The following is a 1,120,373-nucleotide window of genomic DNA, read 5'->3' as shown; positions in this document are numbered from 1 at the left end:
AGATCTACTGCAGAGGTGGCTGGCATCTTTAATGTGTCTCAGCATCAAGTACAAATGTATGTATGTATGTACACACAGGAAAGATGTATATCTTTGTACCGTGTTAGCCAGTAGATAAAAAAATATTCAGGATTGAGAGTCCTCAGTAGTTGATACCTTTTAATGGCTAACTGAAAAGATGGTAACACATTGCAAGCTTTCGAGACTACTCAGGTCTCTTCATCAGGCTAGCAGTCTAGCCTGATGAAGAGACCTGAGTAGTCTCGAAAGCTTGCAATGTGTTACCATCTTTTCAGTTAGCCATTAAAAGGTATCAACTACTGAGGACTCTCAATCCTGAATATTTTTTTATCTACTGGCTAACACGGTACAAAGATATACATCTTTCCTGTGTGTACATACATACATACATTTGTACTTGATGCTGAGACACATTAAAGATGCCAGCCACCTCTGCAGTAGATCTGGTCTTCAGCCTCTTGACAATCCAGGCTTTGGTCGCAGGGTACACAGTGACTGCACCAGCAGAATAGTGAGTGCAGCTCTGGAGTATAATACAGGATGTAACTCAGGATCAGTACTGTAATGTATGTACACAGTGACCGCACCAGCAGAATAGTGAGTGCAGCTCTGGGGTATAATTCAGGATCAGTAATGTATGTACACAGTGACTGCACCAGCAGAATAGTGAGTGCAGCTCTGGGGTATAATACAGGATGTAACTCAGGATCAGTAATGTATGTACACAGTGACCCATTTTTATATGTTCTGTTCTAAGAAGAACCGTCTGGTGTCAGTCCCTCAGCCGCAGCCTAATGGTTCCAAGTCACCTGCAGATCTTTTTTGCTGTGCAGACATGGCTATAACAATATAAAGCATCTGATCCTTTTCTTGAATTACTTTTATAACAATGTCTGATCTTTTCTGATGGGAGACTTGGGTTTATGGGTTTCATTGTGTTAATCATCCCCCCCCTTCGGTCTGTGTTCGGGACTTGAACTTCACTTCTAATTTCAAGACCTTCTGATTGTGCAGTCAGAACGCCATGGGCCCTGCGACCTCCGGAGTGAGCCGCTCCGGTCGGCCCCGGATGACCTCTATAGCCATCATCAATGACAAGTGTTCTAGAGGGTTCCTTTAGACCTCTCTAAAAGGGGCTTCAATATCCGGATACAAGTATTGCTTTCTGTTGCCCATATAGATATGCAAATTGATTTAAGGGGTCATAGCTGGAGGGGAGAGATTTGCATATACACCTACGTCTCTATATGTTATACACCTATCCTAATTGTAGAAAGAAAGGAGTCTATATCCACCTATAAAATTCCATCATTATTTATTGGTACTCACAAAATACTGTACAAAAATCCATAGACAAAAATACACAACCACATGTATGACAAATGTATTACAAAGAGACCAAGGTGCAGCAATGTGCAGGGTCACTAACAGCAAACATAATTAGCATATCTGCTGCAAGTGCCATTATCTCCCAGAGGCCCCATAGGATACTGAATAACATAAGTGAAATAATCCTCCAGTGAGGTGTGAGTATCAAACAAGTACCCTGCTACCAGTCCTCAGGTCATAACCTCCCTATCAGTGCTCACCCATTTGCTGTCGGGAACGCCACCCACTACGCCCCTACGCGCGTTTTGCGTGGGCTTCTTCCGGGGGCTCCTGCGATTACTTCTGCTACTGGGATTTTGTATTACCTATCCTAATTATAAAGCCTTTTCCCTATAGACCTAGCCCTCATTTTGCCACCTATAGAGGCCACTTCATGGGGAAGCGGGAGAAAGCTGCTGCTGGAAGTCTCTGGCGTCTGCTTTTATCCGGGAAGAATACAAGTATCAGGTGTTTGAATTTAAACTCTCAACTCCCCGATCATTGTCAAGAGGCCGCGGTACACATGAGACGGTCGATCAGCTCCGGGGTACTCTGCAGATTCGGTAAACATCAATGTATGTGGCAGCTATTGGGAAGATACCTCTGACCACTGCGCCGACAGAACAAGCCTCAATTCATGGGGGTATGAGGACCTGCCCAAAGTCTTCTATGAGTACCATATTTGGGCCTAGAGCTTGTATAGGATCGTAATGGTCATGTTCATGAGTCAACTCCCCCATTTGTGCCCCCAAAACACTGTTCTTCTACTCCTTATGAAAAGAAAATACATTTAAAGGGGTTCTCCAGAGGAAAAATAAATGATAGCACCTATCCATAGGAAAGATAACTAGTAAATCGGTGAGAGTCTTACTTCTAGGATCCGCACCGATTGGCTAAATGGAGCACTTTTATCCCTGTTAGAATGGAGTGGCGCTGCGCTGCGCATGTTCAACCGTCACTCCACTCAATCCTTATGGGCTGATGAGCGCTGCGCTTGTGTTTTTCATACTCTCGTTTAGGCATGAGCGCAGATGTTCTATTTTGTCACTAGGATAAAAATGCCCCCCCCCCCCCCCCCCCTGCTGATCACGACGGTCAGACCTCCACCGATTAGAAAATGATCCGCTATCCTGTGGATGGATATCTTGTCTTCTCCCGACAACACCATTAAATTCTCCGTGTTCCACTCCTAACATAAACCGAGCCATTTCTCGTTCCTGCAGTCTGTGATTCGGCACAGGTGGCAACACCCGACGTCCTCCGGCGCTCCAGATCTCCAGCCTGGGTCCTATCGGAGTAAGTGGTGGAGCAGGGAGCCAGTGGGTCTCTGCTCCACCATAGCTTTCAACTGTATCAGAGGTACAAGGGGATTCGCCAATCTCTCCGGAAGGTCTTCCTTTTTTCGGGATGTTCCGGTAGGGTCGGTACACAAGTCAGAGGCTGGTTCGGGGAATAACACCGTGAAGGTTGTGCGCCACGTGTCAAGAGACTTGTCCTGTAATGAACGTGTCCTGGTCTTGATTGATTTTTCTAAATGACCTTAAAGAATAATAAAAGACAATTGTCATAAAACAAATGTTTGTGTGATGACTTTTTTACTTTATCATAAAACTGGTTCGCCAATCGAGAAGTCTGCAGGGCGGTGGCTTTAGCAGCTGTGCCCCGGTCCCTGCGGAGGCCTGATTGGATTAATTACAATGTGGGATTACGGTAATCTGATAATTATTTTGCTGCTTTCTTCCTGGGCCTTCTGCACATGCAGATTCTATATTTTCACGGCCGTTCTGATGATTCAGATTATCTAATCCTTTATTTACCATTTTTTTTTCTTTTATGCATTTATTTGGGGTTTAAAATAAGTTTAACAAATGAACTTCATTGAAAATGTTGCACCCTTTTAACTTTTACATCTTTTTCCTTTTTTTTTCTTTTGTCTTCCTGCTAGTTTCTGGCTGCAGAATGAGCTAACTAAAAAATCTTTGGTAGAGTCTTCAACTTCTATGTACTGATTTACGACCAAAGACCACATCAAAGTTCAGCTTTACTTTTGAGGTGGTCATAAATCAGCTGAGAATTCACTTAAAGTCAGTGTAAAGAGTCAAAAAAGAGCTCACTCATGAATTCTCGGTTACCTCATTCTGCAGCCGATAGACAAAACGACACCGAGGCAACAGAAGCAGAAGTATTGCAAAATTTTTAACGAAACCCAATTGCAAAAACTGTTGCTGGCCTAAAATACATGCATTTAAGTAAAAAAATAGTACTCCCTAAAGTTTCCATATGCTTTAAAGCCGATATCAGAAGTGACTGTAATGAGACAAATAAAATCACAAAAAAAGACCAAAATCACAAAGCGCAAGACAACATAGAGGAGTATACAATATACCGGACTCTCAGAATGCCTGGACTATTAAATGAGGATGAGAAGATCTGTTTGGTACAATGTTATGTTACGTGTCTTGATGGTGCGCCCGAACAATCCAGCCATAAAGGGGTTAAGTGGAGCACAGGGGGGGCATTTTACATTTCTGGTGTCTCTAAGGATGATCGATGGTAGCGGTCACCTCCTGCCGTGAAGACGACGTTGGAGCTTCATCTTCAAATGTGAGTAATTGTTAAAATATTCATTTTATAGTAACTTTATATTTCCTTTCATCTGATATGTGAAATTTTGGGCTGTGAACTCATCTGACCCATTTATATAGGACGTGACCCTCACCAAAGGCACTGGAATCGCAAGGAGTTCACAGCAATTCCTTCATCCCGACCATAATCAAACAGACCCCAATAAACTAATAAAGAAGTCGGACCTACAAAAATATAGATCTGAGATCAGACCCCCTAATCTAGTACAGACCCTAGACCGGACCCCCTAAATTAGTACAGACCCCAGACTTGCTCCATGTACTGTACTAATATAGACCTCCTAGTCTACTGAAGTAGCAATGACACCAAATCGGTCCCCCTAAATATGCACCGACCCCAGACTGCCCCCCTATACTGTAGCAATACAGACTCCAGACCGGATGCCCTAAATTAATAGAACCAAGACCAGACCCCCTAAATTAGTACAGTCCCCACACCAGACCGTCTATTCTGCAGTTGGCAGTAGTAGTAGTAGTAGACAATTGTAATTAGTACAGACCCTAAACTGACCCCCTACACTATACTTATACAGACCCCAAAGCCAGGACCCCTGAAACAAAGGAGGGAGCGGGTCCATGCCTAAAGAAATGCAGATCTAAGGTTCCAGCCAGACCACCTAAACTAGCACAGACCCCTAAATTAATACAGTCCTAGTCTTCCCCCTATACTGTAGTACACAGACCACGGAGCAGATCCCCTAAATTAGTACAGAATTTAGCCTTCTTTCCTCTTACTATACTAACAGACCCCAGACCAGACCCCTTGTACTAGTACAGACCCCCGGGGTCAAATCCCAAACTAGTACAAACTGTAGAACAGACCCCTTAAATGAGTTCACAGCCCCCTACACATAGTTCTGTGCCGTCAGACAATCTCTGTGAATGGCACAATGCAGTCCAGGGCTTTGATGTGAAATTGGTGAGGATCCAATAACCGGTGGCGCTCCCTCCAAACTTCTGCAGACAAATCTGCAAGGTGTGAACATCCCCTTAGTACTGTTATTATCATGTAGGTCCAGGAGACTCTGACTGTACAATCCCCCTATCATCTCCTCACAGGGTATTTTGTGAAGCACAGAATGACATTTTGCAACACTGAATATAATGTTTAATTTGTGTCCTGATTTTCTGGCTTTACCCGCCTCCTGCCTGGCATTGAGCTGCCGACACTTCATTACTGTCGGTGCAGCCCAGCCCGTGCAGGATGCTCTGGGCAATTAGAGGTTAACTCAGCATAATTTGTCAATCTTTGATGTAATTTTTGGTAGTAATTTTCCATATTGACACGACCTATAGGACAGCCCCTTACTCCATAACACTAGTACTCGCTTATTGACTTGTTCAGACCTGTAGGGTTATTAGGCCGTGACTGCTGCCGTGTGATGTAATACACCATGAGGTGCAAGTAATAGCTATAAAACAAGTCTGGTTTTGCAGTAAAACCTTTCCCAATATCCATGGGGCAGTGTTGAGTTCATTTTCCCCTTCATTACTGAGGCCCGAGGAACTCCCTCTTCTGGTAAAGAAAGGTAGTGAGCCTGATTGTCAAACACCTGAGGCTGATGATGAGGACTGGCTGAGTGGAGTTACGGACTGGATATAATGCTGTCGACGCCCTTCTGCCCTGCGGGTGATTTCTCTGTGGGATCCTTGGAGACCAGTCTGAATTCCTGCTCCTCCAAAGCTAAGTTTGCTGCTCGGCCTTTTGCTTTTGTGCTTTGACTTTGTTTTTGCTTTGTTTTTCTGGATTTCTGCCATTCCCTGCTGGGGTGAGCTGAATTCCTTTAGCTCTGTCTTCTGAAAATACCTGAGTGCTGATTCAGTTTTTGAAGCCTAGCTGCTTCAGGGCTTTTTTCATATCAGCTGGTTGGCTTATGTCTTTGATAGGGTTTTGGCAGATTGCAGACAGCAGCCTTCCTGTCCTTTCCTATCTAGGTAGTTTTGGGGCCCCGTCTTTGCTCAGTCTATCTTTCTGTCTGTGTTAGTATTTTCATCTTGCTTCACCGTCATTATATGTTGGGGGCTGCCTATTGCTTTGGGGTCTGCTCTGGGGCAGTTTAGATTTCCCCTTTCCTTCTTTAGGCCTATGTATTTCTCCGGCTGTGATCGAGGGGTCTAGGGCACCGTAGGAACCCCCCACGGCTACTGCTAGTTGTGTTGATAGGTTCAGGGGTCTGCAATCTGATAGTTGCCAACTTCTCTGGTTTTCTGGACTTAGCTTGTATTTCTGCTTTTGCCTCCTACGGTGACTTTTTCATAACAGAATCACCCGCCATACTGCAGATTCTAGGGTACTCAATAGCAGGAAAGAATTGTAAAAAAAAAAAAAGTGTGTGTATATTTTTTCCTCTATATCTCTGAGGCCGTAGGGGGAATTTTTTTTTTTTTTCTCTCAATGGAGATAAAGCAATTGTCTGATCGTGTGGAGCAGCTCGCTGCAGAAGTGCGGGGAATTTCCGCCTACCTTGCTCATTCACATGCTGCTGAACCAAAGATTCCTACACCTGATGTATTTTTTGGGGATCGGTCTAAATTTTTGAATTTCAAAAATAATTGTAAATTATTTTTTGCCTTGAAGCCTAACTCGTCAGGGAGCTCCGCGCAGCAGGTTAAAATTGTCATCTCTTTGCTGCGTGGCGATCCCCAGGATTGGGCGTTTTCTTTGAAACCAGATGATCCTATTCTGACTAATGTGAACGCATTCTTTCAGGCCTTGGGGTTGTTGTATGACGAGCCTAATGCCAATGATCAGGCTGAAAAGACCCTGCTGGCATTGAGCCAGGGTCGTGATTCTGCAGAATTGCACTGTCAAAAATTCCGAAAGTGGGCGGTACTTACTACCTGGAATGATAATGCCCTGGCTGCTCTCTTTCGGAAGGGGTTGTCAGAAGCCGTAAAAGATACTATGGTGGGATTTCCTGTTCCCTCTGGTCTTGACGATTCTATGTCTTTAGCCATTCAGGTTGATCGGCGTTTGAGCGAACGCAAAGCTGCACGAGAGGTGTTGCCACCTGTTGAACAAATGTCTGAACCTATGCAATGTGATAGAGTTTTTTCCAGAGAGCAGCGTCAGGAGTTCAGAAGGCGTAATAAGTTGTGTTTTTTCTGTGGAGATGCCTCGCATATTATTTCTGTCTGTCCCAAACGAGAGAAACGCTTTGCACACACGTTTTCTGTTGGGGGTGTTCAACCTAAGTTTCTTCTGGCTATTACTCTGATCTGCTCCCTGTCCACATTTTCCGCCAAGGCGTTTGTGGATTCGGGAGCAGCCCTAAACCTAATGGACTTGGATTTTGCTAAACGTTGTGGATTTCCGATGACACCTCTGCAGACGCCTATCCCTTTGAGGGGAATTGATGCTACTCCTTTGGCTAAAAATAAACCTCAGTTTTGGACCCAGGTGGTAATGCGGGTCGCCCCAGACCATCAAGAAAATTGCAGATTTCTGGTGTTGCATAATCTGCATGATACTGTTGTTCTGGGGTTTCCCTGGTTACAAATTCATAATCCAGTTTTGGATTGGAAATCTGTGTCTGTGGTGAGTTGGGGTTGTCGGTTTGCCTTTAGTGAGGCTCCGGTGTTTTCCACCTCTCCTCAGTCGCATGATGTTCCTGATTATTTGGCGGACTTTTATGATGTATTTAGTGAGAATGAGTCTGCGTCTCTGCCTCCTCATAGGAGTTATGACTGTGCAATTGAATTGAGCCCGGGGTGTAAATCTCCCAAGGGTCGGCTCTTCAATTTATCTGTACCCGAGCACGAGGCTATGCGATCCTATATTAAGGAGGCGTTGGAGAAGGGTCATATTAGACCATCCTCGTCACCCTTGGGTGCCGGGTTTTTTTTTGTAGCCAAAAAGGATGGATCATTAAGACCTTGTATTGATTATCGTGCCCTCAACAAAATTACTGTTAAATATCAGTATCCGTTACCCCTGATTTCTGATCTATTCTCCAGAGTTAAAGGTGCTTGCTGGTTTACCAAGCTTGACCTCAGGGGGGCGTATAATCTTATTCGCATTAAGCATGGGGATGAATGGAAGATGACGTTTAATACTCCGGAGGGACATTTTGAGTACCTGGTGATGCCTTTTGGGCTCACTAATGCCCCTTCTGTCTTCCAGTGCTTCATGAACGATATTTTCCGAGATTTTGTGGATAAATTTTTGATTATCTATCTGGATGATATTTTGATCTTGTCCAAGGATTGGGATTCTCATGTGGAACATATTCGGACTGTGTTCCGGATCTTGAGGGAGAATTCCCTGTATGTCAAGGGATCTAAATGCCTTTTTTGAGTACAGAGGATTTCTTTTTTGGGATTTATTTTGTCCCCGTCAACTATTGAAATGGACCCGGCCAAGGTACAGGCCATTTACGATTGGGTTCAGCCCACTTCTTTGAAGGCCCTCCAGAAGTTTTTGTGTTTTGCTAATTTTTATCGGAAATTTATAGCAAAATTTTCTAGTATTGCCAAGCCATTGACTGATTTGACTAAAAAGGGTGCTGGTGTGTTAAATTGGTCTCCGGAGGCTGTTTCTTCCTTTCAGGAGTTGAAGCGAAGATTCACCTCCGCCCCGGTTTTGCGGCAACCTGATGTCTCACTTCCATTCCAGGTAGAGGTGGATGCTTCTGAGATTGGTGCAGGAGCTGTTTTGTCCCAAAAGGATCCTGTAACATCTAAAATGAATCCCTGTGCTTTCTTTTCCCGAAAGTTCTCTCAATCTGAACGTAACTATGATGTGGGGAATCGGGAACTGTTGGCCATGAAATGGGCATTTGAAGAGTGGAGACATTGGTTGGAGGGAGCTAAGCATCAAGTCGTGGTCCTCACTGACCACAAGAATTTGATTTACCTAGAGTCGGCTAAGCGCTTGAACCCTAGACAGGCTAGGTGGGCCTTGTTTTTTACACGTTTGGATTTTGTGGTTTCTTTTCTTCCTGGAACAAAGAATGTCAAGGCAGACGCCCTCTCTAGGAGCTTCCTTGCTGATTCTCCTGTGGTGACTAAGCCTGCTACCATCTTAGGCGAAGGGGTAGTTCTTTCTGCCATCTCGCCCGATTTGAGACGTGCTCTGGAAGAGTTCCAGGAGGACAAACCTGAGCGTTGTCCCAGTGGAAAGTTGTATGTTCCTGACCAGTGGAAGAAGAGAGTGATGTCTGAAGTTCATTGCTCTGCTTTGGCTGGTCATCCAGGGTATTTTTGGTACTAGAGATCTGGTGAGTCGGTTTTTTTGGTGGCCCTCCTTGTCTCGTGATGTCAGGAATTTTGTGCAGTCCTGTGGGACGTGCTCCCGGTCTAAATCGTGTTCTCGCTCTAGTGGGTTGTTGATGCCTTTGCCTGTCCCCAAGAGGCCATGGACCCATATTTCAATGGATTTCATCTCTGATATGCCTGTCTCTCAGAGGATGACTGTTATTTGGGTGATTTGTGATAGGTTCTCTAAGATGGTTCATCTTGTACCACTCCCTAAGTTGCCGTCTTCCTCTGAGTTGGTGCCCCTGTTTTTACAACAGGTGGTTCGTTTGCACGGGATTCCTGAGAACATTGTATCTGACAGAGGAGTGCAGTTTGTGTCTAGATTTTGGAGAACTTTCTGTTCCAGGCTGGGAATTCAGTTGTCCTTCTCCTCTGCTTTTCACCCTCAGACCAATGGGCAGACAGAGAGAACAAACCAGACCTTGGAGTCATATTTGAGATGTTTTATTTCTGCTGATCAGGATGATTGGGTTTCATTTTTGCCCTTGGCCGAATTTGCTTTGAATAATAGAGCTAGTTCTGCCACTTTGATGTCACCTTTTTTTTTGTAACTTTGGGTTTCATCCTCGATTTTCTTCAGGGCAGGTGGAGCCCTCTGCCTGCCCAGGTGTTGACACTGTGGTGGAGAGAATGCACCATATCTGGGACCAAGTGGTGGATAAGTTATCTCTCTCCCAGGAGAAGGCCCAGCGGTTTTCCAACCGACATAGGACCATTGGTCCCCAGTTTAAGGTGGGTGATATGGTTTGGTTATCATCAAAAAATATTGCTATGAAGGTGGCTTCTCCTAAGTTTAAGCCTAGATTTATTGGACCTTACAAGATTGTGGAGATTATTAATCCGGTCTCTTTTCGTTTGGCTCTTCCTGTCACATTTAAAATCCATAATGTGTTCCATAAATCTTTGTTGAAGAGGTTTGTTGAACCTGTTGTTCCGGGGGTGGCACCTCCAGACCCTGTATTGGTTGAAGGTAACATGGAGTATGAGGTAGAGAAAGTACTGGATTCCCGTCTGGCTAGACGGAGACTCCAGTATTTGGTTAAGTGGAAGGGTTATGGTCAGGAGGATAATTCCTGGGTCTCCGCCTCTGATATTCATGCCAAACGATTGGTGCGTGCCTTTCATCGGGCTCACCCTGATCGCCCTGGTGGCATAGTTGAGGGTTCGGTGACCCCTCCTCAAGGGGGAGGTACTGTTGTGAGTTCATTTTCCCCTTCATTACTGAGGCCCGAGGAACTCCCTCTTCTGGTAAAGAAAGGTAGTGAGCCTGATTGTCAAACACCTGAGGCTGATGATTGTGACTGGCTGAGTGGAGTTACGGACTGGATATAATGCTGCCGACGCCCTTCTGCCCTGCGGGTGATTTCTCTGTGGGATCCTTGGAGACCAGTCTGAATTCCTGCTCCTCCAAAGCTAAGTTTGCTGCTCGGCCTTTTGCTTTTGTGCTTTGACTTTGTTTTTGCTTTGTTTTTCTGGATTTCTGCCATTCCCTGCTGGGGTGTGCTGAATTCATTTAGCTCTGTCTTCTGAAAATACCTGAGTGCTGATTCAGTCTTTGAAGCCTAGCTGCTTCAGGGCTTTTTTCATATCAGCTGGTTGGCTTATGTCTTTGATAGGGTTTTGGCAGATTGCAGACAGCAGCCTTCCTGTCCTTTCCTATCTAGGTAGTTTTGGGGCCCCGTCTTTGCTCAGTCTATCTTTCTGTCTGTGTTAGTATTTTCATCTTGCTTCACCGTCATTATATGTTGGGGGCTGCCTATTGCTTTGGGGTCTGCTCTGGGGCAGTTTAGATATCCCCTTTCTTTCTTTAGGCCTATGTATTCTCCGGCTGTGATCGAGGGGTCTAGGGCACCGTAGGAACCCCCCACGGCTACTGCTAGTTGTGTTGATAGGTTCAGGGGTCTGCAATCTGATAGTTGCCAACTTCTCTGGTTTTCTGGACTTAGCTTGTATTTCTGCTTTTGCCTCCTACGGTGACTTTTTCATAACAGGGCAGGGTCCGTCCACCTAGTACAAGTCAGGACCAGCGTACACCCGGGCTGTGAGTAATGACCTGAGTCTTCTCTATGCTGCAGCAGAGCCGAAAATTGGCCTCGTAAGAATAAGCATACAGGGGGGCGTCTCATGTGGCCCCCGGAACAGTGATTTATGTTGGGGGCTCCGTAGAACCGGTTGGACCACCTCTACCCTTCCAAATGAACTTGTCTTCTCATGTAGCCATGTAAGTATAGGGGGTTATAATTGTGCCAGGCGGGGGCCCACCTCGTGATTCTCCGTTATGCCGGTGGGACAGTCTGAACCTGAGCAGTTTGCCATATGCACAACACATCTATATCTAATACATAAGGTTGTGAACGTAACTCAAGAACACGTCAAATTTAATCCGACCAGGAATGGAGATGTGACTGAGCTTTCATGGCTTTCTCCATTGACTAGCATGGAAGTTCCGAACCTTCATGAGCAAACGCGTTTTCGGAACTCCTAAACAAATGAGTTTTGCGTGCACAGCCCCCTCTGTATTTCTGGCAACACGTGTCACGCCTCCATTCCCAAAATAGTGTGTCTGTTCTATTGAACATTTTGTAGAAATAACAGATATCCCATAAAATGCCTCCCCAGAGAGGTAGAGGACTTGATCTCTAGTGCAACATATTGGATCTGGCAATCCTACAAGTCAATATCAATCCTATAACGAGCCATACCACATGACTTATGATAAAAAAAACAAAACACCAGAATCTATTTGCAAACACGTGTTTCAGGGTGTTGCCTCTACTCAGTGCAAAGCTGGAGATCAAAATTGGCTCTGTGAGAGGCCTCTAGATAGGAATACCCCTTCCAGATTTTTTTTGTCATTCCTGATGGTAACTCAGCAAATTGGATGAGTCTTTTCTATTCTCATGCACACATTTTGTTTTTTGTCTGTAATTTGAACCTGTTCGATTATGTTTGAATCCGTAGTATGTCAGTGTGGAATATTTGCAAAAAATTTCCATTGGAATGAATAATGAAATCAGAATCCATATGAGAATTGCATTAGTATATGATTTAAAGGGAATCTGCCACCCCTTTTTTGAGATATCATATAATGATATCATTCAATTGTGTGTCACATAAGGATTCTCTTAGTACTTTTGCTTCCCCCTGACCCCGCACCTTTCATGCATAAATACCTTTTTTAAATCGGTTCAGACGTATGTAAACTGCCGCGGTCCGGTACGATGGGCGGGGCTTATTCACCTGCTCCCCCCCTCCCTGTCTTCCTCTACGCATTTCTTGTGTAGAGCAAAACAGGGGGGTGGAGCAGGTGAATCAGCCCCGCCCATCGTACCGGACTGCGGCAGTTTACATACGCCTGAACCGATTTAAAAAAGGTATTTATGCATGAAAGGTGCGGGGTCAGGGGGAAGCAAAAGTACTAAGAGAATCCTTATGTGACACACAATTGAATGATATCATTATATGATATCTCAAAAAAGTGGTGACAGATTCCCTTTAACAGATGAATTGCATATTATGATAAAACACACCGGGATCGCCTTTGCTGGGGTCAAAGGTCACGTGCGTTCAGCATGAAACTCAGGCGCAGAGCTGGGATTCAGGTATAACTGACACTGGGTCAGGTTTATTAACGGTGAAAGCAATGCATAAAGAAATAAAACATAAAACAAATCCTTACCTGTCCGGCACTAACTAAACAAGGTACCATCTAACTACCAACTGGCGGGCTTCTCCCGTCCAGCCAAACCACATTTGCAGTGGGCACTGCTTTCACTCACGTGTGTCTCTCACACAGACAGACTCTCTGTGTTCCCAGGCTGAGACACTCACACAACCACCTGGCATCCTTTTATATCCACCTCCCATTATCCATTAGTAAGCAGGTGCGATACTGACCAGATTAGGGCACATAGGAAAGGAATCTGGGCGAGATATACAATATACACGAACATCGTGATGCATGCCTGGCCAAACAAAACAGTGTAATATCCTTTCGGTGGCTTTCTGGACACCCAGGTGACCTCCCATCACATGTCCGTGGGCCAGGTCCAGCACCTGCCGCCGGTAGGGTTTTGGCACGGCTAATAGTTGCACCAGGTCTTCCCCCTTTTTCTCTATCTGATAGAGTAAATCATTCTCCAGAACCATGTAAGGATATGCCAGCCTAGAGCCAGGTTCTATGGGTACCCCATTTATCACTTTTACATTTGTCCTAGCCTGAGAAACGGTAGGATCCTTTATTTGCTCACTTTGGAAGTCATCTTTCTGAACTTCTAAATCCAGCAAACGGGGAGGTGGACGGCTGTCGGCCTCCTCCTCTTCCCCGGTCTCCTCCGTATCACCCGCCATGACTGAAAACGGGAACTGTAGGTCATTTCCAGCAGACTCTTCCCCCGAGTCTTCCGGGGAGACCTCTTCCAGTGGTTCGGGACCCACACGCGCCCGGAGAGAAGAATCATGTACATTATTACCCTGGGGTATCAACTGATTCTCCCACAATTGCCAGAAGTGGGGAAAATCCCGGCCCAGGATAACATCATGCAATAACGCCAGGACGAGTCCCACTTTATGTTGCACAGACCCATAGGAAGTAGTAATGCATATGACCGTGGTGAGGTATGAACAGGTGTCTCCATGCACACACGTTACAGAAAATTTGTCTGATGGTCCAGTCGGGGCTGACACCAGACCGGCCTTCACCAGAGTCACCACACTTCCCGAGTCTAACAATGCCACCACATTTTTTCCATCAACAGTTAAATCACACAAGGGTTTTTCCACCTCCTTTTGACCAGCATTCACACTCACTACACGTGCAACCATAGACATGCGGTTTTTAGAGTCTGTGACGTCGCACTGCATGGGTTCAGTAGTGAGCGGACAGTTCGCAACAGTGTGTCCCATCTCTTGGCAGCGGAAACACCTAACGGGCCCCTTGCTTAGACCATAGTTCGTTACTCTCGGCCTCGCAGTGCGGGCAGTCCCGTTTTCCTCCCCCACTGGGGATTTTTCCATCTCCCCTACTCCCTGGAACAGTCTTAGGCCTCTTTCACACTTCAGTTTTTTGCATCAGTCATAATCCGCCAAAAGGACGGATGGCGGATCCGTTGTAGTACTGATGACAACGGATGCCACCCGTCCGTTTTTTTGACGGATCCGACAAATGAAGAATTTTAAAGGAATCGCAGCCTGGAAAAGGAGAGAGAGAGAGAGGTTTTTTTTGTCCGGCAGCCAGAAAGAATTTCGGGTTAAAACAGTGTCTGGAGGATCCGCCACAGAAAAAAACGTTGCAAGCTCCGTTTTGAAATCTTTGAGGATGGTGACGGACAGCAACTTTTGGCGGATCCGCAAAAAAACGGATGCAACGGACGGCAATCCGTCACAATCCGCCAATAATGGAAGTCAATGGGGAAAAAAACGGATCCTCAAAAAAAAATTGCGGATCCGTTTTTTTCAAAACCTGGCGGATTGTGACTGATTGTAAAAAACTGAAGTGTGAAAGAGGCCTTACCGGTTCCACGTGGAGACGATGAAGAACGAGGTGGGGTAGCGTCGTCTCGGAGTCCTTCCGCCACGGAGTAACATTCAACCAGATCCACCAGTTGATCTGCCGTCGTAGGATTTCAATGGCTTACCCACTTCCTCAGGGCTGGCGGTAGAGCTCTCAGGTACTTGTACATGACGACTCTCTGGATTATCTCTGGCGCTGTCAGCACCTCGGGTTGTAGCCACTTCTTCGTCACGTGGATCAGGTCGAACATCTGTGACCGCGGTGGTTTATCCGGCTGATAAGTCCATTGATGCACTCTCTGTGCACGGACAGCGGTCGTCACTCCCAGCCGGGCCAAGATCTCGGCTTTCAGTTTGTCAAAGTCCTGCGCAGCTTCAGGCTCTAAGTCATAATAAGCCTTTTGGGCCTCACCGGAAAGAAACGGGGCAATCAGGCCGGCCCATCGTGCCTTCGGCCATTTTTCTCGCACCGCCGTCCGTTCAAACGTGGTCAGGTATGCCTCGACGTCATCTTCGGTCGTCATCTTCTGCCAGTACCGACTCACGTGAATCACTCTCGACTCGGCTTCCAGGTTAACCACATGTAGGCTTGCCAGGCGCTGCGCCACCTGCTGGAGAAGCGAACGATCGGTAACTGTCATGTCCACCAACTCCTTCAGCTGGGCCATCATCACCCGATTAGCTTCTTGCTGGACGGCGGTGGACTGTACCAGCGCTTTCACCACGTCCTCCATGCTCATGCTTGCAACGTGATGCCCGCGTTCTCCACCACAATGTGATAAAGCACTCTGGGATCGCCTTTGCTGGGGTCAAAGGTCACGTGCGTTCAGCATGAAACTCAGGCGCAGAGCTGGGATTCGTGTATAACTGACCCTGGGTCAGGTTTATTAATGGTGAAAGCAATGCAAAAGGAAATAAAACATAAAACAAATCCTTGCCTGTCCGGCACTAACTAAACAAGGTACAACCTAACTACCAACTGGCGGGCTTCTCCCGTCCAGCCAAACCACAGTTGCAGTGGGCACTGCTTTCACTCACGTGTGTCTCTCACACAGACAGGCTCTCTGTGTTCCCAGGCTGAGACACTCACACAACCACCTGGCATCCTTTTATATCCACCTCCCATTATTCATTAGTAAGCAGGTGCGATACTGACCAGACTAGGCCACATAGGAAAGGAATCTGGGCGAGCTATACCTGCCCTCATCCACTATTCCCACATGATTCTCACAATATGTGCATGAAAATCTGCATTTTTTGCGCAATCACCCCCCCCCCAAACTGGATGGGGAAATGACCAACTGTTCACAGGATGTTGTGCGTCAGCCATTTGGGTTTTGGAGATCACACAATGTGCTAGATATGTCCAAGAACATAGTTGTGTTAAGGGCGAAAGGAGGTGATCACTTTTATCTATACATATCCCTTGAAGAAATTTTGGCAAGAAATTTGAATTGCTTTATACCTGTTATCTCAAAAATATGGATGAAAAGTGCAAAAAAAATAATGTGGGTTTTCCACAACGGATTGACTTTTGAAATGTGGCAGGTTCTTGGCAGAAATTATCTTCAAATAATTGAGCACATGTGAAAATAACCTAATGGTCTGGTAAACTCCGGGTACCAAAGTCTACTCTAGCCTACATGAGTTTTAAAGACGTGTTTCCATCCTTCCATGGGAAAAGAGATGGCGGAAAACACAAATCTTAGAAGTCATGGAATGGTTCTTGGGACTGTCTGGTCCTCTCTGAATACATAAAAGGTGAGTAATTACAAGTAATAATATATATATTATACTGTGAGATGTATCACTGAACAGTCGCTTCTATTCTAAGTACCCCAGTGGGCTCCCTGAATTATGGAGAAAGGCCCCCAACAGGAATCCTCGACCTCTGGCTTCAATTACTTACATGCTTGATCATCCAGCAAGAGGTGCTATTGACCATCCACCGATCTCGTCATGTGAATAGACTAAGAGCGGACACAGATGGAAGAGGGCCAAAAGATTATTATATGGGCCTTTTGAAATCCAATAGCTCATCATAAATCCACAATTCCGCCTTGTTTGGATGTCAAAATGGGTCCCTTTACTTCTTGGGCCCCTGTGAGGTTGCACCAATGATATGTCCGCCCCTGCTTGACTTTTCCAACAGTATAAAAGTAATACTTGCAGGGTGTGAGTGAATAATGTACACCTGTTCCCTGTTTGGGCGCCAATTATAAGGGAAATCCACTCTCTTCTATGCCTTTTGAACCCCAAATTAATTAGATTTGTTTTACAAGCACTCAGGAAATTAATACATCACAGCCTTGTATGGTGTACTTAGGACTTCTCGCTTATTAGCACGTGTAGGCGCTTCAAGTAGGGTCACAGGTAAAGGGAAACTTCCCCCTGAAATATGAGCCAATAGGAACTTTAGGGGTGTGAATAGAAATGTGAAACTTCCCCACCAGAGTTATTTCATCACCATTACACAGAAGTAACAAGAAAAAATGGACACCACATACTCAGAATGGAGTGGTGACCAACATACTTCATTATAGGGCGTTCAGACGCCACACTTGACCCCATATGCCGTCCACATGTTACATTTAATTGTGCCAAATGTGCATATATGTGGCTACTTCTCCCCTTCGGACCCTGTCTTTAGTATGGATATGGGTCTCTGCCAGGCCCGGATTGGTAATATAACCAACCGGGCATTTTCCCGCTGGGCCGCTGTCATGTGAGCCACGGGCGGCAGCTCCCAATCATCTGGCCGCTTGCCAGATGATGCGGCTACTGGCCTGGCTGTTGCTCCTGCCGCCGGCCCTCTGCGGGCACGTCGGTTATAGTTTCCAACCCTCCCGCACTGCATGGAGATAAGCCGACACGCACCCCATTCTCGCCGTAGCATGAGACCTCCCCCTCGCAGCCACTCACAGCGTCGCTTGCCTACTCTCTTCTCTGTTGTCCAGACCCCTGGTCATGTGACCCCCTGATTCCGCCCCTCCTGTGACCTCATCACAGGTCCTGTGCGCTCAGCCTTGCCTCTTGGTGTCTGCAAGACTCTGCTGTGCTGTTGTCATGGTGCTGGATGAGGTAAGTATGTGTGGGGTCAGGAGGGGTTTACAGAGTAGATGTAGCAGAGCTGTGTGTGTGTGTGTGCAAGGTGTACGGAGTGGAGCCGTGTGTGTACGAGGTGTACGGAGCGGAGCTGCGTGTGTACGAGGTGTGCGGAGTGGAGCCATGTGTACGGAGCGGAGCCGCGTGTGTATGGGGTATACGGAGCGAAGCCGCGTGTGTACGGAGTGGAGCCATATGTGTACGGGATGTACGGAGCGGAGCCAAGTGTGTACAAAGCATACAAAGCGGGCTTTTCCCACGGACACAGGAGTACATGGCGGAACCCCGAGGAGCATTTTAAAACACACACATGACGTTCCACCTGAAGTGAAGTGCTGGAAGCTGACCGGAAATGAGATAATTTCTTGAGGAGATTGTGACGGAACCAGGAATGCTTCAGGATCCATCACAGTGTCCTCCTCCGACAGCGCAGACAGCAGGATCGCCTTGGAATCGGGGATGCCGGCCATGTGAGCGGATCATGATATGTCCTGCACCAGGAGGTTCAGGTGGGCACTACAATGGGAGCCGGGCTGCTATAGTATCTTTATAGAATCTTTCTTTATTTCCTTCTTTCTCTGTTCTTTCTTTCGTATTCTCTGTTCTCTTTCCCTCATTTTCTTTCTCTCTCTCTGTTCTTTCTCTGTCTCTCTCTGTTCTTTCTTTCCCCTTTCTTTCTCTCTCTCTCTGTTTTCTTTTTTCTCTCTCTCTGTTTTCTCTCTTCCTCAGTACCAGTCAGTGTGATCAGCAGTGCTAAATGGGTGCGATTAGGCGTGGACATGGGTGTGACTAGTTGCGAAATGGGTGTGGCCGGGCGTGGCCAAAATTTGCGGCGGCGCGCGCAGTCTTTATCCATCTTTCCCTTCTTCAAGAGTTGGGAGGTATGATAGGGGCGGCTGTGACCAGGGGGTCTGGTTACCCAATGGATAGCAGTTCTGCCAGGAATTCTGTCACCGTGCGTACAAAAGGAGCATAGCTTTGGGAGGAGTACTGCAACTAAAAGCAATAAATAGGACAGAGCTGAAATACCGGGCACAGCTGTGACTACATGTTATATAGTCGTGTTAATCTCTCACTTCTTGTAACCTACAAGTGTACAAAGATATTATATAGTCACCATGTGACTAGTGGGCCTGTGTAACTTCAAATGCCAGGGCTGAATTTTAGTCTCAGTCCAGCCCTGGTCTCTGCAGTCTGACTCCCACTACTGAGAGCTGGTGTGCCAACTAAGTGTCATGCTTGTATATAGTGGCGGACACTACCCCCAGGGTTCCTGAGATCACCCCAAAACACCCACTTTTGGGCATGGTTGTTTAAGATGAACCCCTTTTTGTTACCCTGTTCACGATCCCTCTAGGAAAAATAGGGATAAGTATGTTCCCAATATGATTATCAATTCTTTATATAAAAAAAATGTTAAAATTGCTCGTCTTTTCTCATTTTCTAAATAAAAAAAAAAACACACCATAAAATTTAACATAATCGCGAGTGTTGATGGTTGTGAAGAAAAAAATAAAAAATTGCATAATTGCCCTTTTTTGATCACCATACCTGCATACCTGCTAAAAAAAATTAAAAAAAAAATCCAAAAACTTGCATAGGATATGTGGCAATAAAAAATCCAACTGTCCCATAAAAGAATCAATCTCACACACAGCTCCATTAACCGAGAATTAAAACTATCATGGGCCGTAGAAAAATTCAATATGAACTGAATTATCATTATTTTATTTTTGTTACATTAATTCATTTTTACATTTTTTTATTTTATTTTTTTTTTTCTCCCAAACTGTACAACAACTGCACAACAGCCTTTCTGCAGGGGCTGATACCCTGATTCCAGCAATGTGTCTCTTAATTTACTGGGTGCTGCATTTGTGATGGAATCGCAGTTTTCTCTGCTGCAGATCTGGTAGAGCTTGGAATGCTGAACCCTGTATAACCCCACCCACAGCACTGATTGGCAGCTGCCAATCCAATCAGTGGTGGAGGCGTGGTTGGACTAGGAGGCACGAGACACCTAGTCCTGTAGTGATAATCTACAGCTGATAAAATCAGTGTTTTATCAAAATATCAAGAGAGCCCAGTAAGTGACACATCAGTGGAATACAGGACTCTGACCCAACGTTATGCTGCTCTCAGATTGCATAGCTAAAACCTGCTGATAACGTACACCACGGCACCGGAGCTTGTACCAACTGATTGGTTTTCATTCTTTGGTGCCTTGTTTGAGCCCAGAGGAGGAACTGTGCAACAGGATCTTCCAATCCATGTATGAAAATGGGGACGGTGAGTATAATACACCTTCTTTTGACTAGAAACAGCACCACGTGTATCATCAGGTTATGTCTGGTACTGCAGCTCAGTTCTATTGAAGTGAATGTAGTTGTGCTGCAAAACCATACACAACCTGCGGCCGGAGGTGGCGCTGTTTTTTATTTTTTAAGGAAAGCAGACAGATATTTCTAATTCTGGATAATCCCAATAAATTATTTTCTTACTGTAAGATTACAGCTCCAGACACTTATTTTTTTTTTTATAATGGAATTTGTAAACATTTGCCGTCATTGAACCTCGTGATTCGGAGCTGATAAAGACATGAGTGTGACTTTTCCTTGACTAAAGTCCATAAGGATTTGCTATTGTCCCATCTTAGCACCATAAAAACACATTCCTGGTCAAAGATTCAAGAAAGAGACGCCAAATCTATAGATTATTTTCTTTGCTCGTTCCTCCTTTTCACAAGACAAAAAACGTCAACACTTTTTAGTTTTTTTATCCACCCCATTTACAAAATAAAAAGCATCCCAGCACAAATCACAGGGATCTTTTCAGAAATGCTAACTTCTGCGAGGATTTAGGGGGTAATGCCAAGGCCTGCCGGATTTCCACCGTAGGGGATCGGAATTTCAGGGAGCATCCACAAAAAATTGGCATAAATGAGTTTCAAAGAATATTCCCATTTCAGATGTTATGGCATATTGACGGGATATACTATAATAGCTGTCTAGCTGTCATATACCGCCCTCCAGGGTCAGCCACCACCTTCTTTGACCACTTCACCACCTGGCTACTTCATTTCCTTTCCACTGATATCCCCACTATCATCTTGGGTGACTTCAACATCCCCATTGACACTTCCCTCTCAGCTGCCACTAAACTTCTATCTCTCACTTCCTCCTTCGGCCTCACTCAATGGTCTTCTGCAGCCACTCACTAAGATGGCCAAACACTAGACCTCTTCTTCACCCGCCTCTGCTCCCTATCTAGCCTCTCTAACTCGCCTCTTCCTCTCTCTGACCACAACCTACTTACATTCTCTTCCCTCTCCTCAGGTCCACAATCCCCACCTCAAAAACTCGCACACCCTCGCAGAAATCTTCAACACCTCGATCTACACTCACTGTCTGAATCCCTCCTCCCTCTTACAGACATAAGTTCCCTACACAATGCGGATGCTGCTGCTGCTGCTCTATATAACACCATAATAGCTGTAGCTTTGGAATCAGTTGCCCCTCTCATACATACCAAAACTCGCAAAATCAACAGACAGCCCTGGCACACCAGTCTGACCAAAGAACTGAGGCGGACTTCCAGGGCTGCTGAGCGGAGATGGAAAAAATCCCACTCCAATGAGGACTTCATCACATTCAAACAGTCCCTCATTACTTTCAAGGCCACACTCACGGCAGCAAAACAAACCTACTTCTCATATCTCATATCCTCCCTGTCTCACAACCCTAAACAGTTATTCAACACCTTCAATTCTCTCCTCCGCCCCCCCAGCACCTCCTCCCTCTCCACTCATCTCAGCTGAAGACTTTGCCTCATTTTTCAAGGAGAAGATTGATAACATCAGAGACAGTTTTGGTCAACAACCCCCAGTGCCCTTCCTCCTACCTGCCCTGCCCTCCTCCCCCAAAACCAACTTCTCCACCATTACAGAAGATCGACTCTCCACTCTACTCTCAAGATCACATCTCACTAGCTGTGCACTTGACCCGATCCCATCCCACTTCATCCCAAACCTCACCACAGTCTTCATCCCAACCCTAACCCATCTCTTCAACCTATCACTAACAACTGGTGTTTTCCCCTCAAGCTTTAAACATGCCTCAATCACACCTATCCTCAAAAAGCCCTCTCTTGACCCATCCTCTGTATCTAGCTATAGCCCTATATCGCTTCTCCCCTATGCCTCAAAACTACTGGAACAACACGTCCATCTTGAACTATCCTCTCACCTCTCTTCTTGCTCCCTCCTTGACCACTTGCAATCCGGCTTCCGGCCACACCACTCCACTGAAACTGCCCTAACTAAGGTCACCAATGACCTACTAGCCGCCAAGGTCAAGCGACACTACTCTGTCCTCCTCCTCCTGGACCTGTCCTCTGCCTTTGACACAGTGGACCATTCACTATTACAACAGACCCTCTCATCTCTTGCTATCACAGACTTGGCCCTATCTTGGATTGCGTCATACCTAGCAGACCGTACATTCAGCGTCTCCCATTCGCACACCACCTCTTCACCGCGCCCCCTATCCGTCGGAGTCCCGCAAGGTTCAGTCCTAGGGCCCCTGCTCTTCTCCATTTACACCTTCGGCCTCGGACAGCTCATAGAATCTCATGGCTTTCAGTATCACCTCTATGCTGATGACACACAGATCTACATCTCTGGACCAGATATCACCTCCCTACTAAACAGAATCCCTCAATGTCTGTCTATTTCATCCTTCTTCTCCGCTAGATTTCTAAAACTTAATATGGACAAAACAGAATTCATCATCTTTCGCCCATCTCACGTGCCCTCCCCCAACAGACCTATCCATTACAGTAAACGGCTGCCCACTCTCTCCAGTCCCACAAGCTCACTGCCTCGGGGTTATCCGTAACACTGATCTCTCTTTCAAACCACATATCCAAGCCCTTTCCACTTCCTGCCGACTTCAACTCAAAAATATTTCACGGATCCGTACATTCCTCAACCAAGAATCTGCAAAAACCCTAGTCCATGCCCTCATCATCTACCGTCTTGACTACTGCAACCTCCTGCTTTGTGGCCTCCCCTCTAGCACTCTTGCACCCCTCCAGTCTATTCTAAACTCTGCTGCCCGACTAATCCACCTGTCCCCCCGCTATTCCCCGGTCTCTCCCCTCTGTCAATCCCTGCACTGGCTCCCCATTACCCAAAGACTCCAATTCAAAACCCTAACCATGACATACAAAGCCATCCACAACCTGAGTCCTCCGTACATCTGTGACCCAGTCTCCCGGTACTTACCTGCATGAAACCTCCGATCCTCACAAAATCTCCTTCTGTACTCCCCTCTTATCTCCTCTTCCCACAGTCGCATACAAGATTTCTCTCGCGTATCCCCTCTACTCTGGAACTCTCTACCACAACATATCAGACTCTCGCCTACCATGGAAACCTTCAGAAAGAACCTGAACACCTACCTCTTCCGACAAGCCTACAACTTGCAGTAACCACCGATCCACCAAACCGCTGCACGACCAGCTCTACCCTCACCTACTGTATCCTCACACATCCTGTTGTAGATTATGAGCCCTCGCGGGCAGGGTCCTCTCTCATCCTGTACCAGTCGTGACTTGTATTGTTTAAGATTACTGTACTTGTATGTATTATGTATACCCCTCCTCACATGTAAAGCGCCATGGAATAAATGGCGCTATAATAAAAAATAATAATAATAATGGGGTTCCCACTGCTCCTCTGTCGTAAGAACATAATGCGAGGAGCCTGGTTATGAAAAAAATTTTGAATAGGCAACACCGGGATAATTAGATAAATGTGTTGAGGCGGTAGGCCAGTCTGAAGAAATGTGTTTTTAGGGCATGCTTAAAACTGTGGGGATTAATCGAATTATCCTGGGTAATGCATTCCAAAGAACTGGCGCAGCACGCAAAAAGTTTTGGGAGGTTTTGATTATGGAGGATGGTAACCTCAGGTCATTAGCAGAATGGAGGGCACGGGTAGGGTGGTAGACTGAGACGAGGGAGGAGATGTAGGGTGGTGCTGAGCCATGGAGTGTTTTGTGGGTGAGGGTAATAAGTTTGTACTGGATTCTGGAGTGGATGGGTAGCCAGTGTAAGAACTGGCACAAGGTAGAGGCATCGGTGTAATGATTGGCGAGGAATATGATCCTGGCTGCAGCATTCAAGACAGATTGGAGAGGGGAGAGTTTGGTAAGAAGGAGACCGATTAGTAAAGAGTTACAATAGAACAGCCGAAAATTTATAAGACCTACAGTGAGTTTTTTCAGAGTTGAAAGTAAGAAAAGGTAAAATTGTAGAAATGTTTTTGAGATATAGATAACAAGCGAGTGATCGGATATGAGGTTGGATGAAAGATCTGAATCAAGTGTGACCCCAAGACAGCGGGCATGTTGCTGGGGAGTAATGGTGGAACCACACACGGAGATGGCAATGTTGGGCATAGGTAGGTTAGTGGAGGGAGGAAACACAAGGAGTTGTTTTTTGACAGGTTCAGTTTCAGATAGAGGGGAGGACATGATGTCAGAGACAGCGAAAAGACAATCACCTGGTATCTGTAATAATGCAAGCCATTGGACAACAGAAGGCACATGCTCAGAGTAGTAGGAAAAAAGGTTTAGTACCTATAGTGCTGGTAGAATGCTAATGTAGAGTAACAACCCATTTAAAAAGAGTGGATTACCAGTAACAAAGTATGAGAATCAGGATATTACTGTGATTAACAAATAACTTGAAACAAAGGTAATCAGGGTCTTGAAGCCCCAATATATGCTAAAATGCAGCTACTCGTGGACATGTGAACAAGGCCCCAAGGCAGCTGCCCCTTTCAATTGCTGTGGCTGGGTTCAGCTGGATGTACATGTGTGTTTAGTGGGAAGAAGGGAGTAAGCTACTTCCAGAAACTTGTGGCAGCAGCTTATCTCCTTTTAAGAACAAAGGATTGAGCATGTTGAAATGCAACATGTTCGATCCTACGATCTCTCCACACATAGGACCTCATTTACCGGAACTGTCCAAAGGAAAAAATGTTCTTGCTACCCCCAGGACCAATCACATCCCTGGTCCAAAGCAAACTGCGCAGTGATTGTTAGCTGCAACAAAGACAGCTCTGCTGCATCTTCACCAATAAATGGTCAAATCCTGCTGAGATCTAATGTGTCTGGTGACATTCAGACCGCTCCACCGAGGGACATCCTGAGAATTAGACATTTAATTCCCAGTATTCTCCATGGACCGGGCTAGGCCGACATAACACAAGACTTCCCCCAAAGCAAAAAGAGCAGTAATTAAAATGGGATTTGATTTGTGTGATTTTTATAAAGCTTTTAATTAAGACGCTGTTTTATGCCTTCTGTCTTCAAATACGGATTCTCATGTGCCGCCCATCTTCAGAAGTCAGGATATTCTAAGACGTAAAGGAAGATCGCTGGAAAAAAAGAGAGATTATTTTATCTTCCGGGAAGGTGGTCACTGAGGATATAGAAGTCCACACCGGTGATGATGGCAATCCCTGCATATGTTACAGCTGTCAAACAGCCACGAGACATGCAGCGGCGGGGACTCGAACATATTATTCGAGCACACCGAAGTTACTTGGTTAGCACACGAGCATGCTCAGATAACACCTTATCCACGCACGCTCGCTCATCGCTAGACGGTACGATTATGCAATTCCAAACTGATCTTTTTTTTTTAGGATTTAGTGGTTAAAAAATATTATATTTTAATTATTTTAATTACTTGTAAATAACCCTTTAAGGTGCTTATAGAACTATCAGCAATGCACTTTCACTATTAGTTGGTGTCTTTGTCCAAAGTCCCTTGCTTATTATCAGTCTCTTGCTAATTATCAGTGCCCATCGTCTGGTCTACCGTCTGTGAATGTCTTCTACTTCTAATGACTTTCCATTGAGCTACAGGTAAGGCGATGGTCACATTTCCAATAATCACCCATTAGAATGGATCCAGCATCAATCCGTTGGCAAAATAATCACCCATTAGAATGGATCCAGCATCAATCCGTTGGCAAAAAAGCCGCACCGACGCAATGTTTTTGTATGGTTAAAAAAAACCACCCTGATTTCCACTGGATCTGTTTTTTTTTATTTAATCATCGAACTCTATGGAAAACAGATCCATTAAATATCCATCCCTTTACTTCCAATTGAAACTGATCCAGTAAGCAAAAAAACAGATCCTGTTCAAATGAAAGAAAAACTGAAGGCTAAATATTGGATCTGTTTTCCATAGACTTCAATGTTAAAAAGAAACAAATAATTTTTTTTTAAGCCGGACAAAAAAGTTTTCTGCCCAACTTTCTTGTCAATGGATTGCTGATGGATCCATTCTAACGGATGATTATTGTAAGATTATTGTTCATGCGAACAGAGCCTAAGTCTCCAAGGCAGTAACAGACAATCATCATCATGAGAAATGCAATCCAAATGTGCACTGTGGAATCACAGGGGGTCAGCGGGTGCTGTTGTCCGCTAGCTAATACCACATGAACCAGGGATCATCCCGCCGAATGCCTGTTCTCTTTTTGCCGTGGGCGTAACACTACTCAGACAACACAGGGTGAGGGTAAAACAGTGTTTCAATAATTTACTGAACAACAAAGGCATCTATGATCCATAGAACAGTCACAGCAAAATACCCAAGCTGGTGCACAATTACAGAGTCTCACCCTTTGGATGACTCGCCGGGATAAGAGCAGCTGTTACTTAAGAGCTCCCAGGGTGGACTTCCTAACCTGTGGTACGCACACAGAGAGGACGTAACGACAAGCTTAGGGAGCTGACGACAGTCCATTGAGGTACAAGACCAGTTGACCGTAGGGTCACAACCTGGCTTCTCCGAATATCTCCATGGAGCCAGGAGACCGGTGGGTCCAAATGTTGGCTTTCTCCAAATGTATTCATGGGTCAGTGATGATCAATGGAGCAGGTCTGAATTCTGCCAGCCGGGGCCGTGGTCCCCTAAGCCAGCATCCTGTAGAAAGCCAAATCTGTGTCCCTTGTGATGGAGCCATGATGTATTGGGTGCTGTCCTGTAAAGAGTCTCTGGTCCTTTGGATGTCTTGGCTGAATATTTGTCTCTTCATACAGAGGCATATAACCTCTTTTTATAGTTAACAAGTTTCCTTCATTCAGTATTCACAGGTAATGGTGACAAGATCAAGTTGCATTATTTGATTATTTAATCTATTTGCATAGTTTTTCCTCTGTTTTAAAAGTCAACAAGCTCACCACCACCGGGGGGAAACTTAGAACAAACAACACACAGTGCAATAATCCTAATGGCCACCAGGGGTATAAACACCTTAAGCACAGCCTAGGGAAAACAAAAGGTTACCTGTGCTTTATATCAGTCATGTTCCAGCTTGGATCATGACACCATGCACACGAAAACCGCACTTGATATCTGCATTTAAACATACTGGTTGATGACCAGATCTTGCAGCTTTATATGAAAACCCCTATTTATTATAATGGCTGGACCTGAAATAACAAGTGCTTCTCCCCTATGTGCCCCTCCCAATTCCTTGTAGATTGTAAGCTTGTGAGCAGGGCCCTCACTTCTCCTGTATTGATAATTAATGACATGATAGAGTATATGTATAATACAGACCAAGTGAGCATGCCACAAATCCAACACGCGTTTCGCATCCGCTTTGACAGGATGTGTGGTGGAGGGGTATCGGCTGGCTAATAAAGTGCGAATACAGCTGCTGCAAATGGGTCATCAGGGAAAACGTCCCCTTATTGAGCGCTGCCGCGTGCGCATGGGCATGACATCTGCTGCCGGCCGGCAGCAAGAAGCGCATCAATGAAGTGCGACAATATCACGGTTCATGATGTGGGACCAGCTAGCCAGTCAGGACAGTGCACAACAATCATGGCGCCATCTGTAACATTGGAAAAAGAGTTGGTGAAGATATTTTGTGATAATATGGCTGCTGATGACTATGAACAAAGGGGAATAGTGATATTTAATGGGAAGGGGAGAAATTGGGAGAAAGATATTGTGGAAAAAAGGAAAAATGTGACTGTAAGTGATAATGATAGTGAAAAAACCTAGTAAAAAGGTAGAAAGGAGAAAAGTTTCTATGTGAATATGAACCGTATGTGCAAATGACTAAAAATGCAATTAAAGTGGAAAACAAAATAATGAGAAGAAAAAATGTGCAAAGAATGTTGAAAAAAGTCAATGACTGAATGTGAGAATGATTATTCTCCCAAATGGGAACACATTTCTGTTGTATAAAAGGACATAAAATACAATAAATGTGAGTGTGTGAAAAAAAAGTGTTCTTTCCTTTTTGAGTTATTTATTTTCCTTCTTTCCTTTTCTTTCGTTTGTATATTCTTATTATATACATTGGGAACGTTTAGTGGATGAGCCCAATTGTGACATCACTCATGTGTAGCCCCGCCCCATGATGTCACTCATGTGTAGCCCCGCCCACCATGATGTCACAATTGGGTTCCAGCTGTGATGTCACGGAATGCTTGGTTCTAACCAGCGATGTTGCAGTCAGACCCTTTGTCTGGAGAAGCTGATTGTGCCGCACACAGTAAGCGATATTCCTCCAGGCTCCAATGCTGCTTAGACTACTTCTAGTTCTCAGCGTGCTATTAGCACCCGCGGAAGGTGCTCCCATCTTTATCCGCAACCCTCGATCACTAGAGCAGATCAGGATTAACGGAGGTAAGTGCATTACCAGATATACTCTGACTACAGGGTTAACCCCTTCCCTTCTGCAGCCAATTTTCGTTTTTGGGCTTTTTTTTCTCCTTTCCTTCTTCCAAGAGCCATAACTTTCTTCCCTTCATATGGCCGTATGAGGACTTGTTCATCTTTTTGCTGAACGAGTTGTAGTTGTGAATTACATTCTTCATTTTACCATGTAATGTGAAATTGGGGAAAGAGGCCGTTTGGCTTCCAGGGTCACATAGAGGAGACGCCGAGCATTAATCCTGTTCTCTCCGGGCTGGAGGCACCGACTACTACATGTAGCAGAAGGCGCCCACAAGAGACCGGCGATCAGCAGCTCAGAAATCAGATCTGTCCCTCACATGGAACCTTTCACCTCAGGCCCCAGACACTATTAGGCTCCATGATTAGGGCCCGGTGTATGAGCGTCCGGCTCCGGGTCATTAGGGGTTCTGTCACTTCTCTTCTGTGACTGGAGAGTTAGATGACGTCACATCATACATGGAATGGAGGATTCTTCATGTGTTACTTGTAATTACAGGTGTCGTCTCCCATCATGTGTTTGTTCCCTATTCCAGAAATATAAAGGAACAGATCTCTGTATTGTCCATTATATATTGATATGACATAATAATAATCCACCATTTTCCACACTAAATTCCCCTCTGTTAATAGTCATACTTGGCTCCTCAGGCCGCCCGGTCCAGGGATTTGGTTTCCACTTCTGAACACATTCCAGCTCTGGTTACCTGATCACTTATGTTCTTTCTCTTTTTAGAGAATGTCACCGTGCCTCCAGAACCATCTGAGGATGCAGTCTATAGGATGGTTATACCTGCCGCCATTCTCTTCGCCCTCGCAGTATTCATGCGTCCCATTGCTATCATCTATGGGTAAGTATAGTAAGTCATGATTTATGGGCTACACAGGAGTCTGTAGAGGAAATGTCACATCTTCAGGTTACTCCAGTAATGGGAATACTTTAGTGTCGGCCTCTTGTGGCTCACACACGTCACCCTGGAGCTGCCCTGCGGTAACTGATGGGCATATATTAGACTTTGTAGGGGTTCACGCTCTCAGAGAGGCATTAGGTGCCATTCACATAGTCAATGCTGTTTGGGTCAAACCGGTGCAGTTTTATTGCTTTCACAAAATTCCAAGGGATTCCAAACCAAAAACATCATCTCCTAGGCACAAAGGTGTCACAGCAAATAATGCATTTATCAGGGCCCCTATGTCAGTGCGAGCTCACCTGAACAGATTACAGTCCTTTCTCCAAAAGCAAACTTCATACATAGAAGAGGCACGATCCCACCAGTCTTGGTATCCCCTTCAGTACGAGTTCCAGCAGCCTCCAGTGCCAAACAGAAGTGTTCAACTCCTGGGCCCGATTCATACTATACAGGCTGCAGCTGACGAACGGTTCTCTGCCGCTCCTGCACACAGACTGCTCAGCTTTCCTAGCTGACCCATGCTGTCTCCATTCACAGAGAGATCCCGGCACATCTTCCTCTCAGCTATAGCTCAAATGTTGGCTGAACACTCACTAGCTCCAGTACACTCGACTCTGCTTCATCTAGCAGACACAAATAGTGAACAGAGGTCCTGGCTGCAGTAAAAAAAAAAGCTAAGTGGGTGCATCTAATCAAATCCTGCAAAGCTCGGACTTAACCCTGTCCTACCTGGCTGTGCTACAACTTGTATATACTTTATTAAAATAACTTGTTGATTGTCCTAGACACCAAAATGACTGACTGGTGATCTCTCTACAGATAGGACTAGATAACAGGTTTCATTCTTACATTCTGCAGAATACAGACATGTTTTACTTTGTAATTTACATTGTGATTTTTATTTTTTCATTTTTATAGTTGTCTGAAAAAGAAGAAACCAATGAAAGATGTTGAAAGTCAAAATTGTGCCGACTTTAGAGAGAACAACACCAATCTAAATGGTAACTACAGCCGGATAAATCTGCAAAACTGAATCAGAGGGACAGAGGGCCAAAAAAATTACAGCAACTTACACTAAAAAAGACCCTCCTACTATATATAACATTTTTATTCAAAATTATCATAGAAAGGGGGGACTTATAGATATAATAGAGTCACAGGAGGGAAGTGGACCTGGCCCTAAAGCAGCCTAAAAAAATGCCCCTACCTTTCTGCGGAGGTTCACAGCCTAATATTGCGATATGGCGCCCCCGCTCCTTGCCGGCTCTCCCTCCCAGACCCTATTATGCACCAGAAAAGTGTGATGAGGTGACAGTAATAATGAAAACAGTAACAATGTCATTTTCACGTCACAAAAAAAGAGGCCATTAATAAGATGGTTTTTGAGAATCAGCACAAAAAATTTGCATTTGGTCACGGTTACAAAAGAGGAGCAAGTTATCTCCAATAGATAAAAATCCTAAAGGGTCATAATCCCAAAAGATGGTGTTAGAATCCTTACTGTTATAGCGATATATAGATGAATGCGGCTGATATTACTGGATAGTTTACATTTTCATGTAATACCCTGAGGATTGGGACTATAAAGGGGACAGCGCAATGCAGGATCTAAGCGCAATATTCAAAAGAGCACAAAGAAAAGGGCAAAGCTGATGCGCTCCCCAGATTTAGGATGAAGGAACAGCGTATTGGCCCTGGAGGAATCCCAACCAAAGTCCTGGTGACTCGTTCTGCTGCTCGGCTTCTGGCCCATGAGGTGATCCTCAATCGTCCGCAGGTGAAAGTAAAAAAGATGCAGAAAACCCGTCTGGTGCCGGTGCTCCCGAAAATTATATCACGTGTTAAAATGGCTTATTAAAAAAGTTTTTGTTCTACTTATACCAAGTATAATTCACCTGATGAAGGCTTTTGCTCTTCTCAAGCCGAAACGCATTGTTTTTATACTTGGTATATGTAGAATAAAAAAACTTTCAAAAACCCATTTTAGCACATGATATAACTTTCGGGAGCGCCGGCACCAGACTGGCTTTCTGCATCTTTTTTAGATAGTTTAAATGTCAGTGGTAAATCTGGTACAAACATCAAATAGACCACCTCAATCAGGTCAGATGGTCCCGATACATCCGATATATTCAGCCAGCAAAATGCACTGTAACCAAAGGAGATTCCAGGACACAAAACAGGCAGAACACAGGATTTAGTGGATGTAGTATACTCCCACCTCCAATCTAAATATTAAGCCGGGAGTCACATGCACCATCACTTAGGATGTAGTAGAAGTAAATCCGCTCCTCAGACACCTAACCATTATTAGTCAGTCTCCGGTGTGGAGGTTTGTACTCACTCGGCTGCGGTGGAGGTCGGCATAGGAAGCGGTATGGCTGAAATGTCCGGGCAGGTTTATATAAACTGCATAAACCGCTGAGGATAGCAAAGCAAAAGAACGGCCTCTTCTGGCATAAAGTGAAAGCATAAAGTAAAAAGTCCATACATCATGTAGCGGGTCCGCCCGCTCAGGAGAGTGTCCGGTTATTGAGGCTTTAGCACAGCCCAACAAACAGGAGATCCACACATCTCCGGCTCCAGACACTGAATGAGACACTCGGCCTCCATTTTATCTGCAAAGCCACACCCCGGGGATGAGGATATGTGAGCGGTCATTCCCACCCATCTCTCATGACTGCTCCTAAATCCCGGCCCTGTAATAGCCTAATAACTCTGGCAGCACTATATGTGCTGGAGCATGCTTCCGAGATCACATCACTGCGACTACGAGCCGCAGTGAGATATATCTCCCCTCAAGGACCCGTCCGGCGGCCATTTAACACCAGATGCAAACACAAAGAGAGACAAAGGGATAATATTCCCTAAACCTCAGATTAATGATCACTGGTTTTATGCAGATGAGTAATCAAAACACAGTGGTGCATATATAGCATAATATAATATCATCTGTCTACATATAAATAAGCATTATACCTGATGTTTTTTCAGAACATGATAAACTGTAGCTTCCAACGTGTTTCCCCCTCTATTTCAAGGGTTTCATCAGGGGTAAAGGTTTCACATTAGTTGACCAAAACGATCAGAACATAGCTTTCCCTCCACTGGATTCCACCGGAAATCAGTGTCACTTAATAGTCCAATAGACAGGCCCCGTGCTGAAGGACAGGTTTTTATGACAATTTTATGTAAAAGTTTTGTATATACTAGGAGGTTCTTTTTTAGTTTAAGTTGTAGCTCAGTAAATCTGACATTCCAGAAGCTTCCAGCTGCACATGTATTGTCTAATCCCTTCTAGAGATATCAGTAGTTTACTGTACAGGTGATAAAATACTATTTGCAATCTACTCTGTTTTCCAGCGCCATTCTAGTCGTCTTCTGAACCATATGACCGCAATTCAGTTTTGTCGGCTCACAAAATGTCTTATGTGTGGCTGTGGTAGTGGTTTCCTATGAGACTCAGTGTGAGGTTCCATATACTTATAATGAGAAACCAGCTTCCAGTCCACACATAAGAAAGACATTGTGATAGCCCTAGACATAGAGTAGAAGCATGATGGAAGCTTTTATTTTAGAAATGTTGATTTCTATGTTCTGTGTTACAGGAAAACATGAGGACTACAAACCAATTACCATTAGTGATTTGCCTCATGGACCCAGGAATGAACAGAGAGACGTCCTCACAGGCAACAAGATCTCAGTGCCTGGACCCCCAGATGTAATAATCGATATGAGCCCATATGAGGATGAGGTCACCTCCTCTGACAGTAAGTTCTCAGGGCATTCACGAGAAACATGATGGAAGCTTTTATTTTAGAAATGTTGATTACTATGTTCTGTGTTACAGGAAAACGTGAGGACTACAAACCGATTACCATTAGTGATTTGCTTCATGGACCCGGGAATGAACAGAGAGACGTCCTCACAGGCAACAAGATCTCAGTGCCTGGACCCCCTGATGTAATAATCGATATGAGCTCATATGAGGATGAGGTCACCTCCTCTGACAGTAAGTTCTCAGGGCATTCGTGAAATAGATTTAATAGAAAAACAACCTAATATATAAATTAAAGAATGGTCTTCTATAGGAACTTGTCAGTGAACGAGCCGTTAATATATTGATAGCTATAGAGACTCCGCCCTTCTGTTGTCATAATTCAATGTATCATTCTAGGGGTGATAATATCAGATATCTGTAGAAAACATATTTTGCAGAGCTGGCCTGTGACCACATGGAGAGACTTGACAAATCTGGTGCTGTCCCAAGCTGGCATCTCCTTGACTGACAGGTCTCTCCCATATCTTTCATTAGAGTAGACCTGTCCAGCAAGTGCAGCAGCGCAGGGGGAAGCCGACTGGGAGCAGCGTTGGGCCAGTCAGGTCTCACTTTAGTCCCGGGTGGCTCTTTAAGCTTTGCTTTCTCTGAATTGCTGGAGCTTTTCTCTGGGGATTGGGTCCCTCTTTTCTCAGTCTAATATACTATTTAGAAGTTATAATAACCTGTAAGTGTTAATAATCTGAATCACATAGAATTTTGTATTTTATTAAATCTAATTTCAATATTTTGCGTTACAGGAGAATCTGACATTTTCTGCACATCTGGAGACATTACAATGCTGCACAAGGCCGGTATAGTGGAGGTGAAAGAGTCCAAGATTAATCCGGACTTAGATGGCTACAGACAGACACCTCCGTCTATTCTAAAAGGAAGAAATCCCATGAAAAATAAAAGCAAAGGGAAAAATGTTTCCTTTCAAGAATCGGAGGATCGATATGTTTATATCTATGATTCTGAGTCCTCACAACCTGGACGTCAAATGAGATATTTCCAAAACAAAGAAGGATTCTATAAAAAGAAGTAAGTGTTTTACTATCTCAGCTCAAAGTTTATCAGAAGATCATCTTAGATTTATTTCAAAAGGATTTAGGGTCCTGATTTATCAACTCATTTACCCCAGTATTCTGACATTAAAAAGCTTTGAAATGTCACAACATTTTGGTGAAACTACAGGCTGCGCTAAAATATTGTGGCTTTTGGCATTCTCACGCCATGTTCACCCAGTTCTGATAAAGTGCCAGAGCTTGGGCAGGTTGGGTGGCGTGGCAGCCTCAGCTCGACAAATTCATGATGATCGGTGGCATTTGTGAAGCCACGAAACATGTTCCCACCATTGTGATGGGAATAGGTTCATTGATTAAAAGACTGGGGTCTTGGGTGAGGAATTATTACAGCCACTAATAGGGGAGATTTCATGGTATTTAAGGTGCAGTGTACGTGTTCTGCAAATACTGTCCCTTGTTAAATGGCTGACGTGCAATGTTTCATCGCTGTATTCCAGCAGGCCACAGGATTTAACTATTGCTGCCCTGTCCCATTATTTGGTTGATTACACTTGATACAGTAAAGAAATGAGTTTGTAATTTCTTCAGTGCTTTATCTACAGTACTTAATTCTATTTTTTTTATTTTGAAAAGGATTCCAGCAGGAGGGGACAACTCCACTACAACTCCTTTACATGGTGGCTACCATGTGAGGATCAGGCAACCAGTGATGAAGCAAAACAGACACAGATTCAAGGATTGGTCTCTGCATTCACCCATGGATATGACACTTACCAGCGTTTCTGCAGCCAGACATGTTCACGGACAAGAGACTTACCTGCTGTACAACGGGGTAGATTCCGGGATCGGTCTCTACTCTCACCCATGGATGTGACATTTACTGGACTTTCCGCAGTCAGGTGTGTTCACGGACAAGTGAATTACCTGCTGCATAAAGAGGCAGATTCCAGGCTTGGACTGCTCTCACCTATGGATATGACATTTACTGGACTTTCCACAGTCAGGCATGCTCACATATAAGTGACTTACCTGCTACATGAAGAGGCAGATTCCAGGCTTGGACTGCTCTCACCTATGGATATAACACTTACCGGACTTTCCACAGTCAGACATGTTCACAGACAAGTGACTCACTTGCTGCATGAAGAGGCAGATTCCAGGCTTGGACTGCTCTCACCTATGGATATGACACTTACCAGACTTTCCACAGTCAGATGTGTTCACAGACAAGTGACTTACTTGCTGCATGAAGAGGCAGATTCCCGGCTTGGACTGCTCTCACCTATGGATATGACACTTACCGGACTTTCCACAGTCAGGCGTGTTCACAGACAAGTGACTTACTTGCTGCATGAAGAGGCAGATTCCAGGCTTGGACTGCTCTCACCTATGGATATAATACTTACCAGACTTTCCACAGTCAGACGTGTTCACAGACAAGTGACTTACTTGCTGCATGAAGAGGCAGATTCCAGGCTTGGACTGCTCTCACCTATGGATATAACACTTACCAGACTTTCCACAGTCAGATGTGTTCACAGACAAGTGACTTACTTGCTGCATGAAGAGGCAGATTCCAGGCTTGGACTGCTCTCACCTATGGATATGACACTTACCGGACTTTCCACAGTCAGGCGTGTTCACAGACAAGTGACTTACTTGCTGCATGAAGAGGCAGATTCCAGGCTTGGACTGCTCTCACCTATGGATATGACACTTACCGGACTTTCCACAGTCAGGCGTGTTCACAGACAAGTGACTTACTTGCTGCATGAAGAGGCAGATTCCATGCTTGGACTGCTCTCACCTATGGATATAACACTTACCAGACTTTCCACAGTCAGACGTGTTCACAGACAAGTGACTTACTTGCTGCATGAAGAGGCAGGTTCCAGGCTTGGACTGCTCTCACCTATGGATATGACACTTACCAGACTTTCCACAGTCAGACGTGTTCACAGACAAGTGACTTACTTGCTGCATGAAGAGGCAGATTCCAGGCTTGGACTGCTCTCACCTATTGATATGACACTTACCGGACTTTCCACAGTCAGGCATGCTCACAGAAGAGTGACTTACTTGCTGCATGAAGAGGCAGATTCCAGGCTTGGACTGCACTCACCTATGGATATGAGCCTTACCGGACTTTCCACAGTCAGACGTGTTCACGGACAAGTGACTTACTTGCTGCATGAAGAGGCAGATTCCAGGCTTGGACTGCTCTCATCCAGTCATATGACATTTACCAGACTTTCAGCAGCCAAGTGTACCCACGACACAGGTGAGGTACCGGCTGTAAGAAGAGACAGATTCCGGGCTCGGTCTCTGTTTTCACCTATCCACAGCCCAAGGGAAGGGCACTCCTTTAACCTTGGTTCCCTAGAGGTTTCCTCCACTGGGGGTTTTTCCTCTCTTGTTAAAGGACGACTCTTCAGGAGTCAAGGACCCATCATCATCAGGGCCAAATTTAAGACTACTGTCCTGACTTCTAATGGAAACTTCCACATTATCCAACTTGAATAAAGTAATTAATGAAGTCAGCGTATATCATGTATATTTGAGCTTTCTTTTATGGATCATTACAATACAGCAGAATATACATAGCACTGGACAACCTTGTATGGTCATTACCATTACACATGGCTGCTGATCATCATCATCATTTTATTGCACACATGTAAACTAGGGTACAAGTAGTGTTGTGCTTAAAAACAATATATCCCTTTCTTGACATGCAATCTACATGTATGTCACATGTCTAATGCACTTCTATGGAGAGAGTTCTGGAGCATAGCCCAATTCATATACTTTGGAATATAAAAGTTTGGGCACTCCTGGTCAAAATTACTGTTATAGGGAACAGGTAAGTAAGTTGAAGAGGAAATGATCTCTAAAAGGCCTAAAGTTACACATGACATATTTTCTTTGCATGTTAGGCAAAAAAATATATATTTTCATCATTTACATTTTAAAAATTACAAAATTCTTCCTTGGAAAATTCTTCCAGATTTGTGAGATTTCTGGATCGTCTTGCATGCACTGCTATTTTGAGGTCTTGCCACAGATTTTCAATAATGTTCAGATCAGAGTGCTGTGAGGGTCATTGTAAACCTTTCAGCTTCTGCCTTTTGAGATAGTCTATTTTGGATTTTGACATGTGTTTAGGATCATTATCCATTTGTAGAAGCCATCCCCTTTTAACTTCATCCTTTTTACAGATGGTGTAATGTTTCCATTAAGAATTTGTTGAAATTTCATTGAATCCATTCATCCCTTTACTTGTAAAATCTTTCCCATGCCATTGGCTGCAACACAACCCCACAGCTTGATTGATCCACGCACATGCTTAACCCCTTTACCCCCAAGGGTGGTTTGCACGTCAATGACCGGGCCAATTTTTACAATTCTGACCACTGTCCCTTTATGAGGTAATAACTCTGGAACGCTTCCATGGATCCCGGTGACTCTGACACTGTTTTCTCGTGACATATTGTCCTTCATGTTAGTGGTAAAATTTCATTCATATAACTTGTGTTTATTTGTGAAAAAAACAGAAATTTGGCAAAAATTTTGAAAATGTTGCAATTTTCCAAATTTGAATTTTTATGCCCTTAAATCACAGAGATACGGCACACAAAAAACTTAATAAATAATATTTGCCACATGTTTACTTTACATCAGCACAATTTGGGAACCAAAATATGTTTTGTTAGGAAGTTATAAGGGTTAAAAGTTGACCAGCGATTTCTCATTTTTACGACACCATTTTATTTTTAGGGACCACATCACATTTGAAGTCACTTTGAGGGGTCTATGTGATAAGAAATACCCAAAAGTGACACCATTCTGAAAACTGCACCCCTCAAGGTGCTCAAAACCACATTAAAGAAATTTATTAACCCTTCAGGTGCTTCACAGGAATTTTTTGAATGTTTAAAAAAAAATTGAACATTTAACTATTTTTTTCACAAAAAAATTACTTCAGGTCCAATTTTTTTATTTTACCAAAGGTAACAGGGGAAATTGAACTGCAAACGTTATTGTGCAATTTGTTCTGAGTACGATAATACCTGATATGTGGGGGGAACCCACTGTTTCGGTGCATGACAGCGCTCAGAGAAGGGAAGGACTTTTTCAATGCAAAATTGGCTGGAACTCAGATCGGACGCCATGTCACGATTGGAGAGCCCCTGGTGTGCATAAACAGTGGAAACCCCCACAAGTGACCCATTTTGGAAACTAGACCCCCCAAGGAACTTATCTAGATGTGTGGTGAGAACTTTAAACCCCCAAGGGCTTCACAGAAGTTTATATGATACAGCCGTAAAATTAAAAAATCATATTTTTTCCACAAAAATTATCTTTTCACTCCCAATTTTAATTTTACCAAGGATAAGCAGCGCAAGATGACGTTTTCAGCGGTTCCATGATTATTTATATGCGTCTTTTTGATTGCGCGTTATTGCACTTTTTGTTCGGTGATATGATGATAACGCATTGTTTTTTGCTTTGTTATTTATTTTTATTTTTTAAGGAGTTCACTAAAGGGGTTAACTAGTGGGACAGTTTTATAGGACGGGTTGTTTCAGACGCGACGATACTAATTTATACTTTTATGGTTTGTTTGTTTTAATTCCAAAAAATTAATTTATTAGGGAATATTTTTTTTTAAATTTATTTAGGGATTTTTTTTATAAATTATTTTTACACTTTTTTTTATTTACTTTATTGCTTTGCCCCAGGGGGGACATTACTGTGAAGTGTCAGATCGCTGATCTGACATTTAGAACAGCGCTGTGTCAGATCAGCGATCTGACAGCCGCTGCACAGGGTTCCTCACTGCCTGCTTTCAGCAGCCACTGAGGAAGCCGCCTCCCTGAAGGCCATATTTGTGCAAGTGTCTTCAGAAATCCTATGAGCAGTTCTCACTCAAATATTGCTTGGTCTTCCTGGCCTTATCTTTACCTCCACTGCTCATATTAACTTTCATTTCTTAATTACATTTCAAACTGAGGAAAGGGCGACTTGAAAACGCTTTGTTATCTTCTTGTAGCCTCCTGCTTTGTGGGCCTCCACTATTTTCATTTTCAGAGTGCTAGGCAGCTGCTTAGAAAAACCCACGGCTGCTGTTTTTTTGGGACAACGTTAGAGGAGGCTGGGTTTTTATAAAGCTGTGAAATCTGCATCACCTGGCCTTTCCTAATGATGATAGTGAGCAAGCAGCACTCTTACAGGCTAATTAATGTCCGAAACCTTGGTCATAGTTATCTGAGCACACAAAGCTCCAAGGGTGCCCAAACTTTTGGATTTAACCATTTTCCTTTTTGTCATTTTAAAATGTAAAAAAAATGACAACTTTTTTGCCTAAAATACAAAGGAAATGTCATCTTTAACTTTTGACCTATTTAAAGACCATTTCATCTTATAATAAATAATCTTTATTTTTCTATAGCGGTAACATATACCGCAGCGCTTTACAGTTTGCACACATTATCATCGCTGTCCTCGATGGGAATCACAATCTAGGTTCCCTATCAGTATGTCTTATGAACATACTTCTTCCAATGACATGAGTGCAATGCTATTTGGTTTCCCCCCGCCATCCTCAGTAATTGGATCAGCTGCACATCTTGCTCCCTATAACAACTGCTGGATCAATTCACTCTCAGTTTGGAATCACTGTATTGCAATGACCAATGCAATATACCAGTCTAATAGTTTGATGTTACCTGTGAAATTATTCCTACCTTTTACAGCAATTTCCCTCCATTTTTACATGCAAATTGAGGCTGTTTCGGCCATACTTAATGTAATGTAGAGACCTCCGGTATGTGAATAGAAGTGGATTCCTAGAACTTGTCACCTTGTAAGTCCATCGGGAAATATACAATTAGATGGGGAGAAAGTTACTAGCCGCAGAAAATACAGTATAAGGCTCATACTCACTTGTGAGAGACTCGCACCATTCTCGTGAGAGTCTCTCGCATGAAAACCTGGCACTGCCGCCAGCACTGGCACTGGAGCGTGCGGCGGCACAGAAATACACGTAGCCGCACGCTCCAGTCCGAGTGCCGGTGGCAGTGCCAGGTTTTCATGCGAGATACTCGCAGGAGAATCGTACGAGTCTCTCACAAGTGAGTATGAGCCCTAAAGATGACAGTAATAGATATAAACCTGCGGCTGTAGAGGAACACAGTGCAGGATTTTTGCACGATCTTTTTGAAAGTTCAATATTATTTTGTTGATTTAGACTTATATTACTCTCCTCTTTCTTTCCTCTGCTGCCTTTATAGGGATTCATAAAAGTGTGTTGTAATGGACCTTGTTCACTTAGTATGTTACAAATGCTATGTGCGATTTATCATCTATAGAGGTGTGTGTATGTGTGTAGGGTTCGAGCTGGTTCTCAGGATGCAGTGACGAGACACGAGACAGGGATTGAATTGTATAATCAACTTTTATAGTTTGTAGCCGCTGGGCTATGCTGAACCAGAAAACGGATAACAACAATGTGTCCTCGCAGGGACTCAAAACAATATAACAATATAACAATGCTTTTATATTAACTGGGAGCAACCCGGCTAGTCCGGGTGACAAAGGCCACGTATGACCAAACTAAGGGTCCTTATTTTCTATAGCGCACTTAAGCTTCCAGGCGTCGCTCGGATCCGCAGATGCGACCGCTCAGGGACGCTGATGTGGCTGCCTCGTAATCCTCGATATCCCGGGAGGATTTGGGCTTGACAGACCCTGAAGAATTGGTGCAGGTGGGGCACGACAGGCCCTGAAGGAACTGTGCCGGTGGGGCGCAACAGGCCCTGAAGAAACTGTGCCGGTGGGGCGCAACAGGCCCTGAAGAAACTGTGCCGGTGGGGCGCAACAGGCCCTGAAGAAACTGTGCCGGTGGGGCGCAACAGGCCCTGAAGAAACTGTGACGGTGGGGTGCAACAGGCCCTGAAGAAACTGTGCCGTTGGGGCGCAACAGGCCCAGAAGAAACTGTGACGTTGGGACGCAACAGGCCCTGAAGAAACTGTGACGGTGGGGCGCAACAGGCCCTGAAGAAACTGTGACGGTGGATCTCGCAAGCGTCCTTTCAGAGGCTCTCGTCCCTCAGCAGAGTCATGACGCAGTCCAAAAACATAACTGTTACCAGACTCCGCTCAGTGCCCCTCAGTAACCGGGGCGGGGGCCTCTACTGCCGTCTATAGCGAGGTGGCGCCCCCTGAGGCCGGTGATGACAGGGCCGCAGCTGTGGCAGAGGGTCCTGGCCGCTATACCGGATTCATGTCCCGTCGCAGCGGTCGCTTGAGGTCCCAGACCTGTCACACCACGGAGGGAATCAGCGGGCGTGGCCTTATCTGAACGTATGTGGGGAGGGGCCGCCGATGAAAGTCTCTCCCGTGTCACTTGTCGGTGAGTGCGTAGTTTTACCTTCACAGTCCCCTGCCTGTCTCTCCTCCACACCCCATCAGTTGCCTCAGTCCTCTTTCTCTCACACGGCTTCCTGTCTCCTCTCAGGCTCCCTGCCAACTGCCACGTCAGTGCGCCCCTTGCTCCTTTTATGTTGGCACCGCCCCCTGTATCCCTGACAACGTCAGTCAAATCTCTCCTTTTACTGTCCTCCCAGTATCGTTCCCTCAGGAACCATGATGGCGGTCCCCCGGGTACCTGTCCATTCACTGTCTGGGAGTCCTCCTCCCCACATGTGTATACATACAGCGCATGAAATAAGTGTTGAATGCATCACCATTTTCTAAGTAAACATATTTCTAAACATATATTTGTCGTTAACAACCCATTGAAACCACAAAGGCAAAGAAATCAAACCACAGATGTCCATAAATTATGTGTAATAATGTAAAAATGACACAGAAAAAATATTGAACACAGGAAGAAAGAGAGGTGCTAAAAGCCATGGAAAGCCACGACACCAGCTAAAATCTATCGGTAATTAAAAAGCAATCCTGCTAGTGAAAAATAATATCAGCTGATTCAACTGATTGCCTCTTTCAGCCTAATGAAGTTCCCCGCCGCGCCCGAGTCCACATAAGCCACCTCCGAGCCACGTCTCTGACCAAAAACCAGCTGAACAGAAATGGTAAGAGGATGGAGACACACCTAGGAAGGCCTCTCTTACCTAGCCTAGGTGGAGGAGTTTCCCGGCCTCTCTGGGCAGGAACGCAAGAAGTGGGACACGCTGCTGGGTCGCCCTCCCAGGGCAGTGGGGTCCTCTGTACCGGGCCGATAACTCAGGGGGAAGGTGTCACAGCAGCGGTGACCCGGTCCGTGGCCCTGGGCGCCCAAGTAAAAGGGAGATTGAATGATGGAATATAGTTGAATGGTTCGTGACGCCACCTGTGGTGTTCGGCAAGGGAGATGTTAAGCCGACGCTGCATGCAGATCCTCTGGGACTGATGGTATGATGCAGCAAGGATGTTATAGCTCCCCACAGGTGAAGCTGTAGTCCCAGGGCAGTGTAGATAAACGTTGCGGGAAGAGTGTAGTGGTAGGCACAGGGATGTAGCGGTGCCGGAATGGTAGCAGGAAGGAGGCAAGGACACAACAGGGTGCAGTTTCTTTACCTTTACTATGGCCAATGCAGTCCAGGGTCCTGATTACAGATGGTACAAAGGCAGGCTAGCCTGGAAGCAATTCAGGGATCTCTCTCTCAGCAGATGGGTTGTGTAGTCTCCTTCCTAGCACTCACTTGAGGTACATCCAGTATTGAGTTACACTGAAGTTCCTCCTTATTATCGTCTCTCAGAACTCCTCGTATGGCAGACAGCTGTAGCCGCTAATTCTCTCTTGGCTCACACCGTGCTGTTGTGCCTCCGAGTCTTAGATGGGAGTCGAGTATTTACATCTTCCTACTCCTCTGGTGTCTGTTGCAGGACCATTAGTGTCCATACAACCATGGAGACCAGGCTCCAGATAATGCGCTGTCACTGGAGATGAGCCTTTCCTCTCCGCTCGATCTCCCAGCTCCTTCTCCACGTCTGCACTCTTCACCTTCCTCACGCTAACTAACTATACTCCTTCCTGGCCCTCATAGCGCGCTCCTCCCCCAATCCTGGTTTAGAGCTCCCTCTGCTGGCCTGGAGTGGGAACTGTGTTGCATGTATAGATAACCTGCTGGAGAGACCCTTCCTTGCTTCCAAGCCTGACATCACCCTCCCTGGAGGAAGGCAATGCCACTGTGGCGACCATACTCCTGGGGGCGCCACACTGCCACAATACAGGCATAGGCCCTCCGTCAACCTCTCCTTTCGGCGTTGTTCCGCCAACCTGACCCGATCCACCTGCATAGTTTCTGGCGCTGGACCGGAAGAGGAACCGAGAGGATGTGGACTGGATGGCCTGTGAAGAGAAGAAGATGATCTAAGCGGTCTCCTCCCCCTCGCAGCCTCACGGGCGCGTTCTTGAAACCGGAGGTCGATACGGGTGGCCAATGAAATAAGATCCTCTAAGGTGGTCGGGGTATCTCGCCCAGCTAGTTCGTCCTTAATTTTACTAGAGAGGCCACGCCAGAAGGCCCCAACAAAAGCCTCATTGTTCCACCCCAACTCGGAGGCCAAGGTACGGAAACAGATGGCGTATTGTCTGACCGTAAGAGTACGCTTACCGTAAGAGTGAGGCAGAAAAGGGACTCGGTTGCGGAAGTCAGCTGTCCGGGCTCATCAAAAACTTTTCGGAAAATGTCCGTGAACGCCTAGACAATGGAGACTATGGGATCGTCCCGCTCCCACAGGGGGTTCACCCAGGAAAGAGCCTCTCCCTCCAAGTGGGACATGATAAAGGCTACCTTAGCCCGATCGGTAGGGTACTGATGGGGCAGGAGTTCGAAATGCAGCCGGCACTGATTCAAAAAACCCCTGCATAACTTTGGGTCTCCGCCATACCGAGGCAGTTTCTCAAGCCTAGGGGACGAAGCAGAGACAGAATCAGGATTTCGGGGTGGGTCTCGTGAGGAGGCCGACTGTAGGGAAAGCAGGCGATCGTCGACCGAAGCCATATAAGAGAGAATATGGGCCTGGGTGTCACGTTGTGGAACCAGCTCTTGCTGGAGGCTGGCCAATTGGGAGGAATAACCCGGGTCGGCGGCCTGCAAAGTCGGCAAACGGGAGCCATAGTCTTCATAAAAGACATTATACGGATCTGGTTCTCCCGTAGGAACACTAACTCTTTCTGGGCGGCGGCCCCGGCGGGGTCCATGGCCTGACTATTCTGTTACGCCGAGGGTGACGAGGGCAAGAGTGGACCCACTGGACCGTGACGCCGAACCCTCCCCGTGCGAACGCGCCAGGTGGGACCAACCCCTATACAGGGACTGTTAGGGAGCAGGCACAGGGAGTTCAAGTGCCATGGCAGCCAGGACCAGGGGTCGGCTCAAGAAGATGGCCAGTCGATGAAGAGCAACGGGGATCTTGGAGAGGAGTCCGGGATAACCAAAGTCCGGAGAGAGGAGTTAGTAGGGTGCAGGATGGTGGAGGGAGACGGGAGGCCTGAAGGAGACGGGACTGGAGCAGGAGCTGAAAGGCAAAGACAAACAGGGTTAGCAGGAGCCAGAGACGGGAAAAAACAGGAACCAGGGGTAGCAAGCAGGAGCAAGCAAGGCTAGCGGTAGTAAGCAGGGCCTGGACACAAAGAGCGTTAAACTCAATAGTCAGGCGCCTCTACTGAGGGAGGGCGGCCTGAACTACCTAGTGGCTGCCTCTGATAGGTCAGAGGGGGCTTCTGGGTCAGGGCACATCAGAGGGTACAGGAGCTGCAGGGATGAGCGGCCTCCGGCGCAAATGTGGCCCCCCAAGGAGTACGGTTGCCACACTGGCTTTGCCTTCCTCCAGCGGAGGGTAATGCCAGGCTTGGAGGCAATGATGGGACTCTCTCACAGTCAATCCATGCATACAACACAGTTTCACTCCTGACCAGCAGGGGGAGCTCTGACCCAGGTTTGAGGGGAGAAGTGATCCCTGAGGGCCAGGAGGAAGTAGAGGTAGTTAGTCTGCGGAGGGTGAAGTGTGCAGACGGGGAATACGAAGCTGGAGGTTGAACTGCACCAGGCGAGCTCCCTCAGCTTGAGAGCACACAGAACTGGAGTCGGGTCTCCACGGTGGTACAGGTACTAAAGGCCCTGCCACAGATACTCGAGGAGTAGGAGGCTGTAGATGCCCTGCTCCCAGCAAAGACTTGAGGCACAACAGCGAAACAGATAGAGAGCCAGGGATTCAGAGAGTGAGAGGAGTCCCAGAGAGAGAGGCTACAGCTGTCTGCCGTGCAAGGAGAGTTCTAGCAACATCGGACAGGAGGAACTTCAGAGTAACTAAGGACTGGAGTGCTTCACACACACAGCGCTATTAAGGAGACTGCACAGCCCGTCTGTGAGAGAGAATTCCTGAGTTGCTTCCAGGCTAGCCTGCTCAATACCATCTGTAATCAGGACCCTGGACTGCAGTTACCCAGTAAAGGTACATAAATTGCACCCCGCTGTGTTGTGTCTGCTTCCTAACCTGTCGGCACTGCTACATCCCTGTGCCCATCAATTATACACTGCCCTGGGACTACAGCTCCACCTGTGGGGAGCTATACCATCTCTGCTGCACCACACCATCAGTCCCAGCGGATCTGCATGCAGCGTTGGCCTAACACCATACTTGCCAAATACCACGGGTGGCGTCACAAACTATTCTAATAAACTCTAACACCATTAACATCACCTCCATTGATATTGGGGCCCAGGGCCACAGACCGGATCACCGCTGCTGTGACACATCATCCCCCTTGCACCGTCCCGGTACCGAGTACCCCACTGCCCTGGGTGAAGCGTGGGGCGACCCAATTTTTGGCGTCACTAACAGGATACGGAGCCCGGTATCCCCGGGTCCTGTGTGCCATAGACTGTGTTAAAAGACTGTGTGAAATTTGATGCCAGTTTCCGCCATTGCCGCGCTGCTTGGCGCGCGCGGGAAGAAAAGAGGTAGGCCTTCGTGGGCGGAGCCTGCCACAGAGCGCGAAGCGATGAAGTGCCGGGCGGGAAGAGGGAAGAGTGCGCGAGAAGAGGAGGAGCTGAGGCCTACAGCCCGGAGCGTCGGGCCTGCGAAGCGGCTGCCGGTGAGCTCCTACAACCCCTGGCCCTGGCTAACGTTCACTAGGGGGGAGAAGATGTCCGCGCCACAAGTGGACGCCACGGCGGACGCCGCCGCCAACCCCGCGGTTCCGCCAGGAGATGCACCCACCACAGTGGTGCCCATTATGCCGCTGTCTATGCCCTACATACCAGGAGCGGCCTGGCTACCGCAGTACTCGGGTCAGTCACACACCCTGAGTGAGTTTAAAGAGAGACTGTGCAGCTTGTTGAAAGTTTACCCCCTGTCTGAAAGCCAAAAAGTAAATATCCTGATTGGACAGTTAACGGGAGCCGCGCTAAGAAAAGTGAAAGCCTGGCAGGACACGGATAAAGAGACTGTTGCAAAGGTCCTGGCCAAGCTGAAGAGTACTTTTGACACCCGCACTGCTGATGAGATTAATATGAGGTTCTTTGGCTGCAAGCAGAAGGCACAGGACAGTATCAGAGACTACGCTCTCAATCTGCAGGAGGCGCTGCGAGCAGTTAAACAAGTGGATCCTGACAGCGTAAAGGAGGAAGATAACCTGTTGAAGGAGCAGTTCATTGAAGGACTCCTGTCCAGTACCCATAGAGGACAGTTGCGCATTATAACCCTGCAAGACCCTGATCTGGACTTTGCTGAATTTAAGGACAGGGCTATTCGGGTACTGCAGGAATCCACTGACAGCCGTCCAGCGCCCCCTAGGCTCCCAGCGATCACCTATCATCAGGAAGCAACATATTTTCCTTCCATCCCTGTGGAGGCCGATGCACAGTCTTTGGACAAGGACCCCACCGAGGAGCTGCGTCTACAGGTCCAGGAGTTGACCAAGGGAATGGCTGCACTCACCAAAACCGTGCAGTCCCTACAGATGTTCCCCAGAGACAAGATCCAGCTTGCTTCCTGTCTAGAGGATGTCCCATGGCTCTGGAGGAGGAGAGCCCCGCCACTACGAGGAAGGACCAACGATTGCTATGACCAGGACGGACGTCCCATCTGTCGTCGCTGTCAGAAGGCAGGTCATCTTGCCAGGTACTGTCCTTTAAACGAGCAACCCCTGGGGCAGAGGGCCAACCCCCAGGAGTAGGATACCCAGGCCCAAGGAACTGGAGAGCCAAGTATGTGGAAGGGAGACCAATCCTTCCTGTGGTGATTGATGGTATCCCAATGAACGCTTTGCTGGACACTGGCTCCCAGGTGACCACTATGCCGTATATTTTGTACAAGAGGTACTGGGCTGATTCTGAACTCACTCGTAGCCCAACTGATGAACTAACAGTAGTTGCTAGTAATGGTCATACCTTGCCACAGATTGGATGCAAGGAAATTACTGTTAAAGTGGGGTGGGTGGAGCTAAAATCACAAGGACTGATAATTGTTGATATTGATCGACGTGAATGTAATCCCATGATGACTCTTGGTACAAATGTAATTGAAAACTGCCTGTCCAAGGTTATTGTCTTGTTGCAACAGGTGGGTGAGACTGCTGGTTCTGGAGAGCAAAGAGTCCTGCAGAAGGAGATCCGAGCCCTGATGCAAAGGCAACAAGTGGAACTCGCCGGTGGAGAGATTGGCAGCGTCAGAGTGAGTGATGCCTTCCCCATTGCAATACCCCCCAGATGTGAAATGTTGGTCTGGTGTCGGGCAGCCATAGGTCTTAGAGGGAGAGATTACCAGGCATTGGTAGAACCAGTATACTCCGAGAGTAGGCCCACTGTCCTGACAGCCAGAGGGGTGGTTGATGTAAAAAAAGGGAGAGTACCTGTACGTCTTCTGAATTGCGGGGAAGAGGAAGCCACAATACCTCGGTACGCCACAGTTGCTAAGCTGCTCACCGTTAACAACAACTCTTTGCAGGCAGCAGAGCCTTTGGTCTCATCCGAACAGGGGGAGGACAATGGTTCTGTGAAACAGCCGGATGAGTGGTGTCAGCAACTGCAGGTGGGAACTGACTCTACACCTTCATACCAGAGAAATGGGGTCTACAGAGTGACACAAGAGTACGAGCGGGTATTCAGCAAACACCCACTAGATTTTGGGCAGGCAAAAGGGGTCCAACATCATATCCCCACAGGTGATCATCCACCCATAAAGGAGAGGTACAGACAAATACCCCCAACACAGTACCAATGTGCTAAGAGTATGTTGAGGGAGATGAAGGAAGCTGGGGTTATCAGAGACAGTTGTAGCCCCTGGGCAGCTCCCATTGTGTTTGTAAAGAAAAAGGATGGTTCTATGAGAATGTGTGTTGATTACAGAAAAATTAATAGCATTACACATAAAGATGCCTACCCATTACCTAGGATTGAGGAATCCTTAGCTGCACTTAAAACTGCTAATTACTTTTCCACCTTGGATCTCACCAGTAGGTATTGGCAGGTTCCCGTGGCAGAGGCAGATAAAGAGAAAACCGCATTTACCACTCCAATGGGTCTCTGTGAGTTCAATTATATGCCATTTGGGCTCTGCACTGCTCCAGGAACATTTCAATGGTTGATGGAGTGCTGCCTGGGACACATGAACTTTGAAACAGTCCTGTTGTACCTGGATGCAGTGGCGGATTATAATGAGGTCAATTTGGGCAGTTGCCCCGGGCCCAGTGGGGTTAAGGGGCCCACAGCCCAGGCCAGTAAATTGCCCCATTATAATCCGCCACCGCGCAGGGCCGGATTATAGGCAGGGCAGGCGGGGCTTCAGCCCCGGGGCCCCCACCACAAGAGCTTCTAAGGGGGCCCCCACCACATTCCTGCTTGCTGCTGCAATGGCACTCCATCTTCTCCCCACCTAAAAGTGAGTGACCGTGGGGGCGGCATTATGTGCTCTGCTACCAGCAGCATCTACAAGTAGCGTGAACGCTGATGCTGCTGGTAGCGTGCAAAGGCTTGTGATGAGCTCACAGGAGGTAAGGTGTCAGGGCCCCCGATCATGTGACCCCTGTCTCCTCCCCTCCTTTGACCTCATCACAGGTCCTGTGCGCACAGCACAGAGCACTGAGAGCAGCCATGTATGTGGAGTGGGGCTCTGCGGGTGGAGGTCGGTGCTGGAGGCTCCATTATTCTCTATGTGGAGTGCGGCTCTGCGGGTGGAGGTCAGTGCCGGAGGCTCCATTATTCTCTATGTGGAGTGCGGCTCTGCGGGTGGAGGTCGGTGCTGGAGGCCCCATTATTCTCTATGTAGAGTGTGGCTCTACGATTCGTGACCCCCGTCACGTGACGAGGGGGGCCCACAGAGTCTGAACTGCCCCGGGCCCTGGCTACCCTTAATCCACCCCTGCCTGGATGATGTCATTGTTTTCTCCAAGACCTATGAAGAGCATCTGGAACACCTGGCTGAAGTGTTTGAAGCTTTGTCCAATTTTGGCCTGAAAGTGAAGCCCTCCAAATGTCACCTCCTGATGCCCAAGGTACAATACCTCGGTCATGTGGTCAGTGCAGAAGGTGCGGCACCAGATCCTGACAAGATCACAGTCATCCGGGACTGGCCAAAGCCCAGCAACCTCTACGAGGTACGCCAATTCCTTGGACTGGTAGGCTACTACCGGAGATTCATCAAAAGCTTTACTGAGATAGCTACCCCGATGCAAAACCTTCTGGTGGGGCAGTCCAAGAAAGGCAAGCAGAAGAATTCCACATTTGAATAGACTGAAGAATTGGAGAAGTCCTTCACCAGTTTGAAGATGGCCCTCACTGGTGATGAAGTTTTGGCCTACCCAGACTATGAGAAACCCTTTGTGCTGTACACAGATGCCAGCAATGTGGGACTAGGAGCGGTACTGTCTCAGGTACAGAATGGAAGAGAAAGAGTGATCTCCTACGCCAGCAGGAAGTTGCTTCCCACCGAAAGGAACCCTGATAATTACAGTTCTTTCAAGCTGGAGTTCCTTGCCATAGTCTGGGCTGTCACCGAAAGATTCAAGCATTACCTAGCCTCTGCCAAGTTTACAATCTTCACAGACAACAATCCGTTGACCCACTTGGACACTGCAAAGCTAGGTGCCCTGGAGCAGCGATGGATGGCTCGGTTATCCAATTATGAGTTCACTATCAAGTACCGAGCGGGGCACAAGAATGCCAATGCTGATGCGCTGTCCAGGATACCAAACCTACCCGATGCAGGAGAAGATCCTGAGGCTCTTGAAGAGGTAGCGCTACCTCCCTTCCACAGGCCACTGGCGGCCCAACGTGCTCAAGGAGTGAGAGACAGACGGTCTGGCTTGAAGGAGGTCACCCTGAATCCTTTGCCCCACCATGACTGGGCAGAAACGCAAGATAGTGACCCAGCAGTCCGCCTGGTGAAAGAGCTGTTGATACGAGCTGACTCACGTCTGGAGTCAGATGCTCCTGAAGAAACCCAGCAGCTGTGGAAGGAGAAAGGCCGGCTGTTTATCTATGAAGGGAAGCTGTGTCGGAGGAGTATCACTGCCCGTACACATGAGCTGGTCTGGCAGGTAATAGTCCCGAGGAGAGAGGCATCAATGGTCCTGGAAGCATACCACCAAGGAGCTGGATACTTCGGATGGAAGAAGTTGGAAGCATTGCTTCGAGAGAGGTTTTACTGGGCTGGTATGAGGAAAGCCATTGAGAGGTGGTGCCGGGAGTGTGGACGATGTAACCTGCGCAGAAAGGATCAAGACAGCCAGAGAGCTCCCCTGCAACCAATAATCACCAAACAACCCCTCGAGTTGGTAGCCCTGGACCATGTGAAGCTGGTTCTAAGCCGGTCGGGCTACAGCTATGCTCTCACCATTGTGGACCACTACTCAAGATTCCTGGTAGTGGTACCCGTCAAAGATCTCACTGCCAGAACAGCAGCCAGAGTCTTCCAACAACACTTTTGTAGGCCACATGGGTATCCTGAAAGAGTACTCACAGATCAAGGTCCAGCTTTCGAGGCGGAAGTGTTCCATTAGTTCTGCAACTTGTATGGTTGTAAGAAGATCCGGACAACACCTTATCACCCATAGACCAATGGCATGTGCGAGATGAACCAGGTAGTGATTGACCTGCTGAAGATGCTGCCCTTGGAGGAGAGGAATCTGTGGCCTGAGAAGTTGCCAGATCTGGTAGACCTCTACAATCATATTCCAGTGAACTCTACCAACTGTACTCCAGCATACCTGATGAGAGCAAGACCGGGTAGGCTGCCCGTGGATTTGGACATGGGAGTCCTCACGCCGGAGGTCACATTGCCAGATGCTGACTGGGACAGGGAGAGGCAGCAGCAGTACAGAAGAGTACAGGAGTGTGTGGAGAAGAGTCTGGCCCAGGCAAGGCAAAGGCAGGAGAAGCTTTACAATCAGAATGCACCTGCTGTCCCCTTTTCGCCGGGAGAAGTAGTCCTCAAAAGGAAGAGGAGGTTGCACAAGCTGGATCAGTGGGAGGCCGAACCTTATACCATTCTGCCCTCAAACTTTGATAACGCTAAAGTATGCCTTGTGAGTAAAGATGGAGGAAATACCTCAGCAGCGGTATCCAGGGACCATTTGAAGTTATGCCCTGACCAGTTGAAAGCAAGAGCAGAAGAGTCAGGGGACATCCAACCTGTAGAGGCAGAAGAGAAGGTCAGCACAGTGCTTGGGGAGTTCTCTGCGAATTGGACAAGAATTAATGATGCAATCGTGGTACCAGTGTTGTTATTTCCCCAAGTGGAAGCACAGGAGAACATGACTCGAGAGGATCAGGAGAATCAGGTAGCAGAAGCCACACCAGCAGTGGAGCCAGAGAACCCTCACCCTGCCAGTGGTGAACCTGTTGTACCCCTGGGGAGTTCAAGAGTCGCTAGACAATCACATATCCCTGTGCCAGGTAGAATCCCTAGTAATGTACCCAGTACATCACACACTACAGCACTAGTGTTACGCAGATCTATCCGTACCACACAGGGAATACCACCAGTTAGATACCGCATATAAAGTAAATGTAAATGTTGAAACTGTTGAAATGTAAATATGTAACTGTTTTTCAAGCTTTTGTGCCTACAGGTAACCTGTAAGAGTTCCCTTTGATTTTTATGGACACTGAACCACTGGACTTGTGTGTGGTCAAAAACTTTATTTATAACTATTTACCATTTGCCCAGGAATGGACCATGGACATTGATGCTGGACTTATCATCATAGGACCATTTTTAAAAACACCTGGTTTTTGCACATTTTTCCTTTTTCTTATCTTGTACAAATATTATTGTTCAACTGTTTATATGTTATCTATGTTTTCTTTTGTTCAGCCCAGGAGTGCTGACTTTCACTAGGGGGGAATGTGGCGCCCCCAGGAGTACAGTCGCCACACTGGCTTTGCCTTCCTCCAGGGGAGGGTATTGCCAGGCTTGGAGGCAATGATGGGACTCTCTCACAGTCAATCCATGCATACAACACAGTTTCACTCCTGACCAGCAGGGGGAGCTCTGACCCAGGTTTGAGGGGAGGAGTAATCCATGAGGGCCAGGAGGAAGTAGAGGTAGTTAGTCTGCGGAGGGTGAAGTGTGCAGACGGGGAATATGAAGCTGGAGGTTGAGCTGCACCAGGCGAGCTCCCTCAGCTTGAGAGCGCACAGAACTGGAGATGGGTCTCCACGGTGGTACGGGTACTAAAGGCCCTGCCACAGATACCCGAGGAGTAGGAGGCTGTAGATGCCCTGCTCCCAGCAAAGACTTGAGGCACAACAGCGAAACGGAGAGAGAGCCAGGGATTCAGAGAGTCAGAGGAGTCCCAGAGAGAGAGGCTACAGCTGTCTGCCGTGCAAGGAGAGTTCTAGGAACATCTGACAGGAGGAACTTCAGAGTAACTAAGGACTGGAGTGCTTCACACACACAGCGCTATTAAGGAGACTGCACAGCCCGTCTGTGAGAGAGAATTCCTGAGTTGCTTCCAGGCTAGCCTGCTCAATACCATCTGTAATCAGGACCCTGGACTGCAGTTACCCAGTAAAGGTACATAAATTGCACCCCGCTGTGTTGTGTCTGCTTCCTAACCTGTCGGCACTGCTACATCCCTGTGCCCATCACTTATACACTGCCCTGGGACTACAGCTCCACCTGTGGGGAGCTATACCATCTCTGCTGCACCACACCATCAGTCCCAGCGGATCTGCATGAAGCGTTGGCCTAACACCATACTTGCCAAATACCACGGGTGGCGTCACAGACTATTCTAATAAACTCTAACACCATTAACATCACCGCCATTGATATTGGGGCCCAGGGCCACGGACCGGGTCACCGCTGCTCTGACACATCATCCCCCTTGCACCGGCCCGGTACCGAGTACCCCACTGCCCTGGGTGAAGCGTGGGGCGACCCACATGCGCAGAGGCACAGTGCGCGCGGCCGACGGCAGAGGAGGAGGAGCGCGCCGGGAAGCTGCCTGCCGGAAAGCAGGTGGACAGGAGGCGCACGCCGGAGCAGACAGCGGGACGGACCCAGGGCGAACGGGTGTGCGAGGAGAGCCCCCACCAGAAGAACCCGGACCAGTGACGGTGAGTATCGAACTGGGGGCGGGGCCTGGAGCAGCGCTGACATAACTCTCCTCTTTTTCCATTAGGTCTAAAGCATCACATGATTAAAAACTGACTAGCTGAATCCGTCTAAGCTCTTTGTGGAAATAAGAAGTCAGATTTTCCTGCATAACTCATCAGTCACTTGTAAAAGTCCCTGGCAGGTAGGAGAAGGCAGCACCAGGGTCAGGAGTTGAAGAGATGAATGATTTCTACAGGGAAAAGATGCTTCCTGTTTCCACATAGAGCAGAGAAAAGAGAAGAATTAGCTGGGTAGAAAGGCAAAATGAGCAATTGTAAGTATAAAGTGCTATATGATGATTGCAATATATTAAGAGAATAAAAACTTTGATGGGAGTACCTCTTTAACCCCTTAACGACCGCTGATACACCTTTTAACGGCGGTAATTAAGGGTACTTAAACCACAGCGCCGTTAATTCACGGCGCTGTGATTTAAGTGAATAGCGCCCCCCAGTGTCGGATTTTCTCCGGGGTCTCGGCTGCCAGGGGTAGCTGAGACCCCAGAGAACATGAATCGGTCGGTTTTTACCGACCCCCGCTTTTGCGATCGCCGTTATTAACCCTATAACGGCGACCGCAAAAAAAAAAAAAAAGCCGCGATTTTACATTTAATTTCTCTTTCCTCTGATGTGATCGCACATCAGAGGATAGAGAAATAGGGTCCCCGATCCCCCCGGTCCCCTCCCGTTACCTCTCCCTTGTCCTCCGTCCCCTCCCGGTGGTCCCGCGCCCGCCGGCGTCATCCGATGGGCGCCGCCATCTCGAAAATGGCGGGCGCATGCGCAGTGCGCCCGCCGGGAATCTGCTGGCTCCGGCTGGCAGATTCCATTCATTATTTTGATCACTATGATAAACGATCATAGTGATCAAAATAATAAAAATAGTACATAACCCCCCCGTTTATCACCCCCTTATATAGGCGCACACAATGAAATAAAAAAAATATTTTTTTTTTCAGTTTTCCATAAGGGTTAGGGTTAGGTTAGGGTTAGGGTTAGGCTAGGGTTAGGCTAGGGTTAGGCTAGGGTTAGGGTTAGGCTAGGGTTAGGGTTAGGCTAGGGTTAGGGTTAGGCTAGGGTTAGGCTAGGGTTAGAGTTAGGCTAGGGTTAGGCTAGGGTTAGGGTTAGGCTAGGGTTAGGGCTAGGCTAGGGTTAGGCTAGGGTTAGGGTTAGGCTAGGGTTATGCTAGGGTTAGGGTTAGGCTAGGGTTAGGCTAGGGTTAGGGCTAGGCTAGGGTTAGGGTTAGGGTTGGGCTAGGGTTAAGGGTTAGGGTTGGGCTAGGGTTAGGGTTGGGCTAGGGTTAGGGCTAGGGTTGGGCTAGGGTTAGGGCGAACTAGGATTAGGGTTAGGGTTGGGATTAGGGTTAGGGGTGTGTTGGGGTTAGGGTTAGGGGTGTGTTGGGGTTAGGGTTGGAGCAAGAATTGAGGGGTTTCCACTATTTACCAACTTTGGGGGTCTAAAAATTGGGGTCTAAAAAATCACTTTTGTGGAAATAAAAAAGACTTTTTATTTTCACGGCTCTGCGTTTATAAACTTCTGTGACGCGCTTGGGGGTTCAAAGTGCTCACCACACATCTAGATAAGTTCCTTAGGGGGTCTAATTTCCAAAATGGGGTCACTTGTGGGGGGTTTCCACTGTTTAGGCCCATCAGGGGCTCTGCAAACGCAACATGATGCCCGCAGACCATTCCATCAAAGTCTGCATTCCAAAATGGCACTCCTTCCCTTCCGAGCTCTCCCATGCGCCCAAACAGTGGTTCCCCCCCACATATGGGGTATCAGTGTACTCAGGACAAATCGCATAATAACTGTGGGGGTATGATTTCTCCTGTTACCCTTGTAAAAATAAAAATTTGGGCGCGAAAAGATCATTTTTGTGGAAAAAAAATGGATTTCTTATTTTCACGGCTCTACGTTATAAACTTCTGTGAAGCACTTGAAGGTTCAAAGTGCTCACCACACATCTAGATAAGTTCCTTCATGGGTCTAGTTTCCAAAATGGGGTCACTTGTTGGGAGTTTCCACTGTTTAGGCCCATCAGGGGCTCTGCAAACGCAACATGATGCCCGCAGACCATTCCATCAAAGTCTGCATTCCAAAATGGCACTCCTTCCCTTCCAAGCTCTCCCATGCACCCAAACAGTGGTTCCTCCCCACATATGGGGTATCAGCGTACTCAGGACAAATCGCATAATAACTGTGGGGGTATGATTTCTCCTGTTACCCTTGTAAAAATAAAAATTTGGGGGTGAAAAGATCATTTTTGTGGAAAAAAAAATGGATTTCTTATTTTCACGGCTCTACGTTATAAACTTCTGTGAAGCACTTGAAGGTTCAAAGTGCTCACCACACATCTAGCTAAGCTCCTTCATGGGTCTAGTTTCCAAAATGGAGTCACTTGTTGGGGGTTTCCATTGTTTAGGCCAATCAGGGGCTCTGCAAACGCAACATGATGCCCGCAGACCATTCCATCAAAGTCTGCATTCCAAAATGGCACTCCTTCCCTTCCAAGCTCTCCCGTGCGCCCAAACAGTGGTTCCTCCCCACATATGGGGTATCAGCGTACTCAGGACAAATCGCATAATAACTGTGGGGGTATGATTTCTCCTGTTACCCTTGTAAAAATAAAAATTTGGAGGCGAAAAGATCATTTTTGTGGAAAAAAAATGGATTTCTTATTTTCACGGCTCTACGTTATAAACTTCTGTGAAGCACTTGAAGGTTCAAAGTGCTCACCACACATCTAGATAAGTTCCTTAATGGGTCTAGTTTCCAAAATGGGGTCACTTGTTGGAGTTTTCCACTGTTTAGGCACATTAAGGGCTCTCCTAACGCAACATGGCATCCCATCTTAATTCCAGCCAATTCTGCGTTGAAAAAGTCAAACGGTGCTCCATCCCTTGCGAGCTCTGCCGCGTGCTGAAAAAGGGGTTTACCCCCACATATGGGGTATCGGCGTATTCAGGAGAAATTGTACAACAAATTTTGTGGTTGATTTTCTCTTTTAACACTTGTGAAAATAAAAAAAATTGGTTCTGAAGTAATTTTTTTCCAAAAAAAAGTTAAATGTTAATTTTTTCCATCCACATTGCTTTCGTTCCTGTGAAGCACTTAAAGGGTTAATAAACTTCTTGAATGTGGTTTTGAGCACCTTGAGGGGTCTAGTTTTTAGAATGGTGCCACTTTTGGGTATTTTCTGTCATGTACACCCCTCAAAATGACTTTAAGTATGATGTGGTCCCTAAAAAAAATGGCTTTGTAAATTTTGTTGTAAAAATGAGAAATCGCTGGTCAACTTTTAACCCTTATAACTTCCTAACAAAAAAAAATTTTGCATCCAAAATTGTGCTGATGTAAAGTAGACATGTGGGAAATGTTATTTATTAAGAAATTTATGTGACACATCTCTCTGATTTAAGGGCATAAAAATGTAAAGTTTTAAAATTGCAAAATTTTAAATTTTTTTGCCATATTTCTGTTTTTTTCATAAATAAACACAAGACTTATCGAAGAAATTTTACCATTAACATGAAGTACAATATGTCACGAAAAAACAGTCTCAGAATCAGCAGGATCCATTAAAGCGTTACAGAGTTATAACCTCATAAAGGGACAGTGGTCAGAATTGTAAAAATTGGCCTGGTCATTAAGCTGCAAACTGGCTCTGTCGCTAAGGGGTTAAGTATATTTTATATTTATGTGCTGCCTTCTTTTTTTTAAGTTTGCCACTGTGGTCAGAACTTTGGGTTTCTAGATGTTTTCGCCTGATTAATCATATCTAAAATTTGTTTCATATATACTGCAATCACACCAACTCAACCCTCTCCCTCGCCCCAAAGTGAAAAGTGTTCTTTTTTTTAAAAAAAGTTGCAAAAACGTTCCAGACAAAAATAAAGACCATTTTTTACTTTCATGAACTACATGCACCATTGTGAATGTCAACAAATACTGCAAGACAAAAAAAAAGAAACGCAAATTTAAAAAATGCAAATGATGAATTCAGGCCTTTGTGCATAAAGTGAAGAAGAATAAACTGTGCCTGATAACAGCAAGCAATATAGGACCGACCGATATGGAGCCATATAAGTAAAGGGAACACTACCTAATGTAAGCGAAGGGGTAAAACATGCATTGCTGTAATAATAAAATATATATTTTATAAAAAATATGAACATATTGCAAAAAGAATATACTAAAGACATACGTATGTTCGATGAGATATAGAATGCATTGTAAGTGAAATGAGCATGCAACATAAGCAATGTAGAAATTAATAGCACTATATCAGCGAATTAACCCCTTTCTGACATCAGATGTACTATCCTGTCCACGGTTCACAGGCCCGTATGACCGGGGACGGGATAGTACGTCTAAGCGATCAGCGGCGCTCCCGGAGGGGCACCGCTGATTGCTGCCCGGTGTCAGCTGGTTATCACAGCTGACACCCGGCACTATGTGTCAGGGGCAAATAGGAAAAACAGCCAACAGCACACAGATGCATAGGATGCACGCTCCAAGGGTCCCGGGGCCCGTCGGGTCCAACAGCACATGCACAATAAGAAGGAAGGAACAGCATCCGTTTCCAGGTGAAAAAATCTGAAACTTTTATTCTGCCATCATCAGATACAACGTTTCGACCCCATTGAGGTCTTTATCAAGTACAAATCATGGCAAGAGGAGCGTCCATTTATAGTGTGGAAAAACCAATCACCATTATGGTTACGCCCCCTCATAAAAAATACATAAAAAGTGATCAAACAAACAATCAGACTCATACAGTGAAAAATACATTACATATAAAACAATATGTGAATATACAAATACAGAAATTTACACAATATAGTGAACATCAAACTTTGTAAACACCAGCCATGTGATAGTGGCCCAACCGCCGTATTGCATAGTTGTCACTATGGTGATAAATCACCAATCAAAATCCCTCTTCCATATACTATGCACTTAGACCAATAGGAGCATAATATGGAGTTTGCGCCAAAACAATAGCCAATTACTGCATAGGGTACTAACGGTGTAAACCGCAATAACCAATGATGACTCATGTTAGGCCGGTTTTGCCTGAGTCATGGACTATGCCCTTTACAATCAGTGGGCGTCTGCGCAGGCGTCATTGTGTAGGATGGGGGCTGGACTTTGTCTTGCTCATGGCATCCCGTCGATACTGCCGCGCGCATGTGCGGGATATTGGACGGTAATGCATCGCGAAATTACATCCGGTCTCCGCCTCTCCTTTGGCCGCGCGGTGCCACAGTAATCTAAACGTGAGTCATCATTGGTTATCGCGGTTTACACCGTTAGTACCCTGTTGTGAGTTCATTTTCCCCTCCGTCACTGAGGCCTGGTGAACTCCCTATTCTAGTGAAGGAAGGTAGTGAGCCTGATTATCAGGCACCTGGGACTAATGAAGACGATTGGCTGAGTGGAGTCTCTGACTGGATTTAAGGCAGCCTACGCCCTTTCTGCCCTGCGGGTGATTTCTCTGTGGACTCTTGGACACCAGTCTGATTCCTGCTCTCCTAAAGCTAAGTTTTCTGTTTTGCCTTTTTTGCATTTAAGATTTGTTTTTGTTTTTCGTGCTTTTTGGATTCTGCCACTCCCTGCTGGAGTGTGCAGTGTTCCGTGAGCTCTGTCTTCTGAAAGTACCTGAGTGCTGATTTAGTTTTTGAAGCTTAGTTGCTTCAGGGCCATTTTTATATCAGCTTGTTGGCTTTTGTCTCTGATAGGGTTTTGGCAGATTGCAGACAGCAGCCTTCCTATCCGTTCCTATCTAGGTAGTTTTTGGGCCCCGTCTTTGCTCAGCCTGTCTTTCTGTCTGTGTAAGTGTTTTCATCTTGCTTCACCGTCATTATATGTGGGGGGCTGCCTATTGCTTTGGGGTCTGCTCTGGGGCAGTTAGATTTCCCCTTTCCTTCTTTAGGCCTATGTATCTCTCCGGCTGTGATCGAGGGGTCTAGGTCATCGTAGGAACCCCCCACGGCTACTGCTAGTTGTGTTGATAGGTTCAGGGGTCTGCAATCTGATAGTGGCCAACTTCTCTGGTTTTCAGGACTTAGCTAGCATTTCTGTTTTTGCCTCCTACGGTGACTCGATCATAACAGAATCCCCGCCAAACCGCAGATCCTGCGGTACTCAATAGCAGGAAAGAATTGTGTTTAAAAAAAAAAAGGTGTGTATATTCTTTCCTCTAAATTTCTGAGGCCGTAGGGGGAATTTTTTTTTCTCTCAATGGAGATAAAGCAAGTGTCTGATCGTGTGGAGCAGCTCGCTGCTGAAGTGCGAGGAATTTCCGCCTACCTTGCTCGTTCACATGCTGTTGAACCAAAGATCCCCATACCTGATGTATTTTTTGGGGATCGATCTAAATTTTTGAGTTTCAAAAATAATTGTAAATTATTTTTTGCTTTGAAGCCTAACTCGTCAGGGAGCCCCGCGCAGCAGGTTAAAATTGTCATCTCTTTGCTGCGCGGCGATCCCCAGGATTGGGCGTTTTCTTTGAAACCAGATGACCCTATTCTGACTAATGTGAACGCATTTTTTCAAGCCTTGGGGTTGCTGTACGACGAACCTAATGCTATTGATCAGGCTGAAAAGACCCTGTTAGCATTGAACCAGGGTCGAGAATCTGCAGAGTTGTACTGTCAAAAGTTCCGAAAGTGGGCGGTCCTTACTACCTGGAATGATAGTGCCTTGGCTGCTCTCTTTCGGAAGGGTTTGTCAGAAGCCGTAAAAGATACTATGGTGGGATTTCCTGTTCCCTCTGGTCTGGACGATTCTATGTCTTTAGCCATTCAGATTGATCGGCGTTTACGTGAACGCAGGGTTACACGAGAGGTGTTGCCACCGGTTGAACAGACGTCTGAACCTATGCAATGTGATAGAGTTTTGTCTAAGGCGCAACGTCAGGAATTCAGAAGGCGCAATAAGCTGTGTTTTTTCTGTGGAGATGCCTCACATATTATTTCTGTTTGTCCTAAACGTGAGAAACGCTTTGCACACACGTTTTCTGTTGGTGGGGTTCAGCCTAAGTTTCTTTTGGCGATTACTCTGATCTGTTCCCTGTCCACCTTTTCCGACAAGGCTTTTGTGGATTCGGGAGCAGCGCTAAACCTAATGGACTTGGATTTTGCTAAACGTTGTGGATTTCCGTTGACACCTCTGCAGACGCCTATCCCTTTGAGGGGGATTGATGCTACCCCTCTGGCTAAAAATAAACCTCAGTTTTGGACCCAGTTGGTCATGCGGGTCGCCCCAGACCACCAAGAAAATTGCAGATTTTTGGTGTTGCATGGTCTGCATGATGCCGTTGTTCTGGGGTTTCCCTGGTTGCAGATTCATAATCCAGTTTTGGATTGGAAGTCTGTGTCTGTGGTGAGTTGGGGTTGCCGGTGTACCTTTAGTGAGGCTCCGGTTTTTTCCACCTCTCCTCAGTCGCATGAGGTTCCTGACTATTTGGCGGACTACTATGATGTATTTAGTGAGAATGAGTCTGCGTCCTTGCCTCCTCATAGGAGTTATGACTGTGCTATTGAACTAAGCCCGGGGTGTAAATTTCCTAAGGGTCGGCTCTTCAATTTATCTGTACCCGAGCACGAGGCTATGCGGTCCTATATTAAGGAGGCGTTGGAGAGGGGTCATATTAGACCATCCTCTTCACCCTTAGGTGCCGGGTTTTTTTTTGTGGCCAAGAAGGATGGTTCTTTAAGGCCGTGTATTGATTATCGTGCCCTCAATAAAATTACTATTAAATATCAGTATCCGTTACCCCTGATTTCGGATCTATTCTCTAGAGTCAGAGGTGCTTGCTGGTTTACCAAGCTTGACCTCAGGGGGGCGTATAATCTTATCCGCATTAAGCAGGGGGATGAATGGAAGACGGCGTTTAATACTCCGGAGGGACATTTTGAGTACCTGGTGATGCCTTTTGGGCTCACTAATGCCCCTTCTGTCTTCCAGTGCTTCATGAACGATATTTTCCGAGACTTTGTCGATAAATTTTTGATTATCTATCTGGACGATATTTTGATCTTCTCCAAGGATTGGGATTCTCATGTGGAACATATTCGGACTGTGTTCCGGATCTTGAGAGAGAATTCTCTGTATGTCAAAGGATCAAAATGCCTTTTTGGAGTACAGAGGATTTCTTTTTTGGGATTTATTTTGTCTCCGTCAACTATTGAAATGGACCCGGCCAAGGTACAGGCCATTTATGATTGGGTTCAGCCCACTTCTTTGAAGGCCCTCCAGAAGTTTTTGGGTTTTGCTAATTTTTATCGGAAATCTATAGCAAAATTTTCTAGTATTGCCAAACCATTGACTGACCTGACCAGGAAGTGTGCGGATGTGTTGAATTGGTCTCCGGAGGCGGTTGCTTCCTTTCAGGAGCTGAAGCGTAGATTTACCTCCGCCCCGGTTCTGCGGCAACCTGATGTCTCACTCCCGTTTCAGGTAGAGGTGGATGCTTCTGAGATTGGTGCAGGAGCAGTGTTGTCCCAAAAGGATCCGGTAACATCTAAAATGAATCCCTGTGCTTTCTTTTCCCGAAAGTTCTCATCATCTGAACGTAACTATGATGTGGGGAATCGGGAACTGTTGGTCATGAAATGGGCATTTGAGGAGTGGAGACATTGGTTGGAGGTAGCCAAACATCAAGTTGTGGTCCTCACTGACCACAAAAATTTGATTTACCTAGAGTCGGCTAAACGCTTGAACCCTAGACAGGCTAGGTGGGCCTTGTTTTTTACACGTTTTGATTTTGTGGTCTCTTTCCTTCCTGGAACTAAGAATGTCAAGGCAGACGCCCTCTCTAGGAGTTTCTTTGCTGATTCTCCTGTGGTGACCAAGCCTGCTACCATCTTAGGCGAAGGGGTAGTTCTTTCTGCCATCTCGCCCGATTTGAGAATTGCTCTGCAAGAGTTCCAGGAGGACAAACCTGAGCGTTGCCCCAGTGGAAAGTTGTATGTTCCTGACCAGTGGAAGAAGAGAGTGATGTCTGAAGTTCATTGCTCTGCATTGGCTGGTCATCTGGGTATTTTTGGTACTAGAGATCTGGTGAGTCGCTCTTTTTGGTGGCCCACCTTGTCTCATGATGTCAGGAATTTTGTGCAGTCCTGTGGGACTTTCTCCCGGTCTAAATCTTGTTCTCGCTCTAGTGGGTTGTTGATGCCTTTGCCGGTCCCCAGGAGGCCATGGACCCATATTTCAATGGATTTCATCTCTGATATGCCGGTCTCTCAAAGAATGACTGTTATTTGGGTGATTTGTGATAGGTTCTCTAAGATGGTTCATCTTGTACCACTCCCTAAGTTGCCATCTTCCTCTGAGTTGGTGCCCCTGTTTTTGCAACAGGTGGTTCGCTTGCACGGGATTCCTGAGAACATTGTATCTGACAGAGGAGTTCAATTTGTGTCTAAATTTTGGAGGACGTTCTGTTCCAAGTTGGGAATTCAGTTGTCCTTCTCCTCTGCTTTTCACCCTCAGACCAATGGGCAGACAGAGAGAACAAACCAGACCTTGGTGTTGTATTTGAGATGTTTTATTTCCGCTGATCAGGATGATTGGGTTTCATTTTTGCCCTTGGCCGAATTTGCTTTAAATAATAGAGCTAGTTCTGCCACTTTGATGTCACCTATTTTTTGTAACTTTGGGTTTCATCCTCGATTTTCTTCAGGGCAGGTGGAGCCCTCTGCCTGCCCAGGTGTTGACACTGTGGTGGAGAGAATGCACCATATCTGGGACCAAGTGGTGGATAAGTTATCTCTCTCCCAGGAAAAGGCCCAGCGGTTTTCCAATCGACATAGGACCATTGGTCCCCAGTTTAAGATTGGTGATATGGTGTGGTTATCATCAAAGAATATTGCTATGAAGGTGGCTTCTCCTAAGTTTAAGCCTAGATTTATTGGACCTTACAAGATTTTGGAGATTATTAATCCGGTCTCTTTTCGTTTGGCTCTTCCTGTCACATTTAAGATCCATAATGTGTTCCATAAGTCCTTGTTGAAGAGGTTTGTTGAGCCAGTTGTGCCTGAGGTGGCACCTCCGGACCCTGTATTGGTTGAAGGTAACTTGGAATATGAGGTAGAGAAAATTCTGGATTCCCGTCTGGCTAGACGGAGACTCCAGTACTTGGTTAAGTGGAAGGGTTATGTTCAGGAGGATAATTCCTGGGTCTCTGCCTCTGATATTCATGCCAAAAAATTGGTGCGTGCCTTTCATCGGGCTCACCCTGATCGCCCTGGTAGCGTTGTTGAGGGTTCGGTGACCCCTCCTCAAGGGGGGGTACTGTTGTGAGTTCATTTTCCCCTCCGTCACTGAGGCCTGGTGAACTCCCTATTCTAGTGAAGGAAGGTAGTGAGCCTGATTATCAGGCACCTGGGACTAATGAAGACGATTGGCTGAGTGGAGTCTCTGACTGGATTTAAGGCAGCCTACGCCCTTTCTGCCCTGCGGGTGATTTCTCTGTGGTCTCTTGGACACCAGTCTGATTCCTGCTCTCCTAAAGCTAAGTTTTCTGTTTTGCCTTTTTTGCATTTAAGATTTGTTTTTGTTTTTCTTGCTTTTTGGATTCTGCCACTCCCTGCTGGAGTGTGCAGTGTTCCGTGAGCTCTGTCTTCTGAAAGTACCTGAGTGCTGATTTAGTTTTTGAAGCTTAGTTGCTTCAGGGCCATTTTTATATCAGCTTGTTGGCTTTTGTCACTGATAGGGTTTTGGCAGATTGCAGACAGCAGCCTTCCTATCCGTTCCTATCTAGGTAGTTTTTGGGCCCCGTCTTTGCTCAGCCTGTCTTTCTGTCTGTGTAAGTGTTTTCATCTTGCTTCATCGTCATTATATGTGGGGGGCTGCCTATTGCTTTGGGGTCTGCTCTGGGGCAGTTAGATTTCCCCTTTCCTTCTTTAGGCCTATGTATCTCTCCGGCTGTGATCGAGGGGTCTAGGTCATCGTAGGAACCCCCCACGGCTACTGCTAGTTGTGTTGATAGGTTCAGGGGTCTGCAATCTGATAGTGGCCAACTTCTCTGGTTTTCAGGACTTAGCTAGCATTTCTGTTTTTGCCTCCTACGGTGACTCAATCATAACAGTACCCTATGCAGTAATTGGCTATTGTTTTGGCGCAAACGCCATATTATACCAAATATAATACCAAATATTATACCAAAGATCCAATTTGGCCACAGACAATTAAGACGGGCCACACCCTAGTGCGGCAGAATCAACACAGCATACTCAGGACAAATTTGACAACAACTTTTGGGGTCCAATTTCTCCTGTTACAATTGGAAAAATAAAAAAAAATGGGGACTAAAAGATCATGTTTGTGGAAAAAATATAATTTTTTTATTTTCACGCCCGGGCTTTATAAACTTCTATGAAGCACTTGAGGGTTTAAAGTGCTCACCATGCAACTAGATAAGTTCCTTAGGGGGTGTAGTCTCCAAAATGGGGTCAGTTGTGGGAGATTTCAACAGATTAGGCACATCAGAGGCTCTCCAAACGCGATATGACACCGCAGACCATTCCATCAAAGTCTGCATTCCAAAACGTCACTACTTCCCTTCCAAGACCCGAGGGGTGCCCATACAGTAGTTTTCTCCCACATATGGGGTATAAGCCTCTTCAGGACAAATTGCACAACTTTTGGAGTCCAATTTCTCCTGTTACTCTAGGGAAAATAAAAAAATTGAGGACAATTTGAGCGCCAAAGACAAGCCCCACACAGTGCCAAAGACAGGCCCCACAAAGTGCCAAAGACAGGCCCCACACAGTGCCAAAGGCAGGCCCCACACAGCACCAAAGACAAGCCCCACACAGTGCCAAAGACAAGCCCCACACAGCACCAATGACAAGCCCCACACAGTACCAAAGACAAGCCCCACACAGTGCCAAAGACAAGCCCCCACAGAGCACCAAAGACCGGCCCCACACAGCACCAAAGACAAGCCCCACACAGTGCCAAAGACAAGCCCCACACAGTGCCAAAGACAAGCCCCACACAGTGCCAAAGACAAGCCCCCACAGAGCACCAAAGACCGGCCCCACACAGCACCAAAGACAAGCCCCACACAGTGCCAAAGACAAGCCCCACACAGTGCCAAAGACAAGCCCCATACAGTGCCAAACACAAGCCCCACACAGCACCAAAGACAAGCCCCACACAGCGTCAAAGACAAGCCCTACACAGTGCCAAAGACAGGCCCCCACACAGCACCAAAGACAAGCCCCCACACAGCGCCAAAGACAAGCCCCACACAGTGCCAAAGACAAGCCCCCACACAGTGCCAAAGACAAGCCCCCACAGTGCCAAAGACAGGCCCCCACACAGCACCAAAGACAAGCCCCCACACAGCGCCAAAGACAAGCCCCACACAGTGCCAAAGACAAGCCCCCACACAGCGCCAAAGACAAGCCCCCACAGTGCCAAAGACAAGCCCCCACACAGCGCCAAAGACAAGCCTGACACAGCGCCAAACACAAGCCCCCACACAGCACCAAAGACAATCCCCACACAGCGCCAAAGACAAGCCCCACACAGTGCCAAAAGCCGTTTTTTCCTTCGCCGCCTCTGTTAGGGGTACCTTCCAATAACCTTTTGTGAGGTCCAGAGTTGTAAAATACCGTGCCTGCCCAAATCGCTCTTTCAACTCGTCAACCCGGGGCATGGGGTAGACGTCAAACTTTGAAATGTCATTAAGCTTTCTAAAATTATTACAGAATCTTAGAGACCCATCAGGCTTGGGTATTAGGACTATTGGCCTGACCCACTCACTTTGGGACTCTTCTATGACCCCTAACTGTAGTATAGTTTTCACCTCTTCTGAGATGGCTTGTCGCCGGGCCTCAGGCACCCGATATGGCTTTAGTCGGACTTTGGCCTGTGGCTCCGTGACAACGTCATGTTGGATTAGGGAGGTGAGTCCGGGGAGCTCCAAAAAAAAATCTGTATTTCGGCTAATGAACTCACGGACCTCATGAACCTGTCTAGGAGACAAAGTATCTGCAATTTTGACTGCGGGTTGGGCTTCTCCTGCTTCGCTCTGAGGTAATGGAGCCTTCTCCATCTGAAACGCAGGCAGCGGACTATCCCCATCAAGGTTTTCTCTATCTTTACATGGTTTAAGCAAATTAACATGGTAAACCTGTTCTGGCTTTATCCGTCCTGGCTGGTGTACCTTGTAGTCTACTGGCCCCACCTTTTCCATTATCTCGTAGGGTCCCTGCCACCTTGCAAGTAATTTGCTATCTACGGTAGACACAAGTACCAACTCCCGATCCCCAGGGCTAAAGGTTCTTACCCGAGCCCCCCGGTTATAGACCCGACTCTGACTGTTGTGCTGCCTCCATATGTTCCCAGACTAAAGCCTCCGTTACACTAAACGATGTCCCAGCGATCCCACCAGCGATCCGACATGATGGGATCGCTGGGACATCGTTAGACAGCCCCAGCGATCTGGAGCAGCAACGCTGGATGCATGTTTCTATGTAAACGTCGGGTATCCAGGAGCAGCGCGACTCCTGGATACCCACTGTTTACCTTGGAAACCGGCATACACGCTGGTTTCCAATGTAAACATCGGGTATCTAGGAGCCGCGCGACTCCTGGATACCCGACGTTTACCTTGGAAACCAGCGTGTATGCCGGTTTCCAAGGTAAACAGCGGGTATCCAGGAGCTGCGGCTCCTGGATACCCGACAGTTACATTAGAAACCAGCATCCAGTGTCGTTGATCGCTGGTCTCTCACTGCCACACGCAGCGATGCGTGCTGGGCAGCGGGAGACCAGCAATCGAAAAATGGCCCAGGCTGCTCGAGCACGATCAGCTAAAACCGGCAGAGGGGCCTGTCGCTGATCCCCATCACACACAGCGATCTCACTGGCGAGATCGCTGATGTGTCGCAAAATCAGCGATCTCGCTAGCAAGATCGCTGTGTGTGACGGGACCCTAAGGGTAAGACTGTCTCTATTCTTTCTTGCATTTTTGCAACATGTTCTATCACACTTTTGTGGGGGGTTGGTTGGTTCTCCCAGGCCTCTTTGGTTATATCGAGTAAGCCCCGTGGATGTCTGCCGTACAATAGTTCAAAGCGCGAGAACCCTCTAGATGCCTGAGGCACCTCCCGCACTGCAAACAACAAATATGGCAATAGGAGATACCAGTCCTTCCCATCTTTGGAAACTGCCATTTTTAATATGCTTTTCAGCATCTTATTGAACCTTTCTACCAGACCGTCTGTTTGGGTATGATAGAACGATGTGCGCAACTGCTTAACATTTAGCAAACGGCAGAGTTCCTTCATAATTTTTTACATAAAGGAGGCTCCCTGGTCTGTTAAAATCTCTTGAGGAATTTCCACCTGCGAAAACATACCCATGAGTTCCTTTGCCATAAGCTTAGCTGATGTGTAGTGCAGAGGAATGGCCTCAGGATATTGGGTAGCATAATCTAGAACTACCAGGATGTGTTGGTGTCCCCTTGCTGACTTATTGAGAGGCCCCACCAGATCCATTGCCAGTCTCTCAAAGGGTACCTCTATAATTGGCAAAGGCACCAAAGGACTCCGAAAGTGAGGCTGGGGACTGCTTACCTGGCACTCTGGAAAGGAATTACAGTACCGTTTAACTTCTTCATGGACCCCTAGCCAGTAGAACCGCTGCAGAATTTGGCCTAGGTTTTTGTTTTGGCCCAAATGCTCACCCAGTACATGCACATGTGCTAAGTCCATTACCAGCCTACGATATGTGTAAGGTACGAGTATCTGATCTACCAGTTCCCCACATATTTTCTCCACTCGGTACAACAAATCTTGGTGTAGCTCAAAGCGTGGCAGCACTGTAGCTGCCCCAGGTTGTTGGGGTTCCCCATTGACAAACAATACATTTTCTCTGGCCCAGGCCAAAGTAGGATCTCGGAGTTGCGCCGTACCAAAATTGTCACCTGACACATTCAAGTCTGACAACTCGGGTCCCGGCGGCAAGTCTTCCAATTCTCCAGCCAATACTTCTATGGGAGAATTCTTCCCCTCGTCCACCGAAGGGAAGGCTACACCTACCGCCAGCACTTCTTCCTCTGGGCCACCAGGTTCATGCCCTACTTCTGGAGAATGTAACCTGGTTGCCCCTGGTGCCGGCAGTTGCTCCGTGGGTGAGACAACAGATGGCCACAGCATAGAAAATAAAGGAAAGTCTCTTCCAATTATCACCTCATAATGCAAATTAGTCACAACCCCCACCTCATGGCACCGCCTCCCCGCTGGCATGCTGATCACCACAAGTGCGGTGGGATAGTCTTTTAAGTCCCCATGTATACACAACACCCCAATTTTCCGACCCGTATACTCGCTGGTTTGTATCCAGCTGGCTCGTACCAGGGTTACAAGACTCCCTGAGTCCAATAGGGCCACAGCCGGGGTGCCCTCCTCCTCAACCTGACACAAATGTTCAATATTGGGACCTTTCAGGGTGCCCATTGCACACATCGGTTCGGCATAGTGAGACTGGTGGTACCCAAAGTTGGTGTCCATGGGCTCAGCCAGGTGGGGGCAATCAGCTCTCATATGCCCTGGTTCCTGGCACCGCAGCAGATTATGGGGCTCCTTACTTCCCCAGATAAGTCCTGAGCGGCCTTCCTGGGCTCCGCTCGCCGAACCAAGGGTGGAGACTTAGGGAGCCTTACTGTTACCTTCCGAGGAGTCCTCCCTGTAGCTCTTTGGTAGCCCCATACCTTTCTATGAGGTCTATCATCTGCATGGCATTAGTAGGGGATGCCTGTCTGACCCATGTCTGGAGGGAGGGGGGCAAAGCCCTCCAAAACATCAGTCACTATGCGGTCCAGCATGGACATGGGGGACAACACCTCAGCCTGCAACCACTTTCGTAACAGGTGCATCAGGTCGTAATACTGGGGCCGAGCCGGCTTGGAGGGGGTAAACTCCCACTCGTGTACCCGCTGGGCCCGAACTAGCACATTTACTCCAAGACGTGCCAGTCTCTCACCTTTGACGACCATGTAGTCCGTCCTTTGCTCCGTGGGTAGGTCCTGATACGCTTTCAAAGGTCCTAGTGCCAGAAATGGAACAATGATTTCTGCCCACTGGTCCCAGGGTAGCTTCTGTCAGTGACTCCTTCGAACATTTCCAGATATGCCTCCACATCATCTGACTTCCATTTTTGGAACCGCTGTATGAACCGCTTTACGGACATCATGGATTCCCCGGTTAGTTCCTTTTGTCTGTGCTGTTGTGATATGCTGTATCAACAGCTGATTGGTTTCCTGCTGCTGCATAGCCTGCTGCTGCATAGCCTGCTGTCGCATGGCCTCTGAGCGTTTTGACCATGGCTTCCATTTCTGGAAAGTTCCCCGCCTGGGTCTGTGCCACTTGTATCACTCAGGACATAGGCTGGGGTGTTATGAATGAGTCACCAAGGAGGAAAAAACAAAAAGCAAGCTAAGCCCAGAAAACCGGAGAGGTTGGTAACTAGGGGATTGCAGACCCCTGATCCTATCCACACAACTAGCAGTAGCCGTGAAGCGTGCCTACGGTGGTCCTAGACGCCTCGTCACGGTTGGAGAACTAAATAAGCCTAAAGAAAGAAAGGGAAAATCTAAACTGCCCCAGAGCAGACCCCAAAGCAATAGACAGCCCCCAACATGTATTGTCGGTGAAACAAGATGAAAACACAAACACAGATAGAAAGATAGGCTGAGCAAACTATGGGGCCCTCACTAACTAGAAAGGACAGGAAAGAAAAGCTGCTGTCTGCAATCACTCAAAAAACCCTGCCAAAAAAATGTCCAACACGTCTGATAAAAAAAGGCCCTGAAGTCGCTAGACTTCAATTCCCTATATCAGCACTCAGGTATATTCTGAAGACAGAGCAAAAGAGATCAACTGATCAGAGACAAAATGGGGATTCAGCCCAGTCCCAGCCAGGGCTGGCTGAACACAAAAACTAAGTAAACCAGACAAAAACTCATATGAACAATAGCAGAGGAAACTTAGCTTTAAGAAGGCAGGAACCAAACTGGAAACCAGAAGCCACAGTCAGGAGAAATCACCAGCAAGAAACTAGGGAGTCGGCTGCCTTAAATCCAATCAGAAACTCCTGACATCCAATCACTGTCCTCTTCCTCAGGTGGCCGATCTCTGCAATTTAGATCAGCTTCATTACCTCCCTTCACCAACAGAGGGAGTCCAGATAGAGAACTCACTACTCCTCTGTCAGCACAGCCAGCTCCATAACCCTCACCAGAAGCCAGAGGCAAACCCGAAAATGAGCTCACAACACTGGGGTACAGATCAAAAATAAACAAAAACAGCCTGGCCTCACTGCGTTCTCCACCAATTGTAGCAATCCGCTTTGGTAGGTAATGGCAGGGCTGCAGTAACGAGGCAACACACAGGCTTAAAGTCTAATTTCAGAGGTTTAATGTCACTTTGCAAACAGCAGGTTAACAGAAAATAAGGAAAAACATAAATATACTCCAGCTTGGAGAACCACTGGTCCCAGACTCACCCCTTGCACGGGACGGGCTTAAATAAGCGGCTGCCAGGTCCTGCGGCATCTGCCAGGTGCCATTCCCAGGGTTGTTGAGAGTCTTGCTGCTATAGTCCTGTAGCACGGGGATCCTGTATACAAGTTCAGGCTAAGTCCAGCCAAGTTCCTGTAACTTCCAGACACACCATGTGCCAAATACCAACCTCCATTACATAGCCCATAATGCTCCCACCGGTGAGGTAGACATCACATGGGCTGATCACGTGACCATGACATCATCGCAGGTCCTTTCTTTAGGTAAAAACCCAGCCAAACATTAATCTGCTCGGAGAAATGTATCTCCCATTCAGTTAAACACACTTTACTGTACCACACTCCGTATTTATTTCCGGAGACACACACAGACGCTCACTCAGTATGAATTTGACCATAATACAAACAGCAGATATACGGTACTGTATGAGGAGCATACAGTTGTATACGGGAAAATTTAAATCTCCATATTTATTTCCGGAGTCACACACAGATGCTTTCTCAGTATGGATTTCACCGTAATACAAACAGCAGATATACGGTACTGTATCAGAAGCGTACAGCTGTATACGGCGCAGTGAAAAATTTAAATCTCTGTATATATTTCCTGAGTCACACATAGACTCTCACTCAGTATGTATTTGACCGTAATACAAACAGCAGATATACGGTACTGTATGAGGAGCGCACAGCTGTATAAGGTGTAGGGGAAAATTTAAATCTCCGTATTTATTTCCGGAGTCACACACAGATAGTCAGCATGTATTTGTCCGTGATACCAGCCGATACTCGGTAGTGTGTGAGGAGCGTACAGCTCTATACGGTGTGGGAAAAATGAACGGTTGGTAACTGTGCAGAAAAAAGAATAAAAGTATTAGTGCTGTGTAAAAAGCAGTCTGCACAGCAGTGTACACACAGCAATACAGCTATCAGGCAGCCTAATAACCAGCACTGCTGCACACAAGAAAATCCTCCCCTGTCACTGCACACTAACTGTACAGCACAACTGCTATCAACACAAGCACATAAGAACTTCTTAGATCTTTACAGCCCTATCTCTCTCCCCACTGATAAACAGCAACCTCTCCCTACTGTTAAGATCGGCAGAAGTAAAATGTACGTCGTCGGTCAGGGCTTTTATAGACACTATGATGCCCCCAAAGCAAGCCAATCACTGCAATTCCCTTCTCTACGATGGTGGCGGACGCTGCACATGTCATCTCGTTGCCCACAGTGTACGTCCTTCCTCACTGGCTGAAAAAAAGGCACCTGCAAGCATTCTGGGAAATCCAACTTTGGCGATCGTTTTGCCTACCGCATGGCCGACTTCACGCTATGGTCGGGTTTCGGTTGGCGAAACCCGACTGGCATAAGTCGGCGACTTATGAATCTGGCCGACCTGTTTCGCTCATCTCTACTTATGACCATGTGATATTTCAGTTTTTCTTTTTTAATACATTTGCAGAAGTTTCTACATTACTGGTTTTTTAGTCAAGATGGGGTGCAGAGTGTACATTAATGAGAAATAAATGAACTTTTTTGAATTTGCCAAATGGCTGCAAAGAAACAAAGAGTGAAAAATATAAAGTGGTCTGAATAATTTCCGTACCCACTGTATAGTACACCTACAGAACCCAGCAATTACCGTAACAAAACTTGTAAGCAATTTCCCTAAAAAACAAAAACTCCACAAAAACAGTGTTGGATACCTCCTCCCGTGCTTCTTCCACTTACACTGCCACATCCATCTACACCTCTTCACTTTGGCATCTGCCTCCTGGTTCAAGATAATTATTATTTTTTTTTATTCTCTGTAATTTTAAGTGAAATTGCTATCCACATTTGTTTGCAGAGCAGCTGTCCTGCTCCTAACCCAATTTTACTTCCTTTTGCAACCCCCAACCACTTTCAACCATCATTTTACAGCAAAAAAGTTCAGGCCTACACTGGCTTATACTGCAAGTGAGCTGGTCTTATTATGCTGGGAAGGGCCCAATAACTATGGTGCTTCACATCCTATTAATTTCAGCTCACAGTTGTCTGCTTTGCCTTTTCTAGTTATTACAAATAAGGTGGGACCCTAAATAATAAGAACAGCTCACCTTCCTCCACCAAGGATGGTTGAAATGAACACTGTCACCAACACTGATTGCAACACCTGTGACTCTTTTATAGCAGAGCCAGCAATCACACCTGCATTATAATCATGTGCACTAAATAAAAGAAACTAGAGTGCAATGACGCTCACCTGGCATGGACAATGTGTAATCAACATATCAGCAAACAAAATTGTTCCATGGCCCTTTATCACTAGTCATCCAGGATAAAGCCCAATATGTTGTTAGCTCATTTTCGGGTTTGCCTCTGGCTTCTGGTGAGGGTTATGGAGCTGGCTGTGCTGACAGAGGAGTAGTGAGTTCTCTATCTGGACTCCCTCTGTTGGTGAAGGGAGGTAATGAAGCTGATCTAAATGGCAGAGACCGGCCACCTGAGGAAGAGGACTGTGATTGGATGTCAGGAGTTTCTGATTGGATTTAAGGCAGCCGACTCCCTAGTTTCTTGCTGGTGATTTCTCCTGACTGTGGCTTCTGGTTTCCAGTTTGGTTCCTGCTTTCTTAAAGCTAAGTTTCTTCTGCTATTGTTCATATGAGTTTGTCTGGTTTACTTAGTTTTTGTGTTCAGCCAGCCCTGGCTGGGACTGGGCTGAATCCCCATTTTGTCTCTGATCAGTTGATCTCTTTTGCTCTGTCTTCAGAATATACCTGAGTGCTGATATAGGGAATTGAAGTCTAGCGACTTCAGGGCCTTTTTTTATCAGATGTGTTGGACATTTTTTTGGCAGGGTTTTTTGAGTGATTGCAGACAGCAGCTTTTTTTTCCTGTCCTTTCTAGTTAGTGAGGGCCCCATAGTTTGCTCAGCCTATCTTTCTATCTGTGTTAGTGTTTTCATCTTGTTTCACCGACAATAAATGCTGGGGGCTGTCTATTGCTTTGTGGTCTGCTCTGGGGCAGTTTAGATTTTCCCTTTCTCTATTTAGGCTTATTTAGTTCTCCAGCCGTGGCGAGGCGTCTAGGACCACCGTAGGCACGCTCCACGGCTACTGCTAGTTGTGTGGATAGGATCAGAGGTCTGCAATCCCCTAGTTACCAACCTCTTCGGTTTTCTGGGCTTAGCTTGCTTTTTGTTTTTTCCTCCGCGGTGACTCATTCATAACACCAATATGTTACAACAAATTGTCAACTTACAAGTCAATATTACAGACTTACACGAGCAAAAGTTTTCTTTACCAACCAGAAAGAAACACACAAATTCAAAAGTCAACATATACAGTTTTTGCCAAAAGTATTGACACCCCTGCAATTCTGTCAGATAATACTCAGCTTCTTCCTGAAAATGATTGCAAACACAAATTCTTTGGCATTATTATCTTCATTTAATTTGTCTTAAATGAAAAAACACAAAAGAGAATGAAGCAAAAAGCAAAACATTGATCATTTCACACAAAACTCCAAAAATGGGCCAGACAAAAGTATTGGCACCCTCAGCCTAATACTTGGTTGCACAACCTTTAGCCAAAATAACTGCGACCAACCGTTTCCGGTAACCATCAATGAGTTTCTTACAATGCTCTGCTGGAATTTTAGACCATTCTTCTTTGGCAAACTGCTCCAGGTCCCTGATATTTGAAGGGTGCCTTCTCCAAACTGCCATTTTTAGATCTCTCCACAGGTGTTCTATGGGATTCAGGTCTGGACTCAAACCATTTTTTAGTGCTTTTTGAAGAGTGTTTTGGGTCATTGTCCTGCTGGAAGACCCATGACCTCTGAGGGAGACCCAGCTTTCTCACACTGGGCCCTACATTATGCTGCAAAATTTGTTGGTAGTCTTCAGACTTCATACTGCCATGCTCACGGTCAAGCAGTCCAGTGCCAGAGGCAGCAAAGCAACCCCAAAAAATCAGGGAACCTGCGCCATGTTTGACTGTAGGGACCGTGTCCTTTTCTTTGAATGCCTCTTTTTTTCTCCTGTAAACTCTATGTTGATGCCTTTGCCCAAAAAGCTCTACTTTTGTCTCATCTGACCAGAGAACATTCTTCCAAAACGTTTTAGGCTTTTTCAGGTAAGTTTTGGCAAACTCCAGCCTGGCTTTTTTATGTCTCGGGGTAAGAAGTGGGGTCTTCCTGGGTCTCCTACCATACAGTCCCTTTTTATTCAGACGCCGACGGATAGTACGGGTTGACACTGTTGTACCCTCGGACTGCAGGGCAGCTTGAACTTGTTTGGATGTTAGTCGAGGTTCTTTATCCAACATCCGCACAATCTTGCGTTGAAATCTCTTGTCAATTTTTCTTTTCCGTCCACATCTAGGGAGGTTAGCCACAGTGCCATGGGCTTTACACTTCTTGATGACACTGTGCACGGTAGACACAGGAACATTCAGGTCTTTGGAGATGGACTTGTAGCCTTGAGATTGCTCATGCTTCCTCACAATTTGGTTTCTCAAGTCCTCAGACAGTTCTTTGGTCTTCTTTCTTTTCTCCATGCTCAATGTGGTACACACAAGGACACAGGACAGAGGTTGAGTCAACTTTAATCCATGTCAACTGGCTGCAAGTGTGATTTAGTTATTGCCTACACCTGTTAGGTGCCACAGGTAAGTTACAGGTGCTGTTAATTACACAAATTAGAGAAACATCACATGATTTTTCGAACAGTGCCAATACTTTTGTCCACCCTCTTTTTTATGTTTGGTGTGGAATTATATCCAATTTGGCTTTAGGACAATTCTTTTTGTGTTTTTTCATTTAAGACAAATTAAATGAAGATAATACCAAAGAATGTGTGTTTGCAATCATTTTCAGGAAGAAACTGAGTATTATCTGACAGAATTGCAGGGGTGTCAATACTTTTGGCCACAACTGTAGATAACAGTCTATTCCTCGTGGCTTGCTGAAAATAGATGTCTGGTTAATTAAGATAAAATGCTGTGTCCTCACATGCACCATATTATCACTTAATTTAGGGCCCTTGTCCAGGGGGCTCAGGCTGTGATGCAAATGTCCAGCAGAAGACCACCACTTTTGGATCTGACTCTGGAGCAATCACTTATAACCAAGGGCCAACATACAGAATTGTTTTCCTTTGTGCCCATTTTTCACTCTAATAACAGAAATGTTGCACCTTTTTGCATTTTCTTGCTGGCCTAGTCACTTTCCCCCCCAAAAAAAATCTATGGGGCATAATAAAAGGGACATTGCCAGATGCCACAAAACTTATTTACTATATTGTATGCCAAAAACCTACCGTACATTGCAGCTGAAATCTAGGGCTGCTCCCAGCTGGATAGGTTTTGTTATCTGCTCCTCAAATTTACCTGTTGCACTTTGGACTTTTCCTTATTTGATGTTTCTCAATCCTCCCCCAACCTTTTTTACCTTTATTCACACGTCCATGTCCGTTTTGCGCTCCGTTTTAATTTTATATAATGAGTCGGTGGATAAATAATTGCAGTTATCGCCACACTTGCTACTTTTGGGCAGGACCACATTCTGTTTTCAGGCGTTTACAAAGAGTCATCTGCCGCCATTGTGCCATGACTCCGGCTAACGCTCGGCACGCTCATGCTATCTAATTAACGCTGCTGGTGATTAAACTAAAGTAAATAATGACAACATTCAATAGCGCTTACGCAGGTGGTAAATTAAATTAAAATGAAGTTAATAACAATAATAATCATTAAAAATCTGAATAATACTAATGATACATTTTATTCACAGTGTAAAATCAAAAACAAACTGGATTCAGTAAGATGTGCGTTTTTTTATTCATTCCAGCATCTAAACAAATTTCATAACGAAACATAAATTAAGTTAAAATTCCTCTGTAAACACAATTAAATGTATAGTCATTTTCGTCATTTTGAAAGATCTTTCCTTGACTTCTACCAGGTACAATTTGAACTGAAAGACCTTTACAACTTGTTACTCTAGAGAATGCAGTGTATAATTGACCAGGTGTGAATACAGGATCAGGTAGGAGATCGCCAATCTTATCGAATGTTTGTCCTTGCGATTTTGTAATTGTCATGGAATAAGCCAGACGAAGTGGGAATTTTCTTGTTAACTTAAACGGGAAATCGCAATTTTCGCTAGTGTCCAATGGTATTCTTGGAATGAGAACCTTTTGACCACGACGCTCCCCAGAAAAAATACTGCAGTCGATGAGATTTGTGCCAAGAATTTCTACAATTAATCGAGTACCATTGCACACTCCTTTCTTTGGATTTAGATTGTGGAGTAGCATGATACAGCAGCCTTTCTTAAGGTTCAGCATATGAGGAGGGAGGCCCATAGGAGTTAGGGAATATACAAATTCGATGGGGTGCTGAGCTCTTTCTTCTTCTGTCTCACAGGATGAAATATTGTCGACACTGAAGTATGATTTAGTCTGACCTCTGAACCATGTTCAACACTTGTTCATTGACTGTCAGCGTGTCACAGTTTTTAGGGCATAGTACTGCTCTGGAAGCAAGATCAGCAGGAGTGAGAGAGTTCAGGTCATTCCCAAATATGCTCGTCACAACGTCATGAGTCAGAATGTCTTTGCTCAGCTTCACAAAATCCACCAGATTCCCATCTTCAACTCCTGATCCAACAGTTAGCAGCCATTCACAAAATTCAACCTCATCAGGATTGAATCGCATGTTCCTGATTAATTTCAGTTCCTTGATGGATTTCCAGACTGGACTGCTCTTGACACACGCCTCTACAATACTAACGCGATTTCCATGAAGTACAACTGGAGCTTGCTGACAAAAATCTCCTCCAACAACAATCGGGATCCCACCAAAAGGTTCTTCATTGTGAAGGAAAATACGTAAGCTTCTATCAACGGCATTGAAAAGATGAACGTGAGGACATTGAAATTTCATCCCATATAATAAGTTTAGTATCCCGAAGCTGTCGGCAGACTGAGGTTCCTTCCTTTACCCCTTCACCCCCAAGGGTGGTTTGCACGTTCATGACCGGGCCAATTTTTACAATTCTGACCACTGTACGTTTATGAGGTCATAACTCTGGAACGCTTCCATGGATCCCGGTGATTCTGACATTGTTTTCTCGTGACATATTGTCCTTCATGTTAGTCGTAAAATTTCATTCAAATAACTTGCGTTTATTTGTGAGAAAAACGGAAATTTGGCAAAAATTTTGAAAATTTCACAATTTTCCAACTTTGAATTTTTATGCCCTTAAATCACAGAGATACGGCACACAAAAAACTTGATAACTAATATTTCCCACATGTTTACTTTACATCAGCACAATTTTGGAACCAAAATTTTTTTTGTTAGGAAGTTATAAGGGTTAAAAGTTGACCAGCGATTTCTCATTTTTACAACACCATTTTATTTTTAGGACCACATCACATTTGAAGCCACTTTGAGGGGTCTATATGATAGAAAATACCCAAAAGTGACACCATTCTAAAAACTGCACCCCTTAAGGTGCTCAAAACCACATTCAAGAAGTTTATTAACCCTTTAGGTGCGTCACAGTAATGTTTTTGAATATTTAAAAAAAAATGAACATCTAACTTTTTTTCACAAAAAAAATAATTCAGGTTCAATTATTTTTATTTTACCAAGGGTAACAGGAGAAATTGGACTGCAAAAGTTATTGTGCAATTTGTCCTGAGTACGCTGATACCTGATATGTGGGGGGGAACGACTGTTTCGGCGCATGGCAGAGCTCAGAATGGAAGGAGCGCCGTTTGACTTTTTCAATGCAAAATTGGCTGGAATTCAGATCGGACGCCATGTCACGTTTGGAGAGTCCCTGATAAGCCTAAACTGTTGAAACCCCCTACAAGTGACCCCATTTTGGAAACTAGACCCCCCAAGGAACTTATCTAGATATGTGGTGAGAACTTTGAACCCACAAGGGCTTTACAGAAGTTTATAACGTACAGCGGTACAATTAAAAAATCATATTTTTTCCACAAAAATGATCTTTTCACCCCAATTTTTATTTTCCCAAGGGTAACAGGACCCTAAAAGTTATTGTGAAATTTGTCCTGAGTACGCTGATACCCCACATGTGGGGGTAAACCACTATTTGGGCGCATGGCAGAGCTCGGAAGGGAAGCTGCGCCATTTGACGTTTTTGGCTGGAATTGAGATCGGACATCATGTCGCGATTGGAAAACCCCTGATGTACCAAAACAGTGGAAACCCCCCACAAATGACACCATTTTGGAAACGAGACCCCCTAAGGAACTTATCTAGATGTGTGGTGAGCACTTTGAACCCCCAAGGGCTTCACAGAAGTTTATAATGCCCGGGCATGAAAATAAAAAAATCGTATTTTTTCCACAAACATGATCAATTAGTCCCCAATTTTTTTATTTTCCCAAGGGTAACAGGAGAAATTGAACCCCAAAAGTTGTTGTCCAATTTGTCCTGAGTACGCTGACGCCCCATATGTGGGAGAAAACTACTGTATGGACACACGTCGGGGCTCGGAAGGGAAGTAGTGACGTTTTGGAATGCAGACTTTGAGGTAATGTTCTGCGGGTGTCATGTTGCCTTTGGAGAGCCCCTAATGTACCTAAACAGTGGAAACCCCCCACAAATGACCCCATTTTGGAAACGAGACCCCCTAAGGAACTTATCTAGATGTGTGGTGAGCACTTTGAACCCCCAAGGGCTTCACAGAAGTTTATAATGCCCGGGCATGAAAATAAAAAAATTGTATTTTTTCCACAAACATGATCAATTAGTCCCCAATTTTTTCATTTTCCCAAGGGTAACAGGAGAAATTGGACCCCAAAAGTTGTTGTCCAATTTGTCATGACTACGCTGACACCCCATATGTGGGAGAAAACTACTGTATGGACACTCGTCGGGGCTCGGAAGGGAAGCAGTGACGTTTTGGAATGCAGACATTGATGGAATGGTCTGCGGGTGTCATGTGCGTTTGGAGAGCCCCTGATGTACCTAAACTATTGAAACTCCCCACATGTGACCCCATTTTGGACACTAGACTCCCCACGGAACTTATCTAGATGTGTGGTGAGCACTTTGAACCCCCAAGTGCTTCACAGAAGTTTATAACGCTCGGACGTGAAAATAAAAAAATCATTTTTTTCCACAAAAATGTTATTTTTGCCCCCAATTTTTTATTTTCCTAAGGGTAACAGGAGAAATTGGACGACAAAAATTGTTTTGCAATTTATCCTGAGTAGGCTGATACCCTACATGTGGGGGTAAAACACTGTTTGGGCGCATGGCAGAGCTTGGAAGGGAAGGAGCACCATTTGACTTTTTCAACTCAGAATTGGCTGTCACAGGCATCGAAGAAGACTTCCTCTTGCCTGCGCTTTGCAGGCACTGAGGAAGCCAGCTTCCTGCAGGCCCCCGAAGGCCCCCGTCACCATCTTGGATTCGGGGGCCTGCAGGAAAGGAGCCCCCCGCAGCAGCGCTGCACATTGCGCTGCCGTGGGGGGCTCAGGGAAGCACGGAGGGAGCCCCCTCCCTGCCGATGCTTCCCTTTAACCCCCGGTACACCGCGATCATGTTTGATCGCGGTGTGCAAGGGGTTAACGTGTCGGGGGCGGTCTGTGACCGCCCCTGACACATTGTGCCGGGTGTCAGCTGTGATAATCAGCTGAGACCCGGCCGCGATCAGCGGCGCTCACCACGTGGGCGCCGCTGATTGCGGTAGACGTACTATCCCGTCCATGGGACCCGGGCCCCTATGCCCATGGACGGGATAGTACGTCGGATGTCAGGAAGGGGTTAATACTTGAGCACAAATATATTTTTAATTATTAAAAAAGAGTAGGAATGAATTAAAAACGTACATTTAATTGTATTCAGGTCTTTTACCTTAGAGAAGTTGATGTACAGTGGCACACTTGTCCATGAATGACTAAAACGGGTGGGCCACCGGAAAATTTCATTGACTGAAATCCAAAGGATGCAAAGGCAAAAGCACTGTTGTACTTTCTGATGTTCTTTCTAAAAAATTTTGCCTCGTTCGTATATCTTCAGTTAACCATGCTTGAAAGTGCTGAGGATATTCATTTACTTCACGTAAGTGTATGGTACCACTTCCACCGCACGACGCAAACTTTGCTCTGTGTAATTTTTCTTTCCAAAAGTGAGATGCACCGCAATCACTACACGTAACGCCTCGCTTCCCCACGTGGGGTTCACTGGGTACATTCTCTGGATTTCTTGCTGCATAGCTCGAAGGTGGTGGCAGTTTACGTCGATGGTCATTGTTGTTTTCAACTTCCGCAGCTGTCAAATTCCTTCTTCGTTGACGCTGGTTTTACACATCAGCTTCCCTTCTTTCTGTCACTCGGTTGATATAAACCTTGTGATATCTCTCTCGGTCCTTGTCAATCTGCTCAGGTGTTTGTTGTTGATAACCAATCCTACGATTTTGTCGATTTTGTTGTTGTCGAGCAGCTACTGCATCGTTGTCCGGATTTTCCTGCGGCCTGTGAGATGGACCTGGCGACTCTTCTTGGCTCATTTTGTTTGGGAGAATGCAGATGCAATTAAATGTACGTTTACCTTGGCTGAAGTGGTTGAATTACATAGAAAGGAAGTGCTGCGTGTGGTAATGTGCGGGGGCGGAGCCTCGTGTGGTAATGTGCGGGGGCGGAGCCTCGTGTGGTAATGTGCGGGGGCGGAGCCTCGTGTGGTAATGTGCGGGGGCGGAGCCTGGTGTGGTAATGTGTGGGGGCGGAGCCTCGTGTGGTAATGTGCGGGGGCGGAGCCTCGTGTGGTAATGTGCGGGGGCGGAGCCTCGTGTGGTAATGTGCGGGGGCGGAGCCTCGTGTGGTAATGTGCGGGGGCGGAGCCTCGTGTGGTAATGTGCGGGGGCGGAGCCTCGTGTGGTAATGTGCGGGGGCGGAGCCTCGTGTGGTAATGTTCGGGGGCGGAGCCTCGTGTGGTAATGTGCGGGGGCGGAGCCTCGTGTGGTAATGTGCGGGGGCGGAGCCTCGTGTGGTAATGTGCGGGGGCGGAGCCTCGTGTGGTAATGTGTGGGGGCGGAGCCTCGTGTGGCAATGTGGGGGAACGGAGCCTCGTGTTGGTAATGTGCGGGGGCGGAGCCTCGTGTGGTAATGTGTGGGGGCGGAGCCTCGTGTGGTAATGTGCGGGGGCGGAGCCTCGTGTGGTAATGTGTGGGGACGGAGCCTGGTGTGGTAATGTGGGGGAACGGAGCCTCGTGTTGGTAATGTGCGGGGGCGGAGCCTCGTGTGGTAATGTGTGGGGGTGGAGCCTCGTGTGGTAATGTGTGGGGGCGGAGTCTCGTGTGGTAATGTGCGGGGGCGGAGCCTCATGTGGTAATGTGTGGGGACGGAGCCTGGTGTGGTAATGTGGGGGAACGGAGCCTCGTGTTGGTAATGTGGGGGGACGGAGCCTCGTGTGGTAATGTGGGGGGACGGAGCCTCGTGTGTTAATGTGCGGGGGCGGAGCCTCGTGTGGTAATGTGTGGGGACGCAGTCTCGTGTGGTAATGTGTGGGGAGACGGAGCCTCGTGTGGTAATGTGGGGGGACGGAGCCTCGTGTGGTAATGTGCGGGGGCGGAGCCTCGTGTGGTAATGTGTGGGGCGGAGCCTCATGTGGTAATGTGGGGGGACAGAGCCTCGTGTGGTAATGTGTGAGGACGAAGCCTCGTCTGGTAATGTGGGGGGACGGAGCCTCGTGTGGTAATGTGTGAGGACGAAGCCACGTGTGGCAATGTGGGGGGACGGAGCCTCGTGTGGTAATGTGGGGGGACGGGGTCTCGTGTGGCAATGTGTGGGAACGGAGCCTCGTGTGGTAATGTGTGGGGGCGGAGCCTCGTGTGGTAATGTGGGGGACGGAGCCTCATGTGGTAATGTCTGGGGGCGGAGCCTCGTGTGGTAATGTGTGGGGGCGGAGCCTCGTGTGGTAATGTGTGGGGGAACGGTGCCTCGTGTGGTAATGTGGGGGGACGGAGCCTCGTGTTGGTAATGTGCGGGGGCGGAGCCTCGTGTGGTAATGTGTGGGGGTGGAGCCTCGTGTGGTAATGTGTGGGGGCGGAGTCTCGTGTGGTAATGTGCGGGGGCGGAGCCTCATGTGGTAATGTGTGGGGACGGAGCCTGGTGTGGTAATGTGGGGGAACGGAGCCTCGTGTTGGTAATGTGGGGGGACGGAGCCTCGTGTGGTAATGTGGGGGGACGGAGCCTCGTGTGTTAATGTGCGGGGGCGGAGCCTCGTGTGGTAATGTGTGGGGACGCAGTCTCGTGTGGTAATGTGTGGGGAGACGGAGCCTCATGTGGTAATGTGGGGGGACGGAGCCTCGTGTGGTAATGTGCGGGGGCGGAGCCTCGTGTGGTAATGTGTGGGGCGGAGCCTCATGTGGTAATGTGGGGGGACAGAGCCTCGTGTGGTAATGCGTGAGGACGAAGCCTCGTCTGGTAATGTGGGGGGACGGAGCCTCGTGTGGTAATGTGTGAGGACGAAGCCACGTGTGGCAATGTGGGGGGACGGAGCCTCGTGTGGTAATGTGTGGGGGAACGGTGCCTCGTGTGGTAATGTGGGGGGACGGAGCCTCGTGTTGGTAATGTGCGGGGGCGGAGCCTCGTGTGGTAATGTGTGGGGGTGGAGCCTCGTGTGGTAATGTGTGGGGGCGGAGCCTCGTGTGGTAATGTCTGGGGGCGGAGCCTCGTGTGGTAATGTGTGGGGGCGGAGCCTCGTGTGGTAATGTGTGGGGGAACGGTGCCTCGTGTGGTAATGTGGGGGGACGGAGCCTCGTGTTGGTAATGTGCGGGGGCGGAGCCTCGTGTGGTAATGTGTGGGGGTGGAGCCTCGTGTGGTAATGTGGGGGACGGAGCCTCGTGTGGTAATGTCTGGGGGCGGAGCCTCGTGTGGTAATGTGTGGGGGCGGAGCCTCGTGTGGTAATGTGTGGGGGAACGGTGCCTCGTGTGGTAATGTGGGGGGACGGAGCCTCGTGTTGGTAATGTGCGGGGGCGGAGCCTCGTGTGGTAATGTGTGGGGGTGGAGCCTCGTGTGGTAATGTGTGGGGGCGGAGTCTCGTGTGGTAATGTGCGGGGGCGGAGCCTCATGTGGTAATGTGTGGGGACGGAGCCTGGTGTGGTAATGTGGGGGAACGGAGCCTCGTGTTGGTAATGTGGGGGGACGGAGCCTCGTGTGGTAATGTGGGGGGACGGAGCCTCGTGTGTTAATGTGCGGGGGCGGAGCCTCGTGTGGTAATGTGTGGGGACGCAGTCTCGTGTGGTAATGTGTGGGGAGACGGAGCCTCATGTGGTAATGTGGGGGGACGGAGCCTCGTGTGGTAATGTGCGGGGGCGGAGCCTCGTGTGGTAATGTGTGGGGCGGAGCCTCATGTGGTAATGTGGGGGGACAGAGCCTCGTGTGGTAATGCGTGAGGACGAAGCCTCGTCTGGTAATGTGGGGGGACGGAGCCTCGTGTGGTAATGTGTGAGGACGAAGCCACGTGTGGCAATGTGGGGGGACGGAGCCTCGTGTGGTAATGTGGGGGGACGGGGTCTCGTGTGGCAATGTGTGGGAACGGAGCCTCGTGTGGTAATGTGTGGGGGCGGAGCCTCGTGTGGTAATGTGGGGGACGGAGCCTCATGTGGTAATGTCTGGGGGCGGAGCCTCGTGTGGTAATGTGTGGGGGCGGAGCCTCGTGTGGTAATGTGTGGGGGAACGGTGCCTCGTGTGGTAATGTGGGGGGACGGAGCCTCGTGTGGTAATGTGTGAGGACGAAGCCTCATCTGGTAATGTGTGGGGACGGAGCCTCGTGTGGTAATGTGTGAGGACGAAGCCTCGTGTGGCAATGTGGGGGGACGGAGCCTCGTCTGGTAATGTGGGGGGACGGAGCCTCGTGTGGTAATGTGTGAGGACGAAGCCACGTGTGGCAATGTGGGGGGACGGAGCCTCGTGTGGTAATGTGGGGGGACGGGGTCTCGTGTGGCAATGTGTGGGAACGGAGCCTCGTGTGGTAATGTGGGGGGACGGAGCCTCGTGTGGTAATGTGGGGGACGGAGCCTCATGTGGTAATGTCTGGGGGCGGAGCCTCGTGTGGTAATGTGTGGGGGCGGAGCCTCGTGTGGTAATGTGTGGGGGAACGGTGCCTCGTGTGGTAATGTGGGGGGACGGAGCCTCGTGTGGTAATGTGTGAGGACGAAGCCTCATCTGGTAATGTGTGGGGACGGAGCCTCGTGTGGTAATGTGTGAGGACGAAGCCTCGTGTGGCAATGTGGGGGGACGGAGCCTCGTCTGGTAATGTGGGGGGACGGAGCCTCGTGTGGTAATGTGTGAGGACGAAGCCTCGTGTGGTAATGTGTGAGGACGAAGCCTCGTGTGGCAATGTGGGGGAACGGAGCCTCGTGTGGTAATGTGTGGGGACGGAGCCTCGTGTGGTAATGTGTGAGGACGAAGCCTCGTGTGGCAATGTGGGGGAACGGAGCCTTGTGTGGTAATGTGTGGGGACGAAGCCTCGTGTTGCAATGTGGGGGGACTGAGCCTCGTGTGGTAATGTGTGGGGACGGAGCCTCGTGTGGTAATGTGTGGGGATGAAGCCTCGTGTGGCAATGTGGGGGAACGGAGCCTCGTGTGGTAATGTGTGGGGACGGAGCCTCGTGTGGTAATGTGTGGGGACAGAGCCTCGTGTGGTAATGTGTGGGGACTGAGCCTCGTGTGGTAATGTGTGAGGACGAAGCCTCGTGTGGCAATGTGGGGGGACGGAGCCTCGTGTGGTAATGTGGGGGGACGGAGCCTCGTGTGGTAATGTGTGGGGAAGGAGCCTCGTGTGGTAATGTGTGGGGATGAAGCCTCGTGTGGCAATGTGGGGGGACGGAGCCTCGTGTGGTAATGTGTGGGGACGGAGCCTCGTGTGGTAATGTGTGGGGGCGGAGCCTCGTGTGGTAATGTGGGGGGACGGAGCCTTGTGTGGTAATGTGTGAGGACGAAGCCTCGTGTGGCAACGTGGGGGGACGGAGCCTCGTGTGGTAATGTGTGGGGACGGAGCCTCGTGTGGTAATGTGTGGGGACGGAGCCTCGTGTGGTAATGTGTGGGGACGGAGCCTCCTGTGGTAATGTGTGGGGACGCAGCCTCGTGTGGTAATGTGTGGGGATGGAGCCTCGTGTGGTAATGTGGGGGAACAGAGCCTCGTGTGGTAATGTGGGGGGACGGAGCCTCGTGTGGTAATGTGGGGGGACGGAGCCTCATGTGTTAATGTGGGGGGGCGGGATTATGTTTGGTGATGTGGTGGGGGGGCGAGATTATGTGTGGTGATGTGGTGGGGGGCAGGATTATGTGTGTTGATGTGGCGGGGGGGCTGGATTATGTGTGGTGATGTGGCGGGAGGGCGGGATTATGTGTGTTAATGTGGCGGGGGGCGGGATTATGTGTGGTGATGTGGCGGGGGGGCGGGATTGTGTGTGGTGATGTGGCGGGGGGGCGGGATTGTGTGTGGTGATTTGGCGGGGGACGGATTGTGTGTGGTGATGTGGCGGGGGGGCCGGGATTGTGTGTGGTAATGTGGCGGGATTGTGTGTGGTGATGTGGCGGGGGGCGGGACTGTGTGTGGTAATGTGGTGGGGGCGGGATTGTGTGTGGTGATTTGGCGGGGGACGGATTGTGTGTGGTGATGTGGCGGGGGGGCCGGGATTGTGTGTGGTGATTTGGCGGGGGACGGATTGTGTGTGGTGATGTGGCGGGGGGGCTGGGATTGTGTGTGGTGATGTGGCGGTGGGGCGGGATTGTGTGTGGTGATGTGGCGGGGGGCGGGATTGTGTGTGGTGATGTGGCGGTGGGGCGGGATTGTGAGTGATGTGGCGGTGGGGCGGGATTGTGTGTGGTGATGTGGTGGGGGGTGGTATTGTGTGTGGTGATGTGGCGGGGGGCGGGACTGTGTGTGGTAATGTGGTTGGGGCAGGATTGTGTGTGGTAATGGAGTGGGGGGGCGGGATTATGTGTGGTAATGTGGTGGGGGCGGAGCTACAGTGCAGGGGGCGGGATTAGCGAGTAATCACGATGACTCATATATATAGATTATATAGAGTCATTACAAACAGAGTGATCTATTTCACATGTTTGTTTTTGATGTTGATTATGTCTTACAGCCAATGAAAACCTTTTCTGTGGTCTCCCTGCTAACACCCTCGCACCTCTCCAGTCCATCCTTAACTCTGCCGCCCGACTAATTCATCTCTCTCCTCGCTACTCCTCCGCTTCTCCCCTCTGCAAATCTCTTCACTGGCTCCCATTCCCTCAGCGTATCCAGTTCAAATTACTAATACTGACCTACAAGGCCATCTATAACCTGTCTCCCCCATACGTCTCTGCACTAATCTCCCGATACCTTCCTTCACGTAATCTCCGGTCCTCCCAAGACCTCCTTCTCTCCTCCACACTTATTCGCTCCTCACCCAACCGCCTACAAGACTTCTCCCGAATAGCCCCTATTCTCTGGAATTCTTTGCCCCAACACGTCCGACTATCAACCACACTCAGATCCTTCAGACGGAACCTGAAAACCCACCTCTTCAGGAAAGCCTACAGCCTGCAATGACCCCGCTACCTCCTCACCACTACTGGAGCTACTGCTTCACCATCACTGGAGCCGCTGCAACCCCCCAACCTACTGTCTCCTTCCCCACCATCCTATAGCATGTAAGTCCGAAAGGGCAGGGTCCTCTCCCCTCTGTATCAGTCTGTGATTGTTAGTTTACCGTAAGGGTACCGTTACTAATAACGATGTCCCAGAGATCCCACCAACGATCCGACGTGGATGGGATCGCTGGGACATTGTTAGCTGATTGCTGGTGAGCTGTCACATAGACAGCCCCTTCAGTGATCAGGACCAGCGAGCACGCTGGTTACCAACGTAAACATCGGGCTTCTAAGGGCCGCGGGGCCCATAGAAACCCGATGTTTACCCTAGATACCAGCGTGCACTGCAGGTAGGGCGGGAGGTGGAGGCAGAGCGGCGCAGACAGCCGGCGTAGCTCTTCTGCTACTCCGGTCTGTGCGCCGCTCTGCCTGCAGTGCACGCTGGTACCTAGGGTAAACATCGGGTTTCTATGGCCCCGCGGCCCTTAGAAGCCCGATGTTTACGTTGGTAAACAGTGTGCAGCGTCGCTCATCGCTGGCTCTCGCTGCCACACGCAGCGATGCCCACTGGTTAGCGGGAGACCAGCGATGAAAAAACGGGCCAGGACGATCCAGCACGATCAGCGATACCCCGCGGGGGGGCGATCGCTGCTGGATGTCACACACAGAGATCTCGCTGGAGAGATCGCTGATGTGTCACAAAACCAGCGAGATCGCTGTGTGTAACGGGCCCTTAAGCGTTATCTGTAATCTGTATGTAACCCCTTCTCATGTACAGCACCATGGAATCAATGGCGCTATATAAATAAATATTAATAATAATAAAAAAAACAAATCTCTATAAATCCTTAGGCATTGTGTTTTTCACATAGCGAAAACACAACACACAGAATCGCCCGATCTATCAATATAAAAAAAGAATTAAGGCCTGTTTCACATTTCCGTTTTTTGACGGCAGGCCCGATCCGCCAGAGCTGTTAAAAACGGATCCGCCTCCACTTTGGGCCAAACAGCCACTGGATCCGTGTTGTGTACGGATCCGCTGGAGTTGGAGAAATTTAAAGGAGAGAGATCTTTTTTTTTTTCCGGAACACTATTCAGGGGATAAAATCCCCGCCACAGCGAATCTGCCGGGCATGCGCAATCAAAAATAGCGGACCGTTGGTCTAAAAAAACCTTGCAGAGTCCGTCTCATCCGCCCGGGAGCCGCAAAATTTTTGGCGCATCAGTCAAAAAAGGGGCGGATCCCTTTTTTTTCCAAAATTGGCAGATTTTGACAGGTGTCAAAAAGCGGAAGTGTGAAACAGGCCTAACCTGATCGTTAAATGGTGTAACGAGAAAAAAAGTCAAAATGCCAGAATTACATTTTTTTGGCCGCCGCAACATTGCATTAAAATGCAATAATGAGCACTCAAAAGATCGTATCTGTACCAAAACGGATCATTACAAATTTCAGCTCGGCGCACAAAAAATAATCCATCACCCGACCCCAGATCACGAAAAATGGAGACGCTACGGGTCTCGGAATATGGCGCAATTTTTTTTTTTTTTTGTTAAACTTTTTTTTTTTTTTTTCCACCACTTAGGTAAAAAAGAACCTATACATGTCTGGTGTCCATGAACTCGTAATGACCTGGAGAATCATAATGGCAGGTCAGGTTTAGCATTTAGTGAACACGGTAAGAAAAAAACAAAAAACAAAAACAACTGTGGGATTGCACTTTTTTTTTAAAGTTTCACCACACTTGGAATTTTTTTTCCCCATTTTCCAATACACGATATGTTAAAACCAATGGTGTCTTTCAAAAGTACAAGTCATCCCATAAAAAAAAAAAACCAAGCCATATTGATGGAAAAATAAAAAAAGTTATGACTTTAGGAAGAAGGGGAGCAAAAAAAATGAAAATGCAAAAATAAAAATGCCTCTGATAATAAGGGGTTAAAACTGCAATATATATATATATTGTGATGGTGTGATATGCTATGTGGATGTCATTTTTTGTATATTCCTATTTTTAACAATTCCACATAGCATATCACACCATCACAATATATATATATATTGCAGTTTTAACCCCTTATTATCAGAGGCATTTTTATTTTTGCATTTTATTACATTGTAAGCCTACAGCCTCAGTGTATCTGTCTCTTGATGACCCCCTGTAGTGCATTAATCCCTAAGGCCCTTTGTTCTCCTGGGGGGGGGGCCATGAAACCGCACCAACTTGTTTGACTACCCCTGGACAAGGAAGGGGGTGGGGGGAAGAACAGCAGCTGGACAAGTCAGTTCCGGTCTGGACAGGATCGTGCACAGACAGCGCTTCAGAGAGAGAAGGACCCATTTTTATGCTCTGGTGCTAGAGTTTTGGAATCTCGTTTCCCTGGACATTTTATCCTGATACTGGACTGCATTCTTATTCTGGACTATCTTATCCTTTGTGGGGTGGACTGAATATGGACCTTTTCGTATTTTTGCCTGAATAAAGGTCTTGGAATTGTTCACTCTTCGCCTGCTCTGTTGATTGTGTGATACCAGAGAAGGACCCCGTGACATATATATATATATATATATATATATTTTTTTTTTGCTTCAGTCAATAAAGAAGTGAAATCCAAAGTTGTTTTTTTTTTTTCCAAGAAGAAATATTTTAAGATTTGATGCACTGCTTTATATATACATAGTGTGTGAGCGTCCGTTTGTCGATAGACACAAAATGGCCCGGTGTGTGCTGTGGGCGCCTCTCCTGTTGAAATGAATAGGACGCTTATTCAGAGATTGTTTGCTGCAGTTTTTAATGAGGGGGTTCAGAGTCCTGGTCACAAAGCGCAGTGTGAACACTCCCCAACCGCTGCTAAGGAGGTGTAACAGACGGCGCAGAAACCGGACAACTTATGGTAGCGCGGCCCCATCTAGTGCTGGGAAACGTAAACTATTCAAGGAAATTAAGGAAAAACTAAAATTAATCATCAATTTTAATCAGAGTTTAAGACTGTGTCGTTTTTTTTTTCTTTCTTTTTTTTCTATTATTGTTTCCTCCAAATAAAGACACAGAAGAAAATGCTCTACTACTAAAAAAAATGCATAGGATGAAAGGGTTAGTAAGTTATAATGCAAAAATACATAGTGTTAATATTAAATGTGGTTCAAAATGAATGAATGAAAAACAAAAAACAATATGCCCTCTCCTCCATAAAAGAAAAAAAAAACCCCACTAAAACTTCCCAGACTCTTCCTTTCCTGGAATATTAGAAATATATTGGCTGTTGTGTCACAGAGTTCGCTCTTTGCATCATCAGGACGCATCACCATAGCAACGAAGGCATTGCGCCATGTTGGTTTCTGGCAGCCAGCACATTCTATGGCCGTCGTCAAAAGTGGGCGGGCGCCGAGGTGTGACGTCACCTCTCAGCTGTGCTGGAGCTTATCCTATTCCAAGATGGCCGCCGTAGCCTAGCCGCAGCTGGGACAGAACGAGTGCGTGTGATGGGAGCTGAGAGCCGGGGAGACCGTGTCATGGCCACACCGTGAGATCCTAGCCCTGAGGTGAGGAAGGCGGGAGCGGCCATTATCTGCTTCTCTTATACAGGTGCTGTTTGTCCTTTTAGGGGGTGGGGGTGTGACTGTCCTCTCCCTCCCCTCCCCCTGACGCTTACATCTCCTCCCCCCTCCTAATAGGTCACTTGCAGTGGTCCAACTACATATCCCATGATCCCTTGCCATTGAAACTGACCTGAGGCATGCTGGGCCTTGTAGTTTTCTTTCTTTGACGCGTTAATTACCTCAGCAGAGCATGTATTTTTTCCCTTTAGTCATCTAAATGTGACTGAATAAGTAAACTTTTAAAAGGCCAGTCTAGTTTTTCAATTATATTTTCCTTGTTATAAAGTGCATAGGAGTTCAAAGACTTTTAAGGGCTGTTGTCACGTTGTACAGCATTTAAGAGGTTAAACTGCTGCAATATGCCCTAGTTAGTTGCCCCGGGGCGCCGGCTGTATGCCACAGCCTGTGCTCGATCCTTAAATATATGGTGGTGGTCACTGCGATGAGGTTGGATCAGACTCTATTATTGGCAGCGCCGGATTATCGGCGTTCTGGATTATCGGACTTCCGCGTCGCTGTAATTTCACTGTATGTGGCAGAGGATCGCCGTCTGCCATGATGAGGCTTGCTCCTTTCGCACAGGCTATTTCCAGCTCGCTCTCCCTTTGTTGTTCCTCCTCCCGGCAGCTGCAGAATAATCCGCGTCCCACACGGCTCCATTCAGCTGTCACGGCGGGGGAGAGATGAGCGCACGGAATTAGGCCGGTCTGGGGGCCGTGTGGCCTTACACCGGCACGTGGTGGTAGCACCGTCCCTTTAAGGGTTCGTTCACATGCACAGTTTTTAGGGCACAAATTTCGAATTATATCTGTGTCGGACACAATAAACCCTCCCCAAAATGCGACGGACGCTTCCTATACAGAGAGTGCCAGCTGTGATGTACAGTCAGCGTCTGCCGCAGCGATGATTAACCAGTTAGATCCCGCTGTCAGTCTCTGGTTCCTCCACCGCGATGCAGTCACTTTGTGCCAATTAATGATCGTGACAGCCTGGGGGTTACTCGGACCCTCCATCTTGGTCCTCATATACAGACCGGCCATTGTATTACCCTGTATCGTGCAAGCGATGAAACAATAGCAGGGACCCAAAAATATGTAAAAAGTTGTCAAAATATAAAAATAAAATAGTAAAATCAAGTTTTATTCTGCATTGACTCGGGACTAGTCCTGAATTGCCTGGACTAGTCCTAGCCCCCATCTTTTAAGGACACCCCCTCTGTGCATGATTGACAAAAGTCTAAAAAGTTGTTGAAATAAAAGAAAACAATGTAAAAACAAGTGAGAAAACCTAAAATCAAATTTTATTGTGCACTCGCCTTATGCATTGACTCAGGACTAGTCTGGATTCCTCCGGGCTAGTCCTTCCCCCCCCCCCCCCCCCCCCCCCTCATCTTGTAAGGACACCCCCCTCTGTGCACGATTGACAAGACTGACATCACCATCGGCTCCATGCAAATCTCGCAGGAAGTGCTCCAGGCCCTTCACCTTGATTGACGGCTATAAGATGCACAAGTCTCTTGCATGCGCTGCCTTTCCCTGGTGCATGCACGCTACGGGCGCTCCTCGTTCTCCTCTGCACCCGGTGTGCGGCTCACTCTGGATCTCCTGCAATTCTACATGTCATGATAGTGCAGAGATTGCAGACATTAGCATCCTGGAAATTGTAGGGCGGCTTGCTGCAGATCACTTACACAACCGGTCTAGTAACTTTCTTAAAGGGATTGTCTGCACACATTCCATTCTGTCCCTGTGATGACAGGGATGATATCACTTTTTGGCTGCGAACGTCGTGTCGGCCCCTTGTTCTTGTCACAACTTGTGAATGTCTCAGAGTCGAGGTCAAGGAAAGGCATTTTTGCATCCGTGGTCTAATATTGTCTGTAAAGCGTGAAAAATAAAATAATAATCTATTAGTGAGTTTGAGGTTATCCACAGATGACATTAGGACCAGGACGCCTGCCGAGACGCACTATCGGTAAGTGTTCTGCGCATCCCCTATTCATGTGCATGAAGCCGCGATACCTGCAGATCGTGCACGCGTCTCACCAGCTGTGCGGGCCGTAATCGACATTGGAAGCGAGTGACTCTGGACAGTGTTGAATATCATCTTTAAAGGGGTTGTACCCTCAGTAATAATTTATGATTAGGATAGATAAGTGTCCGCGGTGCCACCATTGAGACCCACACAATCACGAGCCGCAGTTGCGTATGTGAGATGCTGCTCTGTTCATAGTCTATATCATTGATGCAGAGCACAGTGCTCGTCTCTCTCCGCTAGTGCCACGTACCATGGTGGGAAATTGGACTCTTGTTCTCATGATCATTGGGTGGCAACCCGAGCAAGCAGACATTTATCACCGGTCCTCACCTATCCCATACCGAGGTGACAAACTGTGGGGCTTAGCTGTGACTAATGGGGAAAGGAGTCACTCTGCTCTCACTATTGGGGAAAGGTGCGACTCCGCTGTGACTAGTGGGGAAAGGAGCCATTCTGCTCTTACTATTGGGAAAAGGGGAGATCTCAATGTGACTAGTGGGAAAAGTGGCGACTGCTGTGACTAGTGAGGAAAGTGGCGACTGCTGTGACTAGTGGGGAAAGGGGCAACTAATGTGAATAGTGAGGAAAGGGGCGACCGATGTGACTAGTGGGGAAAGGGGCGACTGCTGTGACTAGTGGGGAAAGGGGCGACTGCTGTGACTAGTGGGGAAAGGGGCGACTGCTGTGACTAGTGGGGAAAGGGGCGACTGCTGTGACTAGTGGGGAAAGGGGCGACTGCTGTGGCTAGTGGGGAAAGGGGCGACTGCTGTGACTAGTGGGGAAAGGGGCGACTGCTGTGACTAGTGGGGAAAGGGGCGACTGCTGTGACTAGTGGGGAAAGGGGCGACTGCTGTGACTAGTGGGGAAAGGGGCGACTGCTGTGACTAGTGGGGAAAGGGGCGACTGCTGTGACTAGTGGGGAAAGGGGCGACTGCTGTGGCTAGTGGGGAAAGGGGCGACTGCTGTGGCTAGTGGGGAAAGGGGAGACTGCTGTGGCTAGTGGGGAAAGGGGAGACTGCTGTGGCTAGTGGGGAAAGGGGAGACTGCTGTGGCTAGTGGGGAAAGGGGCGACTGCTGTGGCTAGTGGGGAAAGGGGCGACTGCTGTGGCTAGTGGGGAAAGGGGCGACTGCTGTGGCTAGTGGGGAAAGGGGCGACTGCTGTGGCTAGTGGGGAAAGGGGCGACTGCTGTGGCTAGTGGGGAAAGGGGCGACTGCTGTGGCTAGTGGGGAAAGGGGCGACTGCTGTGGCTAGTGGGGAAAGGGGCGACTGCTGTGGCTAGTGGGGAAAGGGGCGACTGCTGTGGCTAGTGGGGAAAGGGGCGACTGCTGTGGCTAGTGGGGAAAGGGGCGACTGCTGTGGCTAGTGGGGAAAGGGGCGACTGCTGTGGCTAGTGGGGAAAGGGGCGACTGCTGTGGCTAGTGGGGAAAGGGGCGACTGCTGTGACTCGTGGGGAAAGGGGCGACTGCTGTGACTCGTGGGGAAAGGGTCTTTTTTGCTAAGAGAAGAAGTGCACGGTTCTGAATTTTGGGAATGAGGGGAGTAACTGGAATGAACGAGGGATTGCAGTTAAGATTACTGTGAACGAGGGCAGAATCTGGAAGAAGTCCCAGTAGTGCCACATGGCAGACGATTGCAGCCTGGAATTGCCTCCATGAATCGGAGCTGGTCAGACACAGCAGATAATGTCGTTATAAACGCTCGCATGCTCCGCAACCATCGTCCGCTGAACATGTTCGCTAGGGGAGGAGACGCGCTGGTGCCAAACATTTCTGACAGCTGCTCGTCTTCCGCAGATCAGAGGAGCTGCCTCTGGGTACATCAGTGCGACTGCTGCTTTGGGGGACAGTCCGGACACCACCATACACATCGCCAGATCCTACAGCTGACAGATGTAACCTGACGTGCTCTCCGCTTCCTTTACAGCCGCCCGTCTGACACCATGTGGAACTGGTATTCTGGGGACGATTCCCAGTCGTCAGGCGCGGTAAGTCCTTATAATCCGTTATTTCACCCTGTATTCGATGTGCGCTTCCTATAGGAATAACGCCATCCGGATTTGTCTCCGCAGCCACCTGCAACCCAGAGTGCTGGCGCCATGTCAGTGGCAGACCTGACGGAGCAGCTGGCGCACACTCAGCAGCTGGTGGCGCAGCTGAAAGATCTGATCCGAGAGAAGGACAATGAACTGCGTAAGAAAGATCAGGACCTCAAGGTCTGTATGCAGAGTTTTATAGAAGGGGCTACACATTGCAAATAAAAGGTATTTAGGGGTGAAACTTCTGTGCCTGCTACATTATGTGGACGTTCCGAGTTGGTGCCATTGCATGACGCAAAGGAAAAGTGGAGCATTCGCACATAGCAGAGGCCATTTAGAAGTATTGATTCATCTCCTCCACTTTGCTTTGGTTTTGCCCACCTGCATTATGTTCCGCTCTATTAAAGTTGTTTTCCTGCTTCGGAAAACTTTTGTCCCCTGGCTGCATTTTTATTTAATCAAAAAAGTGCTTTACTCACCCTGTCCAGGTCCAGCTGGAGTCTCTGTCGCTGCTCCTGGTGTCTGTTATCGTTTCAGGCGCTAATGCGACATCAACGGCGCTGCAGCCAATCACCGAGCTCAGTAGCACTTGGTGGCTCGTGCTGCCAACTTGGGCAGAACAGCTGAACTCACTGAAGTGACATCAGCACTGCAGACACCAGGAGCCGCGGCAGAGACTCAGAGCTGGACCTTGGGAGGGTGAGTAAGGCTCAATTTATTTAAATCAAACATTTGCCAGGGGGAAAAGGTTTTCCGAAACCTCAGAAAACCTCTTTAACCACGTCTGGAGGACGCCCTATGATAGTCTTCCAGTCCAAGTGGCCAGTGCATGCATCTACGGCTTGTAAAGGAGAGCTCAGCCTCCTGCACTTTCCTATGCAGGTAAATAAACCTTATTTTTCCCATTTGTCAGCTTTTTCTGATGTGTACGTTCGGCTCAGCATGTGAACGTTGCATGCATTTTTTGCATTGACTGAAACCTTGTGACGTTGCAGGAAGAAAAAGAATCTTCGGAATCCAAGATCTCTAAAGCAAAGCTGCAAAACAAGGCCAGGATTGCATCGCTGACGTCTCAGCTGGAGGAGCTGAAGAAGCAGTTACCGTCGTCCGGTGCTCAAGTCAAGAAATCCGAGAGCAGGAAGGTAAATGTTTGCTCCGGGCTCTTTATGTCGTTTCATTATTTGCAATGTTGGGTTGGAGGCTTGAAGGATTCAGGGAGTCGCCTGCGTGACCTGGTGGATGGGAAGGAATGGCTGAATTTCTGGAGGTGTTACAACTGTCCCTTCTGGCTGTCGGTGCGCAGTGAGGTTTTATCCTGTACATTCATTGGCATCCATGCGGATCACTTTGGGATTTTTTCCCCCCATAGTTAAACACTTGTTTGTTCATGTCGGGAATATTGTAATCATCTCATGGGTCTCCACTCGCCAATCAAAGCCCCAAAGTGTCTTCTTTTGCCCTCCGTCCGTTTGCTATCGCTTTGCTGACCGTTTATTTAACTTTACTCTCAAAAAACGTATTTCAGGCTTCTTTGGTGGATAGATGCTGCCGTGTCCATCCAGACTATCGGAAGTTTATGATATGAGTATTTACCCCTGACGACGGCCCACAATGCAGTGTGCACTTAGTTTTGGAAGGAGGTATGGGAGAGGGGGAAGGTAGTTGTTCACACTGGTAGTATAGATATCACCTCTCCAGAATCCAAGAGTGTCCATCAGCCATATCCTCCTTCCTCTCCTCTCGCTTCCTCAAACTCAATGTGGACAAATCTGAACTGATTATCTTTCCTCCAACTCGCATACCTTCCCTACCTGATCTATCTATCACAATAGATAAATTCACACTTTCCCCTGTCCCGGAAAGCTGCTGCCTCGGAGTAACCCTTGACTCTGCCCTGTCCTTCAAACTGCACATCCAAGCTCTTGCCACCTCCTGTCGCCTCCATCTCAAAAATATTTCCAGAATCCATCCTTTCCTCAACCCTCACTCTACCAAAATGCTTGTGCATGCCCTAATCATCTCCCGCCTCGACTACTGCAACATCCTCCTCTGTGGTCTATCTTCTAACACTGTCGCACCTCTCCAGTCCGTTCTTAACTCTGCTGCCCGACTAATTCATCTCTCTCCTCTCTACAGTCCTCCTTCCCCTCTTTGCAAATCTCTTCACTGGCTCCCATTCCCTCAGCGTATCCAGTTTAAACTACTAACACTGACCTACAAAGCCATATATAACCTTTCTCCTCCATATATTTCCGAACTAATCTCCCGATATCTTCCCCTACGTAATCTCCGGTCCTCCCAAGACCTCCTTCTCTCCTCCACGCTTATTCGCTCCTCACTCAATCGCCTCCAAGATTTCTCCCGAATATCCCCCATCCTCTGGAATTCTTTCCACCACACTCTGATCCTTCAGATGGAACCTGAAAACCCATCTCTTCAAAAAAGCTACAACCTGTAATGACCACACGGCCACCTCAACACCATCGGAGCTACTTCAACCCCCGACCTTCTGTTTCCTTCCCCACCATCATGTGGAATGTAAAGGGGGTTTTACACTAAGCAATATCGCTAGCAATATCGCTAAAACGTCACTGGTTTTGTGACGTTATAGCGATATTGCTAGCGATATCGCTATGTGTGATACTTACCAACGACCGGCTCCCCCACTGTCCATCGCTGATCGCGCGAGAATGTCCGGCTCCATTTCTCGTCGGGCGCTTCCTGCTGAGACTTCCTAATGTGACGTCCAGCGACGCGTGGAGGCGGGCGGGAGGACGCAGGATCGCTGTGTGTGAATGGTAAGTATCGTGCGCTGCGTCGCTGCTGCATCGCTGTGAGATCTTTCTGTATGAAAGCTCACTAGCGATCATTTAGCGATGCACCAGCAATCCTGACCGGGTCGGATCGCTGGTTGGATCGCTGGTGCATCGCTAAATGTAAAAGGGCCTTAAGCCCGAAAGGGCAGGGTCCTCTCTCCCCTCTGTATCAGTCTGTCATTGTTAGTTTGTTTACTTTAAGTGATATCTGTAATTTGTATGTTACCCCTTCTCATGTACAGCACCATGGAATCAATGGTGCTATAAAATAAATAGTAATAATGGATCCATTTCTGTAATTAGAAACCAGTGGGTGCAGTACCTGCTGGTGATTGCAGCTGACAGAGGAAAAAACTGTAAGTTTGTTGAATCAAGTGAAAAGTCCATAAAAGTTAAAAATCTCAACACCGTACACATTTCTGGTGTACTAAGACCCCCTTTATCTTAGTTTTTATCCAGTTGGTTGTGCCGGAAACTAACCTCGTTTTTCCTCTGCACTTAGTTTTACTTCTCCTGAGTTTATAAAACTGGTCACAGAGTTATTTTTTTTTCCCCTGAGATTATAGCAGTCAGGATTTTCTTTCTACGCACCTTTATCTGATCGCCAGGGGGTCTACATTTACAAAAAGTGCTTAACAAAGATGGCGGCCTCTCCTTAGGATTAGAACGATGGGGGGATGACGCTCGGCTGTCCCTGGTATCACAGCTCAGTCCTATTAAAGCAAATGCTGCTGAACTGTAATACCTGGCACAACTACAATAAAATCCTGAGCTCTGCCTGGTAGACAATAACGGGGATGTGATACTGGCAGGTGCACAAATTGCCATTGATGCAAATTGCAGACGTGACCGCATCTGTGCCCTTGTTCACACCATGGATGGGTGCAAGATCTATAACCTATAAGGCGTAAATGAAAGCTGCAATTTTCTTTTCTTTTTTTTACACCAAGCAGCCGTCTGTGTAAATTTGCTTGTGCACTAGCGCATTGACTTAAATTAGACACAAGGATAGCAGACTGACAATATATAAGGATCATATACTGCGACATATGGCCGATGTCATAGAAGACAAAGAAAAGCTTTTGTGTAATGTATACTGGGAGCTTGGGGGGGGCAGATCATGGAGGGCCGAGCTTTGCCGCCATATATACATGCAGCGACGCTCAGTCCTGTGGATGTTGTAGAGAGAAAGAGACAGGATTTTTGTAAAAAACACACATCTCAAAACAAAAGCTCATGGTATAAGGGTACAGTTACACATAACGATGTCCCAGCGATCCCACCAACGATCCGACGTGGATGGGATCGCTGGGACTTTGTTAGCTGACCGCTGGTGAGCTGTCACATAGACAGCCCCTCCAGCAATCAGGACCCTTAGAAACCCGATGTTTACCCTAGATACCAGCGTGCACTGCAGGCAGGGCAGGAGGTGGAGGCAGAGCGGCGCAGACAGACCGGCGTAGACAGACCGGCGTAGCTCTGCTATCTGCTACTCCGGTCTGTGCGCCGCTCTGCCTCCACCTCCCGCCCTGCCTGCAGTGCACACTGGTATCTAGGGTAAACATCAGGTTTCTAAGGGCCCCGCGGCCCTTAGAAACCCGATGTTTACGTTGGTAACCAGCGTGCAGCGTCGCTCATCGCTGGCTCCCGCTGCCACACGCAGCGATGCGCGCTGGCCAGCGGGAGACCAGCGATGAAAAAACGGGCCAGGATGATCCAGCACGATCAGCGATACCCCGCGGGGGGGCCGATCGCTGCTGGATGACACACACAGCGATCTCGCTGGAGAGATCGCTGATGTGTCACAAAATCAGCGATCGCCCCCCCCCCCCGCGGGGTATCGCTGATCGTGCTGGATCCTCCTGGCCCGTTTTTTCATCGCTGGTCTCCCGCTGGCCAGGGAGATCACTGTGTGTAACGGGCCCTTAACAGAATAATTTATATTTTTGATGTCTGAACACTTTTATGGACCTTATTTTGCTTAATTTTAGGGATCGGGGGATGCCGACCAAGAAAACGCTTCTGCAAATCGAGGCAAAATTCTGGTACTGCGTAAACGAGTGGAGGAGTTGGAGTCACAGCTGGCGCTTAAGAATGAAGAACTCAAGAAAAAGGTACCGTGAAATAATGTGAGGTTGTTAGGGTTCACTTGGGTTAGTGAAGGGGCGACAGATAAGCCGTGTACTTTGTACTCTGTAATAATCCCTAATCCCGAGGGATAATCCCACACTCCACAGCAATAAGCGCCCCTTTGTTTCTGTGCAATGAGATGACAAACGCTGACGCAGAACCTCTCCAGATGGGACATTTTCTGCAACTTCCTAAGATGTACTTTTTCTAGTTTCTCTATTCCAATACCTCTGTTTGCCGTTAACATATGGAATAATTTCTGCTTTAAAGCCCTGTCCCACGGGACAAATTTGCGGCAGATATTACTCTGCAAGTTTTGGTAGCAGCTTTGGGTATAAAATGTCAAAAATCTCATTCACACGTTGCAGCAGCGTTGCATGTGATCGTTTCTGCAGCCCCTGCGTTGATATTTACAGACCCCATTCATATGTGTGGGACAGTCTGTCGCAAGTGATCGCACCCTAGAGGGGTCTTCTGCGTTCTTCTTGTCCTGTATCCCCCCACCACCCGGTCTCCTTTCCGAACTCATCCAGCTGCTTGTTTTTTTTCTTTCCAGGAGGTGTTGCTGGAGGCTCAGCGACTCCGTGGCTCTGAACTGGATGTCATGCTTGCAGAAAAAGAAGAGAAGCTGGCTAAAAAAGAAGCTTATATTAAAGATCTGCAAATGGCTACCACATCAAACACCCCAGTAGAGACCACCACTTCTGAACCGGAGGCGAAGGTATCACCGGGATCTGCTAATCTGTCAGATAAGATACATGAACCGCAAAATATCAGATTGTAAAATTCTTTTCTTTCTCGCTTCATTGGGGGACACAGATTACCATGGGTGTATGCTGCTGTCGCTAGGAGGCTGACGCTATGCAAATAAGAAAAAGTTAGCTCCTCCCCAGCAGCATACACCCACCGACAGGCCCAAATTACCTCAGTTTTTGCTTAGTGTCTGAAGGAGGCGGACCTGGATCTAACACCAGATCCGCAGCATTTTTTCCTTACAGGTTTTGTGTGTGTTTATTAATCATTTCACCTTTATTTTTCAGATACAGCTCGTCGGGTAACAGGGTGCAGATTACTCACCCTATTTTCCCACATTTATGCGACCGAGAGAGCAGTGTGGTGTCACCCACATCGCCCACTCTCGGACCTGCAGGCAGAACTTGTCCCCTGTCACCCTTATGGGTGTTTCAGGGCGACTATCGGTGGCCAATCCTTGCTTTTTCCCCTCCTCATCCCTCTCCTCGGAGAGGGCTGAGAGGAAGATGGTGGTCACCGGTGGTGGCCTTCCCCCATATTCCTAAGGGGTGACACCGTCTTCTGCACTGTCCGGACACAGTGCGGGAAGGAGGATCTTCATCCCAGGACCTTCTCTCTTTCCCGAGGGATCCAGACGCGATCCTTAGATGTGAAGAGGAGCTGCACTCTCGTAGCAGGTAGTATAATCCCCCCCCCCCCCGGTGGCAGCGGCGGCTGCAGCAGCAACTCTCCTGTTACAGGCGGTAGGTCCCTGCACTCTACCTCGTCAGGGCTCTTGGTTTTCAAATTTCGCGCCCTTTTTTGCTTCACTCGTGAGCTGTCTCCACCATTTTAAGGCCTTGTCTTTTCCCGGCTGTGTTGCGTCCAGGCCACGCCTCCGGCTCTCTGACAGCCCCCCGCTCTCCCTGCTCTCATCCTCGGAGTGTCCCTTGTCACGGTCGCGCCCCTTTCACTTAGGCCAGCCAATCACCGCGCAGCTTTCACTTCCAGCGCCAGGCACGCCCCCTGGCCTGCGCTTTTCTCCCGGCACTGGCATTGGGCCCACTTTCAGGTTGTCGCGCCCCCTCTAGGCGACTCTGCCTATCAGGACACAAGTTTCACTTTTGCAGGCCGGGCACGCCCCCTTCCTGCACGCCCGAACCGACGGACCAATTACAAGGAATCCCTTCTCCCTGTCTGCCCTGCATGTTAAACTCCCCATCCACGCTTCCTTCAGCGCGTCTTGTGGCCACGGAGAGCCAGCCTCCACCTCGGCAGCCGAAGCTCCTGCAGCGTCAGTCATTCAGTGCCTGCATCCCTGCGACGTACATCAGGGGACACAGCTACCAGCGATATTGAGCCGTGTAATCGCCAGGTATCAGGTAGGCCTTGCTTTCTCTCATTCCCTGGCCGCTTCTTATCAGCTCCCCTCAGCAGCGTCGCCTCCTGGCATCCTTCTGCCCTGTCGCATAGGCTCTTCCTATGCCCAACCTCACAGGGGCCACTGGTTACAATCCTATGGCGGTTCACTACTCTTGTGCCCGCTGTAAGAGAAGTGGGCTTCAGGCCAGCCGTCTCCCTTCTGCCCGTCCTGCAGTCCTTCCAGCATGTCTGCCCCTCAGGAGTACTCTAATGATGGAATAAGGGTACACACCCCCACTGGAGTGGGCTGTTGCCATGTCCCACTCGGTCTCAGGTCTGACTGTTGCCATATCTCAGTCGGTTTTCAGACCTCGCCAAAAGATCACAGTCCCTGATACAGATCCTGGAAAGATACCGCATCTCTCTGCCGCCACCAGTGCTCCGAACACCTCACACGGTTATTCGCATGCACCTGAACACGACCTTCACAGGGACGGATCAGAAGAAAGGTCTAGGAAGCGGACTCTGTCTAGCTCCTCTTCAGATTCGGCAGCCCCAAGGGTGCCTCTTTCTGCCCGTTCCCCCTCCTCGGAGGCAGACGTCGGGTCAGATGTAGCCTATCTGTCAGTGTCTGACTATGATGCAGGACAGGGTACATAGCATAATTTCGGCTATCGTTCAAACCCTCAAAATAAAAGAGGAAAATGCAACTGCTCAGGACCAACAAGTTTGAGGTCACTACCTCTAGACTCTGGGAACATCCCGGCAACCGCTTCTCGGAAGGAAGCGGCTAGACATTATTTATTCCATTTAGTTCAGACCTTATCAGCAAATGGTCTGAATCTCCTAAGGTGGACCCGCCGATCTCATGCTTAGCATCCCACTCAGTCCTGTCCATTTCCGATGCGACATCTCTCAAGCTTGCTATAGGTAGACAGATCAAGGCTCTAGCCAAATCAGCCTTTGAGGTGTCCGGTACTTATTTCTGCCCAAATTTTGCCTCCACATGGGTGGCAAGTGCAATATCTGCCCAGGCCAAGATACTTCGTCGAAGCATTGTGGCGGCAGCTCCCACGGAAGAGTTAGCAGTTTTGGCAGACCAATTTGCCCATGTGGGTAAATTCTTGTTGAATGACTCCCTGGATGCTGCTGCTTGCTCAGCAAGAGCAAACGGCAACATTTATTGCTATTCGCTGCATCCTTTGGTTGAAGGTGTGGAACGCAGATCCAGCTTAAAAAAAAAAAAAAAAAAAAACTCTCACTGGCCTACCGTTCCAGGGCTCCAGGCTCCTTGGGGCCAAGAAGGTCTGGATCATTTCGGACGCCACTGGAGGCAAAGGTACTTCTCTGCCCCAATGTAGGCCAAAACACCCCTTCCGCAGAAAAGGCACCCAGCCTTTTCGGCCCTTTCGACCTTTCTCTTCCTCAGGCGGATCCTCCCAGCAGAACCATTGTTCCGCACAAGGGGAAAGAAGGAAAACTTCTTTCAGACCTACCCCTCGCTAGTGGTCTAGGAGCCCCCCTCTAAGCTCTCCGGTTCCCGCAGGCACAGATTCTCTTCAAAATGTCTGGTCACCCCACCTGGGAATCTTTCAAGGGTGGGAGGTAGGCTTCTCTTTTTCAAGGACTCTCGGTTGGCGGCGGTCGACAACGTCAGGTCAGGGTCATTGTCACATCAGGCTACAAAATAGAATTTTTCCTCGCCTCCAAAAGGACGTTTCTTCCCCTCTCGTCCACCAAAACAGCCCTTTCATGCCCCAGGGCTTTCCAAGCCTGTCTCTTCCCTCCTAAGCTCGGGAGTATTTGTACCTGTTCCTTGGCATGAACGGTTTTCCGGGTTTTGGACCTCAAGCAGTTGAATCGCAACCTTCGGGTTTGCCACTTTCGAATGGAGTCCTTGCGCTCGGTTATCACCTTCCATGTAGCCGGAAAGATATCTTTGTTCTGCGGACAATCAGGTTGCCTTTTTGCACATTCCTGTTTGTGTGCAGCATCAGAGGTTCCTCCAGTTTGCCTTACAGGAGTACCATTATCTGTTCACCGTTCTCCCATTTGGTTTGGCGGCCACCCCCAGTGTCTTCACGAAGATCATGGCAGCGGTCATGGTCACCCTACGTCCAAAAGGGATTCTTATAATCCCTTATCTCGACGATCTCCTGGTCAATAGTCCATCTCGCCGAGACTGCATTCACAGCCTCCAGATCACTCTGGACACGCGCCGTCTCGGCTGGATAATCAACAAAGAGAGGTCGACCCTGACCCCAGCTCAGCGTCTCATATTCCTGGACATGGAATTCGACACCAGCCAGCTCGCCGTATGCTCACTTTCACTCCCGCCCTCTCAGCCAGCCCTCCTATCTGCCTGGGGCAAAGCAACATTTTTCCCTGGACCGACCGGTGCTTCTGCCTCTCAAGGTGAGGCTATCCCTTCCAGTGGTGGACGCTTCCCACCTCGGCCCTACACAGCAGATCCTTCTTTCTCATTCGGTGGCAAGTCAACACCACCGGTGCCAGTCTTCTAGGCTGGGGAGCGGTTTTTCCTCCACCTCACAGTGCAGGGCTGCTGGGATGCTCAGAAGGCTCTCCTCCCAATCAATCACTCGGACGTCAGGTCAATTCCCCTTGCCTTCATCCGCTGGCAGTACATCCTCGTGGGACATCCAGTCGGACAACGCCACGGCCGTGGCGTACATAAATCACCAAAGGCAGAACTCGCAGCAAGCAGATCATGCTGGAGTTGGCAAAGATTCTGCGTTGTGCGAAAGCCATGTTCCCGCCAGTTCGGCCGTCCACTTTCTAGGGGTGAATAACTGAGAAGCCGATTTCCTGAGCCGTCAAGAGCTCGGGTCAAGCGAGCAGTCTCTCAACCCCGCCGTCTTCCACCAAATTTGTCTGAGGTAGGGCGTTCCATATGTTGACCTCATGGCGTCTCGAACAACCCACAAGGTTCCCCGATACGTTGCCAGGTCTCAGGATCCGATGGTCATCGGTTGCGACGCTCTTGTGATTCCGTGGTCCCAGTTTCGCTTGCCTTATCTGTTCCCACCCCTTTCCCTGATTCCAAGAATCGTAAAGAAGATAAAGGCAGAAGAGGTCCCCATTCTGTTAGTAGCTCCGTACTGGCCACGGAGGGCCTGGTATGCGGAGCTAGGGAACATGCTCTCGGACATTCCCTGGAGGCTACCAGACCGTCCAGACCTTCTATCGCAAGGGCCCCTCTTCCACCCGAATTCTCGGTTTCTGAGTTTAATGGCATGGCCGTTGAGGCCGCAGTATTGGGGGACGCAGGTTTTTCCCTCAAGGTCATACAGACCATGATTAAAGCAAGGAAACCGGCGTCATCACGCATCTATCACAGATGTTGGAAAGCCTTCTTTCGGTGGTGTGTAGTCAACAGTTTGTTTCCTATGACCTTTTCTCTCCCCTCCGTTCTGGGTTTTCTGCAGACGGGTCTTGACTCCGGCTTTTCTCTCACTACCTTAAAGGGTCAAGTGTCCGCTCTGGCTATCCTCTTTCAAAGGGATCTGGCTTCCTTTCCTCAAGCGAAGTTTTTTCTTCAGGGCGTCGCTCATATAGCGGTCTCCGGTCGACCCATGGGATCTGAATCTTGTTTTGAGCGCCCTCCAGCGTGCTCAATTTGAGCCGATTCAGGATATTTCCTTTTCCCTCCTCTCGTAGGAGGTCGCCTTCCTGGTCGCCATCACCTCGATTAGGAGGGTGTCAGAGTTGGCAGTTTTGTGCTGCCGTTCCCCTTTCCTGGTTTTGCACCAGGATAAGGTAGTGCTCAGACCGGTTCCGGCCTTTCTGCCTAAGGTGGTCTCTGCTTTTCACATCAATGAGGACATCGGCCTGCCCTCTCTGTGTCCCTCTCCAAACTCATCCCTTGGAGAGATCCCTGCACAAGTTGTACTTGGTGAGGGCAATTCGAATCTACCTTGCTAGCACTGCTTCTTTCCGTCAGTCCGACTCCCTGTTTGTCGTCTCGGATGGTCATCGGAAAGGGTTCCCAGCCTCCAAATCCACCATTGCTCGTTGGATTCGTTCAGCGGTTCTGGAGGCATACCGCGTCCAGGACAAACAGCCTCCTCCGGGGGTGAGGGCTCTCTCTACCAGGGCTGTAGAAGCTTCCTGGGCCGTTCGTCACCAGGCTTCGGCTTTGCAGGTTTGCAAGGTCGCTACCTGGTTGTCACTCCATACCTTCGTGAAATTCTACAAGGTAGATACTCACGCTTCTGCTGATGCAGGCTTAGGAAGGAAGATACTGCAGGCGGTAGTCTCACACCGGCCGACCTGTTCCTTTTTCTTAGCATTTCTTTCCCAACCTGGGGACTGCTTTTGGATGTCCCATGGTAACCTGTGTCCCCCAATGAAACGAGAAAGAAAGGGGGATTTTTGGTACTTACCGTAAAATCTCTCTCTTGGAGCCTTCATTGGGGGACACAACACCCTCCCTTAATGTTGTACCGTGTTGGCTAATGTGCCTTGTTTGGTTGGTACATAGGTTGAGTTCTTACGGTTGAGTTTCTTATAGTAGCTCCTTATACTGCTTTAGCACCAACTGAGGTAATTTGGGCCTGTCGGTGGGTGTATACTGCTGGGGAGGAGCTAACATTTTCTTATTTGCATAGTGTCAGCCTCCTACCGACAGCAGCATACACCCATGGTAACCTGTGTCCCCCAATGAAGGCTCCAAGAAAGAGAATTTACGGTAAGTACCAAAAATCCCCCTTTTTAATTGGTGGTCTCAACACTATCAGGGAATGCCATGAGCAACATATATGTCCTATCGTATCAACAGGGTAGGTGATAAATGTATGATTGCTTGGGGTCTGAACATTGGGGACCCCCACTGATAACAAGAAGGGCCGGCTCCATCCACCGTATATAGGAGTGATAAGGCCCCGTCACACACAGCGATATCGCCAGCGAGATCGCTGATTTTGTGGCGCCACAGTGATCTTACCAACGATATCGCTGTGTGTTACATGTATCAGCGACCAGCCCCCCTGCCGGGTATCACTGATCGTCCAGGATCGTCCTGGGCCATTTTTTGATCGTTGGTCTCCCACTGGCCAGCGCGCATTGCTGCGTGTGGCAGCGAGAGACCAGCGATCAGCGACGCTGCACGCTGGTTACCAATGTAAGCATCGGGTTTCTAAGAGCCGCGCGGCTCTTATAAACCCTCTGTTTACCTTGGATACCAGCTTGCTCGCTGGCCCTGATCGCTGGTGAGCCTGTCTATAAGTGAGGTCACCAGCGATCAGCTAACAATGTCCCAGCGATCCCATCCAGGTCGGATCGTTGGTGGGATCGCTGGGATATTGTTACATGTAACGGGGCCTATAGGCACACATGTTCAATACCTCTCGATTCACACTGGGCACTTTGAGCCCCCTGTTCTCTTAATAAGTGGGGGTCTCACCATGCACATCACATCGATCATCCGTCCTGAGACTCGTGTTTATGGGGTGAGCCGAGTACAACTCTCCGCTATTTCCAGCGATCCCGTAGGAAATAAATAGAGCAGAAGCCGAACATCTGCATCTCCAACCCATCCAAGACGTGTATTTTTCATTGTATTGAATTTATATATTGTATGTGCTTTTATAATTACCGTATCCGGATATTAATTCCGCCACTTATATTGTCCTAGACGACCGCAAATGATTCGGCCCAGGACCTGCAGGTTTTAATCCAGAATCTGACCAGGAAAGTTGAAGAAAGTGAGGAGAAGTACAGCCTCCTTTATGAGCAGACCGAGAGCCTGAAAGCCTTCCTAAACAAAGAGAAGAGCCATTTCCAGGAGAAGGAGGCCATGTACACAGAAAATGTGAGTCTTCTGTTCCACTCTCACCCTGTATGTTCCCGATCTGGTCATGTCTTCACCTATATAGGAGTCTTTGTGTGTATATACATATATAAATCACCCGACAGGTCTTTGAGTGTTTTAGTTATGTCTCTTGGACAGAAAGCTGGGTGACAGCAATTTATTGGGTATCTCCATCTTGGACATTTATAGCATAGCTTAGAGAATATGGCTGCCGTGAACACAGAAGTGCCATTATTTTTCAGACCTCCCATAGAGCTGCACATATGTGACCATTAGCGATGAGTGAGCGTCCATGGATAAGATGTTATCTGGGCATGCTCATGTCCTAATCGAATGTCTACGGCATGCTCAAATAAAATGCTCAAGTCGCTGTGGCTCCTCGTCTTGCTGCTGTTCAACAGCCGCAACACATGCAGCAATGTCCTGTTTGTTAGGCAATACCTGCATGTGTTGCGGCCGTCGAACAGCAGTGGGGACTCGACCATTTTTTTTTTAAGCACGCCGAAAATACTCGATTAGGAAACGAGCGTGCTTGGATAAGACCTTATAAGAGCATGCTCGCTCATCACTATTGACCACCTCTCTATTCATTGCGGTGCAAGATAGGGATCAGCGTGGGACCCTTATCCTGTAGATAGTACCCCATTATCTGATCATACCGTGGCCTGCTGCTGAAAACCTCAGTGATCACCATCAATGTGCATCTCAATGCAGCGCCCACCGCAGGAGATATGAAGCCTTGCATGTTGCCATTTCAATAGGAAGTGTGTAAAGTGTAGGGGGGTGGTGGATTCCCCCAAATCCCCTCAGATGAGGGATGCACTCATTTATAAATGAGACACCTCTCCATTAACTCAGATGACACTTTTTCCAGATCCGTGTTTACCAGAATATAATTTTGGAAAAGGACAAAGAGATGAAATTACTGTCGGAGAAGCATGACCAGGAGCTGTTTAAGATTGCGGCCAAGTCTGATTCCTCTGCTGAACTTCATCAGGTAGGTCAAGCAAATGGCAAGCAAACGTTTCTGTAATGGCAGCAGTAGTACAGCGTTATATTCTAGGAGTCTAAAAAAGGCCTTACTCTGTCGCCTTATTGGGGGACACAGAACCGTGGGTGTTATGCTGCTGTCCACTAGGAGGCGACACTATGCATAATCTGAAAAAGATTAACTTTGGCTCCTCCTCTGCAGTATACACCCCTGGACGGCGTCAGCCTTCTCCAGTTTTTGCTTAGTGTCGCAAGGAGGCACACCTTTTTTTCTTTTTTTCCTTTCGTCGGAACAGATGAAGAAAAGTGGGTCTCCAGCGAGACTCCCGGCATGGCTCCTTCCTTGGCCCCCTTTTTAGGGGTGCCCAGTTGAAGTAGAGATGGCGGTCCCCCATGTCGCTCCTTCCCCAGTCCCTCGGGTACTGGTCCGAAGTTGAGACCCCCCCTCCTTCCCCAACCCCCTTCAGGGTCTGGGTTGAGGTTGAGGCAAGGATGAAGACCCCCTGATGGTGACAGACGCACCCTCCCTAATCCCCCGCAGGGGGCATTAGGTTGTGACGCTGCAGGTAGGGTCGGAGTACAGACAGCATTCTGCACCAGGGACCCCAGCCCAGCTGTGGGATCCTGCTGGGGCCGGGGGAGGGTGCAGGCAGACGTGGCACAGCAGAGACAGGGCTTTCTGCGCCCCTGCCTCTGCAGCAGCAGTGGCTCCATGGCGCTCCAGGGACCCCCCACACAGGAACCGCTAGCACTGCTGCCCCCACCGCTAGCCAGTCGCCCATTCTGGGGGGGTCCGGTGCAAATCCGACCCCCTCCCGGACTACCGCGCCGCTCTGGAGCCCTCCTGGGCATCAGGTCTCTAATTTAGACCGCGGCTTCGGCCTAGCCGAAGCCGCCGCCTTTTCCCCGCCCCCCCGGCCCGCCCCTGGCACGCCCCCCCGGATGACGAAAATGACACTGCAGTGTCATAGAAGGGGCGGATCGAGGCAGGAAGGGCGCGCTTTTACATGGCCCAGCGCGCCCTTTTCCAGCTCTCCGCCCCCTTCCCTCTCCACCTCAGAATCCGGTGGCCATCTTGCTGCACCTGGAGGAAGGCAGCACAGAGTCTCCGGGGGGCACAGGACATGGGGCTTATCAGCGCTGGACCTAAGGGGAGCACCGGTGGGGTAAGATCACAGCTGGGTCCTTGGTACTCAGCTGTGAATTCCTATAACCTATAGCGCTCTCCTACTCCTTTTTCCTCTGCGTAGATACCCCTGTAGGGTCTCTATTAATCAGCCTAGGTACTATGTCGTATCCGCACTGCCGGGACTGTACCCAAAAAAACGGAGCAGAACCCCAAGAAGTCCCTACCAACGCTTCTGCGACCGCTACTGCGCTGGAATGGGCAACTCAGATGTCGCAGTCTATGACACAGTCTATAGATAACCTGACCTCCACATTACTGCAGGGTCATGTCTCCGCTATGAACGTTACCCAGCAAAGGGACGTCCGGTCTCATGATCAGGGCGCTTCCGACAGTTCGAGGCGTAAGCGGACCCACAGGTCGCGTTCAGCTGTGTCCTCACATAGCAATAGGTCTTCCCCCTCCAGGGAAAGACACAGTGGCCTCAGGTCACCGAGGCCGTCCCCTGATAGAGAAGGACAATGCGGATCTCCACAATGATCCCAGACTACGGGAAACCTCCGCTCTAGTTCGCCCGCTAGGGAGCTCCTTAGCGATGCGCAGGACTCAGAGGGCATATGTGACTCCAATTCAGATAACGAAACAGAGAACGCTTTGCTCCCTAGTCCCCCTAGCAATACTGCGATAGTTGAGGATATCGTCTCTTCCATCCTTCGGGTGCTGGACATTTCAGATCCAACCCCGGAAGCACCAGAACACAACATTTCCTTTGAAAGTGTTCAGAAACCATCGAAGGTCTTCCCTAATCACCCGGAATTCCAAAAAATCCTTTCTAAGCATTTTTCGCAGCCTGAGAAAAAATTCGCCAATCGCAAGTATTTGGAAGCAAAATACCCCTTTCCACAGAAAGACACCAAGGATTGGACAGATCCGCCTGAAGTGGACCCTCCAGTCTCTGGGCTGGCAGCACAAACGCTTCTCTCGCTGCCGGACAGATCAACCCTCAAGGACACGGCAGACAGACAAGTCGAACGCATGGCTCGTTCAATCTTTGAAGCGGCAGGTGCCTCTTTGGCTCCCGCATTTGCTTTAGTCTGGGCAGCCAAGGCCATCATGGCTTGGGCTGCTCTATTGCAAAAGGGCCTTCAAGCTTCAAATCCTCAGATGGCGGACCAGGCGGTGCAAATTGCAGTGGTGGCAGATTACATGGTCCTTGCAGCGTTGGACTCTGCAAGAGGAATAGCGGGAATAGCATCAAACGCCATTACAATCCGGCGTATTCTCTGGCTAAGAGAATGGAAAGCGGATGCGGCCTCAAAAAAGTCCCTAACAAATCTCCCGTACTTCAGTGGCCGTCTTTTCGGTGAAAAGCTGGATACAATGATATCCAATGCTACCGGGGGCAAAAGTACTTCCCTCCCTCAACTAAGACCAAAAGGCACGTTTAAAAGGCGTAATCAATCTCGTTTCCGATCCTTTCGGAATTCTTCGGGCTGGTCTGTCTCACGCCCAGCACAAAACCGTAATCGTTCCCCCCGCAGGGACAACACACGGCGGCACAGAGGCCGGACAGGAACTGGCAATCAAAGGCAAGCCAGGCAAAACCTAAAGGAGGAAAACCTCAGACTTTTCCCTCGTCCTGACTCATGCCCTCTCGAAGACACCCCACTTGTTGGCGGACGACTGCTACTCTTTCAGCAGGTCTGGCTGCCTATTACAGAAGACAAGTGGGTAAAGGAAATAGTGTCTTCAGGATACAAAATCGAGTTTACTACCAGCCCACCGCACAGGTTTTTTCCATCTGTCCCTCCAAAATCCCCGCTCAAAGCTCAGGCCTTCCGTCAAGCGGTTTCTTCCCTCCTGCGAGCAGGAGTCATAGTGCCAGTCCCAGCAGAAGAGCGCTTCCGAGGGTTCTACTCCAACCTGTTCGTGGTGCCCAAGAAGGGAGGCAGCAACCGACCCATACTAGACCTCAAGCAACTCAACAAGTACGTTCGAGTTCGTCACTTCCGCATGGAATCCCTCCGGTCAATCGTTGCGTCTATGGAAAAAGGAGAATATCTTGCCTCCATAGACATACAGGACGCATACCTGCATATACCAATTGCTCCCGCCCATCAGAGGTTTCTCAGATTCGCAATCAACCAAGACCATTATCAGTTTGTGGCCCTCCCGTTCGGTCTGGCCACGGCCCCCAGAACATTTACAAAGGTCATGGCAGCTACCATGGATGTTCTGCACTCCAGAGGCATAGTAGTCGTTCCATACCTGGACGACCTTCTCATCAAGGCCTCCACCCTCAAGGACTGCGAGGTCAACGTCTCGATCACGATCGACACTCTGACGCGCCTGGGATGGTTAGTCAATTTACAGAAGTCCTCGACTACCCCGAGTCAGTCTCTGACCTTCCTGGGGATGCTATTCGACACCTCCAAGGGTCTGGTGATCCTCCCCAGGGACAAGGCACTGGCTCTCCGTCTGGGAGTTCACACACTCCTCCGCAAGTCCCCCAGATCTCTCCGGTATACCATGAGAGTACTTGGCAGGATGGCAGCAGCAATGGAGGCGGTACCATTTGCCCAGTTTCACCTCAGACCCCTTCAACTGGCCATCCTCAAGTCCTGGGACAGGAATCCGTTCTCCCTCGACAGGGAGTTCCGGTTATCAGCAAACACCAGGAGGTCCCTGCACTGGTGGCTCAAGCCAACCTCGCTTGCAAGGGGAAAATCCTTTCCGGTCAATGGAAGGTTTTGACCACCGACGCAAGCCTTATGGGTTGGGGCGCGGTGCACCTACATCACAGAGCGCAAGGCAGGTGGTCACCAAGGGAATCGACCATGCCCATCAACATCCTGGAAATTCGGGCCATCTTCCTGGCGTTGCAAGCCTTCCATCACTTGCTGGCAGACTTTCATATCAGAGTACAGTCGGACAATGCCACGGCAGTGGCATACGTGAACCATCAAGGCGGCACCCGCAGCATCCAGGCGATGACCGAAGTAACGCGTATCCTACAGTGGGCGGAGGATGCAAGGTCGGTACTCTCCGCGGTCCACATTCCGGGCGTGGACAACTGGGAAGCCGACTATCTCAGCCGACAAGGAATGGACTCTGGGGAATGGTCTCTCCATCCCGAAGTCTTTGGTCAGATCTGTCATCGTTGGGGGACCCCGGACGTGGATCTGATGGCATCCCATCTCAATGCCAAGGTTCCCAATTTCATGGCCAGGACGCGCGATTCGCGATCGCTCGGAGCAGATGCCCTGGTTCAGGACTGGACCCAGTTCCAGCTTCTGTACATTTTTCCACCCCTCCCCCTGATCTCCAGAGTCCTGAGGAAGATCAAACAAGAGGGTGTTCCCACCATTCTGATCGCTCCAGACTGGCCCAGGCGTACATGGTACGTCGTGCAACTCACAGCAGACGCTCCCTGGCGTCTCCCCACACGTCCCGACCTCCTGTCACAAGGCCCGTTCTTCCACCAGAACTCAAGGGCTCTCAATTTGACGGAGTGGCCATTGAGACCTGGGTTTTGACCCAAGCAGGTTTTTCACCGGACGTTGTTAAAACCATGATCAGGGCTCGAAAGCCAACTTCAGCCAGGATTTACTATCGTACCTGGAAGGTTTTTCTTCACATGGTGCGACTCTCGTGGGCAGATTCCACTTCCCTATTCTCTTCCAAAGGCCCTCGGGTTCCTTCAGTCAGGCCTGGACGCCGGGCTATCCCTGGGCTCGCTGAAGAGCCAGGTCTCAACGCTTTCAGTGCTCTTTCAGAGGCGTATTGCTAACAAGCCGCAAGTGTAGACTTTTCTCCAAGGGGTTTCCCGATTGGTTCCCCCCTACAAACGTCCGTTGGAGACGTGGGACCTCAACCTGGTCTTGACAGCACTACAGTCACCACCTTTTGAACCCCTTAGGGTGGTCTCACTCCGCTTTCTATCGCAGAAAGTGGTTTTCCTGGTGGCAATCACCTCGCTACGCAGGGTGTCTGAACTTTCAGCTCTTTCCTGCAGACGACCCTTCCTGGTTTTTCATCAGGACAAGGTGGTTCTCCGTACAGTACCATCCTTCCTTCCGAAGGTCGGGTCCAGCTTCCACCTCAATGAGGAAATATCACTACCGTCTCTTTGCCCGGCTCCCGTTCATAGGGTAGAGAAGGCTCTGCATACGCTTGACCTTGTCAGGGCATTGCGTGTTTACGTGTCTAGGTCTGCTCCTTTCCTGAAGTCTGATTCACTTTTCCTTATTCCAGAAGGCGTTCGCAAGGGCCTACCGGCTTCCAAAGCCACCCTTGCTAGGTGGATCAAGTCCACCATTCAAGAGGCTTACCTCCTCAACAATTCTCCTCTTCTGGCCGGTATCACGGCACACACTACGCGGGCGGTAGGGGCCTCTTGGGCCATTCGGCATCAAGCCTCAGCACATCAAGTGTGTAAGGCAGCCACTTGGACTAACCTGCACACATTTACAAAACACTACAGAGTGCATACCCAGTCCTCAGCGGATGCGAGCCTGGGTAGACGGGTCCTGCAGGCGGCAGTACTCCAAGTCTAGGGGACTGTCGGCACAATATTCGTCCACTGCTTCCCACCCAGGGACTGCTTTAGGACGTCCCACGGTTCTGTGTCCCCCAATAAGGCGACAGAGTAAAGGAGATTTTTGTGTACTCACCGTAAAATCTCTTTCTCTTAGCCTTTAATTGGGGGACACAGCTCCCACCCTGTAGCCCTTGCGGGCCGTTGTTACGGTTGGGTTCTCATATTGTTGTTTGAGCCTGTTTATAGTAGCCTTTTTTTTTACAGGCATGGTTATGTTTCTGGTATATTCCTCCTAATGCTTTTGCACAAAACTGGAGAAGGCTGACGCCGTCCAGGGGTGTATACTGCAGAGGAGGAGCCAAAGTTAATCTTTTTCAGATTATGCATAGTGTCGCCTCCTAGTGGACAGCAGCATAACACCCACGGTTCTGTGTCCCCCAATTAAAGGCTAAGAGAAAGAGATTTTACGGTGAGTACACAAAAATCTCCTTATTGTTATACAAAATGTTTTTTTTTATAACCTCTTCTTAAAGTTCTCTTCCTATTGGAAGTAGCAATTTTCTAAGTCCTTTGTAACTCGTTCCTGACACGTGGCGTAATAGAACGTCAGCTACTGGTGTACACAGCGGGCTCAGGAGCTGATCCCGCAGCATAACTGGGAGATATCTGCTGTTTTACACAGCCGACATCTTCATGTGGCGGCAGCAACAGGAGCTCGCTTCAATGCCCGATGTTTAATCATTTAAATCCTGCTGTCAGTCACTGATAGCTGCATTTACATAGCACGATCACTGGATCACACCTGCCCTGGGTCCCGTCATGATGTGATCGCTTGGTGCCAATGGGTCATCTTAGCTGCCAGTGGGCTTTATAGGATTAAATAAGTATGTAGTACAATCGAACAACTGATCATAGATTTAAAAATAACAAAAAAAAGTTTAGAAAAATTAAAAAAATAAAATAATAAATCCAAATAACTTTTTCCCATGTAAAGAAATAAAGCATATTCGATTCGACATTTGTAAAGGTCCCATCTACTAAAATATGATATTAACCAATACAGAAAATAAAATAAAGAGAAAAAAAAAAGACGCTGGAATTTCATTTTTCACCACCACACCATTTGCACCTCAGCCAGAAATCTTGAGCCGAACCTCCCGTCTTTTCCTTTGCCAATTTCTGAAGATGTGCTTTCTCTCTCCTGCTGTGATGCATCAAATATTACCCTTCTGCTTCTTTCCATCCCGCATCCTGTTTTACTAAAACACTGAGGTTCTTCAGCTGCATCCCCCTCCTCTCCCTCCTCACTGTCTATTAGTTGCTGTTTTGCAATAGATGTATATTTAAAGGGGAAGGACAAGCAATGTGTAGGTACAGGCTGCTGGAAGGATGTGAGGACTATGGCATTAATCACAAATTATTTACCAAGTGTCTGTGTCTTCAGCTGCTCAAGGCTCTGAAGCAGAAACTTCACGAGGACGAAGAGGTGTTATCCGGAAAGAATCAAGTGATCGATGTTTTACAGAAGGAGCTGGATAATAAAGATCGGCAGATCTCCGTAAGTCATTGGTCGCAAATAATCTACTTCTGTTCCTAGACTTCTCCCGAGTTACAGTATGAGGGTTTTGCGGGTTTACACACCCCGTATTCACAACTGTTTATTGTTCTTTAAACACATAAATTTTCATGGCAGCTGTAAACCCAAAACTGAGTTTTTGTTTTTTGGTTTTTTTTTTTGAAAGTTACTTCATTAGTTATTTTTATTTATTTTACAATAGGACAAAAATAAAAGAAATGTGTTGGATATTGGGAATAATAAATGTATGATTGCTGGGGGTCCGGCTGCTGAAACCACCACTGATCTTTAGATCTGGGGATCCAAAGCTCTTTGTGTAGGACCACAATCCTACAGACGGGGAATGCACCAGTGGTGGTACGCCAATTTTTAGGGATTGGTGGGGTTTGCATTGGTCAGATCACCAGAAATCACATTTATTACCGTTCTGTAGATATTGTTTATGGGACATTTCTCGTTCGCCTTATTGGGGGACACAGAGACCTTGGGTGTATGCTGCTGCCACTAGGAGGCTGACACTATGCACAAAAAAAGATAGCTCCTCCTCCGCAGTGTACACCCCACCGACCGGCAGAGAATTCCTCAGTTTAGCTTAGTGTCAGTAGGAGGTGGACACGGGTCTTTTATTAGACCCATATCTACCTCGTCGTGCGTCGTTCCTTTTCAGGTTCTACGGAGGGATACAGAGTGAAAAGTCACATCTGTACTCCCACATGGAGTCTGCAAGTACGGCGTGTACTGCCACCCCGTATCCTTGCAGTTCTCCGCGGCAGGACCAGCCAGACGGACGCCGACACCAAGATGTGCCAGCGACTCCAGGGGTCCTTGTCGCCAGTCTCCCTCCCACTCGCCTACCAGAGCCTGTCGGTTGGATGAGACGCAAGACTTCTTCAGACAGGTAACGGATCGTGGATGGGTGAGTATTAGGCCCCGGCTTCATATTTATTTACCTGGCTGCCCATTCCCGACGGTCACCTCTTCAATGGTCACAGGGGTAGGCGCTGCGGTTGCTCGCAGTCGCCACAAGGCTATAGGCAGCTCAATGTTGCTGGGCATCCCCCCCCTTCCCTCCCCCCTTTCTGGGTACAGGGAGCACAGGGTTTTTTCCCATTGGGAGCGACTTGCGACTGCGGCGTCCCACTTTTTCGGACCTCCGCGCCGACCCCCTGCTGACAGGCGGCCGCCGCAACTAATTTAGGCCCCGGCTTCAGTTCGGGCCTACCGCTGCGTCGCGGCCACGCCCCCGCCCCTTTCTTCTAAGCAGGCTTCTCTCCCGCGCTTCCCAGGCCCTCTCACCGCCTGTCCTTCACCTGCCCAGCCTGTTATTGGCTAGGGGGCGGTGAATCGTTAACCCTGCGTGGTGCTCCGCCCTCCCTCCTCTCCTAAGGCGCGCTTTTTCTCAGGACGGCGCCATTTTCCCAGCCTGTTAGCCGGGCACCAGCTCTTCACTGGACAGCATCTTCTCCAGCTGGTTTTTTTCAGGAGGTCTGTCGGCCGGATTTCGCTCTGACCTGCATCCACTGACAGGTCGCAGAGCATCGCTTCTGGGGACACCGGACCGTGAGTAGCTCTGCACTGCAGACTGACCCTTCTCCGCCCTCTGTCCCCCAACCTTCCGGCATTACCTCAGCTTTTCACTATGTCTAAGTCTGATCGTACCCGCTCTACCGCCCCCCCCTGCACTTTAGTCAAGTACTTTGCATGTTCTTCGTGCAATCGCAAACTTCCCTCAGGCCAGTCCACTCCCCTCTGCCTGGATTGTAGCAATCCAATTCAGCCTGACGCCGTCCAGGAGCCATCTGCGGCCCCAGGTGAGAGTGAGCCCCCCATGCCTGGCTGGGCCTCCTCGCTATCTCAATCAGTGGCAGACCTCACCAGGGTGTCTCAGTCCCTGGTGGCCGTTCTTGATAAGTTGCCCCTGGACTCTTCAGCAGGGCCAAGCAGGTCCCAAATTGTTCCATCTGAATCAGCCAGCGGTAGTCGCAAAAGACCCAGGCAAGATTCCCAGCCGGAATCCTCTCCTAGTCCCATCTTACCGCATAGCCCTTCTCACCAGTCTCCCTCTCGGGCCTCCTCTCCCGAGTCAGGGGAAGCGCTTTCGGACAGGTCATCTGAGGGGATTTTAGAGCTGGATTCAGACCAGGATGCAAGCATGAAGGTCACAGTGCAGGACCTCATTGCTGCGATCCATCATACCTTCGATATTGCTGACTCCCCTGCGAAATCCTCAGATCAGGAGGTTTCGTTCAGATGGGCAGAAACTCCCTTCAGGGTTTTTCCTTTCCATTCCCAGTTTGGGAAAATTTTTACCAAGGAAAGAGAGGATCCGACCAGACGCTTTCAAAGAGGAAAACGTCTCGGCATACTCTACCCATTTGCTAAGGAGCTCACGGACAACTGGTCGGCCTCTCCCTCGGTCGATCCGCCCGTGTCCAGGCTATCCAATAACACGGTTCTCCCGCTTTCAGGCGTGGCGTCCCTAAAGGATTCTAATGACAGGATTATAGAATCCCTGGCGAAGTCTGCCTTTGAAGCGGCTTCAGCGGCGGTGTGTCCAATCTTTGCTTCATCCTGGACAGCAAAGACCATAGCCACGTGGGCAGACGACCTTCGGCAGGGCATCTTAGATAAGGCGCAACAGGAGCATTTGGCCAATCTCGCCAATCAGATCTCCCATGCTGGGGACTATCTTCTCTCCGCTTCCTTGGATGCTGCATCCTGTGCAGTTCAGGCGTCAAGCAACGTTATTGCAATTCGACGTACACTTTGGCTAAAGGCATGGCAAGCGGACTTGTCTTCTAAAAAGTCCCTCACTAACCTGCCTTTTCAGGGGGTGCGCCTCTTTGGGTCCCAATTGGACCAGATTATTAAGGACGCCACCGGAGGCACGAGTTCACTCCTCCCTCAGTCCAAGCCTCGCAGACCCCCACTAAGGCGTCAGTTTCGACCCTTTCGGACTTTCCGCCGTTTCAATACGGCGGACAACTCCTCCAGCCAACAGAGACCGCAGGCTCGCCAGGAGAGAAGGAAAGTTTCCTTCAGACCCACTCCTTCCTGGCGACCCCACTCCTCCCAGGGCAGACCGTCCAGATCTAGATCTGGACGGTCTACTTCAGCATGACTATCATCGGGCACGCGAAGGGCCTTTCCAATTGGGAGGTCGACTTCTTTCCTTCAGGGACTTTTGGCTGGCCGCCGTGGAGGACGCCTGGGTCAGGGAGGTCGTATCCTCAGGATACAAGATAGAGTTCGTCTCTCTCCCACGGGATCGTTTCTTCGAATCCCGGCCTCCAAAGGATCCAGCCTTGATCCCGGGGTTCTCTACAGCTATCGCCGCTCTCCTCAGTTCCGGGGTGATTGTGCCCGTTCCCGAATCGGAGCGCTTCACGGGGTTCTACTCGAACCTGTTTGTAGTGCCGAAAAAAGACGGCGCAGTTCAACCCATCTTGGATCTCAAGCTGCTCAACAAGTGGATCCGCCTTCGCCACTTCCGCATGAGTCGCTTCGCTCGGTCATCGCCTCCATGGAGGAGCAGGAATTCATGTGCTCAATAGACATCCAAGATGCCTATTTACATGTTCCAATTTTCTCCGGACATCAGAAGTTCCTGCGCTTTGCGATTCGACAGCACCACTACCAGTTTGTCGCACTGCCCTTCGGTCTTGCCACCGCTCCCAGAGTCTTCACGAAGATCATGGCTGCGTTGATGGCTTTGTTGAGAGTCAGAGGCCTCGTTCTTTTCCCGTACCTAGACGATATTCTGATCAAGGCTCCCTCATTCCAACAGGCTCACCAAAGTTTGTCAATCGTCCTGGACACTCTTTCCAATTTCGGGTGGATCGTCAACAGGAAAAAGTCCTGTCTGGTTCCTACCCAACGCCTGGTCTTTCTAGGTCTTCTGTTCGACACTCGTCGGTCAAGGGTCTTTCTCCCACAAGAAAAGATTCTCTCTCTGCAGCAGGAAGTACGATCGCTGCAGACCTCGCGATTCCCATCCCTCCGTACAGCCATGAGGGTCCTGGGAAAGATGGTCGCGGCGATAGAGGCAGTTCCCTTTGCCCAATTTCACGCCAGGCCTCTCCAGCAGGCCATTCTGTCGAAGTGGAACAGGTCGCCTCGGTCCCTGGATCGCCCTGTCCATCTTTCTTACCGGATCAAGCGGTCTCTCAACTGGTGGTTGTCGTCACCTCTCCTTCTATCGGGTCGATCCTTCCTTCCCATTCACTGGCAGATAGTAACCACAGATGCCAGTCTCCTCGGTTGGGGTGCTGTGTTCCGCAACCACACTGTTCAGGGTCGATGGTCGGATCGGGAATCAGCGCTACCGATCAACGTTCTGGAGATTCGCGCGATCCATCTTGCTCTGGTCCACTGGGAAAGGCTCCTCAAGGGACTGCCGGTACGGATTCAGACAGACAACGCCACAGCGGTGGCATATGTCAACCGCCAAGGGGGAACACGGAGTGTTTCAGCCCTGGCGGAGGTGTCCAAGATTCTTCGTTGGGCGGAGATTTCCGTCCCGACAATTTCCGAGGTTCACATTCCCGGCGTAGACAACTGGGCCGCCGATTTTCTCAGCCGCGAGGGTCTCGCGGCGGGAGAATGGTCCCTACATCCGGAAGTCTTTCATCTGCTCTGCCTTCGGTGGGGAACCCCGGATGTAAACCTCATGGCGTCTCGCCTCAACAGGAAAGTCCCACAATTCGTGTCCAGGTCTCGGGACCCTCTGGCAGTGGGCGCCGACGCCCTGGCCATTCCTTGGTCCCAGTTCGAACTTCCCTACCTGTTCCCTCCTCTGCCTCTTCTTCCCAAGCTGTTGAAGAAGATCAAGGCAGAAGGACTTCCGGTCATTCTCATCGCCCCGAATTGGCCCAGAAGGTCTTGGTTCGCGGACATTGTCAACCTTCTCGCGGACTCCCCCTGGAAGCTTCCAGACAGAACAGATCTGCTGTCTCAGGGTCCGATTTGCCACCCCAATTCTCGGCCGCTCAATTTAACGGCGTGGCTGTTGAGACCGAGGTTCTGAAACGAGCAGGATTTTCCGACCACGTAATTCAGACCATGATCCGAGCCAGAAAGCCATCATCTTCCAAGATTTACTACCGTACTTGGAAGGCCTATTTCACTTGGTGTGAGACCAATGACGTCGCGCCCATGTCCTTTTCGCTCCCTTCAGTCCTAGCGTTTCTTCAGGCAGGATTGGATGCGGGGCTTGCCCTCAGTTCCCTGAAGGGTCAAGTTTCGGCGCTGTCCATTCTGTTTCAGAAAACGTTGGCTTCCCGTCCTCAGGTTAAGACCTTTCTTCAGGGCGTGGCTCACACGGTCCCGCCGTACCGGGCGCCCGTGGATCCATGGGATCTTAATCTGGTTCTTGAGGTTCTGCAAGGTCCGCCCTTTGAACCCCTCAGGGATATTTCCCTTTCTCTCCTTTCTTGGAAGGTAGCCTTTCTGGTGGCCATCACCTCCGTCCGGCGCGTGTCGGAATTGGCAGCTCTTTCGTGCCGCTCTCCCTTTCTGGTTCTCCACCAGGATAAGGTAGTTCTGCGGCCTCCGCCCTCGTTCCTTCCGAAGGTGGTGTCCTCGTTTCACCTCAACGAGGATATCGTGCTCCCGTCCTTTTGTCCGAATCCAACTCATCCCCGAGAGCGGTCCTTGAACAAGCTGGACCTGTTTAGGGCGGTAAGAGTCTATCTGTCTAGGACGACTTCCTTGCGAAAGACAGTGTCTCTTTTCATTATCCCTGATGGAGCGCGGAAAGGTCACCCGGCGTCAAAAGCCACCATTGCTCGCTGGATCAGATCGGCTATCCTGGAGGCCTACCGTGTTAAGCGTCGCGGAGCCCCTCCGGGTATCAGGGCCCACTCTACTCGAGCAGTGGGTGCCTCCTGGGCGGTGCGCCACAGAGCTTCCGCACTGCAGCTTTGCAAAGCTGCAACATGGTCATCGGTTCACACGTTTGTGAAATTCTACAGAGTCCACACCTACGCTTCGGCGGATGCCAGCCTAGGTAGACGGATTCTGCAGGCCGCGGTGGTGAGTCCGCTGGCCTGATGGAAGTTTGTTTCCCACCCCAGGGACTGCTTTGGGACGTCCCAAGGTCTCTGTGTCCCCCAATAAGGCGAACGAGAAAACAGGATTTTTGGGTTGCTTACCGTAAAATCTGTTTCTCGGAGCCTTCTTTGGGGGACACAGCACCCTCCCATGTTTTACAGCTCCTGTTCTTACTTTGGTTGAATGGTTACAGTTGAGTTGTTTATGTTGTCAACCTATTCTGTTACTTCTCCTACTGCTTTCTCACTAACTGAGGAATTCTCTGCCGGTCGGTGGGGTGTATACTGCGGAGGAGGAGCTATCTTTTTTTGTGCATAGTGTCAGCCTCCTAGTGGCAGCAGCATACACCCAAGGTCTCTGTGTCCCCCAGTGAAGGCTCCGAGAAACAGATTTTACGGTAAGCAACCCAAAAATCCTGTTTTTCTGTCTGGAAAGTATTTAAAGGGGTTGTCCCAACTCCGCAAATTATCATTTATCCACAGAATAGGTTATCGCTAGTGTCCGAAATGTACCACCGGAGCTAGCATAGTCTACCATGTCATGAGTTTGGACAATCCCTTTTATTTTTTTAGGAAATGTCTGAGACGTGCAGGTTTCTCCAGTCTGAAAAGCAGAACTTGCAATCCAAGCTGGATGCGGAGAAGCATGTAATGAGAGCACAACTTAAAGACATGATGGAGAAACATGAGACCGAAGTGCAAGCACTCAGACTGCGGCACAGCTCGGCTCTGCAAGAAATCAAAGAGAAGCACGATGGAGAAATGCAGGAGAAAGGTCAGACTATACAACAACTGCAGAACCAGCTCCAAGGCCTGGCGAGCCCCGGAGATGTCCGGGAAGGGACCGGTGCGACCGCAAACCCTGCAGTTATCAAACTACAAGGTAAAAGTAAAATCACATAGCGGAAGCATTTCCAATGCCAGGTATTGCTGGCAAATTACCTATAACATCCGTCTTTAACCCCTTCCTATTGTAGCCATTTTTTATTTTTGTGCTTTCATTTTTTCTTTCCTTCTGAGCATTATATATTTTTTTTTTTAATCCACATATTAGATTAGTTTTACTTTTCAGTTTATAGTTTTTTTTTCTTCCCTTTTATAAGTTAAAAGCCATCCTGTGTCTCTGCTGTTAGAGGCCGGTGCCTGCTGTATAACACAGCCGGTACTTGGGTGTCAGTTTCTGAGCCGCTGCATACACCCGACCTGGCACGCACTCGTACTTCTTTCTTCAGGTTTAGGTTCATTCCTTTATTAGGCCCATACCGGATATTTATAGAGCATGGTAGAGACAGTAAATTATTATTTTTTTTTTTTTTTTTTTTATTTTTTTTTTAGCCATGAGTTGACTAAAAATAATGAATTGAGGCATAATCACCTTACAGCACCCCTGTAGATCAGTGCAGGCCGCTCCCGAGGTTTCTGCCAAATCCGGAAGTGGAGTCTTCTCCATTTGGAAGTCTCCGTCCCGGCACCGCTGCGGCCTGTAATTAGCTGCAGCGGTCAGGTAGACTGGTATTGCTTTTCTAGTCACCCGGCGGGATCTCCGAATGACACGAGCTTCAGTCAGTTACAGACTACAGTGGTGCTAAGACTTCCGAACGAGAAAAATACCTCTTTTGTTATAGACTACCAGAGCGGCCTGCATCGGATCTGCGAGGATTCTGGTAGGTGACTGTGCAACAGTTTATTATTTTTAACCAATTTATACCTATAAAAAAATTACTTTACTCTTGGACAGCCCCTTTAATGTAGAGGGTCCACTGATCAGGATCATCATCTTTTGTTAGAGCGGTGAGTGGTTACAAAAGCGTCTCTCTTTCTGGAGGACCTGTCCTGTTTTGCGCAAACTATCTATGTATTTCAGTGGGCGCGGTGTATTGCTTAGTTTTTCCTGCGGAGGCGCTGCAGGGAAATTGAGCAATAGCTGACAGGTTTCCTACAGCTGATCACTTCAGGTTCCAGCAGGGGGGGAGGCACTTTGCAATCAGCTTTAATTATTTTTTTCTGCTTATAATGCATTATTTTTTCTTTTTTTTTTTTTTTTTCCAGATGAAGTAAAGTTGAAAACCGAAGAGGCAAGTAGATCCGATGCAAAATTCCTTAAAATGAAGGCATGGTCCAAATCCAGAATCAGGCAGTTGGAAGAAGAACTAAAAATTGTACAAGTACTGCTTTCGTTTGGCCTGTCCTCCATCTTTTCTCTCCTTTCCCACCTGCCTGATTCTCACAATCTACCTAGTGACTGTCCTCTAATTTCCGTGTCTGCAACTCTCCCTTTTCTGCGTCTTCCTGAGATCAGAGATTCCGATTTAGGCTGGGTTCACACGTAGCGGAACTCTCGCGGAAATTACCACGAGAATTCCGGAATTCCATTCCGCGGGAAAATCGCATTTTAAATTCCTGCGATTTTCCCGCGGAAAAACTAGCATTTCGCAAGCGTAATTAGCCTGCAGAAATGCTAGTGTTTTCCAAGCGATCTGTAGCATCGCTTGGAGAACTCGTTGACAGGTTGGTCACACTCGTCAAACATAGTGTTTGACGAGTGTGACCAACTTTTTACTATTGAGGCCGCCTATGCGGCATCAATAGTAAAAGATAGAATGTAAAAAATAATAATAAAAAAAAAAATATTGTTACTCTCGCCTTCCGACGTCCCGCGCAGCCTTCCCGCCTCTCTCCACGCTCCCGGTCCCAGTAATCCTTTGCAACAATTACCGCGATGACGTCTGTTCTCGCTGGATCGCGATGTCTCGCGGTCATTCGCGATGACGTCGCGTGAATGACCGTGAGACTTCGCGATCCCGCGAGAACGGACGTCATCGCTCGCAAAGGCTTACTGGGAACGGGAGCGTGGAGAGAGGCGGGAAGGCTGCGCGGGACGTTGGAAGGTGAAAATAACAAAAATTTTTATTTTAAATTCTATTTTTTACAGGGATATGGTACCCACAGCCCGGAGGACAGTCTCCTCTCCTCCGGACCGTGGGTACCATCCGCAAATGTTCTGCTTACTTTTCACATGGTGTGCACAGCCACATGCGGAAAGTAAGCAGAACAATGCATTCCTATGGGTGCGGGATCACCGCGATTCCGCTAAATTAATGAGCATGTTGCGTTTTTTACCGCGAAGCGATCCACCGCGGTAAAAACCGCAGCACTAGCACAGCATTGCGGAATCCCATAGGAATGCTTGGGATGCTTATTTTTCGCGGCAACGCGAAAAACGGTACGTGTGAACGAGGCCTTAAACTTTTTCCTTTCTAATTTTTTTTGCATCATTTTCTTTCACAGTCTGAAACAAAGAACCAGGAGCTGTCGGCATTAGCCGTGCGCATCGGCGAGCTGGAGGAGGAAAAGAAAGAGTTGGAGGGGAAGCTGGAATCTGTGGCAGATTTGCAGTCCATTAATGGTAAGACCCCAGTAATTGTCACATGATCACACCTTGCAGTATCTTTACTGACGTTCTATAGGGCCTCGGTCATCAGAACTACCCCGGAGACAAGTCACCTTGTTGCCCACAATGCAAAATCAGTTATATAAAATAGCATTGTGCAATCCTTGGTATACCTTAAGGTCTAAATTTAAATGTTTGCAATTGGGTTGCATTAAAAATTTTGCACCGTTTATCTTTTACAGGCTCATAGTTTCACTGCACATTCAACTTTGATGTGGTCTGTGGTTGAAAATCAGCTGAGAGGAGCTCAGAAAAGACAAGAGTTGCAAACTCCATTTCAGATCATCAGAATGAGCTCACTGATAGTTTCTCAGTGAGCTCATTCTGTGGCCTTTAGGCAGCCTACAGGCTTTGGAAGGCAAAGGCTGCGATATTTTTAATCAAGCCCATAACAAAAATATTTTTAGCCTCAAAGTATAGGCATTTAAGTAAGTACACAATTCTGGTGTACACAATTCTGTGCACAAAGAAAGATTTTTACTACGATCGTGCTGCCTGCATAGAATATCATGTTATCGGCAGCACATGTCCTGTTTGCTAAGGTCGATGTGCTGCAGAGAACAGTGAATTTAGGTCTGCACCCCACAAACAAGTGTTTTACTATTTACATGTCAGCAGAAGGGGCGCTTGCAGGTTCCAGTTCCCTAAGGGAACTAATTAAAAGTGTTAAAAAAAACATAAAACATATTTTTTATGTTTTTTACACTTTTAGTGTCCATGAACTGCAGTACTGCAGTATTACAGCTTATTGTGAAGCTGTGCACCTGCACATTCATTTAATACTCCAGATAGTGCTGGATGATTTCTATATTTTCTGCAGAAGACAAATGTCACTCTGTAGTTTGCCAAAAATCAATGATGCAGGACGACACCGACATGGAAAGCCACATTAGAAAATGAGTTACAAGTGCACCGCTTCTGTATAGGGGGATTAAACAAAATCCTGAAGGTGCGAATCGCTGTAAGTCTTCATATCCTTGACTTTGTATAATCTTGAAGAAATTGGGATTATCTTTTTTTTTTTTTTTTTCCTCCATTCCCTATAGAGCATCTGCTGACTAAGCTTGTGGTGTACGAAGAACAACAGCGGATCCTGCAGGCGGATCTGGAGCAGGTCGCAAAAAGAGCTGATTCACAGGTGAACTACACACTATGTAAAGCTGCCCGAAATATTAAAGGGGTATTCCGACTCCGCACCCTTCCCCATCAGTAGATGAGTGGGACTGGTGACGCCAGCTCTTCCCGGCTGTAGTCTTTTGACGGGAGGTAACAAAGTACAAAGAAGTTCCATTATATCATTCATTCTGGGTCTCCGCAATTGGACTAACTCGGGGATGATGTAAATCAGGGCTGTCACCCTTTTACTGTTTTTCCCCGCACAGTCGCCTCCTTCACCCCACCCACTGTGCAAGGAACCTGCAGCACATTTCTTTGAAAGTAATGGGTCCGACTGCATTTCCCTGAACAAGTAGATGACACGGGGCAGCAGTGGAAGAATTGTAGCGACACCGGAATGCTGTGCCTCCTTTATTTTATGGAACAGTGGGGGTCCCAAATATCAGACCCCCACCGATCAATAAACCTTATATGATCACATTATAAGATGGGATTGCCCTTTGATCGTCCACATGTAAAATATTGCACGTCCTGGAAGGAATTGTGTAAGTCGTGGATGATGTTCTTAGCAAGTTCATGGGTTCCATTTACAGGGAGTACCCACCTGATAAGCAAAGTGTTGCCATACCCCGTGACCTTTTGTGTAATGGTTTCAGACTAGCGAGTCCGGCAGCGTGGACGATCTGCAGAACCCCCTCCTGGAATGGAGCGAGATGAACCCCGAGACTGACATAACCACAGATCAGGAGAGAGAAGACACTTCTGTTATGGTCTTAAGAATGGCGCAGATCGAAGAGGAAAGAGAAGGTAAATCCTCCCGTCACCATCGTCTGATTCCATCGCCCCTGGCTGCCTATTCTCTAAGGTCGGCTCAGTGCTTGATATCAAGTTTTTTTCTTAAGTTTATCCCATCAAGTAATTGTAGAGAGGAGGTAACCATCTACAAATGGCTGTGAAGGAAATCATGGCTGATATGTAAAGTCATTGTTCACCCATTTTGCATTTTTCTAATCTAAAATTGTCTGCTGATGCATAGAGGTAAATAATAACCGGGAGGCGCTCTCGCTCACTGCGGACAGTTCAGCCATTGAGTGTAATGATAGAACTGTATGCACCAAACCCCCTCTAGTGGTGGCTGCAGGCAGCCAGAATTATAGCCTTCCTATGCAGAGGATTTGGGGCTTTGTATCAGAATTAGGCTGAGTTCACACTGGCGTATTTTCTGTCTGTGCGTGCAACTGCATACAGACCAGTGTTGGCTACTTTCCACACGGAAATCACAGCACACTGTTTACGGGCCAGACTAATACTTGCAAATGGCAGGACCCTCCTTGGGCATAGGAAGGTGTGCATGGAGAAAGGCACGTCCACAAACTGCATTGTGTGAATTTAGCCTTAGGCTCTTGCTCAGATTCTGCATTGGAGCAACCAAATTCATGGAGGTTGGTGGTTGGGTTAAAGGCAAGATGCCCTGGTAGAGCGAGTCCCCACCTCTGCTTCCAATCCCCCGATTATTACCACCACATCCAGTGATGGAGCCCTCTGTCCCTGTGTGAGTGAGGAGATCACTTTTTTTGCACCCGTTCACACTGCTTTACATGTGATTTGTTGCTGAGTGGCGTTGGCTTTAATGGTCTGGAATCGCACAAATGAACATCAATCCTTGGTGGTCGGGACTTCACGAGGTCAAATCGGTGGGACGGTGTCACAGTAACATCCACTATGGGGAGTGTTACTCTTTTCTTGGTGATTATCAGTCTCTTTGCATGGAACAATAAAATCTTTACAGTAATAGGAGAACGTTACACTTACTGCAAAATATAGACACAGTGCAGAACATGGCATGGACTTCCAGGCAGAGGTGTATCTAGGTTTTCTGGCACCCGGGCAAAAATTCAGTTTGGCTATCCCACACCCCAAGCACACATGCGACTTGTCGACGAGCCGCTCTCCCTAATTCTCTCAATGTCCAGTGAAAAACTGAGAGAAGCAGGAAGAGAAGCTCGTTGTCACATGGCTGTAAGTATGAAAATCTCCCCCACACACATTAAATCCCCCACACACACAGTAACTCTCCACCCAACACATAATAAATCTCCTCCCCCCACACACAGTAAATCTCCACACACAGTGAATCAACCCCCCCCACGCACAGTAACTTTCCCCCCACATATAATAAATCTCCTTCCCCAACACACAGTCAATCTCCCCCCAACACACAGTCAATCTCCCCCCAACACACAGTCAATCTCCCCCCAACACACAGTCAATCTCCCCCCAACACACGGTCAATCTCCCCCCAACACACGGTCAATCTCCCCCCAACACACGGTAAATCTCCCCCCCCCCCCCCCCGCACACGGTAAATCTCCCCCCCCCGCACACAGTAAATCTCTCCCCCCCCCCCCCCGCACACAGTAAATCCCCCCACACACACGGATCCGTTTTTTTTTTAACCACCGGATGCGTTTTTTTGTCATTGAGAAGCACATGCGCCGGATCGCGCCGCATATGTTTCCGTTTGTTCCGATTTCTACCGGATCCGGCTGAATTCCTCTGTCCGGCGGCCGGACAGGACGGGTGCTGCAGCGTTTTTTTGTCCGGCGAAAAAAGCCGGACATGGACGTATGCGGCCCTTCCGGCTCTGCGGGACAATGTTTCTCAATGGCACATTCCGGCCGCCGGATCAGGCTTCTACCTGATCCGGCCACCGCATGCACGGTTTTACCCTGTGCGCATGCCTGGATATCTCTCTCTCTCTCTTTCATACCCTGTTCTCTCTCTCTCTTTCATACCCCGTTCTCTCTCTCTTTTTCATACCCTGTTCTCTCTTTTTCATACCCTGTTCTCTCTTTTTCATACCCTGTTCTCTCTCTTTCATACCCTGTTCTCTCTCTTTCATACCCTGTTCTCTCTCTCTTTCATACCCTGTTCTCTCTCTCTTTCATACCCTGTTCTCTCTCTTTCATACCCTGTTCTCTCTCTCTTTCATACCCTGTTCTCTCTCTTTCATACCCCGTTCTCTCTCTCTCTTTCATACCCTGTTCTCTCTCTTTCATACCCCGTTCTCTCTCTCTCTTTCATACCCCGTTCTCTCTCTCTCTTTCATACCCCGTTCTCTCTCCCTCTCTTTCATACCCCGTTCTCTCTCCCTCTCTTTCATACCCCGTTCTCTCTCCCTCTCTTTCATACCCCGTTCTCTCTCCCTCTCTTTCATACCCCGTTCTCTCTCCCTCTCTTTCATACCCCGTTCTCTCTCCCTCTCTTTCATACCCCGTTCTCTCTCGCTCTCTTTCATACCCCGTTCTCTCTCTCTCTCTTTCATACCCCGTTCTCTCTCTCTCTCTCTTTCATACCCCGTTCTCTCTCTCTCTCTTTCATACCCCGTTCTCTCTCTCTCTCTTTCATACCCCGTTCTCTCTCTCTCTCTCTCTTTCATACCCTGTTATCTCTCTCTCTCTCTCTTTCATACCCCGTTCTCTCTCTCTCTCTCTCTCTCTCTCTTTCATACCCCGTTCTCTCTCTCTCTTTCATACCCTGTTCTCTCTCTCTCTTTATCATACCCAGTTCACCGGCTCGTGGATCCTTTTCTTCCCCGGCGACTCCTTTGCAACATGGCCGTGTCAGGCGCCGCATATACTTCCGGTCCCTCCGTTCACGGCCGGATCCGGCACTCCATCTTTTTGCCGCACGGCGCCGGAATGCCACCGACGGACATGTGAAAGTAGCCTTAGGTAGCCCGACTGCGCCCCCCTGCCAGGTTTGCCCGGGGCACATGCCCCGGCTGCCCCCTCTAGATACGCCTCTGCTTCCAAGATTTAAAAAAACATGGGCGCTTTCTTTAGCGCCACCTTGGCCTATGGGATGTGTTTGGAATCAAAGCCCAGTGCCATTGAAGTGAGAGAGACTGAGCTGCAATACCAGTCACAACCTATAGACAGGGGTGGTGCTGGTTTTAGAGGAAAGTAGCCATGTTTTTACAGCGCAATTAATATTGTCACAAAAGGACATATAGATATTTTTACCATCTACATCAGTGCTCAGTGACTGGTTGCAGCGGTGATTTGCTGGAGTCAAACCTCCACAGATTTGATTTTGATGGTCCTAACCTTCAAACGTGTTTCTATTATGCCATAATGTCTTAAAGGGATTGTCTGGTATTAGTATAACATGGCTGCCTTCTTCCAAAAACAGCGACCCCTATGTACAGGTTATACAGCACAGTTTTCTGTGCTGCGGTGGTTTTTGGTCGAGGGCAGACATGTTTCTCTTACGCCTCATTGGGGGACACAGACAATGGTCTGTGTCCCCCAATGATTGGCTCGGAGAAAAGGATTTTATGGTGAGTACACAAAAATCCCTATTTTTCTAATTTTAAACAGTCCCTTTAATTTTTATCACCTAAAAAACCTCCTCCCCATATTGGCTCCTCGTCCTCGCAGCGATCGTTGATGTGCACCTGGCATGACTCAGTTTTCTCTTTTTCTTTTCCGCCATTGGACGAGCTGACGCGCTCAGCACCCCCTTCCTTCACTCCTCCACCTCATTCTGCGATTCGATCAGCCACCAAGAACATAGTTTCCCATCAGTTTTGTGCATGCAGGTTCCTCTGTGACGGCCGGTGCCGTACTGCTGCCTCGTTCCTCCCGGAGACTTATCTGGCGGTGGAAACAGTCAGCAGTATGGCGCCGGCTGTGTTTAGTTTACACTATGGTTTCCATTTCTTTTCTTTTTTTTTTTTTTTTTTTTTTTTTATAACATCATAACCCGTTTTTTATGATTTTTTTTGTTTGTTGCTCTAATTCTGATTTAACCAACTTCTTCCTCTTTTCTGTGCTTGGGCTCAGTCTGCTGGGGTGGTCTGCAGATCTTTTGGGGGGTAAAAAAAGGATGCAAATATTGGAGCGTGTCCCCTGTGATGTCACAAGGAACCGATGATGTCACTGTATTGTAGAGGGAGTCTGCTCACAGATAAAACCTTTAAATTTGGAGTATCTGGGGGCCAGGGTGGGAACGTATCTTACCCCGGGGGGGCTTAAGCCCTCCTTTTGGTGCCGCTCCGTTTGCCCATATGGCTGTTGCGTTGACATGCTGCAGCAAATCCATGATTAATGCGACATGACAACTTGTGGCTTCGCGACCTGAGATCTCGATGTTTCGCTGCTCATGCCATTAGTTGCGATGTTCTGCAGTTCTTGGGACCCCCTATGCATGTGCATGGCATATGCTCTCTGCATGAGCGGCCACCTCTCTATTAGGGGGGATCAATTCTCCCATTATATAGGCCAGGAACATCCCGGATGGGAATACAATTTTCCGATATGGTGGCAAATTGTTTATTGCAGAATTTTAGCCCCATTTTTTCCACCGATTTAAAGGTTATTTCTTGTGTCAGACGCCCTATAACACGCACCTCAGTGACGTCATTTGTTCCTTTTTAATTAACGCATCGTTTAAACCTACGAGATGGTTTTCTGTAGACGGGAGACCTGCACAATCCTGTATTGCTGCAAACATAAAATTGGTTTTCTAACTTAATAAAAAGTAATATTAGCTCTAAGCCACTAGTGGGCGCTGCATCCCCCATGTAATTATCTGTGATGGCCTCCGGGGCTTGAGAACGGAGTGCGGCTTTCTATAGAGATTGAGCTGCAGACTGATTCTACCTTCTTCTTTTTTTTAAGCAAAAGTGAAACTTCTGAGTTCAGATTTATGATAGAAACAGCTTACAACCAAGTTTTTTGGACTTAAGCAGAATAGTGAGTGCAGCTCTGGAGTACAATACAGGATGTAACTTGCGATGAATAATATATGTACACAGTGACTGCACCAGCAGAATAGTGAGTGCAGCTCTGGAGTATAATACAGGATGTAACTCAGGATCAGTAATGTAATGTATGTACACAGTGACTGCACCAGCAGAATAGTGAGTGCAGCTCTGGCGTATAATACAGGATGTAACTCAGGATCAGTAATGTAATGTATGTACACAGTGACTGCACCAGCAGAATAGTGAGTGCAGCTCTGGAGTATAATACAGGATGTAACTCAGGATCAGTAATGTGTGTACAAAGTGACTGCACCAGCAGAATAGTGAGTGCAGCTCTGGGGTATAATACAGGATGTAACTCAGGATCAGTAATGTAATGTATGTACACAGTGACTGCACCAGCAGAATAGTGAGTGCAGCTCTGGGGTATAATACAGGATGTAACTCAGGATCAGTAATGTAATGTATGTACACAGTGACTGCACCAGCAGAATAGTGAGTGGAGCTCTGGGGTATAATACAGGATGTAACTCAGGATCAGTAATGTAATGTATGTACACAGTGACTGCACCAGCAGAATAGTGAGTGCAGCTCTGTAGTATAATACAGGATGTAACTCAGGATCAGTAATGTAATGTATGTACACAGTGACTGCACCAGCAGAATAGTGAGTGCAGCTCTGTAGTATAATACAGGATGTAACTCAGGATCAGTAATGTAATGTATGTACACAGTGACTGCACCAGCAGAATAGTGAGTGCAGCTCTGGGGTATAATACAGGATGCAACTCAGGATCAGTAATGTAATGTATGTATACAGTGACTGCACCAGCAGAATAGTGAGTGCAGCTCTGGGGTATAATACAGGATGTAACTCAGGATCAGTAATGTAATGTATGTACACAGTGACTGCACCAGCAGAATAGTGAGTGCAGCTCTGGAGTATAATACAGGAGGTAACTCAGGATCAGTAATGTTTGTACACAGTGACTGCACCAGCAGAATAATCAGTGAGAACCAGATCTCGATAGCAGTCACCTTATCTGAACTCTGTTGGTCACTTCTGCTTCATATATAACTTTTCTTTCCTCTTTGCATGATAACATTTTCTCACTGAATCACCTGAACATTGTGTCAGATGACAAAACCGATGGGAATATCCTGGTGACATGTGCACAATTATCGATCTCTTACCCCTGATCTGTGACGTTACGTGATCCAATTAAATATCAGTCACAAAAGAATCAAGTTGTCAGTGAGTGATTCCACGGTTTGCTGCATCGTGTTTCTGTGACTTTTTTGTTTTCCGCACTAAACTCCGGTGCTTTTATGTACTCGGCTGCATAATCATCTGCATTGATCTCTTCCCTTGTACGTCCCTTTAAATTGCCGGAGGCCTTTTTACTTGCACGTTGTAACACTTCATAACACAACAAACCCTAAAGTTTTCAGTTTTGGGAACTCTATGGCCACATTGACTCTTTGAGTTTTGGTTTGTTGTTTCCCCAGTAGATATAGGTGGGATTTGGGGGACTTACAGGGTGAATGTGTAGCTTTTGATGTAATCTGCTATCCTGTGGCACAAAACTGATTGAGGATGACTGGTTCTTTCCTGGCTGCTCCGATCCAGCCATGGACTCAGGGCAGGTGGAACTGGAGGAAGAGCTGAGCGTAGCTCCGGGACTGGGGAAACTGAGGGCGGCGCAGAGGAAAGGCAGCAAAGGATCCGCCAAAATACAGGTGAGTGCCCGATCCCTCCACAAGCGTGCACAACCCTGCATGTCATTCAAGTAATGGGGGTGTACATATTTTATGGCCAATGGAGCATAAGTTCATACCGTCAGGGAACCTGTAAGATTTCTCTACTGATCGCAAGAATTATTACTCCATTATTACAGTTTTGGAATAGTCCCTCGGATGAGGATCGCATCGCAGTACTCGAACTGGCTGGCAGCTCTACCCACCCAAGCCGCCTGGCTTGCGGCTCTACCCATGAAAGCATGTGTTTCTATGCCGCTATCACGCTTGGTTCGGGAGAGCCGCTGGCCAGTCCAAGCACTGCGTTGCGAACCTCGTGTGATCTTACTAGAGACGCCAACGGGGTCATAGGGAATATGGCGCCGCACGGCACGATGAGGCCTTCACAGAGGATTCTCTGTGGTTCGAGTTGCATATCTCCATAAAGCGCAAACTCGTTTTTTTTCTATTTTTTAACCTTTTTTTTTTTTTTTATTAATTATATAAAAAAATAGACATTTTATGGTGGTTAAGCTATTTTTTACCAATTAAAAAGTGGCCTTTTCCTAGTTATTGGTCCTTTTTAGGACGTGGACTGTTTGCAGGGAGACGTTTGAACCATCAGGCCCCATAAATGTAAATCTTTAGCTTTGCTACCTTGGATAGACACACTTTGCAGAATGCCGATCCCCAAAGTGAGCAGTGCCCAGGGTAACACTCTTGTCATGGCTGATTGGTGCCTAATCTGCTTTGCAATAATATTGCCCGTACACCTTAGCCGGAGATTGGCTGTCTCTTTCGAAACACCCGTACTCATGCATGCTTGGATCTACCAAGCGTGCTACTGCATTCAATGCAGAGAGGTGCAGTAAGCAGGGAAACCAAAGGGTTAGGCGTTACAGTTCTACATGCCCAGTCCGTCCCTCCTCTGATCTCTTCTGTCGGGGAGTCGGGAAGCCCCCATACACTCGGGTTGGCCTTCTTTTTCTCCTTGTGGCAAGCTCAGATTATTTTAATGTGAACAGAGGCCTTAAGATATACACTGCTAAATTAGCGAGATGGGAGGTGCTTGGGTGGGTAGAGCCGCCAGCCAGTCACACCAAAGTATATCAGTCGTCCATTACATGACAGTCGCCTGATCTACAGTTTTCTGTTTCCATCAGGATGAATTTAGCTTCAGCGACAAGAGCTTCGAAGAGCAAAACCTATCGCCGGAAAGCAGCGAAATAGTAGAGGGCGAGAACATGGGAGGTTGGTGGCCTGAATACGGTTCTTCATACTCAGGTGTGACCCCACTAGACAGTTTATTGACCCCTTGTCTGAGCCGCCTGCCAGACAAGAGGTGGAGCATGCACTGCATCACCATTTTGTTTTTTGTTTTTTTTTTAACTTTGAGCTCCGTGGTTGGTTCCTAACACGTCAAACACAAGTTTTATGTCATTGTTTTAATAATTTGTTTTGTTTTTGAGGCATGTGCAAGCTGGATGAACTGCCTAGTTTGGCTCTTGAGTTTTGTGCATCGTTTTCGTCTTGTGTCTCTTAGCTTTTATGTCTTAATTTGCTAAATTTTCTTTATATGGGTTTTTCCAGGATCCAAATATTGATGACCTATTGTGATGATGGGCCATCAATGTCAGATCGGTGGGGATCCCTTTGAAGGGGTGTTGGCGTTGCAGCCTGTTTAAATGGTTAATCCGGCATCACGCATCAGCAGCGGAGCGAAACCAGTGACACCATGTCTGCTGATGTTTGCCAGTGTGTGATGTGGCAGCTATTGTGCATCTGTCCCATATTAATGAATGCGATATGTGCACAATATCGGCCACTTCCGCGTGCCCTATGGTTATAAGTATACGTGACATTATAGGCTCCTCTCACCTCCGGATGCAGAAGTGAGCGGAGCTGGAATATCCTTTTAATGTCTACCTTCACACCATGTAATCTGTAGTGGCGGTGCAGCATTGAAGTGAATGGAACAATGCTGCAATTGCAGAGTTTGCATTGCCTCTTTAGACATCTGATTTGAAGAGATGCTGAGAGTTGGACCCCCATCCATGTAATATCGATGCCCTTCTAAACCTGGAAAACCCCTTTAAGGGCTTATCTCGTCTACATTCACCATTAGGACATATATGGACATCATGGAGGTGGTAGCCAAAGTGACCCAGTGTGGTGGTCCCAGCTGGTTCATATACTGATGAATGGCCGTCATGTAGTTCTCCCTGTTTGACCATCTAGAAATCGCTTTGCTCGGTGCAAATATTGCATGATGGATTGCACTCGACTGCACTCGCTGACTCTTTATCTTCCTTTGCCATCTCGCCATTACACAGCAGATGTTGCTGAATATCGTCACACAGCAGATGTCATCGTCCACTTCTTCCATTAGTCGCAACAGTTATTATTATTATTATTATTTATCTATATAGCGCCATTGATTCCATGGTGCTGTACATGAGAAGGGGTTACATACAAATTACAGATATCACTTACAGTAAACAAACTTACAATCACAGACTGATACAGAGGGGAGAAGACCCTGCCCTTTCGGGCTTACATGCTACAGGATGGTGGAGAAGGAGACAGTAGGTCGGGGGTTGCAGTAGCTCAGATGATGTTGAGGTGGCCACATGGTCATTACAGGCTGTAGGCTTTCCTGAAGAGGTGGGTTTTCAGGTTCCGTCTGAAGGATCCAAGTGTGGTTGATAACCGGACGTGTTGGGGCGCAGAGTTCCAGAGGATGGGGGCTATTCGGGAGAAATCTTGGAGGCGATTGGGCAAGGAGCGAATAAGTGTGGAGGAGAGAAGGAGGTCTTGGGAGGACCGGAGAGTACGTGAGGGAAGATATTGGGAGGTTAGTTCAGAAATATACGGAGGAGAAAGGTTATGGATGGCCTTGTAGATCAGTGTTAGTTGTTTAAACTGAATATGCTGGAAATTGGGAGCCAGTGAAGGGATTTGCAAAAAGGAGAAGCAGGAGTGTAGGGAGGAGAGAGATGAATTAGTCGGGCAGCAGAGTTAAAGGGGTTGTCCGGGCTTTTCACATAATCTCAGTGCATATCTGGGCTACAGAATGCTGACAATAAGTAATTTACTTTCTGTGGCCAGTTTGCAGCGTTTGCTAGATATCAGCTCTTACTTGTAATAAAAACGTCCAGGGGGTGTGTGTTCTGGCATTGAGATGAGAACTGGTCGTTTCCTCCTACTCTGCTAAAAACCTGCCCTCTATAGCAACAACCCCATCCTCCATAGCTACAGGCCCTCCCCGACCACATGAACAAGTCTATCCTTCCTCACACAGTAACAAATCCTCCCCCTCTAGCAGCCTCAGTGCAAAGAGCAGGACCACCCAGCTGCTCCTCCCCCAGACACACGCTGAACAGTGATCTATGGAAAGTGAAACTAGTGAGGAGGAAACGACCAGTTCTCATTTCAATGCCAGAACACACCCCCCCTGGACGTTTTTCTTACAAGCAAGAGCTGATATCTAGCAAACCCTGCAAACTGGCCACAGAAGGTAAATTACTTATTGTCAGCATTCTGCAGCCCAGATATGCACTGAGATTATGTGAAAAGCCCGGACAACCCCTTTAAGGACGGACTGGAGGGGTGCGAGAGTGTTAGAAGGTAGGCCACAGAGGAGGATGTTGCAGTAGTCGAGGCGGGAGATGATGAGGGCATGCACAAGCATTTTGGCAGAGAGAGGGTTGAGGAAAGGACGGATCCTGGAAATATTTTTGAGCTGGAGGTGACAGGAGGTGGCGAGAACTTGGATGTGCGGTTTGAAGGACAGGGCAAAGTCAAGGGTTACTCCGAGGCAGCGGACTTCCGGTACTGAGGAAAGCGTGATTTCATTTATTGTGATAGATGGATCAGGTAAGGAAGTTATGCGAGATGGAGGAAAGATAATTATTTCAGATTTCTCCCCACTGAGCTTGAGGAAGCGAGAGGAGAAGAAGGCGGAGGATATGGCTGATAGACACTCAGTTTGTCGTTTTTGCTCCGCTCCTCTTGGGAGACACTTGAGTGACTTCCATTATTGCTTTGCCTTTCGGGACTTCGGGAAAGTCATTTCCTCCTTTAAGTTATTAGGTCCCCAAAACGGAAAATAGATCACATGAGCAGAAATTGTGGACGTGAATGGGTCTGTTTGCAGATAATGCACTCGTTAGCATTGTAGCCATTAAAAATGGCAAAATGTGCAAGGGAAAGCGGCGCTGGAGCTCAGCCCCAGTCAAGTAAATAAATAGTCCATAGTGATATTGTATTTATAGCAATCTGCCACCCAACATCTAATTATCCTGATAATCCATCACCTGCAAGGTGCATACTAGCATCTTATTGAGAGTTTTTTTGCAGGAAGTTCTCTGCAACTTCTAAAACTTTTGAAACTTTCTTGACCCCTTCATTTCCTAATTTCTCTCTGCTATAAAGTTTGAGACGTTATTGTAATTGGGTATGATTGATACATACTGTACGTCCATGGGCGGGCCGACTGATATGCTGTGCGTTCTACTCTCAGGATTTGGATTACGAGCCGTCGTGGAAGAGCTGGAGATGGAAAGGAATCAGCTGCAGGAGCAGATTATGAGCCTAGAGGAGCGATGTCAGGAGCTGGAGGACCGGTTACAGCTCCAGCTCCGCATTGAATCCTTGCAGGTTAGTCTCGGCTACGTACACGGGCACAGGACGCGAGGGGGGCGTGTAGCGTATTAACGATGGCCCACAAATTAATGACCTTAATCGCAAGTTATTGATCATTTGTGGAGGGAAATTAAAAAAAAAAAAAAAAAAGTCATGCCTGAGTAAATATGATGATGTATCTGTAGCTGAAGATGTTGCATCTGCTTCCTTGTCGAGTCTTGTAACCAAGCCTTTTAACACAGGTAACTTTTGATGTAGATGAAGAGACTCCGTCCTTTCCCCAGGTGTGTGGGGCTGGGTACGGTCACTTACGTGTGAGGTGTGAACCGGGGGTCTTAACACTGCTTTTGTGTGGCTGTTCCCTTACCGGTTGTGTTTGAGGTGCTTCTAACATATATAATACAGTAAAACGGCGCTGATCTGCATTTACAGTGTTGGATGAGGGCTGCGCTATGGATGGGTAATCAATATCAGATCAGAAGGGACCATGCACCCCCCATTACTCGGCTGATGCCTGGAGTCAGTCGAAGTATACAGCATGCAGAGCCGTATACTGTGCGGTGTCCATTCTCAGATACTGCAGCTCGTCTCCTATTGTAGCGAGCGTGATCTGAGCTTCAGTACCAAGAACTGACACTACACGGTCTGGAGCTGTGCTGTGCCGGCCCTATACACTGTGTACATCCGGCCGCAAGTGATGGGTGGGGAGTGCCGGGTGTCTCATAGATATTTCCAACCTACTTATTAAAGGTGTTAACCATCTCCTGAAGCGATGTCCTACCACTATAATACAATCTTGAGAGCAAAGAGGGCGTTACCTTGCATTCACCTTCATCGTTTCCCGTTTACAGCAGAGATCGCCGGCTGTGCTGGAATCTCCTGCAGGAACCTATTCAATCATATGGATTAGCGCTCAGTTTCCTCCCACTGCAGCACTAGAGCAGATCTATGGCTTGTCTATTCTGGTGGACCACCGTTGATTGGAAAGTGAAAGACTTTTGCAGATACTTTGTTCCGGCCCCTTTTTGCCTGCTGTTTCTTATGACGAGGATACCGATCTTGCATCAGTCTTAATAGACCATAATAAGACCTATAGTCGACGGCCGCAGATAGCAGACACTTCGCAATCCTTCTTCTCAATTTTACAGCCACAATTTGGTTTTGGTTTCACAGAGGTGACACATTTACAGGATGATGGGACACCACTTTATCATGGAGTTTTGCAATTTCCTAAGGTGCACAAGTCGGTGACTTCTAAACTGTCTCTTTCTCACAAATCCTTTGTTGCAGAGTGAAAACGAGCGTTTCCAGACCCAATTGGCCCAGATTCGTCAGCAGCAGAACCAGGAGGCTGAGAAACACCATGACCTCATTTCTACCTTGAATGATCAACTAAAAGGGTATTGTCTCCCTAGTTTTAAAGGCGGTCGTAGATTGTTGTAAGGTGGCCGGTGATGTTGAAAATCTGCATTTCTCGGTCGCTTCATTGGGTGGGGGGGACACAGCATTATGGTTTCTGTGTCCCCCAATGAAGACGAACAAGAAACAGATTTGTACAATGAATAGCAGAAACTTACATTTTGTAGCAAAGATCCGGTCTTCAGAGGTGATGACAATGAAAGGAAAATGTATCTAGAATAAAAGAAATGGATAGAAAAAAAAACAAGAGATAAAAAGAAATAAGTACCTGATTCTGAAAAAATATCGGAATATTGGCAAACAATTTTGAATATTTCGCAATTTTTTACATTTTAATTTTTATGCCCTTAAACCAGAGAATTGTTTCACACAAAATAAATAACATTTCCCACATGTCTACTTTACATCAGAACAATTTTTGAAACGGAATTTATTTTTTGTTAGAAAGTTATCAGGGTTAAAAGTTGACCAGCGATTTCTCTTTTTTTTCAACAAAATTTACAAAACCATTTTTTTTTACGGACCACCTCACATTTAACGTGACTTTGAGGGGTCTGTATGACAGAAAATACCCAAAAGTGACACCATTCTAAAAACTGCACCCCTCAAGGTGCTCATAACCACATTCAAGAAGTTTATTAAACCTTCTGGTGCTTTACAAGAACTAAAGGAATGTGGAAGGAAAATAATTAAGTTTTACTTTTTCTTGAAAATATGTTACTTTAGCCTCAATATTTTTTTTGCATTTGCACAATGGTAACAGGCGAAAATGCACCGTAAATTTTGTGGTGCAATTTCTCCTGAGTACACTGATGGTACCCTATATGTGGTGGAAGCTGCTGATTGGGCGCACGGTAGGGCTTGGAAGGGAAGGAGCGCCATTTGACTTTTGGAATGCAAAATTGGCTGGAATCAGGAGCGCGCACACCATGTCGCGTTTGCAGAGCTCCTGATGTGCCTATACAGTGGAACACCCCACGCCCCAGTGACCCCATTTTGGAAACTAGACCCCTCAAGGAATGTATCTAGATCTGTGTTGAGCAAGATTAACAGGAGAAAATGGATCATACAATTTGTTGTGCAGTTTCTTCTCAATACACAGATATCCCATATGTGGTGGAAAACTACTGTTGGGGAGTACAGCAGGGCTCGGAAAGGAAGGAGCGCTATTTTGGCTGGAATAGGTTGCGGACACTGTCACATTTGAAGGGCCACTGATTTGCCAAAACAGCAGAAGCCCCCACAAGTGATCCCATTGTGGAAACTACACCTCTCAAAGAATTCATCTAGGAGAGTAGGAAGTAACCCTCAGGCAATTCACAGACTTGTATAACATTGGACTGTGTAAAATGAAATATTGCCATTTTTTCCACTAAAATGTTGCTTTGACCCCAAGTTTGTAATTTTCAAAGGGGTAATAGGAGAAAATGAACAGTGCAATTTATTACAATTTTTTTCTTGAGTACACAGATGTCCCATATGTGGTCGAAAACTAATTTTGAGGCACAGTGCAAAGCTCAGAAGAGAAGTAGAGCCATATTACAGTGCAGATGTGACTGCACTGGTTTGCGGGTGCCAAGTAACATTGGCATAGCTCCGAAGGTACCAGAACAGCAGAATCCCCCACAAGTGACCCCATTTTATAAACTACCCTCCCCAGTTAATTTATCTATGGGTGCAGCGATCATAATGACACCACAGGTGGGTCACAGAATTTTATACCATTGGGTGGAGGAGAAAAAATAATAACATTTTTACCACAAAAAAATTGTTAGAGCTCCAGAATTTACATTTTCAATGGCACCAAAATTTGTCACAAAATTTCTGCTGAACGTGGCAATACCCCATATGCGGCTGTACAGTACTCTGGTGGGATGGAGCGCTGTTTGACTCTTGGAGAATATATTATCGTAGAATAGTTTGCGGACTTCATATACAATACAGAGCCCCTAAGTGCTAGAAGATCAGAATGCCCCCTCAAGTGACCCCATTTTGGAGATTATACCCCTCTGGGAATTTATCTACAGGTGTAGTGACAATTTTGACGCGATTGGTGTTTTCCAGAAACAAGCAGTAGGGTATATTGCTGAGTGAAAGTTGCAAATCTGCCGTTGTAGTAAGTAACCAGTACGTTGTAGTAACCAGTACGTTGTAGTGCCCAGTACGTAATTCGCAGCTCATGCTTCTGGAGACACGCACCTGTAAATTAGGCGAGATCTCATCACTACATAAATGCCAAGCATTATTATTTATTTCTATAGCACCATTGGTTCCATGGTGCTGTACATGAGAAGGGGGGGTTACATACAAATTACAGATATCACTTATAGTAAACAAACTAACAATCACAGACTGATACAGAGGGGAGAGGACCCTGCCCTTTTGGCTTACATTCTACAGGATGGTGGGGAAGGAGACAGTAGGTTGGGGGGTTGCAGCAGTTCCGTTGTTGGTTGAGGTGATATCTCCGGTAGTGGTGAGGAGGCTGCGGGTTAATTGCAGGCTGTAAGCTTTCCTGAAGAGATGGGTTTCCAGGTTCCGTCGGAAGGATCTGAATGTGGTTGATAGTCGGATGTGTTGGGGCAAAGAATTCCAGAGGATGGGGGATATTTGTGAGAAGTTTTGGAAACGGTTGGGTGAGAGCGAATAAGTGTGGAGGAGAGAAGGAGGTCTTGGGAGGATCGGAGATTACGTGAGGGAAGATATCGGTAGATTAGTTCAGAGATATATGGAGGAGACAGGTTATAGATGGCCTTGTAGGTCAGTATTAGGCTAGTTTCACACTAGCGTATGGAGGAGATGCGGACATCCTTCGTGAAGCTCCACCCACTGCCGTGCCTCCTCCGTTCAGCTCCGCCTACGTCTGCATGCAGCCAGCGTACCCTATCTTTAGCATTGGGTACGCAGGCCATGCCGATGTATGTGGATGCCTCCGCATGCGTCGTTTTGACGGTGCGGCGACCTGCACCGAATGCAACATGTTGGATTTTGTTGCGGTCACCGCACTGTCAAAACGACGCATGCGGAGGTATCCACATACATCGGCATGGCCTGCGTACCCATTGCTAAAGATAGGGTACGCCGGCCACATGCCGATGTAGGAGGAGCTGAACGGAGAAGGCACGGCAGTGGGTGAAGCTTCACAGAGGAAGTCCGCATCGCTCCGCAGCTCCTCCATACGCTAGTGTGAAACTAGCCTTAGTAATTTGAACTGGATACGCTGAGGGAATGGGAGCCAGTGAAGAGATTTACAGAGGGGAGGAGTAGTGAGAAGAGAGATGAATTAGTCGTAAAGCAGAGTTAAGGATGGACTGGAGAGGTGCGAGGGTGTTAGCAGGGAGGCCACAGAAAAGGATGTTGCAGTAGTCGAGATGATGAGGGCACTATATGTGGTTTAGACACACTGAGGCTCAGAAGGGGGGGGCATTTTGATTTGGGAGTGGAGAATTTATTTTGGAGAGCGAGGAGCCATTTTGCTATTCCAGTGCCTTTGTGCTACCGGTAATGTGGCATCCCCCTATATTTCCATTGACAGATGACGGACCTGAGTGGGGAATTGCTTTTTTTGTGGATTGAGTTGAAGCTTTTATTGGGAATATTTTACAAACATTTGGGTTCACATTTATCCTGCTCTCTACGTTCAGCACTTACTTTATGGTTTCCATCTAAATCTCCCAAGTGACGTTACAGATGAAACCCCCGAGGGATCCATTCACTATAATGAGGCAGCAGAATTACTCTGGACTCCGTCTGACCTCTGTTCAGCATTGTCCTTCTTAGCATAAAACTGTGGAGACAGCACTTTTATGCTCGCCTAGAAAAAAAATGGACACCTCCAGATTAGAGGTCCTGTGGCATCCATAGTGCCTCCATCTGCCTCATATCCCTATAATCTTCTGCCAGAGGTTCCATCTGAATCACACATTTCAGATATTTACATGGAAACCCCGGTGTAAGCGCTCAGCATAGAGTGCAGGATAAGTGTGCGCCGAGCCTTATTGCGATCTTTGGGAGGCAGAATGAAAAACTCAGCATCAGGTGAAGAATTGGTTTTATTTTTTTTCACTCCGTTCCTCGTGTGGTATAAGTGATTAGACGACTTTATTCTTCTGGTCGGTGCGGTTACCACATTTATATCGGGTTTTTATGTTTGGCTGCTGCCACACACTAAAACTTTTTTTTGCAAAAACTAATTTTTGCATCCCCCATATTTAGATAGCTATATTTTTTCCATATTTCGGCCGACAGAGTCATGTGAGGGTTTGTTATTTGCGGGACGAGTTGACGTTTTTATTGATACCATTTTGGGGCACATTACTTTTTTATAGGTTTCTATTCAGATTTTTGGGAGGCACAATAAACAGAAAACAGCAATTCGAGAATTGTTTGTTGGGGGGTTTATGCTGTTCCGCGTGTGGTAAAATTGTTAAGGCAGTTTTATTCTTCGGGTCAGTATGATTACAGCGATACCCCATTTATATTATTTTTTATGTTTTGTCGCTTTATACAATTAAAACTATTTTATAGATAAAAAATTGTTTTTTTTCATCGCTTCATTCTTACAGCTTTAACTTTTTATTTTTCTGCTGATGGAGCTGTATGGCGGCTTTTTTTTTTGCAGGACAAGATGACATTTTCATCTATACCATTTTTATTTCCAATTGACTTTTTGATCACGTTTTATTCCAGTTTTTGTTCAGCAGTAATGATAACAAAGAATACTTTTTTGGCCATGTTTATTTTTTTTTCTCATTGGGGGACACAGATACTGTGGGTGTATGCTTCTGCCGCTAGGAGGCTGACACTAAGTGGGGAAAAAAAGAGGTTAGCTCCTCCTCCGCAGTATACACCCTCGCCCCTATTGCGGGCGGAAATCAGTTTTTTGCTTAGTGTCCTATGGAGGCACACACAGTCTGGATCTCTCCAGACTATTTTTTTTCTAGTTTACTATGAAGATGAGACAGGGGCGACGGATCCTATTGAAAGGGTCCGATCTCCCCAAACCATCAACGGGCGAGCACGCGTTGAGTATCGTCTCCGCGTATACTTTCCCGCACCGAGGGTCATATCTGGGACTTTTCCCCAGACTTCTATTTTTGTTTGTTATTTTATGAAGATGAGACAGGGGCAACGCATCCTATTGAAAGTATCCGATTTCCCCAAACCATCAACGGGCGACCACGTGAGAGTGTCGCCTCCACGTATCCTCTCCCGCGACGTGGGACATTATGCCAGACTTAGCCCTGTCCACCCCTAGGTATTGAAACCATGGGCTTGCACAGAGGCACAAGACTAGTCTGTGCGGCCCCCACTGCTCCACCAACGCTAGACGGCGGTGCTGCAAGGTGGCGGACGGTCCCTCTCCTCACCGCCTGAAGGCGTTAGATGGAGCTAGGGTGCCTGCACCGTCCTGTTTTTTATCAAAGACCCCCCTCTCATACCTGCGCTAAGGCTGAAGAGGATCATCGGTGAGGAGAGGGTCGGGGAGGGCTCCTGCAAAGATTTCGGGCTGGAGCCCACAGCCGCAGAAGGCGGCGTCCACTAGCATACAAGAGAGGACTGGATCCGCCAGGACAGGAACGCTGCGCCGGTCAGTAGCGCCATTTTTTGGTACCGCGCCCCCCACCCCGGTCGGGGAAAAATTGAGGCTTCGGCCGGAGCTAGGCCGCGGCCGAAAGTTCCGCCCTCGGGGCCGCGTGTCACTTCCGGCAGCCCACCCCGCACTCGGCGGCGAAAAAAAAAATCGAGGCCCCGACTTCGGCGCACGATGTAAAGTAAGCATCCAGGTCGGGGGGACGCAGGACTGGGGTAAGTGCTGCCCGAGAGGCCAGGCTAGGGAAAAACGAGGAGCTACCTCTTCCCCATATCCCCAGCAGCGGACAGATACACCATGTCCGAAAAAAGGCAAAGACGCACACGTTCTTTTACGCGGCATGCATCTCTTGTTGGACTGCGTTTCCGCAGGCTCAGAGCAGCGTTTATGCAAAGCCTGCGAATCCAAACACGCCCAGGAGCCCACCCCTGCGACCGCGACCAATGTGTCAAATCCCCCGGAGTGGGCCCGATCACTGTCACAGTACATGGTGTCGCTTACGAGAGCAATAGAATCCCTTCAAGCCCCAGATAGGGGCAGGGACAGTGTCGCCGCCTTTAGAGGGAACATTCACCTCACAGGAGCCTCCGGCCTGCAGGGGCCGCCCTCACTCCAGGCAGACCCGGGGGAAACAAATCCACACGGTGTCGCCCAGTCCATCCGGTGCTTTTGGCATCCGTAAGATCTGCTTCTCGCTCCTCGTCACCAGTGGTTGATAGCGAGCAGACCTCAGATTGCGACTCAGACAAGCCCATTGACCTGGACACTCCAGAGTCACGTGAAACGGTGGACAGCCGCATAGAAGCCATCAATCAGACCCTGGGGATTGAGGATGATACCGCAGCGGCTACGGAGCATAAAGGGCATGTAAACGAGTGAAGCGGCGGCACAGAATTTTTTCCTCTCACCCTGAGTTTGAGGACATAGTACAGCGGCGCAGAGAACGTCCAAAAAGACGTTTTTCTCGGGTTAAAGGGCACTCGAAACGCGTTATCCGTTTGCTTCGGACCTCCGTAAACAATGGATGGAATCCTCGAGAGTGGATCCTCCGGTTTCGCGCCTGGCCACTAAGACCCTGTTATCTGTCCCTAGGTTTTCCTCATTTAAAGATCCCACGGACTGCCTTATTGAGAGCTTAGCTCGTTCAGTATATGAGGCGTCAGGGTCTGCACTCGCTCCCTCGTTCGCAGCCAAGGCTATGATATCATAGTCAGAAACATTAAACAAGGTCGCTCAGGAGCAGGATCTACCTGCAGAGATCTCGGAGGTCACAGGTCAGATGATGATAGCCGGAGATTATGTAATGAATGCGTTTTTGGATGCAGCCAATTGCTCAGCATTTGCTGCCGCTAGAGCAATCTCTATCTGAAGAGCCTTATGGTTGAGGACATGGCGGGCCGATTCTACTTCCAAGAAGTCCTTGGCTTCCCTGCCTGATCAGTGCGGCCGCCTATTTTTGGATCAACTTATCTCCGACTCCACAGGAGGAAGGAGCGGGTTTCTCCCCCAACAGAAGGTTAGATCGTTTTTTCGTCACCCGGTTCAGGCACGTTTTCGGGCCTTTCGCAGTGCCACCGGCCATTCTAGGCCGGGCGTGACGGCAGTGGTCAGGTGGCAGCCGGTAAGTAGCCTGAGCCTGGTCCAGGACCCGAATAGGAGACGGTCTGGGGTCATGTGTTGAAAGACTCCGGGTGGACTACGGGGCCCAATTCCGCCACCTCAGGCCGCCCCAACCAGGATAGGGAGCGGCAGGTCATATAGAGCCAACCCATTGGGGAGAATGCGTGCTCAAGAGGCCAGATCGAGAGGACCCAGATCCTAAGGATCATCGGCCAAATGACGCGAGGGCTTTACCAGACGACACCAGCAAGTGGGCGGCTGCCTAGTCTGTTTTCACCACGTCTGGGCCAACATCGCTCACAACGCATGGGTAAAAGAGTGGGTGTCCTCAGGTTACAAAATAGAATTTGTCAGATACCCTCCAAGAAGGTTTTTTTCCTTCCCGCCTTCCCTGGGTGGATACCCAGGTAAGGGCTCTATTGGGAGCCATCAAGTCGCTCCTGCACAACGGAGTCATTGTTCCATTGCCGGAACATGGAAGAGCTCAGGGGTTCTATTCAAACCTTTTTGCGGTCCCCAAAAAGGACGGGTCTGTCAGGCCTGTTTTGGACCTAGAGCTTCTGAACAATTCATCAGCATCAGACATTTCCGGATGAAGTCTCTCCGTTCAGTCATAGCGGTCATGGAACAGTGAGGATATTTGGACTCAATTGACAGCCATGACGCTCTTCTGCATATTCCATTTTTTCCTCCTCATCAGAGGCGGCTACGCTTCGTCATCAGCGTTCAGCATTTTAAGTTCGTAGCGCTACCCTTCGGGCTAGCCACGGCTCCCAGAGTATTCACAAAGGTTTTGGCAATTGTCAGGGACACACGGCATTCTCGAGGCATAGTCGTCTTGCCTTATCTGGACGATCTCTTGGTCAAGAGCCCGTCAATATGGGCAAGTGGGGAAGGTGTCAACAGCACGCTAGATACTCTTGCCGCTTAGATGGTTGGTCAATGCAAAGAAATCATCCCTTGTGCCAGCTCAGAGGATCTCCTTCCTAGGGATGATCTTCGACACTTGCTGAGGGTTGATAATTCTCCCTCAGGAAAGGGCGCTAGTCTCCGGCAGGGAGTCCGGACACTACACCAACCAGTCCCTCATACCATCCGATCCGCGATAAGGATCCTAGGGAAAATGGTGGCAGCAATTGAAGCGATACCTTTCGTCCAGTTCCATCCTTCATCCTCTGCAGCACGCCTCGTGTCAGCCTGGGACAAGAATCCTTTCACGCTCGATCGGCGGTGCAAACTGGCCTCTCAAGTCAGGCAGTCGCTCGGATGGTGGATAACCAGTTCCTCTCTGGCCTATGTCATGGGCTGATAATGACAATTAACGTCAGTCTCCTCGGTTGGGGAGCGGTGTTTCGCCACCACACAACCCAGAAACTGTGGTCGCCACAGGAGGCACGCCTCCCGATCAACTTATTGGGGGATACGAGCAATTCGGCTGGCTCTGCAGAGGTTCCATCACTTGCTAGCAGGCCGTCCTGTCCGGATACTATCGGACATCGCCACGGCGGTGGTGTACATAATTCGTCAGGAGGGCACCCGCAGCAGAACAATCATGCGCGAGGTGGAGCACGTTCTTCAGTGGGCCGAAGCAAACCACTCGGTGATTTCGGCTGTCCACATCCCGGGAGTGGAAAATTGGGCGGCAGACTTCCTCAGCCGGCAGGGTCTTGCATCCGGAGAGTGGTCCCTACATCCCGAAGTTCTTCAACAGATTTGTCAACTGTGGGGAGCTCCGGATGTGGGGAGCTCCTGACGGTTTCCAGAGTGAATGCCAAGGTGCCCACATATGTCTCTCAGGCCAGGGACCCGCAGGCATTCGCGGGGGATGCGTTGGTTCTGCCATGGAACCAGTTTTCGCCTCCCATAGCTATTTCCCCCACTGTCACTACTCCCGAGAGTCAGCAAAGGGATCAAGACGGAAGGGGGGCCGGCGATTCTGCTGGCCCCAGACTGGCCCCGTCGAGCGTGGTACGCAGATCTAAGGCAGCTGCTCGCTGACGTTCCTGGGCGCCTGCTAGAGCGTCCAGATCTACCGTCTCAAGGGCCAGTTTGCCACCCGAACTCAGGAACCCTGTGTTTGACGGCAGGGCCGTTGAATCTCGGATTCTAACCCAGGCAGGGTTCGGGAGCAAGGTGGTCGCTACATCGATTAGCGCCCGGAGGCCTGCTTCAGCATGAATTTACCACCACACCGGGAAGGTGTTCTTTGCTTGATGTCGAGGCGCGGTGTTTCTCCGCTAAGATTCTCGATCTCCAACATCTTGGTTTTTCTCCAGTCGGGCTCAGAGAGCCCGGATAGCTCAGTCATTAGAGCATTAGACTCGGGGCCTGGCCCCAGGTTTCCGCAGGAGACAGATGTCGGCCTTATCCGTCCTGTTCCAGTGCAGGGTTACTGCCAATTTGCAGGTGAAAACTTTTCATCGGGGAGTGTTCCACTTGATACCTCCCTTATGGCGCCGATGGACGCCTGGGTTTCTTAACATGGTTTTTAAGCGCTCTGCAGGAAGCTCCATTGGAACTGTTTCAGGATACCTTTCCTGGAAAAGTTGTTCCCCTAGTGGCCATCACTTCCATCAGGCGGGTTTTCAGAGCTGGCGGCTCTATCCTGCCGAGCTCCGTTCCTCACTTTCCATAGGTATAAGGTGGTCCTCAGACCAGCCCCTCTTTTATTTCTGCGAAGGTCGTGTCCTCTTTTTCACATCAATGAAGATGTTGTTTTGCCTTCATTTTTTCCAGCACCGGTGCACCGTGTGGAAGAAAGCTCTTCACATGTTAGACCTGGTAAGAGCCCTCCGGAGGTACGTGTCACGGACGGCACCCTTTCCTCAGACGGACACGCTGTTCGTGCTCCCTGAAGAACGCAGGAAGGGACTCGCTGCCTCAAAGTCGATCATAGCCAGATGGATTTGTTTGACTATTCAGGAGTCCTACTGCATTAGAGGCACGCCGATTCCAGCAGAGATCAGAGCGCACTCTACTCGGGCAGTGGGCGCCTCTTGGGCGCTTCGGCATCAGGCTTCGACGGAACAGGTTTGCAAGGCAGCAACCTGGTCCAGCCTGCACACATTTGCCAAACATAATATCCATGCTCAGGCCTCGGCGGATGCAAGCCTGGGTAGAAGGATTTTCCAAGCAACGGTGGCGCACCTTTTAACAGGAGGTGAATGTAGCTTGGATCGGTGAGTCAATCTCCCACCCAGGGACTGCTTTAGGACGTCCCACAGTATCTGTGTCCCCCAATGAGACGAAGGAGAAACATGGATCTTTGAGTACTCACCGTAAAATCCTTTTCTCCGAGACGCTCATTGGGAGACACAGCACCCACCTTATTAGCCAGTTGGCTCTTGTTTAAATGAATATGTGTTTACTTATTTGATATAAAGGTGGTGTTTTCCTATGGACATGTTATACCTGTATTAAGGCTGATTTGTTGTCCTCCTACTGCTTTGGCACCAAACTGATTTCCGCCCGCAATAGGGGCGAGGGTGTATACTGCGGAGGAGGAGCTAACCTCTTTTTTTCACTTAGTGTCAGCCTCCTAGCGGCAGAAGCATACACCCACAGTATCTGTGTCCCCCAATGAGCATCTCGGAGAAAAGGATTTTACTGTGAGCACTCACAAAAATCCATTTTTTTTTTTTACTGTGTTGTCTGCTATGACAACTCTCGGGCCCCCCCCCCCCCGTAATCACGTCACGGAAGCGCCGTAGAGGTAAGGGAAGGAGCACTCTCCCTCTCACAAATTTCTAAACGCTACAATCGTTATTGATCGCGCCATCTAAAAGATAACTAAGGGTTAATCTCATGGGGACCTGATCCATAATCAAGAAGTTTACAACCCATGGCACTGTAGCTAATCTCCCTGGAGGTGGACGGCAGAGAAAAATTAATGAAAGATTGCAATGCCGGATAGTCAAGATTGTGGATAAGCAGCCCCAATCAAGGGCCAAAGAAATTAAAGCTGTCCTGCAGGCTCACGGGGGCATCAGTGTCCGTGTGAACTATCAGTTAACATTTGAATGAAATGAAACACTATGGCAGGAGACTCAGAAGGACCCCACTGCTGACACAGAGACATTAAAAAGATAGATTTCAACTTGCCAAAATGTATGTGAGTAAGCCAAAATCCTTCTGGGAAAGCGTCTTGTGGACAAATGAGACCACGGTAGAGCTTTTTGGTAACGCACATCATTCTACTGTTACCGAAAAGAGAATCAGGCCTACAAAGAACACAGTACCTAAAATCAAATATGGTGGAGGTTCAAAGATGTTTTGAGTTTGTTTTGCTGCCTCTGGCACTGATTGCCTTGGTTGTGTGTAAGACATAATGAAATCTGAAGATTACCAAAGGATTTTGGGTTGCAATGAATGACCCCAAACATACCTCAAGAAGCCCCCAGAAATAGATGGAAACAATATGTCATTGATCACCGGTGGAGAGATCTTATAATTGCTGTTGGGAGAAGGCGCCTTCAAATATGAAAGACTTTAAACTGTTTGCACTTGAAGATTCGTCCAAAATTCCAGCGAAGAGGTGTAAGAGGCTCGTTGATGGTTATAGGAAGCGAGTGATTTAAGTTGTTTATTCCAGAGGTTGAGGGTGCCAACCATTTTGTCCAGCCCATTTTGGGGGTTTTGTGTGAAATTACGTCCAATTTGCCTTATTTTATCAGTATTTTTTTTTTGTGCTGTTCCAATACACACAAAGGAACTAAACACTTGTATAACAAAACATGTGGAATTGCAATAATTTTCTGGGAGAAATACTTTATTTTCTGGAACAATTTCAAGGATGCCAAAACTTTCGGCCATGACTGTGTATCTCATCTACAGCGTCGTTGTGCAGAATATTCTAAGAATATCTGTAGGCCTGGAGACTTCACGTCTTATAACATGTTGGAAAGTTATAATAGCTGCATCGATTATTTTCTTTGCCACCGTATACTAATGGATTACATTTTTTTTTCTTTCTGTATTGTGCACTGAGTCTTCCTATTAATGTTTTGCAGCTTGACAAACAGGAATGCATTCCTGGAAAATGCAATTGTTGAAAAGGAGCAAATTGTCCTTGATCTAACAGAAAAGCTGAATACGCTGAGCCGGATCTCCAGAACTCTGCAGGAGAAGGAGGCTGCGAACAAAGAGCTGCTGGAAAGGCTGGATCAGTATGAGCATCAGGTCAGTGATCATTCAGTTCAGCACAGAAAAGGCTCAACATGCGCTATTCACAGAATATTCCCTGGAAATCGGCATTTTCAGTCTATTTAAATACTTTGCTCTCTACCACTGATTAGTTCAGACATTCCACGTCAATATTAAAAGTTTTCTACCATTTTGCTGCTGACTGATACAAATCCATCATAGTTCTGACTGTTCTCTCTGCCTCACCCACAATTCCTCTCCCTGTGTTTAAAATAGCAGTAAGGAGGGGATTGTAAATAGATTGTTCACAGAGTGGACAGGGGAGAAAGCATCTACAGTCTCAGGCAAGGCGAAGAAAACAGGCTGTAGGCATGCAGAAAAGCACATGAAGAGGATATTCTTGCAGAATAAAAGCTGTATTGATACATGAGCTAGTGGACATAGCAGTACTTTGAATACACACAGATATCACATCCAGCCTGTATTACTGGGATCGAAGGGCACGCAGACCTAATATTCAGCCTAAATTACTGGGGGAGATAAACAAAACTCGCATCCAGCCTATATTACTGGGTTAGACATGCAGAGCTCACATCCAGCCTGTATTACTGGGAGAGACACACACAGCTCACATCCAGCCTGTATTACTGGGAGAGATATACAGAGCTCACATCCAGCCTATATTACTGGGAAAGACATACAGAGCTCACATCCAGCCTATATTACTGGGAGAAACACGCAGACCTCACATCCAGCCTGTATTACTGGGAGAGACACACAGACCTCACATCCAGCCTGTATTACTGGGAGAGACACACAGACCTCACATCCAGCCTGTATTACTGGGAGAGACACACACAGCTCACATCCAGCCTGTATTACTGGGAGAGACACATAGAGCTCACATCCAGTCTATATTACTGGGAAAGACATACAGAGCTCACATCCAGCCTATATTACTGGGAGAGACATGCAGAGCTCACATCCAGCCTATATTACTGGGAAAGACATACAGAGCTCACATCCAGCCTACATTACTGGGAGAGACATGCAGAGCTCACATCCAGCCTGTATTACTGGGAGAGACACATAGAGCTCACATCCAGTCTATATTACTGGGAAAGACATACAGAGCTCACATCCAGTCTATATTACTGGGAAAGACATACAGAGCTCACATCCAGCCTATATTACTGGGAGAGACATGCAGAGCTCACATCCAGCCTATATTACTGGGAAAGACATACAGAGCTCACATCCAGCCTACATTACTGGGAGAGACATGCAGAGCTCACATCCAGCCTGTATTACTGGGAAAGACACACAGACCTCACATCCAGCCTGTATTACTGGGAGAGACACACACAGCTCACATCCAGCCTGTATTACTGGGAGAGACACACACAGCTCACATCCAGTCTATATTACTGGGAAAGACATACAGAGCTCACATCCAGCCTATATTACTGGGAGAGACATGCAGAGCTCACATCCAGCCTGTATTACTGGGAGAGACACACAGACCTCACATCCAGTCTGTATTACTTGGAGAGACACACACAGCTCACATCCAGCCTGTATTACTGGGAGAGACACACAGAGCTCACATCCAGTCTATTTTACTGGGAGAGACACACACAGCTCACATCCAGCCTGTATTACTGGGAGAGACATACAGAGCTCATATCCAGCTTATATGACTGGGAAAGACATACAGAGCTCACTTCCAGCCTATATTACTGGGAGACACACAGAGCTCACATCCAGCCGGTATTACTGGGGGAGGATGCACACAGACCTAACATTCAACATGTATTATTAGGAAGTGGCACTCGGACCTCACATCCAGTTTGTTTTATGGTGATAGACACACAGGATTCACATCCAGCCTACATTACTGGGATGGGCGGATGTACCACACATCCAGCCTATATTTCTGAGATTGACACTCCCACAAGAGAAAAATCTAAAACTTTTATCAGTCTGTAAATTGCATAACAGAATGTCTGAAACCACTAACATAGTGTGTCTGTGTGTGTGTGTGTGTGTGTGTGTGTGTGTGTGTGTGTGTGTGTGTGTGTGTGTGTGTGTGTGTGTGTGTAATTTTTTACATGTCAAGGGGGCTACACGCAGACCCAAAAGTAAGTTGTTTTTTTTTTTTTTTTCATTCATAAAACACAGACTAATACTAGGGATACACGGTGACATGTGTCTCCTAACGTTGAGATCGTAGTGACGGTACTGCAACATCGCTCTTAATTCTTTCTCATGGCAAAGTTCCATAGCTTCATAAATTGAATTTAATGTTTTATTTCCTTTCTTTTTTTTTAATCCCTAGCTTAACGAAGTCACAAGGAGGCAGCAGGCATCTGAATCAGAGAACTTTGCATTAAAAATGACCAATGCAGAGCTCACAGAGAAGGTGTCTGCATTAAAAGACAGGGTAAGTAAGACGTACGGGGTTAAGAAACTGCTGATTTTGGGTTCGTTGCATATGTTTCAGTGAGTGAACACGTCATAAGCATTATATAATAATAATAATTTATCATTATTATTATATTGGTCATCATTGTAGAATAATTTTTGGACCCAGTCCTTTGTGTTGCGTACAGGCAAGATGATAAATGATATATAAAGACCAGTCAGGGCTGCCTATATCATGGACCTATAGACGTCTCAATGGTGGAAGCATAATTTTTTATGGATTTAAGGTTTTTGAGTGGTGGGGAATATTCAGTTTCCTTTGATGTTTTTGGCCTCCGTTCCTTCTTTTCCCATAATATTCTGTATACGTCATAGAATCGTAGAGTTGGAAGGGACCTCCTGGGCCATCTGGTCCAACCCCCTGCTCAAAGCAGGATTCGCTAAATCATCCCAGACATATGTCTGTCCAGCCTCTGTTTGAAGACTTCCATTGAAGGAGAACTCACCACTTCTCGTGGCAGCCTGTTCCACAAACGTCATGACCTCTGAGGACGATCTGCCAGTTTGTGCGTCATTCATGCAGGAGGATATTTTATTATTTAGCAGCGATGACAGCCATAATACAATTATATCTAAAGATATTAAACCATTACAAGGTAACCTGGACGTATCTCGGCCTGAAATATTGGAATTAGGCCTCCAAGGTGACCTAAAATATCTGGAGCAGATGTACAACTGCTATAACAACTCACTAACGTAAAAATGTCTCTGTTACGACTCACGGGCTAGTTGTGCCATAGACATATAATGTTAATGTTTTCTGCGACTCCCAACATGCCATCACAGCCATGCTGGGCGTTGTAGTTTGGCAGACGTAAATTTACAAAAAAAAAAGAACTCAATCACTGCCATTTAAAGTTTTAGTGAAGGCTAAATGAATTACACCCATAGAATCCAATGGACAAAAAAAAAATAGCTCAGTGTGCGTATTGCCCCTGGGAACAATAACTTAGTTAACAATGCTATTTCCATAAAGCTGAATAAAGGGAACATTTTTCTATATCTACTTAACAGAGAACAACCGGGCACAGTGAGGTTACTGGGACCTATGGATAGGCTTGTCGTACGCATTGGAAGCTTTTGCAAAATATATACCAAATATACACTGCAAACGTCGAGATAATGCACCCTAATTCTGATATGATTCAGGGCGTAAAAATTGCCCTTTACATGTCTAGTCCAGGTTATAAGAAGGGTGAAAAATTTTGCAATTAGAACATTTAATTATGCATTATGCCTTTAAGCAATGTAGAATAGACTTTGATCTTTTTAATTATGTTCTTTCTTGAGGATGGACAGAACAGAGATGGATTAATATATGTTGCATGCTCGTAATGTTGTGCCCGTAGCTGCAATCTTAATATATTTGTACTTTTATCACCTACAGGTATTGACACAAGATTCATCTTTGGAAAAGGTCCAAGTTGATCTTGATCAGACAAATGATGAGCTGGATCGACTCAACACAAGTCATCTAGAAAAGCAATCACAACTTCTTCACGACTTTCAGAGATGCGAGAGGGAAATAGACGTTCTCAAGGAGCTCTTGCAAGAAAAGGACAGAGAAATGTCCTCTCTCTCGGCAAGCCTGAGCGAATATTCTGAGCAGGTTACCATCTTTAAGGAGACAATTGAATTTAAAGAGGAGCAGATGAGCGAGATGTCCAACACTCTTGTAAAAACGGAAAGAGAACTTCACCATTTGAGGGAAACGCAATCTTTGGACGTGCAAGAAAGCAGCGCTAAGATATCATCTCTGTCTGAGCAACTGAGCGAAATGGAGACAGAGTTAAATAATGCAAAACACAAAAATGAGAGTAAAGTTAAAGAAACAGAAGAGCTAATTAGACAAATAAACGAGGACAGCGTAATAATCAAAAACCTTCGTCTGGAGATCCAAGCACAGGCAGTAACTCACAATAATCACCTTACTGAATGTTCGGCACAGATTGTGTCTCTTAAAGAGCAGATGAACGCATCTGTGACAAAAGTCGATGAGACGGAAAAGAAGTACAGAAAAGAAGTCGAGAGGTTAAAATTACAGTTTGAAGCAGATCATTCAGAAAAAGAAAGACTTTCTGTATTGTTGGAAGAAAAGAGCGCTCAGGAACAGAGTTTTCAAAATGAGCTGAAAGCAGGAAAAGAACAATACAACAAATTGGTTTCCGAGATGGCAAAAAAAGACGAAGAGATGAAGGAATTATCAAAACAGCTGTCGGAGCACGAGAATCGAGCTGGAAAACTGGACGAAGAACTGAGCAGTAAGCAGGAAAAATTGTCGTCCTTGCAAGGAAATCTTACAACGCTGACGCAGAGTAAGGAGGTGTTGGTAAAAACGTTGCGAGAAAAGAATGAAGAATTTCAAAACGAAATGGATATCAAAACAGAAATGATAAATAAACTTCATTCCGAAATAGAAGCACTTCATGCGCAAACCAAAGACTTAGGGAGCTCACTAGCAGATAAAGAGACTTCTCTGATGTCAGTGATGAATACTGTAGAAGAGCTTGAAAGAAAAGTTCATCACTTGGAGGATCAAAATAGACAAGTTACCAATGAAATGGAAAATTTGCAGGCTCAAGTTGGCCAAAAAGAAGCTGAAATATCTGCAATGACCCAATCGCTGCAAGATATCCATAAAAAGGTGACCGAAAAAGAACTGGAGCTGTCAAATCTCCAAAACACAATATCAAGTCTCTTACGTGAGAAGGAGGATCTTCAGAAGGAAATGGAGTTAATTTCTGCTCAAGGTGTGCAGAATATGAATACTACTAACACGCAGTTAGTAGAAAAGGCTAAGGAGTGTCTCAACTTAGAGAATCGATTGCGTGAAGAGCAAGAAGTCGTTCATAAATTGCAGACTCGGATTCAGTCTCTAGAACAGGATTTGAAAGATTCCAGGATCGTTGAGCAACAGAAAGATGAGGCGCTCAAATCCAAAACTTCCGACTACGATACGACGTGTAAAAAGTTAAAACAGAATGAGAAAAAAAATGCGTCGTTGCAAAAAAAAGTGGAAGAGTTAAGACAAACGGTAGAGAGTAACACACTGGCGTTAAAGGAGAAAGAGTCCGTCCTTACCACACAGTCTACTCAGGTTGAGGATATGAGAAGGAACTTAGATAAGGTTCAGAATGAAGAGCAGGCGCTTAGAGAGGTCAATCTAAAAGTCACTGAGAATGTAGAAAGATTAAATACAGCTCTAGGCAAACTGCAGCAGGATTTTGATAGTAAAGTTGAGGAAAATATAAAAATTAGGGAGGAAGTAGTAGAAGTTGGTAACAAGGAAATAGAAAGGTTAACTCAAGAAAGAGAGTCCTGCTTGTTGTCGATATCAAATTTAGAAACTCAGCAGGACGCACTTCAGTCACAAGTCATGCAGAGTCAGTCAGCAGTAGACTCCTTAAATCAGCAGTTAAATATGTTAACAGCAGAAAAAGAGAAACTAAATTCTGACCTTGACTTGCTTAAAACCACTTTGTCTAATAAGTCAGAAGAAGTCAATGTTCTCAGCTCTCATTCATCACAACAGGGCCATACTATTTTGTCTTTGAAGGATCAGATTGATCTACTGCAAGCAGAGAAACGGGATCTGCTACGTAGCGTTGAAGAAACAGACGCTCTTCTCCTCCAAAAGGAGGAACTTATCCAACAAACAGAAAAGAAATTAGAAGGTGAAGGTCAGTATCTACAGACTACTTCTGCCCTTCAAAACGAACTGCAAAGTTCCGTTTCGGACTGTGCTCAACAGCGGCAAAGACTTGAAGACCAAGAAGAGGAACTGCAGAAACGGAGTCAGCAGATAAACATGTTAACAGCAGAAAAAGAGAAACTAAATTCTGACCTTGACTTGCTTAAAACCACATTGACCAATAAGTTAGAAGAAGTCAATGTTCTTAGCACTCATTCATCGCAACAGGGCCATACTATTTTGTCTTTGAAGGATCAGATTGATCTACTGCAAGTAGAGAAGCGGGATCTGGTACGTAACGTTGAAGAAAAGGACGCTGTACTCCTCCAAAAAGAAGAACTTATCCAACAAACGGAAAAGAAATTAGAAGGTGAAGGTCACCATCTGCAGACTATCTCCGCCCTTCAAAATGAACTGCAAAGCTCCATTTCGGACTGTGCTCAACAGCGGCAAAGACTTGAAGACCAAGAAGAGGAACTGCAGAGACTGAGTCAACAGATGCAGTTATTAAAAAATAAGAGCGAGGAAGCGGAGCTATTAAAAACTCAATTGGTTGAGCATGTTGAGATCATTTCTGATCTTCACTCTCAGGTCAAAGACTTGAAGGAAAGTGTTCAAGAACTGAGAGGGTCATTAGCTAAAAAAGACGATTGTTTGAAGGAGAAGGATGGCAGCTATGCAAATCTGAAGGCCCAGTTGTCTGAACTTCAAGAGTCTTTGGAAGAGCAGAAGAGGACCATCGAAACATTGCTGCATGATAATGCCCAATATAAGGCTTTCATATCGGATAAAGATCTGACCATTAAGAATTCTATTTTGGAAGTTGAAGAATTAAATGGGAAATTTCTCAGTAAGGAAGAGCAGTACAATATGTTAATAATACAGGTATCTAGTTTAGAGGAAACTAATACAAAGCAACTCGCTGATATTAACAAATTGACTGCTTCAATGGAAGAGCAAGAAAGTTTGCATCGTAGAAAGGAGGAAGCCCAAAATGAAGAATTGGAGCAACACAAAAATTTTAGTTCCGCTCTTCAGACAACTGTGGATGAACTTGGTCTTAAAGTTAAAGTCCTCGAGCAATCTGTCTCTGAAAAAGAAAACACTATGCAAAATCTACAGGAGAAGTATGCCACCCTGTATGAGCAAAACCAGGAGCTGTCAAAGTCTAACGGCCATAAGGAAGTCGAGATTTCTAAACTTCTAGGTTCCGCAGGCGAAAAGGATGCTAAGCTTCAAATGTTGGAAAGCAACATTCAGGCTTTTGCCAGCGAGGTTAATCTTTTACGCGAAGAATTAGACAAAGGTAGTTCTAATGTCAAAAATATATCTGAGGCTTTGAAACTCAAAGATGATATAATTTCTCGACATCAGAGAGCAGAGGAAGATTTAAGAATTGAATTGCAGTCCGTGAAGGGAGAGTACCAAGAGACTTCTACCCAACTGCAAGCACTTATGGGGGAAAGAAAAGATTCTAAAGCACTCGTTCAGACCCTAGAGGATAGATGTTCTTCGCAAGGTCAATGTATTGAAAATCTGAAGCAAGACATGGACAGTTTAAATGCAAATTTATTGCAAGAGCAGCAAACTTCCGCGAATGACAAACGACAGATACACCAGCAATTAGAATCTGCCGTTCAAGAAAAATTGCAACTGGAAAAGTTTTTGGAATCATTACAGGTAGACAGAGACGCCTCCTTATCCACGTTTCAGAATGAGTTAATGCACAAAAACACGGTTATAGGAAATCTTCAGCGTCAAGTACAAGAAGCAGAAGCACGCATTTCCTCCGGTGGAGAAAGCCTGAATGTGTTGAAAGCCGAAAATGCCGATCTTCAGAAGCAGGTTAGTGCTCAAGCTGAGGACAGCTATGCTTTGATAGTAAATATAGAAAATCTAAAGCTCAATCTTAGTGAACTGCAGCAACAATCAGAAAAAGAGGTTACACAAGTGAATGAGGAAAATGGGAAACTTAGAGAACAGTATGAAAGATTAGGCAATGACAATAAAGTAAAGCAGGAGATGCTACAGAGTTTGCTTAAAGACTTGCATTTTGTTGATAAGCGATTATGTGCTTTGTGCAATGGGAATTTCTCAGAATGTGATGAATTTGACCAAGAGCATGAGTATAGAAGCAAGTTAGAAAAGTTTTCCTCAATGCTTTGTATTATGTCAGACTACAAGTCGAAAGTAGGAGAGCTAAAGGAAGTAATTCAGGGAAAAGACAGAGAAATTGAGCAGAAGGCTCAGGCTGTTCTCTCCTTTGAGAAAGAGAAAGACCTTCTTCTTGAAGAGTTACAGAAGGTTAAAGAACAAAAGGTAGATAATGAATCATTAATGGAAGAACTTAAAACCGCTGAAGCTAACACTTCTACAGTCCAAAGCATCTTACAAGAAAAAGAAAGTGTTATTGTAGAGTTGAACAGTCGCGTATGTGTTCTCCAAGAAGAAATAATGATATCTAAAGAAGAACTGCAAAAAATCCATACAATGTTGAATGAAGAAAGAGGAAAAATTGGGCAGCTTCTTGAAGATGTTAATAAGAAGGATTTCGTGGTCCAAGAACTTAACGTACAGCTAAGTCAGCAGAAAGAGTTATTATCCACACTCAGTGATCAGGTGAAAGAAAAAGATGCTTCTCTGATACAAGTTATGGAATCTGTGTCAAGCGAAATGGTTAAAGTGTCTGAAGAAAAAAATGGCTTGAGTATGGAGCTTAAGAGTTTACAGTCGGATAAAAGTTCTTGTCTATTGCAAATATCTGAACTATCTGAGAAACTTGAGGCATGCGAGAAAAAATTACAGGTGTCAGAACAGATACTAACTGATAAGGAGATCTATTTAAACAAGTTGACCAATGAGAAAGATCTGCAATTGGAGAAATTCAGCAAAGAAAGGGAGAACTTGAAGAGAAAACTTCAGGCCGCTTTAGTTATACGGAAAGATTTAATGCAAAAGATTGAAAAACTTGAACAAAATAAACAAGAAGAATTAAGAGGAGAAGAGTTAAAATCCTCAGAACTTGGAAGAACCGTGGAAGAATTGAATGTCAAATTACAATCCCTTAGGACAGAGAAAGAAGATCAGCATTCTTATATACAGCTCGCTAAGCAAGAATTGTTGGAGAAGGATGCAAAAATAAGTGAACTTTACAGCGCTCTCACGGAAAAGGAACAGCACCTGGTAGAAATCCAGAATAACGTCACCGAACTGCAGCAAAACCTCTCCGAGAAAGACAACATGTGCCAGGAATATTTAAGAACCATTCAGGAAAAAGAACAAAATCTACATCAGACAAAAAATGCTCTCAAGGAGAAATTGAAAAGTGTAGAAGAAGAAAATGTGCACTTGTTGGAAAGTCTTGAGAACCTGAAAATATGCCTTGAGAAAGTACAAGGTCAGACAAGCTGTCCAATGCCGTCTGTAGAGATGTCGACCGTCGATCTAGATGCGACTTCCCCAGAGGCTTCATTTTCACATGTGGAAAATTCCATTGTTCATAATAATGTCCATGCATCGCTTTTATGCAGCCAAGGAAGTTCTGAGAGTAAAGAAAAACACAGTGGTCTTTTACAAAGTCTTAGTAAAAGCATTAAAGAGTTTGAGCTGCTACAGAAAGCACAGTCGGACTTACAGCATTCATACGATGCTAAGTTTTCAGAGTGTGAACAACAAAAAGAACAAGTGCATAATCTGCAACAGCAAGTCCAAGCACAACAGGAGTTGCTTTGCCAGAAAGAATCTGAGCTGAATAATAAGGAGCTTGAAATAGAAGACCATAAAAAGAGGATTGAAGATGTTTCGCACAAGCTACAAGAATTAAAGGAGCATGAAAACATAGCATCCGAGTTGAACAGCCGTATCCGTGACAAGGAAGCAGAGCTGCTGAGAGTAAATTCCGAACACACGCAAATGTTGAGTGAAATGGAATTATTAAAAGCAGAAATACAAAAACTGGCTCGGGATATTCAGAAATTTGAAGAGCAAATACAATCTCTAAATAGCGTAGTGGCTTCTAAATCTGCAGAGTTAGAACACTGTGAAAATGAGATTACTTCGCTACAGAAAGAGATAGAAGTAGCTCGAATGGCAATTGAAAGTAAGCAAGCAACCATTGAAGAACTATCCAGTAATAGAGATAGATACTTAGAAACTTGCCAGGTCAGTCAGTCCGAAATTTCCAAACTGAAGCATAGCCTTGAGCTAAAAGTTCTTGAAGTATTAGAAAAAGATAAAGAAATTGCTGCAACTAAAGATTCTCTTAACTTGAACGTAAAAATCCATGAAGAAGATATGGCAAGAACGCGTGACCAATTGAAAGGATATCAAGAAGAATCAAATAGACTGAAGGATGATTATAAGCAGATCAAAGAAAAGCTCGAAGAATCTATGGCAAAATTAGAAAAAGCAGAAATTGAATTATCATATTTTCGAACAAACTTAAGAGATTCAAAAAAAGATGAGGTATTGTTGATGCAATCAAGTATGCAGCCTTTGCACAGCCCTAAGACAAACCAAGTGGTTCACGAAACAAAATCTGCCTTTGATAATCTTCAAGATATAAGTTGTGATCGTCCACCAATGTGTAAAACTTGTTCTAAGAAGCAGACCATGATTGAGGATCTTCAGGAGCAGCTTACGAGCACCAACAAAGTAATTGAGCAGCTCAATGAAGATCACGCGAGGAAAGTTTCAGAAGAAAACCGCTCTAGAGATCAACTTCAGAGAAAGCTGCAGGCAGCTCTGGTGTCACGTAAAGATTTACTTAAGGAAAACAAAATGCTGAAACAGAACATTGAATCTTTAACTTTGGAAACCGAAGAAATGAAACATTTACTTTCTGAAATTCGGGAAAACCAAACGTCTGAGATTTCTTTACTGAAAGAGAAGAATAACGATCTCCTGTCTGAGAGAGAACGCCTTTTACTAGTCAATGAAAATCTTTCGGCAGCTTGTGAAAGCCTGAAATCAACAATGGAATCTATTGCCCAAGAAAAAGAAGCGTTTTCTTTCCAGTTGAATTCCTTAAAAGATTCACAGACAGTTGAATTGACCGGATGGAAAGCTAAACATGGCGAATTAAATAAAGAGTACGAGTCCCTTCTTCAAGCGTATGAAAACGTTAGTGATGAAATTGATAAGATGCGACATGTCATAGAAATGACAAAGAAAGAAAAAAGTGACATTGTAATGAAATATCACGACCTTCAGAATGAAAATCAAGGCTTGGCAAAGCAAATCGAAGATGGCGACGTGGAGATGGACACACTTAGAACGACACTGGAATCTAATGAGAATGAAATGCAGAAATTACAATTAGAAACCAAGCACCTTATGGATTCGGTTGAGAAATTGTCACTTTTTGATGAAATAGCCCAAGAAAACGGGAAGCTTTCAGAAGAAAATAAACATTTAAGAGAAACATGTGAGAACTTGAAGACCTCTCTAGATAATAAAGAAAAGGAAAATACTAGTATTTCTGTCATTAAAACTGCACTGGATAAGTTGCAGATGGACATGAGCATGTATAAATCTGATATGGAAGTTAAAATCTCTACGCTTTGTTTTGAAAATGAGACCCTGTCCAAAACGGTTACAGAGTTGAAAATGAAGGTTCACGATACAGAGCATAGTTTGGAAAAGAAAGAAATAGAAAGACTTAATATTCTAGAGAAATTGAACAGCTCTGACCAATTACTGAAGCAGGAAAAGAGCGCTGTTCTGAAATTAGAGGTTGACATAAGTAGCATGGAAGTAGATAAGATGAACTTGGACGAGAAAGTGAAAATTTTGAAGGATGACAAGGCCCTTCTTCTAGAGGAGATAGAGAATATACAGGAGCAATATTGTAAAGTGAAAAATGAGAGGGAGAATTTAGAGATGGAATTACTGCGAGTTGGAAAAAACAACAGCTTGCTCTCCGACAAATTTAAGTCACTCCAGGCACAAACCAATACTCTAAGTCAGCAGGTAGAGTTTCTCAGAGCCGAGAAAAACATTATTATGCGGGAAAAGGAAGAACACCAATTAAAAGTTCTACAAGATCTCGAAGAAAAGATTAAATACGCTCAAGATGATAACAGAGGAACCAAAACTAAATCCAAAGAGTTGAAGGAACTTCTCAAAGAGAAGCAACAAGAGATCAATCAGCTTCAACGTGACTCTATAAGATTTCAAGAACTCATATTAGATCTTGAAGGAGCTTTGAAAGAATCCAATGGCCAAAGTGAAAACCTTAAAAAAGAACTTGAGCACTCATCTGCTCAGATTAGGAAAACTGCAGACCTAATGAGCAAGAAGCCGGTAGACAAAAAGTATTTGCCGTCCTCCGATAACCTAGTAGATGAAGAGTCAACTAATAATTTCTCACAACATATGAATGAAAGAAATGGTATTACAGGAAACAATCTTAAAGTAATTGAGCCAAATTATCAGCCCAGAGAAATAGTCCTACAGGATATGGAATCAGAAAAGAGGTCATCCCAGGAGATCCCTACAGATGTGGAGTTGAGGGCACTAAAGGACATAATAACAGAAAATGAGCAGGAGATACAACTGCTTAAATTAGAGAGTGAAAGCGTTAGAATCGATATACAGAAACAGGTCACCATGTCTCGACACATGAAAGAAATCATTGACAATAAAGATAAGGAAATCTCTATGTTAATCTCCTCCAAAGATGGAGAGATATCCAGCTACTTGGAACAAATCCAAGGTCAGTATCGTAAGCAAGTAGAAGATTACGAGCATCGTTTGTCCTGTGTTGAAGCTGAAAAGGCAAAGTCCGATTTGGACTATCGAACGGTTGAGAGAGAACATCAAAGTCTTAAAGTGAAGTATGATAAAGCAGTAAGTGACAAAGATTTGCTATCTAGTGAAATCGAGGCCTTTAGGAAATCAATGTCCTCACTGCAAACTGATCGAGATCAACTTAGCTCACAATTACAAATAATCAATCAACGCAATGAACGGGTCCTAAGCCAAAAAGACAACATCATCGCCTCTGCTGCCAAGGAGAATGGTAGCCTTAAAGAAGAACTTAGGAATGCTTTAAATAAAGTTGATGACCTTAATGCTGAAAATGCCATGTTGGGAGCACAACTCATTCGATATAGGGAGGATCTGAACCAAGTGTTGTCTCTGAAAGACGAACAACTAAAGGAATTGTTAAAACAAAAACTAGATCTAATTAAAAATCTCGAGCAAGAAAAATGTGATCTTGAGAAGGAGTGTAGAGAAATGCAAAGCGCCAATGAGATCCTCCAAAATTCAGCTGGAGCCTTAGAAGTGGAGAATCAGAAATTAATATCAAAAGTTAAAGATCAAGAAGATCTAATTGCTTCCATCAATAAAGAAAAGATACTCGATGAATCTAGAAAAAAGAACTATCTGGACAATCGGGAGAAATCTGATGATGATTTCATGGATCTTCTAGAACAAAATAGCCATCAGTTGGCTAGTGAAAAATTAGAAGAAAACGCTGAAGAAGCTTATTGGGGACTTTTCCATGAGAATAAACAGCTGAAATCTCAAAATGAATCTTTCGGGAAAGCAATGGCAGCCTTACAGAATAATCGAGATTCCTTGATTGACGATTTTAAAGAGCTACAATGGCGTTACGCATCTGAGCTGAAAACTGAGAAGATCCGAGGCGACGATCTTGAAAGTCAGCTACGTAGCTTTAATTCCCAGATCTATGGTATTCTCAAAAATAACAACCTCCTTACTGACCATCTTCTCGCCATCGAAGCCCAGGTTACTATGGACCAGCTGATGGCCGTAATAGACTCTTTGTGCAATTCCTTAACAAACAAAGGTTTGGAGGTCACCAGTCTCTCCTCCGAGTGTGCCACTTATGCTCAACAGTTGGATGCTTTTTCCAAAGCGATGGCAAGCTTACAGCACGATCGAGAGCGATTACTCCATATGCTCAAGGAAGGAACTATAGTTGAAAAGTCTATGCAAGGTGGCGCTCCTATTAAAAAGGTGATCACAGAGCATGAGCTTAACATAAGTTTCTCGCAGCCAGATAAATTATCACAGGTATGTTTTTTTTTTATCCCTGGCCGTGATTATACGTGTTGTATGTATGTATTGCACTTAAATGTAAATGTTGCATGCAGAAAGTGCAGAATTAAAGCAGGCCCTACAGTTTAGACCAACGTCCGCCACCAACATTAAGACCATTCGAGCTTCAAATTCTTGGCATGTCTGGGAGGTAGTCTTCAGAATGGAACCACCGGTGGTCTACCATATCTCCGCTAATGACCGGCCTAAAAATCCAACATGATCCAAGACCTTTTTGGAATCCATTGTTTAAAGTGAAGATTTGGTGAAACAGTCAGAATTGACCATATTGGCCAACTTTTATCTAATTTGTATGGGCAGCTGTAAACTGTGCACAAAGACGTGACCCAAATAAGGAACTAATATACAATAACGTGAGTAATTTGTCCACAATCCTAATTGCCAATATTGGTCAACCTAAAAGGGGTTTTTACAAAACCACTCTTCCCCGGCTGCAGATAAAACAGAAAAAAAACAAACATTGTCTTTACTGATCCTTCCCAAGTCCAGGGCCAAGTCTCCAGTGTCTGCTGTTGTCTACAGCGCTGACGTCACATTGACAGCAATATAGTAAATCCGTCAATCTGATTGTCTCCTGCCATCTACCTGGGCAGAGTCGCCGAGTTCAGTTATTATCTGCAGCGCTATCAACATGATGTCAGCGCTGCAGACAATAACGGAAACCGGGAACGATGCTGAAGACGAATAAAGAAAGATTTAATTTTTTTTAGAAACTGCGCCTGGGGGCAGAGGTTTTCCAGACAATGGACATAGTCTGGTGGCATGTATCTTGATTTGTACGGACTCTTTGCTTGTGTTTTTGCTGGAAATGAGGATTTTCGATTAACTTCTCTTTTTTTTTTTTCTTTTTTTTTTCCTCTTAGGTGACAGAACTGATCAATAATTCTGCTTCGGAATCTCTAAAACTCAGGACAAGGATTCAGGATTTGGAGAAACTACTACTAGAAGCCAAATCTCTGAAGGAGAAACTGGAGAAGGAGATCACCGGCTACCAGTCCGAGCTGTCCGAGCTGAGGTAGGTTATTGATTTGCCAATATTCGGCTAGAGCTAGACACAAAGATACATCATACGACCATTAGTACAATTATCTATGAGCAGTGCAAGGTGCGCCTCTCCGGGTCCCGGGAATGCGGGATCAGTTTGGTTTGCACCCTTGGGTCATCACACCAAGGACTTTTCTACCAAGTCTGAGCATATCTCCCAGTGACTCATGTATGGACTAGCAGGGTATACAAGACCAGCTCTTTCGGGTTCTCGGGTTCTGTTTGTTATGTCTGGGGTGTGCGGATGGGCCATGTGGTTTTGGCTCAATTTACACTTCACATGTAAAAGTTGTCGAGACCTAAAATCGCCATACTTTCAGACTTCTTTTTCTTTGTTTTTTGCTTTTTCTTCACTTTCTACTTCAAGATCCGAAAAAAATGTCCTTGCTGCCGAACTGAGAGCGGCTCGTCAGCAGTTCAGCACAATCGTTGCAGAGAAAGACCGGCAGATCGGAGACTTTCAAAAAATCCGGGAAACTGCAAAGCAGAGTCGCACCTTGCATGCAGAGAAGGTACGATCTGAGGATATGGATTTAGATAGTTTTTTTGGTTTTGGGAAAACTAAGCAAACCTGATATACTGTTGGGCCTAGTGCTGAGCCGGAGGGGCGGGCAGGACGGGGGACTCTTCGTCATGTTCTGCCCTCTTCGTGCTTTGCACTAGGGGAGACGCTATATCTGGTTTGTAGCGGATTTTAAGATGAGCTGCCTGTTTAGAGATCAATTTATACTTTCTGCTTAAAATCGAACACCTCATGATGTCTGTGTCCAGCGCTTCTCACTTCTACGTCCGGAGGTAGGAGATGCTTTTGATGTGGCACCCGCAGGTCTCCTGCACGCTCAACAGGTATCGAGCCCTTGTCCTATCATCATTCATGACACCCGCCGGCCGTGCACGACAACTGGCGACACTGACGTGTTATGAGCTCATTTTCTGCTCCACCAGCTGGGAGTTCTCCTTCCGTTCTCCCTCTGGTAGTGACAGGAGGTAGTGAGGTTAGTTTAATTGGTAATGGTCTGCCACCTGACGAGGAGGATAGTGATTGGATCTCTGGAGTATCAGACTGGATATAAGACAGCCAACGCCCTATCCTGTTGCTGGTGATTCAGTCTGTTTCTCAGGTTCTGGACTTCAGCTCTGCTCCATTCTTCTCAAGTTAAGTTGGTTTTTGCTAATGTTCACACTTGCTCTTGTTGGTCAACTCAGTTTTTGTGTGGTCAGCCAGCCCGGCTGGGCTGTGCTGAATTTCCACTCTTATTTATCTGTATTTGCCAATTTGCCTTTTTGTCCTTTATTAGATTGGCCTCTTTTTGCTCTGTCTCAGAATATTCCAGAGTGCTGATATAGTGGGAGAAGTCTAGTGACTTCAGGGTTAATTTTGTTATCAGAAGCGTTGGACATTATTTTTGGTAGGGTTTTTTGGCAGATTGCAGACAGTGTCTTGCCTTTCCTGTCCTTTCAAGTTAGTTTGGCCCCATCGTTTGCTCAGCCTATTTTTCTGACTTTGTGTTTTCATCTTGTTTCACTGTCAATACATGTGGGGGCTGTCTTTCCTTTGGGGTCTGCTCTGGGGAGTTAGTTTTCCTCTTTTCTTACTTTAGGCTTATTTAGCTCTCCGGTTGTGACGAGGCGTCTAGGAACGTCGTAGGTACGCTCCACGGCTGCTGCTAGTTGTGTGTTAAGATCAGGGCTCTGCAGTCTGCATAGTTACCAACCTCTCTGGTTTTCTGAGACTTAGCGTGTGTTGCTTTTTTCCTCCTCGGTGACCCATTCATAACACTGACGCCTGCAAAATATGAAGTGATAGGCAACGAGGAACAGTTTTATGATTCTCTTCTCAATTTGGGACCATAATATTTTGCATTGAGCAATGCATTCACCATTCTGCCACATGGGGGAAGTTGCAGACAATCGACCCTGCAGTGATACTCGGGGGTTATTGCATGCCCCTATGTACAAATATGCCGCATGTCGGGTGTGGGAGTATGGAGCGGGCCCAGGAGCATAGCTCCATTCGCGTCTGTTAACACCTTAAATGTCGCTGTCAGTGTTCAACATCAGCTTTTAAAGCGCGCGGATGTGGTTGCAGGGTGCTTTTAACCCCTTAAATTCCGCCGTCCGTGTCCACCATCAGCATTTAAAGCATGTGGAGGTGATTACAAGGTGCTTTTAACCCCTTAAATGTCGCTGTCAGTGTCGGCCATCGGCATTTAAAGCACGCGGATGTGATTGCGGGGTGAATATGGAGTGCCTGGGTTGCTAGGGGTTCGGGACTGCCATGTTCAAACCTCTGTGAAGCCCAGCCACTTCATAGGAGACTACGATTTTCTCAATATACTGCAATATAATTGTATTGCCGTATATTGAACAAGTGATCAAATGAGTATAATAAAAATAAAAAAGTATTAATAAAAATACTAAGTTTTAAATAAAATATGAATTTTCAAATCACCTCTTTTCAAATAAAGATGGTTTAAATATAAAAATAAAACCTATTTGGTTTTGCCGCACCATCTATCAAAATATAATATTTAACCTTTTGCGGTAAAATTGAAATGGCAGAATTGTCATCTTTTTTGGTTGAAACTCCTTTGCAAAAAAAAAAAAAAAAAGCAATAAAAAAGTGAGCAAAACATCAAATGCAACATAAAATGTTATCACTAAACACATCCGGTTCCCCCCTCCAAAAAAAAAAAAGATCAACACAAAGCACAACTAACAGAAAAAGATGGCATTGCCTTTTTTCACCATTTCATCGCGCTTGGATTTTTTTTTTTTTTTTTTTTTTCACGGTTTTCAGTACATTATATCTTCATTATCACTCGTCAGGGTGTGGAGAGGACGGCGCTGGTCGGGAGTCCTGTAGCCACAGAGAAAGGAAATCTGGCGAGGGATGATAAGGAACAGACAAGGAATGAAATCCAGAGATACCTTGATGAAATACAGCAGAGAGACCTGATAATTCAGCAGCTGAATACGAAGGTGAGAGAGCGCGACACAACGACCTCCTGGTATTCATGCCCCGGTAATGGCGAGATTCATGCCCTATATGTGTAACGTGCTGCCGTCCTCCATAAAGAGCCGAAGGATCCATTAACAGCCGCTAGATAACAGCACGCAGCCATTGTTCTCTCTTATCAGCAGGTGTCGTCCTTTACGTGCTCTATGGTAAGCGACATCGATTCTTCTTTCCCTTTAGGCGATGGAATCTATGGAGATGAATGCGGTTTTGTCTGCTCAGCTCAAGGGCGTATCACAGGGGCTGCGAGATACTCAGACGAGATACACGGACTTGCAGAATCAGTATTACAAACTGCAGAGAGACCTGCAGGTCACAAACCAGGTGAGGTCTTAATGACGGACGGCTGTTCTTGTGCAACGCTATACGCACAAATGGAGATGAGAAAGAGGAAAATCTGCAATTCACATCTCGTAAAGGGATGACACGCTACTTATGTTTGGTGTGGGTCCGACCTCTGGATTCGCCACCAGTTTGCTAATTTTTCCTGCAATCCGACACTACCGGCCAGCAGACTGCAGCGCAGCACCAGTCAGCCAGCGGCTTCTTAATTTTCAAGATTGATGGGGGTCATTGGAAATATGCCGTCACTTTATGACATGATTATATCTATCAAAACCATTGTCCGCGCTCTAATGAGTGTGTCTATGATCCCCGTCGTTCTACCATCTACGCACCTCGTGATCCCTCGTTTATTGGGGAACTTGCTTGTTAATCTGGTGTGGAACCATCTTTAATCATAAAGTATCGGACTTTAGTTTAATTCTGTTTCTCGTTGGTTGATGGACACCCCCAGAGTGTGGTGGACCCTGCCTGCCTCTGCCAAGGCGGCCATCTTTTTCACTGGCAAAATGGCGCCTTTTCCCTTTCAAATATGGAATCTGTGACGGAGGATGCAGATATGTACCGACCCAAAGATATTTTATTTTTTGGCTGACTTCCTTAACATGATTTCGTAACTGCTATATTTCAGGAGTCCGTAACCTTCTGCACTTCAGCTGTTGAGAAACTACATCTCTCAGCATGCTCCTGCTATGCATGCTGGGACTTGTAGTGTGCCCTGCTATATTGTATTACTCTGCCTTTCCTTTTCTGCTGCACTATAAATAAATGCACAAGAACGGCCTATTGATTTCCAGCCGCCTCGGCCCCTTTCTTTCCAGAATCGCTAACTCCTAGCTGTTTTTTTGCAGAATGACATCCTGACGGAGGTTCCCCCCGGAGCGCCCCAGGAGCGGGCAAACGTTCTGGTGGAAATAGACAATGCTGAACTGGCCGACCTAAGACGAAGGTTTGTTAATGTTCTCGCCTGCTCTCCGGAGACCCTCTGTATTATATAAAGATTTAGCAATCTGGCCTTGAGAAAAGTGATGTTCTATCAGAAGCCTCCTGATTCCTGTAGCACCATTCAGACGAAACGGAGGAGCTGGGAGAGACCCTTCTCCCCTCATGTGCTGTAGAGGTGGAGTCAGGGGTTTGATAGAGCAGTGAACGCAATACATAATGGCCGTGTCCTGCTGGTTGGTACACGGTGACATTTGCAGGCAGTCGTCTTTCTCTGACATCTGCTGTTGACACCGCTAGGATTTCTCAGCTAGATAGTATTGAATGTTGGCTTACAATAGCTGGTGTGTGCACTACTATCCCATACAGTTACTACAGGAGACCAATACACTGGAAATCTTACCAGCCATTTATTTTTGTTCTTAGACTTGCAGAGGCTGAACTCCGCCATGATGCTACACAACAAGAGCTGTCCGTGCTGTCTGACCGGCTGACGGAGGAGAAGGCGCAGAGGGAAGCTGCCGAGGAGGCACTACATCTCACGGAAAAGCAGAATACGAGGTCTGGGTTCTTTATTAATACATTTATAGTAGTTGATACTCACGCGGGTATGTATACCTATTGGCTTGACCGTTGCCTATTCTCATTAGTAGGTCCGATGCAAAGTCATCAGTGCCATGCACACATGACACTGTGGGGGCCTACTGATCAGAAGAGGAGCCATGCACACATGACACTGCGGGGGGGGCTACTGATCAGAAGAGGAGCCATGCACACATGACACTGCGGGGGCCTACTGATCAGAAGAGGAGCCATGCACACATGACACTGCAGGGGGCCTACTGATTAGAAGAGGAGCCATGCACACATGACACTGCAGGGGGCCTACTGATCAGAAGAGGAGCCATGCACACATGACACTGCGGGGGGGGCCTACTGATCAGAAGAGGAGCCATGCACACATGACACTGCGGGGGCCTACTGATCAGAAGAGGAGCCATGGACACATGACACTGTGGGGGCCTACTGATCAGAAGAGGAGCCATGCACACATGACACTGCGGGGGCCTACTGGTAGGAGAGGAGCCATGCACACATGACACTGCGGGGGGCCTACTGATCAGAAGAGGAGCCATGCACACATGACACTGCGGGGGACTACTGATCAGAAGAGGAGCCATGCACACATGACACTGCGGGGGCCTACTGATCAGAAGAGGAGCCATGCACACATGACACTGCGGGGGGCCTACTGATCAAAAGAGGAGCCATGCACACATGACACTGCGGGGGCCTACTGGTAGGAGAGGAGCCATGCACACATGACACTGCGGGGGCCTACTGATCAGAAGAGGAGCCATGCACACATGACACTGCGGGGGCCTACTGATCAGAAGAGGAGCCATGCACACATGACACTGCGGGGGCCTACTGATAGGAGAGGAGCCGTGCACACATGACACTGCGGGGGCCTACTGATCAGAAGAGGAGCCATGCACACATGACACTGCGGGGGCCTACTGGTAGGAGAGGAGCCATGCACACATGACACTGCGGGGGCCTACTGGTAGGAGAGGAGCCATGCACACATGACACTGCGGGGGCCTACTGATCAGAAGAGGAGCCATGCACACATGACACTGCGGGGGCCTACTGATCAGAAGAGGAGCCATGCACACATGACACTGCGGGGGCCTACTGGTAGGAGAGGAGCCATGCACACATGACACTGCGGGGGCCTACTGATCAGAAGAGGAGCCATGCACACATGACACTGCGGGGGCCTACTGGTAGGAGAGGAGCCATGCACACATGACACTGCGGGGGCCTACTGATCAGAAGAGGAGCCATGCACACATGACACTGCAGGGGGCCTACTGATTAGAAGAGGAGCCATGCACACATGACACTGCAGGGGGCCTACTGATCAGAAGAGGAGCCATGCACACATGACACTGCGGGGGGGGCCTACTGATCAGAAGAGGAGCCATGCACACATGACACTGCGGGGGGGGCCTACTGATCAGAAGAGGAGCCATGCACACATGACACTGCGGGGGCCTACTGATCAGAAGAGGAGCCATGCACACATGACACTGCAGGGGGCCTACTGATTAGAAGAGGAGCCATGCACACATGACACTGCGGGGGCCTACTGATAGAAGTGGAGCCGTGCACACATGACACTGCGGGGGCCTACTGATAGGAGAGGAGCCGTGCACACATGACACTGCGGGGGCCTACTGATCAGAAGAGGAGCCATGCACACATGACACTACGGGGGGCCTACTGATCAAAAGAGGAGCCATGCACACATGACACTGCGGGGGCCTACTGGTAGGAGAGGAGCCATGCACACATGACACTGCGGGGGCCTACTGATCAGAAGAGGAGCCATGCACACATGACACTGCGGGGGCCTACTGATCAGAAGAGGAGCCATGCACACATGACACTGCGGGGGCCTACTGATAGGAGAGGAGCCGTGCACACATGACACTGCGGGGGCCTACTGATCAGAAGAGGAGCCATGCAGACATGACACTGCGGGGGCCTACTGTTAGGAGAGGAGCCATGCACACATGACACTGCGGGGGCCTACTGATCAGAAGAGCCATGCACACATGACACTGCGGGGGCCTACTGGTAGGAGAGGAGCCATGCACACATGACACTGCGGGGGCCTACTGATCAGAAGAGGAGCCATGCACACATGACACTGCAGGGGGCCTACTGATTAGAAGAGGAGCCATGCACACATGACACTGCAGGGGGCCTACTGATCAGAAGAGGAGCCATGCACACATGACACTGCGGGGGGGGCCTACTGATCAGAAGAGGAGCCATGCACACATGACACTGCGGGGGCCTACTGATCAGAAGAGGAGCCATGCACACATGACACTGCAGGGGGCCTACTGATTAGAAGAGGAGCCATGCACACATGACACTGCGGGGGCCTACTGATAGAAGTGGAGCCGTGCACACATGACACTGCGGGGGCCTACTGATAGGAGAGGAGCCGTGCACACATGACACTGCGGGGGCCTACTGATCAGAAGAGGAGCCATGCACACATGACACTGCGGGGGCCTACTGATCAGAAGAGGAGCCATGGACACATGACACTGCGGGGGCCTACTGATCAGAAGAGGAGCCATGCACACATGACACTGCGGGGGCCTACTGGTAGGAGAGGAGCCATGCACACATGACACTGCGGGGGCCTACTGATCAGAAGAGGAGCCATGCACACATGACACTGCGGGGGACTACTGATCAGAAGAGGAGCCATGCACACATGACACTGCGGGGGCCTACTGATCAGAAGAGGAGCCATGCACACATGACACTGCAGGGGGCCTACTGATTAGAAGAGGAGCCATGCACACATGACACTGCAGGGGGCCTACTGATCAGAAGAGGAGCCATGCACACATGACACTGCGGGGGGGGCCTACTGATCAGAAGAGGAGCCATGCACACATGACACTGCGGGGGCCTACTGATCAGAAGAGGAGCCATGCACACATGACACTGCAGGGGGCCTACTGATTAGAAGAGGAGCCATGCACACATGACACTGCGGGGGCCTACTGATAGAAGTGGAGCCGTGCACACATGACACTGCGGGGGCCTACTGATAGGAGAGGAGCCGTGCACACATGACACTGCGGGGGCCTACTGATCAGAAGAGGAGCCATGCACACATGACACTGCGGGGGCCTACTGATCAGAAGAGGAGCCATGGACACATGACACTGCGGGGGCCTACTGATCAGAAGAGGAGCCATGCACACATGACACTGCGGGGGCCTACTGGTAGGAGAGGAGCCATGCACACATGACACTGCTGGGGCCTACTGATCAGAAGAGGAGCCATGCACACATGACACTGCGGGGGACTACTGATCAGAAGAGGAGCCATGCACACATGACACTGCGGGGGCCTACTGATCAGAAGAGGAGCCATGCACACATGACACTGCGGGGGGCCTACTGATCAAAAGAGGAGCCATGCACACATGACACTGCGGGGGCCTACTGGTAGGAGAGGAGCCATGCACACATGACACTGCGGGGGCCTACTGATCAGAAGAGGAGCCATGCGCACATGACACTGCGGGGGCCTACTGATCAGAAGAGGAGCCATGCACACATGACACTGCGGGGGCCTACTGATAGGAGAGGAGCCGTGCACACATGACACTGCGGGGGCCTACTGATCAGAAGAGGAGCCATGCAGACATGACACTGCGGGGGACTACTGATCAGAAGAGGAGCCATGCACTCATGACACTGCGGGGGCCTACTGATCAGAAGAGGAGCCATGCACACATGACACTGCGGGGGCCTACTGGTAGGAGAGGAGCCATGCACACATGACACTGCGGGGGCCTACTGATCAGAAGAGGAGCCATGCACACATGACACTGCGGGGGACTACTGATCAGAAGAGGAGCCATGCACTCATGACACTGCGGGGGACTACTGATCAGAAGAGGAGCCATGCACACATGACACTGCGGGGGCCTACTGATCAGAAGAGGAGCCATGCACACATGACACTGCGGGGGCCTACTGATCAGAAGAGGAGCCATGCACACATGACACTGCAGGGGCCTACTGATCAGAAGAGGAGCCATGCACACATGACACTGCGGGGGCCTACTGATCAGAAGAGGAGCCATGCACACATGACACTGCGGGGGGCCTACTGATCAAAAGAGGAGCCATGCACACATGACACTGCGGGGGCCTACTGGTAGGAGAGGAGCCATGCACACATGACACTGCGGGGGCCTACTGATCAGAAGAGGAGCCATGCGCACATGACACTGCGGGGGCCTACTGATCAGAAGAGGAGCCATGCACACATGACACTGCGGGGGCCTACTGATAGGAGAGGAGCCGTGCACACATGACACTGCGGGGGCCTACTGATCAGAAGAGGAGCCATGCAGACATGACACTGCGGGGGACTACTGATCAGAAGAGGAGCCATGCACTCATGACACTGCGGGGGCCTACTGATCAGAAGAGGAGCCATGCAGACATGACACTGCGGGGGCCTACTGATTAGAAGAGGAGCCATGCACTCATGACACTGCGGGGGGCCTACTGATCAGAAGAGGAGCCATGCACACATGACACTGCGGGGGGCCTACTGATCAGAAGAGGAGCCATGCACACATGACACTGCAGGGGCCTACTGATCAGAAGAGGAGCCATGCAGACATGACACTGCGGGGGACTACTGATCAGAGGAGGAGCCATGCACACATGACACTGCGGGGGCCTACTGATCAGAAGAGGAGCTGGTACATCACAGCTCAGTACGTGTCCTGTGACAAGCAAGTTGCAGCAAGTCTAACTTGGCTTCTTGTGACTCTCTTGTTGTGGTTGCTGCACCTTCTGGATTGCAATTCAACGCCATTCCCTTGTATTGCACTATAGCAGCTACACCGTGCGAACCTTAGCCAGCTGTCGTACCTGAAGACGTCGTGTATCCCCAGCCTAAAGACACATAGGAGCTGCCTACATTCAGTCCATTATTAACTCCTTAATGTCAAATGACAGACATAGTCCGTCATTGGACGCCTCCCCCTGTTTGGTGCGGGCTCCGGCGATGAGCCTGCACCTTTTCTGGCACATGATAGCTGATCTGATCAGCTGACATGTGCCCGGAACAGCCGGAGGTGGAATCGCAATTGACCCGCGGCTGTTAACATGTTAAATGCCGCTTTCAAGCTCTGACAGCTGCAGTTAACATGCACGCGCAGGAAGTGCGTCATCACCTCGTCCCATCGGCGCCTGTGTCACATTACTGCGGGTCACCGATGGGTTTGGCATGACAACCCAGGTTCAACAGGAGACTCCTGTGGTTGTCATAGCCGGATAGTTAAATAAAACATAAAATAATAAAAACGTCAGATTGGCGCGCAAAACATAAGCTCTCACCCTGTCACAGATCCCGAAAAGTGGAGACGCTACAGGTCTTGGAAAATGGCAACTTTTTTTTTTTTTTTCTTACAAACTTTGGAATTTTATTTCACCGCCTAAATAAAAAAGAACCTAGACATGCTTGGTGTCTGTGAACTCGTAATGACCTGGAGAATCATAATGGCAGGGCAGTTTTAGCATTTAGTGAACATGGTGAAAAAAAATCCAAAGAAAAAAATTGTGGAATTGCACTTTTTTTTTTTGCAATTTCACCACATTTAGATTTTTTTTTTCCTGTTTTCCAGTACATGATATGGTAAAATAAATGGTTCTATTCAAAAGTACAACTCGCCCCACACGGCCATATTGATGGAAAAATAAAAAAGTTATGGCCATGGGAAGAAGGGGAGCTAAAAATGGAAACGCAAAAACGGAGTTAATCAAGACGCTCTGCAAAGCCGTTTTATTTTGTTTTATTTTGTGTTTGTTTTCAAGATGAAATGGAGCAAAAAAAAAAAAAGCTGAGCGTTACATTGTGCTCTCCTCACAAATAGAAATGCCTTTCCTTTGGTAGATTTTTTTCTGTTTGCGGTATAAATCCGCCATCATGATGCGAGTTGTGATTTCCTGCAGTCTGTACGGGGCTGGAGATGAGGCTGATGGCAGGAAAACCCCTGGAGATGTCATGTGCTCCCCCATGATGGTCACTACATGGTGCAGATAAATGACCTTTCCTGCTCTCGTCTCCTTCTTTCCTCTTTGTTCTGACATCCGGCTCCGTCTTCCTGCAGCTCATCGCTGCTTGTGCAGTGTTGGCAAATGCCGCGTATTTAGCCAAGCCTGGCAGAGCCATCCTCATTTACAAATGTGTTGTGTCTGTCTGTTTTAGGCTCGAAACAAAGTCGCCTTCCAGAGACTACGAGTTCTCCCTCCAGATGGAGTCAGACGACGAGCGGGAAGCCTTAATCATCGATCCCACTCAGAATGTGGCTCTGCGAACAGTACGTGTCTTCCCAGTGGCGAACACCCTGAAGTCAGGGTCCCCCTTTATGGTGCTGGGCCTGTTTTATCCTTCCGTTACTTTTTAGGATGTGGCGCTGCACTTGTTTTCCGGTATATGAGTGCAGCCTGCGGTGCCGTTGACATTGCGATAGCGGATCCTTGCGAGATCGCGGGCATGTCACCGGCCGATCGGGCACACATCCTAGCAGGCATGTGCCGCTGCAACGTCCTCAGCGCTGCTTACCTCCCGCTGCGTGCTTGCGTGCCTGCAGAGATCCCCTTTACTCCATCACTAGATAAAAAACAAACTTTGTTTCTAACTTTTCTTATAGATCAAGAGCTGCAACGTGTCCGTCCGGAGATGGCTGCACGGCCGAAGCCTTTATTGCGCGAAGCTGCTGACCTCCAGGTCGAAATCCCGCTACGTGTTCCTCACTTACCTGATAGGACTGCACGTCCTGGTCCTAATGTGCCTGACCGGGGCGCTATAGCACAGGAGGCGGCTCGGGGCAATGTACTTTTTCACTTAACCCTTGTTCTACTTTTCTCCCTTTTGGGGCATTAGCAGCAGGGCGACCTCACTAGGAGAGTCTCGACGCTTACATATTGTCTCCCAGAAATGGCTGGAACCTGAAAGTGGCAAGGAGCGAGTGTGCGGTGGAGAATGCTAGATCTGCCCGATCACTGTGCAGCAGTCGTAAAGTGAGATCCAAACGAACCTTGCAAACCAAGCCTTAGAAATACACTTGTCCAGACCAGTCCATGGGGAATGAAGAAGTCCAACGCCTCCCGTGCATAGAGAAAAATAGTCAGTGTACAATCTCTGACTACTGACAACCCGAAACGTGCAGAGGTACCGAGATCCGTGACCCTGGTAAAGCTGAAAGCAAACGTGGAACTACACTGGATGGGTCCTAGCATCCTCTCTCCTTTAGGGGTATCCTATAGGATGAGTTGAGGGGGGCAGGTGACAGCGCCATGTTATCTGCAGACACTTTGCACTCACTTTTTCACCAGCGTGAACATATGTGAGTCGATATATGTAATATATATATACCAAAAATAATAATCTGACACTACGATGAGTTGGACACAGATCCAGGAAACCTTACTATGAACTGTTTATGGGGTCTGCTTCCTTTTATTTATTTTTTTAACCCCAGAAATAGCGCCACTCCTGTCAAATGGCTGCGTCTGGTATTGCATCCCTGCAGCACTTGAATTGGGCTTAACTTCAATACCAAATGCAGCAATGCTCAGCGTAGTGGTGATTTCCTATAGATAAAAAAGACCCCTTTGTCTTTAATAATATTATACAATTGATGGGTTATCCACCTTTGGTGACAATTTTTATCCACATGGATTTGAAGAAGCTAAAAATCATTTTTGCAATTGGGGTTTTGTTAAAATTTTTCCCATTACTTGCCTTCTACATGCGCTGCGTTGTATCACTGGCTGCAAAATGAGTTAACAGAGAATCTGTCAGTGAGTGGCCTCACTGACTAATGTGAGTTTACTCATTCTGCAGCCAGCGATACAACGCAGCGCAGGTAGAAGGCAAGTGATGGGAAAAATTTTAACAAACCCCAACTGCATTTTTTATTCTCCCCCCCCCCCCCCCTCCCCAGATTCATGCATTTAAGTGAAAAAAGTCCCTAAAAGTGGATAACCTGTTTACAGGTTATGTCCAGCTCTGTCTTTTATGGCAAGATAGAAGAAAGTGCTTTTAGGTCCCGGTCACCAGTGGAGGGGCTTCTAAAACAGCCGCACTGTTTGCAAAAGTCCCACAGAAATTAATGGGTGTCATGCAAATGGCGCAGCTGTGCTCATCCGTTACTGTTGACCCTCTTCTGGTGGGCCGGGGCCAAGTCCTCTGGTGGGCCGGGGCCAAGTCCTCTGGTGGGCCGGGGCCAAGTCCTCTGGTGGGCCGGGGCCAAGTCCTCTGGTGGGCCGGGGCCAAGTCCTCTGGTGGGCCGGGGCCAAGTCCTCTGGTGGGCCGGGACTTAGATGCTGTTTTTCTTGTCTTGGATATAAAAGGCAGAGGTGGGAATAACCCTTTAAAGGAACACTCCGACTAAACGAACAACACTGTGGTCTATGCACCGCTGCTTAGTGCAGGCACCACACGGCGTCTCCGTTTTGCCTGCAGTGTTCCTATAGGGCTGCGGAGGAGCGCACACTACGGAGGTCTCTGTACAGGGTAAGAGGGGGCATTGCGGCCATGACTCCACGTTCTCCTGTGCTCCCCCTTATTATATTGCTGCTGCTGAATCTGCACTGGCCACTGTTGTGTACATATCTATAGAGCCGCTGGCTGGAGCCTTTACTGTATATTTTGGTTGTCCTGTAAAATAAGTATATAACATATATTTGCTACAAGAAGAAGAAAAAACGGTCCTTACTGTATATAACGCGCTGCTCCCAGATGATCTATTGACTCCAGACTTGAATTGCTGTAAATTGGGATTTCTTTTCTAGGAAGATGTTATTTTATCAGTTTTGGGTTATTTGGATTCGTTCTCTGCTTCTTGGTGTGTGGAAAGGAAGCTATCAAGTGCAATAAATGAATGCAATACAGGAATGGAGCGTTGTCTTGTTCTGGCCGGAAGGGGGAGCGTCGTCTTGCGCCAGCCTGGAGGGAGGCGTCATCTTGTTCTGGCCTGCAGGGGGGAGCGTCTTCTTGTGCCAGTCCGGGGTGGGGGTAGTGTCTTCTTGTGCCGACACTGGGGACGTCTTCTTGTGCTTGCCCGGGGGGCGTCTTTTGTGCCAGACCTGGGTGGGGGGTCGTTTTCTTGTGCCGGACCGGGGTGGGGGGTTGTCTTCTTGTGCTGGACCGGGGTGGGCGGGCGTCTTCTTGTGCTGGACCGGGGTGGGGGGTTGTCTTCTTGTGCCAGACCAGGGTGGTCGGGCATCTTCTTGTTCTGGCCCAGGTACGTCTGCATGCGCTGTCATGCGACATTCAGAAGAGAGCGCCACGTCGCTGCCTCCGTGTGAAATCTAAGGCGTGTATGATTTTGGTGGTTGATCGTCACCATTGTCAAGATCTCTGCTAGCTGTCAGTGTCTGCATGTTTAAAGGGAGTTGCCCAGTCTTCCTTCTTCAGGAGCGCACTGTTCCCATTGCCATCCTCCCGATGATTGGAAGTTCAGACCTGAGCCATTTTTATCACGTCCTATAGTAGAATCACACTCCATTAATATGCACGAGGTGGCGTTCCCGCCGGAGGACGCGTCGCCGCGCTGCGACCTATTCATTTCTCGGCCTTTGAAATATCCGCTGACGTGAAACCAATTGTCTAAATGCAGAATATCAGATTTCTCCAATTAGAAAATGTCAAATGATGACACGATCAACGAGAAGCAGTCTCCGCCTGGTCACAGGGTTCACAGGCGCCAATTAAAGACTGAAAATGTCTCTCCTCTGCAGGCAGTAACCGTTCAGCTGATAACAGAGACACCAGCTCTGCACAATGAAGCCGCAATCGCACGCTGCCGCGAAAAGTAGCCATGCTAGAATACAAAAGCTGCCATACATTGCACCATGCAAGGGCATGGGGTATTTCACCAAATCTGGAAAGAGCGCCACTTATGTCCACAGGTTGTGTTTGGTATTGCAGCATATTTAAATTAATGTACCTGAGCTGCAATACCAATCACAACCAACAGTCAAGAGTGGCGCTGACCCTGGAATAAAGGTGACTTTTTCCATTATCTCACATAAGGTGGAAACCAGGGGCGCACCGTGCATCGGGCAGGAGCTTTCACCTAGGCAGGCTCCTTCCTCAAAAGGAAAATTACTGCCTTGCACGAAAAAAGGCAGCAAGTGTCGCTGCCATCTGCGCCAGTGACGGCCGCTCCTGACCCATATGCTGAGGGTAATGAGTGAAGTCAGTTTTTTACTGCCATGAATTCTTAATTCTCCCCTAATGCTTACAGTGACATTGTACCGCGCTGCATTAACCATTCTACGCCCAGTCTGTGAATGTCAGGTTACATCATAACGTAAAAGCATGAAAGTTGGTGCAGAATAGATGTGCTCAAAACTGCAATGCTGGAATCCTATGTGCAGGCTGACGCTAGGGAGAACACATTGTGATTATGGGCTACGTCTGCTGTCGACTCTGCAGAATAATGAGTTCAGCTCTGGAGTATAATACAGGATGTAGCTCAGCAGGGCCGGCTCCAGGTTTTCATACCCTTCGTGTGCAAGAGTCTCAGGGGGCCGCTTGTACCATGATTCATGATGCACAGATATGGCAGAGGTATAGTACAATGCAAAGATTTCACTTCTTACATTACATGAGTGATATCTATGGTACAATAGCTCAGAAACCAGACAGAATATTGCTCCATACAGTATTATGGTCACCACATAGTCCTCTATATGGTATTATGGGCCCCATTTATTACTCCATACAGTATAATGGTCCCATATATTGGTCCATTCATAAAAAAATAAAAAATCAAATACTCACCACTCCCTGTTCACCCCTGCTCTGCTCTCCCCAGCGTCTTCTGACTCTGTACAGAGGGCGCACAGAAACATCACAGAGAGTAATAAGACACTGGGGAGACCAGAGCAGGGTGAAACAGGGACAGGTGAGTAATTGAAAGAGTTTAAGGTGTGGCGCTGGCACCAGGTCCCCCCAAGTCATAGGTCCCATAGCATGTCGGTGTACCCAACGGTGAGTGGGCCCCCCAAATGTCCAGAGCCCCAGCACTTGCTCGGGTGCACTGGGTTATGATGCCAGCGTAACTCAGGATCAGTAATGTAATGTATGTACACAGTGACTGCACCAGCAGAATAGTGAGTGCAGCTCTGGAATATAATACAGGAGGTAATCCAGGATCAGTAATGTATGTACACAGTGACTGCACCAGCAGAATAGTGAGTGCAGCTCTGGGGTATAATACAGGATGTAACTCAGGATGAGTAATGTAATGTATGTACACAGTGACTGCACCAGCAGAATAGTGAGTGCAGCTCTGGGGTATAATACAGGATGTAACTCAGGATCAGCAATGTAATGTATGTACACAGTAACTGCACCAGCAGAATAGTGAGTGCAGCTCTGGGGTATAATACAGGAGGTAACTCAGGATCAGTAATGTATGTACACAGTGACTGCACCAGCAGAACAGTGAGTGCAGCTCTGGAGTATAATACAGGATGCAACTCAGGATCAGTAATGTAATGTATGTACATAGTGACTGCACCAGCAGAATAGTGATTGCAGCTCTGGCGTATAATACAGGATGCAACACAGGATCAGTAATGTAATGTATGTACACAGTGACTGCACCAGCAGAATAGTGAGTGCAGCTCGGGTATAATACAGGATGTAACTCAGGATCAGTAATGTACACAGTGACTGCACCAGCAGAATAGTGAGTGCAGCTCTGGAGTATAATACAGGATGTAACTCAGGATCAGTAATGTATATACACAGTGACTGCACCAGCAGAATAGTGAGTGCAGCTCTGGAGTATAATACAGGATGTAACTCAGGATCCGTAATGTAATGTATGTACACAGTGACTGCACCAGCAGAATAGTGAGTGCATCTCTGGGGTATAATACAGGAGGTAACTCAGGATCAGTAATGTAATGTATGTACACAGTGACTGCACCAGCAGAATAGTGAGTGCAGCTCTGGAGTATAATACAGGATGCAACTCAGGATCAGTATAGGATCAGTAATGTAATTATTATGCATTTATATAGCGCCATTTATTCCATACCACTTTACATGTGAATAAGGGAAATATAGACAAGTATAATAAACATGTGTAAGACAAGGGACACATAAGGAGAGGAGACCCTGCCCGCGAGGGCTCACAGTCTACAGGGATGGGTGAGGATACAGTAGGACAGGGTAGAGCAGGTCGTGCGGTGGTTCAGTAGACAGAGGATCATTGCAGGCTGTAGGCTTGTGGGAACAGGTGGGTCTTCAGGTTCTTCTTGAAGGTTTCTGTTGATGGTGAGAGTCTGATGTGTTGCAGCAGAGAGTTCCAGAGTATGGGGGAAGCTCGGGAGAAGTCTTGTATGCGGTTGTGGGAAGAAGAGATAAGGGGAGAGTAGAGGAGATCTTGAGAGGATCGAAGGTTGCGTGCGGGTAGGTACCTAGAGACCGTGTCACAGATGTACGGAGGAGACAGGTTGTGGATGGCTTTGTATGTCATGGTTAGGGTTTTGAATTGGAGCCTCTGGACAATAGGAAGCCAGTGAAGGGCCTGGCATAGGGGGGGAGGCTGGGGAATATTGGGGAGACAGGTGGATTAGTCAGGCAGCAGAGTGTAGGATGGACTGGAGTGGTGCCAGAGTGCTAAAGGGGAGGCCAGAGAGTAGGAGGTTGCAGTAGTCGAGGCGGGAGATAAGAGCATGCACTAGTGTTTTTGTGGTTTCATGGTTGAGGAATGAGCGGATCCGGGAAATATTTTTGAGTTTGAGGTGGCAGGAGGAGGCGAGGGCTTGGATATGTGGTTTGAAAGAGAGCGCAAAGTCGAGGATCACCCCAAGGCACCGAGCGTGCGGGACTGGAGAAAGCGAGCAGCCATTGACATTGATGGATAGGTCTGGTGGAGGGGTAGAGTGAGATGGGGGAAAGATGATGAATTCTGTTTTGTCCATGTTCAGTTTGAGAAAGCGAGCAGAGAAGAAGGCTGAGATAGCAGACAGACATTGTGGAATTTCAGTCAGTAAGGAGGCGAGGTTGGGTCCAGATAGGTAGATCTGCGTGTCATTGGCATAGAGGTGATACTGCAAACCGTGGGATTTTATGAGCTGTCCCAAGCCAAAGGTGTAGATGGAGAATAGTAGGGGTCCTAGGACTGAACCTTGAGGAACACCGACAGACAGGGGCGAGGTGAGGAGGTGGTGTGTGAGAGGGAGACACTAAATGTTCGGTCTGTTAGGTATGATGAGATCCAGGATAGGGACAAGTCTGTGATGCCAAGAGATGAGAGAATCTGTAGCAGGAGGGAATGGTCTACGGTGTCGAAGGCAGAGGACAGGTCCAGGAGAAGGAGGACAGAGTAGTGTCACTTGCTCTTGGCGGTTAGTAAGTCGTTAGTGACTTCAGTTAGGGCAGTTTCAGTTGAGTGATGCGGTCGGAAGCTAGATTGTAACCGGTAAAAGAGGGAACAGGAGGAGAGGTGGGAGGACAGTTCAAGAAATACATGCTGTTCCAGTAGTTTTGAGGCGTAAGGGAGAAGATATCGGGCGATAGGCACAGAGGATGGGTCAAGGGAGGGCTTTTTGAGGATGGGTGTGATTGAGGCATGTTTGAAGGATGAGGGAAAGACACCATTTGTAAGTGAAAGGTTGAAGAGGTGTGTTGGGATGAAGACTGTGGCCAAGTTAGGGATGAGGTGGGACGGGAGTGGGTTGAGGGCACAAGTGGTGAGGTGTGATCTTGACTGAAGGGTGGAGAGCTGATCTTCTTTCATGGTGGAGAAGCTGGCTTTTGTAGGGCAGGCCTGAGCGACTAAGAGGGGCAATGGGGACTGCTGGCCAAAGCTTTGTCTGATCGTATCGATCTGCTTAAAGAAGGAGGCAAAGTCTTCAGCAGAAATGAGAGGAGAGGGAGCAGTTGCTGTGGGAAGGAGTAGAGAATTGAAAGGGTTGAAGGGCTGTTTAGGGTTGTGAGACAGGGAGGATATGAGAGATGCGAAGTTTGTTTTGCGGCAGAGAGCGTGGACTTAAAGCTGGCAAGGGACTGCTTGTATGCGCTGAAGTGCTCAGTAGAGTGGGTTCTCTTCCATCTCTGCTCAGCAGCCCTGGAAACCCGTCTCAGTTCTTTGGTCAGGCTGGTCAGCCAGGGCTGCCTGTTGATTGTACGAGTTTTGCTCTGCGTGAGGGGGGCGGCCGAATCAAGTGTTGCTGTTTTTGTGGTGTTATAAAAAGTGGCAGCAGCATCTGTGTCATGAAGGGAAGCTATGTCTGTAAGAGGGAGAAGGGACTCAGAGAGTGATTGTAAATTGAGGTGTTTGAGATTCCTGCAAGGGTGAGCGAGTTTATGGAGCGGGGGTTGCGCAGTAGGAGATGAGAGGGAAGAGAATGTCAGTAGGTTGTGGTCAGACAGGGGGAGGGGTGAGTTATTGAGATTAGTGAGGGAGCAGAGACGGGTGAAGATAAGGTCCAGTAAGTGACCATCTTTGTGAGTGGCCGCAGAGGACCATTGAGTGAGGCCGAGGGAAGCCATGAGCCACAGAAGTTTAGAGGCAGCCGGGGTGGAAGTGTCAATGGGGATGTTGAAATTGCCCATGATGGTAGGGATGTCAGAGAGGAAATGGAGTAGCCAGGTGGTGAAGTGTTCGAGAAAGGTGGAGATGGCTAGACCTGGGGGGCGGTAGATGACAGCCAGTTGGAGGTGGAATATATGCGGACGGAATGCATCTTGAACGAGGGAAGAGAAGCGGAGGGTGGCAGAGGAATTGGGGTAAAGGAGCAGGTATCAGACAGGAGCAAGCCAACTCCTCCACCACGTTTGTTGCTGGGGCGAGGGGTGTGAGAGAGATGGAGTCCGCCATAGGAAAGTGCAGCTGGGGAGGCTGTGTCAGAGGGGGTGAGCCAGGTTTCAGTGATGGCAAGGAAGGAGAGTCTGTTGGTGATAAAGAGGTCATGGATAAACGACAGCTTGTTGCAGACAGAGCGTGTGTTCCATAGAGCTCCAGGTAGGGGGGTTGGGGGAGTGGGGGCTGGATGAATGGGTATGAGGTTATCATGGTTGCAAAGACGTGTAGAGCATCGTGGCAGGGTGTTGGAAGTGAGTGTAGGGATGTGTTGAGGAGGGCCAGGATTTGGGGATACGTCGCCAGCAATGAGGAGTAGTAGACAGAGCATTAGAAGGTGGGAGCAGGATAGGACATGATGTGACCGTGTGTGTCTGGAGAAAATGGATTGTATGTGGAGGAACAGTTCTGACAAAGAGAAGAGATGGCTGGGAAGGATGGAGGGGGAAATTTCTAGTTCCTTACTAGGAGGGGGGATTACAGGAGTTAGGGAAAAATAGAGTAGTATGGGGGTGATAGTAAAAAGAAGCCGAAACATTGTTGTGATGTTATAGTCCGTTACCTTACAGTCAAATTCCAGTCCAATTCTAGTCTAATTCAGAGTATTGTACTTAGAAATCTGTACTTTGAAATCTGTACTTTGAAATAGATGGAGCTGACGTCTGGAGCAGACCCATGGTACTGAATATATGTGCAGCTAAAGACAATGTAATGTATGCACATACTGACTGCACCAGCAGAACAGTGAGTGCAGCTCTGGAGTATAATACAGGATGTAACTCAGGATCAGTAATGTAATGTATGTACACAGTGACTGCACCAGCAGAACAGTGAGTGCAGCTCTGGAGTATAATACAGGATGTAACTCAGGACCAGTAATGTAATGTATGTACACAGTGACTGCACCAGCAGAACAGTGAGTGCAGCTCTGGAGTATAATACAGGATGTAACTCAGGATCAGTAATGTAATGTATGTACACAGTGACTGCACCAGCAGAACAGTGAGTGCAGCTCTGGAGTATAATACAGGATGTAACTCAGGATCAGTAATGTAATGTATGTACACAGTGACTACACCAGCAGAATAGTGAATGCAGCTCTGGAGTATAATACAGGAGGTAACTCAGGATCAGTAATGTAATGTATGTACACAGTGACTGCACCAGCAGAATAGTGAGTGCAGCTCTGGGGTATAATACAGGATGTAACTCAGGATCAGTAATGTAATGTATGTATACAGTGACTGCACCAGCAGAATAGTGAGTGCAGCTCTAGAGTATAATACAGGAGGTAACCCAGGATCAGTAATGTATGTACACAGTGACTGCACCAGCAGAATGAGTGCAGCTCTGGGGTATAATATAGGATGTAACTCAGGATCTGTAATGTAATGTATGTACACAGTGACTGCACCAGCAGAACAGTGAGTGCAGCTCTGGGGTATAATACAGGAGGTAACTCAGGATCAGTAATGTAATGTATGTACACAGTGACTGCACCAGCAGAATAGTGAGTGCAGCTCTGGGGTATAATACAGGATGTAACTCAGGATCAGTAATGTATGTACACAGTGACTGCACCAGCAGAATAGTGAGTGCAGCTCTAGAGTATAATACAGGAGGTAACCCAGGATCAGTAATGTATGTACACAGTGACTGCACCAGCAGAATTAGTGCAGCTCTGGGGTATAATATAGGATGTAACTCAGGATCTGTAATGTAATGTATGTACACAGTGACTGCACCAGCAGAACAGTGAGTGCAGCTCTGGGGTATAATACAGGAGGTAACTCAGGATCAGTAATGTAATGTATGTACACAGTGACTGCACCAGCAGAATAGTGAGTGCAGCTCTGGGGTATAATATAGGATGTAACTCAGGATCAGTAATGTAATGTATGTACACAGTGACTGCACCAGTAGAATAGTGAGTGCAGCTCTGGGGTATAATACAGGATGTAACTCAGGATCAGTAATGTAATGTATGTACACAGTGACTGCACCAGCAGAATAGTGAGTACAGCTCTGGGGTATAATACAGGATGTAACTCAGGATCAGTAATGTAATGTATGTACACAGTGACTGCACCAGCAGAATAGTGAGTGCAGCTCTGGGGTATAATACAGGATGTAACTCAGGATCAGTAATGTAATGTATGTACACAGTGACTGCACCAGTAGAATAGTGAGTGCAGCTCTGGGGTATAATACAGGATGTAACTCAGGATCAGTAATGTAATGTATGTACACAGTGACTGCACCAGCAGAATAGTGAGTACAGCTCTGGGGTATAATACAGGATGTAACTCAGGATCAGTAATGTAATGTATGTATACAGTGCCTGCATCAGCAGAATAGTGAATGCAGCGCTGGAGCACAGTTGGATGGCTCAGCGTTGTGTATATAGTAGATAATAATGAATTGTTGCTTCTGTCCGCTCATTATGTACTTTCTCTTCCATATGGATGGTCAGTTGTATTCCACATTTGCTTCTTCGGTGCAGACACTTCTCTAATGATGCAGACTACGGGGCACAATGTGTTTATGATGTCAGGATGGAATATCTCAGATGGAGCGATGTTACACCCTTAGCTCTGCTACATCTTCCTACACAGCGTTCTCCTTTTAACAGCACAGGGGAAGCCCAAGTATTGATCATGAAAGATTAAACAATTTCTTACTACAATTACCGGCATATGTTGCTCGTCCTTCTCACCCCCGGCGCCTGAATTATTAAGAGAGTCCCTGTGAAGGGTAAGGCTTTTTCGTTAGAAAGCAGAAGAGAGTCGCTTTTCCATCCTTAACCCTTTAATAAGTGCCGACATTTCCTCCGCAGCTGTTGGAGGACGTACTGAAAATTGATTGTTCTCGGTTAGATTTGAACCAATATCCCGGGCAATGGAAACCTACACTGCTAACCTGTCAGAATAATGATTATTATTGCATATATTACGACTATGTGCTACTGTTTATTGGTGCAGGAGTCTCTGTCTCCAGCAATAGTGTTATATTGTCAATAATACATTGTCTACAAAAAAAAAAAAAAGTACCAGGACGTTCCCGCTCCCTGTTCACACTGTGTGTAGCTGGAGCACATTCTGCTTTCACTTTACAAGCTGGCAGACGAGATGCTAAGATCCCGAGCTGTAAGAAATACCAGTTGTAAGCTGCGTTATCTTTGTTCATGAATAAACATATCTTCACTGTTGAACAGCTGGACTGTACACAGATGAACCCTGAAAACTAGAGTCTTTACTCCCTATGAAAATATTCTAAATCACTAAAAAACGCTAATGTGAAACTAGCCTTAACGACCTGTGACGCAGAAGATCGATCTGATAGGAAATCATTATTTGAGCTATGTAATGCAGCACTAAAGCGATGTAGGGGTATAGTACAATAGATCAAATGATCACAGGTTCAAGTCCCCTTCAAAGACTAAAGAAATATGCAAAAAAAAAAATTAAAAAGTATAAAAAAACAAGCTAAAAATAAAAAAAACACATATAATCGTAGAGTTGGAAGGGACCTCCTGGGCCATCTGGTCCAACCCCCTGCTCAAAGCAGGATTTGCTAAATCATCCCAGACAGATGTCTGTCCAGCCTCTTCCATTGAAGGAGAACTCACCACTTCTCGTGGCAGCCTGTTCCACTCTTGATCACTCTAACTGTCAAAAAGTTTTTTCTAATATCTAATCTGTGTCTCCTCCCATTCACTTTCATCCCATTGCTTCTAGTCTTTCCTTGTGTAAATGAGAATAAAGATGATCATTCTGCAATGTGACAGCCCTTGAGATATTTGTAGACAGCTATTAAGTCTCCTCTCAGTCTTCTCTTCTGCAAGCTATACATTCCCAAATCCTGCAACCTTTCCTCATAAGACATGGTTTGCAGACCGGTCACCCTTCTGGTCGCTCTTTTCTGAACTTGCTCCAGTTTGTTGATGTCTTTTTTAAAATGTGGCGCCCAAAATTGGACACAGTATTCCAGATGAGGTCTGACCAAAGAGGAGTAGAGGGCAATAATGAATTCACGTGATCTAGACTGTATGCTTCTGTTAATACATCCTAGAATTGCATTTGCCTTTTTTGCTGCTGCATCACACTGTTGACTCATATTCAGTCTGTGATCTAAAAGAGGGAAGAATAGGAAGCATTTAAGGAAGCCAGGATGGATGAACACAGAACTTTAGCACATGCTAAAATGGAAGAAAAAAAGTTTATAAAATGGAAAGAGGGAGGCATATCTAAAGAAGAATATAATGCTGTCTGCAGAACCTGCAGGGCACAAATCAGATTATCTAAAGCTGACAAAATGAATTGAGGCTTGCAAGAGATGTCAAAAAGCAATAATAATGGATTTTGTGGATATGTCAAAAGTGAAAGAAAAGTCACAGATGCTATAGGATTTTTACAGGACGAAAATGATGAAATGGTAAGACAGGATGCTGAGAAGGCCGAACTTTTAAATTCCTATTTTGCATCTGTTTTCTCTCAGAAAGGAAATGTAACATCAACTGATCTTCACTGTCCTATTAAGGGAATAGAAGAATCCAGGATATCTATAAACAGAAAGATAGTGAGGAAACACTTAGCTAACCTAAATGAATTCAAGTCTCCAGGTCCAGATGAATTACACCCCAGAGTACTGAAGGAAATAGCAAAAGAAATTTTTGAACCCCCCCTCCATAATCTTTGAAAATTCTTGGAGAACATATTCAGTCTGTGATCTATTAGTATACCCAATTCTTTTTCACATGTGCTGTTGCTTAGCCCTATTCCTCCCATTCTGTATATGCTTTTTTCATTTTTATTGCCCAGATGTGGTACTTTGCATTTTCCCCTGTTAAAAACCATTCTGTTAGTTGCTGCCCACTTCTCCAGTTTATTTATATCTTTTTGAATCCTCTCTCTCTCTTCTCTAGTATTAGCTATCCCTCCTAGTTTTGTGTCATCAGCAAATGTAATCAGTTTACCCTCAATTCCTTCATCTAAATCGTTGATAAAGATGTTGAACAATACAGGGCCCAGGACAGAGCCCTGTGGTACCCCACTTGAGACATTCTTCCAACTGGATGTGCAGCCATTTACGACCACTCTTTGGGTCCGATCACTAAGCCAGTTATGAATCCACCTAACAGTTTCCTTGTCCATTCCATACTTAGTCATTTTTTCAATAAGGATTGTGTGAGATACTTTGTCAAATGCTTTGCTGAAGTCAAGATATACTATATCTACAGCATTTCCCTGATCCACCCAATCAGTGATTCCGTCATAGAAGGAAATTAAGTTAGTCTGACATGACTTATTAGTTACAAACCCATGCTGACTCTGTTTAATCACTTCATTCTTATCCAGGTACTGACATACATGTTGTTTAATAATTTGTTCAAAGATCTTTCCTGGTATAGAAGTCAGACTCACCGGCCTATAGTTGCCTGGGTCCACCTTCTTCCCCTTTTTGAAGATAGGAACAACATTTGCTCTTCTCCAGTCTTCTGGGATTTCTCCTGTTCTCCAAGATTATGGAGAGGGGTTCAAAAATTTCTTCTGCTATCTCCTTCAGTACCTGGTATTTTGGTATTTTTTGCTCTGTAAAAGTCTGATCTATACAAATATAAGATTAATGATCCCATACCCAGTCACAGCACTTCCCCAAGAAATACAATAAAAAGCAATTAATATGTGATTTGTATCCAAAATGGTAACAATAAAAATGAGGCCATCCCATCACATAGATAAAAAAAAAAAAAAGTCCCGGGTCTCAGAAAATGTCGGCACAAACCAAAAATTGTTTTATCTTTTCAAATTTTTTTTTAAAGCAGAATAAATAAATGCGGACACCCATCTGATATTTCCCATAAATCTACTGATCGGTGTAGAACCAATTTGGCGAAGACAAGACAAGTGAAAGAATCCCATAAAAAACGAAATATAACAAACAATAACAGAATTTACTTTTTTTTTTCACCCAACTTGGAATTCTTTTTCCCGCTTTTCACTACTTTGCATGGTAAAATTCATACGTTTCTTCCAACCTACAGATCGATCTGCATAAAGCAAGCCCTCGTATAGCGAAGTGGATGGGAATAAAAGGTTTTGGAAGAAGGAGAGGGGGAAAAAAAAAGAAAAATGCAAAAAAAAAAATGGCTGCGTCGTGAATGGGTTAAAAATAATTTTGGCTACATAAGTTTGCTGCTTCTGCGCAGCGTTTAGGGAAGGAAGGTTTCTGAAGTTACTGCCCTGCGCCCCCTTCCCGGCTCCGAGTAATGGATATTGAACTCGTGACATTCTAAGAAGCAGCCGCAGAGGAGGAATCAATGGCTCCTGCCTGGCACAATCCCATAAGCAGCGGGATGCGCGCTCCGGACGCCGTCCCTGCACCGCGGCCAAATCGCCGATCAAATCTACCACTTACGGTCAGACTTGTTTTTCTCAGTGAAACTTAATATTTAGCAACATTTCTTGGAACTTGTAAAATGAAGACTTGGACGCTCAAAGTTTAACCTAATGCGGAGATTTGCCGTCCGATGAGCGAGTGTTGGCCGATTGTCATTAGATGGGACAAAGATAGAAAAACTGGGGGTCCTCAATACAAGCGGGGTCCCAGAACCCAAACATGGAATCGATTAGGGGTTTTACTATGAAGATAAACTTGCAACATAATGACACAGTCACATCTGGGGGTTCTAAAACATGGACTCTAAGGGTGGCGGGAGCTGCCAAGGGCGTACTCAAGCTCCGCTCCGCTCATTGTCCATGGGACTGCTGGGAATACATGAGCACTGTACTTTCTCCAGCAGTCCCACAGATAATGAATTCATGAAAAAGAAAAATAAGGAGAAGAACTCTTGGCCGGGATCACACATGCGAGAAACTCGGACGAGTCTCGCATGTTAATACCCAGTACTGCCGCCGGCATTCGGCTCGGAGCGTGCAGCCGCATAGCAATACATGGAGCCACACGCTCTGCTCCCGAGTGCCGGGTATTAAGATGCGAGACTCGTCCGAGTTTCTCGCATGTCTGATCCCGACCTAAGAAAGCTGATTTCAATTGACCAAAACAATAAATGTGATCTGAACAAAAAGGAATGAACTCAGACTGTTGTATTGCTGTATATGGCTTAAGCAGATTAAGGTCCCCTATGGGGACTAAGTAAAAATAATAATAAAATAAAGTTTAAAAATAAAAAGATAAAAAAAATAGCAAAACTGAATAATCTCCTCTCCTGCTAGCATTAAAAATAAATAAACTAAAATTAAAAAATAAATATATTTGGCATCGCTGCGTCCATAAAAAGTCCAATCCACCGAAATATAAAATTAACGAAAGGGGTTGTCCATTACTTGATGGGAATATACCTGTTTTAACTATAATAGGCGACGTTCATCTTTTAGAGATAGAAGAGATACAGAATCGCGCTTTTTAGGCTCAGTGACACCAACGCGGCGATGACATATGAAGGAGAGGACGCGCTCGCTCAGTAGTCCGTGTGATCACAACATGCGGAGATCGGGCGCTTTTACGTCCCTTTATTATTTATTTGCTGCTCACAAATAGCGCGTGTCCTCATTTATAATTTACAGGTTTTAAAAGCGCCACGTCCCCGCACATGGTACTTACAAGAAGTATAAATATTGCATTTGGAAGAAGTTTCTTTTTTTTTATGTCTAAAAGTACCAATATTTAGTGGCCCGCGGGGGGACAAGGAGCCTTTTTGCAGCACAAAAATTGAAAAATAATGGTCGGAGGCAGAGATTAGATAAAGACTGCGGATAGGTGACAAGAGCTTTGGCATAGCCACCAGACACAATAAAGGGTTGCTCCAATCTTCAAAAATGGTTGTTGAAAAATGGAGCTTGGAATTGCAAGCAATTTAATGCATATTCCAAGTTTTTAGCCATTCTTGCTATATTAAAGGGATTATCTACTACTTGGACAAACCCTTAAGTGCCATAGACTCTCATAGCGGCCACAATCCGGGCGCAGAAATAAGAACCAAAATCTCTCCTGGAGGAAAGGAACAAATGCGCAGAACGTAGATGATATATTCTGCTGCACAGTACAAGAGACCTTACACGGCCGGGAGATTTATATTCATATATTCCATGGATGTTCGTGAAAAAAATATTTTAAATTGATTCACATTTGTAGTTTCCAAAAGGACAAAAGTTTTGTGCCTCAGGTTGTAAAACCCGCTCAGAGCGGCCGATCACATCCCCGTCTAATTTTTTCCAACGTTAATATGGAAAATGGAGATTTTGCTCTCTATCACGGCTTTGATGCGTGAGGTCTAGAGGTGCAAACTATTTAATACTTTCTCAGGGACATTATTAATGATTGTTGATTGTTTCTGCTCGGCTGGACGTGGAGCTTTAATTTTTTTTTTGTCCAATGGTTGTGTTTTACTTTTCCTTAAAAGTGCACTTTATTGCTGGACTTGTATTTTTTTTTTATTACATTGTTGGCATAAAATCTGAACAAATAATGAGAATAAAAAACCAACATGTGATATTGAGTAAACGGTAAAGACCATATGACGGCATTTATAGATTGTCTATTCTCAATAGAAATAAAATGTTATTCTGTCCTGGAAATAACAATGACTGAGAGATCATTCCCGTAATCAAAATTCCGTCCAATCACATCTATACTCACGTTCTCTCATTGTGTAATAAAGATCAATAACTTCAAACCACATATCCAAACCCTTTCCACTTCATGCCGACTTCAACTCAAAAATATTTCCCGCATCCGTTCATTCCTCACCCAAGAATCTGCAAAAACCCTAGTCCATGCCCTCATCATCTCTCGCCTTGACTACTGCAACCTCATGCTCTGTGGCCTCCCCTCAAACACTCTCGCACCCCTCCAATCTATTCTAAACTCTGCTGCCCGACTAATCCACCTGTCCCCCCACTATTCCCCAGCTTCTCCCCTCTGTCAATCCCTTCACTGGCTCCCAATTGCCCAGAGACTCCATTACAAGACCCTAATCATGACATACAAAGCCATCCACAACTTGTCTCCTCCATACATCTGTGACCTCGTCTCCCGATACTTTCCTGCACGCAACCTCCGATCCTCACAAGATCTCCTTCTCTACTCCCCTCTTATCTCCTCTTCCCACAATCGCATACAAGATTTCTCTCGCGCATCACCCCTACTCTGGAACTCTCTACCACAACATATCAGACTCTCACCTACCATCGAAACCTTCAAAAAGAGCCTGAAGACCCACCTCTTCCGACAAGCCTACAACCTGCAGTAACCACCGATCGACCAAACCGCTGCACGACCAGCTCTACCCTCGCCTACTGTATAATCACCCATCCCTTGTAGATTGTGAGCCCTCGCGGGCAGGGTCCTCTCTCCTCCTGTACCAGTTATGACTTGTATTGTTTAAGATTATTGTACTTGTTTTTATGTATACCCCTCCTCACATGTAAAGCGCCATGGAATAAATGGCGCTATAACAATAAATAATAATAATAATAATAATAATAATAAGAGATAAAAATCAATAGGCGGATGGATACGGACAATATGTTGCTATATTTACTACCACGTTGCGATTCCTCTTTATTCCATGTACATATTTTATTTCCTGATTGTTGCAATTTGATATATTCTGTACATATTTTATTAGTACTTTATTCTACCTCTTGTGGGTCGATCTTTTCTCCAACTTGCTCATACCATTTTTATAGCATGTACTACTACTTACCAAATGACATTCCGCTAAGTCTGTTCCATCTCCTGCCGTTCGCCGCAGTTGTGCGATTCCTATATTTATGATCTGTTTGCATATTTGTAAACAAATTTAAAAAAAATAGTTTATAGTTTTCAGACTTTTTGGCTATCGATCCCGTATTTAATTGCTTACATAGGATGTATGTTTGCAGCCGGTGCTTTGCATTGAGGTACGTGCACTTGGCGACTTTTAAGACGGCGATGGTTTTCCTGAAGAGTCTTCTTTGGCGTCTTTCTGGTGTTTTTTTAAGCTGCGGGTATTCTGCCGGCTTCTTTTCTTTTTACTGTATACAGGATGTAATGGTCAGGTCACTTTGATAAAAGAAGCTCGAAAAGACTGAACGCGAATAGCAAGTTGCTTTGATATTGAAGTGTATGTATTCATTCTTTTTTTTTTTTACATTTATTGGATTTCAGCCGAAATCAAACTGATAAAGATGCGATGTGCACATGTAACATGTAAGAGTAATGGACTGATCTGCTGCTGCAGCGGGAGGCCGTACTGAGATTGCCAGTAACGTCCGGAGCCCAGGGCTCGGTCCAGGTACCACGGAAAGTGCCTGGTCTTCTGACATCTCGAGGTCGGTGGACGTGGAATTAGGTGAAGGTCAGTTGGCCGGGCCTGGGTTCACTGCTGAAGTGGACAGGAAATTCCTAAGGCTGAAGGAGTCAGTGGACTTAGGGATAGTCCAGATCGAACGAGTGGTAGAGCTGAAGATGTGTTGTAGTAAGGAAGTAACATGAAGTGTTGTGCTCTGTCCCACATGTTACACCGTGATGAACCTGAACTGACCAGTAAACGTTTGCTTGTTGCAATGAACATGGTGTCCCCTGAGTTGAGTGTGGCGGCTCCTGATGATGGAGGCCTGGAGACAGCGGAGGCCTGCGGCCTACAAGTGTCTGATGCACCGGACACCACACTGGGATTGGGATAACGTTTTCCTATAAAGGGCAAGAGCGAAACCGGAAAGCAGCTCGACTACCGCTCTTGGCAACTTTACACACATACCCTAGTTATTCTATCTAATGATGAGAGATTACTTTGATAGCAGAGATAATACATCATTTTTCATCCTGTTTGCTTCTTTGGAATAGAGATAAATATGAGTTAAAAATGCTAGATAAACCTCCTCTGGTATCAGCACAAACACTGCGCCCCCGCCGGGAGCTTCATGGCCGAGCAGCTGCATGCAGCCGTACATCACCAAGCAGAATGCTGAGCATCGGATGGAGTGGTGTAAAGCCGCCACCACTGGACTCTAAAGGAGACGTGTTCTGTGCAGTGACGGATCGCACTTCTCTATCTGCATCTGATGGAGGAGTCTGGGTTTGGTGATTCCAGGAGGTTACCCTCTGACTGCATTGTGCCCCCTGTACAGATGGTGGAGGGGGATATTGCTATGGGCTGTTATCAGGGGGCGGCCTCGGACCCTCCGCTCCAGTGATGGGAAATCTTCATCTTCATAAAAAGACATTGTGGACAGTTGTAGCTTGAGCTTTGTGGGATGTTTGGGGAAGACCCTTATCTGCCCCCCATGACTCTGCCCAGTGCACAAGTTCCATCCAGACATGGGAGGGGAGAACATGAGCGGCCGCACAGAGCATCAGACCTTGATCACAGCCTACAAAAAATGATATACATAGAAAAATAAATATCAATAAACTTGATTTGATACATGTGGCATGTATAATAAGAAATGAAAATAAGATAGCATGGGACATACAAGAAGGGGTGTTCATAAATAAATGAACAATATAAATACCGTACTCATGACATGAATACAAGTAGATATAAGCAGATTCATAAATGTTTCTACATTAGCCAAAAAAATATATAAAAACGGTCAAAAAAATATGAGAAATATAAAATAACAAGGCAGAATTAAATGTAAGCAAGGAACAATACGAAAATTCAGAAAAAAAAAAAAGAAAGAAAACGGCAATGTGTGGTATGGGTTAAAAGATGGGGAAAAAAAAAGAGAAAAGAAAAATGAAGAAAGGGAAAAGGGAAATAAAAAGAAAAAGAGGATTAAGAAAAGAAAGAAAAAACAATTGTCTGTGCCGTGGTACTTCATGTTATATTAAGTCTTATTCTACCACTGTGTACGATAACATCCTTTGCATAAAATTAATGGTGTCTGAGCTGCGAGGCGGATGAACCTCGGCGATATTCTTACTCAGACTTGAATGTATGTGGAAGATACATGTGGAGCAGCGATGTGGACAGGAATGATGAAAGGGATTTGAGTTCTGCTGCTGAGGTCCCTGACAGTGAAATCTCATGTTTTATTCCTTCAGTTCAGACGTTATTGTTCATCCGCTATTCCGAGAGCCCGGCGCAGATTCCTATCACTGTAGGGCTGGCAGGTCTCCTTCAAACAGCGACCCTGAAATTACCTGTGATTAAAGGAGGAGGGACGCCGCTTGTTATCGCTCTCTTCCTGCTCTCTATCCGCCCACTGAGTCGATAGAAGGAAACCTTGCGTCACGTCAATCACTTTCACTGGAAGCTGTCAAGCTTTTCTTTTTTTTTATTATTCGGCGGGCTTTTTATAGGGTGTTTATCTGAATATGGAGAATTTATAGATGCTTGGGAGACCTGATGTAACAGTAGGGGAAAAAAGCTTCTTAGAGTAACAGAGGCAGAATACCCATCTTCCACTGTATATTGCAGATATTCTCTCCCAGGATCAGCCCTGTCTGCGCTCCCATGTGGTACTGCACATATAACCATTACAGATGGTGACAAATTATGACTATCATACCATATGGTGGCCAAATAATAGTGATCTACATTGGTCATGGTAGCCAATAGGCCATTTGCAGCACTGGGGACAAAGGAATAAATCCCATCAAACACAACAACAGCAGTGTTTGTGTGGATTTCACCAGTGTTTGTGTAGATTTCCTCCAGGCACCTCCCAGTGTTTGTGTACATTTCCTCCAGGCACCACTCAGTGTTTGTGTACATTTCCTCCAGGCACCTCCCAGTGTATGTGTAGATTTCCTCCAGGCACCTCCCAGTGTTTGTGTAGATTTTCTCCAGGCACCTCCCAGTGTATGTGTAGATTTCCTCCAGGCACCTCCCAAAGTTTGTGTACATTTCCTCCATGCACCACTCAGTGTTTGTGTACATTTCCTCCAGGCACCACTCAGTGTTTGTGTACATTTCCTCCAGGCACCGCTCAGTGTTTGTGTAGATTTCCTCCAGGCACCTCCCAGTGTATGTGTAGATTTCCTCCAGGCACCTCCCAATGTTTGTGTAGATTTCCTCCAGGCACCTCCCAGTGTGTGTGTAGATTTCCACCAGGCACCTCTCAGTGTTTGTGTACATTTCCTCCAGGCACCGCTCAGTGTTTGTGTACATTTCCTCCAGGCACCTCCCAGTGTTTGTGTACATTTCCTCCAGGCACCTCCCAGTGTTTGTGTAGATTTCCTCCAGGCACCGCTCAGTGTTTGTGTAGATTTCCTCCAGGCACCTCCCAGTGTATGTGTAGATTTCCTCCAGGCACCTCCCAGTGTTTGTGTAGATTTTCTCCAGGCACCTCCCAGTGTTTGTGTAGATTTCCTCCAGGCACCTCCCAGTGTTTGTGTAGATTTCCTCCAGGCACCTCCCAGTGTGTGTGTAGATTTCCTCCAGGCACCGCTCAGTGTTTGTGTAGATTTCTCCAGGCACCTCACAGTGTTTGTGTAGATTTTCTCCAGGCACCTCCCAGTGTGTGTGTAGATTTCCACCAGGCACCTCTCAGTGTTTGTGTACATTTCCTCCAGGCACCGCTCAGTGTTTGTGTACATTTCCTCCAGGCACCTCCCAGTGTTTGTGTACATTTCCTCCAGGCACCTCCCAGTGTTTGTGTAGATTTCCTCCAGGCACCTCCCAATGTTTGTGTACATTTCCTCCAGGCACCTCCCAATGTTTGTGTACATTTCCTCCAGGCACCTCCCAGTGTGTGTGTACATTTCCTCCAGGCACCTCCCAGTGTGTGTGTAGATTTCCTCCAGGCACCTCCCAGTGTTTGTGTACATTTCCTCCAGGCACCTCCCAGTGTTTGTGTACATTTCCTCCAGGCACCGCTCAGTGTTTGTGTACATTTCCTCCAGGCACCTCCCAGTGTTTGTGTACATTTCCTCCAGGCACCTCCCAGTGTTTGTGTACATTTCCTCCAGGCACCGCTCAGTGTTTGTGTAGATTTCCTCCAGGCACCTCCCAGTGTTTGTGTACATTTCCTCCAGGCACCTCCCAGTGTTTGTGTAGATTTCCTCCAGGCACCTCTCAGTGTTTGTGTAGATTTCCTCCAGGCACCGCTCAGTGTTTGTGTACATTTCCTCCAGGCACCTCCCAGTGTTTGTGTACATTTCCTCCAGGCACCTCCCAATGTTTGTGTAGATTTCCTCCAGGCACCTCCCAGTGTGTGTGTAGATTTCCTCCAGGCACCTCCCAGTGTGTGTGTAGATTTCCTCCAGGCACCTCCCAGTGTGTGTGTAGATTTCCTCCAGGCACCTCCCAGTGTTTGTGTAGATTTCCTCCAGGCACCTCCCAGTGTTTGTGTAGATTTCCTCCAGGCACCTCCCAGTGTGTGTGTAGATTTCCTCCAGGCACCTCCCAATGTTTGTGTAGATTTCCTCCAGGCACCTCCCAATGTTTGTGTAGATTTCCTCCAGGCACCTCCCAGTGTGTGTGTAGATTTCCTCCAGGCACCTCCCAGTGTGTGTGTAGATTTCCTCCAGGCACCTCCCAGTGTGTGTGTAGATTTCCTCCAGGCACCTCCCAGTGTTTGTGTAGATTTCCTCCAGGCACCTCCCAGTGTGTGTGTAGATTTCCTCCAGGCACCTCCCAGTGTTTGTGTAGATTTCCTCCAGGCACCTCCCAGTGTGTGTGTAGATTTCCTCCAGGCACCTCCCAGTGTGTGTGTAGATTTCCTCCAGGCACCTCCCAATGTTTGTGTAGATTTCCTCCAGGCACCTCCCAGTGTGTGTGTAGATTTCCTCCAGGCACCTCCCAGTGTGTGTGTAGATTTCCTCCAGGCACCTCCCAGTGTGTGTGTAGATTTCCTCCAGGCACCTCCCAGTGTTTGTGTACATTTCCTCCAGGCACCTCCCAGTGTGTGTGTACATTTCCTCCAGGCACCTCCCAGTGTTTGTGTACATTTCCTCCAGGCACCTCCCAGTGTTTGTGTACATTTCCTCCAGGCACCTCCCAGTGTTTGTGTACATTTCCTCCAGGCACCGCTCAGTGTTTGGGTTCCTCCAGATAAGCTTCTCTTTTCAACTTATAATGGATGGAAAGCAGAGCCCGTCTCCATCGTGGTCTAGTTTGATACCATGAACTAGTTTTAGTTATTTTTTTATGCACCCACACAATGATTATTTTTAGTAGACCTATCCTGTCGCAGGGTCATCATAGAGCTAAACTGGTCATTGTCGATATCTTGTTCATCCATTGCTGATAAAAATCTATTTATAACAGAAGCCACAACCCTGTGATGGATCTGTCATACCATACAGTGACCGAAAGACCCTATTGACCTTTAATGTGGCCCATGGAGGTTTCTGTCAAGAATAGTGCCATATGCTTACTTTCATCAAATGTGAAGAGAACTCCCAATGGACAATCTCTTGTCCTGAGCCTACATTGGGATCTGTAAATCTTTTCTATGGTACCCCTACTAGTATTACTAGTTACAGAACTTTGGACTGATCCACACTCTGCTTGCATTGACTAGACTTCTTCCAATGAATCGGACTACGTTGACCGCAATGTAACATCATGGGTAATGTTGTTGCAAGAGTAGATTATGTCAGGGTTTATGTCCTTTTTTTGGCCAATTTGAATGGGTTCCATTAAGTTAATGCTCAAATTAATAAAGATCTGAAAACAGAAAATATAATTTTTCATTTTTAAGAACCTAAGCTGAGTGATCTAATAGTAAGATCTTCCTCTGTGCTGAGCATTACATAAATCTATAGATCTGGACGTATCTCTTACAGAACAATCCCAGAGTGCTCCTATAATTGGGACGATACAACAGTATCCTTTTATGTAACAGGCGATATCCAGAACAAGGTGACAGTCTTTGATAATAAGCTTCAATTATGTATCGGTTGTAAGAATTTTTCACTTATACATCTTGACCTTTTTCTGTCTCGTTCCTATAGGGGAACTGCCGAAAAAATTGTACTTAACTTGGAGTAGACCTAAGGCTATTTCTTACCTCAGGCTCCTTGTCCCTATAGCTCAAGAAAATGGAAACTAGGAGGCAGAAAATACTTGAAGTGGGTAACTGGTAATAAAGAAACAACAAAATGCAACCAATTTAGCAGGCGTTTCGGCAATAAATGCTAAGGAGGCCTAAGGAGAATCTGTCTCCCTAAAATGTTATTTCAAAAAATTTGACACAAATCAATAGTCAAAGCAATTCTAAGAAACTTTGTAATGTATCTTAATAGAAAAATATGCTGCTTTCTCCACTTATGAGCCACTTTTTCCGCCTAAGAACGCTAAATGACAAGCTATCATGGAGGGAACTGATCCCAGCTGCCTACTGAAGAGAGGAGGAAGAATTCACGGTGATCTGCTGTGAAGACACCGAGCCTGAACTGCGGTGACCTCATCACTGGCATTTTCCCACAGTCCAGAGGTCACCGCACTTCAGCTCGGCTGGGAGGGCAGCCTCAGTGACGTCACCGCTAGTCACTGAGGCTGCGCTCACTGCATCTCATTCACCTGTGGTTTTCAGCCAGGACTGTCGCATCTTGGAATCGACCAGGTTGAAAACTGTATATCCACCAGACATGGATTACGGCATGGGACAGAACGACGGACAGGTATGGTATATTGTTGTTTTTTTATTTTACTTTTATTACAGGAGATCAAGGGCTTCACAGGAATTAAGTGAGGTCATAAGTATGGTTTAATTAAGAATATTAAAGGAGCCTGTGTCATTATTTCAAATAAAGGACTTATTCTGGGTGTCTGTATTTTCTTACAATGTGACTATGGGGTTAGTAATAGGGGCGTCTTATTGACGCCTCTCCATTACTAACCTCGGGGCTTGATGTCACCTGACGGTGATATCAACCCCCCAAACTATTACCCCACTTGCCACCGCTACAGGACAAGTGGGAAGAGCAAGGATAAGTGTCAGAATTGGGGCATCTTAGAGATGAGCATTTTCTGGGGGCGGCTGAGAGCTGATGTTTTTAGCTTGGGGGTGGAGACAGTATCCATGGCCCCTTCCTAGGCTATTAATATCATCTTGCATAGCCTCTGCTAGTTATTACAGGGGGACCCTACATCATTTTTTGAGGGTACCCCATTTTAATAGCCAGAAAAGTCTAAGGATACAGCTGTGAGGTGATATTAATAGCCTGGGAAGCTCCGTTGGTATTACCCCCTTCCCAGGCTATAATCATCTGCACACAAGTCGCTGGCTTTCCCTCTGCTGGTTATGAAAATTGCTCGGGAGCCCACACCATTTTTTTCCAAAAAATAATCTTTTATTAATTAAATACATGACCGGTAATTTGCAGACACTTTGTACTAACTGTGTATGTTACAGACATCTATATATCTACCTATTCTATTTGTATTTACTGTATGTAATCCATCTCTTCTATCCTGTCGGCTGCAGTGATTTTGCAGAACCCGGCAGATGAATTACCGGCTTTTCTTCTATCTATCTCTTTCTGCAATATAAATACGCATATATAATTTTTTAAAAATTCTGTGGAAGCCTGGTTGAAAAGCAATGTCTGACTTTCATTTGTTCATTTTTATAGATTTTTTTTTTACTTATTATTACTTTTGTCAGATTCAAGTTATTTCTCTGACCATTGTGGGTTTTTCGGTCATTAAACGAGGAGTGCCAACAATTTTGACCACGTGTATGTCAAAATCAGGTTTGATTCACCCAAAAAATATAGATCAGCTCTATCTGCATATACTCTAAACAAGATCAACCCTATGGGGGATCAGGACCAGGGAGACACAGGGAGTGCGAGGATAAGGCCCATGCAGTCACTGACATGGCACCACACTCGCCCATAACCCTGACAGGCTGAGAGGCCCATTTCACTAGCACCGGTGAAACAGCATCTGGTCAGGTTGGTATGACTGCCACCAGTTCCTGGTTTGATATAAGCCAGGACTGTTAACGGAATTATATCAGGCCAGAAACCAGCCCTGGCAACATGGAAAGTTAAACCGAGAATACGGACATGTGGATTCATGGATCAAGGTAAAAGAGCAGCCTAAGGTAAAATTATATTTTATCGCCTTACGAGCACACTAGACAATACACTATGTACACGATGGTTATGTATATATAATGGTCAGTTATGCAAATATGAGTAGCACTAGTATAAAAGATATAAGCAGATGGATCATGTCAATTACCGCTTTTAATGTAAGACCGCGTGTGTGCTGGATCACAGGAGGCATGGGCTACCAGCTGGTTCCTAGTTCCTTCATAGCACATTATTTGACATTGCTCCATTTAGAAATGAGCAGGAAGCATAACAGAGAGGCCACATGGCCTCACACTAGCCTTTATCCCCTTTGGGTCACTGCCCTCTGAGCTGAATCTAAATCCCCTCCCCTTGCCTCTAGCACCTAAAAACTCTTAAACCTAAAATGGGTCATAAATCCTTAATGGACAGTCCTAGGGAGGAGTCATATCCGGCTGGTCCCTGCTACACGTTGAGACCAAACAGAACTTGCTTCCTGGCTCCTTCAAGCCATACTACGTAACTCCTCATCCTGGGGTGCTAGAACAAATCGAGACCCTGGAAGGCTTTCAGCCCATTCCAGAGATCTCAAAAATGCAAGCGGTGTGTGGCCAGTACATACGATAAGTCCATATTCTCCTTTTGAAATCACAGCTGACACAACAAAGCAGTTAGACTGCATGGTATCAGCTGCGGGTCTTCCTGTAAGAGCTTGATGCTACCTAGATGGTAGGGGTGTGAATTTCTTCTCTGAAGCTGAGAAGGCAGGGCCCACCTGCTGAGCTAGGTGTCCTGTTACAGCTGCACAAAGAAAGGGAGTTTTATAATCCCATGCCAAATAGGATACAAGTGATTGACATGAAATTATATCTCCAAGATTCTTCACAGCGACCACTACAGTCAGAATGTGGTGTTACACAACGCATATTCAAATAAATGGAAGAGCAGTTTCTTAAGGGTCTCTCGATAACGGCTCACAGAGCGTGCCTCAAGTAGTTGGGCAATTATTTTTTTATATCAATATACCTCTTTGATAAGGTATATGGATAAAAAATAATCAATAATTTATATATTATGAAAATTTCATAGGAAATTACACCAAGTGTTAAAACAAAACTCTATTCACTGGAGATGACTATTGGTGCTCATAGAGTTCTATGGAGAACTGTAACTGTCATATCAGGACAATTTGCAGTAGAATGTGTGTGTCAGTCTCCAGCTCCTCCCCGCTCCATAGATTTTTAAGAGCACAAACTGTCATCTCCATCTAAGTAATAGGAAAATGTGAATCAATTTAGATTTTACTGATGAATTGAGTGTGATAGATCAATCCAGGAGGAGAAAAAAAAGCAGATTTCTCTGATAAGATATATTACAAAGTAGCTAATTTTCACTTGAACTATTGATTTATGAAATGAAAATTAAAACAATGTTTACTTCTAGGAGATCAGCCCCCGATACTCAGACACAACCTATGGATCCATATGGCACTGTATCCAGCCATGCTGGACATCCCCTTTAAGCTCTTGATATATAGTTTTTTTTTAAAAGCAACATTTTTTAATCCATATCCCAGATTTTCACTTGCCAGTGACCCGAGATCTGCGGCTATAATATGTCACTCAGGTAATGGTTTGATCGGTTACAGATGAGAAAATACAGGAGATTCTCGCCACGTACGAACCTGTTTTCTTTCACTCGGCAAAATTGGAGATTTAATGAAGCTTGAAATTAAGGTAATCGATCTCGGCGATAAAGAGAAACTTGTTACGGATGGAAATGGAAAAAAAAATTAAAATACAATAAGATAAGGCCACGTACACACGACAGGATACAAATCAAAATCTTCCCTCTGTAATATGAAATAATATTAATCAACAAGGTCGTCACAATTTTTGACTAATTCCAAGATTATTGGAAAAGACCCACAATTTGTCTCACTTTTCTTAAAGAGGTTGTCCACCTTTATGGACAAATTTTCTTTTAGGATTTTTTCTCTTAAACTTCAAAATTCATTATATGCCTAGATCAGTGGCACCTCCAAATGCAAATCATTCAAAAAAAGGAAAATAGGAAGCTTTTATGCCATAAAATCACAAATTTTATTAATCTAAAATATTAAAAATGTACAAAAAAGTGAATAAAAATGGGGGCAACAAATGCAAAGAAACGACCATTAAGAAGTACAGGGACCAGAATATGTTATATCAATATAATAAATTCCTAAAAATATCCTTAAAAAGGTTTTTTTTTTATCCACTCAGCAGTCAAAAAGGTAAATGTTTAAAACATGCATATGGAGCAAAAGAGATACAGCTTCCAAAGACCAAATGAGGGAGTATATCCGGATCAATAGAATAAATTCTAAAGTTAGAACATAATTTGTATAAAGTGCATTAAGGTAAACAAGGAATCACAATATGCATCCCATATTCTAGAGAACCAGCTAAACCCCTATTCCCAAAGGCAGTGATACCATAAACAAGATTACCTAGATACATAAATACCATAGGTTCAACAGTATGTCATAGAAAAAGTCAAGCAGCATATAAAGGAAAACGTGGGGAATTATAGGGAGAAAGGAACTTTTGTTGCTGGAAATTAAACACTGTACCTTTAAATGGCCGTGGCATCCCAACGCGCGTTTCCAATTATGATGTTTCTAAGGGAGTGTTTATGGGAATTTATTATATTGGTTTTATATCTTAAAGTTGTTGGAGAGAAAATGTTATTTGCAATTAGATTTTATTAAAAAATAGCTGAAGAGCCCGGCATAGTAACTAACTACAGTTAGTTATTACAAATTATAATGAACATATATATATATATATATATATATATATATATATATAGGGGTCGCCCTCCCAGGGCAGTGGGGTACTCTGTATCGGCCGGTCCTTCTGAGGGGAATATCACAGCAGCGGTGACCCGGTCCGTGACCCTGGGCACCCATGTAAAGGGGTTGAGTGGTTGAATAAAGTTTATGAATGATTCGTTACGCCACCTGTGGTGCTCAGCAATGAAGATGTTAAGCCGACGCAGCAGACAGATCCTCTAGGACAGATGGTGGGGTGCAGCATTGATGTTATAGCCCTCCACAGGCAGGGCTGTTGGTCCCAGGGCAGTGTAGATAGGTGTTGGGGACGAGGGTGCAGTGTATGGCACAAGGATGTAGCAGTGCCGGAGAGTTTGTAGGATGAAGGCAAGGACACAACAGGGTGCAGTTTCTTTACCTTTACTTGGCAAATGCAGTCCAGGGTCCCAATTACAGATGGCACAGGAGCAGGCTAGCCTGGACGTAACTCCGGAATCTCTCTATGCAGATAGGTTGTGTAGTCTCCTTCCTAGTGCTTAGTTGAGGTACATGCAGTACTGTGTAACACTGAAGTTCCTCCTTATCTTCTCTTAGAACTACCTCGTATGGCAGACAGCTGTAGCCCTCTATCTCTCTTGGCTCACCCGTCCCTGTTGTGCCTCCGAGTCTTAGGTGGGAATAGAGCATTTACAGCTTCCTACTCCTCTGGTTTCTGTTGCAGGACCTTCAGTATCCATACAACCGTGGAGACCAGGCTCCAGATCATGTGCTATCACTGGGAGGGAGCTCTCTATCCTCAGCTCAACCTCCAGCTTCTCTCCACACATCTACACACTTCGGCCTCCTCACACTAACTACCCACTCCCTTCCTGGCCCTCAGAGAGCACTCCTCCCCCAATCCTGGTTCAGAGCTCCCTCGGCTGGCCTAGAGTGAGAACTGTGTTGCATGACATGGTTAACTGCTAGAGAGACCCTTCATTGCTTCCAAGCCTGGCATCACCCTCCCGGGAGGAAGGCAATGCCACTGTGGCGACCATACTCCCGGGGGCGCCACATTCCCCCTAGTGCAATTCAGCACTCCTGGGCTGATAAAAGAAAACATACGAACATAATAAACAAGTAAACAATTATAAATGTACACGATTTAGAAAAATGAAAAAGTACAAAAACCAAAAGCTCCAAAAATAGTCCTGTGATGGTAAGTCCATGCATCAACATCCATGGTCCATTCCTGGGCAAATGGTGAACTATTTACAAGGGTAGTGACCACACACAGCCCAGTGGCCAAAATGTCCATCAAAACAAAACTGGAAAAATTCAAAAAGGAGAATTCTTACAGATTATCTATAGGCACAAAACTTGAACAGTTACATATATACATTATAACAGTTACATTACTTTAACTTGGTTATATGCGGAATCTGCTGGGTGGTATACCTTGAGTAGTATGGGTAGATCTACGTAATACTGGTGTGGGTAAACTGGGTAGTAGTCTGCGACCTCTTTCACCATGGGTATGACAGATTCACCACTGGCAGGGCGAGGATTCTCTGGCTCCACTGCTGGTGTGGCTTCCACTGCTTGAACTTCCTGATTCTCAGAGTTCTCATGAGTCATTTCTTCTTGTACTACCAATTGGGGAAATGTCAACACTGGCACCACTATGGCATCATTTACTTTAGTCCAATTTGCAGGGAATTCTCCAAGTATAGTGCTGACCTTTTGTTCTTCTATGGGTTGGATGTTATTTTGTTCTTCCATTCTTTCCTTTAGCTGGTCAGGGCATAATTTCAAATGATCCCTTGATATTGCTGCTGAGGTTTCTCCTCCATCTTTACTAATAAGGCACACCTTGGTATTGTCAAAGTTTGAGGGTAGAATGGTGTAGGGTTCAGCTTCCCATTGGTCATCCAATTTATGCAGTCTTCTTTTCCTCTTGAGGACTTGTTCTCCTGGTGACAAGGGAACTGCAGGTGCATGTTGATTGTAGTTCTTTTCTTGTTTTTGTCTCGCCTGAGCTAGACTCTTTTCCACACACTCTTGTACTCTACGGTACTGTTGTTGCCGTTCTGTATCCCAGTCAGCATCTGGTGATGTCACCTCAGGTGTAAGGACTCCCATGTCCAAATCAATAGGCAGCTTACCAGGCCTCGCTCTCATTAGGTAGGCTGGAGTGCAGTTGGTGGAATTCACAGGAATGTGATTGTAGAGGTCTACCAGATCTGGCAACTTTTCTGGCCACAGATTTCTCTCTTCCAAAGGCAAGGTCTTCAGTAGATCAATCACCACCTGGTTCATCTTTTCACACATGCCATTGGTCTGAGGATGGTACGGTGTTGTCCAGATCTTCTTACAACCATACAAGTTACAGAAATCCTGGAACACTTCTGCCTCAAAAGCTGGACCTTGATCTGTAAGCACTCTTTCGGGATATCCATGTGGTCTACAGAAGTGCTGTTGGAACGCTCTGGCTGCTGTCCTGGCTGTTTGATCCTTGACAGGCACAACCACCAGGAATCTCGAGTACTGGTCAATGATAAGAGCATAAATGCAGCCTGAACGGCTTGGAACCAGTTTCACATGGTCCAGGGCTACCAGCTCGAGTGGCTGTTTGGTTATTATTGGCTGCAAAGGAGCTCTCTGACTGTTACGGTCCTTTCTGCGCAGGTTACATTGTCCACATTCCCGGCACCAATTTTCAATGGCTTCCTCATGCCAGCCCAATAGAATCTCTCCCGGAGCAAGGCTTCCAACTTCTTCCATCTGAAGTGTCCAGCTCCATTGTGGCATGCTTCTAAGACCATTGATGCCTTTCTCTTTGGGACTACCACCTGCCAGACCAGCTCATGAGTGCGGGCATTGATACTCCTCCGACACAGCTTTCCTTCATAGATGAACAGCCGGCCTCTTTCCTTCCACAACTGCTGGGTTTCTTCAGGAGCATCCAACTCTGGACGTGAGCCAGCTTGTGACAGTAGCTCCTTCACCAGGCGTACTGCGGGGTCACTATCCTGCATTTCTGCACAATCGTGATGGGGCAATGGATTTAGGGTGACCTCTTTCAAGCCAGACCGTCTGTTTCTCACTCTTTGAGCACGTTGGGCCGCAATTGGCCGGTGGAAGGGAGGTAACTATCTCTTCAAGAGCCTCGGGGTCTTCTCCTGCATCTGGCAGATTGGGCATTCTGGACAGCGCATCAGCATTGGCATTCTTGCGCCCTGCTCGATACCTGATGATGAATTCATAGTTAGATAGCCGAGCCATCCATCGCTGCTCCAGTGCACCTAGTTTTGCAGTTTCCAAGTGAGTCAACGGGTTGTTGTCCGTGAAGATGGTAAACTTGGCTGAAGCTAGGTAATACTTGAATCTTTCAGTCACAGACCAGACTATAGCCAGGAACTCCAGCTTGAAGGAACTGTAGTTGTCTGGGTTCCTTTCAGTGGGACGAAGCTTCCTGCTGGCGTAGGAGATCACTCTTTCCTTGCCATTCTGTACCTGTGACAGTACTGCTCCAAGTCCCACGTTGCTGGCATCAGTATACAAGACAAATGGTTTGTCATAATCTGGGTAGGCCAGAACTTCATCTCCTGTGAGAGCCATCTTCAGTCGGGTGAAGGATCTCTCCAGTTCCTCATTCAATTCAAAGGTGGAACTTTTCTGTTTGGCTTTCTTGGACTGCCCCACCAGAAGATCTTGCATAGGGGTGGCTATTTCAGTGAAGCCTTTGATGAATCTTTGGTAGTAGCCTACCAGCCCGAGGAATTGGCGTACTTCATGGAGGTTGCTGGGCTTCGGCCAGTCCCGGATGACTGTGACTTTGTCAGGATCTGGTGCCACACCTTCTGCACTCACTACTAGTGTTGAGCATTCCGATACTGCAAATATCGGGTATCGGCCGATATTCGCTGTATCGGAGTTCCGATACCGAGTACCGATATTTTTACAATATCGAATACCGGAATCGGAAGTTCCCATAATGCAATGAGACAGTTGTGTTCGCCATGTTAACTAATGGCATGGCTGTGATTGGCTGCTGAAATGATGTCATCATGATGCACGGTCTGTGTGGGCCTGCCGAGGGTCTGTGCGGGCCTGCCGGGGGTCTGTGCGGGCCTGCCGGGGGTCTGTACGGGGCTGCTTGGGGTTGTGTGCGTGTGCAGGCATCGTCCGATGGGACTACAAGTCCCATCGGGCGATGCCTGCTACAATGACAGTGATTGACACATTAGCCAATGATGGGACAGTAGTAGTCCCATCATCCGACTAATGTGTTGAATGTAAAAAAAAAAAAACCTACATACTACATACATACTACATACATACTTCATATATACTACATTCATACAACATTCATACAGCATACATACTACATAATACATACATACTACATATATACTACATTCATACAACATACATACTACATTCATACAACATACATACATACTACATAATACATACATACTACATTCATACAACATACATACATACTACATATATACTACATTCATACAACATACTACATACAACATGCTACATACATACAACATGCTACATACATACAACATACATTACATTCATACATTCATACAATACATACATATAGTCATACAGTACATATAACAGAGTACATACTCACCATCACTTGTCACTTTGATCCCCGAAGCCAGTGTCATCTCACTGTAAAAATATTAAAATAACAAACAACAAATATACTCCCTGATCCGCAGAAATCCACAAGTGTCCCACAACGATCCCCTGCAGTGCATCACTGAGAGGTTACTATAGTTCACTGGTCTCACTTTATGGCAAAAGCTGCGTGGGAACTTTCTCACACAGCAATGCCAAAAGTGAGACTAGGGACTATTTTTTTACAGTGGCGGAGGAATACAGTGCATAAGGATACCTACCTCCCGTCATTGTATTCCTGGAGCCTCTAGAGAGTGGTCGCATCAGCTGATGCTGCTGTTCTCCACAGGAGATCGTCGTGGGACACTCGTGGATTTCTGCGGATCAGGGAGTATATTGGTTGTTTGCTATTTTAATATTTTTTACAGATGACACTGGCTTCAGGGATCAAAGTGACAAGTGATGGTAAGTATGTACTCTATGTTACATGTACTGTATGTCTATGTATGTATTGTATGAATGTATTGTATGTAGTATGTATGTAGTATGTATGTTGCATGTTTTATGTATGTTGTAAGTCTGTAGTATGTATGTAGCATGTACTATGTATGCATGTATGTTGTATGAATGTAGTATATATGTAGTATGTATGCATGTATGTTGTATGAATGTAGTATATATGTAGTATGTATGTATGCATGTATGTTGTATGAATGTAGTATATATGTAGTATGTATGTAGTATGTATGTATGAATGTAGTATATATGTAGTATGTTTTGTTTTTTTTTACATTCAACACATTAGCCGGATGATGGGACTACTACTGTCCCATCATTGGCTAAAGTGTCAATCACTGTCATTGTAGCAGGCATAGCCTGATGGGACTTGTAGTCCCATCGGACAATGCCTGCACACACACAACCCCCGGCAGGCCTGCACAGACCCCCGGCAGCCTGCACAGACCCCTGGCAGGCCCGCACAGACCCCCGGCAGGCCCGTACAGACCCCGCCTGCACACACAGACACGCACAGTGTCCGCCCACACTCTTCCCCCCTCCCGAACTGGATGTGCAAGTAAAGAAAGGGCTTATTTTCATTCCGATATTTGTGCCCCATTGACTTGCATGGGTTGCCGGTATCGGAATCGGCGATACCCGATATTTTTGGGGTATCGGTCCGATCCAATCCGATCCGATATTTCCCGATATCGGAAGGTATCGCTCAACAATACTCGCTACATGACTGCGGTACTGTACCTTGGGCTTCAGGAGGTGGCATTTGGAGGGCTTCACTTTCAGGCCAAAATTGGACAAGGCTTCAAACACCTCAGCCAGGTGCTCCAGATGGTCTTCATAAGTCTTGGAGAAAACAATGACATCATCTAGGTACAAGACTGTCTCGAAGTTCTTGTGTCCCAGGCAGCATTCCATCAGCCGTTGAAATGTTCCTGGGGCAGTGCAGAGCCCGAATGGCATATAGTTGAACTCACAGAGACCCATTGGTGTAGTAAACACTGTTTTCTCCTTGTCTGCCTCTGCCACGGGAACCTGCCAATACCCACTAGTGAGATCCAAGGTGGAAAAGTAGTTAGCAGTTTTAAGTGTGGCTAATGAGCAAAGCATTTGACAAAGTCTCTCATACAATCCTTATTGAAAAAATGACTAAGTATGGAATGGACAAGGCAACTGTTAGGTGGATTCATAACTGGCTTAGTGATCGGACCCAAAGAGTGGTCGTAAATGGCTGCACATCCAGTTGGAAGAATGTCTCAAGTGGGGTACCACAGGGCTCTGTCCTGGGCCCTGTATTGTTCAACATCTTTATCAACGATTTAGATGAAGGAATTGAGGGTAAACTGATTAAATTTGCTGATGACACAAAGCTAGGAGGGATAGCTAATACTAGAGAAGAGAGAGAGGATTCAAAAAGATTTAAATAAACTGGAGAAGTGGGCAGCAACTAACAGAATGGTTTTTAACAGGGAGAAATGCAAAGTACTACATCTGGGCAATAAAAATAAAAAAGCATATACAGAATGGGAGGCATGATTCTATGATTCTATGATTCTATGACTCCTCAATTCTAGGTAATGGGTAGGCATCTTTATGTGTAATGCTGTTAATTTTCCTGTAATCAACACACATCCTCATGATACCATCCTTTTTCTTTACAAAAACTATTGGAGCTGCCCAGGGGCTACAACTGTCTTTGATCACCCCAGCTTCCATCATTTCTCTCAACATACTTTTGGCACATTGATATTGTGTTGGGGGTATAGGCCGGTACCTTTCTTTTATGGGTGGATGATCTCCAGTGGGGATATGATGTTGCACCCCTTTTGCCTTCCCAAAGTCTAGGGAGTGTTTACTGAATACCCACTCATACTCCTGAGTCACTCGGTAAACCCCATTTTTCTGGTGTGAAGGTGTAGAGTCAGTCCCTACCTGCAGTTGCTGGCACCACTCCTCCAGCTGCTTTACAGAGCCATTGTCCTCCACCTGGTCGGATGAGACCAAGGGCTCTGCTACCTGCATTGCATTGTTACTGACAGTGAGCAGCTTACAACTGTGGCGTACCGAGGTATTGTGGCCTCCTCCTCTCCACAATTCAAAAGGCGTACAGGTACTCTCCCTTTGCGGACATCAAACTACCCCTCTGGCTGTCTGGACAGTGGGCCGGCTATCAGAGTACACTGGTTCTACCAATGCCTGGTAATCTTTTACTCTGAGGCCTATGGCTGCCCAACACCAACTCAACATTTCACATCTGGGGGGTATCGCAATGGGGAAAGCATCACTCACTCTGACACTGCCAATTTCTCCGCCAGAGAGTTCTACCTGCTGTCTTTGCATCAGGGCCTTGATCTCCTTCTGCAGGACTCGTTCACTGGAACCAGCAGTCTCAGGCACCTGTTGCAACAAGACAATAACCTCGGCAAGACAATTTTCAATTACATTTGTACCAAGAGTCATCATTGGGTTACATTCACGTCTATCAATATCGACAACTATCAGACCTTGAGATTTTAACTCTACTCGACTCAATTTAATAGTAATTTCTTTACATCCTACTTGTGGTAAAGACTACCCATTACTGGCAACTACTGTCAGTTCAGAGTCAGCCCAATACCGCTTGTAGAGGATATAGGGCATAGTGGTCACCTGGGAGCCAGTGTCCAGCAAAACGTTCATGGGGATGCCGTCAATCACCACTGGAAGGATTGGTCTCCCTCCGACATACTTGGCTCGCCAGTTCTTTGGGCCTTGTGGTCCTACTCCTGGGGGTTGGCCCTCTGCCCCAGGGGTTGCTCGTTTAAATAACAGAATCTTGCAAGGTGGCCTGCCTTGTGGCAGTGACGACAGACGGGACGTCCGTCCTGGTCATAGCGATCGTTGTTCCTCCCTCGGAGTGGCGGGGTTCTCCTCTTCCGGAGCCACGGGACATCCTCTGGACTGGAAGCAAGCAGGATCTTCTCCTTGGAGGACACCTGCAGGGACTGCACGGTTTTAGTAAGTGCAGCCATACCTTTGGTCAACTCCTGGACCTGAAGATGCAACTCTTCAGTTGGATCTTTATCCAGAGTCTGTGCATCAGCCTCCACAGGGAGGGAAGGGAAATATGTTGCTTCCTGGTGGTAGGTGATCGCTGGGCGCCTAGGGGGCGCTGGACGCTGACAGTTGGTTCCTGCAGCACCCAAATAGCCCTGTCCTTGAAATCAGCAAAGTCCAGGTCAGGGTTTTGCAGGGCTACGATTCGCAGCTGGGCTCTGTGGGTACTGGATAGGAGTCCCTCAATGAATTGCTCCTTCAGCAGTCCGTCTCCATCTTTCACACTGTCAGAGTCAATCTGCTTGACGGCTCTCAGCGCCTCCTGCAGGTTAAGAGCATAGTCCCTTATATTGTCCTGCACTTTCTGTTTACATCCAAAGAACCTCATCTTGATTACAGCTGCAGTACAGGTGTCAAAGGTGCTTCTTAGCTTGGCCAAAATCTTTTTAACAGTCTATTTGTCACTATCCTGCCAGGCTTTTACTTCCCTCTGTGCTGCACCTGTTAGCTGCCCAATAAGCATGTTCACCTTATGGCTTTCAGACAGATGATACACCTCAAACAATGATACACCTCAAACAAACTGCACAGTCTCTCTTTAAATTCACTCAGGGTATGGGACTCCCCTGAATACTGCGGTAGCCAGGCTGCTCCCGGTATGTAAGGCATAGACAGCGGCATTATGGGGACCGCTGCGGTGGGCACTGTTTCTTGCGGTGCCCTAGATGCAGCACTGGCTGCAGGGTTCAGTGGCACTGTGGGGTCTGCGGGGGCGTCCGCCGCTGCATCGGCGCGTGCCTCGGACATTCTCCTTCCCCCCTAGTTAACGGTTGCCAGGCCCCGGGATGAGCGGCTTACCGGCTGTAGGCCTCAGCTCCTCCCTTCTCGCGCGCTGTCCTCTCTTCCCATCTTCCCACGCGGCACTTCACTTCCTCTTCGGCAGGCCCCGCTCACGAAGGCCCGCCTCTTTGGTCTCCCACGCGCGCCAAGCAACGGGATAATGGCAATGACGCCAACAGTCCACAGTACACAAAACAGTCTCTGGCACACAGGACCCGGGGATACCGGGCTCCGTAATCCCGTTCGTGACGCCAAGTTGGGTCGCCCTCCCAGGGCTGTGGGGTACTCGGTACCGGGCCGTTCCTTCAGAGGGGAATGTCACAGCAGCGGTGACCCAGTCCGTGGCCCTGGGCGCCCATGTAAAGGGGTTGAGTGGTTGAATAAAGTTTATGAATGATTCGTGACGCCACCTGTGGTGTTCGGCAATGAAGATGTTAAGCCGACGCTGCAGACAGATCCTCTGGGACAGATGGTGGGGTGCAACATTGATGTATAGCCCTCCACAGGCAGGGCTGTTGGTCCCAGGGCAGTGTAGATAGGTGTTGGGGACGAGGGTGCAGTGTATGGCACAAGGATGTAGCAGTGCCGGAGAGTTTGTAGGAAGAAGGCAAGGACACAACAGGGTGCAGTTTCTTTACCTTTACTTGGCAAATGCAGTCCAGGGTCCCGATTACAGATGGCACAGGAGCAGGCTAGCCTGGAAGCAACTCCAGAATCTCTCTATGCAGATAGGTTGTGTAGTCTCCTTCCTAGCGCTTAGTTGAGGTACATGCAGTACTGTGTAACACTGAAGTTCCTCCTTCTTATCTTCTCTTAGAACTACCTCGTATGGCAGACAGCTGTAGTCCTCTATCTCTCTTGGCTCACCCGTCGCTGTTGTGCCTCCGAGTCTTAGGTGGGAATAGAGCATTTACAGCTTCCTACTCCTCTGGTTTCTGTTGCAGGACCTTCAGTATCCATACAGCCGTGGAGACCAGGCTCCAGATCATGCGCTATCACTGGAAGGAAGCTCTCTATCCTCAGCTCAACCTCCAGCTTCTCTCCACACGTCTACACACTTCGGCCTCCTCACACTAACTACCCACTCTCTTCCTGGCCCTCAGAGAGCACTCCTCCCCCAATCCTGGTTCAGAGCTCCCTCTGCTGGCCTGGAGTGAGAACTGTGTTGCATGACATGGTTAACAGCTAGAGAGACCCTTCATTGCTTCCAAGCCTGGCATCACCCTCCCGGGAGGAAGGCAATGCCACTGTGGCGACCATACTCCCGGGGGCGCCACATATATATATATATATATAGCTGAGTGTAGAGCACCACCCATTCCGAATAGCCACATTCACTATAATATCCCACATCATCCCGTCAGCCAGAGCCACCGGACTACTAGCCCTACTATCCCACATTGTCCCGTCAGCCAGAGCCACCGGACAACTACCCGTAATATCCCACATCATCCCGTCAGCTGCCGGACTACTACCCCTAATATCCCACATCATCCCGTCAGCCAGAGCCACTGGACTACTACCTCTAATATCCCACATCATCCCGTCAGCCAGAGCCACTGGACTGCTACCCCTAATATCTCACATCATCCCGTCAGCTAGAGCCACCGGACTACTACCCCTAATATCCCACATCATCCCGTCAGCCAGAGCCACTGGACTACTACCTCTAATATCCCACATCATCCCGTCAGCCAGAGCCACTGGACTACTACCTCTAATATCCCACATCATCCTGTCAGCCAGAGCCACCGGACTACTACCCCTAATATCTCACATCATCCCATTAGCCAGAGCCACCGGACTACTCCCCCTAATATCCCACATCATCCCGTCAGCCATAGCCACCGGACTACTACCCCTAATATCCCACATTGTCCCGTCAGCCAGAGCCACCGGACTACTAACATCCCACATCATCCCATCAAGGCCACCGGACTACTACCCCTAATATCCCACATCATCCCGTCAGCCAGAGCCACCAGACAACTACCACTAATATCCCACATCATCCCGTCAGCCACCGGACTACTACCTCTAATATCCCACATCATCCCATCAGCCAGTGCCACTGGACAACTACCACTAATATCCCACATCATCCCGTCAGCCACCAGACTACTACCCCTAATATCCCAAATCATCCCGTCAGTCAGTGCCACTGGACTACTACCCCTAATATCCCACATCATCCCGTCATCCAGTGCCACCGGACTACTACCCCTAATATCTCACATCATCCCATCAGCCATAGCTACCGGACTACTCCCCTTAATATCCCACATCATCCCGTCAGCCACAGCCACCAGACTACTACCCCTAATATCCCACATCATCCCGTCAGCCAGAGCCACTGGACTACTACCTCTAATATCCCACATCATCCCGTCAGCCAGAGCCACTGGACTACTACCTCTAATATCCCACATCATCCTGTCAGCCAGAGCCACCGGACTACTACCCCTAATATCTCACATCATCCCATTAGCCAGAGCCACCGGACTACTACCCCTAATATCTCACATCATCCCATCAGGCATAGCTACCGGACTACTCCCCTTAATATCCCACATCATCCCATCAGCCAGAGCCACCAGACTACTACCCCTAATATCCCACATCATCCCGTCAGCCAGAGCCACTGGACTACTACCTCTAATATCCCACATCATCCCGTCAGCCAGAGCCACTGGACTACTACCTCTAATATCCCACATCATCCTGTCAGCCAGAGCCACCGGACTACTACCCCTAATATCTCACATCATCCCATTAGCCAGAGCCACCGGACTACTCCCCCTAATATCCCACATCATCCCGTCAGCCATAGCCACCGGACTACTACCCCTAATATCCCACATTGTCCCGTCAGCCAGAGCCACCGGACTACTAACATCCCACATCATCCCATCAAGGCCACCGGACTACTACCCCTAATATCCCACATCATCCCGTCAGCCAGAGCCACCAGACAACTACCACTAATATCCCACATCATCCCGTCAGCCACCGGACTACTACCTCTAATATCCCACATCATCCCATCAGCCAGTGCCACTGGACAACTACCACTAATATCCCACATCATCCCGTCAGCCACCAGACTACTACCCCTAATATCCCAAATCATCCCGTCAGTCAGTGCCACTGGACTACTACCCCTAATATCCCACATCATCCCGTCATCCAGTGCCACCGGACTACTACCCCTAATATCTCACATCATCCCATCAGCCATAGCTACCGGACTACTCCCCTTAATATCCCACATCATCCCGTCAGCCACAGCCACCAGACTACTACCCCTAATATCCCACATCATCCCATCAGCCAGAGCCACCGGACTACTACCTCTAATATCCCACATCATCCCGTCAGCCAGAGCCACCGGACTACTACCCCTAATATCTCACATCATCCCATCAGCCATAGCTACCGGACTACTCCCCCTAATATCCCACATCATCCCGTCAGCCACAGCCACCAGACTACTACCCCTAATATCCCACATCATCCCATCAGCCAGAGCCACCGGACTACTCCCCCTAATATCCCACATCATCCCGTCAGCCTGTGGTCAGAACCAGAGCGCTGAGTGGAACGGTCCTAACTTCCATACCAGGGATCCCTTTAAGAGAGGCCTGGGGTGAGACTCAGAGCGCTGAGGGATTTACCCTAACTTCCATACCGAGGATCCCTTTAAGAGAGGCCTGGGGTCAGAACCAAAGCGTTGGATGGATTTGCCCTGACTTCCAAACTGGAGATCCCTTTAAGAAAGGCCTGGGGTCAGTACCAAAGTGCAGCGTGGATTTGCCCTATCTTCCATACCAATGATCCCTTTAAGAGACCCTGGGGTCAGAACCACAGAGCTGAGTGGAACGGTCCTAAAGGTACTGTCACACTTAGTGATGTACCAGCGATCCCGACCAGCGATATGCCGCGGTCAGGATCGCTGGTACACCGCTAAGTGGTTGCTAGTGAGCTGCCACACAGGCAGATCTCACCAGCGACATTGCAGGGTCGGGGGTCGTTACTTACCTGTCAGACGAGGAGATTCTGACGTCCTCCCGCCGCATCCACGCGTCGCTCGTCGTCACAGCAGGAAGCTGAAGACGAGAAACAGTCCAGGACGTTCTCGCGTGGACTGCGATAACCAGCGGGGGAGCGGTCGGAGGTAAGTATCAGACATAGCGATATCGCTAGCAATATCGCTGTAACGTCACAAAAACTAGTGACGTTATAGCGATATTGCTAGCGATATCGCTAAGTGTGACAGGCCCTTTACTTCCATACCTTTAAGAGAGGCCTGGGATCAAAACCAAACTGCTCTGTGCTCCTTTCTGTGGGGCAGACAATGTCTGGGAGCTTATGTTCCCAGGGATGCTAGATTTCTCACACCATGTCAGTGTCTGCTGAAGTGTTGTCAAGTGGGAAAACTTGCTCATAGCAACCAATCACAGCTCCGCTTCTTTTAACCAGCTCTGGTGAAATGAGAGATGCTTAGTGATTGGTTGCAAGGAAAACTGTTGCTCATAGCAACCAATCACAGCTCAGCTTCTTTTGAACAGCTCTGGTGAAATGAAAGATGCTTCGTGATTGGTTGGTGATACACACATTCATACATCCAGTTTTATATATAGATATATACATTCAGTTTTATATATATATATATATATATATATATATATATATATAGATGTTGCACCACTTGTCTTTTACAGGCTCTTTATTTACCTGCATATTCAAGTTTAATGTTGTTTGGGGACTATTAATGAGCTGAGAGGAGCTCAGCAAAAAGGACATAGAAAGAAGCTAAAGCTCCCTGGCAGACGGTCATAGCGGGCTGACTGACAAACACTTAGTTTACTCATTCTCCAGTGAGTAATAGACAATGCAACAGAGAGGCTATAGAAGGCAAACTGTGGGGACATCATACTGTGTGTGGAGGAATGTACTGTGGGGACATCATACTGTGTGTGGGGGATTGTACTGTGGGGACATCATACTGTGTGTGGGGAATGTACTGTGGGGACATCATACTGTGTGTGGGGAATGTACTGTGGGGACATCATACTGTGCGTGGGGGAATGTACTGTGGGGACATCATACTGTGCGTGGGGGAATGTACTGTGGGGACATCATACTGTGCGTGGGGGGGAATGTACTGTGGGGACATCATACTGTGTGTGGGGGGAATGTACTGTGGGGACATCATACTGTGTGTGGGGGGAATGTACTGTGGGGACATCATACTGTGTGTGGGGGGAATGTACTGTGGGGACATCATACTGTGTGTGGGGGGATGTACTGTGGGGACATCATACTGTGTGTGGGGGAATGTACTGTTGGGGACATCATACTGTGTGTGGAGGAATGTACTGTGGGGACATCATACTGTGTGTGGGGGAATGTACTGTGGGGACATCATACTGTGTGTGGGGGAATGTACTGTGGGGACATCATACTGTATGTGGGGGAATGTACTGTGGGGACATCATACTGTGTGTGGGGGAATGTACTGTGGGGACATCATACTGTGTGTGGGGGAATGTACTGTGGGGACATCATACTGTGTGTGGGGGAATGTACTGTGGGGACATCATACTGTGTGTGGAGGAATGTACTGTGGGGACATCATACTGTATGTGGGGGAATGTACTGTGGGGACATCATACTGTGTGTTGGGGGGAATGTACTGTGGGGACATCATACTGTGTGTGGGGGGAATGTACTGTGGGGACATCATACTGTGTGTGGGGGGATGTACTGTGGGGACATCATACTGTGTTTGGGGGAATGTACTATTGAGTCATCATACTATGTGGGGGAATGTACTGTGAGGACATCATACTGTGTGTGGGGAATATACTGTGAGGACATCATACTGTGTGTGGGGGAATGTACTGTGGGGACATCATACTGTGTGTGGGGAATGTACTGTGGGGACATCATACTGTGTGTGGGGGAATGTACTGTGGGGACATCATACTGTGTGTGGGGGAATGTACTGTGGGGACATCATACTGTGTGTGGAGGAATGTACTGTGGGGACATCATACTGTATGTGGGGGAATGTACTGTGGGGACATCATACTGTGTGTGGGGGGAATGTACTGTGGGGACATCATACTGTGTGTGGGGGGAATGTACTGTGGGGACATCATACTGTGTGTGGGGGGATGTACTGTGGGGACATCATACTGTGTTTGGGGGAATGTACTATTGAGTCATCATACTATGTGGGGGAATGTACTGTGAGGACATCATACTGTGTGTGGGGAATATACTGTGAGGACATCATACTGTGTGTGGGGGAATGTACTGTGGGGACATCATACTGTGTGTGGGGAATGTACTGTGGGGACATCATACTGTGTGTGGAGGAATGTACTGTGGGGACATCATACTGTGTGTGGGGGAATGTACTGTGGGGACATCATACTGTGTGTGGAGGAATGTACTGTGGGGACATCATACTGTATGTGGGGGAATGTACTGTGGGGACATCATACTGTGTGTGGGGGGAATGTACTGTGGGGACATCATACTGTGTGTGGGGGGAATGTACTGTGGGGACATCATACTGTGTGTGGGGGGATGTACTGTGGGGACATCATACTGTGTTTGGGGGAATGTACTATTGAGTCATCATACTATGTGGGGGAATGTACTGTGAGGACATCATACTGTGTGTGGGGAATATACTGTGAGGACATCATACTGTGTGTGGGGGAATGTACTGTGGGGACATCATACTGTGTGTGGAGGAATATACTGTGAAGACATCATACTGTGTGGGGGGAATGTACTGTGGGGACATCCTACTGTGTGTGAGGGAATGTACTGTGGAGACATCATACTGTGTGTGGGGGGAATGTACTGTGGGGACATCATACTGTGCGTGGGGGAATGTACTGTGAGGACATCATACTGTGTGTGGGGAATATACTGTGAGGACATCATACTGTGTGTGGGGGAATGTACTGTGGGGACATCATACTGTGTGTGGAGGAATATTCTGTGAGGACATCATACTGTGTGGGGGGAATGTACTGTGGGGACATCATACTGTGCGTGAGGGAATGTACTGTGGGGACATCATACTGTGTGTGGGGGGAATGTACTGTGGGGACATCATACTGTGTGTGGGGGGAATGTACTGTGGGGACATCATACTGTGTGTGGGGGGATGTACTGTGGGGACATCATACTGTGTTTGGGGGAATGTACTATTGAGTCATCATACTATGTGGGGGAATGTACTGTGAGGACATCATACTGTGTGTGGGGAATATACTGTGAGGACATCATACTGTGTGTGGGGGAATGTACTGTGGGGACATCATACTGTGTGTGGAGGAATATACTGTGAGGACATCATACTGTGTGGGGGAATGTACTGTGGGGACATCATACTGTGCGTGAGGGAATGTACTGTGGAGACATCATACTGTGTGTGGGGGGAATGTACTGTGGGGACATCATACTGTGCGTGGGGGAATGTACTGTGAGGACATCATACTGTGTGTGGGGAATATACTGTGAGGACATCATACTGTGTGTGGGGGAATGTACTGTGGGGACATCATACTGTGTGTGGAGGAATATACTGTGAGGACATCATACTGTGTGGGGGGAATGTACTGTGGGGACATCATACTGTGCGTGAGGGAATGTACTGTGGGGACATCATACTGTGTGTGGGGGGAATGTACTGTGGGGACATCATACTGTGTGTGGGGGGATGTACTGTGGGGACATCATACTGTGTGTGGGGGAATGTACTGTGGGGACATCATACTGTGTGTGGAGGAATATACTGTGAGGACATCATACTGTGTGGGGGGAATGTACTGTGGGGACATCATACTGTGTGTGGGGGAATGTACTATTGAGTCATCATACTATGTGGGGGAATGTACTGTGAGGACATCATACTGTGTGTGGGGAATATACTGTGAGGACATCATACTGTGTGTGGGGGAATGTACTGTGGGGACATCATACTGTGTGTGGAGGAATATACTGTGAGGACATCATACTGTGTGGGGGGAATGTACTGTGGGGACATCATACTGTGCGTGAGGGAATGTACTGTGGAGACATCATACTGTGTGTGGGGGGAATGTACTGTGGGGACATCATACTGTGTGTGGGGGAATGTACTGTGAGGACATCATACTGTGTGTGGGGGAATGTACTGTGAGGACATCATACTGTGTGTGGGGGAATGTACTGTGAGGACATCATACTGTGTGTGGGGAATGTACTGTGGAGACATACTGTGTGTGGGGGAATGTACTGTGGAGACATCATACTGTGTGTGGAGGAATATACTGTGAGGACATCATACTGTGTGTGGGGGAATGTACTGTGGGGACATCATACTGTGTGTGGGGGAATGTACTGTGGGGACATCATACTGTGTGTGGGGGGAATGTACTGTGGGGACATCATACTGTGTGTGGGGGGAATGTACTGTGGGGACATCATACTGTGTGTGGGGGGATGTACTGTGGGGACATCATACTGTGTGTGGGGGAATGTACTGTTGGGGACATCATACTGTGTGTGGAGGAATGTACTGTGGGGACATCATACTGTGTGTGGGGGAATGTACTGTGGGGACATCATACTGTGTGTGGGGGAATGTACTGTGGGGACATCATACTGTGTGTGGGGGAATGTACTGTGGGGACATCATATTGTATGTGGGGGAATGTACTGTGGGGACATCATACTGTGTGTGGGGGAATGTACTGTGGGGACATCATACTGTGTGTGGAGGAATGTACTGTGGGGACATCATACTGTATGTGGGGGAATGTACTGTGGGGACATCATACTGTGTGTGGGGGAATGTACTGTGGGGACATCATACTGTGTGTGGAGGAATGTACTGTGGGGACATCATACTGTATGTGGGGGAATGTACTGTGGGGACATCATACTGTGTGTAGGGGAATGTACTGTGAGGACATCATACTGTGTGTGGGGGAATGTACTGTGGGGACATCATACTGTGTGTGGAGGAATGTACTGTGAGGACATCATACTGTGCGTGGGGGTATGTACTGTGAGGACATCATACTGTGCATGGGGGAATGTACTGTGGGGACATCATACTGTGTGTGGAGGAATGTACTGTGGGGACATCATACTGTGTGTGGAGGAATGTACTGTGGGGACATCATACTGTGTGTGGGGGAATGTACTGTGGGGACATCATACTGTGTGTGGGGGGAATGTACTGTGGGGACATCATACTGTGTGTGGGGGAATGTACTGTGGGGACATCATACTGTATGTGGGGGAATGTACTGTGGGGACATCATACTGTGTGTGGGGGAATGTACTGTGGGGACATCATACTGTGTGTGGAGGAATGTACTGTGGGGACATCATACTGTATGTGGGGGAATGTACTGTGGGGACATCATACTGTGTGTAGGGGAATGTACTGTGAGGACATCATACTGTGTGTGGGGGAATGTACTGTGGGGACATCATACTGTGTGTGGAGGAATGTACTGTGAGGACATCATACTGTGCGTGGGGGTATGTACTGTGAGGACATCATACTGTGCATGGGGGAATGTACTGTGGAGACATCATACTGTGTGTGGAGGAATGTACTGTGGGGACATCATACTGTGTGTGGAGGAATGTACTGTGAGGACATCATACTGTGTGTGGGAGAATGTACTATGGGGTCATCATACTGTGTGTGGGGGAATGTACTGTGGGGACATCATACTGTATGTGGGGGAATGTACTGTGGGGACATCATACTGTGTGTGGAGGAATGTACTGTGAGGACATCATACTGTGTGTGGGAGAATGTACTATGGGGTCATCATACTGTGTGTGGGGGAATGTACTGTGGGGACATCATACTGTATGTGGGGACATCATACTGTGTGTGGAGGAATGTACTGTGAGGACATCATACTGTGTGTGGGAGAATGTACTATGGGGTCATCATACTGTGTGTGGGGAAATGTAGTGTGGGGGAATGTACTGTGGGGACATCATACTGTGTGTGGAGGGAATGTACTATGGGGGCATCATACTGTGTGTGGAGGTAATGTACTGTGGGGACATCATACTGTGTGTGGGGGAATGTACTGTGGAGACATCATACTTTGTGTGGGGGAATGTACTATGGGGACATCATACTGTGTGTGGGAGGAATGTACTGTGAGGACATCATGCTGTGTGTGTGGGGGGATGTACTGTGAATATATCATAATGTGTGTGGGGGGAATGTACTGTGGAGACATCATACTGTGTGTGGGAGGAATGTACTGTGAGGACATCATGCTGTGTGTGTGGGGGAGATGTACTGTGAATATATCATAATGTGTGTGGGGGGAATGTACTGTGGAGACATCATACTGTGTGTGGGAGGGAATGTACTGTGGGGACATCATACTGTGTGTGGGGGAATGTACTGTGGGGACATCATACTGTGTGTGGGGGGAATGTACTGTGGGGAGACATCATACTGTGTGTGGGGGGAATGTACTGTGAGGACATCATATTGTGAATGGGGGAGAGTAAAAACAGAAATTTCCATGGCGCACCACAGTCTTTATCCCTTTTTACTGTCGGTATGTGAATGTTTGGGACATCATTGCTGCAGGGAAGTATCTAAAGACTGAGGGATCACCAAAGCCTCAGGAATGGAGCTGTAGGTGGTTGAACAGGCGAGTACCGATTATATCATATATATTAGTTTATCACATTTTTCAAAACCTGTGAAACCTTTTTAAGGAAACATTAACAGCCCCATTCTGCTGATGAGGTTTATTCAGGTTCTCTCTCTCACTGCTGCCTTGAGGTCTTGTGCGCAGGGTCACTAATGATCTGCAAATACTGCAGCTAATTAACCAAGGAGGAGAAGATATTATTGATAAACACAGATGTGCAAAAGATTTTTGCCATCATTAACTACCGTACTAATTGTGCATGTCCATTATTGACTTCCTTATGTTGAGTATTTATTAATTAGCACTGTTTATTCTTTTGCAAGGATATACAGTCAATTAGTAGCTGAATTCATCACTGCAAAAGGAGGAGGCGAGGGAGAAGAAGAGGAATAGGGGTCCATATTATCTACATGCTAAAGTCATGGTCAACTCTGGGGCATAGCGGACCCTGGAAAGTTTGAGGCACTTTTTAATCACACTATCTCCAGGGAGTAAACGAGTAAACTTGGCCATAGACATAAGATTTTAACTTAATATATGCTTTTTTTTCTTCCAACTTTTCATTCCACATCAATTGAAATTAAGGCAACTAATTAAGGAGTAGATAAAAGACAGTGCTGTCCAAGAGCGGTCAATAGGGGTGTCCTGCAAGACCAGACACAATCTATGCGAACGGAGTGGCGCTGTTTCTAGAAGAAATTCAGGTCTTTTTCTTTTCTAGCCTTGTGCATTTAATTCAATCCATTTTGACAAATGATCCTGATGTAATCCATATAGATACAGAGAGGAGAGAATTCATCTTTTACTAACCTGGTCTACAAAATAATCTTTATTTCCACTTCCAAAGAAATGCCCAAGAGCGAGTCCTGGCCTGGAGTTTCCGCAAAGATGACGTCTAGGAACACAAAAGATATAAAATTCCATGATAATAATCAAATAAACTGTTTTTTTGTTAGAACATTTCTCATTGCCCTATAGTTCGATATATTAATTAGATGCATAAGTGTTGCTTGGGCAAGCAGTATGGTAGGGAAAACAAAATATCAGAAAACTATTAAAATATTTGAATGTAAATATTCTTCACTAACTTTCACCGCATTCTTAATTATAAATGCAGAAAAACGAGAAGAAAAAAAAAATAACAGAAGAGGTAGTTGAATAGAACTCTTTCTGCCCAATAATGGGCAAGTCCCTGCTCGGTACTTTCCTCGGTGGTCACTACCGGCTTCCAATACCTGCAGCAAGGAGACATTAGTCTAATATTTGGAGGAGGTTATACATTTGATAAACCATGCTCAGTCGTAAGGCCGTCAATGTCTGACTGGCAGGAGACTGACTGCTGGGATCCCACAGATTGTTCAATTTGCATCGGACGATTTACAAAACCCTGTTGTCCTGGGCAAACCTTCATAAAATGAGCCCCTAATCCAATCGCTTTAATGGAGAGATCACAGTACCTGAAGAATCCTTGGTAGCATAAAATAAAGCTTTTTATTACACCAAAGCATTTCAAAGGTAAAAAAAAAAATCTAATCTCAGGAGACTTTTCTACTCATATACAAGGATATCCCTCTCTGCCCTGTCGTTATCGTTACCTTGCCGGAAAGTGCGTCCTTTGGATCTATGGTAAAGATATTTACTCAAGTAAAGATCTGAAACAATCGTTGAATTTTTTCAGTCCTATTGAAGCATAATTAGGTATCACGGTAATGACTACAGGTGTTGTGCTATATTTAAACAAAAGAGGACAAGTCGGTCAGGAAGGAATATGTGAGAGTAACATTCGGGAAGGAGGACTGCGCTCTGCATGCTGGGTTCATTATAATGGAGCTATAAATAGCAGAGTTGCTGTTTGCGAGTCACTGAAGAGATACTTGGTGCAATGCACACAATGCCGTGTCTTACATTGGGGGCTAGAACACAATTAATGCAAATCTCCTTTTTTATCATCACATCATTACAAATAAAAAGTCCCATTTAATGTGTTTATAGCAATCACAATCCGAGCTGTAATTTTAATACAGAGCTACAAACACAATGTGAAGGCACAGAGCTACATATTAAAGTTCTGACCACCTGTGGTCACCAGTAGGGGGAGCTTAGGAGCTTACGGCATACTGCCTCAATAGCTCCCCCTAGTGGCTATTGCAGACAATCAATATGTCTTGTATCCCGTTAGCTGCACATTAACAACACTGTCTGTATACAAACCAAAGTAAATATATAGCACAGGGATATTTTATAGATGAGATATATCTTCAATGACAAGATTTGGAGATAACACTTATCCTGGAAGTATAATCTTTCAGATGTTGGGTCACCTAATTGGGGCCTCTTGCAATGTAATAATTGGGTACCAATCATTTCTATGGAGTCTAATGAAAATCCCCAAATCTGACATCTTCATACTCCGACAGATAATTGATATCCCAGTAATTAAAATAATCATGATTAAGATAAAAAACAAACAAACATTATTTAGTCCAAAACACAGACAAAAAAAATGCTGGAATTGTTCTCTTTTGTCTCTTACCTCCACAAAAATGGAATACAAAGTGATCAACTACTCCAAAATGGCAGCAATAAAATCAGAATTTTCATAAAAAGACAAACTCTCACATAGATGTGTCCAAATAATCTAAAACTGTTCTGTGAAAACAAAAAAAAGTGTGAAAAAAAAAATTATATATTATTTTTTAATTTAATTTATTTTTTTGATTTCCGAGAACAGTTGTAGATATTTTGGACACATCTATGTGAGAGTTTGTCTTTTTTATGAAAATTCTGATTTTATTGCTGCCGTTTTGGAGTAGTTGATCTTTTTTTGTTTGTTTTTTTATCACTACACGATGGTGTGACTGCTGTGTAATTGTGGTGCTGCCATTACATAATACAGCTCACCCCACGAAAAAAAAATACAAGTTCCCATACAGTTATGATTATGGAAAGATTAAAACTTTTCACAGGTCAGAAGTTGTGATTGATGGGGGTCTGGCTGCTGAGACCCCCGCTGATTGCTGATCGTTGAATCAAAGGGTCAGAAGGGTTTACGGCGGATGCTGGAGTCTTTCTTCTTCCACTTTATTTTGACAATTAATTAAGGATTCAGCACCGAGAACAAGTTTTCTGAAAGCGCAAGTTATACAACGGGTGAAACAACACATGATGGCGGAACCTCTGCCCACTGCAATGGAACATTGCGGCACATTCATGAGCCATGGATCTGCTGCGAGCGTCTTATATATTAAGCAGCACATTTAGATAAAAATGGTCTTCAAGACGTCGATATTCACATTTACTCTGAAGGACAAGACTTAATTTTTTCTGTCCTGTGACTTAAAATTTTTAAAAAAATAATAATAATAATTCTGCGATTGTCTTGTTACTTTGTGCATTGATTTGAGTCAATGGACTACAGATTTTTTTCAATGGCGCAGTGTGAGCCGGGCACATAATTCATCAGGTCAATGAAGCATTTACTGGAAAAAGTAATGACTTTATGCCATCAACTCGCTCACTTATTATACAGTCAGCAATTGATTGCTTTTTTTTTCTATTATAGAGAGTGAGTCAAATAAACGACCACCAGTCACTACAAAGAGATCACTTCAGGGCATTAGAAAAGTCCTCATGAGCCAGTTCTGTGGTTGAATAAATCGGATGTGTGCTATCGGACGTCACGCTGACCCATGTTATTCCATAGGGCTGTGTTTTTGTTTTGTTCCGAGAGTTCGCGAGAAAAAAAAAATCACAGCAAGCGCTACGCTCAACTGAGTCTGTGATGAGACTCAACATACAGTTGTGGCCAAAAGTATTGACACCCCTGCAATTTTGTCAGATAATACTCAGCTTCTTCCTGAAAATGATTGCAAACACAAATTCTTTGGTATTATTATCTTCATTTAATTTGTCTTAAATTAAAAAACACAAAAAGAATTGTCCTAAAGCCAAATTGGATATAATTCCACACCAAACATAAAAAAGAGGGTGGACAAAAGTATTGGCACTGTTCGCAAAATCATGTGATGCTTGAGCATGGAGAAAAGAAAGAAGACCAAAGAACTGTCTGAGGACTTGAGAAACCAAATTGTGAGGAAGCATGAGCAATCTCAAGGCTACAAGTCCATCTCCAAAGACCTGAATGTTCCTGTGTCTACCGTGCGCAGTGTCATCAAGAAGTTTAAAGCCCATGGCACTGTGGCTAACCTCCCTAGATGTGGATGGAAAATAAAAATTGACAAGAGATTTCAACGCAAGATTGTGCGGATGTTGGATAAAGAACCTCGACTAACATCCAAACAAGGTCAAGCTGCCCTGCAGTCCGAGGGTACAACAGTGTCAACCCGTACTATCCGTCGGCGTCTGAATGAAAAGGGACTGTATGGTAGGAGACCCAGGAAGACCCCACTTCTTACCCCGAGACATAAAAAAGCCAGGCTCGAGTTTGCCAAAACTTACCTGAAAAAGCCTAAAATGTTTTCGAAGAATGTTCTCTGGTCAGATGAGACAAAAGTAGAGCTTTTTGGGCAAAGGCATCAACATAGAGTTTACAGGAGAAAAAAGAGGCATTCAAAGAAAAGAACACGGTCCCTACAGTCAAACATGGCGGAGGTTCCCTGATGTTTTGGGGTTGCTTTACTGCCTCTGGCACTGGACTGCTTGACCGTGTGCATGGCATTATGAACAGGGCAGTTTCTAGGGAATTTTGCCAACAGGACGAACATCGAAAAAGCGCCCCCCCGGAACATTAGCATGCTGAATACTTTAGATAAACTTAGATAAACGTGTCTTACCTTTGCATCAATCCAATCCTCAAAGGTATGAAAGTTCAAAGGGAGGGGGGTTATCGCGCGCCTGCCTGGGCTTGTAGGGAGACAGACTCAGACAGCTAGGCACTAGGCAGGTGGCCCCTGGCTTGGGTGGCGCCCCGGGCGATCGCACCCCCCATCCCCCCTAAAAACGGCCCTGATTATGAAGTCAGAAGACTACCAACAAATTTTGCAGCATAATGTAGGGCCCAGTGTGAGAAAGCTGGGTCTCCCTCAGAGGTCATGGGTCTTCCAGCAGGACAATGACCCAAAACACACTTCAAAAAGCACTAGAAAATGGTTTGAGAGAAAGCACTGGAGACTTCTAAGGTGGCCAGCAATGAGTCCAGACCTGAATCCCATAGAACACCTGTGGAGAGATCTAAAAATGGCAGTTTGGAGAAGGCACCCTTCAAATATCAGGGACCTGGAGCAGTTTGCCAAAGAAGAATGGTCTAAAATTCCAGCAGAGCATTGTAAGAAACTCATTGATGGTTACTGGAAGCGGTTGGTCGCAGTTATTTTGACTAAAGGTTGTGCAACCAAGTATTAGGCTGAGGGTGCCAATACTTTTGTCTGGCCCATTTTTGGAGTTGTGTGTGAAATGATCAATGTTTTGCTTTTTGCTTCATTCTCTTTTGTGTTTTTTCATTTAAGACAAATTAAATGAAGATAATACCAAAGAATATTATCTGACAGAATTGCAGGGGTGTCAATACTTTTGGCCACAACTGTACAAGTCCATGGGTGCGAGAAAGAAACGCGATCCCACACGGAACATCAGAGCAACGTCCGATTCTCACACATAGATTTATAATTATAAACCTCGGAAACTGTATTGGAAAATGTACAGGCTTTAATGTAGTAATATGAAAGCGGATGGCACACGGATGTGAAAAACGGACACACAGATGGCACATGGATCAAAATCTGATGAATATTTTCTGATTGACAGTTTTCTGAATGAAACGCGGATGATTTTTCATTCTCTCGTCTGCATGTGTCTTAGGGTAGAAAGTAAGATCTACCATTTTTTTCCCCCAAAAAATAGCACCCCTGTTTTCTATAGGGCAGATTTAGACAATGGCGGCTTTGGTCGTCGAGCTGTCCATGTCTGCTTGGATTGGAGAGTCTGTGAAAGGCTGGTGTTATTGGTGTGATGCCGTGCAGAAGCCTGTCTACAATATGGCGGAGAGGGAACTTCATGGTGCGGCTGTACTGTCCCCCGGGCCCCGGCTCATGAGGCACCACTTATGGAAATAAAAGTCAATTTAGCAGATGCACCTGATGGTGGGGGGCTTCTCCACTGATGATAGTGACCACCTGGTGACTATCTCCTAGATATTCAGGGCTACATATACCCTAGTCCCCCACTCTAACTTCTAATTTTTTTTGTGACTTTTTTTTGCTGTCCTTTGGAAAAATGCTTGAAAACCCTCAGGATGCTGCATTCAAAAACGCAAAAGATCCCTCCCCCCCCCCAAAAAAAAACAAAAAAAATAAAAACGCCATAAAAAATGACGTAAATGACGCCTGAGCTATAAATGGAGCGTTGCATGTCAGGATTAGTGATTACATTAGGGCACGGAGCCAATCATGCATGTGTGCGTCTGCCAGAGTCACTAGGATACTCTGATGGGAATATTTCCTTCGCTTTTATTCTAAGTGCATAAAAGGATTAAATAAATGAAAATGCATTACACAATGGGGCCTGAATTATTCATCGCGCTCCATTGTTTGTAAATGAGATTTGACATGTGCTAAAGGGACTTATAGCATGGAATATAATTCTCTGACTGGGAAACGACGGGGGATTTTTATTTCGAAAGCCGTTTGTCATATATTTGAGAAATATATTACTTTTGAGATTAAATATGTATATATACACAGATATTATATATATACAGTGGGGCAAAAAAGTATTTAGTCAGTCAGCAATAGTGCAAGTTCCACCACTTAAAAAGATGAGAGGCGTCTGTAATTTACATCATAGGTAGACCTCAACTATGGGAGACAAACTGAGAAAAAAAAATCCAGAAAATCACATTGTCTGTTTTTTTTCATTTTATTTGCATATTATGGTGGAAAATAAGTATTTGGTCAGAAACAAAATTTCATCTCAATACTTTGTGATATATCCTTTGTTGGCAATGACAGAGGTCAAACGTTTTCTGTAAGTCTTCACAAGGTTGCCACACACTGTTGTTGGTATGTTGGCCCATTCCTCCATGCAGATCTCCTCTAGAGCAGTGATGTTTTTGGCTTTTCGCTTGGCAACACGGACTTTCAACTCCCTCCAAAGGTTTTCTATAGGGTTGAGATCTGGAGACTGGCTAGGCCACTCCAGGACCTTGAAATGCTTCTTACGAAGCCACTACTTCGTTGCCCTGGCGGTGTGCTTTGGATCATTGTCATGTTGAAAGACCCAGCCACGTTTCATCTTCAATGCCCTTGCTGATGGAAGGAGGTTTGCACTCAAAATCTCACGATACATGGCCCCATTCATTCTTTCATGTACCCGGATCAGTCGTCCTGGCCCCTTTGCAGAGAAACAGCCCCAAAGCATGATGTTTCCACCACCATGCTTTACAGTAGGTATGGTGTTTGATGGATGCAACTCAGTATTCTTTTTCCTCCAAACACGACAAGTTGTGTTTCTACCAAACAGTTCCAGTTTGGTTTCATCAGACCATAGGACATTCTCCCAAAACTCCTCTGGATCATCCAAATGCTCTCTAGCAAACTTCAGACGGGCCCGGACATGTACAGGCTTAAGCAGTGGGACACGTCTGGCACTGCAGGATCTGAGTCCATGGTGGCGTAGTGTGGTAGGCCTTGTTACATTGGTCCCAGCTCTCTGCAGTTCATTCACTAGGTCCCCCCGCGTGGTTCTGGGATTTTTGCTCACCGTTCTTGTGATCATTCTGACCCCACGGGGTGGGATTTTGCGTGGAGCACCAGATCAAGGGAGATTATCAGTGGTCTTGTATGTCTTCCATTTTCTAATTATTGCTCCCACAGTTGATTTCTTCACTCCAAGCTGGTTGGCTATTGCAGATTCAGTCTTCCCAGCCTGGTGCAGGGCTACAATTTTGTTTCTGGTGTCCTTTGACAGCTCTTTGGTCTTCACCATAGTGGAGTTTGGAGTCAGACTGTTTGAGGGTGTGCACAGGTGTCTTTTTATACTGATAACAAGTTTAAACAGGTGCCATTACTACAGGTAATGAGTGGAGGAAAGAGGAGACTCTTAAAGAAGAAGTTACAGGTCTGTGAGAGCCAGAAATCTTGATTGCTTGTTTCTGACCAAATACTTATTTTCCACCATAATATGCAAATAAAATGAAAAAAAAAAACAGACAATGTGATTTTCTGGATTTTTTTTTCTCAGTTTGTCTCCCATAGTTGAGGTCTACCTATGATGTAAATTACAGACGCCTCTCATCTTTTTAAGTGGTGGAACTTGCACTATTGCTGACTGACTAAATACTTTTTTTCCCCACTGTATATATATATATATATGCACACATATACAATCCCCTATATATGCACGCATAAAAAAAATAAAACCACAGTCTGACGAGCAACTACTAACAGACTGGAACCAATGTGAACAGGTTCAAGCCGCTGTGACTGCAGTAAATACCCGAGAGTGCCAAGATGTGTCCAAACACTGAATTTATAGACGCAATTTGGTCAATTTCTCTGTGAACAATTTACGTCTGTGTCCGGCACCTCCCTCCCCTAGCATTCCTCTAACGTCCTGCATGTCCACACACCTGTTGATGGAATTCATGTGAAATAAAGACGCACAGTTTTTCAGCTCTATTGGTGAGTGCTGCATTTTTCTTCTTTTTTCATCATACATTGAACAATTTACGTATCCTATTCTGACTCCATGGCTAAGCTGTAAGCGTAGGGCGCTGTGAGGCATCATTTCTAGGCTAAGAGTCAGTGATAAGCGGTCATAGAGGAGCGCTTAGGAAGCAACCCAGGGGCAGACAAAAATGTCAGGTCTCCACCGCAGCTCCAGCCGAAAACCTCCAATGGAGGATAGGAGCAATGAGAAAATGGAAACGTCCACCTGATGAAGACGGATCCTCCGTCGAAACGCGTTGTGGTTTAACCTCATCTCTTGTCTGAGTCTTTTCCTGCGCTCCTAAGACCGTTTCCATTTTCTCATCATTTCTAGGCTGTCTCTTTTAAGCTGCCCTCAGATAGCTTTAACTCGACTGCAGGAGGCACGTATGAAGATTACAGAAGGAGGTTTACTTTCCACCTGAATTCTTGAAGATATGCACACATACAGCAGGTAAAAAAGACTTTTCAGAAACAGGACCTCAAACACATGAGCTTCTAAGATGGTTGATAGACGGTGAATGGGGAAGAAGCGAGGGGTTACTGACATCGGAGTTACATCAGAGACACACAGGGAGAGAGGAACTTATAAAGAGGGCAAACCTTATTTCGTAGCAACGAAATATGTCCCAAATCACGGGACACGATATAACCTCCATCCAGTTTGCTGTGCTTCATGGTGGATTTTCCATCCAAAAATCCAAAGTAGATCTGGTATGTTTAATATGTATCTTAAATATGCAAAATATGGATCTATGGAGTCACCTGGATCATCTCGCTGAAGAGCTCACACTTCATTGCTGATAAAAGGTTAAGCAGTGAATGTTCTTGAAAGCTGTCCCCGTGCACAGGAATGAGGTTTTTTTCTGCTTTTGTGCAGACCGTACGAACTGAAGCAACCATTTCACAGAAAGACAAATGAAGGTCGCCCCATCAGAGGTGTTGATTAATTGCTGTGCTCTGTCTGCCCCAGAACTGTAGGATGAAATTGGGACACTTTCCCTGAGCTACGTGCAGGGAAACATCTGGGCTCCCAGAAAGGGTTTGTGCTTCACTTCACCTGCCCATCACAGAACCAGTGATCAGGAGTCACCGTCATGTACTCCATTTGTGTCTATGTCGGCGCCAAAGCTGAACTTCACAGTGAACGTTTAGAAACCTCATCCTGGCACGACCTCCTTGGCTCATAACTGCACAGATATTCCCATCGGACACAGCCGGCGTTGCGAGTCCTTGCTGGAAGAAAGTTCAGATTTTCTTAATTTATGCAAAACCGTGCGGCTGATCTTGATAGCTGTTTGCCTGCAAAAAAAAAGTGATGGTATGCAATGATCGAAGTAGATTGCCATTGTGGATTTTGGTGCAGAAGAAACGCGGCTTTTTTATCCGTAGGAAGTATGTAAAAAAATGGCTGTTAAAAGTCCACAAAAGTTTTGGAGTGCTGTGTGTGAACACAAAGCGTTTGCCCCCTCCCTGATTTCCTATTCTTTTACATGTTTGTCACACTTAAATGTTTCAGACAAAGATAACACAAGGAATCACAAAAAAACAGTTTATAAATGAAAGTCTTTCTTATTAAGGGGAAAAAAATATCCAAACCTAAAGGGCCCTGTGCGAAAAAGTGATTGCTCCCCCCCATACACCAAAACATAAATTAATAGTGGTTTATTATGTCTTTGGGAAGCTGAGTTCAATTTCCCTAGTCACACACCTTCCTGATTACTGACACACCTGCGTTTTGTGATTACTTGTGTTATTTTCCCCTAATATTTACATTTGTTTGGTGATCTGAAGTATTAAAGTGACAAACATGCAAAAGAATAGGAAATCAGGCAGGGGGCAAACCCTTTTTCACACCACTGTATGTACACTGAATTAAAGAGTTAGTCCCATCATTAACAGTTTATCTGCTATAAGTTACAAGGCGTCCGATCAGATGTGCACATGTTGAAGCTCGACTCCGTTCATCTTCTATGGAACTGCTGCAAATTGCAAAGTGGCGCATTTGCTTTTCTCAGTTAAGGAATGGAGCAAAGTTCGAGCGTAAGCAGTGCACCCACGCTCCACTAAAGACTGGACTCAAGGGATAGAGGACACCTTTCAATTGTGGGAATACTCCTTTAACGATAAAAGCGACATTCTTCTAGGTGCTTATCACTATGCTTTGAGTAGATGGCAGAGGAGGACTTGGCTGAGTTCCTGGAGTGCTTTCTATCTGTATTAATTGTGCACTTATGAGGGGCTTCAATGCATCTTAAAGGCCCATGGGAAACAAAGGAAGTCTCAAAATAACCATCTCTGTAGGGAAAGCACGGCCTGGAGGACACTTCATGTGGCTCTTTGCATTAGTTAAAGACAAAAATGTACATTATGGTCATTTAACTAAATACATGCTATGACACATTCTCTTACGGAGCTGTCAAATATAGGAAAATCTTTGTAACTTGAAGGGGGCTCTCAATCTAAAAGTTATCCCCGATCAACAGGATAGGGGTTAATTTTCCAATCGTTGGGGGTCCGACCACTGTGGCCCCCCCACTGATCTCAAGAATCGGGGCTCTTGAGCCCCAGATGAATGGAGCAAAGGTCGGTCATGGGTGCACAGGATATTGCTCGGCTGATCTTCGGCAATGGTATGAATGAATGGAGAGGCTGTGCTCATGATTTACCTCTGCTTCATTCAGACGGGGATCCCCAGAGCTAGTGGGAGCTACAGCAGTCGGACCCCCAGCGATCAGAACGTTATCCTCTATCCTTTGTATAGGAGCTAACTTTCAAACTTGAGAACACCTCTTTAATTACAATGTAAATCTATGGCATGTTATTCTTATATGCAGCATGTTATGATAAATAATGTCTTAATTTATTTTTACAGCAGTCAAAGCTCTGTTTTGTTTCTGATTCAGAGCTATAATATAACTAACGTTTTACTCTTCACACCCCAAGGTTCAAATTGTAGCTGACTGCAGTCACCACTAGGGGGAGTCCATAAGCTAAGTGCAGACCTGGGCAAAGTGCGGCCCGCGGGCTACATCCAGTCCTCTGGTTGTCAAAGTTCGGCCCCCATCCCGAGACAGCCGTGGGGCTGGAAACCTGAGGTCCGCGGGTGACACCGTGCCTGCCTGCCCGCTCCCTGTCTCCCACAGTCAGCATTGGTGGAGGCGAGACCTCCGGAAACTTTCTCCACCAATCAGCGTGTGAAACAGCTGACGGGATGACGTCATCTCATCACGTCAGCTGTGTACCGCCGGAGAGTCAGCGCAGGAGACAGCAGCAGAAGCAGGGCGCCTGGGAACAGGACCAAGGTGAGTACGTGTGTGGTTTATTTTTAATGTGTATGAATATGGGGGTGAACATGGGGATTCGATGGAAGTGAACATGGGGATTCTGTGGGGGTGAACATGGGGATTCTATGGGGGTGCACATGGGGATTCTATGGGGGGTGAACATGGGGATTCTATGGGGGGTGAACATGGGGATTCTATGGGGGTGCACATGGGGATTCTATGGGGGGTGAACATGGGGATTCTATGGGGGGTGAACATGGGGATTCTATGGGGGGTGAACATGGGGATTCTATGGGGGGTGAACATGGGGATTCTATGGGGGGTGAACATGGGGATTCTATGGGGGGTGAACATGGGGATTCTATGGGGGGTGAACATGGGGATTCTATGGGGGGTGAACATGGGGATTCTATGGGGGGTGAACATGGGGATTCTGTGGGGGGTGAACATGGGGATTCTGTGGGGGGTGAACATGGGGATTCTGTGGGGGGTGAACATGGGGATTCTGTGGGGGTGAACAAGGGGATTCTGTGGGGGTGAGCATGGGGATTCTATGGAAGTGAGCATGGGAATTCTATCGGGGGTAAGCATGGGGATTCTATGGGGAGTGAACATGGGGATTCTATGGGGGTGCACATGGGGATTCTATGGGGGTGCACATGGGGATTCTATGGGGGTGCACATGGGGATTCTATGGGGGTGCACATGGGGATTCTATGGGGGTGCACATGGGGATTCTATGGGGGTGCACATGGGGATTCTATGGGGGTGAACATGGGGATATGGGCGTTCAGGATATGGAAAGTAAAATATTATATAATAAAATATATTAAAAAAGTGCTTGTATTTTACCGGCCAACTATATTACAAATAAGGGTCATGTGAAGATGCATGAACTAGTTACCAGCCCGATTCTGTGTTTGTACAGATATTAAGTGCTACTGAGTGTAGAGTGTAGGAAAGAAGAAATTAAAAAAACGTACTGATTTGATGTGATTGACATACCTAAAAAGAGGTGTTTTTAGGGTATGTTTTTAAAACAATGAACACTGGGAATAAACCTGATTGTCTGGGGTAGTGCATTCCAGAGAACAGGTGCAGCACGAGAAGAGTCTTGGAGACGGAACAATTGTATTACGGAGGATATTAGTCTTAGATCATTAGCAGAATGACAGAGCACAGGTAAGATGGTAGTCAGAGACAGAGTGGCCGATAGAGATGATGAGGCATCATCGTACTGGCTAGTTACATTCAGGATCAATTCAAAAGGGGGAGTTTTGTGAGAGGAAGATCAAGAGTTGCAGTAATTCTGGATTAGTTAATATGTATGACGATCTTAGGCCGGAGTCACACTACAGCAAGATACGGCCGAGTCTCGCAGGTTAAAACCAAGCTCTGGCACCGGCACTCCGTAGCGGAGCGTGCAGCTCCATATATTGCTGTGCGGCTGCACGCTCAACTCCGGAGTGCCGGCGCCAGAGCTTGGTTTTAACCTGCGAGACTCGGCCGTATCTCGCTGTGTGTGATCCCGGCCTTAGAGTGAATTTCCACCTTTTAACAACAAGTGGAAACATGAGAGTTTTAATTTCTGTTAAACATTTTATAGATGTCCAATATAGTTTTTCTAACTCACACATCGATAAAGTTATATTAAATATCTGCAATAACCACTAGAGGGAGCTCACAGCAGATTGCATCATAACTGAGCTCAATGTATACATGAACACAGGCAGCTCCCTCTAGTGGTGACTGTAGGCAGACAAATTATCATCATACCTGCATTTATGCAGGGGATTTGGAACAAGGTGTTAAAAAAAATACAGCTATATGGATATATTACAAAATTATTTAGCAGAGAACTTTTTGCATGCATACTGTAGAGAAAATAGTGAACATTCATTCCATTTCTATGAAATCACAATACCGAAAATGCAACACTTACTATGAAGCTCCCTGGGCTATCCGATACAGTCGTCCCTCATTATATAGCTATCTTTCTAGTCTGCGTAACCTGGAGTGGAAAGAGGAGTAGGGGCCATTACATAATTGAAATATGAGCCACGTCTCATCCTGACCTTGACAAACTGCGCTGCTCCCCTAGATGGGCTCACACTTTCTAATGTACTCCATCTAGACGCACCTAGACTGAATGTCCTGATGACCAACAGGGGTGTAGTTTGTGGCATTCATTCACTGACAACAAGCAGATATCCTTATTAATATAGTTTGTGCAACTAGTAATAAGTATTTTGTAGTTTTGCTAGATGAATAGATTGACAAATAAGGGCTACCTGTCATGTGACTAAAAGTTTTGTAGGTGTCATAGCTATAGCGCAGTGTAAAACAAGTGAGTTGGGGGTCACAGTGAGACACCGAGGGTACTATGACTGCAGCAGACAAGTTGCAAAAAGGAAATCAAACAATTGGATGACTTGCTGTTAGGGCTGGCGGAACGCACCAAATAATAAAGATGGTATTTAGGTGCGTTCGCAGCCCGGGGTCCACCGTGCAGGGGTGTTAACTGCTGCTCGGTAATGGCGGACGTGATATGGCGGTATAATAAAGGGACACACAGGGTTAACCTCACCCAGTGTGTACAGAGGCGGACTCACCTCACAGAGCCGCACAACCGCCAAATAATAAATGCCGTAGCCTGTTTGTAGTCACAGAGCTCGGCAGTGTGAGCGTTAGCGTATAGTCACAGGACTCTGCCCGAGACACTGGGTTAGAGTCCCTCTAGACACGCTAGTGCTCGGCACCACAGCTGCGGTGCCAGCAGGACAATAGCTGGAGTAAAAGCGCACTCAGTGTAGACTGCACCGCTCTGGCGGACGCCACTAACCTCCCTGACCAGGGCACGGAAAGCGCATGACTTGCGCACAGCGCCGCACTGGCAGTTGCAGCTACTTACTGCGGTACTGTACTGAGTTGACTTGTGCTGAAGGGCACAATATGGCGCTAAGAAGAGTGCTGTGACTTGGAGCACAGTGGCGTGAGCACAGCCACCTTTTGGCACAGACTCTAACTCCGAATCCCTAACAACAAACACAACCAAGGGTAGGGGTTTAGTCACCAGATGCATGCATCCATCATCACACACACACCATGAATATTAGGATCTATACTAGCACATGGCCGAGCCGCCATGCGGCTCTTTCATAGTGGCGTCCTTCCAGGACCTTCCCAGTAGTGGACCAATCCGAGCAGGAACGGGACCTGCGCATGTGACCTCCGACCTCCAATGAGAGGTCGTCCCATGGGCATGCTCAGTAGGCAAAATACAGGACAGGCCCTGGAGTGTCTGCTTGCTGCTGATTCAAGCATGGTGTTACAGCAGAGCCTAAAGGAGCAATCAGACACCTAGCATTAGCCTGGGCAAGTCGTCTGGACCGACACCTCCGCTGAGCAGGAATCTCTGCGGCCGCAGAGGAATGGGAGACCGCAGAGGACATGGCTTGAGATTCCCCCTGTGTAGTAGGGGAAACTTGATGCCTAACACTTGCTTGTCATGGTTTCTTTCCTCGGTGCACGCTCTTTTTCCTCCCTGTGCTCTTTCTTTTCGCTCCTTTTCCTCTTTGTACTCCCTTTCCTCTCTGTGCTCCTTTTCCTCTCTGCGCTTTTTCCTTTGTGCACTTTGTTTCCTCTTTGCGTTCCCCTTCCTTTCTATTTCCCCTTTCCTCTCTGTGCTTCCTCTCCTCTCTGTGCTCATTTTCTTCTGAGTGCTCTTTCCTTTCTGTGTTCCTTTTCCTCACTGTGCACCCTTCCATTCTGTGCTCCCTTTCCTCTCTGTGCTCCTTTTCCTCTTCTTTCTTCTCTGCACTCCTTACTTTCTGTGCTCCTTTACCTCTGTACACTCTCTTTCCCCTCTGTGCTACTTATCCTTTATGCACTGCTTTTCCTCTCCTTTCTTCCCTGCACCCTTTTTCCTCCCTGTGCTCCCTTTCTTCTTTTCGCTCCTTTTCCTCTCTGCTCTCTTTTTCCTCTTTGTACTCCCTTTCCTCGCCTCACTCCTTTCCTCTCTGTGCTCCATTCATCTCTGTGCTCCTTTTCCACTCCTTTTTCTCTGTGCTCCTTTCCTGTCCATGCTCCTTTCCTCTCCATGCTCCTTTTCCTCTCTGTGCCACTTTTCCTCTCCTTTCCGCTCTCCTTTCTCTCTGTGCTCCTTTCCTGTCCATGCACCTTTCCTCTCTGCGCTCCTTTTCCTCACTGTGCTCCTTTTCCTCTCTGCGCTCCCTTTCCTCTCTGCGCTCCCTTTCTTCTCTGTACTCCTTTTCCATTCTGTGCCACTTTTCCTCTCCTTTCCGCTCTCCTTTCTCTCTGTGCTCCTTTCCTGTCCATGCACCTTTCCTCTCCGCGCTCCTTTTCCTCACTGTGCTCCTTTTCCTCTCTGCGCTCCTTTTCCTCTCTGCGCTCCCTTTCTTCTCTGTACTCCTTTTCCATTCTGTGCCCCTTTTCCTCTCCATTCCGCTCTCCTTTCTCTCTGTGCTCCTTTCCTGTCCATGCTCCTTTTCTCTCCGCGCTCCTTTTCTCTCTGCGCTCCTTTTCCCTCCGTGCTCCTTTTCCTCTGCACTCATGCTGTCTATTTCTCCAAGTTCATTCATAATTTTGTATCTGTTGTTACTTTTGGTACAGATTGTGGAGAATCTGAAGAATCTACAGTTGTTCTTGTCTCCAGAGTCTCCATTCTCAGCAGATACTACAGAGGGGTCAGGCTGACAATCAGAGGGGCGCAGTTCTCCATACGTGGTCCTGTCAGATACATCCTGGTATATGTGCAGTATATATATATATCACATCCTATCCATATACAGGATCAGACAAGTGTCCCCTGTGTGGTTTCTGCGCAGGGCGGAGGGTGAGGGCACTGTCCCACCGCCATAACTTTGACCCTAAACACAAGTCATAAAAAACAGCAGACCACAGGCGCCGTTACTCCCCCAACCCATCCCATTCCTCATCTTGGTTACCGTAGTTTCTGTTTCCTTGGTTACCTTGTGAATGGATGTATGTGCGGAAATGCTTAATGAGTGAGGTGACTGTAGACGAGCCAGTTGGTTAAGAAGAAAAGAAAAAAAAAAGTATTGGAATCTCTGGAGACAGATGTGCATGAAAGGGTTACAATGTGAAGAACCAATGGAAACCCATCATTCAGCCCTGCCCATGGACAAAATGAATGGTATTACCATAGAATGCCCCGCAGAGCTGGCAGCGTTCCTGCAGAAGGAAATCCCCGCGGTCTTACCGGAGCCGCAGACTCATTTATTAAAAGCTGCTCTCACTCCATGTAGGATAATATGCGATATTTTATGCATGAGTAAAATAAATTCACGCAACAAAAGTGGATCCGGAAACTTTACAAGAATGTCTGTATCAGTCGATGCATTTCCCAAGAAATTAGGGTCATTCCTACTGGAAATATCTATAAAAAGATTCCATGCTTCCATTGTCCTTGCCAGTCGGGCAGGTCCCAACATACAGAAGAAAGGTGATGGTTTCAGAAAGTCTAGGGGAACAGAGGCAGCACATCCCTCTCCCCCCACAAGACAGAGTGATACAAATAAATGATGTGAGCCCTATGGAACCCTATAGAATGCCGTCATACAGAAGCAGATGTCATGTAAATAAATAGAAGATCTCGGCAACAATCAGCTATGACGCCGGTGTCCCTCAATCCTTTCTATTCCTCTGATGTTATACGACCACCCGTAAAGGTTACACAGCGCCGAGGCGCAATATGGCGAGATTAGATAAGGTCAGATATTTACCGCTCTGAGATTAGAAAAGAAGAGAATATTGAAGAGATCAGCATGAGACGGTTTTCAAAAACGGAAACAAGTAAAGGGACAAAATGAGATTCTGGGGCGAGAGCAAGACAGGAGCAAATCCAAATTTCATGAGACTGCCCTAACTAAACCTTGTATACAAGCCTGGACCATTGTGGGTTGTATTATTTAAAGTGCAGCTGTCATTTTAGGTGATTGTTCAGAATAAGCCGTCCTATGTGTATATACATGAGGATTTAAACTATTTCTGATCATTATGTGACTTGTACCCTGCATTATTCAACAGTTTTCCTTGTGCAGACTTTCCCTTTGATTTCAGTTGTCTCTGAGCTAGTGGATGGAGAGTAGCTGTTATGAGGTCTCCATACACAGCATACACAGACACGAGGGATTCCTGCTGTCCTGTCTCTACAGTATGTAGCACACGTTCACAATTAGCAACAGCACACTATTTACAAACACTAAGCAGTGTAGCTGTGAATCCAGCTCTAAAGGTGAAATGAACACTTACTAGAGAGCAGTAGAGTGAAGGACAATATTCAGCAATACATCTGTGAATACGGCTCTTGGGTGGGAAAAGAAACACTTATTAGAAAACAGCAACATTTCTGCATCTCTCCTACTGTGTTTCTCCCTCTTCCTCCCTTTTTCATGGAGTTTGTTCTATTATTTCCACCAAGCTGGTTATTTTCTCTTGTGGTCGTCACATAAATGTATGCTGGCGCAGAACCTCCTGTGCCATTCTGGGTGCGCAGAGCGCGCCTGCGCAATAACAGTATATGGGCCGTTTGCAGTCCAATAGCTCCTCATAATGCAAACGACTCCACCTGCTTTAGAGGTATAAGTGGCCCCCATTACACTTCGGGCCCCAGGATGCATCAACAGAATGTCCTCCCCTGCCCTGGTGCCATCGCTATTCATTGTCCTTCCTCCTAAAGTGTCCTGCATGCTCGGAGGCCGTCCTCGTGCCATGCATAATATATACTTATTTATACATATACACATTGAGGCAGACATATTATTGGTGCATCCCAGGGGCCCAAGAGGTACTGGGGCCACATCTACCTCCAAAGCTGGTGGAATTGTGCACCATGAGGAGCTATTGGGTTGCAAACAGCCCGTAGAGTGTTCTAGCATAGGAGCCTCTCCTGTCTTTATATATATATATACACACACACATGCCCTGATTTGTTACGGCGGTCCCCTGCCACACCGTGAAAGTCTGCGCCTTGTGACAGATGCCGTTTCCGCACCGGTGCACTACAGGGAAGCGCTCATCAAACCTTGAAACCTACGAAGTTATCAGCAGCTTAGGCCTGTTTCACACCTCCGATTTTCAGATCAGTAGTAATCCGCGAAAATGGCGGAAATCGGCGGATTGACAGCAACGTGTGGCACCGGACCGTTGTTTTGACGGATCCGGCTAAGGTTGATTTTTAAAGGAGAGAGAGATTCCGGGCATGTGCACATGAAAATAGCAGACCGTCAAGAGGAAAAACATTGCAGTGTCCGTCTCATCCGCCCGGGAGCCAGAAAAATTTTGGCGGATCCATCAAAAAACGGGGGTGACGGACGACCGTCAGTCAAGATCCGCCAATGATGTAAGTCTATGGGGGGAAAAAACGGATCCGCCCCTTTTTTGGCGGATCCGTTTTTTTCAAAAATTGGCGGATTATGACTGACGTGAAAAAACTGGTGTGAAAAAGGCCTTAGATACAACGTTCAGTCGACCATACAAACACATTTAAAGGGAAAGCGTTACATTCCTGTATCCCTAATGGCTGTGTGAGCTGACAATCCGTTTCTAGGTGGCTCCAATTCACGCCTACAGAAGGTTATAAATGATACTTGCCTCTTGGATCCCTATGCTATAAAGTTATCTAAATGTGTTGCTATAAAGACTGTCCACCGTTGTTGCGATGATCTTGCACAACTTTTCCTTTGATGCTTTGCTCCAGTATTACTATGAGGAGAGCGTCACTCGAGCGTATTTTTTTTTATCATCCGAGAAAATCGGATCAATTATGCAAATGACTGTCAGCAATGGTGCGATCTGATTCTCTCAGATGAGGAAAAGATGGAGGAACTCCATCTTCTCCGTTCTGTTAGTGTGTGAAAATCGGACTTCACTCCGATGCCATCCGAGTGAAGTCTGATGGTTTCCACGGACTCAATGATCTGCATGGTTGAGTGCGATCTGAATGTCGGACGTGTATCAGTTTTTTTCCTTGAACAGTCTCAGACAAAGGCAAAATGAGACATGTGCACGGCCCCATAGAATAACATTGGTCCAAGTCCGATGCTTTGTCACATCACACTTGGATATCAAAACCTGTCCGCACCTCCGCTGCTATAAACCTGCACTCACCTGGTGCTAGAAAGCTCCGCTATGATGTGGTCCAGCATTGCCATGAAGTTGTCCACCGCCCTGTGACCCTACAATTAGTTTTTCGGGTTCTCCCGTCACCATAGATGTCATTAATGATATTTGGCTCTTGGATCCCTATGCTAGGAAACCTCCACCACTATAAAGACCAGTGACCTAGAAATACGAAAAGGACTCATCTTCATTTTGTGACGGCCATGAAAAATATTTATAGGCAGCCACGGTTATACCTTCGCCTGAGAACCGTATGTGGTCAACTTGACAACCTGATGAAAAGCTTTGGGAGCGATCCTGATGGACGGCGATGCGATCTGCAGCTCTATATCCCAGCAGGAGAGGATTCATATACACATAGACCCTTCCGGAGCTCCGGGCAGAATCTATAGCATTGAGGCTCGGTCTTATTGTGAGACGTATTGAACGCCACGAGTTCCACTTAAGACCTTTTGATATGTAGCACCGTACTGACTGCGAATCGTTACTATGCGCGGAGCCGATGCTGCGTGTTACCCGGGATCGTGTCACCAGGGAACTAACAGACGGTATCCGTACGGAATGCTGCAGGAAAATAAAATAATAGATCAAAGGATGCAATGAAAGAAGCAATTTCCTAGAAATGGAAACAAATCCTGGAAATATAAAGTCTTCTAGTATTCTATACATCTTTTGGTTACCCATAATTAAAAGGGTTGTGTCTGATATTGCAGCTCAGCACAATTAAAGGGGTTGTCTGTGACATTAACATTGATGGCCTATCCTAAGCTGACAGCCACTTTGCTGAGTAAAATAGGTACAGACAGACAGAGAAGGTGATGCTACTTCCACAAAGTTTTTTTTTCCTCAAGCAGTATCTGGATTCACAGCTACACTGCTCAGTACTGATGTCTAATAGCTGTCTACAAATATCTAAAGGGCTGTCACATTGTAGAAGGATCAACTTTATTCTCATTTGCACAAGGAAAGACTAGAAGCAATGGGATGAAACTTAATGGGAGGAGACACAGATTAGATATTAGAAAAAACTTTTTGACAGTTCGAGTGATCAATGAGTGGAACAGGATGCCACGAGAAGTGGTGAGTTCTCCTTCAATGGAAGTCTTCAAACAGAGGCTGGACAGACATCTGACTGGGATGATTTAGCGAATCCTGCTTTGAGCAGGGGGTTGGACCAGATGGCCCAGGAGGTCCCTTCCAACTCTACGATTCTATGATTCTAATGTTCTTCATGCTGCTGCTGCTGCTCCTGAAAATGTGCTACATAAAGACAGGAGAGCAGGAATCCCTCAGGCAGGAGTGGCAGGCGTCACAGCGGCAGGCACCCCCGCCAACCAGTAATTCACAATGTCGACCGGAACTGCTCAGCTCTGTTGATGGACTAGTGGCCGCGGCCGGGTACTGCACATCTGCCTTCTCCCACGGCTTCTCCCCTCCAGTGACTGACAAGTCTCTGTTTATACACATATGCAGCAAAGGCTTGTCAGTCCCTTTCAGCGGGCGGAAGAAGCTGCTGGAGACCCTCCTGTATGACTAGTACACAGCGCCGCTCAGTACTCAGCAGCTATTAAAAGTTTTTCTGCAGAGGGAACCCGGATACATGGAGTGCGCCGGCTGAACAGCTGTCCAGTGTTGCAGCTGCATGGGTGACAGCTGTGTCACTGTCACAGCACATGCATGGAGGGCCTGTGTGTTGGGCTCTCCATGCATGTGCTGTGACACAGCCGCGACACATGCAGCTGCGGCACCAGACTGCTGATCAGCCGGCGCTCTCCATGTATCCGGGTTCCCTCTCTAGATTATTCGGAAAGCGCTATAGCATGCTGAAAAAGCAGGTCCACGATCAAATTCACTCAACTCTAATGTCGTCATCGATAGAACCACTAACCTCAGTGATTGGCTGCAGTACTGTTGTTGTGACATCACCACTGCAGCCGATCAACAAAAAACAGGGCAGCGGCGGAGAGGTAGGTGAGGAACCCTGGAAGGATGTGTAACGCTCAGTTTGTTTGGTAACACCCTATGAACAAAGGTTTTCTTTTCTATAGTTTTAGTGTTCTATTTTAAGGATAGGCTAGGTACTTTAGATGTACTGTAATATTTCGAGTTCTGTATGACCAAGTATGTCATTGTATACACTCACTGTTTTCCATAACTATTATGATGAGCGAGTATATGCTGATTTGGTCATATGCAAAATGTGTATGTTTTAATTTCTTTCTTTGTTGTTTAATAAACGAATTTAAAAAAAAAGTTTTTCTTCTTTTAAAGTGGACAACCCCTTTTAGGAAATGTTTGATTTGTAGTGTGTGACGAGTTGTATATTGAGGCAATTGGTCTTGAAATTATTATTTCGCTGTTTATCCACTTTTTTCATTTAAAAATCAGCCTCCGAGGGACTAAACCACAAAAATAATATAAATATTCACATACCGAATCTCCTGCATTGTCTACAGGTCTCCTCACTCCCTCTCCTAATGAGTTAAATTGCGTGATCAATATTAGCCAATAATCGGCTGCACTATTTCCGGCCATTATAATCTAATTATTATTTTCTGTTGTTTCTGAGCTGGTGGGTGAAGACTAGCTGCTATGATTAGAGATGAGCGTATACATTCACAGGACCCTGGTTCAGCGGCCGGGTCAGTATTACATATTGACTAGGAGCCGTGCAAATTTCCTTCTACCTGCCAACATTCCCAGCTTATCTTTTGATAGTCGGTCTGGCAGGATGCCATGTGTGCATCACGTTGATGAAGCCAGCTAATTAAAAGAGGAGCCAGGGATGCCAGCAGGTAGGAGGCTGTTCGCAGGGCTGCCATCCAGTAGCCATGGAATACTAACCTGACTGCTGGACCAGGATGCTGAAAATCAATTTGCTCATCTTTACTTATGATGTATCCCATACACAGCACACTAAAGGATTTGCTGCTCTCCTTTGTCTATGAAGAATATGAGCAGAAGTAGCAGTACTGAGCAGTGTTGCTGGGAATCCAGTACTGGGGTGAAATAAAATATTTACAAGAAGGCTGCATCGCCATAGAGGACATCATACAGCAATATTGATCAGTGTTTCTAGGGATACAACATTGGAGTAAGATAAAACACTTACTAGGAATCTACCGACAACAACCTAGTGAGAAAAACTCCCTAAAAATTAAAGCAAAATAAGTATAAAATATTCACCAGAAACAATACCAAACCTACTCAAAAAAGTGAATATATCAAAAACAATCCAAGATATGGAGACTTAAAAATAGTTTTTATTAATCACAATGTGAAAAACAAGGGGAAGCTGACAAAAATTGACATAAGAAATATCATAGTAACAGAAAATAATATATGAAATACACAATTGGGAATATTGACCAAACACATGATAATAAAGATGGACAATCCCTAACAAGTAATCTTCATAAAGTGCAAATAGTAAATAGACAAAAAATCTGAAGTAAAGTGCATATAATCAATACAAAAGGGATAATAAATAAATACCAATGGTCAGTGATTCGTGGCTCCTAGAACTCCAATGTACGTTTCGCCAGTATGGCTTTCTCAAGGAGTCAGTATTTTTAAGTCTCCATATCTTGGATTGTTTTTGATATATTCACTTACTAGGAACCTGCAGCACAATTTGTCTCTCTGCCTTTGCCACTCACTCTGATTCTCCTCCTCACCTCTTTATAGACTTCATTAGGAAGTTGTAATCTGATCCCTCAGTGAGCTAATATCCTGTGTTGTCTTAAGCAGGAGAAACATCCTCAGGGTTCTGGATCTCATTATGAGAAACATCCTTAGGGGTTCTGGATCTCATTAGAAACATCCTCAGGGGTTCTGGATCTCATTAGAAACATCCTCAGGGGTTCTGGATCTCATTCGGAGAAACACCCTCAGGGGTTCTGGATCTCATTAGGAGAAACATCCTCAGGGGTTATGGATCTGTAGAGGGCCTGAAATCCTTCAGCTCTGCTCATTCACTTGTAAATTGTGGCTTATTTAGTCTTTATTGTGGTCTTAATTATTTGGGAAGAGGGGACCGTGGTGGGGTTTGCCAAAATGTCACAGGATAATTACTGTATAGTGGACAGCAACGTTAATTTATTGTAAACTACAACTCCTATCATGCCTGTAGAGCCTGAACCTGTGCAGATTGTCGTGTTGTGAGTTGGGGAACGCTGCGTGGTTTAATAATCCAGCGTCTCTGTAGTCTTTCTTGCCTCACTGTCTCTGCGCTTCCTGCAGACTTCTGGTGACAACAAGCTTCAGCGTATCCTTTAAAGTGCTCCATTAGCATGTAAGCCATGACAACTCCTTGTATGAAGTTTTCCTTCTCCCCATGATGGAACGATAATGATTCGCACCAGTTACCCTTTCTTACTGCAGATTTTATGAGGCTTATGGCAAATTGTTATATGTGAAAAATGAAAACAACCCCGGCATCCAGTACCCAAACAGGCATCAATGAGACCCGACACACGAGGCGCAGGCAATGCTTTCAGGTGTATTCTGTGTATTCACACAATACACAGGAACAATCGGATATTTACTCGCTGACAAGCGCTGAAGAAATCCGGCTGAGAGCCGCCCCGCGATCCACTGCGCAAATTACTGTACACTGAGGAAGAAGAGATGGAAGGAGAATGAGATCTGATTTTTGTCCGGTCGCCTGATTATTATTCAGCATACGGATATGAATGTTGCTGGGTCTTGTGATTACCAGAGTACGAGGTTTAATGTAAGTGGCCGGGGTGTCCTGGAAGAGCCGAAATAAGTCATAGAGACACTAACACAACACTTATATGGTTTACATTGGAAATTCCACTTTTTTGCCCAATTGCAAACGATCTGCAGGAGAAGCAAATTCAATTCCAGAATAATGACTGCAGCTCTGGAGTATAATGCAGGACATAAATCAGGATCAGTAATGTAATGTATGTACACAGTGACTGCACCAGCAGAATAGTGAGTGCAGCTCTGGAGTATAATACAGGAGGTAACTCAGGATCAGTAATGTAATGTATGTACACAGTGACTGCACCAGCAGAATAGTGAGTGCAGCTCTGGAGTATAATACAGGATATAACTCAGGATCAGTAATGTAATGTATGTACACAGTGACTGCACCAGCAGAATAGTGAGTGCAGCTCTGGAGTATAATACAGGAGGTAACTCAGGATCAGTAATGTAATGTATGTACACAGTGACTGCACCAGCAGAATAGTGAGTGCAGTTCTGGAGTATAATACAGAAGGTAACTCAGGATCAGTAATGTAATGTGTGTACACAGTGACTGCACCAGCAGAATAGTGAGTGCAGCTCTGGAGTATAATACAGGATGTAACTCAGGATCAGTAATGTAATGTATGTACACAGTGACTGCGCCAGCAGAATAGTGAGTGCAGCTCTGGAGTATAATACAGGATGTAAGTCAGGATCAGTAATGTAATGTATGTACACAGTGACTGCACAAGCAGAATAGTGAGTGCAGCTCTGGAGTATAATGCAGGATATAAATCAGGATCAGTAATGTAATGTATGTACACAGTGACTGCACCAGCAGAATAGTGAGTGCAGCTCTGGAGTAAAATACAGGATGTAACTCAGGATCAGTAATGTAATGTATGTATACTGTTATGAATGGGTCACCGAGGAGAAAAACAACACACGCTAAGTCTCAGAAAACCAGAGAGGTTGGTAACTATGCAGATTGCAGATCCCCTGATCTTAACACACAACTAGCAGCAGTCGTGGAGCCTGCCTACGGTGGTCCTGGACGTCTCATCACAACCGGAGAACTAAATAAGCCTAAAGTAAGAAAAGGGAAAACTAACTCCCCCAGAGCAGACCCCAAAGGAAAGACAGCCCCCCACATGTATTGACGGTGAAGCAAGATGAAAACACAAACAAAGGCAGAAAAATAGGCTGAGCAAACGATGGGGCCAAACTAACTTGAAAGGACAGGAAAGGAAAGATACTGTCTGCAATCTGCCAAAAAAACCTACCCAAAATAATGTCCAACAAAATTAACGCTGAAGTCACTAGACTTCTCCCACTATATCAGCACTCTGAAATATTCTGAGACAGAGCAAAAAAGAGGCCAATCTAATAAAAGGCAAATTGGCAAATACAGATAAATAAGAGTGGAGATTCAGCACAGCCCAGCCGGGCTGGCTGACCACACAAAAACTGAGCTGACCAACAAGAGCAAGTGTGAACATTAGCAAAAAACAAACTTAACTTGAGAAGAATGGAGCAGAGCTGAAGTCCAAGACCTGAGAAGCAGACTGAATCACCAGCAACAGGATAGGGCGTCGGCTGTCTTATATCCAGTCTGATACTCCAGAGATCCAATCATTATCCTCCTCGTCAGGTGGCAGACCATTACCAATTAAACTAACCTCACCACCTCCTGTCACCACCAGAGGGAGAACGGAAGAACTCCCAGCTGGTGGAGCAGAAAATGAGCTCATAACAGTACCCCCCCCTTGAGGAGGGGTCACCGAACCCTCATCCACGCCACCAGGCCGATCAGGATGGGCCCGGTGAAAAGCACGAACCAATTTATTGGCATGAATATCCGAGGCAGAGACCAAAGAATTATCCTCCTGGCCATAACCCTTCCATTTGACCAAATACTGGAGTCTCCGTCTGACCAAACGAGAATCCAATATTTTCTCTACCTCATATTCTACATTGCCTTTAACCAAAACAGGGTCAGGAGGTGCCGCCATAGGAACTACTGGCTCAACAAACCTCTTCAACAGTGATTTGTGAAATACGTTATGGATTTTGAACGTAACTGGAAGAGCCAATCGAAAAGAAACAGGATTAAGAATCTCCAAAATCTTATAAGGTCCAATAAATCTTGGCTTAAATTTTGGAGATGCAACATTCATAGGAATATTCTTAGACGACAACCAAACCATATCACCCACTTTAAACCGGGGACCAATGGTCCTATGCCGGTTGGAAAAACGCTGGGCCTTTTCCTGAGAGAGTGACAACTTATCCACCACTTGGTCCCATATCTGCTGCATTCTCACAACCACAGTGTCCACACCTGGGCAGGACGAAGATTCCACTTGTCCTGAAGAGAATCGAGGATGAAACCCAAAATTACAGAAAAAGGGTGACATCAAAGTGGCAGAACTAGCTCTATTGTTCAGCGCAAATTCGGCCAAGGGCAAAAATGAGACCCAATCATCTTGATCAGCAGATATAAAACATCTTAAATAAGACTCCAGGGTCTGGTTTGTTCTCTCAGTCTGCCCATTGGTCTGGGGATGAAACGCGGAGTGGAAGGATAACTGAATTCCCAGATTGGAACAAAAGGCTTTCCAAAATCTGGAAACAAACTGGACCCCTCTATCGGACACAATGTTCTCAGGAATCCTGTGTAACCGAACCACCTGTTGTAAAAACAAGGGTACCAACTCAGCGGAAGATGGCAACTTTGGGAGTGGTACAAGATGGACCATCTTCGAAAATCTATCACAAATCACCCAGATAACAGTCATTCTCTGAGAGACAGAAAGATCAGAAATATAATCCATTGAGATATGGGTCCATGGTCTGTTGGGCACCGGGAGGGGCATCAGCAACCAACTAGAACGAGAACAGGGTTTAGACCGAGAACAAGTCCCACAGGACTGTACAAAATTCCTGACATCACAAGATAAGGCAGGCCACCAAAACGACCGACTCAACAAATCTCTGGTACCAAAAATACCTGGATGACCAGCCAATGCGGAGCAATGGACTTCAGACATCACTCTCTTTCTCCACTGGTCAGGAACATACAATCTTCCCATAGGGCAATGCTCAGGTTTATCCTCCTGAAATTCCTCCAGGGCGCGTCTCAAATCGGGCGAAATGGCAGAAAGAACTACCCCCTCACCTAGGATAGTAGTAGGCTCAGTCACATTAAGAGAATCAGCAAAGAAACTCCTAGAAAGGGCGTCTACCTTAACATTCTTAGTGCCCGGAAGAAAAGAGACCACAAAATTAAAACGCGTGAAAAACAAGGCCCATCTAGCCTGTCTAGGATTCAAGCGTTTAGCCGACTTCAGATAAATCAGATTCTTGTGATCGGTGAGGACCACAAATTGATGTCTAGCTCCCTCCAACCAATGTCTCCACTCCTCAAATGCCCATTTCATGGCCAATAATTCCCGATTCCCCACGTCATAGTTGCGTTCAGATGGGGAGAACTTTCGAGAAAAGAAGGCACAGGGATTCATCTTAGAATTCACAGGGTCTTTTTGGGACAAAACAGCTCCTGCACCAATCTCAGAAGCGTCTACCTCCACTTGAAATGGAAGTGAGACATCAGGTTGCCATAGAACTGGAGCTGAAGTAAATCTCCGCTTAAGCTCCTGAAATGCTGAGACAGCCTCAGGAGACCAATTCAGCACATCAGCGCCCTTCTTGGACAGATCAGTCAGTGGTTTGACAATACTAGAAAAATTACCTATAAATTTACGATAGAAATAAGAAAAACCCAAAAACTTCTGGAGAGCCTTCAAAGAAGTAGGCTGAACCCAATCATACATGGCCTGTACCTTGGCCGGGTCCATTTCAAAAGTCTATGGAGACATGATAAATCCTAAAAATGAAATCCTCTGTACACCAAAGAGGCATTTTGATCCCTTAACAAACAGGGAATTCTCCCTCAAAATCCGGAACACAGTCCGGACATGTTCCACATGGGAATCCCAATCACTAGAAAAGATCAAAATATCATCCAGATAGATGATCAAAAACTTATCCACAAAGTCTCGAAAAATATAATTCATAAAGGACTGGAAGACAGAAGGGGCATTAGAGAGCCCAGAAGGCATCACCAGGTACTCAAAATGTCCCTCCGGAGTATTAAACGCCATCTTCCATTCATCCCCGTGCTTGATGCGAATAAGATTATACACCCCCCCTGAGGTCAAGCTTAGTAAACCAGCAAGCACTCTTAACTCTGGAGAATAAATCAGACATCAGAGGTAACGGGTATTGATATTTAACCGTCATCTTGTTAAGGGAACGATAATCAATACACGGTCTTAATGAACCATCTTTCTTGGCCACAAAAAAAAAAAAAACAGCACCTAAAGGTGACGAGGATGGTCTAATATGACCCTTCTCCAATGACTCCTTAATATAGGATCGCATAGCATCATATTCGGGTACAGATAAGTTGAAAAGCCGACCTTTGGGAAATTTACACCCAGGCATCAACTCAATTGCACAGTCATAACTCCTATGAGGAGGCAAAGACACAGACTTGCTCTCACTAAATACAGCAGAAAAATCGGCCAAATAGTCAGGAATATCATGAGACTGAGGAGAGGTGGAGAAAACAGGAGCGTCCCTAAGAACACACTGACAACCCCAACTCACCACAGACACAGATTTCCAATCCAAAACTGGGTTATGAGTTTACAACCAGGGGAAACCCAGAACAATAGTATCATGCAAATTATGCAGCACCAAAAATTTACAATTTTCTTGGTGGTCTGGGGCAACTCGCATTATCACCTGGGTCCAAAACTGAGATTTATTCTCTGCCAAAGGAGTGGCATCAATACCCCTCAAAGGAATAGGCATCCGCAGAGGCGTCATGGAAAAACCACAACGTTTAGCAAAGTCCAAATCCATCAGATTCAGAGCTGCTCCTGAATCCACAAAAGCCTTAGTGGAAAACGTGGACAAGGAGCAGATCAGAGTAATTGCCAAAAGGAACTTAGGTTGTACACTGCCCACAGCAAATGTGTGTGCAAAACGTTTCTCTTGTTTAGGGCAGACAGAAATAGTATGAGAGGCGTCCCCACAGAAAAAACACAGCTTATTACGCCTTCTAAACTCCCAACGTTGCACCCTAGACAAAACCCCATCACATTGCATAGGTTCAGACATTTGTTCAGAAGGTGGCAGCGCCTTCCGTGTAGTTTTACGTTCACGTAAACGCCGATCAACTTGAATGGCTAATGACATAGAGCCATCCAGACCAGAGGGAACAGGAAATCCCACCATAACATCTTTTACGGTCTCTGATAAACCTTTCCGAAAGAGAGCTGCCAATGCACTATCATTCCCACTTTCGGAATTTTTGACAATATAACTCTGCAGGATCCTGACCCTGGTTTAATGCCAACAGGGTTCTCTCAGCTTGATCAACGGCATTAGGTTCATCATACAACAACCCCAAGGCCTGAAAAAATGCCTCCACATTAGTCAGAATAGGATTTTCAGGTGTCAGAGAAAAAGCCCAATCCTGGGGATCGCCGCGCAACAAGGAGATGACAATTTTAACCTGCTGCACAGAGCTCCCCAATGAGTTAGGCTTCAAAGCAAGAAATAATTTACAATTATTTTTAAAATTCAAAAATTTAGACCGATCCCCAGAAAACACATCAGGAGTAGGGATCTTGGGTTCAGCAACATGTGACTGAATGAGGTAGGTAGAAATTCCCTGAACTTCAGCAGCAAGTTGCTCCACACGGTCAGACAGTTGCTTAATCTTCATTAGGAGAAAAAAAAAATCCTCCTACGGCCCCAGAGAAAAAGAGGAAAAAAATATAAAAAAAAAAAAAAAATTGACACTTTTTTTTTCTTTTTAAACAACTCTTTCCTGCTTTTGAGTACCCTAGAATCTGCGGTATGGCTGGTGATTCTGTTATGAATGGGTCACGGAGGAGAAAAACAACACACGCTAAGTCTCAGAAAACCAGAGAGGTTGGTAACTATGCAGACTGCAGATCCCCTGATCTTAACACACAACTAGCAGCAGTCGTGGAGCATACCTACGATGATCCTAGATGCCTCGTCACGGCCGGAGAACTAAATAAGCCTAAAGTAAGAAAAGGGAAAACTAACTGCTCCAGAGCAGACCCCAAAGGAAAGACAGCCCCCCACATGTATTGACGGTGAAGCAAGATGAAAACACAAACAAAGGCAGAAAAATAGGCTGAGCAAATGATGGGGCCAAACTAACTTGAAAGGACAGGAAAGGAAAGATACTGTCTGCAATCTGCCAAAAAACCCTACCCAAAATAATGTCCAACACTTCTGATAACAAAATTAACCCTGAAGTCACTAGACTTCTCCCACTATATCAGCACTCTGAAATATTCTGAGACAGGGCAAAATGAAGCCAATCTAATAAAAGGCAAATTGGCAAATACAGATAAATAAGAGTGGAGATTCAGCACAGCCCAGCCGGGCTGGCTGACCACCCGAAAACTGAGCTGACCAACAAGAGCAAGAGTGAACATTAGCAAAAAACAAACTTAACTTGAGCAGAATGGAGCAGAGCTGAAGTCCAAGACCTGAGAAGCAGACTGAATCACCAGCAACAGGATAGGGCGTCGGCTGTCTTATATCCAGTCTGATACTCCAGAGATCCAATCATTATCCTCCTCGTCAGGTGGCAGACAATTACCAATTAAACTAACCTCACCACCTCCCGTCACCACCAGAGGGAGAACGGAAGGAGAACTCCCAGCTGGTGGAGCAGAAAATGAGCTCATAACAGTACACAGTGACTGCAAAAGCAGAATAGTGAGTGCAGCTCTGTAGTATAATACAGGAGGTAACTCAGGATCAGTAATGTAATGTATGTACACAGTGACTGCACCAGCAGAATAGTGAGTGCAGCTCTGGGGTATAATACAGGATGTAACTCAGGATCAGTAATGTAATGTATGTACACAGTGACTGCACCGGCAGCATACTGAGTGCAGCTCTGTACACGCCCAGGAAGAGGAGGAGCATCGCAGCTGAGCGTCTGCAGGCTGGGGTTTTGCTAAGCTCATGGGAAGGGAGGTTTTTTTTCCTGCAAGGACTTTCCATCTGCCCCCTTCCCAGGAAAGAGGACTCTCCCTGGGACTGAGCGCCGGGGCTGTGCCCCTGCCTCCCACCCCCCGGCAAGCCAGCTGGGGGTGGGGGGCCTCATCCACCACCAGGAGGCCCAAGACACAGCCAGCCAGTCCCAGGGATGGGGAAAAAGCGGACACCAGGGGGCCGCAAGGCTCCAGGGTCCGGGACCCCTGAAGTGAAGGCTGTGGCGGGCCCTTCCCCCGGAGGTACAGCAGCCGGCAGAGGTGAGGCGGGGCCTCCCCTTAACATCTGGGGCTCCAAGGTTGCGGGAGAGCCAGCTACCACCTACGCCTCCCGCATTCATGCCCACCTCTCCGAGTACGAGGAGGCCGGCAAGCAGCTCAGGAGACTCTGGGGGGAGTTGGAGGGAGCCCGGGTCATCAGTAAAAACAGGCTCCCTGCCTCAAAGAGAGCGGAGGTCACCGCCACGGTCAAGCGGCTGAAAGGGGAGATTCGGGCCCTGGAGGACCGGCGAAGTACCATCATGGCCGGCAGCGGCCCCTTCCAGGAAAAGCTTCAAAACGAGGACCGGTTCAGGGCCATGGCCGGTGGATCTCCTGGGGGGTCAGGAGTCCCCATCCAGGTGGAGGAAAGCGAGGAGGAGGAAGAGCAAGATGGCGCCCACACCACACCCGGGCCACCTCCACCTGAAGACCTGGCGGACACCAGCGTGAGCCAGGTAACATACAGTGGGATAGCCCCCCGCGCAGATGGCCCTCCCGCTGGACTCCAGTAACGCGGAGGAAAGCGGGAGCGAGGGGGAGGATGGAGGGAGCGGGAGTAGTTCTGAGGGGGGCTGCCTCATCCTTAAACAAGTACGGCAGACTGAATCCCCAGCACGGTTTGGCACGCTGTTGTTTGGGTATGAGGTCTGCCCGGAGGATGAGGCAACCGGGAGGTGGAGAAACAGGAGGCGCAGGCGTAAGGCCTCTGAAGGCGTGGAGGAACAACTGGTTTTTGCTCCTCTTCCCGGGGCTCCTCTGTCCCGCTGTGTGGAACCCGCTACCCACCCCGGCTCGGGCCCTGTGGTGGGTCCGCAGCGAGGGAGCAGGGAGAGAGATGACTGTTGTGACCTGACTGTCGCATCTGGTGACAGTTCAGACCAGGGCAGTGACATGGAGGTCGGTGCTGGTTGTGGTGTTGGTGGTGGTGTCCAGGCTCAGCCCTCAGTGGCAGGGGGGGCTGGCCTGGCACCAGGTAAAGTTGGTACAGCCAGGGCCGCACCTCCGGCGGCGAGTGCTGGGGCTTCTGGGCCCCCCACGTACGGATCCGTTAGGTCTGGATCGCTGGTGGGGGTCCAGAAGCCAAGAAAGGGCGATCCAGCAATTAAATCGCAGCTCAAGCGGTGCAAGGTGCTGGTAGCTACCCTATCGGCGCCTGTGGTGAGAGCGGGGTCTCCGGCACGTCGACCCAAAAAGGGGTCCGTGCAGGGGCTCCGCCGCCATTGGGTGACGAGGGGGAGTGGCCAGCCTTGCCCGTGTCGAGCGGTGGGCACAGGGTGGTGGCGTTGGTCCATGAGGGGGGCGAGGCCTCCCCGAGTGTTGCCCGGCCTGCAAAGGCTGCGGCATGCAGGGGGCGTGTCTTCCTCGGCCATAGTCCCGCCCGCTACGTCTGCGTCACCTGGGGGCGTGGCCTCGCAAGGGGCCGCTGCTCTGCCCGTGGTGGCTGTGGCTGGCGGGGGGGCATGGCCTCGGCGGTCGCGGCTCCGCCAACTGTGATCGCGTCACCCCGGGGGGGGCGTGGCCTCGCAAGGGGTCACTGCCCGGCCTGGAGTGACTGCGACCGGCGGGGGGGCGTGGCCACAGCGGGCCCGCTGCCCTCTGTCCCACCCACCCTTCCCAGCAATGTAGCACGGCCCCCAGAAACTGGTGGGGAGTTGTCGGGGTCCCGGCCCATCTACCGTCATCTGGGGGTGCGGGGGCTCCGGCTCTTCCTTGGATGCCAGTGGCGGGGGCGGAGAGAGGTGATGCAGGGCAGGGAGTGGTGCCATTGGCCGTCCCTGCCCAGAGAGTACAGACGGGAAAGGACGACTGTGGTGCTTTGGACAAAAGAAAATAAGTGAGCTGAGGAAACCAGGAGCTGCTGCTCCCAGGCCCAGCCAGAGTAACATGCAGGCTAACATGGAGGCCCTTAAAGGAGCAGCAGCAATCCTGGCCAGCAGCACTGTCCAGGCCAGACCAGGGGCACCGGGCAGCCAGAGAGTGCCCCCAGCAGGTGGGAGAGAGAACTGCGGGGAAGAAAGTAATACTGTAAATAATGCAAGCACCATTTGTGTGAGTGATAGTGAGTATGAGAGTGGCGTGGATATTTTTGAAGAGATGTTTGCAGAGGTGAATGGAGATATGAGTGACATGGATGAGGGAGTGAGTGCGGGTGTGAATGGGTCTGAAAGTGCTGGAGTGAATGCCAATAATAAAAGAGTGAATGGGAGAGTGAGTGGGCGGATAAATGAGGGTGCGAGCACGAGTGGTGGTGGGAGGGCTGGCCCGTCTGCCCCCCCGGCCGCAAGACCCCAACATATATTTATGCGGGGCTGCGGCTGGGGGTCGGGGTGGTCCTCGGGGTGGTCCTGGGGGGGTCTCCTCGCCTCCGGGGACGGCGCTTTGCACCACCGTTTCCTGGAGGCCCTCAAAAAAGGAGAAAGGTCGATAGTGGTAGAGGGGAGGACAGTGGACTTGTCTTTCTGGATAGAGAGACACGGCCTTGCTGCCTTCCAAAACCAAAGGGAGGGAGGGACTGTTTGGTCTCTCCCCACAGCCGGGCAGGGGCCGCAAAGGAGGAATGTGGTCCGTCTTAGGTGGGGGGGCAGTGAAGCTTGCCACCTAGGAGCAAGGTGGTGGAGCTCCTACTTAAGATGGGCTTCGGGGCGAATGACATCTTTGCCTTGATACATCCTTCGGCGTCCCGCTTCTTCGACGTCAGCTTTGTGCGGCCAGAGGGGCTTGAGCTCTTCTGGTCTAACTATGAGCTGATGCGGGAAGAGCCCGGATGGCGAGACTTCATTGCGCAAGCGGTGTCTCGCCAAAATTCCGTCAAGCGAGTGACCGTGGTCACTTGTAACGAGTCACTTGCCGGCGTGGACATTATGACGTGGCTTTCCCGTTACGGGGAAGTCACCGAGGTCCCCAAAAAGAACAGGGATGAATTCGGCATCTGGTTGGGGGGCTGGACCTTCATGGTTAAATTGAAGGTTTCCGGCGGCACGGTCACCCACATCCCTTCCTCGGCGTTCCTGGGAAGGGACAGGATCCTGGTCTTCTACCAGGGGCAACCGAAGGTCTGCCACAAGTGCGGCAACCCCACTCACTTCAGCGCTAGCTGCAAGGTACAGAAATGTGCCTTGTGTGGTGGGGTAGGTCATCTGGCCGCCTCGTGTAAAGACATTCGGTGTCACCTGTGTGGTGACCTAGGTCACCCTCTCAGCCGCTGCCCTCGCTCCTTTTCTAATGCCGCTGCAGGCCCGGCGGGAGGAGTCCGTGAGGGAGAAACCTCTGGCGGCGCTCCTGCAGCTGTGGCAGGTGGTGGCGGAGGGGAAGGGGCTGAGGGACCGGTGAGGAAGGGCAATGCCAAGGTGAGGGGCCCCGCGTACGTGCGGAGGCAAGAAAAACGCCATGGGGGTGGGGGGCAGGTGAAGTCTCGGGCAACCGGGTCGATGCCTGCTCCTCCCTCCAGGCCCGTGGCAAAAGCCTCTGAGGTCCTGAGGGAGAGTGTGGTGAGAGAGGAGATCAGGAGGATGGAGAGGGAGGATAAAGCGGCTGACTCGGACGGGTCCTCACAGTATGAAAGTGTTGATGAGGAGGTCCAGGAGCAGCCTACAGCAGCGGGTGGCAAAAGCAAACGTGCCAATCGTAACAAATTGGGGGGGAAGAAGGCTGGCAAGCCTTCAAAATCTCCCCCGCCCCCGACCACCAGGGTGCGCACGGAAGGGCCCGCTGACCCCCCTCTGATTGATCTCTCCAACCGGTTCAGCGTCCTCAGAGGCTCAGATGATGGGCCGCAAGACGAGGATGCTGGGCCGGGGGTACCACCGGAGGGTCCTTCGGGGGATGGTGGGGTCCGTCCCTCAGGGGGCAGTGTTCCTCCTGGGGGGACAGACCTGGAACCCGGGGGCGAGGACACCAGGGGGGTGGGATGGACACAACGGGAGCTTCCCTGAAAAGGAAGGTGTCCGACCCTTCCCCAGGTGGAGGTGATAGCAGTGGTAAGAAGTTGGCCATCCAACTTGATCACCCATGATGGCGGAACTCGCCCCGTTGACGCTGGCATCTATTAATGTTGCCAGCACAAAGTCAGATGCGGCTCGCTTCACGGCCTTTGATTTTTTCTCCCGAATTGAGGCAGAAATTTTATTTTTGCAGGAGACCAGACTAACCGACATGGGGGCCATCCATAAAGCACGAAGGGAGTGGAGGTGCGGGCCCTCATACTGGTCTCTTGCGGCCGAGCCGTATAGTGGGGTGGCAGTCCTTTTTAAAACCGCAGATGTGGAATGCAGACGGGTTACCGAGTTGGAAATGGGGAGGTGCCTGATCCTGGATGTCTTCATGAGGGGACAAGAGCTTTGGCTCATAAACATCTATGGCCCACAGTCAAAGTGGGACCGTAAGTGTCTCTTCCTGAGGATCAAGCACTTTCTTTTTACGAGCCGACAGGTGGTCTTCGGTGGGGACTTTAACACCATTACGAGGTCCCTTGACCGGGGGGGTCCCGGAGATCGCCTGGCTTATGACAGCGTCGCGTTAAATAGTATAGCCAGTGAAGCTCGCCTGGTGGATGTCCACATCCGGCACACCCCAGGTCACGGGGGTTTCACCTATCATAGGGGTAGCAGCAGGTCTAGAATAGACAGGCTTTTTTTAAAGGAGGACGCCATCTTTTCTGCTGTGTCCGCCGTTGAGGTGGAGTTCTCCGACCACTGTCTAATTTTCTTTTCTCTGAATGTTGCAGAGACTCCTCGGATGGGAAGAGGGCTGTGGAAGCTCAATTCGTCCCTGCTGGAAGAAGCGGAGGTGAGACAATCCTTCGAGGATTGTCTTCAGAGCCAGGTACCGCTGTTGGATCTCTGTAGTAGTAAGTCAGAGTGGTGGGAGATCTTCAAAAAGCGGGTGGCGGGGTTCTTCCGTCAGCTCTCGAACCTCAGAAGTCTGAACAGGCACCGCTTGTATCAGGCTCTGGGGAGGAAACTCGAGCAGCTTGTCTCGACTGGATGTGACCGTGAGGAAATCTCCAGAGTGAAATCTTTACTCAAGAGGTGTCAGTATGATAGACACACATCTTTGGTTTTTGAGAGGGACTTCGGGAAGTACAGCTCGCCCGACCCTTACAGAAACTGTAAGATGTCAGTGAATTGTACGATGGTAACAGGACTGATCGACAGTACGGGGTCCCTGAATAGATCCAAAGCAGGGATCCTGGAGGTGGTCAGATCCTTCTACTCACACCTCTTGGAAAAGAAGGATCTGGATCGGGACAGGATGTCGGCTTTCCTGGCTGAAACCGTCCCTGAGCCAGGGGGTGATCCCTCTCTTGGTGTTTTGGCAGAAGAAATCAGGGAAGAGGAAGTGAGACTGGCCATTGATGGGCTTCGGCCCAAGAAATCGCCAGGTCCGGATGGCTTAACATCCGAGTTCTATAAGACTTTTAGGGACTCCTTGGTCCCCCACTTGACAGGGGTCTTTAATGAGTGTCTCTCCTCGGGCACTCTTCCCGACTCAATGAGGAAGTCAGCCCTCATTATTCTGTCAAAGGGTAAGGATCCGTCCCGTATCGAGAATTGGCGTCCCATAGCGCTTCTCGATACGGACCGGAAGGTTCTGGCCAAGGTGCTGTTTAATCGGCTGGTAAAGTTTGCACCCCGGCTCCTTTCAGGGGCCCAGCATTGCTCTGTTCCAGGCCGCAGTACTTTTAGTGCTGTGCTCGGTGTCCGAGAGGCAGTGGAGCAGGGTAGGGCAGGTCACTGGAAGCGGTACTTGCTGTCATTAGATCAAGCGAAGGCCTTTGAACGGGTCAACCACGAGTGCCTCTGGTCTGTCCTTTTGAGGTATGGTCTGCCTGGGAGGTTTGTAAAATGGATAGAGATCTTGTACCAAGGGGCTGAGACTTTTCCGCTGGTGAACGGTTGGTCAGGTCGTCCTTTTGAGGTGGGTTCTGGGGTCCGTCGGGGCTGTCTGCTGAGCCCGCTTTTATACGCGTTCGCGATCGATCCCTTCCTAAGGAGGGTAGATCGTGGACCGTTGGCGGGAGTCGGGATGGACCAGGCGGGCTCTGGGTCCTCTCTGAGGGTGATGGCGTACGCCAATGATGTTTCCCTTTTCGTGTCCTCGAGAGGGGAGGCGGATTGGGTAATGTCGGAGGTAGTGCGCTACTCGGAGGCATCCGGGTCCATGATCAACCGGGATAAGTGTGAAAGTCTCTGGCTGGGAGGGGGAGATCCCAGGTTTGATCTCCCGGACACCCTTCCAGGGCCCCAGGCCACCGCCAAAATTCTAGGCATCGAATTTGGCCCCGGGGATTACCCCCAGCAAAATTGGGAGGGCAGACTTAAGATCGCCGCCCAAAAGGTGGACCAATGGAAGGGTTGGTCTTTAACCCTGAGGGAAAGGGTTGCCCTGGCTAAAGGCTTTCTGCTACCTTTATTTATATACCTGGGCAGTGTGTGCATCTTGCCGGAACCTCTCTGGACACGGGTCTATAGCCTGTTCTTCCATTTGTTATGGGGGAATAGGCTTAACCTAATCAAGAGGGAGGTTACATACCGTACGAGGAGACTAGGCGGGTTGGGTATGGTCAACCCGGTGGTGTTTCTAGTAAACACCTTTCTTAAGACTAACATCTCCAACCTCTGGCTAGAGAGGGCTCGTCCGTGGGTAGTCTCCTGCAAGGGTTGGCTTTTGCCTTTCTTCCAGGAATGGGAGACAGGAGGGCAGGTGAAGGACCTACGTTGTCATGTCCGCCATGTTTGTCTTGTCTACCATGTCTGTTTTGGTCTCAAGAACTCCTGGAGCGATGTGCATGTGCATATCTTGTCTGCTGTCCTGCATGTTCGCTAGAGCAGTGTGCACACTCACCTCATGTCTGAGCTGCAGGATGCCTGCGTTTCTGCTCTGCCTTCTGTGATCTTCTTGTCTTGTCTAGAGTCCCTGATCATGTGTCCCTGCCTGGATCCTGCACTGTCTGGTTCTGCAATCATCTCGTCATGTCTGGAACGCTGATCATGTGACGTTTCCTAAAGATCCTGCACTGTCTGGTTCGGTAATCATCTCGTCATGTCTGGAACTCTGATCATGTGACCTTTCTAGGTTTCAGCACTGGATCTGCGGTCGTCTCGTCATGTCTGGAACTCTGATCATGTGACTGTGCTCTGTTATCCTGTGGATCTGAACCCGGAAGTGCTCCCCTGGTCCTGACCTGGAAGAGGAGGTGCTATGCCCTATATCAGGCCGCCCCTTCCTATGCTCAGGGCCTGAGTATTGTGTGGTGTCCCTGCATGGCTGCTTGGTCTGTGGGGCGCTCCCTCTATTCTGTGCCCTTGCACTCTGCCCTGTCGTGCGTCTCTGCACACGCTCCGTGCTCGTACTCCATCTCTTGTCCCGTGCCTTGTCTTATGTTTGTCTGTTGTGCCATGTTCGTCTTTGTCCTGCTTGGACTTCGTAGTCCTTTTGTTTCTCTGCCTCGCCTGTTTTCGCTATGCCTTGTTCCGTACCTTGCCTTGCTCTGCCTTGTTCCACCCTATGGTCTTTGCTTGCTCTGCCTCGCTCTCTCCTATGGTGCTCTGTTGTGCTCCCTGGCACATGCACCCTTCCTCCTCTCTTTTCCATGTCTAGTCCCAAGGTTCTCCCTTGGCCTGGCTCTGGGCTTCGCCTACGCTCCGCTGCTAGACTCTTTCCTATTAGGCTCTCTTGCACGTTTCTAGGCTAGTCCCGAGGTTCTCCCTTGGCCCGGCTCTGGGCTTCGGCCTACGCTCCGCTGCTAGCTCTGTTCTTGCTCTGATCTGCTTCCGTTCCTGGTTCTGTACTCTGCTTAAGCCCTGCCTTGTTTCTCGTCTTGTCGTCCCTTGCTCTGTTTCTTCGTATGCTCTTTGCATACGCCTGGCCTTCCTAGCCTCCTGTTTGTGCCTCAGCCGTGCCCGCTTGCTTGTGCCTCAGCCGTGCTCGTCGGTCAGTGACAGCTGTGTCGCCTGCCATGCCTCAGCCGGGTTCGCTGGAGTCTTGCCCGTCTGTCAGTGCCGCAGCCCGATCAGCTAGCCAGTGCCCCAGCCGTGCTCTCTGTGCTCCCTTGCACCTCACGCTGTTTCTGCACTGTGCTCTACGTGCTCTCTATAGCACGCGCAGGCCTCGCCTGCCCATGGCATACCTCCCCGTGCTTCTATAATAGTACGTGCAGGTTTGTCCATGTACCCTGTCGTGCCCTCTTGCACGCACAGGTCCTAACCTGGTCCTTGAACCCTGACCCTGGCGTGCCTCTCTGCACGCGCAGGACTCTGCCTCGCCTGTCCCTGGCGTGCCTCTCTGCACGCGCAGGACTCTGCCTCGCCTGTCCCTGGCGTGCCTCTCTGCACGCGCAGGACTCTGCCTCGCCTGTCCCTGGCGTGCCTCTCTGCATGCGCAGGACTCTGCCTCGCCTGTCCCTGGCGTGCCTCTCTGCACGCGCAGGACTCTGCCTCGCCTAACCCTGGTGTGCCCTTTGCACGCTCAGGACTCTGTCTCGTACCTTGTGCCTTGGCGTGTCTTTACACGCACCTTGTTTTGTGAACCCTGGCGTGTCCCCTACACACGCACCTAGTCTTGAACCCTGGCGTGTCCCCTACACATGCACCTTGCCTTGCACCTAGCCTCGGACCTCGGCGTGTTCCGTAACTCGCACCATGCCTGGATACCTGTCGTGCCTCCTTGCCTGAAACCTGGTTTGCCTGCCGGATGCCCGGAACCTGCTGATCGCTGCCAGAGATCATGAGCTGGATGACTGCGGCCTGACGTCCAGAGCTGATGTCTGCAGCCTGATGCCTTGATGATGTCGATCGTTGCCAGCAGTCCGGAGTCCGATGCCATCGTGCCGTTACCTGTACCTAGGCGTGCCACCTGGCACGTACCATGCTATGGACCTTGGCGTGCCCATGCACCTTTCCGTGTTTGCTTTCTCACGTTTTTGCACTGTATGTGATCCTGAGTTATCCTAATGAAGATACCTTGCACCTATGTCTTGTCTTGTCTTGCTTCTTGATCGTCCTGTTGCCAGACACTCAATAGTGTCCCCTGAGCTGGCTGTCTGGTCCCAGCAGTCGTGGTGGCTCACCCCCTTGGTCTTGCCCCTGACACTCCCTGTACAGGGGGTGGGTTCTCACTAGGTCAGCTCGCCCTAGGTGGGTGGGTGCCACGACCCAGAGGGTCCACTCAAAAGATGGGCTCAGCAGGAGCTGAGTCCGTCACATACGCACACCTCATGGGCATCTCCCGGCTTACGCTACCCCGGTTCTGAAGGTGATCCGCCGGTGGGATCTGGGAATGTGGGAAATCAGGACCATGTCGAGGCAATGCCTTAACAGGAGGGTCCTGTTGACCCATTTCCAGAAGCCCCTGGCCCTTAAGGATTGCCCAGGCCGGGATCTGGAGGTTGGGCTGGCGCTTTTAAATTCTAAGCGGATCCCCATGAAGTTTTGGGACTTGACCTGGCGTTGCTTCCACGGGAGGCTGTATGTAAAGGATAACTTGAAGTGCAGGAAATCCGATGATCGGGGTTGTCCCCGTGAGGAGTGTGGCAACGTGCTGGAAAGCATGGAGCACTTCCTGTTTCATTGTCCCTTTAATGCAGAGGTTTACAACAGGGTGGGTGCTTCCATACGTTGGCCGCGGCTGGCGTCCCTCTCCTACGCTGAGTGGGCCTATGGAGCGTTCAGATCCCTGGGTGGCCGGGACCCGTGCACTTTATTCCTAGTCAGTGTAGTGGTTAGGTTCTACACTTGGAATGCACGGTGCCTAGTTTCGACGCGGAAAAAAACCATCCCAAGGGATGAGGTGGTAGGAAACATCTTGGGTGACCTGGTGAAGGTCCATTCTTTGGAGTTCGAAAGGTTGGGTGTGAGGAAGGCCTCTTGGCTTTGGAGAGGCCTCTCCTTTTAAAAACGCACTCAAGGGAGAGCTAGCTCCGTGTGAATGAGGGTAGGGATAGCATAAGTTTCACTGGGTGTGTTAGGGACAGAAGTAGGGGCAGATAGGGACAGGCACTGAGGGACAGATAGAGAGTTAGTTATGATAAGTTAGGTAGAATAGGGGCAGATAGGGACAGTTTCTTTAGGGACAGAAGTAGGGACAGTCTTAGTTGTTGAGGGACAGGGTGAATGTGTTAGTGAGGGATGGGGCCTCCAGAACTCCTTTCCTGGTGTTGGGCTGGTGCATGTCACTTTAGCTTTTTGTTTTGGAAGCATGAAATTTAATGGATATTGGGCTTGCAGGCACCAAACTTGGGCCTGTGGCAGGGTTTTTTTTTTGGAAATGTGGTTAATACTGATTGTTTGGGTAATATTATCACTGGCTATATAAGCAGGTCGTATCTTAGGTGTATTACAAGTGTAGTATGTGCTTTTTGTGTATGTGTATATGTATGCAGTATTGTTTGTATGTCGTTAGGATGGTGCTTTTAAAATGTATATATTATAGTTAGGAAAGGGGGAAGGGGTACAGTCAGGTTGGGTGGGGGTTACTTGCGGGGGGGAGGGGGAAAGTTTGGACCCTGGAAAGGACCCTGAGAAATCAAGGGCCGAAGATGAGAAGGAAGATGGCCTGGGAACTACACTAAGGACCATGTGAAATATATAAGGAAACGTAGAGACGGGCCATAAACTTTCTTGGACCCTGAAGTGCTGTTTTTTTTTCTGAGGCCATAAACTTTCATGGACCTAGGTGTGGAAAAGGCTACGAACTTGTGGACCTGTGGTGTGGGTGGTGGAAAGGGAAAAAAAGGAAAAAAGGTGGGGGGGGTTTCTTGCTGTGTTGAGGGGAAGTAGTTGAGGGTCTGCCAAGATGGCTGTTTTTTTTGTTTAAGGCAGTGGGCCAGGAAAAGTGTTTACTTTCCTGTTTTAAATCCAGTAAATAGGAATGAACAGGAGCATGAGTGAAGGTGTGAATGGGGTTGAATGTGAAGGAATGGATTTTTTTTTTTTTTTAGGAGGTTCCTGCTGGGGGTCCCTCAGGCTGCAAAGCCTGGAGACACTGCGCTATGTTCTTCAGAGATGGACTGTCGTAAGCTAGCATATTTGCACAAGTTTTTTTTTTGTATGTCGGTGTGGTTTATTTTAGTTCATGTATCGTGGTTTTTGATTTCTGGAATGTTGCTTTTGTCTGTCTTATGTATTATGTATTGTGTTTTTGATATTTTTATAATAAAAGAGATACAGGATGTAACTCAGGATCAGTAATGTAATGTATGTACACAGTGACTGCACCAGCAGAATAGTGAGTGCAGCTCTGGAGTATAATACAGGATGTAACTCAGGATCAGTAATGTAATGTATGTACACAGTGACTGCACCAGAGGAATGGTGAGTGCAGCTCTGGAGGATAATACAGGGTGTAACTCAGGATCAGTAATGTATGTACACAGTGACTGTACCAGCAGAATAGTGAGTGCAGCTCTGGGGTATAATACAGGATGTAACTCAGGATCAGTAATGTATGTACACAGTGACTGCACCAGAGGAATAGTGAGTGCAGCTCTGGGGTATAATACAGGATGTAACTCAGGATCAGTAATGTATGTACACAGTGACTGCACCAGAGGAATAGTGAGTGCAGCTCTGGAGGATAATGCTCAGGATCAGTACAAGATAAGTAATGTAATATTTTTACAATGTGGATGAAGTTTTTCTACATGTTAATTATATATAAACTGTAAAATAATATTATACATCTTCCTACATTGATTTACATTCTGATTATAATCACCAATGTCCCTGGATATAACAAAGTACCGTCCACCTAATTAAACTGAATAAACATGTATGCAAAAAACTTGGCGTACGAGATCTGAATTACTACACATTAATATATATGTAAATATGCATTTATGATAAATAATGAATGTAAATGCATGACACAATTATATGGATGCGACGAACTCATCAAATTAATTACTGCAAGATGGGAAACGCACTGTGTCTGAGTGCGGGAGAGGCGCAGACACATTGCAGGGTTTTAGATATTACCGTACATCATAAAGTGACTGAGTAGGGAGATTAGCACCTCCTGTTACTGATATGTTCATAATAAATCCGCCAAACAGATCTCAATAGATCACGACAGATCGCAACAGCATAACGGAAATCATGATGCAAAGATATCAAACTTTAAATAATGGTTTATAAAGTGCTTCTGACTTCTGCTCGGGAGGTGAGCGGCACTGATAACGTTGTATCTGCCGGGATGCCCATGCAATCAGCAGGTATCATGCATCTGTCCTATTCACGAGGACAGGAGATGCCTATAATATTGTCGCTGGCCCTAAATGTGTGCTTTCCGATATACAAAGTCGTGACATCTTTGCCTCAGCAGCATAGGAAGACTGCAGTGGCGCTGAAGCTGATGAGATATTCCAATCCGTCCAACTTTAGAGCAGCGCTTACAAGCACATTACCAAATAGTTTGTAATTAGTACACTCTGTCTAGGAGACTGCCAATCACTGATAATGTCAGGGGTTTACCACAACAGAGAGGTGCCAGAAGACCGCAGCGTCTGATTTCACATACTCCTGCACAGATTAGAAGCACTTCTCCTTCATATTAAACGGTGCAGATTTCTGTTAGCAGTGCAAGGGTTAAACTGTTCAGCTTGGAGTCTCTAAAGCTTTCCTGCTTGGATGAGCTCATCTGTTAAGTGTTGGCCACTCCCCTCTCCTACATAAACTTACTCGCCTCCGGCAATCTTAGGGTATGTGCAATCTTAGGGTATCTTTTGATGAAGATCCGCAGCGGTTTTGCCAAGCGGTTATTGCATCAAATCCACAGTGTAGTGCATAGACAATGTTAGTCTATGATAAACAAAGAACCGCTGTGCACATGCTGCGGAAAAATCAGCGCAGCTTTGCAGCGGCTTTTTTTCCGCAGCATGTCAATTCGTTTTGTGGTTACGCAGCAGCGTTTTTAACGTTTTCCAGTCTCTCTCTCTCTCTCCACAACCACGAGGGAGAAAATGCCAAAATCCGCACAACAAAAAGCATTACAATCTGCAAGCGTTTTTACCTGCAGTTTCTGCCAAGAGATGTGGATTTTGTGCAGAAAATTCCGCAGACTAATCTGCAACGTGTGCACATATCATTATACTGCCTGGTGTGGAGTGCAGGTGTTGGTAAAGGTGTTTGGAGTGTTGATCTGTGACTGTTGCTGGGTGTTTTGGCTGTGTACGTACAAAATCCTCATCCTCTCCTATTTGGTTTTCTTTCCTTTTCTTCCCGTTGTTCCTCTCTGTTGTCTGTGTTATGATTGAGTCACCGAGGAGGAAAAAACAAAACACAAGCTCAGCCCAGAAAATCAGAGGTTGGAAGCTAGCGGATTGCAGACCCCTAATCCTATCACACAACTAGCAGTAGCCGTGGAGTGTTCCTACGATGATCCTAGACACCTCGGCACAGCCGGAGATCTACATAAGCCTAAAGAGAGAAAAGGGAAAAACTGACTGCCCCAGAGCAGACCCCAAAGCAATAGGCAGCCCCCAACATATAATGACGGTGAAGCAAGATGAAAACACTAACACAGATGGAAAGATAGGTTGAGCAAACGATGGGGCCCAAGCTAACTAAAAAGGACAGGACAGAAAAGCTGCTGTCTGCAATCCGAGAAAACCCTGCTAAAAATATTACCAACACAACTGATAAGCAAAAAGGACCCTGAAGTCACTAGACTTCAAACCCTATATCAGCACTCAGAATATTCTGGAAGCAGAGCAAAAGAGAACACTGATCAAGGAAAAAGAATCCAGCACACCCCCGGCCGGGGATGGCAGAACTCCAAAAAACAAGATAAACAAAACCAAAACTAATAAGTTCAATAGCATAGCAAAAACTTATCTTTGGGAAGAAGGAATCAGACTGGTCTCCAAGAATCCAGCAGAGAAAATCACCAGCGACTCAGAAGGGCGTCGGCTGCCTTATATCCAATCTGAAGTTCCCGTTACCCAGTCACCATCCCCCTGATCAGGTGTTTGGTTTCTTTCATCCCAATCAGTCTCACTACCTTCCTTCACCAGAAGAGGGAGATCCTCGGACACAAAAGATGAATAAACAGATGAGCTCACAACATTTCTGTGAGTGCATATTTGGTATTTAATTTATCCCTGTACGTCCTCCCTTGTTTGTCTGATTTGTGTATATACATACACTATCACTCCACAGATATAGGGCTGATTCAGGAGTTCAGCAGGGTACGTGGCCCCGACATCTTCACCATAAGGAGTAACCTGGGGAGCAGGGCTAGCTAGGGTGCCCCTAGTGTTTAGGGACAGGGAAGGAGCCCCTGACTCTGGGTGTTCTGACAGAGTTGTGATAGACTGCAATGGTGGCCAATAATCTAGGCAGTGATCAGTAAACTATAGAATTAAACATTCTTTAATTCTTGAGAACCAAGATGATTTTTAATATCAAGTTGATGGACACGTTGCTTGTTTTTTACAAGCACTTTGCAATTTTACCCATTTAAGATGATGATACATTCCAAGAGCATCACCCATATCACCGAGGCCAAACACTTCAGAGTCTGTAGTTAAAAGTGATCTCTAGGGCTTTGTAACTTATGACCTATTCTTAAGATAAGTCAGTAATATTAGATCGGCTCTGTACACTGCTTACTTCCAGCCATTGTGGCACCTGAAAACCCCTGATTTGTGGCGAAACAAACTGTTGGACCTTCACAGATCTGATATTGATCTCCCAAGTGTTGGACCAACCCTTTAAAGGCGCAGTAACACCATATACTCAGCCTATGTACTCTCCTAATTACAGCATAAGAATAATACACGTACCTCACAGGAGTTTGGCATGTACTCTCTTGGGTTCCCAAACCGTGGGTCAAAAAGCTAAATTCTAGAAAACTAGGGTGAACATAGCCATGCAAGAACAAGAAGCAGCTCACATCATCCAGGTACATCGCCCACCTGCTATGACTGTGATGAAGCCTCATTAGACCGTTGCATTGTTTTTTTTTCCTTTACCTGATATTTTTATTAACAGGAATCTGCTATAAAAAGTAAGTAAAAGAATAAAGAAAAAAAAAAGAACATAAAATAAGAACTGCACAAAACAAAGCAAAGATAAGCAGGCGGTCATTAATACTTTCCGCGCCTGCCAGGTTTTTTCTTTGACTCGCCTTACGCTCCTGGCGCCACCGATGTAGGAAAAGAGGTCAAAAAGAGACTCCAAGCTATTAGCCAAAAAAACGAGGGCAGTGATAATTACCTGCACACAGCTGCTAGTGCCAGACGACACGGAGTCAGCCGGGCACCGGTAACGCAAGGCACATATGGAAGACGCTCCCCGCGTCCTCTCTTTAGGCCTTGTAATATGTGCATATAATCTACATTGGTCATGATCATTGTGTTGTGCTTTAATGTGATTGCTTAAAGGGGAAATTGCATCAGGTCAATCATGCCTTATGAACGCAAAACGCAAGGTCTCCTGATTGAGCCCCATTTTCATTGAAGAATGGAACATTTTTTTGAAGGAAACAGAGAGAAGACCACCCGGTGTCGGCCATAACGAAAAGACGTTTTTACTTGAGACAGAAGATTGGGGAATCACTTGTCTGCCTTGTTGTGTGCAGTTTTAAAATATTGTCTACCATAGGAGAATGGAATTATATATAAAAAAGAAAAAAAAACTTTTTTTTATTAAAAAAAAAACTATCCATGATACGTAGTAGACAAAGCAAATAATATTCTTAGATCATTGGAGCTTTAGGGGAGGGGAACTGTCTTTTTAATTAAAGGGAATCTGTCAGCAGATTTTTGCTATTTAATCTGAGAGAAGCATAATGTAGGGACAGAGACCCTGATTCCAGGGATGTATGACTTATTATGCTGTGAGCTGTAGTTTTAATATAATTAGAGTTTTATCAGTAGGAGATTATCACTATCTGACTAGGTGTCACGTGCAGTCAGGCTAATCTGAGTAACTCTGCCCCCATCACTGATTGGCAGTCTGCTGGCAATGTACAGTGTACACGGGAAGCTGCCAGTCAGTGGTGTGCATGGGGCTATTCACAGCTCAGCATTCTGAGCTCTGCTAGATCTGCAGCAGACAAAATGGAGATTCTTCCAAAAGTACAGCAAACAGCCTAGTAAGTGATACATCACTAGAATCAGGCTCTCTGCCTCTACAACTTGCTGCTTTCAGATTACACAGCAAAAACGTGCTGACAGATTCCCTTTAAGTCTACCAGTTAAGTATAGAGTCTTATTAACGATGCTCAAGGGGGAAAAATAGTATGCAAGTTAAATCTGTCCCATAAAGTATATGGCAATATGACTACTTCCAACAGGTGGCATCATCAAGGGAGTGTTCATTCTTTCTTTCTGCTAGGCAGATACGTTCATTTTTTTATTGAAGCATTTCCAATAAAGCACCAAAAATTGCTAGGATAAGCCCCAAACTGGCATCATGGGTGTCTCATTCGGCAAGCCAAACCCTATTCTTGGAGTAGGAAAGCGCCCCACCGTTAGACAGCTGTCAGTAGACGGAGGTCTGGCTTGGAATATATCCATTGTCATGTTCTTTAAAGTGTCTGACATTTAGGGTAGCTACCCCTGATAGATGACATAGGCATAGGAAGAAAGGTCCATGGCACCCTAACAAAAGCCACGTCTCTGCCTATAAATCTCAACCATGATTTTTTACAATACAGTATTACTAACACGGAATCAAATGATCACAGGCTCCGTAGAATTAAAAAAAAAAGTAATAAATTATTTAAAAAAATAGAAAAAGTATGTAAAAGATGGAATCACATACACCCCACCTTTTCCCCATAAAAAAAAAACAAAGAAATAATAAAAGGCTTACTCAGTATCATGGGTTCAAATGATCGCAGGATCCGTAGAATTAAAAAAAGTAACAAATTATTTTAAAAGATAGAAAAGTATGTAAAAGATGGAATCACACACACACATCTTTCCCCCTCTAAAATAAAGAAAAAATTAATAAAAGGCTTAATCAGTATCACCGTGTCTGACAAAGTCAGACAAACGTCAAGTAATAAATATAGCTTGGCCCAGGAAAGACAAGCGCACGGGGAAAATAAAAAAAAAAGTTTTAGGTCTTGGAAAAAGTAGACATGAACCAAAATGTTTTAAAATAAATTTCAGATTTTTTTTTTTTTAAGCTACTGAAATAGTAAAAGCAGAACACGAGTTTGACATTGCCGCAATCGTACTGACCTAAAGAATCGTGTTACCGGGTCATTTTATACCACACAATGAAAGCCGTAAAAAAAAAATTCCAAACAATGGCAAAGCTGAAATTTTCTATCCCTGTTTTGTTTTTCAGTACATTATACAGCAAAATGAATGGTGTCCTTGAACGACAACTAGTCTTGCACAAAAAGCCCTCGCACCGCCGTGTAGACATAAAACAAAAAAGAAAGAGAAAAGAGAAACAGGTTAAACGTAACATTTCCTCCTTTAATATTTTACATATTAAGTTCTATCCCATTAGGATAATTTCTTATACAGCAGAATATGTTGTACCTGGGAATGTGAGCGAGGGGGTTAGAACATTTTTCGCTTTGTAACGAAGCGGCTGTAAAATGTCAGGTTCATATAACATAATGTATTTTATAGACATATCTGGAAATGGCAGAACCGTGTCATTAAATACCCGGCCTAACTCATTATATCTGTCATCTCTGGTGTAAAATGTGAAAATGAAGGAGAAATGAAATTAATCTTTCCCTGCTCAACTGCACTGTGGCTCCAAACTGGACATGAGAAGAATATTTAGGGTTAATGCTGTATGTCCACATGAAGGTTTATTGTCTGCACAGGCACAGCCTTTAAGTAGGTGTGCTTATGGCTTAAGTCATCATTGTCATCAAGTCAAAAGTGGCCAGTAGTTTCTACTTTTTAAATCAGTTTTTCAGGAAGAATTTAAGAATTTGCAGCAGGCTCATTATCAGCAGAGGCAGAATTTTGACTGATCCCTTCTCTATGTACAGTAGATAACACAGGATCCACCATTCACAATAGATGATGTCACAGCTCACCTCCTCCTCCTGTACAATGACTGATAACACTTTTATATACAGTAGATAACACAGGATCAACCATTCACAATAGGTGATATCGCAGCTTATCTCCTCCTCCTGTATAATGACTGATAACACCTCTATATACAGTAGATAGCGCAGGATCCACCATTCACAATAGGTGATGTCACAGCTCACCTCCTCCTCTTGTACAATGACTGATAACACCTCTATATACAGTAGATAACACAGGATCCACCATTCACAATAAGTGATGTCACAGCTCACCTCCTCTTGTACAATGCCTGATAACACCTGTATATACAGTAGATAACACAGGATCCACCATTCACAATAGGTGATATCACAGTTCACCTCCTCCTCTTGTACAATGACTGATAACACCTCTATATACAGTAGATAACACAGGATCCACCATTCACAATAAGTGATGTCACAACTTACCTCCTCCTCCTCTTGTACAATGACTGATAACACCTCTATATACAGTAGATAACACAGGATCCACCATTCACAATAGCTGATGTCACAGCTCACCTTCTCCTCCTCATATAACAATGATAATACAATTAGTTATACTTTAATGTAAGAAAATTTTGCCAACATATTTAAAATAATTTCTATAACACAGAAACCTGATTTATACAATCTGTGATTTTCTGGTGACATCTTCTCTTTACGTGAATTATTGGTATCTATTGGTAAATTGATTCTGACCGCATATTGCATGATACGGCCTGACCAATCCGTGCAACGTCATTGCTTTCTTATTACAGAATTGATTTTGTATCTGTTATTCCCTTATCTCTTGTCATATGGTACAGTGGTACAACCCTGCATGGTAGGAACGATCAAGCTGATAGGTTTCAGCTGCTGCAGCACCTCTTGGGATGTAGAACTGCCAAATACATATCTGATTATTGAAGATGTACATAACAGATTTCTTAGCATGGAACTAGAGGAATAATTTCTCAAGAGACTTTTTTTACATTTTGCCTGCAACATCAGAAATCCCCTTGTGAAAAATAAGCAACTGTCATTTTATCATTGCAATAACTCGTCCAAGCCCCAGAACTTGGGCCGGTACATTGGGCCATTGGCCAGGGAGGAATAAAAGGTTTAGTCCTTTTACCACCACAACACCTTTGTACAACAGACCAATGTCCAAACCCCATAACCTCCCTCTGCAACATCACTGAGGGGATTTCAATTGCCTCCTCTACAAATCGCACCTCACAACCTGTGCACTTGACCTCATCCCATCCCACCTCCTCCCCAACCTCGCCACCATTCTTATCCCATCCCTAACCCACCTCTTCAACCTATCACTAACGTCCGGTACCTTCCCTTCTGCTTTCAAACATGCCACAATCACACCTATCCTTAAAAAGCCAACCCTCGACCCAACCGCTATGTCCAGCCATCGCCCAATATCGCTGCTCCCATTCGCTTCCAAACTCCTGGAGCAGCACGTCCACGCTGAACTTTCCTCCCATCTCTCATCTAACTTGCTCTTTGGCAATCTACAATCTGGCTTCCGCCCCATCACTCCACTGAGACAGCCCTGACCCAAGTTACTACCGACTTACTTACAGCCAAAGCTAACGGACAATACTCTATACTCCTCCTTCTAGACCCGTCCTCTGCTTTCAAACACAGATGACCACTGCCTCCTACTACAGATCGTCTCCTCCTTTGGCATCAAAGACCTCGCCCTGTCCTGGATCTCCTCATACCTTTCCAACCGCACATTCAGCGTCTCCCACTCCCACATCACCTCCTCATCTCGCCCTCTCTCTGTTGGAGTCCCCCAAGGCTCTGTTTTAGGACCCCTACTCTTCTCAATTTATACCCTTGGCCTGGAGCAACTCATAAAGTCCCATGGATTCCACTACCATCTATAGGCTGATGTCACTCAGATCTACCTCTCTGGCCTAGACGTCACCTCTCTGCTGTCCAGAATCCCAGAGTGTCTATCAGCCATATCCTCCTTCTTCTCCTCTCGCTTCCTCAAACTCAATGTGGACAAATCTGAACTGATCATCTTTCCCCCATCTCACAGATCTTCCTTACCTGACCTATCTATCACAATTAATGACATCACGCTTTCCCTGTACCGGAAGTCCGCTGCCTAGGAGAAACCCTTGACTCTGCCCTGTCCTTCAAACCTCACATTCAGGCTTTCTACCTCCTGTCGCCTCCAGCTCAAAAATATTTCCAGAATCCGTCCTTTCCTCAACCCTCAATCTACTAAAATGCTTCTGCACACCCTCATCATCTCCCACCTCAACTACTGCAACATCCTTTTCTGTGGTCTCTCTGCTAACACCCTCGCACCTCTCCAGTCCATCCTTAACTCTGCTGCCTGATTAATTCTTCTCTCTCCTCGCTACTCCTCCGCTTCTCCCCTCTGCAAATCTCTTCACTGGCTCCCATTTCCTCAGCGTATTCAATTCAAATTACTAATACTGACCTACAAGGCCATCTATAACCTGTCTCCTCCATATGTCTCTGAACTAATCTCCCGATACCTTCCCTCACGTAATCTCCGGTCCTCCCAAGACCTTCTTCTCTCCTCCACACTTATTCGCTCCTCACCCAACGGCCTCCAAGACTTCTCCCCAATAGCCCCCATCCTCTGGAATTCTTTGCCCCAACACGTCCGACTATCAACCACACTTGGATCCTTCAGACGGAACCTGAAAACCCACCTCTTCGGGAAAGCCTACAGCCTGCAATGATCCCCGCTGCCTCCTCACCACTACTAGAGCTACTGCCTCACCATCACTGGAGCCGCTGCAACCCCCCAACCTACTGTCTCCTTCCCCACCATCCTGTAGCATGTAAGCCCGAAAGGGCAGGGTCCTCTCTCCCCTCTGTATCAGTCTGTGATTGTAAGTTTACTGTAAGTGATATCTGTAATTTGTATGTAACTCCTTCTCATGTACAGCACCATGGAATCATTGGTGCTATATAAATAAATAATAACAGCTGATAATATCACAGCTGATTGTGTTCAGCTGCACATATATTCAGCACCATGGGTCTGCTCCAGATGTAGTCGGCTCCATCTACTTCAAAATCCATACTTCAAAGTATGCATTGCTGAATTCCACCCCTCTCTCCCATGCTCCTGAATGCCCCATGTGAAGTTGAACTGCATTGTATTTTTATATGGTATGCATTGCTGAATTCCACCCCTCTCTCCCATGCTCCTGAATGCCCCATGTGAACTGCATTGTATTTTTATATGGTATGCATTGCTTACCCATCTTCTTGTATCCATAATTGTACTTCATTCTTGTTATCTCTGCCACACATCTAAGTGGTCTGTATAACCCCTTCCCCCTTTTATGACCGTTGCTTAACTCTGTGCATTTGGCCTGGGCAGTCACACCCCACTTTCACTCACAGCTGATTGTGTTTAGCTGCACATGTATTCAGTACCATGAGTCTGCTCGAGACGTAGTCGGCTTCATCTACTTCAAAATCCATATTTCAAAGTACATATTTCTAAGTACTCAGAATTGGACTGAAATTGACTGTAAGGTAATGGACTATAACACCACAACAATGTTTCACCTTCTTTTTACTATCACCCCCATACTACTCTATTTCTCCCTAACTCCTGCAATCCCTCCACCCAGTAAGGAACTTGTCATTTCCCCCTCCATCCTTCCCAGCCATCTCACCTCTTCATCACAACTGTTCCTCCACATACAATCCTTTTTCTCCAGACACACACGGCCACATCATCTCCTATCCTGCTCCCACCTTCTAATGCTCTGTCTACTACTCCTCATTGCTGGCGATGTATCCCCAAATCCTGGCCCTCCTCAACACATCCCCACACTCATTTCCAACACCCTGCCACGATCCTCTACACTATTTTGCAACCATGACAACCTCATACCTATTCATCCAGCCCCCACTCCCCCGGTCCCCCTACCTGGAGCACTATGGAACGCACGCTCTGTCTGCAACAAGCTATCGTTTATCCATGACCTCTTTATCACCAACAGACTCTCCTTCCTCGCCATCACTGAAACCTGGCTCACCCCCTCTGACACAGCCTCCCCAGCTGCGCTTTCCTATGGCGGATTCCATCTCTCTCACACCCCTCGCCCCAGCAACAAACGTGGTGGAGGAGTTGGCTTGCTCCTCTCCGATACCTGCTCCTTTACCCCAATTCCTTTGCCACCCTCCGCTACTCTTCCCTCGTTCGACGTGCACTCCGTCCGCATCTATTCCCCCTCCAACCTCCAACTGGCTGTCATCTACCGCCCCCCAGAACTAGCCATCTCCACCTTTCTTGATCACTTCACCACCTGGCTACTCCATTTCCTTTCTGCTGACATCCCCACCATCATCATGAGCGACTTCAACATCCCCATTGACACTTCCACCCCAACTGCCTCTAAACTTCTATCGCTCACGGCTTCCCTTGGCCTCACTCAATGGTCCTCTGCGGCCACTCACAAAGATGGTCACACGCTTGACCTTATCTTCACCCATCTCTGTTCCCTGACTAATCTCAATAACTCACCCCTCCCCCTGTCTGACCACAACCTACTGACATTCTCTTCCCTCTCCTCTCCTACTGCGCAACCCCCGCTCCATAAACTCGCTCACCCTTGCAGGAATCTCAAACACCTCAATTTACTATCACTCTCTGAGTCCCTTCTCCCTCTTACAGACATAGCTTCCCTTCATGACACAGATGCTGCTGCCACTTTTTATAACACCACAAAAACAGCAACACTTGATTCGGCTGCCCCCCTCACGCAGAGCAAAACTCGAACCATCAACAGGCAGCCCTGGCTGACCAGTCTGACCAAAGAACTGAGACGGGTTTCCAGGGCTGCTGAGCGGAGATGGAAGAGAACCCATTCTACTGAGCACTTCAACGCATACAAGCAGTCCCTTGCCAGCTTTAAGTCCATGCTCTCTGCTGCTAAACAAACTTACTTTGGATCTCTCATATCCTCCCTGTCTCACAACCCTAAACAACTCTTCAACACTTTCAATTCTCTACTCCGTCCCACAGCACCTCCTCCCCCTCCTCTCATTTCTGCTGAAGACTTTGCCTCCTTCTTTAAGCAGAAGATCGACAAGATCAGACAAAACAATGCCCCTCTTAGCCGCTCAGCCCTGTTCGGCACAAGCCAGCTTCTCCACCATGACAGAAGATCAGCTCTCCACCCTTCTGTCAAGATCACACCTCACCACTTGTGCCCTCGACCCACTCCCGTCTCGCCTCATCCCTAACTTGGCCACAGTATTCATCCCATCTCTAACACACCTCTTCAACCCTTCACTTACAAATGGTGTCTTTCCCTCATCCTTCAAACATGCCTCAATCACACCCATCCACAAAAAGCCCTCCCTTGATCCATCCTCTGTGTCTAACTATCGCCCGATATCTCTTCTCCCTTACGCCTCAAAATTACTGGAACAGCATGTATATCTTGAACTGTCCTCCCACCTCTCCTCCTGTTCCCTCTGTGACCGGTTACAATCTAGCTTCCGACCGCATCACTCAACTGAAACTGCCCTAACTAATGTCACTAACGACTTACTAACCGCCAAGAGCAAGCGACACTACCCTGTCCTCCTTCTCCTGGACCTGTCCTCTGCCTTCGACACCGTAGACCATTCCCTCCTGCTACAGACTCTCATCTCCTGGCATCACAGACTTGGCCCTATCCTGGATATCATCATACCTAACAGACCGAACATTTAGTGTCTCCCTCTCACACACCACCTCCTCACCTCGCCCCATTTGTTGGTGTTCCTCAAGGCTCTGTCCTAGGACCCCTACTATTCTCCATCTACACCTTTGGCTTGGGACAGCTCATAGAATCCTACGGTTTGCAGTATCACCTCTATGCCGATGACACGCAGATCTACCTATCTGGACCCAACTCGCCTCCTTACTGACTGAAATCCCACAATGTCTGTCTGCTATCTCAGCCTTCTTCTCTGCTCGCTTTCTCAAACTGAACATGGACATAACAGAATTCATCATCTTTCCCCCATCTCACTCTACCCCTCCACCAGACCTATCCATCAATGTCAATGGCTGCTTTCTCTCCCCAGTCCCGCCGCAACACATCAGACTCTCACCATCAACGGAAACCTTCAAGAAGAACCTGAAGACCCACCTGTTCCGACAAGCCTACAGCCTGCAATGATCCTCGGTCTACTGAACCACCGCACGACCTGCTCTACCTTCTCCTACTGTATCCTCACCCATCCCTGTAGACTGTGAGCCCTCGTGGGCAGGGTCCTCTCTCTTTCTGTACTTGTGTGTCCCTTCTCTTACACATGTTTATTATACTTGTCTATATTTCCCCTTTTCACATGTAAAGCGCCATGGAATAAATGGCGCTATATAAATGCATAATAATAATAATAATCCAGAAGTTACCCACATTTTATGTTTCAGGTTCTGCAGCAGCTGAGGTGTATTATGAGGTTTTGCAGCATCTGAGGTGTATTATGAGGTTCTGTAGCAGCTGAGGTGTATTATGCAATAATGGAGAAGAGGGCGTAAGATGACACTCCCTCTCCCATCATTCCCCTCTGCCTCTGACAAAGCAGGTGCGCGATTACATCACTTCATCGAGCACCATGCAGCGGGGGAGTGAGGAGGAGAGGTAAGTATTGTAATATATATATGTATATGTATATATATCTATATATATATATATCTATATATATCAGTGAGTACTGGTGTCCATAATACTGTAGGGCGGGATTATATTTTATAGGGAGGGCTGCATTATACCCTATGAGGGGGCAGCTGCATTATATTGTATGAGTGGTGCTACATTATATTCTGTGAGAGGGGCTACCCCAATCCCTGCTATATCATTAAGACTTGTACTACCTTATATTTTTCCCTGATATTAGTGTGTTTTACAGCACAACTGGTGGTCTTGTATTTATTTCTATGTAGCTATGTAAGGAGGAAGACCGGGCTGCGGGTACCTGTACTGAGCCGAGTCGGAACTGTCGAGGCTGCATCCCATGTTGCCCGGGGGAAGGAATAGGTGAGTGGACAGGTCCCATGACCCGGAAGGAGTGGGCCCGGGTGAACCGGAAACAAAAGGAAAAGTGCGCAAAGTGGAGCACAGTTTCCCGCTGTCAGGCAGAGTACGGCAGTGTGAGCAGCTCGCTCTGCACCCTGAGTGCCGGCGCTGCGACAGGATGCAATTTACGGCTCCCGGTACCACTAGCGGGACAGTGAGATAAAAGAGCGCCGTGCGCCCAATGACTGTGAGTACCGCGCACGTGTGGAGAAGCGAGGGCCGGGTAAAGGACAGTACCTTGCGACCCTCTCTGCCATCTGTTACATATCAGCCCACGCTTAACCCCGGGATTACTGCGGCCCCTTTTTGCTTTGGCTGTACAGGCTCAAGGACTGGGGGGCTTAACGGGTAAAACCGGAGACCGACCGTTGCCGCCAGAAGACGGATCATCGTTTGAGAGACCCCATCTGTGGACATCTCCCTGGCCGTTGCCGGTCCTACAACCCCCACGGGCAGTGGCTTAACTACAAAGTTATGAGTCCCGGTGTGAACTTTCAAATGGGCCCACCCATGCCAAAATACACGCACATCTCCGCTCCATACACCTCATACACACGTGGCTCCGCACACCTCGTACACACGTGGCTCCGCTCCGCACACCTCGTACACATGCAGCTCCGCTCCGTACACCTCGTACACACGTGGCTCCGCTTCGTCCACCTCATTCACATGCGGCTCCGCTCCGTACACACGACTCCTCTCCATCCACCCCATACACATGGGGCTCCGCTCCGTACACTTCATATACACAGGCGGCTCCTCTCTGCACACCTCGTATACATGCGGCTCCGCTCCATCCACCTCATACACATGCGGCTCCGCTCCGTACACTTCGTACACACACGGCTCCGCTCCATCCACCTCATAGACATGCGGCTCTGCTTCGTACACACACGGCTCCGCTTACGTCGTGCACACACGGCTCTGCTCCGTACACCTCGTACACACGCGGCTCTGCTCTGTACACCTTGTACACACACAGCTCTGCTCCGTACAATTCGTACACACACGACTCTGCTCCTTCCACCTTGTACACACACAGTTCTGGTACATACACCCTGTAAACCCCTCCTGACCCCACACATAAACATACCCTCACGTAGCACCGTGACAACCAGCATAGCAGAGTCCTGCACACACTGAGGCCCCTGATGATGTGATCCCTGACTCCTCCCCTATGACCTCATCACAGGTCCTGTGCGCACAGAACAGCCATTGCGTCAGGCCAATTGCAGCCTGGCAGCCAATCAAAGCACAGATCTGCACAGCCAATGAGCGGCTGCAGCTTCCAGAGGCTGCTACTCCCCTGACACGCCCACCACACAGCTCACCTTTGAAGTGCAAACTCCCGATCGGGCCCATAAGCACACTCCGGGCCCCAAAGCAGCTGCGACCACTGCGATCGCGGTAGTTACGCCACTGCTCATGGGTTCATTTGTGGTGGAGGAACATAAAGAACATGATAAGTTTGATAATTGGACCGTAATTATTTTGCACCTGCTTTTCACCATTTTACCATCTATCTCCCTGTGAGGAGTTTATCTACCCTATTAATTACGTTAAATTGTTAAATTTGTTAGCCCTTACTCTGCCTCCTTTGCGTCACTGTATCCCGCAACTTCCTAACAGCTACATAGTGGGATTTTCTCTGGTGCTCCAGTCTGACGCTGGTTGTGATGAGGTAGTTGATGGTTTGTTGTTGTCATGTCTTAAATAAAACAATTCATTGCGTAGTGAACGATTCTGCTGAAAGATGAAATCTGCACCAAGGAGCTGGAATCAATCACATTGTATCCATCGCACCTCCCAAACCTGTAGAGATGCCAGTTATCCATAACTAGGACTATGTTTGTACACCTCCATCCGCCATCCTGCGGTGAACTTTTATATCTATGCTCTGCTGCTGGAAACTCTGTATATACTATAAATACTGCGCGATTCGAGACATCACAAATGTGCAGAATTTTGCCTTGTAAATGTTGGTAAGTCTGGGCTAGTTTGCTCCAGAATCGGCTTACCTGATGAATGTTTATCACAAATATTAAATCAGGCACAGAACAGGTTAATTTTCACGTGACCTTAAGTCCTGTTTGCTCTTGGGCCATTTTGCCAAGTAATGTGACTACGGTGCATTTGTCCGGCAAGTGGCCTGGAACATTTCTATTGTTCTCTGTAATACACGGAGGATATTGATTGAATTATTTACAAGTCACATTTTCTGCTCTTATGTGCTTTTTTTTTTTTTTTTGCAAATTGTCTGTTCCAAATAAGACATCTGTAGGGAGAATGCAGAAGAAGATGCAAACGTGCACGAAAGCCTGGAATTGATTTCTTAGAGAATGTAGAGTTGCACTAGTCTATGTGGAGGTGGGAGAGCGGGTGCTGGACCTGGAAATGCAGCGCAAGATAATCAACCTGGTGACAGCTTCAATTCCATAATGTGAACAGTGTCACTATAACTAGTGATGAGCGCAAGTGCTCATTACTCGAGCTTGCCTAGGGTGCTCGGGTATGCACAAAGTATTCCGGTTGCTCGAATGACATGTTCCAGTCCCCGTGGCTCTGGTATCGCAACTGTTAGACGGCCACAAAACATACAGGGACTTACTGTCATGCACGGGCAATCCCTGCATGTTTTGCGACTGTCTATCAGCTGCAGGGACTGGAACATGTCATTTGAGCATCTGCAATACTCTGTGCATACCCAAGCACCCTAGGCAAACTGAAGTAACAAGCACTTTCGCACATCACTAGTGATAACTTATCCTCACTGGACAATCCCTTTAATGGGATTACCAAATGTAAAGTCCTTTTATAGAATCTAACAGCAGGTTTTTCCTATGTAATTTGAGAGTACCATAATGTAAGAGCAGAAACCCTGTGTCAAGGCACTGTTGCAGAATATTCCGGGGCAAGGGGCTCCTTCCTTATCCCAAAAGCTAGGGGCGCCCTAGATATCCCTGGTCCCCAGATTACTTCTGATGGTGAAGATGCCAGGGCCACGTGCCTTGCTGAGCTCCTAAATTAGCCCGTATCTGTTCCACCGTCCACCCAGGGATGTGGGGAGTTGTAGTGTATAAGAATACACAAACCAGAATAAAACGGAAAGACGTACAGGGATAAAATACCAATCATAGAAATATGTACTCACAAACAACAGAATGGAACACTGGGAAGAATAGGAAGGAAAAAACAAATAGGAGAGGATGAGGATATGGACACAAGCAAATCAGTCACGCACCAGTCTTTTGAACAAAACTCCAAACGCCTCCTCACCAACACCAGAACCAGGCAGCATGAAACTAACACTGGCAATTCCTCATAGCCAGAGGCAAGTGTATATAGCAGAGGGGATTGGCCGACACTGAACAGCAGAGACCATCAAAGCAGGAAAGCTCTCAACTGAACAGATTAATCCCTGCACTGCTAGCAGAAACCTGCACTGTTTAATATGATGGTGAAGTGCTTCTAATTAGTGCAGGAGTATGTCAAATCACCCACCGCGGTCTTCTGGCCCCTCTCTGTCGCTGTAAACCCGTGACACCCTGATTGGGGTGCAGTCAGGCGGCCATATAAATTGGACCGAGATTGGACTTCAATGTTTATACAGGCTCTCCTGCATACAAATATATGAAGCTGTCATGCTTGGGTCGGGAGAGCTGCCAACCAGTCTGTGCATTACTCTCTGATCTTGATCTGATTTATACAGCTGTCTAACAGCGTCCTTACAGTGATGTCACTTCTTAGGTTGAGTCTTGCTGTTTCAATACAATCAGTGCTTTATCATCAGGAGATCATCATTACAGGACAACTGTCCTCGTGCCTCCTAATCCAACCTCACAAGCCACCAATGGTTAGCAACTTTCTTTCACTATTCAATGTACACAGAATTCAGTGGTGTGGACGAGGTTATACAGGACTCATCAACTGAGCTCTGCTAGATCTGCAGAAGAGAAAACTGTGGCTCTATCATAACTGCTGCACCCAGTAAGCGAAGTGACACATCGCTGGATGTATCAGGGTCTCTATCCCTACATCATGATGCTCTTAGATTACATAGCAAAACCTGCTGACATATTCCCTGAATAAGCTCGACTAAAGGCCCCCCATGCATATTACGGTTAGATCAGGGGTCACATTGCGACTTCACCTGTAATGAATTCCAGTGCTGTAGCATTGCAACCTGCGATCTACCGCAACTGCGACATCGGGCTGCAAATGTTTCCGATTTTTTTGTCACTGGACACAATTCACATATAACTCACTTGTTGCAAAATTGCAACTCTAAAATAGTCGCTTGACAGCAAGTTACACAAATATTTTTGGTTGCTCTGCTTGTCTGAAAACTGCTGGCATGTCAGTCATAACACATAAGCAGATCACATCCATCCCATTAGCAGGATTTGTTGTGTACATTCTCATCCCCTTTTTATGTCAAGAACGATGTTTGAATCCCGGCCAATTCCCAGGAGCGGCTCCGGCGCTTTGTTTCATCCAGAGAAAATATGAATTTTGTATCTCGGACTCATGGGACGATTGTGAAAAGTGAACAGCCGGCTGGAGGGCTGGAAGTCAGATGAGGAATTCCCTTGGAAGGCATTCTGATTCTAGAGCAAGTCCGAGTGTCAGAATGATCGCAGTTTATGTGTGTGATGAGCTGTTTCTGCAACGGGTTTATGAGCGCTGCAGAATTACAGTAATTGCTGGACCAAAAATATGATGATGATCATGAAGGTAAAAATTTAAATAATTATTCATGAACTATAAATAAATGCAAAGCCACTTTTGTACACTATTTTTTTTATACTTAGAAATATTTATGTAACAATTTGAGTCACTGCGTACAGACATTATATTATATATCTTATACTTATCCTGAGTTTCATCATGCGCAATACTGATCCTGAGTTACATCCTGTATTATACTCCAGAGCTGCACTCACTATTCTGCTGGTGCAGTCACTGTGTACATACATTACATTACTGATCCTGAGTTACCTCCTGTATTATACCCCAGAGCTGCACTCACTATTCTGCTGGTGCAGTCACTGTGTACATACATTACTGATCCTGAGTTACATCCTGTATTATACTCCAGAGCTGCACTCACTATTCTGCTGGTGCAGTCACTGTGTACATACATTACATTACTGATCCTGAGTTACCTCCTGTATTATACCCCAGAGCTGCACTCACTATTCTGCTGGTGCAGTCACTGTGTACATACAGTACATTACTGATCCTGAGTTACATCCTGTATTATACCCCAGAGCTGCACTCACTATTCTGCTGGTTCAGTCACTGTGTACATACATTACATTACTGATCCTGAGTTACCGCCTGTATTATACTCCAGAGCTGCGCTCACTATTCTGCTGGTTCTGTCACTGTGTACATACATTACATTACTGATCCTGAGTTACCTCCTGTATTATACTCCAGAGCTGCACTCACTATTCTGCTGGTTCAGTCACTGTGTACATACATTACTGATCCTGAGTTACCTCCTGTATTATACTCCAGAGCTGCACTCACTATTCTGCTGGTGCAGTCACTGTGTACATACATTACTGATCCTGAGTTACCTCCTGTATTATAATCTAGAGCTGCACTCACTATTCTGCTGGTGCAGTCACTGTGTACATACATTACATTACTGATCCTGAGTTACATCATGTATTATACCCCAGAGCTGCACTCACTATTCTGCTGGTGCAGTCACTGTGTACATACATTACATTAGTGATCCTGAGTTACATCCTGTATTATACCCCAGAGCTGCACTCAGTATTCTGCTGGTGCAGCCACTTTGTACAGACATTACATTACTGATCCTGAGTTACATCCTGTATTATACTCCAGAGCTGCACTCACTATTCTGCTGGTGCACTCACTGTGTACATACATTACATTACTGATCCTGAGTTACATCCTGTATTATACTCCAGAGCTGCACTCACTATTCTGCTGGTGCAGTCACTGTGTACATACATTACATTACTGATCCTGAGTTACATCCTGTATTATCTGGAGCTGCACTCACTATTCTGCTAGTGCAGTCACTGTGTACATACATTACATTACTGATCCTGAGTTACATCCTGTTTTATACTCCAGAGCTCCACTCACTATTCTGCTGGTGCAGTCACTGTGTACATACAGTACATTACTGATCCTGAGTTACATCCTGTATTAAACCCCAGAGCTGCACTCACTATTCTGCTGGTGCAGTCACTGTGTACATACATTACATTACTGATCCTGAGTTACATCCTGTATTATACCCCAGAGCTGCACTCACTATTCTGCTGCTGCAGTCACTGTGTACATACATTACTGATCCTGAGTTAATTCCTGTATTAGGCTGTGTGCACACGATGCAGATTTGCAGCGGATTTTACCGCGCAGAAACATTGCATATCCGCATTGTGATGTACAGTAGCCTTAAAATCAATGAAAAAAAAAAACGATGTGCAGACGCTGCGGATTTTTCCGCCCGGCTTTCCTGCGGTACAAAATCCGCAGCATGTTACTTCTTTTGTGCGGTTTTCCATCTCCCCTGTCACCAAATCCGCAGGGGGAAAACCGCAGTGGAAAACCGCAATAAAACCGCAGGAAAAATGGAAGAAATCCGCAGGAAAAATGCAGGTCATTTGACCTGCGGATTTCTTCCATTCTGCGCGGAAAAATCCGCAGGGCTAAAAAGTCCGTCTACACTCAGCCTTATACTCCAGAGCTGCACTCACTATTCTGCTGGTGCAGTCACTGTGTACATACATTACATTACTCATCCTGAGTTACATCCTGTATTATACTCCAGAGCTGCACTCACTATTCTGCTGGTGCAGTCACTGTGTACATACATTACATTACTGATCCTGAGTTACATCCTGTATTATACTCCAGAGCTGCACTCACTATTCTGCTGGTACAGTCACTGTGTACATACATTACATTACTGATCCTGAGTTACATCCTGTATTATACCCCAGAGCTGCACTCACTATTCTGCTGGTGCAGTCACTGTGTACATACATTACATTACTGATCCTGAGTTACCTCCTGTATTATACTCCAGAGCTGCACTCACTATTCTGCTGGTGTAGTCACTGTGTACATACATTACATTACTGATCCTGAGTTACATCCTGTATTATACTCCAGAGCAGCACTCACTATTCTGCTGGTGCAGTCTCTGTGTACATACATTACATTACTGATCCTGAGTTACATCCTGTATTATACTCCAGAGCTGCACTCACTATTCTGCTGGTGCAGTCACTGTGTACATACATTACATTACTGATCCTGAGTTACATCCTGTATTATACCCCAGAGCTGCACTCACTATTCTGCTGGTGCAGTCACTGTGTACATACATTACATTACTGATCCTGAGTTACATCCTGTATTATACTCCAGAGCTGCACTCACTATTCTGCTGGTGTAGTCACTGTGTACATACATTACATTACTGATCCTGAGTTATATCCTGTATTATACCCCAGAGCAGCACTCACTATTCTGCTGGTGCAGTCACTGTGTACATACATTACATTACTGATCCTGAGTTACATCCTGTATTATATTCCAGAGCTGCACTCGCTATTCTGCTGGTGCAGTCACTGTGTACATACATTACATTACTGATCCTGAGTTACATCCTGTATTATACTCCAGAGCTGCACTCACTATTCTGCTGGTGCAGTCACTGTGTACATACATTACATTACTGATCCTGAGTTACATCCTGTATTATACCCCAGAGCTGCACTCACTATTCTGCTGGTGCAGTCACTGTGTACATACATTACATTACTGATCCTGAGTTACATCCTGTATTATACTCCAGAGCTGCACTCACTATTCTGCTGGTGCAGTCACTGTGTACATACATTACTGATCCTGAGTTACATCCTGTATTATACTCCAGAGCTGCACTCGCTATTCTACTGGTGCAGTCACTGTGTACATACATTACATTACTGATCCTGAGTTACATCCTGTATTATACTCCAGAGCTGCACTCACTATTCTGCTGGTGCAGTCACTGTGTATTTACATTACATTACTGATCCTGAGTTAAATCCTGTATTATACTCCAGAGCTGCACTCGCTATTCTACTGGTGCAGTCACTGTGTACATACATTACATTACTGATCCTGAGTTACATCCTGTATTATACTCCAGAGCTGCACTCACTATTCTGCTGGTGCAGTCACTGTGTACACACATTACATTACTGATCCTGAGTTACATCCTGTATTATACTCCAGAGCTGCACTCACTATTCTGCTGGTGCAGTCACTGTGTACATACATTACTGATCCTGAGTTACATCCTGTATTATACTCCAGAGCTGCACTCACTATTCTACTGGTGCAGTCACTGTGTACATACATTACATTACTGATCCTGAGTTACATCCTGTATTATACTCCAGAGCTGCACTCACTATTCTGCTGGTGCAGTCACTGTGTACATACATTACATTACTGATCCTGAGTTACATCCTGTATTATACTCCAGAGCTGCACTCACTATTCTGCTGGTGCAGTCACTGTGTACATACATTACATTACTGATCCTGAGTTACATCCTGTATTATACTACAGAGCTGCACTCACTATTCTGCTGGTGCAGTCACTGTGTCCATACATTACTGCTCCTGAGTTACATTACTGTATGGTAACTGTATTACTTTTGCACTATGCTTACACTAGGATCACCCAAGAGTTTTTCTCTCATCCAAGAAAATCGATCCAATTACTGTTTGTTCATCACACATTGATCAGAGTGTGATCCAATTTTCTCAGCTGAGAAGATGGAAAATGCATTTTTTTCATCCTCTCCATTCTATCAGTCCATGAAAATCAATCGATGATATCCGAGTGTGATCTGATCATTTTGATGGACCCATTGACTTGTGTGGCCGAGTGCGATCTGATTTACAGCTGCAAACCGTGCATGCTGCGTTTTTTTCCCCTCGGACAGACTCGGTCCGAGCAAAACAATCAGACATTTGCATGGGCCCCATAGAATAACATTGACCCGAGTGTGATCCAATGTTTTGTCTTAAAATATGGCCATCTGCATGAGCCCTAAAGAGGAGTCAACCTGGAGTCAAAGCCTTGAACAATTCTTCCATTTACAGGACAAATGGTAACTTCAGAGCAAGAAAGAGTCCAAAATGGGCCGTATGGAGGCTCGGATACTTAGCTCTCTCATTTTCTAGCATAATAGGAGTATTGGCATGACTCCTCACTACTCAGAAGCACACACATAACGCATTGCTGGAAATGAAGAGACAATTGAAACATAGACAAGTGTACCTCTAAAGGGATGGGGAAATGGGCAGCAAAACTGTTATTACACATTCTTACCCCGGCAAGATGTCTGATCGCCCTTACTTGGAGGCAGGTTTCTGCGCCGCTTTTGCTCCATCTACTTTACAGAATTAACGATATCAGACGGATGGAATATAAGACCGCGATCCTAAATGCAAGGGTAGAGTACTTTGATTCGGTTTGGGCTCCTTGGGACTACTTCTGGGTGCAGAGACCGGAATAAATCAATATTCAAGCCTTGACCTCCCCTCCCCCTGGTTCTCACTCTCTCCCCTTCCCTTCCGTTCCCTTCCTAATGGTGAGTATCTTGTCTTTTTTGTCTGTTCATATTAAAGGGAATCTGTCACCTCATTTTTTATTATTTATTATTATTATTTATTTATATAGCACCATTAATTCCATGGTGCTGTACATGAGAAGGGGGTTGCATTCAAAGTTATAGATATCGTTAACAGTAAATAAAATTACAATGACGGACTGGTACAGAGGGGAGAGGACCCTGTCCTTGCGGACTTACATTCTATGGGATAGTGGGGAAGAGACAGAAGGTCGGGGGTGCAGCAGCTCTGGTGGTGATGAGGCGGCAGAATGGTCATTGCAGGCTGTAAGCTTTCCTGAAAAGATGGGTTTTCAGGTTCCGTTTGAAGGATCCGAGGGTGGTGGATAATCGGACGTGTTGAGGCATGGTATTCCAGAGGATGGGGGATATTCGGGAGTAATCTTGGAGGCAGTTGTGTGAGGAACGAATAAGTGTGGATCGAAGATTACGTGAGGGAAGATGTTGGGAGATTAGTTCAGAGATATAGGGAGGGAATAGGTTGTGGATGGCTTTGTACGTCAGTGTTAGTAGTTTGAGCTGGATTTGTTGGGAGCCAGTGGAGGGATTTGCAGAGGGGAGAGACAGGGGAGTAGCGAGGAGAGAGGTGGATTAGTCGGGCAGCAGAGTTGAGGAAAGACTGGAGTGGCGCAAGAGAGGTAGCAGGGAGGCCACAGAGCAGAGTGTTGCAGTAGTCAAGGCGGGAGATGATGAGGGTGTGTACAAGCGTTTTAGAAGATTAAGGACTGAGGAAGGGACGGATTCTGGAGATATTTTTGAGTTGGAGGCGACAGGAGGTGGCAAGAGTTTGGACGTGTGGCTTGAAGGATAGGGCAGAGTCGAGAGTTAATCCGAGGCAGCAGATTTCAGGTCCGAGAGAGTGCGTGATGACGTTTACTATAATAGATAGATCGGGGGGGGGGGTGAAGATACGTGAGATGGAGGAAAGATAATGAGTTCAGTTTTGTCTACATTGAGTTTTAGAAAGCGAGAGGTGAAAAAGGAGGATATGGCTGATAGACACTCCGGGATTCTGGACAGCAGAGAGGTGACATTTGGGCCAGAGAGGTAGATCTGAGTGTCGTCCGCATACAGGTAGTACTGGAAGCCATGGGACTGTATGAGTTGTCCTAGTCCAAGGGTATAGATGGAAAAAAGTAGGGGCCCCAGGACAGAGCCTTGGGGGACTCCAACAGAGAGCGGGCGGGATGAGGAGGTAGTGTGGGAGTGGGAAACGCTAAATTTTTGGCCTATAAGATGCAGCCACCACCATCTGTAATGCTGTAGATAAGCCCCCGATGTAACCTGAAAGATAAGAAAAACTAGTTAGATTATACTCACTCGGGGTCCAGTCCAGTCCAATGGGTGTCGCGGTCCGGCGCCTCCCATCTTCTAGCGATGGTATCCTCCTCCTTACTTCTGCCGCGGCTCCTGTGCAGGCGTACTATATCTGCCCTATTGAAGGCAGAGTAAAGTACTGCAGTGTGCAGGCGCCAGGAAAGGTCAGAGAGGTTCGGTGCCTGTGCGCTGCAGTACTTTACTCTGCCCTCAAAAGGGCAGATAAAGTATGCCTGCGCAGGAGCCGCGGCAGATATAAGAAGGAGGACATCATCGTTAGAAGATGGGAGGCACTGGACCGGACCGCGACACCCACCGCACTGGACCGCGCCCCCCGGTGAGTATAATATAACTCGTTTTTCTTATGTTTCAGGTTACATCGGGGGCTTATCTACAGCATTGCAGAATACTGTAGATAAGCCCCTGATGGCGGTGGCCGCATCTTATAGGTCAAAAAATAGGTGACAGATTCCCTTTAAGGTTACATTCTTGATACATTGTTTTAGGTCTATCTTTTCGGTGTGTTGGAAGAGATATTGATACTCTCCCAACTTTCTCTGTTTTGGATTGTAAAGGATGCTTTTGACTTTTCTACATTTGTCAATAACTGATGAATCATTAATAAAAATTTACAGTTAAAAAAAAAACCATAGACAAGTGCACCGAACATAATTCAATGTGGAAGTTGTAAGCACATTAATCTCACTGTTCAGCAACTACTTCTGGAACCACCAAAGCCGGTAAATACAAAGGCAATTAGAAACACAGTTCAAAGGAACAATGTCAAATCATAGCGTCAAAGAGCCCAATATGTAATAACAGTCTTAGTGATGATATATAGATAGATAGATAGATAGCTAGCTAAGTAGCTAGATAGATAGACCCAATCCTTTCCAGAATTTTCGGTGGATGTAAATGATCAGAAGTAAGCAGGTAACCTATATTCAGTATATGCGCTTAGTCATTCTGACTGTGACAGATTGAACTTACTAAACATGCAAGTGAGCAATGTATTGTCCTGCTCTGTGCAATAAATCAGGAGTCTGCAGCTTCTTTTTTCCAAATCACAGGAAAATCAACAAGTCCTATTATAGTCTGTGCAGAAGCTGCACATATGATTGATTAGGTTAACCAATCGAACACATTTCTTGAATGTCACCGAATTTCCGCAGGTGGAAGTTTTCTCTGAGTTAAAGTGCACCTCCAAATAAAGAAAATTCTGCAGAACTTACTGTTATGTAAGGAGGCGTGCAGCTATAGGGAGTGGAGGTACGTGCAGCTATAGGGAGTGGAGGTACGTGCAGCTATAGGGAGTGGAGGTACGTGCAGCTATAGGGAGTAGAGGTACGTGCAGCTATAGGGAGTAGAGGTACGTGCAGCTATAGGGAGTACAGGTATGTGCAGCTATAGGGAGTAGAGGTACGTGCAGCTATAGGGAGTGGAGGTACGTGCAGCTATAGGGAGTGGAAGTACGTGCAGCTATAGGGAGTGGAGGTACGTGCAGCTATAGGGAGTAGAGGTACGTGCAGCTATAGGGAGTGGAGGTACGTGCAGCTATAGGGAGTGGAGGTACGTGCAGCTATAGGGAGTGGAGGTACGTGCAGCTATAGGGAGTGGAGGTACGTGCAGCTATAGGGAGTGGAGGGACGTGCAGCTATAGGGAGTGGAGGGACGTGCAGCTATAGGGAGTGGAGGTACGTGCAGCTAAAGGGAGTGGAGGTACGTGCAGCTATAGGGAGTGGATGTACGTGCAGCTATAGGGAGTGGAGGTACGTGCAGCTATAGGGAGTGGAGGTACGTGCAGCTATAGGGAGTGGAGGGACGTGCTGCTATAGGGAGTGGAGGGACGTGCAGCTATAGGGAGTGGAGGTACGTGCAGCTATAGGGAGTGGAGGTACGTGCAGCTATAGGGAGTGGAGGTACGTGCAGCTATAGGGAGTGGAGGTATGTGCAGCTATAGGGAGTGGAGGGACGTGCAGCTATAGGGAGTGGAGGGACGTGCAGCTATAGGGAGTGGAGGTACGTGCAGCTATAGGGAGTGGAGGTACGTGCAGCTATAGGGAGTGGAGGGACGTGCTGCTATAGGGAGTGGAGGTATGTGCAGCTATAGGGAGTGGAGGTACGTGCAGCTATAGGGAGTGGAGGTACGTGCAGCTATAGGGAGTGGAGGGACGTGCAGCTATAGGGAGTGGAGGTATGTGCAGCTATAGGGAGTGGAGGGACGTGCAGCTATAGGGAGTGGAGGGACGTGCAGCTATAGGGAGTGGAGGTACGTGCAGCTATAGGGAGTGGAGGTACGTGCAGCTATAGGGAGTGGAGGGACGTGCTGCTATAGGGAGTGGAGGTACGTGCAGCTATAGGGAGTAGAGGTATGTGCAGCTATAGGGAGTGGAGGTAGCACATGAACCCCGGACCTGGAGCCAAAAGGGTTCTCCGAATCTCCTCTGCCACATAAGAGAGCAATATTATAAGTGGCATATGGATACAACTGCTACTGCACACATCACAGCTCATGCTTACCATCTTTCCTGGACCATACAGAGACAAAAAAAAAACCCAGGTTTGCAGCCAGCATCCTCGCCGCCATGTCTACATACTGTGCACCAATCTGATAGAGCAAATTGGGTAAATATATCCAATTATTCTACTTAATGGCGGAGATCTCCTTGACTTTTAGAACAGTTGCCAAGTCTTCGAGACACTTGCATAAACCTCGTCATGGCTGCGCTCGCCTACGGTTCTCTTTATTGTGAGTCTCGGCATACAGATGCACAGCCAGACGGATGAAACAGGGCATGGATGGAGAAAAGAAACGGGCATATTTATCAAAAAATGGATAAACTGGGAAATTGGAGTTGGCAAATGTGCTAAGGCTATGCAACCTTGTAACCAAGTGGAACAGAAATATATTCCATTGATTACTGTGGCTCCATCTTTCTATCCAGTGCTGGAGAATGGCCACCCAAGTGCATCCTACTCTGCAAGGCTACCAGGCAATTGCTCAGCCTGGCCTGCAGGTATGAAGGAAGTCTTACAATAGCCACTTGTCTTCTACCTCATATGTTTAAGAGCCTCTCCTGCACTCATGTACTCACTCAATGTAGAGTGGGCAAACTGCTCAAGAGTCACTTAGAAAATCAGGCATTGGAAACAATGGTATTTTCTAGAGCCCTAAACTCCATTGACCCTGAGAAACACACGGCTCCGGGGTATATGGTGAACAATTGTATCATGTAGTAGAATGTAAATGCAATAACGCATGTTAGAAACCTTTTCATGGGATTTCCAGGAATAGAAAATATGGCTTTTAGTCTTATCTACAGATTGTTTGCGGAACCAGACACAGCAAAGACTTGAGCGGCGCAGGGAAATTAGGCTAAGGCCTCTTTCACACATCAGGTTTTCGCCGTCAGGCGCGATCCGGCGCTTTTGACAGAAACCGGATCCGGCGAAATGCAATGCCGGATCCGGTTTCCCCCCCATTGACTTGCATTTGCGCCGGATCGCGCCGGATGGCCATGCGTTTCATCCGGTTTTCGCCGGATCCGGCAATGTGTCGCAATGTGTCGCGATTCGGCGTCTGGAAAAAACGTCTACTGTAACGTTTTTTGTCTCCGGCGAAAAAGCCGGACACGCCGGATCCGGCGCGTCCGGCTTTTTCACACAATGAAAGCCTATGAGCGCCGCAATGCGCCGGATCCGGTTTTTTGGTCTGAGCATGCTCAGTAGCTCTGCCCACAAGACATATATAAAAGCAAGACAGTGGGACCCACAGCCACACCCAACATGCCACCCAAGACAGCAACCAGGCGCAGGAGAAGGCAGGAGACCACTGCAGCACCATCAGCACCACCACCACCCCAAATGGAGCAGCAAATAGAACATGCTGAGGAGGGGAGGCCAGCAGCAGATGAGAGACGGTAATTATCAAATCCCCCATTCCTCCAAACTAGGGCCATGGAATATCAAGATATTCATTGGCCCTTTGTTTCTCTTTATTCAACAGCCGCCAAAGAGATGCAGCAGCAGCAGCAGAAATGGCATCACTGGCAGCAGCAATACCCACAGCCATGGAGTCTGGCCATCAACAGGACAGCACATCTTCTTCTGGGAGCCCTCCCTCGCATCGTCAGCGTTTGACGGTAAGTTTTTATTTCCAAAATCCATCATATCTGTAATATATGTCTATTCATTGCCTTTTATTTCAAAACAGGAATCACAAGATGAAGAGGAGCTCCCAGAAGAAGAAGGAAGGGGTGGACAGACGCTTGGAGTGGGCTCACAATTGGTAAGTTTTTTGCATCAAACGCAGAAACACAACATCACACTACACACAACACATAGAAAACAATGTTCTGCAGACCACACACAGCAAACAAATGCCTACATCCAAAGACATAACATTTTTTGTTTTCTTCTCTAGTCTTCCCAATCTGGTGCTCGGCCAAGAGGTCCTCGCAGTGCCTCCCAGGGTCGTCGGCGACAGCAACGCGGCGGTCACCAGCATGTAAGTATAAATATTTTTGCTTTTTTTTTGCACCTTTTATTTCATTTCTTTTGTGGAGGCTAATTATGTTATTTTTGTCTTTTTCTTTAACAGCCTTCACAGCGTGCTCCCGACTCTGACGGTGAGGATGGAGGGATTGATGTGGACCACCTCATCGATCTCGTCAGAGAAAGGGAGCCGCTCTGGAATATGGCTGACCGCCGCCACGCTGACCTGATCGTTACCCGACGACTCTGGGAGGAAATCTGTTCGCTCCTTGTGGGCCGCTGGGAGGACCTCGAAGCTCGGGCCCAGATTAAAGAGCGTAAGTATATACAGTACCGGTTGCTTGATGTAAACCAGTGTTTCCCGAACTCCAGTCCTCGTGGTCCCCACGGATCATGTGTTCAGGATTTCTATTTACTATGGAAATCCTGAAAACATGACCCCTGGGGACCATGAGGACTGGAGTTTGTGAAACACTGATGTTGTATACTAACCACTCCTTTCTCGTTTCAGGGAACAGAATTGTGAATCGGTGGCGGTCTGTGAGGGATCGTTTCAAGAAGGAGTTCAATAAAGAGATGCGGGCCCCGAGTGGATCTGGAGGACGCAGGAGCAAGTACAAGTACGCACAAGCCCTGTCGTTCCTCCGGGAAACAATGGTCACCAGAAGGTAAATATTACACACCACATGTGAAAAAAATGTTAGATGTAACTTTTTTTTTTCAGCCAGGGCCATACCATGTCAGTATTTTAATTGTTTTTTTTCTCTTTATTCCACAGCACGGTGAGCAGCACTCGGGAGCCTGCACGATTGGACCCTTCTGAGGCGATCCCTGAGGAGACCGGCACCGAGGGACACTTCGACCGCCCCGGTACATCTGCACCTTCCCAGCCTTCCCACACATTCGACCCATCTGTCCCATCCACCAGCACAGGAGCATCGTGGCCGCCTACATTACATGAAGCTGCTGGTGAGGAGATCGCTTTCCCTTTACCCCACCCTTCTGCCCCTGCCACCTCTAGTACACCTGCGGGTACTGGGCGGCAGCGGCAGAGGGGTCAGGAAAAGAGTTATGCGCAAGAGTTCTTGCATCTGAATGCATCTTTCCAGAACTGTCTAAAAGTCTTGTCAGAGCAAATCTCCGCAGGCTTTCAGCAGATCAACTCCAGCATTCTGGAGGTGAAGACACTTCTGCAAACCATGCATTCAGAAGCAAGATCTTCGCCAAACCACACCTTTTTCAGGTCTGTTGTGGAGCGCATGGCAACACTATCTCCTACCCAGCAGATGCATGTAATGCATTCGTGCCACGGTGCTCTACAGCAGGTTACCTCCCAACCTCCACCTCCCACCACTGTAGTTCCTCCACCTGCACCCCCTCCAGCCACTTTCCATCCTCCCCCTCCTATTACATCTGCACCCCCTCCAGCCACTTTCCATCCTCCCCCTTCTATTACATCTGCACCCCCTCCAGCCACTTTCCATCCTCCCCCTCTTATTACATACCAGCAACCTCACCAGTACCAGACATCTCCCCACTTCCAGCAACCTGCCCCGTACCAAACTCCTTCCCCGTACCAAACTCCTTCCCCGTACCAAACTCCTTCCCCATACAACTTTCCATCAACATCATCTGCTCCTACAGTCCCTGCCCAACCCTCCACTCCACCGCCCACCATCTCTTCTGCCTCCCACATGTCCACCCATTCTGTAGCTTTTTCCACACCTTCACCTCTAACTGTTCCTTCCCCACCACGATCCCAGTCCTCTCTCCACACACCCAGTGTCGAAGTGTCCCGCAGCCCCTCCAGCAGTATTTCCACCCCACAGTACACAGAGTTGTAATGTTTTTTTTTTTGTAATAAAAATGCCCATTGGGTTTAAAACCTTTATTAAAAAAGTTTTTTGCACTTTAAAAACATAAAAAAAAAAAAAATTTAAATAAAAGTTAAATTATCGTTTCACAATGGTTGTCTGTCATTTCTTTCTGCGGCGAACTATGTTTTAAAAAAAGGTTAAATACAGGGTATTTCAAAGGTAAAAAGGTATTCAAAACCAGGTATAACTGTGGGTAAATTTTAGCTTTGTGCCACAGTTGTGTTCCTGGTTGTGTTTGAAGCAAAGTATTTCACCTAAAAAGTTGTGTTTATTGTTGGTGATTTCCTACCAATGTACACAACTTTTGTTAAAAGGTGAAATACTTTGCATAAAACACAACCAGGTACACACCTGTGGCCTAAAGGTAAAAATAGTAAGACCATGACAAGATAGCCAACTTTGGTTGGCAAAGGTATATACTGTTGGTCCAGAAGGTACACAAGTTTAGGGCACAAATCTTTCACACTCTGTCATCCCAGTGTACTCTGCCTTGAGGTGACATAAAGTATAGTGGAAAATTGTCCCTGAAACCGTCACAGAACTTCTAGTGGTAATATTTCCAATGACAACATCCATCTTCGCCAGTAACTTGCTCTTCTCTCCAACCTGCACTTTCTTCTCTACAACCTGTCAAAGAAGGGCTGTAGGAACATGCTATATCTAGTTTTCCAGTAGCCAATCCCGTTCGGAAGGCCACAAGGGTCAATTTTAAAAACCGGATCCGACGTAATCCGTCGAAAAACGGATAGAAAAACGGATGAACCGGATGAGACGGATCCGGTTTTGTCTGTCAAGAACAAGACGGATCCGGCAGAAAACCGGATCCGGCACTTCAGGTTTTACAAAACATTTGCCGGATCCGGCATTCCGGCACGACGCCGGATCGCGCCTGACACCGAAAACCTGATGTGTGAAAGTAGCCTAAGGGAGAATTTTTTTAGTCAGTTCTATGACATCCTAATGTGTAATGGGATCATGCTGTGTTGGGGCACTGTGGGACATCATGCTGTGTTGGGGCACTGTGGGGCATCATGCTATGTTGGGGCACTGTGGGGCATCATGCTATGTTGGGGCACTGTGGGACATCATGCTGTGTTGGGGGTCACTGTGGGACATCATGCTGTGTTGGGGCACTGTGGGGCATCATACTGTGTTGGGGGCACTGTGGGGCATCATGCTGTGTTGGGGCACTGTGGGACATCATGCTGTGTTGGGGCACTGTGGGGCATCATGCTATGTTGGGGCACTGTGGGGCATCATACTGTGTTGGGGGCACTGTGGGGCATCATGCTGTGTTGGGGCACTGTGGGACATCATGCTGTGTTGGGGGTCACTGTGGGACATCATGCTGTGTTGGGGCACTGTGGGGCATCATACTGTGTTGGGGGCACTGTGGGGCATCATGCTGTGTTGGGGCACTGTGGGACATCATGCTGTGTTGGGGGTCACTGTGGGACATCATGCTGTGTTGGGGCACTGTGGGGCATCATACTGTGTTGGGGGCACTGTGGGGCATCATGCTGTGTTGGGGCACTGTGGGACATCATGCTGTGTTGGGAGCCACTGTGGGACATCATGCTGTGTTGGGGCACTGTGGGGCATCATACTGTGTTGGGGGCACTGTGGGGCATCATGCTGTGTTGGGGCACTGTGGGACATCATGCTGTGTTGGGGGTCACTGTGGGACATCATGCTGTGTTGGGGCACTGTGGGGCATCATACTGTGTTGGGGGCACTGTGGGGCATCATGCTGTGTTGGGGCACTGTGGGACATCATGCTGTGTTGGGGCACTGTGGGGCATCATGCTATGTTGGGGCACTGTGGGGCATCATACTGTGTTGGGGGCACTGTGGGGCATCATGCTGTGTTGGGGCACTGTGGGACATCATGCTGTGTTGGGGGTCGCTGTGGGACATCATGCTGTGTTGGGGCACTGTGGGGCATCATACTGTGTTGGGGGCACTGTGGGGCATCATGCTGTGTTGGGGCACTGTGGGACATCATGCTGTGTTGGGGCACTGTGGGGCATCATGCTATGTTGGGGCACTGTGGGGCATCACACTGTGTTGGGGGCACTGTGGGGCATCATGCTGTGTTGGGGGCACTGTGGGGCATCATACTGTGTTGGGGGCACTGTGGGGCATCATGCTGTGTTGGGGCACTGTGGGACATCATGCTGTGTTGGGGCACTGTGGGACATCATGCTATGTTGGGGCACTGTGGGGCATCATACTGTGTTGGGGGCACTGTGGGGCATCATGCTGTTTTGGGGCACTGAGGGACATCATGCTGTGTTGGGGCACTGTGGGACATCATGCTGTGTTGGGGCACTGTGGGACATCATGCTATGTTGGGGCACTGTGGGGCATCATACTGTGTTGGGGGCACTGTGGGGCATCATGCTGTGTTGGGGCACTGTGGGACATCATGCTGTGTTGGGGCACTGTGGGACATCATGCTGTGTTGGGGCACTGTGGGACATCATGCTATGTTGGGGCACTGTGGGGCATCATACTGTGTTGGGGGCACTGTGGGGCATCATGCTGTGTTGGGGCACTGTGGGACATCATGCTGTGTTGGGGCACTGTGGGACATCATGCTGTGTTGGGGTCACTGTGGGGCATCATGCTGTGTTGGGGCACTGTGGGGCATCATGCTGTGTTTGGGCACTGTGGGACATCATGCTGCGTTGGGGGCACTGTGGGGCATCATGCTGCGTTGGGGCACTGTGGGACATCATGCTGTGTTGGGGCACTGTGGGATATCATGCTGTGTTGGGGCACTGTGGGGCATCATGCTGCGTTGGGGGCACTGTGGGACATCATACTGTGCTGGGGGCACTGTGGGACATCATGCTGTGTTGGGGCACTGTGGGGCTTCATGCTGTGTTAGGGGCACTGTGGGGCATCATGCTGTGTTGGGGGTCACTGTGGGGCATCATGCTGTGTTGGGGTCACTGTGGGGCATCACACTGTGTTGGGGGCACTATGGGACATCATACTGTGTTGGGGTCACTGTGGGACATCATGCTGTGTTGGGGCATCATGCTGTGTTGGGACCACTGTGGGACATCATGCTCTGTTGGGGCACTGTGGGGTATCATACTGTGTTGGGGGCACTGTGGGACATCATGCTGTGTTGGGGAACTGTGGGGCATCATGCTGCGTTGGGGCACTGTGGGGCATCATGCTGCGTTGGGGGCACTGTGGGACATCATACTGTGCTGGGGGCACTGTGGGACATCTTGCTGTGTTGGGGCACTGTGGGGCTTCATGCTGTGTTAGGGGCACTGTGGGGCACCATACTGTGTTGGGGTCACTGTGGGGCATCACACTGTGTTGGGGGCACTATGGGACATCATACTGTGTTGGGGCACTGTGAGGCATCATACTGTGTTGGGGGCACTGTGGGGCATCATGCTGTGTTGGGGGCACTGTGAGGCATCATGCTGTGTTGGGGGCACTGTGGGGCATCATGTGGTGTTGGGGGCACTGTGGGGCATCATGCTGTGTTGGGGCACTGTGGGGCATCATGCTGTGTTGGGGGCACTGTGGGACCTCATACTGTGTTGGGGGCACTGTGGGGCATCATGCTGTCTTGGGGGCACTGTGGGACATCATACTGTGTTGGGGGCACTGTGAGGCATCATGCTGTGTTGGGGCCCTGTGGGGCATCATACTGTGTTGGGGCACTGTGGGGCATCATCATACTGTGTTGGGGCACTGTGGGACATCATAATGTGTTGCGGCACTGTGAGGCATCATATTGTGTTGGGGCACTGTGGGACATCATACTATGTTGGGGCACTGTGGGACATCATACTATGTTGGGGCACTGTGGGACATCATACTATGTTGGGGGCACTGTGAGGCATCATGCTGTGTTGGGGCCCTGTGGGGCATCATACTGTGTTGGGGCACTATGAGGCATCATATTGTGTTGGGGGTACTGTGGGACATCATGCTGTGTTGGGGCACTGCGGGACATCATACTGTATTGGGGCACTGTGGGGCATCATATTGTGTTGGTGCCACACTAGGGTATATTACTGTGTTGGGGGCTCTGTGTTGGCACAGTACTGTGTTTGGGGGCACTGTATGGGTATCATACTATGTACTGTAGAGGGCACTATTGGGGCATCATAATGTGCTTTGGGGCACTGTACAACTATCATACTTTGTAGGGGGAGTAATTTCTGTGTTGGACATCCTAATATGTAATAGCATCATACTTTGTTGGGGGCACGTATGGGTATAATACTAGAAAGCACTATGGGGGGCATCATAATGTATTTTTAGGGGACTGTACAAGTATTATACTATAAGTTACCAAAGAGAAAAGCAGTCAAAAATCCATAAAATATAATGTTTATTGAAAATACTAGAAAAAATAATTACAAATAAAATGGACACACAGTATATGGAAGGGGAGAAACAGCATGTAAATGAGCACAATAGTCCATAGGGCCAACCGTACTGCAAACACCTAGTCAGGTAGAGAGAATGCAGAGCTAAATATTGTAGCCAGTATTAGGTCAGGGGCACATAATTACAAAAATTATATATATAGCAAGAGGTGTATAAAACATCATCATGTAGCAAGTGCTACTGCCCTTAATGGAAAATGTACCCTGCCAAGGTGACAAGTACAGAAGCGTTCAATAAATAGAGCACAAAGAGCATCTTAGCAATGATATAAAAGACTGCATGACTATACCTAGAACCGGTTGAGCAGCAAGGTCGGTCCTGTCCCCGACGCGCGTTTCGGAGTCAAGCGGCTCCTTCCTCAGGGGGCGTGGAGATTAGCGCAACCATCGGGTTCATATAACGCGCCCGCCGGAAGTCATCAAAATGCGCAAACAGCCCGTCATTAGCCAGCTGGATCAGTGCCACGGCGAAACCGGAAACACGCGGGCCCACGTGATCCAGTACACCGGGCAAAGACCGCCCACTGACACACCGGCGGACAGTGCGCATGCGTGTGAATGACACCAGGCTAAAGTCGCCATGTCAAGGAAGGGCAAAGTGTGGGGCAAACGTAAATGAATGTACAGAATAGCGAGATATTGTCAAATATACCCAGAATATAACATAAAGTGCAGAATGATAACAAATATTCAAAAGAGTATATAATAATAGAAAGAAAAAAGATTAGAAAAATACACCAGACATATTGCGCTGGCCTATGTCACCAGCAGATGACCTATGCAAATAATAGATGGCCCACATCAGTAGCAGATAGCGGCATATAGGATACATCAATACGCACATATTCGTCATTATTAAAGACTAAATTGACTTACAATTATACAGGGACACAACATTGGGTCTGTATTCTACAAAATAGTATCCCTATATAAATCCAGAAACGTACCATGTCAGCGCCGACTCCCTCTGCCGCCGCATTGAACTATACCGGCGTCTATGACGCCGGCAGTTCAAAGCAATGATAGAAGAGAGAGCGTCAGCTGACACTCCCTCTCCCATCATTCCCCGCTCTGCCTCTGACACAGCGGGTATGCCATGACGTCATCGTGCACTCACTGTGTACCAGGCAGAGCAGGAGACAGCCAGCAGTGCGGGCACGAGGAGAAGGTGAGGAGAGTGTTTTTTTATGCAACAGTGAGTACAGCCAGGACTGTGGGGCCATTCTCGGGGGGGGGGCTGTATACCATGGTACTGTATACCATGATGCTGTATACCATGGGGGGTGCTGTGCTGTATACCATGGGGGGTGTATACCATGATGGGTGCTGTGCTGTATACCATGGGGGGTGTATACCATGGAGGGGTGTTGTGCTGTATGCCATGGGGGTCTGTATACCATGCAGGGCTGTATACCATGGGGGGGTGCTGTGCTGTATATCATGCGGTGCTGTATACCATGGGGGGTGCTGTGCTGTATACCATGCAGTGCTGTATACCATGGGGGGGTGCTGTATACCATGGGGGGGCTGCTGTGCTGTATACCATGGGGGGCTGCATACCATGGGGGGCTGTGCTCTATACCATGCGGGGCTGTGCTCTATACTATGTGATGCTGTGCTATATACCATGTGGTGCTGTGCTATATACTATGCGGCTGTGCTATATACCATGGGGGGTGTGAAGGAAAGACCGGTTCCTCCCATGTCACCAATGTGATGTAACTACACAGGCACAGCTCTCTGGCGCCCCTTTGTCCCTCAGGTCAGTAAGGGAACTGCACCTAGAGCAAATGGCCGCCGGGGAGGATGTCCTGTTACCCGCTGGGTATTCTAAGCTTCGTAATCAGAGTAAAAGCATCAGCCCAAGACTAATTTTATGGTTTAATTGCCTTAAGGGCGCACTAGATAATTACAGAAATATACAGTAAGCTATACAATGGAATTACAGTGGATTTGCAGTCAGAGTAAAATATAACAATAATGGTACAAGACTTAGAGATATTAAGCTGGAGGTCAATTTACCAGGTTGTAGGTTGCATGTGGATGCCGGGAGCTCTGCAGTCCACAGGTATAAGAATCTTAGTTGCCGGACAGACCCCAAAGCGCGGGCCGCTGCTCCCCTTGGCAGATCTGTCCCCAGTTCCTTCTTAGATCATCATCGTCTGGTTCTTCTGTGAGAGTGTGTGTCTCTGCCCTGTGCCCCGAGTTCTTAAGCATGCTGGGTTCCTCCCCCCTGTGTCAGAGTGTGGGCTAATAATCTCCACCCTTTAGCTCTCTGCAGAACTAATTCCCAATATCTAAGAAAGGGGGTAACTTTCTACAGCATGATCGGATCAGGACACGAGAGGTACCAGTTAATGCGGATTGTTTTGCCTGTCGTATGGAGAGCAAACATGGCCCCATTGGGTAGCTGTGGAGGGCCAATCTCTATATCTCAGGTCCCAGAGCCCTCACCGACTCAGGAGTCGCACTGCCAGATGCGCGATTTCCTCAGGGTCACGCGGATATTTTTTATGAGTCTATAACTCGAAAGGTGCACTCATCATCCATGATCCTAGGATGGAGCCGGAATGGCTGGGAGAGACAATGGATGTGTATTTCTGTGTCTAGCTGACAGGTATATTCTAATTGAAGCCCCCCAGGCACCTTCCTGCCCCATGCTGGCGTGGCTCCTACTCAAGCTTTGAAGTTCCGTTTTGGCCTTCTCTCATTATCATACTAAAAGACCTTGCTATTCAACATTGGAGCACTAAATCCTGCTTTCTTTGTCACAGGGGGTACATTATATTCTATGGGGGAGGCTGTGTTATATAATATGGGGGTGTGACATTATATTCTATGGTGTAGCAAGTTAGACACCTGCCCTCTTCTCCTCTCATTCTCTATGTGGGGGTGGAGTTATGGGAGCGGTGGGTCTGTGGACAGTTTGAGGGATGGAGCCTGGGCTGGTCTCAAGGAGGCTCCCAAAATTTTGTCAGTATGGGGCCCCAAAATTCCTAGTGGCAACCCGGGGTGGAGAGGGCCCCATTTGAAAGTTCGCACCGGGGCCCATAACTTTGTAGTTACACCACTGGTACCATGTAAGCAAATTGTGTGGGGAATTCACTGTGGGGACATCGTATAGTGTGTGCAGGGGCACTTTAAGGGGCATTAAACTTTATGAGGGCCATGAAAGGAGTACCGTAGTGGGTAGGAACATTAAATGGTTTCAGTGGGAGTACTGTTTCTGTGTGCATAGTCCTAGTCTTTATAAGCTGTGAGCGATGCCCTTCGGTGACTGTTCTTTTTGTGAGTATAGTTGACAAATTTGCACTTTTGCGATTGGGTCCCATGATTTCTATGCATGCACCTGCATATAAGACCTGTAATTTATCCAATAAAAGACAAAACAAGAATTTTGAAAATGAAATTATATTTACTTGTGCTTTTTTTCATTATTTTAGGGGCAGATAGTAGCACATTGTTCTCTATGTAATGGATGCCTCTAAGACGAATTGTACCGGCAGCAGGAGATGTTATCATTGATGCCTTACTGGGGATAATGAATGGCTCGCATGATTTTTCTCAGGCTGCCCAGTGACGCACAGAGAGGAGCTGGGGACCAGGAGAACATCACATGTAATTAATAAATGTTTCAGGGGGCATCCAAGTGGGAGCAATTTGCCAGGTTGCCAAAGGCCAAGAAGAAGTGCGACTGGACAGAAGGACTAAACTTGTAATATAACTAATATATGAAAATCAATTTCAGCAAATGCATACTTAATAAGATATATTGTGGAGGCAGCGTAGGGATCAAAAGAAAAGCAGCTGTTTTCTCCTTATTTTAAGTCAAGCTTATAGCTAAAAGGTTAATTAGAACTGCTGTTTATTCAGTGGAAATTCGCCTCTGGATAAAGGGAAGTCTGTACATGTATAGTGAGAGAGGAATGGAAGGCGCTAACGCTCCCTTATAAAAGGTTTTCGAGAGGTTAAATTTTTTTATAAGCTGTTTTTTGCGGTTCTTTTAGAACCTATATTTTTCTCTATTTAATGCAGCGTAAAGAATATTTTGCAGTTTGGAAACCATCAACAAGCAGCATGTCACAACAATGTTGCAGGATATCCCAGGGTAAGGTGCTCTTTCCCTATCCCTAAAGCTAGGGATGCCCTAGCTATCCCTGCTCCCCAGATTACTTCTGATGGTGAAAACGCCTGGGCCACGTGCCTTGCTGAGCTCCTAAATCAGCCCTTATCTGTCTCCTCTCCCACCCAGGGAAGTGGGGGGTTTAAATGAACATGAATACATAAACCAGATAAACAAGGGAAGATATATTGGGATAAAGGAAAATACCGATTATACAAATATGCACTCACAAACAATAGAGTGGAACACAAGGAAATAAAGCAAGGAAGAACCAAATAGGAGAGGATGAGGATAAGCACACAGACAAGTCACCAAGCAATAGTTTTCTGAACAACACTCTAAAGCCTCCTCAAACAACCATCACCTCCAACTCCAGAACGAGGCAGTATGATACTAACACTGGCAATCCCTGAGGCAAGTGTATATAGTGACCCACACCGAAGACCTGAGAACATCTAAGCAGGAAAGCTCCAGGAGCTCTCAACTAAACAGATTAACCCCTGCACTGCTAGCAGAAACGTGCATTGTTTAATATGATGGTGAAGTGCTTCTAATTAAAGCAGAAGTACGGGAAATCAGACACTTCGGTCTTCTGACCCCTCTGTGTTGTGGTAAACCCGTGACGCAGGGTCTCTGCTGATGATATATCGGTATGTGACTGACAACTGGGACTGCTCAATTTTTAGAACTCCTTCATACATTTAGAAGTTTTCAGAAGCAAGGAGGTTTTCCAAATTTTTTTTTTTTTAGAATTGGCCCTAAAGATGGAAATATTATAAAATAACCCCACTGAAAATTCAGTGTTGTTATCATAACATTTCTTAATATAAGGACAATTAAGAAATCATGTAAAATCCTTTTAAATGTTAATGACGGCCATTTAGTATATGCCATTAGTATTTGATTGGTGGGGTCTGCCGACCTCTGGGACCCCTACTGACTTGCCTCCTGATTACACAGGATCATCATCTCGAATGTATGATCAGTATTGCCCCATTTGAGGATCCCACAAATTGGCGACTGACTGATGAAATATTCATATACAAAGTCCCAGAAAACCACACGTATCCCTGCATTAGTAATAGATTGTTTTAAACATCATTTCACCCCATGGACCATTACTCCATTACTATTGCTCTGTGTCACTCTTACAGAACAGGCTGCACACTCTTTCATGTTTATTATAGAAGAGGAAATGATGAAAACTATACATTCTCTTTATCAAAAGAGTAACTAATACCAGTATAAATTCATTAGATAACGATCAGAGTCGCAGGGGATATTACACTAATGAGATAAAGTCTATCCATAGCAATACACCCTTGTGCACTCAAAGTACTAAGCCGAAACAGCAGTTCTCTGAAGTGATTTAACCCGCTAAGAACACAAGGATCATAGTCTGAAAATCGGCATGCCGGATCCTTCTCCTGACTGACATCATCTGTTGGGGTAGAATCGGGGGTACCACATACATATTAGATTGTTGACCAGGCCTGCCAATAATGGTGGGTTCGCCCTAGGTTTATGTGATGTGTATGGGGCTTTAAGACAGATATTTGTGGTACCGCTACTGATTGAGGGGTTTTCCACTTAATGGACTCAGAGAAATGTGACAAAACAAAACAAAAAACTACACTCGCGTCCCAGATCAGTGCTGCTCCTTTGCACTTCATACTGTGTCCATGAGCGGAAAAAGTCAGCGCCAATGAAATGTGAAGGCTTCAGCTGATCAGCGGCAGTTGATTGGCTGCAGTGGTCATGTGCGGTCCTTTGCCAGGTGTTGAAGACAGGACACCAAAGGAGAACACAGGGTGCAAAGAAGCCGTACAGGACCAGGAGAGGACTATAGAGTTTTGGTTTGGTGAGTTTTTGAAGTTGTGGAATTTTTGCCCCACTTTTGAACCCATTAATTAAAATAGGTAACTTGCATTTTTTCGAAAATCTGCGGCATCAATAACTCCTCAGAAACCAATCGTGTGAATGAATGTAGCTTTACATCTCCCTGTAACTATGAAGCTACAGTGCCGACACCATCTACAGAAATACATTTTCTTGTCTTGTGGTACTTGCTGACATTTTTTGTCTGCACCAAATTTTTCAAAATGGTCCACATGCTTGGCGCCAAATCAGAAATGCTCTTTATATTTTTTTTTGCCTTTAACAGAGTTTTTTTTTGCGACATCTTGGTGCAAAAAGTTACAAATCCTTTAACAAGTTGCGCGTTTTTCTTAAAACGTGCCAAATTAAAAACTCCGCCGGAATCCTTTACTGCAGGGACAAGAGTGAGATGCATCCCCCCCCCCAAAAAAAATGTGACATTTGGAAAAGTCGCATTTCGTGAATCTGGCTAAAACATCACGATGACCAAAGTGGTAAAAAAAAATGGTGTAAATGTAAGGACGCAGATCTGAATGCAGTGCACGGACTGGCCGGCGGCTCTCCTGACCTGAGTGTGACAGCTTCATGTTTTTTATGCAGCCGTCACGTTCAGGTGGGGAGAGCTGCCGGCCAGTCCACGCACTGCGTTCTGATCTCGGTCTGATTTATACGACCGTCTGGCTGCGCTCTTATAGAAGATAAGATGCACATAATAAAGCCACTGAAAAAGAGCAAATGACTCCAAAAAACCTGGAGAAACATCAGTGATAGTCTGGGGTCATTGAGATATATGCAATCTTGTGAACTGCAGGACTCGCTACAAAAAGTCTCCCTGTGCCCCTAGCTTTACCTGGTGAGTCGACACACACGTTATATTAATGCATCTAAATATTGCTTTTGCAAAAAATACAACAAAAAAAATATAGATTTTCGGACAAACGGCATGTATGTTTTGCAATCCTACATTTCCGATACACGGATTAAAGTAAAGTGACTCCCACTGATGGCGACTTGAGAATGCGCCCGTTGCCTCACTTTCTGCTGTTGTCCTGTGCATGTCATGCACTAATAACACCAAACCGTGTCTAATAATAAGCCCCATGGTGCCTAATAATAATGCCATACATTAGCTAGAAACCTCATATACAGTTTTCTAAATAACAATAGTAAGCACTGAAAACCACCAAAGAAAATAATTTACAGTGCCTAAATAGCAGTGCCACATCAGGCAAAGCACAAATAATACCGCCACGCAGCGACCAAATAAAAGCCGTACATAAGTAACAAGCTATACAATGCCGACATAATACTGCTTTGCAAACTATATTAGTCTCTACCTGCCCTGCGCCTCCCAGCCTCTGATTCTGCCTTCTCTTCTCACTAATGGCTTATGATTTATTTCAGTAAAAGTCGTGAAAGTATTGAAATAACCTGCAGCCCGTTCTCCCGGGAAGCTGAGCATTATTGCGGTGCGTTTTCACCCAGCTCTGAAATATCTATTTACATTCATCTAAGTAAATGCATTGAAGACGTGAGCGCACTAATGAGTACGGATACCGGGTATAATGCAAAACCAATGCTAGCTGCAGGGTATAAGTATTAATTAGAAGAAATATTCTTAAAAAGAGCCGCACTGTGGCCTATGAGCAGAAATGGCTGCCCAGCCTGCATTTAATATGGAAACAGATGTAATTAAGCAGTAGGACACATCGCAGAGTCTGCGGAGAGAGTGGAAATCGCCTTACAAGAAGCCTGATTTCCGCTCACTGCAAGCGGTTCTTGTTACTGGCGCAAATAGGCAGGGCACGATCTAGGGCATTCACCACCTTAAGACCTAGCAATCTAAAGCAATCTTTTATTTACTTATATATTTTTTCTTTTCATTCATTCACAATAGGCTATTTCACAGCTCACCTCCTCCGCCTCCTGTACAACAACAATTCTGTATTCAGCTGTTAACACAGGATCCACCATTCACAATAGATGATGTCATAGCTCACCTCCTCCCCCTCCTGTTCAACAACACTTCTATATTCAGCTAACACAGGATCCACCAATCACAACAGCTCAAGTCACAGCTCACCTCCTCCTCCTGTACAATGACTGATAACACCTCTATATAGAGTAGGTAACACAGGATCCACCATTCACAATAGGTGAGTCACAGCTCACCTCCCACTCCTGTACAATGACAGATAACACCTCCATATACAACAAATAACACAGGATCCACCATTCACAATAGACAATGTCACAGCTCACCTCCTCCTCCTGTACAATGACTGATAACACCTCTATATACAGTAGGTAACACAGGTTCCACCATTCACAATAGGTGATGTCACAGCTCACCTCCTCCTCCTGTACAATGACAGATAGCTCACCTCCTCCTGTACAATGACTGATAAGACCTCTATATACAGTAGATAACAGAATCCACCATCTAATATATATAGCTGAATGTGTGTGTATGTATGTATGTATGTGTGTCTCTCCGGGATTAGCATGTGCACCGTCGCAGCTACAGCCACAAAATTTTGCACAGTCACACGTCTGGACCCCGAGTGCGTCATAGGCTATGTTGTGAAGCAAAATTTTAACCCCGCGCGTTCCAATTCACCAAACTGTTTTGCCTATTATTTTTATCATTTCTATGGTGTTATCGTCCTACTGTAAATAACACAATTTATTACCGTGCCAACACAGACCACCCTCTGACACAGACTGCAGGGGGAGCCCAGTATCACACAGGATAGGATTAGATACACGGCTCAGCAGTCAGTATCACACAGGAGAGGATTAGACACACAGCTCAGCAGTCAGTATCACACAGGAGAGGATTAGATACACAGCTCAGCAGTCAGTATCACACAGGAGAGGATTAGACACATGGCTCAGCAGTCAGTATCACAGGATAGGATTAGATGCACAGCTCAGCAGTCAGTATCACACAGGATAGGATTAGATACACAGCTCAGCAGTCAGTATCACACAGGATAGGATTAGATACACAGCTCAGCAGTCAGTATCACACAGGATAGGATTAGATACACGGCTCAGCAGTCAGTATCACACAGGATAGGATTAGATACATGGCTCAGCAGTCAGTATCACACAGGAGAGGATTAGATACATGGCTCAGCAGTCAGTATCACACAGGATAGGATTAGACACACAGCTCAGCAGTCATTATCACACAGGATAGGAATAGATACACGGCTCAGCACACAGCATCACACAGGATAGGATTAGGTACACGGCTCAGCAGTCAGTATCACACAGGAGAGGATTAGATACATGGCTCAGCAGTCAGTACCACACAGGATAGGATTAGACACACAGCTCAGCAGTCAGTATCACACAGGATAGGAATAGATACACGGCTCAGCAGTCAGTATGACACAGGAGAGGATTAGATACACGGCTCAGCACACAGTATCACACAGGATAGGATTAGATACATAGTTCAGCAGACAGTATCACACAGAATAGTATTAGATAGATGGCTCAGCAGACAGTATCACACAGGATAGGATTACACAGCTCAGCAGACAGTATCACACAGAATAGTATTAGATACACGGCTCAGCAGTCAGTATCACACAGAATAGGATTAGATACACGGCTCAGCAGTCAGTATCACACAGGATAGGATTAGATACACAGCTCAGCAGTCAGTATCACACAGGATAGGGTTAGATACATGGCTCAGCAGTCAGTAACACACATGATAGGAATAGGTACACGGCTCAGCAGTCAGTATCACACAGGATAGGGTTAGATACACGGCTCAGCAGACGGTATCACACAGGATAGGATTAGATACACTGCTCAGCAGTCAGTATCACACAGGACAGGATTAGATACACGGCTGAGCAGTCAGTAACACACAATAGGATTAGATACACAGCTCAGCAGAAAGTATCACACAGGAGAGGATTAGGTACACAGCTCAGCAGACATTATCACACAGGATAGGGTTAGATACACAGCTCAGAAACAGGATGTGCCAAAGGAGAGGACATTTTCATTCCAAGAATTCCACTCATTCCATCTGATTTGTTTTTTTATTTTAAACGCCTCCAGTTTCCAGTTCAACTGCTATTTGCAATGTCCATTAACAATGCTCAGGGACAGTCCTTGAAAGTGGTAGGGATCGATTTGCAATCTCCATGCTTTTCTCATGGTCAACTTTACGTGATCTGTTCAAGAGTTGGAACTGCCAAAAATCTGTTCATCTTTGCACCGAAAAGAAAAACCAAAAATGTTGTTTATCAAAATGCTCTTGAATGAGTTGAAAATAAAATACTATCAATACTTGGGTAATCGTTTAGTTAATTTGTGTTGCAAGTCTGTAGTGTTGAATATATGATGTGAAATGTTTTTATGTGCAATATAATCATTATAATTTGTTATAACTAACCACAGTTGGTTACTAGGCCCAGGCAACGCCGGGCTCTTCAGCTAGTTCACAATAAATGAAAATAAATGTCCATGTGAAAATCAGAAGAATATTTAGAATTGAGAGTCCTCAGTGGTTGATACCTTTTAATGGCTAACTGAAAAGATGGTAACACATTGCAAGCTTTCGAGACTACTCAGGTCTCTTCATCAGGCATAGACTAATACAAAATCTGAAGGATCACATATTTATACACAAGACAGCACAGAAATAACCCAATAGCTAAGACAAGTGAGGTGAAGCGGAATAGTCATTATGGGAGAGGGATAAGCATAAATATTGGAGCAGTTCATAGATAAGCAGTGTGAAGGTTTTATTGCCCTCTGATTGCTCTGGTTGTGTGTTGACCCCAGAAGGTCTAAAGAGCAAATTCCTTAATTGATGTAAAAAGACATAAATCCATGCGACACATTAATACCTGAACTGAATGTGTGGAAAGTTTTCATAAATTTGTACTCCGAGACTCTTCTCTCTCTCTGAGACTTGAAGTTACCTTTTAATACAAATAATTTAATGTTCATCATGCTATGGCCAGGGATACAAAAATGTAGATCCATTCTTTTTTCTCTTATTGTGTGACGATGAACATTCATCCTTGTTCCAAGCTTTTGCCCTGTCTCCCCCACATACAGACCCCCAGTTGGACATTTAGTACAAATAATTAAGTACACCCCATTAGATGTGATGCAGCTGAAAGTACCTGGGATCTTGTAGTCCTGATGTGAGTTGGGGATCTTTATCTTGTCCGTGGTCATTATAAATGGACAGGTTTTACATTTTTTCTGGTTGCAAGGAAAGTGAATGTGAAAATCAGGAATTATGAGTCCAATACTAGACCTAGTAGCTCATGTAAAATTGTAAGATGTTTAATATGTGTGTGGCAAAAGCTTAAAACAAACACCTACAATAAACAATGTAATTTTGTAATGTAAAATATTAGAAAAACCTGAATGGCAAATAATACTTAGTAGTCAGTGTTACATCCACTGTTCCCATGCTGTGAAAATACGTGGAAGACTTACGGAAGCTGAGTGACATCCTGCACCGGATTATAATAATAATAATAATAGATGGATGGCAGCTAATCCTCTGTCTCGGAAAGCTTCATTACATGCCCATTCTTTCTTCCTTCTTCATCGCATCCACTTATCTTCTTATCATTGCAGCTGTGGATGTTGATAGAAACTTTGTGAATGAATTAATCCTCGCATTCATTGTTGCCTAAGCACTTCCCGTAGTTATGGCAGATGCTACACACCACCTAGGAGGGCTGAGTCCAGTCGGGCACAGGGATCAGCGGATGATACAACTATATGAACTAATGTAGAAGAGCTTAAAGGGGTTGTCAAGGAGTGGAGCAGAAAAAAAAAAAAGCGCTGACCATGGGTTCTTTCTGGTTGCAACCATTGAAGTGAATGGAGCAGAGCTGCGATACCACGGACAGTCCATGGTCAAGGGTGGCACCATTTCTAAAACTGGAAAACCCTTTAACCCTGACATTTGCCTTATATTTACAGTGGATATGTGCACTTATTATACGGAGCGGAATCCGCTACATACAGCGCATGTGATACAGTTGACACCCCCCATCTGTTGCGATTGGAGATAGCTGTGATTACAACAGGTTAACATCTTAGATGCAGCTGTCAATCATGACTGTAGCGTTTAATGGGTTGAGAGGTCGCTTCCATGACCATCAACTCATCCCACTTCCAGCTGCACAAAACGATTGTGGGGTGCCGATGAGTTGGGAGCTTACTGAATGCCACCTGCGTCCGCCATGTTAGTACACCTATGAAGTTCAGCTGGTGGCCCGGCTTCACAGGAGGCTGGTACTTGTACCATAGTCTGCAATATCAATTTATCGGTTTGTATAAACCTTCTGTATTCCTCAAAACTAGCTGAATAATTGATAAACTCAGACGAATATGAATTTGGTTGAAGGAACTGATCTGATAAGCAATACCCTCCAATTTGCTAATTGAGTATATTGTGTACTCAGTCCACGATTCCTTCTCTATAGAGCAGAAGTTTAATGAATCTTTTTAAATCCAAAATCACCAACTTTAACCATTTTTTCCCCAAAAATTGATTTGTGGCGAATCACAATCAAGAATACTATAATTGTTCTAAAAAGATGCTTATGACTGTCTGAGATCTCCTATGACTGTGACGCACCCAAGGGGCCGTCGGATACTCAATACTGAGCCCGTTAACTTCAATGCGAGATGTCACAGTGGCGGTGACCCGGTCCGTGGCCCCAGGCGGTCATGTAAAAGGGGTAGAATTGGATGGGGATAAAGATTATGTAGTGATTTGTGACGCCAGTTGGAGTGTTCAACTGTAGTATAGCCGGCACTGCAGGTGATCCCTGGGGGAGTAGATGGTAATGGCAGTGCAGATGTTAAACCCTCTCCAACCAGGGCAGACTCCCAGAGATTGTGATGCAAGTAGAAGGCACAGAGTAATAAGGCAAGAGACAAGAAAAGTCACTTTATCATTTACTGTAGTTCAGGTGCAGTTCAGAGGAGCTATTACAACTCTCACCAGGTTACAGTCTGCTCTGGAGAATGGGAGTTATTTTTCCCTCTCTGCTGTTACTCAGTGTAAGCCTCCTGCTATTCTAATCCCTTCAGGGACCAAAGTTTCCCGGAGTTTAGAACTTCCCAGTATTGCCTCTACTCACTGTGTATTTCGCCTTCAGCAACTTGCAGTTTGAATCCTGTGTGAAGCAGCTCACTTGCACTATCCTTCACTGATTCCAGGTTTTTGCAGTATTTCTGAGGGAAAAACACTTTTCTGCTGGTAGTATAATCCCATGCAGTCTCTCAGCTTACCACCCAGCTCTGAAAGCATGGATAGTCTAGGGGCTGGTTCCCTGCTGCTTCTTTAGCTGTACTCCTGGATCGAGCATATGTCTTAACATCGCTTCCCAGAGCGTCCTTCCTCGTTCTCCTTCACTGAAACAACAACTCACAACTCTTCCCCCTCCCAGTTAGGGTATGTCTGCAAAGCTCTAAGCTTCAGACAAGTAAGGGAGTGGTGTAAATTGTGTGTGTGTGTGTTGTGGTCTCTAGCAGAGAAAGCATAACTCCCATTGCTCACAAAACTCATACTAAACAGTACATATTTAACCCTTTTGTGGCGATAAAGACACAGGGCGCCACAACTGTATCCAACTTCCTTCAAGTTTTTTAACACGAACACAGCCCTAGTAGTGTCAAAGTGACCACACAACATGTACGGCGACTGTTCTTCACTGCTCGGCTTTCACACACTATCTGTAATGTTTATTCAGGATTTTATTAGTGCTTAATACCATGTGGTGTGACACCTGCAAGACATTTGGGGGAAAGTCCGGCTTGGCTGCCGTTCATGTCAACAATCTTTAACAATGTGTAAAATGATGGTGACCATTTTTTGTGGGTTTTTTTGTGCTCAGCAAATTCATCAGATCCCTAAAATTTCTATATAAATTCTATTTGCAACTAATCATTCATCCATCTCAACTTTTCTAGGATGTCCGTTTTGTCCATCCTTTGTGCATCTTATGGTTTCCTAAGAGATGGCCATACACCTCAATCTTCGACTGGCAAGACTCCCGCACTCCTGCGAATGAACAGGATGCAGTATTGGTCTACTGCTGTGGGCTTTGCAAAGTTTCTCATTGCACAGCAGCGCTACCGACTTCTAGCTATCTAGTGAACTACTGAGCGCTCGTACAGCCACTAATCTCTGGTTGTTACAGTACACAGACAGAGGAGGCCCCTGTGCAAAAACACTATAAATGGGTCCTTTGCAGTCCAGTATATCCTCAAAATGCACAGTTTTGGAGATGGTAGTGGTCCCCTTACTTCTTGGGCTCCTCTGTGGCTGCACAGGTTGCACCAATGATATGTCTGCCTCGTTACAGTACCTTTAGAGACCAGATCCCAGGATCTGCCTGGTGACATATATATATAGTGTTAAATGACTATAATATTAATGATACCAAATGTTGAGCTTGACATTCCTACATCTGTGTAACACTTCCATTACAAACTGGTAATTTGCCCGTGCGGCGGCACTGAAGCTGCATTCTGTTCTGCCCACCAGCTGAGGCAGCCTCCTTTGAAGTGCTCAGCTCTATATCTTTATTTTGATCATCCAATACAGTATATCGGCCAACTGCAGTACGGTGTCACCTAAATGCGTCAACAGTAAAGAATGGTTTCTTGGAATTCTCGTAGCATTAATTAGCATCAAAGTTAATATATTCATGAAGCAGCTGAGCATCATGGAGTTCTTGAGCTAGCAATGCTTGGTCTGCAGCAGTGTGCGCCCGCAGCAGGTATATGACCCTCATTGTCACCTCCGGCTCTTTAACTCCCATTAGCATTCATCGGCAAATTAAGTGCATAAAGCAAATGGCAGGTTGTGACCGAGAGGTAAATTAATCTAAATTATACCATTTATCAGGACATCAGTGGATATTGTAATAAACTGCCAAGGTAATGCAGAGTATATCCCAAGGCTTCATTCATGCAAGCAAAATAGTGAAAGTAGGGGTGCAACTATGAACCAATACAGTACTGTGCCCAAAACCCCTCTATATAGCAGACATGTTTAATTCTGGGCATTATCAAACGTGTATGCCAAACATGTATGCCAGCATCTAAAGAATGGACGCAAAAAGTTTTGCTAAATATTCCGAGAGTCTCCAATTAGACAGCTGTGCCCATAAGGTAAAATTCCCAGGAAAACTTCCTAAATCATCTCTCTCTTCACTGGCCTGATCCTCCTGCCACCAACTACTCTTCAGCTACCCCGAGTAGGTGCATTAGGGAGATATTCCTTTTTAGCAGACTGTTACTCATGCGTCTTGGTTCTAGAGGTGCGTCCCCTGCTCTTTGGGTTACTGTTAAGATCACATGGTGAGATGGATCCTCCAAGACCAAAGTCCGGGTGGGCACATGGGTGTCAGTGCAGCAATCAGGTGAGGCATGTGGGAGACAGATAGCAAATGTACTGGAGACTGTAAGTGGACAGTAGACTGAGGAACTGGAAGCTACAGGTAGCCAGGAGACATCCTGGAGACTGTAGACAGGTAGCAGAGATACTGAAGGATGCAGGCAGACAGGAGACTAAGGGACTGTAAACTACAGGCAGCCAGGAGATTTCTTGGAGACTGTAGTCAGGTTGCAGAGACACTAAAGGATGCAGGCAAACAGGAGACTGAGATACTGAAAGCAGAAGGGAGTCAGGAGATGTCTTGGAGACCGCAGACAGGTTGCAGAGATTCTGAAGGACACAGGCAAACAGGAGACTGAGAGACTGAAAGCTGCAGGGAGTCAGGAGATGACTTGGAGGCCGCATACAGGTTGCAGAGATACTGAAGGCCGCAGGCAAACAGGAGACTTAGGGCCCCGTTACACGCTTCAATGTCCCAGCGATCCCACCAATGATCCAACGTGGATGGGATCGCTGGGACATAGTTAGCTGATCGCTGGTGAGCTGTCACATAGGCAGACTCACCAGCGATCAGGACCAGCGACCACACTGGTATCCAGGGTAAACAGCGGGGCGCTTAGTTACCCGCTGTTTACCCTGGATACTCGATCAGGACCAGTGAGCACGCTGGTATCCAGGGTAAACAGCGGGTAACTAAGCGCAGCGCGGCGCTTAGTTATCCGCTGTTTACCCTGGATTAGTATCAGGATCCTGTCAGCGCTGGCGAACTGCCACGGATGAGCAGGGTGACTCACCCAGACTACGGGAGGGCCCGGGGTCCGATACTGCAGGGAAAGTTCAGGCAGACAGCACCTGCGACGCTGAAGATAGTAAGAAGTACAAGGACCTACGATCTTGTGACCACAGTGGGCGGGGCTTAGCGTTCCACTGCTGGAGATGACTAGGATTCTACTACAGGGATTCTGTAGTAGTGGCGAGGGAAACTCAGGTCAGACAAACGGGGGGGGTCATACACAGAGAGGGCGGTGCGGTGCCAGAGGGACAAGCAGAGAGTAGTCAGAACGTAAGCAATGAGTCATACACGGAGATAGCTGCACAGTACGAGAGGGGCAATCAGAGAATAGTCAGGTCAAAGGCAAAGAGTCATACACAGAGATAGCAGAGCAGTACAAGAGGGACAGGCAGAACCGGATCAAAACAAAACAGGCATAAAGTATCACCAGTGACCAGTGACGTTATAGCGATATTGCTAGCGATATCGCTATGTGTAACGGGCCCTTAACTCAGCTCTACTACATTACTGGGTAATCATTGACCAGCTCTACTACACTGAATTCAAAACAAAAATTGCTCAAAATAAAAGTGCAACTTGTGCAGTGTGTATGCCAGTGATGGCCCAACATTTTGAAAAGTGGATGGAGAACAGGTGCAGGTTATGATGGACATGTTTCGCCTCTGGTTGGTTGGGTGCCCTTGTCCGTTTGGAGGGGGTTACGAAACAGCAGATATTTGTGCACTTTTTGGTGAGGCATGGGGCACTTTTTTAACATGGTTGGAGAAAGTCGTAGTCTCAACCGAATAAAAAAACTGTTTGTAAAATTAGAACGCACGATAATGAGTTTAATAAATGAGAAACAATTAACGGTAGCTCCTCTTTAAGTCGAGGACATGATATTTGTGTTTCTTTACGCCACCCATGGAGGCAGACGGGTTGAAGAGTTTGCTTGCTCTTTGTAAACTGATGAGTCAGTGAGGTGCCCAGATTTCTGTCTGTGTATGACCGCTGAATATTTATGGTGCATACGGTATTAATTAACCTGACTGCCATTGCCAAAATGAAAGCAAATATCCGCATGGTTGCTATGACTCTCCAGCTTCCTATAAGACGGGATATATACGTCACAGATCACAGAGACTCCCTCTCTTCAGTTTTCTAAAAGTGATGTGGATAATGGGTATACGGACGAACTGTATATGAGGAATGGAAATCACATTTCTGCAAGAGGTCAAGTCAGTTTCAGAGCGAGAGGCGACCTCATAGTTGGGATGAATGGATCGGATTTGAAAGTCGAACAGAATTCCTTAGACGGCATATCCCTAAAGGGGCCCGACTAGTGACCCAGCCTTTTTCTAATGGGTTTCATTTTATTTACATTACCTTAAAATATTAATTGGTAATTGGGTCTAAAGGGCAATGCAATGAAGAGAAAGACGAGTGTCTGTTGCTGGGAATCTTGATCTCTGCTCTGCAGCGGCCTCGGGACGCATTGCTCAGACTTCAAGGGTTACATTTAGATTTTAAAAACATTTTGGGGGAAAATAGGATGATTTAACCTTATAAACTATATTATGTAAGGTACACATGTGCATACATTTTATATATAATGGGTATACATAATGTTGTAATATTGCCATGTACTGTATAAATGTCGGTCTCCCATAAAACCTGCATCCGGGTGTGTACAAACATGGCAGATGTGGGGGCCTTCAGCAGCAAAGCATTGCCACTCCATTTTCAACCTACTGAATTCTGCTCTCACAATTGACAGTCCTACGTAAGGGGGTAGGCTACTGTGATTGGAGTGAGTCAGACTCAGGTGTCAGCTGTACAATACAGTCAGCACCATTGGTGTATGGAGCAGGCACAGATCCTGAGACCGCTCCATACATGCAGCACACACGGGGCCGGGTGGGACTCTGCATTTTTGCCTGGGTTCGTGGGAACTGGTCCCGGCTGGGGTTGCAGTTTGGCTTCTCTAATCTTCTATGAAGATCCTACAGAGACAGTTACAGCCAAAGGAACAAGTAGGATTCAGAAAAGGCAGAGGAACAAGAGATGAGATTGCTAACATTTGATGGATAATGGAAAAGGCTAAACAATACAACAAGGAGATCTAGTTTTGCTTCATCCACTACGGTAAAGCCTTCAACTGTGTTGATCACCAGAAACTTTGTATTACCATGAAGGATATGGGTGCGCCAAACCATCTAATCAGACCCATAAAGAACCTTAACATTAACCAAGAAGCAACAATCTGACCGAAATATGGTGACTCGCTATGGTGCAAAGTAGAGCGAGGCGTTAGACAAGGCTTCTGTGTCCTGTCACCATTTCTCTTCAGTTCATATGCAGAAGCTATTTTCAGGAAGGCCGGACTTGCCGAAAAAGAAGACAAAATCAAAATTGCTGGACGAGTCAACAATAATCTTAAATAAGCAGAGGAAATAGCAACAACCATAGAAGGAATGAAGGCAGGCTCGGTCTGGCCTGGCGGGGTACCGGGTAAATGCCCGGTGGGTCCCGAGGGTTGATGGGGCCCTTTAAAAATGCTCCCCTTTAAATGTGATGGCCCTTTAAGAGCGCATCCTATGATTTGCAGGGATGCGCGTGCACATACCTTAGCGCCGCACATACCACGCTGAGGCTCTGATGCGCGGTCGGGGCGGCGACCCCCTGGCTGGCTGGCTCCGGCTTCTGAAAGTCTGTGTTGACGCACCCTGGCCGCCGCGTTACCTTTCTGTTCTTGATGGGCGGTGACACCAGCCCCGTGCTCTGATTTCCGGATCTGTAGTGTGACGAGCGTCAGCTTATGCTGAGTCGTTTTTCCTTTTAGCGTGGACCCTCTGGGCCGTGGCACCCACCCACCTAGGGCGAGCGAACCTAGTGAGAATCCACCCCCTGTACAGGGAGTGTCAGGGGCAAGACCAAGGGGGTGAGCCACCACGGCAGCTGGACCAGACGGCCGGCTCAGGGAGACACTATTGAGTGTCAGGCAACAGGACGAACAGGATACGAAACATAAAGCGAAGTCACAGGATTTCTTCAGCAAACGTGGTTACACACTTTAATCAGATACAAGGCAAAAACAGAGAATCAGATGCAGGGCACCAACAGTGAAACCCGGCATGGTGCGTGCAAGGGCACGCCAAATGTTCCAGACATAACACGTGCAGAAAACATACCGGAGTCCAGGGCAGGGTACGTGTTAGGGGTCACACCAGAGTTCCTAGGAGGGATGTGTGCTAGGACACGCTAGAGTCCAAGACGAGGTGCGTGCAAGAAGACACGCCAGGGTCAAAAACAGGTGCGAAGGCATCGGACTCCGGAAGACTGGCAAGGACTGACAGGATCCAGGAATCAGGATGCAGTCATCTGGTTCCAGACCTCTGGCAGCGGTCGGCAGGCTTCGGGAATCCGGCAGACAAACCAGGAGACGAGGCAGGGTGCGTGCTAGGAGCCACGCCAGGGTTCGAGGCCGGGTGCGTGCTAGGAGACACGCCAGGATCAGGTTCAAGGACGGAGGCCTGCGCATGCCGAGGGGCATGCCAGGGACAGGTACAAGGACGGAGGCCTGCGCGTGTAGAGGGACACGCCAGGGACAGATTCAGAGCAGAGTCCTGCGCGTGCAAAGGAACACACCAGGGTCTGGTTCAAGGACGGAGGACTGCGCGTGCAGAGGGCACGCCAGGGACAGATTAAGAGCAGAGTCCTGCGCGTGCAAAGGAACACGCCAGGGTCAGGTTCAAGGACAGAGGCCTGCGCATGCCGAGGGGCATGCCAGGGACAGAGATTAAAAGCAGAGTCCTGCGCGTGCAGAGAGGCACGTCAGGGTTCAAGACAAGGTACAGACTAGGACCTGTGCGTGCTAGAGGGCATGACAGAGTACATGGCAAAACCTGCGCGTACTTTTAGAGAAGCACGGGGAGGTATGCCAAGGGCAGGCGAGGACCTGCGCGTGCTATAGAGAGCACGTAGAGCGAAGTGCAGAAACAGCGTGAAGTGCAAGGAAGCACAGAGAGCACGGCTGGGGCACTGGCTAGCTGATCGGTCTGCAGCACTAACAGGCGGGCAAGACTCCAGCAAACCCGGCTGAGGCATAGCAGGCGACACAGCTGTCACTGACCGACGAGCACGGCTGAGGCACAAGCAGGCGGTCACGGCTAGGGCGGGCACGGCTGAGGTACAAGCAGGAGGCTAGGAAGGCCAAGAGCATGCAAAGGGCACATGAAGCAATAAAGCAACGCAAGACAAGAAACAAGGCAGGTACGGAACACGGAGCGGAAACTTAGGCAGAGACACAGAGTCAGATCAGAGCGAGAACAGAGCTAGCAGCGGAGCGTAGGCCGAAGCCCAGAGCCGGGTCAAGGGAGCACCTTGAGACTAGACATGGAAATTTGCAAGAGAGCACCATAGGGCAGAGTACGGAAAACCAGGCAGAAACAAGAAACATGAAAAGCACTACAAGGCTCAGAATAGCAAAGACCAGATATGGCGAAACAGGCTAAGGCAGAGAACAACGGAAGTACTACAAGGCAAAGCAAGGCAAGGACAAACATGGCACTAGAGACAACACACGACATGGCACGAGACAAGAGGCAGAGTACAAGCACAGAGCGTGTGCAGAGATGCACGACAGGGCAGAGTGCAGGGGCAAAGAATACAGACAGCGACCGAGCAGACCAAGCAGCCATGCAGGGAAGCAACACGATACTCAGGCCCTGACCATAGGGAGGGGCGGTCTGATATAGCACCATAGCACCAGTACTTCCGGGTCAGGACCAGGGAGGGACTTTGGGTTCAGATCCTCCAGGATCATAGAGAGCATCGCTAGAACAGCCTGGGTAGAACCATAGAGGAGGTCACATAATCAGGGGTTTCCAGGAATACAGCGGATTGCAGAATCAGAGCAGGACTGGAACATAGGAAGGGTCACATGATCAGGGGTTTCCAGGAATACAGCGGATTGCAGAATCAGAGCAGGACTGGAACATAGGAAGGGTCACATGATCAGGGGTTTCCAGGAATACAGCGGATTGCAGAATCAGAGCAGGACTGGAACATAGGAAGGATCACATGATCAGGGGTTTCCAGGAATACAGCGGATTCCAGAGTCAGACAGAGATGGATTGTTACCCAGCAACAGTGTGCAGCCATGAGGTAAGGCGCACGTGCACACTGCTCCAGGCATCTTGTGGCATGACAGACATGGCGGACATGACATGTAGCTGGCTGCTGCCTGGCCAATAGCACAGCAGCGCCAGCACACAGACAAGAGGACGCCGCCGCGCTCTGCTCATGCTGCTACTCCCGCTCCCTCTGCTCGCCTCAGTGTGTACACTGCCGCCTTCCGGTCCGGTGAGTAGAAAATAGTAGTGGACAGTCAGGGTCTGTGCGTCCAGTGTCCTCCTCCTCGGAGTCAGGCAGATCTGCTCTACCGCTCCCGCTGTCCTGCAGTGCCGGCCCGGCTGTATGGTGGTGGTGTGTGCTCTCCGCCGGGCTCCCTGTCTGACTCCTGCCCTACGGCCTGCCCTGTGTAGAGAATGATGGCTAGCCTGGGGTGGTGAGCTGCTCTGCTGTCTCTGCACCCTCCCTGATGGGGCCCCAATGAGAGGAAAAATAGGTTTCTGGAGCCCCCAGAAACCTATTTTTCCTCTAATTGGGGTCCCATCAAGTAGCCGGCACAGTTTCCATGGAGCATGCTGATGAGGAGAATGATATACTATTAAACAGCGTAGGCGACAACCGTGGGGCCCCCAGAAATAAACCTACCTATTTTTCCTCTCATTGGGGCCCCATCAGGTAGCCGGCACAGCTTCCAGGGAGGGTGGTGAGAATGATGGTGGTCGCCTGCGCAGTGTTTAATAGTATATATAATCTCACCACCCTCCCTGGAAACTGTGCCGGCTACCTTATGGGGCCACAATGAGAGGAAAAATAGGTTTCTGGGAGCCCCACGGTTGTCGCCTACGCAGTTTGATAGTATATCATTCTCGTCACCATTTTCCCTGGAAGCTGTGCCGGAGCAGAGGAGGCCATAGTATGCTGCATGGAGGAGCAGGGGGGCCATAATGTGCTGCAATGAGGAGCAGGGGAGGCCATAATGTGCTGCATGGAGCAGTGATTTTCAACCTTTTTTGAGCCGCGGCACACTTTTTATACGTAAAAAATCCTGGGGCACACCACCAACCAAAATGGCACAAAATGACACTAAAACAGTACATATTATACATATAGTTAATAATATAGATTCTAAATGTATTTTTACTCACTCAGTGTGAGGTCCTTTCAATAAATTATTTATTTAAAAAAAGTTAAATAAAAAAGGATAACCCCCTCATATATACAATCCCATGTAACCTCATACATACAGTCCCATGTATTCCCATATATATATACAGTCCCATGTAAAGTTATACATACAGTCCCACATATATGAGCCACATAATTATCAGCATATACCATATATATATATAGTATATGAGCTGGCGCTTGTACTCCAGCCTCATGGCCATAGTATTTCTCATTGTACCCCTTTATATTGCAGTATATGAGCCACATAATTATCCCTTTCTTTTAGTAATATGCCCCATCATTATCACCTTCTTGTAGTAATATGCCCCATCATAATCCCCTTCATGTAGAAATTGCCCATTCCACTACCTCCATCATTTCCTTCTCCCCACCACCCCATTATTGCCCTTTCGACAACCCCATCATTGCCCTCTCCCCACCACCGCCTTCTTATCACCCCCATCACCGCCTTCTCCATTGCCCTCTCCCCATCACCGCCTTCTCCATGACTCCCATCATTGCTTCTCATCACATCCATCAACTCACCTACACACGCACACAAACACACACCTCTCACCTAGACACACACACACACACACACACACACCTCACCTCTCCTCACCGGCAGCTTCCTCTCACTGGCACAGCAGCCGCGGGGCTGAATGATGATGTCATCCAGCCGCGCCGCTGACTGCTGTGTCAGGGAGGAAGCGACACAGGAACACGGGACTGCTGCCTCTCCGACCCGCCGCCCTGCTTGCCTCCACATGGCTAATTTGCATCGCATGTAAATTAGCCATGCGGACACGCGGCACACCCGACCATGTGTCGCGGCACACTAGTGTGCCGCGGAACACTGGTTGAAAACCACTGGCATGGAGGAGCAGGGGGGCCATAATGTGCTGCAATGAGGAGCAGGGGGGGCCATAATATGCTGCATGGAGGAGCAGGGGGCCCATAATACTGTATGAAGGAGCAGGTGCCTCATAATACTGTATGAAGGAGCAGGTGCCTCATAATACTGTATGAAGGAGCATTATATGGGGCCCATAATACTGTATGGCGGACTATGAGGTGCCCATAATACTGTATGGAGGACTATGTGGTTGCACATAATACTGTATGGCGGACTATGTGGTTGCCCATAATACTGTATGGCGGACTATGTGGTGCCCATAATACTGTATGGCGGACAATGTGGGTGCTCATAATACTGTACGGAGGACTATGTGGTTGCCCATAATACTGAGGTGAGGTGCCCATAATACTGTATGGTGGACTATGTGGGTGCTCATAATACTGTATGGAAGACTATGTGGTTTCCCATAATACTGTATGGCAGACTATGTGGTGCCCATAATACTGTATGTCGGAATATGTGGTTGCCCATAATATTGTATGGTGGACTATATGGTTGCCCATAATATTGTATGTTGGACTATGTGGTTGTCCATAATATTGTATGGCAGACTATGTGGACCCAATCGGCAGAATGTGGAGCTTTTCTCGCCATTAGACTGGAGTGGCATGTTTGACTTGATCACTGATCCATTCATTCCCTCAGTGGCTGAACTTGTTTTTTTATAGAAGCCCCAAAGAGAATGAATGGAGCTTCGGTCAGATATCTCACCTGCCACTCCATTTTAAAATGGGGATAAGTGTCCTATCAGGGATAAAACTTCCTCATTCTTCCAATCGGTGCAGTTTCTAATGGTCGGACCTAAGCGATCACCTATCCTGTGGAGCCCATGGATCGGTGATAACTTGTTTTAACCAAAAACCCCATTAATGTAAGCTACTGTAATTATACATCCCAGATATGGGGGCGCACAGTAGATGTGCAGGAGACGCCTGTGCTTTACAGCCGATGCTCCACTATAATGGGGATAACGACTGACAGATATTGGCATATAACTGTAGGGTGGGCCCCTAGAGTCCATTCCCCTGGTGGGCCCCAGACACCCCAGTCCGACCCTGAATGAAGGACTTATTACAATGTGTCAAGATGGAAAGCTGAAACATGGGACTGCTACTCCATAGAAAGAAGATAAAGATATTGACTAATGGCAGGGAGGACCGGGACACACTTGAGATGGACAGGGATGAACTGGAAGTTCAACCTACTCAGATCAGTGATAACTCACGATCTAGCGATGACACCGGGCATCAATGTGAGAATAGCCATGGGCAAATCAACAATGAGGTCACTGGACAAGGTCTTCAAATCAAGGAAGATTTTCACTGGCGACAAAGACACTGCTCGTACATAGTCTGGTCTTTTCTGTACCAACATATGGATGCGACACCTGGACGATGGAGAAACAAGACATAAGAACGATTGTCACCTTCAAAATGTGGTGCTGGAGAAGGATGTTATCCATACCATGGATGGTGAGAAGAACAAACAAATGAATTTTGGAACAAATCAAGCCAGACATGTCACTGGACGCAAAGGTTCACCAAGCTACGTCTTGTCTGCTGTGGACACATCATATGAAGAGGTTAATCACTGGGGAAGGACATCATGGTCGGAAGAATAGAAGGAACAAGGCGAAGAGGAAGACCAGCAACTCGATGGCTGGATACTATATCAAGATAATGGCGGCGAAGACCCTGGTGGACCTATCTAGTGTGTACAGGATCGATCTTCCTGCAGAGCGTTCATCCATCAAATCGCGATGACTCGGGACCGAGCCAAAGGCCGTTAAATAATAATAATACTCTATGTTCATGCACTAGAGGAGGTGAGAGAAGTCTCAACTTGGGGACCCTTTATTCGTCCCTATGATATGAATATATCCCATACATACACAACGAAGAACATACTGGGAAGAATTACCACCGATATACATCTGAAAACGTATCACAAAGGCAGAATGTTATATTATCTTGCTACGCTTTAAATCAACAAATTCTTATTTATTCAGCAACTCAATGACAATTTCTACAAAAGGCCTGAACTTCAGGGGGGTCAATTAACAAAAATAATAAATGCTCTTTCTATGTCACAGGTAAGTAAAATGTTTACCTAGCGGGTAATTATACTCCTCTAAGCAAGTTAATTACGATGATTAATTTTTTAAGCGCAGCCTAGAAGATGGGATTTCCCATTTACTTTATCGCTCAGCCACGGGGGTGATTCTGCAAAGAATCAGCTCCTGAGCGAACAGCACAAAGGTGGGTGGTGTGCGGAAAACAGGATTGTGCACGCTACATTAATGGTTTGCAGGAAACCCCTAATTGGAATGATAGGATCAACATCTGGACTGTGTTGTCTGAGCGGGGATGAGGACAGAAGCTCGAAACGAGAGTCAGAACATAACATCAGCTGCCTGACCGCGGCGTCATACTGTATTATATGACAAGTGGTGTGCAATATTTGTATCACACGCTGATTGACCTGCGCAACAGGACTCGGAGCTTTATGGTCATCAGTCACAGGACTGACCTCGAAATTACCCAGCGTCAACCCGAGACTGGAATTTACATGGCAGAATGAGCAGACGAATATCTGCAGGCTATATGGCTTCACATAAAGCGGCATCCCTGGGTAATCTGCTATTTCCTTGGTCTAGTGAGAGCTAATATTAATATACATACACATATACGTAATATATATATATGTACTGTATGTGTGTGTATCGAGAAAAGTATTGAGCTGCACGTCTTAATCATTAAATTACAATCTACTATTCCGTCCAATTAGTCCCAATGTATAACATCCGCCACCCTGACCCCTGTGTATAACAATATGCCCCCCGCCCCCAGTGTATAACAATATGCCCCCCGCCCCCAGTGTATAACAATATGCCCCCCGCCCTCAGTGTATAACAATATGCCCCCCGCCCCCAGTGTATAACAATATGCCCCCCGCCCCCAGTGTATAACAATATGCCCCCCCGCCCCCAGTGTATAACAATATGCCCCCCGCCCCCAGTGTATAACAATATGCCCCCCACCCCCAGTGTATAACAATATGCCCCCCGCCCTCAGTGTATAACAATATGCCCCCCGCCCCCAGTGTATAACAATATGCCCCCCGCCCCCTGTGTATAACAATATGCCCCCCGCCCCCAGTGTATAACAATATGCCCCCCGCCCCCAGTGTATAACAATATGCCCCCCGCCCCCAGTGTATAACAATATGCCCCCCGCCCCCAGTGTATAACAATATGCCCCCCGCCCCCAGTGTATAACAATATGCCCCCCGCCCTCAGTGTATAACAATATGCCCCCCGCCCTCAGTGTATAACAATATGCCCCCGCCCCCAGTGTATAACAATATGCCCCCCGCCCTCAGTGTATAACAATATGCCCCCCGCCCCCAGTGTATAACAATATGCCCCCCGCCCCCAGTGTATAACAATATGCCCCCCGCCCCCAGTGTATAACAATATGCCCCCCGCCCTCAGTGTATAACAATATGCCCCCCGCCCCCAGTGTATAACAATATGCCCCCCGCCCCCAGTGTATAACAATATGCCCCCCGCGTATAACAATATGCCCCCCACCCCCAGTGTAAAACCTCCGGCCCCCCGACCCTGGTGTATAACATCCGGCCCCCCGACCCTGGTGTATAACATCAGGCCCCCCCAGTGTATAAGATTCGGTCTCCCCCACTGGTATATAACATCTGGTCCCATTTCCCCGTGTATAACCTCCAGCCCCTCATCCCAGTATATAATCGCCGACCCCCACATGCCGTCTGCCTTTACCACCATGTGACAGAGCGGCCGATGGTGCAGAGCTCACTGATACCAGCGCGGTCCTGTAACAGGGGCGACCAGGGTAACAAGTCCGTTGATGACATTTCTTTCTCCTGGATCTTCCCCCCATCACCTGTGAGTGATATTACTAAGAAGTGGAAGGAACTGCAGCAACTCAGCCATGAAGTGAAGACCCCGTAACGTTACAGAGCGGGGGACTGAGTGCTGAGGAGCTGAGGACAGAAAAGTCACCACCGCACTGCTGACCCCATAACGGCAGAGTCCAGACCTCCTCTGGTATCAGCACAAACACTGCGCCCCCGCCGGGAGCTTCATGGCCGAGCAGCTGCACACAGCCGTACATCACCAAGCACAATGCCGAGCGTCGGATGGAGTGGTGTAAAGCCGCCACCACTGGACTCTGGAGGAGACGTGTTCTGTGCAGTGACGGATCGCACTTCTCTATCTGCGTCTGATGGAGGAGTCTGGGTTTGGTGACTCCAGGAGGACGTTACCCCCTGACTGCATTGTGCCCCCTGTACAGATGGTGGTGGAGGGGGATAATGCCAAGGGCTGTTATCAGGGGGCGGCCTCGGACCCTCAGCTCCAGTGATGGGAGATCTTCATATAAGGTTAATGTGATTGAAAATCAAAACTCAAAACAAGCCCTAGTGGTAATATACACTGAAAAAAAAAAAAAATATGGCTTTCACAAAATGCGAAGGAAAAATAAACAGAAAATTGCTCCAACAAGAAGGGGTTAATAGTGTCCTGCGCGTTTAATGTTTACAGCATTTCGCTTTACGTCCAACATTCCGAAGCGGATTCATTTCCGGCTTTCAGACTTTGTAAATGAATTGGTGACTACCAGAAGTCGCCACCAGGGGGAGCTAACAGCACAAGGACAGAAAGCCACATTGCAGGATAAAGCCCTGGGCAATGAGCTCCTCTAATGATGGCTGCAGCCTGTCTCCTGCTGGGCCCCTCTCGTTAGGGCCCGGATGCAGCGCGTTTCTCTTACCTGCTCAGTCAGTGCGCCCCGTGTGGCTGCTGGCTGTATTACATCTTTCAGTACGCGCTGCGCAGGTGGGAGGAGTTATAACTGCGCGCCAAACACCTGAGGTAACCAAGCGGGGCGCGGTGTGTCGTCCTGGTAACCGCCTGCCGCGGGGACGATCCCGGGAGTACAGCGCCGAGCACCGGCCCCGCTGTGTGGTGAGACACCGGGGAAGAAGCACCAAGTTGTAATATTGTATGTTACCCATAATGTTCCCTGGCTGCAGAGCGGCGGCCATGACAGGTAGGGACCCCCAGCCCTGACAGGAAGTGGGCAGACCCCCAACATGTGCTGGTGTATACACTGCCCCCAATATGTGACCATATATACACTGCCCCCAACATGTGCTGGTGTATACACTGCCCCCAATATGTGTGTGACCATATATACAGTACACTGCCCCCAACATGTGACCATATATACACTGCCCCCAATATGTGTGTGACCATATATACAGTACACTGCCCCCAATATGTGTGTGACCATATATACAGTACACTGCCCCCAACATGTGACCATATATACACTGCCCCCAATATGTGACCATATATACAGTACACTGCCCCCAACATGTGACCATATATACACTGCTCCCAACATGTGACCATATATACAGTACACTGCCCCCAACATCTTACAGTATATATACACTGCCCCCAACATGTGACCATATGTACACTGCCCCCAACATGTGACCATATATACACTGCCCCCAATATGTGACCATATATACAGTACACTGCCCCCAACATGTGACCATATATACACTGCTCCCAACATGTGACCATATATACAGTACACTGCCCCCAACATCTTACAGTATATATACACTGCCCCCAACATGTGACCATATGTACACTGCCCCCAACATGTGACCATATATACACTGCCCCCAATATGTGACCATATATACAGTACACTGCCCCCAACATGTGCTGGTGTATACAATACACTGCCCCCAACATGTGACCATATATACACTGCCCCCAATATGTGACCATATATACAGTACACTGCCCCCAACATGTGCTGGTGTATACACTGCCCCCAATATCTGTGTGACCATATATACAGTACACTGCCCCCAATATGTGACCATATATACAGTACACTGCCCCCAACATGTGACCATATATACAGTACACTGCCCCCAACATGTGACCATATATACAGTACACTGCCCCCAACATGTGACCATATATACAGTACACTGCCCCCAACATGTGCTGGTGTATACACTGCCCCCAATATGTGTGTGACCATATATACAGTACACTGCCCCCAATATGTGTGTGACCATATATACAGTACACTGCCCCCAACATGTGACCATATATACAGTACACTGCCCCAACATGTGACCATATATACACTGCCCCCCAACATGTGACCATATATACAGTACACTGCCCCCAACATGTGCTGGTGTATACACTGCCCCCAATATGTGTGTGACCATATATACAGTACACTGCCCCCAATATGTGTGTGACCATATATACAGTACACTGCCCCCAATATGTGTGTGACCATATATACAGTACACTGCCCCCAACATGTGACCATATATACAGTACACTGCCCCCAACATGTGACCATATATACAGTACACTGCCCCCAACATGTGACCATATATACACTGCCCCCCAACATGTGACCATATATACAGTACACTGCCCCCAACATGTGACCATATATACAGTACACTGCCCCCAATATGTGTGTGACCATATATACAGTACACTGCCCCCAACATGTGACCATATATACAGTACACTGCCCCCAACATGTGACCATATATACAGTACACTGCCCCCAACATGTGACCATATATACAGTACACTGCCCCCAACGTGACCATATATACAGTACACTGCCCCCAACATGTGACCATATATACAGTACACTGCCCCCAACATGTGACCATATATACAGTACACTGCCCCCAACATGTGACCATATATACAGTACACTGCCCCCAACATGTGACCATATATACAGTACACTGCCCCCAACATCTTACAGTATATATACACTGCCCCCAACATGTCACCATATATACAGTACACTGCCCCCAACATGTGACCATATATACAGTACACTGCCCTCAATATGTGACCATATATACAGTACACTGCCCCCCAACATGTGACCATATATACAGTACACTGCCCCCCAACATGTGACCATATATACAGTACACTGCCCCCAATATGTCACCATATATACAGTACACTGCCCCCCAACATCTTACAGTATATATACACTGCCCCCAACATGTGACCATATATACAGTACACTGCCCCCAACATGTGACCATATATACACTGCCCCCAATATGTCACCATATATACAGTACACTGCCCCCAACATCTTACAGTATATATACACTGCCCCCAATATGTCACCATATATACAATACACTGCCCCCAACATGTGACCATATATACAGTACACTGCCCCCAATATGTGACCATATATACAGTACACTGCCCCCCAACATGTGACCATATATACAGTACACTGCCCCCAACATGTGACCATATATACACTGCCCCCAATATGTCACCATATATACAGTACACTGCCCCCAACATCTTACAGTATATATACACTGCCCCCAATATGTCACCATATATACAATACACTGCCCCCAACATGTGACCATATATACAGTACACTGCCCCCAATATGTGACCATATATACAGTACACTGCCCCCCAACATGTGACCATATATACAGTACACTGCCCCCATGTGACCATATATACACTGCCCCCAATATGTCACCATATATACAGTACACTGCCCCCAACATCTTACAGTATATATACACTGCCCCCAACATGTCACCATATATACAGTACACTGCCCCCAACATGTGACCATATATACAGTACACTGCCCCCAATATGTGACCATATATACAGTACACTGCCCCCCAACATGTGACCATATATACAGTACACTGCCCCCAACATGTGACCATATATACAGTACACTGCCCCCAACATGTGACCATATATACAGTACACTGCCCCCAATATGTCACCATATATACAGTACACTGCCCCCCAACATCTTACAGTATATATACACTGCCCCAACATGTGACCATATATACAGTACACTGCCCCCCAACATGTCACCATATATACAGTACACTGCCCCCAATATGTGACCATATATACAGTACACTGCCCCCCAACATGTGACCATATATACAGTACACTGCACCCAACATGTGACCATATATACAGTACACTGCCCACAACATGTGACCATATATACAGTACACTGCCCCCAACATGTGACCATATATACAGTACACTGCCCCCAATATGTCACCATATATACAGTACACTGCCCCCAACATCTTACAGTATATATACACTGCCCCCAACATGTCACCATATATACAGTACACTGCCCCCAACATGTGACCATATATACAGTACACTGCCCCCAATATGTGACCATATATACAGTACACTGCCCCCCAACATGTGACCATATATACAGTACACTGCCCCCAACATGTGACCATATATACAGTACACTGCCCCCAACATGTGACCATATATACAGTACACTGCCCCCAATATGTGACCATATATACAGTACACTGCCCCCCCACATGTGACCATATATACAGTAAACTGCCCCCAACATGTGACCATATATACAGTACACTGCCCACAACATGTGACCATATATACAGTACACTGCCCCCAATATGTGACCATATATACAGTACACTGCCCCCCAACATGTGACCATATATACAGTACACTGCCCCCAACATGTGACCATATATACAGTACACTGCCCCCAACATGTGACCATATATACAGTACACTGCCCCCAATATGTCACCATATATACAGTACACTGCCCCCCAACATCTTACAGTATATATACACTGCCCCCAACATGTGACCATATATACAGTACACTGCCCCCAACATGTGACCATATATACACTGCCCCCAATATGTCACCATATATACAGTACACTGCCCCCAACATCTTACAGTATATATACACTGCCCCCAATATGTCACCATATATACAATACACTGCCCCCAACATGTGACCATATATACAGTACACTGCCCCCAACATGTGACCATATATACACTGCCCCCAATATGTCACCATATATACAATACACTGCCCCCAACATGTGACCATATATACAGTACACTGCCCCCAATATGTGACCATATATACAGTACACTGCCCCCAATATGTGACCATATATACACTTCCCCAACATGTGACCATATATACACTGCCCCCAATATGTCACCATATATACAGTACACTGCCCCCAACATGTGACCATATATACAGTACACTGCCCCCAATATGTGACCATATATACAGTACACTGCCCCCAATATGTGACCATATATACACTTCCCCAACATGTGACCATATATACACTGCCCCCAATATGTCACCATATATACAGTACACTGCCCCCAACATGTGACCGTATATACAGTACACTGCCCCCAACATCTTACAGTATATATACACTGCCCCCATTATGTGACCATATATACAATACACTGCCCCCAATATGTGACCATATATACAGTACACTGCCCCCAATATGTGACCATAGAATCATAGAATCATAGAGTTGGAAGGGACCTCCTGGGCCATCTGGTCCAACCCCCTGCTCAAAGCAGGATTCGCTAAATCATCCCAGTCAGATGTCTGTCCAGCCTCTGTTTGAAGACTTCCATTGAAGGAGAACTCACCACTTCTCGTGGCAGCCTGTTCCACTCATTGATCACTCTAACTGTCAAAAAGTTTTTTCTAATATCTAATCTGTGTCTCCTCCCATTCAGTTTCATCCCATTGCTTCTAGTCTTTCCTTGTGCAAATGAGAATAAAGTTGATCCTTCTACAATGTGACAGCCCTTTAGATATTTGTAGACAGCAATTAAGTCTCCTCTCAGTCTTCTCTTTTGCAAACTAAACATTCCCAAATCCTGCAACCTTTCCTCATAAGACAGGGTTTGCAGACCGGTCACCATTCTGGTCGCTCTTTTCTGAACTTGCTCCAGTTTGTTGATGTCTTTTTTAAAATGTGGTGCCCAAAACTGGACACAATATTCCAGATGAGGTCTGACCAAAGAGGAGTAGAGGGAAATAATGACTTCACGTGATCTAGACTGTATGCTTCTGTTAATACATCCTAGAACTGCATTTGCCTTTTTTGCTGCTGCATCACACTGTTGACTCATATTCAGTCTGTGATCTATTAGTATACCCAAGTCTTTTTCACATGTGCTGTCACTTAGCCCTATTCCTCCCATTCTATATGTGCTTTTTTCATTTTTATTGCCCAGATGTAGTACTTTGCATTTCTCCCTGTTAAAAACCATTCTGTTAGTTACTGCCCACTTCTCCAGTTTATTTAAATCTTTTTGAATCCTCTCTCTCTCTTCTCTAGTATTAGCTATCCCTCCTAGCTTTGTGTCATCAGCAAATTTAATCAGTTTACCCTCAATTCCTTCATCTAAATCGTTGATAAAGATGTTGAACAATACAGGGCCCAGGACAGAGCCCTGTGGTACCCCACTTGAGACATTCTTCCAACTGGATGTGCAGCCATTTACGACCACTCTTTGGGTCCGATCACTAAGCCAGCTATGAATCCACCTAACAGTTGCCTTGTCCATTCCATACTTAGTCATTTTTTCAATAAGGATTGTATGAGAGACTTTGTCAAATGCTTTGCTGAAGTCAAGATATACTATATCTACAGCATTTCCTTGATCCACCCAATCAGTGATACCGTCATAGAAGGAAATTAAGTTAGTCTGACATGACTTATTAGTTACAAACCCATGCTGACTCTGTTTGATCACTTCATTCTTATCCAGGTATTGACTTACATGTTGTTTAATAATTTGTTCAAAGATCTTTCCTGGTATAGAAGTCAGACTCACCGGCCTATAGTTGCCTGGGTCCACCTTCTTCCCCTTTTTGAAGATAGGAACAACATTTGCTCTTCTCCAGTCTTCTGGCACTTCTCCTGTTCTCCAAGAATTTTCAAAGATTATGGAGAGTGGTTCAGAAATTTCTTCTGCTATCTCCTTCAGTACTCTGGGGTGTAATTCATCTGGACCTGGAGACTTGAATTCATTTAGGTTAGCTAAGTGTTTCCTCACTATCTTTCTGTTTATAGATATCCTTGATTCTTCTATTCCCTTAATAGGACAGTGAATAACAGTTGGTGTTACATTTCCTTTCTGAGAGAAAACAGATGCAAAATAGGAATTTAAAAGTTCAGCCTTCTCAACATCCTGTCTTACCATTTCATCATTTTCATCCTGTAAAAATCCTATAGCATCTTTGACTTTTCTTTTACTTTTGACATATCCCCAAAATCCTTTATTATTGCTTTTGACATCTCTTGCAAGCCTCAATTCATTTTCAGCTTTAGCTAATCTGATTTGTGCCCTGCAGATTCTGCAGACAGCATTATATTCTTCTTTAGATATGCCTCCCTCTTTCCATTTTATAAACATTTTTTTCTTCCTTTTTAGCATGTGCTTAAGTTCTGTGTTCACCCATCCTGATTTCCTTAAATGCTTCCTATTCTTCCCTCTTTTCGGAATTGTTAACAACTGTGCTTTGAGAATTTCATTTTTCAAGATTTCCCATCCTTCCTGGACATTTTTGTCTTTAAGGATATCCAGCCATTGGATCCCTCCAATTATCTTTCTGAATCCCTTAAAATCTGCCTTTCTGAAATCTAACCTTGACGTCTGAGTCTTCACAGGTCTTCCGCCTCTAGTTATCCAAAATTCTAAAATAGCATGGTCGCTACCTCCTAGGGTTCCAGCCACTTTTACCTCCTCAACCATTTCCTCCCTGTTTATAAGGATTAGATCCAAGGTAGCAGTTCCCCTTGTTTTCTCCCCTACCTTTTGGAAGATAAAGTTGTCAGCAAGAGAGGATAAGAATTTCCTTGACCTGTTAGTTTTGCCTGAGAGAGATTCCCAACAAATGTCTGGATAGTTGAAATCTCCCATGACAACTATGTCATATTTTTTGGAGAACTTGGCCATTTGATGCATAAAGAGTTCATCCATATCTTCAGCTTGCACAGGCGGCCTGTAGTAAATGCCTACAATGGTGTCCTTTCCATTGTTCTGTCCTTGTATTCTTACCCAAACAGTTTCCACAGAACTCCCAGTCTCTGAAGCTTCAATCTCTGTGCAGATATATGCGTTTCTAACATACAATGCAACACCCCCTCCTCGTTTATCAAGTCTGTTTCTTGCAAATAAGTTGTATCCTTCTAGTCTTGTATTCCAATCATGTGTATCGTCCCACCAAGTTTCAGTGATTCCAATGACATCATATTTCTTTTCCTGTGTTAGTAGTTCCAATTCTCCTTGTTTGTTGCCCATGCTTTGTGCATTAGTATAGAAACATTTTAGTTTGTGATTGGTTTCTCTTTCTCCAATGTTTTTATTAATTAGATTCTTTTGTCTTTGTTCTTCCTTTCCACTTCTATTACCATATATACACTGCCCCCAACATGTGACCATATATACAGTACACTGCCCCCAATATGTGACCATATATACAGTACACTGCCCCCAATATGTGACCATATATACACTGCCCCCAACATGTGACCATATATACACTGCCCCAATATGTCACCATATATACAGTACACTGCCCCCAACATGTGACCATATATACAGTACACTGCCCCCAACATCTTACAGTATATATACACTGCCCCCAACATGTGACCATATATACACTGCCCCCAATATGTCACCATATATACAGTACACTGCCCCCAACATCTTACAGTATATATACACTTCCCCCAATATGTGACCATATATACAATACACTGCCCCCAACATGTGACCATATATACACTGCCCCCAACATGTGACCATATATACACTGCCCACAACATCTTACAGTATATATACACTGCCCCCAATATGTGACCATATATACAGTACACTGCCCCCAACATCTTACAGTATATATACACTGCCCCCAATATGTCACCATATATACAGTACACTGCCCCCCAACATGTGACCATATATACACTGCCCCCAAAATGTCACCATATATACACTGCCCCCAACATCTTACAGTATATATACACTGCCCCCAACATGTGACCATATATACAGTACACTGCCCCCAACATGTGACCATATATACAGTACACTTCCCCCAACATGTGACCATATATACACTGCCCCCAACATGTGACCATATATACACTGCCCCCAACATCTTACAGTATATATACACTGCCCCCAATATGTGACCATATATACAATACACTGCCCCCAACATGTGACCATATATACACTGCCCCCAACATGTGACCATATATACACTGACCCAATATGTGACCATATATACAATACACTGCCCCCAACATCTTATAGTATATATACACTGCCCCCAATATGTCACCATATATACAGTACACTGCCCCCCAACATGTGACCATATATACACTGCCCCCAATATGTCACCATATATACACTGCCCCCAACATCTTACAGTATATATACACTGCCCCCAATATGTCACCATATATACAGTACACTGCCCCCAACATGTGACCATATATACAGTACACTGCCCCCAACATCTTACAGTATATATACACTGCCCCCAATATGTCACCATATATACAGTACACTGCCCCCAACATGTGACCATATATACAGTACACTGCCCCCAACATCTTACAGTATATATACACTGCCCCCAATATGTCACCATATATACAGTACACTGCCCCCAACATGTGACCATATATACAGTACACTGCCCCCAACATCTTACAGTATATATACACTGCCCCCAATATGTCACCATATATACAGTACACTGCCCCCAACATGTGACCATATATACAGTACACTGCCCCCAACATCTTACAGTATATATACACTGCCCCCAACATGTGACCATATATACAGTACACTGCCCCCAACATGTGACCATATATACACTGCCCCCAATATGTCACCATATATACAGTACACTGCCCCCAACATCTTACAGTATATATACACTGCCCCCAATATGTCACCATATATACAATACACTGCCCCCAACATGTGACCATATATACAGTACACTGCCCCCAACATGTGACCATATATACACTGCCCCCAATATGTCACCATATATACAATACACTGCCCCCAACATGTGACCATATATACAGTACACTGCCCCCAATATGTGACCATATATACAGTACACTGCCCCCAATATGTGACCATATATACACTTCCCCAACATGTGACCATATATACACTGCCCCCAATATGTCACCATATATACAGTACACTGCCCCCAACATGTGACCATATATACAGTACACTGCCCCCAATATGTGACCATATATACAGTACACTGCCCCCAATATGTGACCATATATACACTTCCCCAACATGTGACCATATATACACTGCCCCCAATATGTCACCATATATACAGTACACTGCCCCCAACATGTGACCGTATATACAGTACACTGCCCCCAACATCTTACAGTATATATACACTGCCCCCATTATGTGACCATATATACAATACACTGCCCCCAATATGTGACCATATATACAGTACACTGCCCCCAATATGTGACCATATATACACTGCCCCCAACATGTGACCATATATACAGTACACTGCCCCCAATATGTGACCATATATACAGTACACTGCCCCCAATATGTGACCATATATACACTGCCCCCAACATGTGACCATATATACACTGCCCCCAATATGTCACCATATATACAGTACACTGCCCCCAACATGTGACCATATATACAGTACACTGCCCCCAACATCTTACAGTATATATACACTGCCCCCAACATGTGACCATATATACACTGCCCCCAATATGTCACCATATATACAGTACACTGCCCCCAACATCTTACAGTATATATACACTTCCCCCAATATGTGACCATATATACAATACACTGCCCCCAACATGTGACCATATATACACTGCCCCCAACATGTGACCATATATACACTGCCCACAACATCTTACAGTATATATACACTGCCCCCAATATGTGACCATATATACAGTACACTGCCCCCAACATCTTACAGTATATATACACTGCCCCCAATATGTCACCATATATACAGTACACTGCCCCCCAACATGTGACCATATATACACTGCCCCCAAAATGTCACCATATATACACTGCCCCCAACATCTTACAGTATATATACATACACTGCCCCCAACATGTGACCATATATACAGTACACTGCCCCCAACATGTGACCGTATATACAGTACACTTCCCCCAACATGTGACCATATATACACTGCCCCCAACATGTGACCATATATACACTGCCCCCAACATCTTACAGTATATATACACTGCCCCCAATATGTGACCATATATACAATACACTGCCCCCAACATGTGACCATATATACACTGCCCCCAACATGTGACCATATATACACTGACCCCAATATGTGACCATATATACAATACACTGCCCCCAACATCTTATAGTATATATACACTGCCCCCAATATGTCACCATATATACAGTACACTGCCCCCCAACATGTGACCATATATACACTGCCCCCAATATGTCACCATATATACACTGCCCCCAACATCTTACAGTATATATACACTGCCCCCAATATGTCACCATATATACAGTACACTGCCCCCAACATGTGACCATATATACAGTACACTGCCCCCAACATCTTACAGTATATATACACTGCCCCCAATATGTCACCATATATACAGTACACTGCCCCCAACATGTGACCATATATACAGTACACTGCCCCCAACATCTTACAGTATATATACACTGCCCCCAATATGTCACCATATATACAGTACACTGCCCCCAACATGTCACCATATATACAGTACACTGCCCCCAACATGTGACCATATATACAGTACACTGCCCCCAACATGTGACCATATATACACTGCCCCCAACATGTGACCATATATACACTGCCCCCAACATCTTACAGTATATATACACTGCTACACTGCCCCCAATATGTGACCATATATACAATACACTGCCCCCAACATGTGACCATATATACACTGCCCCCAATATGTGACCATATATACAATACACTGCCCCCAACATCTTACAGTATATATACACTACCCCCAATATGTGACCATATATACAATACACTGCCCCCAACATGTGACCATATATACACTGCCCCAATATGTGACCATATATACAATACACTGCCCCCAACATCTTACAGTATATATACACTGCCCCCAATATGTCACCATATATACAGTACACTGCCCCCCAACATGTGACCATATATACACTGCCCCCAATATGTCACCATATATACACTGCCCCCAACATCTTACAGTATATATACACTGCCCCCAATATGTCACCATATATACAGTACACTGCCCCCAACATGTGACCATATATACAGTACACTGCCCCCAACATGTGACCATATATACAGTACACTGCCCCCAACATCTTACAGTATATATACACTGCCCCCAATATGTCACCATATATACAGTACACTGCCCCAACATGTGACCATATATACAGTACACTGCCCCCAACATGTGACCATATATACAGTACACTGCCCCCAACATCTTACAGTATATATACACTGCCCCCAATATGTCACCATATATACAGTACACTGCCCCAACATGTGACCATATATACAGTACACTGCCCCCAACATGTGACCATACATACAGTACACTGCCCCCAACATGTGACCATACATACACTGCCCCCAATATGTGACCATATATACAATACACTGCCCCCAACAAATTTTTCAGTATATATACACTACCCCCAATATGTGACCATATACCGTATACAATACACTGCCCCCAACATGTGACCATATATACACTGCCCCCAATATGTGACCATATATACAATACACTGCCCCCAACATCTTACAGTATATATACACTGCCCCCAATATGTCACCATATATACAATACACTGCCCCCAACATGTGACCATATATACACTGCCCCCAATATGTGACCATATATACAATACACTGCCCCCAACAAATTTTTCAGTATATATACACTACCCCCAATATGTGACCATATACCGTATACAATACACTGCCCCCAACATGTGACCATATATACACTGCCCCCAATATGTGACCATAAATACAATACACTGCCCCCAACATCTTACAGTATATATACACTGCCCCCAATATGTCACCATATATACAGTACACTGCCCCCCAGCATGTGACCATATATACACTGCCCCCAATATGTCACCATATATACACTGCCCCCAACATCTTACAGTATATATACACTGCCCCCAATATGTCACCATATATACAGTACACTGCCCCCAACATGTGACCATATATACAGTACACTGCCCCCAACATGTGACCATATATACAGTACACTGCCCCCAACATCTTACAGTATATATACACTGCCCCCAATATGTCACCATATATACAGTACACTGCCCCCAACATGTGACCATATATACAGTACACTGCCCCCAACATGTGACCATATATACAGTACACTGCCCCCAACATGTGACCATATATACACTGCCCCCAACATGTGACCATATATACACTGCCCCCAACATCTTACAGTATATATACACTGCTACACTGCCCCCAATATGTGACCATATATACAATACACTGCCCCCAACATGTGACCATATATACACTGCCCCCAATATGTGACCATATATACAATACACTGCCCCCAACATCTTACAGTATATATACACTACCCCCAATATGTGACCATATATACAATACACTGCCCCAACATGTGACCATATATACACTGCCCCAATATGTGACCATATATACAATACACTGCCCCCAACATCTTACAGTATATATACACTGCCCCCAATATGTCACCATATATACAGTACACTGCCCCCCAACATGTGACCATATATACACTGCCCCCAATATGTCACCATATATACACTGCCCCCAACATCTTACAGTATATATACACTGCCCCCAATATGTCACCATATATACAGTACACTGCCCCCAACATGTGACCATATATACAGTACACTGCCCCCAACATGTGACCATATATACAGTACACTGCCCCCAACATCTTACAGTATATATACACTGCCCCCAATATGTCACCATATATACAGTACACTGCCCCCAGCATGTGACCATATATACAGTACACTGCCCCCAACATCTTACAGTATATATACACTGCCCCCAATATGTCACCATATATACAGTACACTGCCCCCAACATGTGACCATATATACAGTACACTGCCCCCAACATGTGACCATATATACAGTACACTGCCCCCAACATGTGACCATATATACAGTACACTGCCCCCAACATCTTACAGTATATATACACTGCCCCCAATATGTGACCATATATACAATACACTGCCCCCAACATGTGACCATATATACACTGCCCCCAATGTGTGACCATATATACAATACACTGCCCCCAACAAATTTTTCAGTATATATACACTACCCCCAATATGTGACCATATACCGTATACAATACACTGCCCCCAACATGTGACCATATATACACTGCCCCCAATATGTGACCATATATACAATACACTGCCCCCAACATCTTACAGTATATATACACTGCCCCCAATATGTCACCATATATACAGTACACTGCCCCCCAGCATGTGACCATATATACACTGCCCCCAATATGTCACCATATATACACTGCCCCCAACATCTTACAGTATATATACACTGCCCCCAATATGTCACCATATATACAGTACACTGCCCCCAACATGTGACCATATATACAGTACACTGCCCCCAACATGTGACCATATATACAGTACACTGCCCCCAACATCTTACAGTATATATACACTGCCCCCAATATGTCACCATATATACAGTACACTGCCCCCAACATGTGACCATATATACAGTACACTGCCCCCAACATCTTACAGTATATATACACTGCCCCCAATATGTCACCATATATACAGTACACTGCCCCCAACATGTGACCATATATACAGTACACTGCCCCCAACATGTGACCATATATACAGTACACTGCCCCCAACATGTGACCATATATACAGTACACTGCCCCCAACATGTGACCATATATACAGTACACTGCCCCAAACATCTTACAGTATATATACACTGCCCCCAATATGTCACCATATATACAGTACACTGCCCCCAACATCTTACAGTATATATACACTGCCCCCAATATGTCACTATATATACAGTACACTGCCCCCAACATGTGACCATATATACAGTACACTGCCCCCAACATGTGACCATATATACAGTACACTGCCCCCAACATGTGACCATATATACAGTACACTGCCCCCAACATCTTACAGTATATATACACTGCCCCCAATATGTCACCATATATAAAGTACACTGCCCCCAACATGTGACCATATATACAGTACACTGCCCCCAACATGTGACCATATATACAGTACACTGCCCCCAATATGTCACCATATATACAGTACACTGCCCCCAACATCTTACAGTATATATACACTGCCCCAATATGTCACCATATATACAGTACACTGCCCCCCAACATGTGACCATATATACAGTACACTGCCCCCAACATCTTACAGTATATATACACTGCCCCCAACATCTTACAGTATATATACACTGCCCCCAATATGTCACCATATATACAGTACACTGCCCCCAACATGTGACCATATATACAGTACACTGCCCCCAACATGTGACCATATATACAGTACACTACCCCCAATATGTCACCATATATACAGTACACTGCCCCCAACATCTTACAGTATATATACACTGCCCCCAATATGTCACCATATATACAGTATACTGCCCCCCAACATGTGACCATATATACAGTACACTGCCCCCAACATGTGACCATATATACAGTACACTGCCCCCAACATCTTACAGTATATATACACTGCCCCCAACATCTTACAGTATATATACAATGCCCCCAATATGTCACCATATATACAGTACACTGCCCCCAACATGTGACCATATATACACTGCCCCCAACATGTGACCATATATACACTGCCCCCAACATGTGACAGTATGTACACTGCCCCCAATATAGTATATCTTGACTTCAGCAAAGCATTTGACAAAGTCTCTCATACAATCCTCATTGAAAAAATGACTAAGTATGGAATGGACAAGGCAACTGTTAGGTGGATTCATAACTGGCTTAGTGATCGGACCCAAAGAGTGGTCGTAAATGGCTGCACATCCAGTTGGAAGAATGTCTCAAGTGGGGTACCACAGGGCTCTGTCCTGGGCCCTGTATTGTTCAACATCTTTATCAACGATTTAGATGAAGGAATTGAGGGTAAACTGATTAAATTTGCTGATGACACAAAGCTAGGAGGGATAGCTAATACTAGAGAAGAGAGAGAGAGGATTCAAAAAGATTTAAATAAACTGGAGAAGTGGGCAGCAACTAACAGAATGGTTTTTAACAGGGAGAAATGCAAAGTACTACATCTGGGCAATAAAAATGAAAAAAGCATATATAGAATGGGAGGAATAGGGCTAAGTGACAGCAATGTGAAAAAGACTTGGGTATACTAATAGATCGCAGACTGAATATGAGTCAACAGTGTGATGCAGCAGCAAAAAAGGCAAATGCAATTCTAGGATGTATTAACAGGAGCATACAGTCTAGATCACGTGAAGTAATTATTTCCCTCTACTCCTCTTTGGTCAGACCTCATCTGGAATATTGTGTCCAATTTTGGGCACCACATTTAAAAAAAGACATCAACAAACTGGAGCAAGTTCAGAAAAGAGCGACCAGAATGGTGACCGGTCTGCAAACCCTGTCTTATGAGGAAAGGTTGCAGGATTTGGGAATGTTTAGTTTGCAAAAGAGAAGACTGAGAGGAGACTTAATAGCTGTCTACAAATATCTAAAGGGCTGTCACATTGTAGAAGGATCAACTTTATTCTCATTTGCACAAGGAAAGACTAGAAGCAATGGGATGAAGCTGAATGGGAGGAGACACAGATTAGATATTAGAAAAAACTTTTTGACAGTTAGAGTGATCAATGAGTGGAACAGGCTGCCACGAGAAGTGGTGAGTTCTCCTTCAATGGAAGTCTTCAAACAGAGGCTGGACAGACATCTAACTGGGATGATTTAGCGAATCCTGCTTTGAGCAGGGGGTTGGACCAGATGGCCCAGGAGGTCCCTTCCAACTCTACGATTCTATGATTCTATGATTCAATATGTGACCATATATGTACACTGCCCCCAACATGTGCTGGTGTATACACTGCCCCCCAACATGTGACCATATATACACTGCCCCCAATATGTCACCATATATACAGTACACTGCCCCCAACATCTTACAGTATATATACACTGCCCCCAACATCTTACAGTATATATACACTGCCCCCAATATGTCACCATATATACAGTACACTGCCCCCAACATCTTACAGTATATATACACTGCCCCCAACATCTTACAGTATATATACACTGCCCCCAACATCTTACAGTATATATACACTGCCCCCAACATGTCACCATATATACAGTACACTGCCCCCCAACATGTCACCATATATACACTGCCCCCAACATCTTACAGTATATATACACTGCCCCCAATATGTCACCATATATACAGTACACTGCCCCCCAACATGTGACCATATATACACTGCCCCCAACATGTGACCATATATACATTGCCCCCAACATGTGACAGTATATACACTGCCCCCAATATGTCACTATATATACAGTACACTGCCCCCAATATGTGAGAATATATACAGTACACTGCCCCCAACATCTTACAGTATATACAGTACACTGCCCCCCAACATGTGACCATATATACAGTACACTGCCCCCAACATCTTACAGTATATACAGTACACTGCCCCCCAACATGTGACCATATATACAGTACACTGCCCCCCAACATCTTACAGTATATACACTGCCCCCCAACATGTGACCATATATACACTGCCCCCAACATGTGACAGTATATATACACTGCCCCCAATATGTGACCATATATACACTGCCCCCAATATGTGACCATATATACACTGCCCCCAATATGTGAGAATATACACTGCCCCCAATATGTGACCATATATACAGTACACAGCCCCCAACATGTGCCAGTATATACACTGTCCCCAATATGTGAGAATATACACTGCCCCCCAACATGTGCCAGTATATACACTGTCCCCAATATCTTACAGTATATATACAGTACACAGCCCCCAATATGTGACCATATATACAATACACTGCCCCCCAACATGTGCCAGTATATACACTGTCCCCAATATGTGAGAATATACACTGCCCCCCAACATGTGCCAGTATATACATTGCCCCCAACATCTTACAGTATATACACTGCCCCCAACATCTTACAGTATATACACTGCCCCCCCAACATGTGCCAGTATATACACTGCCCCCCAACATGTGCCAGTATATACACTGCCCCCAATATCTTACAGTATATATATACACTGTCCCCAATATGTGAGAATATACACTGCCCACCAACATGTGCCAGTATATACATTGCCCCCAACATCTTACAGTATATACACTGCCCCCCCAACATGTAACAGTATATACACTGCCCCCCCAACATGTAACAGTATATACACTGCCCCCAATATCTTACAGTATATACACTGCCCCCCAACATGTGCCAGTATATACACTGCCCCCCAACATGTGCCAGTATATACACTGTCCCCAATATCTTACAGTATATATATACACTGCCCCAATATGTGACCATATATACAATACACTGCCCCCCAACATTTGCCAGTATATACATTACCTCCAACATCTTACAGTATATATATATACACTGCCCCCAACATGTGACAGTATATACACTGCCCCCAATATCTTACAGTATATACACTGCCCCCAATATCTTACAGTATATACACTGCCCCCAACATCTTACATCTTACAGTATATACACTGCCCCCCAACATGTGACAGTATATACATTGCCCCCAATATGTGACCATATATACACTGCCCCCAACATCTTACAGTATATATATATATATATATATATATACACACTGCCCCAATATCTTACAGTATATATATATACACTGCCCCCAATATCTTACAGTATATATATACACTGCCCTCAACATGTGACAGTATATACACTGCCCCCAATATGTGACCATATATACACTGCTCCCAATATGTGACCACATATACACTGCCCCCAATATGTGAGAATATACACTGCCCCCAACATCTTACAGTATATATACACTGCCCCCAATATGTCACCATATATACACTGCCCCCAACATCTTACAGTATATATACACTGCCCCCAATATGTGACCATATATACAGTACACTGCCCCCCAACATGTGCCAGTATATACACTGTCCCCAATATCTTACAGTATATACACTGCCCCCAATACGTGACAGTGTATACACTGCCCCAATATGTGACCATATATACAGTACACTGCCCCCCAACATGTGACCATATATACACTGCCCCCAATATGTGACCATATATACACTGCCCCCAATATGTGACAGTATATACACTGCCCCCAATATCTTACAATATATATACACTGCCCCCAATATGTGACCATATATACACTGCTCCCAATATCTTACAATATATATACTGCCCCCAACATGTGCCAGTATATACATTGCCCCAACATCTTACAGTATATATACTGCCCCCAATATGTGACCATAAATACACTGCCCCCAATATGTGACCATATATACACTGCTCCAATATATTACAGTATATATATATATATATATATATATATATATACTGCCCCCAACATATGACAGTATATACACTGCCTCCAATATCTTACAGTATATACACTGCCCCCAACATATGACAGTATATACACTGCCCCCAATATGTGAGAATATACACTGCCCCCAACATGTGCCAGTATATACATTGCCCCCAACTGTAACAGTATATACACTGCCCCCAATATGTGCCAGTATATACATTGCCCCAACATGTGACCATATATACACTGCCCCCCAACATATGACAGTATATACACTGCCCCCAATATGTTACCATATATACACTGCCCCCAAGATGTGACAGTATTTACATTGCCTCCAATATGTGAGTATATACACTGGCCCTAACATGTGACCATATATACACTGCCCCCCAATATGTTACCATATATACACTGCCCCCCTACATGTGACATTATATACACTGCCCCCCAATATGTTACCATATATACACTGCCCCCCCTACATGTGACATTATATACACTGCCCCCTAACATTTAACCGTATATACACCGCCCCTCAACATGTGACAGTATATTCACTGCCACCCAACAAGTGACAGTATATACACTGCCCCCAACTCCTGCCCTCACTTGTACTGGTTCTGAGCTCCTCCTCCGTGGTTCTGGCAACAAGCTCTTCCACTGTGGTGCTGAGCTACGGCGCTGAGCTCTTTCTTTGTGGTGCTGGCACCGAGCCCCCCCCTGTGGTGCTGGCACTGAGTCCCCCCCCCCTCTATGGTAGTGGCACTGAGTCCCCCCCCCCCCCCCCCACACCCGTGGTGCTGGCACAGAGTTCCATCTCTGTGGTGCTGCTGCCAAGCTCCCAAGCTCCTTTATGGTTCTGGCGCAAGGCCCCTCCTATGTGGTGTCTGGCACTAAGCTTGTCCCTGTGGTGCTGATATTGAGCTCATCTGTGGTGCTGGTGCTGAGCTTCTCCTCTGTGGTGTGGCACTAGGTTCCTGTAACTAGCCACAGGACCTGTTGAAGCGCAGGAGGTTCGAAACGGCTGTTGTCCGTACCTCTACTCATCCACTCTTCTCCCTGTCTCCATGCTTTTAAATGACATGTAGTAAAGTTTTGTTTTTTTTAACCAGAACGGTGAGTGCCACCCTCCTTTTTTTTCTTCTTATGGAGACTGGCACTGGGTTCCTCTGTGGTACTGGTGCTGAGCTCCTCTGTGGTGCTGGCAATGAGGGGTCCTCTGTGGTGATTGACTCTTCAGTGGCGCTGGCATTCGGCACCTCCTCTGTAGTCATGGCGCTTCGCACTTCACTTTAATACTTGCTTCAGGCACCATTTTAGTGCTAACCCAGATCAGTAATGTGGTACTTTAGCAGTAGAATTTTTATATGTGGAGGGTATGATATGTGAGAGATGCAGTTAGGTCTCCATCTGAGTGGGCATCTGTGGGGGGTCACCCAGGAGAGGTGTCTGTTGTTGCTAAGCAACAGTCCAAACATATTTATCCCTCTGCAGTTCAGCAAAAAGCTTTCACTAGAAAGTCAGGAAGATTCCCTAATAAATAATTCCAAAGGAAACCTCCATTTTTTACTGGATTTTCCATTTAATATCTAGGCTGCTTGGCAACGGGCAGAATGTAATGTTTCATCCCATGTAAGTGTACTGAGTGACAGTGTGGGGGGTAATGTATAAAAATGAGGACAAGAGGAAACAGATGAAAATATAGAAAGAGAGCAGTTTACGGCTTTACACAAAGCACCCTTCACTTGTGTACCCTCTTTATAGTGGGGGCTTTGTAACTTGGTAAAACCTGAAATATCTGATCCGTGTCCCTTGAGGAGAGATATCTGGGGATGGTTGTCCAAATCTCTAATTTATGTATAGCGTACCTGCAACAAAAGGCTGTGATGTATGAATACATAGTGGGATAGGTCACCATTGAATCCCATTGTAAAAAAAAATTACATGTGATCAGATGCAGACTGCACATCAGGAAGACATATACCGTACATCCAGTGGAAAGCTACGACACAGATGTGGCAACCACCTACTTGATGACTGCAGTGCAACAGCACAAGTGTAGCGCGCCACTCCTTCGCATACTACCCTAACAGAGGCCACAGCGATGGATTAATAGAACCCTATGTAAATGTGAGCATTTACCCCCACTGTGCTTGTCCAAAACAATACAAGGGATTCAGAGACACTTGTAGTAAAACAGATCAGTTCAAAACTGAACAAAGACAGTTGTAAACAGATACAAAAGTTTGTTTTATTTAATGGATCGATTTAAAACTGTAAACATTGGTTTGCGTTTGCATCCGTTTTTTATTCCTTTTTTGTTCTTATGTTCAACAGGATCCATTACAAAAATAAATGTGAACATGGCTGATCCTGTTGAAATCGTCAGGACCCCTAACCAAGGTATCTTTTAGTCTGTGCTGCTGATTTCCTGCCATGTCAGTTGAACTTCACTTGCTGCAGTCTTTGGTAGGACTTGTAGTTCCACAGCAAGCCAGAGATTCCATAAGAGGACTACATTATTAGGCAGGACTGTGAATGGAAGCTACGGCAGCTCGTCCTCCTCCTTACTATCTGCCAGGTGAGGAGTGAATGATTCCCTGATAGAGACGAGCAAGATGCCTCCACACAGTCCCTCCTCTCCCCATCCTCCTCCTTTTCCCATTATCTCCCTCCCTCCTCAGGTCTCCCTCTCCGATTCCACTTGCTTGAACTGTTTCATTGGGAGCTATCAGCTGCAAGAAGGATCGCATACAGGGAGGACAGCCAACTTCTTATAACCAGGAGATCCGCATTCCTCTTCTCGTTTGGATACCCCACTTTTTTTTTTTTTTTTTTTTAAAGGGCACACACTTAATTATCCAGGATAGAGTTCCCTGCCTTTTCCAAGGACATACCTACGCTACTTGTCACCTGTTTCATCTGCTCAGGACACCCATATTCTTTACATTTTACACTCCTTTTTGGATCCCCCTCCAGGAGCTGTGACCCGGGACTTGCCCTTTTCTTCTTGACCTTACCTGTGGATCGTTGTTTTCTGATGAATGCCCAGTCATTCTGGACACAGGTACATGCCAGGTTACAGACATTATTGCATCTCTAATTGAAAGCATGTCTTATAATAGAAAGTATGTCTAGGGCTGGGGGGGTAGGAGATCGCACACTTTATTTCAATCTAGGTCACTGACTTATAAAATTAGTATTGTAGTACACTGCACAGTTCTGGAGAGGGACCTAATTAGATTGTGTTTTCCCTGTACAGAAGCAGAGTCGGTGCTTTTACTGGGTGCACCTTGAGATACAATCCACGGCGATCTGGTTACATATGGAGACAGTTCAAAGAGTTCTCGTCTTACTAAATGGCAGCTTTGTAGTATGACATGAATGTCTGAGACTTTTTTTATAGCGTTATTTTGTGTGCGTGCCCTGGAAACTGTCAGTACAGATATTGTTCACTGAGAGCTCCAGTTCCCAAGAGTTTAAGATGCATAAGTATTCCTATAAGCAGCTCCATACATTGACAGCGTTTTAGCCAAGATTCAATGGGCAGCAGTATTCTAGAATACATGTAGAATGTATATCCTAAATGGCCAGGAGTACAGAGTACGAGAGACTATAGAACTATTAGGTATACATAGATGTAATAAGAAAGGTAGAAAATGTTAAGGTGATAGAAATGAATAGTGACTGTTTAAATCAGCAGGGGTTGAATGAATGGGGGGGTACAGTACAGTGTCCTCTTTGACACATCATTGCTGCTAACGAGCCACAATAATGGTATATCCTGTTAATAAAGCCAGGATACCCCTTTAAACTCTTGGTAAAGATCCATTTTAGAAGTGAGTGGAATTTAACAACTGTAGGTTTGACTTTTGCATTTTTCCAACTATAAGGGTACACGAGGATTTGGGGCGCGACACAAGTTGTGCAGCTGCAATCACTCTATGCTGCTGCTACATAGCAGCGTAACAAGACATCGCGGGTATGGTGCAGATTCCACATAATGTATGACACTTTACAGTACATGTACGGTATACAGTGTTTTCAAAACCTCATCCAAACGTAGCTGCAAAAAGTCGCTCAATTCTTTTGTAGATTTTCTTTGATGATTTTAATGTTGGGTGAACTCTGCATTAAATTGTCACCAAAGATCTTATTCTACATGCCAGTTTCAAAACTGCTACTAGAGAGAAGCAGGATAGAAAAACAGGTCTAATACATTTAGATGAACATCTACCCAGACCTGAAACATAACAATAAAAATGTGAAGATATCTATAGGCTTGTCAGCTGAAGTGTTGTGATCCGTAACTCATCAAGCGGGGTATAAATGAGCTCAAGGCTGGAGATGCGCTCAGCCTCTCTGTACTGTGACATATATACTGTATCATTATAGGATATGGGATGTAAAAGTTGCATCTGAACCACAAAATGATTGCAACTGACATTCCATAATGGAGGTACATTGACCAGGATGAAGGGCAATACTCTCATGGCTTAAGAGTCATTGCTTGTGCAGAGACTTAAACCTCTGCCCTGCTGGTGGCATCAGAGCATAGTTGTTGTTTTTGGTAGTCTTTATTTTGTAAATGGTTAGTTTGCAGGTAATTTTGACAAAATCTCCAAGCCTCTGGGAAAACTTCACTTGCAGAATGCAGGTTGCCATATACAACGCTTGTTCTCTGAAAAATGGCAGTGATGAAGTAGGAAGTGATTCTATCCCTTTGAAAGGTTATTGCTTTCTGGAATTGCTTTTTAAGTAGCTTCCTAATGTTGTTCAGCACAAATGGCTTATTGAGGATATATCTATGAAGATAAGTCAGAAATGTATGTTGGGTTGGGGCTACTTACGTCACGTCACAGCAGTTTCTCAGACAAGTCGTGCAACCAAAAACATTAGCGCAACTTGCAACTATTTTATGGCTGCTATTTTGCTGGAAAAAAAAAAATATATATATATGTCGCATGAAATTCACAATCGCTTGCAACTTAAATTGAAATCCATGACAAGTCGCGTGCAACAAGCTATTAGTGACGGGAAATAAAACACATTTGGAAATATTTGTGACTTGTGCCACGGTCACGATAGATCACAGGTCAAAATGCGGCACAATAGGAAGTCCACGTGTAATGTTGCAACGCAAGACTGCTATCTCATTGTCGGATGACACATGTTGCCGTGTAGCCCTGGCCTTACTATATCGGATATGCTGTTACATATTTCCTCTTCCCATATTTTAGATTATTGCGAAAGGTTATGTGGACGTAAATAAGTTTTATTATAAATAATATATTTGTGGCTCACCTCATTAGAGCAAGTGCAGAGTTACAAGTTGGCAGGAATTACAGCCTTATCCATTTTTCAAGACTTTTTTGACCTCGCAGAGAAAAATTTGCGTCTGCACGCTAGTTGCCAGGTAGCATCAACGTGGCAAAGTATGACATTTTGTTTATGGATTCACTACAACTCTCAGCAAAGTCTGCAAATTCCAGCAAAAATAACAAATATAAACAATTTCATTAGAGTCCAACAGTGCAGCTTTTATTTTTATGCTGGGACTTGTAGTCCTAAATTGTATACAGAGAAAGTTTCACAGTACCGCTCGATTACATGTATGATGCTTGTTCTTGTAATTAAGCCTTATGGGAATAAAATCCATTCTTCCATCCATAGAGATACTGTATTCTCTCATTCTTGCCATGAATAGACTTGAGGATCACAGTTTTTACCATATTACTTGTAGGGCAGTGAGAATGGAGCAGAAGACTCGTCATATAACCAGCGTCATGCAAGACGGGAATTAGGATTGGCCATGTAATTGACGGAAGAGGAGGGAGTAGATTCCTGAATATTTTGAATCTATCTCTCTATGTGCTAAATGTCAGAAGAAACAAATAGATCAACTTCTGACAAATGAGCATTAGGAAAACCCAAAATTTCTTTGCCAGTAAAGGATGTGGGGCAGTGATTGGCGGCAGCTCTGAATCTATTTACATTTTACACATTCAGAGTTGTATTTTTAGTATGTAATTGGATGATGATGCCAGGAACGTTTCCAGGCTGCACAAAAGACTAGGTTGCTGCATACTGTAGATACAGTATGTCATGCTGTTCTAGCAGCAGGTATGTTGCCGCCACCGGATTGGCACAAACTGAAGTAATTTTTCACTCTCTTGAGTTGCACTTAAAAAGTGTATCCATCGTTTAATTCTCTACCATCTTGCACGTTCTACAGATTGGTGGGGGTTCAGGTCCTGAGACGGCCACCGATTGCTTAAAAAGCTGCCAGAAGCACTGAGCTTTGCAGGCATCTCTTAGCTCTTGCTTGAGCTCCTGAAAGGGTAGAACATATTTAAAATATATATTAAAGGGGGTTGCCTACTTTTTTAATTCATTTTATTTTTTACTCCAATGCATATATTTGGGGCTAAAAAATATTTTTGCAATTGGATTTCATTTTTACCTCTTAGCTTTTACAGGCTCTTTTTTTAGTTGAAAACTCTGTGTCAGGTTGGCATATCAGGCTGACTGATGGATTCTCAGTTTGATCATTCTGCAACCAGTAATAGAAGGCAAACGGTGCAAATTTTTTATTGAAACTGAATTGTAAAAATGAATTTTAGCCCCAAATACATGCACTAAAAGTACCACTCCAATCTTTTTATTTTTTATTGCAGCGCTGGAGTGGTGCTTTTAATCTTAGGTCCCTGCACCTAGTCTTATACTTACCTGCCGCCGTCTTCACCTTCTAATGCCGTCGGTCTCCATCAGTTTGCACTGAGAGCTTGTATCCATTACTTCTGACTTACAGACAGTCAAAAGTTGTAGGCACAAGATGGCAGAACCGGAGCAGCGCCAACTGGAGGCTGATGTTTATAGTCTGGGAAGGGAGTAAAACCCATGGAGGTTTCCAGGATATTAATATCAGCTCACAGATGTATACTTAAACTTTCATGGCTATTAAAATAGACCCCCCCCCAAAAAAAAAAAAAAAATTAATAACCAGCAAAGGCTAGGCAGACAGCTGCTGGCTGATATTAATAGCCTACGAAGAGGCCATGAGTATTGGTCCCATCCCAGACTAAAAACATCAGCTCTCAGCCACCCCAAAAAGACGCATTCATAACATGTGCCAATTCTGGCACTTAGCCTTGTTGTTCCCACTTGCCCTGGTGCGGTGGCAAGTGGGGTGATAGATTGTGTGGGTTGATGTCACCTTTGTATTGTCAGGTGACATCAAGTCCATATGTTGTTAATTGAGAGACGTCTATAAGACGCCCCCATTACTAACCCCATAGTGATATTGTATAAAAAAAAAAATCACTAACCTCTGGGCTTGATGTCACCTGACAATACAAAGGTGACATCAACCACATGCCCTACTATCATCCTACTTGCCACTGCACCACGCCAAGTGGGAAGAGCGAGGCTAAGTGCCAGAATTGCCGCATCTTATGGGTGCGCCTTTTCTGGGGAGACTGAGAGCTGATGTTTTTAGTCTTCCTAGGCTATTAATATCAGCTCTCAGAATTCTGCCTAGCCTTTGCTGGTTATTAGTGATAGGCGAACTCTATGTAATTCTTTTTTTTGGAGGGGGTCCCCCATTTTAATAAGCATAAAAGGCTAAGTATACAGCTGTGAGCTGATGCTAATAACTTGGGAAGCTCCATGGATATTACCTTCTTGCTAGGCTATAATCATCTGCTCCCAGCTGTCTACGTTCCATCTGCTGGTTAATAAAGTGTCAGGGGATCCCACGCTATTTTTTCAGAAAATAATTTAGTATGTAAAAAAATACATGTTCAGTAAACTACACAAGCACTGTAGTAATTATATATGTCACTGGTATCTTTATATCTTTATATCTATCGATTCTATGTGTATGTATCTATTCTGTTCTGTTGGGTCACGCTGTGATTTTACTGTGCGCGGCAGATTAATTGGCGGCTTTTCAAAGGACACTGGTGTGTAAAAATCACTTGCATGGTGCGACTTTCTTCTGCCACCCATTGACTTGCATTGGCGAGTCTCGTCCGAGATACTTGGACAATCGCACTATGCAGCTGTTTTTTTTTCTCAGTCCAATTTCAGCTGAGAAAAAAATCGCAGATGATCTGTGACTCATAGCGTAACATTGGTCAGAGTTCAATCCGATTTTTTTATCGGATTGCATTCATCCATTTTCCTCGCTGATGAGTATGAGCCCTAAGTATAAGTTACAAAATTATGTTACATTATAGCTTTAATTAAAGTCTTACTAATGTTTTCCTGAGCTGTACTTTTGTAGCGACCCAAAATTGCAGCTTCATTAAAATGACTCTGACAGCACAGAATGACTGTTTGAACCCAGTATGGGGCTCGATGCACCATGGCATGGCCAAACATTTAGGTGCACCTGCCCACCTGCTTGATTACCATCCATCTCCACCCTTCTCTCACTCTATGAAACCAGAGCTGTCAATAGAAGATGAGCGGGGTGTAGTTAGAGGGAAGAGAAGCAGGTGGTAAGGTGCACTGAAATCTTTGGCCACGCCACCATGCGAGTGCCTGTTCTTGGTTTGAACAGTCATTGTGTGCTCATAGCCCCTTTAAAGGGATTATCTCGTTATGACAACTTAATTTTCCCAGCATATACTTTGTTGCCATTGATTACCATTTACTAGATGAATAGGATTTTTAACATCCTGATCTACGCTGTGGATTTTCAGTGAGGAGTCCGTACTTAAAATCTGCAGCGTTTTTGCAGCATGTGAATTTAGCCATAGGGGGAGATCCTGTCAATCATTACTAAAAAATCAGCAGTGTGCACCCATAGAGGCGAGGTGCCTGCACCTTCATGAGACAACCTCTTTAAAGGGTATTGCCATTTACGGTAATAAAAGTATTAACAGCATAGTACTAAGATGACTTTCTGACTGGTCGGTGTCTTAATTCTTGGATTATGACATCAAAGAGACGGAGAGTTCCTGCTCAGTAACATTCCCTAGCACCAACTTAGCAAAGAACTTTAACACCGCTCCTTTAAAATGGTTTTACCAATCATGTCTTCAAATATCATTTTTTAGCAAAGTTCTGTTGTCTCACATATTCAAAATATGTGCAACTCTGTTCATCCTAGGCGCCAAAAGTTTAGTTGACTGCAACTTTTGATATAATTAATACAACTATTTTCAAAACGGTAAATTCATTATAATTCCACTATGCGATTTGGTTCACATAATTCTCCCACTTCAGGCATCGAAACATAAAAAACAACCCCGTTACCCTACTTGAAGACCATGTGCTCCACGGTGTGTTATACCTACTCTGCAGATAATTAGCACGTTCATTCCTCCCGGTAATGAATGTAATCGTTCTTAGTGTTCTCCTATGAATATTTATCAGATGTAAATTTCAGGGTTATTTTTTATTATTTTTGTGTAGCAGACGAGGTAGAATCTTGTAAGACTTATGATTTTCTTGATACTTGTTTGTATCGTGATCATCTGACCTCTCTGTCGCTGTGTGGGAAGAATGTCGGAAATGTCTTTATTCTGCTAAAAGAATAGTTGCAGAATCTGTAGACAGTGGCATTATTTATGTGGAGGAACCAGAACTAGCAGAGAAGATGTTTTATTGCTGCTTCCAGTTATAAAAGGAAAAGTGCTACTTTATCATGGATTCTGGTTAGTTTCTCTATATCATTCTTGTGATAGGCCTCATGTTGTCTGGCTTGGGACAGCATGGTGGTGGATGAGTGGACGGAAAACAAAATCTGCATGGAGTTTGTGAATTTGTATGTTCTTCCTATCTTTGGTAGATTACCAATATACTACATACTCTATAAAACATTGATTAAAGAGGTGGTGTGGCACTTTATTTTTTTTTAAACATGAGCTGTGACCAGGAGGTAATTAAACTAATAAAATAGGTAAGATTTATCTATGTAATTCTGTGACAGTCCAGCACCACCGCGCCGGTGGTCTCCGCCGGTGGTCTCCACCGGTGCTGCAGGAGTGACATGATGTTGATCATTCACAGCTGCAGCCAATCACTGGACTGGTGTGTCCACCCCACATGTTTGACTGCTGCAGCATAAAATCACTGGACTGGCATGTACAGCACATATGTGTCTGCTGCAGTCAATCACTGGACTGGTATGCACAGTACATGTTTGACTGGAGCAGCCAATCACTGAACTGGCATGTATGGGACGATGACCACTAAGAGCATTGAGTGGCAGCAGTCACTTGAATATTGCACATGACTTCATTTCTGCAGTAGTGACAAGGCCTATCGGAAGGGGGAGAAATGGAGCAGCCTGGGATGAAATAGGTGAGCATTGCTTATTTTATTGTTAATGTACCTTTAGTGTTCTTAATCTAATGAAATCCAAGGCTTTTCCGCAAGATAAAGAGCATACTGTGAATCAAAACATTTGCAGCATTGTTACATTGGTCTTGATTTATTTTTATGACTTCTGTGGTTATAGTTTTTAAAACCTTTTCTCATGTGTTGAATTGTATAAAGTGAAACTCATAAATTATATAGTCATTACACACAGAGTGATCTATTTCACGTGTTTATTTCTGTGAATGTTGATTATTATGACTTACAGCCAATGAAAACCCAAAAGTCATTATCTCAGTAAATTAGAATAATTAGCAAAAAACACCTGCAAAGTCTTCCTAAGCTTTTAAAAAGGTCCCTTAGTCTGTTTCTGTAGGCTCCACAATCATGGGGAAGACTGCTGACTTGGCAGATGTCCAGAAGTCAATCACTGACACACTCCACAAGGAGGGGAAGCCACAAAAGGTCATTGCTAAAGAAGCTGGCTGTTCACAGAGTGTATCCAAGAATATTAATGGAAAGTTGAGTGGAAGGAAAAAAGTGTGGTAGAAAAAGATGCACAAGCAAACGGGATAACCGCAGCCTTGAAAAGATTAAGAAAAGGCCATTCAAGAACTTGGAGGAGATTCACAAGGAGTGGACTGCTGCTGGAGTCATTGCCAGAAGCATCTTACCTGAGCCAAGGAGAAAAAGAACTGGACTGTTGTCAGTGGTCTAAGGTGTTGTTCTCAGATAAAAATAAATTTTGCATTAAATTTGGAAATCAAGGTCCCAGAGTCAGGAGGAAGAGTGGAGAGGCCATAATCCAAGCTGCTGCAGGTCTAGTGTGAAGTCTCCACAATCAGCGATGGTTTGGGGAGCCATGTCATCTGCTGGTGTAGGTCCACTGTGTTTTATCAAGATCAAAGTCAGGACCCGTTGAAGCGCAGAAGCGCGAAACGGCCGTAGTCCGTACTCAGCACATTGCTCCCATGCCGATGATTTTTATCCTGCAATAAAGTTTTCTATATTGGAACGGTGAGTGCCATCCTCTATTTCTCTTTCATATATACAATTCAGTAGGCCAACGTTTTGGATTTTAAAATAATTTTTCAAGCTGGTGTTGTAAAGTATTCCAATTTACTGAGATCACTTTTGGGTTTTCATTGTCCAAATAAGGTAGTGCAACTTCTTACCGCAAAATACTAAAAAAGATTTATTACCTAAAAGAATGGCAATATATTCTGTAGTAACAATGTCTTTCAGTATGACTTTTACTCGCATTCAGCTCATAATGACCTTCCATGTTGCCAAGGAACCACCCGTATATCTGGAAATATTAAACTCATTGTTTAAGTGTCAATGTAAAGGCCCTACTACACATTAGAATAATGTTGACTAAACCTTCCAATATCGACGGGTTCAGCCGACTGTCTGATGTTTATTGGGGGGGGCCAGCTGACTTATGGTCAGGGAAGATATGAATCAAGCACGTGTGATTTCGGACTGCCTGCTTATCAGTCGGCAGCTTTCTCTTAGAAAACCCAGGTGCGTTCGGATCTATGGCAGAGTCGGATTAGATGACTTCCTGCTGTTTATCGTATAGTTTAAATATCTGCAAACAATGTAAAACACATAAATCAGAGCTGGTCCAGGAGAGGGTGAATACCGTAAATGTTTTTCTATATATTTTTTTTTTCCACAAGTATTTAGTCATATTGGGGACCACTTTATTTTTGACCATTGGATATATAATCCCATACGTGTGCAAAAAAATGCAAGGTGACTGATATGGCAAGTGCATATTTCAAGTTTTCTTCAAAAGTAAAAGGGTCCCTAACCAATGCACTTCTCCAGTGAAGAAATGTATACAAAAAAATAAGTTGGCTTATGCTGTTCTGTGTCTGCATAGGAGTAATAAAGGGGGTGCACAGTATCTACTTCAAAATGGGTAGTGCAGCTCCAAGAACCCGAGATCGGCCACCGGACAGTGTACAGAGCTGTACGCTGTGTACATCCGTTCATCAAGAGCAATACAGAGCAGATGGGTAGGTGCTCCTGGTCTTAGCCCTTCACCGATCTGAAGTCATGGAAAACCCTTTAAATTTGACTTAAGGTATCTATTTATAGTCTGGGATATTTAAGGCAATAAATCCCTTGTACAAAAAAAAAAAAGAATGAAATACGCAAATGTTTTCCAAAAGGCACAATTTGACGATCAGCATAGTAACTGGCCACATAGGAGGAGCTTATGGATAACTAGATGGTGGCCCGATTCTATCGCATCGGGTATTCTACAGTAGAGTCTCTGTTAAAATAAAAAATAGTTAAATACTCACCTTCTGACGGCCCCCGATCTCCGCACCACGTGCACTGCATCTTCCGGTCCCAGTAATGCTTTGCGTGAAACACCGCTCATGACGTCGCGCTCTCGCGAGAGTGACGTCATCTTCGGCCCTTCGCGCAAAGCATTACTGGGACCGGAAGATGCGTGGAGTGGAGATCGGGGGCCGTCGGAAGGTGAGTATATAACTATTTGTTGTTTTAATTTTTAATTTTTTACATATTCTCACCTTCCGACGGCCCCCAATCTCCACTCCACGCACCCGGCATCATCCGGTCCCAATAATGTTTTGCGCTAAACACAGCTGATGACGTCGCGTGAGAGCGTGATGTCATCAGCGGTATTTTGCGCAAAGCATTACTGGGACCGGAAGGTGCCGGGCGCGTGGTGAGAGGAGGGATAGAGTCCGGGGGCCGTCGGAAGGTGAGTATATCACTATTTTTTATTTTAGTTCTATTTTTTAAAGGTTTATGCTACCCAGAGACTGGAGAAGAGTCTCCTCTCCTCCGGACCCTGGGTACCATCTGCACATAGAGTGCTGCGCCCGACTGCGCCTGTCGCTGATTGGTTGCGGCCTGGCGGCCGCGACCACTCGGCGACTGGCACAGCTTACCGTTACAAACAACTGCGCCTGTCACTGATTGGTCGCAGCCTCACGGCCGCGATCAATCAGCGACGCGGGATTTCGGTTGCAGACAGACAGAATAAGACCACAATTAACAAATAAACATCTGGTCCAAGAAAAGACAGGGAAGAGGGTATATAAATGTATTTTCAGACCGCAACTCCATGATTTTGTTTCATGGAAGAATATTCATCTCTTTTAATAAATTCCTCAAAAGCCCTAGCGATAATCCTACTCCTTTATTACGCCTCTTTGTCACTCCGCTAAGGCTCTATTAAGATTTGTCAGGAATTTGTGAACAATAAGCCCTTGTTCCGCCCATTGTATTATTACTTTTATCTTTCTAAGAAGCGAAGCACAATGGTTTCCAAAGCGCTCCTGAATGAGGGTTTTTTTTTCAGTAAAATACAATGACAGATTTTCATGGGGATGCCTGGCGTAATGAACAGGAGTAAAATAAATCAGTCTTGGCCTTGCTGGTAAAGGTGACTGAAAAATGCACAGTATATCTGGGTGATACGTGCTAATGATGAGGAACGTGTCAGAATCAAGTTGTATGTTCAATAATGAAGCAGATGGGGAAAACTAGACCAGGAGAGAGAAACTTTCTGAAATGAAGTGTCACCTGGATGTATTGCTAATAAAGATGAAAAGTAGAAGAAGTGGCGGAACGAGCAATTAAACTTTGGGGTTGTTTTATACATGTTTGATCGCTGGGAGCAGTGTCGGACATAAATGGGTCGCCCTCACACCCAGGGCTGTGGGGTACTCGGTCCCGGTGGATCTCAATGGGAGTTGTCATGGTAGCTGTGGCCCGGCCCGTGGCCCTGGGCACCCATTGTAAATGTTCAGTGTCAATGAATAAGTCGTGACGCCACCTGTGGTGTTCGGCAATGTAGATGTTAGGCCGACGCTGCAGACAGATCCTCTGGGACAGATGGTGTGGTGCAGCAGTGATGGTATAGCCCTCCACAGGCAGGGCTGTTGTCCCAGGGCAGAGTAGGTATGGTGACACTTAGGTGGTGTAGTGTCAGGCGCAGGGGATGTAGTAGTGCCGGGCAGGTTGACGCAGGAATAAGTGGAGGACACCAGAGCATGTAGTTCCAAAGCTTTACTCAGTCTGTTGTACAAACAGGTGCCTACCTCCGTGCCGTGTCCTCCGGGTCTGGGACTCAGTCAACCTCCGGGCAAGATGAAGCACTCCTTTCCAACACTCCGCCAACTTGTGCTTTTCTGAGCATCTCCTCTTATAGCGCCTTTAGATGAAGTACTCCTAGTACTGAGTTACACTGGAGTTCCTCTCGTCTGATGTTCATTTGAACTCTACTTGTATGGCAGACAGCTGTAGCCTGCTTCGGGGACTCCTTGCTACTGAGTCCCGGCTCACTATCCAGTTGCTGTTGTGCCCCCAAGCCTTATGTGGGAATAAAGTGGTCACTACTTCTATTCCTCCGGTGTCTGCTGCAGGACCATTAGTATCCGTACAACCTCGAGGACTGGGCCCCGGCCTTGCGCTTAGAACTTCTAGGAAAGGTTCTCTTCTCAACCACGTCCTCTGTTCTCTTTTACTCCTCACGTTCCGTACTAATCCTTTCTTTCTATGAAGAGCCAGGCTTTCAGTCTGTTGCTCTCTTTCTCCCTTTCCCGTGCCAGCAGACCCAGGTCACTGGGATCTGCTGCAGCACTTCCATCCATCTATCCCTCTCTAGGGATCTTCTCTCTCCAACCAACTACTGACTGACTCACTTAAACTCTTCCCGCTCCTTGAAATGTAATCTAACTCCACCCACCTCCCAGCACGTTTCGTGTTCCAAGCAGGGAGACACCAAGGGGTGCTTTGCTATACTCCAAGCAGGGAGCCGCCGAAGGTGCTTTGCTACACTACTTTGTGGTGTCGGGTGCAGGTGTTGGAGCGTGGTCAGGAGTCTCCACCTTACCTGGATGGTGGGATACTACACCTCAGGTGGAGGTGCAGTACCTCTGTGGCGACTGAGCCTCTGGGGCGCCAGATAAACAGAAAAGGGTTCCTGTGTAGGAACAATATATGGGGCCCTTGCAGTCCTATAGTTCTGTCTTTGATAGAATCTGCTTTGGAGGTGGTAGTGGGCCCCCTTACCTCTTGGACCTGTGTACGATTTCACATTTTGCACCAATGATATGTTCGCCTTTGACTGGGACCATCAACAATCATGAGAACAAAGGTCACAAGTGGGTGGTCCTTTTGTACTTACCCTTTTCCATAGGTTCATTTATACTGTATGTAAAGAAAAAGAACATTAAGCATTACTCTCCCTCCCCACAACACTGTGTCTCCAATGATGCCCCGGTCTTTGTCGAGATCGCTGAAGTTAATGGCTGAGCTAGGCAGCTCTGGCAGTGTTGGTTTTTTCACATGTAACTGAGCCCATGGGAAAAGTTTGTTTTTTAAAGTTGACAACTTTTTCCAGTTCTCTTTTGTGTGAATTGAACAGTACTGTGCATGTGTAACCGCTGCCCCATTCATTGCCTGTGGGAGTGGTGGTTGCACATGCTTACTACTGCTCCAGTCTTACCAGTGATTTTGGGTCCATTGTACTCGGAATTGGTAAGGGTTTCAAAATCGTAATCATATATTTATCGTCTATTCTGTGGATGGGTGATAAATGTTTATGGTAATGTCGAGGTAGCTATTTTGGGAGGGCTAAATTAACCCTTCACGGTTGAGCCAGTGATTTCCAAATTATTCCAGTGTTGCTAGCAACTCAAATGACCCACGGAGACTGGGGTCTCTGTACGGGAGGATCGAGGCAGATCACTAAGCCCCTTTATTTTAGTCACATCTTTTATAATCTTTTGCTTAATTATGCAAGGTTCTCAAGTACCAATAGCAACATTTCACTTTGTAAGCCAATAATATTGCAAGAAAACCGGAAACTACATATATGTCCGTACCTAGATAGCGTAGAAAGTAGTATAATGGCATATTCTTCAGAGTTTTACACCCCCGCCTCCCTTATCTTATACAGATGGGAACAGTCTGGTTTCATGACAGCCCATGCCAATTACAAAAATTTATCTTACAACAACAAAAATTAAGAAACGAAACCTACAGAGGAATGGAGAAGTGAAACTTAAGCTCTGATTTCAGTACTAACCCTTCACATTCCCCCCTAGATAAATTTTTTAAACACATATGCAGCATCAGAGGTGCTATCCCAAGCTAACAGCTTGAGGGGTACTGGTCTTCACATGACTGATGCCGTGTTACCAGTCATGGCTGTCGCGGCGCACCCATCCCCCCTGTATACTGCAGTTCACGAATAACAATTTTTGATGACAGTGGTGGGGATCTTTTGTAGGTAGCCATGTGCTTGCCTTCAACATCTTCATCAAGTAGCCTTTTGAGATCGGTGCAGAGAAGAGCAGGGGCAACGACACCTTTGGTATCATCATTAGCTGTCTTAGTGCAGAATTTCCTAATACATACAGAAATACACCAAAGAACAAGTTTTAGTATCACATACACAACAAGGATACAGGCAGCAATGTGCAACAAGCTTTGTAAGATCCCAGCTATCCAGCCCCCAATTCCCTTAAATCAATTGGCTGGATTGAGAAAGGAGAAGATATCTGACCACCAACTGTCCTTAGTACGATCATTATCTTTATCATATTGATCTGAGTCATTGAATATCTTCTAACTTTAACTTTTAACTTCTACCAATAATAATATGGAAAATGCGAAAAACCAAAACATTATGTCTCTTCATTTGCTATTGGCTTGTTGGGTGATGAGGAGAACTTGATAGGGACCGTTATACAAGGGTTCTAGTGTGCTTCCTGACATGCTTCTTCACGACTACCAAATCACCAGGCTTCAGGTTATGACAGGTGTCGGTTTCTGCTGTATCTGGAAAAGAAAAGGAAACTAGAACATAGGTGTTAGCAAGATTTTTACTAAGCTGAATAACACATTGAACAGCACGGTCAGTCTCTTCTGATATCTGCTGAGGCTGGAAATTTGCAACTGGGGGCCTAGTACCAAACAATATCTCATATGGGGGCAGGCCATGTTTTGCAATAGGGGTAGTACGAATGTGGTATAGTACAATGGGTAGGAGCTCTGGCCATGGAGCCGTTGTCTCCTGCATCATTTTGGTCAATTGTCCCTTCAGTGTGCCATTCAACCTCTCAACTTCCCCACTGGATTGTGCGTGGTACGGAGTATGCGGAGTATGGAGGGCTACAGTGGATCCAAGCATTGTCAGAACTTCTTAGTACACATGAGAAGAAAAGGCCGGGCCTTGATCACTTTCAACAACTTCTAGAACCCCATATCTGCATATAACTTCCATCACCAGTTTCTTCGCTGTAGTTTTTGCAGTCATGTTGGTAACAGGGAATGCTTCCAGCCAACTGGAGAACCGGGGCACAGTACGATTTTTGCACCAGTGCGAGGGCCTGATTCTTTCCTCGATGTGTAGGTCCATGTGGCAATAGCAGGGTACATCCGCTTTAGGGAGACACACAAGTCGGTCCTTTTCCAGAGACCATTATCCATACATGCCCCATCAGTCTTCCATTGCTTCACCTCTTCCTTTGGAGACCTTCTCTGCATCGTCATTAAGCGGTCTCTCAGGCTTTCACAGAAAACTTCAGTCTGTTGTAGATCATCAGATTCTTGTTGGGTCAGTGCTTCTTGTAACTGTTTACGCTGAGAGCGTGTGGTCACCATAGTTGGGTATGGTTGGTTTAACGGGTAAGAGAGCGGCGGCTTTTGCTTGCATATCCGCAAATGTGTTGCCAACAGTCTGTGGACTGTTCCTAGGACCATGCGCCTTAACTTTGATAATGGCCACCTGAGTAGGTAATTTGATCGAGTCCATGAGGGTTTTAACAGCTTCAGCATTTTTCACTGGAGTTCCGGCAGTAGTAATAAACCCTCGATTGGCCCATAGAGCCCCAAAATCGTGAGCAATACCAAATGCATACCGTGAGTCCGTGTATATATTAGCCCGTCTGTTCTTGGCCAAAGTACATGCAGTAGACAGAGCCTGGAGTTCTGCTTTTTGTGCTGACTGTGAGGGCGGGAGCGCAGCTATGTGCTCTACAGTGTCCTCTGTGGTAACAACATATCCCGTGTGAATCTACTAAACTCATCAGCATATCTTGAACCATCCGTGTATAACACCAGATCAGGATTTGGGAGTGGATTCTCACTGACATTTGGTGGAGTAGCTGTTTCCTCAGTCAGAAGTTGGGAACAATCATGTTGGAGGTAATCCTCATCACTGCCATCTTCCCTTATAGTTCATTATACCGTCTTTCAAGGCGTTGTAAAGGGGTTGCATTATGCGGGATGCATCCGGTATCCACTGACAACAATAAGTGCATGCATAAGAAAACGCTGGAGTTCAGTTTCATCTTTTGGGAAAGGAAGGAAGCTGACAGCTATTTTTCTTTCTTCTGCGAGGTGTCTGGCACCCTGAAGGACAGTGACCCAAGAACATCACTTGACCAAGGCAGAACTGAAGTTTCGAGGCCGAAACCCGACAGTTCAGTGCTGCCAGATACTTAAGGAGGCTAACAATGGCAGAAATGGCAAAAGACACCTGCTCATATTTTTTCAAACTGGTTGGGACTGTTTTGGGCCCCTTATGACATAACTGTCCATATTAACTGTCGACCCTGATAAGTGAATGCAAATAGAAACTGGCAGTCTGGGTGTAACGGAATGCTAAAGAAGGTGTAGTGAAACCTCCACCAGGGGGAGCTGGTGAGGGAAGAGAGGTTATACACTAAGAGCAGCAACCCTGAGCAACAGCACAGGTGCCACAGGTAACGAGAGAGAATAGTCAGACGAACCGAGTCAGAAACTAACAGGAGCAGACGTACCAGAAGGAGCAGCAATACACGTAGTCAAAATACCAAAGCCGAGAGTCAGAAAGCCAGAACATGAGCACGGGGTCCAAAACGTGAGACGAAATACGTGGTCGGGGTACAAGCCAGGGAGTCAGATGCCAGAGAGGGAACGTAACAGCAGAGACGAATACCAAGAGACGGGGTCAGAAATCAGTCCGGGTCATACACGTGAATATCAGTCAAAGGCAGGAGGATCACCAGGGTACCAGGGTCAGCGGCTCTAAACTGCAAGCTTGAGCTATCACTAACACTGGTCAGCAGGCTGTGAGGGATTGAAATAGCCCAGCTAGCTCAGGAAGGAGGCTGAGGAGATTAACCCCCGCATGACCAGTCCGGAGTGAAGACAGCAGAAGATAAACTCCGGACTGGACCATGACAGAAGGCATTGGTAAGATCAATATCTGTAAACCAAGCAGCATCCTGGGGTATTTGGGACAAAAGAGTATGAGGATTTGGCACCAGGTTTGAGAAACACTTTTACTGGTTCTACAGGCATTTTCCCTATATCATTTGGCCCTTTTGACCAGAGTTTAGATAGTATCTCTGAGAGGTATGGGGTGAGTCATTGATCCTCAGGCAATATTGGGGGTGGATCTGGGCCTATCAGGGCCATCATAACTGTAGGAAGGGCATGCAAAATACAGATTTCCTCACTGTCTTCATCTACATAGGGATTTTATAACAAAAAAAACATCTGACCATCATCTTGGAATTGTATTCCGGAGCGGAACTGTGATAATGAATCTGCCCCTAGTAAACTTACAGGACATATGAGAGAGATCACAAACTGAGCAGTAACGAGAATTAGCAGGGAGGGGCTGAGGAGCAGGGTTCCCACTAGCTGAAGTCGAGGGGGGGGGGGCGAGAGTTTGCTGTGTGGGCTGAAGGGCACACTGTGTGCTCGCAGCTGCGGTGGGGGCTAGAGGCTGCTGTTTGCTCTTTTTTTTTTTTTTTTTTCCCTCTCTCCTGAACAGAGCGGGTTAAAGTCTTCTGAAAACTTTTTTTTTCCTTGGATCCCCATAACCACTAGCAATATTAGGCATAGCGGGGACTGAGGCTGGCAGCGGTGGCTGATGATAGATACCGTGAGCGTTAAACAAAGAAAAGGTGGGGGCTGCGACTCTCGGTCTCTTTGTACAATCGTCATCTAGCAGGGAGACCTCTTGTTTCAAATCATCACTTTTAACTATTTCCCTGACACATTAATATCAATCTTAGTTCCTTCTTAACCAATCACATTCTCACACCACAGTCACTTGCTTGAACCACAATACATCCAGTCCCTGTCATAATAGACAATTTTTCCTTCTTCAACATAGCAGTAACAGAAACAATCAGAATTCACTTGCTGTTCAATTTCCACATAACCTTCATTATACAATTCATGTGCCAAGCCACGGAATTCCTCAGCGCCTTTACGTAATCCATCATCAGTCAACCTTTTAACTCCTTCATCCCATAGCGTAGGCTGCAACCTCCCGCCCTTAGGAAATCCCAGAATCGAAAATATTTTTCCTGCATTCCTGACGCATTTCTTTCCTCGTCTTTGAATCATAAGACTAACAGTATCTGATCCTTCACACAATTCCAAACTTTTCTTTTTCTTCCACAGAAACATAATTCTCTCCTTTAGAGCTAAATATCCTGACAAATTGTGCACAATACTGGAGCAGCTGTCTCCGTTTGTTCCACAGGGTCAACCCCCTCTGGGAAGCCCAAAATTCGCGGTACTCAGTGAAAGGAGGAGGGCGTCTCAGACTATCCCTCCGGACACCTCTGGTTATATATATCTATATATACCTGAGTTACGTATCCTACCCATCTTCGATCACATCACCACGCCTGATAACTAACAATGACCAGGAATTCAGGATATTTTGACTATAAAGAGAGTCACAATCACTGGTCAATCCGGGGTGTCCGTCCCTTATGAGGTACGGTTCGAGCACTGGGCCCCCAACGGGACTACACCTCTATATGATTCCACCCATGAATCACCCCACCACGGGGACAAACCTCAGATCCTCTTTGCAGCAACAAGTACAGGAAAACCACACCAACGGTCAGTCTGAACAGTATAACTGCCAACTTACCGTGGTTGTGGGGGGTGATCAGTCCCAATTTTCCAGCACCTGTGTCCGCTCCGAGGGTCCTTTGTCTTGTTGTCCTCCGGGGGCAGAGGCGTCCCTGTTCGGGGGCCCCACGTTGGGCGCCACTGTCGAGGTAGCTATTTTGGGAGGGATAAATTAACCCTTCACGGTTGAGCCAGTGATTTCCAAGTTATTCCAGTGTTGCTAGCAACTCAAATGACCACACGGAGACTGGGGTCTCTGTACGGGAGGATCGAGGCAGATCACTAAGCCCCTTTATTTTAGTCACATCTTTTATAATCTTTTGCTTAATTATGCAAGGTTCTCAAGTACCAATAGCATCATTTCACTTTGTAAGCCAATAATATTGCAAGAAAACCGGAAACTACATATATGTCCGTACCTAGATAGCGTAGAAAGTAGTATAATGGCATATTCTTCAGAGTTTTACACCCCCGCCTCCCTTATCTTATACAGATGGGAACAGTCTGGTTTCATGACAGCCCATGCCAATTACAAAAGTTTATCTTACAACAACAAAAATGGAGAAACGAAACCTTCAGAGAATGGAGAAGTGAAACTTAAGCTCTGATTTCAGTATTAACCCTTCACAGTAAAACATTTTCAGTTTCTTGACTTACTTAACTACCAGGACCGCAGTCTGCTATAGAACCATAGAAAATTGAAAATAGTTTTTCTTTGTGATTTTATAATGACTTTTCTTTCTTCAGTCTATCTAATATGTACGTTTTTGATTCTTAACTTTGATAAGCAGCACCACAAATAAGTTTTGGCTGTTTGTCTAGCAAGTCATTATTTAGTTGGCAAACCCCATTATGTTCTGTCTGACCTTGCCACTCTGTTCTCCTTGAGGTGGGTAATGCCAGAGAAGGGAGAAAAATGATCCTCTCTCCCCACAGAGGACTGTGTTGGTGGGTAGAATCTGTCAGAAAAGTTTGTCATCCTTGCATAGACTTTCTTCCAAAAGGCTGAGGTACACATACATAAATTAGTGCATGGGAAAAGTGAAGGTGCAACCAAGAATTTTGGAAAATCTAAGGGAGTGACCTAATTAATTGTTATGGGTAATGTTTACATTTCTCTCTTCTACTAGTTATTAGATTGCTTAATGTGACTGGTAAGTGAGTCCCCCAGCCACTTCTCAAATATAGATGCCAAGGGTGTAGCTGTAGGTGGTGGAAATGTAACAGTTACACCCAAGCCGTGGTGACTGAGGTGAGTATAAGACCTCTCTAACCCATGAGAAAACACCAATATTATGAATGGTGTATGGTAGATGTGGAGTCTTTTTACAGCTTTGGCGTTTAGGCCCAAGAGCTTTAAGTTATGACTTCAAAGTATGCTGTGCTTGCAATGGCAAGTGATTATTTTACTAAATTATGCCATCTTCACAATTTATTTGGGGCCTTAGGTAATTTCCTTCAGTGTAGCCTTATGAGGGCTTATTTTTTGCAGGTGATTTTTTTTTTAATGTTACCATTTAAATTGAGTTAAAAATCTTTTCTTAATATTTTCAAGAGAAGACAGGAAAAAAAACAGCAGTAGTTTTGGACCAAATTGTTAGAATGAGGATATCCTGGAAGTCTGATGTCCTATAGTGGGACCTCTGCTCACAGCTCATCACAAACCCGCTTGATTGACTTTTGCCAGAGAACACCAGGATTGTCAGGTCCATCGTTGGCGCCTCGTTGTGTTCACAGATGGGAGCAGGATCACAGGGAGCACATGTGAAAGAGTTTGGAGACCCCATGATGACCATTATGCTGCTGGAAGCATCATTCAGCATGTCTAGTTTGGTGTGAGTCAGTGATGGTCTGGGGACATGTATTCTTGGAAGCTACCTCAAGCCTCCATGTGATAGCCAACGGGTGCCCTGACTCGTGTTTAGTACATCTATGGCAGTATGTATCAGTGCATTTGATGCTGTTACAAGCGCCAAAGACTTTCCAAAAGCCGCTTATGTTCTGACCAGATTTAGAAGGAGAATATCCAGGACAGCATCCGTCTTCTCGGTTGTGCATACAGGTACATGAAGGCCAAACACTCCCGAATCACATTATAAGTTGCATTGGATCCATGTGCAATGTCATTTTTTTTTTTACTTTGATTTTCACAGCCTATTTTATGTTAATTATTCTTGTGAAGTTGCCAAACAGGATTTTTTTTTTTTAAAAAAAGTAATCATTGACCAAACTGGAAAGTTAAAGTATCACTAATACGTAAACCCCCTTCCCAGCAGCATACATTGACTTAAAATTTATTACTGAAAATGAAGGTTTGCACAACGGATATTGTAGGTAGCTTGCTCAGAATGGCCTATAAGAGAGGGGAGTGAAAGTTTTGGAAATAGCATTAAAGCTTGATAAGTGCCAGAGGCATCCTGGAGGCGTAGAGGATCTCTGTGTCCTCTCACACCTCATTGTGTGCTGGCTGATTGATGCACTGGGGTAGAGTAACATAGATACTAACTGGTAATTGTGATTAAGGCAATTAGGTGGTGGATCGATCCCAGGTCTTCACGTGCAGGTGACACTGTTGTTGCCTGAGGCAGTTGTTATACAAAAGACGTTTATTAATCTCTTTCACAGTTATATATTTATCATGCAACGTCCTACAGGTAGTATTTATCTTGTTACAAAAATGGTGGAAGAAATGTGGAGCCTATTAGTTAAAGGGAAGTTGTCACCCTTTATCCCCTTGGGTTTATATGTTTCTGCATTTTTGTTTTTGCTTCTCTTCTTCCCAGAGCCATAACCTTTTTATGTTTCCATCAATATTGCCAAGTGAGGGCTTGTTTTATTGCGGAACGAGTTGTACGTTTGAATTACACTATTCTTTTTAACATATTGCCTACTTGAAAATGGGAAAAAAATCAAAGTGCAATGAAATTGCAAAAAAAAAGTGCAATCCCACAATTGTTTTTTTTTTTTTTTTTTTTACCGTGTTCAGTAAACACTAAAACTGACCTGCCATTATCACTCACCAGGTCATTACGAGCTCATAGATACCAAACATGTATAGGTTCTTTTACTTGTAGCATCTCCTATTTTCGTGCTCTGGGGCTGGGTGAGGGCTTATTTTTTGCGCTTAATGTTTTTATTGATACCATTTTGGTGTATTTGATCGCCTGTTATTACATTTTAATGCAATGTTGTGGCGACCGAAAAAAACTTAATTCTGCATTTTGATTTTAGTCCTTGTTTCGCCGTTAACCGATCAAATGAATCCTTTTTATTTATTTCTAGATCGAGCGTTTCTGAATGTGGCAATACCAAGTATGTGTTTTTTTTTTTTATTTTTTTTTTTTAATTTTGAATGGGGCAAAAGGGGGGTGATTTAAACTTTTTAGAAACTTTTTTTTTTATTTTCACAGTTCTGCTGTGTGTAGCAAAATTGCTCATAGCAGTTCAGTCATGACAACCACAGGGGTCTCCTGCCGACCCAGGGTTGTCATGCCAACCCATTGGCGACCCACGGTCATGTGACACGGGCGCCAGTGGGCGGGGTTTATGATGCGCTTCCAGCCCGTGCATGTTAAATGCCACTGTTGGAACTTGACAGCAGCATTTAACATGTTATCAGCCACGAGTAGATTGCAATTCCACCTGTGGCTGTTGGGGGCACATGTCAGCTGATAAAAACAGCTGACATGTGCCGGAAAAGTGGTGGGCTTATCGCCAGAGCCCGCATCAAAGGGAGGGAGGCGACCTCGGACATGCCTATATGTCCAAGGTTGTAAAGGGGTTAATCTGCAGATTAATAGATTTGTGAGGATAAGTGCACACGTTGCGGATCTGCAGTGGATTTGGCCCTGCGGATCTGCAGCAGATCTGCAAGTGATGTACAGTACCATTTTAGCCTATGTAAAAATAAACGCTGTGCACATGCTGCTGATTTTTCCGCTCGGATTTTGTGCGGATTTGAATCTGCAGCATTTCACTTTTGTGCAGACCTGCGGTGTTTTGACACCTGCTCCATTAAAGGAATCCGCAGGTGGCAAAGCGTAGGTTAAAATCCGCACAAAAACTGCTAAAACGCAGGGTAAAATCTGCACAAAAACTGCTAAATCCACAGGTAAAACGCAGGTCATTTTATTTGCGGATTTGGCCAAATCCGTGCAGAAAATTACACAGCAGAATCCGCAGCGTGTGCACATGACCTGAATCTGCCTGGCAGCAGCACTTATAGCCATGCTGCTGGGGGAAAATTAACTCCCTAATTGCTGAGGATGTAATGCTTGGGAAATCCAAGAAGCCAGGTATCTAATGCACCTGAGTTGTTTTAGCCAATGGTATAGAATAATGAGTCTATTGCATTAGGGGCACATTTAGAGACTTAACTTTTGATCGATCCTATTTGATACACTAGAAATAACACTATATTTGGCCATTACATTGTATCGTGTAGTTTTGCCAGTTTTCCCCTCTGAAGGCTCTCGCTTACAGGGATGTGCTCATTCCTTAGGCCGGTATCACACATGCGTGAAACTCGGACGAATCTTGCATCTTAGTACCCGGCACTAGGGAGCGGAGCGTGCAGCTGCATAGAAATACATGCAGCCGCACGCTCCGATCCGAGTGCCGGGTATTAAGATGCGAGACTCATCCGAGTTTCTCGCATGTGTGATCCCAGCCTTATTCTGCCTTCCGGCATCTTGGTTACCCTGTGGGTGGTGTGCTGCTGGAGTTTGACTGTTCAGATCAGCAGCATGATAGTTCCGCTGGTCTGGATTATGCAAATAGGTACTAAAACTAATCATATCCAGCAAGCCAGCTTCAGAGCGGCGCTTCCAAGCTGTATAGCAAACAGCTTTGCAAGCCTGTGCTCCTTGCCTATCAAACTGGCCAGTCTGAGTGAAGCGATAATTTAGTCAATAAGTAATATATATACTTTGAGATTAAAAATCCCTCCATTCTTGACAATGGAAAGGATTGTTTTTAATAATAAAAAAATTGCAAAGTGAAAAGAGATTAACATCAGTCCATAGGTTAGGTGATAACTTATAAATCGATGGAGGTTTCACTGCTGTGACCAGTACAGATGAGCAGAATGAGTCACTTTTGTCTCAGCTAGATTGGAGCAGCAGTGCACATGGCCGATGCCACGCCATTCATTCCCTATGGTGTTGCAGATACTTATGCTCAGCTTTTTCTGGCAATCCGTTTAGATAATAAATAGAGCAGCAGTCGAGCGTCTGCACTGCCGCTGCTTTCTAACAGAACTTAAAATACTTTGTTCTGCCGGTCTCTGCAGATCTCAGCAGCCACACTCCACTGATCTATAATGTCATGGTATAATATATAATGACGATAGGTGATAAATTCTTACTTTACAAGACATTTAAAGTCTTGGCTACGCAGCAACTTCAAAAGCACCCTGATGTGTATTATCCAAAGTTACATGGAAGTGTCTTCCAGAGAAGTTTATGTACAATAATTTCACAAAAATAGCACAGTTTTATTGCTTGACCATGAACCATTACACCATGACCATATGATATTTATCATTGAGCCTTATTAGTCAAAAAGAAGTTGCAAAACCTGTAAGATGTGAATTGCTCTGTGTTGCAGGTGGCAAGGTGGTTCCATAGAAAATTATTACATCTAGCGTTGCAATGTGTCGCTACGATTTCAGTGTCTCGTGACATGTTGCAGTGTAGCCCAGATCTAATGGCTGCAGATTGTGTACTGCAGTGAAAACACACCCTAAGTGATGATGTTAAAGGAGTTTACCAGGACTTTGGTTGCTTTTTTGCTATGAGGTTAAGAACTTACAGGTTGGTCATTGCTAGCCATCTGCCTGTTTTACCTGGCGATGATCTCTGCTGGTTCATAGCAGCCTTCTTCTATCAGTTACGGACCGATACTGTCGGCGATTCTCTTACTTTTGGTGACATTACTTTGAAAGAGCAGCTTCTTTGCAACTCTGCTGTATTTATGGGGCGTCCCTGCCTATGTCATCCTGGGAGCTGGCTGTCAATAAGCATGACATTGACTCTCGCATATGTACTCCATAGAGTATTTAGGACTCCTGAACGGCTGTATAGAGCGGGTCTGAGACAGACTTCTGAGTGTCCTCCGTGCCGAATGGAGGGGGCTGGAATTCTCCATATGTTATGGCAGTGTCCAAATCTGAACCCATATCGGACGGCGGTGCTTAATGCCATAGGAGGAGCATATGGTTGTAGGATTGAGAGGGATACTGGGATATGTGGAGGAGGTCCAGGTACATAATAAATATAAGGTGGCTATAGCTAGATTATTATATATTGCGTGAAAACTGATCGCAAGATACTGGATAAATGAAGATCCGCCGACGTTGAGGGAATTTTTCAGACAGTCTAACTCTATTGTGATTATGGAAAAAGACATTTACGTTAAGAGAAAAGGCATAAGAACATTTAAGACACTGTGGACACCTTGGGTGGAGAGAAGATGACCCTGAACTTAGGATACACCATGCATTATTTGCTGCTCTTGTATGTAATGGGGAGGAGGGGAAGGGAGGGAGGGAATTTCTGAAACTAATGACCATTGTTAATGTTCTCATTACGATTTTTGTTCTATTGTTTTGTACCTTGAATTTGGTTAAATAAAAATTTATCTGATTTAAAAAAAAAAAAAAAAAAAAAAAAGCATGACATTGTTAGTGACACACCATCGACAGCAGACCAAAAGAGAAGGCGCTGCTCTGTTCATGTGATGCAAAATAAAGCATCAGAGACTTTGTCTGACCCGGCAGAAATCATCGCTGGGTAGAACAGGTAGGAAGTTAGAAACTACCTTCCTGTAAGTTCTTAGCCCAATAGAAAAAGACTTAATCTTAAGGCCCCTTCACACACAGTGATCTCGCTGGCGAGATCGCTGATTTTGTGACACATCAGCGATCTCTCCAGCGAGATCTATGTGTGTGACATCCAGCAGCGACCGGCCTCCCTGCCGGGTATCGCTGATCATGCTGGATCATCCTGGGCTGTTTTTTGATCGCTGGTCTCCCGCTGCCCAGCGCGCATCGCTGCGTGTGGCAGCGGGAGCTAGCGATCAGTGACGCTGCAGGCTGGTTTCTAATGTAAACATCGGGTATCCAGGAGCCACGCGGCTCCTGGATACCTGATGTTTACATTAGAAACCAGCTTGCTCGCTGGTCCTGATCGCTGGAGGGGCTGTGTAACGAAGTCCCAGCGATACCATCCATGTCGGATCGTTGGTGGGACCGCTGGGACATCGTTATGTGTAACGGGGGGCTTTAGTCTCAGATAAACCCTTTAAGTCTTGCAGAAATTGTGGTAAACTCAAGGTTACAGTATAACTTCAAAGGACAAGGAATTTGTCAATTATACTTGCAACCATGATTTTACATTATTCAAGCTCAACTTCTTGCAGGTCAAGTGTAACGTTTGAGTTCATTGATATGCCTTGTTTCATTCACATGCTTTTATTTCCCCATTGTGTTTTATCATTTTGAGGTATGTAGAGGGAAATTATAGATTAGTGTCACGCTTCCTTCATCTAGTAAATTACTCCATAAGTGTAGCGCTCTATGGTGACCGATGGTAAAAGTCCAGGTTAGTGTGGCAACTGTGCTACCTCAGGATTTCCATATCAAGGGGAAAGCTGTACGTTTTCCACGGGAAACATTTAGATCACAATGCTCGCCGTAACCCTTGATAATCATTGTGTGACCAACAGTGATTGTGCAGGTTATCCCTGGGAATAATTTAAAAGCTAAGAGCACGGACACTTCCAATAGAAAGAAAAGTTTATATATTTCCTTGTGAAAGAGGTTTTAACCCCTTAGTGACCTGGCCACATTTTTAAAATCTGACCAGTGTCACTTTATGTGGTAATAACTAGAGATGAGCGAATATCTTCGACTCCCTCCTTATTCGGCAAGCTATATCGCTTATCGAAGAAGCTGCAGTGGGAACCCGGATACCTGGAGCGTTCCGATAATCAGGTGTCCGGCGCCGCAGCTGCATGACAGTCACAACACATGCATGGAGAGCCTTTGTGTTGTGATTGTCATGCAGCTGCGGTGCCGGACACCTTATTATTGGAGCGCTCCAAGTATCTGGGTTCCCACTGCAGCTTCTTCGGTAAGCGGTATAGCTTGCCGAATAGGGAGGGAGCCAAGGATATTCACTCATCTCCAGTAATAACTCTGGAATGTTTCAACATATCCCATTGTTTTTGAGATGGTTTTTTTGTGACACATTATACTTTATGATAATAGTACTGTAAATTTATGTTGACATTTTCTGCGTTTATTTATAAAAATATCAAAAATATTGCAAAAATTGCAAAAAATTAGCAATTTTCATATTCTGACTGATTATCCCTTTAATACAGATAGCCACAGCACACAAAAACATTAATAAATAACATTTCCCACATGCCTGCTTTACATCAGCTCCATTTGTCAGATGTTGTTTTATTTTGTTAGAATTTTAGAAGGTTTAAAAATGAAGCAGTAATTTTTCATTTTTTCAAGGAAGTTTGCAAGACTTATTTTTCTCCTTCGCCTCATTGGGGGACACAGATACTGTGGGTGTATGCTTCTGCCGCTAGGAGGCTGACACTAAGTGAAAAAAAGAGGTTAGCTCCTCCTCCGCCGTGTACACCCTCACCCCTATTGCGGGCGTAAATCAGTTTTTTTGCTTAGTGTCTTTGGAGGCACACGTGTCTGGGTTTCTCCAGACTTCTTTTTTCCATGAAGATAAGACAGGGGCGACGGATCCTATTGAAAGGGTCCAATCTCCCCAAACCATCAATGGGTGAGCACGTGTTGAGTATCGTCTCCACGTATCCTTTCCCGCACTGAGGGACATATCTGGGCTTTTTTCCCCAGACTTCTATTTTTGTTTTATATTTTATGAAGATAAGACAGGGGCAACGGATCCTATTGAAAGGGTCCGATTTCCCCAAACCAGCAACGGGCGAGCACGTGCGAGTGTCCTTCCACGTATCCTCTCCCGCGACGTGTCGGACTTAGCCCTGTCCACCCCTAGGTATTGAAACCATGGGCTTGCACAGAGGCACAAGACTAGTCTGTGCGGCCCCCACTGCTCCACCAACGCTAGACGGCGGTGCTGCAAGGCGGCGGACGGTCCCTCTCCTCACCCCCTGAAGGGGTTAGATGGAGCTAGGGTGCCTGCACCATCCGGAAATTAACCCCACTGCCTCTACCTGGTATGCTAGATCCGGAGTCAGGTATGGGGGGCTGGGGAGCGCCCTGCGGCAGCTTTTCGGGGAATCCACTGAAGCTCCAGGCATCTTAGGGAGTGTAAGGCAATCCTCCTTCCCTCTTCTCCCTCCTGCCTCCTTCCGCCAGGCGGGGACGCCAGGTTCCGGTGGCAGGGATCGCAGGGGGAAAAGGCAGAGGCCGTCAGCGCCCCCCCCCCCCCACGGCGGGCATGCAAAATTTAGTCCGCGGCTTCGGCCATGACTAGGCCGCGGGCGGATATCCCGTCCCCGGCGTGACGTCATTTCCGGCGCCGCCCCCCTGGCTAGGGCGGACGCCGAACAAATTGAGCCCCCGGCTTCATCGCAGGGTAAGGCCGCAACCGGGAGAGGAACGTCCCGGCCTACCCAGAGGAAAGGAACACTGGGCAGCGCAGAGGCAGCGGCAGGAACACGGGACACAGGACGGGGTAAGTGTGACCCCCGACCCTAGAGGCGCGCTACGAGCGTTTAAAGGTGGTTTTTTTCCTCCTCCTCCCTTCCCCTCAACCTTCATATAAATTAGCCCTGGCAGCAATATGACTGGAAAAGGTAAATCGCACACGTTCCTTTATGCCGCATGCATTCCTTGTGGGGTTAGGTTTCCACGAGCACAGAGCAAAAATTATGCGAAGCCTGTGACTCCGAACACGCCCAGGAGCCCTCCCCTGCGACTGTAGCCAAGGTGTCCCCGGAGTGGGCCCTATCTCTATCACAGTCCATGGTGTTGCTTACGAGAGGCCATCGGCCATTCTAGGCTGGGCGTGAGTGCATTCGTCAGGTGGTGGCCACTGGGCGGCTTGAGCCTGGGCTGGGACCCGAATGGGAGACAGGGGTCATGCACTTTGCCCAAGCCCTCAGGAGAGAGTCCCTTCAAGCCCCAGATAGGGGCAGGGACAATGGCTCGCCGGCCTTAGAGGGAACCTCCACCTCACAAAAGCCTCCGGCCTGCAGGGGCCGCTCTCACTCCAGGCACTCCAGGCAGACGCGGAGGAAACGAATCCACACGGTGTCGCCCAGACCATCCGGTGCCTTGGCATCCGTAAGCCCTGCTTCTCACTCCCCGTCACCAGTGGTTGATAGACGAGCCCCTTGATCTGGACACTCCAGGGTGACGTGAAACAGTGGACAGCCTCATTGAAGCCGTCAATCAGACCCTGGGGATTGAGGATGATCCCGCAGCGGCGACGGGGCATAAAGTGGCATTTAACATTTAAGCGAGTGAAGCGCCCGCACAGAATTTTTTCCTCTCACCCGGAGTTTGAGGACATAGTGCAGTGGCACAGAGAACGTCCAAACAGGCGTTTCTCGGGTCAAAAGGCACTCGAAACACAGTATCCGTTTGCTCTGGACCCCCGTGAAAAATGGATGGAATCCCCGTTGGGGATCCTCCGGTTTCGCGCCTAGCCACTAAGACCCTGCTATCCGTCCCTAGTGTTTCCTCAATTAAGGATTCCACGGATCGCCTTATAGAGAGCTTAGCTCGCTCAGTATATGAGGCGTCAGGGTCAGCGCTCGCTCCCTCATTCGCAGCAACTTGGGTAGCCAAGGCTATGATATCTTGGTCAGAAACATTAAACAAAGTCGAGCAGGATCTACCTGCAGAGATTTCGGAGGTCGCACGTCAGATGGCGATGGCCGGAGACTGTGTAATCTATACGTTTTGGGATGCGGACAATTGCTCGGCACTTGCTGCCGCTAATGCAATTTCTATCAGAAAAGCCCTATGGTTAAGGACATGGCGAGCCGGTTCTACTTCTAAGAAGTCCTTGACTTCCCTGCCTTATCAGTGCGGCCACCTATTTGGGGAGAAATTGGATCAACTTATCTCCGACTCCACAGTAGGAAAGAACGGGTTTCTCCCTCAACAAAGGGTCAAAACGCTTTTTCGTCACCCGTTTTCAGGCATGTTTTCGGGCCTTTCGCAACCCCGGGAGGACTACAGCGGCCAATTCCGCCGTCTCAGGCCGCCTCCAGCAGGATAGGAAGCGGCAGGTCTCATAAAGAGCCAACCCATTGGGGAGAATGCATTCTCAGCAGCCCAGATGGAGGGGATCCAGATCCCAAAGATCGTCGGCCAAATGACTCGATGCCTTTACCAGACGACACCAGCAAGGTGGGCGGCCGCCTACTCTGGTTTCACTACGTCTGGGTCAATGCTGCTCATGACGCATGGGGAGAGGAATTGGTGGCCTCGGGTTACAGAATAGAATTTGTCAGATATCCTCCAAAGCGGTTTTTTCTTCCCGGCTTCCCAGGGTGGATACCCAGGCAAGGGCTCTATTGAGAGCCATCAAATCGCTCCAGCACAATGGAGTCATTGTTCCAGTGCCGGAACACGAAAGAGCTCGGGTTCTATTCCAACCTTTTTGCGGTTCCCGAAAAGGATGGGTCTGTCAGGCCTGTTTTGGACCTTAAGCTTCCGGACAAATTCATCAGGATCAGACATTTCCGGATGGAGTCTCTCCTTTCAGTCATATCGGCCATGGAGCAGTGAGAATACTTGGCCTCAATAGACATCCAGGACACATATCGGCATATTCCCATTTTTCCTCATCAGAGGTTTCTACGCTTCACCATCAGCGATCAACATTTTCAGTTCGTAGTGCTACCCTTCGGGCTAGCCACGGCTCCCAGAGTGTTCACAAAGGTTATGGCAGTTGTCATGGCCACACTGCATTCTCGAGACATAGTCGTCTTGCCTTATCTGGACGACCTCTTGGTCAAGGGCCCATCAATACGGGCATGCGAGGAAAAGGTCAACATCACGCTAGATACTCTTGCCCGCTTAGGATGGTTAGCAATGCAAAGAAGTCATCCCTTGTGCCAGCTCAGAGGATCTCCTTCCTAGGAATGATCTTCGACACTTGCCGAGGGTTGGTAATTCTCCCTCAGGAAAAGGCGCTAGCTCTCCGGCACGGAGTCCGGACACTTCGCCAACCAGTCCCTCATACCATCCGATCCGGGATGAGGATTCTAGGGAAAATGGTGGCAGCAATGGAAGCGATACTTGTCGCCCAGTTCCACCTTCGCCCCCTGCAGCGCGCCCTTTTGTCAGCCTGAGACAAGAATCCTTTTCATGCTCGATCGGCGGTGCCGACTGTGCTCTCAAGTCAGGCAGTCGCTCGGATGGTGGATAACCAGTTCCTCTCTGGCCCATGGGAAACCTTTCCCCCCAGATCATCATCATCATCCATCATCATCCATCATCCATAATAATTATTGGCTGGTAATGACAACCGACGCCAGTCTCCTCGGTGGGGGAGTGGTGTTTCGCCACTACACAGCCCAGGAACGGTAGTCGCCACAGGAGGCACGCCTCCCGATCAACTTATTGGAGATACGAGCAATTCGGCTGGCTCTGCAGAAGTTTCTTCACTTTCTAGCAGGCCGCCCCGTCTGGATTCAATCGGATAACGCCACGGCGGTGGCTTACATAAATCATCAAGGGGGCACCCGCAGCAGAGAAACCAGAGGTGGAGCTCGTTCTTCAGTGGGCCGAAGCAAACCACTCGGTGATTTCGGCTGTCCACATTCCGGGGCGTGGAAAATGGGGCGGCAGACTTTCTCAGCTGGCAGGGTCTTGCATCCGGAGAGTGGCCTCTACATCCCGAAGTTTTTCAGCAGATTTGTCAACTGTGGGAAGCTCCGGATGTGGACCCGATGGTTTCCAGAGTGAATGCCAAGGTGCCCACATATGTCGCTTAGGCCAGGGACCCGCAGGCATTCGCGGTGGACGCGTGGGTTCTGCCATGGAACCAGTTTTGCGTCCCCTATTTATTTCCCCCACTGCCACAACTTCCGAGAGTCATCAAAAAGATCAAGATGGAAGGTGTGCCTGCGATCCTGCTGGCCCCGTCGAGCGTGGGACGTAGATCTAATGCAGCCGCTCGCCGATGTTCCTTGGCACCTGCCAGAGCGCCCAGATCTACTGTCTCAAGGGCCGGTTTGCCACCCGAACTCAGGGACCCTGTGTTTGACGGCATGGCTGTTGAATCATGGATTCTAACCCAGGCAGGGTTCGGGAGCGAGGTGGTCGCTACAATGATTAGCGCCCAGAAGCCCGCTGCAGCACGAATTTACCACCACACCTGGAAGGTGTTCTTTGCTTGGTGTTGACACCGCGGTGTTTCCCCGCTGGGATTCTCGATCCCCAACATCTAGTCTTTTCTCCAGTCGGGCTTAGGGAGCCCGGATAGCTCAGTCGGTAGAGCATTAGACTCGGGCTTTGCCCCAGGTTCCCTCAGGAGACAAATATCGGCCTTATCAGTCCTGTTCCAGCGCAGAATTGCTACCAATTTGCAGGTGAAGACTTTTCATTCAGGGAGTCTCCCACTTGGTACCTCCCTATAAGGTGCCTATGGACGCCTGGGACCCTAACATGGTCCTAAGTGTTCTGCAGGAAGCTCCATTTGAACTGCTTCAGAATATCTCTTTGAGGTACCATACCTGGAAAGTGGTGTTCCTTGTGGCCATCACTTCCATCAGGCGGGCTTCAGAGCTGGCGGCCCTATCCTGCCGAGCTCCGTTCCTCACTTTCCATAAGGATAAGGTGGTCCTCAGACCAGTCCCTCCTTTTTGGCCGAAAGTCGTGTCCTCTTTTCACATTAATGAAGACGTTGTCTTGCCTTCATTTTGTCCAGCACCGGTGCACCGTGTGGAAAAGGCTCTTCACACGTTAGACCTGGTTAAGAGCCCTCCGGAGGTACGTGTCGAGGACTGCACCCTTTCGTCAGATGGACACGCTGTTCGTGCTCCCCGAGGGGCGCAGGAAGGGACTCGCTGTCTCAAAATCGACCATAGCCAGATGGATTCGTTTGACTATTCAGGAGTCCTACCGCATTAGAGGCACGCCGATTCCAGCAGGGTTCAGAGCGCACTCTACTTGGGCAGTGGGCGCCTTTTGGCCGCTTCGGCACCAGGCTTCGATGGAGCAGGTTTGCAAGGCAGCAGCCTGGTCCAGCCTGCACACATCTTCCAAACATTATAATATCCATACTCAGGCCTCGGCGGATGCGAGCCTGGGTGGAAGGATTCTCCAAGCAGCGGTGGCGCACCTTCAAACGAGGTGCATGTAGCTTGGATCGGTGAGTCAATCTCCCACCCAGGGACTGCTTTAGGATGTCCCACAGTATCTGTGTCCCCCAATGAGGCGAAGGAGAAACATGAATTTTTGTGATAACTCACCGTAAAATCCTTTTCTCCGAGACGCTCATTGGGGGACACACCACCCACTCTATTAGCCAGTTGGCTCTTGTTTTGTTTAATATATATCTACTTATTTGATATAAGGGTGGTGTTGTTATTTGGACATGTTGTACCTGTATTAAGGCTGATTTTGTTGTCCTACTGCTTTGGCACCAAACTGATTTCCACCTGCAATAGGGGCGAGGGTGTATACGGCGGAGGAGGAGCTAACCTCTTTTTTTTTCACTTAGTGTCAGCCTCCTAGCAGCAGAAGCATACACCCACAGTCCCTGTGTCCCCCAATGAGCGTCTCGGAGAAAAGGATTTTACGATGAGTTATCACAAAAATCCATGTTTTTTTTTTTAGGGACCTATTAAATTTTGAAGTGACTTTTGGGGTCCTATATTTTGGAAAACCCCGAAAATGATACCATTTTAAAAACGGACCCCCCTCAACATGAGGATGTTAAAAGGATGCGTGACAAGATGCGGAGGATGCAAATAAAGTCTGTGAGCCTCATTTAAGAGTCTCAAACACGGGACTAGCCAGATCTTCCTCCTTGGCTGGGTCCTTCCCTGGAGGAAGATCTGGCTAGTCCCATGTTTGAGACTCTTAAATGGGGCTCCACGGACTTTCTTTGCATATTCGTATTTCCCAGGGAGCATTGCACCTAGGATTTCACTGATTGAGCGCCTTTGCCGGCTACCGCAGTGTTTTCTTTGACTGGCCACCCTGAGGTCAGTGATTGTTTCGTGAAGATGCGGAGCATAGCGTTACGCTGAGACAACAAGGAATCAGATTGACTGTACAATAAATGCTGTGGCGTTTAATGTCTTGTCCTAAATTAAACTCCGGGAGAGGCACTTCTTATCTGAACACAATTCTGCTCTTGTATATTGACCGTTGTCATTCGAACTGACACAGCCAGTGCTTTTCTCTTAACTATTAAGCTTGGTATTCGTCGTTTGAGTTACATTTTTAATTAAACCATATTGGCAGAAGCTTTGTGATTGATAGGGCATTTAGTCTCCCATTGTAATGTTAGATAGAGGATCGCAAGCTTTGGAATTGGCCATGCTGAGTTTTCACTTATTCAGAAGCTTCAGTGACCAGCAGTATCTACAATCGAAGAAAAATGAATAATGCAGTCACCTCTAAGTGCACACGTTGAGTTATGTTTCTGCACCTTTTGGCAGAAAAAGCGCAGCTGCAAAAACTCACGTTTTTGTGCCTGCATTTTGTCCCTGCTTTTTTGCCCTGCAGTTTTGATTGAAGTCAATGGTTAAAAATGCAGAGATTTGACATGCTGCAGATTATTTTCTTCACCAAATCTGCAACTCATAAATAAGCAACGTGTGCATGACACTTCAGGTTTCTCATTCTGTTTGCTGGCATCAAGATTGATTCAGGTTTATCTAGAAAATATACAAGGAAAAAAATCTGAAACGTGTGCACCCAGCCTAATACAGTCTACTGCAAACGTTTAGGTATCCCTAGACAAGTTGAGTGTTTTACCGATATGAAGAAAGCCAAAAAATGGTATTGCCACAATCAATATCCAAATCTCACCAACCAATATGATATACAGCATGAGTGTATAAACATTTAAAAAAGTACCAAAACGAAAAGATGTGTCACCCTAAGTGAAATAAACAACCAGGGGTTATGTTTCAGTCATAAGTCAAGAATCAATCATATAAGACAACAAACCATAACCCCCTTAGTACAAAATGATTTCTCTTGCAGTGGCTAAAGTGAAACCCATATAAACCAAGGTAAAATATCGTGGATATGGATGTAAATATAATTCAATCAAGTAATAGCACAATCCTTATTACCTTGGCTGCATATATATGGTAACTATCACATTGATTTCACCAACACAATTATTTAGCAAAATATGCAATTTGTGAGACTGAAAAGTAAAAACAAGGAACAATCTCACCAAATCCAATGACCGAGTACGGGAGGAAAAGATAATCTTGGGTCAGCAATGATCCATCAGGCAAATCATGGGGAAGACAATACCCTGTCAATCCCTATGGGTCTAGCAGTAACCTATCCCCAAGACTCCTGCCCTGACAAGAGCAGTCCACAGCTAACCCTGTACTAAACATGTCCTGCACTCTCCCTCATGAGTCGTTCCAATGCGTTTCTTCCAAGCTGAATCATCAGGGGACAAGTTTGTAATAGGAGATAAGGTGCTTAAGTGCACAACTCATGAGGGAGAGTCCAGGGCATGTTTAGTACAGGGGTAGCTGTGGCCTGCCCTTGTCAGGGCATGAGTCAGGGTTAGATTACTGCTGGACCCATAGGGATTGACAATATTGTCTTCCCCATGAATTGCCTGATGGATCATTGCTGACCCAGGATTATCTTTTCCTCCCGTACTCGATCATTGGATTTGGTGAGATTGTTCCTTGTTTTTACTTTACAGTCACACAAATTGTATGTTTTGCGAAACAATTATGTTGGTGATATTAATGTGATATTACTTTGGCTGCATATATAGATGGTAACTAAAGATTGTGCGATTACTTGATTGAATTATATTTACATCCATAGCCACAATATTTGACCTTGGTTTCTTGTCTTATATGATTGATTCTTGACTTAAGACTGAAACATAACCCCTGGTTGTTTATTTCACGTGGGGTAAACACACCTTTTTGTTTTGGTACTTTTTTAAATGTTTTACCGATATGAATAGAATTTGACCCAACATCTGCAATGAGTTAGCATAAATAGGAAAATTGTCTGCTAATTGTAAAACATCATTTCCGGTTCACTTAATTAATCCACTTGATAGGTCATAATTGTTAGATTGGTGTAGATCATGCCACAAGGATTGTCAAAGATCGCCAAAACTGGAGACTTGTGTCCACTTTTTTCACGTGGTTCTCTCATAGCCAACAAAGATACTTTGCTAACAAAGATACTTATCCGGTGGATAATTTAGGTAGCTAACTACTGGGACCCCCACCAATCCCAAGAATGGGGATCTGAAGACTACTGTGTGAATGGGTCGAAGGCTGAGCTTGCTTATTTAACAAATACTAACAAATGTTTCACAAATCCATTGATCTTGTAACCGTTTCTCAAGATTCCTTCTGAATTCTAAACAAAATAGAACATTTTGCAGCAAGACTACTCCTACTTATTGTTTGCACCATTTACTGAAATCAATGATAGCCCAAGGTATATTCAGAGCTCAGAAACATCCTATCCTTGGGGAGGACTAATTATTATAGGCTTTAGGAGCTGATTTGTTTTTTAATGGCCGGCAAATGAGAACTCCCATAGATAACAGTACAAAAAAAAGTTAGCCGACAGCAAGAAATTTCTAGGAGCTTTGGAAACTAGACTCTTGAGATTTCTCAAGCCCTTTCCTAAGCTCTTGTTTATCCACATGCTTAAATTATTTATCTCTTGAAGCGATATTGCAGCATGCTTTAGAACATGACCTGTGATAAGCGGCCATACAGGGAGATACATCACTGGTACAATGTTGCATTGCCAATTGTAAGATGAGGAAGCACAGCAAGACTGCTTCCCAAGATGATCAACGGTGGATGAACCTGGGTAGTTGAGGTGTTTCCTAGTGGAAAGCATGGCAAATCTACTTCTATAATCAGTATTTAAAATTCATCACACTAAAATCTTGTCTAGATGTGAGGTGGTCTTAGCTCCTTGGTGGTGTGCACTGTACATTTATAGGAGATGTGCGCCATCACTGTATGGAGCAGGCTCAGGAGCTAAGTCCGTTCATTGTACAGAGCCCGAGAAAAACTGCTGCCAATAGAGCTTTCTCTGATTGCACCAGTATAACCTTGTACATTCCATTAGCAAAATCTAGAAAGGTTTACAAAATTAAAGTCTAAAAAATGTATCCTATAAGGTGAATCCGACCCCCTTCCCCCCCCCTCCAAAGAACAAAGTAAACAAAATTATATAGTCCCTGGGTTTTTTTTTTTTACAACCCTATGTTTTGTATGATAAAGTGGTGTCATTCAAATCTAGAATTTGTCCTGCTAAAAACAAGTAGTTATCTGGCTATGGTGGTGGGAAAATAATGTAAGTATTTCAAGAAGGGGGAGTAAAGTACGAAGGCGCAAAATGGGAGAACTACTTAGACCTCAAGGGGTTGAAGTGATTTTGTTTTGAAGAGATTTCTCCAGGAACCTCGCTAGAAAGGCTAGAGGTACCGTTACACTAAGTGACGCACCAGCGATCCCGACAACGATACGACCTGGTAAGGATCGCTGGTGCGTCGCTACATGATCGCTAGCAAGCTGTCAAACAGGCAGATCTAAGCAACGATGCAGCGATCCATATAACGACCTTGGCGGTCGTTGGGACCTTGTCACACAGCAGCTATTCTGACAACTCACGCCTGCGTCCATGAGTTCTGCATCGCCAACGAGGTCGCTTGTCGGCGTCAAACACAGCGATGCATGCTGGCCAGCGGGACGCCATCGATCAAAAAATGGCCCAGGACATTTGAGCACGATCAGCGATATCCAACGGGGGGGCCGGTCGCCGTTATGTGTCACAAGTAGCGAGATCGCTGGGGAGATCGCTGATGCGTCACAAAATCGGTGACTTACCAGCGATCTCGCTAACGATCTCGTTATGTGAGACGGGGCCTTTAGACCCTGTGCAGGAACACTCTCCAGCTTGTGAAATCTTACTTTTGTTGAGTGTAACACCCCTTTATCGCCTATCCAATGTATAGGTGGTATTTGTTTTATAGATGCTTGCTCCACACTTTTTTTTTTTTTTTTTTTTGTTCTCCCTGCAAGAGGCTGCAAAGAAGAGTTGAATGGAGTGGTTGCTGCTGGATGCGCTCTTACACTGCATTCTAAAGGCCTCCATACACAGTAGACTAAAGTCATCCAATCCCCCCAATGTAGGTCAGATTGGCCAGTAAGTTGTTTAATGTGTATGCAGGTCTCCCAACTCCTGACAGGTGATTTCGGAAAGTGAAGTATCCAACATGTTCAGACGCCAGTATAGGAGTCTGGAAGGGATAGAGGAGTCTTTCAGCAACTCTAGTAGAGCATGCAGGAGTTTTACGCTGTGTTAGAACTGGGTGCTTTAGATGTCCATTCTCAGGATCGGTGGTGGTACTTACATGCTCTTGATTGTGATACCCAAGACCAGGTCCCTTATCAGATACCAGACACAAAAAAGAAAAATCACATCCTAATATACTCATTTTGATTGGTCTTCTCCATCTTCTTGTCTTCCTGGGCAGCACCACACAAAACCTGCTGGCCATTGCTGGTGTCAGGACCTTGTGTACCAGGTCAGGTCACTGCAGAGCATGTGCTAACACTGTCCCTCCTCTGCTCTTCCGAGACCATGGATGGTCCCGTGCAGCTGCTATGGCTGTGACATTGCTTTTGATGCTTCTGAATTCCCTGCATATGAGGAGCTTCATGATCAAAAACAAATTCCTTGGCCACCATCCTGACCACAACTTGTGGACACAAACCAAGACCATTTGGTGGACTCCTTTCTCTTTTCAGCCTTATAGCAACTATAAATCTTGGATCTACGCTAAACATACCATCGAGAAATACAAAAATATAAAATGCTATGTTGCCATTAATGATCCTGTTTTGTTTGGATAAACTTCAGTGGCTTTCATGTTGCCCTTTCCATCTTCAATGACGTGAGCATCAAACATTTGAATATCAATTAGCAACACAGCATTCGTAATCGCCAGGCTGACATTTTCTTGGGCTACTTAATAAGCTTGCCCTATTCTGTTTTATAAATATGCACAGTATACAGTATACCCTGCTGATAATATATATCAGATGGTTTCATTACATCAGGGTGAATGGCATCCCCATATGCTTAACACTGTCCATGGCAGTAGTTGCCAGATTGCTGTGAACAGTTTGTGAAACGGCTTATTTCCCTGTAGACCGACCTGTCCCCTTCAATAATATTGGATGTTTTTCATTGTTCATATCATTTAGAGTGTGTATCGGTTCTGTCATTCTGATGCGTTACAATGTATCAAGGAAAATGCAATGTTTTCTTTTTCTATGAATTCATCAATGACATTATAGGGGGTTGTGCATTTGTAATGATTGGTGGCATTTCACTTTCATATCACTGTTATTAGTATGTGATCCGATTGTTTGTATGGTGTTGTGTATTTGGTGTTTGTATTGTGTTGTGTGAGAATCATAACTTTTCCGTTTCTTTGCATTAGTTATATTTTATTAACGTGGACAGTTAGGCTGGGTTCACACGTAGCGGAATTCCCGCGGAAGTTACTGCGAGAATTCCGGAGTTCTATTCCGCGGGAAAATCGCATTTTAAATTCCCGCGATTTTCCCGCAAAAAAACTAGCGATTTGCAAGCGTAATTAGCTTGCAGAATGCTAGCGTTTTCCAAGTGATCTGTAGCATCGCTTGGAGAACTGATTGACAGGTTGGTCACACTCGTCAAACAAAGTGTTTGACTTTTTACTATTGAGGCTGCCTATACAGCATCACTAGTAAAAAGATCTAATGTTAAAAATGATAAAAAAAATCGGGTTATATTCACCTTCCGACATCCTGCGCCAGTGTTCCCGATCATCGCGATGCTGCCGGCAGGTCCCGTTCCCAGTGATGCATTGCGGCAATGACCTTTGATGACGTCGCGGTCTCGCGAGATCGCTACAGTATCGCGTGATGCTACGTCATGACAGGCCATTGCCACAATGCATCACTGGGAACGGGACCTGCCGCGTGTATCGCTGAAGCCAGGTGACGCTGCGCGGGACATCGGAAGGTGAATATAACCCGATTTTTAAATTTTAATTCTGTTTTTTACAGGGATATGGTACCCACAGCCCGAAGGACAGTCTCCTCTCCTTCGGACCGCGGGCATCATCCGCAAATGTTCTGCTTACTTTTCGCATGGTGGGCACAGCCACATGCGGAAAGTAAGCAGAACAATGCATTCCTATGTGGGCGGAATTGCCGATTCCACAAAATAATAAGCATGCTGCGTATTTTTCCGCGATGCGATTCCGGCGCGGGAAATCCGCAGCATTAGCACAGCATTGTGGAATCCCATAGGATCGCATGGGATGCTGTTTTTTCGCGGCAACATCGCGCCGTAAAAACCGCCGCGAAAAAAGCGCGACGTATGAACGCAGCCTTATACACGCGACTGTAGCAATTAATACATTTTATTATTTTTTAGATTTGGTTGCTGGCATTATCAGAGAAGGGGGCTGGGTTAAACTAATTTTTTTTTAAAGTTTTCTATATTTTTAGTTTATCTTTTAGGATACTTGAACCGGCAATAACTTATGAAGCCTAGGAGGACAGCAGGAGGCCCTTAGCTATCATGGCAACATATTGGCACTCTGATATCTTCTTGTGTGGGGGAGATGAGGCTACCATAGTTTTTTGTATTCAGATTTATCTTTCATATCAATGGTTACTTATGGGTGCCAGCTGTATCAGTGACCACTTACGCTGCATGGAGCGGGTTTAGCTCTTGATCCGGCGGCATAAAGTAAATGTATACATCCACCGGTGGCTCAGTGGTTAGTGCTGCAACCTTGCAGCGCTGGAACAACATCTGTAAGGAGTTTGTATGTTCTCCCCGTGTTTGCGTGGGTTTCCTCCGGGCACTCCGGTTTCCTCCCACATTCCATAGACATACTGATAGGGAATTTAGATTGTGAGCCCCATTGGGGACAGCGATGCTAATGTGTGCAAACTGTAAAGCGCTGCAGAATTTGTTAGCGCTATATAAAAATAAATATTATTATTATTATTTACTAAGGAGTTAAGCCATATGACCACAGTGTACTTTATAGAGCCAGAATAATACAGCTCTGTACAGTGTAGTGCTCGTTCTTGGGTGTTGTAGAACAATTCCCGTTCACTTTAATAGGAGTTGAGGTACAACACTTAAAAACAACCGCAATACTGTGTACGGAGTTGTTCTGGTCTGTTTCTAGAACCTGTGTACATTAGGTGGGCACGAGACACGAGGTGATTGTTCAAGGTGCCGGGCATCGGACCCCCTCTGATTTTTATATTGTGTTAAGGATAAGTGATATTATATGTCCTAGAGAGCCTCTTGAGTGCTTTCTTGATGATATTAATAGATCATGCCGGGACAAGCCGACAAACCTTTGAATGTTTCAGCGCAGGACCATGTGTTTTGTTTTTCTAATTTCTACCTGGAAAATTCCTCAGAATTTCTTTCCTGATTCATACAACAGGTATATTCAGGGCTGTGGAGTCAGTCGTGGAGCCGGAGTCGGTATAAAATGGGTCGACTCCAACTCCTAAAATATATTATAAATTGGGTACCATAGTACAATGCAGTATGTGCTGTAATTTCTTATAAGAATGTGAGAAACTTATGAAATGTCCCATAAATGTCTGTTCTGTTCCTGATATAAGGATCTTGGCTTTTAGTTGAGCTGAATCTGTGTTCTACTTTATGAACATGCTCATTAGTGATCAGTGCTGGGGAGTCGAAGTCGGGAGTGGGGGAATTTCAGGAATTGGAGGTTTGACTTACCGACTCCACAGCCCTGTTGGTATTTGTTCTTACTATGCAGGAAATGTATCTTGAGAAAAATGACTTATTTGTTTAAGGCTGGTTTCACATTTGCGCTTTTGTGCGCAGCGCATCGTGCGCACCCGTGCGCATGCGCACTGCGCACCTATGTTTAACATGACGTGCGCATGTTTTTGCGCACACTTGCGTTTTCGTGCGCATGCGTTTTTTTGTCTTTTGCGCCAGGTGCGCCAGACGCAACATGTTGGATTTTTTGGTGCGCCCTGTCTCGGCAAAAAAACGCATGCGCACGCTTGCGCACGGAATGCGCAAAAACAACACATTGAAGTCTATGGTAACGCATGCGTGCGCATGGTCTTGGGCACGGTTGCGTTTTTTTACGCATGCGTTTTTGAGTGAAACAAGTCTAGAATGTTCTCTAGACAATGGAAAAAACGTCACACTTAAAAACGCATGCGCATAAAAAACGCCAACGCATGCAAAAAACGCATGTAAAACGCAAACAACGCTGCGTTTTTTTTACACATCAGCGTGCGCATGACTTTAAAAAAACGCGCGTTTGTTTTGCGTTTTTCTTTGCGTTTTTTATGCGCCCGATGCGCTGCGCAAAAAAACGCTAATGTGAAACTAGCCTAAATTAGGTTTTTATACAACATATTTTTTAACAATTTTGGGAATTTTGTTTTTCTATGAAACTTCCTAGTCTCCATAGACCACTTCTAAGCAATCATTTTATCATCACAGCCAAGATTACCATCAAAGGTACCAGCCACCATTCACAAAATGTGATAAACACAGCTCACCTTCTCATTTCTGCACAATAATATCTTCACAGGTCACAGAGCATGCCCACAACACTCCTATGGGAATCAAAGTTAGTGTCTCTCTATGTAGTCCATGTAGCTACTGAAAAGCATTTTTATGAATATTTTTAACAGTCAGTCAGATAAGGTAGCCTCTCTGTAGAGTGTGTGTGTGTACACTGCTGATTTTGCAAGTTTTCCCACCTACAAAGAATGGAGAGAGCTGTAATTTTTATCGAAGGTACATTTCACCTGTGAGAGACAGAATCTAAAATAAAATCCAGAAAATCTCATTGTATGATTTTTATATAATTAATTTGCATTTTATTGCATGAAATACTGTATTTTTCTTATTATAAAATGCACTTTTTTGCCCCAAATTTATAATGCGGATATACCTTACCTGCCGCGATGGAGCAGGGTCCCAGGGTCGCTGATGGAGGAGGCAAGAGTGGCGCGCTGCTGCAGGCCACAGGCTGGGATGAGGGGGTGTTCCGATGTCCGCTGCTGTGGGTGAAAATGTCGTCGCATGCTCAGATTGCAATCTTGACAATGATATTTGGGTCAGGAAACTGAGATGGCCACTCCAGAACTTTCTCTTTGTTCTGCTGCAGGCAGTGTTTTGGATCATTGTCATGTTGGAACATCCAAGTACGTCCCATGAGCAGCTTCCTGGCTGATGATTGCAAATTTGCCTCCAGTATTTGCTGATAACATGCTGCATTCATCTTTCCTTCAGCTTTGATCAAGTTTCCTGTGCCTTTGTAGCTCACACAACCCCAAAACATCAGCGATCCACCTCCGTGCTTTACAGTAGTAATGGTGTTCCTTTCATAATAGGCCTGGTTGACCTCTCTCCAAATGGCTTTCTTCTAGTGACTAGACCATGCAGCTCATTTTTCTTCAAGTGCCTCCTTGTTGTGCATCTTGAAACAGCCACACCGCTAGTTTTCAGAGAGTCCAGTATTTCAGCTGATGTTATTTGTGGGTTTTTCTTTGCATCCCGAACAATTATACTGGCAGTCGTGGGCAAAATTTTTGTTGGTCTACCTGACCGTGGTTTTGTTTTTACAGAGCCCCTGATTTTCCATTTGATAATCACAGTTTGAACGCTGCTGACTGGCATTATCAATTCCTTGGGTATCTTTTTGTATCCTTTTCCTGTTTTATACAGTTCAACTACCTTTTCCTGTAGATCCGTTGACAATTCTTTTGCTTTCCCCATGACTCACAATCCAGAGATGTCAGTGGCTGGATGAAAGATGCAAGGGTCTGTCTGGATGTTACCTTTAGTAGCCATTCAAACCCATTTGTGTCACCTTCTGTGAATGTTATCAGGCCAAAATCACCAGGGTATGTAAACTTTTGATCAGTGTCATTTTGATTTTTTGTGGTGTCATTATGATTTAAAAAGAAAAAACACAGTAGTTGGACAATAAATGGCTTCACCCAACCACTAACCATGATTGGAGAAAAAGTTTTGGTGTTATCATTCCTATTCTTTGAAAAAGGCCAAGAAAGCAAAAATTCTGCCGGGGTAGGTTAACTTTTGAGCAAAACTGATTATATACCTTAACAAACGTCAACGCACAGTAAAATGTTGGTTGTTAAGGGGCCTTATTCCTGATCGCCGTTATAAAATAGCGGTCAGGATTAAGTGAATAGTGCCCCGGCGTGAGGACAATTCCTGTGGGTGATAGCTGTACATTACAGCTGACACCTTGCGATATCTGCCCTGGACAGTTTTGGAACTGATCGGGGCCGATTAACCCCTTAAATACTGCTGTCAGTCACACTAGCGGTAAAAGGGGATTAAAATTCTCCGTATTGCAGGATCGACCCCTAGTGATCGTAATTGCTGTTGCCATGGTACCCTGAAGTTATCTGATTACCCCAGGGTACTGTGGCCTCAGCTATAAGCAAAGTCTAAGGCTACTTTCAGACTTGCGTTACCAGGCGCAGCGCAGGGCCGCCGCTAAGCTCTGTCCCCGGCCGCACCCCCTCCGGTCAGCTCCTCCTATGGTTGCATGATGCTGCATGCAACCTGCGTACCCTATATTTAGTGTTGGGTATGCAGGCCGTGCGCTGGTGCACTTTTGCCGGCGCATGCACCCTTTTGGCGCTGCGCCGACGTGCGGCAAACGCACCCTGTTGCATTTTGTTGCGCTCGGCGCAGCTCCAAAGAGGGCGCATGCGCCGGCAAAAGCGCACCAGCTCACGTCCTGCGTACCCAACGCTAAATATAGGGGACGCAGGTCGCATGCAGCATCATGCGACCATAGGAGGAGCTGACCGAAGGGGGCACGGCAGGGGGCGGAGCTTAGCAGCGGCCCTGCGCTGCGCCTCAGAACGCTAGTGTGAAACTAGCCTAGCAGGCTGTGTAAGTGAAACTCGAGTACTGCAATCCATGAGACCAGTGATCAATGTAAAAAATAGACATGTCCCAAAGCGGGCCTACGTGAAAAAGGAAAAAGAACACCGCAAAAAAGCGCATACAAATCACAAAAATTGTGACTCAGACAAAAAACTCCCAATGGAATCACTCACTTACGAGGCAGATGGAGGCACTTTGGACTCAGTTTGGTCTCAGTGCTCAGCGTAGAACACAAGAATGTGATCCAGCCTAATGGCCCCATCCACGTCGGATCGTTGGTTGGATCGCTGGGACATAGTTAGTTGATCGCATAGGCAGACTCACCAGCGATCAGGTCCAGCGAGCACGCTGGTATCCAGGGTAAACAGCGGGTATCTAAGCGCCGCGCGGCGCTTAGTTACCCGCTGTTTACCCTGGATACCCGATCAGGACCAGTGAGCATGCGGGTATCTAGGCTTCCTCACTGCCTACTCTCTGCAGGCACTGAGGAAGCTGCCTCCCTGTAGGCCCCCGAAGGCTTCCACTGCCATCATCGCGCTGCTCTGGGGGTCTCGGGAAAGCAGCATGGAGCCCCCTCCCTGCCGATCCTTCCCTAATCCCCCGGTACACTGCAATCACGTTTGATTGCAGTGTGGCAGGGGTTAACGTGCCGGGGGCGGTCCGTGACCGCCCCTGACACATAGTGCCTGGTGTCAGCTGTGATAATCAGCTGACACCCGGCCGCGATCAGCGGCGCCCCCCCCCCCCGGGAGCGCCGCTGATCGCTTAGGCCTCTTTCACACATCCGTTTTGTCTTGTCAGTTAAAATCCGCCAAAATGGCGGAAAGCGGATCCGTTTGCAACTGAAGCAAACGGATGCCACCGGACCGTTTTGTCGACGGATCTTGAATGCAGAATTTTAAAGGAACCGCAGTCCGGGAAGGAGAGAGAGAGAGAGAGAATGAATTGTTTAATCCACCGCCAGAAAGTATTTCAGGGTTAAATTCCCGGCTGACTTCCTTTCTCCGGGCAGTTGTAAAATGCGGATCCTACAGCAAAAAAAAGTTGCAGGGTCCGTCCAAGCATGCCGGCGGATCTGCAAAAAAACGGATCCAACGGATGGCCATCCGTCAAGATCCGCCGGTAATGCAACTCAATGGGGAAAAAACGGATCCGCCAAAAAAAATGTCGGATCCGTTTTTTTCAAAAACTGGCGAATTTTGACTGATGGTCAAAAACTGAAGTGTGAAAGAGGCCTTAGATGTACTTTCCCGTCCCCGGTCATAGGGGACCGGGTACCGTGGACGGGATAGTACGTCTAATGTCAGATAGGGGTTAACCTTGTGAAAATGTCAATTTCAAAGCAACATGTTTGTGGGAAAAATGTGTTTCTTCATTTTCATGGCTCAACGTTATAAAATCCTGTGAAGCACCTGTGGGTTCAAGGTGCTCACCACACTTCTAGATTCTTTCAGGGATGTAGTTTCCAAAATGGGGTCACTTGTATGGGGTTTCTGCTGTTTAGACACATCAGGTATAGTGATGAGCGATCGTGTTCGGATATCGTGTTTTCCGAATTTGCTCGGCTGTTATCTGAATTTCTCGGGCATGCTCTAGTGATATGTTCGAGTCCCCGCAGCTGCATGTCTCGCGGCTGTTAGTCTCGCGGCTGTTAGACAGCCTCAACAATGCGGGAATTGCCTGTTTATTAGGCATTTCATACATATGTTGCGGCTAACAGCCGTGATTATCGAAGGTTTTACTCAAGCACGCCCAAAATACTTGGCTAACGCTCAAGCATGCTCGGATAACACGATATCCGATCACGCTCGCTCATCACTATTTAGGAGCTCTGTAAACGCGACATGGCGCCCGGTATCTATTCCAGCTAATTTTGCTCTCCAGAAGTCAGTTGGTACTCCTTCCCGTCAAAGCTTAACCGTGCACCCAAACAGTAGTTTTCCCCCACATATGGGGTATCTATGTACTCTGGGGAAATTGCAAACAATTTTGTGGGAAAAATTAAAATGTTAATTTTTTCCTTCCACATTGCTTTAATTCTTGTGAGGCCCCTACAAGGTTAATAAACTCCTTGAATGAGGTTTTGAGCATTTTGAGGGTGCAGTTTTTAAAATAGTGTCACTTTTGGGTATTTTCTGTCACATGGTTGCCTCAAAGTTACTTCAAATGTGATGTGATCCCTAAATGAAATGGTTTTGTTAATGTTATTGGAAAACTGAGAAATTGCTGAAAATTTTTTAACCCTTTTAACTTCTTAATAAAAAATATATATTTTAAAAATGATGCTTATGTAATGTAGACATATGGGAAATGTTATTTAGAAATGATTTTGTACAGTATGAATAACTAGTTTAAGGATCTAATAATTGAATGTTTGAAAATTGTAAAATTTCACCTTTGTATTTTGTATTTAACTCTGTCTCATGTACTGCATAAGGGAATCAAAGGTGCTCTAAAAATAGATAATAATAATAGATAAAATATAGCTAATATATTCCCTTAATGTTTTCCCTGCGAGGTAAATTTGTCTCTTAAAGCAGTGGCTGAAACATTATGTTTAAATAATTACTAGTCATTTCCGGCCTGATCAATCATTGCAAATTAGAATTGATTATGATAGCCAAGATTGGTAATTAGATTATATATTATACTTAATTATTTATACTCTGTGCTGCACCTTTGATAGTAGAAAAGTAGAACATGCAGCTCTTAAACAGCAATGCATCAGTACAGATCCTACAATTCCCGATTATCGGTAGCGAAATTCAGTTTTGGTTTTTTCATCATTTCATCCTCATTTGTATATTTTTCTCTTATTTTTCAGCACTTTATATAGTAAAGTAAATGAAGATTTGCAAAACTACAATTTGTCATGAAAAAAACCCCACAAACACTCATACAGCTTTGTTTACCGTGAAAAAAAAAGTTAGGGCTCTTGGAAGCACTGACACACCCAAACCTCAACTCAAAGTTTAAATGTGAACTGTGGGCATTGGCTACTCCCAAAACCCAGAGTGGAGGGAGAGATTCGCCCCACTAACAAACCAGAAAATCTCTTCTAAAATAAAAGCCCATGTTGGATTTTCCTAAAATCTGACTTGGTCAAATAGTTTGAAAAACCCAATACTTTGTTTTATACTGCATTGTAACCACAAGTGTAGCTGTGGTTGATTACAATACACTCCATCTGGTTCAGTACAGCCCTATGCGCATGCTAGGGGACACATAATGGACTTCGCATATGACTCCCCTCACTGCCTCACACCCCCAATTCCAATTTGTGGGAGTTGTAGTTCCATACAGTTGGTGAGCCACATTTAAGTTCCTCTAATATGCATTTATACAGTATGTGAAGTCCATTCTGCTGCCTCCCTCTGAAGCTATTGACTGCCATAAGAGAACTGTAACCATATCTCCGTTCCTATTGGCAATATTACCTCTTCTCGTCTTCTTTGTAGCCAGCTCTTTGTATTAGGATCCCTTTTTTTGGGACAGGGTTCATTCTGTGGCTTCTCTTTGAAGGTTATTGATTTTTTTTTTTTCTTTTTCTTTTAGTAACTGGTGAAAGAGGTTTTGAATTATTGCTTCAAGGTGCATTAAACCGCACCAAAAGCGGAAAGTCTTACCATCATTTATAATGTGTGCCGTGAGATCAATTCAATCCGTCAGTATCGCTCCTGCCCTGTACAATTGATGGAGCCACAAGTGTTTCTGTACTGCGGATGATGATCATATCATGTCTTTCTGTTGGAGAAATTCATGTTTTATGACTTGCTCTTTTGTCTGGGACTGCTGAAGGTGAATGTATTTTAGGCTGTGTGCCCACGTAGCGATTCTTAAGCGTTTTTGCCTCGATTTTCGGCCCGAAAACGTTTAAAAATCGTGTACAGAACGCCCCCCATGCATTCCTATGGCATTCCGCACATGCTGTGCTAATGCTGCGCTTTTTTCCGCGGCAGAATCGCATCGCGGAAAAAATTGCAGCATGCTCATTCTTTTGTGCGGAATCGCAAAGAATTGCCGCGATTCCGCACCCATAGGAATGCATGAGAATCGCTTACTTCCCGCATGTGGCTATGCCCACCATGCGGGAAGTTAAGCGTCTCATGTGCGGTTGGTACCCACGGTGTGGAGGAGAGGAGACTGTCCTCCAGACCCTGGGTACCATACCCCTGTAAAAAAAAGAATAAAAAATAAAAAATCGGGGTATATTTACCTTCCGGCGTCCCGCGCTGCATTCCCGGGCCTCAGCGTTCCCAGTAATGCCTTGCGGCACAGTCCAGTGATGACGTAGTCTCGCGTGACTCTAGCGGTCTCGCGAGATCGCTATAGCAACGCGAGACTACGTCATCACAGGTCTCACAAGGCATTACTGGGAACGCTGTGGCCCGGGAATGCAGCGCGGGACGTCGGAAGGTAAATATACACCGATTTTTTTAATTTTTTTTAGCATTTTAACATTCTTTCTTTTACTATTGATGCCGCATAGGTGACGCAGACTTTATCAAGATTAACTGGCTGGTAATATAGAGTTTTCTTTTGCTATATTTTTAAGAATATATTTATATTGCATCATCGTATTACACAGCAATGCGCTTCGGTCACCTAATTCCTTGTTCACAAATTTATATTCCACATTAATCTATCAGTATATTTTTTGGTGTGTACAAGGAAACCACAGAGAGAACGTATAAAACATGCAGATGCAGCCCCCGGTCTGAATCAAACCTAGGATCACAGCAGTGCAAGGTTACATAGGTATGAGATTTAGTAAAAAATAAATAACAACAGCTGCAGTTTTTTTTCCCACTGACCCCCTAATATTCAATGGGGTCTGTTGGGCGGCATTGGCCTCTATGTCTGCCTTTTTTAATTTTGGATCTTGAAGTGAGGCAGATGTGAACCTAGCTTAAGATGTATGTCATGCCAGAATAAGTTTTGGTTTTGGCAACCAAAACCCCAATGAGCCTATGAGGCTGTTGAGTTTGGATCGGAAGACCAGTGGCCAGTCTATACATCACAAACTATGTACGGACTATGTTTCATGGGTGTCTAAATTCGGCGCAAAGTCTGCACAGACCAACCTATTGCACACTGCTTAGCGCTTTGCGTGCAATTAAATTGCGCAATATTGCATAAATATTCCTCCATACTATGGCATCTCCTGAAATATGACACAATAAATAAAAAAAAATGAAGACATTCTCTATTGCAGCCGTACAATATAAATGTAATAGTCAATAACTAATAATAAACACCCATTAGGCATTTATATTTCCTCATTTCTATACCTTTTCCACCTGACAAGGAATGAACCATCTACTTTACATACGACAATGGGAATGATGTACATAGCTATAAGCTTGTAATCACTGCAGGCATCTTCATGTGTAAATGAAGTAATTAATGCCCCCAGAGTGACAAACCGAAGATAATCCGTTTGTAATCTATATCATCAAGATCTTCATTTTAATAATGATAATGAGATGAAGGAACAACTCATATTGGGTTAATTTTTAGAAAAATGTAAACGCATTTCATTAATCCTCACTGGGAGTAAAATCAAGTAATAATTGTAAAGTATTATTTGCATACTTTAATAAAAATTGGTTTTAGGAACAAACTGCAAAGTGTCAAACATGCAAAAATGTGGATTAGGAGAGCGGGAAAAGGTTGCAGTAAAGCCGTGGCATGTTGCGTCTATTCCTTAATTGTTAGATCCCTTCAATTTCTTTCAGGTTGTCACAGCCCCACTACTGTTTCATTATATGGATGTTAGAAATCCATCCACTCTAATAGGCATTCATAGACAAACATTCACACATCCATTTTTTTACATGAGTGTAAAATGGACTGTTTTCTCTCGTGTGTCACCCGTTTTGCTTCTGTTTTTAAAATTTGAAGCAGGTAGACTGTAAGAATGGTTTTAGTCATTGACTCTTAGCTATGGATCAATTGAAAACAGATGAAACATGGAAAAAACATTGAAATCTAAATTACACCTTCTACTTTTTTTCCTCTGTTTTTAACAGATCCCCATAGATCTTAATGGCCCAGTCTGATCTGGAAAAAAAGATAAGAATAGGACATGTTCCAAGCCATGCACATCTGTTCTTAAAATGGATATCAGAAAGAAGTAGAGGAAAAAGCGCACTCACCTTACTTTAAAACATTTCTTCTTTATTGGAAAATTATAACATAGGGTTTGCAGGGGTGAATGGACTTCTCGCAGGGCTTCCATTGATCCCTGCAAACCCTATGTTTTAATTTTCCAATAAAGAAGAAACGTTTTAAAGGACAGTGAGTGCGATTTTTTTCCTGCTGTGCTGTTCATGCTATTTTATACAGACCCATGTTCCTGCAATATCAGACCCTGCTTATCCCATACATTAAATTGAGTTTCTGTGGATGGTGTCAGCACACATCTTTGCTGCATTTAAAATGGATATACATATACAGAATATATGCATGAAAGAAACTTTATGGATCCATGTGCTGGCTGGATAATCTGCTTGCCAATGGCAGAAGTTGATAGAATAAAAGTTACAAGCAGGGTCAGAACCAGAGAGACAGAACAATATCTGAATCCAAACTAATGGAGTAGCCAGGAGAGTCGAATTCAAGTCCAAAATGCATCAGACAGAGTAGTCAAAGCTGGGCACCCAAAAGTTAAACAGCAGAACAAATGAGAAGCAAAACTAGGTCAGATACAGAGGGGCTATCCAATAATATCGCAATGTTATAACTTCTGCTGTCGCGAGTCACATAGGGATTTAAATTAGGCGCTATGCATACCTAATGTGTCACAGCGACATTGTCAGGTGTCCCAGGACTAGGGGCTCCTTCCCTATACCTAACGCTAGGGGCCCCCTAGGTCGACCTGTTCTTACTAGTGATGGTGAAGTTGCCGGTTCCATGTACCTCGCCTTAGCTTCTGAATATTCCCTCAGTCTCTACGTCTCCACCACCTACGGAAGAGGGGAGTAGTAGTGTACCGTAATACACCAACCAGACTAACAAGATAATACGAACAGGGATAAAGAAATAAAACAATCATACAAATATACTCTCACAAACAACAGAAGAATGCAATTATCATACACCCAAAACCTAGCCACAGTTGCAGATAAATCCACTGAATGCCTTCTCAAATAACAACCACCAACAACCTCCAGCCATGCAGCAAAAGCTAGTTCTGACAATGCGTGCTATCCAGGACCCAGCTTATATCGGAGATGAGTGGCTAACAGTGCACAGCTGAGAGCCTTAAGGCAGAAAAGCTTCCAGGAGCTCTAAACTTAGCAGATTAACCCCTGCCCTGCTAAAAAAAAACCCTTAATCGTTTAATGTGAAGGTGAAGTGCTTCTGAACAGTGCAGGAGTAGATGAAATCAGACGCTGTGGTCTTTTGGCTCCTCTCTGTCGCGGTAAACCCGTGACATATTGGCTGCCGGACACATCCTGCTATAGGTCCTCTGGCTGGCTCCATAGACACGCTTCCCCACAAGACCGTGGTAGACCGTTATACCTTTATTATTATTGGCACCTTCCACCCTTGCAGGAAGGGAGAGCACTCCCTCTTCTATTGCTTTGTTCTTCAAACAGTTGAAACCAGAAGTTTACATACACTATATAAAAAGACACACCTGCATGTTTGTCTCAATATCTGACATGAAATTAGAATAAATCTTTCCCATTTTAAATCAATTAGGATGCAGATAAACCCATTACAAACACTTAAGGTTGTCTCATAAAGAGAGCCCATGATCATAAGCAATGTTTGGTTATATAGGCGTAATAGTGGGGTGCTCTGATGGAATATACAACAGCTGCAAACTTATGCTGGAGGGACGGTGCCGAGCAGACAGAAGATTGTGGAGTTTTTCATACTGTACTGTATGACCGCTTTGGTTTTTGTCTTCCTATAATCCTACATGCTGTGATGTAGATAATGATTGTTGTAGGTCCCAAGTTAAGGAGTTCATTCTCCCATAATGCGTAATTATTCTGTTGAAATCTACAACAGGCTGCATCAAAGAACCAAATAAAAAAGATGCTCTTTCTGACCTGAGGGACTTCCGCTGTCCTTGTGTTACATGGAGGCCATTCAATTAAATTATTGTCTTATAATATTGCATTACTCCTGCAACAACATCTTCAGGGAAATCAAATTGCTGGGGATTTAGACCTCATTCAGAAACAACCCTTTAAATAGCTTCTGTCACAGATATTTCTGCATGCATTTAATGTGAACCTGACAGCTGATGCATGCTGCCCTATCCAGGGGCAGTATATATCAGCCACTCGCTGTATAACCTCAGCCAGCTATGTTTCACTCTGAAACGCTGTGAGACCTGTCGATCCAGGGCAGCAGTCGGGAAGAAGCCATTGGGGACCCACCCACCTGTCTGACTAATCTCTAGCCCGTCTTTGTCCTGGGAGGATTTTACAGTATGTTTTTTTTTTTATTCTAAAGTGTTTCATAGTCAAGCATACTTGGCACAGGTCATACATACAGTGCCTGATACATGCTTCCCTTGGGTCAGGCAGCACATATCACGTTCTCTTTAAGGAGGTGTTTTTTTTTTTTTTTATAGTCTGCAAGTGTGCATAATGTGATATTTTGTGTATCTAAGGCTAGTTTCACACTAGCGTTCTTGGGCGCAGCGCAGGGCCGCCACCAAGCCCCGCCCCCGGCCGCACCCCCTCCAGTCAGTTCCTCCTCTGATCGCATGAGGCTGCATTCGATCAGCGTATCCTATATTTAGCGTTGGATACGCTGATCGTGCGCTGACCGTGCGCTGGTCTGATTTTGCTGGCGCTGCGCCCAGAGCACAAAAATGCAACACAGCGCGTTTTTGTGCGCTGGGCGCAGCGCCAACAGGGCGCAGCGCCAACAAAATCAGACCAGCGCACGATCAGCGTATCCAACGCTAAATATAGGATACGCTGATCGCATGCAGCCTCATGTGATCAGGAGGAACTGACCTGATAGGGCGGGGCTTGGCGGCAGCCCTGCGCTGCGCCCAAGAACGCTAGTGTGAAACTAGCCTAAGCCACCATCTGGATTTATCCCTTCCTTAAATATCCCCACAGGCTTTTAAAGGAAACCTGTCATCAGATTCATGCTAGCTTTTCCCCGACTTGTTCCCTTTGACTGACAATTGTCTTCCTATATATACACACATAAACGGTAGTGGAGAGGAAGAGGGTAAATTTGTACTGCCGGTTCTGAGCTCACAATATAGCTGTTAATGTGGTTTTAGAACTACCATCCATTTGTTTTGATGGCTGCGTTTCCAAGTTAGGGACTAAGCGAGGGAAAAAACTCAGAAACATCCATATAGTCAAAGGTGTGATAAAATGCAAAAAACTTTATACAAGATCAAAAAAGGTAACAGGTGGAGATTCAAAAAAGGGGGCACATACCCAGAATTATAAAGACCAGGGTACATAAATAGGGAGTCATTATTCTATGAAAAAATGTATAATGACAGTAAATGTATTTAACTATACCCATAAGTACATCTTATTTTCAGGCAAATAACGTGCACAACCAAGTCCATCAAAAGGTATATAGGATAAAGTGCAAACTTTTCCTATAAAAAGAAAGTGCAGGTTCAAGAACTTATTTATGGATAGCAACAATAAGAGGTAGGTAGAAGTACAAAGGTCTCCCTCTGCAGAGTGGCGTCCACCCCGTCACGCATTTCAGCAATAACTTTCGTCAGATAACGCCACAGAGTTTGAGTAAAACATATCGGGCTGCAATTACGCAGTGTCTTATGCTACCCGTGGTTTGGACAGCATAAATTTGATGACAGGGTCCGTATTAGTTGGATGCGTGAGAGGTTGGCTTTATTGTGTTATTTATATGTTTGTACCGCCTGGTAGTGCACTTAAGAATTGGCTGGTAAAGCAAAAGCTACTTTTTAACAGGAGAGGGTGGGTGTTGATTAAGGTTCCACTGATTTTTTGATCTCACCAGTCTTATCTCCTGGATTACCCACATTACTGCTCCTGACGATCCCTTGGCTCAGCGGTGTACTGCTAAGGTCACTGATTGTCTGCCGTTGGTCATTACACCAGTCGGAGATGATGTTGCTGGAATAATAACCCCAACTTCCCTTGTGATATGTATTTGCTGTTAGTTAAGCTGGCCCCCTTCTGTGGCTCATTAGATTGTATCAAGGCTCGGCTTTGTAATGAACTGTGCATCTGTGTCAATAGAGCAATTCCCTAGTAAATTCTGAAAAATGGCTGCACAGCTTTGCTTTAATTCTACTGATTAACCACCCTCATAATAAAATGCCATTCCCAACCATATGTCAGATCACAGAGTTGTGAATCGGTCATGGCATATTGCTCCACAAGTATACACTGCCTTTCTAAAATATTGATGATGAAGGAGAACCGTAACATTTTAAGGTGGAATTGACTTCAAATTACCTTATTGTATGAAGGCCTTTCTCTATGACAGAATAAATAAAAAATGGATGGTTGCATGGAAATTAATTGATTGGGATAGAAAGCCCTGGAATCAAGATATTACTGTGCACTTAATGTTTGTTTACTGCGAAAATGATTAAAAGGGAGAATGACAAGGACACTATAATGACAGTGCGATGCATTGACGTGCGCCTTTCCCATGCTCTGGTGCTTGAGATTCAGTGCAGTCGCCTCTCGTCCATTGACCCTGCCCAGCATGGTGTTTATCTGTCCTTTTAAATGCTACTTCATTTAACCATAATTGCAGCTAATGAGCATTCATGTCATTTCTGGTAAGTGTTCTTTACTGGTATGCAACATTCATAAAGAATGCACATCACATGTGGAGAGCGGAGCTGGATCTTTTCCATTAATAAAAGAGTTAGGAGAGGCAGAATTATGTTTACAATTATCAAAAGATTTAATTTCTGTACACAGTTAGTTTTTGCACCTGTTATTAAAGAGTATTTCAAGAAAGCGAGCTTATAAACTTAGGAAAGAAAACATAGGAAAGAAAAGGAACAGGTGTATGGTGCTTCATGTAATACCTTGAAGTGGGTGGATGGTAATTGTAGGGGGAGGAGGTCCCGCCAAGGGAAAGTTTACTTTTTGGTTAAGATAATTGTGCTTATAATTAACAGTCAAGGTAGACTGATTTGCTCGGTGTCCTGGTATATATAACCCTGACATCACTTGCCAGTGTAGAAAATTATCCAGTTCATGGAAAAGTTTTAGCACAGTTTCACAAAAAATAAATTCACAATCACCTGCTAAGTTTATTTTAATATCTGAATGAGAACAAGTTTTAGTTCTCTTGAAGCCACAAAAAAGACGAAAAATGTGCCTGTCAGTATTATTAGAGAATGACCTGGACTTCGCTGTTTACTTGTACAGATAAGGACACAATTGCAATATTTAGTTATACGGTTCATTGAACTTTTACTGCAAAAGGGACTGGGTTTATGCTAATTTGTTTCTCCAAAATTGGTAGTTTTTGGCCATTTTGGGATGCATCTGAGAGTTCATAAAAATATTAAAATGCAGCAGTTGTTATTAAAATGATAACCATGATACTGACTTTTTTTCATTCTCCGCTAATCCAGTGCAGAAAGTGACTTGAACCTGCGATTGTCATGAATGCTTATAATATATTCTACTATACCATAGTATATCACCAGCCACAGGCTGTTGTTCAAAGGAGCAACATCATGACAGGCACAGGGTTCTTCAGCAGACCCACCCTCTCCATCCTCTGGCTGTCACCGCAACCCATCAGCGCCCCATGATCACGATGGGTGATAAATGGGCACATGGAGTAGTAGGTTCCTCAGTCCATGCACTTTAAATGCCCCTGTCAGAAATTGACTGGTATTTATGATTAATACCAGCGGGCAGCGCACAGCTCCAGTTGCTGCTGTCAGTGGCAGTCCTGGCTGTGTATCACAGCCATTACCTGCCTGCAATGATGCAGGCTCAGTTTCTGAGCATGCATCAAAAACTTGGTCCAACTAATGATTTACAGAACTTGTCCACTACTTCAACAACTCCTTGTCATTCTCTATGGTCCCGATAAAATAAAAAAACCCTATACTTGCCTCCCATGCCGGCGTTGTGACAGCAGTGTTGGCAGTCACTCTTCTGTGCTGCTGTTCTGACATTTGACCACAGCGCCCAATTAGCACTGGTGTCACTGTCGCCGCCTTCTGGCAGATTGAACATGAAGAGGAAGTCAGAGATCAGCTGGAGCCCGGACTTCCTCTTCAAGCTCAATTTGACAAAATTCGGGGTCAGTGACGCCAGCGCTGAATGGGCGCAGGGGTCAATTGTCACAACAACCGCACAGAAGCTCCTGAGAGAGCGAATGCCAACACCGCGGGAACGGTGCCGCCATGGGAGGTGAGTGTAAGCTTTTTTTTTGTATTGGGGCCAAACATTTAGATCAAGAAGGGGTTGATCTAGGAATGGACACCCCCTTTAATAGTCCGTCATGTTGGGAAGGTTTTAAAAATAGTGGCGGTCGTTTGTTTGCCTTCACATTCATCTTTGATGTGTTCTGTGGTCATAAATTAGCCAAGAGTGTTTTTCTATCATTAGTCTGTTTTATGGCTTTCTTTCAATTCAAATTGTGAAACATTGGTAATCCAGAGGAGAAAATTAAAAAAAAAAGTCAGGATAGAGAGGATCCATTTAAATTTTCCCTCTGTTCCTTTTGAGGACTACATTTAGTGATAAATTATTTTGTATTACTTCTTTGTTAGAACGTTGTAATTTGTGGACACCCAATCTCGTCTGATTGTTTTGGCTTTTATAGACATTTGTAACATTTATCTGACAGAATTACTCCCACTTTCTGTGATGGTGATTGTTCTCTGGGCTTTGACAACTATGTGCTCTCCTGAAGTGGAGCCTTCTCATTACCGCTATTGTGCGCCACTTGATTAGTAGGTTATAAATATTTTCAATTTACTTCCCCGGGTGGATTGTGCATTAAGTTGTCAGCAGCTCGGGCATTATCCACTTTGTTGTTTTCACAACCTGCCTGCAACTCGGTGACAGATTATTCAAATGATGCCGCCTGACAGCACTTCCGTAAAATCACTAAATGAGCGCTGTCCAGAGAAAGGCAGTACGCTAATGATTCATGGAATTGAGTCTGCCACATAAATAAGTGACACCTGCACCCAGAGTATATCCCGGCTGACGCTAGTTACACATCCTTCTGGCACGCAAGAACATGTTCATACGTATAGTGCCGATTTGGTGCCGCTTTGGTTGTGTCGTTTTGGAGTTTGTCTAGGAATACTAGGAGGTTTAATAGGCCCCCCCCCGTATTTTCAGACATTTTTATCCGATTTGGTACAGTTGTGGCCAAAAGTATTGACACCCCTGCAATTCTGTGAGATAATACTCAGTTTCTTCCTGAAAATGATTGCAAACACAAATTCTTTGGTATTATTATCTTCATTTAATTTGTCTTAAATGAAAAAACACAAAAGAGAATGAAGCAAAAAGCAAAACATTGATTATTTCACACAAAACTCCAAAAATGGGCCAGACAAAAGTATTGGCACCCTCAGCCTAATACTTGGTTGCACAACCTTTAGCCAAAATAACTGCGACCAACCGCTTCCGGTAACCATCAATGAGTTTATTACAATGCTCTGCTGGAATTTTAGACCATTCTTCTTTGGCAAACTGCTCCAGGTCCCTGATATTTGAAGGGTGCCTTCTCCTAACTACCATTTTTAGATCTCTCCACAGGTGTTCTATGGGATTCAGGTCTGGACTCATTGCTGGCCACCTTAGAAGTCTCCAGTGCTTTCTCTCAAACCATTTTCTAGTGCTTTTTGAAGTGTGTTTTGGGTCATTGTCCTGCTGGAAGCCCCATGACCTCTGAGGGAGACCCAGCTTTCTCACACTGGGCCCTACACTATGCTGCAAAATTTGTTGGTAGACTTCAGACTTCATATGCCATGCACACGGTCAAGCAGTCCAGTGCCAGAGGCAGCAAAGCAACCCCAAAACATCAGGGAACCTCCGCCATGTTTGACTGTAGGGACCGTGTTCTTTTCTTTGAATGCCTCTTTTTTTCTCCTGTAAACTCTATGCTGATTCCTTTGCCCAAAAAGCTCTACTTTTGTCTCATCTGACCAGAGAACATTCTTCCAAAACGTTTTAGGCTTTTTCAGGTAAGTTTTGGCAAACTCCAGCCTGGCTTTTTTATGTCTCAGGGTAAGAAGTGGGGTCTTCCTGGGTCTCCTACCAGACAGTCCCTTTTCATTCAGACGCCGACGGATAGTATGGGTTGACACTGTTGTACCCTCGGACTGCAGGGCAGCTTGAACTTGTTTGAATGTTAGTCGAGGTTCTTTATCCAACATCCGCACAATCTTGCGTTGAAATCTCTTATCAATTTTTCTTTTCCGTCCACATCTAGGGAGGTTAGCCACAGTGCCATGGGCTTTACACTTCTTGATGACACTGCGCACGGTAGACACAGGAACATTCAGGTCTTTGGAGATGGACTTGTAGCCTTGAGATTGCTCATGCTTCCTTACAATTTGGTTTCTCAAGTCCTCAGACAGTTCTTTGGTCTTCTTTCTTTTCTCCATGCTCAATGTGGTACACACAAGGACACAGGACAGAGGTTGAGTCAACTTTAATCCATGTCAACTGGCTGCAAGTGTGATTTAGTTATTGCCAACACCTGTTAGGTGCCACAGGTAAGTTACAGGTGCTGTTAATTACACAAATTAGAGAAACATCACATGATTTTTCGAACAGTGACAATACTTTTGTCCACCCTCTTTTTTATGTTTGGTGTGGAATTATATCCAATTTGGCTTTAGGACAATTCTTTTTGTGTTTTTTCATTTAAGACAAATTAAATGAAGATAATAATAACAAAGAATTTGTGTTTGCAATCATTTTCAGGAAGAAACTGAGTATTATCTGACAGAATTGCAGGGGTGTCAATACTTTTGGCCACAACTGTAGGTGATGTAACAAATAGACAGTCTACAATTCACAATGTTTTTTTATATATTTGATTTTTTTTTTTTTTTAACTCCAAAAAGATTCAAGTGAGTAGATGTCGGTAAGAACCAGTTCAAAGACGGGCAACTTGATTACTACACGGAATGAAAGGTTGGAAAAGTTGGGCTTGTTTAGCTTAGAAAAAAGATTTCTCAGAGGAGATTTAATTTATATGTATAAATATATGTGTGGCCAGTACATAACACTGACACATGACTTACTCCTTCCAAAGACCATACTAAGGACTAAGGGGCACTCATTACGGGTGGAAGAAAGGTGATTCCGACAGTTAAATAGGAAAGGTTCTTTACCGTAAGAGAAGTGAGAATGTGGAGTGCCGACCACAAGAGGTAGTAATGGCCGACATTACAACAGCATTAAAAAAAGGGCTGAATGATTTCCTTGATACACATAACATTGCAGGTTATAGTTAAATTACTGACAAAATGTACAATTGGTGGAGGAAGGTTGAATTTGATGGACTTAGGTTTTTTTTTTTCAACCTACTATGTAATTATGAGTCCGTAAGCCAAACCTCTGACTCCTTCATTTGTCTGACTCTGACTCCATCATACATGGCTTATGTTTAAAGGGAACCTGTCAGCAGGATTGTGCACCATAACCTAAAGAGAGTGTCAGGTTGTTAATCTTTATTTTCAGTTTTGAGTTAATGATATGCTCGTGCTCCAGGGTGGCCTATGGGGAGTCTTCATGTAGTGCTCTGCTTATGTATTCATCTGTATGGCTTCTGACAGGTCGCTAATCCCTCACTGACCTGCCCCCTATTTTACATAATGAATATTATATATATTTCTTAAAAATAAAATCTCCTTTTGCAGGCATGCGGTGGCCCCTGCGCTGCAGCATTATCGCGTATATAATGTGTGTATATAACTAATTTCTTTTGATGTTATCCTTAAATTCCTATTTAAAAAATTAGTTTGAAAATAGTGCCGGCCGCTCCTGCGCAGTAGCTGCTATCGGCAAGCCGCGTAGTGACAATTAAAGCTGTTTATTAATGTTAATTGGAGTATCTTGTGGATTAAGTGGTAGCACAGTGGTCGGTAACAACCTCGGACGTTCATATTGCACACAACTTGTGCAACCAATTACATGATTGATGTTAAATATTCAGGTTGCCTTACAAAAGGGCAGGGAAGGGCCCTTTTTTTTTTTTTTAATTAGAATGAAATCTCATGGCTTCCCCAATTATATACATAAAAAAATAGTCCAAAGAGAAAAGCAATGATAGCCACTTAGATTCAATAGATTACTGTATATACCAACTCCTGCCACAAATTTGTGCAGAAAAAAAGGCAATAGGCAGTTGACTGAATCCATAAAATCAATTATTTATTCACATAAATTCATAAAAAGTGTATAACAAGGAAATGTTCTCCAAAATGCCAGGTACAAGAAACGTATCGCATACAATAAGCTTGTTTAATCAAAATGATACTGCAGCCATTATACGTGCGGTGGAATGATCACAATAGTTTGTTTAAAGATTAAAAAAAAGGGAAGGTGTATTATAAGCCAAATGATTAAAAAAAAAACACTTCTCAAAAAGCTATCTCGCATAAATATGTGCACATTTTGCAAGTATCATACTTGGAATCCATTTTCAAACAGCTATCTCCCATCAATATGTGCAAATATTGCAAATAAAGTGCCGCAATGCCTCAAAATAATGAAAACAGCTCCTAAATGACAACATTCTCTCTGCTCCGTGCACAATCTATATGCCATATTGGCTAGCAAAAGGACATGCTATTTCATAGTGAGGCAGAGTAAAGTGCATAGTGCTGACAATTAGTTGCGACTTACATTTGATGCAGCTTTTATGACTCGTGTACCTGGCTGCCCCGACAGCACCGTTTCGCCGTGCTGGCTTCCTTAACAGGGCGTATGTGTGCCATGTAAGCGCCCATTTGTAAATAGCGCTGATCACAGCTGCATTCAATATCGGCATACCCGGCTTTCCATTGCGCATGCGCCGCTTCCACGGACTTCCCCCCAATACAAACATAGGCTTCCTGGTTACTGCTCATGGAACGCAAGCGTGACTCGCTATACGTCACCTATTGAACACAGCAGGAAGCCATGGGTCGTCCAGAGCTGCGCATGCGCTAACCGGGCACTGAGTTCATGAGAATGTATAAGTTACAATGGGCAACAACTAAGTATGGTGGAAACTATTGTGGGCAGAATATTATAGTAAAAATTAATAATTTTTAAATATAATTAACCTTAATAACAGGACATTAATTGTATAAATAACTATGGGCAAAAATTACCAATATAATATAGTTCAATACAATTCATAATCTATAAATAATAATACAAATATTATAAAAAATACAATAATTTATAAAAAAATATATATTACTACTAATAGTGCAGAAATATAAATAAACACCCAAAAATAACAAACGTGCTTATCCAATAGTTTAAACAAAAATATAACTATATAAATACATCATATCTTAAATATAAATTTAATAAAAAATTAAATATATCCATTTTAACATATAAATATAATATATACAGTGCATGTGATAATCAAATTCTTCATTTCTGTCCATAAGATGAAACTCCGCCCCACAAGATGGTCACGAAGGTATTCCAACATCACATTACAGTAGAATATCTGTTGTCACTAAAGTTCCTTGCTGTATAATAAACAACAAAAAACAGTTAAAATCAATATAAAAACACACACAAACATATACATTAAAAACATTAAATACGTTTTTCCACTATGCCGCCAAGTTATTTGACAGAGGGCAAATGTTTACCTAAATGACAAGTCCTCTATAATGGTACAACTTTATACAATCACAGAATGTACTAAGGCTGGTTTCACATTTGCATTGGAGGTTTTTAATTTTGCCTGAAATGGAGAATTTTTCTCTTGTAAATTGCCATAGACACCACAATAGAAACGTGAAGGAGCCTATTATAGTCAGTTAGGTTTGTTGGACGCCACTGGTCCCCATTGGTTTTCATCATTTGATGGCTCTAGTATACTGATGTGAACCTTGTCTTCAAGGGGTTCACTACTCAGTGTAGTCCAGTGGGTTTGGTGCAGTGTAACAGATAGGCAGGGACCACAGGAAAGTTCACAGCAAAATGTGTTTAATGTCCAAACAACTCACACAATGTGCAGCACACAGTATCCTCCGGATCGCAGCCGGGCGTCTCAACAGTCCGTATATGAGTCCAGTTGCCGAAGTCAACTGCACCACCATATCGCGCTGCGGGGTGCCAGGCGTTCGCTCTGCTTGGCTCAGTTTTGCAGAGCCTCCTGCTCTACAAGTTGCAAACTCCAAACTGACACACCCAACCCTTTGCTGCAGGGTTTTTTAAATGGAATCTTTGGCCATGGGCTACCTGTAAAGGGCCCGTCACACATAGCGAGATCGCTGATTTTGTGACGCATCAGCGATCTCGCCAGCGATCTCGCTGTGTGTGACATGCATCAGCGACTGCCCCCCCCGCCGGGTAACGCTGATCGTGCAGGAGTGTCCTGGGTCATTTTTTGATCGTTGGTCTCCCGCTGGCCAGCGCGCATCGCTGCGTGTGGCAGCGGGAGAGCAACGATCAGCGAGCTCCCAGCGCTGTAAGCAGATGCTGTGAGCTGGTATCCAAGGTAAATATCGGGTAACTAAGCGCGCGCGGTGCTTAGATACCCGCTGTGTACCTTGGATACCAGCGTGCTGGCGCTGGGAGCTGGTATCCAAGGTACACAGCAGTTAACTAAGCGACGCACACGCTTAGTTACCCGATATTTACCTTGGATACCAGCGTCCTCGTTGGTCCTGATCGCTGGTGTGTCTGCCTGTTTGGCAGCTCACCAGCGATCATGTAGCGATGCACCAGCGATCCTGACAAGGTCGTATCGTTGTCGGGATTGCTGGTTCATCGTTTGGTGTGATGGGACCCTTAGTCCTGGCCTGGAGAAAACGGTCTGCCCCACTACCATCCTGTAGACCGCTTCAAAAATAAAAACCCATAACGGGTTTTCATGAACATTGCCTTGGCCAAGTAGCTTGACCAGGTCCACACTTACTTTTATTTTGCCTTGAGACTCACAGGCATCCTGCTGTGAACACAAGGCACTCCAGCGGGTCTAATAGGACTCCATCTGCATCCTGGGGGATACATATTGACCCTCACCCACCCCCTAACTGCCTCACATCGGACAACCCCTTCTTAAATACAACACTCTTCAACCTTAAAATTGCAATGCCAAGAAGGAAAAGGCATGACATGATGGAAATTATAGGATGGATGGATAGACATGTTGATGAAATGCAAATGATGAAACCGTGGAATCAAAATGTAAAAAATATTTTCAGTCAATCAGTATAAAGCATGAACGCCACGTGCAGAAATCCCCACACTTACAAGCCTTGATTGCTTACATTGAGATTATTAATAGGTATCTGAGGAATGTTCTACCATGATGAATGCACTGGAGGGAATCATCAAGATCCGCTGCTGACAGCTCCATTTGCAATTGCATACCAATGATGTCTCAGATGCGCTCCATCGGAAACAAGTCTGGAGACACCGCAATGGTAGTATGTTTAGTCAATACAGGTTCCTCAAAGTAGCACAAGTAACATGTGGACGGGCATTGTCACGTTGATAAATGGCTCTTGCAACCCTCTTGGGAAATAGCCATACCACTGGTTCCACGATTGATCCATCTTGTCCTGCAAGTGAAATTGGACGTCACGTAACAAGCATAAGGCATCATTCAGCGTCTACACAAACCATCAGAAAGTGTTCGACTGACATTGGGCAACGACCTGGACGTCCAGCTACATTTATTCCATTGACTTTACATCACTGCCCTTGATGGGTATCATGGTAGAGAGCAAGACAACAATGGAGAGTGGAATAGAGGTCAATCTTCTTCATTATTGAAGAATGATACATTTCTTAGTGTAAAATAATAGATGATCACCTCCCGACTCGGCTTTGTTCTAGTATACAGAATGGGAGGAATAGGGCTAAGCAACAGCACATGTGAAAAAGACTTGGGTATACTAATAGATCACAGACTGAATATGAGTCAACAGAGTGATGCAGCAGCAAAAAAGGCAAATGCAATTCTAGGATGTATTAACAGAAGCATTCAGTCTAGATCACGTGAAATCATTATTTCCCTCTACTCCTCTTTGGTCAGACCTCATCTGGAATATTGTGTCCAGTTCTGGGCACCACATTTTAAAAAAGACATCAACAAACTGGAGCAAGTTTAGAAAAGAGCGACCAGAATGGTGACCGGTCTGCAAACCCTGTCGTATGAGGAAAGGTTGCAGGATTTGGGAATGTATAGTTTGCAAAAGAGAAGACTGAGAGGAGACTTAATAGCTGTCTACAAATATCTAAAGGGCTGTCACATTGTAGAAGGATCAACTTTATTCTCATTTGCACAAGGAAAGACTAGAAGCAATGGGATGAAACTGAATGGGAGGAGACACAGATTAGATATTAGAAAAAACTTTTTGACAGAGTGATCCATGAGTGGAACAGGCTGCCACGAGAGGTGGTGAGTTCTCCTTCAATTGAAGTCTTCAAACAGAGGCTTGACAGACATCTGACTGGGATGATTTAGCGAATCCTGCCTTGAGCAGGGGGATGGACCAGATGGCCCAGGAGGTCCCTTCCAAGTCTACGATTCTATGATTCTAGTGATGTCGGTGCAGGGTCTCCTAGGGCTCACATTACATTATGCCATATGAGTATTGCAGCCAGTCAGTGGTCACTAATAGGCTGCTTTCCTCACGCTTTGTTCAGACAAACCTCAAACATACAAAGAAAGTATGAGAACTGCTGCCCATTAGTGGCCGCTGATGCTCATGTGGAATAATAATATCTTGTAAGCCCCAGGAGATGTGGTGCCGACATCTTGTGTGGTCACTTAAAAAAAAGTTAGTTATGTAACTTAAGTAACTTACTAATAATTTGATTGCCATTACCACTTTTGTTTTGTACTTTTTTTATATTGTGTGCACTTTTTTGTACATTTTGTAAACAAATAGATATTTATCCTGCTGTAAGCAATCTTAAAAAAAAAAAAAAAGCTGAAAAAGAAGGAAACAGTTTGAAGAGCTGTGCTTGTTTTCCTCCTTTTTAAAATTAAATGCTGTTACAATGAAACCCCAGGTTTAGTAAATGTGTCCTGTCAAGAAGGTAGAGAAAGCAAAGGTCATTGCAGGTGTCACCCTCACTGTTTACCGACTATTGAAAAGCTTGTTTGCTTTGTGGAGATTAAGAATACCCCATTTACTATTATTAAATGTCACCATTGCAGTAGAGTGGTTGACATTTGTAGGATTGTGTAAGCAAAAAGGAAGCAGAATCTTGTGTTTAGCTGCATTTTATGGCTGTCATTTTCTAAATTATATAATGTTTGAAAGTTACTGTGAGCTTGAAAAACACTGAATATGTAAGTGTAATAGCCAGAAGTGTCCAAGTCATAAGATTTGGCCATACCACCTCCACGGGAACTGGCTGAAAACTTTCAGTGCAATGTTTTTTTTCCCCCTACATCATTATTCCAGAGACATGCTGTACAGACATTAAACTTGTAAACAATGCTTAGAATTTCAAGTGTGATACCTCCAGAATTGTACTGCTCTGGAGTATAACAAAGAATTTATAATTCAGGATAAATAATATTACATATGTACACAGTGACTGCACCAGCAGAATAGGGAGTGCAGCTCTGGAGTATAATACAGGATGTAACTCAGGATCAGTAATGCAATGTATGTACACAGTGACTGCACCAGCAGAATAGTGAGTGCAGCTCTGGAGTATAAAACAGGATGTAACTCCGGATCAGTAATGTAATGTATGTACACAGACACTGCACCAGCAGAATAGGGAGTGCAGCTCTGGAGTATAATACAGGATGTAACTCAGGATCAGTACAGGATCAGTAATACAATGTATGAACACAGTGACTGCACCAGCAGAATAGAGAGTGCAGCTCTGGAGTATAATACAGGATGTAACTCAGGAACAGTAATGTATGTACACAGTGACTGCACCAGCAGAATAGGGAGTGCAGCTCTGGAGTATAATACAGGAGGTAACTCAGGATCAGTAATGTAATGTATGTACACAGTGACTGCACCAGCAGAATAGGGAGTGCAGCTCTGGGGTATAATACAGGAGGTAACTCAGGATCAGTACAGGATCAGTAATACAATGTATGAACACAGTGACTGCACCTGCAGAATAGAGAGTGCAGCTCTGGAGTATAATACTGGATGTAACTCAGGATCAGTAATGTAATGTATGTACACAGTGACTGCACCAGCAGAATAGAGAGTGCAGCTCTGGAGTACAATACAGGATGTAACTCAGGATCAGTAATGTAATGTATGTACACAGTGAGTGCACCAGCAGAATAGAGAGTGCAGCTCTGGAGTATAATACAGGAGGTAACTCAGGATCAGTAATGTAATGTATGTACACAGTGACTGCACCAGCAGAATAGGGAGTGCAGTTCTGGAGTATAATACAGGAGGCAACTTAGGATCAGTACAGGATCAGTAATACAATCTATGAACACAGTGACTGCACCAGCAGAATAGAGAGTGCAGCTCTGGAGTATAATACAGGAGGAAACTCAGGATCAATAATGTAATGTATAGTATGTACACAGTGACTGCACCAGCAGAATAGTGAGTGCAGCTCTGGAGTATAATACAGGATGTAACTCAGGAACAGTAATGTAATGTATGTACAGTCATTGCCAAAAGTTTTGAGAATGGCACAAATATTATATTTTCTCATGATCTGCTGCCCTCTGGTTTTTATGTGTGTTTGTCAGATGTTTTTATCACATACAGAAATATAATTGCAATCATATTATGAGTAGCAAAAGGTTATATTGACAGTTAGAATGAGTTAATGCAGCAAGTCAATATTTGCAGTGTTGACCCTTCTTCTTCAGGACCTCAGCAATTCTCCCTGGCATGCTCTCAATCAACTTCTGGATCAAATCCTGGCTGATAGCAGTCCATTCTTGCAAAATCAATGCTTTTATTTTGTCTGAATTTGAAGGTTTTTGTTTGTCCACCCGTCTCTTGATGATTGACCACAGGTTCTCAATGGGATTAAGATCTGGGGAGTTTCCAGGCCATGGTCCCAAAATCTCTGTTTTGTTCCCTGAGCCATGTAGTTATCACCTTTGCTTTATGGCAAGGTGCTCCATCATGTTGAAAAAGGCATTGTTGATCGCCAAACTGCTCTTGGACGGTTGGGAGAATTTGCTCTCGGAGGACATTCTGGTACCATTCTTTATTCATGGCTGTGTTTTTAGGCAAGACTGAGAGAGAGCCCATTCCCTTGGCTGAGAAGCAACCCCACACATGAATGGTTTCAGGATGCTTGACAGTTGGCATGAGACAAGACTGGTGGTAGCGCTCACCTGGTCTTCTCCGAATAAGCCGTTTTCCAGATGTCCCAAGCAATCGAAAAGGGGATTCATCAGAGAAAATGACTTTACCCCAGTCCTCAGCAGTCCACTCCCTGTACCTCTTGCAGAATATCAGTCTGTCCATGATGTTTTTCCTGGAGAGAAGTGGCTTCTTTGCTGCCCTCCTTGAGAAAAGGCCTTGCTCCAAGAGTCTCCGCCTCACAGTGCGTGCAGATGCACTCACACCTGCCTGCTGCCATTCCTGAGCAAGCTCTGCACTGCTGGTAGCCCGATCCCGCAGCTGAAACACTTTTAAGAGACGGTCCTGGCGCTTGCTGGTCTTTCTTGGGCGCCCTGGAGCCTTTTTGGTAACAAGGGAACCTCTCTCCTTGAAGTTCTTGATGATGCGATAGATTGTTGACTGAGGTGCAATCTTTCTAGCTGCGATACTCTTCCCTGTTAGGCCATTTTTGTGCAGTGCAATGATGACTGCACGTGTTTGTTTAGAGATAACCATGGTTAACAGAAGAGAAACAATGATGCCAAGCACCAGCCTCCTTTTAGGCTGAGTTCACACGTGGCGTTTTTTTCGCGTTTCCGCGGCGGTTTTAACCGCGCGATTTTGCAGCGAAAACGCGAAAAATAATCGTCCCATGCATTCCTATGGGATTCCGCAATGCTGTGCTAATGCTGCGGTTTTTACCGCGGCGGAATCGCTTCGCGGTAAAAAAACGCAGCATGCTCATTAATTTGCGGAATCGCGGCGATCCCGCACCCATAGGAATACATTGTTCCGCTTACTTCCCGCATGTGGCTGTGCACACCATGCGGAAAGTAAGCAGAACAATTGCGGATGGTACCCACGGTCCGGAGGAGAGGAGACTGTCCTCCAGGCTTTGGGTACCATATCCCTGTAAAAAATAGAATTTAAAATAAAAAATATTGTTATTCTTACCTTCCGGCGTCCAGCGCAGTATTCCCGCCTCTCTCCACGCTCCCGTTCCCAGTAATCCTTTGCGAAAATGCCCGCGATGGCGTCCGTTCTCGCGGGATCGCGAATTACCGCGAGACATCGCGATCCCACGAGAACGGACGTCATCGCGGGCATTTTCGCAAAGGATTACTGGGAACGGATGCGCGGGACGTCGGAAGGTAAGAATAACACCATTTTTTATTTTTTTTTTACATTCTATCTTTTACTACTGATGATGCATAGGCGGCCCCAGTAGTAAAAAGTTGGTCACACTCGTCAAACACTATGTTTGACGAGTGTGACCAACCTGTCAATCAGTTCTCCAAGCGATGCTACAGATCGCTTGGAGAGCGCTAGCATTTTGCAAGCTAATTACGCTTGCAAAATGCTAGTTTTTCCGCGGGAAAATCGCTGGAATTTAAAATGCGATTTTCCCGCGGAATGGAATTCCGGAATTCTCGCGGTAATTTCTGCACCAGCAGAATAGTGAGTGCTGCTCTGGAGTATAATAGATAATTTCTAACATTTATCATGCAGCCACAGGGACCTGAACATATTATCCAAGCTTGTTACCTCATCACTAGTACTTACCTATTGAATCCATTGTTATACCAGTGTCTCCCCTGCTCTGAGGAGGATCACACATAACAGATCCTCCTCCGCTCTCTTTGTGCAGTCACTTTGACCATCACTTTCCCTTTTCTGCTTTGCTTTTAGGCTGAAATGAGAGCTGAAAATAATTAAACCTTCCATTTTAACCTGACTTTAAAACAAGAAAAAGATTTGGCGCCATCTTCAATTTGGTTTGAGCTACAGTTTGGATGAGAAAATTAATGTTAAAGGCTAGCTCTGCATGGATGTAATGTGGCTGCAAGGTCACCAGCGGGACCACTGAACCCTGACCGGTATATGTGGTGATTTCTGTTTTGTAGGAGTTTCCGCTGAAGCTAAGATGCAGCCAAAGTACTTTAAACAGAACATTTGTTTCTTCCTCTCTTGAATTTGGCTGTGAGGATGAAACGCGCAGTGTTGACATTATTTTGCAGGTGCTTCCAGTCAGCAGAAATAAATTAAATGGTAAATATGTGGCAGCTGATAGAGAAATTTCCACTTTTCCATATTGCGTTTCTTAGCATACTAATTGATACCGATTTTAATAGATCATTGTTCGCTGTTGCTGATCCTCAAAACAACGCCAGTGCATGAGAATCTCCGATGAATAGTGATGAATATCAGTATTAGCATGCCAACATCAGGAGCAAAGGTGACATCCTAATGTAGAACAGTGTGAACTGACAGGTGTGCGGTATTGTTCACACCAACAGAGCCATCTGCTTACTTTATTTCATGTTATCATTTCTAATAATTAACTGTTCACGTTTCATTGAGTTCCTGGCTGCGCTCCTCAGTGAGCATCTACAATACACAAAAACTGCATTACATTGAAAGCGTTTCGACTTGAAATGAAAAATGTAATTACCAATAAATATAATGCTCTTGGCTGTATTCTCAGTGAGTGTGGTTTAAATGTATGCTGTCTTTTCAACAAACTTTGCCTCGATCAATAATACAATATAATCAACTTTGTAATATATCTTATCAGATAAAACCACTCGTTTCTCCAGATGAGACATTTCTACTCCTTCCCTAATGACTTCTCAATACAGTATTCAAGACAGATTGTAAGCTCCCTCAGGGATCAGATTACTGCTGCCTATTGAAGTCTATAGGAACTGAGTGAGAGAGACCTAAAGAAATCCTGCTGATGCTATTTCTAATATGTTAAAGTCTGTCTTTAACTGTCACACCAAAAAAGACTACATTGGACATGCTTGTCTCTAGTCTCTCTGTCTAGCAGATCCCATAGGAACACTGAATTTCACACTGGGACTTACAATAGGCCCCCTATGTTGTGTACATGAAGTGGCTGCAGGTGAAAGGAGCAAGCCTGTGGCAAGAGTAGTCCAAATACATGGGCCATAAACTGAAGGATAAAATCAAGAGACAAAATGGTAGACGGGGAAATAGCCGGGTCAGAAACCAGGAGATCAGTTTAAAGGGAATCTGTCACCCATTTTTTGTGATATGTTGTAAAGATATCATTCAATTTAGTGTCACATAAGCATTATAGCTGTACTTTAGGTACCCCCTGACTCCCCACCTTTGATGCATAAATACTGTTTTTAGCTCTCCTGCGGTGAATGTAAATGTAAATGGCCTCTTGCGCGTGCGCAGTATGCTTTGCCCAACTGTGGGCATAGCATAAAATCATTATTGCGCATGCGCAATTGCGTTCTATGGCCCGGAAGTATAACAATACTTCCGGGTCATAGAACGTAATGGCGTATGCCGGAGCACAGTTGGGCAAAGCATACTGCGCGCGCGTGAGAGGACATTTCAATGCGCACGTGCGGCTACTCTACGTGAACGCAGGAATAACCAGATAGAAATGTGTAGAACAAGACAGGAGGGGGGGGGGGAGAGAAAGAATAAGCCCTGCCCCTCGGACCGGACCGCAAAGATTTACATACACCGCAGGAAAGCTAAAAACGGTATTTATGCATCAAAAGTGGGGAGTCGGGGTATTTAAAGTACAGCTATAATACTTATGTGACACTAAATTAAATGATATCGTTACATCAAATCACAAAAAATGGGTGATAGATTCCCTTTAAGTGTAAGGTTAGGATTAGGGAGTGTCACAGAGGCAGACATAGTCAGGGGTACAAGTCGGGTCAAAATCACTGTAAATATTAAAAAGAAAAGCGCCAGAATCCATGGTGTAATTCAGACACAGTGTCTGGTAACTTCCAGCAATATGGGAGTTTATGTAGAGTGTGATGCTTACCTATTCACAAGCGCAGGGAGCCGACTACATCTGTTGGACTACTGGACAGTAAACACTGGCTCGGCGGCATTACAGGTCTCCTTAGCATAAATCCCTGGCTGGACAGCGTCTGTGCGAGACAGAGATACTGACTGACATTGCCTTCAGCACCGCACACAGAATCAGGCTATGTGCACACGGTGCGGATTCTGCTGTGGAATTTTCCGTGCAGATTTTGCTAAATCTGCAGGTAAACCTGCCTTTTACCTGCAGTTTTAGTGCAGATTTAGGCTATGTGCACACGCTGCGGTTTTTGCTGCGGATCTGCTGCGGATTTGGCCGCTGCGGATCTGCAGCAGTTCTGCAGACAGTGTACAGTACAATGTAAGTCTATCAGATTTATAATCTGCTGTGCACATGCTGCGGATTTTCAACTGCGGAAAAGCTGCGGTTTTGAATCCGCAGAAAGAATTGACATGTCGCTCGTCGTCACAGCAGGAATCGCAGCAGGAAGTGACCGACGAGAAATCCAGGAGCTTCTCGCGCGATCAGCGATAACCAGCGGGGGACCCAGTCGGAGGTAAGTATCAGACATAGCGATATCGCTAGCAATATCGCTGCAACGTCACAAAATCGTTAACTTTACAGCGATATTGCTAGCGACATCGCAGTGTGTAACGGGGGCTTTACTCTACTCAGTACTGATGTTTAAGATCCTCCATGCTGTTGCTGCTTTCTAGTAAGTGTTTATCTTACCCCAACGCTGCACTGCTTTATAATGACGCCCATGCTTCTGAAGATGTTGTACATAGAGACGGGAGCAGTAAACCTTCTAACAGTGTCTTGTTTTAGCAGGATAATATAATGCACCTGCCTACAAGTCTTGTATTGCCATGCTAAAATTTGATGAAATCACTTTTGAAATTGTCGATTGTCCATAATATTCCTATTTTATTCTCATTAGGCCCCATCTGATTATTATCTCTTTACGAAGCTTAAAAAATCATTGAAAGGACCAACATTTATGACAAAAAGATTGTGATTGACACTGTGGAGTTGCGATTTGTTGAACAGTATAACAATTTTTTTTAGATTACATTTTTGATCAATGCATTAAATGTAAATAGCCGAATGATTATTTGAATAATATAGTATTACTTCAAAAACATATATATTAAAAATATACTTATTTCTTTTTTCTAGGCAAGGTGAACTACGGTATATATCAATGCCCCATCATATATGCGGTATATGTAAAGATATGTGTGTGTGATGAATATGTACACTGTGGAGTCTATAGACATTGCTCCTAGTGCTGCTATCAATCTGTATCTTTATATGTATAATGTAAGTCTTGTTCTCTATGGAGCGTAAGCCGCAGCTGCTTTGAAGTGCTGCTTGCCGTAGATAAGTATCTATAATATAGAACAAAGGGTTTCTAATCTTGGGAAAAAAAAATCTGTTTATTACTCTATTGTAATAAGAGTTCTAAATTAAAAACTGTCCGTGTGAATCAACACAGCTGAGTAGATGAAGAAGATGGTGGAAAATACAATACAGGGATACAAGTAATATCCTTGTAATCTAAGAGTATGTTCTAAATGTTTAATCCAAGAATACATTTTTATGATTTTTTTTTACCCTGAAATGTTGTATCCTTTCATCCCATTAGCTGATATTTTTAGGCTCGTATGGCAGTGCATGACTTCGCTTCTATTACTCTGTACTACTACACATTAGGGATTGTCAACTGAGTCCACTGATCTTGAGTAGACCAGCCCTTTTCTCATTGCAGACACATGTACGTTCATCCAAGTGTACATGCATATATGAGAAGGGGAATAATGGTTATAGGTCAAATGTGTGTTCATGTATGGTCACTTTAAGCCGAAGAGTTTGTGTTGTATGGTGCCACAACATGGCGCCTTATTTCAAATAATTTTTCTCTACCAAGCTCTGGTATGGGAGAACACCACCAAAATGAAAAATACAGTATAATTGAGAAACTACTATAGGTTACACAGAGCTAAAATACAGCAATGCGCATGAGACCTTAAAAACGTATTCCCAATATTTAAAGGGTTTTTACCAAGTCCTATCCTTATGGATATGGTATAACTTATCCACACGGGGATCAAACCCTCTGGAACCTATCGATTTTGAGAATGGGACGCTGAAAAGCTCCATCTGATAAGGGCGGGCATGGAATATGCACCTCTCCCTGATTCTTTTCCGATGGGACCACTAGAAATAGGAGAGTTCTGTAGTCGTCTTATCTCCATCAGTCCCATGAAAAATGACTGGAGCGGTGGTCATGCATTTCAGACGTCTGTTCTTGGATCCCACCACCCATCTGCAAGTTATCACAGATTGTGTGGATAGAGAAACACATTAAAGTGTTGGTAATTACTAGCGATGAACGAATATGCTGAAATTTAAAATACGCTAGAATTTGGGTTGGAAATGCAATTTCAATCAGATTTATCCAGTGCGATTCAAATATATCATTTTATGATCTAACTTGTTTCCAGACCCCAGAACATAGTAAATATAGGGTGGAAAAAAAAAAAAAAGAAATACTATTCTCAACTCTCCTTTGTCCTCAACTTGTCCCTCACCTCACAAGGCTGCCAGTCGTCCTCACGCAGAGTCCTGTGACTGGTGATATGAAGAAGACCGGTGATCTGTGAATGAAGATCGGAAAGGCCAATTTGTAAAGCTGCGTGAGAAAAGGTGAAGACCAAGGAGATGTATTAATTTACTTTATTTTTAACCCTTTCCTGGTCCTTTTCAAACCAGCAAAATGTCGGCAAGACTCTCACGAATTGCAAATAAAACAAATCCTATTCTTGTGAATGCGAAGCTCGAAGCAAATTTGATTCGCCTTGAAGTGAATCCCTCATCTCTAAAAATGACTTTAATATTTCATCTTTATTATTCCAGGCACACATAAAAATAGTCAAAAAGTCAATTGAAAAGTCAAGGTTAGCTTTATCGCCCACCAGAAGTTGCTTTTGATGCTACAGTTTATCAAATAATTTGACTTTTTACTAAAGTGCAAGATTACCACATATTCCAGACTATCATATACCTACATACATACACAAATAAGCAAAGTATATGTGCAGTAGTAGTGTATGTACTAACTGACTCCCAGCAGCTACTGACGTGTCTGCGCTGATACCTCGACTTCAAGATTTGAGGCTTCAGCCTTATTTTCAGCAGCCATCGCGAAACTTATATTTTTGAGTTGTGACTTTTAGAATTAATCTCTTTCTACAGATGATATTGTTCCTAATGTGACATTTTATGCATTTAGCGAAGCACTGGGGAAGACTGGCTTTGATATATAATTATGCTGTAATTAAGATTTCATTTAGTGCCGTCTGTTTTCTGTTTCTCATGGTTTCATCTTTTCATCAAAGAGCTGAGGAATTATAATGGCTCCTATTTCTATGTCATTAGGCTCGAATCCCGTGGTTTGAGATTTATTTTGTGTTTATGTACCTATGAAGTAATCACAGATTATATTAAAGAATACACCATTCTCTCTAATGAGTCAATTTTAGAATCGTTGTGGCATTACAGTAATTACAGGTATTGAGGGTACAGGCTCGTCAACCTGTCACTGTTCCCATTAACAGTCTCCCGAAACATTGGTAAAAGGAAAAGAATAGCATGATCTGTTTTATCTTTTTTTTGTTTACTTTGCCTCTGGGGATCAATTAAAAAAAAAAAAAAGTTTTAACGTTTTTCTAGTTTGTTCATAAATTAACTTTGTGCCATCAAGCTAAATCTTAATCTCAAAGCAAGTCAAAATCTGTGGCGGGAAACTTGATTATGAGGCGGTATTGTCCTAATAAGCCTTTCTAATGATATATTGACTTGTATTGTACATTTGTATATATTTTTTTAACTTCTATCTGCAGCAGTCTTTAATACGGTATATACTGTACTTGTTTCACTAATATCAAATGTAACAAATTGGAGCAATTCATGGAATAGAAAATCATTTTCCTGGTGAAAGAGTGTTAAAGACTGGTTAACGGGATTGTCCAAGACTTGGATATTGAAAATCAGCAGACTAGGTCATCAATATCAGATCAGTGAGGGTCCGACACCCGGTGTCCCCATCGATCAGCTGTTTAAAGTAAAGGTTCATTTAGACTTAAGTGCAAGTCGATCTATGATGGGACTGCAATTTACAAACTGGCCGCAGCTGTCCCAACCTGGGCGGGACAGCCTCATACAAATGCATGAAGCTTTCATGCTCTGGTCGGAAAACCCATGGTCATTGGTGCATTAGCGGTCCATTCTTGGACCATGGTGAACGGGTGTCTGAATGAACCTTAAATAGTAGCTAAAATGCAGTATTTGAGAACGGACACTACACATTGTATTCAGCTGTGTTATCCCCACTGTTTCCCTCCAGACAACTGATTTGTTATTGATGACCTATCCTAAAGAGATGTGATCAATATTTAAGCACTGTATAGGCCCTTAAAAATCCAGCTTGTCCTATCACCATTTTCCCAATATGTAAACACACAGGCACAAACATTACAGTCATTGTCCTTGCTTGGCAAGAGATAGGTGGTTCTGCTAACAAACAGGTTGACCTAAGGGGTGTATGACCTGTGCAAATGCAGAAGGGACATTTCTTTTTATTTATGAACGGAAAACCTCTCCTGCGTCCTCACCATAAAATTCAGCGTCAGAAGTATGCAAAGAAACATCTAAACAAGCCTGATACGTTTTGTCCTGTGGACAAATGAGGTTAAAATAGAACTGTGTGGCCACAATGATCAGAGGTATTTGAGGAGGAAAAAGGGCACAGAATTTCAGACAAAGAACATTTCGCCAACCAGTAAGCATGGGGAGTGGATCATTCATGTTTTAGGGTTTTTGTTGCAGTAAATGGAATGGGGAACATTTCAAGGGTAAAGAATGGATTCCATAAAATTTCAGCAAATTCTTGATGAAAACATAACACCATCTGTAAAAAGCTGAAGTTAAAAGGAGGATGGCTTCTACAAATGGAAAATGATCCTAAACATGTCAAAATCCACCATAGACATCCTCAAAAGTTGCAAGCTGAAGGTTTGCAATATCCCTCGCAGTCCCATCTGAACGTCATTGAAAATATGTTACTAGACCTTAAAATAGCAGTGGATGCAAGATGACCCAGTAATCTCACAGAACTGGAGGAATTTTCCAAGGAAGAATGGATGAAAATCCCTCAAACAAGAACTGAAAGACTATTGGCTGGCTATAAAAAGAGTTAACAAGGTGTGATACTTGCAAAAGAGAGGTCTACTACGTACTAACCATGCTGAGTGTTCAATCTTTTGCATCAGACCATTTTCCGTTTAGTAATTTTTAAAATGTAAAATATGAAAAAAATTTTTTTGGGCTAAAATACAAAGGAAATGTGTTATTTTTAACTTTAGCTCTTTTAGAGATAATTTCATCATCAACTTGCTTAACTGTTGATTATAAGGCTGTGTACCCACGTAAGCGTTTTTTAAGCGTTTTTACCTGCAAAAACACTTAAAAAAAACTTACAAGAAGCATCCCATGAATTTTAATGAATTCCACACTTTTTGTGCATATTGATGCGTTTTTTTCCGCAAAAAAAATGCATCGCAGTAAAAAGCGCAGCATGCTCATTAATTTCGTGGAAAAATCCGCATTTCTAACAATATTCTATCCGCATGAGGATGCTCCTGTAAAAACGCATAAAAAGCGCAAAAATCGCGCAAAAAAATGCGCGTTTTACCTGGGAAGGAGTCCATTTTTTTCTGCATACGTGGGTACATAGCCTTACAATAATTTTGACCAGGGGAGCCCAAACTTTTACATGCCACTCTAAGTGTCATATGGTCTGTCAGTATATGCACCTTTTCTGAAAAGCCACAGAGGCTGCATCACCATTAAGCAAGAGGCACCACTAACCAAGCAATACCACGAAGACCAAGGAGAAAAGTTTGGAGAAGTACAGGTCAGGGTTGGGTTTTAAAAAATCCTAATCTCTGATGATCCCCCAGAGCACCATCAAATCCATTATCATCAATTGGAAAGAACATGGTACCACAACAAACTTGTCAGTATAGGGTCGTCCACCAAAATTCTTAGCCCGGACAATGAGGGCATTAATCAGAGAGGCAGCACAGAGACCAATGGTAACCCTGAAAGAGCAGCAGAGTTCCCAAGCAGAGACTGGAGTATCTGTCCATACGACCACAATAAACCGTAGACTCCATAGATGTGGTCTTTATGGAATAGTGGGCAGAAAAAAAGCCTTTACTTACACAAATTGTAATGCTCGCTTTTGAGTTTGACAAAAGACACATTTGGGGAGTCTCCCACATATGGAGGAAGGTGCTGTGAGACCAAAATTTAACTTTTTGTCCACCAAGGTAATCGCTACGTCTGGCGCCAAACTAACACAGCTCATCACCCAAAGAACACCATTCCCACAGTGAAACGTGGTGGGAGCATCATGCTCTGAGGATGTTTTTTGGCAGCATAGACAGAAAAAATGGTTCAAGTCGAATGGAAGATGGACAGTGCGAAATATAGGGATACTCTTAAGCAAAACTTCATGGACTGTCGTCAGTGATTACAGACTGGGATGGAGGTTCACCTTTCAACAAGACAATGACCCAAAGCATACTGATAAAGCAACACTTGAGTGGTTAAAAGGGAAAAGTGTAAATGTTTTGGAGTGGTCTAGTTAAAGCCCAGACCATAAAGAGGTTGTCCCCTACTCTTACAATGATGACCTATCCTTAGGATTGGTTATCAATGTCTGGCTGAGGTCCAACACCTGGCACCCTCGCTGATCAGCTGTTATTGGTGTCTGCAGCCGGAAGTACTCACTTGCTGAGCTGCTCCGTCTACTTGTAGCGGCTGAAGCATGGTACTACACATCTGCCTTCTATTCCGATCAATAAGAGCCAAATGTGCAGTACCCTGTGGCAGCCACTACAAGTAGACAGAGCAGCTCGGCAAGTGAGTACTTGTGGCCGCCGCAGTCGACACCAATAACAACAGATCGGTGGGGTGCCTGGTGTCAGACCCCAGTTGATCAGGCATTGATGACTTATCCTAAGGATAGGACATCAGTGTAAAAATAGTGGACAACCTCTTTAATTCAACTGAGAATCTGTGGTCAGATTTAACCCCTTTCTGCCATCTGACATACTACCCCATCCATGTGCCCCCGGCACAATTAGACCATGGATGGGATAGTACGTCATGACAATCGGCCGCACTCACGGGGGGGAGCGTTGCTGATCGCGGCCGGGTGTCAGCTGATTCTTACAGCCGACACCCAACACTAAGTGCCAGGAGTGGTAACAGATCGCTCCCGGCACTCTAACCCCTGAAACACTGCTCTGTCTAGGGGCTTACAAGCCCCTCTGCCTTTAGATTGGAGACCCCGTGGCGTGACGTGGGGTCCCGATCGCTGCTATGGTAACCCGATGTCGTCATGACGACATCCGGGATACCGGAGCTGAGAAACTTCGTCACGCGCAGTGCAAGTCGGGAAGTCTCTGAGGTCAGTGTGCAGAAAGTGCAGCGCTGACATCTTATATGGCATGCAGATGCTGCTTCATCTGCATGCCATATAAGCGATCAGCCTGCACAAAATGAGTGTCCCATAGTGGGACAAAGTGTAAATGAAAGAATAAGGTAAAAAAAAAAAAAAAAAAAAAAAAAAAAATTTTAAATTATTGTGAAAATATTTTTTAAAAATCAATATTTATTATATCAATAAATAAATATTTGAATGAAGAATAAATTTAAACAATAAAAGTACACATATTTGGTATTGCCGCATCCATAGCGACCCGACCTATAAAACTGTCTCACTAGTTAACCCCTTTAGAGAACCCCATAAAAAAACAAGGCAAAAAAGCAATGCTTTATCATCATACCGCCGAACAAAAAGTGGAATAACACAAGATCAAAAAGACGGATATAAATAAACTTGGCACCGCTGAAAACGTCATCTTGTCCCGCAAAAAACAAGCCGCCATACAGCTCCATCACTGGAAAAATTAAAAAGTTATAGCTCTCAGAATAAAGCGATGCAAAATAATAATTTTTTATATAAAATAGTTTGTATTGTATTAAAGCGCCAAAACATAAAAAAAATATAAATGAGGTATCGCTGTCATCGTACTGACCCGAAGAATAAAACTGCTTTATCATTTTTACCTCACATGGAACGGTTTTTGTTCATTCTGCCTCCCAAAAATCGTTATAGAAAGCGATCAAAAAATGTCATGTGCCCGAAAATGGTACCAATAAAAACAAGACCTCACATGACTCTGTGGGCCAAAATATGGAAAAATTATAGCTCTCCAAATGTGCTGATGCAAAAACTATTTTTTGCAATAAAAAGCGTCTTTTAGCGGGTGACAGCAGCCAAACATAAAAACCCGCTATAAGGCCTCTTTCACAAGTCCTGATATTTCTAGTACCGGAGATGTCAGTGTGCTTGTGTGTAATACTTGAGGTACACGTGTAGCATGTGTGTGCTGCAACAGTACCACACGGACCGGCGCCAGGGAAGCAGCATTGCAGTAAGCGCTGTTCCCCGGCGCCGGGTGCTGAACACGGCTCTCATCATTCTGCCCTGCTCTGCCGGCGATCGGCACGAGCAGGGGAGAATGATGAGTTACATTTAATCCCTTAACGACCGCCGATACGCCTTTTAACGGCGGCAGTTAAGGCTACTTAAACCACAGCGCCACTTAACGGCGCTGACGTTTAAGGATATTGTGCCCCCCCCAGCGTCGGAATTTCTCCGGGGTCTCAGCTGACGGGGGTAGCCGAGACCCCAGAGAACATGATTCGGGTCGGTTTTTTACTGATCCCGGTGTGGCGATCCCCGTTATTAACGGTATAACGGCGACCACAAAAATGTGATCTGCAAAGTTACAAAATTATGGAAAGCCCCATTAAAATTTTTGTATGAAACTGAAAGGCCACAAAATGTTCCCATTGATTTGACAGCTAAAAGGTCAAAGGGACCTCAGAACTGTTGAGGTCCTTGCAGTCAGTCCCCAGCCCATGAGTTAGACATTGATAATGTATACTTTGGATAAGACATTAATATCTATAGTGAGAAAATAAAAAAAGTCAAAAATCAACAAAAAATGGGCCAAGGTAGGGACATACCGCAAAAGCGTCATGGTTTACCTCTTAAATTTGCTAACTCGGCCGCTCCTGTGCTGCATACTTGTCTTGGTTTAGTTGGCTGTGGTTTTGGGTTAGATGTGACATCTAAAGACAGTGATTGGCTGCAACGGTCACCTATGTCGATGTGACATGATCGCTATACACCAAGACGTGTAGACATCACCAGATACTGGCTCTAGAATATGTTGGATAATCAAGTAGTAACACGTATGCCATTTATTGACCTATTTTTTGTTGATCCCAAGTGACTCTTTTCATTAAATAACAGCACATTTGTGTAAACCTCTTGTTTATTTCCATCAGAGGTATATGACAGATGTTTTCCAGGAAAGGGATGCACTTTTAGTATTCATTTTTTTTCATGGGGACCTATGCATGCAATGGGTGTGTGCACCTGTCAGAATGTGTAGTAAGATGAGATGTGAGCAGACTGTATCACAGTTAGATGCATTATTGGGGGTGGTTAGATCTTGGGTACCTTTGTTAAGCTCTGTCATTGTGGCATGATTTCCTGACCCAAAGCTCACGCCTAATATTAGTATAACTACAGTGGGGCTGCTGCTTTTGGGTGAGGCAGAGCGTTATCTAATTTTTAATGAGATAAACACGCTTGAGATGTTTCTGCTGTGATGGAGGATGAGGTCAGGAGCTGTTGCAATCTGTCCTGTTCCAGCTGCTTGACTGTGTTGGCAGGCATAAAATAACAGTCATGGCGTGTCAGTGTGACGGACTTTCCTGCAAAATATTCTTTAGATCTCTGGCACTGCATTGGTTAATGCATTAACTCATCTCGGGCTACTCTCGGTTTTGTGATGGTAATAGGTAGAAGGTTTTGTTGTTTGCTTGTCCTTTCTGTCATATCTCATTATGCAGTAGCCGCTTGTATCATCTCATTTATGTAAAACAGGGATGATTTTGTTTTAGGTGTTTTTTTTTTTTATCTTATTTTTCATGCCTTGTTAGAAATTAGTTTTGCAATATGATCCAAAGAATTAGAGGATCAAAATGTATTTTCGAGGTTAAGTCCAAGGAACTGAAAAATTCGAGGAACAGTGAAATAAGAGAGGATGTACTTGACTTTTCTTGTTTTTGAAAAAAGGATTTGTTTAATTTCTTCTTTAAAAGATTCTACTCATTTAAAAGAACACTAAACATGCATAAAAATTCAAAAAATATCCAAGCACTTCTATTTATTTTCTCCTCTTCTTTGATACCACTTTGTCTTATATTACAATTTAAACTGATAACTATATTTAGAAATCAGGATTCCTCTATCTGCGTTCCCACTGCTCTTTGTGTGGTAAAGACAGGTGGCAGAAGCAGGAGCCTCCTCCTTCCTCTCAGTGTCTTGTGCCTGGTTGTAATTAAACTACTGTAGCTGCAGCAGGAGCCTCCTACTCAGTGTTTTGTGTCTGGTTGTAAGACAACTGGCTGCATCAGGAGCCCTCCTTCTCAACGTCTTGTGTCTGGCTGGAATATTACTAACTACAGCTGAAGCTTCTCTTCAGTGGCCTGCCTGTGGCTGTTAGGCAACATGCTGCAGCAAGAGCTGCAGTTCCTCCGCACTGCCATGTGTCTGGCTGTAAGATACCGGGCAGGCTCACTGAAGATAAAAATATTTCGGAAGGATAGAAATAAATAGAGCTAAGTTCATTGTGTCTCTTTTGTGTTAGGGTGTCATGCGTCTGGCTGGGTTCGAACCCTTGAGCCTGTGCTCCAAGTGTTTTCTTTTATCCTTGCTTTAGTCTTTTTAGTGTAACATGTTTTCATTTACTTATTTGTCTGCCCTATCACCTTTTGAGTGCTGCTTTACATACTTTTTCCCTGCTGGTATTTCCTGCTGGTGATAGTCTCATTTGGATGACCAGCCATACTGTTGTAGTTTAAGTCAGTTAGTGAAAGACCAGCTATGGTTCATCTCTCTGTTCTTTATGTTCTTTACCCTGCACCTATCTTCTTTTTTCCTTTTAGGAATAGGTGCATATTCTCTGACAGTATGTACTTAATCTTTTATTTTGTATTTCATGGTTTGTTTTACTCACTCTGGGATCTCTTTCTATTTCAGCACTTTCCCTTCTCTAGATAATTTGCATTCTGCTCTGTTCTCTGGTTCTTTAGCAGTAATGTGAAGTCCTTGATGGCCTTTCAGGCAGCCCAGGTCTGAGTTGCCATCATTTAGTCTGTGGTTAGGGCTCTCTCAGCTCATGCAGGAACCATTAGGGACTGCGTGGTGAGGATCTCTTGTCAGTATAGGAATTGGCAGGGTCAGTTGCAGTTTTTAGTGTGTTACCTATTTTCCAGAGTGAGTTTCTCCACTATCATTGGGTTAAAAAAAACACCCAAAAAATAACATTCCCTTTTGTAAGGCCTTATTCAGATGTCTGTGTATCATGTATATGTTTTAACCATGCTTTCAAGGAGAGAAATCGTACTTATTAAAGTCTATGGTGCTGTCACGTACATGTTTTTTTTTGCAGATTCCTCTACAAGTCTATTGATAATCGTACAAGTCTGTAAATTACAGACAGCACATTGTGTGCTGACCATAATTAACATTGTAATGGATAGGAGAAGCTTTGTATTTTAATTTTCTTTTACGTGAAAAACACTGAAGACACGCATAAAAGAAAAACGTAACACTCGGACCAAATTCTGATGAAAATTGGATCTAAAACACTGATGAACATTGGTCCATGTTTTTACATACAATAAAAATCATGGATTTCTGAAATGGGCTTAATGGGGTAAATGGAATTTTGGAACCAAATGTCCACTGACTAATTATGAGTAAGGCATGAAGACTTTTGTTGGTTTTAGTACTGGTCATACCTCTCCGATCAATCTAAGTGGGAGGACATGACCCATGTCAGTGATAGGACTGAGATCTTACACTGTGGCTTTCATTAATGTTTTCCCTGTGGTTACTAATTGACTTTACTCTGGACATTACAATGAATACCAAGACTGGTTTCCCCATAGAGCAAAGTTGAAATATTTTTTAGCAAATATTTTACCAGTGTCCATTCCAATGTGACTCACACATCTGGGTCTTATAAAGTCACCTGTCAATAAACATCTATTGTAGTAAAAGAGACACAGACCTGACTTAACCCCTTCATGACCAAGCCTATTTTGACCTTAATGACCAGGCCATTTTTTGCAATTCTGACCAGTGTCCCTTTATGAGGTAATAACTCAGGAACGCTTCAACGGATCCTAGCGATTCTGAGATTGTTTTTTCGTGACATATTGGGCTTCATGTTAGTGGTAAATTTAGGTTGATAATTTTTGCGTTTATTTGTCAAAAAATCAGAAATTTGGTGAAAATTTAGAAAATTTTGCAATTTTCAAATTTTGAATTTTTATTCTGTTAAACCAGAGAGTTCTGTGACACAAAATAGTTAATAAATAACATTTCCCATATGTCTACTTTACATCAGCACAATTTTGGAAACAAAATATTTTTTTGTTAGGAAGTTATAAGGGTTAAAAGTTGACCAGCGATTTCTCATTTTTACAATAAAATTTACAAAACCATTTTTATTAGGGACCACCTCACATTTGAAGTCACTTTGAGGGGTCTATATGGCAGAAAATACCCAAAAGTTACACCATTCTAAAAACTGCACCCCTCAAGCTACTCAAAACTACATTCAAGAAGATTATTAACCCTTCAGGTGTTTCACAGGAACTAAAGCAATGTGGAAAGAAAAAATGGACATTTTAATTTTTCCAACAAAAATTTTCTTTTAGCATAAATTTTTTCATTTTCACATGGGAAACAGGATAAAATGGATCCTAAAATTTGTTGGGCAATTTCTCCTGAGTACAACGATACCTCATATGTGGTCATAAACCACTGTTTGGGCGCACGGCACGGTTCAGAAGGGAAGGAGCGCCATTTGACTTTTTGAATGGAAAATATGCTGGAATATTTAGCGGTTGCCATGTCGTGTTTGGAGAGCCCCTGTGTGCATAAACATTGGAGCTCCTCCACAAGTGACCCCATTTTGGAAACTAGACCCCCCAAGGAACTTATCTAGATGCATAGTGATCACTTTGAACCCCCAGGTACTTCACAAATTGATCTGTAAAAAAAAAAAATACTTTTTTTTCACAAAAATTTTATTTTAGCCTCAGTTTTTTCATTTTCACATGGGCAACAGGATAAAATGGATCCTAAAATTTGTTGAGCAATTTCTCCTGAGTGCACAGATACCTCATATGTGGTCATAAACCACTGTTTGGGTGCACGGCATGGCCCGGAAGGCAAGGAGCACCATTTGACTTTTTGAATGGAAAATTAGCTCCACTCGTTATCGGACACCATGTCGCATTTGGAGAGCCCCTGTGCACCTAAACATTGGAGCTCCCCCACAAGTGACCCCATTTTGGAAACTAGACCCCCTAAGGAACTTATCTAGACGTGTAGGGAGCACTTTGAACCCCCAAGTGCTTCACAAAAGTTTATAACACAGAGCAGTGAAAATAAAAAATAATTTTTTTTCCTCAAAAATGATTTTTAGCACACTATTTTTAATTTTCACAAGGCTAACAGGAGAAATTGGACCACAAATCTTGTCCAGTTTGTCCTGAGTACGCTGGTACCCCATATGTGGGGGGGAACCACTGTTTGGGCACACGGCAGGGCTCAGAAGGGAAGGAGCGCCATTTGACTTTTTGAAATGCAAATTACTTCCAATCGTTAGCGGACACCATGTCGTGTTTGGAGAGCCCCTGTGTGCCTAAACATTGGAGCTCCCCCACAAATGACCCCATTTTGGAAACTAGACCCCCTAAGGAACTTATCTAGATGTGTAGTGAGCACCTTGAACCCTCAAGTGCTTCACAAAAGTTTATGACGCAGAGCCGTGAAAATAAAAAAAAATTTTTTTCCCTCAAAAAATTATTTTTAAGTGCGCAATTTTTTATTTTCACAAGGGTACCAGGATAAATTAGACCCCAAAATTTGTTGTCCAGTTTGTCCTGAGTACGCTGGTACCCCACATGTGGGGGGGAACCACTGTTTGGGCACACGTCGGGGCTCGGAAGGGAAGTAGTGACATTTTGAAATGCTGACTTTGATGGAATGGTCTGCGGGTGTCATGTTACATTTGCAGAGCCCCTGATGTACCTAAACTGTGGAACCCCCCCACAAGTGACCCCATTTTGGAGACTAGACCCCCCCAAGGAACTTATCTAGATGTGTGGTGAGCACCTTGAACCCCCAAGCGCTTCACAGAAGTTTATAACGCAGAGCCGTGAAAATAAAAAAAAAATTTTTTTCCACAAAAAAAAAAAATGATTTTTAGCCAGCAATTTTTTTTTCACAGGGGTAGCAGGATAAATTGGCCCCAAAAGTTGTTGTCCAGTTTGTCCTGAGTACGCTGATACCTCATATGTGGGTGGGGACCACTGTTTGGGTACACGTCGGGGCTCGGAAGGGAAGTAGTGACATTATGAAATGCTGACTTTGATGGAATGGTCTGCGGGCATCATGTTACATTTGCAGAACCCCTGATGTACCTAAACTGTGGAACCCCCCCACAAGTGACCCCATTTTGGAAACTAGACCCCCCAAGGAACTTATCTAGATGTGTGGTGAGCACCTTGAACCCCCAAGTGCTTCACAGAAGTTTATAACGCAGAGCCGTGAAAATAAAAAATATTTTTCTTTATCGCCTTACTGGGGGACACAGAATACCATGGGGGGTGTATGCTGCTGCTGCTAGGAGGCTGACACTATGCAAAAACAGAAAATTAGCTCCTCCCCGGCAGTATACACCCACCGACAGGCACCAAGCACCTCAGTTTGTGCTTAGTGTCTGTAGGAGGCGGACCGGGATCTCCCCAGATCCGCAGTTATTAATCCAATTTTTCCTTTCAGGGTTTAGTTTGAACTTTTTAATCCTTTCTTCTTTTATCTTTTAGGTTTTTCCATTGGGAAACAGGGTATACACCCTGATTTCCTATATCATGCGGCTGAGCGAGCAGTGTGGTGCCATCCACATCGCAACTCTCAGTACCGCAGGCAGGACTTTTCCCTATCACCTTCCGGTGATAAGGGTTGTGGACAGGTGGCTGGTCCTTGCCAAATCCCCCTCCTCACCCCTCTCTCGGGACAGGGCTGAGAGGAAGACGGCGATCGCAGGTGGTTCAAGCCGTCTTCTGCAGGATGCGGGTACAGAGGACTCCTTCCCCTCCCAGCGGCCTGCCGTTTCCCCGTGGGCCCCTGTGGTCATCCTCTTCAGGGACGTCAGGTAAGTGCCTGTACGTTCCCTCCGGCCCCCGCATAAGCTCCAGTGCATGGGACAAGTTGGACCTTGGGATTACAGGTCCACTGTTTTTGAATCTCCCGCCCTTTCTGCCTGCCGCGCGCTCACACAATGGAATGCGGACACTATCCCTTCCCCTCTTCTAGTCAGGGAGACGCGGCGGATCCCTTCACTCACCGCAGCAGCGTCGCAAGCAGGGGACCGCTTCATATTGCTTCCTGAGCGCGGTATGTCGGGGTAGGCAAGGGGTTGCAGCGCCGGCGCGGGCGCCGTCACTTTCACTTTCACTTTCCCCTCAGCCAGGGGAATTTCTCTGCTCCCTCCTCCGTTCCTGAGCGCGCTCTTTCAGCGCGCCTTTTCTAGCCCATCACAGGGCTTCTTTCTCTTTGGAATGCCAGCCTCCCCTCTCTGTCATGCCCCCTCCGTCGTTGGTAGCCAATCACGGCGCAGCCGCTAAGCTCCGCCCCCCCATCTTCCAGCACAAGGATTTCCTGGTTTTTCACTCCTTCCTGCGCTGCTTGGGGGACACTTCGGCGTTTCTTCTGCTGCTCACAGAATCTCGGTAGGCTCGGCTCTGGGACAGGGATTAGCTCTCCTCGGCAGTTATTCCCTAATTTCTGCGGCCATTCAGTGCAGTTCACTTATGCCCAACCCTTCAGGGGATCTCTGCTTCAGGCCCACCGCTACCTATTACGCCTGTGCGCGCTGTAAAAAGAAGTGGGCATCGGGTCAGTCGTCCCCATTCTGCCCCCCCTGCAGTCCTTCCAATATGTCAGCATCTCAGGAACGCACAGAATCCCGGGCGGAGGGCGCTCTTCCCTCCTCTCTCCCCCCGGAGTGGGCCGTTACAATGTCACAGTCTGTTTCTGACTTGACAAAAGTATCACAGTCGCTGGTCCAGGTCTTAGAACGATTACCTCAGCTATCCTCAGCCACCTCTGCCCCGACCACCTCTCGGGGTGAGTCGTCCGCTCCTGACCGCGACCTTCAGAGAGACAGACAGGGAAGGACTTCTCGGAAGCGGGCTCTGTCCACTTCGTCTTCGAGCTCGCAGGGCCCTTCCGCTCCCAGGCCTCCTTCTCCTTCCTCGGAGGACAGCCTTCAGTCAGGCGATGATTCTCATTCGGAAGCTAGCTCAGAGGGGAACAGCGTTTCTAAAACGCGGGACATGGTCGATAGTCTTCTTGCAGCTATCTTCCAAACACTAAAGCTTAAACAGGATGAGGCTCCAGCTCAGGAAAGCTCGGTTCTCCTTAGACGAGCCAGACCTCCGTCTCGAACATTTCCCAATCACAACGATTTCAATACTACCTTATCCAAACACTGGGAGCGCCCTGAGCAACGTTTCTCAGGCCGCAAGTACTTGGACGTTCTGTACCCCTTTGACGCAGAACTGCTCTCTAAGTGGTCCAAGGCTCCAGAGGTAGATCCTCCAGTATCCCGGATAGCCTCTAAAACGGTGCTCTCGCTGCCCGACGGGGCATCGCTCAAAGATCCTACTGACAGGCAGGTAGACTTAGCCAGAGATTCAATCTTTGAGGCATCTGGCGCCTCTCTCTGCCCTATTTTTGCATCCGCCTGGGTGGCGAAGGTCATTTCCGCTTGGGCAAAAATTCTTCGCAGAGGCATCTTAGCGTCAGCTCCTCAAGACGAGTTGGCAGATCTTGCAGATCAGATTAACCAGGCGGGAAAATACCTTTTGGCCGCCTCCTTGGACGCGGCCGGCTGCGTAGCAAGGGCTAACAGCAACATAGTAGCTGTACGCCGAGTCCTTTGGCTAAAGTCATGGAATGCGGACACTACTTCGAAAAAGTCGCTTACCAATCTGCCGTTCCATGGCTCTAGGCTCTTTGGAGCAAAGCTGGATCAGATAATTTCCGATGCCACTGGAGGAAAAAGTACTTCGCTTCCCCAGTCTCGACCAAAACGTCCCTTCAACAGAAGGGGGTTTCGACCATTCAGGCCCTTTCGTCCCTTCCCTGCCACGGAGAGAGCCACTCAACAGGATCGGCCGCCTGCCACCAGGGAGCGGGATCAGAGGAAACCTTCCTACAAACCCGCTCCTCGCTGGAGATCTAGAGGACAATATTCCAGATCTGCAGGAGCCAATTCCGGCAGATTTTCGTCTAAGTGACGGGTCACCCCCACCTGGAATTTCTTCCAGGGTGGGCGGCAGACTTTCCTTTTTCGCGGATGCTTGGCTGTCCGTTGTAGACGACGCTTGGGTCAGAGAACTCGTCGCATCCGGTTACAAAATCGAATTTGCTTCACTCCCGCACAGACGGTTTTTCCGGTCTCGGCCTCCGCGACAGCGGGCCCAGGTTCCGGGTTTTCTGCAGGCCATTTCCTCCCTCCTTTCCGCCGGAGTCATTGTTCCCGTTCCCTCAGACGAACGGTTTTCCGGGTTCTACTCCAATCTCTTTGTAGTCCCGAAGAAAGACGGCTCTCTTCGTCCTATTCTGGACCTCAAATTGCTCAATCGCCACGTGAAGATTCTTCATTTCAGGATGGAGTCTCTCCGGTCGGTGATTGCTTCCATGAAGCCCAGGGAATTTCTCTGCTCGGTGGACATTCGGGATGCCTATCTGCACATTCCAATATGTGTGCAACATCAGAAGTATCTTCGATTTGCGTTTCAGGGAGACCATTTTCAGTTCACAGCTCTTCCTTTCGGCCTGGCTTCAGCGCCCCGGGTTTTCACGAAGGTGATGGCGACCGTCATGGCCATCCTTCACTCCAGAGGGATCCTCATCATCCCTTATCTGGACGATCTTTTGATCAAGGGTTCGTCTCGCCAGGACTGTCTCCGGAGCCTTCAGATAACCCTGGACACTCTCAGCCGCCTAGGTTGGCTTGTCAACAAGGAGAAGTCCATTCTGATCCCCACCCAGCGTCTGACCTTTCTGGGTATGGAATTCGACACGGAGCTAGCCCGTGTTTTTCTTCCAAAGGAAAAATTTACAACTCTGTCCAAGGGCATCAGAACTCTCAAGAGGCCTGCTCCCATTCCCATTCGGTTCTGCATGAAGGTCCTGGGGAAGATGGTGGCCTCCATGGAAGCAGTGCCCTTTGCGCAGTTTCACCTTCGCCCCCTCCAGCTGTCTCTGCTTTCAGCCTGGGACAAGACCACGATGTCCTTGGACCGTCCTATTCGGCTTCCTCTCAGAGTGAGGCAGTCTCTCACTTGGTGGCTACGGCCAGCGTCAGTTCTCCAAGGGAGGTCCTTTCTTCCGCCTCAGTGGCAAATCATCACCACCGATGCGAGCCTCCTAGGATGGGGAGCCGTGTTCCATCAGAAAGCGGCCCAAGGCCGCTGGAAGCCACAGGAGTCTCTCCTTCCAATCAATCTTTTGGAGATCAGGGCAATTTTCCTGGCCCTTCTTCATTGGCAGCCCCTCCTCTCCGGCAAGCCGGTCCGTATTCAGTCGGACAAAGCCACGGCCGTGGCGTACATAAACCATCAGGGGGGCACGCGCAGCAAACAAGTAATGTCAGAAGTGGCCAAGATATTACGCTGGGCAGAACGTTACGTTCCGACAATCTCCGCCGTCCATATTCCAGGGGTGGAAAATTGGGCAGCCGACTTTCTGAGTCGCCAGGGCCTAGCGTCCGGCGAATGGTCCCTGCACCCCGCGGTTTTCTCTCAGATATGCGACCGTTGGGGCACCCCGGATGTCGATCTCATGGCATCTCGGATGAACCACAAGGTGCCGCAGTTCGTAGCCAGGTCCAGGGACCCTCTAGCCGTCGCATGCGACGCACTGGTGACTCCGTGGTCCCAGTTTCAACTTCCGTATCTGTTCCCGCCTCTGGCATTGATCCCTCGGGTGGTCAAAAAGATAAAATCGGAAGGCGTACCAGTGATTCTAGTCGCTCCAGATTGGCCAAGACGGCCTTGGTACGCGGAACTGGTCAACATGCTCGTGGACGTTCCCTGGAGGCTTCCGGACCATCCAGACCTTCTCTCGCAAGGCCCCCTTTACCACGAGAATTCTCAGTCTCTGAGTTTGACGGCATGGCCGTTGAGACCGCAATTCTGAAGGAATCAGGTCTGTCCAGTCAGGTTATTCAAACTATGATCAGAGCCAGGAAACCAGCCTCTTCCCGCATTTACTATAGGTACTGGAAGGCTTTTTTCCGTTGGTGTGATGATAAAGGAGTCTTCCCAATGTCCTTTTCTATCCCATCTATCCTTGGGTTTCTTCAGTCTGGGTTGGACGCGGGTCTGTCCCTCAGTACGCTCAAGGGCCAAGTTTCCTCTCTCTCTATCCTCTTCCAAAGAGAGCTAGCTTCTCTACCACAGGTCAAAACTTTTCTACAAGGGGTTTCCCACGTGGCTCCTCCTCATCATTCGCCAATAGATCCGTGGGATCTCAACCTCGTTCTTGGCGCTCTCCAGAAGGCGCCGTTCGAGGCTCTCCAGGACATCCCTTTGTCCCTTCTCTCTTGGAAGGTCACCTTTTTGATCGCCATTTCATCCATCAGAAGGGTTTCTGAATTGGCGGTCTTGTCATGTCGTTCCCCTTACCTCATTCTCCATCAGGACAAAGCCGTCCTCAGGCCCGTTCCTTTTCTTCCAAAGGTGGTTTCCGCTTTCCATATCAATGAGGATATCGTCCTTCCTTCTTTTTGTCCGGCTCCGTCTCATCCTCTTGAGAAGTCTCTCTACAAACTGGACGTAGTTAGAGCCCTGCGTGTCTATCTTGTCAGGACCTCTTCCTTTCGTCTGTCCGATTCCTTGCTGATCATCTCTGAAGGTCGCCAGAAGGGCCTTCCGGCTTCCAAATCCACGATCGCTCGCTGGATTCGTTCTACCATTCTGGAAGCGTATCGTCTTCAGGAAAAGCGGCCCCCTCCGGGAGTAAGAGCTCATTCCACCCGGGCTGTGGCGGCTTTGTGGGCTGCTCGTCACCAGGCCTCGGCAATGCAAATTTGCAAGGCTGCAACCTGGTCATCTTTGCACACCTTCACGAGGTTCTACAGGGTTCATACCCAGGCTTCGTCTGATGCTGTGGTTGGTAGGAAGGTTCTGCAGGCGGCGGTGGCGCACCGGCCGACCTGAGCCTTTCGGTTACTTTCGTTCCTTTTTGCTGTTCCCACCCTTGGGACTGCTTTGGGAAGTCCCATGGTATTCTGTGTCCCCCAATAAGGCGATAAAGAAAGATGGATTTTTGGTTCTTACCGTAAAATCTCTTTCTTGGAGCCTTCATTGGGGGACACAGCACCCTCCCTGTTTAAGTTGTACCGTGTTGGGTCTTAGAGTCCCTTGTTGGGTTGGTACATATGTTTCGAGTTTTTCTCGTTGCTTCTCCTACTGCTTTTTCACCAACTGAGGTGCTTGGTGCCTGTCGGTGGGTGTATACTGCCGGGGAGGAGCTAATTTTCTGTTTTTGCATAGTGTCAGCCTCCTAGCAGCAGCAGCATACACCCCCCATGGTATTCTGTGTCCCCCAATGAAGGCTCCAAGAAAGAGATTTTACGGTAAGAACCAAAAATCCATCTTTTTTTCCTCAAAAAAAAAAAGATTTTTAGCTAGCAATTTTTTTTTTCACAAGGGTAGCAGGATAAATTGGACCCCAAAAGTTGTTGTCCAGTTTGTCCTGAGTACGCTGATACCCCATATGTGGGGGATGACCACTGTTTGGGTACACGTCGGGGCTCGGAAGGGAAGTAGTGACATTATGAAATGCTGACTTTGATGGAATGGTCTGCGGGCATCATGTTACATTTGCAGAACCCCTGATGTACCTAAACTGTGGAACCCCCCCACAAGTGACCCCATTTTGGAAACTAGACCCCCTAAGGAACTTATCTAGATGTGTGGTGAGCACCTTGAACCCCCAAGTGCTTCACAGAAGTTTATAACGCAGAGACGTGAAAATAAAAAATATTTTTTTTTCCTCAAAAAAAATGATTTTTACCCAGCAATTTTTTTTTCACAAGGGTAGCAGGCTAAATTGGACCCCAAACGTTGTTGTACAGTTTGTCCTGAGTACGCTGGTGCCCCATATATGGGGGGGAACTATTGTTTGGGCACACGTAAGGGCTCGGAATGGAAGTAGTGGCGTTTTGAAATGCAGACTTTGATGGAATGGTCTGCGGTCGTCATTACGTTTGCAGAGCCCCTGATGTGCCTAAACAATAGAAACCCCCCACAAGTGACCCCATTTTGGAAACTAGACCTCCCAAGTAACTTATCTAGATGCCTGGTGAGCACTTTGGACCCCCAAGTGCTTCACAGAACTTTATAACGCAGAGACGTGAAAATTAAAAAAAATTTTTTTTCCACAAAAATATTTTTTTAGCCCCCAATTTTTTATTTTCCCAAGGGTACCAGGAGAAATTAGACCCCCAAAGTTGTTTTGCAATTTTTCCTGAGTACGCTGATACCCCATATGTTGGGGTAAACCACTGTTTGGGCACACGTCGGGGCTTGGAAGGGAGGAAGCACCGTTTAACTTTTTGAACGCAAAATTGGCTGGAATCAATGGTTGCACCATGTTGCGTTTGGTGACCCCCTGATGTGCCTAAACAGTGGAAACCCCTCAATTCTAACTCCAGCCCTAACCCCAACACACCCCTATCCACAGCCCTAACCCCAACACATCCCTAACCCTAATTCCAACCCTAACCATAACCCTAACCCCAACAGACCCCGAACCCTAATCCCAACCCTAACCATAACCCTAACCACAAGCCTAACCCTAATTCCAACCCTAACCCTAATTCCAACCCTAACCCTAATTCCAACCCTAACCCTAATTCCAACCCTAACCCTCTTTCCAACCCTAACCCTTTCCAACCCTAACCCTCTTTCCAACCCTAACCCTCTTTCCAACCCTAACCCTCTTTCCAACCCTAACCCTCTTTCCAATCCTAACCCTAACCCTCTTTCTAACCCTAACCCTCTTTTCAACCCTAACCCTCTTTTCAACCCTAACCCTAACCCTCTTTTTAACCCTAACCCTAACCCTCTTTTCAACCCTAACCCTAACCGTAACCCTCTTTTCAACCCTAACCCTAACCCTGATGGAAAAATAAAAATAAAAATATTTTCTTTATTTTATTAGTTCTGCCTACCTATGGGGGTGATAATCGGGGGGTTTATTTACTTTTTCTTTCATTTTGATCACTGTGAGAGTGATCAAAATGAAAGAATGGAATCTGCAGCCGGCAGATTCGGGCGGGCGCACTGCGCATGCGCCCGCCATTTTCAAAGATGGCGGCGCCCATCATCCGGACCCGAGGGACACCGGGAGGGACGAGGGGACTCAGGAGGTACCGGGGGGGTGAGGGGGGGATCGGAGGCTGGCGGGGAGCAGAGGGAATGGGAGGGGGGCAGATGATGACAGCGGCGGCAGATCGCCGCTGTCATTCAGTTGCGGGGGGGCGATCGCCGGTGGGGGGGGGGTGGAATCGGTGTCTCCAGCCATGTCTGATGCTACAGCAGCGTCGGACATGGCTGGATTGTAATATTTCATCAATTTTCATTGATGAAATATTACTATCGCTCTGATTGGCTGTTAAAAGTGAAACAGCCAATCAGAGCGATCGTAGCCACGTTGGGGCGAAGCCACGCCCCCTGTGGTGAATTACAAAGCCCCCTGTATCTGCGGGTCGGGTGACCTTTCAGTGACCCCGGTCACCCGACCCGCAGGGGGGCTTTGAAGTCATGACGCCACATAGGCGTCACTGGTCAGATTTGAACCAGGTTTCATGACGCCTATGTGGCGTCATTGGTCGTGAAGGGGTTAAAGGGAACCTGTCACCAGGAGTAATGCTGTTAACCTGCAGATATGGGGTCTGTCTGGAGGTAAACGGCATTATGATGCTGCCCGGTGCCTGCACGTAGCCGAATGCAGCTGGGGAAAAAATGATATTGTTGCAGCCAGCATTGGGTGTTCAGTCACCGCTCTTTACATGCTGTAACTGCGCCCCCCAGCCCTGACTGACATCCAGCCGCAATGTAGAGCCACTGTCAGTCAGGGATGGGCGTGCGGTTACAGAGGCCGCTCTCTATACTCAGAGTGGTGACTGAACCAGTGCCGGCCCGCTACCTATGACTGTATACCGAAGGTTGGCAGAGAGAATAAAGATAATCTTCTCCCTGCTTCATTCGGATACGTGGAGGCGCTGGGCAGATTAGTAATGCTGTTAACCTGCAGATTAACCCCATATCCGCAGGTTAACAGCGTTATTCCTGGTGACAGGTTACCTTTAAAACTGAGCCTTGCGTGCCATATTTAAAGGGGTTATCCAAGACTATTTAATTTTTTTTTACTATGATCATAAGATCTAACACTACCTGTCTGTTGTTCCCAGCGTCAATCACTGCCGGCGATTCAGAGGCTGGCAGAGCAGCGCCTTCTCTTCCTCTTTGCTCTTTTGACGGGGCGTGACTGTTGATGTCATGCTGATTGACCATCAGCTCCCCAATTAGTCAGTCCATCTGCATGAAGTCAACAGTCACGCCCCGTTGACAGAGCAGAGCGGAAGAAGAGCTCCTGTGTTCAAGTGGAGCTGCTGAATCACCAGCAGGAGTCGGTGACCGGTTTTTGCCAGCATCGGTTAGGACAAGCCAGTTGTTGCCTCAGTTAGTAACTTCCTGCCCGTTAGTTTTTAGGCCTATAGTTAAGAAAATAAAATAATCTTGGATAACCCTTTTAAGCATTAAAGGATTTACTCAAGAGATGTTATTCAATGAGTTTTACAACCTTTTGAAAGTGTAAGTAAACTCATAAAACTATTGATGTACCCTTGGAAGTCCTGTTGATCGGTCCTGGTTTGGGTCATAGGACACCACTCCAATACTAAATCTCAGGGCCAAGCACACCGTGAGTGTATGAATGTGCACAAGTGTTGATGGCAATGTACAGGCTTAATAGAAAGTCTGTGGGTCTGTACATGTTCAGTCTTTTAAGCCTTTTTTTTTTTTTTGCTATCAGGTTTTTAAAAAAACACCTGGTGAAAAAAACTGCACATGAAAGAATCCTCTCTAAAGTAGATGTTTTCCAATGAAAAATTCTTTATCACCTTATCAGAAAAAGAAATTCCTCCTCCTAATACTCCCCAAAGAACGAGTGTTTTGAGAAGAAGTTTCTGCATAATTTTTGAACGCCTCAAAAACGTTTGTTGTGATAGCCTATTCTTTCCTCCTGCCCCTTTCTATATGTACTTTTTGTAGATGCCTGATGTATCTGAGGACAGTCTGTAACAAATGTATATAAAGAGGTATTAAATGTTGTGGTATTCTGTGACTCACACATGACACATCCGTGCCCTAATTTAGCAGACCTATTTACGAGGAGAATGCGTTGGACTGGATTCAGTGTTTACTATGTAGCTACTTTTATTATTTCTTCTTTCTTTTTATTATTTTCTTTTATTTGTGTACTGTCATCATAATTGTCATTGTTACAGTCTGTGACTAATTCCGTATTCATTAGTTTTATTGTGGAGCATCGTGACAGCATAGTGTTACCAGCCAGGGAGAGCCCCAGCAATTGTGTGGAGAAATACTCCTCTCATGACACACATTTGTCCTAGTTTCGTGGACCAGTTTTCCTGGAGACTAAATTACATGGTAAAATAGATCAGCTGAAGGTGTTACACTTAATGCAGTTTTACTCTTGACTTCCTAATAAATTGATCTTCATTCGTTTTGATAAATCCATATTTAGAATGTTAGAAGATGTGTCTACCTTTAAGAAAAGCTTTTTTTGTCATTGGTTACTGTGCATGAAAGGGAACCGGTCACCTGAAGAAATGATATTTACCTGCAGACATGGTGGTAATTTGGCTGCATTTTTGGAGTACTGACTCCTAACCCTTTGTTAGTACTGAGTTGAGTATTGGTTAGCTGGGTGAGAAGCCTCTGACGGACATCTAGGGGGTACGGTCTCTCCTTGTGCAGGTCAGATAATGCTCCCTGGCAGAACGATATGCATCTTGGCTCTCTTCCAAATGGAAGGAAACTGTCTCTCTAGTACAACATTTTGGAGGTAGCTACCCCATAAATTACATGTAAACCTTGCAATTTTATTCAATGAAATCTGGTGTTTGTAATCATGAGTCCAGTGGGCGATCCCAGTCATTGATTGACAGTCTTCCCTGTATGACTGTCCATGCAGAGATAAGTGTCTGTTGCCTGTTGCTCAGCCCATAGAATACAGGATATACTGTATCTTTCCATCACTCTGCTCAGCTTCTCCATCTCTACATCATGTTGTCCACAGATCGGACTGCATATACAATGTGACTGGTTTCCTCTAAAGGTGAGACATTGACTTACAAGGTACTTGCCTCCTATAGGTGTCGTTAGAGAGCTAGCTTCTTGGAGGAGAATTGTATGATTTAATCACATAATAGTATAGTATTTAGCTTATGGCATCCCATACTGTCATTTTGCACTATTCTGATTTATTATATAGAGTCACAAACTATCAGCAGTGCTTTTTTGGTAGAATATATTACCTGATGTTGACACGTGGAATGACTGTGGATCCATTGCATTGACTGCTGTACTCGGTGTACAAATGAGCTTTGCCTAATGCATGGATCTTTACAGTGCAGCTCCATTGTGGATATACTTTTCATTAGAACTTGTCACTACCCCTGTCAATAATTGTGTTCTCAAAGAAATAACAATGCCAGAGAATCTTATCTTGGAACTTTGCAGTACCATGTCCCAGTTACCCCTACTTGATATTTTTTAATAAATTGACATCTTGGTGTTACCAGTTAGGGATCTCTCCGGTGATATTTTCCAATTGGGGCTGATCACCCCTTTTGACAAGAGGAATTGTCTGATCCCATTTGTAAATTTTTTCAGAAATTTCTTGGAGAAATTACAGGAATCACACAAGACAGAGTCATAAAAAAATGCTCCAGGATTGCGATCGCATGATGAATACAAATATTTACTAAAAGACACATCAGAAGCAGTAACAGGTCCTCTATAGAAAGCTATTATGTTATGAAGCCCTCAGGTGACAGTCATATTCTTTCCTGCAGTGTCATGATGTCTCTCCTACAACAAACACAACACTGCTCTGTTGCACCAGACACCACACAGTCAGTTCTGCTACAACAGACACCACACTTTCTGCTCTCCTACACCAGACACCGCACTGCCTGCTCTCCTACACCAGACACCGCACTGTCTGCTCTCCTACACCAGACACCGCACTGCCTGCTCTCCTACACCAGACACCGCACTGTCTGCTCTCCTACACCAGACACGGCACTGCCTGCTCTCCTACACCAGACACCGCACTGCCTGCTCTCCTACACCAGACACCGCACTGTCTGCTCTCCTACACCAGACACCGCGCTGTCTGCTCTCCTACGCCAGACACGGCACTGCCTGCTCTCCTCCACCAGACACCGCACTGTCTGCTCTCCTACACCAGACACCACACTGTCTGCTCTCCTACGCCAGACACCGCACTGCCTGCTCTCCTACGCCAGACACCGCACTGCCTGCTCTCCTACGCCAGACACCGCACTGCCTGCTCTCCTACGCCAGACACCGCACTGCCTGCTCTCCTACGCCAGACACCGCACTGCCTGCTCTCCTACACCAGACACGGCACTGTCTGCTCTCCTACACCAGACACGGCACTGCCTGCTCTCCTACGCCAGACACGGCACTGCCTGCTCTCCTACGCCAGACACGGCACTGCCTGCTCTCCTACGCCAGACACGGCACTGCCTGCTCTCCTACGCCAGACACGGTACTGCCTGCTCTCCTACGCCAGGCACCGCACCGTCTGCTCTCCTACGCCAGACAACGCACTGTCTGCTCTCCTACGCCAGACACAGCACCGTCTGCTCTCCTACGCCAGACACCGCACCGCCTGCTCTCCTACGCCAGACACCGCACCGCCTGCTCTCCTACGCCAGACACCGCACCGCCTTCTCTCCTACGCCAGACACCGCACCGCCTGCTCTCCTACGCCAGACACCGCACCGCCTGCTCTCCTACGCCAGACACCGCACCGCCTGCTCTCCTACGCCAGACACCGCACCGCCTGCTCTCCTACGCGCACTGCCTGCTCTCCTACGCCAGACACGGCACTACCTGCTCTCCTACGCCAGACACGGCACTGCCTGCTCTCCTACGCCAGACACGGTACTGCCTGCTCTCCTACGCCAGGCACCGCACCGTCTGCTCTCCTACGCCAGACAACGCACCGTCTGCTCTCCTACGCCAGACACCGCACCGCCTGCTCTCCTACGTCAGACACCGCACTGCCTGCTCTCCTACGTCAGACACCGCACTGCCTGCTCTCCTACGCCAGACACCGCACTGTCTGCTCTCCTACGCCAGACAACGCACAATCTGCTCTCCTACGCCAGACACCGCACCGTCTGCTCTCCTACGCCAGACACCGCACCGTCTGCTCTCCTACGCCAGACACCGCACCGCCTGCTCTCCTACGCCAGACACCGCACCGCCTGCGCTCCTACGCCAGACACCGCACCGCCTGCTCTCCTACACCAGACACCGCACCACTGTCTGCTCTCCTACACCAGACACCACACCACTGTCTGCTCTCCTACACCAGACACCGCACCACTGTCTGCTCTCCTACACCAGACACCGCACCACTGTCTGCTCTCCTACACCAGACACCGCACCACTGTCTGCTCTCCTACACCAGACACCGCACCACTGCCTGCTCTCCTACACCAGACACCGCACCACTGTCTGCTCTCCTACACCAGACACCGCACCACTGTCTGCTTTTCTACACCTAGTACAACACATTAGGCTCAGTGGGGTGGACGTGGGGAGGTACTGATGGAACTATTGAGCTATCTTCCAATCAACTTTCTTCCTCATTCAACTTTAACCACAAGAAGCACTTTTTGTTTGGTCTGTGTATGTGTAAGGAGATGGACATGTCGCCCATGTTCCCCCTTGAAGACACCAATGTTATTATGATATGTCATGTATAATGTGATAAGTGTTATTATTGTGCAATGTGAATTGTAATATGTGTTGTTAGTGATAGACCGACTGTGCTGTGCCAGACAGTAGGGCAAGATTGTTTGTTTGCCTTTTAATGTTTTGCACTTTACTGTGAGGAAGCTGTGTTCTGCTCAGCCACAGACAGTGAGTAAGGACAGTTAGATTTAATGTTTGGAATTAGCCCATAGTGGGAGGAGGTAGTAAATGGGAAAGAGATTGTTTCCTTCTAGAATGTCAGCTAGGGCCTAGAGTGCATAGAAAGAGGACCTAAGGTCCATTGTGAGCAGCACCGCATTTTGGGGTGTCCTTAAAGTGAGAGGAGACTGAAGGAAAGAAATAGCGAGATCCAGAGTAGAAGTGACACAGAGAGTGAATTACTGGAGACGGGTCCTGGGATAAGATGCCTGGCAGAAAGGCCCAGAGTTTATAATGCCAGAAGGTAACTGACCTAGACAGGACTGAGTATATGAGCCGAATAGATTTTCCTGGGCTGGAGTTCCAGAGCGTCAGCACTAGAGAAGTTAGGTACTGGCCATACTGGCACCATAGCTTTCTTATTGGGAAAGACGACACGGAACCGTGGTTCCTTGGGGTCGAGTAAAGGACTCTTACTAACCAGGACTGTAGAGATGAGCTGGGTTGTGGTGAAGTAGTGAGAAGTAGTGGAGGCAGAGGACAAGTAGAGAGAGGAAAGAGGTGCAATAGATAACAAATAAGAAAACTGTGTGAAAAATGCTTTAACAAGGAAATGTTCATAAGACTGTGTACCCGCTTATCTTTGGTAGATAATCCCTATCAAGTTGCTGTTCAGTAAAAAGTTTATTTCTGACTGGTTGTCTCCCTCTGGTCCTGGCCAACCAGCAACATTAGTTATATGCAGCCTGGTCCACCCCTAGTAACATGTTTTTTGAACATGGGCTGTATGCCCTCTCATCCCTGAAACTGATGACATCCCTTAGACTTGCGGAGATATAGGTTGGAGAGAGACGAATGTGAGAGGTTGATGTGATGTTATCACACCCAGATCACAGCAAGGGAGTTCAGGCCACATGACCGCACTCCAGAAGACCAAGAAGGACACTTGCACAAAGTGCATTACAAAGATGAAAAGGTTGATGGAAGAGGAATAATGGAGATGAGAAGTCTGAAAGTGGACATCCCTTTTAAGCATTTTGCTAATATATTCTGCAAAGTACCTACAAAATGTGTCACTGGTAGATGCAATAAAACCAGGGCTCATAGCTACGGCGAGTCTGGTTGGAGTTTTCCTGTCCTATTACACATTATATTATAAGCTTTTGAAAAATCCGTTTTCTGTGCATATTTTGCTTATTGTAAAACTTATCAACCGCTTCCCTTATAACGCGGTACCAGCTTCATAATCTCCAGAAATGATAAGGTCAGCAGTTCATTTAATTACATCATGTTCATTTGTGCCAGAAAGTCCAGAGAGTCTGACTGCACAGCGAGAACCCTCGGCATGACTGTACCGCCAACCAGAGTAATATTAGCCCTGACATTGAGCCATGGATTATATTTTCTATCTTTAATTTTTTTTAATAAAGCTCTCCAAAGTACAAAGGAGATTTTTGTAGTAAGATAAAAGAGAGAACTCCTTTAAAAAAGAAAAAAAGGTGGTCGGCAATATAGTAATTGAAAATACCCATAGAACATGTTATAAAACAACCATTATCACCTGTGATGAATAGTGATGATGATCCCTACAGGGATGACATTGCATACATCTACATTACCACTGCAGCCAATGACACTGCATACATCTACATTACTCCTGCAGCCAATGACACTCCATACATCTACATTACCACTGCAGCCAATGACACTGCATACATATACATTACCACTGCAGCCAATGACACTGCATACATCTACATTACCACTGCAGCCAATCACACTGCATACATCTACATTACCACTGCAGCCAATCACACTGCATACATCTACATTACCACTGCAGCCAATGACACTGCATACATATACATTACCACTGCAGCCAATGACACTGCATTCATCTACATTACCACTGCAGCCAATGACACTGCATACATCTACATTACCACTGCAGCCAATGACACTGCATACATCTACATTACCACTGCAGCCAATGACACTGCATACATCTACATTACCACTGCAGCCAATGACACTGCAGACATCTACATTACCACTGCAGCCAATGACACTGCATACATCTACATTACCACTGCAGCCAATGACACTGCATACATTTACATTACCACTGCAGCCAATGACACTGCATACATCTACATTACCACTGCAGCCAATGACACTGCATACATCTACATTACCACTGCAGCCAATGACACTGCATACATCTACATTACCACTGCATACATCTACATTACCACTGCAGCCAATGACATTGCATACATCTACATTACCACTGCAGCCAATGACACTGCATACATCTACATTACCACTGCAGCCAATGACAGTGCATACATCTACATTACCACTGCAGCCAATGACACTGCATACATCTACATTACCACTGCAGCCAATGACAGTGCATACATCTACATTACCACTGCAGCCAATGACACTGCATTCATCTACATTACCACTGCAGCCAATTACTAGGCTTAGCATTAACAGTGAGACCTATAATTGGAAGTCATGGTTACGTGGATATATGGCACATTTGTGCATTTTACTGATAGCACATTGTTTCTAACAGAGAATTCTTATAACGGATTGTGGCATCAGAAAATGACCTACTGTTTAAAATAGGACTTTTGCTTTAAATGTAATTTTTAAAAGCTTTTGGCAATGTTGTTTTTTTTTAAATTTGTACATTACTATCTGTGTAAAAAAAAATATAGATATCCTACAGTTTTTAGACTCCTACCTCCTGTTTTATCAGGAAATGCACTTAGTTATAATTATACATTGGCAGTAATGAACTGATTCTGAACCTATCAATTTGTGTTAAAACATCTAATTAGCGTGTAAAAAAGTCATTATGAAGGGAGTGGGAGCAGGGTCAGCTACGATCACTACTGTGTTTGGTTGCTCCTGTGTATTCAGCTGTGTATTGAAATGTTACCTGTCCTACTAATCTTGCCTCTGATTATAATGAGACGTCTGAAAAGTCCTTTGTAAAACACAAGGAGTCCAGGATCACACATGCGAGAAACACGGCCGAGTCTTGCATGTTAATACCCGGCACTGCTGCCGGCACTCGGATCGGAGCGTTCGGACTCAGACCAGTACATGGAGCCGCAGGCTCGGATCCCGAGTGCTGGCAGCAGTGCCAGGTATTAACATGCGAGACTCGGCCGTGTTTCTCGCATGTGTGATCCTGGATGAATTGTGAGTCTAAAATAGTAGCAGTGGCCAGTGTCAAAATGGAAAGTTTGCTTCAGGCAAATTGTGATAGGAAAAGTAAAAAAAAAAAATAAAAATAAATAAAATGGAAATGTGAAAACTACACATTTAACATAAAAGCATGATTTCAGAAGTAGGTAATTTTCTGATGACAGCTTCTCTAAAATGAAGCCATATAAGAAGGATCGGATTCTGTACACAGGACTCTTGCTGCCATCATTTCATAATTGATTGGGGTCCAGGACCTGAGACACCTTTCAGTCCTGAGACTGTGGAGTTCGTCATGCTCCTGCAAACTTGGGAGGCTATGGGACCGAATTGTGCAATGTTTTTGACGCTGTAGCCCTTTCTTTTTTTGGGATTGGTGGTATTTCCAACAGCCAGAGCACCAGTTATACATATAAAAAATAGGAAAGATGTATATCTTTGTACCGTGTTAGCCAGTAGATAGAAAAATATTCAGGATTGAGAGTCCTCAGTAGTTGATACCTTTTAATGGCTAACTGAAAATATGGTAACACATTGCAAGCTTTCGAGACTACTCAGGTCTCTTCATCAGGCTAGACTAATACAAAATCTGAAGTCACATATTTATGCACAATACAGCCTAGAAAAAATGCAATAGATAAGACAAGTGACGTGAAGCAGAACTATCAATATGGGAGAGGGAGAAACATAAATATAAACATTGGACCAGTTCATAGATAAGGAGTCCGGATGTTTTATGGTCCTCTGATTGGGGTCTAGTTCTGTGTTGTGATTCCCCCACAAGGTTTTAAAAGGAAATTCCTTAATTGATGTAAAAAGACATAAATCCATGCGACACATTCATTCCAGCACTGAGAGTGTCAAAGTTCGTCATAAATTTATACTCCCAAACTCGTCTCTCTCTCTCTGAGAATTGAAGTTACCTTTCAATACCAGTAATTTCATATCCATGTTGCTGTGATCAGGGATACAGAAATGTTTTGCCACAGGTAGATCCATTCTTTTTTCTCTTATTGTGTGACGAGCATTCATCCTTGTTCTAAGCTTTTGCCCTGTCTCCCCCACATACAGACCCCCAGTTGGACATTTAGTACAAATAATTAAGTACACCACATTAGATGTAATGCAGGTGAAAGTACCTGGGATCTTGTAGTCCTGATGTGAGTTGGGGATCTTTATCTTGTCCGTGGTCATTATAACTGGACAGGTTTTACATTTTTTCTGGTTGCAAGGAAAGGTTCCTGCAGCTGTTGGAGAGGACAGGGAGCTTCTGACAATGATGCTTCTTAAATTTGGGGGCTGCCTACAACCCAAATCTGGAGGTGCTAAGGGGAGCTGCACGGAAATTACAACCTTTACTACAAAAAGATGCCCGATTAAAATCCATTTTTCCAGACCCCCCATTGCTGTGTTTTAGGCTACATTGCGCATGCCCGCAGGATTTGCCTCGGCCGCAAATTTAACCCTAAACCCTGTTCTGGCGGCTGAAAAAAATTCCCTCTCCCCCTCCCCCTCCCTCCCTCTCCCCCTCCCTCTCCCCCTCTCCCTCTTTTTCCGCGTTTCTGGCTAGTTCTATGCGTTTTGAAAAAAAATGCATAAAAAAACGCGTTTTCTGCGCAAAAAACGCTCAGAAAACGCGCGGTTTCTGGGAAGGGAGTCAGGTTTTTCAGCAGAACTTTTCTGCTACGTGTGCACTTAGCCTAAGTCATCAACATGTTGCAGAAACAAAAAAAATCTGTTTGCGAGTTTTAAATTCTCAGTATGTCAATTCATGCTGCTGATTTTCATCCTCTAAAGTTCGATAGGTGAAAACTGCAGAAAAATCCACATGCAACACAGATTGTAATCGAATTAGCCTCAGATCTATATGCAGTTTTGCAGCAGAAGATTTGTATATGTGAACACACCTTTTATACTGCTCCATGTGATATTCATGCTATTTAAGAATTCACACCTCTAAAAAAAAAATTGTAGAAGCCAAAGGGGTATTGTAGTAGGAGCAAAATAAGCTTTCTCCTAGATTGTAAAGTCTTGCAAGCATGACCCTGGGGTGCACGCATGTGGGGGTGCACGCATCACAGAAGCAAAGCGTCACGAAGATAAGCGTCGGGATACAGCAGTTATTACATGGCAGTTAGTCAGGGCAGGAGTCAGGTAACCCTCACTCTGCTGTCCCTTTTAACCATGTGCTTTATTCCTATCCTCCTATGTTCTCTTGCAATCCACTTTCACCGACCAATCCCCCCTCCATCACAACTCATATACATCAGCTCCTCTCTCTTTCCTTCTCCCATGTACAGCTCCCATGCACTTCTCACCTTCTTAAAAAACCTCAGCCCATCTTGCCCAAACACACTGCACAAAAAATCTTCATACAATTCCAAAAACTACTTGCTCTTTATCTTCCTGCTCCTACTGATTTCAGGGGACATGTCCCCCAACCCCGGTCCACCATCCCCCAACCTCAACCCCTACCCTACCTCACATCGAAACCTTAATAATCTTACTAATATTATTTGCACTCCTTCATCTCCTTCTTTCAATTGTGCCCTTTGGAATCCACGGTCTGTATGCAACAAGCTTCCTTTCCTACACAATTACTTTCTGAAAAACTCTCTGAATCTGTTGGCCCTCACGGAAACCTGGATTCAGGATTCTGACACTGTCTCTCCTGCTGCCATTTCCCATGGTGGCTTACAATTCTCCCATTCCCCGAGACCGACAAACAGACCTGGTGGTGGAGTCGGCATACTCCTGTCCCCACAATGCACTTTCCAGGTCATCCCCCCAGTTCCATCACTCTCATTCCCTTCTTTTGAAGTCCACACCATCAGGCTCTTTCGTCCCCTCTCCCTCAGAGTAGCGGTCATATACCGGCCCCCAGGCTCACCCACCCACTTCCTGGACCATTTCTCTGCCTGGCTGCCGCACTTCATGTCCTCAGAACTACCAACCCTTATCCTGGGAGACTTCAACATCCCCATTAACAGCCCCACTTCCACATCTGCATCCCAGCTTCTATCACTAACCACTTCTCTAGGCCTCTCTCAGCTCTCAACCTCTGAAACACACAAAGACGGTAACACCCTGGACCTGGTTTTCGCCCGGCTCTGCTCAATCTCCTACATAGATAACTCACCGCTTCCCCTCTCTGACCACAACATTCTCTCCTTTACACTCACAAATCCTCGCTCACCCCAGCACCCTCCTACCTACCATTCAGTCAGAAATCTACAAGCCATTAACCCTCATACACTTTCAGACTCCCTACACTCATCACTGTCCCCAATCTCTTTGTCCTGTCCTGATCTGGCTGTACATCACTTCAATGACACTCTTAGAAGCACCCTTGACCAAGGAGCTCCCCTCACCCTCAGAACCTCCAAACACAGAGTGAAACAGCCCTGGCTCACATCGCAAACCCGATTTCTCCAGCGATGCTCTAGGTGTGCTGAACGCTTATGGAGGAAAACACGCACACCAGAAGACTTCATACACTTCAAATTTATGTTAAGGACATATAACTCTGCCCTTCACCTCGCCAAACAGACCTACTTCACCACCCTGATCTCCTCACTATCCAACAACCCCAAGAAACTTTTTGACACCTTTCACTCCCTCCTCAGGCCAAAAGCACAAGCCCCTATCACAGACATTTGCGCTGATGACCTTGCCTCCCACTTTATAGAGAAAATAGACAATATCCGTCAGGAAATCCGCTCCCAATCACCAAATTCAGTGACTCCCATCCCTCCCTGCATTCCCCCTGGCTCACTCTCCACATTCGATCCCATCACAGAAGAAGTCGTCTCCAGGCTCCTCTCCTCTTCTCGTCCGACTACATGCACAACCGACCCCATTCCCTCACATCTCCTCCAGTCTCTCTCCCCAGTCGTCACAACTCACCTAACTACAATCTTTAATCTCTCCCTCTCCTCTGGCATTTTCCCCTCCTCCTTCAAACACTCTATCATTACTCCATTACTAAAGAAACCCACCCTCGACCCATCCTGCACAAACAACTACAGACCAGTCTCCAATCTCCCCTTCATCTCTAAACTCTTGGAGCGCCTGATATACTCACGCCTTACCCGTTACCTCTCCACTCACTCCCTCCTAGACCCTTCACAGTCCGGTTTCCGCCCCCTACATTCGACAGAAACTACACTCATCAAAGTGACCAATGACCTTCTGACAGCAAAACGTAATGGTGACCACTCTCTGCTCATTCTTCTCGACCTTTCTGCAGCTTTCGACACTGTTGACCATCCTCTCCTACTCTCTCGGCTCCAGTCACTAGGCATTAAGGACCCTGCTCTTTCCTGGTTCTCCTCCTATCTTTCCGACCGCTCCTTCAGTGTTCTGTTTTCTGGCTCCACTTCATCTCCTCTTCCTCTCACTGTTGGGGTACCTCAGGGCTCAGTCCTTGGCCCCCTTCTCTTCTCTCTCTATACGGCCCCAATTGGACAGACCATCAGCAGATTTGGCTTTCAGTACCATCTTTATGCTGATGACACACAACTGTACACATCATCCCCTGACCTTACCTCCGCTGTACTACAGAACGCCACTGACTGTCTGTCTGCAGTCTCCAACATCATGTCTGCTCTCTATCTGAAACTCAACCTCTCCAAAACTGAACTTCTTCTGCTCCCACCATCTACTAACCTCCCTAAATCTGACATTTCCCTCTCTGTGGGTGGCACCATAATAACACCCCGACAGCAGGCACGCTGTCTGGGTGTTATGTTCGACTCCGATCTCTCCTTCACCTCCCATATACAATCTCTTGCCCGCTCATGCCGCTTACACCTAAAGAACATCTCTAGAATCCGCCCTTTTCTCACCATGGAAACAACAAAAACTCTCACTGTCGCCCTGATCCACTCCCGCCTGGACTACTGTAATGCTCTATTAATTGGCCTCCCTCTCACTCAACTCTCCCCTCTCCAGTCTATCCTCAATGCAGCAGCCAGGGTTGTCCATCTGGCTAATCGTTACTCAGACGCGTCCGCTCTTCGCCAGTCGTTACACTGGCTGCCAATTCATTACAGGGTACAATTCAAAGTACTTGTTCTCACCCACAAAGCTCTCCACAGTGCGGCACCCCCTTACATCTCCTCCCTCATTTCTGTCTATCGGCCTAACCGACCGCTGCGCTCTGCAAATGACTTTCGACTAACCTCTGCCCTAATCCGTACCTCCCACTCCCGACTCCAAGACTTCTCCCGTGCTGCGCCAATCCTCTGGAATGCTCTACCCCAAGATATTAGGATCATCCACAATTTGCATAGTTTTAGGCGCTCGCTCAAAACGCATTTGTTCAGAGCGGCCTATCACATTCAGTAATCAAAGTCATGTTATGTTTGTGTGTGTGTAGCCCATTCACTATCTCCGTCTAACCCCCACCCCCTGAAGATGGCTGGACCGTCATTGTAAATACATCATTGTAAATACAAACCTATGCTTTGAATCTCCCCCACCTCATTGTAGATTGTAAGCTCCACAAGCAGGGTCGTCTAATTTCGCTTTAATTATTGTATTGTTAACGTTGTTACTTATGACTGTTTGAAACTGTTCAACTGTAAAGCGCTGCGGAATATGTTGGCGCTATATTAATAAAGATTATTATTATTATTATTATGACCCTCACTCCTTGTATATGTTGACCTACTGTATATATAACACTGTGTAATGTCTCCTCTGTAATGTCCTATGAATTTTAAAGTGCTTGGCGCTATAGAAACAAAAATGTTAATATTTAATATTCTAAGATAATCACCATGATAAAGGGATAGGCGATTACTACTAGATCGGCAGTCGTCTGACTACTGAAACCCCCATTGATTCCCGAAACAGCAGACCTGTTTCCCCCATTTGAATGGAGTACCAGTCGTTCATGTGTGCTTTCCATGACACTGCTGGAGATGATGGAGTACAGCTCTCAGGTTCTGGTATCTTATATTCGCTGCTCACATTACCATCTACGTGGGCAAAGCCACTGAGTTTAGTTATTGGCTGCGGCGATGTCGACATGATGTCAGATCAGCAACCTATATAAGATATCAGGAGAAGCTTTGGAGAGTCAGTGATGGACCGGCGATGGCGAGTTAAGAAGATTTGATTTTTTTTAAATAACTGCGCCCGGGGACACTGATTTTCTGAAAGGGGATAAAACCCCTTAAAGTGTTCTCCAGCAGACACTGATGCCTCCTCTCTCACCAACCATAATGCAGTTGTGGCACTTGCAGTAAATGTAGCTGTTGTAGGTGGTTGCAGACTCACTTTAAGGGTATGTGCACACGCTGTGGATTCCACTGCGATTCCGCAGCGGTTTGGGCCGCTGCGGACTCGCAGCAGTTTTTGCTGCGGTGTACAGTACCATTCAAATGAATGGTAAAAAAACCCGCTGTGTAGACGTTGCGGAAAAATCCGCGCGGATTTGCTGCGGTTTTGAAACTGCAGAAAGAATTGACATGTCAATTCTTTCTGCGGAATCCGCAGCGGGTTCCTATCTCCACCATTGTGGAGATGGTGAATCCGCAGGACCAAACCGCAAGCAAAATCGCAGATAATCCTCAGGTCTTTTGACCTGCGGTTTATCTGCGGTTTTTGCAAAATCCGTGCGGATTAATCCGCAGCAGATTCCGCAGCGTCTGCACACACCTTAAGGGCAGGTCCTGATGACCGTATTACCTTTCCGATTGTGATCAGACAAAGCATTAGATGGCATCCAGACCAATCTTTTTCTATTAGGCCGTGCACATGTTCGATGGACGGAGTTCAAGGAAAAATCACTGCATGTCTGCATTTCATCTGACCATGCAAGTCAACGAGTCTGTGGAAATCGTCGGACTATACACGGATGAGTGACATCTGAGTGCAGTCTGTTTCCTGTGCACGGACACAATGGAGAAGGTGGAGAAATTTTGTTTTCCATCTTCTCACTGTGCTCTAATTCTCTCATCGGAGAGAATCGGATCACGTTATGCTGATACTCTGATCAGAGTGTAATTCGCATACTCATCTCGATTCTCTTTAATGGGAGAATATGCGACCGCCTGCACCTGTCCTAACAGTCTATCATGGCCAGGTAGGTTGTCCTGCTCAGGTATAAGGGTAAGTGCACACTCTGCGGATTGGTCTGCGGATTTGGTAAAATCCGCAGGTAAATCCACAGGTCGGTTTATCTGTGGATTAGCCTGCGGTTTAGCCCTGCGGTTTCACCATCTCCACAATGGAGCAGATGGCAAACCGCAGTGGAATCCGCAGAAAGAAGTGACATGTCAGTTCTTTCTGTGGATTTGAAACCGCAGCAAATCCGCAGCATCTGCACTGCGGTTTCCATTTTCCATAGGTTATAATGGTTACTGTGCAACACAGCAGAATCCGCAGTGTGTGCACATACCCTAAGGTGACTGACTCTGCTGGGTGATGACACTTCATGTTATCATCATGGGCCACATTAAACCATCCACGATTTCTTTCAACCCGTGACTATTGTACAATGTTGTTATTTCACAGTGTGTAACAATGCAACATATTCTAAAGAGATATTGTGTGCCTAACAAACGGAACGTTCTTCGTCATCATTTATAGCGTGAACTTTTTATTTTTTACGTTAACATTTCCAAAATTGAATTAGGAAATAATTTCATGGAGAATCTGAACCTAACCCCCTGAATGTCTGAAGTGTGTTACTTCCACCTGGAAAGGCCAGTACATTCAGAGTGACGGCTCCTTTCTTGTTCATGCACCGTCACATTCTGTCCTGGTTATGTGAACCATGTGCTCTGTGCTCGGTCACATTTTGATTGGCAGCAGGTGGCCGATAAGCGGATACATTTTCATGCTCCCACAGGATCTTCTGCACATTATCTGACTAATCTATCCAACGCTCGCCAGCTGAGCTCCACACAACCTGAATGTGGCCCCGAAAATTAGTCTTCTGGTGGGGGCTTGGGTGCAACATTGCTATATTAACCTTTCTGTGAAGTTGCAGCGTTACTAATTCTCACTTTACATCCTTTTATTTTAGTGTGTGAAAGTTGTCGATGGTTCTGGTATTCTACTAAATGAGGTTGTACAGGAGTAAAAAAAAAAAAAAAAAAATTGTATTTTTATTTAACTGTAAACTTAATTTCTGTTGATTCAGTAGGTTGTGGTCAATATCACAGCCCCATTAAAGGCAAACGGTCATGAATCAGGACCGCCGAAGAAGTGGCGTGCACCTCAGTGTGTGTCTCACCATTAGGCTGAGATCACACATGTGAGAAACTCGGACAAGTCTCGCATCTTAATACCCGGCACTCGGGAGCGGAGCGTGCGGCTGCATGTCTTTCTATGCAGCTGCACGCTCTGCTCCCGAGTGCCGGGTAATAAGATGCAAGACTCGTCCCGAGTTTCTCGCCTGTGTGATCCCAACCTTAATCTTACTTCAGTCGGGAATTGGTGTTAGACTTGTGGTGTAGCGAACACCGCCGCTTGTCATACACCCATCCCCCTTTCAGCTCTATCCACTTTCTCGAAGCTGTGCAAAAATGACTAAAATTCGCAGCATTTTAATGCGGCTTTGAGTTGTGCTAAATCTTTGCGACTGTTCAAGGCTTTTTACTCCAAACTTCTGGCCTAAAAGTTTTGGTGAATTAATGCACACATAAACTTGGCTATTGCTAGACATGTAAAAAAAAAAATTAAAAATTTAGGGTCCTCATTGTTAACATTTTTTGGTTAAGAAATAAGAAAAAGCATACAACCACATGAAGGTGTACCATAATTTTGGATGTCCCCTACATCTAGTGACTCACCTCTCCATATGCCTTTCATATACGGTATTCATTTTTATTTGGAGAAATTGGTTCTTTTTTTTAACAAAAAATAGTCCTCTATTTGGATTAGTAACCGTTTCAGAAAGTATAGAAGCAGAACAGTTTAGTAGTAGCTTTGGGGGAAAAATCATCTGACAGGTTCCCTTGAAATAAAATAGGGTTGAGCTGCAATACCAGGTGCAACCTATGGTTAGGCGTGGCACTGTTGCTGGGTGAAAAAAAAAGCAGACCCTTTTTGTAATTGCAGACAATTAAAGAAATAAAAGAGATATTGTGATACTTAACAGTAGGTCACCAGCAAGAAACATGTTTGCACTACTTAGTCGATGATCCCTTTTTTTTTAATCTAAGAAGTCTTTTCATGTACGTGAACAACCGTGCCCTTATTATACAGCCTGTGAATAGGTACGGCGCATTCATCTTTTATATAAGCCGTCACTTACAATGAGGAACAGACAGGCTAGAATCTGGAATAGTCTCTTTGTGTTATATCCATAACTAACAGTGTTGCAATATAATACTACTATAGTGAGCACACAATGCGTTGTATTGAGGGTCAGTGGTTTGCTTTCTTCTGTACTTGGTAATATGTGGGTGTAGCATCAGCACATTATATTGTGTCGCGGTGGTTTAGTTTTCTTTTCCCATGGTGGCATTTATTTCTGTCTTATGCCACTGGTTTGTATTTTGAATCTTATAATATTTTTAGCACTTCTTTGAGATTAGCATAAAAACTACCATTCTGGTAATTTATTTAGATTTTTATTTTGCCATTTTTCACCTCTACTTCAGTTCCTTTTAAGAGCTTAGTCACAAGTCAGTTTTTCTCGACCGTGTCCTGTCTGTTTTAAAAAATCATGAAGTTTAAAGGGGTTGTCCACTACCGTACAAGCGATGATAGAGCCGGTCTTTCTGGGTGGTCATGTGATGTTATGATTGGCTGCAGCTAACAATTGATATGAAAATGTCAGCTGACCGCTAAGAGACAAAGCACTGACATCGCTAGCATGGCATCGATCCGGGAGGTAAATATGTTTTATCCTTGGGGCATTTTAGAAGGGTTTGTCCTATAGTGGACAACTCTTCTAGTGAAGCTTTTCACACCTTTGTTCCTGTCCATGTGTTTGGCACATGGACAGCGTAAAGTCCAAAAATATGCTCATCTGAACGAGCCATCATTTGACATCAGACTTGCCCATTATAAATGGATGAAGGACAGCACTGTGGCTCAGTGGTTAGCATTGTATGGTGGCTCAGTGGTGAGCATTGTTGTTTTTCAGCACTGGGGTCCTGGGTTCAAATCCCCCACCAAGGATGCCATTTGCAAGGAGTTTATATGTTCTCCTTGTGTTTGCATGGGTTTCCTCCGGGTTCTCCGGTTTCCTCCCACACTCCACAGACATACTGATAGGAAATTTAGATTGTGAGCCCCAATGACGACAGTGCCGATAATATATGTAATGCGCTGTGGGATTAATGGCGCTATATAAGCAATAAAAACCCAAAAACGTTCAGACAGTTTTCATCCTTCAGTTTTTAAAAATGGATGAGAAAATATTGCATATAAAATGGAACAGAATTGGACATTTTTTTTGCGGTAAACAGTTGTGTGAATACGTCCTTTCTCTGTACTCGCTAGTTGCACCCCTCATTGGAAGGGATAAATTCTGGAGTACAAAGCTGCAACATACTTTGGTTTGATCACCGTTTTAATGAGTAGAAGAGGATGAGTAACAAACTATTAAAGTCATAGTTTTCTATGCAATAACCGTTTTCCTAAACTCCTGGTGATAAGTGGAGTTCATGGATACAGTACTTCTGTTTTTGACTTGGAAAGGAGACAGCCCGAGGCAGGAAGAGAATATGACACAAGACAGCCAGGAAGCATAGACTATTTGTGAAGTCTCTCTGACCCATATTTGAAAAGTAGAAGCCTTTATATCTGAAATGACATGCTAACCTCATTCCAAGGACTCCAAAATATCCAGCTTTTATATAATGTTCCAATTTAGAGTGAAGGAGAAAGGAAGAGACATCCTAGAATTTAAAAAATACCATGCAGATTCAGGTTCCGTCATAGAAGTGCCCTGAGGACCCTCAGGCTGTGTGCACATGCTGCGGATTTTGCTGCGGTTCCGCAGCGATTTTGGCCGCTGCGGTCCCGCAGCAGTTTTTGCTGCGGTGTACAGTACCATGATTCCCTATGGGAATCAAAAACCGCAATGCAGACGGTGCGGAATTTTCCGCGCGGATTATCTGCGGTTTTCAATCCGCAGAAAGAACTGACATGTCAATTCTTTCTACGGATTCCCCTGCGGTTTGCCATCTCTTCCATTGAGGAGATGAAAAACCGCAGGGCAAAACCGCAGAGCAATCCGCAGGTATTTTGACCTGCGGTTTCACCTGCGGATTTTACAAAATCCGCGCGGATGAATCCGCACCTAATCTGCAGCGTGTGCACACAGCCTCAGTCTTTCCAGCAGTGCTTGTGGGTGTCTGACGGCGACTGTGGGTGGAAGGGGCTCAAGTGATGCCATGTGTGGGATCATTCTGTAATGATTTATACTCACCTGGTTCTATGCCGATCTGGAAATCTGGGGGTGTCTTCTTACATGTGGCTCTTTCTCCTTGATTGCAGGTACTGACCGTCAGTCGTCATGAGCAGGAATAACTCCATTCAAAGGCGTCTATCGTCGTCTTGTAGAAATTTTCATAAGCGTACACATTATAGCTCCCCTGAGTGACGCTAATAGACTGTGACACTTGATTATTGATTGTTTGTACATACTGTCCATCTCATTAGGAAGGAGAAGTGCAGCCATTAATCAATTCACTGTCCGTTCTGCATGATAATTATACAATCTGTTATATCCTTTGTTCAATGATGGGAAGGCTTAGATCCAGGACTTTTAAGGAAGCTCATTAGCTGCAAAACTTAGTGTGCCATGCTGGTTCTTGTATTCCTACTCTATTCCCTTCCTGTTCTGCCTCCTCCTGCTTGACTGACAGCCTGTATGCTGTGTGACTTCAGGCAAAGAAGCTGTCAATCAAGTAGGAAGAGGCAGTGATGGGCAGGATATAGAGCTGGAGTGACAGAGGCTTCAGAACAAGCAAAACAATTTGCATACCTTTTCAAACTCTGATTTCTCAGTAATGGAGAACCTAGCCAGCTATGCAAAGATGTTGCTGGACATGTCTTTGAAAGAGCTACATGTGGGTCTCCCTCCCAGGGCTGCGGGGCACTCGGTACCGGGCCGGTGTCAGGGGAATGTGTCACAGCAGCGGTGACCCGGTCCGTGGCCCTGGGCGCCCAAGTAATGGGGGAATGTAAATGGTGGAATGTAGTTAATGGAATAGTTCGTGACGCCACCTGTGGTGTTCGGCAAGTAGGATGTTAGGCCGAAGCTGCATGCACATCCTCTGGGGCTGGTGGTGTGTTGCAGCCTAGATGGTGTAGCTCCCCACAGGTGAAGCTGTAGCCCCAGGGCAGCGTGGAAGCAATGGAAGAGGAGAGGTGCAGGCGGTGTGGAGAATGGTACCCAGCTATAGCGGTGCTGAATGTGTTAGCGCACAAATGAATGGAGGACACCAGGGCTTGTAGTTCCAAAGCTTTACTCACAGTCCGTTGTACACACACACAGGTGCCTGCCTCCAGGCCGTGTCCTCCGGGTCAGAGACACAATCAACCTCCGGGCAAGTTAGGATTCTCCCCTTCAACACTCCGCCAACATGTACCTTTCTGAACAACTCCTCTATAGCGCCTTAAAGTGTGAAGATCTCCTCCTAGTACTGAGTTACACTGGAGTGCCTCCTGTCAGATGTTCCCAAGAACTCTACTTGTACGGCAGACAGCTGTAGCCTGCTTCGGGGACTCCCTTCTCCTGAGTCCCGGCTCTCTATCCAATTGCTGTTGTGCCCCAAGTCTTAGATGGGAGTAGTGCATTTACAGCCAACTACTCCACCGGTGTCTGCTGCAGAACCATAAGTGTCCATACAACCTCGGGGACCGGGCTCCGGCCTTGTGCTGAGAACCTATAGGCAGGGTTCCTCCTCTAACCCACGTCCTCTCTGTTCTCTCTACTCCTTCGTTCCGTACTTGTCTTTCTTATGGAAGCTTAGATTTCAGTTCTACGTCTTTCTCCTTTTCCTTTCCCGTCCCAGCTGGCTCAGATCACTGGGACAGCTGCAGTACTCCTTCCTCCATCCCTTCTTCCAGGGATCCTCACTCTTGTCTGAGTGACTTCCTACCCGACTGACCTTCTGTCAGACTGACCTGTCCTCCTACACTTTCCCACTCTTTTATATATCTTAACTCCACCCACCTCCCAGCACGTCCAGTGTTCCAAGCAGGGAACCACCAAAGGTGCTCTGCTACCCTCTGAGCAAGGAGCCGCAATGTGGTTATGCAGAACTACCCTGTTGTGTGGGGTGCGAGCGTTGGAGTGTGGAAAGGAGTTCCCACCTTACCTGGATGGTGGGGCACTACACCTTAGGAGAAGGTGCAGTACCTCTGTGGCGACTGAGCCTCAGGGGCGCCACATACCCCCCCGTTAAACACAGCATGTCCGCGGGCTGCAAGATAAACAAAGTTGACAGTACATGAACACACAAAATTTTGTAATGCTGAACAGCATCTCTTATACTATAACTTCCCGATATGAGAGGCACTGTTTCTTAAACGTTGCAAACAATTCCTAATTACCTATCTAAAATTCTAAGTCAAAAGTGCAAATCTTTACTTAATTTCAAAGTGCTGTCATCTGTTACTCACTATCACTTCAGTATTCTTCATCAATACATTTCTTTCTTTTCACTGTCTCTTCTAGACTCTGGACGACGACCGTAAATACCTGGTTCGTCACCTAAAATTTTTAATTCTTTATTCAAATTTCTCATCTTTACGTATCAAAACATTCTTACTTCAATATAAAAGCCATTGACTATCATAAGACACATTATCAAATATTTCACAGTAAAACTTTTCAAAAATTCTTGTAAGTGCTGGACACCGCTCCCAGCCGGGATCTCTTGCAGTGTCCTTTGAGGTAGTCTTTTTCTTCGAAAAGTGTCCTTATGTAAAACCAAGAGAGGGCACCTAAAGAGGCGCAAACTATTTACAATAAAGTTTGTGATGCACTCCAAGTTCATGATCACGGAAGTTCATATTAGAAAACGCTGCCAATCAAAAACCAGGCAACAAAAGTGCAAACAGGGAAAACATGATGAACAAAAGAAGGCACAACGGTGCAAATAAACCCTCCTGGGTAACGAGAGTTATTAATGCTGATCCCCTCCTGGGGTTCTGGATTCTGCTGCTCTGGTATGAGGCCTAGCGCCGAGGGATTCCGCAGCTTGTCGGCGCTGATGGGCAACTACATGGGGACTTGGCAGCGAAGGGATCCCAAGGTCACTTTCCCAAAGCGACCTAGACTCCTCTGTTCCCCGAAGATGTTGAATCGTGCGCGCCTGTTCCAGCCGTACCCTTCTCAGTAGGGACCTCCTCCACCGCCCCATCTCTGACTGACTAGCGCCCCCTGCGGACTCTTCCAACTGCCCCATTTCGAGTTGCCGCAAACCCGCCTCAGACAACGTGAATTCGGAGGGCAACCCATTAGGAGGGCCGGGGTATATACCTGGTGCCTCCTGGCGGTGTGGCCTCCGCTCTGGTGCAGGCATGGGACGGTGGGCCACTGCAGGGATATCCACCGGAATGGCTGGTCTGGGTGCCGGCTGTGGTGGAGCGGATGGTGGCTCCGGGTCCGCAGGGGCCTCCGGTGGGACCTGCGCAGCCGCGTCAGGTCCAGGCGAGAGCACGGCCTCAGCTCCCGGGGTCTATGGTGACTCCTCCGGGCAGGCCGCGAACAGCTGTATGGACAGCGTGGAGGTGTAAACTGGCGCTGCCTGAGGACAGTCCAGTGCAGCGGTGGCAGGTACCGTTGGTGAAGGTACCAGGTCCAGAGGTGCCGGTGGTGTAGGCCCCTCCTGGGCGTGCGGCCTGCTCAGCCTTCATAAGGCCTCCTGCCTCAGTTGCAGACGGCACGTCAGCCGGGCGATGTCATCCTCCAGCTGCTGGCGGCTCATCTCAGAGACGGGGTCGGAGCCTTCAGCCATGGCGCCAGGGAGATCCCATTCAACCTCCGCGCGCTCCATAGGCCTCCTTCCCTCTCTCTCCAAAATAGCGTTCTGGCGTTCTTCTCCCCGCCTCGGCCCCTTTCCTGCCACTGGCTTCTGCCCCTCCTTCCGGGGGCGGCGTCTTCTTCCACCGCCTCCATACCAGCCAGTATACAAACCCCTCGGGGGGTGGGCCATGTTGCTCTCACATAGTAATTCTGGCAGGGGAGGCCCAAGACTCTTTGCGGTCTTTTCCTAGGACCTCCCATCTCTTCACGCCCTTCTTCTCCGCGCCAGCGGCCATTTTTAATATTCATGTCACAGTCTAAAATTGGGTCTTCTGCACATTTTCAAGAGTTCAAAGTCCAACAAATCTCAGGCACACCGAACCTGATGGCATCGGGTCTCGTCATCCTGTTCGTGAAGCCAAGTTGGGTCGCCCTCCCAGGGCTGCGGGGCACTCGGTACCGGGCCGGTGTCAGGGGAATGTGTCACAGCAGCGGTGACCCGGTTCATGGCCCTGGCCGTCCAAGTAATGGGGGAATGTAAATGGTGGAATGTAGATAATGGAATAGTTTGTGACGCCACCTGTGGTGTTCGGCAAGTAGGATGTTAGGCCGACGCTGCATGCAGATCCTCTGGGGCTGGTGGTGTGTTGCAGCCTAGATGGTGTTGCTCCCCACAGATGAAGCTGTAGCCCCAGGGCAGCGTGGAAGCAATGGAAGAGGAGAGGTGCAGGCGGTGTGGAGAATGGTACCCAGCTATAGCGGTGCTGAATGTGTTAGCACACAAATGAATGGAGGACACCGGGGCTTGTAGTTACAAAGCTTTACTCACAGTCCGTTGTACACACACACAGGTGCCTGCCTCCAGGCCGTGTCCTCCGGGTCAGAGACTCAATCAACCTCTGGGCAAGTTAGGATTCACCCCTCCAACACTCCGCCAACATGTACCTTTCTGAACGACTCCTCTATAGCGCCTTAAAGTGTGAAGATCTCCTAGTACTGAGTTACACTGGAGTGCCTCCTGTCAGATGTTCCCAAGAACTCTACTTGTACGGCAGACAGCTGTAGCCTGCTTCGGGGACCCCCTTCTCCTGAGTCCCGGCTCTCTATCCAATTGCTGTTGTGCCCCAAGTCTTAGATGTGAGTAGTGCATTTACAGCCAACTACTCCACCGGTGTCTGCTGCAGAACCATAAGTGTCCATACAACCTCGGGGTTCCCCCTCTAACCCACGTCCTCTCTGTTCTCTCTACTCCTTCGTTCCGTACTTGTCTTTCTTATGGAAGCTTAGATTTCAGTTGTACGACTTTCTCCTTTTTCTTTCCCGTGCCAGCTGGCTCAGATCACTGAGACAGCTGCAGTACTCCTTCCTCCATCCCTTCTTCCAGGGATCCTCACTCCTGTCTGAGTGACTTCCTACCCGACTGACCTTCTGTCTGACTGTCCTGTCCTCCTACACTTTCCCACTCTTTTATGTATCTTAACTCCACCCACCTCCCAGCACGTCCAGTGTTCCAAGCAGGGAACCACCAAAGGTGCTCTGCTACCCTCTGAGCACTGAGCCGCAATGTGGTTGTGCAGAACTACCCTGTTGTGTGGGGTGCGAGCGTTGGAGTGTGGAAAGGAGTTCCCACCTTGCCTGGATGGTGGGGCACTACACCTTAGGAGAAGGTGCAGTACCTGTGTGGCGACTGAGCCTCAGGGGCGCCACATATGCCCAAATTAATAGTTTGGGGAGTGAAATCCTCCTGACAGACTCCCTTTAAGCAGATGTGTTAAACCGATCTGTTTAAAATACGGGAACTGTGGTTTCCATTTGTTTTTATATTTCTGCTCATTTCCATTTTTTTATTCAACTGAATCCATTACAAGCTGATTCCAAACAGAGAAGCAGAGATGTGAACCGAGCCTGTACTCCCAAAAGACTTGTATGTTTACTGACTCACCACGCTCCTCCAATTCTTTCTAGTGAGGATGTTCATTGGCGGTGGCCATGGTGGGGGTGCACATAGGGACTGGGATATTTGCTCACAGCATTTGTCAGTGCCATGGAAACGCCTTGAAGTGCTTTTCATCAACTAATATTTATATACAGCTTGTAAGTAAAATGCATTCATTATCCAGGTAATTAAAATGTGAAAATATTCTCTCTGGTCTGCAACACATTTCAAGAGTAATCCAGCACAGATTGGTTATTAATGCATAATCTTTGACATTCAGAAAAGCTATGTTTGTAGTGTACTGATTGTTACCACATCATAGAACATACTCGGTGATCTTATTGATGCATATTGCTTCCTTTGAGGTTTTTGCAACATGTCTAGTTCGATATATTAGCTGTATGGCTGCTTCATTTAGTTTACATCGGTATCTGTGATGCCTTGTTCATTCCTGACCTCACATTGGCAATCTATTGCTACAGGGAACCTGACGGTCAGCACTAAAGAATGTACTACTGCTCCATTGTTATATGAAGTCATAAAATGGAGTCTTCAGTGGCCGTACTGGATCTCTGCGGGATTTCTTACAAGTGACATAAATAAGTTTTCGGGATAAATAGAGGAAAAAATAAATCACCAGATGGATTCTTTACAGAGCTGTGTGGACTCAGTGACCCGCCACATAAGCACATGGTCATGATCTTGACAAGAGTTGAGTGAATCCGAACTTGAAAGTTTGAGGTTCATACTGGACAGTTAATGTCCATTGCTAAACTCTGAATACGGACTTCTCCTGGAAGTTTGCATTAATGTTTGGCGTTCCGGGGACAAGAGAGATGGTCGGGTACCAGAACCTGAACATCCACGGGTCCGCTCATCTCTAACCGTAAGGCCTTTGCTGGCTGCCGGTGACTGCACATGCTCACTCACTCTTCCTATAGCCAGGTTACTGCAAAGTGATCTTCTGATCACTGAAGAGCTTAAAGCCTATTTGTCAGGGAAGGAGCAGAACGTCTATAGTACATGGCATTTTAGCTGAGAAAATGCAGGCACGTTAGAAGCGGCTGCATTTTTAGCTGCCAGAGGGGGAAGGAGACTGTTTCTAACTGTAGTCAACCCCAACAGATCAAGGGTAGCACCTAGAATCAAAAAAATGGAATTGTATTTTATATGGTACAAAAGTGGAAAATTGATTTCAAATTACCAAAATTCCATAAAATGTGTCCTTGGAGTCTCCCTTGCCATATGCATATACTGTATATACATTAGGTAAATGAGTCCAATGAAGTGACACTTTTGCGTTCTGTTTTCTATATGATCTCGGTGGTTTGTTACGTTCCTGAAGTGAAATCTATGTGGACATTCCCAAGAGATGAATTTCTTTGCAGGAAGTCTCTGAGGTTTTACACGGTTTCTCCTGGATCTCGACAGCCATGTTTGAGCATTGTGCATTGTTTATCAGTAGGAAGCTTGTTTTTTCACATGAATCCAGGTTAGTACAGCTATACCTCGGAGGTAGTTAATAATTACACGGTAGGATGATGGGCGGCGAGCCAGCCGTAACATGAAAGCTCCCCTGATGTTTACGTATATTCTGTAAATCGCCCCCTGTTACAGTGGAGGATTGTCTCCCGTAGTCTAATGTTTACTTACGGTTGGCATTTTGCAGCAGTTTTTTTTTTTTGCCATTGTACAGGGATACGTTCCTACCTGCTCATAATATCCTAGGACCGTCCCAAAATACTTGTCCTTGTTTTCCTTCTAGCATTGATCAACTGTACAAATACCTCTCTCTCTGGCAGATTCGTTTTTTTATCATCAATTTATGGCCTCTCCGAGAACATTATGTCAATGTTTTGATAGTGTAAGAAGGGAAAAGGCAAAAATGACTATAACTCAGCAAGTATGGAATGATGAGAGGTGTCGTGCTGCGCGGCGCTCATTCTATCACACGTATTTATCAGAAATATAGGTTTACTAAAGAATGTGTATTCAGGACTTTTCACAGAGTATGGATAGTAACGCTATACATTGCTATTGAGCTAGAGTACTTCTTTAGAATAAAACTGTCCAAAAGTCTCACAACCATATTACTGTTCCATACGAACTTCGAGTTGTTCGGTGCCATAATACAGACACACCACAAAGGAGTCACAATATGGGTTCTTTTACACTTGCCGTATTTTTGCAGGCCGTTCTTGTGGCTCCAGTAGATTTCTATGGGAACGCAAAAACGGGTTGCAAAAATTCATCAGTTCGCCGTATGGACGTGAGGGCAGTACATACGGCTGCGAAAAAAAATATCGAGCTTGCTCGATATTTTTCACGGACACGGCTGCAATAGATTTCAATGATGCCGCAAAAACAGCGGTAACATTATTTGCGGAGCGCCGTATTTTTTTCCCCAGCAATCTGTCAAAACAAGGAAACATGGCGATCCAAGAATGTTTTTTGACTCCCGTTTTTGCGAGAGGCCGTGAAAATCATGGCAATACGGCCCACAAAAACGGGCCGCAAAAATCATGGGAAGTGTAAAAGAAGCCTATGGCTGTACATATCATAGTAAGGATTGCTATTGATTTTGTGTGTTTCTCTGCAGTCTCCATATACACAACGCTGTGGATCTCTTGGTGTGTTACAGCTGCCAGAACCTCTCTGTTTTATTGAAACCTACTGATAATTATTATCCAAGTTTATCGAAGTTAGTTTTTGTGGCAGAACTGGTGAAAAATCTCCTGAATAAATAAAATGTATGGTCGGTAAATCTAAAGTGGACAGAATGTTCTGCAAGATTTACTTCCTTAAAGAGGTTGATTTTGCTCAGACTAGTAAAAGAAGTTAGGCTATGTGCACACGTTGCGGATTCTGCTGCGTTTCCACAGCGGTTTTGGCCCTGTGGAAACGCAGCAGTTCCGCTGACATGGTACAGTACAATGAAAGCCTATGGGTTTTCAAAAACGCTGTGCTCACGCTGCGGTTTTTTCCGCGTGGTTTACAAACCGCAGCATGTCAATTGTTTGGGCGGTTTCCGCAGCGGTTTCACACCTTTAACATAGTAGAGGTGTGAAACCGCAGACCAAACCGCAGGAAAACCGCAGGTCACTTTACCTGCAGTTTTACCTGCGTTTCCGCGCGGAAAAACCCGCAGCGGAATCCGCAACGTGTGCACATAGCCTAATACTCGCCAATCCCCTGCTGCTCTTTTCCTGACACCTAACTGACCTCGGTGGTCTCTATTCCCCAGTCTTGACACAATGAAACTCACTGCTGTTGAGATGAGACCAAAAAAAAAAAAAAAAATAGAGACCAGCATGGATCAGGTAAGCTTAGTGTAGCATTGCATGATGGCCATTCAGACAAATGTACACACATGTAATAATGCATATGGATGGTCTGTGTGCACCGACTCTCAGGGCAGGTTCAAACAACCATTTTCTCGACATCCGGGAAAATCGGTCCTATAATGTCAGTCCATGAAAATTGGATGTCATTTGTCATCAGTCCATTTTTTTTTCCCACGGTCCCATACAGTTGAATGGGCGAGTGCCATCCAATTTTTGTAGGCAAATCGTGTCTCCTATGTTTTTTTTTTTTTCCCTTTACCTACTCGGTCCAAATAAAAAAAACTGACTTGTGCAAAGTCCTATAGAATAACATGGGGATAAGTGCTATCAACCACGGATAGCACTTGTCTGAGTTATACGGTCTGGTGTAGAATAGATTTAATTCTGAAACTGGACTAAAAGATATACCGCCAAACTTCAAATGAAATTGACCGCTCCCTGTGATAAGCACAACAGCAATGCTAATTTTACAAAAAATATAGGACATGTATGATACTCACTGTATGATAGAGCTTGGTGCAACTAGCTGGATACATTTGATGCTGTTTTCTTTTTGCCACGGCATGACGCATATAATATATGTCTCCATACGTGTTTCATACCTCTTGTGTCTCTCTTTTGTCTAAAAGTAGAAAGTATCTAAATAATAACTTTTACTCCACTCTTTTGGTGAAATTTGTAACAATATTCTCCCCCATTGCGTTCTTTATGTTACAGACAGTGTATTAATGTCGTGGCTTTTGAGAGGTTAATAGGGAGGAGAGTGCTCGGCGTAGTTGCAGGCTGCATTCATGTCACCCGCAGCAGCAGGCACATCTTAGAAGTGGGAGAGGCTTTATTTTTTGGCAGCAAGCGTTATTGGCTTTGTGAGTTGTTTTCTGCTCATGTGCTCGATAGGACTCAGGTGATAAGTTCTGATCATCTCCGGTAAGTACAGCCAGCCTGATCGAAAGACAGATATCTCAACATTTCAGCGATCAGACCTCCCCAGCTGTTGTGGAACCGCAGACGTTAACATGCTGGGCTTTGTGGTAGCCACACGTCTGTATGGACATCTTTTCTGTGCAGCATATGTTTCGCTTTTTTGAATAATCATGTGAAATTTAAAACTTTCTATTGTGTTTGTTTTACTTGTTTTTTTTTCTTTTTTATTAATAATAAAATTATAATTTTTTTGGGATCCAAAATCATTTATGCTGTAGAATTCTTTTTTTCTGGCAACTAATAATCCAGAAAGTCTGATAATCGGACACAGAACGGCAATGCAATGTGGAAGAAGTAGGCTGAAAGCAGAAAAATGAGGAGTTGGAACCGAAGTTATAGATGTTTATTTTATACCTATATAGATGATGATATAGAGTTTTTGTATAGTATAGTGTTATATCTAGCTGACAGAGCTGAAAATATGTTACAGATTTGTCAGAGCTGCTGGTTCTTATAGTTCTTTATGTTATCCTCCTCCCTTTTATCGAGGTGGAAATGGTCATATACACACCTCCACAATATGGACAGGGAAGACAGCATGTACAGTTTCACAAAGTGCAGTGAACACAAGCTAGAGATAAAGTGGAAAGCACATGGAAGGGACCCATGGATTCTCAGAGAGCTCGTATTCAGGCTATATTATTGTGAGGGACATGCAGACCTTATATACAGCATGTATTACTAGGAGAGTCACACATAACTCCCATCCAGCCCTTATCACTGGGAGAGACACACAGACCTCACATCCAGCCCATATTACTGAGAGAGACATGCAGAGCTCACTTTCAGCCTATATTACTGGGAGAGACACACTGACCTCACATCCAGCCCATATTACTGAGAGAGACACACAGACCTCACATCCAGCCTATATTACTGGGAGAGACACAGTGACCTCACTTCCAGCCTATATTGCTGGGAGAGACATGCAGAGCTCACTTCCAACCCATATTACTGGGAGAGACATGTAGAGCTCACATCCAGCCTATATTACAGGGAGAGACACATACCTCATATTCAGCCTATATTACTAGTAGACACTCTTAGACCTCACATCCAGCCTATATTTCAGGGAGAAACACATATACCTCACACCCAGCCTGTATTCCTAGGAAAAACACCTGGATCTCTCATCCAGCCTATATTCCTGGGAACAATAAATGGACCTCATATCAAATTTGTGTTAGAGAAAAACGCCCAGATCTCACATCCAGCCTGTATCACTGCGAGGGACTTTGCCACCAGATAAATAATCTAATATTTGGATCAGGCAGAAAACTGCATAGGGTCCGAAAATGTACAGAGAAATAAAGATTGCAGACTGAAATATAGTGGCATTTTATCTGAAGAGAATGACTGAAATATGTAAAAGACATTATTTTCCATGTCAAAGGTCTCCATAGCCTTAGTGAGATAGATTACTTCTTTTGGTGATCATTAACTCAACAGTATCATGGACCTGCCTGATATTTCACACGCACCCATAGACTTATATGAGTGCAAGTGCATGTGATCTGAGTTTTGGGTGCGATTGTTTTTGCATGCTGAGTTGGCACAAGAAAATAGTCGCTGATGTGAGCTGCACCATAGAGAAACATTGGGACGTGTGCAATCCGATAAAAAAAAATCAGCTTGCCCTCGGCCGATTGCATCGCAAGTCGGAATGAGCCCTAAGTATGTGATTGGGGCCGTGTGTGATGTAGGACGGCTGATTGCTTATTTCAAAAGTTAAAAGAACCCCATTTCAGTTCCGTTGTATGAACAGAGGAGGGGGCTGGCTTAGCTATTGAAGTAAGGACCCAGACGTTCTTCTTTACACACCACTAGATAGATGTGATGGATTCAGAGTGTACCTTCACTGCCGCTGTGTATTTCACATCCACTTAATTTCGGTTTACCCTGCAAATTCTATCTTTTGCAATGCAAAATCTGCAGCCTTTCCGCTACGAAATGCAGCTGTGTACAAGTCCTGTGTGACCTACAGCAGAAGACCTGAAAAGAAGAATATTGACACATGCAATGCTGGTTTTTTTTTTCTGTGAGAATGACCCTACAATGGAAGCCGTCCAGTCCTTTCAGTGGGCTGCCCTTCTCATTCCGCAGATCTGACGTCCATGTTGTTCCGCGACCATGGTTTCCCATTAAAGCATTGCCTGGCCTGTTTATTACAGCACACACTGCCGAGAGAGCATGGAGCTCTGAGATGATGGTACCTGTTCATTTTAGCAATTGGTTGTGATTAATGGTGACATAATTGACGGAGGGTATTTTAAGACCGTAAAACAGTGCTGCTGAGAACATGCAGCACATCTGTCCGTTCTGATTTCAATAGGACTTATTGCAAGCCTTCGACTCGTGGTTCAGGTTTCTATCAAAAGAAATCATGTTACGCAAATCAGACATCCCCTATTATTACAACATTACAATACTTCTTATTCATATTGTTGCCTGCACATGATTATTGCCCAAAAAACGGCAGCCTCCGCTGGTTGTGCAATAAGGCGATCGTCAGTGCATTAATATGCCCTTATAATCTGATACTCTGAGGTTGTTTGCATTCCCACACTCCAAACACATTGCTGTATATTTATACAGGGAGTGTCCGCTGCCCGTGCCATTTGCAGAGCTTTAGATGTGGCTTTTCTCTTACATTTATAGAGTTTGGTGATGTTGTCAGTCGTCGTATTACAGTCATGGAAGGAAGGGGGAGGAGAGATTTTATACTTTTTTTTTTTTTTTTTTTTAGAATGTCATGGTGAATATACCAATATGTACTGTATTATAGGGTGTATACTGCCCTTATAATGGTGCCCACTGTGTAATTGTGACATAGGGTTGTATTATATCCTGTTCCTCTGTTCCTAGTAAACATGTCCTCTGAATAACGTGGCACCATGTGACTACTTAGGGTTTGTTGATATGCTTTACCTGGATTTATCTCGTCTGTCTTACTGGAAGCCTGAAGCGATTGATTGTTCTCTGAGACTTACATTGATTTGTACTATAGGACGTTGCGATGCCAGCAATCAGCACTTCAGCTTCTGTACCTAGAGTCTGATCTGTGGGAACTACTAACTGTGTTTTTCTGCATTAGGTTGTGTATTCACTGCAGGAATATATATTCTCATGTATTAGAACAGCTGATGTCATTTTGAACTTGATCTAAAGCTTGTTTGGGCGTCCAGCAGTTGGCGTCCCGTTGAATAACTTATCCTTATTATATTAGTAGGGGATAAAAGTTATTATTTTGGTACAATTCCTTTAATAAATAGATGTCTTAGACCTGATGAGACTGGTGTGCTTACTGGGAAAATCTCTCAGGATGACATTGTAATTTTTTTTATGAAAGTTTGCAGCACCACTCCAGTTTTTTTTTTTCTCTCAGCACTGGATTGGTGCTTTAAACTTAAGGTTCTTACCCCTATCTTTATACTCACTTTCCAGCATCTTCATGTTTTTTCGGTGCCACTCCGGTCCCGCAGCGCTATCTTGTGACCGCAGCTTCTGCCTGGCCGGAAGTCAGAGGTTATGTCAGAAGCTCTCACAGCCAGAACAAGGGCCTCATAGACTTGTTTTGAGTTGTGACCTCTGGCTTTCTCCATGAAGCAGGTCACAAAAGTCTGAAGATTGACAGGAGCGACGGTGAAAGAAGATGAAGATGCCAGAAGTCGAGTATAGGACAAGGGGCAGGGGACTTAGATTTGAAGCACAGCTCTAGGTGTAAAAAACACTTTACTGGTGCTTTAATCTCAGTTTCTGCCCACCTCGCTTGATTGACAGCTCTTCATGGTCCCTTCTCTCTGATGCAGAATCTCAACCCAGGTATCCTGATTGATAGCACCTCAGTGTCCCTCCTCCCTGCAGATGAGTATCCACTCAGCAATCCTGATTATCTGCTCTTAGGCTGTGTGCACACGCTGCGGATTCCGCTGCGTTTCCGCAGCGGTTTTGGCCGCTGCGGACACGCAGCAGTTTTAGCTGCGGTGTACAGTACCATTCATTTGAATGGTAAAAAAAAAACCTCTGTGCCGACGCTGCGGAAAAAAGCGCGCGGATTTGCTGCGGTTTTGAATCCGCAGAAAGAATTGCATGTCAATTCTCTCTGCGGAAACCGCTGCGGGTTCCTATCTCCACCATTGTGGAGATAGTGAATCCGCAGGACCAAACCGCAGGCAAAACCGCAGATAATCCGCAGGTCTTTTGACCTGCGGATTATCTGCGGTTTTTGAAAAATCCCTGCGGATTAATCCGCAGCGGATTCCGCAGCGTGTGCACGTACCCTTAGGGTCCTTCCTTCCAGCTGATGCTGATTTTCCACCCACCTAGCCGGATTGACAGATCCTCAGGATATGTGCACACGGTGCGTATTCTGCGTTGGAATTTTCTGCGCAGATTTCACTAAATCTGCAGGTCAAATGACCTGCATATTTCCTGCGTATTTAGTGCTTTTTTGTGCGGTTTCACTGCATGTTTTGTGCAGATTTCCCCTGCAGTTTTCAACTTGTGGATTTCTAGAATGGAGCAGGTGGAAAACTGCACCAAAAGTGCACTAAAGAAGCGACATGCTGCTTTTTTCATTCTGCACCAAATCCGCACAGAAAAAAAAGCAGCATGTGCACAGCAGATTTTGTTTCACATAGGCTACAATGGTGCTGTACATCTCAATGACTTCTGCTGCATATACGCAGGGCCAAATCTGCTGCGTGTATCCAGCAGAAACGGCACATAGCCTCAGTGTCCCTCCTCCCTGCTGCAGCTGAATCTTTACCCACGTAGCCTGACAGCGCCATGTGTCCCTGACAGATCCCCTAGCACGATAACAGCGCTACACTGCAAGCTGTTACAATCACGGCCTCTCATTCCACTTTTCTTTTCTAGTATTAGGACCGTGTGATTTATATAGTGCTACAAGAATATGATATTTATTATATTATTACCCAGCTGTAGAGACATTTTCATGCTTCTGCTGTGAGAATTGGACCTAAGGGTATTATGGCTCATTATTATGTGGAGCCATAATGCAGTTTGTACAGATGTAGCTGAGCCTGTTACCGCTGTGCGTCTTACAATTGATCCACATGTGCAAAGTTATTCTCGCCTAGAAGTATTGCTTGTAAGGCAGAATATTTTCGTTTACATGGAAGGAGAGATATCATTGGGTTTCTACCAATTTCTGGCTTATAAATGACCTACATTTTATTGCAATTTTGTGGTAAGAGTTGTAGCTTTTTTTCCCCTCTGGACACTAGTTTAAAGTAATTAGAAAAGTTGTGGGGGGGGGGGGGGGGGGTTGCTTTAAAGGGTTTGACCGGTAAAGATAGGTTAACACCTCTCCCTTAGATAGGTATTAGGTTTTTGATCATTGGGGGCTCTTTTAGCGAACAGGGCACTTTTATTCCATTAGCATAGAGCTGCAGTGCCCCTGCCTGCCTGCAACTCCATTTATTACCTATAGGGCTGCTTTTTCATTCATAGACAATAAATGGAGCGGAGGTCAGGTATGTGCACTGCCTCGCTATTCTATCCATCGGCGCAGGTCCCAAGGGTCAGACCCCCACCGATGAAGAAGTTATCACCTCTCTTCGCTGGAAAGCCCCTTTAAGCAGAAATAGACACTTTTGGGTCTGAGCTTCGTCCAAAAGTTTTGTGCAAATTTGCGGTTGCTCATATAGACTCTTTTTTCATCTCCACTTTACAGCAGTGAGAAAAGTGCAAAGATTTAAGCAGCAACGGTCAGAACCCCAAAATGTTTCCCCTGAAAGTCCACAAATTGTTGCACAAATATATGCCGACTCACATCAGGTGTAGATTGTAATATCTGGCCCAAGTGTGGGCAGAGAGGCACCAAATATATTACAATTTAAGGCATCTCCCTTCAGAGAGAATCTACCTTATGGGACCCAACAAAGCCCACCCAGCAGTGTGACCCCTGTGTAAATGGTCAAGTCGGGAAATCTCCCTCCTCATGAATGGAATGAATTCATTACTTATTATGTGCACAGTGTGCACCAGGTCAGTTCACACGGTACAGCGGGAATTTTCTCTTCTTGTTATCTTTGCCCTTTTAAATGTTTTGGCGGAGTATATAGTAAGCCACTGTGAGAATTTCGGATAGTCTTGCAATTGAGTCGATGGTCGAGCTGTGACATTGTACACCAAGCGAAGATTTCTTTGCATTCTGTTTTTTTTCCTCCCTTTTTTCTTTTGCATCTGTAGTTGCAGGTGGGTGACCGAGGAAAAAATTCCATTGTTCCGTTCCGTGATATGAATAGTTCTGTGCTTTTTTTTATATCCCATTTGAACTGGGTATTTTGTATAACGGGCACAGCTGGACAAGATTCTGATCTGACCAGACCGGCATTTCTGACATCAGTACTGTATTATTTAATATGCCTTCAATAAGACTCATCCCCTCACAAGCAATGAGACAATATTGTCACTGGTGCATCCACGAAAGTGTGTAATTGAAAGGCTAAGTAATGAAATGCGCAGATTTCTCAGATGACAGCCGGGGTCGTGCGGAGACGATCATGAAATTTAGCCAGAGAAACATCCTGCAGAGTATAAATCAGCGTGATATTTGTAGTATACATTGTATATTATGTGACTTGATGAGTATAGCAACGAAAGAAATTTGCAGCCAAGACTGATTTCTGCTGCGGCTATTCTGTAGTGTATAGCAATTCACACTCTGTCTCTTGGGTTTAATAATGTTGAAGGGTTGCACAATTTTCAAGCTGTACTTGTTCATTGTTGTCATCTATGAAAATAGAGCAGATTTGCAAAAGTTTTAAGAGATTGTAGAAATTGTATAGAGTACAATAAAGAATGACCACTTAATGAGACACAAATTTGGTGGAGGTACTGACATGCTTCAAACAGCCCGCTCTACCTCATCCCAGAGATACTCTTTAAAGAATAAGATCTGAGGACTATGAAAGCCGGGAAAGTAATGAAAACTCACTGTCATGTTCCTATAGCCAACTCATGACTGTACGATCCTTGTGGCATGATGCTTTGTGTGGCACCCCTGAGGCTCAGTCGCAACAGAGGTACTGCACCTTCTCCTAAGGTGTAGTGCCCCACCATCCAGGTAAGGTGGGAACTCCTTTCCACGCTCCAACACTCGCACCCCACACAACAGGGTAGTTCTGCACAACCACATTGCGGCTCAGTGCTTAGAGAGTAGCAGAGCACCTCTGGTGGTTCCCTGCATGGAACACTGGATGTGCTGGGAGGTGGGTGGAGTTGAGATATATAAAAGAGTGGGAAAGTGTAGGATTGAGGTTGTCTGGCAGAAGGTCAGGCAGGTAAGAAGTCACTCAGACAGGAGTGAGGATCCCTGGAAGAAGGGATGGAGGAAGGAGTGCTGCAGCTGCCTCAGTGATCTGAGCCAGCGGGCACGGGAAAGGAACAGAAGGAGAAAGACGTAGAACTGCAACCTAAGCTTCCATAAGAGAGAGAAGGTTCAGCACGGAATGAAGGAGTAGGAGAACAGAGAGCAGACGTGGATCGGAAGAGGAACCCTGCCTATAGGTTCTCAGCGCAAGGCCAGGGCCCGATCCCTGAGGTTGTATGGACACTTATGGTTCTGCAGCAGACACCAGTGGAGTAGCAGGCTGTAAATGCACTACTCCCAACTAAGACTTGGGGCACAACAGCAGCTGAATAGAGAGCCAGGACTCCGGAGAAAGGGGTCCCTGAGAGAGGCTACAGCTGTCTGCCATACGAGTAGAATTGTTAGGAACATCTGACAGGAGGAACTCCAGAGTACCACGGTACTGGAGATCTTCACACCTTAAGGCGCAATAGAGGAGTCGTTCAGGAAAGGTACATGTTGGCGGAGTGTTGGAGAGGAGCTTTCCATCTGGCCTGGAGGTTGGCTGAGTCTCTGACCCGGAGGACATGGCCCGGAGGCAGGCACCCTTGTGTACCGCAGACTGTGAGTAAAGCTTTGGAACAGCAAGCTCTGGTGTCCTCCATTCATTCTTGCGCTAACCCACTCAGCACCGCTACATCTGGGTACCATCTTTTACACTGCCTGCGCCTTTCCACAACCCTTGCAACTACACCACAGGTGGCGTCACGAACTACTCCATTCCATTAACTACATTCCCCCATTACTTGGGCGCCCAGGGCCACGGACCGGGTCACCGCTGCTGTGACACATTCCCCTGACACCGGCCCGGTACCGAGTACCCCACAGCCCTGGGAGGGCGACCCACTTTGTCCTTCTGCCGTTGGGTAAACCGGTGCTATGAAAGAATGAACTTGGTGGACCACAATGCTCATGTAAGCACCGTAGTTTTTGAGTGTGTTGCTGGATTTGCTTTTCTGCTTTTTTTTTTTTTTTTTTTTAGCATCATTGGCTCTCAAACCGATTGTCTGCTGTTATAACCCATCCATGATAAGGAACGGCTTGGACACCAGTGTTGAATTTAGATGCGATTTTGTTAACTGTGCAACGTCTCTCTATCCATATGATTCTTTACGTCCTTCTCTGATCCTTTTTATCAAAATGATTCTTCATATTCTGATTCTTTTATCAGAACGATTCTTCACGGCTTTCTCTGATCCTTTCATCAGCATGATTCTTTTCATCCTCCTCTGATTCTTTCAGCAGCAATCAGCACGATTCTTGTCATCCGCCTTTGATTTTTTTACTCTCCATAGAATAACCCTCCCACAAGACTATTAGTTTATGAAATACTAGCCCTGGCTTGCACCAATGATACTTTTGGAAGTCACTCAGACTTTTACTTAGTGGATTCACACAGAAACTGATCTCTTTTATTTCATGTTGTGGGGTCAGGGGTCTAATTTCTCTACACATAAGCTCTACTTGTTAATAACTCAGTTGTCTCTAATAATGTGTCCGTTCAGTGTGTGTTTCTTTCACTACAAGGTGCAAACAACCCTTTGTAGTCTGATGGTGCAGTCATGTTTTGTTGCCTCCGTTTTTTCTGACTGTACAGACAGTAGAGGGTTGCAAACTACTTGTAAGTAAGGACTCAGCAAAGTGATCACAAGAATTCAGAAACTCTTAGGCCACATTCAGATGTTTAATTTTATTTATGCATGTGAAAGAAATGGACCAATTTTCATCAGTGTTTGGTCAGGTTGTCCGTTTTTACCTTTAGGGTTGCATCAGTGAATTTCTCTTATTGAAAACTAAAAAAAAAATTGCAAACTGTTATATCTGCAGAAAGACCATGTTAAAAGCTATGGAGGAGGAATCGTAAGCATTATTCTAGCAATGGCTCCTTTATATTTAGCAGTCTTTCAGTAAAATGTTCCTATGCCCAAGAATGTTGATCAAAGATCCTTTAGGTTCTTCATATACACATACTACACCTCCAGAAGCTTTTCTGACCTCCTGTTCCAAATATATACAGTGTGGGCCATTTATATGGAAACACCTAAATAAAATGGGAATGTTTGGTGACCCAGATCGGCATGCTGAATTTGCAGAATGGGGAAAAATTGGAACAGAACCCTCAGTTTACACAGAACATTATAGCCGACTTCAAAATGGTCGTCATTGTCACCACCCATCTTGAAAAGTTTTCCCCCTCCCATATACTAATGTGCCACAAACAGGAAGTTGATATCACCAACCATTCCCATTTTATTTACTGGCCCACCCTGTAGATATGTAGTCAGCCTCTTTGAAAATTTAACTGCTCCCGCTCTTCTAGGAAGGATTGCTACAAGATTTTGGAGATGTCTGTTGAATTTTTGTCTCCTCATCATCCAGAAGAGCATTTGTTGGGGTCAGACCTTGATGTTGGACGAGAGGACTGGGATCACGATCTCCGTTCTAGTTCATCCCATAGGTGTCGGATAGAGTTGAGATCCAGTTTTGTCCGGCTGGTCATGTTCTTCCACCAATCTTCTCCAACCATGTCTGTATGGACCTTGTGCTTTGGGCACAGTCATGGGGAATTGAAAAGGGTCTCCCTCAAACTAAAGGTCAGCATTGTGCTTGGTGATGTGCAGCTTCATGCAGCTGCTCCACCATGAAGCTCCCGGCGAGGGCTCATTGCTTGTGCTGATACCAGAGGAGCTCTGGACCCTGCAGTTATAGTGTCAGCAGAGCGGTGGTGACTTTTCTGTCCTCTGCTCCTCAGCACTTGGCCCCCCACTCTGTATCGTTATGGCGTCTCCACTTCATGGTTGAGTTGTTGCGGTTCTTTCCACTTCTCAATAATATTACTCTGATGATGGGAGTAGATTCAGGAGGAGGAAATGTCAGGAATGGACTTGAGCAATGAGGTTAGATGTTATACATCCGGCTCAATGGGGCCGGATATTATACATCAGGGGGCAATAGGGCCAGATGTTTTAAAACGGGCAATGGGCCCGGATATTATACACCTGGATCAATGGGGCCGGATGTTATACACTGGGGGCATTGTGGCCGGATATTATACACTGGGGGTAATAGGACCAGATGTTATACACTTGGAGTAATGAGACCAGATGTTATACACTTGGGGTAATGGGACCAGATGTTATACACTGGGAGTAATGGGGCAGGATGTTATACACTGGGGGCATTGTGGCAGGATATTATACACTGGGGGTAATAGGACCAGATGTTATACCCTTGGATTAATGGGACCAGATGTTATACACTGGGAGCAATGGGGCCAGATGTTATACACCAGGGGCTATAGGGCAGAATTTTATACACTAGGGTAATGGTGCTGGATGTTATACACTTGGGGTAATGAGGTCGGATGTTATACATCGGGGGGGGGGCAATAGGGTCGGATGTCATACACTGGGGGTCCTGGGGCCAGATGTTATACACTTGGAGTAATTGGGCTGGATGTTATACACTAAGGGTAATGGGGCCGGATATTATACACCGGGGGTAATGGTGCCGGATGTTATACACTTGGAGTAATAGGGCTGGATGTTGTACACCTATGCTAATGGGAGTGAATGACGAAATTGAACTCAGTGATGTGGACCAATAGTTTTCTCCGCATGGTGTATCTCATAACCCTGGCTCTACATAAAAGGTTTAAGTGACTCATGACTAGAGTTGAGCGATACCGTCCGATACTTCAAAGTATCGGATCGGAATGGATCGGCCGATCTTTAAAAAAAGTATCGGTATCGCCGATTCCGATACCGGAAGTCCCATTCAAGTCTATGGGACTTCCGGTATCGGAATAAGAAAAACCCTGTTTTTGCCTTGTACAGCCTCTCTGGGGTCTGTACGGGCCTTTCGGGGGGCTGTGCCGGCCTGCCAGGGGGTCTGTGCAGGTTCCGGTGGTCTGTGCCGGCCTGCCGGGGGGCTGTGCCGGCCTGCCAGTGGTCTGTGCAGGCTCCGGTGGGCTGTGCCGGCCTGCCGGGGGGCTGTGCCGGCCTGCCGGTGGTCTGTGCAGGCTCCGGGGGGCTGTGCCGGCCTGCCGGGGGGCTGTGCCGGCCTGCCGGTGGTCTGTGCAGGCTTCGGGGGTCTGTGCAGGCATCGTCCGATGGGACTACAAGTCCCATCGGGCGATGCCTGCTACCATGACAGTGATTGACACATTAGCCAATGATGGGACAGTAGTAGTCCCATCATCCGGCTAATGTGTTAAATGTTAAAAAAAAAAAAAAAAAAAAAAAAAAATACTACATACATACTACATGCATGCTACATACATACTACATGCTACATACATACTACATGCTACATACATACTACATGCTACATACATACTACATGCATGCTACATACATACTGCATGCTACATACATACTACATACATACTACATACATACTACATACATACTACATGCATGCTACATGCATGCTACATGCATGCTACATGCTACATACATACCACATACATACTACATACATACTACATACATACTACATGCATGCTACATGCATGCTACATGCATGCTACATACATACTACATGCTACATACATACCACATACATACTACATACATGCTACATACATACTACATATATACTACATGCATGCTACATACATACTACATGCTACATACATACCACATACATACTACATACATGCTACATGCTACATACATACTACATATATACTACATGCATGCTACATACATACTGCATGCTACATGCATACTACATACATACTACATGCTACATGCATACTACATACATACTACATGCTACATACATACCACATATATACTACATACATACAATACATTCATACAATACATACATAGACATACAGTACATATAACATAGAGTAACATACTTACCAATACTTGTCACATTGTTCCCCGAAGCCATTGTCTTTTCCGGAATAAATATTAACATAACAAACCACAAAAATACTCACCCACGATCCGAAGCAGTCCACGAGTGTGTCCCACGACGATCTTGGGTAGAGAACTGCAGCATCAGCTGTTGCTGCCGTTCTCTACGGGCTGCAGGAATCCAATGACGGAAGGTAGGTATCCTTCCGCACTGTATTCCTCCGCCACTTAAAAAAAAAAAAAGTCCCTAGTCTCACTTTATGCCATTGCTGTGTGAGAAATCCCACGCAGCAATGGCATAAAGTGAGACTAGGGACTTTTTTTTTTTTTAAGTGGCGGAGGAATACAGTGCGGAAGGATACCTACCTTCCGTCATTGGATTCCTGCAGCCCGTAGAGAACGGCAGCATCATCTGATGCTGCAGTTCTCTACCCAAGATCGTCGTGGGACACACTCGTGGACTGCTTCGGATCGTGGGTGAGTATTTTTGTGGTTTGTTATGTTAATATTTATTCCGGAAAAGACAATGGCTTCGGGGAACAATGTGACAAGTATTGGTAAGTATGTTACTCTATGTTATATGTACTGTATGTCTATGTATGTATTGTATGGATGTATTGTATGTATGTAGTATATATGTGGTATGTATGTAGCATGTAGTATGTATGTAGTATGTATGTGGTATGTATGTAGCATGTAGTATGTATGTAGCATGCATGTAGCATGCATGTAGTATGTATGTAGCATGCATGTAGTATGTATGTAGCATGCATGTAGTATGTATGTAGTATGTATGTAGCATGCATGTAGTATGTAGTATGTATGTAGTATGTATGTAGCATGTAGCATATATGTAGTATGTATGTGGTATGTATGTAGCATGTAGTATGTATGTAGCATGCATGTAGTATGTATGTAGTATGTATGTGGTATGTATGTAGCATGTAGTATGTATGTAGCATGCATGTAGCATGCATGTAGTATGTATGTAGCATGCATGTAGTATGTATGTATGTTGTATGTAGCATGCATGTAGTATGTATGTAGTATGTATGTAGTATGTATGTAGCATGCAGTATGTATGTAGCATGTATGTAGTATGTATGTAGTATATATGTAGTATGTATGTAGCATGTAGTATGTATGTAGCATGTATGTAGCATGTATGTAGTATGTATGTAGTATATACACTCACTGGCCACTTTATTAGGTACACCTGTCCAACTGTGTGTTAAGACTTAATTTCTAATCAGCCAATCACATGGCGGCAACTCAGTGCATTTAGGCATGTAGACATGGTCAAGACAATCTCCTGCAGTTCAAACCGAGCATCAGTATGGGGAAGAAAGGTGATTTGAGTGCCTTTGAACGTGGCATGATTGTGTTGGTGCCAGAAGGGCTGGTCTGAGAATTTCAGAAACTGCTGATCTACTGGGATTTTCACGCACAACCATCTCTAGGGTTTACAGAGAATGGTCCGAAAAAGAAAAAAAATCCAGTGAGCGGCAGTTCTGTGGCCGGAAATGCCATGTTGATGCCAGAGGTCAGAGGAGAATGGGCAGACTGGTTTGAGCTGATAGAAAGGCAACAGTGACTCAAATTGCCACCCGTTACAACCAAGGTAGGCAGAAGAGCATCTCTGAACGCACAGTGCGTCAAACTTTGAGGCAGATGGGCTACAGCAGCAGAAGACCACACTGGGTACCACTCCTCTCAGCTAAGAACAGGAAACTGAGGCTACAATTTGCACAAGCTCATCGAAATTGGACAGTAGAAGATTGGAAAAACGTTGCCTGGTCTGATGAGTCTCGATTTCTGCTGCGACATTCGGATGGTAGGGTCAGAATTTGGCGTAAACAACATGAAAGCATGGATCCATCCAGCCTTGTATCAACGGTTCAGGCTGGTGGTGGTGGTGTCATGGTGTGGGGAATTTTTTCTTGGCACTCTTTGGGCCCCTTGGTACCAATTGAGCATCGTTGCAATGCCACAGCCTACCTGAGTATTGTTGCTGACCATGTCCATCCCTTTATGACCACAATGTACCCAACATCTGATGGCTACTTTCAGCAGGATAATGCGCCATGTCATAAAGCTCGAATCATCTCAGATTGGTTTCTTGAACATGACAATGAGTTCACTGTACTCAAATGGCCTCCTCAGTCACCAGATCTCAATCCAATAGAGCATCTTTGGGATGTGGTGGAACGGGAGATTCGCATCAGGGATGTGCAGCCGACAAATCTGCGCCAACTGTGTGATGCCATCATGTCAATATGGTCCAAAATCTCTGAGGAATGCTTCCAGCACCTTGTTGAATCTCTGCCACGAAGAATTGAGGCAGTTCTGAAGGCAAAAGGGGGTCCAACCCGTTACTAGCATGGTGTACCTAATAAAGTGGCCAGTGAGTGTATGTAGTATGTATGTAGCATGTAGTATGTATGTAGCATGCATGTAGTATATATGTAGTATGTATGTAGCATGTAGTATGTATGTAGCATGCATGTAGTATATATGTAGTATGTATGTAGCATGTAGTATGTATGTAGCATGCATGTAGTATATATGTAGTATGTATGTAGCATGTAGTATGTATGTAGTATGTATGTAGTATTTTTTTTTTTTTATTTTTTTTTTAACATTTAACACATTAGCCGGATGATGGGACTACTACTGTCCCATCATTGGCTAATGTGTCAATCACTGTCATGGTAGCAGGCATCGCCAGATGGGACTTGTAGTCCCATCGGACGATGCTTGCACAGACCCCCGGACATCAGCACAGCCCCCCGGCAGGCCGGCACAGCCCCCCCCGGCAGGCCGGTACAGACCCCCACAGGGTGCACAGACCACCGGCAGGCCGGCACAGCCCCCCGGCAGGCCGGTACAGACCCCCACAGGGTGCACAGACCACCGGCAGGCCGGCACAGCCCCCCGGCAGGCCGGTACAGACCCCCACAGGGTGCACAGACCACCGGCAGGCCGGCACAGCCCCCCGGCAGGCCGGTACAGACCCCCACAGGGTGCACAGACCACCGGCAGGCCGGCACAGCCCCCCGGCAGGCCGGTACCGACCCCGGGCAGTCCACACAGCCCCCCGGCAGGCCGGCAGAGACCCCCGGAAGGCCCGAAATGACGGCGCATCATGATGCGCACACACCGCGCATCATGATGACGTCGGGCCGTCAATCAACTTTGAACTTCCGATTCCGATGCCGAATTCCGATATTGAAAAAATATCGGAAGTCGGTATCGGAATTCCGATACAGCAAGTATCGGCCGATACCCGATACTTGCGGTATCGGAATGCTCAACACTACTCATGACTTGTGTTACAGACCATAAAGCACATAGATCGGCACATGAATAGTTGTCTTTCAAGTGTGTAACAGTCATCAAATGTTCTGACAAAGGCCAATCAACGTCTGTGGCATTAAATAAGTTTTCACTTACTCAGCAATCAGGTAGCAATTCATATATCTGTCTTCACATCCTCAGCTTTGTCACATACGTAAAGGATCTGCTCACTTACTCACAAAAGGAAAAAAATAGGAATTCACTTCTCACTGTACTTCATTCACCAACGGAACAGGTTTCATAATCTGTCCTATGAAGAGCTGAATGATGTGGTGATTTCCATTTTATAGATCTTCTAAAATGCCTTCTTATAGACTATACAGGAATACTCCTGGATGATTAGGATGTTGAGTTTGCATTTAAAAAAGCACTTCAGCAGTAAATGGCAGTCTTTCCTCAGGCCTTCTCTTAAGTAAAAAGGTTGTCTCAACATGGCAAAATGGTAAAATTGTGAAGTGCTTGTAAAAAGAGGCAACTTTGCAATTAATTGCTGTTAAAAAAATCTTCTCTATTCTCAAGAACCAACGTATTTTTCAATATATATCCTTGTGACATAAGTTAACTGCCTGTGCTGCAATCTTCCAGCGGTGGCCAGTCTTATAGGCATATATAGGTGCTTCTCACAAAATTAGAATATCATCAAAAAGTTAATTTATTTCAGTTCTTCAATACAAAAAGTGAAACTCACATATTCTATAGAGTCATTATAAACAGAGTGATCTATTTCACATGTTTATTTCTGTTAATGTTGATGATTATGGCTTACAGCCAGTGAAAACCCAAAAGTCATTATCTCAGTAAATTAGAATAATTAACAAAAAACACCTGCAAAGGCTTCCTAAGCGTTTAAAAAATCCCTTAGTCTGTTTCAGTAGCTCCACAATCATGGGGAAGACTGCTGACTTGACAGATGTCCAGGAGGCAGTCATTGACGCACTCCACATGGAGGGGAAGCCACAAAAGCTCATTGGTAAAGAAGCCGGCTGTTCACAGAGTGCTGTATCCAAGAATATTACTGGAAAGTGGAGTGGAAGGAAAAACTGTGATAGAAAAAGGTGCAACCTGGGATAACCGCAGCCTTGAAAGGATTAAGAAAAGGCAATTCAAAAATTTGGGGGAGATTCACAAGGAGTGGACTGCTGCTGGAGTCATTGCTTCACACCACACACGGATGTGTCCAGGACATGGGCTACAAGTGTCACAATCCTTGTGTCAGCCACTCTTGACCAATAGACAATGCCAGAAGCGTCTTACCTGGGCCAAGGAGAAAAATAACTGATCTGTTGTCAGTGGTCCAAGGTAATTTGTTCAGATGAAAGTAAATTTTGCATTTCATTTGGAAATCAGGGTCCCAGAGTCTGGAGGAAGAGTGGAGATGCCACAATCCAAGCTGCTGGAGGTCTAGTGTGAAGTCTCCACAATCAGTGCTGGTTTGGGGAGCCATGTCATCTGCTGGTGTAGGTCCACTGTATTTTATCAAGATCAAAGTCAGCGCAGCCGTCTACCAGGACATTTTAGAACACTTCATGCTTCCCTCTGCCGACAAGCTTTTTGGAAATGGAAATGTCATTCTCCAGCAGGACTTGGCCCCTGTCCACACTGCCAAATGTACCAATACCTGGTGTACAAACAACAGTATCACTGGGCTTGATTGGCAGCAAACTCGCCTGACCTTAACTCCATATAGCATCTATGGAGTATTATCAAGAGGAAGATGAGAGACACCAGACCCAACAATGCAGACGAGCTGAAGGCTGCTATCAAAGCAACCTGGGCTTCCATAACCCCTCAGCACTGCCACAGGCTGATCGCCTCCATGCCACTCCGCATTGATGCAGTAATTGATACAAATGGAGCCCGACCAAGTACTGAGTGCATTTACTGATCATACATTTCAGGAGGACAACATTTCAGATTTTAAAATCATTTTCCAAGCTGATGTTATAAAGTATTCTAATTTACTAAGATAATGACTTTTGGGTTTTCATTGGCTGTAAGCCATAATCATCAGCATTAACAGAAATAAACTCATGAAATAGATCACTCTGTGTGTAATGACTCTATAGAATATAGGAGATTCACTTTTTGTATTGAGGAACTGAAATAAATTAACTTTACGATGATATTCTAATTTTGTGAGAAGCATCTGTAGCTCAATGCTTACAAGCTGGATTTGGTCACCTTCAGTCACCAAGGGTTCCTCCGACACTGGAAAAGCAAAGCTGTTTCTGCTTATAGCACTGGAGCCAGAAGTCCAACCATGCCGCTTCGCTGAATCTCGATTTTCGGTTATCTGTGTGCAGACAAGTGCGACCAAGACGTCTACTCTTGCAAGAATCATTTCATGGATGCTTCTCGCACGGCATGCTTCTCTGTGTCTTCCTGCAAGAATCATTCCATGGATGCTTCACGGCGTGAGATTTTTAGTGGATTGTGGACATATTATGTGCAGAGGTTACTGACAAATTTGTACAGATAAAGCTTGTATTACAAAAACTTTGAGACATAATTACTCTGCAAATGCCGGGTTTCGATTTTTCATTTTAATTTTTTTTTTTCTATTCTTCCAAGAGTCATAACTTTGAGGGCTTGTATTTTTACGCACCGAGTTTTAGTTTTTAGTGCTGCATTAACTTTACTATATAATGTACTGAAAAAAGTGAAAATAAAGCCAAGTATGGTGAATAAACCACAGTTTGACCTAGGTTTTATTTTTTATGATTTTCCATTGTACGTTAAAAAGGACGTGGCAACCTGATTCTCTAGGTCAGTACAATTACGGCGATACCAAACTTGTACAGTTTTTTCACTACTTTTGTGGTTTAAAAAAAAAAAAAAAAAGAACTTTTCTCTGCATACTGCTATACTGTAGTATTGCAATGTATTGTAGCAAACAGACGATCAAAGGTTAAAGTCCCATAAGGGGACTATCAAGTAATGGGAAAAAAGTTTTTAAAAATGTTCTAAAATTCAAATATCCAATTTTTATTCTTTTTGAAATAATAAAAATACACATTTATGGTATTGTTAGGGCCATAAAAATCTGATGCTTCAAAAATATAAAATGAATTACAGTAACCAAACTTTACGCTGTTAGGAGAGAGAAGATCGAAACGCCAGAATCAGATTTTTTGTGGTTGCTGCTTCTACATAAAAAAAGCGCAGTGTGATCAAATGCCGTATCTACTCCGAAATTATATCAATAAAAATGGCAGCTCACAAAAACAAAAAACAAAATCCATATGTCTATGTTGACAGAAAAATTAACAAGTTACGGATATTGGAAAAAGGGTATGAAAAAGTAAAATCACAAAAATGGAAAATCTGTCTTGTTCAGACACATAGAATCATATACAAACCAGACAGGCCTAAAGGCATCTGCACTAAAACAGGGTGCAGCGGACCCAAGTAAAATGGCAGCTGCACAGGTGCATAAATACCAAATGAAACAGCCAGCCTACAATCAGGGATTGGCCGTGTGGTACACCAGTGCAGAAGAAATAATCCTCATGTGGCAGTGTTCACACAGGGAATGCAGGGCTTCTGGTTCACAACCTCTTAGTAACCAGGTCTGTGGAGTCGGTAAGCCAAACCTGCGACTCCGACTCCTCAATTTCCCTTACTCCAACTCCGACTCCCACACATATTGCTTATATTTAAGTGAAAAATTTATTGTAGTACAATGTGAACATCAGACATTTAGGCTGTGTGCCCACGTAGCGATTTTTAAGCGTTTTTGCCTCGATTTTCGGCGCGAAAACGTTTAAAAATCGTGTACAGAACGCCCCCCATGCATTCCTATGGCATTCCGCACATGCTGTGCTAATGCTGCGCTTTTTTCCACGGCGGAATCGCATCGCGGAAAAAAATCGCAGCATGCTCATTCTTTTGTGCGGAATCGCCGCGATTCCACACTCATAGGAATGCATGAGAATCGCTGACTTCCCGCATGTGGCTATGCCCACCATGCGGGAAGTTAAGCGTCTCGTGCGGTTGGTACCCACGGTGTGGAGGAGAGGAGACTGTCCTCCAGGCCCTGGGTACCATACCACTGTAAAAAAAATAATAAAAAATCGGGGTATATTTACCTTCCAGCGTCCCGCGCTGCATTCCCGGCCTAAGCGTTCCCAGTAATGCCTTGCGGCACGGTCCAGTGATGACGTGGTCTCGCGAGATCGCTATAGCAATGCGAGACTACGTCATCACAGGTCTCGCAAGGCATTACTGGGAACGCTGAGGCCCGGGATGGCAGCGCGGGACGCCGGAAGGTAAATATACCCCGATTTTTTTATTTTTATTTTTTAGCATTTTAACATTCTATCTTTTACTATTGAAGCCGCATAGGCGGCCTCAATAGTAAAAACCTGGTCACACTTGTCAAACACTATGTTTGACGAGTGTGACCTGTCAATCACTTTCCAAGCGATGCTTCAAATCGCTTGGAAAGTGCTTGAATATCGCACACGAAAATCGCGGCAAAATCACGATCATAATCGCTGTAAAATCGCGGTGAAATCGCGCGGAAAAAAGCGCGCGATTTCTGAGAAGGAGTCTGGTTTTTGGTGTGCGTTTTAACACGCACCGTGGGCACATAGCCTTAATCATTTTTATGATCCAATAATCAAGATATTTAGATAGACCAGAATATATATTTATTGGAATACAACTTTAGAACACAAAACTGTAATAAATTGTAAATATGTAATACACTATGTAATATCGATTACATATATACAGTACAGACCAAAAGTTTGGACACACCTCATTCAAAGAGTTTTCTTTTATTTCATGACTATGAAAATTGTAGATTCACTCTGAAGGCATCAAGACTATGAATTAACACATGTGGAATTATATAATTAACAAAAAAGTGTGAAACAACTGAAAATATGTCTTATATTCTAGGTTCTTCAAAGAAGCCACCTTTTTCTTTGATTACTGCTTTGCACACTCTTGGCATTCTCTTGATGAGCTTCAAGATGTAGTCACCGGAAATGGTCTTCCAACAGTCTTGAAGGAGTTCCCAGAGATGCTTAGCACTTGTTGGCCCTTTTGCCTTCACTCTGCGGTCCAGCTCACCCCAAACCATCTCGATTGGGTTCAGGTCTGGTGACTGTGGAGGCCAGGTCATCTGGCGTAGCACCCCATCACTCTCCTTGGTCAAATAGCCCTTACACAGCCTGGAGGTGTGTTTGGGGTCATTGTCCTGTTGAAAAATAAATGATGGTCCAACTAAACGCAAACCGGATGGAATAGCATGCCACTGCAAGATGCTGTGGTAGCCATGCTGGTTCAGTATGCCTTCAATTTTGAATAAATCCCCAACAGTGTCACAGCAAAGCACCCCCACACCATCACACCTCCTCCATGCTTCACGGTGGGAACCAGGCATGTAGAGTCCATCCGTTCACCTTTTCTGCGTCGCACAAAGACGGTGGTTGGAACCAAAGATCTCAAATTTGGACTCATCAGACCAAAGCTCAGATTTCCACTGGTCTAATGTCCATTCCTTGTGTTCTTTAGCCCAAACAAATCTCTTCTGCTTGTTGCCTGTCCTTAGCAGTGGTTTCCTAGCAGCTATTTTACCATGAAGGCCTGCTGCACAAAGTCTCCTCTTAACAGTTGTTGTAGAGATGTGTCTGCTGCTAGAACTCTGTGCATTGACTTGGTCTCTAATCTGAGCTGCTTTTAACCTGTGATTTCTGAGGCTGGTGACTCGGATGAACTTATCCTCCGCAGCAGAGGTGACTCTTGTTCCTTTCCTGGGGCGGTCCTCGTGAGCTAGTTTATTTGTAGCGCTTGATGGTTTTTACCACTGCACTTTGGGACACTTTCAAAGTTTTCCCAATTTTTCGGACTGACTGACCTTCATTTCTTAAAGTAATGATGGCCACTCGTTTTTCTTTACTTAGCTGCTTTTTTCTTGCCATAATACAAATTCTAACAGTCTATTCAGTAGGACTATCAGCTGTGTATCCACCAGACTTCTGCACAACACAACTAATGGTCCCAACCCCATTTATAAGGCAAGAAATCCCACTTATTAAACCTGACAGGGCACACCTGTGAAGTGAAAACCTTCCGGTGACTACCTTTTGAAGCTCATCAAGAGAATGCCAAGAGTGTGCAAAGCAAATGAAAAAAAGGGAGAAAAGAGACACAGGATAACATGCACGCAACAGCAGAATGTCCATGTGAAAAAAGGCTTTTATTGACATACAATAGCCAGAGAGATCCAAGTGTACAATAAAAACAATTAAAAACCACAAATGAAACAAAAGTGGGCAGGTGGAGAACACATGCAGTATACAAAGGAAGAAATGTTTTATATAAATAAGTGTTTAAAAAAAATGCATTCACAACAATGCCCTCTATCACCATATAATTTGAATTGTTTACATACCTACAAGTGACTATTAGACTGATCGGACTTCATTGCTGCAAATTGTCCATATGTTTATACTAAACAATTTATGCATATTATACAGTGGGGAAAAAAAGTATTTAGTCAGTCAGCAATAGTGCAAGTTCCACCACTTAAAAAGATGAGAGGCGTCTGTAATTTACATCATAGGTAGACCTCAACTATGGGAGACAAACTGAGAAAAAAAAATCCAGAAAATCACATTGTCTGTTTTTTTTTCATTTTATTTGCAAATTATGGTGGAAAATAAGTATTTGGTCAGAAACAAGCAATCAAGATTTCTGGCTCTCACAGACCTGTAACTTCTTCTTTAAGAGTCTCCTCTTTCCTCCACTCATTACCTGTAGTAATGGCACCTGTTTAAACTTGTTATCAGTATAAAAAGACACCTGTGCACACCCTCAAACAGTCTGACTCCAAACTCCACTATGGTGAAGACCAAAGAGCTGTCAAAGGACACCAGAAACAAAATTGTAGCCCTGCACCAGGCTGGGAAGACTGAATCTGCAATAGCCAACCAGCTTGGAGTGAAGAAATCAACTGTGGGAGCAATAATTAGAAAATGGAAGACATACAAGACCACTGATAATCTCCCTCGATCTGGTGCTCCACGCAAAATCCCACCCCGTGGGGTCAGAATGATCACAAGAACGGTGAGCAAAAATCCCAGAACCACGCGGGGGGACCTAGTGAATGAACTGCAGAGAGCTGGGACCAATGTAACAAGGCCTACCATAAGTAACACACTACGCCACCATGGACTCAGATCCTGCAGTGCCAGACGTGTCCCACTGCTTAAGCCTGTACATGTCCGGGCCCGTCTGAAGTTTGCTAGAGAGCATTTGGATGATCCAGAGGAGTTTTGGGAGAATGTCCTATGGTCTGATGAAACCAAACTGGAACTGTTTGGTAGAAACACAACTTGTCGTGTTTGGAGGAAAAAGAATACTGAGTTGCATCCATCAAACACCATACCTACTGTAAAGCATGGTGGTGGAAACATCATGCTTTGGGGCTGTTTCTCTGCAAAGGGGCCAGGACGACTGATCCGGGTACATGAAAGAATGAATGGGGCCATGTATCGTGAGATTTTGAGTGCAAACCTCCTTCCATCAGCAAGGGCATTGAAGATGAAACGTGGCTGGGTCTTTCAACATGACAATGATCCAAAGCACACCGCCAGGGCAACGAAGGAGTGGCTTCGTAAGATGCATTTCAAGGTCCTGGAGTGGCCTAGCCAGTCTCCAGATCTCAACCCTATAGAAAACCTTTGGAGGGAGTTGAAAGTCTGTGTTGCCAAGCGAAAAGCCAAAAACATCACTGCTCTAGAGGAGATCTGCATGGAGGAATGGGCCAACATACCAACAACAGTGTGTGGCAACCTTGTGAAGACTTACAGAAAACGTTTGACCTCTGTCATTGCCAACAAAGGATATATCACAAAGTATTGAGATGAAATTTTGTTTCTGACCAAATACTTATTTTCCACCATAATATGCAAATAAAATGAAAAAAAAAAACAGACAATGTGATTTTCTGGATTTTTTTTTCTCAGTTTGTCTCCCATAGTTGAGGTCTACCTATGATGTAAATTACAGACGCCTCTCATCTTTTTAAGTGGTGGAACTTGCACTATTGCTGACTGACTAAATACTTTTTTTCCCCACTGTATGGTGATAGAGGGCATTGTTGTGAATGCATTTTTTTGAAACACTTATTTATATAAAACATTTCTTCCTTTGTATACTGCATGTGTTCTCCACCTGCCCACTTTTGTTTCATTTGTGGTTTTTAATTGTTTTTATTGTACACTTGGATCTCTCTGGCTATTATATGTCAATAAAAGCCTTTTTTCACGTGGACATTCTGCTGTTGCGTGCATGTTATCCTGTGTCTCTTTTCTCCCTTTTTTTCATTTGATCTACTTGGCACAGTGTTGCACCCAGTTATCATATTCATGTCATATTTTCCGTGGTGCCCACCTATATACATATATAAAGAGTGTGCAAAGCTGTAATCAAGCAAAAGGTGGCTACTTTGAAGAACCTAGAATATAAGACATACAGTATTTTCAGTTGTTTCACACTTTTTTGTTAATCATATAATTCCACATGTGTTAATTCATAGTTTTGATGACTTCAGAGTGAATCTACAATTTTCATAGTAATGAAAATAAAGAAAACGCTTTGAATGAGAAGGTGTGTCCAAACTTTTGGTCTGTGCTGTGTGTGTGTGTGTGTGTATATATATATATATATATATATATATATATATATATATATATATATATATATATATATATATATATATATATAAAATATAACACTATGACTTCTCAGCTAAGGCAAAGCCTAGATCCTCAGGCTACATTCACACCATGGGCGTAGCCAGGATCAAACCTGGGGGGGGGGCAGAACCTCATACTGTTCCGCAGAACCTCATACTGCACACCTCAGCTGCTGCAGAACCTCATACTGCACACCCCTACACTTGAAAATAAAGCCTGCACCTTAAGATGTGGTGGTGATGAATGCAGTCTATTTATTCTAACTATCAAATGATGTGTTACTGAAGACGAGCAATGCCTGTCCTGGGCGTCCTTTTGGGCAGCTATGAGGTGTACCTGACTGGTGCTAAAAAAAAAAAAAAAAAGGAGTGTTAGTCTGTGTACTACCCGGTTTTCATTCTTTTTGGTACAGATATGATATGGATAGACAGATATGGATAAATGGATATATAGATAGCAAAAGCAGATTAGAAATCTGCTCTTTTGAAAACATTATGTGCTCAAAAACCTTTCAGGTGATGCAGTTTTTTAAAAAGCTGATCGTTTTTTGCAGCTGAAAAACGTATCCTCACAAAACACAGAAAAAAACGCTGTGTGTGAATGTAGCCTTAGATCAGGAATAGAACGGCCATTTATAGGACATTTCATAACTTTCCCAAATTCCTATGAAAAAATATTCAGCACATCCTGCATTGAATTACTGTACCCAATTTATTATATATTTTAGGAGTCGGAGTCGGTCCATTTTATACCGACTCCAACTCCACCAAAATGAGCACCGATTCCACGACTCCGACTCCACAGCCCTGTTGGTAACACCATATAGGGGGGCTGCCCAGTGCCAACTAGAATGCATCCCGTGTGAACAGAGGCCACAAGTTTGCAGAACCATTTGGGCCCAACTGCACACGTAGTTTTTTGGGTGTGCGGATTTTGGAGAGAAAACCGCAGGTAAATCCGCAGGACAAAAGTCCTGCGGTTTATCTGCGGTTTTGCCCTGCGGTTTTACACCTCATAATGGATGAGGTGTAAAACTGCAGCGTTTCTGCACCAAACAGTTGACATGCCGCGGATTGTAAACCGCAGCAAAACCGCGCGGAAAAATCCGCAGCATGTGCACAGCGTTTTTTTTTTCCCATTGAAAATAAAGGTACTGTACAACGCAGCAGATTTCACTACGTGTGCACATACCCTGAAAGAAATATAAAAAGTGCACAAAAAACATATCAATATATGTAAGGTATTGGTTGATATTAAGGCCTTAATACGGAAGCTGGCAAACTTCTATTTTAGGATTGCTTTAACATTACTTTTTATAGACCTATGGATATATTTTGATATTTGCACCTGTGCACTTTAATATCTAACTGGTGACATAAACTGCCTTGTTTTTCATATATACATATTTGGAAAAACTTGCAACTATGCATTATACTATATATTTTGCCACATATGTATGTGTATATATACTATATGAAACTAATTTTTGTGCAATCTATTTTTACTTGCCTATTTAGATACCCTTTCCAATCTATATGTGGATACTAAGTGTTGCCGATTCCTTTATATATTGTGATTCTTGATTGACTCGTTACTTGTCTTCTTTATTTGCTCCCAGGCTTCTCCGCAGGCACACAAGCCTTAGATTTGTAAAGATTATGTTTATAAGGGGTTACTTATTAGAAATGAATACTGACTGATGCCCAAGCTTTTGCCTCTTTAATTCACAGTTTCTGATTGATAGCAGTGATGTGTGCGGCATTACGTTAAACAGGTATTCAAGCCTACCTTTGATTCTCGATCCTCTGGGAGATTAGACACGCTGCAGATTTTACGAAGACTTTAAAGGAAGGCAGAACTGCAGAAAAGGGCATCTCGCCGCTTCCACTTCAAAGGTTCAGTCCTTTTAAATAACACGTGATGTTCTGAAAGGTAAAATTAGCTCAAAGTACATTTTGCATCTAGACAGTTCCCTGAGCGCACATCTATAATCATTCATTCTTACTGGAGGCTCGTCTTCAAGTTGTGCGGCGCGACCGCGAAGCTGCAACTGAGCCGAACGGAAAGTTCTGAAATTAAAGTGTTTGAAACAGTAAAAGGGGCAACCTGCTGACGAGGATTTGATTGAGGACTCATTGGGATTTAGATATTATGCACTTCAAGATTCTTACAATTGCTATTGGCTACGTTTACATAATTTCAGTCTGTTATCTTCATTCCTTCATTCATTTTCAGACCCCTTGATTATGAATTTTGCAGCTGTATCCAATTTCAGATTTTTCTCTTACTGGAGAGTGTCTCTCCCAATAATATAGGCTGTATATAAGGTCTGCTTGTCTCTCACAATAATATAAGCTGGATGTAACATCTGCTTGGCTTCCCCCCCAGTAATACAGGCTGGATCAGAACTGTCCCCCCCCCCCCCCCCCCCCACAATATTATAGGCTGGATAGAGGTCTGCAATAACCTTTGTTCTAGATGGAGTTCTGTGAGAAACAGTTATACAGGCTGGATGTGAGCTCTATATGTGTCTGTCTCCCTGTAATATAGGTTGGGTGTGAAGTCTGGGTCTTCCTCCCAGTATTATATGCTGTATGTAAGCTCTGTTTCTCCCAGTAATATAGTCCGGATGTGAACTCTTTTGTCTATCTCTGTAATATAGGCTGGATGTAAAGTCTTTGTGTATCCAGACTGCTGTTGTCTTCAAGTGGTGACAACTCTAATATTGCAGTTTTCTCCATTCCAAGAACTTTCCTGGGGGTCCGACTCCTATTTGCAGAAATTTCTTGCATGATGTTTCCCTCTGGCCCTTGATAAAGGAAGGCACTATACTAGTGGTTGTATTGGATGGTTCTCTTTCCCTCGAACAGGTATAACTATGAAAGCTGTGGGTAGCTGCAGTTTACAGCCGCAACATCTGGCCTAACTCTTATCACACAAGAAACACTTATCACCTGCCCATAGAATAGATGGTAAATGAGAATTACGGGCTCCTACGACCTGAACTCACGTCACACATTCACTGTCACGACTCTGTTGTCGGGTGTCCCGGGACCAACGCTCCTTCTCTGTCCATACCGTTAAGGGCGCCCTAGCTAGTCCTGTTCCCTGTATTACTTCTGATGGTGAAGACGCCAGGGCCACGTGCCTTCCCTTAGCTCCTAAATCCGCCCTCAGTCTGTACCCTTCCCCCACCCAGGTAAGAGGGGAGTTGTAGTATACCGTAGTGCATCAACCAGACTAGCAAGGTAATACGAACAGAGGTAAACAAAAATAACAAACATACAAATATGCTCACACATATAACAGACGAATGCAGCTGGGAGTGGAGGATGGGTTCAAACCAAAGTAGGAGAATAAAGGGAATTATTACACACTCAAAACCAAGCAACAGTCACAGATAAATCCACCAACCGCCTTCTCCTATAATAACCAACAACAACCTCCAGCAATGCAGCATAAGCTATCCTCTGACAATGAGTGTTAGCCCGGACCCAGATTATATAGGAGAAGGGAGTGGCTAACAATGCACAGCTGAGAGCCTAAATTCTCCAGGAGCTCTCAACAGGTTAACTCCTGTACCGCCAAACGAAATTTACACTGTTTAATAAGAAGGTGAAGTGCTTCTAATCAGTGCAGAAGGAGAAATCAGACTCTGCGGTCTTCTGGCTCCTCTCTGTTGCGGTATACCCTTGACATTCACCCAACAGACCTTTCCTGTATGCCTGACTCCAACACAGAGTCTAACACTGAAGTTTTACAAAACTGCGTACTTTTTCTGCTCTATAAAACTGCAAAGTATGAACACAGTCTAAACACAATCACACAATAATGACCTTTTATAATGGAGTATTTCACACTTAACCTCCTTATCTTGCCTAAAGTTTTGGGTTTGTGAACATGGCTGTAAAGGCCACTATAAAGACCCCAGCAATCTAAAGCATTTATTTTTTTTATCTTCTTTTCTATGCAGCACTTCACGGTAAATGACGCAGAATATGCCACGCAGTCCTACTTCCAGTGAAGATGAAATGGCGCAGAGCTTTTCAGACTATTCAATGGAGTCCGAATCAGACAGCTCCAAGGAGGAGACCATCTACGACACCATCAGGGCCACAGCCGAGCGACCAACCAGCCGGCTGGAGGATATTCAGACCAACACCATGGTCATCAGGATTGTGATACCTGATCTGCAGCAGACGGTGAGTCCTACTTTGGGAAGGTCATATTTTATGGGGAAACTTTTTAGATTTAGCTGGATAAAAGCAAAAGCTTGTAGTCGCTTTTTAAGGTGAAAAGTGACTAAAAGCATCTTATTCATCCCATAAACTGTCCGTTTGGATTTGTAAATAGGAGGAGACGCTGGGTTGGTTTATAGCCATACAATACATTTCTGTAGATTTTTATGCATTTTGCTGTAGATTCATCAATAAACCACAATAGGACTGCTAAGTCTTATATACCCTGATGTTATCTTGCAGAGTTTTTTTGTATTTGTTTTTGCAGATCTGCTTCAAAAATACTTTGAAAATGTCCAATTTATTTCTATAAGAAATCTACTTTAATTTTTATGTGAGATTTGTTCTTTTCTACTTCAGGTTTTTTAAACCACCTGCAGTGGAAAAAAATGCATGTCACCTCCTTGTAACAAATCTGCTTCAAGCTTCGCATTGTCCAATCAAATGCTGAAAAAAAACTTTTCAGGAAAAAAAAACCTCTTCAATGTCACTTTAGAAAAAGAAAAATTCCAAAAACTTCCTAAAAAAAAAATAAAGGCGCGCTTTCTGAAACTGTTGTTTCTGTTTGAAAAACTCGTTGGAATCAACAGCCACAAAAGCTACATGTGCAAATAGACTTAGGGTACGGTCACACACAATTTTTGAGATGGACTGTGAGGCCAGTTCGCTTCGAAATCAACATAAAAAAGCTCATTGTGAATAAAGCCAAAGTTTTTTTTTGCAGCCTTTGATGAACAGAGTTTAGTTTGGAGCAGTTTCCTTAGAAGCTGCTACAAAGAAGTGACATGTATTTTTTTTTTTTCCCCCCACCAGACATTTTTCAAAACTTCTTCGGGAAAAAAAGTTCAAAACCCCATACGAACAGCAAATTAGATTCCAATTTATAGGAAGAGATCTCAGAGCGTTTTTTTTTTTTTTTTTTTTACAAGAATTTGTAACTCTTCAAAAAAAATTTCCTTGTGAACCTTTGGGCTGCATTCAGTTTTTTTTTTTTTATTATTATTGAAAGGTCTCCTTATATGGGTTTCAGGGTTTGTTGCACTTTTTTTTTGCAATGCATCATGCTCTAGCTATATAGTTTTTTTTCTTTTGTCTTTTTTCCATATGCTTCTTTATACTAAAAATGTGAGAAAAGTCACATGTATTACATGTTACAAAATTAAAAAAAAAATGCCACAAAAAAATTCTAGAACTTCTTGGCATTATAATACAAAAGTTATAACTATCGTGTGTGAAGAAAGACTAATACAGACTTTCTCTCTCACCCATGACAGCACCACGGAGAGAGGGGATCCGCCCTTCAGGGACAGGAACCTACAGATAAAAGGGCGGTACCTCTCCGCCGCCTTCAGTTGGGTTCCAGTCCCTGACGGGGGGACCCACAGTACGGCGTACCTGTGAGGAGTCCTGGGCCGGCCTGTCCGGGTACCGGCAGCGGGGAGGCCCCTGTCGCGGCAGGTACGGTGCCCGAAGCCGCCACCGCCGGGGCCGATGCGGGCTGCCGAGTGAGCGGGGGGAGAGACGCCGGAGTCGCCGCTCCGGAAAGGAGGTCGGGGCTCAGCGGGACCCAGTGGAGTGGAGCGTGGGCAGCGCCATGGTATGGAGAGTACCAAGATGGCCGCTGCCCCGGAAGTAGACCAACGACTTCCGGGTCCCGGAACCGGGCTCATGCGCAGGAGCGCGCTTCCCGACTAGCGCGTGCAGGGGGAGCGGTGACGTCACGCGGCGCCAAGTTTAAAAAAGGTGAGGTGCAGAAACTCCTGGCTGGAAGCGATCCTAACAATGGAGGATAGCGACCAGCAACAGGAGCAGAGGCAGCAGCTGAAACAGCAGCAGCAGCAGCAGCACCACCAACACCACCACCGACAAAAGGAACGAAACACAGAGTGCCGTTCCAGCAGTCACTCCACGCGGCGTAGCACGTCAGCAGCGAGGAGCAGAACGCCACCAGGAGATCAGCCTATACAGGACCTGACTACGTCTCCCGAACCGGTACCTGCAGTCGCGCGCCTTTTTTTGGGGTAAGTGATCTTCGTGAATGTCACCCTTGTAATGTAATCCCTCTCCCTTATTAGGGAAAGAAGAAGGCTAAAAAGAAGAACAGGGAATGTCCCACTTGCGCTAAACCCCTACCGGTATCATGGGAGAAAAAACTATGCGAGTCATGTACAAAAGAGATTGTTTGTCAGGAGACTCCGGATTTCGCATCTGACCTAAGGGCCGCAATTAAATCAGAGGTTCAGAGCGCCCTTGAATCCCTTAAACATAAGGATAAAATGAGGAAAAAAGACACGGTAGAAACCTCCCAGTCAGACTCTTCCACATCGGGAGAAATCTCGACTAAATCCTCAGAATCCGGCTCCTCATCCTCAGACGAGGAAACAGGAGGACGCCATTGTTTTCCCCTAGAAGAGGTAGACAAACTGGTGAAAGCTGTAAGGTCTACCATGGGGGTATTGGACCCGAGGCCGGATAAGACAGTCCAGGACATAATGTTCGGGGGGCTAGGCCAGAAAAAACGGAGAGTATTTCCGCTAAACGAAATCGTCAAGGGTCTAATCAAAAGGGAATGGGACAAGCCAGACAGGAAAAATACTACAGTCCCTTCCCTTAAAAGGAAATATCCCTTTGAGGAGGAGGCATCCACGTCTTGGGACAGAGCCCCGAAACTCGATGTGGCAGTCGCTAAAGCCTCAAAGAAATTCGCCCTTCCCTTTGAGGACATGGGCACCCTCAGGGACCCCCTAGATAAGAAGGCAGATACCTTTCTAAAGGGGGCTTGGGAGTCTGCAGGCGGTAACCTCAGGCCAGCGATAGCGGCGACATGTACCTCAAGAGCCCTAATGGTATGGGTGGACCAACTTGAGAAACAGCTGAGGGAAGGGACACCTAGAGATAAAATTCTAGATTCTATCCCAGTAATAAGGGGAGCGGCTGCATTCCTAGCAGACTCATCGGCCGATTCAGTCAGACTGTCGTCCAAACCAGCAGCACTTTCAAAGGCGGCCCGAAGGACACTATGGCTTAAAAGTTGGCCAGGGGACCTTCAGACCAAAATGAAATTATGCTCCATCCCCTGTGAAGGAAAATTCCTTTTTGGGGAAACAGATGACATCCTCCAGAAAGCAGGGGACAAGAAAAAAGGATTCCCCAATTTAGGGCCAGCGGCATTTAAAAGACCCTTTCGGAATAGGAGGTTTTTTCAGAGGAGACCACCAAGGGAACAAAAGTGGGATGATAAAAGAAGAGATAGAGGCTTCTTCTTTAATAACTCTCCCCGGGACAAAAAGCCCTCCAAGTGACAGTACGCCAAGGGTGGGAGGAAGGTTATCCTTTTTCCTTCCAGCCTGGAGGAGAATTTCAACAAACCCCTGGATAATAAACCTAATCCAGGAGGGCCTAAGGATAAACTTTTTCTCTCTCCCGCCTCAAAAATATGTAACAACGCCGCTGAGATCCAGCATGCGAGAACAGGAAGCGCTAGAAAACGAGGTTCTAGGCCTAGTAAAAAAAGGAGTCCTCCATGAGGTCCCCCTGCAGGATATGGGCAGAGGGTTCTACTCCCCTCTTTTTCTAGTGACCAAACCAGACGGCACCTTTCGTACAATTATAAATCTGAGAAAGCTAAACAAATACGTCAAGAACCAGAGCTTCAAAATGGAGTCGATCAAATCTACCACCAAAGTCCTGTTCCCAAATTGCTACATGACTGTGTTGGACCTCAGCGACGCTTATTATCACGTCCCTATCCACAAAGACTCCAGGAAGTATCTGAGATTAGCCGTCTCAATAAAAGGCAAGGTCAAAGAATTTCAGTACAGAGCCCTGCCGTTCGGAATATCGATAGCCCCGCGAGTATTCACCAAAATAGTAGCGGAAATGATGGCTCATATAAGGGAACAGGATATAATAATAATCCCGTATCTAGACGATTTCCTAATAGCGGGCAGCTCGGCTCAAAAATGCAGGGAACAGAGAGACAGGGTGATGAACACTCTACAAGACCTGGGCTGGCTTCTAAATCTAAAAAAAATCAAGATTGGAGCCCAGCAGGGTACAAGAATTCTTGGGCCTAACACTAGACTCAAGCATTCAAGAGTGTCGCCTCCCAAACCACAAAAAGGAGAAGATCGCTCAAATTACAGCAAGAGCAATCCAAAATCCCTCCATGACACTAAGGAAAGCCATGTCACTGTTGGGTTCACTATCTGCCTGCCTACCAGCAGTTCAATGGGCTCAGTTACACACGAGAAATCTCCAGTGGGACGTATTGGCCAACCAGGCAGTAGTAGGGGGACACCTAGAGGGTCGCATTACCCTAAATTCAAGCACTATTCATTCCCTAGCTTGGTGGGGAAACCAGGAGAACCTGTCCAAGGGGATCCCCTGGGCAGCAAAGATAACACACGTAGTGACAACAGATGCCAGTCCCACGGGATGGGGAGCGCACATGAACAATGAGGTGACTCAGAGCGAATGGGGAAATCAAGAATTAAGAGCCTCCTCAAATCAAAAGGAGCTTCTAGCAGTAGGCTATGCCCTAACACACTTCCTACCCCTACTCCAGAACCACCATGTCCGTATCCTTTCGGACAATCGGGTTACAGTGGCCTATATAAACCACCAGGGGGGAACCAGGTCCCGAACCCTAATGGACACATCCGCCAAAATCCTCAAACTAGCGGAGGCAAACCTATTATCTCTGACAGCCCTACACATCCGCGGTACGGAGAATCAAAGGGCAGACTTTCTGAGCCGCACCCAATTGCGACAGGGGGAATGGGTACTAAAGCAGTCCATTTTTCGGCAGATTGTAAAAATGTGGGGGACCCCAGACGTGGATCTGTTCGCCGACTTCAAAAACAAAAAAGTAGACGCCTTCTGCTCCCTAGATCCCAGGGGGAATCCTCTAACTCTGGACGCATTTATGCTCCCATGGACACAGAATCTAACATATGCCTTTCCCCCAATCATGCTCATTCCAGCAGTCCTAAAGAAAGTCAGGCAGGACAGGGCAAGAATGATACTGATAGCCCCCTTCTGGCCCAAAAGAACCTGGTTTTCCTGGCTAAGAATGCTCTCAGTAACCGATCCATGGGTCCTACCGGATCTCCCGGACCTGCTATCGCAGGGCCCAGTGCTACATCCTCAGGCACCGAACTTCCATTTAACAGCATGGAATTTGAGAGAGCACTGATGAGGGACAGGGGTTTTTCAGAAAACCTGATAACTACACTACAAAAGAGTAGGAAACCGGTTACAATGAGAGCTTATGGTAGAATATGGAAAAAATTTCTATCCACCTCTAGGGCAAAGGTTCAGGACGGGGTTCAGATTGATAAGATCCTAGAATTCCTACAAGTGGACCTGGAACAGGGTCTGGCGGTCAACACATTAAAAGTACAAATAGCGGCATTAGGCGCCCTCTATAACCATGATGTGGCAGGTGACCCCTGGGTAGCACGGTTCATTAAAGCCGCAACCAGATCGACGCCAATAGCCAGTCAAAGATTACCATCATGGGACCTGAATCTTGTACTTTCCACACTGACAGGCCCTCCGTTTGAACCAATTCACTCGGCACCCCTAAAAATCCTATCTCTTAAAACGGTGCTTCTGGTGGCACTAACATCAGCCCGAAGAGTGAGCGATATTCAAGCCTTGTCAGCGGGGCCTCCTTTTACAAAAATTCTAGAGGATAGAGTCATCTTAAAACCTGACCCAGCCTATTTACCTAAAGTGTCATCACATTTTCACAGGTCCCAGGAGGTAGTCCTTCCTTCCTTCTGCCCAAATCCAAAAAATAAGGGGGAAGAAAAGTTCCACACTTTAGATGTTAAAAGGTGCCTAGTACAGTACTTAGAGGCCACCAAAAAGTGTAGGAAGGAAGGCTCTCTCTTTGTATGTTTCCAGGGTCCTCGGAAGGGGCTCAAAGCATCCAAGAGTACCCTGGCAAGCAGGGCTGTGGAGTCGGAGTCGTGGAGTCGGAGTCGGTGCTCATTTTGGTGGAGTTGGAGTCGGTATAAAATGGACCGACTCCGACTCCTAAAATATATAATAAATTGGGTACAGTAATTCAATGCAGGATGTGCTGAATATTTTTTCATAGGAGTTTGGGAAAGTTATGAAATGTCCTATAAATGGCTGTTATATTCCTGATCTAAGGCTACATTCACACACAGCGTTTTTCCTGTGTTTTTTGAGGATACGTTTTTCAGCTGCAAAAGCTGATCATCTTTTTAAAAAACTGCATCACCTGAAAGGTTTTTGAGCTCATAGATAATGTTTTCAATAGCAAAAGCAGATTAGAAATCTGCTCTATCTATCCATTTATCCATATCTGTCTATCCATATCGTATCTGTACCAAAAAGAATGAAAACCGGGTAGTACACCAATATATATTCTGTTCTATCTAAATATCTTGATTATTGGATCATAAAAATGATTAAATGTCTGAGGTTCACATTGTACTACAATAAATTTTTCACTTAAATATAAGCAATATATGTGGGAGTCGGAGTCGTGGAGTCGGAGTCGGAGTTGGAGTCGGAGTCGGTGTAAGGGAAATTGAGGAGTCGGAGTCGCAGGTTTGGCTTACCGACTCCACAGCCCTGCTGGCAAGGTGGATAAGGGATGCGATTGCCCTGGCATATTCATCCAGCGGGAATACCATTCCAGAGGGGCTGAGAGCTCATTCCACAAGGGCAATGGCGACCTCATGGGCTGAAAGATCTGAGGTATCAATAGAACAAATCTGTAAGGCGGCCACCTGGTCATCACCTTCGACCTTTTTTAGGCACTATAGATTAGATCTAGCCTCTACATCTGACCTGACCTTCGGGAGAAGGGTCCTTCAGGCGGTGGTCCCTCCCTAAGCTACCAATCTCTGAAATTCTCTCCGTGGTGCTGTCATGGGTGAGAGAGAATAGCTTAGTTACTCACCGATAACGGTGTTTCTCGGAACCCATGACAGCACCCGCTTATTCCCCTCCCCTTCATGAGTATGGTGAGCACGTGTTATTGTTAGTAGAGTGTTTCCGTTTAGGCACGGTGCTTTGATAAGTAAGCAGTATTATAATATTGTGTATGTATTTCTGTTGTCTAACTAACCTGGAGACCCTCTGATGCTCTGTAACCAACTGAAGGCGGAGGAGAGGTACCGCCCTTTTATCTGTAGGTTCCTGTCCCTGAAGGGCGGATCCCCTCTCTCCGTGGTGCTGTCATGGGTTCCGAGAAACACCGTTATCGGTGAGTAACTAAGCTATTTTGTGGCATTATAAATTCATCATAGTATAAATGGGATTGATTTACGGCGGATTTTACCTGCAAATTTTTGCTGTAAAATCTGTAGCGTATAGTTCATGTGAATGAGATTTCTCATAATTCCATCCTCACACTGCATATCATTTCCAGGCAGATTTTAACATGTGGGGCAATTTTTTTTTTTTTTTAAGTTTGAAACCTGTCAGATCTTAATGTATACAGGGTGCAAGTCTGCATTGAATCCGTTGCTCAATCCAAAGCGAAATCTTCCACTCGTTTGGAGCAGAGAAAAAAAATCCCCTATATGTGATCAAGAGCAGTCTTGCAGTTCATACCCTACGAGCAAAATTTCCTTTATAGTTGTTTGCTTTGCTTTAGGCATACCTGTTTCAATAAGTCACTGGGAGGGTTGTTTATTGATATCAGTGAGCATCATGTAATGCCTTATATTTCCTGTGAAGGCGATGCAGGGGAATTGAGCATGTGCTGCAGGATGCAGAAGCAGACTACTGCAGATCTAAAGGCACCTGAGCAGCTTGGTTCTTCACTGGAAACCCTTCTAACATAACGGGATTATGTACAATATACACCCCTTTAAGTAAAGCACTGTATGTTTACAATTATTCAGTATCAAATGAGCCCCTTATTTTTTTAGCAACTTCCATTTCTGCACTGTCGTAAAAGCAGGCAGGAGTACTCAGCCCACGGGTGATGAAGAGAATGTGTTTAGACAGATTTCCAGTTCTTAAGGCTAATAATACAAATTAGGTTACTTAGGGGAGTGTAGGACGGAGCTGCATGCAAGTACATTTTTTTTTTTTTTTTACGAAGGCGGCTATTAATTTACTGTCGAGACATTGCTAAAGGAGCATAAACTGGTGCGGAGCTTTATAAATAGACGGTAGCTGCGGTGATCCAATAATCTGTGCGATCAGGACACATCCCTTTGCAAGGCAAAGAAACGGATTCCCAAACGCTTCTCCCAGATACGATGTGACAATAAAACGGAGATTAGCTGATATCACTGACACAAACCTTTCTGTGCTGCCGACACTTTACAGAGTTGTGAACATTTGACGACTCCATGTGCTGCCCTCAGCCGGGATATTAGAAGTAGAGATCAGCGAATTTGTTCACATTTTGGCCCCGAATCTGATTTTGACATATTCGGGCCATATTCAAATGCTATTCGTGCCAAATTTTTTTTCTTATGATCGGTTCCGAACATATTCGGTAATTTTTACTCCCACTGATTCTAATGAGGTTCGGCTGTGTTCGACGAATATTGAAAAAACGATATTCGAGTCCGATCGTATTCGGAACCGAATCCTAACAAATTCACTCATCTCTAGTTATCGCCCGCTGTGGCTGGGTATACAGGTTACACAGCTCCATACACCGTGTAGTGGCCGTTCTTAGGTACTGCAGCTCATCTGGAGTGATGGACTAGAAAATCCCGGCAATCAGCATGGTCATCTCACTGGCACATCATTTGTGTCAGTGAAGTGCATGTACAGATTGGCTGCTATTTCTGACTTTTACTCTATGTGCACACGTAGGTGGAAGTGCTGCGGATTTTGAAAAATCCGCAGGTCAAAATACCTGCGGATTAGCCTGCGGTTCAGCCCTGTAGTTTCACACCTCACAATGGTGAAGGTGTGAAACCGCAGTGGAATCCGCACAAAGAATTGACATGCTGCGGATTGTAACCAGCAGCAAATCCGCACAGCGTTTTTGGTTTTACCATTGCAAAGAATGGTAATGTACAACGCAGCAGAAACTGCTGCGGACCCGCAGGGCCAGAAGCGCTGCGGATCTGCAGCAGAATCCGCAACGTGTGCACATAGCCTTAGATGACCACTGTACACTATATACATTGCTGCCTTTGCTTTATGGAGGAGATGAGTTCTTGGCATTTCTAACAGCCATTTAGATGTTGCTTTTCCACCCTTTCTGCGTACATGGGATTCTGTGTACATCATTTTCCCAGTAAACCAGTTAGCGGTGACCTACTCTTCACACATTAAAATGAAACCTATTCTTGCATGTCGTACAGCCGCGTGCACACAGCATCATTTTATCCTCTGCTGAGTATTTCTAGGAACAGACTAGTGTATTATGTTGGCTGTGACATGTCATCAGCATGGAGTCACCTACTGGTATTTTTTTGTGAATTAGCTCTGGCATTAGCATTTCTAAAAGAGCAATACAATCTTAAAGGGGATGTTCAAGATTTAAATAAAATCGCTTATTGGTATTGAGTAGTGATGCCAATAAGTAGCCCTGAAGCCAGTGATTGGCAGATTTGCAGCCTGCAAGCAAGGGATCAGTGGGCAGCTACGAAAGCATCTGTGCTGGTTTGGCAGGTGATTGCAGTCAGACAATCCCTTTAAGGCCGAGGCCAGACGTGCGAGAAACTCGCATGGGTCTCGCACGTCAAAACTGCCGCTGACACTCAGGACCGGAGCGCTCAGCTGCATAGAAATACATGGAGCCGCACACTCCGGTCCCGAGTGCCGGTGGCAGTGCCGAGTATTGACGTGTGAGACTCGTGCGAGTTTCTCGCACGTCTGGCCTCTGCCTAAGTGTGTAGGTCCAAAAATGGAAGTTTATATGACAATTTTCTAATAATAATCATGTAGGTTTGTAAATGATTTTTCTGCCATTAAGTGTTTAGAGCGACTCTACATCCAGCCTCTTCTGAGACTTTAGGAAAAAAAAATGTATAAACATCTGCAAATCATATAAAATAAAACACAACAACCCTCTTACTATTCTCAGTAATCCAGCCTCGATGCTTTCATCGTCCTCACAGTTTTTGATTACAGCCTGTGTGTGACCGCTGCAGGCAATTAGCGCCCACAACCACCTTCCATACTTTTTTTTTTATTGTGACCCATAACCTCGGTAAGACAAGTACTACTTGTTTTTTGTTATATTGCCTTTTTTAAGTTGTTTTTATTTTCTTTAGGAAGTTACCTAGCCCTTATAGTATAGTGGCTGATAACTGGAGACAATAGGTGGCTTTCAACTCCACAATAAATGGATTTAGTGACCTCTTAGTACAACACAGGTACATTCATAAAGCACTTCCAAAGACATTCTTATATTGCGTTAAGGGCTGACACTTCATGAAGAAAGATATTTATATAGTTGATCATTTTGTGTAGGGCTATCGATTCAATAAAGCTATTATCAGAGGGCGATTCGCCTCTGAGCTACAGACCCTGGTAAAAATGCTTGTAAGGTCTCAAAGGAATGACTGGAAAATGTGAAGCCTGAGGTGAGAGTGCGGGTATGTATACTGCATGTATGGATGGAGAATGATAGAGGTGTGATTTGAGAGTAAAACTGTAGAAGATTGGTATGTCCCATGATTGTAGGTCAGGACAGCAGAGTCTGAAATATTAGATATATCTTTACTGGTAAAGACTTTGCATACTATACTACTCAACTCCGCCTATGATGCATAAAAAGAAGCTTCTCACAAACTGTATATCTTCATTTGTCTCCGATCTATTGGTTGGAGACTAGCTACCACAATGTCTCCCATGTACAGCACACACAAGCATAAGGAATGTCTGATTTATTGTCTCCGTGTAGCACACATTCATAAGCAGTAGCATGTAGGACATTATAAAGCTGTTCTGACCATATGTACATGTGAATCCAGCTCCTGTGGTGAGAGAAAAAGAAACACTTACTAGAGAGCAGCTGTGTGAAGGAAATATAACAGTTCTAAGGAGTATAGCTGTGAATCCAGCTCTGTGATGAGATAAAACACTACGAAGCAGCTTTTTGGTGGACATTTTACAACAGTACTGAGCAGTGCAGTGTACATATGAATCAAGCTCTGGAGTGAGATGAAATACTCACTAGAAATCAGCACTGTTGGAAATTATACAGCAGCACTGCACAGCGTAGATGTGAATTCAACTCTTTGTTGTAATACTACACTTACTAGAAAGCAGCAGCACAGTTTATGTATATTAAAAACTCTGCTTTTCGCTCTCATTCTCACTGTTACACCCTTATCATCTCCTTTTGCCAGAGCAATAGGCAGCTGCAATCTGACCCATCTTTTCTTGAGGAGGACTGATTTTGGAAATTTTCCAGATTGAATCATGAGTTTAGGAGGCAGTGAGGAGAAATGTCTGATAAGTGGAGAACATAGCACCTTTCTCTGATAAGATGTTGCAGAGCTTCTAATATTCACTTGTACTATTGATTGAAGTGAACTTTGTGGAATAACAGCGAGGAGGCAGGGAGGAGAAATGTTTCATAAGTGGAGAAAGAAGCATGTTTCTCTGATGTTACAGAGTTTCTAATATTCACTTGTACTATTGATTGAAGTGAACTTTGTGGAATAACAGCGAGGAGGCAGGGAGGAGAAATGTTTCATAAGTGGAGAACGAAGCATGTTTCTCTGATGTTACAGAGTTTCTAATATTCACTTGTACTATTGATTGAAGTGAACCTTGTGGAATAACAGCGAGGAGGCAGGAAGGAGAAATGTTTCATAAGTGGAGAACGAAGCATGTTTCTCTGATGTTATAGAGTTTCTAATATTCACTTGTACTATTGATTGAAGTGAACCTTGTGGAATAACAGCGACCATTTGTTACGCTTCTTTTCCATGTGCTTTGTCCTTTGTAGCCTCTTGTCACTTCAGCTAATATTTGAGGCTCCTGAGCAAGAGACTCGGGTCCCATTTTTCAAGAGTGTATAAAATAGATAAAGTAGTAAAACTGATCAATCATAGTGACAGCAGGAAATTAAACCTGGTCTCAGATTGTTTACTACAGACAACAAAGCAAGTTGTTATGTCAGGGAGTTGCAATAATAATAATAATAATAATGTTTATTTATATAACGCCAACATATTCCGCAGCGCTTTACAATTAGGCGGGGACATGTACAGACAATAAATTCAATACAAGTTAAGACAATTTAAACAGTGACATTAGGAGTGAGGTCCCTGCTCGCAAGCTTACACTCTACAAGGAAATGGGGGGGACACCGTAGGTGAAAAGTGCTTGTTATTTCAGGTCTGGCAATTATAATAAATAGGGATTTTCATATCAAGCTGCATGATCCGGTCATCAGCCCGTGTGTTTAAGTGCAATAGTCAAGTATCAAGTGCAGTTATCGTGTGCATGGAGGGTGGAGACAGATGAATAGTAGGGTGCAGATTCAGAATAATATTTGGAAGGAGGGAACAGGGCAAAGTTAGTTTGCTGAGTAGTTGATGTGGCAGGCTTGTTTGAAGAGATGGGTTTTCAAAGCGCACTTGAATAGGTCGGAGCTAGGTATCAGTCTGATCGTCTGGGGAAGTGCATTCCAGAGAGCTGGAGCAGCACGAGAGAAGTCTTGGGAGACGGAGGTGCGAGGTTCGAATTACGGGGGATGTTAGTCTTAGGTCGTTTGTAGAACGGAGGGCACGTGTAGGGCGATAGACAGAGATGAGAGAGGAGATATAAGGCGGTGCAGAACAGTGGAGAGCTTTGTGGGTGAGAGAGATGAGTTTATACTGGACCCTGTAGCGAATAGGTAGCCAGTGTAATGACTGACACAAGATGGAGGCATCGGTGAAGCGGCTGGACAGAAATATGACCCTGGCTGCCGCATTCAAGATGGATTGGAGAGGAGAGGGAGACCTATCAGAAGAGAGTTGCAGTAGTCCAGTCGAGAATGAATAAGAGCGACAGTAAGAGTCTTAGCAGTTTCAAAGGTGAGAAAAGGTCGGACTCTGGAGATGTTTTTAAGATGCAGGTGACAAGAGCGAGTGAGTGATTGGATATAGTGAGTAAAGGAAAGTTCGGTGTCGAATATGACCCCAAGACAGCGGGCATGCTGCTTGGGAGTTATGGTTGAACCCTCCAGGGTTATTTCGATGTTAAGCACCCGTCACACACACAGCGATCTCGCTAGCAAGATCAGTCCTGAGTCACAAGTTTTGTGACGCAACAGCGATCTCACCAGTGAGATCGCTGTCTGTGACACTGATCAGCGACCGGCCCCCCTGCCAGGTATCGCTGATCGTCCTGGAATGGCCAGGACATCTTTTTGATCGCTGGTCTCTCACTGGCCAGCACGCATCGCTGTGTGTGGCAGGCAGGAGACCAGCGATCAGTGAGCTGGAGCTGGTAACCAAGGTGCACATCGGGTTTTTAAGCGTACCATGGTTACCAGCTCCCTGCACCAGCGCGCTGGTACTAAGGTACACAGCGGGTAATTAAGCAACATGCGTCGCTTGTTACCCGCGTGTCGCTGTCCTGATTGCTGGTGAAGCTGCCTGTTCGGCAGCTCACCAGCGATCATGTAGCGACACAGCAGCGATCCTGACAAGTTCATATCGTTGTCGGGATCGCTGATGAGTCGCTATGTGTGACGGGGCCCTTAGGTACAGTGAGGTTAGTAGAGGGGAGAAACACAAGAAGTTCAGTTTTGGAGAGATTTAGTTTCAGATAGAGGGAGGACATGATGTTAGAGACAGCAGACAGACAATCCTTGGTATTTTGAATTAGGGTAGGGGTGATATCAATAGATGAGGAACTGTAAGGCCAGAATCACACATGCGAGGAATATGGCCGAGTCTCGCATGTTAATACCCGGCACTCGGATCGGAGCATGCGGCTGCATAGCAATACATGGAGCCGCATGCTCCGCTCCTGAGTGCTGGCGGCAGTGCCGGGTATTAACATGTGAGACTCTGCATTATTCCTCGCGTGTGTGATCCCAGCTTAAGAAAGGTGGAGCAGTTCTCAGTAGCAACCACTCAGGTGACTGCTATTCTGTTTTTAGACAGCCCACCCATGACAGTCTGGGTGGGTCATGACAACTGCTGTTCAGGACCTGGCAAGATGGGTGGACCAACTATGTGACAATCTGGAATGCAAGTCTTTAGATATAAGCTTTTATTTATTTTTCTCTCTCATGTGTGACTTTAAAGGTAAAGGGATTGTTAGCTGTAGGAAACTGATTTTCATACATCCTATTAGGATTTCTTCTAAGGATTCTCACAAAGAGTGTCTCTCACTTTCAGTTCCGTTCAAAACTGCAACTCTTCCACACAATAAAAAACACACAAAAAAAGTCATGAATGTAAATAGCTATGTAAAAAAAGACAGTTGTGACTCTTCGAAGTTGAGGGAGATTTCAGCTGCCTACTAAACTTTATTTAGAAGATAGAGTAAGAGAGACAAAAAGGCAAGGATTCTCAATCCCTTGTTCCTGCTCTTTAGTAAGTGTTTTATCTTTTTTTCCCGAGTTGGATTCACATCTACACTGCTCAGTACTGTAGTATAAATTCCTCTATGTTGCTGTTTTTTTTTGTAAGTATTTATATAATTCCATTCCTTTATTCACAGCAGCACTGCACATTGCTACGGTGTGATGTCCTCCATGCTGCTTCTGAACATTGTTGTATAATCACCTACAAAAAAAATGACCTAAGTAATTAACCTAAAGGAACCGGTGGCATCGGGTGTAAACACAGTGGAGTACAATCCATACTCGGCTTGCTAAATTATTATACAGTCTGTCTACCTTGCCTGTGAGTCATTTGTGTCCTGGTTTTTATGTCAAACATGATCCATGTGCAGGGATTTACAGTATTACTAAGCTACTGCTGTGGCACTGGTACATATATCCTTTTTGTATTGGGGTGTATCTATTTAAGCACTTAGCACCAAAAATGTCAGAATTTTTCTAAAGGTCTATGGTCATTATAACTTTCTCCATCTGTCAGCTTCTTGCAAAAAGTTTTTTGTTAATTTTTTTTTAACTTTCACTACTTTATAATTTTTTCCTGTTATTTTTTTAAATAAAACAAGATGAGCAGCTGTGTCTTTATTGCTGTTAAAACTGATTATTTTTCACTCTTTATCCTTTACAGAAATGTATCCGGTTTAACCCCGATGCCACCGTTTGGGTGGCAAAGCAGAGGATTTTATGCACTCTCAATCAGAGCCTGAAGGATGTTCTCAACTACGGCCTTTACCAACCTTTCAGCAATGGCAGAGATGGAAAATATCTTGATGAAGAACGACTACTCCGGGAATATCCTCAACCCATGAGCAGAGGTGTGCCTTCATTGGAGGTCAGTGAACCGGCTTTTTTTTTTTTTTAAAGTCAGCTTATGTGACGTAATTTATTTGGGCATCCATTTAATATCCATTTTGTTTTTTGCTGACTCATTGACTCAAATGGGAGAGTTTGAACCCAGATTAATAACATAAATGTCTTCTCACTTTTTTTATTTTTTTGGGGGGACACTTGGTCCACAAAATTAAATTGGATCTAGCAAAAGCACCATAAAATATAATGGGTATGTAGTCTATCTAAAAGAAAAAAAAAATGCACATCCTACTGTAACAGTTTTCCATGTGCCCTGTTGTATTTTACAGGAGAATTCCACCTGAAAAAGCGCTCAATAATTGTTAAAACAATGATTGTATGCACAGCAATGTGAAAACATCCTGCTGTGCACATGTTCTGTCTTTCTTCTTTTAACTGAACTGCTTCAGGCTTCAAAAGCTGTGATAGTAAGGTGCAAAACTTCAGCTTCAAGATCACTATAATTTTGCATAAGAAATAGTAAAGAAAATAAAACGCTGATGGCAAAGCCACTTCAAAAATAACTAAACTAACTGGACAGACGATAATGAAACTGCTTCAGAAAAAAATGCCGCTGTTTTCTGAAAGTGTCTTCTACGCCAAAAACAGTGTATTTGCATAGTACCATTAGGTGATGTTCACACTGAGGTTTTTTTTTTTGTTTTTTTTATAAGTTGAGAAATGATGATTTTTTTCTAGCAGAGACTACTGCTTCATCACAGTGCCTGGTTTGAAGTGGATTTAATCAGGATCCACTTCAAACAGGTGACATTCTCTTTTTTTTTTTTTTTTCTCCCACCAGACATTGTTCAAAAACTCTTCAAGTAAAAAAAAAAAAGCTAAAAAAACCCCCTCCACATATGAACAGCAAAGTGGATTTTCCATAGAAATGAATTGTAATAGTTTTTCAAGTGTTTTTTTTATGTTGATTTTGAAGCAAATCCACTCCAAAAACTCAGTGTGAACAAAGAATATATGAATATAGTGAGAATCCCCTGACAGCTGCAACATTTTTTTTTTTTAGTAACCACAGCTGATCGCTGGGGGTTTTTAAAGCCAGATCTTCAGCAATTACCTAATTGGGCCACCTTAATTTTTATAAGGGGATTTTATAATGGGACACTCCTTTTAAATACTGACGTACCGTGATTGAGGTTCATGAAACAGGGCAAGTGGTTAGTTACCCTCTGCAGCCAGTCACATTGCTCTTTATTATTTTCAAGTCACCAAATATTGAGAGATGGCCATTGCTTGATATGATAAGCTGCAGCTCTTGCTATGGTAAATCTCCTCCAATACTAGTATCACATACATTGATATTTCGATTTAGTGCTCTTGCTTTTTTCTTTGCAGTTTCGCTATAAGAAGAGACTGTACAAACAATCCAGCATTGATGAGAAGCAGATTGCCAAGCTCCACACCAAGGTATGTTCAGTGTATTTCCTCCTTTACTTAATTAGTGTCTCTTAAAGTCTGCTAATAATATAAAATAAAAGTGCAACGTGTCATTATGGGCATAAGTGGTGGCAAATATCCTATTGTTCTGGTATCTGCATGTATCACAAGGTCATTATCTCAGATCACGTGCCTGTGTCAATGGGTCATTGTTCTTTAATATCAGGTGTCCCTTGTACCAGAATCCTGTAGCCATATGTGTCCTGTTATATCCTATTGTTCTATTGTTTTGGAACTAATTTGTATCCTGCTATTCTGGAGCTTTCTAGGGCACATTTACATTTCATTTTAGAAGCTGCTGTTTGGCCAAGAGGGTTCATGCAAACCAACAGATTTCTTCTTAGCCACCTTGATTGGCACTTTGAGGGGACGAATAATGGTTATTATTGTAGTGTCTAATGTAGCTCTCTAACTGGGTTCACATGTCTGCTAAAATGTCAATGTTTGGTTAAATTATCTCATGGTAAACTGCCTTAAAAGCTGCGTTCCCACAATGAACTTTTGGTGACTTTTTTTTCTTGAAAAAATACAAGTAACCTATTTTACATAATGGGTGCAGAAAATCTGTATCATCAAAAACTCATCTTGGGAAAGTAGCCTTAAGCCAGAGTCACACTACCATATAACACAGCTGAGTGCTATACAATAAAACACTGCATAGCACTCGGCTCAGTGCTGTTTTCTGGGGCAGATCACATCCGAGGGGACTCTGTGGCGACTCCTGCTGTATATAGGGGACTTTGTGAGGACTCCTGCTGTATATGGACGGCTCTGTGAGGGCTCCTGCTGTATATCAGAAAACACCAGCGATTGTCTAAACGCTGTGTCTAATATCATGTCCTCACTATATCTGAAACTGAACCTGTCAAAGACTGAACTTGTGTTTCCTCCCGCTACTAATGTACCTATACCAGACATTGCCATTTCCGTGTGTGGTTCCACTATTACTCCCCAGCAACATGCCCGCTGTCTTGGCGTCATACTTGACTCCGAGCTTTCCTTTGCCCCCCACATTCGATCACTGTCTCGCTCTTGTCATCTGCACCTCAAAAACATTTCTAGAATTCGACCTTTTCTTACTTTTGACTCCGCAAAAACTCTTACTATTTCTCTTATTCATTCTCGACTGACTATTGTTAAATCGGTCTCCCTCTTACCAAACGCTCCCCTCTCCAATCTGTCTTGAATGCTGCAGCTAGGATCATATTCCTCACCAATCGTTACTCCGATGCCTCTACCTTGTGCCAGTCATTACACTGGCTACCCATCCACTCCAGAATTCAGTATAAACTTATTACCCTCACCCACAAAGCCCTCCATGGCTCAGCACCACCCTACATCTCCTCCCTTGTTTCAGTATACCACCCCTACCCGCGCCCTCCGTTCTGCTGATGACCTGAGGTTAGCATCCTCAATAATCAGAACCTCCCACTCCCGTCTCCAAGACTTTACACGTGCTGCGCCAATTCTTTGGAATGCACTTCGTCAATACGATTTGTCCCCAATCCCCACAATTTTAAGAGTGCCCTGAAAACGCATTTATTCAGACTGGCCTACCGCCTCAATACATTAACTTAATCTATCCCTGTGTGGCACAGCCAAAATTTTTACCATAACCAGGTTCCCCGCATCATGTTCTCACATGCTTTATGCATCCATTAGCCCTCTGTGTCTGTACTGTTACACACTTAACATTATGGCTGGTCCATACAATCAGGGCAACTGTTACCATCCACCTTTCATGTCTCCCCTTTTTCCTTATAGATTGTAAGCTTGCGAGCAGGGCCCTCACTCCTCTTGGTATCTGTTATGATCTATGTGATTATTGTTATGCTGTAATGTCTATTGTCTGTACAAGTCCCCTCTGAAATGTAAAGTGCTGCGGAATATGTCGGCGCTATAGAAATAAAATTTATTATTTATTAATATTATTATATTGGGGGCTTTGTGAAGGCTCCTGCTTTAAATAGGAGACTCTGTGAGGGTTCCTGATGTATATTGGGGGCTCTGTGAGGGCTCACACTGCATATAGGGAGGCTCCTGCTGTACATGGGGGGGGGGGGATCTGTGATGGCTCCTGCCGTATATAGGGGGCTCTGTGAGGGCTCCTGCTGTATATAAATCCAAATTTATATTGTGAGCCCCATCGGGGACAGTGCCAATAATGTCTGTAAAGCGCTGTGGAATTAATGGCGCTATATAAATGAGTAAAATAAATAATCTGCGACTATTGTATTATGCAGATTTAGGCATGAGAGAACAATTGCAGCCTGACTCGGCTCACGCGCATTCATATAAGTCTATGGGTGTGAGTGAATCCTCGGACTGCACTCAGACTGATCCATGCCTCTTCAGGTATCTTAAAACTGTACCCAAGGATGAGCCAGACTTGTTCAAGTCCACAATTCTCTTCCTGATATCTTGGCTGGTTTCTTTAGACTTTCCCATGATGCTGCACAAAAAAAGCAGTGTGTTTCAGGTGTGCATTAAAATACATTCACATGTGTGCCTCTAATTAACTCAGATGTTGCCAAAAAACCTTACAGAATGCTGTAGATAAGCCCTTAATGGCAGTGGCCGCAGCTTATATGCGAAAAATGAGGTGACAGATTCCCTTTAATAATTATGGTAATCCTAATTGACCTAAAACGGGAAAGATTTATTCTGATTTCATGTCAGATATTGAGAAAAACCTGCAGATGTGTCTTTCTATATAGTGGATGGAAACGTCTGGTTTCAACTGTAGCAGAATTAAAGCATGCACAGCCCCGCTCTCAAGATCACTGGTTGTCTCATTGATCGTACTCCCAGCGATCACTGTTATTCCCTATTCTATGGAGGTTTCCACTGCATCACAATTATCTGTGTTTTTCTACTTGGGGAATAGCCATACTTGTTGGAAAGGTCCCTAGGTATTACACTAATCACAAAGCGACTTTCTTTCGGAATCCCCATCCATCAGCTGTAATCTATAGGAAACCTGGCAGTAAAAGGTCAATTTTTTTTTTGCAGTGATTGTGCAAGGGTTAATGAAGCATTACACAGTACCCATTCACATCAATATGTAGTGTGTGTGTATATAGGACAAGGTAGGTCCTCCAGAAGAAGAAAAAAAATCTTTTTGTGACCTTCCTCCAATCTGGTCAAGAGATGAGGATCCTAAACACAGGACCCCCTTTTATAATGGGGTGTATGGACATGGGAGATGTATAAACTGGACAAACTGTTTTCTTATACCTGCTAGCAATCAGCTAATCACCCCTGATCCATTATCTGAACTCCTTGGTGTTCATTTGTTATTGTCAGGGAAAATAAATGGAGACATCTATTGCTCACATACTAATAAATGGGCATTCGTCCACAATGAGTGCTCCAGAGTGCAAAGCGGCTGATTTTCAGAGACTGTCTACTCCAGCTTAATTCAGTAGAGGGCTGGCATCTAAAAAATCCCCCATAATAACAGATCTGGAAACATGAACAGGGGTTATCCTAAGGATACAATTTCTTTCAGTTAAACCTTCCACTTCTATGGACATAAAGATCACGGTGATTTACAGAACTGGTTTTGCAGTCAAGAACTATTATTATATTTCTTATTTATGGGTTACTTTATAAAAAATTATGTGTCCCTGAAGCTCTCGAAATAACCAGTGTCTTCTGAACAAACCTAGTGAATGTTTTTTATTTTTTTTTTTTTTAATATATAATTTCAGGCGAGTTTACGGAAATTCATGGATTACATTCAGCACTGTTCAGTGGATAAAGTCTGCAAGATGTTAGATCGAGGGTTGGACCCGAATTACCATGATCCGGAAACTGGTGGTAAGAGTACAGGGCATTCTCCTGATGCAAATATTTAGTGGTAATGTACAGGCCAAGAGTTATATTTTAAAAGTGTTTTTCCTGCATGTTGGACGGTATGTTATAGATTTTCAGACATTAACAACATTTTCCATTTTAAAGACCCTTTACATTTAGCGATGCACCAGCGATCCCGACCACGATACGACCCGGTCAGGATCGCTGGTGCATCGCTAAATGGTCGCTAGTGAGCTGCCACACATGCAGATCACAGAGCCATGCAGCGACGCAACAGTGGTCGTTACTTACCTTTCAGACGCGGCGATCCTGACGTCCTCCCGCCCGCGTCCACGCGTCGCTCGTCGGTGCCAGCAGGAAGCGCCCGACGAGAAATGGACCTGAACGATATCGCGCTATCAGCGACAGACAGCGGGGGAGCCGGTCGGAGGTAAGTATCACACATAGCGATATCGCTAGCAATATCGTTGCTGCGTCACAAAATCGGTGATGCTTTAGCGATATTGCTATCGATATCGCTACGTGTAAAACCCCCTTAAGGCTCTTTCCCTGTAATGGACAATAATAAAATCAGATGGTACTCGTCATTACTGGGTGCAGTGATGGATCTCCACTGCTGCTACTGGTCTCTGACTTCAGCGGTGATGACATGATTATAGCGCAAATCACTTCCACAGCCAATCACAGAGCTCAGCGGCTCGTGCTGGACCTCAGTGATTGGCTACAGCAAGAATATGCATGTCACCGCTACAGTCAAGACACAGAGACTGGACCAGCGGCAGAGAGACAGTGTTGGACCTGGGGAGGGTGAGTACCATCTGATTTTATTATTTTTACACAATGATGGCAATTAGAAGGGAGAACCTGAAAATGGAAAACCTCTTTCATGCAAGCGCCAATCGACATCCTCTAAAGATTGTGATACTCTTCATTCTACCATGACAAATAAATTCCGTGCAGCGCTTACCGAAATTTCAGACCTTTCAGAAGTTACGAGGGAAAGATACAAGGCAACATATCAGTGGAGCACAACCAACGAGTCACTTCATGATCGTACACTTTATACGTCCCACTGATAAGAGTTTCTCTGCACCAGTCCCCAAATTTTGTAATATTGTCTACTATAACTTGCAGCACATGTAGACTGGGGTCGTCTTTCTTGCTATTTACTATGATAGACTTGGATAAATACTTTCTGGGTCACACAAATGTCTGATGCTGAAGAGCAATATGGCCACGTATGCAGATTGTTACTCAATGGAAACATGATAGTGGAGCTGACTAGTCATAATCGGCATTTCTGCGTTCTTTCCCCTCCAGATACTCCGCTATCCCTGGCTGCCCAGCTGGACAATTCTGTAGACGTGATCAAAGCTCTTCGTAACGGTGGTGCTCACCTGGACTTCCGAAGTAAGGATGGAATGACCGCAGTGCACAAAGCTGCCCGGGCAAAGACACAAACTGCCCTCGTAGTAAGTTCTAAGCAATACTGGGATTTGTACAGTATATCTATAAACCTAAATTTACACATTCAGAGTTTTGTTAAGCTCCAATTACTGCTGAACACTGAAGACTAGTCACATCCGCAGATTGCAGACATGACTATCTCCATTTGAAGATCTGTGTGCTCGTCGCAAAAGGACCTTTCAGATCATTGGATCAGTCACATGCCTGGAAGGAACGCCAAGATGTGGTGGTGTACACATATTGGGCAGCAGAGATGTGTGCATGTTTATATAACAGAACTGTGTGTGTGTGTGTTGAGGTAGCTGTGGTGTGTGCGTGTTGAGGTATTTCAGCAGTGAGTATATTGAGGTAGCTGAGCTGTGTCTGTTGAGGCAGCTGAGTTGTGTGTGTTTTGAGGCAGCTGAGATGTATGTGTGCGCTGAGGTAGTTGAGCTGTGTGTGCTTATAGCTGAGCTGTGTTTGTGTTGAGGTAGCTGAGCTGTATGTGTTGAGGTAGCTGAGTCATGTGTGATGAGGTAGTTGAGAGGTCTATGTATTGAGGTATCTGTGCTGTGTGTATGTTGAGGTAGCTGAACTGTGTTTTGAGGCATCTGAGATGTTCTGTATGTGTGCGCTGAGGTAGTTGAACTGTGTGTGCTTATAGCTGAGCTGTGTTTGTGTTGATGTAGCTGAGCTGTATGTGTTGAGGTAGCTGAGAGATCTATGTATTAAGGTAGCTGTGCTGTGTGTTGAGGTAGCTGTGCTGTGTGTGTTGAGGTAGCTGAGAGGTCTATGTATTGAGGTATCTGTGCTGTGTGTATGTTGAGGTAGCTGAACTGTGTGTGTTTTGAGGCATCTGAGATGTACTGTATGTGTTCGCTGAGGTATTTGAGCTGTGTGTGCTTATAGCTGAGCTGTGTTTGTGTTGATGTAGCTGAGCTGTATGTGTTGAGGTAGCTGAGAGATCTATGTATTAAGGTAGCTGTGCTGTGTGTTGAGGTAGCTGTGCTGTGTGTTGAGGTAGCTGTGCTGTGTGTGTTGAGGTAGCTGTGCTGTGTGTGTTGAGGTAGCTGAGAGGTCTAAGTATTGAGGTAGCTGTGCTGTGTGTGTTGAGGTAGCTGAGAGGTCTATGTATTGAGGTATCTGTGCTGTGTGTATGTTGAGGTAGCTGAACTGTGTGTGTTTTGAGGCATCTGAGATGTACTGTATGTGTTCGCTGAGGTATTTGAGCTGTGTGTGCTTATAGCTGAGCTGTGTTTGTGTTGATGTAGCTGTGCTGTATGTGTTGAGGTAGCTGAGAGATCTATGTATTAAGGTAGCTGTGCTGTGTGTGTTGAGGTAGCTGAGAGGTCTAACTATTGAGGTAGCTGTGCTGTGTGTGTTGAGGTAGCTGAGAGGTCTAAGTATTGAGGTAGCTGTGCTATGTGTGTTGAGGTAGCTGTGCTGTGTGTTGAGGTAGCTGTGCTGTGTGTTGAGGTAGCTGATCTGTGTGTGTTGAGGTAGCTGTGCTGTGTGTGTTGAGGTAGCTGATCTGTGTGTGTGTTGAGGTAGTTTTGCTGTCTGTGTTGAGGTAGCTGTGCTGTCTGTGCTGAGGTAGCTGTGCTGTCTGTGCTGAGGTAGCTGTGCTGGCTGTGCTGAGGTAGCTGTGCTGGCTGTGCTGAGGTAGCTGTGCTGGCTGTGCTGAGGTAGCAATGCTGTGCGTGTTGAGGTAGCTGATCTGTGTGTGTGTGTGTTGAGGTAGTGTGCTGTGTGTATTGAGGTAGCTGAGCTGTGTGTTGACGTAGCTGAGCTGTGTGTGTTGAGGTAGCTGTGCTGTGTGTATTGAGGTAACTAAGCTGTGTGTGTTGAGGTGAGGTAGCTGATCTGTGTGTGTCCATGTAGAAAAAACGGTCGCACTCTACGGGATAAATTTTCAAAATTTATTGACACATGAATTACATGTCAGGTCGGGATGGTAACATACAGAGTGCAAAAAGGCTGACAACGGCCGTTTCGCGCTATTCATGCGCTTCAACAGGTCCCGTTCAAAGGACCCGTTGAAGCGTTTGAATAGCGCGAAGCGGCCGTTGTCAGCCTTTTTGCACTCTGTATGTTACCCTCCCGACCTGACATGTAATTCATGTGTCAATAAATTTTGGAAAGTTATCCCGTAGAGTGCGACCGTTTTTTCTACATGGATTTCAAGTATTGATTACTTCGAGGTCAAGCACCCGGGATCCTTGGTTGTTGGTCTTCTGCCTGCCGTACATCACCAGCATGTTCACGGTAACAGCGGTGCCGTCCGCGTTTTCTTTTGTGATCTGTGTGTGTGTTGAGGTATCTGAGCTGTATGTGTATTGAGATAGCTGAGCTGTGTATATATTGAGGTTAGCCAAGCTTTGTGTGTTGAGGTAGCTGATCTGTGCTGTCTGTGTTGAGGTAGCTGTGCTGTCTGTGTTGAGGTAGCTGAGCTGTGTGTATTGAGGTAACTAAGCTGTGTGTGTTGAGGTAGCTGAACTGTATGTGTATTGAGGTAACTGAGCTGTGTATATGTCGAGGTAACTGAAGGTAGCTGAGCTGTGTGTATATTGAGGTACCTAAGCTGTGTGTGTTGAGGTAGCTGAGCTGTGTGTGTTGAGGTAGCTGAGCTGTGTGTGTTGAGGTAGCTGTGCTGTGTGTGTTGAGGTATCTGAGCTGTATGTGTATTGAGGTAGCTGAGCTGTGTACAGATGTGGCCAAAAGTATTGACACCCCTGCAATTCTGTCAGATAATACTCAGTTTCTTCCTGAAAATGATTGCAAACACAAATTCTTTGGTATTATTATCTTCATTTAATTTGTCTTAAATGAAAAAACACAAAAAGAAATGTCCTAAAGCCAAATTGGATATAATTCCACACCAAACATAAAGAAGAGGGTGGACAAAAGTATTGGCACTGTTCGAAAAATAATGTGATGCTTCTCTAATTTGTGTAATTAACAGCACCTGTAAGTTACCTGTGGCACCTAACAGGTGTTGGCAATAACTAAATCACACTTGCAGCCAGTTGACATGGATTAAAGTTGACTCAACCTCTGTCCTGTGTCCTTGTGTGTACCACATTGAGCATGGAGAAAAGAAAGAAGACCAAAGAACTGTCTGAGGACTTGAGAAACCAAATTGTGAGGAAGCATGAGCAATCTCAAGGCTACAAGTCCATCTCCAAAGACCTGAATGTTCCTGTGTCTACCGTGTGCAGTGTCATCAAGAAGTTTAAAGCCCATGGCACTATGGCTAACCTCCCTGGATGTGGACGGAAAAGAAAAATTGACAAGAGATTTCAACACAAGATTGTGCGGATGTTGGATACAGAACCTCGACTAACATCCAAACAAGTTCAAGCTGCCCTGCAGTCCGAGGGTACAACAGTGTCAACCCGTACTATCCCGTCGGCTTCTGAATGAAAAGGGACTGTATGGTAGGAGACCCAGGAAGACCCCACTTCTTACCCCGAGACATAAAAAAGCCAGGCTGGAGTTTGCCAAAACTTACCTGAAAAAGCCTAAAACGTTTTGGAAGAATGTTCTCTGGTCAGATGAGACAAAAGTAGAGCTTTTTGGGCAAAGGCATCAACATAGAGTTTACAGGAGAAAAAAAGAGGCATTCAAAGAAAAAAACACGGTCCCTACAGTCAAACATGGCGGAGGTTCCCTGATGTTTTGGAGTTGCTTTGCTGCCTCTGGCACTGGACTGCTTGACCGTGTGCATGGCATTATGAAGTCTGAAGACTACCAACAAATTTTGCAGCATAATGTAGGGCCCAGTGTGAGAAAGCTGGGTCTCCCTCAGAGGTCATGGGTCTTCCAGCAGGACAATGACCCAAAACACACTTCAAAAAGCACTAGAAAATGGTTTGAGAGAAAGCCCTGGAGACTTCTAAGGTGGCCAGCAATGAGTCCAGACCTGAATCCCATAGAACACCTGTGGAGAGATCTAAAAATGGCAGTTTGGAGAAGGCACCCTTCTAATATCAGGGACCTGGAGCAGTTTGCCAAAGAAGAATGGTCTAAAATTCCAGCAGAGCATTGTAAGAAACTCATTGATGTTTACCGGAAGCGGTTGGTCGCAGTTATTTTGGCTAAAGGTTGTGTAACCAAGTATTAGGCTGAGGGTGCCAATACTTTTGTCTGGCTCATTTTTGGAGTTTTGTGTGAAATGATCAATGTTTTGCTTTTTGCTTCATTCTCTTTTGTGTTTTTTCATTTAGGACAAATTGAATGAAGATAAAAATAACAAAGAATTTGTGTTTGCAATCATTTTCAGGAAGAAACTGAGTATTATCTGACAGAATTGCAGGAGTGTCAATACTTTTGGCCACAACTGTAGCTGATCTGTGTGTGTATTGAGGTAGCTGAGCTGTATATGTATTGAGGTAGCTGAGCAGTGTGTGTGTGTTGAGGTAGCTGAGCTGTCTCTCTATTGAGGTAGCTGAGCTGTGTGTGACGTGCCGGGTTGCTATAGACTAGAGAAACAAGATGCAGAACTTGGCCCTGGAACTTGGAAAGGTGAGTAATGTCTGTTTAAATGGGATTTTGATGCCTCTATTTTCAGGATTGTTTGAAGCTTGTGATTTAGTGAGACAACCCCTATAGAGAGTTTTTGCTAGAAATCTCCCGGGATACTAAACAACCCACTGGGTGCTCTGTTACTGACCTCTCCTCCCTGTGATGTGCTGAAGTCTGTAGGAAAATCTGAGAGTATTTTCTAGGCATGCACCCCTCACAGGAGAAATGGAGTATTACATGGTTTCTATTGCAATTAACAAGCTGTTTATCTGATGAATGAACCTGCTGAGAGCGCTCTGTAGCCGCTGTCTGATTTGGTTCTGCCCCTCTCTAATAATTTGGGGTATTACAAATCGATATGTTAAGTCCACATAGAAAATGTCTAACTCCAGTTCATGTGGCTGGCATGTAAATAACGGTCCCCACAGAGTGGAATTCAGGTCAAGCTGTGAACTTTCAGATCTGCCACGTGCTGCCCTGTTGTTGAAATGTCACAGATTTTCACTGCTGGTTCCACTATTAGCAATGCAAATGTGACATCTGCAACAAAATCTGCCTTAACTTTGACCTACATGATTGCCGTTAAACCTTCATCATCCCGATGAACTGACATTAAACCTGGAGTTCTAAAATATCTGCTGATGACCCCATAATACAGCTGAAAGTAGTGTAGATCTAGTGTACCCTCTCCAAAGAGAGAATTACCGTAAAGGCTGAGAAATGGATGGAAAGAGATAACATGCATCCCTCCAGACGGGAAATTCTGAGCAACGCCGTTTGTAGCAAAATGAGATCTGACATTTTTATTGCATTGGGTTTTGAGGGACTACAGTGCATTTTGTATATATATTATGCGATACAAACGTGACGCATACATGACACTGGCCAGTGCACTTAGTGAAAAGAGGAGCTGGGACTGCCGGCAGGTAGTACGCGATTTGCAGCGGACAATTGATGTGGCCTTTAGACCAGGGTTCTGCAAATTAATTTGTTTTTATCTTTCTCGTAAATCTAAAATAGGAATGAATAGAGACCTAAAATCTCTTACCGTTATGTGTTTTCAGCTCCTGTGCAGACCCATGTGCCGTCATGGTTGCAAACTACAAACTGTCCCAATGTATTTACATCTGCAATCTCCCCTTTCTGTAGTTTAGATTGTGAAGTAGGGCTAAGTGCACATAGCCCTTGTACCTACTGTCGGGCAAATAGACACAATGCATGGATGAAATGCGCACTTAGCCTAGCATGATAGCGGGATGAGACTACACAGGGTTGCTTGTTGTCTGCAATCATGGACACCCACAAATCTGCATAGGATATGTATACTCCGAATCGTAGAATTGTCATATTAAAGGGTTTTTTTTTTTTTTTTTTATACATCTTTAGCTTTACTTAGTCCCGAGACTCCCACTGATCGCTCAATGTCCACTGTCATAATATTATAATGTTATTCAGCCCTTTTACGTTATAACTTATCACAGCTTGTATCCTGATTATGAGAGGAAATACTGCCATTAATATAGATACACCCTGTGTGCATTTGTATGCAATTCATATGGATCTCAGATTTAGATTTGCTCCCTTTACATAAGTTTTGTTGCTATGATCAACATATGTACTGCACTTTATTTTTTCTTGAATTAGTGGGCTGAATAAGACACTATAGAATCATATGATCATTTAATTCTTGCACTTTAAAAATTATTTTTTGCTTAAATCTTGATAGCGTATGTGTAGAATAATATAAAAGCATACTGACCCCTGCAGTAATTAAACTACGTACGGATCAAGAAGTGTGTATAGTTAGAAAAATGTCTGTTTTAAAAGAATCATGTTATTTAATCAATATATTAAAAGCATGACTATATGAAAAATAGGAGACCTCAAACCATAAACACACAAGAGGTCAGTTAAAGCAACTCCAAAAAAATATACAGGGATATACAAAGGCGCGGTCAAAGTTTTTCCAAATAATTAATGAATATATAATCATACTACTAATTATAGTATCTATAATTACCCCTATAGTATATCATAATACCTTTAATCCTTCATAATTATGATATTATCTTTCTTTCTCTGCTTGCAAAGACCAATATCGCAGATGCTATGGTGTGATGCAGGTAAATTAAAGCTCAGGCAGCTGGGCTCTGTTTCCTGACATGACACGGTGCAGACAATTTTCTCACATGCATATATAATTACACTAGTGGTTGCAAACCTAAATTCATGATAAACCGCCAATGCCCCGTGCCCCACACATATTACCTGTATTTTTATCTTGCTTTATACATGTAGCGCCGAGTAGCACGCTGACACTCTCAACCCCGACGTGCGTTTCGCTGATGCTTCTTCCTGGGAAGAAGTGTGAAGTGTTGCCCATTTTGGTCTTAGGAATATGGACTTGGGTAGTGTGTTAACTATGCGTAGAGTAATGTCATAAATGTGTTGGTATATCATTGAACCTGTTATACCGCCACAACTGGTGGATTGAATAAATTCATGTACTTACAATATTTTATGTGATATCATTGGTAATTTAATGTAAGATATCTTGTTTGGTTACCATATCTGTGTGATGTCTTTTGTTTTTTTATTGTTTTATTCTTGATATTTTTGTATCGGTTATATAATAATAAAGATTTAATATTTTATCTTGGCGTTGCTACTCCTGTTTTGATCTTTGTAGGACTATATTCTAATTTTGGAATTGTCATTTACTTACTGGGTCATTTATAGATATTTTTCCTTCAATTTAGATGGTTTCCTCTGGTGAACAGTAATCTTCAATTCTGACCAATTGGATTAAGGTCTGAGCTTTGACTCGGTCACTCAAAAACATTTACACGTTTCCCGTTAAACCACTTGAGTGTTGCTTTAGCAGTATGCTCTAAGTCTTTGTCTTGTTGGAAGGCGAACTTCCGGCCCAGTCTCAAATCACTGACAGAATGAAACAGGTTTTGCTTAAGAATATCCCTGTATTTCGCACCATCCATCTTCCCCTCAGACCATTTTCCCTTTCCCTGCTGCTGAAAACTATCCCTATAGTATGATGCTGCCACCACCATGTTTCACTGTGGGAATGGTGTTCTTGGGGTGATGAGTTGTGTTGATTTGGTGCCAGACATAGCCTTCACCTTGGTGGCTAAAAAGTTAAATTTTGGTCTCATCTGACAACAGCACCTTCTTCCATACATTTGGCGAGTCTCCCACATGTCTTTTGGCAAACTTGTGGTCATATGGACAGCTACTCCAGCCTCTGCACGGGAACTCTGCAGCTCCTTTAGGGTTACCTTTGGCCTCTGTGCGGCATCTCTGATTAACGCCCTTTTTGACCGGGCGGAGAGTTTTGGTGTGTGGCCCTCTCTTAGCAGGTTTGTGGTGGTACCATGTTCTTTCCATTAGGTCAAAATCGATTTGATGGTGCTTCACGGAATCATTAGAGACTGAGAGATTTTTTTTATAACCCAACCCTGACTTGTACTTCTCAACAACTTTGTCCCTGACTTGTTTAGAGATCTCCTTGGTCTTCATGGTGGCGTTCGGAGTTCTCCTTGGTCTTCACGGTGTTGTTCGGAGATCTCCTTGGTCTTCATGGTGTTGTTTGGAGATCTCCTTGGTCTTCATGGTGTTGTTTGGAGATCTCCTTGGTCTTCATGGTGTTGTTTGGAGATCTCCTTGGTCTTCATGGTGTTGCTTGCAGATCTCCTTGGTCTTCATGGTGTTGTTTGGAGATCTTGCTTATTTGATTGATTTATTGGTAAAAATGCAAATCGTTGTATAAATGTTAATAAATATGTGCAATGAAACACTTATACATTTCATAAATCTAAATAGTGAAACCATATACCCCTAATAATGCCACATTGTGTCAATGTCAGCAGAGCTAAGAAGCCACAATCTATATAATAGAAGAAATGCTCTATTGTATGCGATCATGACATAAGAGAACACTTGGGATTAGATATGTTGTGTCTTCAGCTCAGTCACTTAATCTAAAACCTGTAGTTTTTTTCTTCACACAATCCAACAAGTAATATAAATGTTATAGTGATGATTCACTGACACAAGGGATGCATCGGAGAGCAATGATCATCAGCTTACGGCAGCCCTTCTATTAATTATCCATTATTGTGATGGCGTACAAATGGATGATCAGAATATAGACTTCCTTGTCAGCTCTTAATAGACGTGAAAACCGGCAGACAACAAAAGTGAGACACCCTAATGTCCCGAGAGCTGGAAAGTCTCCTGCTGCTTCTAATCACAGGAAAAAGAAGACTTGGGGTGGTGCAACATCTCAGGGAGAGAGACACAGGTGTGTCCTAGGGGAGGGCTCAGATAATATGTGACTTCTTTGTGGCTGCAAAAGAGTGGCAAGTGGCACCATAAAGTATCTCTATACTTCTAGATCTGTGCTTGTCGTCAGTGAAGTGTAGATTTTTATTAGACCTCGTGCACACAGAGACTGATATCCCATGTAGGCTATGCTCTTTCTATAATAAGGCATCTGAGGCTTTTTGTCTACAGGCTTCGGGACCTATGTTATACAACTGCGCACCCCAGTTAATGACAATTGGAACAGTTTAACCTCTTAAGGTATTGTCACACTTAGCAATATCGCTAGCAATATCTTGTGACGTTATAGCGATATTGCTAGCGATATCGCTATGTCTGATACTTACCTCCGACCCACTCCCCCCTGGTTATTGCTGATCGCGCGAGAACGTCCTGGACAGTTTCTCGTCGTCAGCTTCCTGCTGCGCTTCCTGTGGAGAGACGAGCGTGGAGCCGGGGGGAGGACGTCCGGATCGCCTAGTGTGACAGGTAAGTAGCGACCTCCGACCCCTTGAGCTGCCTGTGTGGCAGCTCACTAGCGACCACTTAGCGATGCACCAGCGATCCTGACCGCGTCAAATCGCTGGTCGGGATCGCTGGTGCATCGCTAAGTGTGACAGTATCTTAAGATGTTACTTTTAATCGTGGCACCGTTATTTAGGAAGTTGGAAATGGAAAAAGGTGTCCAGGATGACCCAGTGTGTGCATGCCATGGCTGTGGACTCAGAGTCTGAGTCTGTTTCCATTTTGGTGGATTCAGTATGAAATGGACCGACTCGTGCTCAGAAAATATGTAAGAAATTGTGTACAGCAGTACAATGCAGGATGTCCTGTAACTTTTTCATAATAATTTGGGAAAGTTATGAAATGTCCTGTAAATGTCTGTTCTGTTCCTGATCTAAGTATCTCGGCTTTTAGTTGAGATGAATCTGTGCTGCACTTTATGTACATGCTTAGTAGTGACCAGGCCTGTGAAGTTGGAGTCGAAGCAAGAGGTTTGGCTTACCCACTCCACAGGCCTGGTGCATGAAACTAAATGAAGTCATATTTCTTTGCACAGGAAAATAAAAATGCATTGGTACAGTCAAGCCCCATAAATTTGTCTCTGTACAAGTCAGTATCTGCACACGGAGCTACAAAACAATCTAAACTGACAACAATCGGTGATTTTGGAAATGAAACAGACCATAGAAAGTTGCATAAAAATAAACCCACCTGGTACACCTGTACTGTTTGCGAGAGCTGTGCATTATTCCTGTAGATTGTGAAAAGTAAAAAAAAAAATTCACATCATCCGCCCTGGTTCATGCAGTCTCTGCAAACTCTCTTTTCTTGGTTCGCTAAAGCCTTTGTTCCTGGCTTCATCTCATCCGTCTGTGAGGTTCTGACTTCTTGCAGACTTTTCTCTACAGAAATCCCATTATTATCTGGAACTTTACATCCTCAGATGGGTCTGTCAGCGCTTCTTTGCCTTTTTAGATTACGACGCTAGATCTGCTTCTCTGTTTAACCGGCTCCAAGACAAAATTCTCCAAATATAACATTACCGGATTTTTCCATCTTAGTTAGAGATATCGCATCACTTGGCCATGACATCCCTTAAAGGGATTGTCATTTCCCTTCAACTTCAGCAGGTACATAATGTGTAATTATTTGGTGTAGTGTAGCCAGGATGTGATTCTCATCCTCCTTGTTCTCCATGACCCAATATGGTCACAGTCTGTCCTCACGGAGCTTGTAGGTCTGTTCCGGCTGAGTTCGATGGCCAGGCTTGTGGGCACTGAGTTTGTACCGGCTCAGGATCTTATGGTCTCTGGGGCTCAGGAGTTTCTCCAGATATGGGACCAGTCTGTAGACAGTATATGGTCAGTTTCTGTGAGGTTCCACTAGTCACTGACTGACCTAATGGCCCTTCTCTACCATCTTCCTGGTTCCTGCTTTTCTCAGGCTGATATGGTTTAGCTCAGCATGTATTTAGGCAAGCTGTTTCAGGGGGCTTTATTTCATCTGGATCACTTACATATAGCAAGGCTTTATGGTGATAATGACTTGGACTGCTACTATGTAGATGGGCCCAGAATGACAGCGCCATCTTCTGGACTGCTAGGTGTAGAGGTATTTTGCTCAGCTCAGCCCAACAGCACTGTTGGAGGGACTTCGATGGACCTGTGGAATGAGCTTGCAGAATTTGAGGTAGAATATTTCTGTTGAGCTGGAATCCCACCTTTACCAGTCTGGGTATGTGGACAAGCCCCAGACTTCAATTCCCCTATCTATCTATCTATCTATCTATCTATCTATCTATCTATCTATCTATCTATCTATCTTCTACAGTTGTGCTCAAAAGTTTACATTCCCTGGCAGAATTTTTGCTTTCTTGGCCTTTTTTCAGAGAATATGAATAACAACAAAACTTTTTCTCCACTTATGTTTAGTGGTTGGGTGAAGCTATTTATTGTCAAACTACTGTGTTTTCAAATCATAATGACAACCCAAAACTTCCAAATGACTCTCATCAAAAATTCACATACCCCATTTCTTAATGCCGTGTACTGCCCCCTCTAACATCAATGACAGCTTGAAGTCTTTTGTGGTAGATGTGGATGAGGTTCTTTATTTTCTCAGATGGTAAAACTGCCCACTCTTAGCAAAAAGCCTCCAGTTCCTGTAAATTCCTGGGCTGTCTAGCATGAACTGCGCGCTTGAGATCTCCTCAGAGTGGCTTACTGATGTTGAGGCCAGGAGACTAAGATGGCCACTCCAGATCCTTCACTTTGTTCTGCTGTAGCCAATGACAGGTCGACTTGGCCTTGTGTTTTGGCTCGTTGTCATATTGGAATGTCCAAGTACGTCCCATGTGCAGTTTTCGGGCTGTTGATTGCAAATTTGCCTCCATTATTTGCTGATAACGTGCTGCATTCATCTTTCCTTCAACTTTGACCAAGTTTCCTGTGCCTTTGTAGCTCACATCCCCAAAAGATCAGCGATCCACCTCCGTGCTTTACAGTAGGAATGGTGTTCCTTTTATCAAAGGCCTTAGTCCTCTCTCCAAATGTAACAATTATGGTTGTGGCCAAAAAGTTCAATTTTGGTCTCCAAATTACCTTGCTCCAGAAGTTTTGAGGCTTGTCTCTGTGCTGTTTTGCGTATTGTAGGCCAGATACTTTGTGGCCATTTGTGCAGAAATAACTTTCTTCTGCCGACTTGATCATGCAGCCCATTTTTCTTCAAGTGCCTCCTTATTGTGCATGTTGAAACAGCCACACCGCTAGTTTTCAGAGAGTCCAGTATTTCAGCTGATGTTATTTGTGGGTATTTCTTTGCAGCCCGAACAATTTTCCTGGCAGTTGTGGACAAAATTTTTGTTGGTCTACCTGACCGTGGTTTTGTTTTTACAGAGCCCCGATTTTCCATTTGTTAATCACAGATTGAACGCTGCTGACTGGCATTATCAATTCCTTGGATATGTTTTTGTATCCCTTTCCTGTTTTATACAGTTCAATTCTTTTGCTTTCCCCATGACTCACAATCCAGAAACGTCAGTGGCTGGATGAAAGATGCAAGGGTCAGTCTGGATCCGAGAAACTCACTCAGCTTTTATGCACACACACTGATTACAAGCAAACAGGTCACAGGTGAGGATGTTACCTTTAGTAGCCATTCAAACCCATTTGTGTCAACTTCTGTGCATGTTATCAGGCCAAAATCACCAGGGTATGTGAACTTTTGATCAGGGCCATTTGGATGTTTTGGGTTGTCATTATGATTTTAAAAGAGAAAACACAATAGTTTGATAATAAATGGCTTCACCCAACCACTAATCATAAGTGGAGAAAAAGTTTTGGTGTTATCATTCATATTCTCTGAAAAAAGGCCAAGAAAGCAACAAATCTGCCGGTGTATGTAAACTTTTGAGCACAACTGTGTCTATATCTATCTCTCTAGAAAAAAAACAGGCAGCACTCCAGTTAAAGGGAAAATTGTGGACTTTAATCCAGCGCCAAGTGGTGCAACATTTCGACCTCGCAGCACGGTCTTTGTCAAGCACAGTGTTACCATAGAATAGTGCACTTTTTATACATATATCTTCAATTTACCAATATACAAAAATTAGCATATATATTAAATATAAATCATAATCAAAGTGTATGAAAATTACATTACAGTAAATATAAGAACCATCATAGTGTTTACATATATAAGGTGCATGTTAGAGTGCAAAAAATTATATCCAACCGTACTTACACTCATTGATAGAGCTAGATTAACAATGATTTAAAGATGTGAAACGCCTATGGGATATTTAAAATGCATAAACCTTATAAATCACCTGGAACACTCAGACCCATGTTGTAGTTCCACCATAACAACATTCTCAGAGCACAACTGAGCATGTCAGTAATCAGAGACTCCCGATTGGCCACTCGACAATAATGTCAGCGATGATATCAACGCACACGCTCACTAGGCGTTTCCACACCCCGCTCCACCATTGCAAGTGCTGGCAACTATGCCCACACAGTATTTCATAAGAAAAAACAGCATTTGTTCACAAAAGAGATGAATCTCAATACTTAAATGGAATGGAGCACTTGTAGTGATCGTATTAAGTGATGAACTGGACACCCAAAACATTCAAACCAATGGCTGTGCATAAGCCACAAGCACTACGCTACATGCCCCCTAGAGGACAGAGGTGGAGTACCAGCACACAGCCAGCAATCACAGAGGGGATTAACCCCCTGCGCCACCACTATGCACTATGGGCTAAATGCATTCACCATATAAACTGGGTGCCAGATGTCACTAGCAAAATTCGGGCTTTAGGATAAATTTATCTCATATACTTTATACAATATACAAAAGGAACATACAACAATCATTGGGAAGAGTTTCTATCCAGGGATTCAACTTTTAAAAATAAAAAAGAGCATTTAGTTATTATTAAAAAAACAAAAAATAATGAACCAAAATTGGCTCAAATAAATACAAATAAACTCATATCAGAGTACAATACAACAAGAGAGATCTATAAGGGTTTATACGGGAAAAAAATTTTAAAAAGCGAAAAAATAAAAATTTTTTTTATAAAAAAAGATAACTTTTTCAAAAAATCCATCAATATCAATTAACACATGTACTGCATATTAAGACAGAGAATGAATCTTAAAATCAACATTAAGGTCATCATTTTACGCTTATTTTCCTCAAGTTCATCACGTAACTTTGAAACATGTGAAGAAACGTTCTCAGAAAAATTCTTCCAATCAATGTCCGACATACATCCTTTTAGTTTTAGTTCCAATTTTGTAAGAAATCTTACAGACCCTTGCACAAAATTCTGGAGAATTCATTATTAAATTCGGCCTCACATTCGAGCGTAAGCCCCTTGGTATGATTTCCGCCTTTATAGTTTTCACCCAGAGTCAGTAAACGCAGCTCAGTTGTAGTTAACCGCTTCAGGTCATTCTCATATCTCCTTTGTTTCTCACACAGAAGGGTTTTCCAAAAATGCAGCAGAACCCCCTATAGTCCCTATGATCCTCTCCTTGTCCTCCACACTGTAGGAAAAAAAATCACAGGCTCATCTGGATCCATAGCCATAGTCCACAGATATATATCAAACAAAAAAGCTATCAATGGACAAAAATAGCTAAATAGAAAAAACAGCAGCACAAACTTGAGCTGATTTTAGGTGCAATAGTCCTGAATAATGCGGTTGTCCAACGCAAAAATGGTGGAGCGGGGCGTGGAAATGCCTAGTGAGCGTGTGCGTTGTTATCATCGCTGACATCATTGTCGAGTGGCCAATCGGGAGTCTCTGATTACTGACCTGCTCAGCGGTGCTCTGAGAATGCTGTTATGGTAGAACTACAACATGGGTCTGAGGGTTCCAGGTGATTTATAATGTTTATGCATTGTAAATATCACAGGTGTTTCACATCTTTTAATCATTGTTAATCTAGCTCTATCAATGATTGTAGGTACGGTTGGATATAGTGTTTTGCACTCTAACATGCACCTTATATATGTAAACACTATGATGGTTCTCATATTTACTGCAATGTAATTTTCATACACTTTGATTGTGATTTATATTTAATATATGCTAATTTTTGTATATTGGTAAATTGAAGATATATGTATAAAAAGTGCACGATTCTATGGTAACACTGCGCTTGACAAAGACCGTGCTGCGAGATCGAAACGTTGCACCGCTTGGCGCTGGATTAAAGTCCACAATTTTCCCTTTACCTGGAGTGCTGCCTGGTTTATTTCAATTTATATTTTTGCATTGGACAACCGCATTATTCAGGACTATTGCACCCAAAATCTGCTCAAGTTTGTGCTGCTATCTGTTTTATCTATCTATCTATCTATCTATCTATCTATCTATCTATCTATCTATCTATCTATCTATCAAGTACTTGACTTTATTCTGCCAGCACTAACCCTCTCAGTTCCTGTCATGCTATCCTTGGCCTGTAATGAGGGTAGTTTTCCATGTGCTGACCCCTCAGGTTACTCATCGTTTCACTCATCGTATCACTGAGCATTTTCAAACTGTTTCTCATCTCGGAGAATCATGTACCCCTCCAGGGTTTCTCGTGGCCTGAATTTAATTCCATATATTTCTGCTTTTTACTGGGTCACCTGTCTTGAAATCTTCCATTAGTTTCAGTGCTGCTTGTGTTATATTCTGCATTACAAGGTTGTCTTCTCAGAATGCACCTGGCGAGAAAAATGGGAAATTGCAAATTGCTCAGACCCTGAGCTCTTATCGAGCACATTATGTGCCAGATCAGAATGGCCATTATGGTCACTAAATGGATTTACTGTTTCTGTGCAATTAGATCCTAGTTAAGAAACTGCACCGCTCTGCTCAATTATCCAGAATGCACCTAGAAAATAATGCTATTTGTTATGATGGTGTAATATTATTTTTTTTTTTTTTATCTGTGTGGACCACTTGTGATACTGGCCACACACTTTATGGATTTGTTCATATAAAGTTTTTTTAACTTGGGTATTCTGGCTGAATTTTCTGTTTTTTGATTATTTTTTTTTACTTGTTTGTTCGTACTTTGCAGATATTTTTTGCACTTATTCATTAAGAAGTCAAATTTGTTTTCTCAAGTAGTAATTGCACATTACTTCCTTTTCCAATTGTGCTCTATAGTCATGGTTTTCCTTTGACATCAGTAAGATGATTATTCAAAGAGCATTTGAAGTGGTTTTTCATGGAGATTTTGGAACAGAAACTGCTCCATAATCCACATCCAAACTTCATATGAGTAGACCCAAGGTCCATTTATATGGGCCTATAATCCATAAATGACCTTGCTTAAAAAAACCTTATTTCCGACTGTTGTCCTACGTAAATGTGCCGCTGATGAGCTGACGAATGAGTAATACTTGGCTGTACGATCATGTGTTCTCCATGGTGAGAAAAAGTGAAAAACTGCTGCCTGACTGCTCCGTTAGCCCTGAGAGCAAAAGGGACGTCCATGGGAATTTTAGACTGCTTCCTCACCAGAGGTGTCTGGCAGCGACTACTCTCCTCTCTCCATTGAAAACATGTGCATGCTAAACCAATCCGAATGTGCATGGGTATAGCGGAGTCAAGAGACGTTGTCAGATGACAGGTGAATGGGCTCCATTAGATTGCGATTACATGGTGACATATAAAATGTGGCATTGGTCCTCAATATTAGCTGTAACCCACGTCTAGTGGAGATATTGCATTATCTTTGCTTACTGCGTTGTGTTATAACTCTTTTATCCCCATTGATAATGAATGACTGATTCACTTTTCATTATATACCATCACTTGCAGACTCTGTTGGAGTTGGGAGCGTCCGCCGACTACAAGGACAGCCGAGGACTGACCCCTTTGTACCACACTGCAATGGTGGGTGGAGACCCCTACTGCTGTGAACTGTTACTGCACGAGCATGCCACAGTGGGATGCAAAGATGAGAACGGCTGGCAGGAGATCCACCAGGTGAGCGGCCGTTTACTGTTGTGTGTCCTTTTTTGTTAACCTCCATGTATTATTCTAATAACTTAGCCACACATCTATGCTCATCAGTTTTAGGAACTTACGTAGAAATGATTAGAGAGAACCATGCTTGTGTAGTGATAAGCGAACGTGCTGTGATATTCTTATCCAAGCATGCTCAGGCGTTACCTGAGCGTCTAGGCGTGCTATTATATTATGCTCGAATCTCTGCGGCTGCATGATTTGCGACTGTTAGACAGCCTCAACACGTGGGGATTGCGTAACAAACAGGCAATCCCCATATGCGTTGAGGCTGTCTAACAACCTCAAATCATGCAGCTGCAGGGACTTGTACATAATGTACAAGCGCGCCCAGACGCTCGGATAACACGTTATCCGAGCATGTTCGCTCATCACTAGCAGCCACCTCTCCATTCCTGACGGCGTGAAATGGGACGTGATGAAAAAAAATAAATGAAGCTGAAACGTCAGAATTGCCTTTTTTTTGGTCACTGCACCTCTCCCCTAAAAAAAAAACAAACAAAAATTTAAATGTGAGCAAACCATCGTCTGTACCCCAATATTTACCAATAAAAACTAAAGCTAGGAAAGCAAGATAAGACCCTATACGAATATGTCGATAAAAGAAAGTTATGGGTTATGGAAGAAGAGAGGGAAAACGAAAGCGCAAATATAAAAAATTAAAATTGGCCGCGGTCTGATAGGATTACTAAGTTGATACCCCTGATTCAGATTCCTATGGAGGATGTGATTGTTTTTTTGTCAGATATGCACCGTTTGCTGCATCTTTTATTATTGTCTTCTATATGTTACCGTATGTTACAAGTCATTAATCTCCATGCACGGTCTCCTCTGTGGCTGATGTATGAGTCTCACCAGTAAATAGCATCATCATCTCATATCCTCTCCTGTGGGGTAAACATGACATTACTATGGATGAAGAGGCTGTAAATGTGCCAGTGTTCTACTCATCTATTCATTGATTCCTCCGGATAGTGGCTCATGGTTTGCACCAGGATTTATGCTCAGACAGCACACAGAAGATTACATATTATAGCCCATTACTGACGCTCCAGCAAGCGAGCTGGGTCACTGTAAGGAATATGGTGGTAATTTGTCTTGTGCTATAACAACATCATTTAATCCTAATTAAACAGAAAATCGTCTCAGCCCCGTACCCGGGATACAAGGAATCCACTGCTAATGGGAGCATTTTCTCTCTATGTCCTGCCAAGTCCTCCCTCCGCCTGCTTTCGCCATCCACGTCCATTAACGCAGATACTCCATGTTAAACTAATAGTGCTCAATATAGCCACGGTTACAATATGCCAAGTACCATTTTACATGCCGGCACATTTTCAGAACGGGAATAAAAAGAGAGAGACAGTTGCAGAATGTTGCTCAATGGCCGCATTAGCATATCGGGCTCCTTTTTGTTGCGAATTGGGGGAAATCAATCCAAGTTCTGCATATTCTGATACCTTGCTGTTATATTTGAAATGCTCTGTGTGCCCTAAAATTTTTCTGTCATATCTTGAATGCTCTGCGTGTCCTGACACCTTTTTAATGTAGCCGTAATGTTCTGTGTGTCCTGACACCTTTTTAATGTAGCCGTAATGTTCTGTGTATCCTGATACTATTCTATCACAGTGATTCCCTGCGTGATTTGACACCTTTCTATCATTTCAGTAAAAATTTTCAGCAATTTGCTCTACAGTATCTCTTCTGTAGTAATGCCTATGTATCACCCCACATGAACTGCCATATGTAGGTCACACACCACAAGACCGCCATACATCACCAGCACCCTACAAGACCTGCCGTATGCAGGGAACACCTCATATGACCTGCCATATATTTTGAATACTACATAATACTTGCCGTATGCCCAGAATACTCTGCGAGACCACCATTTACTTGGAATATCTCAACACCCTACAAGACCTGCTGTATACCGGAAAAACTTCACAAGACTTACCATATACAAGTAACACCCCACAAGATCTGCCCTGTACGGGGAGCACACTACCAGATCTATTGCATACTGGGAATATCCCGCAAAACCGGCTGTATACTGGGAATATCCCCCCATAAGATCCGCCATATACTGGGAACACCCCACAAGATCCACCGTATACTGGGAACACCCCACAAGATCCACTATATACTGGGAACAGCCCACAAGACCTGCAGTATACTGGGAACAACCCACAAGACCTGCCTTATACCGGCAACACCCCACAAGACCCGCTGTATAGTGAGGACACCCCACAAGACTTATCATGTAGAAGGAACACTCCACAAGACCTGCCTTATACTGATAACCCCCCCCCAAAATACCTGCCGTATACTGAGAAGACTCCACAGGACTTGCCATATACAAAAAAACACTTCATGAGACCTGCCTTGTTTGGGGAATGTGACCTCACAGCATTTTATCTTAATTAACCAGACGTCTGTTTTCAGTAAGCCAGGATTCATTGACTGTTATCTATATGTTGACTTTTGAATTTATGTGTTTCTTTCTGGTTGGTCAATAAAGCACAGCCGTTCTCTTATTGCTTATTTGGGGGACACAGGAAACCATGGGTGTACACTGCTGACACTATGCACAAAAAAAGTTAGCTCCTCCTCCGCAGTGTACACCCCATCGACCGGCACTAGAATATTCATTTTAGCTTAGTGTCAGTAGGAGGTGGACATGGGTCTTTTACTAGACCCATATCTACCTCAGTGTTTTTTGTTTCTTTTCAGATGGATCTTCTTACTTTTGGAGGGATACAGTGTGAACAGTCACAACTGTACTCCCACGTAGAGACTATGAGTTTGGCGTGTACTGCCACACCGTATCCTCATATGTCTAGCCGGCAGGACCCAACCCCTAACACAGAAGAGTGTTTAGGTGACCGGACATTGGTCCTGGCCCCTGTCTCCTACCCACTCTCCCACCAGAGCCTGTCAGTTTCAGTAGGCATGGATGTCCCACATTCCCAAGAGACTCGGACGTCCAATGAAAGTCCGGATGGAGAGGTACATCTCCCTTTCTTCTCTCTCTGTATGGTGCCCAGAGATTTCAGTGGAGATGATCCAGACAAAGAAAAAGATAAAGAAGAAGAAAAAACAGATGGATGAGTTTTACTGCCCCTCTATCTCCTTAGTTGTTTATTGTTAAAGTGTTTGTAGTTAGATGGGCCTTCTTTTTCCCCTATCTTTTATTCAGAGTCTCTAGTACAGGGCCTTCCTTTTAGATATAGGCCATTTTTGATCTATAGGCGGCCTGTTTCCCCATTCATTCTGGATTACCCTTCATTCTGGGTTACCCGTTAGGCAGTTTGGGCCTCTGCACCGCCCTCCCCTGGCTCCGTAGGCCTCAGTTATAAATTTAGGCCCCGGCTTCAGGATGGCCTAATTCCAGCAGTTAGCTCCGCCCCTTCTCGGCATCTTCGGACAGGCTTTTTTTTTTCCTGCCCGTCGCTGGATCCGGACGGCAATTGGAGGCTTACCGGGTCAGAGCAGAGCGCCTTTTTCTGGGTTTAAGGCACAATTTACCTGGGCAGTGTGCGCCTCCTGGCGGTACTCATAGGATCTCCGCCCTGCAGCACTACAGAGCGATAATCTGTCCTCCATCCACATGTTCACAACATTTATCAGGGTCCATGCCCACGCTTCGGCGAATGCCAGCTTAGGTGGAAAGACCTTGCAGGCAGCAGTGAGTTCTCCGACCTGAATGGAGTTTTCTGCTGTTCCCTCCCCTTGAGTACTGCTTTGGGACGTCCCATAATTTCCTGTGTCCCCCAATTAAGTGATAGAGAAAACAGGATTTTTTGGCTACTCACCGTAAAATCTGTTTCTCGGAGCCTTCATAGGGGGACACAGCACCTTCCCAAGTTTAACAGCTCTGTTTACTGTATTATATTGTTACAGATTTAGATTGTATTTTTTCTTTCTCTTTTATTTGTTGCTTCTCCTACTTTCTCACTAACTGAATATCCTAGTGCCGGTCGGTGGGGTGTACACTGCGGAGGAGGAGCTAACTTTTTTTGTGCATAGTATCAGCCTCCTAGTCGCAGCAGCATACACCCATGGTTTCCTGTATCCCCCAATGAAGGCACCTGGAAACAGATTTTACGGTGAGTAGCCCAGAAATCCTGCTTTTATTCGTATAAACCTATATTGACTTGTAAGTTGACATTTGATGTGACCTATTGTGCTGTTATCCTAGATGACTAGAGACACAGGATAATTGCATAATGATGTTTGCTGAGATGTTGATTATACATTGTCCATGCCAGCTAGCTTGTTGACTTGCAAAACAGAAGAGGAAAAACTATGTAAATAGACTAAATAATTAAACAATGCAAATTGATCTCGTCACTATTCTTCCCCTTTACCTCTGGATGCTGGCTTGAAGGACAGTTGTTAGCAATAAAAAGAGGATATATGCGCCACTGTAAGATATAACTCCATATACAGATATACATCCAGACATCCAATCAGCCAAAGGACCAGAGACTATCTACAGGACAGCAGTCAAGACATAATGGCTCCATCACGAGGGGCACAGATTTGTCATTCTGTAGGATGCAAGCTCAGAGGACCATGGCCGCGGCGGAAAGAATACAGATCTGCTCTATTGACCACCAATGAACCATGGATACGTTTGGGGTTTTTGGAATTTGGATCCACCAGTCACCTGAGCCCCATGGATATTTGTGAAAGCCAGAAATGGAACCCACAGGTCACCTGGCTCCATGGAGATGTTTGGAGAAGCCAGGATGTGACCCTCCGGTCACCTGGCCTTTTACCTCAATACATTGTCATCATCCTAAGCTTGTCATTACCACCTTTCTGTGCGTGCCACAGGTGGATTGGTCGGCCCTGGAAGCTCTGAAGTAACAGCTGCTCTTATCCCGGCGAGTCAGCGGAAGGGTGAGACGCTGTGATTTCCACCATCTTGGGAATTTTGCTGGGACTGTTCTATGTGTTGTTTGTCTGGTTTTTTTGGTTCAATAAAGCATTGCCACACTGTTTTACCCTCACCCTCTGTTGTCTGAGTAGTGTTACACCCATGGGGAAAGGAGAGTGGGCGTTCGATATAATTATACCTGGTCCATGGGTTTCCGGCTAGCACACTAGGGCACCTGCTGACCCCTCGTGTCTCCACAGGGAGCATACTACAAGACCTTTCATATACTGAGAACACCTCACAAGACCTGTCTTATTCTGAGAACACCCCACAAGAATTACGATATACAAGGAACGCCCCACAAAATCTGCCATGTATGGGGAGCCTGCAACAAGACCTTTCATATACCGAGAACACCCCACAAGACCTGCAGTATATAGAGAAAACGCCACAAAACTCACAATATACCGTGAAAACCTCAAAAGAATTGGCGTGTACGGCAAATAGCCCTCAAGACTCGCGGTATATTACGGACACTCTACAAGACCTTTTATATACCAGGAGACTAATGTTATACTAAAATCACTGCAGAAGACCTGTCGTTTACCAGGAACACCCCAAACGGTAAGGCCCCACAAGTCTTGCTGTGTACTGTATAATAGGATCTGACTACACTCTGTACCATGGTCAACTGAGTATACATGGCCCGGAGCAGGCTTAGCTTTTTTTGCATTAGTATATAAATGAGGAGCGCTCTGTCCCTGCTGTTCAGTGCATTGGGTATCCGTGGTTGGTTATTTAATGCCATCTGTACCATTCAGCATCTACATAAAACATTCATGCTGCTGTGTGACTTGTCTTACCACGCTGAGCTTCTGATGGAGACAGCGATCACACTGACTTTCTCCTTGTAAATGATGAATTGGGAGCCCGCTTGTTCAGTTTCCCCAGCTCTTTACACCAGGACTGTGGCAGCCTCTGCTGGTACAGAGATCTCACAGCAATGCAAGCAATGTACAGCAAGGCTCTGTGCAGACTGCAAAAAAATCCATAGGGAACCTTCATCTGTATTTGTCCACAAATGAAGTCGTAGACCTTTACTCCCAAGGTTGGCATCAGCACCTAGCGAACCCGGACAAGTGCCGAAGTTTATTCGGCTCAGATATCCATTGGCGACCTATACGGCGAAAGTTTGTACCGCATATATGGTGTGGATTGTGGGTCTCATCAATTTAACTTCTTGGATGCCGCTGTCAATCCTGACCACATCATTCGAGAGCTTGCAAATAAGAGGATGTGCCCCTTCCAAATTGTATGATGTTTGAGTCGTTGCATGACCGCCATGGGCCTATGGAAGACCCATTTGTAAGTTTTTGTAGCCACATGTAACTTGTGGCAGGACGTCATAGGAAATTGGTAAATTTAATCAAACACCATTTGAGTGCAGCAATGTGAGTCCTTTGGTGGAGGGGACGATTAAAAAAATGTGCAAAAAAAAAAATATTTAGAAATTATTCATAGCAGGTCATATCACCCCTCCACACAAACCATTTCCTGACACATAAATAAAATCTAATTACAAAATTACAGATTTGGAATCGTAGCATGGATATCTTTCCAAACTAATGAAGTGTCATATTTATCTCTTGGGGTACACAGAAATGGCAAAAAATGCTGTTTTTTATGGTCACTTTGTTTCCCCAAAATATGGAACAGAAAAATGATCATGAAGTTGTAAGGACCCCAAAATAAAAATTAAAGCTCGTAACAAAAACAAAACAGTGGAAAACAAGCCCTGATTCACTGAAAAGCAAAGAAGCTATATTTCTTGGAAGGTGAGGAGGAAGAATTGAAAGCAAAGAGGAGCAACGCAGGACTCGGCTGTGTAAGAAGATGGAAGGTGTCCAGACTGTAAAGGAGTATTAAGAATAAATCGGTTGTGTGTGTGCGTTTACTACAGTATATGAATGGTGTAATTAATAAATGGAAGTTGCCGTACATTTTCATTGTAATGTTGTACTAGATGCCTCGGTTGCTAAAGTTCTTTGTGGTCCACAGGCATGTCGATACGGCCATTACCAGCATCTGGAGCACCTACTGTTCTACGGAGCAAATATGGGGGCCCAGAACGCTTCCGGAAACACCGCACTTCACATCTGCGCTCTGTACAATCAGGTAATGAGCACACATGTCCGAGATTATACTGTGTGTAATAATTAACAAGATTGAGAGTCATAAATGCAGAATTATTATCCATAGACACATCTTCTATTGGAGTGTATATATGAGTGACACCTGTACAATGTAATATATACCCCATCTGCTGCAGAAGAAGAAAGAGAAGATTCATGTCAGTCTGTGATTAATATGTAGCGCCTACTTCTGCTGAGATTGGGTGTGCTTTTGTATGTTTTAGATTAGTTTTCTGATACCAAGTATATATTGCTATCTGTGAGGAGGCTATAAGGATCATTGCCGCCATGAATTTGATTGCGGTGCAAAATTTTGCCTCCTCTATCCACCGCCGGGATATTCCCTACTGGACAGAATGCAGAAAGCAGCATTAATCTGTCTGCTCCCTCCTGTCCCATTGACCTGCCGAAGGAGGCAATTATTATAAAATATATATAGATAATTAAAATGTGAAATCTTTTAAAAAGCAAGATTTCTACAAAATCAGCTTAGATTGATTAACAATCTTCAGAATAATATGACGGCTGCCACCTAGTGTTACTTGGCCATGCTTGGTGTATCAGTTGCATATGCTGTCACCTGTCATTGGCGGGGGTCCGATCTCTGGGACCCTGAGAGATCATCAGAATTATGAGGCTTCTAACCAAGGTACTGCCGCTGATTGATATTATGATCAGTTCTATAAAGATGAGTATTTGATGTTTACTTGTGGCAGCAGATAATCCTACACAGATCATTTATACAGCCCTCCATTTCCGGACACGTTCTTAGGATGCGTCATAGATGCTGCGTCTATACTCAGTGGACACGTTTTGCTGGTATAAGAGGATTGTTCCAATTAAAGGCACATGCAATTTGATTAAAGGTGTAACTTTGTAAGCCCAGAGACTGACCTTGTCCCCTCAGTGCTGAGTAGTTATAAAATCAGCATAATAAAATAAACAGCTGAGAGGGTTTTTTTTATCAGAGAGATGATGGTAGCAAATAGTATTAGTCCAATGATGGCCGAGCCAAGAAGATCTCTTCTAAGTGAAAGCTGCTCCCTCCAAGACAAAAGGTGCAAAACCGAAGCAGGAAATGTCCATATCGCAGACCCCCTTTAAGTACCTGCTTCTCATGCTGGGCTGCAATATGAAATCATCCTTTTACGTGTGAGAACATTTCAGTAAATGATGAGCGATTTGTAAATTTGTGATTTTTCTGATAAGGTTTCTGGTTCTCTATACACAGGACAGCTGTACGCGAGTCCTTCTGTTCAGAGGAGCTAACAAGGAGATAAAGAATTACAACAGTCAGTCGCCTTTCCAGGTAAAAACATCAGTTTACTAAAAGTTTACTTTGAGGTGTAGATTTAATGCCCTCGTGTAGATGGAAGTCATCCAAACCATCGGGATTGTAGCTGGATTGGCTGACCATCTGATGTGTAGGGGGCCTCCCGCCAGATGATGATGATGGGGGTGGGAAGGATCGTGGAGGTGGGATTTTAGCTGCAGAGTTGTTTATTTTTAAAAGGGGAAATAAGTGTTTGTCAGAAATATTTCACTGCGACTTTCTCCTTTCTCCCCGTTAAACACTTGAGCCAAGTGTTCCTATGTATCAGGGACAAAACCTAAGACAGAATCAAAATGAACATATACCCTGCTGTAAGTGAATAGTAATAGTACAGTGCTGCTCACCATTATTGGTGTCCCTTCATTTTTTTCACAAACTGTACAATATCTTCAGAAATAAATGGAAATGTACCAAAAAAAGTTATATCATCAAGATTTTTTAATTAGTGGTCCAAATTATATCTGTACTGTATCTGTACTTGTTCCTGCCTTGCTGCTGTAATGCTCTGAATTTCCCCATGGTGGGTCGATTAAAGGATTATTTTATCTTATCTTAAAGTAATAGAGCAATAACACATTGAAATTGCAACGTGTAAGTTGAAAAACAAAGGAGAAACAGAATACACAACATGTGCAGCAATAAACACACCCCTAATTAATACTTGGTTGCACACCCTTTGACATTGATGATAGCCTCCAAACGTTTCTTGCAGCCATCTATAAATTTCTTGCACTTCTCCGCTGGTATTTTCTCCTACTCTTTCTTTGCAGTTTGTTCAAGCTCTTGAATGTTTGCAGGGTTCTTTCTTCCAGTGACAGATTTCAGCTCTCCCCAAAGATTTTCAATGGGTTTGAGGTCCGGAGTCAGGACTCATTGCTGGACATTTGAAAACAGTCCATTTTTTTTCTTTTTCAACCATTCCTATGTACTTTTGGATGTGTGCTTTGAGTCATTGTCTTGCTGGAGGATCAATGATTTTCAACTCAAACCAAGTTTTCTTACACTGGGAAGGACATTTCGCTCTAAAATCTCTTGATAATTCTCTGATTTCATAATTCCTGTGATATGGTCAAGGCCTCCAGTACCAGATGCAGCAAAGCATTCCAATGGCATTATGGATCCTCCACCATGCTTAACTGTTGGCAGGGTGTTCTTTTCTCTATAAATTTAATTGCACTGTGTAAATAAACTGTTGCTTTGCATTGCCAAAAAGCTTTATTTTTGTTTCATCTGTCCACAGAACATTTTCCCAGAAGGATTGTGGCCGTCAAGGTACTCTTTGGCAAAGATCAGTCTTTCCTTTTTATGTCTTTTCTTCAGCAATGGGTTATTCCTTGGCCTTTGGCTATAAAGCTCTGCTTGGTTTAGTGTTCGGTGTATGGAGCTTGTTGAAACCGTGACTCCAGACTGTTGCAGGTTGACCTTCAGGTCTGTGGATGTTTGACGTGGTGTTTTTTTCCACCATTTGCACAAACCTTCAAAGACATCTCTTGTCAATTTTCCTCTCTTCCCTTGTCCAGGGAGGTTCTTGATGGTTCCATGCTTGGCCAACTTCTTAATAACACTGGGCACTGTTGAAACTGGGATACCAAGGTCTTTGGAGATGGCCTTATACGCTTTGTAAGTCTTTTGTTTGCTAGTAATTGCAGTTCTGATGTCCTCAGACAGCTCCTTTGTCGTCACCATTGTGACAAAGGGACAGAGCCTACCTTGTGGCTTTTAACAACACTGAAGTCATCATTCATTGGCTATTTCATGTCACATGGGCATCGACTATTAATCACAGTTGATTCTCATTTTGTGATTTACCAAAGGCAAGTCAAAATGTGTTTCCATACTAATTTAATGTAAAGGGGCCAATACTAGTGTCACAGCAAGCTTTTGGTTTTTCTATTTTTCCATCCTTTTTTTTGTTTTAAACTATTGTTTATTATTTGCTTTTTTTGTATTTAACACGAGTGCTCTATACAAAGAAACTGTTTCACTTGATTTATTTTTGACATATAAATAACATAGGGCATTTAGTAAACACTGTTTTTGACCAAAAAAAGCAAAAAAGCTCATCCCACCACCATCAAGGTGTACCCAAATCGGGATGGTCCTAACCTCTAGTATTAAAAACTTACCATGTGCCAAAGTGACGTCAGTGTGAATAAGGGCGAGCAGGACCAGGTCCCAAATACCCTGCAAATGGGAGGCTATAAAAACGTAAAGTCCAGCTTATAGAAAGGGAGGCCACACCCTTATGTGCACTAAGTGCAGAAACCTAAAACTTAGCCGAAAAAAATAGCTGGAGTATAGGTTGCTAGCATGTTCACACTGGCCATTAAGCAGACAAAACCTATGACCGTAACAAAACGACCATATACCCTGTTGCAAGTAAATAAGTGTCACGGATAACAGCAGGGGGAGTTGCACAGATCCCACCTCTGTCACGAGTTTGTCAGAGGATTCAACTCCGCTGCCGCCAGTTCTTAGGACAATTGCGCAATGGGTTGACGATTGATGGACAAGGCCGTGACTGTTTCCACTCTTAAGGGCCTGTCACACTAAGCGATATCGCTAGCAATATCGCTATAACGTCACTGGTTTTGTGACGTTATAGCGATATTGCTAGCGACATCGCTATGTCTGATACTTACCTCCGACCGGCTTCCCCGCTGGTAATCGCTGATCGCGCGAGAACGTCCAGGACTGTTTCTTGCCGTCCGCTTCCTGCTGGGCTTCCTGTGGAGAGATGAGCGACGAGCGTGGACGCGGGTGGGAGGATGTCAGGATCGCCTAGTGTGACAGGTAAGTAACGACCCCCGACCGCTGCGATGTTGCTGGTGAGATCTGCCTGTGTGGCAGCTCACTAGCGACCACTTAGCGATGCACCAGCGATCCTGACAGGGTCATATCGCTGGTCGGGATCGCTGGTGCATCGCTAAGTGTGACAGTACCTTTAGGCTGGTTATTGGAAAACTCCTAGTGAGCGTATGGTATACACACCTCCAATTCCACCTCTTGGAATGTGTGTGTGTGTAAAAAAAATATATATATATATATATATATATATATATATATATATATATATATATATATATATATATATATATAAATAATCACAGTGTCTTGCGAAAGTATTCGATTCGGACCCTGGAACTTTTCAACCTTTTCCCACATATCATGCTTCAAACATAAAGCTACCAAATGTGAATTTTTGGTGAATAATCAACAACAAGTGGGACACAATTGTGAAGTTGAACGAAATTTATTGGTTATTTTAAATTTTTGTGGAAATTCAAAAGCTGAAAAGTGGGGCGTGCAATATTATTATATACCTTATGTTCAATATGAGGGTGATGTGTTCCCTCTCTGAAGATGCCTGTGTGGTTTTTACAATTTTTTTGGTAAAAAAAATGCGGAAAAGCCTTCCCACCAGTGTTAAGGTGTACAGAATAGTCCTAACCTATAGTACTAAAACCTTATGTGTGAAAGTGATGTCAATGTGAATAGGGGCCAAGTAGGACCGGGTCCTCAATATGGATTACCCTGCAAGTGATAGGCTATATAAACATAATGTCCATCTCAAAGAAAGGACGGCGACACACTTACTTGCACTAAACCTGAAACTTTCATTAAATTTAGTAAACACTGATTTTGATTAAAAAAAAAAACAAAAACGTAACAGCCACCACATCAGCGTCCTTTTCAGAGGAGCTGACAAAAGAGATAATGAATTTCAAGTCAGTTGCCTTCCAGGTACCAGCATCAGTTTACCAAACGTTTACTTTGTATTGTGGATTTAGTGCCCTTGTGTAGATGGACTGGCTGACCGTCTGATGTGTAGGGGGCCTTCCGCCACGTGATGATGATGATCGGGAGGAGCCAAGTGTCCCTATGTATGGGGGAGTTGGGAGAGAAAGCTGTTTGCCGAACTTGTGTATAGGAACTTGCATTGTGTCTTGCAAATAAAGGGAATTATGTGGTTATTCAGAAACCTTGACATTCATGTCCAAGGGCTTTGACTAGTGTCGGAAATCAGCCCCATTTATGGAAATGGGGCTGAACTTAGCGACGCTCCAGCGATCCCGACAACGATACGACTTGGTAAGGATCGCTGGTACGTCGCTACATGGTCGCTAGTGAGCTGTCAAACAGGCAGATCTATTCAATGACGCAGCAACGATACAGCGATCTGTATAACACCTCGGCGGTCGTTGGGATCTTGTCACACAGCAGCTATTCTGACGACTCACGCCTGCGTCCCTGAATTCTGCATCGCCAACGAGGTCGCTCGTCGGCGTCAAACACATATCCAGCGGGGGGGCGGTCGCCGCTATGTGTCATACGTAGCGAGATCGCTGGTGTGGTCGATGTTGCGTCACAAAATCAGTGATGTTTCAGCGATCTCGCTAACGCTCTAGTAATGTGAGACTGGGCCTTTACTCTAGAGGTAAAAATAAAGCAAAATTTCTTTCAGATGCCATCTTGACTTCTTGAGATATCTTTATCTGTGACGTGCTTATTTCTTGTGCACAGAGAACAATTAGTCAGGCCAAGCTGGCAACCTAAGGCTAGATTCTTCATCCAGTCAGTCAGATGCAACAATCACAGATGTGATCACGTACATGGTAGCTCTCTGCTTTCTTCCTCTACGAGGGTGAGCGCATGAGCTAAGCTCCATTTGGCACAAATACAGCTAACAAAACAGATATGAATGATGGCTGCTGCGGTCTGAAAGATCGCTTGTGTGCACTCGTATGCTGACGTCCGTTGATTGATGGAATTTTGACTCATCTGATCCGACATAAGGAATCAAGCATCCTTCCGTCTGTGATCCCTTCTGTATTGAATTCAATCTGGTAGCTAGGATCTTAGTAAAAAATTTATAGTCCACATTTACTAACGATATGGGGCGATAGGATCCACATTCCAAAGAGTCCTTCCCCTCCTTCCTAAGCACTATGATATTAGCCTCATAAAAAGATTCAGGCATAGATTCCCCTTCCCAAATTCCCCGAAATACCTTTATCAGAAGTGGTGTTAATATATCCCAATACTTTCTGTACAATTCAATAGGGAATCCGTCTGGCCCAGGGGCCTTCCCGGAGGCCATGTCCGTCATGGCATTTTCTATCTCCTCCGCAGTGAACTCAGCGTCCATAAGGGCTCGCTGGTCAGGATCTAATGTAGGAAATGTCGCATCTGACAAGTAATCCATACACCCCAAATTATCAGAGTCACTTTTAGATTCATATAATGACCTGTAGTAATCGTAAAAGCAGCCGAGTATTTCATCTCATCATCCTCACTTGAGGTTACCCGCTTAATATAAGAGATTGTGGAGGACAAGCTGCCCCTCAGATATGCCTTAAGGGCATCCCAAAATAAATTGATATCTTGAGGTTCTGGGTGGGACGAGACGAAACAACGCAATTGATCGATCGTTCTATCGGGAGATACCATCAACTTTAACCAGAAAGGGTTCCAAACTATCCTGTTGATTAGTTGCCCATATTTAAGTTTAAGAATGACCAGGCTATGGTCTGAGATCCCCCTACTGCCATGTTCTATATTATCCACCCACATCTCCAGACCACTGGATCTAAATATATAATCTATGCGCGATAGAGAGCGCTTAGTGGATGAGTGACAGGTATACTCCTTTGCTTCAGGGTGACGCACCCTCCACAAATCCAACCACCGGCTACCCCCCATAAATAGTGACAGCTTGGTTGCAGTCCGTGAAGAGACTCCCCCAGGTATTCCATCATCCAATCTCAGTTTATCAAGGCAGTTATTCATGACCATATTGAAGTCTCCCATGCAGATAACATCCGCGCCTGAATAATTTAGGGCAAAACTCATTGCCTTCTGAAGAATGGACATATTAGCCGGGTGGGGATTATAAACACGTAGGATTACATATTTCCTGGTATTTATCAATGCATGTACAAAAACAAAGCGACCCTCAGGATCCCTCCGGGTCTCCCTGGCTTCCCATCTAACATCTCTATGTACAAACAATGAAACCCCTATCGAATAGCTAGTGTGGAATGCATGGACAGACCATTGTACCCAAGGCTTCTGCATGCACCGAGCTGTATCCCTTGTCAGGTGCGTCTCCACCAAGGCCACAATGTGAGGGTGATAGTGTCTGATCTGCGAGAAAACCTTGATCTTTTTCCGAGGGTTTTTTTATACCTCTCACTTTCCATGTCATACATGTCATCTCAGACCCCATGTTTTACTCCGCTGAATATGGCGTATATCATTACCCGAGTAAAATTTAGAGACACCACATAGAGATTGAGATTGCTATTGGCTGCGACTTCTACCTAAAAAACACATAGAACCACTTTAGAGAAAAAACAAAGTAAAAAAACAACAAACAATATAGGAGCAAAGTCCTGTGCTCCCATCATAAAACAAAGGGGATACCATCACTGAGCTCAGTGTCCGTTATTGTTGGTAATTTGGACGCTTGCGGACAAAGCTCCAATCAGACAAGTACTAGAAGAATACTGACTAGCAATAGATACATTAGGATTCCTTCACAGCAGACCCTTTGTGGGACCGCAGCCACTCAGTCGCTTCCGCTGGATCCGTAAAAACAACAAAGTAGAACCATCATGGACCAACGGGAGTCGGGCCGGATAGATCATCGAGTACATTACATTACTCTCCCGGAGTCGCTTCTTGATTTCCATGAACTGTGCTCGTTGTTTCTGAAGTTCCATAGAGAAGTCTGGGAAACTCGAGATCGTGGCATTGTTATACTTAATGGGACTTTTTTGCCGTGCTAGATGCAGAATCGCATCCCTGTCTCTGCAGTTGAGGAGACGTGCCAGGAAAGGTCTAGGTGGGGCTCCAGAAGGAATAGGCCTTGTAGGAACCATGTGAGCCCTTTCCACATCAAATGTTGTGGAGAATTCGTCCCCCAGAGAAGTTTTAAGCCAATCTTCTAGAAACTGCTCCGGATATTGACCTTCCGAGCGTTCCGGTAGTCCAATAACTCGGATGTTATTCCGACGCTTTCTGTTCTCCAGGTCATCTGCTTTTTGCCTCCATGTGTTCATAGAGCCCGCCACTTTCGTTAGTTTGGCTTCCATAGGTGTGATGGTGTCTTCTACCTGGGACACCCTTGTCTCCACCGCCGTAATGCGCCCCGTCATGGCCTGCATATCTTGCCGGAGACGCCCCACCTCGGTGTACATGTCCTCTATGTTCCCAGTCAGGGATGTCCTGGATAAGGAGATGGCCTGCATCAGTTGTTCGGACGCCTGCTTAAGGGTTAATTCCTCCTGCTCACTCTCCTCCTCACCCCCAGAGGGACGACTTTTACGCTGAGCCTGTGAGGGGTTATTTCTGAGGGACCGTGTAATATCAGAATGGTCAGTTCTAGCAAACTTTCAGTTTCTCTGCTGCTCCTGACCCCTTCATTTCAATAGCAATATGGCACAGCAGAGTATCAGGAATGGTATGTTTTGGGGGTTCCCTGGTCCAAGGTTATAAACATGGCAGGGCTGTCATATAATGGCAGCAGAGCAGCACAGATCAGAAGGGCCACGCAGGGAGGTAATGTCCAGCTCTGAACAGCAAACAAGGGTCCCTATGGCCAGGAGGGGACCCGCAGCGTCCACAGAGACAGCAGCCAGGGAGGGGTCCGGGGGCCCCTAAAGTAATAACGCTGGCAGGCCAAGTGACTTAACAGGGGGGGAAGCGCGGGGACCAATCTTCCAGAGCACTCACCACTTGATCCCCACAAATCTTCAGGATGTGTGCTCACCGTCTCCTTACTGCAACGATGGGGGCTGGCGCCGCGTCTCTCACAGGCAGAGCGCGCGCCTCTGAAAATGGCAGCTGTCTCGTGCAGGCCCCGCCGGCCGCCCCGACCCTCACAGCCGCCAGCTCACGGGGGGCTCAGCGATGTCCTCCCGCGTCAGGATCGCTGGTGTGTCACTACATGATCGCTGGTGAGCTGCCAAACAGGCAGCTTCACCAGCGATCAGCACCAGCGACACGCGGGTAACAAGTGACGCACGTCGCTTAGTTACCCGCTGTGTATGTTAGAAACCAGCACGCTTGTGCAGGGAACTGGTAACCAAGGTAAACATCGGGTTTCTAAGTGCCGCGCAGCGCTTAGAAACCCGATGATTACCTTGGTTACCAGCTCCCTGCACCAGCGCGCTGGTTTCTAACGTACACATCTGGTTTCTAAGCGCCGCACGGCACTTAGAAACCCGATTTTTACCTTGGTTACCAGGCTCCAGCTCGCTGATCGTTGCTCTCCCGCCTGCCACATGCAGCGATGCGTGCTGGCCTGCGGGAGACCAACGATCAAAAAAATGTCCTGGCCATTCCAGCACGATTAGCGATACCCGGCAGGGGGCCGGTCGCTGATAAGTGTCACACTCAGTGATCTCGCTGGTGAGATCGCTGTTGCGTCACAAAGCTTGTGACTCAGCAGCGATCTCGCTAGCCAGATCGCTGTGTGTGACCGGGGCTTTAGTGCATCTTCTCTCAACCGCTACATAGCCACACCCCCATCCCTCCTGTATTAAATTCAATGGAAAGAATAAAATGCATACAGAGAGCGCCATCAAGTGGGGAAAGTGGCTGCTAAATATTACACTGTAGAAAGGACCGGATCATGGCTGCTCCATAGAAGGAAACAAAACCCAAATGTCATGGAAACTCCCCCAAAATGCGGGATTATTCTCCTATTGAAAACATGCTTCTAGGAGGGAAAAAGATTTCACTGCAGAACTTTGCATCATTGAGCAGAGCAAGTATATTCATATAGGATCCAGTATATGTAACATCTGTGCGCCTCAGTATTTGATCGCTTTCCTGCATTTTGACTTACTTGGCTGACATGTTCATGTATTAAAATAGCATTTTTATTTTTTATCGTAGCTTCGGTAGTCAGACAGCACAAAATAATTGTTAAAGCCAAACACAGGCGCTCAGTAAAACCTTGGTGTGGCTGAGCAGTTCAGAGCGCCTTTCCATTTACTTGTTTTCCATCTATCTCCACCCTCCTCTTTCTTGATTACCAGCTCTGGTTTTATAAGAGCCAGATGAGGGTAGAGCTAGATGGAAGACATGTAGAAGGGGAGGTCCACTGAAGTGTTCGACCACGCCAAGGGTGCCCCAAGCGCCTGTGCTTGGTTTGAATAGTAATTTTTTGCTGGCAGACTCCATTTATGTTCAGTTTCAGGAGATCTGATTGTCTGATATGTTTGCATCGTCGTTTCAAATATCACTTACCTAACTGTGCTCCCGCAATATGTTCCCGCGCTGGCCGCCATCGGTCTGGTCTGAGATGCTGGGGTGGGGGCTATGTGCACAGTGCACTTGGCTATCCAGCCCGAGAAATCCTTATCAAGGAAAGGAAGCCCCTGCCTATCCAACACTGCCATTCTGATTGTCTCTACCAAAACCAGATGCCTACACCACTGATCTAACACTGCCATTCTGATGGTCTCTGCCAGGACCAGATGCCTCCACCATTGATCCAGCACTGCCACTCTGATGGTCTCTGCCAGGACCAGATACCTCCACCACTGATCCACCACTGTCACACTGATGGTCTCCGCCAGTACCAGATGCCTCCACCGCTGATTCACCACTGTCGCTCTAATGTTCTCTACCAGGACCAGATGCCTCCATCGCTGATCCACCACTGCCGCTCTGATGGTCTCCACCAGGACCAGATACCTCAACCACCAGTTACTCGACCTTGAAGACAATCAGAGGATTCAAGTTGGAAATCTTTCCTGAGAGAAATTATGTAATTTATTGTCAACAGTCCTTGGAAACCAAAATCATCAACCAAGAGAGTGTTGCATCCAAATAACCCTGAAAATCAAAGTAAAAAAAAAAAAATTGAAATCACAGACAGATCCAAATTGCCCGAATTTCATCACAACTTAGAATGTGACTCCTTACTTTGTATGCATCTCTGACAATGCCGGGAATCCCCCTTAAGAGACCCCAGATGGTGTGGTGTCCTGGGGGGATCTCAATGAATAGCTGTAGAAGGGTGGCTCCTCTTCGGCCTGTGACACGACGTGGCAGCATTGGAGGCACTGATGCATAGAGTCCTATAGATTAATAGTTGGATTCAGGTCTGAGGAACGTAAGAGCCATTCAATGGCATTAATACCTTTGTTATCCATGATCTTCCTACACACTGGGGCCACATAAGGCCAGACAATATCCTACACCAGGAGAGGTCTGTAGCCCACTCCACCAGTGTAAGGTCTGACAGTGGGTCTGAGGATTACAGCAGTCAGTACACCGTTGGTTATCATGTGGATATGCGTCCTCAGACTATAATTACCCCACTGCAAATCATGCTGGATGATGGATCATGCTAGATGACCTTCTCCAGACTCTTTCATGTAAATCACATACAATCATTGTGATCCTGCTGTCTGGGAACGTTTTGGGGCACCAATGGTGGAACCGCCAATCCTGGTGTCTTCTGGCAAATGCCACTCGAACTGCACCCTACTGTGTTTTTGTGGCATCCGGTTCACTAGCCATCCTTATGTAGTCTGACAGCATAGACATGAGTAGCCGATGGAGGTCATTTTGTAGGGCTCTGGCAGCGCTCCTCCGATTCTTCCTTGCATTAAGTAGCAGATGTCTGTCCTGGCACTGGTTTGTCACTCTTCTATGGCTGTATCTGGCTCTCCTCGTGTTACAGTCCATGCCTTAGTATCTGCTCCATGAGACTGTGTGGGAGACACTACAAACCTTGCACAGAAGAGCAGGATGACCTGTGCCACCTGAATGGGCTGCAAATACCACCTCATGCTACCAGCAGTGACAAGGTCACTAGAAAAAAGCAAAACTAGAGAGTAATCAGTCAGGTAGGATAATGAGAGAGCAATTGTCGGTGGCCACCACCTGCCAAACGAGTCCGTCTTTGCTCTCCGGAGGTCCTGTTGTCACTTATTTGCAGGTGACGCTGATTCTCAATCTCTTCTGCTTCCTAATTGGAGAGATTGATATCCCGGAAGTTTCATTGACTTGGAGTTACCTTGCTTGATGTGTATAAGTGTTTCCACACTTTTTTTTTCAGCATTGTACTAAGCCGACACTTGAGGTCAGATGAACGAACATCTGTCGTCCACTACTTGGTATATCGAAGCCGAGCAGCAGCATCCGCCCTGATATTACATGCGACGCTGACCATACCTGACATGTAAGAACTATTTTAAGACTATTGTCAAAGCACAGATGGAATAATGATTCATATTTGGAGGAGCCACACATTAAGATCTAAGACATGGTTGCTAAGAGACTTTTTTTTTTTTTTAATAAGTAAGCAGGCCATTATTGGCAGATCATTCAAATGCTGCACAGAAGCATAGCATCTAGCATATATTTCGGAGGAGGATACTGGAGGCTGGGAATATAGTGTGAGAAGAGATGAGCACTCTCAGCCAGGACGAGGAGAAGAGCTGAAGGTAATTACCACCTGAAAACTGCATTTGTCAGTGTATCATTGTTGGGGGAAAGATCTGGCTTACCTGGACAACTATTTCTATACATGGATATAGCCATCTGGTGACGAGGGGAATCGCCTGTCCCCTTAACCCTTGTTGTGCTGTCACGTAAAGCGCTGAGGGCATAACACTGCAGACTTCCGATTCATTAGTTCTGGAGAGCTGCAAAGACTACTACAACTCTCAACATTTGGAGAGCCAAAGGTGGCATCTAGTTTTAATTGACATATTCCAACTTATGACATCTCCAGGGGGAAATAGTTCCGTGACCGCAGTATTAAGTTTAATATATTAGCTGTGACTGTTTCAGCTGCTTTAAATGCATTTTAAATGGATTTTGTCCGTGATACATTTAGCAAATAAAGTGGCAATTAGATGAAAGCTTGTTACGGATGATATTAACAAGTGATATGACTGCGTTAGCGGTGGGTTTCTGCAGTGATTTTCAGCATTCTGGTAGTCATTTGCCATCAGCTCTGGTTCTGCTTCATGTATGCTGTGAGTTACGCAATGTGTGGGCTGCAGGTTTTTTTTTTTTTCTGTACCCGATTTTCTGCATGTAGGGTGGAGGAATTCTCAGCAGAAACGCTGTCTTCACTGTGAAAATATATCGTGCCAGTGTATGATAATTGCGAAAGTCCGAAAAGGAGAAATGTAATGTATTAGTGGACATTTGTTTCAATATTGCACAAAATCAGCCAGTGTTAGAAGGTTTAGACCTGGGAGGATGAATGACATATCTATACAATTTCTCTAAATCTGCAAAAGTAAAAATCTGTGATCTGAGCACTAAACGGGGTGAAAGTAATAATCATAATAATAATAATAATAATAATAATCTTTATTTTTATGTAGCGCTAACATATTCCACAGCGCTTTACAGTTTGCACACATTATCATCACTGTCCCTGATGGGGCTCACAATCTAAATTCCCTATCAGTATGTCTTTGGAATGTGGGAGGAAACCCACGCAAACACGGGGAGAGCATACAAAAGTGATTTGTCACTTCCTTTACTACATGAGCAAGTGAGGTGCAACAATGTTCTTCTAAGCTGGACAGGATATTTCTCTCCCGTCTGCTCCCTATAAGATAGTTTTTTTTCATGTATTTCCATTGTTTTTATTGCAGACATTTTAAACTGTTCATATAAAGGGTATTATCTGATACCTCTCACTTTTGAGTCAGCGGGTAGTACTGTAGTCGTGTCCCTTTGGGCGCTTGCAATATCTGGTGCACGGCCGGCAGGTATTTGACACCTCTCCTGTTATTGAGGGTGCATGCACCATACCTGCTTATCAGCTAGAGGACACTGCAACGGTAGCTGCTCTCTTTTTTCCAAAATGACAAATAGAGGGGCTGGATAGCCCCTTTTAGGATAGGTGCACACGGTCAGTAATTGCAGCGATTCGGACGCAGCACATGTCCACTGCATCCAGAGCGCTGCCGTCTATTGAACGCGGGTGATTCCTCATGTGTTCATTGAACCATGCGGATTCATTGCGTCCAATACATTATGCGGGTGAAATTTATCTTGCGGAGGCTTGCGTCTCCTCAAAATAAATAGACCTGCTGCGGTCTAGAAAGACGCTCCACATATCCTTCTCTGCCGGTGTCTGTGCACGCATAGTGGGCATGGGTTTTCTTGACTTGTGCACCTACCCATAACATAAAAAAAATAAATAAAAGATCTTTACATTTTTTCTAATAACCTAGTATTGCACTGTTCCGCCTTTATTCCTCCTGCATATTACTGTGTAAATTGTCAACTGGAAGCGATCGTTTGCCTTGTCAATGGAGTGTATCCCTCAATAGTCCATTACTGTCCATTCAGTGGAAAGGTGGTAACACCCAGTTGGCAATTTAATTTACTCATTTCCAGGAGGAATAACAAAGGACCAGCTCAGAGTTATACTTAAAGATATATATAAACTATATATTTTTTTAATGAAGAATACAGTATACATAGATTCATTTAGGAGGGTTGCAAGCTGGGATCTTATACAATTTCTCTACAGGACCCTATTAGAAATCTGCAATGTAGATCCTCACTTTTTTTTGTTGTCGTCTTTTTTAGTGTTGCAGATTATTTGCTGCAGAAATGTAGTGATGAGTGAGTATACTCATTGCTCCGGTGTCCTCTGAGTATTTTGGCCGGCTCGGAGATTTAGATTTCGTTGTCTCAGCTGCGTGCTTTGCGACTGCTAGATGTCTTGAATACATGTGTGGAATGCCTGTTTGTTAGGGAATTCTCACATGTATTCAAGCTGTCTTCAAGTCGCAAATCATGCAGCTGAGACCACGAAAACTAAATCTCCGGAGCACACCAAAATACTTGGAGGACACCCGAGCAACGAGTATACTCGCTCATCACTACAGAAATGCCATGTGTGGTATGACCTGTGTGCACATAACATCCGGCTAACATAATTTTGGTCTTGCACAATATATGGGACAGACCAGTTGATGTAGATAGTAGGCAGCATCGGCACCCATAACGTCCGCTATGCAGTCGAGCGCACGGAGCTCACAGTCATATCTGCAAAGTTCAGCGCTGGTATAGAACTTGGCCTTAGATTTACATCCTTCTATAACACTGTGAAAAATGCCAGCGAAAGCAGCATGAAAAATCTGTGTGTAAATCTCCCCTAGTGTCCACAAAAATGGAGGATTTTATGTGCCGCTTCTACAGAGATCTGAATTACAGCTGTTCTCCATTGCTGGTAGTATCTCTCCCATTATAATTTTACATCATATCACATACAGTTATCTCTCTATAAAAGGTAAAAACACCTATCAGCATGTTTCTGGAGAGTAATAGAAAATGGGAAATCCCATGTGTGGACCGGAAAAACCTAGATTTGTGGTCTCTTTTTAGGCTGGAACCCAGGAACTTTGGTCTGTTGTCTGCATTACTGATGAAAAGGCCACCAAAAAATCCTTGAGGCCTCATTTACACAAGTCTTATTGCACAGCCCATGAATGAACAGTAATGTCCAGATTGACCACGAGTCTCCTGACCTGAACTTACAGCCTTATGAGTCTATAAGGCTGTACATTTAGGTCGGAAGACCTGCAGTCAGGCCGTCCAGACACTACGGTCCTTTAAGAGACTGTGAAATCCGCTCGTGTGAACTCGGTCTTACTGTTAGGCACCCGTCATATAAGGTTATGTGCATATGGAGTTTTTTGAGCAGTCTTTTGTAGTTGGTCCGCTTCACAAATCAATTTTGAAAAACGTAGTGGCAGGGCCGGACTGGGACTAAAATTCAGCCCTGGCATTTGAAGTTACACAGGCCCACGTCACATGGTGACTATATAATATTTTTGTACAGTTGTAGGTTACAAGAAGTGAGAGGAGATTAACACGACTATATAACATGTAGTCAGAGCTGTGCCCAGTATTTCAGCTCAATCCTATTTATTGCTTTTAGGTAAAGTACTCCTCCCAAAGCTTTGCTCCTTTTGTACGCACGGTGACAGAGTTCCTGGCAGAACTGCTATCCTTTGGGCAACCAGACCCCCTGGTCATAGCTGCCCCTATCATACCTCCCAACTTTTGAAGAAGGGAAAGAGGGAGAAAGCCTGAGGCGCGCTGTGCGCGCCGCTGCAAATTTTAGGCCACACCCATTTTGCAACTAGTCACACCCATGTCCACGCCTAATCGCACCAATTTAGCACTGCTGATCACACTAACTGGTACTGAGGGCACAGTGGCTGGCATTATGGGCACACTGACTGGCACTAAGGAAGAGAGAAAACAGAGAGAGAGGAAAAAGGAGAGAAAGAAAGAAGAGCGAGAAAGAGGGGAAAGAGAACAGAGAGAGACAGAGAAAGAACAGAGAAAGAAAGAAGTAAAGAAAAGAAAGAAAGAACAGAGAGAAAGAAAGAGGAAATAAAAAGAAAGAAAGAGGGGAAAGAAAGAACAGAGAGAGAAAACAAAGATTAGAGAGAGAAAGAAAGAACAGAGAGAAAGAACAGAGAATGAGAAAGAAAGAAAGAAAGAAATAAGAAAGATTCTATAAAGATACTATAGCAGTCCAGCTCCCATTGTAGTGCCCACCTGAGCCTCCCGATGCAGGACATATCATGATCCACTCACATGGCCGGCATCCCCGATTCCAAGGCAATCCTGCTGTCTGCTCTGTCGGAGGAGGACACGGTGATGGATCCTGAAGCATTCCTGGTTCCGTCACAGTCTTCCCAAGAAATTATCTCATTTCTGGTCAGCTTCCAGCACATCACTTCAGGTGGAACATCATGTGTTTTAAAATGCTCCTCGGGGCTCCGCCGTGTACTCCTGTGTCCGTGGGAAAAGCCCGCTTTGTATGCTTCGTACACACTTGGCTCCGCTCCGTACACCATGTACACGCGCGGCTCCGCTCCGTACACCTCGTACTCGCGGCTCTGTTCCGTACACCTCATACACACACCGCTCCTCTCCATACACTCCGTACACACACGGCTCCACTCCGTACACACACAGTTCCGCTCCGTACACCTCGTACTCGCGCGTCTCCACTCCGTACACCTCGTACACACTGCTACGCGCCGTACACCTCGTACACGCGGCTCTGTTCCGTACACCTCGTACACGCGGCTCTGTTCCGTACACCTCGTACACGCGGCTCTGTTCCGTACACCTCGTACACGCGGCTCTGTTCCGTACACGCGGCTCTGTTCCGTACACCTCGTACACGCGGCTCTGTTCCGTACACCTGGCTCTGTTCCGTACACCTCGTACACGCGGCTCTGTTCCGTACACGCGGCTCTGTTCCGTACACGCGGCTCTGTTCCGTACACGCGGCTCTGTTCCGTACACGCGGCTCTGTTCCGTACACGCGGCTCTGTTCCGTACACGCGGCTCTGTTCCGTACACGCGGCTCTGTTCCGTACACTTCGTACACACACGGCTCCGCTACGTACACACACGGCTCCACTACGTACACCTCGTACACGCGCGGCTCCGCTTCGTACACCTCGTACACACGGCTCCGCACACCTCGTACACGCGGCTCTGTTCCGTACACCTCATACACACACGGCTCCTCTCCATACACTTCGTACACACACGGCTCCGCTCCGTACACACACTGCTCCGCTCTGTACACCTCGTACACACTGCTCCGCTCTGTACACCTCGTACACACTGCTCCGCTCTGTACACCTCGTACACACTGCTCCGCTCCGTACACCTCGTACACACTGCTCCGCTCCGTACACCTCGTACACACACGGCTCCGCTCCGTACACCTCTTACACACACGGCTCCGCTCCGTACATCTCATACACACACGGCTCTGCTACATCTACCCTGTAAACCCCTCCTGACCCCACACATACTTACCTCATCCAGCACCATGACAACAGCACAGCAGAGTCTTGCAGACTCCAAGAGGCAAGGCTGGGCGCACAGGACCTGTGATGAGGTCACATGAGGGGCGGAGTCAGGGGTCACATGATCAGGGGTTTGGACAAAGGGTCCTGATCATGTGACCCCTGACACCTCCCCTCCTGTGACCTCATCACAGGTCCTGTGAACAGAGAAGAGAGCAGGCAAGCGACGCTGTGAGTGGCTGCTGCGGGGGTAGGTCTCATGCTACAGTGAGGATGGTGTTCGTGGGGGGGGGGGCGTGGCGGCTTATCTCCCTGAAGTGCGGGAGGGTTGGAATCTACATCCGCCGTGCCCGCAGAGGGCCGGCGGCAGGAGCAACAGCCAGGCCAGTGACCGCATCAGCTGGGAAGCGGCCAGATGATCGGGCGCTGCCGCCCGCGGCCCACATGACAGTGGCCCAGCGGAAAAATGCCCGGTTGGTTATATTACCAATCCGGGCCTGCGTAGTGGTAAGAAACTAGGCAGTGTCCAATCTAAAGGCTTCAGAAAAACTCTTCCAAAACGATTCAAAACTTCTACAGGAATTGAAAATTCCAAAAACTTCACAAAGCAGGAGCGTTTCCTGAAGTGGTTTAACTTGTCGTTTTTGACCTCCCCAAAAAGCTCCGTGTGCACATCTAACTCTTCAGGTTGAGTACGGTGAGGTATAATTTTTTTCCCCCAGGGAACATTGCTGCAAAACATTTTACATTTCTTTTAATTAAATAGTTGTACCTCTTTAATGTGGAAAAAATATCCTGAAGTCATAGAATTCATTAGTGAGCTGATAATAAGCTAAGAAATTCTCTATTACCTCTGCTCTTGACCAAATGGAACAGTGAAAGGGGGTTTATTTTATCTGCTTTAAATAAGTTCATTGCCATTAGGTGCTATAACTGCAACCCTCAGGGTCCTCTACAAAACCATGGACAGCTCCTAGTTATGGTGGACGACTGAAACTAGTGATGTGGAGGTTTCCTCAGGGCTGGAGAGAAAATGCCTAAGAAACCTCAGTAAAATAAGACAAGCGAATGACTGGATCACTGTAGCTCAAGAGCACAAATACACTTTTTTGCCAGGTCTTGCTTTACCCCAGATCTACAAACATCATATATAGCCTCTTAGGAGAACAGATGAATAAAAATGATATTTGCATTCATTTACAGCGGCTTGCATTGCTAGTTACATCCACTTATGGTGGCTCGGTAGCTAGCACTGATACTTGCATTCATTTACAGTGGCTCAGTGGTTAGCACTGACATTTCCACCTTTGAGATACTGGATTCCAATCTGATCAAGGATACTATTTGCCTGGGGTTTGTATTTTTTTCCTTGTGTTTGTGTTGATATCCTTGGTATTGGTATTTAGACTGAGAGTACTGGCAATCTCTGTACATCTCTGTGCGACGTGTTAATGCTACATAAGCTAATAATAAAAAACATAATTTGCTACAAACAAGAATAAAGCTATTTATCGGTCTGTTACATAAACAGGAGCGGCTCCAAACCCCATGACATTACATTAAATCATTAGTGGACAGATTTTACAATGTAATATTGTGGGTTTTCGGTAGCTCGGCGTAATTTAATTTCTGGTGAAATAATGACATGCATCTGCTAAACCGTCATTTGTAATCACCTCCGTGCACAGGCGAAACCACAAGAGCATAGCGCTCCCTTTATAGGGAACACATTTAGTGGTTGTAATCTAAGCCGGCTATTATGATTGTGAGATAAATGGTCCTCGTGATTGATTGACTTCTTTCTATCCCCGGCATCAGCGCAGGGATAATGTGATCAGTGCCTGTAAGCGGAGCCCGCCTTCAGGTGGTATTCCCCAATCAGTAAAATAGTTGGAGTAGCTTTCACTTCATAAATCCGTGTCGCATGGTTTTCTGATTTGATCAATACTGTTTTGTACGAGTGGGAATCTGAGCTCCGGTTCTTTTCTGGAAACAGTTGACTTTTCTATATTTGGATCTATAGTTGGATTTTTTGAGGAATTTGAAGGCCGAGATTCCCAGAGCTTACGCTAATATCGTAATAATCCTCGTGTCTTTTTTTTTTTTTTTTACCCCCCGAGTAATGCTGTTTATTGCTGAAACGAGAAAGTCTGAACTTTCCCCAACATGTTTCTGTGGATGGGCCTGTGTGTACATTGGCCTCCGCTGTCATAATATGCCATGAGGGGCTACCACTGCACTAAGGAAGACAACCATGGTGGTCTGCACCTGAGCCTGCACATCCTAGCTGACCGATAAGCTGCCTTTTGCACGTTTGGATGCTACCTAGCAAACTTTGCTCTTGCAACTCAAATGTATTCAGGAACCTGAAGGACGCTAATGATTAATGTCAAGGGACACTCAAGTTTTCCTTTGATTATATTCATTAGGAACTAAGTATGTAATTACCATCAAAGGATGCAATCACTATCGCTAAAGTGCAAAAATCTCTGTGCATTCTGTGCTGCTGCAAATCTTTGTAGGTCCAGAAATTCATCATATGCAACCACTACTGTTTGCACGTCCCATTTATAATAGGCTTTTTCTTTGCATAGGAAATAAATCTTAGTAAACCAACAGAAGGGAAAAGTAAGTCGGCGATCAGCCTGTAAGCGGTTCCTAGCAGCTGTTTATTTGCAGCTTTTAGCATTGTCAGGCCGTTGCATTCCGCTGCCACAGACGTCGGTTCACAGAGACGTCTCATTATTCCATGATTCAGTGCGTTCATCCAGCGTGGCTGCTTATTGAAGTCTTGATTAGCACTTGTGGGACGTTACAATGGGAAGATGTCATGTGGATATCAAACCGCATAACGGGACTGAAAGGGAAACGGCACCGATTTGACATCAAGTTGACAAAACATTGCTGGTATGAAATGTGTAAAAGAATAAGAAAAAAAATCACTGGTAAATAGAAGTCTTTGGGTCATTATCTTGTTACATACTCCATCCAATATTTTTCTAATCACCAATACCAGGAGATTTTAAAAACATTGTTCCTCCCTTATTTTAATTCTCTAGCCCACAAGGGATGTTACAGTCAAACCCTGTACTGTCCTTGGTCACAAGGAATGTCGCTATCAATGCTTGCACTACAAGGGTTGTTACTGTCAGTGCTGCTCTAAACCACCAGGGATGTTGGATATCTTCCCTAGCTCACAAGGAATGTTACCTTTAATTTTATTTTCTGCACTGCATGCTTAAAGAATGTTACGATCAACCCCTGGACTGTCGTAACCCTCGAGCAATGTTACTATTGATGCATGTGCTACTGTAAACCACCAGGGATGTTATAATCAACTTTTTCTTTAGCCCATAAGAAATGTTATTAGCTTCCCCCGCATTGCTCTAGTTCAACAGATACAATGTTATTCTCTTCTTCAGTGTCCTAACTGAGCAGTTAATAACCCATTGAAAGCCCCAAATTGGCACGGATGTAAGAAGCAGGCTCGGACTGACCCACGAGAGAACAGGAGAATCCTCTGGTGGGCCACCACCTTCTCATATAAGCAGTACTTGACACAATACACTTGATTCACTATGTACAGAGAGAGGCAGTATCTTGTATATTAACAATCAACCCAGTTTGTTGCTGTAGAAATTTGTGAATGAGGGTAAAGTCATATTTGCATGTAACTGAAAAGTGGGGCCCTGGAGTTGATGTTAGTGGTGGGCCCTTGGCACCCCAGTCCGACACTGGTTACCAGTACCCACTACTAGGAATAATACCCATCAACACAAGTGAAATATAGCTTACGGTATTTTCATCAGTCAATAATTAGTTTAAATATGAGACGCGGTCCATAGCAAGTAAGGTGGCGGAAAAGGGTCTGTTTGCGCAAAGTGGGCTTTTCAGTGCCTGCATCTGGCCATGAAATAAGAATTTGAGGAACTGACCCAAAAGTAATTGAAAGGGATTGAAGGGTAAAATGAACGCCAGCACCATAGTGAGCAGCCTAGGAGTGCCACTGCCTACAATGATTATCACCCAGCAAGCAGATTAGTCATGTAGTCCTCTATCATGGCATAGCAGAGGGCAAATTGGGGATGCAGGAGATCCAGCCGACACCCACGGGAGTGGTAGTGGTCACTGTGTATGTGTGTATATATACAGTGTGTGTGTGTGTGTATGTGTGTATATACACAGTACAGACCAAAAGTTTGGACACACCTTCTCATTCAAAGAGTTTTCTTTATTTTCATGACTAGGAAAATTGTAGATTCACTCTGAAGGCATCAAAACTATGAATTAACACGTGGAATTATATAATTAACAAAAAAGTGTGAAACAACTGAAAATATGTCTTATATTCTAGGTTCTTCAAAGTAGCCACCTTTTGCTTTGAATACTGCCTTGCACACTGTTGCCGTTCTCTTGATGAGCTTCAAGAGGTAGTCACCGGAAATGGTTTTCACTTCACAGGTGTGCCCTGTCAGGTTTAATAAGTGGGATTTCTTGCCTTATAAATGAGGTCGGGACCATCAGTTGTGTTGTACAGAAGTCTGGTGGATACACAGCTGATAGTCCTACTGAATAGACTGTTAGAATTTGTATTATGGCAAGAAAAAAGCAGCTAAGTAAAGAAAAACGAGTGGCCATCATTACTTTAAGAAATGAAGGTCAGTCAGTCCGAAAAATTGGGAAAACTTTGAAAGTGTCCCCAAGTACAGTGGCAAAAACCATCAAGTGCTACAAAGAAACTGGCTCACATGAGGACCGCCCCAGGGAAAGAAGACCAAGAGTCACCTCTGCTGCGGAGGATAAGTTCATCCGAGTCACCAGCCTCCAAAATCGCAGGTTAACAGCAGCTCAGATTAGAGACCAGGTCAGTGACACACAGAGTTCTAGCAGCAGACACATCTCTACAACAACTGTTAAGAGGAGACTTTGTGCAGCAGGCCTTCATGGTAAAATAGCTGCTAGGAAACCACTGCTAAGGACAGGCAACAAGCAGGAGAGACTTGTTTGGGCTAAAGAACACAAGGAATGGACATTAGACCAGTGGAAATCTGTGCTTTGGTCTGATGAGTCCAAATTTGAGATCTTTGGTTCCAGCGTCTTTGTGCGACGCAGAAGGTTCCCACCGTGAAGCATGGAGGAGGAGGTGTGATGGTGTGTTGGTGCTTTGCTGGTGCCACTGTTGGGGATTTATTCAAAATTGAAGGCATACTGAACCAGCATGGCTACCACAGCATCTTGCAGCGGCATGCTATTCCATCCGGTTTGCGTTTAGTTGGACCATCATTTATTTTTCAACAGGGCAATGACCCCAAACACACCTTCAGGCTGTGTAAGGGCTATTTGACCAAGAAGGAGAGTGATGGGGTGCTACGCCAGATGACCTGGCCTCCACAGTCACCAGACCTGAACCCAATCGAGATGGCTTGGGGTGAGCTGGACCGCAGAGTGAAGGCAAAAGGGCCAACAAGTGCTAAGCATCTCTGGGAACTCCTTCAAGACTGTTGAAAGACCATTTCCGGTGACTACCTCTTGAAGCCCATCAAGAGAATGCCAAGAGTGTGCAAAGCAGTAATCAGAGAAAAAGGTGGCTACTTTGAAGAACCTAGAATATAAGACATACAGTATTTTCAGTTGTTTCACAATTTTTTGTTAATTATATAATTCCACATGTGTTAATTCATAGTTTTGATGCCTTCAGAGTGAATCTACAACTTTCATAGTCATGAAAATAAAGAAAACTCTTTGAATGAGAAGGTGTGTCCAATCTTTTGGTCTGTATTGTATGTGTATGTGTGTGTGTGTGTGTGTGTGTATGTGTATATATATATATATATATATATATATATATATATATATATATATACCCCCAATCTGCTCCGGAGCCGGCCTCTGTTTGCATGTGTGGACAATGATATACAATTATAATTATCTTAAGCCCAGGGGTTATTTAGCTCACATCAGCAGATAACTCATGCTCAGCACCTTTCAAAATGGTTTATTTAATAGCAGAGTGATGGAGCAGAGGGGAGCGGTGCAGCGGCAGCCGGGCTGCGGCAGCTGCTGTCACTAAGCCCAAGCACAGCTGCCTGACTGCTGCAGGTACAGCTGCTGAGCGCACGCTCTGCTTCTCCCTCCAGAACTGATCATTCATTTTTTACTTGTTATAAGAGCCGTTGTGGCTATTACCAGTGAATGACGTGGCATTTTCTCGTTGCAGGTTGCTATAATAGCCGGGAATTTTGAGCTTGCCGAGTTCATAAAAAACCACAAAGAAACTGATATTGGTAAGTAGTCACAAATGGAAACTGATGCATGTTGAATACTTTGCATAACATATTGGGACACTGGAATCATCGTTGTGTGCACCAGGCTTTATTGTCTATTGCACATGAAAAAGATTGTAGTGTATCAGCAAGTTTTGTACTTGGACAGTTAGGGCCCCGTTACACGCTTCAATGTCCCAGCGATCCCACCAACGATCCGACGTGGATGGGATCGCTGGGACATAGTTAGCTGATCTCTGGTGAGCTGTCACATAGACAGCCTCACCAGCGATCAGAACCAGTGAGCAAGCTGGTATCCAAGGTAATAGGGGGTATCTAAGAGCCGAGCAGCTCTTAGATGCCCGCTGTTTACCTCGGAAACCAGCTCCCAGCGTCACTGATCGTTGGTCTCTCGCAGTGATGCGCGCTGGCCAGCAGGAGACCAATGATCAAAAAACGGCCCAGGACGTTTGAGCGCGATCAGCGATACCCGGCGGGGGTGTGGGGGGGGGGTGTGGCCGCTGATGTGTGTCACACACAGCGATGTCGCTGGCGAGATCGCTGTGGCGTCAAAATCAGCGATCTCGCTGTGTGTGACTGTGTAAGACTAGAGCTATGCGGCGGCTTTGGCCATGACACAGGTCACGCTGCCAAAAATCGCTATAAATGTTGTTGCATCGTAATGCAAGTAAATGGACAACAATCAAGCTGCAAAGGTCAAAACAGTTGTTTTTTTGGCGACTTGTGTGTCTTGGTCGCAGCACCTTGCAACATCATTCACTTGCACTATGCTGCAATGTAGCAGTGAAGGTCAAAGTTAGAAGTGGATTCAAAAGGAATGGGAGATATAGTGTAAAGGAAGGACATATACATCTCCTGACAAATCCACTTCCGGCTTTGGCTAAAAAAAAACTTCCATCAAAACCTGCGTGCGATACCAGGCTCCACCGATCGCATTTGTGAACCTGGGTTGATATTTTCATTGTGTTCTTGTCAATTTGCTGTTCAGAGATCTCCCAACATCGCTTGACACATGTGACACACAAAAGCAATTCTCAGACGAGCCGTGCGACCAAAAACATCTGTGCAACTTGCCTGTGACTTGTTTCCGGCTGTGACTTTGCTATAAAAAATGTCCAAAGCCCTGTTTAAATTGCTCTCACTTGTGTCTTGCATTGAAGTGTATGGCAAGTGAGTTTTGTGCAACTTACAACCTAAGAACCAATCACATTTGGAAACATTCTAATGTGTTGAGGTAGGGCACAATGCAACACTGCAATACCGGTCGCAGTGTAGCCCTATCATAAATGGGGCAGAATTATACTGTACGTCCCTGCACAGCGGGTGGCTGGTAGCACTTCTGGGAATAATCTCTGGATCAGTGATATTCCAGAGGCTGGGACCCACAGATATCCTCTCGTGCTGACAACTTTATCTTCCAAAAGGTAGGGGAGAAAACAAGGGGAACCGGTACCTTGGATCTAATCTTTATAAACAGGGAGTAAATGGTTGAGGAGGTAAAAGTGGCTGGGACCCTAGAAGGTAGCGACCATGCTATTTTAGAATTTTGGATAACTAGAGGAGGAAGACCTGTGAAGACTCAGACGTCAAGGTTAGATTTCAGAAAGACAGATTTTAAGGGTTTCAGAAAGAGAATTGGAGGGATCCAATGGCTGGATATCCTTAAGGACAAAAATATCCAGGAAGGATAGGAAATCTTGAAAAATGAAATTCTCAAAGCACAATTGTTAACAATTCCGAAAAGAGGGAAGAATAGGAAGCATTTAAGGAAACCCGGATGGATGAACACAGAACTTAAGCACATGCTAAAAAGGAAGAAAGAAATATTTATGTAATGGTAAGAGGGAGGCATATCTAAAGAAGAATATAATGCTGTCTGCAGAACTTGCAGGGCACAAATCAGATTATTAAAGCTGACAATGAATTGAGGCTTGCAAGAGACGTCAAAAGCAATAATAAAGGATTTTGGGGATATGTCAAAAGTAAAAGAAAAGTCAAAGATGCTATAGGATTTTTACAGGATGAAAAGGTAAGAGGATGTTCAGAAGGCCAAACTTTTAAACTCCTATTTTGCATCTGTTTTCTCTCAGAAAGGAAATGTAACATCAACTGTTCTTCACTGTCCTATTAAGGGAATAGAAGAATCCAGGATATCTATAAACAGAAAGATAGTGAGGAAACACTTAGCTAACCTAAATGAATTCAAGTCTCCAGGTCCAGATGAATTACAAGCCAGAGTACTGAAGGAGATAGCAGAAGAAATTTTTGAACCCCTCTCCATAATCTTTGAAAATTCTTGGAGAACAGGAGAAGTCCCAGATGACTGGAGAAGAGCAAATGTTGTTCCTATCTTCAAAAAGGGGAAGAAGTTGGACCCAGGCAACTATAGGCCAGTGAGCCTGACTTCTATACCAGGAAAAATCTTTGAACAAATTATTAAACAACATGTATGTCAATACCTGGATAAGAATGAAGTGATTAAACAGAGTCAGCATGGGTTTGTAACTAATAAGTCATGTCAGACTAACTTAATTTCCTTCTATGACAGAATCACTGATTGGGTGGATCAGGGAAATGCTGTAGATATAGTATATCTTGACTTCAGCAAAGCATTTGACAAAGTATCTCACACAATCCTTATAGAAAAAATGGCTAAGTATGGAATGGACAAGATAACTGTTATGTGGACTCATAACTGGCTTAGTAATCGGACCCAAAGAGTGGTCGTAAATGGCTGCACATTCAGTTGGAAGAATGTCTCAAGTGGGGTACCACAGGGCTCTGTCCTGGGCCCTGTAATGTTCAACATCCTTATCAACGATTTAGATGAAGGAATTGAGGGTAAACTGATTACATTTGCTGATGACACAAAGCTAGGAGGGATAGCTAATATTAGAGAAGAGAGAGAGGGAGGATTCAAAAAGATATAAATAAACTGGAGCAGTGGGCAGCAACTAACAGAATGGTTTTTAACAGGGAAAAATGCAAAGTGCTACATCTGGGCAATAGAAATGAAAAAAGCATATACAAAATGGGAGGAATAGGGCTAAGCAACAGCACATGTGAAAAAGACTTGGGTATACTAATAGATCACAGACTGAATATGAGTCAACAGTGTGATGCAGCAGCAAAAAAGGCAAATGCAGTTCTAGGATGTATTAACAGAAGCATACAGTCTAGAACACGTGAAGTCATTATTGCCCTCTACTCCTCTTTGGTCAGACCTCATCTGGAATACTGTGTCCAGTTTTGGGCGCCACATTTTGAAAAAGAAATCAACAAACTGGAGCAAGTTCAGAAAAGAGCGACCAGAATGGTGACCGGTCTGCAAACCCTGTCTTATGAGGAAAGGTTGCAGGATTTGGGAATGTTTAGCTTGCAGAACAGAAGACTGAGAGGAGACTTAATAGCTGTCTACAAATATCTAAAGGGCTGTCACATTGTAGAAGGATCAACTTTTTTTCTCATTTGCACAAGGAAAGACTAGAAGCAATGGGATGAAACTGAATGGGAGGAGACACAGATTAGATATTAGAAAAACTTTTTGACAAAGTGATCAATGAGTGGAACAGGCTGCCATGAGAAGTGGCGAGTTCTCCTTCAATGGAAGTCTTCAAACAGAGGCTGGACAGACATCTGACTGGGATGATTTAGTGAATCCTGCTTTGAGCAGGGGGTTGGACCAGATGGCCCAGGAGGTCCCTTCCAACTCTACGATTCTGTGATTCTATGATAGTAATGGAGCATTCTAGCAATGCAGTTACATTGTATGACGGGAATACCTTGTACACCTTTTTACCTTTTTCATTTAATAAGTTGTTCACCAGCGATATTCTTCATCACGAGGGTTACAGGACTGAATTAATTTGTCAGCATAGTAAACAGCTAGTACATGCTAAGCCCGTGTAAAAGAACCACAGTCCTTACCCTAAATCCTACTATATCCTATGCTGCACACCTTCTCCGGTGTAATGGAGCACCCTACGAATGGTAACTCATTTGTAATAGTAACTAGCATAACAGCATAACAATGGATGGTCTCTATATATTTGATTGGTTGTTGCACCATAACGTTTATTATATTGGTTGTATTTGCTGTAATTTGGGCTCCTGCCCATAATATCTAAAATTGGATTTGCAATGTGTTTTTTTTTTTTTCCTAAAATGAGGAAACTGGAGTCAATTTGTACTGTAGTAGTGCTGTAGTATATAGTGCGCACTGCGGTATATTAGGCGATACATGCTGTGAGTGAACAGTGATATCACATCATGTAAGTCAATGTATTTCACCATCAATGCAAAGCTAAGTGTCGCCATCCCATGAATGTTTTCAAGAAGCATTGGACCCATGGAAAGGAGTGCAACTGCAGGATCAGACTACGAAGGGGATGTCTGTAGTCCGTTACCATAGAGGCGCATAGATCTGCATAAATGGAGGATAGATGGAACTAAGTTTAGGCTCTCTGGGTATATAATACTGGATGTAGAAGGTGCAGGTACGTATAGGACCATGAGCCATCTAAGCTATGTGGTGTATTAGTTACTTCCTTGCTTCATACAGATGGAGCAGACTTTGTTGTATGCAGTATACAATGTTGCTTGTGATTCTCCTAAAACAACGGCTGCAATAATCAGAAATGTAACAACCGAAAAGTGAAGCCAAAATTCTGCACAAATGTCACATGTATAAGGCACAACAACTACAACATCTATGAAGAAATTAAGAGGGAGCCTAGAGCCAGCACCCATATTGTGAGGTTAGGGGGGAGTTTGGTCGCTCTGACTGGCAGCAGAGAATATGTTTTTCTGCGTTTTTCTGGCGGAACACTCTGTTCTGTTTGTCTTGTCCAATTTCATTCACCAGCGAACAGCAAGTGCCAGGCTTTTGCCTCTCCTCGCAGACACATGTCCTGTCCCACATATCCCCTTTTTATTAACAATTAAACCCACAGGCTGCGCTCTCTCCTCGCAGATACTAACAGAGCTCATCTAGAAATCAGACTTCTTCTAAACCTGTGTTCATTGCTCGCTTGTTTCTACCTCCTCTAATATATAACGCTCAATGTGGGTGTGTATGTATGTATGTATGTATGTCCGGGATTGGCATCCGCACCGTCGCAGCTACAGCCACAAAATTTGGCACAGTCACACGTCTGGACCCCGAGAGCGTCCTAAGCTATGTTGTGAGGCGCAACTTTAACCCCACGCGTTCCAATTCACCAAACAATTTTGCCCCTATCTACATAATGGGGAAAAAGTGAAAAGAAAAGTGTTGGGAGGCAAATTGACAGCTGCCAGATGTGAACAAGGGGGACTGAAAGAATGAGAGCGATGGCACCAAAGAGTATATACCGTACAGTTACTAAGGTGGGGCCCTGACATGGGATACTCACCACACACGGGGATATGACCACACACACAATGCGCCACACACTACCACGTGCTTCACCACATATACCACCCTCAGCACACATTTCACCACACATACACCAACCTCGCCACATAAAAGTCCAAACACAAAAGTCGCCACTCAAAACTCGCCACACCGTCCCAGAGCTGTTTAAAAGATGAAAAATGAGCTGTGATTGGTTGCTATCAGCAACAGTTTTCTTTGTAGACAGTTGTGGTCACTGAGGCCTATTATTCTTATCATTTCTATAGTGTTATCGTCCTTCTGTAAAGCTGGAAATAACACAATTTATTACCGTGCCGACACAGACCACCCTCTGACACAGACTGCAGGGGGAGCCCAGTATCACACAGAATAGGATTAGATACACGGCTCAGCAGTCAGTATCACACAGGATAGGATTAGATACACGGCTCAGCAGACAGGATAGGATTAGATACACGGCGCAGCAGTCAGTATCACACAGGATAGGATTAGATACACGGCTCAGCAGTCAGTATCACACAGGATAGGATTACAAATATGCAAATAAAGTCCGTGGAGCCTCATTTAAGAGTCTCAAACACGGGACTAACAAGATATTCCTCCAGGGAAGGACCCAGCCAAGGGGTGGCTCCTTTCGGAAACCAGAAAAAATCACTAATTCATGGAGATTGGAAAAAACTTAGTGTACATAAAAATCCCCTTAAAAAACACAATTTTATTAATGATCATAAAACACACCTTCCCAGTGACGTTGAAAAAATGTCAAAAATTAGACCTAGTATAAGGTGCTGCATAGCCCTACATAAAGGCCTGACTGATACCTTCCTATCCGTGGAGGTTGGCACCCTAATAGTACGATGTTGGCGCCCCCACTCAACGAGGACTATCCCTCGCTTCCCTAGTGATCCCTAATATCACAGAGGGGAAAACAATTTCCAGGATAGAGCAGTAATGAAGAAATCAGAATGCCCTAGGACTTATGCAGACCAAACAAATAATACAGCAATAAAAACATTTACCATATCATGATATCGTGTGACCCACAAAGATAGAATGACCTCAAAAAAGGCCAAATCAGCAGCTATTCTCACTTGGAGAGATAAACATCCTCAAATACAATAACCAAATGATAAAAAGGTCACTTATCATGTCTCATGGGGGACCCTCAACGCGTTTCCCCGCCGTAGCGGTTCATCAGGAGGAATAGTCCTATCAGAGATATTGTTGCTGCTTCATGCCTGATACCACAATAATGATGGCCATTTGAGGATGTTTATCTCTCCAAGTGAGAATAGCTGCTGATTTGGCCTTTTTTGAGGTCATTCTATCTTTGTGGGTCACACGATATCATGATATGGTAAATGTTTTTATTGCTGTATTATTTGTTTGGTCTGCATAAGTCCTAGGGCATTCTGATTTCTTCATTACTGCTCTATCCTGGAAATTGTTTTCCCCTCTGTGATATTAGGGATCACTAGGGAAGCGAGGGATAGTCCTCGTTGAGTGGGGGCGCCAACATCGTACTATTAGGGTGCCAACCTCCACGGATAGGAAGGTATCAGTCAGGCCTTTATGTAGGGCTATGCAGCACCTTATACTAGGTCTAATTTTTGACATTTTTTCAACGTCACTGGGAAGGTGTGTTTTATGATCATTAATAAAATTGTGTTTTTTAAGGGGATCCTTTCGGAAACCACCATTACCACCATATTAAGTGGCCCTTTAAGTCAATATCTACATGATGTTGGTCTACTAGGCATTGCTTCCACCTAGCCAGAATCCTACTCCACACTGATGAGGGGCAACACCCCGAAACAGCTGTCTGTGGATGGATACCTGGCCTTGGTATTTCCCTTGTCATATCTGTAAACTCATAAAAAGCTGGATATTGACTTAAAGGGCCACTTCATACGGTGGTAATGGTGGTTTCCAAAAGGAGCCAACCCTTGGCTGGGTCCTTCCCTGGAGGAAGATCTGGCTAGTTCCGTGTTTGAGACTCTTAAATGATGCACCACGGACTTTGTTTGCATATTTGTATTTCCCAGGGAGCATTGCACCTAGGATTTCACTGATTGAGCGCCTTTGCTGGCTGCCGCAGTGTTTTCTTTGACTGGTCTCCCTGAGGTCAGTGATTGTTTCAGGATAGGATTAGATACACGGCTCAGCAGTCAGTATCACACAGGATAGGATTAGATACACGGCTCAGCAGTCAGTATCACACAGGAGAGGATTAGATACACGGTTCAGCAGACAGTATCACACAGGATAGGATTAGATACACGGCTCAGCAATCAGTATCACACAGGATAGGATTAGATACACAGCTCAGCAGTCAGTATCACATAGGATAGGATTAGATACACTGCTCAGCAGACAGTATCACACAGGATAGGAATAGATACACGGCTCAGCAGTCAGTATCACATAGGATAGGATTAGATACACGGCTCAGCAGTCAGTATCACACAGGATAGGATTAGATACACGGCTCAGCAGTCAGTATCACACAGGATAGGATTAGCTACACGGCTCAGCAGTCAGTATCACGCAGGAGAGGATTAGATACACGGCTCAGCAGTCAGTATCACGCAGGAGAGGATTAGATACACGGATCAGCAGTCAGTATCACACAGGATAGGATTAGATATGCAGCTCAGCACAGAGTATCACACAGAATAGTATTAGATACACGGCTCAGCAGATAGTATCACACAGAATAGGATTAGATACACGGCTCAGCAGTCAGTATCACACAGAATAAGATTAGATACACGGCTCAGCAGTCAGTATCACACAGGAGAGGATTAGATACACGGCTCAGCAGTCAGTGTCACACAGGATAGGATTAGATACACGGCTCAGCAGACAGTATCACACAGAATAAGATTAGATACACGACTCAGCAGTCAGTATCACACAGGATAGGATTAGATGCACAGTTTTTAATATGCAATATAATAATTATAATTTGTTATAACTGACCACAGTTGGATACTATGCCCAGGCAACGCCGGGCTCTAAAGCTAGTTTCTTATATATCATAGATGTTGTATCTGGCCCAATTCAGTCCCAGGACCCCAATGCGTATGGATTACTACTTGTTGACAAGACTGTGCTGTCTGCAAATTTGTTTATAATAGGGACACCTAAAAATATCATTAGTCTTCTGTCCCAATAATCCGACCCCGGATTACACATCATCTCTCGCTGTATACCGACCCTAGGCGAGACTCCCCTGTATACAGACTCCAGATTACCCATTGAATTTTGCTCTTCTTCTGTATACAGTCTACGTTTAACCGGCTACTTTGCACAAAAAAAATCCAATCATGGGAAATGTAGATTGATGGGAGCAGACAACATCTTACTAGGAAGGAGCGGTGAGAGTGTGCGGAAGTCCAGAGATCTGTTTTTTTTCAGTAAGGATCTTTCCAGATTGCTTCAGGGTTATTTATTTATTATTTATTATGCTTTGCTTATAAAGCGCCATCATATTTTGCAGCACTATACAGACATTATCATCACTGTCCCCGATGGGGCTCACAATCTACATTCCCTATCAGTATGTCTTTGGAATGTGGGAGGAAACCAGAGAACCCGGAGGAAACCCACGCAGGGAGAACATACAAACCCCTTGCAGATGATGTCCTTGGTGGGATTGGAACCAGGACCCCAGTGCTGCAAAGCGTGCTAACCACTGAGCCACCGTGCTGCCCTAGGGTTCCATGTTATTGGTTAGAAGTAGAACACCGGCATGTGATCGGTCATAAAAACACTCCGTAAATCAATAGTTAGCACATCTCTCCATTTATCACTAGTGGATCTGCATGCAAGAATAAGAGAAAATAGGAATTACTCATTATTATGCTGAGCAGCATGTTGGGCTTCCTACCCGGGATACTTTGGAAGGCTCCTATTGATGGCAGCCTCGTGACGGAGCCTTATTTCATGTGCTCTGTGCCAGTGGTTTACGTTTAATTGCTCTTGCTTTTCCTCTCCAATTCTCCATGGAGCTCGGATCTTAGGAGAGAATGCCAAAGATGGAAAATGTTTATTTGGCATTTTGATAATGAACACACTGTATTAACAATAATCGCTGGATCATCAGATTAGGCGATGTGACAGCGGATCATTGCAGGAAGCTAGGTGGCCTCAGTTATTGGTGATTTGGTCAGAAAAAAAATGGACAGAGAACATTAACTGAAAGGAAAGAATAAAATAAACCCAGGATAAGTCTATTGATCTAGAGGTAAAATTTTTGGAATATTCATCTTCATTTTAGAATTTGTTGTATGTAGAGGTGCAGTTAGAGAGTTTTCTTGGGGAACCAAAAACCTGACTTTCCAAAGTCATTCAAACTATGAACGCACACAGACCTCAATATTTTGACTTTTTTTTTTCTGCCTACAGGTACCACTAGAGGGAGCTCCTTACATCTGTAGACTGAGAGCCCCACCTAGTGGTAACAGCTGGAAGTCATACTTTTAGTTTTGAAACGAGTTATCTTGTTTCTATAGAAAAAAAAACGTAAAAATGCAGCAAATGTTATAAATAAAGACTCAAAACATACATAATCCCATGCTGATACAGTGCAGACTCTTTGTCAATTTTCTCAAAAGCAGCAAACATTTGACCACTGCAGCCAATCAATGGTTTCAGCAGTCACATGCAATGTTGCTTGCCTTTAAAGGGGCATTACTTTCTCAGTCATTTATAGCATGTTGGTGGCCCTGACTTGCTCGGCTGTGAATTGAGAGGTGCCAACACAATCATGGCTCTCGGAATTCACTGATATGGTAGTTAAAAAAAATAAATAATAGATCTCTTTTGCTCTGCTGTTTTTGTAATCCCCTGAAAGTGAATGGAGAGAGCAATACAAACACAGCTACTCCTGGGTTAATGATTAAATAGTTTCCTATTTTTGAGGTTCTAGAGATGGGGTCTACATATATTAGACATGTATGGTCATCTTTATGGGCACATGCTCAACTCCCCAGTATGGCACTATCCAGCACCTAAATATTACTTCTCCTATCCTCTCTATTAGTAGATGATTTTTCACCCATCGTCATTGCTCATCATCCTCTATGCTTCTGGTACACTGCCGCTGCTCCCTCTATAGTGAGTGTAACAATTCCATCTACAGCCGGAGGACATCGCCGCTCTCTCCCTGTACCAGCATTGATGTAGCACCATTGCTTATAACTTTTAAATTAACTGCTCCCTGTTATTCCAAGGGTAGAGGACAGTTCCCCCCACTCAATTTGAGGCACTTCTCCTCCACCCCCTCCATACTCCCAAGTGTGAGGCCGTGACTGGTGTTATATTCGAGGGTTGATATGTGTCCCCCAGGATGTGCAAAGAAGCATATGGAGGTCGTGGGAGTGCATTGCAGTCACAAGCATAGCTGTGATTGCAACGCAAAATAAAAGTGAGTATTGGTCTTGGGCATGCTATGTGTCCAGGGTAGATATAAGAAAAACTGTTCTTGGCTCTTATATTTGAAACAGTCTACAGGATGGCAGCGGGGCAGTCCATTTCCTCCCTGATCCCAGGTTTTCCATGTAGCTGGTGGCCACAGGTTCCTTTGTAAAAACCCCTGCAGCAGGGGGTTGGATGTGTCCGTGTGGAGTTTGCAGCAAGCAGAGCAGATGGCTCTGCAAAAGCTCAGCCTGTGTGAGTAAACACAGAGCCCAGCAGAGTGAACTCCTGGCACTCCGCAGTGTGATACGGTGTTGTAGTTGCCCTCAACAACCGAACGCACTTATGGATTGTTGTGTTTCCCGGCTGCGATCCGGAGGATTCTGGGTGCTGTGCACTGTGTGAGTTTGGACATTAAACACGTTTTTCTTTGAACTTTGGTGGGTCACTCTCTCATCACTGCACAGCGTAGATACCGCTGCACTATACAAGATATTCCCACTGCCAACTCACTGAGGGATCAGATTACAGCTGCCTTTTGAAGTCTATGTAGAGAGGGGGGGAGCTAGTGAAACACAGACAGACCAGGCTGCATTTTTTTAAGTAAGTGTTTTATATCTCACCAAAGTGGGATTCACAGCTTCGCTGCTCAGTAGTACTACTTCATAATGTCCTACATTCTGATACTAATTCTGATCATAGAGACAGGAGAGCAGAAATCCCTCATGTCTGTGTGTACCTTGTATGGCAGACCTCATAGCACCTACTCTGCACCCACTAGCTAGCTCAGAGACAACTGAAAATATGGAATCTGAAGAACTGGTTAAAAAAGCAGGATACAGTCATATTGGCCAGAATCGGTGTTCTTCCCATTGTAAACACATGATGGCTTTTTCTGAAGAGTCGCCTGAAACGACAGGCACTTTGTGATGTGAGATGTGCGAAGTATCTGAGTGCTGCGCACACATCCCACCATCGACAGTCTGCCTACACAGTAAGCAAGGAGACAGAAAATGTGCATCTACAAAAGCCAGCATGGAGGAGAAAAAAAGAATCAAAACCTGCAGGTTACACTTGATATTGACCTTTTTCCCCCCTATTACGCCAGGCTATTGCAACTGTTTACAACTTTCTGAAGCCGCAGTCTTTCAGTGCTTCCTTGTATTTCGCATCCAGCGCGATTCAGAAAAATATATCTATAAATTATTTATTAGAGTTGTTCTGTGCAGTTCTTGTTTACTCTATGAACCATATTCTCTTATTATAATCAGATTTTATATAAATATTGAACATGTAAAAAAAAAAAATCCAACTAGATCTCCTGCTGTTCAGATTACTAAGGGAAAACCTGATTTTCTTTTTTTTTTTGTGCACTGCAGAAAATTCTTGCAGTTGGAAACAGATTTAGTACAACGAGGTCTATTGATTTACTGTATAGAGACACACACACACACACATATATATATATCAGTAGAGAAGAAAGCAGATAGGCACAATCCGTCCCAAAATATCCTTTTATTGTGGCATCAAGTTACCAACAGCAGGCAGATAAAACCATGGAGCAAATACAGACGACGATCGTTTTGCACTTACATTGCGCTTCAACAGGTCATATATATGATATGACCCGTTGAAGCGCAATGTAAGCGTGAAACGATCGTCGTCTGTATTTGCTCCATGGTTTTATCTGCCTGCTGTTGGTAACTTGATGCCACAGTAAAGGATATTTTTTGCACGGGACGGATTGTGCCTATCTGCTTTCTTCTCTATGGATATACAGACTATTTTCCTTGGAAGTGGCACCCGTGTTCCCTGATGTGTGTGCAGCTTCATTAACCTGAGGTCATACAGCTGTGCCTTTGTCCTATTTTTCTTCTTCTATGGAATGCAGACTTTGCTTACGCCCCGAGTCTCACTAATGTAAAAAGTATATATGCCACATTTCAAGACGATCGAACAATATTTAGAGGTTGCACACTTTTATCAGTTTAATAAAAGTACGCAAAAAGCAGATTTTCAAAGTTAAGTATTTTTTATTAGAAATTCAAGCAAGTAAAAACTTAGAATAATAATGACAATAAACAGTAACATTGATAGGCAGTATCATACGTATTAAATGATTTAGGCTGTGTGCATACGCTGCGGATTAGGTGCGGATTCATCCGCGCGGATTTTGTACAATCCGCAGGTGAAACCGCAGGTCAAAAGACCTGCGGTTTTACCTGCGGATTGCTCTGCGGTTTTGCCCTGTGGTTTTCCATCTCCTCAAATGGAGGAGATGGCAAACCGCAGGAGAATCCGCAGAAAGAATTGACATGTCAATTCTTTCTGCGGATTGAAAACCGCAGATAATCCGCGCGGAAAATTCCGCACAGTCTGCACTGCGGTTTTTGATTCCCATAGGGAATCATGGTACTGTACACCGCAGCAGAAACTGCTGCGGGTCCGCAGCGGCTAGAACCGCTGCGGAACCGCAGCAAAATCCGCAGCGTGTGCACACAGCCTTACACTAATGTGCTGTGAAAGATGCGGCTCCTTCTTTTGTTCGCTTGGTGACGGCTTTTCTATGATACTCGACAACTCTTAACAAGAACTGTTTCTGTTGTTCTTCTCTGATTGAATTATTAAACTTCTTTCTCAGAGCAATGCCCCTTTCTGCGGTGTCATTCACCACCTTAAGGGTATGTGAACACGTAAGTGTTTTTTTCTCATTTTTTTTTAAGCGTTTTTACCGGCAAAAAACATTTTAAAAACGCTTAAAAGAAGCATCCCATTCATTTTAATGAATTCTGCACTTTTTGTGCATATTGATGCGTTTTTTCCCGCGGTAAAAAACTGCTCATTAATTTTGCAGAAAAATCCACATTTCTAACTATTTTCTATGAGACTGGGGATGCTCCGGAAAAAAAACGCATAAAAAAATTGCGCGTTTTCTGGGAAGGAGTCCTGTTTTCAGTCAGGAATTTTCTGCATATGTGGGTGCATTGACGGAGCTTCTTAGTGTATCACTGCAATATTCTTCTACGTCGTGGATCCCAAACAATTCAAATAATGCCTTTGTTTTACTTGTAACAAAACCGCTGAGGTCTTTTCCTTGAAAAACGAGGTTTTTACCTTCCAACCGTTTCAGTTCCTTTTTCTTTTCAGGTTTCATTCTTAAATTTTCAAACATCTTCTCCTTCTCGGCCTGACCGATACGTTCATCCAAAAATGCCAATCCTGTTAGTTTCTGACAGATGCCAAATGTGTCTTAGCCACTGTGAGGGCCCGCTCTCTGACATCTTTATCTGGATAATATTGCAGAAGCTGTAGCATCTCCAAATCATTCTTTGGAACCCATCGTCTTACAATTGCCTCGTGCCAAAAGCGGACATATATCAGACAGACAAAACGTGATACTTTTCTTGTTCCTTTCAATTCGGTAATAGACATATGCAATTGTGTAGTGAATAGCACAATTTTGAAGTCATATATGGCCTTTGCCAAGAGCCGCTAGAACCCTAAATTCCAAATCGTTTTCATCCCAACCTCCAGGATATAGAAGCGATAGTTGTAATAGCTCTTTGTAATCTTCTCTTGGATGACTGCCATCTTTCAAGACATTGTTGAGGTAGTCCACCATTTTCACACGTTGTTCTTCACTTTCAGGCTGTGTGCACACGTAGCGATTTTTAAGCGTTTTTGCCGTGATTTTCGGCGCAAAAACGCTTAAAAATCGTGTACAGAACGCCTCCCATGCATTCCTATGGCATTCCGCACATGCTGTGCTAATGCTGCGCTTTTTTCCGCGGCGGAATCGCATCGCGGAAAAAATCGCAGCATGCTCATTCTTTTGTGTGGAATCGCAAAGAATTGCCGTGATTCCGCACCCATAGGAATGCATGAGAATCGCTTACTTCCCGCATGTGGCTATGCCCACCATGCGGGAAGTTAAGCGTCTCATGTGCGGTTGGTACCCACGGTGTGGAGGAGAGGAGACTGTCCTCCAGGCCCTGGGTACCATACCCCTGTAAAAAAAAGAATACAAAATAAAAAAATCGGGGTATATTTACCTTCCGGTGTCCCGCGCTGCATTCCCAGCCTAGCGTTCCCAGTAATGCCTTGCGGCAAGGCCCTGTAATGACGTAGTCTCGCGTGACTCTAGCGGTCTCGCGAGATCGCTATAGCAACACGAGACTACGTCATCACAGGTCTTGCAAGGCATTACTGGGAACGCTGAGGCCCGGGAATGCAGCGGGAAGGTAATACCCCGATTTTTTTTTTTTTTTATTTTTTTTTTTTAGCATTTTAACATCCTATCTTTTACTATTGATGCCGCATAGACTGCCTCAATAGTAAAAACCTGGTCACACTTGTCAAACACTATGTTTGACGAGTGTGACCAACCTGTCAATCACTTTCCAAGCGATGCTTCAAATCGCTTGGAAACTGCTTGAATAACGCACGCGAAAATCGCGGCAAAATCGAGATCATAATCGCGGTGAAATCGTGCGGAAAAAAACCCGCGATTTCTGGGAAGGAGTCCGGTTTTTAGTGAGCGTTTTAAAACGCTACGTGTGCACATGGCCTTAACCGTAATTCTGCCGGAGACACACTGACTTGAATGCAATCCCCCCTTTGTGTACAAGGACTTCTGTTTAACTTCTGCTTTTTATAGCACCTTCAAAAAATCCAGTTTTTTTTTTTATTTCCTGCATCCTTGTTCAAACAAAAGAAAATTGAAAAGATATGGAGAGTATAATAAAAGCTGCTAAATGGGAACAAGAGTATGAATCTGTTTTAGGAAAGAAAAGAAAGGGGAAATATTGATTATTCGACACCGAGGCCATATTCAGATTGTCTGCTCTGCACTGAAGTCCCCCCCAAATACATCATAAGGGTATGTGCACACGCTGCGGTTTTGCTGCGGTTTTGGCCCTGCAGAACTGCAGCAGTTCCGCAGACATGGTACTTTACCATGTTAGCCTATGGGTTTTCAAAACCGCAGTGCTCACGCTGCGGTTTTTTACCTGCGGAAAAGCTGCGGTTTTTTTTTCCGCAGCATGTCAATTGTTTCTGCGGATTCTGCTGCGGTTTGCCACCTGTTCCATTGTCCAGGTGTCAAACCGCAGGGCAAAACCGCAGGCCAAACCGCAGCAAAACCGCAGGTCACTTTACCTGCGGTTTTACCTGCGTTTCCGCGGGAAAAAACCCGCAGGTGAATCTGCAGTGTGTGCACATACCCTTAGGCTAAGTGCACACGTACCGGAACTCTCGCGGAAATTCCCGCGAGAATGCCGGAATTCCAGTCCGCGGGAAAATCGCATTTTAAATTCCCGCGATTTTCCCGCGGAAAAACTAGAATTTTGCAAGCGTAATTAGCTTGCAGAATGCTAGCGTTCTCCAAGCGATCTGTAGCATCGCTTGGAGAACTGATTGACAGGTTGGTCACACTCGTCAAACACAGTGTTTGACCAGTGTGACCAACTTTTTACTACTGAGGCCGCCTATGCAGCATCAGTAGTAAAAGATAGAATGTAAAAAAAAAATAAAAAATGGTGTTATTTTTACCCTCCGACGTCCCGCGCATCCGTTCCCAGTAATCCTTTGCGAAAATGCCCGCGATGACGTCAGTTCTCGCGGGATCGCGACGACGTCGCGCGAATGACCGCGAGACTTCGCGATCCCGCGAGAGTGGACGCCATCGCGGGCATTTTCGCAAAGGCTTACTGGGACTGGGAGCGTGAAGAGAAGCGGGAAGACTGCGCGGGACGCCGGAAGGTAAGAATAACAATATTTTTTATTTTAAAATTCTATTTTTTACAGGGATATGGTACCCAAAGCCCGGAGGACAGTCTCCTCTCCTCCGGACCGTGGGTACCATCTGCAATTGTTCTGCTTACTTTCCGCATGGTGTGCACAGCCACATGCGGGAAGTAAGCGGAACAATACATTCCTATGGGTGCGGGATCGCCGCGATTCCGCAAATTAATGAGCATGCTGCGGTTTTTACCGCAAAGCGATTCCGCCGCGGTAAAAACCGCAGCATTAGCACAGCATTGCGGAATCCCATAGGAATGCATGGGATGCTTATTTTTCGCGTTTTCGCGGCAAAATCGCGCGGTTAAAACCGCCGCGGAAACGTGAAAAAAACGCCAAGTGTGAACTCAGCCTAAGGCTAGTAGCCCAGGTATTAGGAAACCCCTTTTCTAGGTGGCAGGAGACATTTGTGCAGACTGTGGGGAAGGCTGTGGATTTTCTATATGAAGTATGATCTTTGTCATGCTGAGTTGTTACAAAATTTTGTCTAAAAAGTCACATTTTGTAAGAGGTAAAAACGTGCTGCAAAATCCACAGCAAAATTTGTGCCATGTCCAAATGTGGCATAAAAAGTGTCAATAAGAGGATTGTGTGATATATTGTCATTTTTCTGGCCTATGTAAAGTTGCTGTAGTTTAAGATTTGCATGAAAAAAAAAAACAAAAAATATACAGTGGCATGCAAAAGTTTGGGCACACCTGGTCAAAGTTACTGTTATTGTGAACAGTTAAGCAAGTTGAAGATGAAATTATCTCTAAAAGGCCTAAAGTTAAAGATGACACATTTCCTTTGTATTTTAGTCCGGAAAAAAAATACTGTCATTTTTTTTTTCATTTTAAATTACAATGCAAAAGTTTGGGCACCCTTGGAGATTTGCGTGCACAGAAAACTCTGGAGTTGTAGTACATTGTTCTGCTGTTCAGTGACACCTGCACAAATAAGGCCTTCATGGAAGAGTCATCACAAGAAAACCTCTCCTGCATCCTTGCCATAACAATCCTTGTGGATTTAGCAGCACACGAGAGGGTTTCTTTCATTTCCTTGTGATGGTAAATAAAAACTAAAAGCACTTGTTCCTTGGAAGTGAGTCGAGCTCCCAAAAATTCACCCCCAGGCACCTTTTCAAGTAACCAAATTCCTTTTCTAGTACTCATTTTCAGTTTAACTACCTGCAAAACATAATAGAAACACAACATACACATTGGTGTGATGTCGATGATACATTTTCATGAATTTCAGTACTTGCAGATAAAAGTGATCAAAGTGTGCAACCCCTAAATATTAATCGATTTCGCTAAAATTTTTTATTTTATACAAGCTGTGTAATTCCTTTTCTCCAGCAACCAATAATATACCAAATTTTAGAACTTATTGCTAACTTTCAACATGGAAAAAGCAATACAATTTGTGAAGACCAAAAGCAGAAGACGGGGCAGAGGGGTTAAACGAATATGATGTTCCAATACAGAAACGTTGACAGATTTTATGATTTACGGGTAGGTTCCCCACGTTGTGAGGATGCAGCGGATTTTCCTACAGTACCAGCATTGTGCACAAGATGTTAAAATATGTCATGTACACACTAGACAAAAATAATCTACTGATTTATAATTTCAGTGTGCATTTCATCCTTTGCAACGAAAAGGTAATTTCACTGCATCATTTCCTCTGCGTGGGGAATGCAACAGAAATGCAGCACGGGATGTACCCTAAGGGACTTTTCTCATCAGAGTTAACCCCTTTCAAGATTCTTGTGCCAGGACAATAAGCTGATTGCCAGGGAAAGCAAGAGGCATCAAAGCATTCCCTCTACAGCGGTGAATTAAGTGTAAGTCTAGTTATTCAGATGAATCATAGAATGGTAGAGTTGGAAGGGACCTCCTGGGCCATCTGGTCGAACCCCCTGCTCAAAGCAGTATTCGCAAAATCATCCCAGTCAGATGTCTGTCCAGCCTCTGCTTGAAGACTTCCATTGAAGGAGAACTCACCACTTCTCGTGGCAGCTTGTTCCACTCATTGATCACAAAATAATAGATGTTACATTTAATGTAAGGCCAGCTGAAGTGTGCCACAACCTGGACAGAAGCAGAGCCGCTGATTCCTCATTCACACGTTCATGTTAAAACACGTACATGCATAAATTATACCGGTGTCATCACTGTGTCCGTTTTTACCATTCATGTGCCATCAGTGTTTTTCACGGATCGATACCAAAAAAAAAATGACAAAGATTCTCCTATACTTTACAAAGTTAAACACTAGTGATGAGCGAGTATACTCGTTGCTCGTGGTTTCCCGAGCATGCTCAGGTGGTCTCCGAGTATTTTGACGTGCTCGTAGATTTAGTTTTCGTCATCTCAGCTGCATGATTTGCGACTTGTAGACAGGCTGAATACATGTGGGAATTCCCTAACAAACAGGCAACCCCCACATGTATTCAGCCTGTCTACAAGTCGCAAATCATGCAGCTGAGATGACGAAAACTAAATATCCGAGCACGCCAAAATACTCGGAGGAAATCCAAGCATGCTCGGGAAAACCTGAGCAACGAGTATACTCACTCATCACTATTAAACACATAAGGCACATGAATATCATCTGTATCACTGCTGTACATGTTTTTCATAAACCCATCGACTTGTTTTGGCCATCTCTTTCGTGCTACTGAAGAAAAAAGAAAAAAAAGGAACATGTCTCCTTGTGTTTTGAGCTGACACACAATCTGTGAAAAACACAGACATGTGAACAGCAGCATAGATTGTACGTATTGTATCCGTAAAAAACATATGATACAACACGTTCTGCCACACAGACGTGTGAATGAAGTCTTGGAGAAGGTGTTTCTAGGCAGGTTGTCTTTGTTTTTTGTTTCTTTACATAGATTTTCTATTGTATCCCACCGGCCTTCTAATCTGCCACCATTGCATTGCCTAACTCTACGTCTGCATCCTAATAAATAAAAAGTAAAAAAGAACTTGGCACTCAACTTCTAGAAACATTTTTGTAGTTTAATGCAGCCAAAATAATAGATGTTTCGGCCAGATTGGGCCTTCATCAGTAGCAGACTGCAAGTAAAGTGGTGATCACGGTTCAGAATAGAGATGTGACGTTGTTAACCCAGTCACTTTAAATGAGAAGTAACGGTGCACGCAGTGCTGGGCATAAAGCCTGTGCTGTACTTATACCTATCAGGGTGGGAGTGCCAGCGTGCGGTCAGCTGATGAAGGCCGAATCTGGCTGAAATGTCTATTTTGGCTGCATTAAACTACAAAAATTTTTTTCTAGAAGTTGAGTGCCAAGTTCTTATCTACGGTATGGGGACCTACTTGTGCACCTGCTATAGTAGTGCATACGGTTTTTTCTTCTATTGAATGCATTCTAATAAAGTCCTTGGTGTTGTGTCGCTTCATCCAGACTAGTCTGACGGGGCGTCGCTTCACCCAGACTAGTTCGACGGGGTGTCACTTTACCCAGACTGGTCCGACGGTACCATCGCTTCACCCAGACTAGTCCCACAGGACCATCGCTACACCCAGACTAGTCCCACAGGACCATCGCTACACCCAGACTAGTCCCACGGTACCATCGCTACACCCTGACTAGTCCGACGGGGTGTCGCTTCACCCAGACTAGTCCCACAGTACAATCGCTTCACCCAGACTAGTCTGACGAGACCATCGCTTTACCCAGACCAGTCTGACGAGACTGTCGCTTTACCCGGACTAGTCTGACGTGGTGTTGCTTCACCCAGACTAGTCCAGTGCGACCGTTGCTTCACCCAGACTAGTCCAGAGGACTAGTACGACAGTACTGTCGCTTCACCCAGACTAGGTTGGTGGGAGCGCCACTACACTCAGACTAGTCTGGCGGACCATTGCTACACCGAGACTAGTCTGCCTGACATTAATTCACATAGACAAACTTGGCTTCAGATTCTGACATCCTTCCCACTGGTCATGTCATCTCAGTATTGCTGGAAATCTTGTGCATGCGTGCTACCTCCTCACTGAGCATGTGCAGTGAAGCCAGGTGTACCACCCTGCCGGCTTCATTGGCACAGTGTGGACATCCAGGAGGGCGCAATGACACTGTCCCAGAGATGACATGGCCAGCAAGGAGGACTTTAATCACACCCATAGGGCGCGATTACAACTTCTAAGGTCAGTCCAGACTGTAACATTAATAGGACATTATGCCAGATTATGAAACATTTGGAGCTATCAGAAAGGTTCCAGATATACACACTTTCTTGTAAGGGTAAGAAACGCTCAGGAAGAAGCCCAAAAGTGAAATGTTTTCGTATACAGATTTTATAACTTTGCTTTTGATCACACGGGTGTTCCCATATCATTTCTCCTAAATTCAGGTATTGTAAAGGCATAATAATACACATCACCCATCCATAATCCGATAGGTGCAATTCTGTACCGGATTATCAGATTTTCTGGATGCTGATTTTATATTATATGTATTCGTATATTCCCAGTCTCTTTAATTTATGATCCTAAATCTCTTCAGCGATGCCCCCCCTCCTCCTCTTATATAATTAGTTGTGGTTCTCTTCAATGTATTTTATAGTTTTAGGGTAAGTAATGGATTAAATACCCAGTGGGGGGAGAAAAAAAAAAAGTTAATCCCTTACTGCATCCATCCAGCTGTCTGCGAGTAAATGAGCACAGACGGTTTAGAAAGCATGTGCTAAGCCTCGCATTTCTACTATGGCTGCTAAAAGATGGAGTTACCAAACAAGGGTGCCGGCGAGCTTTACTGAGGCTCCGCTACTACCGCGCTCCAAAGCTCCGGCAGAATGCATTACAAGATGAGATCCCGTCTGTCCGGAGAACCCTACTCGGACGCTTATATTTTGGTCGGGGGGTTCCTGTGAAGCAAAGCTTGACCCTTATGGATTAGGTGACATGGGCTGTTCTTCTTCGTGCAAGAAAGGTTTGTCTCCTCATCGAAACGAGAGCGAGAAGCTTTGTTTCGCTGCGTGAGCTGCTGTATGTGTGCGCACGAGTTTGTGTCGTAAATTAGCAGAATCACAAATTCTTGGATACTGTTGCTAGGTTTCGGGCCAGGAAGCCTCTCTATTCCTGTATACATGGATGAGTGTGCGCTGGGCTGGGTGTCTCTTCAAAACATGTTCTCGCCTTTTTCATTTTTGCTTTTTTTTTTTTTTTAATGTAATAATTAAGAGAAAAAAAAACCCTTTCTATAATTATAAGGCCTGCAGTAATTAGTGCAATCTGGCGGGGAGGAGCAGACGGATCTGCTGTAAGATGCAGATTACAGGAGTAGGATGTTGCCTGTTAAATATGGGCCTATGCTTCTTCTGCCGTCCAAGGCGGACTAAGCCTGGAAGATTCTCATTCATTCAATTTCCCAAGACTTTCACCATTATTTGTTTCCTTAAAGAAAGAAAAACGGAAACTAATTTTCCTAATGATTTAATGTGCTGGAATAGAGAAGGCCTTGTTCACTCTAGCGTGGGTCGGCTGCTTATTCTGTCCATATGGAGATGATACAGAACCAGGAGGGGTTCTCCTTTCTGACATTCCACAGAAACTGTTTCCCTCTTGTATCTTGCACTTTTTGGTTTAATTGGATCGTTGTCCCCTCTGCTTTCAGCGCATGGTAAACAGTGCAGACTGCAAAATATCCATATTATTAGGGCGATATAGTGCATGCTTAAGTAGAAATAGAAAACCAATAGAATCACAAAGGAGTATATATAGTCCATAATGTATAAAAATTATATAAGTTTATTTAACATATATACCAAAATACCGCATCTTTTAAAAGAGCAGCGAAACGCGCGTCGGTGGCGGGGGGCTTTGGTCCATTAGATACATTTCTTGGGTAAGCACTTAGCGCATATGTTGTGTATTACTTGATTTATGCCAGTCCCAATTTAGACGCACATGCATATGTCTATACTGGCTTGATATTTATTATGGTATTCCTATGATTGTATACATACTTTTGGCACTTTTGCACTTTATATGAATCTATTATAAGTGACCTTAGCTATCACAATCTGATCCTTTGTTTATCTATTTGTGTATTGTCATTTATTTTGGCATATATGTTAAATAAATTGATATAATTTTTATACATTATGGACTATATACTCCTCTGTGATTCTATTGGTTTTCAGGCTCTAGTTCGGAGTGTCCCTTAGGGAACCTATATATGACTTGATATGGCTGCTGGTTGAATTGGCATTCCTTATACTGTTTTGCCTTGGTTGGTCTGCATTTTTTTTAAGTAGAAGTAGGCTGCGTCTGAGTGTCCACCTTCTGTAGGTGTACACTCATGAAAAAAGTCACAAAAAAACAGTTACCAAAAGGAAACAACAATGCACTAGTCCTGATCAAAAAGTATCATATGCTTTATTGTTTAAAAATTACATTGTGACACAGGTAGAAAAATTGGGGGAAAGGAAATTTGTAAAATGACATCATACTTGTGTATGTCTGCCGTAAGCAAGGGACACGCACCACCCCAAATGGATAAACTGAGCAGTGAGCTATTTGTCATTTATCATCAAACAATAATCAATATATGCACAATCCAAAATCTTTTTTGCATGGTAATGATTGATATTATTAATGCACAAATCTATATCTCACTTGCTGTACAATGCCATCACCCGCCATATTGGAAATACACCACAGTGAATCCACTATCTGACCCCATATGGGCTATCAATGTTCCTTTGTAGTATTTACCTAAGCAGGGTGTTCGGATTGTGCAGCCCCTGGTACAGATCCAGATGGGTGTGTGTGCCTGCCCCAACGCACGTTTTGGTTTTGCCTTCCTTTTTTTTTTTTGTGCTTTTTTGGAAGAAAAAAAACTAGTAACTGCAGGTGTGAAAATAATCCTACTATACAGTACCTTGAAAAAGTATTCATGCCCCGTAAATTTTTCCACGTTACACCCACAAACGTAAATGTATATTATTTGATACCAAAGCAAAGTAGCAAGTACTTGTAAAGGAAATTACATATGGTTTTCTAATTATTTTAAAAATATAAATCTGAAAGTTGTGATGTACATTTGTATTCAGCCCCCTGTTGTCTGAGGTCCCTAAATAAAATCTTGCATGACCAGTTGCCTCCAGAAGTCACATAATTTGTAAATTGAGTCCACCTGTGAGTAATTTTGTTCTCAATAGAACTGTAGCTGTTCTGTAAAGGCCTCAGAGGTTTTTGTGAGAATATAAGGGATTAAACAGCATCATGAAAACCAAGGAGCTCACCAGACAGGTCAGGGATAAAGTTGTGGAGAAGAATAAAGCAGGGTTAGGTTACAAAATAAAGCCAAAGCTCTGAACATCTCACAGAGCACTGTTCAACCCATCATCCAAAAATGGAAGGAGTATGCAAACCTATCAAGACATGGCTGTCCACCTAAACTGACATCTCAAGCAAGGAGAGCACTAATGAGAGAAGCAGCCAAGATGCCCGTGTTCACTGGAGGAGCTGCAGCGATCCACAGCTCAGGTGGAAGAATCTGTCCACTGGACAATCATTAGTCATATACTCCACAAATCTGGCCTTTATGGAAGAGAGGCAAGAAAAAAAAGCCATATTTGAAAGCCAGAAGACACGCTGTTTACAAAAAGTTATGTAGGGGACACAGTGAGCATGTGGAAGAAGGAGCTCTGGTCTGATTAGACCAAAATAGACCTTTTGCGGCTACATGCAAAACACTATGTGTGTTGGAAAAAGAACGCTGCACACCACCCTGAAAACTTCATCCCCACCATCACTCATAGTGGTGGCATCATCCTGCAATGAGGAGGCTTTTTTCAGCAGGGAAGCTGGTTAGAGGTGATAAAAGATGGATGGAGCTAAATACAGGGCCGATCTGGAGGAAAGACTTTCAGAGCCAGCAAAAGACTTGACACTGGGATGTAGGTTCACCTTCTAGCAGAACGACGACCCTAAACATCCTGGCAGAGCTACAATGGATGGTTTAGATCAGAACATATTCCTGTGTGTGAATGCAGTCCAGACCCAAATCACATCGCGAAATCTGTGGCAAGACTTGAAAATTGCTGATGACAGATGTCTCCATCCAATGTCACTGAGCGAGAGTGCAAAGAAGAAGAGGCAAAATGTCACCTCTAGACATGCAAAGCTGGAGAGACAGACTTCAAAAGACTGCTGCAGTGACTGCAGCTAAAGGTGGTCCTACAAAGTATTGACTCAGGGGCTGAATACAAATGCATCTCACAATTGACAGATTTATATTTAGATAATTATATATATTATTTATAATTAGAAAACCTTGTATCATTTCCTTTTACACTTCACAAATACTTGCTACTTTGTGTAGGTGTCACATAACATCTTAATAAGATTTCAGTTTTCACACTAGCGTTACCGGGCGCAGCGCAGGGCCGCTGCTAAGCTCCGCCCCCGGCCGTGCCCCCTCCGGTCAGCTCCTCCTATGATCGCATGACGCTGCATGCGATCAGCGTACGCTATATTTAGCGTTGGGTACGCTGGTCGTGCGCTGGTACACTATCGCCGGCGCGTCCGCCCTTTTGGCGCTGCGCCGAGCGCACAAAAATGCAACACTGCACGTTGGCGCAGCTCCAAAAGGGCGGATGTGCCGGCAAAAGTGTACCAGCGTACCCAATGCTAAATATAGGGTACGCTGATCGCATGCAGCGTCATGCGATCATAGGAGGAGCTGACCGGAGGAGGCGCGGCCGGGGGCGGAGCGTAGCGGCGGCCCTGCGCTGCGCCCGGTAACGCTACTGTGAAACTAGCCTAACATGAAAAAAATGTGAAAAGTTCACAGTATGAATACTTTTTTTCAAGGCATTGTATATGTGATTTTATGTGCAAACCCTTGTAAGGCGAAGGTCACACTCGCGTATTTCTGTGTAACACACCAATGTTAATCCATGTGGTAGTTCACATGAACATTTTTCCAAATGAGCCGACAGTCTGAGTGGGAAAAAATATCACAGCTGGCGCTAGTCACATACGTTTTCCGAACGAGCCTCGCCCGTAAATTGGGCACACAGAAAACGTATGCCATGCAGACGACATCTGTTTATCATCCATTTTTAACAAAGATTCAGGCTGTGTACCCACGTGTTTTTTTTTCCGCGTTTTTTAAGCGTTTTTCCCGGCAAAAACGCTTCAAAATCGCATACAAGAAGCATCTCATTCTTTTTAAGGAATTCCGCAATTTTTGTGCACATGATGCTTTTTTTTTACCGCGGAAAAAAACCTGCAACATGTTCATTAATTTTGCGGAAAAATCCGCATTTCTAACTATATTCTATGAGCAGGAGGATGCTCCTGTGAAAAACGTGGAAAAAACACATAAAAAACGCGCGTTTTTCCTGGGAAGAAGACCTTTTTTTTTTTGTGTACGTGGGTACATAGCCTCAAGGATAACATGAAACACTATTGGGTATTATATTTATTTATTTTTTTCTTCAATTGTGGATGTAAACAATGAATATCGTAGTTATGTAAAAAACAAACATAGGGGTAACATTGCAGACCACTATACAGATAAAAAAAAAAAAAAAAAAAAAAAGCAAAAACCTTTTTCTAGACATGAAATTGTCAGTTTTTTATGCGCTCCTGTGAATTTAGCTGCGGGGCTTGTCCAGACGGTGTGTGCCTTAGACTGCACATGGAAAGGACACAGACCTGCTAGTGCCAGTGTGGCCAATTTCCCACACGGAGTAATGACCTTGGGGGAAAAAAAAAATAGCTGCACGTGCTATTCAAACATGTGCAGTACATGAGGTACAAATAAAGTGCAAGTGCATAAAAAAAGGGTATATATGTGCAAAATATGGTATGTGCAAATTGGTATAGGGCTGGTAGAGGATAACTAAGGTTCAAGTGCATTCAATTCAATACCAGTGCATCAACAATTTTATCACACATAATAGGAGATCGAATGGATCACTGTAGGATATCATAGAGGAATATATTACATGGTGGAACAATAAAGTAACTAATAGTGAATCGCAAAGTGCTGTTACCTCTTGTGCTGATGGAGTCCCCAGGATGCGCCCACCCCGACGCGCATTAGGGCGTTGTGCCCCTTTCTAGGCATTGGTTTCCTTCCCTACCTTTTTATTGTCCTTAATATTTCCTAAATTAATTTGCCTATTATTGGACATTATTTCGGTTTGTTTTCGTTGTTTTTTATTCAGGTTATTACATGCAGTGTAATGGCAGCCCCGGCACCCGGTCTCAATGTGGACGAACACCTGAAGCTGCACAGTGAGCCGTCCCCACCACAAACTGTAGACGTAACGGGCCCCGTTTTTCATTACAGCCGTTTCAACCCAGACTAAGGAGCGATCTTCATGCTGCAGATTTTGTCGCAGAAACTTCTTCAGTTGAAAAATCATTTTCATTCTTATGAGTGGAGATGTTTTAGTTGAATTGCAGAACTATCTGCAACAACTTGTGCAGCGTGGGAATACACCCTTGCTTCAGCTGCACTCTGCAGCTTAAATAATGTGACTTTTATCATTTCTGTGCTGCTTTCAATAATGGTTAAGTAGTCAGGGCGTGACCTCCCGCATCCTGGCAAATTTGGTATAATTGTGCAAAGCTGCTGTACTTTCATTTACCCTCCCCCCCCCCCCCCAAAAAAAAAAAATTTACCTCTTCTTATTGTGAACATACCTTGAATCCTGTCTCGGCGACACGCTCTTATTTCCGGCTACAAAACCCCTGTACTTGAAATGCAAATAATGAACGTATCTCCTAATGTGACTCTGAGGATGCAATATGCAAAGACAGAAAACATCTGCTTTCTGAGACGCAGGCGAAGCGTTCCCCGCTCTGAACCTTATATCTCATGGAGAATAATGAGCTAAATATTATCCACACTTGCCCTGGATACATATTAACCCTTGCCCCGCCGCCTGCCTCTACATTCCCACTTGTCAGTGGCGCCATCCTTCTGATGCTTAGTCTGTGGACGTAATGCGGCATTTCTGCATCTTTTAGGCTCGGTCCTCTGCTCTACATCCCGGGGCTGGTCACTCCCAGCGCTGGCAGGGTTAATACATATAAGTAGATAAATTTACAGCTGGGCAAACAATTTTGGCTATATCTAATGTGGCAGAAAACTCTTCCGAGGAAGACGTTACCCAAGGATACGGAAGTTCTGGGTTGGCCTGAAGTTCCAGTGGTTGCTATGGCATCACAAATTATGCGGTAATCATGCTCGAAATAGTCTAAGGCTGCAACCTCATGAGATTATATGCATTTGTGTATCTTATACCGAGGTAGATTGTGCCGTGCGTTATGCTGACTTACCATATGCTCCTTGGGGGAGGGGGGGGGGGGGGAGTCTTGTTCTTTCACAAAAAAGATCAAGGTGAGAATTTCTGGTGACCCTTAAAGTGCGGAAATGACCCATTAGGTCAGGTGTTGACCACTTTGCACCACTCCAAATACTATGTTTCCACAAGAATTTTCACTTTGAATTTTGCGTGGAAAATCCCATGCCTAGACTAGATACTGTATAACAGAGCCAACAAAGAAAAGGCATTCACACAATGGGGAAAGAAAATCTGCAGCAGAAACTGACCTGCGGTGCGGAGTTCAGATGCAAATAATGAAAATGTGATGCACTTCTAGAGCATCTCTGCATCTAAATCTGCAACAAAAATCATATGATTTGGTGCATTGTTCTTTTTTCCTGCAGATTTTATTCTGTTGATTTTCACACTAAGGCTAAGGCGTCACTGGTGAATCACATCCGATGCGATATGCTAATGATACTTGGCTCCTTGTCGGCTGCGAGTGTGAGCCGAGTGTCAATGCTCTGTTCTCTGATCTGCTCATATGAGAGGATCGCCAAACCGCTGCGGAGGAGACGGAGAAATGTATTTCTTCATCTCCTCTGCTGCAGGCGTCGGCGGGAATCGTACTGCACTCTGGTGATATCCGAGTGCAGTGCGATGTTTCACACACAACCATAGACTTATATGGGTTCGTGCGATCAGAATTTGGCAAGCAGTCGCAGCATAGTGTGATTTTTATTTTTTATTTTTTTTTCCCTGTCCAATCACAATCAGTTCAGAGCAGGAAAAAAAACGCAATTGAGAACAGAGCCATAGAATTAAATTGGTACGAATGCAGTCCGATATTTAATCGCAAGGGTCCGATTCATCAAGGCTGGCATTTTGTACGTAGAGTTCGCTGCTGTGCATGGAAATACATTCCTGCTATAATTTGCGCCAGTTTTGCGGTGTAGGTTATGACAAATTTGTCAGCTAGTTTTTGGCCATGCGTCATCTTGCAACATTTCCAACAGTTTTATGCCAGATTTCTGGCGCAGACTGTTTGATGAAAAGTTTTTCTGCATGATTTTGGAGCAGATTCTGCCCCATAAGCCACATTAAAAAATTGGCTTCAAATAATCTTTCAATACGTCCTCTGTTGATTTCAATGGTAAAATACGTCATTAGTGCACACGTTTCTGGTTTTTTTTTCCCCAAGGTGTTTTTTTTTTTTTTTTTTTTTACAATCTTACAAAAAAATTTAAAAACGCGCATCTTGTGACTTTTTTTTGCTTTTAAAAAATTCATAATTGACCAATCAATTAATAGAAGCTGAAAAACTTTGTAAAAAGGAAGCGACGCAAGCAGACAAAACTCAATTTTTAGGCTAAGTTCATGTTTGTTGCTGATTTTTCCACAGTTTATCTACCTCAAAATCCGTGTAAGTTATATACAGATTTTATTGCAGATTTTAGCCTTTTGATTGGTGAATTAACATGTTACCGATCTATGAATCTTCTTTGCAGTCCAATTTTCGTGCAAAAAAAAAATACCTGCAACACAAATCCTTGAGGAAAATCTGCAAGAAATACGTAGTGTGGTCCCTTATTCATAATGTAAATTTCAGTAAGAGCATCCTCCCCCAAGAAAAAAAAAAACTACATTTATTGGCAAGCAGTTCTTTCAAATGTAAATCAATCGACACCTTTATCTTTTATCTGTTGCTGCATTCCCAATAAATCAGCAATGTAAGCAAACATGCAAATGAGGCATTAAGTGCCTTGGACTTAACAGAGCAGGCTTTCAAGCACACTATAGAACCTAGTTGTAAGCCAAGAAATAACCCTTGGAGGCAGTGACTTGGGAAGTGTTCTGTCATGCCGAAAAGTACTATATACCCTAATTGCTAATTAATTAAAATGCTAATTCCTTAGGAATGCTGCAGCAGATAGAAGATATAAAGGTGTCAGTGGATTTGCATTTCAAGACCTCCATGTCTATATATGTTGTGTTGTTGGTTGACCTCACTCAGTTCATCTTGTTTGATGTAGCATTTTTTTTTTTGTATTTTGTAAAAATACTCTGCTAGTCTTCATTCAAAACTACAATGTGATTTACATTTTTTGGGCTTTCAATACAATTCTATGTGGACAAAAATGTACAGTTCCGCATCATCTGAAATTGCACAGTGGGTGTGAGCCTCCATGAAATCACATCTTTAGAGGTTTCATGTTTCTTTTTGTTTGTTTGTTTTTTTTTTAAAAAAAAAGGAAAAATGCAGAAGAAAAAAACACAGCATATACGCCACGTGGTATCATGGCAGCAGGGCATGTTAACACAGTTCTTATTGTTGAGGTTTTAATTGTGTAAAGGCTGTTGATTTCTTGCCGATTTCAACCTTTGCATTGTTCATTTCACATATGTGCCTGGAAAGTTGTTAGTGCATGCAACAAACTTACCTCTAGGCCACGACAGGGCTAAAAATGTATATACAGAAGCATCCAGTGTAAAAAATGGAAATGTGGTATAATTTTTTTTTATTACTTGATATCATGGGTGATATATATATGTCTATACAGTGGCATATGTTGGAGGCATCGGTCAGAGGTATACAGCAGGAAATTAATGCACCCTACTAGTAAAAGTGTTAGAAATCTGGATCATGTGATTAGGGAAATCCCTACCGTTCACTAAAAGGAAGCGACATGTGAACAGCGAATCAGCAGCTGCTTAAAGAGACCTTGTTACCAGGTTAAAAGTGCTATGTTTTTACTCTAATTTTATTTCTGCTGATTTCCTGAGTTTTCTATAAATGTATTAATGTAATCTTTTTATTTATATTTAATTTTTACTTAATTTTTTTTATATAAATTATTTGTTTTATATTTATATTTTTTCATTCCGTAATACGATTCCAGAGATATGGGCTTTTTTTGTTTTAGTTAAAATTATTATGGCGTTTAGCAAGAGGGCGTGGCTCACAGGATGCTCAGGGGAGTGTCTTAAGGTTGCTCTGCATAATTAGCATGTGCGCTACGCCCCTTTGGTAAAGACCATAAAAGTTAGCACTAAATAAAAAAAAAAGTTTTTATACCTGTGGAATCTTATGTGGGATTTAAAACAAAAAAGTCAAAATACTTAGGTAAGCAGCAAAAATAAAATAAGGGCATTACTGGACACTCTTCACCTGGTGCCAGGTCCTCAGTCTGGCAGCAGCAATGCATTGCATCATGGACACCAGGCCCGGCGATCAGGCTACACAACAGGTTCTCCCTCTTAAATGTTCTTGTTTTGACGTTCTCACCGCACATGTAGTTATTTGATAAGAAGTGAAGCTTGCACTGTCTTTATTTTGGTGCATCCTCACAGATCATGCCGAGCACAGTGATAATGGCCTCTCCAAGCCCACCAGGAAGACATACACTTAAAGGTTAGATCAGATGCTCAGTCTTAATTAGTTCTTAAAATAACAAAAAAAAAAAATCTTCTCTGAATCGGGATAATAGGATGATAAACAGAGCTCATAGGAGCCGCGACGGCAGGATGATCTGTCATTCACAATATACATCCGATACATGACTATTATTGGTGTGACGGCTTTCATTAGATGACTACAGAATAATTTGCATGTCTTAAGTGTTGTCAGTGGTATCAGATACACTTATACACATGCATAAAGCACCTTGAATTAGAGACTTGTATCGAGTCTCTTGGATGCTGCAGCTCAGCTAATATTCAAGTGAGTGGGAACTGAGCTGCAGTACCGAGATCAGCCACTACAAGGTGTACAGAGCTGTGCACTGTTAGCAGTGCTGGCGGCTGGATGCTAAGAGTCGGACGCCCACCTGTTTTAGGAGAGGTCATTAATATCTACGTGATAGACAACCCCTTAGATAATGTGTATTTTTTCAGCTTACTGGCTGCACACTCTGGTTGGCACTCTGATCATGTGACCCTGATGACATTATCACATTATGCACTTATGTTGCCTGCTTATCATTGGTCAGCATCGTAAGGGAGGCTGAAGTACACGCCCCCAGTGAAAACTATCTGAAAACTGACTAAAGTTAACTCATTGGGTGCTAAATATTTGATTGCTAATATCTCCGCAACAGTGAGGCGAAATGAAAAGAAACAAATATGTTTTATTCTGCTCTGCAGCCTCTAATACATTGTGTGTCCAGTTCAGCATGAAAACATTTGGTGAAAGGTCCTCTTCAATGTTCCATTAGCCTTTTTTCCAGACCTATGGGGGTCCCAGATGTCAGACCTTCAGCAATCATATGATAGTGATATGCAATCGTAGTGTGTAATGAGAGGTCAGGACCCTCCTGTATCAGTCTCATCTACAGAGATGGTTTACCTAGCACGACCCATTGCCCCACGTCCGCTGCAGGAATCTCTTGTCTGCAGTCACCACTAGGGGGGGATGAAGAGTCCAATTTGTACACAGTGGATGCAGATTTATCATTAGGATCCTATACGTGAGTAGGGTTGCTGATGCATTACCATAGCAGCCAGGGACCTGCTGAAGACCACCAACATTGCTATATTTTTTTTCTGTTACATTATATGGTATATTTAATGCCATCATTCAAAACTACAAGTCGTCCTGTAAAAATCAACTTATCCTACTGCTTTGCAGATGCAAAAATAGAAATGTTATGATTCTTGGAGGAAGATGAAAAAACGGAAGTGCAAACACAAAAATTGCCCGTTGTGGTAAGGGGTTAAGTCTCTCATAGCAGCGGTTGTGATAGAATACATTTTATAAGATCTTCACAGGAGATTTGGAGCTTTGTACAAGGAAAAACAGAATAGACCACTATAAAGATGTATTAATAAAATAATAATGAAGAATTGTTTTCTTGTGTCGGCAGAGACCGTTGTCGCTTCGTCCCCAGAACAATGTATCGGCAGCATTCACGCTGAATCTTTCTTCTCCTTCGTGTTGTTTCCTCGGCCGTCCACCTACACATGTATAAGTTTTCACTCAGTAGGATTTGTTACTTAGAACAAAACACCTCCAGATAACCTGGCGTCGCCGGGCTCCATTTTTATCTGGAATTATTTTTATAGCATGATTCATTAACGTTGGGCTCCTGCGTGCTGCAGTGTGGCTGAATGTTAGTGCCGAGGTCACCGAGGGGATTAAACAATCGCAAATTACCGGAATCAACGCAGCAAAGGAGCTTGTAGTGGCCCATTTATAATTAGACACCTTGTTGGCATAGATATGTATATGAATCGGTTATCTACATACAGTGAGGAAAATAAGTATTTGATACATTGCCAGTCTTGTAAGTTTTCCCCTCTACAAAGAATGGAGAGGTCTGTAATTTTTTTATTGTCGGTAAGCTTTACCTGTGAGAGACAGAATCTAAAAAGAAAAATACAGAAATTCACATTGTAGGATTCTTAATTAATTAGCATTTTATGGCATGGAATAAGTATTTGATGCAATAGAAAAGCGGAACTTAATATATGGTACAGAAATTTTTATTTGCAATTACAGAGGTCAGACGTTTCCTGTAGTTCTTGACCAGGTTTGCACACACTGCAGCAGGGATTTTGGCCCCCTTCTCCATACAGATCTTCTCCAGATCTTTCACTGTAGCTGACAAACATTGAGTTTCAGCTCCCTTCAAAGATTTTCTATTGGATTCAGGTCTGGAGACTGGCTAGGCCACTCTAGGACCTTGAAATGCTTCTTACGGAGCCACTACTACGTTACTCTGGCTGTGTTTCGGGTCATTGTCATACTGGAAGCCCCAGCCATGACCCATCACCAATGCTCTTACTGAGGGAAGGAGGTTGCAGGCCAAAATCTTGCGATACATTACATCTTCCATCCTCCCTTAAATAAGGTGCAGTCATCCTATCCCCTTTGCAGAAAAGCACCCCCAAAGTGTGATGTTTCCCCCACCATGCTTCACAGTTGGGACGGTGTTTTGGGGGTTGTTCACATCCTTCTTCCTCCATACACGGCGAGTGGAGTTGATACCATAAAGTTCTATGTTGGTCTCATCTGACCATATGACCTTCTCCCATGCCTCCTCTGGATCATCCAGATGTTCACTGGCAAACATCAAATGGGCCTGGACGTGTGCTGGCGTGAGCAGGGGGACTTGCGTGCCCTGCTGGATTTTAGTCCATGACGGCGTAGTGTGTTACTAACTGTAATTTTTGAGGCTGCGGTCCCAGCTCTCCAAGTTATTGACCAGGTCCTCTTTTGTAGTTCTGGGTTGATTCCAGGCCTTTCTTAGAATCATCCTTACCCAACAAGACAAGATCTTGCATGGAGCCCGAGAAGGAAGAAGATTGGCGGTCATCTTGTGTTTCCTCCTTTTTCTAATAATTGTGCCAATAGTTCCTGTCTTCTCAGCAAGCTGCTTGTCTATTGTCCTGTAGCCCATCCTAGCCTTGTGCAGGTCTATAATTTTGTCCCTGATGTCCTTAGACAGCTTTTTGGTCTTGGCCATGGTGAAGAGGTTGGAGTGTGATTGATTGTGTGGACAGGTGTCTTTTATACAGGTAACAAGCTCAAACAGAATCAATTAATACAGGTAATGAGTGTAGAGTAGGTGGCTTCTTACAGAAAAACTAACAGGTTTGTGAGAGCCAGAATTTTTTCTAGTTGGTCGGTGATCAAATACAGTGGGGCAAAAAAGTATTTAGTCAGTCAGCAATAGTGCAAGTTCCACCACTTAAAAAGATGAGAGGCGTCTGTAATTTACATCATAGGTAGACCTCAACTATGGGAGACAAACTGAGAAAAAAAAATCCAGAAAATCACATTGTCTGTTTTTTTTTCATTTTATTTGCATATTATGGTGGAAAATAAGTATTTGGTCAGAAACAAGCAATCAAGATTTCTGGCTCTCACAGACCTGTAACTTCTTCTTTAAGAGTCTCCTCTTTCCTCCACTCATTACCTGTAGTAATGGCACCTGTTTAAACTTGTTATCAGTATAAAAAGACACCTGTGCACACCCTCAAACAGTCTGACTCCAAACTCCACTATGGTGAAGACCAAAGAGCTGTCAAAGGACACCAGAAACAAAATTGTAGCCCTGCACCAACCAGGCTGTACACTACATAAGTTACCGCAGGATAGGTGGTAAATGGAAATCTCCTGGATAGCACAAATCTTTCTGATCCTCTCTAGTATTTATATTTGCATTTACTTGATTCACAGGCTGTAATTGCTATTTTTTTTTCCCTCCGATCTGACCTATTTTGTGCGGCAGCCTCCGGGTGATGCACATATTTTGGTGTGTGAATGTTCGGCCCATCCATTAGGAGAGTGTGCTAGCACGCTGAATGCTGGAGACGGCTTCGGTGAATGTTCCTCCTACGTACATCTGTGATCTCTCTAAGCGCCAATCATTAAAATGTGTGCATGCACATTAAAGGCATGTATGTAAATGAGCACATTACCTGCTGTCCTCAAAAATCAGGAAAGTGGATTTTTTTCTCTCAAGGGCTTTGGAATTGTTGTATATTCATTTACAGTGTAATGTGTGACTGCGAGCCATTATTAGTAATGTGTCAGTCTAATGGTATGACCATGGGCTGTTATTACAGCATTATGGATAGTAAAAAAAAAAGTTACATGACTTAATCATCAGCAAGCAAAGTGTCCCTGTCTGGACATTTGGGTCCGGGGACATTTTATTAGCGTTTTTCTGAAGGAATGTGTCGCTATAGAATTGCTGTTACAAATGATATGTCCAACTCGTCCTAGCTTTTCTGAATACTAAATAGGGCCCATACTCATTAGATGAAGCTTGGGGGCTCAGTGGTTAGCACTGCACAGTGGCTCAGTGGTTAGCACTGCACAGTAGCTCAGTGGTTAGCACTGCACAGTGGCTCAGTGGTTAGCACTGCACAGTGGCTCAGTGGTTAGCACTGCACAGTGGCTCAGTGGTTAGCACTGCACAGTAGCTCAGTGGTTAGCACTGCACAGTAGCTCAGTGGTTAGCACTGCACAGTAGCTCAGTGGTTAGCACTGCATGGTGGCTCAGTGGATAGCACTGCACAGTAGCTCAGTGGTTAGCACTGCATGGTGGCTCAGTGGATAGCACTGATTTTGTCCTAGCTTTTCTGAATACTATATAGTGCCGTACTCATTAAATGAAGCTTGGGGGGGGGGCTCAGTGGTTAGCACTGCACAGTGGCTCAGTGGTTATCACTGCACAGTGGCTCAGTGGTTAGCACTGGTGCTTTGCAGCACTGGGGTCCTTGGTTGAAATCCCACCAAGGAAAACATCTGCAGGGAGTTTGTATGTTCTCCCCGTCTTTGCCTGAGTTTCTTCCAATTTCAGACATACTGATAGGGAATGTAGATTGTGAGCCCCAATGGGGACAGTGATGATAATGTCCGTACAGTGCTGGGGAATTAAGGGCGCTCTATAAATGAGTAAAATAAATATCATCGCTGATTCCGATGGAACCGTCAATCTGATGGGCAGAAGGCATCATTAGCTAGTTGTGGCAGGGACTTTGTAACTCTATTATCTGTCTTTTATTGAGCAAATTTCAGTCAATTGATTTGCTGTGTTGTCATAAAAAGAGAGATGAACTTTAATGTGTGTATGAATCAGGAATGAGGAGTTAAAAAAAAAGTTACAAACTGCAAGTCAGTTTGAGCTCACTGAGCGATTCTCAGTTCAGTCGGTATCCAGCAACACACAGAGCAACACAGTGGCTATAAAAGACAGATTGTTGCAAAATTAATCCCAATTCCACACATAATCCAACTCCAGTCTATGGGTGCGTGGTGTCAGACATCGGACGTCACTCCAGATTTCATCACAGTCCCAATGTATGATCAAAGAGGCAATGGAGGAGATGGAGAAATGAAGTTCTCCGTCTTCTCCGCACCTGTGCTGCAATGCTCTCATGTGAGACACTCGGATCAAACGCTGACAGAGTTTGGCTTAATTGGCCTGATTCTCTCACATGAGAGAATATATGCTAGTGAGCGAACCCTTATGATACTTGCCTTGTAGTAATCCGATGTGGCTGAGCTTAGAAATCAAAGTTTTGTAGCCAAATCCAAATTAGCCTGGAAGTGTGTTGAGGGTGTGTCAATGTGTCCCAGAGAATAGAACACATCCTCAAACTATTTCTAGGCTAATGTGACTTTATCCACGAGTACAGCCATACCTGTAGCGTCAGCAGTAAAATCGTCCCGTCAGGTTTCCTTTTAGGCTATGTTCACACATTGTGTTTTTGAGTGTGTGAGATTTCAGAAATCGCATGCACACAGCTTATTTTTTTTGTCCTCAGTATTTGGTGCAGAACCTGAGGTTTTGCCGAATGGAGCACGTCACTTCTTTCAGCGTTTGTCTCCAGCATTCACCCATTGAAAGCAAGTATCAGATTTTGCTGCGTTTTTTTGTGCGCCTATACCTGATTAAGTAGAATCGGGTTTTTTCTTTTTGCTCTAAACTTTATCGGCATGCACAAGAGACAAGTGTACCCTGACAAAAATGCAGCGAAAAATGCAACAAATTCTAAGCAAAACCTGCTTTTTTGAGTCAAGTTTCGTACTGACAAAAGAGCGGGTTTTGCCTTAGGAAAAGGAACACATCAAAAGCACAACGTGTGAACATAGCCTTAAAGAAAATTGTTTGCATGCAGAAAACATTATAGAATAAAATACTTTCGTATTAAGGCCATGTTCACACGTCCAGTATTTGGTCAGTTTTTACATCAGTATTTCTAAGCCAAAATTAGGATTGGAACGTTCAAAGTAAAAATACAATAGGAACAAGTCTTCTCGTCTTTATTTATCACCCACTCCTGGTTTTGACAAATACTGAAGTAAAATACTGACCAAATACTGAAAGTTTGAACATGGCCAAAAGGTTAATCTCAACCTTACAAATGGGTGAAAAGAGTTAACTTTGCAATTTACTTGTTGTTAAAAATCCTCTCCATTTCGAAGATTGGAGTGATTGTTAATTTTGTAGTTTACAGCATGTTTCTAAGGTCACCGACCACCTCTGCATTTTGCCAGGCAAATAAGACCCAGTCTCTCAGCATAGCAATGCAGCGCTTTGAAGCTATTTACTGTCGAGCTTGCAAGCGCTGCTCTGAAGCTAACTGTATTCGGCCAACTTCAGTGTCTGCAAACTCCTCCAATGCTGTATTATCAGAAAGTGAACCGTTCCTGTCCAGCAGTTCGGCCTTTCTGCTGGTCTGAACTGTCAGTCATTAGGAGGCTGAGCAGCGGTGCACTCCTGAAGGTCCAGCTTGAGAACTCTTCCAGCTCCGGTGGTCTCTTTGATGACTCTTCCAGCAGTGACTGTGTGTCATATATACCTATGACCACTGCAGCCAGTTATTGGTGATGCCAACACCTACAGATAAGATAGCTGTGGACAGTAAATTGCTGCTAATAGAAACCAGACTTTCTATTCTATCCATAAGCAAGTACAGCATTTAGCTTTGAACCACAATCTCTACCCGAGGATGCCAACGCATGCAAACCCTTTTTTGCCGTTTAGGTATTTGACCCATTTGGACAACCTTGTCTCTTAGTGACCCCCTGGCAATGAACTGTTAACTGCGGGAAGCTTTGGACTTTTTCTTCTTACTTTTGCAAAGGTTGCAGCAGGTGAAATATAATCTTGTGTGGCAATAGCTTTCTTCTCAGGCTAATTGTACGGGGTCCAAAGTCAATTACTTAGGTGGCTGGAAGATCTACTTGCAGAATATAGACTCACTCAGTAGGGGGCGTAAGTAGTGTGCGCCATCAGAGGTTGTATCCAGGGTCACCATCTGGGGTACTGACATCCGGTGTGTTACATTAGTGGCATTACTGTCTGTATCTTGTCACAGATTGGTGGTGGGGGGGTTTCTGTATATTAAAGAACGGACATGTTTATAAACTTTTGCACGCTGAGTTCTCCCTGATGGCAAACCTCAACAACGTGAACAGCGTCCTGAACCCTAAAACTTAGTGACCTTGAGGTATAAAAGTTGCAGTTCTGAGACCAAATTGTTCACGGAGACCGATCTGATTTCAGCTACACAAGTAACACCACTGCTGTTCTCCATTATAAAGAAGTAACAAAGACCATGAAAGACTATATAAGCAGGAATGTCGGCCGAGCTCCACAGTTTGTGACATGATATGCGTGGCAAGTGGTCAGCAGGGGCTTTTCTCTGCTGTGGGTGGTATGTGAGAAGTAAAGCCGTGTACATCTCTCTTAATATGCAAATACTTCCTTTTCTTTGTCTCAGTTGGAATTTCTCATTTTCCGCCATCTGGATAAATCAGAAATCTTCTGTGATAAATGAGTTTGGACACGTTCATTCAGTGTAAGGATGAGTAGGGCGCTGGCTGATGAGTTTCCCTCTTGCCCGAGTTATAGCAGTCACCCTTCCTGACATCCACATCTGATGCCTTATTTTCTTATAAATAATGTCCTGTTTCCCACCTTCTTGCTGCATTTTATCATAATTACTGTGGGGGAGATAATTGCCGCCTGATCCTTTTTATGTAGAAATGTAGGTCAAGTCTGTACATTGGTGTAACTTACAGTTAATTTTACTGTGCAGAAATGTCTTCACGCAGATACGCGGCATTGTGTTACTGCACAGGATGGCCATTCGCCAAGCCAATCTTTTCATCCTCTTACTGTGATATTTCTTTTACATATTTTATAAAAAAGTAAATGCAGGATGTGGAAATCTGTGAACCCGTGAGTTTTTACTTATTCCCATTAATTTTTATTGTGCTTATGTGGCATCCATGAAATGAGTCCTGATCGATGGTCATCAACCCTACCGCATTATGGAGGCTTTACATCTCTGTACTGCACTGAGGTAAAAGGGATCTTCATTGTGTTAGGATCAGTGCACATATCCTTTCTATTGTGGCTCTGCACACGTGGTCCTTTTTCTCTTGGGGCTCTGCTCACGTGTCTTTTCTCTTGTGGCTCTGCACACGTGGTCCTTTTTCTCTTGGGGCTCTGCTCACGTGTCTTTTCTCTTGCTGCTCTGCGCATTTGTCCTTTCTCTTTGAGCTCTGCACATGTCCCCTTTTCTGGGGGCTCTGTACACTTATCCTTACTTTTGAGGCTCTGCACACCTGTCCTTTCTCTTGGGGCTCTGCACACCTGTCCTTTCTCTTGGGGCTCTGCACACCTGTCCTTTCTCTTGGGGCTCTGCACACCTGTCCTTTCTCTTGGGGCTCTGCGCACGTGTCCTTTCTTTTGGGGCTCTGCACACATGTCCTTTTTCTCTTGGGGCTCTGCACACGTGTCTTTTCTCTGAGGGCTCTGTGCACATATAATTTGTCTTGGGGCTTTATAAACATGTCTCTTTTTTCTTGGGGTTCCGATTACATATCCTTTCTCTTGGGGCTCTGCACACGTCCTTTCTCTTGGTGTTCTGTTCATCCTTCCTCTTGGGGCTCTGAACACGTGTCTTTTCTCTAAGGGCTCTGTGCACATATAATTTGTCTTGGGGCTTTATATACATATTTCTTAGCTCTGCACACATGTCCTTTCTCTTGGGGCTCTGCACATGTGTCCTTTCTCTGAGGGCTCTGCACATGTCTCATCTTCTGGGGCTCTGCACACTTGTCTTTACGTTTGGGGATCTGCACAGTATCCTTTCTCTTTTGGCTCCACGCATGTGTCCTTTCTCTTGGGGCTCTGCACCCATGTATTTCTCTAGGGGCTTTACACCCGGCACGTGTCCTTACTTTTGGGGCTCTGCACACATGTCCTTTCTCTCTTGGGGCTCTGCACACGTGTCCTTTCTCTAAGGGCTCTGTGCACATATAATTTGTCTTGGGGCTTTATAAACATATCTTTTTTCTTGGGGTTCTGATTACATATCCTTTCTCTTGGGGCTCTGCACACGTCCTTTCTCTTGGTGTTCTGTTCATTCTCCATCTTGGGGCTCTGCACACGTGTCTTTTCTCTAAGGGCTCGTGCACATATAATTTGTCTTGGAGCCTTATGTACATATCTCTGCACATAGCTCTGCACACATGTCCTTTCTCTTGGGGCTCTGCACATGTGTATTTTCTCTTGGGGCTCTGCACATGTGTCCTTTCTCTGAGGGCTCTGCACATGTCTCATCTTATGGGGCTCTACACACTTGTCTTTACGTTTGGGGATCTGCACAGTATCCTTTCTCTTTTGGCTCCACACATGTGTCCTTTCTCTTGGGGCTCTGCACCCATGTATTTCTCTAGGGGCTTTATACCCGGCACGTGTCCTTACTTTTGGGGCTCTGCACACATGTCCTTTTGTCTTGGGGCTCTGCACACGTGTCCTTTCTCTAAGGGCTCTGTGCACATAGAATTTGTCTTGAGGCTTTATGTACATATCTCTTTTTTCTTGGGGTTCTGATTACATATCCTTTCTCTTGGGGCTCTGCACACATCCTTTCTCTTGGTGTTCTGTTCATTCTCCCTCTTGGGGCTCTGCACACGTGTCTTTTCTCTAAGGGCTCTGTGCACATATAATTTGTCTTGGGGCTTTATGTACATATCTCTGCACATAGCTCTGCACACATGTCCTTTCTCTTGGGGCTCTACCCATCCTCTATCTTGGGGCTCTGAGCATGTGTCCTTTCTCTTGGGGCTCTGCACATGTGTCCTTTCTCTTTGGGCTCTGCTCATCCTCTATCTTGGGACTCTGAGCATGTGTCCTTTTTCTTGGGGGTCTCTGTTCACGTGTCCTTTCTCTTGGGGCTCTGCTCGTCCTTTATCTTGGAGCTCTGCTCATCGTTTCTCTTGGGGCTCTGCTCACATGTCCTTTTTCTTCTGGGGGCTTTGCCTGTCCTTTATGGGCACTGCACACATGTCCTTTCCCTTGGGGATCTGCACATATGTCCTTTCTCTTGAGGCTCTGTTCATCCTCTGTCTTGGGGCTCTGAGCATGTGTCCTTTCTCCATCTATCCCAAGAGAATGGAGATGTGATCAGAGCTTTACTTGGTTGGGATCCCAGTGGTTCACCTATCTTATCAGCATATACACTCACTGGCCACTTTATTAGGTACACCATGCTAGTAAGGGGTTGGACCCCCTTTTGCCTTCAGAACTGCCTCAATTCTTCGTGGCAGAGATTCAACAAGGTGCTGGAAGCATTCCTCAGAGATTTTGGACCATATTGACATGATGGCATCACACAGTTGGCGCAGATTTGTCGGCTGCACATCCCTGATGCGAATCTCCCGTTCCACCACATCCCAAAGATGCTCTATTGGATTGAGATCTGGTGACTGAGGAGGCCATTTGAGTACAGTAAACTCATTGTCATGTTCAAGAAACCAATCTGAGATGATTCGAGCTTTATGACATGGCGCATTATCCTGCTGAAAGTAGCCATCAGATGTTGGGTACATTGTGGTCATAAAGGGATGGACATGGTCAGCAACAATACTCAGGTAGGCTGTGGCGTTGTAACGATGCTCAATTGGTACCAAGGGGCCCAAAGAGTGCCCAGAAAAAATTCCCCACACCATGACACCACCACCACCAGCCTGAACCGTTGATACAAGGCAGGATGGATCCATGCTTTCATGTTGTTTACGCCAAATTCTGACCCTACCATCCGAATGTCGCAGCAGAAATCGAGACTCATCAGACCAGGCAACGTTTTTCCAATCTTCTACTGTCCAATTTCGATGAGCTTGTGCAAATTGTAGCCTCAGTTTCCTGTTCTTAGCTGAGAGGAGTGGTACCCAGTGTGGTCTTCTGCTGCTGTAGCCCATCTGCCTCAAAGTTCGACGCACTGTGCGTTCAGAGATGCTCTTCTGCCTACCTTGGTTGTAACGGGTGGCAATTTGAGTCACTGTTGCCTTTCTATCAGCTCGAACCAGTCTGCCCATTCTCCTCTGACCTCTGGCATCAACATGGCATTTCCGGCCACAGAACTGCCGCTCACTGGATTTTTTTTCTTTTTCGGACCATTCTCTGTAAACCCTAGAGATGGTTGTGCGTGAAAATCCCAGTAGATCAGCAGTTTCTGAAATTCTCAGACCAGCCCTTCTGGCACCAACAATCATGCCACGTTCAAAGGCACTCAAATCACCTTTCTTCCCCATACTGATGCTCGGTTTGAACTGCAGGAGATTGTCTTGACCATGTCTACATGCCTAAATGCACTGAGTTGGATAGGATTGTCGCAGAAATGTATACAGTAAATTCGCTGCAAGAAAATTTATATTATCAAATATTTAGAAGTTCTTTGCTCAGATGCATTTTAATAGTTTTCAAACCTACTTTTTTCTACCCCTCTTTGTGAGCCAGGAAACATTTAGTTACAATCATCGATGGTAATTTCTGGGCCAGCTCTGCTTTCCCCACTAGTCACCAACCAGGCGACTGGTCATTTTTCTCATGGTGACTGTCTTTAGCCTCATGGGAGGAGTTCACACGCTGCAGATTTGATGCATAAATTCTGGCACCCTTCCCGTTCATTTGAATTCGACTTGCAGAAATCCATCCACCAGAACCATTCAGAAATTTCTGCCACAAATTCACCGCTGGTGCAGTCATTTTCGCGTGGATATTAGAAATCTCCAAACTACTGTTCCGTTCCTGCCTTAGTGGCATGTGGCACCCCTGTCCCCATCTGGCATCTCTCAGTCTGCACAATGGCATCCTAATTGTTGTACGACCCTTTCCCACCGCTCTGAGCCGTGCTTGATTCTTCATTAATACAATCCTTACAATAGCAGAGGAACAGACCCGAGCTGCTCACATGACTCACTCTGTTAAAGATCGCAAGATGTTTGAGCGTCTCCAGTCTGCGCGCAGCCGTTTCCCAGCTGACGGACAGGATATGGGGTGGGCTCGTCACCAGAGTCCTGGGTTCTACATTCCCAGCAATGCTCGCTCTTCCACACTTCCCAGGAACTTGCTCCTCAATGTAGGCTGCCGGCAGCTGAAACTGATGGGCTAGTGGTCCTGACTCCACGACCACTCTCGGGGTGCTTGGCACATCTCCGCTTCACTCCCAGGAAGATGAAGTCTTTGTTTAGTGCATTCACTAAGAAGGAAGGTAAGAGGGACCTGCTGGGTGGGAGTGGGGGCTGTTCCCTGACTGCTGGGGTTTAGGCTCATTAAACTTCATATGGACTCCTTGCCTTTGGATAGTTTGTGGGATGGTGAAGAACAGATGGAGTGGTGCTGGTATGGACAGAGCAGCAGCGAGATGTGGTGTAGGCTTGTTTTTTTCTGAATGGGAGTTGGAATAATGCATGATGGAGGGGGGAAACCTAGTGTGTAGATGTGAGAAGCTGCATATTAACCTCGCAGATGCCGAGACTCCAGATTAATAGAATATCATAGAATTTTACTGTGGAACTACAACTCCCACCATTTGTAGCTGCAACATGCACAGTAGTGTTTGATCAAGATTTGCTAAGAGTTCCATAACTGCTTTGTATCAAACTTGCATTCTTAGAAGTATAATAAAATTCTGCGACGTTCCCGATACGTTATAATGGTACAAGGTTAATATTTGCTTGATGGGATCTGTAGTTCTACGGCAGCTCTGTGGCAACTGATTTTTTTTTTTTAAGCTGATTCAAATAAGGTCCCCCCATAAGATATTGCTGGAACCTGTAGCCCGACAACTTTTCCTCCGTCATCTGACGACTTGACCTCTTATGGAGGACACCTCCGCTCCACAGGTTAATCGATTGCTGGGATATGTAGTTCCACTGGTTTTCAGTGAATGATTGAATGACAGCCTAATGAGTTGGGTTAATGGCAGAATGCTGAGACTTTCAGTTCTACAACAGTAAAGCAGATGTCTGACATCTTGAGATTATAATGACGCCACTGAGTGTTAATCAGGCTAATGCCAAGAGTTGGTTGTGACATCTGATTAAAATGGGTAAAGTGGTGCTTGTACTTGTAGTTCCACAGTAGCGCCGTACTATCTGGTAGTTGGATTATTGTGATGTGTGCAACATTTCAGGGTATCTTTTAGCTGATCTGGCAGAGATCCAACCTTCTCTGATGTCTCAAGAGACTTTCATGTTGTAGGAGCGAGTGGTGATTGATTTACATGGCACGAGCGGGAATTAAATTAGACTGAAACATGATTTATATAGAATTTTTTGTAAGTTTTTTTTTTTATATCTTTATTTTTTGGGCAAAGCAAAGCTCAAATTAATCACTTAGAATCAAAGTGGTCTTGATTAACCATTCATCATCAGTCTCCTGTGGTGTCTAATTATCCCACATATTACATGCCATCTCTACAAGACATAGTGACAGTGAGCTGCACACGTAGCCGTACATATCCCACACCACTGGGTGGCTGCACCCTGTACCCACCGCACCATCAGATACCAGGCTCTTGTAATATCACTGGCATCTCTTTCTATAATTCTGCCTTCCAGGCTCAAAATAATAGCGGCTCTGAAGGTCATCACCTCGCAAATCCCTCAAGGGCCGGTTGTCCTTGTCCCCATTTTATGACTGATGGATTCTGGTGGTTGGCATTTAGGAAGGTGAAGGGAAACCTTGTCCTGTATTTGCACAGAATTATTATCAGTTTGTGCGTTTTTTGTATTGTTGAGATGATACTCTACGTATATAACCACAGACATAGCAGGACTGAGCTGGTTAGTTTGGCAGGTGACCCAACCAACTCTGATATCGCCATATGTTATTCCATTGGGCGGAACAACATTTTCTGATGTTGTATGACATCCGGCTTGTTACTTGGGTGCAGATGGTCACCAGGTGGTGGTGTAGGAAGTTACCAGCTATCCACTTTGCATTTGCTAGGACATTAAGATAAAAGGTCAGATCAGCAAACTGAATCCTTGTCCCAGGTGAAGGAAAGTCTAGCTACAATGTTTATGAGACTCAGTTTAGATGGGCGTAATTTCTGTTCTGTTTGCACAGCAGCCAGCACACAGACAAAACAAGGACGAGTATATGGTCCTAGTATGGACTGGCCGTGGGTCATCTCACCCAGACCTGTAGCCTCATAATATGGCTATGAAGCTGTTGAGTTTGAGTCCTGAAACTTATCACAAATCAGGCTGGAGAGTTTTGGCCCCAGGACACTTCTTTAGGGTATGTGAACACTTCGTCTTTTAAACGCTGGCAATGGGTATTTTCCCTGCAAGTCCACCGATCCTCCACATTATTTCCGCCATAGCACCACCACCATGGAATTGATTGGAGTCTGTTTTGTGTCGGCAGGAAGAGACGTGAATCAAGCTCATAAGTGTGGCACTAGAAGGCAATAATAGGGACGATCTGTGCACTTGCTGACAATTGTCCCGACCTCAGTGCACTTGCAGCCTCGTTTATCTAACTGATTTTCTCAGTCTTAAAATATCCACTTGCGGTCAGGAAGGTAGTGTATGTGTGAACTTGTATTTTTCTATCCTAACCAACAATGTAATTAGTTCGGTGACCCAAAAGCTCCTGTCCAGAGCAGAAGTCATGGCCATCAGCTCAATGCCAGTCTGTCTCTTGACAGCTTTGTCATTTGCGACAGACTGGTTGTCAGGGATGCACATAAGTAGTAACCAGTCTGTCTTCGATTACTCGTGCCTCCAGCTGAAGCCCTATCACTTTATCACTATGCTGAGGTTTGGCAGTTTCTCCTGCTACGCTGTACCTCTCATTCCAACATTTATCACCTGAGGCCCCATGGCAGCCGCCTCTGTATTACATGTGCGCGGCTTGGGTATATACATTTTGCTTTCTACAGAATAAGACATTAGCCCACATTGTGCAGAACTGATGAGACAGCAGATTCTATGTCCGTTCTGTAGAACCATTTGTCTTTTTTCCCTTGGACGTCTTCAATGAGAAATGTGTTACAGACTCGGAGATCCATAAAGGTGACGATTTGTGAATGTCGCCGTTCCAAGATGTGTTTTCCTGCATTTTTCTCTTCATCGGAACAGAGGGAACATTTTAAATTGCAGAATTGTCATTTAATTTTTTTCTTTAGTTGGTAATTAGGGTTTAATGATGGCTGCCTTCCAAGGCGAAGTTCCTACGTACAAAATACTGCTTTTATTTTTGCCCTGCATTTTTTTTTTTCTTTTTGCAGTTGTCCATCCTAAAATACATATCAATCTGTTATGGTTTTTTCCATTTTTTAAGGGTTTTTTGTTGTTGTTGCTGCTTTTTTTGGTGCAGATTTGAAGCAGCGTCTTTTTTTTTTTTTTTTCCTTCTTCATCCAGAAACTCAAATTTTGGAAATTTTTCAAACTTTTCCCAAGCATTTTTCAGAATCCCCATAGAGACGTATCCGAAAAATAAAATAACCCTCGGATTCTTCAGCATCTTTAAATGTAGAGTGGTTATTTGTCTTTATGAAATCACTTCACTTTGCACAAAAAAAGCAGATGGAAAAAACCCCGCAACAATTACACTACATGGGAACGTGGCCACAGGATGAGGTTGGGGGTCACACATGACGTTCGGTGGGCGTCTAGCAAGTGTCCTGGGTGCATCTGCTGAGAAGCCGCTTTGTAAATGTCTCAGCAGTTTCCCATTGGATCAATAAAAAATGAACGGCGCATGGTTTGCTTATTGTTTACGGCCCACAGCTTTGCAGAAACCACGTGGCAGTTAACCATAAGCACACCTCTGCAATGCATTACTGATGATGCTGTGGGCGACTGCTGCATCATTTAGGAAGTGGCTTCTGAGCAGGTGCGACACGTGCTGACCCCAACCTGAGGGTATTGTCGCACAGTGCAGTTATGGTGCATTCAGTTTTGTGCAAAATCAAGCGATTGCTTGTTAATTAGCCACAAAACTGCAGCAATTTCTGGCTGCTGTGGTGCATTTAATCTCTGGCCTTACCCTTAGAAAAAAGTTGAATGAAGAATTAACAGTGCTGTAAAGTGAATCAGTCATTGTGTATGCAGATGCTGCAAAGGTTAAGCATAACAGATGTGCAGGTCTGAATATGTCTAGCGCAGCAAAGGATTTGCCCGAAAACTAAATATCGTAATCACTGAAGAAATCACAAAAAACGTATATGGTATTGAAAGAACACCAGTGAAAAGTCCTGACCTTACAGTGTAGCGCCACCTGGTGTTAACTGTGTAGAGAATGTAAACATAGTGCGCTAAGTGCTGATGGTGACATATGGTCCATCACTCTCCCCAAGTCTCTGCAAGGTGACCCTCCGATCGTCCCATGGAAATAGCTTTCTGCCTGCTTGTCCAGAAAGGAGCTGAGCCTCTGTAGTAACATGGTAGTACAGCCGAGAAGAATCCTGCAGAGGAAGTAAGAAGGGACTGTGTTGTCAACTGCCAGAGGGGGAAGGAGACTGATTCTGTCCAGAGCCATCTTCCCTTTCCACCTCGTCAGCACAGATTAGCTGTAGCTTATTGAGCAAAAAAAAAAAAATGATGAAAAGGTATTTTTATGCTGGTAATATTGCACATAAAATGCTATTAACAACCCACATGTTGGCTGTATGCAGAGTCTGTACAGATGTTGTATGTAAGAGCTATACTACTGGGGTATGGGGGTAATACTACCATACATATGAGATGGGCCTATATGTTGGAGGTATGACAGGGTATCCCACTCTATAGGGATACTTTACCCATGCAGCCCCTAAAGCTGGAAACAAGGATATCTCCAACCTGCAAAATATGATAGCTGGACAACACTGAGCATGGACAGAGAAGAACCTAGGCACTTGTCTGTATGACAGAAGAGACTTTTACACTTGCAAGACTGATGTACACCGGCCATACAGGGGATAAAAGGGCATTACTCTGTCCTCCGTACGGTGATGCACGCCTATGGACATGTGTAGTGTACACATCCGGAGTGTTCCTGGGGCACCTGGTAAACACCGCAAGCGCGACGTCAAGAAGGCCCCGTCCATGCCCTGCCATCATGTCATCATTTAGACAACACCCATTCTACGAATTGTTGACATTTACTCTTGTGCGTTGCCCTGTCTGTGTATGTGCTGTAGACTGGCTTTATGCAGCTGATTGTAATTGAAAGTGTTGGATATCTCAGTCATCCCATCTGGAGGAGCACCAGCGTCTGTCACACCATCTTGCACAGTGGTACTTAGCTAAGGCCACTTTCTTACATGTGCAGCCTTCTTCATTAATAGGAGGGGGATGGGGTTCAGTTTCCTGTTCTCCAGTGAGGCCTTTTCTATTATTTGGAGAACCCATACGTAAAATGATGCCCATTAATTTTCCAATGTTAACTAGAGTCCACGTACTTTTCTTACTGTGTAGGACGTGGCTTTTCATCCTCCTGATTGATGTGTCATAAGGCGGATTACTCAACATAATTGCAGCCTGTAATTAGCTGTGACGAGAGAGTCCTGTTTTGGCGACAGGGTCTCTTTGAAGAGGTTCCTGAAGGGATGGGAGCATGGAATACATTCATATAATGAGCAAAAAAGTTTAAAAACTCTCCGTGCTGTTTAATATCAGGACCGTTCACAATATGGTGTTACTGCTACAAGGAGAACCACTGACCCACGGTAAAAAATGAAGAAAAATTCCAAGTGTCGTCAACTGAATAAAATCTTTAAAGCTTTATTTCAAAACATGGAATTAAAATAATTCATGGTGGTGGATAAGATATCGCTCAGACGCGTTTCAGGCATGAACTGTCCACGGTCACTGAGTATTGCAAGCAAACCCATGACAAAATGTTTAAAATAAATGCTGAACAATCGTGAAACGGCAGAAACGACACAGGTGTGCAATAATTAGAGAAGTGAGAGTGTAACAGACACTAGTGGATATACAAAAGAGTCATATTTGCACCTTCATATTACAAAATTGCAAACTTTGAAGATTTTATTCAGTTGCCGACACTTGGGGCACGGGATATGCAGGTGCTTCTCATAAAATTAGAATATCATCAAAAAGTTACGGTAATTTTTCACTTCTTCAATACAAAAAGTGAAACTCCTCTATTCGATAGTCATTACAGAGTGATCTATGTCACGTATTTATTTCTGTTAATGTTAATGACCTAGATTATCCCCAGGTCACTATGGCAAAGATCAAAGTAGACCTCATTATGGAATGTTCGCACCGAGCAAATAATAGCACGCCGCAGAAAATTGACCTGCGGTGCAAATTTTCAGTCTGCATCCGGTAAATGTATAGTGTAGATTTCATGTTCAGGCTTCGTTTTTTTTTAAGGTGGATTTTGAAGCGGATTCACGTAAAAAAATATATCTTTTGCAATGCAAATCTGAAGCATTTCTACAATGAATTCTCATAAAAGTTGAATATACGATGTAAGGGGTTGCTTTGAGAACCCCAAAGTACTGTAACTGCAACAATCAAAACGTCCAAACCAGTTGGATATTTTGCAGCTTGTTGAAATCACAGTATCTTGCAGGTCACAGTGCGACTCTATTCACCCGCATTGCGCTGTGATGTCTCAGCAGCTTACAATGAACTTTTGGTCGTACGACCTGGGGCACAGCCAAAATGGTCATGGAGCCCCAATCTAAGGGCACGTTCACATTAGACTGATGCACAACTTGTATTGTGGCCAAAATCGCCATTTAGGCCCATCCATATGGTGACTATTTTGCCACTCAGGACAGAAGGGCCTGGTATATATTTCCCCCTTTCCATGGGCGTAAGCCTATTCCACTCTCCTGAACGGTTTTTCGCTGCAAACTAGGAAAGGAGAGAGAAGCAACCATAATCCACTCCTCCTTGGAGCTACTTGGGTATTCTTTTTTTAGGACTACAGAATCCCCGCTGCCTCCTTATTTCACCAATAGAATGGATTGGACGCGGTGAATCCGCACAGTTCAGAGAACACGTGGATTCCCTGCGATCAATTGACGGCAGCGATTTTGGATGCAGGTATGTGTGTTTTTGGGGGGAGGTATGGGGGGGGGGGGGAGTTAATTTCCTTTCTTTGGCAATTTCTATCGGGAGCCTGAAAATGCATGTAAAAAAAAAAATCCCACGGTTATAGTTTTAAATCAGATTTCTAACGTTTCTGTGGCAAAACAAAAAATGCTGCTGCTTCAAGTTTGCACCAAAAAGGCAACAAAAATTCCATTAATCAGAACAGATTGCTATTCCATATTTTGGTCTGTACACATATAGAAACAAGCCTCTTAGTAGCACTAATAAGATAACCGGCACAGTACCCAGACTAGCTCGGAGACCATGCACATGCGCCATCAGACATCCTCACGACCCGCGCTGCAAACTAATGTGGAGGCAACGGTGGAAAAGTGTCAGGATGAGTTTGGCACAACTTATAATTTCCTTCTCTTTCTGTCTCTTTTTGTTTTAATTTTCCACTGTGGAGTATGATCAGGATGTTGGGGGTGTAGGTAATGCTCCGACATAGTGAGTATGCAGGGTGTTAAAGAGAAATGATCTGTGGCAATAAATACATTTACCAAATCCTGATCACTAGATATATAAGTGAGGGCAAAACTTGTTTAGGCAAAATCTTAACTATGCTATATTTTCTGTACGCCTGGATTAAATTGGTGGATTTTTTTTTAAACTGCAGGATTTCATTTGTTTCTGCTGATTTTTATTGTACCTGCACCATTTGCGTTGTATTAAGTGTTGCTGCAGATGCTCTGAGGACAAAATTCACATCAAATCCACATGTGAAGGTAAATGGGTTTTAACTGATTGCAGTAGTAACCAGATCCACGATGTGTGTAATTACTGTAAGGGCTCATGCCGACAACTGTAGTTTCGGTCCGAGTGCGATCTGTCAAAATATCAGCTTTTTTCCTGCAGTTTTTTTTTTACTATTGAGTTCAAAAAGGCTTGGCACCCAAAATGTATCAAAAACTGCACACAATAAAAACGTGCCAACATCTGCAAATGAAAACAAAAATGCAGAAGAAAAACCCAGCATGGGAAATACAGTGGAAGTGACTGCCAGCCGCTCAACCCTGTCCCATAGTAGCTTGGGATGAATGGAGGAGCTGGGAAATAAGAGGAATCAGCATGATAACTCCCAGCCAAAAAATGTCTAGTGCTAATAATCTAAGTCCTAGGCTGATTTTGCCGGTGCTGATTCCATCTAAGGCCTGTGGAATAGGCCTCTTGTAGGGTTGCACAAAGGTAAAATGTGCCTGTCTGGTAATGTTTATTTTTGCAGCTGGAAATTAAAATGTATAAAATGATTTCCTTAGCTTAAATCTGTGATTATGAAGCAGATGCCTCACAGCACATTTCTCATCATCTTCGCCTCTGTATGATGTGATCTAACAGTTATTACGTTCCATACATGTGTATACCATGAGCTGCATGTCTCTACATCCCGCAGCCCATCGCTCCACCATCCATTAACATCTATTGGTCTGTAAATAGATTGAGCCCAACATTTTTGACACCCTTTGAATTATAGTTACAGCCCCGTGCTAGGAGGGGGCTTGCGTATGACATATGTTTTTGCACTGGGAACCATGCAGAACCTGGCGGTTTTCTTTGTTAATTTCCCAATGTCAGATTGAATATATCTGAGAGTTCTCTCGGTGCATTTCATTAAATTGTCCAATTTCACACGTCTGTCACAGCAGACAGCTAGATTTCTGTTCTCCCACGAGGGTGTTGTCATTTAACCTTCCTTCTTTCTTGGCCTGGTTGTGTCAGTAAAATAGTCATAAAGCAGAACGCTGAGTGCAGGTGTTCAGTGTAGGGAATGGCGGAGTGCTGTGGATCGCACCAGGTGACTTTGCACAGTGCCAGGTCTTAGTGCACATGATATATGTCAGCCTGTTTCTTTATATACATATTTATATATACATTTTTTTTTTTTTGCAGTGCCATTCAGGGAAGCGCCCAGCTATTCTCATCGGAGAAGGGGGCCGCAGCATACCTTGACAGCACCCAGAGTCCTCCTTCGATCCAACAGCGACAACAACCTGAACGTGAACAATATCTCTGAGTGGTCCGCCGCCTCGGCCTCTTTACACCGCAGCCTTTCACCACAGCTACTGCAACAGATGCAGAATAATCCAAATGGAACTGTGAAAACTATTGGGAGCTATTCCCAAGTACCACGGAGCCGCTCACCTTCCCTGAACCGCTTAGGAGAGGATGCAAAAAGGCAGCAGCACAGACACGTCAGGTATGACCTCCGCGTAGCCTCAGTCTTGGGGTCTACCTCCATTTTTAATTGCATTGTAATTTTCATTATTATCACACAGGACATATAATCTAATATGTTTGTAAATCCTTCTGTAAAAAAGACCCTGGTGGCAAGTGACCAAAATAGCCATATCCTCAAATAGTTCTCATTGTGGCAGAACAGTTGTCCATTAAAGGGTCTTTCTGGAGGCCAGTCTAATCTCGAGTTCTTCATACTGCATATGATTTTTTTTCAGTCAGAATATGAACCTCAGTATCAGGACTGTCGGCTGGTCTCCTGACCCGTACTCCTGAGCCCTATATATGCCTATGAGGTTGTTCAGTTTGGGCCAGGAGACCCGTGGTGGGTCCGAACTTTGTGATCTGTGCTCGGACCGTGAATATCGGACACGTGAAACTGGTCTAAAGCAAAGGCTCTGTTCATGTTAAAGCCGAAGTTGGAACAATCTTTGCTCCTACGGAAGGCCAATGTGGTCAGTTCTGTAGACATGCGGTGGAAGATGTCCTTAAAACAATCTGTCCCTTAAAAAGAAAAAAAAATTGTATTTTGGGCAGTATGTATTTTTATATGTGTCCTGTAGGTCTTAGTGACGTCACAACAACGGAAAACTGCATGTACCAAACTAGATCCTACACAATACACAGTGTGTGTGTTTATTGTGGCATGGCTAAGGGTTGTATAGTTGATGGGAGGTATGTGTCTCAGAGACTACTTGTCTCTGTAATGTAGTGTAAGCCTTATTTAATATCACAATATTACTAATGTTTTGCAAGGACCTGTGGTGAGGTCACAATCACGTGACCAGTCAGCTGTTGGGTTCGTGGGTGTGGCTATACCCTTATAATGTAGCCTGCTCCTGAACCAGGGAGTTGTATGTGGGGAGGACTACTCCTCCCGTGTGTGCTGAGGACCCAGGTCTGAGTCTGAATCAACGGACATTTGTGTTCTTTTTTGCCTATGCTTAAAGGGAATCTGTCACCCCTTTTTTGAGATATCATATAATGATATCATTCAATTGAGTGTCACATAAGGATTCTCTTAGTACTTTTGCTTCCCGCTGACCCCGCACCTTTCATGCATAAATACCTTGTTTATATCGGTTCAGATGTATGTAAACTGCCGCTTTCCGGTCCGCTGGGTGGGCTTATTCTCCTGCTCCCCCCCTCCCTGTCTTGCTCTACGCATTTCTTCTAAAAATGAGTGACAGATTCCCTTTAAGGCTATTTCTTTGGTGACATGCTGCTTTCATAGAATCATAGAATCGTAGAGTTGGAAGGGACCTCCTGAGCCATCTGGTCCAACCCCCTGCTCAAAGCAGGATTCGCTAAATCATCCCAGACAGATGTCTGTCCAGCCTCTGTTTGAAGACTTCTATTGAAGGAGAACTCGCCACCTCTCGTGGCAGCCTGTTCCACTCATTGATCACTCTGTCAAAACGTTTTTTCCAATATCTACTGTGTCTCCTCCCATTCAGTTTCATCCCATTGCTTCTAATCTTTCCTTGTGCAAATGAGAATAAAGATGATCCTTCTGCAATGTGACAGCCCTTGAGATATTTGTAGACAGTTATTAAGTCTCCTCTCAGTCTTCTCTTTTGCAAGCTAAACATTCCCAAATCCTGCAACCTTTCCTCATAAGACAGGGTTTGCAGACCGGTCACCATTCTGGTCGCTCTTTTCTGAACTTGCGCCAGTTTGTTGATGTGTTTTTTTAAAGTGTGGTGCCCAAAACTGGACACAGTATTCCAGATGAGGTTTGACCAAAGAGGAGAAGAGGGCAATAATGACTTCACGTGATCTAGACTGTATGCTTCTGTTAATACATCCTAGAATTGCATTTGCCTTTTTTGCTGCTGCATCACACTGTTGACTCATATTCAGTCTGTGATCTATTAGTATACCCAAGTCTTTTTCACATGTGCTGTTGCTTAGCCCTATTCCTCCCATTCTGTATATGCTTTTTTTATTTTTATTGCCCAGATGTAGTACTTTGCATTTTTCCCTGTTAAAAACCATTGTTAGTTGCTGCCCATTGCGCCAGTTTATTTATATCTTTTTGAATCTTCACTCTCTCTTCTCTAGTATTAGCTATCCCTCCAAGCTTTGTGTCATCAGCAAATTTAATCAGTTTACCCTCAATTCCTTCATCTAAATCGTTGATAAAGATGTTGAACAATACAGGGCCCAGGACAGAGCCCTGTGGTACCCCACTTGAGACATTCTTCCAACTGGATGTGCAGCCATTTACGACCACTCTTTGGGTCTGATCACTAAGCCAGTTATGAATCCACCCAACAGTTGCCTTGTCCACTCCATACTTAGTCATTTTTTCAATAAGGATTGTGTGAGATACTTTGTCAAATGCTTTGCTGAAGTCAAGATATACTATATCTACAGAAATTTCCCTGATCCACCCAATCAGTGATTCTGTCATAGAAGGAAATTAAGTTAGTCTGACATGACTTATTAGTTACAAACCCATGCTGACTCTGTTTAATCACTTCATTCTTATCCAGGTACTGACATACATGTTGTTTAATTTGTTCAAAGATCTTTCCTGGTGTAGAAGTCAGACTCACCGGCCTATAGTTGCCTGGGTCCACCTTCATCCCCTTTTGAAGATAGGAACAACATTTGCTCTTTTCCAGTCTTCTGGGACTCCTCCTGTTCTCCAAGAATTTTCAAAGATTATGGAGAGTGGTTCAAAAATTTCTTCTGCTATCTCCTTCAGTACTCTGGGGTGTAATTCATCTGAACCTGGAGACTTGAATTCATTTAGGTTAGCTAAGTGTTTCCTCACTATATTTCTGTTTGTAGATATCCTGGATTCTTCTATTCCCTTAATAGGACAGTGAAGAATAGTTGATGTTAAATTTCCTTTCTGAGAGAAAACATGCAAAATAGGAATTTAAAAGTTCGGCCTTCTCAGCATCCTGTCTTACCATTTCATCATTTTCATCCTGTAAAAATCCTATAGCATATTTTGACTTTTCTTTTACTTTTGACATATCCCCAAAATCCTTCATTATTGCTCTTGACGTCTCTTGCAAGCCTCAATTCATTGTCAGTTTTAGATAATCTGATTCATGCCCTGCAGGTTCTGCAGACAGCATTATATTCTTCTTTAGATATGCCTCCCTCTTTCCATTTTATAAACATTTCTTTCTTCCTTTTTAGCATGTGCTTAAGTTCTGTGTTCATCCATCCTGGTTTCCTTAAATGCTTCCTATTCTTCTCTCTTTTCGGAATTGTTAACAATTGTGCTTTGAGAATGTCATTTTTTAAGATTTCCCACCCTTCCTGGACATTTTTGTCCTTAAGGATATCCAGCCATTGGATCCCTCCAATTCTCTTTCTGAATCCCTTAAAATCTGCCTTTCTGAAATCTAACCTTGACGTCTGAGTCTTCACAGGTCTTCCGCCTCTAGTTATCCAAAATTCTAAAATAGCATGGTCGCTACCTTCTAGGGTCCCAGCCACTTTTACCTCCTCAACCATTTCCTCCCTGTTTATAAGGATTAGATCCAAGGTAGCAGTTCCCCTTGTTTTTTCCCATACCTTTTGGAAGATAAAATTGTCAGCAAGAGAGGATAAGAATTTCCTTGACCTGTTAGTTTTGCCTGAGAGAGATTCCCAACAAATGTCTGGATAGTTGATATCTCCCATGACAACTATGTCATATTTTTTGGAGAACTTGGCCATTTGATGCATAAAGAGTTCATCCATATCTTCAGCTTGCACAGGCGGCCTGTAGTAAATGCCTACAATGGTGTCCTTTCCATTGTTCTGTCCTTGTATTCTTACCCAAACAGTTTCCACAGAACTCCCAGTCTCTGAAGTTTGGATCTCTGTGCAGATATACGCGTTTCTAACATACAATGCGACACCTCCTCCTCGTTTATCAAGTCTGTTTCTTGCAAATAAGTTGTATCCTTCTAGTCTTGTATTCCAATCATGTATATTATCCCACCAAGTTTCAGTGATTCCAGTGACATCATATTTCTTCTCCTGCGTTAGTAGTTCCAATTCTCCTTGTTTGTTGCCCATGCTTTGTGCATTAGTATAGAAACATTTTAGTTTGTCATTGGTTTCTCTATCTCCAATATTTTTATTATTTAGATTCTTTTGTCTTTGTTCTTCCTTTCCACTTTTAATAGCAGAGTTCTCAATAGCATTTGTCAGGTGTATGGCTTTTTCTGGCCTTTTGCATCCTTTCCCGCATTGTTCTAGTTTAAAGCTCTCCTTACAAGTGTAGCAAGGCGACTTCCAAATACATGTTTTCCAGTCTTCGTAAGGTGCACCCCATCTCTAGCAAGTAGTCCATCGTATAGGTAATTCACTCCGTGATCCAGAAATCCAAATCCTTGCTGACGGCACCATCGACGTAGCCTGCAGAATCTTATTCCACCTCCTTGTTCCATGGCCATCCACTGGGAGGGTGGAAGAGAAGACAACCTGCGCTCCCAGTTCTTTCACTTTCTTACCTAAGTTTTCAAAGTCAATGCAGATGGTTTCCAGGTCGTTTCTTGCGGTGTCATTTGTCCCCACATGTAGTAGCAGGAATGGGTAGTCATCTGTAGGTCTGAAGAGTCCTGATATCCTGTCAGACACATCTTTAATTTTTGCACCTGGAAGACAGCACATTTCTCTTGAAGTTATATCCGGTCTGCAGATAGCAGCCTCTGCTCCTCTCAACAGGGAATCCCCCATGACCACCACTCTCCATTTCTTCTTCACAACATTTTTCTTTCTCCATCCAGGACGACTCTCAGGGCGTACAAGGTTGCTGTTTGTCGTCAAAGTCTTATCCTGATGTATTTCTTCATCATTCTCCTGTGTAAGAGCCTGGTATTGGTTCCTGAGCAGTATGGTCGCTGACTGCCTCCCGATCCTCCTGCTTCTCTGGGTCACATGCTTCCATTCCTCTCTTTCTTCAGATGCAGTTCAAATTTCTTCTCTTTCTGTAACGTGAAGAGATAATTCTGCTATGTCTAAGAACTCTTCACCTTCCTTAATGATTTTCAATGTAACTAACCTCTCTTCGAGATTTTGCAACTTTTCCTCCAACAGGGACACAAGCTTGCATTTGTGCCATGTGAAGTTTGGCTTTTCCACTAGTAAGTCTGTGAACATGTAGCAAGAAATGCAGCTCACCAAACGGCTCCTGGCCTCTTCCATATTGTTATTATTAAGGAGATTCCAAAGTAATGAAAAATGAGCCAAAATGGTTTACAGATTTCCTCTTTTCAGCTGCAACGGCCAAAATCCAGTGATCGTTGAGCTCGCGGAGACTCTTCACTTTTATCCCAGAAGGCACCGGGAATATGCAAATTATCTCCTCAGGACTCTTCCCCTGGTTTATAGGTTTATGACGCAAATAAACCTCATGAACTTTGAAAGAACCTGACTCATGATTGTCTCATGCTGCACTTGAGCGAGTAGAAGCCCTACAATTGGTGCTAGACGTGCGGACAGCGGTCCCAGCAGAGACTTGAGACAGTTGGTGCATGTCCTTGGTCAAGTTTTCAGCGAGACCGCAAGCTCTACCTGGAATAATGGAGGACCTGCTGAAACACCTGGTCTAGTCCCAGGTACGGCAACAGGAGACCAACAGGCTGTTGTTACAGCAGATCCAGCAGAGCCAGCAGGAGCGATTCCAGCAGAGCCAGCAGGAGCAACGGCAGCAGATGCAGCTTCTGGCAACCGCCATCCAGGAGGGCAGGATGAGCCCCCCAACCCCAGGTCTGGCTTAGGACACCCACGTCAGGAAGGAGGTAAGACACGCACTACAAAAAATGACCCCTGAGGATGATGTTGAGGCCTTACTGACAGTGTTTGAGAGGGTGGCTGAGAGGGAAAAACTTCAGCCAGAGCAGTGGGCAGAGGTACTGGCCCCATACCTGACGGGGTAGCCCCAGAAGGCGTACTATGATTTGACTTTGCAAGATGTTAAGGAGTATCCCAAACTAAAAGCCGAGATTCTCGCATGTTTGGGGGTGACAATGACTGTCAGGGCACGGCGAATTCCCCAAAATGCTGCCAGGGGCCAGGACATATAGCTGCCCGTTGTCCTCAGACCACCGAGCGGATGGACTGCAGCAAGGGACGCCGTAGTTCGTACTATGCATTCCCAGCCTGCAGTGTGAACTCTCCACCCAACGAGGGGCCTCAGGCCTGTCCAGTGAAGGTGAACGGTCGAGCAGCAATGGCGCTTCTGGACTTCGGGAGCTTGGTGACCCTTGTAAGGGCCACTTTTCCTCTCAACCTACTCCCGGGTAAAAAGGTTGGCATTTGGTGCATTCATGGTGATGCAAAGGACTACCCTATGGCCAGGGTGAACATTGAAACGGCGCATGGCACCGAGTCGCATGAAGTTGGCGTCGTTCGGAACTTGTTGCATCCTATAATTATAGGCCGGGATATCTCTCTGTTTTGGGAACTGTGGGGTAAGGGTTCTGAGTTTGCTAGCAAGAGCAGGGAACCAATGCACCCTAATAAGGTATCGCCACCACCAGAGGCAGACTGGTTTCTTTTATGTGTCCTTGTGGGGAATGAGGAGAAAGGGTCCCCTGTATCTGACATTCCGGAGTTAGGGGTGGCCGGTGAGAATTTTGGGACTGCCCAGCATAGGGACCCAACACTGAGAGAAGCCTTCAACAATGTCACCTTCATTAATGGGGTTGCACAGGAGCCGGGAGAAGATACCACGTTCCCCTATTTTATGATGAGTGGGGACTTGTTATACCGGGTCATGAAAATAAGGGAGGAGTTGGTAGAGCAGTTAATAGTTCCAGGCCCCTATAGACGGAAAGTGTTGGACATGGCCCTTTCACACATCTTGGGGGGACTTCTGTGGATGGAAAAAACGCAGGAACGGGTTGTGCAGAGGTTCTATTGGCCTAGGTGTCACCGGGAAATAGTAAACTATTGCAGGTCCTGCCCGACATGTCAGTTAACTGCCCCCACCCCTCATTTCCGGAGCCCCCTTGTGCCATTGCCCATTATTGAGGTGCCATTTGAGAGAACTGCCATGGACTTGGTCGGTCCCTTAGTTAAGTCAGCCCTGGGCAATCAGTATATATTAGTCATCCTGGACTGTGCCACACATTACACTGAGGCAATTCCCCTGAGAAACTCCTCTGCGAAGAGTATAGCCCGCGAGCTGGTCCATGTGTTTTCCTGGACGGGTTTGCTGAAAGAGATCCTGACCGACCAGGAGACACCTTTTATGAGCAAGGTGATGAGGGAGTTGTGCAGGGTTCTGCAAATATCCCAGCTGAGGACCTCGGTGTATCATCCGCAGTCAGATGGCCTTGTTGAAAGATTTAACAAGACACTAAAGAGCATGCTAAGAAAAGCCATAGAAAAAGACGGTAGAGACTGGGATTGTCTCTTACCGTATCTACTGTTTTCTATCCGTGAAGTTCCCCAGGCCTCCACAGGGTTCTCGCCCTTCGAGTTGCTGTATGGCCGACATACGCAAGGTCTCCTAGATATAGCCAAGGAAACCTTGGAAGCCGAAGTCACGCCCCACAGAAGCGTTATTGAGCATGTGGCACTGATGCAGCAGAGGATTACAAAGGTGATGCCCATCGTAAAGGAAAACCTCCGCCAGGCACAAGAAGCTCAGGCCAGGGTCTACAACCGGACAGCCAGTGTGAGGCAGTTCAACCCGGGAGACCGAGTTCTCGTGCTGGTTCCCGACAGAGAGCAAGTTCCTGGCCAAATGGCAAGGGCCATATGAGGTCGTGGAGAAGCTTGAGGAGGTAAACTATAAGAACTACTAACCCGGAAGACGGAAACCATACCAGGTTTACCATGTCAACCTCTTCAAGCCGTGGCAAGATAGAGAGCCAGCGGTAACTCCGTGCTTGCTAGGCATCCTAGAAGGTGAGGTTGGAGCAGTTACCATAGCGGAGACGCTATCGAAGGCCCAGAAACAGCAGTGCCGGCAGTTACTCCAGAGAAACAGGGACCTGTTTTCAGAATTGCCGGGGTGCACGAAGGTCGTGGAGCACGAAGTTCTGACCGAGCCACATGTACGGGTGAACATAAAGCCTTATCGAATTCCTGAGGCCCGTCGGGAAGTAATCTCCAAGGAGGTGCAGCGTATGTTGAAGCTCGGGGTCATTGAGGAATCCAAGAGCGGTTGGTTGAGCCTGATTGTCCTCGTCCCAAAACCGGATGGTGAATGGAGGTTCTGCAATGACTACCGGAAGCTGAATGAGGTCTCCAAGTTCAACGCATATCCCATGCCACGCGTTGATGAGCTCATCGAAAGACTTTGACCTGCCAGGTACATCACCACCTTGGATATGACCAAGGGATATTGGCAGATCCCCATGGCACAGGAAGCCAAGACTGCATTTTCTACACCACACGGGTGCTTCCAGTGTGTCCGGATGCCGTTTGGCCTGCAGGGAGCTCCGGCAACCTTCCAGAGGGCTATGGATAGAATCCTTGCACCTCATAAGCTATACGCTGCCGCGTACCTGGATGATATCGTCATCTTTACCCCGGACTGGGAGACTCACCTGGGAAAGGTCCAAGCAGTGTTTGATGCTCTGAGGGAGGCGGGGTTTACAATAAACCCGAAGAAGTGTGCCTTGGGTAAAGAAGAAGCCAAGTACCTCAGATATGTAGTGGGGCGTGGCGAGATCAAACCCCAAATCAATAAAGTGGAGGCAATTCAAACATGGCCGAGACCTCTGTCCAAAAAGCAGGTTCATTACAGAAGGTTCATCCCAAACTTCGCCACGATGGCTGCGCCTCTGACTGATCTTCTAAAATGGACAAAATCACTAATGCTCAGATGGTTCGAAGAGGCAGAGTCAGCCTTCGAAGAAATGAAAGGGGCTCTATGTAAGCAACCCGTTCTGGTGGCCCCGGACTTTAATTAAACGAGAGTTTATCCTTCAGACAGATGCCTCAGATGTCAGGATAGGAGCAGTCCTTTCCCAGGAGATACGTGGGGAGGAGCATCCTGTCCTCTACCTGAGTAGGAAGCTATCTTCTTGTGAGAGAAATTACTCAGTTGTAGAGAAGGAGTTTTTGCCATAAAATGGGCAGTGGTTACCTTACGGTACTACCTAGTGGGACGAAAGTTTAGGCTAATATCCGACCATGCCCCACTCAGATGATGAGGGAAACAAAGGGTAAGAATGCTAGGGTCACCCGCTGGTTCTTAGCCCTGCAAGACTTCAGCTTCCATGTAGAGCATAGGACCGGGAAGCTACATGGGAATGCCGATGCCCACTCAAGAATCCCTTGCCTGGTAGGTGAAAGTGCCAACCCCACGGCTTTAGGCAGAGGGGGGAGATATGTGGCATGGCTAAGGTTTGTATAGTTGATGGAAGATGTGTGTCTCGGAGACGGCTTGTCTCTGCAATGTAGTGTAAGCCCTATTTAATATCACGATATTACTAATGTTTTGCAAGGACTTGTGGTGAGGTCACAATCACGTGACCAGTCAGCTGCTGGGTTTGTGAGTGTGGCTATACCCTTATAATGTAGCCTGCTCCTAAACCAGGGAGTTGTATGTGGGGAGGACTACTCCCGTGTGTACTGAGTATCCAGGTCTGAGTCTGAAGCAACAGACATTTGTGTTCTTTTTTGCCTAGGCTAAAGGCTATCTCTTTGGTGACATGCTGCTTTGTGGGCTTATGACGCAAATAAACCTCATGAACTTTGAAAGAACCTGTCTCATGATGGTCTCCCACTGCACCTGAGCGAGTAGAATCCCTACAATGTGTGTGTATGTATGTATGTACGTATGTATGTATGTATGTATGTATGTGTAATATATATATATATATATGTGTGTGTGTGTATATATAGTGCAGTCAGTTTCAATGGCCAACCAGCAAGATCTTGACCCTAGCTGTATAAAAGGTTGGAGAAAACAATCTAATATTATTTTAAATACAAGACACTGAAATAAAAATCTAAAAAAGTTTTCAATATATATATTTTTAAAATAAGATCACACTAGTGTTAAAGGTTGTTCCTAAATTTGTAAGTATTTGCTGTAGATATTTCTCTTTCAAAAATGTCTCTTGGCATGAAAAAATACTGCATAAAAAATCCCACACATTTTTGTCTAGCTTTTTTGGGTGTGTTATTATGCATGTGGATTTTTTTCCTATTCATTAGAATAGGTGAAAAACGCTGAAAAAATTGAGATTCTGCAGATATAAGAAGGCTTCAAATCTGCTCTGAAGAAATAGAGTGTGCGCATGAGATTTGAGAAATCGCATTTACTTTGCTGGGACAGTACAATGCTCCATTTTTCACAGTAAAAAAATGCGGCAAAGACGCAACGTGTGAACTTACCTTTATAAATCTGTGTTGTCTGTATAAAGTGCCTATGCAGATGTAGGAGCTGCCACCTTCATAGCTGCTCTATAGTGCGGGTGGTTGTACGAATGAACGATATGGTCGCAAAAAAGTACCCAGGTGCTTGCTATCACCGCTGTGTGATCATAGAATCGTAGAGTTGGAAGGGACCTCCTGGGCCATCTGGTCCAACCCCCTGCTCAAAGCAGGATTCGCTAAATCATCCCAGTCAGATGTCTGTCCAGCCTCTGTTTGAAGACTTCCATTGAAGGAGAACTCACCACTTCTCGTGGCAGCTTGTTCCACTCATTGATCACTCTAACTGTCAAAAAGTTTTTTCTAATATCTGTGTCTCCTCCCATTCAGTTTCATCCCATTGCTTCTAGTCTTTCCTTGTGCAAATGAGAATAAAGTTGATCCTTCTACAATGTGACAGCCCTTTAGATATTTGTAGACAGCTATTAAGTCTCCTCTCAGTCTTCTCTTTTGCAAACTAAACATTCCCAAATCCTGCAACCTTTCCTCATAAGACAGGGTTTGCAGACCGGTCACCATTCTGGTCGCTCTTTTCTGAACTTGCTCTAGTTTGTTGATGTCTTTTTTAAAATGTGGTGCCCAAAACTGGACACAATATTCCAGATGAGGTCTGACCAAAGAGGAGTAGAGGGAAATAATGACTTCACGTGATCTAGACTGTATGCTTCTGTTAATACATCCTAGAATTGCATTTGCCTTTTTTGCTGCTGCATCACACTGTTGACTCATATTCAGTCTGTGATCTATTAGTATACCCAAGTCTTTTTCACATGTGCTGTCACTTAGCCCTATTCCTCCCATTCTATATATGCTTTTTTCATTTTTATTGCCCAGATGTAGTACTTTGCATTTCTCCCTGTTAAAAACCATTCTGTTAGTTGCTGCCCACTTCCCAGTTTATTTAAATCTTTTTGAAAACTCTCTCTCTCTTCTCTAGTATTAGCTATCCCTCCTAGCTTTGTGTCATCAGCAAATTTAATCAGTTTACCCTCAATTCCTTCATCTAAATCGTTGATAAAGATGTTGAACAATACAGGGCCCAGGACAGAGCCCTGTGGTACCCCACTTGAGACATTCTTCCAACTGGATGTGCAGCCATTTACGACCACTCTTTGGGTCCGATCACTAAGCCAGTTATGAATCCACCTAACAGTTGTCTTGTCCATTCCATAGTTAGTCATTTTTTCAATAAGGATTGTATGAGATACTTTGTCAAATGCTTTGCTGAAGTCAAGATATACTATATCTACAGCATTTCCTTGATCCTCCCAATCAGTGATACCGTCATAGAAGGAAATTAAGTTAGTCTGACATGACTTATTAGTTACAAACCCATGCTGACTCTGTTTAATCACTTCATTCTTATCCAGGTATTGACATACATGTTGTTTAATAATTTGTTCAAAGATCTTTCCTGGTATAGAAGTCAGACTCACCGGCCTATAGTTGCCTGGGTCCACCTTCTTCCCCTTTTTGAAGATAGGAACAACATTTGCTCTTCTCCAGTCTTCTGGCACTTCTCCTGTTCTCCAAGAATTTTCAAAGATTATGGAGAGGGGTTCAAAAATTTCTTCTGCTATCTCCTTCAGTACTCTGGGGTGTAATTCATCTGGACCTGGAGACTTGAATTCATTTAGGTTAGCTAAGTGTTTCCTCACTATCTTTCTGTTTATAGATATCCTGGATTCTTCTATTCCCTTAATAGGACAGTTAGGATCCTTATGGATATAATGTTATTCTCGGGCTTACTGTGCGCTGCTTGACCAGAATGAAATCACCACAATATGAGAAATTTGACCATTTATTTCCCTACGCGTTTCAAAGTGTGAACCACTTCTTCTTCAGGGGATGACATAAACTCGAGTTTAAGTGGTTCACACTTTGAAACGCGTAGGGAAATAAATGGTCAAATTTCTCATATTGTGGTGATTTCATTCTGGTCAAGCAGCGCACAGTAAGCCCGAGAATAACATTATATCCATAAGGATCCATATTGGAGGTCACGCAGTGGACCTTCGGGCGTGCAGCAGGCTGACGGCAGTTTTATATGCTTATATCTCTCCTGGAAAGGGTGAGTAGACCTTTGTCATATTTATCTCATTACCACCAGATAAGACCCTATTGCGCTTTTCTGTTTCCCAGTTTCATTATATTATCTTAATAGGACAGTGAATAACAGTTGATGTTACATTTCCTTTCTGAGAGAAAACAGATGCAAAATAGGAATTTAAAAGTTCAGCCTTCTCAACATCCTGTCTTACCATTTCATCATTTTCATCCTGTAAAAATCCTATAGCATCTTTGACTTTTCTTTTACTTTTGACATATCCCCAAAATCCTTTATTATTGCTTTTGACATCTCTTGCAAGCCTCAATTCATTTTCAGCTTTAATAATCTGATTTGTGCCCTGCAGGTTCTGCAGACAGCATTATATTCTTCTTTAGATATGCCTCCCTCTTTCCATTTTATAAACATTTTTTTCTTCCTTTTTAGCATGTGCTTAAGTTCTGTGTTCATCCATCCTGGTTTCCTTAATTAAGCTGGTGGTGGCTGCATTGGTGGTTTGCTATGGGCCCAAACTGGTTTTATCTCACCCTCCAAATCAATATTGTTTGCATTGCTACAAGGGAGAATACAGCGCTCTGTGGAGGCACAACGAATGTCCGAGGTAATGAGACCCATTGGGACACCACCAGGGTCCTTGCATTGACCCTAAATTCAGAACGTGCCCTTTATTTGTCTTCATATACTTTTTCCGCCTTTCCAATCCTTCCCCAGCAATATTATTGTAGGATGAGATAAAACACGGGCAGATTCCCGTCCGTGCCTCTATTTTTGGCTCTCGTCAGTCTCTGCGGTGAGGCAGGGCTGTGATATTTATATGTTAATGTATTCTGTCTTTAGCCCTTTAGTAAAAACTGAGACATTTATACAGGAAGAAAACAGACAGCAAGAAATGAAATGCCAAAGCCAATCTTTCTGGGGATGTGGTCTTCTGAGGATGGCGTTCCTGCGCCCTGCATCTTTAATGCATGCATTTGGCTCGACACGTGCCGGCTCCTGTTTGTATATTCTTTCGGCAGTGAGATGAAGATGATGGTGGATAAATGCGTTTCAAATGAGAGACTCATATTGGACAAATTAGGTCTTAATACCACAGAGTAAGTTCAGGCGAAGCAAGTGATGGATCGTTCCCTGGCAGCTGACATATTCTCAGCACCAGGGCTGTGGAGTCGGTAAGCCACAGTTGCGACTCCGACTCCTGGATTTTATCAGGCTCCGAATCCGGCTCCGACTCCTTCATAAATGGCCAATTCATAACAACAAATTTACTGTTGTAAAATATTAAACATCGTGCTTATTCAGTTTCTCACCATCATATAAGTAATCAGACCACTTAGAGCAAAAACTACATTTATTAGAATACAATTAGAATATAGCAAATAACTTTTATAAACTTTTCTAAACTGTAAGTAAATATGCAATAAACACTTTTATGCAGTTAATAAGTAGAAATCTATAAATTTGTCCTCAGAAAAAGTATTGCCTCTGTCAGATCCTCCTTCATGGATGCCCTCAAATCTGATCTAATTATTTTGAGAGCAGAGAACAAACTCTCTACACTAACTTGTGTTGGTGGCAAAGCAGTAACCACTCGGGCAACATCTCTGACAATGTCAGGATACAGAGGAATCGCTTGTTGCACTGTTATTTTTGATGAACGGTCAAATTTCTCAATTTCTTTTAGTGCACATGAAAAATTCTGCTGAAATGTACTGGCTGTGTTCCTTGATGGGGATGACTCTTCTTCTATGCGGGAACGCTTTGCACGGTCCTTGTGATCCAAATATTTTTCGAAATTAAATTCTTCATCAGTTGATGATGAGGGTGAAGATGTGGCAGGACGACCAAATTCTTCTTGTTCCTCCTGACTGTTCTGCAACCCTTTCATCCTTACTGCTATTTCAAACAGAGCTTCTTTTCCTTTACTTAGCTGTTGATCATCTAGAAGAATCCGATGCATTGGGTCTACATAAACAGCTGCCAAAAGAATGTTATTTTGTAATAGTAGCACCTCTCTCCGTTTCATTGATGTAGCAATGCCACTTGCAATTAACCCTCCTCTTTGGGACAGGCGAAACATCAGGTTCTTCCACTCCTTTAAGAAAATACCTGGAGTTAAGTCCTCTGCTTGTAATTTTTTAGTCACTGTAAATGGGTGCTCTAACAATTTTTCCAGCTCAGTCACCTGATTCCACTGACTTTCATTTAGCGTCAGTTGAGGGTTAGCCATGTCTACAAGAAAGGTTTTCAGTTCAACCAAGCGCTGAATCATTAAGTAAGTACTGCCCCATCGTGTGGCTTGATCAATAATTGCCCCTTTTCCAGCACGTCTCTTCAAAATTGAGTCAACTTTAGGGGTTCTGGCAACAGTAGCCAATTTTCTCACCTTGCCAATCAGTGCAGCAGCATGTCCTTCTTGCAGACTGTCTCTTATAGCCAGCTGTAGCGTATGCACAACACAGCGCATGTGATGAATGAAAGAACATATTGACACAGTTTCAACAAGATCATCTAAACTATCATGTTGCTGTTCATCTGAAGCAACTTCAGTTTGCTCCTCAGTTACAATACTGTGTTCCTCTGTTTCAAACATTTCTGTGTCTGTGGACCCAGAATGTTCTTCTAGCTGCTGGTCACCATCATTACTCTCATTCATTAGCTTAATAGTACTTATCATATTTGAAGCATTGTCAGTTACGACAGAAAGAACTTGCTCTTTTTTAAGTTCATAGTCTTGCAGAACCTTTTCCACCAAGACCTGGAGAAACTCACTGGTGTGATGAGCTTTGGTGTCTTTTACTGCCAATGTCTTGGTAACTATTTCATTTTTGTCACAAACAAATCAGACATTGATGGCAAAATAGTTCACTCTGTGACGTGTGCAGGCATCCATTTTAAGAAACATAAAGCGTCCCTTGAGAGTTTTTTTAAGTTCTTCCTTTTGTTTAAAAGCTTCTTCGATTACTAATTTTCTAATACTCTCTCTCTCCAGAGAAACACCAAGCTTGCGGGCCATTTCCCCATTCAGACACATAAAAGCTGGTCGTGAAAATAATGAAATAGGCACACTATCCTTTACAACAAGCTCTATGATCTGTTTTTTAAATGTATCTACTGTCATTGTCACAGTAACTTTGTCACTGACAAAATATCTTGCAACTGATGGCTGCAAAGTTCTCTGCTCCTTTGTTTGGCTGGAAGACCTAGGCACTGGTTCATTGGTTTGGATGCAGTCTTTCTCATCCACTGCTTTCAGTACTTCTGGATGAAAGCGCTGTAAATGTCTCTTTAGATTAGAAGCTCTGGTAGGAGCATTTTTATCTTTGCCTGAATATGCACTCATCTTGGCTTCACAGCATTTGTTTTCATCTGGATCATTTGTCATACACTGACAGACATAATGTTTTCTATCTTGAGTGATGGTGAAATGTTCAAATACAGCTGATTTAATGTGATGCTTCTTTGACATTCTCAGGTTTTTAATTCTGCATTCACAATCCAAATGACAATTGTTTTTCCTAAAAACAATTGTACAAAATTATTGCCAGGTCGTACAACTGATATAGTGGTCAGTAATACTGTTATTATTCCTCATGTACTCACAGTTAACTGATGCAAAGTTTATTGAAAGGATAATACTTCTTACAGTCTTCCTTTTCTGAGTAGCAGGCAGCTGTGAGATGCTTGGAAGACACACACCTAGTATGATCTAGTCTAGAGGAGGAGCTTTACTACTAAGAATTTGCAACACATTTTCACTTTCAGTTTCATACATTGTAAGTAGGGGGGTTGGGGCAGCATGAGGTTAACCAAGTATAAGATTAGATAAGGGCAGTGGAGAACAGTGACACACAAGAAGTAAGAAATGTCTCTATCTCCAGCAGAACTGCTTATCACTGTTGTTCATAGTTTGATAGAACATATATATTTGAGTAACATTTATAAAATTCATATGAAAGTTCAATTATGAAATATTAATACATTTTTTTAAAGCTGGAGTCGGTACATTTCTACCGACTCCGACTCCAACCAAAACTGACTCCGACTCCACGTCTCCGACTCCAACTCCACAGCCCTGCTCAGCACAGCTGTTACTGAACTACAACTCCCATGGTGCTTAGCACGTGGGGAACATAGACGTTGCACACACCTGCTTTGTATGTAACGCAGCTGGACCAGGTATTGAACGGAGCCTAAAACAGAATAAACCTTAGGCCGGGGTCTCTCGCATCAACATCCGGTGCTGCCACTGGCACTCAGGACCGCAGCTGCAGCTACATAGAAATACATGCATGGAAATACATGCAGCCGCAGCTCCGGTCCTGACTGCCGGGTGTTGATGCGACACACTCGTGCGAGTTTCATGCATCACACACGGTAGTGTGATTCCGGCCTTACGGCTTCATTCCATCTATGGACAGTCATTCATCTGATCGTCCATCTTGTAATTCAACATTGACTACACTTTTAATCTTCGCCAGAGAAAATCAGCTGTTTTCTAAGGGTCTAAGGAGCCGGATGGTATAAGAGCATGGCTCTGTCATAAAGCAACCCCTTTAGAGTAAGTTCCCACATTACGTATTTGTTGTAGGTTTTCCACTCAGATTTGGGTGCAGAAAATCCACAGCCTAACCCATCATTCATATGCCCAGCGTTTTTGCAAAAATATGTACTTCTTACAAAAGTATTGTTCAGTTCAGATGGCTTCTTTTCAGTATTGCTTGGAGGAATTGAATAATTCAAGTCATTTTGACTATTATGCAGAGTTTTACTCTTTTACTTTATTTCTGCTTTCTTAACATGTTGTCTGTACATAATTCAAAAAGTGTTATCCCAACACTTGGGCTTGGCCTCTTTCCTCAGGAGCCTCCTATTCTTGCACAGGTTTAGTCACATTAGAAGCCAATAGGTGTGACCACATGGTGGGTCCTTTAAGTCTCTGTTCTGCTTCCCAGTGCTATAAACCTTAACCTGCTAGTGTTTTACAGTACTTGCTATATCGACTCTCAATATCACTTGTCTAGCAGAGATATAAGGAGCGGGTGTGATATTATAAGCCCGGTCACCTTATAGCTGTAGATCAATATATAAATCATGGGTTTTAAGTGCCTCTGTATCAGATGAGATGATGTTTTGACAGCAGTTAATCATTCCCCATGACATTTGTCATTGTCAGTGTTCCCTGGGTTTATTCTATTTTCGCCTAGTAAAAAATATTACTCTGCATGAAGATAAAATACAGATAGTTAAAGTGGTTTTCCATTAGTGGACAACACCTGCCTCATTCTGAGCCCCATGCAAGAAAAATAACAATACATAGTCTCCTCCTGTAGTGCCGCTGATCCATTGTTGTCTGCGCTGCTGTTCCTGGCAGGCGACTTGACATTGATGTGTAATGTGACTCATCTCTAATTTCTAGTTGTCTCTGAGCTAGTGGGTCTAAAGATAAGTTGCTTTGATGTCTCCCATACACAGCATACACAGACAGGGATTCCAGCTCCCCTTTCCTTATGTAGCTGATGTGCGGAAGCAGCATGGAGAACATTATACAGCAGTACTGAGCAGTGTAGCTGTGAGTCCAGGTCTACATTGACATAAAACAGTTAATAGAAAGCTGAAGTATGGAGGCACATCCAGTGTTGCTCAATTCCCGTCACCTGATGAGTACTACTCACCCCCACTTGCTTTTTTGCCCGGCTGCTCCGTGGCCTCCACTGATGAGAAACAGGACTGCTTTTTTTTTTGCTTTCTACAGCTTTACCAGAAAGTATAGATGTGCTTGTGGCATAGCTAATTCCTAACATCAGTACATTGCTGGATGTGCGCAGCAGATATAGAAAGCACTAAATAGGACAAAACATGGCTTATTAATGGCGTCTGCATAGTATTACGGTAACTAGGTGGTAACTCATAGCAAAGGATATCTGAGACCCAAAAGAACAGCGAGGGTCAAGTTACATCAATCCTTAATTTTTGTAGAAGGACCCATGTTCATCCTTTTTGCTTGTGTTTCCTTTCTGTACATCCGTTTGCCACCAATTTCACAAACACAGAGGATTTTTATTGTTGAAATACACATGTGGTCCATTAGTGACAAATTTGCAGCCTGTGATAATGTGGCGCTGCTCTCCCCTTGAGCTTCTCTTAGGCACATATATCCCTGCGATCTCCCCTGTGAGGTGTGAATGACAGCTTGGCCACTGTTACTGACCTTTTATAAAGTCCGCTCGGGTTCCTCCTCATCACCTGGGCGCAGACTCTTCAGGGGTGACTTATAGGGCAAGTTTCGCTGGCGGCCGACATCCTCCAGGCATTTATTAATCTTGTAAACCATTGGAAAGAAGATGCATGTATCCGGCATCCTGCCCTTTACAGCTCCTTTAATTACCATCCGCATATCACGCTCTCTAGACATTTGGACACTTTCTAATAAAGTCATTTTTTTGTTATTGCGTTTTTTTTTTTTTGCTGAAAGGAAGACTAAATATGGAGGTCACAGCCGGCTGCGTTGTATAGGAAGAGGTCCCCCAAGACTTCTGGGAAATAAACTACCCCGAATATGCAGATCCGCTCATTGTAGCACACGGAGCACACTCTTTTCTAATCCTCGGGGATGTCAGATTTCTTACTATATCTCTAGGCAATCTTGTAACTTGCCGCACACTGAATCACTTAAAGAAACGCCTTTATCGCTGATTTGTCTTTTTGCAACTGGAAAATGCTGACTGCGCCAATTTAGCATGAGAGCGTCGCTGCTATAGCGCCTGCACTGGACGAACATTTAATAGCCAGTGCTTCCACCTCATATCTCAATAATTGCCCCGATTGTTTTCACGCTCCTTGCTCAAGAAGTAAGTAATGAGCAATTTATGAGTGTGTTCACATGCGTCAAATATGCAGCAGATTTTCTGGAAAAAAGGCACAGGAAATTAGAGTAGCAGATATGGAAATTAGACTTCACCCCAGTTTTCATCATTTTCAATGTAATTTCCTAAAACAATTCTGAGCATGTCATTGCAGAATTTCTACTGCAGATACAGCTATGGTTGTGACGACTCCTGGAGTGGACCCTCTGAGTTGTGATACCAACCCACCCAGGGAGAGCTGACCTAGTGAGGACCACCCCCTATACAGGGAGCATCAGAGACAGACCCAGGGGGATAAAGTACCACGACTGCAGGTGGCCGCCTCGAAGGAGGCTTGAGAGACTGTAACTAGCAGGGCAAAGACGGGGGCACGCAGGGTACAGGAGTGCATAAAGCGTGTACATGGAGGCACGCAGAATATAGGATAGTGCTGAGCATGCACACGGGGGCTAGCTGGGTACAGGTGTGCGTAGAACGTGTGTACGGAGCACGGAGGGTACAGAACTATGCAGAGCGCGTACTGAGAAGCATGCCAGAGTACAAGACAATGCAGAGCACGTACTAAGAAGCACGCCAGAGCACAAGATTAGAGCAGAGTGCGTACTAGTAAGCACGCCAGAGCACAAGATAGAGCAGACCGCCTACTAAGAAGCACGCCAGAGCACAAGTTAGTGGACCTGAGTACAGAGAGCGACCATGCAGGGACCAAGCAGGCCTAGCAAGGAAGTACAAACGATAATCAGGCACCGCCTACAGGAACAGGCGGCCTGATATAGGGAATGCGCGCTGGGACTTCCGGGTCAGGTCCTCCAGGACCATAGAGACGTCAGAGTCACTGCGGGTGCAGTAGGAGCTGCAGGTTAGAGCGGAAGCGGAATTCTTTATAATCCCTTTTTGTTAGTATGGTCTGAATATATTTCTGTAATGCATGGACTTCTAAACAAGATACACCATTAAAGCATTTGTAAAACTCAACTTCTTTCTGACAAAAACAGCGCCACACCTGTGCAATGGCTGTGTCTGACATTAGGAATGGGGTCAATCTGCCGGTGAGGTCCGTCTTCAGCGGCTCTCACTGTTACAGCTCCGTCTTATTCGTTTCTTTCATTGTAATTATTAATAAACTGCTAGTTCTCGGTGGCATTGACATTGGGATCATGCTTCACTGAATATTTATTAAAAAAAACAAATAGAAAGTAAATACGTCCCCCTATATGATATGTGTTTGCCTTTAAGTTGGAAGGAACGATCCAGTTCACATATTATGCATCTGGCAATGTGAAATGACTGGCAGGATTAGTTCTAGTAAATATATGCAGATTGCATTCTGAGTAACATGTGGAGCCGCCCTTCATGGGCTATAACCGTATTAAATGAGAACGCGACAGATGAACAAAATCTGCCATGACTTGTTGTACAAAGAGAGAACCTCAGAAGAAAATAGTTTGGGGTTCAAGGATCAAAGAGTATACCAGAAAGCACAGAAAAAAAAACTAAAATTTAACTTTTAATTCAATGATTAAAAAGACACACAAATACGAAATAGGTAACTAGATAACAGGGTGTCAGGGATCATAAAAAAACCAAAATACAGGGTAAGTATTGAGGATATAAATGTAGCAGAAGGGCTAAAGCTATCATGCCCTAATAAACCCTAATAAACCCCTTCCTGACCGCGGAGGTTGGCATCCTAGTTGTTGACGATATGGCGCCCCCGCTCAACGTCGGCGTCCCTAATAACGCCCAAGACCACCCTACGTATACAAAAAGGGACACAAAAAAACGCACACACACGCCTATAATACCAAAAAACAAAAAGTGTCATTAAAAAGTGCTATAGTGCTGTAAACTTATCTCGTAGTATAAATACCCCCAAGCAATGAAAACTTATCTCGGAGTCAAGCTAGGATATAAAAAATGCAGCTTCAGTAAGACTTATCTCGGAGTCAAAAACTACTGGCACGTTGCAAAAGGCAGACCAATGGGTAAATACCCCTTTAAGAGAAATAAAAAAAATGTCTACAGAGAAGTTTAATGGATGTATATAACGAGCAGCACAGAATTCAAAAGTCCAAAACTCAGGACAAACATATGAAATATTTCAAACACTGCACAGTAAATGACAGAGAAAGTAGATATGCCCTCCACATACAACATCCGTTGCAAGAAGGCGGGGGTATAAAATAACCCTATATAACATAAGACACAAGACAGCGATCTAATAGCCCTGTTTAGCAGGAGGTTATGTGCACCTCAGCAAGTAGTAACAGACACAAGAAGCTGGTCACAAAAATTGCATACCATATGCGATACTCCTTGCAGCAGAATCCGGTTTTTCAATAAACCTCCATCTCGTGAGGCTAACACATTCACCTCATTAATGATGGGGCGTCAGAGAAGGTCTGCCAAATATAATGTGCAAGAAAAATACTTATCAGCCATTGATGAAAATGGAACCCATTGATGTGTGCGTTTTTATGTGTCCCTTTTAGTATACGTAGGGTGGTCTTGGGCGTTATTAGGGACGCCGAGGTGGAGCAGGGGCGCCATGTCGTCAACAACTAGGATGACTTCTTGTACAGCCGCAATGGCTCCTTCTCTTCTATCTGCTCTGTTACTCCATATAGTTCAGCATAAGAATTTGTGTATTCAAAGTAAATGTGTCATTAGAGAAGGACCTACAGTATATACAAAAAATGTGTGTATCATAACAATTTGTTAAAAGCAGTAATAACAAAAGACTGACGGGCACATCCAAACTAGTGTGAATAGGGGCATACCAGGAGGAGCTACTTCCATATATAATATATTCACCCAGGAATTCAGACATCAGCCTTAGAGAGGTATTCACACAGGTCAGGGACCCATCAGACTTTCAGACCACCTTGACGATGGTTGATGGGCAGATATAATTTGGCCAAATTTTAGGCTAAGCGTCTCATATCTTTTCATAATACTCCAAAGTCATATTGCTATTTAAATTTTATATATTCCACATTGACTTGCCTTAGCATGATAGAGTGCAACCTTTTTTTTTTGCACATATTTACTAGTTTTCATTTTTTATTTTTTCATTTGTATATTTAAAAAAAACCAAACCCTGAAATCTTGCAATTTTTACTCTGAGCCTAATAATGGGCTGATGCTTCCTTTTATTTAGAGATCACTTCTCAGTGATAATCATGAGGTGATTGCTATGGTAACACCTATATATAGATAACACAGGATCCACTATTCACAGTAGATGTCACAACTTACCTTCTCCCCCTCCTGCACAATTTTAACACCTCTGTAGCAGTGGATCCACCATTCACAGTAGGTGATTTCACAACTCATGTCTTCCTCGTCCTGTACAATGAATGATAACACCTCTATATACAGTACATAACACAGGATCCACCTTTCACAAAAGGTGATGTCACAGCTCACCTCCTCCTCCTCCTGTAGAATGACCTATAACTCCTCTATATGTAGTAGATAACACAGGATCCGCCATTCACAATAGGTGATGTCACAGCTCACCTCCCCCTGTACAATGACTGATAATAACATCTCTATATACAGTACATAACACAGGATCCACCATTCACAATAGGTGATGTCCCAGCTCACCTCCTCCTCCTGTACAATGACTGATAACTCCTCTATATACAGTAGATAACACAGGAGACACCATTCACAATAGATAATATCACAGCTCACCTCCTTCTGTACAATGACTGATAACCCCTCTATATACAGTAGATAATACATGATCCACCATGCACAGTAAGTGTTGTCACAGCTCACCTCCTCCTCCTTTACAGTGAATAACACCTCTAAACATATTCTAGTTGATTCCTAACACCTCAAAACAGAATGTCATGCTGGAGACATAATATATTTCTGATTATCTTTTTTTCTATTTTTCAGTCCTGGTCCCAACAAGGAGGTGGCCACTGCTGTGGATTACCAAGGTCCAAAACGCAAGCTGTACAGTGCATTACCCGGGAGGCATTTTATTGTGGTAAAGCCATATCAACCTCAAGGAGAAGGCGAGATTCCACTCCACAAGGGCGACCGGATAAGAGGTGAGAAAGGCTAATAAACCAACTGCCGGGGTTCTGTAGAAATCATTAATACTTTGTTGGGCGCTCATCCTATTACAATCACTGCTGTTAATAAAGATACGTTCACATGAGCATAGAAAGAAATAAGTTTAATTGTCATCCAGGAACAAAAGCGTTTGATTTGTAGTCTGCATTGCCATCCATATGTACGTTTTTTTTTATATCTTTACAGTATTTTTTTTTCCATTACACGTTTAAATAATGTACAAGACCAAATATAGTTTCTATGTTAATAATTACACTGTATTCATGAAAGTCAGATGCTGTACGAGCGATCAGTGTGGGTCTGATGGTTTTTTGTTCATCCTTTGTGGGGATGGCACAGGTGGCATTATTACTTTTGGAGAGGGCACTTGAGTCATTACTTTTTATAGATACTGTATAAAGATGGCACTCGGATGGCATGGTTTTGTTTTTTTCAGAAGATGGCTCAGTCGGTTGGGTTAAGTGAGAATAAACACTTTTTTATTTTTTTTATTTTTACAGAGGTGGTTTTCTGCTTTTGTAGAGGGGCCCTCAGGAGACACTAAGGGGGGACAGTGATTCTAAAGTGGGCACTCAAGTATTTATAGTTTTAAGGCAACCCTGAGTTTTATTTCTGGGTTAGGGGGGCACAATGTTTGCCTTGCTCCGGGAGCAGGCAGCAGGTCTTGTGCTTTCTATCTCACCCCCGCTGTCGCACGGCATCACATGTAACTGGTGCCGCTATAGACATCAGAGCTGTCTGTCATTGTTCAATGAGGGGTTTGGAAAGGAAATGAGAAAAGATGAGGCTTGATGTATTTTTTTTTATTGAGCAGATGGCTTTGGCAGATTAGGGCTTGATTAATGAAGTGAAGTGTACTGTTTGATTAACAGACCATCAGTTACATTGTAAAATGATGGATTCCGAGAAAAGTAACCTGCCTGAAGACGCCGGGCAGCCTGCTCCACACGCAAGGAGCAGCCCAACATTCCTTACCAGCAGCGCACAAAGGAAGGGATTTCATTTTCTACATTTTTTGACTTGTTTCACCAAAGACTTTTGTATTCCTTTCCTTCCTGTAGGATCTCAGGGGTAGTGCCCAGGGTGCAGTACCCACAAGAGTGTGACCAAAGTGTGAATGTGCGAGACAGCTCTGATCCTGCCACAACTGTTGTGACCAAAGAGAGATTGCATTTTGTCAGTTTAACCCTTTAGACCCTGCAGTTAATAACAAACATAGCATCTAAGGTGTTTGACATGACGCGCCCATCATCAACAATGATCACTAGTTCATTGCTCCAGCCATTATCCTCAGTGACCACAGACCATACCTTGCGTCTGAGTTGGAGATGGGCCCCTTCACTGACCCCAGCGAAGCTTTTATGCTTCCTAGCCTTGCAGTTATGGCCATAATCTCTACAATAAATTCAATTTGTAAGAATTCCTTCTTACAAAATCCAGCAATCCTGGATGAATAACCCACAAATCCGCTCAAGTTATGTTTGAGGCATTACAAAGCCAAACCTGCTAATTAAAATCTGGAAAGTTTATTAATGGGGTGGACTGCTTTGAACAATGTTAGATTATTAGAAAATAAGCTGATTTAATTATGTCGGCCAAGAACTCGTTTGAGAACCTTGTAGAAAGAGCATGTGCACACAGTTTTTGAGGCTCCAAAAATTGCTTGCAATATACACTTAAGGCCCCGTCTCACTAAGCGATCTCGGTAGCGAGATCGCTGCTGAGTCACAACTTTTGTGACGTAACAGCGATCTCACCAGCGAGATCGCTATGTGTGACAGCGATCAGCGAGCGGCCCCCCTGCCGGTATCGCTGATCGCTGCAAGAAACCTCTGGACATTTCTTTGGTCGCTGGTCTCCCGCTGGCCAGCACGCATCGCTGTGTGTGACAGGCGGGAGACCAGCGATCAGGTATAAAAAATAATAATAAAAAAAAAATAAAAATATAGTTATTCTCACCTTCCGACGTCGCGTTCAGCCATCCTGCCTCTCTCCACGCTCCGGTCCCAGTGATCTTTTGCACGAATGACCACGAGACTTTGTTATCCCTCGAGACCGTGACATCTCACGGTCATTCGTGCAAAGGATCACTGGGACCGGAGCGTGGAGAGAGGCAGGATGGCTGAACGCGACGTCGGAAGGTGAGAATAACTATATTTTTTATTTTGATTCTATTTTTTACAGGATGGCAAGCGATGCCGGGTGCTCGGCATCGCTGTGCTGATCGCTGGTGAAGCTGTCTGTGTGACAGCTCACCAGTGATCACATAGCGACTTACTAGCGATCCTGACACCTTGATATCGGTGTCGGGATCGCTGGTAAGTCGCTTAGTGTGACGGGGCCTTTAGTCTTTAGCATTTTTCCGCTTCACTTTTTGAAAAACACCTGTGGGGGTGAAAAAAAGGAAAATGCATGTCAGTTCTGTGAAGCAGCTCCTGATGGAATCTTCGCAAAAATAGACAATGTCCAATGTGAAAGCTGTAGAATAAATGATTCAGGAAAATAACTCTTCCAAAACTCTTCAGCCACTTTAGGAAAGGCAAAATTTCTCCAAAAATTATGCTAAGAAGCGTTTCCTGATGTTGTTTCCACTAATAAACTTGTAGTTTTTAATTGCGTTAAATAACTTCATGTGCAGATACCTAAAGCTATCTGCACATAGGGTTTTTTGCATAGTTAAATAAAAAATAGTGTTTTTGAAGCAGAAACTGATTCAGGAACTCTTCTTTTGGGGATATTTGGAGAAAGTTTTTATTTTCCTGAAGTGTTTACTGAAGCAACTTTGGAAAAGTTTTTTTTTATCTGAACTGTTCTTTGCAGCCTTTTGGCTGGACAGTGCCTAGGTAAGAGGGGTTTCATTTAGGACCATGTAGTGTACTCCCAACCCCCCCACCCACACACACTTTTTCCTGAAGCGTATTTATTGCCACCTTTTAGTTTAAAACACATTCACTTAATAAATGGCTTCTTTAAGAAGTTTTTAATCGCCTCTCCCATTGTGTAAAAATGCTAAAATTATTCCATTGTTTGAATTGGAAAACATGGCGGAACTGATTGAAAACCCACTATCCGTGCAAAGATAATGAAGGCTATTAGTCCTAGTGATTAGCATGCTGCACAGCTCTGTATCAGACTGCAGGGGATGGTTCTGCTAAAGAGACGGAAGCTTGTCCACGTCCGGTGATTAGGTATGGCCCTCGTCTGTTGTCGTTAGTACAGTAATGGGTCCCAGTTTCCGCAGATGAAGATTTCGGCTTCTCTTATGTCACCTGCGCTGAGATAAGTAACAGCTGGAATGTGAGAACGGCCGTGAGCGACACCTTACTTTATGAGGCTCATTAGGCCTGGGAACATACGTACGGTATATTGCTTCAGGAGCTTCCTGCGCTCCATATTCACTATTAGGCCTTTAATCGGAGGGGGGGGTTCTGCCTTAATTGAGTCCTCTCTACTAAAACATTTACAAAATCTGGTAGATATTGGAAGAAGCGAATTGCACTACATAAGCGCCCAGCCAGGACTTGAAAAAGGTTTCTAAAAAGAAACTTGGTTTTATATATATTTTTTTTTACATGTTCAAGATCTCTGCATCCTGTCAGTAATTGAAAAGCTTGATGTCAATGTTGTAAACCCCTTCAGCTCAATGTCAAGAAATTTTCTGTAGGCCATAGAAGAGAGAAGAATTATACTATCCACAAAATTTCAAGTAGTGGTTTCTTCCAAAGCCCTTCGGCTTTATTTCTTAGTAATCCTCAGGATGTGTTATAAATGCAGGATCATGGGCTCCGGCTTTTCGAGAATCTCCCCCTGATAGATCAAGACAATGGGGGTATTGTGTTTCCCATATGAATAAGGTGGTGGTATCGAAACTTTACTGCTAAGAGTTGAGCAAAAAGATTTGTAGTACCATGGACTAGTGGCCGCATCGGTAGTCTGGGTCCACCAGAACCATGCAAACCGTCTCCTATCTGCTGGCATCACTGGCGCTTCTTCTTACTAGTAGGCCTTCATTATGTCATTGTTGTAGCATGACGCGCGGATGACATCGTGCTGGGCTTAATAATCAGAGAAGGAGCCGTCTCTGGTCCCTCAGACATGGACTACCGATGTGGTCACTGGGCCAGCGACCTGCAAATCTTGCTCAACGCCTACTGATGACCTTTGCATTCACTGTCCCTGGGAGCGGTGGTCACGCATGAGCACTACTACTGCCATAGATACGTAGAAGTGAATGGAGCAGACTGTCGTTCCATTCTCATACTACAGATGGCTAGAGAGTCTACAGATCGGACACCAAGAGATCATGGATTAATCGCTATTTCTGTAAATAGATGACGAATGTTGCTCAGGACACGCATAGGTAATTGTTTGTTTCAGTATTGACCACATATCGAGTTATCATGAGATAACATCTTCAATTGGGTTATTTTTGTTTTTGCATTTGACCCAGGTTTTATTTTTCTAAATTAGTTGCCTCTATGGACAGGTTTAGTAATGCATGAACAACAGAGATTCCTATAGAAGCCGCTATTAATTAGTGCGGAGCTTGGATGTATAAATATATCAGTGACTTAGCAATTAGCACTAGAACCTCCTGGACTATCTCTAAGCAACGTTTAATTAGCCTCTGGTTGGGATGTGTTATAGTACATATACAGTATATATATATATATATATATATATATATATATATATATATATATATATATATGAGCCAGATTATGTGCAAAGCAGAGCACATCGTTCATTAGCCAGACTCAGTGTAGTGATAGAAGGTGAACTCATGGGATTGTGATCATTCGTAATAAATGAGCGACTCCACCATCAAGGCGGAGATCAGCGCTGATTTCGACCATGTGATTTGTGTTAATAGTGACATCCCGCCCCTGTGACATTGTGGAATTGAAAGGTTCTTCTCTTGGGTCTGAATTCATATTTCTGATGAATAACGTTCAACAATTGGTATCGATCATTATATCAACGTCGTTTCTGTTTTCTCTCTTGATTGTTGGCATAGTTGTGAAGTTTTCACATTTCAGCCCAGGACATATAGAATCTCGTGTATTCTTTATTCCTGCTGACTACTTTACAAAACCTGGAAACCATAAACCAGGTGCTGATGACGGATCATTTGTTGTTATTCTTTATTTTAAAAAAAAAAAAAAAAAAAATGCTGCCTATATATAATGAACAAGATCAAGCTGCTGCTCAACAGACCGTGTATTTCCACAGTTAGACCTTGGTCCTTCTCTGCCCCGATCTATTTTGAGTCGCGCTGGCAAATAGCGAGGTGAATTACTAGTGTTAAGGACCATCCTGATTGGGTACGCCTTGTCATGACCTGATGGCTTTTATGCCTTTTTGATAAAAAAAATAAATGTCAGCAAGATACAATATGTTTTTTTTTTTTTTTGTTTTTTTTTTACATGTATTACTGCTATTTACGTACTGCAGGGTATCTGTTCATTGTTTTTATTCTGGGTTATATTAGTATTACTATTAATTTTTAAGTAAAAGAAAAGAAAAATAACATGGCTTTCCCTGCCTGGCCGTTCTCTTCTGTCCCCATTTTTGGAACCTGATCCTTTAAAATTGAAAGATCCGGGATGAACATCCCGCTGATATCTGGGCTCATGTGTAAATGGCAGAGTCTCCTCTCTGCCAAATTATTGTGTACGTATGTACCTTGATCTTCGCCAACTTTTGTGTAATGTTTTTTTTTTTTTTTTCTTTAAGAATCTACTCAAGAAAATAGAGCTGACTCTTCCTTATATTAACTCTGAGGTTTTCAATGTGTTTGCAGTTTTAAGCATTGGAGAAGGCGGATTCTGGGAAGGCAATGCCAGGGGGCACGTTGGATGGTTTCCTGCAGAATGTGTGGAAGAAGTTCAGCCGAAACCAAGTGAAGGGCGACAAGGTAAGACGATCCTGGAAATGCACTGACTGATCAGTCCCTCTGTAAGCCATGTAATATATGATCTGTGAGGACGGTGCAGCCATGCTGTATTTTTAGCACTCAGCATATATTTCTGTGCCATTGTCATGTGAGGGAGGTGTTTGATAAGGTGCCGAGGAATCAAGCGCACGTTAACCAACGTGTAACAGAAAGTGAGCAGAGACTAATTCTAAGAAAACTTCGTTTGCATAGATGGGAGAGCTCTGCAGCAAACCTGCTGAGACTTGTGGTACCCCTAGGAAATGAGTAGATTTAAATACACATCCATATTCAGCCAGCTTGTTTGAAAAATATTCCACCTTAGTATCATATGACATTAGACTTGACATGATGTTCTGATCCGAGGAGGTCTGACCGCCTGGACTTCAGGCATTTGTGGTTGTAGCATAAATGGGAGCTGTGCGAAGTGCTCTGCTGCGGTATTTTTCATGGGAAAATCCCTTTAATTAATAGCTTTCTGCATTCAGCACTTGGAGCACACTTCACAGCTTGGGAAGGTTACAAAGGCATCCATGATTACAGAATATGGGAGATAGGGTGAAAATTGCGGAATGCTCCTATTAGGGTGCAGATCTGCATCTCGCTATGTGGGGCCGTACATGCTGTATATAATGGGTTTTACTCATTGCTAGTTGGGCAATGACCATTTTAGTAACCTTACACTGCTTGTGTCACGATCCATTTTTGGATCTGTGTCAGATTCTGGATTCTCTTATATAAACTTTTTTTCCTTTCAGGCCATTGGGGGTTAATATTAGTTTTTGCCCCCGGTGGCCGCTGGTGTTACTACATCTTTAGTTAGTCTGCTGGAGGGTCCCCCCCGATGGCCGCTGGTGTTACTGCATGGTGATTAATTATCTATGCAGGTGGGTGCCACTCCCACCTCCCTTTATAAGGCCACCTGGTGCTGCAACTCACTGTTGGTAATACAGTTCATTTGGAAGCCAACCGTTCTGAAGAGAGAAGCTATCTTGAGCAGTGGTGTTTACAGCAGATCTGGAGCAGTGGTGTTCCTACTGGAAGCGGTGTTCGAGTGTCTTACTCTGCTGTCCAGTACATGAATGCAGAGCAAGCGAAGTGTTGTTTGTTTATCCCTGTCTGTTATTTTCCTTATTGTCTTATTAGTACAGCGGTGGGACCAGTGTCCTCACTTGCCAGTTCCCTAGTAAGGGATAGGTGCAGGGCAAGTGAGGGACCTAGGTATCCTGGTCGGCAACAGGTTGAAAGAACCTGTATAGGGAACGTGAGGAGAGTCCAGGGCACTTCCTTAGGAGAGTGCATGAGGTGTCCATTTCCCCGTTCCCTATTGCAGGGCCCACCGTTGTAATTGTGTCCCCGGTGTCCCCTTGTTTGTCTCTGTTGGTTTTGTGACTGGCCGGTCGGCGGGTCGCGCCACACAGGGCCAGTCGCCCTGTGACAGCTTGCTCGTTATTGGACCTAAAATGCCAAAAACAGGGATGCAAAGGTATCGTTATCGCCAAGGAAAGGGAAGAGTCTGCCGGTGATGTAGCACGACATGAACCGAATATAACCTCTTAACAGTAATATTTATGTACCATCAGTCCTATAACTCTGCCATATTTGTGGATCACATTCCCTCCATGTATTCAGAGGACTTTGTAACTGGATCCTAGAAGAGGAAAACTTGCAGCGTTTTTACGAAGCTGGACTAGAAATATTCCATGTGGCTCAGATGCCTTTAGAGTAGGAGTGCACAACATTTCTTGGTCCAGGGGCCACATTGCCATACTGAACTAATCCCAAGTGTCATAATTTTTTTAAATGGGTAGTTACTTGAATACATCACCAGAACCACCATCAGTACATTAATATATCACCAGAAACAATTCTCAGATCTCTAAGTTTTGACACATTTTAAATATTAACATAGCCATGAAACATGTTATGGATTGCTACTTGTACCCTTTTGGAAGTGCATTGAGCAGCAGGGTGGTGTGCTGGTAAAAGGGGGAAAAAAAAAATCTTTTAAATATTCTGCCTCAGCGAGTGTGAACGAGCTGAGTGTGACCTGAGCGCCAGTGCGAACTGTGGTAAGTGTGTGACTTGTGATTCAGTGACTTTGAATTCAGGGAGTTTCCAAGGGAGGTATTACTGAATTGCTGTTATATTTTATTAATCCTTTTTATTTATTTTTGCTTATCTTTTTGTCTGGTGCAATCCCCATTAGGATGTGCTCCACTATTGCCAATGCCATCCAGTGCACGTCTTGCCGCATGTATGAAATCCTTGAACAGCCAGTCGAGGGTGCATACTGCTGAGCGAGATGTGAGCACGTTGTGCATTTGGAAGCCCAGATACTGGATCTAAATGTGCAGCTGGCAACACTGAGATCCATAGACAATATGGAAAGGAGTCTTCTGCTCACTGAGCAGTCGCTCAGTGGGATAGATGAGGGGGGGATGCTGGGTTGGAGCTGCAGGACAATGAAGCAGCTAGATGGGTGACAGTTAGAAGGCGGAGTAGAGGGAAGAGCACCAGGGAGGCTAGTCCTGATCTGACACACCCCAATAAGTTTGCTAAGTTGGCAGATGAGGGGAGTATTAGTGCAGGAGTAGCACTGCTGCAGCAAGGCATGTCCTCTGAAAGCCGGAGGAGTGTCTGCTCCAGTAAGGGGGGAAATAGGAGAGTAGGGCAGGCCAGACAGGTTCTGGTAGTGGGAGACTCAATTATTAGGGGAACAGATAGGGCAATCTGTCACAAAGACAGGGATCCTCGAATGGTGTGCTGCCTACCTGGCGCTCGAGTCCGACACATCGCTGATCGGGTTGACAGATTACTGGGAGGGGCTGGTGAGGATCCAGCGGTCATGGTGCACATTGGCACAAATGACAAAGTTAGAGGTAGGTGGAAGGTCCTTAAAGATGATTTCAGGGAATTAGGCTGTAAGCTTAAAGCAAGGACCTCCAAGGTGGTATTTTCGGAAATACTTCCTGTACCACGTGCCACGCCAGAGAGGCAACGGGAGATTAGGGAGGTTAATAAGTGGCTCAGGAATTGGTGTAGGAAGGAGGGGTTTGGGTTCCTGCAGAACTGGGCCGACTTCTCAGTTGGCTACAGGTTCTACGCTAGGGACGGGCTGCACTTCAATGGGGAGGGCGCAGCTGTCCTGGGGGAGAAAATGGCTAGACGTTTGGAGGAGTGTTTAAACTAGGCACGGGGGGGGGGGAGGGTATTCCTTTTATAGAAGGGGAAGACAGTGCAGATAGAGACCAGGGCACAAATAATGAAATTGGGGGTGGGGTTAGAACAGTTAATAATTTAAGAAAGAATAGAGGTACAGAGAGATACATAAAGTGCATGTATGCTAATGCCAGAAGCCTCGCCAACAAGATGGAGGAATTGGAGTTAATGTTGTTGGAACATAATTATTACATGGTGGGGATATCTGAGACATGGCTGGACGAGAGCCATGACTGGGCGGTTAATTTACAGGGCTATAGTCTGTAAGCGAGGGGGAGGCGTGTGTTTATATGTAAAATCATCCTTAAAGCCCATCCTTCGTGATAATATATATGAATCTAATGAAAATGTAGAGTCCCTGTGGGTAGAGATAAGGGGACGGGGGGGGAAATAATAAATTACTGATAGGGATTTGTTATAAGTCTCCAAAAATAATGGAAGCATCAGAGAATATCTCTCATAAAGCAAATGGATAAAGCTGCGACTCAAGGAGAAGTCATTATTATGGGGGACTTCAACCACCCTGAAATATATTGGGGAACCGAAACCTGCAGTTCCAGCAAAGGTAATAGGTTTTTGACAACTATGAGAGACAATTACCTTTCACAACTGGTTAAGGACCCAACAAGAGGGGGGGCACTGCTAGACCTAATATTAACCAACAGACCAGATCGCATATCAAATGTAAGGGATGGGAGTCACTTGGGTAATAGTGATCACAAATTAATAAGTTTTCATGTATCCTTTAATAAGATGTGTAGTAGAGGGGTTACAAGGACACTAAACTTCAGGAAGGTAAATTTCCAACGGATGAGAGATGATCTTGGTGCAATTAACTGGGATGATATCCTGAGACATAAAAATACACAAAGAAAATGGGAGACGTTTATTAGCATCCTGAATAGGACCTGTGCACAATATATACCGTATGGGAATAAACATGCTAGAAATAAGGCACAGTAAGGGACAAAAAGAAAGCATTTAAAGGATTAAAGCAAGTAGGTAGTGATGAGGCATTAAATAAATACAGAAAATTAAATAAATTCTGTAAATTGCAAATCAAGACAGCAAAGATTGAAACCGAGAGACTCATTGCCAGAGAAAGTAAAAATAATCTCAAAATATTCTTTAACTACATAAATAGTAAGAAGCTGAAAAATGATAGTGTTGGCCCCCTTAAAAATAGTCTGGGTGAAATGGTGGATGAGGATGAGGAAAAAGCCAATATGCTAAATGACATTTTTTTCAACAGTATTTACACAAGAAAATCCCATGACTGATAACATGATCAGGGATAAAAATTCTCCATTAAATGTCACCTGCTTAACCCAGCAGGAAGTACAACAGCATCTAAAAATCACTAAAATTGACAAATCCCCGGGCCTGGATGGGATACACCCTCGAGTACTGCAGGAATTAAGCACAGTCATAGATAGACCATTATTTTTAATCTTTAAAGATTCCATAATAACAGGGTCTGTACCACAAGAGTGGCGTATAGCAAATGTGGTGCCAATATTCAAAAAGGGGACAAAAACTGAACTTGGAAATTATAGGCCAGTAAGTTTAACCTCAACTGTGGGTAAAATCTTGGAGCGTTTTCTAAGGCCTGTTTCACACTTCCGTTTTTGTGTCCGCCAAACGGATCCGTTTCCGTTTTTTTGACGGAAACTGATGCAAACGGATCCGTTTTTTTTAAAACGGATCCGTTTTTTTGACGGATCCGCGGTAACCGTAATGGAAGTCTATGGGACAAAAAAACGGATCCTGCAAAAAAATGGCGGATCCGTTTTTTTACGGAAAACAACGGATTTTGACGGATTTGAAAAAACGGAAGTGTGAAACAGGCCTAAGAGATACTATACTGGAGTATCTGGAGAAGAAGAACCTCATGACCCAATATCAACATGGGTTTACAAGGGACCGTTCCTGTCAGACTAATCTGATAAGCTTTTATGAAGAGGCAAGTTCAGGACTGGACCAAGGGAATTCAGTGGACGTGGTGTACATGGACTTTTCAAAGGCTTTTGATACGGTGCCACACAAAATGTTGTTACATAAAATGAGAACAATGGGGATAGGGGAAAATATGTGTAGGTGGGTTAAGAGCTGGCTCAGGGATAGGAAACAAAGGGTGGTTATTAATGGAGCACATTCGGACTGGTTCACGGTTAGCAGTGGGGTACCACAGGGGTCAGTTTTGGGCCCGCTTCTTTTTAACATATTTATTAATGACTTTGTAGGGGGCATAGAGAGTAGAATTTCAATATTTGCAGATGACACTAAACTCTGCAGGGTAATCAATACAGAGGAGGACAATTTTATATTACAGGAGGATTTATGTAAACTAGAAGCTTGGGCTGATAAATGGCAAATGAGCTTTAATGGGGATAAATGTAAGGTCATGCACTTGGGTAGAACGAACAAGATGTATAATTATGTGCTTAATTGTAAAACACTGGGCAAAACAGTCACTGAAAAAGACCTGGGTGTATGGGTGGACGACAAACTCACATTTAGTGGCCAGTGTCAGGCAGCTGCTGCAAAGGCAAATAAAATAATGGGATGCATTAAAAGAGGCATAGATGCTCATGAGGAGAACATAATTTTACCTCTATATAAGTCACTAGTGTGACCACACTTAGAATACTGTGTACAGTTCTGGTCTCCGGGGTATAAGAAAGACATAGCTGAACTGGAGCGGGTGCAGAGAAGAGCGACCAAGGTTATTAGGGAACTAGGGGGTCTGCAATACCAAGACAGGTTATTACACTTGGGGTTATATAGTTTGGAGAATCGAAGGCTTAGGGGTGATCTTATTACAATGTATAAATATATGCGGGGACAGTACAAAGACCTTTCTAATGATCTTTTTACTCTTAAGGTACTGTCACACTTAGCGATGTACCAGCGATCCCGACCAGCGATATGACGCGGTCAGGATCGCTGGTACATCGCTAAGTGGTCGCTAGTGAGCTGCCACACAGGCAGATCTCACCAGCGACATCGCTGGAGACGGGGATTGCTACTTACCTGTCACACTAGGCGATCCTGCGTCCTCCCGCCCGGCTCCACACGTCGCTCGTCGTCACAGCAGGAAGCGTCGCAGGAAGCTGACGATGAGAAACAGTCCAGGATGTTCTCGCGCGATCAGCGATAACCAGCGGGGAGCGGTCGGAGGTAAGTATCAGACACAGCGATATCGCTATAACGTCACAAGTTATAGCGATATTGCTAGCGATATCGCTTAGTGTGACAGTACCTTTAGACCTGTGATGGGGACAAGGGGACATCCTCTACATCTGGAGGAAAGAAGGTTTAAGCATACTCACAGACGCGGATTCTTGACTGTAAGAGCAGTGAGACTATGGAACTCTCTGCCATATGATGTTGTAATGAGTGATTCCCTAATAAAATTTAAGAAGGGACTGGATACCTTTCTTGAAAAGTATAATATTACAGGGTATATACACTAGTTTCCTTAATATTGCGTTGATCCAGGGAACTAGTCTGATTGCCGTATGTGGAGTCGGGAAGGAATTTTTTTCCCCAATGTGAAGCTTACTGTTTGCCACATGGGTTTTTTTTTTACCTTCCTCTGGATCAACATGTTAGGGCAAGTTAGGACAGGATATGGGTTGAACTAGATGGACTTTAAAGTCTTCCTTCAACCTTAATAACTATGTTACTATGTATGCAAGACCAGAACCACCATCAGTACGTGAATGCAGTATCAGAACCGCCATCAGTACAAGAATGCAGTATCAGAACCACCATCATTACATGAATGTGCCACCAGAACCAAACGTCAGTACATAAATGCAGTGCCAGAACCGTGATCAGTACAAGAATGCAGCACCAGAAACACCTTTCAGTACATGAATGCAAAACCAAAAACACCATCAGTACATGAATGCAGTGCCAGAACCAATATCAGTACATGAATGCAGCTCCAGAAATACCAGCATTACGTGAATGCAGTGCCAGAAACACCATCAGTACTTGCATACAGAACCAAGCTTAGTATAGCAATCAATTGTAATGTAAGATCAGCCCCACATACATTTTGTATTGCATGAAGCTACAATTCCCAGTATGTTCTTAACCATGGTAAGGAAATGCTGGGAGTTGTTATCAGCCATCATCAGACTGCAGTTCATACAGGAACCACAGTACTGGTGAGACGCTCATCTTTCCAGTCTTCCAATTTCTCCATCTTCAGCAGCATATTCCGACATGGTGCACTTAAAGATAAAAGTTTCATTATACTGCCAAATAAATAAAATTATCTCCGATGCTGTGCTCATGAATATATAATTGTTCCTCACTGTGTTTCCTGCACAAAATATCCCCTCACACTGCTCCTCTCTGTAATATTTCCCCAAAACTGCTTTTCCCTCTAACTACTGCCCTTCTCCAAAATATTCCCCCACACTGACCCTATGCTCTGTATAATACCCCTCACACACACTGCCCCTTTTCAGAATACCCTCCCACACACTGCCCTTATCCAAAATATTCATCCGCATTGTATCCCCTACACAGCCTTTCTCCATAATGTCCCCAACACATGTTGCCTGTTTCGATATCTCCCCGAGACTGCTACTTTCCAAGTCCCCACTCCACTGCCCCTGGCTATACTATGACCTCTTTCACAATACACCCCAATTGTCCTATAATGTCCTAAATTGCCTCATAAGGTACCAAACAGCCCTCGTTGTAACACAACCCTTCCCTCGCCCCCTCATCTAAAATAGCATGACAATTAGGGTATGTGCACACGCTGAGCATTTGGATGCTGAAATTTCTGCATCTCTTGGCAGGAAAAACGAAGCAGCAAAAACGTGCATGTGTTTTGATGCGTCTTTGCATGTGTTCTTTTCACCTGCGTTTTTGGACAGCAATGAATGCTATAGAGATAGATATAGATGATATAGACAGACAGACATAGATAAATATATGGACATATAACTACACAACCCCACAATATATTATATGATTTCACCGTATGGAGTTCATTAATGACCGGAGATATTTTCGCTTTTGCGTTTTCAGTTTTTGCTCCCATTCTCAGAGCCATATCTTTTTTATTTTTCGTCACAATGGCCATGTGAGAGCTTATTTTTTCCGGGACAAGTTGTACTTTTGAACGACACCATTGGTTTTACCATGTCGTGTACTAGAAAACAGGAAAAAAAAATTCCTAGCGTGGTGAAATTGCAAAAAAAAAAGTGCAATCCCACCCTTGTTTTCTGTTTTGGCTTTTTTTGCTAGGTTCACTAAATGCTAAGACTGACCTGCCATTATGATTCTCCAGGTCACTAGGCGTTCATAGACACCAAGGTTAATTTTTATCTAAGTGGTGAAAAAAATCCAAACTTTGTTTAAAAAAAAATAAATATAAATATGCCATTTTCCGATACCCGTAGCGTCTATATTTTTTGGGATCTCGGGTTGGGTGAGGGCTTCTTTTTTGCGCACTGAGCTGACGTTTTTAATGCCGAGTTAAATGCCGCTGTCAGCGTTTGACACAGGCATTTAACGGGTTAATAACCGCCGGTGGATCGCGATTCCACCCGCGGCTATTCCGGGCACGTCCGCTGTTCAAAACAGCTGACATGTCCCGGGAAAGATATGGGCTCACCGCCGGAACACACATTAAAGGGAGAGAGTCCGACGTCGGTGTACTATTACTTACGCCTGACGTCGGAAAGGGGTTAAATAAATAAATGAAAACAGCCTGGTCCTTGGTTATTGGGCCCTTCCCAGCCTAAAAATTACAGCCTCCAGTTGCCGCTGGAGTGGCGCGTGATATTAGATGCTCTTATTCTTTTGCTTTGCCTTGGCTCTTCCAGATGGCCTTGTGCGGTGGCAATCGGGGTAATGAGACTTGGGGTTGAGGTCAGCTGTGAATTGTCCAAAAACACAGCTGAAATTAAGCCTTGGTAGTAATAGAGAGGTGTCTTTCAGACACCCCCATTACTAACCCAGTAATAAAAAGGAAACACACAAACAAACAAAAAATACTTTCATTTAAATAAACACTCCCTGACACTTTGCCTGGTTTACCACTTTAAAAAAAGAAAAACAAATTCCACACACTTCAGTCGTAGTCCAGCAAATGGAAACCTGAAGAGCACATCAAACAAACCACAGAGAATTAAGACAGACACTTTCCCTCATTCACCAATCCATAAAAAGAAAAAAGTTCCCACTCAGATCTAACGTAGTCCAAGCGAATCCATCAAAGTCTCCGTGTAAAGCCTATTGAGCCTCGTTCTGACGCTCCATAGTCTTTGCCGATAGCCACTTCCGGGTCATGCTGCGCTGTGCGAGACCCTGCGATACTGAAGAGCGGTGACGTCAGTAACTGTACCATTCTTCAGTCGTCAGGTCATGCTGACCTCTGTGTGTTGCGGCAACTGATGACCCCATAACGTTACTGACGTCACCACTCTTTAGAGCCGCCGAGTCTCGTGCATCAATTCAACGGACATATATATTAAAAACCATTTAAAAAGAGAAAATAGAAGAATGTGTAGGATGCACAAAATCAGACGCATGACACAATATAAAAACATTGTTCTCATTGGTAACTCAAATTTACAACAAAATACCATCAATATATACCTGAAGACATCTGAATGAAACCATCACATTGGTTGTAAATATAAGATTAGAACTTATACAAACATAGACTATCCTGTAAATAACATTTTTATATAGATGGTAGTGTGACAGCCGCACATAACCATCACATGTTTAATACACCCAAGGGGGCATTTGATTCTCATATTGACACTGGGGCCAAATTGGTTATTATTATTTATCTCTATAGCATTCACTGCTGTCTAAAACGTGCGCAACAAATGCTACAAAAAAGCAGTAAATACGCAATCATTTTTAGACCTTTGTTTTTTTTTTATAGTGTTTTTGACTTCATTTCAGTCAATGGGTGAAAAAAATGCTGCAAAAACGTTGACAGAATTGACACGGTGCAATCACCAAATCTGCGAGTCACAAATTAGCACCGTGTGCAAGAGACTTATGGATTCCCATTCACGTTGCCTTCTGCCCCAACATTTGGAGTCATCCATGTTCCTGACCAGTTTCTCCCACAATCATAGATATAGAATAGTAATGAATTGGTAACGTTTGCAGCTTTGATACTTTTGTATCTTTATTATACTTTTACATTGCTGTGAAGTAGTCTGAAGACTTTCTTTTCCCCTCTCCCATCCTTCCGGCTAGGAAGGCTGAGGACAATTCCCATATGTGGGGTCGTCTTTCAGTCATTGTTTCATTACCAGTCCTTGTTTGTGCTGCGCATGTAATTAACCTACATAGATGACTGTGCTTCTGTAGGCGCTGTGCATTATTTAGACCTTCTGATTTGAATGAGAGTTGAAGGCGTAGGGGGTAACGGAACCTTCTGACTCGAGAATCCGCGTCACGCAATCTGCTTGTTATCAAGGACGATGCTAATAGGTTCTCACAAGTCCTAAAAGCTTTTGCTCACCCACAATAAAACACTTGAAAAAGATTTTGTAGGCAGCGGGCAGAGCTGGTAGAACGAGATGTGTGGTGATATTTACAGAATGGTCGGATCATTTGTGCTGATGCAGCATCTCCTGGCTGTGGCCTGCGGGACATCCAGCTCACGAAATCCTTACGTGGAAGACCTTGAGCTGTTGTAGTGCAGGACATGCTTTTCCTTGTGGTTCTATATTAATTACTGCTGAATTCTGTGTGGAATGTGCTTGTAAATGGATCATGATCCAGTCTTATTTAAATTTTTTAATGAGCACAGGGTGGGGATGAAGGCGAAATCACACGTTGCAGTGGTTAGTCTATACAGGAAATCCTCAAGGAAGAGCGTAGAATGACAGAACACGTTATCGCGGTCTGAGTCTGCGCTGGCGGTGCATCATACTGAGATTTAAAGGGAATGTTTACTAGCGCTACACCCGTCCTCAGGATGAATCTATAACTGGATGAAAAACTATACATTTCTATTTGGAGATATTTGCGACTAGTATTATTATTACACCTGCTACATATTGAGATACAACAATCCAAATAGAACAAGGAAGCATACGCTATTAGATAAAACACAACCAACTTTATTTAGTAAATATGAAAAAATTTATAAAAACATACATAAAAAATAGGAGATACACATCCAATATATGCTGCCTAACAAGGACAAAGATCTAAGGTCTAGTCACAAATGTGACCTATGAAGGATGCCTGACCTATCACAAATATCAAATAAAAATAGATTATCAGTATTGAGACCCCAGGAAGAAGCTGATCACGAAACGCGCGTCGGGGAGCTGCTCTGCCTACATAAGGTCATATATCCCTTACCTATCTAGATATTACTTTATCTGCCGACTTTATATGTTTTGTCTCTATACTGTATAATTGGAGTCTGATAAACTTTCATACTGTTTGCGGCACATTTTGCTGTCTATATGTCACAGGTAGTGACTCTAGATATCAGACCTTGTAATACCCAGTAAGTTGTGGATAGATTTAATGTCTCCTTTTTAATGTCATACACTATGATTTTTTTGATACCAGATATTATAATTGAGGTTTGTGCCCTATTAATGTATTTATATGGTATTCCGTCATAGGCTTTTCTGCACATAGTCAATTTCAGGACACTGCATAGTTAGATTGCTTCACAACTTGTGGACAGACTGGATCCCTTTTGTGCTTACTATCTGTAACTACTGAGTTATTAAATCTTTATTGTAGCACATTTAATTGGGTTCTTTTGTCAGTGTCATATGGTGGCTTTAGATACTAGGATCTTACAACTAAGGTTTGTGCCCTACTCTATCTATTTGGTTCTCTACTATAGGCTTTATATATATATAGTCATCTTTGACACTGCGCATTTTGATTGTCTGTCAATTTTTAGCCAGATTAGATTTTCTTGTGCTCATTACTTGTAATCTCTTTTTTTTTATATTTGTGATGGGTCAGGCATCCTTGATAGGTCACATTTGTGATTAGACCTTGGATCTTTGACCTTGTTAGGCAGCATATATTGGATGTGTATCTCCTATTTTTTATGTATGTTTTTATATATTTTTTCATATTTGCTAAATAAAGATGGTTGTGTTTTTATATAATAGTGTATGCTTCCTTGTTCTATTTGGATTGAGGTAAGTTTGGGAAGTGCTATCTAATTAAGCCAATTATTTGTAGGTTTTGACATATTGAGATACAATCTTGGAGATAGGAGTACCTTTTGACCAGATGACAGGTGAACAGTGATTGTTAGCGTGCGTTAGTAAGGGCGGTCACACAAATTTAATGGCTGACTTTCCTTCCCCACACCCATGCTTTCGACTTTCCTTCCCCACACCCATGCTTTCTCACCTCAGGTGAGCATGCATGTTTTTTTTTAATGGATGTCATGAAAAAAAGGCTTAATTGTGGAGGAACAGAAGTCTAATGCTCCGTACTAGTGAAATGGAGCATTGTCAATGTATTGGGCTGTAAAATAAGTGTTTTGACATTGAGAATTTAGTATCGTCGCACTTTCAGCAATGTCCTGTACCACTGGGGCAGAAGATGTTGCCGTTTCATTTGTGGTATTACAAGTCATGGAAAAGGGCTTCGTTGTGGAGGAACAGAAGTCTAATGCTCCGTACTAATGAAATGGACCATCGTCAATATATTGGGCTGTGAAAGTCGTAGTTACTCACCGGTTAACGGTATTTTTCGGAGTCCATGACAGCACCACCTGAGAGATGGGATCCGCCCTTCAGGAACAGGAAATCCTACAGATACATAAGGGCGGCACCTCTCCCACGCATCAGTTGGTTTACAGAGCACAAGAGGACCACCAAGGTTAATAGCATAATTTATGTACAATACTTTACACGACTACTAATTACCCGTTTACATATAAAAGGAAGAAGTGCACACCCAAACTAAACTAAAGGGAGGGAATATACGGATGCTGTCATTGACTCCGAAAAATGCCGTTAACCGATGAGTAACTACGACTTTATTCGGTCGTCCATGACAGCACCACCTGAGAGAATTACAGAGCGTAATAATTACTTAGGGATGGACTACAACCTGCAGAACCCTGACACCAAAGGAGAGGTCTGAGGAAGCACCCAGGTCTAGTCTATAATGGTTTTAAAGGTGCTCGGAGAGGACCAGGTCGCTGCCTTACATATTTGGTCGATCGAGACCTCCGATCTCTCTGCCCAAGAGGTTTCCATGGCCCTGGTGGAATGCGCCCTCAGCTTGCCAGGAGCCGGTTTGCCCTTTGAGGTGTATGCTAATGAAATGGCCTCCCTAATCCACCCCGCTAGCGAGCTTTTTGAAGCCCTAAGGCCCTTCCTAGTGCCCTGATAGGAAATAAACAAGGCATTATCTTTTTTCCAGGGGTTGGTAACTGCCAGGTACTCTAGGAGACATCTCCTAATGTCTAGCGTGTGTAGTTTCCTTTCCTTATCGTTCGTGGGATTAGGGAGGAAGGATGGAAGGACTATCTCCTGCGTTCTTTGGAAACTGGAGGCTACTTTAGGCAGGTATGCTGGATCGGGTGTAAGAATTACTCTGTCGTCCCTGAATTGTATGTAAGGAGGAAGTATAAACAACGCCAGGATGTCACTTACTCTACGGGCTGATGTCAACGCTACCTGAAGAGCCACTTTAAGAGACAGGTTTTTTGTGGAAGCTGATGAGATAGCTCAAACGAGGCCTCTGTCATTGACGTGAGGACTAGGTTTAGATCCCATGGCATAAATTTATTTCTCACTACCGGTCTGGAACTGACTGTTGCCTTAATAAACCTATTGATCCAATAGTTACTGGCGATGTTGAAGTTAAAAAATGCCCCTAAAGCCGACACCTGTACTTTAAGGGTGCTGGTGGAGAGTCCCATGTCCAGACCTCTTTGTAAGAACTCTAGGATCTGTGTTATGGGAGTGGACTGCCCAGCTACTACCCCTGAAACCTTAAGGAATCCTTTCCAGATCCTAGCGTAGATTTTGGTTGTAATTGGTTTTCTGCTTTTGAGCAGGGTGTTAATTAGGGCTGGGGAGAAACCTTTCTCCTTTAGTAGTGCCCGTTCAAAATCCACGCCGTCAGATGTAGGCCAGCTACCTGATGATGGTAAACTGGGCCCAGGGATAGGAGGTCTGGGATGTTTGGTAGGACCCAAGGGTTGGACACCGACATGGTCCTGAGGCATGAGAACCATGCCCTCCTTGGCCAAAACGGGGCGATCACTATAATCCTCTCCTTGTCCTTCCTGACTTTAATAATCACCAGGGGTAGTAGAGACAGGGGAGGGAAGGCGTATGCTAGCCCGAAGTCCCATTTGATCAGAAGGGCATCTACTGCCAGAGGGCTCTCTCTGGGATTTGGAGAGCAGAACTGAGGCACCTTCCTGTTCTCTCTGGTGGCGAAGAGGTCCACTTCTGGCTGCCCCCATTTTTGTACAGGTCGAAGATGGACGTTTTTAAGGACCATTCCCCTTGCTTTAGAAGGTTGCAGCTTAGGAAGTCTGCTGTGGTGTTTTCTTTTCCTTTTATGTGCAGAGCTGTTAAAGATAGGAGATGTTGCTCTGCCCATTGGAACAGCCGCTCTGCTACCTCCATCAGGGGCCTGGAACGAGTCCCACCTTGGTGGTTGATGTAAGTCACGGTGACCTGATTGTCGGAGAATATTCGAACATGGTGACCCTGTAGATACACAAGAAGGTTTTTAACTGCCTGCTCTACGGCTGTTAGCTCTTTCAGGTTGGAGGACATTTCCAACTGATGGTATTCCCATAGGTCCTGGATCAAGACCTCCCCCATGTTGGCCCCCCAACCCGTAGGGCTTGCGTCTGTGGTGACTATTCGGGTTACGTTACATTCCCAGGGCACCCCTCTGGCTAGATTGTTTTCGTCTAGCCACCACTCAAGGGATTTCAAAGTATGTTGGGACAAAGTCAACTGCCCTTCTAGATAATCGCCCAGGATTTTTTGATGGCGTAAAACCTCGCCCTGTAGCACCCTTGCATGGAACTGGACCCACCGAACCGCGGGGATGCAGGATGAGAGAGAACCCAGGAGGACATTGCCTTCCTAAGAGACATGGTAGGGCTATTGGAGACGTTCAAGACCTGCTGACGTAGGCAAACTAATTTTTCGGGTGGTAGACTACACTCCTGATTCTGCGAATCTAGGGTTAAGCCCAAGAACTGCTGAACTTTCATGGGCTGTAGACGGGACTTCTTAATGTTTAGTAGCCACCCTAACCGTTCCAGAGCTGATTCTGCTTTTTGCAATTGATCCAGACAATGTTCTGTTCTGCCTACAATAAGGAAGTCATCTAGGTAGGGGATTACTAGGATGTCTGCCTCTCGTAGATGGGCCATAACTTCCACTATAACTTTAGTGAACACCCGGGGGGCGACTGCTATACCAAAGGGAAGGGCGACATATTGAAAATGCTGTAACGACCCCTCTAAATGAACCGCCACTCTAAGGAAACGCTGATGAGACGCATGGATGGGTATATGGTAATAGGCGTCTTTTAAATCCAACACCACCATAAAGCAGTTTTCAAACAGTAACTTTATTGTGGAATTGATCGTTTCCATTTTGAATGGCCGAATGACCAGGTATCTGTTGAGTGCCTTCAGGTTGATTATGGTCCTGTAGGAATAATCTGGTTTACGGACCAAAAATAGGGGGGAGTAGAAGCCTTCGCCCTTCTCCGCCTCTGGTACCTTTATCAGTACTCTTTTATGGCTTAGGTCATGAATTTCGGTCTCTAGGGCAGCCTGTTCCGCCAGAGAAGACCTGAGCGGGGTGACCTTAAAACTGTTCCGTGGGGCACAGGCAAATTCTAGCCTTAGGCCTGAGGCTACCAACCCCAGGATCCAGTCACTGTTTGGGATCCATGACCAGGCCGATAGTCTACCTCCCACCGGAGCCGCTAGTCATTGGGGAGGTTTCTTGGTGTCGCGGGATGCTTCCTGGCGTCCCCCTCCAAACATAAACCCGGTACCTTTTTTCTTTTTATCTTCCCATCTGCCCCTATCTCTGGATGATCTCCTACGGAAAAATCTCTTCCTAGTAAAGGGACATCTATAGGAAGGGGTGGGCAGGGAAGGGAATTTCTTTTTATCGTCGCCGGCTTTCTCCAGGAGTTCATCTAGGACTGGTCCGAATAGATATTCCCCCTCACACGGGATGGAGCAAAGCCGGGATCTGGCCTGGATATCTCCGGGCCAGCATTTCAGCCATGTAGCCCGTCGGGCTGCATTTGATAGCCCTGCGGCTTTGGCCGCCATTCTTGCGGAATCTGCCGAAGCGTCGGCTAAGGCCTGTTTCACACTTCCGTTTTTGTGTCCGCCAAACGGATCCGTTTCCGTTTTTTTGACGGAAACTGATGCAAACGGATCCGTTTTTTTTAAAAACGGATCCGTTTTTTTGACGGATCCGCGGTAACCGTAATGGAAGTCTATGGGACAAAAAAAACGGATCCTGCAAAAAATGGCGGATCCGTTTTTTTACGGAAAACAACGGATTTTGACGGATTTGAAAAAACGGAAGTGTGAAACAGGCCTTTAAAGGCTGCCGCATCCTGGATGGTAGGTAGGGTCTTCAAGATAGATTCCCTCGAGGCTCTGTCCTCTAACTGTGATTCCAGCTGGTCCAGCCAGACCATCTTAGATCTGGCCGTGCAGGTAGCTGCTACTGCCGGTCTCAGGGAGCCAGCTGACATTTCCCATGTCCCTTTCAGGTAAGAGTCTGCCTTTTTATCTAGTGGATCTTTTAAAGAAACCATGTCGTCAAAGGGGATAGCGGATTTTTTGGACGCTTTAGCCATTGCTGCGTCCAATTTCGGGGCTTTGTCCCATTTGTTCACTACGGGGTCCTCAAAGGGATAACGCAGCTTAAAAGCTGGTGGTAGGGAGCCTTTCCTTTCTGGTTTCTTCCATTCCCTATTTATCAGATTTTGGACCTTGTCGTTTAACGGAAACAACTTACGTTTCCTGGGGTCTAAACCACCGAACATTAGGTCCTGCGCTGACCGTTCTGGTTTTGTGTCTGTTACCCCCATGGTAGCCCTAACCGCCTTAACTAGTTTGTCCACTTGTTCCAGACCCAGGCAGAAACGACTGGCGTCTTCCTCTGAAGAGGACGCAGACGCGGAGGTGGAGGGCTCTGAGGAGTCTTCATTTCCTCTAGGGTCAGCTGAAGAGCCCGACCCTGAGAAACTTGCTCTCTTTCTTTTCATAGACGACTCCCCCGGGGATACGGACTTTAGGGCTTTAACTTCCGTCCTGATAATTTCCCTTAGACTTGTAGTGAAGTCAGGGGTTTCTTCTGTCACGTACAGGAGGGGGGACAGGGTAAGGAAGCATGTATGGTAATTTTTTTTGGACTACTCCCTCTTTTTTTTTTTACTGTCTGCCGTATACATGACTGGCATAGTTTTTTTAGGGTAGGCGTCCGGCAAAGGGCATTTGCGAAGGGCGCACTCCCTGTTTTTTGCTTTGTCAGCGCACTTCTTCCCCTATAGGAGGAAAACATAAAGGGGAGCACTGCATCAGGGCACATTCACGAAGATCTCTTACCCTGAGCAGAAGGCGTAGGTACCTGATCAAGGGGGGGCGAGCTGGATCCTTCGGCCTGGAGGAACTTCTATGGCCGGATTGTCCAGTTTGTTTTTTCTTTTGCTGGGAGCTGGCTTGGGACCTCTCTGAGGTACGTTCCTGCTCTCGATCCAGCTGGGTCACTGGAGCTTCTGGCTCATCCATTTCTGCACCTGAGCTAAAGCCGCTCTGCAGCGTTTCTGTGCCCTTTTTATCTTTCCCCCGGCAACCCGGGTTCACAGGTGTCTTGGCCAGGGGCAAATTTTTCCCCCCTCCCCCTCCCGACGTCTATGGACACTCCTCCCTGCGCATCACTCCTGCCCCTGCTGCTATGCCGATGCTTGCGACGCTGCGCCCAGGGGAAAAAAGCCGGCCAGCATCCGACTTCTGGCCCGGCGCTACCGGCCGCGCTATTCCCGGTACACGTGAACGCGCAGGCCGCCAGCGCCACGGCGGCGCCCGACCCCGCACAGCGTTCCCCGCACGCCACCGAGGCACAGCCACTGGCCCACGACCGCGACCCGGACTGAAGGGAGGACGCACCAGGAGGACCGGGGTCCGGGGGGGATCCATACTCACCTGCCGGCCCTGGAGACGGGCATCCGCCGGACCCAGCTCCCACCTGCTCCGCACACTGTCGTGGAGCCCTGCCCGGGCTCACCGTGGCGCTTCCAGGGGACCTCGCACTGCCCGAGGTAGGAGTCTCCCCCCCCCCCCCCGCTACCTGAGTCGGACTGCTGGCCTGGGAATTCCTCCATGATGGTGCGATCTGTAGGGAATCCTGTCCTCCAGGAACGGGAAACCAACTGATGCGTGGGAGAGGTGCCGCCCTTATGTATCTGTAGGATTTCCTGTTCTTGAAGAGCGGATCCCCTCTCTCAGGTGGTGCTGTCATGGTCGACCGAATAAATAATAAAAGTGTTTTGACATTGAGAATGTAGTATCGTCGCACATCCAGCGATGTCCTGTTCTACTGGGGAAGGAGATTTTGCGGTTTCCTTTGTGGTGTTACATGTAGATTTCACTCTATTCATAAGTTAAAACGATGTATGATTAAATTAAGAAGTGGTGGTATAATTGTGTTTGCCTGCAGAACTAAGCAGATTTGCTCTTGTAGTGATTAGCATGCCGAGGGTATTATGGCCTTACTTATACAAAGCAAATCAATGTGCCGTCAATAGACTAATAACCGCGGCCTGCATGAAATCCTTCAGCTTCTCGTATATCTTGTGTGTGGATAGTAGTATAGAGTCTTACAAGCATCTCCCAATGTTTGCTTATTAAGAGACCATTTTCCCCTTGGGTCTTTTCCTTCCTTGCACAGATGCTAGATGTTTGGAGGGTCGGAGAGGTTGCCCTTGCCATCTTTTAGGGCTTCTTCTATCTCATTAAAGCTTTTGCTATACGGTGTCAGTTGGCACTTCCAATCTTGGAATTCTTCAACCAATAAAATCTTGTGGAGCCATGCAATACTATGCTGCTAGAAATAATGCCGCAATACATGAAGGTTATCATTAATGAAGCTGCATGTGGTGACGTAGCAAGGAGCCAGCGATCATTCAGCACTGTACCTGGCAGCAACAGTCCACTAGGACCACCCTATAAAAGAATCCCAATACTATGCCCAATATGCATTTTCTAGATTCACTTTTTGTCCTCTGCTCATTTTAGATCTCTATGGCGGCTTTTCTCAAATGTTTATGCACCTTTGCTACTTTTGACACTCGATGATGAATGAGCAGCATAGAAGCAGCACCCACAGAGTTGCGTTGCACCTAAAGTCACTCTATATATATATTTTAGGTCAAATGAATCCGTAATTGACATTTCATTATAATAGTACTTGGCATCTTTGCCAGTGCAGGAAACTCTATTTCTGCGCAAGTTCCCCCTGAAATGTAAAGTGTTGTGGAATATGTCGGCTTTATAGAAATACAAATTATTATTATTATGCAATTATATATTTTCCTATTGTGCATGCCATAAAGTATACATATATAGTGATTGATATGCATTTATAAGGCTTCCTATGTTGTTATAAAGTGCAACTATATGTTGCAAAAACTCAACAGGACATTGATATAATGTGCACAGTGTTGGTCCACATGTTCATAAAAGGAATTGTGTGCACGGGTGTATTCTACTTTGTGGCCACAAGGTGGTAGTGTCTTAATGCAGAACAATATACAGTGTCTCATAACAAGCTGGGACTGGACCTCTCTCTGTTTTCTTGTATACAGGGCGTGTATCTACCATTGCCATTCTGGGGTTTGCATCTTCATAACCCATTCTTTTGCAACAAGCCACCTAACAATCATGTTGGTCTATAGATGCATTCAGGTGTGATTACAATGCTATGGATCAATGAATCAGACCTTTCATGGGCCCTTAAGGGATTTTTTTTCTGCTACTTTTCATCAATTTGGGTTAGACCTTGAAATCATAGAGTTGGTTACTGACTCATATCTCAGTTTAGCCAATGGGGTTAGTACAGCTAATGGCAACGATCCCCCACCCATTCATTATTATTGCATTCTGTATAGAAAAACTTTTCATTGTATTAGGAAATAAAACCAAGACCAAAATGATCATATGCTTTATAAATCGACCTAATTTATTATTAAAATGAATGTGAACAAGACGCCGGGCCCAGATGGGCTGCATCCAGGAGTTATTAGGGAACTTATCTCAGTTACCAATCTTCCCCTATACATAATCTATAGAGACTGTACCAAGCAGCTGGTGCAAATCTGCTAATTTTCAATAAATTCTCCAGGTCTTTCCCAGGTTATTACAGAGCAGAGAAGTTTAAATCCTTTGTTGAAAAAAATCTTTGTGGGGCTTGTAGGGGATTATCCACAGGAGTAAGTGACAGAAAATAATATTATAAGTGATCGCCAGCGCAGTTATACTAATGGCAGAAGTTGTCAAACCAGCCTGATTAGCTTTTATGAAAGAGGTGAGTATAACCTGGACATAGGGGTAGATGTGAATCTAGTATTTTTGGACTTTGCATTTGACGCTGTCCTCCATTGACGCCTGATGGGTAAATGAAGATCTGTCAGCTTAGGCCTGTTTCACACTTCAGTTTTTTAGTGTCAGTTAAAATCCGCCAAAATGGCGGAAAGCGGATCCGTTGCTAACTGAAGTGAAGGGATGGCACCGGACCGTTTTTTTTATGGATCCGACGAATTAAGAATTTTAAAGGAACCGCAGCCGAAGAGAGAGGAGAGAGAGAGATTTTTCTGTCCACCAGAAATGATTTCACAGTAAAATTTGCGGCGGACTTCATTCCTCCGGGCATGCGCACTATAAAAATGTGAATCCTGCAGCCAAAAAAACATTACATGGTCCGTCCAGGCATCTCGGCGGACGCAAAAAAATTGACGGATCCGCAAAAAAACGGATCCAACGGATGGCCATCCGTCAAGATCTGCTGGTAATGCAAATCAATGGGGAAAAAAACGGATCCGCCAAAAAAAACCGGCTGATCCGTTTTTTTTGCAAAAACGGCGGATTTTGACTGATGGTCAAAAACGGAAGTGTGAAACAGGCCTTAGAAAGCAGTTATGTAATGGGATTGTAAACTGGTGCTACGTCCACACCCATAGAGCCATGGTGAACGACTGATAGTCGGCATTGTCTCCGGCTATAAGTGTTCATTGTTGAGTCCACTATTTATGATATAGAAGACGGGATTGTGTTTCTTGTTTTGCTGATGACACCAGATTTTATAATGCAAGCTGACCTGGACGAATGTGCGTTGTAAGGACATCGACATGGTAGATATGAGGTTCATTGTTGAGAAATGACAATTTATCCACTTAAGCACTAATAATATTCTGGAATCTTTTGTTGTAGGGGTATTAGAAGTAGGAGAGTCACCTGTAGAGAAGGATCTGGGTGCACTTCTAGATGACGGACTAATCCGTGTCAACCAGCAGAATATTGCCATGTATCATAATGGACAGGGGCATAATACCACCACTCTGCAAGGCGTTAGTGCCACCTCATCAGGAATATGCAGTCTAGTTCTGGGCACCAGTTCATAGAAAGGCGGACGCTCTAAAGGTACAAAGAAAAATCACAAAACTAATAAGGGGAACGGAAGAGCTTAGTTGTGATGAAAGGCATTTATTTAGTCTTGACAAGAGATGGGGTCATGATTAACTGGTACAAGTATATAAATGGTCCATGAGAAAAGAATGGTCAAAAGCTGTTTCATATAAGGGTATGTGCACACGTAGTTTTTTGGGTGTGTGCGGATTTTGGAGAGAAAACCGCAGGTAAATCCGCAGTACAAAAGCCCTGCGTTTTTTCTGCGGTTTTGCCTGCGGTTTTACACCTCATAATGGATGAGGTGTAAAACTGCATCGTTTCTGCCCCAAACAATTGACATGCTGCGGATTGTAAACCGCAGCATGTGCACAGTGGTTTTTTTTTCTCCCATTGAAAATAAAGGTACTGTACAACGCAGCAGAATCTGCTGCGTTTCCGCAGAGCCAAAACCGCTGCGGAAACGCAGCAGATTTCACTACGTGTGCACATACCCTAACTGCCCACAAAAGACAAGAAGGCACTCCTTCCAGGAGAAAGAAGGATTCAGTCTCCAGAGGAGACAAGGCTGCTTTCTTTAGCATGAGGACTCTTAGTCTCCGGTACATCCGACCTCAGGAGCCGGACACAGCAGTAACCAATGATGGTTAAAATAATGGACAAGATTTTTTTTTTTATTTAGAAGAAAATAACAAATTTTCATGTAAATATGTAAAGTTCTTTCTGATGGTTTGGTTCAGTAGATTGGCAATTGAGATCAATAGGTAAAGATTAGCTCCATTGGGGCGGATCGGGTGTGGCTCTACATATGCACCATTCCCTCTGATGAACTTGATAGAATGTGCCGCTTTTCAAACATATTTGCTATGTCTTTAGCGTTTTTATGCTCTGTATCACCGGTGTTCCCTTCAAGTCTGGCAGTGTGCACTTTTTTGGGTCAACACCTAGGAACCTGTCTTTGCTTTACAGTCTCCTGTTCGATCCCATTGGGCTACAGCTACAGTCATCTCAGCTTTCCTTTAATTTTGCCATGTTGCACCCCAACATCCAGCATTCAGATAGCTTTGTATTATGTAACTTCCTGTGACCAGGTCATGTTGGGAGTAGTAGTGGTCTACATGTACAGTTGTGGCCAAAAGTATTGACACCCCTGCAATTGTGTCAGATTATACTCAGTTTCTTCCTGAAAACGATTGCAAACACAAATTCTTTGGTATTATTATCTTCATTTAATTTGTCTTAAATGAAAAAACACAAAAGAGAATGAAGCAAAAAGCAAAACATTGATCATTTCACACAAAACTCCAAAAATGGGCCAGACAAAAGTATTGGCACCCTCAGCCTAATACTTGGTTGCACAACCTTTAGCCAAAATAACTGCGACCAACCGCTTCCGGTAACCATCAATGAGTTTCTCACAATGCTCTGCTGGAATTTTAGACCATTCTTCTTTGGCAAACTGCTCCAGGTCCCTGATATTAGAAGGGTGCCTTCTCCAAACTGCCATTTTTAGATCTTTCCACAGGTGTTCTATGGGATTCAGGTCTGGACTCATTGCTGGCCACCTTAGAAGTCTCCAGTGCTTTCTCTCAAACCATTTTCTAGTGCGTTTTGAAGTGTATTTTGGGTCATTGTCCTGCTGGAAGACCCATGACCTCTGAGGGAGACCCAGCCTTCTCACACTGGGCCCTACATTATGCTGCAAAATTTGTTGGTAGTCTGCTGACTTCATAATGCCATTCACACAGTCAAGCAGCACAGTGCCAGAGGCAGCAAAGCAACTCCAAAACATCAGGGAACCTCCGCCATATAGTACTGTAGAGTTGTGTTATGCTACGTCCAGTGGTCGGATCATGGAGTCGTATGTAGTGTTCAGTTGTATTAGGGTAAGGGTGTGTGCACACGCTGTGGATTGTCCTGCGGATTTTTACCCGCGGATTTGTCAAAAACCGCAGGTAAATCCGCAGGTAAATCCGCAGGTCAAAAGACCTGCGGTTTATCTGCAGTTTTTCTGCAGTTTTCCTCTGCGGTTTGACACCTGCCATGGAGCAGGTGCCAAACCGCAGCGGAATCCGCACAAAGAATTAACATGCTGCGGTTTTGAAACAGCAGCAAATCCGCGCGTAACAATCCGCACTGTCTGCACTGCGGTTTTCATTTTTCATTGATGATAATGGTACTGTACACTGCAGCAGAAACTGCTGCGGATCCGCAGGACCAAAACTGCTGCGAATCCGCAGCAGAATCCGTAGCGTGTGCACATAGCCTAAGTGCACACATTGTGGATTGTACTGCGGATTTGGCTAATCAGGGCAAATCCATCCAGCGCTTTAATTCTGACCCCAGGCCTCTCTTAAAGGGATCTCCTGTATGGAAGTTATGGTAAATCCCTCAGCGCTCTGATTCTTCCCCCAGGGTTCTATTAAAGGGATCATTGGTATGCAAGTCAGGGCAAATCCTCTCAGCGCTCTGGTTCTGATCCCAGGCTCTCTTAAATGGATCCTCGGCACGGAAGTGAGGGAAAATCCACTCAACACTTTGGTACTGACCCCAGGCCTCTCTTAAAGGGATTTCCGGTATGGAAGTTAGGGTAAATCCCTCAGTGCTCTGATTCTCACCTCAGGCTTCTATCAAAGGGATCAGAAGTGAATCACCCCCTCCCGTGCCCATATACCCATCACACATCCTCCATCCCATAGGCACATCTTCCCTCTTAAAGGGATCATTGGTATGGAAGCCAGAGCAAATCCATCCACGCTGTGGTTCTGACCCCAGGCTCTCTTAAAGGGATCTCCTGTATGGAAGTTAGGACCGTTCCACTCAGCTATGTGGTTCTGAACCTATGGTCTCTTAAAGGGATCATTGGTATGGAATTTAGGGCAAATCCACTCTGCGCTTTGGTACTGACCCCAGGCCCTTCTTAAAGGGATCTCCGGTTTGGAAGTCGGGGCAAATCCATCCAGCGCTTTAATTCTGACCCCAGGCCTCTCTTAAAGGGATCTCCTGTATGGAAGTTATGGTAAATCCCTCAGCGCTCTGATTCTTCCCCCAGGGTTCTATTAAAGGGATCATTGGTATGCAAGTCAGGGCAAATCCACTCAGTGCTCTAGTTCTGACACCAGGCCTCTCTAAAAGGGATCCCCAGTATGGAAGTTATGACCGTTCCTCTCAGCGCTCTGGTTCTGACTCCAGGCTGACATGATGATGTGAGATATTAGGGGTAGTAGTCCGGTGGCTCTGGCTGACGGGATGATGTGGGATATTAGGGGTAGTAGTCCGGTGGCTCTGGCTGACAGGATGATGTGGGATATTAGGGGTTGTAGTCCGGTGGCTCTGGCTGACAGGATGATGTGGGATATTAGGGGTTGTAGTCCGGTGGCTCTGGCTGACGGGATGATGTGGGATATTAGGGGTAGTAGTCCGGTGGCTCTGGCTGACGGGATGATGTGGGATATTAGGGGTAGTAGTCCGGTGGCTCTGGCTGACAGGATGATGTGGGATATTAGGGGTTGTAGTCCGGTGGCTCTGGCTGACGGGATGATGTGGGATATTAGGGGTAGTAGTCCGGTGGCTCTGGCTGACGGGATGATGTGGGATATTAGGGGTTGTAGTCCGGTGGCTCTGGCTGACGGGAAGATGTGGGATATTAGGGGTAGTAGTCCGGTGGCTCTGGCTGACGGGATGATGTGGGATATTAGGGGTAGTAGTCCGGTGGCTCTGGCTGACGGGATGATTTGGGATATTAGGGGCAGTAGTCCGGTGGCTCTGGCTGACGGGATGATGTGGGACATTAGGGGCAGTAGTCCGGTGGCTCTGGCTGACGGGATGATGTGGGATATTAGGAGTAGTTGTCCGGTGGCTCTGGCTGACGGGATGATGTGGGACATTAGGGGTAGTTGTCCGGTGGCTCTGGCTGACGGGATGATGTTGGACATTAGGGGTAGTTGTCCGGTGGCTCTGGCTGACGGGATGATGTGGGTTATTAGGAGTAGTAGTCCGGTGGCTCTGGCTGACGGGATGATGTTGGACATTAGGGGTAGTAGTCCGGTGGCTCTGGCTGACGGGATGATTTGGGATATTAGGGGTAGTAGTCCGGTGGCTCTGGCTGACGGGATGATGTTGGACATTAGGGGTAGTAGTCCGGTGACTCTGGCTGACGGGATGATGTGGGATATTAGGGGTAGTAGTCTGGTGGCTCTGGCTGACGGGATGATGTGGGATATTAGGGGCAGTAGTCCGGTGGCTCTGGCTGACGGGATGATGTGGGATATTAGGGGCAGTAGTCTGGTGGCTCTGGCTGACGGGATGATGTGGGACATTAGGGGCAGTAGTCCGGTGGCTCTGGCTGATGGGATGATGTGGGATATTAGGGGTAGTAGTCCGGTGGCTCTGGCTGACGGGATGATGTGGGATATTAGGGGTAGTAGTCCGGTGGCTCTGGCTGATGGGATGATGTGGGATATTAGGGGGAGTAGTCCGGTGGCTCTGGCTGACGGGATGATGTGGGACATTAGGGGCAGTAGTCCGGTGGCTCTGGCTGATGGGATGATGTGGGATATTAGGGGGAGTAGTCCGGTGGCTCTGGCTGACGGGATGATGTGGGATATTAGGGGTAGTAGTCCGGTAGCTCTGGCTGACGGGATGATGTGGGATATTAGGGGTAGTAGTCCGGTGGCTCTGGCTGACGGGATGATGTGGGATATTAGAGGTAGTAGTCCGGTGGCTCTGGCTGACGGGATGATGTGGGATATTAGGGGTAGTAGTCCGGTGGCTCTGGCTGATGGGATGATGTGGGACATTAGGGGTAGTAGTCCGGTGGCTCTGGCTGACGGGATGATGTGGGATATTAGGGGTAGTAGTCCGATGGCTCTGGCTGACGGGATGATGTGGGATATTAGAGGTAGTAGTCCGGTGGCTCTGGCTGACAGGATGATGTGGGATATTAGGGGTAGTAGTCCGGTGACTCTGGCTGACGGGATGATGTGGGATATTAGGGGTAGTAGTCCGGTGGCTCTGGCTGACGGGATGATGTGGGATATTAGGGGTAGTAGTCCGATGGCTCTGGCTGACGGGATGATGTGGGATATTAGGGGTAGTAGTCCGGTGGCTCTGGCTGACAGGATGATGTGGGATATTATAGTGAATGTGGCTGTGCGGAATGGGCGGTGCTTGACACACAGCTTTATATATATAGAGAGAAAGAGAATCATAATTTGTTATAAGTAACCGTAGTTAGTTACTATGCCTGGGCTGCGCCGGGCTCTTCAGCTAGTAGAAAATAAAGGTACTGTACAACACAGCAGAAACTGCTGCGGAACCGCAGGGCTAAAAACGCTGCGGATGCGCAGCAGAATCCACAACGTGTGCACATACCCTTATAGTCTTGTCCAGTGGTTAGGTCATGCTGTGGGTTGTAGCGCTCTATGTATACAGAATAAGAGAATTGTATTATGGCTATGTCCAGTATTCAGGGCATGCTGGGGGTTGTAGTGCTTTATGTATACATATAGCTGCATACTATGACCTCCTGTAGTTGGCTCATGCAGGGAGCCATGTACTGTGTCTGTATCCCGTCCTGATGGAGTAGATTCGGCTGGTCAGCAAAACATTTTCCAGGAAATTATATTGCAATATTGGTAGTGATTTTGAGTACATGTAGTTACAGCGAGCAGTCAGCGTCTCATCTGTATTGTAAGGGGATAATTCTAGCGAATTGACCATCATTCTGACTATTATCTATGTAGTTTAAAATTAAATTGCCGGTTCGGAAATGTAAAATGCATCAAACACACAATTTTATAATGCTTCTATCAATCCTCATAGAAACAACAGAAGGTCAGGTGCTGATAATGGAGCGAGAAAGCTCAAAAGTCAATTGTCTTCATTTTATGATGCCAGTAATAAGAAATGGGTTTCGTGTTCTCATTTTTACTACCTCCCTGCATAAATTGTCATCACACATACATCATGTTATGGACTTCGGGTACCATCTATTGTCTCACGTGCCCCCCCCCCCCCCCCCCCCAAAAAAAAAAAAAAAGAATCCACATTATGCTTGGCATCACATTTACCATTGTAACGTTAAAAATGATGGTGGGTGCAGTGGTGCCACTCGCACACCCATCATCCATGAGGGGACAGCTGCTTTTTAGGTCTCCTATTCTAGAACTTTTCACAATCTTGCAGTTTCCGGTAATGGAAGTTTATTGTTATCAGCAGGGCTGTGGAGTCTGTATGTTAAACCATCGACTCTGACTCATCAATTTCCCTGACTTCCGACTTCAACTCCCCAGCCCTGGTCACTACTGATCATGTACATAAAGTGCAGCGCAGATTCATCTCAACTAAAAGCCGAGATCTTTACATCAGGAATAGACATTTATAGGACATTTTATAACTTTCCCAAATTATTCTGAAAATGTTTACAATACATACTGCATTGTACTGCTGTTCCCAATGTATTATATATTTTAGGAGTCGGTCCGTTTATTACCAACTCCACCAAAATGGACTCCCACTCCACAGCCCTCATTATCAGCCATGGATGAAGCTGGACACATACTTTCCAGGGAGCTGTCCAGCATTTCAGGAAACTTGTAGTTAAGAAGTTCTGTAATTGTACTTAGATCCATTGTCCAAGTACAAGTACAATATATTATGGTGAAGCTTGGTCATCACCGAAGCTCCAAAACCTAAATGTACCATAAACCAGTACTATGTTTCATGCACTTTATTTTACTATATTTTTTTTTTAAAAACCTTCCTGGGGGTTGGCCAAACTTTAGACACACATATATAGTATACAGAACGCCGCTGGATACATGTGCCTTATAATGGCAGCAATTAATGAGAATCGTGTTTGGTTTTTGCAGCTCCATTGAATTGAATGGAACTGAACTCCAATACCACACCCAACCTGAGGACTAGTGTCCTTCCCCCAGAGACCAGGGTTTTACATGGGAGCTCCATGCAGCGTCTTATCTGTGTATATAATGTTACTGTTCATCTTCAAACACTTTATTTGTAAATTGTATTGATTCACTCCTGAAAAAAAAAAATCAGTCCACTTCTGTCTAAGTTGTGGTCCACTGCTTGTTGATAAATTTATTTGGTCAAGACTTATTATAGGAATTACAGGCGGGTATTTGCTTCTGTACAGGAAGAGAGAACCGATCTTTATCTCTGACAACTTTATCTTCCAAAATGTAGGGGAGAAAACAGGGGGATCGGCTACCTTGGATCTAATTCTTATAAACAGGGAGGAAATGGTTGAGGAGGCAAGAGTGGCTGGGACCCTAGGAGGTAGCGACCATGCTATTTTATAATTTTTGATAGCTAGAGGAGGAAGGCCTGTGAAGACTCAGATGTCAAGGTTAGATTTCAGAAAGGCAGATTTTAAGGGACTCAGAGAATTGGAGGGATCCAATGGCTGGATATCCTTAAGGACAAAATGTCCAGGAAGGATGGGAAATCTTGAAAAATAAGATTCTCAAAAGCACAATCATTAACAATTCTGAAAAGAGGGAAGAATAGGAAGTATTTAAGGAAACCAGTATGGATGAACACAGAACTTAAACATGTGCTAAAATGGAAGAAAGAAATGTTTATCAAATGGAAAGAGGGAGGCATATCTAATGAACGATATAATGCTGTATGCAGAACCTGCAAGGCTTGCAATAGACGAAAAAAGCAATAAAAAGGATTTTGGGGATGCCAAAAGTAAAAGAAAAGTCAAAGTTGCTATAGGATTTTTTCAGGATGAAAATGATGAAATGGTAAGAAAGGATGTTGAGAAGGCCGAACTTTTAAATTCCTATTTTGCATCGGTTTTCTCTCAGAAAGGAAATGTATCAACTGATTTTCACTGTCCTATTAAAGGAATAGAAGAATCCAGGATATCTATAAACAGAAAGATAGTGAGGAAACACTTAGCTAACATAAATGAATTCAAGTCTCCAGGTCCAGATGAATTACACCCCAGAGTACTGAAGCAGACAGCTGAAGAAATTTTTGAACCACTCTCCATAGTGTTTGAAAATTCTTAGAGAACAAGAGAAGTACCAGAAGACTGGAGAATATCAAATGTTGTTCCTATCTTCAAAAATGGGAAGAAATTGGACCCAGGGAACTATAGGCTGGTGAGTCTGACTTCTTTACCAGGAAAGATCTTTAAACAAATTATTAAACAACATGTATGTAAGTACCTGGATAAGAATGAAGTGATTAATCAGAAGTCAGCATGGGTTTGTAACTAATAAGTCATGTCAGACTAACTTAATTTCCTTCTATGACAGAATCACTGACTGGGTGGATCAGGGAAATACTGTAGATATATTTTGAAATCAGCAAAGCATTTGACAAAGTATCTCACACAACCCGTATTGAAAAAATGACTAAGTATGGAATGGACAAGGAAACTGTTAGATGGATTCACTGGCTTAGTGATCGGACCCAAAGAGTGGTTGTAAATGGCTGCACATCCAGTTGGAAGAATGTCTCAAGTGGGTTACCACAGGGCTCTGTCCTGGGCCCTGTATTGTTCAACATCTTTATCAATGATTTAGATGAAGGAATTGAGAGTAAACTGATTAAATTTGCTGATGACACAAAGTTGGGAGGGATAACTAATATTAGAGAAGAGAGAGAGAATTCAAAAAGATATAAATAAACTGGAGCAGTGGGCAACTAACAGAATGTTTTTTTAACAGGGAAAAATGCAAAGTACTACATCTGGGCAGTAAAAATTAAAAAGCATATACAGAATGGGAGGAATAGGTTGGCTGAGCAACAGCACATGTGAAAAAGACTTGGGTATACTAATAGATCACAGACTGAACATGAATCAACAGTGTGATGCAGCAGCAAGAAAGGCAAATGCAGTTCTAGGATGTATTAACAGAAGCATAGAGTCTAGATCACGTGAAGTCATTATTGCCCTCTACTTCTCCTTGGTCAGACCTCATCTGGAATACTGTGTCCAGTTTTTGGCACCATATTTAAAAAAAAAAAGACATCAACAAACTGGAGCAAGTTCAGAGAAGAGCCACCAGAATGGTGACCGGTCTGCAAACCATGTCCTATGAGGAATGGTTACAGTATTTGGGAATGTTTAGCTTGCAAAAGAGAAGACTGAAAGGAGACTTAATAGCTGTCTACAAATATTTCAAGGGCTGTCACATTGTAGGAGGATCATCTTTATTCTCATTTGCACAAGGAAAGACTAGAAGCAGTGGAATGAAACTGAATGGGAGGAGACAGATTAGATATTAGAAAAAACTTTTTGACAGTTAGGGTTAACAATTTGTGGAGCGAGAGGTGTTGAGTTCTCCTTCAATGGAATTTTTTATCTATTCATGCTAATTGAGGCCCGTCTTTGTTTCTCTATAGGAAGTGTGGCAGTGTCTGTCACATTGAAGGGAGGTCTGTGTCTCACTATAGGAATTGGGGGGTCTCTGTCTCTTTACACAAAGCAAAGGCAGGTCTTTGTCTCTGTAAAGAATGCAGAAGTGGTTCTTTGTCTTTCTACAGTAAGCAGAGGCGGATCTTTGTCTCTCTACATATAGCAGAGGCAGGTCTTTGTCTCTACATGTAGCAGAGGCAGTTCATTGACTTTTTACAAGAAGCAGAGGCGGGTCTTTGTCTCTGTGCAGGAAACAGAGACTGGTCTTTGTTTCTATACAGGAAGCAGAGGCGGGTCTTTGTACAGGAAGCATAGGTGGGTCTTTGTACAGGAAGCATAGGCAGGTCTTTTTAATTGTACAGGATGCAGATGCGAGTCTTTGTCTCAGTACAGGAAGCAGAGGCAGGTTTTTTTCTGTACAGGAAATAGAGGCGGGTCTTTGTCTCTGAACAGGAAGCAGAGGTTGGTCTTTGTACAGGAAGCAGAGATGTGTCTTTGTCTCTGTACAGGAAGCAGAGGCGGGTCTTTGTCTCTGTACAGGAAGCAGAGGTGTGTCTTTGTCTCTGTACAGGAAGCAGAGGTGTGTCTTTGTCTCTGTACAGGAAGTAGAGGCGGGTCTTTGTCTCTGTACAGGAAGCAGAGGTGTGTCTTTGTCTCTGTACAGGAAGTAGATGCGGGTCTTTGTCTCTGTACAGGAAGTAGAGGCGGGTCTTTGTCTGTACAGGAAGTAGAGGTGGGACTTTGTCTCTGTACAGGAAGCAGAGGTGTGTCTTTGTCTCTGTACAGGAGCAGAGGTTTGTCTTTGTCTCTGTACAGGAAGCAGAGGTGTGTCTTTGTCTCTGTGTAGGAAGCAGAGGTGTGTCTTTGTCTCTGTACAGGAGCAGAGGTTTGTCTTTGTCTCTGTACAGGAAGCAGAGGTGTGTCTTTGTCTCTGTACAGGAAGCAGAGGTGTGTCTTTGTCTCTGTATAGGAAGCAGAAGTGTGTCTTTGTCTCTGTATAGGAAGCAGAGGCGGGACTTTGTCTCTACAGGAAGCAGAGGTGTGTCTTTGTCTCTGTACAAGAAGCAGAGGTGTGTCTTTGTCTCCGTACAAGAAGCAGAGGTGTGTCTTTGTCTCTCTACAGGAAGCAGAGGCGGGACTTTCTCTGTACAGGAAGCAGAGGCGGGACTTTCTCTGTACAGGAAGCAGAGGCGGGACTTTCTCTGTACAGGAAGCAGAGGCGGGACTTTCTCTGTACAGGAAGCAGAGGCGGGACTTTCTCTGTACAGGAAGCAGAGGCGGGACTTTGTCTCTGTACAGGAAGCAGAGGCGGGACTTTGTCTCTGTACAGGAAGCAGAGGCGGGACTTTGTCTCTGTACAGGAAGCAGAGGCGGGACTTTGTCTCTGTACAGGAAGCAGAGGCGGGACTTTGTCTCTGTACAGGAAGCAGAGGCGGGACTTTGTCTCTGTACAGGAAGCAGAGGCGGGACTTTGTCTCTGTACAGGAAGCAGAGGCGGGACTTTGTCTCTGTACAGGAAGCAGAGGCGGGACTTTGTCTCTGTACAGGAAGCAGAGGCGGGACTTTGTCTCTGTACAGGAAGCAGAGGCGGGACTTTGTCTCTGTACAGGAAGCAGAGGCGGGACTTTGTCTCTGTACAGGAAGCAGAGGCGGGACTTTGTCTCTGTACAGGAAGCAGAGGCGGGACTTTGTCTCTGTACAGGAAGCAGAGGCGGGACTTTGTCTCTGTACAGGAAGCAGAGGCGGGACTTTGTCTCTGTACAGGAAGCAGAGGCGGGACTTTGTCTCTGTACAGGAAGCAGAGGCGGGACTTTGTCTCTGTACAGGAAGCAGAGGCGGGACTTTGTCTCTGTACAGGAAGCAGAGGCGGGACTTTGTCTCTGTACAGGAAGCAGAGGCGGGACTTTGTCTCTGTACAGGAAGCAGAGGCGGGACTTTGTCTCTGTACAGGAAGCAGAGGCGGGACTTTGTCTCTGTACAGGAAGCAGAGGCGGGACTTTGTCTCTGTACAGGAAGCAGAGGCGGGACTTTGTCTCTGTACAGGAAGCAGAGGCGGGACTTTGTCTCTGTACAGGAAGCAGAGGCGGGACTTTGTCTCTGTACAGGAAGCAGAGGCGGGACTTTGTCTCTGTACAGGAAGCAGAGGCGGGACTTTGTCTCTGTACAGGAAGCAGAGGCGGGACTTTGTCTCTGTACAGGAAGCAGAGGCGGGACTTTGTCTCTGTACAGGAAGCAGAGGCGGGACTTTGTCTCTGTACAGGAAGCAGAGGCGGGACTTTGTCTCTGTACAGGAAGCAGAGGCGGGACTTTGTCTCTGTACAGGAAGCAGAGGCGGGACTTTGTCTCTGTTCAGGAAGCAGAGGCGGGACTTTGTCTCTGTTCAGGAAGCAGAGGCGGGACTTTGTCTCTGTACAGGAAGCAGAGGCGGGACTTTGTCTCTGTACAGGAAGCAGAGGCGGGACTTTGTCTCTGTACAGGAAGCAGAGGCGGGACTTTGTCTCTGTACAGGAAGCAGAGGCGGGACTTTGTCTCTGTACAGGAAGCAGAGGCGGGACTTTGTCTCTGTACAGGAAGCAGAGGCGGGACTTTGTCTCTGTACAGGAAGCAGAGGCGGGACTTTGTCTCTGTACAGGAAGCAGAGGCGGGACTTTGTCTCTGTACAGGAAGCAGAGGCGGGACTTTGTCTCTGTACAGGAAGCAGAGGCGGGACTTTGTCTCTGTACAGGAAGCAGAGGCGGGACTTTGTCTCTGTACAGGAAGCAGAGGCGGGACTTTGTCTCTGTACAGGAAGCAGAGGCGGGACTTTGTCTCTGTACAGGAAGCAGAGGCGGGACTTTGTCTCTGTACAGGAAGCAGAGGCGGGACTTTGTACAGGAAGCAGAGGCTTGTCTTTTTGTCTCTACTATCTACTGAAAAAATAGAATGAATGGCAAGTTGCATATAGGGAGAATGGGGACAGTTCCTGGACATATTACACTGCTATGTGCACGATGTTGTTGTGTAGGACGGGGCAGCGAGCCTGCGCTTTTCTGCAGGGTCTGTGAACATACCCTGAGATGTGTAGATGCAGTGCCGATTATTATGTCGTGTTGTAGGGTTTCTGATTATAAGTTGTGCTCTGGTTGTATCTCAGTTCCATAATGAGGTGCAATCAAAATGTTTTTCAGGTGTAATTGGAGAATGGGCTCTGCAGGTGCGGTATGAATTGGATCTTGGAGTTTGTTAGGTGATCGGTGAGAGCGTTGTCAGTTCTGCTTGAATGGCTGCTTGAGGCATGTATTCTGTCCCACAAGGATTAATCCTGTTTAGGAGATGTCTAGAAGTGACTTTCAATGGATCTTAAATTCGCCTCTTGATCACACTCCCTGTGAGACAGTCAGCCTTAATAAAAAATAATGTGAAGCTGTGATTAAAGGGTGCGCGCTGCACACAGGCACCAGCCGTTTTGTGGACTGTACCGCTTTTCCACGAGAAGCCGAGCTATGATTTTAAATATTTGCAGATGAAATAACATTCTTTATATCCATCATTTTATTATTTATCACATTTATTTATAATCTAACAGTACAGAACTTGTGACGTTTTACAAAAAACCATAATCTGAGGAGACAATGGATTCCAGAATCTGATTAGTTATTGTAGCCAATGTTGTGTTAAGGTCCCGTTTCACTTAGCGACACACCAGCGATCCCGACAACGATACGACCTGGTAGGGATCGCTGGTGCATCGCTAAATGATCGCTAGTAAGCTGCCAAACAGGCAGATCTCTTCGGCGACGCAGCTACGATCCAGCGATCAAACACAGCGATGCATGCTGGCCAGCAGGACGCCGATAGTGAAAAAATGGCCCAGGACATTCCTGCACGATCAGCAAAATCCAGCGGGGGGCCGGTCGCTGCTGTGTGTCACATGTACCGAGATCGCTGTTGCGTCACAAAATCGGTGACGCATTAGCAATCTCGCTATGTGAGGCGGGGCCTTTAGAGTTATTCCCATCATTTAAAAGGAGCGCTAGTATATGTATCGTCCCTCTACGATTGGTGAGGGTCTGATATACGGGACTCCCTTTCATTTTGTAAATAAAGGGGCCAGCAGCACTGATCTAGTTTTCTCTGCTGTGTAGAAAACTACCGTACATCCATTTCCATTCATGTAAATAGAGCTGTGTTACTGTACCCTTATACAGCAGACGGCCAAGGTCTTCTGCACTGCTGATGCCACCTTTATCAGCAAACCATTCCCCCTTTCTAATAAGGATCAGTGCAGGAAAAGTAACGTAATGTATGTACGCAGTGACTGCACCAGCAGAATAGTGAGTGCTCCTCTGGGGTATAATACAGGATGTAACTCAGGATCAGTAAAGTAATGTATGTACACAGTGACTGCACCAGCAGAATAGTGAGTGCAGCTCTGGGGTATAATACAGGATGTAACTTAGGATCAGTAATGTAATGTATGTACACAGTGACTGCACTAGCAGAATAGTGAGTGCAGCTCTGGAGTATAATACAGGATGTAACTCCGGATCAGTAATTAGTGTTGAGCGATACCATCCGATATCCAGAAATATCGGATCGGATTGGATCGGCCCGATACACAAAAAGTATCGGGTATCGCCGATTCCGAAACCGGAAGTCCCATTCAAGTCAATGGGACAGAAATATCGGATTTAAAAAAATATAAAAAAACCCTTTCTTTCCTTGTACATCCAGTTCGGGAGGGGGGGGGAGTGTGGGTGGTGCGTGGGCGGACACTGTGCGGGTCTGTGTGTGCGGGCGGCCTCTGTGCGGGCCTCTCGGGGGTCTGTACGGGCCTAATGGGGGTCTGTGCCGGCTGCCGGCGGTCTATACGGGCCTGTCGGGGGTCTGTACGGGCCTGCTGGGGGTCTGTGTCGGCTGCCGGGGGGTCTGTTCCGGCTGCCGGGGGGTCTGTGTGTGTGTGTACAGGCATCGTCCGATGGGACTACAAGTCCCATCAGGCGATGCCTGCTGCAATGACAGTGATTGACACATTAGCCAATGATGGGACAGTATTAGTCCCATCATCCGGCTAATGTCTTGAATGTAAAAAAAAAAAAACTTACATACTACATACATACAACATTCATACAACATACATGCTACATACATACTTCATATATACTACATTCATATAACATACATACATACTACATACATACTACATATATACTACATTCATACAGCATACATACATACTACATACATACTACATATATACAACATTCATACAACATACATACATACATACTACATTCATACAGCATACATACACTACATATATACAACATTCATACAACATACATACTACATACATACTACGTATATACTACATTTATACAGCATACATACTACATATACACAACATTCATGCAACATACATACATACTACATACAATACATTCATACAATACATACATATAGACATACAGTACATATAACATAGAGTACATACTCACCATTACTTGTCACATTGTTCCCCGAAGCCAGTGTCATCTGTGAAAAAAATATGAAAAAAACAAACCACCAAATACTCCCTGTTACGCAGAAATCCACGAGTGTCCCACGCCGATCTCGCGTGGAGAACAGCAGCATCAGCTGATGCGACCGCTCTCTAGGGGGCTCCAGGAATCCAATGACGGGAGGTAGGTATCCTTCCGCACTGGATTCCTCCGCCACTGTAAAAAAAATAGTCCCTAGTCTCACTTTTGGCATTGCTGTGTGAGAAAGTTCTCACGCAGTTTTTGCCATAAAGTGAGACTAGCGACTATTTTTTTTTACAGTGGCGGAGGAATACAGTGCGGAAGATTACCTACCTCCCGTCATTGGATTCCTGGAGCCCCCTAGAGAGCGGTCGCATCAGCTGATGCTGCTGTTCTCCACGGGAGATCGACGTGGGACACTCGTGGATTTCTGCGGAACAGGGAGTATTTGGTGGTTTGTTTTTTTCATATGTTTTTCACAGATGACTCTGGCTTCGGGGAACAATGTGACAAGTAATGGTGAGTATGTACTCTATGTTATATGTACTGTATGTCTATATGAATGTATTGTATGTAGTATGTATGTAGTATATCTGTAGCATGTTTTATGTATGCTGTATGAATGTAGTATATACAGTATGTAGTATATATGTAGTATGTATGTATGTTGTATGAATGTAGTATATATGTAGAATGTATGTTGTATGAATGTAGTATGTATGTATAAATGTTGTATATATGTAGTATGTATGTTGTTTGAATGCTGTATATATGTAGTATGTATGTATGCTGTATCAATGTAGTATATATGTAGTATGTATGCTGTATGAATGTAGTATATATGAAGTATGTATGTAGTATGTATGCTGTAAGAATGTAGTATATATGAAGTATGTATGTATGCTGTATGAATGTAGTATATATGTAGTATGTATGCTGTATAAATGTATATATGTAGTATGTATGTATGTTATATGAATGTAGTATATATGAAGTATGTATGTAGTATGTATGTATGTTTTTTTTTTTTTTTTTTTACATTCAACACATTAGCCGGATGATGAGACTACTACTGTCCCATCATTGGCTAATGTGTCAATCACTGTCATTGTAGCAGGCATCGCCCGATGGGACTTGTAGTCCCATCGGACGATGCCTGCACACACACACACAGACCGCCGGCAGCCGGCACAGACCCTTGGCAGGCCCGTACAGACCGCCGGCAGCCGGCACAGACCCCCGGCAACCCCGTACGGGCAGCCGGCACAGACCCCCGGCAGGCCCGTAAAGACCGCCGGCACAGACCCCCGGCAGGCCCGCACTGACCGCGCATCATGATGCGCACAGACCACGCATCATGATGGCATCATTTCAGCAGCCAATCACAGCCAGAACAGTGGCTCATTGCATTATGGGAACTTCCGATTCCGGTATTCGATATTGAAAAAATATCGGTACTCAGTATCGGAATTCCGATACAGCGAATATCGGCCGATACCCGATGTTTGCAGTATCTGAATGCTCAACAGTATCAGTAATGTAATGTATGTACACAGTGACTGCACCAGCAGAATAGTGAGCGCAGCTCTGGTTATCATACAGGTTTTAACTACAGATCAGTGTCCTTTATTTTTGTGCAGGGCAAAGTATGTAATGTATAAATATCACTAGAAAACATTTGATAATTTTGCACCAAAATAGGCATTCTTCTTATCCCTTTTGGAATACAGTAACTATAAACATAGTTTTGTGCGTTTTCAGAGGTTTCTATAATGCTAAATTTCTACACACATAGGTCGTGAAACGAGGATCTATGTGCGTAGAAATGTAGCATTATAGATCCTTGTTTCATGACCTATTTGTGCATAGAAGAGCAGGAAGGTTTACTAAATAAGCTTATAGGCTGGAAAATCCTCCCCTTTATAAAATTACAATAATTATCTGTAAAGATGTATTGATGCTAGGCTATCCTGGGTAAAGACTGCTCTGATAATTTCAGAGAAAAGCCATTAGACTACAATTTATCCTGGCAAATGAGGGAGCAATTATTCCTAGATGGGTTCCTTTTTTTATAAATCTTTCAAAGAACGTACAAATTCAGGAAAAATTGTAATAATAAAATTGTGTTTTTTTTTCCCACACACAAAAACTTCTGCTGACTTCATTTCTCCAAGAGTAATTTGCTTAAAAAATTTAATCTGAAATTGCCGCAAATTTTACATTTTATTTACATCAGTTTTATACATTTTTCTAGATATGTGGTATTTTGAAGCCATTATCAATGTGACACCATTCTAGTCTGTCAAAAGAACACAGCAGAAACGCATGTTGGTTGCTAAATTTTGAGAAATTCTCTGATATCACGAAGCCTCTAGCATGATTTCCGGGAATAGATAGCAGAGACTGAAGGATTCTCTGCTGTCCTGTCTTCATATAGCATTTGCTCAGAAGCAGCAGCATGACGAAGATTATACATCAGAATTGAGCATTGTAGCTTTAATACGACTGCAGTAATTAATCACATACTAATAGTCAGCAGCAGCATCTAGGACAGCAGTACTGAGCAGTGTAGATGTGAATTTATCTCTGCTGTGAGATAAAACACGAGTAATCAGACACATCATGGAGGACTCCTTACAGCTGAACTGAGCAGTAATTATGTGAATCCAGCTTTGCAGTGATTATAAGTCACTAGTAGTCAATAGCTGCATGGAGGACACTGTGCAGCAGTACTGAGAAGTGTAGCTATGAATCCAGCCCTGTGGTGAGACAAAACACAGGAATCAGAAGAAGCAACATTGAGGATATTATACAGCAGAATTGAGCAGTGTCTATGTGAATCCATCTCTGCTCTGAGTAGAAATCACTAGTAGTCAGCATCTGCATGAAGGACACTATACAGCAGTACTGAGAAGTGCAGCTGTGAATCCAGCTCTTTGGTGAGATTAAACACTTACTAGTAATCAGAAGCAGCAGCATGCCGGACACTATACAGCAGTATTGCGCAGTGTAGTTGTAAACACTTATTAGCAAAATAACCATCTCTTTGCCTCTCTCTTCTGCTACTCCTTCCCTTTTCATTGACTTGGGCAGCAGTAAGCTGATCCCTCCACATCTGTGTGTTTTTGTTCATACACCAGCGCACACATACAAACACTGACCACTAACACTAACTACTCACCTATCAGTCACACTTCTCAAATCATTCTTGCAGTTGCTGAACCATGGGATGTTAAGTCACACCCACTTTGATATTATGAATACATATGCAAAACAGGCTGAAAGTACACTGGGCGTGTGAGTGCAGTTGCATTTCTTCTTCCAAGTGCATTGACGCATCTTCAGTGCAATTCCAGTGTATTTTTTGCATATGGTTGGTATGCTACATCTCACATGACAGACACATTGGATCTCTCCCATTAAAAAGGTATTTTCATTTTGTGGTCTTCTGTTTACTGTGATTTTCCTCACCTTCTATTAAATGCTTGTGAACGATCCTGGAATTTAAACCAGTGTTATCCCTATGGGACATCTCATCCTCTGGTCTTTTAATTTTTTTCTGTATGTTTTCCGGTTGCTCACTAACAAAACTTTTTCAGTGTAGATTTACGAATGTGTCTTTTACTTTAAGAAAGCATGGCCTGCAATACTTGTTTATACAGAATAACACATTACAAATCTTTCTACATGGTATACATTTTATTTTTTACATTGGGAGTCAATGGCCACAGAAGCTTGTTTTCCATCCTTGTCTAGCCTCATCCTGTCCACAAAAGGGAGAAAGTTCCTAAAGGGAACCTGTCAACTGATTTCTGCTGACTGAACCAGGGGCAGCATGAATAACACGCTGGCTGCTTTATTGCAGTTGTATATGTTTAATTCTGTGCCGTTTTAGATATAACATGCTTTGAAACGCCGTCTGGATTCTCCCTGCCCTGTTCTCCGTGTACAGACATAGGGAGCGACCTGGCAGTCTAGGTCAGGGGTAGTCAATCTTTTTTCTGCTACGGGCCATTTGAATATTTATACTATCCCTCGGGGGACGTACAAACCGTGCTATCTCCGCCCACAAAGTGCGTCCTGACCGTGGCACTGGTGTCAGGGCGTAATCTTTCATTGCACGTCTCTCAGCGTTCAACATTGAACGCTGCATGTACATGCTGTCAGAGCAAGAAGAAATAGACGATGGCCGGCAAAATACAGCTGCCAATCTAAGCACTGCCCAGGGGACAGATACAAGGTCATCAAGGGCCGTGGATGGCCTGAGGTGCCTCACCCCTGGTATAGGTGGTTGTAGTGGGGAGAAGCTGGTGGGTACCGTCCTCCACTTGTGAGACGCACAGTCCTCGGCCGGCTTTTCAAACCTTGTTTTCTCTAATACACCATAGCATCGTAAGATTCTTGCTGCATGTGGTTCGAGCAGCAGTAATCAGCTGGCAAGTTCCCTGTAAGCTTATAAAACAACAATGTGCTTGGGATTTACACAGTGTGTGCGGACCCCTTGGGTTTCAGTGCACTTTGCCTGGTTAATAACGCCAGTACCGCTTTGGTTTTTCCATCTTAACGCAATGGCAAGACCATGAAAAGCGCCTGTCAACAGAGGCATCCAGGGTCCATTGGTTGAGGCAAACGGCCATCTAAAGAGGGCGCCAAAGGTCTCCTGAGGCTTTCGACAGGCAAGTGACTGTTGCAAGATCGTACCTGTTGGAGAGAGGAGGAACCCACCGGTGGGCTGGGAAACAGCGCACTATGATGCGGTGACCGTTTTCTATGGAGGTTTAGAAATTGGTCATCTCTCCGCTGGTTTGTCAAGTGGCTGCATTGGTACAGTTCTTGTGCTGGACGTGGCCCACTCTGGCCCCCGCTGTGACATTGAATTGACCTCACGTGCATCGTGTAGACATAGCCGCGGTGTTTGCGCAGCAGGCGAGCCGCGTTTCTGCACATTTCCCGTTCAGTAAACACTCTCCAGATGTCAAGGATGAATATTTGTTCAGATTGTGAACATAATTGTTACCTAGTGACAAGTCTCCTCCTCCTTAACCCTGACCATTACTACATCTCTGTTGTCATGGGGATGTTTATGCCATCGGATTGTAGCATCTTGATGTGAATCATGGTTCCTCGGAATAGGCGACTGTTATCTCACTGCAGCGATGGGAAGAGATCTGCAAGACGGCGCACATCATCCCCGCCCGGAGGACGAGCCCTTCTTCTTCTGCCTTGTTATTATCAAATCAGGGGATTAGATATCAAAGGGGAATTCACAAAAAAAAATCATGCTCTGTAGGTCTTGATAATTTAGATATATGTGTTTATGCGGCGACGTTGGATGTTATTTTACACGTGGCTGGTGGCGGTCTTCTCGGCTATGTATACATGAGGAATCGAAGCGATGCCACTGTGGTCACTGCAGGCTCTGTAAATGTACTGTTTCTAAGAAAAAAAATGCATTTTGTCTAGAGATGGTGGAATTGAATTAACAGGATCCGGTCCATTGGCCACGTCCATTATCCTCCTAGCTGCCAGCATCCATGGCTCTTCCTTTGATTGGCCGGCCTGGTGCGGCGTCACATATATTCTTCATGCCTCAATGATGATGATGTTGTGCCAGGCCGGCTAATCAAAAGAGGAGCCGGAGAATGCCGTCAGGCAAGAGGCAGTTCCCAGGGCTCTCGTCTGGCAGCCACAGATCATTGGCGGGGTCGCTGGTTTGGGTTCTGCAAATTGATTTGCGTCATCTAATTTTGTTAATTTTACCCGCTCCCTTGGCAATTTTCAGAGCTCCCATAGAAATGAATAGAGACAGCAGCACTTGCGTGGCCGCCTCACAGTGGTGCACAGCAGAGCGTTATTTCAATAGTGCAGCTCGCATCTATGCTTTTAGGCCAAATACCCGCTGAGTAAAAGCACAGACATTTTTCTGCTGCGCATTCAGTTGTGAAAAATCTGCTGCATTTTCCAGTGCTAGCAAAATGCTTTGAGATTTTTTTTTTAGAAATCTTATGAAATGCGTCAAAATATGTCCGCAGCTTAAACAGACAGGCGCTGCGGGTTTCAGAGACACAGCATGCCAGTTTATGCTGCGGCCCTAGGTAGGAGTTTCACTCTCCCATGCCAAAGGTGAAATGTGCTGCTTGCCTGCACCTTCTTCGCAGTGACGTCCGCAGCAAACCGTGGGAACGTATCCTGAGATGCAAAACGTAATCTAATATTTTATAGATTAATTCTTTGTGTCCAGATAGGGCACCCTGGATATAGCAGTGCTCATTTGTAATAAGTGATCTTGCTAAATAGTGACCCTAACCCTGAAGGTATAGAGCGGCCTGGCCGAGGTGACAATATGTTTCACTAAAATATGTTGAATATTTATCAAAGTCAACAAAAAAACAAGAGCGATCAGTAGGTAATTAGCATAAAATATGGTGCACCCACATTCCCACCCACGTGGCTTATGTCGGTTTCCACTTGTACTCCTAGCCAAATCTACAGAAGACGTTTCCCTCCTCCCTTTGCTCTTCACAACATACATTCTCTCTGTATGTGCTGCAGAGTGTTACGGCTTCTGCAGTTCTTTTCTGGGTTTACAGCGTACATTCACATCTAACTTAATGATGCAATGTGCCCATTAAAAAGAATCACTGATCTGAGATGTTTGATATATAGCTTTGTGGGAAAATATTTAATATAACTTATTTATTCATGTAAATTCCCGCTCTTTCTGTGCTTAGGAGTCCAGTGGGCGGTCCTAATCAGGGAATTACCTCCTTCTGTGTGTGACTGTGCGTATAGATAGCGGTCAGTCACCAAATAGTATCACTCACCAAACTCTTAAATTGAGAAATTTAGATTAATATTATCTAAAAAAATGATATATTAGTCTGTTCAGCTCCAGCTGCTATAAAACAGTCTGCCTGTGAATAAGACTGCATTTACAATGAGGTAGTTACACTTCAAAGGATATGGGCACTATTGTTTGTTTAAATGCATGTTTTTTATTGCAAAAATAATTTTTGCAATGTGTTTCATAAAAATGTTTACACCTCCTATGGCACGGCGCACAATGATTTAACTGAGAATCTGTCAGTGAGCTTATTCTGAGAACATTTGTAACTCTAAGGGTATGTTCACATATTGTTTGTTTCAGGCATTTTTATTAGTCGGTCTGAAAAGCATTCAAGTCTTGGAATCCAAGACTCTTCCTATTCATTTCTCTGTAAAGATTACTTGCTGGGCTGTGTTCAGGCTTTTGAGCGTGTTTTAATCTCTTCAGGTTTTAAGCGTTTTCCTCTTTTAAAAAAACGCTCTGTACTTTACAATAAAATACATACGGAAGGCTAAAAAACGCCAAGAAGACCCCCAGCGTTTGCACATTTTGTAGAGTTTTTGCAACAACAAAAAAATGTTTGTGTATTCTTCATTGCTTAATCTTAATGAATGTGAAAAAAGTCAGAAAAATATCCAAAACATACTAAAAAACATTTTATAGAAAACACCAACAAATACCACTAATAAAATGCTTCAGGAATTGCTAACGATTCATACAATTCATGAAAAAATGGCGCTATAATAATAATAAAAAAAATCCCATCAGGATAAAAAGAAAAAGCATCCGGCCATTCAAGCAGCTTTGTTTGGAAAACCTTGTCAGTTTCACTAACCTGAAAATAACGTTGTCTGAAAATTCCTTTGTCTTTTCTTGCGCCAATTTATGACCACAGAACACAGCAAAGTCCAGCTGAACTTTGTGGTTGCAATCAGCTGAGAAGGAGGAGCTTTTGCTTAGAAGGGAAAAGCTCACTGAGGAAATCTCAGTTAACTCATTCAACAGCTCACAATGTTCAGGAAATCAGAGCCTGTAAAAGCCAAATGGTGAAAAATTCTAATGCAAACAATTGTAAATATTATTTTAGCGCCAAATACACACGTTTAATAATTTAAAAATAAATTGTCCCTAAATGTCTTTATATCCTTTAAAGGGAAATTATACCTCACATTTTACCTGCTTGAAAAACAAAACATCCAAAGTAATTTATAGATATATATTGAGACGGAATTACTATTTGTACACTTATACAATGTGTAGACTGAGTTGTGTATTACGTAAGTTTCTTCCAGTCATATTTGGTCATAGTTTACTTACAGGCTGTGCTCTGTGAGATATTATTTTGGAGTCGTAGTACAGGCTGTGTTCTGTGTGATACCTGTGTGATATTATTTTGTGGTCATAGGTCAGACTGTGACGTGTAATATTTAGGGGTGATGGTACAGGTTGTGTTCTGTGTGATATTATTTTGAAGTCATAGTACAGGCTGTGTTCTGTGAGATGCTATTTTGAAGTCATAGTATAGGCTGTGTTCAGTGTGATACCTGTGTGATATTATTTTGGGGTCATAGTACAGGCTGTGTTCTGTGTGATATTATTTAAAGGCCATAGTATAGGCTGTCTTCTTTGTGATGTTATTTTGGGGTCATTGTACAGGCTGTATTCTTTGTGATATTATTTTGAGGTTGTAGTACAGGCTGTGTTCTGTGAGATTATATTTTGGGGTCATAGTACAGGCTGTATTCTTTGTGATGTTATTTTGGGGTCATAGTACAGGCTGTATTCTTTGTGATGTTATTTTGGGGTCATAGTACAGGCTGTATTCTTTGTGATGTTATTTTGGGGTCATAGTACTGGCTGTATTCTTTGTGATATTATTTTGAAGTCATAGTACAGGCTGTGTTCTGTGAGATTCTGTTTTGAAGTCATAGTATAGGCAGTGTTCTTTGTGATATTATTTTGGGGTCATAGTATAGGCTGTGTTCTGTGAGATTATATTTTGGGGGCATAGTACAGTAGTGTTTTCTGAGATGATATTTAATGGTCATAGTACAGGCCGTGTTCTGTGAGATTATATTTAGGGGTCGTAGTATAAGGTACTGTATATATGGTACGGGCTTCATTTTAACAGCAAAAAATAATAAATAGAATTTCAGGTTTCTATTTGATAACTGCTAAAAATGTGCAAATTATCCTCTCTGCAGCACCTATAAAAAGACTCATTCAAAACTCAATTTGCCAGGTGTACTATTTGCACAATGTACCTAGTACTTATGGTAGGCACAACGGGCTCTTTAATAAATGAGTTTTGAAAATGTGATTTAAGTAACATATTCCAGTGCTGCTTTCTATCAAGTAGATCATTAATATGGTTAATTATCCATCTGATTACAAGCTGCTAAAATTAACAGGAATGAGATAATAACTGCAAGTACAGGAGAGGCTCGTTCAGTAAAGTACTTATCAAGCGGCTGGTAAAACATTCATGTACCCTGATCAGCCGTGACATTACAACTTGACATTTTTTTTTAGGTTTTCCTTACCCCCTATTGTGACTCCAAAACAGTTCTGAAAAGGTGTCTTGTGGTGTCTGACACTAAGACATAAAGGGGAGTCAGTCAACCCATACTGACAGTATATACTAAGAGCACTTACTCTTGTGTAACCCCTAAAACATGACACCTAATGTTCCACATGTTTTGCGGAAACTGAAGTGGTGTGTGCAGGTTATTGATTTCCGCCTTCAGAGACCTGATAGATCTATAGTAGATAAAACAGGGATTTTATGCAAACTGCAGCAAGCAGCCCAGTACGTGATAAGTTATTGCAATCAGGGTCTACATCATGCCGTTCTCAGATGGGGTGGCAAAATTCTGGTGACATCCAATAGGTGGCACTAAAGATCTAGTCCTTTTTCTCTTTGAAGAGGCCACTTGCAGTACTACTTAGCCATGGTATAGGCTGTGTTCTGTGTGATATACAGTGCCTACAAGTAGTATTCAACCCCCTGCAGATTTAGCAGGTTTGATAAGATGCAAATAAGTTAGAGCCTTCAAACTTCACACAAGAGCAGGATTTATTAACAGATGCATAAATCTTACAAACCAAAAAGTTATGTTGCTCAGTTAAATTTTAAACATAAAAGTGTGGGTCAATTATTATTCAACCCCTAGGTTTAATATTTTGTGGAATAACCCTTGTTTGCAATTACAGCTAATAATCGTCTTTTATAAGACCTGATCAGGCCGGCACAGGTCTCTGGAGTTATCTTGGCCCACTCCTCCATGCAGATCTTCTCCAAGTTATCTAGGTTCTTTGGGTGTCTCATGTGGACTTTAATCTTGAGCTCCTTCCACAAGTTTTCAATTGGGTTAAGGTCAGGAGACTGACTAGGCCACTCCAACACCTTGATTTTTTGCCTCTTGAACCAGGCCTTGGTTTTGTTGGCTGTGTGCTTTGGGTCGTTGTCTTGTTGGAAGATGAAATGACGACCCATCTTAAGATCCTTGATGGAGGAGCAGAGGTTCTTGGCCAAAATCTCCAGGTAGGCCATGCTATCCATCTTCCCATGGATGCGGACCAGATGGCCAGGCCCCTTGGCTGAGAAACAGCCCCACAGCATGATGCTGCCACCACCATGCTTGACTGTAGGGATGGTATTCTTGGGGTCGTATGCAGTGCCATCCAGTCTCCAAACGTCACGTGTGTGGTTCGCACCAAAGATCTCGATCTTGGTCTCATCAGACCAGAGAACCTTGAACCAGTCTGTCTCAGAGTCCTCCAAGTGATCATGAGCAAACTGTAGATGAGCCTTGACATGACGCTTTGAAAGTAAAGGTACCTTATGGGCTCGTCTGGAACGGAGACCATTGAGGTGGAGTACGTTACTTATGGTATTGACTGAAACCAATGTCCCCACTGCCATGAGATCTTCCCGGAGCTCCTTCCTTGTTGTCCTTGGGTTAGCCTTGACTCTTCGGACAAGCCTGGCCTCGGCACGGGAGGAAACTTTCAAAGGCTGTCCAGGCCGTGGAAGGCTAACAGTAGTTCCATAAGCCTTCCACTTCCGGATGATGCTCCCAACAGTGGAGACAGGTAGGCCCAACTCCTTGGAAAGGGTTTTGCACCCCTTGCCAGCCTTGTGACCCTCCATGATCTTGTCTCTGATGGCCTTGGAATGCTCCTTTGTCTTTCCCATGTTGACCATGTATGAGTGCTGTTCACCAGTTTGGGGAGGGTCTTAAATAGTCAGAAAAGGCTGGAAAAAGAGATAATTAATCCAAACATGTGAAGCTCATTGTTCTTTGTGCCTGAAATACTTCTTAATACTTTAGGGGAACCAAACAGAATTGTGGTGGTTTGAGGGGTTGAATAATAAATGACCCTCTGAATAAACTTTTCACAATTTAAAAAAAAATTAAACAAAGAAATAATATTCTTTTTTGCTGCAGTGCATTTCACACTTCCAGGCTGATCTACAGTCCAAATGTCACAATGCCAAGTTAATTCCGAATGTGTAAACCTGCTAAATCTGCAGGGGGTTGAATACTACTTGTAGGCACTGTACCTAGCCATGGTATAGGCTGTGTTCTGTGTGATATACCTAGCCATGGTATTGGCTGTGTTCTGTGTGATATACCTAGCCATGGTATAGGCTGTGTTCTGTGTGATATACCTAGCCACGGTATAGGCTGTGTTCTGTGTGATATACCTAGCTATCGTATAGGCTGTGTTCTGTATGATATACCTAGCCATGGTATAGGCTGTGTTCTGTGTGTTATACCTAGCTATGGTATAGGCTGTGTTCTGTGTGATATACCTAGCTATGGTATAGGCTGTGTTCTGTGTGTTATACCTAGCCATGGTATAGGCTGTGTTCTGTGTGATATACCTAGCTATCGTATAGGCTGTGTTCTGTATGATATACCTAGCCATGGTATAGGCTGTGTTCTGTGTGATATACCTAGCTATCGTATAGGCTGTGTTCTGTATGATATACCTAGCCATGGTATAGGCTGTGTTCTGTGTGTTATACCTAGCTATGGTATAGGCTGTGTTCTGTGTGATATACCTAGCTATGGTATAGGCTGTGTTCTGTGTGATATACCTAGCCATGGTATAGGCTGTGTTCTGTGTGATATACCTAGCTATCGTATAGGCTGTGTTCTGTATGATATACCTAGCCATGGTATAGGCTGTGTTCTGTGTGATATACCTAGCTATCGTATAGGCTGTGTTCTGTATGATGTACCTAGCCATGGTATAGGCTGTGTTCTGTGTGTTATACCTAGCTATGGTATAGGCTGTGTTCTGTATGATATACCTAGCTATGGTATAGGCTGTGTTCTGTGTGATATACCTAGCCATGGTATAGGCTGTGTTCTGTGTGATATACCTAGCTATCGTATAGGCTGTGTTCTGTATGATGTACCTAGCCATGGTATAGGCTGTGTTCTGTGTGTTATACCTAGCTATGGTATAGGCTGTGTTCTGTGTGTTATACCTAGCTATGGTATAGGCCGTGTTCTGTGTGATATACCTAGCTATGGTATAGGCTGTGTTCTGTGTGATATACCTAGCCATGGTATAGGCTGTGTTCTGTGTGATATACCTAGCTATCGTATAGGCTGTGTTCTGTATGATATACCTAGCCATGGTATAGGCTGTGTTCTGTGTGAAGTTAATGCCTAGACATGGTATAAACTGTGATCTGTTTGATATTAATGCCTAGCTTTGGTATAGGCCAGTGGTTGCGAACCTATGGCACGTGTGACACATGGGGCACTTGGAGCCCTCTCTGTGGGCATGCACGTAATGGCCCCAGCACTACTGAGCCCTGCGGTAGATCAGGGAGACATGTTCTTCCTGTACTACCACTCTCCGTCCGGTAGGTCGCTTTAAGCCGGTACTCTAAAAAATGGCAGGATGAAGCAGTGGCCGAGGCACTAGCACACACACAGAATGAGTCCTGGCGCTGTGACATTATTGCTCTGCGTAAGGACTAGTTATTTCCGATGCGCCAACATGATAAGTTCAATGCATTGGTTCCTGGATTAAGTGAGTATATGATTTTTTTTATTTTACTTAAAACGTTTGGTGTGGCTTTGGGGCATCATACAGTGGGGAGGGGGGCCCACATACATTGTAGGGACTACTGTGGAGGGCCCTCAAAGTGTGGGGGCCATTATACAGTTTGGCGACTTCTGTGGGGGTCCTCATTCAGTATGGGGACTAATTACATGGGCCATCATACAGTGTGGGGACTTTTGTGGGGGCCCTCATAAAGTTTAGGGGCCCTCAATGTGTGAGGACTACTGTTGGGGGAGTCTTTGTACAATGTGGCAGCTAATGTGTGGGCCCTTAAAGTATGTAGACTACAGTGGGGACTACTAAGGGGGTCAGTGTAGGAGCTAATGTGAAGACCATTAAACAGTTTGGGTAGTTTTGTGGGGGCCACCATACATTTAATGGACTACTATGGGGGCTGTCTTACAGTATGGGGCCATTATAGAGTGTCAGTACTACTGTGAGGGTCTTTATGCTGTATTTTGGGGGAATAGTGAGGACATCAAGATATCATACTGTGTATAGGAAGCTGTGGGCCCATCATACTTTGTATAGTGGAGCTGTGGACCCATCATACTGTGTATAGGGGAGCTGTGGCACCATTATACCGTGTATAAGTGAGCTGTGGGTCAATGACACTGTGTATAGGGGAGCCTTGGACCCATCACACTGTCTGTAAGGGAGCTGTGGGCCCATCATACTGATTATAGGGGAGCTGTGGGCCCAATATACTGTACTGTGTATAAGGGAGCTGTGAGCATATTATACTGTGCATAGGGGAGGTGTGGGTCCATTATACTTGGCATAGGGGAACTATGGGCCTATCCTACTGCGTATAGGGAAGCTGAGGGCTCATTATACTAGGTATAGGGGAGCTGTAGGCCCCATCATACTGTGTATAGGGGAGCTGTGGGTCCATCATACTGTGTTTTTCTTTTAAGACAAAAGTTGTTAATGTATGAGTTGCTTTTTTGAAACGAAAACATCAGTATTCAGGGTTATTTGCCGAGTTGGCACTTTGCTGTAAACGAGTGTGTTTTGGGTGAAAGTTTGGGCACTCAGTCTGTAAAATCACAAGATAGAGGGGGAACCTAGACTGTGTCTTGTCTGATATAACTAACTCATAGCCAAATTATAAATTGGTCAGAAGATTTTAACCGGTGATGCCATATACTTCTGGATGGTTTATAGGCAGCGTTCTCAATTTTGTTTCTGTGTAATGGTCGTGTTATACACCGGTGTATGTTTGGTGTCAACGCTTCCTTACTAGTTATTATGCTGTCTTCTGTGATGTCAACTGTTCCTAGTGTTTTCATTCACTCCATTCTTTTGCAGACTTTTGTTTGACAAAATTCTGTTTGCTACAAAATGTACAAATACGGTAATACAAATTTGCATCAGCAAAAAATAGACTCATGCTAAATTAAAGGTACTGTCACACTTAGCGATGCACCAGCGATCCCGACAATGATACGACCCGGTCAGGATCACTGGTGCATCGCTAAGTGGTCGCTAGTGATCTGCCACACAGGCAGATCTCACCAGCGACATCGCAGGGGTTGGTGGTTGCTACAGACGTGGCGATCCTGACGTCCTCCCGCCTGCGTCCACGCGTCGCTCGTTGCCACAGCAGGAAGCTAACGACGAGAAACTGCCCAGGACGTCCTCGTGCGATCAGCGATAACCAGCTGGGGAGCCGGTCGGAGGTATCAGACATAGCAGTATCGCTAGCAATATTGCTGCTGCGTCACAAAACCAGTGACGTTATAGCAATATTGCTAGCGATATCGCTTAGTGTGACGGGCCCTTAACTCTTTGACATTCCAGATGTCAGCTCTGAAGCCTGTAGTATTGTGAATACAGCTGTGAATCAGGCCTTGGGAGTACATCCAGGTGCTGGATGGTGGCTTTGTTTGAGAAAAGAGGCTTATACAGTGCATCACAAAAAGTGAGTACACTCCTCACATTTTTGTAAATATTATATATCTTTTCACTGGACAACACTGAAGATATGACACTTTGATACAATGTACAGTAGTCGGTGTACGGCTTGTGTAACAGTGTAAATTTATCGTGCCCTCTAAATAACTCAACACTCAGTCATTAATGTCTAAGCCGCTGGCAACAAACGTAAGTACACCCCTAAGTCAAAATGACCAAATTGTGCCCAATTAGCCATTTTCCCTCCCTGGTGTCACGTGACTCATTAGTGTTACAAGGTCTCAGGTGTGAATGGCGACCAGGTATGGTAAATTTGGTGTTATCGCTCTCACACTCTCATACTGGTCACTATAAAATCAACATTGTTCCTCATGGTAAAAACAAGGATCTGAAAAAATAATTTCTGCTCTACAAGATGGCCTAAGCTATAAGAATGTTGCCAACACCCTAAAACTTAGCTGCAGCTTGGTGGCCAAGACCATACAGCGACTTAAGAAGATGGGTGTCACAACTCTGTTGTCGGGTGTCACAGGTCCAGGGGCTCCTTTCCTGTCCCTAACTCTAAGGGCGCCCTAGCTCACCCTGTAGTCTGGATTACTTCTGATGGTGAAGACGCCGAGGCCACGTACCTTGCCCTAGCTCCTGAATTCGCCCCACTGAGGGGAAAAGGGAATAGTACTGTACCGTAATACACCAATGAGACTAGCAAGGTAATACCAATCATACAAATATACTCACACAAACAACAGAGGTAAATCGCGGGGAATGAAGGATGGGGTAAAACCAAAGTAGGAGGAGGGGAATTATCACACACCCAAAGTCTTGCAACAGTCACAGATAAATCCACCAAATTCCTTCTCAAACAACAACCACAAACCACCATCTCCTAACCATGCAGCGTAAGCTACTCTGGCAGTGAGTGCTAGCCAGGGCCCAGAATGTATAGGAGCGGAGAGTGGCCAGCAGTGAACAGCTGAGCGTCTTAATGCAGGAAAGCTTCCAAGAGCTCTCAGCTGAGCAGATTAACCCCTGCACTCCTAAAAGAAACCTGCACTGTTTAATATGAAGGTGATGTGCTTCTAAATCGTGCAGGAGTAGAAGAAATCAGACGCTGCATTCTTCTGGCTTCTCTCTGTCACTGTAAACTCATGACAACAGGTTACTTGAACCATGTCCTGTGGTCTGATGAGACCAAGATAAACTTATTTGGTTCCGATGGTGTCAAGCGTGTGTGGTGGCAACCAGGTGAGGGGTACAAAGACAAGTGTGTATTGCCTACAGTCAAGCATGGTGGTGGGAGTATCATGGTTTGGGGATGTGTCAGTGCTGTGGGGGGCTGCAGTTCATTGAAGGAAACAAATGCCAACTTGTACTGTAACATATTAAAGCAGAGCATGATCCCCTCCCTTCAGATACAGGTCCGTAGGACAGTATTCAAATATAATGACCCAAACATTTCAAAGACCACCACTGCCTTGTAAAGAAACTGAGGGTATAGGTGCTGGACTGGCCAAGCATTTCTCCAGGCCTAAACCCTATTGAGCATCTGTGGGGCATCCTCAAATGGAAGGTGGAGGAGCACAAGGTCTCCAACATCCATCGGCTCCATGATGTCGTCATGGCGGAGTGGAAGCGGATTCTAATGGCCACCTGTGAAGCTCCAAGAGAGGCAGCGCTTGAAAATAATGGTGGCCACACAAAATATTGACACTTTTGGCACCATTTGGCCATTTTCACTTAGAGGTGTTCTCACTTATGTTGCCAGCGACATTAATGGCTGTGTGTTGCTATTTAGAGTGCACCACATTTACACTCTTGTACAAGCTGTACACTGGCTACAGCACATTGTATCAAAGTGTCATGAAGAGATGTAATAATATATTTACAAAAATGTGACGGGTGTACTCACTTTTGTGATAGACTGTGTATGGATGGGGCACTGCATTAGTACATTAATTTTCCCGTCGGCTGGAATTCCTGAAAACTATTTAGATGCAGTTTATCTTTATTGGAGGAATCTGCTAATTTCAGAATCTGTCCTGGCTACTGATCCTGTTAGGCGGATTACCAGAGCCAGGCGAATATTCACAGAAAGGAAATATTTTACATGTTGAAAGCAACGTCAGAAGCAGGTATTTCAGCACAATATGACTCGTGCAGAAATGCCGGGAAGGTTTGGCTGCCTAATTATAGTTACCATGGCTCCTGAGGAGACCTCAGTGACTTTGCAGACACACTATTATTGGGGGAGATGACTAGTGCAATCATTTCACAATCTGAAAATTACACAAATCTGAATTTTACAGATTATTTTCTTTGCAATCCCCCAGCCGCACGCCCCTTTGGGTCCAACAGCTCTGACTGTATTCAGTAGACACTGCAGCACACGGGTATGACGAGGAAGAGCGGCACATTTATGTACCTAGCCGAATACAAATTACAATATAACAAAATACAATTGTTTTCAATAAAATATGATTTTGCATCAACATAACCACAGGTTGGACGTCACTGGCCTCGAAGCCTTAACGTCCGATGCTAGTGCCATTTTAGCAGTGTACAGAAACATTAAGGATTTTTCTGATGCAGATTTAATTGCAGAAATACTGCAGCCTTTCAGCACATTTCACAAATCTGCAGCAGCAGTCAGGTTTTTTTTGTTATAGATTTTGTCTGCAACCTGGGGATAAGTTTCTGTAAAATTCCATCCTCCATGCTGCAACTGTAAGGCTTCATTCAGATGTCAGTGATTTTTATGAAATGCAAAAAAATAGACAGATTTTCATTGGTGTTTGGTCAGAATTCCAGTTTTTACCATCAGTTTCATTCATCATTGTATTGTATATATATTTTTTTGCTTTCGAGGTTTCTCCTTTTTGTGCTGTTCAAGTTCTATTTTTTTTTTTAGTGACCCCTAGACGTGAATTGGTGAGTTTGACCCATGACCCCCATATGCTATAATGGGTAGGAGTTCTACCGGTGGGAAAAAAACTGACGTCTGAATGAAACCTAAACAGTTGATTTTCCAGTCAGGAAATCCAGGCATAAATCTGCTGCATAATCAGCCAATGTGGATGTTCCCTCAAGTTATTGTTTGAAATTGGTAGACAATGTTTGCTTCTTTGTCAAAGTGTTGCTCTTGTCCATGTCAATTGTTGTGGACAAGTGTGGTGCGACTTCCATTTTTTCCTGCACAGCAGCACTCCCGGTCACCCACTCTGCAAGCTCTTTTCAGTGCTAAAGGGGTTGGCTGCATTTTTTTCCCATCTGTATTCGAGGGAAAAACGGGAATGCATTGCAGCACTTTTAGTTTCAGGATCAGTGATGATGCCAAAAGTTGGATACCCTTAAAATCCTACATTGATGACCTATATCCTGGTGATATACTATCACTTTATAAGAAGGGAAACTCCTTAAAGGTAGTTCAATAGCTTCTTCAATAGGGGAAGAAGCCTACGCGAAACGCGTGTCGGGGAGCCTCTGCCACCAGCAGGTCAGGTATTCTTATCAGCTGCTATGCTTACTTTGACTCATGTTTGCTATTTGTGACCTATAGGTCCTTATCTGCACATTATACACCTTTTGTCTACACACTAGTGTTTTTTAGTCATTTTGCGTATGGCTTTAAAATTATTGTTGTCACTTGGCTATATTTTTTATTTCTATTTTTGTAAAATCTTATTTAGGGCTCTATTTATGTGTTGCCACATGGTACTATTTCTGACCACTTTAATTGTTTTCATGGAGGTCTAATTGTCCATATTAAGAGCCTATATCTTTATGCACTTTATTATTATTTTTTAGCCTTGAGATTTTTGTGCATTTTTGGACATTTTTATAGGAGGGTATATACATTTTTTCATAGCAGCTCTTTGAGATAGCCTTATGTTGGGCATACTGTTGACACTCTACTTTCTTTGGGATGATTATTTACCTTATTTTTGTGTACATTTGCTCAAGATAAAGACAATGAATGTTTTGTAAACTTTTTGGATGAGAATATATATCTTATGCACTCAACTATCACTTGTCTATCCCAGAATTTTGTCCTTGAGTGACCCTTGCTTTTGGCAGCTACCATTTTGCATCTTTACATCTCTGTTTTGGATTATTATAATTATGAGTATTTTTACGATGTATGAAATAAAATGTTTGTTTTAATAAAACAAACTTTTCTACTAATGGCATAAACTTCCCCTCTTTTTTGATTGAATATATTATATATAGGAAGTAATTAATAGGCCAAATTGTATGGTATACTTTATATCTTCTGTTGCTACATTCCTGAGAAGTTAGCTCTTTAATTTGTATGCTTATAAACTGTTAAGTGCTCTGGGCATGACAAAGCATTTAAGACCACTGCCTCCTTAGGTTGTTTCCTTGCCTATCAGCAGCTTGTGGGCCTTAATTGAGAACTCACTGTCTAGTTTCCTTGCTTGGTGCATGATGTCACACAGATAGTGAGCTATCAATCAAATTTAGGCTGGGTGCCCACGATGCGATTTTTAAGCGTTTTTGGCGCGAAAACGCTGCGAAAACGTTTAAAAATCGTGTACAGAACGCCCCCCTTGCATTCCTATGGCATTCCGCACATGCTGTGCTAATGCTGCGCTTTTTTCCGCGGCGGAATCGCATCGCAGAAAAAAATCACAGCATGATCATTCTTTTGTGCGGAATCGCAAAGAATTGCCTCGATTCCGCACCCATAGGAATGCATGAGAATCGCTTACTTCCCGCATGTGGCTATGCCCACCATGCGGGAAGTTAAGCGTCTCATGTGCGGTTGGTACCCATGGTGTGGAGGAGAAGAGACTGTCCTCCAGTCCCTGGGTACCATACCCCTGTAAAAAAAAGAATAAAAAATAAAAAATCGGGGTATATTTACCTTCCGACGTCCCGCGCTGCATTCCCGGCCTAAGCGTTCCCAGTAATGCCTTGCGGCAAGGTCCTGTGATGACGTGGTCTCGCGAGATCGCTATAGCAACGCGAGACTACGTCATCACAGGTCTCGCAAGGCATTACTGGGAACGCTGAGGCCCGGGATGGCAGCGCGGGACGTCGGAAGGTAAATATACCCCGATTTTTTTATTTTTTTTATCATTTTTAACATTTATCTTTTACTATTGATGCCGCATAGGCGACCTCAATAGTAAAAAGCTGGTCACACTTGTCAAACACTATGTTTGACGAGTGTGACCAATCTGTCAATCACTTTCCAAGCGATGCTTCAAATCGCTTAGAAAGTGCTTGAGAAAATCGCGGCAGAATTGCGGTGAAATCGCGTGGAAAAAAAGCGATTTCTGGGAAGGAGTCCGGTTTTCAGTGTGCGTTTTAACACGCAACGTGGGCACATAGCCTAAAGGGGCCGGTGCTGGGCAGAGAAAAAAACTCAGGAACCAAAGGCTTAGGAAGGGCTCTGTCACACCCAGAGCACGTAACACCTAATTTGCTCATTAATTAAAATACTAATTACTCCTGAATGCAGCTACAGATAAAGTATATCAAATATGTTGATTGATTTACATTTCAAAGACCATCATGTCCACATATGTGGTTTGAGAGGAGTTTGCCCCTCCTGGTAGTGGCCATGGGACATTTATGACATATCTATAGGTTAGCGGTGAGACCTGCATCTATCCCCGACACGTGTGTCCCCAGGAGTGCACAACTGTCAGCGCATGTGCCGCCATTTCTATTCGTTCTATAGGAGCTCCACATATCTTTTTTGTTCATTACAATAAATAATGTTTTTCAACAACTGAGAAGGTGACAAATCCCAACAAGGTTTTTATGATTTTTTTGTGTCTTTTATATTGCAAAATAACATTTTCCAGACTCTGCAAGCTTTGCAATCCTTCCAGCCATGCTCTCAAATCTCTAAGTGCAGCACTAGAAATGGATTAAGAAGTGAAGTGCCATCCTCTAGTCTCCCTGGCTCCTGGTGTGAATACATTTAGTGGTTTAAACTTTAAAAAAAAACTTGTATTTCCAAATGATTGCACTATATCGAGCTCCAGGCACTGAGCAATCAATGAACACACTCAATTTGACGCACTTCCCAGCTCCTGGAATCATTTTTATCTAACTGTAGTGTTGAGCGAGCATGCTCAGGTGTTATCAGAGTATCTCAGGCGTGCTCGAGTAATATGTCCAAGTCCCCGCGGCTGCATGATTTGCAGCTGTTAGACAGCCGCAACACATGCAGGGATTGCCTAAGAGCCGCGAATCTTGCAGCCGCGGGGAGTCGAGCACGCCCGAGATACTCGGATAACACGATATCCGAGTGCGCTCGCTAATCACTACCTAAATGGTATGGTAAGATTCTCCGACTGCTGGGAACCCTGACTGACTTTTTGTATGTTGAATGCATTGATAAAAGTAGATATTGAGGTGTCCTTCCATAGTGAATATGGCTAACAATATCGTCTATCATGGATCTTTTGAAGAATTAGGAAATACTTTGCTAACTTGGCACGTACTAGCTGCTTCAGCAGTTGCAGCCTGAAAAGGAGATTCAGATTTGGGTGTCCATTGCTGCCAGAGTTGAACTTTCTGATAGATAAAACGTGGTGTCCCCTTTAATCGCTGGACTCATCAGAACATCTGCGACCCACGTCAAACAACGCGTAAAGGAACATCTATAAATAGAGAGACGGAGAAACGTAAAACAATTGCTACAGCTGCTCTGTCCTCGAAGCGCTGCGTCCTTGGAGATCACTGACTCGTGTTGCCAAGAACTTGGGTGGCAAACAGCAGCGTAACATGGCATGAAATAATGTGCATGATATTGTGCTAGTAGAGTAGGCTTGATTTTTACGGATATTATTCTATAAAAATAAACAAATGTGCCTCATGCAATGAACTCATTAATTTGTTACATTATTGCAATATTCAGACCCTATATTGCTCTCCGTTCTCACATTTGTTTCTGATTGTTGAACTACATTTCTCATGAGGCTTTTCCTCCAGTTCTTGCCTCCAAATCTTAATCCCGCTCAATCCTCCCAAAAGTGAAGATGAAAAACAGCTGTGCACATGCATGAAAGTCACCGACAGCAGAGATGACAGAGGCGGTCATGTGACACATGACGATTTTTAGGAAATCAACCCTAGATTGTTATAGTAAGATAACTGGCAGTCTACTTCTTTAGGTGACGGAAAGCCTCAGGCCATGTGCACACGATGCAGATATCCAGCGGAATCGGAACGGATTTTTCCGCGCTGAAACGCTGCATATCCGCATTGTGATGTACAGTAGCATGTTAGTCAATTGAAAAAAAAAAAACCGCTGTGCAGACGCTGCGGATTTTTCCTCGCTGTTTTCTTGTGGTTCAAAATATGCAGCCTGTCACTTCTTTTGTGCGGTTTTCCACCTGCTCCATTCTCCAAATCCGCAGGGGGAAATCCGCAGGGGAAAACCGCACAAAAACCGCAAGAAAACAGGAAGAAATCCGCAGGAAAAATGCATTTGACCTGCGGATTTCTTCAATTCTGCGCAGAAAAATCCGCAGGGCTAAAAAGTACGTGTGCACTTAGCCTCACAGTAAACCTAGAGGCATTACAAAATAAGTCAGATCTGATTTAAAATTAGAAATGTGAATCTCCTCTATTTTTCCAGTTGTTAAATAAATAACTGAAAAAACAAATCAACATTGGATATTTTCATGTTCATAAAAATCCAATCTATGAAAATTTAAAATTAGTTAAACTATAAGGTTTTAAATAGTGTAAATAAATGGGAACAACAGAATATTTTTTTTTTTTGTAAAAAAAATTAAAAAAATAATGCAATAAAAAAGCAAACACTACAACGTGCTACACAAAAAACAAAGGTTCACCGACTAGTACTACAAAAAAAAAGGGTACAACTTCCAGAGATTGGCGACCCAAGCAAAATTTATCATGCGGACCTGGAGAGTCGAGAGACTATCTCTTGTTTACCACACATGTAATTAAACCAGCTCCAAAAAAAAATAGCTGAGGTGCGGGTCTTTTTTATCATTTCACTGCACTCTAAAGAAAGAAAAAGTCTTGTTTTTAAGTACATTACATGGTAAAGTGAATGGTGTCAACTAAAAGTAGAACCTGTGCTGCAAAAAATCAAGCCCTCATAATCGTATGGCTATGTGTATGGAAAAATAAAAAAAGTTATCGCTCTTGGAAGAAGGGAAGGAGAAAGCAAAAGTGCAAAAATGATAAATGGTCGTTGCTGGAAGTAGTTAATATTTATCCTGTAGATACACATCTATTTCATTGTGTTGGAATATGAGTCTACTGATCTGTTTTTGATCCCCTCTAATTTCTTTCTCCCACCTGTTGCTCGCTGCCCTCTTTATCAAACACCCTCCGCTCTACATCCATGATTCTCACAATGGAGAGAAGATCCAAGCATCTAAATGAGATTTTACAATTAATAACGATTTTTCCCTAATACCGTGCACATTAATTGCAGACTGTACAATGAGAAGTACATTTCATTATTTCAATTTACTGGATAAGGGGGAGGCTAATTAAGTTACTTCATGTAATGAAAGGGAAGCAATAGTCAAGGTCAGAGACAAGATCCTGAGAAGGGAGAATTGAGAGCTGTAATTCAGCTGTTATAAGATGTGTGCCCCATGGTAACAGACTCTTCTGTGTCCAGTGTATAAGGGATATTTTCACACATCACTGTTTCCGTTGTGTGATGACGGTTTTCACACGTACCGGAGACACTTACACACCTAGACCCATTTAAATGAATGGGTCTGTGCACATGTCAGTGTGTTTCCACGGACTGTGTGTCCCCATGGGCAAAACACACTGACTTGTTCGTTTTTTACCAGCAGCATTGGCTGCAAACATCCCGCACACGTGCACACTGATGTCACACTGATGGCATCCATGTGTCATCCGTGTCACACGTACCAGCGCCTGGGATTTAGCGGTACTGTTCCCCGACGCACGCCATGTTCTGAAGACCGCTCATACCATGCCTTAGGAAAGTCTGACTGACGGCTTCACTGTAATGACCCCTCCCAAAACCCACACTTACCCCTTCTTAACTTAAATAAGACACGACTGCGTGACATTGGATGTAAAAGGCCACAGCAGCCCAGTTTATTAACACTAAACAAGCAATAACATTTTATCCATAAACGTAGAAATATTCCATAAACATAACCACCAGCAAAAGGAGGGGGGTTAAATGAAGAGTCCATTGTACATGATTGCAACACCAGCTCCACCACGTGCCCTCAGCCGCACCACACCGGCTCGAGGACACCCAGCCGAGTGTTGCAAAACCCATTGTACATGATTGCAACACCAGCTCCACCACGTGCCCTCAGCCGCACCACACCGGCTCGAGGACACCCAGCCGAGTGTTGCCCAACCAATGTCCTGCTGGGACCCAGCCCAGCAGGGACCCACCTTAACATGCCCCGCTGTGACCGAGCACAGCAGGGTCCCACGTTAACATGTCCCGCTGTGACCCAGCACAGCTGGGACCCACCTTAACCAAGTATACCATTGCACCACCAGGGGTAACCCGCTCCTGCACTGGGTTCACCCTCCAGCTCTTTGTGCAATCCACCGACTTCAAATACCCCCTCCTTTCCGCCGACTGCTGCGACAACGTCAAACCTCTTCTTCTCTTCACCATGTCGATCTCCAGAAGATCCTAAAATTAGGGCGGGAGGGCGGGACGATTCCGGACATCTGCAAGGTAAGGAATGACCATCCCCCCACAGTTCTGCCCTATATATCCATCCCACCACTGACCACTCCCTGCCAACTCACATTGCACAATAAGCCCCATAGCTCCAACCCACACCTTCCCCACAAGCACAATGCACTACTGACCACTCCCTGCCAACTCACATTGCACCATAAGCCCCATAGCTCCAACCCACACCTTCCCCACAAACACAAAAGCACTACACCTTACCCTTCACTAACCCTCAGGCCTAGCATCCCTCCTTAGTCATGTGCGCCCTCCCTGTAGCCCCTTTGGGGCAGGCGTCCGGGCTTGCCTTGACTTAGGAAAGTCTGACTGACGGCTTCACTGTAATGACCCCTCCCAAAACCCACACTTACCCCTTCTTAACTTAAATAAGACACGACTGCGTGACATTGGATGTAAAAGGCCACAGCAGCCCCGTTTATTAACACCAAACAAGCAATAACATTTTATCCATAAACGTAGAAATATTCCATAAACATAACCACCAGCAAAAGGAGGGGGGGTAAATGAAGAGTCCATTGTACATGATTGCAACACCAGCTCCACCACGTGCCCTCAGCCGCACCACACCGGCTCGAGGACACCCAGCCGAGTGTTGCAAAACCCATTGTACATGATTGCAACACCAGCTCCACCACGTGCCCTCAGCCGCACCACACCGGCTCGAGGACACCCAGCCGAGTGTTGCCCAACCAATGTCCTGCTGGGACCCAGCCCAGCAGGGACCCACGTTAACATGCCCCGCTGTGACCGAGCACAGCAGGGTCCCACGTTAACATGTCCCGCTGTGACCCAGCACAGCTGGGACCGACCTTAACCAAGTATACCATTGCACCACCAGGGGTAACCCGCTCCTGCACTGGGTTCACCCCCCCGCTCTTTGTGCAATCCACCGACTTCAAATACCCCCCTCCTTTCCGCCACCGTGAGCACGTATGACACCTTGTACGTGCGAGTACCACCACCAAAACCCAACCCGAGCCGACTCTGCGGCTCGAGTAACCAATGTTTCTGTACCAAGACCAATCAATCAAAACTGATCCCCATTAGACCTCACGATGCCAACCTACACCAAAATACCAGTACAACAAGGTCAGCCACACCCAAGACCTGCAACTAGTCAACCGCATCGTCCAATCCAATGCACCGCCTGCGCGACCAGTCCCCAACCTGAACCGCCGCCTCTGCCTCGTTGAGACCGCAACATTGCAGGTGCCTCCGAAAATTATACTTCACCTAATAATTAATCAAAGCCAACCATTATTGCCGTGAACAAAAGAACCTACATTGGTTCCCCAAACCTCCGATAGATTCTTGAAAATGTGCCCAGTAAAACCCACTATGTAGTCATTCCAAACAGGAGCCCCTATGGACACCAACATGAGCACGGCTCCCAGGCAGAAAATTGCACTCCACCTGATAATAATCAAAGCCAACCATTATAGACGTAACAACAGAACCTACACTGGTTCCCCAACCTCCGACAGATTCTTGAAAAACGTGCCCCACTATATAGTCATGAACAACAACACGAGCATGGCTCCCAGGCAGGAGCATTCAGGCCCGATGTCTCAGATCAAACTCCTTGACGCCCCAGCGACCAAGTCTCCACCACACACGTGCAGTACCAAAACGCTGTTGGTCCCGTCAACCCTGCGTGATAGCATCTATCTTAAAATATCCACCCAACTAGAAAACATAAACCAATCCACCCCGTAATCACCACGACCCGGAACGAATTAATTGTGTGCATCACCCGTGCACTTCGAACCCAGAATCACAACACTATTGTTGCCACCCTTTACCAAAAGTGAGATGTACTCCGCACCCATTCCCCGCTGAACTGCGGATTCGACACTACTCACAAAAGAAAGAAAAGCGACTCCACACCACCTGAAGTCCAGGAAAACTCAGACACACATCACGTCTCCCGAAAACCCCAGACACCATAAACCCGGGCCAACCGTCAAAACATTGCACTCACCGATGCCCGATGCTTTTCCACCACTCAGCCTTAAAGCACCGCAAAAAGCACCCCCAAACGGAGCACAGCCCCAGACGATTACCAGGTCCTTAGAATCATTAAAAGTCAATGCACATCGCACTAGCTTCCCCTGCCACAGCGTACCACCAGCCCGACATTAATGAAAGTAATGTTATAGCTGCAACCTGCTCACCCACTACCTAAAGTACACCTCCCCCGCAGCAGCGCTGCACCACAACCGTGTTCCCATAATACCAGCCGGTCCTGACAAGTGCGCATAACGGAATAAATGACATAGCCATGTATTGCCGGACGGGCTACACCCACGCGGGAGACCATTCACATGGCCATCGAAACAACATGTCCTGCCTCATGCTCTATACAGAATTCCTGACAAATGGAACAACACCCGCTGGATAAACAAACCGTTCACCAACCAGGACCCCCGAGACCAGTAAAGCACACGCTGGGTTACCCAACTCAAATGTTGCATCATCCTTGCGCAACACTTCACCCTGGCCCCCCCGTCCGGGGGCACCCAAAAAGAAAAGACTCTAAGGAGAGCTGTATACCCAGAAGGCAAAGCCGGACCAGCTGCACCCACAATAAACCTCCTAGCCCATTGTAACAAAAAACTATCCACTCTGTATAATAAACTCCTACGTAGCTGCAATCAACGGCTGTAACAAATACCATCCGATACAGTCTGCCAAAAGCTCAATCGGCAACCCTAAAGAACCGCAGTGAGAACCCACCAGTCCTTACGGACAAAAGTTGTTAAAACTGCCCCAGGGCAGTCACGACCACCAAATTACCGTAAGAACGCCATATGACTGCAGATCATGCAAAAACCCCCAGTGGATCGTAGCCCCACGTATTCAATAACCAAAATCAACCCCCCAAAACAGCAGCGCGATATACACGGGAACCTAATAACGACCCCCGACCTGACACGATGTACTCGGTAACCTAACCTGACTTAGACATAGGGCCCCAGGTGAATCAAACACTTTGACTTATCCAAACACATGATAACCGCAACAACGCCCTGAGCATGAAGAAACCCAAAGTAGTCAAGGGTTGGACCATGAACAGAAATAAGCACACCACCTTCCCTAATACCAGATAGTAGTCCCAGGTTGGACCATGAACAGAAAATAAGCACTGCACCATCCCTAATACCAGATAATCCCCGACTACCACACAGAAACACAGAAACCAAACCACGGACCTCAACAACCGGACATTGACCAACCATAACCCCAGCTCCACGCCATATCTACGTACCCCCAGAAATTAACCAGGAAAACAAATCCGGTAAAAGGTCAACTCCAAGCCCCCCCGGGGGAAATGTCATCCATTGCTGCCAGAAAGGCAGGTTCCCGAAAGATCTGCCGTCCCAAGCATCTCGACCTCACCAGAACGTCTGCCGCAACAAACCAAAATGCCCCTAGTGAACATGAAAACCCATAGTACACTCAAAAGCCCCTATTGGAGAACCGAACCCGGCATATAAATAAAACACACCCTAATGAAAACTCGACCACCTACCCCCTCACCTCTGACCAGCAATAGAACACACCCCACTGTAACGTGAAAGATTAAGCCGCCCGATGCACTACCCAAACAGATCACCACGTCAGTGAACTGCCATCCAACCCTTATCAAATACTAGGCGCGGCGATAAAACTGCTCACCACATCAGTGAACTACCATCAAGCCCTTATCAAATACTAGGCGCGGCGATAAAACTGCTCACCACATCAGTGAACTACCATCAAACCCTTATCAAATACTAGGTGCGGCGATAAAACTGCTCACCACATCAATGAACTAACATCAACCCTTATCAAATACTAGGCGCGGCGATAAAACTGCTCACCACATCAGTGAACTAACATCAACCCTTATCAAATACTAGGCGCGGCGATAAAACAGCTCACCACATCAGTGAACTACCATCAAACCCTTATCAAATACTTGGCGCGGCGATAATCCTCCAGCCCAAAGACCCCATGCCTATAACAATAAACCATAAAACTGGCATGGATATGGCTATCCACCACCGCTCTGCCAATATCCGTATCACCACCTGAATTACTCACAAACCGCCATGGAATCACCACCAGTCATACACAAACACCCAGAGAATGCAAGCACAATTATACTAACCAAAATAAAATGATGTCGTCACCTATAGATATACCCACTATCATAAAAGCAAACTAGCATGAAATTAAAAAATACCTCCCAACACTCATGAAGCGCACAAAACAGCCTCCTGGACCACAAAGCAACCATTCCCTCACAGATTCGAACGCTGTCCACATGGACCAGCCACGCATCTTTCCGAACCCCCAGACAAATACCCGAAACCATACGTAGCAACACCCTTCCCAACCAATATAATCTAGACATTAATAAAGGTTTAAGTGAGCCTTACTTACTAGGCTGACTCCGCGGAACCCCACGGAACAGCCGTCACGTGTCCTCCGCGTCGAGCACCGCATCTGCGATCTTCTCCATGGATCTATGCCGACTGCAGCCCTCCTGGGCCGCAGCGCCAGCGCCCAGACCGACTGTCCGTCCGGGAACGCATGGCAAAAAGTCACTGGCTCGGAGCCTCAAACAGAGGGGAGCAGGTTGGTGCTCCAGCCGCAGGCAACACCTCCTGAATCTGGCACCCAACGCCGGGGGAACGCGACGCCGGACCACATGACCTGTGGCCCCTGGCAGCTGAAGGGTGGCCACATGACCGAGCCACCGCCCGCTTCCCCCCAGCGCCGCGAGAAAGGAAATGAGGCCGGTGAAGTCACACACCACCTCGCCACCGGGCTCCTTGCCGCGTCACGTCACCGCCGTCCACCGATGCCGATGACCGCGCCGGGTCAGGTGACCACGCCGGGTAACGTGGCCGCGACGTGCGTGTCACCACTGTATGACGCGATCCGAAATGGAGGGGGAGGCCGGCCACGTCACTCACCGCCCCGTTACCTTGCTGCCTGCTTCTCGACTTCTGGCTCCGGCCCCGCGATGTCTTCTGCAACAGGTCTGCTAATGGGGCTCATCCTCCGCTGCAAACTTAACTCCGGGCTGAGGTGCTCAGGAGGCCGTGATCGTCGCTGCCGCTTCGGAGGCAGAGGGGTCCCATCTTCTCCGCCGTCGCCATCACCAGACCATCGCTGCAGCTGTTCCTTCATCCACTGCTGGCCGCGCTGCTCCATCATCCTCTTCATCTGTGCCACGAGGTATTCCATCTTCTGGATCCAAAGATTCAAGCTGAAGTCCCAGATGTGAGGAGCTGACGATTCCGGACGTCTGCAAGGTAAGGAATGACCATCCCCCCACAGTTCTGCCCTATATATCCATCCCACTACTGACCACTCCCTGCCAACTCACATTGCACAATATGCCTCATAGCTCCAACCCACACCTTCCCCACAAGCACAAAGCACTACTGACCACTCCCTGCCAACTCACATTGCACCATAAGCCCCATAGCTCCAACCCACACCTTCCCCACAAACACAAAAGCACTACACCTTACCCTTCACTAACCCTCAGGTCTAGCATCCCTCCTTATTCATGTGCGCCCTCCCTGTAGCCCCTTTGGGGCAGGCGTCCGGGCTTGCCTTTGTCCTCTGCTTGCGCAGCGATCAGCGCGAACAAGGGACAATGTTGAGACTTGTATTCAACTGATAACAGTGAGAGCAGGCGTAGGCTAATGGGAGTATTCATCAGCCGCCGCCGCCTGCGCTATAGATAAATAATAATAATACAAAAAAATTATATGGGGGTTCCCCTGTATATTTGATGCAACCCTCAGCTGTCAGCTTCAGCAAGGTTGGTTATCAAAAGGAGAGGGGTCCCCACGCCATATTTTTTAATTATTTAAATAAAAAGAAAAACCTGCGTGGGGTCCCCCTCATTTTTGACAACCAGCCAAGCTAAAGCCGATATCTGGGAGCTGGTATTCCCAGGCTCGTAAGAGTCCACGGATATTGCCCTCCCCCCTTAGCCTAAAAATATCAGACCCCAGAAAAGGCGCATGTATTAGATGTGCCAATTCTGGTGCTTTGCCCGGCTCTTCCCACTTGCCCTGTGGCGGTGGCAAGTGGGGTTGATGTAACCTTTGTATTGTCCAATGACATCAAGTCCACGGCTCAGTAATGGAGAGGTGTCTATATAGACACCTGTCCATTACTAATCCTATAGTTCTATTGTAAGTAAAACACACAGCAAAAATAAAGTCCTTTATTTGAAATAAAAACAAAACAGTTTTTTTTTTATTTAAAAAAACAAACACTGTTATACTCACCTAACGCCCATTCCATTGAAGCCATCATCTCCCGTAATAAAGTTAAAAAATATCCATATCCCTCACCTGTCTATCATTCTGTCCCACACCATAATCCATGTCTGGGATAAATAGTTTTCAGCCTAGATGGTGCCAAGATGCGACCGTCCAGGCTGAGAACCACTGAGGAATGACCAGCTTCGAGCACAGCTTCAGTGAGCAGCGGTGACCTCATCAAGGTTACCACGGGTCACTGAGTATGCGTTCCCAGCTGGACCCCTGAACTGTGGTGACTTCAGCACCGTGATAAAAAGTCTCATGGTTCAGCGCTCAGCTCAGCAAGTTCACCGCAGTTCACCGTGAGAAACTTCTAACAGTGAACTCACTGAGCTGAGCGCTGCACCATGAGCCTTTTTCTCATGGTAAATGCAGTCCAGGGGCCCAGCTGGTAATGCACCTCAGTGACGCGCGGTAACCTCGCTTGCCACCGCCACAGGGCATTTGGGAAGAGTCGGGCAAAGCACCAGAATTGGCGCATCTAATAGATGCACCTTATCTGGGCGGCTGTGGGCTGCTACTTTTAAGCTGTGGGTGGCCAATATCCATGGTCCCTTACCAGTCTGAGTATACCAGCCCCCAGCTGTCTGCTTTAGCCCCTTTTAAATTATTTTATTTTATTTGTCAGTCTTACTAAAGCAGCCTGGCAGGTTATCAAAAATACAAGGGAACCTCAAGTCATTTTTTATTTTTTTTATTTATTTATAGTGCATTCGGCGACTGATGAATAGTCCCATCAGTCGCCACCCACTCGCGTTGTTATCAGTTGAAACAACTCTCAACATTGTCCCCTGTTAGTGAGAGCTGTCTTTAGCACCCGGTGCCGGGGAACAGCTCGAACAGCACTGCTGATTCTCAGGCGCCCGTATCCGTATATGTCATAGTAATGCGGCCACACGTATTAAATACATGTACACATGGACACTGATATCTCCGGTACTGTTTTTCCTGTACCGTAAGTATCAGGACGTGTGAAAGAGCCCTAATATAAGAGGGGGCTAGTCCTTTAGACTAGTCCTAAAGACCTGAGACTAGAGAGCAGTCATCCTGATGAGCAAGTTTTTTTTTGCAGAGCTGCCTAATACTAGAGGCTCATTGCCTGACACCTTGAGGTCTTAATTCACACAAAGGCAATTCATTAGCTTTGCCATATATACCTTCAAGAAGTAATTGATTAATTGCATGTTAATTAAATGCCATGAAAGCTGTCCCAGGACATCTCGGTAATGCAGGGTGGAGAAATGTAGATTCTTCTGTGTAGAAAGCTAAGGATGTAGACCAGTAAGTGAGCGCTGGCAAGCATCCAAATCCGAGAAGGCGACGTGATGAGAATGCAGTTCAGTTATGTTACCATACAAAGGGTGAACAACTGTTTTTGGTCAGAGGGCGACCTTGACAAATTCTTCTACTTTAAGGGTGTGTGCACACTCTGCGGATTCTGCTGCGGTGTACAGTGCCATAATATCCTATGGATATTAAAAACCGCAGTGCAGACGGTGCGGATTTTTCCGCGGTTTCCAAACCGCAGAAAGAATTGACATGTCAATTCTTTCTGCGGATTCCGCTGCGGTTTGCTATCTCCTCCATTGAGGAGATGAAGAACCGCAGGGCAAAACCGCAGGCGAATCCGCAGGTAAAACCGCAGGTCTTTTGACCTGCAGATTTTACAAAATCCGCGCCGCCAAATCCGCACCCCAATCCGCAGCATGTGCACATACCCTAAAGGACTGCAATAAAACACTCACAATGCTTAAAATCACAATCATCATTTTTTATGGCTGGCATTTTGTCAGTGGAGACAGCCTGCTAGCCCTGTTAATATTTGAGCTGAGCATTATTAATAATAAGGGGTCCGCTGCTGGCAGTGGTAATAATGGGGGCACTCAACTGGCAGCAGTGATATTAATGAGGGCACTCCATTATGAGCAGTTGTAATAATGGGGGGTACTTCACTGGCAGCAGTGCTAATAATGGAGGCACTCCACAGCCAGCTGTTGTAATAATGGGCGCACTCCACTGGCAACAGTGCTAATAATGGGAGCTTTCTTCTAGCAGCAGTGGTAATAATGGGGGCACTCCACTAGAAGCAGCAGTAATAATGGGGGTACTCCGCTGACAGCAGTGGTAATAATGGGGGGCACTCCACTAGAAGCAGTGGTAATATTGGGGGCACTCCACTGACAGCAGTGGTAATATTGGGGGCACTCCACTGACAGCAGTAGTAATATTGGGGGCACTCCACTGACAGCAGTGGTAATGATGGGGGCACTCCACTAGAAGCAGTGGTAATAATGGGGGCACTCCACTAGAAGCAGTGGTAATAATGGGGGCACTCCACGAAGTAGTGGTAATAATGGGGGTACTCCACTAGAAGTAGTGGTAATAATGGGGGTACGCCACTAGAAGTAGTGGTAATAATTGGGGTACTCCACTGACAGCAGTAGTAATATTGGGGGCACTCCACTGACAGCTGTGGTCACAATGGGGGCACTCCACTAGAAGCAGTGGTAATATTGGGGGCACTCCACTAGAAGCAGTGGTAATAATGGGGGCACTCCACTAGAAGCAGTGGTAATAATGGGGGCACTCCACGAAGTAGTGGTAATAATGGGGGTACTCCACTAGAAGTAGTGGTAATAATGGGGGTACGCCACTAGAAGTAGTGGTAATAATGGGGGTACTCCACTGACAGCAGTAGTAATATTGGGGGCACTCCACTGACAGCTGTGGTCACAATGGGGGCACTCCACTAGAAGCAGTGGTAATATTGGGGGCACTCCACTAGAAGCAGTGGTAATATTGGGGGCTGACAAATGGAATTCCTGCTCTAAAACGCATTTTAATGTGTATATGTAATTTCAGCGTGATCCGACCCGTGGACAAGACTATATACACAGGATACTACTGCTCCCCGCACAAGCCCACCTATGGACATGACTATAACACAGATCAGTAATTTTCGGTGCTATGATCATGGCCATTGATTGGGTTATTTGCGGTAGGGAGAGGTGTTGTGTGTTTCTTCTATATACAGACATTTCTGACCTGGTTTGGGGACATCAAGCAATGAATTCAGTAATACAATATTGCAGTTAATGATCATTGTATCACATCAGAGCCGTTTCCTAAATAGGTGTTTATTCTATATGAGCCATCCTCAATACACAGCCTGATGTCACCCATGATATTACTTCTTCTTTCCTAATCCCGTACATATTGATAGACATGAGATATTTGGGCTGGCAGAGCTGCTCCCTTGGATCTTGTATAGCTGCCAGAATATTTAGCTCCATGTTTGTATCACAAGACGAGCGGTGGAACTTCATATGGGGCTGCTATGGTTACAGGCACTCTGGAATGAGCGTTCAGTAGGCTGAATTTACAGTACATAGATTTAACCATTTTATCATAATTAGGGCTGTATAGAAACCTCATGTGGAAAATATATAAAAAGCAGAGTAGAAAGGCAGCCAGTCTAGGGGTAAGGCCTTGGCGTTTCTGGTGGACCCAACTAGTCAGGACTCCACAATGGCAGAAGGACAGGAAAATGTCCGGAACGTGTAACGTAATACCATACTATTAAAGATCTCTGACCCAGGAGGGGATCTACCATACTCAGGTATTGGGAAATAAGGTGCAGGATGACTGGAGCTTTACATAATGCATTAGCTACACTATATGGAGAAAAGTATCTGCCACCTGCATTTGCCTCTCATCTAACATCCATAGCCATTAATATGGAGCCAGCCCCTCTACAGGTTTCCATAGGGTTGGAGAGCCATGTATGAAAAATATTTGTCCTGATCAGATGACTCCCCACCCCCCATTACCAAAGTATAGGAGACCTACCAGGATCTACTAAAGTGCATCATTGGGGGTTGATTTCTCTTTTTATATGGTGCTTATACTGTTTAAAAGTACATTAAGACCATGTTTCCCATTGCAAAAATGCTACTTTTTTTTCTGCAGACATCAGCGTCAAAGTCTGATCTATTACATCTGTGCTGCGTTTTTGATGTGGTTTCTTCCTTTTTTAAGCATTTTGATGCAGATTTGAAGCACCATTTTATTTTTGTTTATTACTTAATGTCTTTTTAGTGTGCAATACAAAATAATATTGTGATACTGTGTTAGCCAGAAAAATAGATGTAAATATGTCCCCCAAAAATTGAGAAAAGTATTCAAGGAGTGATACCTTTATTGGCTAACCAGAGAAATTATATTTGCAAGCTTTCAAGGCTCAGTAGGCCTGATGAAGGGGCCAAGATCTCCATCTGCGCTTGCGCGGCGGCCATTTTCCAGGAAGCAAGCCACCGCGCAGGCATGGATGGAACGGCAGAGCCCCCCACGCAGCACGGGACGGAGCCCGGTGGCGGCGGCAGGCACCGGGGGACACAGCGCGGCGGCAGCAGCAGCACCCGAGGGACCCAGCGCGGCGGCAGCGGCAGCACCCGGAGGACCCAGCGAGGTGGCGGCAAGTAACGGACACCCGCAGCGGCAGCCCAAAAAACGTATGTTTGCATTGTAAGACGCACCCCTATTTTCCCCCAAAATTTGGGGAAAAAAGTGCGTCTTACAAAGCGAAAAATACGGTACATCTTTTTAGTGTAGAGATTTTGGGACTCTGCACTTAACACAAGATTTTTTAGACATGCTTTTTTTTAGCTTATAGAGGTGAAACGCACCAGAAAAACCTGCACAGCTCCACAGCATCTTTAAACGCAAAGTGGGCTGAGCGTTCCTGCAATAGCAACCACTTTCCTTGAAATTTTAAACGCAGAAGATTTTCTGCACAAAAAAAAATGCAGCAATGATGCTACGTGGGCAGATTTGGTAGCACTCACATAAGGTACAGAGGGTCAGCGTCCGCTACCTGTACTGTAGCCACCTCCTCCTTCATGTACGGGGTAATGTCAGCATTACGTGTCTTGTCTTCTAGGTGCCTGAGATTCAGACATTGGCCTAGTTCATCTTCTCACATTGTTGCCTCAGTAATGAAGCTTCCACACAATTCAGTGATTTGTTCACCGAGCCTCCTGCCTTGTGAATAGAGCGCCAGGATGTGACGCCAAACCAGGCCTTTGTTTTCCTCTGCCTTTTCCAGTCATTCCTCAAGTGTGTGATGTGTTTGGAGTCTTTTTCATCTCCGCTGCGCTGCATGGAACAAGGCAGAGGGGAGGGAGGATGAGTCATTTAAGTGGACAAGTCAATTTGAGATTGCGCATCGGGAAAATTGCTAGTTCTTCAATGTTGTACACTGCAAAGAGAAAAAAGGTTGAGACTCACACTCATACAACGGTCCCCTTGGTACCTGCTCAAAATAAAGTAAAAAAAGCCACGGTCACCTGCAGTCGGCGCCTCTTATCTTCTCCTCTCCTGTAGAGTAACCCGCAACATGGAACTCGGCGGGGGGGCAATTGGTTTTATCTGTTCACGTTGATACGTGGTTATTATCCCTCTGCTTTCTCTTCTCCTCGTTATATAGGTTTTGTCCATTTACAAATGACCTACCAGTATATTTGCAGACAGGGTTTTTGTGGCGGTCAAAAACAATGAGTTTTTACTGTGGAAACACTCCTTCTTTGGGAAGTTTTTGGGAGAGTTTTGAATTTCTTGAAAAAGGGTTTCAGAGTTTTTGAAGTATTTCAGGTATGTGTGTAAGGGAGTGAGATATGATGTCTTTCTTGCTTTCCTTCCTCAGATTGCCCTTTCGTATGTTAGCTATATGTTGCTAATTGATAAATATCTGTGGTACTGCTACATAGAAATTTGTATTATCACCCATCTTTATTGGTATTGCCACATGTATGTGTTACCATTTTGTAGAAAGCTGTAATATATCGTCTTGTGTTTCTGTATGATATTATTGCATAATATAGTGTGCCTGTTGTGCATGTACAGTTAGGGTAAGTTAGTGCATCCTTTTGGGGACATTAGAGGAGGGCACTTTGGTCCCGAGATCTCAGGACGAGATTTCGTTGCTAAGATCTCAATCTGAGCATGCACCGCCCCAGGTGGCCACTTTCCCGGAGGCCATCGCATCACAGCAATGAATATGTGAGGCCTCCGGGCTTTCACAAGATTCCGGTGGAGCCCCCCCCCGCACCACAGAGCACCACCGCTGAACCTGCCGCATCTGCTGCACCAGCCTGGGAAGGGAGCGTGCTCATCGCCCGGTAGTGTCGGATCGGGACCGCTGCAGAATCGCCCGACTGCTGCTGCCTCCACAGTATTTGTAAGTATATTCTGACTATAAAGCGCACCCCCATTTTCCCCAAAAATTTTTTTTAGAAAAAAGTGCGTCTTATAGTCTGAAAAATGTGGTCCGTTTATTAAACCTGTACCGTAGACAAATGACACGTGCAGTATACACTAAAAACACGGGAAAAATGCAGCAAAACCTGCATTTTGAATGTAGTGTTCTTATTGAAAAAAAAAAACAAAACACATTTTTTCCACAAAAATGTTTTATTTGCCCCAAATTTTGCATTTTCATAAGGGTAACTAGAGAAATTGGTCCATACAATTTGTTGTCCGATTTCTTCTGAGTATGCGGATTCCCCGAATGCGGCAGAAAACTACTGTTTGGGCGCACGGCAGGGCTCCGAAGGAAAGGAGCATCATTTGACTTTTTGAATGTAAAATTTGCTGGAATTATAAGCGGATGCCATGTCCCATTTGGAGAGCCCCTGATGTGCCTTAACAGTAGAAACCCCTCACAAGTGAACCGGTTTGGAAACTAGACCTCTCAAGGAACGTATCTAGATGTGTGGTGAGCAACTTGAACCCTCAGGTGCGTCATAAAAGTTTACAACGTTGAGTCGTGAAAATTTTTTTTTTAAAAAATCACATTTTCTCCACAAAAGTGTTGTTTTAGCCGCAATTTTTTTTATTTCCACAAAGGTAACAGGAGAAAATGCACCAAACACTCTGTAGTGCAATTACTCCTGAATACCCCGATACCCCATATGTTGGGGATTACTACTTTTGAGGCACAGTGCAAAGCTCAGAAGGGAAGAGTCGCCATATTGGTGGTCAGATTTTGCTGCAGTGGTTTGAGGGTGCCATGTCACATTGGCAGAGCCCCTGAGGTGCCAGAACAACAGATTCCCCCCTCCCCCCCATATATGAACTCATTTTACAAACTACACCCCCCAATGAATTCATCTAGGTGTGTGGTGGTCATATTGACACCACATGTGCATCTCAGAATTTTATACCATTGATTGGTGAAGAAAGAATAAATTACATTTTTCCCATTAAAATGTTGTTGCAGCCCCAAGTTTTTAATTTTTCTAAGGGCTAAGAGGAATTTTTTTTTATTTTTTTTTTCCAACAAACTGAGGTCTATTTTTTTCCTGAGTGCGCCAATACCCTACATGTAATTGTGGAAATATTTTTCAGGCAAAGCGCCAAACTATACTGCAGATACTACTGTTATGGTTTGCGGGTGCCATGACCCACTGGGAGAGACCCTGAATTGACAGAACAGCAGAAACCCCCCATAAGTGACCCCATTTTACAAACTACACCTCTCAACGAATTCATATAGGGGTGCAGTGATCATATTGACACCACGGGTGTGTCACCGAATTTTATACCATTGGGCAGTGAAGAAAATTTAATTAAATTTTTACCACCAAAATTTTGTTTTAGCCCCAGATATTACATCTTCACACAAGTGGGTAAAAATGGCACCTTAATTTGTCCCACAATTTCAACTGAACTTGGCAATACCCCATATGTGGGTGTACAGTCCTGCTTAGGCCGGTTTCACATTAGCGCATTTTCAGCGCGCGCACGGCCGGGGGTAGCTCCGCCCCCGATCCGGCTCTCTGCCCGGCGTGCCCGCCCCTTCCTTGTAGCGCCGCCTCCTAGCGGACAGCGGCGCCTGCGATCGGCGCACCCTATCTTTAGCATAGGGTGCGCCGATCGTGCGCAGGCCGTGCGCTAGTTGCGCTTTGACCTGCGCTGCGCACTTTTGACGGTGCGCCGTGCGCGCCAAAATCAAACTTTTCGGATTTTGGCGCGCACGGCGCACCGTCAAAAGTGCGCAGCGCAGGTCAAAGCGCAACTAGCGCACGGCCTGCGCACGATCGGCGCACCCTATGCTAAAGATAGGGTGCGCCGATCGCAGGCACCGCTGTCCGCTAGGAGGCGGCGCTACAAGCAAGGGGCGGGCACGCCGGGCAGAGAGCCGGCTCGGGGGCGGAGCTACCCCCGGCCGTGCGCGCGCTGAAAATGCGCTAATGTGAAACCAGCCTTAGCCACACGGCAAGACTCGGGAGGGACAGACATCTATTTGTCTCCTGGAGCACAGATTTTCCTAGAATAGTTTGCAGACTCCATATACTGAGCCCCTAAGTACTAGAAGAGCAAAATCCCTCCTTCAAATGACCCGATTTTGGAAATTATACCCCTTTGGGAATTTATCTACAGGTGTATTGACTAGTGATGAGCGAGTATGCCCGTTACTTTGAGATGTCCGATCATGCTCGGGTGTTCTCCCAGTATTTTGGGCATGCTCAGAGATTTAGTTTGTGTAGCCCGCAGTTGCATGATTTGCGGCTGCTAGACAGCCTGAAAAAGTGGGGATTGCCTGTTTGTGAGGCTGTGGAGATGCAATAAAACTGTAAAGATAAAATACAGGTGGAAAAGAGAAAGTAAAACAATGGCAAATATAGTAGACAGTGATAGAGTAGCGCACAAGCCATGGACTGGCCTCTAACGCAAAAAGTCTCTGGCATTACGCAATTTACACCAAGGCTTTCCCTCCAATTTATTTTGAGTGTTTTTCTTTTCCTGCTGTGCTGATTTGCTAATGTAGAAAATCACCAAAGTGTTTATTGAAGCATAGGGAATGTCAATTGACATGGTTGGCCCTGTGGTTCTAAAATAAGAGATAAACTAGAATTAGCCACTGTACATTGGTAAATCCTCAGAGCTTGATGAGCTGGAATTGATGCAATAATTAGCCGAGATTACTTTAATGGGTAAATCTAGAACAGTTAAAAGCGGATATAAGACAGAGCCATGAAATCACTGCCGCTCTTTGTGTTGTCATTGAAATGTTTTTCCATAGGCAATTCCAGACAGACAATACCGGTAATGAGTTTGATGGGGTAACGTGTCGCCTACTACATGTGGAATGGGGCCAATGTTTGTGCTATACATGCTCTGGTTGTACCGTATATGATGTATCAGGGAAGGGGTTATGCCAGGAGCAGATCATCTGTCAGCGTCGCGGAGATGTCAGCGCAGTGGTTTGCTGAATATAGTGTGATTGACAGCCTCTCCGTTTTTTGCACAAAATTTCCAATGTGACTGTCAATCACAAGGACGTCAGAAAAGTTCATCACTGCGATGATCAGAGAGGAGGAATCTGGAATTCAAGTTTATTTCTTATCCCTGAGATTCCCCTTAGTCTTCGTTTCTGAATAGATATTGTGTTCTTACAATGTTGACATTTGGATACCTCAGAGGGGCGCTCTCTAGGTTATAGAAAATGCAACCCAAAGCCAAGGTGATGAAAATGATAACTCCAGCTGATGTATGTTGCAAGGCTTGTCTGTAGTAGACAAACACTCGTCTTATGACCCCCACTCCTGACATCGCTCTGTCAGCACAAAATGACTATTTACACTAAGCACAGACGCTTGGGGCACACTTGTTTTGGCTGCACAGTTCAGTGCGCCTTCCTATGTACTTGATTTCCACCTAAAGCCCCCATCACACATAGTGATCTCACTAGCGAGATCGCTGCTGAGTCACAAGTTTTGTGACGCAACAGCGATCTCACCAGCGAGATCGCTGTGTGTGACAGCGATCAGCGACCGGCCCCCCTGCTGGGTATCGCTGATCGCTGTTGAAAGGTCTGGACATTTTTGGGGTCGCTGGTCTCCCGCTAGTCAGCACGCATCGCTGCGTGTGACAGGCGGGAGACCAGCGAGCAGGAGATGGTAACTAAGGTACACATCGGGTTACTAAGGGGCGTGCAGCGCCTAGAAACCCGATGTGTACCTTAGTTACCAGCACGCTGATGCAGGGAGCTGGTAACCAAGGTGCACATCGGGTTTCTAAGTGACGCACGCCACTTAGAAACCCGATGTGTACCTTGGTTACCAGCTCCCTGCATCAGCGCGCTGGTAACTAAGATACACTGCGGGTAACTGCATGTCGCTGGTCCTGATCGCTGGTGAAGCTGCCTGTTTGGCAGCTCACCAGCGATCACATAGCGACTCACCAGCGATCCTGACAAGGTGATATCGTTAATCACACAACAAATTCTTCTACACAAATAGAAAAACACAGGGATGTTAATAAAATTATTTCCTTTATTCAAATATCAATAATAAAAAGAAAGGATACTGATTTTACAAAAATGCAGGGACATTGTCATGCTCGCCATGTCTGTCATGTCCGCCATGTCTGTTTTACCTCAAGAACCCCTGGAGCAGTGTGCACACGCATCTCGTGTCTGCTATCCTGCATGTTCCCTAGAGCAGTGTGCACACTCACCTCATGTCTGTTGAGCTGCAGGATGCCTGCGTTTCTGTTCTGCCTTCTGTGATCATCTCGTCATATCTAGATCTAGAATCCCTGATCATGTGTCCTTCCTATGTTCTAGCATAGGCTGGTTCTGCATTAGTCTCTGCATGTCTGAAACCCTGATCATGTGACCTTTCCTAGGATCCTGCAATGTCCGGTTCTGCAATCATCCCTGCATGTCTGGAATCCTGATCATGTGACTGCGCTCTGTGATCCTAGAGGATCTGAACTGGAAGCTCTTCCCTGGTCCTAACCCGGAAGTGGTGGTGCTATGCCCTATGTCAGACCACCCCTTCCTATGCTCAGGGCCTGAGTATTGTGTTGCTTCTCTGCATGGCTGCTTGGTCTGTGGGGTTGCTCCCTCTATTCTGTGCCCTTGCACTCTGTTCTGTCGTGCGTCTCTGCACATGCTCCGTGCTCATATTCCATCTATTGTCTTGTGCTTTGTTTCGTGTTGTCCTCCGTGCTCTGTTTGTCCTCGCTATGTCTTCTTGTTATGTCCGCTCTGTCCCTGACGTGTCTCTTTACACATGCAGGCCTCGCTCTGTACCCTGTCCCTGGATTGTCTCCTACACGTGCAGGCTCCGTTCTGTACCCTGTCCCTCGCGTGTCTCCTACACGTGCAGGCCTCCGCTCTGTACTCTGTCTAGTCCCAAGGTATTCCCTTGGCCCGGCTCTGGGCTTCGGCCTACGCTCCGCTGCTAGACCCTGTCCCTGACGTGTCTCTCTACACGTGCAGGCCTCTGTTCTGTGCTCTGTCCCTGGCGTGCCCCTCGGTACGCGCAGGCCTCGCCTCGTACTTTGCCCCTGGCATGTCCTTTGCATGCGCAGGGTCCTGTCTACTACTCTATGCCTTGTTTCTGATACTTTGTGCGCTCTTGCACTTTTCGTACTAGGCTTTGCCGTGCTGTCTGCATGCGTCTCTGTCCTGTATCTTTGCCTAGCCCTGCCTTGTGGCTCCGTGCTTCCGTGCACGTGCCTGTGCCTGCCTGGTGTGCCTCAGCCGTGCCGCCTCTAGCCGTGCTCGCCTGTGTGCCTCAGCCGTGCCAGCTGTCCAGTGCTATAGTGGTCTCCGGCTGCGTGGCTGCAGCGGTGTCGCCTCTAGTCGTGCCCGCTTGCTTATGCCATCGTCGGTACCACCTGCCGGTGCTCCCAGCTGTGGTCTCCGTGCTCCCTTGCACGCACGCTGGTTCTCGCACTGTGCCTTTTCGTGCTACTCTTGCACAAAGCCTTTTGCCTCTTGCTCTGCTCTGAACCCAAGTTTGCCTGTCGGATTCCGTAACTCGCCGACCGCTGCCAGAGGTCCGACCTAGATGACTGCGGCCTGATGTCCGGAGCTGATGTCCGTAGCCTGATTCCTGGACCCTGTCGGTCGATGCCAGCACCCCAGATTCCGATGCCATTGAACCCTTCCCTGGCGTGCCCTCGCACGCGCAGGCCACCGTCCTTGTGCTCCTCCCTGGCATGCCCTCGCACGCGCAGGCCACCGTTCTTGTACTCGGCATGCTAGTTTGTCTGCCGGATTCCTGAAGCCAGCTGACTACTGACGGAGGTCTGGAGCCAGATGTCTACACTCTGATGCCTGGACCCTGTCAGCCCTTGCCAGCCTTCCGGAGTCCGATTCCTCGCACCCTGCCTTGGACTTTGGCGTGCTTTGGCACGCACCTTGTTATATGGATTCTGTGTGTTCACGTTTTGCACCTGTTTTACCTTGAAGAGTTCCTCATGCCTTGGACCTCGGCGTACCCTCGCACGCATCTTGCAATATGTTCTTTGTGTGTTCACCTTTGCACCTGTTGTACCCTGAAATGTTCCTGAATGAAGTTTACTTGAACTAATGCCTTGTCTCGTCTTGTCTTGCTTCCTGAGCCGGCCGTCTGGTCCAGCAGCCGTGGTGGCTCACCCCTTTGGTCTTGCCCCTGACACTCCCTGTATAGGGGGTGGTTCCTCACTAGGTCAGCTCGCCCTAGGTGGGTGGGTGCCACGGCCCAGAGGGTCCACTCATTCAAAGAAAAACGACTCAGCGTAAACTGACGCTCGTCACAGACATTACACCATAGATTACCAACTGTGCAGACAACAACAAAAGACTATACATGACAACAATGCCACAAAATAAGATTATTAAATCCGCTTAAAAAAGCACCATTCATATTACCTTTGTACAATTATGAGATGTTGGGGGTCATACTAATATATACCCTCATCCTACAAATAACTCCTCATATATGAAATACATCACACCATACCAATGACTATGATGGTCATATATTTATTAAAAATGCACCATAATACAGGGGCATAATATTAATCGGTGCCTAAAGTGACCAAAACTATGTAGAGATATATTATAAAGAAAAATGCGTAGCGCCCAACAATTGTATTTTTCTCATGAAAACATGAAAAAAGTGCCTATACCTGGACAAAAAAATGGCCCCTATATGAGGTGCCTAGTGGTATTACTAATCATGCTGCGAATAAGAGGTAAAGAACCATTACCTAAGAAGTGCACGTGGAAACTCCTGGCATCCCTGCTGCCCCGACGCGCGTTGCGAAGAAGGACTTCGAAACGCACGTCGGGGCAGCAGGGACGCCAGGAGTTTCTCTGTCTCCTCCCCACCTGTGCACTAATCCTATCATGTGAGAGAATCACTGCACAGTAGCATGACGCTCGGCTCCTGCATCGGATGCCATGCGCTAGTGTGACTTTGGCTTTACACTTTAAGTTTTACCATAGCAATGAGAACTTTCTTTTAAGTGCACCTCCACTTTTGATCTTCTGTCTGACCAGTCTTAAAGGTACAGTCTTTTTGACTTGTAACTTTGTTACAGAAATTATTCATTATCAAATGAAGCCCAAAAATTCAACTTTTGAGCTTTTATTTTTGGCCGCATCCATCTTTAAAATCTGAAATAAAATAGCACACAAGACTACACTATCTTTTTTTTTTTTTACTTCAAAGATGGATGCAGCCAGAAATTAAAGTTCAAACAGTCTTAAAGGTCTAAAGTTGCAGTCATAAAGTTTTAGACTCGGTTTTATAATTAAAATCTGTGGTTTCATCAGGAGGCATGACCAAATTCATTTTTTTTCGGGGGTTCAGGCGGAGCCACGTGTGGCAGAAATGTAGTGTGAACATACTGTACTGTTAGACCCTGGGAGGGAAGTGCCACACCCGGTTAGTAAAGTGCATGGGTTCTCGTCGAATTATTTTGCAGACCGTGTGCGGTTGAGACGGCAGTTGTACCGCTCAGGCTGCATTACTGCCTCTTCCATACTGCATGATTGTGTCAGGCGGAAGATCAAAATTGTAGTTACCGAGACAGATCTGCTCTTTCCCACTTTGGGTCATCATTTGCAATGGAAAGAAATAATTCTGCCACAAGATAATTGTGGTCTCAAGATCACTAGTTATTATGTTGTCGTGGCCAAAAAAGGCAAACAACAAGGGCAGGGTCCAGAAAAAAATATTTGCATTGATCATTGTTTGTAAAAGAAAAAAAAGATATATATATATATATACATATATATACAACAAAGCGGCACGCTCTGCCATGTAACTAATAGAGGGATTGAATCATTTTCTTATCCTCTCTAATGGCATGCGTAATTGCTCCAGGTTTTCAGGCGTCCTTCACCCGCACTTATTTCGATTAGTGACTGATGCATTTCCATGGTAACACACAGCAGAGAAAGAACCCGTTGCTAGAGTGTGGGCACAGAGAGATGTGGTCCTTATTCTGAGCTTACAACTTGTGTAAAATAACACATTCCTCATTCCGTGGCTCTTTTTTTTTTAATTCCTCTTCCTGTCCCGAAAGAAAAAGGAGAAAAAAAAAAAAAAAAAGGAATCTTGCACCTCATGTGCTCTGCTGACTTTTTAGCATTATTCATTTTTGTATTTTTTTTTTTATTCTGTTTTGCAAAAAAAAAAAGACAAAAACAAACAAAAGGAACACAAGCCCATTTTTCCCCCCGTTTGCCCGTGTGGATATTACAGGACTTACCAAAGTTTAATCAGCAAAATGTGGGAATATAATTGATGAAGTGATGTGAGGAACGGCAGGGAAGAGGGGATCCCTCGGAATGTCTGGTCCCGACATCTCCGTGTGAGATGGTCACATCTAGCTTGGAAACTATGGCAGACAGTTCCAAATTCAAGAAGAAAGTGCATTTTGGAGGTACTGTAGGATGTGTCTGTGTGTCTGATGTATTTTTGTAGACAATAGACTGAGGAAGGTGTGAAGGGATTTACTATTTTTGTAATATATTTTTATTCTTTTTCTATTTTTTTGTTGTCATTTTATTGTTTTTTTTGGTGCATATAGTTGTATTCTGCATCTATTTTTACCTAGATGCTATATGTTTAGTTTAATTATCTTTTTTTAGGTGTTTTTGTTTTGCACCTTATGTGTTTGCTAGTTAATTGACTACCGACTTCCTTTGCTGGAATGAAATCCCTATTCATAATGAACGGAGCAGACAGACAGCTGTCAGCAGCATCGGAGATCGGGTAAATAGGTTATATCTTTATATGTCTGATGCTGTCATTGTCAGTGCACACTTTATTAAGTGCATAGCAGTACATGTGGTTGCACTAGCACCGGGGAGTGTCTGTGTTAAACACCGGCTCTTTTTGTGACCCACACATGGGGGGGGGGTCTGCTGGACTCTATATAACGTGTTAAATTCTCTGCTTGATGTCGTGAGTGAGTTAATGGTGATCATGGAGGAAGCCAGCAGATATATATTCTTATATTTTGATCTGCCTCTGTAGAACTACTAGTCACAGCAAGTCCTGCAATCCAGAGGTACAGCAAGCTGGTGAACAGTAACAATGAAGGGCTGTACATACAGTTGTGTTGGCGTTCCTTGTAGGGTTTTTTTTTTTTTTTTGGCAAGCGCAATAGAAAATTAAAACAATAAAACATGCGTTTAGTGGCAAACTAAAAGAAAAGTGTATTTCCTTTGCATATTCATTCACACATTCCTAATTCATTGTTCTGGACCGTCATTAGTATTTTTTTCTTGTCTGCTTTTTTTCTGATTTTGCTATTGAAATCTCTCATTTTTGGGAAACGAAGGGGCTGAGCTTTTTAATCTGCAGCCTCATGCATCATCACTTCCCCCTTTGGTAATTAAAGGCTTTGGTACATAATTATAGGCCACTGTGAAAGACAATAATGGCATGGACATGAGCGGTCTGTAAGGGTCTTATCTAAACGAAGCTTGGAAATTTGAAGAATTAGGGCAAATGTTGTGCCAAAATGTGTCTTTAAGTAGTGATATAAAAGTAACACTAAGAATAAAACTGATACATTGCGATGTGTCTGGTGAGAGGATGGTACATGACATTGGGATTACAGATCAGGAACGATGGGCGGTCTTATAGAGAGGAAATTAAACTTCGTGAGACGGTCACATTGAAAAACGGAAGCAGCATGATTGATATACAGAGACATTCAGATCAATAGACTTTAATCCATTTTGTGAATGGAAAACACTTATTTTGGTAGAGCATTTTAATATGTATGCATTTATTAGGCATCTGTGAAAAGCCTGATAGATGAATATTACGGACAGAAAATAAACAGCAGCTGAATCAGAGAAAACTCAGTCTTTTTTTATTATTTTATGGAAGCTGGAGATTAAGTTCCTTATAGAGTAAAATCTGTTTTATTCTGCCTGGAGCTGTTAACATGATGCAGTCATCCGACATATTATCACTGCAAAAATGCATCTGTTTTCTGTGACTTTAAAAATTAAGTAACAATGCAACAATTGGTACCACAATTTTAGAGAATTGTGGGGGGAAAAAACAGCACAATTGCTTTATGTGAACATGCCATTAAGGTGTATTCAAAATATTTTGATGTGGATTTATGAAGATGAAAAAGTCACCTGAAAAAAGTTTCTGAAAAGAAAAATAGCAAGTGATTTTTGGCATGGTACTCTAAGAAAACGTATTTTCTTAAGCTGTTTTGATGCTTTTTTTTACCTGGTTTTTCAATGTGGTTTTTGATAACTTTTAGGCTGTGTTCCAACGATGAGTTTTTTACTGTGCATATTTTCAACAAAAAAAAAAAAATGCAAGTAACCTATCTTTCTTAATGGGTGCAGAAAATCTGCAACATCAAAATCTCATCCTGGAAACATAGATTCTGTTGCAAAATCCACATAAGAAAACTGGTTCGTATATTACTCTTTAAATAAGTGTTCTATTCATTTCAGTGGAAAACATGCCTACAAGTGCAATTTGATTAATGGATAAATTGAAGCAAAAAAAACAAAACATCCCACCAAGAATGGAGTGGTGTGTACTCCAAAATCCACATCATAATCAGCTTTGAATAAGCTTCTGACTGACTTCAGTGGTAAAAACTTCTACATTGCATGGGAAAAGAAGCAACATGCCCATTCTTAGTGAATCTGCCTGAAAACTAAGATCCAAAATTTGGACAATGAATGAGTTAAAAGCAGAAAAAAAACACCCCATACAAAAAAATCATCAAATTACTAGGGGGTGGGGGATTGAGGCAGAGTATTTTTTGTAAAAAACCTTGTGTGAATATGTTTATTGCTGAGAATGCTGCATATTCCTTTTACTCCTTCTAAAAAAAACAAAAAACGTAGAAATACATTTGAATTGGTGTTATGACGCGCTCACCAGGAGGCGGGGCTTCGGCCCCGACGTCACTCCCTCCGGTACGGCGGTCCCTCAGGGGTCCCCGTCGGGTGCGCACGCGCAGCTCTCGTCCCTGGGTCTCCTCCTCCATGTCACGTTTGCGCTTGCGCGCTCCTGTCAGTGCTGTATAGGGCTCGGTCCTCTCTATGGTATTGGAGGACCTGACCCGGAACCACTAGTGGTCATGTGCTTTCTGGCTAGGTCCTGACCCGGAACCAGTAGTAGTCATGTGCTATATCAGACGACCTCCCCCTAGGGGAGGTGCCTGATTATTGTTGTGCTTCCTGGCTGGGTCAGCTGTGTCCCAGCCTGGCTGTGCGAGGTTCTCAGGTCCTCTGCTCTGTCTGCTATTCTGTGGTGCTCCTAGCACTTGCTCTGAACCCTTGTTGCTTCATGCTCAGTTGTGCCTCCTGGCACATCCTCTCGTATCCTGTCCCTTGTTTCTTGCTCAGCCGTGCCTCCTGGCATTCACTCTATTCCTGTGTTCTGTTACTTGCTACACGCCTTATGTGCCCACGTGTACCCGTCTAGCACTACCCTGTATTCAGCGCACTCCCGTGTACTCTCCTGTGTTCCCTAGTATCCTGCTCCCTCCAGTCACACAGTCTCGTATCTCCTGTGAGCCGTCCGCCTGGTGCCAGCAGTCGTGGTATCGTATCCCCTGGGGCTTGCTCCTGACACTCCCTGTATAGGGGGTGGTCCTCACTAGGCTAGCTCGCCCTGGGAGGGTTGGTGCCGCGACCCAGAGGGTCCACTCCAGGAGTCGCTAACACTCTAACAGTATAATCAGGCCATGGACCCCGCTGGTACTGCGGCTTCCGTCCAAAAGGAGCTGACGTTCCTCCGGGAAAACCAGATTAGGATTATGGCATTTCTCAAGTCCATGGAGTCCGGTTTATCTGCCTCTCAGTCCTCTGAGCCTGGGAATGCTGCCCAGTTGGCTAGTCTCCAGCAGGAACTTGCACAGCAACGTGACTCCCAGGCTCAGATTCTCAACTATATAGCATCGGTAGATAATCGGCTCCTTTCCATACAATCTGCCCAGGCCATGCTCCCACACTTGCTTCCGCGCCTATGCAAGCCACCCCGGTATAGTGGTGACCCTGTGTTGTGTCGCGGATTCTTGAACCAGTGTCGTTTGCATTTTGAGTTTTTGCCACAGCATTACCCCACCGATCGTGCTAAAATAGCATTTATTGTCTCTCACTTAGAGGGTAAGGCGCTTGCATGGGTGAATCCCCTTTGGGAGCGTGATGACCCGCTCGTCGCTCAGCTTTCCATCTTTTTGGACACTTTCCGTAAGGTGTTTGACGAGCCGGGTCGCCTTGCTTCCACCACCGAGTCCCTCTTTAATCTTCGTCAAGGTTCTCTATCGGTTGGACAATATGCGATATGTTTTCGCACTTTGTCCTCTGAGCTAGGTTGGAATAATGATGCCCTCGTAGGGGCCTTTTGGCGTGGTCTGTCCGGTCGGATCAAAGACGAACTGGCGGGCCGAGATACCCCTACCAATTTGGAGGATCTTATCTCTCTCGTGACACGCATTGATTTGCGCTTCCAGGAGCGCACCCGCGAGTCAGCCAGAGAGAGAGGGTCCTCTCGCCTCTCTTCGTCCACTCGCAGTTTTTCTCATCCGTTACCCGAGTTATCTGCGGCAGATCCGTTACCTGAGCCTATGCAGGTGGATCGCCTCCAGATAGCTCAACGGCGTCGTGTGAAAAGGCAGGCACAAGGGCTCTGTTTCTATTGTGGGGATGCCTCCCACTTTCTACGCTCATGTCCCAAGAGACCGGGGAAGTCTCTCCGCCTGGGACTGTTAAGTGAGGTCTCCTCAAGTGTATGTGATTCCTCTCTACCCCTGACCATGCCTGTCTCCCTGAATTTTGGTTTCGAGACTTTTACTGTGAAAGCTATTGTGGACTCTGGCGCAGTGGGTAACTTTATTTGTCTCGAGGCAGTTAAGAAGTTTCGCATCCCTGTCAGATCCCTGGAGTCTCCTAGGTCAGTAGTTCCGGTCGACGATAAGCCCTTGCAGGACACCGTTAACCAGGTCACTGAGGAAGTTGAGCTGCTGATTGGCACATGTCATCGGGAGCGGATCTCCTTCTACGTATTGCCGACTTCGCCTCATACTCTTCTTCTTGGTCTTCCTTGGTTACGTATTCATGGGCCGACCCTGGACTGGCAATCTGGTGATATACTCCGTTGGGGACCGTCCTGTCAAAAGAGTTGCCTGCTGTTCATTCATCCGAAGAACCCTGCTTGCTCGTCTTCGACGGCTATAGGTCCGCCGTCCACCATCCCGTCTGTGACTTGTGACACTGTCGAGAAGGAGACTGAGAGTCAGTCTCCACATCCGGCAAGCATCCCGTCTGTGACTTGTGACATTGTCGAGAAGGAGGCTGAGAGTCAGTCTCCACATCCTTCAAGCAACCCGTCTGTGACTTGTGACTTTGTCGAGAAGGAGGCTGAGAGTCAGTCTCCACATCCGTCAAGCAACCCGTCTGTGACTTGTGACATTGTCAAGAAGGAGGCTGAGAGTCAGTCTCCACATCCTTCAAGCAACCGGTCTGTGACTTGTGACATTATCAACAGGGGAGCTGAGAGTCAGTCTCCACCTCCGTCATGTGACCGTCCCAAGGTAATTACCGTGGCTTCTGTCAAGTTGACGCCCCAGCGTCCAGGGGAGACCTTTGTGTCTAAAGGTAACCGTAAAGGTGTGTTATTCTGGGGACATTTTTCTCCGGCTGCCGGACATGTTGATGCCAAGAGGACACTCTCCCGTTTATCCCACGATTACTGGTGGCCGTCTATTGCTCAGGACGTCAAAGACTTCGTGGCTGCTTGCCCATCGTGTGCCAAGAAGAGACTTCCCAAGCAACCATCCTCCGACAACTCGCCTCCTAAGGATGAATTGACTTCCAATGACTGCACCACCGCTTCGGCCTCCAAGCATGTCAGTGTGCCTCTGCCGGTTCGACCTGTCTCGGGGATACCGGCCTCCGACTCTCTGTCCGTGGAGTTCTCCAGGGTATGGCAGGAGACCGAATTTTCTCGTATTGAGACTCTGGATCTCATTGGTCCTCATGCAGTTAGGAAGTGTCTGGATCCCGCTCCTAGTGTCAAGGTGCTATTTTCCAGTTCTAGAGAGAGGGGGCTTAAAGGAGGGGGTACTGTTATGCCGCGCTCACCAGGAGGCGGGGCTTCGGCCCCGACGTCACTCCCTCCGGTACGGCAGTCCCTCAGGGGTCCCCGTCGGGTGCGCACGCGCAGCTCTCGTCCCTGGGTCTCCTCCATGTCATGTTTGCGCTTGCGCGCTCCTGTCAGTGCTGTATATGGCTCGGTCCTCTCTATGGTATTGGAGGACCTGACCCGGAACCACTAGTGGTCATGTGCTTTCTGGCTAGGTCCTGACCCGGAACCAGTAGTAGTCATGTGCTATATCAGACGACCTCCCCCTAGGGGAGGTGCCTGATTATTGTGCTTCCTGGCTGGGTCAGCTGTGTCCCAGCCTGGCTGTGCGAGGTTCTCAGGTCCTCTGCTCTGTCTGCTATTCTGTGGTGCTCCTAGCACTTGCTCTGAACCCTTGTTGCTTCATGCTCAGTTGTGCCTCCTGGCACATCCTCTTGTATCCTGTCCCTTGTTTCTTGCTCAGCCGTGCCTCCTGGCATTCACTCTATTCCTGTGTTCTGTTACTTGCTACACGCCTTATGTGCCCACGTGTACCCGTCTAGCACTACCCTGTATTCAGCGCACTCCCGTGTACTCTCCTGTGTTCCCTAGTATCCTGCTCCCTCCAGTCACACAGTCTCGTATCTCCTGTGAGCCGTCCGCCTGGTGCCAGCAGTCGTGGTATCGTATCCCCTGGGGCTTGCTCCTGACACTCCCTGTATAGGGGGTGGTCCTCACTAGGCTAGCTCGCCCTGGGAGGGTTGGTGCCGCGACCCAGAGGGTCCACTCCAGGAGTCGCTAACACTCTAACAATTGGTGAGCATGCAAAACCTGGCAACTCTAGTTCAGAAAAGTGGACCCAGCTTTTTGAAACAGCAACTGCTCTTGGTATATGTTCCCACACGCCACTTGCACCGCGAACCTCCAGCAGCAAATATCATCAGAGTAGTTCTGAAATGCCGCCCATTTCACACTTATGCATTGTATTTGCAAATACACAGTACAATCTGCAGCATCAATTTACACAGTACAATCTGCAGCATCAATTTACACAGTACAATCTGCAGCATCAATTTACCTGCTGAGAATGTTAAATCCACAGCGCCAGTCAATATTCTCTGCCGCATGTCCATGGGATTTCTGAAAATCTCCTACACATGGCTGTCAGGGCTCCTTGTGTGAACATACGACTCAGGCCATGTCCCCATAAGCAAAAACGTCTGCACCAAATTGCGCAAAAATAGGAAGTTGCTCTTATTGTTCTTGCTGCATCTGTTATGTGTTTTTCCCCTCTCTTAATGCGGTTTTTGGTGCCGATTTGACGTAGCACACTCAGAGGTTTTTACATGAAGTATTTTCATGCTTCCAATGAAAGCCTATAGGAAAAAAGGCACCATGAAGTGCACAATTCGATAGCGTGGACATAAGATTTCAGATAATCGCATCCACTTTGCTTGAACTGTTAAAAAAAACCCTCAGCATTTACGTTTTGTGGAAACGTGGCCTCAGAGGGAGGTTCTTGGCTGGATGTCCTCCTCTCCTGACTTCCTTGTCTTAGGCTGGGCACACACAAGCATATCCAAAACGATCTATTTTACGTCCCGAAAAAAATGGCGATTTTTTTTTTTTTTAACCATATTGTCATCCATTTTTTATGTCCGTATGTTCATCCTTACAGCATTCAGTTCTTTACATGCGACTTGTTTTGTATGCACCCATTGACATATAATGGGCATGTCTGATCCAGAATACGGATCAAAGTAGCACATATTTCAATTTTTTTTTTACACGGAGACAATCGGTCCATGTGTAGAAATGTTCATGTGAACTACCACATTGACTGCCATTGCTCCATGTGCTGTCTGTATATTATCTGTTTTGCATGTGGACGGCAGAACAAGCCCTTACCTAGGGTAGATGGGAAGGGGCTGTCTTGATAGGAAATTCACCTCTAGCCTAGAGATAACATTTTATGGTTTGTGCTGCTACACAAAATGCGTCATGTTCTAACTTTTTTAATTAGAAGGACATCCCATTCTGAGATGGGTATAGCTGCATATGTCTTAAGCTATTTTTCCCACAGAAGTAAATGGAAGTTATGGAACAAGTGTAGCACAGGCCGCTCAGCTGTTTCTGCAATCCCAACCACCTCTGGCCGCCCCTTACAGACTGATAGTCCCACCTCAGCCTTAAATGGAAAAACCCTGTAATGGTTAAACGCGTAACCTTTTAAAGTTATATGTTTTTATTTTGTTAAAAAAAGAAAAAAAAATCTCCAAAATGTGTGCACAGTTGTGTGTTGACCCCCAGTCTTCCATTAGTGGGCCAGCATCCATGCGTACATTCCTTGCAGTGGAGTATGAAAGATGAATCAAACTTTTACTCTGGGATGGACACTTCTTTACAAGTTTAACCCATCTTACTCCAGCGCACACATCATCCAGATTGGTGTATAATTTTTATTTATCTATTTTTAATAAAAAAAGGGCCACACCTGGAGCATACTGCTGCTTTTCTTCCCATTAAAGAAAAGCTCAACAAGCCCTCAAAACAATTGATACAAAATTGTTGTAAAGGGAGACTGTCCAATCATGTACTAGGCTTTTGTTTTTGCTCTTGTAAAATTCAATTTTTTATTATTTAAAATATAAATATTTATTTTATCTATTGACATTAACTTGAAAACAGTTTAGATCGCGCCCTTACTCAAAGCTTTTTCTTATTTGCATGGGCTGATAATTAATGCAAGGGTTCCTTCTTGATTATTGACCTGTGTAGACATGAAATTCTCACCAGATGTTGGTAACAACCCATCCAGTCAACACAGGCAAAGAATCAAACCATAGATATACATAAATTAAGTTACAAGTAATATTGATAAATGACACAGGAAAAAAGTATTGAACACATGCAGAAAAAGAGGTGTGGAACACCCTGACACGAGCTGAAATCTATCAGTAATTAGAAAGCAATCTTGCCACTTAGTGAAAAATATCAGCTGGTTCAACTGAAGGTGTTATGAACGAGTCACCGTAGGAGGCAGACACAAAAATAGAAGCTACGTCCAGAAAACCGGAGAAGTTGGCAACTATCAGATTGCAGACCCCTGAACCTATCAACACAACTAGCAGTAGCCGTGGGGGGTTCCTACGGTGCCCTAGACCCCTCGATCACAGCCGGAGAACTAAATAGCCTAAAGACAGAAAAGGAAATCTAAAGTGCCCCAGAGCAGACCCCAAAGTAAAAGGCAGCCCCCAACATATAATGACGGTGAAGCAAGATGAAAAAACACTCACACAGATAGAAAGATAGGCTGAGCAAACAATGGGGCCCAAACTAACTAAACAGGACAGGAAAGGACAGTTGCTGTCTGCAATCTGCAAAAACCCTATGAAAGACATAAGCCAACAGGCTGATATGGAAAAAGGCCCTGAAGCAGCTAGTCTTCAAAAACTAAATCAGCACTCAGGTATTTTCTGAAGACAGAGCTAAAGGAATTCAGCTCACCCCAGCAGGGAATGGCAGAAATCCAGCAAAAACAAAGTCAAAGGACAAATGCAAAGGGCAGAGCAGAAAACTTAGCTTTAGAAGAGCAGGAATTCAGACTGGTATCCAAGGATCCCACAGAGAAATCACCCGCAGGGCAGAAGGGCGTCGACGGCCTTATATCCAGTCAGTAACTCCACTCAGCCAGTCATCATCATTAGTCTCAGATGTTTGACAATCAGGCTCACTACCTTTCTCAACCAGCAGAGGGAGTTCATCGGGCCTGAGTAGTGAAGGGGAAAATGAACTCACAACAGTACCTCCCCCTTGAGGAGGGGTCACCGAACCCTCAACCAAGCCACCAGGGCGATCAGGGTGAGCCCGATGAAAGGCACGCACCAATCTTTTGGCATGAATATCAGAGGCAGAGACCCAGGAATTATCCTCCTGACCATAACCCTTCCACTTAACCAAATACTGGAGTTTCCGTCTAGCCAGACGGGAATCCAGTATTTTCTCTACCTCATATTCCATGTTACCTTCCACCAATACAGGGTCTGGAGGTGCCACCCCCGGAACAGGCTCAACAAACCTCTTCAACAAAGACTTATGGAACACATTATGGATTTTAAATGTGACAGGAAGAGCCAAACGAAAAGAGACCGGATTAATAATCTCCAAAATCTTGTAAGGTCCAATAAATCTAGGCTTAAACTTAGGAGAAGCCACCTTCATAGCAATATTTTTTGACGATAACCACACCATATCACCAACCTTAAACTGGGGACCCATGGTCCTATGTCGGTTGGAAAACCGCTGGGCCTTTTCCTGGGAGAGAGATAACTTATCCACCACTTGGTCCCAGATCTGGTGCATTCTCACCACCACAGTGTCAACACCTGGGCAGGCAGAGGGCTCCACCTGCCCTGAAGAAAATCGAGGATGAAACCCAAAGTTACAAAAAAAAGGTGACATCAAAGTGGCAGAACTAGCTCTATTATTTAAAGCAAATTCGGCCAAGGGCAAAAATGAAACCCAATCATCCTGATCAGCAGAAATAAAACATCTCAAATATGACTCCAAGGTCTGGTTTGTTCTCTCTGTCTGCCCATTGGTCTGAGGGTGAAAAGCAGAGGAGAAGGACAACTGAATTCCCAGCTTGGAACAGAAAGTTCTCCAAAATCTAGACACAAACTGAACTCCTCTGTCAGATACAATGTTCTCAGGAATCCCGTGCAAGCGAACCACCTGTTGCAAAAACAATGGCACCAACTCAGAGAAAGATGGCAACTTAGGGAGTGGTACAAGATGGACCATCTTAGAGAATCTATCACAAATCACCCAAATAACAGTCATTCTCTGAGAGACAGGCATATCAGAGATAAAATCCATTGAAATATGGGTCCATGGCCTCTTGGGGACAGGCAAAGGCATCAATAACCCACTAGAGCGAGAACACGATTTAGACCGGGAGCAAGTCCCACAGGACTGCACAAAATTCCTGACATCACGAGACAAGGCGGGCAACCAAAAAGACCGACTCACCAGATCTCTAGTACCAAAAATACCTGGATGACCAGCCAAAGCAGAGCAATGAACTTCAGACATCACTCTCTTCTTCCACTGGTCAGGAACATACAACTTTCCACTGGGACAACGCTCAGGTTTGTCCTCCTGGAACTCCTCCAGAGCACGTCTCAAATCGGGCGAGATGGCAGAAAGAACTACCCCTTCGCCTAAGATGGTAGCAGGCTTGGTCACCACAGGAGAATCAGCAAAGAAGCTCCTAGAGAGGACGTCTGCCTTGACATTCTTAGTTCCAGGAAGAAAAGAAACCACAAAATCAAAACGTGTAAAAAACAAGGCCCACCTAGCCTGTCTAGGGTTCAAGCGCTTAGCCGACTTTAGGTAAATCAAATTCTTGTGGTCAGTGAGGACCACGACTTGATGCTTAGCTCCCTCCAACCAATGTCTCCACTCTTCAAATGCCCATTTCATGGCCAACAGTTCCCGACTCCCCACATCATAGTTACGTTCAGATGGAGAGAACTTTCGGGAAAAAAAAGCACAGGGATTCATTTTAGATGTTACAGGATCCTTTTGGGACAAAACAGCTCCTGCACCAATCTCAGAAGCATCCACCTCTACCTGGAACGGAAGTGAGACATCAGGCTGCCGCAAAACTAGGGCGGAGGTGAATCTTCGCTTCAGCTCCTGAAAGGAAGAAACAGCCTCTGGAGACCAATTCAACACATCAGCACCCTTCTTAGTCAAATCAGTCAATGGCTTGGCAATACTAGAAAATTTTGCTATAAATTTCCGATAAAAATTAGCAAAACTCAAAAACTTCTGAAGGGCCTTCAAAGAAGTGGGCTGAACCCAATCGTAAATGGCCTGTACCTTGGCCGGGTCCATTTCAGTAGTTGATGGAGACAAAATAAATCCCAAAAAAGAAATCCTCTGTACTCCAAAAAGGCATTTAGATCCTTTGACATACAGGGAATTCTCCCTCAAGATCAGGAACACAGTCCGAATATGTTCCACATGAGAATCCCAATCCTTGGAGAAGATCAAAATATCATCCAGATAGATAATCAAAAATGTATCGACAAAATCTCGGAAAATATCGTTCATGAAACACTGGAAGACAGAAGGGGCATTAGTGAGCCCAAAAGGCATCACCATGTACTCAAAATGTCCCTCTGGAGTATTAAACGCCGTCTTCCATTCATTCCCATGCTTAATGCGAATAAGATTATACGCCCCCTGAGGTCAAGCTTGGTAAACCAGCAAGCACCTTTAACTCTAGAGAATAGATCCGAAATCAGGGGTAACGGATACTGATATTTAACAGTAATTTTGTTGAGGGCACGATATACAAGGTCTTAATGATCCATCCTTTTTGGCCACAAAAAAAAAACGGTACCTAAGGGTGACGAGGATGGTCTAATATGACCCTTCTCCAACGTCTCCTTAATATAGGATCGCATAGCCTCCTGCTCGGGTACAGACAAATTGAAGAGCCGACCCTTGGGGAATTTACACCCCGGGCTCAGTTCAATTGCACAGTCATAACTCCTATGAGGAGGCAGAGACGCAGACTCATTCTCACTAAATACATCATAAAAGTCCGCCAAATAATCAGGAACATCATGCGACTGAGGAGAGGTGGAAAACACCGGAGCCTCACTAAAGGCACACCGACAACCCCAACTCACCACAGACACAGATTTCCAATCCAAAACTGGATTATGAATTTGCAACCAGGGAAACCCCAGAATAATGGTATCATGCAGATTATGCAACACCAAAAATCTGCAATTTTCTTGATGGTCTGGGGCGACCCGCATTACCACCTGGGTCCAAAACTGAGGTTTATTTTTTGCCAAAGGAGTAGCATCAATCCCCCTCAAAGGGATAGGCGTCCGCAGAGGTGTCATCGGAAATCCACAACGTTTAGCAAAATCCAAGTCCATTAGGTTTAGAGCTGCTCCCGAATCCACAAAAGCCTTGGCGGAAAATGTGGACAGGGAGCAGATCAGAGTAATAGCCAGAAGAAACTTAGGTTGAACACCACCAACAGAAAACGTGTGTGCAAAGCGTTTCTCTCGTTTAGGACAGACAGCAATAATATGCGAGGCATCTCCACAGAAAAAACACAACTTATTACGCCTTCTGAACTCCTGACGCTGCTCTCTGGACAAAACTCTATCACATTGCATAGGTTCAGACATTTGTTCAACAAGTGGCAACACTTCTCGTGCAGTTTTGCGTTCGCGCAAACGCCGATCAATCTGAATGGCTAATGACATAGAATCGTCAAGACCAGAGGGAACAGGAAATCCCACCATAGTATCTTTTACGGCTTCTGACAAACCCTTCCGAAAGAGAGCAGCCAAGGCATTATCATTCCAGGTAGTAAGTACCGCCCACTTTCGGAATTTTTGACAGTTCGATTCTGCAGAATCTTGACCCTGGTTCAATGCCAGCAGGGTCTTTTCAGCCTGATCAATGGCATTAGGCTCGTCATACAACAACCCCAAGGCTTGAAAAAAATGCGTTCACATTAGTCAGAATAGGATCATCAGGTCTCAAAGAAAACGCCCAATCCTGGGGATCGCCACGCAGCAAAGAGATGACAATTTTAACCTGCTGCGCGGAGCTCCCTGACGAGTTAGGCTTCAAGGCAAAAAATAATTTACAATTATTTTTGAAATTCAAAAATTTAGACCGATCCCCAAAAAATACATCAGGTGTGGGAATCTTTGGTTCAGCAGCATGTGAATGAGCAAGGTAGGCGGAAATTCCCCGCACTTCCGCAGCGAGCTGCTCCACGCGATCAGACAATTGCTTTATCTCCATTGAGAGAAAAAAAAATTCCACCTACGGCCTCAGAGATATAGAGGAAAAAATATACACACATTTTTTTTTACAATTCTTTCCCGCTACTGAGTACCCTAGGATCTGCGGTATGGCGGGTGATTCTGTTATGAACGAGTCACCGTAGGAGGCAGACACAAAAATAGAAGCTACGTCCAGAAAACCGGAGAAGTTGGCAACTATCAGATTGCAGACACCTGAACCTATCAACACAACTAGCAGTAGCCGTGGGGGGTTCCTACGGTGCCCTAGACCCCTCGATCACAGCCGGAGAACTAAATAGCCTAAAGACAGAAAAGGAAATCTAAAGTGCCCCAGAGCAGACCCCAAAGTAAAAGGCAGCCCCCAACATATAATGACGGTGAAGCAAGATGAAAAAACACTCACACAGATAGAAAGATAGGCTGAGCAAACAATGGGGCCCAAACTAACTAAACAGGACAGGAAAGGACAGTTGCTGTCTGCAATCTGCAAAAACCCTATGAAAGACATAAGCCAACAGGCTGATATGGAAAAAGGCCCTGAAGCAGCTAGTCTTCAAAAACTAAATCAGCACTCAGGTATTTTCTGAAGACAGAGCTAAAGGAATTCAGCTCACCCCAGCAGGGAATGGCAGAAATCCAGCAAAAACAAAGTCAAAGGACAAATGCAAAGGGCAGAGCAGAAAACTTAGCTTTAGAAGAGCAGGAATTCAGACTGTTATCCAAGGATCCCACAGAGAAATCACCCGCAGGGCAGAAGGGCGTCGACAGCCTTATATCCAGTCAGTAACTCCACTCAGCCAGTCATCCTCATTAGTCTCAGATGTTTGACAATCAGGCTCACTACCTTTCTCAACCAGCAGAGGGAGTTCATCGGGCCTAAGTAGTGAAGGGGAAAATGAACTCACAACATGAAGGCCTATGAAAACGTGTGTGATTACCAAGGTGAAAAAGAAGAATCAGCTCATGATCTAACATCTCTTGATGGGTAAAACCAGTGAGCTGTCTCAAAACCTTTGCAACCTTATTGTTGCAAAAACATACTTATTGCATTGGTTACATAAGAATTTCTAAACTACTGAAAGCTCCAGTGAACAATGTTGGCGCCGTAATCCGTAAGTGGAAAAGACATTTCACCATAAACTGGCCACAACCAGGAGCTCCCCGCAAGATTTCAGACAGAAAACGATTATCAGAAGAATTGTCCCTTAGCCACCTGTGGAGAGCTACAGGAAAACCTGGAATCAGTAGGTACAATCATTTGAAAGAAAACCATAAGTAATGCACTCAGCCTCCATGGTCTGTATTAACGCTCACCACATAAAACTCCATGGCTGAACAAAAAGCATGCTCAAGCGCTTTTAAAGCTTGCTGAACAACATTTAGACAAGCCTGTGAAATACTGGGAGAATATAGTCTGCTCAGATGAGACCAAAATTGAACTCTTTTGATGCCATAAAACACATCATGTTTGGAGGCCAAAAGGCACTATATCACCTCAAAAACACCACACCAACAGTGAAGTTTGGAGGTGGGAACATCATGGTGTGGGGCTGTTTCAGCTTACAGCACTGCCTAACTTCATATGATTGAAGGAAGAATGAATGGACAAATGTACAGTCTTGATAAAAAAAAATCTGCTGCCACTTACCAAGATGATGAAGATGAAATAAAGGTGGATATTTCAGCAGGACAATGATCCCAAACATACAGCGAAGGAAACTCTCAATTGGTTTCAGAGAAAGAAAATAAAGCTGCTAGAATGACTGCACCAATCACCGGACCTGATTCCAGTAGAAAATGTATGAAAGGAACTAAAGCTCAGTTCATAGAAGGAGCCGACAGATTTGCAGAGTGTTTGGGTGGAAGAATGGGCCAATATCGGCACCTGAGCAATGCATGCGACCAGTTTCTCCCTGCAGGGGGCGTCGTGAAGATTCTTCAACAACAAAGACTTTTGTAAGAAACATTAAATTTCAGGAAGTGTGTTCAATACTTATTCCCTGTGTTATTTCTCATTATTACACATAACTTATGTAGATCTATGGTTTGATTTCTTTGCCCATGTGGATTGGATGTGCTGTTACCAACATCTGGTGAGAATTTCATGCCAATACTCAATAACACCGTTAGAAATAGATTTACTTAGAAAATTGGTGACGTGTTCAATATTTCTTTCACCTACTGTGTATTATATTACTAATCCTGTACTGATTCTGTTTCCAATTACAAATATTATTTAGGTTAAAACCATCAGAAAATGCTGCAATGTGCGAGTGGATTGATTCCATCTGTTAATCTATCCAGCATATCACATGAGAAATCATTTCTATATTACCAGTCATTAAACTTTTATTAATCAGAACTTGTTAGCCCATGGAACTAGTGAAATGGCTGTGTAAGCTCTTATCCGCCAATATGAATAGCGCCCTGTTTGTAGAGATCTAAAATGTCGGGTGTGATTAAGCAGGAGTCAAAGCCATATGCAAACCGGGGTGGGTGCACACTGGGGGTGTATCGCCACAGAGTTCAGGTACACTGACACCCCCACTGCACTTCCAGACTGATTGGCTTTTATGCTAGACATGTAATAAGTGGCACATTGGATCGATACAAGGAATGCTACCATGTTACTTTGGAGAAGCGCCTGTACGGCCGTACCAATGCTTCCTTGTGTAAAAAAACGATCTCATAGGTTCCCTTTAAGAAATAGTATTTCTTTTACTGCTTTCTGTCACTTTTCTCTCGTCTTCTGTTGCCGGTTTGGTTATGTGACAAAATACTGGACTGTGACAGATTTTAATTTTATCTGGCACCAAAACGAACACAGACATTTACCATGCGGACCCGGAGAAGGCGATTTTGTAATTAATTTTTGCTTGTTAATTAACTAAAAGGGTTGCAGTGTAATGCTTGCATTTTAGTGGAATGATACATATAGGAAATCAATGAGAGTCATGTGCCGACTGCGGGAGCAGATGCATCATCTCCTATTATTCGCTGTGCTTAATGTATTACATTGATTGGTCGTTCATTTAATCGGGCAAAGGACATAATAAATGTTAATTACTGGACACTCAAGACAAATAACTAGATTCTGCGGATTGTTGTTTTTTCCTGCCCTGGAGTCATTTATATGTTGAGGGGGTGAAAATCCCTCATTAGTTGCTCATATCCAGACCACATAGGGAGGGTGCAGCGTTTTTGCTGTTTACACAGGAGCCGAGCACAGCTTTTAGGACATGTAACGTTGTAGTGCATCGAGCGTCTCCTAACGTCACATTTTGTGGCTGACTTTTCCCCGTTACAATGGTAAAAAAGTTATCATAAAACTGTCCGACAATGCATTTCTAGAAACAGAGTAAAACTGACTGCAAAAATAGATGTTTGTTACACTGTTCTTGTTTTTTATATGCTATGTATTCATCAAACAGATAAATATTGAAGATAGACATGTTCGAGAAATCGATGTCAGCGAGATGGATATGACACGGATAGAGATACAGTTGTGGCCAAAAGTATTGACACCCCTGCAATTCTGTCAGATAATACTCAGTTTCTTCCTGAAAATAATTGCAATCACAAATTCTTTGGTATTATTATCTTCATTTAATTTGTCTTAAATGAAGTTATATTGGCTAAAGGTTGTGCAACCAAGTATTAGGGTGCCAATACTTTTGTCTGGCCTATTTTTGGAATTTTGTGTGAAATGATCAATGTTTTGCTTTTTGCTTCATTCTCTTTTGTGTTTTTTTCATTTAAGACAAATTAAATGAAGATAATAATACCAAAAAATTTGTGTTTGCAATCATTTTCAGGAAGAAACTGAGTATTATCTGACAAAATCGCAGGGGTGTCAATACTTTTGGCCACAACTGTTTGAGAGATGTAGATATAGGACACTAGCTTGATAGATACAGATGTACAATAGATATGAGAAAGATCGGAGACGTATAAAGAGATTTGTTTGTATCCATATAATTACAATATGAAATGTGACAAGATAATGATGTTAATTGGTTTCAGAATTTTCCTTTTTCCTTTTCAAGAAACGCGGACAGACAGGACGAAAAAATTGTTTCGGCACTACACTGTTGGTTCCTATGACAGTTTTGATGCTTCCAGGTAAGACATTTTAATTGTGTTTTAATTTTGTACATTTTTGGATTGTATTCTCCTGGGTGATGTTATTTATGGGGAAACCTGACAAGATAAATGTATCACCTATCCAAAGAATATTATGTACACTGGATCAGATAGGCTGTGTATTCCCTGGAACCCTCAAATGCTGGGAGAATTGGGGTCTTGTGAGCCCACCATCTACCATGTAGCGACATGCTATGATGGGTACAAATGGGCTCCAAGGATGCGCCTTTCCCCTGCCATAATTATCGATTGTTAACCTACTGCTCATTTATATGGACTGTTACTGCTGGGGTGGAGCAGCATGCAGCGTACAGGGCGAAACGGCAACTTTGGGGTAAATGAGCTCAAATGACCCATTCTATAGATTTTTCTTCCCATTATGTGTATTTCTCATTTACTTTGGACTTTGTGCCAGTTTTTATTGGTATACAATAGTAACATTCACTAGCCTGACAACTATCCCTTTGCTTTCTGATCATCAATTATATCAGTTTATCTATTTGGTGTGAATCAGTTTTTATTTGCCACGTGGTAATTCGTTGATGCCGTGCCCTTGTTTGTCCTGACGTATATAAAAATTTGTATATCAATGTTTTTCTAGCGTCTTCCTAGTTATTGCACTTGAGACTGTTTGATTTCCAGCTCCATAGACTTTCCTATCGATGGGAAGGCGGTGGTAGTTTTCTTTTATTTGGTGCGTCGTGGTCTCTGCATTATTGGTGCAGTTTCTTTTTATGGGGTACCATTTTGTGATATTAGGTTGTCAGTGGAGCTATTGGGTTTACATTGTTTATGTGTCAGGAGATTTTAGATGCTTTGTAACAATATTTTATTCCAAAGAGTGTTCACCTAAAGTGAATGCCAACTTTTTTTAAATTTATTTAGTAAGTTTTAAAAGTGATCGCTGATTTAGTTCTTAACATTATGGTATAGATATTGGCATTCAATTATTAAAATACCGAGCCCCTACACGGTCTGCTTTGGGTCACAGCTTACTGCATTGTAATCAGTAGTGTCACAGTGCGCAGTTAGCTCCCCCTGGTGGTGACTGCAGGCAGACAGAATTGTTTTGTTTTGAATTGCAAAGTGTTTAGGACAAATGATGGGGTTGCATGGCTAAAATAAAACTTTGTCCGGGGGACTAGATATGCAAATAATTGCACACAGTCATACTTTCCTATTGGCACCGCCTGAATTCGGGAAACAGTGATACCCCCAATGTACCAGACCGCTGCATACTGTGATTGGCTGCAGTGGTCAGGTGGCTGAGCAGCACGTCGTCTGACTTGTTATACTGACGCATCGCTCAGTCGCTTATTAGTGAATTGTTTTATCTTCTACTTCTAATCATACTTTTGATCAAACACATTTCTGCACTCATATCGTTGATACAAGAAAGTAGCACAAGCAACTCGTCAGCTTCCAGGTCTATACAATTTCTCAACAAGAAAGGAAGAACGCCGAAAAAAGAACATTTAAAGGTTATGTGACATGCAGCGATTATGGAGCAATTTTTGGCTTATGAAAATAAGCAATTGCCAAAACAAAAACGAAAAACGCAGCTACATTTCCACTTTAAAATGTGCGTTTTTGTGCTGCTAAGCCTCATCTCAAAGGAAAAGAAAAGCAGTAAAATTATGGCATTCTGCAAAAAAAAAAAAATCGATTAAAAAATATAACGTGTGAGTGAGCTTTTAGATTCATTTTCCTGCTACTTTAAAATTTTACATTTTTTTTCTGCCCCAGAAGACAGACACGTGAAGAGGCCCTTACTGTCAAATGATGTTCAACTGCTCCTGTAGGTTGAAACCTTGCACCATGGACCTAGTGAATACAAATTCACAATTATTATTGTTTTTTTCTGGAGTTTTGAGGTTATTCCCTTTTCTTTGCATCCAGAATTAGTGAAAATTCATCAACCCTTTTATGTTTAGTGTAGTCCATAATTTTCTTTTTACAACTTTACTCTGCAGGTAAAGTGCAGAAACTTTTATGTCTCACCCAGAGAAGACCTGTCCGCTACCCCCATTCATATTACAGGCCTGGAGGTGTTTAGGGTCCATTATATCAATTCATTTATGTGTGACCAGCACTTACCAGCCCCATTTATAACTTCTGGGGTCTGTGACCATAGGGCAATTGTGCCCGTAGCTAAACGCAGGCTCTTTTTCAATTTAGAGTCAGGGCTCCCCGTTTTATCTTGCCTGCTGTGATTTCCTCGTGATTTCTGCCCTCTGTCTTTTTGCCTCTCTGCTGTTTTCTCTTCCGAGTTAAACATCTCTTTTTATTTTTGGCTCTGTTATTCACCCATTGAATTAAAAAAATTTTCTCCCTTCATCCCCCCCTCCCCACCTCCTCCGTCGTTGTCACCAGTCTGAATGCTGCACTGATTTCTCCCTGTACTGCTATGCATAATTACTCATAATTAGTAGTGTGGGCTGACTGACTATTGATCTTACAAGAATTTAGCATCTGCTCAGCAGACACCGCACTCCGGCAGAACATGGTGTAATCTCCGCAGCCCGGACCTGTCCTGTGATCGCGGCTCTGTGTGCACCTGGCCATCAGTCCATCTCCAGAGCTGCTGCAGGAAGTGTCTATGTTGTGGTCTTCAGTATATAATGGAAAACATCCTGAAAAAGTAAATAAATTATAAGCGAAGACTGGTCCAAGATTGGTTTGCGTCGCCTTGCTCCACCGCTGTCAGATCCATATTCAATGACAAGGGCTGAGCAGACAGGCTGGAAGTTGTTTTTCTTCTGAGCGCTCCAAGTGGTGTGGTTTTCTGGAGGATCCTTTTCTGTGGATGCTGCAGTTCTGTGTATTCGTACAATTACAGGCTAGGTGCATGCAGTATTCTGTTACATCACACCATGTATTGTTCTGATTGCACCTACTGGCCATTCACATTACAGCCACTGACAGATGAAGTGAATTATATTGATTATCTGTTGACAATAGCGTCTGCACAAGGTGAGACGTGTTAGGCAGTAAGTGAACTGTCAGTTCTTGAAGTTAATGTGCTGGAAGCAGGAAAAAGGCCAAAAGTAAGAAACTGAGCAACTCTGAAAAAGAGGCCAAATGGTGATGGCTAGATGACTAGACTAGAGCACCTCCAAATCAGCAAGTCTTGTGGGGTGTTCACGTTATACAGCAAGTCTTTCCAGGTTAGTAATATAAAGCAGGTCTTATAATATCAGAAAAAAGGCAATCGGCGCTGCGCGTGGTACATATATCACAAAAGCAGCAAGTGTTAAGGACAAAACCACTCAATCTGTCCACAACAATAAATTAAAATATTAAACTAAAAACTCAGGCTGAAGTGTGTACCTTAAGGATTAAGCTCTGAAGGGCTAATTAACATATGTGTTAAGAGTAATGTCTCTATGCAGGACTGAGAAGGGTGTATTACCTTTTAGGCAGACCATTTGGATAATGGCGCTGAAGTCCCAGGAACGCTGTTTGGCAGACAGGAAATCCAGAGGAATAGTTCATAAATTTTCCAAAACGAAATAGTTGCTAAATTCTTGGCTCCAAATGAGCAGGATTACTGATAGGAGACGTTGTCCCGGCCGGTGACTAACGTCTATCTGTAGCTCTGAAGCAGCCGCCTGTGTGGAATACAGACGCCGCGTTAAGGAAGCCTGCAAGGTGCAGAGACGCTGCAGGACCTTGCGTGACGTCACAGTCACGTGATGAATCACGTGACAGGCTAGGGAGTGCTATGGAGCGCTCAGGGGACTTGTTTGCTAATCCTACGCGTTTCAGAATCTCCGATTCCTTCCTCAGGCTTATAATATGTTCCAGATATATACGGTGACTCTTGTGGGGTGTTCTCGGTATATGGCGGGTCTTGTGAGATGTTCTAGATATACGGCTATTCTTCTGGTGTGGTCCCGGTATACGGTGGGTCTTGTGGGGTGTTTCCAGTATATAGTAGGTATTGTGGGCTGTTTCCAGTATAAGGCAGATCTTGTGGGGCAGCAGGTCTTGTGGGGTCTTTCCAGTATACAGTACATCTTGTGGGATGTTCCTGGTATACAGGATGTCTTGTGGGGTGTTTCCAGTATATGGCAGGTCTTGTGGGGTGTTCCTGGTATACAGCAGATCTTGTGGGGTGTTCCCAGTATACAGCAGGTCTTGTGGGGTGTTCCCAGTATACAGCAGGTCTTGTGGGGTGTTCCCAGTATACAGTAGATCTTGTGGGGTGTTCCCAGTGTGAGGCAGGTCTTGTGAGGTGTTCTTGGTATACAGCGTGTCTTGTGGGGTGTTCCCAGTATACAGCAGTTCTTGTGAGGTGTTCCAGGTATATGGCAGATCTTGTAGGCTGTTCCCTGTATACAGCAGATCTTGTAGGTTGTTCCCAGTATATGGCAGGTCTTGTGAGGTGTTCCCTGTATACAGCAGGTCTTGTGGGGTGTTCCCAGTATATGGCAGGTCTTGTGAGGTGTTCCCTGTATACAGCAGGTCTTGTGAGGTGTCCCCAGTAAATGGTGGGTCTTGTGGTGTGTTTCCAGTATATGACAGGTCTTATGGGGTGTTCCCAGTACATAGCAGGTCTTGTGGGGGTGTTCCCAGTATACAGCAGGTCTTATGGGATGTTCCCAGTATACGGCAGGTCTTGTGAGGTGTTCCCTGTATACAGCAGGTCTTGTGAGGTGTCCCCAGTAAATGGTGGGTCTTGTGGTGTGTTCCCAGTATATGACAGGTCTTATGGGGTGTTCCCAGTATATGACAGGTCTTGTTTGGTGTTCCCAGTATACAGCAGGTCTTATGGGATGTTCCCAGTATACGGCAGGTCTTGTGAGGTGTTCCCTGTATACAGCAGGTCTTGTGAGGTGTCCCCAGTAAATGGTGGGTCTTGTGGTGTGTTCCCAGTATATGACAGGTCTTATGGGGTGTTCCCAGTATATGACAGGTCTTATGGGGTGTTCCCAGTATATGACAGGTCTTGTGGGGTGCTCCCAGTATACAGCAGATCTTGTGGGGTGCTCCCAGTATACAGCAGGTCTTGTGGGGTGCTCCCAGTATACAGCAGGTCTTGTGGGGTGCTCACAGTATACAGCAGGTCTTGTGGGGTGTTCCCAGTATACAGCAGGTCTTGTGGGGTGCTCACAGTATATAGCAGGTCTTGTGGGGTGCTCCCAGTATACAGCAGGTCTTGTGGGGTGCTCCCAGTATACAGCAGGTCTTGTGGGGTGCTCACAGTATACAGCAGGTCTTGTGGGGTGTTCCCAGTATATAGCAGGTCTTGTGGGGTGTTACTGTTATATGGTCTGTCTTTTTAGGGGTTCCTTGTATGTGATGGATCTTGTAGGGTGTATCCTAGTCTCTGGAGGGTCTTTTAGCGTGCGCCCTGTATATGGATGGGTCTAGTGGTGTAGTTGGTCTGTACTCACCCATCAGACCGCACGGTTCTGATTACAATATAGAGGTATCGGTGTATAAAGATGTTTTTATTGGTATGCCGGACTGCAGGGTCGCACGAAACACATCGTTTGGACTGCTTATACAGTGTGATGACAGGTTGCCTTTAACATCAGCACTAGCTCCGCTTCTGTATCTATAAAAGCACAATCTTGAAATCTCTTAATTTTCCCGATGTTTTCTCTGTGCATGACACCCACTAGCTGCAGTCTGCTGTATTTTCCAAACATATCATATGCTTGCACAATTAAATCATTGGAGTATAGTGGCTTTATTGATATATTTCATGCAATATACTCCTGAAGATTATGCCCCCTTGTGCACATACATTAATGTCCCAGCCAGATGTCTTTCCCTGCACACGTGAAGCATTACATAACGGCCATGCTTTGCATCGGGTCATCACATGTGCATACACGGCATTATATTGTATCCTTCAGATGCGTTTGATGATCGGTGCACACCTTCACGTTGGAACAGAGCCGCCCATCGCTGTTCTTTATCACATTTCTACGCCCACACAGCACTTCGCACACAGCACTTCGGCATTATTGTGCTTCATCTGAGACCCATGAGATAATCTGCCTTGGGCCACCCAGAGCCGCACAAGAAACAGGCCGACTCCATTCATGAATCGTCTCTGTCTGAGCCAGATGACAAATTACATGTGAAGACTGAGCTTTTATAGGCCGCAATCCTTCAAATTGATTAATATCTTAACTGAAAGGCACATTGGTGATTCAGAAGTATTTACCTTAAAACACTTGCAGTTAATGTGTTCATAGCAGTCGGGTGTGATTGTGGAACAGAATTACCCAGCTTTAATTAAACCCCGATGCATAATTTAGAACGGTCCATTTGTGTGGGTTTGACTCATACACTGCTGGTGCGTTATCGCTTCCTGGCTTGGTGGAGGCTGATAAAATGGGATTGTATGGGTACCGTTACACTTAGCGATGCACCAGCGATCCCGACAACGATATGACCCGGTCAGGATCGCTGGTGCATCGCTAAATGGTCGCTAGTGAGCTGCCACACAGGCAGATCTCACCAGCGACATCGCAGGGGTCGCTACTTACCTGTCAGACGAGGCGATGAAAACGTCCTCCCGCCCGCGTCCACGCATCGCTCGTCGCCACAGCAGGGAGCAGACGACGAGAAACGGCCCAGGACGTTCTCGCACGATCAGCGATAACCAGCGGGGGAGCCGGTCGGAGGTAAATATCACATGTAGCGATATCGCTATGTGTAACGGGCCCTTAAATGTGCTAGGTAGGAAGGGACAGCTCTTCTGTGCATGTAAGAACTGTCTTTAGCTGGAATAAAGTTATCAAAGACGTTTTAGCAAAAACTTTCTTAAGGCTATGTTCACACGTTGCGTTTTTGCTGCGTTTCTATGCAAATTTTAAGCTGCGTTTTACAGTAACGGTAAAAGCTTTGAGATTTCAGAAATCTAATGCATACATTATGTTTTCCTAACTGAATTGGAAAACTGCTTCTTTTTGCAGACTGCAGCACGTCACTTCTTTTAGTGTTTTTTCACCTATACGAAACAATGGGTAAGTGCAAAAATGCAGCAAAAAATGCAGGTATCAATTTTTTGCTGTGTTTGTGGTGCAGCAACCTAAAGCTGGAGTCACACATAGCAATCTCCCTAGCGAAATCGCTGTGTGTGACAGCAATCAGCGAGCGGCCCCCCTCCCGGTATCGATGATCGCTGTAAGAAACCTCTGGACATTTTTTTGGTCGCTGGGCTCCCGCTGGCCAGCACGCATCGCTGCGTGTGACAGGCGGGAGACCAGCAATCAGCTGTAAAAAATAGAAATAAAATAAAAAATGTTGTTATTCTCACCTTCCGACGTCACGCGCAGCATTCCTCTCTCCACGCTCCGGTCCCAGTGATCCTTTGCACGAATGACCGCGAGACTTCGCTCTCCCACGAGACCATGACTCTCGCGGTCATTCTCGCAAAGGATTACTGGGACCGGAGCGTGGAGAGAGGAATGCTGCGCGTGACGTCGGAAGGTGAGAATAACAATATTTTTTATTTTAATTCTAGATCACATAGCGACTTACCAGCGATCCTGACACCTTGATATCGGTGTCAGTATCGCTGGTAAGTCGCTATGTGTGACTCCAGCTTTAGGCTTCTTTTACACTTGCCGTGTTTTTCCTGGCCGTTTTTGCGGCCCCAATGCATTTCTATGGGGCTGCAAAAATGGCCTGCAAAACTTAGTAGGAAGGCCGTGTTCAATATGGCCTTGAGGGCCGTATTTGCGGCCATGAAAAATTAACGAGCTAGCTCAATATTTTTCATGGCTTACGGACACGGCTGCAATGCATTTCAACGGTACAGCAAAAACAACGTGAACGTTAAGTTGTTTTTGCGGTACGCCGTATTTGCGGATCGCTGTTTTTTTCCCCTGCTATTTGTTATAACAGGGATCAGAGAAGGTTTTTTTGTGACTTGTTTTTGCGGAATACCATGAAAATCACAGCAAAACGGCCGCAAAAAAACACTGCAAGTGTAAAAGCAGCCTAAGAAACTTAAATCATGCTTTTATTTGGGCCACTAAAGTTTATCAATATGCGCAAGAGACAACAAAAATGAAGCAATAAAAACGCAGCAGAAACTCAGCAAAACCTTCTTTTTATGTGCAGCTTCTGCCAAATGAGCCGGTCTTGCCTGCAGAAAAAAATCAGCAACAACGCAATGAGTAAGTGCAAAAAATGCAAGTATCCAGTTTTGCTGTGCTTTTAGTGAAAAAAGCAAGTACAGCAGGATGTGAAAAAGTTATATTTGTGATTTTCTCAAGTTTAAACCATATCTTGGTCTCCTCACTGGAGAATGACAGGTAGGATTAGAGAGTTTAATTAAATTAGTGATGTGGTAATGTAAACAATTGCCTGAACAATTCAATAACCAATGTGAAAAGTAAACATTGCTTGACCAATGTGTGATAATGAACAATACCTAATCAACTCAAGGGCCTGCCAAAGTGTGAAAGTAAACATTGTTCAGCCTTCTGTTGTGGAAGAAAAGCTGAACTTTGGGATCATCAAATGCGGGTCTTTGTCTCTACAGTAAGTGGGGACAGGTCTGTCTCTACAGTAAGTGGGGGCAGGTTTTTGTCTCTACAGTAAGTGGGGACAGGTCTGTCTCTACAGTAAGTGGGGGCAGGTTTTTGTCTCTACAGTAAGTGGGGACAGGTCTGTCTCTACAGTAAGTGGGGGCAGGTCTTTGTCTCTCTACAGTAAGTGGGGGTGGGTCTTTGTCTCTCTACAGTAAGTGGGGGTGGGTCTTTGTCTCTCAACAGTAAGTGGGGGCAGGTCTGTCTCTACAGTAAGTGGGGCAGATCTATGTCTACAGGAAGAAGGAACATATCTCTCCATAGGAAGTTGGGGACGATTTTTGTCTCTACTCAGAAGGTAACGGTGGGTTATTAGCTCTACAGGATGAAGGGATGGGTTCTTTGTCTCCCTACAGGAAATGTTGTCCTTTTCTTTCTCTGCTCTTGATCTCCCTTCTGGTCATACTGGATACATGTTTATCAGAGACACAGGCTTTCAGTTTGTAACTGGCATGTCACTGGACAATATCAGGAGAAATAGAAGGTGAAGTAACTAATTCATTGTAGGGGAATCTGACTCATGAGACCACCAGTGATTCTTACAATGAAAGTTCTGGGGTCCTATTTTGAGTTTGCCTTGTAAAGTGGGTTTCCCGGTCATTGGGCTACACAGGGAGCTGCGTCTGAAGTTTTCTTATTCACATTTACTCAAGCTGATGTGTTGTGAGTTCATTTTTCCCTTCACCAGTGAGGTCTGATGAACTCCCTCTTCTGGCGAAGGAAGGTAGTGAGGCTGATCACCAAACAGCTGAGCAGGTAGATGATGACTGGGTCACAGGAACTGATGACTGGATATAAGGCAGCCGACGCCCTGCTGCCTTGCTGGTGATTTCCTGCTGGATTCTTGGAGACCAGTCTGATTTCTGCTTCTCAGAGCTAAGTTTTGCTCTGCCTTTTGAACATTTTAGTTCTGGTTTTGTTTGCCTTGTTTTTTGGAGTTCAGCCATCCCCGGCCGGGGGTGAGCTGAATTCCATTTTTGTCTCTGATCTGTTGATCTCTGGCTCTGTCTTCAGAATATACCTGAGTAGTTTTTTTGAAGCCTAGCGACTTCAGGGCCTGTTTTTCCTATCAGTCTGTTGGTTCATTTTTGGATAGGGTTTTTGCGGATTGCAGCTTTTCTATCCTGTCCTATTTAGTTAGCTTGGGCCCCATCATTTGCTCAACCTATCTTTCTATCTGTGTTAGTGTTTTTCATCTTGCTTCACAGTCATTATATGTTGGGGGCTGCCTATTGCTTTGGCGTCTGCTCTGGGGCAGTTTAGATTTCCCCTTTCTGTCTTTAGGCTAATTTAGTTCTCCGGCTGTGATCGAGGGGTCTAGGGCACCGTAGGAACCCCCCACGGCTACTGCTAGTTGTTGTGGATAGGTTCAGGGGTCTGCAATCCGATAGCTTCCAACGTCTCTGGTTTTCTGGACTTAGCTATTATTTTTGTTTTTTCCTCCTTCGGTGACTCATCCATAACACTGATGCACTTGTAAATTATTTGCATGGGGGTATTTTTACCCCCTCTGGTATCCAAACGCCACTACATTTTTCTGTGCCATGTTGTTCACTAGGTGTACACTCTTGTTAATTTAAAGGGAATCTGTCATCCGGTTTTTGCCTCCTAATCGGAGAGCAACGTAATGTAGAGACAGAGATCCAGATTTCAGCATTGTGTCACTTGCTGGGCTGTTTGCTGTAGTATTGATAAACTCTCAGCATGACTATTATCACTAGAGAACTAGTAAACCTGAAGTCCTCCACATTCATGAGTTATGTACAGTTGTGGCCAAAAGTATTGACACCCCTGCAATTTTGACAGATAATACTCAGTTTCTTCCTGAAAATGATTGCAAACACAAATTCTTTGGTATTATCTTCATTTAATTTGTCTTAAATGAAAAAACACAAAAGAGAATGAAGCAAAAAGCAAAACATTGATAATTTCACACAAAACTCCAAAAATGGGCCAGACAAAAGTATTGGCACCCTCAGCCTAATACTTTGTTGCACAACCTTTAGCCAAAATAACTGCGAGCAACCGCTTCCGGTAACCATCAATGAGTTTCTTACAATGCTCTGCTGGAATGTTAGACCATTCTTCTTTGGCAAACTGCTCCAGGTCCCTGATATTAGAAGGGTGTCTTCTCCAAACTGCCATTTTTAGATCTCTCCACAGGTGTTCTATGGGATTCAGGTCTGGACTCATTGCTGGCCACCTTAGAAGTCTCCAGTGCTTTCTCTCAAACCATTTTCTAGTGCTTTTTGAAGTGTATTTTGGGTCATTGTCCTGCTGGAAGACCCATGACCTCTGAGGGAGACCCAGCCTTCTCACACTGGGCCCTACATTATGCTGCAAAATTTGTTGGTAGTCTTCAGAGTTCATAATGCCATGCACACGGTCAAGCAGTCCAGTGCCAGAGGCAGCAAAGCAACCCCAAAACATCAGGGAACCTCCGCCATGTTTGACTGTAGGGACCGTGTTTTTTTTCTTTGAATGCCTCTTTTTTTCTCCTATAAACTCTATGTTGATGCCTTTGCCCAAAAAGCTCTACTTTTGTCTCATCTGACCAGAGAACATTCTTCCAAAGCGTTTTAGGCTTTTTCAGGTAAGTTTTGGCAAACTCCAGCCTGGCTTTTTTATGTCTCGGGGTAAGAAGTGGGGTCTTCCTGGGTCTCCTACCATACTGTCCCTTTTCATTCAGACGCCGACGGATAGTACGGGTTGACACTGTTGTACCCTCGGACTGCAGGGCAGCTTGAACTTGTTTGGATGTTAGTCGAGGTTCTTTATCCAACGTCCGCACAATCTTGCGTTGAAATCTCTTGTCAATTTTTCTTTTCCGTCCACATCTAGGGAGGTTAGCCACAGTGCCATGGGCTTTAAACTTCTTGATGACACTGCGCACGGTAGACACAGGAACATTCAGGTCTTTGGAGATAGACTTGTAGCCTTGAGATTGCTCATGCTTCAACACAATTTGGTTTCTCAAGTCCTCAGACAGTTCTTTGGTCTTCTTTCTTTTCTCCATGCTCAATGTGGTACACATAAGGACACAGGACAGAGGTTGAGTCAACTTTAATCCATGTCAACTGGCTGCAAGTGTGATTTAGTTATTGCCAACACCTGTTAGGTGCCACAGGTAAGTTACAGGTGCTGTTAATTGCACAAATTAGAGAAGCATCACATGATTTTTCGAACAGTGCCAATACTTTTGTCCACCCTCTTTTTTATGTTTGGCGTGGAATTATATCCAATTTGGCTTTAGGACAATTCTTTTTGTGTTTTTCATTTAAGACAAATTAAATGAAGATAATAATAACAAAGAATTTGTGTTTGCAATCATTTTCAGGAAGAAACTGAGTATTATCTGACAAAATTGCAGGGGTGTCAAAACTTTTGGCCACAACTGTATAACCCCACCACTGATTGGAAGCTTTGTGCCTATGCACAGGGTACAAAGAGAACTGACATTCAGAAGTGTGGGTGGGGTTATACAGAGCTCAGCATTCAGAGAACTGCTAGGTCTGCAGCAGGTAAAGCTATGATTTTAACAAAACTACAGCAAGTAGCTCGGTAAGTGATATATCACTGGAATCGGGGTCCCCATCCCTACATCATGCTGCTCTCAGATGGAGTAGCCTTTTGTATTTAACCCTTATTTAGGGTCCACTTTAATTCAAACCATAAAAATAAATGCCCTATTTCTCTATTAGTTGACCCTTTTTATCTGCATGTTGTGTCTGCATGTTTAATGTGTCCCTAAATAATGTTTTGTGCGTTCCCTTCTTCACTCGTGTGTTTTCGGGTAGCTTATTTCATGTGTTCTTCTAGCTGCAGGCCCTCAGTCATGATCGCTGTGTAATTTGTTTTCTCTCCTGTTATCTAACATATTGTGTTATTTCCGACCTTTGCTATCTCTATGATGTCTGTCTTCTGTCTGGCACAACAATTTCTCATACAGCACATTCAGGTTTATCTGTAGTGAGCATTTATACGTGTAGCATGGGACTGGAAAATGTATAAGACCTACAGATGTAGCCATTCCTATCACAAGGCAGAAAGATATCCCGGAGGAATAATGTAATATCAAACCTAACATACATTCTTTAGCTTTGTTTTGTTGAAGGGTTGCGTTCTTTCTAGTAAGTATTCAGTACGAGCTGTCCTGTGTGTACATAGGAATAACACTATATCTCGTCATTATATGACTTGTATCCTGCATTTTAAACTGTTTTTTTTGGAGATATGTAGATATGAATCCAGCTCTCTGGTGAGGTTAAAGACTAGTTAGAAAGCTCAGTGTAATCCTTCTGTTTCTGCCTCTGCTTCGTTCCTCTCTTCCAATCCCCTTTGTTATTCTTGCACGTACTATCATGCAAAGTTTGATGAAAGTCCAGTTTCCATTTAAGTTAACTTTCTGCACCCTGATAAGCTACATCTGTAATTAACTAAAGAAAAACACCATATTATGCTTTGTCCATGTATTTACATCATTTCACAGTCATTATGTACCTTTTAAAGACTTTACTTCTGTGTGTTGTCTCATGAATTAACCCCTGCAGAGCTTAGTTTGTCATTATACTCAGTTCATTTCAATAGAACAATAGAAGGAGATTTTTAAAATTATGGAAGGAAAGATAGAAGTAGAGTAGCGCTCAGTCATGTTGCGTCCTTTCTTTCGGAAAAGCCATTTAAAATGAGAGCTGAAATGATTTGCTGTCCTGGGGCCACCATGTCCCCCGGCCCTCGGCGTTGTCTTCAGGGAACAAAAATGGTGGGCGCACGCGCAGTGCGCCCACTGAGATCTGCCGGCCAGCACCCGACAACAAAAGGAGATTTCTCCTATTGGTTCATTTTGATCACTGTGATAGACCCTATCACAGTGATCAAAATATTAAAAAAAATAGTAACTCAAACTCCCCTTTATCACCCCCTTAGGAAAAATAATAAAAAAAAATGTATTTTTTTCCGTTAGGGTTATGGTTGGGGCTATGGTTGGGGTTGGGGTTAGGGTTAGATTCAGGGTTTGGTTGGGGTTAGGGCTGTGTTGGATTTAGGTTTGGGGCTAGGGCTATGTTAGGGTTGGAGTTAGAATTGGGGGTTTTCTATTGTTTAGGTACATCAGGGGGTCTCCAAATGCGACATAGCGCCCGCCATTGATTCCAGACAATTTTGCGTTCTAAAAGACAAACTGTGTTCCCTCCCTTCTCTGATTTAAGGGCACAAAAATTAAAAGTTTGAAAATTGCAAAATTTTCAAAATTTTTGCCAAATTTCCATTTTTTTCATAAATAAACGCAAGTTATAGCGAAGAATTTTTACCATTAACAGGAAGTACAATATGTCACAATGAAACAGTCTCAGAATCAGTGGGATCCGTAAAAGCGTTCCAGGATTATAATCTCATAAAGTGACAGTGGTCAGATTTGTAAAAATTGGCTTGGTCATTAAGTACCAAATTGGCCCTGTCACTAAGGGGTTAATTATTGCTCTTTATGGTCGTTTTTGAAAGACCTAATTTTATTTAGGAAGGGTGGTAATATGTTCTGTATGAGCCCAGTTGAGTCTTTGGAGGTTGTATAATAGAGGAGATGTCAGCAACAGTCTTTGCTTGGTGAGGGACTTGCTGCCATGAAAAAAGTTGCTTCATAATCCTTTTAGGGTTGTCTGAGTGTTTGCAGGATGGTGAAATTCCAGGAACAGACTGTGATTGACGAGGGGGTGAGAACATGAAAAAAAGTTCAGACATTGTCCATTAAGGGTGACCCGAGGCCATACGGGGCAGGAAGATGTCAGTGACGGGGGTGATGACATGAAAAAAAGTTGCTGCATCATTGTTGTGGGTGATGATGACTTGAAAAAAGTTCATACATCTTTCTTTCAGGTTGAGGAGATATCAGTAATTGGCTGTGATTGGGGAGGGGGTTGATAACATGAAAAAAAAAAAAGTTAATCGCCTGATGTGTCCGGTAACAAGCTGTAATATTCACATTTTCCTTCCTGATGTCACTTGCAGCTTCCCCAGATTCAGGAAGTAAAACAAGCGGTGACCGAAATATTGCACCTTGGGCTCTAATATGATGCCAGGACATAAGATGTATCCCTGGACATAAGATGTATCCCTGGACATAAGATGTATCCCTTACATTGTAACTGCAACAAGCCTTTGCAACGTGCGACCGGCGTTATGCCCTGTAGGCCTTTTGTTTTCTCCATGCAACCACATCAGAGGGCATGAGGCCAGGAGTAAAGCTCCTACATGAAGACGACTATCAATCACTTGGTAAAGTAACTATGACACATAAATGACATTTTACGTTCTGCCCGATGCATATGGGGGAGCAGAACGCTTATTTTTGCGATATGCTGTATCTGCCATACAGATCACATTGACCATCATGCACTCGCAGCCCGTAGTTAATGTTCGTCTACCATCTGCATCAATATACTTGAACAAGCCCTTAGTACAGAATTAATTGGGCGGCAGGAAGGGTTTGTTGGCTTCCTCATCTGTCATTTATTTCATTCTCCATAATTACTGAAGATGATTGTTCAGATAAGAGGGCACCTATGGGAAACATGACGGTAGCAGAGTTGGAAACCGTAGGAATAATAATATTCCGTGTATCGCTGCTAGGGCAAGTGATATGTCAGTGCATATAATGGAGCAGATCTGCATGACGGGGAGGGGACGGATCTTCATCTAGATGATGTGCTCGTTTTTGCACTCTCTTAACCAGCACGTTCTCGTCTGTTGCCCTTTAGGTTGTAGCATTTTGTTTGCAGATTTGACACACTGCGTGGACTCGTGGCGTCATTATATTATTGCGCTGAAGCATAAGAGACTTTTCCAAGACACACGTGCTGTGCGGCTGGGGATGAAGATGGCTGGGCTTAGAATTAATGAACTCATGGAGATCAACATCCAACACTGCGGAGACACCATCACATGTTTCTCAACGCAAGCAATGACTAGCCTGGTCTTTCCCCGGGAAGGAACAACCACGGGAAGGGCAGTCTCCAATGAAGGAAACCACCTAGGCCAAAACATGGTATCCATCCACAGACAGCTGTTTCGGGGTATTGCCCCTCATCAGTGTGGAGTAGGAAACTGGCTAGTAGGAAAAATGCCTAGTAAAAGACTGTGAAAAATGAGGATGAATGAACTCATGGAGATCAACATCCAACACTGCGGAGACACCATCACATGTTTCTCAATGCAGTGATTCTAGAGCAATGCCCCCATCCCTTATGGGAAATATGCAAAAACATGCAAAACACAAGCCACGGAGACACCATCACATGTTTCTCAATGCAAGCAATGACTAGCCAGGTCTTTCCCCGGGAAGGAACAACCACGGGAAGGGCAGTCTCCAATGAAGGAAACCACCTATGCCAAAACATGGTATCCATCCACAGACAGCTGTTTCGGGGTATTGCCCCTCATCAGTGTGGAGTAGGAAACTGGCTAGTAGGAGCAATGCCTAGTAAAAGACTGGGGGCATTGCTCTAGAATCACTGCGTTGAGAAACATGTGATGGTGTCTCCGCAGTGTTGGATGTTGATCTCCATGAGTTCATTCATCCTCATTTTTCACAGTCTTTTACTAGGCATTGATTGCTCCTACTAGCCAGTTTCCTACTCCACACTGATGAGGGGCAATACCCTGAAACAGCTGTCTGTGGATGGATACCATGATTTGGCATAGGTGGTTTCCTTCATTGGAGACTGCCCTTCCCGTGGTTGTTCCTTCCTGGGGAAAGACCTGGCTAGTCATTGCTTGCGTTGAGAAACATGTGATGGTGTCTCCGCGGCTTGTGTTTTGGATGGCTGGGCTTAGACACAGACTGATGATCATCCGTTGTAGTAGAAGGATCCTGGTATAAGGCTAATCATTGATTTGCCTGTAAAAAGCTTGCACTTGTTCTATAATCAATGGTTTATACTTGTCAATTAGTGGTGTAGCTTTAGCGATTGCACAAGTAGAATTTACTACGGGCTCGGGGGGGGGGGGTCTATAGGAGAAATACTATAGGTGAGAATTGCACCCAGTGTGATCATATCTTAATTTTCAAGTCTATACTTCATTATATAGTGTATATAAATATATTCTAGCACACTGGCGTGTAGAGATATCATCACACCTGACCCCTATGCCTGATTGGGCCCTAGAGATTGCAGTGCTACAAAAGAAGACTCCAGTATCATTGATTGGATCGGACTGTGTTCCTCTAAAGGGATTGTCCATTACTTTATTAATTTTACTAACGGGCCAATGTTGGTCTCTAATTAAAAAAGGACAATACTCCCCTAACGGACCCTGACCATTCCTCCTCACTGTGCCCATCTCCTTTGCTGGTCTCCTTCCTTCTGACCGAGGACAACCGTGACCTGTGATTGATTGCAACCTTGGTGTTTTGTCCGAGCTGGAAGAAAAGTTGTAGCAGTGCCTGATTAGCTGCAGCAGTCACGTAACCATCCATCACCAGAAATAAAAAAAAATGAGATCAGCAGGGGCCACAGGCGATAGTGCAGGAGAGTGGTGATGATCCAGTAGTTGAGTAAGGCTATGTGCACACATTGAGTAAATAGATGCAGACATTTCTGCACCATTTCTGCATCTCTTCGCAGTTTTTGTTTTTTTTTTCCCTGTGTTTTTCGACTGATGTGAGTGTGGTCAATGGTGAAAAACTTTGTCAAAAACGCACAGAGAATTGACATTCTGCAGATTATTTCCTGCACCAAAAATACTCAACGTGTGCATGACACTTCAGGTTTCTCGTTCACTATGCTGGCATCAGGATTACTTCAACCAAAATAAAACAACATTTTACAAATTGTGCTGATGCATAGCAGACATGAGGAAAATGTTATGTACTATTGTTTTTGTGTGATATGACTATCTGGAGTTAAGGAATAATCATTGAAAGTTTGAAAATTGCAAAAAAATTTTTTTTACATTTTTGATATTTTTATAAACACAATCATATCAACCTAAGTTTACCATTATCATAAAGTATAATGTGTTACAAAAAAAACAATCTCAGAATCACTAGGATATGTTGAAGCGTTATAGAATTATTACTACATAATGTGACAATGGTCAGATTTCAAACATTTGACCTGGTCATTAACCCCTTCCCGGCATGTGCCATACATATAGTGCTCTGCGAGAGCAGCGTTTCTGGAAAGAGCAGTATATGTACGGCGCATTGATTGTGCATCCTCACGCTGAGCGCCGCGGCGATCGGATGCGGATATCAGCTCTGAGAGAGCTGACATTTTGCAGCAACCCCCACGATCAGTGCTAGCACCGATCGCAGGCATTTAACCTCTCTGATGCCGCTGTCAATAGTGACAACAACATCGAGGAGCATCGCGCAGGGACGAGACTCCCTGTGTGCCCCATCAGTACAACGCATTTCTACCCCCTTGTCCTGATGGCCTCCATGGAGACCCCAGGCCGCAAGATAGCTGCAGGTCCTTCAGGGAAGTTGGCTTGTGAGCACCGGCTAAGAGCTGATCACTTACATCGGGGTTAACATAAATACATGATTCACTCGGAACCTCTGGTGGAAGATTCCCTATAATGAGGCAGATGGAGGCACTGTGGACACCGTCTGACCTGTGATCTGACGGTGTCCGTCTTTTTAGATGAGCTTGAAAGTGGCATCGGCTACAGTTTTGTGCACTTCTGAAAAGAACACAGAGGCCAAATGGAGTCCAGAGTAACTCTGCTGCCTCATTATAGTGAATGGATCCCTCGGGGGTTTTATCTAAATCACGTTACTCGAATATTTAGATGGAAACCGCTAAGTAAATGCTCAGCGTAGCGTGCCGGATAAATGTGGTCCCAAACGTTATGTAAAATGTTTCCAATAAAAGCTTTAACTCAATGCACAAAAAAAGCAAGTCTCCACTCAGGTCCGTCTTCTGTTAGCGGAAATATAGGGGCTTCCACGTTACTAGTAGCCAAAGGCTCTAGAAAAGCAAAATGGCTCCTCGCCCCTCAAAAGAAATTCAGCAAATTCTGCACTACCAAATCTAAATGCCTCCCTCCCTTCTAAGCCCCAGTGTGTCTAAACCACATATAGCGCTCACATGTTTGGCATATCTGTAGTCATGAGATCCCGCCTAATTGACGGGTGCCTGTCTCCAGAAGCATGAACTGGGCATAATGTACTGGTCACTACAATGTACTGGTCACTACAATGTACTGGTCACTATAATGTACTGGTCACTACAATGGCAGTTTGCAATTTTTAGTAACAACATCCAATGCTGCTTTTTTTCTGGAAAACACCCATGCATGAAGTCAAAGTCATCACTATACCTGTAGATAAATTCCCAAAGGGGTATAATTTCCAAAATGGGGTCACTTGAGGGAGTATTCTGCTTTTTTAGCCCCTAGGGGCTCTGTATATGCATATACTTCTGTGGGGGTCATACTGTATGGTTGTAGGGAGCTAGAAGACGACGTGTGTATGAGACCTAATACTCTTTACCAAAGGAACTGTCAGCTAAGTAAATCAGCAACGCCATTCTCTTTCTTCCTGAATTTACTACAATGTATCAGCATCAGCAACACGTCTGCTATCAGTCCATCACTGATAACTCTATAGACTGGACAGAAGGGGAACGGAGTCTGTTCCAGCTTCAGCCTCTGCGAGTGCTATCATTTATGTTCACATGTCCAGTGGTTATTTCTGTTTCTGGATGACAATTATAGAAATAAAACATTCCAGTACAGGAGCCCATTCACTTGATTGGACACGCAAATGTCTTAAAATATCACCGGGGTTGGATGGTAATCCCGCTGATATTTGTTTTTCAGCTGAATAAAAAAAAAAGTAACGTACACAAATTTTTTTGTCCTTGACAAAAAAAAACAAACAAACAAAACAGAACATAGTAACCGGATCCATTTTTAAAATTTGAAGTCCCTAGGAAATGGATCATAATGGATGGTCACCGGTTATGTCATCCGTAAACTGATCCTTCTTTTAAGTACTTGGCATGCCCACAACACTAGAGGTGTTCAGAGACCTCTGTAGCAAAAACAGGCCCGTTACAGCCGGAGCATAAGTGGATGTACAAGACAGCGAACACAGTAGTGCTTGTCAGAGCAGGCATTCCTTCATATGGAGAGTCAGGGGAGATAGCTGTTGGCCTAGTGATGGTTGACAGAACCTTTGCCAGATTCCGCTGTCCTCCTCCTTTCTCTTCTGGCAGAGATTTGTCTCATTGTCTAAAAAAAGTATCAGCCCTAGAAATTCAGCATAATCTGTTATGGAAGAGTCAGGAGGCCCCAAAACACCTGGGCGGCCAAAACCAACAGGTTCAGACAACTTTTATCTAGGGTCTCTGGTGGTTTGTATACACGGAATATTTTTGATGAATTTTGGAGTGAAAATTGAGCGAAATTCAAAGTTTTCCTGTCTAAGAATCTGCTCCATGTTACATTACTACTATACTAAATCACCGTGTTTGACTTTAAGATGTTGTGATGTTCTTACTATGGAAAGATGATTTTACTTTTACACCAAGCAGATTGTATGAGAAATCTTCCTCAACCCATAGAACATTGCGGCCAATAACTTATGGATCATGCAAGGCTTTTGATTTTTTTTTTTAAATTCTTTTTGGCTGAAACTACAATACTGCGACACACAGGGCCTGCTTTTCTTTAGATGTTTTTCTGGGTTATTCTATGAATATTTTGCTCTTTTTTGGTGTGTTCCCACTTACCAAAAAGGCAGTGAGTCATCCATACAGCTTTTACACAGAGCAAATTGAGCAGCTCTGTGGACTTGTCAATTTATCCTTCAGATGTTGGTGCATGTCCACATAGAAATCCGGAGCAGTAGATACCACTGCAGGGTGTCCACAGCGGAAATGCCAAGTGGGAAGATGCCCCTGTGTGAATGCTACCCCTGAATCATGCCGTCTGTACAGAAGTTGATAGATGCTTAGCTTTGCCCAGTATCATATTATATGTGCAGTATTTGGGCATATGACAGCATACATCATTTAATATACTACATCTTTTATTTCCAGTCCCATTTGAGCTTTTTCATAAACTGAAGGCAGAATAAAGTCTGAGGTTCTTGTGGATTGATTTCTGTCCCCATAGTATTAATCTCGCCATCCAGGTAGTGGAGGGAGCTCATCTGTATTCATGTGAGTGTGCAGGATGCGGGACCTGTGTCTTGCAGCCGCCGCTTCATCCTCGCACAGTTCCCTCTTTGCCCCAGTGACGTCACTCATCCCTGAGTCAGTACCAGCAGGGTGCCCAGTGCAGCTCCTGTACCCGTCACCATCACCGCTGTGGTTCCTAAATCTCTAACAGCTGAGATGCCACTCATTACCTTCTTAAATGAAAAGGGTCATATGAGGTAAAGGGGGAGGCAATCTGCATCAGCTCCGAACCTGGGGCAGACGTCCACACTGCAAGGGCATTCCTCCTTCTTCAGTCTGATCCCAGATCTTTGCATTTCCGACAGTAATGCTTTAAGACTTTCTGCAATGCAGTTTGTAGTGATGGGGATGATCTCTGCTCCTGGAGGGGTCACTGTCTGACAAGGTACCAGGCGGGCATCCTTTCTACAGACTTTACATTTCTCAGCATCTGTATGACGCTCTGTCTGACTTTTCTCACTAAGGGGTTAATTCTAGTGCAGCAAGCAGCTGTCACAATGGTGGTAGCCTTACAGTAGTGATCAATAGAGGCTGGGATTATTTTTGCTATTAATGCCCCCTCCTCCATCCCCTTGGAATAGAGCGGTTACCCTGCTCTACTACTGAGATGATGCAGTTTTCCTGACACCGGGGAAATTTGCACCGGATGACGCGGAGCTACTCGTCGCTAGCATTCCTGGCAGTCACATGATCATGTGGGATCCTTACAGGATGCAAGATTTAATAAGACTAGAAATGGGGGTTTGATGCAAGGCTCTCTCCTGTGACTTCATATATGTGCCTTTGGCTGGCTTGGACTAAAAGCAGAACCCCCAAAAAAACCTCTCTTCATGATGCCACCTGATTTTTGGCTGGGTGTTGTTGGATTTTGGAAAAGGACCCTGGTGGATCCATAGCCGAAGAGTTTATTAAGGGATTGTTCTTCAGTTCTTGTGGGTAGTTTCCGTCTCGCACACAGCTGACATGATCACACGCTCCCCGAGCCATTTGTACATAGGAAGGATCAGCATGCCGGTTTCCTACCTCTGTCTGCTGCAAGCTCTCCTCCCCTCACAGCTCTTGCATTCTGCCATGTAGTAGGGGTCCTGCTGTGTAGTTGTTGTTTTTTTTTTTTTTTTTAATTTTTATTTCTTTTCTTTTTTCTTAATGTTTTTGCATACTCTCTCCTTGACTTTTGATGCCACGTTTGGCACCTACAATGCCATCTGATTAATTGGGTTTGACAATGATGATGATGAACATGTATTCTCGAAGAGCAACTGCAGCCGTGATGATGAGAGGCTGTAATAATGGTCGTTATGCTCGAAATTCTCCCCACAGTGACTGCATTATCGAAGAGAAGACCGTGGTTCTCCAGAAAAAGGATAATGAAGGCTTCGGATTCGTACTCAGAGGGGCAAAAGGTAAGAGGCATCCATGGCAGTGCCAGGTAACGTGTATGCGTGTGTTTTTCGTCGTGCCTGGAATTTAACGAGAATTATTCTTGGTGCTCCCAGTTGCTAGACAACACAGTTCTCCCCCTGCTTTTCCACTCGGCACAATCGTACCTCATGCTTACATACATGAACATGCTCTGTGGTCAATCCTCTACCTTCATACAACGCTGGATAAACATGCAAAACTTTTGCAAGCCTCAATTAACCGTCCAGGATCTGCGCCTGCTTCAGGGAGGAGGGGGTGCAGCAAGTGTTTCTGGCTCTGCACGCAAAGGGTTAACCCAAGCGGCAGACGCTTCTTGTTTGATATACAAATAATGCGTGCCCTGGCATTTCCACCATGCTTCTTGCACATATCTCAGATAGCGGCTGTACGAAGGGTATAAAGCATCTTACACCGCTCCGACACCTTCCACGATGGACTGTAATAAGTTGCATGAGTTTCCTGGCAAGCTGCCCCTCCCCTTCCTAATTTTTGGAAGGACCCAAGCTGATTTCAACCCCATTCATCCCCTTTATATCCCTTCGATAGGGTAAAGCCGTTATTTCCACCGTGTGCATTAGCATATTGCGTCTATTTAAAGGCTCGCCTTCCATTATAGTATCCCCGCAGCGCTGCTGACTGCCGTCACACACAGGATCCTCCCCCAGCCTGACAAGACTTTGGGATTAGTGATTAGCGATGCTCTACGCCCTGCACATGACAATATGCAAATACGTTAGGCATCTTATATTTGCCAGAGGGGAAGATGAGTGTAAATTAGGAAACGCCAAATAAAGTTTTGGGGGGTCAACATGTTTTTTTTTTTATATAATAACTCTGTATTTGATGATAATTGTGTTGACAGGAGTACAAGCCCCTGCTGCGAATTGTGGGTAGGACACACTTTATGCAAACTAATGCTAACTAGCAGTAATGAGGGGCATGTAGGAGGGCAGGTGCCGGGGGGCTATGCACAGGTGTAACTGTTACAGTGCCCGGGGTGGGGTGCTTCTCTGATCCATTGGTTGTATTTAGACCTTCGTTCTCTATTTAGGTGGGCTAAGAAATACATCACAGTCAGGAACAATACAGTTCATTTTGCAGCAAGATCCTCGTATTTCCTCTACATATCACTGACTTATACCAGTTATGTTCGGTGCAACAGCTGCCTCTTGACTCATTACGGCTTTTCTATCTCCCTATTGCATCATCCCCCTGTATGAAATAATGCACGGTGTGTGCGCAGAATAAAAAGCATACAATGTGAGGGTTTTTTTGCGCAATGGTTGTATCCAAGCTATGGCTACTGTCAGCCTTGTAAGGAGTGATCCAACCTCTGAGTGGTTGTCCAGCATCACGAGTAAAAAATAGTGTTTAGATTAAACAAACGGTAAGTTCCACGGGATGTATGGCGACACTAGCCAGCGGTCAGAGCGCACCCAGACTTAGGCCTCCATCACACGTCTGTATAAGGCTGTGTGCACACGGTGCAGTTCCGCTGACCAAGTACAGTACAATGAAACCCTATGGGGTTTCAAAAACGCTGTGCTGACGGTGCGGTTTTTTCCGCGCGGTTTTGCTGCGGTTTACAAACCGCAGCATGTCAATTGTTTGTGCGGTTTCCGCAGCAGTTTCATACCTCTACCATAGTAGAGGTGTGAAACCGCAGGGCAAAACCGCAGACCAAAACGCAGGAAAACCGCAGGTCACTTTACCTGCGGTTTTACCTGCGTTTCCGCATGGAAAAAAACGCAGTGGAATCCGCAACGTGTGCACATAGCCTAAAACACGTCCGTGAAAAGACAGTAACGGTGTCATCAGTGTTTTCCATCAGCGTGACAGCTGTGTGTCATCTTTTACCATCAGTGTCATCAGTGTTTTTCTAGTATGGATAAAGAAAGAAGTGAATGACAAAGCTTCTCCTATACTTTGCAATGTTTAAACACGGAGGGCGCACGGTGAGTACACTGATGCCATCAGCGAACTGTATGTGTTTTTTTTCACAGAGCCAAAGACTTGCATTGGCCCTTGTCCTTTGTGCCGCCGGAAATAAATGGACATGTGCATAGCACCATAGAGTATAATGGGTATGTGTAGTATCTGTGAAAAAAATGGTCATCACATGTACTGGAAATATAGATGTGTGAAGGAGGCCTAAGATATGCAGAGAACCTGGTCATGGAAGAGTAGAAGGAACTCCGTTTATCTCTCTGCTTCCAGAAAGGTTATCCTCTCCACTAGTTACTTCTGTACTGAGAAATCTGAGAAGATTCACTTAAATATACTGTGCACCAGCAGATAGGTCGGTAAACACTGATTATTCACGGCATATACTCCCTGTGTGGACACACCTTAGAGGTTGTGTGAACGTATCATCCCACAATTCCAGTGTGAACATTGTAACATTTTGCAGAGTTTTTGCCTATATTCCGGATGCTTTGGTTGAACTGCTGTCCCGTATATTTCCCCTCCAGCGGATACTCCTATTGAGGAATTTAACCCTACACCTGCCTTCCCTGCGCTGCAGTACCTTGAATCTGTGGATGAGGATGGAGTGGCTTGGCAAGCCGGCCTGAGGACTGGGGACTTCCTGATAGAGGTAGGACATGGTTCTTATCCAGTACTTGGCACCAGCGCACACTGTATCATAGGTTGTCCTGTAACACGCTGTATGGACGGTGTGCATTTTATGATTAATCCTACAAGGGTCACCGGGCCCCTTTTGGTAATGAGCGGTCAGATTCTTTGTATTGGTGGATTTACAGGTCTTTATATCTGGATGACTTTTGTGGTGTTTCTATGGTTGCTGTCGAACATTTAATTATTTGATGTGCTTTTACATTACTCTTTGTGTTGACGATGTATAACCGCGTTATTGAGAGTATGAATATGTATAGAGTCAAACTGGATTTATGGATGTCTGGGCTTATAGAGGACATTCAATGTATTAAGTATGTGTGTGCTTTACTCGTCATTACACTATGGTACTGCTGCATTGGGACTGGCTGGTGCTGAGTGACGTAGGCGGCAGAGTGCTGTGCATATACATTATTGACCCGGGTGGAAATCAAACTGTAGCAATGCTTCTTCTAAAATACTCTGTGCTGCTGGGAAACCACCTCACTCATTGCCTCACTATATCCATCAAGTTCAGCTCTGTCATCAGTAGGTGAGTCAGTGGGCAGGTCAGCACACCACTATTAGGCTATGTGCACACGCTGCGGTTTTTGCTGCGGTTTTGGCCGCTGCAGAACTGCAGCAGTTCTGCAGACAGTATACTGTAGCATGTTATCCTATGGGATTTACATTCTGCTGTGCACACGCTGCGGATTTTTAACTGCGGAAAAGCTGCCGTTTTGAATCCGCAGAAAGAAATGACATGTCAATTCTTTTCTGCGGATTCTGTTGCGGTTTACCATCTCCTCCATTGTAGAGATGATAAACCGCAGGCCAATCTGCAGGTAGAGCTGCAGGTCATTTTACCTGCGGATCCGCAGACCAATCCGCAGCATGTGTACAGCAGATTGTAAATCACATAGATTTACATGCTACTGTACACTGTCTGCAGAACTGCTGCAGATCCGCAGCATAAACCGCAGCGTGTGCACATAGCCTTCTACTTCCATAGTAGCCTGTGACTTCTCACTTAACTATTTTCCAATCTTAATTTTTATCAAACAGCTCCTTCAGGTACAACCCTGCCAACACTTTTCCCTGTGTCTTCAAAGCAGCTTCATTTGATAATTTATTAAATAATTAATGAACAGTTTTCTCTGTCTTGTGCTCACGGGCTGTTTCCATTAATTAGGTGAATTGCTTGTTTCATTGAGTGAAGTGCACACAGGCCTGCCTTGCATCCATCAGGATATTTTGTCACATTCTGCAAAAAAAAAAATCATCTCAAGCTTGGTATCACATGTTTTAGTGGCCGTGCCAAAGATTACTGACAGCGTTGTTTCAGTTTTTTACCTACAGACAGGACTGTGGTTAGTGCCTGCTTGTGAGAGGGAGCAGAGCCTCCATAGCACATAGCAGTATAGCTGAGAAGACGCCATCTGCAAGGGAAGTAAGGCTGGAGTCACAGGTCTGTATCATATAGGGCATGCTCTGAGTGAAATACCCAGCCTGCTCGCATGTCTTCTGATCCAGCGGCCTCATAAAAGGCTAGGAGGCTGTTTGTTCTGACCATGACACCGTGGTCAGGTAGGATATTGCGCCCAAGCATATACTATATAATAAGGATATGTGTGAATTCAGCCTGAAAAGGGGCCATATTGTCAGCTGCCAGATGGGGAAGGACACTGATTTTGCCCAGAGGGTACCCCCAGCAGATCCAAGGGAACTGCATGGAACAATAATAAAAAGAAGTAGAAAGAAAAGGTATTTTTAGACAAGAAACACTGCAGATTACTTTGAAACACCTATAACTAACACTTGGTATGGGAATGTTTTCACAGGATAACCCCAATAATTATTTCTAAGGGGGAAAATATTTATGGGATGAGTGAGTGCAAGGACACCTTAGGCTGCAATCTCTGCTCAGTCTATGGCTTGGTTACAGATGACCAATAACTCCTTCACCCAAGAAATGGGGAAGGAGAAAAGTGCATGTGTGAAGTCAGCAATGTGTGCACAAGGCCTTTGGTATAAAGCCTGCTACTCTCCACCTGCTGTAAAATAAATGAATATTGTAAGATGAATAGCTGTCAAACTTAAATTCCCAGCATGGACGACCACATGTGCAGACCTGTGCCATAAGAGTTTTAGTAGCCTTTTAGTGGAACAGGAAATGCAGTATATTATTGTGTCACTCATTATACCTGGTGTATGTGTGAACATGCCTTAAAAACTGAAGGAGGATTCTGGTCATTTGCATGTAGTGTCATTAAAATGACATAGACCCAGGTTTCTGGATCCAGCCTTCACTCATTGCAATAGGTTCTAAGTCATCTTGAGTCATAAATCTTTAAAGAGAAACTATCACTAGATTTGGAGTCACCAGCCTGTATTTATGCCAGCTGCAGTGGGTAAAAGACCTATGCGTTAACCATATAGAGGAGTCCAAATATGGTACACCTTGCTTCATGGGCCAGTTGGTGTATGACAGTATGCACACTGTACAGGTGAGGCTGAAGATGGTACACCTTGCTTCATTTGCCAGTTGGTGTATGACAGTATGCACACTGTACAGGTGAGGCTGAAGATGGTACACCTTGCTTCATGGGCCAGTTGGTGTTTGACAGTATGCACACTGTGCAGGTGAGGCTGAAGATGGTACACCTTGCTTCATGGGCCAGTTGGTGTATGCTCAATGTGTAGGTGTGTCTAAAGATGGGGCAGTTGATGTATGACAATATGCACACTGCAGGTAAGATTGTGGATGGTACACCTTGCTTAAAGGGAATCTGTCACCCCTTTTTGAGATATCATATAATGATATCATTCATTTGTGTGACACATAAGGATTCTCTTAGTACTTTTGCTTCCCCCTGACCCCGCACCTTTCATGCATAAATACCTTTTTTATATCGGTTCAGATGTATGTAAACTGCCGCGGTCCGGTCCGATGGGCGGGGCTTATTCACCTGCAACCCCCCTCCCTCTCTTGTTCTACACATTTCTTCTTGTGTAGCGCAAGACAGGGAGGGGGAGCAGGTGAATAAGCCCCGCCCATCGGACCGGACCGTGGCAGTTTACATACATCTGAACCGATATAAACAAGGTATTTATGCATGAAAGGTGCGGGGTCAGGGGGAAGCAAAAGTACTAAGAGAATCCTTATGTGACACACAATTGAATGATATCATTATATGATATCTCAAAAAAGGGATGACAGATTCCCTTTAATGGGGCAGTTGGTGTGTGCAGACTGTGCGGGCAAAGCTGAGGATGGTACACTTTTCTCCATGGGGCAATTGATGTATGACAGTAAGCACACTGTGCAGGTGAGGATAAGGATAGTGCACCTTTCTTCATGGGGCAATTGATGTATGACAGTAAGCACACTGTGCAGGTGAGGATAAGGATAGTGCACCTTTCTTCATGGGGCAATTGATGTATGACAGTAAGCACACTGTTCAGGTGAGGATAAGGATAGTGCACCTTTCTTCATGGGGCAATTGATGTATGACAGTAAGCACACTGTGCAGGTGAGGATAAGGATAGTGCACCTTTCTTCATGGGGCAATTGATGTATGACAGTAAGCACACTGTGCAGGTGAGGATAAGGATGGTGCACCCTACTTCATGGGGCAGTTGATGTCTGCACACTGTACAGGTGAGGCTGAGGATGGGGCATCTTGTTTCCTGGGGCAGTTGATGTATGGCAGTATGCACACTGTGCAGGTGAGGCTGAGGATGGGGCATCTTGTTTCCTGGGGCAGTTGATGTATGGCAGTATGCACACTGTGCAGGTGAGGCTGAGGATGGGGCATCTTGTTTCTTGGGGCAGTTGATGTATGGCAGTATGCACACTGTGCAGGTGAGGCTGAGGATGGGGCATCTTGTTTCCTGGGGCAGTTGATGTATGGCAGTATGCACACTGTGCAGGTGAGGCTGAGGATGGGGCATCTTGTTTCCTGGGGCAGTTGATGTATGGCAGTATGCACACTGTACAGGTGAGGCTGAGGATGGTGCACCTTGTTTCCTGGGGCAGTTGATGTATGGCAGTATGCACACTGTACAGATGAGGCTGAGGATGGGGCATCTTGTTTCCTGGGGCAGTTGATGTATGGCAGTATGCACACTGTGCAGGTGAGGCTGAGGTTGGTACACCTTGTTTCCTGGGGCAGTTGATGTATGGCAGTATACACACTGTGCAGGTGAGGCTGAGGATGGTTTACCTTGTTTCCTGGGGCAGTTGATGTATGGCAGTATGCACACTGTACAGGTGAGGCTGAGGATGGTGCACCTTGTTTCCTGGGGCAGTTGATGTATGGCAGTATGCACACTGTGCAGGTGAGGCTGAGGATGGGGCATCTTGTTTCCTGGGGCAGTTGATGTATGGCAGTATGCTCACTGTGCAGGTGAGGCTGAGGATGGTGCACCTTGTTTCCTGGGGCAGTTGATGTATGGCAGTATGCTCACTGTGCAGGTGAGGCTGAGGATGGTACACCTTGTTTCCTGGGGCAGTTGATGTATGGCAGTATGCTCACTGTGCAGGTGAGGCTGAGGATGGGGCATCTTGTTTCCTGGGGCAGTTGATGTATGGCAGTATGCTCACTGTGCAGGTGAGGCTGAGGATGGGGCATCTTGTTTCCTGGGGGAGTTGATGTATGGCAGTATGCACACTGTGCAGGTGAGGCTGAGGATGGGGCATCTTGTTTCCTGGGGGAGTTGATGTATGGCAGTATGCTCACTGTACAGGTGAGGCTGAGGATGGGGCATCTTGTTTCCTGGGGCAGTTGATGTATGGCAGTATGCTCACTGTGCAGGTGAGGCTGAGGATGGTGCACCTTGTTTCCTGGGGCAGTTGATGTATGGCAGTATGCACACTGTACAGGTGAGGCTGAGGATGGTGCACCTTGTTTCCTGGGGCAGTTGATGTATGGCAGTATGCACACTGTGCAGGTGAGGCTGAGGATGGGGCATCTTGTTTCCTGGGGCAGTTGATGTATGGCAGTATGCTCACTGTGCAGGTGAGGCTGAGGATGGTGCACCTTGTTTCCTGGGGCAGTTGATGTATGGCAGTATGCTCACTGTGCAGGTGAGGCTGAGGATGGTAAACCTTGTTTCCTGGGGCAGTTGATGTATGGCAGTATGCTCACTGTGCAGGTGAGGCTGAGGATGGGGCATCTTGTTTCCTGGGGCAGTTGATGTATGGCAGTATGCTCACTGTGCAGGTGAGGCTGAGGATGGGGCATCTTGTTTCCTGGGGCAGTTGATGTATGGCAGTATGCTCACTGTGCAGGTGAGGCTGAGGATGGGGCATCTTGTTTCCTGGGGGAGTTGATGTATGGCAGTATGCACACTGTACAGGTGAGGCTGAGGATGGGGCATCTTGTTTCCTGGGGCAGTTGATGTATGGCAGTATGCACACTGTATAGGTGAGGATAAGGATGGGGCATCTTGTTTCCTGGGGGAGTTGATGTATGGCAGTATGCACACTGTACAGGTGAGGCTGAGGATGGGGCATCTTGTTTCCTGGGGGAGTTGATGTATGGCAGTATGCACACTGTACAGGTGAGGCTGAGGATGGGGCATCTTGTTTCCTGGGGCAGTTGATGTATGGCAGTATGCACACTGTATAGGTGAGGATAAGGATGGTGCACCTTTCTTCATGGGGCATTTGGTGGGTGCACAAGGTGAGGCTGAGGACAGTGTATGTCATTCATGTGCATGCAGTGACGTGCCATACCCTGCTCTCCTGCGTGTGACTTGCTTCTGGATTCACTCCCCAGTTAATGTCCATTTCTTTTTTTAAATGTTTGTGATACTAAACGTCAGCTGAATACTGACTTGCTGGAGGTTTAGTGTCCCCAACCCTACTGCCTCCACTGACTTATTCTCTTTAGATAATCCAATAGTTCAATATGTGAAACTATAATCGTATTTCTGCCTTAAATCGCATCCTGTGTAGAGTAATGCAGCATGTAAGTGCTCAGATGAAAAGCAAACAAAGGGTTACGGTGTGATGCTACCGCAGGTCCATTCCACCAACATCTAATTAGCGAGTGATTTAATGGCTAATAGGAAAATGGGCAGACGAGAGAGGGCCATGTGGTCCCGCGTTATCCAGTTCTCTGATACAATTAACCCGTTCAAGCGTTCCAATATGGCCGCCCTCCTGGTGGAGAAGAGCCCTGCTTAGGTTTCCATGGAGACAGGAGCAGTCATCGCGTGGACCCTGAATTTAGCTCTCAGATTCTTAGATAAGAAAATAGTTGATATGCGGCACAGCAAATAAAGAGGAAGGTGACGAGACTGCTGTCATTATGGCAATCTGCTTGTATGTACCTGCGGCCAGTAACTGGTTAATCTGCGATCTCTCCTACACCGTGTTCCGTGGAGTATATGAAGCACATTGCAGCACTTGTGTATATTGTACATGAGATGCGTCATAGATGTTGGCTCGCTGAATGAGGCAATGTGGCCTAACTTAAAATGGGGAAACAAGGCCTGAATGCAAAACCACATGATAAAATGCTGCCAAATTGCTGGTGCAAATTGCTGGTGCAGAATAAGCCAACTAATAGGTGGTATAAAGATAGACAGAAGTATGTGAATATCCTCTCATTACAGAAACGGCTAAGTGGGTTGCACTATTCTGTTTCACTAGCCCTGATCACCTGTGGCCGCCGCATGTAGACGTATATTACCACACCAGGTCAGATGGGAATGGCTTCGGTAACAAAATCTCTTTAAGTAGTGCCCAAAAGAGAGGCAGGGGTCTGCAAGTGCAGAAATTCTGTTAGGCCTGGAAAACATTTAACTGATGGTGCAGTCAGTATTTGGACTGCAGATTGCAGAGTCCTATCACATGTCAATATCCACACTGTCAGGATTCCCCTCTATTTCCAACTAGAGCGGTTGTCATGTGACTCTACAGTTGAGGTGACATGATGACAAACTTTTCATCTGCTTCTTGCAATAGAGCATTAAAGGAAGTGGGCACGTGACCACAAGTATGCAAAGCATAAACTTGTGGCCATATGACCATCTGTCAAGCTGAAAACAGGAAAATCTTAACAGTGTGTTTATTGTACAATGTTAGGATTCAGCAATCTGCAGTCAGTGAGTGCAGACATTAATTTTCAGCCTTAAAAAACTCTGTTAATGATGAATAGTTTGTTTTCTTCCTCAGTAGAGATGGACGAACTCCTGGATATTCAGGTTCAGCCGAACAGTTAAAAAAAAGTTCAGGTTCGGGTGCCAGAACAGTACCCGGACTCGAACCCAAACTCGGACCTTATTCACTTGAATGGGGGGCCCAGACATCCAGTGTTTGCCACGCTGTCGTGCATGAAAGCGCAGCAGACACCGCTTCTGATGGGCGGTGAAACCATCTCCGCCGGTCAGAGAGCCGCGGTTCCCACGCTGTCAAAAAACAGCATAAGTGCTCAGCTGTCATCAGAGGTATAAAGCTTACCTCCAGTCACTGGTGTCAGCTGATGGGAAAAACGAAGGCTTATGGGTGGTTATATTATAATGTATAAATATATGAGGGGACAGTGCAAAGACCTTTCTAATTATCTTTTTACTCTTAGACCTGAGACGGGGACAAGGGGGCATCCTCTACGTCTGGAGGAAAGAAGGTTTAATCATAATCACAGACGCGGATTCTTTACTGTAAGAGCAGTGAGACTATGGAACTCTCTGCCATATGATGTTGTAATGAGTGATTCACTACTAAAATTTAAGAAGGGACTGGATGCCTTTCTTGAAAAGTATAATATTACAGGGTATATACACTAGTGTCCTTAATATTGCGTTGATCCAGGGAGCTAGTCTGATTGCTGTATGTGGAGTCGGGAAGGAATTTTTTCCCCAATGTATATGAAGCACATTGCTGCACTTGTGTGTATTGTACATGAGATGCGTCATAGATGTTGGCTCGCTGAATGAGGCAATGTGGCCTAACTTAAAAGGGGGAAACAAGGCCTGAATGCAAAACCACATGATAAAATGCTGCCAAAATGATGGTGCAGAATAAGCCAACTAATAGGTGGTATAAAGATAGACAGAAGTATGTGAATATCCTCTCAATGTATCATCCACCAGTGGGATACATTTATTTGTAGCACATTTGTAAAACTCTAGGCTGTTTGTACTAAAGATTGCGCAGGATTAGTAAACCTGACTGAGTTCTCCCTCCAGCAGTGTCTGAGGGGAGGTTACCGGACTCAAGGATTCTCTTGGTGGACACAGGACTGCTCTCTATGGGCTTTGGAAAAACTAAAATGTCATTGCATTAATGATTGATCATTCTTCTGTCTACTGCAGAGGAGATAACTGGCAAGCTTTGGTCTGGCTTGTCGAACACCCAGTGGTATTATAGAAGTTAGAGTGATGATGATCAGCTAATCATTGGACTGACTTTTATTTAAAGCAACTTTACAGAATAAGTTGTCCTATGTGTACTTGAAGAATAACACTATTTCTGGTCATCAAATGCATTAATCACCATTTTTCTCCTGTAGGCTCTGTCGCTATTGTCCAGTTGTCTCTGAGCTAGTGGTTGGTGTAGCTGCTATGATGTTTCCCATACACAGCACACACAGACATGTGGGAATCCTTCTTTCCTGTCTCTATGTAACGCATTTTCAAAAGCCACAACAGCATGGGGAGCATTATACAGCAGTACTGAGCAGTGTGGCTGTTAATCCAGCACTGGGGTAAAGATAAAAGACTTTGTAGAAAGCAGCAACATCACGGAGGACATTATAAATAAATGGCTTTATCACTGGGTGAGATAAAGAACAAGAAAGCAGCATCATCATGGAGGACATTATATAACCGTTCTGAGAAGAATAGCTATGAATCTGACACTGGGGTGAGAGAAAACGCTTACTAGAAACAGTAGCACAGTTTATGTTTCTCTTGCTATTTTTCTTTCATCCTTCCATCTCTATAAATTTCAACAGGCACCTGTAATCTGACACCTTAGTGAGTTGGCAGTCTGTCTTGCTTTGAGCAACGCATATTTTAGCAGAACCTAAGAGTGGATGATGAGTTGAGGAGGCAGGGGACGGGGAAGTGGCTGATAAGTGGATAAATAATGTCTTATCAGAGAAATATTCCTAATTGATATATGTCATGTTTCCTGAATCGACACAAGACAGATAAGCAGTGAATTTTCTTGATGAAAAATCTGCTAGTGGATAACTGTGCAAGATTTTCCCAAAATCTCCTCCACATGATGCAGAGACAATGCACAGTATAACTGAGCTTCGCTGTGGATTTGCCTGTCAATTAATGATGCGGATTGTAATTTAACAGCAGATTTCTGCAGTAAAGTGGCTGCTTTTCCACAGTGAAATGCAAACCAGATATTTTGGCTGCAGATTTCCCACTGCTGACAATTAGACAGTTTTTCTAATAAAAATATATCAAAGTAAAATGTTTTTAAAAAACAACTCTTAGCTAAAAGCCGTGGATAGAGGCTCCGATGAATTGACGTGGGTTCACCATACATTTATTGTCTGAGGGCCACATATCGTCGTCTCTTGATCTGTTTAGGGCATAAATGTGAAGTTCAATTATCACTTTGCTGTGCAGCATCTGATCCACTTTAACAGGTTAATCGAAAAAAAAAAAAATCCTCTTTGCTGCGTAATTCTTGGTCACAGTATGGGAGCAAAAACCTGTAAGACATTGCTAAAATTGTGGACAGACTGGGATAAGGATCATTGTGTTTCTAATAGATCTGATTGTAGCTTTGTCTGGCTACACACATTTCCAGATATCTTCATCAACCTGAGACGGATGTATTCTATTTAGGGATGTGTTACGCTGCGGCTAAAACTTGTGTTTGGAAAACTTTGTGCAATCTGCATATTGCAAAGATTATATAGTACCGAGCACCTGTGGGGCCCGTGATAGACACTTGGCTTCTAATTCATGTTACGTCATGCCATGTTCTTTGTTTCCTGGAGGCAATTCTCATAGGTCAGTGCCCTCCTACATGCTTTGCCGTGGGCATGATATCTGCTCCATTGCAGTAACTGCATGTACTGTACCTGGTATACTTGGCTTACTGTCCCGTGTATTCTGCAGATAAAGCAGCGATCACAGGAAGTGCTGCCTGATATAAGAATTTATTATGACTCTAATATCTTTATCTAGTCTGTGCAGATTCCTGTACATGTCTGCTTTCTAGCCCCCTCCTGTCCGTCCATAATTGACCTTTCAATGAAAATCATTACTCTTCTTTCTGTATCTGTATGGTTATGGGGGGGGGGGGGTGACCATAATGCTGAGTTGCTGATAAAGGCATTTATTATAGCAGCCTCATCGGAAACACGTTCTCTGACTTGTGCCAAGTCATATTACAAAGTGGGGATGAGGTGAGCTCTGACATCATATATTGTGATCGGTGGAGCCTTTACTATCTATACTGTATATAGAGGTGTTATCAGTCGTTATTCAGTTGGAGGTGACCTGTGATATCACCTATTGTTAATGGTGGATCCCGTGTAACAGCTGTATATGGGAGGGGAGAGGAGGTGAGCTGTGACGTTATCTATTATGAATGGTGGATCTGGTGTTACCAGTTGTATATAGAGGTGTTATCAGTCATTGTAGGGGGGGGGGAGGTGGTGAACTGTGATATCACCTATTGTGAATGGTGGATCCTGTGGTATCTACTGGATATAGAGGTGTTATCAGTCATTGTACAGGAGGAGGTGAATGATGAATCATCAGTAATTGTACAGGAGATGGTTGGGGTGAAATCATCTATTGTTTTCAGTGAATAACTATCCAATGTATGTAGAGGTGTAATTAGACATTGTACAGGAGGAGGAGAGCTGTGATATCACCTATTGTAAATGTTGGATCCTGTGTTGTCTACTGTATATAGAGGTGTCATCAGTCAATGTACAGTAGGAAAAGGTGAGCTGTGACATCACTTATTGTGAATGGTGGAGCCTGTGTTATCTACTGTATATAGAGGTTTTATCAGTCAATGTACAGATGTACAGTAGGATGAGGTGAGCTGTGACATCACTTATTGTGAATGGTGGAGCCTGTGTTATCTACTGTATATAGAGGTTTTATCAGTCAATGTACAGATGTACAGTAGGATGAGGTGAGCTGTGACATCACTTATTGTGAATGGTGGAGCCTGTGTTATCTACTGTATATAGAGGTGTTATCAGTCATTGTACAGGAGGGGGAGGAGGTGAGCTGTGACATAACACAGGCTCCACCATTGACAATAAGTTATGTCACAGCTCACCTCCTCCTCCTGTACAATGACTGATAACACCTCTCTATATACAGTAAATAACACCGGATCCTCCATTCACAATAGGTGGCGTCACAGCTCACCTCCTCCCCCTCCTGTACAATGACAGCTAAAACCTCTATATACAGTAGATAACACAGGCTCCACCATTGACAATAAGTTATCTACTGTATATAGAGGTTTTAGCTGTCATTGTACAGGAGGGGGAGGAGGTGAGCTGTGACGCCACCTATTGTGAATGGAGGATCCGGTGTTATTTACTGTATATAGAGAGGTGTTATCAGTCATTGTACAGGAGGAGGAGGTGAGCTGTGACATCACCTATTGTGAATGGTGGATCCAGTGTTATTTACTGTGTATAGAGGTGTTATCAGACATTGTACAGGAGGGGGAGGAGTTGAGCTGTGACCTCATCTATTGTGAATGATGAATCATCAGTAATTGTACATGAGGTGGGGGGTGAGCTGTGAAATCATCTGTTGTTATCGGCGGAGCCTTTATTATCTATACTATATAGAGAGGTTTTATCAATCATTAAAAATGTACTTGAAACCATTCCCTTTAGGCTAAGTTCACACCAGGCAATTTTGCAGCTTTTTTTGTTGCATTTATGTAAATTTTCAGCTGTTTTTTACATAATATCTGTGTCATCAGGATTTTGTGCTTTGCATGGTTTTTTAGACAATAGAGCATGTCACTTCTTTCAGTGTTTTTTCGGCGTTTTTTACCTATTGAAATGAATGGGTGGTGAAAAAACACCGAAAAAAGCTCTAAAAATGCAGGTATCATGTTTTGCTGTTTTTTGTTTCTTTTTTTTTTTTTTGCTAAAACCTGATTCTATAGAATAGGACTTTTTTTTTCAACAATAAAATAAGCATGCACGAGAGAAAAATCTAGCATGCTGAAACATGCTTTTTTTTATGCAGCTTCTTTCCTGTCAAGAGATCAGGTTTTGCTGCAGAAAAAAAATGCTGTAAAAACGCCTAGTGTGTACTTGCCCTTTAAGGAACAGCCCAAGTAAAACGCACACTGTGGTTCACCCAGTGCACGGTGTAATGGGGTGATACATTGCCAAGAAAGGAGTTTCTGTGTCAGACGCCACCTCCGCAGGCCTCACACTAGGCAGATATCTGTGTCCATTTTATTCATAGCATTCCTTTAAATGTTAGCATAACTGCTGACGTTTCTGACAATGCTGCAAAGACTATTTATATAATGCACTTGGCTCGTGATAAAAAAAAAAATCCAATTTTCCTGTCCAGGTTTAGAACAATACTATTGCATAGCTCCAGGGTCTTACATCCAGCGAGCTAAGAGACATAGCTGTTGCTGGGTCCAAGAGCCGCAGAGATCGATATTCAGTGTTTTGCCAATTGCGGAGTCTGTTACATTGTCCCAAGAGCCCCCTAGGTGTTAGATAAGTGAAACATAATATCACTACAGACTGCTTCTGGGCCAATGCTGTGCAACCCGCCACTGGCCGAGGAGAACATCATGTGCTGATAGCTGATTTCTCACCTGCGCTCAGCCCTCTCACACGAGGGGTGTTGATCGGGGATTGTGGGGCTGGTAGGGATGTTTTATCATCTTACGTTATCAGGCTGCAGCACGGTGACTGTGGACCACACTCCTGCTGATGGAAACGATTCCTGCAGCTCTAACATGTATACATGCTGGCACCTATTGGCTTTGCTGCCAATTTTCTAGTTCAATTAATAGAGATGGACTGGGCAGTTCGGCACTTAAAGGGGAGATCACATCTCACCCATTCTCGGTGCGGATGGTATTACAGAAATGGCTGAGTGGGTTGCACTATACTGTTTCACTAGCCCTGATCACCTGTGGCCGCCGCATGTAGACGTATATTACCACACCTGGTCAGATGGGAATGGCTTCGGTAACAAAATCTCTTTAAGTAGTGCCCAAAAGAGAGGCAGGGGTCTGCAAGTGCAGAAATTCTGTTAGGCCAGGAAAACATTTAACTGATGGTGCAGTCAATATTTGGACTGCAGACTGCAGAGTCCTGACACATGTCAATATCCACACTGTCAGGATTCCCCTCTATTTCCAACTAGAGCGGTTGTCATGTGACTCTACAGTTGAGGTGACATGATGACAAACTTTTCATCTGCTTCTTGCAATAGAGCATTAAAGGAAGTGGGCACGTGACCACAAGTATGCAAAGCATAAACTTGTGGTCATATGACCATCTGTCAAGCTGAAAACAGGGAAATCTTAACAGTGTGTTTATTGTACAATGTTAGGATTCAGCAATCTGCAGTCAGTGAGTGCAGACATTAATTTTCAGCCTTAAAAAACTCTGTTAATGATGAATAGTTTGTTTTCTTCCTCAGTAGAGATGGACGAACTCCTGGATATTCAGGTTCAGCCGAACAGTTACAAAAAGTTCAGGTTCGGGTGCCAGAAGAGTACCCGGACTCGAACCCAAACTCGGACCTTATTCACTTGAATGGGGGGCCCAAACATCCAGTGTTTGCCACGCTGTCGTGCATGAAAGCGCAGCAGACACCGCTTCTGATGGGCGGTGAAACCATCTCCGCCGGTCAGAGAGCCGCGGTTCCCACGCTGTCAAAAAACAGCATAAGTGCTCAGCTGTCATCAGAGGTATAAAGCTTACCTCCAGTCACTGGTGTCAGCTGATGGGAAAAACGAAGGCTTATGGGTGGTTATATTATAATGTATAAATATATGAGGGGACAGTGCAAAGACCTTTCTAATTATCTTTTTACTCTTAGACCTGAGACGGGGATAAAAGGGCATCCTCTACGTCTGGAGGAAAGAAGGTTTAATCATAATCACAGACGCGGATTCTTTACTGTAAGAGCAGTGAGACTAAGGAACTCTCTGTCATATGATATTGTAATGAGTGATTCTCTACTAAAATTTAAGAAGGGTCTGGATGCCTTTCTGGAAAAGTATAATATTACAGGTTACATATACTAGATTCCTTGATGGAGTGTTGATCCAGGGAACTAGTCTGATTGCTGTATGTGGAGTCGGGAAGGAATTTTTTTCCCCAATGTGGAGCTTAGTGTTTGCCACATGGGTTTTTTGCCTTCCTCTGGATCAAAATGTTAGGCTATGGGTTGAACTAGATGGACTTAAAGTCTTCCTTCAACCTTAAATACTGTGTTATTTGCAACCGCTAATAACAGTGAGAGCAAGAGCGGCGGCGGCGGATGGGAGTATTCATCAGCCACTTCTGCGCTGTAAATAAATAATTAAAAAACAAAACCCGGCATGGGTCTCCCTGTATTTTCTATAACCAGCCAGGCAAAACTGACTGCTGGGGGCTGCAATCCTCAGATGTCAGCTTCAACAAGGCTGATAATCAACAATAGAGGAGTTCCCATGCTGTTTTTTTTTTTTTTTTTAATTATTTAAATAATTAAAAAACCGGCGTGGGGTCCCCCCCATTTTTGACAACCAGACTTGCTAAAGCAGACAGCTGAGGGCTGGTTTTCTCAGGCTGGTATGGGGCCATGGATATGGTCCCCCCCAGCCTAAAAATAGCAACACGCTATTAAGATGCGCCGACGCTGGTGCTTTGCCCAGCTCTTCCCACTTGCACTGTAGAGGTGGCAAGTGATGTTCATATTTGTGGGGTTGATGTCACCTTTGTATTGTCAGGTGACATCAATCCAACAGCTTAGTAATAGAGAGACGTCTATAAGAAACCTATCCATTAGTAATCCTATAGTTGTATTGTAAATAAACACACAGCCAGAATAAAGTCTTTTATTAGAAATAAAATAAAACCCAATTTTAGTTTTTTATTTAAAAATAACAAACGCAGTTATACTCACCTAACGCCTAATTCCACCAACTCCCTCGATCTCCTGTAATAAGCCAAAAATTTTAAAAAAACAACAATATTCCATACCTATTGGTTGTTCTGTCCCACGCCATAATCCATGTCTGGGATATAAACAGGTTTCAACCTGGACGGTGCCAAGATGCGACTGTCCAGGCTGAGAACCAATGGTGACTGAACTGCTGCGGCCTCAGTGAACGACGGTGACATCATCGAGGATACGTCAGGTTACTGATCTCACTGAGGTCACGGCAGTTCAGCCCGGCTGGGAAAGAAGCCTCAGAACCTGAGGAAACCTCGATGACGTCACTGGTTTTCAAAATGGGGGGGACCCCACACCGTTTTTTAAAAGTATTTATTTAAATATTTTTTTAAAAAAAACAGTGTGGGGACCCCTCTATTCTTGATAACCAGCCTTGTTGAAGCTGAGGATTGCAGCCCCCAGCTGTGAGTTTTGCCTGGCTGGTTATCAAAAATACTGGGGGACCCACGCCGGGTTTTTTTTTTTTTTTTTTTTTAATTATTTATTTACAGTTCAGGAGTGGCTGATGAATACTCCCATCCTTCTCCTCACTGTTATTAGTGGCTGTAGGTGTCGGATGATGGGATCAGTAGTCCCATCAGCTGACATCAGTGACCGGAAATAAACTTTATACCGCCGATCACAGCTGCGCACTAAAGGTACTGTCACACTTAGCGATGCACCAGCGATATGACGCGGTCAGGATCGCTGGTGCATCGCTAAGTGGTCGCTAGTGAGCTGCCACACAGGCAGATCTCACCAGCGACATCGCAGGGGTCGGGGGTCGCTTACTTACCTATCAGACGAGGCAATCCTGACGTCCTCCCTCCCGCATCCACGTGTCGCTCGTCTCCACAGCAGGAAGCTGACGACGAGAAACGGTCCAGGACGTTCTCGCGCGATCAGCAGGTGAGCCGGTCGGAGGTAAGTATCAGACATAGTGATATCGCTAGCATTATCGCTATAACGTCACAAAAACCAGTGACGTTATAGCGATATTGCTAGCGATATCGCTTAGTGTGACAGGCCCTTAACTCTGTCTTTTGACAGCGTGGGAACCGCGACTCTCTGACCAGCGGGGATGGTTTCACCACCGATCAGAAGCTGTGTTTGCCACGCTGTCATGCACATGACAGCGCGAGATACACACTGTGTTCGGGCAGCTGAACCCGAACCGTAACACTGACTTCTTAGTGAAGTCCGTGTTCGGTGCCCGTGCCTGAACAGTGGGTGTTCAGTATGGATGCCGAACTTTACTGTTCGGGTTTGCCCATCTGTATTCCTCAGCAGTATTCTCCAACATCATAACTCTCCAGCTGTTGCAAAACTACAACTTCCATCATCCCTGACATCATGGATGGCTGCCACTTGTTTGGCACTAAAATATCAATAAAATCCGTTATAAAAAAAAAAAAAAAAAGGAAAAGGTCAATTATCAAAGTAGATTTTGTGCAAAAAACAGCAGCTGGTAGTCAGTCTCGCATTAACCCTTTTTAAGTGCTAATTGACATGCATATCCTTGTCATGACAGATGATAGATCTGCAGCAGAAATCTAAAAGTTAAGGCTCCAGACTTTTGTCTCAGATTCTTTTTGGGTGCAAAATTCATTGTGTTCATATTAGGCTGTATTGGCTTGATGGGAATTGTAGTACGTAGTGTGGAGTTGGCCACGTATGAACGCGACCCACCGCATGACTCACAGTGTTAGCTCGCTCACTCCAAGCTCCTGGGAAGAGCCACGTAACTCATGAAGAATATCCAGGCTTATGCCTCGGGCACGTCACCACTTCCTAATGAATCGATTCATTGTCTTCTCATGAATAATCTGTTCCTGGTGAAGTTATAGGTTGTCTTCTCATGAATATGTATTCAGCCCACAAAATGGCTGCCTCCTTCATGTGTAGGCGACCAGAGCCCATTAACTCTTTAATACTTCTCTTAATGTTGCATTTATTATAGTTTTCTTTCTGTTTAGGGATTTATTGTGGTTATTATTATTATACTTTTGTGTAAAACGTTGAAAAGTGTATAGATATAGTTAATAGTTAGGTATTAGACTGATGGGTTTTTGGTAATTAGATATACAGCAGAGCTTGAAAGGTTGTGAACTCTTCAGCATTTTCTATCTTTATTCTACTTTAAAGAGGATCTGTCAACAGGATATTTGACCCCTAACTAAAGGCATACACTTAAAGCTCCTTTAGTGCTCATTGCTTTCTTATCTTGCTTGTGGTATTTCTTTGGGACATTTTTGAGAAATTCATCCTTGAAGTTTTAAGCACAAATGCAGCGGGGCTGGCACTGCACCTCCATCTCTGCTGTGCTCTCACCCTTTCCCCGCCAGCAGGTCATTCTTCCTTCAGTGACCTGTCTCCACTGCGCCGGTGCCTCACATTTCCCTGGTTACTTAAGGAGCATCGCATGCGCAGTGAGCTCTTAATGGCGTTACAAGATCAATAGATCGGCTTCTGCAGCATCATCAGGAGCTTACTGTTCATGTGCGACCTCTTCTGATGAGACGTATCCGAGCAATGACGCTGTCGGCGCATAATCTCAAGCAGGGGAGACAGGTCACTGAGAGAAGACTGGCTTGTCAATCAAATACCAGAGGCAGGTGGTAGGTGGGGAAAGGAAGAGAGAACAGCAGAGTGGACGTGCAGTGCCAGCACTGCTGTACTTGTGATTAAAACTTCAAGGACAGATTTTTCAAACCTGCCCCAACAAAATACCGCAATCATGATTTGAATGTAATAGGCATTAAAGGGGCTTTATACTCAAGCCTTTAGTTAGGGGTCAGTTATCCTGCTGGCAGGTCCTTTTTAGTCATTGTTTTGTAGAATGACTTGTGACTTTGGGTCAGTGTCTTCCTGCATCATCCACATTCTCTTGATATTCCGCTCACAGATTGATGTCCTAACATTTTCCTTTAGGCTGCATTCACATGCAGCGACCAGGCTGTGGCTTTAAACACCTGTGCCGCTGCGGTTTTTCCAACTGTGTCCCCTACACAATCAGTACTGTGGGGCAGCATCTGTAACAGGTTTATCAGACGTATGTAGAGAGACAGACATGAATGTTACATAGTGGAAGCCATGCTGCTCTGCTGTAAACCAGCTCCTCTGCATGTAATGTTCTATTTCCCTATACACATCTTCTGTGCCGCTGCGGTTTCTCCACTGTGTCCCCTACACAATCAGTACTGTGGGGCAGCATCTGTAACAGATTTATCAGACGTATGTAGAGAGACAGACATGAGTGTTACATAGTGGAAGCCATGCTGCTCTGCTGTAAACCAGCTCCTCTGCATGTAATGTTCTGTTATATTTCCCTATACACATCTTCTGTGCCGCTGCGGTTTCTCCACTGTGTCCCCTACACAATCAGTACTGTGGGGCAGCATCTGTAACAGATTTATCAGACGTATGTAGAGAGACAGACATGAGTGTTACATAGTGGAAGCCATGCTGCTCTGCTGTAAACCAGCTCCTCTGCATGTAATGTTCTGTTATATTTCCCTATACTCATCTTTCTGGCTCTACTGGCTGCTCTTACTGTACATAGAGATGATGGAGGAGGTTTTATACTGTGCATCATCTAGATTTTCTGCATGCTTGCTCCCAGCGGTGATCCTGTTTATTATGTACTAGAATATTCTAGGCCGCACATTCCCGCGATCGTACACGGCACTTAGCATCTTCTTTCTAATGGCATTAGTATACTTCACAGCATGTACGTTATCAGGATAGATCGGATATTCCCATTTATCATGGTGCTGTACATCCTGGCACTGTGTCTGCACAATACAGCGGTGTCAGCCTTGTTTTCTTAGGTCATTATTCCTGCTGACCTACATTAGAGGCCTGATGTTCAATGGTGAGCACTCACGCTACAGTAGCTATCTCACAAAAATACTTTTGCTCATTGGATCGTCCACAGATCACTAGAATGGTGATTCTGAGTACCCATGTTACTCTTGCTGTTTTGGAGATTATTTAGAGCAGCCGTCCACCATGTATTCTGCCGTCCTATGCAATGTCAGTAGAGCCAACAGACAGCAAAGTACATCTCTCCATATATATATATATATATATATATATATATATATATATATATATATTCTATGTAACTAATGCTGCTGTTCCAGAGGTCCCACCGGTCTTTATTTCTCATCAGCGATAATGGCATACAGTGGGTACAGAAACTATTCAGACCCCTTTAAATTTTTCACTCTTTGTTTCATTGCAGCCATTTGGTAAATTCAAAAAAGTTTTTTTTTAAAAAAAGTTTTTTTTCTCATTAATGTACACAAAATACAGAAATGTAGATTTTTTGCAAGTTTATTAAAAAAGAAAAACTGAAATATCACATGGTCATAAGTATTCAGACCCTTTGCTCAGTATTGAGGAGAAGCACCTTTTGAGCTAGTACAGCCATGAGACTTCTTGGGAATGATGCCACAAGATTTTCACACCTGGATTTGGGGATCCTTTGAGGAGCCTCTTGGTGAGAGAGATAAAGAAGAACCCCAAGATCACTGTGGCTGAGCTCCACAGATGCAGTAGGGAGATGGGAGAGAGTTCCAAAAAGTCAGCTATCACTGCAGCTCTCCACCAGTCGGGCCTTTATGGCAGAGTGGTCCGACGGAAGCCTCTCCTCAGTGCAAGACATAGGAAAGCCCGCATAGAGTTTGCTAAAAAAGACATGAAGGACTCCCATACTATGAGAAATAAGATTCTCTGGTCTGATGAGACGAAGATAGAACTTTTTGCTGATGATTCTAAGTAGTATGTGTGGAGAAAACCAGGCGCTGCTCATCACCCACCCAATACAATCCCAACAGTGAAACATGGTGGTGGCAGCATCATACTTTGGGTGTGTTTTTCAGCTGCAGGGACAGGACGACTGGTTGCAATTGAAGGAAACATGAATGCTGCCAAGTACAGAGATATCCTGGATGAAAACCTCTTCCACAGTGCTCTGGACCTCAGACTTGGCCAAAGGTTCACCTTCCAACAAGACAATGACCCTAAGCACACAGCTGAAATAACAAAGGAGTGACTTCAGAACAACTCTGTGACCATTCCTGACTGGCCCAGTCACAGCCCTGACCTATACCCAATTGAGCATCTCTGGAGAGACCTGAAAATGGCTGTCCACTGACGTTCACCATCCAACCTGACGGAACTGGAGAGGATCTGCAAGGAAGAATGGCAGAGGATCCCCAAATCCAGGGGTGAAAAACTTGTGGCATCATTCCCAAGAAGACTCATGGCTGTACTAGCTCAAAAGGTGCTTCTACTCAATACTGAGCAAAGGGGCTGAAGACTTATAACCATGTGAGATTTCAGTTTTTCTTTTTTAATAAATTTGCAAAAATTTCTAAATTTCTGTTTTTTTCAGTCAAGATGGGGTGCAGAGTGGACATTAATGAGAAAAAAATGAACTTTTTTGAATTTACCAAATGGCTGCAATGGAACAAAGAACGAACAATTTAAAGGGGTCTGAATACTTTCCGTACCCAGTGTATACATCCACATGAATGCTGCAGCCAATTACTTTCCTCAGTAATGATAACATCATGTATCTGCTGAAAATTCTGAGGTCCAGTGATTGGCTGCAGCAGTCTTGTGGATGTGCGTGACATCATGGTTGCCGGAAAATCGCTATAGACCAGTCAGGGCCACCAGAACGTCATGTGATAAACAGGTGAGTATTGGCTTATTTTTTTTTTAATCCTATTTTTGCTGTTATCTATTGTTCTAGTAAGGGTACCGTTACACTTAGCGATGCACCAGCGATCCCGACAACGATATGGATCGCTGGTACATCGCTAGGTGGTCGCTAGTGAGCTGCCACCCAGGCAGATCTCACCAGCGACATCGCTGGGGACGGGGGTCGCTACTTACCTGTCAGACGAGGCGATCCTGACGTCCTCCCGCCCGCGTCCACGCGTCGCTTGTCGGCGCCACAGGAAGCGCCCGACGAGAAATGATCCAGGACGTTCTCGCGCGACCAGCGATGAGCAGCGGGGGAGCCAGTCGGAGGTAAGTATCAGACATAGCGATATTGCTAGCAATATCGCTGCAGCGTCACAAAATCGGTGACGTTATAGCGATATTGCTAGCGATATCGCTATGTGTAACGGGGGCTTTAGGGGCAGTATCTTCAGGCCTGACAAATCTGGCACTTAGGAGAAGTCCACACCCGGTTTGTCAAAGAGCTTTTGGAGCTAAACCAAAACTCTCCAAATCTCAAAACTCCTCAAAAACTTTACGATCATGTGTGAATTGTCAGTTTATGTAGGAAATATCTAACATCATGAAGCCTATAAATACATGAACACTACAGAAATCTCATGCCTGTGTATTTTTTTTTATTCTCTCCGGACGTAATCTAAATGGTAGAAATGTTTATTGAAAAACTCCATATACAAATTTACCATCTTTCAAATAAAATAAATGACATAATAATTCCATAGTATAAAACATAGACAAAGTAATGATTTGCGTGTTATGTGCAGGCCTTTTTTTTTTTTTTTAAACACAGGGATGGCGGATACACATGTGAAAGATTCAATCGATTGACTAACAATATGTGGTTGGACCAGTGATTGGGAACGCTGATTTGGCCGATGATTTGCTTAAGGTCCCGTTACATTTAGCGATGCACCAGCGATCCCGACAACGATACGACCCGGTCAGGATCGCTGGTTCATCGCTAAGTGGTCGCTAGTGAGCTGCCACACAGTCAGATCTCACCAGCGATGCAGCAGCGGTCGGCGGTCGTTACTTACCTGTCAGACGGCAGCTCTGATGACGACTTCCTCCTGCGTCCATGGAGTCGCTCGTCTGCGCCAGCAGGAAGCCGACGACTAGAAATGGACCAGGACGATATCCAGCGGGGGAGCCGGTCGGAGGTAAGTGTCACATGTAGCGAGATCGCTACCGATACCGCTGTTGCGTCACAAAATCGGTGACGCTTTAGCGATATCGCTATGTGTAAAAGGCCCTTTATGTAAGGGGGCTTAACTTTCTTATGTTTTTTACTCATCCACCTTTTTATTGGCCATACATTGTATCGCGATCATTGTTGTGCCAAATATCTTGTTTATCCAGTAGTGTCCTGTTATGGGTGATGTATGAAGTCTCTCTTGTCCACTAATGGCCTTGATTCAGATGGTGGTTTCATGTAGGGATGATATTTACTTCACCTCTCCAGCTTGTCTTTTTAATACCTTTTCAATCATGGATGGCATTGATTTAAGACTTGCTCCGTTCCTGGAGACTCCAGACATTTTATGTCATGGTTAAGATTAGTTGTTTTTTTATTATTGTATGAGAAGGTGAAGGTGGATCATTGTAAGAAGATCATTAGTTCCCTTCACTCTGAGGTTTTAATGAAAGGTGCAGCCAGCACATTATCTATATCTGGGGTGGCGCAATTAAAAAAAAAACTTTGCACATGACTGTAACCATAAATTTTTCTTTCTTTCTGTATCTATCTTATTTATATCTATCAATCTAATTTATTTCCAACTATCTATCTATCTATCTATCTATCTATCTATCTATCTATCTATCTATCTATCTTGTATAGTAACATGGTTAGCAAGGCCGAAAAAAGACATTTGTCAATCCAGTTCAGCCTATATTTCGTCAGAATAAATCCCCAGATCTACGTCCTTCTAAAGAACCTAATAACTGTAAGACACAATATTGTTACGCTCCAGGAAGACATCCAGGCCTCTCCTGAACCCCTTGACTGAGTTCGCCATCACCACCTTCTCAGGCAGGGAATTCCAGTTTCTCACTGCCCTAACATTAAAGAATCCTCTTCTATGTTGGTGGAAAAACCTTTTCTCCTCCAGATGCAGAGAATGCCCCCTTGTGACCGTCACCTTCCTTGGTATAAGCAGATCCTCGGAGAGAAATTTGTATTGTTCCCTTATATACTTATACACGATTATTAGATCGCCCCTCAGTCATCTTTTTTCTAGATTAAATAATACTAATTTTGCTAATCTCTCTGGGTATTGTAGTTCTCCCATCCCTAATTTTTTTGCCCTCCTTTGTACTCGTTTTATAGTTCCATTATATCCTTCCTGAACACTGGTGCCCAAAACTGTGCCTAGTACTCCATGTGCAGTCTAACCAAGGATTTGTACAGAGGCAGTATAATTCTCTCTTCATATGTATCCAGACCTCTATTCATGCACCCCATGATACTGTTTGCCTTGGCAGCCGCTGCCTGGCACTGGCTGCTCCAGGTAAGTTTATCATTAACTAGGATCACAAAGTCCTTCTCCATGTCAGATTTACCCAGAGGTTTCCTGTTCATCGTGTAATGGTGATATTGATTCCTACTTCACATGTGTATAACCTTACATTTATTATTGTTAAACCACTTCTGCCACGTTTCGGCCCAAGTTTCCAACTTATCCAGATCCATCTTTAGCAGAATACTATCTTTTCTTGTATTGACTGCTTTACATAGTTTTGTATCATCTGCAAATATCGATATTTTACTGTGTAAACCTTCTACCAGATCGTTATTAAATATGTTGAAGAGAATAGGTCCCAACACCGACAACTGCGGTACCCTACTGGTCACAGCGACCCAGTTAGAGAATATACCATTTATAACCTCTCTAATTCCCTTAACCTTCTGGCTATTACAGAAACCTGGATCCAGCATTCAGACACCACCGCTGCTGCCGCTCTCTCGTTTGGTGGGCTGAAATTTTCACATACCGCCAGACCTGAGAACAGACAGGGTGGAGGTGTTTGTTTGCTCCTTTCATCACAATGTGCTTTCCAGGTCATCCCCCTGGTTCCCTCACTTACATTTCCTTCCTTTGAAGTCCTCGACTTCAGACTCTTTAAGCCCTTCTCCTTATGAGTGGTGGTTGTTTATCACCCTCCAGGCTCCTCCCGCCAGTTTCTAGACCACTTCGCCACCTGGCTTACTCATTTTCTATCCTGTGACATCCCCACCCTCATCATGGGAGACTTTAGCATCCCCATCAATGATCCCCTCTCCCAATCTGCCTCTCATCTTCTTTCTCTAACTTCTTCATTCGGCCTCTCACAGTTTACTAATTCTCCTATACAGGAGGACGGGAATACTCTGGACCTGGTTTCTCCCGTCCCGGCTCGCTGTACGACTTAACTAACTCCCCTCTCCCGCTCTCGGACCACAACCTTCTTTCCTTCTCTGTCAAGAATTGTCTCCTCACTCGGGACACCCCCACTTACCACACTTATGAGAATACACGTACCATTAATACCCAGCAGCTAATGGACAATCTCCACACATCTTTAGCCCCCATCTCCTCCCTCTTCTGTCCAGACTTAGCATTGTCACACTTCAATAATACACTGAAGAATGCCCTAGATGAAGCAGCACCTTCTACACACAGAAAGACTCGACACAGACAACGGCAGCCCTGGCACACAACGCAAACACGCTTTCTTCAGCGCTGCTCAAGGTGAGCAAAGCGGCAGTGGAAAAAAATCTCTTAGTAGAAGACTTCATCCACTATAAGTTCATGCTCAAAACCTATAACTCTGCCCTTCATCTGGCAAACAATCCTACTTCACCACCCTCATCACCTCATTATCCAACAACCCAAAACGAATTTTTGAAACATTAAACTCCCTCCTGAAACCTAAAGTACAGGCCCCCATCACCAACCTCAGCGGTGAGGATCTGGCCATTTATTTCCTAGAAAAAATCAACCACATCCATCAGGATATCTCAGCCCAATCTCCTCAGTGCCTGGATCCCCTTCCCTGCCGCATCTCAAGCTCACTAGACATCTTTGAGCTTGTTTTAGAAGAAGGAGTTTCCAAGTTCCTCGTTTCTACTCGGCCTACAACCTGCAACTGTGACCCCATTTCTTCACATCTCCTGCAGTCTCTCTCACCAGTGGTCACCACTCACCTGACTAAAATATTTAACCTCTCTCTTTCTTCAGGTTTATTTCCCTCATCTAAACATGCCATCATAACCCCTTTAATTAAAAAGCCATCCCTGGACCAGAACTGCACTGCTAACTACAGAACTGTCTCTAACCTTTCCTTCATCTCTAAACTCCGGGAATGCTTGGTCCACTCCCGTCTAATCCGCTGTCTCTCAGATACCTCTCTTCTAGACCCCTTACAATCTGGTTTCCACTATTTACACTCCACTGAAACTGCCCTCACTAAAGTCTCTAATGATCTAATAACAGCTAAATCGAAAGGTCATTGCTCCCTGCTGATTCTCCTGGCTCTCACTGCCGCATTTGACACTGTGGATCACCAGCTCCTCCTCACTATGCTCCGCTCTATAGGCCTCAAGGACACAGCCCTCTCCTGGTTCTCCTCCTACCTCTCTGACCGCTCCTTCACTGTATCTTTTGCTGGCTCCTCTTCCTCTCCTCGTCCCCTTACTATCGGGGTCCCGCAAGGCTCAGTCCTAGGCCCCCTCCTCTTCTCTTTGTACACTGCCCCTATTGGACAAACAATCAGCAGATTTGGGTTCCAGTATCATCTCTATGCTGATGACGCCCAATTATACGCTTCTTCCCCTGATATCACCCCTACCCTAATTCAAAATACCAAGGATTGTCTGTCGGCTGTCTCTAACATCATGTCCTCCCTCTATCTGAAGCTTAATCTCTCCAAAACTGAACTTCTTGTGTTTCTCCCCTCTACTAACCTCACTCTACCTAATATCGAAATAACCCTGGAGGGTTCAACCATAACTCCCAAGCAGCATGCCTGCTGTCTTGGTGTCATATTCGACACCGAACTTTCCTTTACTCCCTATATCCGATCACTCACTCGCTCTTGTCACTTGCATCTTAAAAACATCTCTAGAGTCCGACCTTTTCTCACCTTTGAAACTGCTAAGACTCTTACTGTCGCTCTTATTCATTCTCGTCTGGACTACTGCAACTCTCTTCTGATCGGTCTCCCTCTTACCAAACTTTCTCCTCTCCAATCCATCTTGAATGCGGCAGCCAGAGTCATATTTCTGTCCAGCTGCTACAACGATGCCTCCATCTTGTGCCAGTCATTACACTGGCTACCAATTCGCTACAGGGTCCAGTATAAACTCATCTCTCTCACCCACAAAGCTCTCCACAGTTCTGCACCGCCTTATATCTCCTCTCTCATCTCTGTCTATCGCCCTACACGTGCCCTCCGTTCTACAAATTACCTTAGACTAACATCCCCCGTAATCCGAACCTTGCACCTTCGTCTCCAAGACTTCTCTCGCGCTGCGCCAGCTCTCTGGAATGCACTTCCCCAGACGATCAGACTGATACCTAGCTCCGACCTATTCAAGCGCGCTTTGAAAACCCATCTCTTCAAACAAGCCTGCCACATCAACTACTCAGCAAACTAACTTTGCCCTGTTCCCTCCTTCCAAATATTATTCTGAATCTGCACGCTACTATTCCTCTGTCTCCACACCCTCCATGCACACGATAGCTACACCTGATACTTGAATATTGCACTTAAACACATGGGCTGATGACCGGATCATGCAGCTTGATATGAAAATCCCTATTTATTATAATTGCCAGACCTGAAATAACAAGCACTTTTCACCTACTGTGTGCCCCCCCATTTCCTTGTAGAGTGTAAGCTTGCGAGCAGGGCCCTCACTCCTAATGTCACTGTTTAAATTGTCTTAACTTGTATTGAATTTATTGTCTGTACATGTCCCCGCTTAATTGTAAAGTGCTGCGGAATATGTTGGCGCTATATAAATAAACATTATTATTATAACCACCCTCTGCTTTCTATCACTATGCCAGTTACTTACCCATTTACACACATTTTCCCCCAGACCCGGCATTCTCATTTTGTGTACCAACCTCTTGTTTGGCACGGTATCAAACGCTTTGGTCCAGTCTATAGCTTACCTCTTCAAAAAAATTGATTAGATTGGATTGACAGGAGCGATTCCTCATAAACCCATGCTGATATGGAGTTAAACAGCTATTCTCATTGAGATAATCTAGAATAACATCCCTCAGAAATCCTTCACATATCTCACCAACAATAGAGGTTAGACTTACTGGCCTATAATTTCCAGGGTCACTTTTAGAGCCCTTTTTGAATATTGGTACCACATTTGCTATGCGCCAGTCCTGTGGAACAGACCCCGTCACTATTGAGTCTCTAAATAAAAGAAATAATGGTTTGTCTATTGCATTACTTAGTTCTCTAAGTACTCGTGGGTGTATGCCATCTGGATTTATCTATTTTAATCTTATTTAGCCGGTTTCGCACCTCTTCTTGGGTTAGATTGGTGACCCTTAATATAGGGTTTTCTTTGTGTTTCGGCATTTCATTTTCCACCGTGAATACCATGGAAAAGAAGGTGTTTAATATATTTGCTTTTTCCTTGACATCTACAACCATTCTTTCCTCAGTTTTTTAAGGGGCCTAGACTTTCACTTGTGATTCTTTTACTATTGATGTAGTTGAAGAACAGTTTGGGATTAGTGTTACTCTCCTTAGCAGTGTGCTTCTCTGTTTCCTTTTCGGCAGCTTTAATTATTTTTTTAGGTAAAGTATTTTTCTCCCTATAGTTTTTTAGATCTTCAGCGGGGCCGTCCTGCTTTAGTAGTTTAAATGCTTTCTTTTTACTGTTAATTGCCTCTCTTACTACTTTGTTTAGCCACATTGGGTTTTTCCTAATTCTTGTCCTTTTATTCCCACAAGGTATAAACCGCTTACAGCGCCTATTTAGGATGTTCTTAAACATTTCAGAATTATCTGTATTCTTATTTCTGAGTACATTGCCCCAGTCAACCAGATTAAGGGCATCTCTAATCTGGTCAAACTTTACCTTCCTATAGTTCAGTGTTTTAGTGACTCCTTGACAAGTCCCCCTAGCTAAAGACAAGCGAAACTGTACAATATTTTGGTCACTATTTCCTAGATGCCCGTCAACCTGCAGATCTGTTATTCTGTCAGGTCTATTAGATAGTATTAGGTCTAAAATTGCTGCTCCTCTGGTTGGATCCTGCACCAATTGTGAAAGAAAATTTTTCTTGGTTATTAGCAGAAACCTGCTGCCTTTATGGGTTTCGCAGGTCTCTGTTTCCCTGTTAAAGGGAATCTGTCACCCTTTTTTTCGACTATGAGCTGCCGCCACTGACATCAGGAGCTTATCTACAGCATTCTGTAATGCTGTAGATAAACCCCCGATGTAACCTGAAAGAGAAGAAAAAAGAGTTATACTCACCGGGGTCAGGTCCGATGGGTGTTGCGGTCCGGCGCCTCCCATCTTCTAACGGTGACGTCCTCTTTCCTTCCTGTCGTGGCTCCAGCGCAGGCGCACTGCTCTGACCTCTTCCGGCGCCTGCGCACTGCAGGACTCTGCTATGCCCTCAACAGTGAAGATGGCTTTAAGGTGCAATGATACACTGCGCTGCTGTAGGTATAATTCAAGGAAATTTATTGGTGCCTACGCGTTTCCTGAGCTGTCCCAGCTCACTTCATCAGGGCTGGGACAGCTCAGGAAACGCGTAGGCACCAATAAATTTCCTTTAATTATACCTACAGCAGCGCAGTGTATCATTGCACCTTAAAGCCATCTTCACTTACAAGTCCTTGGACCCTGTGCAGACTGCATCAGCTGTTTCATGCGTTTGTAGGTGTTGTGACCGAAGTTTCACAACCCTATCAGGTGAGTCTCTCCTTGCCTCACCATTACAATTGTGTTTTAAAGGTTTCACACAATGGATGCGCCCTGTTTTGTTTCTTTTATTATGCCCTCCACAGGGCAGAGCAGTGCGCATGCGCAGGAACCACGACGGGCAGCAAAGAAGAGGACGTCACCGTTAGAAGATGGGAGGCGCCGGACCAGAGCGTGACACCCATTGGACCGGACCGAACGCCAGGGTGTCTATAATATAACTCTTTTTTTCTTATCTTTCAGGTTACATGGGGGGCTTATCTACAGCATTACAGAATGCTGTAGATAAGCCTGTGATGTCAGTGGCGGCAGCTCATAGTGGAAAGAAAAGGGGTGACAGACTCCCTTTAATATCCGGGTAGCTAAAGTCCCCCATAGCAAGGACCTCATTATGGGTTGCAGCTTCATCTATCTGCCTTAGTAGTAGACTTTTCCATGATTTCTGTTATATTTGGGGGTTTCTAACAGACCCCAATGAGAATTTTGTTACTATTTTTCCCTCCATGTATTTTGACCCTTATGGACTTGACATCCTCATTCCCTTCGCTAATATCTTCCCTTAAAGTGGACTTTAGACCAGACTTTACATAAAGACAAACCCCTCCTCCTCTCTGATTTTTATGATCCTTTCTAAACAGACTGTAACCCTGTAAGGTAACTGCCCGGTCATAGCTTTCACCTAACCATGTCTCGGTTATTCCCACTATGTCACAGATACCTGTAGATGTTTCTGCTTCTAGTTCTTCCATCTTGGTTGTCAGGCTTCTGGCGTTTGCGAGCATGCAGTTTAGAGGATTTTGTTTTGTTCCAATCTCCTCCCTGTAGATTGTTTTCAAAATTTTCTTACCTCCCTTCCGAGTATGTTGTTTTGGGTCTTCTTTGACGCACCTCATATCCTTCGTCAGTATATTTTATGGATTGATGTTCAAGTCTAATGTTTTTGTTCCCATCCCTTCTATCTAACTATTATCTATCGATCAATCTATGTATCTGTCTATTATCTATCGGTCTGTCTATGTATCTATCATATTGTGTATATTTATAGGGTGTGAATTGCACTTCTAAGCAGAATGATTTCTATGAAATAAGTAGTGGGTCAGTCGGGGTGATTCATCTTGCGGTGCAGCAGTGTTTTACATGATTTTACATATTTATCTGCCACCACGCTTGCTCATGCATTATGCATGTGTGTTAATATGTTTGTAAGATGTTTTGTTTGCTTTTAGCCGCCTTTGGATTCCTGTTGCACCGTACAATAACCGTCATGTAGCAGAGATTGAGGGAGAGCGGGAGCGCGTTGGCCTCATCTTGTCTGATTTCACGCACCGGCAGACTCGTGCTTAAGTTTCCATTCTCTAGAATAGGCATCCAAGATGAAGATTTTGGAGGGGGCTGGCAGGTAACTTGTTATCTCTCAGCTTTTCAATATTTATGGCTTATCCAACAGCATTGTTTCCTTGCAGGACTGTGGACCTTGGTTCAAATGTTACCAGATGTTCAATTTGCATGTTGTACATGTTCTGCCCATTTTTCTTCCTATTGCTTTCCAAAAACTTAATCAAAATAATAATAAAAAAGTCTGAAATGGACCCCTATGGTTGTGTGCCTTACATAGGGACTTTAGCTTTGACTTTTGGGGACGCTGATGTGAGTGAAGCTACAGAAGCAGAGACTAGGATGCACGGTATGCACATGTGTAAAAAACTGGTTAACGGACAGAAAAGTCATACTGCAAGGATTGGCAGTGCAGACCACAAACATCGGCAGTGGGGACCATAGGATCAGCAGTGGGCACCACAATATTGGTCCCAATTCTTTTCATTCTCTTTAATATTAGTCCCATCCATAAGGTCATTAATAAAGTGTCAGACTTTGCTGATGACTCAAACATTTGTCGGAAAATGAAAACGGAGTATGAATATATAATATTACGAAACAATCTAGATAAGACGTCTGCCCTGGCAAACATATGGCAGATGAGGTTTAATGTTCATAAATGTAGAGTAATAGAGTAGCCGCCTCAGTAATAATATTGCTGCATATATAATAACTGGAAATATTCTCTGGACTAAAGAACAGAAGTCCGGGGTATTCTGGTTACAAGCGATCCCGACAACAATACAACCTGGTAGGGATCGTTGCTGCGTCGCTATGTGGTCGCTGGTGAGATGCCAAACAGTCAGATCTTCCCAACAACGCAGCAACGATACGGCGACCTTTGTAATGATGTCGGCGGTCATTTGGACACTGTCACATAGCAGCTACTCTGACAATTCAGACCTCGAATCAACGCAAATCCACGCCTATGTGTCTCGCTTCTGAGTCGCTAACGATGTCGTTGGTAAGGTGTCAAACATACCGATGCATGCTACCCAGCGGGACCTCAACGATCAAAAAAATGTGCAGGTCATTCTGAAACCACCAGCGATCTCACAGCAGGGGCCTGGTCGCTGCTACCTGTCAAACATAGCGAGGTCGCTGTTGCTTTACAAAACTTGTGACTCAGCAGCGATCTCGCTAGAGATCTCACTTAGTGTGACGGCTTAAGCTAAGCAGCAGTACTCAATGTCAGGCAGCAGCTGTAAAAGCAAAACAGATTTTAGGATGTATACAAAGAGAGATAAAAACAAAACTGTGACACCAATGTAATATTACCCCTTCTAAATCACTTGTAAGACCACAAATCTTGAATATGGGATACAGTTTTGAGCTCCAAGTTTTATTAAATATATTGGGAAGTGAGAGTCCATTCAAAGGCAGCATCTAGATTTTTACACGTGTTAACAGTTCTCTCCTATAATGAGAGGTTGCATAAAGGATTTGAACATGATTTATTCCTTCTGGGAACCTAACAAAGGGAATTTATTATATTTGGAGGAAATAGAAAAGGGTTCTTTGCAGTTGGAGTAGTGAGACTGTGGTTTGCCCCGCCACAAGCGGTAGTAACGGGAGATACTACATCAGTATTTGAAAGGATTCCCTCTGCCCAAACTGATTATATATAATCTGACTCACACGGCCTTGTAGAGGATATCGCCCTTATAGCAATTATACCCTTCCTGCTGTAATCACAGCCTCTATTCTGCAGAAATGGACCTTTAATGAAATATGCTAATTAGGCTGCTTGCATGCCCCGCCTCCCTTATTGGTGGTTAGCTTGCCTGGACTTTCTCTACAGACTGCTCTCTCTAGGCAATTCAGCAATGGCAATCTCCAGTGAGGGAGGCGGGGCATGCAAAACAAGTGGGCGGAGCATTGCGGTGAGTAGCCTAATTAGCATATGCAATTAAAGAATGAACGGAATGGATATCTAATAAAGGCTTTGTGGGTTATCAATGATATAACAATAGATAATACAGAATTGATCCATGTCTTATTTCCTACCTGTGTGACTGAGTGGTGACCCCGTCTGTACAGCGCGGTGGAATATGTTGGCACTATAGTAGGTAAATTATCTAGCGGATGCAATAATGCTGCTTGGACTTGCTCTGGCAGTAGCCTTGTCAGGAGAGCATACATTTCCCTTGTCCTGTATTAAACAATACTCTTTAAATTGGGTCATGTTGATTATAGCCTTGGAGTTTTTTTTTAGCTGCCAGAGAAAACTGTCGCTAAGAGCTTCATGGGGTGAACGATTGCAAGCTCCGACGGATGAAATCGACAGCGGTTGACGTGTTGGATGTGAGGTTCATGGCCGACGTCTCCTTACAGGCTCATCCTTGGCAGCTTAAAAAAATGCAATTGTTCTGTAGGACGGCTCATCGTTTTCCATCATGTCATGTGGAACTATGCGGTGGTCATCATAGGAAGGGTTGACGCCTTCAATGATTCTTAATTTTTTATTTTGTTCTCGCACTGCAGACACAGCGATCATCTTAAGGTCATAAAAGATCTTTCCTATCATTAGAGGTTATCCCTAATCTAATCTAGGATTTCTAGAATTTTCTCAACTTTTTTTTATTTATAGAGAAACTGGCAAAGAAAAGAAAATTTCTATAAAATATAAAGTAACCCATTTCCACCTGTTGTACCCCAGCTGGGTTCACTGCTGCCCCCCTATAGTCCCACCAACTTATTTTCTGCAGCAATGACATGTGATTGCTGCAGCCTATCGCATCCCGGCGTCAATATTGAGGCCAGCAATTGGCTGTAGCGGTCACATATGGATGGACAGCATGTCATTAGTGCAGGAAGTAACCAGGCACGATGGGATCTACTGAAACCGCAGTGCTTGCTGCAAGGAGGTAAAAATTATAAATTTAGGGGTTTTATTTTAGATAATTCCCTTCTTTTAGTTGTTTTTTTTTTTATTACTATGAAACTTCTTTTGTTTATAGTGTGCATAGTCTGCAAAATGAGACTTCAGGTTCCAGTACAGAATTGCAGAAGAGGCTCAGTAGGGCGACTTGCGTGAAGACTAGTATCAGAACTTCCTCCACTCGCGCTGCTTTTTAATGCTTCTTCCAAGCTGATAATGAAGGACCTCCGTTCTATCCTATGCCATTCTGACGTTTCAAAAACGGTCATCCAGAAAGGAGGCTGGTTATCTCTCCGCTCAGGCTCAGTCAATGGAGAACTTGAGCACAGAATATCTTTGGGTTCTAAAATTTCAATACCTCGTAAGCCGTTATCTGGGGACTGGGTACCAAGCACATTATCAGCCTGCAAACTTCTGCCAGACGAACAATGGCCACCAAAAAGGTCTTATTCCAGACATGTGGATAAATTTACCTGTGAAGCAAACTGTGACCAATTACAGGCATGAATCACATATTAATGGAAGTCAGCGCCAGAATGGTCTCTAAATTCCCCAATAAATTTCCTGGAATTATTTGGTATATAGGACACTGAAAAGCCCAAAATGGGCAATATAAATACATTTACACAGCATTTGTCATGCAGAAAACAGCTTTAGTCGGTCAGAGCTGGGGTGAAGACTTGGTCGCATCACATTCCCAGAGGAATATTAGTAATACTATCACCATTAATTGAAAAGTTTGGCTTATTTTCTATATTAAACAGTATTTATAATGCTGTCAGTCCAGGCCGTTAGACCCAACGTGAGGCCGGGATTTGCAGATGTACCATTGGAGCTTTTCCATTCTGTGAAATTGGCCTTTTGGGCTCATTTGCACTTCTGTATTATGGATCTGTAATAATTCTATGTTATATTGCAGATCTGTCCACTATTGGACAACCCTTTTTATTGCCCTCAGTCGGCCTAAGGGTGAGTGCACACAGTGCAGATTGTGCTGCGGATTTTTCCGCACGGATTTGCAGGTAAATCCGCAGGTAAAATGACCTGTGTTTTACCTGCAGATTTGCCAGCGGTTTGCCCTTGCGTTTTGACACCTGTACAATGGAGCAGGCATCAAATCGCTGCAGAATCCGCAGAAAGAATTGACATGCTGCGGATTTAAAACCGCAGCAAATCCGCGTGGGAAAATCTGCAGCATGTGCACTGTGGTTTTGAAATTCCATTCATTAACATTGTACTGTCCAATGCCTGCAGATCCGCAGAGGCAAATCCACACCGTGTGCACACACCCTTATAGCATAAATAAGCATACCTCCTGGACCGACCTAGCTCTGAGTGCTGTGTCCTTCAGTGATCTTGTGATCTATCAGCTGACACTGGGGGAAACAATCCGCCACCGCAAAAGACGTCAGAAAAGACACTTCAGATAAAACACAGCCGGCATTTTCCTAAAGCGTCTCCCTGTGTGGATACGAAAGACCCCGTGTGCACATACCTTTGGACTGCTTTATCACATGATGCAGTTTTTGAAGTCAAAACTAGATGTAAATTAAATAAAGTGGAAAAGTTCTTGTTAGCTGTTTTTTTTCACTGTCCACTCTTGCCATTAGTTTTGAAAACTGCCCCCTTAAAAAAAAAAAACTTAATCAAAAGAGCACTAAACGAAAAGAAAAAAAAAGGCACAAATTGTCGGTGTAACAGGTGAAAATTTGTCCATATGGGGTTTGCAAGTGTCTATTGCAAATGTAATAAACTGTATAGGAATTTTTTTTTAACTATTTCTTGGTGACCCAGATCATAGGGCAGACTGGTGGTTTTGCAATAGTTTGGAAACCACTGTTCTTAAGGGGGTTTTACACATAGCGATATCGCTATGTGTGATACTTACCTCCGACCGGCTCCCCCGCTGTCTGTCATTGATCACGCAGCTCCATTTCTCGTCGGGCACTTCCTACTGGGCTTCCTGCTGGCGCCGACGAGCGACTCGTGGACACGGACTGGAGGACGTCAGGATCGTCGCGTCTGAAAGGTAAGTAACGACCGCTGTATCGCTGCTGCATCGCTGTGAGATCTGCCTGTGTGGCAGCTCAATAGCGACCATTTAGCGATGCACCAGCGATCCTGACCGGGTCATATCATTGTCGGGATCGCCGGTGCATCGCTAAATGTAAAGGGGCCTTAAGAGACGACTCTAATGATGCAAAGTCTGTATCCGTCCCCAATTATCATGTGCTATCTGTTCATCTGAATGTGGCAAGAAATCCATCAAGCCACTGCACCACCATTACCTGGGTGAGACTGTTACTTCTGCTCCACTGTACACCGGACTTGTTGAGTCCGCTTTTTGTAATCTTCGGACAACCTAGATCTTCTACATAAAACGTGTATGACAACAGAATGACACCTGTGCCGTAGTACCATGATTCAAGGCCTATATACATTTGATGCTTCCATCGGTAGCTTTCCCGCACCTACAACAAGCATAGCATGAAACCAGCCTAAGCGTTTTCTAGTATTTGCAGCATCTCTATTCCATAGCTGTTACATAATGGATTTTGGTAATGTGTCTGTGCTCATGTCAGTGTAATAATACAGAACTACTCCATGATGACACCGTTAGGGTGAGTGCACACGCTGCGGATTGACCTGCGGATTTTTCCACGTGGATTTGCAAGTAAAACCGCAGGTAAAGTGACCTGCGGATTTGCCAGCGGTTTTCCCCTGCGGTTTGACACCTGGACAATGGAACAGGTGTCTAACCGCTGCAGAATCCACAGAAAGGATTGACATGCTGCGAATTTAAAACCGCAGCAAATCCACGCGGAAAAATCCGCAGCATGTGCACTGCGGTTTTGAAAATCCATTGAATTGCATTGTACTGTACAATGCCTGCGGATCTGCAGTAAAATCAGCACCGTGTGCACATACCCTTATGTAGGAAAATGATCCACAATCGTTAACTTGCTAAATCTGTCATTAGTTTTGGTTCTGGTTCTGGCACTATTATTACAGAACCAGTGATTTGGGCTTTTTTTGGGGTAATACCAATAATATGTTCTTGTGCCTTTCTTAATTAGAAATTTTTCTCTTACATGTGCAACTCCATATGAGACCTCCATAATAAATCTTTTTTACAGCGCCGTTCACCGTTTGTTGCGAGTTCTGATGTCTGGTGGTTGAAGCTTGACGTGACCGTATTTAGGTATTTAATTAGGTTACGGCCAAAATGCATGGGAAGAAAGAATAGGCACTGCCAGCAGGAGCCCCTTACCAGGTGGCGTGTGCGGTTAGGAGGTTACAGTGCAACTCTTGGATGCGCGGCTCTTGCTACTGACAGACATTACAATATTGTATTTACTTATTAAAACCCATTGCCTAGTGACAGAGGGTTGCTAAGTAACTGCTGTGTGGTACGTAGCTTGGCGCCATCGTTTGCTAAATCCATCGTCCTGCTTTTCTCCTTTAGGCATTTAGTGGAGTTTATATCTCTGCTCCCAGTGTTCTTTTCTGGATATGATGAGGGGCCGTACGTAGGAGCCTGTCCTCCGCAGGGCAGTCTGGTCATTGTGTTGCGTATGTATGTTGCGTGTTGTCGAGCACTGCGCAAAGAAGGATGCACACGAGTCTCTCCCTGTAGTCTTAAATGATCACAGCCTAGTTTCCTTATCTTATGTAAATGTTATAGCCTGTTTTGATGAAATTGTACCTGTCATGTTAACCGAAACCAGATTAAAGCGTGTTGCCCTCATCATCCAAATCAAGTTAAGACTGATGTTCTTGTACAAACCAGAGTAATATGTACTGGACCTGTCCCAAATCATGCTCTGTAACCTGCTATCTACTTTTCTTAAAGGAAATGGGTCCCCTTCAGTCGCATTCTGGCAGCACTATAGATGCTGGAACCTCACTTTGCAGCATTCCAGTATACCTAGTTCTTGCCACTGGCTGTCCTGACCTAAAAGTCGCCTCTCATATGCTTGGGAAGTAGATTGACAGACAAGAAAACGGGAGCAAAGAGGCAAAGTCCTGCCCAGGAGAAAAGGAGCAAAGGGTCAAATAGCTTGCTCCAATTCCTGTAGAGGGGAAAAGACCTGCATCCACTTTCAGTAAAGCAATAAAGACTCAAGTCAACAGACTATAGAGAGAAAAAGACCCACCACCATTTCTTGTAGAGACAAATATCTACCCTCACTAAAAGGGACAAATACCGGTCCCTACTTCAGATAGAGGGAAAGAGACCCGGCCTCACTTCCTGCAGAGAGACAAAGACCTGGCCCCATATCCTGCAGAGGCACAAAGACGCGGCCCCCACTTCCTGTAGAGGGACAAAGACGCGGCCCCCACTTCCTGTAGAGGGACAAAGATGTGGCCCCTACTTCCTGTAGAGGGACAAAGATGCGGCCCCCACTTCCTGTAGAGGGACAAAGACGCGGCCCCCACTTCCTGTAGAGAGATAGACCTGCCCCCTCTTCTGTAACCCATCTCTGTCTCTGCTACTAATAACTAATTAGACCTGAGAACAGGCAGTGGACAGCAAGTTACAGAGAAGTGGGTATGACGCATTGTGACCTGGATCACATTTTTTTTTTTATCAAAGTTGTCTGAAATTACAGAGACTATTAATCTTCTGTGCAGTAAGTGCTTCTCCATAGCTTAGTAACCATTGTAGAAACCTTTCTTGTTCTTGCATCAGAACTGTTTAGTGCTATCTATATTGTAGAAAAGTCCATGTTTGGCCATCACTTAAACGTATCAATCGCCATCACCAGATTTCATAAAATGCTAGCATGTTAGAGTTGGAAGGGACCTCTGCTGTCATCGTGTCCCTTGCTTAATGCATGTTTCACTAAACCATCTCAGAGAAAAGAGGTAGACACAAAAGCGCAAATAGGGTCTTATCAAACGTTACACAGAGTTGCCCACCAAGAGAACTACTCACCTGGTGAGAGTGAAGGAAAGGCAAGCCCGGACGCCTGCCCCAAAGGGGCTACAGGGAGGGCGCACATGACTAAGGAGGGATGCTAGGCCTGAGGGTTAGTGAAGGGTAAGGTGTAGTGCTTTGGTGTTTGTGGGGAAGGTGTGGGTTGGAGCTATGGGGCTTATGGTGCAATGTGAGTTGGCAGGGAGTGGTCAGTAGTGCTTTGTGCTTGTGGGGAAGGTGTGGGTTGGAGCTATGGGGCTTATTGTGCAATGTGAGTTGGCAGGGAGTGGTCAGTAGTGGGATGGATATATAGGGCAGAACTGTGGGGGGGGATGGTCATTCCTTACCTTGCAGACGTCCGGAATCGTCAGCTCCTCACAACTGGGACTTCAGCTTGAATCTTTGGATCCAGAAGATGGAATACCTCGTGGCACAGATGAAGAGGATGATGGAGCAGCGCGGCCAGCAGTGGATGAAGGAACAGCTGCAGCGATGGTCTGGTCATGGTGACGGCGGAGTAGATGGGACCCCTCTGCCTCCGAAGCGGCAGCGACGATCACGGCCTCCTGAGCACCTCAGCCCGGAGTTAAGTTTGCAGCGGAGGATGAGCCCCATTAGCAGACCTGTTGCAGAAGACATCGCGGGGCCGGAGCCAGAAGTCGAGAAGCAGGCAGCAAGGTAACGGGGCGGTGAGTGACGTGGCCGGCCTCCCCTCCATTTCGGATCGCGTCACACAGTGGTGACGCGCACGTCGCGGCCACGTTACCCGGCGTGGTCACCTGACCCGGCGCGGTCATCGGCATCGGTGGACGGCGGTGACGTGACGCGGCAAGGAGCCCGGTGGCGAGGTGGTGTGTGACTTCACCAGCCTCATTTCCTTTCTCGCGGCGCTGGGGGGAAGCGGGCGGTGGCTCGGTCATGTGGCCACCCTTCAGCTGCCAGGGGCCACAGGTCATGTGGTCCGGCGTCGCGTTCCCCCGTTGTTGGGTGCCAGATTCAGGAGGTGTTGCCTGCGGCTGGAGCGCCAACCTCCCCCCCCTGTTTGAGGCTCCGAGCCAGTGACTTTTTGCCATGCGTTCCCGGACGGACAGTCGGTCTGGGCGCTGGCGCTGCGGCCCAGGAGGGCTGCAGTCGGCGTAGATCCATGGAGAAGATCGGGAAGGGTGTTGCTACGTATGGTTTCGGGTGTTTGTCTGGGGGTTCGGAAAGATGCGCGGCTGGTCCATGTGGACAGCGTTCGAATCTGTGAGGGAATGGTTGCTTTGTGGTCCAGGAGGCTGTTTTGTGCACTTCATGAGTGTTGGGAGGTATTTTTTAATTTCATGCTAGTTTGCTTTTATGATAGTGGGTATATCTATAGGTGACGACATCATTTTATTTTGGTTAGTATAATTGTGCTTGCATTCTCTGGGTGTTTGTGTATGACTGGTGGTGATTCCATGGCGGTTTGTGAGTAATTCAGGTGGTGATACGGATATTGGCAGAGAGGTGGTGGATAGCCATATCCATGCCAGTTTTATGGTTTATTGTTATAGGCATGGGGTCTTTGGGCTGGAGGATTATCGCCGCGCCAAGTATTTGATAAGGGTTGGATGGCAGTTCACTGACGTGGTGATCTGTTTGGGTAGTGCATCGGGCGGCTTAATCTTTCACGTTACAGTGGGGTGTGTTCTATTGCTGGTCAGAGGTGAGGGGGTAGGTGGTCGAGTTTTCATTAGGGTGTGTTTTATTTATATGCCGGGTTCGGTTCTCCAATAGGGGCTTTGAGTGTACTAAGGGTTTTCATGTTCACTAGGGGCATTTTGGTTTGTTGCGGCAGACGTTCTGGTGAGGTCGAGATGCTTGGGACGGCAGATCTTTCGGGAACCTGCCTTTCTGGCAGCAATGGATGACATTTCCCCCGGGGGGCTTGGAGTTGACCTTTTACCGGATTTGTTTTCCTGGTTAATTTCTGGGGATACGTAGATATGGCGTGGAGCTGGGGTTATGGTTGGTCAATGTCCGGTTGTTGAGGTCCGTGGTTTGGTTTCTGTGTGGTAGTCGGGGATTATCTGGTATTGGGGATGGTGCAGTGCTTATTTTCTGTTCATGGTCCAACCTGGAACTACTATCTGGTATTAGGGAAGGTGGTGTGCTTATTTCTGTTCATGGTCCAACCCTTGACTACTTTGGGTTTCTTCATGCTCAGGGCGTTGTTGCGGTTATCATGTGTTTGGATAAGTCAAAGTGTTTGATTCACCTGGGGCCCTATGTCTAAGTCAGGTTAGGTTAACGAGTACATCGTGTCAGGTCGGGGGTCGTTATTAGGTTCCCGTGTATATCGCGCTGCTGTTTTGGGCGGTTGATTTTGGTTATTGAATACGTGGGGCTACGATCCACTGGGGGTTTTTGCTTGATCTGCAGTCATATGGCGTTCTTATGGTAATTTGCTGGTCGTGGCTGCCCTGGGGCAGTTTTAACAACTTTTGTACGTAAGGACTGGTGGGTTCTCACTGCGGTTCTTTAGGGTTGCCGATTGAGCTTTTGGCAGACTGTATCGGGTGGTATTTGTAACAGCCGTTGATTGTAGCTACGTAGGAGTTTATTATACAGAGTGGATAGTTTTTCGTTACAATGGGCTAGGAGGTTTATTGTGGGTGCAGCTGGTCCTGCTTTGCATTCTGGGTATACAGCTCTCCTTAGAGTCTTTTCTTTTTGGGTGCCCCCGGACGGGGGGGCCAGGGTGAAGTATTGTGCAAGGATGATGCAACATTTGAGTTGGGTAACCCAGCGTGTGCTTTACTGGTCTCGGGGGTCCTGGTTGGTGAACGGTTTGTTTATCCAGCGGGTGTTGTTCCATTTGTCAGGAATTCTGTATAGAGCATGAGGCAGGACATGTTGTTTCGATGGCCGTGTGAATGGTCTCCCGCGTGGGTGTAGCCCGTTCGGCAATACATGGCTATGTCATTTATTCCGTTATGCGCACTTGTCAGGACCGGCTGGTATTATGGGGACACGATTGTGCTGCTGCGGGGGAGGTGTACTTTAGGTAGTGGGTTAGCAGGTTGCAGCTATAACATTACTTTCATTAATGTCGGGCTGGTGGTACGCTGTGGCAGGGGAAGCTAGTGCGATGTGCATTGACTTCTAATGATTCTAAGGACCTGGTAATCATCTGGGGCTGTGCTCCGTTTGGGGGTGCTTTTTGCGGTGCTTTAAGGCTGAGTGGTGGACAAGCATCGGGCACCGGTGAGTGCAATGTTTTGACGGATGGCCCGGGTTTATGGTGTCTGGGGTTTTCGGGAGACGTGATGTGTGTCTGAGTTTTCCTGGACTTCAGGTGGTGTGGAGTCGCTTTTCTTTCTTTTGTGAGTAGTGTCGAATCCGCAGTTCAGCGGGGAATGGGTGCGGAGTACATCTCACTTTTGGTAAGAGGGTGGCAACAATAGTGTTGTGATTCTGGGTTCGAAGTGCACGGGTGATGCACACAATTAATTCGTTCCGGAACGTGGTGATTACGGGGTGGATTGGTTTATGTTTTCTAGTTGGGTGGATATTTTAAGATAGATGCTATCACGCAGGGTTGACGGGACCAACAGCGTTTTGGTACTGCACGTGTGTGGTGGAGACTTGGTCGCTGGGGCGTCAAGGAGTTTGATCTGAGACATCGGGCCTGAATGCTCCTGCCTGGGAGCCATGCTCGTGTTGTTGTTCATGACTATATAGTGGGGCACGTTTTTTCAAGAATCTGTCGGAGGTTGGGGAACCAGTGTAGGTTCTGTTGTTACGTCTATAATGGTTGGCTTTGATTATTATCAGGTGGAGTGCAATTTTCTGCCTGGGAGCCGTGCTCATGTTGGTGTCCATAGGGGCTCCTGTTTGGAATGACTACATAGTGGGTTTTACTGGGCACATTTTCAAGAATCTATCGGAGGTTTGGGGAACCAATGTAGGTTCTTTTGTTCACGGCAATAATGGTTGGCTTTGATTAATTATTAGGTGAAGTATAATTTTCGGAGGCGCCTGCAATGTTGCGGTCTCAACGAGGCAGAGGCGGCGGCTCAGGTTGGGGACTGGTCGCGCAGGCGGTGCATAGGATTGGACGATGCGGTTGGCTAGTTGCAGGTCTTGGGTGTGGCTGACCTTGTTGTACTGGTATTTTGGTGTAGGTTGGCATTGTGAGGTCTAATGGGGATCAGTTTTGATTGATTGGTCTTGGTACAGAAACATTGGTTACTCGAGCCGCAGAGTCGGCTCGGGTTGGGTTTTTGGTGGTGGTACTCGCACGTACAAGGTGTCATACGTGCTCGTGGTGGCGGAAAGGAGGGGGGTATTTGAAGTCGGTGGATTGCACAAAGAGCGGGGGGGTGAACCCAGTGCAGGAGCGGGTTACCCCTGGTGGTGCAATGGTATACTTGGTTAAAGTGGGTCCCAGCTGTGCTGGGTCACAGCGGGACATGTTAACGTGGGACCCTGCTGTGCTCGGTCACAGCGGGGCATGTTAACGTGGGTCCCTGCTGGGCTGGGTCCCAGCAGGACATTGGTTGGGCAACACTCGGCTGGGTGTCCTCGAGCCGGTGTGGTGCGGCTGAGGGCACGTGGTGGAGCTGGTGTTGCAATCATGTACAATGGGTTTTGCAACACTCGGCTGGGTGTCCTCGAGCCGGTGTGGTGCGGCTGAGGGCACGTGGTGGAGCTGGTGTTGCAATCATGTACAATGGACTCTTCATTTACCCCCCTCCTTTTGCTGGTGGTTATGTTTATGGAATATTTCTACGTTTATGGATAAAATGTTATTGCTTGTTTGGTGTTAATAAACGGGGCTGCTGTGGCCTTTTACATCCAATGTCACGCAGTCGTGTCTTATTTAAGTTAAGAAGGGGTAAGTGTGGGTTTTGGGAGGGGTCATTACAGTGAAGCCGTCAGTCAGGCTTTCCTAAGTCAAGACATATATTATTGGCGGCTGCTGCAGATCCACAGGTCAGTGCAGGACCTGGTTGAAGCATACACTTAGGTAGGAAGGAAGGATCATCCCTGCGCTGCCGCAAGAAGAATTCCAAAAATTGTAGAGGTTCCAACGTGGTTTATTCTACGCGTTTCAAGGTTCAAGTGACCCCTTCATCAGGACTATGACTCTTGTACAATATTTGTGGTATCTCCTGATGAAGGGGGTCACTTGAACCCTGAAACGCGTAGAATAAACCACGTTGGAACCTCTACAATTTTTGGAATTCTTCTTGCTGCAGCGCGGGGATGATCCTTCCTTCCTACCTAAGTGTACACTAAACCATCTCAGACTGATGTTTGTCCAGCCTTTGTCGCAATACAAGCTGCAAATATTACTAAATAGGTCTCTTGACCCTGACCCTGATTATGCTGGAATACTTACTACTTACATTACTTTAAAATGCACATCTGAATAGTTACATAATCCTGTGAGCATTTTGTGTGTCTAGCTCATTATAATTGGAGGACTATACAGACGTTTTTATATGGCTTTCCACAGTAAGTACACCAATCTCATCAGCTCTAAGAAATCTCATCAATAATCTTTGTAATTTGTATTGTGAAATCTGGTGACAGGTCAGTGTCAACTTATTCTCTGAGTCTCTAAATACATCCGAAATACAGTGCCACACCTCTTCATGGGGTTGTGTCTGGTATTGACGGAGCTGAACAATGATATAGCACACATTTTGGGGACAGATAGTCTGATTTTTCCGGAACACTTCTGAACACTGTACCTCAAAAATAACTGATTTTTACATTTGCGCCATCAGAGCGGGGAAGTTACAGCAGAATATAATTCTGATTTCCAGTTATATGGTGACTTAATAATATCTCTGCTCTAGAAGATGGCATTAATAACCACTCGGATATGACAGTATCAACTGCGGCTTTAACCTATATGAACGTATGTATAATATAGGGTACTATATGCATATATGGGTCATACCCACTTCTAAAAAAAAAGTGGCATTCAGATGTCCGTTTTTAGTTCACCATTTCCACGTATGATTATTATCATACAGCAAGTCATAAGGTGTGGTGAAGGGGGCTGGCTGTTGCCATATTTGCAAAACTAAGCCATCCCCCTTGTCTGACTGTATATTGGCTATGACTTCGCCATTGAAATAGGCCAGCCCTATTAATAAACATCACTGGTCATGCCAACATTGGAAGCTTTCCACTGTATAGACCACAGGCTGGAATTTGGATCTGTCAAACCAGGAACCGAGGCTACCCGCTGAAGATAAGAACATCGTGGAAAGTAGAAGTGTATCAATAAGTTCTTTATAATTCTTAACACATCTGAAATTTAAAAAGGAAAAAAGTGGACAATCACTTTTAGCTGCATATATACAGTGGGGCAAAAAAGTATTTAGTCAGTCAGCAATAGTGCAAGTTCCACCACTTAAAAAGATGAGAGGCGTCTGTAATTTACATCATAGGTAGACCTCAACTATGGGAGACAAACTGAGGAAAAAAAATCCAGAAAATCACATTGTTTTTTTTTTCATTTTATTTGCATATTATGGTGGAAAATAAGTATTTGGTCAGAAACAAGCAATCAAGATTTCTGGCTCTCACAGACCTGTAACTTCTTCTTTAAGAGTCTCCTCTTTCCTCCACTCATTACCTGTAGTAATGGCACCTGTTTAAACTTGTTATCAGTATAAAAAGACACCTGTGCACACCCTCAAACAGTCTGACTCCAAACTCCACTATGGTGAAGACCAAAGAGCTGTCAAAGGACACCAGAAACAAAATTGTAGCGGGGGGACCTAGTGAATGAACTGCAGAGAGCTGGGACCAATGTAACAAGGCCTACCATAAGTAACACACTACGCCACCATGGACTCAGATCCTGCAGTGCCAGACGTGTCCCACTGCTTAAGCCTGTACATGTCCGGGCCCGTCTGAAGTTTGCTAGAGAGCATTTGGATGATCCAGAGGAGTTTTGGGAGAATGTCCTATGGTCTGATGAAACCAAACTGGAACTGTTTGGTAGAAACACAACTTGTCGTGTTTGGAGGAAAAAGAATACTGAGTTGCATCCATCAAACACCATACCTACTGTAAAGCATGGTGGTGGAAACATCATGCTTTGGGGCTGTTTCTATGCAAAGGGGCCAGGACGACTGATCCGGGTACATGAAAGAATGAATGGGGCCATGTATCGTGAGATTTTGAGTGCAAACCTCCTTCCATCAGCAAGGGCATTGATGATGAAACGTGGCTGGGTCTTTCAACATGACAATGATCCAAAGCACACCGCCAGGGCAACGAAGGAGTGGCTTCGTAAGAAGCATTTCAAGGTCCTGGAGTGGCCTAGCCAGTCTCCAGATCTCAACCCTATAGAAAACCTTTGGAGGGAGTTGAAAGTCCGTGTTGCCAAGCGAAAAGCCAAAAACATCACTGCTCTAGAGGAGATCTGCATGGAGGAATGGGCCAACATACCAACAACAGTGTGTGGCAACCTTGTGAAGACTTACAGAAAACGTTTGACCTCTGTCATTGCCAACAAAGGATATATCACAAAGTATTGAGATGAAATTTTGTTTCTGACCAAATACTTATTTTCCACCATAATATGCAAATAAAATGAAAAAAAAAAACAGACAATGTGATTTTCTGGATTTTTTTTTCTCAGTTTGTCTCCCATAGTTGAGGTCTACCTATGATGTAAATTACAGATGCCTCTCATCTTTTTAAGTGGTGGAACTTGCACTATTGCTGACTGACTAAATACTTTTTTGCCCCACTGTAAATGAAAAAAAAAGTTGGGTTGATGACATCTCTGCATACATCGGTTAGGTTCATGTCACAGTAAATGGTCATCCAGCGTTCCAGCTCCGTTTTCATGTACATAATGTGTTCATATTGTCGTCTGTGTCGTAAGCTGCCTGTAAGCTTCTTATGTATAATAATCCACTGCTATGGATGGTGCTTTAATTAACTTTCCCTCTTAATCTTGACTACTCTTGAGGCTTGAAGATAAGATGGCATAGGATTGCCGGTTAGATCTGAATTATGAAATAATCTGACAAATGGGGTCAGTTCAGACCAGCCGTGTAACATGGTGGACAGAATTAATCGCCTCAGCTGCAGACGGAGAGGTGTCAGACTGGCGGTGCGTCCTGAAATAGCCTTTCTTCAAACTTGCTTCTAGGACTTTCCGATCAGCATTTATGGACCGAAGATACTAACAGAAGCCGAATATCCATGTTTATCTAAAAATATTTTTTTCCCTAAATATTTTAATAAACCTGCTGTAAAAATGTTTAAAAAAATCATATTAACCTCACCGATCCCCACCTGTCCTTTGCCAAAAAGGATATTCACCTTACCGATCCCTACCAGTCCTCTTCTGAATGCATACTCTCCTTACTGCTCCTGCCGCTATTCTAAAATAATACTCATACTCTTGAAGAGAGGTTGGCTACGTTGAAGATCATTAAGGAAGGTGAAGAGTTCTTGGACAGAGCAGAATTATCTCTTCATGTTACAGAAAGAGAAGAAATTCGAAGTGCACCTGAAGAAACAGAGGAATGGAGACATGTGACCCAGAGAAGCAGGAGGATCAGGAGGCAGTCAGCACCCATACTGCTCAGAAACCAGTACCAGGCTCTCACGCAGGAAAACGATGAAGAAATACATCAGGATAAGACTTTGCCAACAAACAGCAACCTTGTACGCCTTCAGAGTCCTCCTAGATGGAGAAAGAAAAATGTTGTGAAGAAGAAACGGAGAGTGGTGGTCATGGGGGATTCCCTGTTGAGAGGAACAGAGGCCGCTATCTGCAGACCGGATATAACTTCAAGAGAAATGTGCTGTCTTCCAGGTGCAAAAATTAAAGATGTGTCTGACAGGATATCAGGACTCTTCAGACCTACAGATGACTACCCATTCCTGCTACTACATGTGGGGACAAATGACACCGCAAGAAACGACCTGGAAACCATCTGCAGAGACTTTGAAGACTTAGGCAAGAAAGTGAAAGAACTGGGAGCGCAGGTGGTCTTCTCTTCCATCCTCCCAGTGGATGGCCATGGAACAAGGAGGTGGAATAAGATTCTGCAGGTGAACAACTGGCTACATCGATGGTGCCGTCAGCATCGATTTAGATTTCTGGATCACGGAGTGAACTACTTATACGATGGACTACTTGCTAGAGATGGGGTGCACCTTACGAAGACTGGAAAGCATGTATTTGGAAGTCGCCTTGCTACACTTGTAAGGAGAGCTTTAAACTAGAACAACATGGGAAGGGAAGCAAAAGACCAGAAAAAGCCATACACCTGACAAATTCTATTGAGAACTCTGCTAATAGAAGTGGAAAGGAAGAACAAAGACGAAAGAATCTAATTAATAAAAATATTGGAGAAAGAGAAACCAATCACAAACTAAAATGTTTCTATACTAATGCACAAAGCATGGGCAACAAACAAGGAGAATTGGAACTACTAACACAGGAAAAGAAATATGATGTCATTGGAATCACTGAAACTTGGTGGGATGATACACATGATTGGAATACAAGACTAGAAGGATACAACTTATTTGCAAGAAACAGACTTGATAAACGAGGAGGAGGTGTTGCATTGTATGTTAGAAACGCGTATATCTGCACAGAGATTGAAGCTTCAGAGACTGGGAGTTCTGTGGAAACTGTTTGGGTAAGAATACAAGGACAGAACAATGGAAAGGACACCATTGTAGGCATTTACTACAGGCCGCCTGTGCAAGCTGAAGATATGGATGAACTCTTTATGCATCAAATGGCCAAGTTCTCCAAAAAATATGACATAGTTGTCATGGGAGATTTCAACTATCCAGACATTTGTTGGGAATCTCTCTCAGGCAAAACTAACAGGTCAAGGAAATTCTTATCCTCTCTTGCTGACAACTTTATCTTCCAAAAGGTAGGGGAGAAAACAAGGGGAACTGCTACCTTGGATCTAATCCTTATAAACAGGGAGGAAATGGTTGAGGAGGTAAAAGTGGCTGGAACCCTAGGAGGTAGCGACCATGCTATTTTAGAATTTTGGATAACTAGAGGCGGAAGACCTGTGAAGACTCAGACGTCAAGGTTAGATTTCAGAAAGGCAGATTTTAAGGGATTCAGAAAGATAATTGGAGGGATCCAATGGCTGGATATCCTTAAAGACAAAAATGTCCAGGAAGGATGGGAAATCTTGAAAAATGAAATTCTCAAAGCACAGTTGTTAACAATTCCGAAAAGAGGGAAGAATAGGAAGCATTTAAGGAAACCAGGATGGGTGAACACAGAACTTAAGCACATGCTAAAAAGGAAGAAAAAAATGTTTATAAAATGGAAAGAGGGAGGCATATCTAAAGAAGAATATAATGCTGTCTGCAGAATCTGCAGGGCACAAATCAGATTATCTAAAGCTGAAAATGAATTGAGGCTTGCAAGAGATGTCAAAAGCAATAATAAAGGATTTTGGGGATATGTCAAAAGTAAAAGAAAAGTCAAAGATGCTATAGGATTTTTACAGGATGAAAATGATGAAATGGTAAGACAGGATGTTGAGAAGGCTGAACTTTTAAATTCCTATTTTGCATCTGTTTTCTCTCAGAAAGGAAATGTAACACCAACTGTTATTCACTGTCCTATTAAGGGAATAGAAGAATCCAGGATATCTATAAACAGAAAGATAGTGAGGAAACACTTAGCTAACCTAAATGAATTCAAGTCTCCAGGTCCAGATGAATTACACCCCAGAGTACTGAAGGAGATAGCAGAAGAAATTTCTGAACCACTCTCCATAATCTTTGAAAATTCTTGGAGAACAGGAGAAGTGCCAGAAGACTGGAGAAGAGCAAATGTTGTTCCTATCTTCAAAAAGGGGAAGAAGGTGGACCCAGGCAACTATAGGCCGGTGAGTCTGACTTCTATACCAGGAAAGATCTTTGAACAAATTATTAAACAACATGTAAGTCAATACCTGGATAAGAATAAAGTGATCAAACAGAGTCAGCATGGGTTTGTAACTAATAAGTCATGTCAGACTAACTTAATTTCCTTCTATGACGGTATCACTGATTGGGTGGATCAAGGAAATGCTGTAGATATAGTATATCTTGACTTCAGCAAAGCATTTGACAAAGTCTCTCATACAATCCTTATTGAAAAAATGACTAAGTATGGAATGGACAAGGCAACTGTTAGGTGGATTCATAGCTGGCTTAGTGATCAGACCCAAAGAGTGGTCGTAAATGGCTGCACATCCAGTTGGAAGAATGTCTCAAGTGGGGTACCACAGGGCTCTGTCCTGGGCCCTGTATTGTTCAACATCTTTATCAACGATTTAGATGAAGGAATTGAGAGTAAACTGATTAAATTTGCTGATGACACAAAGCTAGGAGGGATAGCTAATACTAGAGAAGAGAGAGAGAGGATTCAAAAAGATTTAAATAAACTGGAGAAGTGGGCAGTAACTAACAGAATGGTTTTTAACAGGGAGAAATGCAAAGTACTACATCTGGGCAATAAAAATGAAAAAAGCATATATAGAATGGGAGGAATAGGGCTAAGTGACAGCACATGTGAAAAAGACTTGGGTATACTAATAGATCACAGACTGAATATGAGTCAACAGTGTGATGCAGCAGCAAAAAAGGCAAATGCAGTTCTAGGATGTATTAACAGAAGCATACAGTCTAGATCACGTGAAGTCATTATTTCCCTCTACTCCTCTTTGGTCAGACCTCATCTGGAATATTGTGTCCAGTTTTGGGCACCACATTTTAAAAAAGACATCAACAAACTGGAGCAAGTTCAGAAAAGAGCGACCAGAATGGTGACCGGTCTGCAAACCCTGTCTTATGAGGAAAGGTTGCAGGATTTGGGAATGTTTAGTTTGCAAAAGAGAAGACTGAGAGGAGACTTAATTGCTGTCTACAAATATCTAAAGGGCTGTCACATTGTAGAAGGATCAACTTTATTCTCATTTGCACAAGGAAAGACTAGAAGCAATGGGATGAAACTGAATGGGAGGAGACACAGATTAGATATTAGAAAAAACTTTTTGACAGTTAGAGTGATCAATGAGTGGAACAGGCTGCCACGAGAAGTGGTGAGTTCTCCTTCAATGGAAGTCTTCAAACAGAGGCTGGACAGACATCTGACTGGGATGATTTAGCAAATCCTGCTTTGAGCAGGGGGTTGGACCAGATGGCCCAGGAGGTCCCTTCCAACTCTACGATTCTATGATTCATGTTACAGATCCCTGTTGCTTTTCTCTTACAAGCTTACCCACCTTACCAATCCTTGGCGCGTCACTGCTAATGCTGCCTGCCCCTAGTGACTCCGGACTGTCCTTATGGTTCTCCTTACGACCAGGACAGCCATGTGACCAAAGCTGCAGCCAGGTATGGACTTCAGGTGATGTACATCAGTGGTCCCCAACCTTTTTTGCACCAGGGACCGGTTTCAAGCAAGACCATTCTTCCATGGCCCGGCAGGGCGGGGATGGAGGTGTGGCAGGGGCGGGGCTTTGGTCATAAGGGGGCGGGGCTATGGACACGGTTGTAGTGTAGCAGTGCATACTTATAATTAAATAACATTTATAATGTGACTCAACTCACCATAGGTTTTGAATAAGTGCTCCATCACCCCCTTCTCCCCATCATTGCCTTCACCCCATCACTCCCTTCTCCCCATCATTGCCTTCACCCCATCACTCCCTTCTCCCCATCATTGCCTTCACCCCATCACTCCCTTCTCCCCATCATTACCTTCACCCCATCACTCCCCTCTCCCCATCATTGCCTTCACCCCATCACTGCCATCTCTCCATCATTGCCTTCACCCCATCACTCCCTTCTCCCCATCATTGCCTTCACCCCATCACTCCCTTCTCCCCATCATTGCCTTCACCCCATCACTCCCTTCTCCCCATCATTGCCTTCACCCCATCACTGCCATCTCTCCATCATTGCCTTCACCCCATCACTCCCTTCTCCCCATCATTGCCTTCACCCCATCACTCCCTTCTCCCCATCATTGCCTTCACCCCATCACTCCCTTCTCCCCATCATTGCCTTCACCCCATCACTGCCATCTCTCCATCATTGCCTTCACCCCCTTCTCCCCATCATTGCCTTCACCCCATCACTCCCTTCTCCCCATCATTGCCTTCACCCCATCACTCCCCTCTCCCCATCATTGCCTTCACCCCATCACTCCGTTCTCCCCATCATTGCCTTCACCCCATCACTCCCCTCTCCCCATCATTGCCTTCACCCCATCACTGCCATCTCTCCATCATTGCCTTCACCCCATCACTCCCCTCTCCCCATCACTGCCGTCTCTCCATCACTCCCCTCATGGCCTTCTCCTCATGTCCCCATCTCCTCCAGGGCCAGGCTACACAAACACAGACCAACACACACATAAATACACACACAGACAGACATACACACACAGACAGACATACACACACAGACAGACATACACAACACACACACACACACATTACACACACACACAGACACCACCTCTCTCCTCTCACCTGCCCGCCGCCCGCGCTACCTCGCTCTGACACAGCGGCCGCGCTCCTCTCTGTGTCAGTCAGAGACAGAAAGCGCGGGCGGCGGGCAGGAAGCTGGACGGGTCCTTGCAGCTCCGCTCCTGCTATTACCTCTTGCAGGCAGCGGAGCTGCTTGGATCGCTCCCTGGCCGCCGCTAGAATTGCTGCGCGCCGCCCCAGCCCCCGCTATGCCACTGACCGCCCCTGGCTCCCCTTGTGTCCGCGGACCGGCAATGGCACTGCAGCGGCCCGGTGCTGGGCCGCGGACCGGCGGTTGGGGACCCCTGATGTACATAACCAGTCTCGACCCCTGGGTAGATTAGCAGAGAATCAGAGGTGATCAGTACGATAAGTATGGTTATAGAAGAGAAGTAGTGGGTATCGGTAAGATGAATATGCTGCTTTTTTAACATTTCAATTTAGAGGTGGCATACCAGTTTTGGCACTTCTCATGAGACATAATTACAGTGGGAGAAATAAATATTGAACACGTTACCACATTTCTAAGTAAATCTATTTCTAAAGGTGCTATTGACATGAAATGCTCACAGATGTCAGTAACTACCCATCCTATCCACACAGGCAAAGAAATCAAACTATAGATGTCCATAAATTAAGATATGTGGAGTAATAAGAAATTACAGTCAAAAAGTATTGAACTTGCTTACTGAAATTCAATTAATACTTCGTACAGAAGCCTTGTCTAAAATATTGCGGAGAGCACCTGGTCGTGGCTGGTTTTTGGTGAAATAATGTTCTTTCTACATCCAGATTATGGACCCAGTGCTCACTGGAACCTTCAGATGTTTAGAAATGTTTCTTTAACTAATGCCATCAGTATGTTTTGCAACAATAAGGTTGCAAAGGTCTTGAGACTGCTCACTGGTTTTACTAGTCATGAGATGTTTCTTGTGTGGCACCTTGATAATGAGACACCTTTCTATAGGCCATCAGTTGAATCAGCTGACATTATTTTTCCATAAGTGGCAGGATCGCTTTCTAATTACTGATAGATATTAATTGGTGTCATGACTTTCTATGGCTTTTTGAACCTCTATTTTTCATGTGTTCTATACTTTTTCCCTGTGTCATTTCTCATTATAACACATAACTTAGTTTATGGACATCTCTGGTTTGATTTCTTTGCCTGTGGGATTGGATGGGTTGTTACCGACATCTGGTGAGAATTTCATTTCAATACTCGATAGAAACTTTAGAACTATATTTACTTAGAAAATTGTTGTGTGTTCGATACATATTTCATTCACTGTATTTAGACAAGGTTGTCTATAAGAGGCCAATAAAAGATTAGGTGATGGAAAAAAGCTGTTTTGGCAATGTGGAAAAAATTAGGCAACATTCAGACACAGCAAAGATTTTTCAAAACCCAATCAGTGTGGAAATCGGAGCAGAAATAACACGGATGTTTGAGTGCGCTCACTGCGTCGTCCAGATGTGGGAGGAATCCGCCCCAAATCTGAGGTGGTTAAACAGCAAAATGTCCTAAGCGTCACACACAGATTTTGCTGTGGACCTCAACCTTATACATTGAGCAGATGAAATCCTCTGTGAAAACTTCCAGTATGCGCATAATATATATATATGCTGCGGATACCCAGAGCTGTATTCACAATTCTTCCTGTCTTTCCTGGAAGCAAGATTGTAGCCCTGATCACTGAAATGAAAATTCATGACTCTTCGCCTGATTAAGTCTTAGGCCCCTTTGGGATAATTGAGGCTCCACCTTTACGTGTTCTTTGATTTAGTCCCAGCTTTTTAAGAAAAGTAAGCCCAAGACTGAAGTCCATGGCAGCGTTGTGACATTCGCTCCGAGCGTGTGCATTACTTAATAAGAAAGCAGCAGGGGAAGAATTATTGTAATAGAAAAACTGCCTTACACTTAATGGTAACACTCCCAGGCCTACATTTTTCCTAATTTTTATGCCTATGCTTAATATATAGAAAGGCATTTGTGCATAGATGAGTGTGTGTGTGTGTGTGCCCAAAATAAAGTATATCAGACTAAAAGGGGTTCTCTACTTATAGGTTCCTGGCCGCCATTTAGATGGTACGCGTACTCCTTAGGTGCAATTCCGGCTCTTCACGGCTCATATCACCGCAGGAGCAAATCAGTGACCTCTGGATTGTGCTTGTACTTCTGTAGAGCTACAGAAGTCAGTGATTGGCTGCAGTGGTGATTGATTTCACCGCTTCAGCCAATAGTTGCCTTTGGACCCCGGGAGGAGTACCTTCTGTTTCTATTATTTGGACACAGTGCTAGCTAGCCATTAGATGTCAGAAAACTAAGTGGAAACACACATAAAGAGGTTGTTTCATTTTCTTAAATGGGTGCAATTGCAAAGTGCTTTCAAAAACTAGAAACTTTACAATTTTCTTTAGTTTACTGTTTGTTGCCTGTAGCACCTTCTTCCTACCCTGGTCTCCTTGGAAGAAGGTGCTCAGAGTTTGTGGTTACCTGGAAGCTTCTGCAGTCAGTGGCAGCACATGTGATCTTCTGCTGCACGTGGCCGGCGCACTCTCAAGCCCTGACCCAAGTCATTTCCAGACCGTCCTGGCTCCATTTCTGCTCCTGTAGAGGCCAGCCTGACTGCAGTTCTGATGCCATAAGCAGAATTATGATGCAGCTTGTCCCAGTTGTTAGATATGTAGTCTGGAGGGGATTTGAGACAGTTTTGTTGTGCAAAACATGCACCCATATTACCCTCCTCTTTCATTAATAGATCGGTCATTTCAGCTTGCTGACTGTTTCCTCATTAACCAGAGATTTTTTTGTTCTATATTGCTCAGCACTGAGGTTTGCAAAGCATGCTGGATTCTTGTTGGATGTACAGGGGATTCCAGATGATTAGAAACTACTGCATTGTAGTTGCATTATTTGCTTTATTGGATAGGATTTTCTGCAATGCAGCTTTTAGACTGATAAAAAAAATTGATTCTGAATTCAGTGCAATGCAAAAAAAAGAAAAAAAGCATACTGTGTGATACTTCCTTATTTATGCATCTGTTGTCGCTTGGGCTATACATTTTTTTATACTTTAAATATTCTCAGAATATAGGATTCATTTACTAAATATTGTACTGGCGTTCATTGGGAATATAATATTAGAAAATTACCTATCTTGAAAGCACCAAAGAGAATGATGCAGCAGTGGAAGCCAGCTACGTGCTTAGCGAGATGATAGCTAAAGCAGGAAAGCCATTCAAAGAAGGTGAATTTGTAAAAAAAAGTGCATATTACAGGCTGCAAGTATTGTCTGTCCAGAAAAGAAAGGTCAGTGTAGCAACACCAGCCTTTCTGCCAACACCGTATCAGAGCGCATTTCTGACCTGTCAAGTGACATTTATGATCAACTGTGTGAGAAAGCGGAATGTTTCAGTGTATAGTCAGCCACTCTTGATGAGACCACAGACATCACCGACACGGCCCAGCTCGCAATCTATGTCCGTGGTGTTGATGACATTTGTGAAGTCATAGAGGAGTTGCTCACAGTGATTCCAATGCATGGCCAGACCACCGCTCAGGCGATATGTCACCAGCTGTGTGATGCCACTGAGAATGCCGGTTTACCTTGGAGGAGGTTTGTTGGAATAACAACTGATGGAGCGCCATCAATGACAGGGAGGAAAATTGGACTGGTGGCACTTGTTAAAAAAAAAACTGGGAGAGGAAGGTGTTGAGGAGGTCATTGCTGTGCATTAGCCATCAGCAGGCCCACTGCAGCAAATGCCTGAAGTCTGACAATGTGATGTTTCATTGTGAAATGCATCAACCAGATCAGATCCAGGGGCTCAAACCACAGAAGGTTTCGTGCTGTTTTTTAGAGGAAATGGAGTCAGAATATGGGGATGTGCTCTACCTCACCGAGGTACGTTGGCTCAGCAGGGGAAACCTATTGAAGAGATTTTTTGAGTTGAGAGCGGAAGTGAAAGCCTTCATGGAGAAAGATGGAGCTGCTGTTCCTGTGCCAAGTGATCCAGAATGGCTCATGGACTTCGCTTTTTTTGTTGATATCACACATGAGCTTAATGTACTGAACAAGAAGTTACAAGGCCAGGGTCAACTTGACAGTGCTGCCTATGACAGAGCATTCTCTACAAAACTTATGGAAAGCCCAGGTTTCTCCGACAAACCTTGGCCATTTCCCATCATGCAAGGCACTCATGGAAGCAGGCGCACCATTCAGTGGTGAGGAGTATACGGATGTCATTTTGAAGCTACAGGAGGAATTTTATCACAGATTTGCAGACTTCAAGACGCACAGAGCCACATTTCAAATTTTTGCGGACCCCTTCTCCTTTGATGTGCAAGATGCCCCTCCTGTGCTTCAAATGGCGCTCACTGACCTGCAGTGCAACTCTGAACTCAAAGCCAAGTTCAGGGAGGTGAGTGGAAAAGCAGACAAGCTCAGGCAATTTTTGAGAGGATTGCCCCCCAGCTTCCCTGAGCTTTCCCGAATGTTCAAGCGGCCCATGTGTCTTTTTGGGAGCACATACTTGTGCGAAAAGCTCTTCTCTACCTTGAACTTTCAATAAGTCCAAGTACAGGTCCAGACTTACTGATGAGCATCTTCCAGCCCTACTGAGGGTCTCAATTGCTTCCTCCCTTAACCCCTTCCTGACATCCGACGTACTATCCCGTCCACGGTACCCGGGCCCGTATGACCGTGGACGGGATAGTACGTCTACCGCGATCAGCGGCGCCCACGTGGTGAGCGCCGCTGATCGCGGCCGGGTGTCAGCTGATTATCACAGCTGACACCCGGCACTATGTGTCAGGGGCGGTCACGGACCGCCCCCGACACGTTAACCCCTTGCACACCGCGATCAAACATGATCTCGGTGTACCGGGAGTTAAAGGGAAGCATCGGCAGAGAGGGGGCTCCCTCCGTGCTTCCCTGAGCCCCCCACGGCAGCGCAATGTGCAGCGCTGCTGCGGGGGGCTCCTATCCTCCAGGCCCCCGAATCCAAGATGGCGACGGGGGCCTTCGGGGACCTGAGGAAGCTGGCTTCCTCAGTGCCTGCAAAGCGCAGGCAAGAGGAAGTCTGCTTCAATGCCTGTGACAGATTGCTGATCTGTCACAGTGATCTGTGATGTGACAGATCAGCGATCTGTCACAGGACAGTGATGTCCCACCTGGGACTATGTAATAAAGTAAAAAAAAAAATTAAAAAAAATGTAAAAATAAATTAAAAAAAATCGCCAAATAAATTAGTAAAAAAAAAAAAAAATATTCCCCAATAAATTCATTTTTTGAAAATAATAAAAAAAAAACCAATAAAAGTACACATATTAGGTATCGCCGCGTCCGTAATGACCCGCCCTATAAAACTGTCCCATTAGTTAACCCTTTTAGCGAACCCCTTAAAAAATAAAAATAAAAAACGAAGCAAAAAATAATGATTTATTATCATACCGCCAAACAAAAAGTGTAATAACGCGCGATCAAAAAGACGCATATAAATATCCATGGTACCGCTGAAAACGTCATCTTGTCCCGCAAAAAACGAGCCGCCACACAGCATCATCAGCGAAAAAATAAAAAAGTTATAGCTCACAGAATAAAGCGATGCAAAAATAATTATTTTTTATATAAAATAGTTTTCATTGCATAAAACCGACAAAAACATAAAAAAACGACCTAAATGAGGTATCGCTGTAACCGTACTGACCCGAAGAATAAAACCGCTTTATCAATTTTACCGCACGCGGAATGGTGTAAACGCACGCCCCAAAAGAAATTCATGAAACGCTGGTTTTTGTTCATTCTGCGTCCCAAAAATAGGAATAAAAAGCGATCAAAAAATGTCACGTGCCCGAAAATGGTACCAATAAAAACGTCAACTCGTCCCGCAAAAAATAAGACCTCACATAACTCAGTGGGTCAAAATACGGAAAAATTATAGCTCTCAAAATGTGGTGATGCAAAAACTATTTTTACAATAAAAAGCGTCTTTTAACGTGTGACAGCCGCCAAAAATAAAAACCGCCATAAATAGTAAATCAAACCCCCCGTTATCACCCCCTTAGTTAGGGAAAAATAATAAAACTAAAAAAAAGTATTTATCTCCATTTTCCCGTTAGGGTAAGGCTGTGTGCACACGCTGCGGATTAGGTGCGGATTCATCCGCGCGGATTTTGTAAAATCCACAGGTGAAACCGCAGGTCAAAAGACCTGCGGTTTTACCTGCAGATTGCTCTGCGGTTTTGTCCTGCGGTTTTTCATCTCCTCAATAGAGGAGATGGCAAACCGCAGGAGAATCCGCAGAAAGAATTGACATGTCAATTCTTTCTGCGGATTGAAAACCGCAGATAATCCGCGCGGAAAATTCCGCACCGTCTGCACTGCGGTTTTTGATTCCCATAGGGAATCATGGTACTGGGGTCCGCAGCAGCCAAAACCGCTGCGGAACCGCAGCAAAATCCGCAGCGTGTGCACACAGCCTTAGGGTTAGGGCTAGGGTTAGGGCTAGGGTTAGGGTTAGGGCTAGGGTTAGGGCTAGGGTTAGGGCTAGGGTTAGGGCTAGGGCTAGGGCTAGGGTTAGGGCTAGGGCTCAGATTAGGGTTAGGGGTGTGTTGGGGTTAGGGTTGGAGTTATAATTGGGGGTTTCCACTGTTTGGGCACATCAGGGGCTCTCCAAATGCAACATGGCGTCTGATCTCAATTCCAGCCAATTCTGAGTTGAAAAAGTCAAATGGTGCTCCTTCCCTTCCAAGCTCTGCCATGCGCCCAAACAGTGTTTTACCCCCACATGTAGGGTATCAGCCTACTCAGGACAAATTGCAAAACAATTTTTGGGGTCCAATTTCTCCTGTTACCCTTAGGAAAATAAAAAATTGGGGGCAAAAATATCATTTTTGTGGAAAAAAATGATTTTTTTATTTTCACGTCCGAGTGTTATAAACTTCTGTGAAGCACTTGGGGGTTCAAAGTGCTCACCACACATCTAGATAAGTTCTGTGGTGGGTCTAGTGTCCAAAATGGGGTCACTTGTGGGGAGTTTCAATAGTTTAGGTACATCAGGGGCTCTCCAAACGCACATGACACCCGCAGACCATTCCATCAAAGTCTGCATTCCAAAACGTCACTGCTTCCCTTCCGAGCCCCGACGTGTGTCCATACAGTAGTTTTCTCCCACATATGGGGCGTCAGCGTACTCAGGCCAAATTGGACAACAACTTTTGGGGTCCAATTTCTCCTGTTACCCTTGGGAAAATGAAAAAATTGCGGACTAATTGATCATGTTTCTGGAAAAAATACGATTTTTTTATTTTCATGCCCTGGCATTATAAACTTCTGTGAAGCCCTTGGGGGTTCAAAGTGCTCACCTCACATCTAGATAAGTTCCTTAGTGGGTCTAGTTTTCAAAATGGGGTCATTTGTGGGGGGTTTCCACTGTTTAGGTACATTAGGGGCTCTCCAAAGGCAACATGACACCTGCAGACCATTCCATCAAAGTCTGCATACCAAAACGTCACTACTTCCCTTCCGAGCCCCGACGTGTGCCCATACAGTAGTTTTCACCCACATATGGGGTATCAGCATACTCAAGACAAATTGGACAACAACTTTTGGGGTCCATTTTCTCCTGGTACCCTTGGGAAAATAAAAAAATGGTGACTAAAAGATCATGTTTGTGGAAAAAATACGAATTTTTTATTTTCACGCCCGAGCGTTATAAACTTCTGTGAAGCACTGGGGGGGTCAAAGTGCTCACCACACATCTAGATAAGTTCCTTGGGGGGTCTAGTTTACAAAATGGTGTCATTTGTGGGGGTTTTCCACTGTTTAGGTACATTAGGGGCTCTCCAAAGGCAACATGACACCCGCAGACCATTCCATCAAAGTCTGCATTCCAAAACGTCACTACTTCCCTTCTGAGCCCCGACGTGTGCACATACAGTAGTTTTCTCCCACATATGGGGTATCAGCATACTCAGGACAAATTGGACAACAACTTTTGGGGTCCAATTTCTCCTGGTACCCTTGGGAAAATAAAAAATGGTGACTAAAAGATCATGTTTGTGGAAAAAATATGAATTATTTATTTTCACGCCCGGGCATTATAAACTTCTGTGAAGCACTGGGGGGGTCAAAGTGCTCACCACACATCTAGATAAGTTCCTTAGGGGGTCTAGTTTCCAAAATGGTGTCATTTGTGGGGGGTTTCCACTGTTTTGGTACATCAGGAGTTTTCCAAACGCGACATGGTGTCCGATCTCAATTCCAGCCAAAAACGTCAAATGGCGCTGCTTCCCTTCCGAGCTCTGCCATGCGCCCAAATAGTGGTTTACCCCCACATGTGGGGTATCAGCGTACTCAGAACAAATTGCACAATAACTTTTACGGTCCTGTTACCCTTGGAAAAATAAGAATTGAGGGTGAAAAGATCATTTTTGTGGAAAAAATATGATTTTTTAATTGTATGGCTTTATGTTATAAACTTCTGTGAAGCCCATGGGGGTTCAAAGTTCTCACCACACATCTAGATAAGTTCCTTAGGGGGTCTAGTTCCCAAAATGGTGTCATTTGTGGGGGGTTTCCACTGTTTTGGTACATCAGGGGTTTTCCAAACGCGACATGGTGTCCGATCTCAATTCCAGCCAAAAACGTCAAATGGCATTGCTTCCCTTCCGAGCTCTGCCATGCGCCCAAATAGTGGTTTACCCCCACATGTGGGGTATCAGCGTACTCAGGACAAATTGCACAATAACTTTTAGGGTCCTCTTACCCTTGGGAAAATAAAAATTGGGGTGAAAAGATCATTTTTGTGGAAAAAATATGATTTTTTAATTGTACCGCTGTACGTTATAAACTTCTGTAAAGCCCTTGTGGGTTCAAAGTTCTCACCACATATCTAGATAAGTTCCTTGGGGGGTCTAGTTTCCAAAATGGGGTCACTTGTAGGGGGTTTCCACTGTTTAGGTACATCAGGGACTCTCCAAACGTGACATGGCGTCCGATCTGAATTCCAGCCAATTTTGCATTGAAAAAGTCAAACGGCGCTCCTTCCATTCTGAGCTCTGCCATGCGCCGAAACAGTCGTTCCCCCCCACAAATCAGGTATCAGCGTACTCAGGACAAATTGCACAATAACTTTTGCAGTCTAATTTCTCCTGTTACCCTTGGTAAAATAAAAAAAATTGAACCTGAAGTATTTTTTTTGTGAAAAAAAGTTAGATGTTCATTTCTTTTTAAATATTCAAAAAAATTCCTGTGACGCACCTAATGGGTTAATAAACTTCTTGAATGTGGTTTTGAGCACCTTAAGGGGTTCAGTTTTTAGAATGGTGTCACTTTTGGGTATTTTCTATCATATAGACCCCTCAAAGTGGCTTCAAATGTGATGTGGTCCTAAAAATAAAATGGTGTTGTAAAAATGAGAAATCGCTGGTCAACTTTTAACCCTTATAGCTTCCTAACAAAAAAAAATTTTGGTTCCAAAATTGTGCTGATGTAAAGTAAACATGTGGGAAATGTTACTTATCAAGTTTTTTGTGTGCCGTATCTCTGTGATTTAAGGGCATAAAAATTCAAAGTTGGAAAATTGCGAAATTTTCAAAATTTTTGCCAAATTTCCATTTTTTTCACAAATAAACGCAAGTTATTTGAATGAAATTTTACCACTAACATGAAGTACAATATGTCACGAGAAAACATTGTCAGAATCACTGGGATCAATGGAAGCGTTCCAGAGTTATGACCTCATAAAGGTACAGTGGTCAGAATTGTAAAAATTGGCCTGGTCATGAACGTGCAAACCACCCTTGGGGGTGAAGGGGTTAAGCCAAATGTGGCTCGGCTCTGCGAGAGTCAGCGCTGCCAGATCTCTATGAGCAAGAAGTAGGCAGGAGAAGCCATGTTCTAAACAGTTTATGTTCAATGTTCCATTCATGTTCAGAAAGTTACATGTTAAAGAACTGTTAATACAGATATCTGAATAATAATAATTACATTTCTCTAGTCAGCAACTATGTGGTTTCTTCAGTCTTCTATATCTGCTGTATTATCATTTTCATTTTATTTATTACTGATTGATTTATTTTTTTCTTATGATTTTGTTAATTTATTTTTATTTTTTTAACACAAAATAAGATGAAAAAATAAACACATTTGATAACATTGGAAGGATTTTGTAAGAGCTTTTCTTGTGGAAAACCTGATGCGGCCCAGCCTCACTCAGATTCTACCTCCAGCGGCCCCCGGGTAAATTGAGTTTGAGACCCCTGGTTTAAAGGGAATGTTAGAAAATTACCTACTGTTTCAAACAAATTTTTGTCTTGCATGTATTCTTTTATTTTCATTCTGGCAATTTTTTTTATATTACAATCAAGATTAGAAAACAAAATTATGAATCTTGCAATTTTCACGCTGACCACTGGGGCTTTTCAGGCTCATAATTGTACTTTCAGGAAGCGTTTTCAGCAAAATCCTTATCAGAGGCAAGAAATACAAGGACAGTTAACACCTTTATACTCAACTGATAACATAGGATACACTTTTTAGACAACTTGATCTTATTCGGTACATAGAGTGATTTGCAGATGGTCTGTTTATCACATTATTCTTAAATTCTGTTTTCTTATCCTCAAAAAAAGTTCTGAAGTGCCTGCCACTCTCTTATAAAAAATAATAATCTTTATTTTTATAGCGCCAACACAACTCTAGCAGCCGAGACGTCAAAATGGTTATGGAAAGTGGGGGGTGGGGTCTACGTATGTAAACAGGAAGTGGGGGCGAGTCTTCGTGTCTGAAGAGGAAGTGGGGGGTGGGTCTACATATGTGAACAGGAAGTGAGGGGGAGTCTTCATGTCTGTAGAGGAAGTGGGGGGTGGGTCTACGTATGTAAACAGGAAGTGGGGGCGAGTTCGTGTCTGAAGAGGAAGTGGGGGGTGGGTCTACGTATGTGTACAGGAAGTGAGGGGGAGTCTTCATGTCTGAAGATGAAGTAGGGGTGGGTCTTTGTATCTGAACAGGAAGCGGGGTGGGTTTTCGTATCTGAACAGGAAGCGGGGGTGGGTGTTATCTGAACAGGGCATTTGATTGAGTTTTATTTGTTGCTTTACATGAAGAGGGCAGGACTTGGTCCCTATACAGGAAGTAAGGACTGATCTTTGACAGACTGAAGAGCAAGAGCAGAAAGAAAAACATAGTAGGCAGAAAAGACAGTCAGGATTTCAGTTCAGGGCAGGTGAGCTATTGATAGAGGAAAAGCATGCTAAGTGAGGGGAAAGCAAGTTCCAACACATATAGTTCTGGCATAATGCTAATGAAAAGTAGTTTTCTTGGACACATTAGAAAGTTTGCTTTCTAAAGTGCCATAGAAGTGAATGGGGATAGCATACACATATCCCATTCAGAGGTGCGATAGAGAGCCGAGTTCTCGCTATAGATGTGATTCTCAGACGTGGGACCTGCATCGATCACATATTTTTGACTTGTATAAGACAATGAACATGGAAGAACGCAGCATGAAAAGCACCTGGTGGTCTCGTGTGGATATTTCAATGAAAGGTGGGGAGATTAGCCTCTCACCTGGAAGGGTTGTGCACCCCTGCACAACCTCGGTAGCAGGCGTCTCCATGCACTCCTGCTGTGTTGCTCCGGGACCGCTCCTGTGCTGGGCTTCCTTGTCTGGTTACGTGGGTCCAAGATCCAGTCACGTGATACCACTTCCCAGGATGTGACGTCACTCCAGGTCCTGATGTCTAGAGATACTCTCTGTGGCCCCAAGCTGCTCCAGCCACAATCCATCAAGGGGAATATCAACTTTTAAAAAAAAAAAATATGGATATGGTCAATTTGAGGAGCGCTAAGGCTATAAAGCACACTGCAATAGGTTAGTGGTGAACAAACCTTTTATTAAACCACTATGCTTTTTGGCAGCGGACCGCTACCTTTAAATCCACCTGAAGAAGGTAGCGGTCCGCTGCCGAAACGCGTAGTGGTTTAATAAAAAGTTTGATCACCACTAACCTATTGCAGTGTGCTCTAAAGCCTTAGAGCTCCTCAAATTGACCACATCCATATTTTTTCCACAAAAATATTTTTGACTTATGGCCTATTCTGTGTATATGTGTATAGATATCCAAGTTGGGAATGCCCCTTAATCTACTTTAGTGAACAAGGATGGATGCCAACTGTAGACCTGAGGGGCCAGTGCCCTGGGCCTACCCATAGAACACCACTTACAATCATACAGATATAAATCTATGTAATTATATGGAAATTCGTACACTATTGCTGCGTTCTGGCAGTCGCATGTTGCGGATATAAAATATTAATCACCGCTCAGCATCATGCAGAGATTACTAACCAGCACAGGAATGAATGAAGAGCCTGACCTGATACCTGGATCAGTTGCTTAGTGATGGCGGGAGACCTCCTGGACGAAGGATGTGACCCACTGCTTTACAAAAGCAGCCGGCACTGCTCGTATGCATTGCAAGCAAAGTTATAACTTGCAGCAACTGTCTCCTAGTAACAAGCCTCGCACCTTGTCACACGCGGGGATGTAAAACGCGAGGAGACAGCTCCTGCAGCCTATAATCCAGAGCATGGGGTGTGCAGTCTACAGCGGCGTGTGCACAGATTTTATAGCATTGCCTCATAATAGGCCAAGGCGCAATAGCGCAAATGGGTTTAACCTCTTGCACAAATTGCGGAAAATGTAAATTAATTATACATACAAAAAAACAGTAGAAAATTTGCTGTTTCATTGTATGCCAACAGGGATACAATACACCTGTCGGGAGTATATTATGATAAAGCAGAACAGAAACCCTTCTCAATTATGGTTCCAGGTTTTGCCACTCAAATCAGAAATGTCTGGTTTCATTTTACCCCTTTACACCACCTCCATAAACCAACTTTTTACCATAATTCTGCCTAATGGTGCAGATTTTCTGGACTGAGGAGTATGGAGCTGGTTCTCTACAGTTACTGGCCAAGGGGATGGGACCAGAACTGGACTGATCTCTCCTAGGGCCCCATAGCTGAATGTTCTCCCTCTATATTATGTATGCTCCTTCTCTTTTGCCAGTACAAACAATGGGAACAGTTAACCAGTTTTTATGGCACATAATGGTGCTCGCAACTCACTGGTTGCCTAGTACTTCTGCAGGCTGGAGACTCCACATGCGAAAAGTGTGTAAGTTTTATTCTTTATGGAATCTGAATCAATCTTGAAACAGTTACCTGACGAAGAGATGATTGCCACCAACCCAGCAGCTGATACTGAGTTTCATCCAGCCATAGATTTTCCAAACATTTTTCCAATTAATATGTATTGCATCAGCAAGTCCGACTACATGGAACTTTGAGGTGAATATGTAGTAATCTATATGGCTAGTTATGCCTGAATGTGTTCACATGGTGGGTGTCATCCAGGTCTGAATGCTATGGTGGCCAGTCAGGTCAGAGTAGTTCTCATGGTGGGACCAGGTCTGAGTGCGTTCTCATGGTGGAACTAAGTCCGAGTGTTTCCATGGTGAGGCCAGGTCCGAGTGCGTTCTCATGGTGGGACCAGGTTTGATTGTGTTCTCATGGTGAGACCAGGTCTGAGTGTGTTCTCATGGTGAACCAGGACTGAGTATGTTCACTTGATGAAGTCAACCAGATCTAATTACATTAAAATGGTGAGGCTCATCCAGGTCTGAATGCGTTCACATGGTGAGGGTCAGCAAGCTCTGAATGCGTTCTCATGGTGAGGGTCAGCAAGGTCTAATGCATTCACATGGTGAGGGTCAGCCAGGTCTGAATGCGTTCACATTGTGAGGGTCAGCCAGGTCTGAATGGTGAGGTCAGCAAGGTCTAATGCATTCACATGGTGAGGGTCAGCCAGGTCTGAATGCGTTCACATTGTGAGGGTCAGCCAGGTCTGAATGGTGAGGGTCACCTAGGTCTGAATGCGTTCACATGGTGAGGGTCAGCCAGGTCTGAATGCGTTCACATGGCGAGGGTCAGCCAGGTCTGAATGCGTTCACATGACGAGGGTCAGCCAGGTCTGAATGCGTTCACATGGCGAGGGTCAGCCAGGTCTGAATGCGTTCACATGGCGAGGGTCAGCCAGGTCTGAATGCGTTCACATGCTGAGGGCGAGCCAGGTCTGAATGTGTTCACATGGTGAGGGTCAGCCAGGTCTGAATGGTGAGGGTCAGCCAGGTCTGAATGCGTTCACATGGTGAGGGTCAGCCAGGTCTGAATGCGTTCCAATGGCGAGGGTCAGCCAGGTCTGAATGCGTTCACATGGCGAGGGTCAGCCAGGTCTGAATGCGTTCACATGGCGAGGGTCAGCCAGGTCTGAATGCGTTCACATGCTGAGGGTCAGCCAGGTCTGAATGCGTTCACATGCTGAGGGTGAGCCAGGTCTGAATGCATTCACATGGCGAGGGTCAGCCAGGTCTGAATGCATTCACATGGTGAGGGCGAGCCAGGTCTGAGGGTGTTTCATCATTCTCCTACCCTCAGGGAAAGAGAAAAACATCTAGAGATTGAAAGCTGTAGGTATTTTCTGTTATTTCTCCTATTTATTATTATTATTATTATTATTATTATTATTTATTGTTATAGCGCCATTTATTCCATGGCACTTTACAGGTAAGGAGGGGTGTACATAAAAACAAGTACAATGATCTTAAACAATACAAATCATAACTGGTACAGGAGGAGAGAGGACCCTGCCCGCGAGGGCTCACAATCTACAAGGGATGGGTGATTATACAGTAGGTGAGGGTAGAGCTGGTCATGCAGCGGTTTGGTCGATCGGTGGTTACTGCAGGTTATAGGCTTGTCGGAAGAGGTGGGTCTTCAGGCTCTTTTTGAAGGTTTCGATGGTAGGTGAGAGTCTGATATGTTGTGGTAGAGAGTTCCAGAGTAGGGGTGATGCGCAAGAGAAATCTTGTATGCGATTGTGGGAAGAGGAGATAAGAGGGGAGTAGAGAAGGAGATCTGGTGAGGATCGGAGGTTGCGTGCAGGAAAGTATCGGGAGACGAGGTCACAGATGTATGGAGGAGACAGGTTGTGGATGGCTTTGTATGTCATGGTTAGGGTTTTGTAATGGAGTCTCTGGGTAATGGGGAGCCAGTGAAGGGATTGACAGAGGGGAGAGGCCGGGGAATAGCGGGGGGACAGGTGGATTAGTCGGGCAGCAGAGTTTAGAATAGATTGGAGGGGTGCGAGAGTGTTTGAGGATTTATTGTGTAACTGTTTTGCTTGTTTGTATATCACCTTGTTTTGTGTTTTTCTTCCCGTTTCTTGTAAGGACTGCACTTTTTATATTAAAGCCAAAAACCTTAGTAAAATCCAACCATGTCTGCTCTAAAAAGCATACATAGCCTTTCGGAGAGATTTTGGTCTTTTAACCATCGGACAGAAATGTATATTTTGGGGACTCATTTCCCCATTTGTTTGCATCTTGTGCAAGCCTAGTGAAAGGTGAGTGCAAGTTTGATTGTGGAGATAGATGAACCCCTTTGCTGTCGCACCCACATCAGGTAGGGAGTTGTGTACGTGACAACACCTTTAGTAGCTCATGGAGGGGGATCTCAAGTAGTGAGGAGACCAGCGCTACACATAATACTTCCAGTTTGAGCATAGCAACAAAAATATTTACATCTATTGCACTTTTATGACCCGAACTGATCTCATTCGGTAGATCAGTGTAAAAGGAGGAATTCAAGCGAGCATACTGGTAGTCGACCATGCTTTTTCTGGAAAATGACGTTTTTATTAGTGGGGAATTCCATACTTTTATGACTTCCACCACATTTATTTCGTGTTTTACTCAAATTTTGGGAAATGAATGTGGTCCTAATAGGAAAGAGGTGTTGTGTCAAAGGGGGGGGGGGGGGGGTGTAGCCTAAATGCATTATCAACATATGAAAAAAAAAAAAGTACCAACATTTTTGCCCAAATTTCTTGCACAAAAAGTAAGCCAACTACTATGTCTTATAAACCTAAAAATGTGCTGAATGGTCCGCTGTGATTGTAAGATTGTCTGTTCTAACATTCCATGGCCTAAAAATATTGATAAGTCTGCCCATTATATTTAGATGCATAATTATTCATTCCCCTTACCTTCCTGGTTCCTTTTATATATCTAGTATCTGTGTATGATCTTATACTAAGCATCAGCCCCGCATTTACTGCATGTCTGCTTTACATAGGAATTCATTTTCAGCCTTTTTGTCTACAGATCCCCAGTTTTATTGGCAGGAACCTTGTTACTGCTCTTTCCATTTGCAAATTTAAATTCCCATGTCCAATGAATAAAGCTGACGCAGCCCCTAATCTCATCTCAGCAGAAGTAAGGGAGAAATGAAGAATGACAAACTAGGACTGATCCTGTGTAGAACACTACAGATTGTCTTGGTGTTTTGCTGCATCCTCATCAGTGTGTTTGATCATCTCTGAAGGAGAAGACCCACTCTCAACTTGCAGACATTGGGTGGATGGGGTTTACTTATATGGGAAAGCTCTGATGTATAGAGGGGTCATCAGTGGGTCGCTAATCGTTGGTGTCTGATATTTTGAGACCATCCTAACAGACCAAGTTGCAAAACTGACAATCGTAAGGATAGAGTAGATGTCATAAAATCCAGAATGTGTCCAGCGTCTTATCCTCGGACACGAGCATTCACAGGTTCCCTTCTCCATAGTGTTCACCGGCAAGTGGAGGAAATGGTGTAATTAAGGACTTGTGTACATATTGCAGATTTATTGCGTTTTTGCCATGCAGATTTTCTAGAAAAACCTGATGCAATCCAGAAAAGTGAATGGGAAACCTGACGTGTCATGCACACTTTACTTATTTTTGCCTTGCAGATTTGGTTCAGAAAATAATCTTCAGCATGTCAGTTCTCTGTGCGAATTTTGTCCTGCGCTTTTCACCATTGCCTTCACTCAGATCAGTCAAAAACGTAGGACAAAAACGCATATGTTTGCAGCTGCATTTTTCCTTCCAAGAGCGGCAGAAATTGTGCCGAAATTTTATTCAACATATGCACATACCCATAGGCCTAGGAGAAAGAGGTATAAGGACATTATGGCCACCTTTCAGAATATTTCTTCTGCATAAAGGCATGTTTGTGGTGCTACATATCATTGATGCCTTGGAGTTTCATTAAAAAATTAGCATCCTTTGCCTTTCATAGCCTTTATGTTGCATTGTCTATTGATGGTTCCAAAATGATTTTTGTTAGAATTCGTTAGCTCATTCTGACCGGAAAATATGTAACTCATTTTTTAAGCTTCTTTCAGCTGATTTACGATCACAATTTTGATGTCGTCTGTGGTTACAAAATCAGCCCAGAGTGGCGTAGAAAAGACAGATAATAAGAGTTTACAGCGAGCTCACTGATGGATTCTCAGTTACTTCATTCTGCAACTAACAATGGATGGTGCAACACAAAGGCTATAAGAGGCAAATTGTGCAAGATTTTTAATTACACTTGATTGTAAAAATGATTTTTAACCCAAAATACATGCATTTAATGGGGTTTTCCACTGCTCGGACAACCCTTTCTAAAAACCCTTCGGTTTCCCCTTAGTAAAATAATAACACCTTTACTCGCCTCCGGAGTAGTGTTGTCACTCGCTCCCTCAGGGATCACATCACATTATGTCACACAATCTCTGCAGCCAATCACTCTCTATGGGTGCAATTTTCATCCGGAGGAAGTGAGAGAGCAGCAGCAGCAGCTTTTACTTTCTCCAGATGTCTTGATGTTTCTGAATTTTCACATTTTCTTTGTAGTATAGGATAGCTTCTCCAAAGCAAGAAACCGCTATTACCTCTGGCGTAGAGATATGGGGATCCTGAACAGTGGATCTCTAATACTATAACTGAAAATGGGGTTTCCAAACTAGACAGCCCCTTTAAGAAGCCAGTGTTGGCTCACGTTTCTATCAGCCATGGCCTGGAGTTTCTTTATATGACATGCTGAGGATGCTCATTATATGGCTCTTGCAGTAATGGATTGATGCTCATGTTCATCTGCATGTCGGCACAGTTCTCGGGCAGTGCGGCATGTAATATTTGGTAACATATTTAATGGTCAGCCCTTGTCATGGATCTGTGTCTGGGAAGCTCTGGCGGGTTGTGTATTCTATGAATGTCATCCCAGCGAGTGTTTGCATGGTATAGGAGTTGATGCACCTACATTGCCGGGGTGGTGGTGGGCTCAGTGGTGTATTTTTAGCCCCGAGACGCCTCCCTCTCCAGCAGCTGCGCCTTTACAACTGTGATTAGTTTGTTCTCTGAGCGTTTTCTTTTAAAGTCATTCCCTTATAATAATTTTATTGTAATTTTTGCAGCTGAAGACCGTTCCCAGAGCTGGGGGGGACGCTCCACGAAGTCTGAACACCATGGGCTTTCTTTTTTTCCTAGAAACGGTTCCAGACAATTTCTGTCATTAACAAAAAGCATTTCCACAAAATACGGTAGCTATTTGTGTACACGAAAAAAATAAATAAAGTTGCCGTTCTTGTTAAAATTGTAATAGCTGGGAAGGATGTTCCCATCAGGCGACCAGGGAGGGCAATTAACCCTGCGTGCACCACATGTGCTGTTCATTAGCGTAAAACCGACTGCTACACATACAATACTCGGCTTGGTGGCGCCGCTGCTCATCTCCGCGAGGCGCACAGTGCTAATCAATTTCACCCCAATTTAGTCATGCGACGTCTAATTTCACCATGGCTTCCCATTTATTCTGTCAATATAAGACCGCCAAGATGGCAACACGCAATTATACATGAATGAAAGCCTCTTTACAGCGAGCAAACAGTGCTATTAGATGTGTTTATCATTTATGTATCGATCTTATGCAAAATACAAGTTAAGAGAGCGCCTCCTAATAAACCAGATTATATGGAATGGTTCAAATCTGTTGTATACACAATACAAAAGTATATGCACCCTGCAGGCTCTAAGATGTGTGCAATCATGTAAGACTTTATACTGTGTTGCCAGATGTACTATACTTATCCATGTGATTAAATTGTTTGAGCCCACCTGCCACAACAAGGTGACCTCACACTGCCGGCCCCCCGTATTTAACACTACACCTGTATGACAGGAGACGTCTGCATATATCTCAGCGCCCTCAAGTTGCTGCTACATCTCTGTGTTTGTTTTCATCGCAGCACATTTACTCCTGCCCATCTATGTCACTAGATAAGAAGGGGTTAACTTTGTCTTTTGCATTGTACATGTGGAAGAGGTGACTGCAGCCAACTAAGTTGTGCCGTTCTCCCTCTGCCCAAGGCTGTTTTCATAATATCGAGTAAAGTTGGTTCCCAGAGATAGGTCAGTCACCTTGTCAATTGTGCACAAAGAACCTTGCATAAGGCTTTACTGCCCGTCATTCCAGCTCTGCAAATCCAATGTGATTTGCACATGTGAAAAAGACTTGGGTATACTAATAGATCACAGACTGAATATGAGTCAACACTGTGATGCAGCAGCAAAAAAGGCAAATGCAGTTCTAGGATGTATTAACAGAAGCATACAGTCTAGATCACGTGACGTCATTATTGCCCTCTACTCCTCTTTGGTCAGACCTCATCTGGAATATTGTGTCCAGTTTTGGGCACCACATTTTAAAAAAGACATCAACAAACTGGAGCAAGTTCAGAAAAGAGCGACCAGAATGGTGACCGGTCTGCAAACCCTGTCTTATGAGGAAAGGTTGCAGGATTTGGGAATGTTTAGTTTGCAAAAGAGAAGACTGAGAGGAGACTTAATAGCTGTCTACAAATATCTAAATGGCTGTCACATTGTAGAAGGATCAACTTTATTCTCATTTGCACAAGGAAAGACTAGAAGCAATGGGATGAAAGTGAATGGGAGGAGAGACAGATTAGATATTAGAAAAAACTTTTTGACAGTTAGTGATCAATGAGTGGAACAAGCTGCCAAGAGAAGTGGTGAGTTCTCCTTCAATGGAAGTCTTCAAACAGAGGCTGGACAGACATCTGTCTGGGATGATTTAGCGAATCCTGCTTTGAGCAGGGGGTTGGACCAGATGGCCCAGGAGGTCCCTTCCAACTCTACCATTCTATGATTCTAATGTTCCACAAACGTCTCCAGTTTATGTTGACTGCAGACTTCACTGCCCATATACAGTGGGTACGGAAAGTATTCAGACCCCTTTACATTTTTCACTCTTTGTTTCATTGCAGCCATTTGGTAAATTCAAAAAAGTTATTTTTTTTCTCACTAATGTACACTCTGCACCCCATCTTGACTGAATAAAAATAGAAATGGAGAATTTTTTGCAAATTTATTAAAAAAGGAACACTGAAATATGACATGGTCATAAGTATTCAGACCCTTTACTCAGACACTCATATTTACGTCACATGCTGTCCATTTCCTTGTGATCCTCCTTGAGATGGTTCTACTTCATTGGAGTCCAGCTGTGTGTAATTAAACTGATAGGACTTGATTTGTAAAGGCACACACCTGTCTATATAAGACCTCACAGATCACGGTGCATGTCAGACCAAATGAGAATCATGAGGTCAAAGGAACCGGCCAAGGAGCTCAGAGACAGAATTGTGGCAAGGCACAGATCTGGCCAAGGATGCAATAGAATTTCTGCAGTACTCAAGGTTCCTAAGAGCACAGTGGCCTCCATGATCCTTAAATGGAAGACGTTTGGGACCAGCAGAAGTCTTCCTAGACCTGGCCGTCCAGCCAAACTGAGCAATTGTGGGAGAAGAGCCTTGGTGAGAAAGGTAGGTAAAGAAGAACCCCAAGATCACTGCGGCTGAGCTCCACAGATGCAGTAGGGAGATGGGAGAAAGTTCCACAAAGTCAACTATCACTGCAGCCCTCCACCAGTCGGTCCTTTATGGCAGAGTGGCCCGACGGAAGCCTCTCCTCAGTGCAAGACATATAAAAGCCCGCATAGAGTTTGCTAAAACACACATGAAGGACTCCCAGACTATGAGAAATAAGATTCTCTGGCCTGATGAGACGAAAATAGAACTTTATGGTGATAATTCTAAGCGGTATGTGTGGAGAAAACCAGACACTGCTCTGGAGAGACCTGATAATGGCTGTCCACCAACATTCACCATCCAACCTGACGGAACTGGAGAGGATCTGCAAGGAAGAATGGCAGAGGATCCCCAAATCCAGGGGTGAAAAACTTGTTGCATCATTCCCAAGAAGACTCATGGCTGTACTAGCTCAAATGGTGCTTCTCAATACTGAGCAAAGGGTCTGAATACTTATGACCATGGGATTTATCAGTTTTTCTTGTTTAATAAATTTTCAAAAATTTCTACATTTCTGTTTTTTTTTTCAGTCAAGAGACTCAAGATGGGGTGCAGAGTGTATACTGAGGAAAAAAATGAACTTTTTGAATTAACCAAATGGCTGCAATGAAACAAAGAGTGAAAAATGTAAAGGGGTCTGAATACTTTCCATACCCACTGTATCCCACGTGACCGCAGCAGTCAATAACCAGCTTCACCAAAGAGTAAAACAATGTCACATACAGATATAATGCACATGCGATGTCATAGTACAGGGTTCATGCACCGAGTAACATCCTTCAGTAGTAGTAATGTGCACACCAGGCATCTACATGGGGCTCCATAATAAAGCGTAGGGGCTCATCCATATCTCTGCTTTCCTTACAATGTCTGTAGTCCTCAATAACCGCACCTTATAGCAGAGCGACGATGGGCCCCTTTAGTTTTCGGCTTTTGGCTATGTCCACACTGTGCATATTTGATGCGGTTTTTTTTCCCAGGCGTAAACGGTCCAAAAACGCAATGGTATATTTATGCACGCTTATTCAATGACAATCTTGAAGTGTTGTGCATACGATCAGTAGATATCCATGCATATTTGCAGTGCATTTTTTTTTTTTTTTGCAGCATGTCAATTCTTCTTGCGTTTTTGTCTGCGTTTTTGACCCATTGACTGCACAGGAAAAAAACACAGCATATTTTTCTGCACATTTTTGCTGCCAAGAGATGCAGAAATTTCTGGAAGAAAATACTGCAATGTGCGCACATAGCCTTAGTCATCGTCTAAGCCGCTACCTTGGTAGTTACGCCCATAAGGGTAAGACATGAGATGCCGTATTCCTTGTTACATGTGCCCCTTTTTTGTCTATTTTTTTTGGGTATTTTTGGCAATTTTTTTTTTTAATTTGTGCTTATTTTAAAGTCTATCCTAGTGCTTTTTTAATGCTACTTTTTGTGCTAAAAAGATCCCAAAAAGTTAAAATACAAAAATAAAGCATTTTTTTTTATTTTGGGCAAAATCCATGAACCATGTACTCCATTTTGAGAATTTGGCACAAAAATGTCAAAGAAAAGAAAATATGATATGTGACTTTATAAATAAATGAAAACCCACAAATGAATGAATCAGGCCCTAGGAGTCAATATGGGAAAGATTTCTTCTCCCGGCTGCGTGTCCTGTCCGTTCCCCTATAAAAACTGACAGCGTGTGTTGACCTGGAAGACAAGATTACTGAAAGCTTAAGCGAACATCTTGCCATAGACCTTTGCCATAACTCAGTTGGGTTTTCCTTCTTTTTTTTCTTCTTATCTTGTGGGATTATTATTTAGTAATCCTCTAACCCCAGCTGTGATGCCGGTGCCTACCCTCCTGCACCAAGGAAGAAGTCTATGGATTTGAGATCTGGACAGCTGGCAGAGACCCGCACAAAGCTGGCTATTTATTCAGTCTTTCTGCTCTTTGTACACATTTACATCCGCCATTGGAAATCAATCAAATAACACCGGACTGTTAAGTAATATTTGTCATTATAATTGCAAGCTGTTTGCCATGTAATTAATTCCCGCTAATGGCAAAAAGCAAACAATAGTTTCAGGCGCCGTCTTCTAGATGCTAAAAATGAAATGTCAATACCATGTTTAGCATTTTAAAGAAAGGCACAGTCTGACAAGTAAAAAGCCAGACTGGCAAGCGAAGCAACAGACACTGTGATACGTCAAAGCAAGGGCTGAAAAAGTCTGCCAGCACTGTACGGGCAGGGTGTGTATAGCAGCCTATTGAAAAATGGAACAGCACTGCAGGATCAGACTACACAGGGTATGGTTGTAGTCTGTTACTATGGCGATATAATCTAAATAGATACTGTAGACACAGCAAACAGAAATGGTAATGAATAACATCTCTAAGTAGTTTTGAAAGTTACAGAACTTTTATTAAAGTAAATACAGTGCTGTGCAAATTAATTGGGACAAAGCATTTTTTTAAGTATAATCGTAAGTTGGTTACCAGTCAGTAATTCAAACGAACCAGTTTTAACGGCTTTGAACAGGCACTCACACCTGTTCTAAGCAGTTAAAACTGGTTTGAATCACTGGTAACAAACTTACGATTTTACTTAAAAAAATGCTTTGTCCCAATTAATTTGCACAGCACTGTATTTACTTTAATAAAAGTTCTGTAACTTTCAAAACTACTTAGAGATGTTATTCATTACCATTTCTGCTTGCTGTGTCTACAGTATCTATTTAGATTATATCGCCATAGTAACAGACTACAACCATACCCTGTGTAGTCTGATCCTGCAGTGCTGTTCCACTTCTTTCTATTTCATAAAACTACTAAATGCACAGAGTACAAAGTAGGGGACAAATGGAAGGATGCATGAGACTTCAAGACTGTAGTACAAAACCATACATAATGTGATAGTTGCCTTGGAGATGCATAGATCTGCTTGGTGGCTGTAGAAAAAAAGCATACAGGAAATTTTTAATTAAGAACTAGTGCAAAAATGCTTCATTTTTTTATATGGATGTGATTACAAAAATGGACACAGCCTTAAAGGGAATCTGTCACCCATTTTTAGTGATATCATGTAAAGATATCATTCAATTTTGTGTCACATAAGGATTCTATTAGGACTTTTGAGTCTCCCTAATCCCGCACCTTTGATGCATAAATACCTTTTTTTATCTTGTTTGAGATGTATGTAAATCGCCGCGGTCCGGTCCGATGGGCGTGACTTATTCGCCTTCTCCCCCCCTCCTCGGCTTGCTGAACGTAACTTCATCTGTGAATATCACAGATGCAGTAGTTTTTACACGCTTGTGCATTGAAAAGGTCTCCGGCACTTGTGCTGTATGCTTTGCCCAACTGTGGGCAAAGCATATAATCAGTACTGTGCATGCGCCAGTATTTTTCGGCACCATCTATGCCCCTGAAGTCTTCACATGCAGGACACTCTTCCTGGACGCCGGATGCATGCTGAAAAATAGCAGCGCATGCGCGGTACCGATTATATGCTTTGCCCACAGTTGGGCAAAGCATACTGCGCAAGCACCGGAGGCCTTTTCAGTGCTCTAGCGCGAAAACACTACATGAACGCAGGAAGAAGAAATGTGTCGAGCAAGACGGGGGGGAGAAGGTTAATAAGCCTCACCCATCGGACTGGACCGCGGCGATTTACATATATCTCAACTGAGATAAAAAAAAAAAAGTATTTATGCATCAAAGGTGCGGGGTCGGGGCGAATCAAAAGTCCTAATAGAATCCTTATGGGACACACAATTGAATGATATCTTTACATTATCACTAAAATGGGTGACAGATTCCCTTTAATAGGGGTTTTCAGGTTGTAGAAAACCTCTTTGCAGCACAGTTTAAAAAAAAACAAAACTACAGCTGTAGAAAGAGGTTTAATAAAACTGGAAAACCACTTTAAAGTGTATCACAGATGGTCCCCTACATCAGATCGTCATGGTGTGCCTCTGGACCCCTTTGGATCTTGCTGTTTTACAGCCTTCCATGTAGCATGTCTTCTCTTTGCACTGCTGACTTGAAGATGAGGCGATTGGTCGCTCCTCATTAGCCATTTTTTAAATATTACCCTCTAATAAATTTACTATTTGTGTGGAATCATAGGATGAACTAATATTTAACCCAATACGAGAAGAAAAAGGCTACCTGTAACCATATGCACACTCCCAGGGTTGTGTAGTATAAAACGTATAATTTTATTATACAGAAGACAGCAAGCAAAAAATGTATCTAAAAACAATTAAAAATGTACAACAGGGTTTCCCAGTCCAAAATACCCCATAATGTATAAACCGATCTTATACATTGAATTGTGCATCCACATAATAGTGTGACAACATTTGACAAAGATATGGATCAAAATATAAATATAATGCACATAGGTCAATACAAAAAGCACATACCCGTGAAAAAGATGGTAATGAATATCCCTAAGGCAAAGACTACAATAGTCAACCAAGTAAGAGGAAAATAACCCTTAGAATGGTATTGGATAATATCCGGGGCCAACATGGGGTTTAAAGAAAGCCTGATTGCCTTAGGAGAAAATACAAAGCATGAATGGGCATTATCATGACGTGATCCAGCCAATCTATATGAAAGGAGAGACTGGTCACACGAATGTTGTAGAGGACAATGGACAGAAGGTATGCCCCATGAGGCAGTGACAACAAAATATTCCCCAAAAGAATACCCAGGAGTATACCTACATGTGAGTGAGAATGCGTCACATGGATGGGAGAGTGCCAGTGGAATCACGGAAGTATGGGGAGGTGGGGACGGTGATGGAATGTAAACTGCCCAAGCCACATGAAACCCACCCCACGCGTATCGCTGCGTCTTGCAATCCCATACTTCCAATCTTGTAGTGGTCGATGGCTTCTTGTAACGACCCGTTTTTTTTTTTTTTTGCCAGACCATGTTGTCCTCTCAGTGAAGGTCGTTTGGACGTTGATGCTCAATGGTAAGGACTGAGCACCCAATTGTCACAAACAAGTAACCTTTCTGAGAGATTTCATCAGCACCCGGAAGATTACCTCCTAGAGGTCTCTCTTTTTTCCGTGACATTTTTGGAAGAATTGTCAGGTATGATTTAACTTCTTCACGGCCGTACCCATGCATACATAGTTTAATTTAGGGAATGTTGGCGTTGCTGGCAGATTCCTTCCTGCACACAGCACACTGAGGTGCACAGTGGCCAGCACCTGTGGTTTTGCGTCGCAGAGCGGTGGGAAGGTGGCAGTTTGTGGTAGGGGGGGCACAAGAGGTGGGAGAAGACTGAAGAAAACCAATGTGAAGAGACAGTGTGAGAAGTTCATGGTAATGACGAGTTACTATAGCAACAAAGTGCCCCCCATCCCCTCTTTACTTCAGTCCATTATCAACCTTTTGATGTTTTGTGCTTTCAAAGGGGAAGATCCTGCAGACATTTCTTAAGACCCCCCCCCCCCAATTGTTATTCCAACACGTGACATTAAAGAACACCGGCTGACATAATGATATTTTATGGCTGCCATTACGAGAAGTGGACCTGTGGGCGAGACCCCCCGAAGTGGGAGTGGACGGTCTGGCATCTGCAGCTTTCGCTCCAGCCCAAAATTAATTTGTCAGCTCCTTCGCGGCGACGGCATTGTTCTTCATCATCCCATGTACAAACTGAGCGTTTGCTGGTAGCAATTACCGGCAGCTCATCCCCAGCTGTGAGCCCGTCTTTATGTTCTCTCGCCGTCTCCTCGTCTAATCCCACTCGAGCATGGTGTAACCATTCTGTCACCGGCTCATGGCTGGATTTACGTGTGTACTAATGTAATCACAATGTAAACAGCTCATTGTCATTCAGTATAATACTCTAATCTATGCATACACCTATCCCAGCCCGTATTCTCCGGTCCCTGGACACGGTGACGTCTGACGGCACGCAGCTTAGATATGGCGCTCGCTGTAGGTTGTAATCCCACAGTCTATTTCCCTCACATTTTCCGCCTCCTTGTCCACATATTACATATCTCTAGCAGTGTCCATCTCGTGTCCAAATATATTGAAATCCAAGCAAAATGACCCTGTCTTTTCCCCAGTGACATAACACTTAGGGGCAAGTATGATTGAGGCAGAGACAGTGGCAGAACTATAAATGGCACATGACGGTTGGGGGCCTTCATACACATTTGGCATCCATGAGCTTCTAGCTACAGTTCTGGATTGATGTGATGTAAGTGCAGCTGCTGGGAAATGCTAACATGATGGACGGTGACATAACTGAGAGGACGCTGTGCATGAGGGGGTCATCAGCTATTTTTTTTTCTTCTAAAAGTTGCAAGTTATCCTGCTATCATCCAATCCAATTTAGAGGGTCAGATCCTACTCTGAATGCTGCAGCCAGGATCATATTCCTCGCCAATCGTTACACCGACGCCTCTACCTTGTGCCGGTCCTTACACTGGCTACCCATCCACTCCAGAATCCAGTACAAACTTATTACCCTCACCCACAAAGCTCTCCATTGCTCAGCACCAAATTACATCTCCTACCTTGTTTCAGTATATCACCCTACCCGTGCCCTCCGTTCTGCTGATGACCTGAGGTTAGCATCCTCAATAATCAGAACCTCCCACTCCCGTCTCCAAGACTATAAAACGTGCTGCGCCAATTCTTTGGAATGCACTTCCCAGGTCAATACGATTAGTCCTAAATCCCCACAATTTTAAGCGAGCCCTGAAAAAGCATTTATTCAGACTGGCCTATCGTTTCAACGCATTAATCTAATCTATCCCTGTGTGGCACAGCCAAAAGTTTTACCATAACCAGGTTCCCCGCGTCATGTTCCCACATGCTTTATGCATCTATTAGCCCTCTGTGTCGGTACTGTTAATAATAATAATAATAATCATTTATATAGCTCCAACATATTCCGCAGCGCTTTACAGTTTAACAGTTTCAAAACACAAGTCATAAGTAACAACGTTAACAATACAATAATTAAAGCAAAATAAGACGACCCTGCTCATGAGAGATTACAATGTACAATGAAGTGAGGGAGATGCAAAGTACAGGTGTGTATTTACAATTGTGTATTTACAATGAAGGTCCAGCCATCTTGAGGGAGTGAAGGATGGATGGAGATAGTGAATGGGCTACACACGCACACTTACACATAGAATGACTTTGATTAGTGAACGTGATAGGCCACTCTGAACAAATGTGTTTTGAGGGAGCGCCTAAAACTATGCAAATTGTGGTTAGTCCTAATTTCTTGGGGTAGAGTATTCCAGAGGATAGGAGCAGCACAGGAGAAGTTTTGGAGTCGGGAGGTACGGATTAGTGCAGAGGTTAGTCGAAAGTCGTTTGCAGAGCGCAGCGATCGGCTAGGCCGATAGACAGAAATGAGGGAGGAGATGTAGGGGGGTGCCGCACTGTGGAGAGCTTTGTGGGTGAGAACAAGTACTTTGAATTGGATCCTATAATGAATGGGCAGCCAGTGTAATGACTGGCGAAGAGCAGACACGTCCAAGTACCCATTAGCCAGATGGACGACCCTGGCCGCTGCGTTAAGTATGGACTGGAGAGGGGATAATCGAGTGACGGGGAGGCCAATTAATAGAGCGTTGCAGTAATCCAGGTGGGAGTGGATCAATGCTACAGTGAGGGTTTTTGTTGTTTCCATGGTGAGAAAACGGCGGATTCTAGAGATGTTCTTTAGGTGTAAGCGGCAAGAGATTGTATATGGGATGTGAAGGAGAGATTGGTGTCAAACATAACACCCAGACAGCGCGCCTGCTGCCGGGGTGTTATTGTGGTACCATCCACGGAGAGGGAAATGTCAGATTTAGGGAGGTTAATAGACAGCGGGAGAAGAAGTAGTTCAGTTTTGGAGAGGTTGAGTTTCAGATAGAGAGTGGACATGATATTGTAGACTGCGGACAGACAGTCACTGGCGTTCTGTAGTACAGCGGGGGTAAGGTCGGGGGAAGACGTATATAGTTGTGTGTCATCAGCATAAAGATGGTACTGAAAGCCAAATCTGCTGATGGTCTGTCCAATTGGGGCCGTGTAGAGAGAGTAAAGAAGGGGGTCAAGTACTGAGCCCTGAGGTACCCCGACAGCAAGAGGAAGAGGAGATGACGTGGAGCCAGAGAACAAAACACTGAAGGAGCGGTCAGAGAGATAGGAAGAGAACCAGGAGAAAGCAGTGTCCTTAATGCCTAGTGACTGGAGCCTAGAGAGTAGGAGATGATGGTCAACAGTATCGAAAGCTGCAGATAGGTCAAGAAGAATGAGCAGAGAGTGGGCACAGTTACGTTTTACTGTCAGAAGGTCATTGGTCACTTTGATGAGTGCAGTTTCAGTCGAATGTAGGGGGCGGAAGCCGGACTGTGAAGGGTTTAGAAGGGAGTGAGTGGAGAGGTAACCGGTAAGGCGGGAGTAAACTAGGCGTTCCAAAAGTTTAGAGATGAAGGGGAGATTGGAGACTGGTCTGTAGTTGTTTGTGCAGGATGGGTCGAGAGCGGGTTTCTTTAGTAATGGAGTAACAATGGCGTGTTTGAAGGAGGATGGGAAAATGCCTGAGGAGAGGGAGAGACTAAAGATTGTAGTTAGGTGGGTTGTGACAACTGGACCGAGAGCCTGGAGGAGATGTGAGGGAATGGGGTCGGTAGTGCATGTAGTCGGACGAGAAGAAGAGAGGAGTCTGGAAACTTCTTCTGTGATGGGATCAAATGTGGAAAGTGAGCCAGGGGAGATGCAGGAAGGGATGGGAGTCACAGCACTTGGTGGTTGGGAGCAGATTTCCTGACGGATATTATCTATTTTTTCTGTAACGTGGGAGGCCAGGTCATCAGCACAAATGTCTGTGATAGGGGCTTGTGCTTTTTGCCTGAGGAGGGAGTGAAAAGTGTCAAAAAGTTTCTTGGCGTTGTTGGCTAGTGAGGAGATCAGGGTGGTGAAGTAGGTCTGTTTGGTGAGGTGAAGAGCAGCGTTATAGGTTCTTAACATAAATTTGAAGTGGATGAAGTCTTCTGGTGTGCGGGTTTTTCTCCATAGGCGTTCAGCACTCCTAGAGCATCGTCGGAGAAGTTGAGTTTGCGATGTGAGCCAGGGCTGTTTTACTCTGTGCTTGGAGGTTCTGAGGGTGAGGGGAGTTACTTGGTCAAGGGTGCTTCTAAGAGTGTCATTGTAGGGATGAACAGCCAGATTAGGACAGGAAAAAGAGGAGATTGGGGACAGTGATGAGTGTAGGGAATCTGAAAGTGTCTAAGGGTTAATGGTTTGTAGATTTCTAACTGTGTGGTAGGTAGGAGTGAGCTGGGATGGGTGAGGATTTGTAAGCGTGAAGGAGAGAATGTTGTGGTCAGAGAGTGGAAGCGGTGAGTTATTTAGGTGGGAGATTGAACAGAGCTGGCCGAAGACCAGATCAAGGGTGTTACCGTCCTTGTGTGTCTCAGAGGTTGAAAGCTGCGAGAGGCCTAGAGCGGTGGTTAGTGATAGAAGCTGGGATGCAGATGTGGAAGTAGGGCTGTTATTGGGGATGTTGAAGTCTCCCAGGATGAGGGTTGGAAGTTCTGAGGACATGAAGTGCGGCAGCCAGGCTGAAAAGTGGTCAAGGAAGTGGGTGGGTGAGCCTGGGGGCCGGTATATGACCGCTACCCTGAGGGGGAGGGGACATAAGAGCCTGATGGTGTGGACCTCAAAAGAAGGGAATAAGAGTGATGGAACTGGGGGGATGACCTGGAAAGTGCATTGTGGGGACATGAGTATGCCGACTCCACCACCATGTCTGTCTGTGGGTCTCGGGGAGTGAGAGAATTGTAAGCCACCGTAGGAAATGGCAGCAGGAGAGACAATGTCAGAATCCTGAATCCAGGTTTCAGTGAGGGCCAACAGATTAAGAGAGTTGTTCAGAAAGTAGTTGTGTAGGAAAGGAAGCTTGTTACAAGCAGACCGTGGATTCCAGAGGGCACAATTAAAAGATGGAGATGAGGGAGTGCAAGTAATATTAATAAGATTATTATGGTTTCGATATGAGGTAGGGTAGGGGTTGAGGTTGGAGGATGGTGGACCAGGGTTGGGGGAGATGTCCCCTGAAATCAGTAGGAATAGGAAGATAAAGAGCAAATAGTTGTTGGAATTGTAAGTAGTTTTTTTCTGCGATGTGTTTGGGCAAGATGTCCTGAGGTTTCTCAGGAAGGTGAGGAGTGCATGGGAGCTGTACATGGGAAAGGGAAGTATAGAGGGGCTGATGTGTATGAGTCGTGATGGGGGGGGATAGGGTGGTGAATGTGGATGGCAAGGGAACACAGGAGGATAAAAATAAAGCACATGGATAAAAGAGAGAGCAAAGTGTGGGTTACCTGACTCTTGCCCTGACTAACTTGCATGTATAACTGCCGTTTTCCTGATGCTTAGCTTCTGTAATGCTTTGCTTATGGGATGCTTGCGTGCTGCACCCCACACTGCGTGCTTCCCCTTAGGAACTACTACATATATAGGCCACACTACAGGGTCAGGAGAGAGGGATTGTGTGAGCTGGTTGGGTATAATTTGGCAGCTGGGGCCAGCACACCAGGGGATGGTTAGATGATCAAAGGCACCAGGCTAGACAAGGCTGTGTCACTATGCTATAGCACCTTCCACCTGATAATATCTAGAAAGGCCCCAGTCATGGATCTAAAGCAGTAAGTATTACATACAGTGCAACAAATGAATTATACCAAAGCTTTAGCAAGCATATTAAAATATGCAGCAAATTGGTAAAGCAGCAGAAGTATGGAGTTGTACCATTTGGATATATTGCAGCAGAAAATAGAGGCAGCAGAGGTAGGAAGCTGTACCATTCAGGCTGCTTACTAGCAGTGAATGGAGTAAATACATGCAGGGTGGCTCAGTTGATTACCATTTGTTACACACTTAACATTATGGCTGGTCCATACAATCAGGGCAATTGTTACCACCCACCTTTCGTGTCCACCTCTTTCCTGATAGACTGTAAGCTTGCGAGCAGGGCCCTCATTCCTCTTGGTATCTGTTATGATCTATGTGATTATTGTTATGCTGTAATGTCTATCCTCTGTACAAGTCCCCTCTGAAATATAAAGTGCTGCGGAATATGTCGGCGCTATAGAAATAAAATTTATTATTATTATACTCTGATCCAGTCCTATTTATAGGGACGGATTCTACTCTGATCCAGTCCTATTTATAGGGATAGATTCTACTCTGATCCAGTCCTATTTATAGGGACAGATCCTACTCTGATCCAGTCCTATTTAAAGGGACAGATCCTGCTGTCATCCAGTCCTATTTATAGGGACAGATCTAGCTGGGATCCAGTGTGATTTAGAGGGACACATCCTGCTGGGATCCAGTCCGAGACGGACAGATCTTGCTGGGATACAGTTTGATTTATAGGTACAGATCATGCTGGGATCCAGTTTGATTTTGTGGGGCAAATCCAGTTTTGGATTCAGTACCAATTACAGGAATCAACTTTGTTAGGATCCAGTCTCATTTACAGGAACAGATTTTGCTGGGACAAATTAAATTAATGAAACAAATCAAACTGCGATCCAGTCCTAATTACAGTACCAGATGTGGGGTCTAATATAAATACCCCGCTCATAGTAAGTTTGTGGAGTGATTGGATCTACGTTATTTCACGCTTTGGATTCCCTCTGCATTTATTCTTTCAACCAGAATAGATCCTGCTGTGATCTAGTACTAGTTAGAGGGGCTGCTGCTTATAATTAAATTCAGTTAATCCAGTTGTATATTCTATGAACAGATCCACCTGGGATCTGTTTCTATTATCGGTACCAGATTCTCTTGATTTAATCCAACATAGAAGCAAAGATCCTACTGGGTTGCAATCCCATTTAGTGGGATAGATATAGCTTGAATCTGTTCCCAGTAATAGTTCCTATCTGAAAACAGTGCATTTTAGTGACCGATCTTACAGGGATCCAGTTTACTTCATGGAACAGATCATGTTGAATTCTCATTTAGAGGGGCAAATCTTGTCGATATCCACTCCCATTTATAGGAATAGATGTTGCTAGCATCCAATTACATTTACATGTGTACAAGGCCGGACTGGCCAACCTGGCAAATGCCAGATGGGCTGGTGCGGCTGTGGGCCGCATTGTCTACTAATTCTGTTAACATTATTGGCATCCTGAGGACGCTGACACTGTAAAGAGTTAAGATGGCGTACAGAGCAACCGGCTCTGTGCTCCATCACACCCTTGCAGGTCGCAGGCTCCCATTCTCACCGTGGCCTGCCAAAGGCCGGCGCCACACGGGAAATTGGCAGCACAATTACGTCAGTGCATCTCACCGCCATCGTCCACTGAGAGACCTGATAGAAGACAAAATGGAGGCTGCGGATGACGAGGAGTCTACATTAGGAGAGTATAAGGATTTTTATTTATTTTTGGGGGGACTGTGGGGGAACATCATTCTATTTAAAGGGCTGTGGAGTTGACCATCAAACTATATACAGTACGGGGCTGTTTGAGGACCATCATGCTATCTGACATTTCCCTCTCCGTTTGTGGCACCATAATAACACCCCGGCAGCAGGCACGCTGTCTGGGTGTTATGTTTGACACCAACCTCTCCTTCACATCCCATATACAATCTCTTGCCGCTTACGCCTAAAGAACATCTCCAGAATTCACCCTTTTCTCACAGTGGAAACAACAAAAACTCTCACTGTAGCATTGATCCACTCCCGCCTGGATTACTGCAATGCTCTTTTAACTGGCCTCCCCACTACTTGACTTTCCCCTCTCCAGTCCATACTTAATGCAGCAGCCAGGGTCATCTACCTGGCTAATCGGTACTCTGACGCGTCCGCTCTTCGCCAATCCTTACATTGGCTGCCCATTCATTATAGGGTCCAATTCAAAGTACTTGTTCTCACCCACAAAGCTCTCCACAGTGCGGCACCCCCTACATCTCCTCCCTCATTTCTGTCTATCGGCCTAACCGACCGCTGCGCTCTGCAAAAGACTTTCGACTAACCTCTGCACTAATCCGCACCTCCCACTCCTGATTCCAAGACTTTTCCCGCGCTGCGCCAATCCTCTGGAATGCTCTACCACAAGAAATTAGGACTATCCACACTTTGCACAGTTTTAGGCGCTCTCTCAAAGCACATCTATTCAGAGCAGCCTATCACTTTCACTAATCGGTCATTTTATGTGCATGTGTGAGTATGTAGCCCATTCACTATCTCTGTCCCGCACCTTCTCAAGATGGCTGGACCATCATTGTAAATACACAATTGTAAATACACACCTGTACTTTGTGTCTCCCCCGCCTCATTGTAGATTGTAAGCTCTCACGAGCAGGGGCGGCTTATTTCGTCTTATTTTACTTAAATTACTGTATTGTTAACGTTGTTACTTATGACTTGTGTTTTGAAACTGTTAAACTGTAAAGCGCTGCGGAATATGTTGGCGCTATATAAATAAAGATTATTATTATTATGCAGAGGGCTGTTAGGTGGACCATCATAATCGGGGTGGACATATCATTGGTGCAACTTATGCAGCTGCACAGGGGCACAAGAGATTAGGGCAGGCTCGGAATGAGGCACCGGGATACCGGAGAATCCTCCGGTAGGCCCCAGCTCCTGCCTCCTTGATTAGTCCCTGCCCAGGGTCCGTCTGGCCTGGCCCTCGAATGCCCTGGGTGGTGGGTGGACCCTGATGATGAGAGGGAATAGGTCACGCCAAGGCGGGGGCCCTTAAAAGCGTGGTTCCTTTAAAAGCGCGGGCCCTTTAAGAGTGTGTCCTAAGAGTTAATGCAGGCTGCACACACATACCTTCAGTTAGTGCACTGCTTTCCTGCTCTGTGTGGTGCTGGCTATTAGCACTGCAGTGGACTGTGTCAGGTGGCTGTGCTCACTCTCCTCATCTGCTGTCCTGAGTCTGACTCTGACATGCCAGCTGTGCTGGCTTCAGCTCTCTCACCCTGCTTGAGCAGCTGGGCTGTTGCCTACTGCTAAAGTCAAGTGTGCAATACTTTTTTTTCTGGGTGAGTGTCAAGCAAATGTGTATGTATTATAGTATTTGTATATGCCTCTGTATCTGCTTGTGTGTAAAAAAATAAAATAAAAAACAAATCTGAACTGAAAGTACGTTAAGAAGTTAATGTGTATGCACAATGTAAGTGCATATTAACACATGACCATTAACCAGAGAAAACAAAAAGCAAAAAACACAAATATGCTGAACTAAAAAGTAAAAAATAAACTGCAAATAACGCATAAAGGTAATAATAAGGGTATTTAGTAAACATAATTTTGATCAAAATAATGTACAAGCCATCCCGCCACGTCACGGCAACCCTTGTGGGACAGTCCCTACTCTAGTATTTAAAACCTTTTCACTTGCCAAGTGACGTGAATGTGAACAAGGATCGAGCAGCTGTCCCACAAGGTTTGCCGTGACGTGGCGGGATGGCTTGTACATTATTTTGATCAAAATTATGTTTACTAAATACCCTTATTATTACCTTTATGCATTATTTGCAGTTTATTTTTTACTTTTTAGTTCAGCATATTTGTGTTTTTTGCTTTTTGTTTTATCTGCTTGTGTGTGTATATGGGGGTCCCTTGTCCACCATCACTGTGTATGGAGGGGGCCCAGTGTCTGTCCGTCACTGTGTATGGGGGCCCCATGTCCGTCCATCACTGTGTAAGGGGGCCCCGTGTCCATCCGTCACTGTGTATGGGGGCCCCGTGTCATCTGTCCATCACTGTGTATGGAGGGGACCCAGTGTCCGTCCATCACTGTGTATGGGGGCCCCGTGTCCATCTGTCATTGTGTATGGGCCCCCATATACAGTGACGGATGGACAGGAGGCCCCATATACAGTGACTGATGAACACTGGGCCCCCTCCATACACAGTGACGGACACTGGGCCCCCTCCATACACAGTGACGGACAGACACTGGGCCCCCTCCATACACAGTGACGGACAGACACTGGGCCCCCTCCATACACAGTGACGGACAGACACTGGGCCCCCTCCATACACAGTGACGGACAGACACTGGGCCCCCTGCATACACAGAGACGGACAGACACTGGGCCCCCTGCATACACAGTGACGGACAGACACTGGGCCCCCTGCATACACAGTGACGGACAGACACTGGGCCCCCTGCATACACAGTGACGGACAGACACTGGGCCCCCTGCATACACAGTGACGGACAGACACTGGGCCCACTGCATACACAGTGACGGACAGACACTGGGCCCCCTGCATACACAGTGACGGACAGACACTGGGCCCCCTGCATACACAGTGACGGACAGACACTGGGCCCCCTGCATACACAGTGACGGACAGACACTGGGCCCCCTGCATACACAGTGACGGACAGACACTGGGCCCCCTGCATACACAGTGACGGACAGACACTGGGCCCCCTGCATACACAGTGACAGGCAAGGCGTCATCATGGCGACAATGCTATAGCCATACTAAGGCTAAGTGCCCACGTTGCAGAAATGCTGCGGAATTGTCCGCAGCATTTCCGCAACTCCCCGCAGCGGGTAAAACACATGCGGAATTTGCATGCATTTTCCCACAAAACACAAGCGTTTTTAGCTTGCAGAATGCTAGCACTTTTCCAAGTTATTTGAAGCATCGCTTGGAAGAGTGATTGACAGGTTGGTCACAAGCATAGTGCTTAACAAGTGCCAACTTTTTACTATTGATGCTACCTATGCGGCATCAATAGTAAAAGATAGAATGTTAAAAATAATTTAAAAATGTTTTAAAAATCGGGATATACTCACCCTCTGATGGCCTCCCGAGGGAGCTGTGCGAAACGCACGTCGGGGCAGAGGGTCGTCCAAGAGTCTCCATCAGCACATACCGGTATGTTATTACTTATTTTTCTTTAAATTTCTCTTACTTCATATGGGTCAGCGCCTTCAATAGGGCTCACATAGGAATCGTTTTACTAGCTAGGTATTAAATTTAGGTACACCTTTTTAGGGTACAGGGTTAATCTAGGAATATTGTTGCTGTTACTTTCCTTCCCCCTTGTGATTTTATTGATTCATATCGTTCTGTGATATGTTTAATTAACATATGGTATTTGAATTTACTCTTGGTTTATTATTCTATAATCCATGGTGCCGTGGTGAGATTTTCTATGGACTTGCATTCCCTCAACATTTTTCCAGCATTTTTTCTGTGTACTGTGTTTTAATATTTCAATAAAATATGATGTTTTTATCACGTATACACCATTGTGTGGCACCAATTTCTTGTACTTCCTTGATACCACAATAATATTGTTAGTATTCGGTGGTGTATTACCCATTTAAGGGATTCAATATTTGGGGCAATATTTGTGATTATATCTTTCTATATCTATCTATCTATCTATATATATATAAATACAGCAATGTAGATCAGCTCACTCCTGTGAACCACCTGGAACCTCAGCTGACCTGGTTAACTCCGTTGTGCCCGGATCAGGATGTAGGAGTCCATCCATACAAATGTGAAAAACGGCAAAGCAAGGTCCAGCGATAACGTGAGCAATCCAGGATGCTGTTAAAAAATGTTTCTTTCTTTTTATTCATAAATCCATTAAAATAAAATACAATGGTCCAAGCAGTTCAAAATAGCAATAACGCAGGAAAGTAGTGCAGATAGGACTGCGCGTTTCAGCGGTAAAACCCGCCTTCTTCACGATCCAGAATCTGGACCGTGAAGAAGGCGGGTTTTACCGCTGAAACGCGTAGTCCTATCTGCACTACTTTCCTGCGTTATTGCTATTTTGAACTGCTTGGACCATTGTATTTTATTTTAATGGATTTATGAATAAAAAGAAAGAAACATTTTTTAACAGCATCCTGGATTGCTCACGTTATTGCTGGACCTTGCTTTGCCGTTGTTCATATATATATATATATATATATATAGTAGGGATTCGCTCTGGTAGGCAATAGCTGGGCGGCAGTAACGAAGCAACACACAGGCATAAAGTCCAATTTCAGTGGTTTTAATGTCACTCAGCAGCTTAACAAAACATAAGGGAAGTAAAGCACATACTCCAGCTTGGAGAACCATTGGTCCCAGACTCACCCCTTGCAAGGGACAGGCGTAACTAAGTGGCTGCCAGGTCCTGCGGCATCCGCCAGGTGCCATTCCCGGGGTTCTTCCGAGTCTTGCTGCCAAAGTCCTGCAGCATGGGAATCCTGTATACAAGTGTCAGTCCACACAAGTTCCTGTAGCTTCCAGAAACACACTCATACTGTGGCATTTACCAACCTCCATTACATAGGGCCTAACCCCTCCCACCAGTGAGGTAGACATCACATGGGCTGATCACGTGACCCTGACATCATCGAAGGTCCCGTCTTTAAGGAAAAACCCGGCCCGGCCAAACATTAATCTGCTAGGAGAAACATATCTTCCATCCAGTAAAACACCCTTTACTGTACCACAATATATATATATATATATATATATATATATATATATATATATATATACCGTATATACTCGAATATAAGCCGAGATTTTCAGCCCGTTTTTTTGGGCTGAAAGTCCCCCCCTCTCGGCTTATATTCGAGTCATATACACCGGGGGGTCGGAGGGGGAGGGGGGGCGGGGGTGTCAGGTCATACTTACCCGTCCTGACGCTGTCTCTTGAGCCCCCAGCTTCTCCGTGCTCTCTTCCTGCCTTCAGCGGTCACGTGGTACCGCTCATTAAAACTCATGAATATGCACATATTCATGGATTTTAATGAGCGGTATCACAAGACCGCTGAATGCAGGAAGAGAGAGCGTGGAGAAGCTGGGGACTCAAGCGACAGCGTCAGGACGGGTAAGTAAAGCGATACTCACCTGTCCTGCGTCCATGGCTGCTTGCTGCTGTCTGTCATCGGTCAGTGACTTCAGACAGCAGAGGGCGCGGTGACGTGATTAGTGCGCGCCGCGCCCCCTGCAGTCAGAACGTCACTGACTGATGACGTGGCAGATAGTGGTGAGCAGCCATGGACGCAGGACAGGTGAGTATCTGACACCCAGCGACGGAGAGGTGAGTATGTCATTTTTTTTATTTTTACATGCAGCAGCAGCACATGGGGGAATAATCTAAGGAGCTTCTTACGGGGGCAGTATATGGGGGAACAATCTATGGAGCTTCTTATGGGGGCAGCATATGGGGGAACAATATGGAGCTCCTTATGGGGGCAGCATATGGGGGAACAATCTATGGAGCTTCTTATGGGGGCAGCATATGGGGGAACAATATGGAGCTCCTTATGGGGGCAGCATATGGGGGAACAATATGGAGCTCCTTATGGGGGCAGCATATGGGGGAATAATCTATGGAGTTTCTTATGGGGGCAGAATATGGGGGAACAATATGGAGCTTCTTATGGGGGCAGCATATGGGGGAATAATCTATGGAGCTTCTTCTGGGGACACCATATGGGGGAATAATCTCTGGAGCATTTCCCACCCTAGGCTTATACTCGAGTCAATAAGTTTTCCCAGTTTTGTGTGGCAAAATTAGGGGGGTCGGCTTATACTCGAGTATATACGGTGTATGTATATATATATATAGCATTATACCCTGTGAGGTTCTTCTCTAGATACTCCAGTATAGTATCTCTTAGAAAACCCTCCAGGATTTTACCCATAGTTGAGGTTAAACTCACTGGCCTATAATTTCCAAGTTCAGTTTTTGTCCCCTTTTTGAATATTGGCCCCACATTTGCTATACGCCAGTCCTGTGGTACAGACCCTGTTATTATGGGATCTTTAAAGATTAAAAATAATGGCCTATCTATGACTGTGCTTAATTCCTGCAGTACTCGATGGTGTATCCCATCCGGTCCCGGGGATTTGTCAATTTTAGTGATTTTTAGACGCCGCCGTACTTCCTGCTGGGTTAAGCAGGTGACATTTAATGGAGAATTTTTATCCCTGATCATGTTATCTGTCATGGGATTTTCTTGTGTAAATACTGATGAAAAAAAGTCATTTAGCATATTGGCTTTTTCCTCATCCTCATCCACCATTTCACCCAGACTATTTTTAAGGGGGCCAACACTATCATTTTTTAGCTTCTTACTATTTATGTAGTTAAAGAATATTTTGGGATTATTTTTACTTTCTCTGGCAATAAGTCTCTCTGTCTCAATCTTTGCTGTCTTTATTTGCTTTTTACAGAATTTATTTAATTTTCTGTATTTATTTAATGTCTCATCACTACCTACTTGCTTTAATTCTCTAAATGCTTTATTTTTATCTCTTATTGCTCCCCTTACAGCTCTATTTAGCCATAGTGGTTTCCTCCTATTTCTCGCATGTTTATTCCCATACGGTATATATTGTGCACAGGTGGATGGGGGAATTATTAATATTGTATGCGCTGGTAGTGGTGATGGTTTACTGGTATTTGGCTGATATATTTTTATATTATTATTTTGGTATTGTTGTTTAATCTATTCTAGTCTAGTAAATCTTGATTACCTCCAGGCAGGGTAATATTAGTAATAGATAATCCTATTTAAGGCTCATAGCATGGGGCCTGTATGCTTTCAAGTGCCAGGGCTGAATTTCAGTCCCAGTCCATCCCTACATGTATGCATCCTGCTGAGAACCGAACACATTACAGGAGCAGACAGAGCTGGGTCAGATCCCACTACAACACCATTCGCTTAGTGAAACAAATCTGCTGAGATCCTATTCACGGCGGATCTAAAAAATAAGGTTACTGTATATAATAGCTACAGTGGGGCAAAAAAGTATTTAGTCAGTCAGCAATAGTGCAAGTTCCACCACTTAAAAAGATGAGAGGCGTCTGTAATTTACATCATAGGTAGACCTCAACTATGGGAGACAAACTGAGAAAAAAAAATCCAGAAAATCACATTGTCTGTTTTTTTTTCATTTTATTTGCATATTATGGTGGAAAATAAGTATTTGGTCAGAAACAAAATTTCATCTCAATACTTTGTGATATATCCTTTGTTGGCAATGACAGAGGTCAAACGTTTTCTGTAAGTCTTCACAAGGTTGCCACACACTGTTGTTGGTATGTTGGCCCATTCCTCCATGCAGATCTCCTCTAGAGCAGTGATGTTTTTGGCTTTTCGCTTGGCAACACGGACTTTCAACTCCCTCCAAAGGTTTTCTATAGGGTTGAGATCTGGAGACTGGCTAGGCCACTCCAGGACCTTGAAATGCTTCTTACGAAGCCACTCCTTCGTTGCCCTGGCGGTGTGCTTTGGATCATTGTCATGTTGAAAGACCCAGCCACGTTTCATATTCAATGCCCTTGCTGATGGAAGGAGGTTTGCACTCAAAATCTCACGATACATGGCCCCATTCATTCTTTCATGTACCCGGATCAGTCGTCCTGGCCCCTTTGCAGAGAAACAGCCCCAAAGCATGATGTTTCCACCACCATGCTTTACAGTAGGTATGGTGTTTGATGGATGCAACTCAGTATTCTTTTTCCTCCAAACACGACAAGTTGTGTTTCTACCAAACAGTTCCAGTTTGGTTTCATCAGACCATAGGACATTCTCCCAAAACTCCTCTGGATCATCCAAATGCTCTCTAGCAAACTTCAGACGGGCCCGGACATGTACAGGCTTAAGCAGTGGGACACGTCTGGCACTGCAGGATCTGAGTCCATGGTGGCGTAGTGTGTTACTTATGGTAGGCCTTGTTACATTGGTCCCAGCTCTCTGCAGTTCATTCACTAGGTCCCCCCGCGTGGTTCTGGGATTTTTGCTCACCGTTCTTGTGATCATTCTGACCCCACGGGGTGGGATTTTGCGTGGAGCACCAGATCGAGGGAGATTATCAGTGGTCTTGTATGTCTTCCATTTTCTAATTATTGCTCCCACAGTTGATTTCTTCACTCCAAGCTGGTTGGCTATTGCAGATTCAGTCTTCCCAGCCTGGTGCAGGGCTACAATTTTGTTTCTGGTGTCCTTTGACAGCTCTTTGGTCTTCACCATAGTGGAGTTTGGAGTCAGACTGTTTGAGGGTGTGCACAGGTGTCTTTTTATACTGATAACAAGTTTAAACAGGTGCCATTACTACAGGTAATGAGTGGAGGAAAGAGGAGACTCTTAAAGAAGAAGTTACAGGTCTGTGAGAGCCAGAAATCTTGATTGCTTGTTTCTGACCAAATACTTATTTTCCACCATAATATGCAAATAAAAGGAAAAAAAAAACAGACAATGTGATTTTCTGGATTTTTTTTTCTCAGTTTGTCTCCCATAGTTGAGGTCTACCTATGATGTAAATTACAGACGCCTCTCATCTTTTTAAGTGGTGGAACTTGCACTATTGCTGACTGACTAAATACTTTTTTGCCCCACTGTACCTAGCTCAGAGCACCAGTCCTGGGGTGTGTGGAGCGATTAAGTCTTTGTATTTCTGTATATTTTAACTTTATATAATGAGTGAAACTGCACAAACCATGCTTGGACAGGATCAGCTATGGAGGATGGTGTGAAATAGCCCACTTTCATGTGGTCTGTGCAGGTTGCTATGCAAGGCAAGGTGATAATGAAGATGAATCCCGCTAGGTTCAGTCTCTGCAGTGAAGGTTTTTATGTGTGGATGGGGACAAGTAGGATCCCCAAAAAGGAAGATGCTTAAAAAAGTAGAACTCTTGCCAGCAGAGAGGAGGTAAAGGACTGAAAACTGGTGATTAATATTAATAATTGTTCAAATTTTAGAATTGAATCCAAGAATCCTAATCCTATATGAATGCCAAGCGCATCCTTTTACACTGGTGCATTTACCCCATTGCATGAGCAAATGAAGCACTGGATTAGGCCTTATTTTGTGATGATCCATTATTATGCATCAACTATAGAGGGAACACAAGCTCCATATCTGTTTAGTAATCTGAAATGGTCTCCAACCAAAAATTGCCAGATTATTAGGACTTCTGGATCACTGGAATATTTCTCGTTAATGGCATTTCTTGTTAGTGACACGCTGATTCCCATATGCGTCTGGTACGAACCATCAGAGGTGAATTTTAATATTTAATGTCACTGCTTTCAGCCCTGGTCCATTTCCTATAGCATTAAATCCACAATGTTGTTGGAAGTTTTTTGCAGAGTCAGCATGTGGTATAACAAGAAATCCAGGATTGGGCATAAACTATTATGTTAACCCCCATCATCTCAAGGTATGGAATCCAAATTCTGCCAGAAATGATAAGTCTGTGTATGAGCGGAGTGCAGACTTCATGTATTGACAGCCGCCCTGTTGTACATGTCTAGTATTCCTGTGCCACCTTTGATAATGCTGTTGCCCCATACAAGCCTATATAGCTTTTAAGTCACTATTTTACTATAGTGTAGGACTCTCTTAAGCCTGGATCACACATCCGTTTTTTAAAATCCGTCAAAATCCGTTGTTTTCCGTTAAAAAACGGATCCGCCATTTTTTGGGCGGATCCGTTTTTTTGTCCCATAGACTTCCATTAACGGATCCGTTTGCGGCAAAACGGAAACGGATCCGTTTTTTTCACACTTTGGCGGATCCCTGCGGATGCCAAAAAACGGGTGTGTGAAACAGGCCTAAAGGGAATACTCTTTATAAGTTGTTAAAGGGTTCATCCATCACCTTTGTTCCATCTTTAGAGGTAAAAGGTGATCCTCATGTGTTGACCACTTGCCAGGTGGGCAGGTGTCGGGCACCTATTCCATTATTGGAGCAGTATAGGTGGTACAATACCTTCCGGCTGTACCTGATACCTGGCAAGTGACAGACAGACCCCATTTCAGGAGCACCTCCTACCTCCTGATGGTGAAATGAAAAGTTTTGGCCAAACGATTGTGTGAGTTTGCCAACTTACTTGAATAGGGATGATTGGTGATTCTGGAAAGAGCCTAATAGTAAGGCTACATTCACACACCTGTGTGACATATCTGTATGCTGTGCATTTATTTCTCGGACAGCACATGGGCCCACAGTTTAATAGACCTACACACATCTGTATGTGAGATCCGTGTGGCTCAACGCAGGTCCTATTCTGATCGATGTTTGCAGGTCAGAATTGAACATTCAAGTCTGTGTGGATCCGTAAAACACTAATTCAGAGGCTTCTGATTTGCATCAGTGTCTCACAAATCTGTTGCTTACTAGTTTATTTAAATAAGACATGACCTTCCAGGGGTCTTTTTATGGGAAAGTAAAGACACTTCTTCCGTGAAAGAAAAAAGTATGAGAAGAAACGTATGCCATACCAAAGCAATACAGATGAATCCGGCATTGAGCAGGGGGTTGGACACGATGACCCTTGAGGTCCTTTCCAACTCTAACATTCTATGATTCTATGACACATGAGAGGAAAAACAGTATTTCTCCAGTATGATAAAATTCACATGGATGTGCGAATGTAGCCTTAGGCCGATTCTGGAAAATAAAGTATCAGAGAAAATACATTTACCCAGAAATCTGTATTTCTCAGTGCCCTCTGATGAGTGAAGCGCTCCCCAAACATTCTGAGACCTCACATCTCTGTGTAAGTGGATGGTAAGATATGTGGTGACAGGTTTCCTCAAAGCAAAGCACTTCTCAGCCTATCATCAATCATGAAGCCTAAGGCAATGAATAATGGCCCCTTACCTTGTAAGCTCACTATACGCACATATATATGTATACACACACCTTGTAAGGAAATTACTGAATGACATAAGACTAGAGACGAACCAATGAATGAATGCCCCACCATTTACAAGGAGTAAAGTACAAACCCTTTTTCATTAATGTCACTTTCTTTTTCACTTTGCTACTACATATAGTCCTAAAGGCAAAAAATGGTTATATGGTAGGCATTTCGAACTAGCATTGTGGGCCAAGCAGCCTGTTATCCAGTGCTCTGAATCAGCCGGCCTCTTCTCCTGGGCTCTGGGTCAGGCGGCCTCTTCTCCTGGGCTCGGGGTCAGGCAGTCACTACTCCAAATTGGAGTCAAGCAGCCAATTCTCCTGGGCTTGAGGTCAGGCAGCCACTTCTGTTCTCGTGGTCAAAAGGCCACTTCTCCTAGGGTCGGGGTCAAGCGGTCATTTCTCCAAATAGGAGTCAGGTGGTCACTTCTCCAAAATCGGAATCAGGCAGCCACTTCTCCTAGGCTCGGGATCAGTCATCCACTTCTTCTGGGCACGGCATCAGGCGGTAACTTCTCTTGGGCTCATGGTCAGGTGGCCACTTCTCCTAGGCTGGGGAACAAGCGGTCACTTCTCCACAGCAGGGTCAGGCGGCCTCTTCTCCTGGGCTCGGGGTCAGTTGGTCACTTCTCCTGGGCTCATGGTGAAGTGAACATTTCTCCTGAACTCCAGTCCACGCAGTCACTTCTTGTTGACTTCAGTGTTATCTTAATGAATGTGAGTGCAGATTGACAAACTTTTTTATTTTTCTCTAGATAGATCCAGAAGCTTGTGTTTATCAGTTTTGCAAAATATCTTATGGGCTATAGTTATCTTTTTCTGATATTTCGCTCCAAATCTCTATTATCTTTTTCTGATATTTCGCTCCAAATCTCTATGTATCAGTTCACTTATGTAATTAAAGGGCTATTTCCACAACTTGCTTTATTGTCCAACTAGCTGAAGAGCCTGGTGCTGCCCGGGCATAGTAACTAACTGTGGTTAGTTATAAGAAATTATAATTATCCTCCATCCCATAGTCCCGTGCCCATATACCCATCATAAATATCCTCCATCCCATAGTCGAGTGCCCATATATACCCCATCACACATCTTCCATCCCATAGTCCCGTACCCATATACCCATCATACATATCCACCATCCCATAGTCCCATGCCCATATACCCATCATTAGAGATGAGCGACTTTGCCTTTTTTAGGGTCGAGTCGGGTTTCATAAAACCCGACTTTCTCAAAAGTTGAGTCAAACGAAATCGGCCGACTATAGGGAAAAGTCGTGAAACACGAAACCCAATGAAAGTCAATGGGGAGAAAAGTCGGCAGTGAGTGGAGGACTGTAAACATACCTGGCATGAATTTTAACCCCAGAGGCGGCAAAATCTCTCTTCTCTCTCTTTCTCCCTCTCTCTCTCCCTCTCCCGCTACGCTACACTCCGCTTCTCTCATTGGCTGAAAAAAGTCACGTGCAAGCATTCAGTGAAACCCGACTTTGACGCTTGGGTCGCCGACCGCATGGCCAACTTCACACTGTGGTCGGGTTTCGTTTCATGAAACCCGACTTTGGCGAAAATCGGCGACTTTTGAATCTGACCAACCTGTTTCGCTCAACTCTACCCATCATATATATTTGCCATCCCATAGTCAAGTGCCCATATACCCATCACACATCTTTCATCTCATAGTCCCATGCCCATATACCCATCATACATATCCTCCATCCCATAGTCCCGTGCCCATATACCCATCATACATATCCGCCATCCCATAGTCCAGTGCCCATATACCTGTCATACATATCCTCCATCCCATAGTCCCATGCCCATATATCCATCACACATCCTCCATCCCATAGTCCCGTGCCCATATACCCATTATGACATCACCATGGCAACCGTTATGACATAACCGTCACCATTGCAACCTATTAAGATGACATCGTCACCATGGCAACCATTGTGACAGCATATTCGCCATTGCAACCTATTATGACATCAGTGTCGCCATGGCAACCATTATGACATCATAATGAGGGGCGGGGCTTGAAACCTATGATGACATCAGCGTCGCCATGGTAACCATTATAACATCATAATGAGGGGCGGGGCTTGATACACACACACTTTTTCCCCATTATGTAGATAGGGGCAAAATTGGTGAATTGGAATGCGCGGGGTTAAAATTTCACCTCACAACATAGCCTATGACGCTCTCAGGGTCCAGGCGTGTGACTGTGCCAAATTTTGTGGCTGTAGCTGCGACGGTGCGGATGCCAATCCCGGACATACATACATACATACACACCCACATTGAGCTTTATATATTAGATATTTTGTAATTTGCAAACAATATCAATTTTCCAACTTTTTTTCCGCCATGACTCTTCAAAATACCTTTTGTTATTTTGATGTTTGTACCAGGTTGCTCTTGGATATGTCTTTATGGTTCGTTTCATGAGACGAGCATGTGCCGTGGATGTTTGCTTTGCTTGTGTAGCGGCTACATTCCCCTCTCTCTGCAGCGAGGCGGCGGGTGCTGCTCAGAGGACAGCACAGGGCGCTGTTAGGGGTCCGTGTCCTTGTATAGCATAGCAACCACATGTGGGGTAATGAACGCTGGCATGATAACTGTTTGCATTGTAAAGTAGGTAGGTACAGGAATTTTCTTGAAATCTTATTTCAGTACAATGATATTAATAATCTTTATTTATATAGCGCTAACATATTCCGCAGCGCTTTACAGTTTAACAGTTTCAAAACACAAGTCATAAGTAACAACGTTAACAATACAATAATTAAAGCGAAATAAGACGAAATAAGCCGCCCCTGCTCCTGAGAGCTTACAATCTACAATGAGGTGAGGGAGATACAGAGTACAGGTGTGTATTTACAATGATGTATTTACAATGATGGTCCAGCCATCTTGAGGGAGTGAGGGATGGATGGAGATAGTGAATGGGCTGCACACGCACACTTACACATAGAATGACTGTGATTAGTGAGCGTGATAGGCCACTCTGAACAAATGTGTTTTGAGGGAATGCCTGAAACTATGCAAGTTGTGGATAGTTCTAATTTCTTGGGGTAGAGCATTCCAGAGGATAGTAGCAGCACGGGAGAAGTCTTAGAGTCGGGAGTGGGAGGTACTGATTAGTGCAGAGGTTAGTCAAAAGTCGTTTGCAGAGCGCAGCTGTCGGTTAGGCCGATAGACAGAAATGAGGGAGGAGATGTAAGGGGGTGCCGCACTGTGGAGAGCTTTGTGGGTGAGAACAAGTACTTTGAATTGAATCCTATAATGAATGGGCAGCCAATGTAAGGAGTGGCGAAGAGCGGACGTGTCCGAGTACCGATTAGCCAGATAGATGACCCTGGCTGCTGCATTAAGCATGGACTGGAGAGGGGATAGTCGAGTAACGGGGAGGCCAATTAATAGAGCGTTGCAGTAATCCAGGCGGGAGTGGATCAATGCTACAGTGAGAGTTTTTGTTGTTTCTATGGTGAGAAAAGGACAGATTTTAGAGATGTTCTTTAGGTGTAAGTGGCAAGAGCGGGCATGAGATTGTATATGGGATGTGAAGGAGAGATTGGTGTCAAACATAACAACCAGACAGCGTGCCTGCTGCCGAGGTGTAATTGTGGTGCCACCCACAGAGAGGGAAATGTCAGATTTAGGGAGGTTAGTATTAATGAGCTTAGAATAGGTGATCAGTATCAGATCAGTGGAGGTCCGACACCCATCATCTATGCTCAGTTTCACCAGTGAGCGTTGTATTGGACAGAGGCAGCACCGCTCCGCACACTGTGCACTGCCAGGTACAGCTGCTCACATTGGTGCCCGGGTTGTTGCTTGGTTAATAGTACACGGTGACACATGCACAGGCTGGAGAACCACAGGTTGTACCTGCTCGCTGTACTTAGGATCAGACACTTTTGTTCTGGACCCTCTGGTTACTTTGGAATATATAATTAGCAGGATATTAATATTAACATTGCAAATGCGTCTGTTCTTATAAAGAAAGCCTGAGTGATGTGCGCCTTCCATGGTGGATGCTTCTCATACAAGGGGAGATTGTGCTATTAGATTATTCTCAGTGTAATATAAGACATGTGATGGGCTCCGTCATACTCTGATGAACACTAAGAGCGGCCATTACTACAGTACGCTGGAACTAAGAGCTGATTTCTTTCTATTGCTCCTTGAAGAATAGCTGGGCTTTTGTGTTGAAAGGTAAAATAATCTCAATTTTACAAAATTCCGACATGGCAGGAAACTGGAGGTGAAGCTTTCACTGGGTATATCTGATATATGAAATAATGCTCTGCTGGAGCTCATAGTCAGTTTTATATTCTGACAGCTGGTGGTCCAAGCTTGTTCCTTTACCCCCTGAGGATCATCCGTGGTGTCATTTTGTATGCAAGACCTTCACATTGCTGTAGTTCCTTCAGTGCTATGTACTTATTATGATTCCCGTTCTCTGGGAGAGTGATCTGTATCATTTTTATGTAGGTTGTGGGTTTAATGCTGATCGTGTGCTGTTATAGATACGGTAATATATTTTGTATTGCTCATAAAAAGTATTGTTCTGACACTTATTTGCATGGTACGGTTCCACCTGGTGGTCAGAATGTATAACATCGCGCATGTCCACCTAATGTGCTGAATGCAGGTGGACATGTGCTCATTCGCCTTCCCCACAGCCAGGTCTCTGCACAGTCGTCCTCTAATCACTGCAGAGCAGGCAATATTTTTGTCCTGCTTAGGGAAGGAGCGGAACCACTGCAGAACATGTTAGCATAGCGAAGAGAAATCATTTTGAAGAAGCAATAGTTGTCAGCTGCTAGAGCCGACTCCCAACAGCAGCGAAAAGCAAGGGGGACACATAGACAGGGCTGTGGAGTCAATTGTAAAATCGGTGTTTATTTTGGTGGAGTCAGTATAAAATGGACCGACTCTGACCCCTAAAATATATAATAAATTGGGTACAGTAGTACAATGCAGGATGTGCTGTAAATGTTTTCATAAGAATTTGGGAAAGTCATGAAATGTCCTATAAATGTCTGTTCTGTTCCTGATCTAAGGATCTCGGCTTTTAGTTGTTTCTAGCATTCAGGCTGCTTGCTAACATTGAATGGAGTGAATACATGCAGGGTGGATCAGTTGATTACCATTTGGATATATTGCAGCAGAAATGACAGCCAGCAGAGGTGGGGAGTTCTACCATTCAGGCTGCTTGCTGACAGTGAATGGAGTGAATACATGCAGGCAGGGTGGATTTGATTTAAATCTAACTGATTTAAATCACGATTTAAATCACGATTTAAATCACGATTTAAATCACTAGTCAGTAAGGCTTGATTTAAATCAGTGATTTAAATCAAAGTTTCTACCTAAACTAGTTCTTGCTACTTTAACATGCAAGTAGATGAAGATTTTTAGAATCACTTTTTATATTACTTTTTTCTCCCCAGTTTAATGGGTTAATCATTCATATTTGGACACCACTGTACTGTTGTACTTAGGAAGGAGAAAAATAATCCTGACCTTAATAACAATTTAAATAGATTTATTCAACTGAAACAATAACAACATTACAGCATAAGTTATTTGCTTAAACAAACATCCATGTTTGTTAACTAATTTGGCTAAACAAAATATATATATATTTTAAGAAACTTAGACTGTCAGCCCAGCCGACACATGAAAAACTTAAATACTACTGTCCCTGCTGTCCTCTGTAGCTCACTTGTCGTCATCTTCATCATCATCTTCTTCTTTGTTCCTATTCATAATCTGGAAAAGAAAAACAAGCTTTCCTGCTTTATTGGGTCCCAACCGATTTCTCAATTTAGAATGAATGAGTCCAAAGGAAGAGAATATTCTTTCAACGCCTGCAGAAGAAGCTACTGCTGTTAAAAGTGAAATCATTACTTGAACAGTCTCTAAATCCAAGCGCTTAAGTGACTTCCACCAGTTTACTGGTGTGACCTTCCTTAAAATATCTTCAGCAAACATATATTTCTTGAATGGTTCCCCCTTAGCTCTGAAGTTTATTATAGTTGGCATTAAAGATGGATGATTGCTGGATACTACCCATGTCATAGCTAACTCCTCTTCCTCAGCACTTAGGTTTTGACCCTGATATTGGATATTGACAATATTTGCCAAAAAATGAGCTGGAGTCAGTGCTTGTCCCATTCGTTTGTTTACTGCTTGTAATTTAATTCTGTCCATGTGTAGTTCTGTTTTTAAGTGTTCACTCAGTTCCTTCCAAATTTCAACAGCATCCGCAATAAAACAGCTATTTTTCTGTATTTTGTTTAAAGCTTGAGAGATGGGTTTCAGGAAGCTCAGCATATGTTCAACATTTCTCTTAAGCCCAATGTTGAGGATTTTGGCCGTGACAGTGCCATCTATTTTATCTCGATTTTCTTCACAAAGTGTCATCAGAATAGGCCAGTTTTTGATATACTGCTCAAAACAGTCCACCATAGAGTTCCATCTAACATCTTGTGGGAGCGTTAGCTTGGTTCCACCCATCCTTTTCAGAGCTGCTGCAGCAAAATGATTATTACGGAAGTATTTAGCAATTTCAACAACATTAGCCTTTATTTCTGGAACACTTAAGTCTTTGGCTAAGAGGTGCAGCAAATGAGCACTGCAACCATATGTTATTAGCAGCTTTGTATTCCCTCCCTGCTCTTCTAAATCTCTTCTCATCTTGGATACGTTTGCAGCATTGTCAGTGACCAAACTGCGTACTAGACATTTGAATTTTTGTTCACATGTCGTTATAGCTTTTACTGCCACTTCTTGTAAGTATTCTGCTGTGTGTGCATTTCCTGACATATCAGTTGTTTGTGCAAGGAAGACTTTACCTTCTTCTGTTGTTATACAGACACATACAATAGGATCATTGTGGACATTACTCCACCCATCAATACTTAGGTTAACAATTTTACCCTCCAGAGCTGTTGCACATTGCTCCATTTCTCTGTCATACACTTGATCCAGCAGTTTCCCGGCAACATCAGCTCTGCTGGGTGGACTGTATCCTGATCTCAGTGACTGAACCATATTAATGAAATGTGGGTTCTCAGTCAGACGGAATGAAGAGTTCGTTGCATAAATAAACTGGGCAATTTTTTCATCAATCAACTCTTTTTCTAATCTGCTAGTTCTTATCACAAACCTATCTATGGTGGTTCCAGGAGGTAAAGGTTTTTTCTTCCTTTTGGGTGACGGTGATATGTGGCTGTGGGTGTCTGATGATGATGCTGCTGCTGCTAATGAAGCACTATCCTGGATGGATAACTCTGAAACTGTAGAACAGGATGATGGTGATATTGGAGGTGGATAGTTTCCAGAATCCATGAATTCCCCTAAACAAAAAAAGTCAATGCTGTTATTTTATTGTTTATACAATTTCTGCTTATTGTACACAACACATCACTGCCCCTGCCCCAAACGGAATATTTGTTTTTCTTCATAACTGTACCAAATGACAGTAACATGCAGTAATAATAAGAAATATAATTTTTCTCACACATGACAGTTCAGTCTTTAGAAATAGGATTCAATAAAAATGTTTACCAACCTGAAGATCCTGCCTGTTCAGAAGTGTTTATTTGGTCATCTTCATCACCGCACTTCTCATGATGTTGCCTCATTCGTGCCACCAGGCCTTGCATCTCTTTGTTGCATCATTTGCATTTTGCATGCATGCCTGCCTTACCGATAGGCGAAGGAGCTTCATTAAAATATTCCCAAACGGGGTCTCTTTTACGGCCTGCTGCCATTATAAGGAAAGAATGTAATAAACCTCAGATCCTACACACAAACAGATCCAGACTTGTCTGTCTGTGGCTATGCTGCAGTATTGTGCTCAAAGTTTCACTTTCATTTTCTTGTCTGCTTGCCCTTCCTCCTCCTCACACTTAGATTCACATTCTTCTTGTGTTGTGCAGATCTATTCCACTCCAAACAATCAAAAACATATTGTCTAACTTCTTGGACTTGGCAAGGAAGGGGTTGATTCTGTATTCATAGGTTTGTAGAACAATAGGATTAAGGTCTTTTTCTCAACTCTGTTCATGTTGTAACATTTTTGCCGTGAAGAAGAGGCTGGGACCTCTGCGGAGTCAAATTCAGTTTTGAGAACTGCGTAAGTAAAGCGAGCGTCTGTGATAATATAGGAGAGAAACTGCCCACTAATCCTACAGAAACCTCTGGAAGAGCATGACATTGTGAATGTTACACATATACAGTCTTTATTCTACTGAGTTAAACAACTCAGCTTTATTTCATGATGGAAGAACCTTTGGATGGTAAAATATTTTCCTCAAAAAGCAGTTTATTGAAAAAAATCCGATTTAAATCAAAAAAATCCGATTTAAATAAAAAAAATCCAATTTTTTTGATTTTTAAAAAAAAACAAAACATTGATTTTTATCCACCCTGCATGCAGGGTGGATCAGTTGATTACCTGTGTGAAGAGAGAAGATGAATGTTAATTCCTTGCCATGTATAACTGTCGTTATCTTGATGCTTAGCTTCTGTGATGCTTTGCTTATGGGATGCCTGCGTGCTTCACCTTAGGAACTACTACATATATACACTCACTGGCCACTTTATTAGGTACACCATGCTAGTAAGGGGTTGGACCCCCTTTTGCCTTCAGAACTGCCTCAATTCTTCGTGGCAGAGATTCAACAAGGTGCTGGAAGCATTCCTCAGAGATTTTGGACCATATTGACATGATGGCATCACACAGTTGGCGCAGATTTGTCGGCTGCACATCCCTGATGCGAATCTCCCGTTCCACCACATCCCAAAGATGCTCTATTGGATTGAGATCTGGTGACTGAGGAGGCCATTTGAGTACAGTAAACTCATTGTCATGTTCAAGAAACCAATTTGAGATGATTCGAGCTTTATGACATGGCGCATTATCCTGCTGAAAGTAGCCATCAGATGTTGGGTACATTGTGGTCATAAAGGGATGGACATGGTCAGCAACAATACTCAGGTAGGCTGTGGCGTTGCAACGATGCTCAATTGGTACCAAGGGGCCCAAAGAGTGCCCAGAAAAAATTCCCCACACCATGACACCACCACCACCAGCCTGAACCGTTGATACAAGGCAGGATGGATCCATGCTTTCATGTTGTTTACGCCAAATTCTGACCCTACCATCCGAATGTCGCAGCAGAAATCGAGACTCATCAGACCAGGCAACGTTTTTCCAATCTTCTACTGTCCAATTTCGATGAGCTTGTGCAAATTGTAGCCTCAGTTTCCTGTTCTTAGCTGAGAGGAGTGGTACCCAGTGTGGTCTTCTGCTGCTGTAGCCCATCTGCCTCAAAGTTCGACGCACTGTGCGTTCAGAGATGCTCTTCTGCCTACCTTGGTTGTAACGGGTGGCAATTTGAGTCACTGTTGCCTTTCTATCAGCTCGAACCAGTCTGCCCATTCTCCTCTGACCTCTGGCATCAACATGGCATTTCCGGCCACAGAACTGCCGCTCACTGGATTTTTTTTCTTTTTCGGACCATTCTCTGTAAACCCTAGAGATGGTTGTGCGTGAAAATCCCAGTAGATCAGCAGTTTCTGAAATTCTCAGACCAGCCCTTCTGGCACCAACAATCATGCCACGTTCAAAGGCACTCAAATCACCTTTCTTCCCCATACTGATGCTCGGTTTGAACTGCAGGAGATTGTCTTGACCATGTCTACATGCCTAAATGCACTGAGTTGCCGCCATGTGATTGGCTGATTAGAAATTAAGTCTTAACACACAGTTGGACAGGTGTACCTAATAAAGTGGCCAGTGAGTGTATATATATATATATATATAGATGAGATGAATCTGTGCAACACATTATGTACATGCTCAGTAGTGACCAGTGCTGTGGAGTCAGTGTCAGGAAAATTGAGGAGTTTGAGGTTGGGCTTACGGACTCCATCAGTCACTTACGCTGTCGTTGAGATGTCGTCGCTGCAGTCTGACAGTAGAGAACAATGCAATGGTGGTGTTGTGTTTTGCTAATATTTTCCAAAACTGGTTCAGCAAATAGCATATCACTTATTAAAGGTAACCTGTCAGCTCGTTTTTCACCTATAAGCTGCGCCCACTGCCTTTCGGCGGTTATCTACAGCATTCTGTAATGCTGTAGATAAGCCCCCGATCTAACCTGAAAGAGAAGAAAAACAAGTTTTATTATACTCACCCAGGGGCGGTCCGGTCCGATGGGTGTCGCAGGTCCGTGTCCGGCACCTCCCCTCTTCTTGCTTCATCACTCCGGGGCCATAGCGCTTATGCGCAGGCGTACTTCTCTGCCCTGTTGAGGGCAGAGCAAAGTACTGCAGTGCGCAGGCACTGGGAATGGTCAGAGATACCCAGCACCTGCGCTCTGCAGTACTTTACTCTGCCCTCAACAGGGCAGAGAAGTACGCCTGCACAGAAGCGCTATGGCCCCGGAGCGATGAAGCAAGCAGGAAGGCGGCGGCGCAAGAAGATGGGAGGAGTCAGACCCGTGACACGCATCAGACCCGGACCGCCCCTGGTTGAGTATAATAAAACTTGTTTTTCTTCTCTTTCAGGTTAGATCGTGCAAGTCTCTTCTCGCAAGTGAGTATGAGCCTTTAAAGTAGTTTCCTGGCAAATCCCACCCCATAAGCCTTAGCCCAATTAGCTCCACTGAGTTGGGCTTATGTGTGCGGATCCCTGTTAACGCAAACTGCAAGTCTGCAGCATAAAGCCAAGGTTTTGGATCTGATTTCCACGGTGGATTTCAAAGAAACATCTGATTTTTCTTATGTGCATTTACACCATGTAAGCTTATACAGTACTTCCTTTCTACAGCTGTAACTCATTCAAAAGTGTTGCAGTTTCTTGGACAAAAAGTCCTCAGACATCCCTAAAATCATAAATAACCACTGTTCCATCCACTTTTTATGGGCGTAATGATCAAACAAGCTCACTACCACATCCATAGAAGTGACTGCATTGTGATCACACATGTGCAACGCTTCATTCACACAGTGGATATGTGACCCTCACTTTCGGGATCAGTTGTGATCCTAGTGGTCAGATCCCCAGAGTTTAATCATACAGTACAAGAGTCCTATAAAAATGAAGAAAATGTGTTCAACTAAAGTGTCAGATCCCTCAGACAACATCTCTCACTCTATGGCAAAGATGGACAAAATTGTGATGATCTGGTGTAAAATCGGGATTTGGACCGTGATTGATTCTGAAGCCTTTTAAGTTATTGAAGTTTTAGATTTTGTAAAAGATGAATGCCAGTAATCCATGGGAAGCAGGAACATTTGCCTTTAAGTTTGCTGTTCCCACATCTACAATAAGGCTATGTGCACACGTATTTTTTGGAGCTGCGGATTTTCCCCCTGCGGATTTGTAGAAATCCGCAGGTAAATTTCAGGTCAAAAGACCTGCGGTTTACCTGCGGATTAAACTGCAGGGCAAAACCGCAGCCTATCACCTCCACAATGGAGGAGATGGTAAACCGCAGTGGAGTCCGCAGAAAAGAAGTGACATGTCATTTCTTTCTGCGGATTTGAAACCGCAGCAAAACCGCGCGGAAAATTCCGCAGCGTGTGCACAGCGGTTTCCATTTTACGTAGGGAATAATGGTACTGTCCAGCGCAGCAGATTCTGCTGCGGACCCGCAGGGCCAGAAATGCTGCGGATCCGCAGCAAAGTCCGCAACGTGTGCACATGGCCTAAGGCTGAGGTTCAATCGAAGTGATGATATGGCGCCTCGGTAAACGCTCCGGCACCAGGGTGGCCAACGTGACTTCTTAGTTTCTCTGGACGGCTTATCAAATATCAAGGACAATGTTTTTACTGACACATTGGAAAACCATAATAAACCATCATGATTATAAGTGATACATGTCTGCAGCCGAGAATTTTCATATGAGACATCGGCTGCAGTTACTGTAAAATTATGATCATTGTAGTCAAAATAATCTGTATATATTTCTTCAGCCTTAAAAACAAAAATCACGGGTGCCTCAAATATTTTTACGGACAGGACAAAAAAGTGCCCTATTTTTAGACTGTCCAGGAATTTCTGGACGGTTGGCAACCCTGTGCGGCACATGTTGGCGCTATAGAAGGATAGAAGATTATTATTATTATTATGGACGGATGTAGGTTATTACAATAGATGTGGCGTCCAGAGCTTCCTTCCTTGCCGAGGATCACAGCTGCAGCTCCATCTACAGGGCAGAAATGGAAATTCAGCCTTAACACTGGTGAAAAGAGAGACACACAAGGATCAGGAACAGGGGAAAAACAATACTGCAAAGGAATTCATTTGGGGTTGGATTTTTTTGGGACCTCATGAATCTTAAATTTGCAAAGTAGATGACCCAAGCAATCTGAGATTAAATATAGAGATGCTATAGGCTACATGGCAAGTTGTATAAATAAATATACATATCATTGGATACCGGCTCTTTAAAGGGATCTTTTGTTTAGAAAACCTATTTTTTAAAATAACTTATTGGGAGATTCTGTTGCATTCCATGTAATTACTAGTCAATAAGTGGTCACCTCATCTGAGACCCCCGTTGATCCAGCGAACAGTCTCTATAGGACTACCAGAGCTTCTCTCTGGAGGACTGTGTGATGCTTCATTACTCTGGCAGAAGGATGACGCTATACCCCATTGATTACAGCAGATCACGGGGGATTGCAGCACTGCTTCCATGTGGGCAGCTTAGAAGGATTGCCAAGAATTAGAAAAACATGGCAGCTGTGTTCCAGCAGTGGCGCTACTCCTATTCACAGGTTGTATGTGGCATTGCAGGTCAGCTTCATTAACTTCAGTCAGTCAGTTTTCAGTACCAGACACAAACCATGCCCCCGTGTGGAACTGCTCTGGAAAAAAAATGCAGCCATTAACGTTGGCGGATGTCTCTATTATGTGCAGGTTTCCTTTCCACCTTTTTTATTGAAATGTTATCCATTGTGGTTTTGCAAACATTAATTGCACATTTCTTAACCCAGTAATTTCTGTTTTATTTCATAATGTCAGGACTGTACCCCATTCCTCCAATACCTTCTTAGCCACTTTTAATTTCCAGGGCCGCTGCACAGATACCGTCCATGCCCTGCCGCTTCTCTCTCCGCACTAATCACAGCCTCTCCTGTTGTCTGCTCTTTATTTCCTGTAGACAAACTACAACTGAATTTAAATTGGATGAGAAATGAAAAATGTCCCATTAACTCCATGTAATCAGCTTTAATTGCACCTTAATCAGGTCAAGCATATGCTTATAAACTAATTAAAGTTGTGTGTTCTGCCCTCAGTCTACCCCGCTGTTAGTACCCGTCGCTCTCTGCTCCCATAGCAGTGGAATCATTGGCTCGGCTCGGGGTACTGGATCACCCCCATACAGAGCTGCTCTGTGTTTGGTGGTAATGGGATTCCTTGATTAACCCTCATTGCTACTGATTACAAAGCCGTATCATGCAGGGTAAAATACTGCTCTTCTGAGCTTATCCCTGTTGTCTGTGGTATTGGCAATTCCTGCTGATAGAAAACTAGCCGTCACCAGAGCTGGGCATTATTCCATTAGTGCCTACATGCATTATCAATGAGGATCTAGCAAGCAGGAAGGACGGCGCACCAGCACTGCTTTGAAAATGTTGAGCTTCATATCCGTTTCATGGGCTTTATTCAAAATGGTCTCCTACTCCAAGCTTCTTGTGGCCAAAAGATTACTCCTTAAATCTCCTTAAAGCCTTCTCATTACTCTTAAATGTGGATTCCCAGAATATAAATCTATCCTTGGGATAGGGAATAATTGTCAGACCCCCAGCGATCCCCAAATCCGCCCACTAGATCCGAAGAACCTTGTTATGGAGATTCCAGTCATGAATGGAGTAGTCGGGCTTGTATGTGGAGATGCCGGCACTAACCAAGCGTGGTACTTTGCTTTCCTTGGCGATGACATTGACAGACAATATGTGGATCAAAAGTTGAGTAATGTCATCTCTGCGGGAATTAAATTTTCTGGTTTGCTCAGAAGAACTTTAAAATTCTCAGAATAACCCTTAAAATCTGTAAAAAAAAAAAAAAAAAAATCTGTTAGTGCATTTCTCTTTCTTACTAAATACAGAATATCCCGAACCTTTACATGTTGCCTTCAGATATGAACATCCAGCCTCTCCGCTTTGGCTGTTCTGAACAATGCTGCCACCACCCCTGCCCACGCCATCCGCCATCCATTCATCTTCTATAAGAATAGTCTAAACAGACACGTAGGATAAAACACGGGGAGGGACAGAGCAATAACATAAGCCGCTGATGAATGAGAGTACATGTTATACCTCTAAAGACACTGGGATGACATCACTAATATTTGGGCGTTTTGAATGAAGCATAGAAAAAATATAGAGAACCAAGAAGCCAAAAACCAAAGAAAACTAATACAAGTCGCCTCCAGTGCCCCCTTCACAAGTTCTTACAGGTTCATATTGTGGCAGAAATGTTTGTCAGCGATTGCACCACCTCAGACCGCCAGAGAAACGGACATTAACCCCGACTACATTTCCACTATTCTAATGGATGTGGAATTCTTGAAAGACAGTAATTTCTCCTTCTCCACTAGGAAAGTGTGTAATTTGGGTATGTTCACACTCCTGCAAGAAACTGCAGTTTGCAGATGCGACTGGATGTCTATTCTCGGAATATATATGAAATTCGGGGTTGTCATATGTAATAACAGTTGTTAAAATACCATGTAGCTATATTTCTTTCCTCCTTCATCCCGATAAGACCAAGGCCTCCATATCTACCGATATGACATGTACCATCATGTATATAAGGCTTTCCCAACCTATGGCCCCGCGGTCATGTGCAGCCTGTCATGCCCTACTTTCCAGCTCAGAACTGATCATGGTCATGGTTGACGGTGTCTGGTGGAAGCTCACAGGTGTATTCCTTGTCAAGGAGAAGTAGACTGGGGGGAAGCCTTACACATTAATAGTGCACTTTGTGGCCAATTCTGGAGCCCCCATATTTTGTCAGAATGGGGGAGTCAAAGGAGTAGATGGGGTGAAGAATTGGCTTGGCATTCATGCTGTATTATTTATGGTAGTTTCTTTGTTGGGGAAGGGAAACCCAATAACCTACATTGGCGAGGGCTGATCTCCTCCTTCTTTCTGAATTACAAACGGGAGAGACCACCACCTCTATCCTCCTGATTAGCTGTATTCTAAGAATGTAATCGGCATCTATTAGATATTTTAATAGCATAAATGTTGGAAATGTCCTAAAAGTCTCAGATGGTAATAGCCAAGTTTTACCGCAGCCGTTGAGGTAGGTTCAATCTGATAATTGGTCCTCAGACACAAAAAAAAAATTGTGCACCCTTTATATATACCAATGTGGCAAGCGCCTCCATATGTATCGATATGACAAGCCTTTAATTGCCAAATCGGGAAATCTGATGTGAAGTCAGCAGTCTACTTAGAAGAAACAAAGAAAGAGATTATTTTTCGAGAGCCGCTCATTTTGAAACAATTTGTGGCACTGAAGTGAAACCACTTAATCATTGCCCTGTAGTCTCCGACGGGATTCAGAAGAGATCTACACAGAAGATATTAGTCAGTGTTGACTAGGTTTTCTGTTCTTCTTGGGTGATACATTATTTCAACCTGCAAAATAGCTTTATTTTACCACAGTAGACAAGTGGTTAGAAGGCACCTTGACGACAGGTTTATTCGCACTCAGCACTGTCCTGGTTTTTAGAATCCAAAATTAGTTATTCCTAACCAAAATTGGGTCAGTTGTAATAAATGGAGTTTGAGAAGGTCTTCGAAATGTAGAACGGAGGCAATAGGATCATCAAAGATTACCTGCAGAGAAACACAATCCCGTCCCAGTTTACGTCCACCATGGCATGTACTTCTCCATGAATTTCACCCTTTTGTTTTCCTCCCATTTTTTTAATATTTTTTTTTTAGTGGACGGAGCACTATGTGTCAGAGCCATTTCTGTGCTTTGTAAGTGTTCATTAGACATGAAGTGTGCTTTTATTAAGTCGAATTCTCCTAGATGGGTCATAAACTATTCAGTAGAGTTAATTATTCATGTTGCTCAAAAGCCATTTCATCATCAGCAAGTTACCTGCACCTCGATGCACAGCAGTATATATTAAAGCGTAGGTGAACGTAGCCTCTTTCTTCCCAACTTCCTGAATCTTTGCAAAATAAAGTGAACTGTTGGGTGTATTAACTTCTGCTGGACATCTGCGTAGGTGTATGAAGATCATACTACATGTATGTATATGGAGACCCTCACTTACACGGCATTGCATTGAATTTGGTCTCTGTCGCAAAATCAGGACACTCTCAAACAGTGAGTGCTACCGGGGTACGCTGTTTCAATCAACTTCCTAATTTTTCATCCTCCCATCATGACCCTGCCTCCGTCACTTGACATCGGAGGTCAGATCTTCACCAAGTTTTTACAACTAAGTACCGTATATTTACATATTTGTCCAGGTCGTTGCCTCCTAGAAGATCAACATACTCATCTCCCGCTGATGTCCTCTTTCCCATGTCCCCACAAGTTATATGCTGTAGCACAAAGACATTTTTAATATTTGTATTGTGTAAATGTAGTAATCTCTATAAATTTGTAATCCCCATATTCCCCACAGAAGGATATTAAACATCACAAAGTCGAAAACAGCAATTCCACCACTTTTTTGTATGATTTTACCTCACAAAAACTTAGTTAGAAAGTCATCAAAAGTTCACATGTACACTCCCTGACAGAAGTTATGTCGCTTATCCATGTTATGTAAATAAAAGCTTATAACCTGACGTCAAATTCATCCATTGGTTGTATAAATTATTCTTTTGAAAGCTGAAACCCTCCGAAATGTGGTTTAGGTTAAGAAAATAAATTGGCATCAATGCAGAAATATTGATCATTTAATGGACACAGAATGGTCAGATTTTGGCAAGACAAAAGTTTTGTCACCTGGTCATATAATGCACCCAATCCTAGTTTACATCCTCACCTGTGCTCAGTAAATGATCGGTTAATTAATGGGTGTGTATAAAAAGAAACCCAGCACCCCAGACCTTCACTTGAGTTGCAACTTGAGCTCTGACAACATGCCAAAAATCCACCCTGCGACCAAAGCCTGGATTATCAAGAGGCTGAAGACCAGATCCACTGCAGAGGTGGCTGGCACCTTTAATGTGGCTCAGCGTCAAGTACAAAGAATTAAAAAAAGATTTGAAGAGACTGGAGATGTGTTTGACAAGCCCAGGTCCGGCAGACCCCGCAAGACAACTGCTCAGGAGGAACGTTTGTTGGTTAGAAAATCCAAAGCAAGCCCCTCTTCCATTGCAGCAGAGCTTCAACAGGCCTGGTTACCGCAAGTCCCTTTGTCAATTAGAGCAGTTTGTAGGATTCTGTCTCGAAATGGCCTCCATGGTCGAATCAGTGCCCAGAAGCCTGCACTAAACAAAAGGCAAATAAAAAAACCATGTGGCATTTGCAAAGTCACACAGCCTGCTAAACAGATGGACGCTGGAAAAGTGGCAGAAGGTGGATTTCTCGGATGAATCTTCAGTAGAATTACACCACAGCCGCCGCAAATACTGCAGGAGACCTACTGGAGCCCGTATGGATCCAAAATACACCCAGAAAACGGTTAAATTTGGTGGTGGAAAGATCATGGTCTGGGGTTACATTCAGCATGGGGGTGTGCAAAACATTTGCAAGGTGGAAGGCAATATCAGTAGCCTAAAATATCAAGAAGTATTAGCTACCTTTTATATTTCAAATCATAAAAGGGGTCAAATTCTGCAGCAGGATGGTGCTCCATCTCATACGTCCATCTCTACAACAAAGTTCCTCCAGGCAAAAAAGATCAAGGTGCTCAAGGACTGGCCAGCCCAGTCACCAGACGTGAACATCATTGAGCATGTTTGGGGTAGGATGAAAGAGGAAGCTTGGAAGACAAAACCAAAGAATGTAGATGAACTCTGGGAGGCACGTTTAGACTGCATTCTTTGCGATTTCTGATGACTTCATTAATAAATTGTATTCATCATTGTTGAGCCGCATGGATGCAGTCCTTCAAGCTCATGGAAGTCACACAAAATATTAAATATGACTAATAGCACCACAACTTAATTCACCAATGTTATGCAACATATATTTGTATTTTAAGTTAATTATTTGTTTGAATATCACATTACTTTCTGTGGGCGACAAAACTTTTGTCTTGCCAAAATCTGACCATTCTGTGTCCATTAAATGATCAATATTTCTGCATTGATGGCAATTTATTTTCTTAACCTAAACCACATGTCGGAGGGTTTCAGTTTTCAAAAGAAGAATTTATACAACCAATGGATGAATTTAACGTCAGGTTATAAGCTTTTATTTACATAACATGGATAAGCGACCTAACTTCTGTCAGGGAGTGTACCCTAAAATGTTACCAATGAAAACTACAGCTCGTCCCCCCATCAATAAACTTCACACCGCTCCATTAATGGAACTATAAAATTACGGTTCTCAGAAAAAAGCTCCACAATAATAATTGATTTGTATAAGATTAGTAAAATATAAAAACCTACAAATTTAGTATTTAATCATTATATCAATTTACAGAATAAAGTGTAATTTTTTTTTCTACAAAATTATCAACCAAGGCATTGTTTTTTTGCCATTTCCCTACCACTTTTTTCCATTAATAAATCTTCTGTGCACAACAATATTCGTTAACAAATACGGCTTGTTCTTCCAAAAAAAAAGCAAAGTTATGTCCTCTGAAAGGCCGATTTAAAAAAAATAAATAAAAATCTCTGCATCTAGAAGGTGTAAACTGTCCGTGGCACTGGGGGCAGTAGATCTGTAGTGGGGTATTACTTTTTCAGGGTTGTTTGTTTAATTTGATTCCATTTCCTGCATAGCATACGGTTCTGTTCTGTGTTTTAGGAACTGGATGTACTCGTTTTGTGACTTGTTTGTCTAAATTACATTTTGGGCATGATGCAATCTGGAGCCTCCCCAAATTCCAGCAGATATTTCTGCTTAGACACTTTGGTTTCTCAGATCCGTGATTTTTGGAAGGCGTTAAATCTGGGAAGCATCTGAGTCCTTGCAGGGGGTAATCTAAAAATACACATTTAATGTGTTTCTATATTTATATTTAATTGCTTCCCGTTTGTCTCTACTCGTCACAAGAACGTTCACTGACCTGATGCTCAGATGATGCAAAACGCTCCATGGCCCGGTTTGCTCATTTCTGTTAAATTAGGGCTGTCACTACACGGCGTTTCAGGAAATCATGTTATAGGTCACAACTTGTGACCCACATCTCCATGTAAACTCTGCCGGCAGAAAGTGGCACAGAAATAAACCATGATTGCGGCCAGCTCCAATTATATACTGGCTGAACTAGATGGACTTGTGATTTTTTGTCGACTTTAAAAACTAAGTTCCTACAGTTGTGCGACATAGGAGGAGTCTGCTGTGGACTTGCCTTTATGGTGAGCCTCAACAAATGTGGAACTATAGGGTAGTGTTTCTCAACTCCAGTCCTCAAGACCCACCAGCAGGTCATGTTTTCAGGATGTCCTTAGTATTGCATAGATGATGGAATTAATGCTTGAGCAGGTGATGAAATTATCGCCTGTGCAACACTAAGGTTATACTGAAAACTCGACCTGTTGGTTGGTCTTGAGGACTGGAGTTCAGAAACACTGCAATAGGGGGTCATCCCAAAGGAGTATTTACGCAAACTTTCCCTTGCAGTGGCCCCTGATAACTGTGACGACTCCTGGAGTGGACCCTCTAGGTCGTGGCACCAACCCTCCCAGGACGAGCTGACCTAGTGAGGACCACCCCCTATACAGGGAATGTCAGGGGCAAGTCCAAGGGGGTAATTTACCATGACTGCTGGCACCAGGTGGGCAGCTCACAGGAGACACGAGTGAGTGTGTCTAGCAACAGGGAATGTGTAGAGTACAAGAGTGTGCAACGCGTGGACACAGGGACACGCAGGGTATAGGATAAAACAGGTACCAGAGTGTACGGGCGCAGGGAGAGTACAGGACAGAGCACAAGGCAGAGGACCCGAATACAGCGCACAGCCAGGCAAGGACCAAGCAGACCAAGCCAGGAAGCAGAACAATAATCATGCCCCTCCCATAGGAAAAGGCAGCCTGATATAGGGCAAGAGCACAGGGACTTCCGGGTCAGGTCCTCAAGGACCATAGAGAGGACAAGGCTGCAGCTAGGGCTGAGAAGAGCGCACATGCACACTAGTAATGTTGTGCAGTCATGGAACTAAGTACGAGAGGTGTGCGTGCGCAGCCGTAGCGGCCTCGGCACCGGAAGTGGTGACGTCGGGCGATGGGTCCCGCCCCCAAGGTGAGCAAAGCTTTACAGGCAGCATGACAATAACCATTGATCGTTCCTGTTTACTACTTTTATATCCATCACCAGGAGGAGGATGGGGAAGTAGGGTTCTTTGTCATTGTGGGTACTGAGTTGTCGGCCTTCCCACCAATCCAGAAGCGCCCATAGCATAGATGACTCTCAGCTGAACGCTTCTTTCAGATGTTAGATATCTCTCCCATAAACATGATCTCTTGTCTTGTCCCCCTACACATAGTCGGCCACTGTGGGTTCAGCTAACTCAATGGGTTTGTTTAAGCTTCTTGTATCAGGAGCGCATCGCTCCCAAGCCTCTTGACTTCCTGAGGGCAGAGGACGGTGCCGTCCTGTTGGAAAGATCAGGCCACATCATCACCGTGCTGCTGACCTGAACTGCCAGTGCTCTGGCGCTGCCATACGGGGCAGTTTTTCCTTGGCAGCATCAGAAGCGCAGCAGGGCTTAAACTGGCCAGGATCAGGAATTAATAGCGCTCTCTTGCAGTCCTGGCCAGTCTCAGGGTAGTGCTTATATACTCCGTAAAAGAAAGCTTATAAGCCTGTGCATCTTCGGTCACTGCTCCTAGACAGAAGTGGTGGCCGGGTCCCCCTGGCAACAAGCTATAGAAAAAATAAAGACTGGGCTATCAGGAGAACAGGAGCAAATGTTAACTAAAAAATGATTTGCAAGGTTGCTTGTTTTGCAAACATAGCCATCCTAGAACATGAGAATAACCCTTTAAATGTTTAGGCTGACATTCACATTAGACCTAATCATCACCTGCCCTTTGTGGGTTTGTGGTTATTCTCTGAACGTAAGCAAGAATGTTTCCGTTCATTTACATCTAACAGAAGGTTTGCATATTGAAAACAAAAGAAAATTGCGACGTAGTTGAATAACACAGAAAAGAAACCCTTTTCTGTAACCTCATACAACCCCAGAACTCACCGTAAAACTATTACAACATTTGTGGCAAGGAGGTTATGTAACTCAAGAAGGTCTGCTGTAGCTGCCCCTAGTGGCCTTCCATGGTATTACAGACTGTATTTGGTCATTTTGAGGATTGCATTGATCTGAAATCATAAGGGTAAGTGCACACGTTGCGGATTGTGCTGCGGATTTTTCTGCGTCGATTTTGCAAAATCCGCAGGTAAATCTGTAGGTCAAAAGACCTGCGGATTAGCCTGCGGTTTCACACCTCTACAATGGAGCAGGTGTAAAACCGCTGCGGATTCCGCACAAACAGTTGACATGCTGCGGATTTGAAACTGCAGCAAATCCGCGTGGAAAAATCCGCAGCATGTGCACTGCGTTTTTTGTTTTCCATTGATTTTAATGGTACTGTACAACGTAGCAGAAACCGCTGCTGATCTGCAGCGTGTGCACACACCTAAGAGTGCAGTATACACTGTAGAAATATATAGCATAGCTTCCATTCTGTGTAAATCTGGATTTCATTTATATATGAAATTGAAATTTTGTACAGTAAATTAGTTCATCTTCCCTGCAGCTTTGCTGTACAGCCTTCAAAAGTAAACCTGCACTATCCGTTATTGTCTATTTGTGCAAATAAATTACTGGGAAATAAAACATTATTTAGTTGCAATGAATCTTCCCATATGTCCTCTCTTTATAAACCCTTGAGGCAGAGCTTGGAAGTCTCTTATTATGGGATAAAACTGGAGATTTCAGTTTTGCAGCTCGACGCAGTTGCCCAGTCAGTCTGATCTCAAGTACTTCTGTATGATGGGTCACAGGCCGTGAACCCAGAGGAGCAGCCTCATCACTGCTCTCAGCATCTCACATCCTCCTTTTGTTTCGTAGATAAAGAGATCAATGATCCTTGTGACATTCAGAATAAGGATTTAATATTTTCTACAGCCTGTCATTTGCTTGAAAATGTCATCTAATGCAGAGAACAGGCCTTTTCTACAGTTCAGCGAGGCCTTGTGTCACTGTTTCTGTGTGTGTATAATGTAGGCGTCCGTCCATGATGACTGATTTAATGTGCAATAATATGGGCTAGATGATAGTTTAGCAGAAATATACGGTAGCTGCATTAATAGGCATCTCCATCCAAAATTTACATCTGTATTTGTATAGCGGCACTTAGGAAAAAAAGGCCCCTCCAAAAAATATCTGTCCTCATTGACCTTTTTTAACGTTCCTAACATTGAGCAGTGTAAGGTTATTCTCCCACGGGATGCAGCTGCAAAAAACATTCCATAGGATGAAATGCGTGGTGACATCAATATCCTAAATTAACATCCTGACAATTGTAAATCCACAGTGATCTCATTATCACAGGCAGAATTACCGTGTCAATGTGTAGATAACACATGATCATCCATTCACAATAGGTGATGTTCACAGCTCACCTCCGCCTCCTTTTGTACAGTTACTGATAAGACCTTTAAATACAGTAGGTAGCACAGGATCCACCATAACAAAAGATAATATCACAGCTCACGACCTCCTGTACAATGACTGATAACACCTCTATATACAGTAGATAACACTGGATTCACAATAGATGATGTCACACAGCGCACCACCTCCTGTACAATGACTGATAACACCTCTATATACAGTAGATAACACTGGATTCACAATAGATGATGTCACACAGCGCACCACCTCCTGTAAAATGACTGATAACACCTCTATATGCAGTAGATAACAGGATTCACAATAGGTAATGTCACAGCTCGCCACCTCCTCATGTACAATGACTGATAACACCTATATGAAGTAGATAACAGGATTCACAATAGGTGATGTCACAGCTTTCCACCTCCTCAGGTACAATGACTGATAACACCTCAGTGATCAACAAAGCAGGATTTAGTGCTCCAATGTTGAATAGCAAGGCCTTTTAGTATGATAATGAGATAAGGCCCAAAACAACTTCAAAGCTTGAGTAGAAGCCACGCCAGTATGGGGCAGGAAGGGGCCTGGGGGCTTCAATTAGAATATACCTGTCAGCTAGACACAGAAATACACATCCATTGTCTCTCCCAGCCGCCCCGACTCCATCCTAGGATTATGAGCACATCTTTCGAGTTATGGACTCATGGAAAATATCCAAGTGACCCTGAGGAAATCGCGCATCTGGCAGTGCGACACCTGAGTCGGTGAGGGCTCTAGGACCTGAGATATAGAGATTGGCCCTCTCCAGCAACCCAATGGGGCCATGTTTGCTCTCTACACGACAGGCAAAACAAACCGCATTCACTGGTACCTCTCATGTCCTGATCCGATCATGCTGTTGAAAGTTACCCCCTTTCTTAGATATTGGGAATAAGTTCTGCAGGGAGCTAAAGGGTGGAGATTATTAGCCCACCCTCTGACACAGGGGGAGGAGCCTAGCGTGCTTAAGAACTAGCAGTACATGGCAGAGACTCTCACAGAAGAACCAGACGATGATGATCTAAGAAGGAACTGGCGACAGATCTGCCAAGGGGAGCAGCGGCCCGTGCTTTGGGGTCTGTCCGGCAACTAAGATTCTTGTACCTGTGGACTGCAGAGCTCCCGGAACCCACATGCAACCTACAATCTGGTAAATTGACCTTCAGCTTAATATCTCTAAGTCTTGTACCCTTATTGCTATATTTTACTCTGACTGCAAATCTACTGTAATTCCATTGTTGTATAGCTTACTGTATATTTCTGTAATTATCTAGTGCGCCCTTAAGGCAATTAAACCATAAAATTAATCTTGGGCTGATGCTTTTACAATCTATAATCATAATATGTAAACAGAAATAAAGGCCTCATGTTCTGGTTTTGGTTGGTAATATAATTTTATACATAATATTTTGAATATCTACAATCATAAAATATAAAACAAAAAAAATCTATGTCTATGTGATGCATTACCCTTAGCTGTGGCTTTTTATCCATCAGTTACTCCTGTGTGCATATAAGGTCTGTGTTGTGTAAGATGAGGTGGCCGTTACCACGTACGTTCACGGGGTAATAGGCAAGAATGTGTTCTACTGAGGGATATTATAGAAAATCCGTCACCAGGTTAACGTTCAGCATGAATTAGGGGCAGACCCTGATTCCTGCTCTTGGACTTTTTGCTGCAGTTTTGATAAAACACTTGTGTCCCTGGAACGGGTTTTGGTTGACGCTGGACAAGTCTGGTCTCTGACTATGGTCCCCGGCCGGATCTTCGAACTGTATTTTCTCTGAGATGCCAGAGCGTATCAGAGAAAATATACCGATCTTGTAACCAGGCTCTGATTCTTGCTCCCTCTGGTTTGGGCAGCATTAACTGCGTGACAAGGTTCCCCTTAAGCAAATGGGCCCCAAAATTATGCTGCTGGTTCTGAGAACCACTGATCTACATGTGTTGTGGGGTGTCGCACCTCCACCGATCTGATATTGATTATACCTGTCCTAAGTATAGGCCATAAATGTGAAGGACTGGACAATACCTAGGCACATTTTTTTTTTTTTTTTTTATATAAAATAAAAAAATAGAGTTTGGGCAAAAGTAATTTAAAGAAAAAAAAATGCATTAAAAGTTTTGTATGTACCCTGTCAGCCCATTTTGGACCTGGTTACGGGAAAGCTGTCACATCATATATTTGTACATGGATGCAATCAGCAATATCGTTTTTAGGGCAGTAAAAAATATCTGCCCTAAATTACTGTTTTCAGGTCCAAAATGTTTGCAACACGACTTGTTTTAGATGGATTATATGGAAAAGACGGTCCAGCTCAAAAGGGTAAAATCCCAAACATTTTATTTAGATATCCATAAAATAGGTATGCAAAATACAAAAAATGCATAAACCCGACCGGAGGGAAGGTTGAGGAGACACTGTATGCGTTTCGAACGAAAAGTTCTTAAACTCAGTATAGCTCCAAGGGAAGGGGTGTGAGGATATAACTAGGACACACAGGTGGCACTAATTAACATGTGACACATTTAAAACCATCAAATAAAACAAACACAATCAATAATGCAACATGAGTTCTTTCCGTAAATTCAATCCAGTGGGAACACATGCATCTAGAAGAAGAATCCATAAGGCTTCTTTGTCCCGTAGTTGTTTTTCTCTATTTCCTCCACGAATGTGTCTCTTTACCTGTTCAATAGCAAAAACATTGAAAAACGACAAATCTCTATTGTGTGACATAATAAAGTGTTTGGAAGCATTAGATATGCTGCGCACCGTAGGGTTAATAACATCATAGATGGGTTCTCGGACACGTTCCTTTAATTTTCTAATGGTGGAACCTACATATTGTAAATTGCATTGTTTGCATTCTATAATATACACTACATGATCTGTGTTACAGTTCAAGTAATCATTCATAAAAAAAAACTTTGTTGGTTAAACAATTCGAAAAAGACAGTGTTTTAGTTGAGTGTGAACAGGTTTTAGGCTGTGTGCCCTCGTTGCGTTTAAATCCGGACACTGAAAACCGGACTCCTTCCCAGAAATCGCGCGATTTCACCGTGATTTTACCGCAATTATGTTCGCGATTTTGCCGCGATTTTCGCGTGCGATATTCAAGCACTTTCCAAGCGATTTGAAGCATCGCTTGGAAAGTGATTGGACAGGTTGGTCACACTCATCAAACATAGTGTTTGACAAGTGTGACCAGCTTTTTACTAATGAGGCCGCCTATGCGGCATCAATAGTAAAAGATAGAATGTTAAAAATGATAAAAAAAATTAAAAAAATCGGGGTATATTTACCTTCCGACGTCCTGCGCAGTCTCAGCGGTGCTCCCGTTCCCAGCGATGCCTTGCGAGACCTGTGATGACGTTGATCTTGCGTTGCTATAGCGATCTCACGAGACCGCTAGAGTCACGCGAGACTACGTCATCACAGGACCTTGCCGCAAGGCATTACTGGGAACGCTGAGGCCCAGGAAGGCAGCGCGGGACGTCGGAAGGTAAATATACCCCGATTTTTTATTTTTTATTCTTTTTTTTACAGGGGTATGATACCCAGGGCCTGGAGGACAGTCTCCTCTCCTCCACACCATGGGTACCAACCGCACATGAGACGCTTAACTTCCCGCATGGTGGGCATAGCCACATGTGGGAAGTAAGCGATTCTCATGCATTCCTATGGGTGCGGAATCGCGGCAATTCTTTGCGATTCCGCACAAAAGAATGAGCATGCTGCGATTTTTTCCACGATGCGATTCCACCGCGGAAAAAAGCGCAGCATTAGCACAGCATGTGCGGAATGCCATGGGAATGCATGGGGTGCGTCATGTACAAGATTTTTAAACGTTTTCGCGCCCAAAATCACAGCGAAAACGCTTAAAAATCGCATCGTGGGCACACAGCCTTACATGGAAAAAAAAACGCATCTGAAAAAACCCTTGGTTGTCAGCCAGTTTGTTTTAGTGCGCTTACTGGATCTGAGGAGACTAGGTGACAGAACATTACCGCATGTGGGAGCCCTTCTGGAGACAATTTGAATCCCATTTGCTAGAATTTTGTTCATAGTATCATCACTTCTGCGTAAATTCAGGTTGCGAGATACTATATCTGAGATGGACTTAAAAAAAAGTGCTGTAAGTAAGCCCTAGAGTGGGGCTATTATTTTTAGACCTAGAGTTAGATCCAGAGTCAGATCTGTTTCCTTCATTAGACAAAGATGCATCATGTGAACTTGGTTCAACAACTAAAAGAGAATCACGGGGGGGGTTCCACAATTTTGTGCGCTCTATGAAGAGGCCATTTTGGATGGTTGCGATTCCTCAGTCTGTTCTGAATGCAGACACTTTCCTGTTCATAGGAGAAAGAGTTACTGCAATTGCGTTTTGCTCGAATGAGCTCACGAACAGGGTGGAAACTGTCTGCATGCAGAATGGGGTTTCCTGCAGTTTTTTTTTCGATAAGTAGAACTGGCAATAGTACAAGAAAGTGTTACTACTAAACACAGATCCAGAAAACACATAGCTTTGCTGTCAGACGAAAACGTAAATTTTAAATTGAAAGGATTAGAATTTAAATAATCCATGAAAAAATGTATATGATTCACGTCTCCCTTCCAGATTAACAGAAGGTCATCTATGAATCTGGAATAATATTGAATAGAATCTGTAAAAGGATTGCTAGTATTGTAAATGTACAGCTCCTCTCCCACCACGACATGACAAGGTTTGCAACAGAAGGGGAGAATTTCGCCCTCATGGAAACACCTGAATTCTGTAAAAAAAAAATGTGTTATTGAAAGAAAAATAATTGTGAGTAAGAAGAAAACTCAAAACCTGCAAAATAAAATCAGAAAAATCACTGGTAAAATGACCATATTTCTGTAAATGAAATTAAACAGCTGTTAAAGCCTCATGATGAGGTATACTGGTGTACAATGCTTTTACATCGCAACTAAGCCAGGACCAAGTTTTGTTCCAGATGATGTTATGAAATAATTTGAGGACATCACTGGAGTCTTTTAAAAAGCCAGGTGTGCGTCGAACCAAAGGTTGGAGAATAGAGTCTAACCATTGTCCCAGCTGTTCGCCCAGAGAGCCGATACCTGAGACAATGGGGCGCATGGGAGGAGGAAAAATTTGTTTGTGTGTCTTTGGCAGGGCATGTAAGATGGGAATGATAGGTTTAGTTACAAAAAGAAAATCGGCTTGTTTAGAGGAAAAAAAACCTTAGATGGATTATAAAATGTATCTCAGGGTAAAATAAGGCTCTCAAACATCTAAGGCTGGTTTCACATTTGCGTTTTTTTGCGCTGGAAAAAAACGCATACGTGCGCATGCGTTTTTTCCCCTATATTTAACATGGGTGCGCATACCTGCGCGCTGGTAAGCGCACGTATGCGATTTTCATGCGCTGCGTTTTTTTGGGGTGTGCGTTTGTATTTTCCAGACGCAGCATGTTGCATTTTTTGGCCCTGCAAAAAAGCGCATGCGCACGTATGCGCACGTTTTGCGCTAAAAATGGCCATTATAGCCTATGGATGCGCATACATGCGCACTGGCATGCTCATGTATGCGTTTTTTTGCACATGCGTTTTTTTTTGTTAACCATGGAATTTAGGGGTTTGGGTTAGAGTTAGGGTTAGTTAAGGGGGTTTAGGGTTAGGGTCAGGGTTAGGGTTAAGTATGGTTTGGTTAAGGGTTAGGGTCAGGGTTAGGGTTAAGTTTGGTTTGGTTAAGGGTTAGGGTTAGGGTTGGTTAGGGTTAGGGTCAGGGTTAAGGTCAGGGTTAGGGTTAGTTAGGGTTTGGGTTAGGGTTAAGTATGGTTTGGTTAAGGGTTAGGGTCAGGGTTAGGGTCAGGGTTAAGGTCAGGGTTATGGTTAGTTAGGGTTTAGGGTTTGGGTTAGGGTTAAGTATGGTTTGGTTAAGGGTTAGGGTCAGGGTTAGGGTCAGGGTTAGGGTTAGGGTCAGGGTTAGGGTTAGTAAAGTCATGGTTTGGGTTAGTGTGAGGGGCCACCTAATGTTGGAAAAAAACGCAAACGCGGTAAAAACGCATACAAACGCATAAAAACGCTGCGTTTTTTTCATGCATGCTCATAAAAATGCTTGAAAAAAACGCAGCAGTTGTATGCGTTTTTTCAATGCGTTTATTTGCGGGAAAAACGCGCTGCAAAAAAAAGCAAGTGTGAAACTAGCCTAAGTGATAGCAAAAGTCTGATATACATATAGGACCCTATTTGCTTTTTTGTTTTAAGTAACTTTTTTGGTCTTGTGTTCATTTTCAATTTTGTTTTTTTGCACCAACTTCTTCAAAATGGTGCACGAAAGGTTGATGAATTTTGCACAATATCAAGAATGCTCTTTTCAATGGAGACTCTAATACAATCCATTAGGCAGTGCCATGACATGGTAGGTGTAAAAATACAAGGGACACATCATAAAGCCGCAGCCTTTGCGGATGATACTACTAGTCATACTACTAGTCCTGCTCTCATGCAGATTCTAGAGCGGTATGCCTCCCTGTCTAATTTTCAAATAAAACTGGCCAAATAGAAGGCCCTGGGTATATATATCCAAGCTCAATCCATCGATCGTTATGAAACTCAATTCCCGTTTAGATCGCCCCCCCCAGCCATATGTCATATTTAGGAATTAAGATTGGCAAGTTCCCCTGAGATCTTTTAAACCTCCGCTATAAACCCCTTCTTCTTGCAGTAGCAGAACACAACAAATTATGGAAGACCACCTACCTCCTGGTTGGGCAGGAAAAACTTAATAAAAAGTATGCTCCTACCTAAGTTTCTTTACTTATTCCATATGCTTCCCATTCCAATACCAAAGACATACCTATCCAAAGTCAACTCCTTTTTTAATTACATTTGGAATAAACATAAATCGCAGCTCAACTCACATACCCTCTCACTTTCCAAAGATAGGGGGGAATGAGAGCCCCCAATATACAAATATCAGGCCGCGCTACTTACAAGAACTGTTGACTGGGTTAGAAGGCCAGAAGGGAAGTCCTGGCACTCCCTAGAAGAACACGTCCTCCATTCAACTTCGCGCATTATTATTTTCTTTCTCCACCTCTCTTTCAAAAAGAACATTCTGTAACCTATTGACCCATGCCACTATCTATCCCCTCTCATACAACACTTATTACAAGATGGCACTTTTATAACCTATGAGGAAATGAGGGCCACAGCCCACATTGTCCAACCTCACCTTTCTCCACTACAAATCTCTTAAAAAACACGATGCTCCATGCTGTGACCCATGGCGACCCACTCAGGGCACTCACTTCATACAAAGCTCTCTGTTCACAAACACAACCCCCAAAAAACTCCTCTCATTTCTATATAATCTAATGCTCACAAGTGACACGCCACTAAATACAGCCTTCATTTCAAAATAGGAGAAAAACCTGCAAATTCATTGTATTGGCATTGCTGTGTATATTTTATGTTTGATTTTCCTAATAAATAAAACATTGGGGAAAAAAGAATGCGCTTTTATTTTTTCTATTTTTTGTGCCTTTTTAAATCAAAAATTTGCATTATTGTTTAACTTGGTACAATTTTCTTCAATGGAGACAAATCTGTAATTTTATTTTTGCACAATTGGAGTACAATTGTGCAAAATTATTGCGACATTTCGAAAAGTTGCAAATGGTGAATTGGGTTAAAACATCTGGTTAAGGAAATTCACACTCACTTTGTAAAAATAAAATATAAAAACAGACGAGTCCAAGTAAAGGTAATTTAAAAGAAAAAAGGAGCAAATTAATCATAAAGTGCAAACTTAAGTCACTAATTGATTCATTTTTGCTGAAGAAAAAAAGTGCAAAGGCGATGATGAATGAGAGCCGGAGTCTTGTCATCTGCAGGAAGTTCTAAGCTTAAGACTTATGTCGATTCCACCGCTCATGTATCCTCTCCATCCACTGACCGGAGAGTTATCGCTGAAGTAAAACATTGCACCCAGCTGTAGACTTGACACGTGAACATAAATTTACAGGGAGCTTACAGTATGGGGCCCAAGTGCCTGGTAAGGCGTAGGAGAGGAAATTACTGTAGTGTGAAGGCTGATAGATCGCTGGAACCTTTCCTATGACATTCATACTGTCAGGTGCGCACCGTGTTAAGCGCTCCATTTCCAGAAAAAAATCGTTTGCAACCTTTTCAAATTGTAAAATAACATGGATAAAATTTGGCATTTCAGACGGTAACTGAACTACATTTCCCAGGATCCCCAGGCAGCTGACTTATTGGTACAATTTTAGTTTAATAAGCCAGTAATTTTCATGTATGAATTGAACTATAAGGATTTATTTACTCTCACAGATATGACCTCCCACAGATGTGTTGCAAAAATTTCTGTGCTTGTTCCGTTCTTGCATAGATGCAGAAGCACAGTGTGAATCTAGCCTTAGAGGCTCGATCGTCTCTCTGAAGGAGAGCATTGCCTTTATATCTGCTTACACCAGATGGATCTCCACAGGGAGAACTAGTACTTTCCAAAAGCCACCTCAATGCCATCTTACCTGGTCAACCAGAGCCATACTCTTCGCTGAGAAGGAACACAAAAAGTCTGAAACGGTGTTGTCTATAGATGAGCGTCATTTCTTTGACCGGTCTTTAGTCTGGGTGTGGTCGAACATTGATGTACAGGTTAGCTATCTATAGGCCAGGTACTTCTGGTGGAGGACTAATATGCATCTTTCTCATGTACACTAGGACTTCAAAATTGTGGCCCATTTTCAACTGTTTTTCTACAGCTGTTGATCTGTCTGTGGAAGGTGTAGACACTAATTCAATACACGTAGCTACTTCAGGCTTCCTTCCAGTAACAGTATTGTAAATACCAATGCTTCTCTACATTGCTGCAGACTGTTCTGTTATACTTGCCCCAAGGGCCATTGGTTTCCAGTCAGCCTCTAATGTATGCAAGTAATATGGGCTGGGTAGCAGCTATAATTCCCTTGGCTAATGTCATGTTTTTAGTATTTTGAATTATACAAATGGATGCTCCTGCAGCGATTATGACAGCGGCCCCTATATCTTGTATGTAAATTGCTGCAGCATTTGATAAAGTGATGATATTGTGTAAATCTAAATGCTGTCCCTCCTGCAATGAAACATAAGGAGCGATTACACCTAAAAGGTTTGTTATAAACATGCAGTTAGTGGTCACATATTCATGGTTCAGATTTAGGTGCGATGTACATGGGTAAAATCATAGACGTCTAACCTGGATTGATCTCCTTTCTTCTGTGTAGGGAAAGGGAATCAATAAGAGCTCTGGACAGATTATAAAGTAACAATCTGGTCACTTGTTACTTTCAAGCTTTCTTACCCACTTCTGAATTAATAGCCAGAATTACTTAGTCTCATGTAAATCCTAAACAAAATCCTACAAAAGTTCTAGTCTGACCTGTACAAATACAGTGTATCTGTAAAGTCATGGTGCACTTTTGACCAGTCACAGGAAAGTATACAGTAAACAATAACAAAGTCCATAAAAGTCTTAGAGGGCGGGCGGGAACTTAAGAATTCTTCAATGTGGGCATTGAACGTATCAACGACATTAATCACTTAAAACAGAGAATCACAGACGTTATTCACTCTGTTACCCCAGACGTCCTTACCCATGTGTGGCAAGATCTTCGCTATCATTTGGATGTGTGTAGGGCGACAAATGGAGCCCACATCGAACTGCACTGAATAGGTCAGAAACTGGGAGAAGTTTTCTTTTATTTGGAGCAGATTTCACATTTCTATCGTCTTTTGTTGCTTTCCAGTGACTGGTCAAAAGTGCACCATGATTTTATGGACACACTGTATATCATCTTATTGGATCTGTACTCAAGAGCTTTTTCACTAATCAGTGTTTCCGTTACGTGTGGTGATAGTTTTCACAGGTACCAGAGACACACATCTAGACCCTTTCAAGTGAATGGATCTGCGCACATGTCAGTGAGCCATGTGTCAGTGAGCAAGACACTCTGACATGTCTGTTTTTTAACAGCAGTACAAGCCGCAAAATATCGTGCACACTGATGACACATGGATGACATCCGTGTGTCATCAGTATGACACATAACGGCGCCTGGGAATCAGCAGTACAGTTCATGCTGTTACCCGGTGCCAGGTCATGAAGACAAGCTCTCATCATTCTCCCCTGCTCGCACTGCAATCAGCGCTTGCAGGAGAAAATGTTGAGCGTTGTATTCAATTGATAAACTGTGAGAGTGTTCATCAGCCGCCACCTGCGCTATAAATAAATAAATGATGTGGCGTTCCCCTGTATTTTTGATAAACAGCCAGGCAAAACTGACAGCTGTGGGCTGCAACACTCAGCTGTCAGCTTTAGCAAGATTGGTTATCAAGAATGGAGGGGTCTCCACCCTGTATTTTTTAATTACCATATATACTCGAGTATAAGCCGGGTATGCATTGTCCCCTCATCCCTGTCCTGCTATGTGTGGCCCCCCCCCCTCGCTGTCCTGGTATGCATGGACTCCTCCATCGCTGTCCTGCTATGCATGGCTCCCCTGTCCTGTGTTGGTATGCGTGGCTTCCCCCTGTCCCGTCGTTGTATGCATGGCTCCCCCAGTCCCATCGTTGTATGCATAGCTCCCCTGTCACGTCCTGGTATGCATGCTTGCTATTGCAAAAAAAATAAAATATAAAAAAACATCCTGCTCACCCTCCTCCAGCGTGCCCTCAATGCATCTCGCTGGTGCCGGGTTCCCGCAGCTCTTCTTGCTGAGTGATCACATGGCACCGCTCATTAAGGTAGTGAATATGCGCTCCACACCTATGGGAGTGGAGATGCGTGCATATTCATTACCTTAATGAGCGGGGCCACGTGATCACTCAGTACAGGAAGTGCTGCCGCGGCGGGACCAACGTCTTCTGGAAGCCGGCAGCTGTCACTGTGCACGCTATTTAGCAGTGCCATGAACTTTAGCCACAGCTGCCAGCTCCTGCTTCGTCGCTCCCCCTCCCCCGCTGGCTATCTGGACAGTGACGCATGTATAAGCGTGTATATTATTGTATTGTTAACGTTGTTACTTATGACTTGGGTTTTGGAACTGTTAAACTGTAAAGCGCTGCGGAATATGTTGGCGCTATACAAAGATTATTATTATTAAGCCAAGGGGGGGCGTTGTCAGCACAAAAAAAGTGCTGAAAAACTCAGCTTATACGCGAGTATACACGGTATTTAAATAATTTTAAAAAACAATGTGAGAGGTCCCCCCCCCCCCATTTTTGACCACCAGCCTTGCTAAAGCAGACAGCTGGGGGATGGTATTCTCAGGCTGGTAAGGGGGGGGCATACATACTGACCCCGCCAGTCTAAAAATAGCAGCCTGCTGTCGCCCAGAAAAGTTGCATCTATTAGATGCAGTCTGCTATTTTTAGGCTGCTAGAGACCAATAACCATGGCCCCTTTTCAGCCTGAGAATACCAGCCTCCAGCTGTCAGCTTTAGCTTGGCTGGTTGTCAAAAATGGGGGGACCCCACGCCATTTTTTTTTTTTTTTGAAAATTATTTAAATTTACAAATACAAAGTGGTAACCCCTCTGTTCTTGATAACCAACCTTGCTAAAGCTGACAGCTGAGGGCTGCAGCCCGCAACTGTCAGTTTTACCTGGCCGGTTATCAAAATACAGGGGAACCCCACGTCATTGTAAAAAAAAAAAAAAATGTATAGCGCAGGTGGCGGCTGATAAATACTCCCATCAGCAGCTGCGTTCTCTTGCTGTTATCAGTTAAACACAACTCTCCACATTCTCCCCTGCTATTGCTGATCGCAGCGCGAGTAAGGGAGAATGATGAGAGCTCACTCCAGCACCCGACTCTGGGGAATCACACAATCGGTGATTTCTAGGCGCCGCTACGTGTGATAATGATGCAGCACACAGTTGCTACACATATGCCACACGTATTAATCATATGTACATGGATATCTCCGGTACTGTTTTTTCCAGTACCAGAAATATCAGAATGTATGAAAGAAGCCCTAAGGAGCATTTTTGTTTTTATTTAAATTCATGCATTTTTCCCTTTCCTTTTTATTAAAAATGATGGAGCATTTGACTTCTACAACCGCTATATATCATTGTACATATCAGATTGTAGAATAAGTTACCAATGAACCAGTCAGTGAGCGTCTGAGGCTCTGTCCTATCTGTATCCATGTACCGTGGTGATAAACCGGTTTAGAAGAAGAATCAGAAGTTAAGACTTACACACCAGAGAATGAGCTCACTGACGTATCACTGGTACCATATTCTGCCATCTGTTGTGCACAGTGATATATAGAGGCTGAAGAAGACTATAAAGTTATTAATTTCTTGCCTGATGTAAAATGGTGTCCATATCCTACGGAATAGGAACGTCACATGGGGTTTAGATAGTACAGTGGAAAAATAAATCTATAACTATAAGTTCAGAGAGGGTAAATGCGGCTTAGATCTTAGTGTGAGAATTCCCCCTATTTATCTAGAGAAAAGCAGAACAACCCTTAAGGCACCAGTCAACCTCAAAAGGAAAAAACAAGCAAGATTTTATGCTTTTACATAAGCATTTGATGATGACCTGCTTCAAGAAATCATCCACAGCTAGGTTCACATCTGCGTTGGAGGCTTGAACAAAAAAAAAAAGCTGTAGAAAATTGTGTGGCCTGCTGGGTCTATTTTTGCGATAAATTGTCAGACACATTAATGGAAATACGATGGATCCTTTTATAGTAACAGATCTACATGATGCACACTCAGAAGGACCCATTGACTATTACAGAAGGGATAAATACTGAAGTGACCGGAGGATTCTACTAAACGACCTCCGAGGCCGGGATCTCACAAAGCGGTGTCTTCATAAAAGCTTTCAGCTATATTATTGAAAATGTATTGCAGATCACTTGCTTGTTGTTAGTGGTCACGGTTTTCAGCACAGCCAAGCGGTCATCTATAATAAGCAAGTATTTTTATGAATTTCTAATAATACAGCTAAAAGCCATTGCAACTTTTATAAATCAGCTGTTTTCACAGCCAAACCTCAGCCAAGTGGTTGCTGCCACCGACCGCACTGAGAACCCAGCCTCGATGACGGGACCTGTTCACAGCCAAGGTACACACTTAACATTATTACACTGAACTTAGCGGCAGCTGATTGACATGGACAATCTACACGCATTATAAAACTACATGTATGATATGCTGAGATCTCTATGTGGCATAGTTACTCCAGTGCACAATTAGCACAAAATGCCATTCTCCTCCTAAAGTTGGCCTCACCATAAGGGCCCGTTTCTGTCTGGAGCTTCTGAATTGCTTGTTACAGAGGGATCAGTCGTCATATTTTGTTGTAAGATGCTCCAGGCTAACAAGCCATATTCACAACACAAAATCAGCGTAAGTCTGGACCTTCTGATTATAACGCGCAGGAGACATGATGAGTGACAGTCGTTTGCCAATTAAGATTCGGGTATAATTAATTTACGAGTCGCAGAGGGAGGTAGAGCCGTTCCTGGGAACGCTGTACTGATTGATTGAAGAAGCGGTTTGTTCTGCAGTATGAGCCCCTGGAGTCAGCGCACAACACCTTCATAGGAGAGGGCAGCTATGTTCTGTAATTGCTTTTGAAGCTGATTTTACCAGTAAAATGTATGTGTCCCTCTGGGCTGACCCTTTTAGTGCTGTCCAGGTTTCAGGGCCGCAGAACATAGAAAACATAAACGTCACATTGCTGTACAGCGAACAAACACAAAAACCTTAAAGTGACATCAGGAAATGACCCAGTGTCTAATGATAGTGTATATGGTAAATAAAAAGTCACCAAAAACTTAGCATAAGTTTCCATGTTGTTATAATTATTTAAAAAAATATTAATTAAAAAATATCCTTGCAATTTGACTGACCACAAACCCTCAGAATAGGCTGTTCTGTAAAAATCACTTCTTTAGGATTACAATGGTAGATAACAGCTCTATATAGATAACACAGGATCCACCATCTATAATATAGGATACAACAGCTCACCTGTCCCGCCTCCCTGCACTACCACCTCTGCACATGTCACAGTGTGATCACAACACACTTTCATAGAAACGAAACTGTTATGTCAGAGCTCGCCTCCCCCTCCTCCTTGCATAGGTTACAAAGCACACCCACATCACGCCCTCATAGAAGCGTATGGGTGCTGTAATAGCTCACCGACTCCTCCACGCTGCGCAGGTCACAGAGAATACCCACAACACATTTCCATCAAAGTTAATCCACCTTTCACAATACTTGATGTCACAGCTCTCCTGCATCTCCCTCTCTGCTCACTGACCTCTGCTCAGAGCAGCCAACATCTCTGAATACATCTGGAACCTTGTTTTCTGTGGACCATGTGAGATATCTGCACCCACAATAATGGGCCAGTCATAAAATACAAAAAAGTATGCAATCACAATGGAAAACAATCTCAGCACTAGGAAGAGCTTGTAGTAAAGCTAAGCGGGGTGGGCTAGTGGTGAAACCCACTGTGTAGTGGTGTAGAGTGTCGGACTGGGTGTGAAGACCACCAGTAACACAGACTCCGGGGTCCACTGTCCTGCTACAGGCAAATATTTCATTACCCAAAAATTTAGTTAATTAAATGATTAGATTCTGCCTTTATCTGCAAATAATCAAGTTTATTGTGCCAACGACTACTCATGTAAGGGGCTGACTAATGCACAGAAGCCCACTGGGGGGATTCCCTGTTACCCTGTGGACCAGTGTGAACCGGAGTCAGTAAATTTATGTGCTAAGCTGAATGACGATACAAGTGCATGTCGTAAATTCTCGTTCTTTTGTTGTTCACTTCATGTATTTTGTTTCATTACATAATCGCGGACATTTGTGGAGCTCGACACATGGAGCAGCATGTGAGGATGCGCCAGACTGCTGAATGAGGGCTTCTCATGGGGGAGTGCAGCAGATTCTGGAGGGTATGGCTGATGGTGATGACCCCTGAGGTTAATCATTGGTAAAGGCTGTGATGACCACTGCGCAAAATCCAGCCCTTCCAAAGCATTAACTGGTTATTTCCACATGGCAGTCAAGTGACAGTATGATGCCATAATGCAAAGTGACATTCTCGTGCAAACCATTATTTCTATCTTGGGTGATAATGTACTTGGGAACTGCGTTTCAGATGTATCCCACATGCTTTATACCACAGCTCTGCTTGTCCATAATATCTGATGTTAGCAATAGGACAGCAGGAGGTCAGTACAGGAAAGATAAGATACGATGATTAGAAATTACAAGCAGTAATCTAATTGCTACATACTGTCTATTTTTCAAAAAAAGCCTTACATGGGCCAATAATTAGCTGAATGAGCGCCCTTCACCATTGGTGGATTCATGTAACCGTACCACTGCTCAGACAAACGAGCAAAGCGCTAAGTTATCGGCTGATTGGACACTTTATACTCACCCTAAAATCGTCAATGTCAGCATTACATCTGCCCATGTAAGCAGAACGATTGTTATAATGGTCCTTCACCTCCAAACACACACAGCATTTACGTGCACAGGGCTCAAAATCTATTTTACCATGTTTGATGGTGGCAGCTTATAGAAAATCAGGGCAAATGGCTGTGCCCTTCAGCTGGACAGCTGCAGTACAAGAGGGAAAAGCCTTTAAGATGTTCTAAAAAAAATGTGTTTTTATATATAAAAATATATATAAAAATAAAGGGAACACTAAGATACCACATCATAAATATTACTGAATGAAATATCCCAGCTGCAAATCTTTATTCATTACATAGTGACATGCTTTGAGAGCAAGAAAACATAAAAATGATCAATGTAAATCAAAATTAATATCCCATGGAGGTCTGGATTTGGAAGGATACTCAAAATCAAAGTGGAAAATCAAATTACAGGCTGATCCAACTTCAGTGGAAATGCCTCAAGACAAGGAAATGATGCTCAGTAGTGAGTGTGGCCTCCACGTGCCTGTTTGACCTCCCTACGACACCAGGGAATGCTCCTGATGAGTTGGCGAATGCTGTCATGAGGGATCTCCTCCCAGATCTGAACTAAAGCATCCGCCAACTCCTGGACAGTCTGTGGTGCAGCGTGACGTTGGTGGATGGAGTGAAGACATGATGTCCCAGATGTGTTCAATTGGATTCAGGTCTGGGGAACGGGCGGGCCAGTCCATAGCTTCAATGCCTTCATCTTGCAGGAACTGCTGACACACTCCAGCCACATGAGGTCTGGCATTGTCCTGCATTAGGAGGAACCCAGGGCCAACTGCACCAGCATAGGGTCTCAGAAGGGGTCTGAGGATCTCATCTCAGTACCTAATGGCAGTCAGGCTACCTCTGACGAGTACATAGAGGACTGTGTGGCCCTCCAAAGAAATGCCACCCCACACCATTACTGACCCACTGCCAAACCGGTCATGCTGAAGGATGTTGCAGGCAGCAGATCGCTCTCCACGGCGTCTTCAGACTCTGTCACATCTGTCACATGTGCTCAGTGTGAACCTGCTTTCATCTGTGAAGAGCACAGGGCACCAGTGGCGAATTTGCCAATCCTGGTGTTCTGTAGCAAATGCCAAGCGTCCTGCACGGTGTTGGGCTGTGAGCACAACCCCCATCTGTGGACGTCTGGCACTCAGAGCATCCTCATGGAGTCAGTTTCTAACCGTTTGTGCAGACACATGCACATTTGTGGCCTGCTGGAGGTCATTTTGCAGGGCTTTGGCAGTGCTCCTCCTGTTCCTCCTTGCACAAAGGCTGAGGTAGCGGTCCTGCTGCTGGGTTCTTGCCCTCCTACAGCCCTCTCCACGTCTCCTGGTGTACTAGCCTGTCTCCTGGTAGTATCTCCATCCTCTGGACACAGCTCGCATTGATTTACCATCCTGGATGAGCCGCACTACCTGAGCCACTTGTGTGGGTTGTAGAGTCCGTCTCATGCTACCACGAGTGTGAAAGCACAACCAACATTCAAAAGTGACCAAAACAGCAGCCAGAAAGCATTGGTACTGAGATGTGGTCTGTGGTCCCCACCTGCAGAACCACTCCTTTATTGAGGGTGTCTTGATAATTGCCAATAATTCCCATCTGTTGTCTATTCCATTTGCACAACAGCATGTGAAATTGATTGTCAATCAGTGTTGCTTCCTAAGTGGACAGTTTGATTTCACCGAATTTTGATTCACTTGGAGTTAGATTTTGTTGTTTAGGTGTTCCCTTTATTTTTTGTGAGCAGTATATGTATATAAATATATATACTGCATTTAGGTGCTTCGTGGCCCCGGCTGCAAGTTCATCTTTAGTCCGGTCTGTTGTAACCTGCACAACACACTCTCATCAGTCAGACACTTATAGATTGCCTGACCTCGATCTCTGCTCTCTATACTGTTCAAGAGAAGATAGTATTCTGCTACAGATGGATCTGGATAAGTTGGAAACTTGGCCGAAAGGTGGCAGATGCAGTTTAACAATGATAAATGTAAGGTTATACACATGGGAAGAAGGAATCAGTATCACCATTACACACTGAACGGGAAACCACTGGGTAAATCTGACATGGAGAAGGACTTGGGGATCCTAGTTAATGATAAACTTACCTGGAGCAGCCAGTGCCAGGCAGCGGCTACCAAGGCAAACCGGATCATGGGGTGCATTAAAAGAGGTCTGGACACACATGATGAGAGCATTATACTGCCTCTGTACAAATCTCTGGTTAGACCGCACATGGAGTACTGTGTACAGTTTTGGGCACCGGTGCTCAGGAAATATATAATGGAACTAGAGCGGGTACAAAAGAGGGCAACAAAATTAATAAAGGGGATGGGGGAACTACAATACCCAGAGAGATTAGCAAAATTAGAATTATTTAGTCTAAAAAAAAGACGACTGAGGGGCGATCTAATAACCATGTATAAGTATATAAGGGGACAATACAAATATCTCTCCGAGGATCTGTTTATACCAAGGAAGGTGACGGTCACAAGGGGGCATTCTCTGCGTCTGGAGGAGAAAAGGTTTTTCCACCAACATAGAAGAGGATTCTTTACTGTTAGGGCAGTGAGAATCTGGAATTCCCTGCCTGAGAAGGTGGTGATGGCGAACTCAGTCGAAGGGTTCAAGAGAGGCCTGGATGTCTTCCTGGAGCGTAACAATATTGTATCTTACAGTTATTGTTAGGTTCTTTAGAAGGACGTAGATCTGGAGATTTATTCTGACAGAATTTTATAGGCTGAACTGGATGGACTAATGTTTTTTTTCGGCCTTACTAGCTTTGTTACTATGTTCACAGTAAGGATAGGTCCTGAAAGCATATACATGTCACCTGAATTTCCTTGCTTTCTTTCATCTTCCACTGTCCATTATAGGGTTAATGATTTGGTCTAATTATTTGTTTTCCCTTTTTTTATTTTCAGCTTTTTAAAAGCTATAACGTTTTTATTCTTCCAATTAAATACCAGTATCGGGGACTTGGGGATGTTTTTGTTTTTTTTAGTCAGGTGTGGTATTTTGGGGTGCATAGACTGTATTGTATAATTTTATTATTTACGGCGTGATGCAAATGACTTTACCTTTATTCCATGAGTTGCTACAGTGGCATGTAAAAGTTTGGGCACTTCTGGTCAAAATTACTGTTATTGACAAAAGTTAAGGAAGTTGAAGATGAAATGATCTCTGAAAGGGCTAAAGTTAAAGATTACACATTTCCATTGTATTTCAGGCAAAAAAAAGCTTAATATAATTTATATATATATATATATATATATATATATATATATATATATATATATATATATATATATGTATATATACAGTCATGGCCAAAACTATTGACACCCCTGCAATTCTGTCAGATAATACTCAGTTTCTTCCTGAAAATGATTGCAAACACAAATTCTTTGGTATTATTATCTTCATTTAATATGTCTTAAATGAAAAAACACAAAAAGAATTGTCCTAAAGCCAAATTGGATATAATTCCACACCAAACATAAAAAAGAGGGTGGACAAAAGTATTGGCACTGTTCGAAAAATCATGTGATGCTTCTCTAATTTGTGTAATTAACAGCACCTGTAACTTACCTGTGGCACCTAACAGGTGTTGGCAATAACTAAATCACACTTGCAGCCAGTTGACATGGATTAAAGTTGACTCAACCTCTGTCCTGTGTCCTTGTGTGTACCACATTGAGCATGGAGAAAAGAAAGAAGACCAAAGAACTGTCTGAGGACTTGAGAAACCAAATTGTGAGGAAGCATGAGCAATCTCAAGGCTACAAGTCCATCTCCAAAGACCTGAATGTTCCTGTGTCTACCGTGCGCAGTGTCATCAAGAAGTTTAAAGCCCATGGCACTGTGGCTAACCTCCCTAGATGTGGCCGGAAAAGAAAAATTGACAAGAGATTTCAACGCAAGATTGTGCGGATGTTGGATAAAGAACCTCCACTAACATCCAAACAAGTTCAAGCTGCCCTGCAGTCCGAGGGTACAACGGTGTCAACCTGTACTATCCGTCGGCATCTGAATGAAAAGGGACTGTATGGTAGGAGACCCAGGAAGACTCCACTTCTTACCCCGAGACATAAAAAAGCCAGGCTGGAGTTTGCCAAAACTTACCTGAAAAAGCCTAAAACATTTTGGAAGAATGTTCTTTGGTCAGATGAGACAAAAGTAGAGCTTTTAGGGCAAAAGCATCAACATAGAGTTTACTGGAGAAAAAAGAGGCATTCAAAGAAAAGTACATGGTCCCTACAGTCAAACATGGTGGAGGTTCCCTGATGTTTTGGGGTTGCTTTGCTGCCTCTGGCACTGGACTGCTTGACCGTGTGCATGGCATTATGAAGTCAGAAGACTACCAACAAATTTTGCAGCATAATTTAGGGCCCAGTGTGAGAAAGCTGGGTCTACCTCAGAGGTCATGGGTCTTCCAGCAGGACAATAACCCAAAACACACTTCAAAAAGCACTAGAAAATGGTTTGAGAGAAAGCACTGGAGACTTCTAAGGTGGCCAGCAATGAGTCCAGACCTGAATCCCATAGAACACCTGTGGAGAGATCTAAAAATGGCAATTTGAAGAAGGCACCCTTCAAATATCAGGGACCAGGAGCAGTTTGCCAAAGAAGAATGGTCTAAAATTCTAGCAGAGCATTGTAAGAAACTCATTGATGGTTAACGGAAGCGGTTGATCGCAGTTATTTTGGCTAAAGCTTGTGCAACCAAGTATTAGGCTGAGGGTGCCAATACTTTTGTCCGGCCCATTTTTGGAGTTTTGTGTGAAATGATCAATGTTTTGCTTTTTGCTTCATTCTCTTTTGCGTTTTTTCATTTAAGACAAATTAAATGAAGATAATAATACCAAAGAATTTGTGTTTGCAATCATTTTCAGGAAGAAACTGAATATTATCTGACAGAATTGCAGGGGTGTCAATACTTTTGGCCATGACTGTATATACACACACAGTATATATTTGTCAATTTTTAAATTTTAAAAATTACAAAAAGGAAAATGGGCCAATAGAAAAGTTTGGGCACCCTTGGAGATTTGTGTGCTCAAATAATTGTGACCAAGGTTTCAGACCTTAATTAGCCTGTTGTCTTTTTTACTACAATCATAAGGAAAAGCCAAGCTATGCATTGTAATGGTCAACGTGTGACTGGACACAGCGCCTCTAGCAGGGCGAATTTAGGACACACGTGACCCTGGATACAGCGCCTCCAGCAGGGCGAATTTAAATAATACCGGGACGTGCAGCCGGATACACCGCCTCCAGCTGGCGAATTTAAAGTACACGTAAAACTGGATACCCCGCCTCCAGCTGGCGAATTTAAACAATAAGGGGAAACACAGGAACAATTACAGTGGTGGGCCCTGTAATAGGGAATAGGGACATGGAGACCTCCTGAGCTCCCCTGAGGCAGCATCCCTGCACTCCTTACAATCCCTATACAGGCTCCGAACCTGTCGCCGCACGTGAACCTTATGCCCTGACTCGCCCTGAACCTAGTCCCTCGCTAGGGCATTGGCCGGTGCGGAAACTAATCCCACCACTGCACTAGATCACACATAAGGAAAGTCACAAACAGGGGAAATAGAAAACTTAGCTCTCTCTGTGCAAATGCTCCAGCACAAAGTCCAGCAACCGACTGCAGCCTTCCTCCTGAATAGCTGCCACCAAGTTCAGTCAGCGCTGCAAAGAACTTCCTTCTGTGACTCCTTCCACACCAGGACTCAGATTGAGCTGAGCAATCTCTCCAGCTCCTTCCACCACCAAGGTTGGTTACAAATGAACAACTATCACCAACAATGATTGCATACCCTGAGACTCATTTATAGAGCCTAACACCTGATTTATAATTACCAATTAAACCTAACACTAAGGTGCGATACCACTCCCCACCACCGGGCAACTTAGAATGAAAGACACCACGTGTGATAATTCTAATGGCCACCGGGGGCAATCACGTCACACTTTGCACTTGACAAAGTAAAAAAAATTCACTTTGTCAAGTTTAAAACTGTCAGATCATGACATGCATATTTCCCAGCATTCTAAAAACCCAGCCTTCTCTATCCTTGTGTGAAAAACAGCAGGCATGGGTTCTTCTAAGCAGTGGCCTAGCACTCTGAAAATGAAAACGGTGGAAACCCATAAAGCAGGAGAAGGCTATAAGAAGAAGCGTTTTCAAATGCCCTTTCCTCAGTTTGAAATGTAATTAAGAAATGGCATTTACCAAGAACAGTACAGATCAAGATAAGGTCTGGAAGACCAAGCAAAATTTCAGTGAGAGCTGCTCAAAGGATTGCTGTAGAGGCAAATTGGAACTCCCACTTGATTGTAAAAGACCTTCAGAAAGATTTAGCAGACTCTGGAGCTGTGGTACATTGTTGTAATGTTCAGAGACACGTGCACAAATATGGACTTCATGGAAGAGTCATCGGAAGAAAACCTCTCCTGTTTCCTTACCATAAAATTCAATGTCAAATGTATGCAAAAGAACATCTAAACAAGCCTGATGCATTTTGGAAACAAGTCCTGTGGTAAAATAGAAATCTTTGGCCACAATCAGGTATGTGTGGAGAATAAAGGACACAGATTTTCAGGAAAACAACATCTCACCAACCAATAAGCCTGGGGGTGGATCAATCATGTTTTGTAATTATGTTGCAGCCAATGGCACGAGGAACATTTCATGGGTAGAGGGAAGAATGGATTCAATGAAATTTTAACAAATTCTTGGTGCAAACATAACACCATCTGTAAAAAGCTGAAGTTAAAAAGAGGATGGCTTCTACAAATTGACAATGATCCTAAACACACGTCAAAATCCATAATAGGTGACCTCAAAAGGCGCAAGATGAAGGTTTTACAATGGCCCTCACAGTCTCCTGATCTGAACATCATTGAAAATCTGTAGCTAGACCTCAAAATAGCAGAGGATGGAAGACAACCCAAGAATCTCACAGAAGTGGAAGAATTCTCTATGGAAGAATGGATAAAAATCCCTCAAATAAGAATCGTAAGACTTGTCTGGCTACAAAATAGTGTTTACAAGCCATTACACTTGCAGAAGGGGGTGCTAGTAGGTACTAACCACACAGGGTGCCCAAACTTTTGCATCCTCCCATTTTCCTTTTTATAATTTTTAAAATGTAAACGTCGAGAAAAAAAAATTGTTTTGCCTAAAATAGGAAGGAAATGTGTCCTATTTAACTTTAGGCCTTTTTAGAGATCATTTCATCTTCAACTTGCTTAATTATTCACAATAACAATAACTTTTACCAGGGGTGCCCAAACTTTTACATGCCACTGTATGATTTATATCAGTGTTGGTGATCCCATGGCACCATGTGCCAGAGTGGGCTCGCGGAGCCCTCCCGGTGGGCACGCACGCCATCTCCTCAGCACTAGCGCCGCCACCACTCTCCTCAGCCCGCTCACCATCTTCCTAATCACTAGTGATACAGCCACTCGTCTGCACGCATGCCGTCCCATCAGGCTGCACGCCTTCTCATCAGTCTGCGCGCGCTGAGGGGGTGGGGTGATGCACGGGCCGATTAGAGTTTTGGCGGCGCTAGTGATTAGGGAGATGGCGAGTAGACTGAGGACAGTGGTAGCGCCGGCGCCAGTGCTGAGGAGAAGGCACACGTGCCCATAGGTAGGACTGTGATACATTAAAGGGAATCTGTCATCCCTTTTTTGAGATAACATATAATGATATCATTCAATTGTGTGACACATAAGGATTCTCTTAGTACTTTTGCTTCCCCCTGACCCCGCACCTTTCATGCATAAATACCTTGTTTATATCGGTTCAGATGTATGTAAACTGCCGGGGTCGGTCCGATGGGCGGGGCTTATTCAACTGCTCCCCCCCGTCTTGCTCTACGCATTTCTTCTTGTGTAGAGCAAGACGGGGGGGGGGGGGTTTGCAGGTGACTAAGCCCCGCCCATCGGACCGGACAGCTGCAGTTTACGTACACCTTAACCGATATAAACAAGGTATTTATGCATGAAAGGTGCGGGGGTCAGAGGGAGGCAAAAGTACTAAGAGAATCCTTATGTGACACAATTGAATGATATCATTATATGATATCTCAAAAAAGGGGTGACAGATTCCCTTTAAGAGACCAAATCAGCGTTTGAATGGACAGAGGTGAGAAGTTATTTTTTTTTATGTGAGGCCATTGTGCAGTATGGAGCACTATGTGGGTATATTATACAGTATGGAGCACTATGTGGGGCCATTATACTGTATGGATCACTATGTGGGGTCATTATACAGTATGGAGTACTATGTGGGGCCATTATACAGTATGGAGCACCATGTGGGGCCATTATACTGTATGGATCACTATGTGGGGCCATTATACAGTATGGAGCACTATGTGGGGCCATTATACAGTATGGAGTACTATGTGGGGCCATTATACAGTATGGAGCACCATGTGGGGCCATTATACTGTATGGATCACTATGTGGGGCCATTATACTGTATGGATCACTATGTGGGATCATTATACAGTATGGAGCACTATGTGGGGCCATTATACAGTATGGAGCACCATGTGGGGCCATTATACTGTATGGATCACTATGTGGGGCCATTATACAGTATGGAGCACTATGTGGGGCCATTATGCTGTATGGATCACTATGTGGGGCCATTATACAGTATGGATCACTATGTGGGGCCATTATACAGTATGGAGCACCATGTGGGGCCATTATACAGTATGGAGCACTATATGGGGCCATTATACTGTATGGATCACTATGTGGGGACATTATACAGTGTGGAGCCCATTACACAGTATGAAGCACTATGTGGGGTCATTATAAAGTATGGAGTACCATGTGGAGCCATTATACAGTGTGGAACCCATTATACAGTATGGAGCACTATGTGGGGTCATTATACAGTATGGATCACTATGTGGGGACATTATACAGTATGAAGCACTATGTGGGGCCATTGTAATGTATGGAGGACTTTTTGTGCCCATGATACAGTATGGAGAGCTGTGTGAGGATCACAGTTGGAGAATTATACTGTGGGGTCACCATTCTTTGCTGGGGGAATTGAGAGAGGGGGGGAACAGTAGGGTCATCATACTGGCCATTGGGCAATATGCTTTTTACTGCTTTTACATAACATATTGCATTATTCCACTATAATTCCAAAACTTAATTGTTTTATTTCGTAAGGAAAATCTTCCTCAATTGTAGACTCTTTTTTAATCAAATATCAAAGTTGGCCCATGACTTTGTGCAAGATTTTAATTTTGACATCTCTGGCTTAAAGTGTTAATCTCATCATGATAAAGGGTTATAATTGCAAAGAGGTTGTAAAAACACAAACAACTTATCAATTTTCATTTTGATTAAAAATCCTCTCCACTCTCAAGAACAGACCTTCACTGCAATCAGTGACTAGTATCTTAGGGTGGGAGTGCAGTGCTTACAAGCTCATTGCTATAGACTGTATAGCTCGCTAGTATGCAAGTTGTTTTTCTAATGTAATACCTCAGTATTCAGGTTAAATTGCCGTGCTGACACTTTGTGATAAATAAATGGGTTTAGGATTGCAGTTTGAGCCTTCGGTCTCTAAAAGGTTCGCCGTCACTGATTTATATCGTTTGTCCATGTTTGTAACTTTAATGCTAAGTTCACACGTAGCGGAATTCCCACGGACGTTACCGTGAGAATTCCGGAATTCCATTCCGCAGGAAAATCGCATTTTAAATTACCGCGATTTTCCCGCGGAAAAATTAGCGATTTGCAAGCGTGATTAGCTTGCAGAATGCTAGCGTTTTCCAAGCGATCTGGAGCATCACTTGGAGAACTGATTGACAGGTTGGTCACACTCGTCAAACATAGTGTTTGACTAGAGTGACCAACTTTTTCCTATTGAGGCTGGCTATGCGGCATCAGTGGTAAAAGATAGGATGTAAAAAATAATTTTAAAAAAATAAAAAATATTGTTATTCTCACCTTCCAGCGTCCCGCGCAGCCTTCCCGCCTCTCTCCACGCTCCCGGCATCTTACAGTCCCAGTAATCCTTTGCGCGAATGACCGCGAGACGTTGTGCTCCCGCGAGACTGCGATGTCATCACGGTCATTCTCGCAGAGGATTACTGGGACCGGAAGATGCCGGGAACGTGGAGAGAGGCGGGAAGAAGATCGCCGGCCGTCGGAAGGTGAGAATAACAATATTTTTTATTTTAATTCTATTTTTTACAGGGATATGGTACCCACAGCCCGGAGGACAGTCTCCTCTCCTCCGGACCGTGGGTACCATCCGCAAATGTTCTGCTTACTTTTCGCATGGTGGCCACAGCCACATGCGAAAGCAGAACAATGCATTCCTATGTGGGCGGAATCGCCGCGATTCCGCAAATTTAATGAGCATGCTGCGTTTTTTACCGCGATGTGATTCCACCGCGGGAAAAACCACAGCAATAGCATAGCATTGCCGAATCCCATAGGATTGCATGGGATGCTGTTTTTTTTGCATTTTCGCGGCAAAATCGCGTGTTTAAAATCGCCGCAAAAGCGCTAAAAAAGAAAACGCTACGTGTGAACCCAGCCTTACATATTTGTGAAATTTAATAATTGGATAACCATGTGTAACCTGGCGCCTATAGCTGATTATGTTGTAGTGTGTCCAGCCATGTTGTTTTGCAAAACTTCTTGTTCTGTTTCTTTTTTTTTCTTCCTATTACAATTTTACATGAAATGTTGTAATTGTGATCCATGGCCAGCACCTTTCTAGGACAGGTAGTCATGTGTCCATTGCATTCAACAGGATCAGTCTGTATCCAGCGTTCATTGCAGCACCAGACTTGTGTAAGAGGTGCCTTATCCGTTTCTAGAGTGGCTCTGGATGTTTGGTAATTTTTCTGAAGGATTTTCGAGAGGCACTATATGTTGTTTCCACACTGACACTTGTTATTTGCATCCGCACCCAGATTGTGTTGTCTGTAATCATTTTCACAAACGCATCTGTCTTGTTTTTGGTTTCTATTGTCTTATGTGATGAGTGCTCCAGAGCAGATCCTAGTTATCTAGCACCATAACCTTTATGTATGTACTGTTTTTTCTTTTTGCATATGGACTGTCACACTATGGGCACACATTGAGTGTCTATACATTTCTTCAGTGTAAGAAAACATCTGGTTACAGCGTTCTTAGAGTTTAAGGTGAAGATTCTGCAGTGATTTGGTGATTTGCCAACTCTCCTGTCTGTCTGGCAGGTTCCCCCTTTTTTCATAGAGCCGCCCAGACATTCTGGTAGAGTTGGCAAGTATGGTAAAGAGTGGTCATTGTCTGCCTAATTAGTAGCACTCGTCGTATCTCCAAGTTCACTATGCATCTTCAGCACGCTGCTTTTCTGTGTCTATGTCAGGTTGCAATAAGTGGGGTCAGTTGATCCCCAACCCTGGTGCATAATTGCTTCTCTGGTACACAATAGCTGCAAGCGCTTGGTACAGGTTTTGCAGCAGAAATGCATTAACTGCTCTGGTTCCCCTACAGCAGGTGTCCCCAACCTGTGGCTCGCGGTCCCATGAATTGTGGCTTGCGACTGTCTGCCAGCTTGGTGCGTTAGCTCCAGGTCTAGCAAACAGGTATGAAGAGAAAATCTCATAAATGAATGTTGTGAGTAGCCCTGCACAGAAGAGCAGATCTGGATGCACATATACTGTCTTGGGGTTTAGAGATGATTTAGGTATGGTATGCAGGAGGATGGTCCTACCTGATAGAGGAGGTGCTCAGAGCTGGATGTGACAGTGTGTTGGGAGTCCTTGATGGGAGAATACTGAGTGGGGGTATTGTGGGAAGAAGCCCTGGATCTCACTGTACCGCTTTGGAGTGATTTATGTGGAAAAGATTTGGTTATGATAATACATGTAATGGGGGCTTTGGTTGACACTACTTTGAGGAGGGTGGGAGCTGGATGTGGTTTGCGACCCTCTCTCTAAGCTGAATGTGGCTCTCAAGGTCAGAAAGGTTGGGGACCACTGCCCTATAGTAATTTCCTCCCCCCGAGATGCTAGATACAGACAGCATTTATAACATACTAGATGGTGGCCCGATTTGAATGCATCGGGTATTCTAGAATATGGATGTAGTTTATTTATGAAGATTTAAGAATAATGCAATGATTACACAGGATTTTCCAGGTAAGACATGATCTACGTGGCACTATGAGTGACAGAACTTTTCCAGTAACGTGACTGAACTATGTGGCACTGTGGCGGGCGGACTGCACCAGTCGCTGATTGGTTGTGCCCGGCCAGGCGTGACCAATCAGCGACGCGGGATTTCCATTACAGAGAGACAGACATACAGAATTAGATGATTATATAGTAGATGAGGTGGTAACCTTTTTTCATTTACACTATATGGACAAGAGTTTTAGGACACCACCACATTTCACCTTTAGGAGCTTTTCTAACCTCTCATTCTATAGAGATTTATCTTCATAGACATTAATATAAAGTCATTCTCCTGGGTAGAATTTTTGGAAGATTGTGGAGGTGTCTTTCGGAATCTTTGCCCCTTCATCAAGAAGAGCATTTGTGAGGTCAGACCCTGAGTTTGGGAAGAGGCCAGGCTCACAACATCCGTTGTATTTCATCCAAAAGGCTTTCAAGGAGATTTATGTCATTTGCCTCTTAAATGCAAAGTTAAGCAACTTTCTAAACAGTCATTATTAAAAATTGTCCACTACTGTTATGCTCTGGACTGTGTGAAAGTCCTTTATCTTGACGAGTTTCATATCAAGAGTGAATGAAAATGAGTGAAGAAATAAAAATTACGGAATTGTACTAATTACTAACATGAAAAATCATTCTTCCACATCATTGGTGTCCAACACCTTTAACTTGTTGCCCGAGTGTCATCTACACATACTGCTTGTATCGGTCACTGTCTTTATGTACAGTCCCATTAAATAATTTACATTTCAAGGATCATGATAATGTTGATAATAGCAGGCGCCCTCCGTAATTCTATATGAGAGATAATCGCACCGAGCTCCATAGAGTGATTTTTCAATAAAGGTAATAAAGAAGTAATTGAACAGTTACTTGTATTTTCATGTAGATCGCCATTATCCCATAAATCTACAGAATATTAATAAAACACGTGAGTTCCTGGCTATGAACAGTGATAAATTGCTTTTGCAGCAGGCCATATGGTGGCATCATTATCTGGAGTGATGTTGTTTAACATTCGATGGAGAAGCCTACTGAATCCACATAACATTTCCATAGAGATGGCTTTTATCTATACTGATTAACTGATAAGATACATGCACTTTGGGAATGATGATAAAAAGGTTGACAGCAATATATTGATGTAAGCGTGGGGTCCGGCCCTGGGCTGGAGGTGGTGCCCAATACTTAGAAGGCCACTAATAAACAGCATTTAATAAGAGACATGAAAGAACAAATGTAGCTTTACCTGCAATTCAGTCATCTGCGGAGTCCGTACATCACAGATTAGACTGTTGTTTGGGGCTGAGACAATGCTTTACTAAAAGCACCATGCACAGCCCACTACCATTCTGGTGGTCTCTGCCGTGACAACATCCCGGTCATCACTCACATTTCCACTGCCGACGCCACAATGCTGCCTGCTGAGACAAGTAGTTGGCTGCACCGATCACGTAAATGAAGGCAAGGAGGTCTTTCCAGGAGAACCAGTGGTGACCACCAGAACGGTGATGCTAGAACAGCCGGGATACAGTCTCAGAGTTTAGGGTCGTGGAGTGATTGGGGATAACAATGAATAAAAACATTCATGTAAACCATAGATATCTGAATGCCACACACATAATCTGTATATGTATGTACTAATGTAAGTATATATGTCTCTCTGCAGGTAAACAATGAGAATGTCGTGAAAGTCGGACATCGTCAAGTGGTCAACATGATCAGGCATGGAGGCAACCACCTCGTCCTCAAAGTGGTAACGGTGACCAGGAGTCTAGACCCAGATGATACAGCCAGGAAGAAAGGTATGCCTATGTGACACTTTACCCCTAGGTGTGTGTCTGACATTCAGGCATTGTTCTGTGAGTGTACAATCTTATATTGTCCTGATATCCTTAGGGTTTACCCCAAGGAAGTGAATAGACTAATGCATGTGGGAAGAAAAGTGGTCTCCAACCTGTGGCTCTATGGTGGATGTACAACTACAATCCCCAGCATCCCTGGCACAGACATTGGCTTGCCAGAGGTGGGAGACCACTGCTGTACAGCCATAGACTCACAAGACAAATTGTGCTCACCCACCATTAAACAGTAACTTTAAGAGTGTTGTCTATGTAGCGGTGATTTCACACTTTCCTGAATAAATCACTACAGTATTTTCATCAACAAACCTACAATATGGCCGGCCCCACGATGTACTCACGACAGGTGCTCTTTAATTGAACCGTGATTTTTGTTTTTCTCTTTTCGCTATGTTATTCTGTTTTATTTTTCAACTTTAGTTCCTAAAGCTATTTTCTGTAAAATTCACTATGGCAACTAGCAGAAACATGCAGCTTGTCTTCTAAGCCAGGAATGGATAATACCGCTGATCTGGGAAGAGAAGCTAATATGCACAGGAGACACCGGGGAAATCATTTCTTCATGGCCACAGCATGCATTATTATCCCATTTTTCCCCACTGCAAATCCAGCTGGACAACACCACATAGAGCTCGGTCATCAGCACATAGCGTGCTCCGCTCCCGCACCTCTCGGACGATGTGTAAAGCCGTGTGCCATGTTATCCTCCCCGCCGTGCTTCTCTGACTAGTAGTAGATTGTGCTGCAGGTGTGACAGAACAGTCTGTACAGAACCTTAACATGGGCACATTTCCGATCACCTTCATCTGCATTTTGAGCTCAAGGGTTTAATTTTGCATGTACTTAACAGATGACTGTAATTATCACACTTTCCTGCGCACATTGGGAACTGGCCATCACTAACCCAATGTTCCCAACGCCATGATAACCAACATGCACTGTAGTTTTGGACTTCCGGAAAATTTGCAGCCATGTTTCTGCACAGAGGTCTCCATGGGTTGAGCCGCCATCATAAAATCATGCCTTGTTCTTAGCGCACAGATAAACTGCAAGATAAGAAATCTTATCTGGTATTCCATAGTGTATGAGGTCTAACAGCACATGATTTCCTGTCTGAGTGCACGTAACTGTACAGTACACTGCTTCCTGATGCTACACAGGCTTGTTTTAGGTAATTTTCTTCCCTCAGGCAGCCAGACGCATGAGAACATTATCCAAGGATTTATCCAACTGCTGAAATAGCCACAATTACTTTACCCACATATATACTCAAATGGACAAGACCATAATCAGCTGGTAAATAGTTTGAAGGAGGAGGAGAAACCCTGCTGACAGATTCCTTTATAACAGTTGTGTCATTTAATGCTATCTTGCAGATTTGTTTGTGTGGTTTAGCACATTTCACCCTGTGCATTGAAGAGGTGAAAATCACTGGCATGTCCACTAATGAAGGCGTGTGGTGCAAATTCAAATATTCATCCAGCTGGTGTTTCTTCCTCATGGGATTGGGGTTTTCACTGCCCCGTATTGAAATTTGCTTTAGATTTGAAGCGCGGAATCCGTTCCCCAAATTTTCTATGGCTGAATTTACACTCACAGATTTGCAAAATGTTGTAGGCGAATTGGAGAAATTCATTGTTTTTTCCCATCTGCAGTCAGACACGTGAACCTTAATTGTAACTCATTTTAGCTCCAAATTGCATTGCTGGCCGTTAGCAGAAATTAATGTAACACGTATATAAAAGGTTAGGAACAAGTAGTGCATGAATCACAAACTCGCTGCACGGCTTTTATATATAGCGGCTTGATGCTTTTGACATTCTTATTGTTACAAGGGCCCCTCTGTGATACGACGATCATAGGTTAGCCCCATTGCTGGGAACCTCAGTGATCATCTGTGGAGAAACTCCATTCAAGTGTGTAATTCCCCTGCAGCACCTCCGCAGGTGAAGGGAAACATTACACAGAGCTCTCATTGATATTGATGTCTATATACTGTCTATATACAGCACTTAGGTGTCGCCTACGTGAGAAACCCTGATTGTAGCCGCTCTCCTCTGTGATGCTTATTAGGATCAAAGTCAGAAATGTAATAAGGATGGAAATATATAATTGTTGGGATGGAGCGAGTGATGTTTTAGGCTGGCGCACGTCATGGCATCCTGTAGTAGTGCTGGGATAAATGTGCCGATTTATTGTAGAAACAGCGCCACTCTCTGCCATAGGCTGTGTCTGGTAGCGCTCTCACATGAATGGTAATACGATTTAGTACCAGGCACAACCTATGAACAAGAGAGATGCCATTTCTAGGTACATTAGACCTTTATTTCTGCCCTTAAATATTCTGTATATAATGTAATAAGCTGGATGTGATTGACCATTGAGCCAAACACTGAAGCTGCTATTCTGTCCATACACCCGGGATAATGACTGAGATCTTGTTTTGTGGCTGTTACTGCTTCTCTTGCCGTTTTATGTTTTTATTTACATTGTCATTGATTTGTGTATATCCTTCTCTCTAATGCTAAGCCCCTCCACCTCCAAAGCGGGCTCCCACCACTGCACTGTCATTGCGGTCTAAATCTATGACCTCAGAGCTGGAAGAACTTGGTAAGGGCGTTACTGTATTGGCATGTCGAGTGTTGGGGTGGGCTTGGAGCTTGAGTTTGCTTTAAATACAAGAATTTTAATGCTCGACCCTGGGAATGATGCACGTGGTTTTTTTTTGTTATATTTTTTTTTGCATGAGTCTGTTTCTCAGTTTGCAAAGTGCATTTGCTGCCCGCAAAAAAAAACTAACCTGCAATGTTGCCCAGTCTTACATTTTTTTCCTTCCCCGAGTCCACCATTTATGTTTCTAATTTTTCTCTCATCTTGAATTTTTGGGCATTCTCAGCGGTGGATAAAGGTAAGATGTGGGACACCCTCCTGTACATCATCAACCTGCCAGACCCATGAATGGTGCACTCAACCATGCTTTTTTGTCCTGGTGTCACCTACATGGATAAGGGCCCAGATTTGTCCTTGCACTTCTGATAACAGCTCCCAGTATTGCAGACCATTGGCTTAGGGTACCGATACACCTAGATCGATGCACCAGCGATCCCGACCAGCGATATGGCGCTGTCAGGATCGCTGGTGCATCGCTAGGTGGTCGCTAGTGAGCTGCCACACAGGCAGATCTCACCAGCGACATCGCTGGGGACGGGGATCGCTACTTACCTGTCAGACGCGGCGATCCTGCGTCCTCTCGCCCGGCTCCAAGGGTCGCTCGTCGGCGCCACAGGAAGCGCCGTAGGAAGTGACCGACGAGGAATGGTCCAGGAGCTTCTGGCGCGATCAGCGATAACCAGCGGGGGAGCCGGTCGGAGGTATCACATGCAGCGATATCGCTAGCAATATCGCTGCAATGTCACAAAATCGGTGACTTTACAGCGATATTGTTAGCGATATCGCAGTGTGTAACGCGGGCTTTACAGCTATTGTTAAACCAAACCTCCCAGCATGTCCAGACAAGCCCTATAAAGAGGTTCTCTATAAAATACGGTATATATTTTTCTTACAAACCAAAGCCAATGGTACAAAATATTAAAAGAAATATCACCTTATCATTCCTCTGCTGGTCCTGTGCCAAGTTACTGCAGATGTCACATATGCCGAGATCACTGTGAATAAGGGCCAGTGGGGACCTGGGGAGCATCAGTATGGGGGCAACAGGGGTTGGTAAGGTAAGTATTTCTGTAAAACGGGTCACTGTGCACAAAGATCATAAAGAACACTCCTACGGACCAGGTTATTACCATGCACATAGACAGCATTACATTAGGTGATGCATTGCTGATGTGCATACTGGAGGGTGCGCTCCATTCCAAGTTTGTTTGTCTCCTCCTTAATGGAGTAGAAAATGTACTTGCGTTTTGAAACTAACCAAGACCTCGTGTCAGAAGGATGTACGGGGAGTGTTGAAGTCAAACAGCTCCTACATTGGGACCTTAACTTTTGCTCTGCCTGACCTGTCCTTTTTTGTAAATCACCTACCAAAAATCCAACAAGAATCCAATTGTGGCGCCCATATAAAACATTCAATTAAAGGGGCATTGCAGCCTGATTTATGTACCACCTATCCACCGTATAGGAGACAGATGTAAGTCCAACCTTTCACCCGATCGCCAGGTGGCGCCTAGGAGGAAAATGATTGACGGGTCGGTGATAAACACCCCTTTTATTACGTTTGTACCTGCGCATTATTGTGTCCTTTCATGTGACAACAACTCGTGGTTGTTAAGTGACAATGTCACATTATGAAGGTTGCGGTTAATATAGAGATATGGATGATACCCAATGTTTTGTATGAGCATTTTGTATTTCACATGCTTCATTTTGACAATCTGTATTTCTTTCTACTTGCAAGCATCAGTTCGGAAAAAGAAGGGTAAGGGAGACGGCTACTTTCTGTCCTAAAATTAACATGTTGTGCTCTTTCCTTACTAGCAGTTGTGTTGCAGTGTATATTGTCAGCCTACGATGCCTCTAATATCGTGTCTATGGCATCTACTGTATCTTGTTTGCAGCTTCCTGAAAATAGTAACAGACACTTATTTTCCTGAGTTGTGCAAAAAAAAAAGTGTGGAAAGCATATACCGCAGGCTTGAAACAGACAAAGGTTTCGGTCAAAAGAACGGTCAGCACTGCTTTTCTGATACAGAGCTCCAAATCCTCAGCAAATACATTGAAAGGAGAATGTCACTATGAAAATTCAGTCCAGTCTGCAGGCAGCATATTATGGAGCAGTGATAGTTTTGTGTGAAAAAAAATCTGTTTGCACACTCGTATAAGAAAGCTGTAAATCACGGATAGGTTCCATGCAGACTGGATTCCATTTTCATGCTGACAGATTCCCTAATAATACAGGTCAGGCTATCTGCTGCCACCACTAGAGGGAGCTTACTGCACTCTGTATACACACCAGCTCCCCCTGGTGGTGGTAGCAGGGAGCCTGTTTTGTACTATTTAGCTCTATGCCTGTGCAGAGCTCTGTATCGTGAACAATATATGATGGTAAATTGTGGAGATTCACATGAAAGTTCCTCTACATCTACTGTAGTAATGATCATTTTGATGGAATAATGAGCTGTTTTCTGACCAATAACTTCATATGTAATCCTGAGAGTGGGACTTGGAGCAGAAGTGGTGTATTTGCACCTCCGCTCCATTCAATGACCAACGGACTGCCAGAGATATATGAGCATTGGGTTAACTCTTCATGGCACTCCATAGGTTCACTTACACTTAAGACTAGCTTTGAGGCTAATAATAATAGGGAATATCACTCGTGAACTTTACATTATTTTGACAGCAAGTCACGGTATTCACACCCCCATCCTATTGCGTGTTCATGGTGTCAGTGCTATTGATATTAATGCTGACGTCTTTTTTCATGACAAATATTGGTGCTGCATTTATCAGCTTCTTCGGGAACTTTCCCTTTCAGGCTTTATATTGCATACACAATCATAGAGTACTGAAGAGTTTCAGCCTAATGCTGAAAGTCAGCAATGTTCACTGTCGGTCACCCCTTCTTTGCCTTCAGGGATGCAATAAATATTGGGATACAAAGTTTTCCAATATTCAACTAGATGAACAAACCTTTGCATAATACTATACATACATACTTTACATAATACTATTACTAACTACAACATCATTGAAATCTAGAGAAGTCGGCTCTGATCTCCGTTCCCTTAGAGCTTCTGCCTGATTGAGGTTTAATATAAGCTGTCTTGTCTTTGCCTCCTTCAGTTTTGGCTATCCTTTTAGATGCTACCCTTCTCGGATCTCGAGAGTCTTCTGTCTGGTGCTTTCTGCTTGACTGAGATAAGCTTCGCTATAAATTCACTGCACTTCTTCCATTACTCGCTGAGATTACAAGAATATGTCCCATTTCATAGTCACTAGTAGTGTTGAGCATTCCGATACTGCAAATATCGGGTATCGGCCGATATTTGCAGTATCGGAATTTCGATACCGAGTACCGATATTTTTTCAATATCGGATACCGGAATCGGAAGTTCCCATAATGCAATGAGCCACTGTTGTGGCTGTGATTGGCTGCTGAAATGATGTCATCATGATGTGCGGGCCTGCCAGGGGTCTGTGGTCTGTTCCCACACAGCTTTTGCCATAAAGTGAGACTAGGGACTATTTTTTTTTACAGTGGCGGAGGAATACAGTGCGGAAGGGTACCTACCTCCCATCATTGGATTCCTGGAGCCCCTAGAGAACGGTCGCATCTGCTGATGCTGCTGTTCTCCAGGGGAGATCGGCGTGGGACACTCGTGGATTTCTGCGGAACAGGGAGTATTTGGTGGTTTGTTTTTTTCATATTTTTTTCACAGATGACGCTGGCTTCGGGGAACAATGTGACAAGTAATGGTGAGTATGTACTCTGTTATATGTACTGTATGTCTATATGTATGTATTGTATGAATGTATTTTATGTAGTATGTATGTAGTATATCTGTAGCATGTTTTATGTATGTTGTATGTATGTAGTATGTATGTATGCTGTATGAATGTAGTATATATGTAGTATGTATGTAGTATATACGTAGTATGTATGCTGTATGAATGTAGTATGTATGTTGTATGAATGTAGTATACATGTAGTATGTATGTATGAATGTTGTATATATGTAGTATGTATGTTGTATATATGTAGTATGTATGTTGTATGAATGTAGTATATATGTAGTATGAATGTAGTATATATGTAGTATATATGTAGTATGTATGAATGTTGTATATATGTAGTATGTATGAATGTTGTATATATGTAGTATGTATGAATGTTGTATATATGTAGTATGTATGTTGTATGAATGTAGTATATATGTATGTATGCTGTATGAATGTAGTATATATGTAGTATGTATGTATGCTGTATGAATGTAGTATGTTTCTAGTATGTATGCTGTATGTATGTAGTATGTATGTATGTTGCATGAATGTAGTATATATGTAGTATGTATGTATGAATGTAGTATATATGTAGTATGTATGTATGCTGTATGAATGTAGTATATATGTAGTGTGTATGTATGCTGTATGAATGTAGTATATATGAAGTATGTATGTAGTATGTATGTTGCATGAATGTAGTATATATGTAGTATGTATGAATGTACTATGTATGTATGTTATATGAATGTAGTATATATGAAGTATGTATGTGTTTTTGTTTTTTTTATACATTCAACACATTAGCCGGATGATGGGACTACTACTGTCCCATCATTGGCTAATGTGTCAATCACTGTTATTGTAGCAGGCATCGCCCGATGGGACTTGTAGTCCTATCGAATGATGGCTGCACACACACACAGACCCCCGGCAGGCCTGTACAGACCCGAACAGACCGCCGGCAGCCGGCACAGACCCCCGGCAGGCCCGTACAGACCCCCCGGCAGGCCCGTACAGACCCCCGGCAGCCAGCACAGACCGCCGGCAGCCAGCACAGACCCCCGTTAGCCCCTTACAGACCCCCGAGAGGCCCGCACAGAGCCCGCCCGCACACACAGACACGCACAGTGTCCGCCCAGACACCGCCCACACTCTTCCCCCCTCACTCTTCCCCCCTCCCGAACTTGATGTACAAGGAAAGAAAGGGTTTTTTTAAATCCGATATTTCTGTCCCATTGACTTGAATGGGACTTCCGGTATTGGAATCGGCGATACCCGATACTTTTTGTGTATCGGGCCGATCCAATCCGATCCGATATTTCTTGATATCGGATGGTATCGCTCAACACTAGTCAAACTCCGGTGGAGACAGGCGAGTGGCGATATGTCGTCACCATCTTCAGATTCCTCATCAATATAATCACAATGGCCTGACCACAATGTATAAGAAGCTTTTCCCCATGTTCCCAGCTCTGGCCTGGACCGATTGATGAAATACAGTGGGTATGAAAAATATTCAGACCCCTCTAAATTTTTTTACTCTTTGTTTCATTGCAGCCATTTGGTAAGTTCAAAAAAGTTCTTTTTTTTTCCTCATGAATGTACACTCTGCACCTCATCTTGACTGAAAAAAAGAGAAAGGTAGAAATTTTTGCAAATATATTAAAGAAAAACTGAACTATCACATGGTCATAAGTATTCAGACCATTTGCTCAGACACTCATATGTAAGTCACATGCTGTCCATTTCCTTATGATCCTCCTTGAGATCGTTCTTCTCCTTCATTGGAGTCCAGCTACGTTTAATTAAACTGATAGGACTTGTTTTGTAAAGCACACACCTGTCTATATAAGACCTCACAGCTCACAGTGCATGTCAGACCTAATGAGAATCATGAGGTCAAAGGAACTAGCCAAGGAGCTCAGAGACCGAATTGTGGCAAGGCACACATCTGGCCAAGAATTTCTGCAGTACTCAAGGTTCCTAAGAGCACAGTGGCCTCCATAGTCCTTAAATGGAAGAAGTTTGGGACCATCAGAAGTCTTCCTAGACCTGGCCGTCCAGAAACTGAGCAATTGTGGGAGAAGAGCCTTGATGAGAGAGGTAAAGAAGAACCCCAAGATCACTGTGGCTGAGCTCCAGAAATTCAGTAGGGAGATGGGAGAAAGTTCCACAAAGTCAACTATCACTGCAGCCCTCCATCAGTCGGGCCTTTATGGCAGAGTGGCCCGACGGAAGCCTCTCCTCAGTGCAAGACATATGATAGCCCGCATAGAGTTTGCTAAAAAAACACATGAAGGACTCCCAGACTATGAGAAATAAGATTCTCTGGTCTGATGAGACCTTTTGAAGAGAACTTTTTGGTGATAATTCTAAGAGGTATGTGTGGAGAAAACCAGGCACTGCTCATCACCTGCCCAATACAATCCCAACAGTGAAACATGGTGGTGGCAGCATCATGCTATTGGAGGTGGTTTTTCAGTTTCAGGGACAGGACAACTGGTTGCAATTGAAGGAAACTTGAATGCAGCCAAGTACAGAGATATCTTGGATGAAAACCTCTTCCAGAGTGCTCTGGACCTCAGACTTGGCAAAGGTTCACCTTCCAACAAGACAATGACCCTAAGCACACAGCTGAAATAACAAAGGAGTGGCTTCAGAACAACTCTGTGACCATTCTTGACTGGCCCAGCCAGAGCCCTGACCTAAACCCAATTGAGCATCTCTGGAGAGACCTGAAAATGGCTGTCCACCAACGTTCACCATCCAACCTGCCGGGACTGGAGAGGATCTGCAAGGAAGAATGGCAGAGGATCCCCAAATTCAGGGGTGAAAAACTTGTTCCATCATTCCCCAGAAGACTCATGGCTGTACTATCTCAAATGGTGCTTCTACTCAATACTGAACAAAGGGGCTGAACACTTATGACCATGTGATATTTCAGTTTTTCTTTTTTAATAAATTTGCAAAAATGTCTATATTTCTGGGTTTTTTTCAGTCAAGATGAGCTGTGCAGAGTGTAGATTAATGAGAAAAAATGAACTTTGTTTCATTGCAGCCATTTGGTAAATTCAAAAAAGAGTGAAAAATGTAAAGGGGTCTGAATACTGCTGAATAGCAGATTTCCTTAGACCTCAGTGTTGTGCTATCACTCTGTTACTCTTCCTGGAAATTTACCCTGCTTTGTCAAAGGTGCGCGTCTCTACAAAGTCTGAGGAGGATCGATGATTAAGCAGTGCCAAGTGTGCATGTACAGACCCCTAACTAGTACCACATACTTGTCAATTTATTCATACATTTCCATGAGGAATAGAAGAGGAATATGAGAAATGATTAGCCAGGATTGTTTAAAACTCAAATAGTTACGAAAACGGACTTGTTATTAGAGACGAGAAATCCTCTTTAATGTGAGGATAAAAAAATACACTAAGGGTTTAATTGAAACTCAAAAAAGAAGAGGAAATCCAACAAGTAATCGTAAAAGGTGAGGAGCCCTCTCTTAGGCCTGTTTCACACTTCCGTTTTTGTGTCCGCCAAACGGATCCGTTTCCGTTTTTTTGACGGAAACTGATGCAAACGGATCCGTTTTTTTGACGGATCCGCGGTACCCACTAATGGAAGTCTATGGGACAAAAAAAACGGATCCTGCAAAAAAATGGCGGATCCGTTTTTTTACGGAAACCAACGGATTTTGACGGATTTGAAAAAACGGAAGTGTGAAACAGGGCTTAGACTGGCAGATAGTGTTTGTGAAGAGGTTAAAAGCTCCACCAGCACCATTGTATTTATAGGGGATGTCCAACTTAATAAATTAGTAAAATTGCAATAAGCAACTTTGCAATTTTACATCTTGTTAAAAATCCTCCCTGTTCTTGAGAATGGAAGGATTTCTGATTCTATACTTTACAGCTTATTGCTGAAGTTACCAGCCACCTCAGAGGTGGCCAGTTCCTTAGCAAGAAACATGCTCTTGCAGGTTGTTTGCTATTCAGCTTGCAAACGCTGTTCTGAAGATGGTTGTTTCGCTGGACCCGGCCATCCCCGGCGCCACTACGGTCCTCTAATGCTGCTTGCAGCATGGGAAAGCGCAAAGTTCTGGCCAGCAACTCAAGCATGTCACCGTCTCGAACTGTCAGTCATCAGAAGCACATCTTCTCCCAGACAAGCATGAACCAGGGAGGCATCAGAGTAGTGCTGAAGATTGAAAGTCAGACAGCCCCTTTAATGCCTGTCTGTAGTATCAACTACATGCAAAGATCAGGGGGGCAAACACAACAGACCACTTGCACAGCTCAGGAGGAATACAGCCTGTTGTCAGGAATGTCTATGCTAAAGGTTTTCTCTGTGTTTCTATGTAGATGTTCAGCTGTCAGATGTTGAGTGTTTGAAGAGGAGGATTGTAATTCGCGTTTCACTAAGTAATGGTCACCTGCATGTAGGCTTCTACTACAACCATGCATGCAGCTCCGATCATGGCAGCTCAGTTCTGCTTGCACGCCTTGAGTATGCTGATCATGCAGTGCCTGGAATGATCACAATTTTTTTTTCTATTTTCAAGAACATTATTTTTAAAGCCTGAAATCCTGAAAGCATTGACGGCCTCATATGAAGGGTCCTGATGGATCATGCACTTCTGATTTGTATTGCAGATAAAGCTGAGGACTCTACCCCCATATCAAAGCCTTTAAGACCTGTGGACAACGTGCCATTAGACTCTAGGGTGGCCACGATTAAACAGCGTCCATCCAGTAGATGCTTCCCTCCTGCTACGGAAACAAATGTGAGTAGGAGAGAGCATGGTAGACACCAATGCACCAAGTCTAGACATACTACATTGAAGGCCACGTGGAAGTCTACCCAGGGAAGAGCACAAACTTTATAGAATGATCATTTAGTAGATAGAAATCAGAATTGTAGCTAAAGTTTAGTAAAAAGATAGTGCCACATCCTATATCCTTATGGTGGCCATACGTGGCCCAATTTAATAATTGGGGGGCAAGGCAAAATTTAGGTTTAATCTAAAGGTGAAAGAAAGTTTTCCAATTTCTGTAAGGGATCATTATCAGCAATTTTCTACATGTTGCAAAATCTTCATGGTGTGAACCTAGTTGTTTTAAAAGCATAGATGGCACCAGTTCTCCATCATCTGTAATGTTTAGTAGATCTTTTCTGCAGGTCTATTTTCAGGGGCTGATAATTCAGTGAATGATTGTTCATAGGCTTGTTCCAAATTATCAATCCGTGTTGATATGGCATGAATCAGTCAAAGTAGGATAGTCTATGTCGGCAGAAAAATCAACATCATCATTGGCAGCTCATTGCCCTGTGTAAACAATATGTGAATTGTAGGAGATCAGAATAATCTTATTGCCCATCGTTCTGTCCACAAACCATTTGATTCGGTCCCTGTGAATGAGGTATTAAACAAACACTTCTATATTGTTCTTTGGCGCTAGCTTATGGACAAAAATCTTCTACTTTAAATTCACAAAATGAGAAGATCTCATTTGACTGTCGATAGCGGCCAAAAGGAAATAACGTCAGTTTTGTAAAAGTTTAAAACCTAAAGGTTTCTTAAGTATGGTATATCACCCACTGAAATGTGTTGCCAGTGGCTTATGCCGTACATCACCTACTGCAGAACATAATCTATGAGGCTTAGGCTCGTTGCCGGCCATGAGAGAACAGAAAGTCCCGCTCATTCTAGATACTGGAGATAGTGGCACTATGTATGGCCGCCACCTGGACTTGGGCAATGACTGTACAAGACATATGTACACATAGGAAAGGCGATGTTCTGTTTATTGTATTATTTGCAGTAGAAGCAGCTTATCCTCTGTGACAATTGTGTAATTATGCCATGTGTGTTTCCGCGCCTCCATGAGTTGTCTTTTATTTTATTCTGTTTTAGTCTATGTATGATAGGCAGGGTATCGCTGTTATCCCACCCACTGTTCCAGGAATCCCCCATGGTCCTTTTCTGGGTATACCTCGTGGCACTATGCGAAGGCAAAAATCAATAGGTAAGAGACGTGTTCTGCTTTGTGTGTTCTATGTGCACCTTTTTATTAACTTTATGCTCCAACTTGGCGACCATTGCATGACGTCATTGCCCTTAATATCATAGGTAAAACTGCGTTGGAGTTTCTGCTGCTCAGGGGATCTCTGTTTTATCTACTAAATGTACTGGCCTATGCTCTGAAAGAGAATTTACAAGTTTGCTGAAGAGTAATTCAGACCCATGAAAGCAAGACCTGTACAGTCCTCAGCAATAACTGTAAACGGGGGGGCTAAACAATTACTGTATATACTCGTGTATAAGCCGACCCCGCTAATTTTGCCACAAAAAACTGGGAAAACTTGACTCACGTATAAGTATCAGCAATAGAGAAATTCATAAAACATAACTTTTAATACTCGTAATATAAAATACTACCACTAGATGAAGTGAAGATAAAAAACACACTAAATCAAAAAGTCACAGACTATATCAAAGAGTGTCTGTATAAATCACAAAAACAGACCACCCAGCATATATACATGTAACCATTCAAAGTCCAAGAATATGAAGGACTGGACAGATTAAACTTGGTCTGAGACAATGAAGCTCAGAACCAATATAAGCAATAAACAGTTTCCTTATTAGAGGTAATGCAATACAGCAATTTTTGATAAAAAAAAACCTCTACACCATTAAAATCATCAAGGAAGAACCTGTTCATGCATAAAAGAAGACATCATATATAAGTCCATAAACACAATATTGAGAAAATGGAAAGATCTCACTGCATATGTGTGGAAGATGTCCCCAAGCAGATGTCACATCAGATTCATGTACGGTCAGGAAAAAAGGTAATGACCCTAATCAAGCCCTGTCAGAGCTAACAAACCTGACCCCCATGACTCCTGCCCTAACAAGGGCAGTCCACATCTGACCCTCAAAATAGAAGCCCTATTATGTCCCTGTGTATCCCGACGCGTTTCGTCAGTGACTCTTCAGGGGACCTATTAGCACTTAATGGGCATGTTGACCAAGTATATGGGCTGCCTCCTAAGATGACTCTTGTCTAATAGGTACCTTGAAGAGTCACTAACTGACGAAAAGCGTCAGTGACTTTTTGATTTAGTGTGTTTTTTATCTTCACTTCATCTAGTGGTTGTCTTTTATATTACTTATTAAAAGTTATGTTTTATGAATTTCTCTATTGCTGATACATATTTCAATCGTGAGAATTGTGGGTGTTTTATTCCCTTTGTGCTGTTTTTTGACTCACGTATAAGCCTAGGGTGGAAAATGCAGCAGCTACTGGTAAATTTCAAAAATAAAAATAGATACCAATAAAAGTAAAATTCATTGAGACATCAGTAGGTTAAATGTTTTTGAATATACATATTGAATCAGGAGCCCCATATAATGCTTCATACAGTTCATGATGGATCCATAAGATGCTCCATACAAAATACACCCCATATAATGCTGCAAAAAGGTTAATAAGATGCTCCATAGAATAGGCCCCATATGCTGCTCCATAAAGGTTATGGCCCCATAAGATGCTCCATAGAATAGGCCCCATATGCTGCCCCATAAGATGCTCCATAGAATATGCCCCCATAAGATGCTCCATAGAATAGGCCCCCATAAGATGCTACATAGAATAGGCCCCCATATGCTGCTGCAAATAAAAAAAAAAATTACATACTCGCCTCTCGTCGCTGGGGACAGGTGCCGCTGTCGCTGCTGGCTCAGGACCCGGCACCTGAGATATTCACCTGTCCTCGTTCACACGCTGCTTGCCGCTATCTGCCGCGTCGTCTGTCAGTGACGTTCAGGCATCAGAGGGGGCGGCGCACACTAACCACGTCACCGCGCCCTATGACCTGAACATCACTGACAGAGGTCACGGCAGACAGCGGCGAGCAGCATGGGAACGGGGACAGGTGAATATCGCATATACCCACCACTCACTGGCGCGTCTCTGCAGCCCCGTTCTCCCATGGTCTCCGGCGCCTGCCTTCAACGGTCACGTGGTACCGCTCATTGAAGACATGAATTTGCGCATATTCATGACTTTAATGAGTGGTACCACGTGACCGCTGAAGGCAGGCGCCGTAGACCGTGGGACAAGCAGGGGGGCTGCAGAGACTCGCCAGGCGGGGTCAGTATGATCTGACTCCCCCGCCGACCCCGGTATATGACTCGCGTATAAGCCGAGGGGGGATTTTCAGCCCAAAAAAATGGGCTGAAAATCTCGGCTTATACGCGAGTATATACTGGTATATAGAATATGTCAGGATGGGGAAGATACTCAAAAACCTTCTACATACAACTGAATTTACAGCTCTTGCCCATGGTATTCACTTATTTTTTTCTTTTGTGCACAAACTGAACCACATGGCCAGAAAATGTAAACGTAGCTTAAAAGGGATTTCTCTTTTCCCTCTTTCAGTGTTTTTTTAAACTTCTTTACACCCCCCCCCCCCCCAAGTCTCCATTGCTGCTCCCAATATTAGTTATTGACTGCAGCGCTGATTTCATGCCAACAGCACTGCAGCCAGGCGGTGAGCTCAGCCACTCTCGTGCCAAACTGCAGGGCTCACTGATTGGCTGCAGTGCTGTTGACATGACATTGGTGCGGCAGGCAATAACAGACATCTGGAGCCGCAGCGGAGACTCAGTGCTGGACCTGGGGAGGGGGCATAAAGTACAGTTTGTTTTTTACAATAAACTGCAGCCAGGGACAAGGGGCTTTCTGACACTTTTCTGAAACTAATGTCCAGTAGTTTTTGTGGTGTCATCTAGTACTGGAGACATAATAGAGGTAAAACCTGAAGCTTCTGGGCCTCAATGTTAAATTTTCAATGGGTCGCACCCATAATAATTACAGTGTCATCTTATATGTTAAAGGGTCCTCGTGTCCCTGCTTCTTCTGCCACCCTTATTACTGGCCCTCTGTGCATACCCAGAATTAGTAGCAAAGTTACAAGATTTTATTGGATTTTCCCCAGCTCTGATCGGGTCCCTAAGAGACATATTGATCACAAGGGCCCCATTACAGCAAGCCCTGGCTATTACCATTGGTCATATCCCTAAGCATTGGAGTCCACTCATATAAATAAATGGACATCCATTGTTTTGTGGGGGAAAGTACTGAATAGAGAAACAATTGGGAAGATGATGCCCCATTAGGTCAGCCTTTATACCCTTTGTAGCTCTTGGAAAGCACTTGTTGAACTTTCAGAGAGATAACTAGTATATTGAGTCTTACAGGCAATGATTCCTGGGAAATGTGTGAAAATTAGCTCCCCTCCAGAAGAGCTGACACTCTAATGACATCTATAGGCAACTACCCTGTAAGCTGAGGCTTGACCAATTCAGGTGCCTTGAAACATGAGATTAAGATATTGACCAAACCAGAGACTCCCATGTCCATGGACACAAGCAATGAAGGCACAGGTTGTGTCTGGGTCGCGCCATGCTCTCCCTGCTTGTGTCGTTGTGTCTGTGTGTCGCGGTTTCCTTCCATCTGTCATCAGATCTGCAGTTAGTAAATGAATCGCACTGTTTGAAGCTGAAATAATACTGTATAATCTAATGCTACATGACTAGGCAGCGAAAATGGAAAATGATTTTCTGCATAATTAACAAGTGATTTCCTTTTGTCAGACAGCAGAATCACTCTGTCAGGTTAGTAGCATAGTACACTATAGGATGTGCAATTATGCTTGGATTCGTCTTACCGTGTCATTTGCATGTTCTGCTGTTTTATTTGCAGGCTGTAATTAGTGTTTATTATTGGCAAGTTCCATTAATGCCTCTCATTACCTTGTGCGTGTGTGGTTTGTTTGTTTTTTTTTTTTCTTTAAAATCACCAAAATCTTTTCCGCACAGTGATGCTAATAGCTATGTGCGCTTACTGGAGTTCATACACCAGGGCATTCGGATCATTTTGCACCCACTATCCCACTCCTCTGCACCCCGGGTTTTATTTCAACACCAGGTACACCGCCCTGCATTATAAACCTTACACAACCCAGCCATTGCCCGACTGTATTGGAAAGGTCTTGATATAAGTCTTGATTGTGTGATCTGTCCCCACTTTGCCCAGGAATGCACTTTGCAATACAAATGTACACAAAAGCAAAATTTGTGTGTTGGTCCATTTTGTAGGATTTCTGAGGAATAATATCAGAATCTAGGCATATAAGAGATCCTTCAAAATAGTAGTTTCTGCAAAACATAATTTAAAGGGGTTTTATCATCTATCTTAAGGATAGATACAGTTAATAATAATACAGTTCTGGCCAGTTTGGTAGCAACTGAGCAGTCTCCCGAGATGCAAGCCGAGAAAGCATCGGAGGACCACAGGATTCAGCAATCCAGTTGGCCTCAGAGTGGCGCTAAGGCATAAAGCATGCATGAAGTGTGCGCTCATTGACTAGGAAACCGGCCACCTTTGAAATGGCAGAGTGGCCAGTAACCCAGGCAATTAGCAGTACACAATAGAATTAAAAATGGAGAGAATTTTTAATAAATGGTAAGTTGCAAATTTGCTTTTTTTTTTTTTAACAAGCACATTGCAATTTTAATCATGTTGTAGGATTATATCCCCTTTAAGTGCCGCAGTAGTATTATCTGTTGATAGCTTGCGACTTACAACGTATTCCATGTACTATTCCACATATGTGATACAGCAAGAATTACCCTTTATTACAACATACATGATATGAGCGCTAAAATGTCCGTGATAAAATATCGGAGTCGCTGCAGATTATGTTGTGGAAATGCTGCAGATTTTTTGTAGATTCTATAGCAAAGAGTGAAATCCGCAGCATCAATTCACATACTATAGACGGAAACCCACAACTGTCAAAGTCTGACTGCAGATTGTACAATCAATGCAAAAGGTTTCACAGAATCTCAACAACAAAAAAAAAGGTTGGTAAAATAATACCCGGTGTATCGCCTGTCTGTGTATTGGACTCGTGTGGCCCCTACAGTACTAATAAATGAGGCCTGTAGTGATCTATAGAAAAACAGGAGAGACCCTGTCTTTGGGCAGCTGCCGGTCTGGTTAAAACCCTAGAGACCGCTGCTGTCTGCCCATGCTACAGGTTTGTAAGGATGGCGGTCACTGTATCTCTCTATCCCTGGACACCTGCGCTTGTCTGCAGTCGGCACATAGACCTGTGGGGCCAACTCACAATCATCAACTATATGTTACTCGTACTATTGAGTTGTGTTACGTCTCATCTGCCATCTTCCATTTTCCCAGATTAATAGTCACTGAGAACACTTATTGCATTAAGACACATTTTTACCCCTCACACCACTGTATAATCTCCCTTACCTTCCCTCACCAAGACAACCCTTAAAGGGAATTTGTCAGCAGAATTTTGCTATCTTATCTGAGAGCAGCATAATGTAGGTGCAGGGATCCTGATTCCAGAAATGCGTCACTCACTGGGATGCGCACTGTTGTTTTAATAAAATCACTGATTTATTAGTAGGAGATTATTACTGGAGGATCTGTAAACCTGCTGCCAGGTAGTCCTCCACATTGATGAGCTCTTTACAACCCCGCCCCCACCACTGATAGGCAGATTTCTGCCTAAGCTTAGTGTATGCAGAAATAAGCCAATCAGTGGAGTGGGCGGGGCTATAGAGAGCTCAGCATTCAGAGAACTGCTAGCTCTGCAGCAGATAAAATGGATTTTATTAAAGCCACAGCAAGCAGCTCAGTAAATAACAAACTGGTGGAATCAAGGTATCTGCCCCTATATCACGCTGCTCTCAGATGGGGTAGCAAGAACCTTGCAATATATTCCGTTAAAGGAAAACTCTCTAAATTGCTGCCACCATCTCATATACATCTCCCTGCAGCCTGGGATACCTGACTTTATACATATCCTGCTTTGTATGTAAATCAATGGCAGACTGTCCCAAGGGCGGCCTAGACCACCCCAGTGCATCCTGTGAGCCTGACCATCAGTCCACGTAGCCTCTAAGCGATGTGGATACTGTCCTTTCTGTCATCAGCCATCTTGCCCCACCTGAGCAGTGATCTTGTGAGACAGCTTGATGTGAGCTGCATATTGTACTGGACAAGTTACTTGTCGTCAGGTTTGCCGGGCTGTGCGGTAATATGAGGACACAAACTGCAAAGAAAATGGTGGAAGTAATTTAAAGCAAAAAAAGCCGATGAAAGGTTCTTTTATTACAATGACACCGGTCATTACATACATAGTATAGTAACCCTCAAATCAATGAGCCACTGAGAAAAATGTGTCCAGACTGAGCCCCCCAACTAATGGTCCTGTGGAGGGGACAATAATGGTATGATTCCATGTTCAGTAAATGCTGCGGATTGGGCGCTGCATACAGCGGTTGCGTCCAGATGTTACAGCATAGTGGATGGGATTTTAGGAAATCCCAGCTCCACTATGCGTTGAAACACGCAGGTGGCAGACCTGGGTATGCGCACATGCGGTGCGTCTTTATAGACCGCAGGATGTATTTATCTTGTAGAGATGCACAGTCTCTGCAAGATAAATAGCACCGTCCTATGTATAGAATGCGGTGATTCTGCATGTGTTCAATGAACACATGCGAAATCACCACACGTACAAAATGCCGGCAGCACTTTGGACAGAGCGGGTATCTGCTGCGTTCAAAGCGCTGCCATTACGGACCGTGGAAACATACCCTTAGGTTCATGAGGTGGACAAGATGTGTCTTACTTTCACAACACTTCTAAGAATAGGTTTAAACCCAGTTTTATTCTAAATGTTTTATTGGAATCCGTTCATGTTATTTCATCCACAGAGCAAAGTTTTGTCAGATTTGTGTTTCTGATGTTCCTTCCTCACGTCGTTGTTGTTCCATTTGTGTCCTCATTGCTCTTGTGTGGTCTGCTTGAGATGTGAACAAAAATGTGGTTTGTTTGTTTTTTTTTGCTTGAAATTGGTGTCACGGTTTGAAAATAGTTTCAAGCCTAGAAGATGGTGCACACTGAACAGCGTCAGCACTGACATTTCCACTAGTCAAGGACTCAATCAGTACAAAACATTAAAGAAAAGACAAAAATATCACCAATGTAAGAATAATGTAAAGTCATTAACAAAGTGACAATAAAAAATGGCTGCAATTACCACTCGCTATAGATATCATACAGCTTTTTCCCAAACACGGGCCACTCAAGCTTTTTGAAATTCTTAATTAAATTTCTAAGAAGCATTTTTTTTGCTTTAGATATTGCACCCCCACATATTCCAATGCAGTGTTCAACCCACAGCGATTGTCAGCAAGAATTGTGTGCACCACTGTGGACTGCACTTGGCATTCAATTGGCAAATTCATATGAACACATACAGTGGGTGCGAAAAGTATTCAGAGCCCTTTACATTTTTCACTCTTTGTTCCATTGCAACCATTTGGTAAATTCAAAAAAGGTAATTTTTTTCTCATTAATGTACACTCTGCACCCCATCTTGACTGAAAAAAAAAAAACAAGTGCCAGACATATGAAAGCCCGCATAGAGTTTGCTAAAAAACACATGAAGGACTCCCAGACTATGAGAAATAAGATTCTCTGGTCTGATGAGACAAAGATAGAACTTTTTGTTGATAATTCTAAGCGGTATGTGTGGAGAAAACCAGACACTGCTCATCACCTGCCCAATACAATCCCAACAGTGAAACATGGTGGTGGCGTCATCATGCTATGGGGGTGTTTTTCAGCTGCAGGGACAGGGACGACTGGTTGCAATTGAAGGAAACATGAATGCAGCCAAGTACAGAGATATCCTGGATGAAAACCTCTTGCAGAGTGCTCTGCACCTCAGACTTGGCCAAAGGTTCACCTTCCAACAAGACAATGACCCTAAGCCCACAGCTAAAATAACAAAGGAGTGGCTTCAGAACAACTCTGTGACCATTCCTGACTGGCCCAGCCAGAGCCCTGACCTAAACCCAATGGAGCATCTCTGGAGAGACCTGAAAATGGCTGTCCACCAACGTTCACCATCCAACCTGACGGAACTGGAGAGGATCTGCAAGGAAGAATGGCAGAGGATCCCCAAATCCAGGGGTGAAAAACTTGTGGCATCATTCCCAAGAAGACTCATGGCTGTACTAGCTGAAAAGGTGCTTCTACTCAATACTGAGCAAAGGGGCTGAAGACTTATGACCATGTGAGATTTCAGTTTTTCTTTTTTATTAAATTTGCAAAAATTTCTACATTTCCATTTGTTGTTTTTTTTCAGTCAAGATGGGGTGCAGAGTGTACATTAATGAGAAAAAAAATGAACTTTTCTGAATTTCCCAAATGGCTGCAATGAAACAAGAGTGAAAAAATGTAAAGGGGTCTGAATACTTTCTGTACCCACTGTATAATTAATATATATATATAATTGAATTTTTGCATGGTCGTTCATGTTCTTTTAGAAAAGGGTTTTAACTGCTCTGAAGCAATTTGTGTATGTGACTTTTCCTCCTCAACTCTGATTCTAGAAAGCCAAATAAACTTATGAAGTGTACACCCAAAATTCATAACTTTGCCATTTATTCAGTATAACTTAATAAAAAAAAAAAGTTTACTCACTCTTCAAAGGGATTTCCATGACTAAGAAATTATTGGCCTAGGTCATTGATTTCAGATTGGTGAGACCCAAAATCATAGTCCTGGATAATCCCTTTAAGCAGCATGATATAGTGACCTCCTGTTGTGTGGCCACAAGTTGCCATGTAGCCAAATCCTTAAGTAAATGTCTACTATTAATAATCTTGTAATTTATAGATCCAAACCGCTGTGCTGAGAAATCTTTTTAGTTTTGTGATAGGAGCCACTTTTCTATAAAACCCTTCACTATTTGGCTGTATTCACTAAAGCCCTAAGCTTCCTCTAGTGGTTGCCGCAAGCCAGAAAATTATGCTTTGAATTTGTGTATACAACTTTTACCATAATAGAAATGTATTCAGAATTTAATCACAGAAGTTTTAACTTGTTTAAAAAAAAAAAAAAAAAAAAGCCCAAATGGTATTAAATGGGGAATATTCACATCGAGGGTCCGACACACACAACTCGTACTGAAAAGTCCAACCAAAGCTTCTAGTACTTGAAACAGAACCTTTGTCAATGGAAAATGGATGACAAATGTTCACTATATTTGTTTATTTTTCACGAGACACAAAGATATTCTCGATTCATAAAATACGCCATCCCATTTGTACTTTTCAGCTCACTGTGGTGTTGCCAGTTAATTCTGCTCCTAATTTTAGGCCTTCATCGTTACTGTGACTGGTTTATACTACCTTTATACTTCTCTCTAATCGCTGAAAGTTAAAGGGGGTATTCACACCTTATCAGATGATGGTATAGTGCCATCACTTTATGATTGGCGGGGGCCTCATGTATAAAAAGTGGTGGAGACGGGACGGTTTAATGATTGTTGCATGACTGAAGTACAGTCAAGAACATCAGGGTAAATCTATATTATAGTGTCCAAAAATCATTAAATGCATTAAAACATAACGAGTGCAGACAAATAGTATCCACACAATCAATCAGATGACGTCTCAATGTACCGAGATTGCTGAGTGTCTGCAACCAGCATCACCTCCATGGTTTAGTCTCCACCACTTGTAAAACATGAGGCTCGGCACTCAATTTCTTTTGCTGGTCATAACCGCGTGTCTGTACCATGATGGAAAGTAATAATAGCAGCAGGTAGAACATATACAAATCCAGCAGCTATAGGCTGCTGCATATAAGCCAGAGATGGAGTCAGGGTTTTTTTGGCAGTTGACCAGTAAATTAAATTTAGCTAAAAATCAACCTGTGACATAGCCATACAGGACACCTTCAAAAAAAATCAGGAACCCGGAGTTAAAGGGATTCTCCGAGCTTCCAGTATTGATGACCTGTCCCCCACTGATGTGGACGTCTGAAGTTCATTGGAACATCACTGCTCTGCACTCCAGTGGCCCCTCTTGGGTACTGTGAAACTCATCACTTCTGTGACAGCTGAGTTGCAGTACCTAAGAACGGCCACTGTGCAGTGTATGGCGCAGTGCTGTTCCAGCTCTGTTCACCTTGTACATCTAGCCCCACCATAGAGAACAGCTGATCAGTGGGAGTGAACAGGTTTCAGATTCCCACTGATCTGACATAGATGACCTATCCAGAAGATAGTCCCATCAGTATCAGAAGCCTGGAAAACTCCTTTAAGGCATTTCTGTTCATGTGAGGTCCTTATTGGTCCAGTACGTAATGTAAACGAGGCCTGTAATCTAACACAATAGAGCTTGAAACAATATTACATCCTTTGGATAGATATAATTGTCCTATTGGTAGGAGTCCCACCGATCACAAGAATAGGGGGTTCTTGAGTCCCCATTGTCTGTGGGACGGTCAGATATAGCCGATCCCTGCACTCCGCTATCTTCATCAATCCCATAGACTCAAAATGGAGCAGCAGTGCACGTTTGACCACTGATCCATTCAAACAGGGGATGCTGGAGTCTTATGATCGGTGGTGGTCTTCTTCAACTATCTTGTGGATCTTGTTTTCGATGAATTGGAGCATATAAGAAAGCAAAGTGCACAGAGCCTAAACCTTATGACAGATTTCCCCTGTATATTTAGGAATACCCTTAGTCATGAAGCTATGATAATTCTCTTATACTCTGCTCTTTGTGGTTTCAGGTATAACTGAAGAAGAAAGGCAATTTTTGGCTCCTCCAATGTTGAAGTTTACAAGAAGCTTATCTATGCCCGATGCCTCAGAAGATATTCCACCCCCTCCAGCAACTTTACCTCCATCACCGCCTCCTCCATCCCCCTCACCATTTAATTCACCCAAGTCTCCATCTCCCAGAGGATATGGAACCATTAAGCCTACGTTTAACCAGATTACAGGTGCAAAGTCTCCTCTCCCGGCTGTGCGGTCGGATAACATGGGCACGATAATGAGAGACAAGGGCATGTATTACAGACGTGAGACAGATAGGTTTTCATTAGACTCTGAAGATCTTTATAGTTCTAAAATGTCATCCCAACAGAACTTTGTAAGTAAGAGAGGCCAATTACCTGAAAACCCTTACTCAGAAGTCGGAAAGTTAGGAAATAAAGCTGTATACGTGCCAGCGAAACCTGCTAGGCGGAAGGGTATGCTTGTCAAGCAGTCTAATGTGGAGGATAGCCCAGAGAAAACCTGCTCCATTCCCATCCCAACCATCATCATCAAAGAACCTTCAACTAGCAGCAGCGGAAAGAGCAGCCAGGGAAGTAGCATGGAGACAGACCTGCAAACCTCGGAGCAGCAAGGACAGCTAAGGCCAGATGACTCCCTCAATGTCACCGGTCCGTTTGCTGCAGCCATTGCCGGAGCAGTGAGGGACAGGGAAAAAAGATTAGAGGCCAGGCGAAACTCTCCGGCATTCTTGTCTACGGACCTGGGAGATGAAAGTGTCGGACCGACACCCAGTCCCAGGTTACGGCACTCCAAGTCCATCGATGAGGGCATGTTCTGTAATGAGGAGAGCTTTAAGCAATTTGTAGGCCCATCTTCGCTAATTTTAAGCCGAACGGCTAATGCATTCGGAAACCATGGGGATGCAAACAATGTGCGACCAGGAAAAGGAAAGGGACATGAAAACAACACAACTAAAGGGATTAATGTTTCTGGAAATTACATGCATCCAGTGACTGGGAAGTTACTAGATCCTAATTCTCCATTGGCACTGGCATTAGCTGCTAGAGACCGAGCAATGAAAGAGCAAAGTCAACCCAGTCCTAGTCCCCCGGAAGTAGACAAGTCCGATCTCAATAAGCCTCTTTTCATCGATACAAAGCTTCGGCCCAATGCAGAAAGTTCATTTCCCGCTGCAGTCAGCAGTACCAATAGGCAAAATCAACGCGGGGTGTTAAAAAGACAGGAGACCGAAAGTAAACATGACACAGAAACGGTGAAGGAAGAAAAACGTCATGAAGAAAAAAAGAATATGCTGATCAACATTATGGACACCTCACAGCAGAAGACCGCCGGATTGCTCATGGTACATACGGTAGATGCCTCCAAAGCAGAGAATCTACTTAATGACAACGAAGATGTAGAAAAAGAGGCTTCTCCAGAGAATCAGACTACAGAAACTCCAGCAGCCGAACCCAATGATAATGTAGAGAACGCGTTACCCAAAACAAGTGATGCCAGCTTGCCAGCGCCCCCCAATAAAGCCATTGTTTCCGTCTGCTCTGTGGATGAACCGGTCATCCTACCGTTCCGCATCCCTCCTCCACCTTTTGCCTCAATAGATGTCGATGAGGACTTTATTTTCACGGAGCCACTGCCTCCTCCTCTTGAATTTGCCAACAGTTTTGATATTCCTGAGGATGTCTCTGCAATGCCAGCAGCTACACTGGCAGACTTGTTGATGCAGAGGAAGAATGGCACCCTTCCCCCTGGTTCGTATCATCCCAATGTTGCCTCTATTTCTCTAGAAAGTAAAAAGCCTGGGGCTCTGTCGAACTGCCTGCCTGCCTCGTACATGCAACACCCAGAAAGCTTTGATAACGTCACAGACTCTGGGATCGAGGAGGTGGACAGCCGCAGTGGCAGCGACCATCACTTAGAGACAACTAGCACTATTTCCACTGTCTCCAGCATATCTACGTTATCCTCAGAGGGTGGTGAAAATTTGGACACATGTACAGTCTATGCAGATGGGCAAGCGTTTCTAGTGGACAAACCCCCAGTACCTCCAAAGCCAAAAGTGAAGCCCATAATCAACAAAAGCAATGCACTTTTTAAGGACGCCGTCCTGGAAGAAAACATAGACACTTTTGTTATCCCTCCCCCTGCTCCACCCCCTCCCCCGCTAGGGATGCAGCCCAGTTTATCAAAAGCTGGCTATCTAAGGACCTCCAAGTTATGGGGCGATGTCCCAGAGATGAGAAGTCTAATCATGCCAAGTCCCAAAGCCAATGTCATTAGTGAATTAAATTCCATATTGCAACAAATGAACAGAGAGAAGGCCACAAATCTGGGGGAAGGATTAGATTCAACCACTGGAATGAAACCCCCATGTCTCAGCACAAGGTACAGTAACAGCTTTTTACATGCTACTCCATTGCCATTGGTCACTCTGTCTATATCTAGCTCTGGGTTTAATGTTTGGGTTAGTGAAAGTGTAAGAGAAAAAGAAAAATATTCATTCAAATGTAACGTTACCAGGGAGAAGTAAACCAGACACCGGCTGCATGGAAATAATGGCTTTCACATAGCCTGGATTGGTATAGTCGTTAAACTGTTTTACCAATGATTTGGCTGGTGTAGGGGCGCCGCTATAAGAAATGTGCAGGGAGCCGTCACTACTGCGCCCCTGATGCCACAGAAGAGAACGTCCCCTCTATACTTGCAGCCATACAGCTCATTCGCAGTGATAATGATTCTCGTATACTTACGCATGTTATTGAATGTCCCCTTATCTATAACAGTGAGTGTCGGGCCCAGGTCTCGTATTCGCACTTGCTGAATTATACTGGTAGCAGTGACTGGAACTTGAAGTTGTGAAAGACATTTGCAACTTCTGGCATTTTTACGTCCAGCGCTTTTCTGAGGAGTGTGTGGAGCTTAGTGGCAGGGTCGTGCTCTCGCATGGCCCAACAGTTTCACTATAATCTCAGACAGAAACTTCCTCCAATCATAGCAGAAATGTTCATCGTTTTCTGACTTTGGTAAACAAGCAGCTTGAAAGTTGCACTAAATTCTTTAAGGGTATGTGCACACACTGCAGAATGCTCTGCGGATTTGGCCGCACGGATTTTGTAAAATCCGCAGGTAAATCTGCAGGTCAAAAGACCTGCGGTTTTTCATCTCCACAATGGAGGAGATGGCAAACCGCAGCGGAATCCTCAGAACGAATTGACTTGTCAATTCTTTCTGTGGTTTTGAAACCGCAACAAATCCGCGTGGAAAGTTCTGCAGCGTCTGCACAGCGGGTTTTTTTTTCTCCATAGGTTAGAATGCTACTGTACACCGCAGCAAAAACTGCTGCGGATCCGCAGCGGCCAAATGTTTTATTCCTCTTAAAGGGGTTGTCCTTTGTTGGGACAAAAGTCTGCAGTGACAAAAGTCTGCAGTGACAATGTGTGGTGTGGGTGGGCGATCGCGTGACAATATGTATGTGATTTGCACACTTGCTCAACTTCTCTTAATAGAAGAGAAGCCAGATGAATGTAGTCAGAACATGAACTCGCATTGGGAACACTGGGGAATTGTGGTAGCATGGGCCCCAGCGTCTTGTCATGATTTGGCAGTCACACAGCATCACTGCAGACATTTGTGCCAAGCCAGGACAACCCCATTTATAACTTTGGCACATTTACCAACATAGACTTTTGAACAAGATTGGTGTATAACACCAGACAACATGAATTTCCCTCTTAGCGTTAAGCCAGTGATGACAGCATTGACACGGCCACAGTGACAAGTAGCAGCGGTTTTACTTTGTACTCGTATCACGACCTCCCCCTTATTTGGCCATACCCTTACAAAATAGGTAAAAACATCCTAATCCCAGAAGTCAAAGCAATTGTCCCTAAGGGTATGTGCCCATGATCTAGAACAGGCAGCTCTTTGGACGCAGAGCATGCTCGCTACGTCCAAAGTGCTGCGATCTATAGAACGCAGGTTAATCTGAATGTGTTCACTGAACTGTGCAGATATACTGCGACCAATACCTTGTACAGGTGAAAGTTCTCTTGCGGAGACTTGTGTCTCCCCAAGATAGTCATGCTGTGGTCTGGAGAGACGTGCTGCATGTCGGTCTCATGGGTGCACCACAGGAGTCTCTGGACGCATAGTGGGCATGGGATTTCCCGAAATCCCATCCACTATGCTATAACAGCTGGACGCTGCACAAGTGCGCAGCATCCAACCCGCAGCGTGTACTGATCGTGAGCACATACCCTAACGTGTCCTGGTTGATCGCAGCAATGACCTCATCAGGACCACTCGCCTCCCAATGCAGAAGTGAATAGCGCTGCAAACACCCTTCAATAGGAATGAATCAAGATGACTTCCCAGTAAACCAAGTATCTTGAACATTACTCTGTTCCCTAGTGCATTGGTCACCAATGTCCAGGTAGCATTTCTAGAGACGACGCTAAAACCCATACTACTTCATCTGATGAAACGTCACCAATTATAGGAGGTCCACCTGTAGATCCCAGGGCTAATGTGATGTCCCCAGTTGAACCGTCAGTAGCACTCAAATACAGAGAGACTTCACGATGTTATCGGCCTCTAAGTTTTGATGTGTAAATTCACTAAATTGCCTAAAAAAAAAAAGAGAAAGACATCAAAACCCAGATCTCTGCCGACACAGATGCTTTTCTCCGGGAAATCTTCTCTAAAGACTTCAGAGGCTCCAAATCATTTACATTAAACTTGTAACAACCTTTTCTGAGCCGGAAGGGCTGATGATACCTGAGCGTCTTCATCCTCCTGGCAGAATTATATGGTAATTTATAACATGGATATAGAATGATGAAAACAGTGACAGCTACAGAAAGGCTGCAATACACCAGACACTTGATGCCAACATCTATACATACCTACAAACCTCACCATCCTGCATTAAGCTGCTTTTCTAGTAGTCATGTGCAGTTCATCATTTACCAGCGGCTCCAGCCAGGCTGTGTTGTGTATTGAGAGTCCTTCTTAATACAGGATGCAACTCAAGATCAGTAATGTATGTATACAGTGACTGCACCAGCAGAATAGTGAGTGCAGCTCTGGGGTATAATACAGGATGTAACTCAGGATCTGTAATGTATGTACACAGTGACTGCACCAGCAGAATAGTGAGTGCAGCTCTGGAGTATAATACAGGATGTAACTCAGGATCAGTAATGTAATGTATGTACACAGTGACTGCACCAGCAGAATAGTGAGTGCAGCTCTGGAGTATAATACAGGATGTAACTCAGGATCAGTAATGTAATGTATGTACACAGTGACTGCACCAGCAGAATAGTGAGTGCAGCTCTGGGGTATAATACAGGAGGTAACTCAGGATCAGTAATGTATGTACACAGTGACTGCACCAGCAGAATAGTGAGTGCAGCTCTGGAGTATAATACAGGATGTAACTCAGGATCAGTAATGTAATGTATGTACACAGTGACTGCACCAGCAGAATAGTGAGTGCAGCTCTGGAGTATAATACAGGGTGTAGCTCAGCATCAGTAATGTAACGTATGTACACAGTGACTGCATCAGCAGAATAGTGAGTGCAGCTCTGGAGCATAATACAGGATGTAACTCAGGATCAGTGATGTATGTACACAGTGACTGCACCAGCAGAATAGTGAGTGCAGCTCTGGAGTATAATACAGGATATAACTCAGGATCAGTAATGTAATGTATGTACACAGTGACTGCACCAGCAGAATAGTGAGTGCAGCTCTGGAGTATAATACAGGGTGTAACTCAGGATCAGTAATGTAACGTATGTACACAGTGACTGCATCAGCAGAATAGTGAGTGCAGCTCTGGAGTATAATACAGGGTGTAGCTCAGCATCAGTAATGTAACGTATGTACACAGTGACTGCATCAGCAGAATAGTGAGTGCAGCTCTGGAGCATAATACAGGATGTAACTCAGGATCAGTGATGTATGTACACAGTGACTGCACCAGCAGAATAGTGAGTGCAGCTCTGGAGTATAATACAGGATATAACTCAGGATCAGTAATGTAATGTATGTACACAGTGACTGCACCAGCAGAATAGTGAGTGCAGCTCTGGAGTATAATACAGGGTGTAACTCAGGATCAGTAATGCAACGTATGTACACAGTGACTGCATCAGCAGAATAGTGAGTGCAGCTCTGGAGTATAATACAGGGTGTAACTCAGGATCAGTAATGTAATGTATGTACACAGTGACTGCACCAGCAGAATAGTGAGTGCAGCTCTGGAGCATAATACAGGATATAACTCAGGATCAGTAATGTATGTATGTACACAGTGACTTCATCAGCAGAATAGTGAGTGCAGCTCTGGAGTATAATACAGGATGTAACTCAGGATTAGTAATGTATGTACACAGTGACTGCACCAGCAGAATAGTGAGTGCAGCTCTGGAGTATAATACAGGATGTAACTCAGGATCAGTAATGTAATGTATGTACACAGTGACTGCACCAGCAGAATAGTGAGTGCAGCTCTGGGGTATAATACAGGATGTAACTCAGGATCAGTAATGTATGTATTCAGTGACTGCACCAGCAGAATAGTGAGTGCAGCTCTGGAGTATAATACAGGATGTAACTCAGGATCAGTAATGTAATGTATGTACACAGTGACTGCACCAGCAGAATAGTGAGTGCAGCTCTGGGGTATAATGCAGGATGTAACTCAGGATCAGTAATGTATGTACACAGTGACTGCACCAGCAGAATAGTGAGTGCAGCTGTGGAGTATAATACAGGAGGTAACTCAGGATCAGTAATGTAATGTATGTACCCAGTGACTGCACCAGCAGAATAGTGAGTGCAGCTCTGGGGTATAATGCAGGATGTAACTCAGGATCAGTAATGTAATGTATGTACACAGTGACTGCACCAGCAGGAAAGGTATCTGGGCGAGATATACCTGCCCTCATCCACTATTCCCACATGATTCTTACATATCCCCCCCTCTGCTCAGACCACTCCGGTCGAGCAATGACACCCGCCAAACAGTGCACTCGAGACAGCTCTGGAGTATAATACAGGATGTAACTCAGGATCAGTAATGTAATATATGTACACAGTGACTGCACCAACAGAATAGTGAGTGCAGCTCTGGATTATAATACAGGATGTAACTCAGGATCAGTAATGTAATGTATGTACACAGTGACTGCACCAACAGAATAGTGAGTGCAGCTCTGGAGTATAATACAGGATGTAACTCAGGATCAGTAATGTAATGTATGTACACAGTGACTTCACCAGCAGAATAGTGAGTGCAGCTCTGGAGTATAATACAGGATGTAATTCAGGATCAGTAATGTATGTACACAGTGACTGCAGCAGCAGAATAGTGAGTGCAGCTCTGGGGTATAATACAGGATGTAACTCAGGATCAGTAATGTAATTATGTACACAGTGACTGCAGCGGCAGAATAGTGAGTGCAGCTCTGGAGTATAATACAGGATGTAACTCAGGATCAGTAATGTATGTACACAGTGCGTGCACCAGCAGAATAGTGAGTGTAGCTCTCTGCGTTATAATACAGGATGTAACTCAGCATCAGTAATGTAATGTAATGTATGCAGTGCACACAGTGACTTCACCAGCAGAATAGTGAGTGCAGCTCTGGAGTATAATACAGGATCAGTAATGTATGTACACAGTGAGTGCAGCTCTGAGGTATAATACAGGATGTAACTCAAGATCGGTACAGGATCAGTAATGTATGTACACAGTGATGCAACCAGTTATGGAGATATACAAGCCAAAATGTTGTGCCGCTGCCTTAAAATAAGGTGATTTTATATCTGTATGGAAATGGAAAGTCTTGGAGCTTTTACTCAAAGTTGCTTTAACAATCCAGAGTCTGAAGCTGATGATAAAGGACTCCTATTAGTACCAACAAAACAGATGTGACACATGGGAGGGTCTGGGTTCCCATAATAATGTAGTCACAGAGTGGTCATCTGTCATTCATCCTGGATGAGTTTGTCATTGTGCTGCATCACCACCTTGTGGTTATTTGGAAGAATACAGGCAAGACAAACAAAAAAGAAAAATCAAAATGGGAGCTGTTGTACAGAACAGCTTCCAGCGCACCTATGATGAGATACAAAAGCTCACTACTAAGGGAGGAATACTGGATTATTGTGAGGACTATATGTATTTTGATTTTATAAATTGTAAGCCGAAAAAGCAAAAAAAACCCAGACCATTCACATCTTCCGAATCTCACACTGGTCACATGTCAGTATTTACAGTATTGAACACTGTCTATGATTTACTTCTGCACCTTACACTCTGCTTTAGGCCTCCTTCACAAGTTCTGGCGATTCCTGTACAGGAAAAATCAGTACGGTGAGATCCGTGGTCTGTGTCCATGTGCCATCCGTATGCACGTATGTGATATCTGTGTGTGCGTTTGCTGTCCGTGTGCCGTCCACGTGACATGTACTTGGGAAAAGCAGTTCAGTTCACGATGATCCCAGGCGCTGGTGGCTGAAGGCTGCTCTCATCATTGTCTCCAGGTCGCTAATTGGTTAGCGTGAAGAAGGGAAAATGATGTGGAGTTGTATTCAGCAGCAGCTGTGTCCTTCCTGTGTAAAAATAAATAATTAAATAAAAAAACGGCTTGGGCTCCTGCACAATTTTCATAACCAGCAGAGGGAAAGCACACAACTGGGGGCTAATGCTAACAATCTGGGACAAGGGACTATACCCGATAAGGTTCCCAGGCTATTAATATCAGCTCACCGCTGTTTCCTGAGCCTTTCCTCTTGAATTGACAGGGGACCTCAGAAATAGAATGACGTAGAGTCCCCCTATAAATTCAAATCAGCAAAGGCTAAGATGTGCCACATCAGGCTCTGAGCCTCGCTCTTCCCACTAACAGGGTTGCATCTTGTGGATGCGCCATATGTGGGATGGCTGAGGGCTGATGTCGGTAACCTGGGGGGGGGGGTTAAGCAGTATCTCTGACCTTTCCCAGGCTATTAATATCAGCCCCCAGCTATCTAATTAGCCTTTGCTGGTTTGAAATTATAGGAACGACATTACGTCATTTTTTTTTTTCTGGAATCCCCTGTAAATTTACCAGGAAAGGCTAAGCAAACAACTATGAGCTGTTATCAATGACCTGGGAACCTTATGGGATAATGGAATATTGTCCCTTGTCCCAGATTATTAACATTAGCTCCCAGCTGTGGGCTTTCCCTCTACTGGTTATGAAAATTGTGCAGGAACCCACACCATATTTTTTTTTTTTTAATTCTTTATTTTACACAGTAGTTACACAGCTGCTGCTGAATATAACTCCCATCATTGTCTCCTGGTCACACTGATCTCAGTGCCACCAGGCGACGATGAGAGCTGCCTTCAGCATCCGCCGGCGCCTGGGATCAGTGCAACATGTACCGCTTCTCCCCAGGCGCCGGTGACTGAATACAGCTCTGATCATTGTCTACTAGTCGCACTGATCTCTGCACGAGCAGGTAACAATGTTGAGCGCTGCCTTCAGCAGCTGGCCAGTGCCTCAGAACAGCGCAAACTGTACCGCTTGTTCTCAGGCGCCAGTACATAAAATCTGTGTCATCAGTGTGCGGCACACATTTTGTCCATGCTGCACAAAAAAAAAAAAGACATGTCTGCGGGTTTTTCCCATGGACACAGTCCATGTCCAATGTGTGCACCACCATTGAATACAGTGGGTGTGCATGTGTCTGTATTTGCGGCCCTTAATAAACGGACAAGTGAAGAAGGCGTAACTGCAGCACACGGCTCCAATATTAGAGTACCTCCAGAAGGAAGGAAAGTGTAAGAATAGTTGCTTCAGGCTAAATATGCAGCGCATTGCTCACCACAGAATGGCGGCAGAGAATCTCCTGTGTGTTGCAGCATTATGACTTTCTAACCTCCTCACACAATGTGATCCCTCACCGTACTCTGCAGATATCACTACCGATTCCCCCCTCGGAAATGCAGTAAAGTTTACACGGTAATTTGCGGATTTTCTGCTGTGAGAAAGTTTTTATTTGCTGTAGTTTCTCAACCAAGAGTAGATCATAAAGGGATGGAAATTGGGGGGGAACGGTATGCGTGAATCCAGTCCACTAAAAGCCTCAATGTCTCCAATTTTGGGGATTTCAGAAATGAAAAAATAAACACTTTTTCTCCTATATGACCCATATAAAGTGTAATGTTTGCACTTTTTGGAGAACCAGGGATTCGGAGACTGTATGTTTATCCAACGTGATAGAAATTGGGAGGGGATGATGAACAGCCGGAGTGACACGGATGTCTGTGGGGACATGCGGGGCTCCATTAATAATGCACCAGCTATAATACAGTAGTAAAGCGGGGCATGAAATATTCACATGCAGAATGCCAGGGCACCGGCCTTGGTGCTCTCTGTCAGGCAGTTACCTGCTGGATGGGATTCACTATACGGCTTCTGCTTTCCACTGTGCATAGACTTTGAGATGATCCCTCCAGGAGAAATATGCTGGATCCCATAGTAAACCACAAGGGCACGAGCCTGAAGTCAGTTTTTTTTTAGATGAAGTATTACTAAACATTGAAGCATAAGTTAAAGTTAACATCTATGGGGATGCATCTTTATTGTAATTACTATTTTAAATTCTGCTATTGCCTGGAAACAGTCAGCAGGCAGGCTGATTATGAGTAGTTCTTCTATAAAGTGACTGATAGAGTACCACCGGTATAGTGGATATTCATAGGTGGCTGTAAAGTGTATTAACATTAATGGATCAGTCAGACGCTCCGAAAGATCCTATTGCACCTTCATAAATAGATGCTTATGAGCAGATGATCAATCAGCTGCCGCTTAATGAAAGCTCCAGATTTTGATAACCCTTCAGGTGCAGAACAATCCAAACCAAAGTTGGAAGTTTAGTTCAAATATGGCTCAAAAGAATCCACTTACCAAACACAACCTCTAAAGTAAAGGAGATCAACAAGTGGCATCCAGCCTGTCCCATTGCTGTACAGGTCGTAATATTCTCACATATTGGTGAATGTTTGTTTTCTCACGTCTCCTGAGGTGAAAACGTTTTATTTTTTTTTTACATTCTGCATAAAGATAATTCTTGTTGCCTGCAGACACCACTAGGGGGAGCATAGGAGCTTACAGCGTACTTAATTATTCGAGTATGAAGTGAGCTCCCCCTTGTGGTGGCTACAGGAACCACAAATTTATTATTTAAAGGGAATCAGTCACCAGTTTTTTTTTTTAATGAAGGAGCAGAGACCCTGATTCCAGGGATGTCCATTTACTGGTCTGTGTTTTTACTGTTTCAATACAAATCAGTGTATTATCAGCAGGGGATTAACTACAGGACTAGCTACCTCCTAGTTTAACTCCATCCCAGCACTGATTAGCAGCTTTCTGTCACTATATAACATACACTGAAAATAGACAAAAATCGGTCTGCTGGCAGGGAAATACACTGCTCAACAACTGAGCTCTGCTAGATCTGCAGCAGAGAATACTGTGACTATCATTACTGCTGCACCAAGGAAAGTAAGTGATACATAGTTGGAATCAGGGTCCCTGTCCATACCTTAGATTACATAGCAAAAATCTGCTGTCAGATTCACTTTAAAACGAGTTATCTACATTTGCAGACTATTGTGTATACATGTATTTTGGGCTAAAAATCATTTTTGCTTCATAAAGAGTTTTGCAGGCTCTTTGTTTCCTGAGCATTTATTTTTCATATGGTCTGTGTATATCAATTGAAAGGAGCTCAGAAAAAGGCAGATAAGAGTTACAAATAGAGATGAGCGAACATTGTCGGCTCGCTCTTTACTCGGCAAGCTATAACGCTTAGGCCTGTTTCACATTTCCGTTTTTTGACGTCAGTCAAAATCCGCCACTTTTAGAAAAAAAAGGATCCGCCCCTTTTCTGGCGGATCCATTTTTTTCCCCATAGACTTACATTAGCGGCGGATTTTGACTGACTCACCCGTTTGACGGATCCGTCAGAATTTTAGCGGCTCCCGGGCGGAGGAGACGTTTTTTCAGAGCGACGGTCCGCTATTTTGTATTGCGCATGCCCGGCAGATACAAAATATCCCTCTCCCTCTCTCGTTTTTCCAGGCAGCAGTTGCTTTAAATTTCACCCTCTTACCAGTTGCAGCGGATTCGTATACAAAACAGATCCTGTGCCATCAGTTTGGCCCATGACGGAGACGGATCCGTTTTTTAACCGCCTGGCGGATTTTGACTGACCTTGAAAGACGGAAATGTGAAACAGGCTTACCGAAGAAGCTGCATCGGGAACCCAGATACCTGGAACGCTCCCAATAATCAGCTGCATGTGTCACGGCTGTGTGACATTCTCAACAAATGCGTAGAGAGCCTGTGTGTTGTGACTGTCACGCAGCCGCGACACATGCAGCTGCTGCGCTGAACAGCTGATTATTAGGAGCGTTCCAGGTATCCGGGTTCCCGATGCAGCTTCTTCGGTATGCGCTATAGCTTGCCGAATAAGGAGGGAACCGCCGATGTTTGCTCATCTCTAGTTACAAAATCACTGTCAGAGCAGCTCACTGATCATTTCTCAGTTAACTCATTACGCAGTCATCAATAGACACTCAGAGGCTGTAGAAGGCAAACTGTCTAAAATTTGAAGCAAAATCCAACTGCACAAAATTGACTTTCAGCCCAAATTTCATGCAATTAAATAAAAAAAGTCTCCAAAAAAAAGAATACAACAGTTATAAACAAAAAGCAATCAACAGCTCAGCGATTAGCTGACTGAAGTTGCAGGCAGTTAGGCCCATCACTGTGTATTTTGTAGTCATTATACCTGGTACTGCGGCTCCCATTTACATTCATGGGGCTGAGCTGCAAGAGCGGTCACCACAGCGTACAGACCATACGGTCCTTGGTGGACGGTAAAAGGGACGGGGTGCTTGTGACATCATCCCGTTTATGATAGGGAGTCTGAGTTCTTTGACAAATAAAAGCACAGACTGCAGTAAAGATTACAATGTATATTTGAGTAATCAGAATTATCGAATTAACATTAGATTTAAAAAAAAAAAAAAAAAAAGAAAATTGCTTCGTGTCATACAGAGAACGCTCACATTGTTATATAGTAATACTGGGATTGCCGCTGGTTCCTTTTCATCCCTGTATAGGTGATCTGCTCCTTTTCAGTGTTTAGTTTCCCTTTTTATTCTCTTATGATCATAGACCAAGCAATGAGCTGAATACCACCCTAACGTCTTCATTCTCTCTCCATAGGGGCACAGATGTATTGAGTACTGTCTCAGGTAACAGAAACACCACAGTCACTTTCACTGTCCGTCCTGGAGCCAACCAGCCAATTACCCTGCAGAACAGGACCCCCGAATTCGATGGCAGGATTGCTGGGATGAGACGAGCCCCAAGCCCTGTGGTGTCGCCTGCCGAGATCACCAGAGATATCAAACCTGGTCCCCTATCTGCGCCACCTGCCTCCATTTCTGATGTCTTTATTCTGCCCACTCCGCCCCCTACAGGGGATCTTTTTGGGATGAACATGGGGAGAAGCAGATCCCCCTCTCCATCGATTTTACAACAGCCAATTTCCAATAAGCCTTTTTCAGCAAAGCCTGTCCACATGTGGACTAAACAAGATGTAGCCGACTGGCTGGAAAGTCTACACCTCGGAGAACACAAAGAGATGTTTATGGACAATGAAATTGACGGGACCCATCTACCAAGCCTGCAAAAAGAAGATTTGATAGACCTCGGGGTGACAAGAGTAGGGCATCGAATGAACATAGAGCGAGCACTAAAGCAACTCTTGGACAGATAGAAGTATCTTTTGTTGCCGCTTTGTTTTTCTTTCCCAACTCGATATTAAAAAAAAAAAAATTCTTAACAGCCCCTTAAAACAATATTTAAAAAAAAAAAATCTTAATTGAAAAAATCTCTTTCTTTACTGCAAGTTTAAATAGCTGTACAGATAATTTATAAGCACAATATTTGAAGGAGATAAGTGGCTGGTCTACTGGGCAGCCTTCGTGCCACTTTAGTTGTTGAAAGAAAACAGAGGAAAACTTTTGTGATTTAATAATTCTATTTCTGTGGAATAAATATTTGGAAAATAAAAGCAAAAACATTAGAAAACCTTTTTTTAAAAAAAATAAAGAAAAAAAAAAAAATCCACCTCATTTGAATGCATCTGAACCAGCTGAGCTGAGTTGTATTTTCTACCTTTATAGAAACTTCTTTGCAGAAGAACAAATCTTTCTTCAGAAGTGGGTACGGATAATGCAGCGATTACTGAAAAATAGAGAAGAAATTAACTCCAACCATTAATGGAAACAAGTCATGTATCCCCCTCGTTCAGCGTCAGGGAGGCCTCTGCAGGTTTTTGGATTTTCTTTTTTTTCGGCTAGGTGACCCTCCTTCGCCTCCCCCCACCCCTCTACTGCGGGCTGAGACTGGAAGGGGTTGTAGATCTTATGTGGTATTATTTTGCAGGTACTAATTTGTATCAAAGTTGAAATTTATCATTGTAATAAAGTAAAAAAAAAAAAATATACACAAAAAAAAAAAAAACAAACAAAAAGGTGTTTTACTTGAGACAGTTTTTGGTTGTTTTCCAGTTTGTTTGTTTTTTTTTACAGCTGGGGCAAGACTACCTACAAAAACGAATCAAACCACAAACTTATGCTTTTAAGGGTTTTTTTTTCTCTTAGTCCATGGTTACGTAGTGGAACTTCTCAACCCTGTTACAAAGTGTAGAAATGATTTTGCAGCCATCGTTGTCTTCCACTTGGTGATAGCTTCAGAAGATAGATATCAGAAAGGCCATGTTATTTATTTTTTGTATAGAATGAATATGGTATTACCTCTCTGACGTGCCAGTTATTGATATGCGCTTGCGTTTGGTCATCGCTGTGGAAAGAGATGACTACGGAAGACATTAAGATTGAAAAATTTGCCTTCACATTGAATTCTAGTAAACCCGTCATCTACACCAGTGTTCCTCAACTCCAGTCCTCAAGGCCCACCAACAGGTCATGTTTTCAGGATTTCCTTAGTATTGCCGAGATGATAATGGCTTCACCTGTGCAATACATAGGAAATCCTGAAAACATGACCTGTTGGTGGGCCTTGAGGACTGGAGTTGGGGAACATTGGTCTACACACAGCGAGAGCCGCTATGCTTCCCTCTTAGGCAGCAGAGATCTCACCGAAGCCCGAGCGCATCTCTATGGAAAGACTTTTGGATCAGTCTTCGCTGTGTGTAGGTGATTGATCAGTGTTTGAATAGCAAAGACCCTTGAATGGATGTGTTTCTGTTTTCATTTTTAGCTTTGAGTATGTGCTTTTTTTTTTTTTCCCTACAAGCACCCAACAAACTTATATTTACTAGAAACACGATTTAAAGAGCTAAATATATAGTCTATTTTTACATGGTGTCTTATGGAAGGATGTATGGGGCGTAAAGGTGATCGTCCATATTTGCTATTAAGAAAAAACATTTACAAAGAGTTGTCATAAATATATTTAGTATATCGGTACGGCACAGTGTGAGCCATGCCACCAGAGCCCACCGGCCCCCCTAATGTACGAGAAAACCGTACAGATAAAAAAAAATCCTGAATCACACGCGCAGTCGCTGGGGGAGTTTTAGGTTAGAACTTTTTGTTAAATAGTGTAATTTAAGAGACTTTTTCTTGACATCTAGTTTATGTAATTTCTGTGTATAGAACACCAAAACTTTACAAAAATAAAAAAAACAAATTTATCTTGTAAATTGTGTAAAACTTGCACAGCTGCCAGTGATGGAGAAATTCTGTGATTCTCCTTGGATTATTTTGTTACATTATACAAATGACTAGGTGTGACTGTTTAACTACATCACAGGGGTCTTTATTTATTTTATTTTTTTTTTTTTCTTTGCATTTCGCCCTGTGATAACTTGTTTCATTAAATTACGTTTTGGGAAATCTGCGGAACACAAACTTAATTTGGATTAGACCATATCAGAGCCTACACTTAGCACAGATGCCCCCCACACACACTTTCTTTAAAGTGCGTCTGTTTCTCTAGTTTGTGTTACCGCCTGTGTTCACATTGTTAATGTTGCTGTATTTTTTGTGCTTTTAATTCCAAATGATAAAGAACAAATTTAAAAAAAAATTAAATTAAAAAATAATAATTCAAGCTACTGTAATTGCACTTTTTCCAAATCCTCAATACTATATTGTATGGCAACCAAATTACTGTAAGAAATAAATATATTGCACTAAGATTGTGGCTCTGATTGCAGACAAAATAATGTTTTTTGGTTTTTTTTTGATTCAATAAAAATGATACCAAGTTGCCAACTCTCTTGAATTAATGTTTTTTACACTCTATAAAGAAGGGAGGGAACGAGATTACTGAATACATCAGGTTGCATCAGAGATTGTAATGTGAAGGGACTGAGAATGTGATTGATTTAACAGAAAGCAGCTGGAATCGTGCAGTTTTCAGTTTTAAGGCCAAAGCAAGTGATTTCCACTCCAAAATCCACATGAAAAACTGTTTCAAAATGTTCCAATTTATCAAGCAATTTTCAACAGAATTCTGGTGTAAAACCACTTGAAATGTCGCACAGGTTTTTTTTTTTTTTTTGCACAACACAAAGTTGTGGAAAAATGTTGCGGATTTTGGCGTTTATTCAAGTCCCAGTCAGCTCCCACATCTATGGGTACAGATCAGCAGGACACGCTGTGACATCATAATTTAGGCCACAGGAGTGGTGTAAATTACTATAGAAATGTACGCCAGCCCAATGTGGTGACGCATGGAAGGTAAAAGATCCGCCCAACTCTTAATGAATTTGGCCCACATTATTCCAGCGCTCACGTGACGTACAAAACAGCGGCCTTTATGAATCAGGGCCAAATACTCTTTGAATAAGCTTCAGATGGATTTCAATGGTAAAATAGGTGCCCATGGTGCCGCCTTTTCCACACTGACATGACGATACTTGAAAGTGAAAAATGGGTTGAATTTTTGAGCGGACCAAAGGATTGTAGATAAATGAAGCCAAGGATCCAGGAAATTTGAAGATGCGGTTTGTTGTCTACGCATTTCAAAGTTGCAAAACTTCTTCAGGCACAAACTACAGTGAATTTCCCAGATCCTTTGCTTTATTTACCTACAATCCTTCAGTTCGGCAGTGCAAAATTCTTCCCATTTTTCCAACAATCATTGTACTTCCCATTGTGGGTCTTCAACAGCCGAATCCAAGATATATATCTACGGTTGGAAAAGGCGAGCAGTTTTTCTATATCCTATCCCAATATTTATCAGATAAGACCCTATTTGCACTATTGTTCTTCCAGCCTATTCACACGTGTTGGTACTTGGTGTTTCTGCTTGAAAAAAAAAAAGGCTCCAAGTTTGACTGAATTAATTGATGCAGGAAAAAAAAAGTGTAAAAATGGACCAAGTGTGTGTGGGGAGGGGGGTTCATTTTTTCAGCCAGAAAATTCCACATCCAAAAAGTTATCAAAAAGTAACTTTCTTTTTGTTTTGTAACACTTCGTTTATGGGGTCTTTTCTTTTCCTATTGCTTCATAAGACAATTTTGTAGCTTTTAGCGAGCAGAAATACTGCAAAAATTAACATTGCTTTTTTTTCATCTGGAAAAAAAGCATGTGGCAAAAACATGCACATGTGCACTATAGATAGGCATGTTTTCCCATCGATATTAATAAGATGCTTTTTGTATTTGAAGGGCTTTTGTATGTGGATTTTGGAGAAGAATCCTCTCAAATCTACATGAAAAATTGTGAACTTAATTTAACTTCATGGTATATGTACACGATGTGAAACTTGGGTGAACCTGCCAAGACTTTTTTTTTTTTTTTTTTTTTAAAGTGGAACCTGCTTCAGGAAATGTCGGCATTTTTAAATTGCTACAACAGACTCCAGGCATCTTCAGTCTTTATTGGCTCAACATAGATGTCTTCATTTAGAACAATGGTCTCTCAATACAGCTCAGAACCTGGACCCTCCTTCATAAAGGAAGTTCCAAGTGTTCTGACCTATCCTTTAAGATCAGCTATCCGCTGCAGCCGGACGAATGAACGGAGCCGAGCAGCGCAGCTCCATCCGCTGTGCACTGGTCGTTCTCAGGTACTGCAGCTCAGTTTCTATGGACATGCAGTACCCGAATGATACCACCACATACTGTGCTGTTTGTCTACATTTGCGATTTACATCCATCCATCCTCATAGCTAATAACAGATTGTTGGGGGTCTGACACCCCACCTATCAGACATCGATGACCTATCCCAATATGATGAAGGTGGACAATCCTTTAGAAATGTATAACTAAATTGACAACTTGGCGTTGCAGTAAAATCAGAGTGGTCTGTGCCAAATTCCAGGGACATTATTCTTTGACAAGAGAAATAGCCTAAGTGATACTATGTCCACACGATGCGGAAATAGCAGCGTTTTAGATGCAGCGTATTTTCTCTGCGTTCTAATCACGCAGTTAAATCCGCATGTGTTCAGTGAACCATGCGGATTTACTGCATCTAATCAATGGCTATGGGTGAGACTATGCAGCGTCTCCACTGCAGATAATTAACATGCTGTGGCTCATAAATCCGTTTCAAATGTAGAACGCAGAGTTTTAGATGTAGCGCAGGTTATCTGCATCCAAAACGCTGTTCTTTCTGATCATCAGGGTGTGTGCACACGTTGTGGATTCTGCTGCCGAATTTTCCTAGCGGATTTTGCAAAAATCTGCAGTTTTCCTCTGCGGTTTGTCACCTCTACAATGGAGCAGGTGTGAAACCGTTGCGGATTCCGCACAAAGAAGTGACATGCTGCGGTTTTGAAACCGCAGCAAATCCGCGTGGAGAATTCTGCACCATGTGCACTGCGGTTTTTGGCACCTGCTCCATGACAGGTGTCAAACTACAGGGGAAAACCGCACTAAATCCGCAGATAAGCCACAGGTCTTTTGACCTGCGGATTTATACAAACCTGCATGGAAAAATCCGCAGCAGAATCCGCAATGTGTGCACACACCCTTAGTTGTCAATTTAGAGAGACATTTCCAGAAGTAAAAAAAAAAAAAAAAGGCAACTGGTACACTGCTGAGTTCTTGGGATAGAAGCTCCAGAATTTATCCTTCTTGTGGAATAAAAGGTACAGGTTTACTAAATTCACTAAAACAAAAGTCCTGGGGGGATAATAAGGCCCTCTCTCCAGCTGGAAACTCCACTGCACCATAGGAAATTTGAATGCATTTGCAGTGTTGTAAATAAGATGTTACAAAATCTCATTCTTGTTGAAAATTTTTTTTACCCCCACTCCATGTACTACAAACCCAATTTATGCTGATGTTTCCACAACAAACTATCGGTCTTTATTGTTTCTGCTGAGAATATATTCTTAGGCTATGATCACACTGAGGTTTTTTTTATCAAAGTGTTAAACAATTTTTCAACTACTTCTGGAAGTGCTCGCTTTAATACCCGATTTTTGGTTCTTTACTTTTCTGAAGCAGTTCCAGTTTTAATAACTTTTGGAAGAGTTTTTTTTTTTCCACTACTTTCATCTTTTTGATTGGACGGCGCCTGATTTGGAGCAGATTCCATCAGAAACCTCTCCGTAGATGGGACGGGTAATTTGTTTTCCCCATCATGCGTTTTTCAAAGCCTATTTCAAGGGGGGAGGGAAATACTCAAAACACTTCTCACATCAACAGCAACAAAGATTTCCCATCGAAATGAATAGTTAGAAGAAAAACTCAAGAAAACTGAACCACGGCTTGAACCTCCAACGATCCCGAGAGAACAGAGGTCTGAAAGGAGCTGAGGCCAAGAACACACACCTCCACCCTATTCATTCTCCAGGAGACTGCCGAAGATGACAATCTGCTCTAATTTATTGCTTTTTGCTGCCTTTTCCCCATTTTTTCCACACATTTTTAGTATTCAGCCACTGGGATTCTTCTTTCAAAATCACAACTGCATGTCATTTATGATTTTGGTTCTAGGTTGTTGTTTTTAAATAAAACCAATTGTAAAGTTGCACTGTTTTACAAGCTCCCTGCCCATAGCTGGGTTCAGAATGAGATCCCTTAGGCTCTGTGCACACGTTGCGGATTCTTCTGCGGATTTGGCTAAATCCACAGGTCAAATGACTGTTTTGACACCTGGTAATGGAGCAGTTGTCAAACCGCTGTGGATTCCGCACAAAGAAGTGACATGCTGCGGATTTAAAACTGCAGCTAATCCGCACTTAAAAATCCACAGCATGTGCACAGCGTTTTTCAAATCTCATAGACTATAAAAGGTACTGTACAACGCAGCAGAAACTACTGCGGATCCACAGGGCCAAATCTGCTGCGGATCAGCAGCAGAATCCGCAATGTGTGCACACACCCTTAAGGCCACGTCACACACAGTGAGATCGCTAGCGAGATTGCTGATTTTGTGATGCAACAGCTATCTCACCAGCAATCTTGCTGTGTGTGACATGCATCAGCGAACGCCCCCCGCCAAGTATCGCTGATCGTGCACGAATGTCCTGGGCCACTTTTTGATCGTTAGTGTCCCGCTGGCCAGCATGCATCGCTGCGTGTGGCAGCGGGAGAGCAGCGCTGTAAGCTGACACTGGGAGCTGGTATCCAAGGTAAATATCGGGTAACTAAGCACGTGCGTCGCTTTGTTACCTGCTGTGTACCTTGGATACCTGCGTGCTCGCGCTGGGAGCTGGTATCTAAGGTACACAGCGGGTAACAGTGACACGCGTGCTTAGTTACCCGATATTTACCTTGGATACCAGCATCCTCGCTGGTCCTGATCGCTGGTGATTGCCTCCTTGGCATCTCACCAGTGATCATGTAGCGACGCACCAGCAATCCTGACAAGGTCCTATCATTGTCAGGATCGCTGGTGCATCGTTTAGTGTGACGGTACCCTTAGAATCAGCCAGTGAGCTCCATCTGATAAGAGAGTTTACAACACTTATCTGTCTTTTTCTGACTTAGATATGGTCTATGGTCATAAATTAAGTTGAGAAGAACTTTGTGATCCTAAATCAGCTGATAGATCAGAAAACTGAAGGATAATATAAACTCCCACCAGAAAAAAAAAAAAAATCACTGACAGATTCTCAGTTAACGCATTCGGCAATCAGTAAAACAAAGGCTCTAGAAGCAAAGTCCAAATATTTTAATGAAACCACTGCAAAAAAAAAAAAAAAAATTAGCCTAAAAATACCCCTCAAGGCTGTCACCGTCAATTAATCTGAATTTACACTAAACAATAATTGAATTAACCTTCTTAGGGTATGTTTCCACGGTCAGTATTTGCTGCGGATTGGATGCTGCGTCCAGATGTTACAGCATAGTGGATGGGATTTTATGAAATCCCATCTCCACTATGCATGCAGGAAAGTACATGCGGCGTGTCTTCTAGACTGCAGCATGTCAATTTATCTTGCGGAGACGCTCCGTCTCCACAAGATAAATATCACAGTGCAATGTATAGGATGCGGTGATTCCGCACGGTTCAATGAACACATGCGGAATCACCGTGCGTACAAAAGCCGGCAGCGCTTTGGATGGAGCGGACATGTGCTGCGTGCAAAGCGATGCCGGTTTCTGCCCGTGGAAACATACCCTTAGGGTATGTGCAAACGTTGCGGATTTTTCCGCAGCGTTTTTGGACTCACGGAACTGCCTCAAATCCGCAGTGCAGAGTGCACACAATGTTAATGAATGGGAAATCCAAAAACGTTATGCCCATGCTGCGGAAAATTCTGCGCGGAATTGCGTTTTATTTTCCGCAGCGTGTCAATTCTTTTTGCGGATCTGCAGCTGCGGTTTCTATTCTGATTGGCACATAAAAATTCTCTCTCCTCCAGAAGCGAGAAAGTTCACAAACCAAATCCGCACTACAAAAACGCACTAAAATCTGCAAGGACTCCGCATCAATTCCGCCGGAAAACCGCAAGCGTTTTACCCTGCGTTTTCTGCAAAGAGATGCGGATTCTCTGCAGAAAATTCCGCAGGCTAATCCGCAGCATGTGCACAGCGTTTTTTTTTTTTCATAGTGTTTAATGGTACTGTACATCACCTGCAGTTCTGCTGCAGATCTGCAGCAGCAGAATCCGCACCGTGTGCACAGGGCCTTACACTATGGCTGGTCCGAACAATGAGAGCAACTGTTACCACCCACCTTTCGTGTCTCCCCTTTTCCCTCATAGACTGTAAGCTTGCGAGCAGGGCCCTCACTCCTCTTGGTATCTGTTATAATCTACTGTATGTGATTATTGTTATGCTGTAATGTCTATCGTCTGTACAAGTCCCCTCTATAATGTAAAGTGCTGTGGAATATGTTGGCACTAAATAATAATTTTATTTCTAATTATTATTAAAGGCAAAGTTTATGCAAACAATTCTGTCAACCAAAAAAAAAAAAAAAATCACTCTAAGGCCGGGTGCCCACAATCCAGTGTCGTATGGAAAGACGCTCCGCATGCCAGTGTCCACAGGTGATCCGCAGGCAACTATGCCCGCACTATGCTGTCACATCGGGTTTGACGCTGCATAAATACGCGTCAAACCTGCAGCAGTTCCTGATCATGGGCACATACCCTAAGGGGACTGAAGTACATTATGCAAAAAAAAAAAGGCAACTTTTTAAATATTTAAAAGAAAATATGAATCAGTCGCAGATATCTTGATTTTCTTGATTACAATCTCTTGGGCCCCTGTGGGATTGCACAGGTTGCACTTATTGTATGGTCGACCCTGCTTCAGCACCTCTTTCCTGCACATCAGCCATGGAGCGCTGATGCTGTTCGCTATACAAGATTGTTGCATAGGTAGCCCCCCCCCCCCTCCATTGTGCGCTTGCAGGTGATCTCATGTGTTTCTGCACTCGCTGTTAGATCAGGTGGGAGAGAAGACACAGCTCAATAACACGGCTTTCTGGTTTTGACATGCTAGGCTGAAGTGCGGTGGTTTTGTACCAGCTTCATGAAGGTCACTGCAGCATCATTACAAATTCATTGCAATTGTTGCCCTATTGTTAATATCTGCAGTTTTGCAATTTGGAATTAATTTTTAATGAAACAGCAGGCAGGAGAAGCGGCTGCAAATCAACAGTACCTTAGCGTCATGGCTGCATCGACCTCTGCACTTTGAAAGCCTCTATAGTGCATTGGTTACAAAAACAAATTGTGTGAATTTAGCCTAAATCTGGATTAAGTTCACTCCTAGAGTTTCATCATTTAACTATGGCTGTTTAAAGTGAACCTGTCAGCTGGACTGTGAAAAGTAAGGCTGTGTGCCCACATTGCGTTTTTTTTGTGTTTTCGCGGCATTTTTCCCGCTGCGGAATCGCTGCAAAAACGCAAATAAAAATGCATTCCATGGGATTCCACAATGCTGTGCTAATGCTGCAGATTTTTCCGCTGCGGAATCGCATAGCACCCATAATTCCGCACCCATAGGAATGCATTGAAACACTCACTTTACGCATGTGGCTATGCCCACCATGCGTACAGTAAGCGCTCAATGTGCGGAAGGTACCCAGGGTCTGGAGGAGAGGAGACTCTCCTCCATTCCCTGGGTACCGTAATCCTGTAAAAAAAAAAATAGAATAAAAATAAAAAATAGAGATCTACTCACCCTCCAGTGGCCCCCAAAGTCCTTCCCACCTCTCACCACGCTCCCGGCATCTTCCGGTCCCAGTGATGCTTTGCGCGAATCCCCTGAGATGACGTCGCGCTCTCACGAGTGTGACATCATCAGTGGTCATTCGCACAAAGCATCACCGGGAGCGGAAGATGCCGGGAGCGTGGTGAGAGGTGGGAAGGACTTTGGGGGCCGTCGGAAGGTGAAAATATCAATTTTTTATTTTTAATATCTTTTTACTATTGGTGCTGCATAGGCAGCATCAATAGTAAAAAGTTGGTCACACTTGTCAAGCACTATGCTTGACAAGTGTGACCAACTTGACAAGTGTGCTAACCTGCCGATCAAATTTCCAAGCAATGCTTCAAAACCCTTGGAATGCGCAAGCGAAAAACAATTGCAAAACGCTTGTTTTACCCGAGGCGGTAGTTGCAGAAATGTTGCAGCATTTCTGAACGTGTGCACATAGCCTAACCTACACACAGGGTCAGGCTGGCACCGTTATACTGATTAAAATGATACGGTGCCTTGGTTGATGAAATCTGTGTCGGCTATCTTCGAGCTGCAACTGCGCAGGCAGCGCCATCTTGGAGGAGGATTTTTTATCTTCTCCAGTAAGATGGCGCCACCGATGCATGCGCAGAACACAGCTATAGACACTGATAGCAGCTACTGTACAGGCGCGCGGGGGGCGCCGTTTTCAAATTGATCTTGTTTTTTTTCTCCAAGCTGTATAACGTGAATAAAATGTATTCTTGGGACACTAAACATGCAATTATGCTGCAGAGCAGGTGCCATGGCTGGTACCTACCTACAGAAGGTTTTTTTTTTTCTACATACAGATATCCTTCCCTCTGCTGACAAGCTTTTTGGAGATAGAAATGTCATTCTACAGCAGGACTTGGCCCCTGTCCACACTGCCAAAAGTACCAATACCTGGTGTACACACAACAGTATCACTGTGCTTGATTGGCAGCAAATTCACCTGACCTTAACCCCATAGAGAATCTATGGAGTATTGTCAAGAGGAAGATGAGAGACACCAGACCCAACAATGCAGACGAGCTGAAGGCTGCTATCAAAGCAACCTGGGCTTCCATAACCCCTCAGCAGTGCACAGGCTGATCGCCTCCATGCCACGCCGCATTGATGCAGTAATTGATGCAGAAGGATCCCGACCAAGTATTGAGTGCATTTACTGATCATACATTTCAGTAGGCCAACATTTCGGATTTTAAAATCATTTTTTTCAAGCTGGTGGTGTAAAGTATTCTAATTTACTGAGATAATGACTTTTGCGTTTTCATTGGCTGTAAGCCATAACCATCAGCATTAACAGAAAAACTCATGAAATAGATCACTCTGTGTAATGACGCTATAGAATAGAGGAGAGTCACTTTTTGTATTGAAGAACTGAAATAAATTAACTTTGATATTCTAATTTTGTGAGATGCACCTGTAAGTATCTCCAGGACAGAGGAGATCTTCCCAAGTTACCAGATCTCCTGAATACAGCATGCATCTTAAAGGGAACCTGTCAGCAGGATTGTGCACAGTGTCACAGTTATGCTTATTATAATGACACTTTGGTTGATGAAATCTGTCTTGTGGTTGTTTAACCCCTTAGTGACCGACCAAATTTTTTACCTCAATGACAAAGCCAATTTTTACAATTCTGACCACTGTCACTTTATGAGGTTATAGCTCTGGAACGCTTCAACAGTTTCCCCCGATTCAGAAAGTGTTTTTTCGTGACATATTGTACTTCATAATAGTGGTAAAATTTCTTCGATATGACTTGCATTTATTTATGAAAAAAGCAGAAGTTTGGCAAACATTTTAAAACTTTTGCAATTTTCAAAATAATGTTTGTGCCCTTAAATCAGAGAGTCATATCGCACAAAATAGTTAATAAATAACATTTCCCACATGTCTAATTTACATCAGCACAATTTTGGAAACAATTTTTTCCGTTAGGACGTTTTAATGGTTAAAAGTTGACCAGCGATTTCTCATTTTTCCGAACAAAATGTACAAAATTTTTTTTTTTTACGGACCACCTCACATTTGAAGTGAGTTTGGGGGAGTCAATATTACAAAAAATACCCAAAAGTGACACCATTCTAATAACTGCACCCCTCAAAGTGCGCAAAACCACATTCAAGAAGTTTATTAACCCTTCAGGTGCTTCACAAGAAAAAAAAAAAGACCATTTCACTTTTTTCACCAAAAATTTATTTTGGAACCAATTTTTGTTTATTTTCACAAGGGTATCAGGAGAAAATGGACCACAAAATGTGTTGTGCACTTTCTCCTGAGTACACCGATACCCCGTATGTAGGGGAAAGCCACTGTTTGGGTGCATGGCAGGGCGCAGAAGGGAGGGAGCACAGTTTGACTTATTGAACGCAAAATTGGGTGGAATCAATGGTGGGCGACATGTCGCATTTGGAGACCCCCTGTTGTACCTAAACAGTGGAAACCCCCCAATTCTAACTCCAACTGCAAAGAATGAAAAAAAATAAAATATATTTTATTTATATCTAATGAAGGGGGTGACAAAGGGAGGTGGTTTGATTTACCTTTTTTTGTTTTATTTTGATCATTGTGATAGGGTCTATCACAGTGATCAAAATGGACCAATAAAGTCTCCTATTGTTGCCGAGTGCCGGCCGGCACATCTCTGCGGGCACAATGTGCATGCGCCCTCCATTTTCTTCCAGGATGACGATGCGGGGGAGGGGACGGAGCAGGATGATACGGGGATGGCTGAGGTACCGGAGTGGCTTGGGAGACCCCATTTCTCTCTCCTCTGGTAAGCTAGATCATAGAGGAGAAATGAATGGGAAAAAAAAAAAAAAAAAATCGGACTTTTTTTTTTGCGATTGTTGTTATTCGGTGTATAACAGTGATCACGTGACTGGGGACGAACCGACCCGTAGCCTGGACCCCAGAGATTTTCCAACGCTGGGGACACTATACACTTGTTTCTCAGCGCCGTTAAAAAGCGTATCAGTAGTCGTGAAGGGGTTACTCTGTATTTGTAGTTTTGATGAGATTCCTGTGTCCGGGGCTTACATATGCATCTGTATGGCTTATGACAGGTCACTGATCCCTCACTGACCCACCCCCTATTTTACATAGGAAAGATAAAATGACATCCAGCAAAATGGTGCCTGTGCAGAAGAAACTCTTACCAATAGATGCTACTGCACCGGCGCCAATTTGTTGCAGCCAATTTTTTTTTTCCTTCAGCAAAATGGCGGTGGTGCTGGCGCAGTTGCATCTATCGGCAAGTGATCGGCGTTTACTGAGCAAAATTTTGATGACCGGTTCGCTCTAAGCATACGTGCCCACGATCATGAATAGTAGCATTTTGGACGCTGCGTTCTTCATTACAAGCAAAGTGGATGGGATTTCAATAAATCCCATGCCCACTGTGCTTCTTTGTAGATCTGCATAAACTGACCGATGCTGTGGGTTTCTGAGTCGCAGCATGTCTCTTCTGCGGACTTTCCATGAATAGACTCATTAGATGCGGCAAATCCACATAGTTCTAAAAGACCAGTGCGAATGTAGAACGCACCGAAAATATGCTGCGTCCAAAACACTACTATTCCTTATTGTGGGCACGTATAGCCTTATGTTTCCAGTGGCTGTATTTTTGTAGCAATATAAATAATTAGGCTTTGGGCAATTACATTGACATTATTGCTGTGACCACTAGATGCTGCCGTCCTCATCGGGAGTCGCCATTTGCAGACTGTGCCGCCCTCGCTGGCACTAAACCCCTGGCACTTGTGCGCAGCTCTGCCACTGTCCATTCCAATCTTCCAGAGATTTGTTATACACATTAGACTCCGTTATCGCAGAAGAAGAATGAATATAAAAATGCTTTTAGAGGAACAACCATGGGGCACATAAAAGTAATCTATGACCTTACACAATGGGCCCAGGCGGCTGGAGCTGTACAGCTCTCGGTCCTGAGCACTTTCCTTGAACATAAAGTGCACTCACACTGGGAACTGGCGGGATCTGATTTACTGCTTACGCAGTAGTCTGAGTGCATTATAAGCGAGTGGACGATAGGGGTTGTGGTATTAATATTTAGTTACATAAACATGATCCACTGGTTATCGACTTTACATAAAGAAATAGAAACTTTTTGACCTTTATTCTTTTTCTTTCACAGTAACGTCATGACGGACCAGTCCAAAATTAAAAAAAAAAAAAATCACAATCTTCGATTTTATTCAGGTGAATTCACGCAATGCTGATTGCGGAGCACAGGTATTTTGCAGGCTTTTCTGCGATTGTCCAATTAAATGAATAGTCATCACCAAAAACCTAGTGCTTGCCCTAAAAAAAAAAAACCCCATTCAGATAAATGGAACGGATTTTCTGCAACAAATCTGCAGCATGTGAACCGCAATAATGGTTAAATTAATTGAAAATTGCATCCTTTAAGGCTGTGTGCACACACTGCAGTTTTTGCTGCGGATCCGCTGCAGTTCTGCAGTGTACTGTACCATGTAAGTCTATGGGATTTACAATCCGCTGTGCACACTGGATTTTTATCTGCGGAAAAGCTGCGGTTTTGAATCCGCACAAAGAATTGACATGTCAATCCTTTCTGCGGATTCCGCTGCGGTTTGCCACCTATTCCATTGTCCAGGTGTCAAACCGCAGGGGAAAACCGCAGGCCAATCCGCAGGTCATTTTACCTGCGGTTTTACCAGCAGATCTGCAGATACAAGTCCACGGGTGAATCCGCATAACCTAAAGGTGGCGCGATTCGCCTGCTTCCTTTGACCTCGGGTTGATAAAGCAGCTAATTCTCTTCCGCCCTTCTCAGTCAATGGGGCGTCAATGCCCCAGTCATGCTGATTAGCGGCCAATCAGCAGGACATCCCCAGTGACGCCCCATCAACTGAGGGCGAAAGAGAAGGATCTGCAGCTGAAGTAACAGTCAACAATATAAAAATATATATTTTTTTGGTTATAGCACAACAGGAAAGATTTGATTTCCTAGACCCCCGACATTACTAGAACAGGGGTCAAAAAGTGTGGATTCTCCGACTGCAACAGATCAGTCTCATCATGTAGTCAGAGTTAGTCCTGCACCCTTCCACATATAATGGACCCTGTCATCTGCCTACTTGTGCCTGGTGCTGCAGTCTACAGATACTGACATCCGTGACGATTCAGTTTTCATACAATGTTCCCTATGACAACACTGACCGGCAGTGATGTATTGTGGGTTGTCAGCACCCAGGGCAACTCCCTACCCATGAGCACCGAGCCCCTTATCCCAAGCACAAGCTGATAAATACTGATGTAATTTGTTGCCCTTTGGACTCATTTTTTACATTAATTTTATATTAAAAATTTTTCTTGTTTTTGCGCCAGTTACAGCAAACTTTAGGAAAGGTGGGCAGAGTTCGGGTGGGACGGGGTGAAGCGAGGAGCTCCCTCCACATTTGTTCTAATCTATGCCATAAAAGTAATTAGGACAGAACTATAAGTCTGACGCTGACTGGAGTAGCGTTTCTGGTGGTGGCACATGCCCCTTAATGAATTTGGTGCATCTTACTCCGATGTCCCTTTAATGAGCACAAGAGCCCATGACAAACTCCTCCCGACTGCTGCACTCTGCATAGGCAGCAATGACAGATGACAACGTCATCACCAAAAAGCCGGCTGCTGCGTCAACAGTGTCTCCCTGCTGGATATCCTTGATTATTAATGGAGAAGGATAGGAGGCAACATGTTTTTCCCTGTGATCGTCCCTGTATCGCTAACCCCACTGCAGACATCATAAAAGCTGAGAGATATTACAAAAGTAAACCAAGTCCGCGCTTAACAGTTTGCAAAACATTGCTGCCTAAATCCAAAAAACAGCGCCTCTCTGGTCTACAGGTCGTGTGCGGTATTGTAGCTCGGTCCCATTTACTTCAGTGGAGCTGAGCTGCCGTAGCAGACACAACCTGTGGGCAAGGGTGGCGCTGTTTAGGAGCAGGCAGCCATGTTTGTCTAATGGTGGACAATCCCTTTAGTATTTGCACAGGAGCCCAGAAAGTTCAAATGTCAGCTCTGACCTGTGGAGGTTGTCATGTGTCCGGAGACGTGCACGGCGTTGCCGCTCTGTTCCTGTGACATTTCCCGGCCTTTTATTCACAATCAATGCTCCATCTCATCAATTATTTGATAGGTCAGTCGTCAGCGCCCGACACCGCGCAGCCGGGTCTCCGGGTAAAGAGCAGATCAATACGTGTGAAAAGGGCAACGCTCACCGCCCGGGAAATGTCTCCTGTACAAGAAAGTACTGCGGGCAGCGTTCATGGAGGAGCGCCCTGAGGGAAACCGGAATTATCCGTATTACTAGGAGTCTGGCCTGCTTCTGCCCAGGCGTCGTTATCAGACACGGCCGCCAGCCACACACGCTCCCTCAGACACGGCCGCCAGCCACACACGCTCCCTCAGACACGGCCGCCAGCCACACACGCTCCCTCAGACACGGCCGCCAGCCACACACGCTCCCTCAGACACGGCCGCCAGCCACACACGCTCCCTCAGACACGGCCGCCAGCCACACACGCTCCCTCAGACACGGCCGCCAGCCACACACGCTCCCTCAGACACGGCCGCCAGCCACACACGCTCCCTCAGACACGGCCGCCAGCCACACACGCTCCCTCAGACACGGCCGCCAGCCACACACGCTCCCTCAGACACGGCCGCCAGCCACACACTCTCCTCAGACTTGGCCGGCCGCCACACATTCTCCTCAGACATGGCCAGCCGCCACACACGCTCCCTCAGACGTGGCCGGCTGCCACACGTTCTCCTGACCAAACTATTCGTGTTAATTTGAGATACACATGAATCAACACAAAACATCAAGAGGCGACTGAGGAAGTAAGGCCTGAGGGCTCATAGCAACCAATCACAGCTCAGCTTTCAAGGGAGACAATACTCTGGGAAAATGAAAGCTGCACTGTGATTGGTTGCTATGGGCAACATGGCCTGTTTTCAAAATTGAGGCCTATACATGTCAGCTATAAGGTGACACTAAAGTGTGCGCCATGTTTGACTACATGATCTATTCTGTGACATATCTCTTACATCTCTGCCTGGGATCCTGTCACGGACATAGTATTACGTCACATCCTGCCAAAATGTTTTTTTTTATTTTTTATAACGAGCCGCCATTTTAGCCCAGCTCTGTACCGTGTTGGCCTGCTGCCGCCGGTGTGGACAGAAAAGCACCAGATGTTACCATAGAGCCTGGGTCTAAGGGGCTACATGGAGCGTCGTCAAAAGCACCCAAAAGATAAAACACACACCACCATCCTAACAGGGACATGGTCTGATCACACCACAGCTCCTGGCAGGGAAGTATACAGACCGGACAGCAGGCGAGCGCAGCTGATACTGTCTTTGAGGTAAAACTTTGCTTAAAAAGCAGCCATGAAATGTTTTACCTCACAAAATGAATCAGCTGTAAGGTCTGTATATTCTCTTCCTTCCTCCCCTGCCCACGAGCTGTGGTATAATCAGACCATGTTCCTGCACGGTCACACACAGCCATTACACAGCAGGGACACATTTACTTTGTGGAAAAATCCCTTTAAGTGCTTGTCCTCCTGTCTACAGTACGACTAATGGTGCTATAAACAGAATTATGCACCTGATACCTTAAAGAAAAAAAAAAAAAAAGTGCCTTATAACATAGAAGTCACTCTTCAGATCAGCTGCAGACATTTCCGCTACCGTCCAATGTATCTGAATCCAGACCTAGAAATCCCTGTGCTACAGAACAAACCCAAAAGAACGGAGGAGCCCGTCTTCACTCTCCTGCAATTCTGCAGCATTCAGGCCAGGATCACGCGACCGTATAATAAAAATCTTACTTTTTACCCAGAAAACGCTGAATATTGCTTCCTCCCCACTTGTCACCCATGTGCAATCTTACATTATTTACAGCAATTGACACCGTTATTGAAACATATCCATACATAAAAAAAAAAAAAAAAAAAGATGCTATATCTGTCGCGTCTGATTTTTGTTTTGTTTTTTTTTGAACACCCATAAATCTGAATGGACGAGTCTAAGCTTCTTTCTGTGGATTCTGCAGAGGTATGACACCTGTTCCATTGTCCAGGTGTCAAACCGGAGGGGAAACCCGCAGGTCGCTTTACCTGCAAATCCGCAGCTCAATACGCGCTGTGTGCGCTCACCCTAATACTTGTTTATACCACCGTATTTTCGGTCCATAAATCGAGCCCTTACGCTTCTAGAAGCCGTAGGCCCAGGTGACTTTGTATCTTTAAACTGTGCTTGCATTAACTGCAGCCACAAATTGAAGTTTGCGGTTCTTTTGCTCACAGGCTTGAGTCATGGCTGCGGTGAATTACAGACATACAAGAACTTTTGTTGCATGACCAGAGACACCGTGTAGCTCCATCCTGCTCGGTGCACATAGGCCTCCACCTCTGTCATGGATGCATCTATAGGTATGTAGTCTGCCTCCTGCTGGGCACTGTCTGAACCTGCACTTGTGCACCATCGGCCCATTTCAGACACGCTATAAAGATTATATCCTTTAGTAAGTTGCTATATGACGCTCCCTGTATTTCTCAATATGCCAAATAGATGCAGCTTACAACAAGCAATACTACTCATACCCATCAGATGTTCTGCAGCAGGTCATTGTAAGAGGACTACTACCATCACCAGCTGCATATATTAGGAAAGCCCTTCTGAACTGTACACCTGTCCTGACCTGCCGTTCACCAATTGCTGCTTGCAACTTTTTTTTTTCCTATAGAAATACACTGTGGCAATGCAGAGATTTTACCACAACTTATGGTCCAGGCCAAGTTACATTAATCAGTGACATATTTGCATTTTCATCGGAGACTTATCAGGAACCAGTTGGAAATTCCGACATTTTTATGAACCAGTGTCGGCTTTTCCTTTGCACCTTGAGTTTTCGTATATGATCCATAAATGTGCAGTGCTGGAGATCGGTCCCAGTAATAAGAATTATATCGTTTTCCTACCTCTGAGCAGCGATGTGTCCTCCTGACTGCAGGGAAAGGAGGCTGCACAGGATCCTGCCCCAGAAATTAGGAATTAAGCAGCTCCACCTGGGTCATGATCTTCGCCCTTTCCTGTCCATGCACACAGGTGAGGGGTTTTTTTTATTGTAAGGGATTACTGGGAATTGTAGTTTTACAACAGTAGGAGAGTCAGATTGGAGACCACATCTTAAAGCAACAGCTAAAAAGCTAATCCAAGACAAAACAGAGGCTTATTCACACATTAGTCATATTGGGATTAATGCAAAAACAAAATATCAGCACAGTATGTGAATATAACCCAAGACTACTTGCGCCTCCAGTGTGTTTTTAACTCATTAGCGTGATGCAAAAATAAAAATACAGCAGTGTGAAAGTGATCATTAGACCTCATTCAGACGTGCGTGGTTCACAAACGCGTTCCATCGGCATTTCCCAAATCGGGTTTCATTTTTTATAATCTATGGGCTGCTCAAATGATGTTGCGGTATCACAGAGCTCTTTAGGGTGTGTGCACATGTTGCGGATTCTGCTGAGGATCTGCAGCGGATTTGGCCCTGCGGGTCCGTAGCAGTTTCTGCTGCGTTGTACAGTACCCTTTTAGTGTATGGGAAATGAAATCCACGGTGCGGAATTTTCCGCGCGGATTTGCTGCGGTTTCAAAACCGCAGCATGTCAATTCTTTGTGCGGATTCCGCAGCGGTTTGGCATCTGCTCCATGGCAGGTGTCAAACCGCAGGGGAAAACCGCAGGCTGAACCGCAGAAAACCTGCAGTCTTTTGATCTGCGGTTTTAGACAAATCCGCGGGGAACATTTCGCATCAGAATCCGCAACGTGTGCACACACCTTTAGGCTATGTTCACACGTTGCATTCATGCTGCGTTTTTTTTTTTGCAGGCAAAACCTGCTCTCTTGGCAGTAAAGAAGCTACCTACAAAAAGGTTTTGCAGCGTTTTTTGTCTCTTGTGCATGCTGACAAAGTTTAGTGCCCTCCAAAAAACTATGATGCAACTTCCTTAGGTTTTTTGCACCCAAACTTGATAACTGCGGTTTTTGCACTCCTCCATTGCTTACTATGGATGAAAAAAAAAAAAGCTGCAAAAACACTGAAAGAAGCGACATGCTACAGCTAGCAAAAACAAAGCAGTTTTACCAATTCAGTCAGGGAAAAAAAAAATGGGAGTGCATGAGATTTCTGAAATCCCATAACGTTTGCTGGTAGGCCGGGGGTCACACTTGCGAGTGTGATAGAAGAAACTCACGCGAATCTCTTGCATCAATACCCAGCACTGCCGCCGGCACTTGGGACCGGAGTGTGCGGCTGCATGCATTTCTATGCAGCTACACACTGCGGTCCGAGTGCCGACGGCAGTGCCGGGTATTTATGCAAGAGAATCGCGCATCACACTCGCAAGTGCGACCCTGGAAGTACTGTAAAACGCAGCTTAAAATTTGCATGAAAAAAAAACAAAAAATGCAAAGTGTGAACATAGCCTTACTGCGTGGGAAAGAAAAGGCATCCATTAAAGTCTATGTTGCTATTCACAAGTCCGTGCCTGAGCTTTGAGGTGCAAAAACACAAGGCATATCAGTTTTTGATTTGAACCATGGATTAAAAGAACTCGATCACAGGCAGCATACGGATAGCACTGCCCTAAGGGTGGATGCACATGTTGAAGATTCGCTGCAGATTTTCCAGCAGCGCAACATAGAACCAACAATGCAGATGGGTAAAGTCTGCAGCAAAAACTGCATGAAAACACATTTTCTCAGGATTTATTGTTTGTAGTAAAATATGCTGCAGATTTTCTGAAAACATCCACTCCATGTGCTGTATCACACTAATGGGGACATCTGACGATTACACAAATTCATATGCATCACGTGTATTTTTATAGTGCACAAAGCCACGTGGACGGAGGGCCCGGATCGCACAGAGACCCCCGCCGCTGCATACTGAAAGTCTACATGGCCCTATAGCAACCTTCATTATTTCTATCCAGCTAGAGTCTGATTGGTTGCAATGAGTAGAAAAACTTTTATATCTAGTTTTCTTAACGGGCTTGTATATATTCATCCTCCGTAGACACGAGAGTTTGGATACAGGTTATTAGTATATTTTTGTATTATTCTTTTTCCTTTGAAGCAAATGAAAAAATAAACTAAAGCCCGGCCAGATGATTCACATGTGCACCGCTCCAAATCATACATCAAAATATTAACCCCCCCCAATGAATTCAGCTCAATATAAAACGACAGCTGGTTGAAGAAAACAAAAAAAAACCTTTATTGAAGCTTCATTTACAAAATTATTGATCAATAATGAAGTGCCGTATGCAAAATACAGAAAAAAGAAAAGACTAAAAAAACCAATGACCCGCTTAGTCTGTGTTACACCCGACAGGAGGTTCAGAGCAACACCCACTGCAAGACCAAAATCCCAAATAATTGGTCCAAAACCCCTCAACTATTACAGAGTTAGAAGAACTTTAATAGAAAGAAGAAAATCAAAGAGGAAATTCTTGGAACATGATGTTCGCAGCAGTGAACCCCACCATGGTCACCCGGGGACAGGAATGGGCTTCATGGAAATACTGGAGCATTAAGGTGGGGGGGTCTCCAGCACCTCGAATTTCAACACTGCGTCAGCTGCCGCCAGCCAGGATGCTAGCACCGGTCCTATCCATTATTGGTGCCTGCCATCACTACTGTAGTGATACTTGTCGGAGAACCCCTTTCTAATTCCCAATAAATTGTTGTGGGATTGTAACAGATAGGAATAAAAAAAAAAAAAAAGCTCTTTCCAGAAACAGTACCATTTGTGTTGATCGGTTGAGTCTAGGATTACAGTTCAGCTCCATGAAGTGAATAGACTCCAGCTGCAATACCAGGCACAACTTGTGAACGCAAATGGTGCTGTTTATAGGGGGGAGGAAGGGGATTCGTTTCTTTCCAGGGAGAGTTCACGCAGGTTGAATTCTAGAAAGTGACCCAGATGTAAAACCCTGACAACCTTATACATGGTCATCATAGTCGGAGGAAGACCCCCAGCATTCTGGGAGGAAGGAGTGTAACATAGAGGGTCTGCTTCTTTATGGGCGAAGCGCCTCTTTGCAAGAAATCAAAGCAAATAAAACAAATATCTGACCCTTACTGGAGGTTTTCTTAAAGTGACAGGCTCACAGTTTAATACACCTCGACCTGAGGTCACTCAGCGGTCTACCGTTCTGGTAATACTGGAGGAACCGGACTGATCACATGCGGCGCGGTCCACCGGGAGTGGGAGAAGACGAAAGCTGCAGCCAAGTCCCTCTTATTATTGGCCACTTTAAAGGAGCTCAAATTACTCAATGGTGTGAACGTGTACACAGCCACCCACAGCCGGAGACAAGTATGGCACACAAGACCTTGGATTCTGACCACAAATGAGGGGGGGGTTAAAATCAAGATGGCTTCGTGTACAGGTCAGTAAGTTAATACAGAACCACCATCGGCTATGAAACCAACCAACAGGGGGATGAGGGCAGAGACCGCTCCATGACCAGCCTTGTTCAAACTTCTGATGAAGTGAAGGCACGCATGGCAGCAAAAGGGTTAACATCCTGTAGGAGACATTTTGCCCGCCTGCAGCAGATAACTGCACATTAAAAGCATTATATTTACTAAAAAAAAGGGGGAAAAAAAAAAAAACGCCGCTCCCTCTCCAAAAGAATAGGAAGAAAATAGAGACAATGAATTGTAGTGTAAGAATCCAGCTCAGGTACTTATGGCAAAATTCATCTCGGAGAGGAGCTTGAAGAGAAGCAGCAACCAAACCGAGCTGTGGCGCCGCTGCCGAGCGGGGGACTGGGACGCAGGGTCCTCTCGAAGGGAAACAGGCGGCTTGTTCTACTGTCGCAGCTCCACGTAATTAGCAGGGAACAGCCCGTAACGTTCCTTACAAAAGCCCCTCCACCAGCCATCATCAATCATCTCAATGTTTGTGATGAGGTCATCTGGGTCAAAGGAAATTTCATCATCGCCGGCTGAGAAAGACAAAGGGGACGTGAATCTCCGGAGCACAAAACCCTCCATGCAACAATCAATACAGGAGAGCGGGGTCCACCCTTACCGGCCTGATAGTCATACAGGGCGATGGCCGTGATGCCCAGGTCACCGTCGTAGTCTGCATACACGTTCTCCGCTGCAAGGAAGGAAGAGAAACGTGAAAGTAAAGTCACACACAGTGGGGCACACGAGAGCCGGGGCACACGAGAGCCGGGGCACACGAGAGCCGGGGCACAGCTCTCCATACATTGTGAATCTCCATGAAATAACAGTTCAGAAGTATCGTTTATTAGAACTCTGCATTCCACTGTTATTCATCTTGGAAAAGTACGACCACCAACAACTGGACTTTATTGTTCCAATTATCAGAGTCCTTATACTCCCCCCCAGACGTCAATTCACTCATACATGTCACAAATTGGTAGAAGCACGGGGGCGGCGCAGCTAACGCAAGAGCGACACTGCAGGCAGGTCTGTTATTAGTTCAATTCCTTGAATTTAATTAAAAGATGGTTTCTCTGTGTATTGGGTAGCATCATGTCAACTGTGCATAGCACATCTGCAGTCAATCTCTGGGCTCAGCAGCACATGTACCACTGCAGATAATCAGGGCTCAGCGATTGGCTGCAGTGGTGCTGCGTATGGTCAACATCACTGATGCAGCCAAAGCACAGAGACCGGAACAGTACTGAAAGTCATCGCTAGAACCCGGAGAGGGCAAAACTAAGGTTTTCCTTTGGATAGTACTATTTTTAAAAGTGGAAAACCCCTTTAAAGTAGATCTATATAACCCTTCATATTTTTTTAGAAGATCTCCACATCCATAAAGTAGTCTAACCCTGATAGCATGTACTCGGGCAGCTTTACACTATCCTATGTACATGTGCACCATTAATTTGGACCCCAAAAATAAGGACTCCTCCTGGTCCCTCACCCTCCATCCCCCGCTATTTAAATGCAGGTATTTTGGGCTAAAAAAAAAACAGGATTTTTAGTTGCCTACCATAAAATCTGTTTCTCTGAGCCTTCATTGGGGGACACAGGAACCATGGGTGTATGCTGCTGCCACTAGGAGGCTGACACTATGCAAATAAGAAAGTTAGCTCCTCCTTCGCAGTATACACCCCACCGACTGGCGCTCAATTACTCAGTGAGAAAGCAGTAGGAGAAGCAATAGAATATAAAGTAAACCAACAATTCAACTAGAACTATATTACATAGAACAAAGTACAGAAGTTGAAAACATGGGAGGGTGCTGTGTCCCCCCAATGAAGGCTCCGAGAAACAGATTTTACGGTAAGCAACTAAAAATCCTGTTTTCTCTATCGCTTCATTGGGGGACACAGGAACCATGGGACGTCCCAAAGCAGTCCCTGGGGTGGGAAACAAACTTCCATCAGGTCAGCGGACTCCCCACCGCCGGCCTGCAAGATCCTTCTTCCTAGACTGGCATCCGCCGAATCGTAGGTGTGGACCTTGTAAAATTTTACAAAGGTGTGAACAGAGCACAAGGTTGCAGCTTTACAAAGCCGCATCGCAGAAGCCCTGTGGTGCACCGCCCAGGATGCGCCCACTGCCCGAGTGGAGTGAGCCTTAATCCAAGAAGGGGCACTCTGTTCTTTATCCGGTAAGCCTCTAAGATAGTCGATCTGATCCAGCGTGCAATAGTCGCCTTGGAGGCCGACAGGCCTTTTCGAGCCCCATCTGGGATGACGAAAAGAGAGTCTGTCTTCCGGAACGCATCGGTTCTAGCCAAGTAGACCTTCGTCGCCCTGACCAGGTCCAGTCTGTTCAAGGAGCGTTCCCGGGGATGAACTGGAGCAGGGCAGAAAGAAGGTAGAACGATGTCTTCATTCAAGTGGAAAGCAGATACCACCTTGGGAAGAAAGGACGGCGGAGGCCGTAGAACAACTTTATCTTGGTGAATCACTAAAAAAGGAGGTTGACAAGAAAGAGCTGCCAACTCCGAGACACGTCGGATGGAAGTAATGGCCACTAGAAAGGCCACTTTCCAAGAGAGAAGAGATAGAGAAACCTCCTTGAGAGACTCAAAGGGGGAACCTTGTAGAGCCTCTAGGACTAAAAGGAGATCCCAGGGATCCACTGGAGCCAGATACGGAGGAACTGCATGGGCCGCCCCTTGTAAAAAGGTTTATACCTGCGGCCGAGAGGATAGCATCTTCTGGAAAAGAATTGAAAGCGCTGAAACTTGCCCCTTTAGAGAACTAAGGGCCAGACCACCGTCCAGGCCTACCTGGAGGAATGCTAGAATAGAAGGGAGCGAGAAAGACATTGGCGGAACGCGATTGGACTCACACCAACGAAAATATGCCTTCCACGTTCTATAGTATATTTTGGAAGACGAAGGATTCCTAGCCCGGATCAGTGTGTGAATTACCCGATCTGAAAACCCTGACTTTTCAGTACCGCGGTCTCAATGGCCACGCTGTCAAATTGAGCGACCGAGAATTGGGGTGGTAAATCAGATCCTGAGACAGCAGATCTGGTCTGTCTGGAAGTGTCCAAGGAGCGTCCGCGAGAAGGTTGATAATGTCCGCGAACCAAGACCTTTTGGGTCAATCCGGCGCGATGAGGATGACTGGTACCCCTTCTGCCTTGATCTTCTTCAACAGCTTGGGAAGAGGAGGGAACAGATAGGGGAGCGCGAACTGTGACCAAGGAATGGTCAGAGCATCGGCGCCCACCACGAGGGGATCGCGGGCCCTGGATACGAATCGTGGAACTTTCTTGTTCAGACGGGACGCCATCAGATCCACGTCCAGAGTACCCCAACAAAGGCAAATCTGTTGGAAGACTTCCTGATGCAGGGACCATTCCTCTGCCGCAAGGCCTTTGCGGCTGAGAAAATCGGCGGCCTCGTTTTCCACACCCGGAATGTGTACGGCGGATATCGCTGGGACTGACATTTCTGCCTGATGAAGTATCTTGGATACCTCGGCCAACGCCGAGGAACTCCGAGTCCCTCCCTGGTGGTTGATATATGCCACCGCTGTGGCATTGTCCGTCTGAATCTGGATTGGCAGACCTTTGAGTAGCTTGTACTAATGAATCAGGGACAGGAAAATAGCCCATATCTCTACGACATTGATCGGAAGAGTCGCTTCCTGCCTTGACCAGCGGCCCTGTACTGTGAGATGGCAAAACACTGCGCCCCAGCCCAGAAGACTGGCGTCTGTCGTCACCACTTGCCAATGTACCGGAAGGAGCGATCGGCCCTGGGAGATAAGAGGAGATGTTAGCCACCAATTGAGGGACAGCTTGACCTGAAATGAGAGTCGAATTGGAAGATCCAATGAGGAGACAGACTTGTTCCACTGCGACAGAATGGCCCGCTGAAGCGGTCTTGAGTGGAATTGGGCGAAGGGAATCGCCTCCGACGTTGAAACCATCCTCCCTAGAACTCTCATGGCTGATCGGAGGGAAATGAGTCGGGGGCCCTGAAGCAAACGAACATCCCGCCGAAGAGTTACTCTGTCGTCGGGAAGGAAGACCTTTGCCTGACGAGTGTCGAAAAGTATGCCTAGAAACACAAGGCGTTGGTTGGAACTAGGCAGGACTTTTTTGTGTTGATGATCCACCCGAATCGAGCAAGAGTGTCGCAGACAATGGTCAGACTTTCGAGAGCCTGGGGCAAGGATGGAGCTTTGATGAGGATGTCGTCTAGGTACGGGAAGAGCACGAGACCTCTGATCATCAAAATGGCCATCAACGCTGCCATGATTTTTGTAAAAACCCTGGGGGCGGTGGCGAGCCCGAACAGCAGGACGACAAACTGAAAGTGATCCTGGTGTATCGCGAAACGCAGGAATTTTTGATGACCCAGGAAGATTGGGACATGTAGATAGGCGTCTTGAATGTCTATGGAGCACAGGAATTCTTGTGCCTCCATGGAAGCGATTACTGAACGAAGGGACTCCATCCTGAAATGTCGCAGACGGACCCTTTTGTTCAGTAGTTTTAAGTCCAGAATGGGCCGAACCGTGCCTCCTTTTTCCGGCACTACAAACAGGTTCGAATAGAAACCTGTGAATCGCTCTTTTTCTGGTACTGGAACAATCACTCCCGACTTGAGAAAAGAGTTGATAGCTGTAAAGAAACCCGGAACCAAGGCGGGGTCTTTCGGGGGTCGAGATTCGAAGAATCGATCCCGAGGATGAGAAAAATTCTATTTTGCATCCTGAAGATACAACTTCCCTGACCCAAGCGTCTTCCACCGAGGCAAGCCATACGTCCCTGAAGGCAAGAAGACGGCCGCCCACCTGGGAGTATGCTCCAGTGTTCTGATTCCAGTCATGCGGAGGAAGATCTTCCAGGTCTAGGTCTGGTAGATCTACCCTGGGAAGAATGAGATCGCCAGGAAGGAGTGGGCCTAAAGGAGGCTCTTTTCCTATCTTGGCGCGGTTGAGGCCTCTGCTGGTGGGAAGACGTATCTGCTGTTGTGAAGCGACAAAAAGGCCGAAAGGGTCAGCGCGGAGGTCTAAAGAGAACCACAGATTCGCGGCGCTGGCGCTGAGAACGCTAAATACAAGTAATGCCGCTTAAGGAAGCTTGCCCGTTCCCCACCGCCCTGGTGAATTACTATCATTGGAAGGAGAGAGGGGTTCAGCCTGCCGATACTTACCTCCTGCAGTCCTGACTTACCCCATTTCCAGTTGCAGACCGTGTCTCCATCCACCGACAGTCTCTGGTAGGCGAGTGGGTGAGAGACAGAAGGCGAACACGCATACGTGTTCCAGGCCGGTAGACATATGAGGATACGGGGTGGCAGTACAAGCCGTACTCAGTCTCTTTGTGGGAGTACAGATGTGACTATTTACTCTGTATCCCTCCGGAACCTGTAAAGAAACGACGCACACTGAGGTAGATAAGGGTCTAATGAAAGACCCGTGTCCACCTCCTACTGACACTAAGCTAAACTGAGTAATTGAGCGCCAGTCGGTGGGGTGTACACTGCGGAGGAGGAGCTAACTTTCTTATGTGCATAGTGTCAGCTTCCTAGTGGCAGCAGCATACATCCATGGTTCCTGTGTCCCCCAATGAAGCAATAGAGAAATGATGTTTGCACAATTGGGTTTCATTAACAGTTTAGCAATTCGTTCCCTTGCCCATTACTGGCTGCCATCGAGTCCATTTTGAGGGAGTTTGATTCTCCCCTTATCTGACGCCTTTCATTTATAGTATTCCCCTTGTGTCCACCATACTTTACCCTCTTGGTATTCTGCCGTGTCGTATACTGCCTCTGTGACTGGTGGTCCGGCTTTCTGGGTCACTGCCTCCTCGTAATCTGCGCTGTCCTCATACACATTCTCTGGTACGGCGGACGGTTTCGCCGGCTCTGCCTCATACACCGGAGTCGCATCCTGCGATCAGCAGAAAGAAGAATCAGTCTCATCTACCGCCATTTATTTATGGGCTCATGGAGGGATGCGCTCATCCTCTCACCGCATACACCGGGCTCGCTGGGGCTTCCTCAGACACTAGCCGGGGTCTTGGAGATGCAGGAGGAGATGCTGCTTTGGTTTTTTCCTGCTCCTTAACATATGAAGTACAGGAATTAAATTTAGAAAAAGTCAAAATCTAGCCAACAATGCTCCCATCCCAGAATTATTATGCAAGCTAAAGGGGCGCAAAATAAATTAAACATTAAAGGGATAAGATCTCTAACATTCAGACAGCTCCAAATCTCAAACATATATCTAATAGTGTTAGCGCCATAAGCCACCACTAGATGGCGCACAGTTTATATCAAGAGCAATGTACAGTCAGACCCTGCGCTCCCCTGGTGGCGGCTGTATCCTATCTACTGTCTATGCAGAGGATCCCAGGAACACAACTCTCAGCAGGGAATTACGACCCTTTTATATGTACAAGTGGTGGATCGAGACAACAAACTATGGCAATGTGATTTTCTCAGACGTACTGAACATTGGATTTTTCCCTTACGGCCACATTCCCACGTATACTCTGAATTTTTTTCCGCTCCGTTTAGATGTGCAGACAGTCTATTGTTTAACAATTCAAGCAAAGTACATGAGATTTCATGAGAATTCTTGGCCATCATGTGTTTAAAGAAGTTGTTTAATTGTTTTTTTTTATTGCTTTTTTTTGTTTTTATCAGTTTTTATGGGGAACTTGAAAAAAAAAATTGCATTTATTTATAATTGTAGAAACAATGAGTTTCTGCACTAAAAGCATAAAAGGGGGAAATGAATAAAATACAGAAATAAAAAGGAAACAATCAAGAGCAGGTTTCTACTGCGTATTTTGATGCAGAAAATATTACTGTAGTTATGCCACGTGGGAACATGGCTTAAAGGTTTGTGAAATTCACTCTTGCTTGTAATGCCTATGCCTCGGCTGTGACAGGAGGGACATTGTGGTGACGCGATGATGCAAGAATGTTATTATTTTCAGCAATGTGAGGGTGGTAGTTAAAAAAATCATCACCAAGTTAAATCCCCAATAATCAGGCCTGGGGATATATTCTAGTCACATGCCGGATGATGAGAACTGGACCACAGATAAAGGATCCATGTCTATAGGAGCGGAGTGCAGCACTTTACATATAATATGGCGCCTCGTCACCGACCTTCAGCATCCGGCGTGCCTGCTCCTGTTCCTCCTTCTCCCGCTCCATCCTCTGCACTCGCTCAGCCTCCGCCTTCTTACGATCTTCCACTTCTTTATCCTTGGCGAGGTTCTCAAAGTTTGCCCGTATGCTGCTGGCTTTGTTTCCCTCTATGAGACAAGAGATCGGACACAGAATGCACTCGGGTTATCACAGTGTGGGCAGTGGATTAGCAGATATGAGATCTCGGGCTCTTTCAGATGTCTGTCATAATCAGTCAGATGTTTGATCGCAATGCACAGACTAGCCACATTACTCCTGACCAGACATATTTCCCTGAAGCTGTCACGCTTGGGTCAGAAGCCGGGTCCGTGCACCGTGATCAGACACTGGACCGATTATCAAGACCGAGCACATACACAGATGGCTGCCGGCAAGGTGATGGTCCCGGTGGTCATTCATCCAGCAGCTCCCTCTCCCATCTCCTCCGTATACAGAAGCAGTCACTTTGCCGAGTTCCTGTGTTCTCCGCGAGAGTGTCGCGATCAGAAATCTCTTGCGGTAACTTGGCTTTTAGAGAGCAGTTGTATCAAAAATCCAACATCAGACATGTTGGATACTAATCGCCCCCAGAATCTGTCGGTCTCCCATACAGACTGTCAGACGATCCATTGATGGGTTTGGATGACGTTAATCTAATGTGTCTAGGGGCCTTTATTCTAACCACGACCTATTCTGAGACCCTAAGGGCACAAGGATTTTTTGCTCGACTTAGTGTGTAGGTATGGAAGGCTGTGATACAACTGGAGACACATGCAATGCGGGCTTAGGATCTTATTCTCATGCATCAGCCACAATTCAATGACTCCCAAATATAGGGGAATAAAATCATAGTTTTCCAGAAATCTGTGGCATGCTGGAGCGTCTGTGAAATCCCCCAATGGAGAGAAGTCTTCATATACTTTTATTTTGGATGCCCCTGGTTCCAGCTTCTGCAAACCTGTGCGCCCCAGTCCTGGGGATACTAGATAACTGCAGCCTATGGAAGCTCACACAGGTCAGTCAGGTCCCGGCTCTCACGTCATTACTCACCGGCTTCCACCGGCCGCGTCCTCTGGTAACTTGGAGCCACCTTCTCTACATCTTCAAAGGAAGCAGCAGCCTGAAAATGGGAAAATATGGTGAATACTGTGCGGCAAATGTGATTCATTAACTTAATAAAAATAAAAGCATATAATGATTTCAAAATAAGCTACAGTTCTTTTTGTCTATAGCTCCAATGCAGATCTGTGCGTCTCCAGTGCTGCAGACTAGCACGTCCGGTGTACAGTCTGAGCCTGCCATGATTTTTGCTCCCTTCTCCTTCCCTTACGGTTTATGCATGAGCAGGATCAAATGACAGAAATAAAAAAAATGGACTAACACGTCTGCAGGATCAGACTAAAGCGGGTTTGTTTGTAGTCTGTAACCGTGGCCTCAGATCGGTGTGCACGGGAGCTGTCAACTACCTTCAACATTTGCTTTAAGAAAAGACATATTGACATAAATGACTTCAATCAATTAAAAAGCTACGAGGTTGAGATTTATGAAGTTCTCTAAATGTGTATATTTAAGTCCTGGGTTTCTTTTGCCTCTAAAGGCCCCAGGGGCTGGAACTCACTGGTCACACATTGACGGCCTGGCCAAACATTATTGGGTCTTGCAAGTCACTGGTTTTACGATCAAGAAATCACAATTGAATTGTCTTTCTAGTCGCACATTGATCTCCAGGTCTCCGTGCAGCCATGATGCTTGCGTGCAGCCCCAGCTGTGAATGCATTACTCTGAGGCCGCCCAAATGTCCGCAGTACAACCCAAAGCAGCAGAGACCACCCTTTACCCAGACATTAACGTACCACCATTATTTGTTAGGACAGCATTTACCTTATCCATTCGATCCTTCTGCACGCCATACTTTCCACCAAACCCCTTCGAATAATCTAAAAGATTGTAAGAAATTACTACATGATCATAGTCATAGATACAACAACACTGTCCATGCCTGCCTAGTGATGGCTCACAGAGGCCTGATGCATTTACTATCTAGAGATATATTATCATCTGGTTACTATTCTAACATCCCTGCTCCTTGTAAACATCAGCAAAATCTGCCAAAACATCTATATTTTGGGGAATTGCTATAAATGTGTTTGCAATGCTTTAATCTATAAGTGTTAACCTGATGCAGGTCTCTATAACCAACGCTTCCCTTCACACATTAAATGTGCAATTCTGGCAGCCTGAAACCTCCACTAGGGGGAGCTCACTGCACACACACAGATCCTATTGTATACCAGCATAGTGAGCTCCCTCTAGTGGTGACTGCAGGTAAACAAGATTTTCTCCTCTTTTACTTGTAGGACTCTGAACCCCACGTTCCTTTTTTTACTTACCATACACAATCCTCACCGACTTTGAAACCTAAAAAAAGGATTTTTCCCTAACAGAATGAAGGACACATCACAAGTCAGGATTTCACTCCCAGTCATTGATAGAGAAGCAATTGTGGGTATAGGACTACACTGAATTCAATGTAGCCAAAATGTAGAAAGACGTTCAGGAAGTTTCTAACAAACTTTGTTTTTTGAACTTGTAGATTGTCTTTTTTCCCCATATCGTGCGCCATTCATATGGTGGATTTCAGGTCATCATTGCCATTATAAAAGGCAAAATCTGCATCGAAATGATTTATACTTTTTCTTTTGCCACTGGAGTCATGGGAGCTCTCCCTACTCATACCATCCATAATATGGTCATTGTAGAGACCTTAGGGTCCTCAGCAAGCCGCTGACCGCAGGGATATCCTGAGCAAACGGTCTGCTGGGGGCACAGTGCTGGAAAGTGACGCATCTCCTGTCTGTGCAATGCATGGTCACCTGCAGACCCCCAGAGTGTTGGGCGCTTATTCCAGTGACTAATGCCAAGGTCCCACTCCAGGGGGCGCCACCTGTTGACTCTATATCCCCCAATATACTATATAAAGCGGCTGTCTGTAGAATGAACTTCTAATATGTCAGTGGGGGCCCAGATGTGGAGACCCCTACTATCGCTTAAGACAAGGGTCTGCTGTGGTCCTACGACTGTAATTGAGGCATTTCTGTTCTCCTTGGGTATAAGGTATTCGCTGACAACAAGCTCATCATCAGCCTCCAAGGGGAGCAGAGAAGGGGTAATCCCAGCAGATGGGGTACAATCTTCTACCCCCTTTGCTCTAGCGTTTGGAGAGTTGTTCTATGGGGGTCCAGTTAGTGGACAAGAGTTTACCATTGCAGAAAAAGTGAATGTCAATGTGTAATGTGGCCAAGCTGCAATACCAGATTCTGCCCATGGATAGTAGTGGCGCTGTTCACATTTTCAGAGGTCGTGCAGTAAATACATAAGGCGTTGTAAACGTCTCCATATGACTTTGCACATAAACATTGACATTCTGAGCAGTGATTTGTGTCGCGTTCCCGGAGATGTATAATGACCTGTGGCTGTATCCCACCCTGGCCGTTAGTATGAGCCCCCACTTCCCACAGCATAGTAGTACAGGTTATAGCGAGGAGGAGGCAGCACAGGGGAGAGGTGCAGATTAGACAGTGTAGGACAGACGGACAGACCACATGGAACGAGGAGCGGAGGATCGCAGAATACCTTTTTGGGATTCGTGGAGCTGAAGTTTCTCTTGGTGATCCCAGCCAAGCGCACACTTGTCTTGTCTGTCAGTCTGTACACCAAACTTTCCTCCAAACCCTTTCACATAGTCTACACACACAGAAATCCACGTGCCATTAAACGGGAATGAGACGCACCCCATGCACATAGAACAGGTTAGGAGTTACTGACGCCTGCTGCCGCTTATGAGCCGGGCGTAAAGGGGCGAGCCTGCTAAATGGAAACTACCACTGGTCTGTATGGCGTAAAAGGCCGTTCAATCCGCACTAAAAAGGTGAAAACCGTTATTTTAGACCTTATTTACATGTGGAGAAACGACGATGTGAAGCTACAGGTCCAAAGCCTGAGGCTGCACTACCGAGAGATCACAAAGATACTATGACCGGAGCAGCAATCTGCTTCTTACCACCTCTAAGCAGCAGATATATGGGGTCATAGTGCAGTTATGACCCAGCCATGAAAAGTCTATAGCTGATAGGATGCAGAAGGGCCGTCTCAGTGGTGCAGCCTCAGGCCTGTAAATTCAGGTGACCATATCTTCGCATAGAAGACCGGTATTAAAAAACAGTCTTCAGATTTTTTATGTTTTATATGGGGTCTTTCTGTCTAAGGGGATCCAGTGGTATTTAAAATATTACGACATTTCACTATGCTTATGCAAAACAGCATACGAATATATTACACTAAACGATGCTCTTGTAAAAAGATGCATGCGATTCGTGTATGGAGAAGACGGGAAACATGGCTGTTGGCCGGAGGATCCAAATGCCATCTGTTGTGTCTAGTTCCTACTTAGCAGGTGCATTAGGGAACAAGGATTACGGGAATATCAAGCCCCTTTATAAAAGACAATTAAAACGAAGGTGACGGGTAATGGGGCAGAGGCCGGGGAAGGAGCAGGTCAATGAATAGCGCCCCCTTCATGCAGCACACAGGAATGTTACATAGAACCGGTCCCATAAACAGTGAAGGAACAGGCAGCAGACACCTACAGATAAGCCTCAGATCGCCAACAATCAGAGGGGCCAATGGTGGCAGCATTTCAGATCGGTCATAAAAACACAGATATAGGTTTTTCTTATTAGAGGACTTGTCGCTTTTTCTTTTTTACTTAGATCACGTATTTTTCAATAAAAATACTTTCCAAACGGGTTTTATTAAAAAAATGTTTACAGTTTGCTTTCTATAGTCTCTGCTGCACTATTACTGGCAACAGAATGAGGTCACTGAAAATCTGTCAGCGAGCTCATACCAACGGGAGAATATACATCTATACAGTGTGGTATAACCAAAATGGCACTCCCCCACCCACCCCCCCCCACCCCCTAAAAAAGGAGGAAAAACAATTGCCCCTATACAACATCCTCACTCAGCAGTGGAAATATCACAGCTTTACATACTGCCACCATTAGCCAGGAAACATCTAGAAAAACCATCCAATCTGGGAAAATGGATATGTTAGTTCTCTCGTTAGACTTTTTTCATTCTGCAGATTTTTCCATGTTTTGCTCACGTTGCAGCTGGTCGTCTACTACCTTCAGCGTGTATCCGCCGTGCATCATGCGGGATACAGACACAAGCTGAACAAGTCCCTGGTCACTTACGATGCGCTCAGGGACATAAAACCACAAAAAAAAAAATAAGAAAAGCTGCAATAATACTGAACCTTTCTGGGATTCGTGCTTCTCTGTCTTGCCTTGATACTCGTACCCCACGGCGCTCTTGTCTACGTTGTCCTTATCGACACCATATTTACCGCCAAAACCTTTTGAATAATCTACAAAGTGAAAAAACATCAGAGGAGATTTACAGAGAGACAAAAGTGCCAGAAATCAGCCTCCAACCGGCCACAAAACGGCCGTACGTGGCACATTTCTCATGCAGCCTAAACATTTAAGACTCGACAGACAATGACATCTGCACAGGAAGCGAGGATGGGGCAATTGTCACCGCAAAATGGGGGTTTCAATTATACCAAAAGGCGACTTAAGGAGGAAAGAAAAGTCCAATGTGCTGAGTAAAATGCATTGAACATATCACACAGTACCACTATGGAATAAGTGGCGCCGTTTCTGCTTGTATGGTCTAAATTCAGACAGTATAGGAAGGGCCCTGGGTGTTCCTGTAGCAAGTCCACGGTGCATCGTCTTCTGCATCTACTCCAAAAACTGAATGTTAAAACATTAAAGGGAGCATCTAGCACTTCATCATTGGGAGGAGAGCAGCGCAGATTACATAGTGCCTGCACATACCCGCCAACTATCTGCAGAAGCCACATCATCAGCAGCGCTCACCTCCCAATGCTGCTGAGCAGCGCTGCACTAGTCTTATAAGTGACCTTTCAACCTGTGATTTATAAAAGATGCAAAATCCCCTACTTTATATCACTTCTTTTAGCAGGACCACTGCAGCCAGTCACCGTTTACAGTGATGAAGTGCAGCCCAACAGAACGACCAGTGACTGGCTACAGTGTTTTGCGACAAAACAGGAAACAAGGAGATCGGTAAGAGAACCGGGTGCCTCGGTTTTCTTTTTTTGTTTTTTTTATAATGCATGTATAATTCAGGGGTGCAAAACCTTTCGAAGACTTAAACCGAACGCCTATCTTACACGGACATCAGAGAAATGGCAAAAAAAAAAAAAAAAGCTTTTAAGTGAAATTCTACATATGTTCCGCATCCTTGTGGTTCTGTGCTTGGGACATTACCGAAAATGCGTGGATGTATGTTCAGCATTACAAACCTTTCTGGGATTCGTGCTTCTCAGTCTTTCCTTGGTAATCGAATCCTACAGCGCTCTTATCCACACGATCTGCCTGGACGCCAAATTTTCCACCAAAACCAGTGGAATAATCTACAAAAACAACAAGAACATATCAAAACAAGACCAAGTGTCGAATGTAAAAAAAAAAAAAAAAAAAAAAAAAAAAAAAAAAAAAAAACAGGTGCAAGTACAAGACTGATAAGGTGAGAGTATGTAGTACACATTCGATCCCAGGAACAGACAAGTTCTGGTGTCGCTGCTCTTTAGCTGCACACGATGCACGGACGTCGGAAGGAGAAACGATATGACGAATTTCTACATTCAAACTGTAAGGCTATGTGCACACGTTGCAGATTCTACAGTGGTTCCGCAGCGGATTTGGCCCTGCGGGTCCGCAGCAGATTGTGCTGCGCTGTACAGTAGCATTAAAGTCAAACGCTGTGCACATGCTGCAGAAAAATCAGGTTCATTTCCGCAGCATGTCAATTCTTTGTGCGGATCAGCAGCGTTTCTGCACCCATTGACTTGCATTGATCCGCAGCAAAACTGCAGGTCTAAGAAAGATCTGCGGTTTAGCTGCGGATGAAATGCTGCAGATCGGGAGGGGGGGGAAGAGTGTGGGCGGTGACTGTGTGCGTGTATGGGCCTATGTGTGTGTGGGGGGGTTTGCCAGGGCTGTGGGAGGGGTTTGCGGGCCTGTGCGGGGGTTGCCGGGACTGTACAGGGTCTTGTGGGGGTCTGCCGGGGCTGTGCGGGGGTCATTGGGGGTCTGCGGGCTTGTGCGGGGAGTTCTGCGTGTGTGTATGTATGTGTATGCAGGCATCGTCCGATGAAACTACAAGTCCCATCAAGCTATGCCTGCTACCCTGACAGTGAGTGACACATTAGCTAATGATGGGACAGTAGTAGTCCCATCATCCAGCTAATGTGCTGAATGTAAACAAAACAAACAAACCATGCAGAACATACAACATACAGAACATACAACACATAACATAGGGGTTACCCTATGTTATTACCCCCTCTCAGGCTACAAATATTGTCCCCCGGCTTTCCCCCTCAGGCGCAGAAAATTGCGCTGGAGCCCACGCCTTTTTTTTTTTCAGTTTTTTTAAAAAAATATGTATATCTACGGCTCTATGTAGATAGATAGATGGATAGATCTATGGATAATAATACAGTTTGCTTTACAGTTTGCACACATTACCACTGTACTGTCCCCGATGGGTCTCACAATCTAAATTCCCTATCTTTGGAATGTGGGAGGGAACCGGAGAACCCGGAGGAAACCCACGCAAACACGGGGAGAACATACAAACTCCTTGCAGATGTTGTCCTTGGTGGGATTCGAACCCAGGACTCCAGCGCTGCAAGGCTGCCGTGCTAACCACTGAGCCACCGTGCCGCCCACGGTGGCTCAGTGTAAATATCTATCTACTATCATCTGTCTATCTGTGTGTGTAATGGAGTGTGGGTTGGACAAATGTAAAAGAGGAGGTTGGACCAGAAATGACATCACTAATCATTTTTTTTTTGTTAAATAACATTTTTATTTAGCTTACAAAAACGCATTCAAATCCGCAGGCATAACCGCACTGAAAAACCGCAAAATACGCGGCAAAAAAAAGCATAAAAAACGCACATGTGTTTTCTGCAAAGAGATGGGGATTTTGTGTGGAAAAATCCGTGGTAGAATCTGCAACGTGTGCACATAAACCTCATCACATCAATTATAGTTTGGACATTGTGCACCATTTCTGTGGGTGGATGCAGTGGAGAGTCTACAGAAATCACCCTTTTGTTCCCCACTGAATCCAGTTCTGCAAGATACCGATGACCCGCAGGAGGATTTCAGATGAAGGCATCATGGCATGAGGCTCCGTGTTCCCATATAATGGCCGTAAGAGAGGGAACGAGACGGCATGAAGCAGAGGAGAATGAACCACAAGCACACAGTAGTGCAGTGGAAGCGCAGGCTCAAGAGACCGGAGGAGCCGCGCAAAACAGAGACTGGACAATGAGCCGTGTATAGGTGTGCTCTCGGGTATGGCTAGGTGGCCACGTGTGCACGGCTCTGTATTTATTTGCAATAAAGCTCTAAAAACTGCTTCTGACACGTATCCACTATGCCATAAACGTCATAGATTTAGTAAAAAATTAAAAAGTAAATAAAAAAATAAATTTTTTTAAATCGCTTCTGGTCCTAAAAATGGTGTAACAGCATAAATAAATTGGTTCTAGTGTCTCTTCTACATTACTGATTGGACATTTCCTACAAGTGGATAAACCCAAAAGTTAGAGTTTTTTTTCATTTTTTTTTTTTTTTTTACTTTTGCCTCCTACTTTTTCTAGGACTAGGTTTTGCACTGGATTGGTTTGCTTCATCTTTTTACGCATCATTTTCGGTTAATATTTTGCATCTTTTAAATTTACATGAATTTTTCAGTGTAGATTATTATTAATCGTATGAATGTATATTTTAGCATCATATAAGAATAAAGTGTAGAGAAATGCATACATAAAGCATTTCCCCCATTTTTTTCCACTTTTGTGCAGGGTTTGCTGTTAACATGAATACACATGACTTGTATAGGTCAGATGAGCTTTGTGATAGATATCATGCACATGTTCTGTGACTGATTATATGTAATAGATGTACTGAAAAAAAAAATGCATTTCTAATATTTTATTTTTGTATTTTCGGCCTTTTTTTTGTTTTTACTATAATATATTTTTTTTTTTTTATTCCACTTATTTTTAAGTCAAAATTAAAGTCCATTGGTTCTTGTGTAGGGAAGGAATGCCCCCATGGATGCAAATACTAAGAAATACCAGGGCAGAGTAAGTAAATGCATCATCAGGGCTGACAAGACCAGACAAAGGGAGACACTGACTTTAAAAAGGAATCTGTCAGCAGGATTTCACCTCCAAAAACTATTTACATGCGCTTGTAACGCTTTCAAAGACAAGTCCAGCAATACCTTTATATGGCCAGTCCATTCCTCCACTGCTGAGAAATCAACCCTTTTAAACAACATGCAAATGAGGCTAAAGTGCTTTCGGCACATGGGAGCACTTCTCAAGCCGGTGCCCACTACTGCTGTATGCATACGCACATACCTGAGCCTGATCAGGGAAAAGCCCCTCCATATATTCACGACATTTTAGATCTGATCAGTGTTAGCTTGTGGATAAGCAGCCCCTCCAAGAAGACGCTCCCCCAACTTCAGCAAGGTTTCCGTGACTTATCAGTCACATTCTTCACAAACCTTTCTGGGATTCGTGCTTCTCCGTTTTGCCCTTGTAGTCGAAGCCGAGAGCGCTCTTGTCCACACGATCAGCTTGAACGCCGTATTTGCCCCCAAATCCACTTGTGTAATCTGGAGAAAGAGGAGACAGGAGACATCAGTCTACAGCTCTGTAAAAAAGGCCCGGGGTCACGGGCACCGTGCAGACATCTAACAGCAGCTACAAGGCAATGAGGGGGCAGGTGTGAACAGGACGACACATGTACACAGTGAATGCACCAGCAGAATAGTGAGTGCAGCTCTGGAGTATAATATAGGATGTAACTCAGGATCGGTAATGTAATGTATGTACACAGTGACAGCACCAGCAGAATAGTGAGTGCAGCTCTGGAGTATAATACAGGATGTAACTCAGGATCAGTAATGTAATGTATGTACACAGTGAATGCACCAGCAGAATAGTGAGTGCAGCTCTGGAGTATAATACAGGATGTAACTCAGGATCAGTAATGTAATGTATGTACACAGTGACTGCACCAGCAGAATAGTGAGTGCAGCTCTGGAGTATAATACAGGATATAACTCAGGATCAGTAATGTAATGTATGTACACAGTGACTGCACCAGCAGAATAGTGAGTGTAGCTCTGGAGTATAATACAGGATGTAACTCAGGATCAGTAATGTAATGTATGTACACAGTGACTGCACCAGCAGAATAGTGAGTGCAGCTCTGGAGTATAATACAGGATGTAACTCAGGATCAGTAATGTAATGTATGTACACAGTGACTGCACCAGCAGAATAGTGAGTGCAGCTCTGGAGTATAATACAGGATGTAACTCAGGATCAGTAATGTAATGTATGTACACAGTGACTGCACCAGCAGAATAGTGAGTGTAGCTCTGGAGTGTGATTATTATTATTACTACAATATACTGTATGCACAATACAAAATGACAACCTATCCATTAAAGATCTACATGCAGCGTCTCACCTTTCTGGGATGCATGCTTCTCAGTCTTTCCTTGGTATTCAAAACTCATCGCCGACTGTAGAAGATGATCAGCGGTATAGATCACAAATTACAATAACATTTGCAGATGAAACTGTGTAAGTAATTATAATATTCAATAAGTAATCAGCACTGAATGCCAAATCTGAAGGGCACCTCAGGCAATGGAGAACTTCATGGCAGGAGATCCTTGGTGGGTTTCCTGTACTGTAGCCATTGCCCAGAGTGGGTGCAGAGCACCCTGTGCTTCCGTCAGTCATGACAATCTATTGCCTGCTGTCACCTCTCCCACAGAAAGCAGAGAAAACCCCAGAAGGTCCTGGATCCTTTAAGTAGTTTTAGAAGTATTACATTGGTGCGATTACAGTAGAAAAGCAGCACTTGTATGGGCTCTGTTCACATTAAAATGGAAACCACAGAGCATTTCTGGACCAGCTCTATGGAGCCTGAAGGCTTCTGTCATGCATCAAGAGTGGCGGCTGCTCCTAATGGAGATGTGTGAACATAGACGTAGCCTCTACTCACACATCAACTTGAAAACGGACGCGCATTTCTGCAGCAGCAATTCACGGCTGCCCCTCAGATGCGTGAATGGGATGTAAGGTCTAGCATTTCTAAATAGCACGCCGCTCATTTCCATGATGGATTTAGTTTTGGAAAGCAGCAATTTTCTGCTGCATGTGAACAAGTTCCAGAATTCCCATTCCCATGCAGAACTGGAACATGATTATGATGGTACATAAAAGCACAAGCTAGAAGGAAACCTTACCTGATCCACACGATCCGTCTGAACGCCAAACTTCCCTCCGAAACCCTTCACCGAGTCCAACTGTGAGCAATGCTTGGCCAATTTTGCCTGGTATTCATGCCCCACCGCAGACTAGAACGAGAAGAAAACCTGTAATCAATACTTAGTGCGTTGTCGTACCAGTATAACTACTGGTTTTGTAACCTGCGTTTCCAGTGACGTGATAGGACTGGCACAAGGAGCAGGATCCTGCCGTTGTAGAATATTCCACCCACCACTTCCCTGCACGCAGGAGTCATCAGAGTGATGAAGCGGCTCGGCGTGAGGCTTCTGTATCGGATGGCAGCCACATCAATAGCTCCTTTAATACCAGTCATCTCATTTACAGGCCGCTTCCTGACAAACACCAGCTCTGCGAGCAGGCCGATGCACTGTCAGTCACAGCACCCCCGGATACAATGAGCGCTTCACTGGAGGCCTGAATGCAGCAAACACTAAAGGGTAGAGCTTTCATGTGGAAATTATCAGGTTTACCCTTCACTCACTGCAAATTAGAACGAAACTTTTTTTTTTTTTTTTTTTTTTTTTTTTACAGTAAAACTTTTAACCTCTGAATCTCTGGGCCTATTTTAAATAATTTTCCTCTCTGAATTTCAGTAGTCAGAAACTTGAGCTCTCGATCATGGGGAAACCCTGTGATCAGATCAGAGTAGTCACTCAGAGGAGAAGGAAAAGCGCTATAAGGATTTTCTGGTTTCGGAGGAAAGAAAAAACAAAAAAAAACCCCACAACTGTTCCTTACTCACCCTCCCTGGGTCCAGCGCTGAAGTCTCCACAGCTATTTCCAGTACCTGTCATTGTCAGCAGCTTTGACGTCATGTTGACGGTGCTGCAGCCGATCAGAAAGTTCAGTGGCTCCAATCTGCTTGTGCCACCAACTCAACAGACAGAGCCGCTGAGCTCAGTGATTGGCTGCAGCTCCGTCAATGTAACATCAGTGCTGCAGACAAACAAGCAGCAGTGGGGGGGGGGAAGACTCAGTGCTGGACACGGAGCGGGTGGAGCGAAGCAGAACGTAAAATAAAACTACAGCCAAGGAACAGGGGTTTCCTATCCTATTAAAGGGATCATCTCATGGAAGACAATTCTGGCATATCCACAGTATGTGCCGCAGATGTCTGATAGATGCCGGTATCACCTCTGTCCCCATCACAGAACAGGAGTCCCCTGATTACCAATTACACCAGAGAGCAAAAAAGTGACGGCATGTGCACCGTCTCTCTCTCCCCAAGAGCACTCTGCTGTTCTCGGGACGCCCATAACAATGAATGGAGAGCTGTGTATGTGCCGCCATCTATCCACTCAATGGTGGTTGGTCACCGGCCATTCTAGGACTGGGTCCTAGAGCGAGACCACATCTATCCCATAGATATGCCATAAATGTCTCTCGGCTACAGGGCAAGAAGGACATTCATGCAGGGCTTATTATACAACACCATAAAACTGTAGTGTAGTAAATAAAACAGACAACTAGGCCCCCAGAACTGGGGACCACCTCTATTAGGGGCTCCCACCCTTGTGCAGTGCGGTTATTATACTGTACATGATAAAGCAGATACACTCGGAGTTTGAGATCTTCTCCGATCCCAGCAGCTCCGAAGATCTTGCCGCATTTGCAGACTCTCCATGATTACAGTGGACGTTATGGTGCGGCTATTAACATCCCGCCGTAACATCCGTTGGTGGGGAAAGGGTTAAACAACTTGCTTTCGCTCCGCAAAACTTTTCTTACAAAGCCATTGATAACTATGTCTCGTGGTTGTCCCCCACATCTCACCTTGTCCATGCGGTCCTGCTCCACACCAAACCTTCCTCCATATCCGTGAGAGGCTTTGGGTCCTTCATCCAGCTCCTGCTTCTTCAGGGACTGGTGCTCCTGGGAGACATTTTCCCTCAAAGCATGAATGCTAAGGGAAAGGGACAAAAGAAAGAACAAAATATATATTATCGCTGCCATCAAAAATCCAATACCGCTAGTGCTGCAGGACCCCCCGCCATATGGTGTAAAGTCCATCACTTCTTGTATTCCCTTTGTTATTTATAGGACAAGCTAGCAACAGGGTGACCATCATATCCCATGCAGGGGACGTGTGGCATTACATGGCGACTAGTCAGATAGCCAGTCATGTAATAGATGGCTACCTCTATGTCCGAATGAACAATATAGTGTCCGTACCCAGCTGTTATTGTGGGGCAAAGAGGCAGACATGTTCTTACATAGCACCCACTGACGGTGACGGGCTCCGTGGCTAATGCACGCACCCTGATGGCTAATGTACTAATGAGCAATCTACCCCAGACCGCGCTGTATTAAGCCATGAATGGTGGATATCCTCGCTCAGCATTACTTACTTGATGTGCTCCTGGTGCCCAGATCCTTCCACGGTTTTTGCTCCCCATCTCTGCTCTTTCTCACTGAGGTCATTCTGCAAGAGATAAAATGAAATATTAGATAAGTTTTGCTCTTCAGCCTGCAATCTGAATGCAGCTTTGGATGTGACTGGAGCATAACACAGAACGCTATGACACAGATTGATAATGCTCACACACGTTCAGTACAGTGATCACACGTGCCCACTACCGCTCCACTGACACCAAACTTAATGCCATGCACTCTCCGGATCAGTGTGGGTCCCCCATATTGAATCCCAGCAATGATACATTCATCATCTATCCCGTGGCCAGGTGACACGTTACTTGTGGGACAACCCCTTTAAAGCGATTGTCCAAGGCTTTAACATTGATGGTGTTCAATGTCTGATCGGTGGGGGTCCGACACTCAACACCCGTGCCGATCAGCTGTTCCCGGTGTCGACTGGAGCTGCAGTCACCTCTATAGCGGCTGCGGCCGGATACTGCACATCTGTCCCCTATTCAGATCAATAGGAGGCTGACTGTGCAGTACCCGGCCGCGGCCACTATTCCATCGGAGGAGCTGTGTCGCGCTGTAGCCGAGCCATTCCCGACACCTAGATATGTACAGATTCGCCGTGCTGGAATGAAAACTGGTTCCTATTCACTGACAGAAAACCATTATCTTGAAAAAAACAGTAGGAAATTGAAACACGAAGGTAAATCAGAAGAGTTTTCATTTGTACGTTAAGTTTTATGAAACTAAAACTCTGATAATGGAAAAAAAAAAAAACATCTGCTGAATAAGAAATGAACAGAATCAATCGGGTCGAGGCCACACGAAGCTTTCAATGGGTTACATCAGCTCACCACAAAGTCAGGATCGGTCTCCCAGTCGTCTCCATCATCTGCAGAAATGGAAAGAGAATGTCCTGCTGCAGATTTCCACATCTGGAAGATAAAAGCAGCCGGCCATCAATCTACTCAGTCAGGAGGTTATTACGCTTCACAAAGAAGAAAGAAGCCGAGATAGGAGAGTGATATAATCTGCTTAAAAAGGCACAGCGCCCATAAAACGGAAATCACAAACAAAACGCCTGCGCTGGAGGCAGAGGACGTACGAATCAGTGATCCGATACCGTACAGATGGTTCATCACTAACCGCCATTCAATGGAAGGGAAAGGAACAATGGTCTTCAACCGTTTGAAAACTACAACTCCCAGCATGCCCTATTCCTGACTATGGAATGCAATATTGACCTATTACCTACCTCACCTAGTGACCCCTCCACACGACGGCCCCCATAGTCTCCTGGCTTCTTCTTCCAATGAGGGATGTCACGTGATTACTGCAGACAATCGGGGCCACTGATCAGCTGCAAATTCAAGTTCTGCTTGAGCCAAAAGAAACGCTCTCTCTTCCGATTTGGACGGAACGTGAAAGCTGCAGTCAATCAATGGCCCCTGATTGGTTCACATGTGATGTCCCCCACCAGGAGAATGTTGGACGCAGGCAGCGGTATGGAGTGGGGGTCTGGTAGGTGTAAAACATGTTGTTATTTTTCTGTCTTTCATACCCCCATGGGCTAGTTTTCAATATTGCAGCAATGTGACGGGCAACCCCTTTAAAAATCGTTGAGGAATTGAATCACATAGCACATAAGGAATCTACATGATTTCTCCAGGATATCCAAGTTTTAATACAGAATATATATAAGAAGATTGGGGGAAAAAAAAACAAAAAAAAAACAAGGCTTCTAAAGGTGGTATATGACAACTGAGGCAGCGCCACCACTGACCATAGGCCGTGTTTGGTATTGCAACTGAGCCCCTATTCACTTGAATAAGACAGGGTGAAATGATGGTTTAAACTACAGGGGAGAATATCTGACACCACAGCAGCTCTGCTGTATACAGGGAGAACTGGGTTGTCGGGTATTTAATGGGGTTAATGCTCATAAATAGCCTCTGACTATTGGCCACGGGTAACGCAAGGAAGTAATGTAATGTGCAGACACAAAGACCAATGTGAAACTAGCGGCGCCATAATGACGGCCGGATACAAAATTATACATTTTCAGAGTCAGAAGATTTTCAGAATGTTTTTCCTAATACATCCCTCCTTAGTGTCGTTTACTAATAGATTTATTTTACTTGCTTATATAGTGTCATTAACTCCACAGACATCATCGCTGCACGGACTAAGGCTGTGTGCACACGCTGCGGATTCCGCTGCGTTTCCGCAGCGGTTTTGGCCGCTGCGGACACGCAGCAGTTTTAGCTGCGGTGTACAGTACCATTCATTTGAATGGGAAAAAAAAAACGCTGTGCCGACGCTGCGGAAAAAAACGCGCGGATTTGCTGCGGTTTTGAATCCGCAGAAAGAATTGCATGTCAATTCTTTCTGCGGAAACCGCTGCGGGTTCCTATCTCCACCATTGTGGAGATAGTGAATCCGCAGGACCAAACCGCAGGTCTTTGGACCTGCGGATTATCTGCGGTTTTTGCAAAATCCGTGCGGATTAATCCGCAGCGGAATCCGCAGCGTGTGCACACAACCTTAGACTCACAATCTACCGTACATTCCCCATCAGTCTTTGAAGGGTGAAATGAAACCAGAGAAACTGGAATAAACCCACGCAAACACAGGAAAAACCATAATAAAGTCCTGGCAGATGTTATCCTTGGTGTTAGGAGCCAGGACTCCAGCACTGGAAAGCAACAGTGCTAACCACTGAGCCACCATGCAATGCTAACCACTGAGCCACCATGCAATGCTAACCACTGAGCCACCCATATCTACAGTATAGCTGATAAGGAATGTTTCACACTTCCGTTTTTGTGTCCGCCAAACGGATCCGTTTCCGTTTTTTTGACGGAAACTGATGCAAACGGATCCGTTTTTAAAAAACGGATCCGTTTTTTTGACGGATCCGCGGTAACCACTAATGGAAGTCTATGGGACAAAAAAACGGATCCTGCAAAAAAATGGCGGATCCGTTTTTTTGACGGATCCGCGGTAACCACTAATGGAAGTCTATGGGACAAAAAAACGGATCCTGCAAAAAAAAATGGCGGATCCGTTTTTTTACGGAAACCAACGGATTTTGACGGATTTGAAAAAACGGAAGTGTGAAACAGGCCTAACTTATAGATCGTTGGAGGTCCGCTCGCTGGGAACAGCCTGACCAGCACGCCGCTCGGCAGCCCACAGGTGAACATGTGCACCGCTTCTCCATTCTAGTGGGGATAAGGGTGTCCGCTATGGCAATTGGTGCGGGACCAGATCGGATAAGTTATCTTTACTGAACCTCTTTAAATCTAAAGCCCACCATACACATTAGAGGGTTCGGCTCCTGTATTCACCATGAGATAGACATGTCTGGCAACTACTGTCGGCCGCTTACCTCCGGGAACAATACGAACGGCATCCCGAGGTCAGATATACCGGATTTCCCAGACAATAAAATGCCCAGGGCTCCCAAACCTGTCGACATTGTCGGGTTTGAATAACTAATGTGTATGGGGGTTTTGGGCCACGTTGAGCTTTATGAACCTTTTTTGGAGGACGTTTACTTTTCCCGATGGAGTTTCGGAGCGTAACCCTAACTCTTTGAAAACCTCCCAAAGAAGCAGTGTTTCCAGAAGCGGTTTCCTCTAGAAAACTTGTTACCTTGTGTGCACATAACCTTACTGCTGTGATCATTGGCAGTGACATTTAGGCTGGAGACAGGGGAAAGTGTCCATATCGATCCCCACCAACCTTCCCTATAACACGATTATAGGGTGCAATGAAGGCCCCCATGTCATGTGTCTGTATCCCTACAAAACCTGCGGATCAGCTTCAAAGATCATAATGTTCAGCAACTACAGAATTACATTGTATTGTGCAAGTGATCGCAGCTACACGTTCCCTCAAGGGACCAACAACAGTAAAAAAAAAAAAATCAAAAAACATTTCACAGACCCTCATCGTCCACCATGACGGTCAGCACCATGTTTACAGTCTCTCGCCAAGCGGCAGCGATGACACAGACGTGGCTGGACTCGTGCCGTGACCCACATGTCTCTCTCTAGAACAAAGTGGTAGATAAAGAAGAATCCGGACGCGTTAACAAGCGAATACAACCGACGGATGCTTAACCCCTTGTGGCCTGTATAAAGTTATTAATTTGCAGTAATAGCTTAAGGAGAACTCCAAGCCAAGAACAGCAGTACAGAGACAACCCCTTTAATAATTGAGCCGATCACCCTGGGGAACGCTTGCAGCAGCTGCAGACTCCGGGACACGTCCCTTTAAGGAGCTGCTGCAGGGCAGATCAGGTCTCCTTTATTACAAGGCCTCGTTGCCCATAGGGACCAATCAGAACTCGGCTTTCATTTTCTGAACTAGTTCTGGAATAATAAAAGCTGCGTTCTGATTGGTTGCTATGGACAAGGCGGCCTGCTTTCCTGTTAGACAGTCCTGAGAAATGAAACTTGAGGTGTGGGGACATTCACCAAAACTGGAGCAAATCAAAAGTGAAGCAGTTGCCCGTAGCAACCAATCTGATTTCCACTTTCGTTTTCCAGGTGCTCTTTGGAAAATTAAAGGGTCGTCTTAATTGGTTGATATGGGCAACTAGTCCGCGTCTTCTCTGCCCCAGCCCCGTGGTCTCTATTGAGTGACAGCATGAATTCAGCATATATAATGTACAAGTATTGACCGCGCCACACTTCCTCACCACTGACAGGAAGCATATGGACATCGCCGCCGTCTACATATATTTATTACGGGGTCAATACGAGCAGATGCTGTTAGGAGATTAGATCGGCCACCATAACGAGTCCCCGGGTGCTCTTCAATAAAGTCATTTACTTACTGCATGGGTGATGTCCTCAGAGCGAGCGGAGGGGGGACCGCGCATCACAAGACATCAGGACCACATGTAATGATGTACTCCACATACCCACCATATAGCGAGCCGATCACACTGGTGGGGTGGGAGCACAGGACGGCCACGGAGCCAGTCACACCTGGTGGGGGGTGGGAGCACGGGACGGCCACGGAGCCAGTCACACCTGGTGGGGGGTGGGAGCACGGGACGGCCACGGAGCCAGTCACACCTGGTGGCGGGTGGGAGCACGGGACGGCCACGGAGCCAGTCACACCTGGTGGGGGGTGGGAGCACGGGACGGCCACGGAGCCAGTCACACCTGGTGGGGGGTGGGAGCACGGGACGGCCACGGAGCCAGTCACACCTGGTGGGGGGTGGGAGCACGGGACGGCCACGGAGCCAGTCACACCTGGTGGGGGGTGGGAGCACGGGACGGCCACAGAGCCAGTCACACCTGGTGGGGGGTGGGAGCACGGGACGGCCACGGAGCCAGTCACACCTGGTGGGGGGTGGGAGCACGGGACGGCCACGGAGCCAGTCACACCTGGTGGGGGGTGGGAGCACGGGACGGCCACGGAGCCAGTCACACCTGGGGGGGGGGTGGGAGCACGGGACGGCCACGGAGCCAGTCACACCTGGGGGGGGGGTGGGAGCACGGGACGGCCACGGAGCCAGTCACACCTGGGGGGGGGGGAGCACGGGACGGCCACGGAGCCAGTCACACCTGGGGGGGGGGGGGGGAGCACGGGACGGCCACGGAGCCAGTCACACATGGGGGGGGGTGGGAGCACGGGACGGCCACGGAGCCAGTCACACCTGGTGGGGGGTGGGAGCACAGGATGGCCACGGAGCCAGTCACACCTGGGAGGGTGGGAGCTCAGGACGGCCACGGAGCCAGTCACACCTGGGAGGGTGGGAGCTCGGGACGGCCACGGAGCCAGTCACACCTGGTGGGGGGTGGGAGCACGGGATGGCCACGGAGTCAGTCACACCTGGTGGGGGGTGGGAGCACGGGATGGCCACGGAGCCAGTCACACCTGGTGGGGGGTGGGAGCACAGGACGGCCACGGAGCCAGTCACACCTGGTGGGGGGTGGGAGCACAGGACGGCCACGGAGCCAGTCACACCTGGTGGGGGGTGGGAGCACGGGACGGCCACGGAGCCAGTCACACCTGGTGGGGGGTGGGAGCACAGGATGGCCACGGAGCCAGTCACACCTGGGAGGGTGGGAGCTCAGGACGGCCACGGAGCCAGTCACACCTGGTGGGGGGTGGGAGCACAGGATGGCCACGGAGCCAGTCACACCTGGTGGGGGGTGGGAGCACAGGACGGCCACGGAGCCAGTCACACCCAGGGGGATGCACAGGACGGCCGCGGAGCCACTCACCAGTCACACACAGGGGGTGGCACGAGACGACTATCACAGGGGAGCACTGCATCTTTTATTGGGCACAGTGACTGCCAGTAAGTGAGGGGCTTGTGCCAAACACTGGGACATTGTGGCTCTCAATGAGTGACACTGCTGTAAAAACTGGGAACATTTTAGGGGCGCGGTGGGGGATGATTTTCCTTCTTGTCTCTGTCACTTATATATTTTGGAGCTCAGAGATGAATATACACTTTATTATAATGTTAATATTCCTCAGATTTATTATGTGCAGGATAAAACCAAACTAATCGCCCTATAAAATATAATAGTAGGAAATGAGAGGAGACGAGGCAGACGTGATCCCTTGGTGAAATCTGTCCTACACGACGTTGTTAGCACACACAGCCTTACCCTGCCAAGCAATGCGAAAATGACTCAGGATCCTGTGCTCACTCCAACTTTATAGGATCAGCACTTATCCCCCCCCCCCAACACACACACAGCCACAGACCACCATATGCCATCTTAACCCTTCGCATTCCAGGTGAGAGCACACGGCTCAGAGTAATGCGGGCACAGGTCTGTACATGATGAGGAACGTGCAAACCAGGAAATAGTGATCTGTGTCACACCCTGTGCGGGCGACATATTCCCTGACCTCCCGAATACAAATGTCCTCTTATCCTGCTTATAAGATCACAGCCTCATACACATCCCCTGTGGCTGAGTCACCTCGGCCGCCTTATTAATACACACGGTCACTCCCAGGACACTGCACAGAGCCGAGTGCAGCAAGGACGGTGCCCGGGGTGAAATCAGGCAAAACAGCAGGACGGAAAATGGACTCCCGATATCACATGGGGCAGATGGCGGCTGAAACTTGGGGTAAAGCTGCAGAATGTTTTGCATTGGACTAACAACAAAGTTATGCCCCTGTGTAGAACAAAAATGGGAAAAGCCCAGGGCCAATTGCTAAAAAGTTCTTAATAAAATATCTGACCATTATGGGTTATTTTTGCAGTAATTGCAAGTGCAATTGTGTTAGAACTTGATCTGCACAGCCTCGGGCCTGGAGGAAATCAATCAGGGTATAGGGACATCACAGAAGTCAGGTAAAACAAAGAAACAAGAAAAAAAAAAAGATCCTTTTGTTTGCTGCAAATCTGTGACAAATCTGCAAGTGTGGCAGAATTCTTATGGATTTTTCTGCGGATTTTCATTCAATACATTGCAAATAGTGAAATTTGTATTGAAAATCTGCAGCAAAAGGTTACGTTCCCAAAAAAGTGTAAATGCAGCCATTTGCCTGATGGAAAGTCACATGCACTGTGGAGTATAACAGCAACATGTCACCGATGTCCCGTACGTGTCACCGCTGTTGCTGCTGAATGGCTGCTGCAGTCGCAAGCAAGAAGAAATGGAGAGGACTGACGAAGGGCACGGCCAACAGGACGGAGGAGTAGTGGGGGATCGAGAGGGGAGATCTGCTATTTAATCATTTATATAGCACATGGGTTGTATGTAAAATAAAATAGGGGCCCGACACAGGCTTACACTGCCCCCTAGATGTCCCTCTGAGTAGTGAAAGGAAATGAAAACTGCACATATGAATGTAATCGAGCACTGTGGCTCCTCTGCAACAACCAGTGAATGGAAACACTTGATTCCATCCAAAGGGCTGGGATCCTGAAAAGACCACGTTCATCTCACAGCTGATGGTTTGTTACACTTACATGCCATCCACACAAATCATTTTTGGAGTTTAACAGTCTACACGTTTTACCTTCATTGATTCTTTATAACAAACTATCACTACAGAAGAGAGGTCTGGGCTGTGGATTTAGGCGGCCTGCAGAGGAATTGTGGATAGAAAATACAGATGAACCAAAAGAGCTAGAATATTTTGAGTCACTGAAAGCAAAGAGAGATATTACAAACGCGACATCGTTTAGAAAATCACAACGGTCATGACGGCAGTCTACTCACTTGTTACATACATGTCTGCCCCGCCTGTGGTCACGGACAGGTATGGATAACAACCCTTAAGAGACAGCTTAACCAGTCGACGAGCAAAGATCACAACGAGGACAATAGAAATCACTACAACCCAAAAAGCCATTTTCATAGTGATCTAACCACTGGACTGCTGGTCAAAATGGAAAATCTTGGGTTGCATCCCTCACAGATTAATAGGACAATCGACATTTTATGTAAAGGAATGAGGCTTCACACCCAATCCACCCCATGTGTTGGTAGCCCTATGACTACAGTGCCTACAAGTAGTATTCAACCCCCTGCAGATTTAGCAGGTTTGATAAGATGCAAATAAGTTAGAGCCTTCAAACTTCACACAAGAGCAGGATTTATTAACAGATGCATAAATCTTACAAACCAAAAAGTTATGTTGCTCAGTTAAATTTTAATAAATTTTAAACATAAAAGTGTGGGTCAATTATTATTCAACCCCTAGGTTTAATTTTTTGTGGAATAACCCTTGTTTGCAATTACAGCTAATAATCATCTTTTATAAGACCTGATCAGGCCGGCACAGGTCTCTGGAGTTATCTTGGCCCACTCCTCCATGCAGATCTTCTCCAAGTTATCTAGGTTCTTTGGGTGTCTCATGTGGACTTTAATCTTGAGCTCCTTCCACAAGTTTTCAATTGGGTTAAGGTCAGGAGACTGACTAGGCCACTCCAACACCTTGATTTTTTGCCTCTTGAACCAGGCCTTGGTTTTCTTGTTTGTGTGCTTTGGGTCGTTGTCTTGTTGGAAGATGAAATGATGACCCATCTTAAGATCCTTGATGGAGGAGCGGAGGTTCTTGGCCAAAATCTCCAGGTAGGCCGTGCTATCCATCTTCCCATGGATGCGGACCAGATGGCCAGGCCCCTTGGCTGAGAAACAGCCCCACAGCATGATGCTGCCCCCACCATGCTTGACTGTAGGGATGGTATTCTTGGGGTCGTATGCAGTGCCATCCAGTCTCCAAACGTCACGTGTGTGGTTGGCACCAAAGATCTTGATCTTGGTCTCATCAGACCAGAGAACCTTGAACCAGTCTGTCTCAGAGTCCTCCAAGTGATCATGAGCAAACTGTAGACGAGCCTTGACATGACGCTTTGAAAGTAAAGGTACCTTACGGGCTCGTCTGGAATGGAGACCATTGCGGTGGAGTACGTTACTTATGGTATTGACTGAAACCAATGTCCCCACTGCCATGAGATCTTCCAGGAGCTCCTTCCTTGTTGTCCTTGGGTTAGCCTTGACTCTTCGGACAAGCCTGGCCTCGGCACGGGAGGAAACTTTCAAAGGCTGTCCAGGCTGTGGAAGGCTAACAGTAGTTCCATAAGCCTTCCACTTCCGGATGATGCTCCCAACAGTGGAGACAGGTAGGCCCAACTCCTTGGAGAGGGTTTTGTACCCCTTGCCAGCCTTGTGACCCTCCACGATCTTGTCTCTGATGGCCTTGGAATGCTCCTTTGTCTTTCCCATGTTGACCATGTATGAGTGCTGTTCACAAGTTTGGGGAGGGTCTTAAATAGTCAGAAAAGGCTGGAAAAAGAGATAATTAATCCAAACATGTGAAGCTCATTGTTCTTTGTGCCTGAAATACTTCTTAATACTTTAGGGGAACCAAACAGAAATCTGGTGGTTTGAGGGGTTGAATAATAAATGACCCTCTGAATAAACTTTTCACAATTTAAAAAAAAATTAAACAAAGAAATAACATTCTTTTTTGCTGCAGTGCATTTCACACTTCCAGGCTGATCTACAGTCCAAATGTCACAATGCCAAGTTAATTCCCAATGTGTAAACCTGCTAAATCTGCAGGGGGTTGAATACTACTTGTAGGCACTGTATGTCCAACAGATTCTTCACAAAGAAGCCCAAAGATCAGCCCCAATAAATGGCGACAGCTCCTACAGATCAGTGACAGCAACTAACTCACAGCAGGGCTCCGAGAATCTGACGCCGATTCGCTCAAAGCGGATTTTACATGTGGAATTTGTATAACGTTATATTTTCATTACGGATCTTCTACTGTTGATGGGTCGGGGTCAATAAAGACAGAAGGAGGGAAATAACAGGTCACCTAGTGACGAACGCCGGGAAATACACAAGAAAGGACCCAAGACAAGAGCGAGACGGAAGGAAGGAAGAAGAGAGCGAGGAGTGAGGAGGAGACAGATGATAGGGAGCACAGCAGGGGGATATCGGGGAGCAGACCACGATGGGGGATTCTGGAGCTGAGGGGGGTCGAGTCTTAGGGTGTGGGCACACGCTGCGGTTTCTGCTGCGGTGTACTGTACCATTCTAACCTATGGAAATCAAAAACCGCAGTGCAGGCGCTGCAGAACTTTCCACGCGGATGTTTCAAATCCACAGCATGTCACTTCTTTCTGTGGAATCCGCAGCGGTTTCGCACCGTCCCCATTGTAGAGGTGTGAAACCGCAGGCTAATCCGCAGATTTTGCCAAATCCCCGAGGAAAAATACACAGACAATCCACAGCGTGCGCACACACCCTTAGAATGGCTTACTGCAGATTACTGTATGGTGGGGCGGTTGCAATACAGGGTAGATACGGAGCGCTGGGCCAAGATGGCTGAACAAGGCGAACTCAAGAAGGACACGGCAACAGCGAGGAGGGGGTGCGAGACAAGAGGGCCATGGAGTCAGCGACGAGAGGGCCACAGAGGAAGCAGCTAGATGAGGAGGCAGCGGCAGGAAAAGGGGATGGGGGGGATGCAGGAGAAGGGGGCAGCAGCGAGACGAGGGGCAGGCCGCGGAGGCTGCGCAGAGACGGGGGAGGGCCGCGGAGGCTGCGCAGAGACGGGGGAGGGCCGCGGAGGCTGCGCAGAGACGGGGGAGGGCCGCGGAGGCTGCGCAGAGACGGGGGAGGGCCGCGGAGGCTGCGCAGAGACGGGGGAGGGCCGCGGAGGCTGCGCAGAGACGGGGGAGGGCCGCGGAGGCTGCGCAGAGACGGGGGAGGGCCGCGGAGGCTGCGCAGAGACGGGGGAGGGCCGCGGAGGCTGCGCAGAGACGGGGGAGGGCCGCGGAGGCTGCGCAGAGACGGGGGAGGGCCGCGGAGGCTGCGCAGAGACGGGGGAGGGCCGCGGAGGCTGCGCAGAGACGGGGGAGGGCCGCGGAGGCTGCGCAGAGACGGGGGGGTGGAGACAGTGGGGTGAGGGGGCAGAAGACAAGGTAATGAGGAGAAGAGAGGCAAGTGACAGGCAATGAGAAGGGGGAGCGGGTTGGAGTGAAGCTCTTGAAAGAGAAGGAATATAGGAGATTCTACAGCTGTACAGGAAGCAGAGAGGAGACAGGACACCACACAGACACCAGCAGCCCGCAGGCTCCTCACCCTGCTCCGGCCGCGGCTCCGCTCTGCTCTAGATAGAGGAGGGGTCTGCGCGTCTGTATCCCACTTCCTGTCTCTCCCGATGTGACGTCACTCGAATCACGTGATTATCCCGGCTCCTACTCCCTTCCTGGAGCGGCGCGATCACGTGACCCCGGAATCTTACACTGCAACAGCGGCGCCTGAGGGAAGAGACGAGAGGAGAGACCTCCGCTCCGAGGACAGTGTGCATCATCTTATGTATGAGAGAAAACGGCCTGTCACATGCCACAGACATTACATTGTATTATACTCCAGAGCTGCACTCACTATTCTGCTGGTGCAGTCACTGTGTACATACATTACATTACTGATCCTGAGTTACATCCTGTATTATACTCCAGAGCTGCACTCACTATTCTGCTGGTGCAGTCACTGTGTACATACATTACTCATCCTGAGTTACATCCTGTATTATACTCCAGAGCTGCACTCACTATTCTGCTGGTGCAGTCACTGTGTACACACATTACATTACTGATCCTGAGTTACATCCTGTATTATACTCCAGAGCTGCACTCACTATTCTGCTGGTGCAGTCACTGTGTACATACATTACATTACTGATCCTGAGTTACATCCTGTATTATACTCCAGAGCTGCACTCACTATTCTGCTGGTGCAGTCACTGTACACATACATTACATTACTGATCCTGAGTTACATCCTGTATTATACTCCAGAGCTGCACTCACTATTCTGCTGGTGCAGTCACTGTACACATACATTACATTACTGATCCTGAGTTACCTCCTGTATTATACCCCAGAGCTGCACTCACTATTCTGCTGGTGCAGTCACTGTGTACATACATTACATTACTGATCCTGAGTTACATCCTGTATTATACTCCAGAGCTGCACTCACTATTCTGCTGGTGCAGTCACTGTACACATACATTACATTACTGATCCTGAGTTACCTCCTGTATTATACCCCAGAGCTGCACTCACTATTCTGCTGGTGCAGTCACTGTGTATATACATTACATTACTGATCCTGAGTTACCTCCTGTATTATACTCCAGAGCTGCACTCACTATTCTGCTGGTGCAGTCACTGTACACATATATTACATTACTGATCCTGAGTTACATCCTGTATTATACTCCAGAGCTGCACTCACTATTCTGCTGGTGCAGTCACTGTGTACATACATTACATTACTGATCCTGAGTTACATCCTGTATTATACTCCAGAGCTGCACTCACTATTCTGCTGGTGCAGTCACTGTACACATATATTACATTACTGATCCTGAGTTACATCCTGTATTATACTCCAGAGCTGCACTCACTATTCTGCTGGTGCAGTCACTGTGTACATACATTACATTACTGATCCTGAGTTACATCCTGTATTATACTCCAGAGCTGCACTCACTATTCTGCTGGTGCAGTCACTGTACACATACATTACATTACTGATCCTGAGTTACATCCTGTATTATACTCCAGAGCTGCACTCACTATTCTGCTGGTGCAGTCACTGTACACATACATTACATTACTGATCCTGAGTTACCTCCTGTATTATACCCCAGAGCTGCACTCACTATTCTGCTGGTGCAGTCACTGTGTACATACATTACATTACTGATCCTGAGTTACATCCTGTATTATACTCCAGAGCTGCACTCACTATTCTGCTGGTGCAGTCACTGTACACATACATTACATTACTGATCCTGAGTTACCTCCTGTATTATACCCCAGAGCTGCACTCACTATTCTGCTGGTGCAGTCACTGTGTATATACATTACATTACTGATCCTGAGTTACCTCCTGTATTATACTCCAGAGCTGCACTCACTATTCTGCTGGTGCAGTCACTGTGTACACACATTACATTACTGATCCTGAGTTACCTCCTGTATTATACTCCAGAGCTGCACTCACTATTCTGCTGGTGCAGTCACTGTGTACACACATTACATTACTGATCCTGAGTTACCTCCTGTATTATACCCCAGAGCTGCACTCACTATTCTGCTGGTGCAGTCACTGTGTACACACATTACATTACTGATCCTGAGTTACATCCTGTATTATACTCCAGAGCTGCACTCACTATTCTGCTGGTGCAGTCACTGTGTACATACATTACATTACTGATCCTGAGTTACCTCCTGTATTATACTCCAGAGCTGCACTCACTATTCTGCTGGTGCAGTCACTGTGTACACACATTACATTACTGATCCTGAGTTACCTCCTGTATTATACCCCAGAGCTGCACTCACTATTCTGCTGGTGCAGTCACTGTGTACATACATTACATTACTGACCCTGAGTAACATCCTGTATTATACCCCAGAGCTGCACTCACTATTCTGCTGGTGCAGTCACTGTGTACACACATTACATTACTGATCCTGAGTTACCTCCTGTATTATACTCCAGAGCTGCACTCACTATTCTGCTGGTGCAGTCACTGTGTACATACATTACATTACTGATCCTGAGTTACCTCCTGTATTATACTCCAGAGCTGCACTCACTATTCTGCTGGTGCAGACACGGTGTACATACATTACAATATTGATCCTGAGTTACATCCTGTATTATACCCCAGAGCTGCACTCACTATTCTGCTGGTGCAGTCACTGTACACATACATTACATTACTGATCCTGAGTTACATCCTGTATTATACTCCAGAGCTGCACGCACTATTCTGCTGGTGCAGTCACTGTGTATATACATTACTGATCCTGAGTTACATCCTGTATTATACTCCAGAGCTGCACTCACTATTCTGCTGGTGCAGTCACTGTGTACATACATTACATTACTGATCCTGAGTTACCTCCTGTATTATACTCCAGAGCTGCACTCACTATTCTGCTGGTGCAGTCACTGTGTACATACATTATATTACTGATCCTGAGTTACCTCCTGTATTATACCCCAGAGCTGCACTCACTATTCTGCTGGTGCAGTCACTGTGTACACACATTACATTACTGATCCTGAGTTACATCCTGTATTATACTCCAGAGCTGCACTCACTATTCTGCTGGTGCAGACACGGTGTACATACATTACAATATTGATCCTGAGTTACATCCTGTATTATACTCCAGAGCTGCACTCACTATTCTGCTGGTGCAGTCACTGTGTATATACATTACTGATCCTGAGTTACATCCTGTATTATACTCCAGAGCTGCACTCACTATTCTGCTGGTGCAGTCACTGTGTACATACATTACATTACTGATCCTGAGTTACCTCCTGTATTATACTCCAGAGCTGCACTCACTATTCTGCTGGTGCAGTCACTGTGTACACACATTACATTACTGATCCTGAGTTACCTCCTGTATTATACCCCAGAGCTGCACTCACTATTCTGCTGGTGCAGTCACTGTGTACATACATTACATTACTGACCCTGAGTTACCTCCTGTATTATACCCCAGAGCTGCACTCACTATTCTGCTGGTGCAGTCACTGTGTACACACATTACATTACTGATCCTGAGTTACCTCCTGTATTATACTCCAGAGCTGCACTCACTATTCTGCTGGTGCAGACACGGTGTACATACATTACAATATTGATCCTGAGTTACATCCTGTATTATACCCCAGAGCTGCGCTCACTATTCTGCTGGTGCAGTCACTGTACACATACATTACATTACTGATCCTGAGTTACATCCTGTATTATACTCCAGAGCTGCACGCACTATTCTGCTGGTGCAGTCACTGTGTATATACATTACTGATCCTGAGTTACATCCTGTATTATACTCCAGAGCTGCACTCACTATTCTGCTGGTGCAGTCACTGTGTACATACATTACATTACTGATCCTGAGTTACCTCCTGTATTATACTCCAGAGCTGCACTCACTATTCTGCTGGTGCAGTCACTGTGTACATACATTATATTACTGATCCTGAGTTACCTCCTGTATTATACCCCAGAGCTGCACTCACTATTCTGCTGGTGCAGTCACTGTGTACACACATTACATTACTGATCCTGAGTTACCTCCTGTATTATACTCCAGAGCTGCACTCACTATTCTGCTGGTGCAGACACGGTGTACATACATTACAATATTGATCCTGAGTTACATCCTGTATTATACCCCAGAGCTGCACTCACTATTCTGCTGGTGCAGTCACTGTGTACATACATTACATTACTGATCCTGAGTTACCTCCTGTATTATACTCCAGAGCTGCACTCACTATTCTGCTGGTGCAGTCACTGTACACATACATTACATTACTGATCCTGAGTTACATCCTGTATTATACTCCAGAGCTGCACGCACTATTCTGCTGGTGCAGTCACTGTGTATATACATTACTGATCCTGAGTTACATCCTGTATTATACTCCAGAGCTGCACTCACTATTCTGCTGGTGCAGTCACTGTGTACATACATTACATTACTGATCCTGAGTTACCTCCTGTATTATACTCCAGAGCTGCACTCACTATTCTGCTGGTGCAGTCACTGTGTACACACATTACATTACTGATCCTGAGTTACCTCCTGTATTATACTCCAGAGCTGCACTCACTATTCTGCTGGTGCAGACACGGTGTACATACATTACAATATTGATCCTGAGTTACATCCTGTATTATACCCCAGAGCTGCACTCACTATTCTGCTGGTGCAGTCACTGTGTACATACATTACATTACTGACCCTGAGTTACATCCTGTATTATACTCCAGAGCTGCACTCACTATTCTGCTGGTGCAGTCACTGTGTACATACATTACATTACTGATCCTGAGTTACCTCCTGTATTATACTCCAGAGCTGCACTCACTATTCTGCTGGTGCAGTCGCTGTGTACATACATTACATTACTGATCCTGAGTTACCTCCTGTATTATACTCCAGAGCTGCACTCACTATTCTGCTGGTGCAGTCACTGTGTACATACATTACATTACTGATCCTGAGTTACCTCCTGTATTATACTCCAGAGCTGCACTCACTATTCTGCTGGTGCAGTCACTGTGTACATACATTATATTACTGATCCTGAGTTACCTCCTGTATTATACCCCAGAGCTGCACTCACTATTCTGCTGGTGCAGTCACTGTGTACACACATTACATTACTGATCCTCAGTTACATCCTGTATTATACTCCAGAGCTGCACTCACTATTCTGCTGGTGCAGTCACTGTGTACATACATTACATTACTGACCCTGAGTTACATCCTGTATTATACTCCAGAGCTGCACTCACTATTCTGCTGGTGCAGTCACTATGTACATACATTACATTACTGATCCTGAGTTACCTCCTGTATTATACTCCAGAGCTGCACTCACTATTCTGCTGGTGCAGTCACTGTGTACATACATTACATTACTGACCCTGAGTTACATCCTGTATTATACTCCAGAGCTGCACTCACTATTCTGCTGGTGCAGTCACTGTGTACATACATTACATTACTGATCCTGAGTTACCTCCTGTATTATACCCCAGAGCTGCACTCACTATTCTGCTGGTGCAGTCACTGTGTACACACATTACATTACTGATCCTCAGTTACATCCTGTATTATACTCCAGAGCTGCACTCACTATTCTGCTGGTGCAGTCACTGTGTACATACATTACATTACTGATCCTGAGTTACCTCCTGTATTATACTCCAGAGCTGCACTCACTATTCTGCTGGTGCAGTCACTGTGTACATACATTACATTACTGACCCTGAGTTACATCCTGTATTATACTCCAGAGCTGCACTCACTATTCTGCTGGTGCAGTCACTATGTACATACATTACATTACTGATCCTGAGTTACCTCCTGTATTATACTCCAGAGCTGCACTCACTATTCTGCTGGTGCAGTCACTGTGTACATACATTACTGATCCTGAGTTACATCCTGTATTATACCCCAGAGCTGCGCTCACTATTCTGCTGGTGCAGACACGGTGTACATACATTACAATACTGATCCTGAGTTACATCCTGTATTATACCCCAGAGCTGCACTCACTATTCTGCTGGTGCAGTCACTGTGTACATACATTACATTACTGACCCTGAGTTACATCCTGTATTATACTCCAGAGCTGCACTCACTATTCTGCTGGTGCAGTCACTGTGTACATACATTACTGATCCTGAGTTACCTCCTGTATTATACTCCAGAGCTGCACTCACTATTCTGCTGGTGCAGTCACTGTGTACATACATTATATTACTGATCCTGAGTTACCTCCTGTATTATACCCCAGAGCTGCACTCACTATTCTGCTGGTGCAGTCACTGTGTACACACATTACATTACTGATTCTCAGTTACATCCTGTATTATACTCCAGAGCTGCACTCACTATTCTGCTGGTGCAGTCACTGTGTACATACATTACATTACTGATCCTGAGTTACATCCTGTATTATACTCCAGAGCTGCACTCACTATTCTGCTGGTGCAGTCACTGTGTACATAGATTACATTACTGATCCTGAGTTACATCCTGTATTATACTCCAGAGCTGCACTCACTATTCTGCTGGTGCAGTCACTGTGTACATAGATTACATTACTGATCCTGAGTTACATCCTGTATTATACCCCAGAGCTCAGGGGCGTATCCAGGGGGCGCAGTCAGGCCGCCTAATGCAAAGGTCTGCAGTGTCTCCCCCCGTCGCCTGCGTTCTGCCGCCCCCCGTCCTGTGTGTCGGCTGTTCTCTGTGTCGGCTGTCAAGCTGACAGTCGACGCAGAGGAGGCCGCGCCGGCTCCCAGGCAGCAATTGTTGTACTTGGCGTCTATACAGACGCCAGTACAATTGAAGCTCTGACCAGAGCGCCGGGTCAGAGCGACGTCAGCAGCGTGATCAGGTCATGTGATCACGCTGCTGACGTCACTCCCCGGCGCCCAGAGCGAACGCTGGTGGTAAGTGTGCTCCTCTGTGGAGCTGAACAACCACCGAAGATGGGAGATGGGGGGGTGTTCATGAGTGGGGGGTTTTAATGTGGGGATGGGGGTTAATGAGTAGCGGGTAAATGAGTGGGGATGGGGGTTAATGAGTGGGGATGGGGGTTAATGAGTGGAGATGGGGGTTAATGAGTGGAGATAGGGGTTAATGTGTGGGGGTTAATGAGTGGAGGGGTTAATGAGTGGAGATGGGGGGTTAATGAGTGGAGATGGGGGGTTAATGAGTGGTATGGGGGTTAATGAGTGGTATGGGGGTTAATGAGTGGATATGGGGGTTAATGAGTGGATATGTGGGTTAATGAGTGGGGATGGGGGTTAATGAGTGGAGATGGGGGTTAATGTGTGGGGGGGTACATAATGTGTGGGGGGATTTGGGAGTAGGGACGGGGGTTATTGAGTGGGGATGGGGGATACGTAATGTGTGGGGGATTTGGAGTGGGGATGGGGGGTTATTTATTGTGTGTGAGGGATTTGGAGTGGGGATGAGGGATTTAATGTGTGGGGGGATTTGGAGTGGGGATGGGGGTTACATAATGTGTGTGGCGGATTGGGGATTTGGAGTGGGGGGATTTAATGTGTGGGGAGATTTGAGGACACAATGAAGAATATGTATGTATGAGGGCATGTATGAGGAAACAGTATGGGGCATGGGTGCAGACAGTAAGGGGTGTGAACGGGTAAATGTATGTGGACACAGTATGAGTAGCGATGGGAAAAATGTATGTGGACACAGTATGGGGAGTGAGGGTGATGGCATGTGTGCAGAGACAGTATGGGGAGTCGGGGGTATGTGTGAGCAGACAGTATAGAGAATGTGGGGGGTAAATATATGAGGAGACAGTATGGTGAACAGGTGGGATGATAGAGGAGAAAGTATGAGGATGGAGGGGAATAGTGTGAGGCCACAGTATATTGCAGATATTTGTACAGTCATGGCCAAAAGTTTTGAGAATGACACAAATATTAATTTTTACAAAGTCCACTGCTTCATTTTTTCTAATGGCAATTTGCATATACTCCAGAATGTTATAAAGAGTGATCAGCTTAACAGCAATTACTTGCAGTCAATATTTGCCTAGAAAATGAACTTTATCCCCCAAAACACATTTCAACATCATTGCAGCCCTGCCTTAAAAGGGCCAGCTAACATCATTTCAGTGATTGCTCCATTAACACAGGTGTGGGTGTTGATGAGGACAGGGCTGGAGATCAATCTGTCATGATTAAGTAAGAATGACACCACTGGACACTTTAAAAGGAGGCTGGTGCTTGGCATCATTGTTTCTCTTCTGTTAACCATGGTTATCTCTAAAGAAACACGTGCAGTCATCATTGCACTGCACAAAAATGGCCTAACAGGGAAGAGTATCGCAGCTAGAAAGATTGCACCTCAGTCAACAATCTATCGCATCATCAAGAACTTCAAGGAGAGAGGTTCCCTTGTTACCAAAAAGGCTCCAGGGCGCCCAAGAAAGACCAGCAAGCGCCAGGACCGTCTCTTAAAAGTGTTTCAGCTGCGGGATCGGGCTACCAGCAGTGCAGAGCTTGCTCAGGAATGGCAGCAGGCAGGTGTGAGTGCATCTGCACGCACTGTGAGGCGGAGACTCTTGGAGCAAGGCCTGGTCTCAAGGAGGGCAGCAAAATAGCCACTTCTCTCCAGGAAAAACATCATGGACAGACTGATATTCTGCAAGAGGTACAGGGAGTGGACTGCTGAGGACTGGGGTAAAGTCATTTTCTCTGATGAATCCCCTTTTCGATTGCTTGGGACATCTGGAAAACGGCTTATTCGGAGAAGACCAGGTGAGCGCTACCACCAGTCTTGTCTCCTGCCAACTGTCAAGCATCCTGAAACCATTCATGTGTGGGGTGGCTTCTCAGCCAAGGGAATGGGCTCTCTCTCAGTCTTGCCTAAAAACACAGCCATGAATAAAGAATGGTACCAGAATGTCCTCCAAGAGCAACTTCTCCCAACCGTCCAAGTGCAGTTTGGCGATCAACAATGCCTTTTTCAACATGATGGAGCACCTTGCCATAAAGCAAAGGTGATAACTAAATGGCTCAGGGAACAAAACAGAGATTTTGGGACCATGGCCTGGAAACTCCCCAGATCTTAATCCCATTGAGAACTTGTGGTCAATCATCAAGAGACGGGTGGACAAACAAAAACCTTCAAATTCAGACAAAATAAAAGCATTGATTTTGCAAGAATGGACTGCTATCAGTCAGGATTTGATCCAGAAGTTGATTGAGAGCATGCCAGGGAGAATTGCTGAGGTCCTGAAGAAGAAGGGTCAACACTGCAAATATTGACTTGCTGCATTAACTCATTCTGTCAATATAACCTTTTGCTACTCATAATATGATTGCAATTATATTTCTGTATGTGATAAAAACATCTGACAAACGCACATAAAAACCAGAGGCCAGCAGATCATGTGAAAATATAATATTTGTGTCATTCTCTAAACTTTTGGCCATGACTGTATTTAGGAGCATTATAATGACACTTCTATCTTTAAGGGCATCATGTGGAGATTTGCTGCAGAAGACCGGAGAAGATGGAAGTCTGCAGAGACGAGATGTGGATGAGAAAACGCATCATGGGGTCTGGACAAGAAGAAGGAGGACTCCAGAGACTACGTCATCTATAAGGTACCTGGATGTAAATGTTATTTGTGACACTGACTTATTCTCTTATTTATGTTAGGAACATTAAAGGGGTTCTCCAGGCTAATGCTGAGTCTGCTGTCATTCTATGTGACTGCAGACTTCTGAATTCTCACAGTGCTCACTGAACGCTGTTAGGATTCTCTTGTGCCGGTAATTTACATCCATGCGGTCACATGCTGACTAGACGTGTGTGGCCTCACTCAATGAAAATGAACAGAGTGAGGCCGGGCACGTCTAGTCAGAATGTGGCCAGAAGTATACAAATCACATACCTGTGCTGTGCTGACTATACATCGGCAAAGGAGAATTCTAAATGTGTGCAGTGCATTAGTTGTGAGAATTCAGAAGCTGCAATGTCAGGACTCAGCTCTGCAGGTTCCAGTGTCATCACACGGACACTTGACTCATATGCGATTTTCATAGTTATGGTCTTGTGACAACGAGCTTCTCTTCCTGCTTTCAGTTTTTTATTGAACATTGAGAGCATTAGGGAGAGCAGCTTGTGGGTACATGGCTAAGTGTGCAAGTCGCATATGTACTTTGGGGGGGGGGGGCGCCGAAACAAATTCTTGCCCCGGGTACCAGAAAGCCTAGATACGCCTCTGCCAGAGCTGCACTCACTATTCTGCTGGTGCAGTCACTGTGCACATACATTACTGATCCTGAGTTACATCCTGTATTACACTCCAGAGCTGCACTCACTATTTTGCTGGTGCAGTCACTGTGTACATACATTACTGATCCTGAGTTACATCCTGTATTATACCCCAGAGCTGCACTCACTATTCTGCTGGTGCAGTCACTGTGTACATACATTACTGATCCCGAGTTACCTCCTGGATTATACTCCAGAGCTGCACTCACTATTCTGCTGGTGCTGTCACTGTGTACATACATTACATTACTGATCCTGAGTTACATCCTGTATCATCCTCCAGAGCTGCACTCACTATTTTGCTGGTGCAGTCACTGTGTACATACATTACTGATCCTGAGTTACATCCTGTATTATACCCCAGAGCTGCACTCACTATTCTGCTGGTGCAGTCACTGTGTACATACTTTACATTACTGATCCTGAGTTACCTCCTGGATTATTCTCCAGAGCTGCACTCACTACTCTGCTGGTGCTGTCACTGTCACTGTGTACATACATTACTGATCCTGCGTTACATCCTGTATTACACTCCAGAGCTTTTCTACAGGTAGCTGCAATTTGATCCCTCAGTGAGTCAACAATCCAACTTGTTTTTACCAACACCGATTTTAACGGTGAGTGATAAGAAAGGTGAGAGTTAAAGTGGCTCATAAGTGGAGAAAGAAGCAGAAATCCTGGATCAGGTATATTATAAAGTTTTTTTTATATTGGGGGCCGAGTCAGAGGCTTTTCCTGAGCGAGGTCTTCAGCTTTCGAGTATGTGACGTCCTTCACGCTCTTCCGGTTTCTGGGTCGGATTTACCAGATGCTCAATGACACACCAGCGATAACTTTAACAACATATTTATTGGCAGTGGAAAATGCTTCAGTATTTTATTGAAAGAAAGCAATAAATAATACTGTGATAAAAATAGTCCAAAAAAGTCCACAGACTGTACATATATTGTTACAGAATCAGAAAGTACACAAACAGGATTAGAAAACAAAAATGTAACAAGGAATCCAAATTTATACATGAAAAAAAAGGAAAAGACTTTATAGAACGTCAACTACAATAAATAATACATCATATCAAACAGAACAGATTTGTAGGCAAAAGTATTTTTAGTTTTTTTTTCTTTGAACATTACGTCCAAGGAAAAGGGGAAAGAATCCTCAGAATCACGACCGAGGTTAGGGGGCGAAATCGGATCAGAGCACAAATCCTAATATTACCCCGTACACAACTTCAGGGCTTCACGGAAGGGAACAAAATCAGGGACGATCTTACAACCGGGGCAAAGAAATCCAGCCAGGGTGCAATGGTCGCCCGAGAGGTAATCCTGAGATTTGCGCCACCGAATATCGCCATCTAACCAGAGCAGTGTCTCGATCGTTTCCTCCAAAAAGAAACACAACATGACTGAAAAGGACAATGAAAAAGATAAGGCCTTCAGTATAAAACAGGCTGTAAAGTGACAACCTACACTATCGGGCAGGAGAGATTTAATTGGTCCTTACAGACTCCCTGGACTGATCTAAAGCCCGGCCTTATATTATATAATGTTCTTAAGGCTGGGCGGACAAGGCCAGGGAACATGGTATCTCCAAAAAGGTATTCGACAAAAGATCCACTTCTATACTAAAAGCAGCACCACCGAGTCCATAGGCCGAGCCCGACACCAGGGTCCATCCTAACACCGGGGCCCGTCCCAGGCCGAGCCCGACACCGGGGCCCGTCCCAGGCCGAGCCCGACACCGGGGCCCGTCCCAGGCCGAGCCCGACACCGGGGCCCGTCCCAGGCCGAGCCCGACACCGGGGCCCGTCCCAGGCCGAGCCCGACACCGGGGCCCGTCCCAGGCAGAGAATAATGATAATCTTTTGTGCACAGAATTTTGTTACTAATGATCATTCTGTGCACATGAAAGTGCAGTCAGCCAGTCTAAACAGGCTAATAAAACCGCAATCGCCCTGTATGTAGCGGATTAGAAGTCATTTGACAGGTGCAATGCGGCTGTGTAAATGGAGCTTAACTGTAGTACCAGGCACAGACTTTAGACGCGAGTGGCGCTGTTATTAGAATAAAACATAACCCTTTTCATGATCCCACCTTTATATGTAGTTATGGCTTTTTTCTGCTATTACAGGACATTAAAAAAAAAAAAAAAAAAAAAAAATTCACGTTAAAACCGTTAACCCAACGTAAAAAAGTACGCACTCCCCTCCCAATTAAGTCAGACCAGGAGAAAAATGAACTGATGTAGACTGGGTAAATCATTCTAGGGATTGTGGAAGGCTGGGGACACTTCACAATCTTGTACCAGATCAACAGATTTTCTGGATAACTGTACAAATACAATTTAAAAAAAAAAAAAAAAAATACGAGTTGTGTGTCATCTCATTATGAAATAGACCCATAAATTACAATACTAGCATCATTTACAGAGCCCCCCGGTGATTAGCGAGGACTCGCGGCGTTACAGTACATTCAGTAAGGAGGAAGAGGGATAACGGCGGACAGATAGGATGAACGAGGAGATGTGGAAAATGAACTACAAAACAAAAATGACATAAACGACGGTTAAGATTCTAAAATATTTCTCCTATCTATAATTTTTAGTTGCTAATTTTAAAAACTCTGTATTAAAATATCTCAAAAGTGTCTGAACAGCTTGATTTGTACGGAGAAGTCGGCCAGGTCTGGAAATGTGGAATCGAGATGGAATCAGATGTTGCATATTCATCTGTAGAAGTAATGAGGGTAAACTGCAGAGGAGAGAAGATGGAAATTAGACACCTGTGCAAAAGGGCTCTAATTATTGAAGAGCATGAATACTTTTACAACCACTTTTCTTCTTCTAATCCACTGCATTATATATATATATATATATATAAAAAAAATTATTTTTTTTTTTTTTGGTCAAATGATGCTTGGACCTTAAAGGGAATGCGATATTGGAAGACCACCTGTCTAACAGTACACACAGAAAGAAGACACCTTACAGGAGATTACTGACAGCCATATGCATGACCATCATGGAGGGACTAAAGCAAATGACCTACAAGCAAATGTTGCTCGACTTATCCCAAAAGAATCCTACAGATTGGATGGGTTGAAATCCAACCTCGGTTTACCCTCTGACGTGAGAATTTCAAGGGATCCCATGACACAAAACTAATGGACCACCATGTAGAATTTCCTGCTAAATGGCTCAGACCGACCTTGATCTAAGAATGTGATAATGTCATAGGGGTTGTGAGCGGCGGTGGCCGAGGAGGTTCACAGGGTGACCCCAATGTGAAGAGCACTTACCGACAGACACCGTTAGCAGGAGTATGTCCTAATTGTGGCTGAATCCAGTCTTTGTATTCCAGACACATTGCCTATTAATAACCATAAGAGACGTGCAAAGAAAAAAAACACGACATGCAGTTAGTGTTAAGTTAACCGTGAGAAACGTTCAAGCTGACGCAGACTTCCCCCGCAAAATAAAGGGGAGCGACGATCACTCATCGTAATAATCACTCAGGGGCAGAACGCCTCACCTAATAATGGTTGGCTCAGACCAGACATTTCCTGGCTACAGGGGCTACTGGCTGATTAGAGGGTCCAGCTCTTGCCCAAATGCAGATTTTGCAGAGGAAAGCTGTGGTCAGGCATTTACCCTTCAGCATCTTTCTACCATATATTGGGCGGCTCTTAAAAATGGCTGCCTGAGTGATGCAGACGACGTCTCGTGGCCGCTAGAATCAGTGCTCTCTGTTCAAAATTATTGAGGGTGGATGGACAATCCCTTTATGATGCCTATAGGCCGACAGAGCAAATCTGGAACTAGAGATGCTCTAGGTGCAATCACAAGTCATTTCGACATCTGACAGCAGATGATCATTCTCTAGATTAGGAAAACTTCAACTCGTCTGTTGCTGCATGCTGGGAGTAGTAGTGCTGAAAAAAAAAAACTGGGGAGCCACTGACCAAGGAAGAGACCTTTCATTGCCTTGCTATAAGAAGCCTGTCAACTGAAAAGCTTGTGCAATCTTGATCCTATGGAATCGGCGGCCTCCTACGTAATCCCTATTGTGTTAAGGTTAAGCAAACATGGGAGCCGGTTAAGAAAAACAGGAACACAATAAGGGGTTATAGTAACCATGCACCAACCAGTCGCACATGTCCGACCATGCTCGCAATCACAAAAGGGTTAATAAGCACGCGGTCCTACCGTCCATCTGCATTTTCTTTGGCTGCATAGAAGGTGAAGACATTGAGGAGTTGACTCTGAAGTTGGCGGGAAGTGTCTCTGCAGAGCCGGCGCTGAGTCCTCGCACATCCTTTGGTCGGAATTTCTTTCGCCACGACGGGGCCCGTCTAAAGCTTTTATCGTCGTCCTGTAAAAGTGGAAAGTTGGCGTCAGCGGACAATAGACGACCTTGCCAATTTAGAAAATAAAAGATCGATGCCCCAGAGTTCCTCTCCTCATTTACCCCCTTTCATTTTGTTTTTATTGCCCCTCAATTTCTTTAAAGAAAAATAACGTTTTAATCTTCTGTCTTCATATCTATATGATGGCTTGTGGGGTTTTTTCTGTGACGTATTTGTAGTTTTGAATGGCGCCAATATCTTTTTCATAATGTATGGAAAAAGGGAAAAAGCAATTCCCAGAGGGATTAAGTGTTTAAAAAAATGCAATTCCTCTATTCTTATTTTGGGTTCTCATTTTCTAGATCTGTACCGTTATTAAAACTAGTTTTAAAAAGTGGTAGAAAAAAAAAAAAGGAAAAATTTATAAGTATGTAAAATTTGTGTCTCCATTTCTGAGACCATTCCGTACCTTTTTGGGATGCACAAATTATTATTATTATTTTTTTTAAAGACGTGCAGCAATACTGCCATTTCTATTTTTCTTCAGCATTTACTGTAAAAAGTGAGTGATTTAAGCGCTTATATTTTAGCATGTTTTTATATTTTTTACTTGATTTTTTTTAATCCCCCCCCCCAGAGAATGTGGAACTGCGGTCATTTCATTGCTTGGACTATATCCTGCAGTGACCCCTTTTACTGTAATGTGATGGTCCAATTTTTATACCACCCCCCCTCCCCAAGGAAACCAGACAATAATATACATGCAGTATCGCATACATCATCAAATCTTCTCTCTGTTCCTCTTATGAGAAGGTTGTTGAATTCCCGCTCCAACACTGAACGTGCCTGAAATAAGAGAAAGACGACTGCGGTCACCGGCCCGTACGTCACTAGCGCCCCCTACGGGTGGAGCGTCGCTGTGAAATCCGGCTCACCTGTGTGTTCTGAGTGGGAATCTGTAGCAGCAGAGCCAACGTGTTGTGATCGAACGTCTCGTCTAAGGCAATCAGGGCACCGTGAACGCCGCTCTCTAGGAGGTTATTTGCATATTCTTTAAGCCCGATGGATAAAACCCAGTTGATGAACCGTTCATTGCTCCAAACCAGGACATCTGCAAGAGAAACGACACGTCATGCATTTATATAGTAAACGGATTTCCATGCACAGCTCTAGAAACAAAGCAAACGTCCCTATACTGCATATGGGGGTCTAGGAGACAGGACCTCGGTGAAGTCTGCATGTAATATCACCATATAGGTCTGTATGTGTAAAATATAAGATTATAATGCCTAAAATATCAGTATCCAAATATGACCACATAGTACCCTTATATAACACTACAAAATTTGTCTCATGTATTGCTGTCATGCAAGGGTAAAATAAAGCTGCTACTTAAGTGTCCAAGTAATATTGCAATCGAGTGCCTAAATAATCCAGTGTCTATATGGCTCTGCTTATACGGCCCATATCCTACCACCATAAGCATTGCTATAAAAATGCTCAAATATCGCGTTCCTGGAATTTCTGTTCTCGGAGGAGGGTCAACAGCCCTGAATATCTGCCAACCAAAAAGCTACAGGAAACGGCAACCGAGTTGCCCGTGGGGCATGTGGAGTTGAGGGTATGAACTCTAGGGCTGTGCACATGGTGACCTGGCGTGATCTACCCCCACTGGCGGGATCGCCCCCTCCTGATGGGATCGCCCTCCTACCTGTACTTTCATTCTGACTTTCCTCCCGTCGCTTCTCCAGCTCTTTCCTGTCGTAGTTCAGCCTCCGTAAGCACATGATGCCGCACTGGAAACTGTTCCTATGTGTAGAAAGGGAGAATTTGGGTGTTTTTTTTCTTTTTTTGCATAATTAGGTCATAGGTGATGATGTCTCATCTTACCTGTGGAAGCTGTCCACCATTTTTAATTGCCCGCGGAGATCCTTCTTGGTTAGATGGTCCAGCATCCTGGCGTCAACAAGGCACTCCATGAAATAACTGCGATACTGGGGCAGCCCCAGGCTGGGCAGCCACTCGTTCCCGATCCACTCGTGGTTCATGTCCCCGTACGCTAAGGTCTGGGGGGACAGGGAAGTGTCAGCACAGGAGCTCTTTCCTTGAGCCGGCGTCTGACCAGCATATTATGGGTACAAGTCTTAGCCGAATCGCGGGTGTAAGGACCCAACCTGACGGCTTTATTGCTTCCCATGTGGTTCGGATCCTTACGGCCGGATGGGCTGTGCCCACAATACACTCATCTGAAACCGGCCAAAGTCAGTGAAGTAATTGGAATGTGTGAACGCCAATCATGGCAGCGAAAAATCATTGTGCGATTATACTGCTAGGAAAGCCAGGGCTTAAATGTGACATGACGTCAGCTGCGATACACGGCACAGTCATTACATCACCACGACCAGCGGGGGCAGCGTCAAAAACGTCGCAGTAAAGGGGCATTCCAGAATGTAAAAATGATCAGTGATCCCATGATCTAACAATACCCCTGTAAGGGTGTGAGCGCCGTGGAGCCCGAGCCTAAAGGTGCGGCTATATTCCCCACGTTCTTGCCGTATACTTGGTGGGTTTTATGTGCGTATTTTATATATAGAAGCCATTAAAGGGGTAATCCGGATGAAATCGTCGGGTTATATCACCACCTGTACGCAGGAAGAGATTCACTGCAGCAACGTCACTAAACTATTAGGAAAATACTTTCCTATAAAAACCTCATCAGTCATCGATTCTTAGAACTCTGCGTTACGTCATTCTTGAAAAGGTATGGACAAACCGACAAGAGGATATTACCATTGCCCTCGTCAACGGGAGATCCTAAACGCTCAAAACGGTTTAATCACCGAGTCCCCGCGCTGGACATTCCCTTCTAGTAAGAGGAATGGTAAGCTGTCAATTCCAGGAGGAACAACAGAGGCACAAAACAGTTCTAAAATAAAGAACATCTCTCTTTGGCAGGATAGGGGAGCCGCACGCAGCCGCCGAGGAGGGAACACAAGGGGAGCCGCACGCAGCCGCCGAGGGGGGGACACAAGGGGAGCCGCACGAAGTCGCCGAGGGGGGGGGGGGGGACACAAGGGGAGCCGCACGCAGCCGCCGAGGGGGGGGGGGGGACACAAGGGGAGCCGCACGCAGCCGCCGAGGGGGGGGACACAAGGGGAGCCGCACGCAGCCGCCGAGGGGGGGGACACAAGGGGAGCCGCACGCAGCCGCCGAGGGGGGGGGACACAAGGGGAGCCGCACGCAGCCGCCGAGGGGGGGGACACAAGGGGAGCCGCACGCAGCCGCCGGAGGGGGGGACACAAGGGGAGCCGCACGCAGCCGCCGAGGGGGGGGGGGGGGGACACAAGGGAAGCCGCACGCAGCCGCCGAGGGGGGGGGGGCACAAGGGGAGCCGCACGAAGTCGCCGAGGGGGGGGGGGGGGGGGGGACACAAGGGGAGCCGCACGCAGCCGCCGAGGGGGGGACACAAGGGGAGCCGCACGAAGTCGCCGAGGGGGGGGGGGGGGACACAAGGGGAGCCGCACGCAGCCGCCGAGGGGGGGGGGGGGACACAAGGGGAGCCGCACGCAGCCGCCGAGGGGGGGGGACACAAGGGGAGCCGCACGCAGCCGCCGAGGGGGGGGGACACAAGGGGAGCCGCACGCAGCCGCCGAGGAGGGAACACAAGGGGAGCCGCACGCAGCCGCCGAGGGGGGGGGGGGGACACAAGGGGAGCCGCACGCAGCCGCCGAGGGGGGGGGGGGGGACACAAGGGGAGCCGCACGCAGCCGCCGAGGGGGGGGGGGGGGGACACAAGGGGAGCCGCACGCAGCCGCCGAGGGGGGGGGACACAAGGGGAGCCGCACGCAGCCGCCGAGGGGGGGGGACACAAGGGGAGCCGCACGCAGCCGCCGAGGAGGGAACACAAGGGGAGCCGCACGCAGCCGCCGAGGGGGGGACACAAGGGGAGCCGCACGAAGTCGCCGAGGGGGGGGGACACAAGGGGAGCCGCACGCAGCCGCCGAGGGGGGGGGGGGGGGGACACAAGGGGAGCCGCACGCAGCCGCCGAGGGGGGGGGGGGGGGGGACACAAGGGGAGCCGCACGCAGCCGCCGAGGGGGGGGGGGGGGGACACAAGGGGAGCCGCACGCAGCCGCCGAGGGGGGGGGACACAAGGGGAGCCGCACGCAGCCGCCGAGGGGGGGGGACACAAGGGGAGCCGCACGCAGCCGCCGAGGGGGGGGGACACAAGGGGAGCCGCACGCAGCCGCCGAGGGGGGGGGGGGGGGGGGACACAAGGGAAGCCGCACGCAGCCGCCGAGGGGGGGGGGGGGGGCACAAGGGGAGCCGCACGCAGCCGCCGAGGGGGGACACAAGGGGAGCCGCAGCCGCCGATGCACAAAACCTAACTAGCACTGACGGACAAAGGAGGGAAAGGTGTTGGATAACCCCTCTAACATCGACCTCATGTGGGGGTCTCCCGGGGATTTTAGAGTGCGTGTGCATGTTCGTCTTATGTCAGATATTGGCACAGTAGATCACAATGCAAAATCAGAACAAATGTAAAGGAAGTGACGACTAATCTGAGGCTAAACACTGATTAGCAAAGAGCAAGGAAAAAAGGCAAATATTAGTGAAAAAGCTCAAACCTGAGCCCAGCTCCCCTCCTCATCGTCCTGGGGTTACGTGGTTAGGAAAGCAAAAGAATACAGAGAGTTAGTCAGCCGGATGGATGGGATTACCGGTCACTCCATGCAGCACACGGGATGCACATGCAATTGGGAAAAACATAGAACCAGTCAGGAACCTCTGATGCTCGGGGGGCTCGCTGCCCACTAACCCGCATTATACTGCTGGATACGTCTCCTTTATTGCTGTATATTTCCATTACAAACCCCTGCCCCCAATTCCATATAGATGGGGGTCCTCCACAGCACCCAGAAGTGTCACATGGCAGCAGCTACAGGACCCCCAAGATCACCGAGAGGTTCTCTGGTTTCTATTAATCTCCCAAAAACAACCCTTTCAGTGCCAGGCAGAGTGCAGACACCTTAGAGAGCAGTAACCATTTTTGTTTCATACATCGACAGTGCACGTGAAGATCAGAAATTTTGTAATAGAGAAATTTTCTTTGTTCCTGGACTGAATGTTTCCAATTTACAGATAAAATCATCTTTATCGAGTGAAGATAGATATCATATTCTCCCATTACTAAGATAGGAGATGTTAGTTGGTGCTTGCAAACTTCTATGGAGAGGGAAGGGGGAGGAGTTAGACAGACATTCTGCTACAAGATCTCGAAACAGTTACACTTCTCCATTGAACTTCATGAGCACCAACTGTCATCTCATGTCAGTAATGGGATACTCTATAAATATATTTGGTCTTTGAATTGAGAATTTTGAGAACCAGTCCAGGAGGAAAAAGAAGTGAATGTATCTATTATGTTCGTTATTTTCATTTGTACCATCGATTTTTGGAGAACAAAAATAAATAAAACAATGTTTACTTAAAGGGGTATTCCCATCTCCAAAATCCTATCCCAATAAGTACTAGGTGGAATAATATTAGCAAATACCTCCAATTAGAAATGTAGTATAGTTCTTCTGATCACTATGTTTGCTTACTTCATGTGCAGGGCATTACTGTAGTTTAGGTATCCATGGTTATTACCACTCCCATAGTGACAGTTGTCAGTGGTCAGAACCATGGATACCTAAGCTACTGCAATGCCCAGTGACATTAATCAGGAGAACTATACTATATTTCTAATTGGAGGTACTTACTGTATTATTACACCTGCTACACATTGGGATAAGATCATGGAGATGACAATACCCCTTTAGGTGTCAAACTCCACCCGGCACTTCTAGGGATAAATGAAGAAAAACCCAAACCTAAAAATAAAAGAAAACTAAAAGGAGAACATGTGAGCTGCTACAAATCCACTCATGGTAAAACTACACAGAGAAGGTCGTGAGCGGCCTCCGGGCAGGGTACAAGATGCTACAGACAGGCGGCGGTGCCAGAGACTAACCGTTTGCGGAGAGGCTGTGAGAGTTTCCATCTCTTCGTGTGTTACCCAGACATTTCCCGTGGACTAATACAAGCACATCCAGTGAGAGGGAAGCAGTAAGAGAGGGAAGGTGGCACAATATGTAAGCAACAGGTACGTGGTGGAGCAGGAGAAAAGCAAACGCTAAGAGTCTAAGAAGGCAAAAGCGCGAACCTCCGACTATAAGGGGAAAATGCAACAGAGCAGGAGCGAGCGAGCGCCACCGTCTATCTACTGGGCAGAGCGGAGTTTGCTTCAAAGTCGTAGCACGGACTGGGTGCAGGTCGCTCGTAACTATCCATCCCAGAGCAGCCGCCAGCGCCGTTCACAGCCGGTCCGTGCCGTCATATGAAAGCAGAGTTCGCTATGCAAGTTCACTAGGAAGACGAGGACTCTGCCGACTGCTGCAATACGAGCATTTTTCTATAGAATTGGAGGGAAATGTTAAAGGGAACCTGTCACCCCCCACCAGGGCGTTTTTCAGTTTAAGAGCCACCTTTAGCAGCACTAAGGCTGCATTCTTCTTTTTCTGACCCCCAGTAATGCCAAAATATTGACTTTTATAATTAGCTCCTCATACCTGTAATGTGTCCCACAGGTATGATGTGTCCCCCTCTATCAGCCGCCTACCATCCGTCCATCATGCCTGTCCGGTGCCGCCCATGATCTGTCCATCTTGATGCCCCGTGCGTCGCTGCCTCCTCTTGATTTGAATCCCGGCGCCTGCGCTGTGACAATTGTTCTCGGGCATGCGCAGTGCGCGCTGCCCGAGAACCGACATCAGGCTATTGCGCCTGCCTGTTGCGGAGGCCCCAGCCCCACAGTGTGAATACATCATAACACACTGCGGGGTGGGATCTGGGGCCTCCACAACGCCCAGGCGCAATAGCCTGATGTCGGTTCTCGGGCAGCGCGCACTGTGCATGCCCGAGAACAATTGTCACAGCGCAGGCGCCAGGATTCAAATCAAGAGGAGGCAGCGACGCACGGGGCATCATGATGGACAGATCGTGGGCGGCGCCGAGGCACCGGACAGGCATGATGGACAGATGGTAGGCGGCTGATAGAGGGGGGACACATCATACCTGTGGGACACATTACAGGTATGAGGAGCTAATTATAAAAGTCAATATTTTTGCATTACTGGGGGTCAGAAAAAGAAGAGCCACCTTCACAGAATGCAGCCTTAGTGCTGCTGACGATGGCTCTTTAACTGAAAAACACCCTGGGGGGGGGTGACAGGTTCCCTTTAAAGGTAATGGACCGAGATTGTAAGTGATCGGAAAAGGAATAGGTCACTGATGACGGGGGAGCCTGACCGATCCTGAGAACGGGGCTCTGCACGGAGAATACGCCGCTCTGCTCCACACACAGATTATGGGACTGCCGGAGATAGGTGGGCGCTGTACGCTGCACTTTCTCCAGGGGTCCTATAGACAATGACAGTAGCAGAGGTGCTGGATCGCTGCTCCGTTCTCATCCCTCTGGAGGGCCCATTTTTGGGATCATGGGTGCCCCAGTGATCAGTGTGTCCTCCCCTATTCATAGCTTAAAACCTTGGCACAGTCCCTTTAAGATTTGATCAGACAAAGGTCTACACAGAAGAACGGCTGGAAACATGATCTCATCCCAGACCCTGGCAAGACGCCCCCCACCATCTCAAAATCTTGCATTAAAGAAGTTTTCGAATGGCGATACTTACGGGGGAAAGAGGAAAGAAAACGAACCGGATATGAAAAAAAAAAAAAAAAAAAAGTTTTGTTTCCCAAAACAGCGCCACTCTTGTTCATTGGTGGCTTTGCAGCCCTGTGCCATTTTTGGTAACAAAGGAGACCGTTTGTTGTAATGCCAGACATGGTCAGATCCATTGTACATAGGGGGCCAAACATTACAGAACTGGGGTATTGGGTTGGGGGCTTCCTCCCATATAGTAAGAGATCGCCCCCGTGCGTCTGTGTGAGACAGGGGGGACGATATGTGATAAATGGATATGGCTCATGTTAGTAGAAGATGCTTTAGGTGAATTTCTATAACTGCAAAAAATTCTTGAAAGGCACCAATCCTCTTGCGGAGTAAGAGGCCTTAAAGGGGTATTCCCATCCCCCAGATCCTATCCCAATAAGTAGCAGGTGTAATAATAATAATATTAGCAAATACCTCCAATTAGAAACGTGGTATAGTTCTTCTGATTACTATGTCGCTTACCTCATGTGCAGGGCATTGCAGTAGCTTAGGTATCCATGGTTACGACCACACATACAGCGACAGTTGTCTAGTTGTTAGTGGTGGTAACCATGGAAACCTAAGTTACTTCAATGCCCTGCACATGCGGTAAGCTACATAGCGAATCAGAATAACTATACTAAATTTCTAATTGGAGAAATTTTCTCATATTATTACACCTACTAAATATTGCGATAGAATCTTGGAGATGGTAATACCCTTTTAAAAGGCAATGCTTCTTGGAGAAAGTATGCAAATTGGTTCCCTGCAAGAAGGATTGTCCCTATAGAACAGTGTATAGGTAGTTAAGGGGACACCGACATTGGGGATCCAGGTGATAAAGTGCACAGAGACCCCAGAAGCCACCGACACCATGCTATGTGGGGGGGGTCCCTCCCGCTTATGTAGGGGGTGCATTGACCTGTGGAAAGTTACTACATTCACTCCTAATGTTCTTACCGTTCGAGACGTCGGCGGAGCGGAGGGGCTGGTTAAGGACATGATCTCTTGGATGGCGAGTCGCAGCTTTAACCTGTGCAAAGGGTTACTAATGCCGATCTCCCTCTGGATTTCGGTGTCGGACAGAGCGGACATTATGGCCCCGCTTTTCACATTGGCTCGACAAGCAGCCACGTACCAGGCGGGCATCCCAACCCAGAGCTGAGGACAGCAGACACGGCAATTAATATTCACGCTGAAGAATACAGTGACGTTCAATCGGTCAGAAAGACCCTTACCTCTAACCAAACGACCACGGTCGGCCCGTCCCACTGTGCAAATGGCAGCCCCTGCCGCCGAGCCTCCTCCAACAGCTCGTGCCTGCAATGACAGAGTGCGAGGAGGACGGTGACAATGTCCACATTCAGTTCCATACACGTAGACTGTAATGTCTGTATGGTACAGACACAGTAACTGTATTGCAGGTTTTTTTTCACTGCATTGCTCTCAGGGACGATCTGCCCTGCAACACATGACTGCTGCAGGCAATCACCGATGTATCTCAGTATCACCTAACCACAGCCCAGTGATTGTCTGCGGCGGTCACAATGGTAAAAAACAAAAACTCACATTCTCAGCTACGCAATCTAGACGCTATGCTCCAAGCGATTTGTAGATAAAACACCACCTTACCCCATGCACAGAATCGGCACCGTCCAGGATCTTCCCATTGTCACCTCATCCAATAAAGATACTATCAGTTCTGCTGAGACTAGTAGTTCCATAAGCAATCACCGCCCGCGACAGTCACATGTTCTCCTTGATGAACAGACGTGGAAGCGGCTGCCGGACAATTAGCTTCTAATTTGAGGATGAAGGAGTAAAAAAAAAAAAAAAAAAAAAAAAAATCACAAAAGCTCAAAACACGTGGCGCGCCAGATTCTACCTGACACTGGGTTTCGCCTGTCGGCTTCTTCTTGGGCAACCTTTAAGAATAAATCTGCTTTTAACTAATCTATTCTTCTGAGTATAATAAAAAAACAAAACAAACGGGAGCATATTGTCCAGCAGTGCTGATCTACGTCCGGTTCTTCTTTAAGGGAGACTTGTGACGCCGGTACTGTTGGCAGTGACCACATGTGGAACTACTGGTCTCAGCAGACCTATAGAAACCTAACTGGATGAAACACAGTAACGGAGGGAAGAATCAGGATGATGTGGATTCTGTTTTACAGATGGCCGTTGCGGTAAAGTTGTATTTTATCTGTTAACCTTGCTCCAATCTCAATGGTGTCCTTGCGGTGGAAGCAGTGATCGCTAAGTACAGACCTGTCTGAAAAGAGCGACTGAGCATGTGTGACCACCGGCGATCAGCTCGTTAGGTGGACGATCACATTGCTATGGGCTCTGAACACAAGGTGGCGCTATACCATGTGAGAATAAATGTCAGAACTTGGCCGATCGGTCTCTTAAAGGGGTATTCTCAAGTTTTAAAGCCATCACCTATACATTGGATAGGGAACAACCTCTTCCAAGTGCTGGCGGTGCAAATGCTGGGACCCACAATGATTGGGAAGTTACCCTCTAGAATACAGACATGACAATACCATAGTACATCACTAATGTTATTACAGGGCGTCAAATCCTGTACAATATCTATCACAGGAGAGACCCTGAAATTATCCCACAGCACAAATAGAAAAGCTGGAGAGCGGTTCCAGGGGAGAAGAGTGAAGAAAAAGTGACCTCTGAGCGGCCAGAGACATGCACACAGGACCAGACAGAAGATCATCCGCCACTCAGTGACTGCTCATACTCACCACCATATTACGCTACCACAAGACACGGGGGGACGAGCAAAAAAAAAAAAAAAAGAATAAAAAAAAAAAAAAGACACATGAATACAAAACACAAACCCAGAGCCCCGAACCATTATATACACACACATCGTGGGGGCGCAGAAATGGGGTTTGGCTTTTCAGGTCACTTAGTAGTAAAGAAAGTGCTAAAATAAAAAAAAAAAAAAAAAAAAAAAAAAAACTTAGCAGCTTCATTAAAAAAACTTTTTAAAATGGTTAAAAAATAAATAAAAAAAAAAAAGTGAATAGGAGCAATCCCGCTTACATCAACAGGCTGAAAATCTGTCAGACCAACACTTCTCACAGCTGAGGATTGGGAACAATTCAGTCCAAAAAAGTCCTGCAAATAAAATAGGTTGGACAATATACATTTATCCAACTATTCCCAAGAGGAGCAACTCCACTAATGACGTTCATGTCCTCTTGATTAGCCAATTTGGAAGCAGGAATTAACCCCTAAAATAAAAGATGCATTTCTTTTTTATTTACACTGCAGATATGAAATCAGTTCTTACTTCTTTTGGAGCTTTCGGTTTTTCTCTACTTGTCCTCCGAGCTTTGCAAGTCCGAGAGATTCTTGAGAAGCGTTTTCAAATTCTGGAATTCCACCTACAAATTATATTCAGTCATTTTTTTATGACTCTGGGTTTTGTGATCTTTGCTGGTAGGTTGTAAGTCCAGATTATCCTTAGGACTACAGCACCCATCAGCCAGCAGAAAACATTTACATCCGACCATTCATCCTCCCGACACGTGACCGCTCACCTGATCCCAGAGACTCTTTGCCCAATTGCCCGGGACGACCCTTCTCTTTTTTGCCGAATAGACGCCCGATGGAGGACTTGATTCCCTTCTTCTTTGGGGCTTTGTTCAGGGAGTCCTGGCTGCTGTTACTGCTGCTGGGATTGCTGACCTGACCGTCCTGCGATCCTGTGGAGCTGTAAAGAGGGCGCTCAGTTCAGCAGCAGGTCACCCCACAACCAATGCCTTACTATTGCTCCCACAGAAGTAAATGCACTCCCATTTACACATTTATGACCCATTTGTCATATCCCAAGCCCGTCCTTCAATTGAAGGTCTCTTAGATCTAGAAAACATGGCTGCCATCTTCCAAAAAGTGCACCAGGTTGTGTCTGTTATTGCAGCTGCTATCTCAGGTGAAGAGATTGGAGCACAGCTGCAATACCAGACATGACATGTAGACAGCAGTGGCATGCTTTTTGAAAGGTGCCATCTTTTCCTAATTGTGGACAACCCCTTTAAATGTCTGCACTGCACTGTATACAAGTCTAGCTTTGCTAATCAGCCATATACTGTGACCTAGAAAGATGTACGACTGACAAGCTTCCCAGGTGACCTGTGTGCCACGTACTTTCTGATGTCTCGGATGTCCTCGTGGCTCATGGTGTGCAACGCTCCTTTATGAGCCGAACTTAACCGCAAGGATCTGGGAGAGGCGGGAGGGGAGGTCTCGCACCGTATTGTCGTTTTGTCATCACGAGGATCGTCTCTAGTACCTGGAGGCTGGACACAGAGAGAGCGCTCAGCACCACGTCACGTACCAAAATATTTTATATTACACGTGAAGACAAAAGTGGATCTCAAATAATTAAATTATACATAAGGCGAAAAAACGGAAACAAAAGAAATAAGTGGAATGAACGTCTGAGTCAGCAGTGACACACGCATGCAACAGCACAGCATGATGTAAGGGGAGAAATAACGCAGTATTACCTTTCTACGATATTTCCTTAAATCGCTAGGCTAATAAAGACGTGTAAAGAAAGGAGTTAGTAGGAGGAAGCAACGGCAAAGCTGAGAGAAACCCAAGCCAAAGACACCCATATAAAGTGTAAAGTACCAACACCAACCAGGGCAGTGTCATAGTACTGCTGCGTAATAAGTGCAGCCACCTTGTACATACATTACTGATCCTGAGTTACATCCTGCATTATACTCCAGAGCTGCACTCACTATTCTGCTGGTGCAGTCACTGTGTACATACATTACTGATCCTGAGTTACATCCTGTATTATATCCCAGAGCTGCACTCACTATTCTGCTGGTGCAGTCACTGTGTACATACATTACTTTACTGATCCTGAGTTACATCCTGTATGTACACAGTGACTGCACCAGCAGAATAGTGAGTGCAGCTCTGGAGTATAATACAGGATAATGTTTCCTATCTGTATAGTTTAGCAGCTGACAATATGGACAGAGACACTTTATAAACCTGCAGGATATTAACGTACTTTCCTCCACTAAAATGAAGAGTCAGTTGACATCAAATAGGGAATGATCTCAAGAAAAAAATTTTCAGAGCAAAGACAATCACAGTAAGAAGCAGGATTAGAACGACAAAGTGCAGAGAACAGATAACAGAGTCCATGCTTTTATTGAAAACGACCATGTTTCTGTCATAAGGACATAAGTGCTGAACAGTTTGGATTACACAACCCAGCATTCCCACATATATAGACCAGATAAGGAACTTACCAAGGTCATGACACCTAGTCTGTCCACTTCACGGGCCGGGCTGTGTGGGATTCTTCTGGGGGTCGACCGACCACTACCGGGAGGGGATGACCCGGCAAGGGATGTACCAGTGAGTGAGGGGGGGATAGACGTCATGGACCTGAAGCGGCCCGTGTTGTCTAAACTTCCACTACCCACCCGGGACTCAATCTCCTCAGCTCTCTGCTCCGTGTTCTCCTTCTCTTCTTGTATTAACCTGAGAACAAGAAAGCAGCCATCACATACACGGGGCAGAGCCGATCTAGGGACGTACTCAAGGGTCACGACAGCAGTGGGTTTGGTGCAATCGAGGCCCTCATCTGCTGGGCCGATCAGACACGTTGGTGACACCACCAGGAATGACACCTATCATCAGCGCCTTTCTGCAACTTTGCATTGAATTTTAATGTTTTGCAAAAATTAATACAAATATAAATCACCTACCTACCATCATCCTAGTTCAAATATAGCGGCAGTGTGCACGAACCATCTCCGCCACATTCATTCCCTATGGGGGTTGTTAAGAGCTGCACTCGACTTTTTCCGGCAGCCCTCAAAGTTTGAATGGCGAAAAGGTCCATTGTCCGACCTGCAGCATCACTTTGTAACGGGAGAAAAATTCCCCGATCTACCCATCGGTGTGGGTCCCGGAGGTTGGATCTCCTCCTATAACCGAGTTATCACCAATCAAGCACCTCCCATAAGAAGAAATTCCAACAATTCCTTTGGTGGGGAAAGAGTTGGGGGAAGTATACAATTACCCCAAACACAGTAGATGGGTGGTCTGTATGATCCCCTTTACAAATACATGGAACCAGGAGCTAAAACTATTCCTCCAGGTTCATCTCGTGTATTAATATCTGGGCTCCAGCATGAATATTTTGGCTGTAGCTGAAGTTCAGGGTTCGGACGTCTTGCGACATCCTCGGCAATGAAAGGGTTAAACGTACTAATCGCTGTGGACAGGTATAGGCTTCTCTCAAGTTAACAGGATAGGCGATTACTCCATCCTAGCGATCATCAAGTTAAGCTCTCGGCCGTCTGCAGCCGCCACATAGGCTTTGGAGAGAGGGGCCGTGCCCTGGAGAGAGGGGCCGTGCCCTGGAGAGAGGGGCCGTGCCCTGGAGAGAGGGGCCGTGCCCTGGAGAGAGGGGCCGTGCGCGCTTGACTGCAACCGGGACTCTATACCCTGATTGTCATGATTGATTAGGGGGTCCCAGCAGCCAGCAACTTATCTATTATGTTTAGATGTTTTCCAAGCTCAGATGCCTACATGAACCTACCAGTCACCATAAATCACCCAAACTGTAATCCCGCATACAACGGACGGGTCAGCAGATCCTATTCATGACATACCTGATTTCATTATTAATGGCGTCCAACTGCTCCTGCAACATTACAGCGAGGGTCTGCGCATCGGCCTGGCCGCACGGAGAAAGGAGGTCTACAGAGCTGAATATGGTGTCTCGGTCGTCCTCCATGTCGGAGATATCCACGTCGCTTTCGAAAGCTTGGGCGACGTTGGCCAGGACATTCGCCTGCTGGGCTCGCTCCCAGTCCTGCTCATTCAGAGTCTGTACCTGTAAAGGCAGAAAACGAGCAGCTAAATGATAAAGCGTCGGAACTCTGGATAAAATACAAGCAGAAGAAAGAAGGAAAAATGCAATGCACACACTCAGACTGCAGAGGGCGACACTTACGTGCTGAGAACGCAGATCCAGAGAGTGAAGGGGAGAAAGAGAAAACACAGCTTTTAGATAAAGGTAACGTGACGTGAAGGGAAATGCAACGTCCAAGACAAACAGCGGAAGGTGCACAGAAAGTACAAAACTTCTGCACTCGTGCAGACACTATTATAGACTTATCGAGCACGGTTCCTGTTAGGCCTCCTGGAAATGTAAAAATTTCCTGAAATAGACATTAAGAGGAGGCGACATATTCTCTTTAAAAGTGTAATGGGGCTGTCAGAAAACTTAACTTGAAATTAGGCGTCTCAGCACCTGTCTGTAAGGCTGCGTTCACACAATTTTTTTTTTTTTTTTTTTAGTTTTCGCGGCGGTTTTAAAATGCGCGATTTTGCCACGACAACGTGAAAAATAAGCATCCTATGGGATTCCGCAATGCTGTGCTAATGCTGCGGCTTTTCCCGCGGCGGAATCGCTTCGCGGTAAAAAACGCAGCATGCTCATTAATTTAGCGGAATCGCGGCGATTCCACCCACATAGGAATGCATTGCTCTGCTTACCTTTCCGCATGTGGCTGTGCCCACCATGCGAAAAGTAAGCAGAACATTTGGGGATGGTACCCACGGTCTGGAGGAGAGGAGACTGTCCTCCGGGCTGTGGGTACGATATCCCTGTAAAAATTAGAATTAAAATAAAAAATATTGTTTATTCTCACCTTCCGGCGTTCCGCGCAGCCTTCCCGCCTCTCTCCACACTCCCGGCATCTTCCGGTCCCAGTAATCCTTTGCGAGAGTGACCGTGATGATGTCGAGGTCTCACGGGAGTGCGACGTCTCGCAGTCATTCGCGCAAAGGATTACTAGGACCGGAAGATGCCGGGAGCGTGGAAACAGGTGGGAAGGATGCGCGGGACGCCGGGAGGTGAGAACAATAATATTTTTTTTTTTTTTTTTTTACATCCTATCTTTTACTACTGATGCTGCATAGGCAGCATCAGTAGTAAAAAGTTGGTCACACTCGACAAACACTGTTTGACGAGTGTGACCAACCTGTCAATCAGTTCTCCAAGCGATGCTCCAGATCGCTTGGAAAACGCTAGCATTCTGCAAGCTAATAATGCGATTTTCCCGCGGAATGGAATTCCGAAATTCTCGCTGTAACTTCCGCGGGAATTCCTCTAAGTGTGAACTTAGCCTTATAGGTTACTACAGCTCAGCTCCTGTTAAAGTGCATGGGAGTTGAGCTGCAGTATCCAAGAAGGACAGACATGGTGAATGAATGGAGCTGAGAGTAAAGCCCCCGTTACACACTGCGATATCGCTAGCAATATCGCTGTAAAGTCACCGATTTTGTGACGTAGCAGCGATATTGCTAGCGATATCACTGCATGTGATACTTACCTCTAACCCGCTCCCCCACTGGTTATCGCTGATCGCGCGAGAAGCTCCTGGATCATTCCTCGTCGTCCACTTCCTGCGGCGCTTCCTACTGTGACGATGACCGACGCATGGAGCCGGGCGGGAGGACGCAGGATCGCCGCGTCTGACAGGTAAGTAGCGATCCCCGTCCCCAGCGATGTCGCTAGCGAGATCTGCCTGTGTGGCAGCTCACTAGCGACCACCTAGCGATGCACCAGCGATCCTGACCGCGTCATTTCGCTGGTCGGGATCGCTGGGGAGTCGCTAGGTGTAATGGTACCCTAGGAGCTGCAAACAACTGCTCAGTGGGTGTCCCAATGATAGGGCATCAAAATGCAAGTGCTAGAAATTCCCTTTAAATGGAATGAGATTTAACATTGCCCTTTAAGCAGACATCACTACTCTTCTGGGAACGAGACAAAATATAAAAAAGTCCAACCTTTGAGGGCTCGTCCCGCAGAGCAGCTAGCCGTCCTTTCTGCGGCCTTCGGAGGACCAGTGAAGAACTGTAAGACTCGGGATGTCCGTCAGACAACGAAGAAGGTGCGAGAGCATACCGGAAGTCAGGAACGCTGCCCAGGTGAGGCCGGCTGTAAAGATACAGATCGTGGCATTAAGGAGTCACTAGGGTTCATGTAATACTTATGTCAATCTGTGGAGGCGCTGCAGGGGAACTGAACACTTCTGCACAGACTACAGCTGATCACTGGGGGAGTCCAGACAGCAGAACAATTTGCGTCCAACTTATTTTTAGGGGAACTTTGCAGTAAAATGAAATAGTAAAAAACTAACAATCCCTGCACTAAAATTTCTTGGGGGTAGAGGTCCCTGCTAACACAACGGATTATTCCATTTCTTCCTTTAGTTTGTTTGTCATAGGAGAATTAATTATTCCTGCTGAGATGAACTCTACGTTGTCCCTCATTCAATGTGGTAAAGTTGCAGTAAAAAAAAAAAAAAAAAAAAATGAATAATAATCCTTAAAGTGCATTTCCAGTTATTCAAAAAAAAACAATTAGTTTTGAAAAACTCTTAATTGGCATTTGCTCCAGAATCTGTAGCAAAACCGGGAAGCTTTTCTGTTGGAAACTGTCTGGAAACTGCGCCGACGTGACGTATTTATTAGGATTTGACCAGGAAAATGTGCATTTTTGGCACAAATTAAAACCCCTCTGAACAGAAGCCTTCACTATCATTTTTATTGTGCCCTCAATGGGTAGTGGTCCGTGCTGTTTCTTAGGCTTTCGCCTGTGCGTGTGGCACGGCTCCGGAGATGAACTCCTAGGAAACAGCACGGACCAGACAGACAAATGCATGTGATTACAGGAAAATAAAAATAAAATTAAAAGACAACAACTTGCCTTGCAAAGTTTTCGGCAAAACTAGAAGTAAAACAAGCAGATCCTGGATGTATTTTACAATCTCAGTGGGTGATGTATATTAGAAACACCTGTCGGTGGGGGTCTTGGTACCTGTGGTGAAGCGACGCTGCTCGTATCCGGACCTGCTCATTCTCGGATCTGAGATTTTCTATTTCAAGCAGTAGCTGCTCCTAATAAAAAGAAGAAAATATATCTGAGTTTATCTCCTCACTGCATATACAGATCTCTGCGCTATGTCCGCTGTACGAGCTTATGAGGATGGTGATATCATGGCACGCTGATGGGCGACCTCCGCAGCGGCATAGTGGACATACTGCCATCATCGCTGCGGCCACGTGTCCAGGTGTAGGTGAGAGACCAAGGAATCTGTACAGAATCTCAACGGAATGTAGAATACTTTTTTTTTAACTTTACCTTACTTATTTTTTGTCCACGCGCTTTGTATCCTTGCACATTAAATTTTGATGCTTTTTAGTCACAATTACAGGTCTTCGAAAAGTCACCAAAAGGTGGACAACCCTTTTAAAGGGCTCCTAAAATCCCTTTAAATTTTAGGTACTCCATTTTAATTTTTATGAACTACTTAAACACTAACAGGGTGAGTACAATAGTAGGTCATTTTCTGTACAATAGTAGGGACCCTAATGAAAGATAAAAGCCTGATTTACCACTGGTATCCACACACCGCTCCAGCGTTGCCACTCCGTGCAGAAGTGATGACACCCTGATCGCTAATGCCGATGATTGGCTGCAGGCTCAGGTGACATCACTGGAGTGGGGTAAGTATTGTGCATTACTGTTCTGTTATAAAGATCCCTATCTTCTGAAAGCTAAGAAAAATAGCAAAGAACCCCTTTAAGTAAAAGAAGATGCATAATATTGGTTGCACAGTAGACAGTATCTGAGAGCAGCCACCATTATAACACAGAGACAGAACAGCCCCAGGACTAAACAAGGCACGTACGACAGGACGATATCCCGCGAGTGCACAACTATAATAAAAGCACTGATCAGAGATAACGGACAGGACTACTTCCATGGAAATAAAGATTAATCATTGCACAATGAAGAGTTCTGCAGCGTTCTGATACGCCGGGTGCTTAGAGATCCCTTCGGTAGGCATAGAGCCCGGAAGCAAAGAACAGATCCCGATCACGTACTGTTGCGCGGCATGTTAGGAGACAAGATCGGGATGTCTTATCAGCCACTGAAGTGTTCCTATTTACTGATGGATTTCAAGGGTGGCGAGAAATTAGTTGCAGATGGTTGCATTACAAAATTATTAAAGGGGTTTGTGTGCTACTGGAACAATAACATATACTTACCTTCCGGACCACTGCTGCTCCTCCGCTCTACTACCAGCATCCCAAACCAGTCTAGCAATAAATAATGCTACATGATGGCTGTAGCCAATCAGCGACCCCTAATCGTCTGCAGCATTCAAAATGACGTCCGAGAGGCAGAGACGCTGCTGTTCTGCTCAGACGTCATCATGAAAGCTGCAGGTGGTCGGTCCGTCAGCCGGGAAAGTGCAGTATTACATGGCGGACACTCAGAGGAATGTGATACAAGAATGGCTTGAGACCTCAATGTTTACAGAGCTCGTGGCTGGGCTGGGAAGGGGGGGTGATCCATATGACAAGACCCCTTTAAACTCTAGGCCAACATTTACATTTATGTGATGCCATTATGTTGCCATATTCCTTAAACCAACCTTCTCGTGCTGAATCTCGTCTATGAGCTTCTTGGCAGATTCGACATCTCTGATGAGGGCGTTCTGCAAGGGAGAAAACGTCACGGATTATTTCACTATATATTTCATATGCAATGAACACCTTACAGATACAGGGGGATCTCGCTGATACTTTACATTAATGTGCACATCGCGCAGCTTTGCAAAAAATTAGGGAAAGTATGTAAGAAAAAAAAAAATGACACTGCAATCAAAAACGAGTGATGGTCCTGCTTAATGGGAGGCTGAGACATGAGGTGCGGTTTGTGGGGTCCTTACAATGCAGAGCTGCTTCTGCTGTCTGGATGGAGGCGGCATATTTATAAGTCAGAATCTTGAAGGTGGGGGATTTCACTTTTTTGTTCATAGCTACTTTTTGGCTCATACACCTCTAATATAGAAGGGATCTCCTGTAGACTGAGCCCTCGCGGGCAGGGTCCTCTCTCCTTCTGTACTTGTGTGTACCTTGTTTTGCTCATGTTTGTTGCACTTGTCTATATTTGCCCCTTTCTCATGTAAAGCGCCATGGAATAAATGGTGCTATAAAAATGTATACTAATAATCTCGGCCCTCCCGTCATGTATACCCAACCATTATGTTATAAACAGTGATGTGAGACCCCCAGGCCGTACCTTGTCTTCCAGAGACGCCATCCTCTCCTTCAGGTGGAGCTGTAGCCGTTCATTGGACTCGGACAGCAGCTTATCCACGGTCTCGGACAGGCGCCTATTGTGCTCTTCGTTCATCTTCTCTCTCTGTCGGGCCTGGTAATGGGGAGATTAAAAGGTAATCTCAAACATTGCAGATCGATGGGTTATGCAAGACTGCCGTCCGGACGAGACCGCCCTCTTTAAAGGCTGCTTAAATTAGGCACAGATATACTTAGAGGGCTAATCTTAGCCATGGTGTTAATGAATGTCAGCAGTGTCGGATTTAACTGTTCTCCTGGAACGGGGTGAGGACTTTTGGAATCTGCCATATGTTAAGAGCAGAAGTCACAGAATCAGAAAAAATATATACCCCCCAAAAAAAGTTCCACTTTTTGTAAACTGGTTTGAAGGGATGATTTCTTTATATTTTTAATTTTTATTTCCTTAGAATTCTTTTTTGAAATGTAACAAAAAAACACTTCCTAGCCTTTGCACTTCATGGCTTCATCTAGTCACTCAGCTTTCCCCAGGCTTCTGCAGGGATGTGTAGATGAAAAGCATTAAACTGAAAAATTACAGGCTGCTCAGAGCATGCAGAAAACCCCATGACAAGCCTTACGGGTCCTACAATGTCAGAGGAGATTCTCACCTGTGGGAAGCCAGCATTTCCCAGGCTAAGATCAGACAGCAGCAGCTGAATAAGCTCTAGGAAGCCTTCACTTACAGACTGGGGTTGTCCAGTTTATAAGAATTATCCCAAATCTGCATCAAACTCCGATCACTACAGTTCCAGTATGTACAATGCTGCCCAACCTGCTTCACCTGGGCAGAAGCACCGGGTGGGGGGCTGAGGGCCAGAGGCACAGAAGGACATGTGACTCAAGACATTGGTGGGGTTGGGGGCCATGACCTGACACATTGTTGGGGGATGGGTAGTCTTCACCATAGTCATTACTGGGGGATTGGTGGGCTTGGGACACCCGATTGTTGGGAGCTGTGACCTGCAATATTGGTGGGGGGGGAAGACATGACCCAAGACATTGGTGATGCGAGCAGGGGGGTTGTAAATGACCCAACACATTGTTTGGGCAGAGAGGTATGACCCAAGTCATCGGTGGCGTATGGTTGAGCTATGACCCGACACATTATTGGGGGATGGGTAGGCTAGACCAACCCATCCAACCTTGACGCAGATGGGGGGAAATGACCCAAGAAATTGATGGAGGATGAGTGGGCTACAACTCGACACATTGCTGGGGAGCTTGGAACATGTGAGTGTTGGGAGCTGTGACCTGAAACATTGGTGTAGGCCTGTGATCCGAGAGTGTGTGGGTGAGTGAGTGTGTGGGTGTATGACCCAAGACATTGATGGGGGTAGATATGATCCAAGACATTGGTGAAGGGATCGGCCATGTTTAGGGTCGAACTGCAGTGCGGACCGGGGGAGAAGACTGTAGCGTTGCATTCTAGCCTGTTCTGTACAGCTCCTGTCACCCGGCCATGATGGCGGCATCTTACCCGCTGCAGCTCTTGGTTCTTCTCTTCCAGCTGAGACTCCATCTGACGTAACCGCTCTTCAATATTGCCATGTCGTTCCTCGGCCTATTGTGATAAAGACAGGAAGACACCGAAGGTCATGTCCGCTTCTCATCATGCCACAGAAGAAATGCAGTTATTGGTGAGATTCTGCAGTGTGAATACAAGCCAACAGCAAGTGTGCGCTGCAGCAGTGACTATCATTGCAATCCTCGTCGGGAGGTAGGTGGAGATGATATAATGCACGATACACAGCCCCCCTCTGTGATGAAATGAATAAGCGCAGGCATTACAGGTCTCATTAACAGGGCTGGTTTTTGCATCTCTAGGTTTTTCCTGCACTGTGCCCCTCCTGGCAATGCAGGGAACCGCAACCAGCCGCACTCACTTGTAGCGGAGCCGCCGGTATGCAGGAAAACAGGCTTAAACCTCAGACTCAATTGCTGAGGGAAAGTCCACATCCATAACAATTTGCTTTTCTTGCATTGCATGTAAAACAAACACTACAGATTTCTGAGTAACACTATCGTTTAGTGCACGCAGCTCCCACACTCAGTCATGCGTCTCCACATTTACACATGACGAACCCTGTGCAGTCTGATCCCACCGCCATAGTCCCTCTTGCCAGCTACATCTGGATAATTAACATTTGGTAGGTTAGCAAGAAGGAGAAAGATGAAAGGGAATACGACTGTTGGATCAGACTACAACGGGTTTGTTTGTAGTCTGTTGTTATGGAAACAGATCTGCACAGAAGCTGCAGATGCAAAACAGTAGACGGCCTTCAGTAAGATTGCTTTTTTTATTATTACTTTATATGCACCAAAAAAGAACAAAAATAGGTGCAATGGTGCACAACTGGAAGAAAGAGCCCCAATAATTCCAGGGAACGACCATCGTACCCCACCTGGTAGAACGGGGTGGACAGGGGATCCCTGTTCTCAGACAGGTGAACGACGTCTCTGTGGTGAGAATTCTCCATTTGATAGTTATTTTCCACTACAGCTCGATGACGCATTTCATTCCTAGAGATAATGGGATTCATTGTGGGAGATTATAACCTACGGTGCATTGTACGAGGGCGAAAAACAGGAGGCCAGAAGCCAAACTTCCTTATATGATTGGCGTCCTATAAATCCATCATGCCAGGAGATAGGACTGTGGGGTTATAACGTGCGTTCTTCAGTGCCCCGATAAATACTACAGGACACACGTCGTTAGACTTACCTTCTGTCCTACAAAGTTACATTTTTCCTTCTAGTTTGTTTGCTGAGTGCAGTGCAAAAAAAATGTGCTTCCGTAAGGAAACAGTCAACAAGCAGGGCCAGAAGAAACATTAATAGGAAGGGGAAAAAATATTGTATTTACCGTCATTGCTACAGCCTTATAGCATCTCCAGGTAGAGATGGCTGCACCACTTTCCTCTGCTCACATGGATCAAAGCCTTGGTTGTGCCCGATGTCGATGTTGGGGAGACCGTGGACACATGCGGTCACGCAACACTCACGGGGGTGGGGGGCAATACTATTTCCTTTGGTATATGCATACATAGAGTTGAGTAAAAATGCTCGTTTGACTCAGATCCAGCAGCCATGTAGTAGTCCGGGCCCTGCAAACCTCCTCCGGTCTACCGATGCCTCTTCTGAATAGTAGGTCCGCAGCTCGTCATCATTGAGTACTTATGGAGCCATGACGTTGCTCCTTCTCATCAGAAGAGGCAGCAGCTAGCAGAGGTCTGCAGGGCTACTAACGTGGCTGCTGGACCAGACAGTCAATTCACAGGAAGCTGTAAACATCAGCGGGTACCGAGGTGCCCAGCGATGCCAACTCGGAAAACGACTCAACCGCTATTATAGGTGCAAAATCCGCAGAGAATGAATCAAACGGGTAAAACCAATTTCACGGCAGGTGACGGTACGGAGAAAGCATAACTGATGCGAGGGATAAGCAGCGTCTTCCAGAAAGAGGGAAAAAAAAAAAAAATCAGGGAAGGTGCTGGATCCAGAACGGACAGATTCTAGATCAGGGAGGTGTCTAAAACTTGAAGGGTCCTCGAAGTTCAGAAAATCATCAAATCCGTGGGATCAGCACCTCGATGCCGAACAGATGATTAAAGGACAGCAGAGCGGCGGGTGATCTTCACCATTTACCCAATGCTGACATCTGGGATTAAAGCTCAGTCCCATTCATTATTAACACCAGGCACAGGCATAACTAAATGTCCACGGCTGTTCCAGGTAAACAATGAAGGGGACCCCGCGCCAACTGTGACCTGTTAATCCACTGATCAGTGGCGATGCCAAGAGTCGGACCCCCAACAATCAATTAGAGGGAGAGATCGTTCATCATAGCGAGCCCTTAGATATCCTACTTGGTCTCAGTCTTATGCATTATATGTTCTGGATTATCAGTAAATCTCCGTTTTGGATTATTCCTGTTATTATAAGTTATCAACTAACCAAAGATTAGTTAATAACTCCGACTTTTGGGACCCCGGCCGACATGGAGAATGGAGCTCTGATGTGGGATGAAGCCATGGTCACACATGTACCCACTGCTCCTTTATTCCCTATACATTGGATGCGCTGCTGACAGTCCCATATGGAGCATTTTGGAGCCCCCTCATAGGATCAGTGGTGGTCTCAACAAGCAGTCGTTGGATAGGTAATGGTCGATTCCAGCTCACAATATACAGACAAGTATACACAGAGAAGCGTTATCAAGGCGGCTCATGCTTAGCGGCCAGGAGAAGACACCGGCCTTGGGAAAAGCTGCATACATACTATTAGTTGTGTTAGCGGCAGCACAACATGCACGGTGTAGCGGGTGCTGAATGAATGCAGTGCGGAGGCTCACTCGGTATGGCGGTACATCCCAGCCATGGAATGGATTGTTAGGTTTAGCTGCAGATGGATGCATGGGATCCTTTCACTGCCCTTCATCAGAGAAAGCAATGGAACAAGCATGGCAGAAAACAGTGAGCGGAGTCTACCTTCCTAGGCACAGGCGCAAGTCCAAACACCTTAGCTTCCAGAGCAGCAGGCGTTCCCGGAGGCAAAAGCTCAGACTACAGAGTCAGAGGACAAGAGAAGTGACAGACACAGACAGAGAAGAGGCGATGGCACTGGAGGAGATGACAATTTCAGAATTGTGCTTCGTTTTTTTTAATACCAAAGTAAACTTTTTTTTTTTTTTGCGCCACTCACTCCAGACCTCACCACCTCTGAAAATGTGGAGAACAACATGGATCACACAATCATAGAAAGACAAGGACCTGTCGGCTCTCCTGACATTGTTTTAGCAAAAGAACAAGTCTGAATCATCTCATCTTTAAATTTCGGCTTTGTGTTGTTCTTTTTGAAAGTCTAATAAGCGACAAGGTGCCCTACACAGTCCGGCTGCCCCAAAACTACATATCGATCTGCTCAGCTTCTCTCAATGTAGAAAATGCTGCCTGCAGTCCAGAAATGTGTCACTGGAAAGCATTCCCACCTTGGCAAGTAATGGCACATGACTAGGATATGCCACCACTTAATGATCCCTGATGTTTTCACATGAAGATTCTGCCCCCCCTATACCTTCTCTCCCCTGTGTAGCGGAGCCCACAGACACCCAGTTGTGCCGGGAACTGCCGCTGACTATGGCATCTATCTGGCTGACGGGTTCTTTACCGCAGATTTGTCATTGAACCTTAGAGCAACTTAAAAGGACATGTAAGGAAACTGCACAAATAACAATTCCCTAATATCAGGTCATCAAAATCCGTGAAGGTCCCATCACAAACCACCGGGCTGAAATGCCCTGTATTCACTCTGTAGCCTGAGTACTGGTGTCCATATTATATTGTGCCACTTACCAGTAAAGAATGGCTGAGTGATCAGTCGTGATCTACTAAGAAAAATAAACCCTATAAAATCCTGTCCGTTAGTATGGGAACACTCACAGCCATTCCCATAGTAATTTCACATTAGCAATTCCCTTACACATCCTTTTATGTAGCTCCAAGGCCGACCTACATATTTTAGAGGATTCTGCCAAGAAAACCTCAAAGTAATAGGCATTAAAATATATTTGTGAACATATCCGCCAGCTCCAACAAGGACCATGAGTATAAGACCCGTACAGGAGGAATGAAGGGGTGCAGGGATGTCTTAAGTCCCTAACACGAGGGACATAATTCCTTTTTGCGCTTTTATTTTTCCTGGCTGTCTTACATGAGCCATCCGGATTTTTTTTTTCAGTGCCGGGAATAGACCCCACTTCATAGACCCGCACCCAACATATCAACTTCATATGTCAGGGAGGGGTTGATAGAGATACTATTGAAGAGAAATAGCGCAATAGTGCATTATCCAGTGTAGGTATATCAATTTAAAAATAATACACTCACCAGATGGCGCTTGTAATAAGCATGGAGGATTCGCTGCTGCAGAAACCACAGAGCCACGAGGGACCGACGTAGAAGATGCAGGATAGGAAAAACATGGATTTTTGTGATAACTCACCGTAAAATCCTTTTCTCCGAGACGCTCATTGGGGGACACAGACACTGTGGGTGTTTGCTTCTGCTGCTAGGAGGCTGACACTAAGTGAAAAAAAGAGGTTAGCTCCTCCTCCGCCGTATACACCCTCGCCTCTATTGCGGGCGGAAATCAGTTTGGTGCCAAAGCAGTAGGAGGACAACAAAATCAGCCTTAATACAGGTACAACATGTACAAAACACCACCCTTATAACAAATTAGTAAATGCATATAAATTTAAACAAAACAAGAGCCAATAGGGTGGGTGCTGTGTCCCCCAATGAACGTCTCGGTGAAAAGGATTTTACGGTGAGTTATCACAAAAATCCATGTTTCTCCTTTGCCTCATTGGGGGACACAGATACTGTGGGATGTCCTAAAGCAGTCCCTGGGTGGGAGATTGACTCACCGATCCAAGCTACATGCATCTCTTGTTTACAGGTGCGCCACCGCTGCTTGGAGAATCCTTCTACCCAGGCTCGCATCCGCCGAGGCCTGAGTATGGATATTATAATGTTTGGAAAATGTGTGCAGGCTGGACCAGGTTGCTGCCTTGCAAACCTGTTCCGAAGCCTGATGCAGAAGCGCCCGAGAGGCGCCCACTGCCCGAGTAGAGTGCGCTCTGATCCCTGCTGGAATCGGCGTACCTCTAAAGCGGTACGACTCCTGAATAGTCAAACGAATCCATCTGGCTATGGTCGATTTTGAGACAGCGAGTCCCTTCATGCACCCTTCGGGGAGCACGAACAGCGTGTCCGTCTGACGAAAGGGTGCCGTCCTCGACACGTACCTCCGGAGGGCTCTTACCAAGTCTAACGTGTGAAGAGCCTTTTCCACACGGTGCACCGGTGCTGGACAAAATGAAGGCAAGACAACATCTTTATTAATGTGAAAAGAGGACACGACTTTCGGCAGAAAAGGAGGAGCTGGTCTGAGCACCACCTTATCCTTATGGAAAGTGAGGAACGGGGCTTGGTAGGACAGGGCTGCCAGTTCTGAAACCCGCCTGATAGAAGTGATGGCCACTAGGAACACCACTTTCCAGGAAAGGTACCTGAAGGAGATATCCTGAAGCGGTTCAAATGGAGCTTCCTGCAGAACACTTAGGACCAGGTTAAGGTCCGAAGCCTCCATAGGCGCCTTATAGGAAGGTACCAAGTGGGAGACTCCCTGGATGAACGTCTTCACCTGCAGATTGGTAGCAATTCTGCGCTGGAACAGGACGGATAAGGCCGATATTTGTCTCCTGATGGAACTTGGGCTAAGCCCGAGTCTAGGCCCGACTGGAGAAAAGTCAAGATGTTGGGGATCGAGAATCTCAGTGGAGAAACTCTGCGGCCCCAACACCAAGCAAAGAACACCTTCCAGGTGTTGTAGTAAATTTGTGCTGAAGCAGGCTTCCGGGCGCTAACCCATTGTAGCGACCACCTTGCTCCCGAATCCTGCGTGGGTTAGAATCCAAGATTCAATGGCCATGCTGTCAAACACAGGGACCCCGAGTTTGGGTGGCAAATCGGCCCTTGAGAAAAGTAGATCTGGGCGTTCTGGCAGGCGCCACGGAACGTCGGCGAGCAGCTGCATTATATCTGCGTACCACGCTCGACGGGGCCAGCCTGGGGCCAGCAGAATAGCCGGAACCCCTTCCGTCTTGATCTTGTTGATGACCCTCGGAAGTAGTGGCAGTGGGGGAAATAGATATGGGAGGCGAAACTGGTTCCATGGCAGAACCAACGCGTACACAGCGATTGCCTGCGGGTCCCTGGCCCGAGCGACATATGTGGGCACCTTGGCGTTCACTCTGGACGCCATCAGATCCATATCTGGAGTTCCCCACAGCTGACAAATCTGCTGGAAGACTTGGGGATGTAGAGACCACTCTCCGGACGCAAGACCCTGCCGGCTGAGAAAGTCTGCCCCCCAATTTTCCACGCCCGGGATGTGGACAGTCGAAATCACCGAGTGGTTTTCTTCGGCCCACTGCAGCACGTGCCCCACCTCGCACAGGGTTGCCCTGCTGTGGGTGCCCCCTTGGTGATTTATGTAAGCCACAGCCGTGGCGTTGTCCGACTGAATCCGGACAGGGCGGCCTGCTAGAAAGTGATGAAACTTTTGCAGAGCCAGCCGAATTGCTCGTGTCTCCAGTAAGTTGATCGGGAGGCATGCCTCCTGTGGCGATCATCGCCCTGGGTCGTGTGGTAGCGAAACACCGCTCCCCAGCTGTGGAGACTGGCGTCGGTTGTCATCACCAACCAATGGTCTGGGGGGCGAAAGGTTTCCCCTGGGTCAGAGAGGAACTGGTTAACCACCATCCGAGCGACTGCCTGACTTGAACGGACAGTCGGCACTGCCGATCGAGCGTGAAGGGATTCTTGTCCCAAGCTGACAAAAGGGCGTGCTGCAGGGGGCGAAGATGGAACTGGGCAAACGGTACCGCTTCCATTGCTGCCACCATTTTCCCTAGACTCCTCATCCCGGATCGGATGGTATGAGGGACTGGTTGCCGAAGTGTCCGGACTCCCTGCCGGAGCGCTAGCACCTTTTCCTGAGGGAGAATTACCAACCCTCGGCGAGTGTTGAGAATCATTCCTAGAAAGGAGATCTTTTGAGCTGGCACAAGGGATGACTTCTTCGCATTGATCAACCACCCTAAGCGGGCAAGAGTATCTAGCGTGATGTTGACATTTTCCTCGCATGCCCGCATTGAAGGGCCTTTGACCAAGACGTCGTCCAGATAAGGCAAGACGACTGTGCCTCGAGAATGCAGTATGGCCATGACAACTGCCATAACCTTTGTGAACCTCTGGGAGCCGTGGCTAGCCCGAAGGGTAGCGCTACGAACTGAAAATGTAGATCGCTGATGGCGAAGTGTAGAAACCTCTGATGAGGAGGAAAAATGGGAATATGCCAATATGCATCCTGGATATCTATTGAGGCCAAGTATTCTCCCGGCTCCATGGCAGATATGACTGACCGGAGAGACTCCATCCGGAAATGTCCGATTCTGCTGAATTTGTTCAGAAGCTTCAGGTCCAAAACAGGCCTGACCGACCTGTCCCTTTTGGGGACCGCAATAAGGTTGGAATAGAATCCGTTATTTTTTTTGTGTTCCGGCACTGGAACAATGACTCCGTTGTGCTGGAGCGATTTGATGGCTCCCAATAGAGCCCTTGCCTGGGCATCCACTCTGGGAAGCCGGGAAAGAAAAAACCGTCTTGGTGGATATCTGACAAATTCTATTTTATAACCTGAGGCCACAAATTCCTTTTCCACTTCTGGGCCAGTGACGCATGGGTAAAGAGGGATTTTTGGGTTCTTACCATAAAATCTCTTTCTTGGAGCCTTCAATGGGGGACACAGATTACCATGGGTGTATGCTGCTGCTGCTAGGAGGCTGACACTATGCAAAACAAGAAAATTAGCTCCTCCCCGGCAGTATACACCCACCGACAGGCACCAAGTACCTCAGTTGGTGAGAAAGCAGTAGGAGAAGCAACCAAAACTCTCAAAAATATGTACCAACCCAACAAGGGACTCGAAGACCCAACACGGTACAACTTAAACAGGGAGGGTGCTGTGTCCCCCAATGAAGGCTCCAAGAAAGATTTTACGGTAAGAACCCAAAAATCTCTCTCTCTCTCTCTCTCTCTCTCTCTTTATCGCCTTATTGGGGAACACAGATTACCATGGGACGTTCTAAAGCAGTCCCGAGGGTGGGAACAGCAATAAGGAACGAGAAGGAAGGGCTTAGGTCGGCCGACGAGCTACCGCCGCCTGCAGCATCTTCCTACCAAAAGCTGCATCAGACAAGGCCTGGGTATGAAACCTGTAGAACCTCGCAAACGTGTGCAAAGACGACCAGGTCGCGGCTCTGCAAAGTTGTAAAGCCGAAGCCTGGTATCAAACCGCCCAAGAAGCCCCTACAGCCCGGGTGGAGTGGTCTCACTCCCGGAGGGGGCCGTTTCTCCTGAAGGCGGTAAGCTTCCGGAATGGTAGAACGAATCCAGCGAGCAATTGTGGATTTGGATGCCGGAAGCCCTTTTCGGCGACCTTCAGAGATGACAAACAGGGAATCGGATTGACGAAACAAAGCGGTTCTGGCAAGGTAGACCCGCAAGGCTCTCACTACATCCAGATTGTGGAGCGACTTTTCCAGAGGGTGGACAGGCGCAGGACAAAAAGAGGGAAGGACGATATCCTCATTAATGTGGAAAGGGGATACCACCTTAGGAAGGAAGGAGGGAACTGGCCTGAGAACGACCTTATCCTGATAGAGGATAAGGTACGGGGAACGACAGGACAAAGCCGCCAGCTTAGAAATTCTCCTAATGGATGTAATGGCGATGAGAAAGGTTACCTTCCATGAAAGAAGGGACAGAGGGATGTCCTGAATAGGTTAGAACGGCGCCTTTTGAAGAGCGCCAAGAACGAGATTGAGATCCCACGGATCTATCGGAGAATGATGAGGAGGCGCCACGTGGGCGACTCCTTGGAGAAAGGTTTTAACTTGCGGCAAGGGGGCCAGATCCCTCTGGAAAATAATCGACAGAGCCGATACCTGGCCCTTGAGGGCACTGAGGGACAGGCCCGCATCTAAGCCGGACTGGAGGAAGCCAAGAATGGATGGACTGGAGAAAGACAACGGGAAAACATTATCACCGCATCAACGGAAAAAAAGCCTTCCAGTACCGATGGTAAATGCGAGAGGCGGCTGGTTTCCTAGCTCTGATCATGGTCTGGATAACTTGGTTGGAAAAACCTGATTCTCTCAGAATCGCGGCCTCAACGGCCATGCCGTTAAACTCAGAGTCAGAGAATTCTGGTGGTAAAGGGGGCCTTGAGAGAGAAGATCTGGACGCCTCCAGGGAACGTCCGCAAGCATGTTCACCAGTTCCGCGTACCAAGGGCCTCTTGGCCAGTCTGGAGCCACTAGAATTACTGGGATGCCTTCTGATCTTCTTGACCACCCTTGGGATCAAGGCAAGGGGCGGGAACAGGTAAGGAAATTTGAACTGGGACCGCGGAATTACCAGGTCATCGCAACCGACGGTTAGAGGGTCCCTGGACCTGGCTACGAAGCAAGGAACTTTGTGATTCGTTCACGATGCCATGAGATAGACGTCCGGGGTGCCCCAACGCTGGCAAATCTGATTGAAGACTGTGGGGTGAAGGGACCATTCGCCTGACGCTAGGCCCTGGCAACTTAGAAAATTGGCTGCCCAATTTTCCACCCCTGGAATGTGGACGGCGGAGAGCATAACGCTCTGCCCAACGCAGAATCTTTGCCACTTCTGTCATTACTGGCCTGCCGTGAGTACCGCCCTGATTGTTTATGTACGCCATGGCCGTGGCGTTGTCCGATTGAATGCGGACTGGTTTGCCCACGAGAAGAGGGTGCCAGCAGAGTAGGGCAAGGAAGATCGCTCTGATCTCCAGAAGGTTGATGGGAAGCCAGAGTCTCCTGGGCGTTCCAGCGTCCTCGGGCCGTTTTCTGATGGAAAACCGCCCCCCATCCTAGAAGACTGGCATCGGTGGTGATGACTTGCCACTGAGGCGGTAGAAAGGACCTTCCCTGGAGAACTGACGACGGTAATGTCCACCAAGTCAGGGACTGCCTTACTCTGAGAGGCAGGAGAATGGGCGATCCAGAGATACAGAGGTCTTGTCCCAGGTTAAAAGGAGGGACAGCTGGAGAGGGCGAGTGTGAAATTTGTGCAAAAGGCACTGCTTCCATGGAGGCTATCATCTTCCCCAGGGTCCTCATGCAGGTCCAAAGCGGAATGGGCCTTGAGCGTTTCAGAAGTCGGATTCCCTTGCAAAGGGCTAAAAATTTGTCCCTCGGTAGAAACACCCGGGCTAGATTCGTGTCGAATTCCATGCCCAAAAAGGTCAGACGCTGAGTAGGGAGCAGGATGGACTTCTCTTTGTTGACTATCCATCCGTGGCAGTCGAGAGTATCCAGGGTAATCTGAAGACTCTGAAGGCATTCTTGGCGGGACGAGCCCTTGATAAAGAGATCGTCCAGATAAGGGATGATGAGGATCCCCCTGGAGCGAAGGATGGCCATGACTGTCGCTTACCACCAGTGGCATCCAATATAGTTCGGGTGAATAGACTCCACCACTATATGCACATATGTGCTGCAAACTAAATAGCCGTGCCATACTATATACAATTATCGTTTGCAGCACATATGTGCATATAGTGGTGGAGTCTATTAACCCTAACTATATTGGCACCTTTTTACAGCATATAAATGTGTATTGTGGAATCGTATACTTACTCCTATCATATTGGCACCAGTCTGTAGTGAAATATGAATGCTTATAGTATTTAGTATCTATATCTATTGTTTACTATTTGCTATTATACCTCAATTTTTATCATAATCACCTGTACTATAGGTGTATTGACATTTTCTATATTAATTCACTTAGATTTGGATCGTATGTTTCATTTATGCCAATTTTGTTATGTTATATACATTTTGGTAAAACCTTTGGATACATTTTGGTAAAAATTCTATATGTTATTTCATACATATATTTTTTTTACACTTGCACTTTATTGTGGATACTTAATTATAATTATACATATTTTTATGTGCAAACAGATTGATACCTCATTGGTTTCCAGTATTTCTCTTTATTGGTATTGGGATCTCACCCTCCTTTGCATATATATATTTTTTTATATATATCTTTTGTATATGTTTTAATCATCAGAATAAAAATTCTTTTATTGGATACTGGTTTGGTTTTTCGTAGTCTGATTTGGTTAGTTTTCCGAATTGTCCTTTCAATTTGTCCATTTGTGCGCATAAACTGGTTTATTATAACTAATATATTGAGATAGGATAAGCACTATTGTCTTGGAATTTTTATTGTACATAATAGAAGGGCTGCAGGATGGAGAGAAGGGAGACGACTGACCTGATGTGATGCAAACTTCTTTTCACAGCGCGCGCAGGCGTAGTGAATAGCGATGGGTCTGGGACAGCGAGCCCTTGCAGGGTTGGGCATGTGTGTACTCTGAGGCAGTATGTGCGCAAGAATCTGATAAGGAACTGCGGCGGGGAGCTAACAGTGGCCTCAGGAAAATAGCAGAGCAGGGCCTACCGAGGTTCAGATGCGCAGCAGCACGCCGCTGTGTCCCCCAAACAGAGATCCGATGAAAGGAGAGAACGATATCTGCAGAACGCCAGGATACCGATAGCGGTGGGCGGGGCTTAACGGCAGCGCTGCGTGATTGGATAAAGACCCGAGGAGGCGCGGTTAGGAGGGGAAGCCTTAACGGCGCCAAGGAAAAAGCAGCCCTGTGATGGGCTAAAAAAGGCGCGAAGGAAGCGCGTGCAGAGCGGGAGGAGGAAGCTTTCAAAGTGAAAGCGAAAGTGAACACAGCGTCTCCTACCCGAGTCTAATAACCGGGGGCCCGCGAGGCCGCAGAGTTAAAAAAGGTACCGAGACCACCGCTGCCCACGGACCCCACCTCTGAACCCCCCCATGATGCGCGCGTCTGAAGCAGAAAGGGGGGGGGGCGGAAAATTCAAACAGGGGTGGTGGAGATGTACCCGATGCTCCGACAATGATAGCTTCCAGGTGGAATGAATGTAGGGCGGGAGTTTGAAACCGGGGGGCTACTAGAGGAGCCTGTGGGACAGCTGCAGGATCAGATTTGGTCCATGCTTGAATGCGGGGCTGGCGGGGACATTCAGACAGCTTACCCGACGTCCCTGAAGAGGATGACCGCAGGGGCCCACGAATAGAGAGCAGGCCGCTGGGAGAAAGAATCCTCTGTACCCGCACCATGTTCGCACGGTGCAGAAGACGGCACCAATCTCTTGTTAGAGGGGGAAACGTCACCGCTGGTGACCGCCGTCTTCCTCTCAGCCCTGTCCCGGGAGAGGGGTGAGGAGGGGAATCTGCTAGGACCGGCCACCTGTCATCACCCCTAGCACCCGAGGGTGATAGGGGAAAGGTCCTGCCTTCGGTACTGAGAGTTGCGATGTGGGTAACACCACACTGCTCGCTCAGCCGCTAAATATGGGAAAGCAGGATGAACTGACACCCTGTTTCCCGATGCCGAATCTGAAAAATAAATGGAAAAAAACATTAATACACACAACAAAACCCTAAAAAGGAAGTTAAATGCGGATCTGGAGATCCCGGTCCGCCTCCTACAGACACTAAGCACAAACTGAGGTACTTGGTGCCTGTCGGTGGGTGTATACTGCCGGGGAGGAGCTAATTTTTCTTGTTTTGCTTAGTGTCAGCCTCCTAGCAGCAGCATACACCCATGGTAATCTGTGTCCCCCAATAAGGCGATAAAGAAAACCAAAGTAGGCGGCCGCCCACCTTGCCGATGTCGTCTGGTAAAGGCCTCGAGTCATTTGGCCGACGATCTTTGGGATCTGGATCCCCTCGATCGGGGCTGGTGAGTACGCAATCTCCCCAATGGGTTGGCTCTATATGAGACCTGCCGCTCCCTATCCTGGTTGGGGCGGCCTGAGGCAGCGGAATTGGCCGCTGTAGTCCACCTGGTGTTACGAAAGGCCAGAAAACGTGCCAAAGACGGGTGACGAAAAAGCGGTTTGACCCTTTGATGACTCTTGTGGACTCGGAGATAAGTTGATCCAACTTCTCCCCAAATAGGCGGCCGCATTCATAAGGCAGGGAAGTCAAGGACTTCGGCTCGCCATGTCCTTAACCATAGGGCCCTTATGATCGAAATTGCATTAGCGGCAGCAAATGCCGAGCAATTGGCCGCATCCAAAGACGCATTGATTACATAGTCTCGGACCATCGCCATCTGACCTGCGACCTACCGAAATCTCTGCAGGTAGTTCCTGCGTGACGTTGTTTAATGTTTCTGACCATGATATCATAGCCTTGGCTACCCAAGTTGCTGCGAACGAGGGAGCGAGTGCTGACCCTGACACCTCATATACTGAGCGAGCTAAGCTCTCTATAGGGCGATCCGTGGGGTCCTTAATCGAGGAACCACTAGGGACGGATAGCAGGGCCTTAGTGGCTAAGCGCGAAAACAGAGGAACCACCATGGGGGATTCCATCCATCTTTTATGGAGGTCCGGAGCAAACGGATACCTTGCTTCGAGTGCCTTTTGACACGAGAAACGCCTGTCTGGACGTTCTCTGTGCCGCCGCTGTCCTCAAACTCTGGGTGAGAGGAAAAAACTCTGTGCAGGCGCTTTACTCGCTTAAATGTCACTTCATGCCCCGTAGCCGCTGCGGGATCATCCTCAATCCCCAGGGTCTGATTGACGGCTTCTATGAGGCTGTCCACTGTTTCACGTGACCCTGGAGTGAACAGGTCAAGGGGCTCGTCTGAGTCGCAATCTGAGGTCTGCTCGCTATCAACCACTGGTGATGGGGAGCAAGAAGCAGAGCTTATGGATGCCAAGGCACCGGATGGACTGGGCGACACCGTGTGGATTCATTTCCTCCGGGTCTGCCTGGAGTGAGAGCGGCCCCTGCAGGCCGGAGGCTTTTGTGAGGTAGAGGTTCCCTCTAAGGCCGGCGAGCCATTGTCCCTGCCCTATCTGGGGCTTGAAGGGACTATTGCTCTTGTAAGCGGCGCCATGGACTGTGACCGTGATCGGGCCCACTCCAGGGGATTTGACACCTTGGTCACGGTCGCAGGGGAGAGCTCCTGGGCGCGTTCAGATTCGCAGGCTTCGCATAATCGCTTGCTCTGCGCCCGCGGAAACGCAGCCCGACAAGAGATGCATGCAGCGTAAAAGAACATGTGCGTCTTTGCCTTTTCGGACATGCTGTATCTGTCCGCTGCTGGGGATGTGGGGAGGAGGCAGCACCTCGTTTTCCCTGTAGTGTGGCCTCTCGGGCAGCACTTACCCCAGTCCTGCACCCCCCCCCCCCCCGTCCTGGCTGCTTCCTTCAAATCGCGCGCCACCAGCTGGGAGTGAACCAGCATGTAAAACCGCTCTAGGGGCGGTGCTTCCGTTCCGCTCCGAAGCCGTGGCCTAAATTTCTTCGCCGCCACCCAGTGCGGGGCGGGCCGCCGGAAGTGACGCGCGGCTCCAGGGGTGGGACTTCCGCGTCCTAGCTCCGGCTGCAGCCTCGGCCACAATTTTTCCCCTACCCGACCGGGGTGGCACGGTACACAAAAAAACATGGCACCACTAACTGCGCGGCACCGCCTGACTGGTCCAGCCACTCTCAGCCTTGCATGGCCGGTGGCTTCCGCCGGCTGGGGGCTCCAGCCCTGAGATCTTCGCAGGAGCCCTCCCAGACCATCTCCTCACCGATGATCCTCTTCAGCCTGAGCGCAGGTATGTGAGGGGGGTCTTGATAAAATAGGACGGTGCAGGCACCCTAGCTCCATCTAACCTCTTCAGGGGGTGAGAAGAGGGACCGTCCACCGCCTTGCAGCACCGCAGTCTAAGCATTGGTGGAGCAGTGGGGGCCGCACGGACTAGTCTTGTGCCTCTGTACAACCCATGGTTTCAATACCTAGGGGTGGTCAGGGCTAAGTCCGGCATTGTGTCCCACGTCGCGGGAGAGGATACGTGGAGGGACACTCGCTAGTACTCGCCCATTGATGGTTTGGGGAGATCGGACCCTTTCAATAGGGTCCGTCGCCCCTGTCTCATCTTCATGGGAAAAAAAAAAAAAAAAATCTGGAGCAAAACCAGACGTGTGTGCCTCCATGGACACTAAGCAAAAAACTGATTTCCACCCGCAATAGGGGCGAGGGTGTATAGGAGCTAACCTCTTTTTTTCCACTTAGTGTCAGCCTCCTAGCGGCAGAAGCATACACCCACAGTACTTGTGTCCCCCCAATGAGGAAGGAGAAAAAAGTGGTCAGACAATCCGCGCTGCGAATCACTATGAACAATTACTACAGTGGTCTTTATTCAACATGTTTCGAAGTTTCACAGAACCCCTTCAGGAAAAAAAACACAGGTGTGGTTTTGTCCTGAGGAAGGAGTTCTGTGAAACTTCGAAACGCGTCGAATAAAGACCACTGTAATAATTGTTCATAGTGATTCGTAGCGTGGATTGTCTGACCCCTTTTTTTCCTATCCTGCATCTTCTAGGTAGGGGTTGATGAAATTTGCAGACGAATGAAACTTTCAGCTGAAATATCAATTTATGGAGCAGGGGGAACGAAGCACGAGGATATAGAGAGCTATCTTGGGAAAGACTTAAAAGGGTATTCCCGTCTCCATGATCCTTTCCCAATATGTAGTAGGTGTAATAGTAATATTAGAAAATACAGCCAATTAGAAATGTAGTGTAGTTCTCCTGATACGCTTTGTCACTTACCTCATGTGCAGGGCATTGCGGTAGCTTAGGTATCCATGGTTATGGTCTCTCATATAGCGAGTTAGTGGTTAGTGGTCGTAACCATAGATATTTAAGCTACTGTAATGCCCTGCACATGGGGAAAGCAACATAGCAAATCAGAAGAACTATACTACATTTCTAATTGGGAGGTATTTTCTATTATTATTACACCTACTATATATTGGGATAGGATCTTGGAGATGGGAATACCCCTTTAAGGATTTGAAGATTTAGTCACTAGCATTAGGTATCCTAACCAGTAATCGACGGCCATCTGTATCCAAATTCACAGGGGAGACTGCCGATCAGTGAGGAGGCCCGCACCTATAAAAAGCAGGTACTGTAATAAAAAATCCTCTAGTTAAGACCGAACCTTTCCCACAAAACTACAGATGAATCTGCTGAGCATGGTCAAAGTTAAAGGTCTGCACTGAATGCAAGCAAGCGTCCAGGAATTAAAGGGGTATTCTTATAGAGGTAGGATTGGTATCTTTTAAAGGGGCAATCCAGTCTGCATAAATTATCACCAATGCGCGGTTAGACTGGTGCGTAGCACCGATCACCACTATGGAGGATGCACGTCCATAGCTGTCCACTAGCAGGTGGAGTTGAACCTCTGCCGTATAGAAACTTCCATCGCTGAGTTGAGTTATACTTTAACCTGAGGTTTCACAAAACAACTGCCATAGACCGGGCTTCTATGGTGGCCACAAGGTTTCATTCATTGTCTAGAAATCGCAGGGCATGTCACATGACCATCGATGGCGGTCTCATTTACCTTTGAAAGGGCAGCGACTCTCTGGGCCAACTCGGCCTCCACCTCGGGCAGGGTTTCCGCTTTCCGTATTGTCTGCTGAAGCTTCTGCTCTGCTAGTTCCAGCCGCTCCTGAATCTGCCGGTTCTTTTCTTCACTCTGGGATCAAGAACACATTGATTTCTTAAACCCTTAATAACTTCCTAGACGACGAGACATAATTTATTCGGTAAATTTTGTGCACGTTAGAGAAAAATTATATTAGATCTTGGGCTACTGAAACCATTTTTGTTGTATTTTTGGGTTGTTCAATAGCTTTAAAAAAAAAAAAAAAATTAAACTTCTAAACATCCACAGTTCATGAATAGCGTGTACATATGTGTATATAAATTACCTGTCGAACTACTGATTCCTTATTAGCAATTTCATTTTCAAGTTTATCGTTGAGGTCGTGCACGGATGTGGCTTCGCGCTGGGCAGCGAGGTAGCGTTTTTCGAGAGTCGTAATCCTCTCTTCCATATCTTCCTTCTGGGCCATGGCCTGATAATGAAGCAGTGACGAGATGAAGGTCCGCATTCACCAAACACCGATCTGCTCTACTATGCGCAGGTGACCTGCTCAGGTGTTATCTGAGTATCTTCGGTGTGCTCGGATAATACATTCGAGTCCCTGCAGCTGCATGTTCTGAGGCTGTTAGCAGCAACAGTTGCAGGGATTGCCTGTTTGTTAGAACGCAGCAACATATCTGCGAATGCCCAAAATACTTGGATAACACGATGTCTGAGCACATTCGCTCATCACTATTAATATCCTGAACAAATCAAATCCTCTAGAAACCTGTGCAAACACCGGAACTTCCAAAGACTCATCCTTGTGCCAACACCACTCACTGCTCCTTTAGTCCAACCACAGATGGTTCTGATGCTCCTTTCACACAGCTGGCATCTGATGATTCCCATACCCGAGGCACTAGATGCTCAATCCTCCACCATTGCGGCCTGTGCTCAACCCATCTCCACATCTGGCTGATGCAATCCCCAATTCAGCCACCCGTGGCGGACATACCCCAATAACCCAATGCACTAGATGTTCACTTGCGCCCCTCACTCCTCCCCAGCCACCTTCGGCCGCCGCTCCCCCCCAGCCACCTTCGGCCGCCGCTCCCCCCCCCCCCCCCAGCCACCTGTGCCCGCCGCTCCCCCCCCCAGCCACCTGCGCCCGCCGCTCCTCCCATAATGCTGCATCTGATGCTCAGACCCAAAACTGCAAATCCTAGCAGATGTCCCAGTTCATTGTGAGCCCCATCGGGGACAGTGATGATGTGTGCAATCTGTAAAGCGCTGCGGAATATGTTAGCACTATATAAAAAAGATTATTATTCCCCACGGTTTTACCCTCTTTCTTCCTCAGACCCCTCAAGCATACACTCCTATAATTTTTTTTTTATATTACTATTCGTCCTGCATTCTAAGCTATTTTGTAACTTGGCAGCTTCAGCTCCCAGTCGCCATCACATCTCCTCACCTCTCGTACATCACGTTGCAGCTTTGTGTTCATCTCCTCAGATTTAATGAGATCTTTCCTTGCAGTGTCCAAATCTTCCTCCAGTTCAGTAACCCGGTTACACAGGATGGCCAGGCGCTCCTTCATCTGATTCTGCTCCTTGGACTGCTTGTCGATGACATCCTGGAGCTCCACGACTTTAGACAGGTCTTCATCGTGACTTAAAGAGCCGTCGGATGATCTCTGTCATAAAATGCAGAATTAACATGGCATTGCCTCCGGGGACTCGACAAATCACATCAAGAATAGATGCAAACAATCAAATAATCACAAGCCAGGAGACGGCCTGTTACACCGTGATTGCTGACTGCACAGGACAAGCTCCTGGCAGACCCATGCAAAAGATTTACACCCTGGTGCAGACAGAGGACACCCACCTTGCCATTAGTGCTGGGTGTATTCTCCTGCTCGTGATCTACGGACACATCATTGTAGCTTTTCTTCTGATTGTTCTGCTCTCGTGAAACCATCAGCTGGATGGGCGACAGCCGGATGTCAGCGATTTCATGTCTACTGCTCCGCACAGGATTGTACGGTGATCTGACTACTCACCTCTTTGTGCGTCACTGCCAGCTCTTCCTCCAAGAGGCTGCATCTCTCCAACGCCACTCGTAAGCGCTCCCGCACCTGCAGAGACGAGAAGTCAGGGATGAGGAGCAGACCAGGTGCGATCTCTACAGGGGCCCGTGTGTGGAGTGTGAACAGCGACACAACTACGGCTCCGCACTTTAAAGTACGAGGACAAATCCAGACGGTAAATTATGAAACATGGATTTTTGTGAGTACTCACCGTAAAATCCTTTTCTCCGAGACGCTCATTGGGGGACACAGAGACTGTGGTGTGTGCTTCTGCCGTCTGGAGGCCGACACTAAGTGTACAAAAAAAGAGTTAGCTCCTCCTCCGCCGCATACACCCTCGCCCCTAGGCCGGGCGTAACTCAGTTTAGTGCATAAGCAGTAGGAGAACGCGCCTTAAACTCAGGCAAGAAACTATATGTCTGAAAAAGGGGCCACCCTAAACCTTGTACAAGGACTTGTAAAACTCAAAATAAGTAAAAGCCAACTGGCTGATAGGGTGGGTGCTGTGTCCCCCAATGAGCGTCTCGGAGAAAAGGATTTTACGGTGAGTACTCACAAAAATCCATGTTTCTCCTTCGTCTCATTGGGGGACACAGAGACTGTGGGACGTCCTAAAGCAGTCCTCTGGGCGGGATCTTAACTCACCCAATCCATGCTAATTTGCGCCCCTGATTAGAGGTGCGCAACTGCTGCCTGGAGGATCTTTCTTCCCAGGCTTGCATCCGAGGATGCCTGGGTATGTACGTTATAATGCTTGACAAACGTATGTAAACTGGACCAGGTAGCTGCTTTGCATACCTGCTCCGCTGAAGCCTGGTGTCGTAGTGCCCATGAGGCACCCACTGCCCGTGCCGAGTGAGCCTTGATCCCTGCCGGAACTGGCGTGCCACTGATTTGATAAGCTTCTTGGACCGTCAGGCGAACCCATCTGGCCAAAGTCGCTCTGGACGCAGCGAGCCCCTTCCGCCGTCCCTCTGGAACCACGAATAGAGAGTCTGTCTGGCGGAATGGCGCCGTCCTCGCCACATACCTCCTAAGAGCTCTTACCAGATCCAGAGTGTGCAAAGCCTTCTCTACCCTGTGCACCGGTGCCGGGCAAAACGAGGGTAAGACGATGTCTTCGTTGATATGAAATGCAGACACAACCTTCGGCAAGAAGGGGGGAGCTGGCCTTAAAACTACCTTATCCTTATAAAAGGTTAGGAACGGTGGTTTACAAGATAAGGCCGCCAATTCCGAAACCCGCCTAATAGACGTTATGGCTACTAGAAAAACGACCTTTCTGGACAGGTAAGGTAAGGAGACCTCTTGCAATGGTTCGAAAGGGGCCTCCTGAAGGGCTCTGAGCACCAAATTCAGGTCCCATGATTCCGTCGGCGCCTTATAGGGGGGTACTAAATGTGCGACCCCCTGCATAAACGTCCTAACCTGCCAGACGGAAGCGACTTTTCGTTGGAAAAGTACCGACAGGGCCGAGATTTGCGTTCTGAGGGAACTCGGGGCCAACCCTGCGTCCAGCCCTGCCTGTAGAAAAGCCAGTACGTTGGGGATCGAAAAAACCAGAGGAGCCACTTCACGATCCCTACACCAACGGAAGAATACTTCCCAAGTCCGATGATACACCCTCGCCGAGGAAGGCTTTCGGGCACTCACCATCGTGGCCGCCACATCGCGTCTGAATCCTGCCTGTGTTAACAGCCAAGATTCAATGGCCACGCCGTCAAACACAGGGCCCCTAAGTTCGGATGGCAGATCGGCCCTTGGGACAGTAAGTCCGGCCGATCTGGAAGACGCCAGGGTACGTCCACCACTAGTTGGACCAGATCTGCGTACCAGGCCCGCCGGGGCCAGTCTGGGGCCAGCAGAATTGCTGGAACCTTCTCTCTCCTTATTTTCCTGATAACTCTTGGAAGCAGCGGCAGCGGGGGGAACAAGTACGGGAGACGAAACTGGCTCCACGGGAGCACCAGTGCGTCTGCTGCGATTGCCTGCGGATCGAGGGATCGAGCGACAAACCTTAGTACCTTGGCATTCTCTCTGGATGCCATAAGGTCCACGTCTGGTGTCCCCCACCGTTGGCAGATCTGCTGAAAGATCTCGGGGTGCAGGGACCATTCCCCTGCCGCAACCCCCTGTCGGCTGAGAAAATCTGCCGCCCAGTTTTCGACTCCTGGAATGTGCACCGCTGAAATTACCACGCGGTTCTTCTCCGCCCAACGTAGTACCAGTCCGACCTCGCGCATGGCTGCCTGGCTGCGCGTGCCCCCTTGATGGTTGACATATGCTACTGCTGTAGCATTGTCCGTCTGGATGCGCACCGGCCGGTGTCTCAGGAAACACTGGAAATGTCGTAGGGCCAATCGTATTGCCCGTATCTCCAGAATGTTGATCGGGAGAATTACCTCCTGAACCGACCATCGCCCCTGGGCTATGTGACTCTGGAAAACTGCTCCCCAACCCTGCAGGCTTGCATCGGTCGTCACCACCAACCATTGTTCCGGGGGAAAGGGCTTCCCCTGGACCAGAGACGAGTCGCGAGTCCACCACCGGAGTGAACCCCGTACTAGCGGAGACAATTTGCACCGATGACTGAGAGACAGCAGCCTCCGGTCCCATGCTGTCAAGAGCGCATGCTGAAGCGGACGGAGATGGAACTGGGCAAACGGGATTGCTTCTATCGCCGCCACCATTCTGCCCAACACACTCATGCCATACCGGATGGATCTGGAGCCCGGCTGTAGAAGGTTCCGTATCCCTTGCTTGATTTTTTGCGCCTTGTCCTGAGGGAGGATCACCAGCCCCCGGGAGGTGTCGAAAATCATGCCCAGGAACACGATTTTTTGGGCTGGAATCAAGGACGACTTGCTCCAATTGATCAGCCAGCCCAGACGGGCCAGGGTATCCAGAGTAATATTGATATTGTCCTGGCACTCCTGAAACGACGGCCCCTTTACCAAAAGGTCGTCCAGGTAAGGTAACACCGTTATGCCCCGTGCATGCAGGATGGCCATAACCACCGCCATTATCTTTGTAAAGACTCTGGGGGCAGTGGCCAGACCAAAGGGCAGAGCCACGAATTGGAAGTGACGTCCTCCGATCGCAAATCGCAGGAACCTCTGGTGTGGGGGGAATATCGGAATATGCAGATATGCATCCTGCACATCGATTGAGGCCAGGAATTCCCCTGGATCCATGGCTGCAATGACCGAGCGGAGGGATTCCATCCGGAATCGCCTGACCCTGATGAATCTGTTTAGGATCTTTAGATCCAGAACCGGCCTCACAGTCCCGTCCTTTTTGGGGACCGAAAAAAGATTGGAGTAAAACCCCTGCGACTCTTCGCCCTGCGGCACTGGGGCGATAACCCCTTTGTGCTCTAGCGTCGTTACAGCCTGTAACAAACTCTCCGCCTGCGAATCTGTCTTGGAAAGTCGCGAACGGAAGAATCGCTGTGGTGGCCGTCCGACAAACTCTATCTTGTACCCGGACGATACAAGTTCTGCCACCCAAGTGTCGCGTGTCACTGCGACCCAAACGTGGCTGAACCTTAGTAGGCGTCCGCCCACCCTGTCGTCCGTAGGTACGGAGCGCCTCCAGTCATTTAGCTGGAGGCTTTTGGGGCTTGGCCCCCTTCGCTCTGGGTAAATGGCCTCGGCCTCTACCCAGCGGATTGGCCCTGTAAGAGACTTGTTTTTCCCTACTCTGGCCATCGTTTGCGGAGGAGTATGTCCTGGCCGGAGTCCCCCCCCAGGGGCTACGAAAGGGTCGAAAACGCCTTTGCGTTTGCCTGAATGCCGGGCAACTTCTCTGCTGCGGAAGGAAACTACTCTTCCCCCCTGTGGCTTCTGAGATAAGCCTATCCAGCTTCTCACCGAACAATCGATTGCCCTGAAAAGGCAATGAGGTCAAGGATTTTTTAGAGATAGAATCCGCTTTCCACAGCCTCAGCCATAATGCACGCCTAATGGCGATCGCATTCGCCGCTGCCACCGCCGAACACTCGGCCGCGTCCAGTGAGGCGCTGACAAGATAATCACTTGCCCCTGACATCTGATTTGCCACCTCTAAGACCTCCGCGGGCAGATCCCTGTCCTGGAGGGCCTTATACAGAGCTTCCCCCCACGAAACCATGGCTTTAGCCACCCAAGTCGCCGCAAAGGAGGGGGCCAGAGCCGACCCTGCTGCCTCATATACCGAGCGGGCAAGCCCGTCCATGAGGCGATCAGTTGGGTCCTTAATAGAGGAAACACTGGGTATTGACAATAGCGACCTAGATGCTAAACGTGACACGGGAGGGTCCACTACTGGCGACTCTACCCAAGCCTTATGGAGCTCAGGAGGAAACGGATACTTTGCCTGTAGCGCTTTTTGCATTGCAAAGCGCTTATCCGGGTGATCTCTATGTTTCTGGACTAGCTCCTCAAACTCCGGATGCGTGGCAAATCTTCTATGTGGTCGCCTGGATTTCTTAAAAGAGACCTTGTGACCTGAGGCTGTGGGCACATCGTCCTCGATCTCTAATGTCTGGTTGACTGCCTCAATGAGACTGTCCACCGAATCCTGGAACCCCAGACTTTCTAGATTCCAGGCTCCTTCCTCCTCTCCTTCATCCTGATCGCTCCCAGAGCTCAGTGACGGGGAACGGGATGCCCTAATACCCGCCGCCGAAGCCCCGGAGGGTCCGGCCGACGGGGAACGAACCCTCTTGATATGAGCTTGCCTGGTACTGGAGCGACCTCTAATGGTTGGAGGGTCCTGAGACGAGGACGAGCTCTCTTCCGCTGGCAGACCCCCCTCCCTGCTCCCGCCCGGGCCCTGAAGGGATTCAATTGCCCTTGTAAGGGACAGCATAGACTGCGATAAGGACACCGCCCATTCCGGGGGGTCCTGACCCCTTGGTTCAGAAACAGTGGGGAGCTCCTGGGCGCGCTCCGACTCACAGGCTTCACAATATTTACCCGCCTGTGCCTTTGGCAGCCTGACCCCACAGGACACGCAAACCGCGTAAAGGAAAGAGTGAGCTTTTCCTTTTGCAGACATACTTGCACAGGCTGAAGGCAGAGTAGAAGGAGGAGGAGGGTAACCTCTTCCCTGACAAGCAGCGTGGTTCTCCAAACGGAGTTACACTCACCCACCGGCTCCTTGCGTGGATGCGATGTGTTAGGGCGGAAGTCTCTCCGGGATCTGCGCCTCTGACCTCCTGCCCTATATCGCGCGTCTCCACCATCGCCGCTGTCACCGCCGCGTCAGCGGGCGGGACTTCCGGCTACCACCGGAAGTCAGCGGGCGGGACTTCCGGCTACCACCGGAAGTCGGCGCGCGGCCTCGCGCGATACTCGCGCCCTCCTGCAGTGGGGCCGCGGCCGCCGGCGGGCTTCCGGCCGCGATACACGCGGCGTGCGGAGCCCGGGTGCAACGCCCTGGCTACCGCTACCCACCAGCGCCAACTTGCGGTGCGCTCCAGGAGCGGATCCCCCATATACTAAACAGGTGAGCAGGGCCATCCGCCGTGCAGGCGCGCGGGGGGGGGGGGGGGGGGGGGGGGGCTCTGTCGGTCTTACTCGCGGCCTCTTCCCCCTGTACGCTCTCACCTGCGCCTCCGATTCAACCCCCTGGACTCACTACCAAGGGGTGGACGGGTCCTCCATACACTGCTGTTGTAGGAGAGTAGCAACGCGGAGGCTGACCCCTGGTTCTGCTCACACGTGCTCCTGATGAAGTTGTGGGGAAACCGAGTCCTCTAATCAGGACGCGTTGCCCCTCTTTCGTTAAAAAATAGATGTCTGGAAAAAAGTCCCAGATGTGTCCCTCGGTGCGGGAGAGGACACGTGGAGGGTTACTCACACGTGGTCGCCCGTTGGTGATTTGGGGAGATCGGATCCTCTCTATAGGATCCGTCGCCCCTATCTTATCTTCATAGAAAAAAGGGAGGGAAAAAAAAAATAAAAAATCTAGTCTGGAACTCCAGACTGCGTGTGCCTCCATCAGACACTAAGCAAAAACTGAGTTACGCCCGGCCTAGGGGCGAGGGTGTATGCGGCGGAGGAGGAGCTAACTCTTTTTTTGTACACTTAGTGTCGGCCTCCAGACGGCAGAAGCACACACCACAGTCTCTGTGTCCCCCAATGAGACGAAGGAGAAATCTGCAAAGGTTTCATGGATTGAAAGGGACCTTCCAGAAAAAGAATAAGGAATGTCAGAAAAAAAAAAAATGAAGAAATAAGCCTTACTAACCTCGTGAATTCTCCGCCAGTTCCAGAAGTCTTGGCGTCCCATCTATCAGTGATCTCAAAGCTGCAGCGTCAATTGCAAATGACCATGATTGGCTGCAGCGGTCACATGAATGATAAGACAGGCCGTCATCACTTCCAGTCCTGCTAGGAATCACCACATCAGCGATGATTAGATTAGCAAATAATATTTCAGAACATTCCTTATTCTGTTTAATTTTGAAAAATTCCCCAAAACCGCAGCATCAGACTACAGCCTATGTCAGACATGGGCAAAGTGCAGCCCGCGGACTAAGACAGGCGCAGGCCTGAAACAGTGGGTCATGGGGCCCACCATGCCTCCCACCCCCAGCATCCATCCGCCGCTCACTGTCACCGCTGTCTGCATCCTCAGGATGCAGACAGCAGTGAATACATTGGTGGAGGACGACTGGGACGTGGGCTCCACCTTCCACCAAACAGCGTGTGAGACAGCAGAGAGGACGTCATTTCATCACGTAGGCTGTGCACATAAACGCTGTGGACAGGACCCTTGTTTTTTTTAGCAAGGCGCAAGAGGAGTACCAAGATGGCAGACATTAGAGGCTTCAGCAAGCAGCCAGCTGCCAAAACATCTTATCATCAATCTGAATTAGAGCAGCGGGGGAACGGTAGGTGGGCCGGAATGGGCACCCAAAGCGGCGAGTCTTAGATGCCACTATCGGAGTCTGAAAGATGCATTTAAGGGGTTAACTAGTTACAACAGGCGCGAGCTCTGACCGCTGCTGCCCGAGGCAGATGACGGCTGTAATAACAGCTATGTTTTGCGTCACGAAAGGAGTTGGGCTCGATGTGGATAACGTAAGGGACATCATCCAAATATATTAGAGACAAACAGGATGAACACAGGTGGGGTCAGCACCATTCATCGGACCGCTCGGAAGTCATGGATCAAGAATACACTTCCGGAACAGACAATAGATTCTTTGAACACTCCAATGTGCCAAACAGCAGGCAATTTTTTGTTTTCGGCTCTAGGAGTAGTGCCCTGTAGCTGTGATAAGTCGACCCTACACCGCGCAGCGTATAAAGGGGGCAGATCTACTTTATCACCAAAGTTAGAAAAAGAAGCCGTAACAATAGAACCCAATCCTGTGCTCAACTAAATTACCCTCCAGATTTAGGAACGGAGACAAACAAACTGTCCCGAGAAGGAAACCGAGACTTGCTGCTCTCAGAACTAGTTTCAGCCCCATTAAAGTATTATGGAGCGTCAGTCACCCGCGGGCGTCTCGTCAGGATCAGTCACACGCACGTTATTACCTTTTCATCTAATGCTTTGTGATGTTCAAAAAGAGACTTTAGAGCTTTCAGGACTTCAACCTCACTGGAGACACCGGCCGGAGACTGGGCCTGCCTCTTCACCACGGTCATCCTCAGCGAGCGCTCGTGCCGGGAAACAAGACACTCCAGATGTTCGAGAAGGAGCTGCAAAGATACAAACACACGTGACTAAGAAATGCAGGAATCAAAAACAGACAAGCAGATAGAGAAAACATCACCCAGGTGGCTGCACTGCCCACCCTCGTTACCCCAGAGCCCGTGTAATCCTTACCCGGGTATTGTTCCTCTCTGCCTTCAACTCCGCAATTTCTTCCTCCCGCTCCAGCAGCTGCTCCCGGCAGATGTTCAGCTCTTTCGTCAGCGCTGCAAACTCCTTTAAGACAAAATTAACATTCAATTGGAAGGTCTAATAAGGTATAGGTGAAAACTTATCGATTATTGGGGGTAATCAGCCACTAGGACCCCCCACTGACCTCTACATCGGGGGGCAGAGACGCAGAATAGAACAGTTGCTGAGTATCTGAACCACCGCTCCATTTATTATCTATAGGACTGCTAGAGAAGCGCATGAGCGGCACTGCTCCGCATTATCTATGGGACTGCTGGAGAAGCGCATGCAGCCGCCACCGCCCCATATTATCTATGGGACTGCTGGAGAAGCGCATGCAGCCGCCACCGCCCCATATTATCTATGGGACTGCTGGAGAAGCGCATGCAGCCGCCACCGCCCCATATTATCTATGGGACTGCTGGAGAAGCGCATGCAGCCGCCACCACCCCATATTATCTATGGGACTGCTGGAGAAGCGCATGCAGCCGCCACCGCCCCATATTATCTATGGGACTGCTGGAGAAGCGCATGCAGCCGCCACCGCCCCATATTATCTATGGGACTGCTGGAGAAGCGCATGCAGCCGCCACCGCCCCATATTATCTATGGGACTGCTGGAGAAGCGCATGCAGCCGCCACCGCCCCATATTATCTATGGGACTGCTGGAGAAGCGCATGCAGCCGCCACCGCCCCATATTATCTATGGGACTGCTGGAGAAGCGCATGCAGCCGCCACCGCCCCATATTATCTATGGGACTGCTGGAGAAGCGCATGCAGCCGCCACCGCCCCATATTATCTATAGGACTGCTGGAGATATGCATGAGCAGTACTGCTCCGCATTATCTATGGGAATGCTGGAGAAGCGCATACCGCCACCACCCCATATTATCTATGGGACTACTGGAGAAGCGCATGAGCAGCACTGCTCCGCATTATCTATGGGAATGCTGGAGAAGCGCATGCCGCCACCGCCCCATATCATCTATGGGACTGCTGGAGAAGCGCATGAGCAGCACTGCTCCGCATTATCTATGGGATTGCTGGAGAAGCGCATACCGCCACCGCCCCATATCATCTATGGGACTGCTGGAGAAGCGCATGCCGCCACATATCTATAGGACTGCTGGAGATACGCATGAGCAGCACTGCTCTGCATTATCTATGGGATTGCTGGAGAAGCGCATGCCGCCACCGCCCCATATCCGTAGGACTGCTGGAGATACGCATAAGCAGCACTGCTCCGCATTATCTATGGGAATGCTGGAGAAGCGCATGCCGCCACCGCCCCATATCATCTATGGGACTGCTGGAGAAGCGCATGAGCAGCACTGCTCCGCATTATCTATGGGATTGCTGGAGAAGCGCATACCGCCACCGCCCCATATCATCTATGGGACTGCTGGAGAAGCGCATGCCGCCACATATCTATAGGACTGCTGGAGATACGCATGAGCAGCACTGCTCTGCATTATCTATGGGATTGCTGGAGAAGCGCATGCCGCCACCGCCCCATATCTGTAGGACTGCTGGAGATACGCATGAGCAGCACTGCTCCGCATTATCTATGGGATTGCTGGAGAAGCGCATACCGCCACCGCCCCATATTATCTATGGGACTACTGGAGAAGCGCATGAGCAGCACTGCTCCGCATTATCTATGGGAATGCTGGAGAAGCGCATACCGCCACCGCCCCATATCTATGGGACTGCTGGAGAAGCGCATGCCGCCACCGCCCCATATTATCTATGGGACTGCTGGAGAAGCGCATGCCGCCACCGCCCCATATTATCTATGGGACTGCTGGAGAAGCGCATGCCGCCACCGCCCCATATTATCTATGGGACTGCTGGAGAAGCGCATGCCGCCACCGCCCCATATTATCTATGGGACTGCTGGAGAAGCGCATGCCGCCATCCCATATTATCTATGGGACTGCTGGAGAAGCGCATGCCGCCATCGCCCCATATTATCTATAGGACTGCTGGAGATACGCGTGAGCAGCACTGCTCCGCATTATCTATGGGATTGCTGGAGAAGCGCATACCGCCACGGCCCCATATCATCTATGGGACTGCTGGAGAAGCGCATGCCGCCATCGCCCCATATTATCTATAGGACTGCTGGAGATACGCGTGAGCAGCACTGCTCTGCATTATCTATGGGAATGCTGGAGAAGCGCATACCGCCACCGCCCCATATCATCTATGGGACTGCTGGAGATACGCATGAGCAGCACTGCTCCGCATTATCTATGGGATTGCTGGAGAAGCGCATACCGCCACCACCCCATATCATCTATGGGACTGCTGGAGAAGCGCATGTCGCCACCGCCCCATATCATCTATGGGACTGCTGGAGAAGCGCATGCCGCCACCGCCCCATATCATCTATGGGACTGCTGGAGAAGCGCATGCCGCCAGCGCCCCATATTATCTATAGGACAGCTGGAGATACGCATGAGCAGCACTGCTCCTCATTATCTATGGGATTGCTGGAGAAGCGCATGCCGCCACCATCTCATTATCTATAGGACTGCTGGAGAAGAGCATGCGCACCACCACTCCGTATTATCTATGGGACAGCTAGAGAAGCGCATGCTGCCGCCATCCCATATTATCTATGGGACTGCTGGAGAAGCGCATGCCGCCGCCATCCCATATTATCTATGGGACTGCTGGAGAAGAGCATGCCCACCTCCCCTCCGTATTATCTATAGGACTGCTGGAGAAGAGCATGCGCACCACCACTCTGTATTATCTATGGGACAGCTAGAGAAGCGCATGCCGCCGCCATCCCATATTATCTATGGGACTGCTGGAGAAGCACATGCCGCCGCCATCCCATATTATCTATGGGACTGCTGGAGAAGAGCATGCGCACCACCACTCCGTATTATCTATGGGACTGCTGGAGGAGCGCATGCCCACCTCCACTCCGTATTATCTATGGGACTGCTGGAGGAGCGCATGCCCACCTCCACTCCGTATTATCTATGGGACTGCTGGAGGAGCGCATGCCCACCTCCACTCCGTATTATCTATGGGACTGCTGCAGAAATGCATGCGCACTTCTGAGCATATTATATCAGGAACTGATGGAGAAGCGCATGCACACCACTGTCTCATGTCATCTATGGGACTACTGGAGAGGCGCATGTGCATCACTGCCCCAATTTGGCCATAACTCCATACTAACGGATCATATGTGAACCCAGCTCTCGAGGTCAGCAATGATTTCTGCAGTTGGACTCCAATCAATTAGCAAGATAGACGGATACGTGATAAATTGCAGAGTAGTGACAACCCTTTTAGTATTTATTGCTTGTTCATTAAATGTCAAAACACTCAGAGAAAATAAACAAACAAATATGAACACACAAAAAAGTGCACGGCTTAATCACTGACCAAAAACCAGCAACTTTCCGCTATACTATTTCATCTCCTCAGCTTGCAATCAGTCAATTGAAACCTCTTATTCGCTTTCAATACAATTCCAGTTCAGTCCAACAAATAGATGTTTATGTTATAAGAAATGATGGTTAAAAAAAAACCCTTTTAATTATTTCCTATGACTACACAAAGGTTATGAGATTATCTCCCTCTGACAGGAGTGGGTCATATGTGCCCATGACCCGGGCGATGAGTAATGGTGAATGACGAGTAGTATGACGGCTTACTATCTGAGAATACCAGGAGGACTGACATCACACGTTGAGGACACTTGGAAACTTTTCTTAATACCTGCGTCGAAAAAAAAAAAAAAAAATCCAGGGAGATTCCTGCAGTTTGTGAGGTCCGTGGCGTTGTCACCGCGCACACGTGGGGCGACATTAATGTTATTTTCTCCTTGTGGCCGGGGCCAAACTCTCCCTTACGAATTTACTACAATTGTATCCATTCCGAACAATCCTCTAAATTGCTGCACTATGTGCAACTTCCCCTGATACATTGTAGCACAGCATCAGCTGCGAGCGGCTCTCGGGGTCTCGGCCCCTGGGTGTAAACGAGAATCTTCCCATTCACTGACCAGGATGACCTCTCCATGGAGTTGTAGGTCTCCCCCCCTAAACATTGTCTACAGATGTCCTATGACATCAGCCCTGGTTCCTGCATGGACCAGACCAGGAGACACTAGATTGTAAGCTCCCGGGCACATGGACTGGTAGGCAGGAGGTATGAACCCACAATAACAAACATCAGTGTAACTGGACCTGTAATGTACCGTAATGACCGTCTCTTCACCTTTCTTCGGCAGTAAATTCCTTGCTGACTGAGGAGAGTTAATGATTACAAGGGTCAATATCAAGTCCCAGGACGGCACTCCATGCCTCTCCGCAGAGGTTCTTGCTTCTCACATACTTGAGGCCTCCTGTGACCGTGGAGCAGCCGAGGCTGTGTGTCCTCATGTGATTTACACAAACTGTAACCACAGGGAAGGAATGGCAATCTGTCCTGCGCCTAGGAGCATTTCCAAAGGATCCAGCAGCAGGGCAACAGGGGCCTAGAAGAGGAATACCAGGAGAAAAGGCAGGTGACTGCCCCCCGGGGTCAGCAGCTGAGACCGGCTATACATGGCAAACACCAAGGTCACCAACACCCCGCCATATACAGGAGGAACTTGCGGCTTTATTCACTTTCCTTTGTGGGAGAGACATGGCCTTTTTACAGTAACACTTATCCATGTATAAAAGGGGTTGTCCCACAGAACATATCACCAATCCAAGTATGGTCACTGGGGATCAGACCAATGAGATCCCCACCATTTCCAAGAAAAGGGGTCTGCGGGATTACAGCGAGAAAAATGCATTAGTGAGCGGAGGGGTGGCGGGGCACACACGCGCCGTCCACAGGAGGGGTGGCGGGGCACACACGCGCCGTCCACAGGAGGGGTGGCGGGGCACACACGCGCCGTCCACAGGAGGGGTGGCGGGGCACACACGCGCCGTCCACAGGAGGGGTGGCGGCACATGCGCGCCATTCATACAGGTGACTTTGGGACCACTCTCATTCTCGAGATTGCTGGGGGTCAGTGGGGGTCAGGTCGGCTGGACCCCAATAGTCATACTGTGGATAGGAAAAATATTTCTTATGGGACAGCCCCTTTAAGATGATTAATTTGAATACTCGTGGACGTCACAGCCTCATACACAGGAGAGAATGAGCAGGTGCCAAAAAGCAAGACGACAATCTCTATGAGCGCTCAATGGCAGCCATCAGAAGTCGTCAGCCTGCACCTGTGGCTCCACCGGGGCTAGCAGCCAATATGGCACCGTATTGTGGACACATTTTGCCATTTAATCCAGCGCAATCTTAGTTGGGATTTTTATGCCAAAGAAAAAAAACTCACCGAGGAAAGAAGAGTCTCATGGTATTATCGGGGCGCCAGGACAGTGTGGCCCTGTTTTCCGGCTCAGCCGCGTTCTTACTGGTCACCAGTATCACGGACAGTTTTTGGCTCTAAGTTTAGCGGATAGTGACACTGGTCTTCCTGACACAGTTTCCCAGAAGACAAACTGAAGTGTGCCAGAAAAATCCCAAAATCTGATCCAAGAGCGAATACCACGCGGAGATCTGCTCCTAATAAAGCAGCAGGATTAACGTCTTCCAGTTGTTGCATCCGAGCAACGTGCATGAACATTTCCCGATCTGTTCTCAGCCCAGACAGGAAAGTGTTACTGCCACTGACTGATGGAGCTTGGCCTTTATAGGGAGCGATGTGACCTGACAGCAGCAGGCAGCCCCAACATCATCTGGCCGAGGGTGGTCTTCTCCTCGTCTGACCCAGTGTCTACTCCGGGTGGGTCACAGGAGGTGAGCCCTCCACCAGGCGGCTTCTGGGAGCAGATTTAATGTAATTTATTTAGGTTTTTAAATAACGGCAAACAATGCTGGGACAAAACACCCACAACAGATTGCATTACCGTCTGTTTGCTACAGAGTTAACGGCTAAAATTAAGCTGCACTTCAGTTTCTAAGATGATCCAGTAACGTGTCTCAGGGAGGAAATGGCGAGGAAGCTGCCCTGGATATGTGGACTCATCACGAGAAGCTGCACTAGGCACAGACCAGATATGGGGTCACCAAATACAATGCCCTATATGTCCTGACGTGGCTGCACAACATGACGTTATTTAACAGAAAAAAAATCAACTGTAACACGGTAATATAGGCTGGAAGTGAGCTCTGCGTGTCTCTCCCAGTAATATAGGCTGGATGTGAGGTCTGTGTGTCTCCCATTAATATAGGCTGGATGTGAGCTCTGCGTGTCTCTCCCAGTAATATAGGCTGGATGTGAGGTCTGTGTCTCTCCCATTAATATAGGCTGGAAGTGAGCTCTGCGTGTCTCTCCCAGTAATATAGACTGGATGTGAGGTCTGTGTGTCTCCCATTAATATAGGCTGGATGTGAGCTCTGCGTGTCTCTCCCAGTAATATAGGCTGGATGTGAGGTCTGTGTCTCTCCCATTAATATAGGCTGGATGTGAGCTCTGCGTGTCTCTCCGAGTAATATAGGCTGGATGGGAGGTCTCTGTGTCTCTCCCAGTAATATAGGCTGGATGTGAGGATTGTGTCTCTCTCCCAGTAATATAGGCTGGTTGTGAGGATTGTGTCTCTCTCCCAGTAATATAGGCTGGTTGTGAGGATTGTGTCTCTCTCCCAGTAATATAGGCTGGTTGTGAGGATTGTGTCTCTCTCCCAGTAATATAGGCTGGTTGTGAGGATTGTGTCTCTCTCCCAGTAATATAGGCTGGTTGTGAGGATTGTGTCTCTCTCCCAGTAATATAGGCTGGATGTGAGGTCTCTGTGTCTCTCCCAGTAATATAGGCTGGTTGTGAGGATTGTGTGTCTCTCCCAGTAATATAGGCTGTTTGTGAGGATTGTGTGTCTCTCCCAGTAATATAGGCTGGTTGTGAGGATTGTGTGTCTCTCCCAATAATATAGGCTGGTTGTGAGGATTGTGTGTCTCTCCCAATAATATAGGCTGGTTGTGAGGATTGTGTGTCTCTCCCAGTAATATAGGCTGGTTGTGAGGATTGTGTGTCTCTCCCAGTAATATAGGCTGGTTGTGAGGATTGTGTGTCTCTCCCAGTAATATAGGCTGGTTGAGAGGATTGTGTGTCTCTCCCAGTAATATAGGCTGGTTGTGAGGATTGTGTGTCTCTCCCTGTAATATGGGCTGGATGTGAGCTCTGCGTGTCTCTCCCTGTAATATGGGCTGGATGTGAGATCTGCGTGTCTCTCCCAGTAATACAGGCTGGATGTGAGATCTGTACGTCTCTCCCAGTAATATAGGCTGGATGTGAGGTCTGTGTGTCTCCCATTAATATAGGCTGGATGTGAGCTCTGCGTGTCTCTCCCAGTAATATAGGCTGGATGTGAGGTCTGTGTCTCTCCCATTAATATAGGCTGGATGTGAGCTCTGCGTGTCTCTCCGAGTAATATAGGCTGGATGGGAGGTCTCTGTGTCTCTCCCAGTAATATAGGCTGGATGTGAGGATTGTGTCTCTCTCCCAGTAATATAGGCTGGTTGTGAGGATTGTGTCTCTCTCCCAGTAATATAGGCTGGTTGTGAGGATTGTGTCTCTCTCCCAGTAATATAGGCTGGTTGTGAGGATTGTGTGTCTCTCCCAGTAATATAGGCTGGATGTGAGGATTGTGTGTCTCTCCCAGTAATATAGGCTGTTTGTGAGGATTGTGTGTCTCTCCCAGTAATATAGGCTGGTTGTGAGGATTGTGTGTCTCTCCCAGTAATATAGGCTGGTTGTGAGGATTGTGTGTCTCTCCCAGTAATATAGGCTGGTTGTGAGGATTGTGTGTCTCTCCCAATAATATAGGCTGGTTGTGAGGATTGTGTGTCTCTCCCAATAATATAGGCTGGTTGTGAGGATTGTGTGTCTCTCCCAGTAATATAGGCTGGTTGTGAGGATTGTGTGTCTCTCCCAGTAATATAGGCTGGTTGTGAGGATTGTGCGTCTCTCCCAGTAATATAGGCTGGTTGAGAGGATTGTGTGTCTCTCCCAGTAATATAGGCTGGTTGTGAGGATTGTGTGTCTCTCCCTGTAATATGGGCTGGATGTGAGCTCTGCGTGTCTCTCCCAGTAATACAGGCTGGATGTGAGATCTGTACGTCTCTACCGGTAATATAGGCTGGATGTGAGGTCTGTGTGTCTCTCCCAGTAATATAGACTGGATGTGAGGATTGTGTCTCTCTCTCAGTAATACAGGCTGGATATGAGGTCTGTGCGTCTCTCCCAGTAATATAGGCTGGATGACAGCAAATGGAAAAAAAAAAAAAAAAAAACCATGATGCTATAGCTCTGAAGGTTTGCTACAATTTCTCATGAGAGAAGTACATGATCTATGGCACAAATCTCTTGTATCCAAACAGTTTTCTACAATGTATCAAAAGCCAACAATATGGCTTAGTAATGTGCAGTGTAATACTACCCAAAAAGTAGCCTGCCTTCTGCTTAAAGACATGAATTCATTCACTGAATGCAAGCACAGACTTTGCAAAAGGTAAATTGAAAATGCAACATATATTTGTATATTAAAGTGAAAATCTACTTTAGAAAACTGATTTTAAAACATACCAAGTTCATAGTGAGCAAACCCCTCTCCCCATTCAGGGATCACACCAATTAGTTGGAGCAGGGAGTGACTAAAATTCATGTCCACAAATTACACAGAGAGCCCATTGACTTAAATTAGAACAAGGTAACATCTCCTTCAGCCTGCGGGGGCGCTGCAGGGACAAGGATCCTGGATTTCTCCACATATTTTACAACTGTACCCAACACCCAGTGATCATCAGCGGACTGTCTAACAAGGAATGTCCAAACGCTCTAAAAATACTGTAGAGCTGAAAAGTCAGCTGATCGCTCGATCTCAATAATTTTTTTGGCAATATCGTTATTGCGGCAGCACATCTCTCAGAGTACACAGAAGACGAGCTGCCGAGAATATGCCGACTGTACGGGGACAGCAGTACGATACCAGCGATGTACACAGAAGACGTGCTGCCGAGAATATGCATACTGTACGGGAACAGCAGTACAATACCAGAGATGTACATAGAAGTGCTGCCGAGAATATGCAGACTGTACGGAGACAGCAGTACGATACCAGCGATGTACACAGAAGACGTGCTGCCGAGAATATGCAGACTGTACGGAGACAGCAGTGCGATACCAGCGATGTACACAGAAGACGTGCTGCTGAGAATATGCAGACTGTACGGAGACAGCAGTACGATACCAGCGATGTACACAGAAGACGTGCTGCTGAGAATATGCAGACTGTACGGAGACAGCAGTACGATACCAGCGATGTACACAGAAGACGTGCTGCCGAGAATACACAGACGGTACGGCGACAGCAGTATGATACCAGTGATGTACACCGAAGACGTGCTGCTGAGAATACACAGACGGTACGGCGACAGCAGTATGATACCAGTGATGTACACCGAAGACGTGCTGCCGAGAAGATACCGACTGTATGCGGACTACAGAATGATACCAGCGATGTACACAAAAGACGTGCTGCCGAGCATATGCAGACTGTACGGGAACAGCAGTACGATATCAGCAATGTACACAGAAGACATGCTGCCGAGAATATGCCGACTGTACGAGGACAGCAGTATGATACCAGCGATCCACCGGCCCTAGGAGGTCTGCATTGGTGATATAAGCGCTTGTTAAACTGGCCTTCAGCCTTATCTCTTTTTTCAGGGGTGAAGGAGGCAGAGACTTCTTCTACCTCTATGGCTATACCAGGATTTCAGTTGGATGAGTACGAAGCCGCAATCCAAGAGGTGCACAGGAGAGTCAGCCGGACACACAAGGCTAGCTGTGTTCTTGCCGTAGCCCTTGGCTGTAAACCAAACCTGTGACCATCTGTTCAGCAGAAAGCCTGACACGCCGTCCGGACACAGCGTTTTAATAATGGGATTAGCCCCTTCGCTGGTGGGAGACTCCTCTTAGGCCTTGTAACAAGCTGTAAGCTACAAAACACACAAAAAAAAAGAAAAAAAAAAAAAATCACAAAAATTGACTCCGACGTTGGCCGTCTGGCACAGAGTCCAGGAAAGAATTTGCTTTACCGCGCTGCAAAACAAAGGCGCCACTGTACGAGCAATAACCTCCTGCCGGGAGAAAACCTGCTATCTGTCTGCACTATGGGCAATAAAATGACGGACTGGACGGATGTCACGTAGGAAAGTAACACAGCGGGCACCAGAGCAAACCCAAACAAAAAGCAAAAGTTCTGCTGTGGCCCCGAAAGTGTCATTAGACGGTGTGCACACACTCGGCACTGCTACACCACATGACCGCCGTACACTGTCATTTACCGCACTGCTCATCCGCTGCTATTAATAGCAGCGAGCGCCCACACACTAAATAAAGGGAATTAAGCCTCTAAATCATTTAAAGGGATAGTGTCAACGGCGCTGGGGAATGCAATCTTGTGCTCCCTGTTATCAGCCATCACAGGCTGGGGGGGGGGGGGTGGACTGTCGAGCACCTAAAGGGGTCCATCCTCGATCCTCCAGAGGACATCTACCTGCAAGGAAAAAAAAAAAAAAGAATTTCCACAAAAAAAAAAAAAAAAGGAGTTAGTTGTGGATTAAAGTCACAAGGGACCAAACTATTTTTTGCAGCGATGGCCTAATCTAGTCTGCAATTTATGGCCTAATACACATTTCTCACATCTGTAGACTCTCTGGGCAAGACCCTTGACCGGACCAGGGAGGGAAGACCCCCCTAGAAACACACACACGCCGAAAATAAAGGGTATCCCACCCATTCAGATGGAGAAACCCTGAAAAGAACTTTAATAATAAGCATAAAGGGATTATAAAGGATAAGAAAGAAGGGGGTCTGCTTTATAGGCCCACAAGAAAAAAAATAAACCGCACTTCACGTATTCGAGGGACTGCAGCCGAGATGCAATACCAGGTGCTGCCCACAAACACGGAGGGCGCCGTTTCTGGGGAGAATTTTTTTGTTTCCTATTGACTGACGTCCTCTTGACATAAAAATGTATTCTAGTCTAAAGAAGCGCCCAATCAGGTAGACAATGGCGCATGCATCCTGACGCTCCTATCTTCGTCAAGAAAGGACTCTGCAGACCACCATTTCAATGGAGCGCAGGTCTGGGACAGCCGGAGAGGGAGCGCAGCGCTTGGATATCTCCAGTGGTTCCATAGGCAATAGTGCACATGCTCGACCTCCGCTCCCATCAGACGGGGCGGTGCCGAGTTCCACTCGGGGGGGATGGCGACTGTTTGAACCCCAGCCATCAGTATGCCATCCCCTTTCTTAGCTGCATTGACAGACATCTTGCCCGATACAACCCTTATCTTTGGAACGGTAAGAAAAGATGGAGTCTCATCACTAAAGCTGGGAACGCACATTCAACCACGGCCGGCCGGCCGCCCACCATCTCTGCCAACTCCTCAGTTTGCACGAACCTCCGCTCAGCCAAGCGTAGACGCGTTTTGGAGAGAACGAAGCGGACCTGGCTCATATTTCTGGAGCGAGTGAGAGACCAAGTAAAATAAATGTATGAAAATTCTTAGAAGGAAAAAAAAAAAAAGAAAAAAAAAGGTGGGTCAAAGACACAACAGCCCTCCTCCCCCGTCTCGCTGGGCTGCCGCAGCAGAAACATATGGACTCTATTAAATGGTCTCTGAAGTCGACTTCACACCTAGAACTGACTATTCATTTTCTTCTGGTGCCGGCTCATTCCACTGCATTTTTAACCCCTTCCAAAATCATGAGTTACAGGGAAGAAGAAAAAAAAAAAAAAAAAGACTCCAAACACAAATTCTGCTGGGATCTTTGATGTCCTAATCCTGCAGGTAGGGGACACCTTAGTGTCGCTCATTTTGCAGAGCTGGAGGAGCGACGGTATTTCAGGATAATCTGGTTTATGCTCAGGGCAGGGCCCGTCACATCACGAGGGGGGCAGAGAGAAATTACAGTCACATCTCCGTCATGTTCATCGGGTTGATTTGCGGCACGGGCCTCGTACTATTCCTGAATGAACAGATCTGTCCTCTATGTTTTGCAGAATGGTAATTGATGTTAAGGATCTGCAGAAGGTCGGGCATCGCCTGAACAACTACAACGCAGGAAAGGCCGCAAAAGGGGCGTCCCACCAAGCAGCCGCGCAAGAACGGGACCCCTTCAGTGCCCCCTTTAAAGAGCCTGATGGCAGAGCGTGTGAAAAACTGGACATAGGCACAAGCAGTGGTGCCGTCCATCTTCCCTCCATAACAAAAAAAAATTACAGGCAAAAACATGGTTGAGAAGTGGCCGCAGTCTTTTCAGGAAACAGCTGTATTATGATCGTCCTGTGCATAGAGAAAATCATTGTTCTTGGAAGCACTTTGCTTACACAGACGATGTGCTGCCGAGAACAATCATCTTTAAGCGCCCTCGGGGGACTGGCCACCAGGCGCCTCCTGTGACATAACTGTACATCAAGGTTTGGGAAGGGGTTAATGGGAGCACATAGCCGGCGCGCAGCGTCTGCAGAATATTCGCACTTGGATCGATAACCATCTACTCAGAAGAATAAATTTGCATGATTCGGTGACTTAATCGTTCCAGAAGCAGCAGGGATAACTCCGCTCCGTTCCCGGCTGAGAGACGATCAGACACCTTGCCTTGCGCTGAATAAGAATGTGATGACAGCAGAGAGTAATCCCAGGAGCGGCGCGGAGAACGGCTGACAAAACCCTCCGGCCGCCTCCATCGTTCTGTCACTGAACATAAGCACTGATTGCCCTGACATAAGTGGTGGAAGAGCGGCCCCGGGGCCCGGCCTCCTATTCTCTCCCATCTCCAGGATCTCGTTATCACACCTCACTGCTCCTGACTGCGGCGGTCCTGTCCCATCACCCACAGGTTTCCTTCAGAGCTACGATCACAGACGGAGGAAGAAACAGTCTATAAAAGCCGGCAGATGCATCGCCGATAACCGGCAGGGAATGGGATCCGTCCAAGACTCAAATGACAGCAAGAAAACTGCTGCAGGCATCAAAAATGACTAATGTAAACTAAGTCTTAGGGTAAGTGATCATGTGTGTGGCCATATTGTCAGATGCTGCAAGACAAATAGACCCCCGGGGGAACAAAAACACTAGTCGTTACCGTGTGCTGGATTGTGAGACACAAGCCCCCCCAACACAAACGTGACCCAACATAACCCGACAGATCCCGCTGACATCAATGGAGCTGACAGGGGCTTGTACGTAGCTGTGGGGGTAATATCAGAGCGGACAGCGCATAGATCACAATAGTATGTGCGTCTGGATGGTATCGGCACGTGGTACGTACTCGCCCTCCCCCAAATCCTCTCCGCAATTATTAACACTATGATGGAGTTACTAGTTCAGCAACTGTAATACATGGAGAGGAGACCAGGAGGGCTGACTGGAAATCTCCCAAGAACCTTGGGCTCCATTCTGCAGCGCTCCAGCTTTCGTGACACTACAACTCCCATCATGCCCTCCCATTTCACATTGTAGCTGCTATGAAACTGAGTCACAGATTGCAGACGACTCTACTCAACTCATATGAGACCCTGCGCCTAATTCCACGCTGTATACACCGGGCGCTTGGTTAGTAGCTGGACCCTTTGTTTCCAGAGACTTTCCTCCTCATAACCGTGCTATAATCTACGGGATAATTGAACAATGGAAAAGCTCAGCCTCATAAGCAGCCGGGCTGAAGACCACCTCCTCCACCCAAGTAGGCGTTCTCACTAATTCTGCCAAAGCTACATCATTGAGGAAAGATGCCCGCTCTGCTACAACTGGGACTGCTATGCAGCATTGAACGCCGCTCCCGAAGATGATGGGGCATATCACTACAATCCACTATGGCGTAATTACCTAAGAGAACCCCACGGCTCCAGAGAAAACAGAAGCAGTGTTGTGTCCCCTGTGCAGCATTTCCTCTGCACAGGAACCACAACTCTGCTTTTGCATCATTCTCAGGGGTCCCAGAGTTATAAAATAGCAATACAATGGTAATACCCCTTTAAGTGGTGAAGTATAAAGCATAGGCTGTGCGCCCCACAACGACCCCGATAGGTGGCTGCCGGGCGCCACTTATAACCAGAAAGCAGATCTCACAGGTAACGTCCATCCGCTCTCATCGCTGACATTGGTGGTCCCTCAGAGGGACTGGCGGCACCTACCTGAGGCAGCGCCGTGTTGAGCTGCCGCTGTAGCGAGTCCCGCTCATGGGTGACTTCATGCAGCTTGCCCTGATTTAGTGCCAAGGTCTCCTGGGTCTCTCGCAGCGTGTCCAGCAGCCGGTCTCTCTCTTCTAGCATTGAAACCATGAGTTGCTCAAAGTGGGAATCGGAGTCCGTCTGTAGGGGCGAGCCTGATCCATGGCTGCCGTTCCCCCCTGGAGGCATCTCAGCTTCACTGATGGTTGGCATCACTTCGCACATCATCTAAAAAGAGAATATGGCAGGATTAGGATGACTGGCACAAATCGTGAAGCAAAACAATCGCAAAGCACTTCCCGGCGCCAAATGAGGCTTTTCTTCGTTATATCGGTTCTCGGGAAAGTTGGATGAAAGTCTATGTGACTTCCAGGATTGAGGGTCATGACTTCTATTAGGGTCAGTTGTATCAATCCATTGCTATTAGACAGTGCTTCATAATTACAGTTGTGGCCAAAAGTATTGACACCCCTGCAATTCTGTCAGATAATACTCAGTTTCTTCCTGAAAATGATTGCAAACACACATTCTTTGGTATTATCTTCATTTAATTTGTCTTAAATCAAAAAACACAAGAAGAATTGTCCTAAAGCCAAATTGGATATAATTCCACACCAAACATAAAAAAGAGGGTGGACAAAAGTATTGGCACTGTTCGAAAAATCATGTGATGCTTCTCTAATTTGTGTAATTAACAGCACCTGTAACTTACCTGTGGCACCTAACAGGTGTTTGCAATAACTAAATCACACTTGCAGCCAGTTGACATGGATTAAAGTTGACTCAACCTCTGTCCTGTGTCCTTGTGTGTACCACATTGAGCATGGAGAAAAGAAAGAAGACCAAAGAACTGTCTGAGGACTTGAGAGACCAAATTGTGAGGAAGCATGAGCAATCTCAAGGCTACAAGTCCATCTCCAAAGACCTGAATGTTCCTGTGTCTACCGTGCGCAGTGTCATCAAAAAGTTTAAAGCCCATGGCACTGTGGCTAACCTCCCTAGATGTGGACGGAAAAGAAAAATTAACAAGAGATTTCAACGCAAGATTGTGCGGATGTTGGATAAAGAACCTCGACTAACATCTAAACAAGTTCAAGCTGCCCTGCAGTCCGAGGGTACAACAGTGTCAACCCGTACTATCCGTCGGCATCTGAATGAAAAGGGACTGTATGGTAGGAGACCCAGGAAGACCCCACTTCTTACGCCCGCGACATAAAAAAGCCAGGCTGGAGTTTGCCAAAACTTACCTGAAAAAGCCTAAAACGTTTTGGAAGAATGTTCTCTGGTCAGATGAGACAAAAGTAGAGCTTTTTGGGCAAAGGCATCAAAGAGTTTAAAGGCATTCAAAGAAGAAAAACACGGTCCCTACAGTCAAACATGGCGGAGGTTCCCTTATGTTTTGGGGTTGCTTTGCTGCCTCTGGCACTGGACTGCTTGACCGTGTGCATGGCATTATGAAGTCTGAAGACTACCAACAAATTTTGCAGCATAATGTAGGGCCCAGTGTGAGAAAGCTGGGTCTCCCTCAGAGGTCATGGGTCTTCCAGCAGGACAATGACCCAAAACACTCTTCAAAAAGCACTAGAAAATGGTTTGAGAGAAAGCACTGGAGACTTCTAAGGTGGCCAGCAATGAGTCCAGACCTGAATCCCATAGAACACCTGTGGAGAGATCTAAAAATGGCAGTTTGGAGAAGGCACCCTTCAAATATCAGGGACCTGGAGCAGTTTGCCAAAGAAGAATGGTCTAAAATTCCAGCAGAGCATTGTAAGAAACTCATTGATGGTTACCGGAAGCGGTTGGTCGCAGTTATTTTGGCAAAAGGTTGTGCAACCAAGTATTAGGCTGAGGGTGCCAATACTTTTGTCTGGCCCATTTTTGGAGTTTTGTGTGAAATGATCAATGTTTTGCTGTTTTCTTCATTCTCTTTTGTGGTTTTTCATTTAAGACAAACTAAATGAAGATAATACCAAAGAATTTGTGTTTGCAGTCATTTTCAGGAAGAAACTAAGTATTATTTGACAAAATTGCAGGGGTGTCAATACTTTTGGCCACAACTGTATACAGGGGCCATGGAGGAAACCTGGAAGCAAGTTTTCAAATTCCCTGCAGCGCCCCTACATGAGAAATTAAGTATTACATGGTTCCTATTGTAAATAGTGGCGGGAGTTCTCTCGCTCCAACCATTTGGAGTGCGCCGCTCCCCTGCATCCCAGCTTCCTGCTTGTTGGGGGTCAGTGCGCTCCAGAAGATTGACAGCTCGGGCCGGTGGCAGGGCTGAGCCGCTGGCCCGAACTATGCAGAATCTGAAATAATGACCCAGTCCCACATCTCGGATTTGATGAGAATTTCAGTAGTAAAATCAGCACCAAGTCAATTGTCTCCTATGCAAGCGAATTGCACCTCTGCAACCAGAATTTCCATGCACATCTCCAGCTGAGCCACCTAAACCTTCAACAAGGTGTAAACAAAACACACCCAAGTTCTAAAGGTCAGACCACCGAGACTATTACACCAGCACTACAGCTAATGAGGAATTCATTATGTCCTACTCAGTCCTAAAACATCCAGAAAATGAGAATATACCACCTGCAAAACACAGAAATCACCGCTGTGGTATGAGAAGGCGTAATTACAAGCCGGAAAATACCGGTCAATTATCCATCTGATGACATAGTGCAAAAAAATGCAATTACATAATAGGATGGCAGCGCCAATCCCACCGCTCTTAAGTGGCAGGCAGAGCGCGCCGGTGCGGGGACCGACGCGCGCAAGGCACCGGCGCAGGGACCGACCCGCCAATGCTCCGGAGATCCACGCACGCGACACACAGCACACAAGTGCCAAGATTCCTGCACACAGCGCAAAAACATCCACGCATGCAGTGTCTCAAGATCCACGCACCACAGCTGATCAATGTACACAGCAAATACATTGATGGCCTCTGAACAACACTTATCTGCAATTATCTCCCCACTGCTCAAGATATCAGCAGACAGGGATAAAAGTCCAGCTCCCACTAACAGGTGATGGTGCAAAACCCTACACAGACCCGCTGAAAAATATAAGCATTCGTACGGGGTCACTATAATGGGAGAACGCAGGATTGCTATAAAGTGACCCAATACTTAGGACAGGAGAGGATCCGTCACATTTTCACATCTATTAGACGGCCAACACATCTGAAGGAGCAAAAAAAAAATAAATAAATAAAACTATAAACACCGTAAAGGAGATGTGCAGAATTAGAAAAAAAATGGCTGCCAAAAACAGCGCCACTCCTGTGCATGGTTGTGATTGATATTGGAGTTCAGATCTAGCGCTGAACCTCAATACTACACACGACCTCCGGACAGGGGTTGCAGTGTTTTTGGAAGAAAGCAGCAATGTTTTTCCTACCATGGGCAATGCCTTGACCAGTATACCGGGTATTTAACTTTCAACGTGGCTCTTAAAGACTTCAATTGTCGACAGCACTGCAGACAATCACTGAGATCAGCTGCTCGGACCAACTTGATGGCATGAGTCTATCATGGCTGCTGAGCTCAGCGATTGCCTGCAGTGTTGTCAACATGACATCAGCGCTGCAGACCATAACAGATCCTGGGAGCAGAGGTGGAGACTCAGTGCTGAACCGATAAGACCCAAACTGCAGAGGAATATGGGGTGTCTGAAAACCCCTTTAAGATTGCAATGTTGCAGCTAATGAGAGTGAGTGCGGTCGTGTTGGAAGAGGCAAGTTAAAAAGCAACTTAATTTTAAAGGAAAGTTTTGACATCTCAGAAGTTTTGATTGCTGGGGGTCTGATATGCAGAGACCCCCTTTGAGTGCAGAAATCAGGAAAAGCTCAACCACGATTATCTCTCCTCCTAAGACTGATGACAAGGCTTCTACTTTTTATTGAGCCATCTTTGCTGCCTCTCAGATTTTGGGGGTCTCCACGCCCGGAACCCCTCTGATCAAACCGTCTGAAATCTTTACGAGAAGTCAACAGGTTTTTTTTTGGAAAGTGCAGTTTTCTCTTGCCTGTATGAGACCACAGTCAAAATCATCAAGTGTCACCACGTAATCCCAGCAGAAAAAAGAAAAAATGATCTCCAAAAAAAAAAAAACTACTACCTCACCTCTCCACAAGGTATAATAGGAGCTGCCATTCTAGAAAGAGCAGGAGAATAAAGATTTAAAGGGGTTGTCCAATCAGTAGATGTCAGTGGCACATCCTTAGGTCATCAATATCAGATCGTAGGCGTCTGACAACCGGCAGAGACCCCCACCCATCAGCTGACTGGATTGGAGCGGCGCAGGGTGTCAGAGCCCCAAGATCTGATATCCTGTCCTGAGGAAAGGACAACATCTACTCACCGGACAACCCCTTTAAAGGCCTTTTACAGGCAGAATGAACATTCATCCCAATTATAGGTCCAGTGACATTAGAGGTGTGCATGCATCTCCCATAGAAGGGAGTGGAGATGGCTGCACACTCACTTCTCTGTCCCCAAACGTGACACTGTACATATATGTCCTGTAGGAATAAGCCACCCTCAGAGGAAAACTGGCCGTGAATGCCAGACAAAGCGAGGCATCACCCGCCGGCCGCGGAGCCAGGAGAGAGAGGCATCACCCGCCGGCCGCGGAGCCAGGAGAGAGAGGCATCACCCGCCGGCCGCGGAGCCAGGAGAGAGAGGCATCACCCGCCGGCCGCGGAGCCAGGAGAGAGAGGCATCACCCGCCGGCCGCAGAGCCAGGAGAGAGAGGCATCACCCGCCGGCCGCGGAGCCAGGAGAGAGAGGCATCACCCGCCGGCCGCGGAGCCAGGAGAGAGAGGCATCACCCGCCGGCCGCGGAGCCAGGAGAGAGAGGCATCACCCGCCGGCCGCGGAGCCAGGAGAGAGAGGCATCACCCGCCGGCCGCGGAGCCAGGAGAGAGAGGCATCACCCGCCGGCCGCGGAGCCAGGAGAGAGAGGCATCACCCGCCGGCCGCGGAGCCAGGAGAGAGAGGCATCACCCGCCGGGCACGAGGCCGCGGAGCCAGGAGAGAGAGGCATCACCCGCCGGGCACGAGGCCGCGGAGCCAGGAGAGAGTTTGCGCTCAGGGTTTTTCACTATTCTTAAGGTTCAGTGTCCCAACAGATGCCGCTCCAGCTGCTGCAAAACTACAACTCCCAGCATGCCCTGACAGACGCAGCCACACCACTGGACCAGGTGCCCTCTCAGCCAACTGAGGGTTCAGCACTTTTCAGTAATTGCCCCCACAAGGGACAGAACAGGGGGTCTCCAGCGGGTCGTGACCGCCACAACGCCAGGGAACCAGGCGACCATCCCCGGCCAATGATTTCAGGAGTATAATGGCCTCCATCCAGGCCCCTCCAGTCAGTGCAGAACTACAACTCCCAGCATGTCCCCCAGCTGAGGCCACAGCGGTCAGGATGTGGCCGCTCTCGCCCCAAGCGATGCTCAGGTCGCCCCACACTCAGTGTACGGCGGGGCCCCTGTCAGGGCTGCAGTATACCGCGCAGAGTGACGTCACAGCCGGACCATTACAGCAGAGCGCGTCACCTGCGCCCACGGCCGCCATTACCTTGCTGGGTGCTCCCGGGCTCCGGCCACTGACGTGTAATCCTGGGTTCTGTTCAGCATGGACCGGGCCGGTGAGGAGGAGGACGGGGATCCCGGGTCCGTGCACCGAGGGGAGAGGGGATCCCAGATACACGTCCTGCGCCGGCCCCGGTGCTCCCTGCCGTCCCGTTTCGGGTGGAGCGCAGCCGGGCACGGGATCCCCTGTTCGGTGTCCCGGTTCACTCAGGCCGCCTCTCTGTTCCCGGCATACACCGCGGCGCCCAGTCGGTGCGTGACGTGCCCGGCATGCATTGCGTCACGCTATGGGAGGAGCTGGAGAGCCGTAACCATGGAGACGTGGGCAGTCACCTGGCTCTGACAGGGAACCAATGAGCAGAGAGTGGGCGGGCCACATGCAGGTGAGTGTCGGGAGACTGTGGTCACGTGATGAACCGAGATCTGAGCGGGAAACTGCTAGTGTGCGGAGTCAGCACCGGCACTGACAGATCCGGAGTGATCCAGAACAGGCACTGACAGATCCGGAGTGATCCAGAACCGGCACTGACAGATCCGGAGTGATCCATAACCGGCACTGACATATCTGGAGTAATCCAGAACCAACGCCTGTCAGATCCGGCGTAAATCCAGACCCGATCCGGTGCAATCCTGAACCGGCACTGCCATGTCCAGTGTAAATCCAGAACCGGCACTGACAGATCCGGAGTAATCCAGAATAAACACCTGTCATATCCGGTGTAATCCTGAACCGACACCTGGCAGATCCGGTGTAATCCAAACCCAACACTGACAGATCCTTGTAATCCAGAACCGACATGGACAGATCCGACGTGATCCAGAATCAGCACTGACAGATCCGGAGTAATCCAGAACCGACACGGACAGATCCGGTGTAATCCCAAACCGGCACAGATCCAGTGTAATTCAGAACCAGCACTGACAGATCTGGAGTAATCCAGAACCGACACCTGTCAGGTCCGGTGTAATCCAGAACCGTCACCTGGCAGATACAATTAATCCAGAACGGACACCTCGCAGAGCCTGTGTAATCCAGAACCGACACCTGACAGATCCGTGAAATCCAGAACCAACACCTAACAGGTCTGGAGCGATGCAGAGCCACTGACGCCTGACACATCTGGAGTGATACAGAGCTGACGACTGACAAATCCGTAGAGATCCAGCACCTACACCAGACATCTGGTGAAATCCAAAACCAACGCCTGACAGATCCGAGGCTGTCCAGAACCGAGACCTGAGAGATCCTAAGTGATCCATATGTGACAATTGACAGATCTGTAGTGATCCAGTGCCACCGACACCTGACAGATCTGGAGCGATGCAGAGCCCCTAACACCTGACACATCTGGAGCGATGCAGAGCCCTTAACACCTGACACATCTGGAGCGATGCTGAGCCACCGACGCCTGACAGATCTGGAGCGATGCAGTGACAATGACGCCTGACAGATCTGGAGCGATGCAGTGCCATCGACGCCTTACAGATCTGGAGCGATGCAGTGCCATCGACGCCTGACAGATCTGGAGCGATGCAGAGCCATCGACGCCTGACAGATCTGGAGCGATACAGAGCCACCGACGACTGACAGATCTGGAGCGATGCAGAGCCACCGACGCCTGACAGATCTGGAGCGATGCAGTGCCATCGACGCCTGACAGATCTGGAGCGATACAGAGCCACCGACACCTGACAGATCTGGAGCGATACAGAGTCACCAACACCAGACAGATCTAGAGCGATGCAGAGCCACCGACGCCTGACAGATCTGGAGTGATACAGAGTCACCGACACCGGACAGATCTAGAGCGATGCAGAGTCACTGACAGATCTGGAGCGATACAGAGCCACCGACACCTGACAGATCTAGAGTGATGCAGAGCCGCTGATGCCTGACAGATCTGGAGCAATACAGAGCCGATCTGTCTACTGTCGGTTCTGGATTGCCCGTCTCTTTCTGTAGAGTTGGGACATTTCCGATTGTGTCTGATGGCCGAGCGGCAGATAATAATTTTTTCTGTTCTGGATGTGACCTGTCCCATGATGTGACTTGGCTTCTGGTCTCGGGGCGTCTCTGGTTCATGGTTTTGGATTCCGATGACAGCATCCAGTTACTAAATCAAAACCGTGTAGTTAAACCGCAGCTCACCAATAGCCAGAGTCCTTATGGACAAACATTGAGACGCCCGTCAAATCCAGGGAGTCCATCCCGGAGAGATCCATGTCAAAAAACAGAAAAGACAGCGTCCATTCTGCCATTGGGACGGAGTATATGGATGCCGGCGCATGCGCACTGCCCGTGTGATGACAGCTTCCTAAGGACCAATCGTATGAAGCTATTGGAGTGTGCGCAGATTCTGTGAAGAGCTCATTGACCAATGAATTCAGGACGCCAGGACATGCGCAGTAGTGCTATGGCCGGACGGGCTCTGGAGTGCGTTCACGGCAGAGTGGAGGATGCCATGACAGCGGAGATGCCGCACACGGACTGGTGAAGAACCTGTTTACATGTGAGCAATACGGCGGCGTAATCTGACAGTTATGTGTTTTTGTACATAATGACGATCGGAGGTAGCGCCTTTAGGCTGAGTGCCCACGTTGCATTTTTTAAGCGTTGCCGCCGCGTTTTTGCCGCAGTAGAAACACTTAAAAAACGCTAATAACGCATCCTACGGGATTCGGGAGTTGCTGTGCCCATGCTGCGGAATCGCATAGCGGTAAAATCCGCAGCATGTCCTTTAATTTTGCAGAATCGCGGCGATTCCGCCGCCATAGGATTGCATTGAAACGCTCACTTTACGCCTGTGGCGCTACGCCTACTATGCTATGCATAAACGGCAGCAAATGGTAAGTGATTGGGTAAGGTCACCGCCGAATCCGCAGCAAGGCCGGGATTTTCAATGATGACTTTGCGAGCATTAATCCATCCTGGTGTGCGATATTAGAGCTGACAGATCCGGAGTAATCCAGAACCAACGACTAATAAATGCAGAGCAAACCAGAAATCAAGTAATAGATTGAGTGGGCAGCACGATGGCTCAGTGGTTAGCACTGTACGGTGGCTCAGTGGTTAGCACTGGTGTCCTGGGTTCAAATCTCACCAAAGACATCTGCAAGGAGTTTGTATGTTCTCCCCGGGTTTGTGTGGGTTTCCTGTTGGTTCTCCAGTTTCCTCCCACACTCCACAGACTGATAGGGAATCTAGATTGTGAGGCCCGATGGGGACAGAGATGATAACATCTGTAAAGTTCTTGAGAACTAAATGCGCTGTATAAGCAAAGCATAATAATAACCGTTGACTAGTAAATCTAGAGTAATCCAGAACTAGCAGCTGATAAATCTAGTGTAATCTACATCTGGATTAATAATAAATCCATTGAAATCCAGAACTGACGTGTAATGAATCTGCAATCGTGTAAAACTGATCTATTGTAGATACTTTTAACACCTATGCCGACGTCTCTGCATGGCTTCCCTTCCCCGACCATGCAGGGATGCCGGCATAACGTGCAACGTGTTTCCCGGCATTCTCCCTGCTTCCAATGCCTGTGTACTGGCGGCGCTCTCCCCTCCTCTTAAAGGGGCAGCGCAGTAGCGCACGCACCTGCTTAAAGCCCCCATCTAACAGTTGGGGGCATCTTGTATAAAAGGCACCCTCTGCATTAGGGAGGCACCTAATCAACATTGAGTCTTTAGTGGGGTGTGCTACTAGTGAGTTGTTAGGTCCCCTGGTCTATGTATATCCAGTGCCTGAACCTTGTCCCCTGATCCATGTATAGCCAGTTCCATGAACCTTGCGCCCTGGTCCTTGTGAACCTTGTCCCCTGGTCCATGTATAGCCAGTGCCTGAGCGTTGTCCCCTGGTCCATGTATAGCCAGTGCCTGAGCGTTGTCCCCTGGTCCATGTATAGCCATTGCCTAAACCTTGTCCTCTGGTCCATGTATAGCCAGCGCCTTAACGTTGTCCCCTGGTCCATGTGTAGCCAGTGCCTGAACCTTGTCGCCTGGTTCATATGGCCAGTGCCTGAACCTTGTCGCCTGGTTCATATGGCCAGTGCCTGAATCTTGTCCCCTGGTTCATGTATAGCCAGTGCCTGAACCTTGTCCCCTGGTTCATGTATAGCCAGTGCCTGAACCTTGTCCCCCAGTCCATGTATAGCCAGTGCCTGAACCTTGTCCTCTGCTCCGTGTATGGCCAGTGGCTGAGCCTTGTCCCCTGGTCCATGAGTGGCCAGTGCCTGAAACCTGTCCCCTGATCAGTGTATGGCCAGTGCCTGAACCTTGTCCCCAGGTCCATGTGTGGCCATGCCTGAACCTTGTCCCCTGGTCCATGTGTGGCCAGTGACTGAACCTTGTCCCCTGATCCATGTGTGACCAGTGCATGAGGGTGTAGTCCATATATCCGCACTGCTAAAACAAAAAAGTTTCCAAATTCAGTCCTGTCTGTGACTCCATGTCAGTATCTCTCTGCCTGAGAACCCAGAATCTGCGTAGTCTGAACGGAGCCTGAGTCCGTGTCTGCGTGACCCTTGGGGTCAGCTGCTGCAGTACCGGGGACTGACCAGGAGTGACTACCTGCAGCTCAAGCCATCAGGAGATCCAGGAACACCTGGTAGTCGCTTAGCTGCGCCCCTCCTGGGTCGGCCCGGCCTCATGGCACAGTGGGTCCGCAAGCCACGTGGGCCACCTGCTCACGTGACAGATACAGTGTCGCCTACAAGTCACATGTTATGGATTCAGTGTAATCTAGAATTTATGTATCCTGGATCTGGTGTAGTCTAGAACTTATTTGATAATGATCCAGTGTGATCTAGAAGTGTAGATGATAGATCCAGTGTAATCTAGTACTGATACAACAGTGTATCCAGCATCATGTTCTAGATCCAGTGTAGTCTAGAATCACCTCTGCAACTGGTCAAACCGTGATGTGAACAGAACCCTAGAAGACGACCCCCCATTCTTTCCCATGCAGCGTCCAGAGCCTGGGTAATCTGGCCAGCCGATGAGGAGGAGGATGCTGGTAACATCTGGTTCCCGGGCCGGCGCCCCCTGCAGTCTTAAGTACGCTCTGTTTTTGTAGTCAGCGGTTTGTACTTGTTCATTGAAATTTCTGCTTATTTACTAATTAGCCCTAGAACTGATTCTCACTGATTGTTCTAGGATCGTGTTATCACTCCGTCCATTGTATTCACATCCGGAACAGGCACCGTCCTAATTATCAGCGCTGGAAAGGGGTCGTCCACCGTGCACAATGCTATCAATATTGTAGATCACCATCACCCCGCCGGGGGGAAGATCTGTCTGCGGAGCGCCCCCTATAGAGTGCCAAAGAGAGCGCCCTTTACATAGAATACTACAGCGAGCGCCCCCTATAGAGTGCTACAGAGCGCACCCCCTATAGAGTGCTACAGAGAGTGCCCCCTATAGAGTGCTACAGAGAGCGCCCCCTATAGAGTGCTACAGAGAGCGCCCCCTATAGAGTGCTACAGAGAGCGCCCCCTATAGAGTGCTACAGAGAGCGCCCCCTATAGAGTGCTACAGAGAGCGCCCTTTACATAGAATACTACAGAGAGCGCCCCCTATAGAGTGCTACAGAGAGCGCCCTTTACATAGAATACTACAGAGAGCGCCCCCTATAGAGTGCTACAGAGAGCGCCCTTTACATAGAATACTACAGAGAGCGCCCCCTATAGAGTGCTACAGAGCGCACCCCCTATAGAGTGCTACAGAGAGCGCCCTTTACATAGAATACTACAGAGAGCGCCCCCTATAGAGTGCTACAGAGAGCGCCCCCTATAGAGTGCTACAGAGAGCACCCCCTATAGAGTGCTACAGAGAGCGCACTTTACATAGAATACTACAGAGCGCCCCCTATAGAGTGCTACAGAGAGCGCCCTTTACATAGAATACTACAGAGAGCGCCCCCTATAGAGTGCTACAGAGAGCGCCCCCTATAGAGTGCTACAGAGAGCGCCCCCTATAGAGTGCTACAGAGAGCACCCCCTATAGAGTGCTACAGAGAGCGCACTTTACATAGAATACTACAGAGCGCCCCCTATAGAGCGCTACAGAGAGCGCCCCCTATAGAGCGCTACAGAGAGCGCCCCCTATAGAGTGGTACAGAGAGCGCCCCCTATAGAGTACTACAGAGAGCGCCCCCTATAGAGTGCTACAGAGAGCGCCCCCTATAGAGTGGTACAGAGAGCGCCCCCTATAGAGTACTACAGAGAGCGCCCCCTATAGAGTGGTACAGAGAGCGCCCCCTATAGAGTACTACAGAGAGCACCCCTATAGAGTACTACAAAGAGCACCCCCTATAGAGTGCTACAGAGAGCACCCCTATAGAGTGCTACAAAGAGCGCCCCCTATAGAGTGGTACAGAGAGCGCCCCCTATAGAATGCTACAGAGAGCGCACTTTACATAGAATACTACAGAGAGCGCCCCCTATAGAATGCTGCCTTATTAGCTGTGTACATTGAGTAGGGGAGCGTTAAATCGAGTCTATTTCAATCATATTATATTAACCCCTTCCCATAGTGGCCAATTTTCCACCCTTCTTCCAAGAGCCATGACTGTATTATTTCCCCTTGGTCACGGCCGGTTAGGACTCTTTTGTAGTTTTGAATGCCTCCCTTTACCATGTAATGTACTGAAAAATGGAGAAACAAATCCCAAGTGCAGTGAAATAGTAAAACACTGATACGATACCAACGTTTTTTGGGGGGGATTTGTTTTAATGACCTTAATCTTAGGGCAAAAATCACCTGGAAACAAAAATCTCCAGTACAATGAGACCAAACTTGTAGAAAGTGGTAACAAATATTGTTTTTTGCTGCCATTTTCTGAGATCCATAACTTATATTATTCTGTTGATGGAGCCCGCTGTCTTCTTTTTTTCTTCTTTTTTTATGCAAAACTGTAGTCTCGTTGGTAAGATTTGGGGTAGATACAAAGTTTTCATCCAATTTTTTATTGCATTCTTTGGGGGAGGTGCAGCAACCAAAAACTGAAAAGTTTTTTTTTTGTTTTTTTTTTTACTCCGTTTAGCTCATAGGCAAAATAATTTTAGGTTTTGAAAGTTTGGCGTTAAATGGTAGATAGTAAGTGCCAGAGGACCCGGATCTACCCCGACCCCTCCACATAGAGGCTCAGATTGGCTTTTGTGTATACAGCCCCTATGCACACATCTATGTCTCCATGGTAACAGACTACAAACAAACTGTGTAGTCAGGTCCTGGTGCGTGGCCCCTCCATCTGTCCCCTGCTTATGCTTCACATGTATTCAGCAGTGGATCCGTAGACGCTCTCTTACATATAGGACCGGGCCCCGTTCAGTTCTACGGGGCTGATCATCCTGGGAGACGAGAGTCACGGTTTTATTAGGTAAAGCTTTTCTTTGTGACTCATCTGAGCAATCAAATTAGACGACTTGTCACATAATGACGACACATTAATTATCACTAAAGAACCCAGCTGGAGACAATTCACACCCGGCAAACGTGCTCTGATTGTCGCCGGCTCTGCAGGAACAGGAAAGTCCCCAGATTCTGCCAGGAAAACACCCAGGACGAATCCTGATCGCAGCCCT

General features: G+C 45.3%; 5 protein-coding genes and 3 long non-coding RNA genes across 30 annotated transcripts; 2 read left to right on the top strand and 6 right to left on the bottom strand.

Annotated features, from left to right (window-relative positions):
• The first annotated feature begins 91,590 nt into the window (after positions 1–91,590).
• Positions 91,591–182,673, top strand: LOC141046940 (uncharacterized). Of its 5 annotated transcripts, none has more exons than XM_073541777.1 (30): positions 91,591–91,763; positions 95,782–95,842; positions 95,927–96,070; positions 96,889–97,035; positions 100,701–100,823; positions 101,396–101,560; positions 108,587–108,763; positions 109,638–109,760; positions 116,864–116,977; positions 123,619–123,928; positions 125,095–125,120; positions 126,334–126,451; positions 127,543–127,634; positions 128,269–128,419; positions 135,013–135,122; positions 136,283–136,403; positions 139,642–139,778; positions 140,006–140,047; positions 141,054–141,163; positions 153,405–153,573; positions 155,876–155,980; positions 157,409–167,755; positions 168,664–168,815; positions 169,212–169,356; positions 171,674–171,826; positions 172,044–172,187; positions 173,057–173,154; positions 173,574–173,708; positions 179,980–180,091; positions 180,425–182,673. In XM_073541777.1, exons 2-30 carry the CDS (start codon positions 95,798–95,800, stop codon positions 180,581–180,583), a joined length of 13,974 nt encoding a protein of 4,657 aa, XP_073397878.1. In that variant the 5' UTR covers positions 91,591–91,763; positions 95,782–95,797; the 3' UTR covers positions 180,584–182,673. The 5 variants fall into 5 exon arrangements, with proteins under 5 accessions (XP_073397878.1, XP_073397876.1, XP_073397875.1 ...); XM_073541775.1 differs by having other exon boundaries at positions 125,095–125,204; positions 136,283–136,370; XM_073541774.1 differs by having other exon boundaries at positions 125,095–125,204.
• A 55,550-nt stretch (positions 182,674–238,223) lies between these two features.
• On the bottom strand, positions 238,224–244,174 carry LOC141046967 (uncharacterized). Its single transcript, XR_012219704.1, has 3 exons — positions 243,988–244,174; positions 243,019–243,087; positions 238,224–239,091 (listed from the first exon to the last, which is right to left on the bottom strand). It is a non-coding gene; the product is annotated as an uncharacterized lncRNA (long non-coding RNA).
• A 92,411-nt stretch (positions 244,175–336,585) lies between these two features.
• Positions 336,586–977,634, top strand: SHANK2 (SH3 and multiple ankyrin repeat domains 2). 9 transcript variants are annotated; one of them, XM_073541764.1, is made up of 25 exons: positions 336,586–336,731; positions 357,841–358,570; positions 511,520–511,748; positions 526,946–527,149; positions 528,520–528,591; positions 532,335–532,443; positions 533,761–533,912; positions 550,586–550,753; positions 557,736–557,852; positions 559,101–559,178; positions 582,264–582,330; positions 635,017–635,323; positions 658,558–658,715; positions 664,544–664,657; positions 764,683–764,758; positions 786,843–786,925; positions 789,416–789,540; positions 937,895–938,030; positions 940,617–940,697; positions 942,499–942,519; positions 949,196–949,326; positions 950,458–950,569; positions 954,211–954,231; positions 961,250–963,641; positions 974,557–977,634. In XM_073541764.1, the coding sequence occupies exons 3-25, from the start codon at positions 511,533–511,535 to the stop codon at positions 975,110–975,112; spliced, it is 5,496 nt and encodes a 1,831-aa protein (XP_073397865.1). In that variant the 5' UTR covers positions 336,586–336,731; positions 357,841–358,570; positions 511,520–511,532; the 3' UTR covers positions 975,113–977,634. The 9 variants fall into 9 exon arrangements, with proteins under 9 accessions (XP_073397865.1, XP_073397868.1, XP_073397869.1 ...); XM_073541765.1 differs by lacking the exons at positions 336,586–336,731; positions 357,841–358,570 and adding an exon at positions 483,064–483,172; XM_073541766.1 differs by lacking the exons at positions 336,586–336,731; positions 357,841–358,570 and adding an exon at positions 509,366–509,478.
• On the bottom strand, positions 420,415–470,945 carry LOC141046936 (uncharacterized). The gene is made up of 3 exons (XR_012219700.1): positions 470,826–470,945; positions 422,379–422,672; positions 420,415–420,623 (listed from the first exon to the last, which is right to left on the bottom strand). It is a non-coding gene; the product is annotated as an uncharacterized lncRNA (long non-coding RNA).
• On the bottom strand, positions 851,513–853,582 carry LOC141046939 (uncharacterized). The gene is made up of 3 exons (XR_012219701.1): positions 853,495–853,582; positions 852,679–852,912; positions 851,513–851,575 (listed from the first exon to the last, which is right to left on the bottom strand). It is a non-coding gene; the product is annotated as an uncharacterized lncRNA (long non-coding RNA).
• Positions 864,003–893,573, bottom strand: LOC141046968 (uncharacterized). The gene is made up of 4 exons (XM_073541825.1): positions 893,220–893,573; positions 891,459–893,004; positions 867,625–867,727; positions 864,003–864,023 (listed from the first exon to the last, which is right to left on the bottom strand). The coding sequence occupies exons 1-4, from the start codon at positions 893,311–893,313 to the stop codon at positions 864,003–864,005; spliced, it is 1,764 nt and encodes a 587-aa protein (XP_073397926.1). The 5' UTR covers positions 893,314–893,573.
• Positions 977,635–996,318: 18,684 nt separating the features above from the next.
• On the bottom strand, positions 996,319–1,030,341 carry CTTN (cortactin). 4 transcript variants are annotated; one of them, XM_073541760.1, is made up of 17 exons: positions 1,030,186–1,030,341; positions 1,019,443–1,019,523; positions 1,018,573–1,018,646; positions 1,017,998–1,018,127; positions 1,016,182–1,016,292; positions 1,015,395–1,015,449; positions 1,014,421–1,014,531; positions 1,011,131–1,011,241; positions 1,010,054–1,010,164; positions 1,008,367–1,008,477; positions 1,006,615–1,006,670; positions 1,005,784–1,005,853; positions 1,004,713–1,004,861; positions 1,003,566–1,003,655; positions 1,003,330–1,003,483; positions 998,167–998,238; positions 996,319–998,080 (listed from the first exon to the last, which is right to left on the bottom strand). In XM_073541760.1, exons 2-17 carry the CDS (start codon positions 1,019,521–1,019,523, stop codon positions 997,944–997,946), a joined length of 1,623 nt encoding a protein of 540 aa, XP_073397861.1. In that variant the 5' UTR covers positions 1,030,186–1,030,341; the 3' UTR covers positions 996,319–997,943. The 4 variants fall into 4 exon arrangements, with proteins under 4 accessions (XP_073397861.1, XP_073397862.1, XP_073397863.1 ...); XM_073541761.1 differs by lacking the exon at positions 1,030,186–1,030,341 and adding an exon at positions 1,028,771–1,029,544; XM_073541762.1 differs by lacking the exon at positions 1,008,367–1,008,477.
• A 10,984-nt stretch (positions 1,030,342–1,041,325) lies between these two features.
• On the bottom strand, positions 1,041,326–1,113,111 carry PPFIA1 (PTPRF interacting protein alpha 1). 8 transcript variants are annotated; one of them, XM_073541759.1, is made up of 32 exons: positions 1,112,771–1,113,111; positions 1,107,156–1,107,419; positions 1,092,877–1,092,978; positions 1,092,585–1,092,749; positions 1,085,026–1,085,100; positions 1,084,851–1,084,946; positions 1,084,435–1,084,656; positions 1,083,304–1,083,450; positions 1,082,934–1,083,068; positions 1,069,304–1,069,378; positions 1,066,294–1,066,377; positions 1,064,758–1,064,889; positions 1,064,108–1,064,170; positions 1,062,484–1,062,563; positions 1,061,451–1,061,601; positions 1,059,266–1,059,489; positions 1,057,892–1,058,126; positions 1,057,127–1,057,156; positions 1,056,765–1,056,916; positions 1,056,158–1,056,330; positions 1,055,908–1,056,001; positions 1,053,833–1,053,914; positions 1,053,555–1,053,755; positions 1,050,855–1,050,917; positions 1,049,467–1,049,493; positions 1,046,729–1,046,904; positions 1,046,550–1,046,647; positions 1,045,774–1,045,949; positions 1,045,616–1,045,684; positions 1,044,699–1,044,864; positions 1,043,792–1,043,862; positions 1,041,326–1,043,244 (listed from the first exon to the last, which is right to left on the bottom strand). In XM_073541759.1, exons 2-31 carry the CDS (start codon positions 1,107,417–1,107,419, stop codon positions 1,043,804–1,043,806), a joined length of 3,816 nt encoding a protein of 1,271 aa, XP_073397860.1. In that variant the 5' UTR covers positions 1,112,771–1,113,111; the 3' UTR covers positions 1,041,326–1,043,244; positions 1,043,792–1,043,803. The 8 variants fall into 8 exon arrangements, with proteins under 8 accessions (XP_073397860.1, XP_073397852.1, XP_073397853.1 ...); XM_073541751.1 differs by lacking the exon at positions 1,069,304–1,069,378 and having other exon boundaries at positions 1,112,771–1,113,110; XM_073541752.1 differs by lacking the exons at positions 1,049,467–1,049,493; positions 1,069,304–1,069,378.
• Positions 1,113,112–1,120,373: the final 7,262 nt, after the last annotated feature.

This window comes from Dendrobates tinctorius, unplaced genomic scaffold (assembly GCF_039654945.1).
Source record: "Dendrobates tinctorius isolate UK_male_01 unplaced genomic scaffold, ASM3965494v1 ptg000124l, whole genome shotgun sequence".
Lineage (NCBI taxonomy): Eukaryota > Metazoa > Chordata > Amphibia > Anura > Dendrobatidae > Dendrobates > Dendrobates tinctorius.
Note: the sequence above shows the minus strand (reverse complement) of the source record. Positions and strands in the feature narration are given on the sequence as shown.

What these genes read in the sequence shown, in the direction of transcription:
- LOC141046940 (XM_073541774.1), top strand. Translation starts at nt 95,798, where the DNA reads ATGTGGAACTGGTATTCTGGGGACGATTCCCAGTCGTCAGGCGCG. An exon ending in CTTCTGAACCGGAGGCGAAG is followed by an intron (nt 101,561 to 108,586) that starts GTATCACCGGGA and finishes ATATTGTCCTAG; the next exon opens with ACGACCGCAAATGATTCGGC. An exon ending in ATAAAGATCGGCAGATCTCC is followed by an intron (nt 116,978 to 123,618) that starts GTAAGTCATTGG and finishes TTATTTTTTTAG; the next exon opens with GAAATGTCTGAGACGTGCAG.
- SHANK2 (XM_073541764.1), top strand. Translation starts at nt 511,533, where the DNA reads ATGACGCAGAATATGCCACGCAGTCCTACTTCCAGTGAAGATGAAATG. An exon ending in ACAGTCAGTCGCCTTTCCAG is followed by an intron (nt 559,179 to 582,263) that starts GTAAAAACATCA and finishes TTCTCGTTGCAG; the next exon opens with GTTGCTATAATAGCCGGGAA. An exon ending in CAGCAGAATCACTCTGTCAG is followed by an intron (nt 954,232 to 961,249) that starts GTTAGTAGCATA and finishes TTGTGGTTTCAG; the next exon opens with GTATAACTGAAGAAGAAAGG.
- LOC141046968 (XM_073541825.1), bottom strand. Translation starts at nt 893,313, where the DNA reads ATGCAAGGCCTGGTGGCACGAATGAGGCAACATCATGAGAAGTGCGGT. An exon ending in TGAACAGGCAGGATCTTCAG is followed by an intron (nt 893,005 to 893,219) that starts GTTGGTAAACAT and finishes TTTTTTGTTTAG; the next exon opens with GGGAATTCATGGATTCTGGA. An exon ending in CATTCTAAATTGAGAAATCG is followed by an intron (nt 867,728 to 891,458) that starts GTTGGGACCCAA and finishes ACGTAAATCCAG; the next exon opens with CCATGAGCCGGTGACAGAAT.
- CTTN (XM_073541760.1), bottom strand. Translation starts at nt 1,019,523, where the DNA reads ATGTGGAAATCTGCAGCAGGACATTCTCTTTCCATTTCTGCAGATGAT. An exon ending in AGACGGATCGTGTGGATCAG is followed by an intron (nt 1,015,450 to 1,016,181) that starts GTAAGGTTTCCT and finishes CATCTTCTACAG; the next exon opens with TCGGCGATGAGTTTTGAATA. An exon ending in GAAGCACGAATCCCAGAAAG is followed by an intron (nt 1,010,165 to 1,011,130) that starts GTTTGTAATGCT and finishes TTCACTTTGTAG; the next exon opens with ATTATTCAAAAGGTTTTGGC.
- PPFIA1 (XM_073541759.1), bottom strand. Translation starts at nt 1,107,419, where the DNA reads ATGATGTGCGAAGTGATGCCAACCATCAGTGAAGCTGAGATGCCTCCA. An exon ending in TCAACACGGCGCTGCCTCAG is followed by an intron (nt 1,092,979 to 1,107,155) that starts GTAGGTGCCGCC and finishes TTTGTCTTAAAG; the next exon opens with GAGTTTGCAGCGCTGACGAA. An exon ending in AAGTCAGAATGAAAGTACAG is followed by an intron (nt 1,045,950 to 1,046,549) that starts GTAGGAGGGCGA and finishes TTTCTCTTGCAG; the next exon opens with ATGTCCTGGTTTGGAGCAAT.